The 1,068,764-nt window shown below is 33.0% G+C and overlaps 2 protein-coding genes across 6 annotated transcripts; both read left to right on the top strand.

Moving 5' to 3' along the window:
• The first annotated feature begins 19,379 nt into the window (after nt 1-19,379).
• LOC118202678 (exosome complex component RRP42-like) lies at nt 19,380-71,760 on the top strand. Of its 2 annotated transcripts, none has more exons than XM_035374854.2 (8): nt 19,380-19,534; nt 33,385-33,486; nt 33,767-33,861; nt 48,520-48,685; nt 56,834-56,904; nt 56,996-57,116; nt 62,949-63,104; nt 71,603-71,760. In XM_035374854.2, the coding sequence occupies exons 1-8, from the start codon at nt 19,382-19,384 to the stop codon at nt 71,696-71,698; spliced, it is 960 nt and encodes a 319-aa protein (XP_035230745.2). In that variant the 5' UTR covers nt 19,380-19,381; the 3' UTR covers nt 71,699-71,760. The 2 variants fall into 2 exon arrangements, with proteins under 2 accessions (XP_035230745.2, XP_085683863.1); XM_085827737.1 differs by having other exon boundaries at nt 71,593-71,760.
• A 77,895-nt stretch (nt 71,761-149,655) lies between these two features.
• Nucleotides 149,656-1,022,722, top strand: LOC118197446 (uncharacterized). 4 transcript variants are annotated; one of them, XM_085827733.1, is made up of 6 exons: nt 149,656-149,814; nt 639,965-640,324; nt 716,843-717,157; nt 770,883-770,969; nt 902,805-902,895; nt 1,022,602-1,022,722. In XM_085827733.1, the coding sequence occupies exons 1-5, from the start codon at nt 149,763-149,765 to the stop codon at nt 902,885-902,887; spliced, it is 897 nt and encodes a 298-aa protein (XP_085683859.1). In that variant the 5' UTR covers nt 149,656-149,762; the 3' UTR covers nt 902,888-902,895; nt 1,022,602-1,022,722. The 4 variants fall into 4 exon arrangements, with proteins under 4 accessions (XP_085683859.1, XP_085683858.1, XP_085683862.1 ...); XM_085827732.1 differs by lacking the exon at nt 1,022,602-1,022,722 and adding an exon at nt 917,366-928,533 and having other exon boundaries at nt 149,657-149,814; XM_085827736.1 differs by lacking the exon at nt 770,883-770,969 and having other exon boundaries at nt 149,657-149,814; nt 1,022,602-1,022,717.
• Nucleotides 1,022,723-1,068,764: the final 46,042 nt, after the last annotated feature.

Here is a 1,068,764-nt window from a genome sequence, read left to right as displayed (position 1 = left end):
TATTTAAAGAAATTAAATAATGAAGAATCTGCATGAGTGTATGCGTGTTTTTCACATTGTACATTCACAAAACAATAGTACTGAGAATCATTAAATTTTAAAGTCCTTCACTCGAATCTGGACACCTGGAAGCCCGAATTTGGAATTTGTTTTATTGTCTATTTCATATTTTGTAATATGAAACAAACGAATTTTTGATTATCAAACTCAACGTTATCAAAGTGAGCAATGGCAACACTGTACAGGAAAAAATAAGGCATTTTTACCTCCAGTGCGCAAGACCGTCTGTCAGAAATTCTAAAGATATGCTGTTTTTAAATATTTTTGGCCAAAAGGGACATTAGCTCAAATGCTATCAAAACCTGTATGTGTGTGTAAATGGGGAAAAATGCCCCTTTGGGTGTAATATAAAATCTGAAAACTCTCAGATTATTTTTAGATAATTGTAAATTTCGTCTTCTTTATCTAGAATGATCATCTAAAGAGATATCAACGAACCGACAGCCCACAACAATTGGTGTCAGGAGTGGAATTCTTTGAATAACCAGGAAGGTGGAAGATCAGCTGAAAGCCATAATGAAAATGATTGCTGCCAGCTGAGAAAGAGGAGCAGCTACGGTTGCTGTAATGAAGAACTGCTTTGAAATAAATGCCGCTTAAATGACGAAAGAGGCAGCAGAAATAAAAGAGAGTATTGCTGTCGAAGGGAGAATTATTAGTGCTGTGAACGAGGGATAGTATACAGGAGAGAGAAAACGAAAAATTGGAAAGAAAAGGTTAATCAAGAAATTTCTGCAGCGACCGAAAAACTCAGCAAATAAATTTTAAAATTAGAACAGCACAATAAACCAGGAAATAGGCAGCTGTTCCGCTGTGAGCTATCAGCTCTTATTATCTATCCTATAGGAAAGTAGATTACATATAAATTACAACAGTATGTCAAATAAAAAATTGGGTTTTACTCATGGTAATTATATATCACAGTACAAAGTCCGTAATCCGGACTCGTTGGGACTTCGGCGATTCCGGATTAGGGGTTTTTCCGGATTATAGATCATCAATTTAAATCTGGTAAGATGGCATGCAGAAATTATACAATTAAAAGTATTAAATAAAGAGGAATTATGATCTAAAGGGTATCAAATTTACAAAAAAAGGAGCTTAATATTTATTTGTTTACTTTATTAAACATTTCTTTCAATGTAAGTTGTTTAAGTTGCTTCGTTTTTTGTGCTAATACTTTCTCTTTAATTCTACAAACAGAAATAATTTCTTGTTCAGTTACAAAGTTCCACTGTTCAAGACCTGTAATTGCTGTGTCGAGAATACCGACCAATTTGTCAATCGAAATTTTTTCTTTTTCAATAACCTCTCTGTCACTTTCTTCACTATCGGAAGTGGTATTTACTGGATCTAGAACCATACTACAGATTTCGGCGTTCGTTAATTGATTGATGATTGAGGCATTGTCGTTGCAATGAAAAACTTCTGTTATATCATCTCTATTTATTACCGCTTCTCCACATTTCTTTACAAAATCCAATAACTGGAAAATTTCACCTTTAGTTTGCGATGTCCGAAAACCTTCAAATTCGCGGCTGTCATCTTCATCGTCCTCACCATGAAATATGGTAGCTGGCCATAAATTATGCCAAGCATTTTTTAACGTATCTGGAGACACGTCCTCCCACGATCTTGCGATGCTCCACACAGCAGATTTTATGCTAAAAAATTTCAAAAAAGTCTTAAATAATCTTGCCATTGTTCAAGAAATTTAACATAGATTTTAAAAATGCTACTTTACATTTCCATTTCAGCGCGTGCACTATTCCCATATCCATAAGCTGCATGATTAGACGTACAATTTGGAGGGAAGAATAATACTGATACATTATCTTTCACTAAAACTTTAACTGAAATGGGCCGAATAGTTGTCAACAATGAGAACTATTTTTGAGTCATCAGGGTAAACCAACCGAATTCAAATGTCGCCGAGCCTCGGGTATAAAATGATTTTCAAACCAATCATTCATCAATGCTATGCTCTTTTATTTGCGCGATATATAATGGGGAAAAATCGTTACTCCTTTAAATGCTCGAGGTCGTACATGTTTTCCGATTACGAAAAGTTTACTCTTGTGGATTCCTGCAGCATTTGCGCATGCTAAATTTGTTAGTCTCGTTTTGGAATCTTTGACACAAGTTGGAGCCTTTTCTGTAGAGGTTGCCAAGGTATTTCGCGGTACATATAGTCAGAAAAGACCAGTTTCATCAGCGTTGTAAATTTGTTCTGGAGATAATTGTTTACTAGTAATGAGTTCAATGAATGCATCTGTAAATTGTTCAGTATGAGCTGAAGCTTTTTCACCTGAAATTTTTAATTGTCTTATACCATGGCGATTTTTAAATTTGGTTAGCCAACCTGTCGAATATGTGCACTCGGTGTTTAAGTTCATTTCTTTATGAAATATTTTGGCTTGAGCCATTAGCATTGGACCCTCGGTGTATGGTACGCCCTCGCTGCGACGCTGTCTGACCCATTCAATCATAACATTGTCGTGATCGTCACTTTTAGCATAACGAACCCTTTTTCTGTTATTCATTGCAAGTGGGATGAATCCACAAAAAATTCAAAAAGTTCCTTTTTCTTTTTGCTTATGTCATATACAGTTGACTTTCCAATGTCATACACCTCAGATAATTTTGAGACGGATATGCCTTTATCCATTTTTTGGAGCCTTTATGAAATTTACTTTTACCGTGAAGAAAACAACCTTCATCAAGATGCCAGGAAGATCTAAATGACTAATGATGAGTTCCTGACTTGCATGAATTTGGTGACATTATTGTGAAATCATCAGGCAGGACAGTTTCTCACCTTTATGCTATAAAGTAAAGCATTAGATCTATCGGTTATGAATTTTCAATGAGCTAACAATAACTCAATTAAGACAATGAGTTTAATATGTTTAGTCATTAAATCTTTTGGTAATCTTGTGTTATCGGGATCAAATTAAAAAATGTATGTGTGTATACATATGTGTACATACTTATATACATGCATACATGAACACATACATCCATACACACATGCATACATTCCTGAATTCTATCCTCATTGTGGAAATTATTTTGATTAATTGATAGATGGCGCTAGAGTTGCGTGTTAACGCGACGCGACGTGCCTTCTGAATTTCGATAGACTCTCCACCGGCAGCTCGATAGATAGATGTCTGATGGTTCGCACACTATTTGATTACGAACACTTCGGTTCCTATTTGATTTCAGTTTTCGATTATGAAAGCATATAGATTTATTTGTCAACTGAACCACCATGTTTTGATTAATGATCTGTAAAAATTGTACATTTTTAAAGTGATTGATGTCGATTTATAGATCTTAAAATAATTTGAAACAGCTGGTGCATTAGGCCGTCCAGAATTGGATTTAGCACGTTGCAAGTGTGCGAAGTCAGCAAAAGGTAAGACTAAATTTTCTAATTTGTACAGTAACAATGGCAGAAGAGTCTGCTGTTAAATTAAAATCGAAACGCAAAGTTATCAGAACCACTGTGTCCAAGATTCTAAAAAAATCGAATCGGAGTTGAATAAAGAAGAAATTGATACAAATACATTAGAAGAAAGTTTAGACCAATTAATCACGAAATCGAAAACTCTGAGTGAATTAGATGCACAGATAGAGCGTGACTTGAAATCAGAGGCGGAGGAGTTTGAAACAGAAATTCTATCTTGTATCGAATACGAAGAGAAAATTCAGTTATGGCAATTCAGAGCAAATAAAAAATTGAAAGAATTAAATAAAGTAACAAATTCGGATAATAAAACTCTCTTAACGAAACCAATTCTAAAATCGAAAGCAATAAATGTACGTGTCTGCCAAAGTTAACCATCGCTAAATTCTATGGAGATTATACCCAGTGGACAAGTTTTTGGAACTCTTTCAAGGTAGCAATCCACGATAATGAATCTTTAACAAAGATCGAAAAATTTAATTATTTTATATCGTACTTATGCAGCAACGCTGAAAACGCGATAGAAGGTTTTTGCATTTCGGAACCAAATTACGATGAAGTTGTCGAAATACTTAAAAACAGGTTTGGCATAAAAGATATAATTATAAACTCACACATGCAAAAGCTCCTGAATCTTACCCCAGTAACCAAATCCAGTGACACTGTCAAACTTCGCAAACTTTGTGACACTATAGAAACTCAAATACGCAGCGTGAAATCATTAGAAGTCACACCGGATAAATACAGTTATATGTTGATTCCAGCCATAATGAAAACTCTGCCGTCTGATATAACTTTAGAATTCAATCGTAAAACGGATTCGTCATCTTTTTTTAATGTTGACGAATTATTGCAGTTTGTTCGTTTAGAATTGGAAAGTCGCGAGAGAAGCCATCTTTTGCTCTCCACTCATAAATCAGTAATCACTTCCTGTGTTTATAAAGAGATGGGAGGGAAGGGGAGTATCGTCCATTCCACTCAGCAGCTGCTGGCGCCGGTTAAAGAAAACGAAACTACTAATTGCTGTCTCTTTTGTAATACATCCAAACATATTACTGAAGACTGTGAATCACTGACAGTTGATGAGAAGAGAAATTTATTACGTAAACATGCCAAATGTTACCTTTGTTTGAAATCAAACCACCGCAGAAATCAGTGTCGAAGCGATCTCGTCTGCTCCAAGTGCAAAGGTCGACATAACCGTTCAATATGCTTTCGCGCTGAGAAAGAACGAAATGAAAAAAATAAAAGTATAGAAGATTCGCATGTTCTTTCAGCATTCTCACGCAGCAAAATTAAAACTATTTCGCTTCAGACGTGTTGCGTAACACTTCGAAAAACTACGCAGTCGGTTTTAATTAGAGCTGTACTGGATTCAGGTAGTATGCGTTCTTTCCTAAGAAAAGAAATCGCGGATAAATTGAAGCTCCCTGTTATTCGAACAGAGACTCTTTCGGTATTTACGTTTGCAAATAAAACACCCATTAGAAAAACATTTGACGTTGTTAAGATAAAATTACAGAACAAGGAAACACCGAATTTGAAAATCGAAATTGAAGCTCTCGTGCCTGAACCAATTTCAAGTTCTGATTTACCACCTCCTAATCTTGATAGACACATTTTAGGCAAACAGTTAGAAGGTTTACAACTCGCAGATTCTTGGGACTGCAAAGAAAAAATTAATCTTTTGATAGGAGCTGATCATTATTATGATGTAGTAACTGGGAAACTTAAGCGTTTACTTTTATCTACAAATCGTCCAAAACTTGGAGTACTGAAAAATAAAAAATATATTGATGCAGCACTCGAAACGCTTACTAGCACTATCAAAACTGCTATTCACAACGCCTCTCATAGGATATTAAAAAATAATATCGAGCAACGGCTTCCTTTAGAGATGTAATTAAGTAAAGGATCAGAAAACTGAAGAAATGGCATATTACAGAGCCCAGAGTTGAAAAGAGAAGTTAATAGGCTGAAACGACAAATGAAAAAGCACATAACTGGATTCAACTGAGCCTTGGGAAAATAACTTACTCAACCTTGTTATTAACGACTTCTTCTTTTGGGCCTACATTAATAAGATGAAAATGAATTATATTTGCAATTGTCCTACTTTTAGGGAAAACGAAGTAGCGCTCTCTAATGATACCAAAGCTAAGATCTTTGCAGACACTAAGACAGTTTACACCAAATGCCAACCCTAGAGATATTAACTTCATCACGTTCTTTGTTATAGGGTTAGGGACTGGTTAAATGTCTCCCCCTCATACGCACACTGAGAGAAGATTAGCATACTTGAAAACTCCAATTAAAGATTCAAGGTGCCGTTAAAAATTAAAAATCAGGAAGGCCCCTGGCCACAACGATATCCCAAACACTGCATTCAGAAACCTTCGACATTATTATCAGTATATTCACCAGTATAATAAATGCTTGTCTCTCAAATTCTTACTTCCCGGACTCGTGAAAATGTGCTAAAATGATACTACTGTCCAAACCAGGCAAGGACACAGCAAAGCCGGATTTTCATTATCATTTTGGCTCATTTGCCCATTTAGGAAAATTTATGAGAGTATACTTTTCAGGCTACAGCCTTACTTACCAGTTATGCCTAAGGAACAATTTGTTTTAGGCAGTCACTGTCTACAACTAAAAAATTTTTGCACTTGATCGAGTTTGCTAGAGCAGCCGTTCATAATAGAGAAAATATCGCCTTGCTCATGTTAGACACGGCAAAAGCATTCGATCGCGTCTGGCATGAGGGTTTATTTATAATTTGGTCTAAATGAATCTAGAGAGAGAAATAATTACTTTACTTATATCTTTTATCACTAATAGAAAAATTTTGACTCCAGGGAAATGACCGATCATGGGAAGTCTTCTACCGTAGGGATCCATCCTTTGCACTATTTTATACCTTTTTTACGTAACTGATTTTTCTCAGGGATAGTCTAAGCAAACATTATTTCCTCGGGTGTTAGGCGGATGATACGGCCCCAAGATCAACTAATGTCAATAAAAATGTTTCTGTATCAACTATCCGACATAAAGAACTAGTACGATTAGAAAAGTACCTGGAGAATACTTAGCTATCAATGAATAAAATCTTCAACTATTAATTATTAGAAGGAAAATAGTCACTGTTAAGACTACTCGAAACTTACTTTTCAGTGAAGTTGTACCTGAGTTCAAGAAAGCTCATTATTTGGGTATTACCTTTAACACAAATTTCAAACGGAATGATCACATAAATAATGTTAAAAATAAATGCGGAATGTTATTAATAGTTTTATTCACTTAACTGAGAAATACTCAAAGATAGACCCCAAGAAAAAACATTTTGTTTACTCGTCAATTCGCAAGGCGAATTTTAGTTTATGCCTCGTCTGCATGGACAACTGCTGCCAAAAATTATCTTAAGTTCAAAGAAATAAAATTCGTTACCTCCACATGATTACGACCTCTCATGCCATAAATCAAACGCTTCACGAAGATATTAAACTGGACACTATTGAAATATATTTGAACAAAATAAAAATAAAAATATGATGAAGCTCTTTGTTGCGAGCACTTAAGCTCTTTCAGTTTTTTCCAACAATAAAATTCTAGAACCGGACTGTTCTAGACTCAGACCGTTTTGAAACGCACTTGAAAATAGACGATAATTTCTCTAGTTAAACTACATTTTATTATATTTACCTGCAAGTTTTTGCATATAATAATTTTGTGTAGTTTTTGTATAGTACTTTGTAACTAGTACTTGCAAATGGCATTCGTAATTAATTTTTCTTTCACTTTATTCAAAATGACTTTTTAATGTAATTTTGTTTGTTTTGCAGTTTGGTGTATTGTATTTATTATATTATTCTATTTTGTCACCGTACTGTGCATTGCATTTGCGATTTAGTGTCTGTGCATGGCGGACTTCACCAATTTTAATGCTTTGATTTTCTTCTTCCACGTGCTCTAATCAAATCTAGTCTGATTTGTGATATCTTAATCGTTCTTCGATCCATCCGGCTCTCTTTCTTTGCCTTCTTTTCCTTTCTGTTCCGATTTCCCTTCGGATACCAACGGCCATGAGAATTTTATGTCCTACGCCTTAAATGGCCGTATTTGTTATATAGTTTTACACCCGGTGTTCGCGGCATAGCTTTTTTCGACTCAACTCGACTTAGCTGTTGGTTCTCGCTGGTCATTTCATCCAAAATTTCGAAGTTCTCCTTCCTAAATCAGCTTGAAGAGGAATTTTTTTTAATTCTTTGCAGAACAAATGCATTTAAACATAAAATACAGTTTAAATATACATAATGAACCAAAGTAAGATGAAGAAATATATATATATATACAGTATTTACAACATATACAGTTTCATTTGATTCTCTAAAAGTCCATTCTCATTTCAGCAGCATGAACCAGTCTAAGAAATAAAAGTTTCATCTTCCAACAGATATGCAGCGAAAAGTCTTAGTAATTTCTTATTTTCTAGTACATCGTATTTGAAGATATAAGAATAGTTAATCATGGGACAATTGATAGCTCTCTGGAACAAATTAAGTGCTTTGAGAGTCTCCTGCATTGTGGGAAATTTGAGGTCTGAATAGAATATTTCCGTACGGACCACATTTGTGATAATTCTCAGAAATCTATTTGTAATGTTTGAAGAATTTTCAGATTACCCAAGATAATCTCAGCCTGTGCTGGCAGACGTAGATGACAATTGACTTGATAACCGAGACGTAAATGTGCCTTTTTCATTTGAGGCTTAGGTTTAAGTATTTGCCAAGCAAAGGATAAGACTTTATTATTGAATTCGCCCTGTGCGAATATACATGATGTGTTCAGTCCTGGTGAGATTTTGAGTCTTGGCTTGTGTATCGCATGCAGCAATCTTGGCTTTATACTGTGTAATTGCCAGCTTTGGTTTCTCAGGCTTGCCCTCTGTCGCGGTGTCGTCAGCATGCGAGAAATGAATTTACGTCATAAACGAATTTACGTCGTATCCTGGCTTCGGGAAATCATTACGTAAAAAAGATGCAAAATTGGTCCAACGATCGAAACTTGTGGAATTCCTGCTCTGATTGGCCCAGGAGATGAAAGTTTCTTTCCTTGACCACGAAAACTCGTTGATTTAGAAGAGAGTGGATTAATTTCACGACTTCTTTATCGTAGATCAGCTGAATTAGTTTTTACACAAGACCATAGTGCCACACGGGTAGAATGCTTTTGAAACGTTTAGGGAAAATGTGCAACATCTCCTTTACTGTGAATTGGAGTTCCTTCAAATTCCCCAATCCTAAGGAACTGTTTAACTGTACACAAATTTTGGTGCAATGCATTCCTTTTGGAAGTAATTCGAAGTAATTTAGCCTCCTTGCATTTATTATTTTCTCATATATTTTGCTGAGATCTGCACACGCTTAAGCGAGTCACCCTGTTTCTCCGCCATCAGCCAATCAATATTCTCGTCATACGAACGAGGGATGAGAGAGAACACAAAGAGCCAACAATCGAGACCGGTGGAGAGTGGAAGTTTGGATTTGTCTGTCTTAATTTCTGTTATTTTCTTCCTTTTCTACTTCCTTGTATGATGAAGTACTGTAATCGCGAAAATATTCAGGTATCATGTAAACCAAAATATTCATTTTGATCGCTATCAAATGCAATTTAACGATGTTTATGCGAGACATCTGTATGTAAGGACAGAATAAAGGACTTTCTTTTCTAAAACGGGTTGTAAAACGTATTTAAAATGGATTCAGAAAATATTTTTTCGTGCGTACGTACGTATGTATGTATGTGTCTCGCATAACTCGAAACGAGTAGAATCAGAAAGTTGAAATTTTGTATATAAGACTGCTATAACATGTAGTTAAGCATTTACTTTTTGGTTTCAATCAGCCGCACCAAAAGTATATAAATATATATATATATATATATATATATATATATGTGTGTGTGTGTGTGTGTGTGTGTGTGTGTGTGTGTGTATACACACCCACTCTCTTATTCGGTTCAGTGAGCTCAGCTCTTTTTACTTCCTTGTACGAGAAAAGGATGCATTGTAATCGCGAAAATTTTCGAGTATCATATTTTAACCAAACTATTTTTTTTACCGCTATCGAATGCAATTTAACAATGTTTTTCTGTGACATCCGTACGTAAGAACAGAATAAAGGACTTTTTTTTCCCAAAAGGGGCTGCAAAAAAGGATTTAAAAAGGATTCCGAAGAGATTTTTCGTGACGTCTGTATGTACGTACGTTAGTATGTATCTATGTATCTCGCTTTTCTCAATGAGTAACCTCAGAACTTTGAAATTTTGTATATAGGACTGCTATAGCTATACTTTCGCACCTCCCTTTTTGGTTCCAATTTTCCGCATAAAAATTATATAAATATATATATGTCATATAAACAAAGACTAGCAGGAAATTTGAGGGCGTAGAAGTGTTGATCCATAATGAATATAGGAAACTGGAGGCGAAGGCAGATTAAATCTTCATGTTTTATTTCAGCAGACATGTTGCGACTACAATCAAGTTGGTACATTAATTGTGCCTATACCGAAAAGTTTACATTTTTGCTAAGAAAGAAGGAACAGCCAGATAGCAGTGCAGCTAAGCCAAAACGTAGAAGCATGTGCGTTATGTTCAGGGTGAAATCTTAATTCAGACTGAGTTTTGGTTCTCGATGTATTTTGATTGGATAGTTAATACTGCTGTAAAATTACTATTGGCTGTTTGAGTTTTATTTCCATTTACATCATCAGAATTACGTAAGCACTATATGGCATAGTTTAGTCTCGAAATGACGCGGTACAAATGGAAGTTACTATTTTTAGAATAGAAGAGAAAAATTAATTTTACGCTATTAATTTAATCTTTTACATATTCTTTATTTTTCTTATAGTATATAGTCTCGAAATGACACAGTGCAAATAGAGGTTACTATTTTTAGAACAGAAGAGAAAAGTATTCTTTATTTTTCTTACATGCCCCCTCCCTATTTCAAGGAGAAAAAGGCATAGCTACAGAGAAGCCTTTTTAAAGAAAGAGAATTAAAGCTCTAGGAAATGAAGAAAAACGTACATCATAAAATTTTGATCAGCAGTAATTAAATAAATAATTCTAAAGTATAATTCATAAATATGAATTTTTTAATAAATTTACATTTTAGAGTCCTATTGAATTTTTCAACATTTCAGTACAAAATTCTTTGTTTGAGAGTTCACATAATCATAGTTCTTCAGGGAAGGTTCTTGTTATTACAGAATATAACAATTGAACCTTTTAGATAATCATTACTTATAATTAAATGTAACACACATAAACATTTATGATACTAATTTCCATATTGATAAATTGTATTTTAACTCCATAAATATAATAGGAGTAACATTTTGAGAAATTAGGCATTCACCGTTATTATCTTTCGTTTGCCATTTCTGATTTTACCAAACTGAAGGCCTGCAGTATTTCTAAACAAACATATTCTATCTATTAGGTAAGTTACATATAAAGGCCTCCGGTGCTTGTTCATGAGTTAACTGGCCTTTGAGAACTGCTCTAATACATTCCATAGTAAAAAATATATTAATAATAATATTAACAAAATTACATTCAATCATAAAATGGGAGCCTTCAACATTATGTTACATGAAGAGGGTAAAAGGAACAACTGTACAGAGGTAATAACAGGCCTCTGTTTCGGAACCAGTACTTCCACAACATACTCTAAACGTAACATACAGTCACTCATAAACTTTTAACATGCAATTTACCATAATTTCATATTACTTATCTGTACTGATTTCACGTATTTTTTATATCCACTTCATTTTTAGAATAATTATAAAATTCGTATTTACAATTTTCAACATAAATTCCAAAATATAATTATTTATCTTAACAGCCCTCCCTAAAAATAATTAAAAATCTTCTTTACTTACTTTAATAAATTATTCGAATTCAAATTTCTGATATCATTAAATTATTATTTTTTCATATCACAGTGTTACATTTTTATTAAGAAATTATTGTCCATTTTATTAAGAAAAAATATCATTTCCCAATGTAGATTCAGTTACGCAAAAGCAGAGGTAAAACAATTGTGATTAAAAAAAAAAAAAAAAAAAAAAAAAAAAAAAAAACCCTTAGACGTAATGACCTTGAAAGTACTGGAATGATTTGAAATGTTGGCACTCTTAAAACATTCGTCATTCTACAATAAACAAACGCCGAATTAATTTTGGAAGGCTGGCACTAAATTTTAAAGCACTAACAGCAAATCTATGATTCGATTTTTTTTTCACATTTTCATATTTCTGTTGAATTACGTTGCACTTATTAAATCACCGCATATGCTGAATTAAATTTCAAAGAATGAATTTTGACTTACATTTAAAACTTGTTAGACACTTGTTTTAGCACGAATCGGTGTAGTTGACTTGCTGATTCCAGGTTGCGCACAATTGACGAAGCCGTAGATAGCTTGAAGATTAGAAAATGAAGGCATAATTAACTAATTCACTTTCACAATTGTAACCACAATTTCGATGGTAATACTTCTGTGAAGCATAGGTATACTTTGATGATTTAAAACACTTTTTTTTTTCTGAATACATAACAGATGGCCGTGCACTTCGTTTTCACTGACGTTAGCACTTTTGGACTTGCAGATAAGCAGACATATTTATTGAACTTTATTATTTATTATATTTTATAATAAAGTTCAATAAATATTTACCGAAATCCACTTTGGGAATAATGTTCCATTCCGCACGCGAGGCATCCTACCAGATTGAATTGTGATAAAAACATAGTCAAAAGTAAAGTCTAGCAGGAATTTTGATGGCTTAGAAGTGTTGATTCATAATAAATATAGGAAACTGGAGGCGAAGGTAGATTAAATCTTCATTTTTTATTTCAGCAAACATGTTGCGGCCACAATCAAGTTGGCACATTAATTGTGCCTATACCGAAAAGTTTACATTTTTGCTAAGATAGAAGGAGCAAATAGAGAGCTTTGCAGCTAAGCCAAAGCGTAGAAAGCAAGTGCGTTATGTTCAGGGTGAAACATTAACTCTAGACTGACTGAGTTTTGATTCTCAATGTATTTTGATTGGATAGTTAATATGGTTGTAAAATTACTATTGGCTATTTGAGTTTTAGTTCCATTTATATCATCAGAATTACGTAAGAATCATATGACATAGGTTAGTCTCGAAATGACGCAGTGCAAATAGAGGTTACTATTTTTAGAACAGAAGAGAAATATTAATTTTACGCTGCTAATTTAATCTTTTACATATTCTTTACTTTTCTTACATATATATATATATACTCTTTCTGTTATTGGAATCTGTGAGCTCAGTTTTTTTTATTCTTATATATTAGTAATTTGTGCAATTTTTTGCTTTAAAAATGGTTGAATTATGTTCTTCTTATCTTACGGTTAAGGATTTTATGCCTTTAGTTAATCTGCATGCAACAGTTGCAGAATTATCAACAATTTAAAAGCTGTTGAAGTGCTGTTAAGCCTAAATTTTTACCATAGCAGCCATATTTGTTTACATTTGAAGCTTAGCAGAATAGTAAATTGCACCTTCACTGCCTTTTTGCCGAGTGCGAACAAAAGTAATCTTTCAGTTTTGTGCACCGAAAAATCTGCTTTCTTGCCCGCTGCCCGATGGCTTGTTTTTGTGTAGAAACTCTAATTTTAATTGTAAAAATTTTTTTTGAATATTTTTAACTGTATTTGGTGCTTTATCTTTTTCTGTATTTTTCGATTTTTAATAAAGATATTTTGAGATTTTATGCATTTTTGCCTTGCTGCGAAGTGAGAACTGAATTAATTGAATGAGAAATACCTCTAGTGAAATTCGAGGAAATAACTTGAAATGAAATGAAGCAAAAATTACTTATACTTTGATATTCTGTACAAGGAAGTCATGTGGTGTCCACATCAGATTTTTTAATCAACTGTGGTAAATGTTCCAGAGTTGAGCATTATTTCAAAGACAGCAAAAACACAGTACAGAATGTTTTATGCGTCTGCTGCTATCTCCTGTCATAAATGGCCCACCAGCGGCCGAGCAGTAAGACGCTGAACACTGGTAGTTCGGTCCGCGGTTCGAATCCCGCTAACGGGGTGGCTGCATGGGCGTTTTCGTGGTTTTCCCCATGTGTAACGTGTATACGAGTCAGTTTTCCTCAGAAAGTCCTCCACGAAGTCATCCCTTCCTTCAGGCAGATAGCCCTCGTGTTCTTTGCCATAATTAAATAATCCAATCTAATCCAATCCTGCCATAAATGCCATTCAGCATTAGCTACATTTAAAGCAGCACTTGGAATCTGTCATTTTGTACCGCTGATCTAATTTCTCTTATCTCTTTGCTCATGCCATTTGCAATTACTGTTAGGTAATATAACACACATAATATCATGGTTATGTCACTCTATTTTAAGTAATACAAACGTTAATGCGAAGTAAAATATTCCACAAAAATACCTTCATTTTATTACTGATTTACAATTTAAGTAATAAAGTTTAAGTTGTTTGGTTTATGTGATTACGGAAAAGTCTTTTTGGCTATCTGCCTAAGGGATGGATGTCTTCGTGGTGGACTTTCTAAGGGAAACTGGCTCGTATACTCGTTGCACATGGTGGAAACCAATTTAAGTAATAAATAGAGGGTATGTTTTGTTGACGACTTAAGAGATTTGCAGTTTGGATAGCGCATGGGGTCAAAATGTGACCTTTATTTATTACTTCTTTTAATATCTCTGTAAAAATTATATTTATTACATTATCCCTAAATTTATGTGATTAGCTTATTAATTAAACTTATTTACGAAAGATATTATTTCAGAACGGAAAAACAAAAAAGGTATGAAAGATATTATGATCGAAAAGATGAATTAATTCATAAAATTCAAGACCTGAATGTATCTGAAACTGTTAATGAGAAATTAACACATTCACTTCATCTAATTAAATTCATTTCATAAACCTGGCATATTATTAATATATTGCATATCGTCTGAAGCGGGAATGGCTTCCATAATCGAATTGGTGAATTCCAACAATTTTGTATTGATCACGATATTGACATTGGCATAACTCAGGCTCATGCGAAAACATGCCATCGTCTCAAAGTTCCGAACTATGTTTCATACAAATGTGACCGTACCACCCATAGAGGAGACGGTGTTATGATTTATGTGAAAAGACAATACCCGTCGTGTCTCATAAATTCATGCACGGATTTTAATTGTGAAACTGTAACTGTTCAAATTACTTTACCGGTATATGGTGACATAAATTTCTGTGCAGACCACGAAATCGACTCTCTGAAACTTTCCTAGACTCTATATTGCCTGAAGACTTCCCTACGATTGATGCTGGGGACTTTAATTCTAAGCATACAGCTTGGAATTGTAGAAGAGGCAATGCCAATGGAAAAATTTTACATGAGTGTCACAAATCACCCTGTAGTATTGCACTCCCCAAGTGAATACACATATTGACCGGACCGGCTAGAAAAATCAGACATTCTAGATATTGTTCTAGTGACTGCAATGGTTCCAATGGCATTAGATGTAATTCACGAACTCAACTCTGACCATCTACCTGTAATTGCTACCTTAGAAATTCCTAAACTCTCGACTAATACGACCAGAACTTACGCAGACTGGAGGCTTTTTGAAAATTTGTTGAAAGACTGGACTTTACCTCAAAAAAGCCTGAGTACTGTTATTGATATCGAAAATGAAATTTCTTCATTAACCAGTAAAATTAAAACCGCCATTGTAGAGGCAAGTGATATAATTAATGATAGAGAGAAACTTTATAAATTACACCTCTAATATTCGTTCGCTAATGCAGCAGCGAAATAGGTTAAGAAAACTTTATCACGTGACTTGGTCTCCACCAATCAAGAGGGAAATTAATAAGATCAGTAAAGAAATACAGAAACTTATTAAACAACATAAGGAGGAATTATGGCAAGAAAAATGCTGAATTTGGATGCCAAAAATGGTACATTTTGGAATTTCATCAAAAATTTAAAAACTACGTACACCAGTAGCCGACCACTGCACTTCAATAATAAGGTTGCGTCTTCTGACCATGAAAAGGCAACCATGTTAGCTTCTCACCTAGAAGAACAATTTTCGCCAAATTGCTGGCCCGTCGATGCTGATTTTGAATTGCAGACGCTCTCCAAAGTGAAGAACTGGCTTAATTCACATACAGCTAATAATTTAATGAAGCTTGCAACTCCATCCGAAGTTCAGTCCCTCATTAAGAAATTGAAGACCAAAAAGCCTCGGGGCTTGACGGCATCACAAACACTGCCATGAAAAACCTGCCTATCAACGTTATATGCAAGATTACTTTTATCTTTAACGCTTGCATGACTCACTCTTACTTTCCACAACAATAGGAGACGGCCAAAATTATTATGATCCCCAAACCAGGGAAAGATCATATGCAAACAGATGGTTTCCGACCGATCAGCCTCCTGTCTGGACTATCTAAATTTTACGAAAGAATTTTACTTGCCCGTATGAAATTGCTGCTCCAAAAGCTACCACCGGAGGAATTTGGATTCCGTGAACATTTATCGACCACTAAACAATTAGTAAGAATTACCTACTTTGTGGGGCAAGCACTTCACAATAATTTGAATACAGCTGTCCTCATGCTAGACGTGGCGAAAGCTTTCGACCGCGTTTGGCATGAGGGGCTAATTTGCAAATTGATCGATATTGATTTTGAAAGAGAACTCATTCTTGTGCTACTTTCTTTCATATCAAATAGGAATTTTAAAGTCTCCGTTGGAAACTCCCTCTCTACTAAAAGAATCATGCTGAGTGGTATTCCTCAGGGATCGGTTTTAGGTCCGATACTCTACTTGTTCTACGTCGCAGATTTCCGGAAAATCCACTGCAATAATAATGCAATACTTGCATGCTATGCTGACGACACTGCTGTCGCGGTGAAGCCAGCGAATCTTAATCATACAATTAAAAAACTACAGGAAAACGTCCCTTACGTTGGAAACTGGTGCAAACGCTGGAAAGTCCGGATTAATGCACAAAAATCCCAACTCCTCATTGTCAGAAAAAGAAAGAGGAATGCCCCCATAAAAAGGAACTGTTACTGTTTAACGAACCAGTGCCAATTGTCAATAAAGCGAAATATCTTGCCATAACTATCAATAATCGAGTTACCTGGATTACACATATTGAGAATGTTCGTAACCATGCACTAAGAGTCATGAAATGTCTCTACCCAATTATAGGAAAATTTTCAAAATTGGATCTGTATAAGAAAAGACTAATTTATCTTAGTACCATCAGACCAATTATGACATATGCGGCGCCAGCCTGGGCTACTGCCACTGAAAAAGATATAGAGAAACTCCAGAAAGTGCAGAACAAGTTCCTTAGGATTAGCACAAATGCCCACTATTATGTCAGAAACGAAGTATTGCATAGGGACATGAAAATTGAACCAATAAATCAATTTATTCGCAAATTTAATGCAAGTTTCTTCAATGGTGCGGTAAATTGTGAACATCTTATGAACTTTAACTTGTTTCATTACGAGATACTTGCTGAAGATAGGTTTCTCAGGCCTTATGCTGCTTACCTGATTAAGGAAAATCAAGACTTTCCCTCTTAATTAGTGTCTATTAAATAATGATCACGATAGTATCTACTTTCAGCGACACCAAACTCAAGCAGCAAGCGTCTGAGCCTCAGCTTGGGTGGGTGACCACCCATGTAACTTACGAGCTCTTCTTCCCGTGCCTTATGTCTTGTGTTTATCTCCTGACGAACGTGGACTAATACACATATGTAAATAATTTAGAAGACTGATTTATGAAAATAATTTTACTATTTCTACTTTCATATATGTTTTGTACTGTATTTAATTGCAATTTTAGCGAGGTATTTCTCACAAGACTCGCAACCAATGATAAGTCAGCTTGCAGCCCACGTGACAACTGGTCACGCCCCTTCGCCATTAGCTCCTGCCCTTCTGGACTCACACTTTGAAGCACGGAGTATAAAGTCATTATACTCCGTGCTTTGAACTTATTCTCAAAAACGGGGTGGCTGCATGCTATCTCGACTTCGAAAAGGCCTTTGATAGAGTGTGGCATGCAGGTCTTCTGCATAAATTGAATAATTTTATGCTTCCAAACAGTTTCGTAAAACTCATTAGTTCCTATCTGAAAAACAGGACTTTTCAAGTTCGCTGCGGTGACGCCTTATCTGTCAGAAAAAGAATTCATAGCGGGGTCCAGCAAGGATCCGTTCTTTCCCCCCGGCTCTATAATGTTTATATCAATGATTTCCCGCACCCATTCAACACGAAAATACTCAAATATGCTGACGACACTGTAGTACTGACTGAATCCAGAAGTCCCCAGCTCGCTCTAAGTAATTTACAAATGCATCTCAATATGATCAATCACTGGTGCAAGACTTGGAAAATTAAGCTCAACGCCTCTGAATGTTGTATTGTGCTCTATCGGAGATACAAAACAAGGTTAAGAGTTAATACTGATATCTACTTAGATAGAACTCTAATCCCTGTAGCTAATTCCTATAAATATTTAGGTGTTTATATAGATAAGTCTCTCAACTTCAAAGATCATATTTCTTATATCTTAAACAAAGCAAATGCAGCCCTACATGGCAATTTATCCTATTATCGGCAAAAAATCGAAGCTCAGTCTAAAAATAAAGAAAATGCTTTACATATCTCTAATTCGACCGATCATGCTATATGCAGTGCCGGCATGGCCAATCGCCAATAAAACTGAGCGCAAAAAATTGGATATACTTCAAAATAAAATTCTACGTAGCATTGTGAATGCACCTTGGTACGTGAGTAACTCTATAATTCATAACGACTTGGATATTCCATCTGTGCATAACTTTATACTCATGACAGCTCACAACTTCTTCGAGAAGTTGAAGCATAGTCAGTATAACGCAATTAAACAAATGTTGGATTATGATCTAACCATTGAATATACTGTCAAACGACCAAGGACAATTCATCACAAATCGTTATGGTGGTAACTTGTAAATTTTAATTTTAAAATTTATTTGAACTCTAATTGGACTGTATCCTATTATTTGTGTTGCATCTTATACTTAAGTTAATCAAGAAATTTTTTTATTCAAGATTTTTATGTTACTATTTCATTTTTTTTTTAAATTATTTTGTATGAATTTTTACTTTATCGTATGATTCTACGAACTTTTGAACTTTTTACGGCCTATCTAACTACTGCATGCTTCTGAAGGACTTTGAACTCTTATGCCATTCACAGCTTCAAACTGTCTTCGCGCCATTTTCATGATGTCTCACTATTGCTTATCCTGCACTCTTACTAGCTATATTGAGCTCATTACCTGCATTTGCCATACAACTCACTGAACCTGCCTACATGCTTCAATTTAATGCCATTGCTTACCACTGCACAATTTTTATGATGAACGCCTACTTTCGTAAATATTAAGATATGCCTGCTCACGCAGCTGAATTTTCTTCGCCCACGGGTGTTGGTACTTCCCTAGTACCATTTATTTGAAAATATCTTTGCCTAGTGCACTTTAATGCGATCTACTGGCGAAAGCTCTTTAGTAGTTAATGACCAGAAAAAAGTAAGTCATAAGTCATAACTTATTCTCTTTTCAGCGCCCAAAAAGCAAACATCTGATGACAGCCGGAACACATCAAGCAGAATGCTTGATAATCTGGATAATCTCGTCATAAGTGTAACTTGGATTTGTAAACGTCAAAAGATGCGCAAACTGATATGCGCGTAAGACGGAAGGATCACATCATGATCCCAAAAGTTCTCTCCGTAGACGCTTGTGTGCGTCAAAGGAGTTTGTCCATGTGCTGTATCGAAATGGCAAATGTCACTCTACAAGAAGCGGAAAAAGTTTTTATTATTCATGGTGTTCAGGTAAATTCCACTGGAATTATTTTGTGCAGAATATTTTATATTACTTCTTTATACTGCAGTTTTTGGGATTTAAATTTAATCTTCAGTTTCGAAGGCCACTTACGGCTTGCAGAAAAGGTTTGGAAATTTTTGTCAACGTATTTACAAAAATCTCCTAGAATCCATATTGTTCTGTTACGAAACAAAACATGGAACAGCTTTGTAAATGGTCCTTTTGGCGGGTTTTCATCCGCAGAGAACCCGTTGGCGCCGTTGCATTTTTACTCGCCAAGCTCGCGGTTCATCCACGATGAGCCGTAAACGTGATTTTTAGTGCATGTAAGTTCAAGTTAGCAGACAAAACAATATATTAAGCATATGGTAGTAAAAATTCACAGATAATAAGCATGCAGATGTAAAACTAACCGGTTAAACGTGATATACGAAAATAAACCTGTCTTTTTTATAATATATTTCACAATACAAATAACCTTCAACAGTAATCAAATTTTCTTTAGTAGCATTGTTAATAAAACTAGAACTTTATACATTTTATTATTTTTCAAGAGTTATTTGAACTGTATTCCTTACACCAACAGTGGTTTGCTAATTTTGATGACCATGGGGATGCATCAAATTACTCTGTCGTCTTAGATAATCAATAATATTTTTTATTTCCATTTAATCAGTTATTTATGTCACACCTGCCATCCTCGAAAAGGTTATTATTAAAAAAGCATTAACAATATAGTTTCTTGTTAAAATTTAGCCATAAAAATTGGAGCCGAGAACCGGCATCTATCGACGAAAACTTCTTTAATTGTACGAAAATATTTCTATCTATTCGTTGTTAAAAAATTCAGAAAAAATAACTTGGAAAACAGAAAAAATACTAATAAATAAGAGAAGAAGAATATAAATCTCCAAATGCGAACAACGACAGTGATAATTCAACAAAATGAACTCAAGAGGAATGGTTGCAACTTCAAACAAGCGAATAGGATGAATCCGATAGTTTACCATGTTTGAACTATTATCGCCAAAGTTGGCGATGCGTACATTTACCGGGTTCTCTGCGGAAGTGCTTCCCTTTTGGCAACAAACTTCGGTCGCCAAAGTAGACCCGGCTTTGAAAATCGTAAAAAAGTGGCGGATTGTCAACAAAACCCAATATAGACTAAATAACAATCTTAAAAAATAAGCTCTTGATTAGAATAAACAGTCTTTCTCTAATTTCCATTTAATATTTACATTATATTAGTATTTAGCTAATATTTTTAATTTACAAAAGGTTAATTTTTATGTTATGAATAATGAAATTTACAAAAGGTTAACAAATTCATTTCAAACTAGTATATGTTAGTTTAGTTTCTTAGATTCTGTCATTAAAAGAAAATTAAAAAAAAAAAATCAAAGTGAACGAAATCAAATTAAATTATAACAAGTAAATTTTGTACCACTATTAGAAATACTTTTTATGATTAAATTTTGTAAATGGTAAAAATATTAAGAAGTGTGTATTTTTTAATCACTCAATTTATAACAAGTAATTTATGATTATAATTTAAAAGCTAAAATTAAATTACCATAATGAGTAAATTTTGTACCAATGGTAATTGTACACAACAACAATCATCATAACTGATGATTTGGAGTGATAAGCCACTGAACAGTGGTAGTTCAGGCTCCTATATGGAGTTTTTGTGGTTTTCCTTACATGCAATGTGAATCTGAGCCGGTTTCTCTTAAAATGTCCTTCTGCTGGCCAGCATATATATTTATTTTCTATTCATAAATACTCTTCTTATTTCTAAATCTTACTTAGGTGTTGCATCTATAGATCGAAAAATATGATCAATATGTATGCAAAATCCTGTTCAGTTTCGGAAAATATTAAATTAAATAATTTGTATATGATGCAAACATTTAAATAAAATAAATAATATGTATATGATGCAAACAAAAATGCATTACAGTATTTCTTGTAGTGAATAATTAATCAGGAAACAAAGTATAATGCAACATTCTTTTATTTTGTAATCATAGTTTTTTTATGTTTGGGATCATTACTGTCATTTTCCCCATTCGTTTTCCTACCAAAATCCAAATGAAGTTTTTAGTTTGTAAAACAAACCATGTTTTGCCTTTTGAGGCTACGTTACTAGGTTGCTAGATAAGATTTGTAGTCTTCAGTCTTGCATTATAATTGCTGATAGTTGAATTCCATGCCGGTTAAGTTTTGAACCAACTTTGCATTAAATTGTAGCCTTTGGCTACAAGTTTATTTGAATTTAAATTCTACATTTGAACTTAATTGTTATCATAAGTTATCTTGCCACAAGTGGTTGACTGAGTTGTAAGCACAAAGTGTGCCTTCTGTTCAGTACATTTAAATTTTATAATAGAATAAGAGTATATTTTAATAAAAATATATCTAAACTTTATAATAATTACATTTAAAGACATTGAAATTGGTATCTAAGTGCTTGCCATATAGTCAAATTTTTATATATAAATTGTACTCTTATTTTTATTATAGAATTATTTTATTACAAAAAATTCAGATTTCTGTTAGATTAAATGTTTAAGTAATGTAGAAAATTTGCATAAAAAGTCAACTGTTATATCAACATAACTATTAATAAAAGTAATAATACTCAGTGAAGGTTATTCATAAACAGCTACAGAGGCTGTTCGCACACTTTTTAGACGATTTTGGTAAGCGGTAATAAAAAATCGTTTGCTGCAAAAGAAGTAATTGGAATTGTACTAGGTTTTTAAAAGTCAAAATTATCGTCTGTGGCTTGAAAGTTTTGTTTTTATTCAAAGTGGCGAATTTAACAAAGCAGTGGTTCGAAGGCTACATTTATGCTCTTTCTGAAGAGAATTATGCATACTTCGTTATCCAAAAACGATGTGAGAGTCATGGTTTTGTGATATCTAAAGCGTCGATAGGTAATATCATCAGCAAGAAAGGAAAAAAACGTCAAATTAGAAGCCTCAAGTGGGACAAAAATTCCAAACAAGTATCCAAGGAAAAAACGGACATCTTCGACTATTGCAAAGGTATGTTGTTTAATGTTAAAAGGAAATCCCTCTAGTCAAAGGACAGTTGCAAAATCATTAAAATGCTCGGTGTCCACTGTAAACAAAATGATAAACGTTGATTTGAATCTTAAGAAAGCGAAAAAACGCAATTTGCATCATCTTCTTCCAAAGCATATCGCTGAACGCAGGACATGCTGCAGAATCCTATATGAGAAACATTTATCCAAAGAAAAATGAAAAACAATTATCACAATAGATGAAGCATGGGTGTATTTAAATGATTGTAACAAAAAAAAAAAAAAAAAAAAAAAAAAAGAGCCATTTATTATCATAAAAGGGGAAAAAAATTAAATACGTGGTTCAAAGAATCGAAAGAAAGTTGTGGGTAGAGTAGACTTTAAAGTACCGCTTGTATTATGGTGACGTTGTTGTTTGATTTATCGCCAAGTTGTTGTTTCATTTATGGTAGCCTGAGTAGTTGAATGTTATGGAAACCCTATTGTGATGTAATCAGGTGTATGATTCTGGGAAATTTTGAATCATGGGATGTTTTGTAAGCGTTTTTGTGGTGTGTGTTGGTATTATTCTTTAGACAGTAGAATGACCGAATGTTGTAAGATTAATTTGAAGTTTCTGTACGATTTGGAGCGAAAGGGGAAAAGAGCTTTAATTGACTGGTGTGTAAATGAAGGTTTACTTAGTAGCCATGATAAGTGTCCTGTATTTAGGAAGCATATGCATCTAGTCGAACGTAAAAACCGTTTAGATGGATTTGAATGGGTTTGTAGGAAGAAAGATTCATATGTGGTCACTATGTGAAGCGTTCAATCAGAAAGTGTACCTGCTTTAAAAAAAGTCATTTGAGTATGATTGATATTTTGATTTTTACGTGGCTCTGGGTGTACGAAGCGAACTCGAAAATCATGGTAAGTGAATATTTGCTTTTGGTAGTGCTTAAATGTATAACGTTTTTCCTTTTTTATGTTATTTTATTGTTTGGTTTAAAATGTATTTTATTGAGATTATGTATTTTTTGTTTGCCTATATTGTAGAATTTGGTGCTCCTTTGACTTTTTAAGTGAAAATATATCGATGTGTACATGGTCAAAGTAAAGGGAGTGTGCAAAGCAAGTTTGTGCAATTCTGGGATATTTTTTAAGTGAAAATATGTCGACGTGTACATGGATAAAGTCAAAGGAGTGCGCTATTTCATTTTTGTGCAATTCGGGGATTTTTTTTAAGTGAAAATAAGTCAATGTGTACATGGATACCGAGTTTGTGCAATTGTTTGTCTTGTTATTTTGGCTTTGTGTAGCAGCGATATTTGGTGCAAAAATCGCCGCTACACAAGCCAAAATAACAAGTCAAAGAATTGCACAAAATCGGTATCCATGTACCACCAAGTTTTGCCAAGGGGTACCCTAAACTATACTTTTACGCAAGTTTTTCTGAGGGATTCAGGATTGTTGCTGTGTTTTTCTTATAATGGCAAGTTAAAAATAAAGAGAGTGCACAGAAATGTCAAGATTAACTCCAAATACTATCAGGAACATATTTTATCGCCAATTTTTCTGAATGAAATACCATCGCTTTACCCACAGTGCCATCAATCTGCGAGACTCCATCAGGACAAAGCTAGCAGTCACACATAAAATTCCACTGTAAATTTCCTAAAGGAAATGAAACAAAAAACTGGTATCAAGGCCATACCCTTCATTGATATCCGTACTAAATCTCCCGATGTGTCACGTATGGAGTTTTGTGCTTTCGGACTTTTAAAAACTGCATTATCCAAACGTTGTCCCAAAACCCAAACAGGACTCTGGAAAGCTGTTCGGGAGAAATGGGATAGAATACCTCTTCTGCCACTTCAAAAGGCATTATTATCCTGGACATTGCGGTGTCGAAAGATACTTCAGAATAAGGGATGTCAAATCGAACATTTAAAACGCAATAATTTTATGTAGTTTAGTTTTGTGAATACAATATACATTGTCTAAAAAATGTGTGAACAGTCTCTGTATTAGATTGCGAGATTTATAAAATTTGAGAACTGTAAATTATAAGCAATATATTCTATAATCTAAGCAACATTATATTTTTTATAGTCAGACATATTATAAAAATGTTATAAAAGCAATAATGAAACATAATTTTGGTCTATGAATTCATGGAGTTACACATCCCTATAGTTCCAATTTAAAAAATGAGGCAAAAAAGTATTTTTAGACCATGGTAATTTTGATCATTGCCCATTTTAAGAAACATCTAAGAAGTCTAAATTGCATGTCTAAATTTCCTTAGCAAAGGAAACACCAAGAGTTTACCTCATGCTACTAAAAATTTGTTTTTTTTCTTTGGGGGGAAATGAAGTTTATAATATACCGGGTGGCCATAATTAAATTGACAGTGCTCACAGTTTCCTGTAGCCCAATCTATTTGTGAGAATGACACCACATATTGTAGGAAGATTAAACAAGACGGGAGATGAAGGATTCCGCGAAAAAACAAATTAACTCCAAAACTCACCGCTAGAGGAATATTTGGCGCTGTGTAATAGAAAATAGTGTTAACAAATGCAAATCAATACAGAAATTACCTTTTATTTTGCATTCAAATGAGGTTCAATGTGGCTGCCGTTGTTGTGGACCACATATTGCATTCTGTGCACAGTATGCACAACAGCAGAAATTAGAATCTCCAGTACAGTCCGTGATATGTTATCCTTCAACGTAGCCAGGTCCTGGACCACTCCTTGATAGACCTTAGACTTAAGGTAACCCCATAGCCAGAAGTTGCATGGGGTAAGATCAGGCAACCAAGGTGGCCATGCAGTTGGAAAGTAGCGGCTAATGACTCTTTCTGTTGTGAATTTCTGTCGTAGCATCTGTTGCACCCATACAGTAATGTGTGGAGGGGCTCCATCTTGCATGAAAATGATTTCTCCCGGGCATTGTCTTTGCTGAAGTGCCAGAATGACAAAGCTGTGATGATATTTCTTTCCGGTAACAGAACAGGTTTCCTGTCCTGTCGCGGTAATGTTCTCTTAGAAGAATGGACCTACGATAAATTCCGCTGGGAACTCGCACGAAACAGTTACCTTTGGTGAATGTAAGGGAATTGCTGTGACTGCGTGTGGGGGTTTGTCATCCCAAATTCAGCAGTTCTGGGTATTCACAGTTCCATTCAGGTAAAAGTGGGCCTCGTCTCTCCGTAAGATTTTCCACGACCAAGCATCATCCACCTCCATTCTGGCAAGAAAGTTGAGAGCTAAAGTCAATCGCTTATCATGGTCTGGGTACAGTAACTCCTGTACACGTCTGATCTTGTACTGATAGAAGTTGATAATCTTTCATAAGATTTTCCATACCGTACTGTAAGGCATATCCATATTCCGTGCTACACCACGAGTGCTAGAGGTGGCAGCAATATTGTCTGGTCCTCTGTCAACAATCGTCGTGGCAACTGCTTTGATTGTATCCTGTGATACAGGTTTTTGTGCTCTGCCTGACTGAACCTTCAGAGAACCTGTTTTCTCAAACGTCACAACCATTGCTTTTAGCCCATTAACTGACACAGGACCGCTACCTATATGCATTTTTTTGTGCGTTCTAAAAGGACAAAGAGGGGCTGACGCGTTGCACTGGTTGAGGTGAAAGAATTTGACCAGTAATGCACGCTAGACTAAAGAAGGAGACATTGCACATAAAAACTTTCAATCCAATTGATTCGAAACGTAACACATTGCCTTTTAAAACCCAAGCAGCTGGCACCGTGCGAATGGATGTAACGTGAAATTTGAATAAAGAACTTCTTCTGCTCAGCGTACGTGATATTACAGATCACGAGACTTTATTGGTGTTTATGTAGATTTTACACTTTTGTAAAAGTGTTGCCATATTGCACTTGAACTAAATCAGAAAATGTACATAATAAAAGGTATTTTATTCCGTAATAATTTGCATTTGTTAACACTCTATTTTTTATTACACAGCGCCAAATATTCCCCTAGAGGTGACTTTTGGAACTAATTTGTTTTTTCGCGGAATCTTTCGTCCCCCATCTTGTTTAATCTTCCTACAAAATGTGGCGTCATTCTCGCAAATAGATCGCGCTACAGAACACTGGGAGCACTGTCAGTTTAATTATGGCCACTCGGTACATAGTTGACATATGAAAAAATGTCAAGACTCGTGTGATGTAATATTAAAAGCATCAGTTTTAACTATCAAATTTGGGCTTTTTTAAAAATATTTTAAATGTTGTGCTTTCCTAACATGAAAGTAACTTTTTAAGAAAAACATGCAGTTTATCCTCCTGCCATCAAAGCTCTGATACTTACCAAATTCGTTAAAGTTACGTGAACAGAAATGGCGGCATGTTTTTTTTCAGCTCAGTATTTAGGGTTACCATAAATAACAAGGTTATCATAATTTTTCATTTATCGCACCAAAGTGTTGCCAACAAAATTTCTCGCCCAGAAGGACTAATACTAAAGCTGTGCCCAAAACATTTCTTGCTATCTCATGCAATAACTTATTTTGTAATTTTGTTCATGAATGGGTAAATTTAGGAGAAAATGTACGTTTCCATTGACCGGGTTCTTTGTGGAAGCGCTTCCAAATGTGAAGTCATCATGCTGAACTTTAATCTCAACTACAGTACATAGTTCATGGGAAATATCAGAAATGATGCATTTCATGCTACCATAGAAGACTTTACCTGTTACGCATAGCATCAGTATAAAGTAAAATTTTAGAAGTAATGTATTTTTAGCAGGTTTAACACATTCCTTCCATGGCAAGAGAAAATGAAAAGTATATTTATGGGCACTCCTTGGCGATTTTTAGCGAAGCATGGATAGAGTTTGTGCAATTCTTTGACTTGTTATTTTGGCTACACAAAGACAAAATAACAAGTCAAAGAATTGCACAAACTTGGTATCCATGTACACATCAACCTATTTTCACTTAAAGAAACGTCAGAGAATTGCATAAACTAGGCATTGCGCACTCCCTTGACTTTGTTCATGTACACGTCGATTTGTATTCACTTAAAATGTCAAAGGAGCAGCCAACAAAAAATATATAATCTCAATAAACTGCATTTTAAATTAAACAATGAAATAACATAAAAAAAGGAAATTCATCTTAGCACTACACAAAGGAAATATCCACTTACCTTATTTACAAATTTCCTTGTCTTCATTCAGACAAAATTCCTTAACAGCATCCAAAAACTTGCTAAAATTGTCTGAACTATAATCTTTATACTGGCATCACCACATAAATTTGCAAATATAAGAGTAGAAAATGTAGTGCAAGTATCCTTTGACATTTGACCATACGCATTTCCTTCCTACAAGCACGACACTTATAACGACAACTTAGTAAGCCTTCATTTATACACCAGTCAATAAGTGCTTTTTACCCCTTTTGTTCGAAATTGTACAGAAACTTCAAATTAATCTTGCAGCATTCAACCATTTCACCGTGTAAACCACAAAATAACAACGTACAAAAATTCGTCCCATCATTCAAATTCACTGCAATCACACAACCAGTTCCGTCATAATAGGGTTTCCATAGCATTCAACTACTCGGGTTACTATAAATGGAACAACTTTGCGGTAATCCAAGGGGCACCATTTGATCTACTCTAACCTTATTTTAATGCCAAACTTCTTATGCTATTTTATACTTGCAATTATGTAGTTTTAATATATTGCCTTAATTTCTGGGACAGAGTTCAAGGTCCACAAATATGTATATGTTCACAAAAAGTATTCTAGCTGTGTATATGCGTCTTTGCCAGTCACAAGGTTAAGGAAAAAATTGTGACTATAAATTCATATGAATTGTTAATCAGACCTGCCAACTGTCCTGATTTTCAACTGTATTCCCATCAACCCAATTTATGACTGTTTCTCTCAGTTTTTTATTATTTCTAATGAGTTTAATGTATTTTGGCTTAATATTTTATTATCTGCAACAAAAATGTAATTTCTGGTATCTAAAATTGCATGTCACCTCTTTCCAGCAGACCTATAAAAGAAAGGCATTTTATGATAATTGTATGGTTCATAGTTGCTTCCCTGTTCATAAATGATAATTCTGTTTGAAAACAGTACCACAGAAAACTCGGTAATTGTAAACAGTAAAGTGCAGAATCGCCCACTTATTGCTTTTTAAATGAGTAAAAACAATTGCATTTTTGTCAATTTTCTTTTACTTTTTAAGTGAAAATATTTCGATATATACACAGATAAAGTCAAGGGAGTGCATAGTGCCATTTTTGTGCAATTCTGGGAATTTTTTTAAGTGAAAATAGGTTGTTGTGTACATAAATACCAAATATGTGCAATTCTTAAAAACATGCTGTGGGTGATTCTGCACTTTCCCCACTGTAAACATTGTCAAAATCACATAGCATTTTAAATTCCTTCATAAGAATAGAATCAAGTAGAAATCGATTTTGTGCACCATCCTTTAAGAAAAATCACCATGCCTTCTGAGTGATTTAATTATGTTTATATAGACATTGGTAGTCCTGTGCTTCCATCTGAAGGTTACCAATACCTGCTGTCCTGCATCAACAAATTTTGCTAGCCTGCTCAAAGCTTTACCTATACAAAACATCTCTGCTGAATCTGTGGTTTGACAATTCATCTCCCTTTGGATTACACGATTTGGTGTCCCATTAGTTACAACAACTGATCTGGCAATTTCAGTCATACCTTTCCTTTTCTCTGACATCTGTGCTGGGAATACATTGAATCTGCACTTCGCTGTATCATACACCTGCAAATGGACCAGTGGAACATTTGCACTATGACCTAAAAGCAGCCCTCAAGTGTAATAATAAACACTTGAAGGACTTGACACTTAACTCTTGTGCTTCTTGTAGTGTGTTTTTCCTTCAAACAAGACTTCCAAGGAACATTCACTGAAACATTTTTATGGCATGATGTTTCGACTATCATCTGAGTTCTTTTAATCATCCCCTGCTCTAGTTGAACATTGTCCTTCTTCCAGATGTAATTGACAAGTGATGAAAACACTTTCTCTGACTTCTACAACATGCCTCAACATGTCCTCCTTGTTTGCTTCCTGCACTGAGCACTTGCACTCATCTTTTTCTGCCTAAGGATGTGGTGAAAACCTCCTCTCACTTCTGCATATAGTATAGTAGTCCCTTCGAAGTGTGCACACAGCAACAAACATTTCACAGTTCTTGTGCATAGCCAAAAAAATCATTCTAGGAGTCAATCAGCTGACACCTGCATTCTTCAATGCTTCCAATCCTCCGATCCCCACAATCAATGATTCTGTTGCTATGTTTGACCTTCTGCTTCTTCCCAGTTCTCCACCACTCATCATGTGTGTAGATATTAGTACCATATCTTTCATACTTGGGGGGGGGGATACTGGGGAGAACTCTTAAGAGCCGTTCAGACGGGGGGGGGATCTGAGCTGACAGAGACAACTGACTTAACCAACCCATCTCCAAAACCAGTTTTCCCCCAATAGAGTGACGAGTTGAAAAATCTGAACTGCACACATAGCGGAGCTAGTCATCACATGGAACTGATTCTCTTAGCTCAGATAAACCCCAGCCTGAACGGCCCTTTAACCCTTTCGCCATCCTCTCCTGTCCGCAGAAGTTTCTCCCCAGAAGCTCTCTGTTTTTCGAAACGTGTAATGTTGTTTTCTCTGTACATCATAAAATTCCATACATAACTTTCGTAGTGGATGAATCTAAATGAATACTAAGTAAAATTATAAGGAAATAAAGCATAATGGAAAAGTAATAATATCTCTTCTTATTTGTAACAGCAGGATAATTTGATAACTTCTGATCCAGGCGATCCACTCCTCCCGTTTTGTTGTTGTAATCTTTTACAATGTTTGGTTCTTTTACAGTTCTTTTCTGTGTTTCAACATCAATCATCGAGTTATTATGGACTGTATTCATCAAACGTATATCCTTCTTGTCTTTCCAAGTCACAACCTCATTTTTTCTCTTTTTCTGCAGAGTAGACATTGAAGCCATCTCTCACTGTCTTGCATCTTATGTAAAATGGCGCGGATATTAATAAAATGCGAGGGAAATTCAATTAAAATGCGGCGCAATCTTAAATCAACAGGTATCAGTTCACTAAAAGTTTGAATAGGAGTTCCATTTGCTGCATAAAGTTGTAACTTGGTAAGGCACTTTTGTTCGTGAAAATGTGGTGGAATGACAGAAACACCAGCCCCAGTGTCTACAAGAAACTTTAAACCCAAATTCTAATCCATGACGAAAAGGCGTGCAAAATTCCGGCTGCTGTCTTTCATGACTTCGAGCGACGGCCCTTCTCGTTTCCTTGGCCGTTATAACGACACGGTGGGCGGCATTTGTTTGCCTTGTTTCCAAATTTGTGGTGATAAAAACAAATACCCGGAGGAGGGCTTTCATAACGTTTCCTCAGAGGGCTACAACGTGTATTTCGACCACGTGATGGGGAGCAGATGTGCTAAAAAGGTTCAGCTTGGAGCTACTAACTGAGCGACCTGCTTGGACAAATCATTAATTTGAGCCTGTAACACCACTACTTAGACCAGGAGCATGCACTGCGTGTATTTGCTCTAGAATGGCCAGCTCTTGAATTTTATCAGCGATTTTTGGGTATCTTTTTAAGTGGCTCACTGCTGGCTGCTAAAATGGCTTGCATGTTAGATGGGCATCTATTCATCCATAATGTTTTAAGAATGTTATCTGTTAGGTTACCGGCGGCTAAGTCTGACATTTTAGATAGCAATTGAAAAGGCCTCATATCACCTAAATGTAAATCTTGCAACAGCTGCTTGATTTTAACTGTCTCGGATTCTTCATAAACAGAAATTAATTATTTTTTTTTAAAGATTTGTATTTGTCCGTCGCCGGTGGATTCTGAATTATTTCACAAGCTAATTGAAGTACCTCTAGCATGGCGATCACTGTATAAAATTGAGTTTCGTCGGCAGTAATGTGACTCAATTTAAACTGCATTTGAATGAACCATAACGATGGGTCTCGGCGACAAAAAGGTGGTGTCTTAATTGCCACTCGTGCCAATTGTGAAGCAGCATCATTGTCAACCATTTTAGATCAATCAAGTACGCAGAACGCAGAAAAATAAGCACTATGTGTATAGTGACACAGTTTCTTGGTACTTTAAATCAGAGAACTTGGCGGCTCATAGTCAGCAGACGATACATGTATTCGCTAAAATTATGACAGAAATATGTTGACTCACCAGAATGCAGCACAACACTTGAAATCGTAGGTGAAATGTCTTACTTGCATCACTGGATAACTTATTGTTGCTTAGAATTTTGACATACAAACTGCATATTCATGCAACATTGCATGTTGCTATTTGTAATAAATCTGGGTCACCAGTTATGGTAGTACAATTTTTTAGACATATAATTAAACATTGCTTTTTAATAAAATAATTTCATTTGTATAATAAGCCGTTTTGAACAATAATATATAAAGCATACTGGACAAGCAATTATGATAACAAGAACAGAAAGTTTTTAATAGAATAAACATTACAGTCAAAAGTCGTTAATCCGGACTCGTCGGGACCGATTTTTCCGGATTATAGATCATCAGTTTAAATCTGGTAAGATGGCATGCAGAAATTATAAAATTAAAAATATGAAACCGTAATTTATGAAATAAAGAACAGGTATCAAATTTACAAAAAAAAGAAGCTTAATATTTATTTGTTTACTTTATTAAACATTTCTTTCAGTGTAAGTTGTTTAAGTTGCTTTGTTTTTTATGTGATAATAAATTTTCTTTAATTCTATAAACAGACATAATTTCTTGGTCAGTTACAAAGTTCCACTGTTCTAGTTCTATAATTGCTGTGTCGAGAATACCGACTAATTTGTCAATCGAAATTTTTTCGTTTTCAATAACCTCTGTCACTTTCTTCGCTATCGGAAGCGAATTATAATGACGAGGAATTTGATTTAAATCATATCAAAGACGGAGTACATCAAGATGAAATACTACATTTAGTAAGGAATTATAAGCCAAATAAAATAAAAACATCTGCCCTGAAGATAAGGATAGTGCTGACAGATCAACTTCCAATACATTGCGCGCGGCGTTAAAGATAAACAAAGTTTAGATAAACAAACGTTAAGGTTTAGATAAACAAACGTTAAGGTTTAGATAAACAAAGGATATGCCTTTATCCATTTTTTGCAGCAATTCCCCCTTTTTGTTTAATGGACTTCAAAACATACTTTCGCTTTGTAGATCCTTTACATATTAGTAAATATATATCAGAAATTCTATTTGACATAATTAAAAGTTCAAGCTTACTTTTATAAAATTGCTCTAACAATCTGCAAAAAATAATAAGCCAAATCCAATTCGAAGATTAAGGAACAACGCAATCTGCAACATTAACTGAATTAGATAATTTTCGCTTGTAGCTTATACCGTCCGTTATACATTAAACGCGCATTCGTAAACGTATTTTGCGCACGCGCACACACGTATTCGCAGCCATAAAGGTCAACGCGACGCATGCGCAGAAAGTTTGTAGCTTTGAGGTCCGGATTATAGATCATTCCGGATTATGGGTGTCCGAATTAACGACTTTTGACTGTATTTTGTTTTTCGTTGCTATGAGTTACCAGACTGGCAGCGTTGAATTGTAGTAGGGAGGTTGCTAAAATGTATTTTACTAAAATTTATTACTTCACTTAAATAAAATAATCAGAAAATGTTTATTCATGTAACTAAATGAAAGAAAATATATTTTCCCCCTTTTACAGGAGAATTTTAGAGGTGATGGAAGAAGTTGCTTTGATTATCGCATGGTTGAGTTAGAAACCGGTGTTATTGCAAACTGCAATGGATCTGCTCTTGTTAAACTTGTAAGTGTCAAGTTATATTACAATTAATATACCTGATTGTATATAAATTGTAATATTTTAATATTACAATTTTTAAATAATCTAAGTCAACTTGCTGAATGAGATTTTGAGCATGTATCCTTAACTGTTAAATATTGCTTTATGATTCTATTTTATTATTAGCTGTAATGTATTTTGTATTCATTGGATAATTGTTTTGGCATTGCAGTAAAAATCAAACCATGACTTCTATAATTCTTTTTTCCTTTTTGGTATTATATGTGTTTATTTATATATTCAGGCTGAAACAAAACTTCTAGCTGGTGTGAAAGCAGAATTAACTACACCTCCACCAAATGTCCCAAACCGAGGTTGGATTGAAGTGTCAATTGAAAGGTGCAATTTCTATATTATTTTTGTGTAGAAATTATTTTAGTAGTGATACATTTTATTTTTAGTGATAATTATTTGATATGTAAATTAGGAAATTGAATATTCTGTCTCTGATACAGCTTTATGCTGTGTAAGGATTGTAATTGATTTTCTAGGTATGCTGTGTCTTAAGTACGTTACTTAACAAAGGCTGGCTATAGTGTAAAACTAAAAGTCATGTGGGTCAGAATACTAAGCCATGGATACTTTTAGGGTACCCTTACCTGTTCCTGTGAATCTATGTAGTTACTCAGCAACATATTTGGAAATGTAATGATAAATTTTAGCCATGCTCTGGCAAATGCCATCATTGATGCCTAAATAAGGGATGATATAAATAAATGATTATACTTCATCATTTAAAACAATTTGTGATTTGAAAAACAATTGCATGAATTCTATTCGTACATCATTGAATAAAACTAAAAAAAATTTGACAATGAACTTTATGCTTCGTTACTTACTAGACAAAAGTGTCCAGCATGATATTAAGTACTGTTACTTTTAATACTACTGTTTGGGTCTCGTCCCAAATAACACACACTAAATAAATTCGCTGGTTCGATTCTTTATTAATTCTCATAATTAATTACAATTAACTCATAGCTGTGACCAGCCCTCTTACGCCGTCGATGGCGATTCTCAAACTCATTTGATCATCACATTACAGATGCGCATGCGCGAACATGCCGCCCCGCGTTGCAAAGCTTAGCATTCAACTATTGTAATTAAGATACAGCAGAAAAAATTAAACAAGTATATCATAAACAATTTTGAATAAGTACTATTACATAAAAATCATTATTATAATTAGACATTTACCATATACATAAGTGTACAACTCAAAGCAATACAATATAACATTTCAGTTACATAATGACATTTTATGTGAAACAGATTCAATACTGTACAATAACTATAAAGACAATACTCATTTTTGTATTGGTAAGACACATAATTTGGTAATTGGTCGTTTGAAAGTTCCAGTTTGAGTTTTTACATTACACACGTGAACTTTTCCATCTTTACCATAAAATACTTCTATTATACGACCAACCGCCCAATTACAACAAGGCAAATTATCTTTAATTAAGACCATGTCTCCAACTTGTATATTGTTTTTAGAACTTTGCCATTTAGATCGATTTTGCAAATGACTTAAATAATTGCACTTCCATTTTTTCCAGATAATTTGTACTAATCTTGTGATCTGTTGCCACAATTTTAACCTGTTAATGTTAACTTCCGTGATATCTGGCTCAGGGATCGAATTAATTGCTCTACCAATTAAAAAATGCCCAGGTGTTAGAACCTCTAAATCATCAATGTCCGAAGACAAGGGTGTCAATGGTCGGGAATTTAAAATTCCTTCAATCTGAATCATAATTGTTAAAAATTGTTCAAATGTCAATTTTGCATTACCTACAACACGTTTGAAATGGTACTTAAAAGATTTAACTCCAGCCTCCCAAAGGCCTCCAAAATTAGGTGCTCTGGGAGGGAGAAATTTCCATTCGATGTTCTCAGAACTCAAATAACCAGCTAAAAGCTCATCTTGTTCGTTCACTAGTTTGTTTAACCTCTTTAATTCTGCATTTGCACCTACAAAATTTGTAGCGTTATCACTAAATAGTGTTAAACTTTTACCTCTTCGTGCAAAGAAACGTTTCAAGGTAGCTATTAATGCTTCAGATGTTAGGTCTGTTACCAGCTCTAAATGAATGGCTTTAGTAACCATACAAATGAATATACACACATAAACTTTTTGATATGTACCTTTTCTCTGGTTTTTGTACTTAATTAAGAATAGGCCACAGAGGTCAACTCCAGTACAATTGAATGTAAGATTAGCTGTGATTCTTTCCTTGGGTAAATCACCCATGATTTGCTGAGCTACAATGGGATTAGCTTTAAAACATATTATGCAATTTTTTACAATTTTTCTACAAACATTTCTACCACTTACAATCCAAAATTTTTGTCTTATATGATATAACAAAGATTGAGGACCCACATGCAAATATTTTAAATGATAGTAATTAACTATTAACTCTGTTAATTTATGTTTAGAAGGCAGAATAATAGGAAATTTTTTCTCATAAGTTAAATTGCTATTTTTTAATCTACCTCCAACTCTCAACAGTCCATTACTGTCAATGAAAGGGTTAAGACTTTTTATAGAACTATTTCTTGGAACAATACCTGATTTTTTAAGATCATTTATCTCATTTATAAAATACTCACCCTGTACTAATTTTATTAAAGTTTCTTCAGCTACTCTTCTTCCACTTGTAAATTACCTACCTGCTTTTGTTCTTGCTTACAATTCTTGTAAAACCTAAAACAAAAACTTATAATACAAATTAATTTTAAATACTTATTACTGCAATTCAATAAATCATTAACAAAATTATTCACATTCAGATTTAAACATGTAGATAGTTCAGAATCAGCAAAGTTTTTAAGTTCATTACTGTCCTTTTCAGTAATTGCTGCAGGTATAACTCTTATAGGGTACTCATCCTTCATTAAGAAGTCAGGCCCGTTCCACCACAGTTGACTTAGTTGCAGTTTTTTGGCAGACATACCTCTAGATATGAGATCTGATGGGTTTTCTTCAGAAGCGATATGATGCCACTGTGCTATTTCAGTCAGATCCTGTATCTTTGAAATCCGGTTTGCAACAAATGTCTTGAGCAGGTGTGGCTCTTTGTTGATCCATGACAGCACAATCATAGAATCATTCCAAAGGTGGATAGCAGTAAGCTCCAATTTTAACGATGATTTCACTCGATGCATTAGTTTAGCTAATAGCACTGCTGCGCAAAGCTCAAGTCTTGGGATTGTAGTCTTCTTTAGGGGTGAGACACGTGATTTACTGCATACCAACCTCACTGATGTATGGTTTGTTGCTGATGTTGCTTTACAGTAGATAACTGCTCCATAGGCGGCCTCTGAGGCATCACAGAAACCATGTAATTCAATCTTGATTCTATCCGGTAATAAAATACATCTATGGACTTCAATGTTGTTAATTAGCTGCAAGGTAACGGAGAATTCTTTCCATTCTTTAGCCTCCTTTTCTGGCAAAACATCATTCCAGCTCAATTTTAACAGCCATAATTTCTGCATAAATATTTTTGCTACAATTATAACTGGGGAAACTATACCAATGGGTCAAAGATGCGAGATATGACGGATAACACTTGCTGTTTCGTAACCTTTACGTTGTCTTCGATTTTAATGTTGAAGCTCAAACAATCTCCTTTTGACTTCCATAAAATAACTAATGCTTTAGATTCTTCTGATTTACCAAAGGGATATGTTTTGTCGTTTGTTTAACACAGTTCAGTAGCATTACTACACCACTTATGGAGTAACATACCTCCACTCTTCAAAATGCCTATTAACTGATTTTGAAGTTCTAACGCAGAACTTAGCGAATCAGCTCCAGATAGAATATCGTCCATGTACATGTCTTCTCTCAGTACAGGTGCTGCTAAAGGAAATTTATCTCCTTCGTCCTTTGACAGCTGTACAAGTGTTCTCATTGCTAAAAATGGTGCACTCACAGTTCCATAGGTAACGGTAGTTAGCTCAAAGTTTTTAACTGGCTTATCAATGCCTTCTTTCCATAAAATCCTTTGCAACTTCCACTGATCTGGATGGATAGAAATAGCTCGATACATCTTTTGCATATCAGCAGTGAAAGCAAAAATATATTTCCTGAATCTCAGCATAATTGAGAATAAATCATCTTGTATCACACCTCCATTATACTGTATAGAATTTAGAGAGTTTCCTTTGGTTGTCAAAGAAGAAGCGTTAAATACTACCCTCAAGGGAGTCGACTTACTTTTCTCTTCTCCCCTATATACTCCAATATGAGGAATGTAATATGAACCTCGTTCCTCCTCGCTTTCACTCACCTCGACCATATGTCCTAACTGTTGATATTCTTTTAAAAAATCTGAATATAATTTTAAATATTCGGGATTCTTTACTAAGCGTTTCCATAAGGAATTTAATTTACTCGTTGCAATTTGTTTAGAACTTCCTAAAGTGTCCGGATCCTCCTTTAATGGCATTTTAACAACGTACCTACCGGTTTTATCTCGTGTATAATTTTCTACGAAATGCTTCTCACAAATTAGAAATTCTTTGTTTTTGTGTTTATCAGTTTCAATATTTTCTAATTCCCAAAATTTTCTAAGAGCTTTATCTAAGTTATCTTCTTCCTTTATCAACCCATAATGAACCCTGTTTTCAGTCTCTGTTGGAATACTTCCAGACACGATAAAACCAAAAACTGTATCTTGAAAAATAAGATCAGGATTATTCATTCGAATTTGACTCGGTTTCAAAAGTTCATAAAAAACTCCCGCTCCCAACAACATATCTACCCTTTCTGGAACATTAAATCCTTCATCTGCTAATTTTAAATTAGGAAGATCTTGCACTGAAATTTTAATTTTGCGCGAAGGTGTTAAATCAGCAGTTATTTTTGGAATTACTAAAAGTCCAAATTCTTTATAAAAGTTCCTTCTTTATTGCATATCGAAGCATTAATTTTATACTTTATTGTTAAAGTAGCATCATTTATTCCCGAAACGGAAATGTTTGTTTTTTCTTTCTCTAACTGCAAATGCTCAATAAAATTCGGTGTCAAAAAGTTCGACATACTGCCCGGTCCAGCAGACACTTCACTCTGTGTTTTTTCCCCTCGTTATCAATTAGAAAACATACGACTGTTGAAAGCAGAACTGTACTCTGTTTATTCGAATAATTGCTAATAAATGCCTTTTGAACGAACTCCTGCGTATTAACATTCAAGGTCGATGAGTCATCTCGTTTGGGAACGTTGCAGTCAGATACATTTGTTTTGTTTTTATTTTGTTCCGATTCCTTTACGATGTTATTTGCTTTCGGAAAGTGAATAGTTTTGTGGTGCCGTTTTTGACAAAAACAAGAATATTTCGATGGGCAATTTGATACTGCATGCATGTGTAGACAGTTAAAACATAATTTATTAGATTTCACAACCTGTACTCTTTCTTGTACCGGTAATTTTAAATACGATGGGCATTTTGCCAATCCGTGATTCTCGTGGCATAAAATACAGTTCTCTGTTTTAACATCTGATAAAAACACTTTAGCTACACTTTTTGAACTATTATACTTACGATTAACATGAGAATTCTCAGTAAGAGGTTTTCCTCGTGACGTAAAATATAAATCTATTTCTTTACCTAACTTACTAGGTGAAAACCATGAATCACCTTGCCTCACAGCAATGTGAGAAGCTGTTCCTGTATCTAAAGATTGGTATAACCTATCTGAAACTATTAATTGTTTGAGGGTCTCGAAGTCAGTTACCTTCTTTAATTTTAAATAATAATCCCATGCAGTTACTAAGCGTGAAGCAAACTGCACTTGAGTTTCATGTGGTTGTTTAACAGTTTTTCTAAAGTTTTCTAAACACGAATATGGGGTTGGCTGAAACTCCTTCAGAACTACTTCTTTTACTTTTTCATAATTCGCGATATCCTTATCATGTAAATAGGTTATTATATTCGAAGCTTTGTCTCCTAACTGATTTAACAGAATTTCTGCTTTATAGTCCTCCGAAACATTTTTTGTAATAAACGCTCGTTCTAATGACGAAAAGAAAAATCCCCAACTCTCAGGCCGTATAGGAATTTTTACAGTTAAGGTTCTGATACTTTTTATTAATTGATCTAGTGACTCTGATTTTGTTTCGGTTTCGCTTACAAAATCAAGTTTAGTTTCTGCTTTAAGCTTAGCCAACTCATTCTTTGATCTCTCAAGTTTTAATTTTTCTAACTCGACAAGTTTTTGCTCTTCCCGTTTTCTATTTTCGATAATAGAGTTTGCTATCTCTTTTACTAAATCTTGTTTAGTTTTAAAAATTTCACTATTCTCAATAATATCAGTCAAATCTGCTATAGTCATTTTTTCGTCAACATTTAGATTTATTTCTAAGGCAATAAGCCTTAAATCTTCCTTTTTAGCACCCTTAAATAACATTGTTATTTATAACAGAACAAGCACAGAAAGTACAGAATTAACAAGAGAGGAATCACTTACCGCTGCAGTGATTCACTTTTGATGAACATCCGTATCCAAAATCAGCAATATTCGTTGAAAAGAACAAGCTTGGAATACTGGCAAACACAAACACTCCTGTGTTCTCAAAAACGAAACACTACTTATTCATGCACAAACTCACACTCCGGTCGACTACGACCAGATATGTTTGGGTCTCGTCCCAAATAACACACACTAAATAAATTCGCTGGTTCGATTCTTTATTAATTCTCATAATTAATTACAATTAACTCATAGCTGTGACCAGCCCTCTTACACCGTCGATGGCGATTCTCAAACTCATTTGATCATCACATTACAGATGCGCATGCGTGGATTACATTACAGATGCGCAGGCACGAACAACTACTTACTTATTACTACGTACTTATATATAATCAGATAATACGTACTTGTATATTATCTGATTGACCGTGAAACTGTTCCCAAGAAGCATGATTTAGTGCCAGTTTTAGATAAGCATGATGTAACAATATGCCCATTACATCTGCACGTTTATTTGATGTAACCCAGTGGATTCTTTACAAGCCACCTTTTGTTTTATGTGCAAGGATGTAAATTAATTGTTATTTTTCTCCTTTTCATACCTGTCAACTTTTACGAATTTTTCGTAATTTTTATGAAAATGCATTTGTTTTTACGATTTTACGATTTTTTTTCCTTTTTCAAGTGTTTTTAGTGATTTTTGTCGAAATTTTTGAATTTTTCGTCAATTGCATCGTGTTTTACCGCCAACTACCCACTACTTCGAATCCAGTAACCTGCGGTTTCTCCCAACTTGCCGCTTAACCAGCCAATCCAATGCGCTGAACTTGTTTCTCCCACTCTTTTCTTTGTGGGCGCCAGATTATTTTTTTCATGTTCATTTCAGCAGCAAGGGAATTACTCAGCGAGCGTGGATTGTCGCATTCTGTTTTTTTTTTTTTTTTTCCCACGTGCTACGAATTTTCTTAATATGTCGTTGTTACGAAATGAGTTAAAAAAAAACGTATTCTCAATATTTTCGGCCTGCCTACAAAGCCGAATTTCCAACAATTAAAGAATCCTTCAAAGGAAATAACTATGCATTTTGCAACGTGTGTGTGTGTGACTTCATAATAAGTCACGGTGAAAGAAGCGACATTGTGAAGCATGTTAAGTCTAAAAAGCATGAAGTTAATGCTTCGGCTTCGACAACATCAAAGAAAGTGAATGAATTTTTTTCAAATTCGGCTACGAATTCGGATGCCGATGTCATTTTGGGAGAGTGTTTGTTTACTGCATTCCTCATCGAACACAACGTGCCGCTAAGCGCTGCCGATCACGCCGGTCAACTTTTCTGACGGATGTTTCCCGACTCCATGATTGCTCAGAAATATGCTTGTGCTCGCGCGAAAACATCTTCTATTGTGAACGAAATTGCTTGTGATGCACAAAGTAAAACGATAGCTGCACTCCAGAATTCAGTATTTTCGGTGTCAATCAATGGCAACAACGACAGCGATTGGAAGCTTTACCCCATCGTTGTCACATATTTCTGTGATGTTTCTAATGAAATGAAAACTCATCTTTTGCATCTTCCATTGTTAAATAGAGATGCTAAGGGGGAAAATATTGCCTCCTTGGTAATTAATGAGTTGAAACAACTTAACATCAAACTGCATTTCATTTGGTGCAGATAATGCTCATGTCATGGTGGGTGACAAAAAGGGTGTAGCCTCTTTCCTCAAAAAAGAACAAAATGAATTCATTGTTATTGGATGCCCATGCCACTTAATTAATTTGGCAGCAGAAAAAGCTGCAGCTGCTTTGCCATTAAATATTGACCAGCTTCTGATTGATGTGTTTTTCTATCTGGAAAAAAGTGTAAAAAGGAAAGAAAACCTAAAGAATTTCCAAGAACTGTGCTCTGGTGAAACTAGAAAAATTCTGAAATATGTATGCACGAGATGGTTATCCTTAGGCAGAGTGCTAGGAAGGTTTATTGAACAGTGGGATGCATTGCTAAAATATTTCCACGAAGAGACCAAAAAGAAACCACAGATCCCATCAAATTTGTCGGCATATAAGATTCTGAAAACCAACTTTGCTTCTAATCAAAATGCTTTAAAAGGGAAAAGCCAACACACAGAATCAAACCCTTTAAAAAGAAAATACTTAGAAGACTCCTCAAAGGTCAACTTTATTAAAGAAATTGAAGGTAAGAAGAAACAGTCTTCTATTAGCCAGGAGGAACGGATTTTCTATCTTCTTTCTTCAGATTTAACAAAGCATATTGTAGTTTTGTGTTAAGTACCATTAAGATTTTTGAAAGTGTAAATACCCTTCTACAATCAGCTTCGCCAAAATCTCCCCTGCTTATCCAAATTCTTAATGATCTTTTGAAAGAACTTTATACTAAGTTTGTAAAACCGTTCGTTGTGAAAAACAGTGTGTTGATTCGTGTTGCCTATAATAGTTTGGCAAATCAAAAGGATGACAATGATCTTATAATTGGAAATCAAACCAGGGAACTTGTAAATTCTTTGAAAGATCATGAGAAAAAAAGAATTTTTTTCAATGTTTTAGAAAGTACTTTTCCTCAGCCTGTGATTATATTGTAAGGAAGTTTCCTTTGAAAAATGAAGTTCTTTTAAATGCTGAAGTGGCAAATTTGAAACAAATTGAAAATTCATCTTTGAAAAGATTCGTTTTTTTATTGATAAATTTCCATTTTTGTTAACAATTAAAGAAAATGAATGCCATAATGATGTTTTAGATGAACTACAGAACCAATTTTCTGCTGCACAGTTTGAAGACTTTGCCAGTTCTGGAGAAGATAGACTTGATGTCCTCGTTGGTACCATAAAAAGAATAAAAAGAGCTGATGGAACACCAAAATATGATAGACTAGCAAGAGTTTTATGTGCTATTCTCGTAATTCCACGCAGTAATGCTGAGTGCGAGAGAGTCTTCAGTGTTGTGAAGAAAAACAAAACTATGTTTCGTTCATCAATTTCACCAAAAACTCTAGAAAACATTTTAATTGCTAAATGTTATGAGGAAACTAATTGTTATGACAGGAAACTTTCCACAGAATTTTTGGCTAAAGCCAAAAAATGCACTCTAAGATGTACCTTTTTTCTATTTGTATAAATTGTTATTTTTTTAACATCAAAGCATGATATTAATTCTTCGTCTTCTTCTGAATTTTGGAGAAATCTTCTGAATTTGGGGGAGAAATCTTCTGAATTTTTATCTTTAGAGGTTGGCAGGTATGCCTTTCATTAAAAAAAAAAAAAAAAAAAAAAAAAAAAAAAAATCACATTTCCAACCTGCTGTCTACAGAGCAGCAAGTAGTGGATTATTTTTGTGGAATCGTACCATCAAACAATTGTGTATTAATGGACCCAATATGATCAGCTGAATATGACTGATAAAACAATAATAGACTGGAACAGTTAGCTGCAAGAAGTTTGTATTAGAATTTCAGTTAAAATTAGAGGGCTTAACGAAGTAATAAAACAGGGTTTATAGCGGTTCTTATGAGTGCTTATAAGTTCTTATATTTGAAAATAAAATATAAAGGCCCTTTTAGGTGCTTACTTTTTCTCTAAAGCACTTAGTTTTTTGCTTTTAGTGCTTTTTTTGTAAAACGAACATGCATATCCCCCCCATACCAAAGTTGAAACTTAAACAACTTCTTCCTAAAGTTTACACCTGTCCAAGCAGCTTGTTAACGACTACTTTGACAATGTAAACGCTCACTTCGATCGAGTAGAAATGTAGGGAAGATGAGTTAGTGCTTCCGCTTCTACTTTGAACCTGTTGAAAAATCTGTCCAAGCAGCATTCCCAGAGACATCGTGACTGAGTTCTATTATGTTGAAAATGCCGAGATAGCAGCGATAGTTTAATGCATACACATCTTATGAAGTGTTATGGAACACTTCACTGCTTCATTAATAAGTTGCGCATACTTCTATAATTATGTGAGCTTATATTCATTTTTCTACAAGCATCCCTACATGAGGATGCAATAAATGTATCATATTATAAACTATAAAAATAAAAATGTAATTGTGAAAATCTGTATGTAGATCTTGGGGATGTTTATATTTGTTGCTTTGTATAAAAACATTCTGAGGTATAATTTGTTACAATTCAGCTTGGATGTGAAACACTGAGTACAAGTACTTAAGGTGTATTAAGGTTTATACAAATTATGCTAGATGGATTCTAATTTTTTTAAACTACTCCTTTCAGCATTTTAAAAGTAAAGTATAATCACTATATTTAATCATTATAAATATTTGTTGATATCACTTTATATATTATTTGTGTGTTGTCCGGAAACACTATTTCAGTAGGATCCAAAAGTAACAATTTGTAATAAATATATTCCTGTTGGAACTATGTCATAATATATATATTCTTTTATGTGTGATAATATATGTAATGCTCCCAAGTTTTTTGTTACTTCTTATTTATTTAAGATTTTCTGAATAATTAGGTATATATTATACAGTTTATTTCTGTCATGTTAATGGTAGCTTTGAATAAATATTCCATATGTTAATTTTGCATTCTGTTCTAGAAATAATACAGTTCCAGTCAGAACTCTGCATAATTAATTACATGCACAGAGAGCTACTGATTCTGTGGATTTTGGATGAATAAATATATTCTTTTTATTAATAAGTAATAAAACACATTATTACTTTTAGATTATTTTGTAAATGATTAATTAGGTGTAAATAAACAGTTATATATAGTAGATAGTAGAAAAACTTTAACTTGAATTTCAATAAACTGCAGTTGACTAAATAACTTCCCTCAATAAACTGAGTTTCTTTTAAATCGATTAACTTCCCTCAGTAAACTGAATTTCTTTGAAATTGATTAATGAATATATTTTGAAGGTGAATAAATTTCAATTATGTTTATAGAATATATTTTAAGTCCTTGTATCTGAAATACAATAAAGTTTCTGTAACTTAGGACATCCTTGTCCTGAAATTCATTTAATAGTTGATTCAATACTCCTAATTCATCGCAGCGAGTAGCCCAGTCAGGTACCCATTTCCTTTCCTTCTCTTTTTACTTCCTTGTACAAAGTAAAAAGGAAGTATTGTAATCACGAAAAGTTTCAGGTAGCGTATTTCAACGAAAATATCCCATTTTGACCACTTTCAAATGCAATTTAACGATGTATTTCCATGATATCTATATGAAAGGACAGAATAAAACACGATTTTCCTCCAAAAAAATTATAAAACTGCTTTAAAATGAATTCTGAAGAGAATTTTTCATGGTGTCTGTACGAACGTATCTCGCATAACTCAAAACGAGTAGCCTCAGAACGTTGAAATTTTATATATAGGACTGCTATAACATGTACATGTGCACCTCGTATTTTGGTTGCAATCGGCCGCACCAAACGTATATAAATATATTTATATATATATCCACTCTGTTACCCAGCTTAGTGATCTCAGTTTGTTTACTCTTATATGTTTGTAAATTGTACATTTTTTTGCTTTAAAAATGATTGAATTATGTTGTTTTTATCTTCCGGTTAAAGTTTTTATGCCTTTCGTAATTCTGGAAGTAATATTTGTACAATTATCAACAATTTAAAAGCTATTTTAGTGTGGTTAAGTTTTAAATAACATGGCGGACATATTTGTTTACATTTGAAACAACAGAATTGTAGATTTGTTGCCAATCTAGAGAGACTTAAGCTTCGCGACACAAAAATAACGCCTTCTTTTATTATTGCGAATTAAATCATGCTTAATCCTTTCTGGAATTTTTTCGAGGAAATAAGTGTTTAAGATTTACTTCGTAACTTTTAATACAGATATTTTGAGTTAATGTATTTTTGCCTTGTCGCGAAGTGAAAACTGAATTAATTGAATGAGAAATACTCAGTCGTCTGTGAAAAACTGTTTCTTTTTCGTTTTGTTTGCTTAATTTCTTTTATACATTGTTCTAGCTTTGTTATAGTATTTGAATAGAACATGTGGCAACGATTAGATAATTCTTTAAATGATATAAATTTTGTGCATTCTGAGTTATAATATGAACGAAATATAAGTAAACCTAGTGCCAGAGTGTCGCTATGGTAAACAAAGTGAATTTTAAAGAATGTATTTATTCTATTGTGATTTATGCGCTGTCGTCGAAGTAGGTTTAATTCAATCTAATAAGTTTAAATGAAATGCAAGAAAAAATGCGTATAATTTAATATTCCGTACAAGGAAGTCATGTAGTGTACACATCAGATTTTTTTTTTCAAGAACAGAAATGAATTCGTTTGAAACTGGTTCGCAGACTTCAAGCACTGCAGCTGCCATGTCGGTATTCATTTTGTAAACAAACGGAGGCAAGTTGTCAGTCTGTGCTGATTCGTGTAAACAATCTTTCAGAGTACATATCCGTTCACTCGGTTCGAGGTGCCCAGACATGAGCTGCTTGAACAGGTGTAAACTGGCCTTTATCTGGAACGTCAGATGGTGAATCATGCTCCCGGAAATAGCTTTTCGCCCCTTTCTCTGCATTAAGGTAACCTTTGGTTCACATGAGTGCAAACAGGTGCATGTTGTTCTGTTGGTCAAATAATTGCGAAAGCATTGGGAAATTCTGGTACGTTTCTTATTCTTTGCCTTCCACCCAAGACTACACACGTTTGAATTTCTATCAAGATTTTAATAATTTGCATTCTTGTTCCACATGGTCAGTTCATATTCTCATTTCTTATGATCGTTATGCTTATATTCTGAGCATATGTTTGAATATGTATAATAATATATTTGCAGTAACTGCTGAAGTATAGATAAACTTCAAAAATGGGTTTGTTTTAACACAAATTAGCTTTCTAAGGAATAATATTCGGAATGGCTTAAATAAAGCAAAAATAATGGAATAGTCAAAATTTTTTTTTTTTTTTTTTTTTTTTTTTTTTTTTTTATGCCAATGCATTATATACAGTATGGAAGTTGGGGGTCCTCCCTTTTCTCCGCAAAATCTCAAATATTGAAACTGTTACAGTTTGCAGCAAAACAAGCAATGGAGTTTTTTCTTATGACTTTCCAATCTGGATTGAATAGGACTAAAAGTTCTGCGGTCTACCAACCCAAGCGAAGAATGATTCCATTCTGTAAATTTAACACAGTCTGTTCAAAATTAGATTGAAAAACACCCCAGATTAGTAAGTCTCTTTCTTTTCCTTTATTTAGTTATTTATTCTCCGAGTACCGGCAGCTGTTGATTCCGATTATGTAATATCACGTGCAAAAGAATTAAGCTACATGTATTGCGCAATAATTTTTGCGATATTTTGCAGCGATAATCAATTTTGATGTTCAGTCTGAGATTTGTTTATGAGCACTTAAAAATTTTCAGTTCTGTTGGGCTATTTTTATATGATGTACATATTGAAATGTCAAAAGCATTATTTAGCCAAAAAATCTAAAGAATGGCTACAATCTATCCCCTCCTCTTTTTCCAGTTACGCCTGACTATTCGGAATTTTTCAGATAGTCGGCAATTTCCAAGTATGCCAGTTAGTTAAGCTTTTACTGTTAAAGGATGACTGCATGAAGCAGTGTCTTCCAATTTCAGAAATGTTCCTCTTTTTGCTTATTTTTACTTAAATTACTTTGCTTGCAATATCTGTTAAGGGAAAACTGTTATACAATGAAAATTTAGAAATTGTTCAAATTATTTAAATATGAGTGGAAAAATAAATTGTATTTATTTTTAGATGTCAAGCAAATATAGTAAATACGGCTTATTATTATTTATTTTCTCTATTTTGATCTGAAATTTCATCATTATATCTTGTAATATAGTTTATTTCTGCGTAATTTTTTCTTTCTCTCATTGTAAACTAGTCCTGTAAATTGAACTGTTATTTAAAATGTAATTGTTTTCCATGGTTGAATAATGCTCATTCTCTGTGGAGAACTGTTATATGTATATAATGTTTGGGAAATTGACCAGATTTTGAAACACAAAACAGTAGAAGAATGCAGTCATGGCAGGTTTTCAAATATTCATTTAATTGCAGTTAAACATTTTGCAGCCACAAACAGTTTATTGCATTAATTGTGCTTGTTGCAGAATGCAATATTTATATTTTTGATACTGTTGGGACAGGAAGAAAGCAATGTCGCAACATCTTAGTGGCAAAGAGAAGCAGAAGTGCTTAGTTATTCAGTAGAAGCTTAGTTTAAGAGGAAGTTTTCAGTTTGAATTAGCTACATCATCATCGTTATGTAAAAGTCGTGTAATATGGGTTAATCTAGAAATGACACAGTCCAGAAAAGTTTATTATAATCAATTGAGATTTTTAAAGCAGAAAGAGGAAATACCAAATTAAAATAAAGAATTAAAGGGCTATTGCTAGTTTGTTATGATTTTGATTTACCTATTTTTTTATCATGTAGATATAAAGTAAGAAATTTAAAACTAATATTTCACAAAGACCAGAATTTGAAATTAATTTGTTTTATATATATTTTTCTTTCAGTACACCTCATGCCCATTTAGATTTTGAAGGTCGAGGTGGTGATGATTTTGCAGCAGATGTAAGCCAAATTTTGATGCAGAGCTGCAATAATGAAAAATTAATTGATATGAAATCTCTTTGTGTAATTCCTGGGCAGCAAGTTTGGGTGTTGTATGTTGATATTCTGGTATGTAATAAATTAGTATTATGTTAAGAGTTTATTATACTGTATTTTCTCAGGTATTTTCCCTTTTGTTTACTAATTTTATTGTCTGAAAATCGAGAGAGGAAAATTATGTGAGTATTTAATTTCCAAAGGGCATAATAAAAGGGTTGCAGTAAGAGCATAATAAATGTAAATTAGTCGTGAATAAACTACTGCTATTATCTTAATATTATTTCTTTAAATGAAACCTGCATTCTAATTAGAATGCATAGTAATATTAACATTACAATATCTTATTAGATATCTAATAAGATTAGTTTCAACTTTCCTGTAATTTAAATCTTGCACGATCCTTGTGTTATCTACTGCTACTGTCCAAGCCTCAAATTATTAATTCTGTCCAAATTAATATCCACATTATCTCCTACAGCTTGCAAATTGTCACTGTCTTCATCATTAAGTACACCATTAAGTTTGTGTTCCCACATGTAATTATCTTCAGAGCCATTGAGAGCCTTTGATATCCATGTTTTCTTGAAGCTTTTCATTATGATTGTTTTATTGATCAGAGCTTTTTATTAATCGGAGCCCATGCACCCAAAATATGAGCAAATCAATTCAGTCACTGGATTTTTCTGGTTCTAGAAAAATTGTGTGATCCTGCTTATATTGATTCATCATAAAACTTTTGAAGTCTATGGATGGTTTATTCACTGATACGCTCAGTGGTTGCAGAAGCGATTCAAGTTTTCTTGGAATACTGAGAGAAACAGTCTTTTAAAACAGTCTTTTAGTTCTGTATTTGCTTTTTTACATCTTCTGTTAGATGGCAATAGAATCTGTTCAAGACTGTTTTTTGTAGCAATTTTTTATGAGGGTTCTATGTTAAATTGAGTTTCTCTTTCATTACTCAGATTTTCTCATATACCCTAAATGTGATATTGCTAGGAAGTTTTTATTTAAACACTGTGAAAGATGCCAATTTTTATCATCAATAGTCATTGCTAACATTATTGTGCAGCGAACCATTTTCTGCTCTTGTAACTTTTACTAACACAGATGATGTCTCCTTTTGATCAACCGTAGTGTTCTTAGGCATGCCAAAAGGTAGTGGAGTTTGATACGCGTTTCCTCTATCTGAAACCGTAATCATAATCTTTTCTTTGGTATATTAATTTTAAATATTCTTAAAGAAATAAATAGAACTCTGAAATTGAATATTTAATTACACTCATGTATAATGAAATTGGTGCATTTTCATAAAGAATGAAAATTGTGTACAAGGAAAGAAGCAATAGATTGATTTAAAACTCTATGAACATGATGATGGAAATGAATGGCTATTACATGTGATTGAAAAAGCAGAGCAGCATAACAATTATAGAGGTGTCTGTGATATGCAGTCCTGCCATCTTGAGTAGTGTTTGCAGCTATTTACTGCTGCAATGCATGATGTTATTTGGTTTGTCAGAGTAAACAAATGCCTGATATTGGTCTGGAGTAAATGGACCACATGGATAGAGTTGCTCAAATCTAGATTTTGTGGCAAAATGGTAGTTGGCACTGTAGTTGCTCTGTTGAAAGTTACAGTCCTAGGGAGGCTGTAAAGCATGTAAAACAGTCATAGGCAAGCTGAGCTGTTAGGAAAAGAATTATTAGATTGGAAAATTTCACCTGCAATCCTGGCCAAGAATGTAAGCGCATAGGGCTGTAGGTTCTCATTCATTTAATGTTGTGTATGTTTTCTGTGTAACATTACAACTAGGGGAGATTGACTACCTTAGTATATGGATCTCCAGACCTTTATGCTTATAATAGTGAAACACATTACATGTATGCTAAGTTCAAATTGAATCATTGACCATCGATGTTGATTGGAAAGTATGATATCAGGAAAAAGAGTTAATGCTACAAAGGAGATTTTAAAATTATACTAATAAGAATATGATAAAAAATGCTTTATTAAAAACAGCTGTATGTAATTAATCAAATAAGAATGAATGCATTTGAAAATATGTGCTTAAAATAAAAATATTTACAAATCAATCGTATTGTGAATCTTTAATTTTGTACTAACATGGCAATTAAATTAATTTGCATTAGCTTAAAAATGGATTAATTTGTTTTAGCATAAAAATGGAAAATCATTTGCTTTTTTTATTTTAATTAAGCGTTGAAAGACAAATGCTGTTATAGTAATTATAAAAAGTAATTTTTCAGAGTTGTTTGTTTTTGTGTACATCTTTTTAGCCCTATACAGGGTTCGTACGGTCCTTAAGAGTCCTTAAATTTTTTGGAATCGATTTTTGGTCCTTAAAAGTCCTTAATTTTGGCCAAAATCAGCAGAAGGTCCTTAATTTTAATCATCTGAAATTTCTGTCTGTTTTTACGACTGCCATTTTGAGTGTGAATTAGCATTTGAGGAATATTTTTGGCGATTCACTGACATATATGGTTATCTTTTGAATGAGTTCTTGTTTTATAATTTGTTTCTATTTCTGATATAAATAATGGGATACTCGAGTTTCCAAGCAAGAAGTGAAACATAAGCATTTCGAAATTCATTTTTTCTAATAAAGAGCTCTTAAACAACTTTTTGCTTTTGGGGATGTGAATTCTTTTATTAAACAGTTCTAAATTTTGCAACTTGTCAACATTTTGGGGATTTTAAGATCAGTTTCTATAGAAAATTTTTAATTCCGAGATCTAAGAACTTTTCAACGATTGTTTTCAAAACATCATAGCATTGATAAATTTCATTAAAATAATGGTAATATTTTGAAATTATATTTAAAAAATAACATTAAAATAAAAAATTTTTATTTTTCACTGTCATATTATAAAGTTTCATTTTGGCAACTTCTTATACAATATTTTGAATCTGAAAAATAAACAAGGTATAATGCTATAAAGCATAATCTATGAAACAGCTCTTAGGAAAAGCAAAATTAGCTACGTAATTAAAAAGTCTTTTTAATTTTTTTCATAGTAAGCGGTTTCCATGTAATTGTCTCAGAATATTCAAAATTCTCAGAATATGCATCAGTTTTCTCTGTAAAATCTATTTTACCCTTTTTCCCTTTTTTTTTTTCCAAAATATTTCTGCCTTTTTGCTGTTACAGAAGAATTAGTAGGGATAATTTTTCTTTAGTATTTAGACACTGCAGCTTGGAAAGTTTAGAAGGATTTGAAGGTAAGATTTATAGACTCACGATTCTTGAAAATTCGAGAAATATGTGACAAAATGAAAAATGTCTCCATGGTATCAATACATAATGGATGTATTTTACAGAAAGTTTGTGATGAATTTCTTACTTTTTGGAGAACGCCAGAAGAACAATGAAAACATAATATTTGAATGTTTTACTCCTGATACTAGAGTCATTTTCTTAACGTAAGAAAATAAAGGGAAGATAAAGAGCCACTTTCTTTATCTTCCCTTTATTTTCTCTACTTTTCACTAGACATAAGCATGGAAAATATCAAAAATGCTTCTAATCTTATCACTTGGGCAGGCATTATAGAGATTTTTTTATTAATAGAGAAATTGAAAACTTGCAATTTAAAATATTCATCTAATATGTCTTAATGCATCATACACAGAGCTGGCACTAAACGTTTTCCCACTTAATGCGGTCTCTATGGATCCTAAATTCTGCTGCCTAGTGCCTTTCTAAATTCTGCTTCCAATGCCTGCTCTAAATTCTAAAAGTTTTGCTATTTCTAGATTTTTTTGTTCGGTATGGCACTAAATTCTAAAAATTCTGCCACACCAGCTCTGTAATTGGCCTTTACCATATATATTTCATATTTCCCCTGAATGTTCATATTACTAAAGAAATAAGATTAGCTACTTTTTCTATACATTCTAAATGCATTTAGTGTTTTTTAGAATAATAGAAATCCGTAATTAAATCCAAAAATTCTAAAATGGAAAGAAAACATGTTGAAGAAAGAATAAAGAAAAATTATTCTTCAAAGCTATGTGCAGTTATTATTATGTAAATTACCCAATTGTTTATGATTTTAGCCTTTACTATAATTTTCCATTTCTATTTCCTCATATGATAGAGTTACTGAGCCAGATTAAATTTTAATTAAATTTTATTATCTTTTACCACTAGTCTGCATTTTTAGTTTGAATTTGATTGTTCTTGTTTAATTACGTCACCGTGAGCTGTAATTGATTTTGTTAGCATCAGAAAATAGCTTTATTTTCCAATTTCTTTTTAAATAACATGCTTATTTAAACCTTAACAGGCTTATTTAAACCTTTGTCTGATATGTAGTTAATTTCAGACATAGCAGATCAAGTAAATCCTCATAGGTGTACTGTGGGAAGGTTGACAAGTTAGGAGATAAAGCACGCAGGAACTAGCAAGAGTATTGGTTTGCATATTGAGACAAATTTCCAATTGTTAGAAAAGATGCTTAAAGAGAAGGAAATCGATATAAACTAGCCAATATGTTTGGGAAGGCTAAATTGAAATCACGGATAAATATTTTGTTGAGTGTTCTTGTTACAAAACATAAATGTTTTGTACCTTTTAATGTGTAAATATCCTAATATTGTTTAAGAATCAATGTCATAAATTACATGTATTTTAAACTGTGAAATTTTATTAGATTTTGATTTTAATAGGGCTTTTTAACAAACATTGTTAAAAAATAAAATTTAATAGTGGCCATGTAAATCCATAATGACTAAGGTTACCTAATTTAATTATTTATAGCTAACTGCTTAACCCTTAAAAATTATCTCTACATATTAAAGTGAATTATTGCCTTTCATTAATAATCACACTGTGGTCACAAGATAAAACACAAAAATGTAAAAATTCAAGTAAAACTTGTTCTTTGCACCTAGTGAGACTTAAAATGATACAAAACAACTTATCACTTCTGGTGCTTTGGAACCTTAAAGTACACTAACTGAGTTACAACCCCTGGGACTCTGCACAAAGCTATGACACTAACTGCATTAAACAGATCCTAAGTAACTTTCAACGCTTGTCAACCATGCCTACATCAGGCCTTTCAGGTTTGTTCTAATCAGCAGGTCTCTCTCTAGACAAGCAGCAGCAGTGACAGCATTCAGTCTTTTGTTATGAATCATGCTGATTATGATTGTACTTCTCATTTTAACCTATGCCATTTGACGTAAAATCTGCCTGCTATTTACTAAACCTTTAGGCTGACTAAGTATGTGACAAAATGAGACATAAAAAAAATCAACATAAAGCTAACTATTAGTAAAAAGTAAGTGTCACTTATCTTCTTTCAAATATGTCCAATTATTATAATTGTAAAATATTTAATGCTACTTGATAAATTGCATAAAGTTTATTTTATTCTCAAGCTTATTAATAATTATAGTAATTAATTCATGTTTAGTAATAGTGCATATTACTTAGGGATCTATTTTATTTTTAAGATGGTATTACAAAAATGAAATTCAGGCATAGAATAATATTTTTAATTGAATTTATTCAGATCCCATTTGCTCAAAGGTCCTTAATTTTCTTCATTAATGGTCCTTAAAAGTACTTAAAAGTCCTTAAAAGTACTTAATTTCTGTGTGCAGAAATGTGTATGAACCCTGTGTATAGTTTCATGTTTTTGTATCATGTTTTTCTAAATAAATGTTAATATGTTGATTTTAATGAGGTTGTCCAAGTCCTTGCTGTTGAAGAAATAATTTCTAGATCTGCCTTAGCTAATTAATATATTATTTGTCTTATCAGTTTCTAATTTTAGGTTTTCTTCAGATGACTACTTCATCATCTTAATTTTTTTTAATGAAAACCCATATTTCCAAACTCAATTCTCTTTTACATAAATTTTCATTGATTGTAATGCATCCTTTAACATTAATCTAAGGTTAAAGTTTTTAACTAAAGTAATGATCTCTTCATGATTTTGATCTTTTTCAACATCACTGATCGGTATTAAATCGATTTTGTTAAATCCTGCCTTCTATTAGATTTTAATGGTTTCTGGTATCCAACATCTTCATCAGAAATACTCATAAATTTCTCTCCTTATGATGTGGGATCATATAAAACTTTTAAAAAAAGTATGAAATGTGTATTTTAGACAACATGCCACACCAATGCAATTTGTGCTATAAAGATTTGATACTATGCTATTTAGTTTTATCATCAACAAGTATCAGATGTGCCCAAATAATAAATTGGAAAAGTGTGTGCCTAGTGTTTCATTGTTGTGTTCTATATGTTGAAATTTGTACCAAATAAAGAGCATTGGCAGACAGCATTAATTTTTTTATTTTCATTTGAAGAAAACTGCTGCTGAATCATACCGATTACTTTGAGAAGCTTATAGTGAACATGCTCCAATGCAAGACACGTGTGAACGATGGTTTTGGTGTTTCAAAAGTTGTGAGTTCGATGTTGTAAGCAAGGAATGTGGAAATCTGAAGATGTGAACTTGCATTGTTGGATAAAGAATGATTCACAAACACAAATTCAACTTGCCAAACAATTGGGTCCAGTTGATGGGGGTACCATATTAGTTGAATGACAGGTAAATGGAAAAGTGCAAAAATACATTTGACATTTTGCTTGCTTGGTATGAAAGACAGTCGTTTTTGCACCGTATAGTTACAAGGGATGAAAAGTGGATTTATTTTGAGAATACCAAGCACAGAAAATCATTGGTACACCCAGGCACACCATCCACATCAACTGCAAGGCCGAATCGCTTTGGGTGAAAGATGATACCCTGTGTTTGGTAAGACCACAGGGGCACGGTCTACGACAAGCTCTTAAAACCTGGGGAAATGGTTAATACAGTAAGACCCCGCTTAACGCGGGGGATACGTTCCATCAAAGTAGAGCGTAATGCGAAACAGCGCTAAACGAGGCTATCTTTACATGTAAATATTGGGGTTAGGGGAAGATGGCTAGGAAATTGGTTAGGTATTAAATTTAAAAAGTATGTTTTTTTAATAAAAATAAAACCAAACATTTATTTCTTAAAGCCCAAATTAATACCACATTATTATTTCTTGAAAAAAAAAAAAAAAAAAGAATATTCTTAAAAAAAAACAAATACAATTCTCAGTCAGTCATATTTAGTTAGCCTTCTGCGTTTTCAGTGTTCTGCCTTTTTGTGACAAAAGCATCTAATGTGGTTTGCCTTTTTCTTTTGCGTTGTTCTCTTAAAAGTTCTTCATAAACGGATAGAGCATCTCTAACACCACGCCTTACTTTTGAGCTCCTGTCAAAATTCAGATCATTTTCAATGAATTGATCCATTATTTCAGTTATGGTAGACAAACTCCTTTTTACAAATGCCATCGAAAGTTCTTTTTGCTCTTCTTCTGAATCACTGCTGTCAACATTTTTGTTTTCTTCTTGTTCAGTTAATTCCTTGAGCTCATCATTAGAAAGACTAGCCGCTGCTTCTTGAATTATTTCTTCGACATCTTCCACATTTACCCCTTCAAAATATGTCTGTACAATACCGCACCAAACAAGAAATACAAGTACACTCTTTCGGATATGTATTTGAAACCTATCGCTGCATAATATTTCGTGGAATCCCCGTATGCTGCGAGCGATTTCGTGGAATACCCGGGTTGAAATAAAAGAGCGCTAAACCGAAACAGCACTAAACGAAACAGCGTTAAGCGGGGTCTTACTGTACTGAACATTACCAACAACCATTGACTGATTTGAACCGTTTACTGCTTGAAGAAAGATCAGAATACCGAAAGAAGCAAAACAAAGTTATTTTTCTTAATGGCAGTGCTCCATCACATACAGCAAAACTGGTTCGCAGCATGTTGGAAGCACTCAGCTGGGAAGTTCTATTCCATGTGGCTTACTTACCAGACTTGGCTCCTTCCGATTATCACTTGTTTACATCGATGGGTCATGCACTTGCTGAGCAGGACTTTAATTGGTATGAAGATGTGAAAAAATAATGAATGGTTCACAGCGAAAGGGAAAAATTTTTGCTGATGTGGTATTCGCAAATTGCCTGAAAGATAGAAAAAATATATAGCAGGTGATGGAGCATGCTTTGAATAAAGCAATTTCTATCATTCTTCCAAATTTAACATGTTTTTTGTAGGCAAAAAAAATCTGCATTTCATACTTGTACACCTGGTAAAAGATGTAAAGAATTTTTATTGTTTTTTAGGTTTTAGGATACAGTGGAAATCTTATTGATGCAGCATCTATAGCTACCAAAGCTGCTTTGTATGATACTAAGTAAATATTTTTTGGTTCAATTTTCCTTTAATGTTTCATGAAATAATGCTATTTATTTATGAAATCAAATATTGATTATTTGAAATTTCAGAATCCAAACTGTAAATGTTAAACATGGTGAGAATGAACCTGAAATAGAAGTATCTGATGATCCATATGATGTGTTTTCTTTAGATGTATCAAATTTGCCTTTGCTCATCACTTTATTTAGGGTAATTATTTTTTATATAGTTATTTTGTTTGACTTGTTTGTAAGTTTTTATAGTACTTTTGTGAAGTAAAATTTTGTGGAAAAAAATCTATTTTTCTTTTGTTTTACTGTTTTTTCTTTGATGTCTGAAATTGTGCTTATTTTTTACTTATGTTTTGCTAATTTATAATTAGATATGTGTTTTATGCATATTTTCTTGATAAACATTTGAGTCGCCTTATGAATTTATCCATTGTGTTAGAACAAGAATCAGTTTTTCCGTTCTTGTGTGTGAATTTTTTTATTGTCTTGTTCATTGCTGTTGTTTGTCAGTGTTGAACAGTTGCATCACTAATTAACTGCTTTCCTTACATATTTTTTGAAAAAAATTGTGAAAAATCATCATTTTTTAAAATTTTATTATTAAATGCAAAGAAATGAAACAAAACAAAATATGTAGGATTTAAGTTGAATTTTTATTTTATTACAGGTGTAAAAGCATTTAGATTTAACATTAGTTTACTATCCCTAGTTATCTCGGGCAAATGGAAAAAAGTTAAATATTAGCCTTTGTATGATAGTTTTTGAAACAAGGGACAACACAAAGTGATACCTGACATTCTGTACACTGATATCTGGTCTCTATTCTTACTGGCTTACCTCTGTAATCTCTTTTACGGGAGCACAGAGTACACTGTCTCGTTGGATTTGATTTTTTTTCAATAGCAGGAATAACATCTGGAAAATGCCTTGAGGTTAACTTGAGTGGTGAAGGACTAATGCTGGATCTTCCTGATGTCACAGAAAACTCGTCACAATGATTTTCTGAAATTAGGTTTTTTAGTCAGTTCTATTCGAAATTGTTTTGGTGATTGTGAACCTCTTGCTTTACAGTACAAGATGTAGGAATTCCACAAGGCCAAATCCAATAAATGGAAGAAAATCTTCTTATAATATTTTTCCCTCTTTTTCTGGATGTAGAATAAACACCTAAATGCTGGTTGACTTTATCTACACCACCCATTTTGTCATTGTAGTCAACTACACATGTAGGCCTGGACTTCGTCTCTCCCCATTTATTTTTCACATCCTGCATTTCAATTGTATGTATTGTGGAAATTAGACTAACATCCTTTATCCTTTTTATCTTTCCATTTCATTACAGTTAATTTCCCTCTGTGATATCCAATAATTTCTCCTTTTTTCAATTTTTTTGTCTTAATATCTTGAGGTAAATCTTTTCTATTCAATCAGAGTGTTCTGCACACATCAGTCTTCCTTTTGACTAACGTTTCAGCCAGACCTGGTGGGTTATAAAAATTGTCCATGGTAAGACAATATCCTTTGTCCAGTAGTGGTTTTGTAAGAGTCATCACAATTCGGGCTGACATAGGAAGCTCATTGAATGAATTATCGAAATTAATTCCCTTCCCACTGTATATAATGGCATTCCACACGTACCTACTCTTAGAGTCGCATAGTAAGAAACTCTTTATTACAAATCGCGCTGTTTTCAAAGGGATGTACTGCACCCACCCAAGTCTTCCTTTATAAAGAAGTAAACTTTCATATATTGTTATATCTCATTCGGGTATAATCGTACTCTGAAACTTCTCAAGTAAATGTTGAAGAATCAGTCGTATCTTATTTAGTTTGGGACAAGGATGTGTACTTGCATCATATGCATCATTGTTGCTGAAGTGCAAGTTTTGCTTTATCTGACAAAATCGTCTGTGTGACATTGATTTTGAAAAAAATGGCATATTCAACAACTGATTTTTACTCCAATAATTTTACAGATCTGGTTTTTTTATAACACCTTGGACAACAGAAAAAACTCTGATTTCATTTTGAGAAGTAAAACACCGTGGTTTTGAATGTGATCTACAAGCACATTCTTCTGCATATCAATTTGTTTCGGTTGTAATAATGCCGATCAATTCATTATCAAAATATTTATCGAAAAATTCAAAACATTATGGATATCAATATTGAAATTCATACCTGCATTGGTAGTAAAAGCAAAACGAGCAGGTTCAGGTGGCAACTTCGTTTTTTGAATTGTACACTATTGAAGAGCTGTCGGCAAATTGTCTGAATCACTTGAATTGTCATTTTCAATAAGGCTACATACAAAAGGATCACTTCCACTATTTTCAATGTCCACCTCTTCATAATCACTATCTCAAAAATCATTTTTATTTTTGCTATCTTGCATCATCGCCATTATTTTACCTTTTTTCAACGCAACTATCCTTTTTTGTACATTACTAACCCACAAGCCGACATATACTATACGATAGGGTAACATGTGACCAATCCCGTCAAAAGAACCTCAAAACCAATGAAACTTGGCAAACTGCCAGTTAAAGCTGAATATTTCCTTTTATTTCCTCTAGGCCGAGTAAAACCGTGATAAAACAAATCACACTGACAAATTCTGCTTCACCCGAGTTTTCTCAGGATAATAATGAGCTGCAATATAATATATATATACGAACTGGAGATAATTCAGGATAATCAGGCAAGCGGTTAATATTTTAGTAATTTTAAGACCAACCATGTCATGAAAATTTTTATTTAATGATTTGTGAACTTTGTGATGATTTCTTGAACAGATATAGTTTTATCATACCATTGAAATAATAATAATATATTAAAATTACATTAGTTTTGAAAACATAGCATGAATATAAAACTTTTCTATTTTCCACTTTCATGTTCAGAAATTTCTGAATTGAGTTCCTTTAAGCAGAAGTTACCTTAAATTTCTTTTCTGTATTTCTCTTTTTCATGTGTTTCAAAATATTCAGATTTATGTCATTCTCATGAAGTTAGCAGATATGGTAAAGGCTCTTTATAAGCTGATAAGGGAATGGTAATACTTTCAATTATTAAAGCAATCACCAAGCAATGATTTTGCACACAGTAGTAGAGTTGCAGGGCTATCATCCACTATGCAACTTACCACTGTTGCCTGTGCTTGATTGGTGCTATGCTCAAATAATTTGGAATTTAAAATGCAAAGCCATCTTCAATAACTTCCACTTTTGCTTAAGCTACATTGATGAATGAATGACATACCATGCCACCAACATGGCAGATGAAGAATTCAGTCCAGTGTGTGTCAAAGCTTAAAAATGGGGGTGATGGTCTGCTGAGTCATCACACTGGTAGCTGATTTTAGAATTTTAGTATCTTTTCATAGTGGGAAGTAGAAAGCACATAGATGAAATGGGCAGTCTTCCTTGATACATTGCTTTCAAATCTTTGCTCAATGGATTGGATTAAAGGGATGGCTCTGTAACTTCATTAATGCTGCCAGTTAATAAAGTCAGTGTTATGTTGGGCATTGACATTAATTGCTTGAATCTACGTACTAGTAGAGTTGGCTCCTTTAACCAAGATCTCGCAGAAAGAATTCTGTGCATACCTTGCAGCATTCTTTATATTATATATATTTTTCTACATCAACCTTGCAGAAAGAATTCTCTCAAATGCACTGCTGTTTGTCTGTGAGCACAACTACCAGCAAATTTTCTGGATGTTCAGTGTAACCATTTCATTGAGTCAAACTATTCATGATGATATTCAGATTATCAGTGAGGTACCAAGAGAACTAAGTTGTGCATACATCAATGAAAGTATCCTTAATAGTTGGATTGCATTTAATGCAAAACCACATTGGAGCGCATATACTCTTATGCTGAAAAAAGCCATCTTCTTCAAGGTGGCAGATGGATCAATGCTGCTTATGTAAACTCAAAGAAATATGTTGGCCGTAGTGAGCCATCTTGCGTTAAAAAGTTTCCCAGAACTTTGCATTACCAGATTCATTGGTGAATCTACACATTCGTTAACTTCTTCCTTGCATTCTGCTACTAGTACCCTTACCTCTGAAAATTGCATAGCCTTTTACTTGTCACTATCAAGCCAATTAATTTTGGACAATGTAGAACTGGGACTGAAGCCCTATCACAAGTTTTTTAGGTTCCATTGTACACCTACTTTTGTTTTTTACTGTCCAGAATAATCCTTCTGTAACTGAACCAAATGTAACATTGTAAGACATCTTTTCGCATGGACATTACATTACAATTAAGGTCTTTGGCCTACCAGTAAAGGGGCAGTTTGCTGTCTATCTATTTGAACATATATTTCACTGATTTAATTGATTGATACTTGTGCAGGAGGGCAGCCAATGAACTGAGCTATCGAGGGTCATGATAGAGGGCTGAGACCATGTAATTAAATTACTATTCGTATTAAGGGTTACTTAAGGTAACAAGAGTATCTCTTACTAATGGTATCAAGAGTTAACATTAATTGAATCTTTTTAGCTAAAGCTTCAAATGAATCATACCACTGATACTTCCTTGCATCTCATCCTAATTTTAAAATTGAAGTACACCACAAAATTGTGGAAATTGTTGAAAACTAATCTATGAAGATAACTAAACTGTGTTTTTTGTTTCCATTGCTCATGGATATGAGACAGTTTCCCTTAAAATGTCCTCTATGGAGGTGTGTCTCCCCATAGGCAGATAACCCTTGAGTTACTTCACCTGAATTAACCAACTAACCAATACCCTGAAGAGGATTTGGGGAGATTGCGTCAGTTGCTGTGTCTGATTGTTGTATGCAGATTTTAATGGCTGCAATAGAGGAGAATATTGTGCTAGAAATATAACATTTTCTAATTGTTGTGCTTGTGAATGAATGTAAATCTTCCAGTTTGCAAGCTGTCTATTATGAATATTTTACAGTAAATATATTTACAAAAATTTAGTAAAAAGAAGAGAAAACTTGAAAAAATAAACGTGTTTTTACGGGAAATTGTTTAATGTTGAGCCAAAGGTGTGTGTGTGGGGGGATAAGCTTGAATATGCCAATATAATGTTGAAAATGCATGGCATGTCTTAGGAAAAAGTCAGTAACTTTTTAACAGAAAATGTAGCTGAATCTAAATGTAACATTAACTCCTCTTCTCACATGGACAGTATATTGTAATAACATCTCTTGGCCTGCCAGTAATGGAGTACATCACTTTGTCTCTACTCAAAGTCATATTTCAGGGATTCTGTTGATATGTGTTGTGCATGAAGGTAGACAATAGCTGATGTCATTACCCCACGCAGCAAGAAACTGGATTACGCAGTCTCTATGCATGCTATTGCAGTTTATCAGTGCATTGCCAGCTCAGTCCCTACAAACCAGCATCAATTTAATAATAAAATTTAAGTTGTATATATTTTATGGTGGTAAAATCAACATATTATGATTATTTTTTTTACAGAGATAGTAATTTCTTTGAGTATATGCAGAAGTATTTTTAAAGTTTTGTTAGTTTCTGAGGAAAATAGTATATTGAAATATTTTATTATAATATGGAAATTTAAAGTAAAAGTGGCAAATTTCAAGGCTTTTGCAGGAAATTAAGATAAAATAAAAATTAAAAAAAAAAGGGGGGGAAGAGTGATATAAGTCAATATACAACTTTTGAGAGGTAGTTACCAATTATTACAATTATACTATTTTTATTTTTTGCTCCACCTTAGTTTGCAGTATTTGTATGATTCTATACCATGATGCAATATCAAATTATATTATTAACAAAAGCCACTTTATACTAGCATGTCTATATATTTCTTTCTTTTTTTCAGTCAAGTTTTTTTTCCTGTACTGTCAAAAATTTTTATACCTTGTTTTTTACTTTAGTTTCTATGTCTATAAATTGTCAAAAAACTGTGCTACCTGTTGTGGTACTTGAATTTCAGTTTTACTGAATGTATTCTAATTAAAGATTTAACTTGTGTTGCACTTTAAATTTTAATCTAATAATTAACATTTCAAGGTTGGCAGTGAATTCATTGTTGATGCTACTAGTGAAGAAGAAGCTTGTAGCAAATGCAAACTTGTTCTTGCAGTTTCTTTAACTGATACAGTACTATTGAAACAAATAAGTGGTCCTGGTTGTTTGCATCTTGAGAGTATTAAAGATAGCACTGAGGTAAGTTCTTTGTTCTGTTTGTGAGACTAACTTCTTCTTTATATCATATCCTCCAAAAAGTATTGAAATACACACACACACACATAAAAAAAAAAAAAAAAAAAATTAAAAAAAAAAATAAATAAATAAAATATTGCGTAAGAATATTCTGGGGTTGCAAAAACTGTTTTCTGCTTTAAATGTGAACTTTATGTTCACAAAAGGAAATTATTGTTTATTTTCCTACTGTTTTGATGTATAAAGTATGAAAAAATTCTTTTTTAAATTATCTTCCACTTGTGGGACCAGTTAAAAAAACTGAGATATTCAGTTGAGGGGAAAGAACTTATGATAGTGATACTGTACACTAGTCTATTGTGACAGTAATAAATAATTTATTACTTTATAGCACCTCTTGAGGTCTTAATTCAATAAAATTTTCAGTATGTATATATTTATTCACTTCCTTTTTAATTCTTTCAGCTCTGTGGATCTATGTATGAATTTATGCACACCCATTCCATATACAGTCAAAAGTCGTTAATTCGGACACCCATAATCCGGACCTCAAAGCTAAAATCTTTCTGCGCATGTGCCGCATTGATGCATGCGCATAGACGTTTTATTCGTGCGCCCAAGACATTTACGACTGCGCATATGCGTCTGCGCAAGTGCAGAATACGTTTTCGCATGCGCGTTACGGATGGTATAAGCTAAAATTATCTAATTATTTATTTCAGTTAATGTTGATGATTGCGTTGTTCCTTAATCTTCGAATTGGATCCGGCTTATTATTTTTTGCAGACTGTAAGATCAATTTTCTAAAAGTAAGCTTGAACTTTTGATTATGCCAAATAGAATTTCCGATGCTGGAGCTCCCAAAGGATCTAGAAAACGAAAGTATGTTTCGATGTCCATCAAACAAAAAACGACAAAAAACGAATTGCTACAAAAAATGGATAAAGGCATATTCTTTGTTTATCTAACGGTTCCGAAATCTGTTTATCAATTTCACGCTGCTCTGCGCGGGGGGGGAGGGGGAGATGTCGCGGCGCCCAATGAACTGGAAGTTGATTTGTCAACACTATCCTTATCTTCAGAGCAGATGTTTTTATTTTATTCGGCTTATAATTCCTTACTAAATGTAGTATTTAATTTCGATGTACTCCGTCTTTGATATGATTTAAATTAAATTCCTCATCATTATAAATACAACGAATACAAATCAAATAGTTTTCTGGTTGCAATTTTCTAATTTCGGCTATGCGTAAGGTATGCTTTACGCATCCGCGCGTTGAAAGAAATGTTTAATAAAGTAAACAAATAATTAGGCTTCTTTTTTGGTAAATTTTGATACCCTTTAGATCATAATTGCTCATTATTTTATAAATTACGGTTTCATATTTTTAATTTTATAATTTCTGCGTGCCATCTTACCAGATTTAAACTGATGATCTATAATCCGGAAAAATCGATAATCCGGAATCACCGAAGTCCTGACAAGTCCGGATTAAAGACTTTTGACTGTATTAATGAATTTTTGTATGCATTAAATATGAAAAATGTTTGCATGCCTATCTGTAAAATTCCAGGTATATGTAGTTGGAAGATCCCTCTGCTATTCTGTGTTTGACTATGGCATTTCCATCAAAGAGGATGACATCTACATTATTATTGTTGAGATTTTGAGCCTTCTTTGCTAGTTTATCTGCATTCTCATTACCTGTGATGTTGACATACACTGGCAACCATTGAAAAATGCAAATTTTTTTCCTAATTTTTGAAGCTGATTTAGGGCTTTTTAGTCACAGAAGAGTCCTATTGCTTGCTCAGAAAGGGAAAGGGTCAACTGTCATGCAGGTCAAGTGTAATGCATGTCAAGTCCCTCCACTATTACCAGAGGCTCACAAGTGAAGTCAAAGACTGTGGCTCCAGTGCCAATTTTGTGTTAATAAGTAGTATTGCCAGGATAAGTCAGAAATACTCCATATTCTCCATTAGTGGTTGTTTCATCAGATGAACCATCTGTATAAGAGTGTGCCAGGATTGCTATGCTACTTGGAAAACCAGAAAAAGGTCAGGCAATTTAAAAATTGACCAAAAAAGTCAGGGAATTTCATACCAGGATCCCCCAAAAAGGGGAAGTTCTGCTCCAGCATTGGAAGTAGTCACTTGGGGAATTATGTATCGCATGAGCATCATTTGGCCAGCTGGTGTAGAGTCAATTTTCGCAGCTGCAATCAAATTGTCTTTTAGAAAGGCAAAGCAAGTTTCCAGCAACTTTCATTTCCAGTAACCTCGAGAATTGAGAGACTTGCATGTGCAGTGCATGTTGAACTAAAGGAAATACTGTTCCATTCTTGTAATGAAATCAGTTTAATCCTAGTATGTGGTTCACAGGGAATTTGGCAACATTATGATGAGCAGTAAATATGTCATTTTGGTATTAGCAACAATTTTCAGAATTGTGCCGAGGCTGTAGCGTGTACTAGGATTTTACTTCGAAATCTTTAAAGCATTTTTTGTTCTTTTTAATAAATGCATCATTTGTCATTTTGCAGTAAAATAAAAAATAGTAATCAGTCATCTAATCTAACTATTTAATATAATTATATTTGCCAAAATATCATTGATTATTGTAATTCAATTTTTAAGTAATTAACTTTATTTTAATGTTATTCATACCATTTAATGTGGCTTCTTCTGTCTAAATTTATTTAGTATTAGTTAATAATACTTTCAAATTTCAGGCAGTTTTCTCTGGCATAATCCTGAAACTAATTATAGCAATATGACAACATACTATCATGAAATTTAATGCACATATTTTTTGCTTATGTATGCTGCTAAATAAACATAAAATACCTGAATTTGTTTTAAACACCATTAAATATATTTCGGTCATTTTGTAATCCAGATTGAGCAGATTCTAATCTCAATCTTCAGTGGAGAAAACAACTCCTGTTATAGCTATAATAGTAATGCTTTGGAAATTATATATTATGTGCATATGTTATATATAAGTCATATGTAATTGCCAAATTTTTGTGTTTTCATGTGGTACCATAATTAATTTACCTCTCAGTACAGCCCGCGTGCATTATGTAGATAGACTGGAATTCTCTTAAAACATACCTGGAAAAGTCAGGGAGTTTCATTCTGTTGTTTCAATGGCAACCCTGGTGTGCAAAGTTCTCTTTTGAATACTGTTCAATGGTCATGATCCCTTTCTCTTATGTTTTGCTCTTGATAGATGGAAACTTTATTGTTATCAGGCTGAGAACTGCTCAAATATTTTTGTCAAATTGCATAGGAGATGATCTTTACAGTTAGGTGTTTAATACACTGAAATGTTACTAGCTGGTACTAGTTGAATTAAAATCGCTACCTAGTAACCAATCTGTAATCACTACCTGTTTTCTTAAAATTTCCAATGCACAAGAGCTTTTGTAAACTTTTTCTTAAGTGATAAAATGTAAAGAAAATACAGAGTAGAAACATGTAGATAAAATTCAATAGTAGAATTAGAATTTAGACATTTAAAAAGAAAAGTTTAAAATACTGTGAAGAGAGTCTCATGCTGTCTCAAGACTTCAACCAACATTTGAACAAAAAAATCTGTTAGAACAGGAGATGAGGTGGTCACCATCTATGAAGCTAGAATTGCAGAGGGGACACTCATGACTGTATAATTATATAAATCCTCACCAATGTTTACGTTCATATTATTTAATGGGTAACATGTTCTTATCCTCTTCATGGTTTCATTTGGTGTTCCTTGTAACTATTCCTGGACATGCTTTTTTGGGACAGAGGATCAAATCATCAAATTGTTAGCATGTATGTGTATAAATTCATCCTCATCTCCTAACATATATATATTATTGATCATTGATACAGACATTAAAAAGACAATGGCTGATCACTGCATCCTGAAAAGGCTGGATTGCAAACCACTAAAGTTGTTTGCAATAAGATTGGCCAGTAAAGCTGCTGATTCCATTTTAGCATATTTTTTTATACTCCCAGAGTGAAAAATTTGTTGAGCTGAAGTGTCTTTCAAATGCAGTCATATGATCTTTGATATCAACAAAAACTGCAGCTGCATATCAATCAGCCTTACCTTAAAATAGTCTTTATTTTCTGGCTAATAACTGCAGTATGCTGCTCAGTTGATCGATGTTGTCTAAAGCATGCTTGAGAAGGATGCGGTGAGCTATGAAATTTGAGAGCCCATTTATGTCTGTTCACCATCATTTTTTTGGATTATTTTTTGAGAATTCTGGCTTATGGGATAGGTTTGGAACACTTAAGGCATCCTGATGGATGGTGATTCATATTTCAAATTTTTAAATTTGTAAAACAAGGTTTGTACATTCTTAAAAGTCCTTAGGTTTTTTGCAATCAATTTTTGGTTCTTAAAAGTCCTTAATTTTGGCCAAACACTGCAGAAAGCCCTTAATTTTAATCTTGAATTTCTGTCTGTTTATATCAGGGTTGCCACGCTACCTGGAAAACCGGAAAAAGTCAGGGAATTCGGAAATTGACCAAAAAATTGAGGGAAAAGTCAGGGAATTTTAAGTGTTTTAGTCAAAATCTGGAAAAGTCAGGGAATTTCATACAACGAACCCGCCAAAAAAGGCGAGTTTTGCGCCGACGTCGGAAGAGATCACTTTTTTGGCGAATTGTGTATCACGTGAGTGTCATTCGGGCAGCTGGCATAGAGCCAATTTTCGCATCTCCAATGTGATTGTCTTTTAGAAAGGCAAATCAAGTTTCCCGCAACTTTTGGTTTCCTCGAGAATCGCATGTGCAGTGCATGAACTAAAGAAAGTACCTGTTCTCGTATAAAACAAAATGGGTTTAATCCTAGTATACGGTACCATGAAGGTTAGAATAAAAAAATATGTATTGTAAAGAAAGAAAACCTCTCTGCAACAGACGTTGCTCCGTTCCATCATAGAGGGAAACAGCTGTGCGTGCGCGATATATATGTCGCCAAAGCTCGAAACCGGTGTCGAAGTTCGAGTTATCAAGAATTCATAAAATTAATATCGTTTAAAATTTCTTTAAACTCTAATCTAAAGGAAAAGAAAATATCTTTTGGCACAAGTAAATTAATTCATGGATTAGTTATTTGGGGGGGGGGGAACTACGAAAATCCGTTTTTAAAATTATTGCGAAAAATCCAAGAAAAAAACGTTCTTTGATAAAATGTTTCTTCTTGGATTTTTCGCTATAAATTAAAAATGGATTTTCGTAGCTTTCTTTTTTGTCAAAGAACGTTTCTTCTTAACATGTATTTCTCAATTTCCTGTACACATCGCGGAGAGGGAAATTCTGGCCGCCAGGTTCCGTCGCCAAATCCCTTAGCAAATTTTCCCTCCGCTTTCTAGCCGCGTAATAGCATTTACATGTATGGAACCTTTTCTTCTTTGCATAGATGTTCTTTGGTTAAAATAATCTCCATGTATGGTACAGTGAGATTTGGCGACATGATGATGAGCAGTAAACGAGTCATTTTGTTCTTGGCGGCAATTTTCAAAATCGTGCGAAGGCCGTACCGTGTGCTAGGATTTTACCGCAAAATCTTTTTTTTTTTTCTTTTCTTTTTAATAAATACTTTGCATTTTGCAGTAAAATAAAAAAATAGTAATCAGTCATCTAGGCTAACCATGTAATATAACTATATTCGCTAAAATATCGTTGATTATTCTAATTCAATTTTTAAGCAATTATCTTTATTTTTATGTTATTCATATCATTTAATGTTGCTTCTTCCCTCTAAATTTATTTATCATTAGTAAATAATATTTCCAAATTTCAAGAAATTTTCTCTGGCATAATCCTGAAATTAATTCTAGCAGTATGATGACATCACGAAATTTAATGCACGTATTTTTTCCTTATGTATGCTGCGAAATAAATATAAAATGCCTCAATTTAGTAAAAAAATATCATTAAATAGATTTCTTTCTTTCATTTAGCTGCAGAATGTCTGCAAAAAAAGCCTTATTTTATTCCAGATTGGGAAGATTCTAATCTCAATCTTCAGTGGAGAAAACAACTCCTATTATAATCAGAGTCGTAGCTAGGGTTTTCAGCGCCCAGGGACAACTGAAGATTTTGCGCCCCCTACTGCTTGTCAAGGATGGAAAACATTTAATTCTAAAATGTCGTAACATCAGTTTGGCGCCCCTTGGATTCTGCGCCCGGGGACAGATGCCCCCCTCTAGCTAAGCCCCTGATTATAATTATATTTGTGTTTTCAAGTGTTAAGGTGCCTTTCAAGAAGACACATCACACAAATTAAATTTACCTAAAATCTAACCTAACTTTTAGCATTGCGTTGTGATTTATAAGAACCAGATTAGCCTCATGTTGAACTGGTAATGATCATGAGTAATAATTAAATAAAACGTACAATAGTTATCCAATGTATATATCTTACATTTTATTAAGTTTCTTAAGTGGAAAAGTAAACAAAATTATCAAAAAAAGTGTACCAAGAATAATTAAGAATAAATGTCCTCTGAGATTTATTGAATAATTAAGTGAATTTCCTACACAGTACAAGTAATACCATAATTAATTTACCTCTTAGCATAGCCAACGTACATTACGCGGATAGACTGGAATTTTCTCGTAACATACCTGGAAAATGACCTGGAAAAGTCAGGGAATTTCATTCTCCTGTTTGAGTGGCAACCCTGTGATAGTTCCTTAATTTTATTCATTAAAAGTACTTAATTTTCATGTGCAAAAATGTAAAATATTGTCTTAAAGTATATACAGTACAAAGTCCATAATCCGGACTCGTCTGGACTTTGGCGATTTCAGATTAGAGGTTGTTCGGGATTATAGATCATCAATTTAAATCTGGTAAGATGACATGCAGAAATTATACAATTAAAAATATAAAACTATAACTTATGAAATAAAGAGCAATTATGATCTAAAGGGTATCAAAATTTACAAAAAAAAAAAAAAAAAAAAAAAAAAAAAGCTTAATATTTATTTGTTTACTTTATTAATCATTTCTTTCAATGTAAGTTGTTTAAGTTGCTTCTTTTTTTGTGCTAATACTTTCTCTTTAATTCTATAAACAGACATAATTCCTTGTTTATTTACAAAGTTACACTGTTCAAGTCTTGTAATTGCTGTGTCGAGAATACCGACTGACTTGTCAATTGAAATTTTTTCGTTTTCAATAACCTCTCTGTCACTTTCTTCACTATTGGAAGTGCGCATGGGTAAACGCTTTATGCACATGTGTAGCAGATGCGCACATTAAAAGCGCATGCGTAAGTTTATGGCTTTGAGGTCCGGATAATGGACATCCAGATTACGGACTTTGTACTGTATTCCTGTATAGTAGCTTGGTATTAAATCAAAATACATTTTCATTAATAAATCATTCCATCTCAGCTGAAGTCAATAATCTATATAAATTAATTTCTATAAATTAATTCTCTGAAAACACAAAAATTGCATAAAATATCAAAGCACGTAGCTTTAATTACTAGAAATAGCTTATGTCCTGTGTAAACCAATTAATGTTATTCATTGAATTCCATAACAAGGGCACAAGGGAAAAATAATTAAAATTTAAATAAATCAATCACCAATTCTCAAAATACGAGTTCAAAATTAAAAAATTATGCCTAACTTAAGAGGCTAACTATCAAATAAACCTTAAAACTTAATCATATTTATTAAATCAAGACCACAATAATCACAATTTAGTCTAATATATTCCATTGCTCATATTCAATGAATGCATGAATTCCAAAGAAATTAACTTAATAAATCACAGTAACTCATATGCAAGACTTATCATTTTAAAAACATTTTTAAATGTTTCAGTTAAATATAATGTTAGGTAACTTTTATGGAAATTTTATCAGTAATTTTCAAGGCTTTCCATTCATACTTTAATTCGTTATCAAATTACTTAAAGAATTCCAGTTTCTGAATTCTTTAAAAAAAAAATAAATAAAAAAATAAGTAAATGCACTTTGAAGCACGTGTAATCAGGTTAACCTTTGGTATCAGGATTCTGCTGAACATTCAGAATACCATTTCACTTACTAGTCTTCAAATTCATTGACAAAAGAGTTTTATCAGTGTGTAATAAACCTACAATCAGATAGCTGGCAGGAAGTCATGCACAATGGTGGCAGTTATAAGAAATCATAGCTATACTATTTCATGTAGTCTTCTCCTTTCTTTCTTGACTAAAATCAGGTAGAAACTTAGCACCCACCTGATTGCTAAGTTTTAACAACTATTTTTTCATCATTTGTTTTCATATTTCTCTATAATTTGATGTCATAAGCAATTGTCATATTTTGTTGACGTCAACTATGTGTTATTTAATCCCTGTCCCATCCTGTATGTTAAATAAATTATATGGAACTGTTTTTACAATAAGTAAGTTTGTCATGTAAATTAAATTATTGTTTATTAATTCTTTTAGGAGTTGTATTTAAAAGTTGATTTACATAAGTTTTTTCCAGGCTGGTCAAGAATTAGGTTTGGCTCTTCAGAAGAAATTATTGGAAGTATTACAATTAGAAAAAAATGTTGCTCAAAAAACAAAATGTTTGATGTGATAAAAGCTTTGTTCAATGAATATGTAAATATTATATATAATAAAAATTTTTTATAATATGTATTTTGGGATGTTTTTTAAGGAGAATGAGGTTTTTTACAATATATATATATATATATTTGTTTTTCATTGTAAATGAGGGTTTTTTTTTTTTACAATATTGTGTTTTTGTTCGTTGGGTAAAACATAATTGTATCTATATATGCAGTTAATATTTTTCATAATAATCTTTTATGTTCTACATTAAATGACTTTAACTGTAATGCAAGTAGATTTAATATATTCTTAGTAGTTAGGGACTTTTAGTACTACTTGTTGTATTTGAATGATTGCTGAAATGAACAGTCATTTAGTGAGCATTGACTGCATGTATAATACATAGAAAATATATCTAGATATAACAAATTGTTCATGATTGAGATTGCACCTCATTAAATTTGAAATTATATTTGGAAAATAACAGGCATACAGATGCACCTTTTGCTGACACAAAATTTTTGTCCTTGCATTGTTATTAATATCTCAGTAAATTGCATAAAGGAACAATATTTGATACATGAAGTATAACAAGGAAATTAAAAAAAAAAAAAAAGTGCTCAATGAATTGTTAGTTACGAAAGAAATCTGATATGAAGTCTGCATTAGTTTCAAAGGTTTCATTCTTGAATTTTCATTGTTTATTAAGGTGTGAAAAAATTGCATCATCTTAAGATTTTTATGTGATTTAATGCAAACATGCATTTATCTGTATTCTAATTTGATGATCATGTGTTTCTCAAAATCATGTTTCATTCTATCTGCAACATTGCATCATTCTTCTGCTGATAAAACCGTTTTGCATTGTGAACCATGATTATTCAGAAGTATTGTTAGGTGATAGTGCAATGCCCTTTCTTGTGCTACTACCTCCTTGTAATAAAATGTTACATTATTATTGAATTTTTGACAGCATTTAGTGAAACTGTGCCTGCAAAGAGGAAGACCAGCAATAATGCTTGAAAATAATGTATTCTTTCACAGGATCGAATTTTGTTTATATGGCGTTTAGAAACAAAAATTTAACGTCATTGGATCTCTAAACTGCATGAAACACAAGAGTGTGGAGTGAATTTGAGGAGTAATATTGTGTTCAAGTGTTTAATATAAAAATGGTTCATAGACTACTGCTTCTGGGAGAAGCTAAGGGAAATGTTTCACTAAAAAATGGAATGTAGTTATTTCCTCCCACATGTCAGAATGGTCAATAGCTGGTTCAATTTAAACATAATGAAGAATTTAGTGATGATTATGCCATGTCTGAAGTGCATTGAGTGTTCAAAATTATCTTTTTTTTTTTTTTTTTTATAATTTTCAGAAACTAATCAACTTATCAGTTGGATTATCTACTCCTAGATATGTACTGATGGTACTAATTGTCATTTAATCAAGAACCATTTTGGTCTTCTGTTACTATGAATTGTCCAAGTTGATTCTGCTCAGTGGCATAGAACAAGCAAAAACATAAGGGAATATGTTTTGTTTCTTATGCTACAGGACAATAACATCTGAGTGTTGAGGTCGCGCGGTAACAGTCCATTTTTAAACTTTATAAAAAGTCTTTAGAATGAGTTGGGTTGGGAGTAGTGGCATGTCATTAAATGGACAAGAGGGATTTCTAGTCTCCTAACATTTTAGGCAGTAACACTTTCAAGTAATTTTTTGTATTACTTTTCAAAAGCATTAAAAGGAAACATAATCTCTTTTGAGACTATACTCCTTGTAAGTGTGATTGGATTTTTGCATGATTGGGAAGAGCTGAAGAACCCTATGCAAGGAAGGACTAGCGGGTTTTAATCTGTTCCCATAGCTACCTTGGACATGCTGTTAATTATTGATAGGTTGCAAGAAAATTAAATTTTCTCTGCATTCTTTTAATCAAAAGGAATTTTTAATCTACTACTAGTATATGAAAATGGTCTTGCAAAATTTAGAATAAAATATCTTGATGCAGTAATTCTAGGTTTAACCACTTGCGCTAAAAGGACGTGCCACGCATGTCAAGATGCTTTTGTCTCAAACTGTGAGTGACGTGAACACCACGTCGATAGGCATTTATCGCAAAAATGAAGATAATGTGGTGCACATGTTGCCTAACAACGAGATTGTTTATTTCTCGAGTTACAGCTCTGGATTGCAAACATGGAGCGGCATAAATGAGACACTTTACCGCTTGTTATATTGTAGCGCACAGCACCGCAACCGTGAAGTTTAGTCGTAGCGCAAGTGGTTAAAAAGGTAGTCCCCATACTAATTATCATTATGGAACATTCTTAAGCAGACTGTGAGGGTGCTAAAAGACTTAGCTGTTAATATTATGATCCTATGGTCATCACTTGTCTATTTTGTTTTTTGAGATATTTTCAAAAGAAGCAAAACATAACCATAAAAGTTAGATATTTCCCATGTGTTTTTTTCTGAAAAATGAAATGTTCCTGTCATTCCAGAGGGAATATTACACAGTTTCAAATGATTAATGAATGCTAACTGAGAAGTCATTGGTTTTCTTTCTTTTTTTTGGGGGGGGGGGAGAAGGAGGGCTTTGTGTTCTTTTTGAGATGGGTAATTTTTAAAATTATTTATTTATTTTTATTGCATCTATCAAATTAAAAATGATTTGTTACAGTACAGTCTTTCTAATTGTATCCAAACATGTTATTGCCCCAAGTGTGATTGTCTGTATGTTATATCAGTAGTCTTATTTGAAATATAGTAAATCCTGTCATGGTGCCCACATCTCTAAGATAAGATAACCACTTCAAGAAATGATCAATATTTCTGGGGCTGGAACTTTGATCTAAAACCAATATTCCTTAACCAATAAGATTTGTAAACAAATTTATTAAATTTATGAACTGAAACTTCAGTTTGAGGGGAGGCTGCAACCCCTTCATATCATTATATTGTATGTAAGTGTGTGCATACGTGTATCTATATATATCAGAGAATTTCATCTTAGAAGTAATTTTTGAAATTATTCTTAGCATCAAAAGGCAAGAAAGAACATACCCTTTTCAACTCCAAAAATTTCGAAGATTTGTTATTGCTTGTATATCTAAAAATGTTCAAAACTTTTTTTCTTAAATTTATCATGTCATCATTCTTCAATGTATTCATACAAAATCCATTACAAACAATCCCATCATTCATATAGATTGTGACTAAAGCCCGAAGTGGGGCCAATTTACAAATTGGCTGGCCATTTCATGTGCTAGCTGAGAGATGTAGCCAGAGTCCAGTTATTAGAAATGACTAGCATTTCTTTTACTTTTGTGAGCCATTTCGTGAAGCGGGTGAAGTTTGGTGGCCAAAAATGCAAGATGGTGCGGTAGATAACTCATCTGTCACTTCTGATTTGGCAATGGTGTTCACATTGTAACAAAAATTGTGCTAAACGATATTCCATTTGGCTGCTACTTTTAAGAACAGCTCATCCTTGTGTGACTTCTTTGTCTTATCTGGCATATCTGTTTCAGTTTGAGCACTTGTATTCTTATTTGTATAGTATATTTAAATTATGCTAACTGCGCTTAAATGTTTCTCAATGATAATATATGAATTAATTTTAAATAAGCCATTTCTTTGGAATTTAAGTATAGAATGTATTTATTTTGTTGAGATGATTGATGAGTTGTAATATTAGAGATATTTTGATTTAAAAAAATTTTGAGGTCAGTTAGATTTTGTTACTATTATAAATATGATTTGACAAAAATTAAATAATCTGCATGTATTATATATTATAAAATAAATAAAAGGTATTTATATTAATTTTTTACAAAAGAAAAAAGTAATTAGTCATATGTAACTGCATGAACAGACAAAGGGCAGTCAAAACGTTTCCAGAATTTAGTTGTAACTTTATCATCGCAAATAATTAATTTATTTTCTTACTACCACTGCTGTACACTTCTTACTGCTATATTTATTTATATCGGGATTCATAACAGGAAGTATAGCTGAAGGTAGGAGTGTGTGGTGATCAGTTGGCACAATGTCGAAGTCTGAGCAAAGTGTGAACATGAAGTTCATGTGCAGATTGGGGAAATCTGTTTCAGAGTTTTAGTCTTTCAGATAGTTAACAGTGATGATTCTTCAAAGAAAATAGCCATTTACAAATGGTTTTCAAGATTTTGGGATGGACAGGAAATGCTGGAAAACAAGAGTGTAGTGGGAGACCTTTAACTTCTAGAAACAAAGGAATGGTAGTGCAAGTGAAACAGTTAATCAGATCAGATTGAAGAATGACAATCGATGAACAAGGAGAGGGGGTCTCGGGCCCTGTAATAAATTTACAGTACCCCCAAAAAAATCTGTTTCCTAGAGCCAAAATTTTGAAGATGATTTTTATCAGATCTTGATTAATAACTAAAATATCTGATATGGACATCACAACTTCCTTGTACGGCCTTTTAAATTAAACACATTTTTTTGCTGCGCTTCATCTAAACTTATTTCCTGAAAGGATTCTAATTTAATTAACCGATCTCTGAAGGCAAGAATAAAATAACATCAAAAATTTGCAAATTTTGAACTAAATATCCCAATCAGTTTTTGTTGCACGTAGGGTTTATACAAAAACCAGTTTTCGAAGTCAGTATTTCTAAAAAACCCGTTTTAAACGGTTTTTGAATTTTTGTCAAAAAAAGTAGAACGAGGAAAAATATTTTATTTAATTTATATAAAATAACAAAAAACGAAATCAATATCAAAATATTAAAAAAAAATTAAGGATTACAATTACATTTTACACAAAGTAATGAAAACTCAAACAAAAATTTCAAATAATATATGTATTATTTTCACTAATTTTAATTTCCCCCAAGAAAATAGGATTTTAAAAAACAATATCTTCCGAACGGTGGAGTCTTATTCTTATTTTAGACGCAATATTGCCTGAAATTGAAAATACTCTTTTACTTATTCATTTTTATCTAAAAATGAAATTAAAGTTACTAAATAAATATTTTTGAAATTTATTTTAAGTATTGATATTAATCTAATTTAAAGAAATCTAATCTGCACATTTTTAGGAATTTTGAAAAAACACGCATCTTTTTAACCTAATTCCGAAACTTGATAAAGATATAATTTATGTGGAAACTTTGGGAAAGAAAATATGGATTACTTTAACACCGTGTGTTTTATTTAAAATCCCATTAGACAGAAGCCAGAACTTTTTATTTTACATTAATTTTTGTGAAAAGAAATTTATATAATAAAATTAAAGTTTTAAAATGTAAAATAGAAAGTATAGACATAGAAATTAGAAACATACTTAATGCTTACATTATTTTTACCAAATATAACAAATATACAGTGGGTAAAAAAAGTATTTGCACACATACATTTTTGTTCACAATTTATAAGAAAATGCATTAAGAAATGCAAAAATTGGCATTTAAAAAATAGAATAAGCTTATTCATTTAAATTAATTACAAAAAATACAATAATATTAATAAAAACATTTTTTGCAAGAATATTAAAATAGCTTATGTCAAAAAAGTATTTGCACACTCAACTCAACTTTAGCAAATTTGCATTTTTATGCTATTATTTGACAGTCATCCCGCAGTAAATAACATACGTAAGACGATTATAAAAGGAGGTGTTGTCGAAACGTTTTCAGTTGATTGTCGATTTCAAATTGTAGTGGCACCTAAGAAATCTGAACTGCCGATTTTGTTGCGAGAAAAAAAGTTTTCTTTACGTGAAAATGGCCTAAGTTATCGAGAAATAGGTAAAAAAGTAAATGTTTGCTTCTCTACTGTTCGGTATGTTATAAAATGTCATAAAGAAAGAGGATCTACATCAAATAACTTGCGCTCTGGACGGCCAAAGAAACTTTCACTGCGAATGAAGCGAAAAATCATAAGAGAAGCATCGAAAAATCCATTTTTTAGTGCAATTACTTTAGCCAATGATGTCGCTTCAACATCTGGAGTTCAAATCTGTGCCCAAAGTGTTCGAAATGTCCTGCACGATGCACACATTTATGAGAGATCTCCAAGGAAAAAAACCTCTCATAACTGAACGAAATAGACTGAAGAGACTTGAATTCGCTAAGGAATATATCAATAAACCAATTGATTTCTGGAAAAATGTCATATTCTCCGACGAGAGTAAGTTCAATATCTTTAAATTAGATGGCAGGAAATTAGTTTGGAGAATACCTTGTACTGCTTTTCATACCAAAAATGTGTTACCTACAGTTAAACATGGAGGAGGTTCTGTTTTGAATTGAGGGTGCATGGCTAGCAAAGGAGTTGGTAATTTGTGTTTCATTGATGGGAATATGACAGCTCGAACCTATATTGATGTGTTGCGAGATAACTTGCCACAAAGTGCAATAAAATTGGGTATCAGTAATTCATACTATTTTCAGCAAGACAATAATGATCCCAAGCACACTGCCGGTATATCAAGTATGTGGTGTGTTTCATTGATGGGAATATGACAGCTCGAACCTATATTGATGTGTTGCGAGATAACTTGCCACAAAGTGCAATAAAATTGGGTATCAGTAATTCGTACTATTTTCAGCAAGACAACACGTATATAGTTGCTTTATAATGTACCCAGAAAACTTGCCACTCCACCACAATCATCAGACTTAAATCCTTTGGACAATTTGTGGAATTCTTTGGATTTAAAAATAAGAAAAAGGAAGATTTCAAGCAAATCTGCCCTTAAACAAGCCCTTATTGAAGAGTGGTCGAATACTGACCCTACTGTTACAGAAAATTTAATTAAATCAATGCCAGCAGAATTACAAGCAGTAATATATGCTAAAGGAATGCATACTAAATATTAGTTATTTGAAATTTGCTTATATATTTTATTTCTTTGTATTCATGCAGGTGTGCAAATACTTTTTTGATAAGAGATATTTTAATTTTGTTACAAAAAAGCATTGTTATTTATATTATTGTAATTTTTCTGTTTGTTTTGGATGATTAAACTTATTCTGATTTTGCAATACCCATTTTTTTTTATTTCTTAATGCTTCTTTTTATGAATTGCAAACATAAATGTAGGTGTGCAAATACTTTTTTTACCCACAGTATATTGTTCCCAGTTTTCACTTTACAATATTAATCGTGACTGTCGTGAATTGAATCTGTCGTGACTCGTGACGAATTGCACATATGTATTAATATAAAATAAATCGGTTTGGAACGTCTTTTCCATATGCACGTGCACAAGCACTGGTCAACATTGAAAAAAATGTGCTTGCTGCCAGTTACTTGCATAGAATAAATAGTAAATCAAATATGTTTAAAATTAATTTTTACATAATAATATCAATTCTTTAAACTGGGTTTGAAAAACCGTCAAACTCTAGTTGCATGGAAGTCAAGCTTCTTATAATTTATTTTCTCATGATTATAAAACTTTTCTAAATATAAGAATCGGGAGACCGGAGGAAAATTTGAATTTAGTTATATGTCGAAAATTATTATTCTTTTTTTTTTCTTTCAATTTGACATTGCCAAAATATTTTTCGTCATTTAAAACAATTCTGAATGGAAAGCTATGGCTACGACCAACGACTGCGAAAATAAAGGTCGGGTAAGGACTTATAAGCCGGGTAAAGGGGTGGATATATATAAAGAGAGAGTTACTAACAATCGCAATAAAAAAGTGAAGTGCACAACTAGATATTATAGCAGTCACATATACAAAATTTCAATGTTCTACAGCTAATCGTCTTTGAGTTATATGAGATACGTATCTCTTATCTGTCTATATACACTCTTAGACAAAAAATCAAACGATGCACCAAGAAGGAGTTATCCGAATGGGACGAAAATCGGTAGAAGTTATGTACATGTTCAGAAAAACAAATGATTACAGTTTGAGAAAACTTAAATGATTTATTAAAGTTATAGAGCTTTACAAAGTGAAAACGTCAGTAACGCGTTTGTCCACCTCTGGCCCTTATGCAAGCAGTTATTCGGCTTGGCATCCATTGATAGAGGTTGTGGATGTCCTCCTGAGGGAATATTGTGCCAAATTCTGTCAAACTGGCCCGTTAGATCGTCAACATCCCGAGCTGGTTGGAAAGCTCTGCCCATAATGCTCCAAACTTGCTCAAAAGGAGAGAGATCCGACGACCTTGCTGGCCAAGGCAATGTTTGGCAAGCAGTAGAAACATGTGCAGTGTGGGAGCGGGCATTATCTTGCTGAAATGTAAGCCCAGGCTGGCGTGGCTTGAAGGGCAACACAGCGGGTCTTAGGACTTCGTCGGCGTACCGCTGTGCTGTACCGTTGCGACGGATGACAACCAAAGGGGTCCTACTATGAAATGAAATGGCACCTCAGATCAACACTCCTGGTTTTCAGCCTGTCTGCCGGAAGACAGATTGGTATCACACCGCTGTCCGGGGCGTCTCCAGATCGCCTTCGCTGGTCATCGGGGCTCAGTTCAAAGCGAGACTCATCACTGAAGACTATTCTACTCCAGTCAGTGACATTCCAGAGCGAATAAGCCCGACACCACTGCAAACAGGCTTGACGTTGTACAGAGGCCAGTGGTAGTCGACGCAAGGGGCAGCGTGACCTTAGCCCGCTTTCTGTGAGCCGTCTATGAATAGTCATTGTGGTCACTGAAGCACTAGTTGCACGTACAATCGATGGTAATGATGCATCTGGTGCTGTGAGTGCCGCTCAGACGATTGCTCGGTCTTCACGTTCTGTCGTTTCTCTAGGCCTACCGCTTCCTTCTTGACGGCCATGGTTCACCCATTCCTGCCAACATCGTCTAATAGTGGCATCGCTCCTGCTCAAATGTCGAGCTATTCGCCAGTAAGACCAACCGGCTTCTTTGACCCAACTACACGACCTCTCTGAAATTCTGACATCTGCGCATATCATTCGCGCACCTGTATGCGAGGCATAGTTTCTGTCTACCAGAGTACACAGAATGAAATTCGTGAAGAATTTATGACCTGGAATCGTAATTTCTCCTCTTAAATATCCTACCAGTTGCGCAGATCAGATGCGCTGTAGCGACAACCGTTCATTCATTGGCAGCCAAAATGTAAAATTTTGCATTTTCCGTCGAAACCTGTATGCATATCAATTTGTGTCAATTTGCTTTTTATCTTCTCGGTGCGTAGTTTTTTTTTTCCCGTTTGAGAGTATATATGTAAGGTAAAAATATGTTAATCAAAATTATAATTTAAACTTACGGTAAACTCTAATTCTCGCTCTCTGTTTTAAAAATCGTAATAACTTCTTTGGATTGCGTTATTTCTAGATCATTCCATTTTGCATGGCCTGCGCAGTGCTGATGACGTAATAAATGGGAACTGAAACTTTTAACTCAAACCAAAACTTTTTTCTTCGTGTCCTTCCATACTGCATAACTACGGACTTCAGCTTTGCTCTCTACCCTGCTAGGACGTAATTTCGCTTTCTATCGCAATAATATCAAAGATGTAAATGTTCTGTGAATAGGAACGACTAGAGTGTCAAGTGATTGTGGCCACAAAAGTCAGTTGCAAATAAAAATGGAATTAAAACTGCATTGACTGCCAAGTTTCTTAGATATTACGAACTCAACATGTTAGCATACTACGCAATCGGAATTCCTCTTCAATAAACCATCTACAAGCTTCATCATCAGTATTTTTCTGCGTTTCTACGTTTCGGTGCTACTACATCAGTACTTCTAAATTTTTCTTTATTGCATATATACACTCTTTTGCAAAAAAATCGAAGCACCATGAAAGATGTGGTTGTTTTTGATGAAACTGAATATGTGTATAGCCATACACAGATAATAAAATGATTAAAAAGTCAAGGTCATAGTACCAAAGTCACAGCTCACAATTACGCATTAAGTGTTCAAATTAGTAGTTGATCGAAACGCCCCTGGTGGCAATGCATGCTTGAATTCGTCGAGGCAAGGAATGCTAGAGGTTTCTAATGTAATCCTGCGACATATTCTGCCAGGCATTCATCAGTTGTCGCTCCAGATCTGCGATATTTTGTGGTGCTCGAATCTGGCGGCTTACTATGTCTCAGACTTGCTCGATTGCTGAAAAGGTCTACTGGCCAAGGAAGAGTATCAACTACACGAAGACGGTCCAGAGATATGCGGACGATATATGGCCTGGCATTATCTTGTTGGAAAATGGCCCCAGGATGACGTGCCATGAAGGGTAATGCAACCGGCCGCAGGATGGTATCAACATATCGTTGAGCTGTTAAAGATGTACGGAGGATTACTAAAGATGAACTCCTGTCATAAGAAATAGCGCCCCACACCATCACACGGGGGGTTGTTGGCTGTATGCCTTTGTAAAACAAAGGCTGATTGGAACCGTTGGCCCCGTCCTCTCCAGACACGAACACGGTGGGCATCTGCTTCAAGAGTGAAGCGGGATTCATTGCTGAACACTATGTAATGCCAGTCTGGTGGCAGTCATAATGATAAGCTGCGACACCTCTCCAGACGACTCCGCCGATGTTGTTGGATCAAAGGCAAACGTCTTAAAAGGCCTCTGTGAGCGTAACCCCGCCTTAGACAAATGCCGTGAGATAGTGGACGGTAACACGGGAGGTATAGACGTATCTGTAGTGCGTTGAATAGTCAACAATTATACCGTTGGGTCGGTTCGGGCCTGGCGAACAATCATTCTATCTTGCCTTGCATTTGTGATCTTTGCCCTTCCAGAGCCTTCATTTCGTCGGTAGTTTCCTTGTAGCAACCATTACTGCCAACATCTTTGCACAACAGTGTCTGCAGGTGGCAGCCTATTGCTCGGTATGACCACCTAGCTTCACGCACCCCTACAATGTGACCATGTTCGAAGTCGTTTAATTGTCTGTAAGATCTCCGATATCGCCGTAATGGCATCTTTAGTTGCTTTTTTATGGAATTACAATGGCAGAAACAAAAAAGCTAAAATTTCCTCTTCTGTTACTGGTTTTATACTTTGCGAATTGCGCACTAGAAATGCTCTCTATGATCGCAATTCCTGTTCATTTGCCTTGAAACTTTGTTCATTTGCGTGTTCGATCAAGATGTTTTTGCATATCCAATTTCGTCACAATCGCAAAAGTCCTTCTTGGTGGTTCGATTTTTATTGGGAAAAAGTGTATGTAACTAGCGGAAGTACATGATGCCAATTACGTTATATTGAGAGTAATGTATCTAACAACACAGAGAACGATACCGCTGTAATCCTTCTCTAATAACGATGCAAAAATTACGATACATAGTCATACATTTCTCAGTCCGATGCGATGTGGAACCCACATAAAAAATTTCGATAGAAAAAAATAAACTAATTCTCTCTCATATCAGAAGCAATGGCACGCAGTTTTTAATAATTTTCGTCTTTCTAATCAAATGGTCGTAAAAGCTCAATTTTCTCCCAGTATTTCACGAATATTCAATTTTAGTTGATTAAATGGGCAAAAAATTTATCATAATTGATCAGAAATTAATAACGCGAGCAAACACACAAACATACATTCTTCTTTGCGTATGTAGATTTTGTAAAGCTTACAAATTTTTGATGAACAAACTGTACGATTTGAAAGCGAGTAATAAGAACACTTTTCGAAATTAAGCATTTTTATCTCCAACGCGCGGGACTGTTTCCACTGGGAAAAATGAGTGCGAAAATTAGCGCTTTCAGAGTTTTTAATTCATATTTCGGCTGATTAAAATCGTACGAAGATGGAAATAGTCGAAATGGCTTCCCACAAATTTTTGGAATCGGGAATAATATTGTTGCGTGCGTACGGGTTCGTTATGAAATGAATGCACAAGTCCGATGAAAAATGAACAAAAAAAATTTATTATTATCACAACAAAAATGCTTAAATTTTCTCAAATTATCATGCAGTATTACAATATCTCACAGTAGTTATCTTTTAACTACTCAAATGTCCAATAGAACGTAATTCAAAACAGCTAAAGAACGCTAATCCGCGAATTCGCTACAATCAACAAGAGCAGTTTCTAAACAACAACAAAGTAAGCAACTACTACAAATGTTTTCCTCCTTTTATAAGATTTTAAAATCACGCGCTAGAATTTTCCAGTACTTTCTCGAAATCAAAAAGAGATATTTATTTATTTAATGCACGCGCTCTTGTATTTTCAATTTTCCGGCTTAGCTTTCTTTTAATATTCGTCACGCGCTGCACTGCGCGAGAAATAAAACCATTTAATTTATAATTGAAGTAACATTAGGTTTTTAAATACCAAATTCGTAACACTGCCCCCTTCTCAAGGACTGCACGTCCCGGGCAGTACAATCCCTGTACAGGAAGCTAAACTTACAACTGTGGCATAAATGCATTAATAAGCATTACAATACAATAATAAACAACATGAACAATAAATGCAATAACTAACTTAAACAAATCAAATACTATCAAATACTAAATACAAAACAAATCAAATACACATTTAAAAACAAAAAAAGGACCATGGTCTGATACTATTTACAATTATTTACATTATGTACTATGGCCATAGTAATGAGCTAACCTGTCGTAATGAACGACTTTAGGTTTAGAGTTCGAAGACTTACGAATCCGAACCACGACGTCATTCAGCCTGTTCAGGACTGTGTACGGCCCATCCCAAGGTGACTGTAATTTAGGACTCAGTCCTTTTCGTTGAATCGGGTTCCACAACCACACCTTGTCTCCTTTGTTGGATCTATGTCTAGTAGCTCTTGTGTCGCATCTGGTCTTCATTTTCTCCGTCGCCAAGTTAACTCGCTTTCGTGCAGAACGGTGCATCCCCTCAAACCGGGCCTGGGCGTCTTGGATGTATTCCTCAGGCGATGAAGGCGCATCCGTATGGCGATCAAACACGTGGTCACAAGGTAGACGAAGGTCTCGACCGGAGAGCTTCTGAGATGGAGAATAGATGGTAGTCTTGCGTTTCTTTTCGACCCTGGAATGATTTCGGCGGCTTCCCAAGCTGGGTCTTTCGGACAAGGCGTCGGCATTTCCAAGTGAGGATCTCTTCTGAGGATGGATAGTCATGTCACCAGATGCTGAAAGCAGTTTGTTGTTTTTGAAGTCTAAGGAAAAATTGTATTTCCTTAAAAAGTCCAATCCGAGTATGCATGGATCTGTGATATCCGCCACATAAGCCGTGTGATGGTAGGCGGCATTTCCAAACGTGATGTTTACGTTAACTTCCCAGTTATGTCGATCTTATCACCAGACGCAGTCTGAAGGGTACACACAGGATGGCGTCCAAATAAGTTTATCTTTAAACTGTTCAGCTAAATCTTTCCTAATGATGGTAACATTAGCTCCTGTGTCAATGATCATATCGCAAGGAACTCCATCAATATTCCCATTAATGGACATTCCGTTACTGTTGCCACTCACTGTATAAATTTTAAGCGCTTTAAAACAAGGTTTTTCATTATCTGACAACCTCCGTTCCTCGATATGGTCACTAATTTGTTTACTGCGTCGTTGCTGGGAAATGGTCTTATTTTCCGTACCTCGGGATGTTCTGCAATTTCTTCGTATGTGGCCTTCAACTCCGCAGTTCCAGCATTTTAGAATTAGTTTCTTTTCACTTATGTTCCGTCTCAAGCCACTGACTTGTCTGGTAAAATCATCTGCTTTATATTCCGTACCCTGGGGTGTTCTGCAATTCCGTCTTAGGTGACCTTCACTACCACATCTCCAACACCTTAGAGCCACTTTCTTCTCCCTCCTACTCCGTATCAAAGCGTCGACTTGTCTGGCTAAATCATCTAAACGAGCCATCAGTTGATCCACTGGCTCATGGACTCGCACAGCTCTAACTGGGTAGCGATCTCTACTAGTTGCTTGCTGGGCTGTCTCGAACTTCATGGCGTACAACAGAGCGCTTTTCATGTCCTTTACATCTGCAATTCGAAGAGCTTTCTGTATTTCAGGATCTCGGATGCCGTCGATGAAATATTGCAGTGACAGGATTTCTCTTGTTTCTGTCGGGCACTCCGAAAAGGCGAGGTGGGACAGCCTTTCAACATCCGTGGCGAGCTCCTGAAGTGTTTCGGTAGGCTTCTGTTGACGAGATTTTAATTGGAGCCTGCTGTAGTCTTTTAAACACTTCTCCCCAAAGTGCAACTCCAAGGCGCCGGACAGAGCTTCGAAATCTAACCTTTTGTTTTCGGGAAGAGTCTGAAGGATATCCGCTGCGTTGGCTCTTAGAGAAGCGGCGAGATGACAGGCCTTAGCTTGGGAATCCCATCCATTCGCATCCGCCACGATAGAAAATTGTGTCTTATACACCTGCCAGGTGGTCTTTCCATCATATGTGGATAGCTTCAGAGGTGAACGAGCAGGCATTGGTAAGAATTTAAAATCATCACTCCTGCTCCCTGCCGACGATACGAATTTCTTTAAAGTATCCATTTCTTTGGCAACTGCAGAAACTCTCTCATCAATTTGTTGTTCGATTTGGTGTTGGACGGCACAAACTCTTCCTTCAATTCGTTCCTCCACAGCAGAAACTCTCCCTTCTATATGTTTTTTTACAGAAGAAACTCTTTCTTCTATTTCTTCTTTCACCGAAGAAACTGTTTCTTCAATATGATCTTTTACGGAAGAAACTTTTTCTTCAATATGTCCAACTTTGTAAACAACAAAGTTTAATTGTAATTCAGAATACTTACACAGCTAATTTTCTTCTTCCATTAAGTTAAAAATGATTTATCAAACAACATTCCATATGGAAGAAATAGATTTTTTTTCTCCTGACATTAAGACTTTCATTTATTTTCATAACTTTGAAAAAAATTAGTTAACTGAATTAAGTAAACTCTCTTAGTTAATTTAATTAGAGTATGAAATTAAGTAATTTGAAAAATTTTAATCATCATCTAAAAATTATCCAGAGTTATACAAATAAAAATATGGTCTAATAACAAATGACTTTGCAAAATCATTCATTTGCTCATTGGCATTTATTTCAAATGCCTTAAAGATAAACTTATCATTTACAAAACTTCATGTACTGTATTTATGAGCATTGTGTTTGGCAGCAACTGTAGATCACTTCCAAAGTATCATATCATGGAAGGAACATTTGTTAGGGAACCAAAATTACAATGCTAAAATTTAAATGTAAGTAAAGCATAAAAGTAGTTTTGTATTTAAAGAATCTGAATTGGGTATTTGATTGATTCCTATCTTCATTCACATTCATTCGTAACTTGCATTTGAAAAGTTTACATAATTTTTAGGAAAGAATTTAAGTGCTTTAAGCTACCTCACTTTTAATCACAGAGATCCTTGCTTTCTAAAATTTTGTGATGAAACATTTTAGATAATTTGTAGTAAACCTGAAAATGGTTTTTTTCGTTATTAAATTATTCACTAGATAGCGCTATTCAACGAGAAAACCATGATGAATAAATCGATACTGTTCGCATAACATAATTGTACTTTGCCACCCCTTTTATTTTAAATAGAAACTCTTCAGCAGTCTATTTTCTTTTTCTGTTCTTGGCTTGAAAATGCTAAGGAATTAGGACCTTTCTTTCTGTCTTCCATAGAAGGTACCACTTAAATATCTATAACCTCCTTGATAATTAATTAATTAGCGATTTTCTGAATAAAGTAATCGCAAAATCTGATTAGAAAGCAAAAGTTCTGCACAGGGCTTAGCGGCCGGTAAACGGAAAAGTACCAAAATGTTTTACGATTTCAGCAGATTAGATAATAAACCGACTTCCATAATTCAGCTTTAGAAAAAGTTCCACTTCTACATGGAAATGTACTATATGTTAAAGATACATAACAACAAAGATCAGCCCGTAACTGCAATTTGAAGTACTATACTTTCGAGCGTGTGCTTATTTAAAAAAAAAAAAAAAAAAAAAAAAAGGAAACAAAGTTACTGGTGCCATCTATTGGCGAAATTGTGAAGGAAAACAACTATCATATAATTTCCAGATAAGCTGAAGACGGAATAGATTTGGAATTATCAATGAAAACTGAAAGATTTTTATGATTGTGACACGTGTGGCGAATTAGATTTTTTAGAACATGTACCAGATCTTTTAATGTACTTTGATTTTATTTGGTTTTACAGTTTGATTCTTTCATATTTCATCCATTTATTTACTAGTCCTTTATAATAATGGAAATATTTTAAAATTCGTTTATACGTCTTATTTGCATTTGTCGTAAATTGAAAATACTCACCTATTTGTCGTTTATACCTTTAAAGGTTGTCAGCGACAAAAATTACAACCAATTAGCTAGTATGAACTGTATCTGTCACTTAAAATACGGCCACTGATACGGCCGAATTTTCGGCGGTCATTCCGAATCATAGAAATTTGCTTCTTTCAGTTACTTATTTTTAAACAGTATTTTTAATTAAAAGCTCAAAAGCATATTAAACAATGTTTTAACGAAATGGTATGTTAGCTTGCATCAAATTAAATTAGAATTATTTTTATTTGTTGATGATGATGTTGTTATAATCTCAGTTGTCTGATGTAATCAGAATAAGCCCACGAGTACAAGATTGCATCTGTCATTCGGCAGAGCACTGAGCACCACAAAGGTGACAGTCCAACTTAATGCTCAATTTCTCCCGAGTTTTGAAGAAGAACACTTCGGGAAGCATGTAAACATTCTGTACCGCACCACACGCATAGGGAAAAATCCATCCCCGTGATTGGATACGGCTTCCGATGACATCATTTTCTCTACGCTTAGGAACGCCTTGACTTTGCTTGGGCTCGAAATTACACCTCAATACCGTTTATTTACATTTTGATAGCAGTACCAAAAAATTATTATCATTAATGACGTGCATTGAATTTTTATTGCGGATTACTCTTATTACGGCACTGTAGTATGATGACTTTAATATAAAAAATATATTGCTTTTTCGTTTTCATAGAGAAGAAAATCAGTATCGCTAATTCCGTCAATGTGTATTAATATTATGTGAAGAGGTTTTTAATAAATGCATTCTTAATTAAAAAGCCTTCATATTAAAGGTTTTGTGATTATTAATTTATTGATTCATGTTTTTTCAATTTACGAGGCGTATTCGGAAACTAAATACCGTTTTGAAAAAAAAAAAAAAAAAAAAAAAAAAAAAAAAAAAAAATGTAAAACAATTTTTTCGAATCCAATTTTATTTTTACATGAAAATACATGTCTTAAACTATTTTTCAACATAGTTTCCGCCAATGATCAAACACTTGTCATAGCGGGTGACCAGTTTTTGTATACCATCGTCAAAGGAACTTCCCGTCAGTTTCGATAACCACGACTCCACAGCATTTTTCGTGTCATCGTCAGATCCAAAGCGCTTGCCACCAAGCTCGCGCTTCATGTGCAGGAACAAGTGATAGTCGGACGGCGTCAAGTCCGGGCTGTACGGCAAGTGATCGAACTGCTCCCAATTAAACTGTCGAATTAACGGTTGAGTGACACCAGCAGTATGGGGCCGAGCATTGTCATGGAGCAACACAATTCCTTTACTGAGCATTCCTCTTCGTTTGTTTTGAATGGCACGCCTTAGTTTTGTTCAAGTCTCACAATATCGTGCCGCATTAATGGTTTCACCTCTGGGAAGAAATTCAGTAAGCAAAACGCCTTTCCTATCCCAGAAGACAGTGCACATGGTTTTTTGTGATGACATTGTCACTTTGAACTTTTGTTGTTTCGGAGAATTAGTGTGTCTCCACTCCATCGATTGTTGTTTCGATTCTGATGTGAAATGACACACCCAAGTTTCATCACCTGTCACAATTTGGTTTAAAAAGTTTTCTCCCTCATCACTGTACCACGTGAGAAATGTCAGGGCGTTACCAAGTCGCTTTGTTTTGTGAAGATCAGTGAGCATTTTTGGAACCCATCGGGAACACAGTTTGCGATAATTCAAGCGGTCAGACACAATTTCGAACAAAACAGTACGTGAAATTTGTGGAAATGCCTCTGAAAGAGTTGTCATTGTGAAGCGTCTGTTCTCATGTATTGCTTCATCAACTTTCCTTACCAAATCATCGGTGACAACAGAAGTCCGAGCCTCGGCGTGGACATTTGTTCGACCTGCATTAAACATTCTTACCCACGTTTTCACCATTCCATCACTTATCGCGTATTCACCGTAAACTTCTGTCACTTGACGATAAATTTCGGCCAGTTTAACATTCCTCGCGTTCAAAAATTTAATCACGGCACGAATCTCACTGTCAGCGGGAGAACTAATTGTCTTAAACATTTTGAATGTGCACAGCAAACTGAAAACACAACATAAAGCAACCAAAATGGCGACAATTGAAAGTCAGTGAACAAGAAAGACTAGTGCGCATGCGCGGGACGCCTACTACAGCGCTGCGACGGCGCTAGAATGAAACGGTACTTAGTTTCCGAATACGCAACGTAGATTCTTTGCAGATGCAATCTCCGAAACAAGAGACAGGTCAGTTTTCAAAAACAGGAAAAACGTTAGAAGCTAACATAATACACAGTAAATTCACGATATTGGTAGTCAGTCTGAAAAAGTAAAATTTATTTTCGAATTTAGACTATTTGGAACACAGAAATAGAGATAACTATGCATAGAATATTTCCTATAAATCTGTGCTTTATGAATACTGCCCATTTTTTTAATGTATAATATATTTGTACTTTGCATAAAAATAGTGTTTATCAGAAAAGAAAGTTTTTTATATATGTGTATTCAGCGAATATACTGAATGCGTTTTTTACTTCCTTGTACGAAGTAAAAAGGAAGTATTGTAATCGCGAAAAGTTTCAGGCGAAATTTTAACGAAAATATTCATTTTGATCGCTATCGAATGCAATTTAACGATGTTTTTGCGTTATATCTGTACCTAAGGACAGAATAAAAGACTCGTTTCCTCCAAAAAAATTATAAAACTGCTTTAGAATTAATTCTGAAGAGAATTTTTCGTGGCGTCTGTACGAACGTATGTACGTACGTGCGTACGTACGTACGTACGTATCTCGCATAACTCAAAAACGAGTAGCCTCAGAACGTTGAAATTTTGTATATAGGACTGCTATAACATGTAGATGTGCACCTCGTATTTTGGTTGCAATCAGCCGCACCAAACGTATATAAATATATTTATATAGGAAATGAGAAATTGTAGAGAGCTCGCCATAAAGTTACCAGGAGCTGTGGCTCCAAAAAAAGTTCAACACATTTTTTAAAAAAACAATGTCATTGAAAGGTGAAAAATTATTAAAAAAAACAATGTCATTGAAGGGTGAAAAATTAGGCTTCACGCGAAATAGAATGTAAAATATATTAAACATAGTAAAATACTAATCGTTGGAAACTAGTAATGGCAAAAAATACAGTAAAATACCTATTGATGTGAGAAGTGAAAAGTAAAAACATATAAAAAACCAATGGATGGAACAAGTGGAAACAAATATAAATGTAAATATAAATATAAATATAAAGCGGAAAATGGTAAATTAGCTTAATTCGAAGTCCAATCTGGCTTTTCAAGGGAAATTTCTAATTAAACGTCGAACCAAGCTAACTCCATTACGCGTTTTGCCGAAACAGACAATTGAAACTTTTGCGTTACAAAATTTTTTATTTAATTAGATGAATTGTTTTAAAAAAATTTTTAGTCTCAATTCTCTGTTCCAATTTTCCGACGCGTCCGCACAAAATGACACATTAAGGTGTTAGAAGATGTAAATGCAATTACGATGTACAGCAATGATTAAAATAAATAGCGGTCTGCTATTAGTCAAAATATACAATAACTTACGGGCTGGACCTGCAAGCCTAAAGAATTAAACCTTTATAAATTTTAGAAATCTAAAAATAAAATTTAATAGAAAACAAACACAGTGGGTCTTGCTAAGACCAAGAAAACATTTTTTTTTTTGTAAAACAAACATAAAAAACAGACCTGTGGCTATGCTGTCTTCTTGATCATGAAACAAAGCCAAAAGGGGTTGTAATTCCCCTCTCCCGCTCGTCGTGTGACGTAAGTAGGGGAGAACAATGTCACTGGGCATCAGCCAATGTGATTAGACTGTCCGTTGGTTGAAACTCGTCCCTAGTATTCAAGGGGGGTCGGAAGACTCGGAAAGACGTGGAAAGATTTCAAAATGGCGTCAGTCAAGTTGTTTGAAGAACAAAACTTTTTCTAAAAGTGAAAATGGCTAATTCAGCTAAAATTACTTAACATGGCCATAAAAGTAAGAGTAAAATGGAAAAAACAGTCATTTGTTAATAAAAGTCGTAATTCTTCAAGCTAGAGGGCGATCAAGCTACAATGAAAACGAAAAGGCCCGATTTGTTAAAAAAAGTAGTAAAATTGGCCATCAAAGTAATTTAAAACTATTTAAACAATAGTATTAAAAGTATTGTGCCAAGATTTTTGGAGGAAAGAAAATGTAGTGACAAGAATTATCTGTACATTTTTACATTAGATTCTCAGAATCAGCTATCCACTTTACCGTCCCTTTGGGCTTTGAGTATAAAATATCACTATCTAACTCAAAAAATCTAAAAATTGGTAAGACTAATGCCAGCTTTTTTAAGGTATTTTTTATTATTTTTTGAGGAATTAGGTTATTTTTCAAAATAGTTACGAAGTAGAGTATTTCTTCTTGAATGTTTGTATTGCAGATTCTTTTTATTCTGAGTAGCTGTGAACAAATTGTGTTAAGGATGACTCTTTTGGAAATATTTGAATTCCAGTTGGTTAATTTTAGTGTTGAAAAATTAAATTATCTTCTTTTGTCGTAAACTTTTATAAAATTGTAATCAATAATATGTAAATCAAGGTAGACTACATTATGTTGCACTGTATTCGTATTATTTAGTTTTAAGCATGTAGTGTAGATATTAGCAACTTCTATTTTGTTGTAGTTGTTAAATGCAATTACATCATCAATATATCGATAGATGTCTTGGTAAAATTTATGTTCTTCTTTACTGAGTGAACGGACAAAGTTCAATTATTTTGTAAAAAGGAAAAATTCACAGAGAGAACTTGAAAAATTACCTCCCATTGGAATTCCATGTATTTGTTTAAAGATGCTATTGTTAAATTGAATAAAATTATTGAAAAGCACGCTTAAGAGAAAAAGTTGCCATTTTTCGTTGCTTATTATTGTAGAAATTTGCGGAAATAAATCTGGAAGAGCAAGTAAGCTTGTAAATATTTCTTCAAGTGGTAAAGTAGTATAGAGGTTTTTAAAGTCGTAGCATAGGATATGGTCTATTTTAAGCGAATTTACAGTTTTCAGAACTAGTTCGTTACTTGAAATCATCCAGTTGCAGTGCTGATCCTTAAAATCATAGTTATTAATTAGGTCACGTATTAGGCGAAGTTTTTGTGCAAAAAGATAATCTATTTCTTTAAGATAACTTCTGGTACTATTAGCTATAAACCTGAATTTAATCGGAGACTTATGAAATTTTGGAAGTGCATAGAGATTGGCAAACCTGTTATTATATTTCCGGGGATGTATTTTAAGTCTTTTATGTAGTGCGTTAAATTTATTAAGAAGAATCTTAGTGCTGGTAGTAATGTTTTGGTAAGTGCAGGTGTTATTTAACTCATTATGCAGAAGGTTGAAGTAAAACTTTTTTCAAATAACACTAAAATTATTGCAGGCTTTGTCAATCTTCGTGATGATAAAATTATCTTGCAGTTTTTGAATAAGATTTTCTAGTTGCTTTTTACTGTGCAAAGAGTTGAAATTGGGTGACTTGAAAAGCAAAAGTTGAAATTCTTTAATTAGTGCAGCTTTCCATTCAAGAAAAGTTGTAGTAGGTAAAGTGGATTTATTACTAGCTAATATGATAAATTTATCAAGATCATTATTGAATTGTTTGAGGCAAAAGTGCTTATTAATACTGAAAGTAGGACGAAATTTGGTGCCAAGTTGCATAAGGACTCGCAATTCTAAGTCTTCAATGATATTGAGATCTCCAGTAATAACATGTTGGTGGAAAGGATCGACATATTTATTGTAAACAGGCAGTAGGCAATTACCTATGCTATTTTCTTGTATAACGTGGTGGTTGATAACTAGTTGACCTAAGGTCTTTTCAAATTTAAAACATTGCTTAATTTGAAGTTGTTGGTCAGGAAGCAAGTGTTGATATTTTTTAAAAATGCTTGGTATTTTAAGCTGATCGTAAGAAAGGTGCTTGAACTGTATAGTACAAAAAAGTTTTTTGTGAAAAAAATTACTATTCTGTAGTTTAAAATTGCAAAAGTCAATAATCAGATCTTTGACTATTTGGAAACATTGAGAAAGTTGATCTATCATTTTAATCAGATTTCATAAGGTACTATTCTCAAAGATATGAAGAATTTTAATGGCATTTTTAGCGAATTCTTAATGTTCAAGGTAGGAATTAAGATTTTTAATAATTAATTTCAGATCTTGTGTTGAAAAAAAATTTTTGTTTTTGGAATCACCTCCTCTCGATCTCGATGGTAGTAATATTGCTAAAAAATATGACTTGTCCATATATAGAGACTTCTGACTGTCTATGTATTACTTAGATAGGCATTTAGTCCGTAAGGATACAGTGACTTTTTTTGAAGTATGTAAATTGATTCCTTAAACAGTCTAAGTTTGGTGTTTGGTACAATATCAAGCACATTAATTTCTATGTTATCAAAATTATGTAAATGATAATGCTCAAGAATTGCAGTATGCTGTGACTATCTTTAATATATTTATATATACATATCCACTCTGTTACCGGCTCAGTGATCTCAATTTCTTTACTTTTGTATGATTGTAAATTATACATTTTTTGCTTTAAAAATGATTGAATTATGTTGTTTTTATCTTCCGGTTAAGGTTTTTATGCCTTTAGTAAATCTGTATGCAATATTTTTAGAATTATCAACTATTTTAAAGTTGTTTAAGTGCCGCTAAGCCTTTTTTTATGTTGGCCATTGATTGTTTACGTTTGAAGCAGCAGACTAGTGGATTTGTTGCCAATCTAGAGAAACTTAGCTTCGCAACAACAAAGATAACGCCTTCATTTATTATTGCCAATTAAATCATGCTTAATCCTTTCTGGAATATTTTCGAGGAAATAAGTGTTTAAGATTTACTTCGTAAATTTTAATATAGATATTTTGAGTTTTTATGTATTTTTGCCTTCTCGCGAAGTGAGAACTGAATTAATTGAATGCGAAATACTCAATCGTTTGTGAAAAACTGTTTCTTTTTTGTTTTATTTGCTTAATTTCTTTTATACATCATTCTAGCTTTATTATAGTATTTGAATAGAACATGTGGCAACGATTAGATAATTCTATTGTTTAAATGATATAAATTTTGTGCATTATGAGTTATAATATGAACGAAATATAATACTGTTAAGTGAATCTAGCGCCAGAGTGTCGCTATGGTAAACAAATACTAGAGTGAATTTTAAAGAACGCATTTATTCTATTGTGGTTTATGCGCTGTCGGCGAAGTAGATTCAATTCAATCCAATAAGTTTAAATGAAATGCAAGAAAAAATGCGTATAATTTAATATTCCGTACAAGGAAGTCATGTGGTGTACACATCAGATTTTTTCTTTTATTTAAGGCAACGGAATATTAGAAGTGTGAAAGACGTGAACATTAACATGGAAATAACATATACAGCTGCAAAGGAAATATGTTTTGAAAAGAGAAAATAACAGAATGGGACAAAATTTTAATCATAATATACTTACTAGCACACATGCCTTTATATTTGAGTCGAGATCGTCATATAATCTAATGTGCTTTGCACTAAATTTATGAACTCAGTCTTCATATAATCTAAGCATTTGAGATTGCTTCTGATATTAACAGCATCTTTGAAGGAATTTATAATTTTATTATTCCATAAACAAGATGTCATAATATATCGGCCTGTGCATGCCAATTTTTACGTCTGGCATTATTATTCAAAGAGTACAAATGATAATGTTCATGATTCCGTATCACTCATGCGCGTCATTCAACGAAACTAAAACTGTAAGAATTCCGCCTAAACGTCATTACACCAAGAGAAAATGATGTCATCGGAAAGTATGTCCAATCACAAGTACGGATTTTCCTTATGTGCGTGGTGCGGTACGGAATGCTTATATGCCTTCGAGAAGCAGATCTCTGAGGGTCTCCCATCCCTCTTTTCATACGATCAGCCTCTCGGGAGGACATTTGTGTCACTGCATATTTTGAGCTCCCCCATGCTGCACAGATACTATACATTTACCAACATCCATGCCTTCTCCGGAATTCGAGCCCGGGCACTTCGGTAAGGCAATCAGTGTCGCTAACCTCTTTGCCATTTGGGCGGCTCCTTTTTATTTAGATTTGTTTAAGAATAATAACTTACACTGATTATTACCCTTGCAATACAAAACATAATAATCGATCAGAAAAAATTTAGATACAGTATTCAGATATGTTACAACCACGGAAAATCATTGAAATATGCTTTCAGAACAGCGTAACAATATATTACTATTTCTTGAATTAGGATTGCAATGGGATAATGCTTAAAAACTTTTTATTGCCCTGATCAGATTTAGCGTAAAAGGAAATTCGTTGTGACGTATATGTGTTTTGAGGGGGGGGGAGCCGAGTAATTTTATTAGGCAATAACATAAAAATGAAATAATAATAAGTACATGGATTTGGCATTAAAAAAACTTTATAACGTTTCGCGATCCATTCTTTTAGGGGCATTGTTGTAGGAAAGTTTTCGATTTGAATTCATTGTGACGTACATGCGTTTTGAGGGACGCCAGGGAAAGATGGATTATTTTATAAGGAAATAATCTGTCTCTCTCTCTCTCTATATATATATATAGTTAAACACATTAGCTTACGACGCAATCAGATTACTTCCTCTTCAATATAGGATAACTACGCATCGACACTGCCCCGGGTTTTTTCCTTTGCTCTTATTATTACAATTAAGCCGGTAAGGATAGTTTCCTGCAGCCTGAAACCTCAGTGGAAAATTTAATTCAGCTCTTCAAATCATCGTTTTGTGATAAATCCAAGATAATGTGAAAGAAGTAAATCATCAAATTTGTTTTTTCAGTGTTTAAAAAATAACAGATCATTCTTCTGCTGTGGTGTTTTGAGAGTGCTTCAAAAAATAATCACGCGTAGTGTTTACAGATTGAAAGTAATCTCTCGTAAATTGAGGAGTTCGAATGCCTAGTGAAAAGGAAATCATCAGTGAATTACCGTTTAGGAATTCAGCATTACAGCGGGTTCAAGGTCGATCTGAGTTAGTGTTTGCAAGTATGTGCGACAGAAAATTATTTGCACTTCCGCTTTTTCAACAGCTCAAAAATTATTACATTCGTGTGAATCTAGCTCAGGAACTAAATTATTTAATGTGCAGCGGATTCTATAGTTTTCATTTCAACTTTGGTTAAAATTTCTGCTATTTGTTTTGAGAAAATCTGAAATTCTTGTTCATTAATGTTTCTAATTTTTCATAATTATGTGTGAGCAAATTAAGTAACGAATTTTAAGCTATTTAAATTACTCATAGGAAAGGATATTAAGATAAGTTTTTATGTTTTTGAAATTTTGTTGAGAATTTTGAATACGAATTTTATAATTATTCTAAAAATGAAGTAGGTGTAAAAAATAAGTGAAATTAGTACAGATAAGTAATATGAAATTATGGTAAATGCATGTTAAATTTTATGGGTGATTGTATGCTAAGTATAGTGTATGTCGAGGGAGTATTGGTTCCTTCAACAGAGGCCTGTTATTACCTCTGTACAGTTGTTCCTTTTACCCTCTTCGTGCAAGATAATGTTGGAGGCTCTCATTTTATGAGTGTTTGTAATTTTTTTATATTATTATTATATTTTTTTATTATGGAATGTATTAGTGCAGTTCTCAAAGGCCAGTTACCTTAATGCAAGGAACGGAGGCCTTTTCAAGTAACTGCCTAGGCAGCCTGGGCCACCAGTGCAGAGAACACACTGGTTAGCTCAAGAGGACAGCCCTATTGATGGATATGTTTGTTTAGAAGTATTGCGAGGCTTCCAGTTTGGTAAAATCAGGAATTGTAAATGGAGAGATGATAAAGGTGAAACCATAAATTCTGAAAATCTTAATCCTATTATTTATGATGTTAAATTATAATTTATCAGTATGAAAATTAATATCATAAATATTTATAAGTAATCATTAAGTAAAAGTTTATTTTGTGATATTCTGTAATAACAAGAACCTTCCCTGAAGAATTATGATTATGTGAATTCTCAAACAAAAAGACTTTTGCACTGAAATGCTGAAAAATTCAATAGGACTCTAAAAGTTAAAAATTTATTAAAAAAAATTGATCTTTATAAATTATACTTTACAGAACAAAAATTTGATGACTTATATGTTTTGTTTTTTTTTCTTTACATTTGCTAGTGCTTTAACTCTTTCTCTTTAAAAAGGCTTCACTGTCGCTACGCCTTTTTCTTTTTGAAGGGGGGGGATATGTAAGATAAGAAATATGAAAGCAAACTTCTAAACTTAATTCACTATAACTTCCATTATTTTCTATTTCATTTGAGAACTTCCTCTATCTGTCCTAAAAATAGCGCTTAAGTCTAAACTGCGTCATTCAAATTAATCATGCGATCTTACTTAACCCATAATGCAGATCCCTCTCGACCAATCACCAAATTGCAAACCAAAACTTTTCTCTTCGCGTGCTTCCATCTTTCATAACTACGCACTTCAGCTTTTGCTCGCTACTGTGCTAAGATGTGATATCGCTGGCTTGTTTTCTATCCCAACAGTATCAAAAATGTAAATCTTCTGTGGAAAGGCACGACTAGAGTGCCAAGTGATTGTGGCCACAAATATCAATTGGAAATAAAAATGGAATTAAAACTGCTTCGACTGCTAAGTTCTCTAGATATTACCAAGTTAGCATTACTAGCATACTACGCAATCAAAATCTTCTTCAATATGGGTCTCATCACGCATCTACAGTGTTCCGTCTTTTCCTTTGCTTTTATCATTACATATATATATAGTTAAAATTTAAATTTCATTCCTTGCAGCAATGGCGCAAAGAATTAATTAAATTTGTATTTATTCAATGTATTTATTCAATTTATTCTTTTGAAATATATATATCTGCCTGTGCGTGTGTCTTTCTTTCGTGCTGCGCGTAAGCTAATAAAACCAAGGGTTAGGAAATTTGGTACATAGGGTGCATCTACACAAGAGCCAATACACTTCGAAGTGATTTTTTCAAAAATTTAAATCAGATTTTTTAAAATTTAATATTTTTGATAAAATTGCATCAAATCGATAATTCTCTCTCATTATATTAGTAACAATGGTACGCAGTCATTGTTGCTGATATCAGCACTGTTTCCACTCGGATAAATGAGGGCGATAATTTTATGCAGTTTTTAAACTAAATGTTTCTCTCGGATATTGGACGTTTGTTGAGAGATAGAAAACGGGGATTTGGTTAATTTATTTATTAGGTTGATTAATATTTATATTATGAAATATTGCTTATTTAATTTTATTTTTTTACATGTAATAAATTTTTATTGAAATTTATGCCTTTTTTTTTTTTTTTTTTCTAATTAACCATGTTGGTACTTTTCCGTTTTGACGGCGCAGGCGATAAAGTCGCCAATAATAGTACAACCGATTCCGAACGGAATATCCTCGCTGGTAACCTTTTACGTCTTATTTTCAAAACAAGTCGCAGCCATTTCTTATCAGATTGATTGTTTTTTTTCAATACTGGCATACAATTTTATGCCTTAAGGCCATTCGCGGGCAGTAATTAAGTCAATTAGGATGCAATCACACCACTCATCCGACGGCGAAAATATAGAAAAGGCAAAGTCAAGGGTTAAATTCATCAATTCTAATGAGAATGCACTAGCGAAGTAAAGCACTGTGGTTTTACATAATTTCTGAGTAAGCTATTCGTACGAATGGAAATAATTCTTGCATTTAAACTTGTACTCCAAATTAAGATTTAACTTGCAATTAATGTAGATAATTACTGAGAGAATTAGATTTTTGTAGCGTAGTTTACGTGTGATGAGATCACTTGGGGTCACGTGATATGAACCGGCAAATCAAGATGTTTTACCATGAAAGCATAGTAAATTCTTAAATTGTCTTTTTAAAAATTTATTGTCTTTATTTATTGGCTTTTTTACAAAATTTTAACCGACATAAAAAAAAAAAATAAAATTTCTTGGAACTGACATTTGTCTACAAGGTTTATGTGTATACTGTGTGTTGTCGCCAATAAAGTCTGCTTGGCGAGATTTGCTCAGGCGAAACGGATAAGTACCAAGTTGTTCTGCAGGTAAAATTCTGTGCAGTTTCTAAATTTAATGCTTGGTGTTCCCTTTAGGCATTTTCCCGGTACATCTAAAAAGCCAAACGAAGGCTGACTGCGTAGCGGCTGGTATGAAAATGGAATAATAATAAGTACGTGGATTTGGCATTAAAAAAAGCGTTATAACCATTCTTTAAGAGGCACTATTGCAGATAATTTTTGGCTTTGCTAAATTAGAAACTGTACTGCAAATAATCCTTTGTGAATTTATTATTGAAGCATTTGTGATAATCTCATCTTCACCTTTTTTTTTTTAGAATTATTGTTCCGTAAAATCTTTGATAAGAATATTAAATATCTTGTAAAGTTTTTCTCCCTCCTTACATTGTGCCTTCGTGGAGTAAATGGAAAGCACGTTCAGGCAGCAACTGGAAGCCTCCTTGAAATTTTTAATGGCTATAGAAGTGGCTTCCCAGGTCGGAAAACTGGTGGACGATAATTCATCAGTATCAGGATTTAGCAATTAGGTCTCCTCTCTAGTCGTCCTTTAAATGGAAAAGAATGTAAGGTTTTTCTCTTTCCTTATTGCATGCCTTTGCAGTGAAATGGAAAACACGTCCAGCTAGAAATCGGAGAGTCTGGAGTTCGAGTTCCGAGGAAAGTGTCGTTGATATTTCCTGTTTCATGCTTCGAAATACCTAATGACTCTGAAACCCTAACATTTTGAAATCTCAAAAGTTAAATTTCATTTTATAAGCATAAACGGATTTATTGAATCCTTTTGTACTTCTCTTTATCATATTTTTAGTTAGGCAACTGAAAGCTCCTTATTATTGAGAAAACAAATCATTAGTAGAAAAGACGAACAGAAAGGAAATTAGATTATTCTAAATGGTTACACCTGCGAAATTTTCATTCACGTTTCGTTCATTGCCCATAGATGGCAGCACTAGCTTTTGCGTAGAGCGAATTTGTTACTTTATTAATTACTAGGTGTACCCGCCCGGCGTTGCCCGTGCATTTAGAAAATGCAGATAAGTGAATAGCGCAGGAATAGTAGTGTAGGACATGTAGACTGTCTCTCTCTCTTCCCCCCCCCACAAGCTACAAAAAAGAAATGAATTGTAATTAATCGATTTAATGTATCGTCAAAACAGCAAACTAACGCTAGAATAAAGAAATCAATTGTTACAATCGAACGTTATTTGAAAACAAATAATAATATTAGTGAGTCAAAAAAACCGTGATTAATTAATTATAAATAATTTTTTTAAAATTTTTCTAATTCAAAAATCGAAAATCGGGCTTCGAGGTCTGGTGGCCAGCCCCTTTGTGCTTCCGTATAAAAAAATCCAGGTCCCTGCGTGCGATAGATTTGGCTGGAGAGCTCGGTCAGACAGACAGACAGACACATTACACTTGCTTTTATTATTATAGAAGTAACGTCTATAACTCTGAGAGAAGTACAGATATTAAGTTAAAATTTAACATATGTGGGCTATAATACTTCAAACTAGAAAATTTTTATTCTTTAACTACATATCTATATTTATAGATGTTTTTAATAATTCCAGTAATGTTCTAAACGTACTGTTAAATAGTTACGTAATTAGAATTATATTTTTTGGAATATTTGATATCTTTTACCCATTAAAAATGCAACAAGCAATTCAAATATGCACGCATATGTATATGTATATATATATATATATATGTATAATATATATATATATATATACGTATGTACGTATACGTATGTAAATATATATATATATATATAATCTGACAGGGGTAGGACTTTTACGATCGCCAAAACAGCTTTTTCAAAATTTAATGTTATTTATGATTTAGAGATTATCATTAAGGTGATCTATGTGGAACAGCGAAATAATTTATAGGATACTAGATAAATATAGAATTTGGTTAGGGAGGCCTGACTGCGATAACGAAGGGCCCAGGTTCGAGTCCCGGAGAAGGCATGGGTGTAAAATTGTCTGTCTCTTCATAGCAGGTAACGGTGGCCGCTTATTAGGTTCCTCCACAATAAAATTTCTGGCTATTTTATTTGTGGCTTCTGGCACCTCTTAGTTGTGGCCAATGCCATTATAGGCAAGTGCCCGCCATTGGGGAAAAAAGCAGTTTGATTATTATGCAGTACTTTAAATACCAAAGCAATCGAATGTTGAGAATGTCATCTAAAACCGTTCATTAAGACTTTCAAAGGTAAATATCAATTCAGGTCCGCTTTATGTAGACATAAAGCTCAATTATTGAAATCATCTCTAAAAGCTGAACAAAGCAGTCTTTTTACCTTCAAAAATGAAGAACGAATCACGCAGATGCTTCTTTCAAAGTAGGTTGCAATCTTGTGTAATATAAAAAAGCATATTCTGCCGGAGCCCTTGGGAAGATAGTTATGCTGGCAATCTCAGAGTCTTTATTTCACGAACTAAAAAACTAAAGTGAAATAATCACATCTATAAAAGATGTGTCTTTGTCATGAAATACGGTAGCACGACAAGGGAACGATATGGCGAATGAGATTTGCGTACAAATAAGATATGACTTGGAGATATGTGTGCATTTTTTCCTACGGTTTGATTAATCCACTGATGTTACTGACTTATTGTTGTTTTCGATGTTCACAAGAATGGTGTTTTTTGACTTCTTCGTAAAAGAAGTATTGTTGACCATGATGACTTTGGCAAAACATATACGACGCAGTTGAAAACTATATTACTGAAGAACGTACCAATCAAAAAAATTATAGCAGTCACAACCGATGGTGCGCCAACTGTTATCGGGATAATACTGGGTTTACTGGGCTCTGCAAGCAGGATGATACATTTTTCATATTTAATTCATACTACTGCGTTATTCATAATAAAATAAAAAAAAATAATTCATAAAACGCTGAACATCGAATACGTAATAACTGTCACTATAAATTTTATCAGAGGACGACCAATGACGACTTTTTAATGCTTTGCTTGATGAGCTAGACAGCGAGAATGCTGATATAATTTACCACACAGAAGTAAGGTGATTGAGTTGAGTAAAGTTTTAACAAGATTTTTTTGCTGGAATGCTGTCCGAGATAACTTTTTCTTGTACCTAAAGATAGTTATGACCAAAAATTTGATGACATGGAGTGGCTTGTTGATCCGGCATTTTTAAGTGATAGCACTGCAGAACTCTACGACCTAAATACAACGTTACAAGTAAAAAGGAAAATGATTACCGGAAATGTTAAGCTCAATATCTGCTAGTTCCTGTTCTACAGATCTATTTTAAATTTACAGAACAGTAACTTCTTGGAGAAAGACTGTCAAAATTTTTTGTCATTTACTGTCATTCTAGGAATTTTTTCTGGAGAATGATACTTCTAAGCATGTTTGGAATCTTCTGTTATTCAGCTCAGAATTTAAAAGAAGCTTCCAAGATATGTTTTCTATGGAATCCATTTAACTGTTGACATAAAACTTTCTTGGAACTAGAAATATAACAAAAGGAAGGCTGAATTAGAGATTATTGCTGTTCTTGTATAACAGTCAAAAGCACTGAAAATTAAACTAATGGACCCTATTTTTAAGTACAAAAATATATTTAGGTGTGCACTAACATTAAAACATTTTTTGGGTCAACATACCTCGGTGAGCAGATTTCTTCACAAATTAAAGTAATAAAAAGAGAACACAAAAATATGTTGAGTCCAGAGCATAGTAATCAAATATCTTATTAATAGCGAATTAATAAATGAAATATTTGGCAATTTAGCAGTTAAATTTTCTTGTATTTGTAAATGTTTATTAGAATGTGTCTTCCTTTATTTTCTAATTTGGAGTAACATTATTTTGAGGCTTGTATTTTATTAGTTGATTTTCTTCAGTTTTCGTTGGTTCGTATTAATTTCCTTATTATTTGGAAACACAAAATCATCCAGTAAAATGATATATTTTTGTTATTTTCCAAACATAAAACATGGGTGCTCGGAAAGCAAGGCAAAAATTTTAAGTAGCCTTTGAGGAAAAACCGGTTGGACACTACTGGCTCAGTTTGTTAATAATTTTACTTTATGCTAAATAGCAACAGACTTGGATGGAAAATGAAACAATGCATATACACTGGACAACATATTTAAAGCGAATCAACGTCACTAATCTTTTGGGCTAATAATGAAAGAAAACAATATTTTGGCAACTGAGAGCTGAGTACTAAATTAGTTCCTCCTCTTTCTCACTAGATGTCGGTACGTGTTTTTCGGGAACATCAATTGAACTGATTACTAACTGAACATTATGCGCTTTTGCTTCTTTTAGGTACCAGTTTGATATAAGTTGTATAAGTAGGTGCGATAAAAGAACTATTTAGTTAGTAAAATATATTTCCGATGTACCTAATTTTAATTTACGTTTTATTACGGGTTGCTCTGAGAAATCTAAAACTTGAAGGGTTAAAAAGTTCAAATGTGGGACACTTTTGAGGACATTTCACCGTCATGGTGATCGTCTGACTACTTTTCTATAAATCGTTAAAAATGTATCTCAGATCGTTCTGAATGAGATGTCAAATGGCACTCGTTTATCTACTTATGAAGACCTTACAAGAAATCCCAGGAAGAATATAAATATAAAAGAAAGAAGAATAAAATATAAAAGGAAGAATATAAATATAAAAGAAAGAAGAATAAAATATAAAAGGAAGAATATAAATCTTTAAATGCAAAAAGTCTCAAAACTGTAGTATATAAATGTTTTTAGCTTTCTGCCTATATAGTCTTCTAAGCTTACTTTTGACACACACACACACACACACACACACACAAAAAAAAAAAAAAAAAAAAAAAAAGGGTACATTTGTTTGTTTTTTCATTTGAATATGAAATTTTATAGTTTAATCTAATGCAATATCATCAACACCTGGAAGACTAATAATTTAGTATTTAAAAGTTAAAATTAGCATCTTATAGCGTTTATTCCCTTCCTACTAAGAATCGACAGATGTCCACTGCGGGGGGGGGACAGGACAGCTCTCTATACCTCCCGTTCTACTGGGCCGATTCACGAAATTCAACTTTTCATGCCTCAAAAGCGCGACTTAGGATATGTGTTAGATTTATATATAGCATTGTTCTACAGGTATTTTGTTTTAGTTTACTTTTATTATACAGGTATTATACAGGTTTACTTTTATTATACAGGTATTTTGACAAAAAGCGGACTTTTTCTGAAATGACATGCTAACTTTTTCCCATATTTCGTTTTTTTTTTTTTTTTTTTTTTTTTTCCCCCGCACTGTATCTATATTCAAGTGCAATACTAATTTCTGCTACTATTTCACAGGTATTCCCTAATAACTCAGCACCATAATCATTTATTAATGCCGCACATTACGAGTATTATTAAAAGGATTCTATCCTCGATAACTCTGCTAAAAAATTCTCCGTATGGATGGATCTCAGACATCTTAAAGCATTTAAAAACGATCGCGAAAAGTCATTTCGGTACTATTCCGTTTTGAGGACCGTAAAAAATAGTCAAACTGTTGTTGATGCCATTGCTGCCAAAAATAATTGCGGCAACCCTAACGCAAGAAAGGAAGTATAATAGTAAATTAACTAAGATTAATTTTGTTTTAATTCAGATAAAGGGTTTAATTTCATATAATACTTTTTCATATAATACGCTCAAGAAAACTTAATTCAAAACAGAGAAATCTAATCCGGTTTCACCGCGAATTCGCTGCTATCATTAACTGCAATAAGTAAACAACACTGAATTGAGATGTTTTCTTCCAGCTTTTTATAAGCTTTTTAAATGCACAAGAAACTTCTCGCATTTTTTCGATATTAAAAGAGTACAATTACGAGACATCTATTATTAAAATGTTAGATACGCATACTCTTGAATTTAAATTTTTTTCCGGCTTAGCAATTTTAATTAATGCTATTTAAAAACAACTAAATCAATACAAAAACCTAACAATATTATGAATAGGCTTTTTTTTAAAATTCAGAATTGATCATATTTCTTATTTTGCGTTTTTTCCCCCCAAAGGATATCTTATGCCTTATTAAATATTTCCTTTTCGGTTAGCCCATTTTCTTCATGCTGTGCTGTGTAATATATGTCGTTTTTTTTTGTTTGTTTTTGAATTCGAAAACTAAATTTAAAATTGTGTAACATTTATTTTGCATTCTACGAATTATGAAATTATGAGATTATTATGGAAACGTCTTTCTTCCAGTTGAAAAGCAATGCAAGTTATGCCCAATTTTAGCATTTGCCTTTTAAACTTCCATTCCAGAATATTATTTCATATGGTAAAACCTCTCACCTCAGCAATAACATTATTCATTATATTCCATATTATATTATTCAGTATACTCTGAATAATATTATGCGGAACTGTATATTAAATCTTGATGTCGCCTTTCTAGCGTAAAATATCAGCAGCAGCTGCATAGAGAAATTTACGCTGTAGGAGGATTCTATATAGGAGCGATCGCAGTGATGACATTTCGACAACGATCGCAGCGAAATCTGTTACCCTATTCTAGCCCTATTCACAAGGAAATGCGGTGGTCTACAGCATGCGCGCAAATCATCATACGTAGAACGATTTTCAGTGACACAACAATTGATTTGAAACGCAAGGATTATGATATAAGAAAAAGAAAGTTTAATCTTGTCATAAACAACTGACACTTGTTGTTTGATGAAAGTTGCATTCACTTCGTTGCCTTTTATTATTTTTTTCTTTTTACTTCCTTGTACGAAGTAAAAAGGAAGTATTGTACCCTCGAAAATTTTCAGGCATCATATTTCAACTCAAATATCTATTTTCACCGTTATCGAATGCAATTTAACGATGTTTTTGCGTGACATCTGTACGTAAGGACAGGATAAAGGACTCTTTCCCCACAAAAATATTGTAAAACTAATTTAAAATGAATTCTAAAGAGAATTTTTCATGGCGTCTGTGCGTACGTACGTACGTATGTATCTCCCATAACTCAAAAACGAATTAAATCATGCTTAATCCATTGTGGAATTTATTCGAGGAAATAAGTGTTTTAGATTTATTTCATAATTTTCAATACAGACATCTTGAGTTTTAATGTATTTTTGCCTTCTCGGGAAGTGAGAACTGAATTAATTGAATGAGAAATACTCAGTCGTCTGTGAAAAACTATTTCTTTTTTTTTTTTTTTTTTGTTGTTCTTTGCTTAATTTCTTTTATACATCGTTTTAGATTTATTATAGAATTTGAACAGAACATAAGGTAACGATTAGATAATTCTTATGATATAAATTTTGTGCACTCTGAGTTAAAAAATGAACGAAATATAACGCTATTAAGTGAACCTAGGGCCAGAATATCGCTACGGTAAGCAAATATAGTGAATTTTAAAAGAGTGCATTTGTTCTATTGTGGTTTATGCGCTATCGACGAAATAGATTTAATCCAATCCAATAAGTTTAAATGAAAAGCAAGAAAAAATAATGGGTATAATTTAATTTTCCGTACAAGGAAATCATGTGGTGCACACATCAGATTTTTTTAAATCATAGCACGACGAGTGCTATTAATCTCGATTCTATCTTTTTTTCCTAATCACTTTTCAAATAAAAGGATGCTGCCATCAAATGCTATCGCCATGTATTAATTTTAGAGAAATAATACAGCGAATACAAAAAACAAGTGTATGTCAATCATTTAACATTCTATTGGGAATTCTGAAGATGTGCTGTTTTAAAGCATTTTGTGAGTTTGCTATTGAATTTTATGTGGCGCAAAGGTAAAGAAAGTGATGTTTAACAAATGAAGTTAAAAAACAAACAAAAATTTAATTATAAAAAGTCAAAAATGCTCTGGAAGTCATCTTACTAAGAAAACCGAACATTGACATAATAGCTGACAAAAGACCAAAAACATTAAGAGCAATACTTAACACTCTTTAAGAAATTCTGAACAGACGTTAGGTTTAAAATTATATGATTTTGCTGTTAAATTTAATGTGAAAAAATTTGCGAAAAAAATGCTTAGCAATAAAGAAAAACAAAAGTTGTGTTAACAGGAGTGTTCCCAAGATTAGACTGGTAAACTGCGAGCTCAGTGAAAGCATAAAAACCTTAACAAACCCTCCTGCGCGACGTTAAAAACCTGAATACTTTCAGATTTTTTTTCGAGTCAGCATACGCAAGGAACAAATTTTCTCACACACAGTAGAAGTTTTGAGTTCACAGGGAGAGTTGCAAGATTCAGAAGCTTATATAAAGCTTAACGGTAACAAAATTTGATGTTGAAAACCAACCAAGAAGAGAATTCAAATGAAATGAACCTAAATTCGAATTGATAATAACACCAATCAACAATTTTTAAATTTCCATTTATGAGGTGAACAAAAATACGTCATTTTAACTAAAGCGAGAGATCTGAACACGAATAGGTTTTCTATCAGCATAGCCAGGTGATATTCATTATATTGAACATAATATTATGTATTATATTCTTACGTGCGTACGGGTGTTCGTAATCGACTGAATGCACACAGAACCAATGATAAGTTGACGAAATTTATTTAAAAAAATCTGAAAGCTTTCAGATTTTATATTACCCTCAAAGGGGCGTTTATTTAAATTTACATACGCATATACGTTTCGGGAACATTTAGGCTAATGTTCCTTTGGGCTAAAAATGTTTAAAAAGAACCTATCTTTAGAATTTCTGATAGACAGTCTTGCCGCTCTGGAGATAAAAGTGTTTTAGCTCGTAACAGTGTCATCATTGCTTCCTTTGAAATCGTTGAGTTTGTTAATAAACAATTCGCTAAAGTTTTAGAAAACTTGAAATACACAATAAAATATTTAAAAACATCATACCCTTAGAATTTCCTATAAACAGTCTCGTTTGCTAGAGCTAAAAAATTTTATTTTCCGAACAGTGTTGCAATTGTTCGCTTTGAAATCGTTGAGTTTGTTAATTAAAAAGTCGTTAAAGAGTTACAAAATGTGAAAAACATAATAAAACAAATTCGAAATTAAAAAGTCAGGCATTCAGGTGCCTGCGTTCGGGTGGAGGATTACGTTATTAAAAATATGATAGCTCTAGGTACTGTCGTTTTTTTCATAATGCGAGAAAGGTACTTACATTCATGCAGACTCTCCATTATTTTATTTCTTTAAATATAATACAGAGCGATAGTATTTGGTGGCAACAATTTAAAAAGTGATTCGCCGTTTATAACGGAACGCCACAAAGTGCCGTTTTGAGACTAATAGCCCTTCTGGGCTACCGCTCCTTTGGGCTAATATAAACACTTTACTGTTCTGGAACTTTTCGCACAAAAGTACAGCTCTTCTCAGTATGACGAAGCACAATCAGTAGTTACCACTTTAAAGTATTCAGCATTTAACACAAGGCAATGAATGCGAAAAGCCCCGCATGTCAAAGGTTGCACAGTGGTCTCTCAATACTCTGAACTCTAAATAGTGAGAGATAAACCGAAACTGACGCTCTCTCCGGTCTGATGTAGTTTTCCCTTTCTGCCGAAAAATTTCTGGTAACCTTCCATTTTTAAAAATTGCTGGAAGGAATAAACAGTTACAGTTACATAGAGTCTCATACGGTTACAATTACACACGGATCGGACCAGTTACAGTAACATAGGGATCGGGCTAGTTATGTCCCAATCACATTATGTTTCGGCTACGCGGGACTTGACGTCGAAAGGGACAATTCTCAGAACCCGCACAATTCCGGGAAACACACGTAGATAGGTTACCATTCTCATTTACTACAAAGACTTGAACGCCAAAAAGTAATCGATTATCGCTCAGATTGGGATCACGTGATCCTTCAGAAGCAGAACTTTCGTCTGATTGGTTGTCTCTACCCGGGACCCGAGACATTTTCGGTGAGGTTTGAAAAAATCTCGCGTAGCTGGAACATCGTATCCGTAGCTAGGCGGGACCTCGCTTCAGGTGGGGCTTTTGTTTCTAGGAATCCTCCCGTTTAAACCAGTGCTACCCGAATCTCGTTTCTCAGAAAAGTCCCGTCTAGCAGAGATTGTAGCCATGCGTGATAACCTCTTTACAGTTACACAGGGATCGGACCATTTATAATGGGATAAGATCAAAATGTCACCAAATAATCGCCGAGCTGGGCGACTTTAGCAATAAAAATTTGTAGCTAAAAAGTTCTCGTGTGCTTAATTTTAATCTGTTAAAAATTATCACAATAACATCCCGAAGAAATTCGCTTAAAACTACTGTCTGATTTGCAGAGGAGTAACTAGGGTTTTCAGCGCACGTGGACGACTGAAGATTTTGCGCCCCTTTCTGTGTTCCACGAATGGAAAACACTTCATCCTAAAATTTCGTACCTTTAATTTGGCGCCCCCTGGATGCTGCGCTCGGGGACAGATATCCCCCTTACCCCACCCATGGAGGTAGGAAAGGGAGGAGGGGCCATTCCGCGCTAGAAGTGAAGCACTGCTTTGAAGCTTGGGTCACCAGACTGGGTGTTCTTTGTTTACATTCAGAAGCTCGCTTGACAAGATTCTGATAGTATTTCGACACACGACAGTTCCATAGAAATCGAAAAAGGGACACTCTCGCATGAAAGAAACATTCATAGTGTGATGGATAATAGCAATTTGTATAGTTTACTGACATTTACGCAAAAATCACATCTTGGTTATTTTTCGATAACTAACAACAGCGATTTTGATTATGAATTTGTTTTATAAAATTCTAAGCTGTTGCACTACAAAAATATGGATTTTAAGAAAATTGCTAAAAGAGATCAGCCAAAATTTATTTTCTAGAAGATTTGAAAAGTTTGAAACTTGATGGCTAAATGTAAATATAAAATTATGTATGTTAAAATATTTGTAATTAGGCACATAGGTCAGATTAAGTTTTTATTAAATAGAGTAACGCATACAAGGGCTATCTGCCTAAAGAGAGAGATGCCATCGTGGAGGAATTTTGAAGAAAAACTGACCTTTGAGTGGGTATTAAAAATAATACTTATAATTTTCATTCATATTATATTCATATATATTTTTTATGTAAAACTTTCGGGTGTATGCTAAATTAGTGTAAATTACTTTACACGAAAAATATAGTGAATGCACAGAAATTAAAGATTTGCACATGCCGGAAATGATAAATAGGAAATATGTATGGGTATTTATGCATGTGCTTGCAAAAAGCATGTATCTACCTTTGACAAAATACTTAAATATTCATTAAATTATTTATAAATGTATTTGAAATGAAGAATTTATTCACTTATAAACAACTGTGAAAGTACTGTAAAGAAATCTAATGATTAAATGTATCTAATTTATAATGATTATAAATGTTATCTAAATATATAATAACCTTAATATTGAATTGTAAACATAAATTGAAATCCTGTTTACAAATACGTTATAAAACTATTTAAGCAAGAATTGTTAGTATTGGAAAGCAGTCTGTTAAAAGGTATTGTAAAGCAAATGCTATGAGATGCGCACTTAAGAACGTAATAAATAGTTTTGGAATATGTATTGTTGAAATGAAGGGTAAAAAAAAAAATCTGATAAGTATAATTAAAAGAATTATTCCCTTTACATTTTATAATAACTCAGTTACAAGTTTTAAATAATACTTAAAAAAAAAAAAAAAAAAAAAAAAAAAAAAAAAAAATCTTATTTTATTCCCTTTCAGAAATGGTCAGAGAAAGTCAAATACTATTTAATGCCTATTTAATTATTAGGAATTAGCGAAATACTTATTTAAAGTATTTCACTAATTCCTAATAATTCTCTAATTTAAAATGAACCGAATAGAGCATTAATTATAAATTGACTTACATTTTTCGATTTAAAAGATGCCTCAGAAGCCAAAAAATCATGTCATATTTAAGAAAGTATTTTAGGAAGAAGCTCTATAAATAGAAAAGAAATAATGCGTAATTTTAATATTAATAATGCAATAAACTTTGATCTTAATTTTTGTACCTTAACCGAATAAAATCGAATTACCTTAATTTTTTTTTCTAATGTAATTAACGAAAACTTGTGAAAATACATTCAAATTAAACCATTCTGAGAAAACTGTCCTGTGAAAAGTATAGCATTTCATTCCGTTCAGAATGAAATGTTGTTTAAAAATATGTTGTTTTCACATACTTAGGACTCTGAAGTGTTGTAGAAAAAGAAAATATATACATTTATATGTATATTTGCGACGTAATTACAAAATATTTACACCCGAACGCGTCAAATCCCATAGAACTCAATGGAAAATGACCCAATGTTTTGGTCACCACGTAGGGATCGCCGGTGCTTCAGAGCAGGGTACGGAGAAACTTGTTTAGGGCGACTCCTTCTTACTTCCTACCTCCATGACCCCACCCTAGCTACGCCACCATGGAGGTAGGAAAGGGAGGAGGGGCCATTCCGCGCTAGAAGTGAAGCACTGCTTTGAAGCTTGGGTCACCAGACGGGGTGTTTTTTGTTTACATTCAGAAGCTCGCTTGACAAAATTCTGATAGTATTTCGACACATGACAGTTCCATAGAAATCGAAAAAGGGACACTCTCGCATGAAAGAAACATTCATAGTGTGATGGATAATAGCAATTTGTATAGTTTACTGACATTTACGCAAAAATCACATCTTGGTTATTTTTCGATAACTAACAACAGCGATTTTGATTATGAATTTGTTTTATAAATTCTAAGCTGTTGCACTACAAAAATATAGATTTTAAGAAAATTGCTAAAAGAGATCTTCCAAAATTTATTTTCTAGAAGATTTGAAAAGTTTGAAACTTGATGGCTAAATGTAAATATAAAATTATGTATGTTAAAATATTTGTAATTAGGCTCATAGGTCAGATTAAGTTTTTATTAAATAGAGTAACGCATGCAAGGACTATCTGCCTAAAGAGAGAGATGCCATCGTGGAGGAATTTTGAAGAAAAACTGACCTTTGATTGGGTATTAAAAATAATACTTATAATTTTCATTCAAATTATATTCATATATATTTTTTATGTAAAACTTTCGGGTGTATGCTAAATTAGTGTAAATTACTTTACACGAAAAATATAGTGAATGCACAGAAATTAAAGATTTGCACATGCCGGAAATGATAAATAGGAAATATGTATGGGTATTTATGCATGTGCTTGCAAAAAGCATGTATCTGCCTTTGACAAAATACTTAAATATTCATTAAATTATTTATAAATGTATTTGAAATGAAGAATTAATTCACTTATAAACAAGTGTGAAAGTACTGTGAAGAAATCTAATGATTAAATGTATCTAATTTATAATGATTATAAATGTTATCTAAATATATAATAACCTTAATATTGAATTGTAAACATAAATTGAAATCCTGTTTACAAATACGTTATAAAACTATTTAAGCAAGAATTGTTCGTATTGGAAAGCAGTCTGTTAAAAGGTATTGTAAAGCAAATGCTATGAGATGCGCAATTAAGAACGTAATAAAGAGTTTTGGAATATGTATTGTTCAAATGAAGGGTAAAAAAAAAATCTGATAAGTATAATTAAAAGAATTATTCCCTTTACATTTTATAATAACTCAGTTACAAGTTTTAAATAATACTTAAAAAAAAAAAAAAAAAAAAAAAAAAAAAACTTATTTTATTCCCTTTCAGAAATGGTCAGAGAAAGTCAAATACTATTTAATGCCTATTTAATTATTAGGAATTAGCGAAATACTTTTTAAAAGTATTTCGCTAATTCCTAATAATTCTCTAATTTAAAATGAACCGAACTGAGCATTAATTATAAATTGACTTACATTTTTCAATTTAAAAGAAGCCAAAAAATCATGTCATATTTAAGAAAGTATTTTAGGAAGAAGCTCTATAAATAGAAAAGAAATAATGCATAATTTTAATATTAATAATGCAATAAACTTTGATCTTAATTTTTGTACCTTAACCGAATAAAATCGAATTACCTTAATTTTTTTTTCTAATATAATTAACGAAAACTTGTGAAAATATTTCATTCAAATTAAACCATTCTGAGAAAACTGTCCTGTGAAAAGTATAGCACTTAATTCCGTTCAGAATGAAATGTTGTTTAAAAATATGTTGTTTTCACATACTTAGGACTCTGAAGTGTTGTAGAAAAAGAAAATGTATACATTTATATGTATATTTGCGACGTAATTACAAAATATTTACACCCGAACGCGTCAAATCCCATAGAACTCAATGGTAAATGACCCAATGTTTTGGTCACCACGTAGGGATCGCCGGTGCTTCAGAGCAGGGTACGGAGAAACTTGTTTAGGGCGACTCCTTCTTACTTCCTACCTCCATGTACGCCACTGCTGATATGATGGGTACGAATGAGATGAAAAATTTCTACGTGTATGACGCTCTGACAATGAAATTAGGATTACTTTGTCTCACAGACAAATACTGCAGCAATTTAAGAATAAATTTTATGCATGGGAACTGTAATCTGTATGAAAAATATTCTCTTGATAATTTTGTTGTTGTTTAGAATCTGAAAATATTATTTAGAAATAAACTATTTTCAGATGGTGATTTTAAACAGTGGTAAATATTGTATTATTAAAATTTACAGGACAAAATTGTGGAGGTAAGTTGCACATGTTTTCTCAGGTGCACACATTATTGAATATACCAAAAAAAGTCGGATTTGTCATAAATTACTTTGTCATTAATTCAAATTTAATCTTACGATATTTCGCAAGTTGCACATTTTCCCTCCCCTAGATGGCACCACTACTCAACTTTCCAGACCTTGAGCTTTTTGTGTTTTTCGACCACTTTTCGGTCGTTTTAACTTTCCTAAATAATACGCTTCCGTAGAGACAAAATTTGCAGTGAATAGGATAACAGTTTTATGGTTCAGTAACTGATATAGTATGACGACTCTTGTAATTTATATCGTGCTTTTACCGACTGCTATATAATGTTCCATTGCTATCTGAGAAAATTCGAAATCTGAATAGATAATTTATATTGTTTTGGAGACAGAGACTTATATGTCACAACAGTGCTGATTTAAATTTAATGTTTAATGTTTCTAAAATCCTTAGTAGGATATCCATGCTTATAATACAGTTATATGTGCGATATTAGATGCATAATAGTACTTAGAAGATCGAAAGGCAAATATTAACATTATAACTTATTTACATTTTTTAATAAAAGTCTCCTGTTTTTGAGCCACTGAAAAATGAATTTGATATCCACACACTCAACTTTATGACAACACATGAATAACGAAACGAAATTGAGGGAAGATTTGCAAAGTATTTTTTTGTAATAATTCTGAATTTAAAAAAAAATTTCAAAATTTTTGTTTACTGTAATATAAGGAATTAAAACTGCACAAAGTTTAATTTTCTTCAGAAGTATTTTACTTATTTATTCTTTGATTCCATCATCGCTTTTAGATGACATCCTGACTATGAATAAACAAGGCTGTAAGAACACACGATAATAACGTAGTATGCGAATTTACTGCTTTCAGTTAGCTGTTTGTTTTGTAGATGGAGGCACTAAAATTGGTTGTTGTTTTTTATTGCATTTTCTATAGCTTGTATTTTTTAAAATTGATTGTCAGTTCTAATAACTAGTGGTACACAGCCTGTCAAGCAAAATGGATTTCTTTTGTAAACTTGGGACCTATACATTGTTTCAGTCTTTTGCATCGAGGCCTAAAGAGAATTTAGAGTTTTCTTGGGGAAAGAAATTTTAAGTGAAAATCTTTTGTCAAAGAATTAAATGAACGCATTATAAGTGTCATATATAAGCACTGAAAATCAAAGCTTGCTTCTCTTGCTTAAACCTTGTAAATCGGACATTTGTTTCTAGACGAAGGGAGAAATATTGTTGCCGATCCGTAATAGATTGAATGCACACAGAACCGATGATAGCTTCATAAAATTTATTTTTATGAAAGGAACACATTACAGTTCTAGAACTTTCCAAAAAAGCACTTGTACATATTTTCTCAATATAACAGAGCACAATCACCACTTTAAACTGAACGCAGTGCAATGCGCATGTAAATGAAATGAATTTACATGCGCATTGCACTGCGTTCAGGCAAGAAATTTCAATACTTTTCATTTATAGAAATTACTGGAAAGGATATAGGGGGGAATATATATTATATAAGGATTAGGATATAGGATATAGGAAAGGATATAGGATTACTGGAAAGGGCCGTCTACGGTTACAGTTACATATAGGGATCAATTACAGTTACTCAATTAGACTATCAATTACAGTTATTCAATTACAGTATCAATTACAGTTATTCAGTTACAGTATCAAATGCAGTTACACAAGCTCCGGACCAAAAATGTCGCCAAATGGTCACTAAGGTGACTTTTGGCGATTTCTCACAAAATTAGGTAAAAACATTAGTTGCTGAAACTATCTCCAACTGGCGATTTCTCGCCAATTTAGAGAGGTAGCCATTTCAATGTTAAACAGCCTTTCGCCTGTAAACTTATTTTTTTGTCAGAGCATTTCATTTCTCAAAGCCTTTCATGTTACAATATACAAAAAACACTATAATTTGACTAGAATTATTAACCATACGTACAAAATTCGTAACACTACCATAACTGCGCAACTACCATAATTTCGTCTTAGTTGAAAATTTTACTGAATATACTATTGGGTGATTAATGTATCAAAAAGTTACGTTAACAATTGGTTTGTTTCATTATGGGTACATCAGTCAGTTTCTCCTTTTAAACATAACTGGAAAATAAAAAGTAAATAATAGTACTCTTTGTATGCCCAGAAGTCTAATACCCAGAAGCACTTTTTCTATCCCTAGCACTATTTTGAAGTTTCTGCTAGTTTTGCTTTCTATTAGTTTCTAGTTCTACTGTAAATACTCAAGTAACTGCGCACATCATCGCAGATATTTAGAACTTATATCTATTCTAATACCTGGGATTGCTAATGTGTTAACAATGATTATATTTATGTCAAACTGGAAGTAAACTGGCGTGAAAAATTTAGGGAACAACTTCAAAAAGATGCTTTATGTTAATTCTCTTAAGTAAAATCTGATGAAAGGTAGTTAGCTGGCTAATAGTTCAAGGTCAATGTTTTCGCGTTGTCAAGTGGAATTCTCCTTCGTTACCAAACAATACACATTTCTGCTCCCATCTTTTCAGCACGTATGGAAAAGAGCGCAAATGATGACACAAATTCTAATTCCAAGAATTTTTAAAGTACTTAGATAAAAGATTCGTTTGTGGAAGGGGGAATATATCGTCGCTAAGGCATGCATCTGACGGATCGTGAGCAATGATGTGCGACTGGCAGTTAAGAAGCAAAATAGACGCTGGCATAGGTCTATAAAAATCTAAAAATAACAAAAGCATCATGAGATATGCTTTGAAGGTATTGGTGATATATGTAACCAGTTCAAGATCGAAAACTGCCCCAGCAGACTCTCAGGTACATTATTTGGCAACGATACAGAGTCCTAATTGTGTAATGTTAAAGTAAGTTCTTCCGATTCTATTAGACAGACATGCTTATTAGACAACAAAAGCCTGAAGGTTATAAACAAATTTTTTTTTTAAATTTAAGTTTAAGTTGAACAGAAAGCATAACTTGTGTGTGCACTTAAAATTCCATCACTTGCAGATAGTAAAACAACATAAAGTTAATTTTACGGTTTAAAAGTATCGTATTCGAAGCCTCTTCAGATTTGGCCTAACCAAGTTGAATCGCGAGTTTTAACTTCGGCTGGCAAAATGACTAATGCCGACATATTTATAGGCAGAGCTGAGTGCGAGAAAATATAGCTGCAAGCACCGTTACCAAAAGTTCTTTCTCAAAACTTCAAAAAACCTTCGCTTTAAATACTCTTCAAACTCATTTGTATCCTGGTGAGGGTTAATGGAAAGGTGCATATAATATAGGTCGACATCATAAAAATTATTTAATTAACGTAAAATACCTTTCAACGACTGCTAAAAAAACTACTGACGACTGACAAGATCCAGAATGCAAGGAAGTTCCTTGCAACTACAGAAACTCGACTATTCAGATATACAGTGAGTCACAAGCTGCGTAAATGAAGGCTGTATATAAAGAAACTCATAATTTATGTCCAATCAACTCGAGCTGGGAAATGTGTCTGATCTCAGTTGTGCATCGATAATCGTGACTGGAATGCGTCAAACTGGAGTCGAGTTATTTTTACTGACCAGTCTCGTTTTTGTCTGGAGAATGATTCCAAATGTGTTACAATCGGAAGGGAACAAAACGCGCAAAATAATAAGCCTGAAATGTCTGCGAAAGACTTTCCTATTAGCTGAATTATGGTATGGGGTGCATCATTCTGAACGACCACGCTCACCTATACGTTTTTACTAGTGCAATTATGAATCCTGAGATATACAGAGAGAAGGGTCTTGATCAGAACGTCATGCCGTTTACGGGTGCAATCATAAATAACTTTCTCAAAATTAATAATAATGCTCGTCTCCATTGCGCTGTAGTAGTGACCTATTATCTTGAGGGCAAAGGAATTCAGCGGATGCAATACCTTCATAGCTTCGAGAATTAAATTTGAGAAAAACGTGCACTGCGAAAAAAAAAAAAAAAAAAAAAAAAAAAATCTGAAATGTTTCAGATTTTAAATTACGTCCAAAGGGGCGTTTTTTAACATTTTGTGTGTTACCTTTCTTTATTAAATATCATGTTCCTCGCACTTAAACCATAAGATCCAGTGCAACAGCAATATCGCAAAATAGTTTTAAAACGAGCATATCTTTAGAATTTCCGATACAGAGACTCGCGCGCTGGAGATAAAAATGTTTTTTCTGCACAACGTTGCCATTGCTCGCTTTGAAATCCTTGAGTTTGTTAATCAAAAATTCGTAAAAGTTTTAAAAAATAGGAAATCGATCATAAAACAAATTTCAAATTTCAAATTTGGTCTTCCACATGCTCATATTCGTTGGAGGATTACGTTATTCAAAATTCGATGACTCTATGCACCGTTGTTTTATCACAAAACGAGAAATATACATACATTTATGCAGGTTTTTCATTATTTAATTTCTTCAAATATAATGCAGGACTCTAACATTTTGTGGCAACAGTTTGAAAAGTGAACCGACATTTATGAGTCCGACGCAAAATGCCAAAACGAAACTAATAGTCCTTCGGGATTCAGATCCCTTTGGACTAAAAAAAAAAAAAGGACAGTTCTAGATCTCTCGTTCTACTGGGCTGATTGACAAAATTCAAATTGCGTTTTTCATGTCTCGAAAGGGCGACTTAGAATATGTATTAGATGTATATATAGCATTGTTCTAACATAGGTATTTTGACACAAAGTCGGACCTTTTTCTGAAATAACATATCATTTTTTTTCATATTTCGATTCTAAGACTCAAATTATGTCCAGATATTAAATTTTGTAAAATTTGGTGCGAAATTTACGGAGAAATTCAAAAATTTATCTTGGCTCAATTTTTCAGTTTGCGCCAAGAATAATTCACTTGGCGAATCTCTTAACATGTGGCAACCAATTTCCTTTTCCCTTCCATAATGCTGCAGCGGAAAAAAAGACACATCGTTTCTACCTTTTTACATTGTGCATGAGCAAAAAAAAACCGTCACTGCGTTTGTACTTCAAAATAATCAAGAAAGATCACGGAGATAAATGAAAAATAACTAAAATCCACACAAAATATAAAAAATCTGAAAGGTTTCATATTTTAAATTACGTCCATAGGGGCGTTTTTTTAACGTTTTGTGTGTTACCTTTATTTATTAAATATCATGTTCTTTGCACTTAAACCATAAAATTCAGTTCAGTAGCAATGTTGCAAAATAATTTTAAAATGAGCATATCTTTAGAATTTCCGATACACAATTCCGCGCCCACTGGAGATAATCCCCCCCCCGTAGAGTGTTGCCATTGCTCGGGTTTAAATCGCTGAGTTTGTTAATAAAAAATTTGTTAAAGTTTTACAAAATATGAAATCGATAATAAAACAAATTCCAAATTTCAAATTGTCTTCCACATGCCCATATTCGTAGGAGGATTACGTCATTCAAAATTCGATGGCTCTATGTACCGTTGTTTTATCAGAATGATAGAAATAGACATATATTTATGCAGATTTTTCATTATTTAATATTTTCAATAATAATGCAAGACTCTAACATTTGGTGGCAATAGTTTTAAAAGTGAAACGGACATTTATAGAGATTCAACGCAAAGTCGCAAAACGAAAACAATAGTCCTTGAGGGACAAAGCCCCTTTGGACTAATAATTTTAGCAAAGAGTCTAAACCCCATTTCATGTTTTATCGCTTTCAACAAATATACCAAATTTCAAAACGCGCCAATATACTACTATAAATTCACATATATCTTCGGAAATTTTGAATAAAAACTGTAATTTTTAGCAGGTTTGCTTAGAAATACGTGTACATTAAGATGATGGTAAAACGTTTATAGATTATAATTCAAAAATGTTTTTGAAAAATTCATAAAAGTGATTTAAAAATACAAATTTAAAAAATAAATCATAAAAAAATGGGTGAATTTTGTTTGGAATGAGCCTAAATTGCGAAATGTGAAAGGAAGAATCAAATAAGTTTAATAAAAAAAGAGGGATTAATAAATATATATCAGGTTCAATTAACATGGAGGAGCTAAAATTTTGAGATCTAATTTTTTAAAAACTACTCGTGCGATTTTTACAACACGTGGTAGTTTGGCGTAATTTGAGTCGTAGAATCGAAATATGGAAAAAACAATGGTATTTTATTTCAGAAAAAATCGGATTTTGTGTCAAAATGCCTGTATTAGAACAATGCTATATATAAATCTAATACATATCCTAAGTCGCGCTTTGAGACATGAAAAACGCAAGTTGAATTTCGTCAATCGGCCTAGTAGAACAGGAGATATAGAACTGCCCACCCCTCTTTTTTTTTTTTTTTTTTGTTTTGTTTTTTTCGCAGTGTACATGGACGTTTCACGTGCATCTCTTCAGTCCTCAGCTTTCTCCAGGAGCTTCAAGGCGTTAATACACATTGTTATTCATCATCGTAAATACACGTTGTTTCAGCAGAAGCTCCTGAAGAGTATAAACACATAAAACGCGGAAAATTGCTACAAACTTTGCTTCTAGGTCAGAGGGAACTTCACACATTATTATTATTATTATTATTATTATTATTATTATTTTGTATGTATCTCTAAAACATTTTAACACTAATGTTTCCCTACCCCACTTTATATCACATTTCCTTCGTTCTTATTTAAATGTATTTATTTAGTTATTTGTTATTATTATTATTATTATTATTATTATTTTGCAAAACTAGGCAATTCTGAATTTTAAAAATATGTAGGACATAAAAAACTAAAGATCTTTTTTCAGTTTTATGTTCTTAGCATCTTAGCAGCAAAATCATGAGTTATATGAGTTTTCTTAGTTGTTACTTTAATTTTTTGCACCCTGTGTAATTTTTCACAGTTCTAGTCTCTCGATATTGTAGCTAGAAATTGCAGCTAGGTCAAGCCAGTCAAAGGATGGATGTTTATTAGATTGAACTCCATTAAAATCTTGCATTTCCAAGTCACCGATTAGTAGTTTTTGCATTGAATACCTGGTTCCGCAAGAAGTGTACCGGATTTGAAATTTCTTCTAATTTTTTGTCAACTTTCGTGGCATTATTGCCTTTATATTTTCTCTTCCATAAATATTCTTTATAAAGAATTTTGAGGTCTTTGAGATAGTGTGAAAGACGTATGTTTGCCATCGCCAAAAGAGCAGGTTTTTTTTATCCTGTTTTGATCAGAGCACATATTAAATAGTTTCGCTAGTTGGAAACAGAGTTCTGGAAATAGTCTGAGCACATTTTCAGAAGACCACTTTCCTGTTACTAATCTTGGATCATCGAAAAACAGGAAATTATTTTCCAGAAGTACGGTGTTTTTAATAGGCCATTTTATTGATAATTTCAAAACTAAATAGAAGGATAGCTGTGAAGAAAGATAAAAATTCCTTTATTTTAGTTAGATGTCATGCTTGTCCTAAAAGCAGCAATATCTTTTCGGAGCTTGAAAAAAATTTGCTTTGGATAAGCATTCTACATTTACTTTCCAATTACATAAAATTCATGTGCCTTTATGATTTACTAGAAACTTAATAGACTATTCAGGAAGTTAGATCTATTTTTATTAATCTTTGGCTTACTGTCTAATGTAATTAAAATGGAAAAATTAAAATTTAAGGATGGTTATAATAATTCCATCATTTTAATAACGACTAAAATGAAGACTAACTTAAAAGAAGTGATCAGTAAAATTTATTCAAAAATCAATCATTAAAGAGAAGTTCATTAAAGGCTATTAATTTCGTTTTGGCATTTTGGGTTGAAAACTTTAAATGTCCATTTCAATTTTCAAATTGTTGCCACCAAATATTTTCGCCCTGTTTTATATTTATAGAAATTAAATAATGAAGAATTTGCATAAACGTATGTATGTCTCTCGCATTGTGATAAAACAACGGTACCTAGAGCCATCCAATTTTGAATAACGTACGTCTCCACCCGAATATGGGGGTTACAGCCGAAAACATCGCGGACGAAAACGTCGCGGAGAAAACAACGCAAGGCAAAAACGTCTTGCTACAAAACATCGAGGGAGAAAACATCGCAAAGAGAAAACATCGCAGTTCTAAAACATCGTGGTACAAAACATCGTCGTCGAAAATAAAACTTTCAAAAACTTCGTAGTTTAAAAACATCGTCGTCGAAAACATCGTGGTAAAAAATAAAGTGTCTACAAATCATCGCATGACGATAACATCGCAGACATGCTTTTTTCAGGTTTTATTAATTGTAGATGGATATTCCCATAATAATTTGTGAGCGAAAGATGTGAAGAAGGATAATTTTTACTGTCACATTTTTTTTATAAACAAATAAAGTTTTGCTGAGAAAATAAGAAAACTTAAGCATAAAAAATTAATGCAACTTATAGCACTTAATAGAATTTTAAAGCGACATAGTTAACTAAAAAAGGCCATTAATAAATAATTTTTTATAAAGTTTTTACTGGTAATTTTTTATGAAAAGTATAATCTATAAGTTGCATTTAATTTTCTATGCTTAAGTTTCCTTCTTACTTTTTTAAGCAAAAATTTATTAATTAATAAAAAAATGTAAAAGTAAAAATTATCCTTCTTCACATCTTGCACTCACAAATCATTATGGGAATATTCATTTACAATTATTAAAACCTGAAAAAAGCATGTCTGCGACGTTATCGTCATGCGATGATTTGTAGACACTTTATTTTTACCACGATATTTTCGACGCGATGTTTTTAAATTGCGAAGTTTTTGAACCGCTTTATTTTCGACGACGATGTTTTGTACCACGATGTTTTAGAACTGCGATGTTTTCTCTTTGCGATGTTTTCTCCCACGATGTTTTGTAGCACGACGTTTTCGCCTTGCGTTGTTTTCTCCGCGACGTTTTCGTCCGCGATGTTTTTGCCGCGATGTTATCGGCGGACACCGAGTATGGGTATCTGGAAGCCAAAATTTCGAATTTATTTTATTATCTGTATCGTATTTTGTAAAGCATTTATGAGTTTTTGATTAAGAAACAACAGCAACACTGTACGAAAAAAAAAATATCTCCACCGCGCGAGACTGTGTATTGGAAATTCTAAAGATATGAGCTTTTTAAATTATTTTGCGATATTGCTGTTGAATTGAATTTTATTATTTAAGTGCGAAGAACATGATATTTAATAAATAAAGGTAACACACAAAACGTTAAAAAATGCCCCTTTAGACGTAATATAAAATCTGAAAGTCTTCAGATCTTTTTTTATTTGGTTTTCTGTAGTTAATATTTTTTTATTCTTGAATTTAGATAAAAAAAATTAGTAAACGAGTCATAAATTTCCTTCTTTTTCATTTAATCAATTCTTTGATGAAGAAAAGCCCAAATAACCACAGATTTATTTAAAAAAACTAAGCAGCGAACTTGCAACAATCTTCAGAAAAGTGAACATGTGGTAAATTTATTCTGAGGTTTACTCCTGTCCTAGAATGCATAAACATCCTTAACTGAGTTAAACTTGCTCAGCGAAGAAAATATAACTCAGTAAACAATGTAATGCGAAAGTAGGAAAGGAAATTAAACGCAAACTATATTATCGCTTAATATCTCGAAGCAGGGAGTTAAAAGATTTTTGACTTAAAGAAGAAATTACTTAGGCGTAACTTTCGTGTTTTCCAGTCCTTTACTTCTTTGGCTGGCTTCAAAAGAAGTTCTATAACGTATTTAAAACTGAGAACTACAAGAAAAACACGTATTTTACTCATTTATTTAAAACATTTTTCGCTATTGAAATTGTTTCGTTTTAAATATTTATCTTTTCAAATCTATTTCTTTTTAAACTGCAAGCATGTATTTATTCTTCGAAACTTACGCTTCTTCTAATTAGATTTATAATAATTCTGTAGATTCTAAGTGTGTCCATGTTTTACCTGATATGTCATGCATCTCTTTCTGTTTGTTTACAATTACAGCATTTGGCATGTTTGAAATTTTGCTAAGAAATAATTAAAATTTTTTTCGAATTCAAATATGAATCATAAAATGGTAGCTAATCTTTCGAATCTCGAATCCGTCGAATTCTGCCTGTAAATCCAATGATTAATTACAAGAGGTAAAATATCTAAAAATTTTTAATTAAAGCTAACTTTTAAATCTTTGTTTATCGAAATAAAAATTAAAGAACGCAGTTCTTTTAAAAAAGCTAATATTTATTAACACGATACAAAATTTAGTAAATGCAGCTCATAATTAAAACTTTTGAATTTTGAAGTTCATTTACTCGGTATAATTTGACCAAAATATTTGGGTAAAGTCATAAATTTTTATATTCCTCCAGAACGTGTGAGTCAAAGCAGGGTTACAGGTGTACGCACAAGTAAGCGGGACACCATAATTATACTGTTAGTAGTACAAATATAGTCCCACCGCTCTAACTGTGCAGCTTCATGCGAAATTTTGATGGAAAAAATCCGGGGGAAAGTCTGACGATCTTCTACCCCTCTATCCCTACCATTAAATCACTCGAAAGACTTTCGCCTCGCCAGCATTTTGTGTGCCTCCATGCCGCACAGATACTGTACATTTACAGACATTCATGCCTTCTTTGGAATTCGAACCCGAGAGCATTGTTACGATTGTCAGTGCCGCTAGCCATTATACCGTTTAGGTGTTTCAGAACAAGGTTCGGGGCAAGTATAAGCTAGGCAAGCATTTCTGTAGTACCACAGGTAACTGAAGTATTAATTTGGAAGTCAACCGGCAAGAATCATTGTTATATCTGTAAATTTTCATAGGATTAGTTCGATGGTTTTACCGAACCATTTTCCTCAGCTGCCATAAGTGCAATCTTCCTCAGCTGCCATAACTGCAGCTGCAATAAGTGTTGCCATAAATGACATTGGACGTTGGCAGCTGAGGATGATGGTTCGGTAAAATCATCGACACTAGTTCTGTAAAAAGTAGCAAATATAACGCTGAATTTTGTTGTTTGACTCCTAAATTAATACTTGCTCAGCATGTTATTTTACCTTAAGCATTGCTGAACCTAATTAAGTGTTAGGCCTCCGCCATCATTTTGACAGAAAACTTTCCGGGAGGAGCGAGGAGAGTCTCCCACCCCTCTTCCCCTATCATCGACCTCCGGAGAGAACTTTCGGTTCTCTGTGTATTTTGAGTACCCTCTTGCCGCACAAACACTATATGCCCTTTCCGGGTTTCGAACGCTGGTCCATTGGTACGGCAGTCAGCATCAATAACCACAGTCCTATCTGGTCGGCTTAAAGCAACGGTAGAGGAACCAGGTCTATTTCAAAAGTTAATATAAATAAACCTTAACATAAAACTCTAAAGTTTCTCTAGAGATAGCCCACCATAGGCCGAGCAGATAAGAAAGCTAAACATTGGCAGTTCGACTCAGGATCAGATCCTAGCGAATAGGCTATCTGCCTGGGTACTTTCGTGGATTTATGCATGTGTGATATGTATACGAACAAATTTCCATTAGAAAGTCCTCCACGAAGGTTGTAGAGCCATTAGGATTTTTGAAAGCAAGAGAGATGAAAAATGAGCAACGCCTTCGCCGGGAATCGAACCGCGGACCTCTGGAATACGCGCCCAGCGTGCAGACCACCACACCACGAAGGCATGCCAAGAAGGTGGGAGAAATACCGTATATACTCCCCTTTTTAAATAGCGACTGGGGGTTTAGAGAACCCAATCGCCAAATCTTGGGTGTGGAGATTCATCATCCACCACCCTTTTGTTCAGGCACCACTGAAGAGACATTAGGTATTTTTTTTGGAAGCAGAAGAGATGAAAAATGAGCAACGCCTTCGCCTGGAATCGAACCACGGACCTTTGGAATACGCGCCCAGCTTGCAGACACTCACACCACGAAGGCACGCTGAGAAGGCGGAAGAAATACCCTATAATTGTAGTGTAAGGGGAAAAAATCTAGAAATTAAATGAATTTTTCAACCATTCTTGTCTGCAGGGGGGGGGAACTCTTGCCTTTAACGATGTCTAGAAAAGGGACGTCCCCTAAAGCGGATTTTCTATTGCACTGTGCCATAAATCAAAGTTATTATGAAAAAAAATAATATAATATTTCTATATACATATATACTATCATAAATACCGTAAATTAAATTAACTCCCTTGTTTTCTTCTACCACTGGTTTGTGAAAATTTTACACTGACTTTTGATTAAGTTAGATCTTGATACGCCACTGTGGTAATAGGATGATTAAGTGCTAAACTGCGTTTCGAAACTTTTTAATTACCGAAGGTTTTCCGTCATTCATGAAAAATACGTCTAGAGGGAAATTATGATGGATTCTCCTCATCAGCCGAGCTTTCTTGTTTAGAGGAATTTTTTCCTGGAATTTTGCGGTACGCTAAGGCGATAATATTCAGAGTAGGGAATTCAGGAAATTTTAATTTGTTGCGAAAAAATACTTAAGGGTAAAAGGAAAATTACAACGCTGCTAAGAAATTTAAGGAAAATTAATATATGCAGCATTTTAAACGCAGAACCAGCGTTTTAGTTATTTAAAGCAGACGTAATTTGAAACCAGATTTATCATCTGCGAATATTATTTCTGAGCAGATAGATTTAATAGTATGCTCCCTTTCTAATGCTTCATACAGATTATGTGCTTCTTTTAGATATCTTCTGAAATGTAAAGGGGTTAATATTATAATAAGTTAATTTTTTCTCTAATTTTTATGTATTCGCAGTATCTTATGCAGACAGTGACTTTCCTCTTGTTTTGAAGATCAAGTATGCAAAATTTCATCAAAATTGAAATAAAACTGTAGATTTGCATGAATTACACACAGAAAAATGAACAAGCGGACACTCTTTTTTATATTTACAGAGGATTTTAATGAATCTAATTAGTGTAGTTCCACAGGTCTAGCTAGTAATTAATACCAACTTAAATGAATATGCTTTTGCTGCTTTTAAATTACTTAGTTTGTTAATTAATGATAGAATAAATTTGAAAGAAAAATTAAATACCTGAACGATAAAACATTGCCGCGCGAAAGATATAAACATTTTAACTCGGGCAGTGGCAATACATTTCCTTTAAACTTCTGAGTTTATAAATTAAATTCGAAAGACAAATATAAGGGACAGCATACTTCTTTTATATTGCCGAGTTTTCTGCTTAAATTTGAAATATAAATAGTTTACGCTTCGCAGAATAGGCCCCCAGAAACCTTTAAAAATGATAGATGCCATACACCGTTATCGCGTTATATTATATATATAGATCTTAGTTTTCTGCGTATAGAAATTTAACATGTTTAAGTGCTTTCTGTAATATTTGTAGTTCTAAGTGCTAAAATTTTAACTGATCATATCTTGTATAATTTTTACCTTTTGAGAGTGCATTATTTTTATTTGTCTGCCTGTCTTTGCTAAAGGAAACATTTTTATTCCAGGCTCTCATTACTATGGAACACGCATACAAATTAAAATTTTGTATATATTCATAAATTGGTATGACGTGATCAAAATTATCACAGTCTGGAAGTCTACTTGTTTTCCACTTCTTAAGTTGAGGGCATGGGTCTGGATCTTATTGTTTATGGTCTGGATCTTATGGTCTGGATCTTATTGTAAGATGTTGGGATAGCTCGATAGTTGGGAATCTACGATATAGAACAACGCTAATAACGCATAAGATGAAATTCTTTTTACTGATGATTCCTTCTTAAGAAGAATTACTTTATTTTTCACAAGTCTTTTTATCACTTTGTTCTTTTTTTTTCAGGATTAATTTTAAAGCTTTTACCCAGAACATGTTTTTTGAAATTTTTTTAACGTTTTATGCAACATAAACAAAACTTAAATTCTTTATATCTGAGCAATGAAAACTTTTTAATCTAACATATGGTCCCTTCTCATTATTATGTAAAAAATATCAAATTTTCCAATCATTACTATATTTCTTAACATATTTAATAGCTTAGTTATCATTGTCAATAATACCATTTCTACTTTCATGATTTATATGTTCTCTTACTTTTTTCATATTCAGTTATGAAAATGGGATCTAATTTCAATATAATGTTTATATGGAACTGTAGAGACATTAGGCATTTTGGAAGCCGGAGAGATGAAAAATTAACAACGATTTCGTAGGGAATCGAACCACGGAGCTCTTGAATACCGGCCCAGCGTGCAGAACCACTACACCACGAAGGCACGCTAGGAAAGAGGGAGAAATATCTTATAGAATTATAAAATTCCCTTGCTCATGTAAGGCTAGCAACTGGAAGATCATTAATTTATATCTCAGCGAGATTACAGTCAGTTCTTGACGAAGAATTCACACAGTTTCATTTTAAAATTTAATTTTTTGATTTTAATTTAGAAGCAGTGACGCTGGAACTAATAATATAGTGGACGATAATTCATTACCACTTGGATTTAGCCTCTCCCAAGTCACTCACTCTTTATGCAGTGAAGAATGTAAGGGAATTATTGCACTCCCATGTACGAACTCTTTGTTCCAAATTAGTAGCACGTGCAAATAGTAGATGTAAAATTCATGGTTCAAATTTCAGCCAGGTATACCTGCTTTTTCCAAGCTGCGGTACGCATTACAAAGTTACCCTTTATTAACTAAGGTTGCAAAAGTTTTACATTTTGATTGCACATTTGGTTAAAAATTGAAAAATGAGAAATCTTCCTGACAACTTAATTCTTTGTAGGGATGTTAGAAACCGCATATTTATATTCACAAGAATTTTTGCATACAATAGGATTTTTTTATAATATTTTTTACATGGAACTTATCTATTGCTTAAAAGAAGTGAAGAGAATAGAAATGCACTTATATTTCATGCTGTTTATTTTAAAAAGGCGTAAGTGCATTCTACTTACTTTGAGTTTATGTTTTTTATATTCAGTAGTTTCTTATTTCACACGTTCTGAAAATTTAGAGAAGCAGCAATGTGACGCAAATGAAATATTGTTGTCTTGATGGTTTTCTTTGGTTAAACAATCCAGGATATTTAATATTTTCCATGATTTTTCTTACATGCAATGTAAAATTAAATACATATTTTTCTTAAATAGATGTATATTATTACTATTTTCATATTATTAGTGAAAATACAAATTTCTTTAAGAAAGATGTCTACAAAACTCTTTTACTGGTGACGTTCAATATGCATATGATTTGCTACAATTAAATAGCATTCAGATTTAAGAAGTAAAGATAATTCAGCTTTATAATAATAAACTTTTTAAGTCTTAATTACTAAATAATTAAAAGATTTATTTTATCCCAGCTTCTCTAACTTAAAACGAGTATTTTGGACAATATTAATTTTTTTTAGTTCATTGGCACCAACTACTACGACTGTATGTCTGTTGAACAGTGTTCATGCAAATCATTACGATAATGTCCTCTAACTTAAAGTATAGTAAAACCTCGGTTCACGAATTAATTCATCCCTGAAGCTCGTTCATGAACTAAATGGCCCTAAACCGAAATAATGTTTCTAATAGGAATTAATGTAAAATTGATTACTTTGTTCCTGGTCCACAGGTCCTTGCTTATTTAAACTTATGGTTATTTAAACTTTGTGCACAAATTCGTAACCCAAAAACAACTGAAACCATTAAATGAAAAAAAAAAAAAAAACATAAACACTACATTAAGCAAATAAAATAGAGAAATCTTCACTTAATTTTACTGCACTTATACAAGAAAGTGTGGAAGGCATTAGTGAAACATGGTGAAGAAGATGTCACTGTTCCGTTGTTAAATTCCTTTCCATAAAAATATCAGGTGTCTGTCTTTAGGGAGTGTCTTTTATATTTTCTTTGTCTCTAAGCAACACTCTGCTTGAGACCTGAGTTTAACTCAAAGTTTTCCCAGTGGGATTTGTTGCTGGTTCCGTTTTAAAATAATTCTGAAGTAAGATATGGCATTGTCATAAAAAATGCTTGTGCTGTAGCTTGATACTGATTTATCAGTGTGAAATCTTTACGTAGAAGTTTTGCATTTCATCCTATTTTGCACAGTTTCCCGGATCTGAAAACTGGCTCTATTTTTTTATTTCTCTTCTGAAGATTTCATGCAAAATTGCCTTTTCTTGCTGCTTTTGAATTTGTTGCAATTCTTTCACATTGAGCTCATTTTTATGATCCTTTAGTAAATTCTCGTCTTCACTCCTACATAGTTTTGTTTAGAGACACAATATCATCATCAACAACAAAAAAGTCCTAACTATCAATTGTGCCTCCAACCCAATCTAGCCATGATTTCTTTCAGGTAGCATTCATGTTTCACACGTCATTTGTCGCTAGGCATTTTTAATGAGAATTAAGCAATGGGGAAAGTTAAAATGATTTTCCCAGAAAAGCCAGTGTTAATTAGGCTGCGCAGGTTAACTTAAAATATTTTGAAAATTCTATGTTGCCGATTTGAGCGTTTGTAACTCGAAACAATGTTCGTCATTCGAGGTGTTTCTACTTTCAAATAATTTGTTCGTTAACCGAATTTTCGTGATCCGAGGTTCCACCATAGTGTAAGAAACACATTTAGCTAGTTGTTTTAGTAATAAGTTGTTCTAGTTAGTTGTTTTAGTTAGTTGTTTAGTTAGTTGTGTTAGCTAGTTGTTTTAGTTGTAATTTAGCCTCAAAATTTTCTTTTAAGCATTGCATTAGGATCCGGTATGGTATATGAAATTATTTTTTAATATTTCATTGCTTTGAAATATGCATAGATGTAATAATATAATTCGAAAGTCGTTTAATAACTGAATTTCACCAAAAATGCTTTATCAGAAAAACAAATGAATTTTATCAAAAATTTAAATAGGTAAAATACTGATCTTAAATTTCATCAGAATAAAATTTTTCTCAAACTTGGTATTCTCCGGAGGCATTTTACATAGTATACGCACAATACAGCTGAAAACTTTCAATCTATATAATCCATCTTATTTATTATTTTCATATTCGTGTCGCTTATTTATGACAGCATTTAACTGTTTGAAAAATTAACCAGTAATGATAATTGCCAAACACGGGAAGAAGTGCGAAATATAAAGTCAATTGGATGGAATAAATCATAATCCCATTAAAAATACTTAAAAAAAATCATCGCTTCCGGAAATTTTTTTCGTGAATAATTTTGCGAAAACTAAGGCAGCAAATTAAAAGTAAGCATTTTATATTCATAAAAAAATAAGTTCTTGCCTTTATAAGATTGCATAATTTCGCTGTTATAAAAACTTCCACTATAAGAAAAGAATGATAATTTTCTTTTTTAAATATGTCTTATAATTTGTTTGTCAAGAAGCAAAGGAAAAGGTACAAAAGTAATAACGAAACAAAACTCTGCAAAAGTAATTATCAAAGTAAATGTTACTAATTTAGAAAGAAACTCTTCCCAGCTGTATCAGAAATCAGTCAGCTAAGTACACAATTGAGTAAAAGTGATTGCTGATTAAGTAAATATTACAGATACGGTAATGAAGCTCCCCTTAGTTCGAACTATTTAAATTTTTAGCCCAAAGGGCAATTTCCTCAGAACGGCTATTAATTTCGTTTTGTCATTTTGCGCTGGGTTACTATTAACGACATTTCCCTTTTCAAATTGTTGCCACCAAATATTAGAGCCTGCATTGTATTTAAAGGAATTAAATAATGAAGAATCTGCATGAATGTATGTGTATTTCTAGCTTTGTGAAAAAACAAGGGTACCTAGAGACATAAAATTTTGAATAACGTAGTCCTCCACTCGAATATGGGCATCTGGAAGCCCAAATTTGGAATTTGGAATTTTTTTTATTACCTATTTCATATTTTGTAAAACTTTAACCAATTTTGGATTAACAAACTCAATGATTTCAAAGTGAGCAATGGCAACACTGTAAGGGGGAAATATATTTCCAGCGCTCGGAACTGTGCATCTCTCGATACACATCGGATTTCTAAAGATATGTTTTTATTTAATTATTTCACGATATTGCCGTTAAATTGAATTTTGTGGTTTAAATGCAAAGAACAGGATATTTAATAAATAAAGGTAGCACGCAAAACGTTAAAAAAACGCCCCTTTGGGCGTGATATAAAATTTGAAACCTTTCTGACTCTGTTCCTTTTCTTTAGCAAAACTTTTATTGAATGCAACAACATATATGCATATTTAAACCACCGAAATTCTCTTTTATTTATTCTATGAGTTCATGTTTAATCATTTTGCTACCAACTAAATGCGATTTTAATGTTCCAAATTCGGCCAAAAAGAAAACTCCACTCTCTCGTAAAATGTTGTTTTTTAAAGAACGATTTGTTGTTGGAATTTGTTTCCAAAAATATATTCATATGATATAATAAATGCCTAAACTGATTTTCCTGAAAGCAAAACATATTTAGTGTTAACAGAAAGATAAAAACCGCATGATTTTATGTCGTTACAATAGCTACGCTGTGCATGGCTTTAGAGTCATTAATTATTAATTACAATAAAATGCTGTGAATGTCCAAAATTCTCGATTAAATGTTATAATTTAAAATTTCTTACCCTTTTTTGAGGTGTGAATACTGTTTTTGATGATAGATTCCTGGCTTTAATTCTGGGGTCAATTCATAACACTAACTGCCAATGAAACTTCAAATATACTAATGAAACCAATGCATTTAATATTTCACATCAAGGTACGTAAATCTTGTGTTTTAAAAAGCGAATTATGAAATTCATACTATCACGTTCAATGTTCCGCCTTACTTGCTTTGGGAACATTCAAGAACCTGACTCGGAACAGGGAGCTTACTAAAGCTATGTTCAATAACTGTGGGAAGTAGACAAGATACACAGGAAGGGTATACGAAACCCTTTATTTTTCACTCTTTACAATGATTTCCGTACTTCGGAATTCAGAGACCAACCACTTGTGGTCTGAACGTAAGAATATAAAAATATTAACTAAACTCTAACTTAACTTTGAAATAATCAACAAGGGCCTACGTGGAAGATTGGCCGTATATTAACAGGAAGCCGTATGTAATACAGAGAACTGTTAATACTACAATACGTTTAAAATTATTAAGAGGATTAAACCTCTGGCCTGGAAGGCAACCAGCAACCGAGTAAAACTGCTAAGGCAAGCGGCCTGCTTCTATTAACTCCTTCCTCTCTCTTGCTTGGCAAAAAGCCACAACTAAAGTACTTGGCGTTCGCCAGACAAATTTACATAAATAAGTTAAAGCTTTTAATTCTGGCCGGAAGTAGAAAATAAGAAGTGATAGTAAAGATTTAAAATAAAATAAACGTTAGTAAAACTTAAGATCCTTACATACTTCCCGCCAGAGTTAATTAGTTTGAAACTGAGGTCTAAACGACCTTGTTGAAAACTTTTAGCTCTAGAATCTAACGCGAGGCCAATCTTCTACAAACATTTCTCACTAGAAACTAGAAATTAAAAAAAAAATGTTTTTACATTATCATCTCAATGGACAATTACTTTTCATCTGTACTGCATCTAAACAGGAGCTTTTAGTTGAAATCTGGTTCCTTCCGGAGATCTGGAAGGAAAACTAGTTTAATGAAATGTTACACAATTAAATGGCAAGTCACATGAATATTTATATTTCTCTTAACATTCTTATTTCATTCATGATTTTATTTTAATTATCTCTCCCCGTGCTCTCTGACATGTGTTGTAAAAGAAAACACCAAACACGAATGTTTTTATGTACAAGTGTTCAACACTGCCGCCTACAATCAAAACACTAACGTGTTAAAATTCAACATAACAAGACCTCGTAACACACCTTAACTTCATCTCTAAACCCTGAGGTACTATTCTGAAAGTGGCTAACTCTGAAGTGTAGCGTCAGAGAGCCTAACTACATTCATTCAACCTTTAACACATATTCACAATAATTTGGCCTTTTTACAGTCACACGAATAAGTTTAAATTTTTGGCATTACTTTCACTTTTATCATATCACAGTATTTCTTAACATTTAAAATAACAGTTCACATTGTATATAAGGATATATTAACATGCCGTTAATTTTACGCAATTTAAAACATACATTAGTAGTACATTGTTAACTTCTATTCTTTTCTAAGCAAGTGCCAATTCTTCTACATTGAAATACTACATTTCAAAAGTCTTTCAGACTAAAACCTCTTTCTTGCCAGAATCTTTTAAATAAAATTTTATACAATAACTTTTACAATATTCAAGTATTTACACATTCCTATTATACATCAACTTTAGTTTTACTCGCGAGTAATTGAAAAACATAATACCAAAATAGGTAACAACTCATTTCTCGCCTTTTTGGCGATAAAGGTAGACCTCACATGAGGTAAAACGTCTTGAAATCTGCCACTTGCAGTAAGAATGAAAGATTAACTTAAGTTTGCAAAGTAACATAAAATTTTACTTATCTTTGTGATATTCGGACATTCTTTTCTCTGCCCAGTCCTGGAAGGTAGCGCAGATTCGTGTTTGATTTATCCTCCTTCTTGTGCGGGCTCGCACTTCAGTTCCTTCCTCTAGGAGCTTTCTTTTCCCTCCAGTTCAGTCACCCTTGAATACCTTCTTTTTCGCCTCTGCCTGTGGTCTTGGCCGTTTGATGGCCGCTGGTCTTGGGAACCGGGACACTTTTCTCTCGTTCCTGCTTGGATCTCGTTGCTGGCCGTTCAAATTTTTCTTGTATCTTTTCCTCCGCCGCTGGTGGTCCTTCCGCAATTCGGCGACATTTGCTGCGTAGAGTCCTGTCCGATGAGTAGATCTTCCGTTTGGGAGCCGGGTTATAGTTGCCGTTATTTCTCCTGGCTTTCTTTGCATTCGTCGTACTTTTCCCTTCTTCATTCTGGGGGTGGTCGTGAGCTCTCTTTTCTGGTCGGTGGAACGGCTTCTTTTTCTTGTTACCTTTAATTTTCCAACGGGGAAACTTTCTTTTCAATTGCTCCTGCCTCCTAATGGCTTGTCCTTGTGCTTGTCGTTGTTCCACCTCTGGAGCTTGTGCCTGCCGTGCCGGATCCTGCAAAAGATCTTTAAATATTTGCATTTTATTACGGTCATAGTATGGTTTTATTTGTCAATGTTTGCGGAGCATGTTTCACCATTCCGGGCTTTTAACACCACTACAGCGTGAGTTATTTTTTCTATGACATATGGTACTTCAAATCGTGGAAAAAATTTGGCGGTTTTATCTTCTGGTGCTGAAGAAAGTGAATGCTTAATTTTTAGTACTTCATCCCCTACTTTATAAGTTACTCCCCGTCGTTTCAAGTCATAATACAATTTTTGTTTTCTTTGTGCTACTTCAGTGTTCTTTTTTGCTTCTTTAATTAATTTTTCTATATCACCCATTTTAAATTCTGGGGCTCTTTGTTGAACATAAAATAATTTATCTAACGGCGTTATAATCTTTCTGCCTAAAAATAACTCAGCAGGAGTTTTGCCCGTTGTATCATGTTTTGCGGTCCTAAGGGCGAAAGCAAATTCATTGACATAGTTATCCCAGCTTTTATGAAAATTTTTAACATAACTACGGATAATTTTCACTATATTTTTATTGACCCGTTCCGCTATATTTGATTGCGGCCGATACGGGACCATTTTTAAATGACGTATGCCCAGTTTTTGGCACATGTCTTCAAATATATTACTTACAAATTGAGGACCATTATCCGATATAACTTTTAGGGGCGCCCCGTATTTCAAAATATATTTATTTAAAATAGAATCAGTAACTAATTTCGCGGAGGCTCGTTTTAAGGGAACGATTTCGGTCCACTTACTAAAATGATCAACCATAACAAGGAGATAGCGACTTTTATTTAACTGACTTTTTGGGAAAGGGCCCAATAAATCGATGCCAATTATTTCATTTGGAAATTCGGATTTAATACTATTTAGAAACCCGGGCGGACGGAAATTAATATAATTAACTGCTTGACATGTTGGGCAGGACTGGACATACGCCCTTGTTAACTTTTGCAGTTCAGGAAAATAGACTGCCTCACGTACGCGTTGGATAGTTTTTCGAATACCAGCATAAGAAGCTAAAGGGCTGTCATGTAACCCCTGCAGGATATTTAATCTAAGACTAGCTGGGATAACAGGTTGAAATTCGTTGTTGGATTTTGTAGATTTTGTATAAAATAATAGACCATCTATTAGTTCGTAGTGGGCCGCCCTATTTCGTATCGCCACAATATCTTGGTGGCTAAAATTTTCAGGATCCTTTAAATACTCATAAATGATTCCAAACACAGGATCCTTACCCAGTTCGGTTATTACAGTTTCTCGGGAATTTATTGTACATGCTGTGAGCATTGCCACCTTTACTGTATTACCTTCTTCATCTATTTTTATTCTGGATAGGGCATCTGCTACGATATTTTCCTTTCCGGGGGTATGCTTGATTAACAGATTATATTCTTGTAGCTTGAGTGCCCATCTTATTAACCTTGGGGGTAAGTTTTTCCCTGAGTACAATCTAGTTACTGCCGCATGATCAGAATACACTGTTATTGGCGCTCTTCCAAAATAGACTCGGAACTTTTGCACTGCTAACAGAACTGCAAGTGCGTCTCTCTCAGTCGCGGAATAATTTCTTTGTGTTTGATTTAAAGTTCGACTAAAAAATGCCACGGGCTGCTGATTTTGCGAAAGTACCGCTCCTACCGCATAATCCGAAGCATCCGCTGAAATTTCTAAATTCTCATCCTTTTCAGGAAATTTCAACACAGGGGCTTGCGTTAATGCTTGCTTTAATTTTTCGAAAGCACTATTGGCTTCGGCCGTCCACGAGAATCTTGCCTTTTTTTTTTTTAATTTTAACAATGGTTCAGCAATAGCTGCAAAATCTTTTATAAAGGACCTATAATATGAACAAAGTCCTAGAAAAGAAGAGAGCTTCCTCGCCGTATTTGGCGGCGGATACTTTTGTACAGCGATTATTTTTGATTCGTCTGTCTCGATTCCTTTCTGAGATATTTTGTAACCTAAGTATTATAATTCAGGGGCTGCAAATTTGCACTTTTCGACATTAACTTTTAGACCGGCCTCATTTAATAATGAAAACACCTGTCTTAAACCCTGTACATGTTGGTCCAGATTATCACTAGTAATAATAATATCGTCTAAATAGATAAATGTGGACTTTCCAAGAACAGGCCTTAGCACAATGTCCATACATTGCTAAAATGTTGCCGGTGCCCCTGAAAGGCCAAACGGCATACGCAGAAATGCATAAGTGCCAGACTTGGTTATAAAAGCAGTCTTAGGCACGTCCACCGGTCTAAACCCTATTTGAAAATAACCAGTCGTTAAGTCTAAAGTCGTCATATATTTGGTAGACGTTATGTTCCTTAGAATTTCTTCAATAATAGGTAACGGATATACCGGATATTTAGTTATGGAGTTTAATTTACGATAGTCAATCGCGAAACGCCACCTTTTTGGGTGTGTTAATGGATAGTCATTGTTTTTCTTACATAAAACCACCGGGCTAGCATAACTACTTGAGATGGGCGTTATGATCTTTTTACGTAGCATATCGCTAATGTGCCATTCTATAATTTTTTCTTTATTCTTATCATACCGGTATGCTTTGTCTCCGGCATTGAATCTCCGGTGTCAATACTATGGTTAGTAACTTGAGTAAATCCTGGAATATCACTAAATAACGAAGCAAATTCACTTACCACTTGTCGGATTCTTTGTTGCTCTTGCTTAGGCAGGTGTTCAAGATTTAACATTGGCGGTTCCGTTTTTTCTTCTCGAACTGGTTTCATCGTCAGCTTAAGGGACGCTTCATTAAAATCCAGCGTTGCTTCTGCCTCTGAAAGAAAATCTATCCCTAGGATAATATGTGCTTGCAGATTCTTTAATATAAAAAACATAATTTTTACTTGTTCGTCCTTGATACTGCACTTACATCTTTCTCCCTGCGCAGCTAACACTGTCGTATTATCCGAATTATGTATGCGATATTTACGAAAATACTTCCTAAAAAAATCTTCTGCCACACAGGAACACTGCGCGCCTGTATCCAGGAGTGCGATGGCTGGGATGTTATTCACCAACACTTCAATCTTTGGAAGAGTCAAATTTTTCACCATCACTGTATTTAACTTGAAGGGAGAGGGGTTTTCTTGGCCTTCGGATTTCCGCACCCTCCCGTCAGCAGAAATCCGTTTTAGTTTAAATCTTTTTTTCTTTCCATGCTTTCCTTCTTTTTCCACTAGCCTTGAGACTTTTTTCCTGGATTGCTATTGAACTGTCGACGTTCGCCGGCTGTTTTTGGATGCTCGGGTTTCCTTGCCCACTGATTCGCTTTGCTTCCGTAGCCGTGTGCTTGACTTTGCTGTGGTCTTGGCTCACCAAATTGGTTTCGTTGTTGATATAGGCGTCTTCTTTCAATGTCCGCCGTTCTTCTACTTTCAAACTGGATTGCTAGCTCAAATAACTTTTCCAGTGTAGTCGGATTCCTTAATTCAATAAAGTCTTGTACTTGGGGAAGTAACCTCGGCAAAATCACTTGAATTATCTCAGGATCCGGATGGTTTCCATACAAGAGTTTGAAGACGTGAATTTTTCTTAAAATTAAGGTGAAAAGATTTTCGATTCTTTGCTGATATATGCTGAAAAATTCCGTTTCTAATTTCGCACGATCCCTTACGACAGGGAAGGCTTTTACTAGGGCAGTCTTGAAATTTTCGTAAGTATAGGTGGGACTTCCTGCTTGACCCAAGAGACTTCTGCCTATGCATTTGAACCAATTAAGCGCTTGGCCCCTCAAAGCGCTCGTAGCTAAGGAAATTTTCTGGAACTCGTGCACGGGATAGAGCATGAAGTGGTCATCTAGTTTTTCCAAAAAACTGGTAACCGGTGAGTTTCCATTAAATGTTGCTTCTGGTTTCATCGCTGCGCGCATGGTCTGGACGATGTAACCAAATCCTTCCAGGGCGGCAGCTGGCATTTCTGGATTCTGAGTCGCTTCTGCAGGCAGCACAGGTTCTTCTTGAAACTCGGCCATGGTTATTCTTCTTCGTCGGGCGCCACTATCAAGTTCAATGTTCCGCCTTACTTGCTTTGGGAACATTCAAGAACCTGACTCGGAACAGGGAGCTTACTAAAGCTATGTTCAATAACTGTGGGAAGTAGACAAGATACACAGGAAGGGTATACGAAACCCTTTATTTTTCACTCTTTACAATGATTTCCGTACTTCGGAATTCAGAGACCAACCACTTGTGGTCTGAACGTAAGAATATAAAAATATTAACTAAACTCTAACTTAACTTTGAAATAATCAACAAGGGCCTACGTGGAAGATTGGCCGTATATTAACAGGAAGCCGTATGTAATACAGAGAACTGTTAACACTACAATACGTTTAAAATTATTAAGAGGATTAAACCTCTGGCCTGGAAGGCAATCAGCAACCGAGTAAAACTGCTAAGGCAAGCGGCCTGCTTCTACTAACTCCTTCCTCTCTCTTGCTTGGCAAAAAGCCACAACTAAAGTACTTGGCGTTCGCCAGACAAATTTGCATAAATAAGTTAAAGCTTTTAATTCTGGCCGGAAGTAGAAAATAAGAAGTGATAGTAAAGATTTAAAATAAAATAAATGTTAGTAAAACTTAAGATCCTTACAATACGTTTCACAACATTGTTGGTCTGAAAATTAAAAATTACATTATCTTTTTAATGCAATTATCGAGGAAACATCCTCAATCGGTAAATTACCTTTTCTTCAAGCTTTCCATATGCATTAAAATTACATTAGTTAATGATTTAAAATCTTACCGGTTCTTCCAATCAGTCTGTAAACAGATCTGTTCTGATCTGATTCCTAGTTTTCATCCTACATCGTATGACTTTCTTTAGTTCTTTTCATTAGTTTCCCTTTAAATACAGAAGACGTTGTTATAGAAACTTTGTAAGTTCTCGAAAATTCATTGATCTCTCATTCTTATTTGTGATCTTTGTCTCTCCTTTAGTTGAAGTTGAATAAAGAGATGGTGTTTAGTATCTAAAAGAGCTTCTTATAAAATAAAATCGATGCTAAAGAACATTATTTGTTCATTTTTTCTGGCTATTAAATACTTTTTTAGAAGCATAAAAGCGGCCATGATTTCTTTCAGAAATGAAAGATGTTGATATTTTGATGAATTCATATATATATATATATATATATCTCAGACAAAATAGATAAAATTTTACATACATAGTTCCTGGATCTTTTTCGAAGTGTTCCTATTTCTGTTCCGATTTTATGGCAGAAAGCACAACACATTGCCTTGCTCTTAGTTGTAAAGAACTCCAGTGAAAGTTCTGCTAGGTTACAATCTGAGGTATTTTTCCGCATATCTTCGTGGTGTAACTGGAAGAACACTCGACGAGTATTCGAAAGGTCCTGAGTTCGTGTTCCGGCGAGGGCATTGCACATTGTTTACGTTTCCTGACATCGAAAAATCTTAATGGTTCTACAAGTGACGCCCCAACTGAAAGGTGGTGCACAATAATTCGTCAACACCAGGATTTGGCGATTGGGTTCCCTAATCCCCACTCGCCCTTTAAAAGGGTGGGTGTATACATATAAGCGCATGCCTTTGTGGTGTAATTGGAAGCCTGTTCGACACGTATTCGAGAGGTCCAGAGTTCGAGTCCCGGCGAGGTCATTGCACATTTTTCATATATCCTGCTTCAAAAAAAAACCTAATGACTCTACAACTGAGGGATATTAAAAGATTACTAGAATAGATGGAAAAGCTATTTAAGTATAGAAAAGTTGTAGAATGATTAGGTTATATCGACATCAGGAAACTGAAGAAATCCACGCTGCCCTCGCCAGGAATTCCAGAGCTCTAAAACGCACGTCAAGTGTGCTTCGGAAAGGAAGCCTTAAGTGAATAAGGGAATGTTACAAATGTTACAGAAACTGTAAACATTTGCCGTCAGAAACGACGGGGGGAAAGCCGTCAGAAACGAAATCTTGTTATCAAGTGAGTCATAACTTTAGAATGGAAAAGACAGATTTATTTTGACAGCTTCTACCAGGTTTAACGCTGTTTTTCACGGGGAAAAATAAAAGTTCGTACGGCTAATTTTGCTAGCCAACTATTCTGATGACACTACTAAAGTAAAATCTTAACTAACTAAATTAGAACACTCCTACCTCGACCAATTAACACTGCGGGGAAGTTACAATTTTGGCACCTTTCGCCACAAATTTGCTGAAACAAGTTTGCCAGTTGTACGGTAGTCCTACGTTGTATGTTAAGGCTAAAGAAATGCCGGACTAAGCAATATCTCTACTTCGAAGGTATGCTGACCTTTTCAAGCAGGGACTCAAGTGGTCTTCCATTTAAACAAACATATAAGTACATTGAAAGAAATATTACTTTGTAATCATAATGTAGAGTCATCGCTCTACGTTATAATTACACAGATGTACATAAATATTTAATACAGAATCTTGGTTTCCAAATGTAAAAACGTCATCTTTCTACAATAGTTTTAGCCTCGTTTTCTAGGATGTACTTCATAATCTTTAGTATCCTAGCAATGCATCTTGTATATTACATCTTCTAGCATCGCAGATCTAGAACAGACCTGACTTTGAAACTGCGATAGCAAATCTTGCAAGGTATTCCTTTCTGATTGTTGAAAGAAACAGGCAGTCATAAATGTAGTGCTTGGAATCTGTGACGTCTACATTCGCCCACATTCATATTTGACATTTAAGAAACCGTTTCATATAACTTGGGAATTTTTCACTATTTTTTGGTGAGTGCACTAGAAGAAGAAACTTTGTTTACTTACTTGCCATTCCTCGCTCATAATTTTATTTTTCACCACCAGTTTTGAAATCAGAAATTATCCTTCCATAGCCGCCGAGTAGTTTGTCGACATTATCCTTGTTTTATGCAGCTTTGGTTGTTTTATCTGCCGCCTTGTTGTCATAATTCCAATGTGTCCCCTTATTCAATTCAATGTAATTAGAGGGATCGTAATCTTCGTGATCATCAGTTCCTTTAGGGCTACTATTAGGAACAAGGTATCCTTTCTTCTGAGCTCTCTGAGGACGCTTGGACTATCCGAGAAAATGTTAATGATGCTATTCTTAACTTTGATATAATTGCTGAATGCAGCTCTGAGTAGTACAGCTTATACTTAGAATTACGAACATATATCATTAAGGTTTAGTCTTTAAAATTAAATTACAGCCGCACCTACTTAGTCCGTGTTTTTGGAGCCTTTCGGATAAATCTCAATACTTTTGTACCACTCTAAGCTTTCCACTGCGTCTGGATGCCTTCGCATCCTACTGGTCTCCTCTTCTACCTCATAGTGGGAGATCCTATAGCAGTTCGCCATTTTCATTTTAATGGACAAGTTGGTCTACTTTGAGATTCAATGGAAGAGCTCCTATCAACACTTACAAAGCTGTGGTCAGGGTACTGCTGAACGCTTTGGTGATACATAGCAGAACAGTTCATTCTATGTGAAGAAGTTTATTAGCAAGTCTAACTGTGCCACTACAATGCTAACAGATTGGACATCATTAAACGCAAAAGTTTAACTCGACCTTCAAGCGACGCTCAAAAAGAATCAGCGCTGGCATCAGGAAGCAATTTCACATATCCACAACAAGCGCAGATGTGGACCTTTTCATTGGAAAGACGATATATGACTGTTACGCTGCAGGTCTTAATTCTATTCCCTGTGTCATTTAACGTCCTCAAGGATAATGAGATAGCACTGGAGTCGTGCTTTCCACCTTGCTTACAATTATTACGTGATAGCTGCAGCAAGAAGTGCTAATGCAGGGCCATACATAATGGAAATATGCGGATTCTGAGTGACTTATACACACTTGTTTCCAGAACTGGATTTCTGAAACTAGCGGCGACACATTTTATCATTTATTGCATCCTCTCCATACACTTAACAAATGACACGGGCAATCTGCGGTTGCTTTTATCAGACTCGTATGGTAAACCATGTTCCAGGTCTATGACTTTCTATTTTAAATTCTATTTTATTTTTATTAAACGTTGCGTTTAATAGCTTCAAATAGAAATAGAATAGAAAATTAGAATAGAAATTAAAATAGAATAGAAAGTCATAGACTTGAGTTATTTTGACAAATTCAGTGTCTTTATATGCCATTGTCGCACATTTTGGTGGTAAAATATTGCATTTATTCAGTGTCATCTGTGATATAAGTCATGTGATTACCATTTGCATCTACAAATGAACAGAAGTTTTTTTAACCACCAATAACAGGAACAAATAAAATATTTTAATTTGAATTGCAGCATTTCTTTAATTAAAAAAAATTCACTGCATGGTTGAAATCTCGCCAGCAACCATACCTTCTATCTTGTAAATAAGCAATTAGTAATTCGCACTGGTATTTAAACAGGTCAGAATTCTACGTGGCAAGGGAAGAAATAGGCTAAGAAATAAATTGATAACTGACAGTTGCAGATATAAGTTTTTGAAACTTATCGTGAACAGTACTTTGAAGTCAGCGGATTAACATAACCTAGAATAAAGAATGAAATATGTAGAGGTACACATTGGCAGTTTTCTCCTAAGTCCTCGCTTGTAAGAGTTCATTCTGTGTCATCCACCTATTAGCATGATAGCCAAGGAAAATTATTGGGAATCTGATCGTGGATCATATAATGTTTTCTTTCGCTGCAAGATGGGAAACAAATGTTCTCATCGGAGATTACGAACTCCGATAATCAATAACCGTGCTCGCAGCTTGTGCGCAAATGAAAATTTATCTAAAAGTAATCAAATAGCTTTTCCAAACAATTTACATGCTTGAATTTCCAGAAACATCAGAATAATTTCCTTCGCTGCTATCTCTCAATCTGCATAGAATTAAATTGCCTCTCGTCTTACGAAAACTTTCTCCAACAACTTTTCGTGCCAGAGAACTACTGTTTGCATTTTTCAAAAGTACACCTGCACTTGGAAGTGAAGCGAGGTTGTAATTTTATAGAAAATATGAAAGGAAATGGAGTGATGGGAAATGGAAGTATAGTGAAACTAATATTTTGAAATTAATAAGTATGGGAATTTTCAAATAAAATTTCCTAAACGCATTGCATAATAGAAGGAAAAGAATTTGCTCCACTATCAAACAATGGGATTGAATGCATGCGAAAACAAGACATGTAACAACGAAATAGCGATACAACTGACAGAGGTTTCTCATTTCATATTAGCGACAAAGTCAATGTATAACGTAAATACGAGGCAATGTCTCTTATAAAATCTTGAACAAAGGCATCTTGAGTGCAATACCGAATAAGGAAAGAAACTGATTTCCCCTTTATGACATATGTGTCAGTTCCGGTTAGAGTAAAGAGAAGGGTACCCCTTGTATTATCGCGAAGTTGTTGTTTCATTTATCGCCAAGTGGTGGTTTATTTATGGTAGCCTGAGTAGTTGAATGTTATGGAAACCCTATTATGACGTAATCGGTTGCAAGATTGCGGTAAATTCGTAAGGGCTTGCGGGGTGTATGGTTTTGGTTAGAAAGTATATTTCTTGTTTTGTGGTTTAGACGGTAAAATGGCTGAATGTAGTAAGATTAATTTGAAGTTTCTGTACGGTTTGGAAAGAAAGGGGGAAAGAGCATTACTTCACTGGTGTGTAAATGAAGATTTACTTAGTAGCCATTATAAGGTGTCCTGTTTGTAGGAAGGATATGCGTACGGTGAAATGTCACTACAGAAGATATTTTTGACTCTTATTTTGTGAATTTATGTGGCGACGCCAGTATACAGATACTAGTTCAGATAATTTTAGGAAGTCTTTGGATGCTGTTAAGAAATTTTGTTTGACTGAAGACGTGTTAATGCGTTAATAAGGTAAGTGGATATTACCTTTACGTAGTGCAAAGATGAATTTCCTTTTTTTATGTTATTTCCCTGTTTGATTTAAAATGTAGTTTACTGAGATTATATATTTTTTTGTTGGCTACTCCTTTGACTTTTAAAGTGAATATAGTTCGATGTGTACATGGACAAAGTCAAGGCAGTGCGCAATGCCTCATTTGTGCAATTCTCTGATGTATTTTAAAGTGAAAATAGGTCGATGTGTGCATGGATAGGGTACTTTTCCGTTCAAGGGGGTACTTTTCTGTTTTGCCGGCGCACGCGATAAAGTTGCCAATAATCGTACGACTGATTCCAAACGGAATATCCCCGCTGGTAACCTTTTACGTCTCATTTTTAAAACAAATCGCAGCCATTTCTTATCAGATTGATTGTTTCTTTCAATACTGGCATACAATTAGATAGAAATTTTAACAAGTTCTTTCTTGCCATGAATTGGAATCGAACGACACAACACCTGAAATCGAAGAGATGATACTTCATCATGCAATAGATACTCTGTGTGTCATTTTGGTGGTAAAATGCGAGCAATCGCTACTTGAATCTGTCCTTCTAAAACCACTGTCTGGAGTTGAATCTGTCCTTCTAAAACCACTGTCTGGAGTTGAATCTGTCCTTCTAAAACCACTGTCCTGAAATTGAGCCACCTGCTGTTAGCAACGCGTACAGCTACTGTAGCTTGATGATTGCTCACAGAGGTTTGCGTTTGCTCAATGGTATCTGCAGAAGAGTATGGCGGCTCATTTTTCCGGCTTATTCACAGACGAGGCATAGTTTATCAGGAAAAGAAGCTACAATGACCATAGCTTGGATGTGTAGGTGGTATAAATGGTACTAGTACCTTCAATTCTTTTCCCGAGTGGAACCAAAAGTAAACTTTCAGTTTTGGGCACCAAAACATATGCCTTGTTGCCTGCTGGCTGAATTGCTTGTTTCTGCGTAGAAACTCTACTCTTAATTGTAAAAAATTGTTGTTTAATTGTTTTAATTGTATTTGGTGTTTTATTTTTCTGCATTTCTATATTTTTCTATACGTTTGGTGTTTTATTTTTTTTTTCTATATTTTGAAATTTTTAAAGATGTTTTGAGGCTTTATACATTTTTACGTTACTGCGAAGTGAGAACTGAATTAATTGAATGAGAAATCTATCTCTAATGAAATTCGAGGAAACAAGTTTAAACGAAATGCAGCAAAAATTGCTTATAATTTAATATTCTGTACAAGGAAGTCATGTGGTGTACGAGTCAGATTTTTTTAAATTTAAAATCCCCAAACAGGTACAGGTAGAAGCTAGGCCAGCACCTCCGTAGTACCACAGGTAATTGAGGTATTGCTGAACCTAGCTAACTGTTAAACTTTCCACCCCAATTTTGAGGAAGAACACCCCGGGAGATGGTCCCAGGTTCTCCCACCACTCTTCTTTTACCATCAACCACTTGAGGGGACTTTCTGAGATAACTGAGTTCTGGTATTAATAGTGTACACAAATCATATTGAGAAAAGACTGTCCTTGAAAAGTTCAACAACTGATGCTTCCAAAAGCATAAATGTAAGAATAAATGTCTTTTCTAAGGCGGAAGGTGTAATAAGCAAGTCTTTGGAGCTCCCGTCCATCAGCATTGCGTAGATAAATGAAACTGTTGGAACATTAAAATGAAATAAAAATAATAAATAAAAAAATAAAATAAATAATTAAAAATAAAAAATAAAAATATATAAATAAAATAAAATACAAAAAGACAAATATGGTTTAGTAACATATGGAGATGAATAAGCATTGGATATGACAAATATCCAGTCCGAGTCTTTGGATATGTATAAGAACCTCTCTGATTTTGGCCCTAAGGTGTCTGTTCTTTATTGCATATTTCTTAAATGGTATTAGATTGTTGTTAGGCTTGATCAGATGTTTTCCGTCTGTTAGATTACAGTCAAAAATGTAATGATCAGGGTCATCCCTTTCGCCACATATGCAGAGATCCGTGGCAACATGCCTCTGTCATGGAAGTAGGTGGGGAAAGGACCGTGCCCTGTGATATACTGATTCAGAACATGGTCATAGTGTAGTGCCTCTTTCTCAGTTTTTGAGAAAAAATTGTGGACTCTTCTGCCTTGCAATGCAGAATCCCACTCTTCTTGCCACTTTGAGTCGACAATTGCATTCAGTGTAAATTTTAAATGGGACTTGGGCCACTGGAAATGAATTATCTCACTGTTGATGTTAGTCGTTGCATCCTTTGCAAGGAGGTCAGCTGCCTCGTTGCCGTCGTTTCCGTTGTGGGCTTTCACCCAATTGAGGATAAACTGGATTTCTGGGTGGGCACTTATTGTATTTTGAATATCCTGAACCAGTTGGTTCTTATTGTTTCTGTCCTTCAGGGCATATAATGCAGATTGACTGTCTGAATAGATAGCTATTGCCCTGAAATTATTTGATATAGCTTTCTGCAGATTGAATTGCTGACAGCTCAGCTTGATAAGCGGTATTTTCTGGAGATAATTTTCCTTGCAATATTGTTGGAATAGAGGAAGAAGAATAGATTATTGATGATGCGCCCACTTCTCCATGAATTTTAGAGCCGTCTGTAAATGCTGTTGGACATTCTTTACTAATGATTGCTGAAGTGTCCGTATTGATAATTAAATTACAATACTTTGCAGGATGGTAGGTCAATGGTATGGCTGGAGACTCATACTTTGAGGCAGAAAAGGTGATGCCGTTCAGGTAAGCATCTTCTTTCAACTGGAGTACTCTGGCTTTTATTGAATCCTTCTTCGCAATTAAATGAAGGGGAGGAATCCCAGTAAGAACGCATAGAGGGGAATTAGCTGTCGTTCTATAGACTTTGCAAATGCTCAGGAGAAAAGGTCTCTGAATGGCGAAGTTTCCTTTTCTTCCTTTCTGTCTTCGCAAAGATTGCAGCCCCTGGAAGTACGGCCAACGGTTTAGAAAATAAAAGGCGCATAAGGATTTCTGTGGGCACGGCGTATATTAAGACCTCTCAAAATTTGCGAATGAAAGTTATTAGGGACTGACATGTTTTTGTATGATTAACTTCATAAAATTTAGAGCGTATTTACTCACAACAGCGAAGAATCATTTTTATTGCAGGTAAAAATGGAGTGTGTGTGTATGTGTGTATTTTTAATTATGGCAAAGCACACTAGGGCTATCTGCCTAAGGGGAGGGATGCCTTCGTGGAGGACTTTCTAAGGGAAACTGGCTCGTATACACGTTACACATGGGAAAAACCACGAAAACACCCATGCAGCCAGCCCGTTCGCGGGATTCGAACCTCGGACCGAACTACCAGTGTTCAGCGACTTTACCGCTCGGCCGCTGGTGGGCGGTAAAAATGGAGCCTGATAAAGATTACTTATGCAAACGCAGGCTCTTTTGTTTTCAATAAAAAACTGCTGAGGAAACAAAATGAATTATCTGTTAAAACTTATAGCGCGAAGTTTGTATGCACAGATGTAGAGGAGAAATACTTATAAAATCTATTTTTGAGAGAAGAGAAACTGATATTAGTGGCATATTCAATGCAAGAAAACGGAAGGAATTTAAGAATAATGAATTGCAAGAACTCTTGAGGAAGATTCGGCTGAAAGAAAGGAGAATATGAAAAATGAAAATATGTATTTTTTATTGTATAAAAAAAAAAGCAAGAACAAAATGAAAAGTTTTCCGCTCCTCGGAATCACTTCATGTTGTGTGTTTGCTACAAAAACTTCTATTCGTTTGTTACAACAAGTTTTATCTTTTATTTCTTATTCAACTTTCTGAACCAGAGCTTCAAAAAGTTTTTTTTTTTTTTTTTTTTTTTTTTTTCGGTCAGGAATCACTTAGAGTTGATGATGGTACTGGAATAGAGCTTTCGGACAAGGAAACGATCCTCGTGTCCTACCTGTACGGGCAGGGGCTTGCGTCCACTCTCTCTAGGCGCCCCTGCAACGGAATGGGCTCTTCCCGAGCGAGAGGAAGAGGGGTGCGTCGCAGCAGCGCCGCATTTCGCTTCCGAGTTGCCGCAGTCGGATAGCGGCGCTCGCACCATCAGGGATATATCGTGCGTTCGGATGTGGTGAGGAGCGCCCGAACCCCAACCCTCGGAGGGCACACAATGCCTCCACAGATTCTGCTCGCCGCCGCTCTGCTCATCGCCGCAGCCAAAGGTCAGTTTTTCCACGCATCCTTTTTCTCTTATTGTCGACGGTCTTACCGCTCCCCAACTTTTGTGACTTTCCCCGTTTACGGAACGTTGCCTTTTTCCGGAGCATCTCCCGACGCTTTGCCAGCGAGTCGCGCTCTCTTATTCGGCCGCTTCCGGTTCGACAAGTCGACAGTAAACAAACCGTCGTCGCGAGCGGACAGTATCGGACCGTGGCATTTTCGAATTTTACTTTTAAACTTTTTACCCACCTTTCCTCCCCCCAATTTTTTTCCTTTCTTCTCGTTGCTTTTAGACAGTTTAATTAAGTTTTCATCTGGGAACCAATACAATGCGGAAATATTTGATTATTTTAATTTCGGGAAACTTTTTAAGCTAAAATAAATTATAATAATGTTTCCGAGAGTTTTTGTTCTGATAAATTTAATTTTCTTCGTCATTGTTTTGTTCCCATCGAAAGTTATTTTTTCTGCAAAGTTGATTAAATTTTCAACTGTTCTTGACAATAAAGTTGAAGTTTTATTGTTATGAAAACTTAAGATTAAAAAAGCAAGTACAGGCCTCAATATGTAAATAAACGTTAAGTTGCTATGAAACGTATAGCGCGAAATTATTAAATTATTTTTTAAGCTTCTATACCTTTTTTTATTGCCATGGTAACTTTTGCCTGATGCTTTTACCAGAGCTTCATGCTTTACCGGAGCTATAGATGTTATGTTCGTTTGATTTTGAGCCGTGAAAACAAAGAAACATTTGCCTTTTGAAACTTTGTAAACTATTTATAAGGAAACAAAAACCTGTATATAAGATTCAAAATACAAGTAATTTCATTTATTAAGGCAATGGAGAATAAAGTACGTAAATTTTGAAATTTCTGATGCTTTTACTATTTGCACGCTATGTATTAGTAACTACGCCCACTTGTGCTCTGTGAGTTACATTGGATTTCCATATGGGAAAATGTTTATTACTATGCTATAAAAGCATTAATTATTTTTAGCCCAAGAGGGCTATTAGTTTCGAAACACGATTTTGCGTTGATTTACTTCAAATGTCGTCCGCTATAAATGCATTGTTTCCCTTTTCATTCGAGTCCGCCTGCCATTCATTAAAATGTAAGAGCTTTCAGATTTAATCTGTTTGTTATTGATTAACAAATTAGTCTAGGGGGGGTCCAATCGGTTTTGGCTTAAGAGCTATTTTTAGATTTCTACTGTGCCTAGGGAGCGTGGTGTTTTACGTTTGGAAAATAAAAATTTCAGGTACATATATGTTTTTACTGGATTATTTTGTGTTCCTAAACTAATATGCATGTAAGGAAAATTAATAAGAACATATAAATAAATTGAGTAAAATCTACTAACTAAACGCAAATCGAATTTGATGCCATTCAGAAAAATATAAGATTTTTCAGATATAATCTGTCTGCTATTGAGTAAAAAAGTAAACTATTTAGAAGCAATAAATGCGGTTTTTAAGAGATTTTTCTTTTTTTAAAAAAACTTTTTAGTCTGAACGAAGTAATTAAAAATGCATTTAATTCAAGCTATATGAAATTAAAAACGTTCAATATTTTAACAAAATTACGTTAATATAGTTTTTCACTTTTCAAACATACGGAAGCTATATTGTGTATTCATGGTAGTTTAAATGTATATTCATCCAGTATGCTGTAAAACGTTTCGCTGTTCCAGCTGGGCCATCTCTATTGCTGATAAACCATATTTAAAGTATAAATGAAGCCTTTTGAGCGACCGTTAAAATCTGAACTTCTCAGAGTAAATTTAAAAAATTAATTATTTCTTAAATTTTAAACCATGTTTATTTATTAAGAAAAAGAAAAAAAAAAAGGAAAAAAAAAAAAAAAGGTGAATTTTGGAAATTTTTATGTTTCTACTTCTACTACTTGCTCAACTTCTTTCGTATACGCCTGTTACGACTCACATTTGTGTTCTTCAGGTTTCATTACATTTCAAGAGCAGAAACATTGAAAAGTTTCATAAGAGAAAGCATGCAAGTATTTATTATTTAATTTTGTTCAGTTTTCTTAAAAAGAGTTTTTGAAATTTTTCAGCAATTTTTATTCTTTAGTTTCTGTATATCTTATCGTATCTACTGCTGCTGTTTTCCACGCTTAACATTTTGTATAACTCCAAATATAAAAGGAAATTTTTTTAAATTTGAGAATAAAAGTCTAGAAAACAGATAAGATAACCAATTTTTAAAAGCAGTACGCCGCGTGGTTAATGTGTGTTATGTATCGTGAATACTAAATATGTTTCAGAATTTTAATTTTGTTAAAAAATTAAAAAAAGTTTTGTTAAAATCTGACAACCGTCGGCATAATCATACTTAAGGCAACCATGCTCATAACAAGTCCCTCCTCAAGCAATGTTGCCACTTTTGCATGCGTCCTTTTTGCTCTGTTTTAAGTTGCAACAACTTTTACAGAAAAATCGTGCTATTTTTTTTCCCTTTATATAAAAATATGCGTGCTTGCGGAATTTGCCAACAATAAAGGAGACTGAAATAATATTTCTGCAGGGGTATAGTATTTTACCTCAAAATCGCTAAAGGGAATAATAAGACGCGTTTGCTAGATAGCCAAGTGCGCATTGCTCAGGTTGTCTGCGATGCCGAGTTTATGCAATTCTCTCCCCCCCCCCCCGTTGTTTTGAGCGAAAACAGATGGATGTGAGAAACAACAACGTAAAATAACGCGAAAAAATTACAGAAGCATTTTAAGAAAAAAAAAATAATGCATCGTATTACTTATTAATGTTTATTTGAGCCCGCTTACAATGTCTTATGTCTGCCCGCTTACAATAAATATCGATAATTTGGCAATCTTCTAAAAACAAAGTCGCCAAAATCGGAAACTTGCTCCCTAGAAGCAACTTTTACCTTTTCAACTGTAAAAAGTCGCCAGTTTGCCCCAAGGTGGTTGCGTTAATACGTAACTTTTTCAAAATCAAAAAGTCGGTTGCGAAATGAAAAGTGCTTTAATGCAATTATTGACAATTTAATTTCTTTCCATGTATTTTTTAATAGTATTGCTCATTTCTATATTAAACAACAATTGATTTGTTTTATTTACACCCGTCTAACAATAACAAAAAAAAAAAAAAAATCAAAAGTACAAATGCTTGTTTCTTTGAAATTTACCGTGTAGTTCCAATACTTAAATTTAGAAGTAAAGTTTCTAAATTAAATGAACTGATTTCTTTGTAAAGTTAATAAATAGATTTCGTTAACAAAAGGTGTTACAAAATTATTTTCATCCATCGTATTTTGAAAATTTTAAAAGATATCAAAGTTTATTTGAAAGAAACCGGACAAATATAAATCAGTTTCAGAAGTGTTATTTTCTGAATCTTTTAGTATTCAGAGTATGATTCTACTAATTTTACATATGTATGAATATATGTAATAATTAAGATGTTCAAGACGTAATTTCGGTGCATGAAAGCTGGTAGCGGCAATCATAGCCTGTTAAATATTTCTTTATTTTCGTTGGCAAACATTGTTTATGCAGATACACATACCTAAACTGGCGCAAGACAAGCAACCGCACTTTATCAAATTTTACACATTTATGACGTTTTTGGAATAAGTAAGACAAGTGGCGATGGCAATAAAATACGCATATTATACTTCAGAGGTTTGGTTAAGGCTGATTCAGCTTTGTTTCAACTTTACTTCAGTTGGTTAATTCATGTTCATGTTCACAAACTCTAATATTGTAGTTGACTCAAGTGTTATGTAAGTACTGCGTCATTAACGTTACATAAGAATTATAGGGCACTGACTAATTTTGAAATGATGACGTGTATCAATATTTTTCGACAGTTGTTATATGTGTATTTTGTATATTCACAAAATTTCAAAGTGTTAAAATTGTTTAAAATTTAGGAAGCTCCTATATTTAACTAAAAATGAATTCTTTTCAAAGTATTTGTTGTAAGCCCAAAGGAACATTATCCCAGAAGGGCTATTAGTCTCGAAACGGCATTTTGCGTCAGTTCACTATAAGCTGCCTACAACTTTTAAATTGTTTGCATAAAATATTATCTCCTTGTATTATATTTAAAGAAATTAAATAATGAAGAATCTGCATGAATGTATGTATGTTTCTCCCATTGTAAAAAACGACGGTACCTAGAGCCATCAAATTTTGAATAATCTGGCACCCGAACATGGGCACCTGGAAGCCCGAATTTTTAATTTCGAATTTGTTTTGTTGTCTGTTTAATATTTTGTAAAGCTTTAAAGTATTATTGATTAACAGACTCAAAGATTTCAAAGCGAGCAGTGGCAACACTGTACGAGAGAAAGCCTTTTTATTTCCAATGTGCGAGTATGTTTTTTGGGAAATTGTAAAAATATGCTGTTTTGAAACATTTTTAGCCCAAAGGGATCAGCTTTATATCACATTAGCCCAAATGCTTTCGAAATATGTATGTCTGTAAATGAAAAAAAAAGGTCCTTTGGGCGTAATATAAAATCTGAAATCTTTCATTTTTTATAAATATGATTATAATAAAATATTCAATAACATTCCTACTACTACTAATAATAATAATAATAAAAAATGATTATATTTTAGAGAATTTTGATACCAAAATACGTGAGAAAGATGACTATTAAAAATAAACGGACGATTTTTTATTTAAAAAGAAAAATCAAAATTTTTGTTCTTCATTTAAAATGCTATCCATTTAGAAACTGAATGAAATCAATTATCTATTTTTTTTTTTTACTTTCATTTGAAACATACAAAAATTATTTAATGCTGCCTGTTCTTCAGAACACAATTAACTTCCAATATGCTGTGCGCAATTTAAAGGGGGGCCTGTCAAAAAAAATGAATCCTTTTGTTTTAATCATGAATCTCCAAAATGAAAACTCTTTCAAAGAGCAAAAAGCTCTATCTACGTTTTTCGGATGAATTTGAATTCAATGATACTGCTTAAATTTTATCTAATAAACATTACTCTTTATTGCCATTTATCACTTAGATTCTTCATTTACAATTGATGTTTATTCTTCCGCTGTTTACATGCATTCTTTTGCTTACAATAATACTGATTCAATTAAGGGAATTTCCTGCCCAGATTAAACTGCTTAAAAATATATTAAACAGTTAATGGTATTACTATATTAATTATAATATACAAAATTACAAGAATTTCTCAAATGTTCCCTTTTCGCGTCATTTTTTCTCTGTACAGAAATTTTTTCTCTATTATTAAATATTTTTTCTCTGTTTTATTTTTGTATGTATTTTATATTTTATATTTTTCTTCAGTATTTAATGGCTCTGCCAGATTTTAAGAATTAGAAAATGTGTACCAATCATTGCCAGTAAGATCGATTAAGCATTAGGCAAACTAAAAGAGCGTTTTAGTTTCACTTTAAACAATGTTATTTATTTCGTAAAAGGAAATTCTGTGCTCATTGTCTGTCTGTCAGGACTTTTTCTTCAAAAATAATTTGAAGAATGTTTTCAGCTGTTGAAGTGGATTTAATTTACATTTTCTTAAAATCTATTAGTAGTAGTTAATGTTTCAACCATTTTTGCTTATTTCGTTTCATGAATTCTTTCTCTTTCTCGAAAGATGGCGCTAAGCGTCGTTTTCATCGTTTTTATGAATATAACAGTAAACCTGCACAAAATAGAATTTTGATTCTGAAAGAGGTGGATCCATGCTGTTATCGGTAAAAATTACTGATGCGCTTTTTCCACTAAATAACGGCATAAATTTGAATTTTCTTAGATTTGAAAATCAGAATTGGAATGCTTTTTTGTTTCAACAGCTAATTCAGTAAATATTTAATATTAAGTAGCGAAGATATGACTTTAAATTAAAGACAAAATTGCAATAGTTTTCTTTTTAATACTGTTGCTTAAGATAATTTTCTCAGATACATTGATATAGCAGTATTTAATATATGTTTTCATAAAAATTAAAGTATGTGTTCTTCATTATGAGGAAATACAATTTTTATTTGTAAATGTTCCGGCAACACCGTTCTTTAGTTGATTCTTTTATTTTAGTTTTTTTATTTTTAGGATGTTTCGCAAGTATGAAGCACCTGCGTATAAAAGTTTTAAGTTTTGTATTACAGAAAAGAACTTTTAACAAAATATTTTTGTAGTTTTCATATGTGTTTGAAAAATCGTCAGAAATAGAGATGCATATTCTTCCCACGTTTTCATTTCAATATATTTTTTATCTTAGAATTTCCAGGCTTGTATTTAGGAACATGAATATATTTGGTGCATATTGAGTTTGTGAATGGAATTCTAAGCATATTCAGTTCACGAACATATTTGGTATTCAAATCTAATCCCCTCATTTTACGAAAGCTTTATTGTGCGGAAAAGCGCTTTCATTTTATTAATTGATTAGTTGCTTTTAAATCAAAACATTCGGTTTAAATCTAGTCTTCTTTGTGATTAAATTTTGAAGAATTCACTTCACAAGTTAGAGATAGTATCAAATTCGCGGGGAGATCATTAGTTACAGTTACAGATAAATAAGAATGAATGAAATATTTCCAGGGGAAAATCGGCGTTTCTCTTTATTTCACGAATAAAGATTCGTATTGTAAGTGATAAACTGCTATAGAAATTTTAGAAAAGAAAGTTATTTCTTTAAAATAAAATGTAATCTTTATCCATTGTTACATAAAAAGCAAATACAAAGACATGTTCGCACTTATTTTTAAAGCATATTTTTTTCAGTAGAGTAGTTTAAAAAATAAAATTGTTTTATGTCTAGTTACATTTAAATATGAATAATTATTTGACGCTGAAGTTTAAAAAATGTCTTCGCCTCTTAATCCTCAATTAACATAGTTCGCTAAGTGATAAATTTTAACTTTTCTTTAGCTGGAAATACAATTCTTCTGAGTTCAGACGGCGTAATTAGGGATAATGCGTTTGCAAAGGAAAACTGTTTTGTCCGGAATAAAGAATGAATAAAGGGGAAAATTGCGGTCTGAAAATTTCAGATTATAATCTAACATTTCAGAGGAGTGTACCTTTAAAAATTTAAAAATTTGCAAGACATCAGACAAATGGAAAATAATTACATACCTGTTATGCAACATATGGTGTTAAAAACTGAAACATATGGTGTTGAAAAGTAATTGCAACAAAGCTACAAATATTCATGAAAACTGTCAGTTGGTTATGTCCTATTAGATGCATTACTCAAAATATTAAATAACGATTTAAGTCTTTTCAAAATAGGTTTATTGCTTTTAAATGGCTCAGTGTTTTCATCAATAGCATTGATTAAATTTGAAAGATAAATTAAAGATTTCAAGTTTTGTCTTTCAAGTTTTGTCAAATTGTAGAACAGAACAGGAAGAAGCATACAAGACACCAATATTTACCATACGATGAGACAGCTATATCCCCCCCAGTACTACTAGTACAGTTAAAATAGTAACAATATATATGCACATACTATTACATAATTATCTAACTTCAAAACAAGCTTACTTAAAACTATAATTTAGGCTAGGTAGTATGGAATTGCAATATTTTACAATATATGTATAATTTATGCAGTTTTCATTAAGAAAATCCTTTTTCTTGAAATAAAAAGCATAATATTTTAGTTTTATGTTAATTTTTTTTAACTTTCTAAAAATCCATTGGACATACATTTACTCTGCAAGTATTGTTATACTTGCTGTGAGAATAATTGCCAGAAATCACTAGATCCATCAGTCATTTAGCCATCTGAACACTGGAAACTCCCGTTAGGTTTAGGATGCACCACAGCGGGTGACCGATATTACACTCTCAAGGAGTTAGAAAAGAAGATAAGAGAGCTAAGCCAATCCTTAAGTAGCAACCGAACCCAAACCCTTGCTTTCTAATTAGCATTCAGCTTTCGCTAACCATCCAGGGGGCCTTGATGCCTTCCATTCAAGTTAATTAAAAACTCTTTCAAGAAAATGGTGTATAAAAGCTCATAAAAACCTCACTTGTTAACCAGTTTACTAGCAATTACTATGCATAATACATTTATAGTAGTTCACAATATATGTTTAATAGATGCAGTTAAATTGAATTTTTAAAAAAATAGGAAATTTTAGTACCTTGTGTTAAAATTCATAAAAAGTACTTCGGTTAACTAGTTGCATTATACACAGTACAATTGCAGATGTTAACGGCACCTAATTAACACAAGGTCATACTTAATGAGTATACTTAATTTTAATTGAATATTATACAGTTAGTTTAACACCAAACTTTAAGACTTAGGTGTAAATAGGTGCTAAAAGGAATGCCATTTCTATTACTCGGAAATAAATCACATTTGGGAAGATGACGCTCATCTTTCATGATGCAAATTTCAAGTCGAGAGGTGAGTCTGCTCCACACGTGTTCCACAGCGTCTTTGTACGAAAATCTGTCTTCAGTGTGTCTGATAAATGGGTTTTGTCGACATAAATTTTCTCCTTTAAATAACTCCACAGAAAGAAGTTATGTATGGTTAAGTCGATATCCAAGATGTCAAGACATAACCCTGAATCTGGATATAAAATAGCCAGAAAATTATCAACCTATGTTATTCATGGAATGCTACTCTCATTCTCACCACATTCTCTGGTGATCTCTTCCATATGTTCAACACCTGGTGATGTTTTTAGAGTTACAGATATTGTGGTTCGAAATTATTTCGCTAAATTTAAGATGATTAGGCATGCTGAAACTTCTCTATGCTGTCTTATGATGAAATGCCTGCTGAATAATCTCTGAATCACCGTTTCTAACATAGCCATCCTACGTGAATGCGCAATGTTTGGCAGACAGCGAATTCATAATATTAATTCTGTAATATTAATTAAAAAATGACTATACTCCCCTGGGTCACTTTTTACCTTCGTGCTAAAAATAAGCAACAAATGCTAAAGGAAAAAGTACGAATTTAAAAAGAGGATTTAAAATATATAATTTACATATGAGGTAGAGGTTGCATAGCTGAAAAACGGAATCCTGCAGTGCCACCACAACGCCTTAAAAAGAGACATGCCGGATCTATGCTTCAATTCGCAAGCAGCAATAATTCTGCATATTCCGAGACAGCCAAAGGGGAAAACATGAGCCGAAGACACCATTTGCACGACGAAATGCATTTGAGAGCTGTCGGGATGTTGCAAGCTGGTGCAAGACAGTCTGTTGTTGCGACAGATCTGAATGGGCATCTTGAGGTCTTCAACTGGTTGTAGAATGGTTACCAATGGATCAAACCCCTGTATAAGACGTGGGTCTAGACGCCGGATGATTATTACAACGACAGAGAATCGCTTAACGTTGTTATGTGCAAGACACTGTAGGTCAATAACAGCACGATAGTTGGCATCGCATTACTCTGCTGCTGCAGTACGACCCATATCCCTCCAAACTGTGTTGCGTGGAATACATAAAGGTGGACTGTACGTCCAAAGACCTGTGGTTTGCATTCCGTTGTTTCCATCGCATGTCAAAGCGCGGTTTAATTAGGCTGCGAACATCGCAGTTGGACACTAGGGCAATAGGCCTCGTACTCTTTACGGATGAGTCTCAGTTTAACATCCAGAACTAGGGCAGTAATATGGTGATAGCCAAGGACATGCTATCGAGCGCCATATATCGTCGAAAGAGATCATTACAGAGGAGAAGGAGGATTACTTGTATTTGTTTGGATAGCAATGAACCGCCGCATCGACCTCTACGTGATTTCTGATGGTTTCGTCAGAGCCGTCCGATATCGCTTTCAAATTCTACACACTCTTACGTGTCGTTTTATTGCTACGATGAGTGCCGACGCGATATTTGTGGACGATACCTCTCGCTCACATGCAGCTCGAATAGTGCGGAGTTATCTGGATAGTGAAAGCATCTCACATTTGCCGTGGACTGCTAAATCACCGGACTTGAATCCCATGTGTAGGACATATTGGGAAAATGGAGAGTAGATCAGAGTGTGCCCCCAGGCACCCTTCACAAGCTCTGACATGCATTATTACAGGACTGAGCTACTACTACCACAACAAGCGATGAACGACATTATTGTCAGCTTGCCTAGCCGTTGTCAAGAATGCGTTTCTGCTAGAGGGTATCATACCCGTTATTAGCTTGATATTTCTATTGCACATTCTTCCGATCCATTTGGTCTTTCGCGATTTAATGATCGTAGTATATATATTTTTACATGTCTTTGCTTTATTATTTGTTATGTAGTCTAATAATACCACATCAAGCTCTTGGATCAATTTCACATATATTCATTGAATAGTTTTTGTTCCATTCCATGTTTTGCCTTTGCTGCTTATTTTTTGAGCGGGAGAATGTTTTCATCCAAATGAAATAATCTTCTTTAAAGCAGAAAAGGAAACTTACGTCTTTTGAAATGTAAAAAGTTCAGAATGAAGGAAGAGAGAAGTGAGTAGAATAGGAAGGTATAGAAATAATAATTAGGAAAAGTCAGAGTCATACAAACAGGTTTTTAACACTGAAGGAAATCTGAAATTTAAGACACCTAAATATATGTTACATATAACCATTCATCTCATATTCTCTTATACTAAATTCCAACTTTTTTTCTTTCCCTTCACTCGCTTCACTCTTGGTACGATTGAATAAGAAGCTTCAGAGATCTACAGATTAAATTATCGATTACTAAGATAAGAGAACAATTGGCAGATCTAACAACTTCGCTCCTAACACATACACTTTATTTACAGACTTTCTTCGTAATCTTCATCGCTGAACTCGTTATGACCTAATTTTAAGGAATTATGGTAATCGACGCTGTGCTATATCATTAACAGTTTTAGCAAGGGAGTGATTTAAAAACAATGCAAGTAATGTGTTGCAGGCCAATTATTGACTGTAAGGATTAGACCACTGAACGCTGGTAATTCGACATGGCCTCGAATCGAGGCAAACAGACCGGCTCCATAGATATTTCCGTGGTTTTCTGCATATAATATAACGCGAATAGGAACTAGTTTCTCTTAAAATATCTTTTATGTCAGAATAATGATAATTAAAAGATTTTAATTAAGCCAGGCTTTAAAATCTGCATCTAATGAAAAACGAATTGAAGAACATACAGTTTTTGAAGATACACATGTAATGTATTAGAATATATAAATGAAATTTAGTAAATGAATTATATATTTAAAAGTCTTGAATTTTAAGGATTATATTTCTCGATATAATTTAAAATATATTTGAATAATTGGTAATTTCTTTCAGTTTAAAGAACTATTTTATGTCAGAGTGTGTGTATAGGAGAGGTAATTATTTCAAGAATTAACACATACAAACACTATACATATATATTTACTATATATATATATATATATTCCAGAAAGTAATCTGGGGTAGTAAGAGATGCTATGCAGTGATACTGGTAATTCAGTTGCCTTAAAATTGCAGCATTTACATTCATTTTCCTTTTGCTTCCATTTTTTAACAACAGAACCAACATTTTCCAGCAAGTTTTGAGTTAAAATGTTTAAATAGGTTTCGAAAGATACGAATATTGAAGAAAAGCTCGAAACTAGAATATTCGAATCTTGAATCTTTTTCAGAATTCGAGTATTCGAGTGTCCCATTCTAGCATAAATAAAGAAATTTAAAACTTCACATATCGTATTACTCGGCTACATAGCTTATTCAGGTTTTTTTAATTGAGAATCAATTCTGTTCCTTCTGAATGCTGGACATTTGTTGATGAGACATTCGAAGGAGATAGCCGTACCCATCAGTTGCGTAGTTGTCTCAGAAATAATAACATTAACCAGCGTACTGCATAAAAGATGGGCTTTGTGCAAATATCTGCACAAGTCCTTCTCAATCGAGTCCACAAGTCCTTCTCTCGATCCTTATGTTCCTCAAGAAATTGCTAAGGATTCCGCAAGAAATAATAAAAAACGAGAGTTAATAAACAGCGACAAATAGATGCTAATAAATAGTGAGGGACAGGCTAATTAATGTGTAGAGTTTCTACCAGAAATAACAGTAACGAATCAGAGCTGATAAATAACGAGGAATAGGAGGTAATAAATCGCGATGAACAGTCTGATGTTTATTTAGGGGTTTCATAAGTGATAGAAACGAATAGAAAGTAATAAGTAGCGAAGTAATATAAGCTAATAAATAGAGATAAAAGGGAATTTTTATGTAAGAGTTCCACAAGAAATAGTAACGAAATGAAGTTAATAAATAACAATGAATAGAAACTAATAAATAAGGTTAAATAGGCTAATGGTTTACATAGGGGTTTCGCAAACGATAGTAACAAATAGAAATGAATAAATATTGATGAATAGAGGACAATAAGTATGCTAATAAGATATCTACAAGAAATCGTAACGAATTTAAGCTAATATATGGTAATGAATAAAAGCTAATAAACAGAGATGAATTGACTAATTTTTATCTAGGTGTTCCTTGAGACATGACGGTTATTTCAAGGGATCCGCACGGGCCAAATGGTTAAAAAACTGTTGATCTGTATTTTGCTCAGATCATAACCTAATCATAAGCAGGCAGAAGTTGCTTTCTCTGACCTCCAAATCAACCAGACTGCGTAAGCGATAATCAGTGCCCAATGTTGACTGAGAATGAAGAACAGTAACTGACAGGATGAAAAGCATTCGAGTACATTTGTTCCCCAAGTCATCAATAGATGGCAGTCATGCGGCTTTGAGTTTCCATTAAATTACGTAACGCTAATTTAATATTTTTTACACCAATATATGCATAAATGTTTTTATCAAAACTCACATACTAGCACTGAAGCTAAAATATTGTAATAAAATGCATAAAACGCATGTTGGACTCAGTAAAAGCTATCGGTATTTAATAGAAGATGCCTCTCTTTCTTCGACGTTCGCTGATGAATAAACTACTGCTCCATTTCTCGCTCAAGGCTTTTCATTAAGATTCCGAAAGCACGGAAACGTCTTTGGTATGTCTATCATTCTCTTGCAAATGCTCGTAGATCTTGAGGAATGCAAGATAGAAGGCTTTCTTGGATCTTCCACTACGCTTTTGGCCAATCTTATCATCCGTTTGTTTCAATAAAATGTTGAGATCCTCTTTTTCTTTAATATATATATACTTGTATGACCTAAGCATTCGATGTTCCAAAGAGGGTCGTCTGGCATTTATGTTACAGACAAAAAAAATATACCTGCAGCTAAAATTCTGCCACAAAAAATGGATCCGGAAAGAAATTACACATTTCCTTGTAGTCTTATTCAATCGAGTGTTTAAGTTTTTTCTTCCAATGTTATAGATGAGCTATGAGTATATTTTGTTATAAGAAGACGGGATTTATTGGGGATAGGTAGAATAAAAGAAGTAATTTCTATAAACAATTTTATTGTCTTATATACTAGATGCATCTTCAACTAAAAATTATATGTTTAAATGCAATTTAATATGAAATAAAAGTGTAGTCATAGAAGCTGTATGTATTTCTATGTTTATGCCATACTATGAGACTGGCTAAGTTATAAGATTTGGTTTCAACTACCGTCTTAACTCCATTGCTACCCTTATAACATCATCTGGAGAGGGGGCTCACCTTATTGTTATAAACAAGCATTTAAATCAGTTGAAGACTTAAAGTTTGATTGAAATTCTGACAAGCTATTACAAAATGCGTGCTGTAATTTGTCAATTGAATGGAACTGCAAAAGCGACCCCGATAGAAGGCGCATGAGAGAATGCTTAGCACGTGTAATGGCGATTTTGATCTTCTAGCATGCGTCTGTTTGCATATAATGAAAATAAAATATAGTAATAATAAATCAAAATATAAGAAATATTAGTGCTAACAACTACAACAGCAAGATTTATCATAGGTAATTAACTATTTACAGTGTACGTATCTTTACTGTTTATGTAAAGTCCTTAAAATTCGTGTAGACTTAATAACCGTACGTGGACTAATTGATGTTTCTCTCATTTATCGTACAACTTCGACACCAGTGTTAACAAAATTTAGCCTTCCCTAAATCTTATTGAGAGCCTTTAGGTAATAATCGTTTCTCCTCTTTTCCTAAGGTTACGTCTCGAGATGATATCTAGGCCTATGGTTTTAAACTTCCATTATTTTACGTAACAACTATGTACCAGATTTTTCTCGGAATCCAAATCCCAGCACTTCGACCAGTTGATCACCACGTCCGAATTTCTGGCAGAAGTATAATTAACGCTGAAGGTTAAAATTCTAAAAGAAAACATTTTTTAAATAAATTCATTTCCTAGGTCTTTTCTAATTCGAAGAATTAAGTCGAAATTCTACCTACTAGAATTTACTACTAGAATTCGACTTAATTGCCCAATTTAAACTCCACTTACCACAACGGTTCTGACTTCAAACAGCCCATGTTCAAATGAATCAAGGTTAAATTCTACTTACTAGATATCATCTCACTCATTTCCCTATCTGTGCAAGCAAAGGAAACGTAAATTCCATTCATCGCAAGCGTTCTCACTTTACCTGCTGAAATAAACGAAGCTAAATTCTCCTTGTGACACAGACTGCTCTTTAAGCTCAATCATTTACAGTTATATTCATCCGAAGCATAGCATTTCAAATTCTTATGGATCGATTTATCTAGAACCTTCCAAATTAAAGTCAAAAAACTTAAATTCTGCTTGCCACACGTCAAGGAGTTTTCCTATCTTGCAGCAGGAAGCAAATGAAACGTAAGAGCAATTACTGCAAGAGGTTTCGCTAATTCCTCCCCAGTTTAGGTAAAATTTCTATGGTCACAGAATTGTCTCTTCAGATTAAGTCAGGCCTCACCAATAGCCCAATGCTTAAAACCGCTAAATACTGGAACCTAGACCTGAGTTCAATCCCAGGCGAACGAGCTGATGCATGGTTGGTTTTCGTAATTTTTCACAACTTAAACGCGAATACTAATCATTTCCTCTTAGAATGACCTCCACGAAGGCATCTCTCCCGTTAGGAAGCTAGTCCTCGAGGGCTTTACCATATTCTAGCAACATCTTTAAATTTAGTCAAGCATAGCGCAAGTTGGGCGTGCAGATGATGGTTACATAGAAACTAAAATAGCAATATAGTAATAGCGTGTTTCAGTTCATTCGTTTTTGTTGAACTACTAATTATTTAAATACTTCTGAACTGAGAAGAAGAAAATGTCAATAAAAATAAAATATAAAATATTTTAAGTAATTAGAAAATAATAAAAATCTTACAAATTTGTTGAATGAATGTGGTAGTCAGTTGGCAATATTTCATGCTATGATAAAAATATTGGCAGTTTGGCCAATTATAACTTTAAGTACTTAGATCTCTAATTATTTGTTTGCATCAAATCTAAAATAATAGCTTTGAATCTCACAAGAAATAACACCTTTGCCACTGTTAAGGCGTGAGACTGGCACGCGCAGATTAGGAATCCACGCGAGACTCGTTAGAGAGACAAAGGCGTGCTCTTAAAGTCCAGCTACATCCCCTCATGTAGATGACCGTATAAGTCGCTCCACATGATTTCTCTCTGGGGATTTCTCCCCCCTATCGACTGGGATTTGTTGGGGAAGTGAGAGGTTACTTCAAGTGCTATTCCTCTGAGAGATCTCATTGAAGATACCTGATGCTGAGTGCTGTATTAATTTAAGTACAGAAGACACGGCGGGAAATGGCATGCAGAACATACTCTGTCTAGGGGAGATCTTCCCTAGGTTGAATAGGTTCACAACTCATTTACATGAATAAATAACCATAAGATTACATTATACTACAAGTATTTCTAAAATGTTTTATGGGAGATTGAAGATTGATCTTACTATGGGTATCAGGAGAGTTTTGAAAATTTTATTACGCCTTAAATGAGTCCCATTTGTGACATTAAGTTATTTTTGAATATTTAGCATCGTCAACAATGCAAATGAAGTTAGGCAACTTTGCAATCAACTAGCACAGTTTGAAGAAAATTTACGAGTTTTGTACTGAATATTCTAAAAAATAGAAAATGTGTTTTAAGAAATATGTTTATGGCAATACATTTTTCAGAGTTTGTTGAACATCTACCTTTACATGATGTTTGAAAGCGAAATATTGCATCGTATTTACTTTTTTTTGTAATGTGAAATAGTAGATCTTATCTACAAACTTTCTTCAGTTTTCTGATTTCTTCAATTTGCTTATTATCCGATTGTTTGCTAAGCCGAGCATATTAACTAATATATAACTCCGTAGTGAAGCAAGTCGCATTTTCTTTATTTCCTTATATTTTAAACGAAATTACCTTCACAATGGAGAAAACAAGTTTATATGAATTTGATCATGCTCATAAAGTGAATTTTAAAACATCAACTGAAAGACTCAAAGTAATAATAAGTTTGGTTATTAACTAAGGAATTGCTGGGGTGTTTTCTGAAGGTCAGGGGTAGTTTTATCACTTAGCTCTTTAATTTTCATTGGAGCAGTTCTCTTTCTTATCCCGCTTTTGTTGAAAGAAGTTTTGTTAGCTCTATGTTTTCATAGTTTTGCTTATAGATGTTTATTAATTCTATTTTATAGTTTATATTTTCTTAATTGTAGATATAATATTAGTTTATTTTTTCTGAGATTTAATTAATTTCTAAATAGATCGTAGAGGGCTGACCATTTCTGAAGCGTTGAAAATGCTAAACGAATTGCCTTCAGATAGTGAATCTGATATGGAGAGCAGAGAGAGACTTTTACTTTTTTGGGGTGTAAAGTAGCAGGCTTTCCTTAAGTAATGCTGAATCTGCTACGGTAATCAGAATCTAGTATTTTTTAACGTGCGAAAAATCTTTTACTCTATTACGCTCTTCCCAGCATTGCTCGCTTCAGCGCTCTTTTTGAAGCTCCATTCATTTTGAGCCCGCCTCAGGCACGGACACAAAATTAAAACGGTAAGTGCTACCTTTACAATATTTTACCTGTGTACCACTAGGCCTGATTAGACTGCCTCCCTTCTTTTTGCTTGCTGAAATTCCAACTTTAAAAGGTAGCGTGCCGGAAAAGGATAAGCACGGGATAAGAATATAAGCAATGATAACATTGCTACTTGCGGTGCTTTCGTAAACGAATCCAGCTTTTGTGACGCATCTTTCGTGATCGCATCTTTCGTGAAGGCACTTGCGTGCTTTCGTGAACTGGTTAACGCATCCACCTAGGACTGAAAGATCCGTGGTTCGAATCCCACAGAAGCCATGTTTGATTTTTTATTATTCGAAAAATTTTATAGTCTCGACAATTTGATTTTGTCTACTCCCGCTTATGTCAGCTCTGACGACCGAATATTGCATTATTATAAGCCTTAAGTTATGATGAGCTCCATTTGATACGTCCCGCTAGTGACCGAGTGGTTAAGACCGTTGAATACTGGGAGTTTGGACCGATTCGATCCCAGGTTAAATGGGCTGGTTTTATGTTTGGTTCCTATACGTAGTACGAAAAGTCAGTTTCTTTGAAAAGTCCTCGAGGAAGATATTCCTTCCATTAGGCAGATAACCCTCGTGTGCTTTGCCACATTCAAGCAAACTAATCGTTCGATGATTTATATTTATATCTTAATTTTTCAAAATCAATCGTATTTACGTTTGGTAATTGCTGCTTATTACATAAACGCCACTTTATTTTCCCTGGCGGCATGATATCTCCTCGGGTGGAGCCGTAGAACACAGCTGCCAAGATATATAATATTAATACATTTCATGAAAAAAATGTTCTCTCGCATGACAACCTATTATTTTAATGGCATCAAGTTTCCGTTTGGTAACCGAATGAAATTCTTCTGCTTGTTACAGAAGTTTCGTAAACAAGAACTAATAATCATATCTCCCAGTGCAACGTTTTTTATATTTCCTGCAGTAAGTTTAGATAAAGCGCGTCCATTTCCGGCGTATATGCTGTATTTATGTCATATTGTTAAAAAGTAATATTGTGCAATATTTGTTACATGATAAAGAGGAGGAAATGTAATACAAAAATCAGAGAAATAATTATTTCTGTAACATTTTTGATTAGTACTGTGACATAATTAAATTTTATTTATAGAAATAAATGCGTCTTAGCACTACAGTATCGGCAGTGATAGTAAATAAAAACCATTCATCAAAATGTTGCAAGCAATTTCTGGGTTAGTAATAATATTTTACCTATAAATAATATAAATTCCATACCTACGAGAAGAAGAATGTGTCGCACAGTTTCGACCAGAATTGTATAGTTGTTTCATCAAAATAGAATTAAATTTCAGTAAGATTATTTATTATGGCAAAATGTTTGAGAGCTAACTCGCTGATTAGACGATGCTTTGGTGTAAAATTTCATTTCCAAGAAAATTGGCTCGTACTGATTTCGCCATTAGGATTAATCACAAAACTATGTGTTTTTTGTTTGTTTCTAAACTAAAATCATAAAACTAAAATGCGATACTAATATTATTTATTTGTTATAGCTATACGTTTGTTCTAGAGTAGCATTTTAAATGTTTAATGTCACTAGCACTGCTGTATTTTTTCCATGTAAAGGACTGATGTGCATAAAAAGTGATTTTTTCACTTAATTCTTCTGTAATATATCCTACTGTTTCAAACCAGTTTTTCTAATTGTTATTACATGAAGAACAATTCCTATAGCTGGTACCAGATTACTTCGAGAATAGAATAGAATGGAATTAATTTTAATGAATTTCATTCGCTGCTGTTACTACAATATCCTGAAATGTATTTTTAATAAAAACAAATTAATATTTTAATTGGATTACCATTAACTGATTGGGTTAAAATTGTTGACTTATGGTGATTTCTTTCACGTTGGAATACTCGCTAGATGACAAAGCTATATGGGTGTGTGTATTATTTTATTAATATGTTACACAGGCATACAAATCAATTCTTGGCACAAAGTACCGCTCAGACGGTATAGCGGTTAGGGGAGCCTGACTGCGATACAGAAGGGCCTGGGTTCCAATCCCAGAGAAGGCATGCTTGTAATGGTCTGTCCCTTCATAGGAGGCAATGGTGGCCCACCTATTAGGTGCCTCCATAATAAAGAGACCACTACATTTGGCCTTAATATAGATTAATGGACTCTGTTACAAAATTGTAACTGTTCACAATCTGCCACTTAAGGAAAAAAAGTTCTCTACATCCGACACTACCATTCATGTTAGACGAATCTTACTTGCTTTATAATTAGTTAAATTATCCTGAATGCAATTTTTGAGCTATCACATTAGTATTGTGCGGCCCAAATGGGAAAGCATTTAGTGACTTTGACTGCCATATCGAAGGGCCCGGGTTTGAATCCATGATGGAGGATAGATGCTGGAGCAGGCATGGATCTAATTTGTCCGTTCCTTCAAAGGAAGCAATGGTAGTCCACCTATTGACGACCACTTTTGGTCTTAGTAGTGACCAACTCCTATAAAGGGCTAGAATCCGCCATTGGGGGGTCGAAAACATTCGTATTGTAACAGGAGCAAATAAAAATATCACCGCAAGAATTATTATTCAAGCATGGTAAAATTAGCAGGAAGTCCTTAACATCGAAAATTTAGTGATTTTTTAGTATTCTTTTCTTAGAGTAGAAGAAAATAGGAAAAGCTGCCATACAGAATAAAACTGCATCAGAGAAACAGAGAAAAAGATGTTCACAACTAAATTTTAAATCCGAAGATGTAGAGAAAATTTGCAAGAGTACTTAACGAAATTTATAATTAAGCAGACGAAAGCAAAATAATTAAGTATTTGTTCATATTCTCATCGACAGGCAAAATTAAATTGCTGTGAATTCAAGTTTCATTCTTAGACAAAGAAAAAAAAAGTTTGGTTTTACATTAGTTCGCCATATTCTTAGATACGTAACTACCACGTTAACAGTATTTTTTGTCTTAATACAAGCTTCATTTTTTTTAAATACCTTTTTGTTACTCTAATAACATTAGGCTGTAAGTCTTCTGATTTGTTTGCTTTATGAATTATTTCTTCTCAGATCGTACGTTTTTTGTATCACATGTTTGCTTTTAGAAAATAATCGACACCATTTTTTGCAGTATTTGGGTAATATATTCGCAAGAGCGATGATCAAAAATAAGATTGTTAGGCTCACAGATCAACAGATGGAGAATAAACAATAAACAATTGAAGACTAACATGCTGAAAATCGGATTAAATAACTTACATCTTGAGATTGCTTCACTTTACTTCTTTTCGCAAGGAAAAATAATTCACTGTCTTGCAAAATTCTGCATCAATGGATACCTTCTACATATTATTTTACGTGACAATAAAGGGGGTAATCGGAAAGGGCAAGGTCTAAATTGTATAGGGGATGTCTTAGAACCTCCTATCTTGAAGGATTATAGTATACGGACCATTTTGATTCTTGTAACAGAGTATAGAGTCACGTTATACTTAAGCAAGGTTGTAAGGATCTTAAGTTTTACTAACGTTTATTTTATTTTAAATCTTTACTATCACTTCTTATTTTCTACTTCCGGCCAGAATTATAAGCGTGAAGGAGTTTATGCAAGTTGTCTGGCGAACGCCAAGTATTTAAGTGTGGCCTTTTTGCCAAGCAGAAGAGAGGAAGCCGTGAGTTCGAAGCAGGCCGCTTACCTTAGAAGTTACGCAGTTGCTACTTTGCCTTCCAGGCCAGAGGTTTTAATCCTCTTGATAAATTAAACGTATTGTAGTGTTCACAGTCTCTGTGCTACATACGCTTTCTGTTATTATAAGGCCAATCTTATTCTAAAGTTAAATTAGAGTTTAGTTTTATTTTGATATCTTTTAAGTTAGACCCCGAGTGGAGGGTCATTGTATTCCGAAGTACGGAAGTCATTGTATATAAAGAAAAAAATAAAGGGTTTTGTATACCCTTCGTCTGTATCCTGTCTACTTACTACAATTAGTGAACATAGCTTTAGTAAGCTCTCTGTTCTAGTCAGGTCATTGTATGTTTCCGAAGAAGGTTAGAAGAAACATTGAACCTGATAGTGGCGCCCGACGAAGAATAACCATGGCCGAGTTTCAAGAAGAACCTGTGCTGCCTGCAGAAACAGCTCAGAATCCAGAAATGCCAGCTGCCGCCCTGGAAGGATTTGGGTATATTGTCCAGACCATGCGCGCTTCGATGAAACCAGAAGCAACGTTTAATGGAAACTCACAGGTAACCAGTTTTTTGGAAAAATTGGATGACCACTTCATGCTCTACCCCGTGCACGAGTTTCAAAAAGTTACCTTAGCTACCAGCGCTTTGAGGGGCCAAGCGCTTAACTGGTTCAAATGTATCGGCAGAAGTCTCTTGGGTCAAGCAGGAAGTCCCACCTATACCTACGAAAATTTCAAGACTGCCCTACTAAAAGCCTTCCCTGTTGTAAGGGATCGTGCGAAATTAGAAACAGAACTTTTCAGTATATATCAACAAAGAATGGAAAACATGTCGAGTTTTATTTTAAGAAAAATTCACGTTTTCAAGCTCTTGTATGGAAACCGTCCGGATCCTGAAATAATTCAAGTGATTTTGCCGAGGTTACTACCCCAAGTGCAAGACTTTATTGAATTGAGAAATCCGACTACACTGGAAAAATTATTTGAGCTAGCAATCCAGTTTGAAAGTAGAAGAACGGCGGACGTCGAAAGAAGACGCCAATATCAACAGCGAAACCAATTTGGTACGCCAAGACTACAGCAAACTCAAGCACATGGCTACGGAGAAAAAGCGAATCAGTGGGCAAGGAAACCCGAGCATTCAAAAACAGCCGGCGAACGTCGACAGTTCAATAGCAACCCAGGAAAAAAGTCTCAAGGCCAGTGGAGAAAGAAGGAAAGCACCGAAAGGAAAAATAATTTAAACTAAAACGGATTTCTGCTGACGAGAGGGTGCGGAAATCCGAAGGCCACGAAAACCCCTCTTCCTACAAGTTAAATACAGTAATGGTGAAAAATTTAACTCTTCCGAAGATTGAAGTCTTGGTAAATAATATCCCGGCCACCGCACTCCTGGATACCGGCGCGCAGTGTTCCTGTGTGGCAGAAGTCTTTTTTAGAAAGTATTTTCGCAAATACCGCATATATAATGCGGATAATACAACAGTATTAGCGGCGCAAGGAGAACAATGTAAGTGCGTAGGTAAAGTACCTTTGTACATCCGTATCAAGGACGAACAAGTAAAGGTGATGTTTTTTATAGTCAAGAATTTGCAAGCACACTTAATACTAGGAATAGACTTTCTTTCAGACGCACAAGCTACACTGGATTTTAATGAAGCGTCTCTTAAGCTGACGATGAAACCAGTGCGTGTAGAAAAGGTTGAACCGCCAAGGTTAAATCTCGACCACCTGCCTAATGACGAGGAAGATAGAATCCGACAAGTGGTAAGTGAATTTGCTTCCTTATTTAGTGATATTCCAGGATTTACCCAGGTTACTAACCATAGTATTGACACCGGAGATGCATTGCCGGTTCGTCAAAAACCATACCGGTATGATAAGAATAAGGAAAAAATTATAGAATGGCATATTACCGATATGCTACGTAAAAAGATCGTAACGCCTATCTCAAGTAGTTATGCTAGTCCGGTGGTTTTATGTAAGAAAAATAATGATTATCCTTTGGAGCATCCAAAAAGGTGGAGATTCGCTATTGATTACCGTAAATTAAATTCCATAACGAAATATCCGGTATATCCGTTACCGATTATAGAAGAAATTTTAAGGAACATAAAATCAACCAAATTTATGACAACTTTAGACTTAACGAATGGTTATTTTCAAATAGGGATCAGGCCTGAGGACGTGCCTAAGACTGCTTTTATAACCAAGTCTGGCACTTATGCATTTTTGCGAATGCCGTTTGGCCTTTCAGGCGCCCCAGCAACATTTCAGCGATGCATGGACATTGTGTTAAGACCTGTTCTCGGAAAGTCCACATTTATCTATTTAGACGATATCATTATTACTAGTGATAATCTAGACCAACATGTACAGGATTTAAGACAGGTGTTTTCTTTATTAAATGAGGCCGGTCTAAAAGTTAATGTCGAAAAATGCAAATTTGCAGCCCCTGAATTAAAATATTTAGGTTACAAAATATCGCAAAAAGGGATCGAGACAGATGAATCAAAAATAATCGCTGTACAAAAGTATCCGACTCCAAACACGGCAAAGAAGCTCTCTTCTTTTCTAGGACTTTGTTCATATTATAGGTCCTTTATAAAAGATTTTGCGGCTATCGCTGAGCCATTGTTAAAATTAAAAAGGAAAAAGGCAAGATTCTCGTGGACGGCTGAAGCCAATAGTGCTTTCGAAAAATTAAAACAAGCATTAACGCAAGCCCCTGTGTTGAAATTTCCTGAAAAGGATGAAAATTTAGAAATTTCAGCGGATGCTTCGGATTATGCGGTAGGAGCGGTACTTTCGCAAAATCAGCAGCCAGTAGCATTTTTTAGCCGAACTTTAAATCAAACACAAAGAAACTATTCCGCGACCGAGAGAGAGGCACTTGCAGTTCTGTTAGCAGTGCAAAAGTTCCGAGTCTATTTTGGAAAGGCGCCGATAACAGTATATTCTGATCATGCGGCGGTAACTAGATTGTACTCTGGAAAAAATTTATCCCCAAGGTTAATAAGATGGGCACTCAAGCTGCAAGAATATAATCTGGTAATCAAGCATACCCCCGGAAAGGAAAATATCGTAGCAGATGCCCTGTCACGAATTAAATTAGACGAACAGGGTAATACCGTAAAAGTTGCAATGCTGACAGCGTGTACAATAAATTCCCGAGAAACTGTAATAACCGAACTGGGTAAGGAACCTGAGTTTGGAAGTATTTATGAGTATTTGAAGGATCCTGAAAATTTTAGCCACCAAGATATTGTGGCGATAAGAAATAGGGCTGCCCATTACGAACTAATAGATGGTCTATTATTTTATACAAAAACTACGAATTCCAACAACGAATTTCGACCTGTTATCCCAGCTAGTCTTAGATTAAATATCCTGCAAGAGCTCCATGACAGCCCTTTAGCTTCTCATGCTGGTATTCGAAAAACTACTCAACGCGTACGCGAGGCAGTCTACTTTCCTGAACTGCAAAAGTTAACAAGGGCGTATGTCCAGTCCTGCCCAACATGTCAAGCAGTTAATTATATTAATTTCCGCCCGGCCGGGTTTCTAAATAGTATTAAATCCGAATTTCCAAATGAAATAATCGGCATCGATTTATTGGGCCCTTTCCCAAAAAGTCAGTTAAACAAAAGTCGCTATCTCCTTGTTATAGTTGATCATTTTAGTAAATGGACCGAAATTGTTCCCTTAAAACGAGCCTCCGCGAAATTAGTTACCGATTCTATTTTAAATAAATATATTTTAAAATACGGGGCGCCCCTAAAAGTTATATCGGATAATGGTCCTCAATTTGTAAGTAATATATTTGAAGACATGTGCCAAAAACTGGGCATACGTCATTTAAAAATGGTCCCGTATCGGCCGCAATCAAATATAGCGGAACGGGTCAATAGAAATATAGTGAAAATTATCCGTAGTTATGTTAAAAATTTTCATAAAAGCTGGGATAACTATGTCAATGAATTTGCTTTCGCCCTTAGGACCGCAAAACATGATACAACGGGCAAAACTCCTGCTGAGTTATTTCTAGGCAGAAAGGTTATAACACCGTTAGATAAACTATTTTATGTGCAACAAAGAGCCCCAGAATTTAAAATGGGTGATATAGAAAAACTAATAAAAGAAGCAAAAAAGAATACGGAAGTAGCACAAAGAAAACAAAAATTGTATTATGACTTGAAACGACGGGGAGTAACTTATAAAGTAGGGGATGAAGTACTAAAAATTAAGCATTCACTTTCTTCAGCACCAGAAGATAAAACTGCCAAATTTTTTCCACGCTTTGAAGGACCATATGTTATAGAAAAAATAACTCACGCTGTTGTAGTGTTAAAGGCAAGAAATGGTGACACCTGTTCCGCAAACATTGACCAGATAAAACCATTCTATGACCGTAATAAAATGCAAATCTTTTCAGATCTTTTGCAGGATCCGGTACGGCAGACACCGCAGGTACAAGTTCCAGAGGTGGGAAAACGACAAGTACAAGGGCAAGCCAATGAGAGACAGAAGCAAGTGAAAAGAAAATTGCCCCGCGGAAAAATTGAAGGTACAAAGAAAAAGAAGCCGTTCCACCGTCCAAAAAACAGAGTTCACGAACACCACCAGAATGAAGAAGGGAGAAGGACGACGTATGTGGAAAAGACCGGGAGAAAGGACGGCAACTATAACCCGGCTGTGAAACGGAAGATTGACTCATCCGACAGAACTCTCCGCAGCAAAAGTCGCCGAACTGCGGAAGGGCCATCAGCGGCGGAGAAAAAAGTACAAGAAAAATTTGAACGGCCAACAACGAGGTCCAAGCAGGATCACGACAGAAGTTTCCCGGTTCCACCAAGACCAGCTGCCTTCAAACGGCCAAGACCACAAGCAGAGGACAGAAGGAAGATGTTCAAGGGTGGCCGTAGTGGTGAAAAACGGAAGCTTCCAGAGGAAAGCACTGAAGGGCGAGCCCGTACAAGAAGGAGGATCAACCAAGCTACGGTCTGCAGCACCTTTAAAGACTGGGCCCAGAAAAGGATGTCTGAATATTACAAAGATAAGTAAAATTTTATGTTACTTTGCAAACTTAAGTTAATCTTTCATTCTTACTGCAAGTGGCAGATTTCAAGAAGTTTTACCTCATGCGAGGTCTACCTTTATCGCCAAAAGGGCGAGAAATGAGTTGTGACCGATTTTCTTATTATGTTTTTCAATTACTCGCGCGTAAAACTAAAGTTGATGTATAATAGCGTTGTATAAAGACTTAAATATTGTAAAAAGTTATTGTATAAATTTTATTTAAAACATTCTAACAAGAAAGAAGTTTTAGTCTGAAAGACTTTTTGAAATGTAGTATTATTTCAATGTAGAAAGAATTGGCACTTGCTTTGAAAAGAATAGAAGTTAACAATGTACTACTAATGTATGTTTTCAAATGTGTAAAATTAACGGCATCTTGATATGTTCTTGTATACATGTGAACTGTTATTTTGAATGTTTAGAAATAACGTGATATGGTAAAAGTGAAAGTAATGTTAAAAAATTTGTTATTCGTGTGACTGTAAAGATTAAATCATGGTGAATATGTGTTAAAGGTTGAATGATGTAGTTAGGCTCTCTGACGCTACACTTTAGAGTTAGCCACTTTCAGAATAGTACCTCAGGGTCTAGAGTTGAAATTAGGGTGTGTTAAGAGGTCTCGTATGTTGAATTTTAACACGTTAGTGTTTTGATTGTAGGAGGAAGTGTTGAACACATAGACAGAAACACATTCGTGTTTGGTGTTTTTACAACACATGTCAGAGAGCACGGGGAGAGATAATTAAAATAGTCATGAATGAAATAAGAATGTTAAGAAAAGTATATTCTATATGTTATTTGCAATGTCATTCTGTAACATTTCATTAAACTAGTTTTCCTTCCAGATCTCTGGAAGGAACCAGAATTGAATAAAGCTCCTGTTTTGATGCAGTACAGATGAAAAAGAAAAAAGATTGTTGTATATTCCGGGAGCTGCTATTGTAACAAATTTCTTTCTTTTAAAATTTTCTAGTTTCTAGCTAAGTTATGACTGTAAAAGGTTGGCCTCGCGTTAGTTTCTAGAGCTAAAAGTTTTCAACAAGGTCGTTTTAGACCTCAGTTTCAAACTAATTAACTCTGGCGGGAAGTATGTAAGGATCATAAGTTTTACTAACGTTTATTTTATTTTAAATCTTTACTATCACTTCTTATTTTCTACTTCCGGCCAGAATTATAAGCGTGAAGGAGTTTATGCAAGTTGTCTGGCGAACGCCAAGTATTTAAGTGTGGCCTTTTTGCCAAGCAGAAGAGAGGAAGCCGTGAGTTCGAAGCAGGCCGCTTACCTTAGAAGTTACGCAGTTGCTACTTTGCCTTCCAGGCCAGAGGTTTTAATCCTCTTGATAAATTAAACGTATTGTAGTGTTCACAGTCTCTGTGCTACATACGCTTTCTGTTATTATAAGGCCAATCTTATTCTAAAGTTAAATTAGAGTTTAGTTTTATTTTGATATCTTTTAAGTTAGACCCCGAGTGGAGGGTCATTGTATTCCGAAGTACGGAAGTCATTGTATATAAAGAAAAAAATAAAGGGTTTTGTATACCCTTCGTCTGTATCCTGTCTACTTACTACAATTAGTGAACATAGCTTTAGTAAGCTCTCTGTTCTAGTCAGGTCATTGTATGTTTCCGAAGACGGTTAGAAGAAACATTGAACCTGATAAGGTTACCATGTAATTTTTACTCACAAAACTTTAGATGAGGTGTAGGTGCAATTCGCACGCTCCTTGAACATTTATTTCGCAACTGAAACTCGAAGTGAGAATCGTGTTCGAATTACGCCTCTTCAGATCTCAAGATGCAACTGTAATAACCTTTGGAATTACGTATGTATAGATTTCTAAACTAAAACTTCATTTATGATTTACTGTAATTTATATATTATGCATATTCAGATTTCATCGCTGAAGATGTTTCATCAAAGAGGAATTCTCTTAGTATGATAATAGAATAAGTTGTTCTGCACTCAACGGCTACCGACTTTGTTCTAATTGGTATTTTGTTTTGCGTTTTGGGCAATTACACTCCGTGGTTTCTTTCTGAGTTAATCAGTGAAGTTAGTTATCCGTGGAAACCAGAAAATCTAATTACTAATATTGTATTTACTTAAATTAAAATTTTTGCTTTTGTTGTTTATTTTCGTTGCCATTTAATTCTTCCATTACAATTTTTTTCGAAAGTATCACTTATGTTTGGTAATAAATATCTGTAATGTATTTGGGAGCGTCAGTCAGTTTCTTGGTTCACACAATAGAAAAGAAAGATTTTATTCAGATGTCCACTTTAAATGAATCATGTAGATATTTCATAGATTCGCAATTATGAGTGTTCTAAAATAATATATCTTAGTAGATATAAGTTTAAATATATTTGTGCAAACTTAAAAATGAATTTGGAAACCAAAGACGCTTCAAATTTTTGCTAAAAATTAATTTTATACAGAATAATAAAACTACAACTTTAAAGAACATTGTAAAATTTACTTGCATTTTTAAAAATTAAGTAACTATTTTAAGATATATTTTCCATCAACAACTGCATTTTCATAATCATCCGTTCACTCGAGAAAGCGTGAAACCATGCTGATCAATTACTCAGCAAAACCTGCATAGAAGAAAGGCGAACATTAATTATTTGAGAGTTTTGAGTTTTCGTCTTGGTTTAGTTTTTTATGATTTCTTATTCATTTTAGATTACAATAATAATTTTAGTAGTTGTATTATAAAATGATTGGCAAATTGTCTTACTGCACTAATAGCGCCAAGCAATGTAATGCCGAAAGCCCAGTGTTTATTTATATACCATCAGAATTAAAGTTTGACTGATCAATATATTATTTCTGCAATAGTGGAGCAGGAGGCTAATATAGTTGACCGTACTAAGCAGAAATGACAAACTGATTTCTCGAGTGGGATTTGAATCGAGACAGTTCATGAATGATTCACTTCTAAAAACAATAGACGCTGTTTAATATGGATTGACTGACACTTATATCTATAATTTATTAGTAATCAAAAGGTATAAACATTAACGTTTCACATTTCAAGTTCATAGATGAGACGGTTCTTAACTAAAAAATGAATAGCAGCTTTTTTTCCTATTTAAGATTTTATGATGATTTTAATAGTTGCTTTTTAGTTATAGTAGTATACTGATATTATTTCATGAGGCAAATACATGGCAACACACAGTACCTGATCAAGACGAGCTACGACTGATGACGAAAAATTAATGGTCATATAAAATAAGTGGAATGATGAATTAACTCTTACGAGTCGCCATGTTATGTACTTATAACTCTTTTATAGTAGCTTTAGGAAGTTCCTTAATATATGCAGCGGCCGAGCGGGTAAACTCTTTGAAGACCGGTAGTTATGACCTGGGTTCGATACCAGGCCAGCGGACTGGTTGCATTGGCGTTTTCGTATATTTCAAACATGTGTAACGAGTATACGAGCCAGTTTCCCTTAGAAAGTCATCCACGAAGTCATCCCTCAATCTAGGTAGTGTGCTTTGGCATAATTCAATACATAATTCAATTTGGCATAATTCAATTCACCCTTGCGTGATTTGGCATAATTCAATAAACGAAACCAAATCATTCTTAATAAATGCTGCGGGAAGGAAAACTACTTATTTAAAACTTTCAACACATTTTGTGATAGTGGAATTTTTATGAACAATAAAGATGAACAAATAGATGATTCTCTCTCGTTATCGACTTAATGTTGCTAAGTTAAGACGAACATTTTTATAATAAACTGATGATTTATAAAAAGGGTAATTCTGAAGAATTCTGAAGTCATCATTTATGACAAATAAAAATTCTGTATTTATACGTTAAGGCTTTGTAAATATTTAAGAACAAGCAAAATACACTACATCAAAGAAAATTCACAGCCTCATAATAGATTTCATCGCACTATATCTTTTGGGGCTGGTGGAGAAAAAGTATTGCCAATATTGTCATTTATTTTAAAAAATGCTTAAAATTAAACAGATGAATTGAAATAGATATAACAGTCTTGTCTTGGTAATATTATATTATCATGTCTTTTTACGCAAATGAATTTAAGAAATTTCAAAAATCCTTTTTTCCCCAATATTTGCTAATATCTGAATTTTGTTTTTCTGCTTAATAATTTTAATACATATTGTTCTAATTCATATGGATTTCATGTTATGTATAATTAATTTTACATAAATCCTTCAGTGTCTAATTTATAAGTTTTATTTTAAAGTCTTGTATTTTGTCAGGTCGTTTCATGTCGTAGTTTTTATTATGTAAATTTCGGAATGTAACAGTACTACCGTATAAATAGGTAATGAATTTGAAGATCTATTAGAGCTACGTGAAACCTTGATTATTATCTAAATATTATCTGAAACTTCACACCATTTTCTCACCTGGACTTCTTACCTAAAGGAGAGTGCATATATATATAATCCGATAATTGCGAACTGAAGGCCAAATTAACAGGGGTATAACGTATAGCCTCCATTTTGTATGTACGTGTTAAAAATAATGTTGTAAATCAGTTAAAAAAGACATTGAAAATTCAATCAATATGTAAAGGAATTACAAGTTTACTTTGATTATCTCAGTAAAAGTATTGTAAATATGAATTCAGATAATATTTAAATGTGTATATAACTGTCTTGATTTTATGAAACTATCACATGTAATTTGTACAAGGCAATGTCTGTAATTAACATGTCTATGCTTTACGGAAGAAATAATCCCTTTTGCCAGGATGACTATTAACATTGTAAGACTTTTACAACGAAGTCAGGTCAGTGGTTATCTCAGGCAGCTTTCAGCTTATGTCGTATACATAACAATCACTAGTCTAATGAAGAAGCTAATTTTTGAAATTACAGATCGTTTGCCTTAACACTGCCTGCGAAATTCTTTGAATTGCAAGAAATTTCCTGACTTGGATGTATTATGTTGGCCTGTACACTTTTTTAAGTTTTCGGTGAGGCTCTTAGCGAGAGAGACTTAAGTCTGGGCATGACAGAGACTCTAAGCTCCAATTCCTTTTGTCATGAGGGAGAATTGTTGTTTAGCTAAAGCGACGAAGCATGCGAGTGCTATTTTATTAAAAATAGAGAAAATTACATGGAAAAATTTCTAAAAGACATTGACTTGCATTTACCTTTTAGTTTAAAACTACGAAATCACTCACACAGTTAAAAATTTTATTATTATTTATAAATCAGCTCGTTAATTAAACTTTAATTGGATAAACTTATCTATAATAAGCGTTTTTATCCATTTGATTATTTGTAAGCTTCCTGTGAAAGAAAATAAATTATGAATAACATTTCGAATCTCTTAAAATCCTGAATACTAACTCTGGACCCTTTGCACCAAAGCAGTAATCAGCTCTTGGCTATCTGAATAATCCTTGTTAGTCTGAGAACTGTGAAAGAACTAAAGGCTTACATTATAATTCTCCAATTAGCCATTTTTCAAGGAGAATCTTTGCTTCAATGACGAACTTCATAGAAATATTGTTCGTTCATAAAAATAGCTGCAACAATAAATTCGCAAAAATTATTAAAATCTTTTTGTGAGATCCATTTTAAAATATTACAAAATTAATCATTGGAAGATAATTTATTTGAATGGAATGAGTGTCGTAATAATAAATAAAACTTATCTGCTTCAATGGGGAATATACAAGGGAAGAAATTAAATATATATTTCAAAGAAAATTTTGAAAATTAATAATTTTTATAAAGTACTGCTGAGCAGTCATTTCATTAATATTCCCAGTTTCAGTTTGAACTTTCACAGGAAACTTGTCTAAATTCGATATTTCTTAGCAAATGCAACTTTCCCGAGCTTCAAATTGCGAGAATTTTGAGACAGATTTAAGCAACAGTGTATCATCTGTTGCTTCTTCTCTTCCATTTAACTGTTTCATTACACAGAGTTGACACGAAAGTAGAATATTTTAATTAAAGGTGACTTTTAATAGAGTGGATAAGACTTCAAAAACTGGACTTCTATTAACGTATGTTAATAATTGCCAAAGGCAACGTTTCTTAAGTAACGCATTTTTAAAGACAGGAGAAAAATTCTAACTGAGGAAAGTGTGCCGTATTTTTAGAACTACAACTTTGCGAACTTTTAATGAAAGTTTTCATTCAAGGATAATCTAATTAACTTTATAGTTAGATACTTGAGTAGCAATAATTATACTTTAAATTAACTTAATCTTGCCCATTTAAGGAAAATAAGATATTTTTACCTTACCTAAATAAATCTTAGATTGTTTCTTCTTATTTCCAACTGTAAGAACGTTATTAATTTCTCGAATTTCACAAATATTCCAGTTATTTTGTGTAGAGAAGAAAGGCATTTAATTGATGTAATTAAGGTTGGAATTAAATTCGCATTACGTTTTCAAATAAGAATCTTCATTTGCTAGAACTCCAAATATTCGGACGAACTAGGATCATGGCATATGTGAATAGACTAGTTGCTGTTTTTTTATTGCCGTTTCTTATTTCGTTTTTAGATGCCTGTTGCATATTTATTGCAATACAAGATAGGGAATTTTATTTTTATATCATATTTTCTTCTAACAAACATTATACATTTAATAAAATATTATATTTCCCAGAAGCAAAATATAAAACACTGTTTTTTCATCAAAAGTAACCAATAGATAGAACTGCAAATATCTGGACGAACTGGGATTATGGCCTATGTGAACAACCGAATTGCTGTTTTTTATTCCGTCTTCTAATTTCGTTTTGTTGTTGCGACTTATCTCATTTTTCTGATCGTGACATCAGAACAGCCCACAAAATTCATCGTGGCAGCGAGTGTAAGATAGCGCCTGTCATTGGCAATAAATAGCCTTGAGCACCTTACAGGTGACACTACGACTTTGCTCAGTTCCGCCATCTATTTTGATGGAGAGCATACCGGGGGGGGGGACAGGTGCAAGGGAATCACACCTCTCTTCTCCTACCATCAACCTCTCGTGAGTACTTTCTGCTCGTCACATATTTAGAGTGCTTCCACGCCCCACAGATGCTATATATTTACAAATACCTATGCCTTCTCGGGGATTCGAACCCAGGCCCTTCGGTACGACAGTCAGCGGGTGGCTCATTTCGTTTTTTAGATGCCTATTGCACATTTATTGTAATCCGAGTTAGGGAAAATTTTTTTATATCATATTTTCTTTTAAGAGACATTATGCATTTAATAAAATATTATATTTTCGAGAAACAAAATATGAAACACTACTTTTTATCAAAATTAAACAATGAAATTATTTCTTATTTCCCTAAGCGTGCAGCCAACTTCTACATCAACTAAAATGGAACACTAAATTAAATATTTAGTAATAAAGGCCGGAAAAATTAATAAACCCATTTTTATTTTTACTGTAGTTTTAAACACTTAATGATATGTTTACTTTTATTCTACTAAAACTGAAAAAAAGAATTTCTTTATTAGTGTAGAGCAAAGTGACCTATTTTTGTTCAACTAATATTAAATTTAATCTTATATTTTAATTGATAGCAAATAATAAACAAATATTAAAGATATAATGCATATTATTAAATTTTTGTAAACCAGCTTGTAATAAATTTGGAAGTTTAAAAATTAGAGAGTTAATAAAGCTGACTGTTTCTTTTCTGAAACGGTAAAAGGAAATGCCGATTATCCTGAACAAACGATCACACTACTGGTGATTCAAATACCTGGAGTCTGGATAACAGTAGTGTTTTATTATATACATTTAACCTATTTGTATCATTGTTTTGGATTGAAATCATAACCTTTTCCATTATTCTGCAATCCGAAATACCAATTATCCGGAATAAGCGATCCTGATGATTGATATCCTGGATATCGTAATCCTGATTAATCAAAATTTTACTGCATACCCTCACGAACTTCCGTTTTGCTTTCGGTTATAACATGACTAAAGCTTAATTTAGAATTTTATTTCGCTTTCTATTACTCTTAATGAAGTTATTTGGAATACCGGAAAATTACGTCTTTCAATAATGCAATTCAGATTTGAATTAAATACGTGGCATTTTTCCAATGAGAATCTTTAATTGCGAAATTTTGAGTCCATACCATTTCTTGAATGATTTATAAAAAAACTTTTGAAAAGCTTTTTCAGTTATTTTGGGCGATCAACGGAGTGAATGCATAAGGCCTGCTATTTTTTCCCCGAGGAAAAAACAGGACAGATAAAAGCACTAAACACCCTTGATTGTGCGGGGGAGAGTGGCGTACCTCCCGAAGACGCGTGTTCTTGGGCGATAAAGCGACTCTCCTTAATGGGTGCCATGACGGATGGGTGCAGATTAAGGGGAGGGGCGGCTGACCCCTCGTTTTCCGGGCATAAGCGAGGACGATACTCCATCATCCCAGCAGACCGCAGTTAGATTCGGGGATTACCCGGGCGCTAAAAACGGCCTGGAATGAGCATTATTCCCCAAAAGACCCAATCCGCAACCGCGAAGCTGTTTCAAGAAAATGGAGATGCGAAAAGTGCCGGCTATTAAAGGAGTTTGGAAAGGACTTATGCTTGAATCTCCAATAAAACGGTGGATTGGAGAGTGAAAAACGGCCGAAAATATTTGCCCTGTAGTAAAATCGATTGGCCTGCAGATTTTACCCCTTCTTTTCCTTGAGCGTTAAAATTGAATATGAAGTTTTTATTGATTTGGTTTCTGAAGATTTTCATTTCTGTAAGCTTTAAATTCACCTGCTGTAGTTTTATATGGAACTGTTCGCCAAACTTAGGTTGTCATAGGCAGGTCAACTTTAAAGTGTATATGATGTCTGTACTTGTATGTAGTTTCCTACATACAAGTAGTACATTTCATTTTTAGCTAAGAAAGTACTCTTTCCTCCAAAGAATAAATTAGAATGCCCACTAGTTCAGCTATAGGTCTAACAGTTATTTTAAAAGCCGGTATCCCAAAACAGGCATCACTACATTTCATAAAACATGATTCCTCCAGGTAAAGACATGAATATTAGAATAGGAATGAATATACCAGATTTGTCAGAATGTCATTAATGGACACTTAGCCCTTTAATTGACCGGAACTCAGTTCTTTCTAGTGACAACAAATTACTCATTTACAAGACCCTTTTGAGTCCCATCCTCTTATATGCCTATCCTGTTTGGGGATATGCTAGTCTAACAAATGTAAAGAAACTCCAAATACTTCAGAATATCTTATTCAGACAAGCGGTGAATTGTCGATGGTTCGTAAGAAACTCGGCAATTCACCAAGAGCTTGAAGTACCAACTTTATGTGTTTATTTTGCTAATCTCGCAGATAAATATTTTAAAAATATACCAAATGTTAACAATAGCACGATACCAGTGCTAAATTATGTCTATAATTCTGACAGTAATAGAAAACGGCCGCTTGCGGTCCTCAGATTATCTGGATAATTAACTGTTATTCTTAATACCCATTCACTCAGTTTTGACTTCCTAATTATACCTATGCACAATCTCCCGCTGTATTGCTTTTCTTGATGTTTGTATATATTTATTTGTACATAATTTGTACATAATGTATATATTTTCCTATTCTATGCATTTATGTTTACTGTCATTTTATGTCATCTACTGCTATTTTGTTGATGCAACACATGAAAAACTCTCAAATCCTGTGAGCTAAGGCATTTCTTTTTATGCCCGACACGTCAATTCCTTATCATGCGCATTTATCTTCGCCTCAAGGCCTGTACCGTAGGTGTGTTTCTGTCGGACTCGTATTTATGTGCTCACCCATACTGTGTACTGTTCTGAACTTTCATTTTCTTCGAAGTGTCTCATAAACTGTTCGAACACTCAAAGAATCGAAAAATCGAGCAACCATTATGCCGGTCTACACGCGGGCACCCGTAACAGCGAACCTTATCGAGTTTGCCTGAGCCGACATAAAATGAACGTATGTTTCTCTCATATTTAAGTAATTTATGACTTGTCACGTTGATTCAGTCACGTCGATGCAGTCAGGTAACGAAACTAAAGCACTTATATCAACAAGCCCTCCTACATTCCACTTCAATACTCATGAGTGATAATCTTCTTTCTTCATTTTCGAAAGCTGCAGGGCGGGCAGATCACTTGGTTGCCATTGAAATATTTAAAGCAACGATAGATAACAATGCTAAAAGCTCTTTCATTTGTTATTTTCAAAACAGTGTTAAAAACAACTTTACCAGACTATCTTCAAGGCATAGGTGTGTTCTGAATGGCAATCGGGCATGACTATATTGCTGCCCACTTGAAAGAGGATTGGAATTTTCTGCAATTTTGGTTTCATGGATAATGCCCATCTTCTTCTTTGTCCGGCTGCAAACGTTCTGCATTCAAAAGCTATTGGAAGGTGAGAGATCATATGAAACTTTCTTTATGGTATTTTAACCTGCCACCGTTAATAGACTAAATTCTGGTCCTACTGCAAATATTTTCCCCATGTACTTTATTGCCTAAAGATAAGTTTCCATAGACTTCTTGTGCACTGGACAAAAATAGTAAAAATTTATATCGTCAAGCAGTTCCCATATATTTGGAGCCAATTATTGATGTTGGATCTGGGGTAAAAAAGTATGATTGTACTAATCAGAAAGACATGGATGAAATTCAAGCCGAATTTTTAACTCCAAACTTTTAGATGTTGGGATTTATTGAATCCATTGACGCTGCGTACAGATAGGAGGCACATTGCTATAAATAGAGGGATACATGGAAGGTTCACCTGCTCAGGGATTCAAGATTTAAACAATAATAAGCTTCTATATTTCACCCTTTAGGCAGGTTACAACATGTTGCTCATTTAGGTAGCTAAGTGAATAAAGGCAAGCTGATCATCCGAGCAGGATGGTGCCATCTTAACCCATTGCCCACCATTAATACGCAGTAACCGGTGAAGTCGTGTGTTTACAACTGATATGTAGCAGTAATATATCACTATTTTTCCTGGATAAGGTAAAGAACAATTCGTTTTGTACATTTGCGAGTTTTTACTACCTAAGTAGGGAAAAAAGAAAATTCGCATGTGCAGAAGTAACGTTGAGAATCAATGCCACATTGCACTGTTGAACTACGTATAGAATATATTATACAATGGCATTAAAATAATTCGAACTTCCATGTTTCCCAAATGGGGATCTGTAAAAAAGGTACTTAATTGTAAACAATAACTAATTTTTGTGGTAAAAATATTTCAGCCATGCCTTAAATACCTTATTGTTCTTGTGACTTATCTCACTTATCTGACAGTAACATCAGCACCTAATCAATGAATTAATGAATACTTAAATACTTAATACTTTACTTTATTGTAAAACTTAACAAATCGTAAAATGTATAAGAGAGCGTTTATTATATGACTGATATATTTGACATTATTACTTCAAGAAAGAATAAGCAGAGTATTGTTATAAAAAATCAGAAATTGAGTCCTTAAAGAAAATAATTTCATAAAATTTGAAATAAAAGAACAATTAAACAATAAGAAATTCTGTTAGAATTGTAATTTTTGCTTTAATAATTTCAAACTTAATTTAAAGTCAAGTTTTCCTTAGAGCACTTATCTTCACATCAAAACGGAGCTTTTGTAATACGTAAAGTGCATTTTAAGTGTACTGGTCTTTTAATTTTAAACATCTGGTTAGCTATTACCTCATTCGCTATGAATTTTGTATCAAACAACAGGTTGGTGAAGAATATTAACTAAGCTGGTTCTCATTTCAGCGCGACAAATTCTGGAGAGTTTCTCTAATATGCCTAAAAGTATTCAATAAAGTTCTTTTAAATAATATTTTATGGGTTAATTATTTCTAGTATCCAAAGTATAGTACTTTAGTTTAAAATCTTTATTAATTTTCATACTTTTAAAAATCTGTATGATTAGAAAATATGAATTGTATAAAGTATTTACCTGGGTTTACCTTAGGTAAGTATTTGCCTGAGCATAGGAAAACGGTTATTTTACCGAAATAGTGACATTTTTCTAGTTTTTAACATGCTTTTTAAATTTGTGATGCTATTTAAAATTATGTTAATATTTTTTAAAGGGAACATTTTATGATACCTTTAATTTGTCAAAGTGGATTTCTGTAATTAATAGGCTAATTAATAATTCTAATTCTCTAATTAATTATAATCTAAGTAGTAAACTGTTTCTTAAATACTTACTTTTAAACTAGTTTTCGAATCTTTTACATTCTAGAATAGGACTCGCGAAATAAATTTCTCGAGAAAAATACAACGATGACGGTTGGGTTAGGTTAGGTTATTTAATTACGGCAAAGCCTCAAGGGCTATCTGCCTAAGGGAAGGGATGCATTCTTGGAGGACTTACTAAGGGAAACTTGCTCGTATACACGTTACACATGTAGAAAACCACGAAAACACCCATGCAGCCAACCCGTTGGCGGGATTCGAACCTCGGACCGAACTACCAGTGTTCAGCAACTTTACCGTTCGGCCGCTGGTGTGCCCCGATGACAGTTGGGTACCATTGTTCTTATTTCTTATAATAACAGTGTTCTTCTTTTCGAGGTAAGTTTTGCGATACAAAGTTTTTAAAATATGTTTTGTTAAAATAACTAACCTAAGAGATACATTTCTTACATTTAGAAAACTTTTATCACAGTTGAAATGGACTGATGAGATATCATCGTGGAAGTCTTTACAAGGGAAACTTGCTCGTATTCACGTTACACATGGGTAAAACCATGAAAATCAACTACCAAGCCGGATCCTTCGCTTGGGTTCGAACCTGGATCGAACTACCAGCGTTCAGGGGTCTTAACCATTCGGTTTGGTTTGGTTAATTACTGCAAAGCCTTGAAGCCTATCTGCCTAAGAGAAGAAATGCATTCAAGGAGGACGTTCTAAGGGAAAATGACTCGTATACACGTTACACACGGAAAAAACCACGTAAACTAAGGGACGCTTATGCAGCCAGCCCGTTCGCGGGATTTGAATCACGGACCGAACTACCAGTGTTCAGCGACTTTACCACTAAGCTGCTGGTGGGCCCTTAACCGCTCGGCAACTCGCGTGGAGTGGCACGTGAGTTATTTATTCTTAAAAAGAATCCCCTGTTAATAATAAGAAAAATTTTATTCCTGCGTAAGTTTTATTTCTGTGGGAAAGGAAATTTTGAAACTACGTCATCGAATCTTTTTAATCTTTTAATAGTTTACTAAATTCGAAAGCATTTTAGAGTTTAAGCGAGTCACGTGTATTCTAAACTTTCTCAGAATGGGTAAACTATTTTTTTAAATAATACCTGCATGTGGATCCAATAACAAACTGTTGCTGTTATAAAATATTCTAAAATTTTACTTTTAATAATTCAATTTTGATTACACATCCTCTATGAAGTTTGCTTCACTTAACCAATAGTATAAGATTGCTTGAAATATGTACCTAATCAACTGTTGAATGGGTCATTAATTATAGCAAAGCACAAGATAGTATTTTCGTAAATGCAGGGATGCTTTAGTACAAGATTTTGTAAACAGAATATGTACATATAGGAAAAATCTTACGTTACCATGGGAAAAACTCGTGGTCTTCCTCAAAACTTCATGTATCCAGTTTCTTCAACCTTAGAGTCTGTTCAGCCAACTCTGGAATTCAATAAAAAATGCTTTGTAACTTGAGTCACATGACGACTAATAAGTAGCCAAGTTAAAGTTGTTCAAAACCAATATTTTCATCAGGATTTTGATTTCAGACGGAAAGAATTAATTGCATGAAAATGTTTCCTATCTCCTTTTCATACATCAGATGAATATGAACCGATTTCAGTATAAAATTAGGGACTTTAAATAACCAGGAAGTAAGTAGCCATGCACACTTTTTCGTCTTTGAAACCTATGCATTAGTTAGGATGAAAGCTTACTGAGAACCTACTACGTATAATTTACACAAGATTTTAAATTACTCAGATATATTGTGATACCAATACATATTGATGACCATTAGGATATCGGGGCTAGAAAACCTTAAAAATCAATCTTGGCCTAGTCGTATTCGAACTACGAATCTTTTAATAGCTCGCCAGGCATGCTTATCCCTTACAATACGAGACCACGTATGAAGGTATGATAACTCCTTACATTGTTCCTCCACTGAAAGGGCGATTGGGGAGAGGAAAGAGATCCAGTCCCCAAGTAGTGACAATTATAGCACACTATACATTTTAATTTAGTCGCCGCTTTAGATAATGTCAGGATTTTTTGATGCCCTGGCCAGGATTTGAACCTTAGTTTTTCTATTTGCTAGCTGGGTGTGCTAACCACTTATATCATGAAAGCGTCCAGGAAATGCGAAACTTCCCCATGTTATGTTTAAATAGTTTTCTGTTATTTATAATACTGTAAAATATTGACACTGCGCCGCATGAAAAGGGCTGCTTGGTGTGGTAAGCTTTGTTTGCTTGACTATGTACGGTAAAGCACAAGAAATTTATTTGCCTAAGAAGGGACTACTTTAGTGGAGTACTTTCTAAAGGAAACTATTTTTTTTTAGTTTAACTGTAATTTACAATATTTTTACATTACTTTTATTAAGAGAACTGAGAGTATTGCTTACTTCAGAAGTTAGATATTAGTCATATACTTTTTCACATCTTCGATGAAAATAATTTTATATAATCTTCTCATTCTAGTCAATAAAAATATAATAAACCTTAAGAATACTTAAATGTATAGCTATATAACTGGTCGTATGTAAATTAATTTGTTTTTAACTTTAAGATAATAAATAGTGTTAAGTAGTAGATTTGGTATTCAATGCGTTAAGCATATAATTTCACTTCGCTTGCAATGTTATTTTTTATAACATATGTATTTCCTTCAATAAATATGTCTGAGAGTGGGTTTTAATAAAACACAAAATGTTTGCACATTTTGAAAAATTCGTTAGTGAATTTGTGTGCACGTGTTTTTCAATACCCTTGCATAATAACGATAAAATGTAATTTTTTGGGTTTTTCATATTATTATGTTAATAATACTTCATTTTAAGTGTTAACCATAAACAATTTCCCTCTAATATCATTGTCACTGCATAAAGGCGCTCACTATACATTTGCACGATGGCGCCGATTACTATCATTTGTCTAACGTGTTGACTTAAAAAAAAAACGCAGTAGTATAATATCATAATGTTATACATATCCATGCATATCAGCGTCGCCTACGTGGATTTAATATCATATATTTGAATACCTGGAAACTGATGAAAATCAGAAATCAGATACCCTAAAGCTCATAAATGTGTCGCACTTCTGGCGTAAAGCAGAAGCACGTGTGGGGTTCATATGTACACAGTAGTGCGTATCAAGATGAAAAACCACAGACCGGAAGGGTGGCCAGTGGACCGATGAGCCCTTTTCCTGTCTTCTCATTTTTCCGGTGCTCTATGGTGCGTAGTCCCTTCGTTAATTTAGTAAATAACGCCCTCCCTACAAAGCTCCCTTTCGATCTGCCGTAAATAGAAGCAGCTTCCTTCTTTCTATGCAAGGGTATTGAAAAACATGTGCACACAAATTCACTAACGAACCATCGACAATAAATCCGTCTCGCTTCCGAAACATGCCCCTGGTAATAAGTAGATGAACTTTCGGCGCGTTTCGTTTACGTGTATTTATATCATAAAAATGTTCAACCTCAGCTACAGGTCCGAAAAATTAATTTTCGTACTGTTACGAATTTCGTTATGGCGGGTAGGGTTAGTGATATTTTAGGAAAGCTAATTCAGGACACTTTATGAAAAATTAATTTCAATGATAAGAAAGCCTTAAAGTTTTTAAATTAATGCGGCTAATGAAAAGTTGACAAGATGAGATTAAAGTCAATTGAAAAAAAAAAAAAAAAAAAAAAAAAAAAAAAAAAAAAAAGGATTTTATTCAACAAAATTATCCCGAATACTAAAACATACAGTGCGTTTTTCAAAAGACTATTGTGTAGATATAAATAAGGAGAATTATTTATAAACTATAAATAAATTACTCACTAAGATCTCAAAACTTAGTGGGTAGCTTACCTTTATCCGAAAATTTCTTGGCTTTATCTTAAAATACTTGATTTATCTTAAAGTACTTGATTTATCCTAAAATAATTGACTTCATCCTAAAATATACCTATGGTTCCGATAAAAATATTGACGAATTTAATGCTTAGCTTTCATATATTATCTTCAAATTTCAGCTCATTTAAAAATCCCTGACATTTTTTTTATCTAGGGCAAAGCCCCGCACATAATTAGAATCCGACACCTGTCCAGGACAATACCAGCCGCCTGTTAATCCTGTTTCTAGGGCTTCAAATTACTCGTATTATTAATATAAATTTAGCTTAGAGTGTTTCCATACTAAAATTACATAATTATTTTAAGCCAGTATTTGAGTATATGAAAATATTCAAAAGCTTTACCATTGCTTTCCTAATTTAATATTTTTTTCTACCTTGAGTGATAAAAATATGTCTATGTATTCGATTAGAAACAGAGTATGAATATTACATACAAATGTGAAATGAAACAAATAATATTCTAATTCTTTAAGTAAGAAATCATATGTTACGATACTCTATTTTCTACCTATGTCACCTTGATCGCTATAAAGACTAGCGAAGCTGGTTGCCATACTATTGGACCCGGGATCGAATCCTGATGAGGGCGTAAAGTACGTAATTCTCTATCGCCCTTTCTTGCGAGTGCAATATCAGTCATTCTAACTGGTACCCACTTCTCAACGCTGTCGGTAATAAGACCGCTAAATGACCGACGAATTCGATCATACCTGTTAAATGTTTAATTTATAAATGTCCCTGCAGAGTTTTGAATTATTTATGAAATTATTATGTTTGCTTTTTGCTGAGATTAGGAGCACCCGCCACTTAGTCTCTCTATTTTCCTTTTCATGATACATTATATTATACTACCTTGGAATTATCGGTATGACGGATTGGATAACTGACAATTCTGTGAGTTGTTGTTATTCATTCATCAGGAGATCTTTAATCACGTGAATTGTCAAATTCACACTTCTAAAAAGTCGACAGCTTAATTTGTGCTCAGCATTATAACAGTAACCTGGAACAGATCAGAAACTGAATAATTATAATCTTTATTTTATACCTTGAAAATGAATCCTGAGAAAATTTCGTCCAAAAGCAAAATAAAAATTAATTTTTTTTGATGAGTAAAGTAACATGGTTTCTTAAAACAGAAAGAAAATATATTGTTGAAAATTCAGCTTTTTGATAATGACCCAAACTTTGACAAAATCTGGAAAGAAAATTCAGTGCCCATTAATTTTGCAATATATATGAGTAAAAGTTTAGTATTCATTCTTACTGAGTCTCTTTAATTAATGTCTACGTAAAATTCAAGGTTATAACTTATTAAAAAGGTAGTTTAATAATTACTTATTAAATTACCTTTAATAAGTTTAAAAGTTATAAGTTATAACCTTTAAATTTATTAAAGGTTATAATTTATTTAATTCAAGGTTATAACTTAAGTTCGCTTCAAGACTCTAATTAGAGTCCTAAAGCGAACTATGGAAGTTTATTTGCGGTAAACGTAATTCTTTAGCACCTGGATTTGGCCAACTGAGTCTCGAGCTTCTCACCAGTAACTTAAGTGAAGAAGTTTGTAAGAAATTATCACGTTTCTCCGTGCGTACTTGGTAGCACGGAGAAGCTTGTTGGTAGTGTAAACGCTCCGTGCGTGCTTGGTAATGTAAATGGTAGCACGTCCAGCTAACAGCTGGGAGACCGCCGAGCATACGGCTGGTTTTCATATCTCTTGCTTCGAAAAGTTTGAAAACATACATAAATGAACAGTATTTCTTCAATTATGAGATTTTATGTTTCAAAGCGCTTTGTTTGGAACGATGCTTTTCCCACATTTTTTTTTTTTTTCGTTTGGTTTAGTAAATTAAGAGAAAATCAAACGTAAATTACTTACTCATTACATTTTTTTCCTCATTGCATCCTTTTTCAAAAAATCATCTCGTTGCATCCCCCCCTTTTTTTTTAAAGCCCAAATGCACAGGGGCCCCAAATTAACTCCTGTATAATCAACTCCTGTATTGAAATCAATGAAATGTATAATCAACTTTTTTACATTATCCTTTTTTCGTTTTGAACGAAACGTTACTACACATATTACTATCAAAATAATTCGGTAGATGGTTTGGGTTCTATTTAATCACCTTGTGGTCCATTATCCTTTGTTCTTTTTAAAAGAAGCACTACAATATTGCAATCACTATCAGAATAATTTGGCAGATTGGGTATTTTTGGCAAAGTTCCCCTTTTCTTGAAGAGGGTAATTTCTTCGTTCCCTCCTTTTCTATTAGGGACCATACGAGAAGAGCAAAATTCTCCCCAAACAGTCGATTAGAATTTGAACTACGCCAGGACTTAATTATCTGGCGTGCTCTCTTCAAACTGGATGCCGTGCTGTAGGGCGGATACTTTGGAATTTCCATTGATTATGCAAGAGAAGGAATGGCCTGTGCGACCCACAGGGCAGATGCTAACAGGAAAAGCAATAATGATTGCCCTGTCCGGTCAAGTGATCCGAAATGTATCGCTATGAGATGGATCGATGCACAGTAGCGACACAGCTGCTCCGAGTGGTAACTAAACACCTTTCCCCATTATCTTAGATCAGCAGCTGCAATGTTCGTTCTAGGAGCAACTCGTCTTATGCTTGATTTACCACCTTCATTTGGGCTGATTTTAAGCGGAACAGGCAATTTTCACGACCAGGTTCAGGAAGCTCGAGTTAAGTCGAAGAATTACATGGTGGCACGATGAAACTGGAGTTTTATTTAATATTTGAACTGCTAATTTAGAATGGCTCACCAAATATGTTAATTTGGGTGGTTCAATATTTTTATCTTGTTTTGGCGCTGAGCTCTTTTGCTCTGTTTGCTTTGTTGTCTGAAATCGGAGGAGCCTGGAAGTACTGTTACAACCTTTTAAGCTGACTTATGCGGCTTCATCCATTCTGTCGACATTGCATAGGATCAACGGGGCACATTATCGAAAAAGCACAAAGTCGATATCGCAATTCGACAGAAATTACTTACGACTGACAATGAAAAAAAAAAGAAATTTATTTTGATCACGTTATAATGAAGATGATGAATGCGCATTTGTTGTTTTCATAAAGTTGTCGGACGGTACAGAGTCGACATCGGCATTTGATTCACACTAGTTACCAGCATAAGAACCAACGCAATGCGAATGAAATTTTGTTAATGTTATTATAATGAGGCGGAGGATTAATGCATATTTGCTACCTTCACGAAGCTGTCACAGACATGCACTCGTCAAACATGGATTCGACATTGGAATAAGATCGACATCGGCATTAGACAGACACTGGTAACCGGTATACGTTTCGACACTATGAAAATGAAATTTTGGTAATGTTGGTATAATGAGGATTAATGCATACAGTATTTGTCAGTTCGACAGAATTGTCACAGGCGCAAGATCGACACCTTATTGATTTGATATAACCATATCAGGTTCTGTGTTCCTCCTTACTTGCTTTGGGAACATTAAATGTCCTGACTCGGAACAGGGAGCTTACTAAAGCTATGTTCAATAAATTTGGGAAGTAGACAATACACACAGGAAGGGTATACGAGACCCTTTATTTTTCTCTCTTTACAATGATTTCCGGACTTCGGAATACAGAGACCAACCACTTGTGGTCTGAACGTAAGAATATAAAAATATTAACTAAACTCTAACTAAACTTAACTTTGAATTAATCAAACAAGTGCCTACTCCAAGATTGGCCATATACTAGCAAAAAGCCGTATGTAGTACAGAGAACTGCTAACACTACGATACGTTTAAAATTATCAAGAGGATTAAACCTCTGGCCTTGAAGGCAACCAGCAACCGAGTAAAACTACTATGGCAAGCGGCCTGCTTCTAATAGCTCCTTCTTCTCTCTTGCTTGGCAAAAAGCCACAACTTAAGTACTTGGCGTTCGCAAGACAAATTTGGATAAATAAGTTAAAGCTTTTAATTCTGGCCGGAAGTAGAAAATAAGAAGTGATAGTAAAAATTTAAAATAAAATAAAAGTTAGTAAAACTTAAGATCCTTACAACCATACTGTAAACACGGTGCAGGTATTCGATTATACATTAGTAACCGGCATACGACTGACATGATGAAAATGAAGTTTTCTTAATGATGGTCGAAATGAGGTAGATTATTAATGAATATTTGCTGTCACTGGCATACTATTGACATTTCATTAGTTTTCTTCTGACGTAAGATAGACTTGGTATAAGATCGACATGGCATTCATTTTGCATTGTATAACGTACAGCTGATCCTATAAGGTAATTCTCTCGCCTTCTTAGTGTGCCTTCGTGGTGTAATGGCCAGCACACTCAGCGGGTGTCGAGGTTCGAATCCCGAAGAGGGCACTGCATATTTTTTCATGTCTCCTGCTTAAAAAAAATGACTCTACAGTGGCGGCTAAACTAAAGAAGGTAGTGGATGATGATTCTCCACCACCATGATTTGACGATTGTGTCTCCTAGTCTCCAGTCGCTATTTAAAAAGGGGGAGTATATAAGGTATTTCTTCCGCTTTCTTAGCATGCCTTCGTGGGGTAAAGGCCAGCACACTCGGGGTGTATCGAGAGGTCCAAGGTTCGAGTTCCAGAGACGGCATTCTCATTTTGCATGTCTCCTGCTTCAAAATAACCTAATGCCTCTACAATCGTGTGACACATTCCTGATTCATCTTTTATGTTTAGTTTCCCTTGTAGTGAAATGTATGATATATATTTAGCTTTTTAATTACAGTCTGTAATAAAAGAACTCCTGAATAACCTACCTTTGTTTAAGAAAAAGTTCAGTTTACTCAGTTGGGAAACGATAAAGAAATACTATCACAAATGATCAGCGTAAAACAAAACAATCTGCAGAAAATACAACAACGAAAAGAAAAATGTATGGAACAATAGCAGTGGCAAGAAATGACTTCATATTTTTTGGAGTTATTTTCGTCCACAACAGTAATTGACTCATATGTACATAATTAAAAACATATAAACTTTGTTAATTTTTTTAAATTCCGAAATCCGGTTAATCTCCCATCCACGGTTAATCAGGAGTTGATTAGTTTTTACATTTATCAGCTTTTTACATATACTGTCTCATCAGAAGCATCTTATTAAAAAAGTGTAACAATTACTGTTCAAATCTTATTGTTTTTGTATTATAACTGGAAAGTGAAGGAACAGACTTCATTTTCCTTATTTTACATTATTTTACATTATTTTATAATAATTTGGCTTATTATTACTACTTATCCAATTTCTTAGTTTCTTAGTCGCTCAGTAGCATATTTTTAGTTACTTTCAAGATACAGAACATGTACAATTAAATTTCGTGACATTTTATTATGCAATATGATGTGAAGCTAAGCAAAAATTTGTCTGTGCCCCCAGTCGTCAAGCTGAAGAGCATTCAAAAGAAGTACAGCGTAGCAAAAGTTAGGTATTCTTCATCTCTATGATACCGGAAAATTTTCTTTCAGAACTAGACAATAGATCACGATAATGCTTCGAGTACCAGTTCGAAAGGCTGTAACTTGCTTATTATAAAAAGTGATGCCGCAGGGTTATATTCGTATACAGTCGGATGATGCGATAATGGTCGTGTCTCGAAAGAAAAACAACCTATTAATTGCGCAAGAATCGTGGCTTTTTAAATTTTTGACTGAAATACATATACATAAAAGAGTTTAAAAAAAGAGGCTTTATCATGCCTGAAAAAATTTCTGTACGTTCTTCAGCAAACTGCAGTCAAAAATTTGTCTTGTAAATTTTATAAGCTCTAGAATTCCAAATGAATGTGGAAAATTCATATTTATTTTATAAAATTGTAGATGAATTCTCTAAAGAATTTGTTTTAATCCGTTGCTCGCATTAAACTATATGATAAATGATTTTTTTTAGTTCATTGATTACTTTAATGAAATAGTTGACTTGAAGATGAACGCTTGAAATCAGTAACGGATATGGGGAAAAAAATCTATATTTATTTAAAACTGAATATAATAAAATAAATTTGTTTGGAATAGCTAATTTGAAACTTAACCGCTGAAAGGAGCAATGGACAAGGAAAATACGTATTTATTTTAAGTCTTGTTTGAAATAGTTGACTTGGCCCTAAACCGCTGAAAGAAGCAATGGATAAGGAAAATTTGTATTTAAGTCTTGTTTGAAATAATTTACTTGAAACTTAGTCGCTGAAAGGTGCAAATGACATGGAAAATCTGTATTTATTATAAATTGTGTTTGATTAAATAGTTGATTTGAAATTTAATCGCTGAAAGGAGCAACAGACATGGAAAAATTCTGCATTTTTATGTTTTAAATAGCTGCATTGAAACTGAACTGCTGAAGGAAGCAACCGTGCAACATAATGCAAAATACAGTATGCACTGAGCCATGCAACGTTCTTTTGATCCGTGAATTAAATTCTGAATTCTGCAATAACATATTAGTAAACAAAGCATAAATGCAGCGTTTAATAATTACACAGATGCAAGAGGAAAGTGACTTTTTTCAATTTAATTGTATCTAGATTAAGAAGTTCAGTGTAATCGTAAGCACAAAAGATCAAACTGAAGTTTGTTGGAGCTTAAGGTAAACATTATCAAAGCATATTTGTTACTGTGGTGAGCGCAATAGAACTGTAATATTTGAAGTGGAATTTGTAGTGCCCTTTTTAAAAAAAGAGAGGCGAATCTCAGAGTAAGATTTTCCATGAGTTTGACAGGAGTCAGCAACGAGATTGCTCTGCAGGAAAATTTCAGAAGCTTCTAACAAATACAAAATGAGCTTCATAGCAGTGCCAGCAATAAATGTGGTCACTAAACACTGAAATATTTGCTTTTGTGTAACAATATAAACCCAATGAAGGCATATTCACTTCTTTATGTTTAACAAAAACGTTTAAGTTCACTTATCCTGAATTTTAAAGATCTGCGAGTTTGCCTTATATACGCGAGACCGCATTCACTGGTAATTTTATAAATATATGATGGATGGATTATTCAATTACGGCAAAGCACGCGAGGGCTATCTGCCTAAAGGGAGGAATGCCTTCGTGGAGGACTTTCTAAGGGAAACCTGCTCGTATACACGTTACACATGGGAAAACCACGAAAACGCCCATGCAGCCAGCCCGTTCGCGGGATTCGAACCTCGGACCGAATTACCAGCGTTCAGCGTCTTTACCGCTCGGCCGCTGGTGGGCCTTAAATGTATGATGAATGACGATACGACATCGGTGTTAAGACAGTAATCTATGGATAATAATTTCTGGAAATAGAACTGAATTTATAATATCATTTAATTATTAGCCCAAATGGGAACTTTGCCTAGAAGGGCTATTAATTTCGTTTTGGCATTTGATTCATTATAAACGGAGAATCTCTTTTTAAATTGCTGCCACCAAATATTAAAGCCCTGTATTAACCTGTATTATATTTAAAGAAATTAAATAATGAAGAATCTGCATAAATATATGTATGTTTCTGGCATTATGATGAAACAACGGTACCTAAAGCCATAAAAGTTTGAATAACGTACGTCTCCACCCGAATATGGGCATCTGGAAGCCCAAATTTGGAATTTGTTTTATTATCTGTTTCATATTTTGTAAAGCATTTATGAGTTTTTGATTAAGAAACTCAACAATTTCGAAGCGAGCAATGGCAACATTGTACGGGAAAAAAAACATTTTTATCTCCAGCTCGCCAGACTGTGCATCGTACATTCTAAAGATATGCTGTTTTAAATATTTTATGATACTGCGGTTGAATTGAATTTTATGATTTAAGTGCGAAGAAGGTGATATTTAATAAATAAAGGCAACACGCAAAACGTTAAAAAGACACCCCTTTGGGCATAATATAAAATTTGAAGCTTTCAGACATTTTTTTGTCCTTTTATTTACTAATAATTTCATTGAATTGCAACTTGAAACTCTTTTTAAAAAAGAACTGAAAATAACGCATCTTCTTTACTTTCTTTCGATAAAGACAAGAAATACTTAAAACAAGAAAGTGATAAAGAATAATGAGACATAAGTCAAAGAAAAGAAAAGAAAAATAATCTTCTAGACATCAAATTGTGTAAAGAGGAAAAATTGTTGGTGCAGACCTTAAATTTAGAGCCAGACAAAAGTTAGGCGCGAGGCAAGAGTAAAGTTTAGAGCGAGGCAAACAATTTTCTCCTTTGTACATTTTTGTTTGTGCTTTATCTTTGTGCATTTGATTTAAAAACCTTTCTTTATGAATGATTTGACACATTAATAATAATAATAATAATAATAATATGAACGTATGTTCGAAAATTCAACAATTCAAAAGTTGGTTATATTGTATTAAAAAAATACAAATAATAATTTATCTATATTGTATTCTTGAATACAATATAACATTAAAAGAAAACAATATAACTAAATTATTGCTATGAATTTCAAAGTGGTAATTTCAAAAATTAATCTGTGAGCTATTAACAATCATATTAATTAATGCTTTCTAACTCAAAATTTAAAAGGTACAACAGATATTTATAAAGCGATGTTATGCAATTAGAGATATAGTTATGCATAGTTAAATTATTGTGTGAAGTTGCTAGCAGCAACCAAAGCAAAATTTATGACTTCTATGTATACCTGAAGAGAAAGTGCATGAAACATTTCAATTTGAATGAAGTCAGTTCATTCTTTCCAAGCAATTCATAAAAAAATTCTTTGTTGCCAAACCAGGAAACAGAAACTTCAGACACGTCAGGTTAATATGTATAGATATGACGCCATGTTTTAAACTTAATACTCGTATAATATAACAACTTTTTCTCAGTATCAGTAAAAGAATTAACTTTACAATAACATAGCGTGTCAATAATCTTAATCTGAAACAAAAAAAGTTGCCAATAGCACCTATTTATTTAAAATACTGACATTAACGAAAATGTTTCGACATACAATGATGTCACATGAAATCGCGTGTTTTTTTCAACTTCAGGACGTAATAAAACATTAATCTTTGGTAATGCTACTTTTATTTCATATTTTGTAACACTTACAAAGTTTTTATTATTAACAACCTCTACGATTTGAGAGCGAGCAGTGGCAACACTTTTTGAAAGAAAGCAGATTTTTATCTCCAGCGTGCGAAACTGCTGCCACTCGAAAAAAATGAAGGCAAAAATTAGCATTTCGAGAGTTTTAAATTAATATCTCGGCTGACTAAAGTCGCACGAAGATTAGAATGATTGAAATGGCTTTCCACGAATTTTTTAACCCGAGGTATCTCTCTCAAAACTCAACTCACCATCGTTCCGGAGGAGGTAATCGCAAACAAACAAAACAGACAAATGCGCACAGATTTTTAATAGTATTGATGTTTCCATTCCCTGTGGTCGGAATTTTAAACTATGTGGTATTTGAACTCAATCCGTTATTTCAAGAATAAATGATTGACTTGTTAGTTTTGCTTATATCTTCAACTTATTAATGCAATAGTATAGTTTTGCCGAGTCACTTAAAATACTGAAGTCCAATTTATTTTTCATATCCATTCCAAAAGTTAAGGACCTCTTGTCTTGACAAAAATCAGTCAGAAGTTGATGAATTAGCGTTAATAGCTTTTGTTTCGTGGAAGTTCGCGCAGCATTTAATGGATTCTCCAGACTTTCATTGGTGTCTGAAAGACATATGGAATATGAACTTCTGGATGATTTATAGATATAAATACGGAATTCTGAATGATTGATGCAAGAATATACATAGCACTCCAATTCAAACAGCCTGTTAATCAGAGGTATCTGAAAAATACACATGGATTTACATGATTACAGCAGTGTTTTAATAAGTAGTCAAACTACCTAATATCAAATGGATTTATTAATGTTCTCTTCTATTCATTTATTAACTGGAAATAAATAATAAATATTCATGAAAGAGAAAAGAAAAATATTAAAAAAATATCTTGATCTCGCCCCCTTTAATGTTGGCATTAAAATGTTGTAATTATTAAAAAAATATTTTACTGGAAAAAGAGATTTTTGTTCCGTTGATACCTCTCATTAACATTAATATATGGTTTAAATTTTTTTTTTTTTTAGTTGTAGCAGTTGTAGAGACACTAGAAATTTTTTTCAGAACCAGAAACATGAAATATCGGCTCTATCCACCGGTATTCGAATTACAGATCTTCTCAGCTGATAGCTGGCTGAGCTACCACTTACACCACAACAGCAAGCACGGGGGAATACCGTAATTCCTCATATAGTGACATTATAAAACTATTAGTCTTTACTAATGCTATAATCTCATTGAGCAAAATAAATTAGCTGATCATAACTATTACCACATTAAATTCTTTATAATTTTTACCTTGATTAATTCAGTATCTTATCTGGTTAGACTAAACGCTGTGTGGAAATACAATGTTACACAAGCAACAAAAATAGCTTAAGTGTTTATTAAAATCCAGACATTATAGAAAATAATAAAATTAAATGCTAGCTGAAAGCTTCTATGCTATTCGTAGTGACTGGGTATATTTATAACGTCAAAAATACTAGAGCAACAGACACGTAAATAAATAGCCGCCATCGAACCTCGAACTGAATTACTAGTGTTCAGCTACTTTTACCGATCGGCCGCTGGTGGGAAATTAGTAAGAACTGTGAAATCGTTTATTTCGTTCGCAAGATATTTATTTATTTATTTATTGCAGTTCAAGACGAGAACAATTCAAACTTTACTATTTATTTATTTATTGCAGTTCAAGATGAGAACAATTCAAACTTACTATCAGATGAGAGTGAAATTATTACATTTTTCCAAAATACGGATGTTTTACCCTCCAATCAAATTTGTGAAAGCGAGCAGGAAATGAAGTTGTATGTTTACAGTCAAAGCCTAATGATGAAACCAATGTGAAAGATTGCCAAAAAAAGTAAGACCTTCGCATACGGAAGTGTTTAGCTGCTTCAGGAATGACATTATTTATAGTGGCAAGATTTATGTAATGTTAGTTAAATTAGGTTATTTGAATAAGCCCACAACAGCTACCTACCTAAGGAAGCGGTGCTTTCGTCGAGGACTTTCTAAAGAAAACTGTCTGGTACCCACATTACAATTGGAATAAACCACAAAAATACAAATACAGTCAGTCTACTTGCGGAATTCGAAACTGTACAGAACTATCGGTGTTCAGTGGCCTTAACCACTCGATCATTGGTAGGCTATAATACTGGTAATAAGAAATGTATGGCCATCTGAAGAATAAATTACACTTTTTTTTTAATACGCATTTGTATTTTTGAAAATAAGTCCTTTTTTGGCATTTGTATTAATATTCCATTATTTGAAAGCTCTTCCTTTTACATTTCCATTAAAATCCCCTCATTTAAAAGCGGATTTGTTTTTCACATTTTAATTAAAATTACAATATTTAGAAGCGGTTTTTACATTTGCATTAAAATTCCATCATTTAAAAGAGCATTTTCTTCTTCTTCTTCTTTTTTTTTTTCCAACACTTCCGTTAAAATTCCATGGTTAAAAATTGGGTGTCTTTTATATGGTACCTAAAAGAAATTTTCCCATGGCGCTTTGATCTTTTGCAAAACTAATAATTATCCAAAGGACAACAGAAATAGTTGAACTTAAAAGCTTTGCAAAATCTACCTACAAGTTTTTCACAGTTTATTTCTTAACTAGAATGTAATAAACGTCAAGCCATTCAACGCGCATGGTGATATATTTTTTTTATTATCTTAAGCTGAGGAATGAAACTAACTTAATTTTTGCTGTTAAAATGTTTTATTCGTAGAGTTTTGTTAAGGCCTTTGTGGTTACAGAATCGAAGCAATCATATTTCAAATGAAAACAAAATTAAAGAAAAAAAAATATTTTATTAGGGGTTACTCGTCAGATAATTTTTTTCTGCTTCGCATCAAAGGCAGTGTCCATCCTCGTGTTCTGAATGGTGGAAGCTGCAAGAAAAAGAAGAGGCGATGAAAGCGACTCTTTTTATGGGCCGGGGGGGGGTTCCCTTCCGGGAGGTCATTATGAGGAGATAAGAAAGTCGCCGCGATTTCTAACTTATGAAAGGAATAAAACTGCGCTGTATACAACCAGGCTGAAATAGTTAATTACGAGAAGACATCTCGTCTCGGTATTGAACTTCCTTCTTGAGATCTTCGAGGGGTTATTTCCAAATTACATTTAATGCTTTTTGTTTTGAATACAATTTGACTCTAAGTTGGTGCATTTATACGGAAAGATGCTAATGTACAAAGCAACGACAACTTTGGTTGCTAGGATTGAAGATCTAGGAAAATTTCATTTGTTGATCTAAACAGTAGGTTAAAAAATAAGTAAATATACTAGTAGTACTAATAATATTAACTTTACTAATAGTTAATTACTTACTTTAATAACATCAATTGTACTAATACTTCTAGCATGATTACCCAGGCTTAAATTCAGCCAGAACCCACTAAATTCGGCATCATTAGCTCTTGTTTGTAGAGCCATTAGGTTATTTTAGGCGGGAGATATGAAAAATGAGCAATGCCCTTGGCGGGTGTAGTGTAGTGTAGTGAGTAGCGTATTTAATTATGGCAAAGCACGCTAGGGCTATTTGCCTAAGGGGAGGGATGCCTTCGTGGAGGACTTTCTAAGGGAAAAGGGTTTGTATACACGTTACACATGGGGAAAACCACGAAAACACCCCATGCAACCAGCCCTTTCGCGAGATTCGAACCTCGGACCGAACTCCCAGTGTTCAGCGACTTTACTGCTCGGCCGCTGTGGGCCGCCCTAGCCGGGACTTGAATCTGTACCTCTCAAATACGCGCGCAGTGTGTTAACCGTTACACCACGAAGGCATGCTAGAAGGAGGGAGAAAATACCTTATATAAGGAGGGCTATATATATATAAATCTAAGGGATATAAATATAAGTAGGGAGAAAATACCTTATATATTGACATGGCCTGTTATTACCATAAGACCAACTTTTTTGGTTAGGTGGGTTGGCTGCGCCCCCTTCTGGTACTTTATATACTCCCCCTTTTAAAGGGCAACTAGACATTAGGGGATCCAATCACCAAATTCTGGTGGTGACGAATTATTGTCCACGACTGGATTATTTTGGAGCAGAAGTACATGAAAAATGAGCAATATCCTGCCTGGAATTCGAACCTGGACCTCTGAAATACGCGCCGAGTGTGTTAATCGTTACACCACGAAGGCATACTAGAAGGAGGGAGAAAATAACTTATAAGTTTTTAAAAAGAATATGAATCCAGTAAGAGCCTCATATAAGATGAGCTTCGCTACGTTGTAAGTGATTTGCAGTTTTACCCCCCCCCAAAAAAAAAACTTATCATTATCATTAATTTAACTTCATTTACTAATACGTTTCTTTACTCCTTTACATTGATTATTTAGATTATAGCAAAGCATTCAAGGCCTATCTACCTAAGGAGAAAAATGCTTTCCTGTAATAGTTTCTAAACAAATATGCCTCATATATATGTATCTTCGGTCGAACTTATCAATGCTTAGCGATTTTTTGGCTCGGTTGATGGTGGGAGAAGTGTGAAAAGGACCGATCGGGGACACTTTTATTTTAAAGGCTAAGTTTTTAATTCTCTCAGAATTTCACAAAAATATATAAATTTTCAACTGACATTTGAAAATTTTATAAATTTTAAAATTTCTTCATAATAAAATTTATATATTCTCATGTGAAATTTTAAATTTTGAGGCTATAGCCGTTTCTAAAGCCTAACACATTGCTCCGGCATTTGTAATTTTAAAAATAATGTATTAAATATTAATAACATTAAATGATACTAAAAATTATTGTTTTTTGAACCGTTATCATCTATGCTACAGTTGTTGTTTTAGTGTTGTCTTTTAGAAACACTGATACCGCGAGTATTGATACCATGGTTTCTGTTGTCAACGACCTCAAAATTTTTCAACATTAAGAAAATTTAGCGTTAGCTACATGCACTGGATTAGACTGTCATTCTGCTTTTCTAAGAGCTAAACGCTAAATTGTTATATTTTACTGAAAAATACTAAACTGCATCTCAGTGTTACTGCATAAATAAAGATCAGAAGCAAATATGCGTCATGAATTATAAACTCTCTTGTTTTCTAGTAACTAAAGGACCTTTAATATATATGTTTCAGATTGTTTTGGAAACTTCTTGAATACCAAAAATCTTTAATAATTTGATAAAGAAGAAAAAGCTACGTTACTAACTGTTTCAAAGTGTTCCTGACTATAGACAGGTAAAGACGAAAAATAAAAGCAATTTCTTTTAAACAGCATTTATGACAGCATGTATGGGACTTGCGGAAAAGAACATTTTAGGTTCGAAAGCAATCTTTATCAATGGCATTCAAAAGAAGAATGAGAGGTTCTACATGAATTATCTTTCCATTTCACGAAAGCAATCTTGTTGGAAAACAAGAATACTGTAACGATTTTAAAGTGTTCATGACTATAGACAGGTAAAGAAGAAAAATAAAAGCACTTTTTTTTTAAACAGCATTTATAACAGCATGTATGGACTTGGCGGAAAAGAACATTTTAGGTTTGAAAACAATCTTTATCAATGGCATTAAAAAGAGGAATGAGAGGTTCTACATGAATTATCTTTCCATTTCACTAAAGCAGTCATGTTGGAAAACAAGAATACTTGATTCAATGAGAGTTTAGTAGTAGGGACTGATAAATCTCAATATAAGAAACATAAAATCCTTGAAGGCAATTTTAAGGTGAAACATGGTTTGTATTAGAAACATGTTTTAATGGAATTTTTAATTTTTCAAAGACATACGAGCAGCTAATTAGATCAATTAATACATTAGAAGAATCAAAATGTATTACTCTTATTTTACTTATAGTAGCTGAAAATGTCCCCCGGAAGGTATAGTGGTTAGGGGAGCCTACTGCGGTACTGAAGGACCCGAAGAAAACATAGATGTTTGCAAATGTGTAGAGTCCGTGCGGCCGGAGACGACGTGGATGTTTGTAAATGTATAGCATCTGTGCGGCATAGGGGTATTCTATGCGGCGCTCTCGTGTGGCTCGGGGAAGGGGAGAGGGTTGGGAGACTCCCGGACCACTCCCCGGGGTGCTCTTTCTCAAAGTTGGGGTGGAAAATGGAAGTCCAACTTATTTTCAGAGTAGGCTTTGGCAACCATGCTTCCATGTAATATGGAAACGGCAACAACAACAGTAGCTGAAAAATTGAACAAAATTTATACATATTGATCCAAGTTATTTTTCATGCTTTAAAACTGTTTATTATTCTGCCCTTAAAAGGGCTTCCATAAGACGCGCATTTTGAAAAGTTAAATTAATATCTTATAAAACATTTAAATTAATATCTTATAAGTTAATATCTTATAAATTAATATCTTATAAAATATTAATATCTTATAAAACATTTCTTATAAGGCTTACTATCTATTGGTCAAACCAATAACGCAATGAACATTTATTTCATGGAACGTGTAGTTTCCGACAAAAGAGCATACAGTAATCTATTTCTTGTCAATTCTTATCTTCAATAAATATTTACTTGTTCGTCTAAAATTATTGAAAAACATTTTTCAATTAGTGATTTAGATTTCTTTGACGCTTGTCACATTTATCAGAATCTTTCAATATTAGTAAATAATTTAATTTTCACTATGCTGCCATTTTTACACGGACTTTGTTTCCTTAATTTCACCTCTGCATCTTCTTTTTTTTTTTTCCTATACGAAAAAGGTGGTATATCATTTCTATCATCATTCTTTTTAAAATTTTTCATCTTGTCTTTTTTTTTTTCTTTTTGGGAAGGAGAGATATTTAATACTTTCAAAAACTGATTAGCTTTTTCATGTTGACGTTAACGCCGAATTAAATAATTTCGAAGATAATATTTTAAAATTGTAATTAGCTGTCACGCCTACGCTATTTTTTTTTATCTGCTTTGTTTATTGTTTAAGAGATCTGGATGGTTTATTGTCTTACTTGCAAATTAAACAAGCTACAACTCTTGCCGATGTTATTTGCAAGAATGGACGACTGCCATAAATAAATTTTTATTTAACGCTGTGTAATGTGAATAATAATAAAGCGGTTTATCGTTTTTAAGTTATAAATAGTCAGTCTTTTGGAGCGATGCAGATAAATTTTCCAATCAACTTTTGTAGCAGCGTCGTTTTATGTTACTTTGTTCTTAGTTATGGAACTGTTGCTGAAGGTGTCAGCAAAGGAAAAAAGCACAGGAAGCAGATCCAAATTATATTGTTTATTATCATTAAAAGATTATTATTATTTTTTAATAGCCGGATGCTTTATTTAATAGCCATTAGCTTTGCGTCACTACAAGTGGCCGGAAGCGACGGCTATTTCATTATGGAAGAACCTAATAAGTGGCCACCGTTACCTCTTCTGCAAGGACGGACAATTACAACCATGCCTTCTCCGGGATTCGAACCCGGATCCTTCGGTACCGCAGTAGGCTTCCCTTAGTGCTGTACCGTCTTGAGCTGCCTTTAAAAGATTGTTGCATTAATAAGATTTTAAATTTCATTTTTCTATAATTAACGTTAAAATTAAAATGCCAACGATAAATGTTCATATATTAATTTATAAGCTGATTTATTTTAGAGTAACTTTTTAGACTTAGTTAAACATGATAACAAAACTAACATGATGATATATAAAATCCAATGGATTACATAAGGCCACGATACAGATATTTCAATAGCGGACACATCATTAAATATGACAGCTATCCATTCATATATGGCAGGAAATGGAAATGAGGAAATAATTTATTATAACAAAGGATTCATTGAATTTCTGGTTGGGGATAGATGCTTCAGACGAATATTTAAAAAAAGTTCGTTTCTACGTACACTGCGAAGAAAACAAAAATTTCTATACCTCCCGTTCTACGGGACCGATCGGCGAACTTCAACTTGCGTTTTTCATGTCTCGAAAGCGTGACTTACGATATGTGTTAGATTTATATACAGCAGTGTCCTAATATAAGTATATAAGTATATAAGTATTTTGCTCAAAATTGGACTTGTTTTTGAAATGACATGCCAATTTTTTTCCACATTTCGATTCTACGACTCAAATAACGCCAAACTGCCAAGTTTTATAAAAATCGCACGAGTAATTTTTAAAAAATTAGCTCTCAAAATTTTAGCTCCTCAATGTTAATTGAATTTGATATATATTTATAAATATAGCTCTTTTTAAACTTATTTGACTTTCTTTCACATTTCGAAATTTAGGTTCATTCCAAATAAAATTAGCCCGTTTTTTACGAATTTTTTTTTAAATTTGTAATTTTAAATAATTTTTATAAGCTTTCTGAAAACAATTTAAATAATTTTTATAAGCTTTCCTATCCCAGAAGACAGTGCACATGATTTTTTGTGATGACATTGTCACTTTGAACTTTTGTTTTTTTGGAGAATGAGTGTGTATCCACTCCATCGATTGTTGTTTCGATTCTGGTGTGAAATGGCACACCCAAGTTTCATCACCTGTCACAATTTGGTTTAAAAAGTTTTCTCCCTCATCACTGTACCGCGTGAGAAATGTCAGGGCACTACCAAGTCACTTTGTTTTGTAAACATCAGTGAGCATTTTTGGAACCCATCGGGAACACAGTTTGCGATAATTCAAGCGGTCAGACACAATTTCGAACAAAACAGTACGTGAAATTTGTGGAAATGCCTCTGAAAGAGTTGTCATTGTGAAGCGTCTGTTCTCATGAATTGCTTCATCAACTTTCCTTACCAAATCATCGGTGACAACAGAAGTCCGAGCCTCGGCGTGGACATTTGTTCGACCTGCATTAAACATTCTTACCCACGTTTTCACCATTCCATCACTTACCGCGTATTCACCGTAAACTTCTGTCACTTGACGATAAATTTCCGCCGGTTTAACATTCCTCGCGTTCAAAAATTTAATCACGGCACGAATCTCACAGTCAGCGGGAGAACTAATTGTCTTAAACATTTTGAATGTGCACAGCAAACTGAAAACACAACACAGAGCAACCAAAATGGCGACAACTGAAAGTCAGTGAACAAGAAAGACTAGTGCGCATGCGCGGGACGCCTACCACAGCGCTGCGACGGCGCTAGAATGAAACGGCACTTAGTTTCCGAATACGCTACGTATCTGTGTTAAAACATTGTTATATATAAATCTAATATATATCCTAAGTCGCGCTTTCGAGGCATAGAAACGCAATTTAAATTTCTTCAATCGACCCAGTAGAACGGGCGATATAGAACTAATCCCCTCTTTTTTTCCGCAGTGTACATTATGCAAGACTAAGGTATAGCCACCCCTTTATTTTACGGAAAATCGAATTTGTGACAAAATTATTTTTAAGATATAGGGAATATTAATAATTTTATCCATCTATTTGCTGGACCACTTTATTTTGTTATAGCAATTAATTTCTCAGGTCTTGATGCTGTAAAAGGAGTCAACAAAGTGTAGACATTCTACGAAAAGGAATATTTTGATATATGTATATATGCACAGCAAAAATTTAACAAACATCGCTGTGAAATATAAAGATATAAGGATGCATGATATTTTCACGTGAGTGTTCTCGTGATTTAATTGATTAACACGTGCATCTGACAACCGAAAGATCTATAGTTTGGATCTCGGAGAAGGCGCAATTGATTTTTCATGTTTCCATGTCCGAAAAATTAATGGTCTGTGCAGTAGCTCCGGAGTTAAAAAGTGATGGAAGATAACTCGTCACTATTTGGATTTTGAGGAGTGGATTTCTTTCCTTTCCCTAATCGCCGCTTAAATGTGTATGTATGGAGGAGAAGGGGTAATGTAAGGAATTATCGCATTATCCCGTGAGTGTTGTCGTAGCGTAAGTGGCCAGCATGTACAACTGACAACTAGAAGATCCATCATTCGAATTTTGGAAAGCATATGATTTTTTTTTGTGCTTGCCTTACCTTCCTCAGAGAAACTGACAGCGTTGTAAGTAACTAATGGCCCGCCAGAGTGCCGAGCGGTAAAGTATCTGAACACTGATATTTTCGACTTGTTTTCGACTCCAGGCGAACGGGTTGCCTTCATGGGCGTTTTCGTGGATTTCCTCATGTGTAAATGTACATATGAGCCAATGAGTCAGTTCCCCTTAGAAAGTCTTCCACGAAGGCATCCCTCCCTTAGACAGATACCCTCGCGTGCTTTGCCATAATTAAATAAACCAAACAAAAACCATAACTAATATTAAAACGGAATTTCATTAGCACACAAAGATAAAACTCAGCTAATTTGCTATTATTTGTAGGCTTACAAAATTAGTAATCAGTAAAACTACTGCTTTTGGGATTTAAGATTAACTCAAGTATTTCTGACAAGACACAATCAGGATTTCCCGTATCAAGACAAAGATGCAACTCGATGTTCGTCTGTTAATTTTGTGCCCCCCCCTACGTCCAAGTAAATACAACAGTCGAATAAGATCGAAGCATTATCTTTTGTCGATATATCAACTGGGTCATTGTTAAACCATATTAATAATTAATTACAAACTAATTAACTATTTAGCATATGAATATATTTAAAAATAAGGTAAGAAAGCAATCTTGGTTTAGCGCAGATTTTGAAAAAAAAAACTGTACTAATTTCGCGGGCAATCAGACGTAGATCCCTGATATTCGGCAGAAAAATTTTTCTTTCAGAAATTTTTGCCTAATTTTGAATTCGTATTTCGGCGAAAGAACTGTATCCGTGGATATTCCTCCCGTGTAACATGAATACGAACCATTTCCATCTGAAATGTTCCACACAAAGGTGGCCTTCGACTGATAGGCCTAGAATAAACCATGGCGAAAGGCTATTTCTGAAAAAGAGCCTTTTTGCCTTAATATAACAAATCCAATTCAAACACCTAACACTTAACAGAAAATAAAATTATTTACCAGTCATCTATAAGACAGTAGTGAACATCCGGGAGACGCACAGTTGTTTATTATTAGGATTAATAGATAACTTGGTGTTGCCAATTCGCGCTTTCGAACATTGCTTACACCCACTACTTGAATTCAACATAATTTGCAACTTTGATGGAAAAGTACAAAGTGCCGGAAAGAAATAACATAGATAACTAATTAAGTAAACTTTACAGTCTGATTCATGAAAATTTCAGTAATGCCGTTTTATGTCATCGTTCTACTCGAATGATTGCGCTGTCAAGGTTTTAGCAAAGTGAAGGTGAAAAAAATTGTACGGAGTTCGGCAGTAGACTAGAATCCTTATTGTTTCACGACCTTGGGTACGATGCACTATCGTTTACAACGATACATTGTTGTATCAGGATGAGAACCTCTTTTACAGAAGTTACCAGAAAGTTTCGCTTTAAATTGCACTTCGCGTAAATGCTTCAGCGTCGATTTAAATTTTTCCTCAGGCTTCACCCTCCTCCCTCCCCACTAAAATGTGTATAGACGTACTTGTATCCACTTTGAGCTTATGCTATTATTTTATATACTACACGTTTCAATAGCACAATGTTCATATGCAGCATGTATTTTTCGAAACCTATGGCCTGATCTTAGATTTTGTATCTGTTTACGGTTTACGTTATATGTGACCTTAATTTTACTATGAGAAAATGTTTTGATAGTGCTACAGCAATTTTCAGTTCTTCTTTATTATTACTGCCTCCATTATTTAAACGCTTTTAAGATTATCGCCAAGTTTCAATTACGAATTTACATAGCAAACATGTTTATTTCGCGCATATTTTGTGCCTGCTTTATTTCAGTAATTGATTTTAATGCATCATCAGAAGTATCAGATTTCTTACCTTCTTATACTGCGACAGAATACTCAGATAAGAAATTCGTATGTGCGTTCTCTTCACATGCCGCAGTCTTTACGCTGATACGAAGCGTAAGACGACATGTTCTGACATTGCTGGCGCAATAGCGTGCTTAATAACGCCTCCACTTGACATTACAATAGGCATAACTTCGCGACCATGCCAAGACATTTTCAGCGATCTGCATTGTGTCTGTCAGTGAAAGTCTCTCGGTTTCAGGGGGGGGGCTGACGGACCAATGATCCTCTTGCGTTGTTGATATCGTTTAAACTGTAACGAATCAAAGGATGTATGATAATACAACAGAAAAATTGAAAGAGAGTGACTGACTCCGCCTGCAAACTGTTTCAGACAAAACAAGAATGCAAAACGTTCTAAGACTCTCAACTAGAACGAAACTTCATGCTAGCAAGATCCTCACATTATGAGGCCAATAAATTTACTTACAAATAATTTGCGCCTATGCATTTAATATTAGTTGTCAATTGCCGTTGTTGTATTTTTAATAGAGCTGCTAGATTTATAATACATGCATTTTTAGTTCTGCGTGCAGTAAGTAATAGCACAAAACGCAAATCATTCAGCTACCAATTACTCTATGGAGTCTTTCCATCAGCGCACCGTCATCACCTGACCACCACACAACTTTACAATTTAAAATCGATTATTACTCTTGCTGACTGGTACAAAACGGCAACTCTATTCAGAACTCTTCTCGGGATGGGCGAATTATAACTGACCATATTTGATTGGTGATCATTTAGCGACATTCTTTACATTCGTTGGAGCAATTTAAATAATTACTGGTGAAACATCGTGGCAAAAATGGGTCAGAAAGTCGTGGCAAAAATGGGTCGGAATGAAAAACACAAGGGAAAAACCTTGTAAGAAACATCGTGGGGAAAGAAAGAAAGAAAGCAAAGAGAAAACATCGCAGCTGAAAAATATCGAGGTAGAAAATAAGACGGTGCAGAAACTTTGCAGTTTAAAACATCATCGTACAAAATGGTTGTGGTAAAAAATGAAGCAATTAAAAAAATCATCGCATTATGACAACTTTTGCAAGCATGCATTTTCTGAATATAAAAATGTTAAGTAAATAATCTCTGTCTGAACTGGGAGCACAAGAAGAGAAAAGCAGTGTTATTAGCTTTTTATTTCATGTTTTGTACTACTTAATAAATTTTTACTGAAAAAGTAAAAGTGAAACTTAAGCATTAAAAATTTGAACGTTGGTAAAAATAAATAATAAACAGAAGTATAACTATTTGCAGAATTTTAAACTTACGTATCCTCTTTCTAAATGGTTTTTATATCATACTTTTTCAAATCTACTAATATGTGTTTATTAAAGAGCGTAATTAAATGATGACTTTTCATAGTGATCAGCATAAGTTTATGATCCTTTTAAAGTGCTACGCATAGCATTAACATTTTATTAAATTCCAGATTTTGAATGCTTAAGTTTGCTTCTTGCTTTTTTCGGAAGAAATTTATTAGTAAAATATAAATATAAAACACACTGGTAAAATAATACTTACTTCTTATTTTCAGAAATCATTATGTGAAAATTCATTAAAATTCATTAAAAACTTTTATAATCAGGAAAACGCATATCTACGATGTTATCATCATGCGATAATTTGCAAGTGCTTAAATTTTTTATTACAGTGTTTCATACCACAATGTTTCAAAACTGCGAAATTTTTGCACCGCTTTATTTTCTACCAGGATGCATTAGAGCTGCAGTGTTAATCTTTATTTTCTTTTCTCCCACGATGTTTTGTATGACGACGTTTTCCCTTTGCGTTATTTTCTCAGCGGTGTTTTGCCGCGATGAATTCCTGGACATCGATTAAATAACAGCGACCTAAGAATTACTATTTAGTTTCACAACTTTATTTATTTAAATTTTTGTTAAGTAACGTATATGATTTTCGTTTCTAATTTAGAAATTCTTGTAATCAATAATCATTTCGAAATTTTTTCAAGTTGAAAATATACCAGCTTAGAACCATTTCGAGGTTAAGTTTAAATCTTCTGGTTGTTTATGAAACACATTTTTACACCTTTTCAAAATTTGCATAAAAAACTTCACTTTTCGCTTACAGTCTTTTATTGCAAGAGGAACAGTAATGTAAAAAATTCGCTTTCGATATCTCAATCGGTTGAACATACAACAACACTACTAAATCGAAAGGCCTCCAAGTTCGGATCCTGGACAAGCTGTACAAAATTCAAGAAATCCTATATTCTTGTTCGATATCAACAGTAAGAGAAATGAGGAATATATTAATTATGATTACTAAATAAGTATCGGAATTTACCTTTATAAATCCCATTTCTAGCATGGAATTTACAATAGAAGAAGTTTTCCTTTTAGTAATATACAAAGTTAGATTTTTCATTTTAATGTTTACATACTGAGGTTCGTTTTAAATGATTTACGAATATTGCTCAGGAACCTCAGTGGAATCTACCGAAGCGAGAATAAAGCAAATTAATTTTGGTAATATGTGACTAGCCCCCGGTTTTAAGACTGGTCTTAAGGCATGTGGAAAAAGTAATCATTATTAGGTGGTTTCTGTCCACTGGTTCGGGAATAACGATCACGAGTTCCAGAGATCTTCACCTTGGTGTGGAAGACATTCTATCAGTACTCTGAGGTTGCACGGATTGAACTTTTTCAGGAACTCTGCCGTAAATTTTAGTTTATTAGATGTTGTTACGTTTTAGACTTTAGTAATGTAAGAACAGGCTATGAAATTTTGAGTTAAGGATCAGTGGAGCGAAATAATGTATTCTAAAACTAATTAAAAACAGGCTGCCGAACATGGTAGCGAGCAAGATATTTTTCGTTTACGACTTTTATTAGCAGAAGCATTCATAATTTTATTACATTTTACATGTCTTCAAAGTCTGTCGAGATCTCAAACTTTCCACGGATTATACTTGAGGCTGTTTTCGTATTCGTAGAGTTGATAGATTCTAAGGATTTACACTCGTAATTCTCGAAGCAGGAAATATATAGAATTTAAAATGCCTTTTGGTGTTGAAACCTGTTTGATTTCCAGCATAAGCTGTTTTTGAAGACACGCAGATATACTAATAATATACTGATAAATCTCAACTGTCTTTTACTAATGATTTATCTTTTCATTTTGTTTCAAGCTAATGAAAAGAATCCAAAACAATTTCCACTTTAAGGGAAAAATGTCGAGAAGCGAAGTTATTTTTCTGCATTTATTTTCTGCATTGGCTGAACAAAGGTGTCACTTTAATTATGAAAGGACATATAATTTTAGAGCAATTTTATAGAATATTTCGATTACCTTCGGAAAAGCATCCGGTAGATGCAATGTGCCAGTCTGAGGGGTTAAGCTTATTGAAATATTTCAAAATCTTTATAGCAGTCAGATCAAATTGTAAACCTCGATCTTTCGACACAGAGACGGGCAGAAAGATAAAAGAATTAGTGAGATGAAAAAGAAAAGCATATAAACCATTATCTTCTCTTTACTATATCCTAATTTCTTGTATCTCTCACTATCTAATCCCCGATGACTTAACGCAACGTCATCGCTGACACCAGCTGCCAGCCCTAGAGTGTGCTTGGCATTCTTCTAACTCTGGAAGAAAAAACTGCCTTACATATATTATTTTGTGTTACTTGAACCGTGTATTTAACATATGTTTTTGTGTTTATTATTTTAAGTTTCATGTATTATTTAATATGAGTTTATTTTGGAAGCTAAGCAATATTTAATTTTTTTTTCATATAAATCAATGGCAGTTACTTTCTGCTATTTAAGCGTGCGTAAGATTTTATAGCAAATCCCTATTTTGGTAAATCGGAGGAATCTATGAAACAGACCATTTCCAATTTTTCCAAGATCAAGTTTTATTCATTTTTCACTCTTGAAATGCAAATACGTATCTTTTAATGAAAGCAAGCTATTCATGTATACTTTTTGTAAAAATAATGAACCATGAAATCATTATTTTGGAAACATACTATGGTAATCGGAGATTAATTTTTTGACATTTATTGGTGGCTTATGTCAGTTAAGATTTGCACTATGCAAGTTAGGTTGTTTGATAGTTGTCTATGGCAAGCGTATGAGGGCTATTTGCCTAAAGGGAAGGATGCCTTCGTTGAGGATATTCTGCGGGAAATTTATTCATATTCACTTTTCGCATGCAGAAAACCACGAAAGCCAACTATTTAGCAAATATTAGCTCTTGGATTCGAACCCGGGGCGAGAGACAGCGAAGTCGAGCTTAAATAACACAAGGGAACCAGACAACAACATACCACCAAAGAGCAGTCAAAACAATGCCTACATCAGTTCTCCCCGATTCCAACGATGGGGGGCGATACCCCGAGGACAGCCTTTTAATATTTAATATATAGCGATCTAACAGCAAAGAAGTAGACATGACAATATCAGTATGGTCTCTGCCGAGTCTGAACATACCGTCGAATTGTCGAAAGTTTTAGTCCTGTGAAGACAACTTATGTTCCCCAGTACCGAGTCAGCATAGGTACAGATATTAGCAGGATGCAAGAGGATACCTTCTTCGATCCCCCGGGGGCTATACCAAAGAAAATTAAGCAAAAGTGGCTTCTTGATCAAACACGGATGGATCTTCATCATATTGCAATAAATTAAAGGAACTCGAAAACGTTTAAAAACACTAAAAAGTTTTGCGTTGTGTTCCAAGGGAATCTCACTGTTTTAGTGGCTTGCCATTCATTTTGAGCCAAAGTCTCCAGATGAAAATTTATGGAGCTAAAAGATTGCACTTTTTTATAGGATGACAAGTTACTGTTGCGAATACAATTCAAACTTTAAAATGCAGCGTAACGTTTAGCAATGCAGCGTTTAAAATGCAGCGTAACGTTTGTTTTCATAGAATATTGGTTCAAGGTACATTATGGATAATTATGGATAATTAATGGCACTTTATAGTTGACCGCGAACAATCTATATGTGCTATTTAGAATAGAGATTTCATGGCCATTTTCCAACTTGGTATGCCTTGTAACCATCGCAACGACAGCAGTTGGATGAGTTTCCTAATCTTTTTTTTCCACTTGACTTCCGTTTAGCAATTTGAGTATCGTGAAAAAGCTCACAAATGAAGACTGGACTTGCATTATAATCTCAAATGAAGTACAGAAAATAAGTTTTGTGCGGTAATGTGCGACACACGTTAGAAAAGAAGGTGGGAAAGTGTTGTAGGCTGGACTGCAAACTAAACTATCTTACAGATAACTCACATTAAAGTGTAAGCATCATACATTCTTAAAACATCTTAATTTAATTAATCATTTAAAACCGCTGAACTGTGACAGTAAAATGGAAATGAGAAATAGCGAAATTAAAAGTTTTAACTGTTAACGAAATAATAAAAAATATTCTGTCAATTATTATTGCTTAGTTCAGTCAAAATATTTCCTACTATTAAAACTGCATGTTATATTTGTGATTTACATATTACACTTTAATGAATGCATGAGAAAGAAATCAGAAGAAATTTTCAAGCAATTCGCAGCGATCACAAAGCAAAAACAAGAAAATCTCCCCCTCTATTATTTGTATAATATATTTTTATTCCTTTTTATGACTGTTAAACATAACAGTGATCCCCAACGTCTAGTTTCAGCTCGGATGAAATGACTAAGAACACACTTAGGCCCATTTCCTCAAGTTTGTCTCTCGATAAATGCGGTTTAATCTCCTTCAGGGTGATCCAACCACAAGGAGATACTGAGCGAAATGGAAACTAAAATTCATTTCCAAACACTTTTGGGACTGGACCACGCATCTCTGAACTGCGCCTGGGCCGGCGATAAGGGCAGCTATTTCCCATGGTTTGCGTTATAAATAAATCTGTGGACCGAAAGGAAAATGATTCATTTGGCAGGCGCCGCAGAGCAGAGTTTGGAGAAGTTCTGGCGCGCTTATCGATATGCGAAAACTAGAAGGCCTTTTGAATGAGGAAGAAGACTGGAGGGCGCTGCGGATCTAATAGAGGCGAATGAATGTCCAGACATCGCTGTAAAAGGATGTTTTTCAAATGCAGATAGTTCCCTGGCTTATTCTTCAAATTCTACGCTTTTGTTATACATTTATTAAAGTCGACGACGAAAGTAAATTTGAGATGCTGACAAGGAACTCTTTTCCCTTTCGAGAGAAACGTTTTGTTAATTTTATCTTCCTTTAATTTTAATTTACGGATTTTGCATAACTTGTCAATGAATATTCCAAAAATGTACATTAGGCAATATGGCAGAAACTGGCTCTAGAGAAACTATTCAAACGTTTATAACTATTCATGCATTAGAAGATTAGCATGGAATATTGACATGCATTGTTTTGACTTCTTTTTCCAGAGAGATATCCTTTTTTGAACGATAAATTTTAAAAGGCCATGTCAGCATTATTTTAAGTGCAATAGTTTAGTTCGTCAAAAACTGTCTAGCCAGTGCAAAATTCATACCAAGAATCGTTTAGCATATTACGTCATTGTTATACTTTAGTTTCATTTGTGCGCATAGCTTCTCTGTATTGAAAGGTTCTTAATAAATTTGCATAAAAGGACCATTCCTAATATGCTTTCAGTTGAAAAATCTGTTGTCATTAGAGACTTAAACTGTATTGTTCTTCTTCAGGAATGGACATGGTGGTTCTTCTTCATGACTTGCTGTTGGTTGCAAAGTAGATTTGTTATTATAAATTTTTTAATTTGCAAAATATTTTGCCAATATAACGCTATAGCGTTTCGTATTCTCAGCAAGTATAAGTTAACGAGATGCTAGAAGACTGTGTGAGGAATTATCTTTAAGTCTTAAGAAGACAAAGTACAGAGAAGGGTGTAAAGGACCCTTCATTAACTCACTATCTTTCCAAAGATGGCACCGACTTGTGCTTACAAAAGCCAACACTTCTGCTTAATTCAAAAGGTAACAAGTAACTTAAAACAGAATAGAATTAAATAAGCCTAATGGCCTTTCACAGGTAGCTTAACGCACAGGCAGACAGGCAGGCTCTGACTCATAAAATTCAGCGTAAACAAGCTTAATGGCTAGAAGCAATCAAGGCCACCAAAATATAATCGCTAGTAAATCAAAGTGGCCTTCAGGCGAAAGAACATGCTCTCGTCTATTTTTGAACTCACCTTCCAAAAACCTTTCCTTAACGATTAACTTCTTTCTACTTCATTAGAATACGCGTTCGCTAACTCATTATCATTCAGCCAAGAAAACATGGATTGGAAAATGAGAATAATAGGAAAGGTCTTTTCAGAAATAAAATTAACTGTTAGATAAATTGCGTGAATTCTTAAATTATGATGTTTCGTATTTGTGAGTGGAAGAGTTACATTTCATAAAAAAATGTCGGCTAATGTTGAATTTTTTTTTATTACGTTAACTTAATCATTATACAACTGATTTATTTGCCTTTTTCTATTTTTAATCTTTAGGTGCTAACATAAAATATTTAAAGGATATGGCTAATTTGTTGTATATTTTTAAAAATTAATTGTTATTCACTTTTTGTGTTTTATAATTGACACTGTACAGTTATTCATTTTGTCAAAGCAAGAAACATGAAAGTGTGCTCGCTAGGGTTCGAACTCCAGACATCCTGATACTAGCTGGTCTTCCAATTATACCACAAAGACTCGCTGTAAGGAGGAAAAAATACATTCCATTCTCCCTCACTTAAAGAGAGACTGGGAAAAAGGAGTCTCACTCACCAAATTGTGGTGGTAACAAACTATTTTCTAGCTCATTTTAACTTAGGCGCTAATTGTAGAATCATTTAAATTTGTTTCGGAGAGAGAAACTTGAAAAATGTGCAATGTTCTTGCCAAGATTTTGAACTCTGGACCTCCCGATGCTAGCCGGACGTGCTTCAAATTATACCACAAAGGCAAAAAATGAGTAGGAAAAAAATACTTTACAAGTTCTAGTAAATCAGCGCTTAAGATAAACAGAATAATAGGAAGGTTACGATAACAGAAAAATAATATTAATAATGAAATTCAAATGTTTAGTTTTATCTGGTATGGATTCATACCTGAGACATTTAATAAATGATTCGTGATTTGTCAATAGTTTTAATTTTGGTTTTAATAATTTTCTCTTACATTTAACCTTTTAACCAGCGCAGTTCATTTTCAATACTTCTCTTACAGCTAGTAAAAAAGTACTTTTACTAAGCGTTAAAATATTTCCTGCAACAATATGAAAAAAAAGAAGAGCACAGAAAACCTTGATAGGGTAATTACCTTCTCTTCCTTTTTATAAAGCAGCTACTGGCGGAGGTCAGTTTGAAAAGAACAAATGATGCACAATATCATGTTTTAGGGAAATCTCCCGCTCTTTTTTATATTCCATTTAAATGCAGTTTTTTAAACAAGCTTTTTTCCTCCCCTTTTAAAAAAGGTTGAGACGGCTGGGTTTTGCGTTTTCAGCAGCCATTCCTCTTAGAAATGCAGATTCTAGTCTGTAAAAATAAAAATGATACAAACTATTCTTTCCTCGCTCCAGTGACTGTTACCTAGCAACGGAATATATTTCTTCACACTGCAGAGAAATAACAAATATGAATGCCACGTTCCACAAAAGACGCACAGCCTTCTGTGACTGAAATGAATTTATTTGCCTCGTTGGCGAAGCTCTGTTGCATCAAACGTGGACATTGTATCGTTATTCTCGTGCTGTTAAAAAGAAGCTGTTAAAAAAACGATTTCTTAAAAATTCACAAGAAGACATATAGCGAAAAGTATTACCCTCTTTAATTGAAGTAGATGTACACAGGATTATTCATAACTCCATGAAATATTTTTTTAAATTCGTAACAAATATAACACGCAAATTGTAACCAAATTTTACCACAGATGAAATAAAAATAAAATTACTTTTTTCTGAACTCTCAATATGTCTGTCTTCGCTAGTAAGATGGACATCTTACTGGAAAGATTTATTTAGGCATAGATAAATCTAAACAGACGATAGTATTGGTGATTTATTTTTGTCGCCAAATTTGGCGACCATTTGGCGACATTTTGGTTTGGTTCCTGTACCACCGTAATATGTATTGAAATTGAATAAATGTAATCGACTTTTAGCTGTAACTGTAATTCCAACCTCGTGTTGCTTTCCAGTAACTCCGAGAAGCAGAAAGTACTAGAAATATCTCGCAGTCGGTTGAAAACTGTTTAAGGCCGAAGAGGGAGTACCTGCTTCCAGTTGCTTAGTTATTATTGTTGTGAGTTTTTAGTTCCGTGGGAACTGAAATATAGAGCTAGCTTTCTCTTTAGATGCGCTTTGGATTGTGTTGTGCTTAACGTTTTTAGTAGTTTCAAGTGCAGCTACTGATTATACTGCATGATACTGTGAATACTTGTATGAATATGTCTGTGGAAAATTCCAGAGTTTTGAAACATTTCTTTTGATGAAAATAAATTTTATTAAAGTATTATCGGACTGTGCATTCAATTTATTACGAACTCGTACGCACGCAACAATACCCTGCAATTCCATCAATTTCCTTTCGCTTCCGTTTATGTCTAAATAATAACCTTTAATAATAAACTTTTCTTTATCTTGATTTATTTCCTATATAGCAACTCAAAACTTTGTTGGGTTGTGTTCCGTTTAGCTCTTTTAAAAACAGAGAATTATATCTTTATCTGTACAATCATCTATGATTTGTGAAACGCAAACACTCAGATAAATAAATCTCTATTTAATGTTGAACTGGAATACGAATAGGGAAATCAGCTGTATCTTATTTTCTTTTAACTTCTGTTCATTCTAAAACTAGTTGTTTTATAAATTTTCAGACCATTCTTATCATATGGTCTGTGTCATTTTCCTACCAGCCACCAAACAAATAAAGATAGGTTTGCTTCAGAAAACTTATATTCCATTTATCTCATCATAACTCATTCGTAATTTACTTACCTTCAATTAAAATAGATAAGAGTAATCGTGTGAGGATATGAAATAAATAAAAAAGTTTTCTTTCTTGAGCTTATGTCTTACGTTACGATTGGGTCTTACTTTAGCTTATGACGTAAGCTAGCAGTTAATATACAGAAACAGTATGTGAAATTTGATTCTCATTTTCCTGCACTCTGTGTTTAAAATTTTTACGTTCATCTTCTTTTCTAAACGTTTAAAAACATGAACCACAGAAACGAAATTTCTAAAGATTTTGATATCCTTTGAAAGTCCTCCACAAAGGACAGTGCTTCGTTTCAAGGCAGATGTAAATAAGCAAAGCAAGTACCCCTACATATTTTTCCATAATCAATTAGCTAATAGTAGCAGATTCGCCAACTGAAACAAAATTGCTTGTTTTTGTGTAGTTTTGTCTAAAAATTCAGTAATCTTTAGTTTGGACACGTTTGCAACGCATTATCTTAGAATAAAATGTATCACTAAGGTTCAATGCATTTTAAAAACGCTTAGTGGAGAAACTTTTGCTTCGTGTTTATAGGATTCATATAGCTTCATTTGTAGTTCGAGCAGTGTTAGGCTATTTGAATATGGCAAATGCTATGTGCCTGGTGGGAGGAATTTGAGTATACCAAAACTTACGAATGCTATCTGCCTAAAGGGAGGGTTGTTTCCGTGTAGGGCGTTGTGAAGTAATTCAGATAAGTCTGATAAGTTTCATTAATCATTTTATAAAAAAATCATCAGTATTTCAAAAAGTATTATTTTTGGCCTGCATGTTTTCTCAAAAGCCTGAATAAAATGCATCTAAGTAAATCCATTTGACATATTTTCAAGCTAAGCTGAATCGCGAAGAATAAACTTTGCCGACATGGATCCACGTCTGTGCGTGACTGAAATGCCATTGAAAATTTGCGAAACCTCCGTTACCTGCGAAGAAATAAAATAGTTTTTATTCCTCTCAGTGAATAAAATCATTGACCGGGTGCTTCTAAAAACTCTAACTACTGCGAAGAAGTTATTTGGCGATAGTTGTTGGAAAGAACTTTTACTAATGGTCGATCCTGCGCCGTGGGCCATTAATAACAGATGTTCCTGCAGTCGAAAGATTCATAATGGATCCGCTCCATCTTCCACACCTGGGCGCTGATGAATGAATCCTAGAGAAGAAGATTCAAAAGCAAGCACCGAGGGGACCCAAATTAGATCCTCTGTAGAGAATGAAGTTGTAATTTCCTTTTTTTCTGTGGCCTTTTCTATGGCATATATCAATCTCTTTCTGAGTGTCTGGAGTCAACTACCTCTTATTTCGAAGTCACTTGGAAACTTATGAAATTCAAAGGCTATTAAGAAGAGAATACGCACGCAAAACTGCAAACATCAAGTACAATAGAATTTCAACTACCAGGATTTGCAGCCTGTTTAAATTTCCGATAAAACTGGCTGATTCTTCTGATTTCTGTTTCCTGTAGGAGAAATATGCATTTGCCGTGTAGCAAAAAAAAGCTTTTGTTTTTCCTGTATATCGAGTTTTATTTTATTTTTATTATACAATAAAAAATTGAAATATCTCATTTTCGCAGAACAAAACAGAAAGGAAAAAAATGGCTGAATGTAAACGTTAAAATTATTTTTATTTACTTGAACACAATTCGTTTCAAATAAGCTAAAACAATGACACTAATATTTATTTATACAGAGGTTTAAAACTAAATGCATAATGTTTTTTTTTTTTTTTTTTTTGTTTTTTTTTTGTTTATTAAAGTTAAAAACAGAAATTATTTGTCTTAAGCGAAAGAGTAAGAAAATCGTCAGGTAAAATCAAACAAAGATATTATTTTACATTTGCACAAAGTACCGCAAGAATAAAATTAGTAGTACAATACATATTATTATTTTTTTTCAATTACTTCTTACAAACAATCTGTAAGACGTAAATAAGTTTGTAAAGTTGCAATAAATTCATCATTTTAATGAAATAAATAAATTCATGTAAATTAAAAATAAGCTTATCGATTTCGAACGAAAAACTAGTATTCCATACAGTGGAATTGAACATAATTAAAAATTTACTATAATTTTAAATTTATTAATATTTTTCATCTTATAAGAAAAGAAAGCGTGATTATAGTTGAACAATTTATGGCTGGTGTGTAGTTGAAATTGATTTATTTGCATAACAGATTTTTTTAAACCACTATAAATATCTACGCCAACTTTCAAATCGTAAATTACAGTCTAGTGCTTCCTATCTACTTTTTATTTTTAATTTGCGATACCGTATTTCTTGCGTATTTTCCCTCATTTTTAGCATTAAAGGGTCATTAACCGAAAAGGGCTATTAATCTCGAAGCGACATTTTGCATCGGTTCATTATAAATGTCCGTTTCACTTTTCAGATTGTTGCCACCAAATATTATCGCCCTGTATTATATATAAAGAAATTAAATAATGAAGAATCTGCATGAATGTATGCATGTTTCTCGCATTGTACCCAGAGCCATCAAATTTTGAATAACGTAATACTCCACTCGAATATGGACACCTGAGAAACATGAAGTAGACAATAAAACAAATTCTAAATTCGGGCTTCCGGATGGATGTCCATGTTCGAGTGGAGAATTACGCTGCTCAAAATTTGATGACTCCAGGTACCGCTGTTTTCCAAAAATGCGAGAAACATACATACATTCATGAAAATTCTCCATTATTTAATTTTTTTAAATGTAATACAGGGCTATAATATTTGGTGGCAACAATTTGAATAGTGAAACAGACATTTATAGTGATTCGGCGCAAAATGCTATTTCGAGAGTAATATCCCTTTTAGGCTAACGCCCATTCGGGCTAATTACTTTCACAATTTTTAGAAACATAGTATAAAATATATTTATATATTAAATTAATTTTTTTCGGAAACATAGTATAAAATATATTTATGTTTATAAAAATTATAATCTACCTAGCTTGATATGGTTCGTAATTGGAAGAGCAATTAGTCTTGACAAAATTAAATTGCTTTGAAGCAAAAGTGCTTTAAATTTTCCTCCTGCTTATTTTCATTGTTTCATCTGAACTCAGCAAGTGACAGAACAGATTTAATTTTTACGTGCGAGTAAACGTTTAGTTGTTTGACATTTATTTATTAATTGATATCTAGGAATATAAAGAGCTCTAGCTAATAAAGAAGAGTCAAGTGGTAAAAGAAAATTTTTTTAGCAAATTCTTGCCCCCCCCCCCCGGTGACTGCAGGTACAAGTAGTAGAACGAAGAAAATATGTTTTCCATTGAAAATCAAAGAACGAACTTGCCCTATGTATTTATGTATTTTACTCAAATAAATGTGTGAAGAGTGGAAAATTAAAGTACATAAATAAAATAGAAGTCTATGCTGGCTTTAAAATTAGGAAACATCTGACATTAGAGGATGTGTTTAACCCTTGAAACATTTTTAAAAAGCAATGTAGTGAATATTTTTCTTAAATTTTTCGATTAGGTTTCCTCATATCCCCCCTCTAAAGTATATGAAGGAGAAAAAAAAAAAAAAAAAAACAGCCGTACGCTTTACGCTTTGTATCTAATAAAATGGCGTCTTATTTCCTTTCGGCTGAATTTTGCCAAATAATCTGGAGCGGCAGTTCTTAGGAATTTATTTTCTTTTCGTGAAATTGACTTGGGCCATCAGTTGATAGTTTATTTTGATTTTGATCTTTAGTGATCTTTCAAAGGTGTAAGCATATGACTAAAAATATACTTTGAGTAAACTTTCTAAAGACAGTTTATTATACACCGGCGATTTAACGTTAATGCTTCCAGTTTTTCTGTCTTAATAGTCGATATTTTAACTTCTTTTTAAGGAAAGAAATTCTAAAAGAGGAGATTTACTGCTACATTTAAAAATTTATCTAAACTGTACTAAATTTTAATTTTAACTTGAAAGTTTCTCATCTTTAAAGGATTGAGATTAAATTGATGAAAGATTTTTTTATGAGAGTTCATGGTTTTCGAATTGCAGAGAAAAAGACATCATCAGGAAATCGAAAAGAAATTGATTTGGTTTCGTAGAATATGGCAAAGCACACTAGGGCTATCTGCCTAAGGGAAAGGATGCCTTCGTGGAGAGCTTTCTAAGGGAAACTGACTCGTATACCCGTTACACACTGGGAAAGCCACGAAAAGGCTCATGCAGCCAGCCCGTTCGCCTCGAGTCGAACAGGGCGGAACAACCAGTGTTCAGCCTTTTTACCGCACGGCCGCTTGTGGGAGTGGAAATCGAAAAGATTTTGGTTAGACTGTAGAAAACATTAGAATTTTTTGGAGGCTGGAAACGTGAAAAATTCAGCGGTGGCCTCGCTGGAACTCGATCTCCTGCCATTGCTAGCGGGGGAGGGCACTTCTTTTTTACTACACTAAAATGCGCACTACTTTCATACTTTCGTCGGTGTACTAGCTTACAACAGGCGATATTACACGCAATAAGGAAGGAGAAAATACTTTACACTCTTTCCCAATTAAAGGGCGACTGGTGAGGAAGAGACTCGATCCTCAAATTTTAGTTGTGATGATATTATCCTCTACAATTTCGTCCGGGTGCCACTATAGAGTCATTTAGAATTTTTCTCAAGTATGAAAACGAGAGAAATTAGCAATGCCATCGTTAGGACTCGAAGTTCGGCTTGCCCGATGTTAGCCGGACGTGTTTTCAAATTACACCACGAAAGTATGCGGCAAAGAGTGAGAAAATAACTTACAAGATTTCGTAAATTGCAATATTCAAGCATTTGGAAAATATGATTAGAATTTCTGCGCCGCTCTAAGAATTTTTGAAATTACTCTTGATCGCTTTTTTCAACATGCTAATAACGAACTGAAATTATATGTTGCTTTCTAGACACTGTCAATTTTGCACTGCTTGATTTTATCCGGTCGTATTCAAGTTAGGGTAGGATATGTCACTTGAACATGTCAAAGCAGTAGAGAGCTATTTGGCTAAGGGAAGGGATAACTTCATGGAGGACTTTCTAAGAGAAACTGGCTTGTATTCACGTCACAGACGGAGAAATCCACGAAAATCAATCATGCAGCCAGCTCATTCACATAGGTGCGAACCCAGGCAAAAGGAACCATTTTTTTAGCGGTTTTAACCATTTAACCAACCGCTAAACAGCACATCTTTTACCTAGGTCCCTTTTAGTCACAGCGAGCCCGGACAATATTCAGTGATACTTTTTAACATACTTTCAATACCCCGAACTGACTAGTTTAGCACGTAAAAACGAAAAAATCCACTGTAGGATAAAAGAATATTCGAAGAGCTGAGATTCATATATTAATCCAATGTTGGACACTAAAATTGCTACACTGTGAAGGAAGGAATTTATTAGAATCACGTTCATTTTATATATAGATTATAACAGAAGGATGAATTCTGTAAAATTTCAAGAAAGCATGGAGAAATCAGGAACCCGAGCATCCACCTCTGGTAACAATAACTATAACCGAACATGCGTAACGAATGACATTCCTTATTATAAATACTGGCGTTGAGTGGATATGCAGGCAAAGAACGCAAGCTTCCAATGTTATGCATGAGAATTTAGGCAGTAACGTAACTAAGCGGCGCAAGGATGACATCTTTTCCCGCGCGCAATAACCAGGGGTCACCAAATTGATGTAACGAAATTTTAGAATGAAATGCTTTCCATTCTTGCCAAACAGGAGCGGGGGGAGGGAGATCAATTGTTCCCGAGGGCTGAAATCCTAGCTACGAGTCAGCGTTTACGGAAGCTGGAGCAGTAGTCTACTGACAAATCGTGGCGTTGCTGTTTGTGTCGCAGTGGTAGTGTAGATAATTGTGCTTGTGTAACACAATACAATTCATAAATCAGGGTACGTTGGTGCTGTGTAGCCCATCCAATTTCCTGAAACAAAGAACATGATGTGTTTACACTATCTTTAGCGATGCGGGCAAGATGTCTGTCATCTCAGGCATTAGTGAGAGAGGAATCTTTGAGATCCTTCACGTCGCTGTGCTGCTCTTCTGGTCCCACTGACTGTCAATTCTCATAGTGATCTTTCGACTAACGAGAACATCAGTTATGCAACACGATAACTTCTGATTATCGTTAGGCAACACGATAATCAGAAGTTCCGATAAGATACTATTCTTCCGCGGCCAAATTCTGAAACTTGTTGGTACAAGTTTCTTCTTACACGATTCATAAAAAGACCTCCAATCTAAAAAGCGCTAAATAAAAGCTATTTCAGAGTGAAAAACTGGCATTTCAAGTTTTCTTTCATATCATTTCGAGATGATTTTACTCTTGCTGTTAATATGTGCATGCCGGGAAATACTAATCATTTGCGCATCCGTATTCTGCGTTTCATGCAAATTTCAAGTTTGCGGTTCTTTCGTTGTATAAGCAGCAGCTCTAATAGCCAACAGTATAGGTGGATCACTCAGATGCAGTTCAGGAATATGGGGATTGACAATTATTTGAGCCAGAGAAGTTTACTTTGCCATCCAAGGGAGAACTTAGCCAGCTTCCTGAGTTATAGTGTATATAGGCTAGTGCATCGTCTTTCTTCTTTTAAAAGAAAGTGTAGAAAGGCCCCAGTTTGCTAAAATTAGCAGTAAATTAGAAAGAGGAAACTAATAGGGGCAGCACCTTTGATATTGTAGAAGTTTCGATACTTCAGAAAGCAGACTGTTTTAGGTAAAAATTCGTTTCATATCTGATGTAGAGTTTACTGTACAAGGAATTTCAGGCGTATGGCAACATAGCTTAAAAGATTGTAATTTTTAGACATAAGAACTCTTGATGTTATATAAGTAGGCTATTAACTTTGGAATACCAGTTTACGACTTAGTAACCAGAAGACTGTCGGAAGACTTTTCGTTCCATCTGATTTCTAATTAGTAGTATCGCATCTTAGGTAAAAGTTAAAATTAGGATATTTCTTAACAAATGGATCTGCCGGTTACGCAAGCTTAATAATAAACAAAAACGAAAGTCCTTTAATTTGCTGTTAGATAAACAGATTTTAACGTTAGTTTAAATTAAATCAGATGTATAATATAAAAATTAGTACAGCATGGTTTGGCAGTACAGTACGTTTTGGCTTTACTTGAGTAAGCGTTCATAAAGAAATCGTAGCAAGAAAACCATTTAGCGTCACAAGATAATTTGCAGTAGCAGAAAAGCTAACGTACTGTAACGGCCAGCTTGTTCTAAACACACTCTGATAAAAATATCTGTAACTAGAAGCCTTTTATACGTTGAACTCATCTGTATCCTGGAAGAAATTGATGATATTAGAAGGTAAGGAGAAGACAAATTAAAAAAGTAACTGGTTAATTGCAATAACTTACATAAAACAATATGATTTTAATAGTTTCTAAATTTAATTCCTGGATTATCTAATAATATCGTTTTAAAGAGATTTGCCTGAAAAGTTTAATGTCTGCACTTACTCACTCCTTCATAGCTACTAATTTTGTTTTCGAGACAACGTTTTCTCTTTATTTATTCTTTTTATCTGAATATATTTCGTAGTGCTTGCTCTGTTAATAACCACTGGTCATCTCGTATTTGAATGACAGGAGGTGTAGAAAAGACTTCGACAATGTTTGTCTCTATTTGAAAAATTGCGTACACGATTTAGGAAATAAAAAAGAGACTACTATTTTACAGCACAAGCGAAATCTCATTTTATTTAAAAGAAAGTTCTTAAGAAACGGCTTAGAACACGACATTTACGCATGCGAAGCTCATAGCCGACGACAACCCAAGAATGTGGAACGTGACCGAGGCACGAAATCTTCTCAAGTAAATTCCCATTTTCAGAGTAGGAACTTGTGTATCCGGAGCGATATATGAGGCAACTTGTTTCGAGCCAGGGAGTTTGTTTGTCGACTCGGATAAAAGACGATAAATATTTCGACCGTTGTACATTAGCGTAACGAGAAAAGGGAAGCGTTCCCCGACTTAAATGTCGGAGTGAGTCCATTGCCTGTAGAAAAAGGAAAAGAATGACTTTGATTTGTGAAAAAGCCAGAGTCTCCTCGAGAAAGTCTCAATCGTCATTGTTATCGATCCACGAGAGCGAGCTGTTGTTCCGGGCCATAAAAAGAGCTCCACCGTGACTCGAATGCTGCCCTCCCCGAGCTTCAATTGCTGTAAAAACGGACAATGGCCAGAGGACCCTTATGGAGTGAGTGAAATAGTGGGGTGTTGCGCTCTGACCCACTTGCGAAAAGTACATCATCCGCCAATAAATCCTCAACCAGCAGCGTAGTCGCCAGCTTCCAGAGTTAGTACATCTGTAAGTAAATAGATGTCAGAAGCAGAACATTCCAACCATGAAGACATGGACAAAGATGAAGGCAATTACTTGTGTTGATACACCACTTTAAGGGCACCATGCCAATATGTGGTTTTCTTTCTAAAGCACCATCAATAAAGTATCTGCGCAGCCATCAACAGAAACTCATCTCAGGAAGTACAATGGAGGCATCAGATTAATGACTGGGAAATCTAAATTGCATTGTAATTGCTAAAGATGAAATAAACGTTATTGGTCGGACCAATAACGTATATTTATTCATTAGTAAAACATATTGTATGTGCTATATATTTATTCATTAGTAAAACATATTGTATGTGCTATATATTTATTCATTAGTAAAACATATTGTATGTGCCAGTAAGAATTGGTAAAATCATGTATAAAATCTAAAGTTTCAGTTATCATTTGGGAAAGAGAATATCAAAGAAATTTTATTAAATAAGTACTAAACGTTGAAAAATGTATTTGTTTCTTATGATGAACAAGACAGAAGCTTTCGTGTTTTAAAAATTTAATCATGAAAAAAACACTCGTAACAAGTTGACGTCAGCAATAATTGAAAGTGTACTAAATACTTTGGCTTTTATTCACTAGTTTCAGGAAATGGCTTTTAATTAACGTGTAATGAATTGCTAGAATCTGATGTTATTTTTAAACTACATAAAGGAAAGGAAATTTTCATTGATGGAAGATGGTATTCATTTATATCGTTTTTGAACTCATTCAAAAATTATGTTAGTAACTTTCATGCATCATAATTTAAATAAACAGTACCATTAAATAATTAATTTTGAAAAGCATAGTACAAAATTTCTTTTCTTGAGAGTTCCTTGTTTTCGAGTTAAACGTGTTTGAGTTACATTCAAAGCACATATTGAATGTAAAGCTCTTTCGTATTCATTGTAAGCAGCATGAAACATTAAATTTAATTACATATTTATGTAGAGTTGGAAAAAAAACTAACTGTCATAACAGACCCTTTTATGCGCACTGAAGTGAAGTTGACCAGGAGACTCAACAGATCAACATTAATCATCTTCCGTGGGAAGCACCTAATGCAAAAATCATTACGACATAGCCTTCGCGACAGTGTAATGAGTGATTTCCAATCTCTGCGAAGCATCCATCTTTCAATGTCCGATACTTTGTTGGCAGGTTGCCTAGGTACCACCCATTCGTATATGACCAATCACCTGACATCACGAAACGTCTTATGCGTGTCCAACTTGAAATTCATTTTATGTGTCTATTTTTATATTTTTTTAAAACTTCTCTTGTTTAAACAAGAGTGGAACTAAATTTGAACGGTCAAGCAAGTTACTGAGTATAATTTAGTTGAACCTTTTAAAGTTTTCATGGTCCAATCAATAAATTCGATGTGTATTAGTGGACAAAAAGTTAACAGTCAGTGCAGATAAGATTTTTCTTATCCTGGTAAATTGAGTCTGTGGAATGGGATATTTAAAATCTGTCAGTTCTTCTCCTCGAGAGGTTGCCGGTAAGGAAAAAGGGATGCAAGACTCATAGACTGCACTAATCAGTCTGTTTGAAAAGAATCATGGGAGCGTTTCCTTTATGAGATGAAACGTGTCAAATAATTTTTTATAGTGTAGGGTTTATATTTATTTTAACTAACATTTATTTTAAGTTTAAACTATCTTTCCTGTCAAGCCTTACTTTCCCCTGGAACTGCCAATGCCAGAGTATGTAAATTTTTAGTAGAACGCGCAAGGATTCAAATTATCAGCGGAAGTATTCTGAGTTAAATAAAAAGGAAACGAGTTCGAAGGGTGCTTTTCTTACTTCATGAGCGCGGAGGTAGTTAGCCAGAAATTGAAGAACCACGCGTTTCGGCCTGTGTGCTTGCCTCGGCAAATTGTTAATCTTTCAACGTAATATTCAGAGTTTGCTGAATTAGCAGCGGTATTGTAAAACGCGGTGAGGTTAGTTACTTTTAGAGAGCCTCGTAGTTAGAGTCTTGTTATTAGTTTCTTTTCAGGTTCTTATTTTCATTTTACCGCCGAGTTGGCGTAGTTTGTGAGCGTCAAGAGCACGCACTTGTAAGTTATTACGTTGAATAAAAAGGGACTTAAACCCTTAGCAAGACTCTGTCATTTATCCAGTGTCAACAGTCACCTCTTGGTTGCGTGCAAGTTGGAGGCGCGCAACACTACAATAGAAAGATACATATGTCAGCTTTGCTTATTGACCAACAGGCAACCTGTTAAATTAAGCATATTTTCTGTTCTCCTTTAACGGTGTTCTCGTTTCCGAAGTAAGTATGGTTAATGAAAAGGTATTTAAAATATGCTATTATCGCCGTTTGACTAACTCTAATAAAATTATGATTTACATAAAAATTTTTCTCCCAAAAATCTACCCCTCGAGAAGAACCACCTTTTCAGCTCCCCTTAAGCTATGTTAATACATGAAAACTTTCAGCACATCTAGCTGCGATTGGAAGATCCGTAGTTCAAACTTTATTGAAAGCTTGGCCGATTTTTCATGTTACATGCTCTTGAAAACCTTATAGTTTCTGTATTTTATTTATAAAATTTAAAAATGAGTTGGGTAAAATCATCTTTTGAGCACAGATATCCAATGATAAGTTTATTTTCTAATTTCAGATATGCTTATCCGAACAGCTCTTTCCTTGGCTATATGGTTCAGCGTGAGGACAAGCAATAACTAGAGTAGTTACATGAAACTGGCAATTGAAAAAATTCGGTACATTTTTTATTGGTTGTTGTTAGTTTTGCTAAAATTTACGAAATGTTTTCTGCATTAATACGGAAAGGTTCTTATTAAATAAAGACCGTGCAATTTTCATCTGCATGGTCTTGTAACCCTTTTGCTCAAGTATTGTAAATCTTTTCGTTCAGTTTTGTAGCTTCTAGTTAGGCATATTTCTTGGTACATCCGAAGTTCGAATTAAAAATGGAATCTGTTGTTCGAATTAAAACTTTTTTTTAAAGTTGGGATTTGCAATATAAATATTTAAAATGATTGGAAAATTTTCGTTAATACTTCCAGTTTTAGCTGTAATAAATTTGTCTAAGGACCTTAAGAAACAATTTATCGGAGATCCGCAAAACATCACTCCCATTTAATCCCTAGAACAGCAATCTCTTTTAAAAAGCATCACTTGTAAGAATTCTGGTACATTTGGATCGAGAATTAATTGGCTATCGTCAAGTAACAGGCAATCAATCAAGCTAAGTCAAGCGGAGAGCAACGAGTTGCTTCTTGGCACTGTAAAAAGTAGATTTAATTCTAGAGTATGGGATGAGCGATCGTGTTCTGTGACATCACATGCTTCCCCGGGAATCGTCCTCATTTCATCACTTTTGTGAAAAGTTTTTCGAAACGTTATAAGTTGCCACTAATTAAAATTAAAGTTCGTAAGTAAGATGGAATCAAATACTGAACTAAGTAATTTTATAAATTAAATCAGTTCGTTAAAAAGCGCGCAAGTGCACACACAAATTCAGCTACTTTCATTCTCTAGAATTAGCAGACGGTTATGATAATTCGAAAAAGAAAAGAATTCAAAAGACGTTTCTATTCATATATATATAATTAAATAATAAAAATATATTCATAAATTTCAACAATTTACATGAGAATTATATTTATATTTAGGATTTTTTATACCTATTTAATTTCAATCCAATTTAGGGCTTATAATACTAAATTTTCATTGATTAAAACAAAATGGCATAGAAGTAGGTGTTCGTGAATTGCTGCACTTATAATACTGTTTTCATTTATTGATGATCTTCTGATTGCAGTAACTCCGCCTTGAGGCGTTTTGACAGATTTAGAAAAGTAGATAAGAGTAGTATGCTTTGCTCAGTACTATATGATGGCTTTTAGTAAAACACAGTGTACCGATTGTAAAGAAAGGTAAGGAAGATATTATTTGGTATTAAACATTACAGAGTAAGCATTTCTTCTGTACTAGGATTAATGTTTTAGCTTTTGCAAACTGGTGTTGCAAGCATTTGAACGTCTTATAAACGTGCCATTGGCAGGCTAAATTACTTCTTAACTAGGTTATTCCATAATTGGTAATGAATAATAGAAGTTTTAAATCAGAATAGCTTAATAATTGTTATAAACTTCAGCCCTTGCTTAGCTGAATTTATCCATAATGGGTGATTTGGTCGCAACCCATAGCTCGCTTTTCTTCAAGTAGTAAATTTTTCAAGAAGTAAAATTTCCAAGAAAAAGAATTTAAGAAAGAGCTAAGTCATTTGCTTTCAAAGTCTATAAAGATTTAAATAAGATATTCATCAATCTTATATTCTTTATGTATAATCATATAACTGACACTAGCTAGTTCATTTCATTTATAATATTGCCGTTAGTGATAGTTTTAGTATTGTATATTGTTTTGCTTTGTTTTATGTGATTATGGCAAAGCACTCGAGGGCTATCTGCCAAAGGGGAAAGATGCCTTCGCGGAGGACTTTCTAAGGGAAACTGTCTCGTAAATGCGTTACACATAGGGAAAACAACGAAAACACCCAGGCAGCCAGTCCGTCGCTGTATTCAAACCTCGGGAGAACTACCAGCGTTTAGCGACTTTGCTGCTCGGCCGGTGGTGGGTAGTATTGTACATAGAACTTGAAGTTTTAAATTCAAATTAGATTTTTTTGGTATATGTATAGGACGCTTGGAAAAGCATAGTAATTTTCGCTACATGCCTCAGCTTAGGAAACGTTAGATCAAGTTCAGATTACTGTGCTGCTTGATACTATTTAAGTAGCTGTTTCCTTTTTGTTTTTACCGAATAATCAAGAAATCGGTCAGATGTGGTCAAAGATGTAAAAAGGAGTCACAAGTGAAGTAGAACAATGTTATGGTGAAAAGATTTTGAGACTTTTTCCAAATTTTGTACTATTTTTGGTAACCATCGCCATTAGATTTAATTTTAGAGATTACAAGTTTATTGATTGATTTTGTTTTAATATAATTTTTGCTCCGGTTTCAAAATTTATGGATTTTAAATATTTAAGTCAAATGGTGGAAATAATTCTTTTCTCATTCAAGAAAAAGATCTTCCATCAAATTAATAATAATACATGACTTTGTTAGAAATTTTTTTACAATTAGAAGTTTTCTTTGGATGCCTAATTGTTCATTTTCCTAATATGTGAGGTTTTTCACCATAAAAGAATGATGAGTTAAAATAGCACACCGAATATTGGAGGAGTTAAAAGCAACAAGAAACACGTAACTGGTTTCGAAGGTTTAAATAGAGAACCTTCTTCTGCTGCTGCAAAAATGCAAATGACGAAAGAGAAGCTAGTGATAAGGTAATGCTATAAGAATGAGAGAAAGGAAGTAAGGTTACAGGACATTCTATTAATAAAAAGTGGATGACAGCTGTGCAATAATTCCTTAGAAGCTGAGGATAAAAATGGATTGGAATTGGGATCGTTAACTAGAACTGAAAGGTTTTTATGAATGTCAAACGGCTCTAGAAATCAAATTTGCCAACGGAAGATTTTTTTAAAAACGGAAAGTGTGATTTTCGATTTTCTGACTAACAGTGTTAAGCAACAGAGGATTTATGTATTTCATTTTTCCTAAATTTTTAATTTGTTCCTTACAGCGAAATTTTAAGCTCTCTAGGCGTAAATTTTAAATTTTTTTCCATTAATAAAAGAACGTTAATGGTCATGAAAATGATGTTCATGAGCATAAAAGACACTCAGTTTTAAGTCTCAAAAGTATAAAGCCTTATATGATGGAGTAAATATTGCATTTTAATGGAAACAATTGTGTTGTGTACGAATACCTAATTTTTAATCACCTAATTAAAATATCTTAAAAATACTCCTGAAAGTTTCTGAAATCTTTTGAGCAATATTTAGTTCATTTTCAAGAAGATAAAATTAAGAATATGGATGAATATGAATATATTTCTTTGATAAGTTCATTCATAGCGTTCTGATTGTACTAACATTTCGCAAGGCGTATAAAGATATATATTGCATTTTGTTGCATACATCTACGAACGCTTTTTACGAGCCTGTGGACTACGTTTTAAAATACTTTGCTGTACGAAAAGAATTCTTTTATATATTTACTTTGACAAAAAATAGCAAAATCAGACTTTCTCCAATCCCTAGTGACAAAGTTTTACCACCACTGAGTAAATATTCGTGGTTTTTAGTTTCCTCTTAGAGTTAAATGCAAGAAGTTGGGACTTTTCTAAGCCTTTATAGCCTGCAGGCAAGTTGAAAAGTGGCTCAGCCCTAATTAGATTTACTTAAATTCTAATTACAGTATCTTTTAAGCCCTTAATTTTCGTTTCTGCCATTATTAAACTAATTAGCTACATTTTGTTCAACTTCAACAAGTTTTATTTAAGTGGGGTAATCCGGAAACATACGTCATTCCATAAAACACTTATCTTTTCTCTTTTAGTAGTATGGAGCTGAATTTAGTTTTCATACAGAGGTACCTGAAAGAACTGCTTTTTTAAATCCTCACGGGCGTAGCTTTTCTTCAAATGGGGACTAGTTATTAATTCTGAGTTATTTTAATTATTTAACAAATATTCTGTCATACTTAATTATTTATTCTTTTAATTACAAAAATTTCCTATTGCAATTTTTTAAGCTTCTTCATTCATAAAAACTTAAAGGAAAAATTGCTGCTTCCAAATAATTTGCCCAACCTAATAAACCTCAGATAAGAAAGTAAGGATAATGTGGATTGTCAAGAGGGAAAATACGTCATCCATAGTGATTACAAATGTCTACTTTTGGAAAGGAACCGCGACAGGGCGCAAATGTCGGGGCTGAGGTCTATATTCGTGCCCAGGGGTAGGTGGATCGAAAGCTATCTGATGGCGCGTGAGTTATTGGAGGACCACACCCAGATTCTGGTAGCGGCTCAGATAAGGAATGATGAAATACGCAGCTTTCATGGAGAACAGTCACGACAAGGGCTTCGAAGAGGAGAACGTCTACCCTGTGGCCATTGGCCAAAAATATGATTCCGAGCATCGTTATTGGTCATCTCAGAATGGACGATTATCACCCAGGCAGCGAATATCGTTTAACACCTTTAAAAATATTCATATGAACTCATTCGATGTGAAGCTTTTTCTTTTCATGTGGACATCTTTGGGTGATATGTCATGGCTGCAAGATACCTAAAAGGTAAAAGTGGAAAAGAAGTTGATACAATGTAAATCTCAGTGACTTTTTTTTATCTCTCTTAAAATATTGGGCAGATCTTGACTTTAGGTTTGTTTTAAATTATATAAGCATTATTTACAGTGACCTATATGAACTGGGTTTAGAAAGAAGCAAAAATTAAATTTTATTAGTCCAAAGGGATTTGAATCCCGAAGGACTATTAGTTTCGTTTTGGCATTTTGCGTCGGACTCATAAATGTCGGTTCACTTTTCAAACTGTTGCCACAAAATGTTAGAGTCCTGCATTATATTTGAAGAAATTAAATAATGAAAAATCTGCATAAATGTATGTATATTTCTCGTATTGTGATAAAACAACGGTACATAGAGTCATCGAATTTTAAATAACGTAATCCTCCAACGAATATGAGCATGTGGAAGACCAAATTTGAAATTTGTTTTATGATCGATTTCCTATTTTTTAAAACTTTGACGAATTTTTGATTAACAAACTCAAGGATTTCAAAGCGAGCAGTGGCAACGTTGTGCAGAAAAAACATTTTTATCTCCAGCGCGTGAGTCTCTATATCGGAAATTCTAAAGATATGCTCGTTTTAAAACTATTTTGCGATATTGCTGTTGCACTGGATCTTATGGTTTAAGTGCGAGGAACATGATATTTAATAAAGAAAGGTAACACACAAAATGTTAAAAAACGCCCCTTTGGACGTAATTTAAAATCTGAAACATTTCAGATTTTGTTTTTTTAATTTTTTTACATTACTACGGATTTCTTAAGGCTGTCTTCGACTGCTTATATATCTTCGTAGGAAGAAATGATCGCAAAATCAGCAGCCCTGGTTCTCAGAATAATTTTTAAAATTTAAGCCATTTCTAATAGCAAGGCATGAAGTGCGATTTTGTTTCCTTTTTGTTTATTCAAAATATATTTCAGCGCCTTAGCATTTGATAAAATATTTAGAGATTCTCCACTTACATATAGAGATTGGGGGAGGGGGGAATTACTTCAAATTCGTTAATGAGCGCATTTAAAATAATTATATTCTGTTGCGTTCTTTGATAAAGTTTCATGGAAAATTTGCAGAAATTAATAGCTGTTGTCGAATGTAATGAAAGCCTTAAAGCCGTACTATTAGAACTATTCACAAACAGAATCATTATACAGATACAAACTTTCTATAGAACATGAAATAATTCTACTGTAGTGTTATAATAAATAAAATATCTACAATATAAAATGCCTTTTAATTATTATTGGGGTCATAATTAAGATACAGAAAAGTACAAATGTACATAATAAATTTAAAATTTACTCTTCCTCATTAAATTTGTCTGATTAATTCATTTTTGGGAATGTTTGAAAATACTTGTGACTCAGACCAACAGAAAATTGGAATAAAAATAAAATGTGATATCACTAACTTGAAAATATCGCAATGGGGTATAAAAAATAGAAAATATCAAAACGTCAGTGTGTAACATGACAAAAGTAAATCATTTCATGCTATTCATGATATGTGAAATGTATTAACTTCTATTATTAAAAAACTTATTACTTCCAAATGAGAGCAATGGCTAAGATCGCTGAATAGGGATAGTTTGTCCCGGGTCAAAACGCAGGCGAACGGGTTGGCTGCATGGAAACCTTTCGTGGTTTTCCTTATGCGTAAAGTGAATGTTAACCCGTTTCTCTTAGAAAGCTCCAAGCTCCACGAAGGTATCTCATGCCTCAGACAGATTTCTCGTGTTCTTTGTCATATTCAAAAAACCTAAACTAACCAAACTAGAGTATGCTTAAATAAGAAAAGGTAATGAAACGTTTTGTGTTTTAATTTTATGACGTGTACGAAAGTTTCTTAAAAGTATAGAAACAGCAGAAACATATAAAAAGGTAGATTTCGTAATTTTTACAAAACTGATTTCTGTAAATTTAAAAATCCCCAATTATTTGAACATTTTTAAACTGAAAGTGTAGGTCTGCAACTAGCAGCTGCCAAAATTAAACCCTGGTAAGGACGTTTATTGACACGGCATATAAGCGTGTGTGAGTGATAAACATTTTGATGTGGATGCATCATGTACTGGTGCACTTTGGAAGATGGACTTGCAGTCATAAGAGATTGAGAACTTTTTTTTCGTCATAACGCTGCTATATTGGCTTAATCTGGTACATCATTCCTGAATAAGTAAATTTGCATTTTTCACACTTTTCCAATAGATTTGAAATAAGAAAGCTAAGCGAGGGAACTCGTATTATCAGAATGAGGATTTACAGGCCCGAAAAGCTGAAAAGATCAAATCAGACCTCATATGAGGTTCAGATTACTAATAAAATTCTGATTTTACTTTGTTCCTAGTTCGAAAATTTTAATACAATTATAAGCAGAAATAATACAGTAATTAAGTTACGTACATATACGCAACGTGAGTGTTATGGAAATATGACAGGGATAAATTTTGAAATGACTACTTCAAAGAGCTTTGCAGAGATTTTAAGTAAGCTACTATGTATTTTTAAGATAAAAAGGGGAAATAACCAAATTAAAAAGAGACTTCACAGCTGTTCTAAATAAAATTTGGATTTTATCTTATTTTATCTTTATATGGTATGGCAGGGCTATTTATATGGTATGGCAGGGCTATTTATAATACATATATACACCTATGAATACAGAATATGTATATACATATGCTCTGGTACAGATATGTACCAGATCTGTATATATATATATATAAATATACACATATATTATATATATATATATATATATATATATAAATATAAATATATAAATATAAATATATAAATATAAATATATAAATATAAATATATACACACACACCTTTGAAGCTTATAGCCGATGTAAAATGAAAGTTTACATCGGCTATAAGCTTCTTATTAATTAAAATGTAAAGTACATTCAACATACGCCATTGCATAGTTACATTATTGCCAATTCAATACAATATTTCTAATAAGAAATTAAAGGTTATTTTACTTTTATAAAAATCTATTTATATATAAGTCGTTGCTAGCTGCCGTGCTACTGGGCCCGAGTTCGAAACTTGGAAAAGGCTTGAATATTTGTTTATTTCCTTGCTGCGTGGATACATTTAAAATACTGGCGAGCCGGAAGTCCTTTCGAAAAGCTTAGTAGTAGGGTAAGGGGGATGGAAGACCCTCAGATCTATCCCCGGTGGTCTCTCTCAAAATAGGTCCGAGCTCTATAGTGAATGCGGACCTATACAACCATAAGAGGAATTTTTTTGACCCATTTACTTCTTCTTTTTCTGTATTAGAATATCTTGTAAATAGATTTCATGTCCGTTAATACTGGTAGGCTATACAAAACATAGAAAATGTCAAACATGATTTCTTCTTAAATTAGTCTCTCAAGCAGAACAATTTATTATTATTTTTTCAAGGTAGGAATGTGAATTTTAGACAGCTAATGTTTTTAACATGGCCTCTAGGTATGTTAAGAACATGGCTTAATTAGGAAAACTGCAGAAGATTTTCTAAAACAGAAACCATCCTATATCTGAATGAGATTTTAATTCCATTCTAGTTGTTTCATGTCGGAAATGGGTCCACCCATTCCGTTAAATTGTCTTAGGCAGGCAATCCTTTCCTGCAAACCAAACAATAAGTTTTCGACCCCTCTTCGCCTTGGGCAGCAAGGGTTTCGGTTGTAGATGGCACTTGTCCAAGATAGAACACGAACCTTCTAATTGAAGCGAGTAGCGCCAAGTATGATGGGGTGAAGAAACGGTTGGCAGCCCAGGCCGTTTCTGAGATAACAGTGCTGGAATGATCATTTGCGGCTCGAAACTACTAACTTCAGTCGTAGACAAGTGACAGACTGTCATTTAGGTTTGACGTGGATATATTCTCTCCTTCCCGAAGCTGACTATTGAAATGCAACCATTTTCTTATTTCTGTATCAGCTGAAATATATTCATATCAGTCACTTGGATTTTGAAATTTAGCAGGTCATTTACATGTTAAGCATGGAAAAGAAATGAATTTTTTTTTAACAGTGCCTCATAAAATTGTTAATTTTTCAAAAATGAATCTCATTTAAGTAACCAGTTACTTCCTTCAATCATCAGCTGTGGTAAAAATGATATTTGTGATATATTTCTAATTAAATTGGTGTCTTGATCAAGCGATATATTTCTATTTAAATTACTGGTTTTATGCACCTCTAAAATCCTGCAGAATGTCCACAGAGGATCTCTGACAAATCCTCTTGAAGAATCTCCAATTTTCTAAACTTCTGATGTGAACTTACCTTCTAATCCACTGACGTAGATAACTAAGTCAAGATGCATACCTACGTTTGTGTCTTTTCCTTTACTGTAAACGTACTGAGATGAATTATAAGAAAAATACTCATCTCTTCAAAGGAATGTTTTTAAAATTAAATTAAAATCTGAGAAAATAGAAATAAAGAAACTAGTAAAAATAATAAACAAAATATATTAAAAATTATGTAAGTTAAAAGTAATTCTGCATTCAGAGCTTTAATAGTATTTTATAATGGACTTGAAGTTAAGGGGAATATCTTTATAATTTCTTAAGGTTATATCATATTGTTATAATTCGGTTAAAGGATTTTCAATGCACTGTTGTTAACCTCAAGTCGTTAAAAAAAATGTTTGTTTGTTTAGTTGTTCAGTCATTGTTCAATCAGGCATGGGATAGCTGATATTCTTCGCAACTTAGATTTGGTCGACTGGGTCTCGTGCCTTTCCCCAATTGTCTCTTAAGCGGAGAAGAATGCACAGAAGTTTTATGTGTCTGTTGAATGTTTTTGTAATAAAACGGTTAGCACTTCCATTCAGCAAGTATGAGTTCTAATATGGGCAGTTAATGTTTTCACGGTTTTACTCTTCGGAAAGCTTAATAATGCCTTCAAGATAAATATATGTAATTTTGTAAGATTTACTGAATTTTTTAGAATAATGTAAGTGCAAATTTTTTATTCTTATCGATATATATTTATGTTCTTTATACATATTTTAATATATGAGAATATACAGTATATATCATAAAACGTAAATAGCATACATGGTTTATTTTAATTCCACTGTTATACTGCTGCCAGAGTTTTTTTTCACTGTTATACTGTACCTTTTTTTGAAAGCATTACTCTAGTTTACGATGGACATTTTCATGTATGAAACATAAGAAAATCTAATGTTAGATTGTAATACTCTAATTATAGCTTTCATAGGTATGCTAATGGTAAATGACGTATGCTTAGCATACTAATAAATCATCATAAGATACAGTCCCATGACACTTAACTTATTTTAAACCAAAGTGAGAGGAAATAGCTTTTCGCACTTATTTAGTTGGAAACAAGGGTCTAGGTAATCATATTTGGTCGTGAGACTTAGTCCCCAAAGCAGAAAAGGGAGCCCAAAAATAATTAGGATGTTTCTATCTGCAGTGAATGCAAAAATAAGAGTTTAGTAGCTCGGCTTCAACAACAATGGAGAGACAACAAAAGAGCAACCGACAATAAAGGTTCAGTTAGCGCCTGGCGAAATGAATCAACATTTTTGAAACAATGCGTTTTATTTACACTCTTTTGTTTTGGCCCAATTAATCCGGTTATCATTGGGGAAGGCGACAAAAATGAGTTTTCGCCAAATCTGCGATGTTCCGCAGTATTCGTCCGCCGGGAAAATAGCTCCCACACAAAAGCGATGAGTACGCGAAAAGCTTTATTATTGAGTAGGGAAAGAGTTCCGGCTGTCTGCTAACGCATTTATATACATGCTGGATGTGATTTAACATTTTCGAAGAAATTTGCGAATTCCTCGTAACGCATTTTGGAAATTTATGCTTGTAATCATGAATATTTCGTAAAAATATCTCTTTCGCCTTTTGTTCTGTCAGTGGAGAAGATGTAACAGATCTGAGTAGGCTTTAATAACATTTGCTTTTGTTCCAATGAAAAAGAAAAAAAAATCTTTTGGGCAATGGAAAATTGCTTTGCAGCAGGAGGGTGTTTTTGGAATGGAAATGATTTTCTTCTCAGTGATTTTGTTCGAACATAGATGACGTTGTTGCAGATTACAATGACGTGGTTGTAGATTGCATTCATTCTGTTTTCTCATAATATCTATAATTCTGGAATCGCAGGAGATTTGAAATATTTGATGCAGGCACAGAATTGTTTATTGACAAATGTATGAAAATAAGAACTTACATTCAAATATTGATCTATTACTTAGAAAGCTTTTTGTATATGTCTTTCGCTTCAATAATCAAACGACATGTTTAAGGGGATTTGGTACCATTTGAACGATTTTTTTAAGAATTTTTAATCTACTTTTTTATGAATAATATTAAGCGGTTTTATAAGGCAAAATGATTTTAAGCTGAAAAACATTTTTTTGCTAGTAATTATTTTAAATTTGAATTTTTTGAAAACAATTTAACAATTAAAAATTATTTCTTCTCCCACAATTTTCAATGTTTTTTCCCAAATTTTTTATTGTATTTATTAGAGTGTTTTTAATAATTTTAAGGATCGGTTTTGCAATTTATGAATTAGTTTTTGAGAAAAAAATTAAAAGCACATTTTTTATATAAAAACGTAAAAAAATATTATCTCAATCACATTTTTACTTTCAATAATTTTTCTTTTCACTATTTTTCAAAACCCATCCTTGTTTCTATTAAATATATAATTTTAAATAAGCAGTAAAAATATTAAATAATTTAGTACATATCTATACAAGTTTTAGGAGTAAAAGGATACATTGAAAAATTGCAGTTTAAAGAACGCAATTTAGAGAATGTAAACTGTCTGAATGGTCATTAAATCATTTCAAATTTCTTAAAAATTTTATTACTGAATTTCAATATATATATATATGTATAATAAAACCTAGTATTACTTGATTATTATAAACATAAAATACTTTTGTTTAAAACCTTATCTGGCTTTAAATATTGCAAAAAAATCACAAAATACAAGTAGAATTTTTCTTTACCTATTTTCGTTTTTTAAAACCCGTTCAAAACAATTTTAATGCATGAATTAATTATAATCTATTTTCTAAAACCCTTATAATGAATATTAATAATATTAATTTGTCATTTTATTCATTTTTTCAAAAAGCAAAATTTGAAATTTTAACAAACATAAACCACTCAGCAGCCTATGTAATTTCTTCTCTTATTTTAGGCATTTGTTCTCTTATATAAATTTGCATTTTAAATTAATTTAGGTATATTTTAATTAATTAAAGGTTTAATGTTTGTTCCAGCACTATTTGAATAATGCTACAGACAGGAAATTGATCACTTTCATTACACCATCCCTTTCTGTTCGTGTCTTATGATAAATAATTTCAATTTTTGAATAAGCATAGCAAAGTTGTTTGATAATACACATAAAAACATTTGCTGAGCTCAATATACGTTTATAAACTTGCCAGTTTTAAGATGAAAAATTTTTTTTTAAACTTCACTTTGTATTTAAATAAATAAGTTTATACAAATAAACAGAGTTTGTTGACAGTTGGAGTCATATTTATTTACACTCTTTTTCATTTATACTGATTTTTAGTAGGTTATTGAAAAAATTAAGATGTAAAAAAACAGTGAGGGGGTGTGGCATTAAAGGACTGTAAAAATATTTAAAAGCTTTTTTATACCATTTATTCTCGTCAGATCGTTTCAAAATTTCACTCCAGTGTAGTAAGGGTATTAAGGTAGTTTTCCAGCATAAAATTGAAAAATAAATAATTTCATAGATTTTTGGGGTGACTTAGTCCCCTTAAAAGTACATTTAACTATTTAACACGATAATAGTTAACTATATTTTCGGAAGCTTGAAGGACCTGCAGTCCTGAAATGAAAATGAGAAGGAGCTTGTTTAAATGTTATTGAAATTATTTAATTAAAGATGTCAGAAATTCGAATTAAATGAATACAAATTTACAATTTTTTTTTCAAAATGCTGTACACTCTTCTCATTGATACCACATATTCTGATATAAAAATAACACTTAACAACTGACCAGAAGTATATGTGTTACTCATGCAATACCTAATAATAGCATGAGATTTCAAAAAATGATTTTCGATGTATATAATATTTAACAACTCTCACATGATTTATTATAAATAATATTTTTTATTATTCTTTTGAGATAAAAATGATATCTATAAATTTTATCAGCATGATAGCTCATTAATATTATTTGTTCAAGATACATCATAGTGTTCTAAATTAATGCATTCTATTTCTATATGTTTCAGTTCTTTAATATGGAAAACGAATTAATATATATTCTGTAAATTTATCCCTCTGAAAAGAATTATAAAAATATTTAAAAAGATGAACAGAAATTGAAACTTTATAAGGTGTTTTCGCCCTCTTTCCAGCATTCCTTCGTGGTGTAACAGTAGCACACTCAGAATGTATTCGAAAGGTCCAGGTTCGGGTCCCGGCGAGGGCATTCCACATTTTTCACATCTCCAGCATCAAAAATCCTACAGTGGCGCCCGAGCTAAAAGTTCGTGGGCAATAATTCGTCACCACAAAAGATTTGGCTATTGTTCCTCTAATCCCTAGTCGCCCTTTAAAAGGGAGATATATAAGGTATTTTCTACCCATGCCAACATGCTTTAGTGGTGTAACGGTAGCACACTCGGCGCGTATTCGAGAGGTCCGAGTTTCTGCGAGGACATTCCACATGATTCATCTCTCCTGCTTCAAAAGAAACCTAATGGCTCAACAACTGTAGGTTAATTATTTAAGATGAAGTAGATAAATCATTAATATATTGTTCTAAATATTTGTGTTGTTAGGCTTGGCTATAACTGCAATTACAAAATTACATAATAGAGCAGAAAATGAAATAATTATAATCTTACAGCTCCAAAAACTTCCATTTTCCTGACTTCTCTTGTGAATGCTCTGGTGAATCGATTGCGTATTGAAAAGAATTTCAAGGAGAAATCGTAATCTGACAGTTATAGACTGCAAAATCCCAGATATGATTCTCGGTCGTGAGATTTATAGTGGATGAGGCTAAACTAAGGAAAGTTTCGAAATATTAGCTTAGAATTATTAGCTTATATTGATATTATATCTAAACGGGACTACATTTTGATGTAAATTTACTGACAGAACTGACGAAAACTTGAAAACATTTAAGTATACCACAGTGACAGAATTATATTTTTTAGGCAAGAAATTATTAATACGTAGACAAAAAATAAATTTTTCAGAATCGAGAAGCGTGAAACTAACTTTAGCTCTCACAGATTCGAAATCACGGATCCTCTAATTGGGTGTACTACCACTTACACCCTGACAGCATCCGTAGGAGAATGCGATAATTCTTTATAAACTCTCCGTGGCAATGTATTAAAACTGACAGAAGTATTGTTATCTCATATTTAAAGTCTTATTGCTAGTTGAAAAATTATTGAACGAGTATATTGCTTGTTATTAATTTTTTAATATTTAAGCTGCAAAAAGAATATTCCATTGCTTTTATTAACAGACTGCTTTTATTAAACATTTCTTTCAAGATCATCTTTTTGAAATAAAAGAAAGCGATATTTTGCCTAGCCTAAGCATTACCGATTCTCTCTTTAATATATATAAGTATTAAAAGCCATGAATTATTTAAAGCTACTAAAGGCGTATCCCTGCTTTCATTATTGCTACTCTTAAAGGCTACGCCTTCGTTGGCAATTGAATACATTGCGCTCAATGAAAATATCAAAATTAGGATATTTTATGGTAACATTGTTAGGCATTATATATGCACATACCTATCTACATTTTACCATCAGCGGAATTCTTTGATCCAACGAACTGTTACACTTTATGAAGCAATTTTACACTTTATGAAGCAATTTTGTAAAAGCACAAATGTTTTTGCAGAAAGGTAGAAAATGTGTCAAAATGTTATTCAAATGACAGCAGTAATAGTATAACAGCAATAAAAAAAAAAGGAATTCCCTGCTTTTCAACGTCTTTCTGTATCTAAGTGAGAAATATTTTATTACCATAATAAGTAGACATTTCATACGCTTTTATGGTTTATGAACAGCCATTGTGGAACGGAAATCACTTTTCATATTTTTGAATGTTTAAAGCGCTATGAGTAGATACTGGACTAGTCAGCTGTCACATGGATTTAGATAAGTTCGATGACTTCTTAGATACTCTATTTCCTTTTATTCTTTGTTCCTGATTTTCATTTGCCGTTAATATATATATCTTTCACAGTTTGTGACAGAATGTGAGAGCGTGTTGAAGGGAATTGTTGCGTGCTGCAATGGTTTGGCCATTCTGAATATTCAGTAGAACTGTCGCATCATCTAAGATATATTCTGTGAACTGAATTGATATACGCAGCGTGTTTACAAAAAATCCTTACCCAGGTCTAATTTTCGCAACTGGTTGACCATGAATGTAAACTTCCAACTTGTAAAAACATTTTAAATGATGCAGATAGTCAAATTTTGATATTTTTAAATTAGAAAACATTGTAAAATTAAGAAGATCAACATTCTACACGATTTTTTTGGTTTGTATATTTATATTTGGAAATACGTAATAAACGTTATAAAGAAATGCAATAAAAAAGTTACTCACGTACGACAAAATTGACCGAAACATTAAATTTTAAGGTTTGACGTCATAGTCAGGGATGTATCCAAATTGAAAAACGAAGTATTTGCTCTTAACTAAAACTAACACATCAATTTAGAAAAATGTTCATAATTTTAAGAGATTAAGTGACGAGTATTTCTATGCGTATTAATGGGAAAACTGTTGATAATGATTTTTTTTTTCAAAATGGATATTTTATTCACAGAATCGTACAGAATCTATATTACAGAAAATGCTTGTAGTATTTACTGTTGCCATATAGCCGTAGAGTCATTAGGCTATTTCGAAGTAGAATATGAAAAACGGGCAATGCCCTCGTCGGCACTCGAACCACGGACCTCTCGAATACGCGCCGAGTCTGGTGACCACTACACCACGAAGGCATGCTAAGAAGGCGGGAGAAATACCTAATATACTTCCCCCTTTAAAAGACAACTGGGGATTAGGGGATCCAGTCGCCAAATCCTGGTGGTGGAGAATCATCATCCACCACCTTTTTTAGTTCGGGCGCCACTGTAGCGTCATCAGGTTATTTCGAAGCAGGAGAGATGAAAAATGAGCAATGTTCTCGCCGGCACTCGAGCTACAGACCTCTAGAATACGCGCCGAGTGTGCTGACCACTACACAACGAAGGTATGCTAAGAAGGCGGGAGAAATACTTTATATAGCCAACACATAACATAATTTGCATAAACTTAAAAATATTTCTAGTTGATCAATTTTTTGTATGATTATTAGCTTAGGATTCTAAAGCAGTATAAGTGCATGAGAATATCAATAACACATTTTTTTAAAGTCTGAAACCTTACTTCATAAATTATATTGAAATACTGAAACGTATTTAATACTGAGCATAATTACTAAAACTTAACTACTTACTTGTTAATTATTGAAACTTATTTGTGTAATTTATATTGAAATATTAAAACTGCATAAATCATGTTGAAATATTAAAATTATATTGAAACTTATTGGTGTAAATGCATTCTGTGTATTGATATTGTATTTTATGGTTCAAAGTACTTAATCGTTTCTACAAGGGTAATCTTTACAAAAGATGCGTATACAGGATTAGTTCAATAATCCTAATTCAAAGTAGTAATCAAGATTAAGAGACAAACAAGTTAAACTGTTCTCACCACTGAAGTCATTTATTTACAGAAATGGGAGGAACAAAGACACAAAGAGTTGCTTTTGAGTAGACTAGAAGTCGGTGACGTCAGGGAAAGAGTTGCTTTTGAGTAGACTAGTCAATGACGTCATATAAGCGCAAAACCTGTAGTATCCCTGCAGCAAACTATGGCAGCAATCAACTTTTTCACCTGTCTGTCAGTTTTTAATGGCCGGCACTTGTCGACTGATCAAACATTCGTTCAATAACTGCGGAACTCATCGAACATTTAAAATTTAATTTTAATGGTGGACACTAGCGATTTTAGGCTTTTGCCACTACTAACGCCAGAAGCGGTAGTTATTTTATTATGGATTTACTTCATGGGCGGCCGTCGTTGTCTCCTATGAAGAGATGGACAATTTACATCCATACCTCCTCCGGGGTTCGGACCCGGGCTTTTTGTTACGGCCTTCCAAGTCGTTAACCACTTTTCTGTCTAGGCGGCAACTCATCGAATATTTTGTTATCTTGGCTGAGAGAGAGTTTTGCAATACACTATGTATTATAGCAGACCGATTCTGTATATATTCGTGAGGAATAAAACACGCTTTTATTCATTACCCTAGATAATAACCAAGTATCATCAATTTGGGTTGTATTTTTAGTCACCCGCATTTTTTATTATTTGCATCTGTAAATGCGCCTTGAGAAAGCAAATTGTATCCTCCGCGTTACATTGTTAGTCGCGAATATATTCAATGGCATAAAAAGTCTGGAAAGTGCCCCAAACACTAAATTGAAATTCACTAATGTCCTTTGAAGACATTAGCGCTTACCCGGATGGTTTTACAAAGGTACCGACAAGAAAAGGGAATAAGTCGTCTAAGCGAAGAAACTTTAAGACTAGTACCGGCTTTCAATTCTTGTTTGAAACCGTGCCACGCGGCTTCGGAGAACAAAACTCATTCTTTCTTTCTTCGGGGGTAGCCCGGGGGAGCTTCCTTGCGATTAAAAACAGCAGCTACTCATAAATATTCAGGTCTCTGTGCGGCCACCAGAAAAAGCGAGGCCCGAAAAAATAATCCGGCCTCTGAAAATGGATGAAGCCGAGGCATCACGATCTTCCTCCCCTCCCCACCTCTCCCCCTGAGGCATCGAGAGCAGCAAATATGGATTCCCGTCGGTGATAGATCGAGTTTCGTGGCACGAAAATATGGGGGGCTTGAAAAAGAAAATGGAACAAAAAAGTAAGGGAACGTCGAGTAGTTTATCTTCGAACTTTGTTTTCTTATTTCTCATCCTAATCGGAATGATTTTTTTGTTTCTTGCTTTTTCGAAACATGAAATTCGGAAATGAACTTCGCGCCGCGAGAAAAGAATGGCCGGGATCTTTAATTTATGAATTATGAATTCGAATTTTTTTTTTCATTTTTACTCTTCAGTGCATGCCCTATCGTTTATTTACTTCAAAATTTTAAATTTATATCTATTAAAAAAAACAAGATGAATTTGTGGGGGAGGGAAGGGAGATATGGGGTGGTGAGGAGAGACGGAAGATAGCGTGTTTTCAATTTGGAATGTTGTGTTTCTGAATTCGGTTCAACACGATAAGAAGTTACCTGTCACCATTTTTCATGCGCAATGGGTCTCTCGAAAATTTCTTTCGCGTAAAGTTTTGGCTTTTATTTAAAACAAGTTTGTACACTTTAATCGAATGTTAAGCTAGTTTATAAAATAATAGCGTGTTTTTTCTCTTAGGCGCTTAAAATTTGAAATATGAAGGGACTATATGCGTATGGATCGCTTCTAGTCTGATAGCGCGATTACTAAACAGTAAGAGTTTTATGTGTGCTATCTGTGTTAAGTTTATATTTAAGATACAGATGTGCGAGAGTAATTTTACGAAACTATTGAATGAAATTTTATGACACTATTTTTATAATATTTTCTAGGATATTTATAAAATCAAATCGATAAATCAGGAAAATTATAGACTTCAACATGTAAGGATTTATCTCAGTTCTTCTTACATGCTCTCTCTCTATATAACAAGTGAATGATCCGTGATGAACTTTGGTGATGACACAGTTATTTTTAACTTTTCCTGCTCAAAATAACATAAGAGAGTTTACAATGGTGCTCGAATTAAAATGTGGTGGACGAAAACTGGGCATCATCTGCATTTCTTCGACTGGATCCTGTGCTTTTTTCCACTTGTTTTTAAGAAGTATTGGATTATTTTAATTACGGCAAAGCACACGAGGGCTATCTGCCTAAAGGGACTGATGCCTTCGTGGAGAACTTTCTAAGGGAAACTGGCTAGTATGCACGTTACACATGGGAAAAACCACGAAAACGCCCATGCAGCCAGCCCGTTCGAGGGATTCGAACCTCGGACCGAACTACCAGTGTTCAGCGTCTTTACCGCTCAGCCGCTGGTGGGCTCTTGCTTTTAAGTGGGACAATGTAAGGAAATAGCACATTGCTCCTTTTAAGCTCTTGTAGTGGAGTTAAGTGTTGGGAGATCCGTGTTTTAAATCCCGACTAGAACAGAATTATTTTTCATGTTTATTGCTTCAAATAAACGTATGGTCTCTGTCGGTATTCTTGAGAAAAGGTGAAACCATTAATTTTAGCTTAGCTTAATATGGCCATTTTATAAGGGCATTTGCTTGCACATATGTGCTATCGTGTATCACTAAATAATGCACATATGTGATGCGCGATTAGTGAAAACATAATATAAACGTTCTTTTGATTACTATCAGCAAAAGATACTAAATAACCGAAATATATACATCAGTTGGAAACAAGGATTAGACCTTTTACCAAACGTAAGAAAGATAGTAATAGGGCAAACCACAAGTATCTATACAAAAAAAAAAAAAAAAAAAAAAAAAAGAACTGCTATGGGAAACATATGAGGAGATTTTAGAAGAACTGAAGTACCCAATTTAAATAATACTATTGCATTCGTTCGATAAATTCCGAGCTGGTACTTCGAGTATGGCACACATATTCTGAGAAATTAGAGCTTATGTTTATCTACAATTCTTTGTTTAATTATATATTATCACTTTAAATGCACCTATAATATTTAAAATCATACCATTATATACTCTCATAATTATAATATTTGACATGTATCAGACAATAAACGTCAGACAAACAGTATGTGTACGATATACTGTTTGGAATGAGTAAGATTTTATGATTATTAATTCATTATCTTATTATTTTTAATCTTTATTGTCACTTATACTTTTGTCAGCTCTTATCAGGAGGCAAATTAATTAAAGTACATTAGAATTATTAAAGTTAAGAGACAGATTTCTGCATGACCGCTGACTTTTTAATATTTACGCTGAAGTCCTAGATTACCTGGATGGGCTTTAGTATTTTGATAGCCGTGTTTGTTTGAGTTATCAGAGGACCTGAACGAAAGCAAGACTTTGCCTTAAACGTTTATTTATTAACGTTATTATTATTATTTATTATTTTTGGTCAGTATAACAGCTTAATACAACCAACTGGCAACATTAAGATATGTGGTTCTAATATATGATATGTGGTGAGGATTCGAATCACAGATTTACCAGTTGTTTTTTGAACACCTGATTTGTCATTTGACATTTATGTGAGAAAAACCTAATAGTCTTAATAGTAACACCGCAGTTACCAAACTAAAACCAATTAGGTGGACGATAACTTATAATCAACTTGTTTCAGTCAGCTGAATCTAATGCTTCCTTTTAAGTGGGGGAGCATGTAAGGACTTATCGCGTGTGCCCTTGATCTTATGGTTTACAGGCAGTACACCCAGCTGGGAAAGATCCATTGCTCGAATACCGGATAAAGTACGGTTGGTTCATCATGTTTCTCAACTACTTCGGAAAACGTAGTAGTCTCTATAAATTCGTTAAACCAATTGGTTTCAAGTTTACTTTACTTATGTTATTTACTTATGTTTTGTTTAATTTGAATAATATTTTTATTAAATAAGATTTGTTATGATAGAATTTAAGAGATATTTCATTTCCCAGTTAAAGTCACAGGCCTTACGCATATATTTCTCACTTTTAAATGCGTGAGGCCTGTAGAGTCATAATATATGATTTGAAAGAAATACATTCTTGAATCAATACATTTTCTTAGCCCGTATTAATTAAGTTACGAGTGTTACTGCTAAATGAAATGATGGATTAAAAGTAAAATTTACTAGATATTGAAAATCGACAAAAGAACTCTTCTGACGACTACTTAATAACTGGTAAATTCCAAACCTTAATTTAGCTTTGATAACAATAATACTAAAAGGGGCTTTAATGAATAGTAACATGAGGCTCATTCTGGAAATAAATAAGCATATACATAGTGCTGTTTATTCATAAATGTAGCACAGCAGATTAGAATGTATATCCAAACTGTTGATGCCTATATACCGACTTGGAATTTAATATCAGACCTCTTTAATTTTAATTCTTTTTTCTTTTATTAGAAGAGCTATTTAAAAGACTGAAGAAAATAGGATTTATACAATTTTTTCCCCTAAAATGCTTATATATTCCAGGTCAGATCATCAAATGCTAAGTAATATTTCAGGTACGTCTAAGAGCTATTTTATGTACTTAAGCTGTTAAGAACCCTTTGGCTTTTGTTGTGATGACGATAAAATTTCTAGATGCGAAAAAGCTATCAATACTTTTTAAAGTTTACAGAGGGAAAAAAAATTTACTAAGATTTGCGATGATTTGCTCACGAACTACTGCCGTTGTTCCTATCGTCAGCTGAGTAGGTGAAAAAAAAAAATGTTTTTCTGCTCTGTTTACTGGAAAGAAGGATTAAGTGATCATATTTTCTTTTCATTTTAAGTACTTTATCCTCTAATTTTCGAGACAGGTTAAATTTATTACGTTGATTCTTTAAGAATGGAATTTGATTTTTGTATTATAAATCGCTGCTCAATTTTATTTTGTTTTGAATGCTATAAAATATTTCTCATATTTAAAAGCTATTTAAATACAGGATTTATTGTTTTTCAGTTTCAAAACAAAAAACGTTAAGAATGAGAGAAACGTAATAGCAAGAAGTAAAAGGATTCACCATTCTTTGATAGTATAAAGGTATGACGTAACTTGTGCAATGAGCTACATAAAAACCGAAGCTCATATTGAGTTCCTTAAGTCAAGAACACAGTATGATAGTTAGCGTAGTATGGAAATGCTTAAAAGTATGAAAAAGCACGAGATTAAAACCTTTTGTCGTTTTAGAATTTAGGAGAGTATAATGAAGAATACTAATTTGAGATGGTCTTTGGTCTCTTAGGCATATAGCCCTAAGAGGAGGGATGCCTTCGTGGAGGACTTTATAAGGGAACTCGCTCGTATACACGTTATTACATGGGGAAACCACGAAAGCGTCCATGCAGTATATCCGTTCGTGGGATTCAACCCTCGGACCGAACTACCAGCGTTCAGCGATTTTACCGCTCAGCCGCAGGTGGGCACTGCTTTTGGAATACTTTTAAAATGAGTATAACATTTTTGTCTGTGAAAGTATATTAATTAGAAGGTCGTATAAAAGTTAGATTTCTTTATTTTTACAAATTTGTTATTTTAAAATTTAAAAGTACTACAACAAGAGTATATCCGTTATTTAAAATGTTTTTGTAATTAAAAATATATGTCTACGATCAACGGTTGTGAAAATAACCGCAGCGTAAAGACTTTGAATGACACAATGAAGAGAATTTATTGCTGACAATGCAATACTAATATACTCTGAGTCCACAAAGTCTTTACTTAGCTTTACTTTCGAAAACGATGGTTATAGATATATAATTACAGTTACAAAATATTATAAAAATGATGCAAATAATCACAAGCTGATACTTTGTTTTAGTTACGTATGCATGCCACTAACTCGCTCTTCAATTTTTATAGCTTTTAAACACGATACACAAATTTAATATGAAATACCTCGGTTAATTTTTGCCACAAGGTAATCATACTTATTTAATTTTATAATGGGTAGAAAATTTTATTAAATATAAACAATAAGAACCGGAAATACGTATAAAACGTTAGGTATCGTAATTTCTACAAAACTGATGTCTTAAAGTTAAAAAACGCCGCAATATGAATATTTGTGTAATTTAAAACACGTTTGTTACTGAATGTGTATATCCACGAATGACGGTTGCAAAAATAAAGCCTTGTAAGGCTCTTTCGTGAACATGGTATATAGTACAGTGAATATCCATCTATTTTCGCTATTCTGTTATTATCCGTATGAAGATATACATTTACCTGACGCTTTGCACCGCATCAGGTAAATATTAACCTTTATCGGATCTACTTCAGCTAGGCACTGATATTAAGGTTTGCTTACTACCTGGAATTGAACAGTGATCCTTTAATCTTCAAAAGTTTTCTATAACAGAAAGGCTAACAAAACCCTCAATATTTTCCTCTTAATTGCTGCTCAATGGTTCAAAATGTTTTATATAGTAAACTACATATTTAAATAAGTTATTATCGTAATATATTTTTGCTAATTTGGTAAACCTAACTGCAAAATATAAATCTCCATGCCTAATTATAAGCATTTTAATAATGAGATAAGAAGAAAAATACTTTGAAACGAACAGATGGTTCCATATTTAATAAAGTAGATTAAAAACAATTTTTCATAACCTAGGTTATGTACTTAATATCTTATACTCAGTTCTAATTTTAATTATTTTTGATTCTTAAAATTCTGTAGGATCAAATGATAAATAGCTTCAGAAACGAAACTGGAATTGCGCCAATTTAATTTTCAAAGTTCTTACGAGAATAAATTAATGAAGTAAGAAATCCTAACAATTAAAGTCACGTGTTTAATTAGTGGGTTAAGGTTTAATCAATTGTTAGTAATAAGGATTAACGAGAGGGATCGATGTTGAAGCGTACTGACGTTTGAGGTAGAATTAATAATCACAATCACCACAAAGATTATGAAATTATTTTTATCTCAGAAATTCATTATAGTCAAGCAAATTCACTTTTTCAGTTTAAAAAGAATACCTTCTTTTAAATCCACTTCCTGGCATAAATCTTTTTACTTTTGTACACTTAATCATCTTGCTTTTTTTTAAGTTATTATTTTAGGTATTGAAATAAGATTTTATTTCTTGAATGAAAACGAAAAAACGTTTTCTCCGAAACAATGATTAACATATTATTTTGAAAAAGAGTGAAAATATTATGATGTGATTCCTTTAAATTGGAGTTTCTGAAAAATTGACACTAAGCATGTATTTCCAGTTAACGATATTTTTTTGTTACTGAGCCATCCTATAAAAATTGTTTTAATTTTTAAAAATTAAGATTTATAAACAACAATTTTTCTAATGTAAAATTTACTCTTCTTTACGCTCAGTACAGTTTTATTCAAAACAGAAACAGTAATGATTTAAACCAGCAGCTTATGTTTTTGTAGTTACAGTTTAAATTTGTTTCGAAAATATTAAAATTTTGTCAGAAATAAAAGTTGCTTAAGAAATTTAGACGTTTTTATGCGATACATGCCTAGAGGACTCTAACAGTATAAGATACTGATGATAATTACTAGTTCTTAATAGCATTGCATTCTACGGGTTCGTGAATTTGGAGTAATTGATAATACTTGATGAAGAATCAAAAGACGATTTATTCGCCGATATTAACATAGGACAGTTCCAAAGACACCGAAAAACTACGACAAACACGCTAAAACAATCAGCAACACAGCCACACGATACACGCGTGTATAAGGTGAAGACATCTTAACGGTAAAGTACTAAAGTACAGTTCTCGACTCAATCAATCGCTCTCAAGCTAATCTCTGAACTCAAGACACTCTACTCTCTGAACTCAAGATACTGCTACTACTCGTACAGGAAGGGCATACATAGCTTTAACCTACCTTCGAGAACTACCCCTCTGGCACGTAGAACATCTCGGCGAAGAGCCAGAAATATGTTGGTTTGGTCTGCCTCGTCTCCTATACTCTATAACCTGGTTCGTAAAACGTCGATGAGCGTAATATATTTTTGTGCTTTTCATACTCTTCATTAAATCGGAATGATTTCTCAGCAACAAAGAATCTGGATGATTCCCTTCAAGCTTCATTCAATCAGGATGATTCGTGATACAGCATAGAATCAGGATGATACTCTTCAAACTTCACTGAATCAGGATGATACTCTTCAAACTTCACTGAATCAGGATGATTCATTCAAAACTTCATAGAATCAAGATGATTCCCTCCATATTTCATTGAATCGGGATGATTCATAAATAGTATAGAATTGGGATAATTCATTTCAAAGTTCATTGAATCGGGATGATTCATCCAACAACACAGAATCAGGATGATTCTCTTCATACTTCATTTAATCGGGATGATTCACTCGAAACTTCCTGAATCGGGATGATTCTCTTTATACGTTCATTGAATCGGGATGATTCATCACACAACATATAATCAGGATGATTCTCTTCATACTTCATTGAATCGGGGTGATTCACTCTAAACTTCTTGAATCGGGATGATTCACTTTAAACCTCATTGAATAGGGATGATTTATTTCAAACTTAAATGAATCGGGATGATTTATCTCACAGCACAGAATCAGGATGATTCTTTTCATACTTTCATTGAATCGGGATGATTCATCACACAGCATAGAATCAGGATGTTTCTCTTCATACTTCATGGAATCGGGATGATTCACTCAAAACTCCATAGAATCAGGATGATTCTCTTCATACTTCATTGGATCGGGATGATTCATTCTAAACTTCCTGAATCGGGATGATTCTAGAAAAGTTCACTACGTGGGGTTGGATCTCCTCCTGGTTCGAAGCAGTTCTCTTGAATTTTTGCAATAAGCGATTTAGTTGAATACGCCGTTTTGGAAAATTATTTGAGACGGGTAGACCTTTTTCCTGGCTAAGACTTGCAGATCCTTTTTCCTGGCTAGTCTCAAAAACGCCATAATATCGTACTTTCGATGTCCGTTGAAAAGTTCAATATTTGTGTAAAGAAAAATTATTATGTTGAGAAATTTTATGAGTTTCTTAATTACCCCTAACAATTATATAATACTTGCCGATGGACAATAGAATACATAAATTTAGTAAACATAAAAATCCCAACTATACAATTTAATTTTGATAAATCTTCTATTAGTAATGCCTGGGATGTCTACAAAATTCTAAATGCTCTACGAAATGAATTTTAGACTGAAGTTCTCTTTGAAAAACACAATTAGATATATATAAGTTATTCTCAAATATTACAAAATAATAATTTAAAAATTTGATAAACACACAATTGGAAAATGCAGCAAGTTTTAGAATGCTTTTTCAGAATAATGGCAACTGAAATATTAATTCTAAAGAAGTATTCTTATTGCATAAAAACAAAACATTAGTGGCACAGTTTAAATAATATGCTAGATGCAGTCATAAAATATTAAAAGAATTATGCACACCTGAAACATTTATCAATCAGAATAAAAATAATATTTTGCCACGTAAACACTTTTCGTTCAGAACCGAAACGAAATTTAACTTGTGTTGACTTTCAGTGAAATCAAAATTAATCTCAAGTTAGAACATAGAATTAAAACACAGGAAATTCAAATAAAAACCCGTTATTTTAAACAATGTAAGACAATATAAATTCTTAAAGTGCAACATAGCTAAAAGGAAACACCTAGAGCTTATATATACTTTATATATGATTCTGTTTCGTTTTCAGAGAGACATTTTATTCCATATTATTAAAGTATTAACGACGTTGTAGTTAGAATTTTATATTATTTCAAGTGAAACTGTTATCTCTTTATTAAGGTAAATGCTTATTAAGTGAAAATCTCTTTCCTATTAAGTTAAATGCTTATATGTTATCTTCGGGTGAAGATGAAACCATGCAATGTCAAAATAACTTTTGGGTGAAGATAAAACTGCTACTTTATGCAATTTCCAAAATAATCTTAGGATGAGGACTTCGCTAGTGGGAGTAGTACCTAAAACTTTGGGAAAGAATATGAGTCGATGTCCTGGAGCCGTAAATTAAACATTGTTTTTTTCTGAACTGGATAAATCATTAGAGCCGCACTTAGCCACACAACTATAACCATAACTTTAAAAAAAAAAAAAAAAAAAAAACTCACTTGGCCTTTTTAAATAGTTTTAGTTAAGATAAAACATTCTAATTAAGGGCGTTATAATTATACATTTAAGTTACAAAGTAAATCTTGGGGAACAACATCTCGGGGAAACAGCATGCTTAGTTCATGACTCCCGTACATTGACTGAAGGCTATTATGCTTTTTTTTGGCTGGTGTTTGTTCCAGCGGCCGGTAGGTGGCGCTCATTGAGCCATAAGGTTACAATACACGATTTATTGAAGAAACTGTGAAACTGAATATAACTTCAGTGTCTGATATGTGACCAATGTAGCAATTATGGAAACTAGCAAAGTAAGAATCTTTGTCAATTTCCAACATTGCAGAATTTGAATAGTGTATATATGTTTTGAAGAATATAAAGAACATGTTTTTAGGATCTCAGTATTCATTTTCAATGACCTTGTATAAAATTCAAAAGATTTTCAGTCTATTTCAATATGACTATGGGACACTCATCACTACTGAAGTTTTGCTGTAAGTTTTACTTAAAGTCATGACAAATGGTTAAACTAACTAAAGTTGACTATTTTATGGGATACTTGATGCTTACAAAAGAATCATTTATTACTTTTCAAAGAACATTTCGATGTTCTCGCTAATCTAAGGCAACATAGGTACAATGAATCGATCTTTTGCACAGTATTTTGTTTCCTGCCGATGATAACCTGTCATTCTACGTGCAAAAACTTCACGAATATCGTTCTTTCTTTTCTATGAAAAGGAAGCTTTATTGTTACAATGAAGGACGTTTGGTCTGTTCTCGAACTAAAGAATAATAGTCGTGCCCCCTCGTCCAATGGTGGACGATCGATTTTGCTTCTTTTCAGTCCTGTAGACACAAAAGGCAATCCGCACCTGATGTTACGGTAGGAGGCATTCTTCTGGCTAAAATGATTTCTTTTCGGAAACTCTTTTGAAAGATAAACGCCTTGTACTTATCGTAATTTGCTTATTGGATCAGCAGCGTTGAGTAAGAGTAAAAAATTGAGTAAGTTCCAAGAGGAAAATCCTTACACGAGTAGTGAAATCGACCCAACCTTCGACCGTTGGATAATTTTTTTAATGGTTTTTGTTATTTTTTCATCCCAATTTCTGTTGCTTTCTTAAGGATTTCATTGAACATGGTATCGAATTTTGCAGCTTTGTGTTCTCTAAAAAGGTATTCGTATATTAAAGAACGATTAATTTATATTCATTTTGGAAGTGATCGATTGATTTTATCCCTCTTTTCCGAAGAATTAATTAAGGTTCTTCTGTTATCTGTAAAGTTTTCCCCCAAAGTGCTTGCAATTTTAACCTCAGTAGATTTTATATTTCTCAGATGACCATACTGAAATTTGAATCATTTAGTACATGGTTTTGCTCGTTTACATTTTATAATTTATAAATTTCATTATAAAACTATATATTAATCTGCTCTATTTTCTTAGTAAATTCAACTAAACAAAGCACGGTAGCTAAAGGAAAAAATAAAACGGGAGTAAAAACAACTAAGAAGTTGGGCCAGTTTATAATGCTCTTTGATTTAAATCCGAATAATTTCTTCGGTAACTTGTAGATGAATAAAAAACAATGCGTATGTGAAAAAAATGGTTCGCAACGGAAAGTAAGCAACAAACCAAACGAAGACCATGTGAATCTTTCTCACCTATTCTTCATTCGTGTAAAAACTAACTATAAGGTGAATACTCATAATGCCAGTCAAGCCTTAAACGTGTAAGATTCATTTGAATTAATATGTTATTTTTTACGTTAAAATCCTACTGCATTTAACTTTCTCGTCTACAGCACAAGAACATGAAGTGAGTTTTAACTAAAAACGAGAGTGTGTATTTAGGAGAGAGAGAGCTGGTGACATCACTCGCCGCGTTGAAACTTCTCTGTCTTCTACGCTGTTGACGACTGCTATCGAGTGTGCTTCTAGCTGAAAACTTTATTAGTTGTCGTAGAATAGCGAAGCCAGGTTGTTAGGTTTTACGTTTTTAATTTGAATTTTTGTCGTCCTTTCAGCCACAGGAAGCGGAAGTTAATTTTGCTAATTGTTTTAATTTTGTAACTACGAATTGACGTTCAACTAAATTCTTCAGTTATTTTATATTTTTGCTACATTTACTTAGTTTTCTGGCGTTGTGAAAAAAAAAAGACAAGATTTCATCCGGCAATCTAGAAAGTTAGACTGGATTTTAGTTTTATATAAACTAATTCTAAACTTACTCTTCACGCTGTAACGTCTTGTTATTTTTTACCTTCATTTTCAACATTATCTGCTCTGTTTTACGTACAGTTTATGTGTGGCCAAGCGATTTAAATTAACTTTAATTTTACAGATCATAGCTTATGTCTGGATAAATGTTGTAAATTGAGTTTAATTTTTTCTGTTTGGACAAGCATTGTAAAAAGTTTTTATTTCTGCTGATCATACTTATCTGCAAAAATATTATAAATTAGCTTTAGTATTTTGATTTAGCATTTTGATTTTTTCACAAGTACTGTAAATTATCTTTGATTTACTGATCAAAGTTTATGCTTGAAAAAGCATTGCAAATGAAAGTTAATTTCCTGACCCCAGTTGGTATTTGGACAAGCATTGATAAAAATATTTTTTTTTTTTGTTTTTTGTTTCTTGTTATCACAATTTATATCTGGTGAGTGTTATAAATAGTTATAAGATAACATTAAATTTGCTGATTAATGTATAAATTTATACAAGCATTGTAAATGAACTATAAGTTTGCTGATTAAAGTTTTATATTTGAATAAATATTATAATTTAGATTTAATTTTGTTGACTAAAGTTGATGCACAGACAAGCACTGAAAATTAGAAGCTGAATTTTGCTGATCCAGGAGGTATATGAAAATCTTAAGAGAGCTGAATTTTGCTGATCACAGTTATTTTATGCATAAGCGTTGTGAATTAGCTTCAATTTTGCTGATCAGTTAATCTTTCCAATTATGCTCCCATTTCATTTACACACTTCAGAAAAATAGGAGGATATTTAAATTAGTATATTTAAATAAAAATGAGGAAGAAGAATAATGAGTGCGGTTTGACTTGAGTGCGGTTTGACTATCTATACAACTTTAGAGATCAGTTACTGATTTTGATCTCTGATTGACACGTAATTGTTTGGAAAAAATAATAATTAATGTGGAAGAAATTACGATTAGTCTGATGCATTTTAAACTGGAAGTATTTAAAATGAGAGTCAGTTATAAATTGACACTTCAGGTATTAACCTAAAGCTGTAGACCTGCTAATTTTATATAAAACACACATATCTATGTCATAATTTTTAACATTACTTATGTGCAATTTTATTAATTCGTACCGCTACTACTATTTATAATAAATGGCTAGAACGTTATGTGGTACTTTTCTCAACCCTTTCCACATGCCTTCTTGGTGTAACTGGAAGCACACTTATGGAAGTAGTGTATTCGAGAGGTTCGAAGTTCGAATCACGGCGAGGACACTGCACATTTTTACGTTCCCAGCATTGAAAAGAAAACCTGATGACTGTACAAGTAGTGTCCTCGAGCTGAAAGGTGGTGGACGATAATTATTCACCATCAGGAATTGGCGATTCTGTCTCCTCATCCCCAGTTGCCCTTTAAAAGGGGGGTATAGTAAAGTAGTTTCTCCCTCCTTTCCGAAGGCTTGAATATTCCAAATTATATAATGCATTTATTTTACAAGAAGACAAGCATAGGTTATATTTATTTATTTTTATTTTTTGTTAGAGTTTTGAGACATAGGCTAACACTAAACAAGATCGGCCTTGTCCATAAGTTTCCTGCTAAAATGTACAACATACTTCAAGCTGTCTTCCTAAAAGTCCTTGAAGTTTCAAGTTAAAAGTACATATAATTTTCAGTCTCTATTTATGACCTTATACAAGATCACATTTTATACCACTTATTTAAGATAGCTCGAACTATAAATCGAGTACAAATAATGTATTCCCTAAATGCCTCGAAAATATGCCAATACATATTAAGAAAAGAGGACAGTTACCTTAGAAGAGCTGACGCGTCTTAAGCACCTCTTGGAACCGATCATAATTGAAATTGTTCTTGCTCCTTGTTAACCATGACTAACATAACAATATTTCTGCCTTTTGTCTCAGAGTAGCCAATTAGGTTCAAAATATTAAATGAATTCTCATAGGTTAAGTACAATTATATGAAGACTTTTATTGCTTACTTTTGAGAGAGTACTACTTTCTAGCACTTATACAATTATTATGCATTTCTCCTCATGAATGCATTTGATAAAAGGAGTAGTAATTTTAACATTTCATCTTTCAATTCAACTTTAGACTCAAGAATTCGTTACATATACAAGATAATTAAACAAAATATGGGAAAACATGTAAAGGCAGCAGAAGAGATCGAAATAAAACATTTTGTAATGGAATGTGTACCCTCAAAAGGTGCGTTGTGTGGTACAGGGCGCTATTAAGGGGGAAACGAAAGCGTTTTACTGGCGTGAAATGTTGTTGGCCGTGCGGATTTTGTGTGGTATTGCATCGTTATCCTAAAGTGTGACTTGCCAATATGCATTTTATTTGCACGGCTTCAGTAGAAACGGAGGAGCTATTACAAGGAGGTATGAAAATCTTTCATTATGCAATTTATTCGAAGCTGCTTCAGTTTAGGCGCAACCGCATAGATGAAACGCATGTCAGTGAGCTTTGCGTTCATGTAGCGATGCATACTGCTCGAAATCCGCACGGAGAATGATGATTTACGGCTGCTGAATGCTTTTGTCGTGGCTAAACAACGCCCTGTACCACTTCAACACGCCATTTCACATAAACATTCCATTATAAAATCTGCTTGTTTCGGTCTCCTATATATGTCCTTATATTTTTGTCAGAAATTTTCCGAGCACCCTATATATATAGAATTAATTTCCAAAACATGAATTATGAAAAAATGAAATCCGTGTGAAGCAGATAGCATGCGCGTTGAGTCCGGTTCGCCAGAGAGCTCATCTCTTGTTATGAATAATATTAAATTAGTTTCCCGCATATTGAAACAGAAGCTCCTGTATGTATTTAGGATTCGTATTGTTTCCAGTAGAGAGCTAATGTGTTGTCAATCATATTAAATAAACTCTGCTATCGTAAATAGAATTACTAGCTTATTTATTTTATTGAAACAAAAACTGTGCTTTCGTATTTAAGATCAATATTTTCTATAACAGAATTACTAATTAAAATAAGCGTAATTACGAATCATCCCGAATGTAGACTATATTTTAAAATTCGCATTTTTTTTAAATAATGGGCATTACATTTCCAAGAAAAATATTACACTCACGATTTACATTTACGTAGCAGAAATTATCACTGTATCGGGCGAATCGACACCTTTTCTGACAAATGAATATCTTCCTCTCTAAAATTAAGTATCTCAAGAGAAATGCAGCTAAAGAATTACGATGCATTATAAAAGCAGAGACCGTATTCATATATAATGCATGTATGTATCCTAAATTAATAATTCGTGCGCCTTATTCTTAGCCAGTTTATCTCTTTCTTCAGCATATTATCTAAATATACTCTCGAACCTAATATTCAGGATGTGTAAGGTAACTGTGCATTTCTAAGTATTCCGAAAGGAAAATTCAAGGAATATCATTTTAAATGTTGTATGGGAATTAATTTATGATTTACCTTTCTCCTAAGGGACTGAATATTTTCTGAGAAAGCTATAAAGTATTAAACTCTTCTCTAGTATGCGAACTAAATTAGATGTGTAGAGAGATTTGGGAGTAAATCTTTTGCACATTATCTGGGATACAAAATTACTAGTATATTGAGATACCAATATTTAATAAATTTAATATCCTTCAGCATTAGGGAGAAATTAAGCTCTTAGAGTAACTATAGACTACTTAACAGGAGACTTTTATATAGGCTACTTAATCTGCAATAGATTAGATAATTATTGATCCCATATATTCCCATTAAACGCCTTCTACCACATAATTATGTTGTTATATGGTGGCAATTACTTTACACTTTTGGTCAAAATTAAGGTACGCATATAAAGCAAAAATAAGTAAACATTAAACGAGTGCTACGTTTGGTATAAATGAATTTAAAATACAAGTATAATCAATAAAAGTAATTCAAATTTTTTAAATGTCAAAGGGGTACTGTTGATGAGTTGACAGAGAAACCCGCTTTTAGCATATTGAGAAGTTTTAGATTCAAATTCCAGTTATAAGGAATTACAGAATTTACCCATGCGTGATTTCATCGTGTAAATGGTTAGCATGTCATGCTAGCAGTTGCCAAATTCATGGCTCGAATTCGTGCAGTTAAATATTCGAGTCGCCCTGTGCGAAATGTCTGTTGGTCTGTAAAGTGACGCCAGAATTAAACAGCGTGGCTGACGATAATTTGTCACCGCTTGGATTAGGTCGACTGGGTCTCGTGCTTTACCCCAATCGTCCCTTGAGTGAAAGAGAATATAATAGTTATCGAATTTTCCTGTGAATTTTGTGGTAGAAGTACCTAGTACATCCAGCTAAAAAATCACAAGATTCATGGTTCTGATCAACAAGATGGCACAGCTAGTTTTGTACATTTCCCTGCTCTGAAAGCTTAATAGACACTACACATTTATGTTTAATATTTCATAATTTTATTACAAAAAACCCTGATTTCAGTAAAGCTGCTAAATTTCTAAACTGTCAAAAAATTTCACTAAAGCTGGCAACTGATTTATATTTTAAATTTTTTCTTAAAAGTATCTAATATGAAAAAAAAAAAAAAAAAAAAAAAAAAAAAAAAAATCATAAATACTTTTTCTACAAACATTATATTGATTTTGAGAAATTTAATGAAATGTTCATAGTTGCATAAGCACGTTATACAAAGTACTAACCAATTTTATTTTGTATTGATTATTAAAGGCATTAGACAGATTTAATAAGGAAAGGATTTTTTTATTTATAACGTTATATTTCATATTAAATATGCGCTCTACTACAACCTATTACGTCATCCGTACTAGAAATGTAAATTAAAAATGAATTTTAAGTATTAAGGGAAAAGGAAAGTTAGTGGGAAAAGAGTTTGTAGAATCATTAAGTTTGTTGAAGCAGGAAATATGAAAAATCTGCAATTACCTGGCCAGGATTCGAATTCCGGAATGAATACTAGCCGGACATGCCTCCATTTACATCACAAAAATAGGTAGCAAGGAGGTTGAGAATACCTTATAATCTCTCCTATTTAGCCTTACCTTAACCGGCCCTACGTTTCTGAGGTCATCTGGGGGGGCGGGGTCCCTGCTGCCAAATCCTGTCGAGCTACATCTTAGTTCGAGTGCCAGTTGTAGAATCAGTAAAATGGTTTTGAAGCCAGGAAACGCGAGAAATGTACAATGCTCTAGCCAGAATCGAATTCGAAGAACACGCCTTCTGATTCTATCCGGACTTGCTTCCAAGTCCAAAGATCTTTCAAGTTGCCCAACTCAGCAAGACAAGCTGTTATTTTTGTGATTTACTTGCATGTGCAACTCTGCTGTTTTTGGTGAATTTTTTTGCTAGTGTCTGCGTATAGATCTCGCGCTTAATTAGAAACAATGATGTTAAATACTTAATTTGCTGTTTGTTTTATTAATTTTCTAAGCCGTTAGCAGGGAGATATGATATATGCCTTTGTTGAGTCCTAGTGATAATTATAATCTAGAAACGCAAATAAACTTCCATTTTAATAATGCTGTATCTAAACAGTGTTCTCGGATTCTAAGGCTAGACGATAATTCGTCTGCTATCTAAAAAGACTAAATGTATGCAAGTTATGTGTCACCTAGGTTTAGTTTGGTATTTTGTTTATGGCAAAGCACTAGAAGGCTATCTGCTTAAGCGAAGAAAAAAAGCTTCTCATAATTTCTATCTGAAGAATGATTTGAGCTCGAAATTTCATCGTTCTACGCCTTTGGTAGGGATCGGTATATGTCTCAGTCAAGTCAAACAGAAGATATGTGTAATTCCGAAAGGCTTCTAATTTATTTGGAGCTTCTTTTAAAAGCTGGTCTCTAGGGAGGATATAAGGTCAGAACTTCATCCTTGTTATAGGACATGCTGTTTTCTGCCTTCTGAATTATCCAGATTATTATGCAGGCAAAGCGCTGAACTCTAAGACATAATCTATAGATGTAAACATTTTGTAATCCTGAAGGGAATGTTTTTGTACACTTTCACCTCTGTCACATGCAAAACGTCAGTCAAGTGGTCTGAGTTGTGAGATGGGATATGAATGCGGTCTTCTTACAACTTTCCCATATGTATACAATGAGATGGTTGACATTTTTGAACACAAATAGTCTGTGCATTAATTAAAGATGCAGAGAGAAGGAAGTTTTTACAGATTTAACCCGTTCGTCGCGGGTGGATCATGTCATAACAAAAGGTTAAATGCTATTGCGTTACTAGATATGCGACTGAGACTAGCAAGAGCTCTGAAAACGGTACTTGAAATCACATGGAAATACTGGGAAGGCATTAATAAAATACGTATATATAGCAATGTCTGCAAAAGTAGGATGTCACAAATCATAATTAAGAACTAAAATATTGGAAAAATATTTATGATGTAACAAATTTCGAAGAAATGGCCAAACGTTAAGAAAAAAGTCGGTCTTTAAAGAACATCTTTATTCTACATTCGTAAATTTATATATAACTTTTGTTATAAATTGCTTTGGTTTGTTTTTCAAATAAACAACTGACTCTCTCCCAAAGAAGCAAAGCATTTCCCTTTAGCTATATGTCTTACTTATCGGCGCGGCGCTAGGTTTCCCTTACACACGTCTTGGATGAAGTCGGACCTCTATTAGATATCATGTGGTTAGAATTCTATGCTGTTCGTGGTCGCCGAGCCATAAAGGAATCCGAGTGAACACTCCAGCATCTTTAATAAAACCTTTCGCCCACTCATTCAATATCCGGGATGTAGAAGAGACAAAGAAGGACTCGGAAGAAGAGGCCGGGCCAAAGAGAGAGAATGCAAATCGATTGTTTTCCTCTCAATCCCGCCAAATGCGGAAGAAGGAATGTTAGAATTAAGGAAAAGAAGGAAGAAAAGATCATTAGGGCATAAGAGCTTTCCAAGTCCGGATATTTCGGATACATAAGAAAGGTGAAAGGATTTTGGAGAACATGAAAAAGATCAGTGAGATGAACTCGGCTCAGTTTTGTAGTTTTCCTAGACTCTGGCATAAAAGATGGGACGAATTTTAGTTCCAGAGTTTCACGCACAAGGGAATTCATTTCCTTCTTAAAATTCTGAATTCATTAATGCTACTTATTTGGCACTGTCTGAAATCATAAGTAGTTTAAAGAGAGACAAATATATACTTTTCTTTTCAAAAGAATTTATAATCTATTTCTTGAAAGTATCAAAAGGCCACTTTTAATTTACCGTTATGTGACAAACAGTTTGATTCTGATAACTGTGTCGCTCATTATGATCAATGTGCAAGAAAGAAGATTACGCAAGACAGTATTTTCATATAAAAATCATGCCAAAGATTCACTTTTATTATTTTTATTACAAGTATTGTCTATTTAATAAAAAGATCCGATACAACCTTCCTCTCATCATAACCTGTTTGCAATCGACGTTCTTTGGGTGTATTTACAAGCAAACGTAAGATGGAAAACTTCACAAAAATACTTCAAGGTCTTCTGCTTAAAGTTGACAACTTCTGCTTCACTACTGTAGCAAAACAGCGAAATGAAACATTATACAGTAACATATCAGTATACAGATCCAGGCATAATGCAGATTTATTGCGACGCTATGGCCGAGTCGCAATGTTTCATTTTCGTTCTGGTACATTTTTGACCTGCATGCAGCTTTGCAATAATGTAGAATTGTGGCGTCTGTGTAAACATGACATTGCCATCGCAATAACTTTACTATGACTTCAGGAAGTAACAACTCTGTTCCAGCCAAAAACACATCGTGTAAGGTCACGTAAATGGACGTCATGTGAATCTGTGTCACGTTATATGATGTGGATATGTAACTGTAATGGCTTCAACGAGACATATTTGCAATGGCACAACTACAACGTCGTGCCGTTAAAGAAAGTTATAGAGATGTTCGTTTCAAAAGTTAGTCACGACTAAAGTAGTGAAAACAACAACATAAATAAATGTAAGTTGGTTTAATTTCTTAAGCCATAAAAAGCTACATTAACATGCTTGCATACATTAGACAGAAACGATACCAACAGCGCCTTTTCCACAAGTGGTTGTCAATATCTGACTCATAGTATGTTTCGATTATGATCATATGTAAGCTGATTTAAGCCATGATGCCCATGGCTGCGAATTCATCATATAGCCTACCAAAGAAAAAATTTTAGATTACATCATACATATTTTCGAAAAAACTTTAGACATCATACATATTTTTTAGACGTGCTGCTAAACGTTTCTAGCTAAAATATTAATTTGCACAAAGCGTTTCGTATGCACTGAAGAAATTTATCCAACCACATGTTTTCTTTAAATTTCACAAACAATAAAGAAAAGAAGTGTCACATTTAAAATGACGGTTATTAATAAAAGTTTTTAAAATTGTTTGAAACACGAGAGAGTGTAATAAAAGCTTTCATGCTCTAAAAGCTGTTTTTGTGGGACATTGACGCATATATTACACGGTAAATAAAAGCCAAAAGAGCTACGCATTCATAATACACAAAGTGATAAAGTAACTGATACGCACCCGGAGAGTTTCATCGATTTTGCGTTGCCGCTGTTTCGAAAGCGTCAAGAAAAGTGGCCCCGTAAAACACGGTGCACTAATCCATTCAAGAAAAACAGAATCTCTTGCCACGTTATTCGAAATCACGGAGAAAATCCTCCACGTCGACAGGCGGGGTTTCTTTCTTGAAGTGACAGGACTGTTTTAAGAGGGAACACTTTTGTCCCATCGATCCGATCCGGCTGCCTCGACGGGGCTCACGCCTCAAGGCCCCGGCTACGCATCTGCATAATGGACTTCATGTTCCTGAAATCTGCATTCCTCTCTAGGCTCATAAGCAGAAGTTTGGCATAAATAGGGCTGTCGGATCAAGAAGGGAGAGTGCGTGGCGTGGCCCTCCTTGAACAATCTGGTAACTCCCGTTATAAGTAGCAGAATCGGAGCTTGAGTTCGTCAGACCATAACACTTAGGTTTCATAAAAGACAAAGACCATGAATCAACGAAAAGGTGAGAAAACTGGTGTAAGATTAGGTACTATCTGTTGGGATAATACTGAGTTATAACATTCAATACGTTCTTACAATTAAATATTTTAAATAATTTCATTGTTTGCTCAAAAGAATCTTTTGGTTTATTTACCGTTATACAATTATCTTAAAAATTAGGATGCGTTTATATATTAATTTGATTGCAAGATGAAACCTTCCCCCTTTCCAAGCAAACATCACCAAAAACGGAGTGCGTTTTAAAGTAATGGCATGCTAGAACCGCAAGATCTTTCCAATTACTATTTGTTCGGAAAATAGGTTTTTCAATAATGACTGTTTTAATAAATATATTTTTGTTATTAGTAAATCAAAGACTATTTTATTTCATAATTTTATATTTGCTAGAATAAAAACTTTTTATTTTATGTACTGAAATTTGGGTATAATTCATATAATTGATGGTTACGTTTAAACAGAAGAAATGAGGTATTTTATTGGCTGCAGAAAAAGATGAATAATGAAATTAATTTTAAGAAAGCTAATGCAAATATTCTGCATTATCAGATAAAATGAGTTTATGCTATTTTTATGTTCCATTACACAAAAATACTCACCATAGAGTATCTATTATACTATATTGATATGTAGTCTATTCTGATACAGTATTCTGATATACAGTCTATTCTGATGTATCTGTTTGTACTGATGTAGAGTATACATTATACTGATATTATATAGTACATAGCACATATTAATATATAGTATGTAATGCCACAGAAGAGTAGAGATATTCAGTGTATAATAATTCTCTCTATAGTATATACTACATCACAGAAATATTCAGTATGAAATAAACTATATAATAAATACATACACTCATCATTATAATGATAAATAGATATATATAATAACAAACATGGATGAATTTTTTACTTTCAATAATATTTAAGCAACTTCTAAAAGTTATCCAACGGCGAATTTTGAAAACTGCATATATTAACATGAGATGCATGAATATGTTTTAGATTGCTTAATAAAGCTCTCAAGAGTTTCAAATTATATATTTTAGTATAGAAGGAAGAAAATATATAGACGACGTACATAATTTACGGCTTAAAAGCATTTGTTATGAATTACAAGGACCTATTTATGAGAGTTTGGGTAGAAATTGTTAAGAATCTAAGTCACAGAAAAACTTATATAGCATTATTTATTTTCACGGCAAAGCCTTCTAAAGCTGTGTTTATAGGTAGGGTAGGACTTCGGAGAGCATCGCAATAAAACTATCTCGTATTTGTGTTATGCACGGGGAAAAATACAAAAAACTCAAGGAAGCAGTCCGTTTAGTGGTACACAACCGAACCCAAGATGTATTGTCAAAGTTCCTAGGTCTTATCTGGTAGACTCCAGTGAAAATCATGAGACAAAGAATACGTATGTATTCAACCTTCTTCTCCATCATCTTATAAACTGTTCCTTCCAGAAAATACGTATTTGAATTCACTAAATGGCATGTAAAAAAGGGTCTTCTTATAGATGCCAACCAACTGAATGATTGATGGAAAAGCGAAATGTTTTAGGTTGAAATCTACCTTGAAGCCACGGTGTCTACATTATAAAAGACAACTTGAAGACTATTTCTTGAAAATGCATACCGAGTCAAGAACATTCTAAGCGCTCGAATATTGTTTAAACGTAATAGTAAATTTGTGATATATGTATTTTTCTTATTAATTCTATACTTATTTTAAATATTAAATATTCGTATAAATAACGGGAAATATTAAAAATATTCAGACCTTTAATCTGCATTTTTTATTTATGTAAATGGCGCAATTAATTCAAAATATAAAAAAACTTGGAGGAGAAGTATTAGCTTGTTTATAGGTCTAGGAAGGGAAAAAACTACTCTTCATGGATTAATTTCTTAATCAAATTTATAAAGCATTGTTAGCCATTCGCTCCTTTAATTAGTGATTTAATTATCCTCTTTAATTAAGGAAAATACTTCATTTTACTGGATGACTTACTTTCTAGCTTTTTATCAAAACCAAAGGAAACAAAAACAATACATTTTCTGTTTTTCTCTTTATAATGGAAGATTAAGCAGTGGAAATCCTGCTTCTTACCGCATACGAAATGTTTCTATTTTTAATCGAAAGTTTTATCTTTAAATTATTTCCTATGCAATCGTTAATATATTATGTGCTACGATCTGATTTTTTTTTAACTTATTAGTTTTAATTTAATCTATTTTTGTATGCTTGCTTTTCTCAAAAATATTTGTATTTTTTTTATAAAGCAGAACCTTTTAGCTAGATTATTTCTTAATATTAGGACTCAAAGTTTCCTACTTTTGACGTTAAAATGTTTGAAATAACAAACGTAATTTCTCTAAAATTTCAAACATCTGTTATCCGATGTTTAGCTAAGGAAGAAACTAGTGTATAATTTTCAAATCTCACGAAACATCTTCATAAAACACTCCATGTTTCCTGCACAAAATTGCACATTTAGTTCATAACGTGTATATATTAAAGTTCAATAGCAATCGCTAATGATGTTTCGACCTGATAATTCTTTCTCGGGGATACAATAATTCTAATGATTCTCTTTGATATGATAATTCTTTCTCAGGCATCTGATAATTTTTCTCAGGGATCTAGTGTAATTATATATATATATATATTTATTTATTTATTTTGGCTAGATTATTAGCGTTTACTCTATCAGATGCAATGCAATAATAGAGAAAACTGAAATTTTAGCTGAACTTCAAAGTAACTTAACAAAATCATTTCTTAAGAATAGAATATAATAGTTGACATTGACGAAAATAACCTCTGCAAATTATCAGTGAGCAACTATAAACTTATGTTGCGAAATGTGATTATAAAACAAAAAAATTCTATTAAAATTTAAAATTTATGTGTAGAAAAACAATTAAAAAATAAGTACCCTTAAAGAAATCAAAAAGGAGGACAAAATTTGCCTTAACACTTTGTGCAGTGAAGCGGCAGACTTTCTCAATAAACCAGAAAGAGGCCGCTAAACGTTGAGTGCACCAAGATTGCTTACTTTATAGACTACTCAATATGGAAGACTTCAAGGAACTATCATAGTTTGGTCACGTGTTTTCGTTGAGAAAACGTTATTGTGAAAGAGGTTTCTTTCTCTGAATGCATATCCTCAAACAGGGTTTACACGATCGGTTTTAAACATAAAATGACTTTCTAAAATGCATCATTAAGCAGATAGTAGAACGTATGCACCTCATTTGCAATAATTCACAAAATATCTGCACAGATTTGTATTAATACAAAATAAGTATAAGTATTTACTCTGTTTTTTAACACCATTAATTCTCATTTTTGTCAGAGAAAGGATTCTAAGAATTTCCAAACATATTTAAGTCACTTTAAGTTACGATGAAACAAAATTACGCAAAATGATAAAAATTGTATTAATACCTTTTTTTAAATAAAATTGAAAAGTTATGAAACAAGAGTAAGAAAAATGTCAAAATTAAAAATGTTTCGTTTAAAACGTTTAAACATACTGAAGCCGCCCAACTGATATAGTGTTTAGCGTCGCTGACGGCCGTGCCGAAGGGCCCGGATTCAAATCCCGTAAAAGGCATGGATGTTTGTAAATGCTATAGTGTCAGTGCGGCATAGTGGAACTCTAAATATGCGGCGAGCCCAAAGTCCTCTGTGTCTCGAAGTCCCAAAGTCCTTCCTGTGGTTTTGTGGAAGGAAAGAAGGGTGGGAGACTCTCGGACCCGTTCCTCCGGGGTGCTCTCCATTACGGGCGAAACTGAGCAAAATCGCACTATCACCTGTAAGGTGGTCAAGGCTGTTGTCGACGACAGGCTTGAGTTGACAACGACAGGCAGCTATCTTGAGTGCTTCTTGCCACGAGGAATTTCGAGGGCTTGGACTGATGTTGCTATCATACAAGTGTGGATAAGTATCAATGACAAACATACTGAAAGAGTTGGACGTTCAAATTCTGCGAAATGTCTAAACGTTTATTCATAGATTAGTGCTTTCAGTATTTGCATCATTTGATGCAGATGAACGATACGCGATGTCATGCAAAATCCGCTGGATTACGGATTATGTTTGTGATAATTACTGTACATTTCCATTGTAAGTGTTGGAGATGAAGGATCTTATTTTTCGTACATAATGCCTTAAGTAATGGAGATGGAGGATTTTTCTTTTTCCTAAACGATGAGTGATGGAGATCAAGGATCTTTTTCTTCTTTTTCATACATAATGCTTTAAGTTTTGGAGCTCAAGGATATTCTTTTTCATACATAATGTCATAAATGTTCGAGATCAAGGATCTTCTTTTTCTTCTTTTTCATACACAATGCCTTAAGTCTTGGAGCTCAAGGATATTCGTTTTCATACATACATAAGGTTTCGAGATCAAGTATCTTCTTTTCCATACACAGTGCCTTAAGTGCTGGAGATCAAGGACGTTTGTTTTCATACACAATGTCATAAGTGCTGGAAATCTAGGATTTTCTTCCAATACACAGTATCATAAGTACTGGAGGTCAAATGTTTTCCTTTGCTTATACAATGCCATACTGGGATATATATCAAGGATCCAGGATCAATATAATTTTCCTCACAATTAAGCAATTTAGGTACTTAGGCTTAAGAAATAATATTCGACCAATTATGTTCAATCAAATACACAGACAATAAAAGATGTTTTTACAGTGGAAATAAGGATGAATAATCATTTTCAAAAGTTATGTTTCTTTAACACTTAATTGACCTTACCACCAGAGTCAGAAAATATGTATTCATGAAAACGTTAACAGAAAGAGAGGTAAACTTTAAATAAACGCATTTAAAAATTTAACGCATCAAAATGTGTAACAAACAGAAACTTTAATTTATAAACTTTAAAAGTTAAATAACCTTAAGGGTAAAGACTAACAGTACAAAAAAAAAAAAAAAAAAAAAAAAAAAAAAAAGGACTAAAATTTAAGTTTCTAAATAAAGTTAAACAACTTCACTTTAAGGATGAAAAGAAAAATAAATTTTTAAACTTCCAAACTTAAAGTTAACCAAAAGTTTACAGCTTACAAAAAACTTACAACTATTACTTTAACCAAAACTAAAAAACAAATTAATAAACTTCAATTAGTGACTAAAAAAACTTACAACCATTACTTTAACCCAAACTAAAATAAAACATTAATAAACTTCAGTTACTGAAAAAACTGAATTAAGAACCAAATAACTTAACTTGAAATTAAGAAACAATTAATACACAACAATTTAATAATCCGAAAGTTAGAACGTTGTGACTTTTGTAAATCACAGTCTGTTGTCATCTTAGCAACGAAATCTTAGGAATTCATGGAGCTCCGAATGCGATAATCACTTACAGCATGAGTAGGGAACATGAAAAATCGAGATCGACATCGTTGAAGTTCGATACCTGTGTCTTTTAGTTTGCTAGCCGGGCGAGCTAATCACTTAAAGTACGTGATCACATACGGGGAAAGGTGCACTATCTTATAAACTTATATAAATTCTTAGATAAAAAGTTAATAAATGGGCAAAAGAATAGCTTATTTTTTCTTGAGATAGACAGTAGATGTTAAATTCTTACAGTTAAATTTTCGCCAGCGAAAATTTAAAATTTTAAAGGCTGAAAGTTAGATTAAAATCTTTGAGAAAAAAGCAGTCCTTGACACATGCATTTTTCTGGAAATCAGTGATTAATACCTTTTTTTAGCAAATTGTTCAATGTTTGCCTTCCCCTTGCCTTTTTCTTTTTCGACACAGATTGCTATTTTTGGAAATTTATTAATTATACATCCTTATACAACATCCTAGTATGATGTTATGCATAATTATTTCTGGAATATTTTAATTTCTTCGTTAAATAACAAAAATTGTAGGCAAACTCGACGGTTTGCCGCTTCTAAGAATAAACCGTTACAGCTCCAACACTTTGTAAATATTTTCTTTCCAAATTAATTTATTCCAGGTGTAATTTCCTCTTAGACGAGGAGGAAAAATGAGACAAAGGCGACTGAGTACCTTAATACTTTCGTCTTTTCAGGCATTGACCATCGTATTATGATTTTATTCAATCAAGGCAGGAATTCATGTAAAATACCGCCGAAGATAAAAATTTCTGCATAAACTTTGAAAGAAGAGACTTTTTCTCGCTCCTCTTACATCACTTGTTTCGAGAATAATCACCTTATTTCTTTTTGAGAATAAATTTCGTATTTCTTTCAGTGATAAATCCGATGAAACGATGTTTTTTTACTTTTATTTCAGTTCGTCGGAGAAGTATATGCGCATATTTTGCCACGGATGCATGTCTAAGCCGCTTAAAACTGCTATTCACTTCTTATTTTATTTTTGTTGATTTTTATTGCACGAAAAACGTTCCCCAAGGCATTAAGCAAAGTATTTTTAAGTTTTAGTTCAAAGTTACTTAACTTTACAGGCAACAAAAGTGGTTTCTAGGAAAACAAGCAATCAAAACGGGTGAGCAACTATAATCGCTAAATAAGTGTTTGCACTTTGCATTTGTGCGCAGTCTGTTGAGATGGGTAAGCTGGAGCTTTTAACCGCGAATATTTGTATAATATTTAACAATTTAAAATTCGAAAGGGCATTAGTTCTTTTCAAAATCATTAAATTAAAGTTATGTTTGGTTTCCTAGAAAATATTATCATTGGGAATCAAACGAAATCTCTTCTAACACTAGAATACTATGATTTTAATTTACGAAGTCTAGGTTCTAGGTCTGTTTTACTCCTCTTTGGCAAGTCGGAGCAGGACATATTTTTCGCTGCTTGGTAACTCTAATATTTAACTTTCCTAGGCAAGTATGTTTAAATAACGGTACTTTATTTAGAGTTACTTCCTAAAGGTCTAGCATTAACATCAACTTACACAAGCATATATTTAAATTTCAGCAAAGTTTATTAGTCTACTTCTGAACGGCTTCAACTGAAATGAGTAAGAATTAACAATTTAAGTAAGAATTAAAATTAAGTAAGATTAAGAAATATTAAATATGAATTAACAAACATTAGATATCTATTACTGCCATCCAACCGAATAGTGGTAGCGACGCTGGCTGGCGTCGGGCTCGCATCCCGGAGATGGCATGGATGCTTGTAAATGTATAGGTTTGTACGGCATGCATGATGACACTATAATTATATGGCTGGCCGAAAGTTCTCTCCAAAAGTTCACTGGGTTAGGTGCTTTTCAGCCTGTTGTATCCCGTCGATGGAATTAAAAATAAATACATGAATTAATATAAATAAAGAGCTTAGTACTGTGCCCTCCAGGGATTAGCCACGAAACGAGGAACATTGAAATAAGGACCAGAACATGGAAAGAAGGTGCCTAGTGGGGACTGCTGAGGCTAAACGGAATCGTACATGTTAGGTATACAGTTATATTAAGGATGTGCTATAATAATCAGGTACAGATGTAAAGATGATCAAATACATTACAAATTGTGGAATACATTTAATGAGTTCTGGATTAATCATAATATTAAATATAACTAAAACAGCAAAAACAAAGCAGAAACAAAAAAAAAAAAAAAAAAAAAAAAAAAAAAGAAGAAATTAAGTAAATTAATATATGTACAGAGCGGGCTGCTGACGGCACAGTGTCCAAGGAAAGAAGTCACTCAGCAATGCTTTTAGCAATGGTAGTGCAATGCGGCTAAGCGCATATTTATTCTTAACTGTGTTCTTGAACCATGCCGGCATATTGATCGCAGTTGGTCCTTTTTAGATGTGCATTCCCTGTGTGCGAGCAGTCAAACAGACAGTGATCTGGGTCACCAGTACTGCCACAAATACATTGGTCATTGTTTCTTAGGCGGAATCTGTGAAGATAGGAGATATATAGGCCATGGCCTGTCAGATACCGTGTAAGGTGCGAAGAGCTGCTATTTAAATTATGGTTAACTTTTGGTTGGAAATCATACAGTCTTCTGCCCTGTGGTGCTTGTCTCCCAGTAGTTTTGCCACTGCTTCATTAGTTCATTAGTAGTTTTCAGAAGACCCTCGGACTAGTCTTCCCAGGGTGCTATCCATCAAATTTATGGGCCGAAAGTCGTATTGTCACCTGTATGGCGCTAAAAGCTCTTGCCAACGACAGACACAATCTTGCACTCCTTGGCCACTATGAGATTCCTGGGCTTGATCTGATGTTACTGTCAGTGAGACAAATCACAGCAACAACAACAGGTATCTATTACTTATCGATACTAAATTAAAATATTTTATCACTTTAACACGTTCGCCGCAGATCACGCGCTGGCACGTGATGTAACAGTATTATTTACAGGTACCCCTGGAATGGGATACTGTGACGATGTCACATTGAATTAATTATTTACTACGTTATGGCAATATTTAGATATTTGCATCAGATTCCATATCAACCATTGGTTATGCTGGTATAGGTTTGCCGCATTAGCTGTTAAAGATATGCCCCGATTTTTACGGAGAACATCCCGAAGTCCCTCTTCCTTTCAAACAACCTTTGGTTCACCGTGCATTTTAAATGCCCCTATTCCTCACAGATACTATACGCTTACAAGTATCCATGCCCTCTCCAAGATTCAAATCTGAGCCCAACGATACAGCACACAGGAACACTAACCTGAGCCCATATTAGGATAGCTTTATTATCTAGTAGCCATTCACTCGCAAGTGAGTGGTGAGGTGTATCTTCCGACGTTAGTCAGCTTTTGATGAAGTTTGGATACATACCCTCGCAGGTTAAAAGATCTATCTTTGAAATTTTTATTTACCAAAATGAAATCCTCTAAAATATAACGCCTAGACTTTTATCCTAAGATCTTCACAGACGAGAAAGATTTACTGATCTCGGACGATAACGGGAATCGATGTGGCTTCAAACCAATGCCAGTTTTTTTTTTGGCAGATTAGAGCTAGCTCTTACGAAGAGAAAGGCAAATCATTTCTCTGCAAAACCTGAATAATAGTTAACCTTCGCTAATTTTAAATTCTCTTATACCTTCTTTAATTTCCATGAGATTCTGGTGTGAATGGTTATGGATGATGTGAACTAAGCGGAAGACATATTGTTTAAATTAAGTTTAACTGATAGTAACATTTAAAGTGTTTGTAACAAATTTTCAAATTTAAGCAATTAACTTTAGTTATACACAATGAGGTAGATAATTAAAGTTTGCGAGTGCATTTAACTAAGCAATATTGGAAAAAAATTCTGTAACTGTTTAAAGAATAGTAAACTTATGATTTCTTCCTGGTTAAGAAGTACATAAGAAATGTTTACAGTTATGGCGTAATTATTTGCAATTACAGCAGTTTCCACTTTTTGCTAATCTTTGACCATGTTTCTCCGAATTGTTTGTTTTCTACAGATTCGAAAATTCTCGAATTAATAACTATCAATTTATTTCTTGAAATTCGAGATTCTGTTTCGAAAAATATTAGAAAAACCTGAAATTGTTCAAATAGTTTTAAGTTTAAAAGAATCTAGTTCAATGAAGAAAAACAAAATAAAGCACAGTAAAACATGCAAAAGAATAAATAAATTAGGTTAGAAAACCAGTCTTTTGTTATCTTACATTTTAATTAAAAAAAGATCACTCTTTATCGTACAGTTGATGACAGTTTTCTTTAAATAATTTTTCAAAGAGTACAGTAAGCCTATCCATTTATCTGTTATACGGATTCGATGTTTAAGCACATAGAGAAGTTCCTCTTAGTTTGCAGTGATGTCAGATTTATGGCGAATAGAAAATTTTCTAGCATTATCGAATTGCAAAAGCCATAAATAACATAGTTATGATACAAAAGTTTCTTTAAATTTTCTTACTGCCTAAATCAGGAACAATTCCTGATAATCGTGATAAACTCTTGTTGTAGAACAAATGCTGTATCATCGATATATATGTAACTTTTATGTGGATATACGATTGGAATTTTCATCTACCCGTCAGTAACTATATGTCAATTCATTTCATGAATCTTCATCGCAATTTATGTTTTCAAAATATTAAGCGTTGTTAAAAACTGCTGTATTTTATTGACTCTGAATCCTGCCAAAAAGCCTCACTGCACGGATTACTTTCGAAGGTATCAATATGATTTAGGTTGAAGAGACATTAGGTACTTTTTGGAAGCAGGAGAAGGGAAAAATGAGCAACGCCTTCGCCTGGAATAGAACCGCGGACATCTGGAATACTCGCCCTGCATGCTGACCACTACACTACGAAGGCATGCTAAGAAGGCGGGAGAAATGTCTTATATATTCCCCCTCTTAAAGGGCGACTGGGGGTTTTAGGAGACCCAATTGCCAAATCCTTAGTGTGGAGAATCATCAGCCACCACCCTTTTAGTTCAGGCGCCAGTGTAGAGACATTAGATATTTTTTGGAAGCAGGAGAAGTGAAAAATGAGCCGGGAATTGAACCACGGACCACTGGAATACGCGCCCAACATGCTGCCCACTATACTACGAAGACATGCTAAGAAGGCGAGGGAAATACCTTATAAGGTTTCCTTAGAAATTCTTCTATAGTGGTAACCTATAGTGTAATCTGCGTGTGTTCTTTATGGGTTCAGTGTGATTGCACCTACTGTATTTAAGCATGTAAGGGTTTGAAAATTAAAAACAGTTTTTAGAGTTATTAGGTTCATTTTGGAGCAAGTAATCGAAAAAAAAAAAGAACAATACCCTCCCCGAAATTTTAATTTCGGACCTTCTGATGTTACGTGATGCTTTCATTTACACTACGAAGGCATGCAGTAGAAAGAGAAAAAATACCTTATATTCTTCCCTACTTAAAGTTCGACTGTGTAGAAAGGAGCCTATCGTAAATTTTGGTTGTGATGAATTATTGTACACCACATTATAGCTTAGGCGCCACTGATAGAGTCATTAAGTTTATTTTGAAACAGGAAACATATAAAAGATCAATCCCTTAGCGAGGATTTGAGCTTCAGACCTTTGCTAGCCGAACGTGCTTCCAGTTACACCAAAAAGCCGCACGGAAAGAAGGAAGGATATATCTTACATTTTTATCCTTATTCGGTTTTGTCGCTTTGGAGGATTTCAACTTCCAGCTTCTGGCTGTCAGTGACATGCTCAGCCTACTCACTCTATTGGATATTACATTTACCAATAGGGATATTTATTCCCCATAGTTGTGGTTGCGTATTGTTTCTGAATAAATGTTTCTTGAGATGCTCTCATTTAGAAAAAAGTGATCTGTGTTATGGGTTCTGGAGGTGAAATGAACCAGTTTCCTTCTTACGATCAGTTACATGCAACAGTTGAGTGCTAAGAAGTCAATAAACCCTTTGTGATTATTAAATCGTAATAGTATTCTATTTTATTGGAAATATTTCTTCAGGTTATCTCAAGCCAGTGAAACTCTTTTGAACGTATCTTTCTGAGCTTGTTAAAACGTATTGAGCGAATGTTAGAGACTTTAAAAGGTAAAGTCTCTAACATTCGCTCAATACGTAATAAGTCTTTTATTTGAAGTATAGGAAAGAAGTACATGTTGCAAGCGAAATTCTCAAAATTTTCCGGTCGTTATTTTCTGATATCCAATAATTTAATTCTTCTGTCTAGACATATCTCAAAGACATCTTGAAATTAATTTTCCTATATCTTACTATTATACTTCGCATCTGATATTACAGACATTTTATTTCTTTTATTCCTTTGATGCTCCATCTTCCTCATTCAGTTTGCTCCAGACTTTTAAGTCTACAAGAAAATACATTTATTTTATTATTAGTTTTATATTCTCAGTTATGCTATTTAGTTGCAAAAGAAGTGAACTTCCAACCAAAGGCAAGTTGTTTATTATCATTTATTTAAAAACAAAGATAAAAATTGCAGAGGTAGTAGCTGTGGATGATAACACTGAAGGTGAGCAATTATAAGCATTTATTTATGGATATTACATTGTAGAGACATTAGGTATTTTTTGGAAGCAGGAGACGTAAAAAATGAAAAACGCCTTCGCCGGGAATCGAACCACAGACCTCTGGAAAACGCGCCTAGCGTGCAGACCACACTCCGAAGGCATGCTAAGAGGGCGGGAGAAATGCCTTATATACTCCCCCTTTTAAAGGGCGACTGGGATTTTATGGAACACAGTCGCCAAATCCTGGGTGTGGAGAATCATTATCCACCACTCTTTTAATTCGGGCGCCACTGTAGAGACATTAGGTATCTTTTGAAGCAGAAGATGTGAAAAATAAGCAACGTCTTCGCCGTGAATCGAACCCCGGACCTCTGGAATACGCGCCCAGCGTGCAGACCACCACACTACGAAGGTATGCTAAGAAGGCGGTAGAAATACGTTATAATATATTTTCAAATTTGCTTGATTTAAAGAAGAATTTAATGTCGAAATAAAATACTTAATGCTTGAGAATAAATTTACGTTTAACCCTTTCCGACACGCTACCTTTTTAAAGTCGGAGTTTTGATTAAAAAAAAGGTAGGCAGTCTAATTAGGCCTAGAGGAGTACACAAGTAAAATTTTGTGAAGATAGCACTTTTCGTTTTAATTCTGTGGGTGTGCCCAAAGTGGCACACTGATTGAATAGAGCTTTGAAAAGAGTGCTGAAACGAGCATTGTTGTCAATGTACTGACCGATGAGATGCGGAGAAACAAAGAATACAGAATCTCAGTTGTGCTAGATTATCGGTGAGCCTGGTCTGGACACGCCTAGGTTTCGCCGTTTGATTTTAGGCAAGATTTCAAGGGAAAAATTTAAAACTAATATAGAATAAAGAGATTAGCATACAGCCAAAAATAACATAGAAATTTCTTTTCAAACAATTCCTTTTATATCCTAAAAAATCTGGAAGATTTCTTTGAAAAATGAGGGTCTTAAAAAACTAAACATGGCTAAAATATATGGACTGGTTTGTGTTGAGCTGCCATCTACTATAAATAAATAAGGTTCAGAGTAACCTATAGTAACCTATAAATCCTTTTTCATTCAATTTTTCTGTGCGTACAGAAGGAAATTTTTAGGTGTGTCCTGACCGGACACACTGTGCCATAAAGGGTTAAAAATTCAATATTTTAGTTGGAATTATTTATTGCATTCTTCTTTTGTGTGATGTTGGGGTGTGAGAAGTAATACGTTCATGTAGGTTTTAGAAGATTTATGGTTCATTCTATTGTAATCATTGTTGAATTTTTGTTTTTGTTGCTTTGAATAATCTAATGGACAAGTTAAGAATAAATTATTTGCTTGAAATATTAATGTATTATAGTATGAAAGTTGAATATTCTAGCCTATTAATTTAAATTGGCAGTAAAAATAACTTTTATAAAATAATAACCATAATAACAACAAGAACAATAATAAAAATCAAAACAAAGGAACATTGAAAAACGCTGAAAGCTTTTAGGGTTAACTCCCCTTTGGGCTAAAAATATTTAAAAACAGCATATCTTTAGAATTCCTGATAAACAGTCTCGCGCGCTGAAAATAAAAATATTTTATTCCGTACAGTGTATTACCACTGCTTGCTTTGAAATTGTTGAGTTTATTAATCAAAAATTCGTTATGGTTCATTCTATTGTAATCATTGTTGAATTTTCGTTTTTGTTGTTTTAAAGTTTAAAATTTGTGAATTTTATTGTTGCTTTACTTGCTTTAATTGCATTGTTGAATTTTAGTTTGTTGCTTTAAAGTTTTCGTTTTTGTTGGTTTAAAGTTTGTTTGCGTTTAAAGTTTAAAAAATATTAAATAGATAATAAAACAAATTTTAAATTAAAGACTCGGGCTTCTATGGGCCCATATTTTGTTCAAGGACCATGTTAGTGAACATTTGATGGCTCTAGGTTGTTGTTGCAAGGTGTTAAATCTCCGCCTTCCCGGGCCGAAATAAGTTCAGCCGTCAGGCCATATCAGAGGCCAACCCGTCATGATGGCTGTAGGCATCGTTGTTTTTTCACAATGTGAGAAACATCCACGCATTCATGAAAATTATTCATTATTTAATTGCTTTAAATATAATACAGGGCGATAATATTTGGGGGCAACAATTTGAAAGGTGATACAGTTTTTTATAATAATCTGCATGAATAATTCGAGGAAAAGTATTATAATAATAATTCGATGCAAAATGCCGTTTCGAGACTAATAGCCCTTCTGGGCTAATGCCCTTTTGGACTACTACTAATAATAATAGAGTTGCGTTCTGCGAGAATTCGTGGATTTGGAGTGACTGTGAAGACAGCACTTCATAAAGAATGAAAACATAATTTAAATATAATATATATATATATATATATTAACCATTTGTTATTAATATAACGTTCATAGTATTTAAAATGAGAATGCAATATTTTGCGTAAGGAACACACACGCATGCAGAATGCAATAGAAGATTTATAAAATTTAAGATTATTTAAATTTGTTCTCTGTAACACCAATGTGTTAACGTTGATCTAATATCTGCATGTATTTGCTTAAGGTATGTAGCTAATTAAATTAATTATTCTTTCGTTTTGGCATATGCAGATGATTTCTGTTAAGAATAGGAATTCAACATTTAATTGCTATGTATGCGATTAAGATTCGTAGTTATACCTCTTTGATTTGTACAGAACTGAACTGTGTCAAATATTAAGGATCTAGTTTTGGAAAGAGTTTATAATTATAAATGATTAATAATATATGAGTCAGATTTATTATACTCTTAAATACTGGACAATTCCTTACAAAAGGTTCTGTTAACATAATTAAAACATTCTTGTAGATCTTCCGGTAATGATGTAAATGTAAACAAATGCAGTCATATAATTTCAAGGACGGCAAGCTTAAAATTATTTTTACATGAATTTCAAAGAAAATATCCCAGATGTCCCAAATAAGATGCAGTGAAAATATGAAATTGTCAAAATAAATGCGTGAAAAGATATTTTGAAAACAATATTACGATCTCGCGTGTATATATATATATATATATATATATATATCATATATGATATATATTAGATAATTAATAAAAACTGAAATAATAATATATTAATAAGAACTAAAATCAAGATCTAATAAATTACATTTTTAAAATTTCAGTGCAGTTAAAAACTCTTGTTATTAATCAAGGTAAAACAACGCAAACATATCTGAATACAACTTATTTAACAAAACCACTATAAATAGTATTAACAAATAACATACCTAAGGTAAACATAACAAAGTAGTAACATAAAAACATAACAACGTAATATATCTTACATAAATTAGGTAAAAAATATTAGATAAGAGAATTTGCTTTCGTTGCTGTTAATGTTTTATAAAAAAAATTGCGTGTGTTGAAAAGAAATTGCTTTTTTTCACCGAAATTACTGAAAAATAATGAAAAACGCATATGAAATAATTATTCAGTATTAGAGAGAGACTCATTATTAATCAATTATGACAATTTGAAATTAATGAATAAAGATTGCAACTACAAACTGAAAGGATGAAAAGCTTTATTTTTCTCAATGGCTTCTTTTGTTTCATTTCAGAACTTAGTTTTAAAATAAATCCCTTAAAAACTTGCATCAGAGTACAACTATGATAAATAAGCGAATAAACTATAACGATGCTTATTTTTCTACAAAATACTGAATCCATGCTAATTCCTTTTCTTTAAAAGGAAAAAGCTATGCTAAAACTGTAAGAAACCTTAGTAAGTAATGAAGAATTTTTCTTTCATTTTAGTGAGCCACCGATTATCCTTATAACCAGTTCCTGAATAAAGGCTTAAATAAAATTTTGAGTTTTTTTTACAAGTATCTTAAAATAGGAAAGCGAAGGGAAGAGAATTTAAATTAAATTTTAGAGTAAAGAAATGCTAGTTTCTTCGAAGTTAGCTAGAGAACTTCACTTTTGGTTTCTCTGCAGATATACTCATTTAACAGGAAAACCACATTGTAAGGAAATTCGAATAAGATTTAGTTGCAATGCATTTTTTTTATTGCAATTCTTTTAACAACAGTTTAATAAATTTTATAATTGTAGTAAATTGAAAAACACTTTCTCTCAAAATGAAATTTTAGTGACAAGCCTTTTGCGCAAGATAGATTAAGAGCTTTACAGTATTATTAGAATTTATATTTCAGGCGATCAAAATTAGCCTTTTCGAATGAAAATAGAATTTCTGGTAATACTGTACGCATTATAGTACTAATATTATGCTCTTCTCTTTTAGAAATAAAAATAAATAATTTTCAGCCGAATTTGGTTATTTCAAGAACAGAAATTATTCACTTAATTCCTTTATTCAGCACTAAATTTACACGGATTTATTCTCCCTCTTCTATCGAAAACCAATATTTTGATCATTAGCGATGTTGTAAAGTTAACAATATTATTTCCTAAACTTTATGCATTAATAGTGATAACTTCACCTTTTGTGTACATCTAAAATAATTTAAATTTACAAATTTATATCTGATAATTTATACGATGAAAGAAAACCATGTACGGAAGAGAAATTCATATTTGAAAGATTTAGATATTTCAGGTACCTCTGAAATTAAATATTTAGTTTAAAACTATATTTCAATGACAATGGTATTCGTAACTTAATAAATTAGGAAATCAAAGACAACTACACTTGATATTTAATTTCTGAGACATAAATGGAGGAAAAATAAATATATTTTTATTGATATATTCCCAAATCCGTTGAATGCTTTGGCTAGAAAGTCAAAGAATATAACGCTTTTAAAATTTTCTGCAGCAAAATAAAGTTTAGAAACGTAAGAATTTATATACAGATAAAAATTTAGATATAGCTATTGCATTAGTCCGTTTAAATGGAGTAATGTACGTAGTTTGCTCTTATCTGCTTGCTGCCCATCTAATGAATAACATGTTTAATATTTTGCCCGTTTAATAGAAGTATATCTCTCTTCTCTCTCCTTTAAATGAACAGGATATCTATGTAAAGTTCTCTTCCTCTATAAGAGTACGATAGCGCATTACATATTAGATAATAATCTTTTATTGTTATTCCATAGTGTAAAAATTTAGTGATAAGAAACTGCATTTTTTATTAAATTCGTATAAATTAATAATAACATTTTAATAAGTTGTGAGTTTCCTTTACGCTAATTAAACAATTATTTTATGTTTGGGATCTTTACTTATCCTTCCGTTTTCCCACCAGAATGCAAATTAGTTATTAGATACTTAAGGCGAGGTTTTTAGATGTGTTTTGCCTCTTGAGACTACGTTCCTAAGCTGATATATCAAATAAGATTTGTAGACTTCGGGATTGCATTATAATTGTCAACAGCTGAATATCCATACCGGTTAAACTTTGAGATAACTTTGCGTTAACTGATATGTGTAGCCTTTGGCTACTAGCTTATTTAAATTAAATTTTTCCTTTGACTTATTGTTATCTCTGCACAAGTGGTTGACTGAATTGTCAGCACCAAACTTTCTGCTCCTATTTAATTTTAAATAAAGGGTATTTAACAGCATTCTCAAGTTTCAGTTGTTTCTAGCGACGATTCACTGCCAATCTATCTAAAGTTTGGTTACACTTTATGATACCAAAGAAAATTACTAAATTTTATGAAGTCCTATAAGAATTATTACAATGTTATGACATTTTAGAACACTTTTATTGAATCCGGTTACTGAATTGATTTTGATAAAGGAAAAGTATTGACTTAAACCTAAATTCGACATTAATTATTTTTGTTTTAATTAATATGAAAATTTGAAGTTTGAAAAACATGTATGAAACCTTTGCCTGAAATCATCGGACTTGCTGTCATCTCGGTTACAAATACCACAAATACATAACTAGCTTAAAATCCGTTACAGTTTCCAACAAATATATTTAGACACATTATATAAATATAACAAAGTGAAATCTTTTATTTAGTGCTCGTTTTGATATGTGCAGAAACCATGCAAAAGCATTTTGAAATTCTATTTCCAGAATTATGTGCTTTTATATATTAGACATAACAGATTTCCTTTAGAAACATAATATGCAAGTAGCATAGTGTATTTGTTTAATTCACGAAAATGAGAAATGGAATTTCCGTTTCAAAAATAAATAAAACACATTTTCCATCCTTATTGCTTTTTCAGGTATCTGCCTCATATTAAAAGCTACATATCAAGCAGCCATTTAAAGAACGATCCTCAAGCAGCAAAATTTATTTTTTGGAAGTAAAGCAATTTTAAAAATAGGAAGGAGATTGTGGTGCGTATTTTGAGAAGCATACTTGAAAAACCATTAAAGTACCAAATTCGCGCATATATAGGAAACGGAGATTTAGCTTGTGTAGTCATTCATATATATAGCTACATATAATGATTACTTTTAGCTCTCTTTTTCGTTGTTTCAGCACTTTTTCGTTGTTTGTTCGTTTTAACTCTTTTCGTTGTTCGGGTAGGGAAAAAATTCACTTTACAAGCATTGGAAAAACAAATGCAGGAAATTTCATTAATAAGAATCATTGGTTAATATGGACAACATTTTACTCGAGACATCAAGAAGCAGATAAATGCAAAATACGCGAGTTTTATGTCTTATTTTGAGTAGAATTTCGTTTGAATGAGACAGCCGTAAGACCAAACATAAGTCTCACGTTAGGTGTCTGCTAACTACAGAACATAAAGAAGTAATTATACTGAAACTAGACTCCATAATGGGAAAAACTAAAAAATCCTAACTTTCGATGTTTCTAGCAGATTTGCGTAAACACTTTATACATTTATGGGACGAAAACAGGAGAAAATCGAATAGTGACAAGCATCAAAGAATTGTCTCAAATGAAATTAGAAAATGATGCTTTTCTTGTTGAATGTTAATTGATTGCTGAGTCATAGAATCAAAAGACTGGACGATTATGAAAAGTTTAAAGTTATCAGCAACAATTTTGAATGAGAGCATGAGGAGGATGATTGCAATAAATGATCACTACAAATAGTTTGTCACGTAGGGTAAATGAATAAAAGAATTGGTGAGAAAAGCATTTTTACCTGAATAACGTCTGTTCTAATCATTGGCATTCAGACAAAATGCACTGCCGTGTACTAAACATCGATCTTCCGACAATAAAACGTGATGACAAATTGATATTTATGTGCATAGTTATCATATAAATTAAATGCTTTATCATCCAGGATTTCTCTTAACTGTTGATATTTAAAGCAGATAAGCATATGGTATGTTTTGAGCAACGTATATATGTAATGATTTGGAAAGTGTTGAAGTAATGATGTTACAGTAAAGAAAAAGAAACGGACGTGACCAAATATAGCATTTCCTCTTTTTATTTTGGTTTACACACATGTTTAAGCCAAAAATAATAGCTAGAGAGCAGCCAGCAGCATGTTAACAGAAACGAAGTGGGAAAGAAATGCTGTGAATTCAAGGCGAAATCTCAGTTCAGTGTGATCCAGTTATAATTTGCAATTTTGGTTAATGGCTGTTAACAGATTCAATATTGGGTGTTTGAATTTCAGTTTGTAAACCCATCTGTGTCAGCAGCGTTATTTAAAATTAGATGCCAGGAATTATTTTAAAATCACGTATTTTAAAAGAGGCTTATAAGCAGATAATAGTTTTAGGATGGAGAGGGGAAATATCCAAATACAAATAGAAATTTAAGGCACTATTGTAAATTAAAGTTAAAATTTTTATTTACATATAGTTTTGCACGTGTACTTGAAAAGATTGGTTTAGTTTGGTTTGGTTTACATAATATGGCAAAGCACACTAGGGATATCTGCCTAAGGGGAGGGATGCTTTCGTGGAGGGCTTTCTAAGGGAAAGTGGCTCGTATACACATTACACATGGGGAAAACCACGAAAACGCCCAAGCAGCCAGCCCGTTCGCGCGATTCGAACCTCTGTACTTGAAAAGAAATAATGCATATATTGGCACTGAATCGTAAAAGAGTTCAGACATTTCGTTTAATAACTAAATTTATATTTTTATAGACATTTTGTACAGATTAAGACAGCAGTAATAAAATATGTTAGAATTTTCGTTATAAGAAAGATGCAAAAGGAGATATACCTTCAACAGAAATCGAGCCACCGATTTTACAGCTGATTGCTGAATATAATTTCGTGATATAAGCTACCGCTTATATCACGAAACCACGTACGAGGGAATGCAACAATTAATTATATTCTTCTACATTTAAAAGACAACTGTGGAGAGCTCGAGAGTAAATATAGGCGATAGCTAATAATCGCCCATCACATTTGTGTTTGGCACTACTTTAGGTATATTTTTGAATTCTTTAGGAAAGAAAAGAGTGAAATGTTCTCGCAGAAATTCGAACCACTGATCTCTCAATGCTAGGCGGACGTACTACCAGTTACTCAGCGAAAGTCCGCAGCATTAAGCAATGCGACAAATCCTCCCAAACTGAAAACAAAACTTTCAGTTTCCCAAAGCATTAAATGGGTATTTTACATTATCTTTGCATTAATATATTAAATAAAGGATTATGAAGAAGCTACTTGATTTGGATAAATTGTTACAACTCTGATGTATTCAAGTTTTAGTATCGTATATACTTTCATATTGTTAATATTAAAACAGAAACTCTTACCTATTTACTATAAATAAATTAGCATTCTTTGAGGTCTTTGAGGATTTTCCTTTACTTGGAAACTGCAAGTATTGTATTAATGTTTAATACATTAGAATGTTATATTTTATTACTGCTGTCTTAAATTAAAATCAAGGCACTATATCCTTTTTTTTATTTGAAAATTTCTTACTTTAATATAATAATTACGTATTCAAGAATTAAAAAATTGAGACGTAAGAAGCAAGTTGTCGGGTATTAAAATACAACTATTTCCGTCTACATATCATATTCCATCTATATAATCATTCAAGTTATATCACGAATGAAATTTTACGAATCTTATCCAAAGCTCTTAGCGAAAGCAACAGTTACAGAAAATATTCCCCTAGTGCTCAGAAAAGATGAATTAATTATAGGAAATAAGACAGAAAACAAACATACTTAAGTTCAAATCAGATAGAACAGAAACAGATAGAAGTTTGAGTTACTGTTTCATTTCTTTCTTTTATTTTTGAATTAAATAACTATCTCTAGAATATTTCAGATTAATATAGAATAAAAGGAAACTTAGCACACTTAAAATATTGTGTAGGTAACAGAGATTAGCTGATTTATTGCTGCTTCTACCGTTTAAACTGTAGTTTAGAAAAGCATTAGGCGCAATGCTTAGATGCTACTGCGTGGATTTACACTTGTGCGTGCTGAAAGCTAATTGAAAGCTTGCCGTATCTTCCTTGTCAGTGAGTTTTCACTTAACCTGCTGCAGGTTAGCTTTTGGGGTATAGTTTAAGACAGACTAATTGCCTTTCTCGTCCGAGTTGGAGATTTGGAACAGAGTTAACATGGAAATGTTTACTGTTGTACTGAACTTGCGAATAACTTGGTGTAAGCTTATATGCCTGCAGATGGCAGAAAATGCAAGTTATAGTTTATACAACTGATAAGAAATGAATTATGATTTTACGTCTTCTGAAGTAGAAATAGTTTCCTGAATAATGAAAGAACTCTTACTAATATAACGTGTTATTATAGAGGACTGAATTCTAGATTTAATATTTTAATTTAACATACAATTATAGTCCACTGTTGATGATGTATCTCTATCTACAGGAATTTTATTGGTGTTTTATCTATTTAAATGCAATTTTGTTATAAATATACATAATGAAAATTAAGAACTAAAACTTATTTCATCATAACATGGGTTGGAAATTTAAATTTAAGACAAAGAGTGCTAACTTGCAAATTAGTATATCCAGACTTAAGCCTAATTATCCTTGCTATGCAACGTTGAAAGGAAGTTTCGCCTTCTCTCGAACTCTGGTGGTGTCGGGGCTTAGAACATCCACCTATCAAGTCAGAAGTCGAATTCTGGTGCGGCCATAGTTGATTTTTCATGTTTTCCTGATAAAAAATATCAAGCATATATGTTGTAAGCAGTCTGTGTAGAGGAACTTGTATTGCCATAACATATTTAAAACAGTAAACATTTATTGAGGGTAACGAGAAATTGAATAATAATTTTTGAAAGAAAAGAAAAGGTTTGGACTAGGGTTTATTATCTAACTCTAGTCTTAAGATTGCTAGATTGATAAAATGATTATAAAACCACTTGAGATGAATGCTTTTTATCCCTTACAAAATATAATTAATATTAAATAATTGCTGTTAAGTCACTTAAAATATCCCACGAAATACTAAGCGAAATAATTTCAACTTAAAAATGACTTCAACTGTATGGAAAAAATTCAGATTTCTCTTACCATGTTTAACTAAAAATTCGCTTTGATAAATACTCAACTATTACGTTCGCAATTATTAACGTGATTAGTCTTCAATGCGAGGCAAACAAAATGAATACTAAACGCTGTCTCTTAACACGGTGCTGTCACAACAAAACTAAATGACTTCTATATTACCCTTAATCACGTTGTGATTTCATTTACGTTAACGGAATTTGTTTGTTATCTGGAAGGAATGATTAGATTCATAGGTTAGCGTGGGAAAGAAAGACTGAGTAGTTTAAATTTAACAAGCTAATGAAAATTTAAAATAAACATTTAACATAAAGAGACAAATATAATTTGAGTTCATGTAATAAAATTAATTAGAAATATGAAAAAGTTTGTACTTATTCTTCATCCTTCATCTTAATAAATTGATTTTAACGCATTCACAGATTTTTACAGTTAACAGTGTTCTGGTGTATTTAATAAAGGTTAATCAACCAGAACACCGCAGGAGATAGACAGGAGCTCTTTACTTTGGCTTATGTAGTAATCACTCAATTAAGATAACTTTATTTTCTAAGCCTTCTTCGATTTAGATGTCCATTTACATAATTCTAGAGACATGAAGTGAAATTATCAGAAAACACTATGGCTCCCGAGTAATAATGGTATGGTAATTCGTCACTACCTGTATTTGATAGCTGGTTCCTCACATTCTTAGTTCTCCCTTAAATAAGGGAGTATGTAAAGAATTTCTCCTTACTCGTCTCATGCCTTCGAGTTGTAATTGATAGCTCTTTCGGCTGACAGTCTGGAAATCTAACGTTCGAATCTTGGCAAGAGTACTTCTGATTTTCCAGATTCCTCTTCCGATAAATGCTTAATCACTACAAAATGTTAAACAAAAAAATGGATAAAGAACGAAACTGAAAGCAAAAATTATTAGCGAAATCATAAAATCCTTGAGGGCGTAATTAATTTCTTTGGAAGACGAAGTTACCCGCTTGGTTCAAAAGCGATCGTAAAATTCTAAAAATCATTTTTTGAATGCAGGAATATTTCTTTGCCTTACAATCTACAAAGTTAACAGCTCAGACAAAGCCATTTCTATATTCTGGTTTAAAAGTTCTAAAATTGTAGGTAATTTTAAGATTTTAAATGCAAAGAAACTTTAATTAGCTGCACAATTTGGCCACATTTGAAAAAAAAAAGCTTCAAGATGTAAAAGAATATTTACGTCATTAAAATAGCGTTAGATACTGAAATATCTATCTGAATGTTTGGAATTTCAAGCACATAAATTCGTTAATTCAAGAAATTATTACAAGTGCCCCGCCGTTTGCTCTAATGCCTTCAGAAGAGATTTAAAAAAATGTTTAAAAAAGTAAGCGGCTTACTTTAATACCCTAATTGACTAATTATTTAATATTCTTCAAAGATAAGTCAATGTTTTTAGCATGTAATGCTCAAAGGTATGTTAGTCTAAATGAAACTGTTGTAGCAAATTTTTATTTCTATAATTATACCTTTGAACAAATGCTAAAGTAAACAGAGTCCTTTTATGTGTTAAATGAGCAGAAATGTGATTTTTTTATTTCCAGCTTGTAATTATAATAATTTTTAGCAAATAAGTTCTTTGATTTAGAGTTTGTAGATAGTAATTATTTAAATGAGGCTCAAACTGGGCATGCTGTGCATAACGAAATGACTTTGGCTCCTTTTTTCATCGAAATAGCTAGTCATGACATTGTTAAAACGAAAAAAAAATATTCCTGGCTGTGTAAATTAAGTTCGCTATCAAAGTTTCTTAAAACATAGAGCCGAAGTTCTTTTTCCAAATGAAAATGTACGAAACGGACGAAGATTTAAGGATAAAAAGAGCAACAGGATAGTAAGTTAAATGGCAAAGGAATGAAAAAATTTTATTATCTGCGCAAAATTCTGCTCAATAATTCTAGTCGATGAGAGTACTTACTCAAATCAAAAAGGCAGGTCGAATGTCTCTCACGAATGTGTTTAATAATAGCCCTTAATTTTACTAATAACATTTGCTCATTGTGGATGTTATGTACTTAAATATCCATAATTTTACCAAAATAATTTCTATTTTATATTAAAGCAAGCGAATTGGTGAAGTTTTTTATGAACAAGTTTGTATTCGAAAAGCCTTTCACGGTGGTGTTATAGCAGTAAGGAAAGTAGAAAAGTACTTCAGCAAGAAACAAAGTATCATTAAAAATGGCCTTTTTCTTTATTTTACTGTCAAATTCATTTTAGGCAAAAGTGGCAACTTCGAAAATGTGTTAAGTTGACATTTTATGCTTTCGTATGTTTTAATGTCACAATTTCAATAGCTGAGAAAACTTAATTAAACCAAAACGCTACGTTCTGAATGTGTTCCTGTCAAATAGGAAGCGTTATATATACACTCAAGTGCAGAGCAATAGGTATACCCAATTTATAACGTGTAACTAACCATACCCTCGAATTACTGTAACCGCTTGACATGGCATGAGGTGCTGGTATTGCCGGGAAAAGCTATTAGGAATGTTGCCTTAAACTGCTGTTTCTAATGAAGTTCTATTTGCTGAATCTCTCTGGAAAGCCTTTAGTGAGTTCTGTATAATGCTTCATAAGTCCTCAGAAGGGATTAAATCTGGAAAAGCTGTTGTGAAGGTTAAACATATCACTCAACCAGATTTGTGTTACCTATGCACGATGATGGTTTACCTTAATCTCCTTTTACAAACTACCATCACTAGGAAATAAAGCTTCTTTAAAAAGGTAATATGATTTTTAATAAGATATGTTCGTCGTTCTTGTCAAAGTAGATTTTATGTACCCTAATGCGCTATAGTAGACACACCATATACCATACCCGAGGTAGCTAAACGTACATAATCATCCTTAACACAAAATGCAAAAAGTGACCTTATGTAGTAGGTTACGCATACCAATACGTCCATCTATTCGAAACTGAAGAAACCATGATTCATCTGGCTAGGTCTAATGGCATTAGCCATAAACTATCCAGGTTATTGTTCTTAATTATGTCAACAATAGACTGACATTTTATGAAAATTTCAATTACTTTTCCTATTTGAAGAGTCAGGTTTCTTGTGTTAATTTTATTACACATCAATAATGAATAATACTAGTGAATGCCTATTGTTTTCATGTACCTGAGTTTTGCACTTGATATATTTCTTCGCCATAGCAAATTGCTTGCGATCAACTGCATGGTATGGGTAACTGTCATAGTGCACTGAAGCACGATTTTGAGGATTCATAGCTATTATGATATCCATTCATTATTGATGTGCAGCCTGTTTGAATGTCAGGTAAAATGTTAAGGCTAAATTTAACTCGGTGTTTTGGTGCATCATTTTATAATGCAGCATATGTATGTTTTATGCTGACCATTTGAAGCATTAATGTATTAAATAGTCATTGTTAAAGAAATGTAATTTAATAAGAATCTAGCAACAATCAAATGTTAAAAACACGACTATTGAGAGAATATCATTGTTTTCAATGTAATTAAAGCTACCGTGTTCAAATAAAATGCTCTATCAAAAGAAACGCCGTTACATAATCTAACAGAACAAAATCGATTTGAAAGAAGAAAAATAATGCTTGATGCGTTTTGTTTGATTGTGAGTGATTGAAATAAGCTATTATTTGCGAAACAGTGCTTCGGATTTCCATTATTTTTGGACTGAGTTTCAAAAATGGAATTTCATACATTGCTTTGTTTAATACTACAAGGAACTGCTATTGATTTTGTGACCGTAAACAAAGCCTTTTTTGAATGCATTCACTAAAAAATCTGAAAGAATAAGATCACAAGATTTTTCTAATGGGCGTTGTTAAAAAGGTAAAATTTTATTGACGGTTAAAGAACGCAGATTTGAATTGCTTGGTCCCACTTACTGTTGTTTGAAAATAAAAATATTGTTTAGCCTTTTAATATTTACCAACGTCTAAAAAACTCACCGTGTAATTGATACATATCGAAAAATTAAATCCTGTGCCAAATGTAATGAATGTACTAACCTATCTTTCAAGTTACTGTCGTAAAATATCCGTATATCTGTTTAAAATGTTTGATGTCTGATGTGTTGTACTATATTACATGTTACTGTCTGAAGTATTTTATATTTCACGAGACATAAAGGTAGATGATTTACCTTTCAAACAAAGGCGTCAAGAAGTTACTATATATTACTGTCAGTTTATTCTTTAGGATTTTTGAAACAATATTTTCATCTGTATAGTTTAAGTCGTTATGATGTTAACTAATTCACTGTTAATGAAGGCAAATACGGTAGGTTTTATTCACAAAGCTTAACTACATATTAAATAAGCGAAGGCGTTCCATGTGCTACTCTGGATCCCTGTATTAGAAGTCCTATACTCTGTTCCCAAGCATTTACCGTTGCCCAGGTAGGCAGAACGTCTTCACTCATTAAAATAAGGAAGAATAAGGAGAAGCAGTGTAGAAACCCCATTCCTCCGCATTATACATCCAAAGTGATCTGAACTAGAGTGGATTCGATTATTTGAACTAGGGCAAAGATTGAAAGGGCTATCTGGTTAAGGGATAAGATGGTTTCGTGAAGGTCGGTCTAATAGAAACTGATTCATATTCAAGTCACACATAGGAAAAACGACAAATATTTCAGGCAGCCAGATCTGCACCCGGGATGTGAACCCGGAATTAGTTACGAGGGTTCCAACAGTCTTAACACTAGTCTACTCATAGGCTCAGATCTTAACTAGGAAATGATTTCGTATGTGATTTTCCCTCGCAGCCGAGGTCTCTTGAGTACAGATTTCAAGTGCAGTCATAAATGATTTCAGAAGGGATTATTAGGATGCGGCATATAAAATATGAATATGCTTTAATTGAATCTTTCATAATATCAGGGACATTTTCTGCGACATTTGGTAGGTAGGTTTTTGGATTGTTGAATTTAAAGCACTGTTTCGAAAGCATAAATCTCCCGCCTCCCTAAATTCAGTGTTTTTTGAGATTCTATTATCCATTTTAAAAATGCCTATACATATAAGTCAAAAGGGGCTTTGTCCCTGAATGACTATTGTTTGCGTTTTGCGATTTTGCGTCGGAACTCTATAAACGGCGTATCACTTTTCAAATCGTTGCCACCAAATGCTATTGCCCTGTATTATACTTGAAGAAATTAAATAATGAAGAATCTGCATGAATGTATGTATGTGTTTCGCATTGGGGTAAAACAACGGTACCTAGAGCCATCCAATGTTGAATGACGTAATCCTACTGCGAATATGGGTATCTGAAATCCTAAATTTGAAATTTGTTTTATTGTCGATTTCCCATTTTGTAAATCTTTATCGAATTTTTGATTAACAAACTCAACGATTTAAAAGCGAGCAATGGCAACCCTCTACGGGGAAGTTTATCTCCAGCGCGAGAAACTGTATATTGGAAATTCTAGATATTTCGAGCACCATGACAAAGATGTCTTTTCTTTGTGTATGATTATTTGAATATGTGAACGCTTTATTAAGCCAGTTTTTGTAGGAATTGATAAAAAAAATTTCAGAACCATGTAAAATGGAAATTAAAAAGCTAAAAATGGTAAAAGTGTAAATTAAGTTAATTATCATTTAAATAAATACGATATAAATATAGTAATAAATGATGCTCAATAAATATACTTTACACTTATTTTCCTTTTTATATACGAAAGATAGGTAAAAATTTTTTATCTAGGTTTCTTTTCTTGATTGGCTATTGTGGTGGCGTAATAATTTTCGTCTATGGGTCTTAGCTTTTGGAATCGCAAGTAAAAACTTTAGCTGCTATATTAAAACCATGCTCCAGCTAAATTTGTCTAACTTTCTGTAGTAAAGGAAATGGTTGAAAGTCAAACGTGGAGCCCTATCAAAATAAAAAAAATAGTTGTGAATCCAGAAGACGGGAGACATATAATTACTTTCTGCATTAATAATGCACTATGCATCGGTATATCAAAGGACGGCATTTGAAAAATCTGTATTTCTTGATAACATTTTATAACATTAGATTTAGACTATTCTTGCCATTTAATATATCCCTGGATTTAAAATTCCGAACTCTATTTTCTGTACACATTATAGCTTTTACATTAAAATAAAGTCTAATGATAACGTTGATGTTATGTGCTAGTAATACCTAGGTTAAAACAATACATATATTTTTAATTTTTAAAATTTACTAAAATGAGAAACATTTTAATAAATTTTTATACTTTACAGGAGACTCTTACTATCCTCCTTGCGCCCTGTCGGGGTGTAATTGGTAGCACATCCAGCTAGCATTTGGGAAATCCGTTGTTTGAATCTTTGGAACCTATTAGTTCTTTTATGTATTCAGAAAAACCTACTATTTTTGCAACATTTATGTTTATTTTAGTTCAAGAAATAAATACAGGGAAAAAATACTAGAATTTTTAAAACTGAGATATTTTTTTAAACTCGTTAAAATTTTATTTGGCAATAACGACTTGATTTTATCAGACGGCAATAATATGTTCAATTTTTATTAAAGCATAAAGTCGAAATATTTATATGATACTGTTGCTGTAGAATAATACCGATAAAAGAAAATCAAAATTTAACAAAATAAACAAATTAGTTACATAGAATCCTCAAATAGATAAACATTTTAGAAGAGAGCAAATTTCCGTAACGAAAAGAGATGTTAGTTATTCTCCTAAATCTCGGCAGCGCTAGGCGCGTGATACGTCATTTCCGTAATGTCTCTAGGGCATGAACTTAAAAGGATTACTAGTTGCAAGGAGCTAGCTGAGACTTGTCCCTTATAATATGGATATATGATATGGAGCCAAGTAACTATATGCCTTCTCGATATTCAGTGTTTCAGCATAGGTGTATACGTAGAATTCAGAGTCCCTACAATTTATATTTTAAGCACATAACATAGATATGAATGAATAAATACCTCATTGCTATGAACGAAAAACCGATTTTAATTTTCTTAAATTTATATGGTATGCAGGAAAACGTAAATATTTCTTAACATTAAACAAGTGACATTTTTGAATGAGTCGTATGTTAAGATTTCATTTATTAAACTGTACTTTATTACAAATCAAAGTTTTTAAGTAGTAATTCATTTAAAAAATTAAGTTATAACATTAATTATTTATATTGTCTCTATAATAATATCCTCAACTAATGTCGATTTTAATTTCCCACTTAAGATAAGATTAGTGTTAAGTTTTATGAGAAACTTTGAAAAGCTAAAAGCAAAGAATTTTTTTTTATTACTAGAGATAAAAACAGTGCCTTTTTAAAAGATAAATGTAACTTGCAAGTAGGAAAGAAATGTGCTCCAAATTCCTATATTTCTCCTAAAATTTGCTTCAAGAATAATAATAGAAAGAATCTTCTTAATGCAGAATAATTGGGAATATTAAATAAAAATAAATGGCTCAGAAGTTCTTTCTAGAATTCATAAAAAGGAAATAAGTATTCTTTCTGTCAGAAATAATTATTGATACATAATACACATAATACGTTCATCTGAAAATAACTTAAATGCTTCTAATTTAACTAATTTATAAATAATTGCATTGGAAATTAATATCAATGAAATGCTTTCTACTCAATATCAATTTTGATGGAAGTATAATTGTCTTCCATTAAAAACTCCTTTGAAAGAAATGCAGTAATGATTGCAGCAATTACATAAATAAAAGAAAAAAACTACAGGAATATCGATTTAAAAAAAATAACATTAGAAAATTGCTAATTCAGAAGACAAACAACAAAAATCAGCGTTACATTTTCAGAATTTTCGCAGGACTATAATGCCTATTTGGGTATCTTCCGAATCCTGCAACTGTCCAGAAGAAGAATATTGCAAACAGGGGCAGATGGTGGAAAACAGGGTTATTGGGGATTCCTACAATAGCAGTGCTTATTATACAATATAACGATACTTACATCAAAAAGTGCTGTTACTATGTTGAATCACCACATAGTAATAAATAGTAGTAATACATCGTATTACATTATACATTAAATAATGCACTATTATAATAGTCGACGCAGGGACGATAAATTAATACGTACAATAATTAAACTTCCAGAACTCTACAGACATTGCAGAGCGGTATCAATGCGCATTGTATAACCTATACCTATATATATTATAAATTAATATTACATGCATACATACAATACATTAATACACAGATAACATAAAAGCTGCATTCGATATATTAATACACTATACATTAATAGTGCACTCGATATATTAAAAGATGCACATGATATGGGAATAAAGAGACAGAATTATTTTGTCCTGTCTTTTCAGTCCGAAAACGTATGACACAAACCAATGTGAAGTCTATTAAAGTGGCCCTACGTCTTACAGGAAAATAATGGATTTATTATCTTTTAGCTCTTGTGCTATTAATTCGAGTAATGTTCTGGGTAGATTGAGTTTTGAGCCTTATTTGATATTTTAACGAAGATGAATTGCCCACTGATGTTATGATGTATGATGCCACAATATACATTTCCGTTTAAAATGCCCAGTTGAAGTTTCTTGATTTTGCAAGACTACTATAATTCTCATATTTTGATTAGCAAAGCGTGGTAACTTATTTGATCACTAAAGCAAACATATTAAAAGCTTGGATCTTAATTTAAAGCATGCTATATGATAGCTACAAATTCATTTCATCATGATTTATCTTGTGAAGCAATTGTATTTCGCATGCAGAAAGTTGCTTCTTCCAACAAAATCTGAATACATATAAAATAATGTTAGGTTAAAACTTGACGAGAGCTTTTCGTCATATACCGGACACTGAAGACAACATACTTCTACAAATAAATGTTTGATGAAATAGTTGTAATGCATTGACATATGCGTATCTCATACGTGTGGAATATTATAGTTATAGCATAATATCGCTGTGTCTAAATTTACATATGGAGAATTACCTAAGGATAAAATGCATAACGTATTCACTGTAGTCTCAAACTCTCTGCATTTCGATTTTCTCCAGCTTTTCATTAATCATATTTAGTTCCACCAACGATTCCAATAATTCTGTTTGTATATTTCTACATTTTTTACTACTTTTTTAATTAAGAAATTACTGATAGATTTAGAAGCTTGAACTCTTAAAATTAGGATGCTGTAAAGTACTTGAAACGAAAAATAAATTATGCGTTGGTTATTATTGTATCTTTAGATCGTGTTTTTTATAGTTCTGGCATTTGGCTTTAATTTGTGCTATTACATGATCTATTACATACTTTATTATGTAATAGCTCATGTTTTAAACTATCCAAACATAAATTTACATGTAAATCATTCTTTTGGTTTCGTTTAGTTATCAATTTCTAACGGTTTTTTAGTTATTAGTACGAGTAATTCAGAATAATCATGTCCTTTCACTAAACGTTTATGTAATTGACAATAAGAAATTAAAGAGATATGTATAATACTATATCAGTATGCCTTAATCTCAATGCATCATTTATAAGTATACTGATTCAGAGTTTAAAAATATTAATGCTTCATTTTAATCATATCGAAGTGTTCTTAGGTAGTTCTTGCGTTAATTAATCTGGTATTTATCATTTTATATATATTTAAATAAAGGTTTAAGTGCACATATTTTGTGCACGTATATTAGTACATATTCTACTCATATATTAGCACATATATTAGAACATACTGTTTGGCTATCATGTTGCATGAGTACTGTAGCGAATTTAACTGTTTTGTTACGGGAATTACACAAAAACAGGTGTAAGATTCTGAAATCATAATATAGTTTTAACTTATATATTAGGTTTGCTTTCCAAAGGCTTTCATTAAAGATTGATGTATATATTAATTGCTTTGCAATCTATAGGCATAACACCAAGCTTTAAAACTGTGTAAAATGCATCTTAAAGCATGGTGTTTGTTTTAAAGGAAGACTGTGCGCATTCCATGAGAATCTGAAGCAAATCTTGCGTCTTAAAGAAAGAGATTATTTAAGCCCCCAACTCCCTATAATAAATTATTTCAAACAGATAGATCATCATATACATTTAATGCTTTTTACAATTTTTACAATTGCTTCGCTAACCAGAAATGTATAGTTTTACACTTCTGGTTAGAAATGTTGCCATTGAGAAATCAAGCCCTTGCATTGCTTAATCTGTTGCTAAACTAAAAATATATTTTATCGAATTCAAAGTTATTGTATTTTCATCTCAAATGTAAGAGTCGAATACATAGGCGAAGGACTTTAGGCGAACTTTCGCAGAATGTTATACCGAGAATCTTTAAAAGATGAAATACAGCCATTCATTTAAGTTCATATTGAATTCAACCAATTTCTCTCCCAGAATGCATTGTTAAATTTGTCTGAATTTAATGGACTTAATTCATGACGCTCACGCGTCAATATTTTCCATTGTGAGCTCGGCAAGTGCAAGTGAGAGTACAGATTAATTTCGCTATGCTGTGCTGTCAGATAAGGGCCCGTGTTACTGAAAGTGCTAGGGATTTCTCATATATTCAGAAAGAGAAAGCAACAAATTCTGCTAATGCAAAATGTATACATCGATGCAAAATGAGTTTCAAAAAAGGAATGTGAATGTTTCATGACGGATATTTTTTTAAATGCAGAATGAAAGCAATACCTTTAACGATTCGTAAAATTAAATATTGCGTATGGCTAATTTATATATAATTCCTATAATTAACATGTATTTTCCACATATAATTTACACGTATAATTAATGACTTTGCTGTGGTATGTAGTTTATGATACAATTAATAAAAAGAAATCTGGCAAAAGAATTATAGCGCAAAGTAATTTAAACAAGGATTTAAATCCATAGCAATATTTGCATGTGTTTTATGAAATATAAGACTCGAGTTTACGATTTAGACCTGGGCTTAGTATTTAAACTGGGCAAGATGTCTAAGTTATGATAGAGAGGCGTATATTTTTGTAAGGAAACAAAAGGTAGTTTAAACGAATTTTTTTGATAATGAAGGAATTTTTTTAACGTTATTTATTTTATATAGATAGATAGATTATTGCTTTCGACGATAATGTATGGAATTTCTTTCCCATTTCTTCAGGTTTTAAGCCTCGATTTACTTTATTTACGTTATCTTATCATTTCAGGCTATATTCAATAAGTTATCAAGATTGGTTATTGTTAAATGAAAAAAAAATTGAACAAAATTGTTGGATGTGTTAGTGATTAAAAATGAAATGGTAGGTATAAAATAGTAATATAAGAACACAATTAAGAAATACATCATGATTTTAAGATTTAATTTCTGTATTCGTGTAACATTTCCTCAAAGAGGTTGGTTTGGTTTGTGTAATTAGGGCCCGAAGGCTATCTGAATAAGGGGAGGGATGCCTTCGTGGAGGACGTTCTGAGGGAAACTGACTCGTATACACGTTACACATGAGAAAAACTACGAAAACGCCCATGCAGCCAGCACGTTTCGCGGGATTCGAACGTCGGACCGAACGACCAGTGTTCAGCGACTTTACCGCTCGGCCGCTGGTGAGCCGTTTTCCTCAAAGAGGAACTGTCTTGCAATGACACGTGTGCGTGGCCAAAAATAAATATTCTTCTTTCAACTTAAGTAAAATAAAGTGAAAAATCATCGCCAGTACAATTTTGGATAGCTTCTAGTTAATACTAGCATTCACTCGTCCTTTCTGTCACCTCTATAGATATCTTAAGTTTTCGCTCAAAATATGGCATTTTCAAATTATCTTTTGAAAGGTTTCAAATAAGTATGCTTATAAGGAGAATTATCAATATGCAGTGAAGCAATAGATCATGTGTAATATGCTATAATGTTTTTACATTGTCAGATAAAATAGCATGAGATAAATATAAACAATAATTGACAGCAACGTATTGGTATCGAGCACTGGGAGTTATGTCCTACACTCTCTAATCGGTCTGTCAGTGGCTAGTGGAAGTGTTCACTGAAATCTGACAGTTTTTCCCAATTTTGAATCTCTGCAAACAAACGCTTGAATGGAACTTTAATATTTTTATTCATAAATATAGTGTCTACCATCGGTAAAACCACTGAATACTAATAGTTCTTTTCAGGTTCGAATGGTGCCGAACGGGCTACATAAGAACTTTCGCGGTTTCCACCATGTGCAATGCGAATGTGAGTCGCGTTCACATGAATGTGAGTTATGTTAAAAACTTCCTTCATGCGTACTCTTCTGTTGAAGAGCAGATAGCTCTCATTTGCTTCGTTATGATAAACAAATCTCCTACGTGATACAAACGTGAGGTCTTTTCCTTTAGAAAGCCTTTCTCGAAATTACCAATCATTAGACATATTTTCCCGGGTCAAACCAAATTACTAAACAGGAGTATATACATATACAAAAGCATGAAGGAGGCCTGAAGGTCCTTTCTTGCTTTATTTAGAATGGAGATTATTTTATATTTTATTTTGTAATGTAATTTGTAAAAAAAATTCCATATTTTTGGAAAAACAAATAATGTTTATAAGAAGCTCTTCAAATACCCTTTAAGATTACACCATACACCAGTTTCAATAAATATTTTATCTTTGAATTTCTGTGCATATTTTTAAAAATATTTTTAAAATATTGCTCCAAGATAAGTTATGGAATGCGTTTCGGATATAAATGTAGAAACAAGCATTTTTTAGAATGAATTACAGTGAGATGCAAGATAAGGAGGAGTCTATGTAATGATACACATGAAACATTTCCCGGAACCTAACACTAGGAACTATATTTCATAAGAAACCTTTTTTGTTAAAAAAAGATCATATATACAAAGAAAGCGAGGTGTTCAAAGATATCAATATCTTTAAATAAGTGTTCAGTACTGAACCCTGTTTGACACGTTAAGACATACTATTTGCACAAAAATACTAGTCTAAAAAATTGCACTCAGAAAACGGTTTCCGAACAAAAGGTACGAACAGATTGAAAATCTCACGAATATATTTCTTTTGTGCTTTAAAATGTTAGCGAAAAATTTCGTGTTCTTTTTTCTTTTTTTTTTTTTACAGTAGAAAACAAAAAACAGAATTTTATGTCTAGACGTGCTTGTAAAGAGATTTCCTTGAAAAATGCAGTTTCAAGGTTGATAAATGTCAGATCTTGTATAGAATGTTGTTGATAAAAGTGACTAGGTTATATTTTAATATGTAAAAGCGTTACTGTCAACAAATACTGAGCATAAAAGAATGATTTCTTTAATGTTGCATAAAAGAATTGAAAGAGTATTCAATATTAGATAATTTAATTCGGTGGAAACAAGATAGTCTTTAAAATTATGTATGTAAAACATTTATGTTAATGAATTTTCAAACATTTAATTTGCACATTATTTGAAAAATAATAAAAATAATTAAGAAAGATTTGTTTTATTTTATAAGAATTTACGCACTGTCTAGGGCTTGCCCACGTCTAGGTAATGGAAGAACCATGGATTGAAGGCACAGTTTCTTTGTGGTGGACGATAATTCACCACTCATGGAATTGGTCGATTGAGTCTTGTGCCTTTCTCTAATTGCCATTTTTCTTGATCTCCGCTAAGGGAAATTTAAGGAATTATTGTATTCCTTATTCCTTGGTTCAAGTGAGTCCCGCCGGATGTGGCCATAATGGATTTAATTGGCGAAAACGTTTGAATAACTCTGTTTTAAGTTAAGAAATCTGTTATGTAATGTTATGAAATGTTACACGCAGCTCGTGGAGAAGAAACTATCGATATATAAGCTATAGTTCTAAACCTGGAGCCGTTCTCATGTCCTAGGCAGGCAAAACTTCGACTGATGATGATAAGTGCTCTGGTCCACCAAGCCAGAAACGGTTGGTTTCATTTATTTGATTATGGCGAAGCCCTCAAGGGCCATCTACCGAAGAGTAGGGATGCTTTCGTGGAGGACTTTATCAGGAAAACTGGCTTAAATACACTTTACACATGAGGAAACCACGAAAACGACTATGTAACTAGCCCGTTCGCCGGGATTCGAAACCTAGACCGACTTTAATGTTCGGCCGCTGGTTGGCCTCAAGCCAGAAATGATCACATCATGTAACGCATCACATTATCTGTGAGAGCGGGCATGGTAAAAGTGATGAAATAAACTCATGAGGCTTTTCTTGGAATGTCATCAGGCTGGACGCTGAAAGGAATTCAAGCAGAGTGTCAGACAAATCTAAACACGCTATGGGAAATGCTTTCTAGGAATGCTTCAACAGTAGGCTGCATTGGCGGAGGATTATCAAACCTCAAAAGAAGACTACATTGAAGGGGATTGAAACCACAAATATATAAGATAAGCTGCAGGCTCGGCATGTTTGGATTAGATTTCGCACAGAGAGAGACTTTGAGGTTCAGAAAAAATTACTAACTCTAAGAAAGCCTTAAATTAGAAACTAAGATGTGGATTTATGGTCTAGGAAATAATCGTCAAAGAGAATATTTAACAAAAAGCTTTTGTTCAAATTGATAATTCTAATATAGAAAATTCCTTCTGAAAACGAGAAAGCATTCTCTATAATGTTTTCTTTCTAGCAGAAAAATAAAATGTCGCAAATAATCAAAAGTAATTCAGTAACAGAAAAATTATGAAGAATTTGACATAAAATCGAAGATATCATTTTTCACCTGAGTCATAAAGTAAATTCCTCCTTAATTAAGAAATGATTAAGAAAAAAGAACTAAAAATGTTTATCTTTCTCGAGAGACTGATATTTATGAATAAAAACCAACATGTACAACTTGTGGGATTAATAACTTCTTCAACATATGCATATGGGTAAATTAAGTTTGACAAGTTAGAGGATATGTTTCGCATACTTTAATTTATTTCAATTAAAACAAGGGAAATTACTTTCAGATTATACTTACTTTCATTAAACGTGTTATTTAGTTCACATTCTTGAATTTGAGGTGATATGTCATTAATTTAATTAAAACCCGGTGTTTAATGGAACATGCTTTGAGATAAAATAGCATGTACTAATTTTGGTGATAATGTGAAATTGAAAATCACATACCTGTTTAATCTCTAATTCATACGTTATACTATGCGAGACCTCTTCGTTTCATTATTCATCACTTCGCAGTTTTCTGTTCCACTAGGAGCATTTATTAACTTTTTATGGACGTGCCTAAACGTTACTGTCAATCGCAATATATTTTCTGAGTCAGAAAAAATAGATACTTTTTATTAGTCGTAAAGACCCGGATACATAATTTAAATACTTCGCTTTCAAGCGCTGACGTTAAGTATCTACTTCTCATTTCCGCACCTAAATTCGCGGGTAGTTTCCCAGCGATTATCGAATGAGTTTTATATTTTTATCTAGTGCTTTTTGACCGCATTTTAGTCCAGTAAAAGATAATGTTCAAAAGAAAAACTGTTCTTTGAAGTGGTAAAATATTATTTTATATGTATAAAAAGGGGAAGAAATGTTATATTGAGCCTGAGACTTAAAGAAGAAGAAGAATATTAAATTTTAAATAAAAAAAGAAGAAGAAGAATATTAAATTTTTTACATGTACATTATAGAGAAACGAAAACGGAAATAGTACTATGGCCTCCCCCCCACAAATTTAGATTTACAATTTTTCTTAACTAGGTTAAGCCATGCCATAACTTGTAGAGACCATTGTAAAACCATTTAGAGACTTGAATTTCGAAACCGGAGACATGAAAAATATGCAGTGCCTGGATTCGTACTCTAAACGTTCCGATCCGATCCTAGTCGGATGTGTTTTCCAGTGACACCACGAAGGCACGCAGAATAGATGCGGCTCTATCTAAAGACCTTTTTTGAACCAATATATATATATATATATGGGCTTCATAAAGTTGAAGCAACTGTATTGTATTGACGCATGGCAAATTCAAGGTAGCGCAACAAACCGCAAGTGAAAACAATATTTCAGCAGAGCATTTTGCGGTTTGGAAACCTAACATTTTGTGAAAGTTCCTGTACAGAGGTTTTTCATAAAGAAAATGTATTCTGTCATAAGGAAAATGTATTCCTAAGCAAAAGCAAAGAAATGTTGATGCACATAAGAGAGAAAGCAGCAGAAAACTTTGAATGCATAATAGCATTGGGAATGTCATAAGCTGCCTACTGAAAGATGAAATCAGAAACTTAGCATATAAAGTCACTTTTTAAAGTATGATATCCGATTACCTTTCAGAAATAGAGTACTCATACCTGCTTTAAGAAAAAATGCATTCGTATAAGAGCGAAATAAGTGACTGTGGAATATAAATGGAAAACGAAAGATACACTGAAGAATGGTCTGAGTTATCTTTCAAAAGAGTAACTTAAAAATCTATGAGATAAAAATAAGGTATAGGTAAAGATTTATAACACCCGCATCTGACATTTTAAGAAGAAAACCGGTACCAGTTCTCGTCTTGTGAAAGCTGTGTGTTGGAATAGTATATGACAAATGACAAGAGAACGTAGGCACTATTTTTGCGCCAGAAGTGAACGGGAATATCTCACCGTCTGACCAAACCTTGCAGTACTATTAAGGACCTACACTGAGGTGCGAAATTTGTGGTGTAGTATAAGAAACATATTCAGTAGTACTTTATTATGTAAATACTTGTATTTGTATCCTTGCAAAGACAAATAGGCACTTCAAAGGTGTATGTCACGATTTCTTCGGAAAGAACAAATGCACAATAATAGTTTTGATTTGAAGTGATTTTACAGCTTTTGATATGTCCGTTACAATGCATACGTATGCGATAATAAGACTCCGAAAAATATCTTAAATACAAAAGAGTCCTTCAGAGAAATGAATACACACTTTAACAGATGGTATCTGCATATTTGTTTCGAAGATAAACTGAACTATCTTTGCAGCATGTAGTATGGTGTTTATAAATAATCTTACAACTGTAATGTGTGATGTACGATGAGAGTGAATGAAAATGATCTTGAGAGAACTTGAAGGACGTCATATAGCCGAGGAAATAGGTTACACTAGAAGTCCTTCGTTAAGAAATTACTGCGGCATATGCATATGCAGCAGTCTTCGTGAATATACTGACTTGACACTGAGGTACTTAAGCAACCGTTTGCCGCTGTGCTATGTGTCTGACCGCTAATGGCCACCATTTTGACACTAACAAGTAATTATACAGATATACATATGAAGAAAATTAAAATTTTGTATTAAACCTAATCTATGATATGTATGGTTCTACTAACCTATAATTTTGTTACGTACTAAGGTACAACAAATAATTTTATTTCGTTAACGTATACATTCATTTTTTGACGGACCTTGTATTTTTGAGAGCTTGTCATAAGTCAAGGCATATGTGATGTATGTTTATGACGCACTGAAAAACCGGTAGTTTTCTTACGTTCTGGAAGCATGAATGCGGGTTTTTTACGATGTACCTGAGGTGTGACTCCGAAATATTGATTCTGTGAGTTAGGGTTTTTACGTTAAGTGCACGCATGAAAAAGTGAGTTCTGGGCTACTCACGTTACCACACACTTTTAGTTCTATTTGAAAAAGATCTCATGCCGTATAGACGAGGTAGTGGTTAATGACGATGACCCATGTTTGAATCCCTGAAAAGGTATGGATGTTTGTAACTGCATAGTCTGTGCGACATGGGGATACTCAAAATATAGACAAACCAAAAGTCCTTTCGAGTGGTTTGGCGTAGGGAAAGAGGGTTGGGAGGCCTTCGAACCCGTTCCCTGGATTCCTCACCTTCAATATAGGGCCGGAATTTGGCAACATCATACTGTCACCTATATTGTGTTCAAGGCTCATGCCAGTGACAAACGCAGTCTTGCACTCGCTGCCAAGATAAATTTCGTGAGCTTGTTCCGATTAAATCAGACATGGGAGATTAATCAAAACAGATCTTCTACGTAAGACTAGCAGGAAAGAGTTCAATTCCTGTCACCAAGGGCGTAAATGAGATTCGTAATTTTTCTTGAGAAATCCATTTAATTAAAGTGGAAGATGAGTTTTCCTTCTTATATTTTTGCCAATAATTTTGACAGAGGTACAGTAGCTGGCAGAGGTTTGCTCATATATTTGGATTCTTGCAGTTACATGCACATTTTGAGAAGTATATGACGAGTTTCATGTAACAGAACCGTACTTAGTTAGAGTCACTGAGTTGTTTCCATTGGCTGGATTTTATAAGGTTATTACTTGTTCTCCTATGTAGATTTTTTACTAGTAATTATGCTAGTAGAAATAAAGAAATCTACATCAACGGCTCTGGTGGAGTAGTGAACTGTGTTGGATTATTTCGATTATGATAAAATACGTGAGAATTATCTACATGAGAAAAGGATGACTTCATGGAAGATTTTTTAGTGGCTCACGTCATAGGTAAGGGAAGAGCACGAATATCCCCAAGCAACCCAGTCCAATCACCGGGGTTTCATTCCGAATTGAATTACCATCTGTTTAGCGATTCTACGGCTCGGCCGCTGATGTGCCTCAGTTTCGGAAGTATGCCCGTTTACAGGCAGAGGAATTTCTTTTATGCAAATACTTTTCAATGCGAGTATGAGATACATTTTGGAGCATGCTTTTAATTATTTTCAACGAACGTTTTCGCGCCATTGTGGTAGTTATTTAGAAGTACATCAATTATATATAAACAGATAAGTTTTAGATTATATTATTTTCAAAACCCCATTACTTAACTAATGTAGATATGCATTCAGTACATCGAAGGCATTAAAAAACAAAGTATTCGTTTCATAATAATAATGATTGAAGTTCACTTAAAAAAGGCCTCTAATTTCTTAAGATCTTGCAACCTATACGGGCACTGAATACGAAAATACATAACCAAAATTAGATATATTCTCACATAAAAGGATTGCAATAGCCTTAGAAATTCCGGTATTTCCTTTCTATCCATTTTTGTACATTTACGACCTTCGTTTCTTTATTTGTTTGCCGCCGTCGCTGGGTGGTTGAGCGACGTTTTGCAAGGTTGGGCCTTCGTATCGCTCAGGAAGTACGTGGTTCGGCGATATGAATATAAGCGACCCGCCCACCTTGTTATTCAGGTGGCGTGACTGCTGATTGAAAGCGAGAAATATAAATACAGCTTCCGGACTTGTTATTTTTAATAGCCTGACCCGTTTCGTTATGTTTCACTCATACGCTTCGAAATATTAAAATAGAAGGAAAAAAGGCGGTGTCGTGGCAAAATTGAGTGAACTCGAGGGACTTATTTTTGTCATTTATGATGGCCTTAAATTGAGAGTGGTAAACACGATGTTTATCTTCGACTTTTTTTTGTACGTTATTTTTTAAGTCATATATTATTATTTTACAGACTTTGTTATTTACTCGCGAATAATTTGTGGTGAAACAAATAGAGTTATCTCTAGTTACTGAAAATTAAACTGCAGAATATTTGGAAAAAAGTATAAACGAAACTTGAAAATGTATAATTTTTATGTAATTTAATTTTATGTAATTGTCTATTTGAATACATAAATAAATAAATAACTAAATAAAAATAAAAATTATAGCTATAAAATTGTAACGATTACAACTTAAGGAATTATTGCATTCCCTTTCTATGTTCTATTATGTAAGAAGTAGGTATTTACAGCTAAAATTTTAAAGATATGTGATTCGAATTCTGGTACAGTTAGTTATTCACAATGCTTGCTTCGAAACTTAATCCTTTTTACAGTGGCGCCCGAACTAAAACGTGGTCTACGATAAATCATCAGCACCTTGATTTCGTGCCTTTTGCCAGTCGAACTTAAAGAGGAACTTTAAAAATGTAAGGATTTATGCGTGAAGTGATTGGCCCGTCCAGTTAACAATTAAAAAGTAAATGTTCCGAAAACCCAACAGATGACAATTGATTTCTTACATATTCTGACTCAAAAACACCTTATAGATTCATGCTTTAGGTTTCATTAATGCTGTTACATTGGGGGAAAAACTGGTTGAATTGGTAGAACGAATAAAGATCCCTAAAAATCAAGTTTCTTAAACATATATAAAATTATAACATTAGTTGTAATATTTATAATAGTGTTAAGTTGATCTTCTTATTAAATTATTCGATAACAAACATTATTAAATCCTTTTTAGACAATTTATAGACATAGTTTTGACAATTGTCGATGTTTTCTGATATCGTTTCAAATTAAAATATTTTAGAAGATGTACTTCGAATTTTATAAATTTCATGTAGTCATTCTAGTAAAGCTTGATAGTTGAAATATTGATAATAATGTAAGTTTATCTTATTATTAAATTGTGATATAATTACTAATAAATCAATTTTAGATATTGAATAAACAGCATATTAATGTCTAATATTGTTTGCTAATATATCTCTTTCGTGGATAGTAAAATGGTAAATGAAAAGCTTTTAAATGATGTTTTTCAAATGGTATAAAGTCCATGTAATCATTCGAGAAAAGCTTAACTTTTTTAATACCTTAAACGCGTTCGTAATTGTATGTGTTACATGCATTTATTAATGAAATTTGCATGTTGCATTCATGAAAGTTCTCAGAGAGAGAGCATTAAAAATTAATTTTTCATAACTTTTCTACTGTAAAGTCTTGCTGTGTTGTGTTATTTCGTTGCTGCATGCTTTCGATAAAAATGGAGATTAAATTACGTAAATATTATCAGTTTGATGATTGTCTTAATTATTTTACCTTATTAGGTTACCGTTAACTAAACACTTTTATCACACCTGTTTTGAAACTCAACTTTCAAATACCTGACAATACAAATAGTTATTATTACAAAAGTTTTCAACTAAGTAACTATATGTGTCGAGTTTTTGTACCGATTTCACATTTTCTGTTGAATACTCACACTATTAATTATGAAGATTACAAAAAGTTATGTTAGGAAGTTAAAGTCGATTTGCAAGCCAGTGTACTGTAAAAGCGGATTGGGTTTAGATTTATTAATAATTGCATTTTCCTTTGATTAATTAACAAGGTAATTGCATAGTTTTGATCTCAGAGGTTTGTTTAAAAATCTGGGAAATTCATTCTGCAATATAATTTGTAATACATCAACAAGGACCATAAAATGTAATTTAAAATCCTTGAGTGATCTTTGAATTCTTATAGCAAAATTGAATTTGCTATTTTAATATGAGATTTAGTATGAAATTGAATAGTTAGGTTTAATTTATAAATAACAGTACTAAATTCAGTTTCCATTCGGGAAATCCGAAAAATAATGTATTGGCTGCATTTTAAGAAGGCTTCAGTGCTTCAATCAAGAAGGGGGGGAATGGCATATCTCAATATCTTATCAGTTAGATCTTAAAATCAAAGAAGATAAGAAACCTGCAACATTTTATTCTTTTTGGACTCCAAAAAAGAAACATTTGGACTCTTTATTCTCTAAAATAAATATTTGCTAGTAAATATGCTGCTAATACAACATAAATAGCATTCTTTGAAAAGATTTTATATGCGTGGCTCCGTAAATATGATTTACTGTCTAACAATGGCCAGCTTTAAATATTATTTCATCGCTTTTAAAGAGAAAAAATGCTAAAAATATTCTCGTGATTCATAAATTTATAAAATAAAAATATTTGAATGAACAATATTCATAGTTTAGCGCTTTTATGACAAAACTATAAGGAAAACAGTTCAAACAAATGCAGATTTAGCAGTGTGTTATAGAATTCCATAAATTTTCAGAACATTATATTCCATATATATTCTTTAAACTGCTTGTGTCTTAAGTATATAAATTCTTAATGTACTTACATACCAGTTCAAGATGTTATTTTAAAGCATTGAAAATGGGAAATTCACAAAAAAAAAAAAAAAAAAAAAAAAAAAAAAAAAAAAAATGCTCCTACAAGTTTTGTATTAGGCTCTCAACTCAAGCATTAAAACACTCCTAACAAAAGTTAAGCCAGTTCAAGTAAATTTAAAAGCTGGACGCATCTAGTGTCGAGACAACTAGAAGTCATTCTCGGAACCTCTGTTTTAAATTTAATGCCTGTGTTCGTATATACAGCAATTAATTAGCATCTTGGTGGGAGACAGCGAAAGTAGAACAGACTAGCACAGGCAGAACAGTGAGATGACTGGTTAATAAATATTAAAATCAACAATTTTACTGAACCTTCGTATGTGTAATTTACGCCATTTAGCTTCTACAGGTATTTAAGTGTAATAATACTGTAGAAACAATTGCTTTTTTGTAGCAAGAAATGTGAGAAATCGCGGAAATTCCAACCACGGATCTTCGAAGTTGCTGGAAGTGCTGGTCATTTACACCGTGAGAAGGGAAATGTTTAATAATCTGCTTTCTGCCTCATAACAGAATCGCTGATCAGAATTACAAAACAGTTGTCTGCAAACCAGTCAACTTGATGAAGTTTAAGTAATTTCATGTTATTTAAGACGCCATTGATTTTGAGAATGAGATTACGTCTGATCCTGTGATATCTTTATATAACTTTTTTAACTTGTCATTTAACAGAGTTAAGTTATTCTTAAACATTTTCTATTAAAAAAGCATTTTCTCTAAACAGACGCATAATCTAACATGTCTCAATGGTCGAGAGGATATGACTACTAAAAACGAATATTCTTACTTTTGCCCAAATCTGGGCAAACGTGTTAACTACAAGGAGTTTCCGTGCTTTTTTGATATGTAACGTAAATAAGAACCTACTTCAGTAATAAAGTTTCTGGTAAAAACATCCTTCTTCGTACTCAGATTGCTTTCGAATATCTTGCTTAAATTAATTAAGCTTAAATTAATTAATCAATATTATCTAATTTAGCCTATTTATTTATATTGTGCTATTTCTTGCGTCATGTGCAAAGTTACAGAAAAATATTAGATAATAACATTCATAATCTGTACAAATTTGTATTATATAGAACCAAATTTCAAAAGACATAGTCTTAAATTCTTCAAGTAGTTTATTTGAAGTTGAGAGCAGAGTTCAAAATTTTAATATCTAATTCTTTTAATTTAAATGATATAAATTTCATTAGTTTAAATATTAAAGTAATAGTGGTTTTTCTTGCATATTTTTAAGAAACGCATTTCAAACTGGTAGCCCATTGTGCTACTAGTTTCATGTATTTAACGCACTTTCAATGCAGAGTTTTAATATTAAAATTTCAGAATTATCGCATTGAACCGAATTTATACCCGGCAATATGAAAAATAAAGTCTCTGGAGATTTAAATATTTAGAAAAATAGTTAAAACTTTACACATAAAATTGATACTAGGGGTATCGAAGATGATTTATTACTAAACCAGATTTGCAAGAGTTAAAAGATATATGTTATATAACTCGAACTATCAATAAAATATGAAAAATCATTGAGTTTCTTATAGATATAACAAGCATTTCCAAAAATTTCGAACTTTTGTTACAGCAAAATTCTTTTATTTTCCAAAAAACTACTTTTCGTGATACACTGGGGGAAAAAAGTCCTTTATAATTACAAAAACATTCTCCTTTTTCTTACTACTCTGTTTCCAATTTAATTTAATTTTTTCCCTTTTAACGTTTTATGGACTACGGATAACACGCGATCGGAATCACCCAATCTGACATGTTTGCAACGATACAGCAGGCATCCAATGTTAAATAAAATATAAAGCACGTGAATCATATTCGTACCTGTGTGTGCATGGCAAGTTGATGATCGTCGTTGCTAGGGAGAAGATATGTTATTGGGTATCAGCGCGCTTTGATCGATTCTTGCACGTTTGCTTTGTGGCTTGGAAAAGATTTGCTTATGGCTGCAGTGATTAATATTCATTATACCTCGAAATGTAGACAGTTGTATGGGTTAAATTAAATCTCAGCGAGGGAAAGTGCTGAAGTATAGTTCTTGGTATATTTTGTTACTTGCCGTGAATTCATTAAGCAGAATATTATTTGATGTCGTTAAATTGTTACACACTTCTTTGTGTCTGTGCTACTAATAGTTTTACGTAACTCAAATTGAGTAAGGTAAATAAAAACTTATCCTTGACAATTTTTAATTTTGATCATTAAAAGATACTATTGCTACCTTCGTGTAATAATGTTTTGAGTAAAATAATTATCGAAACATCTAATAAAAAGATTAGAAATAACAAGTAAATCAATATTTTTCCTTTTATGTTTTTTTACTATAATAACTACCCTGAATATATGAATGGAAAACAAGCAGAACACAATTTTCATCATTATAAACAGAAACAAACTTATTGTTACTTCAATTATCAAGAGGTTTGTGAAACACGTTATGAAAAGTCGCATGGTTGACAGTGGCTCATCAGGCTTCTGCTTGGCATTTTGTTTCTAGAGAAGAAGAACTGTTCATGCTAATCCTTTTTGAGACAAATAAAACTGTCAAAAATATTTTTAACTAATTATTTTCGCTTAAAAATTGTCGTGACAATTATTATTTCTCTCTGTTTATATGCAAGATATTACAGGAACGATGGTCGCAGCTTTAACTGGTGATAGGGCGTGACAAAAGTAATTAATTTCGTAACACAATTCATAGTCAAAAGCCAAGTGTTTAACATGAGGGGTAACTTCCAATGAATATGCCAATCACACCACCGTTGTTATGATGCATATATTATAGATGGTGATCATTTATTGAAACAATCCTTGAAAAAACAAATCAAACATTATTTTATGCAAATACCAGCGCAAAATCTCAGTCCAAATTGTGATCATCTTTCTGGCTGCACCCTCTACGTGCATGTTGTATATATATATATATAATCAATCTTTACTGTTATTATTATTACTAAATTCTATGCATAAGCAAAGTAAATTTAAAATCATATTCACCATTGGAATATTGAACTGAGACGAAAAGAGGTTTCTGTGAATTTAAAATATTGTAAGAAATAATTAGTAAAAGAGACTCAAAACCCCAGTGTGTGAAAATGAAATTCGTGAAATAAATTACCACAATAGAAAAGTACAAATGTTTCGAAAAATAAAAGGAAATGGATTTTATATTCCCTAGCACGTCATCGTTAAGGGAGTAGCATACCGACAGAAGTAAAAGTGAAAGCCTATTTCCGAACTGACAATGAATTTAAAACATGACATGAATTTAAATTAAATCAATGAACAATGTAAATTAAATCAAATCAATATGTGCGTACTTCAGTGCAACCCCTACAGGCTGGAATGGATAAGACATTTTGCCTAAATTTAGAAACAATTAAATAGTAATTTGCTTTATATTGCTTGTATATATGTGCACAAAATAAAATAATAAATTATAAATCGCATACAAAAACTGAAAAACTGAAACACAGTGGTAAACTGCAAGAAACAGGGATGCAAAATACGCCAAAACCAAAAAGGGTTTAGTTTATGGCAAAGCACTCGAGGGCTATTTGCCTAAAGGGAGGGATGCGTTCGTGAAGCACCTTTCTAAGGGAATATTGCTCGTATACACCTTTTACTTGGGAAAAACCACGAAAGCGCCTATATATCCAGCTCATTCGCTGTATTCGAACCACAGACCGAACTACCTGTGTTCAGCAACTTTACTACTCGGCTGCTGGTGAGCAAACCAAATCGCTGGAGCGTCATCAGGAAGTTGGTGAAACAGAAGAAGTAAATAAATAAAGTCACCTATTTTCTGAACTGAAATTCAATATTAGAAAATGATCCTAGAAAAAAAAAAAAAAAAAAAAAAAAAAAAAAAAAAAACTTAGATAAACAATAAAAGTAATCTGCGTCTTTAAAATCAGTGCAACCCCTACAGGCCGAAGTAAGCAATACAAAATTTATGGTATAAGAAAAAAAGACAAATTCAAAATTATTGCAAAATTACAGACAAATTAAAAACAGTTGAGTAGATCAATTCCAAAAATAATAATTCAGCACCTGAAAAAATAAAAACCATACGCCAGTTTTTAAAATCAAAATTGGAAAAACTAAACTAAATGCAAATTTTGCAGGCCGGGTTTAAATTTTAACTCACCGAGTCCGAAAACATGCTAAACAGAAATAACTAAGCATATGCAAAACTGAAATTTGAAAAATGAAAATTTTGATCTTAAAAATATAATATAAAAATAAGAAACAGAGGAGTAAGTTCTTAAAACTCTAAAAAAAGTAGTAAGTTCATGATTCTTTCGTTGCAACCCCCTTTTTCTTGAGCTTTTCCGCGATGCCTTTGTTTTATAATTTTTGCATGTGGTTTGGTCCGAATTGAATATAGGTTAGGGACAAACTGAATGATAAATTTGAAGAGCATTTTTTTTACTCATTTTAATTTGCATTATTACCAGCACTTGTTGCTGCCATCAGCGAATAACGGGTTAAGTTTTCGAACAGTTTTTCGCTTTGTATTTATTCCTTTATATAATATATATGGAAAAAAGAAGAAGAAAAATGAATCCGAAAATTAAAGAAACAGCATAAAGAAAAATTAAGAAACCATTGTAAAAATAGATATATACAGAGAGAGAGAGAGAAAAAAATATATTAGGCAAATTATATGTGTAATCACCATACTAAGAAAATATATCAAAACTCAAGCTCTTAAAATAAAAGAATTAAGAATGAAAATAAATACTGCCTGAAAAATAATAGCTGGAAAATTAAAAACTAACAACTCAATATTTGCTATCCGAATTTCAAACTGGATACTACTTGGATTTAGCCACGCCCTCTTTAATGGGTTGTATGGCCAAACAATAGCTTTTGATAATGTATAATATTCGGTTTCGTGTAAAATTGGATTATTAGCTTCACGCTTGTTTACAAAGAGTAAATAACCATTAATGCAATAATAACTAAGTAAATCTCCAAGTATTGAGTATTTTGGTTTGCTATATTAATGGCGAACAAACCCTGATCTATGAATAATAAGTGACACTCATGTAGAATTAATTAAATGATTAATAGAAAGTGATTCAGTTGAATGCGATATTCTAGGAATATGTTGCCAATAAATCATTTTCTTCCTTTTAACTCAGTGAAAGATAGAAAAGAATTTTAGTTCGATTTTAGAAGTTCGAAGTTGACGAATTTAGTACTATTTTTTGGGGGTCCTGATGTTTAAGGTTTCAGTACAATATTTGAGGTCCGCCATTAATGATGTTAGTGCTGAATTAGAGTAAAATTCTGAGGCCAAAATTTTATGGCTTTCGTTTTTTAAATCAGAGTTTCAGAATTTTAGTCGGACGTTGATAATTTGAGTGTAGGTTTCCTGGTTTGATGTCAAAGGTTCTAACAATGCATTGGGTGAATTCATTGCCCTCCATTTCTTGTATATGGACATTGAATTACTTTTTCTTTCAACCATCAGTCTCTTTCAGGAGTTCTAGCATTCAAAGAATATATTTTACTAGCGGGCTTCGGACAAAACAGAATTTATAATTTCTATATAGACCTGAAAAGAAAATTCATAAAAATATTTCAGTATGAATAAAATCAGTTAATTCTTTCCAAGAAACAGCCAGGACGTAAATACGTTTTTGTTGCCAAACCAGAAAAAAAACTTTTGACACCTCAGTTTAATACGTATAACGTCATGATTTAAATTTAATGTAATACAAGAAATTCCTTTTTAATATCAATAAAAGAATTAACTTGAAAATAACATATCAGATCAGTTATCCTAACCTGAAACAAAAAAGTTGTCAACAGCAGCTATTTAGTTAAAATGCTAACATTAACGAATGATTTTCGACATACAGTGACGTCACATGCAATCACGTGCTTTCTACAACGTCAGAATATGACATTATATAATTAATATGTTTAATGCTTGGCAATGCTATTTTTGTTTCAAATTTTGTAAAATATACAAATTTTTTTATTAACAAATTCTACGATTTCAAAGCGAGCAGTGGCAACACTTTTCGAAATAAAGCTTTTTATCTCCAGCGGTCGAGACCATTGCCACTCGTAAAAATAAGTGCAAAAAGTCGCGTTTTCAGAGTTTTTTTAATTAATATCTTTGCTGCTTAATGTTGTTCAAAGATGAAAATGGTCGAAATGGCTTCCCATGAATTTTTGGAATCCTAAATAATATATTTTAATGTTTGGCAATGTCATTTTTATTTCCTATTTTGCAAAACTTAGGTATTTTTTATTAACAAAATCTACTATTTGAAGGCAAGCAATGGCAACACGTTTCGAAATAAAGTAGATTTTTATCTCTAGTTATCTTAATTATAATCAGTTAGATGATACAAAAATATACTTTTTTACAAGTATGTTGATATGGAGACTAATAAAATTCCATATCATGCTATTCATTTATCAAAACGAATGTATATATATATACATTCGTTTTGATAAATGAATAGCATGATATTTTATTCGTTTTGTCCAAATCTAAGATAATAAATGGCTTCTGTTGTTGGAAGAATTATTTATGACATGCAGGAAAATTCTTTCCCATATTTCGTTTTATGAATTTAATAAGAAATATTCTATAAATTTAGACAGTTCGAAAATTAAAGAAAAACGAAAGCCAGAAGGATATGCGTAAAATTTTGTGGTTTCATCGGTGCAGGGTTTTGAGTTACTTGTATATACACAGCAACATATATATGTCGTACTTTTAAATATATTTTGTCTTTCCAGAAATTTCTCTTTTTTATAATTCTCTCATGCAATGCTTTTTTATTATATTGTTTTGGGACAAAACTTTCGAATTGTTTTATGCGTAAGTATTATATCTTATAGAAAAACTTTTACTCGACAAATAATGTTTAGCGGACAGAAAAATAAGAAATTGTATTTTCAACATTTTTTATGAAATCTGCACTGTATATTAGGAAAACAAATTGTAGAAACTCTTAGATAGTTTCATACGTCTGCATCTGCTGTAATGTATGCTTCTTAGTAAATATTCGATCTTCTTGTTACTTTGTTATTGCCTTTCTATTTTTATTCGTTTTGTCCAAATTCCGTAACATTCATATATCATAATATACTCTTTGCTTCTTTGAGGAGTCTTTTTATTAAATCTAAGATAAGACAATCTTAGCTTTTGAGCCATTTTCTTAAAGTGCTTTTTTAGTGCTGGATTCAAGTCGGCGAAGCAATTTCAGACCATTGCTGCCATCTGCATTATGTCTGGATTACAGATGGTTTAGAAGAGAGAAGGAGTATGGTTTTTATTCTTTCTATTATCTAATTTTTAGACGCATCGCCCGTTACAGTACAAGGGAGTTTAAGTATTTACGTTACGTTATCGTAAAAGGAATTTGAACAGCAACCTTTAGAACATTGAAGGAAAATGGTAAACTTTATTTCTGTTAAAGAAAACAAATTTATACCCGATATGCACTAAAATCTGTATATAGTGTAAGTATTAAGTGTTAGCTACTAAAAATTTAAGCAAAAATGCTAACACGATATCAAATCCCATATTGTTAATAATCTAGTCTTATAGCTTTAAAGAAGTGTTTAGTTAATTATTTTAAATAGATTATCATATCGTGTCGCTTGCAGAACGATTGTGAATTTATTTTGGAAAAGAAAGAAAAGGTTGCATATAAGATGATTTCAAATGTATGGTAGTTTGATATATTGAAGGTTTTTTAAAAGATAATTGAATAATGTAAACTCCATTTTTCCAGTAAAATTAAGTATATGTTTTTAGAACATTTTAGAACATTTGTTTTAGAAAATTAAGTATATATTTAAAGAATTAGAGGGGAATTATGCTAATAATTTGTCTAAGTTAAGCTGCGCATTTAAGATAGATTTTTTATTTAAAAGGGATTTAAAAATGCCCTTCTATATTTATATGCATACTCTAACGTTTTAGCCCCCGTTAGTCCAGAATGGGATATTAGTCTTACAACGGCATTTTGCGTTGCATCACAATAAGTGGCGCATCACTTTTCAAATCGTTGACATTAATCGCCTAATAATACTAATATATTTTATCGCCCTACATTATATTTAGAGAAATTAAATAATGAAGAACCTTCATGAAAATATGTATGTTTCTCGCACTGTGAAAAACCAATGGTACCTAGAGCTATCAAAGTTTGAATAACGTAGTCCTCCGCCCAAACATGGGCACCTGGAAGCCCGAATTTTGAATCTCGAATTTGTTTTATTATCTATTTCAAATTTTATAAAACGTTTGAATTTTATATGACGTAAGCGCCATGAAAGTGGTATTTAATAAATTAAATAAACACGCAAGACTTCAAAAAGACAAAAAAAGTTTTGTAAATCTATCCTAGTAAGAAAACTAAATGCTCATTTAGGTGGAAGCGTAAGGAAGTGAAATCGGCAACACAGCTAAAAACAAGTATTATTGTATTTTATAATTTAAAGCACGTATATAACTGTTTCTGCCACAATTATGCTTCACGTACGTTATTAGATAAAATATTTGCATTTTAGAGATGAAAATTCTTTCCCCTGAACTGGCATAAGATATTTCGCCTTCGAAATACACTATTGTCATTGTGCGAAGTATAGTATCTGTGTTTGTGAAGATACGCGGAGGGAATTACCTTCGAATTACGTATTTTATTTGATGCATTTAGTATTTTAGCAGTCATATCTATTTGGGAAATATGTTGCAATCATTATAGATAAGAAATCAGTAACAAAATATATGATATGTTAGTATCACTTAGAGGTCAAGAATATTTATCTTACGAGATGCATAGATAAAAGATCTGACAATTTATGAAATGAATTTTTGATCCGTATAATTTAAGAAAAAGGAGCGCTTTTAAATAACATTGTGATATGTTTTGACAGAAAAATCTTTCTTTTCGTTTTGGCTTTTAATGGGTAGTATAATGCTCATATTCTAATTCATGTTATTCACTAACGGAGAATTCTGCTGAACTGTGTTTTGATTTTGTTCTCTAGGAAGCAATGTTTGCAAGCTGAAATTTCTAATTTTTCTTTTTCTTGAAGATTTAAAATTTCCTTTGGGGGAATTAAATAGGACTGCAAGTACTTAGAATATTATGTAAATTTTTAAAGATTTATTTGTTTATTTATTTATTTTAATCAAATCGAAGTACTTTTTGTTAGAACTAAAATTAGGTGAATTAAAATCTCATATCTTCGTCATATGTTTTACCCTCTTAGGATGATGTTGATTTGTGTAAAATTACTCGCAATAAATATTAGTCAAAATGATTAAAAATATTTGAGTTTAGGATTTTGCGAACATTTTATTCATTTGGAAACGATATGTTTTATTAGAAAGTTAAACAAGGTGTGTATAATGGTTTTTTAAATTTAAATAATCCATAATTTAATTTTATAGCTACTTGAAATATTCCCTTTCAGTTCTTAACATTTTTCAAAGCAAAATATAATATAAGCAAGATTTCGTTGTTTCTCATCTGTCAAGTCAAAAGGATTTCTTTCCACAAATGTTTATTCAAATCCACACATAGTTTGGGTGGAACTGGTAGGCCATTAATCATCCTCCGCTTATGTTAAACGGAAGAAAATATTTTTAGTCTTTCTTGAAAGCGAGCTTTAGTTTGAAGTGTCTTGTCGGAAGCTTCTACTCCTCACGAAAGCGAAACACGAACTTTTTTTGCTCTCCTTGAAGATTTCATCTCGTAATTTATAATTTGCATTTCATCGAAATGCTACAAATATTTGTGGCCAACACTTCCCACATTTCGGAATGATTTATTTCATCAATATCCGGCAGTGTCTGTTATTACAAAAGTTCATTTTGAATGCTCGGATGAAGATTGAACTGGTATTATTCGAATACGAAGTTGTTGTCCAATAACTGGAAATATACATCACGGAAAATATCCAACTTCGAAAGTAGTAACTTTAATATCTGAGAAGTTTAATATGTGGTCATTGTAATAAGTCGATAGTATATTTTCTGCTTGACACTCATGAGGGAAAGAAGGCGTTTATTTTTGGCTTAAGATAGTTAGTTGCTTTGAAAGAAAATATCGTAATTAAAAGCTTTAGAGGAAATTTGTTCGTTCCAACATTTCAAAGCTTAGGAGACTTTTATGAACGCACAATATTTTTAAACCGATTTGATTTCCTTACTTTATTTACTATATTTCAATGAAATTATGGAAAAAATTTAAACTCCTTAAATAAACTTTAAAAAAATTAAAAGGAGACTCCAAAGAGGCAGGATACCCATTTTTCCAAATCCAATCAACCGGTGATGAATAAATGTCACCTCTTCTTACTTCAAACCCCATTGTAGAGACATTAGGTTATAAATTCTGTGTCTCTTTTGGACATAAACTATAGACTTTAAAAGGACTATTGAAGAATTATCTTCTAGCCTTGTGAAACTAAACATAAATCAGAAGAAGGGTGTCTAAGACTTTTTTATTCGAACACAACTTAACCAATGACCCAACTTGGGTTTAAATAAGCCAAGCACTTCTGACTTAACAGACATACGTAATAAATAACATCTTCAAGGTAAGGTAGATTAGCCTAACGACTCATAGAATACATAACGCGCAACGCTCTGGTTTGTAGTAAACCGGCGAGTCCAAGCCGAATGGCTGGAAACACTCAGCGTCGCGAACTCAAGTCGCTAATAACCACAGCACAACGTAGCCTGGAATAGGCAGACATGCTCTAAAAATAACTTCCTAAACTCTTGCTTAAATACCACTTCTTTCTACCTTGTTCTGAATATAAACGTTTGCTATCTCATTTACATTCTGGCATGAAAAGCGTGTGTGAATAGGAAAGTAGTCAGATTTAAAATGAACTATTAGCTAAAAATAAATCTCACAAGGTTTATGAGACAGGAAACGTTTAAATTCGGTGATGTTCTCTACGATATTTCAACCACATATCTCCCCCTTGCTAGCTGGTCGTCTTACAACTCACAGTGCAAAAAGCAGGTAAGGGTATATGATAACTCCTTATAATCGTACATAAAATGTTTAAGGTAACTTACTCCTAGAATCGTTTTCAGGATTTGAAAAAACTGCTTAAAACACTCAGTTTAGAAAAGGAGTTCTGAAATTTTTAGGAATATTCTTTTTGTTACGCATTTTGTGTGTAAACGTATATGCAGATAGTAACATATATTTCCTGTTTTATTAATTATAAGTCTGTTCTTCCGCAGGAGGAATTATTAAACTGTATTATAACGATCATCATGAGTTCATTCGAATAACTCTTTCTGTTACTATAACCGTTTCTATTACTATAATACCGGTGTGGTTGATATAAAACTATGGATTATCTGTACACGCAACAGGTAATTCACTTTAATGTTTTTCCTTTCGTAGGGGAATAGTTTTCTTATGAAAAAAGATAGAACTTTTACGTACATCATGATGGAGCTTTTAGCATGTCTTCGAGAAAACTGGATTTTTCTATTACATAATAATCTAATAGTTATGCGAAATAATATAAGCATACTTATTATTCATTTTAATCATGTTAAAAAATATGCACACAACATTTATTCATTAATGCTTACTTCAGAATTTTCAGACTGTCTTCAATTAACACATCGTTTCCCCACAAAAAATGTCTATGTATGCGTTAAAGAAACAAAGTTAATCTTCAGTAAGAAGGAATTCTTCATTCGCTTTACATCTGAAACATACTTGTTAGGAAATACATAAATTTTAGTTTAACATAATTTCCTTTAACTTCTAAAATTATGCGCAAATGCACTTTGCTTGTTACTTCTCTTGTATTTCGTCTTTTTATTTCTAATCAGATTGGTTTAGTTTCACTTAAAGGAAATTTTTGAATTATATGTCAGTAGACAGTACGCTCGCAAGAATTATAACAAAACAAACGGGTGAAGGAAAAAAAAACGATAAAAGTTCGATAGTAACAAGAATCAATAGAACTTGTGTGAAGTTGCAGGGCTGTTATTTCGAAGATTAAATTGAGCATTATTCGTCAGCTGCTGGAAGCGAAAACATAAGCTCACACGATAACAGCAGACAAACCTTAACAGAAAGTTCCAGGTAAGGGAAAGAAAATAAATTCATTGGCACCAGCTATTAGCCACTATACTTCAAAAGCCACTGACGAGAAGTAGGCTTTATTTCATTCTCTTATTTTCCATGCAGCCCGAGTTTGCTTCTGCAAGTCAGTTTTTGATCAAGAACCAAACCACTTAAGAGCTGTTACAATTTACAGATGTTTTTCCCTTTGTATTTTTGGCTAGGAGGTTAAAATTATCTCAACACAATAGAAACATTCTCTAGATTTGAGTGATTATACATCATTAGACATTCCTTTCTTTCCATCGGTTGGTTATAAAAGTGTGTGTACGAGTATTACAGAAGTTTAACGTTCTGGAATTTTGCGATCGATTTCCCTTTTCCTCTCTACCATAAAGTTCGTAGGTCGATACTTAAAGACCAAATCCGGATATGAACTCTTAGGATATCTGCAGTATTTATTAACAATGTGGCGTAATACACGCAAGTTAACTTGGGCAGCCTTTAAATTTCGTAATAAGGAGCATGACACATAAACTCCTAAATCGCCATTGCAAAACACTGCTGGTCCAAAAATTATATTTTCCGCTTGCCAAAATTATTCGGAAAACAAATTTCCGTTCGCGAATTAGAATCCTTGAAGGCGTTTCTCATTCATAAAAATCTTTCAGCTCTTGATACTGAGATCAGTATCGTTTTAACCTTTAAACGATGGTCCTACAAATTTCTGCAAAACTGCTATATTTGTTTTGGGGTCAGTAAGCAAAAAAATTTCAGAATAAGAACATTTGGAAAAAAAATTCTGTATGATTATGAAACTTTATTATACTTCTATAATACTATATTTTTGTAAGCATTTTAAATACATTTTGTTCATCTACAAAAGAGGCACATTTATTAAATTTCTTTTAGAATCTTCATAGATTTCGTATTAAAATTTTCTTTAGATTAAAATTTATTATTATGAAACTTAATTTTTAAATCGTCTTGCAGCATAAAAGTCGGAATTCATTCAAAACATTTTATGTTTATGGCTTATTAAAACGGCATTTGTCTTCGGAATTGCATTTATTATGGAAAATTGGTTGCATTTATTATAGAAGTATAATAAAGTCTCATGAGACTCAACCTATTTCTGAAAGCACTGTATCGCATGTTGAAGGGTAAACAAAATTAGATACGAAAACTTATTTTTCTTTTTTGCCCACAATGATTACTTTTAAAACTATGTTTCGACATATAGCTCTTGACAATTTTTAATACGTCCAGTTTATATTTTTGCCAACTGAAATTTTAGCATATTTGATTTTTGCTTTCAGTTGCATTTCCCGCATTGAAACTCATGAAACGTTTTGTATTTTTATTCTTTTTACCAAATCCATAATTTTTTTCTGTTGTGTAGGCATTTTTCTGTATAATATATTTATAGGCTTTTATTTAGTTTATTTGTTGATGATAAAAAGTGGAATTTTGCAATCGCTTTTTAACTGACTTTCTAATAAGCAATCCAGTTCAAATTTCGTACACTAACTGTTGGTTGATCGCAATGCAATGTGATTTTCAAAATTGAATTTACATTTTTTATTTAATATTTAATTTATTTTTCGATCATATCTTCGTGTAACGACAAGCTAAACATATCAGAATTTTACTGTTTGCACTGCACGTAGTTCACTGAAAATATGTTTTCAATGAAACTTGTATGAAACCATAACGTGTTTTGTGAAGTTTTGGTAAATGTTTAAAAATCGCTCAATTTTTCAGACTATTTGAAGTCTGATTTTAAAATTCGAGATCTAAAAATGTGTCGGATATAAAGTTCGGTATGAATGATAAAAGAGAAATTAATTGAGCGATTTTATATATTTGAAAATAAACGTGTGTCAATTTGAAACAAAAGGGAAAAAAAAGCGTTTCTTGTGGAAAAATTGCTTTTAAATTTTCCATTTTGCTGCACTTAATGATGAATTGGCGATATTCGGTTTTTATAAGTTTTTTCATTGATATATGTAACTGAGACTAAAGAACAGGAAATAAAATACAATTTAAAAAAAGGTTTTTATTTAATAACTTTTTTATGTACTGATAAAAAAATTGAAAAAAAAAAAATTAGCCCAAAGAAGCTATTAGTTTCAAAACGGCATTTTGCATTGGTTCACTATATACGGCGTATGACTTTTTAAATTGTTGCTACCAAATATTATCGCCCTGTATTGTATTTAAAAAAATTAAATAATGGAGAATCTGCTCGAAAGTATGTATGTTTCTTCCATTGTGAAAAACGACGCTACCTAGAGTTATCAAATTTTGAATAACATTATCTTTCATCCAAACATAAGCCCCTGGAGACCCGAAATTTGAGTTTCGAATTTGTTTTATTGTCTGTTTCATATTTGAAATCTTTAACGAATTTTATGTTTAAAAACTCAACGATTTCAAAGCGAGCAGTGGAAACACTGTACGGAACAAAACATTTATATCTCCAGCATGAGACTATCTATTGAAAATTCTAAAGATATGCTGTTTTTAAATGTTTTGTGATACTGCTGTTGAATTGAATTTTATGTTGTTGAAGTGCGAAGAACATGATGTTTAATAAATAAAGATATTGGAGGTAATATTAAAATCTAGCTTTCAGATTTTATTTATCATACTTTTTAATGGAAATAATATATTGAATAAAGATATTTACTAGACTTCATCTAGAATTGTATATCGCGAATAATAAAAACATGTTGCATTAATGATTAAATTAAAAACAATAATAGCTTATACATTTGACAATGAAGTTAAATGAATCGAGAATTTTAAAAGAATGGCTTTTACATTTGACAATGCAATTAAGTTAAAAGTTTCATTCTTTAGGTACTCTGCACTTGTGTTATTCGTTATAAAATTGGGGGGAGTCCGGTAAATAGCATTATTTAATCTGTTATTTTCATTAAAATACACTCATGTCCATAAATTAAGGATAATGCAAAATCAGGCAATGGAAGAGTTAGAAGCAAAACAAATTTGACTTATTTGTAAAGCTTATTTATTAAACAAAAAGTAAAGAGCAAGAAAAAGATGCTATATGTTTGATATTATTAAAAAAATTCGCGATTTTTTCTCCCTGGAGCAATACAAAAACACCTATTTACAAAAAACCAATATTACATGGTTGGTATGATTGTTAATACATTGTATGTCTCCCAGACGATGCAATACAGTCCGTAAAACGCCTAGGCATGCTGAATATCAAATTATCGATCTGATCTTGGGTGATATTACACCACTTAAAAAGCAATGCTCTACGAAGTTCCGGTAGACATGTAGGAGAAGGTTGACGGGCTGCAACTCGTCGGCCAAGCATGTCCCACACATGCTCTACTGGATTCAAGTTCGGTAAGAATGCTGGCCAGTCCATACGGGTGATATCCTCCGATTGAAGGCATTCGCTTACGATGTTTGCACGGTGAGGACGGGCGTTGTCATCCATAAACACAAATTGTGCGCCCGTGGCGCCCCGAAACAAACGTACATGTTGTTCCAGAATGACGTCCCGATAGATTTGGCTTGTCATGGTTCAAATTTGAACATGCAGGTCAGTTCTGGAACCCAGAATAATTCCACCCCAAACGAGCACTCCTGCACCACCGTAACGGTGTCGTTCAATGATGTTTTCTTGGTAGTAACGGGTACCTAGAGTATATGAAAGTCTCCATAAGAAAGTCCGATGAGAATCAGACTGCAAGCTAAACCTGGATTCGTCGGAAAACATCACACAAGCCCACTGTTGTGGTGTCCACAATGCATGCTCTCTGCTCCAGGCTAACCACAGACGACAGTGATTGCAGTAAGTGGAACGCATCTGACAGGTTTACGAGCATATAGACCAATCTGCCCTAAGCGTCTGTACACGGTCTGCCTTGAAATTGTCGTACCAGTGGCTGAAGAGAGCTGACGAGACAGGTCTGAGGCTGTGCTCCGCCTGTTTCTTTTGGCAGTAACTGCCAAATACCGGTCCTCATTCGGCGTTGTAACTCTGGGGCGACCTGTGCTGTAACGTCTACTCACATTACCATCATCTTGGAATCGTTGCCAAAGCCTGGAGATGACACTCTGGGCAATTCCAAGTTCGTCTGATACTTCCAGTTGGGCACGTCCACATTCCAGACGGCCGATAATTCTACCACGTAAAAAATCATCCAAATGCGTTCTGTGTATCATAACTATTCGGTTAATGCAGTGAAATGCTTATAAAGCGCCTGCGAACAATTTTACTTCTTTGCCTGTATTCCTTATATATCACTCTCTTACACTCTCGTCATTGTGACGTACCATCGGTGTCATCTGGTTACTTCCTGAAATTTGCATATGATTCTTGAAGATGTGTGTAGTGATTTTACAGGTGATATATTTATTTTAGAGTTCGAATTCCGCGTGACTCCAAATTATCCTTAATTTATGGACATGAGTGTATATGATAAATAATTTTTCTCATTTTATTGAATTAATTATCATATCCATTTTAAACAAAAGTTTATTGTATAAAAACTCTTTTGTTAATTTTATTTTATTAGTTATTTGCTTATGCCCAGGAAGCAACATATACATAGACATATACAAACTGCTGACATGCATTTTTGCTTTTTATGTTTTGTAGAAAGTTACCTTTCTGTTTCTTGGCGATTTACTGACATAACGATAATTGCACTTTCGCTTCAAAATTTATAAATTAGGGTTTTGTTAGAAGAACATAAAGAATACATCAAAATATCATTTTTCTGTCTTGCTGATTAAAAGCATGGATGATTGTTAGGGTCCGTGCAGTATAGGAGCACTTAAATTACCAGCGAGTGAAGAGTTCTCTCGAGTGATGTGGTGGCAGGGAAAGAGGGGTTGGAAACTCTCCGATCTGTCTCTCGGGAAAATCTCCATCCCAAATGGGACAGAATTATACAGTTAGTGCGGTGAGATTATACCCGTATGCCCAATGATAAAATTCTGGTGTCCAATCCATTTCTACAAGTATCTGTCTGGCCGTGGGTACAGCGACCCTGGCTGAAAATATTTTTAAATACTTAAATCTGCTTAGCATATGTGCTTATTAGGAACACTCGTGTTTTAGAACTAAAGTATGATCACACAGAACGTTAAAATGACATTTTACACAATTCCGTCTCCTTTCTTGAGGCTGGCTGTATTATCAGGTTCAATGTTCCGTCTTACTTTCTTTGGGAACATGCAAGGACCTGACTCGGAACAGAGAGCTTACTAAAGCTATGTTCAATAACTGTGGGAAGTAGACATGATACACAAGAAGGGTATACAAAACCCTTTATTTTTCTCTCTTTACAACAATTTCCGTACTTCGGAATACAAAGACCCACTACTTGTGGTCTAAACGTAAGAATATAAAAATATAACTAAACTCTTAACTTTGAAATAATAAACGTGGAAGATTGGCCTTATATTAACAGGAAGCCGTATGTAGTACAGAGAACTGTTAACACTACAATACGTTTAAAAAATTATCAAGAGGATTAAACCTCTGGCCTGGAAGGCAACCAGCAACTGAGTAAAACTTCTAACGTAAGCGGCCTGCTTCGACTAACTCCTTCATCTCTCTCGCTTGGCAAAAAGCCACAACTTAAGTACTTGGCGTTCGCCAGACAAATTTTGCATAAATAAGTTAACGCTTTTAATTCTGGCCCGGAAGTAGAAAATAAGAAGTGATAGTAAAGATTTAAAATAAAATAAACGTTAGTAAAACTTAAGATCCTTACATACTTCCCGCCAGAGTTAATTAGTTTGAAATTGAGGTCTAAAACGACCTTGTTGAAAACTTTTAGCTCTAGAATCTAACGCGAGGCCAATCTTCTACAAACATTTCTCACTAGAAACTAGAAATTAAAAAAAAAAATGTTTTTACATTATCATCTCAATGGACAATTACTTTTCATCTGTACTGCATCTAAACAGGAGCTTTTAGTTGAAATCTGGTTCCTTCCGGAGATCTGGAAGGAAAACTAGTTTAATGAAATGTTACACAATTAAATGGCAAGTCACATGAATATTTATATTTCTCTTAACATTCTTATTTCATTCATGATTTTATTTTAATTATCTCTCCCCGTGCTCTCTGACATGTGTTGTAAAAGAAAACACCAAACACGAATGTTTTTATGTACAAGTGTTCAACACTGCCGCCTACAATCAAAACACTAACGTGTTAAAATTCAACATAACAAGACCTCGTAACACACCTTAACTTCATCTCTAAACCCTGAGGTACTATTCTGAAAGTGGCTAACTCTGAAGTGTAGCGTCAGAGAGCCTAACTACATTCATTCAACCTTTAACACATATTCACCATGATTTGGTCTTTTTACAGTCACACGAATAAAAAAATTTTTTAACATTACTTTCACTTTTACCATATCACGGTATTTCTTAACATTTAAAATAACAGTTCATATTGTATATAAGAACATATTAACATGCCGTTAATTTTACGCATTTGAAAACATACATTAGTAGTACATTGTTAACTTCTATTCTTTTCAAAGCAAGTGCCAATTCTTCTACATTGAAATACTACATTTCAAAAAGTCTTTCAGACTAAAACTTCTTTCTTGCCAGAATGTTTTAAATAAAATTTATACAATAACTTTTACAATATTTAAGTCTTTACATATTCCTATTATACATCAACTTTAGTTTTACGTGCGAGTAATTGAAAAACATAATACCAAAATCGGTAACAACTCATTTCTCGCCCTTTTGGCGATAAAGGTAGACCTCGCATGAGGAAAAACTTCTTGAAATCTGCCACTTGCAGTAAGAATGAAAGATTAACTTAAGTTTGCAAAGTAACATAAAATTTTACTTATCTTTGTGATATTCGGACATTCTTTTCTGAGCCCAGTCCTGGAAGGTAGCGTAGATTCTCGTTTGATTTATCCTCCTTCGTGTGCGGGCTCGCCCTTCAGTGCCTTCCTCTGGAAGCTTTCTTTTTTCTCCAGTTCGGTCACCCTTGAATACCTTCTTTTTCGCCTCTGCCTGTGGTCTTGGCCGTTTGATGGCAGCTGGTCTTGGCGGAACCGGGAAATTTCTTTCGCGTTCCTGCTTGGACCTCGTTGCTGGCCGTTCAAATTTTTCTTGTAACTTTTCCTCCGCCGCTGGTGGCCCTTCCGCAGTTCGGCGACATTTGCTGCGGAGAGTCCTGTCGGATGAGTATATCTTCCGTTTTAGAGCCGGGTTATAGTTGCGGTCATTTCTCCTGGCTCTCTTTGCATACGTCATCCTTCTCCCTTCTTCATTCTGGGGGTGTTCGTGAGCTCTCTTTTCTGGACGGTGGAACGGCTTCTTTTTCTTGTTACCTTTAATTTTCCCGCGGGGAAACTTTCTTTTCACTTGCTCCTGCCTCTTAATGGCTTGCCCTTGTACTTGTCGTTGTTCCACGTCTGAAGCTTGTGCCTGCCGTGTCTGCTATGCCGGATCCTGCAAAAGATCTGTAATTATTTGCATTTTATTACGATCATAGTAGGGTTTGATTTGATCAATGTTTGCGGAGCAGGTTTCACCATTCCTGGCTTTTAACACTACTACAGCGTGAGTTATTTTTTCTATGACATATGGTCCTTCAAATCGTGGAAAAAATTTGGCAGTTTTACCTTCTGGTGCTGAAGAAAGTGAATGCTTAATTTTTAACACTTCATCCCCTACTTTATAAGTTACTCCCCGTCGTTTCAAGTCATAATACAGCTTTTGTTTTCTCTGTGCTACTTCAGTATTCTTTTTTGCTTCTTTAATTAGTTTGTCTATATCACCCATTTTAAATTCTGGGGCTCTTTGTTGCACATAAAATAATTTATCTAACGGCGTTATAATCTTTCTGCCTAAAAATAACTCAGCAGGAGTTTTGCCCGTTGTATCATGTTTTGCGGTCCTAAGGGCGAAAGCAAATTCACTGACATAGTTATCCCAGCTTTTATGAAAATTGTTAACATAACTACGGATAATTTTCACTATATTTCTATTGACCCGTTCCGCTATATTTGATTGCGGCCGATACGGGACCATTTTTAAATGACGTATGCCCAGTTTTTGGCACATGTCTTCAAATACATTACTTACAAATTGAGGACCATTATCCGATATAACTTTTAGGGGCGCCCCGTATTTTAAAATATATTTATTTAAAATAGAATCAGTAACTAATTTCGCGGAGGCTCGTTTTAAGGGAACAATTTCGGTCCACTTACTAAAATGATCAACCATAACAAGGAGATAGCGACTTTTATTTAACTGACTTTTTGGGAAAGGGCCCAATAAATCGATGCCAATTATTTCATTTGGAAATTCGGATTTAATACTATTTAGAAACCCGGGCGGACGGAAATTAATATAATTAACTGCTTGACATGTTGGGCAGGACTGGACATACGCCCTTGTTAACTTTTGCAGTTCAGGAAAATAGACTGCCTCACGTACGCGTTGGATAGTTTTTCGAATACCAGGATAAGAAGCTAAAGGGCTGTCATGTAACCCCTGCAGGATATTTAATCTAAGACTAGCTGGGATAACAGGTCGAAATTCGTTGTTGGAATTCGTAGTTTTTGTATAAAATAATAGACCATCTATTAGTTCGTAATGGGCCGCCTTATTTCTTATCGCCACAATATCTTGGTGGCTAAAATTTTCAGGATCCTTTAAATACTCATAAATGTTTCAAACTCAGGATCCTTACCCAGTTCGGTTATTTCAGTTTCTCGGGAATTTATTGTACATGCTGTGAGCATTGCCAACTTTACAGTATTACCTTCTTCATCTCTTTTTATTCTGGATAGGGCATCTGCTACGATATTTTCCTTTCCGGGGGTGGGGTATGCTTGATTACCAGATTATATTCTTGTAGCTTGAGTGCCCACCTTATTAACCTTGGGGATAAGTTTTTCCCTGAGTACAATCTAGTTACCGCCGCATGATCAGAGTACACTGTTATTGGCGCCTTTCCAAAACAGACACGGAACTTTTGCACTGCTAACAGAACTGCAAGTGCCTCTCTCTCGGTCGCGGAATAGTTTCTTTGTGTTTGATTTAAAGTTCGGCTAAAAAATGCCACGGGCTGCGGATTTTGCGAAAGTACCGCTCCTACCGCATAATCCGAAGCATCCGCTGAAATTTCTAAATTCTCATCCTTTTCAGGAAATTTCAACACAGGGGCTTGCGTTAATGCTTGTTTTAATTTTTCGAACGCAGTATTGGCTTCGGCCGTCCACGAGAATCTTGCCTTTTTCCTTTTTAATTTTAACAATGGTTCAGCAATAGCTACAAAATCTTTTATAAAGGACCTATAATATGAACAAAGTCCTAGAAAAGAAGAGAGTTTCTTCGCCGTGTTTGGAGTCGGATACTTTTGTACAGCGATTATTTTTGATTCGTCTGTTTCGATTCCTTTCTGAGATATTTTGTAACCTAAATATTTTAATTCAGGGGCTGCAAATTTGCACTTTTCGACATTAACTTTTAGACCGGCCTCATTTAATAAAGAAAACACCTGTCTTAAATCCTGTACATGTTGGTCGAGATTATCACTAGTAATAATGATATCGTCTAAATAGATAAATGTGGACTTTCCAAGAACAGGCCTTAACACAATGTCCATGCATCGCTGAAATGTTGCCGGGCCCCTGAAAGGCCAAACGGCATACGCAAAAATGCATAAGTGCCAGACTTGGTTATAAAAGCAGTCTTAGGCACGTCCTCAGGCCTAACCCCTATTTGAAAATAACCAGTCGTTAAGTCTAAAGTCGTCATATATTTGGTGGATGTTATGTTCCTTAGAATTTCTTCAATAATAGGTAACGGATATACCGGATATTTAGTTATGGAGTTTAATTTACGGTAGTAAATTGCGAATCTCCACCTTTTTGGATGTGTCAAAGGATAGTCATTATTTTTCTTACATAAAACCACCGGGCTAGCATAACTACTTGAGATGGGCGTTATGATCATTTTACGTAGCATATCGGTGATATGCCATTCTATAATTTTTTCCTTATTCTTATCATACCGGTATGCTTTGTGGCGAACTGGCATTGAACATTGAATCTCCGGTGTCAATACTATGGTTAGTAACCTGAGTAAATCCTGGAATATCACTAAATAACGAAGCAAATTCACTTACCACTTGTCGGATTCTTCGTTGCTCTTCATTAGGCAGGTGGTCAAGGTTTAACATCGGCGGTTCAGCCTTTTCTCCACGAACTGGTTTCATCGTCAGCTTAAGGGACGCTTCATTAAATCCAGCGTTGCTTGTGCCTCTGAAAGAAAGTCTATTTCTAAGATAATATGTGCTTGCAGATTCTTTACTATGAAAAACATAACCTTTACTTGTTCGTCCTTGATACGGACATACAGCGGTAATTTACCTATACACTTACATCTTCTCCTTGCGCAGCTAACACTGTCGTATTATCCGAATTATATATAGGGTATTTACGAAAATACTTCCTAAAAAAATCTTCTGCCACACAGGAACACTGCGCGTCTGTATCCAGGAGTGCGGTGGCTGGGATATTATTCACCAACACTTCAATCTTCGGAAGAGTCAAATTTTTCACCATAACTGTATTTAACTTGAAGTAAGAGGGGTTTTCGTGGCCTTCGGATTTCCGCACCCTCCCGTCAGCAGAAATCCGTTTTAGTTTAAATTATTTTTCATTTCCGTGCTTTCCTTCTTTTTACACTGGCCTTGAGACTTTTTTCCTGGATTGCTATTGAACTGTCGACGTTCGCCGGCTGTTTTTGAATGCTCGGGTTTTCTTGCCCACTGATTCGCTTTGCTTCCGTAGCCGTGTGCTTGAGTTTGCTGTAGTCTTGGCGCACTAAATTGGTTTCGCTGTTGATATTGGCGTCTTCTTTCAATGTACGCCGTTCTTCTATTTTCAAACTGGATTGCTAGCTCAAATAACTTTTCCAGTGTAGTCGGATTTCTTAATTCAATAAAGTCTTGCACTTGCAGAAGACAGCACAATCACTTGGGGCAGTAACCTCGGGAAAATCTCTTGAATTATCTCAGGATCCGGACGGTTTCCATACAAGAGTTTGAAGACGTGAATTTTTCTTAAAATAAAGCTTGAGAGATTTTCGATTCTTTGCTGATATATACTGAAAAGTTCCGTTTCTAATTTCACACGATCCCTTCGGGAATCTTCCCAACAGGGAAGGCTTTTACTAGGGCAGTCTTGAAATTTTCGTAAGTATAGGTGGGACTTCCTGCTTGACCCAAGAGACTTCTGTCTATACATTTGAACCAATTAAGCGCTTGGCCTCTCAAAACGCTGGTAGCTAAGGTAACTTTTTGAAACTCGTGAACGGGGTAGAGCATGAAGTGGTCATCCAATTTTTCCAAAAAAACTGGTTACCGGTGAGTTTCCATTAAATGTTGCTTCTGGTTTCATCGAAGCGCGCATGGTCTGGACGATGTAACGAAATCCTTCTAGGGCGGCAGCTGGCATTTCTGGATTCTGAGCCGCTTCTGCAGGCAGCACAGGTTCTTCTTGAAACTCGGCCATGGTTATTCTTCTTCGTTGGGCGCCACTATCAGGTTCAATGTTCCGTCTTACTTTCTTCGGGAACATGCAAGCACCTGACTCGGAACAGAGAGCTTACTAAAGCTATGTTCAATAACTGTGGGAAGTAGACAGGATACACAAGAAGGGTATACAAAACCCTTTATTTTTCTCTCTTTACAACAATTTCCGTACTTCGGAATACAAAGACCCACTACTTGTGGTCTAAACGTAAGAATATAAAAATATAACTAAACTCTTAACTTTGAAATAATAAACGTGGAAGATTGGCCTTATATTAACAGGAAGCCGTATGTAGTACAGAGAACTGTTAACACTACAATACGTTTAAAAAATTATCAAGAGGATTAAACCTCTGGCCTGGAAGGCAACCAGGAACTGAGAAAAACTTCTAAGGTAAGCTGCCTGCTTCGACTAACTCCTTCCTCTCTCTCGCTTGGCAAAAAGCCACAACTTAAATACTTGGCGTTCGCCAGACAAATTTTGCATAAATAAGTTAACGCTTTTAATTCTGGCCGGAAGTAGAAAATAAGAAGTGATAGTAAAGATTTAAAATAAAATAAACTTTAGTAAAACTTAAGATCCTTACAGTATGACCCAACAGTTTTGTGATGTCTAATTCCTTGAAGGCAGTTACAAAAAAATAAAGTGAATGTACAAATCCACCCTCGTTGATAAATAAGCCAATTTTAACCCTACGTACGTATTTAAGCTTTCAGTTTGCTGAACATTCATACATTAGCTTTAGATTAATTACAATTCATACATTAGCTTTAGATTATTAAATTCATACATTTTAGTTTCGAAGAAAGAAATATGAAAAATTAACAGCGCCCTATCCAGTTCCGAACCAGAGATGTTTCAATTTGCTGACTAGATGTACTAGCAACTTACATCCCAGAGTACCCCAAGAGTTTCTTACATCCTCATTCAGTTTAAGGGCTACTGGAAAGAGGTACGAGACTCAGACGAAAATATCCTGATTATGACACGTTATCACGTACCACAAGTTTATTTAGGATATTATTTAGAGACCATTAAATGTTTTTCGAAGCAAAAATCATGAAAACAGATTGTGCTGTCTTCAGAATTTGAGCTAAACATTTCAGTTGTTAATCGGATGGAACATGGAACGCTACCCACTTATATCATGATAGTTCACATGGAAGAAGTAAACAATTTCTTAGATCCAGCAATTGTCTGATTGTAAAACTCTGTAATGTTTTCCGAGGTAATTAATATTTAAGATCAGTATTTTTGTAAAACGTTTGTCCTAGTATTCGGTATTTATTTATTCTTCATTGTTTCCTTATTATCTGGAATTTAATTTCATTCTTAAATTTACTTCCAACATCCTACTCATGCGGATGCTTGGCTAGTTGCTAGCTTTCTTATTTTCGTTTTTAATTTATTTTAAACAATCAGTAAGAAAATCTAGTGATTCAAGAGACAAGAATAACATAAAAGAAGGATTCCACTTGTCATTAATTATACCATTAACACTTCATTTATCCTCATTTAGAGCTATTAATCTTTTAAGCCGATGTCCGAGTTATAATTTGTGGTTCCCTGGAAAAAATTGAACACATTGTTTCTTCTCTTTATTTTCTTTCAAAAGAAACAGGAAGACATTCATTTTAACAATAATAACGTTTTGATAAAAGGAGAGAATTTCCTGTAACAAGAGTAATTTATAAAAACTTAAGTCATGCGGTGATGATTTATTTATAATTACTGAATTTGCAACAAAAGACTAAAGAAGTGTTTAAGAGCGAGCTGATTGCTCAGTAGTATGCTCAATAGTATTCTCAACTTGCAGATTGCTCAGTATTTCACTACTGCGTTGTGACTAATGTTGTCAAAAAGCGCGATAATGTTATGTAAAAAACCTATTTTTACAATTTAAAATTACTTTAAAACTTGGTTATCGCTATAAATTTCGAATCTGGATTAAATGTTCCCAAAAGAACTGTAGTATTTCTATATGAATTCCCATAATAATAGGTAAAAGACCAAGATGCTAGAAAACCAATTTTTATTTGCGACTTCGTGCTTTTATTAAAACGCATAACGATAAACAGAAAAGTAAAGCTTAATTTTGGATAGGGATTTAAAAGAAAAAAGCATTTGGTTTTCGACAGATGATCTGAGATGTTTCTATTTCTTGAAGGAGCTTTAGTTTTGCGTTATGTAAAAGGCGTAATTAGTGATTATGCAAGTGATGCCCACCTCAAAGAGCAATATGGCTACATTATGTGCCGAAACACAACTCTTTTAAGAATTCGTTTCAACTCGTCTTATGAAATAAATAAAGCAGTTTTAATATATATCGCAATATAAAGTTTAATATTAAGACGCAATACAAATTTTTGAGAAATTTCAGATTTACTGAAATTTTGTTCGCACAGAGTTTACTCAATCTGAAAGGACTTTGTAGGGGACTCTCTGCGCTAATCTAGGTCTTATCCATTTTACACATGTAAACTGCCTTTCTGACTTCGGTGTGAAACTACCAGTAATCTAGAATTTCATCCTCTTGGCAAATATACATAGAATTCTTTCTAAACTGTTGAGTGCATTAGGTATTATGTCTTTATAATAATAGTTTACTTTTTGGTACTACAGTTTATATTGTAAAATTCAAAGTGAAGTACAGCCACTTAAATTCCCAATTCTAACATGGGATACTGTATATTTGTTGTAGGTGCTCCATACGTTCAACGTTCACCCCTGTATTGTCCTAGATCAAACCCCATAATACACGTTTGGTGATTTTATTAAGTTGGAGATGAGGTGCAGAATGACCTATATGAAGTCAAATGCATGTCGGGTTTTTGTAGAATCGTAAAAAAGTATTATATTATTCTATAAGGTATTTTCTCTCTCCATTTCGCGTGCCTTCGTGGTGTAATTGGAAGCATACTCGACGCGTCCAAAGTTTGAGTGCCGGGAGAGGCATTGCACATTTTTCACGTCTATTGCTTCAAAAAACTAATAACTCTACTGTTATAAACAGATTTTTATGAAAAATACTATGGTGCGTGACTCGAGCGAATAATTATATGCCTAAATTATTTCCTGCCATTCAAGTACAATAAGACCGCTCGCTGCATTTTAATTTAAGTTCTAATTTAAATCATGTACTCATAAATACACCTGAATATAGAACATTAAAAGGTGGTGATGATGAGCCAAATCTCCATAAAAAGAGACTTCTTGTCTATTTTGTATACGATGACGTAGTTGAAAGAAAGAAATGATCACAACATAGTTGACAAAAATAAATCATAAAAGTGATTCTACCCCTGATATGGATAGCAATCAGCTCAGAAAAGCAACCTGACGTGCAGAGATCAATCAAGTGAAACTCCCTTTTCGCTACCAGTGTTTACCAATCCAACGCTAATTACAAATTTCATTAAGTACCAAGATGCTGATAAAATATATATACATGCTGAATGAAATCGGAAGAAACGTTAAACAGATTCAATCTCTTTCCCTGCGATTGGAGTGCTCGAATATTTATGACTATTTCCAGCACGCGAATTGCTTTTGAATATTCTACTAGAAATCTCTTTTATAGTTAGTTGCTTTTTGATACCAGTTGCTTTCTTCACGAGATTCTTTCACGAATGATGTGTTGTTTCTGTAGAAGGTGCACTTCTGAATGTATAAATAATCAGAACAACGGCTGTGTTTTTGTCATAGTTTTAGAATGTCAATTTTTCATTAATTTGTTCTCTTTATTTAAGAACGTATTTAGAATTCTAAGTAATAACTCGAGACAAAGGACATCGTTTATAATTTATGTTGAATTGAAAATGCAAGGTAGAAAATATATGTGCTTAAATTTGTTGTTCAACATATTGGAACTCCGCGTGAATTTTTTGGATTTAATTAATTGAATAAATTTATTGCAATTATTTTAATAAATGAAGTGAAAAAATTATTCATTTAATTATTGTTTCAATTAATTACGTGATTCTGAAGGTGATATAAGAGTGATTTTTGCTCAGAATTTATTTTCGATGAAGCTTTTAACATTTTGCAATCTAAAATTCATTTGTAAGTTTAAATACGAAATATTAGACATTTTGATCTCAAAAGGTTTAACGAACAAAGTTTACTAAAATGATCAACCATAACAAGGAGATAGCGACTTTTATTTAACTGACTTTTTGGGAAAGGGCCCAATAAATCGATGCCAATTATTTCATTTGGAAATTCGGATTTAATACTATTTAGAAACCCGGCTGGGCGGAAATTAATATAATTAACGGCTTGACATGTTGGGCAGGACTGGACATACGCCCTTGTTAACTTTTGCAGTTCAGGAAAGTAGACTGCCTCGCGTACGCGTTGGATAGTTTTTCGAATACCAGCATGAGAAGCTAAAGGGCTGTCATGGAGCTCCTGCAGGATATTTAATCTAAGACTAGCTGGGATAACAGGTCGAAATTCGTTGTTGGAATTCGTAGTTTTTGTATAAAATAATAGACCATCTATTAGTTCGTAATGGGCCGCCTTATTTCTTATCGCCACAATATCTTGGTGGCTAAAATTTTCAGGATGCTTTAAATACTCATAAATGTTTCAAACTCAGGATCCTTACCCAGTTCGGTTATTACAGTTTCTCGGGAATTTATTGTACATGCTGTGAGCATTGCCAACTTTACAGTATTACCTTCTTCATCTCTTTTTATTCTAGATAGGGCATCTGCTACGATATTTTCCTTTCCGGGGGTGGGGTATGCTTGATTACCAGATTATATTCTTGTAGCTTGAGTGCCCACCTTATTAACCTTGGGGATAAGTTTTTCCCTGAGTACAATCTAGTTACCGCCGCATGATCAGAGTACACTGTTATTGGCGCCTTTCCAAAACAGACACGGAACTTTTGCACTGCTAACAGAACTGCAAGTGCCTCTCTCTCGGTCGCGGAATAGTTTCTTTGTGTTTGATTTAAAGTTCGGCTAAAAAATGCCACGGGCTGCTGATTTTGCGAAAGTACCGCTCCTACCGCATAATCCGAAGCATCCGCTGAAATTTCTAAATTCTCATCCTTTTCAGGAAATTTCAACACAGGGGCTTGCGTTAATGCTTGTTTTAATTTTTCGAACGCAGTATTGGCTTCGGCCGTCCACGAGAATCTTGCCTTTTTCCTTTTTAATTTTAACAATGGTTCAGCAATAGCTACAAAATCTTTTATAAAGGACCTATAATATGAACAAAGTCCTAGAAAAGAAGAGAGTTTCTTCGCCGTGTTTGGAGTCGGATACTTTTGTACAGCGATTATTTTTGATTCGTCTGTTTCGATTTCTTTCTGAGATATTTTGTAACCTAAATATTTTAATTCAGGGGCTGCAAATTTGCACTTTTCGACATTAACTTTTAGACCGGCCTCATTTAATAAAGAAAACACCTGTCTTAAATCCTGTACATGTTGGTCGAGATTATCACTAGTAATAATGATATCGTCTAAATAGATAAATGTGGACTTTCCAAGAACAGGCCTTAACACAATGTCCATGCATCGCTGAAATGTTGCCGGGCCCCTGAAAGGCCAAACGGCATACGCAAAAATGCATAAGTGCCAGACTTGGTTATAAAAGCAGTCTTAGGCACGTCCTCAGGCCTAACCCCTATTTGAAAATAACCAGTCGTTAAGTCTAAAGTCGTCATATATTTGGTGGATGTTATGTTCCTTAGAATTTCTTCAATAATAGGTAACGGATATACCGGATATTTAGTTATGGAGTTTAATTTACGGTAGTAAATTGCGAATCTCCACCTTTTTGGATGTGTCAAAGGATAGTCATTATTTTTCTTACATAAAACCACCGGGCTAGCATAACTACTTGAGATGGGCGTTATGATCATTTTACGTAGCATATCGGTGATATGCCATTCTATAATTTTTTCCTTATTCTTATCATACCGGTATGCTTTGTGGCGAACTGGCATTGAACATTGAATCTCCGGTGTCAATACTATGGTTAGTAACCTGAGTAAATCCTGGAATATCACTAAATAACGAAGCAAATTCACTTACCACTTGTCGGATTCTTCGTTGCTCTTCATTAGGCAGGTGGTCAAGGTTTAACATCGGCGGTTCAGCCTTTTCTCCACGAACTGGTTTCATCGTCAGCTTAAGGGACGCTTCATTAAATTCAGCGTTGCTTGTGCCTCTGAAAGAAAGTCTATTTCTAAGATAATATGTGCTTGCAGATTCTTTACTATGAAAAACATAACCTTTACTTGTTCGTCCTTGATACGGACATACAGCGGTAATTTACCTATACACTTACATCTTCTCCTTGCGCAGCTAACACTGTCGTATTATCCGAATTATATATAGGGTATTTACGAAAATACTTCCTAAAAAAATCTTCTGCCACACAGGAACACTGCGCGTCTGTATCCAGGAGTGCGGTGGCTGGGATATTATTCACCAACACTTCAATCTTCGGAAGAGTCAAATTTTTCACCATAACTGTATTTAACTTGAAGTAAGAGGGGTTTTCGTGGCCTTCGGATTTCCGCAACCTCCCGTCAGCAGAAATCCGTTTTAGTTTAAATTATTTTTCATTTCCGTGCTTTCCTTCTTTTTACACTGGCCTTGAGACTTTTTTCCTGGATTGCTATTGAACTGTCGACGTTCGCCGGCTGTTTTTGAATGCTCGGGTTTTCTTGCCCACTGATTCGCTTTGCTTCCGTAGCCGTGTGCTTGAGTTTGCTGTAGTCTTGGCGCACTAAATTGGTTTCGCTGTTGATATTGGCGTCTTCTTTCAATGTACGCCGTTCTTCTATTTTCAAACTGGATTGCTAGCTCAAATAACTTTTCCAGTGTAGTCGGATTTCTTAATTCAATAAAGTCTTGCACTTGCAGAAGACAGCACAATCACTTGGGGCAGTAACCTCGGGAAAATCTCTTGAATTATCTCAGGATCCGGACGGTTTCCATACAAGAGTTTGAAGACGTGAATTTTTCTTAAAATAAAGCTTGAGAGATTTTCGATTCTTTGCTGATATATACTGAAAAGTTCCGTTTCTAATTTCACACGATCCCTTCGGGAATCTTCCCAACAGGGAAGGCTTTTACTAGGGCAGTCTTGAAATTTTCGTAAGTATAGGTGGGACTTCCTGCTTGACCCAAGAGACTTCTGCCTATACATTTGAACCAATTAAGCGCTTGGCCTCTCAAAGCGCTGGTAGCTAAGGTAACTTTTTGAAACTCGTGAACGGGGTAGAGCATGAAGTGGTCATCCAATTTTTCCAAAAAAACTGGTTACCGGTGAGTTTCCATTAAATGTTGCTTCTGGTTTCATCGAAGCGCGCATGGTCTGGACGATGTAACGAAATCCTTCTAGGGCGGCAGCTGGCATTTCTGGATTCTGAGCCGCTTCTGCAGGCAGCACAGGTTCTTCTTGAAACTCGGCCATGGTTATTCTTCTTCGTTGGGCGCCACTATCAGGTTCAATGTTCCGTCTTACTTTCTTCGGGAACATGCAAGCACCTGACTCGGAACAGAGAGCTTACTAAAGCTATGTTCAATAACTGTGGGAAGTAGACAGGATACACAAGAAGGGTATACAAAACCCTTTATTTTTCTCTCTTTACAACAATTTCCGTACTTCGGAATACAAAGACCCACTACTTGTGGTCTAAACGTAAGAATATAAAAATATAACTAAACTCTTAACTTTGAAATAATAAACGTGGAAGATTGGCCTTATATTAACAGGAAGCCGTATGTAGTACAGAGAAATGTTAACACTACAATACGTTTAAAAAATTATCAAGAGGATTAAACCTCTGGCCTGGAAGGCAACCAGCAACTGAGAAAAACTTCTAAGGTAAGCTGCCTGCTTCGACTAACTCCTTCCTCTCTCTCGCTTGGCAAAAAGCCACAACTTAAGTACTTGGCGTTCGCCAGACAAATTTTGCATAAATAAGTTAACGCTTTTAATTCTGGCCGGAAGTAGAAAATAAGAAGTGATAGTAAAGATTTAAAATAAAATAAACTTTAGTAAAACTTAAGATCCTTACAGTATAACACAACAGTTTTGTGATGTCTAATTCCTTGAAGGCAGTTACAAAAAAATAAAGTGAATGTACAAATCCACCCTCGTTGATAAATAAGCCAATTTTAACCCTACGTACGTATTTAAGCTTTCAGTTTGCTGAACATCCATACATTAGCTTCTTTCGAAGAAAGAAATATGAAAAATTAACAGCGCCCTATCCAGTTCCGAACCAGAGATGTTTCAATTTGCTGACTAGATGTACTAGCAACTTACATCCCAGAGTACCCCAAGAGTTTCTTACATCCTCATTCAGTTTAAGGGCTACTGGAAAGAGGTACGAGACTCAGACGAAAATATCCTGATTATGACACGTTATCACGTACCACAAGTTTATTTAGGATATTATTTAGAGACCATTAAATGTTTTTCGAAGCAAAAATCATGAAAACAGATTGTGCTGTCTTCAGAATTTGAGCTAAACATTTCAGTTGTTAATCGGATGGAACATGGAACGCTACCCACTTATATCATGATAGTTCACATGGAAGAAGTAAACAATTTCTTAGATCCAGCAATTGTCTGATTGTAAAACTCTGTAATGTTTTCCGAGGTAATTAATATTTAAGATCAGTATTTTTGTAAAACGTTTGTCCTAGTATTCGGTATTTATTTATTCTTCATTGTTTCCTTATTATCTGGAATTTAATTTCATTCTTAAATTTACTTCCAACATCCTACTCATGCGGATGCTTGGCTAGTTGCTAGCTTTCTTATTTTCGTTTTTAATTTATTTTAAACAATCAGTAAGAAAATCTAGTGATTCAAGAGACAAGAATAACATAAAAGAAGGATTCCACTTGTCATTAATTATACCATTAACACTTCATTTATCCTCATTTAGAGCTATTAATCTTTTAAGCCGATGTCCGAGTTATAATTTGTGGTTCCCTGGAAAAAATTGAACACATTGTTTCTTCTCTTTATTTTCTTTCAAAAGAAACAGGAAGACATTCATTTTAACAATAATAACGTTTTGATAAAAGGAGAGAATTTCCTGTAACAAGAGTAATTTATAAAAACTTAAGTCATGCGGTGATGATTTATTTATAATTACTGAATTTGCAACAAAAGACTAAAGAAGTGTTTAAGAGCGAGCTGATTGCTCAGTAGTATGCTCAATAGTATTCTCAACTTGCAGATTGCTCAGTATTTCACTACTGCGTTGTGACTAATGTTGTCAAAAAGCGCGATAATGTTATGTAAAAAACCTATTTTTACAATTTAAAATTACTTTAAAACTTGGTTATCGCTATAAATTTCGAATCTGGATTAAATGTTCCCAAAAGAACTGTAGTATTTCTATATGAATTCCCATAATAATAGGTAAAAGACCAAGATGCTAGAAAACCAATTTTTATTTGCGACTTCGTGCTTTTATTAAAACGCATAACGATAAACAGAAAAGTAAAGCTTAATTTTGGATAGGGATTTAAAAGAAAAAAGCATTTGGTTTTCGACAGATGATCTGAGATGTTTCTATTTCTTGAAGGAGCTTTAGTTTTGCGTTATGTAAAAGGCGTAATTAGTGATTATGCAAGTGATGCCCACCTCAAAGAGCAATATGGCTACATTATGTGCCGAAACACAACTCTTTTAAGAATTCGTTTCAACTCGTCTTATGAAATAAATAAAGCAGTTTTAATATATATCGCAATATAAAGTTTAATATTAAGACGCAATACAAATTTTTGAGAAATTTCAGATTTACTGAAATTTTGTTCGCACAGAGTTTACTCAATCTGAAAGGACTTTGTAGGGGACTCTCTGCGCTAATCTAGGTCTTATCCATTTTACACATGTAAACTGCCTTTCTGACTTCGGTGTGAAACTACCAGTAATCTAGAATTTCATCCTCTTGGCAAATATACATAGAATTCTTTCTAAACTGTTGAGTGCATTAGGTATTATGTCTTTATAATAATAGTTTACTTTTTGGTACTACAGTTTATATTGTAAAATTCAAAGTGAAGTACAGCCACTTAAATTCCCAATTCTAACATGGGATACTGTATATTTGTTGTAGGTGCTCCATACGTTCAACGTTCACCCCTGTATTGTCCTAGATCAAACCCCATAATACACGTTTGGTGATTTTATTAAGTTGGAGATGAGGTGCAGAATGACCTATATGAAGTCAAATGCATGTCGGGTTTTTGTAGAATCGTAAAAAAGTATTATATTATTCTATAAGGTATTTTCTCTCTCCATTTCGCGTGCCTTCGTGGTGTAATTGGAAGCATACTCGACGCGTCCAAAGTTTGAGTGCCGGGAGAGGCATTGCACATTTTTCACGTCTATTGCTTCAAAAAACTAATAACTCTACTGTTATAAACAGATTTTTATGAAAAATACTATGGTGCGTGACTCGAGCGAATAATTATATGCCTAAATTATTTCCTGCCATTCAAGTACAATAAGACCGCTCGCTGCATTTTAATTTAAGTTCTAATTTAAATCATGTACTCATAAATACACCTGAATATAGAACATTAAAAGGTGGTGATGATGAGCCAAATCTCCATAAAAAGAGACTTCTTGTCTATTTTGTATACGATGACGTAGTTGAAAGAAAGAAATGATCACAACATAGTTGACAAAAATAAATCATAAACGTGATTCTACCCCTGATATGGATAGCAATCAGCTCAGAAAAGCAACCTGACGTGCAGAGATCAATCAAGTGAAACTCCCTTTTTGCTACCAGCGTTTACCAATCCAACGCTAATTACAAATTTCATTAAGTACCAAGATGCTGATAAAATATATATACATGCTGAATGAAATCGGAAGAAACGTTAAACAGATTCAATATCTTTCCCTGCGATTGGAGTGCTCGAATATTTATGACTATTTCCAGCACGCGAATTGCTTTTGAATATTCTACTAGAAATCTCTTTTATAGTTAGTTGCTTTTTGATACCAGTTGCTTTCTTCACGAGATTCTTTCACGAATGATGTGTTGTTTCTGTAGAAGGTGCACTTCTGAATGTATAAATAATCAGAACAACGGCTGTGTTTTTGTCATAGTTTTTTATGTCATAGTTTAGAATGTCAATTTTTCATTAATTTGTTCTCTTTATTTAAGAACGTATTTAGAATTGTAAGTAATAACTCGAGACAAAGGACATCGTTTATAATTTATGTTGAATTGAAAATGCAAGGTAGGAAATATATGTGCTTAAATTTGTTGTTCAACGTATTGGAACTCCGCGTGAATTTTTTGGATTTAATTAATTGAATAAATTTATTGCAATTATTTTAATGAATGAAGTGAAAAAATTATTCATTTAATTATTGTTTCAATTAATTACGTGATTCTGAAGGTGATATAAGAGTGATTTTTGCTCAGAATTTATTTTCGATGAAGCTTTTAACATTTTGCAATCTAAAATTCATTTGGAAGTTTAAATACGAAATATTAGACATTTTGATCTCAAAAGGTTTAACGCTAACGCAAATTGCATTTTTTCTAAAATATTTTCAAATACCATTTCTGTAATGTAATACCAGACTATCTAGACTTCCAAGGATTCTTCATCTACTGGCAGAAAATGATTATCTGGCGGAAATATATTCTTTCCTCATGTAAGGTTTTATTTATTCGACAGTTCACTCACTCGACTGTGGTTGTAAAATCGGTTATGTGGGCCGGAATTTCAGAGATGAGACTAATACTATATTTGTTTCGCCCAATTCCTGATAAAGAGGTAATCAGTAAATATCCGGCGATTGAAAAATGATATAATAATACTTCTCTTCACCAGTGGACGAGGGAATATATCTTAAACAATGGTTCAGTTTTGAATCCAGACTTAACTATGTATTGCTGGACAGAATGTGGTTGCCTTCGTAATGCAACTTGTAGAGTTTCAGTGCGTATTTGGCGTACTCGCAGAGCTTCTGATTAAAAACGGATAATTTTCTCTTTGAAAAGGTTTTTGATAAATAAACATTTTAGCCTGACAATTCACCTCAAAATAATTTATCCCAACCAACGTTTGCTTAGGAAGTGTTTCAGATCGCTTAAACAACTTCCTTCTCTTAATTGTATGCATAAGTTTTCTTGCTTTATAGGTGAAGTTTATTGATTTGAAATCTTTCATAATACGAAAGAGCGATTATAATTACTTCATATGAAAAATATTAGGAATTTAAATCATATTAAACAAGCTATGACACCTTAAAATATGAAAGAATCACACAATAAAAATATGCATAAAACAAAAATAATACATGCAATGCTGTTTTATTTTACGAAACAGGAATGACAAAGAATATAGGATTGTCATAAAAAGACTTCCCGGTATAAATTTAAGCTATGAAAAACTTCCTCGATTGGTCTTTTACAATGATCTTTGCAAATGTCTTACGCCGGCACTTCTCATCGTATGTATAACGTTCAAAGACTGTTTATGGTTTTTCAGTGCACTGATCAATTTGTGCAGGAAAAAATGTTGCTCTGATTGGAAATCTTGAAGATTTTTCATTGTAAGCATAACCGTGAGAGCTGTATTGTTGGAAATCATTGCAAATTCGATATTTCAAATAACAATGTCTGAAAATTTATTTGGATTGGTCTGGTGGACAAGTAGAGGTAGAAGTAGAGGTAGGTAACCCAGCACCTTCGTAATACCGCAGGTAATTGAGGTATTGATGAACCTAGCTAACTGTTAAACTTCCGCCCTAATTTTGAGGATATGACGCTACTTAATACAAGTGGGTGAAACGAAGACTCAGTTACATTTAGTTCTCCGCTGGATTAGTTGCTTTGAAATAGATTATAGCCGTATTAGTTTAAATAGTTTTAATATATGTATGACCAGTGATGTCACACGCTGAGTGATTTCCAATCGGCAACAGCAAACTTTGCAACAAACCATCAGATTGAAGCAACAATTCTGTGGGAAATATAAAAAGCGGAAAAAATGCGTTAGAATATATAGCAAACGGCGTCACAGTATTTAAAAATATCGTTTTAATTCAAAACAATGTGTAAATTCATTGTATGAAGTCTCGAATATTTAAATAGTGTTTAAACATCTATTAAATAAATACTAAATCTTAAAAATAAGTTAAATGCATACAACCGTTAATTTTCTACGGCAAATCGAATCCTATTTAAATATAAAAGTAAATGTAAACTTTGCTTTCTCATTTAAAGTACGTTTCGTGTTTTAAATGCTGATTTGATGTATGTAACCAAGTGAACTGATTCTCGAAAATTAATTTTCAAAATACAGGTAAGTTGTTAATAGTATTTTTTCAGTTAATTATACCTTATTCTTTTTTCCTGTGCTTTGTTTAATTAATATCGGATTAACCGTCATTTTGGGTTTGCCTTGAACATCATCCTTGATATTACTACTCCTGTTAATCCGAAGTCTACGGCAGCTTTTACTTTTCTTCCAGCCATAATAATAGCCGGCCAAAAAATGGTTTCCATGCTTAAGCAAAGAAAGTTTAAACATGTTTATACGTATGTATATGCATAAACACTTTAGTAAAACTTCTCCGAGGCAACTCTACACGATTCTAGATGATGTTTGATCTTCTGCAGAGGAAGCAAGATGATGATCAGTTTATTTATCTCAGAAATACTGAACCACTCTTGGAGGTCGTTGTCTAAGGGATATGCCAGCATGAGAAGATTCACCCTGTATACATAGATACACAGGGTGGCCAACAAAAAGGAAGTTCGCTTCCAAAAGTGAAGCCGAGCTCATTGGAGAAGCTAGCTAGGCTTTGGTTTCTGTCTGCTGGCCGATGACTGTCCATCTGTCCGGCCGCTTTGTGTCTCTACATAAAGTAATATTGCAACTTCATGTTACAATCTTCTTTACATCTTCTTCGTACATTACAAGAAAACGATGGTACCCATCTGATCATATAATGTATTCCTCCGGAAGAGGGCTATTCCGTGCACCACAATGTATTTATAACATCCATGCTATATTTTTAAAGATTAAATTAAGTAATATTTTCCTAAAATAAAAAAAACTGAAATTTATTTGACGAGCAAAATAAGCACCCCTTATATTATCGTTCTAAAGCGATCACCTAAATTCGCAGAATAGTAAAACCAGCCCTGACCGGAGATGAAATTATTGAAAGTACTTCGATTCTTATGTTCTTCCGAAACCATTACATTTAACAAGAGAGTTCCGATTCCTGAAGGAAAGTATATTTTCCTCGCATCGTATATCTCAACAGAATTTTTAAAAGTTCTTTAATGACCAATGAAGTGCTGAATTTTCTCACTTTATTTTTATAATACAAAACAATGAAAGAAGGAAGCGGCATGTTGTGGGATTCTTTTTTGGCAAAACTGGAACTAAACAATAAACATCGGTTATTCTTTCTTCATTTTCGGAAATGACTAAAATCAACAGCAGGGCATAATGCATGTTTTCTCTTCTTTTTGGTTGAGTGCAATAAACAATGAATGCCGTATATTTCTTGAGCTTTTTTGTTCTTGTACTATTTCAGGAAAGCTTCAAATGAAAAATGACGGTCGTTCATTTTTCGCTTCTTCCATTTCGTTATGCGTAAAATGAACAATAATGCATCGTATGTTTCTTGGCAGTGCACGAATGATATTGCATATTTCACGATTCCTCTTTTATCACTTATAAATCACAAAAAAGCTACTACTATTAACGATTGATGTACTGTCTTATATCATGTGAAAAAGTTTAAAAATAGTAATGCTCTTATGCAATGTGTTATTGCAAGATTTGCATTTAACTTTCTTCTTTTGTCTCTTTTCAGGTATGTGTGTTTGAATCTTCTTTATATATTTACATGAAGCAAGCGTATTTTTTAATAATATTGTGAGAAAATGTTATTTCGAATTCTCTTGAATGGTGGTAAGTTTCTCCAAAGAGTAGTAATAAAATATTAGTAATATGCTTGTCTTAAGATTATTTCTTAAAAATATGTTTTTAAATACCCTCGAAAAAAGGGTATAGTTTTCCTACGAAAGAAAATTCTCAGTGTCTCTTCATTATAAGGACTTATTGTGGCAAAACAGAAAATATTGCTATCTGGGGAAGGTTTTTGTAAGCTGCGTATGCAATGCACCCTCTCTCTTAAATAATTAAATTTTCTATTTATTAAAATTGTCCTCTAACAATGGACTTTGTCATTTTGAATATCTTATTTTAAATATAAGGTTTTACGTTTCATATTTTATTTTCTCTGTGTGTGAGTTGAACGTAATCCGTAAATTAGAAAGCTACCATGATCGTTAGTCTCAAATACGTTTACGTTATTAAACTCAAATCTCCATACCAAGAGAACATCGTACCATTTCTTTTTAATGTTATGATACTCGACCTTTTAGAACTTTCCAAAATTTTAAGGCTAAGCACTTAAAATAGCGGTAGATAGTAATCTGAAGTTTTAAGACTGCAGTTATATTCAAGAATTCATGTGAAAGCATTTATAGGCTTTGAATAAGCATTACTGTATAGTAGCTCATTGTTTTGAATCACGTTGCAATTTGTCATTGCGCTTAGCTTGTCAAAGTATAACCAAGCATATTTTTTTGAAACTATTCTTTGAACAGTTATGTAGGAGGTGCATGAATTCATGAAACGCTCGCAATGTTATTTAACGGAGGGTTAAGATTGATTTAGATTCATCAGAAAAAAAAGGAGGAGGCATATTTTTCAATCTTTGTAAAACGAAAAACATAATTATGATCTTATGAAGTTTCGTATAAGAACGTATATTCCACGTCATATGGATGTTCTAGCATAGAAATAAAAGCTATCTCTTAGTTCTATTTATCTTTTCCATTCATCTGCTTTATGCTGCTGCTTTCGCTTTACAAAGTGATTTTAACTTAGATTCCTGTTTTAAATTTTGTTGTCGTCGTTATACCGATGCAAAATGTTATTTAATTCAAGTGTCTTGTTAAAACACTTTTATTTATCTTGAGAATGAAAAACGCGCAAATAAAACAGCAATTTTACAAAATAAGAAACATGATTCATGGGATACGATCTTTATTAATATTTGAAACCATGCAATTTTGTAATATATTATCACTTAGTGTGCATATAAATTTAAAGATTTGAATATGCAAGTAATATAAAGTATTATATGTATTGCTTTTGTAAATATTTGCATAAAAATCTGCGTAAACTCTACGCAAATTATTTTTTTACCCAAATAGTAATTTCACATTCATCTTCAAACATATATAGGCGGTTATTTACATTTTCTAGCACATACTCAAATCTTGATGAATGTTTCCTTTGGAAAATACATTTCATATATGTTATTGAACAAAAATATTTTACCTAGTATTCTTGAGCTTTCTTAAAAAATGTGTGTGTGTTCTGAATGCTGAACGACTGCATGGGATTTTATCATAAGTTTCAGGGGCTTATTTACTGCATGTTTACGGGCTTCAAGATATGTCTGAGAATCATTCATTTTATGGTTATGAGCTTCGGGAAACATTTCGCAATATTCATTTCATGTTCCTGCGACTCAGAAAATATTGAATGATACTTTACAGAATATTCAATAACTTTGTATGCAATTGCGGACTGCATTTTGAATGTGTTTTTAAGGGAAAACATTCTTTATATTATATCTGAAAAATGCGATGCCTTGATAAATAATTATGCAAAAGATACACAAAGGCAATTTGCTATTTAAAATATCAGATGACTGATATAAGATATTAATGTTAGATTTTGTTTGCATTTTAGAATCAATGAAAACGTCGAATCTTAAGAATGGTTCAAGATTTGCGAGCTTCATCCCCCCCCCCCGGTCTCTCTTTTTTTAAGCCCCAAAAGGCGTTAGTCTCCAAACGGGATTTTGGGGCGTATTATTTTAAATGTCTGAATCTTTTTTTAAATGGCTGCCACGAAATATTATCTCCCTGTACTATTTTTTAAGAAATTATATAATGAAGAATTTGCATAAATGTATGTATGTTTCCCGCATTGTGAAAAGAAGACGGTATCTCGGAACATCAAATTTTAAATAACGTAGTCCTCCACGCGAACATATGCACCTGCAAGCCCAAATTTTGTATTTCACACGTTATAAAACTTTAATAAATTTTTAAAAACTCAAATGTTTGGAAGCGGGCAATGACGACACTGTAAGGATTAAAACATTGTTATTTCCAGCGTGCGAGACTGACACTCCAGACGAAAGATCTCCGACCCAGGTCCATATTCTAGAGGACCCATCCAGAGTTTAGATATCCATCGTCCGTGGGAACCCCATTCTCGCGGGCGCAACAGCCCCCCCCCGCAGTCCCGCCCTGCTTTTAAAAAGCATAGGGCAGAACAATACGTTGCTATGTTAAAAACTCTGTCACCTTGCCTCTGGGCACCACTCCATCGGCAAAAATTACATTGTTGTGGGTGCTCTGTCCACTCTGTCAGTTCTGGCCATGAGAACTGAATGGGGTCAAACCCCCGGGAACTCAGTCGACGATCTCCGATCCAGCTCCACCACAGCCGAAGGAACAGACACGACAGTACCAGTACGGTCCCTGCCAAGCCTGAACCAACCTGAGTACAATACTCGGGTCCTGGGAAGCCAAATTATATACCACCCTGGTTGCGACTGCTTAGGTGCAGATCCTAACCAGTACTTCCCAGACGTTCGCCTGAGTCAACCCCCGGGGGGGAGGGTGCGAGACTGTATATTGAAAATTCTAAAATTATGTTATAAGTAATTTCTGCCGCCTTCTTAGTGCCTTCGTAGTATAGTGGTCACCCAGCTGGGCGCATATTTCAGAGATCCGTGGTTCGAGTCCCTGTGAAGGCGTTGCTCATTTTTCACATCTCCTACTTCCAAATAACCTAATGGCTCTACAGTATTGGTTTTAAATATTTTGTGATTCTGATATTCAACTGAATTTTATGTGGCATAAGTGCGAAGAACATTATAAATATTATTACATTATTAATAAATGTAACACACAGAACTCTAATAATAACCTCCCTCCCCCCAAAAAAATTCTGAAAGTTTTTAGATTTTATATTACGCGCAATGGGGCATTTCTTTCATTTACACACACGCATGTTTCAAGAGCGTTTGGGCTAATGTCCATTTAGACTTTCTTTCTTTTCACCATCGACGGAACAGCTGGCCCACTGGGTTAGGTGCTTTTCAGCCTGTTGGAACCATGTCCATTTAGACTAAAATTGTTTAAAAACAGCATGTCTTTTGAATATCCGATTGACAGTCTCACGCTCTGGAGATAATTTTTTTCCTGTGCAGTGTTGCCACTGCTTGCCTTCAAATACTTGAATTTATTAATCAAAAGATCGCTAAAATTTCACAGAATATTAAATAGGTAATAAAACTATTTCTCAATTCCAATTTGTGGCTTCCAGGTGCCTATATTCGGGTGGAGGACTACGTTAATTAAAATTTGATGGTTCTAGGTACCTTTTTTTGCACAATGCGAGAAACATAGTTACATTCACGCATGTTCTTCATTATTTAATTTCTTTAATTATAATACAGAGCGATAATATTTGGTGGCAACAATTTGAAAAGTGATACACCGTTTATAATGATTCAACGCAAAATGTCGTTTCGAGACTAATAGCCCTTCTGAGCTAACGCCCTTTGGGATAAAAACTTTTGCAAGTCCTTTTACTTAGAAAACTGAGCATTGATATGATAAATAGAGAAAAGACTGGAAAAAAAAATTGTATTCCAGCTATAGTTAACAATTCATTGGAAATCTAAATACATGCTGCTTTTAAAATGTTTGTAGTATTGCTGTTGAATTATATATAGCGTAAGTACCAAGAAATGATGCTTAATAACAAAGATGAAAAGACAAAAATAAGTATGCTAGCAGGAGTGAATACAACAGCAGTTTGGTAGACTGTGAGCTCAACGAGAGTGCAGAAAAATCTTAACAAACCCTTTTGGGTGACCGTTAAAATCTGACCCCTTTCATTTTTTTTGGGGGGGGGGGTGAGTATTTGAATCTTTAGGGTCCTCAATTAAAACCCGTTAAGCGTTTCAATTCAAAACCTTTGAAAGTTTAATTTTTACCGACGTCCAGGTGAATAATTTATTCTAAAAGGAATGCGATTCTTTATATATCAGTTGGCCTTGATCAATAATATTATTTCTTTGCAGTCATGAATGCCACATTATTATTAAATTATTAACGTTCTATGTTTAGTATTTAATTACGTTAATTTTGAAACATTCCTCCTTTGTCTCTGTTTGCTTGAATTGAATAACACTGTCAAAAATGTAAAATATTTAAACTGAAACTCAAAAACATTTCCACAAATTGTACTGAGAAAATAATTTTTAAGATCAAAGAGGTTGAAATACGTTTTCATTGTGTTATAAAATTGTATTTGTTAAACTGTTTTTCATTATATGCAGATTTCAAATTTTGATCTCGATATCCTTTTAGTATTAAATTATTCTTTTTTTCATTATCCTGTGCGAAGGATTTGAGACATTCGATATCCGAATGATGCGAAAACTATTTCGGAAACGAAATGAAATTTTCTTCTTCAGTTTATTAAATATAGCATTTTTTAACTAGCTAACACGAATGATTTTCATTTAAAGTTTATTAGGTAGGTTATTTCTGAATATATAGCTTAGCTTTTGAATGTTATGTATAATGTTGTCTTTTATAAAAAATTCTTAAAAATCTAAATTAACTTAAATTTAATGCTTGACTCTACCAGAAAATTATATAGAATTGCACAAGTAAATTTTGGCTTCGTATTCAAGAACATTTATATGCCAGATATCTTTGCAAAACAAAATCTTATCTAGCGAAAAAATTTTAAAAACTCCATAAATTCCGCATTTGTTAAGTCGGAAGAAGCTCACTTTCGCTTGGGAAAAGTTTCGACAACCACCTCCTCAGTTTGAGTCATAGTTGCTGAAACCTAAGCACGTTCTTGAAAGCAAAATATCCTTACCAAAAACGGCGATTCTCATGCGAAAGCATTTGGTACAGCTGCAGCCTCCATTTGTCAAACGGAGTTCTAAAAGTGTCTGGAATACTTAATTGAGGCCCGTCGTAAGCCATTTGTAAAGTGTCGTAGAAGACCGAGACGAGAAGAACCTCTTGTAGATAGCGAGACATGTTGCATATGCTGTCCACGTCTACAGATTCACAGACTTGAGTAAAGGAGACCATGGAATTCGAAGACCTACAATGTCGGCAGTTATTCGCATCAATTTATTTCAAGTCCATTGAACAAACTTCGGTTCTTATTATTTGCATAATAAATGCGATTTTGCCACTAGAAGGCTAGTAGTGAACATAAATTTCTAGTGGAGAAATCGCAATCGATGTAGGTTTCGAACTTTCTCTAAAATTTCATTTTAGAAACTGGATGTTAGAAGGATCGAATGATTTTGTTGGTGACTAAAAAAAACGTGGTTGAAACTTTTAAGTCAAATAAAAGAAAGCCCTAAAATGACAAGGGCTTTCCAAAGATTTGATTCGAAATTGATGTCAAATTAGCGAACTGAAACTTCCATTTTATTAATAATAAAAACGTGAAAGATTTGTAGTTGTGATCTCCTGTTTTAGAAGTTGTTAAATTTTGACAAATGGCATTAAAGTTCAACCGATTTTTGAAGACATATTTACTGAATGTTTTTTTGATAACACTGTTAACAACTAAGTTACTGTTTCACCGCATATTCACCTTCAAAAACAGAACAAAAGTCGTGTTTTAATTTCATAGATTATGCCCTACTCTTAAATTCTTCGATTTTGTAAGCAAAATGGTCTTAGACGTTGTGCAAATTATATTGACTGAAAGATTGAGCATCCGAAATGAGTATCATTTTCCCAATATGACTGTTTTTTAAAATACAGCATGAGCAGTAAAAATTTAGTTTAGTTTATTTGGTTATGGTAAAGGACACTTGGGCTATCTGCCTAAGGGGAGGACGTTTTTAGGGAAATTGGCTGTTTTTGATATTACACATGCAGAAAGCTACGGAAATGTCTATGCAGCCAGAGCGTTTGCCTGGAATCGAACCCAGGTCGATTACCAGGGCTCAACGACTTTAGAGGGCATAGAACAGAAAAGACCTAGTAACATATATATATATATATATATATATATATATATATATATATATATATATATATATTGTATACAGTATATTGGATTTTTCTATTAATATAGTATATTACAAATTATTTTAAATCACATTGAAAATTAATATCTTAATACCTTTTTTTTAATTCAGAAAGAGCAGTTAATGTTATATGTAATGTTTAGATACATAACACTTCACAGGTTTCGCATGTGTACCGGGAATGCGAATCGTTCCTTTGAGAATTTTCTCCACGAAGGCGCGCACACTATTACCAGACATGCACGCTATGTGTTTTTTCGTAAGGAATAATCTCATATAAACTGCTGTATATGCTATTAGAAATTTGTTGAAATTTAAAACTTTGGTTAAAGTGTGATTAAAGGGAGCTGTAAAAATTTCGTCGTGTGTCGCTTGAAATCTAATTAACATTATACGTAATATTTACGATATGTACATTACTTGCTTTTTTAATTTCGCTTATAAAATAATTTTAATTATTGGCCCAACAGCGAAGTAACGGTAAGACTGTCGAGTAGGGCCAATTTGATGTAGATTCACTTCCGCTGGACGGGCTGATTACACGGGAGTTTTCGCGGTTTTCCTTGTGTAATTTAGCCAGTTTTCTAAAAAATTTCCTTCACGAATGTATGCAGATAATACTAATTTGCTTTGCAGCAACCAGTAATATAATTCATATTAATTATTATTAAGTGTTCTTATTTCTTTCCGTATGCCTTTGTGGTGTAATTTAGAGCTTACTCGACGCGTATTCGAAAGGTCTAAGGTTCGAGTCCCGGTGAGGGCATTGCACATTTCTCACATCTCCAATTGCTTAATAACATAATGGCTCTGCATACGAAATCTGACATATACGCTTAATATCTTACACTCTGATATATACGATTAATACCTTAGACTCTGATATATACGCTTAATATCTTAGACTGATATATACGCTTAATACCTTAGACTCTATACGCTTAATATCTTAGACTATACTCAATACCTATACCTTAGACTCTGATATATACGCTTATAAGGTATTCCTCCCATTTCCCTAGCGTGCCATCGTGGTGTAACGGTAGTACGCTGGGCCGGTATTCCAGAGATCCGTGGTTCGATTCCCTGTGAAGGCAGATGCATATTTTCACCTTTTCTGATTCCAATAAACCTAATGACTCTACAAGTGGCGCCCGAACTAAAAGGGTTGTGATGATTCTCCGCACCCAGGATTTGGCGACTAGGTCCCCTAAAATCCTAGTTGCCCTTTAAAAAGGGAAGTATATAAGGTATATCTCCCACTTCCCTAGCGTGCCTTCGTGGTGTAACGGTAGCACGCTGAGCCGGTATTCCAGAGGTCCGTGATTCGATTCCCGGCGAAGGCGGTTGCATAATTTTCATCTTTTCTGCTTCCAATTAACCTAATGACTCTACACGCTTAATACTTTATATTATACTTAATATAAAGTATTAAGCGTATATACTTAATATAAAGTATTAAGTATTAATACTATATCTTAATACCTATATCTTATATTCTGATATATACGCTTAATACCTTTTAGAAATTTATTGAAGCCTGGGATTTCAACAAAGGCGTGATAAACAAAAGTTGTGAAAACATCATAGTATTTTCCTTAGAGAAGCAAAAATTGCCATTTAGTGAACTTTCGTACTGTTTAACTCAAATATAAGTGCTTAAATTTAACAGAAAATTTACATATCAAGGCTTTAAAGTTCTGGATTTATCACTGCCCTGTTAAACTTTAAAAATGTATATATCTTCTAGGAGGAAAGAATAAAGTTCTAAAAGAGACTTTCGCTCGTTATCCCAACGGTGCGAACAAGCGATGATCGATACGCAAGGTGAGAGCCAAAGAATTCTCACAAGAAAATAGGGGCGGGACAGGATTTTTATTTATTTTCTTCCCCACATATACCGCCGTCTTTGACCCAATTAAAGGGTCTGGACGTGATGCGATTTCCAAAATCGGCTGGAGAGATCTCTTCTTTCTGATGCCCTGGGCTATGTTTTTGGTAATGTTCCGCCGAGAAAGAAAAGTCGGCGGAAAGGGGGGGAGGGTCGCGTGAAGAAACAGCAGAGCCGCAGAAATTTCATTTGAAGCTCGGAAAAGAGATATTTCGCTAGGGTTTTGTAATTTTTGTTTCGTTTTTTCTTTTTCTAATGATCGGAAAATCCATGCTGTGCAGTATAGGTTTGTCTTGCTAGCGTCGAAAGGGGTGATATTTCTCTCCTATTTTTCGTACGTGGGCTGCGTATTGCTTTTCAATAAATAGAACTGTCTAATTTCGTTACTGACATTTTTTCTAGTTATAAATATGTAGGCGTTTATTTTAAAATAAATTCATTAGAAATTTCTTTTGTATTTATGAGATTTATTTTGAAATTTTACTTTAAAGTTTTGTGCGCTAATTTGTTTTTTTTTGGGGGGGGGGAATAGTTGTTCTACGGATGTAAGTTGCAGGATTAAAGATTAAAGCAAATTTTTTGAATTATTTAATTTTTAAAAATTAAAAAAATAAAAAATAGCGGATATTAATTTCTACCGAATTTCCTGAAACGTCTGACAAAATCTGCTTGAAATGATTCAGTGTCTGTTAACATAAACTTTAATTCAAAGAAAAGCATTTGACTTTATAAAATTAAATTTAATTGATTCTTAAAACTACATCTTGTTTAATCTTGTTATGCTTCAGATGACCTTTTAGGCTTGGATTTAAACAGAAAGCACCACTTATGCTAACAAGCAAAACTCCGCTACTTGTGCGTATTTAAAATGAAATAACTTCAAATTTACAAATTAAAAGTATCACAGCGGGAGACTGTATACTTTACTGTATACTTTACACCAACGACCAGACTTCTGGCCTAAGCAATATACAAACAGAATTGATGCCTGATCGATGTATTTATTGAAAAATAAGTTCACATAATCACTAGTAGTCGTGTTACAACTTTGCCCTTAGAGTGCTATGTGGCACAACGAGAGACTAGAGTAATGATGCCTAAACTGTAATGGTCCATTTTAACGTCGGCTAGCAAAACGGCTAAACCCGAATCATTGAAAGCTACAGATGGGCGGAAAAAAATAAACTGAAATCACCGCAGCCAAATTGTTAGGTGTCCGCCGATAACATCGCGGCAAAAACATCGCGGACAAAAACTTCGCGGAGAAAACAACGCAAGGCGAAAACGTCGTGCTACAAAACATCGTGGGAGAAAATATCGCAAAGAGAAAACATCGCAGTTCTAAAACATCGTGGCACAAAACATCGTCGTCGAAAATAAAGCGGTTCAAAAACTTCGCAGTTTAAAAACATCGTCGTCGAAAATATCGTGGTAAAAAATAAAGTATCTACAAATCATCGCATGACGATAACATCGCAGACATCGACGGCGATGTTTTTAAACTGCGAAGTTTTTGAACCGCTTTACTTTCGACGACGATGATTTGTATCACGATGTTTTAGAACTGCGATGTCTTCTCTTTGCGATGTTTTCTCCCACGATGTTTTGTAGCACGACGTTTTCGCCTTGCGTTGTCTTCTCCGCGACGTTTTCGTCCGCGATGTTTTCGGCTGTAACCAATTGTTATATATTTAAAACATTCAAAATCCTCGCTTTGATTGCTCTTCAATTTAATATACATATTGGTGAGGGCTAGCGCTACGCAGACGTTATAGTAAAGGTTTAAGTCATAAAAATTATTAATTAATATAAACTACCTTATAAGTTTAGGGTTATAAGCTTATAAGAGCAAATTGTAACATGTTAGATTTAGTATTTCGTACAAATCTGACTTTATTTTAATTTTAAAAATAGAAAAACGAGAATCTGCCTCATTTAAAATGTCTTTCTAATTGGAAGTATATGTCTACGACCAACGGTTGGGATAAAGTCGGGTTCTTGTCTTTGTATTATATTAAAAATTTTGAGGTCATTAAGTTAGGTTAATTGATTAAGACAAAGCAATCCTAGAGCTATCTTCCTAGGGAAAGGGATGCCTTCGTGGAGGACTTTTTAAGGGGAACTGGCTGGTATCTACGTTACACATGGAGAAAATCACTAAAATAACAATGCAGCCAGCCCGTTCGCCGGGATTCGATCCCAGATCGAACTACCAGTGTTCAGCGACGTTACCGCTCAGCCGCTCATGGGCCTAAAATTTTAAGAATACAAACAAAAATTAAAGCATAACTAAAAGTTTATTAACTTTATATCTCATAGGCGGAATTAAAAATAGCGATGCTTATCCACCGCTGCTTGCTAAATCTTAAGAATATAAATGTTTAAATATGTATAACACCACAAAAAAATTTAACGACTTAACAACTCAGCTCCAACTGTTCGCTAATTGTATGCACAAATGCTTTCTGGCGAGGCTGATGAAAGATGAGAAGTTTAAGTAGAATGTTAAGATAGAATCTATCCTAAAATACATTTTCTAAGTAAGGGAATAGTAATGGACTTGGGGTAAAAACATAAATAATATAAATAAATTATAAAAATATTAGCCATTGTTTTATAGAGATTGATTAACGATTGATCTTAATTTATAATTTAGAAGATAGCATAAATTATATAATTCTCGTTTTTTGTTGAAATACTTTTAGTACGCGAAGTCAAAGTATACCCTATATGCTCAATAAATAACCTTAGTGTTATTATAAACACAATTATACTTGCAAATTAGCAGCCTGAAATTAGTATTACTTAAAATTATAATTGTTTCTAGACTAAAGGGTCGTTAGCCCAAAAAGGCTATTAGTCTCGAAACGGTATTTTGCATCGGATCGCTATAAACGGCTGTTTCATTTTGGAAATTGTTGTCACTAAATATTATCGCCCTGTATGTTTAAAGCAATAAAATAACGAAGACTATGTATGAATGTATGTATGTTTCACTCACTGTGAAAATCAACGATACGTAGACCTATATAATTTTGAATAGCGTAATCCTCCACCCGAACATGGCACCTGAAAGACCGGATCTTGAATTTCGAATTTGTTTTATTATCTGTTTAAAATTTTTTAAATTTTAAAACGAATTTTTGGTTAAGAAACTCAACGATTTCAAAGCGAGCAGTGGCAACACACTGCAGGATACAATAAAGGATACAATAATTTTTTCTCGTGTGGGATATCGTCCATCCGAAATTCTAAAGATATGCTATTTTTAAATATTTTTGGCACAAAGGAGTGTTACACCAAATGCTGTCGAAACGTATATGTATTTTTTGAAAAAAAAAAAAAAAAAAAAAACGCCCCTTTGGACGTAATGTAAAATCTGAAATCTTTCCGATTTTTTTAACAACTGCTCCAACTTAATTTTTTGTTAAAGTTATTTCTTCTTTCTGATGCTAACCGGATTTGTTTGATAACAGCATGTTATCCTTAACACACAGTGTTACTTTAATATACCATAATTAGTTTTTTTCAGATAATTCCATTCTGAAACGTTTACTTTCTGTATAACCAAAACATATTTCCTTGGTTTCAGTTATTGACAATTTTTATTTCTCTGTTATGGTGTATAATACTTAATCAGATAAAAAAGCTGCATATATTTAGCTATATTGCAGATAGAAAGTTATTTAAATAATCCGATTACGAAGTGATTATTCTAATTTAAAATTTAGAAAAGAACATGAATTTTATCTAAAAGTCCGCAATAATTAATATTTTTTACACTTTCCTTCTGCCAAAAAAATATCTAAAAATATAAAGATTCATTGAAAAGAAACTCGTCAATATAAGATGTAAGATTAAGCTAAATACATCCTTCGATTATTATGAAATTTTATAAAAATTTATTTATTTCGGGAGAAAACTTACATAGTTTATACGGTTTCAACAAAGAAAAGTCTTTCTTGCAAAAAACTAAAAGAGTTTTTACTTCCTTGTAGGAAGTAAAAAGGAAGTATTGTAATCGGAAAAAGTTTCAGGCAGAATATTTCAACGAAAATATCCATTTTGACCGCTATCGAATGCAATTTAACGATGTTTTTGCGTGATATATGTACGTAAGGACAGAATAAAAGACTCTTTTCCTCCAAAAAAATTATAAAACTGCTTTAAAATGAATTCTGAAGAGAATTTTTCGTGGCGTCTGTACGAACGTATGTACGTACGTACGTATCTCGCATAACTCAAAAACGAGTAGCCTCAGAACGTTGAAATTTTGTATATAGGACTGCTGTAACATGTAGATGTGCACCTCGTATTTTGGTTGCAATCGGCCGCACCAAACGTATATAAATATATTTATATATATATCCACTCTGTTACCCGGCTCAGTGATATCAGTTTCTTTATTCTTATATGTTTGTAAATTGTACATTTTCTGTTTTAAAAAGGATTGAATTATGTTGTTTTTATCTTCCGGTCAAGGTTTTTATGCCTTTAGTAAATCTGTATGCAGTAGTCTTAGAATTTTCAACAATTTTAAAGTTGTTTAAGTGCCGCTAAGCCTTTTTTTTATGGCGGCCATTCATTGTTTACATTTGAAACAGCAGACTAGTGGATTTGGTGCCAATCTAGAGAAACTTAGCTTCGCAACAACAAAGATAACGCCTTCATTTATTATTGCCAATTAAATCACGCTTAGTCCTTTCTGGAATTTTTTCGAGGGAATAAGTGTTTAAGATTTACTTCGTAATTTTTAATATAGATATTTTGAGTTTTTATGTATTTTTGCCTTCTCGCGAAGTGAGAACTGAATTAATTGAATGTGAAATACTGAATTGTCTGTGAAAAACTGTTTCTTTTTTGTTTCATTTGCTTAATTTCTTTTATACATCATTCTAGCTTTATTATAGTATTTGAATAGAACATGTGGCAACGATTAGATAATTCTATTCTTTAAATGATATAAATTTTGTGCATTATGAGTTATAACATGAACGAAATATAATACTGTTAAGTGAATCTAGCGCCAAAGTGTCGCTATGGTAAACAAATACTAGAGTGAATTTTAAAAAATGCATTTATTCTACTGTGGTTTATGCGCTGTCGGCGAAGTAGATTTAATTCAAACCAATAGGTTTAAATGAAATGTAAGAAAAAATGCGTATAATTTAATATTCCGTACGAGGAAGTCATGTGGTGTACATATCAGATTCTTTTCTTTTAAAATCTTTTAAGTTTATATGACTAAATATTCGCATTATTAAAATAATCTATTCCAGTTTTTTATTCACATGTTTTACATCGCAAAATTTCAAGTTTATTTTAGCTTTTGGGTGTTAAGCTAGAATATGAAAAACGAAGTTACAAATTTTATTTTATTTGTTTTTCAAACAAAACCTCTTATTTCAGTATTAAGATTTAATATACAAACTCTTCACAAAAACATTTTAATAGAAAATAACCTAAATACCTAAATAACATTTAAGAAAATAAAAGGAGTATCTATTTTTTCGAAATTTTATATAAGCAGACACGCATATTTTCTCATTAAAACAGACAACATTTAGATATTTTATATTTAAATTAAGAGTTTACCTAGAAAGATAAACACTATAACTGGAATATTATTCCTTTAGAAACTGTCAAGTAAATTTAAATATTTACTTAAACACATATTTTCAAGTGAATAACATGCAATAGCGTTTAAACATTATTCGGAGAAATATTTACTTAGTGCGCTTGCGAATATGATTTGATTTAGAATCAGCTTGCAATTGATTCCTCTGATTAAAGTGATTTATTAGAGTTTCTGGAATATCCGAGAAGAATTTAAATGAAATATAAACTTTAGAATTTGTTACAGCTTCGGTTAGTCAGTTGAAGTTTAGTGTAAGATCTTTATTAGTAGCTTTTACTCATGCTTTGGAATATCCTTCTTGTTTGTGAATAGAATATGGAACTGTTCCGTTTCCGAGTGGGTCAAAGACTTCACCATTTAGTTTACAATTTTAGTTTTTATATGTTAGCCACGTTTTGCGGTTTTTTTCACATCTGCATGTGCATTACAGCCAAGTTAAACTACCGTCCATAATGCTATTATGTAATTATTCGCCTCAGAAAGGCTAAAGTTAGCTAATGGTCAGTCAAAGCCAGTCCTTATACAAGGTGGTCCAAGATAAATCGAACCCAAGGCAAACGAAGAACACCTGAACTTTAAGGTTCAGACGGTGACGTAAATGTCACAGAAGCATACTCACAAGGAATAAAATGCGGGAGTTCTGTTCACACCTGCGACACAGGGGCTAAGAATCCATTTAGAGAAGCTAAGTTTCCGCGTGCGTGGATGTGTCTACAGCTTTCTCGCTCTGTTTTCAGGTTTCTCGAGTTTGCTCTGATTGGTCGACGCTCATCTCAAGTCGGCATAAAGTTAAAAACTTCGAACTTTATGCAAAGAACCCTAAACCAGATTTTGTGTCGTAGCACAGACTGATTGCCCGGTAACGCAGCTCGGCTTAAGCCACTTATGCCCTTTATACCGTCGTCTGAACGCAGCTTAAGGCACTGTTATCCCTCTAAAGGTTATGAGCGTAAAATTTCTTATCGAAGGAGGGCTTTCTCATATGTTACACATGAAAATTTTAAGTAAATTAAAGGCAGATTTATCTATGTACTTTCATCTCTATAGGTACTGTTTGCTGCAGATGTTGACAGTTATGGCTCACATTAAATGAGACTTATTTCAGCTCGACAAGCTGGTTGTTGGTGATGGCGTTGTGTATATTCTGTTCCATTGTCTCAAGGGTTTACGAATTGTTCTGGTAAACATTGCCTTTCATGTTGCCCCACAAATGTGGATGTTAGCCACAAATGTGTGCCACTGGATGGATTAGGTGTCCGAAGAGGCAATAGATTTTTTGAGACGGTCCTATCAGAAATAAAAAGTGAGTGCTCTGTTTCCAAGGAGGTGTGAGCTGCATGTGCTTCCATACCGTCCTGTTGTCGAATACACTAATGCTTCTCGGTTTCTCCTCTACCATTTCTGGTTCCCTTTATCTTCGGCCATGTTGTAAAGTTAAAAATCCAGCCAATTAAATTCAACTTGTTGATGCCTGGCATTCTAAAACATAGGCATACTGACATTTAACTTAACGTACACATACTGACATTTAACTTAACTTAGACATACTGCATAACTGCTTGTATTTATGTATTTAGCTTCAAAATTAATATTAGATGCGATATTAATAACCTAAGCGGGTTAATGAGAAATAGGCCATCATTTAGCTCATTATGGTGAACTCACAAATATTCACAAAATATAAATATTCACAAAATCGATATATTTATTACATCCGATTATCAGATCTAATACCAGTCGTCGAACGGCTAAAACCTTGGAATTCTAGTAGATATTGTTTAATAGAAATTAAAAGCGATATCTGTCCGAGGTAAGAAGTGTCTACATTCTGAACGTTCTAAGAGAAACTGACTGAGATTACCATTACACATGGAGGGAAATGTAAAAAGAAAAACCGATCATCCAATCCTTTTCAGTATTCGAACCCGAGCGCATGCTATTCACTGTATTACAAACTTGTAAATGAATCCTGGGTTCAGTATTTAGTAGTCGAATGGATTAATTGTTTGACTATTATTCGTAATCTTTCTCATACATAGGAAAGGTATAAGATGGATTGCCTTAGGGGGAAAAATCCTCGATAAAAGTATTCTTGTCACTATACTGGTAATCTTGTAACACCTTTGCTAATATTAGATATTGAAATTGCAAAGAATAATATGATTTCTTTCAACGAGTTAATTTTAGTTTAACCCAATCTGTAGAACGAAGTTTAAACATATGATATTTAACACGAGAATAATTTAAACGCAAACAGAGTTTGCTTAGAATCTGTTTTTTAAAAGACCATTTTCAATCATTTGAAAGCATGCTTCAAATTGACAAAGTAAATTTGTATTATGCACTTAAAGTAAAACTTATGTTTTAGTGTTCTTCCAACCACGCGTAATAGTTTCCCTCAGGCTATATTCTTCATATTCTTCATTTTAAAGATATAAAGTACTTATTGAATATTTGTTATGTTTTTCAAATCTATTTTTCACGATGAAGGAAATTACAAAAAACATCATTTACAGAATTTAATAAATGATCGTGGAAATCTTGATAAGGATGGAAAACTTTCCGTTATTCTTTAATGAGGAAGTCTCCTAATTGAAGATTATTACTTTTTAATTATGATTTTAATTACGTTCAAGCTTTTATTAAGTCTGAAAAGAAAAAAAATGCATTTAAAATCCATCACCATATTAATGATTTGCAAATATTTTAAAATTAAGTATAAATGAGCCACTCCTCGGGAAGCAAATTAACAACTTAATCTAAAAATAGGAAGCAAAATCTGATGTAACCACTACATAATTTCGGCTCCCTATATACTTTATTTAACTGAACATCAAATGAATGGTATTATCTAATACAGGCAAGGAGAAGGGGAAAAATAGCAATTTTAAGAGAAAATTAAATTCTTTAATAATTTAACATTAAAATGAAAAAAAATCTGAAATCTTTCAGATTTTATATTACATCCAAAGGGCCATTATTTCATTTACATATACGTACATGTTTCGAGAGCATTTGGGATAACACCCATTTTGGCTAAAAATATTTTAAAGCAACATAGCTTTAGAATTTTTGATAAAAAGTCTCGCGCGCTGAAGATAAAATTTTGTTTTCTGTACAGTGTGTTGCCATTGTTCGCTTTAAAATCATTGAGTTTCTTAATAAACACTTCGTTAATGTTTAAAAAATATGAAATAGATGATAAAACAAATTCGAAATTTCTAGATTTGGTCTTCCAGGAGCCCATATTCGGGTGAAGGGCTACGTTATTCAGAATTTGATAGCTCTAGGTATCATTGTTTTTTGACAGTGCGAGAAACATAAAAGGGTTGTTGGATGATGATTTTCCGCACCCAGATTTGGCGATAGGGTTCCCTAAAAACCACAGTCGCCTTTTAAAAGGAGGAGTATATAAGGTATATCTCCCACCTTCTTGGCAAGCCTTCGTGGTGTATCGGTTTACACACTGGGCCGGTATTGCAGAGGTCCGCGGTTCGATTCCCGGCGAAGGCGTTGTTCATTTTTTATTTCTCCTGCTTCCAAAAAAATACCTAATGTCTCTACAAGTTTTAGGGGCGTAAATTGGCAAGTATCATTTCACAAGCGAAGTGGTGTTGGTTTTTAAGAAAAGCCTACCTAAGTAATGCCTTTTTGGAGGATTGTTTTGAGGAAAGCTGGCTCATATTCGCATTACACATGAAGCAAACCAAGAAAACCAAAATCCAACCCGTTTGGTTGGGATTCGGCAACTGGTGTGTGGTAGTAGAATACAAGATCTTTAATTTATTTTGCACGTGAATTGATAAATAAGCAGTATTAAGAGTGCTTGTTTCACGTCACGCACGGTCTGTAATTCATTTTGGTATTATAACGGATTAACAAAATTAAGTGATTTGTTTCAAAGTACTTAAAGAGCTTCATAATACTTAAAAGCTTTAGTTTTTTACTACCTTGTACGAAATAAAGGAAGTATTGTAATCTTGAAATATTTTGGGTATCATATCTCAAATACAATATCCAGTTTGACCGTTCTCGAATCAATTTGAACCATGTTTTTGCATGACATCTATACGTACGGACAAAAGACAGGATTGTTGTTCCTAAAAAGGTTTGTAAAATGGATTTAAAATGAATACGTTGGAAATTTGTATCTTGGACTGCTATAATATATAGTTTTTAACACTTCCCTTTTTGGTTGCAATCGGCCGCACCAAAAGTATATATAGTATATGAAATAATACTGCGAAAACTGACAGATGTTCGTTGGGATGTACTTAGCGTGGTAGGTGGATGTATAAACCAAAACCTTCCATCAGACGTGGTCGCCTGATTTGGAAACATTATTTTCGTGATAGTCCAAGCCTAAATAGGCATAAACAAATCCACATACATCATTTACGAATGGAACATTCAAACCACAGTTTTGAACAGCTGACATCTGCTTAGAAGCTTACATCTTCTTAAACAATGAACTAAAATGGGAAATAAACTCTGTGTGGCTATCGGCAAGGCGAAGCAGAGGAAAGAAAAAGCGGAAGCAGAAGATAGGGAGACCAAGAATTATGTTTTACGGAGTACCTATGGTGAAAAAAAACCATTTACCTCCATCAGAATATACCAGATAGAAAGCAGAAATAGGAAAATTGCATAAAAGTACTTAAAAAGGAGAAAGCTAAAGGGAACCACGTGACTCTAGATAGATTAGTTATAAACCACGCAAATCATAAGTTTTGATTTTTTAAGAGAGGGAAATTGCGCAGCAATACCATTGTATACCAGATTGCATTCCAGATTACATGATAGAGTAAATTTTGTGTTAAGCTTTCATCGATAAGTGCACAATAGAGATTAGATAACGAATCTTTCTCAGAATTGCACGGAGTTTTGTTAGATAAATTATTGCTTTGTTATTTTTAGAATGAAAAGGGGCGTTGAAGGGCTATTTTTAAGTCATAATTTGGAAAATAGATATTTTATATCTTACATATATATATATACTCACACTGTTACCCGGCTCGGTGAGCTGAGTTTTTTATACTTATATGTTAGTACACAGTGCACGTTTTGCTTTAAAATTATTGTATTATGTTGCTCTTATATTCCGTTTAAGGATTTAATGACTTTAGTTAATCTGCACGCAATTGTAGAATTATCAACAGTTTTAAAGTCGTTTAAATGATACTAAGCCTAACGAAGTTGCCATTTGCTTACAATTGAAACTTTTAGTAGAATAGTATATTAAATCACTTTCTGCACTAACTTTTGTGGCTTTTTGCCGAGTGGAATGTGCACCAAAAAATCTGTCTTCATGTCCGTTGGTCGAATTGCTCGTTTTTTCATAGAAAATCTAATTTTAATTGGGGAAAAAAAAAAAAAAAAAAAAAAAAAACTTCTTTTCACCGTATTTGTTGTTTGATGCTTTTATATATTTCACAGTTTTTAATGAAGGTGTTTTTAGTTTTATGTATTTTTACCTTACCATGAAGTGAGAACTGAATTGATTGAATGAGAAATCTATCTCTAATGGAATTCGAGGAAATACGCTTAAATAATATGCAGCAAAAATGTATATAATATAATAAGGCCTTACAAGGAAGTCATGTGGTGTCTACATGAATTTTTTTAGTAATTCATTTAATCAATGAGTTGGAAAGCAAATTTGATTTATAACATATCCAACTATACATTATAAACATTTGCAACGTTAATATGATTCATAATATATGTTTAGAATATTATACATTACGTATTTCGGTATAAAATCGTTTCTCTTTTTATAAAAATGCTCTGTTCTTTATCTTTTCTTCCTCTCTTCTCTAGAAAGTTAGAAATCTTTTCAACTGAAGGAATTTAGAGAACAGAGTAATTAGTTAATATATTTCTCAAAGTTTCTCTGCTGAAACTTCTTTTTAATGTTCTATACCATTTTATGATGCGAAACTAGAAAACTTTGACTTCTGATGATGGTTGTTGGAATGTGCATTTGCTGCTATTGAAGACTAAAATTTCTATAATATTTCACAATTGCTTTACGCTGTCATAAGCTAGAAGCCACGGTCTGTTCTTCTGTTCATTCCCCTGGGGCTAGGGAATATCTGGCTGAAATGGCATGCAAATATTGAACGATTTAAGCTAGCATAAATCCTCCTCTGTTAGTTCTTATCCTCAAGACTTTGTAAAAAAAGGACGAAATGCGGACTCCTTATATTCTGCCTAAGAGCGTTCATATAAGCGTAAGAAAAAAGAGACTTACAACGTAAGGACACACATCTTTCCTTATCGAAGAACACTTATGCTTGAAGATAAATTTCTTCTGATCATCATTTTTTGTTACTTTTTACAGAACTTCTTCTGACATAAAAATATTTCTTTCTTTGATTTATCGACTCTGCTGAAGACTTTTATTTAACTTGGCAGAGAAGTAAGTTGTCTTACAGCGAAGAAAAAAAATGTTCTACGGCTAGTGTTGCTAAACTAGAGCTGTAAATAGTAGGATCCCTGCTGTACGTCGTTTACTAAACGGGTTACTGATGTGATTAGATTTCGTCGTAATTAGATTCATTTATTTTTTATATTTTTTATAGTTACATTCATAGAATGTATAAATTGAGCTTTAATGCATTGCTGAATTTGAGTTATTATTTGCTGAATTACGAAACATGAATAATTTGAAAAGCCTGTCTTCATCGTTTAATACATTTATTTGCTACTGCTACTGCACATATATATATACGGCTTATGCTTAAAATGATTTACCATCCATAAGATAAAATGTAATCATCAATCGATGTAAGTAATATTTCTGCGTTTAAATTTTAATCTAAGAAATCTTAAAACTTAGATTCCAGAAAGTAATAAGCAATTAGAATGTAATTAACTTTATTAATATTTTATCCGTTAGTTGTTTTAAACTATGGCTATATGTAAAAGTAAAAAAGTAGCATAATTGAAAATTAATCAGGTACGAACTCTTTTTAGCAAAATACAAATCCCTAGGGTGCATTTTTTGCCATTTTGAAACCTTCGCATGTCTGAGTATATTTCATCATAATTTGTCGTTACTTACTCGCTCCTAATTTATCGCAAGTGCGACTAAAATTATCAAATGAGTTTTTCGTTGTTTTCAGAATACGCTGACAGGTTGCTAAGCCTTCAGGGGCTGTTTCTATGTAAACACATCTCCAAAGAATAAAACACTCTCAACGTGGAATGTAGGAAACAATCACTCCGGAATGTATTTTGCGCGGTGTTCGAGTACAATGATAGCAATCGGTAGATGAACTGGTGTCTTGAACAGTGTATTTTATTTAGTAATAGGCAAATAGCCCTTGAGTACTTTGACATGACCAAATAAACCAAACTACCTTACCAATATACCATTTTGAGCCATCATATGAGTTTAGGAGGAAGACTTGGTAGCATTACACCCCTGTTTTAAAATTCTTCTGTTGCTGCCTGTCTTGAGCCTGGCGCTGCGAGTTTGGTATGTTTACTTTGGACTGATATTACATTAGAAGTTCAGGAGGTAGCAGAGCCAGATTGTTAAGCTTTAAATTTAAACTTTAATTTCAAACTGTAGATAACTAAAATCATTATTTTCAGTCCAGTTTGCAAGAAGCAGAGATTAATTTCATTATTTTACATTCTCCAGCTTAAAGCATAATTGTGTAAATCTTTTAGTTGTTTATGTACTATGTAACGCTGCAAAAACAGTCTTAACTGCGTGACTAGGTACTTTTAACTACTTATATACTGTATTTATAACTTAGTATTTTTGGACTGAAAGGTAAAAACCGGATGATGAGTCATCTGGCTGGTCTAAGATTATTTTCACTTATGTGATATTAAACAAAATACGGTTTAACAACTACTTATGGAATTTTGGAAGGACTTTTAGTTGCTTTATTTGAATGCATGTACTTAAGAACCCTTTCGTTAATACGAGTAGGAGAAACAAATTTGCTATGTTAAAAGAGATAGTTGTTTAATAATGATTAACGTAAAGCAGACATTTTATCCTTTTGTCTTTTCTTTCTTTCTTTTTTAATAGGGAATTACATTTTGAGCGATTTTTGCTTCATATTAGATCTTACAACATTTGATGAGTTGATATAACAGCATTTGATTTTTAAAGCATAATATATTTTCTGTATAGGATTTCTGAAAAAGTTTGTAAATTAAATTGCATAAAATGTCTTAATTTCCTTATTGTAAATATATATATATTGTTGCTGCTTTGACGTTTAGGTTTTATAGATGATTCAGTTGCCAGATGCTGCATTTATAGAATTCGAAGTGGAACTCTTAGCATCTCAGATTTTATGTATCATTTTATCTGTTCGGATCAGTTATTACTTTGTATTTTGTTCCTACTGTTTCCGAATTTTTTCCTTATTTCTTGCAATATTAAAATTAGCTTTGTAATTTTGTGTTCATTTTTATAATTGTTTTCTACTGTGCATGTCTTATGCAAGTTTATACCTTAAAGCTTTCTAAAATTTGGGGAAAAAACGCAACTTTAGATTGCCATTAGTGTTATGGAAGAAAATTCTATTCATATTAAAAAAATCTGATCTGAATTTTGACTATCTCCAACTGGTGAAATCAAGCAAAATTCGTATTTGGCAATAATTATCAGGATAATAATTCGTTGTGAATGGCAGTTAACTTTTGTTTTCAGTAGCTATAAGACTAAAGACTCGCCAAATAGAAACGACAGCTAATCGATTCGCCAATTAAAAGATTTCCCAAATCGAAATTACTTCTACTTGGCGAATCTTTTACGCGACTAAACTGTAATTGCCATGGTCAAATGAAGATTAACTTGGTTTTTTATAAAAGAGGCTCATGACATATTCTTTCAAAATTCATGTAGCATTTCTATAATTTTTATATCTTCTAAATCGGAATTTTGCGTAACTTAAAAGTAACAGATTTATTCTCTTCTTTATATTAAATCATCTTCATTGATATGCTTTTGTTCCACACATGGTGAGCTAAAATTTCTTTGTCTTTCGGCATGACGCTTAAGAAGGAATTTTGAATGATAATATGCATCAGATTAAAGGTGTTACATACATTCAGTGTGTTTAAGCTTTGTAGCATATGTTAGAAAATAATGCACCAGAAATGAGAATATAATATAGATAAATATGTATAATTAGTAATTGATGTTTTATAAAAGATGGTCACATCGGATTGCAAAGAATATAGAATTCTAAATATTTTAATAAATGTTATATAATTTATGGAAACGTTCAGGAATATTTCAAAAAATTAATGTAGAAATATATTATGTGAGGTACAAAATCAGTTAAAATTCTTTCGTCACGGAAATCTCCCGCTCTTTTTTCATATACATAATGAGGCATCAGGGTAACCTCAGACGAAGTGTTGACGAAAATAACATATTTGTGCAACAGCATTTGGACCGTAATAGTGTATATTTGAAACTAAAATATGTTATATTTCCATGCTGTTAAATTTATCATTAATATAATCTTGTTTAATACACGGGAGGTAAAAAATTATGTTTATCTCTTTATAAAAGCATATTGAGAAATAGTTAACTGTACTAATTATATTGTTACACATGCAGTGTTAATTTCTAAATGAAAAACAATGTTTCTTTTCGTAAAATCTTTTCTGAAACTCATATTGGTTTTATTTGCCTTGATTTATAGTTTATTATTTTAGACTGGACACTCTGAGGCTATTTCAGCCCCCTAATAATATCTCACAACCATGGTAACAACTATTGAGGGAAAAATAGTGAATTCTTTAATTTGCTCCTTAATTCCCTTTGTTTGATAATGACGACACGTTACGATTGCAAATGAGGCGAGGGTCATTACAGTCTTGTAGTAACAGATGATAGTGTTTGGATATATATTACTTTATCATCTAACATTTGCCGAACCGAGAACAAGTTTTTTTTCATAATTTCTGATCTGAAACTCATGTCACTCCGCATATGAATGAAATATATGAATTCGAATACATACTTGAAATGTATCAACGAAACGCTTAAAGAACAACGAGCAGTAAATAATATATTGTCTGTTTTGTTCGATAACTTTTAATGAGGTAAGTAACTCAACATTAAGGATTATTGAGCAATTTAATTCAGCAGCATTTCGGTATATAGCAGTAAAAGAATACCACATTTTAATTATTTACAAAGTAAATATTAAACTAGATTAACCTGGCTCTAAACGTAATTACAAGTGAAAATTAAATTTGGTAACATTTCTCTTAACGTAATTGCAGGTGAATACTAAATGTATTAACAAGCAGCACAGCAATACAACAGGTATTATCAGAGCTAGAACGCTCCTAATACAAACTGGAAATTCTCTCTAGTTTAACTTAGATTTTCGATTCTTATTTAAATTCGCATTTTTGGAAGAGGTGACGAAAGGTAAATGTCCAGGAAAGCTCTAGATAAAAAAGTAAATTGTTATACACAATTGAATATGAGAAAAAAGTTGCATAAAATACACATTACAAACGATTTTATTAAAATCTGCGTAATTTAGTTTTTTTACACATATATGTGCGATAAATTGTAATTAGTCGATAAAATCTAATTTGTTTTAAGATTTGATAAAAGCTATTATCTGTGATTGAATACTTAACGGGCTGCCGCCAAAGCAATATTTATAAGTTCTATGTATTGAAAAACTTAAAATAAAATAAACTATTAATTTAATTTACTGTATACAAAGTTGCTACCAAAGTAGAATTTATGAGTTCTATGTACACCTGAAAAGAAAGTGCATAAAAACATTTCATTATGAATGAAATCAGTTCATTCTTTCCATGCAACAACCAATTCGTAAATAATTTTTTGTTGCCAAACCAGGAAACAAAATTTTTGGACACTTCAGGTATGCGTATGCCGCCATGATTTAAACTTAATGTAATATAACAACTTTTTATCAATATCAATAAAAGAATTAACTTCGAAATATCATACTGTGTCAATTATCTTAATCTGAAACAGAAAAGTTGTCAGCAGCAGCTATTTATTTAAAAGGCTGAAATTAACGAATAATTTTCGACATACAATAACGTCACATACAATCGCGTGCTTTCCTCAACGTCAGAGCATAACTTTACATAATAATATATTTAATATTTAGCAATGCTATTTTAATTTCATATTTTGTAAAACTTTCGAATATTTTATTAACAAACTTTACGATTTGAAAGCGAGCGGTGGCAACACTTTTCGAATTTTCTGCAGACTTTTATCTCACTCGCTCAAAATTGTTACCACTCGGAAAAATTAGTGCGAAAATTGGCGTTTTCAGAGTTTTTAATTAATATCTCTGCTAATTAGAATTGTACGAAGATTAGAATGGTCGAAATGGCTTCCCATGAAATTTTGAAATCCGGCCGGGGGGGTAAACAAACAGATAGACCCGCACACATTTTAATAGTAATAATTTCTTTATTTTGCACTTAGAAACTAGCTTTATTTTTAGGCATCCTCAAGGTGATATAATGTTTTTAAAAGAAATCTGTCAGTATAATACAGTACTGTATGCAGTCTTCATCTTTTGAAACTGAATTACTACAGTCCTTTTTTAGTTCAATCAATATAGAAAATTTGTCATGGAGATTTTATGTTAAATTTGCTAAATCAGTGAGGGAGGTCAGAATTTAAGGAAGTTGTTATCCATTATATTCTTTACAGCAAATCTGCCACCACAACGTTGGAGTCTTAGTGTAATGGCTACTAAACTGTGGCTGTTAGATTAAAATTTCCTTATACTCTTCTTAAAGTTCTTTCCTAGAGATCGTTGCAAAGATAGGTTGGCAAATTATGCTCGCTAAAGGTACCTTTCCCAGTTCGGAATCTCAAGTAAGAAAAGCATTGGATTTCAGAATCCCAACCAAAATTTCTCCCTTGAGTCTACTCGAAGCAAAGAGGAGGGGCGGTACAGGATAGGGGGATGGAAGATCTTTCGGGCATCGACTCTCCACGCTTTTTTTATTTTTTTTTTCCTTCCTCTAGAAGTGATCACGTTACCTGCAGCAGTGTAGAGAGTCGTGGAGGTTGGTGATTGGAAAGCGTAAAATATTAGTTTGAAATCTCTTGCGAAATTCTATTTATTGTCGGAAAATGATCGAAAGTGGTGGGAAAATGCCAATTTTTGTGTATGGTAAAAGTGTTTTTGTGTATACTGAAAATGCTGTGCGGAATGAAAACGTAAATTTTGTTACAAAGAAAAGCTTTCTGCAAGGGAAAATTAAAGACATACTGAAAACTATTTTATATTTCCACAAAATGTTTTATCTATTCAATTGAAAAAAAGAAGCTTAAACTAAATAAAACATTGCTTTTCTGTATTAAGATTTTGTAGCTATTTAGATTTCCATCACTGCCTTCGAAAGATCCTTCGTAAGTAGAAATTAAGCTGCAAGAAAAAGCGATTACAACTAATTTATTATTAAAGGACAGATTTAAGTATTCCTATGCCCATAACATAACCTAAAATATAGAGTAAAATGTCTAAAATGACAACAAACTGATTTAAAACTAGAAATAATGGAATAGATGCACATCTTTATATAACGAAGAAATAGGGTTAGGTTATTTGGAAATACGGGGGCGTGGAAAAGACTATTTGCCTAATGGGAGGTATAGTTTCGTGGAGGATGTTATATGGTAAAATGGTTCGTATTCACGTGACACGTGGGGAAAACACGAAAATTACATATGCAGCTCGGTTTAAAAGTCTGTGATTTTGAAAAAGAGCCAGCTTTTTTTTTTATCGGCTCTAAAGTGTTCATATAAATTCGGTACTTACAGTGCAGTTTCATTTTTTCGAATGGGAAGATATCAAATATAGGATTACTTATTTTAGGAATGATAATCCAGAACTAAACGATTTTGTTGCAGAGGATGGGGAGGGGCACATGACTTTCGGAATGGAGCAAAAAATGTGCTTAATCATTCATTCTTGTATAGTATTTGTATCGACGCAACATTGCATTCCATAATCTGCTGTGTCTTCTCCAAAAAATGATTAAATAGAAATTTTATTCATGCAGCCATTTGTTTTTAGCCCCCTGTAAAATGTTCTGGGGATACTCATATTGAGGACATCAGAAAACCCCAAGCCCGTGAGTTATAAAAATGCCAGACAGATATTGGTATCGTGGAAATCATATAGCATGTACAATAATGTTAAAAAAAATGGATTTTTATCGTTCAAACATCGAAGTAAATTGCATAATGTTTACGGCGTACGTACTGCGTAGAGCACGTGAACCTATTCCCACTTTTCTCTACGAATATCAAAATAAGCACAGATAGCTTAAGGGATTTTTAAAACAAAATCCTGAGTAGTTTTCTTTTTATAATCTCTTAAAAGGCACTTGCGCTATAAAGAGCCTTTCACACTGAGGTTTATCTAACGGAGTCAGCTCCATGCGTCCACTAGCTCCGCTATACGAGCAGCTCAGATTTTCAACTCGCTTCGCTATGAGAAAAGCTGGTTCTGGAGCTGCGTCGGCTATGCCAGATGTCTCCGTTAGCTCAGATAAAGCCCAGTGTGAATGACTCCGAAGACCTTAAATAGCTTAGATTTAAGCCCTTTTTACCACACATAACCACTAAAAATTTCTAGACTTATTTGTCATTTCTAAATTTAAAATCGAACTCCTAACCGGAAAGCAACGTTTTCGGGTTGTTAGTCATTATGAAATTCTCCTGTGTTTGCTCTCATGACTATCAATTGGATGAACAGTAGCTCTGAATCTCCTGAAAACGCAGCTGAATTTTTTAGCTTTAAAAAGCCTATATCTCTCTGTAGAGGCTCGGGAAGCTAAAACTGCGGGTGATGATAATTTGTGAACTCCTGGATTTGGTTACTGTGCCTCACGGTTCTTTCCAGTCGTCCTTTTCGCTGAAAAAGTCTGGCAGTTTCGCGTACATACTATCGTAGTGCATGTGGTAAGCAAGTCCAGCTGGTAGTTGAGAGGTCTGTTATTCGAATCCCGATCAAAGTGCAATTTGATTTTCTTTTTTTATGTTCTTTATGTTTAGAAAAGTATAATAATCTCTACACATCTTCTTTCTAAGCAGAAAAGTACTCGTTTTTTTTCCATCAGAGAAAGAAGATACTAATGTAGTATTTTCTTTAAGGGTAAGTGACATAAAGCGAAACTTACTTAAATTGGAAGATATTTGTAACATATTTTTAAGCGCGTCTGAGCGACAACTGGTTGAGCACTTTGTTAATGATGTAAAGAAATCTTTCTGTACCCGTGTTGTTAAAAGATTTATGAATGATAATTCGTTAAAAATTTCATAGTCATCAAAATGTTAAGATCTTTAATGTCGACAAGTTAAAAAGTTTTCAATGCAATTTAAGAATTCTGTCATCGAGCGTAAGTGGTTAATCAATCTCTTTCTAACTTTAAAGAGTTATAAACATTAATGATCTATCGAATGTCAGCTAAGGTTTTCAACATGCTAAGAAGTTTGCGAAGGTGAATTTATTACCATCATGTATTGAATACGGTTATTTCTCTTTCACATTTGATGTCATACCTTTCACCAAATATTTTTATAAGCTTTAAAATAACAGATTTTACAAGTTGCGATGCGTTTTGCATGTTACGCAATATCGCTTTTATCTCACCACCTTTGAAATCCGTAGAGTTTTATTCAAAATATCTGCCAAAATAAGGCTGCTTTTTTGCCCAATTTTAAATAACATCATTAATTACTCTAATTAATGTTAAGAATTATGTTTAAAGGAGAGTATCTTTTGTAAAGACCACAAAATAATTATTTTTAAGATTTGTTTTTCATTAGAAATGATCGTACAACTCCGAAATTTTACTAGATACTTTTTACATTTTAATATTTGAATTTAATAATAGTTTTAGCTTTCAGAAAGAGGTCTGGTAAAGGTGAAGTGTGACTATAATTGTAAGACCTAAGTACATCCGAATTAGATAAACAAAGCACTTTTATAATGAAAAAGTTTAGAATTTTTCACCTAATTAAAATTGTTTAAATGAATTCTTGTAAAAAGATTAGAATTCAAGAAACAATTTACACTTTTATTAGTTTTTTCAAGATTTATTATAAATAGTAATGAAATATATTTTCATTTTTAGCTTATAGAAAAGAACTGAATTATAAATTGAACAAACTAAAAATCCTTGCTCTGTTATTTTCCCTGATTTTCCCAGGAACGTAGGGGATAAAATCGCTCGACACTAGCTGGGATAGCTGCACCAGAGGTTTCGTGGCTTATCCCATATATAATATTATGAATATCACTAAGTTTCACTTAAAATCTCTCGCCTGAGGAAATTCTTACCCCAAGGAAAATAGTCCTCTTATACTTTAACTAGAACGTCCGGCGGTCATACGAAATGACCGCTGTTCTAGATATTATAAATTGTACTCAAAATGATTTGTGCAAAGGTGCCTGCTAGTTTAAACTGATACCCAGGGCAGGCGGCGAGGACCCCCTTTGCTTACTGCCGCACGGGGTTTCCCCCATCTATTTGCTTAATTGCTTAAAGTAGAGTACAGTGAAGGAAACTACTGGCGGTACATTTCTGAAGGGCCCACAGCTAGCTCAATGATCCGATAATTAGATCCGGAGATACATTTTTTTCCCTCTATTTATTGGACTTAGCAGAATTCAGTGCAGTGTAGTGCTTACATAGTGCAAGAGTGTGTGTCAAAGTTAGAAATAAGTAGAAGAATTCAGTGCAGTGCAGTGTTTATATAGTGCAAGTGTGTGTGTCAAAGATAGAAATAAATAGCAGAATTCAGTGCAGTGTTTACATAGTGCAAGTGTGTGTGTCAAAGTTAGAAATAAATAGCAGAATTCAGTGCAGTGCAGTGTTTACATAGTGCAAGTGTGTGTGTTTACATAGTGCAAGTGTGTGTGTCAAAGTTAGAAATAAATAGCAGAATTCAGTGCAGTGCAGTGTTTATATAGTGCAAGTGTGTGTGTCAAAGTTAGAAATACATTTACCGTGGATAACAATTATTAGATTTCAACTAATTAATATCAGATGAAGAACAGAGAAGTCTGTCTGCCAAGATACCCAGAGAGGCACAATCGTGCAATAGCGCTAAAAGTGTGTTAAAGTGTGTCAAGTGTTATAAGTTCACCAAGTGTGACGCAAGCGTCATCTCGAAGTGCTAAGTGCTAGTCTTTTAGTGTTCAGCGCATAATTGCTCAGTGCTGTGTTCCACTCTGACATGACACGTCCGACAACTTTATCAGATAAAGCAGGAACTACCTCACAAGATAACTTGGATACGGAGGCCTTATTGACGTCTGAGCTTACACGCGAAGAGCGAATTGCAGCTCTAGCAAGGGACATCAGTCTAATTGCCGACACTTATCGAGGAGGCAAACACGTTCTTTCCCAAGTCTTAAGGAACAGGCTCAAGGATTCACTGGAAGTGCTAAAAGGGTTGGCACTCGAAGGGCCAGATTTCAGTCCAAAACCGCCAACACACGAGGCAGGCACAAACACATCTACCCTCGTCTGTTGCGGCTTAGCGCACTTCCAACCTAACGCAGGACCAAGTGATTCAGCAGCACCAAGCCCTTTCACTGACGTAGAAACAGCTGTAATTCCCCAGGTTCCCATCCCAAGATCTTTTGTGGAGGCAGCAAAGCTGATTCAGAAGCCCAGCCAGTCTAGAAAACCCAGAACCCATACTCTGCTGATCTATCCGGCCCAAGACGCCAAAGGAACAGGCAAAGATCTAAAAGCCACCTTGAATGAAAAATTCCCCCTTGCTACCTTAGGAGTTAGAGTTAATGCAATAAGGAAAATCCAAAAAGGAGGACTGGCAGTAGATTGCCCCACAAAAGAAGACCTCTCTAAACTAGCCAATACATTGGGCAGTGAAGAAGGTCAAAAACTTGTACAGACGAAACTCCCGGAAAAAAGGCATCCTAGGGTTGCAATTCACGCTGTACCGCCAGAAGTACAGAGGGAGGAGGTCGAAAGGACTCTAGCTTCAGAATTTGCTCTTACAAAGTCCACAGCAAAGGTTCTGTACAGACTAAAAGAAGGACGAAATGGAACAAAGTGGATTATCCAATGCGAACCTGCGGCATACGACAAGCTTACGCAACTCAAAAAGATCAGCTTCGGATGGAGAGTCTACAGAATCTCAGAATATTTTAATACGCGACGGTGCTATAGATGTCAGGCATTCGGACACCTACAAAGTGAATGTAAATTCCAGCAACATTGCGCCTTCTGCTCAGGAAGTCACAGCGTTAAGGAATGCAGAGCCAGCAGACCAACCTGCATCAACTGTGCCGATTTTAATTTCAGAACACGTGGTAAAATCAATACCGCGCATGCAGCATACACAGCCTCATGCCCGACATACGCACGATATATTGAACGGCAACAACGCAGCACAGCGTACTAACAGCCAACTAATAGCAACAAGTAATAATCAACCGATACCCACAGAATCAAATAACCCTACGACAGCACAGATAATCCGCTGCACACAAATAAACCTGCAAAGAGCAGAAGTTGCTACAGCACAGGCGATACAACATGCAACGGAGCATTCTGTAGACTTCCTGATGATCCAGGAGCCGTACTGCCAGGAAGGACGCATTGCAGGTTTCCCTATAGCATGGCAGGTCTTCCAGTCAAAAGCAAGGAACCAAGATCAAGCACCAAGAGCGGGTCTAATATGTTGTAACCCAGCCTGGAATCCGCTGCTAATTAAACAGGACAGAGACTTTGTTGCCGTTTTAATTGTGCTCAAAAATGCACAACTGATTCTTATATCTGCGTACTCCTCCCCAACAGATTCCATCGACAATTTCGTAGCAAACGCAACGTACGTCCGATCTAAATGCCATTCAACGCCACAAGTCTATGGGGGTGATCTTAATGCGCATCATGTAAACTGGGGATACCAAGATATCACTCCCAAGGGACAAGCGCTAGAGGACTACTTAACAGCAAACGACCTACATTTGGTCAATACCAGCGGCGCACCCCCTACCTTTGATAATACGTACCGCAAAGGTTGGCCAGATGTCACCCTGGCAACAGGAACGGCTCTATCGCAAGTACAGAACTGGAAAGTTAGCGACGAACTAAGCTGCTCGGATCACCGTTACATAACCTTCACAATCAACTGTGACACCAACATCTGTATTTTAAAGCGCTTTAAGTTACCCAAAGCCAAAATCCGTCCTCTGACAGCAGCCTTCTCTACTTTATTAACAGCAGAACAGGAGACACTAGAAGCCTACAACGGCAAAGACGAGATGGAAGAATTTACAGAACATCTTCTGGATAATATTAAGACCATCTGCTCAAATTTGCTTCCAACGCGAGCTGCCAAGAAACGGCACAGCATTTCACGGTGGAGTAAAGAACTCAGGCAACAGCGTCAGAAATGTCGTGCTCTAAGGCGCAGAATAAGAACAGCAACCGACGAGGACACAAAAATGCACTACCTTTCAATTTTCCGTAAGGAAAGGGCATCATACAAAAAGAACATCCTCGCAGCAAAGATAACAAGTTGGAGAACTTTTTGCACGCAGAATAACAATCCATACAGCGTCCTCCATAAATTGTCGACTAATAAAATCTACCAGCCATCACAGATCTTCGCCCACCCCTCTCTTACAACAGACATCGCAGGAGCCACAGCTGCCACCTACTTAGACGCACTGTTCCCGAATGACGATCCAACACAGGACACAACAGAGCAAAGGGAGATACGTGCAGACTCAACACCTCCAGCAACTCCAGCCGACGAGCCCTTCAGTGACTCAGAAATCAGACAGATCTACCGCCATCTTCCTCTCAAAAAGGCACCGGGACCCGATGGCATCGATTATAACATCCTTAGAATAGCCTACAAGGCAAGACCATCCTTCTTTACTAAATTCTTCAATCAGCTCTTGCACCATCGAGTTTTCCCTCGCGTCTTTAAAGAGGGACAAGTTGTCCTCTTCTTAAAAAAGAATAAAGATGCAGAAAATCCGCGCTCCTTCAGGCCAATATGCCTTCTATCCTCCCTAGGAAAGATATATGAGAAGTTAATAGTCAATAGACTCAGATTTCACCTTCATCGCAGCCGCTATCTCAGTAATAGACAATTCGGCTTTAGAGTTGGACAATCCACCACTCATGCTCTGCACGCTATCTTGGAGGAAATACAAAGGAATAGATCAGGCAACCTGCACACCGCCTTCATCTCGCTGGACTTCCAGAGTGCCTTTGATACACTCTGGTGGCCAGCAATCAAGCAGGCACTCAGGAAAGCGCAATGCCCCATCAATCTCTACAGCGTCCTCTGCCACTACCTGCAGGACAGAAGTCTACTAATAACTCATAACAACGGAGTTACTACTAAACACCAAGAAAGGGGCTGTCCGCAAGGCTCGTGTGCGGGACCGATTCTTTGGACGATTACTTTCAACGCCATCCTGGAGGCCACATGGCCAAGACATACGTCCATCGTCGCCTACGCTGACGATGCCGCACTGTTAGTACAAGGAAGAACCCGCGACGAGCTTGAGAAGAATGGCACCGAGTCTTGTGCACTCTTTGCAGAACTCTGCGGCAAAGTTAAACTTCAACTATCTGCTGAAAAGTCCTATGCCCTGATCATACCGAAGCAAAGAGCCAACCTGAGACGCAAACCATGCATCAAATTAATGCAGAGGAACATTAAAATCAATAACACCTTAAAGTACCTTGGCCTTCTGTGGGACAACAAATTAACATGGATTCCCCACCTCCAAAGTATTAAACAGCGAACTTCCGAAATAGCAAGAAAAGCCCGCCTATTTCAGGGGCGAAACTGGGGTCAAAATCCCCACATACAGAAAATTCTTTATCTCACAGTCTCAGAGAAAATAGCCCTTTACGCTTCAGCAATATGGGCCAGTCCGATGAGTGGTAGAAAAGTCAAACAGCTGGGAATTATACAACGACCTTACGCCTTACTCTTGTGTAAGGCCTACAGAACAACGGCCACTAGTGCAGCAGTGGTATTATCTGGTCTAATGCCACTGCACATACGCGCAGAAACTGAAGCTGCTTACGCTACTGTTATCCATTTAAAGAAGGAAGCTACCTTCTGCGGAAACACTTATAGTCCAGTTCAGTATGAGCATCCAAAGAATACCCCGGAGACGCACCCTGCGCACAAGGGAAGAAATATAAGGATTCACGTCAGCAGAAGTGGCGAGCAAATTACAATACAGGATCCACGGTACCCAATGCAGTACTATACAGATGGATCCAAGCTCGACGAGGGTACAGGTAGTGCCTTCGTCCTGTACCACGGAGGATGCAAGGAAATCGAGTGGAAGGGGCATCTTCAACCAATAAACAGTACATTCCAGGCTGAAGTCATAACCATTACCACTGCGATTCAGCATGCAATTGACAGCGGGATCACCGATGCAATGCTGTTTACAGATAGCATGTCAACGCTATTCGCCCTAGTCAACCATAACCACACCTCCCCATTGGTAGCGGACCTCCAGAATATTCTACAATCACATCCTCAACTAACTGTAAATTTAATATGGACTAAGGCACACGTTAACAACGAGGGTAATGAGACAGCTGACCAACTGGCAAAGGAGGCAGCACGCAACATAGCTGCACAGATGGTAACTATTCCAGCGCCACCCTCGTATCTCAAGAGAACTCTTAAGGAAAAAGGTCTGCAGAAGTGGCAAGCTGAATGGGAGACCTGTGATACGGGTCGCAGAACCAATTTATTTCTGCCTAGAGTGAAAACGGAGCGCCAATACTCCATACCTCCCATCACTAATTACATCTCGGGGCACGGGCCTTTTCCCACCTATTTTGAGCGATTTGGTATCTCTCATACAGGCTTGTGCGTCTGTGGGTCGCTCGGAACTCCAGACCATTACATCTTTGAATGCCCGCTCACGGAGGATAATCACCTCCACTTGCCAGCAGACAACCAAATAGCCTTCAAACGATTCATCGTTAATAACAAAGGCACAGTGAATACCATCTGCAGAATAATCAGCCAAATAACCGCCCTGGGGCAAGACCTATGCCAACCCCACTAATTCAGGGTCTTAAGTGAATGTAAGTACTCCTCTGCATCTAAGGAAATACAGTATCTTCCTTCTGCTAAGCGCATGTATCTTCTTTATTAATAGTATTTATGTGTCATGTCATGTATGTGTTATGTTAATATTTTTTTTTCTTTTTCTTTCTTTCTTTTTTTTTTTTTCTTAAATGTGTAACCAGTATGTTATGTAACGTATACCTTGCAAACCTAAATCTGTAATACAATATAAATAGCCAATGTATCTCTCATCTGCCCCTGTATGGCAATGTAATAAATCTTTTAAGATCTCAATAAACCTCCGGTAGATAGGGGAGGGCGCGGGACATATGCCTGTTTACCTCTGTTAAACACCAGGCGTCCCCGTCCTCCGTCACCTGTCACCTGTGTAGATCTTTCCATCATTTTTAAGCTCGCCTTGCAGAGGACCATCCAATATTTTTAATTTTACGTCCGTTCTTTCACGAACTCTTGAACAGGTAACATAAACTTGACCGTGTCCAAATGCAGGCTCAGGTAAAAAAATGCCAACACGCTTAAGCGTTTGGCTCTGAGACTTATTGATGGTCATAGCAAAGGCAAGTTTTACAGGAAATTGTCTACGTCTCAATTGAAACGTCAACCCTGTGCCGTGGCAACTTCAGCCCATTGGCTAGTACAGTTACGCAAGCAATCAATAAACTATCGGCGACAAACAGACACTTAAGCCGCATATATATATGGGGTGAAGTAACATCATCTTCTCCGAAACGATTGGCTCCTAGGCTTAGCGAAGCACACCGTTGGATTCCGCAGGTCCGTGGCACGTCATTTTGACCATTCGTGTCTTCTTGGGACTTTAATTAGCCGAGGTATTAATTAAAAATTAATTTTGTCCTACGTTTTTCCTACATTCTCCACTTTCTTTCTTGGGTTTTCCCTATTAGAGGGATTTGGCTACGTGCCAAATTCTTTTTTCTTTAATATCTACGGAACGGCGCCGAATTGGAATTCGAGGCACGTATCCTCGGATTCCAAAAAATTCTCCGAATCCATCGATACCGTTTTCATCTTCGTACGACTTTAATCAGCCGAGATATTAATTAAAAACTGTGAAACGTAAATTTTCGCGCTCATTTTTCCGAGTGGCAACAATAAACTATCGGCGACACACACTTTAGCCGCTTATATATATAAAGAAGATGCATTAACGTGTTAGGTTTCATGATATTATTGTCAAAAATTCCGATATATAGCTTTAAAACAAACGCGGAATTAATTTGGATTGGACTGAAAAGCAAAATAAGATTACCTGTCTAAAAGGAGGAAGATGCCTTAAGGAAAGACTTGTTCAGCTCTTAACGTAACAAATGTGGAAAACCACAGAAGCAGCTGAGATGCCAGGGATGATACTCAGTTGAAGTGTTTACTAACGGGAACAATTTAGCATTATTAAAAAGTCTCTTTATCTGCAGAAATTCATTGCAGCTAGCCAACGACTGAGCGGTAAAATTCATGAAGTGTGGTAGCCCAACCTGGATTTTTCAGTTCCCGGCGAACAGCCGGCTGCATTGGGAACTTCCGCAGTTTCTTACATGCGTGTCGGGAATACTCAACAGTTTCCTTTAACATTTTTCCACGAAAGCATTCTTTCTCCAGATCAAACAGCCTTCGTATGATTTGTCAAATTCAAGTAACTTGATAAAATCCATTGCATACTTGAAATTAGAACAAAATCTTCAAAAGCAGTACTTTTCTGATTATATGTCAGTTAAATGTTAAAATTCAATACTTAGTCATTTTACCAGTAATGTTTGAAATGAAGTGAAGCTTAACTAATTAAAATCTAAAGCAGTCTCTTATAGCATAAGTATTCTAACTTTATCCAGTATATAATTATCATTTATTATATTATAAGTTTACATTTTAGCTCAGGGCGATGTAGCACAGAAGAGCCATTAGTCTCAAAACGGCATTTTGTGGCGTTTCTTTTTAAATTTGTTATTTCATCCATGATTTCTGTATAGTTTCATTACACGAATTAAAAGGTGAGGATTGCTAAAAATGTAAATTATGAGATTTACATAAGAAAAAAATTGTCGCCGACATTTTCAGTTTTCAATATGCATAGAAAATAATCGCACTTTAGAATGAAGCAGCTCTTAATTATGGAATCGCTTTAAAAATTTAAAAACTGTAGCATTGACATTGCTTTCGTAGGTCATTAGTGATAGATTTTTTTTTCCAGCAAAGACAGTAGCTATGCTATAGCTATTTTTACTAGATCCAATACCTTCTTTAATTTGAATAATTCATTATAATTTAGATACTGACCAACTTTGAGTTTAATTGGTTGAATAACTTGGAATTAAGTAAGAGAGTAGTCCCAAACCAGCTTTACGTTTCCTGTTTTTTCTATTGTAGAGCAACTAATTTAGGATCTCTTTTTCAAGATACGTAACCCTTGGCAATCTCCGAACAGCTAGCAATTGTTTCGCCCAAAGAATTTGTATTGGATTGACACGGAGTTAGTGGAATAAAAAACTGTGTCTTTGTTGTAGTAATAGATATATTGATTTCTGATATATCACCTTTTAATTAATTTACTTTTTTTCTAACCTCTATTTACATTTATTTCCATTATATAACTAATTGTTATAATTTGCATAAATGAAATATATGTCTTATATCGCATTTCTTATTTCGGTAAAATTTAGATTTTAAACATAGGCTGTGGTTACGCCTCGAATCTGATACCTCTCAGTCTGCGTGACACCTATCTTTCTCCATACATATAATAATTTTTTAACTAATACTATAATCACATGTTTTATTGTAATTTTTTTAAAGATTTTAATTTTTAATTATCATTCTTGATCTTAATTTTTAATGAACGATAGCGGCTTTCATGCATAGGATTTTGTATTTAGCCTCCATAGCTTTTTAGTACATTTTCAATATGTTCCATTTAAGTTCTGATATTTAACTTCATATTCTTTGTCTCCAGATATATGATATCTTTTATTTTTTCCATGATAAAAATCAGCGTTGATCATAAGCGTAACTAACTTCACAAAGGTAACTTTATGCTAAATGAGCGCAAATAACTTTATAAAGGTATTTCATCACTACATCTCGATAATGTTTTGCAACAAGTGTTAGTCATATGTACGATAAATAGCTTCTTAATACCCTACAAAACATCGACTATAAAAGTTTAATCTATATTACTTTATAAGGTATTTCTTCGGCATTCTTAGCATGCCTTTGTGGTGTGGTGGTTTGCACGCTGGGCGCGTATTCCAGAGGTCCGTAGTTCGATTCCCGGCGAAGGCGTTGCTAATTTTTCATCTTTCCTGCTTCCAAAAAACCTAATGTCTCTACAACTTATGTTCACTATTATCTGCATACGAAATAAAATTGAACGGTAATGATAAAAGTTTACAGTAACGTTCAGTTAGCAATCCTAACTATACATTTATTATTTTTTAAAATTTTATTTATTTATATATTTGTCTATATATCGATATTTAAACTTTATATTATTTTTTTATTCATGTCACTATTTACTTTATTTATGTCGATATTTACTCTAGATCATATGTCAGCGTCGATTTTTACTGCACATCATATGCAATAAATAAGGAAAGCTAGAAAGAAATACAGAGCGCATATTTAAATGAAAGAAAAAAGAAATGGTTCAGTTTTAATTGCATTAACACTAAATATTTATTATTATCAAGTTGACAAGAGCTGGTATTATTTATACATATATTTGATTCTTCAAATACTTCAGTTTATTTAGACTATTCAGGATATTTTGTTCAGGATAAGGCAAAGAACATATAGCTTTGAACGAAGCAAGTGGACTGTGTCCACTTACTTCGTTACTAACTTAAAACTAGCAAAAAACTAGCAAGTGATCTACCTGACTATCAAGTGACCTTTCATCCTGCCTACTTTCTAAATATATATAAAAGCAGCACAAAAAAAGGTAAAATTTGAAATAACAATATTTATACTTAGCCGATGGTTATACAAACTTAAATTGTAACACGAACAAAATTCTTGATGCCTCATGACGGCGTAGTTTCCTCATTTTAAGGTAATGAATGATACAAACAGGTGCTTTTTGAGACATGAATCATTTTATTTTCGTAGTTAACTGATGATCTAAGCATATGGTTACACATATAGTATTTAGTAAGTATAAATATTTTATTTTTATATATAGTACCCATAAAGTAAAAGTCCAACGCTTCGTAAATTAAATACAAAACGCGAAGACGAAAGAGTACCAATATACTGATTTAGATTGCTTTGTAGGATCAGTTGTAGACTCATTAGGTTATTTTAAGCAGGAAACATGAAAATATTAGTAGTGCCCTCTCCGGGACTCGAACCTGGACCTCTCGAATACGCGTCGAGTGTGTTGCCATTACACCACGAAGACATGCAGAAAGCAAGGAGAAAATACCTTATATGCTCTCCTTTTGAAAGGGCGACTGGTGATTAGGGAACTCAATCGCCAAATCCTGGTGGTGAAGAATTATCATTCACTACCTTTTAATTCTGGCGCTACTGTAGAGACATTAGGAGTTTTGATGCAGAAGACATGAAGAATGAGCAATACTCTCACCGGGACTCGTACGTGGACCTCTAGAATACTCGCCGAGTGTGCCACTGCTACACTACGAAGGCATGCATGAAGGAGGAAGGAAATACCTTGTACAGTTATCAGGATGTTTCGAATAGTTTTCGATCAGAAAATTCCAAATTAAATGTGCTGATTTTTCTAGCAAATGATTATCAGTATAAATTATTAAGTTTCAGCTGGCCCGATGAAACTATCAATTAAAAATATCTTCGCGAGTTTTAAACATGAGTGTATGGGACTTTATGTATGAGCTTTCGAAAGCACAATTAATATTTACTGATGGGAATTTTGCTGAAGAGAGCTTATATAAGAATTGCCATATTTAAAAAATTATTCTAATTTCAGTGTTGAAAAAAATTGTTTGCTTAAAGCTTCTTTTCCAGAGTCCTATAATCTCCGTTTTTACGCAACCTATATAATTTTAAGAAAATATAAATTTTAATACTATAATTCTTGTTCTACTTCTAACACAGAATGTATGAATGCTTCAAGGACATACCTCTACTGAACAACTATGTGAATTATTTAGAATTCACGCTGATTTTTATAGATAACTATAGAATAGTTAGTGTTTCAAGAAATATTGTAAAATAATCCAAGTTTCTGTAAATATTTTTCTGCTACTAAGCAAACTGGGCATGAAATAAAAGCTTTTATTGTGTCATGAGAAAATGCTTTCGGTCCACACGAAAACCATTTAAATGACTATAAAAATCTACGAAACACGATACTGTTCGTGGCCTTTGAAAAAAGTATAAAAACAACAAAGATTAACTGGATAGATTACGACTGCTACATCATCAATTTCCTTTTTCCCAATAATGGAACGACTACAGATTTAATCAACGCTTTTTCACGACGTGAAATCATTTTTCTGATGTAAAAAATTTAACACTTCTCCAAATCATTAAATATATGTGTGTAGGTATATATATATATATATATTTGTTAAACTGGGTTTGAGGCAATGCGCTGTCAGTTATCTGCATAATTTTGAATCATTTATACTCGTGTAATTTAAATGCACACAGAAAACTTGACTACAACAAAGTGCTTAATCGTATTGAAACGATATTCTAAGCCCTTTGTGCCCTAAATCATTACTTTTGATAAATATTGGATGCGTGGTGTACGGGAGGATTGCATGATGTACCAATATAGGTAAACTCTAGATCCTTTGGAAAGCTTCAATTGCTCATCTTCTCAACGTTTCTATGTAAACTCTTATAAAGCTTTCAAATTTTTTCCGTAGTATGGGAAGGCTTTGTGGCGTAGTGGCTAGAGCGTTGCGTAGCAGTACCACAGGTCCGCGGTTCGATGCCCAAGATGGACAAGGTTGGCTCAGCCTTCAACCCTTGAGTGGACTGATAAAATGAGTACCAACTTCGCTTGGGAACTAAACACCGGGATTCCCTGTGACCAAACTGACCGCTTGTACGGTACTTTGCAGTCCGAGGCTTACGATCAGCAAAGCAAATATCGAGGCACTGTCAGGGCTGTTGCGTTTTAGTTTAGTTTAGTTAGTAAAAGGCATTACCAGTTGACTCGTGTTACATTCGCTGGTGTCTTCCATACTTTTACCTGTACCTGTATTTATACCTGAAAATGATTACCGAGTAACTTACTTAAACCTTTTATCACACACAACTATTTTATTTTAGTCTTACGTATTCTGTTTAACTTGTTTTTTGTGGATCCTCAAAATTCGATTTAGATTTTGGTTTTACATAGTTTTGAGGATTTTTCTTATGTATCTTTGTTCCTGTTTAAACAGAATTTTGACATTAATTACATTAGATAAATTAAAAATGATCTTTTAAATGAAGGTGTTTAGAAGTTTATAAAATAATTCATTGAAATTTGAGTGTTTCAAAAATTGCTCAGTTTTTTATTGAACGCGCAGTTAATAATAATGATAGATTTTATATAAAGAGAAACATTTAACGCTTCATTGTAAACGATGGTAAGATCGGATTTCCAAATCAAACGAAAATTTCAGTGAACTGAATACAGTTTACACCACTGGATAGATCGCAAGACGCTTGAAGAACAGGTGACGTCATACGTGCTTCACTTATAATGGTTACTTTAGTTTAGTTTTCATCCTCAGGGTTAAAGATTTTCTCTTTTTATTATTTTAACGCATTACAAAATATAAAAGATATAAAAGCTTTTTAAGATACAGGTTTGCCTAGAACTAATACAGAATGAATGCCTAGAATACAGATTCCTAGAACTATGAATAGACATCATTATGTAAATAACACTCTGTAGCTACTTCATGTTTCCTCATGTAAAAACGCTGCTATAGCATAGCTACAACTGTACCCCTTTCTAGTCCCTTATTAAAGTAATACGATTGATAAATTCGCAATTTAGACGCCTTCGATCGAGAACATATAATGAAATAGTATGTGTTGGACACATACGTTTTCAAAATTAATTCGAGTATTTAGATTTTCACCATCCACACTAACAACAGCATCGCTATCCTGCACAGGTAGCAGAAAAGGAAAGAGCTCTCAGGTAAACTGCAAGGGATAGATAGCATAGAAAACTCCTCCGTATAGTATTATGTAGCCAGCGACACCAAACCTTAGCCCAGGTGCCCACCCAAAAACTGAACCAGGGCTCCAGTCGACCAACTAGTAGATAGCATGGTAGATAGCATGGAAAGGGAGGAGGGGCCATTCCGCGCTAGAAGTGAAGCACTGCTTTGAAGCTTGGGTCACCAGACGGGGTGTTCTTTGTTTACATTCAGAAGCTCGCTTGACAAGATTCTGATAGTATTTCGACACACGACAGTTCCATAGAAATCGAAAAAGGGACACTCTCGCATGAAAGAAACATTCATAGTGTAATGGATAATAGCAATTTGTATAGTTTACTGACATTTACGCAAAAATCACACCTTGGTTATTTTTCGATAACTAACAACAGCGATTTTGATTATGAATTTGTTTTATAAAATTCTAAGCTGTTGCACTACAAAAATATAGATTTTAAGAAAATTGCTAAAAGAGATCTGCCAAAATTTATTTTCTAGAAGATTTGAAAAGTTTCAAACTTGATGGCTAAATGTAAATATAAAATTATATATGTTAAAATATTTGTAATTAGGCACATAGGTCAGATTAAGTTTTTATTAAATAGAATAATGCATGCAAGGGCTATCTGCCTAAAGAGAGAGATGCTATCGTGGAGGAATTTTGAAGAAAAACTTACCTTTGAGTGGGTATTAAAAATAATACTTATAATTTTCATTCAAATTATATTCATATATATTTTTTATGTAAAACTTTCAGGTGTATGCTAAATTAGTGTAAATTACTTTACACGAAAAATATAGTGAATGCACAGAAATTAAAGATTTGCACATGCCGGAAATGATAAATAGGAAATATGTATGGGTATTTATGCATGTGCTTGCAAAAAGCATGTATCTGCCTTTGACAAAATACTTAAATATTCATTAAATTATTTATAAATGTATTTGAAATGAAGAATTTATTCACTTATAAACAACTGTGAAAGTACTGTGAAGAAATCTAATGATTAAATGTATCTAATTTATAATGATTATAAATGTTATCTAAATATATAATAACCTTAATATTGAATTGTAAACATAAATTGAAATCCTGTTGACAAATACGTTATAAAACTATTTAAGCAAGAATTGTTCGTATTGGAAAGCAATCTGTCAAAAGGTATTGTAAAGCAAATGCTATGAGATGCGCACTTAAGAACGTAATAAAGAGTTTTGGAATATGTATTGTTGAAATGAAGGGTAAAAAAAATCTGATAAGTATAATTAAAAGAATTATTCCCTTTACATTTTATAATAACTCAGTTACAAGTTTTAAATAATACTTAAAAAAAAAACTTATTTTATTCCCTTTCAGAAATGTTCAGTGAAAGTCAAATACTATTTAATATCTATTTAATTATTAGGAATTAGCGAAATACTTATTTAAAGTATTTCGCTAATTCCTAATAATTCTCTAATTTAAAATGAACCGAATAGAGCATTAATTATAAATTGACTTACATTTTTCGATTTAAAAGAAGCCAAAAAATCATGTCATATTTAAGAAAGTATTTTAGGAAGAAGCTCTATAAATAGAAAAGAAATAATGCATAATTTTAATATTAATAATACAATAAACTTTGATCTTAATTTTTGTACCTTAACCGAATAAAATCGAATTACCTTAATTTTTTTTTCAAATGTAATTAACGAAAACTTGTGAAAATATTTCATTCAAATTAAACCATTCTGAGAAAACTGTCCTGTGAAAAGTATAGCATTTAATTCCGTTCAGAATAAAATGTTGTTTAAAAATATATTGTTTTCACATACTTAGGACTCTGAAGTGTTGTAGAAAAAGAAAATATATACATTTATATGTATATTTGCGACGTAATTACAAAATATTTACACCCGAACGCGTCAAATCCCATAGAACTCAATGGTAAATGACCCAATGTTTTGGTCACCACCTAGGGATCGCCGGTGCTTCAGAGCAGGGTACGGAGAAACTTGTTTAGGGCGACTCCATCTTACTTCCTACCTCCATGGTAGATAGATTGTGCGGCGTTCGCTTCATCTTTGAAGCCTCAAAAGCGTAGTAAAAAGAGAAAACTATTTCTCTTTTCACTACTATTTTTTGACCACTTTTCTCAGCGTCTTGTATGGGCCACAGAACTCCGTGACTGGAACATCGAAGATTCGAAACAAGTAGTGCGGAGTCGCCCATTCCGACTGATCATGATTGATAGCAAAATAAACATATGGCTTCATGAGACTATGCTTTCAGTGTGACAGATTAGAACTGTACTTTCCTCTTGGTAATGTTTGAGATATTTGGTGTATGCACGAAGCACCCTTACGGCATTTAAATACACACATCATCTGGACAATATCTTAAAAATCCCTGTCTTACGGATAAAAGTGGAATATACCCACCTGGCTTATGAAGCATTCCACTGAATTCGTCTTGCTGAAATGGCCAATCGAAAACATAGCTCACTTCAACACCTTGATACTCGGGAGGAAAGGTGGGCGAGCACGTTATTCACTTCCAGCAACCTTAAATAATTGTTGGAAAGTTATCGAAGATGTTTGGCAAGCCGTACTGCTGGAACAGTTTCGTAGACTTATTCAATCCTTAATTCCTCGCGTGGAACAGTTATCAAGGTCAGAGGAACAGCAATTCATTACTAATTAGGTATCCCTGATTCAGAGGACCTTTATTGTAATTTTATATAATTATAATAATTTTTATTATTTTTTTAACTTTAAATAAAACTAACTACGCATTTGATTAAAACAGGTCACTTAAAATGTTCTTTATATGTTTTATTTTTTCATCACTCTAGGTAAATATAAAGGCATGTATACAGATTTAATTCGTGTATTTAGTTTATCAGAATTATTATACATAAAAAAGGAATAGATAAATAAATAATTCACCATGTCCAAAAATAAAAATCATGCAGTCTTCATAATGTAACCATTTTAGTGCGCTCATGTCGTATGTTATAAAAGGACAACAATTTAAGCAGTTTTTACCGTTTTATTTTTTTAAAAGACTTTATTTCATTACGTCCAATTTAGGGCTATTGTTTTCCCTCATATTTCAAAGTTAACTTTATTTTGTCTCAAAATATTATTGTAGCGAAAACTTCAGTAAATTATTTTCTTTCTTGCGAGCGTTAATAAAATTTTATAGCGTTTTTCATTTTATTCCGAAATAAAAGCAGTCTTTTTTTTTTGCCTGCAAGGGAAAGAATGCCTTTTCAATTAGCTAGCAAGACTAAAATTTACGGTTCCTTAAAACGTCAAGAGGATGTATTAATGCGAAATAAAATTAATTTCTGGTTCATACTCGAGTGAAAATGAGGTGTATTATATTGTTAGCTCTCTTATAACGAAAATGAATAATCAGTGATGGGTGGAACTAGAAGTAGTTGAATCGATGAGCAGAATTTTATGCGTGACCATGCAACAGTATTAGTTTAATTAAAGTTTCAATCGATTGTGCAAGGGAATGAGCTTTTATGGAAAATAACTAAATTATTAAATGTAATGTAAAATAAAAACCCCAGAATGTAACTTTAATTTGATATTAAAGAGGAAAATATTGCACATAAATAATGTGAATATTTATCGTCTTTACCAGATGCTTTCGTGATGCATGTGGAAAGCATGTCTGGCTAGTATCCGAAATTCGAGTCCAGCAAGGGCAATGCACATTTTTCATGTTTCCTGCCTCGAAACCTAATGCTTGTAAATAATGCAATGTAAATAAATAGGTTCCTAGATTTCAAAACTACTGCTTCATAGTACAATCTACAATGTTAGCAAAAAATTTCTCCGCTTTTATAAATGATAGTTTTGCAGTAAAGTACTCGAGACGAGCGTGAATCATGAATAACTCACAGAATTTCAAACTATTAATTCGAGCATTTTTTAAAGCTCCATTTTATACATACTCTGGAGCGTTGTGGGGGTATTTTTGATCATTACTGTGTAGAGTAATTAGGATTTTTGAAGTAGGAAACACGAAAAATGAGCAATGACCTCGCCGGGACTCGAACCTGGACCTCTCGAATATGCGCTGAGTGTGCTACTGTTACACCACGAAGGCGTACGGGAAGGAGGGAGATCCTTTAAAGGTTGTTTAGGGAACCCAATCGCCAAACCGTGGTGTTGATGAATTATTGTCTACCACATTTTCGGTGTCCGCCGATAACATCGCGGACGAAAACGTCGCGGAGAAAACAACGTGAGGCGAAAACGTCGTTCTACAAAACATCGTAGGAGAAAACATCACAAAGAGAAAACCTCGCATTTCTAAAACATCGCGGTACAAAATATCGTCGTCGAAAATAAAGCGGTTCAAAAACTTCGCAGTTTAAAAACATCGTCGTCGAAAATATCGTGGTAAAAAATAAAGTGTCTACAAATCATCGCATGACGATAACATCGCAGACATGCTTTTTTCAGGTTTTAATAATTGTAAATGGATATTCCCATAACGATTTGTGAGCGCAAGATGTAAAGAAGGATAATTTTTACTTTCACAGTTTTTTATTAACTAATAAATTTTTGCTGAAAACGTAAGAAGGAAACTTAAGCATAGAAAATTAAATGCAACTTATAGATTATACTTTTCATGAAAAATTAGCAGTAAAAACTTTATAAAAGAATGATTTATTAATGGTCTTTGTTAGTTAACTATGTCGTTTTAAAATTCTATTAAGTGCTATAAGTTGCATTAATTTCCTATGCTTAAGTTTCCTTTTTATTTTCTCAGCAAAAATTTATTGATTAATAAAAAATATGAAAGTAAAAATTATCCTTCTTTCCATCTTGCGCTCACAAATCATTACGGAAATATCCGTTTATAGTTATTAAAGCCTGGAAAAAGCATGTTTGCGATGTTATCGTCATGCGATGATTTGTAGATACTTTGTTTTTTACCACGATATTTTCGACAACGATGTTTTTAAACTGAGAAGTTTTTGAACCGCTTTATTTTCGATGACGATGTTTTGTACCACGATGTTTTAGAACGGCGATGTTTTCTCTTTGCGATGTTTTCTCTCACGATGTTTTGTAGCACGATGTTTTCGCCTTGCGTTGTTTTCTCCGCGACGTTTTCGTCCGCGATGTTTTTGCCGCGATGTTTTCAGCTGTAACCACATTTTCAGTTCGGGCTCAACTGTAGAGTCATTAGGTTATTTTAAAACAGGATACATGAAAAATGTGCAATCTCCTCGCCGGGACTCGAATCTGGACCTCTCGAATACGCGCCGAGTGTGCTACATTTACACCACGAAGACATTTACACCCAAAATCATCCACAATGGATGATTTTGGGTTATCGTTAAGTTTCAAAGATTTTTTTCATATTGTGTTGTTCAAGATGTTTTGGGCAGAACATCGGTTATTTAAACTGACAATTATACTTATGACATCGCGTATCCGAAGTTTGATTTATTTGATTACGGCAAAGCACACGCGAGCTATCTGCCTGAGATGAGGAATGCCTTCGTGATGAACTTTCTAATGGTAACGTTACACATGGGATAAACCACGAAAATACCCATTCAGCCAGCCTGTTCGCCGGGATTCGAACCCTGGACTGAAGTACCAGAGTTCAGCGACTTTACCACTTGGCCATTGATGGGACAGAAGTGATATGTATGATGATGAATGTTTTTTAATATAAAGAACATCGTGCATTAAATTAATAATTATATGTAGGATAAAATATTTTTTCTGTAAAACACTGAACATCAGAGAGGATTCTTATGCGTTTTTTCAGCAAAACATCGGACATCAGGACTCATAAATTATACATATCATAAAAATATTTTTTTCTTCGGCAGGATATCGAACATCCGAACTGACTATTATGCATATGAAGATATTTTAATTGAACTTATAATTATTTAAGCAACATATTTTAATTTTTGCACTAGACAGTACCACCTATTATTAAATAACATTATAACATTCCCCCTAGTTTTAATCCATAACACCTTTTTTATTCTCTGTACCAAATGACCACATCCATTTTATTTCAGGCTAAGTTCAAAATCTACTACGCCTATAGGTTTCTATTACACCTTACGAAACTTGTGTTATAGGATTAATTACTGTAATCCTCTCTTACTCCCTTACGTAATTGAAGTGCCTCGGGACATCACAGTGCCGTAGAAAGACCTCCATCTATGCAAAATACACTTTATTTCTAGTCTTAGGAAATAAGTTTAAATCCTCAGCACTTTTTACGTGTCTTCTACACTTAAATGATAAAAAAAAAAGTCTTTACTTCTCAACTCTGTGGTACTTTTATATATATTGATGGAAAAGAAAAAAAGGACGAGGTGAGGACGTCGTTGGAAAAAGGGATTTTCTCTAATTCGGGTGATGGAGTGTCCGCAGAATCTTGCAAAGCCCTTATCTGGGATTTTGGCTCTACGGCCGACACGGATTCGAGGGATGGTTTTTATTGATTCCCACTTTGCTACATCGGGGAGCTGCTGTAGGAGGGGAAGGGCTTAGTTGAAAGAGGGAAAGGATGTTACTCAACCGAGATAGACTTCATTCATTGCAGTCCAGTCATTTATTTTGGAATGTGAGTGGTAACTTATATGAATTAAGATCTCTTGGCAAAAGAAATAATTCTTGCTTCGTTAGAGGAACTTTTTTTTCGCTTTCTTTGATAAATCTCTTTGTACAGCTTCGTTAGAAAAGTTCAGTAAGGAAAACTTTCGTTCTTTTCAGTCTAGAGCTTAAATTCTGCCGGAGGCCGGCTTTCGTAATGCTCAGTCTTTGACTAAAATCTCAATTCTAATCCGAGCTCTAAGTAACATAAACACCGTAATCTATTTGTCATTAATATAATATAATTCATTTTTGTATTTTATTTAATTATATTAATTTTTGTATTTATTATTTAATTATTTTTTATATTTTATTATTATTAAAAGATTTGTTTATTTATTTATTTAATTTTTTTTTTACCTTTGCAGGATATTCTAATTTTAGAAACTGAGAACTGCTTTAATCATAGATATATAAAATTTTTTCTCAAATACCGAATTCTAAATTATTTTCCAATCTTACGGATAAAGAATTTTTTTATGTAAGAATAGCAATAAGAGGAAGGAAAATCTTTATTTATTATTAAAAAAAATTATAAAAATAATTTGAAATCTGTATTTAATGAAAAACTACTTTAAGAATAGGGTTTTTAAAAACGAACTTTTGCGTCAGCGATACTTGCAGCCATCAAATTTTGAATAACATAGTCCTCCACGCAAACCTAGAAGCACGAATCTTGAATGTAAATTTAGTTTATTATCTGTTTCATATTTTTAAAACAATAACGAATTTTTGATTAAGAAACTCAAGGATTTCATAGCGAGCAGTGGCAATGCAGTGCACGGAATAAAATATTTTTATCTCCATCGCATGAGACTGTCAACCGAAAATTCTAAAGATATGCTGCTTTTAAATATTTTTGTCTAAAGGGGCGTTAGCCCAAGTGCTCTTGAAACGTGTATGTATGCATGTGTAAATAAAAAACACCCCTTTAGGCTTAATATCGAAGTCAAAAATCAAAAAGCTTTCATACTTTTAAAATTTAGTTTTATTGTGTATGTCTTTAGACATTTGTGATGAACACCATTATTGTAAAATTTAATAATTATGGTACAAAATGTTAGAATATTGTTTAGAGGTAGATATTTGAATTATTTTCTTCACTCCTGCCTCAATAACTGTTGAATGAAGAGAATATTAAGATCTCATTCTGCTGCGGCATGAGGTGTAAAATTGGTTAAAAGATAAATGTTGACTTATCCATGTATAGTACAAAAGAAAAACTCTCTCTCTATATATATATATTCTACAATATAAATATATATATTTTTTGTATATATAAATAAATATACGTATAAAAAAAAATAATCGTAATATCTTCACCTGTGAAACACGTATGTATTCATAATATTAATGCTGTAGTATAAATTTAGATACATATTTGGTTGCAAGAGACTTAGATAACACAAGTCACATAATGAGTTCGTCGTAGAAGAGCAGGACATTGAAGAAAGTAAAATCTTGAAACATCTCAAAAGTTACCAATAAAATTTTGAAGTCATGCTTGCAGAATGCTATATAGGATTTGGTAGAAATGAAAAACGTCCAAATATTTTTTTAAACAAAATATACTACTTGGTATCTCGTTCGCAGGTATGAAGATAAGGTATTACATGAAGAATCACGAGCACATGCTGAAGAGAACAGTAGCGCAGAATCGGCGTGGAATAAAAGTTATCAGTACCTTACAGTTACAATACCTTAACGCTTCTGTAACATGTTAAAAGGTTTTAAACTGTACACAAAATAACTAGAGTAATACATATAATTTATATATAATATATATCTAAGTACATACTATATATATATATATATATATAGAGAGAGAGAGAGAGAGAGAGATTATATATACGAGTATATAAGTATATTATACATACTACATATATAATCGAAAGATTTCCCTTTCATATAAATATCAACACTTAAAGAGTGAGCACGAAATTCAAAATGCAGTGTCGAGAAACAGAACATAAATGATACAAAAGAGAGGAAGGAAACCCCAAGACATAGAAATGAAAGAAACAGTACCTTCAGAACAAAGCAAGCAAAAGTGCATTAAGTTTCAGTAATAAAATGGGGGTTTAAAATGACCATAGACTTCTTCTGTTGGGAAAATCTGAAGTTAATTAAGATTTTTTAATTTTAAGTTTCTTCCCAGGTGGAAATAGAACATTCTGAGCTGAACAATATTGAGCTATTCGTGAATTGTATTGTTCCTGATATACCTAGGTGAGTTTGTGATCTGCCTCAGAACTCAGCTTTATGCAGTTTACTTTCTTCTGTTAGATTTGCAGGAGTAAACACAGACTGGACAGGCAGACAGACTAGGACAATAAGGGACACTAAAAGGTTCATAAATGAGTAATTTATTATCGATAGATAAAATGAGAAAATAGGGGGTAGAGATTTATGCACTCAAAACTTCTGGAAAGTTGTGTGGAGACCATTGTGAAGATCATCGCATAATAAGAGCTTTTCTTGGCCTATGGCAAGGTTGTACCATAAAATTGCACGTTCATATCGATCTTCGTTTTACGCGGGAATAAGATAACTATGGCCTACATTAACTTGTATTTTCGATTTTCTGAGCCAAGGCTTTAAAGAGAGAGAGAGAGAGAGAGAGAGAGAGAAGGAATTTAAAAACCGGTCTATTTATAGTCTTTTTAGCCAACGTCCGTTGCATATTGAGTTGATAAGTTGATATATAATTCGGAGTGAAAATATGAGGGCTTGCTTTCACAACTATAAGTATATTTATTTGGGTAAGTGCTTGAATGAAATGGAGGCAAATGTTTTTTTTTTTTTCGTTTTAGGAATTGAAATTTTGAAATGGGAATAAGCTTCTTAGAGAATTTCTAATTTTATCGAAAAATTTCACTCTATTTTGCTTGGAAGAAATATATTACATATGAAACTCCCGCAGATAACATGAATTAAATTAGAGGTTTATTATAAATGAATCATCAAATTTTATAATGTCGCAAAGTGTTTCAAAAGAAAAAAATGAGCGCTACATGAAATATTGTAAATATCCATTAGATTTTGATCATAAAACCGTGGATGTTTCACGTGCACTTTTCTAGTTATATCCAAGCGTTACTTTCACATTCTGTTCACATAAATAACTTACATGCAATAGCTATCCATTCACGATCATAATAGCAGTTTTAAAGCGGTCTTGGAGATTTTCTAATGTTGCTGGCAGTAAGGATGCTTGAATATACACTTTAAAGTGCCCCAAAGAAAAACATATCTGGGAATTAATTAGGAAGGTCGTGGTGGCTATGTGAACAAAGCTAATTCATCTTTTAAACATCAATCAGTCCAATGAAATGAAGTACATAATTTAAGTAGTAACTTTCCTATGGGGCAGTGGGTAGAGATGGGGATCCATTTCATTGGCACAGTGAAGTATATCGTATTATTTTAGAAATATTTGGCCATTCGAGACTTTTGTCTTTCTCAAGCATGCTATGTTCTTGAGCTTTCAATACTATGGCAGAATGCTTTACTGGAATAATGGAGCTGTATCCGTCTAATTTCGAAACGTGCACAGCGCGAAGCACATTAACCATGATAAAGCCTTTACATATTCTAAGACATAAAATGCTATTTGCTTAAATTCGCCATTCTGAAAATAGAACTCATATTTGTTATATGATGAGTTAGGAAAGTTTGCATGTATCATTTTAGAAATGTAAGAATTGATGTTTTATCCATGAATATTAAGAATACATGCGATCTATAACCTGGAATCATAGGAATTCATAAATCGATGAACCCTTTGTTCTGATCTTATATCTGATAACTTTTGATTATCTCGCAAAATTTAAACCTAATTTCATAAAATAACGAATTTTATTAAATTAGGATTAGCCATTTTAAATTAGGCATAAATATTCTTAATATAATGATCTTCATATTTTAATACTAGCGCTTGATTGATAAGACATGAAAGAATATCCCGTAAAACTCTGAAGTCCTATCTGTAAAAAAACGTCTTTGTCTACGAGACTAAAATTTCATTTCGCGTTGGCATTCTAACTCGACTTTCAATGAGATTAAAAGTCCTATGAATTCCTGAAGGAAACAAGCTTGCTGACAGCATGCTAAAAAAGACTTTTTATCCCATGATTGATGAGAAAGCCCGAAATTACTTATACGTGATCAAAAATGAACTTGAAAAAGCATGAATAAATAAATGAAAGGTAAGCTGATGGAACTAGAGATGGGAAAATATGATTAGGTTTTTGTACTTGGGTTAAGTATTTTAAAGGTTTATTTTGTGATCCCCAATCAGTTGTACGGAAAATAAGTTCCTGTTAATACTCACTAACCTCTCGTTTATTGTATAAATATTAAAAATAATTTTACAATTAATTATCTGATATAATTCACGAGAACTTTAAATGTCTTTCGCATTTATTTTTCTTTTCATTTTTGATTTTTTCTTTTAACAAAAGTTTTTGTAAACGACGAAAACGGAACATCTGCTAAAAAGGTGTGTTAAGAACGATTCTCGAGTAGAATGCCCAGTCTGTAAACGCTCCAGAGTATTAATCGACACCTGTACGGACATGGAGCATTCTGCTCTTGTAACCATGATATGGACAAAGAAAGTGATGCAAAACTTCTCTTTTGTGTCGGACGGAGTGGACATTTCCTTGGCATACAACAATCACCAGGAATGATGTACATAAATTTCTTCTTCTGGGGGCATATTGAAAGCATGATTTGCGGGAAGTCCCATAGATTTGGATAAAGATCTAGTGGCCGGGTTATCAGTTGCTGCTGGAAATGAGCGTAAAGAGCTTCAGATCTTTTCTAATGTCTGCTAATGTATCTTTGACAGTCTCACGTTCAAGCACTTACTGGAAAATACTGAAGCGATAATTTTTATTTCGTTACTTAAATGTTTTGTATTCCTTCCTGGCATGCTAAAAATTTAATGAGCCATTTCCACACATGCACTGCATTACAAAATCTGCTTATTTTGGCTTCCTCTGTCTCCTTTTACGTTTTTGCCAGATAACTCTTATGGACAGTGATATGGATATGCATGGATATATGGACAATAATACTGAAGTAGAATGAAAAGGTATTATTTCTAGTTTTACGCAAGTGATTAGTTATTAATACGATTTTTATGCGAACGTTTTTCTCCAATTTATGCGACAAAGTTATTTTAAGTCCATCGCTGTTATTATAATAGATGAAAATATAGCTAATGAAATGCAGGAACATAACATACCAGTTATTCGCGGACGAAAGAAAAATTTCAGATAAAATTTAGGAAATCGCTCTTTTTGAGCGAAAGTAGTTTCACGGAATAATATATTCTTTTAATGAAATGTAGCAAATTTTGTATCAAATTTTAAGATAATATAAAAATAACTTTTTCGCAGCAATCAATAAAAACGATGTTCAACAAATTATGAAACACAGATTACCTCCTTACTGGAAGAAAAACATAATCGCACCTAGATTCTCCTATTTATATGAGATCAAAAACTAGATATCTTAACATGTAGCGTCATTGGTTAATTTCAGCCGAGAAACATGAAAATTTAGCTATGATTTCTCCCAATATTTGAGCTACAGATCATTTAGTGCTAGTTAGACACAAGGATGCAGGAGAAATGCAATAAATTCTATACTACTGGCTATAGCTTACGCAAATGATACCGTATTTATTGTTAAAAGTAACACTATAGAGCGATTGGCAAATTCCAGAAATATTATTATTAATTTATTCGATACGTTCTGTGCAAAATATAAATTATTCATTTCAGAAAATAAATTTCCTTCTCTAATAATCAGTAAACTCGGGGTAAAAAATGAAGTGGTAACCTATATTCAATCTCAGTGAAAATAGAATTAAATGAAATAAAGAATTAGAATATTAATTTTTAGTATGAACTTATAAGGTATTTCTCACACCTTATTAGCATGCCTTCGTGGTATAGTAGTCAGCACACTCAGCGCGTATTTGAAAGGTTCGTGGTTCGAGTTCCGAAGAGGGCATTGCTCATTTTTCCTCTCTCCTGCTTTAACAAAATGCCTAATGTCTCTACAAACTGAAAGGCTCAGTTGGTGTTCACATGTACTGTGTAAATACGTAAATACTTTAGTACTTAAATTGTGTACTAAACTACTGTAACTAATGAAACGAATAGTATTTATAGGCTAGGAATTCTGAAACACAAGTTAATAAATTTCTTCTAGATATAATCCGGTAACGGATGGAGAATTGAATACAATAAAGTAATACAATATTCTTTGTACATTTAAAACGTTTTATGTATTCGTCACACTTTTAAAATTTAGTATTCTAAGTTAATTTTTTTAACAAAGAAAACTAAATTTTAATATACTGTTTATTGCAAGTGAAAGCTACTTCCATTTACAAGTACTCTATTCAGTTTGTATTTACAGAATGATGCTTATCTGCGAAATTAATAGTGAATAAGTAAAGGTTATTACTGCTTTTACTTCGTTCAAGATATAAAGTGTGCTGCGAAAGTAAAGCATTAGTTTATATTTAAATCTAAAGGTAGAATTGCCGATAAAATGATAAGTTAGCCATAGAGTAATTTCCCTTGGGGTCGGAAATGGTAGCTTAAATGTTCCGAAAGTACACTCACGCAAATATCGGAGAGATAACAACGGCATATGGAATGCTGAATTCATTTCCATTTTAATCAGTTTATTATAATATAAGCTATCAATCAGAATCCATTAAGCGATCTTTTCAATTCATCTTTTCTTTGCATGTTCTACTATGACATTTCTTTCCCATTATAGCAAAAAATTTAGATGGTTAATTAATAAGATAATTTTGTTTCGGTTGTCCTATCATATATTTTGCCTATGCGCAGAATCCGGTATTTGATTCTCAGAATTTCATCACTTTTATATTCCTAAATCATGCATTAGTTTACTGTTCATAAATGAGATGTATTGTATTACTTATATTCAGGTGTTAAAAAAGTTGTTACAAACTTTAATTTGACCACACAGGCAGTTGTTGATGGCAATTATTTATCGAATTCATTTCTGCATTCGGCTGTATTCCCATAAAACATGGATGACGGTGATTACAATATGCTTGCTAAATTTGGGTGCTCAAAACGTTTCGGTATGAAACTTTGTACACGATTCCCTATATTATGAGATATCAAATAGTAACGTAACAGAATATGCAGGACGTTATTTTCGATATGTAAATAAAACCCAAAATGACAATAATTTGACACCTCATATTTCCAGAATAGTCCGATTGATAACAAATATGTGGCCACTGGACATAGCTTTGCGTACCTCATGAGGTTGTTGATCATAGATTGTGGCACTAAATCTCCTTCTGATAAAATAGGGAATTTTAAGCATTGATGTTGCACGAAATCGCTTCCTAGAGTATATATAAACATGGTATGTAAGATTTCAGCTGAGCGACTTCACCAACCTCACTGTACAGCAAATATCTTATTCCTCCGGAAAAACGGCTATTAAATTCTGCATGGCCTTGCCGTATTGTTAAAAAATAAGGCTTGCATTAGGTTCAGGAATCTGATCAGTATAAAGATGCGCGGTCACATTGCCAGCATCCACGATATAATCCACATGGTGAGTCCATACCACATGATGGCTTACTACACAAAAATTCCATTTCCACTAAAGTGGTCAATTTCCCATAAGTTGGAATTATTTTAGAGGACTCCAGGTTCTCTCCAATTTGAAGAGACTTACCGAGAATCACTCCGTGTAGTGGATCTAGACTATCACTGAAGAAGACTAGTCCCGCTCTTGCTGTATAAAAGGATGGCATATTTGATTTTGCAAGACTGGCTTTATTCTGTGATTTGTTGAGTATGCTACATACCATGAAAACCAGGAGTAAGCGGCGTGCTCTGCGAGGTGCATTTTTACAGTTTGCCTGGAAAATGGTGTTTCTCAATCATTTCTCTATGTTCTCATGTATTTAACGCATGTATCAGTCCTTAGTAAAGGACATGGAAGTTGGAAGGCTTCTTTGTGATGCCACTCTTAGTTTGAAATAGGGCTTCTAAACATCTAATGAGCTTCTCTGGAGACTGATCAAGTCCAGGGTTCTAGGGGTGATCAAGTCTAGAGATGATAAATCAGGGTTCCCAAACTTCTTGTATAGACCCCTTTTAAAAAGAATGATTTTCTTCATTGACTCCTTACATTTTTCTCTATAACAGCGGTTCTCAACATTTTCGCCAACGCGTACCATCTAAACAAAAATTGAAAACCTTTAGTACCACGACTATATTTTACAGTGATTATTTTTCAATTTCTGAATAGAGATATTTTTTAAAAAATTCTGAAAGCTTTCTGATTTTATATTACGCCCAAAGGGGCGTTTTTTAACGTTTTGTGTATCACCTTTTTTTATTAAATATCACGTTCTTTGCATTTAAACCATAAAATTCAATTCAACAGCAATATCACAAATTATAATGTATTTGTTTTTAAAATAAATTAAAAACACCATATCTTTAGAATTTCCGATACACAGCCTCGCACGGTGGAGATAAAAATGCTTTTTTCCGTACGGTGTTGTCATTGCTCGCTTTGAAATCGTTGAGTTTGTTAATCAAAAATTCGTTAAAGGTTAGCAAAATTTGAAATAGATAGTAAAACAAATTCGAAATTTAAAATTCGGGCTTTCAAGTGGCCATGTTCGGTTGGAGGATTACGTTATTCAAAATGTGATGGCTCTAGGCGTCGTTGGTTTTTCACAATGTGAGAAATATTCATGCATAGTCTTGATTGCTTAGTTTCTCTAAATAAAATAAATGGCGATATTATTTGGTGGCAACAGTTTCAAAAGAGAATCGACGCAAAATGCCAGTTTGAAACTAATAGCTCTTCTGGGATAACGCCTTTTGGGCTAAATATTTTTTAATTTAATGGTTAAAAATACTTTGCTTCTTTGCGTACAACCTATTTTTCGTTTGCGTACGACCACTGGTACGTGTACCACTGGTTGAGAACCCCTGCTCTATAATATATATAGCATAAAATCTAGTCATAATACACATAACTTAAATAACTAACAGCTAACAATTAAACTAAAAATATGAAGAAAAAGTTTGAAAAAAAATTGGTTCAACGTTTTTCAATTTTTCAAAAATAGAACCTCAGATTCTTATTGCTCAAAATTTCGATTTTAATTAATAAAATGGTGAACGTGATGTACTGGTGGAATTTTTAAAAACATTCGGCACAAATTTACTAATTAAATAATTACATATATAGCAATAAACCATTCAATATGCATTTTATTAATAAGTTTTTAAAAGAAATAGAATTTTGATTATGCCATCATATTCGGTATGCCCGTTCGTATTCGGTTATCCCCTCCAATCGACCCTTTAGGCGTCATTGACCTCCCTTAAAATTTAATCGCCCCCCTCCCCACAGAAAGATAGTACCGACCTCATTGGGACCCCTGATATAAACATTTACGAAGACTCTTTTTAACTGAAATAAGTAAGTATTGTGATTCTTCATGTAAAAATTACACTTCTATAAATAGATTTCACAGATTTTAAACAAGACACTTTTACGTTATTTACAAAAATGTATCCTTCAAAAAATATGAAGGCATTTTAACAACCAATAAACGCTTACATGACATTTATCTTATTAAATTCTTTTGTAAGATGCTATTTTTAGGTATTTTGAGTTATTGTAAATGTGTTCCTAACTTTAATAGATGAACCATTGTTTGAATACCTTTGATTTTTTTTTATGGAATGCCAATTGAAGGGTCCTAGTTACTCTTACACTTGAATAACAATTTATTCAATTAAACTAGGAAAAATGTTAGAATTTTCATTCTCGTGATATTAGATTTTGATCATTTATAAAGATTTATAAAGACATATCCTCCATTAGTCAAAAATTCCATTTCCGATACAAAGTCTCGCGCGCTGAAGATAAAAATGTTTCTTCTGTACAAGTTGCCATTGCTCGCTTTGAAATTCTTTGAAATTTTACAGAATATGAAATCAGTTATAAAACAAATTCCAAAAATTTTAACTTTGGGCTTCAAGATGCCGCTATTCGCAGGAGGATTACGTTATTCAAAACTTGTTGGCTCTAGGTACCGTTTTTTATCACAATGCCAGAAACATACATACATTTATGCAGATTTTTCATTATTTAATTTCTTTAAATATAATACAGAACGATAATCTTTGGTGGCAACAATTTGAAAAGTGAAACAACGCTTGTAGTGAATTAATGCAACATGCCAAAACGAAATCAATAGTCCTTCTGGGCAAATTGCCCCTTTGGACTAATAATATGTTAATTTTAAATAAAGAAAACCTTACAATAGTGAAAACGTGATAAAAAAACTTGATAAAACTCAAAAGTTTTTTAAGAGTTTCGGAATCTTAACAAAATGCTGACAGTTGAAACATATCTATTTACATAAGTAATTCTTCTTTAAATAAATAAATGAATAATAAAGAAAGCTTTTCCATAATACTCAACAGACGATAGTTTTATGTTCGAAATATTAGTATATGAAGACTTCAAGTTAAATTATCACGTATCCACATTTTCAATCTAAAGATGTTTTCTTCAGCTACAACCTATTACCGATTTTAATAAATCACACGACAGGAAAGCTATTATTAGGAAAATAAATAACTCCGATTGATTTATACGTCTTTAAAGAGCCGTCAAGGGATGTAGTGGTTAAATAAAACCGCAAATTAAACTTCACTTCTTCGGATAACTTCAAGGAAATAGATAGCGGAAGGAGCCAGTATAAAGTCAATATCTTTTCTCTTCAAAGAACGAAAAAAAAAAAAGCTATTCCTCGTCTTTTAAGTGAAGCTATAATTTTACGTTTTTCACCATAATATATTATATTAGCATTGTGGTGAGACATTTATGTCGTGTAAAAATTAAAGTCACGCTAAAAGAGTTTATTTTATGGATTTTTTTCCCCAAATTTGTTGGAATCTTACGTATGTAGTAAAAGTTAAAATGTTTTCTATTCTGTTGGGTATACAAGCTTTCGTTTCAAATGTAACTCTGTCGAAACGTTTGCTATTTGTATTGCTTTACCAGTATGAATAATTCAAAAAGCCAGCTGCTTCCTATGCCTTTTTAAATGTTTCAAATGAAGGTGGACAAGTTTTATTAAAAAAGGTTAGATAAGTTTTCTTTGTGCCTTTTTATATATTTGAATATTGTATTCTTAAACTCAAAGTTTTAAATATTCTGTGCTGTTATACCATTTTTAACTATTTTTCGTATTTTCAAGTATTAGTAAATCAGAATTGAAATCATAAATATCCACCTATATAAAATAAACACAAGCAAAACTGATTACTTGACAGGAAACCGTAATATTGACAGGGTTTATCTCAAAATTGTTAATACCAAAAACTAGTTTTAAATTTATTGTTGTACTATAATTGAATCATACAGGTTCTTCAATATAATCCTAGGGAATGATATTCTACATGGCTTCGCCTTGCCGCTAAAGTTCAGTTTTAGTGTATCCTCCACTAGTTGTACGAGCGAGTCGCCGACCGATGAAATACTATACATGCTCAACGGTCGACATATCCGGGCAATAAATAGGCCATGGAAGAAGGGAAACCTTTTGTGCTTTAAAGAAGGCTTATGCAGTCTGAGAAACACGTGCACGGGCATTATTCTACTGAAATACAGTGCCCGAAATGCGTCGAAGAATGGGTAGGACCTCTGGTTCCACAACATCTCATATGCTTCATCTCGATCATTGTTGATGTTCCTCGCAATCTGCATTAGATAGAATTGACAATTATACCCAATAGCTCCCTACACCATGATGCCAGACGCTTGTGCGATATTACGCTGGGGCAGAAGTTCCCCTCTGAAACGTCGGAAGCTTAGTTTTCTATCAATGTACTATAGGAACAGGCCTTAGCAAAATTATCTGAGAAAACAACTTGTTGCCACAGGGCACGCCACGGACTATGTTGCCGTTCCCATTGAAGTAGGTGGAGTCGGTCATTCAGCAGCATGGAAATCCTGCCTACAGAAATCCTTGCACACAGTTCATGCTGCAGCTGACGGTGACGAATCGTGGAGCTAGAACAGCTGTAGCCCTACTAAACGTTGTGGTAACCCACGAGAGCCATTACAGTCATGCGAATGAGGTTGTCTTTCGTCCCATGCTGTTGTACTACTGCATATCCCACTCCCACAATTTCGCCTTGTTTGGTTCTTCTCTGTCCATTTTTTCCAAACATTGTTGTGGGATTATGCTGCGTGCAGGCTGCGATTGCTCATATGAAAATCCACCCTCTCGCATATCGAGGATTCGTACGAACTTCGTTAGTTGTTGGTATGGCACCCTCCGCTGTTCTGGGGCATATTAACCACTAATGAAACGTTCACCTTCTGAGGTGAACTTTAGAGGATGCAACTTTAGAGTCTTTTATATGCACAGAACAAACGGCCGGTTCTCATTCCACGTATGCGCAATCTTTGTAATTCTCATCATTTGCACGTCTTACATCACTTTATATTTCCTGTAAGTTTAGATTAATTTTCATAATTCCTTCATTGTGGAGCAATATTTCTATCTGATATACAGCTGAATATATTCCCAGTGTCTTACAGTAGAATCCGAAAGAAATCAACAAAGAGGACTCCTTGAACTGGTTTACTGAATAGGATATATTTGCGAAGTGGAACAAAACTAATGCAGTTAGCTTGGTTAAATGCTTTAACTGCTGTAATACTTAAGTATGCTTGAGAAATCAAAGGAGGCTTTTTCACTGCAGATGTGGGAAACTTGCCTATTTAGTCAAGTGGCACGTGAAGATTGCGTACGTTACTCCACTGTGTTTTACTGTGTGTATTTTACTGTGTTTTTAATATAAATATTTTGGTATGTATGCTTATACTATGATAACTCTGTATCAAAATTAACGTTAAAGGTTATCTAGAAAGTGCATTTCAGAGACTGCTATGTTATTTTCTTTTAAGTCAGAAATGAGTGCTTTTAAAATTTATAACTTAATGTTCGTATGATATTTTAGGTAAAATTTATGACAGGGCCATCTGATAAAGAATCTTAAAATGTTATCATAACGTACGATGACATTTTTAAGATTACTCGAATGTTTGAAAAGTATAAAATATATAAAATTCGGATTTACATAAATATTCGTCTGAAAGGTGCTTGGGAATATTCTCAAATACTGAGTTATGGAGGGCAAAAGGGAATGACACATCCTTATTGAGATCAAGGAATGAAAGTGGAAATATATTGGTCACATGGCTAAAAATCCCCCAGGGAATAATGTTAAACAAGCTTTAAAATGTAAATGAAGTCCAACAGGGAGCAGGTCCTTCTAAGCAGGTTTAGAAAAGATTAGTTTGAAATAAAATAAAATAATGGGGCAAAGAACTGCGAGGATATTAATGTATGACCTTTCAAGCTTCGTACTTTAGAATTATTAATTGACCTTTATGTTCTTACACTGAAAATCAAAAGTAATAATAATGTTGATGATAGTCGATATAAACAAAACTGTTATACGAAATAATATGGAGTATGAGTTTTAGATAATGAGATGAGAGTCTTTGTGCAAAGCACGAAATTAAAGAATAAGAAAGAAATATAAGAATGCAAGAATAAGAAAAACAAGAGATAATGCAATAATGTATCAGTCAGATTACTTCGAAGTTACTTTGCGAAGGCATGAAGTAAGTAGCTAGAAAACCTTACACTCTCCTCCACTTAAAGAGCGACTTGGGAAGAAGGGACCCAGCCCCCCAAATCCTGGTGATGAATAATAATCGCCCACCACATTTTAGTTCAGTTGCTATTTGTAGACAGTGCTTTTAGAAATTTTTGAGATAAATTAGCAAAAGAAGAATCCGAAAGTCGCAAAAAGTAGTACGTAGCTTAGAGATCATGTGGTTCTGCGACGTCATAGCTACGTAACCTCACCAATTTCTGACGTTATCACAAAGTCCTCCAAGAGCTTCGTAGGGTGTTGAATGTAATTCAATTCTTGGTAGTTATATTACGTATATCAGTTTTAAGAAATTCATTTTTTATTCTTTCCTTTAATTGTCAATGCTTCGTAAATTTAAGGCTTATTTATTATATACTTTTCCCTCTTCTGAGTTTATTTTTACTTTTCTCACTGGCGTTCTTCTGTCGTCCTCTGTACTCCACCCGGGTCCAGTCCTAGGTGATGAGACGGTTAAATGACTGAAAGTTTGGCTGTTCTGGACTAGTGTACTAAGTTACGACTGTCTGACCATGTGGAACAACAACAAGAGTAATAAATTTTCCAACTCTTCTTTACGCCTTTCCCGTAAAGGAACCTGTTGGAAAATCTAGTCTGTATAATTAAGACTTCTAAAAAAATAGATCTTTACAGCAATAACGAATGCACCTTGATTTATTAAGAAAAGTATAATAATGAGGATTTAAAAAATCTAAACCATCAGAGAACTAATTTGATACTGCTCAGAATTTTTACTGCAATATTAAGCATCATAATTACTACTGAACCACTATCAGAAGAGTTTGCATATCGAGTTAATTTTCTTCTTTTTTAACAAGCAGCATCATTTTAGGGCTTGTCATCTTTCTCACACAGAGAAATATAAATGCCTTTTGACAGATATACTATTGCTAATAATTGCATCTGCCTCTAATTTTAACGGAGTAGCAAGGCCTGCTTCCCAGCAATTTGAATTGCATTATATTCTTAAAACTTTCATTAAACTTAATCCTTTTAATTTAACAGTTATCTTACTAATTATATTTCCTTACATAAATTAAAACAGAGATGGTCTTAGATGGACAGTTTTGTTTTATGAGGGAAAATAGTGAAACGAACTTCGGGAAATCTAAAACGAGATAAAATTTTCTGTTGCTTTTCTTCTTATCTATACGAAAGGCAAGAACAATGAAAATAACAAATTGGATTTTAGCAATTTATTGTTGTACTATAATTGAATCATACAGGTTCTTCAATATAATCCTAGGGAATGATATTCTACATGGCTTCGCCTTGCCGCTAAAGTTCAGTTTTAGTGTATCCTCCACTAGTTGTACGAGCGAGTCGCCGACCGATGAAATACTATACATGCTCAACGGTCGACATATCCGGGCAATAAATAGGCCATGGAAGAAGGGAAACCTTTTGTGCTTTAAAGAAGGCTTATGCAGTCTGAGAAACACGTGCACGGGCATTATTCTACTGAAATACAGTGCCCGAAATGCGTCGAAGAATGGGTAGGACCTCTGGTTCCACAACATCTCATATGCTTCATCTCGATCATTGTTGACGTTCCTCGCAATCTGCATTAGATAGAATTGACAATTATACCCAATAGCTCCCTACACCATGATGCCAGACGCTTGTGCGATATTACGCTGGGGCAGAAGTTCCCCTCTGAAACGTCGGAAGCTTAGTTTTCCATCAATGTACTATAGGAACAGGCCTTAGCAAAATTATCTGAGAAAACAACTTGTTGCCACAGGGCACGCCACGGACTATGTTGCCGTTCCCATTGAAGTAGGTGGAGTCGGTCATTCAGCAGCATGGAAATCCTGCCTACAGAAATCCTTGCACACAGTTCATGCTGCAGCTGACGGTGACGAATCGTGGAGCTAGAACAGCTGTAGCCCTACTAAACGTTGTGGTAACCCACGAGAGCCATTACAGTCATGCGAATGAGGTTGTCTTTCGTCCCATGCTGTTGTACTACTGCATATCCCACTCCCACAATTTCGCCTTGTTTGGTTCTTCTCTGTCCATTTTTTCCAAACATTGTTGTGGGATTATGCTGCGTGCAGGCTGCGATTGCTCATATGAAAATCCACCCTCTCGCATATCGAGGATTCGTACGAACTTCGTTAGTTGTTGGTATGGCACCCTCCGCTGTTCTGGGGCATATTAACCACTAATGAAACGTTCACCTTCTGAGGTGAACTTTAGAGGATGCAACTTTAGAGTCTTTTATATGCACAGAACAAACGGCCGGTTCTCATTCCACGTATGCGCAATCTTTGTAATTCTCATCATTTGCACTTCTTACATCACTTTATATTTCCTGTAAGTTTAGATTAATTTTCATAATTCCTTCATTGTGGAGCAATATTTCTATCTGATATACAGCTGAATATATTCCCAGTGTCTTACAGTAGAATCCGAAAGAAATCAACAAAGAGGACTCCTTGAACTGGTTTACTGAATAGGATATATTTGCGAAGTGGAACAAAACTAATGCAGTTAGCTTGGTTAAATGCTTTAACTGCTGCAATACTTAAGTATGCTTGAGAAATCAAAGGAGGCTTCTTCACTGCAGATGTGGGAAACTTGCCTATTTAGTCAAGTGGCACGTGAAGATTGCGTACGTCACTCCACTGTGTTTTACTGTGTGTATTTTACTGTGTTTTTAATATAAATATTTTGGTATGTATGCTTATACTATGATAACTCTGTATTAAAATTAACGTTAAAGGTTATCTAGAAAGTGCATTTCAGAGACTGCTATGTTATTTTCTTTTAAGTCAGAAATGAGTGCTTTTAAAATTTATAACTTAATGTTCGTATGATATTTTAGGTAAAATTTATGACAGGGCCATCTGATAAAGAATCTTAAAATGTTATCATAACGTACGATGACATTTTTAAGATTACTCGAATGTTTGAAAAGTATAAAATATATAAAATTCGGATTTACATAAATATTCGTCTGAAAGGTGCTTGGGAATATTCTCAAATACTGAGTTATGGAGGGCAAAAGGGAATGACACATCCTTATTGAGATCAAGGAATGAAAGTGGAAATATATTGGTCACATGGCTAAAAATCCTCCAGGGAATAATGTTAAACAAGCTTTAAAATGTAAATGAAGTCCAACAGGGAGCAGGTCCTTCTAAGCAGGTTTAGAAAAGATTAGTTTGAAATAAAATAAAATAATGGGGCAAAGAACTGCGAGGATATTAATGTATGACCTTTCAAGCTTCGTACTTTAGAATTATTAATTGACCTTTATGTTCTTACACTGAAAATCAAAAGTAATAATAATGTTGATGATAGTCGATATAAACAAAACTGTTATACGAAATAATATGGAGTATGAGTTTTAGATAATGAGATGAGAGTCTTTGTGCAAAGCACGAAATTAAAGAATAAGAAAGAAATATAAGAATGCAAGAATAAGAAAAACAAGAGATAATGCAATAATGTATCAGTCAGATTACTTCGAAGTTACTTTGCGAAGGCATGAAGTAAGTAGCTAGAAAACCTTACACTCTCCTCCACTTAAAGAGCGACTTGGGAAGAAGGGACCCAGCCCCCCAAATCCTGGTGATGAATAATAATCGCCCACCACATTTTAGTTCAGTTGCTATTTGTAGACAGTGCTTTTAGAAATTTTTGAGATAAATTAGCAAAAGAAGAATCCGAAAGTCGCAAAAAGTAGTACGTAGCTTAGAGATCATGTGGTTCTGCGACGTCATAGCTACGTAACCTCACCAATTTCTGACGTTATCACAAAGTCCTCCAAGAGCTTCGTAGGGTGTTGAATGTAATTCAATTCTTGGTAGTTATATTACGTATATCAGTTTTAAGAAATTCATTTTTTATTCTTTCCTTTAATTGTCAATGCTTCGTAAATTTAAGGCTTATTTATTATATACTTTTCCCTCTTCTGAGTTTATTTTTACTTTTCTCACTGGCGTTCTTCTGTCGTCCTCTGTACTCCACCCGGGTCCAGTCCTAGGTGATGAGACGGTTAAATGACTGAAAGTTTGGCTGTTCTGGACTAGTGTACTAAGTTACGACTGTCTGACCATGTGGAACAACAACAAGAGTAATAAATTTTCCAACTCTTCTTTACGCCTTTCCCGTAAAGGAACCTGTTGGAAAATCTAGTCTGTATAATTAAGACTTCTAAAAAAATAGATCTTTACAGCAATAACGAATGCACCTTGATTTATTAAGAAAAGTATAATAATGAGGATTTAAAAAATCTAAACCATCAGAGAACTAATTTGATACTGCTCAGAATTTTTACTGCAATATTAAGCATCATAATTACTACTGAACCACTATCAGAAGAGTTTGCATATCGAGTTAATTTTCTTCTTTTTTAACCAGCAGCATCATTTTAGGGCTTGTCATCTTTCTCACACAGAGAAATATAAATGCCTTTTGACAGATATACTATTGCTAATAATTGCATCTGCCTCTAATTTTAACGGAGTAGCAAGGCCTGCTTCCCAGCAATTTGAATTGCATTATATTCTTAAAACTTTCATTAAACTTAATCCTTTTAATTTAACAGTTATCTTACTAATTATATTTCCTTACATAAATTAAAACAGAGATGGTCTTAGATGGACAGTTTTGTTTTATGAGGGAAAATAGTGAAACGAACTTCGGGAAATCTAAAACGAGATAAAATTTTCTGTTGCTTTTCTTCTTATCTATACGAAAGGCAAGAACAATGAAAATAACAAATTGGATTTTAGCAATTTATTGTTGTACTATAATTGAATCATACAGGTTCTTCAATATAATCCTAGGGAATGATATTCTACATGGCTTCGCCTTGCCGCTAAAGTTCAGTTTTAGTGTATCCTCCACTAGTTGTACGAGCGAGTCGCCGACCGATGAAATACTATACATGCTCAACGGTCGACATATCCGGGCAATAAATAGGCCATGGAAGAAGGGAAACCTTTTGTGCTTTAAAGAAGGCTTATGCAGTCTGAGAAACACGTGCACGGGCATTATTCTACTGAAATACAGTGCCCGAAATGCGTCGAAGAATGGGTAGGACCTCTGGTTCCACAACATCTCATATGCTTCATCTCGATCATTGTTGACGTTCCTCGCAATCTGCATTAGATAGAATTGACAATTATACCCAATAGCTCCCTACACCATGATGCCAGACGCTTGTGCGATATTACGCTGGGGCAGAAGTTCCCCTCTGAAACGTCGGAAGCTTAGTTTTCCATCAATGTACTATAGGAACAGGCCTTAGCAAAATTATCTGAGAAAACAACTTGTTGCCACAGGGCACGCCACGGACTATGTTGCCGTTCCCATTGAAGTAGGTGGAGTCGGTCATTCAGCAGCATGGAAATCCTGCCTACAGAAATCCTTGCACACAGTTCATGCTGCAGCTGACGGTGACGAATCGTGGAGCTAGAACAGCTGTAGCCCTACTAAACGTTGTGGTAACCCACGAGAGCCATTACAGTCATGCGAATGAGGTTGTCTTTCGTCCCATGCTGTTGTACTACTGCATATCCCACTCCCACAATTTCGCCTTGTTTGGTTCTTCTCTGTCCATTTTTTCCAAACATTGTTGTGGGATTATGCTGCGTGCAGGCTGCGATTGCTCATATGAAAATCCACCCTCTCGCATATCGAGGATTCGTACGAACTTCGTTAGTTGTTGGTATGGCACCCTCCGCTGTTCTGGGGCATATTAACCACTAATGAAACGTTCACCTTCTGAGGTGAACTTTAGAGGATGCAACTTTAGAGTCTTTTATATGCACAGAACAAACGGCCGGTTCTCATTCCACGTATGCGCAATCTTTGTAATTCTCATCATTTGCACTTCTTACATCACTTTATATTTCCTGTAAGTTTAGATTAATTTTCATAATTCCTTCATTGTGGAGCAATATTTCTATCTGATATACAGCTGAATATATTCCCAGTGTCTTACAGTAGAATCCGAAAGAAATCAACAAAGAGGACTCCTTGAACTGGTTTACTGAATAGGATATATTTGCGAAGTGGAACAAAACTAATGCAGTTAGCTTGGTTAAATGCTTTAACTGCTGCAATACTTAAGTATGCTTGAGAAATCAAAGGAGGCTTCTTCACTGCAGATGTGGGAAACTTGCCTATTTAGTCAAGTGGCACGTGAAGATTGCGTACGTCACTCCACTGTGTTTTACTGTGTGTATTTTACTGTGTTTTTAATATAAATATTTTGGTATGTATGCTTATACTATGATAACTCTGTATTAAAATTAACGTTAAAGGTTATCTAGAAAGTGCATTTCAGAGACTGCTATGTTATTTTCTTTTAAGTCAGAAATGAGTGCTTTTAAAATTTATAACTTAATGTTCGTATGATATTTTAGGTAAAATTTATGACAGGGCCATCTGATAAAGAATCTTAAAATGTTATCATAACGTACGATGACATTTTTAAGATTACTCGAATGTTTGAAAAGTATAAAATATATAAAATTCGGATTTACATAAATATTCGTCTGAAAGGTGCTTGGGAATATTCTCAAATACTGAGTTATGGAGGGCAAAAGGGAATGACACATCCTTATTGAGATCAAGGAATGAAAGTGGAAATATATTGGTCACATGGCTAAAAATCCTCCAGGGAATAATGTTAAACAAGCTTTAAAATGTAAATGAAGTCCAACAGGGAGCAGGTCCTTCTAAGCAGGTTTAGAAAAGATTAGTTTGAAATAAAATAAAATAATGGGGCAAAGAACTGCGAGGATATTAATGTATGACCTTTCAAGCTTCGTACTTTAGAATTATTAATTGACCTTTATGTTCTTACACTGAAAATCAAAAGTAATAATAATGTTGATGATAGTCGATATAAACAAAACTGTTATACGAAATAATATGGAGTATGAGTTTTAGATAATGAGATGAGAGTCTTTGTGCAAAGCACGAAATTAAAGAATAAGAAAGAAATATAAGAATGCAAGAATAAGAAAAACAAGAGATAATGCAATAATGTATCAGTCAGATTACTTCGAAGTTACTTTGCGAAGGCATGAAGTAAGTAGCTAGAAAACCTTACACTCTCCTCCACTTAAAGAGCGACTTGGGAAGAAGGGACCCAGCCCCCCAAATCCTGGTGATGAATAATAATCGCCCACCACATTTTAGTTCAGTTGCTATTTGTAGACAGTGCTTTTAGAAATTTTTGAGATAAATTAGCAAAAGAAGAATCCGAAAGTCGCAAAAAGTAGTACGTAGCTTAGAGATCATGTGGTTCTGCGACGTCATAGCTACGTAACCTCACCAATTTCTGACGTTATCACAAAGTCCTCCAAGAGCTTCGTAGGGTGTTGAATGTAATTCAATTCTTGGTAGTTATATTACGTATATCAGTTTTAAGAAATTCATTTTTTATTCTTTCCTTTAATTGTCAATGCTTCGTAAATTTAAGGCTTATTTATTATATACTTTTCCCTCTTCTGAGTTTATTTTTACTTTTCTCACTGGCGTTCTTCTGTCGTCCTCTGTACTCCACCCGGGTCCAGTCCTAGGTGATGAGACGGTTAAATGACTGAAAGTTTGGCTGTTCTGGACTAGTGTACTAAGTTACGACTGTCTGACCATGTGGAACAACAACAAGAGTAATAAATTTTCCAACTCTTCTTTACGCCTTTCCCGTAAAGGAACCTGTTGGAAAATCTAGTCTGTATAATTAAGACTTCTAAAAAAATAGATCTTTACAGCAATAACGAATGCACCTTGATTTATTAAGAAAAGTATAATAATGAGGATTTAAAAAATCTAAACCATCAGAGAACTAATTTGATACTGCTCAGAATTTTTACTGCAATATTAAGCATCATAATTACTACTGAACCACTATCAGAAGAGTTTGCATATCGAGTTAATTTTCTTCTTTTTTAACCAGCAGCATCATTTTAGGGCTTGTCATCTTTCTCACACAGAGAAATATAAATGCCTTTTGACAGATATACTATTGCTAATAATTGCATCTGCCTCTAATTTTAACGGAGTAGCAAGGCCTGCTTCCCAGCAATTTGAATTGCATTATATTCTTAAAACTTTCATTAAACTTAATCCTTTTAATTTAACAGTTATCTTACTAATTATATTTCCTTACATAAATTAAAACAGAGATGGTCTTAGATGGACAGTTTTGTTTTATGAGGGAAAATAGTGAAACGAACTTCGGGAAATCTAAAACGAGATAAAATTTTCTGTTGCTTTTCTTCTTATCTATACGAAAGGCAAGAACAATGAAAATAACAAATTGGATTTTAGCAATTTATTGTTGTACTATAATTGAATCATACAGGTTCTTCAATATAATCCTAGGGAATGATATTCTACATGGCTTCGCCTTGCCGCTAAAGTTCAGTTTTAGTGTATCCTCCACTAGTTGTACGAGCGAGTCGCCGACCGATGAAATACTATACATGCTCAACGGTCGACATATCCGGGCAATAAATAGGCCATGGAAGAAGGGAAACCTTTTGTGCTTTAAAGAAGGCTTATGCAGTCTGAGAAACACGTGCACGGGCATTATTCTACTGAAATACAGTGCCCGAAATGCGTCGAAGAATGGGTAGGACCTCTGGTTCCACAACATCTCATATGCTTCATCTCGATCATTGTTGACGTTCCTCGCAATCTGCATTAGATAGAATTGACAATTATACCCAATAGCTCCCTACACCATGATGCCAGACGCTTGTGCGATATTACGCTGGGGCAGAAGTTCCCCTCTGAAACGTCGGAAGCTTAGTTTTCCATCAATGTACTATAGGAACAGGCCTTAGCAAAATTATCTGAGAAAACAACTTGTTGCCACAGGGCACGCCACGGACTATGTTGCCGTTCCCATTGAAGTAGGTGGAGTCGGTCATTCAGCAGCATGGAAATCCTGCCTACAGAAATCCTTGCACACAGTTCATGCTGCAGCTGACGGTGACGAATCGTGGAGCTAGAACAGCTGTAGCCCTACTAAACGTTGTGGTAACCCACGAGAGCCATTACAGTCATGCGAATGAGGTTGTCTTTCGTCCCATGCTGTTGTACTACTGCATATCCCACTCCCACAATTTCGCCTTGTTTGGTTCTTCTCTGTCCATTTTTTCCAAACATTGTTGTGGGATTATGCTGCGTGCAGGCTGCGATTGCTCATATGAAAATCCACCCTCTCGCATATCGAGGATTCGTACGAACTTCGTTAGTTGTTGGTATGGCACCCTCCGCTGTTCTGGGGCATATTAACCACTAATGAAACGTTCACCTTCTGAGGTGAACTTTAGAGGATGCAACTTTAGAGTCTTTTATATGCACAGAACAAACGGCCGGTTCTCATTCCACGTATGCGCAATCTTTGTAATTCTCATCATTTGCACTTCTTACATCACTTTATATTTCCTGTAAGTTTAGATTAATTTTCATAATTCCTTCATTGTGGAGCAATATTTCTATCTGATATACAGCTGAATATATTCCCAGTGTCTTACAGTAGAATCCGAAAGAAATCAACAAAGAGGACTCCTTGAACTGGTTTACTGAATAGGATATATTTGCGAAGTGGAACAAAACTAATGCAGTTAGCTTGGTTAAATGCTTTAACTGCTGCAATACTTAAGTATGCTTGAGAAATCAAAGGAGGCTTCTTCACTGCAGATGTGGGAAACTTGCCTATTTAGTCAAGTGGCACGTGAAGATTGCGTACGTCACTCCACTGTGTTTTACTGTGTGTATTTTACTGTGTTTTTAATATAAATATTTTGGTATGTATGCTTATAATATGATAACTCTGTATTAAAATTAACGTTAAAGGTTATCTAGAAAGTGCATTTCAGAGACTGCTATGTTATTTTCTTTTAAGTCAGAAATGAGTGCTTTTAAAATTTATAACTTAATGTTCGTATGATATTTTAGGTAAAATTTATGACAGGGCCATCTGATAAAGAATCTTAAAATGTTATCATAACGTACGATGACATTTTTAAGATTACTCGAATGTTTGAAAAGTATAAAATATATAAAATTCGGATTTACATAAATATTCGTCTGAAAGGTGCTTGGGAATATTCTCAAATACTGAGTTATGGAGGGCAAAAGGGAATGACACATCCTTATTGAGATCAAGGAATGAAAGTGGAAATATATTGGTCACATGGCTAAAAATCCTCCAGGGAATAATGTTAAACAAGCTTTAAAATGTAAATGAAGTCCAACAGGGAGCAGGTCCTTCTAAGCAGGTTTAGAAAAGATTAGTTTGAAATAAAATAAAATAATGGGGCAAAGAACTGCGAGGATATTAATGTATGACCTTTCAAGCTTCGTACTTTAGAATTATTAATTGACCTTTATGTTCTTACACTGAAAATCAAAAGTAATAATAATGTTGATGATAGTCGATATAAACAAAACTGTTATACGAAATAATATGGAGTATGAGTTTTAGATAATGAGATGAGAGTCTTTGTGCAAAGCACGAAATTAAAGAATAAGAAAGAAATATAAGAATGCAAGAATAAGAAAAACAAGAGATAATGCAATAATGTATCAGTCAGATTACTTCGAAGTTACTTTGCGAAGGCATGAAGTAAGTAGCTAGAAAACCTTACACTCTCCTCCACTTAAAGAGCGACTTGGGAAGAAGGGACCCAGCCCCCCAAATCCTGGTGATGAATAATAATCGCCCACCACATTTTAGTTCAGTTGCTATTTGTAGACAGTGCTTTTAGAAATTTTTGAGATAAATTAGCAAAAGAAGAATCCGAAAGTCGCAAAAAGTAGTACGTAGCTTAGAGATCATGTGGTTCTGCGACGTCATAGCTACGTAACCTCACCAATTTCTGACGTTATCACAAAGTCCTCCAAGAGCTTCGTAGGGTGTTGAATGTAATTCAATTCTTGGTAGTTATATTACGTATATCAGTTTTAAGAAATTCATTTTTTATTCTTTCCTTTAATTGTCAATGCTTCGTAAATTTAAGGCTTATTTATTATATACTTTTCCCTCTTCTGAGTTTATTTTTACTTTTCTCACTGGCGTTCTTCTGTCGTCCTCTGTACTCCACCCGGGTCCAGTCCTAGGTGATGAGACGGTTAAATGACTGAAAGTTTGGCTGTTCTGGACTAGTGTACTAAGTTACGACTGTCTGACCATGTGGAACAACAACAAGAGTAATAAATTTTCCAACTCTTCTTTACGCCTTTCCCGTAAAGGAACCTGTTGGAAAATCTAGTCTGTATAATTAAGACTTCTAAAAAAATAGATCTTTACAGCAATAACGAATGCACCTTGATTTATTAAGAAAAGTATAATAATGAGGATTTAAAAAATCTAAACCATCAGAGAACTAATTTGATACTGCTCAGAATTTTTACTGCAATATTAAGCATCATAATTACTACTGAACCACTATCAGAAGAGTTTGCATATCGAGTTAATTTTCTTCTTTTTTAACAAGCAGCATCATTTTAGGGCTTGTCATCTTTCTCACACAGAGAAATATAAATGCCTTTTGACAGATATACTATTGCTAATAATTGCATCTGCCTCTAATTTTAACGGAGTAGCAAGGCCTGCTTCTCAGCAATTTGAATTGCATTATATTCTTAAAACTTTCATTAAACTTAATCCTTTTAATTTAACAGTTATCTTACTAATTATATTTCCTTACATAAATTAAAACAGAGATGGTCTTAGATGGACAGTTTTGTTTTATGAGGGAAAATAGTGAAACGAACTTCGGGAAATCTAAAACGAGATAAAATTTTCTGTTGCTTTTCTTCTTATCTATACGAAAGGCAAGAACAATGAAAATAACAAATTGGATTTTAGCAAGAATAAAACACATTCTTGCTTTGACTTTTATAAAAACCGGTTGAGAAAATAAAACGGGAACTGTAAAGGTAAAGATAACAAAGTAGCTGGAATGTTTCTTCTTCTTTTGTTACTTTTTTGGGCCAACTCTCTCCCCCATTTTCGAATTTTTACAAAAATATGGATGGTAAAAGAAGATTTGAGAATAATCTGAGTTTTGTAGGCATCTATTCTATTTCAGGAAGCAATAAAGTATTGCAGATGCTCCGAAATCCTTGTATGATTCTTGATGTTTAAAGGTCCTTATATCGGGTTACACGTAAAGTAGGAGTAAAAATAGCAGTTATGAACTTTCTTGTGATGGCTGTAAAGAGCCAGTATCTTCTTATCTCGCTAAAATATCGTCAAATGTTTTTGAGGATTCAAATTTCCAGAAATTTCTAGTTTACATCTTCATTCCCTCAGTAGATAACCCAAGTATGTAAACCGAATCAGTGTATTGATAAAAGTTGATTCGACTAGACATCTTCGTATGTTTAAGGATTAATTATTATACACTTTTTAGCTCAAAGAAGCTTTAGCCCAGAAGGCCTATTAGTTTCAAAACGGCATTTTGCGTCGGTTCACTATAAACGACGTATCACTTTTTAAATTGTTAACATAAAATATTATCGCCCTATATTATATTTAAAGAAATTAAAAAATGAAGGATCTGCATGAATCTACGTATATTTCTCACATTGTGAAAAACGAGGCTACCTAGAGCCATCAATTATTATTTGATTATTAATGTTCTTTGTTTAATTTTAGGACAGCAACATTTAGAACCAAACTGTGTTTAACTTAAGGTTTTGGCGAAAATAACATTATTTTTGAATATATAATAAATATAAAATAATGAAATAAGTAATTTAAGTTTAATTTCACTGTTTCGTTTTGCAGAAATGAAACTATTTTAATTGTATATTCTTTGTTGCAATCAGTATGATAAATGTAGATTCTTTTACTTGTATTTCAATAATACATATTAAACTTGCTGAAAACAGGACATTCTACAATCCAGATTTTTCAAATATCCAAAGGGCCTGCTCTTCTAAGTAGTTTGGGTGTTTTGGGCCTCAGTGCAGTATAAAAAATTAAAAAGTGATGGTAACACCTGCGTAATTCTAGAGGGCGCTGAGAGCGCCATTGAGTGCGTTCTGAGACTCGATGGAAGGTGTGACGCAGTGATGATCTGAGATACTGAGATTGAGATATTATTATACTCCATTAAATCAATTTATATTTTATTGATTGGTGATTATTGATTTTTGATTTACTCATATGAGATGTGATATTATGTTTTACTGAACCACCACATATTCGAGAAACTTGGATTACCACTGAATCTTCATACCACTGATATGCAAGTGTAAGGTCAGAAGCAGTAAGGTAAGATTTTAAAAGAATCGTTGTTTGTCACTTTCCGCCCAAGCGCAGAAGGTTTACGGAAAACATTCCAATACACTGAATTTTTATTAACTTACGTTGATTTAAATACCACTGCTTTCTGCAATTGGTCTCAGTCTGTCTCTCTTTTGTCCGTATATTATCAGGATCTGTCATCATGAAATTTTGGAAAAGGCTGTACGCATTAGATTGTTGATTGGATGAAAAACTAAGCTATAGATCTCCTTCTGATGTGGAACTGGTTGAAACAGCAACCAGAATCATCGTTATCCTTTCCTTTTAGTCAAAAGGGTGTACCAATTAAAAGAATTCACGAAGCGAGAAATCGACGCTTTCCAAACGATTTGTCCACCCAGTGGGTGCTTCGAATGCAACAGCAAGAGAAGGGGGTACACAAAACAACAACAGCAAAAGAAGCTCACAATCGATTCACGTTTTCATTCTTCGCAATCGATGTGCCGAGAACGAGGGAGGATCGGTGGCAGAGCAATGTGCCGGAAAAACGGAATCACTTCGGGAACTCATCATCAGCGAGAGGTTTGTTGATAAACATTCGTCCGTCCTTTCGTTTTCGGAACATCCTGAACTCGTTTATTCCCCTCCCCCCTTGCCTCATTTGTAACATCTCGCTCCACCATATCAGCAGCCAAGGATGAGAAATGTGTTCTCTTCTTCCCGTCACCCTTTATGCCAGAGAATACTACTAATAAAAAAAGTCTCGTGCAATATTCTGTATAATGGAACCACAGGATGGAAGATATTAATATCCCAATCGTTAAAGGGTTACTTGAAGAGGGAGGAAAAAAATGGATTTGTAAAAATAATCCTATGAATTGTAATGCTATGCCTTATCGGTGCATCCGGTAGTTCCACATCCTGTCAAATGAGAAATTGCAGCTGAAGGATTATTTTTTCTGTTCGTTCAGTTATGTTATATACGTTTTAAGTCGGCCATGATTTCAAATATTGTTAAAAGCTAAACGAATCTTTGAAGAACACCTGAATACTTAAATTTTATAAAGAAACCTTCATGCAGGAGCGAGTGTCACTGTTGAACACCAGTATCATTTTTGAGTTGCTGAAACGGAACGTTTTATTTTTACACTTTAAATGCACATAAATTATGTCAGTATACCCTGACAACGTAGTTGAACAGAATATTTTGAATGTTAGCCTTGTTCTTATAAATGTTATTAGCACAGGAGGACTAATTATTTTGTTTTGACATTTTGCATCGAAAACTTTAAAAGTCTAAATAACTTTTTAAATTGTTGCCACCAATTATTATCACGTTGTATTATATTTAAAGAAATTAAATAATGAAGAATCTGCATAAATGTATCTATGTTTCTCGCATAGTGATAAAACAACGGTACCTAGAGCCATCAAATTTTAAATAGCGTACGTCTTACCTGAATATGGTCATCTGGAAGAGCAAATTTGGAATGTTTTATTATCTATTTCGTATTTTCTAAAATTTCAACGAATTTTTGATTAACAAGCTCAATGATTTCTAAGCAAGAAACGGCAACGCTGTAAGGTAAAAAAAAAAATATCTCCAGCGTACGAGACTGCTTATTAGAAATTCTAAAGATATGCTGTTTTTAAATATTTTGTGATATATAGAATTGAATTTTATGGTTAAAAAGCGAATAACGTGATATTTAATAAATGAAGATAACACAAAAAACGTTAGAAAAAACGCCCCTTTGGGCGAAATAAAAATCTGAAAGGTTTTAGAATTCCCCACTTTTTTCCTTTTCGTTATTTTTCTCTATGAATGTAAAACGCGCGATGTGTACAACGTGCATTCAGAATTTAGATATGTTTTACTTAGAGAAAGCGGCTTAACATTTTGTATGTAAATGGGGAAATAGGATAGGATATTATAAGCGCTGATGCTTAAATTACGTCTTTTGCTTCATTACTGTACGGAAATAATTTAAATATGTAAATATAATTATTATTACAAATGTTGCATTTTAACTAATTTTGAAATTGTATTTTAATTGTAAGTATTAGGATTTTTTGTTTGCAGTATCAGATATAATATTTAAATAACATATGCAAGAATTCAAATGCTTCAATAAAATGCAGATATTACAGCAATACATTTTGCATTCATTTTTTGGTTTAACTGCTAAGGCCTTCAGAGACGTTCAGGCTGCAAAAATATCGGCGCAAGGGCTAACATTTGCTCGACGTTGGGAGCGAAGGGGTTTAAGGACATAAAATGTTTCGTAATCTTTGATAATAAATATATACCAGTGGAATAATGTATCATGTCTTATTACATGTTTGAACTTCTTCATGTTGCTGGCTTGAATTTCATTATGTTTTAAAGTTATATATTCCTCTGCATCTCACAGAATCTGATATATTCCTCTGCATCTCACATGGCATTTCATAATACGTTTCACAGTTTTTGATAGATTGAAAGATTCATAATTGTCTGTCTGCTGTAAAACGTTCTCTTATGGTATTTACAGTCTGCTGGGTATGAAAAGTATGATACAAGGAAAGGCAAATATTCTGCTGGATATAAAAAAAATAGGATACAAGGAAAGACAAGCTGCATAGAAGTCACAATTGTTGATTACGTAACTAATGTAAGAAATTAAGAGGACAGCAGGCCACGCAGCAGAATTTCATGACGTGAAACCTTACGTAATGAATTTTGGATGTTTACTGTTTTATTGTTTTGTGTAAATCGCTAATAGGATGTGCTGTTCTTATTCTTACTCTTTTAGTCACCAATAAATTATTATGTTTCTTTAATTGAACTGCTTCAATAAAATGAACAAAATGAAACATCAGGAATCAGTATTTGGCGAGAATTATAAAAACTGTCTACGTATTTTTACGTGTAGTGGTCGAAATTCCTCATGCATTTAAAACCTTTTCTACAAAAAATGTATCAACATTTGGTATTGTGCTTGTATAACATATCTTTCGAATTTTACATCATCATACTGAATTTTCATTTATTTTATAAATAAACACAGCTTTTGTTTATAATACGTATTTTGATGCAATCAAAGTAGCTTCTGATATTGTGGTCGTTACGATTGTCAGTGCTCATCTCGATATTTTATTGAACTGAATTATATATAAAATCATACATATTTCTTTCTCGAACTCATTTATTGCTTTTAAATGACAAAATTAAAATTGTACAAATTACAAATCTCAATTACGTATGATAATAATTATAAAAACAATTTAATTTTCTTAGTGATTAAATAACTATTAAACTTTCGATAGCAAAACTAGACAATAAAAAATAAAGATATATCTATGAATGATCCTATCCAAGTCTGAAATAGCTTTTACCACGCAAAACGAGTTGACGACTGCTGCTTTAGAAATAACGCCAATAATTCAAAATATTGAGGCCCAGTGGCGCAGTAGCTAGCGCGTCGCGCAGCAGTATAACAGGACCGGGGTTCGATACCCGGGGTGAACAAGGTTGACTGAGCCTTTCATCCCTGGAGTGGGTCGATAAAATGAGTACAAAGTTCGCTTGGGCACTAAACACCGGGGGTCCTGCGGAAAGCTAACCACTTATCCAGGCTAAGATACACATGCACCCCGGAATCCACGGTCTAGAAAGCAGATACCACGGCACTGCCGGCCATGGCTCTCTAAGGGCTGTTTGTGCCGCCAAGTTTAGTTTAGTGTAGTTTTAATCAAACTATTAAGGAATAAAGCCTATTTAGTCATCTGCGATGACATATGGTAAACGTTGCATAAAATTAAACAGCTGACTTTGAAATTGCATGTATACACTGTGAAAAATAAGCAAAATAAATTGAACTATGCAGCCCCTTTACTTAAATGATTTCGCCGAGGAAAATAAAAGGGATACTGGGATAAGTAACTAATAGACTTAATTAAAACATCAATCACAATGCATTGTCAGGATGAGAAATCCATCTTTTTAAGGAAAGGAGAATTTGGCAGTGACTGCTGTCGTATTGCCCTTTAGTTGCTTTAACGCAAAAGTAGATAAATTAAAAGCTTTACGTATAGAAGTTTCCATCTTTTCCAAGTTTACGTAACTTCACTTTGCTTTTACGAAACAGAAAAAATGGTAATCTTACCAGTTATCCTTAGACAGTTAGATCTCGTGTCAAGTGCCATATTCAAACAAACAAATGTTATCCAGCGCAGATAACAAATCCAAATTTCGATGTTAGAAGGGAGATGTACGGGGAGACAATTTTGAGCCCCATGCCGAATTTACGAAGTGATTAGTTGACCGGCTGTGCGCTCAGTAAATGCAGCAATAAGGCTGACGCCGTACGAGATAACCGCCCTGGACTGGAAAACTGGTTAACCTCGTCAACGGAGCGTACGAGTTTTTTGTTAAAGTATGTAAAGTAATACAGTAATGCAGTAAGGTAGGAAAACATATACGAGCTATACACATAGGAAAAAAATACTTGATATAATCTTCTCTTGCTTGTGCTTTACAAATGCAAACAGAAATTGTCATAATTTTTGCTTGGTATTAAATACATACTAATTCACTCACATAATATGACTAATTATTAATAATAACGACTAATCATTAACTTGCTTTCTCTTTTAGTAATATATTTTATAATTTGTCGAATTGCAAGCGTAGAATATTTTATAGCGTTGAATAAATCTTTCGCTGGAAATTTTGTTGCAAATCCTGGTAGGTGCTTGTCTGTAATGTTTGAAAGTAATGGACATGGTCAAGTATAATACTTCACATCTGCTACATGTGCTGGTGTTTCGCACCAGCATTTGTATTCAAAAACCGGTGAAAGTACATAAAATGGATACTTTCCATGATTTGTTGCTGATTGTATTAACATATTTTAAAATTCTTTTTAGTAATATTTGTGGTAAGTATTTCTTAGTTAATCTTCCCGTATCCACCTCATTTCATAAGGGAGCTAGATATAAAAATTGTAAACGTAATTATCTAGCCCATGAAAACGATATTAAAGTATTGCAAAACGAACTTTTTTGTCTTAATATAGTACAGTCTTCCTTCACCTCTCGTTACGGAATCTCCGACACCATAATCCACAGCTTTTGACAGCACTCAGGATTTCTCGCTTTCTAGTTCTGTAAAGTGCAATGACACAATATTTTATTTCTATTTGTATGAGCTGCCTATTTAGTACATCATTCTTGAATTTCAAATTGTTTAAGTTTTATATGATATGATGTCGGGTAGGATATGGTTGGAGACGTCAGAATGTCTTCTCATTTAAATCACTAACTATTCTACTCTTCGTTTACAGATGATACACAAATGATACAGACAAAATTACAGATGAAAGACTATTTAATCTTTTGAGGGATAATGGTACCTGCTTATGCTGCAAAATATATTTAACATTACATCACTATTAAGCTACACGTGCAGAATATACTACATTACAACTGCTAGTGCATCCTTGTGTAGGAATTCCTACGGAATCGTTTCCCCTCATTAGAATTCAAAACACTCTGTACATCATTAAAATTAAGAGTTATTAGGTTATTTCGAAGCAGGAGACATGGAAAATGAGAAGTGCCCTCTTCAGGACTCGAACCTGGACCTCTCGAATACGCGGCGAGTGTGCTATCACTACACTACGAAAACACGCTGGAAGGAGGGAGAAAATGTATTATATATTTCCCCTTTAAAGGGCGATTGGGGACTAGGAGACCTAGTCGCCAAATCCTGGTGGTGAGAATTATTGTCCATCACCTTTTAGTTCGGATGCCATTGTAGAATCATTAGATTTTTTTAGAAGAAGAAGACATGAAAAATGTGCAGTGGCTTCGCCGGGACTCGAACCTAGACCTCTCGAATAGGTGCCGAGTTTGCTACCGTAACAGAATGAAAACATGCTCTAAGGAGGGAAGAAAATACTCTAACATATGAGGGATGATGACCTCCTTGTTTCACCTGATGTACTCTAACATATGAATGCAAAAACATTTCTAAATATCAAGAGCTTTGGTTAAACTCATGTATAAAACTAGAGACAATAAATACAATACTCCTTTGGGAACTCAAAACACAGTTTATATCATAATAATAATAATGTCTTTTCATACTAGTGAATACATGCTATTATAATATTACAGTGTTAAGATTTCAGTACATATTAGTTATGTGTTAAAATAAATTTGCGCCACAACAATGCGATTATTAACTTAAATAATGACATTTACTTTTCTGTTATTGTGGTTACTTTTATGTTTTTTTGTTATGTAGAAATTCCTACGGAATCTTTTATATGGTCTTAATCTTAAACGGTGGAACTTAAAGCAATTTAACTTTTAAATGCAAATATTTTCTAAATTTCCCAAATTAACTGATACAGGGAATTAGAGACGATAAATACCTTAAAATAACATAGATTCGTTTGGAAACCACAAAAATACAGGTAAACAAGAGTAAGGACTTCAAAGATATCAGTGGATAAAGATTGCAGTAAGATATAGTAAGATATTCAAAGATAACAGTAAGATAAACAGTGGACGGATTAAATGTGTTGAATAAAATAGGGTACTCAGGAAGTAATGATTATCTAATTAAAATGCACTATATAAATAAGGATTAAAAACTTCCTATGCACTGCAGCAAAGATGTATACCATAAGTTTATTTTAGCACATGTGAGATAAAAAGAAGTATATAATAAGCACCTATTGTAATTTTCATGAGAAAAGCAAAATCTTCGGAATACTACTGACATTTTAAGACTCCATTTTACTGCCTTTTACAAAAACCTTCATCATGTTATAAGCCCTGTTCACAGTTTAAGATACTGTGAACGTGTCTGGAGTCCGTTTATCAAGTTCTTTTCAAGAATCGGTGTCTCAGTCTACGGAAAGGATCAATCGGAAGTGGGTTATAAGAAATACGAAGAAGGCAGTCGAAGGAAACATTCCTATGTTCATCCGTATGCCGAGCCCTAAAAAAATTCCAAACAATCGATTGCGAACATCTGCTCGAGCGAGTCCAGAGAAATAAATGAATTGCAGAGACTTCTTCCCCATCTTTATAAGACACTCCAGACGTACAAAAATCTGCCGCCTCAATATTCTACGCACCTGCAGCTGTTCATCCAATTTTTATTTTCAGCGGAAAACGTACTTGGTATACATGGCCGGCATTTTATGATGCATTAAATTCGAGTAAAAGATGCAGCTGTCCGTTATTTAAAGGAAATAAAAAGACAGAGATTTTTGTAAATAGAATGAAATTTTTTTTTGTAGAGTTTCTAATAACTTTTTCTTCAACAAGCATAATGTGATGATGATGAGCTGTTCATTTAACTTTCAGTGGGATTTGCACTTGGAATACCCGACCGGAATTTTTGAGGCATTTAATTCTAAGTAAAAAGTGCAGTCGTCTTGTATTTAATGGGAATAAAAATGTAAATATAGATTCTTGTAAATGGATTTAATTTTTTGATAGAGTGCTTAACCATATTTTCCTCCTCAACGGTAATTACAATGAGTTAATGTTAGGTTATATTTATAGTTATATTTATACCACTTGATACGTTATTTTATTTATCTGCAAAAGTTTCTCCAACGTTTGTAATTTCAGTGCAAAAGCATTAAAATTTAATTTACAATGATTGAAATTCAAATAAAATCACTAGGTGTATTGATAGTATCGAACTATTTCATTTTTGTAATCGAGAGTCTTATATTTCAGTAAGAGAAATATAAAAACAAAATTCTGTTGTCCACCATATTAACCCAAATTTTGTGTATATATTCTTTTATCGTTATTGGGTCTGCATGGTCGCAAGGTAAGCAATTATGTGTTTTCTCCTGTATATCGCATCACAAAGCTACATGATGGTATCCTCCTCCTTCTCGAAACAGCTTTAGTATAGTCCACCCATAATTTTAACTAAACAAATTTAACCAAGAATGGCGATAAATTACATGATGTGACAACACACACCGGTTTACGAGAATGTGGTAACCCATACTATTAGGAACACGTAACATAAACAACCGTGAATTTCTGATTTCTAAAGAGGATGGAATTACGTTTACAGCTAACATAGTGGTCAATTACATTTATTCAATTTCAATACCGAGATATCCATTTACTCAAAGTTAAATGCACGTGCTTTGTATTGTTACTTTTCCGGCATAAATTTCTCTTAAAATTTGTCTCGAGCTGCATTGAAGGGGGAAATACAACATTTTTAATTAGAATTAGAAAATTAATTATCTAAACACAAAATTCGTAACACTATTTTCGGTGTTTGTTTAACGCTCAGATATTGTGGAGAATACTGTTTTGGAGATAAGATTTTTGCATTTAGTTATGGATTGCTCTAAACTTGCTGTTATTGATATTGTAATTAAGTATCAGGAGATTTTTAAAGGAAAATTTAAGGTGGGAGTTTTCAAACAAGCGTAAAAGTTTGGAAAAGACAGGCATTCCAAACAAATTCCAAATTTATGTATGAATTAACAAGAGAGTATGAACTTTTTAGAGGGTTTTTGATGGATTGTGGATTATCGAAGGATAAAGTTTGTTGTGAAAAATGTAAAATAAATTGCAAAGGTATCTTACATTTGGGAAAGCCAAGCATAGGTGAGATTTTCCGGCATTGTTTTTAAAATTACATCCTTTTAACCTTAATCATTTTCATTAATCATTCGTTAATACTTTTGCTTTTAAAATAATGTATAATAGTCGTAAATTTATTTATTTTATCCACGATTTCTGGTGAAAACAAATGCCCTCCATTTTTGAAACAGAGTTTCGTCGAAAATCTCGATGATAACCATTTTTTAAAACAACGTATTTCACACGCTTTGGCGCCAAACAAAAATCGGCCAAATTTTGAAGGTGGGCTATATTCCTCTTTTTCAATCGTACACCGATCCATTGTAAGTCGTTAATGATGGTTCATGAAACATAAAACTTGCAGTTTAGACGCCAATTTAACCCAAAGTGCGACGTCTGCATCTTAGTGAAAATAAGATTATTGAAGACACAGGATATAATTAAGCCTGGAGCTAAGGTTCCTCCGAGGGTATGACTGAGATGGGAAAATAAGAACTGAGATTATGATCTGTAAGCCAATAGTTATTTGAATATTTTGAGAAAATTCCGTACAACTACCAACTAAATACATGGAATATAAAAGTCATCAGGTGATGCCGAATGGATAAGAACATGTAAAGAAAATACATGAATGAAAAGACTGCAAAAATAAAATAATAGTGAATATGAAAACTACCGATTTCACATGCGTCTGTAAACTCTATCCAGCGCCTAACTGCTCAAAGTTCAACCATGCTTTTTATGATGAAAAGTATTATATTTTTTGGGTTTTCAATCAAATTTCAAAGTATGTTTCGTTAGCTCTGAAGCATCCTGTGTATCGAAAACTCTTTCACAAGTTTGACTCCACTAAAGAGTACGTATATAGTTTTTAAAACGTATATAAGAACTTCCATTCTTCCCACAAATGCATTTCTGTTGTAGCGGTAAACACATCGAGCCATCAACTGGAAGATTAGTATTTGTCGTTTTCCTGCAGCGAAAAATCCTGCTGTTCTGTACATCGGCATCCGAAATAAAATGTGTACAGTAACTCGGCAGTACTGAATTCGGCTGACTGGATTTCTTGTCTCTTCCTGTGTACCTTTTAAGTGTGTATATATGATGGAGAAGGAAGCATTACGTTTACAGTACGTGATTTTGTGATGAGTTCGTTGGTTAGCACATCCGGTTAGTAAACAGAGTACAACTAATTTCTGTAAGTTTTTCATTCGTGGTGCCAAATAGTTGCGATATCATTCATTTGATTTTGATTAAATTATATTTCTTTAAACCCATTTCTTTTTAATGATTTGGACTAATTAGTTGAAAGCAGTACTTGTAATTGAGGTATTAAGTTGCTTAGAAATTTACGAAGAGAATTTTAAATATAAAATTATTAAATAAATAAATAAAAAGTTCATATTTTATATTACGCCCAAAGGAGTGTTTTATAACGTTTTGTGTGTTACTTTAATTTATTATATGTCATGCTCTTCGCATGTAAACTACAAAATTCAATTCAACAGCAATATCAGAAAACATTTAAAAAGAGCACATCTTTAGAATTTCTGATACGCAGTCTCGCTCGCTGGAGATATTTTTTTAGCATTAGTGTTGCCATTGCTCGCTTTGAAATCGTTGAGTTTGTTAATCAAAATTCGTTAAAGTGTTACAAAATATGAAATAGATAGTAAAGCAAATTCTAAACTTGGGCTTCCAGATGCCTATTTTCGAGTAGAGGATTACGTTATTCAAAATTTGATGGCTTTAGGAACCGTTGTTGTTGTGCAATTCGAGAAACGTACACACTTTCATGCAGATTCTTCATTATTAAATTTGTTTAAATATAATGCAGGACTACAGTTTGAGAAGTGAAACGCCATTTTATAGTGTACGATGCAAAATGTCGAAACGAAATTCATAGCCCTTCTGAGCAAATTGCCCCTTTGGGCTACTCGAAATAAGTAAATAAATAAAAATAAGTAAATAAATAAATAATGAAATTCGTTAATTTAATGACCACAATTTTTAGTATTTTCTTTGTTTTTCGATTTTATTTTGCAGTAACGCATGTAGGATAATCTTAGCATCCACTTACAACAAAACCAAATTTACTCTACTTGTATATTATATTACCAAATCGTTTCCCCACAGACCTTAGGAAAAAAAGGGTACTTTTTTGGTCAACAAATATTAAGAAGTAGTATAGAATTCAGCTTGTAAGTTTGTTTCGGTATCATTTTCTAAGATATTAAATAAATATACTCACATTCTTTTTTTGTCGATGTTACAGCTAGGCATTTTACATGGAACTGTAAAGTTTTGAAAAATACATTCACTGTGAGCTGATTTACTAACTTCCGACTTTTGAAAGTGCTGGCCGTTAAACTCAGTAATTGTTTTTTACAGTATTATCAATTTATGACTTAGAAAGATATTTCATCCAAATTTAAAATATACAGGATTTTGAAAATATTTCATCCAAATATAATACTTTTATCCACTTTATAAGCAAAAATAGGAATTTAAAATAATGAACCAGAATTTACTAACGTGAAAATATAGCATAAGCTTAACAAACTAAATCAAATTAGACAACTGCTGCTTCGTTACTGCTTCTAACACAAAGTTAACTTGACTGTTTGAAATAACATAAGAAGTTCTTTAAAACCTCAGCCAGAAAGTTTCCATAAAGTAAAATGGTAAATTTTTTACTTCATAAAAGTTCATTTCTTGCTGATGAACATAGTAAATGCTCCTCAGATCATATCGGTTTGTGGATGAAGCAACAGTTATAAGGTATTTCTCCCGCCTTCTAAGCATGCCTTCGTGGTGTGCTGCTCTGCACGCTGAGGTCGTATTCCAGAGGTACGTGGTTCGATTCCCAGTGAAGGCGTTGCTCATTTTTTACCTTGCCTGGTTCCAAAAAAATATCTAATGTCTCTACAGTGGCGAATTATAAGCAAAATGTAAAAAAAAAAAAAAAAAAAAAAGGTACAAAATGAAACTGCAATTTTCTCATTTCTCTTGTTCTTCAAGTTTTGCATAAGATATATCTTTCCAAATTTGAAACGTTTTCTGTTCTAATGATTTTAGATTAAGAAATTGCATCTAAACCTGTCCATCTTGTCTCGGATAAATACGTGGGCAAGGATTATATAAAAATAATTTTCTTTCGATTTCATTGCATTTTAAAAAGCTTCAAAGAGTGTTTTCTTCCCTTGGATTCAGCTTATATTTTCATATTTCCCTTCTTGCAGTTCTGATTCTCTAATGAACTAAGCGGTTTTCTTATTTAAAACATCTCAAGCGTATTACATTGCTCATCTACGTCTGAAGATAAAGAAGGAAAACGAATTTCGATCAATTTTGACAATGCTTTTTCAAAATTGAATATTTTTATTTGCCGCTTAGTATGATTTAATAGATTCCAAATAAAAGACTTGAACAAAGCTTTTAAGTAATGCAAGCGTTCATTCAAAATTGAAATCGAAATTGAAATTTAATTGTGTGTGATTCGAGAGACCAATTTTCCTCTCAGAACGCGGTATATTTCTCTTTGTAGCAAATCGGATTCCCCTTCTGCGTGTAATAATGTTTCGTTTAAGAATTATTTAAAAATCCCCCAAAGGTTCTTTTCGAATGCAATGGATGTTATTCTTTGGTGGAACAACTGCTGGGATCATAAAAAGGTAATCGCGCATTTCGAGTTCATTTCGATGTTTTCGAATAAATGGAAGAGATCACGCCATCGAAGTAGCTATTAATAGAAAATTATTTAAACGTTCTTTTCGAAGCAGAGATAGGGGATCATGCGGGATTCGAGTTCACGTGAGGAATTTCGCCGCCATCATTCCTGATTTTAATCGTATTTGCGAAGAAAAATAGATTTCTCCATCTTGAGAATACCATAAAATTTTGAAATACTTTCCATTTAAAATTCCAAACCGTAAAACTGATCAGAACAGAGTGCTCTTCGAAATATTATAAGCAACGAATAAGAACTTCTGTATCTTTGAGAAGTTTTTTCCTTCAAATGTGCAGTTCTTCACAAATTGAAATTTATTTCGCTTTTCTTCGAGTAACGTAACAAATGGAAGTACTCGAAAAAGGAAGATTTTTAAAGAGAAATGTTTTTGAAAATAAAATTTATGGAAAGTATGCTCGGCATAATTTAAATATCGTTTTGTAAATTATATAACGGATCCTTGTTGTACCTGTGCTAACTGGCCTTTTCATTAAGTGCTAATCATTAACTGCTGAATGCTATTGGCGCATAATTAAAAACAGCTGGAAGACCATTTATGCATAGACATCCTACCCAGGCATTGAAGCAATGTTTTACATTGTTACGAATTTTGTATAGAGATAGATAATTTCAGTGAAATTGTTGTATTTTTCAGTATAATTTAACATGACAAGCTTAAGAAGAGAAACGATGCTCTGTCGAAAAAATAAGAATACAGTGGGAAGTCCATTTAACATTGAGTAAATGGCTATCTCTCCAATTTGGCAAGATATCACCGAGCTAGCAACAGTTCTATTCGACTAATTTTTGTCGCCAGATTTGGCGAGAAATCGATAAAAGTCGCCAAGCTTAGAGACTATTTGGCGACATTTTGTTCTGATTCCTGCATAAATATAATATTGCAATGTAATGACTAATGTAATAATGTAAGTATTGAAATGAGAATTGTAACTATAATGGAACCTAACCTTTATGCAACTGTAACAGTATCCGACCATCATTATGCCTTCCAGTAATTTACAGAAGTACTAGAAATTTCTTCGGCGCGGGGGGAATCTATATAGATCAGAGAGAGAGAGAGTATCAATTTGTGAGGAGTAGATAGTTGTTACTTTAGAGTGGTTTTTTTCAGTATACTGAGCTATCTCCATGTTAGGTTCGTAGACTTGTGTTTAACCTACATAGTAGTTTGAAGTGTAGGAAAATTCGGGAACTGTGAAGTGCTCAATTTGGAAAAATAAATTTTATCAAGCTATCATTGGTTCTATGTGCATTCAGTCTATTACGAGCCCGTAGGTACGCAACAATATCATTTCCAAAATTATGTTAAAGCGTATAAATAAACTATTTCATACGGTCTATTTCAACAGAAATTTGTCGTCATCTGTAATTAGAAGTTCAGAAGGCGATTTTAGTTCCGAATTATTTGAGTTGTTTGCCAATGCGAGAAACTCACTTCCCTTGCAGCTTCACCTTACAGACTTCGGTAATCAGAGGACTCCAAAGGTTTAAGTCTCGGGCATGAAGGCAACTACTGCTTTCTGCGATTAAATTCGTAGTACAGAATGTTTAACTTTCTAGTGCGAAGAGCGTTATTCAAACCAGAACCTAGATTTCTATCGGAATATTTGCTCATTAGTTAAATTCATTTGTAGCGGTTGAAAAGTAAAATCGCCAAATACTAAAATTTTTAAATATGCAGAGGTATTGAAATGAAAAAAATTCTGAAAGCTTTCAGATTTCACATTAATCCCAAAGGGGAGTTTGTAGCGTTTTATGCGCTACTTTTATTAATTAAATATTATGTTCTTCGAACTTAAACCATAAAATTAAATTCAACAGCAATATCACAAAATAATTTAAAAAGCTGAAATATTTAGAATTTCCAATACACAGTCTCGCGTACTGGAGATAATTTTTTTTTCATACAGTGTTGCCATTACTCACTTTGAAATTGTTGAGTTTGTTAATAAAAAATTCGTTAAAGTTTCACAAAATATGAAAAAGATGACAAAACAAATTCCACATTTGGGCTTCCAGATGTCCATATTCGAGTGAAGGATTACGTTGTTCAAAATGTGATGTCTCTAGGTACAGTTATCTTTTAACAGTCCAAAACACATAATACATTCATGCAGATTCTTCACTATTTAATTTCTTTAAATATAATGCAGGGCTTTAATATTTGATGGCAACAATTTGAAAAGTGAAACGCCGTTTATACTGAACCAAACCAAAATGCCAAAACGAAATCTGTAACCCTTTTTGGGCTAAAAAAAGGATCTGTTTAACTTACTATTTAATTGCAGGTCGAGGAATTTTGGGAACGAATCAAGACGTATTCAGTATGGAGACATGAATATAATTACACAAATACATATTCTTTAACATGTCAGAAATACATATGTATAAAGAAATAAAGGAAATTTTTGATGTATTTGCTACAAAAACGTATTTCATTTCTTTGTGTACAAGGTATTATGTAAATCGTTTTTACCGTGAATGACGAAATAAGACAGACACGTACAATAGGTGGGCCAACGTCGAAGTGCGAAAAAAGATACTTCATAACGTGTCTGAGCACATCTGAAAGCGGCGTAAGAAGAGGCATCATGGATATCATTAGTAACATTCTAGCAGGAGAACGGGTGACTATAAAATAAGTGTGACTATAAAAATCCTATGAGATGGAGCACCTAACGAATTCGAAATTCTCTTTGAAGCTTGAAAAATATCCTAAAGAAAGTTATGACGTACTGAAGAATTTTACAAAGTCGAAACTTTATTTTTGAAATGCAATTATGTATAGTTTAAAATATTTTCAGGGTGAACAGGATTCCACTGAAGTTGCTCTTCGAAGTGACAGTCCCACGATATCTCGTAGTGACGGAAACACTGAAAACGAAAAGACGATTTTATTCCAAATGTGCAGCAATGAATGCAAGCAGGTGTCAAAATGTCCCAGCAAATTTGTTGCCAAGAAATTTCCCGTATGTCCAGATTACGAAAAGATGGGCTGTTGTTTCTTTCTCATTGAAACGAGCCCTTAACGAGAACGATATTTAGATATTTCAGATATTTAAAGCACCATGCGATACAGAAAGAAGACCGATTTTAGGAGCTGTGCAGCCGATACCAAAATTTTGCAAAAAACGGACATTACTTTGAAGAAAAGTAAAACATTTTCCCCCTATACATATAAAAAAATAAGATTGTATACTGAAATAAGTATTGAACAAATGTTCTTTACACAAAAGACTCTTGTGATGATCACACCTTATCACGGCTCAAATCCAAGATTCACGAAGAATTAATGTCATCGTAAAATTGTCCGAAGGTGGCTGTCAGGTTCGCTAACCGAACTCCAGTTTCTCATTCTATAGAAAGGATCCAAATTTTCTGCACAAATTTCAGGTTTGTTCAGGAACATCTTCCGCTTTAATCCGCTTTGCACATAAAGAGTTTAGAAGAAGGCTTCAGGATTTTATCTGTTGTCCTATCAGGATGAAATCCGAGGTCGAGGGTGGAATCCTCGAGGTTGCATCATAAATTATAAATTTACTTACGTTAGTGATCGGATTTGGCTTCTTAGGAGTAAAATGAGCTTTCAGCGAGTTTAGATATTCTGACATCAAACCACAAGAAGCTCAATTTAAAAAACTTATTGCTATCCGATCGACTATCAGTTTAAATGTTTAAAACTAGTGCTTTTTAGTTCCTTGTAACGAAGTAAAAAGGAAGTATTGTAACGGCGAAAAATTCCGGGTACCATATTTCAAAGACAATAACCATTTTGACCGCTATCGAATGCAATTTAACGATGCTTTTGCGTGACATCTGCATGTAAGAACAGAATAAAGAACTCTTTTCCCCCAAAAAAAGTTTTAAAACTAATTTAAAATGGATTCAGAAGAGATTTGTTCATAGTGTCTGTACGTACGTATCTCGCATAACTCAATCACGAGTAGCCTCAGAACGTTGAAACTCTGTATATAAGAATGCTATAACATGATGATGTGCACCTCCCTTTTTGATTGCAATCAGCCGCACCAAAAGTATATATATATATATACACCCAATCTGTTACTCGGCTCAGTGAGCTTAGTTCATTTTATACTTATATGTTGGTAAATTGCGCATTTTTTACATTACAAATGATTGGACTATGTTATTCTTATTTTCCCGTTAAGGTTTTTTTGCCTTTAGTTAATTTCCACGCAATAGTTGTAGAATTTTCAACAATTTAAAAGTTGTTTAAGTGCGGGTAAGCCTAATTATTTTTATTGTAGCAGCCATATTTGTTTACATGTGAAATTTAGCAGAATAGTGGATTTTTTGCCGATCTAGAGAAATTAAGCTTCATAACAACAAAGTACGTCTTCGTTTATTACTAGGAATTAAATTACGCTCTGAGATTATTATTTAAATTATTAAATTATTTCATGTATTGATTCAGCATAGTGCATACAAAAAAAAAAAAAAAAAAAAAAAAAAAAAAAAAAAAAAAAATGAAGTCAGTTTCTACGCCTTCAGTGTCTTTTTGCCGAGTGAGACTTTTAATTGTACAATTTTTTTAAATTGTTTTAACTTTTTTTGGTGCGTTATGTTTTTCTATATTTTTCAATTTTGAATATAAGTAATTTGAGTTTTTATGTATTTTTGCCTTGCCGAGAAGTGAGAACTGAATTAATTGAATGAGAAATATATCTCTAATGAAATTCGAGGAAATAAGTTCAAATGAAAGGCGGGAAAAAATGCGTATAATTTAATATTCCATACAAGGAAGTCATGTGGTGTACACATCCGATTTTTTATTACACTAAAAGCGAAAAGGAGATAAGTTTTTATCTCCAATTAATTGCCCGTCAAAGAAAAAGAAAGAAAATCTAGGTTTAATGTTTCTCATACGTTTTACTTTTCCTCCATTTTAGCTCGATTATTAGTCTTTAAAACCAATTCTCGAAATGCTACGGCAACCTGAACATTTCAAGATATTTACTTAGTCATGATTTGGCTGATCATTGCAAAACATGTCAAACGCAATGTTTTCAGGTTTGGTGTAAACCGTTGAAAATCTAACTGGTACTGGAAGAAAATATTTCTAGAAAAATTTGCCTGTTGCATTGCGCGTTAGCCAATTTGTAGATACTTTCCACCTATTGCGAAAATGGGATGCGACAGGTAAAATTTTTTCTAGACGTCTGTTCTCCCAGAAATAATTTGAACAGCAGTTTTTTATTCGCAACCTGTTTAGGTGATGTAGAAAATCGCAATCAACACTATTCCGCATAGGTGAATCAAGGAAAGGAGAAAATATCAACCAATGGGTTTTTCGAAATGTTAAATTTGGCTAGGCATTGCAGGAATTTAATATTTGGTCTGATAGCCAATTAAAATGCACAAATAATGTTCTTCAGCAGCACCAGATTTTCCTTCTCAAGGACATGTGCTTCTTTGTGACATTTATGATTTAATATTACAAACGTTAGCTTTATGATGATTTCTTTTTTAATACCTTCTTTCGTCACGTATTTCACCAGAGATCTACGCAAATTGTACGATACGGAGGGTAGTTGGTGTATATCTTAGCGAAGTCGATATATTTGTTTTGTTACACATTTTAGTTGTATCACTATTTAATATTCCATAAATTTGCCTGTAAGTAGTAGAATTCTGAGTCAGATTTTGAGTTTTTCTTGCGTTCCATAGTATGCATTATGAGCTAACTTCAAATTTCAAGCGTAAGGATGCGAAACAAACAATTTTAGTTACTAGAAATGTTTAAATTTTATATTGTTAATTCTAAGTATTTGTTATTACTTGTAGTACTAAGCTTCGAGGAAACTAGGAAATGCTTTGAGAAATTTTATCGCAACTGCAACCTTGTTTCACTGCTTATTTTGATTTAAATAGTTTATGAAGCAATTTGAATAGATAAAACAGTTTAATTAACTTGTTTAAATTTAATATTTACGCAAATCTTATTCTAGTTACTTTTCATATCCTCATAAAGGCTTACAGAGTCGCAATTTTGGTTCGAATCAAACATTGACTAGTGATGTTATTTCTTCTAATGTACTACAATTCAAGGTACGAACCTGTAACAGTGGTAGCAGTATTTTCCCGAATCTAAATTTGACTCTTAAAATGTCTGTAATCTCTCGAATCATTCACATAAAAAATATTAAAAAGAAAATACAAATTCTTTACCTAATATTGAAAGTTTTTAAATAAAAACACAGAACATTTTGAAACTTGCATTTAAAGGAAAAGGTTAGGAATACAGTTTTTTTTTAATATACGTTATATCATTAAGAAATTCACATAAAAAATATTAAAAAGAAAATACAAATTCTTTACCTAATATTGAAAGTTTTTAAATAAAAACACAAAACATTTTGAAACTTGCATTTAAAGAAAAAGGTTAGGAATACAGTTTTTTTTAAATATACGTTATATCATTAAGAAAATACAACTCAAATTTAGCAAATGAAGTCTATAATTTGTAACATTTGTGTTTTACGTTTTATTGACGGCAAACTATATGTTAATTTCTTTCTTATGCACCTTGTCTTGTACCGTTATTTGTTCAGAGTAGAGGTTTATGAAAATTTTACAGGAAGCACCGCAGATTAAAACTAGGACGTAAGTTTAATCGGAAGGTCTTTTCGAAGTACTGACCGTCTTGCAGAAGGCAGCTGCGTGCAGAGCAGAAATTTGAGAGCTACTTAAAGATTTAGTGGAGTTCAGTAAGCTAAAGGGATATTATTTATATCTGGCATTCATCTTATGTTTATCTTGTGTTTTAGTTAAGTATTAACAGATGTAATAACTAGAGAATCATTTAGTGTGGTTTGGTATATTTCATTAAGGCAAAGCACGGAAGGGCTGTCTGGCTAAAAGGAGGCATGTCTTTTTGGTGGAATCTCTAAAGGAATCTGACTCATTACCGAATTATATCTGAGGATTTGAATCTTTCGCAGATATTTGAACTCGGTTAAAACTAACAGCGTTCAGAGTCTCCTACCGCTCGGCCGCTGGTGAATCCCACAATCATTAGGCATAGTTTCTTAAAATCAGCCGTTAGGTTTGAGAACGACGGTAAACCTTAAATATTCAAAATTGAAATCTTGAAACTTGTAGCTCATGTGCTGGATATAGTTTGAAAAATAGATTTCAGTAATAGTTCAAATATTATTGTAGAAAAACATATTAATTGTGGTTTTATTTCGAACGTTAACTAAGGGGAAGTACATTCTAAATTTTTCTTCCCCCCAAAAAATGTAAATTCGAAAATTGTTTAATATAAAAGTTCCTAAAAGCACATTTGCAATGTGGTACTAAAGCGATACACGGCCGATCTTTGTAATAGACGTAGTAGCATGTAAAACTGCAGCACTCTCTTTCTTTATTAAATTAACGCTTTTGTTGACATTTCAGTAAAGCTAATTTTTTAAAAATATTTTGAATTAAAACGTCAGTGCGAGAGAATCGAATGAAAACAATGTGCTAAAATTTCAGCTTTCAAATCTCTTACCTTTTTAAAACCTGAGACAATTTAGGATTCAGATGCTCCATTCTCTAACATTTAATTACAAGAACAACTTTACCTAAATCATTAAATTTTCTGTTTATATATACTTTTGCTATAAGGACTAATCTTTGCTTAACTATTCCTAATTATCACTTAAGTCGGATGACCTTTTCTCAATTAATTTAGGATAAGCAAAGGTTTATTGAACTTTCATTTAACATTTCATTGCGTTCATTCGGTTCATTAACTTCTTCATCCACAAGTAAAATGTATCTCCATGTGCTTCTATTTAATTTGCAGTTCGGTAAATAAATTTTCATAGATTTAAGTGTTAATAGCTTGAACAAGCACAGCAAAAGGTAAGCCATTTTTTATTTAAATTATTGGTTTCAAACGTATTACATTAGTTGTATAACTTTTCAATAAGGAACATTTTGAGATAAGAATAAAATACATTATTGCATATTTTGGAGATACTTTGGGCACCATAATGTAAAAGAAACGTTTTGTAATACTGCGCGTAGTAAAATGTTATTCTTGGCGCATTAATATCAAAATTAGGTGCTGAGTCTACAGCTATCAGCAATGATATATTTGGGTAAGATATGTTTTCCAATTTTAGATTTATTTCTAAATTATCTAACTCCAAAGATTTCTTTAAAATAAACTATGTTTTCAGAAAAGATACAAATTTAGTAAATGAATTACATAATTGAAATTCTTGAAATCTGCGGTTTATTTTTTCAACATAATTTTAAAAACAATTAAATATGCACGTGTAGAGGGGGAGATAATTTTAAAACATAGCGTAGATATAGCGTAAACGTGAAATTCTAAATTCGTCGCGACTACACATGTACATATTCTATTATATGTACGACAGAAATATCAAATATTTAGTTAAATATATGAACTTTAGAAGCGGTTTGAAATTTCAATCTCTTAATGTCTAAAATAAAAGGGTCTCAGGAACAGAATTTTGCCTCAAACAAATTAATTCTTAAATGTCATTTGATGGCGTTTTTGTTTATAATTTTGAAATGCTCATAAATTTTATCCTAGTAGTCTACAAACACATTTCAGCATCTTTTTCTTTGTATAAAAACATTTAAATTAAAAATTTAATGCGCACACTTTGATAAAAATAATTTTTTAAAAATATGTACATAACACAAAATTTAACGTTCTACAATATTTTTTCTTTTCATATCAGAATCACTATTCTCCTCATCCTTCTATTCTTTAGGTTGTCATTTGTTTATTTTGCCACTGGTTGATTAATTATTTAAAGCCTGTAAAGTTATTAGATTATTTCGAAGCAGGAGAGATGAAAAATGAATAATGCCCTCACCAGGACTCGAACCTCTCGAATACGCGCCGAGTATGCTGACCATTACACCACGAAGGTATGCTAATAAATACCTTAAATACTTCCCCTTTTAAAGGGCGACTGGGGATTATGAGACCCAATCCTGAAACCTTGGTGGTGAAGAATAATCAACCACCACCTTTTGTACTTCGAACGCGACTACAGAGTCGTTAGGTTATTTCGAAGCAGCAGACATGAAAAATGAGCAATGCCCTCTCCGGGACTCGAACTTCTGACCTCTCGAATACGCCCCTAGTTTGCTTACCATTTCACCATGAAGGCATGCTAAGAAGGAGGGAGAAATACCTTATAAGTCTTTTTTTCTTTCCTCGTATTTTCCTCTTCATAAAATGTTTTTGTAATATAACCATCGTAAAGGAATAAAAATTTTCATGTAGTTACTTTCAAATGATCTCCGTTCTTAATCAAAAATATATTCTCGTACTACATTATTTATAGAAAAATAACTGAAAAATGCAAATAGATAGGAATCATAATGGACAAGAATTACTTTCGGCTCTGTTATCAAGATATCAATTAAATGTATAAGGTAATCAAATATATCATGCAGGAGGTGGCAACTAGTCGCGCAATCACCTCGGAATAAGAATACAATAAATTCTTTTTTGCTACGAATCGGGGGTGTCAAGCCCGGAACACAGACTTATATAAAACTAACTCTTTCAAAGTGCCCTCATCGCTGAACTGGCCCACAGGTCACTCGTCTCGCCTTGGGTTCACGGAGTTTACGAGGGAATGGGGTAGATGAAAAAGACTGTTCCTTGTTCGTGGCCGTCACGCTATCTTCTCGGGGGCAGAAGCCACTTCTGTCCGAGATAGCATAAGCTGCCCTTTATGGAACTAGAAATGGGGCTCTGTTCTTATACCTCCGGCGCCAGGAGGCCTAGGTACAGATCCTAGCCAGCAAACTAGTCGACCCTCCCAGGTGTAGCTCTCAAGTTATATTAAATAAGGCGACGCATGATAATTTTTGGGGTCTGAGCAATATTTGGGCGTTACTTTGATTATTTAATTGATTATCGCAAAATACAGAAGGACTGTCTGCTCCTATTTGGACCCTAAATCATATACCGGAAATCCGGCTGCCAGTACGGATGTGTGTGTGTGATTATGGCAAAGCCTCGAGGACTATCTGCCTAAGGAGAGGGATGCTTTCGTGGAGGACTTTCTAAGGGAAACTGGTTCGTATACATGTTACACATGGGAAAACCACGAAAACGCCCATGCAACCAGCCCGTTCGCGGGATTCGAACCTCGGACCGACCTACCAGTGTTCAGCGACTTTACCGTTCGGCCGCTGGTAGGCCTCAGAACGGATGTTTTTGTGGCTTTTTGTCATGTGAAGTGCGTTTGCGGGATGAGATGATGTTCAGCTTGTCATGAATTTTGCTCACAGATGTAATTGTTTTAACTTTATGGCCTTGAAAAGGGTCATGAACTGTTATATTAGACAGTTAATATGGATTCGAAACAGACGTACTTCAGTCTCTACAAGCACTAATTCACTGTATTAATATTTTAATTCCAATAACGTTTATACTCTGTTAATTAATTTTTTAACTAATGCCGACTGCTGTGATAACGTTAAATCGATTTTTTCGTGTTTAATAAAAAGTTAGCAAAGATACCATATGTAAAATATAAGTACAGGTATTAATGTTTTAACGTAGATTCTATAAATTATCAAATATTACCTGATGGTTAGATATATTTCTAGACTTTGATAATTCATCTCTGGATTATGATTATTGGTATAAAATCTTTAATAATGATTTGCAGTTAGTTATCCAGTCTCAGTAAAGAAATTCCATGTAATACAACTTCGAAACCTTTTACTTTAGTCGTTGAAACACTATATTTAAAGCAGTTTATTATTAATTAAAAATATTCAATATCATATCTTAAAGCAGAATTAATTTTTCGATATTTTATTTCTTCCAAGAGAGCAAATCTCTTTCATATCCAAAAATATGCTTCTATTGTAGCTACTATGAACAGTGCAGCTGAAAGATTTTAGTATCAAATGATGAAGACACGCGTTATGAAAACTAATAGGGGAGTAACGGTCTTGATGTGCCTATGGTAAAGAAACAGACTATAATTAAAGGGAATAATTAAAATTTACGTATTTATTTATGTATGCTAATCATATTCGCTTTATGTATTCAGTTCAAGGTCAATAATCTTGACATCGACTTACAGAGTTCCTTAGCATTATTAGCAGCATATTTGAATCATTTTTAATACTCCTTTTCCCCGTTTATAATGTGAGATGCACCTTTTTGGCTTCAGAGAAATTATTTTAACAAACAGCTGAAATAAGATATATATTAAGAGCATGCTGTATAAATTTAAAGCTTGAGTACCACATTAATAGCCTAAATTAGTCTCGGGAAAAATCTTTTACCTTTTACCAAAATAAAAATAAAAATACACAATATAAATAATACTTTATTAGCAATTTATGTTAAGAGTGCCTGAAATATTCTTCCATGCTTCGCTGCTTTATTTCGAAACCCTTGGTTTAGCATTTATTAGTTGAGATGCAGTTTACTGTAATTCATAACAAAAGAAAAATTCTGACTTCGAATTTTATTTTTCAGATTATGACGAGAGATCGCTTGTTATTGTAACAAAGGAAGCACTTGAAACAAAATTATATTATTATACTTTTTGATGAAGCTTCGTGGCAACAAAAGCGTCAGAATTAATTATTTGTTTCCCAAACATTAATGACTACTTCCCTGCAGTGATTGTAATGTTTTTCGCAGAGGGAATATATGTATTCTTTTTAAAAGGCACAATGCTGTTATTTCGTTTTCAGTTAATGCATTAAATTCTTCGCAGTGGGTTAATCAAGAAAAATTTCTCTCATAAAGTATTCGTGCTCTGAATTCTGAGAATGTTAGAAGATTATTCTTTCTTTTTATGATTTTCAACACTATTCATTCTAACGATCAGAAAGAGAATTCAATTCCTTTCGAAAAGTTTACGTAAAAGTAGTCTTTATTTTGAAAGCTTTTAAATTTTTATGCATTTCAGACTTAGATTTCGTTCAAACTCTGCAGTGAGTGAAGTCCTTACTTAATTTAACAGAAATTTTAGGGATTTCTATAAATTGCAGTTATCTATTATATTTTTAGAAAGAATTGCACAGAACCAAGCTTGAATTCATCAATATTTTATTACTTTCAAGAGACAAAATTAAACGATTCTTATAAAAAGTATTTCGATAAATATGTAATTAATAAGGCTTATTTCTTAAAGTTGCATATTTTGAGAAGGAAATAGAATTTAAAGCTATTTGCTATCTGGCATGCTTAGGAAAAGAATTTGGTATATTCTTGCTATTACTATAACTAAGAACACACAGAAAGATTTTTGGTTTCATCTTCTGACATCCATAAGTGTTTATACATCAATTTAAACAGCAAAATACAAACTTTTTACCGTAAAGTGTCTTTAAAATGTTTTCTTTCCTTAATATTTTATTGTAACTGACATGAAAAGAACTGAAAAAAAAAATGAATTTTATTGTATGCGTTCTAGCTATTTTTTAAAAAAATACACTTAAAATTTAACGAATCCTGGTACATTTGTTTGAATATCTGTTATTAAAGGTCTGTTTCGATATTATTCACCAGTTTTTTTGTTGTTCGCTGTTGCGTGATTATTTTCTCTGTTCAACTATAAATTCATCGTTTCCATAATGTGCTAGGCTTCGCCACCAGGATTTGGCAATTGAGTCCCATAAACTCCAACTGCCGTTTGAAAGGGGGAGTATCTAAGATATTTTCTCTTCCCTTTCTTCATGCCTTAAATTTTAAGTGCAATTGGAAACATATTTGAGAAGTCCGGCATTCGAGTCCCGGCGAAGGCATTGAACATTTTTCACATCTCCTACTTCAAAATAACTTAAAGCCTCTAAGCGGCAAGGCCGTATATATACGGACTAGAATATTTGTTGTGATATCTGTAAGAACGTATGTATACGTGCATATTAAAATATGTCAAAGAAATTAAGGCAATATATCAAAAGTAAACAAATCCAGGTATGAAATACCAGAAGAGTTTTTCATTAAAATGGAAAAAATAATTTGTTCTCATAGTAGTTTTGGGAAATTTATGCTTTCTTAACGAAACCCTAGCAGCTCAGAGGGTTAATGACTTTACATATTAAAGAAGAAATTTAGGTAAAAGGCAGCGACGTCATATTAGTTTAAGGACAGCAGCTTGTTTTCTATATTGCATTTTTATCTTGTAATATCCATATGTTGTTTTATCTTGTGTATCTTGTAGATGCCTATTTTCAATATTGTATTCTTATCGTGATCTTTTCTATACTGTGTTTTTCTCTCTTTCAAGACATCTCTTTTGAGATGCACAAGTCTTCTGTGGTTTGAACTACTCAAAAATCCCGATTTCAACGAAGAAAGGTTCTGAAATTGGTTATTTTATATAGTACTACAATATAAGTTAAAAATGATGGCAAGAGAATCTATCATTTGTGAATTATTTCGATGAAAAGCCGAAGAGAATATTTAAATAAAACATATGAATAACATGTATTACATAATGTGAAATACTTCCTAAAAGCATAGATGATAGAGCATCGCTGCATTTGCACAACTTCATTAAATATGACTTTTCATCGAGTTTATTCCCTTCACTTCGGAAGGATTTAACAGATCATAAATAGAGACCACAATTCATGCAAATGTTCTTGTGTCTGGAAACATGTAATCCTTTAATAAATTAGGGAATTACAGAACATATGCAGCACATTTCCAAAATGTATGGTAGAACAGGGACTAGCATTGACTATATGAACGTAAATATAAATATTGTTCGCTGTTAGAGACTGGTAACAACTAGCTTTGGAGACTTTAACAATGTCATTTGTTTATGAAGGTTTAAAATGCGACTCTAATTTAATTAATTAAATCTACACACAGATACAATGCAATTCGATGCACGTAAATTCAGTTACTAATTGCAATTTTATTTAGTCTTTGTTAATTTTGCTTCAAAAGTCTCGCTTTGATAAAATATTAATGATTTTAAATAATAATGAATATTCAGTATACAATAATTTCGCAAAGAGTTGTTTCGGTTGATTAGAATCAAGTGAGAGAAATTTGAACTTCACATGATGTCGTATCAGACGTAAATGGGCACTAGTTTCAAAATCATCGAAATTAAATTAAAAGAATGTTAATTATTGTAACTTAATTTAATTGAATCTAATTATTGACATTTTATCTATTCAAAATATACGTAAATGTGACACTTTGGCAATAATAAGGCATTGAAGTACTTGAATCGTTGTTGTTGTAACATACCTTAGGTGTCTGACTGTGTTATAAAACCAAGTCCACGAATTCCTTGTAACCAAGAGTGCAAGGTTTGAACCTGCGTTGTCTTAGCTTCGCGCACCCCACAGGCGTATTTGCTAGGCTATATCCCAGTTCTGAAGAAGAACTCAATAAGGGTTAGTTCTGAGAGACTTTCATTTCTCTTTGCCGTCCATCATCCTCTCGGGAAGACTTTCTGCTCGACGGAAGTTTCAGTCCCAACATGTCGCAAAAGCAGTATACATTTATAAGCACATATGCCTTTCCGGAACTCGATCCTGACACCAATGTTATGAAAGATGGCTCTCGTATTATCATGCCTTGAATAGTTGATTTGTATTACGATTTATAAGGTTTATTTATTTATTTTTGCTAAGAAAATTTGAATTTTAGGTTTAAATGCCCTATCTCCCCCAGCATATGGCCTATTTCCGTGGAAACGTTAGACTATGCAAATTAATTAAATGGTGTACAGTCACAAATAATTAAAGTAATTCATTTATTAGCCCATGGTAAATGAGCGTATTGTGATTATTTGCATGGTTTTTGTTGTTTCATAGCAGTACATAGTTATCTCTGTCTTACCAGTAATGGCTTCACTATTACTTAAGTTATTTATTTCAAACAATTACACGATGGTAATCTGCATTAGTATGAATGCCTTCAAGAAGGACTTTATAAAGCTCGTATTCACGTTACGCATAAAGAAACGGTAAAATTAGGGATTAAAAATTATTTTTAACGATATGTATAGAAATAAAATATATTTTGGTCTAACGCAGAAATTCATCTAAATATAATTACAATTATGGTCACTTGATATAATTACTTACTTTTCTCTAACAATTTTTAAATAAATGTATATAACGAAATTAGCGCAAGAGGCAAGCCTGTTCTTCAATATTCACAAGCATACATTTCTAATGGCAATAAAGAGATAAGAGATATGATATGCTACATATTATCTGGGAAAGGACGTGAGAATGTTTGACCATGGCAAAATACTAAAGGACTATCTGTCAAAGGGGAGGAATGTCTTTTTGGAGGACCTTCTAAGAGAAACTGGCTCGTATACATGAAACCGGGAAGACGCTCATGGTCCCAGCCCATTTGCCGAGATTCGAACATCGGATCGAACTACGAGCGTTCAGCGACTATACCGCTCAGCGATAGGTGAGCCGGCAAAGGCGTGAGGAAAGAAAAATATTTGTTGGTGCAAATAAATATTATGATGCGTGCATTATTGGATAAAATATTTTTCTTTTATTTTCGCCTTTATATACGTGTGTCAGATTCGTTACGTAAAAATCATATTACAGATAATATAGACGAACTTCAGAAAGATTTTACTTTTAGCATAAGCAACTTAACGTTTCAGGCAAGAATGGAAAAGTAACAATGTTTCGCTAGGTTTGAAAATTTATCAATATCAATAAAAGAATCAACTTGGCAGTAGCATATCGTGTCTATTATCCTAACTTGAAACAAAAAGCATTGCCAACAACAGCTATCTATTTACAATGCTGACATTAACGAAACACTTTCGACATACAATGGCATCACATGCAATCGCGTGCTTTCTTCAACGTCAGAATATGACATTATATAATAATAACATAATGGATGTTTGAGAATGGTGTTTTTATTTCATATTTTGTAAATTTTACAAACTTTATAATTAACACTCTACGATTTGAAAGCGAGCAGTGGGAACAGTTTTCGAAATAAAGCATTTTTATCTCCAGTGATTTCCGAGACTGTTGCCACTCGGCAACGTGACTGAGAAAATTAGTGTTTTAAGTATTTTTAATTAATATTTCTACTGACTAAAGTCTCACGAAGATGAGAATGATCAAAATGGCTTTCCACGAATTTTTGGTATCCGGGTGTACCTCTTTCGAGACTCGCATTCCCGCCCCGATCATGCCACAAACAAACAGACAGACGCGCACATTTTAATAGTATAGAAATTTCAGCGGGAAACATTTGAAAAAAATCTTTGGTACGTGCAAAAGCACGTACAGACAGAAACACAAAAGCTTCAAATTACTGAAATAATTTATATATATTAATATATTTCAAATGAAAATAAATCCATAGCAAAACGTTGAAATCAGTGTTTCTTAGTTTAATATTTTATGCTTCTAATGTCTCAAAGAATGTATATGTTTTCTCTCAGTACTATTTTTGTTACGAACTAGAACCTGAAAGACGTAGTAAAAAGTGTTTGAGCGTTAAATTAACAGTTAATGAATTACCTGTTAATTAATGAGATTGTTCTTTAGTCTACGTATGCTTTCCTTCGCATCTTTGCATAAGAAATACTTATTTCCCTGGAGAGAGTTATTTGATTCTTAATTAGGGAATCTTAAACAATAATTTTTTAAAGGTTTTATGCAATGAATATGCCTTGGTCAATTAGCCATTATTTTCTCCGTTGGTTGGCATAGTCGTCCATTTTCTTACAGCTGAGAGACTTTATTTTGGAAATAGAGCCAAGTTTCAACCATAATTAAGCATTAAAAGAAAATCACTAATTTATGGTGATAATTTTCTTTCCTTTTCATAAACCTGAATTGAATGATTATGCACATATCTACATAAAATCTGAAAATGTTTACAAGTGACTATTACTTTTTATAGCTCTGAAACACAATTTGTTTTAAAAGTTAATTTATGTTTTCCTTTCTTACGTAATGTTTACGTACATGATTTTCCTTTTGACTTTGAATTTATGTCTTTATTTATTAATTATATCAAAGTAATCAATTATGAAAATAGAGACTTTTGAATGCTGCAGAAGTTGTGAATATATCACCAGACAAATAAAGCATGGATAGTACAAACATGCAAATATTTCATTTTAAATTGCGTATTATTAGACTCGCTTATGGAAATTTCAATAAGCGTTAATGAAATAAAAGTAATAATTAACTAACAGAATCAGCTAGGAAAGATATTTTATTTTTCCTCAATTTCATAACAAAACACAATTTGCATTACTCTTATCATTCATTATTTTATTAATATTTTGTTTAAACTATGGTGCGTTTAGTTTCCTGCATGATTTTTTCCCCTAGTGCTTTTATTTTCGATTATGTTTGTTTGCATCGTGATATTTTCAACATAAACCAGCCAATACATAATTGAGTTATATTGCTTAATTCATTTAATAAAGCATAATCTGCACCATAATCTACAAACTTCCTAAAAGTTCCTGAAAAAATTCATCTGGTATCTACTAGTTCCTGAAAAAAACTTATCTGACAGTTTTTTCGGTATTTAAGATTGGGACAAAATACCGATAAAGTATTTATTGATCAGTCAAAGGTTCTATGTTTTCTTCGTAACCATTAATCTAATACAGGACCTAATAAAACGATACATAAATAAAAGCTGAAATTACAAATTACAAAATAAAGAAGAAATAGGCAGAAGATCATTAAAACAATGATTTCAAATAACTGAATACAGATTCGAAATAATACGAAATACAAAACAAATGTACGCCTATCCATATTAATATAAATATACAAATCCGTATTTATTATAATTAAAAAACTCGATAATCATTAATATTTATAGTACGATATTTGCAGATTTCTTATGTTTCAGATTAAATTAGGCTTATCAAATTAGTTGTGAATAGCTAATATTAATGTGTAAGTTTCAGTGTCTGTTTAAACTAACGTAATAAATTAACTCTTTGTTAAAATGAATAAATATTAAAATCAAGACAAAAGAACAAATGAGTGAAAACAAATGCAACAAACATGCTAAAATTGCAACGGAAATTGCCGAAGACGGTCCTTATAATTCCTTACTCGCCTTTGGCAACTGCAAAAATGCATTCTTCAAAAATATACAGTACTGTTCTGTGATAGGTGATTATTTAAATGTTTAATTATTCTCACATTAATTAAAGCAAAAATGAGGTTTTTCCTTCAAAACAGCCTTATATTGCCATATATTCGATTACAAGCAAGGTATTGGTTTAATGTTTAATTTACATCAATTTCCTTTATCTAGTTCCATATAAATGTTGCTTTATAATTCTGTTAAAACTTTATCTTGCCATAACATTCATTCTGTAACAAGACAAAACTTTATGGATTTGAAAAATCCGATATTCGTATGTATTATTGATAATCTCATAGATAAGTATCGGGACTGGTAGATTACATTTAAGAAAGCCTCTACTTAATTGTTCACCTTTATGAAAAGCTCTCAATGACTGATACACGGTGAAAAATCAATAAATTGATTCTAATACCGAAAATTGCTATTAAATGAGAAGTGTATTTCTTCGATTACAGAAAATTCTTAAAAGATTTAAAATATATTTTGTGAACCCTAACTAGTTATTGATATATTGAGTATCTGAAGCTCTCGTTTCAAAGCAGCCAGTTTAGTGGAATGCATCGAGGAAATCCACAAGACTGTCATTAAACAAGCGAGTATATTAGTTACTAATTACATCCAGTCTGTCCAGCGAAATTGCAGAATCGATTGAGAGAGTATTCGAGTTAAGCTGCCAGACTTTGTTTGCCTACGAGGCGAGACAGTTGATTAGCAATCTTTTCACGTTTAATGTATCTTCCGTGGTCAATTTAGGAGGAAATTCAACTCAAAGAAGGTACCCAAATTCCTTTCTGTTTTATTAAATGTGCATCAACAGGAAAGTAAGAGCTGATTTTATTTTGTTCCGGAATGGAGCTACGTAAGTTTATACAAGAAACTATAGTAGCAGAATGAATATGCGTAGTTTTAATGAAAAAAGTTATTTAATTCAAACTGAAAAATAGTCAGAAGTAGCATTGCACTTACTCCACATAATATTAATTGAATAGCAAAAAAATGTTTAAAAGCAGCATATTTTTAAAATTTCCGATAGTCTCCGATAGCTGGAGATAACGATGTTTTAATCCGTTCAGTGTTGTCACTGCTTGCGTTCAAATCTTTGAGTTCTTTAAACATTCATTAAAGTTTTACAAGATATGAAACATAAAATTAAAAACTCAAAATATGGGCTAATAAACATGTTTTTTCCGTGCCATGTTGTCATTGCTCGCTTTGAAATCGTTGAGTTTTTTTAATTAAAAATTCGTTAAGGAGTTAAAAAATATGAATAAAAAATTCGTTAAAGAGTTAAAAAATATGAAATCGATAATAAAACGAATTCCAATTCCAAATGTGGGCTTCTTAATGCCCATGCTCGGGTGGAGGGTTACGTTATTCAAAATTTGATGGTCCTAGGTTGATGGCCCGTCGTTTTTTCACAATGCGAGAAACATGCATACCTTCATGCAGATTCTTTATTATTTAATATCCTTAAATGCAGTACAGTGCGATAATATTTCGTGGCAGCAATTTGAAAATTGGCAGCAATTGAAACATTTAAAGCGATACGCCACCAAATTCCGTTACGAGACTAATAGCCAATTCGGGTTTACGCTCTTTTGGGTTAAAAATATATAGACCTGAATGTAACTAAATATAAAAAAAAACTAATATTTTGTGTACGAATAATTAACCCTTATTTATCGGAAGCCCTCAAAGGCAATGCCAGAAATTCACAGTAGCTTTGATTATAAAATTTACATTTCTTTCTTCGCATAAAGCAACTTTAAAATGGAAAAAGCAAAAATTAACATTTTCCATTTTTGAGTTTTGTGTTATATGTTCTACATTGTATATATAATTTAATTTCTTCTTATTGAAATTTCACTGATAGTTTTGCAGTATTACATTTTTAGATCTACGATATACAGAATGAAAAAAATATTAAGAGGAAAACGACAAAAATTTGAACTGTTCTTTTTACACTCGTAGTAAAATGTCTCATGCAGGTATTCTGTTTTTGATGAGAAATAAACTACAAGTTTATAATCATTTTAAGTGTAATGGGAATTTCCACGTTACCCAAAAAAAAAAAAAAAAAAAAAAAAAAAAGCCCTTTTGAAAAAATGTTATAATTTTAGTCTGTTTAGGATAGAATATCATCACAGTTACTCTTTCGTACCTTACAATTTCTGTTTAAAATTAATGTTTCCGAATTCTTCGAGTCTACAACAATATGAAATGACATTTTCTCTTATTATTTACTTGACTCTGGTATTCACAGGATATCCTGTATTTTGAAACATGTTTCCTTCTTGTTCAAAATCAACAGCAGGAAATATAATTTCAAATTTCCGGTCGTGAAACACGCTTTCTTTCATTCCCGAGGTTGAATTCTGCGTTATAGTTTTTGAAGTAATCTATTTTAGGAAATGAACACGCAATTTAATAATTCATATCCAGTTTTCAAGTCTTATTTATTACATGACAGTGCCGTTGATTGGCTCTATATGTACAAATTTATTTCCATAAATTTAATTGTTTGATCCAAGTTTTAATTGAATTAATAAGGAAAAATCACCTGTTTCAATGTTTTGTGATTTTTTTTTATAAATTTACCAATTTTTATAATAAATAACTTCAGCTTATCATGTTTTATTCCTTTTACAGAATGTTTCTGTTTACAATCGTGCCCTTATTATTGTAGGTTTATATAACGAAATTTAAAGCATTACCTAATCAATTATTTTATTTCCTATATGTATAAAATTTGATTATCCCTGTATTCTATCTGTTACATTCCGTCCAGACGGAATAGTGGTTAGTGACTTTGACTGCTGCCCCGAAGGGCCCGGGCTCGGATCCCGGAGAAGGCAAGGACATTTGTAAATAGATAAACGGCATGGGAGAGCTTTTTATATATGGCGAGCTGAAAGTCCTGTCTTAGGTTGGGTAGGGGAGACGAGTGGGAGACCCTTTGCCTGGGGGGCTTTCCTTCAAAATTTGGGCAGAATTTGGCAAAGTCGAACTGTCATCTATATATGGTGTTTAATACTCATGCCAACGACAGACACTGTCTTTGCACTCCTTCCCACGATAAAACTCTTTGGCTTGTTCTATAATTACGTCAGACAAGTTACCCTCGGATCCCCGAACAAGTTACCCTAGACCACCTCTCAGGTTGCTGTTTCTCAAAACTAGATGATAGTAGAGACTCTGGAAATAATTCTTCCATAAAATATGGACTAGGCAATAAATAAAAATCTGTTTTACTTACTCACTTTATCTGATGAAAATTTTATCATTCACACATTTTAATTTTTGATCCTGTATTTTTATGCAATTCGCCTGCCACATAGCTAAAGCACTAGTACCTTTCAGCTGCCAGAAAATTTAATCATTCTAACCTAAAAGTATTTTTCACTATCCAGTGCAAGTAAACTGCTTAGAATGTAGAATAAATAATTTTTGGATAGACACTTATTTACGATGTTGTAATTTTATAATATATTCACACTCAATTGCTATCTTCGTAACGCACGAGTTTGAATAAAAGATATTAAAATTTTTTTTCTTCAATGGCCAATTTATATCTGCTTTCGAAATTTCTAATGTTTAATTATTAATTTTCAGAAATATGTTAAAGAATTTTATAACATTTCATCAAAACAAATTGTCATTTTCAGTTAACTATATATTACTTATTCATTTTTTACTGTAAAAGCTTAAAAATGTATTAAATAATTATGTACATTATAGCTCTCTATTTTCTTATTTACAGGTAAAATTCTTGAAGTTTTCTTTTGTTATTTTGGATTTTTGGTAAGCTGGAATAGATTATAATGTCTCTTTTCAAAGCTCATATACTGTGAGATCTTATATTTATTTTTTCTTAAATTATTTTTTAACATAAGTCTTCAATGTTCGAATTTAGTAGTAGTAGATAAAAGCAGAATATATATAATCAAATGAAATACTGTTAATAGTCATCTATCTAATATTTGCAAAATATCAGGATTTTCTAATTTTGAAAGAAACTCAAAACCAGAAACATTTATGGAATCTTAGGGGTTAGTCTCATGAGTCAAACATTTTAGTAAATGACACCTCTCTCTGACTTATGAGAAACATATAAAGGAATAAATTGACAAAAAAATAGTAAGCAGATTATCCTAGCAAATTTCAAAACACTTCCATTTTCGACAGAAAAGCCATGATGTTATAAATTTTAGAAGGTTAGGCAAAATTTCCATATTTCAACCTAAACGTCCGTGGATTTTGAAATTCATTTTTATTAAATGTGTTTTCTTTGGTCTTCAACTTTCACTCATTATTTCCTATCCAGTTTTAAAAAACTCTAAAACGCGATGCATTTAATACAGAAAATGTTATACGTGTACATAGAAAGAAATGATGGAAAATATTATATCAAAACTCTTAACGCATAATTTTATTGAAATATGTGCTTAAAACGTATTAACAAACATGTTAATACCTATCTCTTTTACGTGCACTTTTTACTGTGAAATTTAATAAACAATCGCGTAACAATATAAATTTAAAATTATGCAAAAAGTTTTATTGGCATAGGTTTCAAATAACAAACAACCTATTGATTTTGAAGACGCTCATACTTAGGCTCCTCTTCTTAAGAAACAAAACATTTTGAAGAAGTGGGAGAAGCATCAACCATTTTGGATAGATAGCAGTGTGCGGAGGAAAGCGAAAACTAATGCAGAGTCATCAGTCGTTCGTTTCAACTTTGCATTTAAAGAAGAGGAACCACTGTCTGATTGCTCTAAAAATCGATAGAGATTTGTTTTAAATGTTCTCAAACTTTAGGTTGCTTTCATTCCTAATTTTAAATGTTAAACTGATATGCTTCTCTTCCTATTTGATTTGAACTATATGTACGTACATAAAAGTGTGCGCTGAAAGTGCAATTTCTTAAATATATACGTGTTCTGATGCTGATATATAGCGTGATAGGCTTAAAAGGTGGACAATTTTATAAAACATGCTATGCAATCAGCAGTTTGATGACAAGTATTTAATGATTTAATGTCCTGGAAGAATGCTGATCAATCCTCTTCATTTTTCCTTTGAAGTGGATGCAACCTATAATATTGATTAAACGTTGTAATGCTTTTGTGTGTTGAAAAGGAAAAGGGAGTTCAGAGAATTATAGGACATATATTATGTCTCCTATGTTTTATATTCTCCTTTGTCCGTTGTAGGCATTACTGAAGATGAACTACTGAAAATCGCTTATGTGCATCTTGTTAGTACTTTTATAAACAAATCTGCATATAGCGATATTTTTACAAAGCAATGGAATTAATGCTATTCTAATCTTAATTCAAACGTAGTTTCATTAGATTTAAAAGTTACTTTTCAAATACAAATGTCTTCTTTGAATTAGGTTTGAAACTTAATGCTTCATTAGCAAAAACATTATTGAATTTAAATTAAATCAGCATTCGATTTCAACTTAACGGAACTATGTAAAACCATATAATTGATGGAAATTTATCTTTTTCGCGTATTACTCTCTTATAACTGTAGGGTCCACCAGCAGCCGAGCGGTAAAGTCGCTGAACACTGGTAGTTCGGTCCGAGGTTCGAATCCCGCGAACGGGCTGGCTGCATGGCCGTTTTCGTGGTTTTCCCCATGTGTAACGTGTATACGAGCCAGTTTCCCTTATAAAGTCCTCCACGAAGGCATCCCTCCCCTTAGGCAGATAGCCCTCGAGGCTTTGGCATAATCACACACACACACTCTTATAACTGTAATTATTAAATAAACGTTGTTAAATAAACTTTGGCAAAGAAAAAGATAGATGTTAATAATGAAGTAATGACAAATAGCAGAATTCCAAACATATGTATGCTGTTTAGGAAATAATTAAAGAGAAAGTCGCTTAATTAAGAACCTGGTTTAGTTACGTATCATAACTAATTTATATTATTTGTACTATATTCTATATGAAATTAGTAGGTTTTCGTGTTGTAGGTAATATTAATAGCTCTTGTTCTACTTTTAATGGCATTCATTTCCCATTCCCTCTTCCCCGTAAAAAAAAAAAAAAAAAAAAAAAAAAAAACCTGAAATGTGTCAGATTTTAAATTACGTTCAAAGGGGCGTTTTTTAACGTTTTGTATGTTATCTTTATTTATTAAATATCATATTCTTTGCACTTAAACCACAAAATTCAGTTCAATAGCAATGTCGAAAAATAATTTTAAAATGAGCCTATCTTTAGAATTTCCGATACCCAGTTCCGCGCGTTGGAGATAAAAAGGTATTTTCCCCTGTAGAGTGTTGCTATTACTCGCTTTGAAATACTTGAGTTTGTTAATAAAAGATATCGTTAAAGTTTTACAGAATATGAAATCGATAATAAAACAAATTCCAAATTTCAAATTTGGTTTTCCACATGCCCATATTCGTAGGAGGATTATGTCATTCAAAATTCGATGGATCTGTGTACCGTTGTTTTATCACAATGCGAGAAATATACATACATTTATGCAGATTTTTCATTATTTAATTTCTTCCAATATAATGCAGGACTGTAATATTTGGTGGCAACAGTTTGAAAAGTGAAACGGACATTTATAGTGTGTAGGGTTTATATTTATTTTAACTAACATTTATTTTAAGTTTAAACTATCTTTCCTGTCAAGCCTTACTTTCCCCTGGAACTGCCAATGCCAGAGTATGTAAATTTTAGTTGAACGCGCAAGGATTCAAATTATCAGCGGAAGTATTCTGAGTTAAATAGAAAGGAAACGAGTTCGAGGTGTGCTGTTCGTACTTCACGAGCGCGGAGGTAGTTAGCCAGAAATTGAAGAACTCCGCGTTTCGACCTGTGTTCTTGCCTTGAAGAATTGTTAATCGTTCAACGTGATCTTCAAGTTGCTGAATTAGCAGCGGTATTGTAAAACGCGGTGAGGTTAGTTACTTTTAGAGAGCCACCCTTAGCAAGACTCTGTCATTTATCCGATTTCAACAGTAACCTCTTGGTTGCGTGCAAGTTGGAGGCGCGCAACTCTACAAGTGATTAAACGCAAAATCGCAAAACGAAAACAATAGTCCTTGAGGAACAAAGCCCCTTTAGACTTAAAAGAAAACCTAAATTTTTTTTGGACAATTATGTTATAAACAGTTCTATTTCTGAGCTATGTATGTATTAATTCTCTCATCAGAGCAGCAGTATAATATCCTGCAGCATCTTTTTTTTTCTGTTGAAGAATATACTTTGATAACGAATATCCGCATGTTTTTATAGTTTTATAAGTGATTACCAAGGTACGTTTCATTTAATTTCATTCAGGATTCAAGAAAACATAACATTTATGTTATAGATTCAAAGAATTTTACTTTCTTCAGCGAATTAGAAGAATGTAATATCATTAACATTTAATATAATTTCGGCTTCTGAAACAAACCCTATTAGACACATTTGACGAAAAAATGTATGTAAAATGTATGTAAATGTATGTTTGGTCTCTTGGAGTCTGTTCGAGAAGCTCATGAAGAGAAGGTTATTTAGGTTTTTCTTGTTTTACAGTTTCGGATAACCGAACATGGCTTCAATTCTTCACATTCGGCTGGATTACTTGACCCGTGAGTCATTCGCTTAATCTCTCCGTGGCAGATTCAATCAAACCTTATTCATTTTTTATGCGATATATCTTCGCTTCGTCTCCTTTTGGAGCACATGGGCAGCAGCAATCATTTGTTGTTAGAGGTCAAGGATTATCGGATGTCATTCGTGGTATTTCTGTGGTTTCCATAATGCTGCAACAAAATATTTTTAGGATATGTTTCAGAGGAAATCCATTTTGAAGGAGAGAGGTTAATGCAATGCATATCAAATGCGGAGATTTTGCTATTTTGAGAATTAATCTGTGACTACAGAAAGAAACTCTTTAAAGATTTCGGGAGCATAAGTCATAAAATTTGTTATGAGTGTATTTCCCAAAATCCTCTTCGCTGCGAATTATAGTTGTTGAATTATTCTTCAAGACATGAAGTCGTAAAATTTGTTACCGCCTATAGTGATAAATACTTCCACTGCCTATGCGGAATACCTGCAACTCATAAAAGAAAATATTTTGCTCGAGGCATATGCAGAACAATTGATTGTTGCTGAATAAGTTTACTCGTTTAGAAAGCGTTTTGATTTTTTTAAATGAAACAGTGAGCAAATAGTAAATGATAACAGATAAATATTTCATTAAACGTCTTTTAAAATATTATTCAAAATTAAATGTGAAATAGATAAGTCTAGCATTTCTCATTGTTCTCGCCATTTAAGTTTACAGCTCGTATATTTCTGTTGTTAGAGCGAACATTGTTATTTTAAGAATTGTGAAAATAAGGCACATTTTTGTTTCGCGAATTTGCTTGTTGAATTGCTATTGTTACACTCGAAAATATTTTATTTGTTGCTTTAATAATTTAAAATATTTTCTATCGCATTTAGTCAGAAAACATAATAGAAAAGACTTATCTCAGATTTTTCTCATGAGTCAGTAATACAATCAACTTTCGTTTATATGTAACTATTCTAAATTTAAATAGAATATAATTTCTTGGAATTTTATTGTTGAAAGTTATTTTTAAGATACTTTATAAATTACAGAAAAATACTGAGTATAGAAAATCTAGAAGTTAAGAAGTAAAATTGCACATATTTTTAAAAAATTGCTTCATTGAAAAATTTTCGGGGAAAGTGCAGAAGCGCCCACTGCTAGGCGCGTTTTTAAGAATTGAACATATTCGGTATCCATGTACACATCGACCTATATTCACTTAGAAACATCCCAGAATTGCACAAAAATGGCATTATCCCTTGACTTTATCCAAGTAAACATTGATCTGTTTTCACTTAAAAAGTCAAAGAAATTGACAAAAATCCAATTCTTCTTACTCTTGTAAAAAGCGCCAAACAAACGCCAATCAAATAAGTGGGCGATTTTGCACTTTAGCCCGATTTTCTGCCAACGTCACTAACAGCTCATCTTCAAATGTTAATTGAGATTTCAGAATTCGTGAGGTGGTCTCAAGAAACTTCATTTGGATAATCAATGGATCTGTAAAACGTTATATGAAAAATTGCTCATTTTTAAATGGAGTGGATAGGACATAGTCTTTACAAGGCATATCTCAAAAACAGAAAATAATGATATCTGTGTAGTCTTAATAATACTGTTGCAATACACAGTATTGCAAATAAAAGAAATTCTTATATCTACCTAAAAAGTGTAAGCGTGTAGGATATTAAGGTAATTTTAGAACTATCACTTTTTAATCACTTCTAAGTATCATATAAACTTCAGGGTTTCAGATGAAGATGTTAAATATAAGTTTTGAAATGTAGATCTTAAATATAGGTTCAGTTTTGATTAAGAAATTTATTTAAAACTTAATTTTATTACGACATTTCCTTAAGAAACATTATGTAAGACATTTTTCTACCATAGTTTTTAATAGTGGTTCTCAAAGTATGGGTCGCGAACCATCAATGGGTTGAGGAATAATTTTTAGGAGTTCCGAGTTTTGAGGAATTTTCTTTATATTGTGCAGTTGCATAAATTTAACTGCAATTATGAATTCTTTTATAATAACCAATTTATTGATATTAATCTCATATACTTATTTATTATTATTTATTATATCATGAAATACCTTTTTTTCTCTATAAATATTTTTATCTGAACACAGTTTAACGTATGTGGGTTTCTATAAGGTGCAATTATATATATGTAGGTAGGAAGGTTAAGAATGCTTGAGAAACATTAGCTTGTAAGGAATTACATTTTGTTTTGAATAACCATAGATAATGTCGAAGGCTATGGGGAACGGCACATTCTTTGTATAAAGCAGAAGTTTGAAAACCTTTGTATAATAAAGAGCGTGACATAAGACATTAGCTAATAGTAAGTAACGAAATAATATAGTGCATAGTAGACTGTCTTTAACATCTAGCATGTACAAATGTAAAGGAAAGTTCAACGAGTTAAACAGCCGAGGGCAGAACAATAAAACATAGTGTGCTATTCAATATATGTGTTATGCTTAGAGTTTTGGTTTTTATCACGGCATGAATTCTTTGGAACTTTTTAGAGATTTCGAAAATGCAATGCCGATTTTTTACGAATTTCAGATATGTTCTCCCATTTTTTATTTCAGTTTCCATTTTGAATGTTAGAATAATTAAATTTTCATTATTAATAGATATTAATTTTGCCACCATAAAAATTAAACCAAAAAAAAAAAAAAAGTACTCACCATAGTAATCGTATTCTAAACTCCAAAAAAGAATTTTGAACCTTAACATAACCCTTCAAAATCGTATGTAGAATGTCATTTGTCTCATTTGTAGAACGCACTTGGAATCTTTCGCTATATCCACACTTTGCTGAAACACTAAGCTAGTGACGTTTTGCCTTATGTCAGTGAGTTGCAGTTTTAAATAAGACGGGAAAAATAGCTCATAGAAATGAGTCTCTGGCGTGTAACACGGATTGACACCAAAGAAATTTTTCAGTTGAATAAAATTTATTTTACTATACATCCTACTAATCTATTATACTATGAGCAGCAATATACTGGATGTATAGTAGTAGAGTCTATTGCTGCTTACCAGAAAGGAACATTGATTATATAGCTAGAAATTTAACTAATTTATAAATGCGAATCTGAGTTTAAATAATCTAAAATATACCGTTTTTTAGTTTCATATTAATTTTATATTTAATTGTTCAGCTGCCCAGGTGTTATAGTGGTTAGGGGTGCCTACTGAGGTACCGAAGGGCACGGGTTCAAAACCCGCAGACAGATGTTTGTAAATATATAGTGTTTTTGGGGCATGGGGTACACCAAATGAGCCGAAAGTCCTCTGGTGTGGTTTGGTAGTAGGAGAGAAGGATGGGAGATCTTTGGTTCATCTTCTTGGGAAACTTCCCTTCAGAATTGTGATGGAAGTAAAAGTTAAACCTCCTTAAGGCTGTGGCAACATTCTTTCATGATGTTCATGAACAAGACAACAACAGCTTAGTTGTTTAGGGTTTACTTATTTTTAACCTTGAAAATTAATGTGTAACGTTCACTTCGAACTTACGCAAAAATCCACTTTTAGTCTATTAAACTGTTCGACTAATCTGTCCTTCTGTTATTTAATAAAATTACTACTATGAATAGGGCACATTTCATGTCATGAATAAAAGGAAAGTTGTAACAGCTTGGCAGAAAGCTTTACTGACAAAGTATTGCAAAAATAAAGATATATTAAATCCAAATTACACATACGCGTTTGTCTTCATAATCAGGTTTGGTGGTAAAAAATTCATTGCTTTTCATATTTCAAATACGTTCCATTATTTTTCAGACACATTACAGTGCATTCATACAAAATACTACATTAACCCATATTTCATATTTACAATACATTACATTTCGCATTTCAAATGTATTTTGCCATGTTAACAGGTCCACTGGTTTTTTTAGTTTTTTGCGCTTTTTATGTTCTATTTCGTAGCTTATTAGGTCCTGATTTTTGTTTTTAATCCAAAGGGTCTTTCTCCCTGAAAGGATAATTGTTTTCGTTTTGCGATTTTGCGTTGGTTCAATATAAATGTACGTTTCACTTTTCAAACTGTTGCCACCAAATGTTAGACTCCTGCATTATATTTGAAGAAATTAAATAATGAAAAATCTGCGTAAATGTATGTATATTTCTCGCACTGTGATAAAACAACGTTACATAGAGCCATCGAATTTTGAATGACGTAATCCTACGGAGAATATGGGCATGTGGAAGTCCGAATTTGAAATTTGGAATTTGTTTTATTATCGATTTCATTTTTTGTAAAACTTTAAAGAATTTTTGATTAACAAACTCAAGGATTTTAAAGCGAGCTATGGCAACGTTGTACAGGAAAAGCATTTTTATCTGCAGTGCGCGAGACTGTATGGGAAATTCTAAAGATATGCTCAATTTAAAACTATTTTGAGATATTTGAATTTTTTTTTTTTTTTTTGAAGATTTTGAGATATCTTGAACTGAATTGCGAAGAACGTGATATTTAATAAATAAAGGTAACAGACAAAATGTTAAAAAATGCCCATTTTGAGGTAATTTAAATCTGAAAACTTTAAAATTTTTATTTTTTAAATTTTTATTTATTTTTTAATTTTCTTTTTGTGGTTGGATAAATCCTAGATACTAATTCTACGATCATGCAAAGCCTGTCCATATTAATTTAACAATTGATTGCTATCAATAAAGTTTTTAACATATTGTATAGATTTCACGTAAAATAATTTAAAAAGCAGTATTTTACTAGAGCTCCACACACCTCTATTTGTGACTTTATGCTGAAAACGATAAAAGCTATGGAGAAACGTGTCCTGTGAAGGAACTAATAACAAATAATTAGCATGCATCGAATTGAAAATCAGAAAATTAACAACTGGAATCCTTGAAGATATAACATTAAATGCACATTCACTTAGAATGCTTTATTTCTAGAATTTGGAGTTGAAAAGAAAGGGTGTGGATATTAAAAAGAGTTGAAAAATGTTTTCGTCACACAGACGATGGATGGAAAGTAAATTGTATTTGGAAAGCGATGGATGAAAAGTAAATCATATTTGGCATTTTGACAAGCTATCAGCATTACAGAACATCTGCGAAGGGTTTTGTAGCATTTTATGATACTTTCCATGATGGAAAAAGGATTCGTCTCTCTGTAGCAAGCTTTCACTTGGATAAATATATAGTGCTTACGTTTTGACGTATAAATTCACAAAAGTGTTTTCCCGTTTTGATTTTTTGTGGTTATTATTTCATCTCTGATATTAAAAGCTGAGCTGCTTATAAATAATAATGAGCGTAAGACCTCCAAACAAATACAGACAACTTAGCTATTATTTACGATATTTATTTATTTATTATAATACCAGAATGGTCCTTTTTATCCCTTTTTTTAACTACGTTGCAATGTGTTAACAGTTAACATATGTACGAAAAATGAATTCATTAGTTAGAAACAAAATTAGTAGTTCTATTCAACAATTGAAAAAATGATCAACAAGAATATGAGTATTTCTGTGAAAGTGTTTAAATTTTCGAATATTTAACAACTGAAGAAATATATAAACATATTTTAACTCGCTTATGAAAGGAGATAATGTAAGGCAAAAATAGAAAAAGCCTCAAAAAAATTAAATTATTAAAAATTGAAAAATATAGAACAATATAAAACACCAAATCCAGTTGAAACAATTAAAAAAACATTTTACGATTAAAATTACAGTTTCTTCACAAAACCAAGCAATTCGACCAGAGGGCAAGAAGGCAGATTTTTCGTTGCACAAAACTTGAAATTTACTTTTGGTCCCACTCGGCAAAAAAACAGTGAAGATGCAGAATCTGACTGAATTCATTATTCTGCTAAGTTTCAAATGTCAACAAATATGGCTGCTATGGTTAAAAAAAATTAGGCTTAGCCGCACTTAAAGAACTTTCAAATTATTCATAATTCTACAACTATTGCATGCATGTCCGGCTAGATATTGGAAGGTCCAGAACGTAATAAGAAAGATAAGAATAAGTAAGATAAGAACAATATAATTCAATCATTTTTAATGCAAAAAATGCACAATTTACCAACGTATAAAAATAAAGAAACAGCTTACGCGGCAGAGTAACAGAGTGGGTATATGTATGTATATATATATTTATTTATTTACTGCCGATTGCCACCAAAAAGGGAGGTGCACAATTGCATTCTATAGCAGTCCTATATACAAAATTTTAACGTTTTGAGGCTACTCGTTTTTGATTTATACGAGATACATACATACCTACGTATGTAAAGACACCACAAAAAATCTTTTCTGATTTCATTTTAATTCAGTTTTATAAAAGTTTTGGGAAAAAAGAGTCTTATATTCTGTCCTTACGTACAGATGTTGTATACTTGCATTCGATAGCGGGCAGAATGGATATTTTCGTTGAAATATGATACCCCCAAATTTTCGCGATTACAATTCTTCCTTTACTTTGTACAAAGAGGTAAAAAGCAACTAACTAATGAATTTTAAGATTCTAGATGAAAAGGTTTTTTTAAACATTAGGAAAAATATTTATTAAAATTTGAGAAAAATATTTATAAAACATTGATTGAGAGATTTATGTTCATTACGGTAAAGCAATATTTAGGATTATTAGGTACGTAAGGTCTTTTCTTTACCGCATGTTTTCGTGATGTAATTGGAGGCACATCCGGCTAGATATTGGAAGGTCCAGAACTTAAATCCCAGCCATGATGCTCATTTTTCTTATGTTTTCTGTCCGGAAAAACATTTACTAGCACTACTGTAGTGTATTTTATTTTTAAATTTTCCCAAAATAATTATTTATAATTTGAAATATGTTTTCCATAGAAGTACGTGTCAGATACAACACGTGGCACAATACATGAAAATATAGAATCAGTCACATTTATGCACACAATGAAAAAGAGTTCTAGATTTCTTCACTAAAATCCAGATATATGCGTAAATAGTACTTCTTAATATCTGGTTCTCCGCAACTTATCTTCATCAATGATCTTGCTGTCTTGTTCTTTTTTCTTTCGAGTAATGAAATTTTGCAAATATCTTTAACCTCCGCTTTCACACCCTATGAATGCCTTACACCTATACAATTATAACGTCTCGTATTCTTAGGTATCATAAACTAACAAGACGTTAACAAACTGTGTAGGGAATTATTCCTAAGTACCACAAATTCCAGCGAAGGGTATAAAGAACCCTTTATTAATTAAATTATAATTTACAGATGGCACGGTGCTTACAAAAGCCAAAACTGAAAGATAAAAGAGTATCTTAAAATTAAATTGAATTAAGTAAGACTAACGAGCTTTCACAAGTTACTTAACGCGCACGCAGGTTGCGACTCGTAAAAGTCGGAGTAAACAAGCTTGATGGCAAGAAGTGTTCAGCTTCTGCACGAAACTCCACACTCAGATTGGTTTGAATACCGCAGTTTAAAGAAAAAGAGCTACATAATTGGCTTGATGATTACTAAATACTGAACATATTAGTTCGTTAATAATCACTGTAGACTATATTCTGTGAGAGAGCGAGGGAGGGAATGGCTACATATGATGTGTAGCGTCTTCAGACCTTGCAAAAGCGTTTTGGGTCAAACTCTTTCCCCAAGTACCAAAATTTAATTTCATAGCATTAAGTTTATATTGTAAAATGAAGGGCAAGTTCAGAGGAAACATATTCGTGAATGGTGGTAAAGAAATCGAGTATGGCCTTGTTATGCCTTGTTTAGAGCTTATCACATTGCTTTTAAATATATTTCTGCCAATAACAAGTCACATCAGAGATTGTCGAACTCGCTTTTCCTTTCAACCAATATCAAATTTATATTTTCAGAATATTTCGCTTTTTTTTAATCAGCATCTTCTATAATACAGTTTTATTTTTGGCCTTTCCTAACTATTTCTTTACATATCTCTGATTAAGCCGACACGTACTCCAGTTATTTTACTGCTAACAGACCACATGTTGGGAACTGCTGGTCAAGACAGTGTCCCTAATGTAGTACTATAAAAGTTATGCGTATAGCAAACATTCCGTAATTAGAAATTAGAGAGATCAAATTAGCCGAAAAGATTAAGGAAATTTTCTTATAAATCATTTGGTACCCCCCAAAAAAAAGAATATTGCAAGAGATATATTAACTAATGCAAAAAATTCAGTGACATGTACATTTCTACTGGACAGAAACAGCCATTTGACTGCAAGATGTCATAATGAGTTTTCGCCGTATCATGAATTTCATTAACATGCATTTTACATCCTTCAGTATCAACTGAAAGCAAAGAGGTTCATTTCCTGGTAAAGTGATAAATCTAAATGATTCTTTGGCAGAATTACTCAGTGAAACATCAAACAAAATGTACAAATACATTAGAAAAATAACAAATAAAAACAGCTTATACAAATAAATTAAGAATGTGTGAAAAACATTATTTTGAAGCAGCAACATTATTTTGAAAGGCAATCATTTTAGGAAACCTATCATAGGATATAAAGGTAAAAAGGAAGAGACTGCATTTCATTATTTGGAAAGAATTATCATAACACAGCTATTTAAATAAAGCTACATTTTGCATGATGCTTAGATGTAAACATATTACAAAAAATACCTCTTTCTGCCAACAGTGCTCCAAAGCATTTACGCCTAATTGCTATAATAAATATTAATTTTCTTCTTAAAGAAAAGTTAGCAATTTTTTTAAAGCTTAGTAATCTTATTATTTCACTTTCTCTGGAATTTGCTTATATAAATATCACAAGCTGCCAGCAGCCCCCAAGAATGGACGATAAAAGCTAAATAATTCAAATGCGAGATTCATTAAAAAAATTGTTGTTTGACACTGCCTTTCGCAGCCTGTGTTTAAGGACTGGGAATTCCTTTTATTAAAATCTTTCCTCTCATTATCTATTTTGGAAGGAAAAAGAACATAGGAACAAAAAGTTCCGTATCGCACTTTTCGTGTAAATAGAGCGTTGAATGGCTCTTCCCGTTGCGCAGCGACACTCAGAGGGAACACCCGACTCGTGCTTAATAATCCGTAACGGCATTCCGGCTCTAGAATCACAATGGTTGCATTCTCTCTCGCTCAGCCCCAAAACAAACATTCGCTGGAAAAGTCTTCCAAAGGAGAGAAGGGACATTCCTTTTTACGAGCGAACTTCGTCGCAGGGCCAATTATCCAGCGCCACTCTTTTGTGTTCGTTCGCAGAGGCCCTATTTCATTTTTCAATTTCTAGTTGTTCTTCACTTTGAAGAAGAATCGTTTGTGGAACTGCAATTCATGGATCGGGAGTTCGAAAGAATCCAGTGGCAACAACTCTTCTTTCAATTGCCTGATGGGATGTTCCCGAGTTTTAGTTCATGTTTGTGATTAATTTCACTGCAGACTGTTTGTGTTTATTCGTGCTATTTTCCGAGTTTTCTTGCTGTCACCAGTTACGTGAATCTTTTGAAATATTACTAAAAATAGGTGAAAGTTTGCATTTACCCCTGATACGTAATATTTTAAAGAACTATCTACGAAATGAGTAGACTTTAAAACTATGACACGTTTTAATAATAGGTTTCACTATTTAAAATCCTTTGGAAAATGTTAATTTTAATATGACAAATTTTGCTCTCTAGCTGTTTTAAATACTCTGATGACAATTTGCTTTCAAGCGACCGAGAACCAAGTGAAATGCATTTCATACTTTTTACAAGTAGCAAAATAACTGAAATTGTTAAGAAAAATTTTCGATAGATAATGTTCTAATAAACTTTAAAGAAAAAAAATTTTTTTTTTCAAAATATGGCAGCATTAATAGGAAATGCCACCAAAGATCATGACTTTTCAGTAAAGCATTGCCATAATTTCCTCTATGGTAATTGATTTTGAGAGGAAAAAGGATTCCATATATTTAAAAATATTCTGATATGTTGCTTACTTTACGATAGTTATGTTGGTGTTGTGATTTTATTTTATTTTATTTATTGTATTTTCCGGCACAAAACCTTACGAGGTTATCTGTGCTATGCAAAGGATAAAAACAGCAATTTCAAACTAGTTAAAAGAAGTTTCATGTGGTCAATTACTATATTTTAAGCGAGGTAAAAACAGATTACAATTTATAATAAAAGTCAATACCCTTTAAAAACTGGAACTGCTTGTGAGATGATTTCTTCCCTATTACGTATTTTAAATGTAATTTTGAACAATTAAAATGTTTTTGCCGAACATAATTAAAACTATTATAATTACTTATTTTAATAAAATATACTGGACTATCAGATCCGCATTACAGTTTGCTCAACGAAGATTCCCTATTCTCAACCGAGTTTAGATAACTTGTTCCCTTCTGTTTGTCGTAGACGGCCAGCATTCAGTTTGAGTTTTAACTGCTAGTGTTGTGACTTGTCTCCCTTGTCTGACAGTAACAGCAGAACAAGTCTACGAAACTTTTAATGGCAAAGAGTGCAAGACTGCACCTGCTGGGTTACAGCCGAAAACATCGCGGCAAAAATATCGCGGACGAAAACGTCGCGGAGAAAACAATGCAAGGCGAAAACGTCCTGCTACAAAACATCGTGGGAGAAAACATCGCAGTTCTAAAACATCGTGGTACAAAACATCGCAAAGAGAAAACATCGCAGTTCTAAAACATCGTGGTACAAAACATCGTCGTCGAAAATAAAGCGGTTCAAAAACTTCGCAGTTTAAAAACATCGCCGTCGAAAATATCGTGGTAAAAAATAAAGTATCTACAAATCATCGCCTGACGATAACATCGCAGACATGCTTTTTTCAGGCTTTAATAACTGTAAATGGATATTCCCATAATGATTTGTGAGCGCAAGTGATGTAAGGAAGGATAATTTTTACTTTCACATTTTTTTATTAACTAATAAATTTTTGCTGAAAAAAATAAGAAGGAAACTTAAGCATAGAAAATTAAATGCAACTTAATAGATTATACTTTTTATGAAAAATTACCAGTAAAAACTTTATAAAAAATGATTTATTAATGGTCTTTGTTAGTTAACTATGTCGGTTTAAAATTCTATTAAGTGCTATAAGTAGGATTAATTTTCTATGCTTAAGTTTCCTTCTTATTTTCTCAGCAAAAATTTAATATTTAATAAAAATATGAAAGTAAAAATTATCCTTCTTTACATGTTGCGCTCACAAATCATTATGGGAATATCCATTTACAGTTATTAAAGCCTGAAAAAAGCGTGTCTGCGATGTTATCGTCATGCGATGATTTGTAGATACTTTATTTTTTACCACGATATTTCCGACGGCGATGTTTTTAAACTGCGAAGTTTTTGAACCGCTTTATTTTCGACGACGATGTTTTGTACCACGATGTTTTAGAACTGCGATGTTTTCTCTTTGCGATGTTTTCTCCCACGATGTTTTGTAGCAGGACGTTTTCGCCTTGTGTTGTTTTCTCCTCGACGTTTTCGTCCGCGATGTTTTTGCCGCGATGTTATCGGCGGACACCGCCTGCTGTTAGCAAGAACCTTGAGCACCGTACAGGTGACACTACGACTTTGCTCAGTTCAGCCCCAATTGTGATGCAAAGCACCCCGGGGAGGATTGGTTCGAAGGTCTGCCACCCGTCTTCCCCTGCCAGCAACCTCTCGAAAGGACTTTCGGATCCCCGCATATTTAGACTTCCCCCATGTCGCACAAACACTATACGTTTACAAACATCCGTGCCTTCTCCGGGATTCGAACCCGAGCTCTTCGGTATAGCAGTCAGGTCGCTAACTACTATCCCGGTTAGGCGGTTGCGGTAGTTAGTTTACGATTATTTTTTTTAAAAGTGTGGATTAGTGTGGGTTATTATTGCTATCATTACATGTTTTGTATAATAAATGCTAACTCATAGGATAATTACGGCAAAAATCATCCCGCTTTGAATAATAAAATAATTCATCTGATTTAAAATGCATTTTTGTCAATTTCTATTAATCACGAATACCGGAAAATGTATTTTTAAACTTCAGTAATTTTCCGGTTAACCAATGTCATACGGGACAGCGAAAATGTTCATAATTAACTAAAATCACGATTAATCCACACGCAGTTAAATGCCAAGTTCGAAAAAGGGGTTAACAGAAAAATAATGTTAAGAGAAAAATAGAATAATAAACAGAAAAAAAAAAAAAAAAAAAAAAAAAAAAAAAACGACAAAAACACATTGTAAATACCGAAAGAATAAACGTCAATAGAAATTTACAAAACTTAGGAGCATTAAAGATCATATATATAAGTAAACACGAACAACGTCATTGCGTGATGTATGATAGTAATTTTGGAGTTGTTCTGAAATAAACAAATTAGACTTAAAGCCTGTTAATCCAGAACCAAGTTACTTTGCCACTGTTAGCATTTGTGGTACCTGTGTTTTGATAAGTGATTGAAATTTGTCAGAATTTAGTGAAGTAACAAAAAATGATGTATCTCTAATTAGTACATACGTTTATCTTCTTATAGTCTCGAAGTATTATATTATTGCATTTTATTTAACTATTAGTATTCTTGTAACTATCTACTACTAATCAACACATCTTTCTCTTCAGCAACATAGTCTTAAATGCTACAGAATAACCTCCTCCTCTCATAAAAGCAGAGTTCAGCACATGCCTCTTCAATGAACGTGACCGGATTGAAAAGAAGAGTTTCAAAGACCAAAAATAAACCCTTCTTTTGTATGAGTCATTGAATGCCCACTTATTATGCCGTGAAACTCTTTATGTATTAATATAAGGAATATGCATTTATTCCCTCAGTTTGGTGAAGGTAATAAAATAACATTTTGCATAATGTCTTTAAAATGCAGTTTTATGTTATTTTATTGCTGTGATTAAACATATTAAAAAATAGATGATAATTCCATATTTGAATCATACAACAGAATTTTGGAGAAAGGGATATCCAAATAAAATTTCGAAATGTATTTTACGCATTTCATCGTTTTTTCTCCAATTTATATCCTGTAAATTTCTATGTTCCTCTCTGATTCGCATGTTGGCAAATTTCATCATAATCTTTCATATTTATCGTTCAAACTTATTAAATATGTCGTTGCAAACAGTAAGACCTTTATAATGAATATATATATATGGTAAGCATATTTTTTCTGAAATCAACGAAAAAAAACTTTTTGGATATGCAAATGAGGATATTTTCTTTGAATTTCGTATCCAAGAGGTTGCTCGATACGACGAAAACAAGTTAGGTTTTTAGTAGTAGTAAGAATAGGTTAGACGTACTAGTTAGGTTTTTTTTTTATTTTTGAAGCAGAAGACGTCAAAAATGTGCAGTGTCCTCGCCCGGAATTGAATCTGGACCTTTCGAATACGCGCCGACTGTGCCATCCGTTAATCCACGAAGGCACACTGGAAGGAGGGAAAAAATACATTATACTCCCCCTTTTAAAGGGTGACTGGGAATTAGAGGATCAATTCGCCAAATCCTGGTGGTGAAGAATCATCATCCACCACCTTTTAGTTTGGGCGCTACTGTAGTGTCATTAGATTTTTTTTTCTGAAGCAGAAGACATGAAAAATGAGTAATGCTCTCACCGCGGCTCGAACCTGCACCTCTTGAATACATGCCGAGTGTTCTAACTGTTACAACACGAAGACATACTGGAAGGAGGAAGAAAAGACCTAATAAACTGAGTGATTTAAAAACAATAAACACAGTTCTTAAGTATGTTTTCTTACTTTTTAATCTGATTGATTTAAATAAATATATGTTAAAAATCATGAAATGTCTAATTAGAAGTATTGAATGTTGTTATAAGATTACACTAGCTGGATTCATTGAAATAATTATATACTTTTCTCTTTTATGATAACTCATTTAATCAGCAGGCCGTGGGAGCGGCAAATTAAATAAATATATATATATATATATAACGAATATAAAATTATGTATGACAACCTCTAACACTTTATCGGAAATTCTAAAAATAAGCTGTTTTGAAATATTTTGTGATTTTGCTGTCTAATTAAATTTTACGTGGTGTAATTGCAAAGAACGTGATATTTAATACATAACATTAATAGATAAAAAGTCAATAACAAAAGGACAAAAAATTTCCTTGTTTGCTATCTTATTAAGAAAACTGAATGGTAAAATGATAAGCAGAGAAAAGGACTGAAAAAAATATAAAAATGTACATCAACATTTAACACTTCATCGGGAAGTCTAATGCTGCTATGCAGCTTTTAAAAATTTTGTGATTTTGTTCTCGAACTATAAGCGGGCGTAAATACGAAGAAAATAATGCTTAATAATAAAGCTAAAAAGACAAAAAAATACTAATAGGAATGAGTGAAAAAACATACTGGTAAACTGCAAGGTCAACGACAGCGTAAAAAACCTAACAAACTCTTCTGAGCAACCGTTAATATCTAAAATCTTTCAGATTAACTAAAAGAAATGCTTCTTATGCTTATACTGGGAATTCTTTTTCAATTTTAAAAATAGTAATTTACCTTAGCAAAACATAATTATTAAGTACGCTCGTGAGTTATAAAGATGCAACAGAGATATAAATTTAGAAAAGAGATAGAATTTTTCTGAAAAATTGAAGAAAATAAATGAATAAGGACAGAAGAATTTTACTTTTTAATGCGTATTTATTTTACAATAACTGAAAAAGAATATTTATAATTTCGCCTTTCATTATTTAATTTTTTAAAGTTACCGATATTTTCAAAAACTCAGTTTTATGTATCTTCCGAAAATGTAAAAATATTCAGTTCTTCCTTATTGTTTACAGCTGTCTTTCTGATCCTTTAAGCACCAAACCTTCCGCCCATAGCTGGTTTATAAATTTTACAGCCGTCCAGACTGTATAGTGGTTACTGAAACATACTGCTGTACCAAACTGCCCAGGTTTGAATCCCGTTGATGGCATGGATGTTGTGTCTTTTTGGCATGGGGGAACTCTAAATATACGGCAAGCCGAAAGTTCTCTCGAGAGGTCGATGGTAGAGGGGTGGGAAACCCTCGGAACCGTGGTTTCCTCTCGGGTGCTCTCGATCAAAATTAGGGGCGAATCTGAGCGAAGTCGTGCTGTTACCTGTATGGTGCGCAAGGCTTTTGCCAACAACAGGCGGAATCTTGTTCTCCTTGCCACGATGAATTACGTGGGCTTGTTTTGATGTTACTGTCAGACAAGTGAGATAAGTCACACCACAACATACACATAAATTTTACTCTTCAAATCTTAGTTTTTTTACTCATTGGTATTACTTTGATTAAAAATTTTCACACTTCTATAACTATATATTTCACACTTCTATCTTTTCTATATATAATCTATATTTCACACTTCTATAAGTACTTCTTCTATAGGAAAGTTAAGAATGTGAAAGGAATGACATTTGCTTTGAGCACATTCTCTTTGAAAAAGGCCAGAATAAAAGTTCGAAATTCTTGGTTTTAGTGGCCATGAAACGCAGCTAATTCTTTGTTGAGATGAGTATCGAAACACATTTGGTGAAAGAAATTTAATGCTTATGGTATCATAACTCAATTAATGTCATTTTTTGTTAAAAGTTTCATGAAGCTTTCATGAAGTTTCATGAAGATATATTAAATTTTTAAAGTAATGTGAGCAACATATTTTATTAATTAGTGTGTTTTCGTTTACATTGATCTACTTGAAATTTGTATTACCTACTTGTGTGTCTACCTTGTGAGTCTAAATGAAAATTCTAAACGAGCATTTACTTTCAGGATGAAAGTTTACTTTTCTTAATTCACGGAATACAAATAAACTTTTAGTCATAAAATTTGACTAAAAAATTGCAATATTTCGCTGCATCGCATTTATCGTATTTACACTACAAAACAAAACTTCAAACTATGAATAATTCTAATTTTACGAAACATAATTCGTTTCATATGAAACCGCTTTTGGCGATTCGAAAAGACTTTCATTCCAGCTTAAATATTTTAAATAAGCTCTTTTAAGGAAAAAATCATAGCTATAATACTGCACCTCAGATATATCGTACTTATAAATTTTAAACTGATTATGTCTTTCAAAAGCAAGTGTGAAATGAATTGTGCATTAGAAAACTTTACAAATAACGTTCGTTAAGCTAATTGAAATTTTACTCAAACTTTGAGCTTAATATAAACTGAATACTTCTTAATTTTTTAGCAAAAAAAAATCCTCTGCTTATTTTACTGTGTTGAAATTTAAAAGTGTTGATCGTTGCATTCAAATATGAACAAGTTATCCTTCTAAATAATAATTACCCCAAATCCTTTGATCTTAACATAGAAGATGATATTCTATACCGGTAAACATTGAAAATTCATGACGTATCGTGGCATTCTTTTTAAACCGTAAACCGTATCCGTAAATATATTTAATGCATTTGAAAATATACATAATTAACTCAGGTTTCGTGGTTAAAAATCTCCTGGAATGTTAAAAACTGTTTCTTTACTCCACATTTCCTTTCAGGAGAATTATAATTAATTTAAGTTGGATAAAATTTTTAAGAAATATTCAAAGAAGGCTTAAGCTTTTCTGAAAGAAAACAAAATGCGGTTGTTTACTTTTATATCAAGCTTCATATTCTCTAGTGTTGACAAATTCTCTTTCATCGACATGATTTATAATTAAATAAGTCGAAGAGCGATTTGTTTTCTGGTAGAAGCATTATGGCTTTTCTTAATCAAATTACTTTATGTATGAAGAATTGTGGTGATTTTAATTCCAATGTTCTGAGGATTAAAAAGTGTTAAATGTTTCTGACAAAGAACTTTGGGGCATTCTTTTAAGGCGCATAAAAGTTTCGGGAAAAATGGCAACATTTGGAGCTCTAAGAATTGCATCGCCAAAAGCAATATTCGTTGCTACATTCTTTTATCATCAATTGGGCTGAACATTGATTTTTGAATTTCAGAAGAAGCGAATGAAATAATGCGTATAGTAGACCCATGCAACTGCGCACGGAAGAACTAAACTATATACGCGGTTTTATGGTTTTCTGATTATTTTACAGTATAACAGCATTTGAAGATTATTTAAGGAATTTAGTAATTATTAATTACTTTAATATTCCATTCAATTCTATTTATTTATTTCTGTACATATATTTATATTTATATTTTGCCATCAACTGTAATGTATGGTACTGTATTGTAATGTCATTGTCATCAGCAACGGTATCTCCTGACATGCTCTGTACCACAAGTTCTGTATGCCCTAATGATAACTTTTCAATTAACACCGATGCGTGGCGTAAGTACGCCCTGTGGAGGTGTTCTTCTCAAGACGGTTAGTGTGAAGGAGCGACACCAGTTCTGCCAATGGCGATGTGTTGGTGCTTCCCACATTTAGTCCTGTCCTGTAATGTAAATAGCATATACAGTATTTCAAGATTATTTAAGGAAATATTTATAACTTGAATAACAGTGTCGTTTAAGGTGAAAATAGTTACCTCTTGGAATAAAAAATAAACTACGAAACTGTTCGAAAATCGTTCCGTAGTATGACTTCTTAGAAGGATCTTGTTAAGGGAGAACAGCGGACTCTAATGGTGAGAATGTGGCAAATAAGGTGGTTATAACATAAAAAGGTATCCATTTTTGATAAAAGAACTTCCCTATTTAAAATCTCTCAGTTAAAATGCGACATCGAGCCAAATGATTGAAGAATACTTTAGCTCCATTTGCTCTGCAAAAATAATTGCTCTATTCTGTATACTATCATTTTATGAATTTCTTCTACAAAAAGTAACTAACGGCCTTCTGTCAGCTAAACGGAACTTTCCGGAATTTCATTTTTGAGCATTTAATGTTACAAATTGATTAATTAATTTTCCAAAGCAACCCATGGTTATCTGCGAGATTCAGATTAATATTTTTCTTGAAAACGTTAATTTCAGTCTAAAGTTTCTAACTCCTTTTAAAAGATAAAAATATCAGATACTTTACTAACAGTTTTATTACTGTTACTGAAACGTGATATCAAAAACTACGCTAGATTTTCTCGCTTCTGAAACATTCAGTATAATAAAAGACTTGTATTCTTCCAATGCTTTATCAAAACATATGGTTAATTTTTCTGTAAACTTACTTTTTTCAGTGTTGCTTTGTGTCTTTTAACAATACCTTAGTTTTTATGTCCGCCCTCTAAGTTTTCATTATTCTGCTGAGAGTTTTTACATTATAACAAACGCATGCATATTTCAAAAGTTGCCCCAAACTTATCGCTTTTTTCCGAAGTTTTCAAAACTAAAAACCTCTTAGCTAATAGCTTGGGGAAAGAGAGTGTAAGTATTTGCTATAAACATTGTAACAATAGCGAAAGAGGTAGTCATACTAGGAGTAATCAGTGGGTAGCGTTCTTTTGGTAAAATTCCATCTTCAACTGGGCCCGGAAATAATTGAAGAACATAACGGACATGTGTGGTTATATATCTTATCGAACGTCTTTTCGCGGAGCGCTATTAAGCCATAGATTTTCTTTTGGCGACATTTCGTGAGACGCCGTCGATAAAGGTGACTAAGGATGGTGAAAAGAAAGGAATTGTTATTATTTTTCGAACAAAGGACGATGCCAAAATTTTCCTGTTATAGGAGCTTTGAGTGGAAAAGGAGTGTCAGTAAACTCCAGTATTTATAAATCTCTTGCATTATAAACATTTTCCATGCTTTTGTCGCTATTTACAGCAACATCTGGATGAAGTTTCAACCAATTTATCTTTCTTTTCTAAACATATTTCTTTCTTACATAAAAGGAGTAGATATATTTTCATGGGTTTGTTCATGATGATGGTATAAGGCTCTGAAGCTGTAAATTACCATCAACTCGATATGCGCTAAATCGTTTCGCTAGACGTCCAAGACTGAAGAGTATTTCATTCTTTTTACACATTTATAAATTCCTTAATTACGAATTTTAAAAAGCATTATATGAGTACCATGATGAATGGAAGTTGAAAATTCAGCCTCATAGACTTCGGTTCTAAGTATTTTCCTTTCAGCAAGAAAATAAAATTATGGAGCAATTTATCTTCATTCTTTTGCGTCAAAAGGATGATTTGTCAAAGCTGATGTAAAACTTCCAAAATATTTTCACTAATTGGATGCTCATGAAGATTCTTATATAAATCTTATACATAACCAAACACTTGAAAAGATATTCTCGCTTTCTTTCTTGAGTACCCAATTAGTTTAGTAGGGAATAATTTCCTTACAATAACTGCAAAAAGGAGTATGAGCCAATAAATTGTCGTCAAAAATTCTATAACGTCTATAACATGCATGTTTATTTGCTTTTTTATAAATTAGTCTTCTTTGTCAGCATGGTTTCTTTTATTTTTAATTTTATGGTGAATATTTCTAATAGTTAATTTGTAAATCTGTATGATTTTGTCCATCTTTTAATAGTTTGATCTTATAACAGTTTTATTATCATTAAATGATTAAGCGTCAGTTTAATATTATCATCTTCGCTCTTGCGGGTTCCGAAAAATGTAAAAGGAACATTATTTGTCCACTGGTAATAAATATTTTGGCAGTATAAAGACAACAGCGCAAATTAGAGTAGGGTACTTTAGAATAGGCAATTCAAGGCCATTTTCCTTCTTCATAATAGTGATAACTAACTGTTGCAGAAGATGGTCGAGTTTTCTGATCTTCTAAAATCTCCTAAACCTTTCTATGCTTTTAAACGACGAGGCATGAACGACACATGTTACGATCGTAAATGAGAGGATCATTTGCCATTTGTAGAGACATTAGGATTTTTTTGAAAGCAGGCAAGATGAAAAATTAGCAACCGCCTTCGTCGGGAATCGAACCACGGACCTCTGGAATACCGGCCCAGTGTGCTGAACCACTACACCACGAAGACACGCTAGGAACGTGGGAGAAATACCTTATACATTATAACTTTGAAGTGATTATTTTATAGTAACCTGTTCTGACGTAGCTCACAGTTGTGAGCTGAAATCTTTAAATATTTGGCGGTATACCACATATCACATAATTTTAACATTGTTTTTAAGAATTTAAGGTCGAAGAAAATTTCGAATATTTTCTTCCACTTTTATTCACTTTTTATTATTGAGATCAATCTCATTTTGAAGTAAAAATAAATATTTTATGTTTTTATATCGGAACAGACCAATCTATCTAAGTAAAATAAAGTCACGCACTGAAATTTATATGAAATGTCCCTATCCACGCCACCAAAAAACACCTTCCTTAAAACTACATACAAAAAAAAATCAAGTGTTAATTGTAACTCCTACTTATTAAAAATACGTAAAAACAGCCACAATTAAAATATTTCGAAACCAATAGTTAAATAATAATACCAACCAAGATCCTATTAAAGGTAAAAGATTACAAGAAGGTTCAGGCAAACTTATTGGAATCTCATATAGTTTTAGAAATTTAGAAATATTAAGATTATAATATCTCTCCCTTATTTGTGGTGTTTTACGGGGAATTTAACGAAAGTCACAGGACGCAAGACAAACTACAGCCTTGACGTAAGACAGACTGCTGCAGGCAAAACCAAGAGAGGTAGGCTGAAAACTCCCTTCTACGACACTGCAGTGTTACACTGCGGCTCTAAGCAGAAGCAATTGCAGAGTTCCTTATGGACCCTTAGAATTAGTGCTACATGAAAATGTCTCCCTCGTAGGGGGTCTTGGATGGTGAACTACCTTTTGTTGTAAGAATTTAGATGTATAGGGTGACACATATCGTATGTACCAATTACAGTTGCAAATCCTGCCAGAAAGCACATGCGCATGAGTGGTATGCCTACTTCCGTGGAAAGTGCGAAGTTAGGCATGTAGTATACTATGGACCATTGGCCAGTACAGTTGCAAAACAGCTGGGGAATAAAATTTGATTCCTATAGGGCGGGCAAGCATAAGTATGCCTGTACTCCGACTGTTATTAAACGTGTACTATTAAACTCTACATGTTGAAATGCATCAGAGAAACGTTTCCGCATCGCCTTGCTCATCGCCATCCAAGCAGATAGAGGGCATTTAGAGGACATTATTTTCAAGGCTCAATGATGTCTCTTTTTTCCGGTATGTTCAGAGTTAACATAGCTTATCTGTAAGCTGCTGATTGTTTTCTATAATATATTTACAAAATTATATTAATTTTACGCAATTATATTATGACCGTTAAAACTGGTCCTTTATTTTACAAGTAGTGGTATGTTTAAAAATAATCATTTCGTTAATAATGGATGCCTAACAAATTGAATGAAGATTTTACAGTTTGAAAACAAATTTTGCCTCGAATTGTGTTGGAGATTTGCGTTTCTCCCTTGCTGAAGTGCTGAAGCAGTACTGCGCAGTACTGAAGATGTATAAAGTTCAACGCTGTAGTTCCGCGGTAGAAGCTAAGAAGGTGTCTCCCTTTCTGCTTCTGTGTGTGTGAGAAGACTGTGTATCACCTCGACGTCCTGGTTATCGATGTGGCCAGTAGCCGTAATTCTGTTTAGCGGGGTATGGCGATCTAATATATAGAATCCTGACGTGAAAAGGATTTATGGAAGATTACAATGGAAATAGGAATCTAGCTGAATGTTCCAGACAGCATTTATGTGAGGTATCGTATGGAATCGTTGTAGTCAAGTACCAGATGACATCCAGTCAAGTTTAGCACCCGATATCCAACTCTTCGCTTTATATTATGTTTATTCCTCACATTGACATATCTTGTTCATCATTATTATGTCATTGGTTGTTCAAGGGTTTTGTTAAGTTCAAGGAAAACACTCATCAAAGTTCATGTTAACTTAAGCACGTATGCTCTTTTGGTAAGGAACTATGTTTTACACTACGTTAAAACTCTCATTGTCGCCAAACTAAAATCAACAGAATGAATGATTCTTCGAAAGTATCTTTCATTTGATATATGATAATAATTATTCAATAATTTCAAGTAAGATAAATCCAGTTTTTATTCTAAATAATAAAAACGTCTTACATTACTGAGTATCGATTATATCTTTATCAAGAAAAATAATTCTTTGCGCGGAAGGCTATGTAACATATCTTTCAGATATTATATATGCTTTAAAAAGCATTAACATTCGAACGCTAAGTTTGAAGCAATTCTTTATGAGTGAGTGGTGATGACCCTCTTTCATTTTCTTCCGAAAGAGATAGTTCGCTTAATGCTGACTGCCAAAAATATGCGCAAAAATGAAAAAGGCTCCTTTCCTGCCATCCAACAATCCGGAATCGAAGCCTCTAAAAGCCGGAATATTCATTTCTCGAAACAAAAAAGAATACATATTTCCTTCGGAAGAACAAAAAAAAATTCGCTCGAGTAAAGCTCCCATATTTAAAATGCTGGAATTCATTAGAAAAGAAGAAGAATTTTAATATTTTATTCTTCCGCCGTTTTTCACCTTTTATTTTGTTTTTAAAAATATGAGAGTTAATATTCGATGGTTGAGTGTCTTTGGGAAGAAAGTGCACACGTAACAAAAATCCTTGGACCTTGATTATTAGGAAAGAGTTTTTATTTTGGGGGTTATCAAGTCAGTGCACATCCTGTGGAGATTAATTTCAGCAGAAATTTCTAAGCCCAGACAGTTTTCTGGCTCTATGATTTAGCTTTGAAAATATTTTACGTCGTTAAAAGTTACTGAACATTTTGCAGAAAATTCTTTGATATTAGATACGATGAATTAATACAATTTTTTTAGTTTTTGCAAAGTTGTTTGATTTATTACCATCAATATCTTTAGCTTAAAATATCAATGCCTAATTAATATATTATAACCTAAAGCGAAGGTTACATTTGGATCTTTAACAAATTGATAAATGATACCTTTTAACATACTTAAAACATCATACAATGTGAATGAATTAAATCTATTTTAACCTCAGTCATAGAACCTATGAATAAGTGGAGAGTTATATTTATTATAAATAAATTGTTAATAAATTTTTTTATGATTTTAACTTCTAATAAAATCAATTTTATCTTATTAGAAGTACCTGACAAATTGTGTTTTTCTTAAGTATTCTTAGGTATTTAGTATTGTTTTTTGTCATGTAAGAAATTCAATAATATTTTACCAATACTTAGTAATCGGAATAACTTTTTCAATTTACTTAAAAAATTTTTAATTTAATTAAAAATGTCAAATTTCAATCTATTTGAGAACTCATTTTATTTGGCCTTATAGAAAAAGACTATTATTTTATATTATGAGTGACATAAAAGTTTATACAATATATCACTGTTATGAGCGTTACAAACAAAACAGATTTTTGATAAACTGTAAAAAGTGATTACGAAATTACTTGTTTGTATCTATTAGCCTTTGCATCAAAAACAAAATATCATGCTGGAGATGCTAAAGTAACAAAAATCAGCGTAAGTTGTATAAGTGTGCAGAACTAGCTTCGAAAGTTCCAATAATACCTCCCACTTTACCTGCAGAAGTGAAAATGAAGAAGGAGGGGACTATGTTCACGCCAATGACAATAGATCAGAAAATTTGAGAAAGTTCCAATTAAGGAAGGAACAAAGCGATTGGAGCTATAAATTGAAAACAAGTGAAAATTACTATTAATTGATTTCCTTAAATTTTGTCAAGACGGATTAAAGTTGGGGGTCATTAACTAGAAGTGGAAACATTTTATGAATGTAAAACGTATCTAGGATATCCATTTCATGAAAAGATTTTTTTAATACCTTTGGCTGCAGAAAATGGAAAGTCAAGGCAATGACCAGCAATGTTAGGCAGTTGATATTTTATATGTTTTTTTAATGTATATCTCACACTCCGTAGTTTGAAGTTTAAACTTTGACTAATGTATATTAAATCACACTGTAAACAGCCAGGGAATCATATTCGAAATGGAGTCTTTAATACGGAACTCCGAAATTTACTGATAAAAGAAAAAACAATTCACGAAAAATAAACTTCTTTAAAATTTGTATAATTTTATATCTAACCGATGAAAATAAAAATAAAAATGACTACAGAACTGTTATAACTCGTCAAAACAAAATGCTTTTTAATATATTGACTTTAAATGTTCTAACCTTTTTGATGAATAAAACTAGGTGAAGATACTTTGACAGTTGCAACTGCGAAATATCGAAGATGCTAAGATATTTTTTAGTCATACAAAGATACCAGGCCAATCTGTGTATTCCTATTTTTACTGCTTGAACTGAGGTTTAGAGCTTTTAAATTTTAAATGTCGCCAATCTACGGAATAAATGTTGAATATGCAAATCTACCTTGGTCAATATTTGGCATTTATTTCATTCAACATCAATATATAGTCTTTTTCATTTACGTGCTCCGTCCTTAGGCACTAACGAAAGGGAGGTATACCTTCGTGGAAAACTTTCTAAGGAAACCCTGCTCGTATACACGTTACACATGGAGAAAAACACGGAAACGCCTATGCAGCTAGCCCGTTTGGGAGAATCGACCCTCGTACCGAACTACCAATTTTCAGTGTCTTTACCGCTCAGTCGCTGGTGGGCTTATACTATATTGTTAAATTCTGATATTCTTTTGTTTACGTCATTTTACGTTGAGGAACGAAGTGCAGAAAAAAAGCGTCACATTTTCTGAAATTGGAACACTGTTAAAGGTATGTTCAATTTTTTTCAGAGGTAATGATTTAGTTTTATGAATCGGTAAAAGTGAATTTTAAAAAGAAAAGATAAATATTTGTATGACGTTTCATATTTCTTAAATAAACATATTTTTAAAAATTTTTTATTGTTAACTCTTTTCTGCGCTTTTAGGCTGCAATCTGATGTTTTCTGAATAATAAGTTTCTTTAAAAGTGACCGCTACCACCAACGCAACTTTCAATAATCATTTGAATTTCAGATTATCAAAGTAGTCTCTGAATACACTAGTTAAAACATTTCGCTAAGCTTTAAGGGTTATACGGAGTGAACCAATAAAAAATATATAGTTTTACTTTTATATATAGTGTATCATAAATAAATGAGATAATGTGTGTGCTAATTTAAATTTAACAAAAAAGCAAAGTGAATACTTAATAAAAAAAAGAAATAACAAATAAGTAAATCAATCAAGAATTCCTGGTGGAAAAATTCAGGGCAATAGCATAAAAGAGAATATTAAGACTTATTTTTTATTTGAGTTTCTGCTACACATACAGAAAGAGAAATGTGAGAAATGTAAGCATATATCTAGATATTTGAAGATATTTGTTTTACTTACATTCACTCTTTTCTCACGGCTTAGTTCACGAATGCTTCTCTCTTGCATTATGTATAAGAATCGCATAACAGTGTCACATCTTTGATCAGAAGACAAGATCTAAAAATAAACATAGATTTCCACCGTGACAGCAGATGGATAGTTGACCTACTATTATGTATGCGGTTACGTGTTCAACCAATAGAGAAAAAGCAGGTATTAACAACTTAAGTTGCTTCAAATATTACGTGCAGGTATTTTCTATATCAATTCAAAATATTCAAAATACATTCGTTGTAATGCATTGATATTATAAATCCTTAATATTTGGAAACGTATTATATTCCAAGCTTATAATTTAGGCTTCTGCTCAACCTCATTCTTTTAATTCATATCTTCCACCTGGTATCCTTGCAGAAGTTAATTACATAATGCATCATGACGATCATAATTACACTATAGCATAAACTGAGAGTGAATTTGTATCCAATAATATTAAGATTGGATAATAAATCATGGTAAAAATAATACACTCTCTTATTTAAACGCAGAGGAATCTCTCATCAGCAGCTTATAAATCTAGCATAATTCTCGTCTGTCTACTTTGATTCCAAACGGAATCACGTAACACTTTATTCTCTTAATGTTTTAAGATCGTCATTTAAAATTTACATAAAAGCTCATGCCATTCCAATTTAAGTGTCCTTTTTGGTAATTAAGCTGAAATTAAGAACGTTTATAATCACGAATGCATCTTAAGAAAAAATTCTTCACAAGTTTTGCCTTCACTATTCCTGGTTACAGCCGAAAACATCGCGGCAAAAACATCGCAGACGAAAATGTCGCGGAGAAAACAACGCAACGCGAAAACGTCGTGCTACAAAACATCGTGGGAGAAAACATCGCAAAGAGAAAACATCGTGGTACAAAACATCGTCGTCGAAAATAAAGCGGTTCAAAAACATCACAGTTTAAAAACATCGTCGTCGAAAATATCGTGGTAAAAAATAAAGTATCTACAAATCATCGCATGACGATAACATCGCAGACATGCTTTTTTCAGGCATGCTTTAATAAGTGTAAATGGATATTCCCATAATGATTTGTGAGCGCAAGATGGAAAGAAGGATAATTTTTACTTTCATATTTTTTATTAATTAACACATTTTTGCTGAGAAAATAAAAAGGAAACTTAAGCATAAAAAATTAATGCAACTTATAGCACTTAATAGAATTTTAAACCGACATAGTTAACTAACAAAGGCCATTAATAAATCATTTTTATAAAGTTTTTACTGGTAATATTTCATGAAAAGTATAATCTATAAGTTACATTTAATTTTCTATGCTTAAGTTTCCTTCTTACGTTTTCAGCAAAAATTTATTAGTTAATAAAATATGTGAAAGTAAAATTTATCCTTCTTTACACCTTGCGCTCACAAATCATTATGGGGATATCCATTTACACTTATTAAAGCATGCCTGAAAAAAGCATGTCTGCGAAGTTATCGTCATGCGATGATTTGTAGATACTTTATTTTTTACCGCGATATTTTCGACGACGATGTTTTTAAACTGCGATGTTTTTGAACCGCTTTATTTTCTACGACGATGTTTTGTACCACGATGTTTTATAACTGTGATGTTTTCTCTTTGCGATGTTTTCTCCCACGATGTTTTGTAGCACGACGTTTTCGCCTTGCGTTGTTTTCTCCGCGACGTTTTCGTCCACGATGTTTTTGCCGCGATGTTATCGGCGGACACCCTATTCCTATAGTCCTCGTCACCAATGATAAACATTTGTGTATGTACCTATCTGACTTTCTATCTGTTCATTACGAATATGTAAAGCATATTGCAATTGTTAATGGATTTTTTAAATAAAATATTATATATGTTACAGGCAAAGTATGCAATGATGGCATTCTATAGAATGGTAGGCATTGTATATAATGCCGGACGTTTTTTAGACAAAGTATTATACTTTCCCTAAGCATTGTATATAATACCTAGGTATATCTATTCTTTAGGCAAAGTATGAAAGAAAGGTTATGATAGGGTTTATATTTAAAAGACGTTCATTCCTCAAAAACACAAATGATATTTTGAAAAATTTATGAAAGAGTGCAATTAAAAAAACTGTTATTCGAAATATGTAAAAAAATAGTGAGACGATCTTGATACAATATAATAAGTTTGTATTTTCTATCTGGCTGAGACTGGAAATCTTTAATTTCTACCTGACAATGCAAATTAAGTTGAAAAACAATCATAAATTTTACATTAATGCGCTTTTTAATACCTTCTTTCCCGGTAGGCTCATAAATGTGGTTGTGCAGTTCAATATCATTACGTGTAACGTTTCTGTAATTGGCTGGAAGTTCTTTCAACAATCTGTCACGTCGTTCGTATGCAGTACTCAAATGAGTTTTCATAAAATACGGAAAATAACTCGGCGTCCGTGACGTAAATACTGTATAATACGGACGCTTTCTTTTTAACAGGGTAAATGACTGTATTTTTGTTTTTCGAAACCATCACATCCTAGCAATTCAGCAGCCCCCCCAGTAATCCCGTCTTTCCTTTTTAGTAGTCATTTTGGCTTTTTATTACGTCATTTACTAACTTCTGGTAAGTTGTTTCGGTTCTTTGAAACGAATCGGAAATGTGTTTCCTACTTTGCCGGTTTGTCATTTATAGAATGCCTAGGAAATGTGTGAAATATGAATCGTTTCATACTCTACCGGTTAGTTTTAGGCATTACATACAATGCTTAGGCATTCTGTGGGATGCCGAATTTCAAACTTTGTCAGTAACATATACACTTAATATAGCATGCAAAGTAATAATACTAATAATTAATAATAATAATAATTAATATTAGTAATAGTTAATAGTAATAATAATAATAAAAGCACTTACATAACAATATAAAATTTAAAAAATATAAATAGTCTTTCAACAATATGTCCCATTTTTTACGGTTATAACTGTGTTATTAATTAGGTGTTTGAAACCAGAGTACACTCAAACACAGCGCAAAATGTAGGGGTTTCTACATATGCATATGGCATCACTGGGACTTGCAAACAGCAGTTAACTTATTAGTTCCCGCCTGTATGGAAAATATCATGCACTGTGAAAAATTATATATTTATCATGAAGAATATTTGGTTTACGAATTGTCTTACTGTAGAATAAAGGGAATAAGAAAACGTCAAAATTAATCATTGACCATTTATCTCCGGCATCACCGCAGCAATAACTGTAATTATAACAATGATGTACTGATGCATGTGTGACGTGCTACAGGAATCAACATTGATGTGCTCAGGCATGTGTAATGAAACGCAGGCTAAACCAAAAGCTTTTCTGTCCACTAGAAAAATGCATTTGATGGGATAGTTAATCATTCACCCGTTATTAACTTCTAGTTTAAATATATTTCTTTCACTGTTTATTGATTAGGTCAGAAGACTGGCATATTTAAAAAAAATTTTTTTTGCTAGAGAATCTTGAAAAACGATGTATGGCAAATAATCAGAGTTAAGATCTCTGGCAAATATCATTATCATAATAATTGCACATGTTGGGTAATCAGCAAACACATGCTCAAGCGTAAGCAATAAAACACAAGGTTAAAAGTAAACGTTCACTATTTAGTTTATAATCTAGATGACTTTTATATTTAAAAAAATTATATTTCTTTGCAACATCTTTAATAAAAAATGACATGCTCGTACATTTACATATATAATAAAATCAATACTAATTATCTTTTCAAAATAAACGAGTCTAGGCTCATTGTGGTGCAGAAGGAAATAAAGAATGCAAACTTTCTAGAAAAGAAATGAAAGAATATCCTCTAGAGGCAAGGAAATTTAAAAACTTTACTTTCTGATAAAACAAATCACAAGGTAGGAACTTTTAAATGTCAAACATTTATGCATAAAAACTAGCTTGGTATCTCCCGGCTGCGGCACATACTATCCTAAATAGTACTTCTTGGTGCTGCAGTTGTATCATCATTTCATCTTTACATTAGACTCAGCAGTTCTCCAGTGTGTTGTTCTCTTTTTTTGAATTTGGACAATTCTTGTACACAAGACATTTAAACACATTATGCGTAATTAATAATTTTCATTATGTAACTCAATATTGGGACACAAGAAGCCTAACGACTTATGTGCCAAACGTATGCACATTTGTGTTTGAAGGCAGGTAAATGTTCTGGTAACGTTTGAAGACCAATCTATAAATAACATGCAGGGATAGACTAGCAACTTTATAAGATCTGATATATTTCGTACAAGAGGAAGAATTAATGACTCGTACACAAATACGTTCCCTTTTGAATTTTGTAAATAATACCTATTGCTGCAAAATTTAAAGGTTGATTTAGCTTCGAATCATTTTCCAGGTTTCCCTTCCCTTTGATATATTCACTTGGTTATATGACTTTTTCCTGGCTTTAGTCCAACTGGAAATATTACCACAAGTACCGAAATTTTGTCTTACAATTCCTACTCTCAAATTTATTTTGAATCCCAAGAGCCGAAATTTTGAAGTTTTTCTCATCAGGCGTAAATGTTTTCGAAGATAGACTTCTGTAAAGTTTTTTAGTGGAGATCTTAGACATCATGCTGCGAATGACCATTTCGAGATGTCATCAGAAATGATTTCAATCTTGATTTGTTCTGTAATATTTATTTTACGAATTTCCGCTCCGTATGAAAAAAAGTCATGAATGGATGTTTTTAAAGTGTTTAGCAGCACAATCTTAAAAGAGAAGGATGGTTTAAATTTATATTTTTGTGCAGTTTGAAGATAAAAGTACGTATGTTTTCCAAATATATATAGAATGCAATAAGAAAAACATTTTGAAGAAGCAGAGGTGAATATGAATTTGTCTACGAAATAATAAAATTGGAAAATTTGCGTCTATATTTTTTAATCTCTACAAACATTCAGAATTCAATCATTTTAACTTTAAATAAAAATTAGTTTATTTATTTGTTACCGATAAAGTGTGCTGGGAGAAACTAGTGTTCTAGAAAAATAAAAATTATTTTTAGTTAGATTTTATCATCATATAAATTCGATTATACTTCAGATATCAGTATAAAATATTTTCTCTCTTCTTTCTTTATGCCTTCGTGGTATAACGGTAGCACACTCGGCGTGTGTTCGAGAGGTCCAGGTTCGAGTCCCGGCAAGGCATTGCTCATTAAGCACGTCTTCAGCATTGAAATGACTTAATGAATCTACAGTGGCGCCCGAACAAAAAGGTCCTGATGATGATTCTTCACTACCAGGATTTGGCGATTGGGTCCCCTAATCCCCAGTCGCCCTTTAAAAGGGGTGTATGCAAGGTATATTCTCGCTCCTTTCAGCATGGCTTAGTGGCGTAATAATTAGCACGCTCAGCGCGTGTTCTAGAAGTCCTGGGTTCGCGTTCTGGTGAGGGCATTGTGGATTTCTTAGATTTCCTTGTTTCGAAAAATTCTAAAATGACTCTACAATGGCGCCCGAACTAAAACATTTGGTGAATGATTTTTCTTCACCACCAGGATTTTCGATTGGACCCCCTAATCCTTAGTCGCCCTTTAAAAGGGAAGAGTGTATAAGATAGTTTCTCTCTCTTATCTGCATGCCTTCGTGGTGAAACTGTAGCACACTCTTTGCGTATTCGAGAGGTTCAGGTTTGAGTCTCGGCGAGGAAATTACTCATTTTTCACGTCTCTTCCTTCAAAATAACTTTATGACTCTACAGCAGTTATTAAAATGACGGATTTATTACTTTTGAAGAGTAGTTTTCTCTTTCTGAATTGTTATTCAGGATTTAATAGCACGAAGAATTTATTACTGTGAATCTCTGTTCACACTATCGGAGATTTTCAAATACAATCAGAAGTGAGTTATTAGTATTAGTGCTTGACTTTTATATAAATGTCTGATAACAAACTGCAGGACAGTATCCAGGAATGAAGCTCGAATTAATAATACAATACATTTAACTTTAAAAATCTGTATGAAGTCATATGTTATAACATATATCAAGAGTAAAATAACATGTATGCAAATTTACAGCAGTAACATAGTGATGATGTTCCGAAAATATCAACTTTGTATGCGCCAGAAATCAGAAATGTTTCACATAACAGTTAAGTTTAGTTTTATATAACAATTACATAAAATTTTACATAACAATTACATAAAGTTTTACATAACAATTACATAGTTGTTTACATAAAGTTTTACATAACAGTTACATAGTTGGTTTTGGGTGCGAATGTTTGGTAAATAATTTTTAGTTGCTAAACTGAATAAATATGCTGTATATATTTTCTTGTTGCTGTTTTACAGACTGTATAATATCAAACTGGAGCACATGATACAATTTTCTGTGCTTGAATGAACTGACTTCGGAGTTAAAATTTAAGCGGCAATCTGACATTTACTGAAAGTTTAATTTATTGCAGATGCACCATACTAGAATAGATGTCACATTGTTAAGAAACACTGTAACTGTAAAACATCATGTCCCTTTTCCCAGCACCTTCAAACTAAACTTGGTATTTCCAAACTATAAACATAATTTAATCTATCACATCAGCTTTGCAAATTCCCTAATAGTTCTTTTGCTGTTTCAGTATCTCATAGTTTGTTCCCATACATCGTAAAATAATTCCTAGACCAAATTGTACATGGATTTAAGAATCCCAGTGGATCAAAGAAACATCCTGTAAGTTTAATAAGATAAGAATAAAGATCATATAAGAAACATTCTATAAGACTTCTCTTTTAGTTGGTATGGTATCAACCTATCTTTTACTTAATATTCAATTTCTATCAAAAATGAATCATTTGACCTATTCCTGAATACCCTAGAACTTTAGAATAATTCAAATCTTGTGCATAATTTTCTTCGTTCCATAGCATTCTATAAGACTTCTCTTTTAGTTGGTATGGTATCAACCTATCTTTTACTTAATATTCAATTTCTATCAAAAATGAATCATTTGACCTATTCCTGAATACCCTAGAACTTTAGAATAATTCAAATCTTGTGCATAATTTTCTTCGTTCCATAGCTTTTGCAACTTCTCTTCGTATGTTTTTCCACTTTCACATGTTAGACCTATCTTCTTTCAGTATGCGTTTAATAATTTTTTATTACTTGAGTGCTACAGATTCGTCATCTGTTCCAGGGATTAAGTCACCAACATGCAGGTGACAGATGAATGCAGGGCTCGGACACCCTGACGACTTTATATGACAAATCGGGTGTCGTCCGGTACCCACACCTATCTAGAACAACACAACCCTCGCGGCTGAATCGGGAATTTATTAATGGAGAATATGTGGTTTTGATGTGGCCAAACAAGGGTGTACGCATATAGGCTTCAGCATACAATTAATAAAATTTCACACATAGGTGCATTGGATACATATGTGTATTGGCCTAAGAGTCGCAAACATACATATTTTCAATTAGTTTGAAAAATACACTCGAGTACTCTGAGTGGTATTTCTCAGCAGATCCACTAAGACTTGTTCTAAATCACAGGCGATACATATGAGGCGTCTTGAATCGCAACAAATAGAAGCCAATAAGTTACAAAATAACCTAATGAGATACTCATCTATAAACTATTTTGATTTCTCATCATAATATTCTAAATTATTTATACACTTCTCCCATAGTTTTATCAGTGTTGTAATACCAGCTGCATAAAATGCTTTGGGTTGTTCTCCAGCCTCATGAAATCTTAAACTTGAACACCTTCATTATGTGCGTTTGGACCCAATATATCTTTCGTGGCACAAACAGATACTGCTACTATTAGTGTTTCAAAAACGTAGTGTTACTGCTGTTGGTACCGATATAAAGTGTAATGCTTTTATCCAATCAATTACACTCTGTGCTGCTGAGTCTGTCTCATTCTAAACGGCACATCCACTTCAATTTTCACCGCAAACTTTAGAGCAGTCTTGAGAAAATTTCTTGACCCACTTGTGCACAGTATACACAATAAGCACATCTTTCTATAAACACAAAACATTCCTTTATAAACATCTTTCGCCTAATTGTTTTGCTTTCCTCCCCCGCCCTGAAAAAAGGATAACAGAACGCTACCCTTGTCTTGTAAAGCCACCAAGTTCTATCGACATTTTCAAAGTGAACTATGCATGTGCAACTGGTATTTAGCAACTATCGAATTGAATCTCATGAATTAGTACGACCCTGCTATCTACTGATACACATGGAAAGTATTAGCTGTTATGTTATTTTCAAATATATCATTCCAGTTTGCAATTTGACTTAATGACCATCCCTTGTACCTGACATTAAAAATAATCTCGGACGAACAGTACTTTTATGTTTCAGAAATAGAAGAACTCTTTACATTATGTGGCACATAATCCTTCCCAAATTCATTCCTGCTTTGTATCAGAAATATATATTTATTCTTTATCTGAGATTACATCTATTGATTTATGTATAGAGTAAAACATGTAAGTAAAAGAAAGAATACATAAAGAGGAAGAGGAGTGATGTTATTCCGGAGATAAACAAATCGGATACGGCATCTAATCTAACACAGTCAGAAGTTAAAAAACAACACAAGCACTTCCAGAGCTCCCTCTCTGCGCTATTCTAAAAGACACACGCAAGAAACGACGGAAGGAGAAAGTGAATCCTTTTGATTCCGGACCTTTCATCTGTCCATTTCGCGAATAATCTGCTCAACATCCCCTTTCTCTCCCCCTTTGACACTTCAATCGGAGTGAAGAAACGCGCGATTTGAAATATCGGACACATCGATCGGCCGGAAAATCGACTCTCCTCTCTCCCGGATCGTCAGGACATCTGTCCGCTGGCCCATTTCCTTGTCGGGAGAGGTATCCGGGATAAGAGAGAGAGAGAGAGAGCGAGAGGATGCACCGATAAGAGGGGAAAGCTATTTCCGGAAGGCAAAACGGCCCCGCTCCAGGCTCTCGAAGGGAAACCCAAATTTCCCAATCACCTCCAACGCAGATGTCTTTCCGCTCCACCCCTAGCAGCCCCCCTTCGTCCGTTTATCTATCCTGTAGAGGTGGACGCTTCGTTCTGCTCAAGAGTATGCTTACAAAGTATGTTACAGAAATTTTCCATGTAATATTACAATGATAGCATTGAAATTCAGATATTCAAAGCAGACAGTACCATTCTACTCTCTTTCTACCAGTATAAAACGTTTCATGAAAACATCCTTTGGCTAGTTTTCTTCAGTGATGTAAATATGAGTTGAAGTCATCCAGAACGCTTACTTACGAATCCGTTTCGTTAACTCTTTTGACTTTTTGAACGCATCCGTTTACAACTAAGAAGGCACAGTGACATATATATATATATACACACTCAACTGGTATAAATTGCATTGATTACAAATGGTAACGCGCTGCTGTTAGATAGAGAGAAATAACAGAGCAAATATCCTGGCAAAGAAAGGATTGCCTGTTTTTTAAAAGCTCATCAATAACTTTAAATCTTCTGAGCGTTTGATAATTGTATAATTTAGAAATGTTCATAGTACCAATTTGTGAGTGAAAGCTAGAGGAAATGCTTGTAAATGTCTTCTGATCAGGGGGTATACTAACCACAAAATCTCCTCTGCTACAGTTTTGACATAAACCAATGTTTTACCTAGACCTGATTACCTTCGCTCGTGCCGCCCGGATAGTATAGTAGTTAGCGTCGTTGACTTCCGTGCCAAAGGACTCGGGTTTGAGTGCCGGAGAAGACGTGGATGTTTGTTAAAGGTATAGCGTCGGTGTGGCATAGCAGCACTCTAAATATGCGGCGAGACTAAAGTCATCTTGTGTGGTCTGGTGGAAGGGAAGAAGGGAGGGAGACTCTGAGATCGGCCCTCCCGGGTGCTTTCCATCAAAATTGGGGGCGGAACTGATCCAAATCGCACTGGCATCTGTTAGTAGCTCAAGGCTGTTACCAACGACCGGCATAACTACCCTCCTTGCCACGAGGAATATCGTGGGCTTGGGCTGGAGCATACGCAACAACAACCTTTGCTCGTTTGTTTTTACATTAGACTCGGAAATTCTGTAGTTTGTGTTGTTTGTGACTCTGAACAATTCGTAGACGAGAAAGATAAACACGTGCTCTGCATTTAATGGTTTTAGTTCTACAACCCAGATATTTTGGAAGGTAATATGGCTAATCGTTTCAGTGTCATAATAAATTGTATTAAACATTCTTAATGAGTAATAGTCAAATGTTTGAAAAAATACTAAACTTTGAACAAAGGAAATTTACAGCTTTTAAATTTGAATTTTAGAGCCTAAAGTACGGAAAATTGTAAGATGAATAACATTTAAAAAAGCATTACAGATTCCATCTCATTTTGTTACGAATTTTGTAATTACAATTTCAAATGCAAAAGGAAACTGCATTACGTTTCTAAATATATGAATAAAGAAGTTAAAAAAGCTTAGGTTTTTTTTTATATGAGCGTTAGCCCAGAAGGACTATAAATTTCGTTTTGGCATCTTGCGTTGATTCACTATAAACAGCGAATCACTTTTTAAATTGCTGCCACCAAATATTAGAGCCATATATTATATTTAAAGGAATTAAATTATGAAGAAGCTGCATAAATGTATGTATGTTTTTTGCATTGGGATAAAACAACGGTACCTTCGAATAACGTGCTTCTCCACCCGAATATGGGAATCTGGAAGCCCAAATTTATATTTTGTAAAGCATTTATGAGTTTTTGATTAAGAAACTCAACGATGCCAAAGCGAACATTGGCAAAAATGCACGAAAAATACATTTTTATCTCCATCGGTTTGTATCATAAATTTTAAAGATATGTTCTTTTAAATATTTTGTGATATTGCTGTTGAATTGAATTTTATTGGTTAAGTGCGAAGAACATGATATTTTGATATTTAATAAGGTAACACACAAAACATTAAATGAATGCCCCTTTGGGGCGTAATATAAAATCTAAAAGTTTTCAGAATTTTTTATTGAAATTATAATTTTCTCTGCTTTGTTTTCTAACATTTTACAGCTAATTAATATTGGAGTTGTAGTAGTAATTACGCTACAAAAACACTGGTTAAACAATTATTAAAATTTAAAGTCAATAGCCATGCTGAACGTCAGTCCACTAGACTTCGAGGTTTAGAACAGAACAGTAGTTTTCCTTTAAAAGTAATTTATTTTAACAAAGAAATCAGTCTTATCTATTATTTTTACTGCATTCTGTTAGCCCGAGCGTGTAAAAATTGGACAAATTCGTGGAGGCTGACAGAAGTGGCTAATTAAAGTTATTAATTGAGGCCGTTAACACGTCCATTAATGAATTTCATTCGAGTCTTTTGAAAATCACTTAAAAAGTTCAGCATAGTCTTTTGTTCTCCCTGTAGCCACTCATCTTTTAATTTTCTTAGAAATATTAAATCAATAAAATTTTAATTACGAAAGCCTTAAGAATTTATAAAATGGGATCTAGTATAAAGGAATGTCATAAAAAGGCTGACTTAAGGCGTTAGAATATATTGGCAAGTGTACGTATTCATTCATAATGATTCTTCTTTCGAGTAATAATGCGTTGTAGAAGGTTTTATCTTAATTAAGGTCTACATGTAAAAATAGCCATAGATATTTTAAACATGAGAACAGTATTGGGCACTAGGGGTAAAAGTTGAATGAAATAAAATAGAAAAAAATTATCCTAAAAAATGTGATTATGTTTTGGAATATTATTGTAAAACAAGAACGAATACAGGCATTCAGTGAGTGTTAAAAGAATGATAAGCTATCTATATTCCTTCATAAATTATGTGAAAGAATATTTTAATGCTTCATGCTTCACATTTTTTATACCTTACTCCATTACGTTATAAAGCTGAAAGAAAGAGTATTCTTAATAAAACATTTCAGAAGTTTTAAAATTTTTGTTTCTAATAGTACATGTGAAATAAAAATTAAAGTAACTTTAAAAAATTTAAAAATCTGAAAGCTTTGAGATTTTATATTACGCCCAAAACGGCTTTTTTTAACGTTTTGAGTGTTACTTTATTTATCAAATATTATGTTCTTCGCACTTAAACCATAAAATTCAATTTAACCGCAATATTACAAATTATTTTAAAGAGCATATCTTTCGAATTTCCGATACACAGTCTCGCCCGTTGGAGATAAACATGTTTTTTCCGTGCAGTGTTGCCATTGCTTGTTTTAAAATCGTTGATATTTTTAATTCAAAATTCATTAAAGAGTTAAAAAATATGAATAAAAATTCGTTAAAGAGTTAAAAAATATGAATAAAAAATTCATTAAAGAGTTAAAAAATATGAAATCGTTAATAAAACGAATTCCAATTCCAAATGTGGGCATCCAGATGCCCATATTCGGGTGGAGACGTATGTTATTCAAAATTTGATGGCTCTAGGTACCGTTGTTTTATCAGAATGCGAGAAACATACATACATTTATGCAAGTTCATCATTATTTAATTTCTTTAAATATAATACAGGGCTCTAATGTTTGGTGGCAACAATTTAATTTGATTCGCCGTTTATAATGAATCAACGCAAAATGCCAAAACGAAATTAATAGCCCTTCTGGGCAAATTATCTCATTATACTCTGATTTTTAGTATGATCTCTTTACGATTTTTTTCACATTCATGATTTGATGTTACATTTTTTCTTCAAATTACACTCTTTTACAATACAATGCCTTCATATTTTGGCCCTGTACAATGTATGTACTACCACCTTTGTCATTTAGAAGTAAAAAATTTGCATTAAATTCATATTTTACATGCAGTATATCCCTAAAATAGTTACTTCAAACATATTTACGTATTTTAATTTTTTTATGTCAAATAGACTACTGAGTGTCTCTACATAGCAATAGATTTCACATAATCAATATTTTTTTTTATTTCAAACATTCTAATTATCAATAACAATTTCCACACAATGTCAATACACATACAACATTCGCATTATTTCTTGCTTGTTAATGTTATTAATTTTTATTACTTTATATTAGACTTTTCTTATGAATTATCATTGACAGCTATTCAAATAAAGTTGTAAAAATTTCATGTCTATCCCGTTACTTGTAACAACTAAGTGTCCTCAATATATTAATAAATTTGTAAGAATTCTTTTTTTCTTTTGAAATTTCATGACCTTAGTCGGGCGAGTTCAGCCTGCAGCTAACCAAACGTACCGTTCAGCCTGCAGCTAACCAAACGTAAGTGGCCACCGTACGTTCTTACTGGACAATAAATTTTAAAATGGCTGGAATTAAATCCATAACCTTTAACGATTACAATTATGTGTGATAATGTTTTATTTTTCTACACTCAGTTAACAGGAAAAATAAGCTCGATAAAATGAAATGCTTTTAATTTGTCCGATTAGAGCTTGAACGAACCATTTACAAGTTAAAATTATCCTTATAATCTTTTCTATATTGATTATTTCCTCTGTAAGTATCATAATTTCCTCGATTAGTGTTGCGAGCATAATTATGTCCTCTATATGCTCTCTGGGGATGCTTGTTTAAAAAAATACCAATAATTTGTTTTTAAGTGAATTTTTATTGCATATATGAGAGGATATCCTCCCAAATCTATCTCTGTTATAAGAACGTAGAAGCATTATGATTGATTCTTGTGTCAGAGGTACTTATCGGAGTGTTTTGAGAACGTTGATTTACTTTATCCTTTAGTTCTTGAACAATTTTGACTTGTTCAATTCTTCCTTTAAGGGGTGCATTAATTTCTAAATCAGAGTTTAATACTGTTTAAGTATATTTTTTGACCATTTAATGCATTTTCTATATTTCCTACCAATTCTGCATTCATTCTATCATACAATCAGTTATTTGAATCACATGTGCAGCTATTTTTGTATTTAGGCACACACATTATTTAGGTTCCCAATCTGACTTAATATTCATGTCATTTTGTTTGTTGCAATGGCACAAAATGTTCTAAAGAGTCGTGTGTTAAATGTTAGTGAAATGCTTAGAAATCTAAATGTTAGTGAATTGTTTAGAAATATATATATTTTAATTATTTTTCTGCGCTGCTGCCTCAATAAACCTGAATGAAGAGAATACGAAGATTTGATTTTGATAGTTTTCATTGATACCAACAATACTTAAATACAATAGAATATTTAGATTTTGATTCTCGTGTCCCGTAATAACCTAAACCTGCATAAAAGATAAATGTTGACTGACCCATGTATAGTACCAAAAATGAACACATATCTTCGTCTGTAAAACACGTGTTTATTCAGAGCATTAATGTAGTATAAATTTAGATATCTAATTTATCATTAAAATTTTAGATATTTTCAGTCACATAATGACATTCGCAAATGTGTCGTAGAATAGAACGTCGAAGGAAATAAAATTTTGAAACATCGCAAAAATGACTAGTTAAATTTGGACGTGATGCTTCTAGAAAACTGTACGACTTTGTAAGAAGAAAACGGTCCAGCTACGTTTTAACAAAATGCGCTGCTTGGTCGATCTCGTAACTATGTCGTAAAGAATTTACCACCTGATTGAATTTTGAATTTACAAATTCTTCTTCATTCTAGCAGTATGTGCGACGAGAAAAAGCTTGATGATGAATATAAAACATGTTATAGATATGAAAATAGTAATTATATGAAAAAGCAGGAATGCTTACTGATTGATGGAAATTGTGGCACCCAATTGGCGTGGAAAAAAAAGAAAGAGAGGAAACTTCAAAGCCGGTTTGTTTGTAGTTCGTTTAGCCAACATCCGTTGCCACAGGTGAAATGGATTCGAAGTGAAAATTTTGTAGTAGAAACTTGGCTTGCCTTCACAAGTTAATAGAAGCAGTTAAAATAGTAGCAGAATATTTGCAAGAATGGGATCACTTTTTTCAGATACCTGCAACGTAATAACGTGAAGTGGCAAGCAAAAGTGAATTCGAAAAACTGGGATTCTTAAAGGCCAAAAATTCCAATACTGAAAAGTTACGCTGTTGATTTCATCTCTATATATGAGAGAAACAGGGAAGTTGAAGCAGATAGGAATTTGAAGGATAATATAGTAGTGGATAGTTTCTTTGTGTTTCTCAGTGGCCGTGGCAGTTGTGGAATCAAAGCCAGATTAAAAATATCGGAACCCAAAGCAGATCTTTCTTTCAAAATGTCTCCAATGGTTAACTTGTTTGCTTTTATGAGATAAAATAGGATTATAGATAATTTCAGAATGTTATGGCAAGTTCTAAAGCTTCTAAACATCTAAAATTTCTCTAACATTTCAGGTCTTTGTAGATTTGAAATATGATCTGCAAAGAATGCTGGCTTTGAAGTTAATCCGAGCCTAACTGCTTATCATGTACTAATGAGAAAAATAAGATCTTTTCAAATATCATATTTTCGTGTGATTTTTCATTATTTTATATTATTTATGAACGGTAAGATTTCTTTTTAATTAGAACACACATATACCTCTTAGAAAGAGAGTTGCGTATTTCTGCCATTCTTACTGACTGTTAAATAAAAATATCACAGGGGGGATTTCTCCATAAAATTTTATACCTGAAATACCTTATTTATTTTCTGTGTTGTCCACTGAACTGCAATTCCCATATAGAATTTTCATTTCCTCAAATACTCTTTACAGATTATACCTCAGAACTCTTTTACAATTTTTAATGATTTTATCTTAAGTATTAGCCCTGGAATATCATACATCCAATTATATAGTATTTCTCCAGCCTTCGTAGTGTAGTGGTCTGCATGCTGGGTGCGTATTCTAGGGGTCCGTGGTTCGATTCCGTTGCTTATTTTTCACATCTCCTACTTCCAATTAACCTAATGTCTCTACACACAGAACAAAAACGTATTTTATATGTTAATTGCAAAAAGGATTTTGATATTATCCTAGCTTATAAATACAAAAATACAAACTGAAGCTGAGTGCTGAGTTTTATCCTGATTATTGTACTAAGGAGAAGTGAGTGCAACGTTAGGGCCAAGAGGAAAATAAGGCTTCGTATTTAAATTAATATAAATAAAGTATCGATTCCAAGGTTAGTCGTATTTCATTCTAAAACCGAATCAGTTATTTCCTATGCACTAAATGTTTGGAAGAACAATCCTCATGTTTCCATCTCCAAGATTTCATTGAATCAATACCAATAAATCATGGTCCAATATTGACTCGAACTAAAATTTTAATAGAATGGTTTTCACCCACATGGAGAAACATGGTTTTTGCCCAAATAAAAGCTTGGAACAACCATCGATCTATACCTTAGTTCTCGATCGTAACGATCATGCCGTAGAATGGGGAAGGGGCATATGTGGGGGCTGAAATCCAGAATTTTGTCCTTAATAGTATTAAGGCAAGAAGGGAGTAGGACTTCGCTACACAAATTAGGCCTTCCCCGGCGTATTCAAAAGGATTCCAGGAAATTGCGTTATTCCCTTGCGCAGCCCGGAGACTTCGAGTGTTCTTCTCCTACCCTTCTTCTCAACCCCTACTACCCTGCGTTGAAGCAGATACAAATTCCAAAAGCACGACTCGACCTGATTTGATAAGGCCATCCTTTTTCTTTACTTATCTGGCTGCTTTCAATCTGCTTGGCTTTAGAATCTGGTTCTGAATTCGGCAGGTATCGTTCGCTTTTTATCGGTTGGGGAGACCTTGCAGGAAATTCGAAGTTTTTAACTATCCATCTCCAGCACGAGAACATCATTCATCCCTAATGAGAATCTTACGTAAGGATACAAGAACGTAAGTCATGGAAACGGAAAAGAATATTTTATTAGATATGGAATTTCTTTTCCAATTCCACATGTCTCGTACCGATGTATGAAATCAGATAGCCAATCATCTCCGGTCTGCAACGTTATCCGTGAGTTCTGATTCTGTATTTCTGAGCATTTATGTAAAATGTTATTTCAGAAAGTACTGTTATACATGTTACTCAATTCGTCCCCTCAGAGCTATAATTGAGAGAAATATTAGCCCATTTATTACAACTGTTTTTGAAAATACGTTTATTAGCAATCAAAAATTATGTTTGAAATGCGATATCTGTTTTTAATAGTTTATTTCTAATATCAATAAATATAATCTAATATCAATATTTAAAAGAGCATTGAAATTATGTTATATGTGAGAAACAATTTCGAAAACGTTAGAGTAGTATTATAACAACTAGAAAAGTAAACCAATGCTATTTACAATATTCTAAATAGGATTTATACTGCTTTAAAAATAGTAGCTTAGTTGATGGTATCCTGTAGTCTTTTAGTTTTCTTTTACTTGGTTAAAAACCCCTTGTTAAGTGCATTCTTATTACTATATTAATTCTCACATCCTGTATATTTTCCAATGCTACGGTCTCGCAAATATCTTTTTAATAACTGCATGAGATGAGCAGAAAGAAAGTGACTTTATTAAAATAAATAATAATTCATGCAACAAGTAAATTCAATAGGTAAATGGTTATAAGTAACTCATGGCGAAAAACAAAAAACAAGTCAAATGGACTTAACAAGCGGAAAATATCGTAGATCACATTAACAACTTACAGATGAATGTCTAGAAAGTTTACCTAACAGGAATTCAATATAGTCACACCATACTTAACTACTGAACTAACTGTCCCTCGGTTTTGACTCAAATAGTATTCCTAGGGTTGCCCAAGGACTTCTAAAAGAATCGAGAAAAGTCACATCTGGGGCCTCGAAAATATGTTTTTTCAGAAATTGTGTTTTTTTTCAGAATTTTGTTTTTAAGAAATTTCAGAGCTCTCATCAAATTGGAAAGAAATTGTTAAATGTCACCAATGTGGCTACAAAAAGTATCGCCAGACTTACTCAGAGGTTTTTCAATTCTTAACTCTGTTCCTAATTCAGTTATCTATACAATTTAAATTTTGATCGATTTAGAATTGCAAGTTTTGTATCATAATACACGAAATAAACACTCGCAATTACAACAAGTAACTTAAATTATTAATAAAAGCATAAAATTTTTAATTTTATAAGTAACTGAGAACAATACATAACAGCATAAAAATAATTGTTGTGTTATGTATTAACTGCAAACTAAATTACAAGCATTTAGATTTAAATAAAATTGGCTAGTTAACCGAAAACACAGACATTGTTATTTATTATTAACATGAACAAAGTAATACTTTGTGTACTTTTCTTAGCGACAACAAGCCTAAGGTTGTAAACGTCGCGAGTAATTCCAACAAAAAATGACTTCTTTATTCGGGTAACTACTATCTCAGTTAATCAGACAGAAAGTTTCGGATAAACTGTATTTTACGATAAAATTTGAAAAATTTTCAGGGTAAAATGTATAAGGGCGAGTCAAATGAAAGTGAGCCAATGCGAATATATGACAAACAGAGTACTTTATTTAAAGGTAGTCAACATGAACATTGAGACATTTATCCCATTGACAAATGAGCCGCGTGATCCCCGTCTTATAAAACTCCTTGGGCTGTCGATTCAAAACGTCTGTAACCGACTCCTTCACGGCGTCGTCCGACACGAATCTGATACCCTTGAGATGTTTTTTCAGTTTCCCGAAAATGTGAAAAGTCGCATGGCGACAAATCTGGGCTGTATGGAGGATGTTGCAGCGTGTCCCACTTGAACTTTGCCAGTTGTGTCTTAACCACATCAGCGACGTGGGGACGAGCATTGTCATGTAGCAAGATCACACCATTCGTCAATCTTCCAGGTCGTTTGTTCTTGATTGCGACACGCAGCCGATCCAGCGTTGCACAATATCGCGAACAATTGATAGTCTCTCCACGTTTAGCAAATTCAATCAGTAATGGCCCCTGACGATCGAAAAAAAAAGTCAATAGCACCTTTCCCGAGGAAATGACAGCCTTTGCTTTCTTCGGGGGTGGTGAATTCAAATGTTTCCACTGTAAGGTTTGCCGGCGTGTTTCAGGTTCGTAGTGGTGGCACCATGATTCGTCTCCGGTCACAATTGCAGAAAAGATGTCGTCACCCTCATTGTGATACCGGATGAGATGAGTCAAAGCAGTGCCGAACCTCTCCGTCTTCTAGCGGTCGTTCAAAATCTTGGGCATCCATTGAGCACACAAAAGCCGATAACCGAGATGATCATGAATTATGGTGTGAACTGAACCGTGACTGATGTTCACACGCTCTGCCAGTTCATCGATGCTTATCCTCCGTTCTTGTCTAATCAGCTCATCAACCTGTGCAATTGTCAATTGATTGCAAATTGGCATGTGCCGCAGATGATGGACCGAACCATTCTTGCTGAGGAGGGGTTGGCTCACTTTCATTTGACTCGCCCTTATATATTTGCCAAGTTCATTGTCAGTAAGAAATCCATACTACTATATTGTTTCTATTTTAGACGGAATGCTAAGTCTTGGTCTGAATATACAGATTCATTCGGCTCCAAAATCTTCTTCATATTCCCTCTAAATAACAGAAGTCAGCAGTCAGCTTCAGACACTTCCATTTCTCAAGTGAGAGTCCAGTGATTCCTTCTTTGACCATTCAGTCGTTCAATTCATTCAGTCAGAGAACTGAATGGAACCGTGTTCTAACTTGCACAATACCGGTCTTACCTTTCAAATGATTTCTGAATCACCTATATCTATTAATGCAGCGGTTGCAACATATTGTTACGAACTACCCAGACCCTATAAGGTAGCTTCCTCGCAAAGCGGCTTTACGGTTGCAAGAAAATCGCAAAAGAAGGCAATGTTACTATATTTGGCGCTAAATCGTCCATTTGGCGACAAAATTGGCGATATACCCTGTATATATCTCCGTATATACTATACGAAGAGAGAACATTCTAGAATGAATTCCTACCGATTTACCCCAGAATGTTCTCGAAGGCAGGCCAAAAGCTATATAAACCCTACCTATACGCGGAGTAGCAGTGCATCGTGCTTTTATCGTGAGTGTATCGTTGAGTTTTATCATGAGTGTGTTGAGCTTCGAGAGCGATCGACCGAGTCGGGAGGTGTACTTTCGTGTTTTGCCGTGAAGCTGTCTTCACCGTTATAGCCTGATAGCCTGAAGGCTGTGTTGCTGATTGTTTCAGCGTGTTTGTCGTAGTTTTCGACGACTGTAAAACGTGATTTTGGAACTGTCCTGCGTAATAATGACTAAAAAAATTGTGTTTTGATTCTTCATCAAGTGTTACCATCACTCACTCATCCACGAACTCGGAGAACGCAACAATAAAAATATACTTCTGCAAATATTACACAGCTTCTGCAAGATTAAATTAAATTAAAATTACTGCAGCTTCTGCAAGATGCATTTCAACCAAAATTTATGCCTCTGGAAGCTCAGGCACGGTTTCTGCAATTTTATTTGCACTGAGATAATCTTCAAAATATGCGCATTTTGCACCGACTCAAGCCCCTTATTCAAGTGATTTTTTTTCCATCGATTGTTCCAGGTCAGGATATGAAACATTTAATTTTTTCTTTGTGATGTCGGAAAGGATTTTTTCTGTGCACATAAAATATTCAAGCTCGGTAGCTATAATTTTACAATCCTACAGCAGCATACAGCTTCTTTCCGCGATCAACAGCACCGATATGCTTTACATTTAGCTAAATATTTTGTTACGAGCAAAAGCATTTTATTGCGAACACTCCCCCCTCAAATGGGAAATCAGACTAAACGAAATGGCAGTTAGTGAAAACATTTAATGAAAAGAACATCTCGTATCATATGGACCTATTACAGAGCAAATATACAAACGAGCACTGCGTTAGCAGAAGAGGCTGAAAAAGTTATAGAAAACTATATGTTCGAAAACACTACAAATAATGTAGTTTTACTGCAGCAGTTTCATGTGATCAGCTTAAAGTAATTTAATTAAATTATTTCTTGCCTGAATTCTTGAGTTAAAGAGTAAACAATTTCATTCATATCGTATTTGAAAAGAATTTACAATTTATTAGGCGATAAAAGATAAGGATTAATATAAAAACTGAGCGATTCCTAAGTGGCATTAGAAACGTCTTAATTACGATAAAGCTACAAATGATCATAAAATTATCATTTGAGTATATCATGAATTAAATATATTTTAATTCATATAAAATATATAATGTTATAAAGATATAAAGATAAACATTTAAATAATAAGAAGTGCATTTTTAATTTTTGAAACTTAAGATCATAAGATAAGTCTGTGACTAGAAACATGTGCTAACATGTGGATGATAAATGCATGTGGGTATGATGCAATGTAAAAGCCTAATTTAACGTAAGTGACCAAAATATTTAGGAAGATTCCGCGAAAGATGTTTCTGATGTTATAATTTCTGGAGGACAATTTTTGACTTTCTTATACTCGAAATTAGGAGATATTAATTTTGTTATAAAAGGAAAAGTATTCTAATCTTTTTAATATTATGAAAACCAATGTTTTATTTCCTTGCAGCAGAAATTTTTCATTTCTCAATTTCTTATAAAGATAGTAGACAAAATTAGTATATGTAGAAAAACTTATCATTATATTTTTGATGCATATTTAATTTATAATATATCAAACTAATAGTTTTTAGTTTTTATTATTAATATACACACTTCTGACGCCCTACAGAATTCTTTAACACATATGTCACAAAGATGTATTTGATTTAATTTATAAAGGAAATGACAAGGTCATAGTGGGACCACTTAAATATTCTTTTTAAAAGAGATCATCTAAAATTAACATCATCTAAATTAATTAACTTTTAAAATTAATTTGTTGGTTTCGGCTGAAGAGAGCATCTTCCCATCAAAACCGAAGGCCCAGTTTTAAGTTCTTACGAGAACATAACTATTTACAGCCCTTCAATTACCAGTGGGGGAAAAACGAATTCAACGTCCCTTTTACACTCAATTTCATTAAAGTAAATTATTATTTCTATGAGAGCATTCTGATTTTCAGAAATGCTGATTTCAAGCAGTTTGTTTACATTTCATAGATTTTCTTCATTTGCTCACTTTAGAACAAACATACAGACGTGAAGCAACTTGATTGCTAGTATTTTCTTCGTTCCGAGTAACTTAAAGAATCCAAATACTAATGCTCATAGATATTTGATTTAAATTACCAGCTTGAGTACATAAAGATTTTAAAAGTTGTGAAGAACTGAAAATAAAAATTAAGTTTTAAGAGTGTTTGCAATCAAGCCCGTAATTTCATAATTTATATCTTATTTGCAATTTTGAGTGGACAGAAAAAATACTGAAAATACACTTCTGAGCAAAGAAGCTTATTTAACTACATCTTTCGTTCAGACGAGAGAAGTGCAATTAAATTGTGGCCATTAATGGTCTTTTATGTTTAATGTCATAAAATTCCTGATCAGTGTTTACTTTTTGGAATAGTGAGGGGTAGAGGAAAAAAAAGTCCATTGTCCGCGTTTTCATTAAGCGGAAAGTGAAGACCTGTTCTAATAAAGCCCAAACACACATTCCCATCTCCCTCCGCACTTTTTTAAATCTTATAAGTAATTCGAGAGCACTACTCTAGACTGAAAGATACATGCTCTCGTAATTACTTTCTGCAACGAAAATCGCTGAAAATGAATAAAATTCCATAGAAAATCCTTTACAAACCTTTCCTGCCTCTTTTACTTCTTCCCGAATGTTTACAGAGGCAAAATGGCAATTCACCCCCTGCACTCATTCGTCTCTAATCGCTCTAGTTCAGGTCCTCGAAATGGGTTTCAAAATTTTTTTCCGTGTAAAAAAAAAAGTAAAGAAAAAATATTTTTTTTTGAACGTGGAGTACGGTAACCAAACAAGACACAACAAAAGCGAGCTTGATTACCACCAAAAAACCCCACCATCAATAAGTTTGAATCGTTTATAGCCGTCTTGTCTCCCACACATCCCAATACTGCTGTATAAAATGTGCTTTAAGCCTCTCATTTTTGAAGGAAAAAAAGACTAGAATATTTGAAGGGATGAAAAAATGACTCGTTATTCAATGAAGGACGTACTCAGGTTTAATAAGGAAAAAAAAGTGAATATAAAAACGAGGAAAAAGTGCTTGACTTGAAAGCGAAAAGGAAAATAGAAGCAAGTATGGAAAGGGCTGACCGTAAGTGGTAAGAATGATATTTAAAATACGCTTTAAATTTCATACTACCTTCGTATTCTTTATCATACGTATAGGTATGGACCAGGATTCCATTTTTTTTCAAGTGCAATCAAGTGCAAATTCAACAATTTTTCAGTGACTTTTCTTGACAAAAATCAGAATGAAGGGCTGAAATTAATATCCGCTATTTCTACTTGTACATTATGTAGAAATCCGAAGTATAAAGACCACTTAAGTTTCATCTCTTTTGTTTATGCCAATTTCTGTATATTCCTAACATCTTGATCTCAGATGCAAATACAATAAATAAAACCTCCAATAACGGACACTTCCTGCAAGCAGCAATTCTTGAAATCCCAGACCTTTGTAAGAAGCCAATGCATTCCTATCGCTTTCTTACCAATGACTTTCAAATTCATTTCCTATCACTTTCTTCTAACAAAGATCCAAAATTATTCACTGGGGCACATGAGGGTAAACAGGTTCAATATGCGACTTCGGATCCTCGATTTAGGAACTAAAATTTTGATATGCTGAGAAATGCTTACCTACAGGTTAAACAGGTAAAAGGTTAAACATTTCGATCATTAGGTCTCTACCGTAGAGCCAGAAAAAGATAAACAAGAAAACATTTGCATACTCATTAATTCAAAATTTTAGATTTATATTGTCTTGTAGAAAGGTGAAACAGGAAAGAGAAGTTGGCAAAAAATTTAATTATGTCTTATGTATGTCTAACGGAACAGCATTGGCATAAAATGTATAGTGTAAAAGTTTCCTAACTTTTCATTTGGTAACAATTTACGTAATGGTCCTTCAATATACTAAACGCCATACTACGATTAGCCAGAAACAGTGTTTGACCTAGTAATATTCACTTTAACATTCTTATACTATATAAATATTGTAGAGTAAATGAGTTAACGAGAAAAATGGGAAAAAATATCAAGCGGAATCGATTGCGTTGCCCGATATCGATAGACCAATAATTTAACAAGGCAGTTCGACTGTTGGTAATCGATATGTCAAATTCTATCTTCTCTTTCATAGTTAAAATCATTTCCTAATCATTCCGTTCAGCCAAAGGGAAAAAAAAAAAAAAAAAAAAAAAAAGAGGGGGGCATAAATGTCGATATCGTTCCATTTAAATTTCATGATAATTTTCCTCACAATGCGATTATTAATATATATCAATTGAAGAATAATTGAATTTACAGATTCGGTGTTTGCATTATGGAGAAAACTCATCTGTTTTTCATTGAATAAATTTTGACATGTACGTATAGGTTTTTTTTTATAAGCTGAATCTGAATACGAGGTGTTAAATGCGATTTAAAGATTAATAAAAAAGGAATTCCTTGGAACCTGCTGTATTTCCTCAATTTTTTGGATAAAAACAAAAACCCATATCATGCGACAGTTAAAAGGCAGAGTTAAATTTAATACAAAATCTAGCAGTTACAGGAATTCAAATAAATAAAAAATCCAGCCGCTCCGTATAGTGTTAGTGCGCCTTACTGAAGCACCCTTGGTTGGAACCCCACAGAAAGCATGGATGTTTGTAAGTGTATAGTGTCTGTGCAGCATGAGAAACTCTAAATATGCGGCGAGCCGAAAGTACTCTGGAGAGGTTGTTGGTAACGGAAGAGGGGGGGTGGGAAACCCTCGGACCCGTCCTGTCCGTGGTACTCTCAAAATTGGGGGCGGAAGTGAGCAAAGTCATACTGTCGCCTGTATGGTGTCCAATGCTCTTGTCAACGACAGGCGCAAACTTGACCCCTTGCCATGCTGAAGTTCGTAGGCTTGCTTTGATATCGGAGACCTGATCTGATGTTATTGCCGATTTGGGGGGATAAGCTACAAACTAAAGCAAAAAAATTCAGAATGCCCGTTTGCAGATTTTCTGAATTCTTATTTTACTCACAAGCGTTCAAAGCCTATCAAACATTAAAATTAACTAACAAGCATTCAACTAGTTTGAACACTGAAAAAAAAAAACTAACCGGAAGTTCATTGAAAATCATCGTTCAATTGCAATTGCATATAACTTTCTTCGCGATTGCATATGCGAGCATATTCTTCTAGAAAGTTATATGCGAAGAAAGATATCGCGTGGCTCGAAACATATACTATTGGATGCTTCGGGATTTCCTGCCTAAGTATTTTAAGATCCTTGAAAAGGACAAAACGCATTCGCCGGGAAAAGTGATGAAAATGCTGCGAAGGATATTTGGCCATTTCTCCTTAACTGCACTGTGCGACCATTCAAATGTATCACAGATTATGTTCCGGAACCTCCAACCGCCCGAATTGGACTATACATAATCTATTTTGACCACTAAAAACAACAATGGTGCCTATCAGTAGCAGTCTTTAAAATCGCTGAATATTACTGATAGTTTGACCCAAGTTCAAATCCCGGCGAACGAGCTGGCCGCATGGGAATTTTTAGTCCGAAGGGATTTGAATCCCGAAGGACTATTAGTTTCGTTTTGGCATTTTGCGTCGGACTCATAAATGTCGGTTCACTTTTCAAACTGTTGCCACAAAATGTTAGAGTCCTGCATTATATTTGAAGAAATTAAATAATGAAAAATCTGCATAAATGTATGTATATTTCTCGCATTGTGATAAAACAACGGTACATAGAGTCATCGAATTTTGAATAACGTAATCCTCCAACGAATATGAGCATGTGGAAGACCAAATTTGAAATTTGAAATTTGTTTTATGATCGATTTCCTATTTTTTAAAACTTTGACGAATTTTTGATTAACAAACTCAAGGATTTCAAAGCGAGCAATGGCAACGTTGTGCAGAAAAAACATTTTTATCTCCAGCGCGTGAGTCTCTGTATCGGAAATTCTAAAGATATGCTCGTTTTAAAACTATTTTGCGATATTGCTGTTGCACTGGATCTTATGGTTTAAGTGCGAGGAACATGATATTTAATAAAGAAAGGTAACACACAAAATGTTAAAAAACGCCCCTTTGGACGTAATTTAAAATCTGAAACATTTCAGATTTTTTTTTAATGTTTTTTCCTTTTTTCATGTATATTGTAAATAATTAAGTTATATTAAAAAGGTCCTCCATTGAATGCTTCTATGTTCTTTAGAGTGATAGAACTCACGTGCTTTGCCATTATCGAGTCCGACAGTAATCACCTTTCCAGTATAGAATGGGATTTCTACCTTTTAGCTTGGACTGTTTATGTTCTATTAGGAGCATTTAGATACCGATTTTTAAAAGGGAAAAGCAGAAAAACAAATCAGCTGATTCTTCCACCTCTATATTAAACAGTAAATTTTACATCTCCAAACTTCACTTAAATTCTTTGAGGTGCATTTAAGGCGTTTTACACAAGCCCCAGCACCACACGGTTCCAGAGACACACTTAATGACAAAACACAGACGTTATCTTTGCGCTATCATTCTTATGCCCTAGGAGCGACAAACGTATTTATTCTAAAACTTTTCCAAAGATTCTTGATTTCTGTCATGCTTCCTGAAGTTTGCTTGAAAAACTTATTTTTTAATAGTTATCAGCAATTAAACATAATAACTGTTCTAGAAGACTCGCTTTTAGCTAATCTGAAAAGAAGACACCGTCTTCTCTTTTGTTTCAGTGACAGATATTTTCTCAGAACAGAAAATTCTACAAAATAAAAATACGCAATAAAAATTTCAAGTGGTAAGATAGGTTGGCTACAATTCATGTCTATCATCCTTTCTGTCTTGTAGAGTTTAGAGACAGTCTATAATTGTGGGAAGACAGGATGCTTTTTTTTAGCTGTGCGATTGTGAAGCAATTTTAAGTGATTTCGTAGAACGAATTTACTAAGTGTACTATTTCAAAGAAATTTTTCTCGGCAATAGCATTATATGCAGGTTGTCTATTAACAATGTTAATCGACCTTGTTGAGTTCTATATTATAGCTTTAGTTGTAAAGTATCAGGTGTTGAGCAAGATAAGTTTATCATCTTCTTCACACTTGATATCCAATTTTTGTTGCCTTTCTGGCTAAAGCGGATGAACGTGTGTGTGCGAGTTGAATTTATTCAAAGAGATAACTCGCCGACAACAAATAAATACGTGAAGTATCTATACGTGAAGTACTGTCAAATAAGTGTACTTGTAAGCATAATTCTATAACAGTTTTATTTTTACTGAGCTGAACTCTGAAAGAGGTATGAAGCATGATTAAATGCAAAAGGTACTTTTCAGGCATATTAAATCACGCATAAGAAAGCTACTAATTCAACATTTCGGAAGACAAATCGCTGAAATTTTTAAGTAAAATATTTGAATGATCTCAATCCCTCTGCCGGATTTTACTGTAATAACTTCTAAAGTTAAACATAACTTCTAAAGTTAAACCTAACGAATATATATATATATATCAAGAGTATTAAAATACATACAGGAAAGCTTTAGAAAATAACCCTCTGAAACAGTATCCTTATATTCTAGAAATCTTTAAAATGGTTTATATCGCACTTTATGTTCAAGGGGAATAAAAGTTTATTCTTAGTTTTTATTGTAATAGGGGCTATAAAAGACATTTAAGATGCTTTTCAAGAAAGAAAAGTCTATCATCTTTAGCGTAGATAGCTGTTATCATAAAGTTTTATCTTTTTTTTCATTTCTGGTGATATTGAAATCCAATACTGTCTACTGAGGGGAAAAATTTCTACTAAGCATATGTCTACGACAGCTTTCATTATAAATGATGGCTTCTATTATAACTGTATTAAGAATTTCAATTTGGCTATCATTTAAAAAAAATCGACTTTTCTCTTACGCTGCATTTAAACTTCCCTTCGTTCACATTTCATTTTGTTTAATTTTAAAAGAAAGTTCACTGGATTATAATAATGCATACATGAAATTAATATTATTCTCAGGTTATGCTCGCTTGAAATGATGTTAGGAACTGTATGATTTATCTCTAACTGCAAAATGATGTATTTTTATCAATGTCCGTTATATGGGGGTTATATTGAAAGATTCGGTATAATTAACATTTTCCTTGTCCATTTTCCCTTCAGTCAAGATACTCAGAAATCTGGAATATGTTTTTATACGTGAGAAAAACTATGATCTTCCTATGTATTGTATGTTATACTTTGAAATAGGCGTGCATTTATATATGATTTGGCTTTAATGTACATTTTATGTCCTCAAGGTTTTGAAATATATATGTACACGATAAGAATAATATTCTTGATTCTTATAACGTTTCTGTTATTATCAAGGTATAGTTCAGGTACATTTTCATCGCCTTCCAACCGGGATAGTGGTTAGCGAAGTTGACAGCCGTACCGAAGGGCCTGGCTTGTAATTCCGAAGAAGGTATGGACGTTTCTAAATATATAGTGTCTGTGCTTCATGGGGGCACTCTAAATATGCGACGAGTCGAAAGTTATTAGAAACTTTAGACTCTCGAGAAATTAGTGGTAGATGAAGGTGGTGGGAGACCCTCGGACCTGTCCTCTCGGGGTGCTCGCCATCAAAACTGGGGTGCGAAACTGAGCAAAGTTGTTCTGCCACCTGTATGGTACTCAAGGTTCTTGCCAACGACAGGCGAAATCTTGCTTTCCTTGCCATGATGAATATCGGGGGCTTGTGCTGATATTACTGTCAGAAAAGTGAGATGAGTCACAATAAAAACGTATTCTCATCACTGATTACTTTCTTTACATATGTGATTATCTCACCAGAGCAGAATATTTCTAACAGGTCATTTTGAGTCATGAAAATTGAATTACATTAGCTTGTAGATTCATTAGGTTATTTTAAAGTAGAAGATGTGAAACATGTGCAATGTCCTCGACGGGACTCGAACCTGTACCTATTGAATATGCGTCGAGTATGCTTCCAATTACACGATAAAGGCATGCGGAAAGGAAGGTCGAAATTCCTCTTTTAAAGGAAGACGGGGGATTAGAGGACCTGGTCACCAAATCCTTGAATTCACGAAATATTGTCCACCACCTTTTAGTTTTTGTGCCATTTTTAGAGACATCAGTTTTTTTTTTTTTTTTTTTTTTTTTTTTTTTCTGCAGGAGACATGAAAAACGAGAAGTGCTCTTACCGGGACTCAAGCCTGGGCCTCTTGAATACGCGCCGAGTGTGCTACCGTAACACCACGAAGGCATGCTGGAAGGAGGGAGAAAGTAGCTTATATACTTCCCCCTTTTAAGAGCGGATTAGGTAACCCAATCGCAAAATTCTGGTGGTCACGAAATATTGCCTATCACCTTTTATTTTGGGCGCCATTTGTAGAAACATTAGGTTTTTTGGCGCAGGAAATGCGAAGAATGAGCTACTGCTGCACACCGAAGGCATGCTGGAAGAAGGGAGAAACTATCTTACAAGCTTATACTGTTAAGATAAACAGTTTAACGAAGAAAATAAACGCTCATGGGACATAAAATTGTAATTACAATCAATCTAAGCTAACGAGGATAAAATCATTTCAAACAACATTTTGCAGACCATCCCTGAGAACTATTTTTCACATTTGCAAATCGTGTAGGCATTACATAAGAATTTTCAGAATAGTCACGTAAATGTAGTTGAAAATGCCAATAAACTTTCTGCATTATTATATAGCCTTTAATAAGTCTATAGAAATCATTTATAACTTATATTTTCCATAAATCTTCCTTTAATTTTAATATCCGAAATATCCTTTTCCTTTAATACATTGGAAAAAATATGACGAATTAAATATTGTTAACTCCAAGAATCCAAAGAATCTTGCTAAAGATTATAGATTCGAAATCTCTGCATATTTTCACCATTCTGTTTAAGTCATAAACAGAAACTATTAATCGTTAATCGTCTAAAGGTTTATTCACTAAAGAAAAGGAAATAATTTTTGCAAATTCAGTGTACTCAAATCACATTTCGGAGCTCGTGGCTGCCCTAAATGCTTCATTCTTGGTTTCTGGAGAGAATTTAGTATTTATCTATGTTAACTCTGAGAATAATGCTCATCCCCTCTACGCACGTTTTGATTTAAAAAAAAAAATTAAAAATTGAATTTTGGAAGTGCCACTCAAGTAGTTTGCAAACTTATATTGAAAAATTATCCCCAACACTCAAGAGGTTTTATTACGTATTTCATTTACTAAATTTCATTTTTACTATCTTATAAAATATGTTTTTAAACGGCATTCATAATTTGCTTAGGTCAAATGTAGAATTGAAAGTTTACTTTATTTAAAGACTTTTTTATTAACCAAAGGTTTTCTACTTTCTCCTACTTATCTTCATTTGAAGGCTTTGAAAGATTCGAACTCTTTTAGAATTCAGTTTTGGGATGAACTTCTTTAGGATTCGAGCCTTCTCTACAAATGAAACTATGTATAATACACAGTTATAGCTCATATTCATTAAAACTATTTTTTATGCTCCCTAATGATAGAATTTTTTATATGGATGTGTATCTCTAGTCCGAAAAAGTAGGTTGTAAGATATCTTATATGCACATTATATATATATATCAGTTATAGCCCATATTACACAGTTATAGCTCATATTCATCAAAGTTATCTTTTATGCTCTGTAGCGATATCATTTTTGATACTGGCGTATATCTCAAGTCTGAAAAAAATCATGTTATAAGATATCTTACATACACTGTAGATTCGTTCTCTGTTTCTTCACATAAATGAAATCCTACAATGAAACTGTCGAATTCTCGCACAGGCGTGAATAAATACCAGTACAGAAGAAGGTGAAAGTAACCCTTTACTAAATTCAAACAGTTATAGAAAGGAACGATCTTGGACAATAGGACCGTCAAACTTGCGGTGAAACTAAAATCGTAGACTATAAATCAAGTCAAAAATATAAAACAAGTAGTGCTGGATAGCACGTTGACTCACAAAAAAACCTAGCAGGCGTGATGATAATCCTAATATGGCTAAGAGACTTACTAGCGTAACAGCGAAACAACAACGAAACGTGCGCAGGCGAGCAAAAGCACGCTCTGAATAAACTCAGAGATTCACCTCTTTAAATACGCACTTCACTTAACTTTAAATTTACATCCTGGAGAGTAAATGTGAGGGGAAGTTGAGAAGTTCAGTAAAGGTATCAAACTTAAAATAAATTTGTTATTCAAAATAAGGGAAAATCCTACAATACATTATATATATTTTCTACCTTCTTATCCACTGCTTTCGTGGTGCAGTTGGAAGCGTGTCCGTCTAACAGTTTGGAGGACTTATCGAATATAATCATAATTTTATTACCCAAATGTTTGAGTCATAGCGAGGACAGAGTTGATTCTGCACGTTTTTACGTTCCAACAAATTCCTTATGACGCAAGAGTAAGTCCGAACTAAAATATGTTGCTCGATAATTCGTCACCACCAATTGAGAATTAAACACTCGCCACACTAGTCGCCTTTTAAGTGTGGGGGGATATAAGATATTTACTGTCACTTTACAGCGTGCCATTGTTGAATAATTGAAAGCACCTCCGGCTTGCAATAGGAGGTCCAAAGCTCGATTCCTGGAAAGAACCCTGCTCGCTTTTCATTTTCCTGTTACGAAGTAAACCTAATGACTCTACAGCATTACGAAAGCTTTCTTCATAAACTGAAAGCAATATATAAATTACTAGCTCGCAGATATTAATTTTCTCAAATTATAATAAAGAATGACCTTTGCTCATAGGAAATCCATTCCTAACTGGGCAAAACTGAGCATTCCCGTCAGTTGCAAATGGCGTTTTCAAACCCACTTTAGTAGAAGGATCTACAAGTTGCTTCGTTTTCACATACCCACTCTACGTCCAAAAAATGGCTAGGTCCATCAAAAATAAATTGAAACATATCGCTAAAGTTACTAACATCGAGTTCCAGACATTGATGTGTCAATACTTTTTACTTTTGTCCCGCAGAAACTTTTATGAGTCTTGTACCTCGAGGACTTGTAATCGAGATAGCCTTCGAAATGATGAATGACTGCTGGAGAGTTATTCTCCGCTCGCTTCGAGGAAAACCACACCCCTTACCTAGATACAACTGACAACAACATCAATTATCATCCAAAGATTACATCACTCCACAAACACTGTACTTTACGCGAACATTTTCAACATTTTCAACCGCAGAGTTCTAATAGACCTACTTTTCTGGTTTTTAGTGAAAAGAATGATTTTACGGGATTTTTTTTAGAAGAAAAACGATCTTTCCTTTTTTAGCTCCTTACATGCCAGGCTATTCTAAAAAAAGAGACAGCGAAGTGAATAAGTAATTTATGCTAATCTTATTCGTTTTCGTAGACACTGCCAGATCCCCAGACATTTTAGAAAAAAAAAGGAGACTTAAGAGGATCAAAGTCTTGGAGTTGATATGAAAAATACTCTAAAGGAAGAACCGCGATTCGATTTGAAACATAATGCTCAGAACGCGCATGAGAGTAAAGCTTTTATTATTTGATCTAAAGCAAAAATTTTCCTAAAATATACCGAAGGAAATTTTAGAGCGTGAATGTATTCAGTATTTAAAATATCGCCTAACGCAAAATAGATATTATAAAAGAAGACGATATCATATCGATATGTCAAAATTACTGGATATGAGTATTCTGAAGTTAATTCAGATAACTTATTTGAAGGTAAGTATTTATTTTGACTAATAATAGTTTACATTGTGTTTTCCATGTTATTCTTACTAGTTTTTATTTCAAGATTTATTTCTAGATTTGCATTAAATATACGAAATGCTTCAATTTTATTGTCAAATATTTCAATAAACCATTTAAAAATGCCAAAAATTATTAGCTACAGTTTCAAAGATTTTGCACCACAATCTTTTTGTTCAAGACCTTTCCTGGTCTCTACCGAAAGGCTTTGATAAATAAAATTTCCTTGTCCTGACCTTGAAAAATTCAAGGTCATTTTATTTCCTGGCCAACCTGAAATATTACATCATCTATGAGAGATGAATCTTTATTTTAGTTATTAAAAATAAATTATACATTATATATCTAATTTAAAATATCGATAGTGAAAATTACGGCATATGAAAAGATTAAATGTTCTAATAATCCTTAAATGATGTTTTGTATTGCTTCAGAAAATCTATACATCGCCAGGAGAATTGAAAATATTCACTAGTTCAGTCATTCTGCAAATCGATAATTAAAGCAAGAACAAAAAAATAGACATTAAAAAAGGGAGAATAAATACATATTAAAAACAAGTATAAACATATTGTATAAATTATTTTACAACCCTTCAACAGCCCAAAAGCTCAAATAAATTTTTAGACTTTAACTCCAAAAACCGTCCAGCCTGCCGCAGAATGTTCGCGTTTTCCAAAAATGACATAAAAATGGTATATTTTTTATCATAACTGAAAAAATGTTCATGCTGTTTTACTTTTTTTTTTTTTTTCCTAATAAACATCCTTAATATTTTCTACACAATTTAAGATGTACGTACACATAATTTTAATGAATGATGGTAAAACTTTTTCGGTCGGTTTGGCCCGTTGAATATGTTGCAGTATATGTGCCTACTGTAGATATAAATTATGAAATATTAAGGTAAAGAAAGATCTCAAAGAGTTTTATAAACGTTTTAAACCAAACAATACAGGGAAGTCTAAGGCGCGTTTAAAATGCTTGCTTCACTGTAACTGCTATATTAATTTAAACATCATTAATACGCCGGTTATGAATTAAATTCACATTATTATATAAACCATGTTTTAGGAGTTGCTCGATGTACTAAAAGATATTTAAAATTAATTAGTATGTAATGACTTGCTTATCAAAATAATAATCACATTTACGGAATTTTATGAAATTTCCAGATTCGAGTATTATTTTAATAAGCAATTTTAGTCTAAGAAGTTAAAATTATTGGATAAAAAAATTTCTGTTTTAGCTTCCGTTTATTTGAAGGAAACTTTAAAACATCTTAGTCTGATATGTCACTGTTAAATGTTAATATTTCTTCTGGCTGATATTTTGTGTTCTATTGAATTTGTTTGAAATCATTATTATCTATTCTGTCTCATTTTTATATGAGTATATATATCTCATTTTTATGCTCTGTTATATAGTTAACTAACTTTTATCTAATAAGCATTTTAAACTTAGGATAATTTCATACAATGAAATTTGTGTTTATATCATGCGCATTGATAGCGTAAATTCCGAAGGATTTAACAGCCTTACTATGTAAATTTAATTCTACAATTTTATGCGGACTATAAATTTATTACAAAAAAACTTAAGTAATAATTTTTCACCTTCAAGTAAAACTAAGATACTGTAATAGAGCTAATGATTATAAGCTTTAATATTAACTTTGAGTTTTTTACCTTACTGCCTAATTATGATAATGTCTTAATATACAGTATTTTTGCTTTTCCTATTTTAGTTGACTTTGTGGTGGATATCCATATAAAAATATATTCCTTAAGTATTAATATAAATTTGTCAAATGTTGTGCTGCTAATGCTGACTTGTCTGACAGCCCGAGCCCGCGAAATTCCTCGTAAATAGCGCAAGTTTACTCCTATTCTTGCAATAGCTTTGAGCACCTTGCAGGTGACAGTGCGATTTAGCTCAGTTTCGCCTTCAATTTTGATAGAGGGTGGACGGATCCGAGGGTTTCCCACCCCTCTTTTACTACTATCAACCTCTCTAGAGCACTTTCGTCTCTCCGCATATTTAGAGTGCCTCCATGCCGCACCGACGCTTTACATCTACAAACATCCATACCTTCTCTGAGATTCGAAATTGAGCCCTTCGGCACGGCAGTCAGCAACGCTAACCACTATACAGTTTAAACAGATTTGTCAAATGTATTTATCATTACGGCAATAAAATTAGTACATATAAATACACTTAATCAAGAAAGAATAAAGAAATACACTTAATTAATACCGTATCAGAATGCTAAGATGAAAGTTAAAAAATATTTCGAAGGCCGCTAAAAAGCAGTTTTCTAACAAATATTAAAATATTTTCTTTTCCCTTGTTTCTCTAGAAATCTGAAATAAAAAAATAATCAATTTCAAAGTATAGTCATGCTTTCTAGAACACGGAAATGTTACAACGCTCTGATATGTTTCGGAAAACGGGAAACTTTCCCTTATAACACGGCCTTCTAAACATGCTGCGTCATTTTAAGTTGTTTTTTGACCAGAAAATTTCTCTTACTTGTTACTTGGGACAGAACTGCAAATACCTCAGTCTTAACAGTATGTTGGAAAAAAATTGAATTGAGAGAAAGAAAATAAAAATCTAAGCAAAATAAGAAGCAGTAGTTGTGAGTTAATCACTAGTTAAAAGCAAAGTAAATTGAGCTCTATTTTCAAAATTAAGACCTTTCATTGAAATAAATCAAATTTCACAGAGAACTTTAAAATTCTTAGCTCTACAACGAAATTTATGAAATTAAGTAATAACAAACAACTGCTTTTAGTTTTAGTCCAAAGCGACAATTTGCTTACAAGGACTATTACTTTCGTTTTGGTATTTTGTGTTGATTCACTATAAACGGCATTTTAAATTGTTGCCACCAAACATTAGAGCCCTGTATCATATTTAAATAAATTAAATAATGATGAACTTGCATAATTGTATGTATGTTTCTCCAATTGTGATAAATCAACGGTACCTGAATTGGAATTTGTTTTTTTATCGATTTCATATTTTGCAACACTTTAACGAATCTTTGATTAACAAACTCAATGATTTCAAAGCGAGCAATTGCAACAGTGTACAGAAGAAAAAATTACCTCCAGCGCACGGGACAGTGATCGGAAATTCTAAAGATATGCTCATTTTAAAATTATTTTGCGACATTGCTGTTGAATTGAATTTCATGATTTAAGTGATATTTAATAAATAAAGGTAACACACGAAATGTTAAAAAATTCCCCCTTTGGGCGTAATTTAAAATCAGATAGCTTTCAGATTTCTTTTTTCTTTATCTTTTTCTTTATTTATTTATAGAAAAACTAGAGCATTTAATTCAAAATTCTGCTAAACAAAGTTCAGAAGAATTATCGTATGCTTCCTAAATGAAAATGTTCTACTTTAATGCAAGTTAGTACATGAGGATGAAGTAAATATTATGCAAAAGTAATATCTAATACTTTTGCGCAATTGTTATTTGACATCGATATGCAATGATGTTTTTTGTAGTTGCAGGTTAAATGAATATTGAGAGAATATTTAAGTTGCGTTTTATTGACTTGATACTTATTTACAATGTACCTTGATGCCAGTAGATATAATAATGTCTCTTCTAATAATTACACTCTGCTAATTAGTATTCAGAAGTGCAGGTATTCAGATTTGTTAGCTGTATTATTGTAATGATAAAAAAAAAGGAAATAGAAATCAATAATGAACTTGAAAGCTGTTTATTATGTCCAAAATTGTGCCCAAAATTTCAAATTAATAGCTTTCATTATCAATCAAACATTGATTTTCAGTTAATGCGAGATAGTTGGTAACACATGAATGCTCTACCCAGTTCTGTGTCTCTGAATTACTGGTTGAAAAGAGACTGAGAGTAATTCCTTTCGAAAGCCATGGAAATGATTACCTCCTTCCAAAATGTCTGCTGATACCTCTATGGCATTCAACCTTTGCACATAATCGTGGAAGATTGTTAACATCGTTGGCGTGTCTCTATTTGGTCGAAGCTTCGGGTCGAAGTCCTCTCATGGGAATCAGCCGTGGTGGGTATAATAGCTCTTTCGCAACTCGCTCGATGTTTCCCGTTACATGCGGTATAGATTTTTATGGAGTGTTTGACTACAACCGTGTCGTATCTCCACCCTGGGAGCTTCTTCCTACGCCCATAAAAGTCGTTTGAAGGCGAAGGAGGGGTGAAACGGGCTATAATATCGCACGTCGAATATCGCTTGTTCCGCAACGCTGCAGCGGAGAGTCGGACATTCACCAGAACATAAAGACGGGTTTGCTGGTAATTGACTATTCGTAGTCTGTACTGGTGGAAGATCCTAATTAGTAAATGAAAATTGCAATAATTTGAAAATGCGTAAATTTACAAGTGGCATTTAGTTTTAATTTCTGGTCGTTTGGAAGAATTACGACAAGAATTTTTATGAAACATTTGATAAAGCAAGTGCAATATTTAAAGTTGAATTAGTCAAGAACTTTGCATCGAGGTAGAAAGGAAGAATTTTGGAAAATACAATACATCTAGCCGATTATAAAGAGACCCAGGTATATATATTGCGAATGCATAAAATATGTAATTAAGTGTTATTGGTTTCTACCTAATAAATTACTCGCTTTTCTATCTGCAAGAATTTGTGAATAAATAAATGGTGGGAGGGGGATTGTGACCCTCCTGGAGTTTACTAAATTACCTACAAAGATGGTTAACGTTTTAAAGACTGTGCTACCTAAATTCTTATTTTTAAAACACATTCTCTGTTAAAAAGTGAACGATTATAAGGGGAAAAATTAAAGTATTTTATTTAATATTAAAACAAGAGAAAATTCTGAAGAGAAAAATTCAATGCAATCTTTTCCACTTGTTAGGAATATTTTGCAAGTACTGAAATACCTTAATGAAGGAGGTTAATGTTTTAGCATTGAAATAAGAATACTAAAAAGTAGTATCTATTGAGTTCTTTAAATCTTTAATAAAGGAGAGTAATGGAAGAACAACTGGCATAAGTCTTGGTGCTTGCGCATTGTCTGACCCTCACTCATGGATGCAATATCGATTAACCGTTGTGATACAAGAATTATGTTAAGAGACAGTAAAGTGACTGATTATTTGATCGTAATCCTCGGCGGATGCCTAGTAACTGTATGTTGGGAAGTTGTTGAAAATAAGACACTAAATAGAAAAATTCTTATTAATCGCAGAGCATCTGTAATTTGCAATATTTGTACATGCAGATAAATTTTATTATTACTTTTAGATTGTTAAACAAATCAACACAATAATATAACAGAAGTTATTAAACGAATGTTACCTATTGTATATTTAATAATAACAATTTTTACATTCCATATGTGCCGCCTAACCGGTATATTGGTTAGCATCGCTGATCGCCGTGCCGAAGGGCCCAGGTTCGAATCTCGGAGAAGGCATGGATGTTTGTAAATGTATAGTGTCCGTGTGGCATGGGGGCACTTTAAATATGCGACGAGCCGAAAGTTCTACCTAGAAGTTAATGGTAGGGAAAGAAGAGGGTTGGGGTGGGACCCATTCCCCAAGGACACATGGACTCCGTCCCGACGGAGTGCTTTCCATCAAAATTAGGGGCGGAACTGATCTAAATCGTACTGTTACTTGTAAGATGCTCAAGGCTGTTGCCAACGGCAGGCGTAATCTTACGCTCCTTGCCACGAGGAATTTCGTGGGCTTGGGCTGACTATACGTGAGGCAAGTGAGCATAAGTCAACAACAATATTCCATATGTAAAACATATAAATAAAAGCTATGATCCTCCATGAAATGGGGATCAGCCCTTTAGGAAATATAATGGAACATTGTCTTTCATGGTGCGTTTAACCTTTTCCTGGGAGTTGGAGCAAATATGTCCCGCACGTTCGCTAATTTAATTTGCGAATCCCTTTCATGCTATTTGTTAAGCAACTTAAAACGGTTTGCTTTTCAACTGTGTAATATTTCCACAAAAGCTTTTTGAAGATTTAAGACTTGCTCTTTCCGTTTATATACACACATCTAGATGAAAAACGATACCAAAAAAATATAATAAACCATTTAAAAATATCGATCTTAATTTTATAACTTTCAAATTATTAATAAAAGTTTCACCACATGCATTTGTGTAAGGTTATAATATTATATATAGTGTAAAATTATGATACAGGTTCTTATAATAGCAACTGCATGATAAGACAGCGTTAGTGTCTTCCTTGTTAACATTGGACTTTAGAAACAATTATTTTAATTAGAAGTTCTGTCAAGCTAATTTCGGCTTTTAGGATTTTTTGAAGCATGATCAATTGTTATTGACCATTACTAATTTCCTGATTTGATTTTTGAGTACTGAACGTATCAGAGCCAATTATATGACCTAAAGTTGCAAGAAGAAAAATATCAGTTGTTGGTCAAGAATCTATATATATTCAAAATAAAGTAATTAAAAGTAAATTAAAAAGCCTATGACTTGCGCTAAAGCTGCAAAGTAATAAACTAATAATTAAAAATAATTTATAATAAGAGAAGTTTCCATATACCATCTCCAAGGAACACAAATTCAATTTAAAACCATGGATGAAAACCTTTTTTGTTAAACCATGAATGAAAAAATGATGAATGAAAAAAAATAAATTTAGTCATAATTTAAATTAGTATTTTGAATAGTAATTTCAAGTCCTTGTTTAAAAATCTGCTAAGAAAAATCTTAAATCGCAAAAATACCAAAACCAAAAGTAAAAAAAAATTTTTTTTCATTCATGGTTATAAATTGAATTTGTGTTCCTTGGAGATGGTATATGAAATGTTTTCTTATAAATTATTTTGAATTTTATATATGTATAAGTGCGTGCATGTCTGTGTGTTAAGTAATAATTTAGATGCCGATGACGTAAAATACAAAGCTGTGACAATACTTTACCACGTTGTACAAATCTTATTTTTTGAAAAAAAAAAATGCTTTTATTTCGGACAAACATCTTTAATGCTGATATACATAAGCTAAAGTTAAATGTGTTGCTTCAAATAGTAATTCTTAAATATTTATTTCGAATACAGTTCAAAATTAATTTCAGTACATTCTGAAGATATCTTAAAAAATAATTCTCAAATTAAAAAACATCGAGCACTTGTATTGGAACCGCGAAGAATTAATTTTAATTTAGCTTCTGTTAATACAAATGCATACTTTGGGAAGTACAATGGACAATGCCTAAAGAACATTAAAATTACTTTTACGACGGGGAATAAATTATGTGCGAATAAAAATGTGAATAGCCAATATGTGTATTAAATTTATATGCATCTTGAATTTACTGCGTAACTCACTGAATGAGGCCATTAAAAGGAGCAGCGTTATTGCCTGTAATGATGATACCCTTCATTTCCAAATGCCCCCTCTACTGTAGCCACAATGCAATAAATTTGGTACTTAATAATGTTAAGCGACTGGTGCGTAGACAACAGTGATTCTGCCTGTGCATAAAATGAAAAATCAGTGATATAGCTATAAAATACACAACTTAGAAATTATTAAAGTTTCTGCCTATATTGAAATACTACAACTTTAGAAGTTAATAATAGATTATTGTGATATATGTATCATAATTATGTCATTAAAATATTTATAATCCCGCAATACTACTGTTTTACGGCCTATTTAATGATATCGTAAATCATTGAAACATCATTGTAAATATTCAAAACTTATAATTTCTTGGAGCTTCATCTTAGATATCCTTGGTTAATATAACGAAATGTAACTTGAATCATAATGGTTTTCATTGTAGTCAAACTCGACGACTGCAGTTGTTAGGTATATAGAGTGTTTATCGTAATGCATTTCGACACACGTATGTACAAATTTACTCTTAAAATCTTTTAGCCGGTTAAGCAGCATATATCCGTACATATATGATATTTTCCTAACGTCTTTAAGTAAGTATCTTGCATCTTGATTTGTTTCTAATCAATCAAGAGAAGATTTCCAAAGAAAAAGAATTCAAGTCACGTGGATTTGTTTCTCATACCATTTTCGGAAATTTTGAGGTTTCAGGGACAAAACCTTGAGCAGGACTAGAGTTAAATATTGAGCAGGACGAGAGTTAAACTTTGAGAAGGACGAGAGTTAATCATCAGGTAGCAGGAAATTATAAAGTCATTAGGTATTTCGAAGTTGGAAACACAAAACAGCACCTACATACTCGCTAGAATTTGAACTCCAGACCCTGCGATTGCTATCTCAACGTGCGTTTCAACTACAACACGAAAGGTCGTAATAAGTAGGTGGAGACTTCAAAAATGCATCAACCATATAATGCTAATCGCAAATGAAATTCATTTACAGTATACTTCAAGTGATCCTGATTCATAGAGTCAAAGTCCAAAGGGGTAATTTGCCTAGAAGGACTATTAATTCCGTTTTGGCATTTTGCGTTGGTTCACTATACGTGTCCCTATTAGGGGCGTTATTTTTTTTTCAAATTGTTGCCGCTAAATATTAGAGCCCTGTATTATATTTAAAGAAATTAAATAATGAAGAATCTGCCTAAATGTATGTATGTTTTAGCATTGTGGTAAAACAACGGTACCTACAGCCATCAAATTTTGAATAACGTAATCCTCCTGAAAATAGGGCATTGAGAAGTACAAATTTGGAATCTGGAGTTTTCTTTATTACCTGTTTCATATTTTGTAAAACGTTAACGAATTTGTGATTAAAAAACTCAACGATTTCAAAGCGAGCAGTGGCAACAATGTACGAAAAAAAAAGAACATTTTTATCTCCAGCGAACGAGCAATAACTTAGTTAATAACTCAAGCAATAACTCATGCAGCAATAGCTTAGTTAATATGCAAAACTGAAATGAAAATTCAAGAATAAAAGCAAATTATTCTAATTCTGCGCTAATTGCTGCATATGATACAATATGCAAACTGTAAGAAGAATTTTAAGGACAATTTTTATTTTTCATAGTCAAATACTAAAACAATAGCTTATTCTTTGCTATACAGACTTTTGTTGCTTTTCAAATTACTCTGTTGGCCTAAACTAAACATTTCAGGTATTTTTAAGCTTTATATTCCTGATACTGAATCTACCAGTGGCCAAGCGGTAAAATTGCTGAACACTGCTAGTTCCGACCTGGGTTCGAATGCAGGCGAACGAGCTGGCTGCACGGCCGTTTTCGTGGTTTTTCCCTATGTGGTAAAGTATATACGACCCAGTTTCCCTAAGAAAGACTTCCGCGAAGGCATCTCTTCCCTTAGGCTGGTTGCCCTAAGGTGCTTCGTCATAATAAACTAAACCAAACACATATTGCTGATATTACTTCTAATAGCATTACTAAAACTACTTTTGGCTTAGCAAACTGCCATTGTTTTCTCAGGTGCCATCATGTTTACTTCGTCTGTTTTTATATTTTGCATAATTTTTTTATAATTTTAAAGTGAAGAGTCTTTGACATATTTCAAATGGAATTCAAAAAAATATCGTAGGTTTTAAGTTCAAAGTAGCACATTTTTTGATTTTCCATATTTGTATCATTTCCTGTTTTTTTATTCTATTTGGAATTTATATACGTATTGAGTTTGCACTTATATTTGGATAATTCTATTGCCTCGTAGATTTGTTTATGGAATTAATTTTATTTTTTTATTACTTTACCTTCAAATGTATGCTTTATAGTACTTTTAAATTTTTTAATTAATAAAATTTTATTTTAAAATGTAATTTTAATTAATAAAAATAGTTTTTAAAATTTTAAATTAAATGTTAAAACTCGTTGAGAAATAATTAAAAAAACATGGCTCATCACATGAAGTTGTTGTCTGCTTCTTGACGAAGAGTATTACACTATTTCTCCTGTTTTACTTCCTTGTACGAAGTAAAAAGGGAGTATTGTAATTGCGAAATGTTTCAGACAGCATATTTCAACGAAAATATCCATTTTGACCGCTATCGAATGCAATTTAACGATGTTTTTGCGTGATATCTGTACGTAAGGACAGAATAAAATACTCTTTTCCTTCAAAAAAATTACAAAACTGCTTTAAAATGAATTCTGAAGAGAATTTTTCGTGGCGTCTGTAGGAACGTATGTACATACATGCGTGCGTACGTACGTATCTCGCATAACTCAAAAACGAGTAGCCTCAGAACGTTGATCTTTTGTATATAGGACTGCTATAACATGTAGATGTGCACCTCGTATTTTGGTTGCAATCGGCCACACCAAACATATATAAATATATTTATATATATATCCATTTTGTTACCCGGCTCAGTGATCTCAGTTCCTTTTCTGTTATATGTTGGTAAATTGTACATTTTTTGCTTTAAAAATGATTGAATTATGTTGTTTTTATCCTCCGGTTAAGGATTTTCTGCCTTTAGTAAGTCTGTGTGTAATATTTTTAGAATTATCAGCAATTTTAAAGTTGTTTAATTGCCTCTAAGCCTTTTTTAATGGCGGCCATTGATGTTTACATCTGAAACAGGAGACTAGTGGATTTGTTGCCAATCTAGAGAAACTTAGTTTCGCAACAACAAAGATAACGCCTTCATTTATTATTTAAATCATGCTTAATCCTTTCTGGAATTTTTTCGAGGAAGTAAGCGTTTAAGGTTTACTTCGTAATTTTTAATATAGATATTTTGAGTTTTTATGTATGTTTGCCTTCTCGCGAAGTGAGAACTGAATTAATTAAATGAGAAATACTCAATCGTCTGTGAAAAACTGTTTCTTTTTTGTTTTGTTAGCTTAATTTCTTTTATACATCATTCTAGCTTTATTACAGTATTTGAATAGAACATGTGGCAACGATTAGATAATTCTATTCTTTAAATGATGTAAATTTTGTGCATTATGAGTTATAATATGAACGAAATATATAAGTTAACTGTTATATAATTATTGGATTATATAACAGTTAGTTTCTGTTATAAAATTATTATATAAATTAACTGTTATATAATTATTAATACTGTTAAGTGAATCTAGCGCCAGAGTGTCGCTATGGTAAACAAATACTAGAGTGAATTTTAAAGAATGCATTTATTCTATTGTGGTTTATGCGCTGTCGGCGAAGTAGATTTAATTCAATCCAATAAGTTTAAATGAAATACAAGAAAAAATGCGTATAATTTAATATTCCAATTTAATATTCCAATACAAGGAAGTCATGAGGTGTACACATCAGATTTTTTTTAAACGAAATCTGCCTTTTTAAACGCCCTTTCCTTCTGTCCTTTCCCTGAAGAATAAAAATTGTTCTAATAATTTACTTACTTTTGATTAGTATGTAAGTATAGTGTCGAGTACTGTAATTTTCAGTATCAGTGTCAAATCACTGTCTCAGTGTAATTTTAACAAATACTTAGAATGACACTTAAAGTTCAACAACCTTTAGTCAACTTGTAAAGATTATGTTAATTTTATTAACAGTTAAATTTTCAGTTAAACTTCTTTCCTGTCAAATTCCTAACTTCAACTTTCTACTTCCGGCCAGAACGTAGTTTTAGAATCACGTCTGAATGCATAATGAGTAGGAGCGGTATTTAACCGTGAAGTTTTACTTGCTGAGTTAGAGAGAATCAGAGTTTCTGATTAGCGCGCGTCCGCCTTTTTGGCTACTCTCTCTGAAAGCCGTTATTACGCTCGGCCGTACTCAGGCCCTTGATAGCTTCGCAGTCAATTAGCATTAAGGGGCCAACTCGGTTAGAATCTTAATAACTTCGGCTATATCTCTTTAGTTTAGATCAGTTTCAGTTTACTTCTTAGCCTCTTAATTTCAAGCCCAAGTGTCGGCTTTTATTGCACACTCCAAGACGGAGTTTTTTTAAATCTTATTGGAATAATAAATGGTTAGTTACCCTTCCATCTTGTTGTTTCTTGTTACACGAACTTAAGTTATTATTCGCTAACTAGTTCTTAAGATTCGTCACTTTCTACAGTAACTGAGAATTACACTAGTGAGAATCTTACAATTTAAATATCAATATACCTTTATTGTATTTTTATTTATGTGTTATCTTTATTTATTAAATACCACGTTTTATGTACTCAAACCATAAAATTCAGGTTAACGGAAATATCGTAAAATAATTTTAAAATGAGCACCCCAAGACGGAATTCTGTTAAATCTTACCTGAATAATAAAGGTTTATTTACCCTTCTATCTTGTCGTTTCTTGTTGCACGAACTCAAGCGATTATTCGCTTACTAGTTCTTAAGATTCTTTACGTCCAACTGTAACGTAACATCTACAAAGTGAGGAACTCTATAAACTTATTAAGAATTACTTTTCTATTAGTTCAGCAGACGTTTCATTAAGGAAATTTCAATAAAATAGCTGAGAAAATGAAATCTGCAAACAGTACAGTCTTTTCGTGCGAATGTAAAAGTATAAAATCGATATGAACTTATTTAACAAAATTAGGCAATTTCTTGAAGGTATAAAAAAATATGTGTTTCAACCTCAATCTTACCTTTTATTTAAATCGCTGTGCAAATATTTTAACTGCAACATGTTGGAGTGAATGGTTTTAATAATTAATCCATGTATTAATTTAAAAAACTAAAAATTTATTTTTAAAGCTCATAATCAATATTGTTGCGTTCTTAATAGATTGAAGGCACAAGTCCGATAATAAGTTCATAAAATTTATTCTTATCAACAAAAATATGTCAGAACTCTTGAATTCTCTTCACAGATATTCGTACAAGTGTTCACAATATCACGCAGTATAACCAGTAGTCATAATTCAAACTACTAAAAACGTTAAAGAGTATTTAAAGAGAAAGCTAACTCCTATTTATCTCAGTTCCCGCTCGCAACAACAATAATAACTAAGCAACTGAACTAAGATACTCTTTCGATGACTTTTTATAGTTTTCAACCGGCTGAGCGAGATATTTCTAGCAATTTCTGCTTCTCGAAATTACTGGAAAGCAATACGAGGATGGAATTACGGTTACAGTTAACATAGCAATCAATTACATTTATTTAATTTAGATACAAATTAAAGAGATACCCATTTATTAAATGCTAAATGCACGTACTCTTGTATTTTTTCTTTCCCGGCATAGCTTTCTCTTAAAATTTGTCTCAGGCTGCATTGCACGAGGAAATACAACAATTTTAATTATCATTACACTAAAATTATCTATCTAAATACAAAATTCATGACAATATTTACATTTACTATTCTTTAATAACGTAATCACCTGAGTGTTAATCGTTTCTATTCTAATTATGTCAGATAAATTATCGGAGAAATTTGCTTTGTTGAGAAGATCAATTCAATTTTATTTAAGCAGTATTTATTCTTAAATATAAAAGTTAAATTTTTAGTAGGTAACGAAATTATGGGAGAGTGAACATCTTTATTTCTCTTGGAAATGCTTCCTAATGATTATAACCATTTACCTTACGAATAAAATTATATAAATACACTAAATTAAAAATAATAATAATGCTTAAACATACAGTTAAAATTTTTAAAATACATAAAATTCAAAATATTTAATGTTTCAAATTTTACAATTTATAACGTCTGATGTATTTTGGAGTCATCCAAAGTGTCCAGACTTTTAGTAGACATTAAGGAAATTATCGCTAATTCTAAAATAACAACTGAAACTTGAGAAAAGCGTAAAATGCCCTTTTATTTAAAACTAAAAATACGAGAAGGAAAACCTGGTGCTTACAAATTAGCCTACCATTTGGGGCAAGATAACTTAAAGTAAGTTAAAGTGCAAAATTTGAATTGAAATAAGGTAGTAGCCCAAAGCTAAAGAAATCAATTAACGCGAATTTGCTCAATTAATGGGAAAAAACAAAAGCCAAAGAAATCAATTAACGCGAATTTGGCAGTGGAGCCATATACTCTTAACCAACGTGTATATACAGCTATCGACAATTATAATCCAATCCCAAAGATTCCAAATATTTTCTGATTTAGCAAACTAGTAAAGTGGTCTCGAGAGGCAAAGTGCGCTTTATCTTACAATCTAAAATTTTAAATTTACGTGAACTAATTTTCATCCTGGCGGGAAAACGGAAGGAAAAAGTGACAGTAAAAATCCAATATGTAAAACAACTGGTTAATCAACATAAAGGAGAATTACAAGTTTATTAACTTAAATTTTCTGATAAAAATAAAGTATAATGTTTAAAAATATACACTCAGCGGTTTTAAATCATCGATTTAAAGAACAGAAAATTTGGTATTAATTGGTTTTAGAATTCAAACTAAGTACTGAACAGTTAAATACTTTATTCAATAATTGTTATGGAATTATACTGCTATTTCAGTCTATATAGGAATTAAAGCGAAACTATTTAATAACTTTCTATAAGTTTATTAAGTCGAAAATATTCGAAACTATAAAATTTATTAAAATTATTTTATGTCACAAATCTTGTAAATAATTTTTAAGTCTTGCGCAGAAGCAAAATTTAATTTGAAATGCAAAATTTTCCAGTGCCTTAGAGTAATTTCCTCTAAGATCTATTTAACGTTTCTCCAAAAAGGAATTTTGCCTTTTGATAAGCAATTAGATTAGCGTAGTTTGTTTTAAGTTAGTTTCCTTGAGACAACTTTCTTTTCATTGAAGTCCCTCTCTAAATATTGTTTCATTGCATTTAGCACCCACACACACTGCTCTGAAACATAACCCATTCAATCTGACAAAACCGATATCAAAACACATTTATTTCGTACTCTTGTGTTATTTTATCGCAGATATTGGAAAAGTACTACAGCCCAGCTATTTTATGTGCTTTTAACCGTAATTTGTGGTCTGTTTTTCGTCTGTTCTTTAGAAAGAGGTGAAGCTGCAATGCATAATATTGTTATTCGGCGAAGCACACAAATGGAACCCATCTGGAATCTTTTCAAATGAATAAATAAAAAAAACTGAAGAAAATATCAATTTGCGACGACTTAATACATCATCGTGGAAACTGGCTATAAAACCTGTAATCTCATTTATTCAGTAGCTTGATAAATGACATACTGGGCTACTTTAAATGTGTAGTTTCAAGAAAGAAATATTATAAATTGCTATAGAGCAGTAAATGGGTACAGAACTACATACAGTGGGTTAAAATAGAGCTTTACATTTCTGTCTCTAACGCAGATGAGTATTTCTGAAACTTGAAAGCTTTCTAGCATTGCATTTGTAATTTGTAGTAGCTAAATACTTAGATTGGTATTTTTTAAAACTTAATTTAGACTTTATTCCTTCTTAATACTACCTTCTTTGAAAGAAAAAAGGAACGTGAGTGAAGTTTTTCGAATTAGCAAATGCAATCGTGCTACAAAAATTAAGCAACAAACTCTAAAAGAAAAGGTACGAGAGTAAAAACGGGAATTAAAAATGCAATTTACGTTATGAAGTAGATAATGCGTCGCAAAATTAGCATTAAACGCAATTCTGCAGTATAAATGGGCAACCAAAATTACCGTTAAACGCAATCCTGCAGTCACACTACAACGCTTTAAAAAGAGACATGTAGGATCCATGCGTCAGTTGCAAGCAGAGATAGTTTCATGTAATACGCGATAGTCAAAGCAGAAAGCATGAGCCGAAGACACCAGTTGCACGACGGAATGCGATGAGGGCTTTCGGGATGTTACAGGCTGGTGCAAGACAATCGCATTTGCGAGAGAACAGAATGTGTGTCGTACTGTCCTCAATAAGACGTAGAATGGTTACCAAAAGGATCCAAACCCCCATCGAAGACGTGGGTCTGAACATCGGAGGATTACTTCAACGGCAAACGACCTCTTCTTGTTGCTATGTTCAAGAAACCGCAGATTACTAACAGCACGACAGAGCTGGGGTCGCATCTCTCTGCTGCTGCAGAATGGTCCATATCCTACCAAACTGTGTCGAGTCGACTGTATGAAGATGGACTATATGCCCAACAGCGTGTGATTTGTGTACCTTTGTCCCTATTCAATGTCCCAGCGCGGTTGAATGGGGCGCTGAACATCGCAGTTGGACATCAGAGCAGTGGAGTCACGTACTCTTTACGGATGAGTCTCGATTGAACATCCAGAACGATTCCCGAAATGCAATGATAATTCCGAAATGCAAATAGGCCAGAGCTAGGGACACGCTATCGGGCCCCAAATATCGTCGAAAGAGATTATTGCATGCAAGATTATCTTCAATAAGAACATAGTAGAGCACAACTTAAACGTAACTAAGTACTACTTTATTTTACTAATATGAAATAAAATGAATGAAAAAATAAATTAAGTAAAAGTTAATAGTTCAGCTCGCAGGTAACCTCAGAAAAAATAACTGAGTCCAAGCAGGATCCGGTTCCTGTAGTGATGCTCACACACTATTAGTTCTCAATAAATACATTCAAAAGGGACATCTGCCCTCATATGAATAACTCGATATAATCATTTCAGCTTGGAAACCGTCTATTTCCACTAACTCTTGGAGGATCTGCCTCTGCGCGTTGAACACGTTTTGTTCTCAGCACTTCCGGTGGTCGTCTGCCGCTCTGCAAGCTTCGCTAAGCTGTGATGCCTTGCTGGGTAGAAGTAGAAGTAGAGGGAGTCGAAGAATCTGCTCCCACATGCATAGGAAGCTTACTTGCATGGGTAGGGATAGCAACGAACGGCTGCACCGATATATACGTAATTCCTAGAAAGTAAAGCGTTTCTTCTTGCTTACCATGTGCTTTCACGGTGTAACTGGAAAGCACGCCCGACTAACAATCGGAAGGTCCTGAGCTCGAATCTCAGCAATCGCATAGCTTATTTTTTCATGTTCCTAGCTTCAAGAAACCTATTTGTTTGGAAGTAAAGTTGGTGAATAGTAATTTGGCATAATCAGGATTGGTTATTCGGTCTCAGCCACTCGGTGGCCCTTTAAGTCGCATAGAAAGTAAGGTATTTTTTCCTGCTTAGCGCATGCTTTCGTTGTGTAACTGGAAAGCACGTTCTGCTAACAACAGGAACGTCCTGAGTTCGAATCGCGGCAATCGCGTAGCTCTTTTTCATGTTCCTAGCTTTAAAAAAACCTATTTAAATGTAATAAAATTTAGTAAATAAGTAATAAGAAATCCGTATTTTAACTAAATGCAGAATTATTTTAACATATTACCAGTACTATTAAGCAGAGTAATCTGGAGAATAAATTTGAATTCGTAAAAGTTCATTTGATTGCGTAACGTATTAAATCAGGAATTCGAGGGCAAAGAGGTACAGATCTCTCTTCATCAGCCGAAACGCTGATTTCTTTGTTCCTGATGAAGAGGTACCTGTACCTGGTTTCCTTTGAAATCGCGTACAAATGATACAGGGTTGTTGCTTTGCCTAATTTTATTAAATCAATATTAAAAGCAAAAGGAACACAAGTTAAATATCAGAAAAATATGCATCATCAGCAATGAAGAAAATCATCAGAACTAAATTACAAATGATATTAAAGAAGAGTACTTAAAAGAGAATTTGAATAATGAAACTGTGTTTATAGTCGCATAAAAAATTCAGTCATACTATTTTGTTTTTATCGCAAAATATTTGAACATAATTGATTACGGCATGCATATTTCTTTCCCTTTTCTCTGTTATGCGAAGACAATTTTGCTTTACGCTGACGGTTTGCGATCGTAATTCTTAATATTCGACAAAATATGAAATAAGCCTTTTTTGATGTGGCACAGTTAATAAACATCTCTGTTAAACTACGCATTGTTAATCGCGATTTGATAGTAGTTTTCGAAATCAGAATTTTTTACCTCTACTCAAGTTTTTAAGAAAAATATTTTGTCCCTGAAGTGTACCATTATGGGAATATGATTTGTTTCACGTCTACTTAAGCCATTAATAAGGTATTAACTTGCATATCCATAAAATCAAATTATAACATTATGTTATATACATAAAATATAAGAAACAAAAATACAAAAATATTTATACGTATTCTTAAAAATTAATAAATTTATAATTACACAAAACTTCATGAAGAACACGAGCAAATATAACAAATATACCTTTAAATCTTTTAAACAAGTAAAACAAAGGCACAAAAATATGTCATAGTGGAACGACCATTTCGAAATGACGCTTGCTTTCCATGACACACAATTTGAAATAAAAGCATTGGATAAATAAGCGTTAAATAAATTTGCATAATTGCTGTGAAACGATACATTTCTTACAGAACTGGAATATTCGAGTACTTAAGAAAGCAAACAAATGCGTCTCGAAATAAGGACGAAGAATATCTAATGTTTAATAACACGCAAAGAGAAGATGTTTCCATAAAATATATAACCAAACATGTCCATTATGTTCTTCAATTATTTGCAGAGTTTAGACAGAACTTTCATCAGGCAGCGGTACTTTCTGATTACTTCCAGGATTACTACCTATCTCGCTATTGTTGCAAAATTTATAGCAGATACTTAAATTTCTTTCGCTCAAGCTATTAGCTAAGAGCTTTTTACAGAGTTAGCGATTCTTACGAAACATTACGCGAGCTAAAGTTTCATTTAACGCATAAAACGCGTAGGCGCTTCTTATAAAGATGCCGGCTGTCTGATAAAGATATACTGCTAACTGCGGGAATATGGTAAAATATAAATAAAACTGTTTAGTATAGAAAATACCTCACGGGTAAATGCGTAAATGTATTGCTGTAAAAAGTAAAGAAATATTTAGAAACATTTTTAGAACTTTGTCGCTTATAAAGAATTAATTTTATTTATGGACCAAACACTTAATCTAACTGAGCATAAAACGTGCGGGCAGAGTGAGAGTCTGTAGACAAGCTTTTTAGCAAAATAAAAATTAAAATACGTGATAAACAACGAATTTTTTACATGTTTCGTCTCATGAAATATGTATGATATGATATGAGAATGTAAAATATTTGTTTTCAAAATTCTCCCGTCCACGAAAACAACAAATTTAACTATCACGTATACCAATTTTATTGTAGACAAATAGAATAGATTTTATAATTGTTTATTGGAATAAAAATCCTGTCAATCCTTTCGAGGTGACCATCTCCATAAGACGACCATCTTTAAAAATGGCCAGTACTTCTGAGACCATAAATTAACATTTGTATAAAATTTTTATAGACGACAGAGTCGAAAAGGACAGAAAACAATCATCTGAAATGGGAATGATTAGGGATGATTCTTTATATATCGTTTGAAAATATACTTTCAAAAAAGTACATTGTTCATATTTTTGTTTTTATCAAAAAAATATAAATTTACAAATATATCTAGGAATTGTCAGGATTTGCTTCTCCCATTTTTGATCCCACCAGTAGCTGAGCGGTAAAGTCGCTGATCACTGGTAGTTCCGTCCGAGGTTCGAATCCCGTGAACGGGATGGCTGCATGGGTGCTTTCGGGGTTTTCTCCATATTTAATGTGTACATGCGCCAGTTTCGTTTAGAAAGACCTCCTCGAAGACATTCCTTCCCTTAGGCAGATAGCCTTCGAGGCTTTGTCATAATCACAAATACCATCACCTCCCATTTTTGGTCATTTTTATCTACTTCTTTCCATTTCTCCCAAACAAGTTTGACCTAGTAACAAAATCCTACTGCTACATTATGATACTGTCATACCCAATTCCATGCATAGTGTTCTCGACACTTCCGGCGCCCTTCCTTTGATTAGATGATCACTTTTAAGATCTAAGTTGCATTTTACGACTTCAGATGAACCTTTCCCGCTCGCATGAAAACGAGATCTGAGGTTTGATTTGAACTGAAATCTCAAATGTAAGGGCGCTAGACTTTTTCACCGCCTTCTTAGTTTGCAAATGTAACTCCATTAGAAATACATTGGGCCATGAAGAAGCAATATTCGGTCAGGAAATGATTATGTCTAAATTTGTAGAGCGGTTCTCTACCTTTCTAGGCTCTCCAGCGGCCGAGTTGTGTAAAGCCGTTGAACACTGGTAGTTTTGTCTGAGTTTAAATTCCGGTGAACAGGGTAGGTGCATGGGCTATTTCAAGGTTTTCCTATTATATATCTTTTTTATTTATCGAAGCCTATCGTTTGGTCACTAAGCCATTAGACAAAGGGCTCTTCAATATCTCGCTACATGACCAGAAAAGGCAGATAATTCAGGACACTCGTCCAAATGTAAAGCAGTCATATCGTGCTCAGTCTCCGCTTGTGTATCTTGGATACAACAATTTTCCTTAAAATTCATCCGTAAAAGTAAACTCCCTTTATACAGATAGCTCTTCGATGATTTTCTATATTCAAAAAAGCTAAACCGAATCAAACCAAATGTTTAGTTTTCTTATACATCTGCTCTTGTCTGAGGATCTCTTACCATCTGAGATGAATTTTCTACTTAAGATCAGCACTTGCTATTCATGTATAGACAAACTATTAAATTTCAGCAGCGCTTGAAACGCGGATACTGACGTCCGACAAAAGTAGCAATCTGGGGAGCCAGAGATACCACTGACATTGTACTTGGCTTCAATAAGTCCCTCTAAAATAAAGTGCAATATGAAAGCAACATTCCGTTACATGATAATTTTCTCAAATTAATAACTTTCGATCAGCAATCGCCAGGAATACGGTCAAAGTTCAGTATTTAGTTACATCAAATACGTTGGCTAAAACATCCTATACAAAGACGTCCCTCCCTTAAGGAAGGTAGCCCTCAAAATACTTTGCCATAATCAAATAAACTAAACAAAGCCAACGCCTAAGCAGATAAGGTAACTGAACATTGGTAATACTGTTCAAATCCGAAGACTGGCCTGGCAACTTTGCTGCTTTCGCTGTCCAGTCGGTATAGTGGTTAGTTAGTGAATCTGACTGCCATAGCTATAGTCCTGGGTTCAAATCCCTGAAAAGATACAGGTACAGGTAAAAGTATGGGTGACACCAGCGATGTACCATGGAGGAGGTAACGGTGGCCACCTGTTAGGTGCTTCCACAATGAAATGGCCACCACTTCCGGCTCTTGTAGTGGCGGAAGGCTAATGGCTATTAAATAAAGCGCCCGCCGGCCATCAAAAAAAACTTTGTTGCTCTCGTGCTTTTCTTCATGTTCATCCTAGATACGAAGTAGTTTCTCTTGAAAAGCCCTCTGTGATTGCATCACTTTCCTTATGCAGACAGCCCTCATATGTTTAGCTCTATTTTATTAAGCAAACCTATCCTAAATATCAATAGTATATACGATAAACACATTTTTTCAAAAACCCACTGCACTTAAGAGATTTTGTGGTGTACAAAATGTTTATGTTTAAGAAGTTATCAGTGCTACGAAAACAATATACAAAAATCGTCGCTGAATTTCAGACATTGTGTAGTAAAGCATCTTGAACCAATAAAAAAGCGCGTAAAATCTGTTTTCTGGCATTTGCTGAAAAAGCAACTCGCACAATTCTCTGAGAGCGAAGAAAAAAAAGATACAAATAGAAAAAAAGATTTAAAAATACAATTGGAAAAAGGAGAAAGAGCCACTTGTCTTTGCAGGAAAGATTATTTGATGTTTCTTTCCAATTCTGTGCTTGAAAATTGCTCGTAAAGTAAAATGTGTCTAAACAAATCGACTCGCCTTGTCACCAGAGGTCAGAACGTTCTTGTTGATTTAAGAACTAAAGTTTTTTTTCCCTCTTTTTTGAGTTTTTTTTTATTAGTTATAAGTTTTTTTAAAGTTAGGATTCGACTTGCATAAACTAAAAATCGTATTTTCATTTCTTTAATTTAAAGATCCCAGTTTAACTTGAAATAATTTTTGAGTAGAAACCAATTCTATCAGTCTGAAAGACAGTTTAAAAGAAACCATTATTGCTGAAATCTGCCATGTCCTTTTATGTTTTAACACAGCAGTGCGTACATGCGCTAAGTGCTATGCTTTGCTATAATTGTCTATAAACATCAGTGCACCAGTGGACGATTGGATAAGACTGCTGAATTCAGATAGTTCTACTCGTGTTTAAATCGCGATAAACGAGATGATTGTGAGAGCACTTTTGAGATTTTCACCATGAGATTTTTCCATACAATTTTCTTTAAAAAGCCTGCAGATAGGCATTTTATTTCCTTGGGAAGATAATAGCTTGTGGTGTCATTATATGTTTTTGAAGCAGGATGCGTGAAAAATGTGTGCCCTCGCTGGGATTCTAACTCTGGACCTCCCGATACTAGTTACACCACATGAGGCATGCTGGAATGAGGGAGAAAATATCTTTCATACTCCCCTTTTTAAGGAGCGACTGGTGATTGGAGAATCCAGTAGCCTGATCCTGGTTGATGACGAATTATTGTCCACCACATTTTCAGTTCGGGCGCAATTTGTAGAGTCAGTAAGTTATTTTGAACGCGGAGATGTGAAAAATGTGAACTACACTCACCCGGACACGAACTGGACTTCTCGAATAGGCGTCGAGTGTGTTACCGTTACATCACGAATACTGGAAGGGGAGAGAAAATACCTTATAAGCTCTAGCAAGTTATGTCATACCCAATAAATCCAAATACTTAAACGTAAGCTACGTTACCTTTAGTTATTTTTTTCTGATAAATTCACGGATTCTGTGAAACAGCAAAAATGCAACTTATAAATAGCCGTAAGTCATATCTAAGAAGTTACAAAATATAAACAATTATTGTATTGCTGACAGAAAAGAGTTGGGAAATCCTTTACCAAAACTGACTGTCGGAAGTCAGAATCCCTAATAGAATTTGGATTGTAAATAAAAGTTGCTAGAAAGGGTATTGACTTGGATTACTTAGTTTAGGCAAAGAAGAAATACCTACCTGCTATAATAAGCATCATAGCACTTTTGATGAACACATTGTCGTACTCCTCTACCCTTTATGCTCTCCTCTCGAGAGGATTTCCCATTCGACAGCTGTTAAGTGTCCCATTATTTTCTAAAGACACCGCAATTACAAATGTTCGTGCTCTGCCCAGAATCAAAAACTGCCCAGAATCAGAAATTTGTTGAAAGATTCGGTTTTGTCTGGACGAGGTTACGTTTCTTTTATCGCTTGCAGAATTTTAAGGTAAAATAAACGAGGGAGATAAAACGTATTGAATTCTAAGATACTAGTCGGAACAGATACAGAGAAAAGAAGTGCTGAATGGAAGGCTAGACGTGAGTACAGAATATGATAAATTCTTGAGTTGAAGAGATTGCTGATATTCTTATTTTGGCAATCAGAAAACTTCTAGGCTACTGAAAATGACTGAAAATTAAGGAGGACAACTCCACTAATATTAATAAAGGAATTAGAATTTTTATCTATGGCAATTCGTAAAATAGTGATGAGAGATTCGTGCTTCGAAAGTGCTGACCACAAAGACATGCTAGGAAGGCGGAAGAAATACCTTATAAACTAAAATGCTCTTCATATTAACTTTCTGATGCTAAAATTCTGATTCTCACTTTCTTCCCGGCATGGAGTTTTCATAATATTAATTCAACGCGAATTATGAGATCATCCAATAAAATATTATCTTTAAAACGTAATATTTTGTTATGAAGTATTTATCTTATTTTTTGCATGTAAAAGGTTTCTACTTTAATTGCAGTGATTAATATGTGCATTATTAATGCAACCAAAATATAATTTAATTATTAATTACGCATTAATTTATTTCTTTCAGAACTGACAAAGCAACACAAAATTATTCAAAAAATTTACATTTACACAAAGAGCTAAACAAAAGAAAACAAAAAAAAAAAAGAAACATGCAAGAATTGTTTCTTTAAATCCTATAATAGCAACACTGTCTTAACATCAAGAACAAAAATGAAATAAAAAAAAATCACAAATATTAACTCGACTCTCATGAGAAGATATCAATTTAAACTACTTATGCGAAAGTCCCGTTCCCTCGACTCCGCTTATTCAATTAGAAAAGAAGCGTAAAAAAACAATAGATCGCCTAAAAAATTTCCATCAACCCAAACCTTTATCTCTCGTAATATCTCGCGAGATTTAAATTTAGCCACGCAATGAAGTATCTGCCAGGTTAGGTGCTCTTCTACTAATAAAACTTTCGCTTTCCGAAACCGAAATTCGATAGATTAAAGATTCGAATTCAGCAGATAGGGGATTAGATTTTTGTTCTGCACATACTCCAGATAAAAATGATTTACGACTTAGAAATATAAAAAGGCTTTCGATGTTCAGTTTTATGTCTCCACACATTATTAGCTGACAATGAAAGGAATTTATATCATTGGAAACGAGATTTCTATTCCCCAGTGGTTTTTCTTGTTGAATAATGTTTATTCATAGGAATATTTCTGTCAATCGCAAATTCATTTTACTTTCGCGTTCGTCTCTTATTGTAATGAATGAGTTCTGATTTTAATCCGAAGGATTTTATTTGTAGTAAACAGACAAGCACAGAAAGATGAAATTCTAGGAATAGCTGAAAATTCGAAAGAATACCGAAAGGTAATGAATTTGCTTTTATACAGTTCAGTTATTTATCTTTCTCGCTACTGTTTAAAGCTAACGGCTAAGTTCAGACCTGTAGCTCTGACAAGTAAATATAAATCTGAATAAAAGGCAGGGATATTTTGAGGTTCTAACAGGGATAATATTCGGTTTAAAATAAAATGTTTACCGTAATGCTTATGTAAAAACAAATAATTATAAAATTTGTAATATTTTGTGACTGAGAAATTTTTAAAATTTTTATTGGAAAAAAAGGAAACTTGGTGTTATTGATAAAGACTTTAGATAAAGATAAAGCATTAAAAATGCAAAATTATTGACGAAAAGAATACATTGAGTTATTGTACTACACAGTGAGTTTTATTACTATAAGCAGTTACATTACTAAAATGTTGTTACCAACTCTAAGTTCTGTTGATTTTACAGGAATAAAACTTGTTGTTGTGACTTATTCCACCTAATCGACAGTAACATCAGATCAGGTGTCTGAAATCAGAGCAAACCTACCAATTCATCGTTTTAAGGGTTCAATATTGCCCTGTCGTTGACAAGAACCTTGGACACCACACAGGTGACAGTACGACTTTTCCCTGTTCCGCTCTCAATTTTGCGGGAGAGCTACACGGGGAGATGGGTCCGAGGGTCTCCCTACCCTCTTCTCCTGCCACCAACCTCTCGAGAGGACTTTCGGCTCGTTGCATATTTAGAGTGCGTCCATGCCGCACTGATACTGTACATTTACAAACACCCATGCCTTCTTCGGGATTCGAACATAGCCCTTTGGTACGGCAGTTAGCCTCGCTAACTCTCGGTTGGGCGGCAAATAAAACTTAAATATATGGAAGAAAAAACAATACTTTAATATACTTTAACTCTCCAAGGGTTATCGACGTAACATTCCATATCAAAGGATGGTTTTTCCCATTCATTACACTTGAAACGTTTTCCTAGATCCTTATCTATTCGATTTCGTGTTGGATATACGTATATTACAAGGGTCGGAGTTAAGGTACAAAGTGAAAAGGTCATTTAAGATTTATAATCAAAAAGATACCGTTTGTTCATTAATTTTGGGGAACTTTGGAATTTCTGGGCCAAACATGTAACGCTGAGAGGATTAAATCTTTTATATGACATTAAACGAAGTCAGGAGATTATAAAGCGGATGAACTGCTGACTTGAATGCCGACTATCTCAATGTGATATATTTAAATCAACGTTTGTGGGGAATCGATTAATTAATAGTTTTTATTGGTTTTGTTTAAAATAATGTTGAGTATCGTTTCTAAAACGTGTGAACATATTAAAAAAATACGAGGAATATAAAGAATGTCCCAAAAGCAACGCAATATTTAAACTTACAAAATGTTCCTTTATCTATGCATGGAAAGCGTAAACACTCATTAAAATATGATTAATTATGGAAAATAATATCCATATTCATCCTATAAATATCACATAACTTTCGGCAACCGTAATATATCTGATTTCTGCTTTAAGTCCAGTAATGGATGGTATGCCTCTGCTGTAAACCTTGGATGTAAGAAATCCTCAGAGATAAAATTCGCACGGTGTCAGATCGCATGACATTGGTGGCGAATTCTGATCACATTTGCGGGAAAACAGCCTCCCATCAAATTTCTGCTGTAATAACTCAATGATTTCGAGCCATCCTGCTGGAAGAATATCTCATTAATGTCAAAATCAAAATCCATGACTTGCAAGTGAGACCACCAAAATTCTGTTATCATCTCGCAATGAAGTACACTACTGAATGTTACTGTAATTTGTGATGTGTTCTGACAATGGTTCTGCGCTTTTGCATCGTGTATTTCTACATCACGCTTAACTGACTGTTCACCGCAATGTGATTACTACAACAGAGAATATTTCAAAAGCGATGGGAAAAAATGGCGCTAAATTTAAATCATGCGTTGTGTAACACTCTATATTTCCCGTCGTCGGATTTGAACAATGCTGGAGAAAAAGTCATCGAAGTCAATTCATTGAATTTAGAAAATGTTGCCAATAAACAGTAAACTGCGTTAGAGATTTAGAACAAACTTTCTTTAGAATATTATTTTCCAATTTATAAGTTGTTACAAAGAATGAGAATTTACGATATTAGTTTGGTTGTTAAGAATGGATATACGATGAAAGTTTGAAAGTAGAATTAAAGATTTATAAGGTATTAACTCCCTCGTTTCTGCATGCCTGCGTGGTGTAACGGTAGCACACTCGGCGCGTATTCGAGAGGTTCAGGTTCGAGTCCGAGCGAGTGCATTGCACATTTTTCATATCTCCTTCTTCAAAGTAGCTTACTGGACTCTACAAATGGCGCTCGAACTAAAACGGTGGTGGATAATAATTCGTCAGCTCCAGGATTTGGCGACTCAATCCTCGAATCCCCAGTCGCTCTTTAAAAGGGGGGGAGTATATAAGGTATTTTATCCCTCCTTCCAGCATGCCTTCATGGTGTAACGGTAGCACAACCGACGAGTATCGGGAGGTGCGGAATTTGAATCCCTGCGTGGGTACTGCCTGTTGTTCACGTCTGCCGCATGAAAAATATCCTAATGACTCTCAGTTAGATATGGCCTTCCCCTTGAGTATCTGCGTAGCAAATTTTGTGTTCCCAAAGGACTTTTTTCTATGAACAATGTGCAAAAATCCCCATCGTATCATGGACTGTGAAAGATTTGATTCATTGCGGGTATGCTTAACATCTAACTTGTATTATTAATTACTCTAACCTGCTGTTCGCTTCCTTTAAATTAATTGATGCTTGGCTATAATCAAAGACATCACAAAAATCCTACTAAATTACTTTTTATTACTATTGTTAATTTTCTATGTTTATAAGTTTAGAATTATTATTACCTTCTCTTCACAGATTTCTGGATAAGAAATAATAGATTTTTAACTTTTATAAGCCTGAAGATTTTTGGATATACCAAATCAGCATTCATTACCTTTGCTTCTGTTTGTTGCCTTATTGTTTATTTTCTCTGTTAATATCTGTTAGAACTATCATTCCTTTTTCTTCATAGGTTTCTGGATAAGAAATAACAGATTTTATCTTTCATAGACTGAAGGATTTTGAATATACCAAATCTGCAATCATTACCTTTGTAATCATTGCAGATTTACCCACGTCTTAGTAATTAAAACGTCTTTACCCCGTTTTACCACTTCTTAGTAATTAAAAAAATATACTAAATAAAAACAAAATTTATATATATTCAAAGTCAAATATTGCTATTTAAAAAGCTTAATATACGTCTCTATCTCGAACTACTTGGAAAACATTACTAAAATTTAGTATTCATCTATCCAAAGAGACGTGCGCATTTGATAGTATGTACTGCAGTCATTTAACATTATGTCAGTTACTGTTAGATGTTAAATGCGCAATTTATATCATACATTAACAATGTAATACCTAATTTAATATCTAATAATGTTTTGAGAGGAATTGCTTAGCTTAACAGAAATATTTCAAACAGTGCTTTAGCTTAGCATAATAGTAATATTTTTTTACATTTAGGTGTGTATTAGAAATAAATTATTCATTCTATTTCTTAAGATGCTTAGTTCTAAAAGATATTTATTTTTATTTTCCGTGTTAATTATTTTTTATTTTTGTGTCATTTTTATTCTATCTTTCTTAAAGATAATTTTTTAAAGCAAGTTAATATTCCTATTAACTACAGAATAATTTTGCCCATCTTATCCAAAACCTTATCCAATTGCCATCCATTGAAATCGTTCTCTACCAATAATAAGATGCGATGCTGTATTCCTTCATCAAATTATATAAAGTGTACATATAGGAACTTAAAACAAACGTGAAAGTATATGTCACTGCTCATCATGGGTTAAAGCATTTCGTTATACTTTTTATATTGCTAAATATTTCTAAGTGATTTATTTTTACATTTATTACTATCAATTACATTGCAGGTATCTTGCATTCCCTTGCAGGGCTCTGCAGTGAGTCTTCTTTCACTATTTTTAAAAGCTGCAATGTTGATAGACTACTTTGTCATTATAAAAACTTTACCAGAGTAAGCAAAGACTAGATAGGTCCATTAATACGCCATATTATTTGTGGTCTTCAAAATCGGATTAAAAATAAAAGTCTGGAGCAAGTCTGAGTCTCGATTACTTAGCAAAATTCTCTTAAGACACCGCAGTAGCTGTATTCCGACTGATGGTTGTTGAAAATAAATATTATGATATTGCTTTAAATTAATCGTTTGTAGAATGGCAGTAAAAATATTCTTTACTTGGAATATCATGGCAGTTGAGTAAAGATGTAGGCGATTGCGCCACAACGGTCACCCACCTCAAATAAGTTAGAATTTTCAAATGCTCAGAGTGGTTTCTCTGCAATCCGAATTCTGCGGAAATGAATAAGATCTGAGCTGAAGATTTTCTTATTGAAACTTTATCGGGATTCGCAAGATTCCATAAAGGACTGTTCATAGTGTTTTAACTTCTCACTTTATTTACCCTACATATGATTGTACTTCTGTATTTTACCGAATAAAACAAATTTGTAAAGGTTCCCAGAGCACTGTATTGAAAAATAAAAATAACATTGCTATATCGTCGCTCAGAGAGCATCATTTTGAGATATCTATTTTAAGCTACAGCAGGGCTTCTTAAACGTTTTTAACGGAACTTTTAAATGGATTAATGTTCAAATATTTAAAGGGGGGAAAATAGACTAAAAATACATGCTGCTGTGTTTTATTATTTAAGGTATAACAAAGTACAGGCAAAAGAAAAACTTGGCTATAACTGATTGAAGAAACATTTTCTTATTGAAACACACGTAAATCATAAGAAGAAATTTAATATTTTTTTAGCAAAAACATTCCGTGTCTTTCTTCACGTTATAATTCTAGACGCTTCTAAGAACGCCATACATTGTATAATGAAAATAAGCATTCATTTGGTTGCTATTTCATAAACTGAAGTGAATGGAATACTAATAGCATGAATGAAATATTCTTTGCTCCTTATTCAACAGCGTCATTGTTTAAGCATCCACTTTAGCATTCTCAAAAGCTATATTTTCATAATCGCATGTATTCATTTAATGTAGCAGAAACTAAATGTTCTTTTCGTGCACTATTTATTAATGCGAATATTTCCTGCAGATAATGTCCGGATTTCTTCCTTGTGCATTTTTCTGTTCTGTTACAAAAGCCTTTATGTATAAGATTAATCACTATAAAAAACACACATGTTTATGATGACTATCGTATCTGCTGTACGATTAATCACTCGTCCTATTATTGCAAGAAGCATACGTAACGTTGCTTTCTCGCAATCTGTAGATGCCAAGACTTTGACATTTGGCGCCTGAAAAAATGCAGCAAGTCTCTGATCCTTCATAAATCAGACTCGGTTTCTATTGCGGCAAACGGAAAAAAAAACATTTCTTCTTGTCAGCCTAATCAAACCAATCGTGGTTACACATAGATTTACCTCGTCATGAAAGGAAACGAGATTTATGGCAAGCTAGCTTGAAGATATTTCTTAGTGGTACTTTTTCAGTAAACAGTAGCATTGAACACCTCAGGAGTTTTGTATTTTTGATATAATCAAAATGGTACTTATAATCGGTAAGAAAAAGTAGAATAGGTAAAGTTGTTTCTTGAGAAAATATTGGATAGATATTTAACAAATATTAAAATCATATGTAACTGAAAATGAGATCACATGAATAATAGTAAATTAATATCAACTGTGTTTTCGTGAACTGGGTGTTTCCACCATCTTCCCTCTCACCATTACATTTCATATTCTGCAACCAAACAAGAATTTGGAAAACTGAAACATACTGATACCTTCCTAAGACAGCCACCACAGTTCCAGGCGTTTCTGCTCCTTTGTCAAGGTAGCTGCTTTACAAAACATGATTAATGTTAATGTTCAGTACTTAACCACATTAAAGGAAATCTCTTCAAAGTCTTTGTTGCTTTCAAGTCGCAGATTTCATGCCATGACACAACACAAATTATTGCCATCTGAAGCAAATATTTGTTACAAGCATCGTGTGCAAATGTTCCAGGGAAACTAAATTCATTGAATAATTAAATATGTTTTCAATCTGGTACATGACCTTCAAATCGAAAAAAAACAACGCTTCATCATTAAATTTTGTTTCAGTCTGCTTAATCTTCATAGAAGCATTATTATCATTGATGCATTAAATCTACATCAGTGATTATGCACGATTAGAATAAATATTTCACGTAGCACAGCTCTTTCAAAAGCTGGAAACACATTAGAAAGACTAAAAATCAGGATATTCAAAATCTAAAACCACTGATGACAATAAGCTATTGGTGCTATTGGTGATAATAAAGTATTGGTGACAAGCTTATTTTAGTGCCATTTAAAGCAAATCCTAAATATCCATCAAACCTTAAAATATATACCTTGCTGTTATTCTGCAGAATCTCATGGACAGAAACTGCAATGTAGACGTGATATCGCACAATTTATCAATTATTTCTACTTGGTATAGACTGTCTATTCTCCATATAATTTGTGCGTTTAATCAGGTATTAGCGTTATTTTAGATATGCTAGCTTAGTAGGCTGCATTCAAATATGATTAAAGCAGGGTGTCAAAGAAGATTCCAAGTCCTTACTGATGTAAATTAATGACGATTACGTTTTAGTTTTATGCAGTTTTAGATTATAACACGTTTCATTTGATTACTCACCTTTCAGAAAACGGAGGAAACCTGTCTCCGAAAGGAGCGAATATTCAACAACTGAAGAGGTATACAAAAATGAGCCTTCATTCATCAGCTGTATGCTTTCTTAGATCAGGCTGTTATCACACCGGTTGGTACATCGTTTTCCCACAGATACGTGGAGCTTGATTTAATTCTTGAGTTGTAAATCGGGAAAACGGACGGCGTCGGACGAGATCACCAGCTAATGGCTCATTCGTCATCTTTCGCTCCAAAGTCATAAATCATGCAGGCTCGGAAATTTGAATCATCATTTCCATGCTAGGAATGGTATTAATCTTGTCGCCAACGCATTTGGCGACCGAATTTGGATAGCTTTTTAGAGCCAAATGTTTGAATATTGGAGCGAAAATACATTACGTCTTTCATTTTCTTTCAAAAGAATATCATAAAATCTACCATAGGGTAATTAATACATATATAATAGTAATAAGATTTCAGTACCGATTTAAGAACTCTGTTTGGATTAATAAAATGAGAACAAAATAAACTTAATGTAAAGTTTTGATGCAATCGTTTCAGTAATTATAAAAGTAATCTTGACGTGGAAATAGTTTATCAAATTTTGCGTAATAAATGAGTTTTTTCCTGCCCTTAACCAATGAAAATATTTTTAATCTTAGTGATGAATAATTGTCTTCACATTAAATATTTAGATAAATGTCTTTAATTTTAAAAATGTTAGCATAACGTGAGTTAAATATGTTTCATAGTATGTAACATAAATGAATTTGACGGAGTGTTATTTATATTTTTAAGGAATCATTAAAAAGGTTCAATTCGATAGCACTGTGATCTCGTATATAATGCGAATCTTGCATTGAATAAATATTGATGAGCCCCGAATAAATATTGTGATCAAACCGAGGAACAGTTGAATATTCATTGCCTTTATATTTAACTGTAACTGAATCTGGCGGCAAGCATATTAAATGGTACTGCAACCAAATCAGTTTAAAACAAAGTCTATTTGTATAACCATAATTACTTTTAGGGAGCTTGAAAATAAAGTTGTCAGTGGCTATCTGGTTCTGTAAGTTTTGTTTTAACTTCATTCAGTTAAAGCAAAACGTTTCAGTAATCTTTGTAAAGTGCCTTTTATTGTCCAACCTTTACGCTGTTAGGGTTATGAAGTTAGATACTCTTAATTGAAATAATCTGAAAGTATATTACAGATCCCTCATTGTGACATGTACTGATCAGGCAAGTCATTATGACCGCATTCCTAATACCGTGATGCTCTGTGGCACCCAGTACAGTTACAACCCGTTGTTTTATGGTTGTAGCTGGTTTGCGTGCTGCAGGTGCTTGGTAAGTATCCGGATTTGTACGTAAAAGTTATGTAATCCCCTAGATTACCAAAAAGCGGTTATTCAACTCTAAGCGGGCCCAGGCGTTCTCAACAAGGTTAATATCCGGCGAATTGAAAATAAAATGAAATTTATCAGCATATTTTTAAACTTATTGAAATGCAGTTTCGGATTTGGGGCAAGAAGCGATGTTTTGCTAAAAACGTCAAATTCTGAGGGAGGAAGACTGAAACAATTATAGAATGTGAGAGGTCAGCAATGATGCTAACATTATCCGGAGCTTAAATTATGCGTTTTGCAACAGCTATTGGTCCCAGGGACATCTCTTCGAATGTTCCTTAAATGCCCGAATCCCTGGCTTGTTTATGTCCAGAGGTACATGTGTTGATCAACTACTCGTGGGGAAGACAATGAGCCAGGTATGGATATTGATGAGATATAAAAGAAATCGTGATTTTTCCGACTAGATAATTCTTCTGCATTACTGCATGTTACATTTACGATTGTCACGGGTCAACTACAGTCGTGAACGTTGATGATGCTGGGTTAAAATATTCATATAAAAATGGAGTCACATATCTAGCATAATCCGATGAACTGTATACTCAGATACATTTGCATTTAGATTTGTATGATATTCAGCTGTCAGTTGAGATACCGGTAATCACCTGTTTGCTTTCATTTGAATGGGACAATCTCCAATATTCTCATTCGTTGAATTAGATCTGATGTCCAACGTCTCAGCGTTGAGCCGATTTCCGCGTATTTCTTCTTTTTGTCTTAGATACTAACAACGATTGCTCACAAACAATCGAAGAACAGTGCCATTTTGAAAATGTTTATTCCTGCTTTTGGGTCATTACAGTCTGCTGTTGTCCACAGATCGCTTATAATATTAACCTTTTCTATCACATACACACATATAGTCAATAAAATTATAACGCAGTGTTTCCAAAAGCAATTAAATAACTTCCTACTCTTATCACGTGCCGACTGAGTCATTCTAGAGACCACATTCTCATTGGGTAGTAACGGCCATAGTGTTTTGGCTGATTAGTTTATTGTTTTCTCTTCGGTTGTTCCTGACATTTTCTGAAAGATGGTAATTCCAATCGGACGATGACGTAAATAGGTCGGTATCTGGTGCTTTTACAGACCAGACAACAAATTTCTAACAGAAGAGCATTTTCAGTCAAGTTCATTAGTGGGATATTTATTTAGTAAGTTCGTCAATGTAACACTTACTATAACATTTATTTGTTTGTTTGAATATGGGAAACCACACAAGGGTTTTCTGCTTAAAGGAAAGGAAACATTCATTGAAGATGTTCCAAGAAAACCTTACATCGTATTTACGTCACACATGTGAAGAACTACGAAGTCGCTCATGTAGCAAACCGTTCGTCGAAACTTGTACCCGGATGGAACTAACAACGTCTTATCTACTCGGTGACAATTGGGTCAAGTGGCAGTTTTTTCAGATTTTGGAGTTTCAGACTTTTCAGTTTTTTGGAGACTTTTCTATTAGTCCTATCATATTTAATGATATGCTTTTAATGCCTCTTTAGGGACCTTTATTGCTTTTTATCGCACGGTTTGAAATTATATGAATTTTTCTAGGTTTTCTTTTCAGATCTTTTCTGGCATATTGATTGCGTACTTACAAAATGCATATTAAAGAAATGTTGGTTGCCATTTTTATTTGAATATTAATATTTTTTCCAATTCTATTTGAGTAAAATGTCATGAAAAGCACAAGCATAATTTTAATGTTAAAATTAAAATATGCATTAATTAATTTATAACTCATAATTAACTACATTCATATAATTAACATCATTCATTATAATATCTATATTACTCGTATAATGTTCTCTATAAAAACATCTTATTTTGAAACTATTTAAAATTTATTGCATTAAACCTGAAAACAGGTAACGTTAACGCTGTAAACTTCTATATTTTTTTATAAATCATTGTTATCCTTTTTTTTTCAATTTGGGAATCAGAACTCCATTTTTTTTATCCCAAACTGCCTTGATCATTAAATTCTTTTTATCCATTATTTTTAAATCTTTCCTTCTTGAAACTAATGCATTTCTTTTGGATATATCTTTCACTACATTGTAAATTCTGTGAAACAATTCAAAAAATGGTACGATTGTCGTAAATTGAAGTGGATAACACGAATTCGTTCTCATCTGAAGACAGCTCCCACACATCTCATTCTAAAGCTCGTTTCTCTCTGTACTGCCGCTAATACACCGTTACGATACTGAACTATAATCTTCCTCTACAATTCCAATCCCTCGGGAATAAAAAGAAATCCGAATTTTAAGGAAAGAAAGACAGAGGAAATGCTTATTCGTAAGAAGCTGCCCACACTTTGAAAGAAAAGTTGTAGAAAGTTTTATCTCCTTTGTTTTTTTTTTTTATTTGACATATAAAAAGAAATATAAGAAAAGAGGAAAAAAACGAATAAAAGGAATGCATTTATTTTTTCTAATTAAATGGGAATAATTTAGACTAAACTAGCAATGTTATTATTAGTAATATTGATAGTTAGGACATATAAATTTAAAAGTACGACTAATTTTTCAGTTTTTCAAGTTTTAAACTCTTCATTGTAAAACGTCTGGAGTTGTTATTACTTAAATATTTCTATAGCATTCTAATAACTGTGGTATTCTCTATGCTCATTCTATGTGGTTCTAAAATATGATTCCTTTATTCTTGTCAATGTATACTGTCTTTCAAATGAATTACCGTTCATGTCAATTGATTTTATGCAGTTGCGCCATCATATGATTTTTATTCTTTGGTAACAGGAAGCTTAGTAATTATTTATTTAGTTAAAATGATTAATTATTTGTTTTATTTAAATTATTATCAATGTAATTTTTTTATTATTCATTTTAGCTGTTTGCTGAGGATCCCTTACACATAGTAAGGAATTTAAATAAAGAAATTGTTTAGAAAAAGAATATTGCAAAGCTGATAAAATACAGTACATTTAGCAATTCATTCGCTTCTAATACATTTAGGAAAGTCGATTATCACTTGATTTTTAGCGCTGTATTTTGCTTTGCCTTGTCCAAAACTACCTGTACATTAAAATGCAACACCATTTTCATTTTAACAGCGTGCATACAACAAAGCGAACACAAATTAATAAAATGGATCAAAACAAAAGCGTAATTTTAAAAATATCTCTTTCTTTTCATATTGCTTGTTAATGTTCCCAAAGAGCAGTTTTTCACAAATATTCTACCAATCCAGAAGTCGTTTGATAATACAGACATTAACCGGATTGGTTTTATGAATTTCTTTATTTCAAAATTAGGTTTTAACTATAGATAAAATCAATAAACTTTCAGGCGAACATTTTTCAATCTGCGATCCAAAATAATATACCAGTTTCTAAGAAAATAAGCAAACGTAATCCGAAAATACACTCATAATCTCAATATGAAGGTATAAAAATAAAATTACTGCATATGCTATTAAAGAATACTCAGATCTTCGCAGCTATTTTATATTTACATGACATTCGTTTGCTTTGAAAAATTATAACAGCATAAAAAATTAAGTTTCTTATATTAGCTCGTCTGCGAAGACATTAGAATGTAAAGGTTGGCAGCAATAAATTTTAGTCGAAGTGATCTATTCATAATGAACAAATACTTTTCCATAAGAATAAAACTAGTGAAATATACTGATTTTTCTAAGGACAGCTTGCTTTCAATTTCATACGAAGCTTCCCAACTCATAATAGAAACATCGTATTGTACAGATATTAATAATCTTCAGTAAAATATCTTTCATATTTTAAGAAGAAAGCAAAGTATTTATTTAGGAGGAAAGAAATGTATACTTTAGGAACAAAACAACGAAACATTGATTTGAAGACAACTTAATATTGACCAGGAATAGAATGGTGAAACGTATGAAAATTTTTTTGTTAACAAAAGTCAGTCTTGTTTTTAATTTTACTTTTTACTTTTATCCTTCTTCTTAGTGTTAGGGAGAACGCAACGTATATTTTAGTTACAATAGCTACGAAGCATAGATTTAAAGAAAACATGACGTTGATCAGAAATAGAATGATAGAAATTATAGGAGAAAATTTATTATAATGTAATCAGTCTTATTTTTAATTTTTCTTTCCTTTCTGTATCTTCTTCTTTTTATTACAAACGGATGAAAATGCATATTGGAAATACATGTGTTTGTGCTTTGTTAAGGTATTATACGAAATGCTTAATTTAAAATGTGGTCGAAGTGACATTTTCAAAAGTCGGGGGAAGGAAAACAAAGACCTTTCCACTGTCCAAACTCAAAGGGAAGACAATTATACATTTTTGCTTTTTGTTTTTCTTGCAATCGTAGCTAAAGCCATTTTAATCATACCAAGAGTATTATAGTTTAGCAAAATACTGATTGAAAACGCATACTGAAATCTGGTAAGATTATCTTGGACAACATAATGTTGCTATAAAAGACAATGAATCGTTTTAAATTTGAAAGGACTGCATTTTATGCATTCGGTATTTTACATAGTATACTGTTTTGTATGGCAAGTGTTGTATAATTTGACATATTGCAGACTTTTTCTGAATTACGCAAAATATTAGAACTTAGGTATTATTTTATGCATTATTAATAGTGATTGTAATCAAAAAGCTTTTTAGTAACTTACTGAATTAAATGATATTGTTTTTTCATAATATTTAACTATACTGAGGAAGAGTAATTAAAAAATATGAATTAAGATAGATTTAATATATTAATTTGTTGGAAAAATTAAGTTAGTTATGCAAGATGTTTTCTGTTTTAAATGAGTTAAATTTGTGCACCTCGTATTTTCATATCTCATAAAAAAATGATATAATAATCTAATTCTTAGTCCACATTTTTTATGATAAATAAATGAGTTGGCTGTCACGTAGTATTGAAGAATTACGTCAGAAGAAAAAATGAATTTCTTTATTTAGTTTTTGGAAGCGCAGAGCATATTTTATATGTATAATGAGTTAGAACAATTTAAAGAAAGAAAACACTGGAAAAAATTTCTTCATTTATCTCACTTTAATCTGCTGACATGTAAGTGTGGCACTATGATTTATTTGCTTTTATTTACATAATTCTGCATTTCGAAAGACGAGTACTGTACCCTTAAAATGCTGGATAGCTTATACAAACAGAACATCACCATAGAATAAACCAGAATATTCTTGATACACCTTTCATCCGGAATGCTACGTCGTAAATCAAAGATACCTAATATCATGATTTGTTCTACCTTTGAATTTATTGTTGTCCTTTTCTAACATCCCCCGAAGCGTCCTCTATTGAAACTTTTAATCACTCAAGTTTTTTATTCCTCAAACTAACCCATATTTGTTTTACCGCTACAACAGACAGTTAGTTGTGTCTCGTGGGAGAGACGAATAATCAAACCGTTAGTTATCCTGTTGGTCGAAATATCGTTTTATTTCACTATTTTGTAGTTTCCTTTACATGCTGTATTTTGTAACAGATGTGATAGAGCAAATAATGCTTAAAGAATAATTTTCTGTTTGTATGTAATGGATCAATTCATAAATTCGCTGCCTTTTGTTATGGGATACACCTTGTCCATGAAAGGCAAATAACGCATAACAGTTAAGTGGCCACATTCCATGAGTTGGGCCTATCTTCCAAAATTGTTGGTGCAAAAGATCTTGTTCAGAATCTGACGGTATTCGTGAATGTGAAGCATTAGATGAGCCTAATCGCTTTCTCCACAAGTAAAATAAACATTTCTTTGTCGTATTTTCGGCAATTGCATACGGCGAGCTTACAGCACAAATTGTTCTCTCTGCTTTTACTGCATTTGATTCTCTATTAAACTCGAAGAGCACAATGTGCCAGAAACATCTAACATTGCCCAGTCGTTTCGTCTCCAAAATATATAAAATATGCTCACAATTGGAATTCGTTGTGATTTCATGAACAAAATGCTCCATATCAAATAAAAACAATTAAAGAATGTGCAAAGAAGTTTTAACAATGTAATATCGCCAACTCATATCAAAACACTGCGAAAATTTGCTCTCACCTAATAGTATTTGTCATATGTTTGTTTAATCCTCATTATTGTGGACTCTATATAGTGTCGAGCCTATGAACGTAAGTTGTACGTGTGATTCTACAATAGTTAGCTGCAATTGGTTACTCGAAACAAACGTTATCCGAAATGTCTCTACACACCCTTTATTCAGAAAAACATGTTTCGCCTGCAGTTACTGCTACCAGATTAATATGTTATTTAACATATTACTTGAATAAAAGTAATATCTTGGCTATCAAGTAGATCAAACAATATTAAACCACACTGGAATGCATACTTTGGAAAACGTTGAAAAATAACATAAAATGACCCTGAAGCGAATGAAAATTCATTTCTTGATTATTCTTGATTTTTGAGAAGATAGTGTGTACAAGAGTGTCTACTCTATATTTACATAGATGTATCTCTATATTTACATAGATAGAAGAAGATAGTGTGTCTACTCTATATTTACATAGAATTGTTTCTTATCCTTACATAACACGAAGGATTTCATTTCCACCGCCCAACCGAGATACTACTTAGCGACGCTGATGGGCGAACCGCAGGGTGCGGGTTCGAATCTCGGAGAAAGCGTGGGTGTTTGCCGACGCACAATGTCTATGCGGCGTGAGGGGGCAAGCGGAAAATCCTCTAGAGAAGTTGGTTGTAGAGGGATAGGGGTGGGAGACTCTTGGATCCGTCCCACCGGGGAGATTTCCATCAAAAGTGGGGGCGAAAATTGTACTTTCAATTGTATGGTGCCATAGGTTCTTACTAACAACAGGCGTTATTGACCCCTTGCCACGATGAATTTCGTCGGCTTACTCTAATGTCAGACACCTGATCTGATGTTACTGTCGATCGAGTGGGATAAGTCATAACAAAAACAGATTTAATTTCCTTTCTATATATTCAGCAAATTCAGTCCCGTAAAGAGTGTAAATGTTTTCTTTACGTCAGTTACAATTGATCTTCGTTTAACAAGAAGATAAAAATGTGCAGGAAATGTTTAATGTTCTCCTCTTATTTCGTTTCCAAAAGCTAGACATTTTAATGTAAATAAATAATCCGTTTTATGCTCAACACAAGTCATGGACACACAAACAAGGCGTCATTAATGATTATCAAGAGTCAAAAAAATATTACAAATATCTTTTCAAATTAGAAGCGTTTAACCGAAAGTAATTATTCGAAAAATTATATAACATATGCATAAACTAAATAATTTTACGTATGAAATTCATTGAAATAACTTGGCGGTTTCTTGATGTGAGAAAAGTCGCCAAGAAGCCATGTGCCTGAACTTGTGAATACAGAGACAAGATTAATGAGCGGTTTCTGAAACTGCTACGCTGATGGATGAGCTGCAGTCGATTAAAATTCATCTTGTCCGACTGGAAAGCCGTTTTCAAGTTTAGTTAGTTTATTGTTGGCAAGTGAACATCAATTGATTTATTAAGCATATTTTTACAAGCTCAGGTCGTAGGAAGCTGAATGATGACGTTCTGTGATTTCCGTTTCTTGCTAATAAAATATTCATAAAAGGCAACAGTTACACTGTAAATCAAACTGCGTTACTCTGTTTGAAATAAAATACTTTTATTGCAAACATAAAATAGTTGTTTTCATAAATAGTAAAAGCTGGTATTAAGGGCTACATTAATACGCATTAAATAAAGGAAGATATAAAACAATATATAGTCTGTCTAAAATATCCTAAACATGTTATAACTGAATGTATTTGTTTTTAAACTCCACATATTATTTCATAATTAGATTTCGAAATTAGATTGATCTGCCCTTGGTAACAGTTCAAAATTGCTTTAGTGCCAGGTAAGTTCAGTGCATTGTTATCAAAGTGACGAAATAGATAAGACCATTGAACATTCAGATTGTTCTCCTTGCTTGTGTTTAATTGTATTTGATACTTTTGCGGTTTTATCCACCGAGTGTAAACAGAAACAGAATACAAGTGACGCAAAAGTGTCTGTAGATAAGCCTATTCAATATATTGTTACGTATAATAATTATTACTTCCTTAGGATTACTTAATTAGGATAGGCATAACATGAAATTTTTTACTCTATAATTGTTACGCGTAACTCACTTAGTCATTATATTGTTACGCATAACTCACTTAGTCATTATATTGTTACGCATAATAAACTCAGTATATTGTTATAGTAAACTCAGTATATTGTTACTACTCAATATATTGTTGTGTATAAGGTCTTACTTCCTTAGAAAGATGTAGAGACATTAGGTATTTGGGAAGCAGGCAAGATGAAAAATTAGCAAAGCTTTCGCCGAGAATCGAACCGCGGACCTCTCAATTACGCACTGAGAGTGCAGACCACTACACCACGAAAGCTCACTAAAAAGGCGGGAGAAATACCTTATATACACTTCTTTTTAAAGGGCGAATGGGGTTTTTTAGGGGACCCATCGCCAAATCCTGGGTGAGGAAAATCATCATCCAACATTGTTTTTGTTCGGGAGCCACTGTAGGACTGGTTGATCGTCGAATTTGTTTAGGGAACATCTAATGTCCTGAATGGGAACAGTGAGTTTACTGGAAGCTATGTTATGTGGAATTGTAGATGACTTAAGATTCAAAGGGTTTAACTATCCTTTATTCTTCACGATATTACAGGCGCTCCCGCACTTCGGGATACAAAGACCAACCACTTATGCTCTGAACGTAAAAATATAAGAACTACTAACTAACTAATTTTAAATAAGAGCTAAACTTTGAATACTTTACACAGATGACTAACACTAAGACTGGCCTTTCAGATTATTACGTATGTAGTACGCAAACTGTGGAAAACTACAATACGTCTTAGATATCAAGAGGACTAAACCTCTGGCCTTAAAGGCTGACAGCAACTGATTGAAAGCTCTCATGAAATACAGTGGCAAGGAGGCTCACTTTCTCTTCACCGAACTCTGTTCTTGGCAAAAAGCCACAACTTAGTACTTAAGCGTTAGCAAGTATAATTTGCATAAAAAAATTAACGCGTTTACCCTGGCCGGAAGTGGAAAATAAGAGAGAACAGTAAAGTTTTAAAACAGAATAAACGTTAGTCAAACTTAAGATCCATACAGGGTTACTTAATTAGGTTAGTTCATAAAAGTGTTCACTCAGTATATTGTTACGCGCAATAAACATTTCCGTATATTGTTACGTATAATGATTATTACTTTCTTTATGATTACTTAATTAGAGTAGTTATAACATAAAACTGTTTACTCAGTATAATGTTACGCGTAACTCACTCACTCAGTATATTGTTACGCATAATAAACTCAGCATATTATGATGATTTGGTATATTGTTACTTATAGTAAATTCAGTATATTGTTACGACTCAGTATATTGTTACGTATAATAAATATTACTTCCTTAGGGTTACTTAATTAGGGTAGTTATAACATAAAAATATTTACTTGAATGGGTAATAATGAATATCCTTTTATCTTTCATAGTAGAACTTGCTTATGTCTATAGCCAGTAACACCTTTCTCTCAGGGGTTTATCGAAACTACCATGAAGTGGATCACGTGGTTCGGTAGTCTTTCCAAAGAGAATACGATGTTTTTCAGCAGTTTGTTAATTTTAATGCTAGTTCATTAAAATTATAACTATCTATTGGGTTTGTTAAATCGCTAAGAAGCGATTTTCCAGCTAAGTAGCTGGTACATTATGTTCAAAACATTTAGTGTTAATTTTAAACGTAATTTACAAATGTAAAATTATTTGGTATCGTTTAGCAGACAGAGGCATCTATTGGGATTTTGTTGAACAAAAGTACTTGGTCCTAAATAATTGAATGCTTAAAAATAAGAAGTTAGAAAATGGCAAAAACAAATTCTTTGAAAAATATATTTAACATAATATTAGGTAGTATTATGTCAAAAAAGGAAGTTGAGAAATAAACGTATTCAGAAATAAGTTGTCTTACATTTTTCAAACAATAGTACTTATTTTCACTTCAAATCATTTTTAAACATCAGAACTGTTTTTCGTATAGTTTTCTGTCTGCCATAAATTTCTGTTTACATATCTTCCAAAGCTAAGTGAGAATAATAGTAATGTCACAAAATACAGTTTTCTTTGTTTTGGAGACATTAATGCTTGTTTTTGTTTGACACTGGCTTCCTTTGAAATATTGTCCCACGTCATGCTAAGCAATTTCACTTTTATTGCTCATTTTAAACTAGGTATAAAAGGAAAAATTCTTAAACTTCCCTTATGTATCTAAACAGAAGTTCGTCACCTTCTGGGAAAATACGAAGACTTTTTAATTATCCAGGCTTTTATAAATGCAACTAAATAGACGGTGTTCAAGTAAGTGGATTATGTATTTAATACTTGTATATTTTCCCATTATTTCCATGCAACGCATGTCGCCTTTCATTAAATTACGCTCTAAGTTGTCAAAAAGTTTTCAGTTTCGAGAGAGGAATTTTAGTCGCGTTAGAATCACAATTAGAGAGTCAGTGGTGAAAGGTTTACCTGACAGGAGGTGTTACGACATGAGAATTATGATCGGGAAAGTTTTGGGCTTGGCTCACACCCGGTTAGTTTCCGAAGTTATTTCCGTTCTGGATGCGACTGCTTTCTTCTAAAAATTCAAAGTGAACACACAGGAGAAGAATATTTTTAGTGTTTATTTAGAATCGTCTTATGTTTGTTTCTCTTTTACATTCTTCCTTCCAGTTGTTCAAATACCTGGAATTACACATACGCAATTTTAAAGTTAGTAAATCAAAGAACATGTGAAAGGCAAAGAACATTGATCGTTCTCATTCGATGTTCTGATCTAACCTCAGCGTCTCTCAAGAGCTCAATTTTACTACTCACTAATCGTCACACTGGACGGAATAATAGTTAGCAAAGGCTGATTGCTAGCTCAAAGCCAAATATATGTGTTCGACTTCTGCATAAGGCACGGCTGTATATGTTTTTCTTTTCCCCCTCCTTGTGAGTGGAATATCGATTTGGATGAATGTAATACGTGTAGCATACCTTGGGTAATATTCCCGTTGAATGTAATACGTGTAGCATACCTTGGGTAATATTCCAGTTGAATGGATGGTTCAGCGGCAGATGGGTCAGCTATTACTACTGAATGATTCCGAGAAAGTATATAGAGGTAGAGTAGTATATAGTATATAAAGTAGTATACAGTATATACAATGTATTTAAAGATACTGCAACTAAAACGTATTTGTAATTAGAATTCATAAAATTACGATTAAATTTTATTTACAATTAATTCAATTATAATATAATTGTAATCATATTTATAAATCATGAAGTAACGAAATAATTGTAAATATAGTTTATTCTGAAGTAATCTATTTACAGTTTTGTTATTCCTAATTTCAGTTTGATTCCAATTACAACTACGATAAAATTATAACCATAATTTTAATTGTGAAATTTAATTACAGCTACAATGCAGTTATAATTACTTACATAATCTAATTACAGTCACAATGTTAAATATAATTAGATTTATTTTTGCTGTATAACGATAATCAAAATGCAATTCTAACTGTAGCTGCAACTTCATTTTGCCCAGTTGTAGTATCTAGCCAATAAAGGGAAAAGCTTATAAATTCTCAAACTGCATAGCAGCCTCCTCATCTAAGCCCTTATGATTTATTTTGAAGCAAGGGTCTTTTGTTAAATAATGTACTCAATGAAGTTTTAAGAGCAACAATAATTTATGCAAAATTACTCAAAGCATAATTTATATATTAATTGATACACACTATCTCCAAATATAAGACATTCAAATAGTTAAGTGCTTGACATTTAATTAAATTTCAAATTAATAAGCTCTCTTTCTATGTAAAGTCATAGGCTTAAAACGTTAGTTTGTGAAGGTAACGCTTTTGTTTTCGAGATGTATCTACCATTTTAAGATTGAAGAATGTGGATATTAATGTGGCATTGATTATGCAATTTCGTGATGATAAGGATTTGCTTTTCCTGCTTAAATAATACAGGGAAACTAGTTTACTTTGCAGAAAAAATAAGAAATTAGTTACTTGATTTTTATGACCATATTACGACAAACTAGAAAAATTCGCAATAATAATCAATACAGTTAATGCTTTTAATTTTCTTTTAGTTTATGCATAAGGAGAAAAACTATCAGTGGCATTTAGATCACTCGATCTAATTATGAAAAACGATTCAGTTTCACTCTCGGGTTGTATCATTTACATCAATATATTATATCTTTACAGTTTCGAGTTTCTTCTGTTTCTTTCGAGTTTCGCAGGAACTATCTGATTCCGACTGTTTTCCGTGATTCTAACTTGTAAGAACAACCTTTCTGAGAATAACAAAGAAGTTCTGCATTCAGATTTCAGTCGGAGTACTTAATATAGCTTTCAAATTTGGCTCTAAGAAGAACACTTATTTAACATAAATTACGCCCTATGCTTTGATTACACTAAAATAAATAATTTAGTAATCTTTTAGCTGAAGTGAGTTAAGATTTAGAAGATAGAAGCATCATTAGTGCAATGTTTTGCTGCATCAAATTACTAAACAAGTTGAAAATAGAGAGTATTCACCGATTGTCTGAACAAACCGTTCAATTTTCATTATAATTTTTATGACAAAGCCCAGAAGAGCACCTGCTTAGGAAAAGAATGATATTTCGAAGGATTTTCTCATAAAATGTACTCTTTGTCTTGTTACACGTAGAGAATACCGATGATCTACCATGTAACCTATTTGCAAGGAATCAAACTAGCATCCAGCTATGCCTCAATGACATATTTTAAAGAGTCTTTTTGTTTTGCTTTAAAAAAAGTCTTAGAGGTCGGAAAACCAAAGGTCAGTAGTCTTATCGGTCATCCTGGTTATCGAACTATTAATGCCGAGCGATCTTATCCAATCCGACGATGAATGCCTATACACTCGCCTAACGAATGCCTATCCCGGCAAATGAAGTAGTAGGCGTTTGAATTAGCGGAAATAGCTGGCATATAAACTATCCGAATGCAATTGACTTTCATTCATATTAATTTTCGATGTAGTAACGTGTAAAAGAATACTTGAAAAATAATTAAAAAAAGTTTCACACTTAGCATAGATAATTAAAAGTATAATAATTAAATACTGTTTAATAAATAATTTAACATTTTAGTTAACATGTACGTTAAAGGAATGAATTCAAATAACAAAATTCTGCTTTATTTGAATGCTTAAGTGCTGTGCCCCAGCTACTATACAAATTATAAGGAAGCAAAATATATATATGTATATATATATTGTAAGAAAACATGGTAATGTAAAATTTAAAATAGGGAAAACTGCAAAGGTACATTGGCGCAGATCGTTCAATTAAATATTAATGATTTCGAAGGCTATCAGACACAAGTTCCTCTTCAGAAGTGAAACAAATTCTAAACGACCACTGTGGCAGATTTGTTCTTGCTTCTAAGGAAAAAGGACCTGTATCTGATCTCTCTTTCTAAATCGTTAGAGTTTCAAAATCTCCGCAAAATAACGCTGCTATTTTTCTTGCATAGTTAAAAAATGGTTGTTGTTTCTTGGGCTACAATACGTAAATTGCAAATATATAAGTTAAATGCACTGAACCATCATAAAATCCATACGATGCATTTTACTGCATTATCAGTGTTACGGTGGATTGTATCTTTACCGATAATATTCTGAAGTATAACTGTTTCCTTGTGCATTTTTTGTGACATAAATTTTGGTGGCCCAAGCAGATGGCCAATAGAAGATATATGGTATACGAATCGTAGACAGGCTAATTTTTCGTGTTTTCTGCTCCAAAAAATCTAATGGTTTTTAGAGGCTTCCAAACTAAACTTGTGGTGGACGATAGTTCGTCACCATTCAGATTTAGTCGAACTTAGTTTCACTCCGATCATCATTTAATTAGGGAAAATGTAAAGGATTATCTCATTCCTTCATGCTTACATTTATGGTGCAAAGGCTTATGATGCCATTCAGGTAACTTAAGAATACGTGGTTCAAATCTTTCATGCTTCAAAAAAAAAAAAAAAAACATTCATGTACCATCATTGAATTCATTTACAGTTATATAATGATACCTGTTTAACTGTACATTAACTTCAAATACATTAATTACACTTTTGAAACAAAATGGTAATGGATATGAATTGCAGATACACTAAATTACATCTTAGAAGTAAAATGGCAGTCGATTTAATCCAAACCTTGCAGGAGTTTGGTTATAAAATATTATTTTTTAACACTACCTCATGTGAATTTAAAAGATAATCATGCAGTAACAATTTAAGGGACAAAACGCGCAGTCATTCATAAAGATGACAAGCAGAATTATTTCAATAACTGATTTTCTTTTAGAGACATCAGCTTTAGAAATTTTCAATAACATTTTGTCAATTTTTACTTAATCAAATAAACGTAGCTGCATGGATTTTGGTTAAAATATTTGGGATAAGACGAGTAACTATCAGACAGCACTTAGCGATGTTGAGTGATGTAAATTAACATAATTAACGTAACTTGTGGCATAAGAAAGTTTCCAGATTTTTCACTGTCCGCCTTCTAGGTGTACTGGTAACATGATCAATTAGCAGTCGGATCTTGACGATAGCATTCATGTTTCTTGCCTTGAAAATCATAACAGACTCTACAGCGGTAAAGATGATGCTATGATATAATCATAGTTAAGTGATATTTCGAAATATGATTCACTTATTTTCTAAAATTTTAAACAGAAATGCTAAACTGTATGACTTCAGAATACGCTAAAGCGTAGAATTATACAGAATACCGTCCCTTTCTCTGCTTGTTGAGAGCTAAAATTCTGTGCAGTGATAATAAGGTTTAAATTTAAAAAGGTAACATTCAGAGAATGCTATTTCCCATTCTATATAGCGTGTTCACATATATGCTTAAGCAGAATGATAACTAGAATAACTTTTATATATGTATCACAGGCACATGGAAATATTCCATTTTCCATTCTGAAGAAAGTGTTCAGATATATGCAAAAGCATAATGATCAATCTAATGCCATTTAAAATAGTGTCTACAAAATATTCTGGGTTTATATTTTAGCAGTTTGCCCACGTTGAATATCTTCAGATCAAATGCTAATGTTTTGCAAGTGCATACCTGAATGAATCCTAAAGAGGTATCCCTTAGGGATGATTAGTATCATCCATCTTCCAGTTCCAAACATAACAACACCAAGGAGAAGTCGTAGCTATCTACTGCAAGAAAAGCTCTATTGTCTAACATCTTGTGTTTACTTAGGCTTGAGCAATGGTTGTCCACTGGGTTTTCCTGTGAGGGATACTCTGTGTCCTCTCTTAATGCTTATTTTTTGTGCGATCTTCTTGTCATTCTTCTAGGTTTCCTCTTTCATCTCCCACTTGAGAGTTCTCTCAAAATATTTCTTTCTTCATACACAGATATTATGTATCAGAAATATTCCTGTATTAATAGAGACAAGAAACTGCACTAACATAACTATTGCATATTAGTTAGAAACATTAAGTGAAAGAAAAGACATAACATTTAGAAATCCATTAGCTTTCACATATTTACATAAAATTTTTAAGAAAGAACTGATAAAAACTAGCGTAAATATTTATTGCATAAAAATGCAGTAGGTAGTTTTATTGTACGAATTGCATCGGGAATATTTAAAAGACTTTATGAGCATGCTCATGCTTCTTGTCTACTTTAAGAAAGACATATATCCTGCGTGATAAAAAAATAATTTTAGTTTGATAAATATATGCTCTTTATGTCAGTCGTAAGATAAATATTTCAAAATTTTAGTCGCATCCTCTTTTTATTCTATATCACATTTATTCATTATGTTATGATGTTGCGTGGCCCCAACTTGTCAGCAACAGTAGTCGTGACTGCTATGAACTGTAAAGTACACAAACTCGTAAGAAGGGTTTAAATCCCTTTTTATTCCACTTTAGAAATCACAGTTGCGTTCACTTGACGCTCACAAACTACGCCGACTCGGTGGTTTTAACAAAATAGAAAAGTACAACTAAAAATAAATGACAGGATGAATAAATAACGAAATCACTATCTACGAGGCTCTATAATCGTAACTAACTTAACCGCGTTATAAGATACAGCTGAGATTCAGCAAACTTACTGATTAAGAAGTTGAAAGATTCAACGAACTACGGAAATAGGCCGAAACGCGCGGTTCTTAAAATTTCTACCTAGCAAACTTCACGCTCGCGATTCTAGAAGTACACTTACAATCTCGTTTCCGTTCTATTTAAACTCAATTTACTTCTGCTAAAATTTGAATACTCTGCGCGTTCTACTACGATTTACATATTCTGACATTGGCAATTCTAGGGAAAAGTAAAGGCTTGACAGGAAAGATAGCTAAAATAAATGTTAGTTAAAATAAATATAAACCCTACAATGTTTCCAAATTACTGCTGTAATAATATTATTTTTCATATTCTCTGAATTAGTTTATGTTAAGAATATCTAGCTAAAAACGATTTGGTTCATTTCCTTATTGGACTGATGCTCTTAAATGTCTAAAAGATTTCGCGAAAGATTGAACATGTATAAATAACTCATATCTGCTGAAGAATCTCTATTATTATTGTTATTATTATATTTTTCGGGATATATAACAGAAATAGGACATTTTTAGCATCTCCTACAAATGCTCGGTTACGTTGAAAATAAGAAGGTTATACTGATGTGGTAAATTAGATGTAGTGCTGAATAAATCATATGAAAATTGTATAAATCATACAAAACATGTATTTTCAATTTAAAAGATGACAATATGATCCGTGTAAATCATATTACCATCTTTAACAGGATCGGCTACAAATATGAATGGAGATTATCCACTAATAGTAACTAACCCCGTTTAACACATGCGGAATGATGGATGAGATCCTTAAGATGGGAGGGGAAAATATTCTCCAGAAAAGAAAATTGTATCTACTGGCTTTTTGACTTTTAATTCTGCAACCATGTGGTATTTAATATTTTTTTGCGTCGTATCCGAAGATGGTCATCACTCTGATAGTGAAGGAAATAGATTTCATCATCTCAATGATTTTCTCCTTTTAGTCAATGATTTTTTGTTGGTACTTATCTTACATGTAGTATTGTTAGCAAAGCTTGGGGCTCTTCATGAGTATCCTAGCTGGTCTATTTCTGTGATATCTCAGGTGGTACAAATATCAGCTTATATTGCAAGTTGAAATAGAAATAATTCTATCATCATAGTGGTGTGAATAAGTTATAGGAGTATATCAGTTTATTATGTGTCGCATTCACTTTACTTCAACCAACCATGACGTGTGGCCAAGCAAATGGAATTACCAAGAGGTTTCACTCTGGTCAGCAGGGAGCAGCTCGTATACATAATAATAGAATGGACCTTTCTGTTACTTCTCTGATGCTGTAGTGCGGGAATAGTGAGGAGGGGCGGTTGTTTATGGAATAATGATATTTTTCCTGAGCTGTCTACTAACTATTTGTCCACGGTAGCTTAAATTAGCATGTTTTTCTTTTACTGCAAATATTTGTTATTATTAGAGAAGAGTTATGCACAATACACATCATCCGTACAGAATGCTGATACTATGGGTTACAGCTTTGGGATTCTGAATAAAGAGAGAGGAGTTTTAAGGTAAAAATTATTCATTACTTGTCAAAGTATTTGGGATTGACACGCTTCATTTATAAAAGAATAATATTTGATTTAATATTACTACCACTCTGACTTCGATAAAAATATGAAAGTAAAACATATTTAGTTAATATCCTGTTATGTTAGATAATAATGTAATCAAATTTAAATGAAGTTTTAATAAAAGACGAAAATGTAATAAAATTTAATTAATATCGTAACTGTTGGAGTGTTTATTTTGTAAAAAAATAAATTTCGTAAATTCAGCCATTCATATTTCGTTTAAATAGATTAATACCCTTTTCATTTAAAAATGGAGCTACATTTCGAAAGAATGTAACTGCAAAATATTGGCAGAGATCTCTGCCAAATATAATAACAAGTGTCAACAAGAGGATCCTAATTGAAAGAATACAGGCAAATGGTTACGTATAATGGAGCACAAACAGTAACTGACAATAAATGATGTGAATAATATGTTGCAAAGTGCACAGCCAAAATCTCTCGGGCTGCCGCCCAACAGATAAGAGTGGTTGATGACACTGACTGCCGTACCCATCGGCACGGGTTAGAATCTCGGAAAAGGCATGGATATTCGTAAGCGTATGGTGTCCGTGCTGGGTAGGGGAATTCAAAATACACGGGGAGAAGAAAGTCCTCTTGAGAGATTGTTGGTAGGGAAAGAGAGGTGGGAGAACTTGGATCGTCTTCCGAGGTTGTCTTCCTAAAATCTGGCTAGGAAGCTTAACAATTAGCTAAGTTCAGCAGTACCTCAGTCATCTATGGTACTACGAAGACCTAGCTTCTACCTGTGCCTGTATATGGTGATAAAGGATTTAATAGTAGATCACTTTTAATGAGAGTTCAAGTCACCATAATGAGTATTCCATAAGTCAAAAATATTCTAAGTTGAGTGGCATTACCTATTTGCAATGATTTCCCAGGGTAATTTTCCTGGAAGATAGTATATAATTTTACAGATAACAGAATGTGAGTCCTTTTTATAATTAACAACGCTCCACTTTTTTCTGGCGCTAATTTATTCCCCTTAGAGAATGTGTGGAATATAAGTAATATGTAATACATTTTGACAGCTCTCGTACAAATCTTGATGAATCTTGGTTGGGGTTTAGGTAGCATGGGTGGCTATTTAACAAGACATTTATTAAAATTTTGTTTTATTCAATTCATGGTATGTAGAAAAAGCAATATTGACTGGTTTTGGGCAACAGAACATTAGCAATGTCGATATAGATAATAAGGATTCCTTCGAATTGATAATCATTTCCTACATACTTACATATCTTGCAAAAATATAAGTCGTGAAAGTAGGTATTTAAGGTTTCTTTATTTACATGTTTCACAGAAACCTAATATCACAAGTTTTAGAGAAATATTTAAGATCATATACAGAATTATTTCTGCTCTTTTTCTCGACGATATAGATTGCTTTGCTATGAATTAAAACGATCACTTTGGAAATTGTTCCTAGATAGTTTAAAATAATATTTGCAAATCAGACGCATATAACGAATTACCTTATTTGATGTCTTGAGATATGTTTTGATAAGCATCCATTGCATTTCGAAATGATTACGAGAAAGTAGTCAGGAAAAATTTAAAAATTTAACTTCATTTATATACCTGTCATTAAAATATGAGGCTATGCATAACCTACTTGATAAATGGAGATTAGATTATAAACACGCTACTGAAATCTGATGAATGATGATTACCTGGTTCATAACCTAGGTAAAACTCCCGATTATCACTTCAGCGGAATGCTTAGATCATCATTCATCAGATCAAATAAGCTTAAACTCGCATTTCTCGTGCTGGAATGCATAGGGAGAATTATTGCATTTAAACCAAATTGCTAATACTTGTAACCTGCCTTGACCTTGTAATATATATATATATATATATATATATGCATCCATAATTTTTTAATACTTTTAATTATGCTTATATCACGTCGAAATCCGCACGCACGCTTGATACATTTACTTCTAGAGAAAGATGCATTGAAAGAGACTAATACCTCAACATTTAATAATGAGATGTTGAATTTACATTTCAAACTAAGTCGATTCTTTAGATTTGAGCTTAGTATAATTCTTCGGAAAAGCACATCACTAATTCATCACTACATTATTCGATTTATAATATTAAATGAGCAAAATTGCTGTGGCGATTTGATTGTTAGAAATATATACATGTCAGAAGAGAACGTCGATTAGTCGAGAATCTTTAAGGCAATTTTAATGTTAGAAATTTAGTCTCATGTCACCAGATTTTGTTGCGAGTGTCGCAACATCTCTTCTCACAATATACAATATTGTTCATAAGTAAACTAATTAATTGTCTTGTACATCTAATAATTAAATAATTTAATCCAATCAACGGAATAAACAGATATTTATGAATCATAAACTGTAATGTTTATGAAAGTTTTGTATTATATTATGGCACAATTAATATATACTGCGTAACAAGGAGGTTACGTTCGTCATTCAAATAGATATTTACGAGTTATAAATTACAAGGCCTATGGAGTATCTATGATATTGTGTAGTACAATAATTATATGCTAGAAAAGTATTTATAAATATTGTAAAAGGTATCTGCAGTATAATGTTACGATCTTATAAAATGAAAGCCGTCTTAAGAATACGTGATATCTCTGATGTTCGATACGTCACAGATATCATTAATACATTTGCTACCAGATTGATGATATTTAACTCACATCGCAATTAAACATCATTCACATGGTAGTGTGTTAATTATGTTCTCAGAAATATTACATTCAGAACTAGTTGTCGTAGAGAAATGATCACTTACAAAATTAAATACAGTAAGTTTCATCGTACTTAATTTTGTAATTTTTTATTCCAGCATTTCTCAAACTGTGGTCTGCGGCCTCAAGTGTTCCTCAAATTCTGTTCTTGTGGTCTTCGTAAATTTGCAAAAATGTCCTATTATTTGTAGACTAAATTAACAAGATTTTATATAATTTCTGGTTGCGTTTATGATTAAGCGCATTGGTGTATCTTTCAAATTTATTTTCAAAAACTAAATGAACTAAATATCTGTCATTCTCTGACTGTTCTCAGAACCTATGAGAAATTGAAACGGTTCAGCAAGAAACTTGGTTTGTGGGTTAGCTGTGTAAAACAGAGAAATGTTTCACCATTTTCAACATTGAGAAACTCTGCCTTAGGCTATTTAAAACACAATCATACATACAGTTATATTTATTTTTATTCATTATATTTATTTTAGTGGTCTTCATGTAATTGCTTAAAACTGAAATGAAAACTCTTTGCTAATTGATAAAAAATATGCTTAATTGAAAATTTATGAGTTAAAATGAGTCTTCAGTTTTTCCTTAAATTATTGTAGTGTTTTGACTTGAAATTAATCTTATAAACATATCTATTATTGATCAGGAAAATATTAATTTAGGCGTCAAACAACAAAAATCAGAGCTATATTTGCAAATTTTCACAGGACCAGCCCTCTGTGTCACTAGTCCTGTGAAAGTTTGCAAATATAACGTTGATTTTTGTTGTTTGACTTCTAGATTAATATTTGTTCGACGTGTTATTTTACCTTAATTACAGGAATATATATATAATTGAAGAAAGGAGAACAAACTAAAAAAGACCTCTGCGGTCAAGAATTTTGCGTATTGAGCTGCAAAATTGGAAAACAAAGTAAAAAGGATATTCTTCATGCTATTGCTTGAAAGCAAATGTGATACTGTGGTTCCCATGTTTCCCGTACTTTTATATAGTGTTAAAAAAATTATACACGGGAACCACAGTATTACATTTGCTTTCAAGCAATAGCATGGAGAAATTCCTTTTTACCTTATGTACAATTATACATAATCTAAATATATAGGAGGAGGGTTTATATATATATATATATATATATATATATAAATTTAAAAACTTACACAGCTTCAACTGCAGCAAAATTTATTTTAGAGTAGTTATTTTATAGTAAAATACCTTTACGTTACAGATGAGCAGAAACTGATAACATATGAAAGCTGCTATTGTTTTCAATAAGATAGTAAATCTTCCCTTAGGAAATAAAAATCTCTCAAAATACGCCTTGTTTACCATTGTGGAGGTTAAAATAGAAAAGAAACTATTAGAAACTAAACTAGATATATTTTACTTTGTCGGCAAGTGAATTCGTGTTACCAATCGAAGAAAATATTAGTTAGGATAAAATATGCAAGGAAACGTGAAATATGCTGATTTTAGCAGTGTTCTCTAACAAGAGCTCGAGATGGCAATCTGACTCTTTTATAAAGAGATAGGCTGGGGGTTGTTAATTTTAGATTTCTTCATAACACTTCAGTTTTGTACCGCCGAGAAGTAAATGTACACAAAATTGGTGAGAGGAGGAACTTTATTGATTGGGACTAAAATTTTCGCAGCACAAATCATTTGCATATTTCTGCATTCAAAGATGCATTCGTGAAATTCAGAACTTTCACATGTTGCAGATTATATGGATTAATACTTGTTATTAACAATAATAATTTTCAAGTATTCTTTGATATGTTCGCAGGAAAGGGAAAAAAATACGGAAATGAAAGGAAACCATTTAAAATTACATTTAGTCTTAAGCATCAATCCGAAGCTCGAATCTGAAATTCGATCCGAAGAATCGAACTTCAGATTATTTTTCTGTTTTCTGAAGAATACTGCAATACATCGTAGGATGACACATTATCCATGGCCCAATTATGTGTATATTTTTATGCATTTAATATGCCTGTTTTGCCAATAGTTATTAATCGCTTCGAAAAGGTTTTTGTTGTACTCAAGCATTTCCTGCCCTCGTAAAATGAAATTTATTGTCACTTAAGATAAGTATTTGTTCAACCTTCGTACGCAAGCTTTCCAGTGAAATAAATGCACAGCTCATTTTGAAATTTTTATTTATTTATTTGCAGGGTGTTAATATACAATGAAATAATATCCTAGCAATTTTTTTCTTACCTTTGAAACTTGAAAAGATCTTTTTAAATATAAGGTTTCATTTTATACACAAATGTTTACCCATATATACATGTATACGTACATACTATATATATAGAAAATTGCATTTATGTAAGATATAATAAATTATGATAACTATGTTAATAAATATTTGACAGCCTCAAAATTGCCTATTCTAAATTTTATGTTCTCCTCCTAAGTTCATCTTTTCTCCCAAATTCGAGATCTTTCCAAATTATATAACACTGCTTGCAAAGAGAACGAAAACCTAAAATTAACCAATCGCATCTTAGCTGTACATATGCACCTGCCTAGTGTAAATACTGCTTCGCGAGCAATTACGTCATTCTCTTTTTGAACTTCTCCTGGCGTGCGAAACCTGTGCGCTGCTATGCTTACTCGTCTAAGATGACGTCTTACCTTTTAACCTGTGTACATAAAAATTATTGCAGTTAACTATGTAAAATGTCAAAAAATATCTTGTCTACAAAAAGTAGTTTGATGTACATCATCATAGAATAAAATTACGTTTCCGAAACGGTCATGTATGGAGGATTTTTGGTTTATGCATCCATCTTTCTAACTACGCAGTTAGGCCTATCTAACGCAAATCTCTTGCAACTTTCTTTTTTCAAATCGAAATATATATATGTAAGAAATTATCTTCCTGTCTTGGTCGTATAACTGGTAACACATCTAGCTAGCTATTAGAAGGTATGCAGTTCGAATGCCAGCGAAAGCAATGAACGTAAGGAATTTTTTGCTTCCTCATTACCTTATAAAGCGATTATTTATCGAGTAAGAAATACAGAAAATCAGCTACGTTATTTCCGCGATTCAAGTTCCAGATCTTCAAACTGTGAGCCGAGTTTATTACCAATTATGCTGCTAAGCCATGCAGCGAGGAAGGAGATTATTTCCTATATGTTTAATTTTCTAATTCATTTCATGAACTTCAAGGCCTATTCATAAATGCTTAACTAAGAATTGTCTCAATTGCCAAAACAAAATCTGCATACAAGGTCACACTGCAATTTCTCTTTCATCTTATGTTTTTTTTTTATTTCTGAATTTATTAAAAAAATTGATGTTTTGAAACTTTTATAGCAAACTTCTGAATGTATCGGATTCTAATATGAAATTTTCAGATTATAATTCTTTTGGAAGTATTTCCTCAGATCAGATCACCAGATTTTGGTTACAATTTGACTTCTTTATTTCTTATAGAATAATTCGGATATTCTTTCACAATTTTTTTCTGACTTGAAGACTATTTTACATAGCGACTTGAAACTAAACTTGTCTAAAACTTGTCTTTAAAATTCAGGTAAAAAGGTACTGCGACGCTAAAAATTAAAAACATACATGTGTTGCTGAGGGTCTAAGCAATATTTTACGGTTTCAGAAATTTGACAGATCATAAAAATTTTAATTTATAATAAATATAGAAGAAGCCTAGTATTTAGGGGAGCCTAATGCAGTACCGAAGGGCCCGGGTTCGAAAGGCCATTGTAACTGTCCGTCCCTTCATAAGAAGCAATGGTGGCCACCTATTAGGTGCCTCCACAATAAAATGGTCATCACTTCTGGCATTAGGAGTGGCCAGTGCTGAATAAGCAAGTACCCCTCATTGTATAAAAAAAGACACTGAAATGGGCTAAAAATATGCTTTGTGATACGAAATTAAAGCACAAGTGCATAAGGATTTGGATCAAATAAGAGAACGTTTCCTTCAGATAAAGTGTTTCTTTTTATTTGAAAGCTCGATTCAATCAACGAAAATTACTTTCAGCTCAAACTGTATTATACATTTAAAATATTTTTACACTGATAAAGGAAATTGGAATTTCATTGAAAGGGGAAAAAAAAGGAAAATATAGTTCTTTTCCTAACAAAACTTTAAAGAAATCTGTTCTAAGTAGAAAGAAGAGATGATGAACATTTTATCATTTTCTCGGTTAAAGAAACGCGGATATTTGATGACTAATAACTAAAGAAATACTTGAAACTTCTTTATTATTTCATGTTTTACAGAAATGAAAAAATCTCATTTGCGTCATTGTGTTGGCAGAAAATTGGCTCAATTTTGAAACAAACTTCTCTCAATTAAAACTATGATTTAAAGTTTAACCGTTGCTAAAAGTGTTTTTCTTTTTCTTCCAAAAAGAAGTAAATTTAGAAATTTCTTGTTTGCACAACTGGAATGTTTTAATGTAAATTTTGCACTTTTTATTTTTGAAACAATCACACCAACATATACGGAAGTAGGTTAATACGTAACAAAAATGAAGATGCGTTTCTAATGAAGGTACTAAATTACACTTGTGAAATAAAATTAAGAGAATTTTTATACTTCATCTACGATCTCCAGAACTACTGTACAGGTTTTAATAAAATTCGGTGTAAACATACGCTGATATAATACAAAGAAAATAAACATTCAATGGTTATAACGCACGCGCATGTTCGTGTGTAATACTAATAGGAGTCTGAAGGTCTGAAACAGCGGTTGCAGAAGACACACAAGAAATGGGTTAATAGGGGGTATTGTCCCCTCTTACAGCCATACAGGCCTCGCAGCGTGATGTCATACTGTAAATAAGGCAGTTTATCAGTACCTGAGGCAACTGGTCCCACTCATTCAGCAACGCTGTTTTCAGTTCCTGGATGGTTCTCGGAGGGAGGGGTTGCGAGTTGTGATTGCTCTCCCCAGAGCGTCCCAGACATGCTCTATAGGGTTGAGGTCTGGAGATCTGGCTGGCCAATCCATCCGGCGGATATCCTCACTCTTGAGAAATTCGTCGACCAGAAGAGCTCTAAGTGGCCTCGTGGTATCGTCCTGTAAGATGAACTCAAGGCCCACTGCACCCCGAAAAAGGCGAACATAGGGCTGCAAGACCTCATCCCTATATCATAGCCCAGTTGCAGAGCCTCTGTCAAAGACGTGGAGAGGTGTCCGGCCATCCAACATGATGCCTGCCCAGACCATTACACCGCCACCGCCATAATTGTTGATTTCGCGGACATTGTAGGGCAGGCAGCGGGCCCCTATCTCTCTCCATATGAAAGGACAGCAAGAATCGGTGTTTAGGCTAAAACGGGTCTCGTTGGTGAACAGAACGGTCGCCCATTGCTCCGTACTCCAATCTCTATTCTGCCTATACCATGCTAATCGGACCCTCTTGTCCGTAGACGTGAGCGGAACGCAAACAGCCGGAGTTCTGATAAACAAGTCTCTCTCATTCAGTCTTTTGGAAACAGTCACTCTTGTTACACGGGCTCCTGTGGCTGCATACAGGTCCCTAGAGAGCTGAGAAATAGAGAGAGAGAACCTGAGAGAGCTAAAATGGACAAATAGTGATCTTCTCTGGCCGTCGGGGCTCTTGGACGACCTCGCCTGGGCTTTATCTCGATGGATCCAGTATCCTGGAACTGTTTCCATAGGCTACACACGACGCTGGGCGTTGAACCTCACAATTCGCCACCTCATTCCATTATCTTAACGTTGGTGGTCACTCATTTTTATAGTTCCGATGTAAATTTAACCGATTGTTGCAAGATAACACCAAGAAATTCGCCTAGGTTTGCTAGCAAACGCAATTCGTCTTACCCTCCACTCGGTTATAAAGCCGGTTTTTCTGCTGGCTTCGCCTACACACACGTGTACGCTTACGTATTTGCCGTACAAGATATGCATTTTTATCTAGAAGCAGTGGTTTTTCCTTCAGTTCAGTTCTTTTAATGCAATTCGATAAAATATGCGAATTCCCTTAGTTTATTGCACCAGTGTAGTTACGTTGCCATTTATTGTAATCGTTTTCATAATTTTTGTCAACTCTAAAAACCATCTGTCCTAAAATTAAAAATATCTGAAACGGAAAAATTTAGTTAAAGATTTTCAAATTTAATGTGTTATAAATAAAATTAAATATATATTTGTTCTTCAGAAATTATACCGGATGTGTTAAACAATAATATATTCCGGATATTACAAAATTAGCTCTAAGAAACACTTTTATAAATTTAAAATCGGAAGTATGATATTTTCTAAACAGTGACACATCTTCAGTATTATATTTCATTTTCGAAAATGGTTAACCTATAAACTGAAATAAGAAAGTTACGGAAGGAAAGCTTCCGCGTAACCCTTAATCACAACAATCGGAATTTCCACTAAATTAATATTTTCAGTTAGAAAATATACTTTTGTCATCAGCTCACTGCAAGAGTAAAAGTGGGTTTTTTTTAAAGATAGGAAATATGCATTTCAGATAAGCGATCTTCTGGGAACTCGTCACAGGCATTGTATCGTCATAAACGCAACTTATTTGTTCTTACAAAAATATGCTCAAGTATGATGTTCTGCACGTATTGCACACTAAAAAGTGCTACATTCACAGCAATTTGCAGTCGAAGAGCAATATGACAGTAACACGAACATGCTTGCAGCTGTGATCCTAAAGAAAAGCAGGTGGTTCGTTATTTGTTTTCACATTCTATTCTATATGAGGGCTGAATTGAGGAAAGAAGATTCTCAAATGAGAAAACATTTATCAGCCATCATATTTATTAGTAATGTTCCGGTATCAGGGCCATTGATACTGGAAAGGTTACGTAGTGGCCAGCACATTACTTAGTAGTCAGCACACTCGGCGCGTATTCGAGAGGTCCGAGGTTCGAGTCCCGGCGAGGGCACTGCACATTTTTCACTTCATCGTCTTCGAAATAATATATTAGCTCTACAAGTTTCAAGAATAGCTTCTGTAGAAAGCAAAGATGTTAATGAAGATGACTTCCGCCATTTTTGTATCACATTCCTCTTCTTTCGTAACAGATATTTTAATCCACATTTCAATTGTATACTAATTTATTGAAATTATTAAAGAAAACACTGTTTATCTGAATTGAATGAATATAATCAGAGAAAAGCTGATTTGGGCTTAAAAAATTCATGAGCTGTTATTATATAAGACCTTTGCATAAATCTAGTATGAAAATAAGCATACAATAATACACACGTGTTTTGATATTTGTGTAACTAAATATTTACTACATTAACCAAACTATGGAATTTGGTATTAATGAATGTTTTATTTGTTATAATGGTATTTACTGATTGGTAACGAGTTCTGCAATTTGGTTTAAGCAGTTTATAAAAGAGAAGGTATTAAGAGATACATCGTATGGAAATTTCAAGTTGTAATGCACGTAACATTCAACAAACTTCAATTTCCTTTCACATAACTCTATTTTATGGCTCATGTGCGTGTTAACAGAACCATTACACTGTCTCTTTTCAAAATTTATTCTACCATTTCGCTGCCAGAGCAATCAGGTTTGCTCATCCTTTGTTGTGTGAATCAGGAGACTAACCGATGAAGACCTAGTAATAATTTATTTGATGAATTTCTGTTTTCCAAAATATGTTAGAATTATAAATTCGAAACGGAAAATTTATTTTATAATCCTTTTCTATCATGCCATAGTCGCTTATTTTCTCTTGAGAATTTTGAAATTTGCGTAGCATGCTGCATAATATATAAACTAACGAAATGCTGATACTGCCATTGTAAACACTGGAAATTTGATACTATGTTCCTCACATATGCATTTGAATCATACGAAGTTAAAAATCGGAATATATACATTATATATGAAATATATTTTATTTAAGCTGTTTTCATTTAAACATGAGTATTACAGTTCATTAAATATTGATTATGTGAAAAAACTGTTTGCGATATTTAAAGCTATAGACCTAATTTAAAAAATCTATGAAATAAGTTTTGAAGTACCTTTTTAAAGGTCAAAGAAAATTTACGTTTAGAGTCAAAAAGCATTATTAATCTCGAAATACGATTTTGCGTGGATTCATTTTAAATGAGGCCCACAGCAAATGTTTTCTAATATCGTATGACATGTTTCGCTAATCCACCTGGGTCATCTCTATTAGTAAACTATACTGGTAGACCTTAAGCCAACCAGCGGCCAAGCAGTAAAACCATCGAACACTGGTAGTTCGGTCCGGGTTTCAGATCTCGAAGAACGCGCTGGCTGCACGGACGTTTTTGTGGTTTTTCCCATGTGTAAACGTGCATACGAACCAGTGTGCTTGGAAATTCTACAACGAGGCTTGGCTCCCTTTCTCAGTGACAGAGCATGTAATAAAGGAAGAAAAGTAAATAAACTTTGAAAGGGCTATTTTGGGTATTTATGTATATTATTTATTGTATTATTTATTTATTAACATTTAATTTTATTATGTAATTATCAAAATTCTAAAATTTTATTGTATTTTATGTATAACAACACAGTTGATATATTATTCCATCAGTTCAGCATAAAAGCTGAATGTCTTAAAGGTGGTGCAACTGCTCATCTGATGGTAAATAAATAAATAAATATCTTGCTTGGCCAGAACAGTGTTTGAGTTCTAACTGCGAATATTTCAAAATATTCTGAAGGATTAAGAGTAAAATATTCCTATATATGGCGTTTCTTTTTTTTGGGGAGGGAGGGGAATGTTATTTATTCGAAGTATACATAAAATGTGCTTAAAAATTAAATGTTACAGAATTTTTCTTTCTATGAATGTTAAAGAAAAGTGGATTTAAAACTACAAATTTCGTTTCAAGTGTCTAAGTTTAATAATAATAAAACTGTGTATAAAAAACATACATTATCACAAAACCCACATTTAAATTTTAAATAATATGTCAAAAGCTATTAGCACCTAAGAAATAAATATCAGAATTGCGAATTTACAATATCACAACTTTTTAATGCTGTTAAAATGAAATACTAACACGCGATTTGAGAATTAAAAGTAATGAATACATGAATATTTTTTAATGAAATAGGTGTTAATGAATTTGCGTTACAGCAAGTGAATATGCTAAGCAAATGCCGTACATATTTTAAGGTTTAGTCAAATTTCTGAATATATTTTATTCGTATTTCCTTTGTTTTTGCTATTTTCACTACATTTTACGTTTAAAATGTTTTTCAGTAAATTGCTTTTTCGTGAGAAAATTACTCATCAATATTCGTTGCTGAACACTGTTTTTTTATATTTTGCAAAATATTAACAAATATATATTTGTTTTATTCTCAAAACTAATTCTGCGAGCCAATTAAATTTTTAGTCTCTATTTTAGCCCTATAGAGTGATAAAACCTTAAATATCCTTTGCGCTAATATTCCTGAATTTCAGCATTCTTTCGAACTTTATTACGTTAAGACATCAGGTACTTAAAAAATGTCAAAATGTACCAGAAATTAGTACACATTTTAAAGCTCAATATCGTGATAACTGACTAATCTATGATTATGAAATTTTATGTACTTATTTAAATAGCCTTTATATTGTATCGCCTTTATTGTTTTGTTTTAAAATATTTTTATCGAAATAAAAATAAAATCCTTTCGTCATCATCAGCATAAAATGAAATTGTAATATGCACTACGCGTAGCATTGTGGATAAGTAAGTCATTACTTTTAGCTAATGTTTTCCCAAAATAGGAAAATAATGTATAATTAAAATGACCTAATTTAAGAACAATCAATTATTATTTTCTTAAAAAATAACCTTCTGTATTTTTCAGACCGCCAAATCTATTATTTTTTTAATATAAAATTTCATCTCTTTTCTAAACTTTTAAGCAAGAAGCATAATAATTTACCATTAATTGCTCATTTCAAGTTTATACAGACGTAAGAAACTTCAAGAAATATTCACCAATGGTTTCAGAAAAATCAAGCAGGAAAATTATAGTTTATAAAAACCTAAAATTTATTATTACTTCGAAATCCTGTAATTGTATAGTATTTTCTTATACCAGTACAAAATGTAAAAGAATCTATATTCGTAAGTTTGCAAGAACGCATAACTTTATATTTGAACTTTATTGCTTATATATTCATCAAAATTTTAATTGAAGTGAAAAAAATTGATGAGAAGATATTTTCGTGTGATTTCCAATTTATAATACTTTCTTATGTTAGAATAGCAGTAATTAATCATTTTATGTAAGTCTAGTATTTGCACAAATGATCATAAATTTATGAAATTTTAATTAGCTAGTTCAGGGAAATCATGAAGAAAAGATGAAATATCACATTTTAATGATATCGGAATTGAAAAATGAAATTACCTTGATATTTTTAGGCGTGTTATTCTTTTCAAAAATTAATAAACACATAGATTTAGATATATTAATAAGTTAGCTCTTTTAGCTTGTGTAACTATGCAGGCTGCTCCGAAAATATCTGCAAAAAATGTAAAGGCAAATAGTGTACACCAAAACAAGCCGATTTTGTAACGGAGTGCGTGTGCTAAAATCGTGTGCGTTGAGATGTTACATGGCGATGCTGAGCATAATATAAAAGCGTTAAGTCAGCTGGTGTAAACTGTCATTGCTCGTGCTGATTTTAGTCGATATGCATATGAACTCGAAGCTCGCTGACATGCATTTTATCTACGAGGCTGCGATTTAAATGCAGCATTTCCTTTCAACGGTTGGCTGATCGGCAGGTTTACTCTGAAAAAATTATAGTGCTCAAAGCAAGCGTGACGCCTGAATAATGATGCATGGAAGAATGGAATAGGACTTCAGTTTTGTTTTATTGGTTTCCGAACTACGAGGTAATAATTAAGAAGAGCAATTGGGGGCGTTCGTATTACGATGCTAGAGTTGAAAGTTTTAGAACCTTACAAGAAGAACTACTGCGAAGGCATTTGCCAAATATATGATTTCCATGTACATCATTTGAGCAGCAGTTATTTCTGTCAGCAGCCCTACAAACGAAATGCTTGATGGCAAGCTCTGCTTTACCTGATCTGTTAAGGATGTATGCCATTCGAACCCCGAACAGGGAATGAATTCACGCTAATAGAATGCTTTTATCTCTCATTAAATAGCGCCTTGGCCCATGTCTAAGTGCGATTTAGGAACATACATTCCTTTGCAATATCTGTTTATTTTTGCTTCTTCTATCTGAATTTCACATATCTGCCAAATATTTTCCGAACACTCTGTGTATACAATTTAATTTAATACAATTTAATATAAATTATATTAGTTATTATTATATAATATATTTAATAATATAAATATAATTATATATAATAATTAATATTAATATTAAATAATATTATATATTTAATACATATTATACAATTTAATATAAATTAAATTTTATACAGAATATTAAATTGTATATATAAATTGTATACTGCATATTTATATTACATTGTATACTGGTGTGGTGTGGTGGTGGTGTATTTAATTACGGCAAAGCACACTAGGGCTATCTGCCAAAGGGGAGGGATACCTTTCGTGGAGGACTTTCTAAGGGAAACCGGCTCGTATACACGTTACACATGGGGAAAACCACGAAAACACCCATGCAGCCAGCCCGTTCGCGGGATTCGAACCTCGGACCGAACTACCAGTGTTCAGCGACTTGCCCACCAGGCATTACATTGTATACAGAATGTATTTTATATAAAGCTGTGGGAATTTATTGAAATGCTGATTTCAACAAACCAACTTAACTTTAAATGTTAAAAGCTTAGAATTATATTTACATTGTAACTTTATTTCTAGAACGGACTTTCACATGGAGTTTGTTTCAAAATGCTTATAAAAATCACATTTTTATGGGAAAGCATATAAATATTCGACTTCTTATGCTTTCTTTAAAGTTATATATTCCCTTAATGTCAATTAATTCAATTTTCGTAATTATCAATTATAGAACATCATAATTTGTTACATTATGTAGACGAACGATGTAACATACATGGATTTTGACCAGTGTGTTACATCATTGTTTACGCTGTATATAAATTCAATATGCTCTATGAATTTGTCAATTTATTTTTGTTTATATCATTAATAATTTATATTTGAACTTGTGTTGTGATTTCTGCTAATTATGTGACGCATTCTAGCGTTGCTAAATATTCATAGTGAATTTTCAAATCATTATAAGTAAAAATTTTACTTAATTAATTCAGATTTTACATTCAAAACATTTATATTATAGATAGAACTAAAATCAAATAAATGCTTCGATATTTTATTTTACGAATTTTCTTTTATTATTTTGCGTACAGTCTGTACATAAAATAAGACCTGTACATAAAATAGCCTGTAATAATAAAACAACAATTTTCTCTGTAATAATAAAATAATAATAATCCCTATAACAATAAAATAGCCTGTAATGGTGACTGATATTTCAACATTCCTTGTCATTACAATTTATAATCACTACAAATAAAAAGGAAAAAGTTTGGGAAATCTTTCATAATGTTTTTATTCAAGCATTAAACAAGATGTTAGTGAATGAGACAAGCTCAGTAACCATAAATATGCAATGAAACGTGAAGACATATCATGTAGAAGAACAAACATCGTCATTTTATGACGTTCCATTGGTTTTCAGAAAAGAAATATAATGGAGTTAGGAAGAAACTTTAGAACAAGTATGACTTATACGGGCATAAACTGATGGAAGTAAAAATGTAAAAATAATACTGAAGATTTATCTGTAAAATGTAAGACTTTATATCTTCAGTCTGCTCCTTACACAAAACATGAAATACTTTTGAGGCTTGCAAGCCACACTTTTGCTATTTGCAGGTTTTTGCTTTTGTTGCCAGATTACTGCTGTTAGATACAGGTTCTGAGAGACATTTCTTGTTTACCTCACTTAATAATATGAAAATATTTCTTACGGATATATGGGTATGTTGAAGTCTGAAGTAGATTTATGGATGCCCTTTTAAGTTATGATAAGTGGTTTCCTTTACTATATTTATATTTCTTCATACACTTTGCGTATTTTAATTTTCCATTTCTAGTAAATAATATTTTCTTCTAACTAAGCTCTGAAGTAGTGCTCGAAACGATACTATGAACCAAGAAATTTTAGAACTCTCAATTATTACCAAGGTTGTACTATGATTTTTAACGTCAGTATGTCACTGGATATGTTATTTTATTGCTTGTTTTAAAACACAGATTTAATGTTTATAATGTTTATCTATTTAGTTCATTTTTATGCTGCAATCATGATGAGTAAAAATTTCAAAGTACTGATGATGTGAAAAAAATCAGAAAATTCTCAAAGTTTAGAAAATGACGAATATTTATAATGATTGAATTATTACTACTCTAATTAGAATGAGATTTGGTAATAGTAATATATTAGGATTTCTTTTGTAAACTAGAAAGAACACACACGAAAAATTCTTACATCCAAAAACATCAGTCAAAATGAGAATCACTAATACCAGAAATGTAATGCCATCAATAAAGTAGTTGCAAATCATGAAAAATATACCTTCCTCCCTTATGCATTTTGCTGCGATTTACGGAGACTTTTGCTAATACAATGAATAATAATGGGTTAGATTCACATGTCTGAGATATAAATGGACGAACATAACGGGCAATAAATCAAAATAAAGAATTTTTTCAGAAATCAAATCTAGTTAAAAGTCTTATGAAGTTTTTCTAAACTTTGTATCTAGTAAGAAGTTTAAGTAGAGAATTGTCAATAAATAAATAGGTAATTTGTTGGCGTTAAAAGAAGCTATTAGTTTCAATGTGTATTTATAAATTTACAATTTACCTTTTCGCTTTTTCAGGTAGTTTTTTTTTCATATTAGTCACAGGGCCGGGAGCGATAATTATTTTAATATTTTAACTAATATATTTGTGACTTTGACAACGTATAGCCAAAACACTGGAGACTTCTTGTTTCAGTATGCTATAGAATTAACTACTTGGAAACACATTATAATTTGGTTTTTCAGGGTCAGAACTACCTTATTGAAGTGCAAGAGAGAGAGCACATAAGTGAAGTATTTTAAAGATAAATCACTGTAAAAAATAGTACCATTCCACCTTTTATATGACATAATTTATTGGCACACAAATAAATTTCGGTTTTCGCAATTTAAGTATTTGCCACGCACATAAATACGCACACACACATAAAAAAACTTTTCATAAGAGTCGTTCTTGTTTGTTTACAGTCATATCACCTACCTGCTGGGGGAATTCGAGTTAAAAGCTTTTGATACTCTTCAGTAAAATGTGCGGTAATTGTTTAAGAAATTTTCACACGAACAAGCAAGCCCTTATTTCTGTTTCCCAATAACATACAAACTAAAAACGTCTGCAACCCGAAATCGTAAACCATTGTTTTCTTAATAATGTGTTCTAAAACTAGACAATTACGTAAAACTTACCAGCATTCCAGAAGATGATTTATTTTGTTTTTATTTGCGACAGATTTTTTTTTTGGCCTTGTTTCACAGAATTTGAAACTAAGCAAGGACAAGAAGGGCGACGTCAGCGCGCACTTATGCTTAAATCATTTCAGCTTTCAGCGTCGCTTCGGTACTCTTCGACAAATATGGCTTATATTCGTTACCGAAGGTTTGCCATGTATTCCGAAACCTTTTCCGCTTCCCTCCGTTCTGCTCCGGAGCGCAGCGACTGTATGGAACGGAGTTATGAGTCGTGGTTGTCCCAACAGTTTTCAATTTCCGTTCCTCTTCTAGTCCCGGCGAGAAAGTTTTGCGAGAATGTGAGGATGCGCACCATTTCTCTTCGTCCGTCACTTAGCCTTCCTCCTCCCCCTTGCCCCAGAAAGGAAGCTTCACCGATAGTGGGAATAGAGCGTAGGGAATAATACACGTAGGAATGGATCTGGACAGGAATGTATTGCGAGGACGTCGAATGATTGCTTTGTCGAACGAGAAGGGTCATGCCCCGAGGAAGGTAAAATGTTTCGATCGCGACTCGGCCGATGATTGGTCGGGTTATGGTCATCTCCGAGAAGGAGATGTAAATCTAGCTGGGTTCTAGAATTTATAGGATGGAGTATTAAAAATTATATACTTTGAAACTGAAATATGAGAAGTAAATGTTTAAAAGAAAAATAAAGAAGCTATTGTAAACTAACATAACATTTACAATGAATTTAAATGCATAACATGGAGTTTACGTATAACGTTTTTCAATCTTAGATTTCCATTCTTTATGCATACTTTTCTTCATGTACTTCTTTATTGATTAGCATACATTTCGTATGAATGTTCCCTTATGGTGAAAATGTCTCATGTTTAAGGACTATCCGGTTGAAAAGTAACCTTTCCATGCTTAGTTTAAAATATCTTTAAATTTTGACAGATTTTTTAATCATACATATTATCGTAAATACAATGAGACATTTTTCAAAATTGCTTGCAGGTGTAATATTTCACATGCAAATACCCTGTTCTACAAGATTTGAGCGCAGATAGAACTCCCAGTGTTTAGCTGTCTTACCATTCGGCCACCAGCTGACTGAAAATGGTCATAAATTAAAATGTAATGATGATAAAACAAAGCGCTTTTCCTTGTAATGTCCTTTATGATGTTTGATGTGACTGTGCGAAAATCTAAAGCTCCATTATTTTAGATATTAGATATTTTGAGCCAATGTACAGATATATACTTGATAAAAGGTATATTTAACTAGTATTTATAAAAGCGGCAATAAGAAAAATTTACGAAAATAATTATGTGCTAGGTGAACAAAATGCCTTTCCGTGATCATAAGAATTTTCCCCGAAATAATCGCAGCAGATGGAAGTGTATAATGAAACTCGTAACACTGGTCACCTTTCAAGAAGTGGCATATCTACTATGAGTATATGATCTGTTGGGAATAGGGCAGATCTCATATCAAGAACAACGTCTTTGTCACACCAGGTGTTGATAATGATAGTTTGAAGGCCACAAAATATATATTCTGTCGAGTGTTGCAGAGTAAATATTGAATAACATGTAGCGAGCTACAAAAGGACAAAGCTACCAACCAACAAAGGAAGCATACGTTGAAATTTTTGAATATAATACTGCTCTAAAAAACGTAATTACTGCGGTTATTTTCAAAAACCATGCATATCTAATTATAATGGTTTTCGCACAATAAAGATTTGTAATCATGGAAAGACCTTTTATTCACCCTCTATTACGGCTGCATAAATTATCATTCAATGTACAAATATTGATAAGCCTGAGAATAATGTCAAAATTGAGGAGCAATGTGTTCTGTGGGAAGTAAAAGCCCTAATAATAGCTTCAAATGCATCATGGCACGGAATATGAATGAATACTTATTAAATGTTAATCAGTGTTGTATATATTTGATATAGCTTAAAACATAACAGCTAAAAAGTGTAATTTAATGTTCTAATAACGATACTTCATATGTTTTCGTTTTAATATAGTGAAGCGTCATTTCATTTCAAAATTTTCTTAGAGGGCAAAATATAAGTTGAAGTAGTATGCATAGTTCTATAATTGCTTTCTTTGTCTTAGATTCTTCAGTATCTTAGACAAACATTCAAAACTATCATACAAATGAAATTCAGCAGCGTTCTATATTGCAATGTCACTTTCTAGCATGGATTTCGTGGAAGTTTTCTCCACTTCGTGTCCGTAAAAGATCTGTAAATCATGGTGCATCATTCAGAATAATGACGTGTCTGTAAACTTCACACGATTCATATATCACGCAAGTGTCTTCGTTCATCGGATCACGGCACTCGCTGACTGCAGGTAGAAGCTGTTGTTATCAGGAACGAATGAAAAGTTTCTTTCTAGAAGCAGCAATGAATAATGATTACATCTGGCTCTTGGTATGTGGTTTCTAGTCCACGGGCTTGGCAATCTCCTAAATGCGTACATTCCTGGGGTCTATATTTTAAATATTACGGACAATCTCTTCATGGCTATGTTGCTGACCATTATCTACCCATCCATGCAATATTTTGTTGAAGTTTCTGTTTACGAGAAAGATGATAATGGATAAATACATTGCTAAAAAGAATTTTTCCCAGTGCTTTAAGAACGCATGTTGTTATATTCTTTGTCATGAGAAAACATAAATAAAGGTTATGAATTTACTTTTCGTGGCACCATAGCATTCTGAACTACTTTGTTCGTTGCCTTTGTGTGGACGTTTGGTGCCAATAGGTATTGCAACTATAATGAATTCTCGTCAAACACCTTGTTTTGAAAATGTTTGTGTTCGGATATATTGAACCATTCCCTAAATAAAGAGGGATATTTTTTATTTCTTTTTAAAAACAAAGATAAACAAACTTCTTTTTAATCTGAAGTACGCTCTCCTTCTTGCTCTGCTAGTTTCTCAACAGTTACAATGGAGTGTTCATCCACCAGGGTTTATAGGACGTCCTACTCGAACTCTACGGATCTTCGAGGAAGAGGCTTGTCTTCTGCGCTTCGGAATTTCTGGAACCATCGCTGAAATTAACTAACGCTCATTGCCAGATCCCCATGTACTGAATTAATATTTTTATTAATAATTATATAACTGAATCCTTATAGTGAAATATGTCGAACAAGTTTTGTCACTTCCATTTTGAAAAAATAATTGTTCAAATTCAACTACATTCTTCAAAACTTGTACTAAAAACGAGAACAAGATAAAATGATTATCTCTTTGTATAGCGTGTTTGTGTAAGCAGTTTATCATGTTCCCTCAAACGTTTAGTTTAATTGAAAATAAACCGCTTTATTTATGGAATTGGCATCTAAATATTAATAAAGGGCTGCAGTGTTTAGAAATTTGGCCCGTCTAAATATTTTTTGAATTCGGAAAGATAGGAAGATTAACTATTTTTTAAATTGGTGTAAGATATACGATTCCTATGTAAAAAACGTGTCAAATAAAAGACTTCAGGCTACAGCTATTCAACCAAATAATACAAAAATTAAAATTTGTGCATGTGTCTTATGCAGAGAAATTTTGAAATTGGTTATTCCTTATGCTGCGAAATATAATTTGACCGTACGAAAGGTTTTAGTGCATTCGCTAAATGTCTTTTGCCCCTTATGCTACTTTGCTTTTGGTCTACATGATGTATCAATTGTTCTCATTGCACACGTCATTGGGTATTTAATTTTCTTCGCTAACTGCTAAGCTGTTTTCAGTATGATAACACTCGAAGTGCCATAAGATCATTCAAATCATAATTGTATTGTTTAAGTGAGTAATTTAAGCAACTGAACACTTCTTAATAAGCTATATTTTATTTTTAAACACACATGTAATTGATAAAATTTAAAAAATAATTTATAATCTATTCATATAAATTAATATTAACTTCATATAATGGATTTATTACTAGGAAACATTTGAACATTGTGTAAGAGAGTATCTCACGCATCTTTGAGTACTTTTGCGGTGTAAATGGTTACCAAGTTTTAGCTAGCATTTGGAAGATTAATAATATGAATCTCTCTGAGATCACATTTGATATTTCACGATTTTTTCTCAAGAGGATATAATAATCTTTAAAATTGTTATTAAACTAGCGTACTTCGTAATCATATTTAATAGTAGGGCGCCATTTTTTTAACACGTGATGCAGCTGGTGAGAGAAATTCTTGAAGCAAATACCTAATTTCAAACGCAAAGTAACGCAAGACAAAGAAACAAAATGGGGAAATACAGAAACTAAAAACATAGTACATCTTTAGAACAAAAATATGAAAAACGTAGAAACAAAATAAGAGCCAATGTAATGCAAAATTTGTAATGAAATTTACATAGAATGCAGTGCTTGATAATGACGTAAACTTCAAAATTCTGTCATAGTAAGAATTAAAATACTCTATCATAGTAAGAAGTATGTTGGTAACAAGTGATGTAAATTGTATTGTGACATGTTACAGCAAAGCTGCACAGAAGTATTCTAATGCAAGTGTAATAAGCAATCCTGATAGTACGTATTGTAATTTTTACCGTAAAATGTAATAAGGGTAAGCAAAATGCTTTCAAAAGCCAATGTAAAAGAATGTAACTGTAGTTATCAAGCGCTTCATTATCATGCAAAACAATCAAAGATTGTAATAATGTCAAAAGTTCCGACACATACCAATATGCCTGACGAGTGGCAAGTACCAAGTGTTTGCTTTGATCTGGAGAGTTATTGCATGGGAAATATACGTATTCAAATTCCATGAGCACTCGCAAATCTACCTACACTTGTGTCCATTGTGGGGGAGATAAGTCCTTTAACTAATCTTCCTCGGAGCCTGGCAATTATCCAGTTTCCAGAATGCTGCCTTTCCACAGGGCATAAGTTCCACAGGGCATTATTATTCAGTTTATAACTGCTTACCAACAGAAAGACTAGAAAGTAACCATCTCATTTCTTGATAACTTAAATCTTCATTTCATATTTAGGAATTCATCAAACTGATTCAATTTAAAATTCCTTCACTTCATAATACATGTGATATTCAGGTTTGCAATGAACTACAAAAATTTGGGGTATCATTTTTATTCACAAAATACAATTAAAAAACCACGTGTAAAATACCTACGCAGGGATTTTTTTTTCCTTAAATCAATATCGTAGTACGCAAAATCAGCTCCAAAATGTATCTGAATCATATTACTTGAAATTTGTCGTTTTGGAATTTCGAAACTAAGATTGATTGGATTGGATTCGGTTATTTAATTATGGCAAAGCACACGAGGGCTATCTGCCTAAAGAGAGGGATGCCTTCGTGGAGGACTTTCTAAGGGAAACTGACTCGTATACACGTTACACATGGGGAAAACCACGAAAACGCCCATGCATCCAGGCCGTTCGCGGGATTCGAACCTCGGACTGAACTACCGGTGTTCAGCGTCTTTACCGCTCGGCCGCTGTTGGGCCCTCGAAACTAAGATTGAAAAATTTTATTTATTTTTTAAGCATCATTTTTATAAGAATCCACGAAATTTTAATTAATGATATCTGTAGTAATTTTGATAGCATCAGCAAGTTTGATTCGACTGATAAGGTTATGGAAAACAATTTTTCTTTGAATATTTTCTCGGCAGAAGAGTATAAAATTTTATTTTCATACATTTTTATGACAAACACTACGTTAATAATTGTTTGAGCTTGGAAATCCAAAAAAATATATTTGATTCTGTATTTAAATTATTTATAAATTAATACTATTTACAACATGAAAAAATAGTAAACATTTAAATACTTAAAAATAAATTAAGATTGTTACATCAATTTTTGAGTTTTTTTACTTAATCTGATAAATCTTATTCGCTTAATATAAGGAAAGTTATGAAACTGAGCATTTTTAACACAGTATAAATTTTATTATTATTATCTTTACTGTAATATTATCAATATTACAGTAAAGATAATAATAATATTAATATACTACCAATATTATTACAATAATTAATAAAATAAAAATTTACGGAAACAGTTTATGCATTTCGGAGATTAAAATAACTTAAATATTTTACTCATTTTTCGAACTGAATTCATAAATAGAAGATCAACCTTTAAAAGACTTAGACAGTTTTGATTCTAAACATGTTATCTATTTTATATGAGACAAGGCTCTCTGCAATGTCTTTAAGATAAAATATGCTAGTATCACTTTTCAGCTTCTTATATTTTTTTAAGATTTGGTAAGTTGCAAAAAGCTGCATTTTGGGAATTGTTTCCCTTTTCGCTTTCACAAATCTTTGTTCTGTTATTTAGAATTTCTAAAAAAAGCCATGGAACAATATAAAATATGCGCATTTTTAAAGGAATAAAAATTCAAATTCTATTTCCAGCTTTTACATAAACGTAAAAAAAAAATATTTTTCAGAATTCATATCTAGTGTTTTTCGGACTAGTTTCTTTTAACTCATGAACGATTTAAAGTTTCAAAGTAAGTAATTTAAGAAATATTTTGATATCTATGCAGGTATTTAAATAATTCATAGATATCTCGAATCTGAAAACTATATTTAGAATTTACAGTTCATTAAAGAGAAAATTCTGCAAAGATTATTTTCGAAATCATTTAATCAGGCACAACTAGATATGGTATCTAAATCAATTCCATATTGCGAATCGAAACTGAATATTGTCATTGTATGAGACATGAAGGCCTTAATTTATACTTCACATGGGTAGGCGAAGTTCCAGTATTGCCATTCGATGTGGCATAAGATATTTAATTTGTCTTTGAAATTATAAATGCTTAATAAACTCCTCACTATACTTCATGAACATTAAAATTTATAAACTATTGAAAGGTTCTTACGCTGTGTAGATATATAATATTAAAGTTTTTAATAAATTATAATAATATTTATTATAAATTATGAAATTCATTATCTATCTATCTATATATTATTAATCACAGAAAGTAGTTCCATGCCTCAATATACTAAAAACAGAGGTAGGTTACCAATAACAGTACTTATATTGATTATAATTAATTGATTGTAGTATAAAGTAATTGCACTGGGGTAGAAAACGTAAAATATAAACTTTTCAAATCAATCAAAATGTTTAGAAATTTCTACAGCCGATGAAAATGATACCTTTTATAATCGAATGCTTAGAAAGATATAATTCTTTAAAAAATTTCTATAGATTAAAAAGGAAGATAAATTTTGTGTGAAAGAATTAATAAATAAATAAATAACCTATTATTTTGTAATTTCCATGCCTTTTCTTCGGAAGTGTTGGAATATTTTAATTATTTCAGAACAGCAATTGGAAAAGCACTGAAAATAATTATAATCCACACGCGTAAGTTTCATTACAGTCTTACGTAAATACAGAACAAAAGCTAAGTATTCTTCAGTAAACAGTAACTGATTTAAAAAGAAAACACCAGGGAAATTTATGCTTGTGCAAGTGGAAGTAGAGTTTTAATCCGTGGTGTGAATTCAAAAGTCTGGAATTCCGAACGTTAGTTGGAAAAACGAACTGCTGATGGCTCGTTCGACAGTTTGCTTTAAAAGCTAGCTAATCAGTTGTTAAAAAGTTCTGGATTAAAACTGTTTTAATTTAAATCCTAATTAAAGAAATACTGAGTTGTAGTAGGAATTCTTTGGTTTTGCTCTACTTGATACGTTTACAAATTTAATGAGACTTACACCAATGCTTTTGTTTTCCTGCTCGCTGTAACTAGGCCCTGTATTTTATCGTATAATTCTTCGATCCAGAAATTCTCAGTATTTAGCATTAATCTAATAAGGTATCATTAAATTTAATGTGCGAGGAACTTCTTCCAGACCTGTCATTTTAAATGTCTCAGATAAAATCGAGTAGAAGTGACTTTATTGTTAGCAGTTCGCGGAATTTCGAGTTCTGGTAATAAAAATTGTTGCGACTTGAGGGAAATATTTAATTAAAATTTCTGCCTTTAGTATAGCAAATGAAAATTTACGTGTTGAATTAATAAGGCTTTTTATATGTAACTAAATCCATGTGTAACGTGTATACAAGTCAGTCTACCTTAGAAAGAAAGTTTTCCGCGAAATCATCCCTCCCCTTAGGTAGATAGCACTCGAGCGCTTTGCCGTCATCAAATAAACCAAATCAAACAAATCTATGCGCCTAAGCGAATAAAACTGAACAGCACTGTATTTCAACCCGCTTAAATCATAGCAAAAAGATTAACTGTATGGACATTTTCATGGTTTTCTTATGTCTAAACCTGAGTATCAGCCAGCTTCTGTCTATCAGAAGGCAGTTAACCCAAAACCAAGCTTTTCTTTATTAAATAAGCAAATTATTCTTAATGTTGTGTTAATTTGAGACCAAATATCATAGTAAATTTTGTTTTCTGCCATATGACTTTATACGAATTTCAGTAGCTTCTCTAATAATAATATTTTGGTTCTGTACCTTTAATTTCTGATAGACTAGCTCTTAAATTAATAGGCCAATCGTAGCTATCTAACTTTAAGGTATTTTATACCTTGGAGTTGTTTTATGATTTGAAATTTGCATACTGAGTTCAGATAATAACTTAAAGGTGTTTTATGGTTTGAAATTGTTTTATGAATTTAAATTTACATACTGAGTTCAGATTATAAACTTATCTTTCTATTTTTGATCTTTTATCTATTAATTCCTTTTTAACTATTTTAAGATTTAATTATAAATTTTTCAGTCAGACTGTAATCTGAAGTCTAATTAGTATATTCTGTAAATAGCAGTTTTACCTTAATGACTTTTAATACAGCAGCTCTAAGTGAACAACTCTTTCTATACTCTATAATTTTATATTATAGTTACAGTTTTAAATATCACTGAGTTTAAAATTTTGGAAAAATAGGTAAGTCGGAAAAGGTTACTTCCTAACTGATAAATAAATACGAAACATTTCTATAAGGTTATAAGAATGCCTTCAGATTTCCATGAAAATCATTCATAATTATATTCTAGAAACAGCAAAATGAAAATCTGTGCAAGTAACTAGTTGATAGCAGAAATAAACTAGTTATGTAACTAGTTTAATTACAGAAAACGTGCATAGTTGTTTTAGTAGCCTACAATTCGCATATGGCTTCATATTTTTGATGAAGAATGAGGAAATGACTAACCAATTACAGAAAAGTAGAGACTTTAATTATTGCACAGTAACTCAAAAATAATAGTTGTAGCGTCATTTCATTACCTGGTTGTTCAGATACCAGGAGTTCATTTCTAAGCATTTCTTCGTTCTTAAAGAACTAAGCAGTATTCAGAAAATTAAAGTGTTTCTTCATTTATTAATTAAAGTAGCGACTTAAGAATCTCTTTCACTTAGTGAGAATTTTCCATCCATTTATTGTTTATTATGCTTTATGATTTTGGGAACATCTAAATAATTTATTTCATTTTCTGAGACTATATGGCTAATTATTTTAATATAATTATTTTAATATATTTACATAGGTTATAAGATTCAAATATTATTATTATATAGTTCTAAGTACATTATATGTTCACTAGTTTATACTGACATATATTTGATAAATAGGTAACAGATTAATAAAACACGGAACTTTTACGTAACTTGTTATTACAAAGTACTCTGTAGTCTGATGATAAGTAAAATCAATAGTTTTTTTTATCAAAAATGTTTACTTTAACAAAACAAAAGATAGTCCCAGGAATGTTTTATTTAAAATGACTGTAATGTATTTCGGTCCTGAAAGTTGAAATACGACAACAATTCTTCAATGCATAAATTTTAATACATTAAAGATTACAAAAAACTACTCAATTTCGAAGCAAAATTTAGCTTTTTATGTCCTACAAAGTTTTTTTTTTGCGAGGGGGGACACTACTTACATGATGTTTTGCAACTAGCAGAAAATTCTTGGTTAGTAGACCCAACAGAAACAAGCACTATCCTAGAACACATGATCGCATGTTAAGCGGTTAAGCTCTGAAGGGTGTTTTTCGAATTCCCAAACACAATTAAAAAAAGGTTGCCCAAACACGTTGGACTTTGTGCTCTTTTCGCAAGATAAAGACAGGCGATGACTTTCTCCTTCTCTTCATTAGTAGAATAAAGCTATTAAGATCCGCGCCTTCTCTTCATTAGTAGAATAAAGCTATTAAGATCCGTCTAAGTTATTAACAACAGTCATGAACTATTTAGAAACGAGCATTGCGAGGAGAACCACGTACTCAATAAATTGAAATAAAATCATTGAATAAAATAACATAATTAAGTTTGGAGCTGTAGGTCCTTCTAAGAGAACCACAGAGAATGGAGTAAAGAAATAACTCACGCTTTCTCGAGGATTCAACAACAGACTTTCCTACCATCGTGCCAACAGGACGGTGTTATAAGATTCAATCTTTTGTTATGCTGTACGTTTTTAAATGATGGGAAGATCAGATGTCTAAATCAAGTACAAATTTAAATGAGTTGAATATAAATTTGCAACACTGGACATATCAGAATATCCTGGAGAGGATACACACACACACACACATATATATACATAATTTAATTGCTATGACTTATAAAATCTGTATTTGAAAATTTCTGAACACTTTTTTATTTCCTTCTAAAGAAAGGGTTGAAATTGCGAAAAGTTACGGGTATGATATTTCAAGCAAAATTTCCATTTCGACGGTTCTCGAATCAATTTGAACGAATTTTTTGCTCGAAATCTGTACGTACCGACAGAATAAAGGACTGGTTTTTTTTTTTTTTTTTTTGTTTCAAAACGGATTGTAAAATAGGTTTAAGATATATTCAGAAGGTATTTTTTTTGTTTCAAAACGGATTGTAAAATAGGTTTAAGATATATTCAGAAGGTATTTTTTCGTGACTTCCGTCTGTACGTTCGTACGTACATATGTATTTATCACGCATAACTCGAAATTCTGTATATGAGACTCCTATAACATGCAGTTGTGCATCACCCATTTTTGTTACAATTGGAAGCACTAAATATGTATATAAATACATACATATATATATGTATATATATATATATATGTATATAAATACATATATATATATATATATATATATATATATATATATACTCACTGACTTACCCGGCTTAGTGAGGTCTATGTTTATATTCTTATATGTTGGGAAAGTGTGCATTATTTGCTTTAAAAGTGATTTAATTATGTTGTTCTTACGTTCCGGTTAAAGTTTTTATGCCTGTAATTAATCTGCATGCCATAGTTGTAGAATTTAAAAGTTTAAGTAGCGTTAGGCATAACGTGGCAACCATTTCCTTACATTTAAAAGTCTTAGTAGAACAGCGTAGTAAGCTGGTTAATGCATCAACTTCAGTGTCTTTTTGCTGAGGGAGACGAAAATTTAACTTTCAGTTTTGTGCACCGAATATTGCTGCCTTCCTTTTCGTTGGCCCACTGCTCGTTTTTGCATGCAGACTCTAAATTTAATTGTAAAAATTGTTTCCCTTTAACTGTATTTGATGTTTCAGATTTTACTGCACAATTAAAGCTCAAAATCTTCATGATGGCATAGCTGCTCACCCATTGGTCTCTCCTGTCTCCTGTATTTTACAGTTTTTAATGATGATGCTTTGAGTTTTTATGTATGTTTGCCTTGCTGCGAATTGAGAACTGAATTGATTGCATGAGAAATATATCTCTAATGAAATTCGAGGTAATAAGTTAAAATGAAGTGTAGCACAAAATGTATATCATTTAATAGGAGGCTGTACAAGGAAGTCATGTGGTGTTCGCAACATATTTTTTATATAGATATATGCAAATATGTATATGACTTGATGCATACTGAATCAGCTACGCTGATTAAAAAAGCTAATTTTGTTATTTGGCTTTGCTTTTGTATTTTTATTATTTTCCCGCATTACATATACTACATATTTATATAAGCTTTTTCGTTATGCAGTTTTATATAAATATACCTAAACATTAGACATCATAATAATGTTATGTGTGACTAAAATAAAATCGTAGTGCTAATAATGATAGCAGATTTAAATTTAAAAAATCTGATGTGAGCACCACATGACTTCCTTGTATGGCCTATTAAGTTATACTTATTTTTTGCTGCATTTTAAACTTATTTAATTGAATTTCTCTGATTTCGCGGCAAGGTAAAAATACATAAAAATTTAAACATCTTCATTTAAAATTGTAAACTTCAGAAAAACGTAAACACCGAATAATGTTGAAACAGCTAAGAAAACGACTTTTACAATTAAAATTAGTTTCTACTCAAAAAGAGGCAATTCGGTCAGCTAGGAAGGCAGATTATTCAGTGGAGAAAACTGAAAGTTTATTTTCGTCCCACTGGGCAAAATGACATTGAAGGTACAGAAACCGAATTAATTCACTATTCTGCTGAGTTACATATGGCGATTTGTTAGGCTTAATTAACCACTTATACTTTTAAATTGTGGATAATTCTATAGCTATTACATGGAAATTAACAAAATGCATAAAATCTTAACCTAAACATAAAATCCACGCAATTCAATGACTTTTAAGGCAAAAAATGCACAGATTACCAACATATGAAGAATAAAAAACTAAGCTCACCGAGCCAGGTAACAGAATGAGAATGCGATTGAGGCAGCCTTTACTTCGTTCAAGGAAGTAAAAATGGAGAAAGTATTTATTGTGTTGAATTAAATCATTCTTAGTATAACATTATTACTAATTGAAATAATATTATTACTGTTGTTTCTGTAAATGATAGTACAATTATATACAGGAGTATCACAATTTTATCTTAAACGCATTTGATAAATAAGTATAATAGCTATTAATTTCTTAAAAGTACTGTTAGTAAATTTATTTAAATGTATGGAATTAAAAATGTTTTGTATACCTTTTTATGTATACTCTGTACATACATAACAGCGGTACACTTAAGAGATTTATTGATTTTAGCTCTTCGTGTTTAACTGCAAGTTGTTTTATTCTTTATGAGCTACAGAGTATGCAATCATTCCAATTTATATCAGCCTTTGCACCTAAACCCGGTATGTTTCACATAATGCAGCCAAATTCTACGAGTTCCGTTCTCTTCACGAAGGTGTTATGTGGAAGCCGTGACGTTATTTGATGGTAGGTAGACACGCAATACCAGAGAAAGACTTACAGAAGTCGATAAAAATAACACTTATTTGATTTTACTTTGTTTCAAAATGACACTTTGCTTGTAATCGCTTAATTCGGAGGGTATTAAGCCTCTAAAAGAGACAGCCAGTGCATTCTTGAATAGGATTTGATGTTCTAGATTATTTTTGGAAAATTTTATTTTCAGTTAGAGCATGTCAGATTAGGAAGTATGCCAAACTTTAGTAGAGTGTTCTTTCGTAAAAACGCGGATGATTAACAGTGAAATAATTAAATATACAAAATACTTTTATGTATTTCTTTACAAGAGGACGGAAAGGTCTGAAGCATTTTACCAAATTGTATTGTTTGCTTCTGTTTATCAAATATCCTTGATATTAAAAGTTTATTTCTTCTCAGCTTCCATCGCATACATCATACACTTCAGTTTTCCTCCGTAAATCCACCTATCTTCTATATTTGCTAGAGTGAAGTATTACCATGGGCAGCTTATATTGATACGAAGTTAAAACAAAACATTTATTTGAAATTTTAAATGAGAAAATATGATGTTAGAATGCCATGAAACGTAGTTGAATGGAATGTGCAGAATGTTAAAACTGGTTGTTATGAGCACTAATTGCTACTCGTTATAGCATTACACTGTAATGAATTTCAAGGGGCCGGAAATTTGTTTCGCTATATCCGATCCGATGGAAGAAGAGAGTACTTATGTATTAAAGCAACCCTTTTGGTAGAAGTCACCAAATTTTCAGGGCGTGTCAAAATCTGGCAAGCATGCGCGTAACCCTTCTTCCGGCAACCTTGCTCATAATAGTTTTTCAGTGAAGCAAGACCGCCATTTTGATATGCGTTATTTTTTGTTGTATTCCAAGTTTTAACGAATTTATAAACAAATCGTAATCCTTTTTGCCATAAACTTAGTTTTAAAATATGAGTTTGTGGAATTTGCTGGCAATGGAAGAAACTGTGGTAAAATTATACAGAAATAGAAATTTTTGCAAAAATTTGCTAAAGCTCACAACCAAGAAGTCGTTTCTAGATAACTCCTGCTGCCGAGGTTTGCCCGAAGTCGAGTCTTTGCAAATATCTGTTTATTTTTTAAGCGAACATAGATCGCTGTGTAATTCGGAAGAAAAATAGTGCAAAAAATTAGAGAAATATTTGAAGAAGAATGTAAGCATTACTTTTTTAATGTATCCGGTAATCTTTATGTAATATATAAAACTTTATTTTAGATCTCTAAAGTATGTTTTCTTTTCATATGTTGATAATATTTACTGACAATAAATATGGATAGTTTGGGAATCTTTCTAATAAAAGACACGAAAACCACCATCTTGTCCCCCGATAAGTAACTTCTGTCTTTTCATCTTTAAAAAATTCACCAAATTGAGCCAAGGTGGCTGCGTTAATACGTAAGTACCATAAAAAGATTATGTTGCAAAGACGTGTAAAAATTAAATGATGAATAAAAAAGGAAAGAAAACAGATTAACTTTGTGACGTCTGCCAACAGAAGTGAATAATAAATCGAATAAAATAATATTGCGTGTACGATCCGTTGTTAAAAATAGTGGACTGTAAATTGACATGATATTACTTCAGTATAGAACCCAAAAAACCTCAGAGTCATAACGTTGACCGAAACTTCTTTATTGACTTTCAAACAGTAAGTTAGTTGAGGAACGGCGAAGACCACACAAACTCCGACTTCAGGGGCGGCTTACCAACACAAACTCAGAAGAACCTCTGCTTAGTTGAAACTCCAGTAATTCACAGCAACCTCAAAGCTCTAAACGCGAGCTTTAAAAATCTAACAAATTTGCGTCTGCGCCGCTCCTCGGTACAAAGAAAGAAATACAATTTGCATAACATCGAACATACACCCAGCCTTGAAGTCCCAAGGGTGTTCAAACAATAAATTTAAACTGTTGAACTTCATAAATCTGAAAAATAAAAATTAAAGTCTCTAAATCAGGAATTAAATGGTAAAGCACATAGCTTTGCTATAGGTCGTTTTATTTCACCATTAGACGTGCGTAAACTCACCACTCGAACTTTCTCATCAAGACCAGGATACACTTTAGTAATTCTACCTAATTTCCAACGTAGCGGAGGTAGATTTTCGTTCTTAATAAGAACCATATCACCAATTTTCAGATCTTGTTGTAACTTGCACCACTTGGGTCTCTGCTGCATTCTAGATAAATACTCACTGCTCCATCGATTCCAGAAATGTTGAAATAACCTTTGCACGTTCCTCCAACGGTCACTGCAGCTCATGGTTTCTTGAATTTGGTTAGATTCTGGAATAGCGCTTAAAGCCGCTCCGGTTAAAAAGTGTCCTGGTGTTATCGCCTCCAATTCGCTACAATCACTTGAAGCTGGTACCAAAGGCCTAGAATTAAGACAGGATTCAATTTGGGTTATTAATGTCAAAAATTCCTCGTATGTTAAAATAAGTGTTCCTAAACATCTTTTTAAGTGATGTTTCATAGACTTGATACCCGCTTCCCAAAGCCCTCCAAAATGAGGGGTAGAGGGAGGATTAAATAACCATTTAATATTTTCTGAAGAAATATAACCCTGTAGCTGTTCATCACGTTGAACAATAGAAAAGGCTTTCCTTAATTCTTTATTAGCTCCTATAAAATTCGTTGCACAACCACTGAATTTCACACGGTTTGCCTCTATGAGCTATAAACCGCTTAAGTGTCGCGAGGAATGATTTTGTTGAAAGATCTCCAACTAATTCTAAGTGTATTGCTAAGTGTAAACAAATAAATAGACATACGTAACACTTAAAGATTTTGACTCCTCTACCAGGACGATATTTAACGTTAAATGGTCCTGCTAAATCAATCCCTACACGAGAAAAAGCTCTACTTTGAGTAACTCTTGAAGCGGGTAAATCTGCCATTAGCTGAGTTGCAGTTTGCGCTCTAACTCTACGGCAGATAACACATTGGTTTATACACTTTCTTATAATATCTCTAGCATTCACAATCCAAAATCTATGTCGTATGACAGAAGAGAGTAGCTGCGTACCTGCGTGAAGATACGTGTCATGATAATGCTTAATAATTAAACGCGCAACATTGTGATTCTTAGGTAAAATCATAGGATGTTTCTGATTATTTGAAACTGTAGAGTTTCTGAGCCTTCCGCCTACACGCATTACTCCCGCGGAATCCAAGAAAGGACTTAAAGACAGTAATTTACTTGATGTCTTCAAGGGTTTACCAGAGTCTAAACAGAATAATTCTTCTGGAAACTCGGCTCTTTGCACAATCCTAACAATCATAGAAGTAACTTCACAGAATTCTTCAGTAGATAAATAACCCTTTATACGATCTGTAGGTAACTTACTACAATTATTTCTGAATCTTAAACACCACGCTAACACTCGACATAACTTTAACCATGATGAAAATCTTGAAAACACACTAGGCTCTTCAAATTTGGAAACATTTGAACTGAAACTCTTTTTCAATTCTTTCAACATAACTTCACCCTCTAATTCTACACTTGAATTTTGCTGTACATGAATTAGGGATTCGTTTAACCACTGCAGTCCCTTCATCCATAACTCACATTGTAAGAATTCTGATGGAATAAAATCTCTGGTCCCACAGTCTGCAGGATTTTCTTTCCCACCAACATAATTCCATTGAATACCTGGAACAGCTTCCTGGATTTTTGCAACTCGATTTGCCACAAAAGGTAGCCAACGGCGAGGTTCGGACGAAACCCATACCAATGTAACCCGCGAGTCGGTCCATGCGTAAATATTGTTAATAGGCAGTTCTATGCATAATAATACTGCATGTAAGAGGTTGGTTAAAAGTAACGCAGCACACAACTCTAGTCTCGGAAGAGACAGGGATTTTAAGGGCACTACTCTGGTTTTCGATGTCAGAAGGCTGACTTTGACTGACGAATCAAGGTTGATTGTTCGGAGATAGATGACTGCACAATAAGCCTTTTCTGAAGCGTCGCAGAAAGCATGGATTTCTATAACTACAGCCTTCGGACTCAAGACATACCTCAGAAATTGTAAGCTTGAAAGTAAGGGCAATTCTAGATAGAAACGCTTCCATTTTCTACTTATTCTTTTATCAACGAGTTCATCCCAACCCAGCTGTAAGTTCCACAACTCTTGTAATAATATTTTTGCGTATATTATTGTTGGCGCTAACCATCCCATTGGATCAAAGATTTTGGCTACTTCTGATAAAATAGTCCTCTTAGTAAACTCTTTATCACTTATGCATACCGAAAAATGAAACGTATCACTAGAGTTGTTCCAATTAATTCCCAATACGTTTACTTTCTTGTCACTGGTTATTTCAAGAGAAATACTGGATTCTCGTAAGCACTCGGGAATATTCTCTAAAATAGCTGAACTGTTTGAAATCCACTTCCTTAAGCGAAATCCACCCCTTTTCATCATTTAATTCAACTGCTGAACTAGAACATTCGCTTCCTCTTCACTTTGTGCCCCTAAAAGCAAATCATCAACATAAAAATCACGAAAGGCAATTTTTGATGCTAAAGGAAATCTCACTTGTTCATCTAATGCAAGTTGTTTCATTACTCTAGTAGACAAATATGGCGCACAGGCAGTCCCATATGTAACTGTCACTAATCTAAATGTACTCAAGGGCTTACTAGGACTATCCCTCCAAAGCATTCGTTGCCAATTTGTATCTTCTGGGTGGACACGAATGACAAATATGGCGCACAGGCAGTCCCATATGTAACTGTCACTAATCTAAATGTACTCAAGGGCTCACTAGGACTATCCCTCCAAAGCATTCGTTGCCAATTTATATCTTCTGGGTGGACACGAATTTGTCTGAACATCTTCTCTACATCGGCACATACTGCAATTGAGTTCTAAACCGTAGAAGAATTGGAAACAGCTCTTGCTGAACTCTTGGCCCAACCATCAAAATATCATTCAATGAAAGACCCGATGTCGTTTTAGCTGAAGCATCGAAAACAACTCTCAGTTTAGTCGTAGTACTTGATTCCTTTAATACGGCATGATGAGGCATGTAATACATAGAGTCAATAAGAATCTTTCCCTCAGGCACTCCCTCCATATGTCTCAGCTCAAGGAAATCCCTCATGAAATCCTTGTACTGTTCATATATCTGAGGCCTTTTTAGAAGTGAATTTTCTAAAGATTGGAATCTACGCATAGCTAATTGTCTGGAATCTCCAAGCTGAGAAGACGGAGAGTGAAACGGTAATTTCACAGTATATACCCCACTTTCCACTCTCGTATATGTAGATTTGAAATAATCTTCACATGCTCTCTCCGATTTAGTAAGCATGTCAAACGTAGGTACAGCATCCAATTTCCAAAAGTCTGACAGCATCTGATCAGTTTCCACTTGTATATTATTAACATAGATAGTAGGATTAATTTCTGTTGAATTATTCACACTACCTGAAATAATGCATCCTAGTTCAGAATGAGAAGCTACCGGTTTACCTTCTTCGCATTTAATTATTTTTCCCTTTAAAAGAGGCAAGGCAATATCTACGCCTAAAATTATATCAACAGGCCCACTTTTGTAAAATGTTGGATCTGCTAACATTAAATCATTATATTCCTCAACGTACTTCTTATCCAATGTAAAATGCGGCAAAGTTCCAATAATTCTATTGATGATAAATACTGGTGTTTTAAATGACACTTTCGCCGGAAAATGCGGAACGAAGTTTATTTCCGTAATTCCATTAGTTTTCGTATCCAAAGACCCTAAACATGAAATAAAAACTTTGGCATTTCTTCTTGCTAACCCTAGCCTTTGTACACAATCTTCTGAAATCAGGCTTGCTTGACTGCCAGGGTCAAGGAGGGCTCTACACAACTGGTATTCACCCGATGAATCTAACACTTTAATAATAGCCGTACATAATAAAACTTCACTCTGAAAATTAAAGTCTGAAACACAAGATTTAATTACTGGACTAGAACTTGCGATATTCTCCCCTGACCCAGCCGATTAAGCGCGAGGTTCTGGCACAGGGAAAAATGGCTTAGCCGTCACTGATAATTCATCCGAACTGTTCGTAACTCCTTTAAGTGCCTTTGGTTCATTTTGAACTCTTTCGAAATGCAGTAGTGTGTGATAATTTTTAAAGCACTTTTTACATTTATGTGTACTTCTACACTCGAAAGCTTTATGATTTGAAACCAAACAATTAAAACAAACATTATTTCTCTTGAAAAATTTAACGCGTTCCTGAACATTCAGATTTAAAAACTTATTACATTTAAAAACTGAATGACCGGCTTTACAATACGTACACTGCGTGGGAATCTCTGAAGCCAATGAAGTTAATTTGTCTTTTGTAACTTGTTTTTTAACACCTTGCGTTTTACCTGCTTGCAAGGTTCTGGCATGAGATTTCAAGAACTCTCGCAGATTATTAAGTGTTGGTATTTCCTCACTCTTTAATGTTCTTTCCCACCACCCTCTCGTCGAAGAATCCAATTTAAACTGTACTATTAACATTAAAATAGTATCCGCGAATTGCTCCACTTCGAATCCTAGATTTTGAAACGAACATACACACTCTCTTACATTGTCTACCAACGCTAATATCTGACTAGGAATTTCAGCTTGTAAATTTGATAAATACAAGATTTTCTTTAATAACGATGAAAGTAATTCTCTCTTATGTGAAAATCTTTGACACAATAAATGCCACGCTATTTCGAAATTCCTGTCACAAATAGTTAAAGCTTGAACAAACCGCAAAGCATCTCCTTTTAAAGAACCCTTTAAATATTGTAGCTTTTGTGCACCTGATAAACGGTCATTATCCACTATCGCCGTTTTAAATAAATCAAAAAATGATAACCATTCTTCAGTACTGCCACTAAATACAGGAAGAGTTAGCTTAGGTAAGCGTATACTCGCTATTTCACAAGATTTAGTTTCCACACTAATGTCTTTAACATTCTTAACTCTGGTTAGCATTAAAATTAACTCATCAACAGTGCCTTGTATGACCTGTTGTTCTTCTATAAATACATCAATATCTTTTTCTTCACACACTGCAAATATGTTACTAAAAATATCCGAAAGTTCGGTCATTAAATTATTTAATCTAGATTTAAAAGGTTCTAACTGATCAACATCAGCAGAATCGTAAGTCACTGTAATTTTCTCTTTCAGTTTACTTAACTTAGCTTTAGCTACACGCTTTTTAGTCTTAAGCGTTGTAAATTCCATTATCTAATAAGAAAGATAAAAAAACACACTGACTTACCAAATTTACTGTGACTCCGTAGCTGACGTACCAAAAAACATGTACGATTCGTTGTTAAAAATAGTGGACTGTAAATTGACTTGATATTACTTCAGTGTAGAACCCAAGAAACCTCAGAGTCATAACGTTGACCGAAACTTCTTTATTGACTTTCAAACAGTAAGTTAGTTGAGGAACGGCGAAGACTACACAAACTCCGACTTCAGTGGCGGCTTACCAACACAAACTCAGAAGAACCTCTGCTTAGTTGAAACTCCAGTAATTCACAGCAACCTCAAAGCTCTAAACGCGAGCTTTAAAAACCTAACAAATTTGCGTCTGCGCCGCTCCTCGGTACAAAGAAAGAAATACAATTTGCATAACATCGAACATTGCGATTTAATAAATAGTTGCTTTATACGAGCTCGTATCATATTTTATAATCGAATCATCTGTCTTAGCATAGTCTCAGATGTCTCAGATTGGTTTTGAAACGCAGGTCATGGCAGTAACAAGCTTTTGTGAACTGTCAGTAAACAACCTCTGATGGCAGCACTCGGGTTTTTACCTCAAGATTGCGATGAAAAATGTAGGCAAAACCTCCCTATGTGTTTAAATGGGCACATGAGCAATTTTAGGTTAGAGCAATAGAATAATTCATCTAGCTCCATCATTAGCTTTCCTGATGAATAACGTAAAAATTCCTGTGCAACTGAAGAGGCCCAACTACTTTACTTCTCAATAACAAGACAAACGAACTGTCTCCCATGGTTGGATTTCACATATATATATATATATATATATTATATTACGTTCGAAATAAGTGCAAGTTTCGCCCCAAAACTCCCTCCAGACTAGTCAAGGTAGAACACACGCACTGGCTCAGATTTAAGAAGCTTGTTTCATTTTAACTATCAGGGCATTCCCCCCAGCTCCAAAGAAGACATTGATCATCACATTAGAGCAGCCACTAATCTCCTCCAACAGACATATGAGACTACTACGATATGTCAGACCTCAAGACAAAGACTAATGAACCCATCATGATGGACCATCGAGATAAGTTGCGCGAGGAAGAAAGTTAGAGCGCTACGACGAAGAGCACAGCGTACAATAGGGGACGTAAGAACTTACGACCTCTCAAAATACAAATACGAGGCCACAAAGTACAAATTACTCATCTAGAAAGCAATGCGGAAGCATTGGGACAACTTCTGGGAGCAGGTCACATTTAATACCCTTTCGGACTTACTTCGACCTTGTCAAAGGAAGTACAACAGGTCCCTCAAGCTAAATGCAATTCAGAAACCAGACGGGACGTTTACCACAGCAACAGAAGAAACTATCTTTGAAATAGTCAAGCATGCGACGACCCTAATGCAGACGCCCTGGTCCACCACGAGATTAGACGAAATGCCGAAACACTGCCTGATGACCTCCCTTTCACAGTTACTGAGGTGAGAATTACAATGGCCGCAGCAAAGAAAAAGAAGGCCCTCGGCCTAGACGACCTAACCATCGAAACGGTAGATGAGTTAAGACTAGCCAATGGAGACACCTTCGTAGGATTACTTAACGCCTGCCTCGAGCATGGCTACTTTCCAGACGACTTGGAAAAATGCTGAGCTAGTACTATTCGAAAAAGATGGCAAAGATAAGAGCATAGCTAACTCATACCGCCTCATCTGCCTCCTCTCGGCATAGGGAAACGTTTTGGGTAAACTAATAACCTAGAGGTTAACCTATCACCTGGAGAGTAAAGAGCTTCTAAGCAATGACCAATACGGTTTTAGGCAAGGTCGCGGCACAATTGACGCCTTTGACAGCATACAAATTATCATCCTCCAGAACAGACAAAGCCAACTTCATACATGCGTCATCTCTCTGGACGTCACCTCAGTCTTTAAACACCTTTGGTTACCAGGCCTGAAAAACCGTCTCAAAGAGTTGAATTGTCCAAAGAACCTCTTCAAACTGATAACCAATTACTTAAACAATAGGAAAATAACATACAAAAGAGACGGAGTTCACGTCGAAAGGTACTATCAGAAAGGAGCTCCAGGGTCCAACATTGGACCAGTCCTCTGGAACATAATCACAGATACAGCCGCTCAATTAGACATGGGGTAAAATATTAATGGAAGCACTCCTACTCCGATGCAAGTGATAAAAAAACTTTCTTTGGGTTTAATTATAATTCGAAGTCCGACTAAAACCGCAAATTTACTGGTTAAACAGAATTCTAAGAAGCGCTTTTGTTAACCTGATGTTTCATGAAAGTTCAGTAGACAAACAAGGTTAGGCTCTTGCTAACGCTGGCGTCACATACAGAAGTAAACGAAATGAAGACACAAAAGGAAGCAGGGAAAAGGTTGATTTAAGCAGTCTTTAAGAAGTCAATGACGCCATACAAGAACAAACCTTGTAGAATAGTAAACTCTGTTTCAGCAACTTCTGCTAAAGTTTGTTAAGACTTCAACAGCTAACTGCCATATATCCTGATGCGCACTGCATGTACATATAAAGTCTACATACTTTTTAGGGAGGGAAAAGTAGACGATAGAACAGTTGAACTAAATACTGATTAATTAAACTTAAAGTACTTCTAAGATTACTTAAGTCGAATTTAATTGTAAATTCGTAGGTAACATTACATGATATAACTTTTAATTAGACTAAGACAGAATAATTAACATGTAATTTTTTTTCAAGAGCATCTTAAATGCGTAATAGGAAAAATCATGTCTTGAATTGATAAAATTTGAGCAATAGCATTGTAAAATATCAATATTACTACAAAATTTCATGAAAATGGTAAATTTTCAAAGTATTTTAAAGAAGAGATACAATCTTTATTACTAAGAAAATGTTAATCACATTCATCAAACAGATAATTAAATTAACTAATTTGAAAAGACTAATTAACATTGCAATCCATATGGGTTTACAAGAAAACATTAATCTATTAAATGTATCGGGGCATTTTCTTAGTTTCTTAATAGAGAATACGTGAGAGAATTCCAGATTTAAAAATTTAATGAACCATTTTGAATGTTTTCAATGATAGAAATAATTTAGTTTTTTCCCTTTCTTATCTTTTATATAATTAGACGTACGATGAAATATTTAATTAATTCGTAATATAGCAAATAAAATATTCTTATAGCATAATTACTTAAATTTGGCGATATGTAGAAATTATATATATAAATTCTTATATGCAATTCTTAAATAATCAAATTTTAAATGGAAATGGCAGAATAGTTGTTTCTTACAAACGTTTAGTGAAAATTCAAGTAATAAATGTTTAACATTTGAATTTTGAAGTATATATCAAACATAAAAGTTAGTTATTTAAAGTACTTTTAATATGCTTATATTTAACAATGTGTGTAATATGCTTTTATTTTGATAGTAAGCACTTATAACAAAACCTAACATAAAAGCCTTAAACATTTTAAAAGCCTTTATTGTTAATGTATACATAATTTAGTTTAGTTAGTTTGCAGTACAGCAGTTGTAAGTCATTGCTTTCTTTTTAAAAAATAAAATATATCTTTCATGCAGAATTACTATATTAATTTATTTTGAAAACTATATTAAGCCTAAGACACAATAACACGCCGAACAAATACTAATTCAGAAGTCAAACAACAAACATCAGCGTTATATTTTAAAATTTTTACAGGACTAGTTTCGATGGTTTTACTGAACCACCATCTTCAGCTGCAAAAGCACAAAATCTTCAGCTGCATTTTGCGCTTTCGCAGCTGAAGATGGTGGTTCGGTAAAACCATCGAAACTAGTCCTGTAAAAATTTTAAAATATAAGGTTGATGTTTGTTGTTTGACTTCTGAATTATATTAAACCTATTAATTACTTTGTATTTTTATGCGTTCAGAACATAATTATACATGCTTCGGTACATGTACTGAAATAAAACATATTTTATATTTTAGCCTTATATATTCAAAATTTTCTTCATTTTTATGTGATCTTACAGAATAAAGAATTTTACTACAGATAAAATTTAAAATTTCTGTGATTTTCGTGTAGAAAGTATCTAATATACAAATTATATTTTAATATTATTTTGTATTTATCAGCATTGTGGTAACGGTATGTTAGGATGCATTTTGGTTTCCTATATCTTCAGGTGTTCTATAGCCACTTCAGATTTTCTTTTCTGCAAAAACTAGGAAAAAGTTCAAAAAGGCTAGATAATTCTTTTGAAAATATTTTCTTTAGATTTCTGCTATTTGCAGGAGAAAGGGAGGTACTTTCCATTTCGAGTTATTTTTATTTTTCTCAAAGAAAATCTCTTCCTACTTCTTATTTTTCTTGAAGTTGCTCAGACTTTTCACTCAAATGTTGAGAAATCGAAAAGGATGATGTAAATATTTGGCTTAGGTAAACCAAAGCACAAAAGTCGTGAAATGAAGTGCAACAATATTTTAGTTGTGTACTATATAAAGAATGTAAAGAAAATCTATATAAACCCGTTCAACATTTTATGTTTCGTAATTAAAATAATTAGATCTATTTTAAAAATAAATATGTCTGAAATTCACAGTTTTAGTTGACTTAAATTTTGATTTGCATTTGAATAAAAATAAAATACATCGTATGAGATTGCGATATTAGGTACCACATCAACTCTCATACGAATATTTCTTGTACTGGACACTGAATCGTAAAATATGTGCTTCGCGACTGGGACTTTGGCTGCTGATTTCGGGCTATTGAATTATACCCTCCGTAAACTGAAAGGAAATGTCATTAACAATATATGCAATCATTTCTATTAATAGGATATGTCATTAATAATATATTCAATCATTTCTTTTAATATTAAAACAATCTTTGTTGTAATTTTTAGTGCTTTTAGGGTCCCTAGAACTTGAACAAATGAAGTTCATAGAAGTAAAGATTTTTAACTGTACTGAACAACACAAAAATATTTTTTTGCATGCATTCTGGAGTTTATCTACTGATTATAATGTACTGTAGTCGAGGTCAGTAAAGAAACAGAGTTAGGTTCTTTCAAGTGCTGTTATCATTACTCGTACAAATAGGAGAAACAAAGATACAACGAGAATAACCAAAAATTACTTTTGGCGAGACTAAGAAAGAGTCAGTGACGTTATACAAGAGCAAACCTCGCAGTCTAATAATCTTGGTTTTTGCTAATATTATTATCCTGGCATGTAGCACACATAGAAACTGGGGATAAATGTTCTTAGTGATAGCAAAATTCAGTCTGCATTTTGATTGATATACCTCTATAGAATGGAAACTGAATTTTCTTGTAGTCTTCGTTTAGCATCAAACTTTGTTGTTATGATTTATTTCACTTGTCTGACAGTAACATCAGAACAAGTCCACAAAATTTGTCGTCGCAAGGAGAGCAAGACTGCACAGGTCATTGGCTAAAGATAGGTAACAATACAACTTCGCTCAGCTCCGCCCCAATTTTGATGGAGAGCACTCGGTTCCAATGGTCTTCCAATCCTCTTCCCCTACCAGCAACTTCTCGAGAGGACTTTCCGCCCGCTGTGTATTTAAAAGTGCCCACTATACAAACATCCATGCCTTCTCCGGGATTTAAGCCCGGATCCTTCGGTACCACAGTAGGCTTCCCTAACCACTATACCGTCTTGGCGGCAGCATCATATTTTCGAGAGGACTTTTGTATTTCTACATTTTAAGTTCATACCGTTCATAAAAGTAGTATGCAATCACAAATATCCAACATTTTTTAGTTTGCGGACCAAGAACAATTGCTTAACAGCTGGATTTCCTAACTGCCGTACTATTAGGGCGATTTAAATGTTATGATATTTCCATAATCTGAAGTTTAATATCACTTTTACTGCAGTAAGTCGCATTAAAAATTTAGTTCAAATATAAAAATTTATAAAGCGTTTATGCATATTTTTACGCAGCACTTACGAAATTGAAATAAATATACTTACGCATTGAGTTAGTTACACAGGGAAGATAAATTCATCTATTGCACTATCAAAATTTATACTCTATAGTAATGTAACAGAGTAAAGAACAAATATTTTTTTATTAAACTTAAAGGAAATGTTTTATACGGTCAATAATAATCCGTTATAAGACATCTATAAATAAAAATAAAAAACTTCTAAACTCCGAATAACTATCTTATCTTTTTTCCACTGCTATCAATAATTCAAAAAAAAAAAAAAAAAGCGTCCTGGATTTGAGAGCTTACTAAATAAAGAAGATATTTTATGAGCCTCTAAATATTGAGGAAAGTTTATGAACTGCAGCTAACATTAGTCACCTAGACTATATATGTAGGAACCTAGAGATAGAATACTCGGAGATTTGAAAAATATTTTTAAAATATAAATTATACTCGTACTTGAGAATTTACAGTGTTAGACAGGGAAAGCAAAATCATCAAGCTATAAATTTAAGAGAGGAATTATATGGCTATAGTATATGGAAATTACAAGGAAGCGAAAACCAAATAATAAGCCAGACTATAACTATTAATTTAAAAATTTAAGGGGACTCATACACCTTAAACCCCTCATGATCTTCGAATATGTGATTATTGCAAGAACTGGGATATTTTATTTATTTTAAAAGCAATTACTTCCAACTTTTTACAGCTGACTTCATGATATAGCTGCTTTGGAAACTAGTAACTAGAAAGTTTGTGTTGCCACAAATATTTTTGTAATTTAATCCTCTTTGTGACAAAATATTTCGCCATATTTCCACCTTGCGCGCAGGATATTTAAAAAATGGCTAATGGTACATACTTGAAATTGGATGGAATTCTTTATATGGGCACTATTTTCTAACTGAACCAACATTCTGATGAATATTTTACTATTGAAAAATTTTATGGACGAAAACATTACAAATTTTTTTAATAAAATACATTTTATGAACTCAACTCAAAATAAAATAAAAATTTAACATGAAATTTTTAGAATTTTAGGTTCACAGTAGTTTCCAGACGTTATAAAAGCTATATATTAAATATGGAATTAAATTATGAAACAGAATGTTTTAAACTGTGCGCGCAAGTTGGAAACATGACGAAAAATTTTGTCACAAAGCGGATTAAATTATAAAAATATTTGTGGCAACACAAGCTTTCTGATTACTATTTTAGAAAGCAGCTATATTATGTAGTCAGCTGTAAAACGTTGGTAGTAATTGCTTTTAAAATAAATATGTTATCCCAATTCTTGCAACAGTCACCTATTCTAACATCTTATGGGTTTTAAGGTGTATGAGTCCCCTTAATTGATAGATTTTATTTTGAGTTAAATTGCTATCCTAAAACTGTGCAAAATTTACTATTTGGTTTTTGTGTAGTAATAATAAAACAGCTTATATATAAGTTATTCTAAAATTGCACATAACAGGCTTTCGAACTATGAAACTTCAAATTTGTGCGTGGAGATGTAAGGATCAATTATAAAACCCCATGCTGCTTGGGAAAAATCTCATCTCCATCTGGCACCAAACAGATGGCTTTTCAAGTTAACAGCATAAACTGCAACTGAAGTATCAAGTGATAAATTACTTGTAACAGTACAGTAGTGTCAACAATTGAAATAATTTGCCACTAGTATTCATTCTGGAATTTGCATAATTTTTGAAAACTTGAATGTGCTGGATTTTTGTTTCATCCTGTATTTTATCTGGTGTCCGCCGATAACATCGCGGCAAAAACATCGCAGACGAAAACGTCGCGGAGAAAACAACGCAAGGCGAAAACGTCGTGCTACAAAACATCGTAAGAGAAAACATCGCAAAGAGAAAACATCGCAGTTCTAAAACATCGTGGTACAAAACATCGTCGTAGAAAATAAAGCGGTTCAAAAACATCGCAGTTTAAAAACATCGTCGTCGAAAATATCGTGGTAAAAAATAAAGTATCTACAAATCATCGCATGACGATAACATCGCAGACATGCTTCTTTCAGGCTTTAATAACTGTAAATGGATATTCCCATATTGATTTGTGATCGCAAGATGGAAAGAAGGATAATTTTTACTTTCATACTTTTTATTAACTAATAAATTTTTGCTGAATAAGTAAGAAGGAAACTTAAGCATAGAAAATTAAATGCAACTTATAGATTATACCTTTCATGAAAAATTACCATTAAAACTTTATAAAAAATGATTTATTAATGGCCTTTGTTAGTTAACAATGTCGGTTTAAAATTCTATTAAGTGCTATAAGTTGCATTAATTTTCTATGCTTAAGTTTCCTCTTTAGTTTCTCAGCAAAAATTTATTAATTAATAAAAAATATGGAAGTAAAAATTATCCTTCTTTCCATCTTGCGCTCACAAATCATTATGGGAATATCCATTTACAGTTATTAAAGCATGTCTGTAAAAAGCATGTCTGCGATGTTATCGTCATGCGATGATTTGTAGATACTTTATTTTTTACCACGATATTTTCGACGACGATGTTTTTAAACTGCGAAGTTTTTGAACCGCTTTATTTTGGACGACGATGTTTTGTACCACGATGTTTTAGAACTGCGATGTTTTCTCTTTGCGGTGTTTTCTCCAGCGATGTTTTGTAGCACGACGTTTTCGCCTTGCGTTGTTTTCTCTTTGCGGTGTTTTCTCCAGCGATGTTTTGTAGCACGACGTTTTCGCCTTGCGTTGTTTTCTCCGCGAAGTTTTTGTCTGCGATGTTTTTGCCGCGATGTTTTCGGCTGTAACCATTTTATCTGCATACGAAACAGCAATTAATTAGTAATCATGAGAGAAATGTCTATACAACACTTGCCTATAATTTTCAAACTTAAATAAATAAACGTTTACGCTTTTACCTTACGTATATTTGTGAATCACGGAACTTTAATCTAGTTGAGAATTTATATAACTGAGCCTAAATTTTCAGCAGAATAAATCAGCAACAATTATTATTTGCGATCTTTTTCATTATATTTTAGTTAATAATTAATTTGTTTAACTTAAGAGCGAAGAAAAGGAAAAGCGCGGCGAAATGGCGAATTAAAATTTTAACTGGTTAGGAAATTGATGAAAACTTTGCATAATTTTTTCATTTCTTACACAAAGATAATGAAACAAAAATATCTCATATTATTAACTATTCTACGTAAAGCATAAAAAGTTCTCAGTGGGTTTAGAGATGCCTCAAACATAAATGGGACCTGAGTATGTAAACAGAGTACATGAGTTATGTCCACATAGATTCTGACTCTTCTATAAAACTGCCTCTATGGTTGTGTTTGTTTTACTTGATTATGGCAAAGCACTCGAGGGCTACCTTCTTAAGAGGAGGACTACTATTGCGGAGGGTTGTTCTAAGGGAAACTGCCTCGTACACACGTTACACAGGAGGAAACACACGAAAACCAGCCCGGTCTTCGTCATTCGAACACCGGACCGAACTAGGAGTGTTCAGCGACTTTATCGCTTCCTGTTAGCGAATCTGCTTCCGCTCTAGAAGGTATAGTGTTTAAGGAGATTGACTAATTTCCCTGTCTGCAGATTTTGCATAAGGCATATATTATAATTACATTTGAAAATGTTGGCTCATTCGCCTCACTTTGGCACTTTAAGTCTGTCAAGCCAAACGTTCTTTCGAAAAGCTGGTGGTATAATAACAGAAAAAAAAACACAATTGATTGCTTCGTTTAAAACTGTGATGACACTTTGGTAGATGATATTTGCATGCTTTGCCTAAATAAAAAATTTCAATAAAAATTTAGGTATAACATTTATAGTGAAAACAAACTATTATAACTATTTTTTGGGGGTATTTAACTACAAATTAGTTAACTCCATTATATGCTTGCATTCTGTATTTAGCATACAAATAAAGCGTATGGCATTCTGGAACGAAAATGTTTCTTAATTTAGATAATTTAATTTATTTTAAAATTTTAACGGTGCTTTTCAATAACATCTTATTTATAATGTATTTGTACCGATTATGAGAGATTTCACATAAATATAATAATATAATGACATACCGCTTTTTGCTTTACAATTTACGAGTCTGCACAAGAATCTCTCATCATATTTTGCCAATTATAATATAACCTGTAAAGAAATTAAACGATGATGTGACATTTTCTTTGACACAAATCCTCTCTCTTCATTCCCGCAAGTGAACACTAATGTAAGATTAATTGATTTTTAAACTGCTTAGTCCGCAATAAGATTATTCTTTTATTTAAATGATCCAAAAGAGTAACAGGAGCTTTTAATTATCGACGTTGCTGCTTCTCGTATTTCATCGCCCCGCCAAAAGGAGAGACGACAATGCCAGGAATGCGAGTCGGTGGTTGAAGTGGAAAGCGCCATTTAGAAGTGTGGTTGCTTTTCATGCCTCGACGACTTTCTTTGCTCCGAGATTTCGGATCATAAACCAGAAGCCAATATTCTCGGCAGTTCTATTTCTTTTTCGACAGATGCTGGGAAACATTGTGATGCGGTTTAACGTCGTCTCAAAAATCGAAACTTGAAGTTCAAGGCTTTGCAGTGGGAAGCAATTTTACGGTGTGAATTTAGAATGGTTATTTGTTCGTAAGCCTTTTTGGAGTATATATGGATATATTTCTTTTCAGATTTTGGAGGAAGTATTTGTTTGAGTGCATAAAGAAAACATTTTTTAAATAAATACTAAAGTCTTTCTATATCGATGAAAAATGCATAAGGATGTTTAAGAGATACTTTTTTGCTTTAACCAACGGATTTTTACAGAGTCTAACAAATACAGTTATTTTTATATAGTTTTTTTGACCACATCTGCATATTGACAATATACAGAATAATTCAAATAAAAGTATATTCAGATAAAATTTCGATGAAATACTGCTTTAATTGATATGTAATAGGCTACTTGGACGCAAATGTAACACAATGCATTGTGGCAAGTTTACTGTAAGAAACAGAATGATAACAACGCTATCGTATATGTCAGATTAGCATGCTTTTTGTCTCGGTTTGAGTTAATTTTTATTTGAGACAGAATATTTTCATAAAGTTCAATTGTTCTTTAATGTTTTAATCGTCGTATGGTTAGTTATTAAACAAGTTCCATCTGAAATCGGGGTTCCAGGTCTCAGTGAGCAGGTTATAAGAGGCTGTATATTAAGATTTCTCTGCTGTAGACTAGCATTAAACTAGCAGTCAACAGAAGCCCATAAATTAGAGTTTATTTTATAATCTTTGTTTTGATTTAAGTGCTTAGTAACCGATAAGATTACTGTAAACGAGTAATTTGTACTCGTTTTGATGCTCGGGATTAAAACAGCTCATTACATAGGTTTACTTCATTTTTTTTACTTCCTTGTACGAAGTAAAGGAAATATTGTGATCACGAAAAATCTCGGGTATCATATTTCATCAGGAATGTACATTTTGAGCATTCTTGGACCATATAGACAATTGTTTTGCGTGACGTCTGAAGGTGCAGACAGAAAAGGAATCCTTTTTGCCAAAACGGGTTGAAAAATGGATTTCAAATGGATTCAAAGTGTATTTTTTCCTTAACGTCCGTTTGTATGTACGTACGTACATATGTATGTATCTCGCTAACTCCAAAATGATTAACCACAGAACGTTGAAATTTCGTATATGGGATTTCAATAACATCTACCTGTGCATTTCTCTTTTTATTGATATTGGCTGTACAAAAGGTACATATATTAACCCTCTTACCCGGCTTAAACGTCCTTCTCTGACATTTACTTTCGCAATTGTTAGTCATATTTATATACTTGAAAATACAGAAGTGTTTTTAATGACAAAAATATTCATGTTTTGGCAATCTCAAAGGGAAAAAAATTGGCAAATAACGAAATCTAACATTCAGTCCGATCTTCCCGTTCCTATGCTTATATTTGGAAAAGTTTTATACTCTCTAAAAAATAATATTATGAGAAGTTTGACTCCCGTACGACAGAAATTGACTAGAGTATTTAGTTTCAAAGTTTGCAACTTTTGATGTCATTTTGAACTTGCTTTGAGGGATCGGTTACTTAAGTTAGAATAATTCGAGAAAATAAATTTGAATGAAATGCAACAAAAAATGGGTATAATTTAATAGAGAGTGCAAGGAAATTATGCGGTGTCAACATCAGGTTTTTCATTGTGCCTGAATGATTAAATTCCATCTGAAATGGTTATACGAGACTGAACATTGAGATTTACTCACTATATTAAGCCTTCCCCACTGTATGACAAACATAAATATAGTAACGAACGAAGGCCAGTGATATTAAAGTTATTTAATTTTGTGACGCCGTGCTTACCTATAATTGCCGTAAAATCGCATTGTTAGCGTTAGTTTTTGTTTGTCGAAAATTATCGACAGGGAAATACATTGGGTGTTACTGCTGCAGATTATTTTTCTTTCTAAAAGTGAGATTAGATTACGTTTACGAGATTTATCGTAAGACTAAATCATGCCCCTCGTCGGCATGCGTTTTAGGCACTTTATACGTGACATTAAAGATTTTGTCCAGTTCTGTCCCAGCATTGAAAGAGAACCTCCCGGTTGAAAGCTAAAAGGGTCTCCCATTCCTCTTCCCTTAATACCAAACCACTCGAGAGGACGTTCAGCTCGCTGTATATTTTTAGTGTTACCATGCCATAAAGACACTGTGCACTTTTACAACATCCAAGCTAATGTATACTTGTTAACACCTTTAGACGCTTTCTTGTGTCTATAATATTACGAGTACGAGGAAGTTTAATAAATAAAGTCGATTCAGTTTTTCTCCGTCTCGACATAGCAAAGCTATGGAGAAAAATCGAGTCGAAGATGTGTAAGGCGTCGACAAACTTTACAGGCGTAAAGACAGGCTTTGAAATTTATCTATGAGTGCGATCCAAAACCGCCAGCGTACAGCCAACCAGTTCTGAGATCCACCGGAGCGCTATAATAAATGATTCAAAACCCGAATTCTTTACATAAAAATTTTAATTATTAATTCTTTAACTTGATAAATATCTTAAATTTGCCAGCTTTAATTTTGTGAAAAAATGTTGTTGAAAATCTTGTTCCAAAACAGTTAGAAATGCTAATCCCAATAAAAATTTCATCGAATTCTTTTGAGAGCTTGAAAACTTCTTCGGAAGTATTAAGTTATCGTAATTAACATTTCTTGTTAATAACAACTCGCTATAATTTTACATATGTCTTAATTTAATTAAACTCCCTACGCACCGCTGTCTAAGAGGTAAGAATTGCTTCCTTCGCTGTTTCCCTAAAACCAAGCAGTATCTGAGTCAGTATATGGGAGGGTGACCACTGCAAAGGCCTAGTGCTTCGCTACTCTCCGCGATATTGGTTACTTCTTTTAATGATGAATTAATTTAATTATATTAATAATTATATTAATAATTTAATTATATTAATAATTAAATTAACGACAAAGACGAAAATTTTCTCTGTAAAATTTAAAAAAAAATCGTATGCAAAACATACTGCAAAATAAAAATTTCGAGTATAAGTAACAGGAGAAACTAATTCTCAAATAGCAGATTTATGGTTCGTACTTCACTAGCATTTCACGCAGAATGAATTTGGGTAGCACCCTGCGTATTTGCTCCACTACATACTGGCTTCGTTTCGAAAGTCGCCTAAGGCGAGCGAGGCTGGCAGCATTGCTTTTAAGGAGAGTTAGTGACGTCATACAAGACTAAGAGTTAGGGACCTTCATGCATACTGCGCCTAAGGTGTAATTAGAAAGAATACGTATGAAGATGAGTACCATCATGGTATATAACTTATGCAAAGGCACACATAGAATGTCTACCAGAATCAACTTTCATCTTTATCCTATCAGGCTATGAATTGCATAGTTTTTGCTTTGAAAAAAAATAATGTTTTTGTAAAGTCCTTTTTTTTTTTTTTTTTAATTAACTCTACCTCTAGCTCTTCGTGTTCCACAAAATATACCACGAAGCTTACACAAGTAATTTGTAGCACTAACAAAATAAATAAACAAATGTACAATAGCACTGCAAATGGCAAAAAATTAAACAATAATAATAATATCCAAAAGAAAAAAATAAAATAAAAGTGAACTTAATAATCTAAATTGAAAATAAAATTTTGAAAAGCAAACACTGTCTCTTTAGTCCGAAAAAGTTCAGAAGAGATTGGTGGTCAAGATACATGCAGGTACTTCAGAACATCCTAAAGTATTTTTCTCAGCTGGACGCGATATAACATTCCTTTTTTAAACACCTCATGCTCTTTTAGCTATTAAATAAGATGAGCATATCTCAAAAGAAATAATCTGAAGCAGATTTAAGCGGTCGCACTACTCTCATTCGCGATGCGTGCTGCATTACAAGAAGCTAACAAAGCATTAAAAAAATCTTTTAAAATAGTAAATATATCTAAGACAAGAAGTTTTCAAGTTCATGTGAGTTTGCCTTTCATTTCAGAAATCTATCACTGGAAGTAATGTCTCCCCAAAATATTCTCATAGGATTAAAACATTGAATGAAAACATATTATTTAATGATAAAATGTAATTGATGCAATACAAATTGTTTTACTGTGGCTATTTTAGCTATTACTTAAGAAAGTAAAGAAATTGTCGTTCTTCGGCGTTCCGTCGTAAGTTACCAGAAGCTATGATTATAAGGTGTAATGAAAGCACCTAAAGGTATGTGCGCAACTTCGTTTGTTTTCTCACTCGACTCTATTATTCGGCAATCGACAACATCACTGTTCGTCCGGTATCCATTATTCACTTGCCCTCCAGGCGTGCGCCGCCTGAATTGGCTCTTCGACGCGCGGCGCACACACATCCTATGAGAAGGTTTCCTTCCTATTCATTTTTAACATCCACCATGAATAATAGAAGCGTCGCTCGAACCGGTTTCGTCAATTATTCACAGTCCGGCAAAAATCGCTCTCGGAAAGGACCTCGATCGGTTCTTGATAGCTCAATTTGAGAACGCCACCTTTTTCCCAAAAATATATCTTTGCAGTTCTTTGGAATCATTAGCTGAGTATTCCCGGTAGGTGGCTCTTTTAGACAATTGTTCCAGGGCTTATGACTGGCGACGTTTAATTTTAAGTGTTTTGGGTCGTAATCGAATTCAAAGAATCAGTAATTTTTCTAATCGGATACAGAATTCTCTACAGAATAAATAACGACAAGCAAATATGAATAAATGAAGAATAAACAAAAGTACTTAAATTAAAAGATTTAGTTGTGATTTTTGGAGATTATATAAAATTTTGTTTTCATTGATCAGGTTATTGTTCTATACTGACTTTGATCAGTTTATCAATGATTAAGAATATAAATTTTTAACTGGGAGAATGTGTGTCAATAATTCTCACAAGAATAAAAATTCAAAACTTTCGATAGTAACATTTATATCTTTAAATAATGCCTTGTGTAAAAGTCAGTTGATTCCTAAAAGTCGAATAATTAATTAAAACTATTTGAAGATAGGAGATTTTATTAATTTATTGACCGAGGACCTTAAATTCGACCAGTAACTGGATTGTAGGTAGTAACAACCCAAGGAAGAATAGTGCAAAATGTGTGAATCGTTTATGGGAAATATAAAGTATACACCAGGTATGTCAACTAATATCTCATTTGAGCTAAACCTTCATCAGTGTACAATATTGCGGGCCGGAAGAAAAAAGAAAGCTATTTTCATACTTAATATTTAAGATGAATTAAAAAAAAGTAAATATATAAAATGTTACTTGACACTGTAGGTTTTAGAAAAAGAAATGAAATGTGAAAAATCCTGGTAGCAGATGGTGGTTAACTGAGGTTTCTTTCCCGGCACCTTTTTCCTGCAACCACCTTTCTGATGTTTGGAGACATGGTTCTCGCACTAGCGATTTTGAGAACACAAATCATACTATTGTCTGTTAACATGGATCTCAACCGGGATTTATTCTTTTTCCTATATAAATAAAGTTGCTCAAACGGTTACGTGCTACCGACCATGGATATGACGATGACAACGTGTGGCATTCTGGGAACAGCAAAGGCAAGTTTTTATAAAATAGAGAATGCCCACTTGAATGAATTTTTTAGATCTGAGCCTCATTGAATTCCTATTAATTCCATCTGCAAATGAACTGAGAATTTCTCATTGTCGGTTAAAAAAATTTCTTTGCCAAGAGACAATTTCAAGTGTAACACCTAATGTTGCATCAGGTTCTTCTATTTACAATAAAATTAATGTAAAATTCCTTACCTGCTGCGTCTTCAGTGTTCACGACGCCAGGCTTCTAATAATCACGTTTTCAGTAAGAGTTTCTATTACTGCTAACAAGCCATCTTGTCTTTTAATTATTTATTGAAATAAAAAGCTAATATACACTATTTACAAGGTAGGTGATAATTATTTTAAGACAGTACATTTTTAACTCTGAGTCTTTACGCTCCTCAAAGCGGTTCCAATCTCGACCGCTTCTCGGAACTTAATTACAGCAAAAGTAAAGGAAGAGATGCCCGCCACCTAGTGGCAAGAATGTGACATCCTCCCACCTTTTGATTTTACCTCGATAAGATGGGAAAATCAAAACAAAATTTATCAATAATCAAACAAAAATTCAAGTACAACTTTCACAAATATGAAAAGTAACTAATGCTCTAAAATTAATACTTACAAAGAAGGATTACACATCTAAACATTTTCTGCATTACATTCATACCATATCCAGATAACATGTTCCAATTGACAACTGTTAGGACAATTAAATTTCTAAAATACTGAAAAGAAACAAAAATTAGTATAGCAATTTAAAAATATGTAAGAGGTTTTACAGTTTTACGTCCATATCTAGTTTGATAGTTCATATCACTGTAACATTTATCCGCAGAGTTTTTTATGTTCATGGTGAAGTCACTAAACAAGTTAGGTCTATCAAATTCGAGAGGATAAATACGTTTCACAGGTCTTAGGAGTTCACCCGTTGCAGTTTTCACTTTGACAACACGTACTTCGTTGTCTTTCCCAGGATATAGTTCTACAACACGACCTATTGGCCAATCTATTCTCTTCTTGTTGTCGCTGCCGACAAACACCAAGTCATTTTTGTTGATAGTCCGAGTAGATCGTTTAGATGGTTTTTGCACTAGGATAGCTAAATATTCATCACAAAATCTTTTGCGGAAATGTTCTCTTAAGTTCTGCAAGAACTTGTATCTTTTTGTCAGATTAATGGTATCCAGGTAGTCTAAGTCAGGCACTCCGACGTCGTGCACATCTTGTAGAAACATTGAAGGAGTTAGTGCCGTAAGATCATTTGGATCTTCTGAAAGGTACGTAAGGGGTCTTGAGTTGATTACTGATTCGATATCACAAAGTATAGTCAACATTTCCTCGTAAGAGACACAGGACTTTCCGAGAACATTTCTCAACATCTTCTTGACTGTTTGTACCAACCTCTCCCACCAACCGCCCCACCATGAAGCAGTTGGGGGATTAAACTTCCACTGTATTCTCATACTAGTTGAATGACATTCTATTTCTTTCCAATCTATCGATCTTAACAGATTTTCAGTTCCAACGAAATTAGTGCCATTGTCGCTGTAAATAATACTTGGACGACCTCTTCTGGCAATAAATCTCCTTAATCCCAAGATGAACGCATTTGTTGATAAACTTTCTATCAGTTCAAGATGTATCGCGCGATAGACCGCGCAAGTAAAGAGCAAGATCCATGCCTTTTTTTCCTTTTCGTAAATAAAGAGGACCGGCTACATCGACTCCGGTCACTTCAAACACCAGAGCATCTCTAACTCGATCTTCAGGAAGAGGTGCTGGAACAGTCTCTATATTCTTTGCGCTATATCTTCTACAGCGAACACACTTCATAAGAACTTTACGTACTGTTTTTCTTCCTCTCAGGACCCAGAATTTCTGTCGAATATTGGCTAGTACGAATTGCACACCAGCGTGGGATAGTCGCAAATGGTAATCTAAAATTAATCTATGAACTAAGTCATGATTTGAGGGCAATACAATTGGACAGAGAAAATTTTCTTCTTCCTCTCTTCTAGTAATCTTGGTCTTTAACCGAATAAGGCCATCTGAGTCAAGAAAGGTACAAAGGTTGCTAACTTTAAGTTCTTTGCCAAATGCTTCTATTTGTATTATCTTGCATATTTTCTTTTCTACAGTTTCTATTTCAGGGACCGTGAGTTCTCCTGATTGTTTAGAATCTGGTCTTCTGCAGTTGTTGATAAATCTGCATATCCAAGCAGTTATTCTTAACATTTTATGGTAAGATGAATATTTCTCAAAAAAATGTTCTACCCTTTGCGTATTTAGTGCAGAAATGACTGATTTCCTTTTTTCTGAATTTACTATTTCCATGTCCGGTATTTCCCTTTGTCTAGGCCATTCTTCCTGATTTTTCTTCAGCCAGTCGGGGCCCTCCCACCATCTAACTGCTAAAAGTTGTTTGGCGGTGCAACTTCTTGATGGGAGGTCAGCTGGATTTTTCGTTCCAGCAATATGTTTCCACGTTTTTGGATCCGTCAGTTTCCTAATCTCCCTGACTCTGTTTTCCACAAAGACAGCCCAGACAATCTCTTCCCTTTGAATCCATGTCAAAACTGTTGTAGAATCCGTCCAAAAATGCGTTTCCACATTTTGCCATTGCAAACCATTTAAAACAGAAGAGCATAGTATGGCACTAACGTGGCAGCTATCAATTCCAGACGAGGGATCGTAATAGATTTCACGGGAGCTACCCTAGACTTCGATGCCAACAGATTAACTTCAACTCCAGAATTCGTCACAGTTCTCAAGAAAACTGCAGCAGCATACGCATTACTACTGGCATCACAGAATGTGTGAATGCTGCAGAACTTCCTATTGTCCTTGCTGGAATGTATCCAACGTAGGAGGGATATTTCTTTTAAGAGAAAAAGGCTTTTATGCCAATTCACAAAACTTTGTTTTGTACTCTCGTCGACTTCAGTATCCCAAGAAATTCCTGTTTTCCATAGGTTCTGCAACAATACTTTAGGATACAAGAGAACAGGACTCACAATACCAATAGGATCAAATATTTTGTGTGTTACAGCGAGAATTGTTCTCTTCGTTATTATACCCATTTCAAAATCTTCTAGCCAATTCAGATTCAAAGTTAAATTATCTTTCTGAGAGTTCCATAACACACCCAATACGGGTGAAATAGTTTCATGTTTCAAGTTATCTCCGTTATGTAACCAACCTCGAAGATTAAACTTTCCTTCATACATTATTTCTCGAGATTTTTAGATGAACTGGATCATCTCGGATATTTTGTCAAAACTGGCAACAACGTTATCTACGTAGAAGCTACGCAAGAGTTTAGCTATTATGTCCGTATCATATGAAGAATTTTTCACGTACTTTGGAATTCTATAACAGCTGCCAAAAGGAAAGGACTACTCTTAACCCCAAATACTACTCTAGTATAATGAAATATTTTCGTTTTCCTTTCTTCCACATCATTCCACCAGAAAAACCGAAGCCAGTCTCTATCTTGAGGCCTTACACTGATCTGTAAGAAAGCCTTTTCAATGTCTGCTATAGCAGCAAACTTGCCTTCCAGAAATCTCAACAAAAGAGATGGAATTAGTTCTATCAAATTTGGTCCACACTCCAAACACTGATTTAGAGAAGGAGACGATTGTTTCCTCGCAGACGCATCAAACACCGGTCGAATTGGTGTTCAGCTATTTTCGATCACCGGTCTATGTGGCAAATAATGTCCATAGTCAACCGCAATATTTTCTTTAACTTCTTCGATCACTCCTAAGTTACACCAGTCATTAAAAACTGCATTGTATGAAGAAAATAAATTTTGAGATAAAAGTTTCTGGGTGGCAGATTGTATACGTTTCAACGCTAAATCCTTGTGGGTGGAGTGTGGTACATGATTCTCCGCCCACGGAAGTGCGACTTCATAACGCCCTTCTTCGTTTAGAGATACAGAATTTTCGAATTGCAATTTTGCTTGCAAATCCCTTTCCTCTCTAGCCTTTTTTGTAAATGGATCTGTTATTCCGATAACATCAAGCCTCCACAGTTCTGACAACGTGGCATCAGAAATATGTAAAGATAACGAAAGCGTGGAAAAGGAATTTTCTATTTCATAATTGTCAGTGTTCGCTTTCCCCATGACTGTCCACCCAAGTCTTGTACTTACAGCAACTAATCTTCCCCAAGGAAGAACTTCGATTTTACCTGTAAATAAATTTGCAGCAACATCTGCCCCTAACAACAAATGAATCTCTTGGGGGTTCTCCTGGAATAATCTGCAATTTCCATTTTCAAAAACATCACTGACGTAAATTCCTCTTCTTCTAAGTTCCCCAATCCAGTGTATATTTTTGATTTTAGGGACCGAAGAACATATTTTTCTTTCATCCAATACATTGATTTCGCAATTATACCGTTTATCTACGCTACCCAATTTTATTCTATAACGTTTATGTTTTTCCGAAACTTCTATGCCACCGAAAAGTCCGTGGGTTACACTTTGTTCACCTAAGCTTCTTAATTGTAACCTTTCTGCTGCATACCTGCTTATGTATGAGTTTTGACTTCCGGTGTCAATTATCGCTCGAACAAATTGGTTATTCCCTCTTCCATATATGCGAACAATTAAAGTTTGCAAATATACTTTTGAACATCCTGCTTGATTTGAAAGTACTTTATTTTCTATCTGTTCGTCTTTTTTAATTTCCGAAACCTCGACAGAAGGATTTTGTTTATTACACATAATAGTTGCATGTTGTTTTTTACAAATAGAACAAGTTATTTTTGTTCTGCAGTTTTGAGCCAAATGGTGTAATTTTAGGCATTTATAGCAAGCACATTTTCTTTTTAAAATGTCCCTTTTTTCTTGTAATGATAAGCCGGAAACGAAACTACAGTCATAAGTCTTGTGAAATTGATTACAGAAGACGCAGTTCATATTTTCCTCTCTGCATTCGGATTTTGTAAACAAATCTGTAGCGGTCGGAATCTTTGGTTTATTATGTCTATTTGAGAGACCATATGCGCTTTTTGCAGGGGGGGAAGAAGACTGTCGCCGATCGGATACTTTTTGCTGTTGCGAAACCGTTGACCTTGTGCGTTCACGGGATGAAAGTTCTGGGTGTAAAAATGACATTAAATCTTTTATGTTATAATCGGTGCCAACATTTTGTGTTCTATGAAATTCAAACGTTAATTCTGAAGGCAATAACTTCAAAATCATCGGACACAGCAAAGCGCTGTAAGATTCCGATACAACATCTAACGCTTCGAGACATCTAATCTGCGTTTGTACTTTATCATACAAGTTACGAAATGTTTTTATGTCATTTGCATTTTTTAATGATTCAATATTCAGCAAATTATTCATGTGCGCATTAATAAGAATGTCTCTCCTTCCAAAACGGTCGTGTAAGATTTGAATTGCTGAATCATAATGCTTTGGCGATAACGGAAGTCCTTGAACGCAGCTAGCAGCTGTTCCTCCTAAATATGCTTTCAGGTAATTAAATTTGTCTACTTTGTTCAATGATTCGTTATTATGTATTGAGGACTCAAAACTATTCCAAAAAGTAAGCCATTGACTACTGTTCCCATAAAATACGGGAATCGAAAGTTTTGGTAATTTAACATTAGGTGTATCTTTTATATTTTGCTGTGTGTTCGGTGCATTTAAGTCATGATTAAGTTCCTTAATCCGTTTCTTAAGCCTAAATTTCCATAACGTTATCTTCTCACGATATTGTTCTGTAATTTCGAATTCATCTACACTCAGAATTGGTTCAACTTCTACATCGGCATTAGCTAGTGTTTCGGCTTTAGCATTAAGCTGTTCTAACAATTCTTCGAGCTCATTAATACTACCTTCAGATTTATTTAATTCACTTTCGATTTTCTTAAATAGTTTTGTAACGGCAGTTCTTAAGATACTTCTTTTCTTTTTTAATTTATCTACTTCAGCCATTATCTTTCTTAGATTCAAACACTTACACAAAAAATATACGTCTCATGAAAAACAAATATTTAACTCTTACTTAGAAAACAAAATTATTCTTTTGCTGAATACTTCAAGAACAAGTATTAAAATCTTCAATTTTAATATTCAGCTTTTGAATTCACTTTATTAGAACTTTTCAAAAAACCTGGCGTCCCTGCTCGGGCGCTATAAAAATGTTGCATCAGGTTCTTCTATTTACAATAAAATTAATGTAAAATTCCTTACCTGCTCCATCTTCAGTGTTCACGACGCCAGGCTTCTAATAATCACGTTTTCAGTAAGAGTTTCTATTACTGCTAACAAGCCATCTTGTCTTTTAATTATTTATTGAAATAAAAAGCTAATATACACTATTTACAAGGTAGGTGATAATTATTTTAAGACAGTACATTTTTAACTCTGAGTCTTTACGCTCCTCAAAGCGGTTCCAATCTCGACCGCTTCTCGGAACTTAATTACAGCAAAAGTAAAGGAAGTGATGCCCGCCACCTAGTGGCAAGAATGTGACACCTAAGATTGTATATACACAATATTGGGTGGAATTAAAATTTTAATTGCTTTATTACATTATGTATATTTCTAAATTTCTCGGTACTCGAAGTAAAACAGTGGGGAGTAGAAAAGTTAGTCAAGGGCCTCATGTGGCTGAGAGGCCGCTGGCTTGTCTTGCCTGATCTACACCATCTAGTTTACTTCTTTGATTGCGCAATACTGGAATGTATATGACAATGACTTCACATGTTTTCCACGTGTATTTTATCATTTTATATACATTTAAAAGTTTTTTTGCACAGCCTGTCCCTACATATTTCCCAATACAGATATTTCAGCTAGACGACGTTTTCTGCCCTTATCCTAGACGATGTCTACGCATGATTTACTAAAAGCGTTTGAACAAGGAATGGATGGCAAGTAAATGTCCACCATCTGTCAATTGACTTTAATTTGACGAGAACGGTCAGAGAATGTGTTTCTGGAATGAAGCCACGTAATGCTAACAATATGCGTGAAAAGATTAAAGCTGCCATAGAAATTGTACCATTAGGCATGTACACCCTGATCTGCAGGCTACATGTACAATAACAGTAAACACGGGAAGAACATGTTTAGACATTGCCATATAAATTTATTCAATACTGTTCAATTTAGAAAGTAAACATGTGTTAACTTTTTTTTCTCGTAACCTATGTTGAAAATTTGAAATCTGTCTGACTTCAGAGTGAATGACTTCGGTTCCTGAAAATGACTTGTGTTTTACGTTTGATTACTTGCTAGTGAGTTATGTCGATGTCTGGAGAAGCTGCATATTTCGGGTTACACTTTTCATTTTTGACATCGCAATTTACATGTTCCTTCCCAAACAGAATCCTATTTCTTTTATTTCAGAATTGTTGATATCAATTTTATTTGTATATGGAGGCCCATATGTGCTCTGGTAGAGTGTTTACTGTTGTAGACAGTTAGTGAAGGTGGGGAGATATCAGCTAATCACTAATGAGATCCAAATATTCTCTGCATTTTATATCTCTAACTAAACCTAGGGCTAATAAAATGCTACTTAGCTAAATGTAAATAATGTTTTTAAAACTTTTTAAAGGTAACTATGACATTTTGTGCGATTTCATGGTTTCTTAGTATCTAGATTTTTCTTTCTGTAACTTGAGCCTTTATATTTCGAAGAAAATGCGGATGTAGGATTACTCTATTAAAATATATCGAATTACGTAATAGCTTTTATTTCATCCCATTTATATAAATAGTCTTGTTAGAGCCAATTTTATTTCAGTTTTTATTTAAAATTCATAGCAGTAAGCAATCAAAAATAAATTCGCTTTAAAATTCTGATTAATCTTGAGAAATTTTAATTTTATATGAGAGATTTGAACCTGGTTAACGTTTCTAATTTCTGCTTGAATAGATAAAGTTGTTAATTAGGAACCAATTTACCGAACTAAAAACTTGAAACTCCTTAGCGGTAAAGATTTCTTTCGAAAGAAAGCTTATCTCAAACCGGAAACTCCTTAGCGGTAAAGATTTCTTTCGAAAGAAAGCTTATCTCAAACCGGAAAACCTTAAAAATATGAAACCTAACTATTCGAAACATTAATAAGTTAACTACAAATTGCTCTTTTTAATGCTTGAAACTTTAATTAAGCGAAAATGTTTTGAGTTATAACATGACTACCTGCTTTCATTCGACAGATCAAAGCCGACAGCTATGAAAAAAGTAAACCTGAATTACGTCTGAGAGTTCGTTTCTATGGAGACTGATTTACGTATAAAATGATTATATGTATTCACGTTCAGTGTTTCTTATTCGTTTTAAATAATACCGTAAAAAATTTGTAATGTTAAGAATTTCTTTGGACTCTCTCCAGGAATCGAACCCAGGTTTTAATTTAAACTGACTAATATTCTGACCGTTAATTCTTTGTGTGTTTTATCTGAGGAATTTTGGAAACATATGGCTCTTAGTTCAACACTATGAGCTGGTAAGGAATTACCGTCTGATATTTGTATTTCGGAAGCTGCTTTTGGTTTATGTCTTTTGCAGTATTTTCTTTGATAATCGAGTGCTGGGCTTATATCTATCAAATGTATATATTGACAGTTACGTTGAAATACCACGTGCGAGGAATATTTTTTTAATTCCTTGCAACATAAACTTTTTCCTAGTGCTTAGCTTTCTTTACCAAATTAGCATAATTGTACAAGATTTAATTTCTGTATAGTTTCGTAAGTTTTTCTAGGATTCATGCTCAAAGATTATAAATCTTAAAGGTGTCTCTTTCACTGAAGTGTTTAAGTTACTTGTTTGTGTTTATAGCTACCTTTAGAATTTACTCAATTAGCAGCTAGGCGATTTGTGCTTCGTTGGTATTGCTGTTTTTTCATACCATGTATTCTGAAAAACATAATGCATCCTTCACTGGCGTCATAACAAAATGTGGTGAATAGTAATTCACCACCATCTGAATTCAATTGACTGGATTTCCTACGATTCTCCAGTAGTGTTTCAAATGACGGAGAGTTTAAATAAGTATTGCACACCCAATATAATCTTTGGTAGGGGTAAAGGATAGCATTTGGAAGGTCCATAGTTCAAATCCTGACTTAGGCATTGTTGATTTTTTACGTTTTCTTCTTCGAAATACCTAAATGAAGATACAAGGGTAACAGGGTCGAACTATGTGATTTTCTATAATTTCTTCGTATTTAATTAGTTGCACGCATGTTTAAGTATAAACATTCTTTTTTATTTCTAGTATATACAGCTTTTAAATATGTTGTTGCAAATTTTAAAGGAATCAATAATGGGCTACGAGAATCGGTATATCATTAACGCTATTCTCATTTCTTATTATTATGCCGATTTTCGATGCTCATTAAAAATTCCTTTAAAATTTGTTCATCGTCATGTTCTTATTCTTATAAGTTGTTACATATTTTTTTTCTTACATGTTACCTACATTATTTTATGTGGGATACTTTTCGAATGTTTATGAAAATGTTTCGTTTTCTATGATATTTTCCACATTTCTAAATGATTATAGGATATTCATAATTATTTTGTCTGATATTGCTGGCTTCGTTTCGGCCTCATATTTGGCCTGATTATGAATTTTCTAAAACTGGTTTCTGGTTGCAGAAAATAAGATGCTCGAATGTTTAATTTGCGTACGTTTGCATAATATTGTTATGTAATTTAGATTATTTCTCAGAATTTTTATTTTAAATAATTTTCTCTATCACTTTAGGCGTGGAGATAACGCGGCTATCAATGCCTCGGTGGGTTCAGAATGGTACTGAAGATTCAATAGTCCTGGACTGTGAATATGACTATACTGAGGAGGACTATCGCCTCGTGGTGAAGTGGTTCCTGAATGACGACCCTCAACCTATTTACCAGTGGATCCCTGAACTGAACCTGAGGTCCGCATCTTCCCGGCTTCAGGGTAGACTAAACATGGACTATACTGTGTCGCCGTCCAGCAAAAACACCCGGTACAGGGCTCTCAACATCTTGAGGCCGACGACCGAACTTAGCGGCAGGTACTCCTGCCATGTCGTCTCAATGAAGAATCAAGACGCGGAGGAACAAGTCATGGTCGTCTATGGTAAGAAATACTATATTTCTGTTTTTGCCATTTATAAAAATACGCACATACAGACACATACACTAGTACCTGGTACTTAATGCACATACACACATTGGACATAGCCCTAAATATAAACGTTTGCGGACTGTTTCAGACAAGAAATATCATAGTTGTGGATAGACTGCATTGATCACTTTGTAAGGTACTTTTCTTCTTATTGCCTGCCTTTGGGGAGTAATTAGAAGCATGTCCGACTTGCAATCAGGAAGTCAGGTATTCGAATCCCATTGTGTTCTTTGCTCATTTTTCAAGTTTCCTGCTCCAATAGATAAATAATTGCTCTAAAAGTGTCTCCAGTGGGGAGTGGGAAGAATGTAAGTCATTTTTCTTAATCCGGAGGTTTAGACCTGGTGAGGGCTTTGCACACTTTTCATGTATTTTTATGTCACATTTTTCATAAATGCCTAATTACTTTAAAATCTAGCCAAAAGAGATTGACTTGGGGTGGCAGTAGAGGAGAAGAAAAAGTGTAAATGTTTCCATGCATTTGTGCATTTAAATGAAAGCATAACATTATGAACTGCAGTGTATATGCCAGCTCGGGAGAACATTGGAACTCTACAGGAAAAAATAATAGGTGAGAAAAATAAATATGTACAATACAAACCTTGTAAATTTAAGTAAAATACAATAATATCAGTGAATAAATGCACAACAATTTACATCACTATATACATGGCAGAAAAAGTTTGCTAAATGAGGAAGTTTTACTTCCGAAGGATTGGTTGCGGAGGCACATGATTGGTATCACGAACATTATTCTCTGAATGCTAGCCAACGCATCTGCTCTAGCAATTTCAAAAATTTTGACAGTTTAGTTTAATTTAAACAATATAATGTTGAAGGTGCATGAATGTCTAGCAAATGGCATGTTCAGATGACTTCAGACGTCTTCAACTCCAACTGTTAGAAACATTATGATTCAAAAGAATATATTTTTACTTAAAGTTGTAAATTAACTATTAAGCAAGTAGTGCAAGTAACGTTATTACGTGAAGTTACTTGCCATTTAATACGTTATTACAGTGCGTATTTTAGTTTAAAAATGAGTACATTGGTTGATTGAAATAGAAGCTAGTACGTTTCTGCCTATATAGCTTTTCTTCAGCTATTATTTAAAAAATTCTAGGGTTCTAAGGCATAAAATCCTTTTTGGTCATTCCAGCTAAATAAAAGTTACCGTGTTTTCAGGAACTTCATTGCATCAGCGTAAACATGTTGCGCACTGCGTGTGGCTTTACATACCATTCAAAGATTTGAAAAACTTTTCTTAAGGAAGTATAAAGAAAGCGAACTCAATCAAGATGTCTAATAAAAATGATTGAATTTTATTTAGCATTCCTCATAAAAGTTTTAACCTGTTGATAGAAGTGCTGAGAAATGTTTGGAACTTGAATCGTATCTTGAAGCACATATGCATGTTGACTGTCTAGGAAAAATGCCTTATTACAAGAAGGAATGCGAGAAAACATGCTTTAATGACAGAAATTTTTGCAAAGATTTGATTTTAAAGTTATGGTTATACTGAAGCAACATGTCAGAAGAACTGAATCATTGGCAAATAAAAAATATTAAATGTTTATGACTAAATAATTATGCCTGATTTCGTTAATACTGAGATAAAAAATGCAATTCGGAAGAAAAAAAAAAAAAAAAAAAAAAATGTGACACTGAATTTGTGTGCCATCGGCGATTCAGCAGTTTTCAGTTATTTTGGTTTCATGCTTCAGCCACTGCTGTCGAACCTCTGGATACGTCTGAGCGATTAATTACACGGAAAGACAGTCAATTTTAGAATATTAGACTTTAGTTAGATGTGACCATAGATTTCGGCCCCATCTGGACAAGCCAAAGAAACACACTTTAATTCTATGTTATTTTTTACTTTCTAGGGCAATGTTTCTCAATCGATTTTGTTTCATTACATTCTTTCTGAGATTATTTATGCTCTGTGATTTATTCAGAATTAATTAGTACTTTTCTATTCTTGCAAAAACCATACGCCCTTTAAATGTGATCTGTTCGAATTTATTGAAATAAGATTTTTAGGTATTTATTGCAATTGTATTGCACCACGGTATTATTTTAAATTCATGACGCAATACAGAATGTAATTTGAGGAAATAGTTTCAAGACACTGGATTTATATCGAGAAGACTTGGGCAAGGTCAACCAAAATACACAGATATGAGTGAGAATCGTTATTTGGCACTCTTAGAGCGGTGACACAGGACCTGCTACAGCTTCACAGCTTCCACATGAGCTGTATGCTACCATTGGAACCCTAGTTTCAAGGTCTTCAGTTGCAGCTTTTAAAAATTTGTATAAATATTTACTATTAAACATCCTAGATTAGACTCTTTCGAGGCAAACATTTCTGAAAATGGTCTATATTTATAACATAAATTTATAGTAATCTTTTACGCTATAAAACTGTTACCTCCACAAAAAATTAAAATTTTCTGGAAGTCATAGAGAGTAATCACTGTTCTATAATATATTTTATTTCATATGTTAGATTAATTTTAAAATGAAATATTTTAGAACTGATATAAACAGTCTAAGCAAAACAGCGTTAAAACTTTAGAAATTAAGACATGAATTTATCTTCATAATTGCAATAACTATCTCGTTGTATCTATAAATAATATAATATATGTATCAAAGACATTCTTTACGCTTTTTTCTTTATTAAGCATTTAAAAAAGTTTAATATTAACTGCGAAATACATCATTTTTTATTTATCAATTTAGAATATGCATTAATAAATTTTCTCTCTGCCAAGCTAACAAATTCTGCTTAGGTAGGGAAGATATTATATATAATATGAACAAGATAGGTAATAATGATAAATATAATTTCAAAAATCAATACTGAAAGTATTGTAATAAAATCTGTGCATTCGAATTATTTGTATTCTTTGTAAAGGACAATGTAAAAAAAAATCTTTGACATGATGGAAAAAAGACCGTATTATTATCATTGGTCCTTAAAAAGTTCTCTTTGAAATCACGGAGCAAAGATTTTATTGTATTATTGACAGTTAGGTGAATTCCGAAAAAAAGTAGAAAAAGTAGTAATAAAAGGAAAAATATTGCAAAAGCTTATCATGTGAACAAACGTAACTATGATGTCCCCAAAATTAAGTGATTTCTGGCGACATCTGCAACTTTTCGGTTCTTTTCCAGATATCTGGCAGCTCTTCAGTAGTATCGGTAGTATCGAAAGAATTGGCTCAATGAAACGTTAATTCTCTATCCTGATTTCTTTCAATTGTGGTTTTAAATCTTCCTAAAATCTCCTTTGTGTATAAAACTAACGATAAAATTTTAGAATGAAAAATTTTTCGAAAAGTTGGAAAACGACAAAAATTAAACTCACTTATAACATGGAAGGGTAAACATTCTATTCCTTAAAATTGGAAGCAAGCATTCTTGGCACACGTTCAAAAAGAAGTCTTGCTGGATGAACTCTAAAAAAGCTCTCTCTCTTTTTTGATGAATCATGCGTTCACTCGCTCAATAAAATGAACCAGTTCTTTGAATCAGTTCGGAATGGAATATTATATCTCTATATAGAATGGCGAAAACTGGACGTTAAGTTTGATACGATTAAATATTTAGCTCGTTTTCTAGACATTCTACGCAATGCTAAAAGATAAATCGGAAAAATTTAGAATACATCAACTAAGGATGTTTCTAATGTCACGTGGGAAAGCACAGTAATTTCCACGCTAGTCTCAGATGGAGAATTTACTATTTGCTTTATAGTCTTGTTTGAAAATGACGAAATTAACTATTTTTAATTTATTATTCAAAGAATACGCCCGTACTGTTCTGTATGACAATAAAAGTACGAGGTAAATTGTTCGAGAAGCAATCACGGTATCTTGACATGCAGGGACGATTCTACGCAGCGACGTCTTTTCATTTCTTTCGTTTTTAATGAACGTCTTTTCATGACTAACATTTATTATTTTGCCTAAATATCATTTATCATTCTACAGAATGCATGACTTTTCAATAAAAGCCTTTTCACCACTCTCTTTTAATACCTTGCCCAAACTGCATCTGTCAATCGATACAATGCCCACGTGTTACATAAAATGCCTAAAGAATGTATATAATATTAAAATAATTTGGATATTTCATACTTTTCTCTAAAATGCCAAGCACTTTCTGTATTGCCTAGACATTGTATACAATAACTGCTTTTCATGCATTGCTTGTGACATATATATGTAAGTAGATGGGGAGGTCTAATTAAAATTGTCTGGAAATCTTATAGAGTAATCACTATAATATATTTTATTTCAAATGTTAGAATAACTTTAAAGTGAAATTATTATAAATGATTAATTTTTAGAACTGATATATACTATCTAAGCAAAAAAAGTTTAAACTTTAGAAGTTAAGACACGAATGTCTGTTCATAATTGGAATAATTATCTCATTGCATCTATAAAACTCAAAGACATCATTCTTTACGCTTTTTACATTATTAAAAATTCTGAAAAAGATTAAATGTTAACTGTAAAAGACATTTATTTATTTATTTATTTAGCGTATGATGAAAGTAATGATTCAACTAAAATTTTTCTTATTCTTAAGGCATTGTCTGTTTATATGAGTATAGCAACTAATTGAATGTTATTTAGAAATTCATTTGTAAATTAACAGATTTCAAGTACATGTAATATTTTAAATTTATGGAATTTAGACTTGTATTTTCTAAGAAGCTATTTAAAAATCCGTATGAAAGCATTTGTTTTACTGTGAAATAATAACTTTGAAGGAGAATTTCTTTTCGAGAGATATTGAAATTTGAGTTTCTTACTCCGAGCTAAAACAGAGTCTTAAAAATTACTTTCAAAAGAATGTTTGCTTTCAATTACCTTTCATGTTTGCTTTGTGTGAAATCACATTATAGAGATTCCAAATCTGCAGGTGACCTCATGTTTGTAAACGAGTTACTATTATTGCCCAAGAAGACATTTATTACTTTTTGGACCTAATTGAGATATTATTAGTTTATTGGATATTTTAGAATATATATATATATATACACACACACACTGGGCGTCAAAATGAAAGGATAATGAAAACAAAATATGCTCACTAAGTTAATTTTGAAACCATTGCCCAATGCTATAATTATTTATGTTAATTAAATACAATTGAGCACAAAATTGCACTTCTGCGCATACATTAGCGCCGGAAATAGGCAACTTCGGTGGCTGACAATGTGACACGCAATGGACTCATACTAAGTATTCAGTATATGGCTCAAAGACATCACGTAAGTGAAAGTCTAAAGTTTTCGAATTATCGGAAGAATAGAGAAAGGTCAAACACAAATAGAGGTCGCCCAAAATTTGAATATCTTGGTGTCATATCGAGGGTTTGGAGGCGCTTTTTAATCAGTGAATTTGGTGACAGACAGTCTGGTCAAGCGCGACCAAGAGCAACAACTGCATCAGAAAACAGTTTTCTGTAGTTGATGTTGGTTTGAAGAAACCACGAAGCGATTACAAGAGATTTGGTTATAAGGCCTTCAGATTGCCACAAGGACCCGAATTAGCTATTCTGCTGCTGTATGAAAGTTTAACGAAGATGGACTGCATGAGAGAAAACTAATGGTTTGCGTCCTACGCATTCCAGCTTCTAGAGGGGCCCATTTAAACTAGTATTGTCGTCGTGGTGAATGGAGCCAAGACGACTGGGCCCGAGTATTGTTTATTGAGGAGTCCAGATATAGCCTAAATAGAGATTCTAGATGTGTTTTGATCTGGGCAGAGGAAGGAACGCGCAACTTACCATCTCTTGTTCGTGAAAAACCCGTTTCTGCGACTGCGCTTTAATGGTTTGAGGAGAAATTAGTAAAAATGGCTGCACCGAGCTGTAGATCTTTCAAGGAGGTTCTGTAACTGCTTGAAGATATGCGGACGAAGGATTGGAAACCCAAGTTAGACAGTTTAGGGGGCTGTTGGCCGAGAGCTTTTGCTAATGGATGACAATGCTTGGTTTCATCGAGCATGTATAATGTCAGAACACTTGGAAACAGAAGATATCACTCGAATGGTTTGGCCACCTTACTCAACCGATCTAAAACCGATTGAGCATTTATGGAATGCCTTAGAGAGTTGAATTTCCGTAAAGTCTATGAAATCAAGATGTGAGGTATACATGTCTCTCCGAGATGATCATGCACCATAATAAAGGAAAAAAAATCAACAATAGGTGATTTAATTTTTCCATCTTTTTTCAGTTTCCATAAATTTGGTTTTAATTTCAATATTTTGCAAATAATCAACTACCACAAATTGTAATTTATGTTAACAAATGCTTTCGTACAAATTTCGATTAATAGTTTTTAAGTATCGGTCATTTTATTTCTGTCACTACTATTTAATTTTGATGACCAGTGTATATACTTGCTTTGAATTTAAATAGTTTAAAGAAGATATTTAGTATCAAAAGAAGCATACACGTTTAAAAAATTTATTAAAACTTTCAAAAGGAAGATAGTAATAGTGTAACTTTGAATTTTAAGTCAAATAATACGAACACCTCAGCTTTTCAGAAGATTTATGTGAAAGACAATTTTAGGCAAAGCTGTGGACATATATTGATTCAAAGTGTGTCTCGTTATTTGCCGCTCATCTCAGGACAAAAGCTCGGAGATTTTCTTGTTCCTTAATCTTACGTTCTGCAATGTTAGTTGATTCGTAAGCTTAAATGCAATCGCTTTAAATACTTGCCTTCCTCAGTTCTTCTATTTATTCTGAAATTTCAAAGATTAAAGGTACATACTTTTAGCCTAAAAATGTTCAGACTTTTGTTATTTATCTTTCTTGTGTAATGTGCCATAACATTGTGTTACGTTTTGGGACAAGTCTTAACATGTGTTTGCTCCCGCTAGTGGACAGCCTTATTCACATGTATTTGATCACAGAGAGTGAGAGAATAAATTACATTGAAATTTTACAGTATGCATATGGCGGAAGAATACTTAGTCGTGCACAAGTATTTAAACTGTGGAGGCGCCCTACCAGTTGCCGAGTGCGGAATACCAATAGTTCTCGGATTCAACCCGGCCTGCCTGCATGTATGATTTTCGTGGTTTTCGCTTTGTCTAATGTGAATATTAGTTAGTTCCCATTAGAAAGTTTTCATGACAGCATGCCTCTCCTTAGAGAGATAGGAACCCACCAGCGGCTAAGCGGTACAGTCGTTGAACGCTAGTTGTTTGGTCCGGGGTTTGAATCTCAGCAAACATGTCAAATGCATGTGCATTTTCGTGATTTTTCCCATGTGTACTGTGTATACGAGCCAGTTTTCCGTAGAAAGCCCTTTACGAACCGATCTCTCCGTTAGGCAGTTAACGGTGGAGTGTTTGCCATAACCGACTGAACCAAACAAAAGCAAAGCAACTCTAACAAGAGAGTCGTGGCGTGTTTGCTACATTTAGATAACCAAATAAAGAACAAGGAAATAACAGCAATGGAGGAACTTCAAAAACAGCACTTTCTATTGGTAACAAAGAATATTCTGGTTACCCATTCATCGGATGCAAATATTGCTAACCGTGCGTAGCGAAATAGCAGTTTTTGTTATTCAAATATCCCGAAATCACGTTTACATAAAGCTGTAAATGAGAATGGACTGAATTAAACTTAGCTAATAGCGGTTTTGCTTCAGGAGTACTCCCAGCTTCATATTGTGCTGTGTATATCGACATTGTATTATCGGTATATATATTAATTGCGTTGCATGATGTTTTACTGCGTTTACTCTGTATTGTTCTATTGATATGATTTTTCAGCTACCATACATCGCTTTGTAAATAAACTGATATACTCTCCACAATATCCTCCTTTCAAATTTCTTTGCTTTCCCTTTCCGCCGCTCTATTTCTCTCTATGTATATATTATATTTTACGTATACATAAGTAAAATACAAAATTTGTAAGACACTTAATTTTCAATTAAAGGCCAGCCTCCTGGAAAGTATCTTAATTTTTTCTGTAATGTCCACAATGGGAAAATCCTTGCCAAATCACCTTGCAGGATTAAAGCAAAGCTCTCTAAGATACTTCGGCTACGATAAGCGCACTCTCTCTTGTAGCTTACTCATATATGAGCCAAGCCACATTTCTCGCTTGGCTATATTTACCCATTGTATAAAAAGTGCAACTGTGTAGTTTAAAACTTTGAAGTGTAGATCGTCCCCAGTGCTGAGCCATGCTACAAAAGATACCTGAATATAATAATCAACAAGTAACAAATATATGTTTGAATCATCCATTGATTTTGGATTCTTCACAAACTACACAAGAGGCCGCCTGTTTGTCCAATTCCAGTTATATACAACGCAGCAATTTTAGCTACGATTATTAGTGATAGTTCTAATAAATATTTCTCGTCGTCACACACGCACACACATCTATCATACATACATATATATATATATATATATAATTTTTATTTATTGCCCCGTTTTCTTACTCCTACGTCTGTTCTAGCAAAATAATTCACTCAGAACCAGTATTGGTCTTTCATGACAGATGAAAATACATACACTATCGTCTTCGAATATAGCAGAAGTAAGTTACAGATTTTATTTAGTAAACAGTTCATAACACTAACAAGACATGTCCTTCATCTCAGTTTACGACACCCGGTCTAATGGTTCACTGTTCAGTAGGTATGTCTTCTGTGTGTTTATGTTAAAAGATATGCGAAGGACGAAATCATGCAGATCAAAAGTATAAAATGGTTCTGATAATAGGAGATGCTATTCAGTCTGTTGATGACTGCTTCATTATCAGTATTTAAAAAAGCTTTATATTGCTGACATAGCATTGGCGGTATAGTCTGAAATCAATAGAATAAATACGGGACTTACGAGCACCAAGGAATGCTTTAGCATTCCATGTTCAGAAAAGACAACTTAGCAGAAAATTTTCTTTTCAGATGAGGAAGTGAAAAAGTCCATGCTCACTATATGAAAATTATGTTACTAAATTGTATGTTACGCACTTTTTAATCATTCATAGCATGTAAAATGCATAGTAAAAATGTAGCTCAACTTGATTACTTTCAAAAAGATAAAAATGTGCATGGGCCTGTAATCATCTGGTTATTCATGAAACGTTTCAGTTTAAAAATTTTCAGTCAGCTTACGTATTATAAAATAAAACTGATATGGGATTTTTGTGAAACGTACACGATTTTTTTTCAAAACTCTACATTAAAAAAATAATGTAATATCCTCTCTGTGCTCCGAAGTAAAAGCTAAGTATCTTGTACGGACTCTGTGCGTTTCCAAAGCTAAACTGAGGGTTGGTGCAGATACTGACTGAAGCAAGACCAGTAACTGTGCATCCATTAGAACTTAGTATCTTTGCTAATTGCTAGGCTTCCGCCAGGGATGGAATTCTGAGAGAAAACGCCTCGGTGGACGGTCTGAGTGTCTCTAATCCCTCTCCCCCTCTATTAACGTATCGAGAGAATTTTAGCCAGCCGTGTATCGTAAGCTTCCTCTTGTCGCACAGACCTGTACGCTTTAAAATATTTATACCAGATCCGAAATTCAAACCCGTGCCCTTCGGTACAGCAGTAAGCGTCACTAACGATTACCTGTCTAGGCGGATATGGGTTTGCACAGAGAGTCGCACAGACTTAATCTTCCAGGTAAATAACCACTTACTCAAAAAGGCAATGACCAGTTTAGACGGTTATATAATTAACAATACAAAGTCCCGCCTTTTTCTGAGATTCAACAGAACATAGATATTCAGAGTAAAATTCAAGCTATTAAATTATTGGCTCAGGTCTCCTAATCACGCGAGAAGAAAAAGGCTTGCAAATATTAAAGCTGATCCAGGTAAATCAAACAGTTGTACGAAGCTTTTTAACTGCAAGAATGCTCTTACACCCATTAACTAATTTACGGGGGAACCAACGAAAGTAGAAGTGACAGTAAAGATAAAAAAATAAAACAATCAGTTAAAAGAGAGAGTTAAAAGTTACAGAGTTAGTTACAGACAGAGTTAGAATATATGATTTAAAAGATCCTCCAAGCTTACCAGTGAATTCCAATGCAAAATTATAATTTTATGTTGTATTAGTATTATTTTTTTTAATTAAAAATTTAAACTAGGGCATTTTTTAATAGTACAAGAAAATGGAAAACTACGAAAGATGCTTTTATGGCTATGCGTACTAAGGAAAACTGTAATAAGCATTTAAAATAAGGCAAACATATTTATTCAAAGCTTGGAACTCATTCATAATTTAAGAAGTCAAATATTGTAAATTAGGTTCATATCAATCATGTTTCACTCGTCATAGCTTTCACGAGAAGGTTTATAAGCTGTTAATCTTCAATCTCTAAAGACAGTTTTCTTTAGTAATCCATTTAGATGGTTCAAATATGTCAAAAAGATAGATATCTCGCTTAAGAAAACAATAATAAAAAAACTTTTGGTTGGCTTTCTAACTTTCGTGGTCTTTGTTGCTTTTTAGATAATCCCAGAGTAAATCCAGTTTTGCTTGCCAACATATGCGTTGCGAATGTAAAAAATGCACATATAATGCTTGGACTGTCGTCTTTTGAGTGATTGCTCTTTTCGCAACTGGACATATATTGGTGCGTAATAGTCTCTCAGGATTGCTAGAATATTTGTTGTGACAACATGACAAACACAAATCTTATAAAAACGAAAAAATCGAGTGTCGAAATATATTTGTTTCCCGCTATGTATTATTTGTTTCTGGCTCAAACTAAAGGAACATAAAAATAAGTATAACAGACAAAATGAAAGAAAATATATTTTTGGCTACTAAATTAAGTATACTCAGAAATACTGTACTTTGATAAATCTGTTACAGCAAAAATAATTTTTTGACCTTTGGCACTAATTATTAATTGTTGTAAATAATGGAATCAAAAGTATTTTTCTGTCTAGCAAATGTATTTTGTATTATGAAGAGGAGACTTAATAGCATGTTGAGTAGTATAAAGAGTATGAGTAGTACCAAGATGATCCTCGAGGCTAATTATATTTGTTTAATGAGTGACGTGATAAAAAATTTGAAAATTTTGCATTAACATAATTCTACTCATTCATATCTATTAATAATTGTTATTTCAGAAGGTTAGGTTAGGGTTTTGGGATATGGAAAACACATGAGGGCTATCTGCTTAAGAGTAGCTATGCCTTCGTGGAGGGAGGACATTTTGAAGAAATGTGACTCATATTTACGTTACATATCGTTACATATGGGGAAAATTACGAAAACTAATCATGCAACCAGCCTGTTCGTCTGGGGTGGAACTCGAGTCCAACTTCCAGTATTCAACGGTCTTATTTGGAATGAATGTAATATTAATAACTGGTGTTATTATTCCAAATACGGCTTTTTGAAAATGAATTTGTATTATACTATGTGGTGCTACGTTTAACACTCATTAGTATTTGCAATTATTGACAAAACTGAATACATCTTGGAGTTTTCTATCTCAGTAGGTAATTTATAGTTAAAAAACTATACCTTTGTGTCCGATAAAGTTTGAGAAAACATGAATAAAGAAGTATGTCGCCACATTTGGCATAAGGAAATTAAATTAATTTTAACATTATTAATGAATTAAATAAAATAAGATAATAAGCTACTCACTAATTAATAAAGGTATGTTTTCCAAAGCATTAATAGTTTATCCATCAATTCATGAACCCAACTGTTGGAAATTTACATTTTCTATTTGTCTCGGTGCTGAAAACTGACGTCATGAAGCTTTACTAGATGAGTGACAAGACTGTGTAAAATCCTATGAAATCTTTAGTGTGCTTTCGATTGACTGAAGTTGCAGATTTTCCCTTTATAAAATTAACAAAAACGTCAACCTTATTTTGGTGTAGATTTTGAATAACACTCTATCGATTTCGAGAGCGATCATACCCACGTTCCTTTTCTTAAGCAACCTTTTTTGGTTTTAAGAAGAGGGACTTGTACCTGATAGCCCTTGAAATATATAAAGATTTATTTAAAATCTACCCCAAATTATGTTTGCTATTTCTCCTAATTTTAAATTTTACATTTACCTGTTTCCCTTTAAATTTGATTCCTTTCTGTGTATTTTCCTTTTTCTGACAGTAGTCATTTGAGGCTGAATAATAAAAAAATAAAATGCTTTCGGTTTTACTGCAAGCGGGCAAGATCAAAAATATTGTTAGTCTTGCAAAAGCTGATAACCTATGAACAATAAATATATTCATTGTAAATCGTGTATACCCTGTAGAGACATTAGGATTTTTTGGAAGCAGGCAAGATGAAAAATTAGCAACGCCTTCGCCACTTCTGGAACATCGGCCCAGTGTGCAGAACCACTACACCACGAAGGCACGCTGGGAAAGCGGGAGAAATACCTTATAACCCAGTATTAATATTTTTATTGTGCTCATATCTGTTATTAATGTTTAATTTTATCTTAAGAATAAATCTTTTTCGTAATGTTTTAAATAACTATTATTTTATTTGCGTCATTCACTGCAAGAAACTTTGATAATAGAGTTAGATAATAGAGATGATAATAGAGATAATAGAGTTAGGTAATTCATTAGATAATCTCTATTTATATGACTGCGTTTAAGAAAGCAGTATTACTGAGAAAATGCACAAACTTGAATGAAACACTTTTAAAACATCCAAATAAAATTTCATTGAAATATTTCGATATTGAGACATCCGATCTAAACATTATTCTACTCGATATGAAGTAGATAATTAAATAAACTTTAATAAGGACTGTTGATGATGGATATGGTAAGAAAGGCAAAACAAATTTTAATCTGTTTAAGAAAAGTCTGCATTTTGCAGTTGCGATTATAGTTACTCAACTAATTAACTATACTCTCGAATATACTAACTTTTTGTCTCTTTCCTGCTTAAAAATCTAATACTTTTTTTATTAATTTTATTGAAATAATAATTTTTTTTATGTTTTACCATGGATTTCTTTCCACAGAATCGATTTATATAAATAAAAATATGCGCGTATATTAACAAACGATCTTCGAAATGGCACTGGAATTTTTCACACATAAAGACTTGAAAACATAATTCCAATATTACAGTAATTTAGCATTGCCGTTCTTCTCAAAAATACTTTGATATCAGATGAAATAGAAAATGAAAGAAACTCTCATAATGCAAAAATTTCTGGAGGCAAAAATAATGTATAAAAATATAAATAATAGGAGCAAAAATAATGTAACCAGTTTAATATAATATAAAACAGTACACAAGTATAAGAATGAAAAAATCTGAAAGCTTTCATATTTTACATTACGCACAAAGGGGCGTTTTTTTAACGTTTTGTGTTGAACCTTTTTTTTATTAAATATCATGTTCTTCGCACTTAAAACATAAAATTCAATTTAGCAGCAAATATCTGAATTTTAAAGTGAGCATATCTTTGGAATTTCTGATACACAGTCTCACGAGCTGGAGATAAAAATGTTTTTTTTTTTCTTACAGTGTTGTCATTGCTCGCTTTGAAATTTTTGAGTTTGTTAATCAAAAATTCGTTAAAGTGCCACAAAATATAAAATCCATAATAAAACAAATTTCAAATTCCAAGTTCGGGCTTCCAGATGCCCATATTCGGGTCTAGAGGTACGTTATTCAAAATTTGATGGTTCTAGGTACCGTTGTTTGAATCACAACGCGAGAAAAATACATACATTTATGCAGATTCTTCATTATTTAATTTCTTTAAATATAACAATGGGCTCTAATATTTGGTGCAACTATTTGAAAAGTGACCCGGCATTTATAGTGAACCAACTCAAAATGCCAAAACGAAATTGATAGCTCTTCTGTGCTAACGCCCTTTGGCCTAATAAGAACTGCTGTCGTAAATGTAAAATGAAAAAAGACACGCAATCCCGAGGATAAAATCTACTGCATTAAAATACAAAAGAAATAAAAAACCGAAAGAAAAATTCCTTCTACTTGAATGTTTTCTCAAAGTCTCCTTTTTAGTTACACAGAAAGGCCTGAATACTTTAAATACAAAATCTGAAATAATTTTAACTGACTGAATTTAGAAACTCTCATTTGGAAAACTTTCCCATATCGAGGAAAAAATAAGAAAATACGTTGAAGACGGAAAAAAGAAGCAAATGAAATAGTAATTGATTTAACCTTTAACTACTGTGACTTTAAATTGTCACATAACTACTGTGAGCGGTCTCTCAGACCGCTTTTGCTGAAAACAAAATACGATACTATTTTATTTTTCTTATTTGAATAAATGTTATTTAATTTGATATATTTAACGTTTTCATGAAGCTATAAAGCAATTTTTATACTTAGATCAGTTCATTAAAATAAAATATATACTATGATAATAATTCCTTCGCTTACGTATCTGGATGGAAGATGTAAATTTTAAAATTCAACTTTTTCATTTTACATTAAAATTTGCGATAAGAATGATTTAATAAGAATATAGAAAATAAATTTTTATTTTAAAAATTATAATTCGAGCTGCATTTTATACATGCTATTCTACTACATTGTAGACACACTGGTTCTTTGCATGCTTTACATTTGTAAGCTGTTTTGCTTTTTGTTTGCTCGGTGGACAAATATAGCACGTTCTTTTTTTTTTATATAATTTATCGTCTTCGATCGCAATGTTTCCTTCATCATCATTTATTCCGAAAACTCTTCTTATTGTAAGTTTGAGTTCTTTAGGTAAAACCATGAAGTTATCCCCCGTTTAACGTGAGACTACACCAACTGAATTGCTAATGAAATCTTTTCGTTTCATTTTCGAAGCCAATGGGATAAGATTTAAATAATACGAATGCATTTAATGCACAGTTTCTGAAGAATATTGCCATAGGCCAACGTCGGGTTCTACGAGCAGTTGTATAGATTGAACGAAGAATAATATTGTGACTACGAGTTCGAACACCCTTGTTGGGCTCTTGAATAGACCATTTGAACTCATTTTTTCCAATAAAAAATCTCTTGTAGAAGGAGAACATGGATTTTCATTTTCTTCGGCAGATATTTCTGAATTTGTGTCGTGGTCGCTTTCAATAATTGCATCGTAGGAACTTTCATCAGAGAACTCTAAATTAGACCAATTTCGAACTATTTATTAAATTTGGTCTTGGGTAAGATATATAGAACGTTTCCTGCACGCATTTGAAGCAATTTCAAGGATATTTATAAAAAAGTAAAATATGTAACAACAACGAAAAGTGAACTTTATCGGGCCGAAATTTGAATCGTATCTGATCTTATCGCTCCCACAGACCGCTGAGGGGGAAAATTAAAAAAAAAAAAAAAATAAAACAAGAAATAGAGCTAGCCGAATGCAACTTGGTATGTGACCTTGGACAACTGTTTTAGGAAGGTACTAAGAATGGCAATACCCATTAATTATTCTAAGAGGTGGAAGCATTTAATGGAAAATGTCGCGCGGTCTGAGAGACCGCTCACAGCAGTTTAAAGGTTAAGCATATATGAAGCGATACAGTCATTATAGACAATACTAAGCAATGCGCAATGGGAAAAAATAATACTGGAACTGAAGGAAAAGTAAAAAACAACATAAAAACACAAAAATGAAAATTTTGGACGATAATGCAATGTTTCTTTCTCTATGTTACAGCTTTAGTGAAAAATAATTTTTGAACTACTAATGATTCAATTTAAATAAGAATTTATATTATTTGAATGTCTTAATTAATTAAAATATATAGAACTGAATATAAATGAAGGGGAAAATAAGTAAAAAATTATATGTAAGAAAATGTACTATTTAAACAAATAAAATTTTACACAGAATATTTATTTTTCAGTAGCCTATTTTTAATAATACATTACAGTATTAGTGACTTACAATCTCCTGATATTGAGAAATTTATCTAACATAAATTTTGTAACGATGTGGGATAGCCAGTATATAGTTCATTACAAATAGCTTGTAAGGTTCATTATAACTTTATAACTCGTTATTTTATGTTAATTCCGTTTCCTTGCCCTGTCAGAATGCACATTTCTACCAAGCGCGATATTCAGATTAGGTAGAAAGAACGAAGTATTTAAATGAAGTTTTTGGACGGTGAAATCAGAGCTTGTTCTGCCTGTTTGAAGACCACGTTGCTAACTTTGATTCTTTAGTGATTATAATTCTGAGGCGTTGAGTTATTTTTGCCATTAGGCTTACCATACCGACTTCGGCCAGAACCACCTTGTTAATTAAACTGTGAAAACGTTAGTCTAGACTTCATTAACTTACGTTTATCCATTATCTGTGATTTAAAGCAAAAAAAGTTTGGTTTCGGTAATCACAAGTGGATGCCACCTGTAATCTTTATTTGGATTAAAAAGTAGGTCCTTTACACCGTTTCCCTGTTCTTTGGTACTTACTAGACTTCTCTTTCAAAGTTTCGGTGAAGTCTACGCTCCGTAAGAAGACCAAACTCTACAATCTACAGTGATAAAAATGTTTGAGATGCTTTTTGCATGAACCAATTTTACTTTTCCACATGACAATCACCAACATTGAACTCTCATTTCGTAGGTCCCAAAGTTTGCTGCATTCAAATCTTTAAGTTAGTATCGCAGCTGCACAAGGAATTATTGTTCAATATATCAGCATTATCGCCGAAACATTTGTGTCTCCATAGTAAGCTTCGAGAGAACGAAGCAAATAAAAATTCCTTGAGACCAGTTTGAGACTCAATTGTACGGAGGCTTTAGATGAAGTTTCCCCGTCAATCTCGCAAAATACTTCTGGTTTAACTTGCCATTTGAAGCCTAGTCTTTTTGTGGTGGAATAACAGGCTGTGATTTAATAAGCTCGAACATATCTAGCGAGTTCAAGTAATGTTTCTCGAAACGACAACATTAAGAATGTCATAATATGAGGAAGCAATCATGTTCATCTCTAACCTTTGAAAGTGACCTAGCAATACAAAAAAACTCGTCACATCTCATTACTTCTTTCATACTCATTCTTGTACCATAGTAGGTATTTTCGCACTGCTTTGATTTGCCCTGCCTGACTGGTGGCGTTGTTTGTTATAGCTATTTCTTCTTGTCATCCCACAGAAGTTAGCCTATTTATTGACTTTCCTTTGCAGCTTCCAAAAATTCCAATAGTCAGCTTGCAGAATTTCAGGATGTAAGCATGGCTTTCACAATGAAGAGACTCATAGAAATCTCACTGGAATATATAAGGCATAAAAGTAGCTATTCTAAGTTTACTTTTATGCCTTATTTTCTAGGGATTTGGCACAGTTTCTCAACAAAACTTTGAGCACTATAGAAATGAAATTGTTCACTCGTCCCTAAAATAATATTTTTATCCTTTGAATATTTTCCCCAAAGGCTTCAACAGAGATACCTCTATAAATCTGCCGCTACAATTTTACAATATTCAAATTTCGGGTGAAGCTACTGAAAAAGGGACGATTCAAATTATCTAATATTTGGGTCAAATTATCTAAGATTTGGGATTATGTCTTAAAAATGAAGAGTGAGTAATCTAAGGTTTGTGAAAAAACAATACTGTTTTTAGATGCACTTAAAATTATTTAAAATGATATTTTATCTGAAAAGTGTATTTTTATCATTAAAAACTACGAATTCTACAAATTTTTAATTCAGTTTTTTCCTTACAGAACTCTACGCAGGAAAATTTGTATCAATTGTAGCATGACCGAGATTGAGGATGAAATGTTACGGAACATTCATATTTTTTACAGAGTTTATATTTTAGTTACATAAGTAGACAAAAGAACCATTTGTGGTCTGATTAATGATTAAATAGGTTACTTTGAATAACTTGCTTTTACTTACAAATTTGTGGTCAGACACATTTGTGGTCTGACTTATAATTAGTGTCAGCACAATTGTGATTAGATATTTCCTAAATCAATGCCTGAAAAAAATTATGTTTGATTATATAAAAATCATCTTAAGTTCCTTGCATTAACTACATACCAGTTAACAGATTTATATCACAAGGATTTCTGTTTCCTAATCCACTTAAAATTATATTTATCACGCATCTTCCATACTGTAATTGGAAGTTAAGGTTACATTTTGATCCATAGGTTATAAAAACGCGTTAGCTTTTTTGGAATGAAAGTATTTAGCTTTTACCGAGTTTTTCTTTAAAGTGTTGAAGAATGGGAAGCTCAGTAATCTACGAGTGTTAGAATATTTCTTTACTTTGACATTTCTTTCGTTTATATTTTACAAGCTTACTTTAATTATATCGAGTTTTTTTCCGTCTTTTAAGACTGTTGTATAGAGTGCACACAAACATATTACTTCTTTAGAATTTACGGATTTTGAGATTTTCCTATTACAATATTTTTTTTATTTCAGAATGTTTCTTTTTTTCTGTACTGTCGGAAAGCGGCTGATCGAGTTATATTCTTATTTTCTAAAAATGAACCACCTATTTCTTAGCAAAAATTTAGAAATTTTCGTTATTCATTCATTAAAAGAGGTTATGATACAAAGGATGCGAGGTTAATAAAGGAGATAAATCTCATTAGGTTATAAGGTATTTTCTCCATTCTTTCAGCATGCCTTCATGGTATACTTGGAAGCGTACTTTACGCGTATTCGAGAAGTCCAGGATTTGAGTCCCGCCGAGGTCAGTGAACGTTTTTCACATGTCCTGCTTCAAAATAATCCAATGATTCTACAAATGGCGCCCGAACTAAAAAGGTTTGTAGAAGATAATTCGGCACCACCAGGAGTTGGCGATAAAAGTCCCCCAATGCCTAGTTGCCCTTTAAAATGGAGAGTATATAAGGTATTTTCTCCCTCATTTCTGCATGCCTTCGTGGTATAATTGGAAGCATACTTGACACGCATTCGAGAGGTCCAGGGCTGGAGTAACGGTGAGGGCATATTCACGTCTTATGCTTCAAAATGACCTAATGACTCTACAAGGTTATTGAAAAACTATTGATTAAAGTATATATTTCTAAAAGCAGTTAATACGGAGCGCATTATCACACAGTAAATTGCGCGAAATAGAGTTAATGGCTTTTAAAAATTGCTTTTTACGTGTTAATCAGATTTAAAGGCGAAATAACCTATTTTACTGGAAAAATATATTAATTTAAATTTAGAAGTTCGCAGAGATTTTATAAATAATAATAAACATTATTATTTACAAAACCCGCGGACAGAGTGGTAAACAGTAGAATAACCTGCATTAAATAATGAATAATAAAAATTAATAAACATTAATAAACATTACACCGACAGAAAGGCAACAGTAGAATTTACTGTAATAAGCTGAAATAAGAAAGTTAAATTGCAATCCGTGAGAAATGGGGAAAATGAGTGGTCCCAAATCGATGTCCCGCGGGCCACATGAGGCCTCCGAACCAACTTTATGCGATCCTCAGATACATTTTAGTCACTCGTTTGTTGTAAATACGTGTTCACGTATTATAGTTTTGAAAGTTTCAGTGTGGTGGCAACACTAACGGTGTAATGGTCATTATTGTGAGTTGATGTGTATGGTGTGGTAAAAGTTAATTTGTAAAAGTTAATAATGTTTTTTCAAAAATTTGAATAAAACTTAGTTTAGACTTTTTTAGAATTTTTACTATTTTATTTGATATCAATTTTAATGCATTTTTGACTTATAAAATAAAAATAAAATTGACTGCATTTAAGGGCTAGTGATTAATTAAACATGTTTAATTAATGATTAAATAGGTTACTTTGAATAACTTGCTTTTACTTACAAATTTTCAGACTAACATTTAAAATAAATGTCAATCTGAAAATTTATTTAGCCGTCAATATATTTGATTAACAAAGTATAACCAACTAAAATATGTTACAGATACTAAACTTTCAGATAAATAATAAGTATAAATTTTAATTGTTTCTTTTATTTGCATATTATATATTATCATTGTTTATGAAAATTTTAATAAAAAGTGATTATTTATGAAATTAAAAACAATAATTGTTTATAAAATGTTTAATAAAAAGCGAAATGAAATAATATTTAAAGTATTTATTATTTATTAATAAAATTTTTCATATTGGGAAAACAAAAAAATTCTCTCCCCTGATCGTGCATTCGGCCCGCATGTAATTTGAGTTTTAGGCCGCTGGCGTAAATAATTAAAATATTTTGAAAATTTCCATAGACCTAGTGCTGAATTTTTCATAATTTAAAAATAGTAGGGCGTTTCTGTCTCTATAAAATTATTCAACAAACCAGGATTAGATTAGCAGACATTTTAAAGAAATATTCATCGATTTCGAGGGCGAAACCATAGTTCGAAACCCGCCGAGGAGCAATTATTTTCCACTTTTTCTACCTCAGAAAATCATTTGAATCCCGACGTCAGCGCAGCTATTTTTATATGTTATTTATTTAAGCGAGTTTTTGTATAACTCGCTTTCTCAAATTTTCCAAAAAATTGTTAAAATCGCAAATATGATTATGAAAGTTGTAAGGTTAAAATTTGATATTAAATGAATGCATTCTATTTGCATTAAAATCTCGGGGAAAATTTTGTTATTTAATAACAGGAATAAGAATAAATTTATTATAATTTTCATATTCTTTAATTTTTTATGTTTTGTGTCTTTGAATGCTGTTCATAATAAATAGGAATTGTTTTCAATGTTGATATTATTATCACCACATCCTCTTTTATTTCTGGAATTATTCTCTTGGCTGAAGCTTTTAGAAGGTGACAATGAATTGTGCATCAGCGCCGATAATGTCTGCCATGGTAAGCAGCTTATCTCTGTGAAACATTCGACGCCATGGAGATTATTGTTTTAAGAAAATGCAATAGTTTGTGTCAAGAAAAGAAATTAAAACTTCTGTGTAAAGAAATCATTAATTAGCGAGAGTTAATATTTTATCATTACTGAATTTGCGCTTTCGTGAGAAAGCACTCCAAGTGAAAAAATAGAAGGAAATAGAACACAATGACTATTAATTTCATAGATAGTTATTATTTTATTCTTTTTTTTACTATTTTTTAATTTTTTCCCGGAAGCTGCGATAAGTTTATATTAGAAGGAAGTTGGGATCAGAATTTATATTAAAAGAGTTTGTATGGAAAAGTTTATTTAGGTATACCTTTCTTTGCAAAGCTATTATTTCTGTTTTTTAAAATGAGTAATGCAACAAAGTTAATATTTCGGCTTTTTATGCCTAAGAATTAGCTTCGTTGAAAGTTATAGTTTCTTGAAAAAAATTTCGTTGGAATTTATAGTTTTCAAGAAGAATACAAATACAAATACAGTATCTTCCAGCATGTCTTCTTGGTGTAATGATTAGCACACTCAGCGCATATTCAACAGGTCCAGGTTAGAGAGTTCAGGTGCAGTTCGAGTCATTGCTCATTTTTAAAACTCCATCAAAGTAACGTAATGTCTCTACAGTACTTCTATAATGTCTTCTGTAAGGGACAACCACTGGACCAGACATTTTATTTCTTAAAAGAGGTGTCCCATCTTCAGATGGTATATACTAAAATAATGTAATTTAATTAGAAATTCAGGTTGTATCAAGCTTTAAATAAATGATACGTAAATAAGTAATATGGTTTCAAGTATTTATTTAAAATTGAAGTTAATAAAAAATGAAGGTTTAATGAAAGTCTTAGGTAAAAAAGTTCAGTTATTGGAAAAATGTCTGTAATTAACAATACAGTTTTGTACTTACATAAATTTATTAAAAGTCGCTGATGATCTTCTTTCTCTGTCACCACGAGTTATCATGAATATTTGGAATTGGAAGGTGTATTTTAATACATGTGTACATTTTTTTTGTGTCATGTGCTTCGTCTGGATCTTCTCTCTCTTACGTATTGCTATTAAGCTACTTTTGTTAAGCTTACATCATCAGCTACAGTTGAAATAAAATATTTTATGTCTTCATTGGTGTCTTCGGTACATACGTTTTCATCGATTTCTAAATATTCTGTCATTTGAACATTGTTCCTTTAACAAGTTCAAACAATTCATTTTTATTGAGGGCACCTCGAAACTGGAATTTCAAAATCTCCTTTCTTTAAACAGTGCTGAGCACAGTTATGCGATACAGATTTGGAAGCCTTTGTTGTCCACTGAATGCCGTTCAATACATTGACCCATTTTGTAATCTGATCTCTGCTTTTGCAAGCAGCTTTTCAAAGAACATGCCACAAAAAAAAAGCTCTTTGTATTGAAACTTGAAGCCTCTAATTATATCTTGGTCCAAAGGCTGTAATACTAATGTTGAATTAGGTGGGAAAAACAGTAATTTCGGTGATTTCAGTTTTACATTTAGTTGGTGGACCATACGAATTGTTGACAAATAGAAGAACCTACCGATTTTTTCTGACATCGTTTCATCAAGAGCAATCAACCTTTCTGACATTATGCTTTGCGTCATCCATGACCAATGGACTAATAAATCTTTTGGAGTTCTACGTTTGAAGTATCTTGGTTTTTTTGTCTTTTCCAAGTAAAAATGGTTGCTCAATCTCTCTTTCCATATTACAACAAAGCAGCGCAGTGAGAATATCCTTGTAGCTTATATTACCACATAACTTTTACCCTTTGAAGTATAGAATCTTATAGGCGAAATTATATTTGTCTCCATTATAGATGTTTATAGCCTCATATCCTTCACAAATTTCAGTTATTGTTTTAGGCAGTCTTTTACATATTGCATTTCTACTGATTTTTCTTCTCCCCAAAAAGTCATGAAAGTAATGTAATTTGCTAATCTTTTTTTCTATTCTAACATTTGATGATTTGAAGTTCTGTAGTTCGAGAACCTTTCGAAATGTCTTTTGGCTTTTCATGGAGTAATCCTCCACTTACAGAAATAGTGTTTGCTGTTAGGGAACAAAAACAATTAAACATTATTTTATCATTTTTTTCTTATTTTCGCAGTCTTGGTATGTTCATTTGAATTAATAATTCATAATGTTTTTATTTCTTCTCTATCCTTTAGCACGGTTTACTTGGCTTTTTGCTTTCCAATTTCTTCCCTAAATCTCTTAAGCTAAGATTTTGAATTTCTGCTCCATGAATTACATCAACTTTTTGTTTTAATGTTAATCTTTTTTTTCTTTGAAGGCATTTAACCTATGTAAAAATAACGCACAAGTGCAAAATTGCACTTATTTTGCTTCCCTGTTCAATCAAGGACTAAGAATAATAGATGTTTTTATTTTATCCATATTGTGTAATCCTTGTGCCTTGGCAGATGGTTCAGTCATCCCACCACCTTTCCTTTCCCATTGGTCCCTGTCTTGGATTGCCTTACAACGTAATAATACAGTTATCTTTTCTCCTATATAGAACTGTAGCAATATTAACTGGATTTTGAATTCTGTGAATGTTGTGGTGTTGTGTGTAAATCCCTATTTACTAAATACTTTTAAATATCAAATCAAAGTTACATGTACCCAATATTTACTGGCCTGAAAAAAGATATGCCGTACATTGCGTTGTAACCCTAAAATAGAGAATAATAAAATTACTTCACTTACTCACAAACACATCTGCATGAGACTTGCGGAGACACATTAATTTTTTCAATCTCTCTTTACTCAATTATTTAAACATTATCTGTATTAACTATATCAGTTTGATAACATAGCACACAAAAAACACAAGAACGCAAGAACGGCGACGTTTAGTGAAGATCGAAAGCAAAATTTATATCTTATTTCATCGCTCACTTTTCGTACTGGAAATATTTTCACGTTATCTGCAAACATTGCAGATGTTGCTTTATATGGGCTTAGATTATTCTTTTTTTTTTCACACATTCTTCTGGTCAACTCAAGGTAAGGACCACGAGGAAACGAGCCGATGACAATAGCAGTAATTTCTTGATGCGAAACGCACATTAACAAGTTATTTCAAGACGGGTTAAATTTTAGCATAATTATTTCATAGCTGCATTAATTTTCAACATAATCTTTCAGGATAATTTGTGCAATTCTCATGCTGCTGCTCTTCTTCTTCTCCATTAAAAAAATACATCAGTCCATGGGTGCGAGATACGCAAGTACTGCAGCCGCGCATACTCGTCTGAGACGTAGTTAGCAAAGAGAGAAAAAAAACCTGTGTGGTGGGTATTTATAGGCACGTGTAGTTCTGGGATTCCGATTAATGTTACGATAGTGTCCATGATGATGAACTGCGTGGTGTGAGAAATTTCCATTCTCACAAATGTGAAATAGCTTTTTTATTGCTCCACAGTTTGCTTTTTCCTAATGCATTGTTCCCTTTTTCTTTACTGAAAAGCAGTTTCCAAAACAGACAGGTACTTCCTCTGTCGTATTTTTGAAAATTTTTCCCAGTGTCTCTAAAATGGACTGTCCCTTAAAAAGAGGTAAATATATTCAAAGGGACAAGAACCAACAGTATGTTCCTTATATAGAGATGTCTCTTATTGGAGATACTACAGTATTAAGTTTAGGAAATTATGAAATCCTTGTATACTAATCCCATATTCTAGTATGATTTGCAATGTTGCTTATAATATTGTAATAAATAGCTTCCTTTACAACTATCTGAATCATTGTTTATAAATCATTTATTAATTAGAGAAATAATCAACTGCTTTAATATAACAGAGAATAACTATTATTTCACAGTCTTATTATTTAGCTTTTTAATGGGAACTGGAATGAGAATTAGAGGACATATATTTTTCTTTCTAAAGACAATATTTTGGCTTTCTTTACTGAGTTATGCCGAAAGTAGCATTTCACATTTCGCCATTTACTTTACGGAAGAATTTACTTTGTTGAATGCAGTAGCTTTCCTCTAGAATTGAAACACACATTTTATAAATTATTCGTAATACCATTCCTAGTACCATTTTCAATTTTGCCTATTTACTTTCTGTACAGAAAAATATTTTTTTCAATGAAAAATGTACATGCTATAATCATTCATATAAACATCATTATTAAAAATTTTCTGATAAATGTTTCTAAATACAGTTTCTGCAGTACGAGGATTTCTGAAAGGTTAATATGACTAATGCAATATGTTACAATTATCAAGTCATGTGTTTTTAAATTTGTAAGAGATTAAATTTTACGATCAGTTTCAGAAATGAGCTAATGTTAGCTAACGACAGGAAAATATTGTTTTTGAAATTAATAGAAATAATGTACCCGATTACGTTAAGACCCAGAAGTTAGGTGTTAATGAAACGGGCACTAATCTAAACAAAATTCCACAAAGAAATACCATAAATAATGAAATTAAATCAAAGAATAGTAATTTATGTTGAAGTTAGTGATTAGTTTTGAAATGTGTGTGTGTGTGATTATGGCAAAGCCTCGAGGGCTATCTGCCTAAGAGGAGGGATGCCTTCGTGGAGGACTTTCAAAGGGAAACTGGCTCGTATACACGTTACACATGGGGAAAACCACGAAAACGCCATGCAGCCAGCCCGTTCGCGAGATTTGAACCTCGGACCGAACTACCAGTGTTCAGCGACTTTACCGCTCGGCCGCTGGTGGGCCCTAGTTTTGAAATGAAACAAATATCGCACATTCACTATTTAAAAACACTTTTATGCTATTTTCAAGGATGTTTATTTACCAAACTCTTAAATCCAGCTTAAAATTTCTGATCATGATCAAGCTGAAGTAATTTGATTTTATCACCATTTTTCAGCAATGATGATTATGTTTTTTTCTTTCACACTGCTATCAATGCAAAAATTGTCTTAAAAACCAGATAATTTATAGTGTTCTGTAAATTTATGCGCTGAAATAATTTGAAATCTAGTATGAAGACAAATTTTAAACTTTAATTGCTCTTAAAATTCTTTTTTCTTGATAATCTGCTTAAAATTTCTGAATATACACATAAATAATAAGTAGAACATTCATCACTGATCGATTTATGCAAAGTTATTTCTGCTTTTAACGTACTTCTTTGCACTTTTTGCTTAATTTTTACTTTTTCTCCACATAAAAATGCAATGTTGATCATTTTTTTATCTGACTGTTTCATTCAGCATATTTATTGACTCTCGTATATCGTCTGTAGACACTTCCAAAACACACTTAGCTGTCTTTTAACAATTCGTTCTCCAGTAAAGGACATAACTTATTACTCTTCGTAATAACGGCTTTTGATGATCTTTTATTTTATTCAAGAGAAAATATTTCCATGTTTAATTTCTACTATCTGGGTATCGTTATTTTTAATTACAGATCTGTATTGTACTTTTCCAGGTAGAAAGATTTTCTTTGAAAATATAAAGCAAAATCAACCGTCTCTGAGAGAATTATTTTCAGAAACAATTTAAAGTTCTGGACCCATAGATTATTTTTAACTGTTTAAAAATCTTAAAGTTTCACATGCAAAACATACGAAAACTTAGAAGGATTGGATTAAATATAAAAGTATCTATTTTGCTTTCGTTTATTAAATTTCCTTTAATCTTTTATTACCTCGAGACAAAACTAATGCATGTTGACAAAACATTGACTTATAGGGCAAAGAATTAGTTTTGTCTTAGTTGTACCTCTCCGGGTTTGAGGATATATTACATTTTGTGATCACCATAAACCATTTAAGAATTTTGTCTTTGTATTATTTTGAATATTTTTGCCCTCTTTTGGTTCGCTAACGAATGCCTTCTTTGTTACAATTTAATAAGAAAGTAAATCTAATTAAGATATACATTTTTCCATTTATTTACCACTCAAGATCTTTACATAGAGGAATCTGCGAACATACGCGACTGGTAAGGTTTATTTCAAAACCGAGATCTTGGTGAAAGATTTTTATTTTGGATTTGTGATTTTTTTTCAAAATTATCATTAATGTGGAGCTGGAGAATTTTGTTTATAGGTTCTGAATGAAAGTTTTGAATGCTGGTCTGATTATAGGTTTTCCTCAGATGAGGTTTTCTAACAACCATATTCTTCCCAATATTTCTTTTTGATTTTCTCTTACAGGATATCTTTGGAAAGGCACCTAAAATGTACACGATTTTGGTTCGGTGGCATTATTACTTTAAATGTTAAATATTGTATTGTAATGGGAACCTTACAAGAGAAAATTTGACTTTTCTTTAAATATTAGTATATAGTCACTTTCTGGCCCTCGAAGAACGCCATTGGGTAATTATGAATTTAATAACTGCTTAAATACTATCAGTGAATAACACCGAAATTGCAGCACTAAAGATGATTTTCATGTATAATACTGTAGTAAAATATTATCGTCGTTGAGGAGCATCATAATATTACTATGCAAGACATTAGTTTATTATATTTAGATACTATTAAAGTTAATATTACTTCGATATTTTATAGATTTCCATTGCGCCCGTTCTGATTTTCCTTTCCTCATAGAATTTTAAAAGTAAGCATTCTGTAATACGATAAAAGATAACAGAAAATATTTGCTTTCTTTTTAGTAAATTGTGAAAGCTTGAACATGAGTATTATTAGTCTTTTGTATATCGTTTCTGAATTTCTATGACCAATTATTTTGGTATTCCCTCTTCGTCTAAGATGAAGAGTTCTAAGATCAGTATCGTTTCTTGTTATATCGATCGACAATAAATACGACGCAAATTATTTGCTAAAAAAATTACCGATATTTATACACGCACCCAATTCGTGACATGGAAATGAAATGTAAGCTATATATTCTGTCTGATTCAAATATGATATGTTTGCTTGCATAAATAAATCCATTTCGAGACAATGTCCATCGGTTTCAGTCATATTGCCCAATTGCTTTTCCATTTGCGTATCAAGATGCAATAACTTATAGAGTCACAGTGATGTAATACAACTATGAAATATCATATAAAGGGAAATGAGACTAAACCTCGTGTTTATGCCGTCGATCAAACTCTGTTGAATGGGGCCGCAGAGTTTGTTGTTAATTTATGCGTAAACGCTTAGAGGGTGCATTGAATCTACATATCCGATTAGATACGTTCTGTTGGTACGTCAATGCAGTGTTTTCAGTCTTAAAATATAAAGGAAAGCTGAAATTTATTTTCACACTCAAAGAATAAGGAATGTTAGGCTTTCTTCGGTTTAAATTTTAAGAAATATGTTTTTAGCCCATAAAAATTGATAGTTAGCTTCTAATAGTTTTGCAGTTAAGCAAAGAGTTGCTTTAGTTTAAAAGGCATTTCTCTCGCTTTCCTAGCGTGCCTTCGTGGTGTAGTGGTTTGCACACTGGGCCGATATTTCAGAGGTCCGTGGTTCGTTTCCTCGTGAAGACGGCTGCTAATTTTTCATCTCTCTGGCTTTTCCAATTAACCTAATACCTTTATAAGTTCTATAATTCTTTACGATATATGAATTATAATATTTTTTTCTAATAACGTTTAGAAATAAATATCTAGTTTTCGTATAATTTCGAGCATTTAATTGTATTAAAACTGTTTAATATATTTACTTATTTCCTTACATGAAAAAGCAGAACTTAAAAAACAAATGGATGAAACGCATTCTTGTATCTAAAGCTTGCAGCTAACTTTGTTCTTTTAAATACATAATGAGCGATATTCACCCGGAACATCCACGTTTCAAGTAATTTGGAACTTTTTTTGAGATGGTCATCTGAGAAAGGTATTATTAAATAGAGATACTGGTCACAAGATAGTGCAAATATCACAAAATACCGCAAAACACTGGTCAGTTTCAAAGGCAGTCGCGTACAAGATACAACAGAAAGATACATTGCGTATGGTTGTTTCCAACAACATTTCAATATATTAAGTGTTTAGAACATTTTCTATAAAATTCGTATGCACAAACCAGGTTTAGGGGAACGTAATACACTACTCTTCTTGTTTTAATCTCTGCAATATCTAACAAGTATTATTAATGCGTTTTATATAGAGCAAGTATTTCAAATTTTGGGAATTGTTTCTACCTTATGTTTTATATGTGAAACATATTAGTTAGCAACAACACTGTTTATAATTTTTAGAAACCTACGAAAATTATTTTTTGGAGTTTCATTATACCGGTAGTACATTAAAAGTAGCGTAGGGACGTTACCCACTTTTTTTCGTATTTTGTTTTCAGTTGTTATATGATCAATAAATAATACACAAAATTAAAATACAACTTAAGGAAAGACTTTGAAAAATGGCAAATAAAACAAAAACATGAAGCTGTAGAATCATGTGGTTATTTTCAAGGAGAAGACGTGAAAAATGTGCATTACTCTGAACTCTGGACCTCTCGAATAAACGTTCGAGTATGCTTCCATTTACACCACAAAGACATGCTAAAAGAAGCTATAAAACACCTTATATATTCCCCCTTTTTCAAGGGCGGCTGTTGATTACGGGAACCAGTCAACAAATTAGTGTCCACCCAGTTTGGGGTGACAAATTATCTTCCACCACTTTTTAGTTTGGGCGCCAATGTAGTGTCATTAAGTTATTTTGAAGCAGGATCTATGAAAAATGAGCAGAAACATTGGAGCTCTCGAACACACGTCGGTTATGCTTCCAATTACACCACAAAGGCATGCGAAAAGGAGAGTGAAAATACCTAATAAAGCAAAGTGATATCAATTAGCTGCAAAATATTTGGAGCTATATTACGGCATTTAAGTACACAATTGTTGATACATTTAGTGACAAACAACAGTGATTAATAAAATTATATCATTACATCTTACGTTCAACTAAAAGCTGGATGTATTAAAAAGCTATAGCCGCGGAGTTCATAAAGATCGTAATAGAGCAGAGTGAAAGAGCTTCATTAAAACTGTACAATATTTGTTAAACAAAAACAGAATATCCGTACACTTCTGACCATAAGTATGTTGCTGAAGGCAATGAACAAACGTATTCTTGTATATGATCTTAATTTTATGATGTACTAATATTAAATAGCTTTAAGAATGCTAAGGAATTATCAGTTGCTACCTCAAATACGGAGATTAGATGAAGCACATAAATCTTCGTTCCACAGCTGGCATAACGACGCATTTCCTCATCCAACAGAAACAAATATGTTTCTGTCTCCACCGTAAAGCAGACGCGACTTTCAAAATCGAGACCTTCCGAAAGATTTTGTTTTAGACGGCTGATTTTTTTCCCGTAAGTTTGTCACTAATGTGGTAGCTGGAGAAGTCTATATAAAGGATACTTAATTTATTAATTAATATTTTTAATGTTGAACTGATTACGTGTTTTTCTCAGATGAGGTTTTCTAACTACCGTATTCTTCGCAATTAGAGAATGTATTTGGAAAGGCACCTAATACGTTGAGTCACTTCTGGATTTGTATTTTATTCAGATTTTTAGTTTTCTTTTATAAAGAAGCATGGTTAAAATTTTTCCAACAAATTATGGGGCGGTAACTGTAAGCTTTCATTCAATTTTATCTGATCTTTTGCTTCAAATCTGAATTGAAAATACAGCGATCCTACTACATCCACCCTGACAAATACGTTACAATAAAATAAGTGTTTAGAATTAGTTCCAACATTTCCATTAATGTGGAGCGCAGTATGTAGATACAAAGAGTGATATTTTGAAGGAAATATACTATAAATCACGTAGTTGTCTGATTAGGAGAGCCTACAATTTAAAACTCATATTAAGGTAAATAATTACACATAATTTAAATACATATTTCTGAAGCATATTCATTTATCGTTATCTCAAGTTAAGTAATTTATAGTATATAGTTATACTTTTTGCTGAACCAGTTTAATATATAAAATTCGTACATGTGAAGCTTTTCAGAGCGAAGTCTTTATACGTTCCAAAAACACCTCAAAACATCGAGTTATCTTATATGATTGGCCATCCCGCTATGAGGTATTTTTCCCCTCCATCCAGCAAGCCTTCGTGGTGTAACGGTAGCACACTCGGCGCGTATTCGAGAGGTCCAGATTTGAGTCCCGGCGAGAGCACTGCACATGTTCCACATCTCTTGCTTCAAAGAAACTTAATGACTCTACAAATTATTCGAGTTAATATGGATATATGTTTTATACCCATTAAAAATACTAATAGATTCTAACCGTATAAGCTGAAAGAAATCTATTATAAAGATTTAATTAAAATTTAATTAAAGCAATTTATATGCCGAATAAGAGGAATGAAAATGTGTTAACTTGTTTTAAAATACCCTTATGTCAAAACGTCTTAATCGAAATGGCCACGCGTAAAAGATCCATTCCCTTTCGAAACTGTTAGTTCTCCGAAAAGTTGCGCCACAAGTATTTTCTAGGAAAGAATCATCCTTTTCAGAAAGTAAAATAAAAGAAAACAGTGCAAAAGGAGATGGAGTAGAGATTTCCATGTCTCAGGATTCTGAAGAAAGTTATCGTTCACTGTAGAGCGCAGGTGCGGCTTCGTGAAATCGCTGCCACCTGTGCCATCTGTGCTTAAAGCGAAGTTCTTTAGTTCTTTGGAGAATGTCTGTGCCCTTCTTTTATTCTGCAGTTTACATACTGTAGTTATATGGAAATAAGGCATACAGAATTCTATGTGAAGGGTCTGTTTCTTAGACACTTTTGCAATTACAATGAAAGCTATGGAGATTAGTATTTAATTACAGTTATTGCTCAGACAATTTTTTATCTTTTGCTACCAAGCAATAATGAAGTTTAATATTTTCTAATGCAAATAAAATGTATTTTGTTTTACTAATTAAAATCCCCTTTATAATATCTGATGCTTTTTATTTTGATTCAAAATGGGGTACTATTATTCGTAGAGCCTTTAGATTTTTTTTATGCGAGTGACGGGGAAAATTAGCTATTACCTTGCCATTATTTGAACTTCGTATACTCCAATTGCCATCTGAACATGGTAAGAGTTACACCCCAAAAGCATGCAGTGGGGAAGCAAAGATTCCTTATATGTTTATTTCAAAACTTTTTATCCTGATATTGTATTCATGTTTTTTTAAATAAATACCATTTTCAGGATTTCAGGTTTACTAACTTATAACCACATATACAAATTAAATATTTATTTTTCGAGGTGTTTACTGGTAAAACTTTACTTTTGTTACGTCTGTTTTTTTAGAAAACCTGGTACAGATCTCAGACATAATGACTAATTTAGCTGAGTGACGGCTAGTTCTCAATGACAAATTTAGTCTTTGCTATTGATTGTTGAATCTAGGAAAGAAAATTTAGCTCAACTATTGAATTAGCAGTTATTTTCAAAGAACTCTAAGACTGAAATAATTTCGGAATAACTTTGATAGTGCTTTCTTCAACTTTCAAATATGATTTAAGTTTACATTGTTCACATTAAATTATATGAGATCCATAAAATCACAGTTGTGTGAAACAAGAATCATATATGCATGAATTATATACAAATACGAAACGGTTTACTAAATTATAAAAACCGAAAATTTAGTACACAGGTTTATGTAGACTGCTGGCCATTAAAATTACTACACCATGTAGGAAAGCAAATAGCAAAATCTTATTTATTGTACAATTATACAGTACAATTTGAATCTAACATGATTATATTTGAAAGTAGTTTGGGGTACGCAGTATGAAGAACTCAGTACACAGAGCTACCACCTTTGGCAGCAGCAACGGCTGTAATCCAGTTGGAGTTTGAATCGAACTGAGCTCGGATAACCAATACGACTACTTCATTCCATGCTTCTTCAAATCAATGCCAGAGTGCATGAATCATAGTGGCTTGCGAGTGATGTCGTGCCGTAACCCATGGCCAGATGTTAGAAATGGGTGAGACATTTTTAGAATATGCTGACCAGGATAACAATCGAACACCCTTCTTATTGAGATCATGAGGTTAGCACACGGTGGTCCAATATGCTGTCATGAATTATCTTGTTGAAAATTGATTGCAGACATGGGATTTAACTCGTGAGGAATGTAACACTGACTGTCCACATAACTTTGTAGGTCAACAAGAGGTAAGCGAGATGTAAACCCAGTGACACCAAATACCAAAAGGACAGGTGCTGGACTCGTATGACCATGACGAATGCAAGGTGGCATCGTTCGGTTTCCCCAATGCCTCCATGCACGATGTTGTACAAAGAATCGGGATTCGTCTGGAAAGACAACTTGGCTCTATTCCTGTGTCCAGTGTTGTCATTCGTCTGACGCTGCAGGTGCGCCTGTCTGCTGCGTCGTGAAGCAAAGCAGTAAGATTGGTCACTGTGTTATTGGTCTATGGTACTTCATATGTTGTTGCACTGGAGTAAGTGACGTGGCTGTACAATTCTGCAAGCCCGAGACGACAACATGTTTTCTCTCACGAGTTTTATTGGCCCGGGGCCGTTGAGTTCCAGCATGACGTTTAAATTCTTCTGGACTTATCAATTCCATATTTGCCTAACAAGGAATCCCTACAACATGAGCAATAGTGTCGCAGAGCGATAAACTGTTAATTTTAAGGGCCAGCAGTTCAGAAAACTCGTTCGAATACTGTACGTGATTATTTTCTCATTCATGTTTTTGTTGAAAATCACAAAGAGAGAGCAGCTTTATCATAATTTTTAAGATATAGTCTGTTTATGAAGCAATATCTAGTGACATGTTCTATGATATGTATGAATAAATTAATCATAAAACATGAAAACGAGATATATAACTATTTTTCTTTACAATTTTGAGCTATAAATACTGGTCATTTTTATTATTCAACCCAATAGCAGTTTTATAGTTCAAAAGATAGAGATAGAATGACAGAATATCTAAAAGAACTTTTACAGTTTCATAATTGATTGTCTTATAACGTCATAAAAGTTGCAACAAAAAAATCTTCCATAAGTAGTGTAATGTTTTTTGTATTTGTTTGAAAGATATTATATAGTGCCTTGGGATGAAATTTATTATCAGGCAAAGCTTCAGAGATTTAGTTTATTAACAGAAAATCATCCGAAGACTGTTATACTTGAAAGCTTGTTTTCCTTACCTTTTTCTTTATCATAATAACAATGCTTTGTGTTGGATTAAGTTCTAACTTATATTCTCTAGCCATTTATTAACAAAGAACAAAACATAATTTGCGACATGGAGTTATAAGACATTTTCTCCCTACGTTCAGAGATGCTCTCACGCTGGTTTAAAAACTCAAGAAGCTTTACATATCAAGAAATTTCAGATAACGCAAGGTATTTATGAACTCAAGAAGCTTTAGGTAACGTAAAGTATATCTTCTGCGATTTGTGAAATTCTAAGCAAATAGAAGACTTTTTGCCCTTTATGATCTATTAAACGCGTCTTATACATCTAAGACAATTATGAAAGTTAAATGATTTTTTTTTCTTTCAAACTTTTACGATCAGCAATAAGTCATCTTTTGCTTCTTCGAGTGACTATATGAAGATACTCAAAGACAATATATCTGCGATCTGATGATATCAATTTGCAGGCATTTAGAACTTACACTTATATCACTTTTAAGAAACTTAAGGCGAGTCTCCACTGGAGGAATACTGAGCCGTGAGAAACACGCGTGAACTTGATGGCTGGACGAAAGGTGAAAATAAGGCACTCTAACCTTTTAAGATAAAACCATGCATTTATAGCATAAAACAAATAAACAGCCTAGGTGATAATGTTATGTAAAATTTCAGGAGTAAAATATCCCCGAGCGCAAGAAACTTATTCGATTAAAAGACCGTCGAGGAGACCCCTCAATTTTGTGTACGTTTCTTGGGCTCGAATTTCGGCTTTTGTAAGCGAGCCTTTATATAATATTCAGGAATGTGTCATTTTTCAAAATTCTGGGAAAGGCCATTGCTCCAAACAGCAATTAAATGCATCTTTCATCAGTGAGGATCTTTACCCAATACGTTTTCACTTCATAAAAATTGCATTTTAAAAACTTCTATTTGTACGAGAAATCTACAAAAAGAATGCTAGCTATTCTCAGAAAAGAACGTATGTAGTATAATAGAAAGGGTTGTTAAAATTTTGGTACATTTGCACACTGCATAATTTTTCTGAGAGTGCAGATGAGAATAATTTAGTACTGAAGAAAAGTAACCTTAACAACTAATGTGCACTCTGCAAAGAAGATATTAGTATTTTCCATGTTTATCTTAGTTATCTGAATATCTACAATTTTAAAAGAAAAAATATATTGTGAATAGTTTTAATCGATCTGTGAAAGTGAACTTTAAACAGTCATATCAAAGTCTGAAATAACAGACAGATAATGACTTCTACACACTGTTTTCAAAAAACAAAAATTATTTATAAAATGCAACCTACGTTTAACTCAAATTTGGTGAACACCGTGGATTTTGAGAGAATAAAGGCTCGGTATTTCTGCTTTAGAGGAAACGAGAAATAATTTCCTTCTAAGAAAGCAATGTTATTTATGTAAATATTCGAAAACCATTAAGCTTTCGATTTGAAATCGATGGAAAGTTAATTTCAATAATTTTTTTAATGTTTTAAAACTAATTACCCAAAGTTTTTATAATTTGCATCTACTATTTCAAATGCAAAAATTATTTACAATCCTTTTGATATTATTGAAAAATCGATCAAATTTAGCTCAGTAATCAGTCTTTAATATGCTGTTTTCATGTTTATTATTTTACAAAATAAATGTGAGAGATACATAGAAATAATTAATATAAAATAATGCAAATATTTTGTCATAATTCCGGATTTCTGATTAAATATAACATATTTTAATATGAGTTTATGCACTCACTTTCTTAATTAGTTAGCCTATAATGTAATTAAAATAATATGCTCCCTTCATATTTTGTAATTAATTTTCAAAAAGATTGTTTTTACTCCGAAGGTTAATTTCCTTTCAAGATGGGCAAAAAACTTTATTATTTTTTTCAGTTTATCCTGTACATAAAAACTCTATTTATGGAAGATAATTATACACGAACAAACTTGCGTATGTTACACTTTTATCACAAATTATTACTCCAAAGCTTTGACACTTTCTGGATAAATTACCTTACTTTTAAATATGGCGCTTAAGGTAGAAAATGTTGTTTAGGATTTATGCTTTTAGCGTAAAACAGGAATTGAGTCTCGTTTACGGATATTAGTAGTTAAAAATTTCGTGATCTTTTTTAAAATCCATAAGAGAATTAAAACGTTGTTATTTCTTTCGTGCAATGAATAACTTTACGTTTAAACAAGCATTATCCTTGTCATGTTTTTATATGTCAATTTTCAGATATAATAGCAAAAATATATAATATTACAGATCAATTACAAATGCAGGAAAGTATTAATATGATGTATAACAAGCCACCTATAAAAGTCTCAAAATACCCATTATTTATTTATTAAATAGTTTGGATGGAAGATAATAAAGAACTATTATATGAAGCATTTTGTCATAATACTTCTCAAACATTTATGCAAACTTTCGCAGCTTCGTTATTAAGAAAATTAAAAGAAGTTGAAGGAATTATGCAACGAAGAAGGTTTGCAAGAAAAAATCAAGTTTGAAACATTTTATTTAAAATTCCCTTACTAACTTACAACGTTATGTAAGCATGCAACACACACCCATCAAATATATTCGTGTTTAACCCGCCGAATAACGATTAAACGAGGAGGTAAAGCAACAAAAATCAAGGTAATATTCATAAAGTTGGAAGATGAGTTTCCAAGGTTTAAATATAGAAGTAACATTCAGCAGCAGATGTGCAAAATGCATTTTGTAAAGTGTTATAAGAAGGTATGAGAAGGTTTAACTCCCTCAATAACCATATAATAAATAAATACTCTATTGCATTATGAGTTTGATTTTTTTTTCGAATGGAGAATATAAAATTCTGTAGTCTGATATTATTAATAATATGTATAGCAATAAAATATTAACTATATTAAAATGCAGTATACGAGTTTTTCGCATCATTTAAAGATTATTTTCCTACGTATATCTGCAGAGTGTAGTCAAAGTGTATATTTCAATGTACAGTGAAGAGCCAAAACATTATCACCACCCACTGAATAACGCGTTACGCAAGCCTGCAAAACAGCAGTATCTCGTCTTAGCTTGGATGGCAAAAGTTCTTGATAGATGTCTGTACACAGGCTGTACCGAATGTCTAAGCAGCGGTCACCGCAAAGTCGAGATACTCCGACATGATAGTGTTTGAGCTCTGAGCTGCCGCTCCATGACATTCCATATGTGTTCTATCGGGTTAAGATCCGGCCAAACATGGGGCCAGGACATTAACTGGAATTCATCCGTATGCTTCTCGAACCAATCCAATACAAATCAAGCCTTGTGACATGGGAACGTTTTACTGCTGGAATATTCCTTTTTCAGTTTATAAGATATACTCCATGTAAGGGTGGAACTGATTCGAAATTGTTTTCAGATAATCCGCAGCTTTCATGGTCTAATCTATCACAACTGAAGAGTCCCAAAGCCGTCCATGAGAACGTCCTATTGTATTGGGCGGGGAAGCAACTGTTTGTCTCAAATACAGTGCACTCTGACACGACCAGCGACGTGTTGAATGAGAAATTGAGATTCATTTTACCAGACAACTGTCTTCCACTCATCCCTGGTGAAGTCTCGATGTTCTGTGGCACACTATAGTTGTAATTGACAATGACGCTTGGTCAACAGAGGCACACGAGTAGGACATCTACTATGCAGTTTCCATATCCGATAGTGTCCGCTGCACTGTGTGTTTCGAGAAACACTTGCACTTGGACATGCATTGTATTGGGCTCTCAGCTGAGCTACTGCCTGGCGCCGATTTTGCTGTACCAAGGTGGGTAGTTTCCGATACGTTCTCTTGGATGACGCGTGGACGTCAAAAACTTTAATGTATACTGCTGGTTTTACCGTCATTTATCCACTTTGCATAAACCCTAACAACGACAGATCGTGAACAACCTACCAGTCGTGAGGTTTCAAAGATACTCGTTTCGAGTCTTCGGGCCATTACGATCTGCCCTGTATCAAATTCTCTTAGATCAACAGCTTTTCCCATCACTAGGAAAGGTAAGTGCAAGAACGATTCCTTACCTTCTTCAGCTGCAATTAAATATCATTCCTACTTAATCCCGTGCTCTCTCGTCATCCAGAGGAGCTCATTGAAAAATATAAAAGATGGTCATAATATTTTGGCTCATCAGCGTAGATTGATCATTAAAAACACTTTTATTACCCTCCTGATAGCAAACTGCTTCACGTTTATCCCGTAAAACAGCTGCAATTGTTATTGTATAGAATCTGAGAGTCCTTGGTAAATTCAGGAAGACGTTTCTATCAAATCTGCAAACAGGAGTGACAAAATTCTCATTCATTACGAGGAAGTGGTATGTGAGCTTTGAGCTGACTTCCCATGAGATCACAACTGTGCTCAAAAGATTTCATACGAAACGAACTAGTATTCCAAAATGTGAACAAGAATCCATCAGTATGTTTTCTTAAAACATTGTAGTCTCGGCTTATCTGAGGTTTCTATGTTTGATACAATCTCAATTGCTAGTCATAATTTTAAATCTCAACTTACCAAACATTTAAGCTTTCGATTGCTGAGGTTATTCATTTCCTATGCAATTCACAACAAAGTTTTAAGTTTTTTAGCATTAATGCTACATATGAGCAAATTTAATGCAATTGCAACATAGATAACATTCAGGAAATTAGCGCATTATTCCGTGAATGCCGTCGTAATGTAAATGATTAGCAACTTCAACTAGTGAATTAAAAGATCTGTGGTTCTAATTTTGGTAAAGGAACAATTAGGTTTTCACAATTTTCAGCTCTGTAGAGTCTATCGCTCTGTGACTCCCAAGCTAAAATGTGCTGGATGAGCCTAGATTTAGTCACAGCCAAGATTTAGTCTACTGGGTTTTGTGCGTTTCTCCTGTTGTCGTTTAACTGTGAGGAAAATTCATTGAATTATCAAATTTCCACCATGCGTTCGCTTGTGATATATGTTGTAAACACATGTAGCTGATAAATCTGAAGATCTGGGATTTGAATTCCTGCGAGGGCACAGTTGAGATTTTATAGCTCCTGGATCCAAAATGTCTAATATCTTTTACAAAAAAAAAAAAAAAAAAAAATGCACTAAAAAAGGCAAGCTATATCGCTTTTAAGATTTTTACGGGTATCCTGTGATTTTATTCTTCAATGGATACTTCTATTATTTACTAACAAGATGTTTTAGATGTTTTGATTTATGAACTATTGAGTCTATAATTTTTCGGAGTATTAGTTTTGCTATAAATTACAGTGCCAAAATTTAACAATATTTTCACCATAATATCTAATTTTATTCAAATTCTAAGAACTTTTCTGAAGTATTAGCTCACATTATTCTTCATTTTCAAGCCTCGATGCAAATTATATATTATTTGCGTCAAAAAATGACTTATTATCTTTGAAACTGTATTCGCTAAATACTCGCATCATCTATTAAAGACAAGTTTTCCTTTTCTAAATTAATTAGTGGTGGCTTGATTCATATCATTAAGAAGTCATTTAAACGAAACTTGTGTAATGATGATTTGTTTCTATACTTAATTAAATTCAGGTTTCTGAAAGCAATTTTACGTGTCATTGTTGTAATTTGAAAAATTTATTGATATCTATCCTGCCTGAAATTGCGAGGAATCGAAATAGGATTTGTTTCGATTGTATTCTGTAAACAAAATCCTATTGTCATTACATCATGTCTCTTATTTTTCAACGAATGCATGAGTGAGTGTATCTCTTGGCTAGATCTGTCATTACGAAATAATTTCTCTAATCATACATGAAAACTCTGAAGGAAATTTTAGAACAGGATCTAGACCAAAGTCAATGTTACGTTAAGAAAAAAAAATATTTTAAAGTAAGATATATGCATGAAAATTAAATTTAACTAACAGCTGTAAAATTTATTAAAAAAAATAAACCCATTAAAAGTACTTTTAAATTTTATAATACTATGGTTTAAAGCGATAATGAAAACTTGCAAAATGTGAATATAGAAATAATAATAGAGAAAAGTAAGTTTAAATTGAAGTTATATCCACAGTCTTCCTAACTAATGGTAGCGAAGTTATTTCTAAAATTTTTAATAATTCATAGTAACTACATATTCCACAGTTATAATTAGGTCACCAAATTTCGTAACTTCGTAATTATGTTCCTCGTCACATTACTAGACTCCTGATAAGTAATCATTAAGAACTGCTATAAAGTTTGCCTGATGTATGATGCATAAAATTAAGAAAATGTCCAGTAGTAACGTGAAACAATATAACTAAATTATTGTTTATCTGCCAAAGGAGAATTGTCTTTTCAAGGGAAAATAATTTTCCTTTGGCAGATGCACAATAATTTGCGTATTATCGCTTTTCCTCACAGTCGGTCCTTCAACACAAACTAATAAATTAAATTTGCTATATACAAAACAAAAACAAAAACACAAACAAAAAAAACTAAAATAATTTCAATTTTAAATATGTATTCATTGATGACTGATTTCCCCAACGCGATAATGGGACGTATTTAAAATTAAACAAAATAATGTATAAAATATCTATTATAGATATATATGACTGGTTGAACTTCTTGTACCGCGATTAGAGGCTTAACAGGGCTTAGTCGAGCTATTTAATTAAAGAAACATTGAGATCTAAAACAAGGCCTAAATCAGGCGGTACGATTTACCAGCTACACCAACAAAAGCACATTATTACATACTTTGCAAAATATAACACATATTACTTGCATGCATAAAAATATGTTATTTACATATACAAAGAAATAAAGTAACAGAATATCATAAAAATTCTAGTTTTCCTTGAAACCAACAGGGAAATTTTAAAAACAATCAATATATAAATTCATTTCATTTACAGATACATATTTTATGAAATTTGACAATTTCAATTTAGTCACTGTACTTTTACATAGATCCTATAGAGTATTAAATTTAGCAATATCTGTAATAAATCTTAGAACAATATTTTTCATAGTAGAGCATCTAAACAACAGATGCTCAATATCGACATTACTCATGCCACATGGACAGGCAGAATTTTTAATCGAAAACCTATTATAATAAAATGGAAAGTGTCCTTGATCACTTACAATTAAGATTAAATTATAAGTAAATCTTCTTTTAGAATCTGGGTCGTTCCACTTTGCTTGCTATAGAGTCAAACGTCTTCTTTTCAACAAGGATTTCAAGCTGTCAAAGGAAGTCTTTACCTCAAAATCAATAATTTGATTTTCAGTGGCAGCTTTTGCCAATCTATCTGCTAACTCGTTACCAATGGTACCAATATGACACTTCGTCCAAAAGAATTTAATATCTCTGAAAGCGCTAAGGAAAAAAAGCATGTCTTTTATCTGTTTAATTAGATCGTTACTTGAACAAACACCCGTAATTGAAACAATTGCACTTTCGCAGTCACTATAGATTTCTACAGGATCTATTGCAGAATTAGAAATAAGCCAATACAAGGCCTCTCGCAGGGCCACTAACTCTGCCTGATAGAAAGAGGCATTGTCAGAAAGTCTATATTCCCTTTTCAAGCTTAGTTTCTCATCTGAAAACATGCAAAAGGCTGCCCCCAGATGACCATTTAATTCAGATCCATCTGTAAAACTCGTGTAGCCTGTCATATTGGGGATACCTTTATGCCAATTCAACCGTTTCAACAAAGCTGGATGAATGTCTAAAACTTTTTCAAAATCAAAATCTTTAGATGAGAAGATCTCACTGAAACCATTCGACAGTTTTATTACCAGCTTTTAATTTAAAAATATCACATTCTTTTTCCGCTAAAATAACGATTGGAGGACATCCAGCCAAAATCTGAAGAGCTACTGTGGAAACAGTTCTAAAACACTTAGTAATCATCAATAAAGCGATTCTTTGAATTTGCAAAATTTTGTTACGCATTCGGACCGTTCTAGTCCGCCATGTGCCACACGCATACAAGATCTTTCTCTCAATGGCTTTTTTATATAAACTCTTAAGAACTTTACCTCGGAGATTCATTTTACTAAGTCTATTAAGAATATGGGTGCATTCGATCTTTATTTGATCTAGGTGAGGTATAAAAGTGAGATTTTCATCGATCGTAATGCCCAAATATTTGATATTCTTTGAAACTCTATCAGGTTGTCCATACAGTTTGCATCTAGGATGTATTGATCTAGTATTAGTTTTGGCAATACCCAAAAGAAAGCCCTTCTTTGGATCAAATTTAAGTTTAACATGAAAAGACCACTTCTCCAATTTTTGAGTGGCGAAACGTAAAGCTTTATCAATAGTATGGCGACCATTTCCCGCGGCCAATAAAACAAAATCGTCAGCATAAGCTTATATACTAACATTTTGTTGGATATTTCATATTTTTTAATTCCTTTAATAAAACTGGCCACCAACATTGTTGAAAGCGCTCTTTAGATCTAAGGATAAAATTGCAGTATGTTTACTATTCCTATTCCTTCTATTTCGAAGGATGTCAGAAATTAGAGTATCTATAGCCTGGGTAGTACTTTTACCCGGCATAAAACCAAAATGTTTCTTATTTAAAAGATTATTTGATAATAAATAATATTGTAACCGTTGTGTCATGAGTTTATCCAGCACCTTGCCCCAGGAAGGCAGTAAGCAAACGGAGCGAATATATATATATATAAATTCCTAAAAACTTAAAGCATCTAAATGAATTAGTAAATTGGATGAAAAGCAAAGCACCTCCTCTATAATATAATAATTGCAACCGTGCGTAAGACGTTTAACATAATATCAAAACTAATCCAATTAAAAAGAGAATTCATAGTAGAAAATTCTCGAAAAATAAATTGCGAAAGGGAAAATATACAAAATTATACAAATAAAAATTAATCTCCTTTTATTGAAACTCCAATTCAGAACTAATGAGGGGATAATGAATTAAAGCTTCATAAAAGTCGATTAATATGTTTCGTTCTCTCGAATTTGAGAGGAAAAACCGTAAAAAGATTTCTTTAAATATTTAATAAAGACTTTAAAATTCATATAAAACCGAAAACTCGAATCCCATATGTACCAAAATCTTCCTATAATACTTGCGCAATAGCTGCAAAGTAAGATAATAATAATTTATTTACTACAGAAATACTCATTATATTATCTCTTAATATAAATTTAGTAGACTGTATCAAAATGAGGGAACTCAGAAGTAGGAATTTTAATTCCAAAAATTGTTTTTTAAAAGGAACTTGAATGTAAGTCATGAAAAAGAGGTTTTAAAGGAACTTGAATTTAAATCACGTGTAACAAAAATTCAAACGTTGAAAATGAAATTTAATAAACCAAGTAATTATCGTCACTAATCGGAAATTAGTTGACATTTCAAGGGGAACAAACCAACTCCCATTCAATGAACAATAATTAAGAAATGCGAAGGTGTTTCGTCATTTACTCAAGTAAGAATGATGTTGTCAAACTGGCAAATTAAGTTAGGCCAAAATTGCAGTTCCGTTAAGTGATTGGATTTTTAAAAAACTTGAGACTATAAAGCCAAATCAGAGTACCAAAGGACTCATTCTGAATGAATCATTTTCGCTAATACAATAGATTCTTTAGAAATTTTGAGCGAGTAGCCAAATTATGTAGTAAAATTTACAAGATACATGAAAGTTCCCTATATAAAGGTTAGTAAATCTGTTGTCTTTTGGATTTAAAGAGATATTGAGTTTTATATGAAAAGTTTTAATTTTGTTAATTAGAGATGTTTCTATATTGTTTGCTAATTGATAAGGAGTTGCGTTGAAAATTTCTTTATTAATAATTGCTGCGTAGAATTGTTTTTATATAATGCTAAAAAACTGGTTACAGCCGAAAACTGAATGCTGGTCGTAGACGGCCAGCATTCAGTTTGAGTTTTAACTGCTAGTGTTGTGACTTGTCTCCCTTGTCTGACAGTAACAGCAGAACAAGTCTACGAAACTTTTAACGGCAAAGAGTGCAAGACTGCACCTGCTGGGTTACAGCCGAAAACATCGCGGCAAAAACATCGCAGACGAAAATGTCGCGGAGAAAACAACGCAAGGTGAGAACGTCGTGCTACAAAACATCGTGGGAGAAAACATCGCAAAGAGAAAACATCGCAGTTCTAAAACATCGTGGTACAAAACATCGTCGTCGAAAATAAAGCGGTTCAAAAACATCGCAGTTTAAAAACATCGTCGTTGAAAATATCGTGGTAAAAAATAAAGTATCTACAAATCATCGCATGACGATAACATCGCAGACATGCTTTTTTCAGGCATGCTTTAATAAGTGTAAATGGATATTCCCATAATGATTTGTGATCGCTAGATGGAAAGAAGGATAATTTTTACTTTCATATTTTTTATTAATTAATACATTTTTGCTGAGAAAATAAAAAGGAAACTTAAGCATAAAAAATTAATGCAACTTATAGCACTTAATAGAATTTTAAACAGACATAGTTAACTAACAAAGGCCATTAATAAAACATTTTTATAAAGTTTTTACTGGTAATATTTCAAGAAAAGTATAATCTATAAGTTACATTTAATTTTCTATGCTTAAGTTTCCTTCTTATGTTTTCAGCAAAAATTTATTAGTTAATAAAATATGTGAAAGTAAAATTTATCCTTCTTTACACCTTGCGCTCACAAATCATTATGGGAATATCCATTTACAATTATTAAAACCTGAAAAAAGCATGTCTGCGATGTTATCGCCATGCGATGATTTGTAGATACTTTATTTTTTACCACGATATTTTCGACGACGATGTTTTTAAACTGCGATGTTTTTGAACCGCTTTATTTTCTACGACGATGTTTTGTACCACGATGTTTTAGAACTGCGATGTTTTCTCTTTGCGATGTTTTCTCCCACGATGTTTTGTAGCACGACGTTTTCACCTTGCGTTGTTTTCTCCGCGACGTTTTCGTCCACGATGTTTTTGCCGCGATGTTATCGGCGGACACCAAAAAACTTCCTACTTCTGGGTTCACGCATTTTGATATGTTCTACTAAATTTATATTAGTAGATAAAATAATCAATATTTCTTTAGTATATATATATATATATATATATATATATGAGTATATATATATACATAAAAGTACCTTTACAGTTTTTAAAATCTTTTTAGGAAATATTTTTACTACAGATTTTGTTTTAACATTATATTAGTCTTAGTCTCCTGATATTCTTTTTTGAAATCTGTAAATGAGAAACTTTATTAAAATGTATTATAATTTGATAATATAAATGATAAAAGATCTTAATGAAATTTGATATTTGAATTTTGAGGTAAATAATTTAATTTAATAATTAGTAAATAGTTTAATATTTGAATAATTAAATAAAATAATATATTATTTTTGATCACTAAATAATAAATTGAATTTCATATTGCTGTACTTTAAATCTTCCAACGATGAAATTTTAGATATTTTTTCCGACAACTGCCCAAAAGCGCGTTGTAATTTTATATTTATAAAATAAGGGATGCTTTGAGTTTAATATTCAATTAATCTGCGTTTCTTCTGTTAACGAAATCTTCAAATAACTTAATTAACCATTACATTATGCTTACGAAATTTTCTTAACCGAAATTTACATTTGCTTGATTTTTGTTACTAATGGTTGTTAATTACGTTATTTGCTTTTAGTTTCATGTTATGTACTTTCAAGGTATTGAATAATTAAAAATTAGATTGTCCTTTGTTAAACATATATAGATGTTTACTTTCATAAAGAAATTTTATTTCGCTTTATTTAGTGAATATGATTTAACGTTTTATATCAAAATTTACATTACATAATCATATATAGTAGACATTGAATTTGACTAATGAATTAAGTTTCAAGATAATCTTCGATTCCATGAGTTCCGTGGCATAAATATTAATTTCTCTGTAGTCCAGTCAAACTTGCAGTGTGATTTCTGTCGTTTAATTTATGCAAATTACATCAGAAACTTAATACTTCACATTACGCAAATGCGTTGCGTATTTAAGGAGGATTTAATCGATTTGAAATCAAACTTTCTTTATAAATTTTAAACGTAAAAGCTGTAACTCATTCGACATCTAATTTGTTATGCTTTTATTCTTATAAAGAATAGGAATCTTAACTTTTTGTTACTTAAACAGTACATATGATTAGTTAAGAAAGAAAACCATGTTTCAGAAAAATCTCATTCAAATTCTGGGTTACGCTGTTTAAAAAATGACATGAAATACAATAAATGTCTAGTTGAATGACAGCATATGTTTCAAGCATTTGTATAAGCAATTGAATTGATTTCGAAAAGCAATTACAAAGTAATAATGAAAATTTAAGTTACCGAGCTTCTTTAGAAGATGTATGATCATGCATACTCTCCGATCTAATAAAACGTGGGGACCATACGACACACCCTATTAAAACGCCCATTTATGACATGAATTTATTCATTTATATGTGCACTTGTTAAACTTCATTTTCTCTGTGTAATTAAAAATCGTGTTACTCAGAACTTCTGTTCGTGTAACACGCCCTACTTTTCGTAGTATCGAAACAATACTGTAAAAATATCAGCTGCATTATTTTATTTATTATTTTTTATTGCGGAGAAAGAGCATTTAAAAGAAAAAAATCGCATATTTATTCCCTGTAATGTCATTTTCGTAAAATAACAAATACTTACAAAATAGCTTCAAATTTAATAGGAATAAAACTGCATAACCTGAAACCAAATTCAGCAGCAATATTTTTAATTTTTCAAGGAATTAATTTTACAACAATATATGACAATATTTTTATGTTGGATAAAAAATTATGATACATTAAGAAGAAAAATAAAAAAGGCGTATTCGATAAAAATAAGTGAAAAGGCAAGTTGATTCAAAATTATTAACAATTCAAATAAGTAAAAGGAGCTCTTCATGATTTGAAATTATGATTTTCAACAAATTAATTCAAAATCATAATTTGAAAATCTTACAACCAATGATTTAGTTTTACTTACTATTTATTATATTTGTCATTACATAGAAATGTTAAAATTGCTAAATTATCTGTATTCACATTTATTCATTTTCATACTTGAATACATGTTCTATAAATCTGTGAAATTTTTAAACATAATTAAAATACTTGTATATTATATCAGTAAGATTTTCTTATGAATGGAGATATATATGACAGCAGTTTTGTGTTTAAATTTAATACTGGCAGAGTATTAAATATGCATTTTTAAACACAGTTCTATATAACAGATAATAAATACATAACGTACACTATGTAATAAAAGAATTATGCAACACATTTTCGTACCAATAACTGGAAGGAAATTTGAATTATCTTTTTTAAAATCATCTATCTGCGTTTGCAGAATTTATTCCAAAGAGGTATGAAAAAGGAAACCAAGTTTCAGATTTTCAAGTTTTTAGTTATCTACATATTTAATATAAATATATTAATGAATAGATGGAAGAAAAGCACGCCTATTTGAGCTTTAAATTTAGGTAAAATATAACTTAGGTTGACGTTAGTTATTTTTATTCCATAAAGAACAGAGATCTGTGTCAGATTCTCTTGATATGCGTTGAGCCTTTCGATAAAATTAACGTCAGTCTAGGGCTAACTTTTATATGAATATAAGAAACATGCATTAATGAACTTCCAAATATGAAAGAAGTTAAAAAATTCAATATTAATTTTGCATGCAAATGTCTGTCAAATATAAATGAAAGCTGTATATTGTAGTGAAGGCCGTACATTGATTAGCATTTTATCTGATATAATCGTTTGCATAACCTTCAAGTTTTCACGAATTTTTACCTATAAAATTAAACAAAAATGCTTTTAAAGATAACATGTTTTTAAAAGGTTTTACATTTTTAAAAACGTTTTAAAAGGTTTCAATTTGTTAAATAATACCTTTGAGAATTTGAGAAAGTATTAAGGATTTTCTAAAAGGCTCATGCAAATCTTTGGCTATTGTAAAATATCGAATTCTTTGAATCTTTAAAAAGTATAGACTATGTTTTGAGTAGTATACATTTAGGAAAAATATAAATATGGTATGTATTACGAGTACACAAGTGAAAAATTATTTTAAGCTTAAATTTACTACATGATACTTCTTTGAAGAAACTAATTAAGTTGCCACTTTTAAAATTAAAAGTTTTTAGAACATAGTCTAAAAAATACTCTGTTTATTTAAAAAATTGATTTAATGAAGCTGTATAACAACAACTAAGAATAAAAAGTACTTAAGCTGTGTTAATAAATAAAAAATATGTTTTTTTATTTAGTATTTTATTAGAATCTTGCTATTAAATAACTAAAATAATTTCATTTCCTCGGCTTTATTATTTAACGAGCTGGCAGCGCCTTGGAAACCCATTAGTGTGCTCGTGTATATTTATAAAATATCTTTTCATTACTCTCTAGCGAAAAATAATTGCTATCTCTTAAAGTATTAATCCTTCATTACGAAATTGAATAACAGCAAAAATAAATTAATGGTATTATTTTTATATGAAACCCATTTATCTTTATCAAGCTACGTAAAACATATATTTAGGTAAAAAGATGTTATTGTAAAATTTTGATAGTTTTCTTTTAAAATCTAAGAAGCGCAATCTGGTGGGTCCTTAGTTTCATCGATAATATATATAATATTAAGCATAACAACGTGACACAGACTATAAATTAAAATGTATGATAGTTTGTTCCTTCGATGTTTTAATTACAGATCTAACTCAAAATAATACATTTACTGAGTTAAAATTAATATACAGTGCAAAAATACAGAAATATCATCTAAGTAGCGTAAATAACGATGATATTTTAAGCCTTACTTTATTTCTGGGTGGAAGAAGTATAATGGTATTTGGAGAACAATATTTATGAGGCTAAGAATAAAATTAATTGTTTACCAGTGATATTACTTATTAAGAACACAAACATGTGTTATAAAATAAGACAAGTCATCAATATTATATTTTTATTTCCAACAATTTTCTTCAAAAAGTTTTTCTTTATGTGTCTAAATTTATAAGTAATTTTCCCTCCTAATTATTTACATGAAAATTTATGGGCATATTTTATGCTTCTTTTAAATCTTAAGCAATATTTAATTTGTTGCTAAACTTTACTAAGCTAATTTTTTAAATTTCTAATAAACAAATTTTGTGAATAAATTTAGAAGTGACATTTCACATATTTATATTAGTTTTTCAGTTTTGTATTTGTATAATTAAAAACTAATTTGTGGAAGTTTTTTGTTTTATTATCAAATGCATATTGTTCCGGTTGGCAGCAATGATTTAATTTAAACATCTGATGATTTGTATCCTTAGATATATGCACAAAATCTTTTAGATCGATTCCCTAATGCAATAAAATTAACACCAATTCTTCTAACGTAACTTTCAAAAATGCAGTTGTATCTAGTTTACTTTTCTTTGAAGCTAATTACTATATGAAAAAATGCATACATTTGCTTACATAATAGATGATTTTCTTGAATAAAAAAATTCTCAAGTCTTAAGTTCAGCCAATTAAAATTTCGTATTGTCTTATTCTATTTCAGAATACATTAATGTTGCGTATCATAAATGTGGTTTATTAGGATCTGTAAAATATTTGGGGGTTAACTTTTACGAAGACTAAATAAGTAATTTTAGTTGGAAAATGAACTCCAAAGGTGTGATTAGAACTCCTCCGATTATCCAGATATCCGACATCTGGAAATGTGTATAAGAGAGTAGAGCAGACGTAGAAGTAGAGTAGAAGAAGAAAAGTAGGGAGTAAAAACTATGAGTTTAGTCTTAAGGTCTACTTATATAAAATATTAATTTCTTGTTTCTTATGGTGAGATGATTTCATTTTTACTTCCTTGTATGAAGTAAAGGAAGAATCGTAATCGCGAAATATTTCGGCAGATTTCAACGAAAATGTTAATTTTGACCGTTCCCGAGTCCATTTTGATGAATGTTTTGCATGACATCTGTACGTACGGACTGAATAAAGGGCACATTTTCAGAACGGACTACAAAATACATTTAAATGGAATTTTTTCTTGGCGCCTGTACATATGCACGTACGTACGTACGTATGCATCGCGCACAACTCAAAAACGATTAGCCGTAAAAAATTAAAATTTTTTATACGGGAGGGCTATAAGATCTAGTTATGCATCTTCTTTTTGGATTGCAGTCGGCTGTACTATACGTACATAATAGCACCTCCTTACCCAGGCTTTATTTTCACAATCCTTGGTGTAAATCATATACTTACAATTGCAGAACAGTTTTAAATGACGAAAATATTCATATTTTGGCAATGTGAAATTTAAAAAGAAGATTAATTTTTAACAAATAAGGAAATTTAACTTTTAATGCTGTCTTCCAGTTGATAAACGTACATTTGGAAAAGTTTTGTACTCGTTATGAAAAAAATAAAAATACAAGAAGTTTGACTCCCGAACGACATAATATGACCAAGGTATTTTTTTTTTAATTTGCAATTTTTGATATAATTTTAATTTGCCTTCGGGAATCGGTTAATTAAGTTATAATAATTAAAAGAAATAAGTCTAAAGTAATTGAAGCATATAATATGTGTAATTTTATAAGTCGTCCACATCTATATGGTCATGCTATGATGTCCACATCTGATACTTTATTTAAAAGTGTCAAATAAAACGTGTATGTTTTGTTCCATAGAACTATTTTGTTTTACAACTGTGTAATGTTTATTAAAAAAATTCAATTAATAGAAAAAATTGAGTACCCTTACTCATTACAGAAAAAGTTTTTTTTTGTCTGTAGGTGTGGCAAATATATCCAAATGAGTTACAGTGTTTCTGAATCATGATATTTAGAATTGAACTCAACACATTTTAAAATTTTAATATCTTATTTCGCTTATTTCCTTCCTCTTAAACTTCTCGTAATAAGATTTACTTTTGGCGTAGTGTGTCTAATTTGAGTCTTAGTTATTTTTATTTGGAATAGCTAATCTTTAAACTGATATCGATTCCACAAAAGTTTAAGGAAGTTTCCAATTCGATGAATTTTAGCACCCTCTTTTTAGAGACATCCTTGTTTTCTCTTCTGTGAAAATCTTACGTGTTTGACTTTATTTCATACTATTCTGCCGTTCTGATCATTGTTATTATCTGTAAATCTAACAGTTAATTCCAGTTAAAATTTTTTATACACAGAATGTTCGATAAATTAGTTAAGACGGAATTTAGAATATTATTAAACTGAAATATATAAGCTAATAAAAGAATAAAGAATCAGTGTCATATAAATAAATTCGCAGTACCTTTTTTCTGTTTCTTCTAAGCATGTATCTCTCTCTCTCTCTCTCTCTCTTTTTTTTTTTTTTTTTTTTTTTTGTGAATTTTTACTCTCGCATCTGGAGAAGCAGTCTCTGTGTAACCTCCTATTTACACATCACATTGATTCCTGCTGCTTACTGTCTGTTACCTTAACATTTAATTCTCCCACATTTTTTATATGTCTGGCATATGTATATCGTTTTCCACGTCACAAGATTTCGCCACTTCACTTCTTCCTTTTTTCAGAGCCCTGGGTAAGTTTATTTATTTTAAAACGATATTGCTAACTAGAAACTGTTAAAGTATGTAGGGGGAATTTTTCTTTCTTTTTTTTTTCAACTATTTTTAATATTTGTTAACTTCCAGTTAAATATTTCTCAAGCAATTTTCAATTAATTTACAAAACTTGTGTACTGTAAAAAAACCTTTATCTGAGCTAATTATGTCTGGAGAATTTCAGGTATCTGCTCTTTCGGCTAATCCATAATATCTCCGTGTTGAGGTCAACATGTTAGAAATTATTCTTATATGCACACAACATTTCCAAAAATACATCATCATCACAAATAATATTTTTGAATTAAATACTTTAAAAAAATTATCATAATAAACATTTTTCGGTAAAAATCTCATAAAAATAACATTTAATTGCAATTTAAAAACGCCTAAACATTTTACAGCAAAAATCAGATAACCAGCATTTTTCTCGCCTTGAATGACGAGGAATCATTCCTCGAAGAGGTGAGGAAAAGAAATCATTCCTCAAAAGCAAAAATGAGTCCAAAGATTACCATATCTAAGGAAAGATAATACAGGGTGTAATTTATGTGGGAAATAGTCGGAAAATAGCCAGCGAGCAGTGACATCATCTGCCGCCAGCACAGCGCAGCTCGCAGTGCCGTGGAGATAAGGAGGCGAGTACCAAGATCTGGTAGGGACCGCACGCGTTCCATCGAGGTTTTGGTTCCGGGTCCAAGTGGGAGGATTTTTGTCTATAGCTGGCTGGATGAGGACAGACGCATCCTCTCGAGGCATGAGCTTATGTGCCTGTAGAACTGTGAGATACTGATGGTGTGCAAGAATTAATCATCATTACATGAACTATGAAAGGACTGATACTAGTTGTGGGGTTACAAATCTTTACGTCAATTTCATCTATCACCAGCTATATGCTCATTTCACATTTTATCATCTTTAACACATTTCATCATCTTTTCATATTTTATTATCTTTATCTCATTTCACATCTGAGTAAATTCATAAATAAATTAGTTTAATTTATTTTTTATCTCGTGCTCCATGTGCTCTTCAATTGGGTAACTCTACATTTATGATAAATTAATTTCAACGTTAAAAACGAATATGGCTTGTCGACCTCCACAGCCTAGTTTCTCGGTTGATAAAGAGAGAAACTAATATGACAAAAAAGATACGGTAAATGCTAATGAGCTCCTGTAACAAATTATTGAAATGTGCATTGCCTTTTCCTGTACGTACCATGAAATGGCTGATGCAAAGACGTAGATAATGCAAAGAAATCTTAAGAAAATTACCAAGCAAGATACCAAATTCCTGTCTTATTAAAAAACGTGCATTCCAGAAGAAACGTTATAATATTTTTGGAGATTCCCCTTCTTTCGATACATTTTTATTTTCATATTTTAGAGCCGCTCCTTTAAATTTCGACACACATAACGTTTTCAATCGAAGACACAGCTCCTGACGTAATTACACGTCTAGGATTCTCCGTATCAATTCCGGACGTCTGGTAAGTCCAGTCCTCACAAAATGGCAAAAATTCGGATCTAATGCGGGACTTAATGCAATTTATTGAAATGTTTGATGCTTCGATTTGACAGTTTATTCACGTTTCAGAAATATTTTAGTCCTGCTTGATTGACAAAATCCATGGATAAGTATAGCACTAAAGCTCATTGCGGAGACAGAAATTTTGCCTATCTGTAAAATCTATATTTCACTACTTGCAAATTTGTTTGCATAATAAAATATGCCAAATATCATTGCTCCAGAGATGAAAGAAAGAAACGTTGATGCAGATAAATCTTAAATGTCTAGTTTTGAGAGTTACTGATCCAGTCTCATTTGATTCCGCTGTTTCTGTTAAATAAGATTTTGATTAGAAAGATTTATCAGTAACTTAAAATGTAATTATTATTCTTATTTTTCCGGCAAAGCATCGTCTCTCTAGATTTTCATATTACATTATATAGAGAAATAAAACAATTTTACGTATAATTTTACTAAACTTATCTATCTATGTACAATATCCATAACAATATTAAAAATTATGCGCTCGTTTGCAGATTTCTTCGTATCTCTTCCATCTATGCCTCGTTTCTCCATTATTAATGTATGTTTCTTCTACCAGTTCCTCTGTAACTATTTCTGTATTAATTTATCTGTATTTTATGCATTATGTGTGTGTGTGTGTGTGATTATGGCAAAGCCTCGAGGGCTATCTGCCTAAAGGGAGGGATGCCTTTCGTGGAGGACTTCCTAAGGGAAACTGGCTCGTATACACGTTACACATGAGGAAAACCACGAAAACGCCCATGCAGCCAGCCCGTTCGCGGGATTCGAACCTCGGACCGAACTACCAGTATTCAGCGACTTTACCACTCAGCCGCTGGTGGGCCCATTTTATGCATTATAAACTGCCCCTAAAATAAATGTAATGGTGATGATAAAATTCTGTATCAATACACAGAATGGTGGGCCCATTTTATGCATTATAAACTGCCCCTAAAATAAATGTAATGGTGATGATAAAATTCTGTATCAATACACAGAATGTTATCAGCCAGTTTCTCTTTTATGTAAAAGACAAATACTTGATTTCATTAGATGGCGGCAAAGACTGTTGATTTGATTAAAATAAATAAATATCCGCATGAATTTTTGCAGGGTTTCTTTTCTATAACGCTGTCTTTGGACAACTCGAAAGTTGTACACTTCGTGTTTAATTTATATGTAACACAAATGTAGGATAAGGTAGTAGTCATTATAAAGTAATTCGATTTTGATTTTTGATATAGGTATATTACAACATAAGAGTAAATATTTTTTACTATTTTAAAAGTTCAATTTAAGTTTCAGTTTAAAATTTTGAAGCATTTTTCAATTTCAATAATATTAATTTAAGGTAAAATAGATACTAATATTTCTTCAGACTGAAACTAAAAGATTAGACTACAAATTTTAAAAGTTTTTGAAAGAAGTTAGAAAACGTAAATGATACCAAATATAAAATCCATCAAAATGTCATATAAAAATTTACATGTTCGTTTTTCCATTTATTTTTCCATAATCATAAGATGTAAAAAAGAAAAGCTTTTTTATGAATGATCCAAAAATACCAGAAATATCTGTAAGATGTCAGTCAATTTTCTGAATAAAAGAAGACAGAAAATCGATATGTCAGTAGCTTAATAGTTTCATTCTTCTTTATTGTCCGAAAGGTCAATATGTCAGTGGCTTAAGATTTCTATTTTTTTGCCACTTTGTTATCCGAAAGGTCTGAATAGTTTCTAAAAGAAACCTTAGGGCAGATATTAATTATTTTTTCGATCTTTCAAGTTAAAGTTGTGAATTTTATGCATATCACCTCAAACCAGAAAATGTAGAAATACTAACATAATATTATTATATGACACTGAGGTCATAAAATGCCTTATTTAATTTAGTGTCTTATAGACCCATGCCATTTTCTCGCACGAAATGTTGGTAATTTCACGATTCCACTCGAGTGCCTTTAATCAGAAACGCCATTATCTAGTAACTGTAACGCTTGAGATTAGAGTTCTAACTAACCGTTGAGAGCCGCTTTGGTACTTAAACACCATCATGTGAATTAACGTTAATTATTATATTCAGAATATTAAGATAATATGATATAAATGTTTCACACTAGAATGTACTTATTCTAGTACAAAATATTTCAGATAACTTTATGAGAATGTCACTATTAGAAACCTTCTAAGTGAATTATATAATACTTTTACTATGGGAAATAATTAACAGCTCTTTAACGTAATGATTAAAGCTGTGTTTAGAGGATGAGTTGTTAGTATTATTTAACTAAATCCTATAACGTAATTAATATTGTCATAATACATTTTCACTAGTAGGTATGTATAATGCAAAACGACAAGAACTATATTCAGAAACGAAAGGAAATGCGTATTACCAAATTTTAATGTTTCGGGTTGAATTTACATTGGAAGAAAAGGAATCGTACAAAGTAAGAGAGTCATTTTTTAATTGTAATCAAGAAAATACCATTTATTCATGACATTTTTAGGAACTTTCAAATTTCATGGTCAAGCCTTCGGAGAGTTAAAAGAGTTGCAAATAATCATAAATTAAGCAATAATATCATGATATTTAGTTTTCTTTGGTTGAAGACCGGGATTTCTTTGAAGTTTTTCCGTTCTAAAAATTATCATTATTTATTTAATAATATTACTCTCAGTCCAATACCTTCGCAACGCTTTCAGAATTTTTATAGCATAACATTTTCATGTTCTCTTACTAGTATATCCCTCGACAGACGCTGATATTTTCAATTTTCCTTCGCTCTATCTGTCCTTTTTGTTACAAAATGTTTATCGCCCCTTGCAACTGTGTAAAGTATTTATTCCTGAGGAAGAGGGACTTGCATCGGATCACCCTCAAAATCAATAGAATCTACACTAATCTACACTAGTTTAAATCTACACTAGTTTAGTTAAAATCTACACTAGTTTATGATTGCTTTTTTGCCTAGCTTTTATTTTTTTCTTTACCAAAATGAAATTTTGATGTAAAATGCATTTTTCTTAGGAAGAAATAATCACGTAATGGATGTATTATCACATACCATATTTTAATTCTGGAGTCAGTATCAAGCTGCTAGGAGTTTCCATGAGCGGTGGCTTGAAAAATCAGTCTTGCCCTCAATAAAAATCGATTCTGATCTTTCAGTTGCGGTCTGGACATACCGCCCACTGCATTAAAAAAGAATCAATCAGTTTTGTATATTCATTCCTGTCACTTAACACCACTGTAAGGCAATCGCTAAAATCTCCGGCTGAAAGCCTTTCTGGGCTCAATCCGATCCCGTGGAAACGGATCTTCTCAATTGCCTTAGGATAAGACAAGGAAATATTCGGAGTCTTATTGTCTGCTTCAAAAAAACCGTTTCTTTACCTTTATTTTCTCCAGAACTGAGGCTTCCTGTATGCAGATCTGTATGAGCAGAGTAATCGAACCCAGAAAAGACGACATTACAAAAGCAATGAGCGAGAATGCTTCTAATTATTTACACATTAGCACTGCATACACAGATAACTACACTGGCTAAATTTCTTTTTGATTTTCTATGAATTTGGTTTCTGGTTGTTACTGTGCGCATTCTATATATCAAAATGTACTAACTGATTCAAATTCATCGAAATGTTTCTTTAAACTGTAATAGCATTCCATTTTACTTTTTTTGTGCACTTACAAAGCATTCGTATCTGAATTTAGAGTGGATTGGAATTTTTAATTATACTAAAGCGCACTTTGTACGCTTAATAAAGTCCTTGACTTCAGATTGATTACGATATTACGCAAACAAAAATTTGAGTTTCGAAATTTTAGATGTCTTTTACTAATATGTTTCTAAGGAAAATCTATAAAAAAAAAAAAAAAAAAAAAAAAAAAAAACCTCAAAGAAAAAAAGCTGTAAAAATGCAAAATAAAACTATAAAAAATGCATGGTTCAATATTTCAACATAAACAAACATAAAAAAGTTTAATCAATCGTTTCCAACTAACACATGTAACACTGAAAGACACTTATGCAAAGAAATGCTGAAAATGCATTTGATCTGAAACATTGATCAATATTTATAGATTTCAAGTCACTTTTACAGCAACAGATATAGAATAAATTATCTAGTGGTAAACAACAATGGCCGCATTGAAGTTTGTAATTCCAATGTTATCATTAAAGAAGATTTATGTGCTTTTATTTTAAAAAAAAATAGCTAATGATCACAGCGAACGCTGAGTTAATGTATTGGATTTCTTGTGATAAAGATGCTTTAAAATTCTTTATATCGATTATTTTGAACAACCTTTCACCCAAACGAGGAAAAAATCTTTTTTTTTTCCTTATTTGAAATTAAAACAGTTATCTATTCTGAATATTAAGAAATAACTTTAACAGTTACAGTTTAAAACGAAGACAGATGCAGACCGATTGCAGACAGATGGAGCTTTAGATTAAACATAATTTTATTTCTGGGCAAAGCTAATTCTTAAGATGCATGATCTGTTTCACATCATTATGGCCCCGATATGCACCCCCACATTTGCGATTATTTTACACATCTTCAGACAATGAACGTTATAGTGAAGCGAGCCGCGCGCGCGTCGGCGAGATTGAAGCAGGCGGAAAAGTGACTACACATTTAAAAGAATAGTCAAAGATAAAGTGAAAATTAAAATTTCAGTTTCTAGCTGAAAATTTTAATATGACTGGTTGAGCAATATCTGCACTGCAGTGTTACGTAAAATAGTGTAATGCCGATTAGTTTTGAACTGACGGAGTTTATATTGATATATTATAAAGAGTTGCTATTTTTAGAATGGAAACGGGAATGACCCAAATTAAAATGAAAACCAAAGGGACTATTGCAAAAGTAAAGTTAGTGGTTTGCTTTCATATTTTGTATCTTACCTCATATTACATGAAATAATTTTGAATTTGGGGAGGTTTTTTCAACTGTGGCCAGTTAAGCCATCCATTTATTACTGACATTGCATTTTAATAAACCCGCAGAGAACTTGACGCAGCAAGCGCTCAGTTTCTTGAACGGTTACAATAGTTTTGCGAATATTTGAAGAAAGAAAAAGCACCAGTGGTCAGCACGCGTGCAAATCAGAGAAGTGAGATTAAAAACATAACTCCAAATGAAGACTTTTTAGAGTTTTCTTCGTTTAGATTGATTATATTTTTGAGTTTAGTTCGTAAACTTATTAAACATGCTGTTGGTTAAAGGGTTATATAGGTTATTATAAGCACCTGCATCATTAGTGTTACATAAGAACCACACAAGAACCATAAGTGTTACCTAAGAACCATTAGTGTTACATAAGAAGGATTTTTTTTCGTAATGACTCAGGCATTCATTATACGTAGCTGCTATTTTTAGGAGAGGAAGGAGTGATAACAGTATTAAAATACGAGAGATAAAGGACTTTGCAAATAAAAGTTAGCATTTTATAATATTTATTTTGTTATATTATATATATATATATATCTAATACATATAAAGCTAAAATAAATACTAAATACAATACTATAATACTAGATAGCATACAATAATACTAAATAAAATATAATAATAGTAAATACAATAATGTTAATGGTCCACCAGCGGCCGAGCAGTAAAGTCGCTGAACACTGGTAGTTCGGTCCGAGGTTCGAATCCCGCGAACGGGCTGGCTGCATGGGCCTTTTCGTGGTTTTCCCCATATGTAACGTGTATACGAGGCAGTTCCCTTAGAAAGTCCTTCACGAAGGCATCCCTCCTCCCTCCCCTTAGGCAGATAACCCTAATGTGCTTTGCCATAATCAAATACACCGCACCACCAATAATATTAATACATTCCCTACAATAAATACTAACTGAAAATTTAGTAAACATTCTCTCATAGGACCTCTCATTCAACTAACTCAAGTATTTCGCATAAGAATGTTTGATTTTTTTTCGCAGCTATTTATAGTGAGAAACCAGATATGCCCTCTTTCTGAAGGTTCATGGATTTCCAACCATGAATCTTAAAAGAAACTGCTAATTGGACATGCTGTTGTTTACTCCGCAAGAGTACGAACAGAGGATTGGAATAAAGACACAAACTAAAGGAATAATACTCTTGATTTCTATTTTATTTGTTTGCTATTACATAACGTCCAGTTCTATTAGTTCGTGGTATTGCATTAATATGCCATCTGCAAGACTATACAATGCTATATAGAATACGTCTATAGAATACTATACATGCCATATAATATCATGTAATAGTATGTTTATGTAGTCTATATAAACCTAATCTTATATGCTATACATATATATATATATATATATATATATATATGCTAAATATGTCTGTATAATATATTAACTTCAAAACTATATAATGACTTTTAGGTTATGTCTATATAATGCTACATATGCTACATATAGCTAATTTATTTAGTCGAAATAAACATAATGTTATACGCTATATATGTCTATGCAATGCTACATATGCTTTATATATCTATATAATGCGATATAATATTGTGTTATATAGTCTAAATAATGTTATACAGACTATATCTATCCACATATTTAGACCTGAATCAAGGCAAAGGAAATCTTAAGAACAATTTCACAAATACAAAAAATTTAAACATTCATGTTTAGAATGTTTAAACAACATTCATGTCTAGAATGTTAATGGCAATTAGTTAGTAATTAGAGCATATTTATACTATATTGTATTTTATTGTATAAAACGAAATCCTTACCGTGTGAGTGGACTGTCCTGTTAGGTAAAATACTCTTAATTATGTCACTTTCGTAAAGTAATTCAGTTTAATATATGAAACTCATCTTGAGTTTCATATATTATTTTATAAATTTATATATTATTTTATTTTATAAATTTATATTATTTTATAATATAAACTTATAAAATAAATTTTTATATTTTATTTTATAAATTTATATTTCCACGAATCATTTAAGCAGGAAATGGAATCATCATTTAGAAGTTAGTCTTAAATCTTTTCTAAAGAGGTGAAATTTTTTTTGATATTGATTTATGCAACTGTCTAAAAATCCTTCTATTTGCGTAATCCTCCTAACCAAAATCTCTCTCTGTCCATTGTTACCACTTACCATGAATTTTTAACCAAGAGTTTTGAAGGCAACTTTCAAATCCTGCTCCAGAATTCGTTATTCAGAGAGATTAGAAGAGACACGATATTAAAATAATATCCGCTGTGCAGCTTCCCAGACATTTTGAAAAAAAAAATGCGTTTTTTTTAGGGAACTAGGGCAGTTTTTGAAAAAGAAAATACAACCCCCCCCCCAAAAAAAGAACCTTTTTCTAAATGTGTGCAAGCCGAGAGATAAGAATAAATATTTCGCGTCCGCAGCAGGATAGATTTATATATTTCTTACGGAACACTGTGGCTTTACGTTAAGCCCCGAATGAAAAGCAGCCAGCACTTTGTTTTGTGGCCCGGGGCCCAGAAAGAAACTTCCTTCTTTCGCCAATAATCTCCATTTTCTGAATTCCTCGTTTTGAAAAGAGTAACTACGACGGCGAGAGAAAGTGAGGCATTTTTTCCCTTCTACACTCCCTCCTCAAACCACGCCACATGCCGTTGAAAAGCAAAAATGCATTTCCTTTTACTTTAACCAAAAGAGGTTTTGCTCTTTTCATTATTCATTATTTTATTTATATATATGTTTGTGCGCGTGTATTTTATATATTTAGGAAATACAAAGTTTTTGAAGGTAAGGCAGAAATGATGTAAAGTTAACTGTAATGCATATATCTAAGTAGAATACTTCTTAACAGAATTTCTTACTGCTTAAAAATAGGCTTAAAAATCTTAAGTCTGAATAGAAGCTGGAATTAAATTTAAGGCATGGAAGTTACTTAAATTAACCCCCAAAAGTTTTCTTCCGGTTATGAGATTTTTTTTCGCTTGGTATATATTTAGTAATTTTTTGGTATATATATATATATATGTATATATAATTTAAAATAGTTTCCTTTCTTATTTTCCTTAATGATGAAAATAGCATTTTGATAACTCGAAATTTATGAAAACAGATATTAATTCCAGTACTTAGACAAATTTATCTCACATATACTGTTGAAATACATGTCTCCATGTGCAGATTCAAAAACTCCTGGCGCTCAGAGGGTTACATTTTAGGTAGTAATCATTTTCGTGGAATTAAGTATATGTGCTGTAAAAACAGGTATGCAGTTTTTCTCGAGATTTAATTAGTTCTTCAAAGCTCTATGTTTATTTCAGCAGCTTTATAAAATAGCAATTAAATATAAAATACAAGTTATAATTCCATACATTTGTTATATAGAAAAAATATGTTGTGTTTTAATACCTTATTCCTTTATAGCTTAAACTTAACTGATAACTTTGCTGACTGACTGTGGTGCCGGATAAATTAACAAAAAAATATCAAATATCAAATAATTCACATTCAAAATCTAATTCATAATATTCATATATCATATCAACATTCTTATAAACATTCGTATATCATATCTATCAATCAATCGTATAGTGGTAGTACAATCTAACTTTTAGGTTTGCTTTGTGAGTAACCTATGCAAAGGAAATATCAATAACTCCAATTCAATTAATTACTCCATGTTTCTTAAAAGCCTCCCGGATCAAACAAATGAAGGGACATGACAGACCACAGTAAAATATACACAACATTTAATACACAAATACAATTAAATTTTAAACACACATTTATTAAACTCTTGACTATTTTATATAATTAAATAATGGATAAAATGATCAGTAATACATATTTTTCTAAGCAAAATAACACATAATACTACACCCAATTTACAGCTTACATTAATTAAGATTAACATTATCAAATACTACTGTATCATAAGTGTAACACTAGTATTTTCTCCCATTTCATCTTCTAACTTTAAGTATTTATCATGGTAATTCACTTTAAGAACATTGACAATTTCCACATCGATTAATTAATTTAAGTAATTGCTCAAATTTCAACAAACATTAAAATGACGACTCTTGCTTGAGTATTAAGACAATTATCGAAGTAAAACAAATAAAAAATCAAATCACTCACGGGGTGAAGTCCAAACCGCAACACTCACTTTACTCGGAAATACCTTCGTATACTGATTTAATAAGGTGATTTGACAGCTCCACAGATAGTCCAGCGTCCAAAGTTTACTCGAGCACCACATTATTCCTGCTGTCCTTTATTCACAAAATCATCGTTAATGGAGGGAGACAGTTCTTGCGAATTTTAAAGATGACTTGAAGACACTGAAGCTGTCCTTACAATAAATAAATACCAGAGCATGGAATGATGAAAAAAAAATCGACGCAGCTGGCACAGGCAGAATAAACAGCAAAGCACACCTTAGAAGGGTCCTACACGAGTCTCTTTCATTCTGGAAGCCCCGAAACTCACCATAAGCGTAGAGCACCCTTGGAACAAAATCTAATCAGGAAGTCAAAGCCAGTAAAAAAACAGGAATACCGCATCAGGATGTCAGGATCACGAAGAGAATCTGCCGTACAATTCTTGGGATAAGAGAAATCGAAATTCTTCTGCTGAGCTCTATGCCTTACGCCAACGCAAATTCTCGCCCGCTAAAATCCGAGAGAAAAATCATACCCGCTGCCGGCTGTTCACGCGGCTCGCGAGAAGCAAGACCCGAAGGGTCAAGCCCCCCACTTTTCTCCTCTTACATTTCTTGAAAATCAGAATCAGAATGATCTCTAGCCTGGTGCAAGCACCCAGGAAATCTCGGTTTCTCCGCCTCTGTGAGTTCATAGGCTTTCAAAAAAAAAATCATAAAATTAAATCTTACCAATCCCGGAATTTTATGTTATCTAAATTGAGAAAATGACACACCCATGACGAATCAAACACCAGAAAATCTGACAATGCATTCCGAAAAACATCTGCACACATAACGTGAGAAAAAGTAGATCCCCCAACTAACAAGCGGAAAATAAGCTCCACGAGAATCCAATTACCCACGGTTAGTTTAACCACCCACTGTCTTGAAGTAAGAAAACTGCAACCTTAACAAAGCGACAGGAAAGCGATTTCCGTTTCACACGCCAAGAGTTAAAAGGGCGACACACGACACCCAACTGCATCCACTGTTAGTAAAAGGCTATAACCAATAAACCAGATGTGTTTCCTTGCAAGCGTCTCTCGCCTTTGTTACAATTCCTACTCAAGAATAACAAGTTAAATAAAATCTTAAGAGCTTAAGAATACTTTTTTCCAGATTAAAATACACATGAATACAAATAAAAATATTAGAATAATAATGACTTGAAACACATATTAATAATTGAAATTCGCGACATAACAAAGGCATGATACAAATCAATTATCATATCAAATGAAAGATTACATGATATCGAAATATCCATCAAAATATTGAAATCACTTTATGACTGACTGTATTTATAACTGTATTAGTAAGTTTTTTTTTAAAAAAATTTCTAATTTATTTCTGACAAATTTCTATTTTAAATTATGAATTATTAATGTCTATTTAAGTTTCTATTTTAATTCTGAATGATGCTTAAGTACCAGCATTTACTCGAGTAATTTGCAACTCAAACATATTTTCTTTAGTTTCGAAACTTAAAACAAATAAAATTTCAGTAATCAAAATAGTGGTTTCTAACATTTTATTATAAATTAAAAAAAATCTTTGTTTACTTCAAAAACTGCATAACAGAAAGAAAATAGTAATTTATTATAGGAACCAAATTAAAGAATTAAAATTAGGCAGAGCTTTCATATAAAATTTTAGACGTATTATTAAGAAGCCAGTTTAGAATCTAACGTCTGGAAGAATTAATTCTTAGAATGCTGTTCCTTTACTTCAGCTAATTCTCTTCATCCGTAGTTCTCAGGATCACCAAACACGTTTTTATTGTTTATTCTCTTGTGAAACCTTTTAATGAAAGTGAATAGATTGCTCACTTAAATTGCTTTCGTATCATGTAACATTTTGTAAGGACCTCTTGGTAAATTGCTTTGTTAAGAGAATGTTAGATGGGGGGCGTGTGTTTTGTTATTGGCATCTCTTATGCAATACAATAGATTAGTTTCAAATATGTTTGGGAACCGATCTCTTGCTGTGCTCTTTATGTGAGAGGCACTTTTATCGGCAGAATGAAAGTAATGATATTGTCATTTAAGCGACAAGAGGGACAATAGTGCTTAAGCTTTCTCAGCGGAAGCAGGAGAAAATCAGAATATAATATTCTTGTGGGCAGAAGGCGAACATTGCACGAATTTATGACTTTCGCTAAGAAGTCTGTACTTTTCTGAAGTGCAAAGGAACTAGCTGTTTATACCCTACTTGTTTTCCTACCACGAGTAATACCTTGCTAAAAATAGCGCTAAAACTTTATGAATGATAGTGATTATGTGATAATGAAAGTCTTTAAATGGGTTTAATTTACATAATTTTTTTAAATGGTATGTTACAGAAATACTAATAAATATATATGATAAGGTGTATTATCATGAGATAATATACCTTCTCATGTACTGATTCATGGAATTACATAGCTATTTAAAGTATCTAGGATGGCGAACGAAATGCGTTTGTTGTACATTCATTTATTATTGAAATATTACAAAATGAATGTATAGTTAACTACCTGAGCATGAAAAGTGAATTTAGAGCAGAATGTTTCAATGCATCGATCCTTTTGTTTCACTATCTTCTCCAAGCGTAGTTTTCTATTTATTAAACGTTCACACATACTCCGAAACTGCACGACATATAGGTGCACGATTACAGCCTTGAGGTGCATTTGCAGGCTTCCTTGAAAAACCTTAGCTATTGAAAATTCCAATTCATGTGATTTCGTTACATTGATATTACATTGCATGAGGTGTCGTTACATGTATGTCCATGGGATTTCGTTACATTAACATCCACGCTATACAGAAGCTACAGTCTTCTCCTTTCATAACTTTAATGAGACTGATGTGATGTGTGAATGACATTAAACATCTCATAAAGGGAGTCAATAACACTATTTGCAGTATGTGACTATTTCTGTCTTGCATGGACCACTGATTGCATAAAGGGAGAACTGTTGCCATTTTCAGAAGTGCGGCTATTTCATTGAAACCGTCAGTTCTCTAATGTAGACCCAGTGACTCCCAATGTTATCCCATATCTTGCAAACTGCTGTTTTGCGTACACAAAATGAATATATAGAAAAAATATAAAAAATAAAATAAAATTACTTCCATGTGCAAGTAAAAGTTTAACTATTATTATTATATTCAGAAATATAAAGTTTCTAGTATATTTTAGCACATTTCGATATATATACCATCAGTTGCTTGACAGACATCAAGATGATAGTCAGTTTTATTCCATGCATTTTCGAACTATCTCCGGAGTTACGGTTTCAGTTGTACTTATTATTCGACATTTTAGTGGCTTATATCGGCAATGGTTCTCTATGTAAGCAATATTTTCAACGTTTCCTAGACGGAATAATCTAGAGTTGTAAAATCTAGATTTCATGGAAGACACTGGACGGGGCTACCCTGTCCATTCCTTGAGTAGGAGAATATTTAGTTTAGCCTGCATGCTCCGTTAGCCATTTAGCAAACAAACCTCTCTAAAAATGACATTTTTTAACTCAAATTTAACGCAAGAATTATTTCAGTAAATTTAAGATTTCATTATGCGATAAGGTTGTGAAATCTGGGCATTCTTTTCCAGTGGCCTTGCATTATAAATATATGATATATTTTGAAGCTTGCTTATTTAAAATTTAATGTATTAATATTTTGAGTTTCTATAAAATTATCATAGGTTTTAAAACAAAGACCATATCTTAGGTTTTAAACTGTGCAAATACATTGTCATTTCTCCCGGAAACGAATAAATTAGATTCGTTTTCCATGCATCATAATGTAAATATGAAAAATATCTTCCTTCGCTGAAAATTTTTGCTTTTTATCTCGTAAAGTAGGTTTCATTTTAGTTTTGTTGTTTAATTTGCTATTTTGCTCTCGCGCGCATCTCTCGCCGTAAGTACGGTATATTTCGTTTTCACGGCAATTTTCGTATTTCAGATTTACCTATAATTCCTCCATCTTATCACAATATCACCGCAGAATTTGTTTTATTTTTACTATTCATGTAGGTATATATACATATAGAGTAATAAGCATATGTGTTTTTAAAATGGTAGGAAGCAATATAATAAGTTTAAAGCAGCCATTTAAATGAGAAGTAGAAGCAGAATTTGCTTTTGGACCAGCAAAATGAATCGGTAATTTACTGATCTAAAAATGGATTGCATTTATTATTTATACAGCAGTTTTATTTTTATTATCCTCCCTTTTGGCATTTAAAGCTTTACTATTGTTCCTAATCTTTTACTAAAAGAACTGGAGATTTGCAGACTGTGATTAAACACTAAGGTGGTCATCTATTATTTACAAGCTACAGTGCATAAGATTAAGTAGATTTTGCCCTTAATTTTTAATTGACTGATAGCACCAATCTATTCTCACAATTTCTTTTTTAGTCCAAAGGGGCTATTTACCCAGAAGGAGTCTTAATTTCGTTTTGCCATTTTGAGTCGAATCACGATAAGCGTTGTTTCACTTTTCAAGTTGTTGCAACCAAATAGTATCACCCTGTATGATATTTAAAGAAATTAAATAATGAAGAATCAGCATGAATGCATGTATGTTTTTCACATTGTCAAAAAACAACGGTACCTAGAGACATCAAAATTTGAATAACGTAATCTTTCATCGAATATGGGCATGCAGAAGCCTTAATTTGAAATTGAAATTTGTTTTATTATCAATTTCATATGTACTCGAATCTCAAATTTACCAGTTGTCTGTTTTATATGAATTTTAAAGATCAACTAACTTAAAACTTAATGAAATCGTTTTACGGTTTTTGATCTCAAATGAACCAGGAGAACGAAACATATTTTCGTAAACATATTAATCGAATTTTATGAAACTTTAATTCATTTTCCCATGATGAGTTCTGGATTGGAGTTTCAATGAAAGGAGATTAATTTTTATTAGTATAACTTTGTATATTTTACCTTTAGCATTTTTATTTTTCGAGTTTGTTCTAATATGAAGTCTTTCTTTAATTGGATTTGATTCGATATTGTGTTATACCTCTCATACATGGTTGCAATTATTATATTATAGAGGAATTGCCTTTCTTTTACTTCAATTTACTAATTAATTTAGATGCTTTAAGTTTATTCTACTTCAATCCTGCAGCTATAGCGCAGGACGGTTAAACTTTTTTTTTAAATTCTAATTTTCAGTCTAATTTTATATTTATTTTTATGAGTATATATATTTAATTCAGAAAAAGAGTATACGAGACATTTTATAACATCATTAATTATGCAAAATAAAATTACGTTTGTCCAAGGAAATTAAACATATTAAATATTAAATATCAGTATTAAAACCATTGTTCCTAATAATAATTTTGATTGTATTAAAATTGGTATATCACTTGCAATCAGCTAATTAATTTTAAAGGATAACATGATTTTATTTGAGCAACCTCTGTAAATAGAATATTGGAAATAATATTATTTACTTGTGCTTATTACGACAGCATTACGTTTTTTTCTTACCTTTGACATTTACAAACAAGGAATAACATTATTGTATGAGAAGCCTTCGAGAAATAAATATTGGTAAAAAACATAAAAACAGTATTATCTCTTAAATAGCTTCTTTAAAAATTCAATTCCCCAAAACAGTCCCATTAAAATGCTTAGCACAAAACTAAAAACTCAGAACAATCTCTAAATTAATAAATTTCCACCCATTTACACTTCATCAAAATTTCATAAAACACTATTAAATTCAGCTGTAAATTTAATGGAATTTATAAGCACAATAAAAGCGATAGTTAATGAATTTCAGTGAATTTTTTAAAAGTCTGCGTTTTTGTCTTTTCTAACAGAAAACAAAATATAAAAATTATTGATTATGATATTGAAATAAATAAAATAATGAACTTTCACCACAGCTATTCTAGTATACGGTTAAAAATATTAGCTACTACTATTTGTTTTAATTTGTTTGTCATCGTTTTAATGGAAGTCCAGTACATATGAGTCCAGTACATAAAATACCTGTACAAATAAGTTAATTCCTAAACCCCTATGGTCTTTCCATAAGTAAGTTATGATATTTTGAGAATAAATGTTATCAGCATGTAATAAATAAGGTAAGTCAGCATTCAATAAATCAGTACAAATAAATGGATATCCTATTCCTCTATAATAGGCTATTTTTGTTTCTACTGAATAGCTAACTTGGTTGCGACTCCGACGTACTTTAGTCTGATGATGGAATTAAATGACATGCACCACATTATTTTATGATATCAGTAATTTTTATAATGCCGTTCATCTCATGGAGTTAACAATTAAATACTATAAAATTTGTAGAGACATCAGATATTTTTTGAGACCAGGAGAATTGAAAAATTAGCAAACGGCTTTGCCGGGAATCGAACCACGGACATCTGGAATACCGGCCCAGCGTGCAGAATGAAAGCTGGAGAAGTATCTTATATACCCTCCTTTTTAAGGGGCGACTGGGGTTTTTAGGGAACCCAGTTGCCAAATCCTGGGTGTGGAGAATGCTTATCCAACATCCTTTTAGTTCCGGCACCACTGTAGAGACATTATGATTTTCTTTTTAGAAGTAAGAGAGATTGAAAAAATAGCAAACGTCTTCGCCGGGAATCGAACTGCGACCTCTTGAATACCGGTTCAGGGTGCAGAACCACTACGCTATGAAAACGGGGGAAATACCTTATAAATTATTAAGCATTTTATCAAAAAGTGAATTTTCTCTTTCACATCGTGATACTTACTTTCTGTAATTCTCACATGTTTAAAAAAATTTAATATGAATACCACTAAAAACCATGCCTGAAAACATACGCATCTGTTTGAAGGACTAAACACACTAAAAACAATTTATAATGATTATACAATATCAAGAGATGGTATTTCTGAAATATTTATCCCTATACATTTTGGAACCAATTCGTTTTCATGTATATAAATATATCATATGCTATAATTATATTAATAAAATATTACAAAGTATGTAATAGTGTTATATTATGTCCACATGTACAGTTTGTATCTTTAGTTAACAAAAGAAATACGGCTGTAAGTTTTCCAAGCTTCTCGTGTAGTACCTCTTAAGGGTTGGAGATCTTAATTTGTTTATTTTGTTCTATATATTTTAGATGTAATACAAATTTTGATCTTTGTCAATTGAGTGGAAGCAACGAAATTTCAAAATTCACATATATATCATCTGAATTTGAATTTGAAATTTCTGCCCAGTGGAAGAAATTGTTAAACATTCGATTTATTTTGTCAGTAAAGTATTCAGTGGTCTTACGCATTTCTTTTCTAGACATTATTTTCTCACATATTTATTTCATTATAATTAATATAAACTATCTTCCAACTGGGACTTTACTTTTGTTCCATTTGGAAAATTTGGTTTCTCAAGATCCATTTTAGGACTCCAACATCGCAAATTCTTGTGCATTCTAACTTATTTTGAGAAAAAGTTGAGAATTAGTTGTTATGATCTTAATCTTACATTCATGCTACATTTTAAGTATGCTGCCTTTAACAAAATATTGCAAAATTGGATTACCTATGTATCTTGAAAGGGTGTCTTTCGTAATAAATGTTTTTTTGATGAATGCTGATATTACTAATATTAAAAGTGCTGATTTATTTAAGCTTACGAACGGACGTGAGAAAAAAAGTGGACGATGGCGAGCAGTGGCCGAGCAGTTACGATTTCCAAACACTGATAGTTTAATTCTGATAGGGTACTTTAGGAATGTGGCGCAGGTTTGACATGGCTCTGCCAGCATTTTATTGACATAGCAATTTAAAAATTTGTTTCTGTCCTTCGTAGATGTGGTTTTAATACTAGTGAAGATATTATGCGGGTACTTTAGAAAATGTAATAAAACTCTTCCCAATTGATTATTCACCGTCTTATTTATAAACCTTATGAATCTCGATTGTAAGCCAGTGGCGATTCTAAGTTCTGTGACACTATAGGGAAATATACGATATGTAGGGTTCTATATGTAGGGTTCCGTGACACTATACATTGATTCTAAGGATGTGACACTATATGAAAGAAATTTAATCATCTTATTAATTATTATATAAAAGTAATTTTTCATCGTATCAAATCCTGGGACAGTACCTCCTGTCGGCCTTATACTAATGCCAATGCTACGCCGTCATAATCCTATACAGTTCCAGTCTTGTACAGTGTCAATCGTATGAACGAAAAGTGAATCCTGGCGGATGGCCTCGCAAAGTAAGCAATTTCATCGTTTTCTCGGCATGTAATATAAATACGAGAGAGTTTTTTTTTCTCTGAATGTCCTTCGCAAATGCATCTTTATCCTTAAGCACGCAGTCCTTGCAATATTGGCGCCTTCCAGTGAAGAAAATAGTATTAGCTTTAAAGATTTCAGTCCTTTTATTATTAATGGGTACAAATAATTGAAGAGACTTTCTTAATTCGCAAATGCATGTTGATCCTGAAAATTTCTTGTTCTCATCTTTAAAAAAAGTTTTAGATTTCTTGCCAATAGTGATTCGGAGTTTAACTAAATATACATTTAACAGTGCAGAAGTTAGCATATTGAATAATTTAATTTTAAGTGTGCCCTTAGGGAGAACAGCAAGAATTGAGGCATTTCTCCCGCCTTCTTGGGATGCCTTCGTGGTATGGTTGTCTGTACGCTGGGCGCGTATTCCAGAGGTCCGAGGTTCGATTCCCGGGGAATATTTTTCATCTCTCCAGCTTCCGAAATAAACCTAATGACTCTACAGAGTTATAAACAGTAATAATGTGTTATTAATAACAATACTTCAAAATTTTATACTCTTCTAATTTCAGTACTGGTAATTAAAATAAACGGATGTTCAATCAATAGCCACTATTTCTTTTTTTTGCCAACTCCTTCACAGTATTGAAACAATCTGTAATTCAAAAGAAAGGGAGAAAATTTTATTGTTTTTATGCAACTTATGCTACATTAAAAATGACTGCTTATAATAAATTATCGCATCCTGCCGTGAGTGCTCTCGAGAGATAAGTAGTGGCACGTGCAACTAAAACATTAGATCATGCGTGATTCGAAGGCATAGTTGAAATTTTACAGTTTCTGCTCCAGAAAGTTCAATGATCTTTACTTACCTTTTAGTTAAATAGCCTTTTAAAGGCTATTTAACTAAAAGGCCTTTTAGTTAGCCTTTAGCTGGGCGATTTTTATTCCTAACACAAAAACTCATTCTGCGATAAAATGAAAATACAGTGAAATAATTTTGAATAAAATGTTACAAGCATGGTGTCTTTTATCAGATAGTCGTAAATATGTACAATAATCGTTTGGTTCTGATACCCTAGTAATTGATTCAATGCGAGAATTATTTAACAAATTAAAAATATCCTAGAACTAATATGCCTTAATCTAATTATGTAATTCTAAGTAATTCATTATGTTAGCCATTTCCTTTAGTTTGATTGGTTTAGAGCTTTCGAGGATAAATTACTTTACTATCTTATCAGATGTGCTTAAAGATACATATTATGGTTTGATGAAGGTATTTTATTTTTTATTCGCTCTACGATTCTATGTTGCTATAGTAAGTATTATTATTTTGTATTGTATTATTCACATCTGTATTGTACAAACAATTTAATAAAAAAACTGAGAAGCATGAAAGAGGACCAGAAAACATGAAAATCTATCTGTGCATTCTTCCGTTATTTGGGAAGCAATTTAAATATTCCTGGTACTGGATATTCGAGTAGCTACCTGAAAGTGTCATTTACTCCAGGATATCACGCACGGAGAAATGTAGTAATTCTGTGCAATATTGCTACGGGAGTCTAGTAGTTCTTCTCAGGGCACCCGACTAAATAAATTGTCTTGGAGATATATGGCACATGCCTTCATTTATATTGCCTCTATCCGGGATACATCCGTTTCCACAAAGAAGATGACATAAAAGTACATTCGCTCACATTCACTCAGTCCAGGTCATAGGATCAAGCTGAATATTTCCAACTTAATTTTTTATATAAATGAATTGAAATGGATTTGCCGCTTCAGTAATTAAAGCGATTAAAACATCTGTCCATGCACCTGAATAGAAATCGTTTTGCCTTAGAAAGTTCACCATGAAGACATCCCTTAAGCAGATAGCTCTTGTGTGCTATGCTATATTTAAATAACCTAAACCAGTCCCCGCGATGGTAGTCATCTATTTATATAGTTTATGTAATGAATGTCTATTTGTGTAATCTTCAGTGCACCGACGTTTGATGGCCTAAACGCACTCACAATACATTCTGTGATGAAAAAGGCAATGTCTGCTGCTATATGTGAGCACAGAGAGAGAACGAGAGCCGAGTGGCCTACATCTAATCGCGCAGCTCATGTAGCTCGTCTTTGTTTTAGTTCCTGGCGTCCTGAATGAGTTAGCCCTTTTGGGCTTTCAAAACCTTTCTCATTTGTAAATAAAATCAAACGACTTTCTTTTATCTTGGAACATACTATTCAAATTAATGAAGCATTCGTGTCGATGAGAAGCCTTTATTCGAGTTTGGCATAATTACTTGACTATGCAATCAGTTAGAAATAAAGGTATGCAAAGGAGCTGGAGAACAAAATCGAATAACTAACGTAGTCTTGACTGCTCAATAAGTTATCTCCAAACATAGTCTCATATATGATGCATCAGTTAATGAGATAACGACAGCGAGTTTTACTTTTACGAATGCTTATAGCTAAAAATCATACTCTATGAGTTAATAGTAAAATAATATGAATTCGGTTCCTAATGTTAATATATATATATTTGTATCGTAAGTAATTCTAAGAATTATTTTACAGCATAAAATTATTTCAGCTCAAACAGTATACCTATTTAAAAATGAAAACCATGAAAGTGCAGTTAATAATTACATTTCAAATTCAATTAACATGCAGATTTTTGGATTAAGCATTTTTTATCGTTGACTAGAAGGATAATACTTATATGAGTGACTTCATATGAAAAATCAGAGTTCACATGCTAACAGCAGTAGATCAGTCACTCACGTTCATAATAGTAGTGTATGAATCACGAAAGCAGACAGCAGCCGGTGTGCGATTTTTTTGATGGGGTGGGGTGGAATTTAATGGTCCCTGACGTCTGTAATCCTCAGTCAGAGAGCAAGCTCTAACAGCTCTGGATGACGAAATTGACATGTTAACATCCATGCTTCAGTGATTCGAGGTCACTAAGTACAGAGATCAGTGAATTATTCAGCTGTGTGGAAGTAATTCGGATGCCACGTGTTATATATGAATTAATGAAATTCAGGCTAGAAACAGAATAATATATTTCTGTGTGTCAAAAATGAGATGATTAATTGGAATATGTCTTTTATTTAAACTAATTCAAAACAGGCTTTTGTCAACGATGTTTATTTTTTTAAATTATAACCAGATTTTTAACTATTATCTGTATAAAATAAATATTAGGTATAATTAGCGATAAAGTCACATACGATTTAACAGTTTAATATTATTTTTTGGGAGACCATAGAGATTCCACATGAGAGACTAATTTACCAGAAGTTCTGGTTTGAAAAACTCCTTTCTGTTAATACTTCTAGTACTATAAAAATTTGAATGCTTATATCATTGAATGCATATATATTGTGATATCTGTTAATGCATGTAAACTTGCAATTTATTCTTCTTCCAGTTTCTAACCGCGAATCAAATCGTTATAAACTATGCTTAGCAGCAATGACTCTTTAAGCAACGTTGTATATTTGACTATTAACGGTTTTGTCACCTGAATTACTTTTCTAAACATATGTCGAGGTTCACTGAAGGCCCTAAAAGTTCCAAGATGAGCATGCTTAATATTGGTAGCACATTCCGGGTTCGTTTTGGCCCCGATTGTGCTGGCTACTTGAGGTTTAGGGACTACTTCTTATGTAATGTGAAGACGAGAGAGTTTCCCTTAGATGTGATGTGATGTGTTGTATTTAATTATGGCAAAGCACACGAGGGCTATCTGCCTAAGGGGAGGGATGTCTTCGTGGAGGACTTTGTAAGGGAAACTGGCTCGTATACACGTTACACATGGGGAAAACCACGAAAACGCCCATGCAGCCAGCCCGTTCGCGGGATTCGAACCTCAGACCGAACTACCAGTATTCAGCGCTCGGTGGGCAGTTTCCCTTAGAAACCCTCTACTAAGATATCCCCACAACGGATAGTAAGCTTTGCCATAATCATTCAACAAACGATCATCTAGTAAAGGAAAAATTTATAATTTTCACATTAGGAATTTTTGAAATAACTGCATTTTATAAACGTGAAATTAAAATCACTAGATATCACGCTTCGTGCTTTATTCCTCATTTTATACTCCTTGCAGTGCCATACTATAGAATTTAGTATATAAATAGTAATTATAAATTATAATTTAAATTTTTAAATTGGTAATAATTAGTAATTAGTCCCTTAATGTTAGTCTAGATATTTTGCCCTCTCGATTTTAAAAATAATAATAATCTTTTCTAGACTGCGTCATTTCTAGATCAGTTCTATCATATGACTTTTACGTAACGATAATGTTCGTAACCTAATAAGAATGAACACACTTAATTCAAACGATGAACTTAACTTAATTCAAAATTTCGAGAAAAGAAACTTTCTCTTAATACACTGCCATATTGGATAACTGCGCACATTGCTCTAACCTCAGTTCTCGCTAAGACGCATTTTACTGCTTTTCTTTCTGTCGCAACAAAATAAAAAATGTAAATGTAACTGGAATATCTACCAATAATGTGCAAAGTATTTGTAGCCAAAATGTTTAATGTCAGTGAACGAAATGTGATTGAAATCTGCTACGACTACGTGTTATTGCATCTATACGACTTTAAATTATATATATACAAGTGTGAGTGTGTGTATAATGCAAACACGTGTGTATATAATGCTAAAAATAAACGAAGCAAAAACAGTTTAAATCACAGAAGTAAAATGCTTCACGATGATGTTAAAAATTTGAAATAATCAAAACAAGTTTGACCTGATACTTTCTAGACACAAGACTAGGCGTTAAATAATAGAAAAAGAATTGCATTATTTATTTTACTGTTAGTAAGAAGGTAAAAGAATTTTTCTAAACCTAACTTTTAGCCCTACACCCTTAATTATTTAGATAGTTTGTTTTGCAAATAAACGGAAACATAGCAACATAGCAAACGTTCAGTTTGACCCTGAAAAAAAAAAAAAAAAAAAAAAAAAAAAAAAACTTTAAAGCGATTAGAGCAGGAATCAGATTAGGCATTCCTTGTATGCACAACGCTGTTTTCGGAATTTGAGCATCAGGCTTTCCAATTTTGAACCGTCATGCTTCCAACTGCACAACGAAGGCACTCTATGAAAATGGAAAAAATTCCTTATTTTCTTCCCTTACCTTCTTTATCTTCTCTTCTCTTCTTATCTCTTAAATGTCTACTGGAGAGGAAAGAGATCCATTTGCTAAATCTAGATTGTAACGAATTATTATCCACCACATTTTACTTGCACCCCACAGTAGAATGGTTAGGCAATTTTGGAGACAAGAGTCAAGAAGAATCAATAATGCTTTTGCTGGTTTGAACTCTGGACGTTCCGATGCTAGCTGGAAGTGCTTACAATTGTAGCACAAAGGTGTGCGTTGTGAGAGGAGAAACGTCTTTATAAACTAAGTAGAAATTATTGAACTTAAAGTTAAGCAAATGTGTAAGTTGAAGCATTTTATTTATGGCAACAGACATATGAGCATAGATACGAATTTTGAATATTCAAAATGTAAGGTATGCCTTTTGAATTGCAAAATCCCTGAGCCGTCCTGATTAGGGCTTTTAGAATTCAAAATATATAACATCTTAGTGGCTAACGTTCCACTGCATGCAGCTGTATTTCTAATGACTTTTAATGATGCATGTATTAAGATATCATTTGGATTCTATATATTTTTAACATAGTCTGATTGGAAAGTACCGAAACTATCAGCTAATATAAGTAGTAATCGAATGTTAAAAATAACTGATAAAATCATTTGAAACATTATGCTCATTGAATTCTATGATGTCAACATTCTTTTACAGAATTCCACAACACTCATTCTTTTTCTTTTTTCTTTCCAGCTCCCCCGCGTAGCTTCGATTTCAACTTCACCAAGATGTCTTCCGAGGCTGTGAACTTCACGTGCGAGGCGGACGGCGTCTTCCCCATGCCCAAGATCACCCTCCTCCAGGTGGACATCATGGAAAGAGTGCCCACTCTCGTCTCTAATGTGAAAACGGTGATTAACTCCCACAGGTCGACGGGCGCCTATTATGTTCAAGTCTCCAGGGAGATCAGAGAAAGGGAGCTAACGGAGGAACCAACGCTCTTCCAGTGCATTCTCTCGATCCCGGGCACGGATTATGAGAACGAAAAGAGTATAATTTATTACCCAGGTAGGCAAACATTTTGAAAATTGTGCTCTCCCTTCTCATCTCTGACGGTGATTCCAACATTTCAAAAGGAATTCATAGAGATATCTTCTTAATGCCTTAAAATGCTTTGCATTATCTGTTATCTTCTTTGCATTATTTAAATTATTGTCTTTAAACTATCGATCTGTCCTAGAAATTACCTTCTTTGCATTTCGCTATTAAGCGCTTGAAACGTATTGATATAGATTTATAATACTCAACATTCTTTTTTCTCTTCTCTCCTATTTCTTATATCATTTTCTATAGAATGATTGGGAGGTACGAAAAGAGAAAATTTCCTTGTTTTTAGAAAGTTTCCTTGGCGTTTGCTTAAACAATGTCAGGAATACCCCAAGAAAAAGTATTGTCCATAAAGACGGATTACCTGATTATTTATTTGCAATTTTTTAAGCCTCTTACTAATTACTAATACTTTTGTGCAGAATAAAGCCAGCACTAAGTAGTAAAATATTTCCTCTTTCTGACTCTAATCTAAATCTCACTCTAGCTCAAAAAGCAAAAATGAACAACTAAGCATTTGCTGCTACAGATTTATTGCATCTTATATTTAACTGTCTCCTCGTTATATTTCCAGAAGTCTTCTCCATTTTTCTTCATTTTATCCTTCAGAGTTCCCTATTTCTCTATAACTCATTCGTTTTGGTATTTTGTCGCAATTATTCATTACTTATATGCGTTTAAATGTTTCTGATAAATGAGATAATATGTAACACCATGTAATTGGGTATATTCAGAATCAGTAAGTGTATAGTTTCAAGAAAGGACTAAAATTAATACCAGAACTACAGCAATTGTATTACACAAGACAGCTTAAATTTTAATTTTTTTTATAAAATTAAAGATTATTTAAATGTAACATACATTTACTTAAAACTTCTGCTATTGTGGACTCCATATGTAGTTAGAGTGATAATTAATAGTTTAATTTATCTGTACGATGAATAATAATCATAATTTGCTAATCATCATAAATTTATTTGTTTTTGTAAACCTGAAATCAATTAAACCTCAATATTCTATCTGCGAATCGTTAGGCAAGGGTTACCTTTTCTTCAAAACTAACAGATTTTTCTGAGGGAGGTGTTGATGGTAAGATGCTGAGCCATCTGCAGTTAATCAAGTCCATCTGGGAAGGAGGTTTTATTGAAGTAACTTTGGGGAAATTCTGAAAGGAGACGACCCCTCATGTTTAAATGCTTGAAAACTGTATAAATTTCAGCGTTAGTTAAAGATGATATTTTCCAATTTTTTAAACTTTTTTGTCAATAACCGCTTAAACGGTCGACCGAATAAAATACTTATATAATTTCTTTAATGAACCCAGATCGGGCAATTCTTCCCACCCAGCTATTAATTAACGAAGACATGTATTAATTGCATTTAAATCGCTTAATGTGTTAATCATCAGAAGACATATTAAATTTGAAAGAAAAATTAAATATCTTACGCATTGCCGAAGGGCAACACGCTGGTGCGTCGAAGATCAAATATTTTATTTTGGACAGTGGCACCATATTTCATCAACATCGTTCAATATATCCATTAAATTTAAGAAACATATATATTATTCTTTGCGGAGTAGAAACACATTTCTTTAAATAACTGAGAATTTTTTATTAAATTTGAAATAAAAGTAATTTACGCCTAGCTGAATGGTAAAAATAAATAACTACATTTGGCTGAAATATAAATAACTTACGCTTAGTTTAACATTACCTTTAAATCTCCAAATTTGTAAATATAAATTGCAATAATTTTGCGCAAAATATGAAAAAGATAAAAGAAAACTCAAAATTCAAAATTCGGGCTTCAAGGTAAGCATGTTTGTGTGGAAGGCTATGTGAGTTCAAAATTCGGTAGCTTTAGGTGCCGCCGTTTTCAATAACATGAGGAGCATACATATATGTTCTTCAATATTTAATAATAGAGATTTCTTAGACAGGTTGAAGTATTGAATCATTAATTTGGAATACAAATAAAAATGGCAGGCATCGATGTCTTATTCAGTTTCTAGCAGTTTGCTTCAAATTCATGTCACAAAATTCAACTTAGGATAAGAATCGAGGAAAATAGGTCGGCTCAGAAATCGCGTTCCGGTTCTCTTTTAGATGGAAACGGATTCAGCAGAGAAGGAACGGAATTTAAAATGACTTGAGTCAGCTGCGCAGCTCTGATGGAAGAGTGCTGGAAGTAAGTTATTAAGGGGATTCGATTGGTCGCAATTGCTCCATTATCTTATCTCGTCGCACATAACCGGAGTAATCGTGCTCTCTTATCCGTCTCCATGACGACGAACACCAACACTGACCTTTGGTCACGTACGCGGGCGTGCGTCAAATTTGTACTGACCAGTTCTTCTTTCTGTTTTCAAATGCTTGTTGCCTCTTTTACACAAATCTTTCTCACCGCCAAGCTTCCTCTATTTAAATTCAAGAGATTATAATCTTTCGATTAACTTTCCTTTGTGCTTCTTTGCTGTAAAACTAACAGTGTCATGTAATCTACTGGAGCCGTGAATATTTAAGGAATAATTATATGATTATAATTTCCTTTTGTTAACAACCTTTAACAAAAGGCAATCTAAGTGCATTTTTATCATTAATATTGATAGATAAAGGGCAATTTAATTTTGCGTTTTACATACAATTGACGGAGGAATTTACAAAACCATAAATTTATCTTGTACAGAGATATATGAGGTAAACAAATACATAGTTTTGACATAATCGATTACCTATTGGATCATTCAGTTCAAATTGAAAGGACAGCCGATGGAAATTCTTAATGATGTCGCGTAAATAAATATTGATTTTTCCTTTAATAATCTTTGACATAGTTGTCGTCTTAAAAGTTTAAGACAGTGCAAATATTTATGGAATTTAAGTGTGTTTTTAAATGATACCGCACATAAAAATTAAACGACCGTTTTATCGCTTTTCTGCATAACTATAAATCACAAGCTCCAGTTGAGAATTTCGAAAAATATTGCCTTCCACAAAATTCTTGTCCTCAAAAAAAAAAAAAAAAAAAAATCTGTTTTAGTTTTTAAGAAAGTGCATAATTTTATATTCTGCAGTTTATTAAAATTTCATTTAAGTAGCTAATGAATGTAAGTCGGCCGCACTCCACTTAATAAACATTTAAAATCTATAGAGAAGATTTCCGTTTAATAAATTAGTCCTTGTATCAGTTTCGTAAAATATTTATCTGATAAAACATCCAAATATGAGCATCTAAAGATTATTTTTTAGATTACCTACGAAGGAAAATAATTTTCGCTTGAATGCAATCTTTAAGGGGATTTGGCAAAGAAGCAAAAATCAGTGTTCCCTGTAATTATTTATGTTGTCGCTTTCTTTATTATATACTCATACTATTTCTTTTATTAGTATCGCTGTTAATTCTTGTATTATTTTACTATATAAAAAGTCTGAAATTTAACCAAAACAGATATCTGAAAGATACTTGAAAACTTTATTAACGGAATCTTACTAAACAGCCTCAGATTTTTTTTTTATTTTATGTATTTTTTGTTTCCGATCTTAAATGCTATTCATAAAATTCGCTTAAGCGATATTTAACCAGAGCTGCATTGAAAAACCTATTAATTCGCCAAGAGAGCTTGAGTTTTGCTGTTTCTTTACACACTGGTCTTCAAACAATCAAAGAAAAAATTATTCTTTTAATAAAATCGTAATATTTACTGGCATATTCGGTTTAGAAAAATAACATAATATTTGGCCCACCTAATGGTTTACTTTATATGCAACCTAAATATATTCTAGTTTTCTTTCAAATGTTCCTTGGAAAGAGAGTCTTCCACTTTCCTTATTGTTGTCTAAACTAATCTAACACAATCTTACTTCTTACTGGAGTGACTGTAGTAGAACGTAGAAAGTATTGGCTTTTCGGTAGATATAATAATTTTATTTCAAACTTTAAGTAGTATTTTTAATATTGAACTATTAACAGGGAATCATAATTAAATACAGTGAGCACTTTCTGAGATGACCACCTACGTTTCCAGATGATTACGGTCTTTTGTCGAAATGGATTTCTTAAACAGGTGATATTCAGTACTAGTGCCTGTTCACGTTCTCAGAAATATTGGTCACTTTCAGAGATGGTCTTCTCAGAGAGAAAATATTTACAAGAAGGACATGTAAAGGGCATAAATAATTTGCTTGTACTAAAGAAAAACTATATTTTTCCATCTCAAGCAGTTTTGACTATCCGTAGTTTGGAAATATTAACCGCTCTGGTCAACGTGCGGAATTTTCATTACATAGATGTCTAATATAGTATTAATTTGATGAAACTTCTCTAAAAATTCTCTAAAAAATTGATACATATCGATGCTATGCTTGTTTGAGAATTTTGAAGTGAACCCAACTTGTCAGTATACTATTCATATTTCATTTTCACGAAAGACAAATATTACGTTATAAACATTATGCTATCGGTATATTTCTTATAAATTTTTCGTTCTTTTCCAATTCGTATTACTTCATTCATTAGTGGCTGAAGGGGAGAATATTTTTCAACATCATTGTAACTTCTTCTATATTGTTAAGCCTATCATAGTTGTTTTTTACAATGAATGCTGTTTTTGGTCCTATTGCATTACAATAACTAGGACACAGAATAAACAGAGGCTGGGAATAAATTACATGCAATATACGGAGACAGTTTTGTATGCGTTTTCTGAATGAAGATGCGTTTTTAGTTAATACAAGGAAATTAGTAGCCAGACTGAGAACGCGGTATGTGAGTTTACTCTGCACCAGAAAGGGCCAAAACCTCCTGCCAATAAAAGCTGCACTGAAATTCAGGAAATTTCGAGAGCCGCAAATAAATTTTCCAAAAGCGACTAGTCCATATTTGCATCTTAAAAATAGTGAAACAGGTTTCAAATGGAAAGGAACGTCTGATAAATTTGAAAAAAAAAATAAATGAAATAAATTAATTACTTTCCTTTTAGACAAAGAGTAGTTTTAATTTACCATATTTCATACATATATTTGATTTACATAAGAGCCTCACCACTTGACGCATTTTTTAAAGTTCGTTTCATTTATTAAGTTTTAAAATAATTTATTACTTAACTTTATTTTACTTTCATTTAAAAATGTATCTATAACAAATAAAAAATAAAAAATCGAGCGATTTCATTAGCGTGAAAACATTTTGTTTTATTTGAATCAGTGTTGAACTACTACGTACTTCTTACGCGTGATCGTATAAATCCAAAAGATTATGAAGTCTAAATGGATAAAAAAATGCGATAACAAAATAATAATACTACAGAATGCATAACGGTTCAAAAAACGGAGGCCATAATCCATTTAAAAGCAGCGCATTCGGATCCAGCAGCGCATTTCCGATGGCTCGTGTGATAAGAAACCGCTGACGGGCGATTCGCGTCTCCGTCGTAAGCCTGTTATAGTTTTATTCCGTAAGCCTAGCCCGACGATTAAGATAAGGGACTGCCAGGGAAGCCCACATTTTCGAAAATTTAATAACGTTCCTGTACGGTTTCGGAGACATTTGAATGCGTTTGGCCAACAACGAAGTGATTCGTCAGCTGATAAGACACGGCGCATGAAGCTTCTGACACGTTTATATTCATCCACTCCGCTCTGCTCCAGTCAACTGTCGAGAGCTTTTTGCTGCCCAAATAATGTAGAAAACGAAAGCTGTCGACTCGTCACCATAAGCATGTCCTCAGGGCTTTGTTGCTTTGCTGCTGTAAGAAAAGATGTGACGTGTAGTTGTCTGAAGGAAGAATGCGAGGCATATTATTTTTATGTTTGTTTTCGCTCTAAGCTGTTTTGTGGGGATAGTTTTTTGGAAATAACAGGACATTTCCAAAGCTAGAAGTCTAAATTATATTTAGATTGGACTCTGTTATTTAAGCTCTTTTATTAAGGTATTTTAGAGTACTTAATAAAGTGTAATCTTTTGCTAACATTAAATAATGGCGATTCTATATTTAATAATTATGACAATTTTAATTATTATAAATAATTCTAAAGTTATAAATTAAATTTAAATATTTAACTAATTTTAGTTAAGCATTAAAACTCATAAAATTTCGCTTTAAATTTCTTAATGTTCCTTTTGATTGATTTTAATTCATCAAATACTCATTTCCCCTACTTTTTACGTAATTTTTTACTCGTAATTTCTCCATCAATACTCATCTGTTAAAATGAAATAATATGTATGGCTTTATAAATTATATATTATTATTTTAATGAAAAAAAACAGAAAAAATGAAAGTAAAAGGAAATATTAAATTAGGAAATATGAAAACTACAGTAGAAAAATATAATATATTGCGCATTTTAAAATTTATTCTAGGAAACTGTCTCCATACTCAAACATCTTATCAATTTGTGAAGAATTTGAACATTTGTAAAGATATGATTTCATAATTATGTTCTGTCATCTTAGTGATCATTGAGATTGCGTCATGTGTTAATAGCTGTCTATCATAGATTTTACAAAATTTGTTACCATCTATATGAGTATTGTATAATGAAAAACTACCAATTGTTATAACACGGTTTTAAAATGAACAGACACATGAACAATATTTCAAAGATCTAACTGATATTTTATATTATAGAAAAGAGGAAAGATTTAACTCGTGTTTTATATTAGAAAGAAGACAAGCAGTATCTAATTCAGGTTCTATATTACAGAAAATTTGAGTCTGATTCGTTTTCATGTCAGAATGTAAAGACCTACGTTAGAAGAACAATAAGGATGTAACTCCAGTTTATGTTTAAGAGAAACAGAGAAACGATCTTCTACACAAAATAACAAATAGAAGTTGTTCTGATTGACAAGACTGTCAATATGCATAGATCAGCAATGTAAACTGACTATATTTTAAAAATTTAATTAGTGTTCTAATAGAATTTATAGTGGTTAAGACAAGTTTTGGCGTAGACGCTTTAAAATTATGCAAAATTGTTTTGTGTATCATAGTTAGGAAATAATTATAGCAAAATTTTTAACAATATAAAATCAGAGAAAAAATTTATTTACTTTAATAACGGAATCATTTATATCAGTTTAGATGTTAAGGGAATCGTAACAGGATTTTAGAATATTGTTAACTAAATATAAATAATTTAAAAATCTGAGCAAGATTACAAACTGAGGCGCAATAACTTATATTCAGATATTATACAAATTCGTTAAAATAAATTTATAAAGGGGAATAATGTAAAAGCCAGAACATCGTTTTAATTTTGCGGTTGTGCTTTGAGGGTAGAAACTACAAAGACACTTTAGAGTTTGTGAGAGGAAGAAAGGAAAGATTACACCCTAGTGGGGAAAACGTAATCAACATACCATTGTGTCCTATGAGAATAAAGCATGTAAGGGCTAACCGCTCTGAAGCTAAAAAAAACTTAGGATAAATTTTATATAGCTGAGTTAGTTACATACATCATCAACATAAGTTTTTGGTTAAGAAGGGGCTTGCCATATACTTTTCACCTTTTGCATAAAGCATGTTGTATGAAATATACATATTAAATGTTTTTAAAAAAGTTGATTTTGGAATGCTAAAATATTTATTTGATAAAAACATAATTGCTTCATATTTATTAGCTATCTCGAAATCGTTTGCCATAATCAATATTAGAACAATTGAATACGTTTCAGGAGTAAATTAACTAACAAAAATGAGACGAAATATGCAAAATACTTTTATCAGGGATAAAATGTTTTTTGGTAACAAATAATGAGCAGCTGGATTATTATCTTGAAGAAAGCTTTGTGAGTTACACTGTAAAAAAAATTTTCTTGCGAAAAAAATTGCTCAAGTTGTCTGCTCTCTCCTGTCTTTCGAATTACTTTTTTACGTTATATTACTTTGATAAAGTATACATTATCTAATCCAATTGGATTCCATGAAAAGCATCCTTTCCCACGATAATGGCGCATTACCAAACAGTAATAGCGTTCATGCAGAATACAACAACACTTTTAGTGACGCAGTTGTGTAAATTTATAACCCGCGTAAACGAAGAACATCCAGGACCTAAGTCCGGCTAATCGAATTCGGGTCGCGTAATTCCGGTGGATGATGGCGAAAGAATAAACCTCCATGCAAATCCTTAATGGTGGGAAGACATTTTTTCCCACCGTGTGCTAGCTTAATGGATTTAGAGCAGCTCTCTTTCGGGAAGGATTAGGCAAATGCTGTTGGTTACGAAATAGCTGAGAGGCAATTGTTGTTAATTGGTCCATCGCGGATTATTCCAGCAGTTAAGGTATCTTCAGAGCTTTTGTGGTCTGCCTGCTAGGACTAAAGAGGGACAAAAAACAATTTCATATGTAGGCCATTTTGATGAGAAAGAGGTATACCAAAGAAAAGACGAGTTCAAAAAATATTCAGCGTCTTCTTAATTTCATAGGCGATTTTGCTGTCGAAATGAAGAATAAATGAAGCATACATGCAGGATTTTATAAAAAGCAATTCGATATGATGCAAGCTTCAGTGTATCTTTCAAGTAGATAAATGGTGCACATTTCTTATTTCATTTTACGCCTTATATTATTTTTGTGTTTGCGATGTTACGGTATTCGGTATCCACTTTTTCCTAATTTGGCTTTGATCAGGGCATATTTTGCACTTTTGTGCATTTTTGCGGAGGGACATTTTGCATTACTTTTCTTTGAGTTGACAGAACTGAGTACATTTTAAATGCTATGTCAGAGGTATTCCCCGTGCATATTATTTTTACTTATCAAGAGTGGATGCTACTGTGTTTTCGTAAAAGCGCTGAAGTTCCCAATAAAAATTTATGCTAAGATTGTTCTTGAATTTGCCTTTTATTAATGCTAAATTTGGCTGTCATTTCTTGTATCTATATATAAATATTTATATGAAGATTAGTACAATTCAAATCTAAATGAGTGTAGGAATTCCAGTTAAGTCTTTTTATATTATCAAAAAAGAAAAGGAAACCGAAGCAGCGCACAGCTATCCTGACTGTGACCCACAGTAAGTGCTATAATGCCACAGATGCTGTGCTCCTGACCTATAAACAAGATTGTTTTGTGTCCAAAGAAGGTGCCACAGCGAGAGGTTCATAATTACATGATCGTGACGTTGAATATGTAATTATAGAAATGTGGGAAATGACCATGCAGCTGTAACTTGTACCACTGAGTTTTAGTGGTGATTGCATAATGTTTTTCTGTAATACTTTCCCTATAGAAAGCGCTGTGACAAGGCCTCATAAAAGATGTCATTTTACAGTAGATGGGAATTATATATTTTTTATAATTTCTAAAAATTAATCATAAAATGTAGGCTATATTTCACCCTCCCTTTCCAATATAAATTATTCAGTGATTAATGGATTAATTCTAGTTTCTGATAGTATTAGTCAAAAAAAAAAAAAAAAAAAAAAAAAAAAAAAAAAAAAAACTGTGCAAGAATTAACTTAGAATAGGCGAAATTGTACATGTATTAGACACTTGAAAGTAGTTGCGTTGTTAGTTAAAAAGTCGGTTGCTTTTAAAGTGTTTATGTATTACGATTTTATGAAAATTTTTATTAACATAAAACATAGCAACAGTTTACTAAATATTTATTTTTCAATAAATACATATCAGAAATTTCGTATTATCAGTTCTGCCAAAGACATGTTTAGCATACAAATAAACAAATGAACAGCTTTCTCGTTATTTGTCAAAATAAATTTATAGCTCTTACGCAGTAAACATTCTCATCGGATATTAGACACTAATCTGTGTATACAGATAACTCTCAAAAGTAAAAAAAAAACTAAAATTTCAGTTAAATTATTTCTGCGTTTTATGGAATCATCAAAATACCATTATTATGATACTGAATATTATATTATTTTCCACGGAATCATATTAAAGAATAGAACATGAAATATGCGAATATTACGTAGGTTAAAAGTAGAAACTCTACGGGCTTTTTTTAAAACAGAGTTTTATACATCGAATTCCTTTTTGACAATGTTTTATGAATGAATCAAAAATGAAACCGATTCCTTTGTGCCGTTCCGTTTGACTGAGGGAGGCAGCACTTCCTCATTTGAACAAAATTTCTTATCGCGCGGTTTTCTTTTACATGTTGAGAATTCCCAGCATTCAGATAATGCGAAGTTCACACAACATGAAGGCCATTCTAGAATTACTTCATAGCACTAGAAAACATATGACAAGGGAATTGTCTAAGCCCGAAACGATATTTCCTTAAACAAATCCATCTCGCTCAAATGATATTTCAGGGCGTTTACATAAAAGTCGCACTTCGTTGTCTTCCCATGGGTTTGCAATGCCGACACCCATTAAGGCAGGAATGGTTTTCCAGGGTATGATTTGTCAATGACTCGTATGGTACCGATTTTGTGACATCATCTCTGAACTACTGGAGAACAATAAGGCATTTATTTGATCATCGTTTGAAATCTGTACGTTTCAAGCGTTTTCTTATCGCTTTTTCGAAGTTTAACGCAAAATTTAATCTCCACTTTTTCGCATTTTCAAAGAAAAGTCTTCTTCATTTGACATGATAAAATGCTATGGGAAGCCACGGTTGCCTAAATGAAGACTTAGACGTCTGTAATAACTTTTGCTGTCTAAAACGTGTTGCTGTAACTGACATCATTAAAGAGAAATAAATTCACAGACTTAAATTACCTTGATTCACAGTTTTAATGAAATCTTCCACTGATTATTTCAGTTTTACAAGAGAAAATGAGGAATTTGTATAGCTACTAAACAGTTTCAAATAAAACAAAATATATATCAGTTCATCTTCCTTTATTCCTAAGAACAAATGTGTTTCTCAAAATAATACAATGAGCTCTTTTTATCAGCCAGAATATTAAATCAACCACCTTGCAAAATGTGCAGTATTTATGACAGCAGTCATCGACGTTTGTAGTTAACATCATCCATTTAACGTGATCTCCACCACAGAAAAAATAATCGTTACAAAACGGAGATGGCCATAATGAAAAGAGTTCAGTCTAGTTTCTGTTCATTTATGAATCAACTTCTACCAGTTGAGGAATTCCTAATGTAACTGCCGTAAACTGGAGTTCCTTTTCTCCATCTGATGCCAGGAAACAAAAATTTTGTACAAATTATAGTTGTAATTTCTCCTCTATCAATTAATCGAAATTCATGAATTGTCGTCCTGAACACTTTGGGGCGTATCTGAAGTTAAGCTTAGATTTCACAGAACTGCATTTGCTGATTTTTGTCGTACAATTATAATAGATTTTCATCATTCACGGCACCCACGTGTATTTCTCAAAGAAATCATTTTTTTTTAAATTTATGGATCGATGTCCATCACATTTTGTAAGTCGATGGTGTTGATCAGCGAGGACTGCAGCTCATTTATCTTCATATATTTATCGGGAGTGATTTCAAGTGAAGCGTCGTTAATTTCCGTTTACTTGCCATTAACGGGATAGGAAAAGTGTCCACAAACATGTAGCCATTCTGTTTAAGACATCCAGAAATGGAAACGGCAGTGTTCCATTTGCAAATAATTTGCCGCCACGTAATCGAAGGCAGCGTCATATATCTATCGACGTCAAATATGGAGGGGTAAAGTCTTGCGGGAAAAAGGAAACGGAAATTTATTTGATCGCCGTTTTTCACCTAGACACTAATGTTTCCCCAAACCGAGACGCACTTTAATCGAATTCCTGTATTTGCTCTGTAATCGAACGTGGCTTCACTTGCCGATGCTTACGCGACTGAACCCATTTTTGATTTGCTGTTTTCTTCTTTTTTTCTCTTCAGAATCATACATCAAGGGGGAGAAATGGCACTTTTCTCGGAATCACCATTACGCTATTTTTGTTGTGTAATAAACGGGTATGATCTTTTTTAATAGCTTCCTGTTCTGAGTTTTCCTTTCTTTCTTTTTTCTGCGATTACGAGTTCCTTTCTTTAAACTGCTTGCGCGGTTGCTTTGTGAAGAAAACGTAAAATGAATTCCAAGAAGATAAACTAACCATTCAACGCAGTATATATAACATTCTTTTTTAAAAATACATTTGATAGGGCCTCTAATAATTCCATAGTATTTTATATAGTTGGAATCTCCAAACTCCTTATCAGTAGGAACTGCATGATAGAATTTAGGTATCTTCAAGAGCAGTATCTAGGCTTTCTAAGATTATCTTCCATTGCTTAATTTTAAAAGTAGCAAATGAGATTTCCATAAAAAACAATTAATGTAATTTAATAGTCTTTGATTAATGCGAGTACAATAAATAAATAATTCTTGCTAATGTTTCTCTGTATTCAGGTAAATATGTTACTGAATCAAGAAAATTTGAATACTTTTGAATTATTTACTGAGCATTCCTTTCCCAAATAGATAATCAAGCATTTCATTCTGGTTTTCAAGTTTCCTCCCTTCCAGATTACGATTGCAGACTGATTTTAATAGGAATAAACTAAAATGTAAAGAAAGCTACTGTAGACGTTTCAATAATATAAATGAAATATTTTGTTCGCGTGAAGAATAATCTGTAATCTAAGAAACAAAACTCACTATTTTTGGAAAATACATGGTGCCACATATTATAACCGTCAGTTTCAGCTGGCAGTATTACCAGAATGTATGTGGGCATGTGTTACATACGTACTTTCATTTAAAGATCATTAGGCTGTCTGCAACTATGATGCCACTTGCTTACAGAAGTAGGACAAAGGAAGACACAAACGGAGTAGGTGCTTTTGATCAGAGTAGGAATCAGTGACGTCACACAAAACCAACCTTGCATTTCATGGAGAGTTACGCATCAGGCTACTAGTATTCTTTGGACTGTCAGCCAGCGTTGGATTGCAGCTGTGGAAGCTTTCAGGAAATAGGCGCTGTGATAGATCCTTAGTAGATATTTCGGCCGAACAATACAGATGGCCAGAGCTGTAGACAAGGTACTTGGCAAATATAAGATTTAGTCCAACAAGAAGGAACCGAAGGGCATTTCTAAATCGCCAATTTACAGCTTTGGGCATTTGACTTAGCCATCCCGTTTGACTTACAGAAGGCCAGAGCTGTAGACAAAATACTTGGTAAATGTAAGATTTAATCCAACAAGCCGAAACCAAAAGGCATATCTAAATCTTCTGATTTTAAGCTTTAGGCATTTGACTTAACCATCCTGTTTCTACTTTTGACAACTCCGGGCTCTTTCCTATGGTATTACCTGAAAGAAGAAGTATTTTCCACATTATTTGTGATCATCAGTCGTCCCCTTAGCGATTTAATTGCCTAATTCCTTAAATAAGAACTGGATCATTAATTAATTTTTGTCTTTTCCAATGAAAAATGTTTGTTATTATTGTTGTTACCAGGTTTTAAAATATTATATTTCTGACTGTATTTTAAAAAGGAAACTACTTTTTATTACTATGCAAAATGCATTTAAAAGACCAAAACGTGGCAGCTTGGACCATGCTTGTTATATAGGAAACGTTTTTAGACTTAAAAATGCATATTTATTTGATATATTCTAAACATTGAAATAATTTGAGTTGGTTTTTCATATCCTGAGTATATTAGATTTTTGAAACTTTTAAAAATGTTTGCTGGAAAATTAATATATAGTTATAAATTTAAATCAATGCACACAAATTTTATACGTAACAATATAAGTAAAAATGAAATTTTAATAAATTCTAGCGAAAAGATATAGATTATATATAGAAATATCTAAAGAAATATATAGATTAGATATAGAAAATATAGACTGTATATAGAAACATATATAGGTTATATATAGAAAATATAGATTATATGTAGAAAAATATAGTTCTCATGGTTTTCCTCACGTGTAACTTAGCCAATTTTCCTTTGAAAGTCATCCGCGAAATCAATCGTTTTTAAGCAGATAACCCTCCTGTGCTTTGCTACAATTATCTAACCTGATCTAAAGAATATATTCGTATGCCGTAAGGCATGTTTAATTTCTCATTTACAATTTCTTAAGTAAGTTAAATAAGCAAATACGAGTAAGTACAATTATTTGCATAATAATAAAGGCTTTTACAATAACAATAAAGTATGATTTGTAAAAAAAAAATTCAAGGAATTTTTACAGAGAATGAAAAAAAAAAAAAAAAAAAAAAACAGTAAAGGAATTTCATATTACTACTTGCTGTTTGTAAGAATTTCCTTCAAAAAGGAAGTAGCTGTTTTGTCTGCAAACTACTTGCTGCACTTCTGAGTTCTTTTGTCCCTCATAGCTAAGTGGACAAAATTCCAGACTACCCAGATTTCTTTGTTTCACGTGGAATTTTTTTAGAAACATTCTCTTCTAATTGCATAACTTTTTTACATGCCCTGGTGGATTCGTTACTAGTTGTTTCATTAGCGAAGTTTTGGCGGGATCTGATTTTTTAATTTAGGACAAGAGAGTTAAAAATGTGTTTTTAAGTACTTTTCTTCAACTGCTGTTTGGTATTATTCGAGCGAAAGTTTTTTGCTTGCCATTCATTGTCGGCGTCTCTTTTTATGTCTCACATTAAAACGATAGTTGCCGCGAAAGTTAATTTAATGATGTTTCTATTTCGTTTTTATGTCGAAATCCAAAGTTTTTATGCTACCTTCCTCTAATTTCAGTACATCTCTCTTTGTATATTTTTACTTTTTCTTTGTTCAGTAAATTTAATAGCTTATGACAAAACTGTCATTTTTAAGGAATTCGTAGCTTTTATTAAACACATTTAATACTAAAAATGGCTAAGCATATTTATTTTTTAATTAAGAGCAATTATAAGAAACTACTTGTTTAAGTCTTTATCAGAAAATTGCTAATTTTGTAACTTATTTTTTGCCTTAAGAAGCATCTTTAGTACAGTCTTTTTGTAGCTTTTGGATCGTTCATTACCGCGCGTTACGCTATTATAAATTTATCATGCAACTTGCATAAAAATATTGTCATTTAGGAATGAAAATACTTCTTCCATGTGATCAGGCAACAAATCAATTACCATAATAAGCCCACCAGCACCTAAGCTAGAACAGCACTGAGCGCAGGTAGTTCGACCTGGGTTCAATTCCACGTGAAAGGGTTGGTTCCATAGTAGTTTACTTTTGTTTCCCTTTGTATAACGGTCTTTCTAAAAAGTCTTCAGCGAAGGCACATTTGCGCTTAGCTAGATAAGATCTCAAGCTTTTCCAATACCATCCTTCTGAATATTATTACATAACGTAACAAACTGCGTTATTTCAAATAACTTATAAAAGCCTTTCTTAGTAATTAAAATCTTTATCTTGGTTTTAATGTGCAAAATTTACATAACGCAATTTTTAATTGATAATATTTAAGAATCTTTGCAACATTGCTATAGTTAATGAAATATGTTTGTAATGCTGTTTAGTATTTAAAGGGCAGATTCATTTGATTTTTATTTATTTAGTTACTAGCGGAAGTAACCGATGCCAATTAAGTTAGATTGACAGTAATGTATCTAACAACAGAGTTCTGTAATCCTTCTGTAATAGCGATGCAAAAAATAGATTCATAGTTATACATTTTTCAATCTGATGCGACATGGAATCCGTATAATAAATGTCGATAGAAAAATAAACTAATATTTTTCTCTCATTATCAGCGACAATGGGACGCAGTGTTTAATGATTTTCGTCTTTCTAATCAAATGGTCGAGAAAGAATAAAATGGTCCATCCAATATTCCATTCAATTTTAGTCAATACGAATAATAAAAACGTGGACGCCTAAATTATGAACTTGAATAATCAAACTGCATTATTAAAAGCCATTAACTTTATAAAGTTTTCAAGTAAGTTTTGCATTTTTATTATTTATAGTATAAAATCGTAGATGAATTTTACAAAAATAACGTTTTAATCTTTTGTTCTCATTAAGCTTTATGAAAAATATTTACTCTCCCTCTTGCCTATTAATAATTTTAGGAGATTTAAAAAATGCTTATTTTGTAAAAACTTTATTAATTTTTAAATTCTATTTCTAGCTAATATTTTAGCATTTTTTTTGCGTCCGACGTGCTAAGTTAATACTAAATGTCCATCTGGGCTTTATAATATTAATTATTTTAACTGCGTGGTGTTTTACTAAGTCATGTAGTTATATATTCGTTCATTTACAATGTTCTTCATTTAATACTGTAAATGAACCTTTCTGTGAGCAAGATACAGAAGTCTGCCTTTAAAAACCAATTTATACTCTTTAATTTTTTATCTTTGATAGCATTTATTAAGCATTTAGAACTTTGGTATAATTACTGAAATACATATAATTAATTCCATACATTGTGCAGTTATGCTGTAAGCTTTACATTTTTATCTTAGGGTTAGCAAAACATTCACATAATAAAGAACTTTACCAATAACATGCAAATATAATTTACTCTCTTCGTTTTATTCGAGCATACTTTTGCGGAAACTGTGAACTTTGGAGTGTCGTAATTAACTCTAGCATGCTATGTCCTTTTAATTGGAATGCGATTCAGTAAGGAGGGAAGGTCGTTTCGGTTCGGACCGGCTCGTATCGGCAGCCTGGCCGAGATGTCCGATAAATGCCGAGAAGCGTACTCAAGCGAAGTCAACTTTTCCGTCGTGTTCAGATGGGTAGAAAAGCCGCGCAACAGCCAGGGTGCCCCGCTTTTGGCGCCGATCCAACAGTTCAAACAGTTGCGCCCCGGGAGCAGTTGGTACTATCGATCTGAAGCGTAAGGTAAACGGTCTTTGCTTTCTTTCCGGAATCGGAAAATGATATGAAAATGATATACGGTGGTCCGTTTTCCAGAATAATAATCATTCGCCAACCCAGCGACGCGAGCTAGACGTGCTCATTCAAGTAATTCTTGACTCTCCAGAAAAGCGAGAGAGAAAAGTTTAAGTCATAGCGCGCAACCAAGTTCTGTATTCGTCAAAGTAAGAAATATCTTTCTAACGGTTCTGAAGCTGAGTTCTGGACTTATAAAGTAAGAAGAGTCTTAAGATTCCAATTCGGGACTGCGCGTGCTTTGGAAATTTTATCAGACCGCGATATGTGTAACCTCTTAAGCTACATTGTTAGATTTTTGCTTAAAATGAATCGGGCAAATTTATTTCATAACAATAAATGTCATATTAAAATACAATTTGATGCATTTAGTGCAACGTTATGGAACTTATTATCCTTGTGTGCATGAGTTTCATGAGAATAAGCCCAAATAAATTTTAATCATGACTGTATAAACAAATTATCAATAAATGAATAACACAAATCATCAGTACATTTATTGTACTGCGGGAATGAAAGATTTCTCTGCCTTAAACCTAAGTAATTAATAAAAGACCAATCTATACGATTAATTTATAAATCTCAAGAGTCAATAAATAAATACCTAAAAAAGCAAATTTAAATGACGTGCTACGTGTTAGAGCGTATTGACTAATTATGGAAATAATATTTTATCAATATTCTCTACGCCATAATCTTCACAAATACACCTTAATTGCTAAATTATTCAGATAACATTTCCAGTATCCAAAGTACTGAAATCTTGGCATTCTGCTACAGAAGTAATTATAATTATAAACAAAAAAAGTATTCTGTAAGAAAAATTGCACGCATGCAGACGCACATGGATATATGCAATAAAATTAGTAACTAAGTGTTACTAATAATAATTTATACTTAAAGCATAAAAAAGCATATTTGACATTATCAATAAAATGAAATGCATTATTGAAAAAGGGGGAAAGTACCATCATGTACGAACAAAACAAACTATAGAATCATTCTTCAGTTTTAGTTTAGCACTTGAAGGGCATTATAAAAGCTGATCTTAAAAATATTTAATTTTAATTAGAAAAGAGCAAAAGTGGAAAATCTAGCAACGATCTCTTTTTAGTATTCAGTAGTATTTTAAGTACCGATTGGAGATTTTATGCTGAAAACCGAAAACCAATCGCGCAAAATTTCGTAGCAAACAGTTCCAGTTTAAACAATTGTATACACATAACACATACTTTTGCATGTATTTGAATCGGGTTCTTTTCTTCAGCTGCTGAATTAGGCCTGATTGTTTCAGAATAAGGTATTGACGTAAAACAGAGAGGGAAACAGAATCTCGGTTTCAAAGAAAGGTCCAATACAATATAGCTCTCATACATTTATTTTCAAATGTTTTGTTAAACAAAACAAATTAAGAAAAATTGCATATGAAATAATGTAAATATAATTGTATTAATGTATTAATGTGATTTAGTATGATCTCCTTATAAAAACTTAGGAAACAATAACAAATTTGTCTATACCCAGATCTTTACTGTTCTAAACATTAGTTGTACTTCAAATATATTATTTTGCATTTATACAGTTACTACATTGATATATATTTGTGACTTAAATGAGCTGAAAAAAACCGTGTGATATTTAAAATACATGCTGAAACATGTATTTTAAAGTAAACATTTTCAACGTTTGTACTTGGTTGCTATAACTATAATAAAACCTTATGAAATTTAAACTGTAATTGGTTATAATCTGTCTTTAATATGACAGGTTTTATTGAATATGATATATTATGAGATTAACTGAAACGTTAAAAGAATTTGTTTTTTGAAAGAATGAAGAGATCTGTAGCAGCTTTTAGATAAATTTCACTAATAATATTGATTATAATCTTATTACATTTACCGTCTTCAAGCAGTGAAAAATATTAAAGAACTCTCAGAACTTTACTTCTGTTGGAAAAGAAAGCAACTTAAATCATTTTGATTTACTTTTGCTCGTATTTAAGATACTTTTTTTTAAATTTATTCAATCGAAATTCAAGTCAAAATATTCTTCATCACCAGCGTTTTCGAATAAAGTGTTTCTTAACCAAATTTCTATGAATTCCTCACCATTGGTGCATTACATTAACATCTTCAATGTAATATTTTTTAAACTCTAAACTGCTTCTCGCTGAATATTTTAAGATCAACGAAACAATAGTCTTACTCTTAGCAAAGTTGATTCAGCGAAAACAGCAGATATTAAAATAAGCACTTAACCATAATAACATTATTAGTTTTGTTTGAATTACAGAAATAAAAAATCCTTTTCGGTGTAACGACTGTAAAAATTCAAGACAGAAACAGGAAAAAACTTAAACAAACTTACATGTTTTATGGTTTCTTATATACTCGAGAAATGCCGGAAGACAAAACTGTTTAGCAATTGATTTTATTATTCATAGTAAATTATTCGTGTTTACTATGTAAATATTTTCTTTGATGATAACTGGATTCCATTAAAAATATGAAATTTTAAATCAAGTAGAATTTTTTAAAATAAACATACTGAAAACTTGAAATAAATTCTTATAATCTATTTAATTTTTGCTTTTGAAATTTTAATCGTATATAACGTCGAAAATATATTAGGTTTCTTTCTGTAAAATTAGATTTTCCACCGTTAGGGCAAAAATAATTATATATATATATATATAGATAGATAAAGATATGTTTTCAGATAATCGTTGATGGATATATTTTGGTCTTTTTAATAAGATAATATTACATCATTTTTAACCTTGCAAATAAGTAAACACCTTATGATATTTTAATCATTCTTACAAGACTTTCAAGGGAAATAATTCTTTGGTAAGTTTTGTAGCTGAAAATTTAATATAGCTAGCTTTATAGCTGAAGTAATTTGTCTTAGGATCAAATTATTAAGAATATTTTCTTAGATGAAAAGTAGAAAGCAACAAAAAAGTGAGATTAGAGATACTGAGAATATATTTTGAATCAGCAAACAAATATTTTATGTAATATTACCTATTTGAACATGCTTATAATCAAACCTCGTTGCATCGTAGCCATTTAAGCTCTTAAATAAGTCACTTACTATTTAATGACTTGCTGTTTCTGAAGTACAAAGCTAAATTTTTCAATAAATATAGACCTTAAAAATACATTTGTATACCAAAATCTTAAATATAAATTATATTTTAAAGGTTATACCGTGTTGTTTAAGAAAGAGCAACACATTTTGTCCGTACATTTAATGTCTAATGCATATAACCCATGCATAAATGAAAACGATGTTCATATTCCTGTAAGTAAAAGCTGGTAAAACATATATCACATTTGATATTTATATCAAGAATAGGTTTAATCTAACAATTATAGATGTCATATATATGAATCAATATCTATTGTGTTAGTAGTACTTCCCATTTGTTAATCTGTATTTATCTCGCATTCATTCTGAAAATGCTGAACATTTATCGTTTCAGATATGAATTTCATGTTCACTTATACTGAACATTTGATCTATAAAAATATGCAATAAATCCACGAAGATTTTCAAAACCCGATTCATAAATCTCGTTTCGAATAAATAACTTTCGCCTTCTATTTAACTTTCCCAGTCAATATGCATTTCTTGTAATGGCAGACCTCACTTAAATGTTTGTAAAGCTTCCGTGTACTTTCTTATAACTTTCAGTTATAAAAAAGTTATAGCGTTTTGCCACGTATGCTTTCGTGGTGTAATAGTTTTCAGATCACTTCATCTACTGGATCCCGTGCCTGTTCTCCAGCCGTCCTTTGAGTGGGATGGAATGTAAAGAATTATCACATTCTATGTTGTGCACTCTCGTGACGTAGAGTTCGAATGTTTCGTTAGCAATCGGAAGGTGCTTGGTTCGAATCCCGGCGAGGGCACTGTCATGGTTTTGAGAAACCGATTAATCTCTACGGGGTACATTTTATTCTTATAATTACTAGTATGCTTGTGTCATTCCTCCAATTCATTCTAATCTTTTTAATTGAAATTTGAAGGAGTTACGCGTCTTTTTCTATACTTAGGTATCTAAATTTTTCTTGAAGCTTATTTAAAATTTATGCATGTTCACTTACATTGATGCTTTCATGTATCAGTTATTACCTATCTATATATTGATATGAAAAATGCTACAAAAGTTTGCTATACTAAAGATCCCTTGAATAGTTTTTAGTCTACGTTAAGAAAGGAATGATATAAGGTAGGTCTTCAGAGAACGCAAATTTTTCTCAGTTTCCTTTCAATAAAAGTATATGAAACTTAATTTTTTTACAGAGGAATAAATCAGTAAGAATACTGTGTTGCGCATAAAGTATGATCTATCCACAATCTGTGTTGCGTTTAAATTATGGATCTAATACGCACCCTTTAAAAGACTCATTTACAGTCATCCTTCGCAACTTGGAGCTTCGTAGCTTCACTCTATAGTGCTATTTTTCAAAGCAGTGAGGTCGTATCTTTAGTAACTAGAGGAGCAGTAACCTTGCGCTTATTTCCTGTGTAGTACATCTCTTCACCTCTATCGCTTCATCATCAGATAATTTGCATTACTTTCATAGGTTAGTAATTGTGTATAAGACCTATGCAGGGTCGATCCTAGCGAGGGAGGGGGCAAGTTGGTGCAAAGCGTGGGAGGCCAAATTTAAGGGCGGCTAAATGATTATCAAACATTTTATTCTACTGTAAAAACGGCAGCCTATTTTAATTTCCACGTGGGCGGTCTACAGTCTAGGATCGGCATTGGAGCTATTCGGCAGACCTGCTTCCATGTTCTTTAGCATACGCAATCACACGTAGCTCGTATGCTATGTTATAGCAATGTCGATGTTGGTAAAAGTCGTTCACAAAAATTGGGAAGTTTAAACGAACCCAGCTGTGATCGTCGATGACAGCACATGCGCATTCACTGAGCTCTATATAACTGTAATATTTCCACACTCCCCAAGGAAACAAGAAAAACAATTGCATAACTCCGAACAGAGGAAATTTCCAGAATTAAATGTAATCAAAAACTGGGTATCGACATCTAAGACGCACCCCATTTTTCAGACCTATTTTCAAAGCAAAAAGTGCTTCTTATACGCCAGTAAATACGCTAATTAAACGTACAATATGATATTTGTAACTTCTAATATGTCTTATTTTCTCGTATTTTGCCTAATATGTTGGATAATACGAGTGTAATGGTGAATAAGGATGTTACTGCATGTTAAATGCTCTAATGATACAAGAGTATTTAGGGCGCAGACAGGTTTTCTATGCTCTAACTACGTAAATATTTGATTTATGGATAGAGAATCCTAACAGCCTTTAAGATACACGGATACAAATATCTATACTCATACTCATCTATTTGTTCGTGTACATATACCTTTCGTATACGTATACCTATTTGTTCGTATACATATATGCATTTGTATCAGAGGATAATATTAATAGATTTATTTATCTACCTGTTTAAGTAACTAGCCTTAGGCATTTTGTTATATTTATCGTGGTAATATTAAATAAGTTCAAAAGGTTTACTTCTTTTTCTTCGAGAGTCATCTTTTGCTCTCTTTAAAATGAAGAGAATAATATGTTCTAAACATGATGAGCCGATTAAAAGAGGAGATGAAGTCTTCTTGAAAAGTAATTCGCGAAAGCTTCTTCTTTCTCAGCGGAACAGTTTCTTAAATGTGTTTTAAAACTGTCCCCGTGAAGAAATGGATGATGAAATCTCGAGGACAGGTTTATCGCAGTCGGAAGATTTCTTTCCTGGATTCTGGACTTCTGGATTGCATCTTTCCCACACGGATTTCGTGGCCAGGAAAAGCTGTGGGGAGGCAGGAGGAGAGATCATTAACAGGGGGAGGGCGAAAGGCGTTGAAAAGCCTCTAAACAGGCAGAGGGGGGAAAGAAGGCAATGAAGCCAAGTCCCGTTATTTTCCAGATTTCTCCAGAGATTGTTTTCCAGAGCGGGATTAAAGCTTCACGCTCAATTTTCTCTTCAACGTCCCTGCCTTCGCCCCTCTGCATGAGTGGAATCGTCTGGCGCGCGGATTAAGGCAAGTTTTCGAGCCGATTAGAATTCGAAGGGGGTAAGGGTAGGGAGTCCTTATTTTGAAGAGGTAATCGGTTGGAGGAAGGTTCTTTGGAGCGTGCTGTTACGATTGCGTTGCGAAGCGGGGAGGTGGGATTTTAATGCGAAATATTAGATCTACGGTTTGGATTATTGAGATAGTTTCTGCTGACCCTCCCTTTGTTATGCCGCCGAAAGCAGCCAAAGACGTGCTAATTTGGCTTTTCTGCTAGATTCACTAAAGTGGCGAGCAATTAATATGTTTTTATTGCATATTATTTGAGAGAACAGTAACAGTCAAGATATAAAATTTATTTTTAAAAGGAATTACCGAATTTATTTCTTTTAAAATTTGTTAGGTGCAGTGCTGTGCAGAGCTCTTAATGAAGAACAAAAAGTTTTAAAAGAAGTTTGATTATTTAAAGGTTATTTGTTACATAGCAGACATTTTATTTAATACCTCATACAAAAATAAAAATGGAAGTATACAAAACTAACTAAATAAAATAATAAAAAAGTATGAACACTTTTAGATTCTTTATTAGGCTCAACAGAGTTTTTTTTTTTTTTTTTTTTTTTTTTCATTTACACACGCACGATTCGAGAGATTTTGGGCTAATTTTCCGTTGGACTAAAAATCTTTAAAAATAGCATATCTTTAGAATTCCGATAGACTGTCTTACACGCTGGACATAAAAATGGTTTTTTCGGAATAATGTGTCTATTACTCGCTTTATTGAGTTTGATAATAAAAAATTCGTTAAATTTCTGCAAAATATGAAATAGATGATAAAACAAACTTCAAATTACAAATTCAGGTTTCCAAATGCTTATAATTGGGTGTAGAACTTTATTCAAAATTTGATGACTCTAGTACCATTCTTTTCTCATAATGCGAGAAATATACTTACATTTAGGCAGGTTCTGCATTATTTAGTTTTTTTTTTTAAATAATACAGGGCGATAATATTTGGTAGCAACAATTTGAAAGTGATACAGCCGTTTATAGTGAGTCGACACAAAATACCATTTCGAGACTAATAGCCATTGTGGGCTAACGCCCCTTTGGGCTAATAAACGAAGGAATACTACGATTACATCTCTTATCAAAAGAAACTATTATCTCTTCAAGTGTTTGTAAAAGAAGTTAGGTAAATTCCAATCTAAGGGCAAAATAGGATTTTTAAAATTTCATCAAATTCTCAAATATACATTTCAAGTTATAAAATAGTGCTATCATATATAAAATAGTGCTATCATATATAAAATAGTGATATCATATAGTGCTATCACACTCCTTCGAATATGGAACCCTCCCTGCATGCATAAAATAACAGAAAAACTAGTTGAGGTTTAAGACAAGACTATAAGGAAACGTTAATAACATATGGTTATGTAATAGTTTTCAGGCATGTCAGAAGTGTTAATGCAGGTCTAAATACTCAGCTAAGTGTCTGTTATGGATTGGCGGTAATTATGTATTTAAACATACGGTATTTACCTATGCGATTTACTTCATATTTAAACCGTATTATTATTATATATATATCGTGATAATTAAACTTCTTATTATTATTCTGCAATTTTATACCGAAAATGTAGCATCCTTTTCGAGTAAGTATAATAATTATAAAAATAAGGAACATGTACTGATTCAAGGTTTATTATAATTTGTTTTCGAGAAACGTTTTTCCTTCAAGTCATACAAATTTGTTTTAAGCCGAAGTATGAAAGGTATCTAACATCACATGGATTTGGTTGAATCAACCACCAAGGCAAAGCAGGACTAAGAAGAAAGATGCTTTCGGCAAGAAGCTCCTAAAGGAAAACTGATTCGTATCCATTCATGCATGAGAAAAAATGTGAAAACTCTCCCATGTTGTCAATCAGTTTGCAAAGATTGGAACTTAAGCTGAACAAATAGTGTTCATTGATCTTAAAAACTCTATCACTGGCACGCAACTAACATTGCAACTTAGAATACACCGAATTTTTATGCCCATTTTCCTCAAATACTCTGTCGAGTAAAGTAATTTGAACGTTTATGTTACATGATTACTTTTTTATTGCGTTACTTCTTTCAGCTACATGATTCATGATTTGTTTACTTTTTAATCTGTCCTGTACTTCTGTTTCGTCTACTTCACCAGAGTGTAAATAACTAGAGAAGTTTTAAATGTATCAGTGATGTTTATTATTCCAGCAAAAAGCGGAAGTTAGTTTGTGATTGAGTCGTTAATTTAGTTCTTAATTCCAGGCTGAAGTCAACAATAAACGTATAATTGATTTTGTTTCTGTTCTATGTAATTAATATTCTGGTGCTGATACTTAAAGCCTGTCAGATGAGATTTCATGTGGCAATCTGGAAGGTTAGACAAATACTTACATTAAGAAAGCCTGAATTTATGCTGTGATACTGAAAGACGAAAAATAAGAAGGACATAAATTAAAATTTAACTTAATTTTGAACTGTTTGATATAACACAAGCGGAACTTGAATTTTTGTAGCCATAAATCATTGTTACCTTAAACACAAAATTTAGAAAAGAAACACAAATAATGACATTTGCATTAATAGATGTATTAATTACAGTTATTTTGCTATATTTTATGTAGTTTACTGAAAATGAAAACATGCGCTATATACCTGTATGTCTCACTAGAATTTCTGATAATGAAATTACCTTCTTATCCACTTTCTGACGGATATTCTTCAGCTAAATGGGAGAATAATAGTTATATAAATTTGTTTATAAATTCCACATAATTCCCTGCTTCCACTTTATAAAAAAAGGTTTCGAGATATGGCTTTTAAATGTGAATCAAAACCATTTCTGTCTAGTCAATGGAAAGCGAAAAGGGTTGGTAGGTAAATGAAATAGAGTAGATAATGAGCAAATCGACGAAATTTATATTGGAGAGGTTTCCGAAAAATTCATATCTCATACAACCACAAACATAACAACCTAAAACAGCCGACATGACCTCATGTGTTTAGTGCTTCATTTTTGCTTTACATTTTGGTCACGTTATTATAGCTGCACTTTTTGTTATCATCTAGGTTCAGAAAATGTCATAAAAGCTTAAAAATTATTTTTTGGAAACTGAATAAAATATCCTCATTACTTTAAGTATATACAACGAGACTTGCAATATGCTTAATTTTATTCTTGCTGTAAGTTGAAAAACGTTTCTTCATTTAATAGCCGGGAAACTTTTAGTAAATTTCGTTTTTGCGTATGAATTTTAAAATCTTTTAAAAATTACATTGTTAAATAAGTTAAGTTGTAAAATAATGTATCATTCGAAAGTTGTAAATTCTGATGTCATTTACTTTATTTTAGATGTATAGTACTTTATACAGTTGCAGGATCTCTAAGTTACAATAAGGATGTACAAAAATTATTCTTTCACAGAAAGTGTTTTAAATGTTCACTCCTCGACAATAGAATACATGCGAAGTTTTGGCCAGTTTATTCAAACTCCTTAATACGATGGCAGACGTGTATGATGCCTTTCTGCAGTTCTTTGCTTTTCTTAAGATACAAACTACTGTTTTTACACAAAAGTCTTGATACAATGACCGTTTTGTCATCTTACCTTTGCTTCAGTATGTCAATATTCTGTCTTCTAATGGGAATGAGCACATCATTGAAGGTTAGATATCGAATGGCTCTCGAATGTTTTCATTACAGTAAATAAAATTGGCATGTAAACTAAAACATGTCTGGTGTCGCATGATCACTGTACAAAGGATAGTAATTAGTTAATTACATTTTCTCACTTTAAGACATTTTCAATCAGGGAAGAAAAAAACTCAAACGTTGATCATTTTCATGCATTGCTATTGAGCAATTTTTTATTATAATTTGTTCCATCAGCAGTTTTTATCTCTTGTGCTTGGAAAAGTATTCCGAACATTAGAGAAGTAGAATATTGACAAATACAGTAGCTATTTCTTCTGAGATATATGAAGAGATTATGTGAATTTACAGTGGTGGCCAAAATTGTGGACACTTTTGGAAATTTTTATATTTTTGAACTTTGTATGCTTACAGAAAACGTTACGTTTCACAAAATGCAAACTTGTACATATCATTTTAAAGAGAATTTATTACTGAATTCAATACAAAACACAAAATTCAGTTATTTGCAATACAAAAAAATTAAACGGTAATAGTTATCGATATACATTAGATAGTGTTGACTGCAGTGAGTTATCAGTACTTAGTAGGGTACACATAGTTTGTTAATAAAAAATTGTAAGTTTAAAAAAAATATGAAATAAAAATAACATTGCCAAACATTAAACATATCATTACTACATAAGATCATATTCTGAAGCTGCAAAATAGCACGCGATTGCATGTGACGTCACTGTATCTCGAAAATAGTACGCTAATGTCAGCATTTTAAATAAATAGCTGCTATTGATAATTTCTTTCGTTTCGAGTTAGTATAACTGACCCGATACATTATTGACACTTTAATTCTTTTATTAATATTGAGAAAATGTCGTTATATTACATAAAATTAAAATCATGACATCATACATATTAACCTAAAGTGTTAAAACCTTTTGTTTCCTGGTTCAGCCATAAAAAAGTTATTTATGAATAGGTTGTTGCTTGGAAAGAATGAACTAATTTCTTTCATATTGAAATGTTCCATACATTTGAAACGTTTCATACATAGCACTTACATATTTTGCTGTGGATGCAGCACGCCCATCTGGCGGGCTTGTCCGCTAATTGATTTATATTCTTACTAGCGGGCAAACTCTCCAGATGGGCGGTCTGCAGCCAAAGCAACATTTGTAAATTCTGTATACACTTGAAAAGAAAATGCATAAAAACACTTCAGTGTGAATGAAATCAGTTCTTTCTTTACAGGCGACAATCAATTCGTAAATAATATTTTCTTGCCAAACCAGGTAAGAAAGGTTTGGACATTTTAAATTAATAGTTATACGTATGACGTTTATTACTTAAATTAGTATAATATAACAACGTTTTCGCAATATCAGTTAAATACGTAATGTGGCAACAACATACCGTGTCAGTTACCTTAACCTGAAACAAAACAAAAAATGCAAAAAGTACCTATTTATTTAAAATGCTGCCATTAACGAAACATTTTCGACATGCAAAGAAATCGTATGCAATTGCTGGCTTTTCTCATCTTGAAAACATGACCTTATATTAACGTTAAATTTAGCAATGCTATTTTTATTTCATATTTTGTAAAACTTACGAATTTTTTATTAACAAACTTTACGATTTGAAAGCGAGCGGTGGCAACACTTTTCGAAATAAAGCAGATTTTTTATCTCACTCGCGCAAGACTGTTGCCACTCTGAAAAATGAGTGGGAAAATTAGAGCAATGAATTTTCTAATAGTTACTTTTCTAGGGCAGTGTCAAGGTACTTTTCTGCTTACCCTTGCTAAGCTGAATAATATCCTAAAACTATTAAAACAGGTAAACAGGTATTATTAAAAATCTGAATTTAAATTTATTATATAGGCTAATATCAAGATAATACGAATATGTATTGTTTGCAGGGGGGACTATAATTACGCAGAACTGATCTAGACTGAGAATTTGATATATTTCCCAAATAAAATTAAATAAAAACGTATTCCTTGAAAAGAATTAACAAAGGGTATTCGTTTACTTTAAGGGAATGAAACTAAACCAATTACTTAAACTAAAATACACACATAATTAAGTGTATGAGTAAAATTTAGTAACATAATACTAATTCTAAATAAATAATAAACTATATACCAACACTGCAGCGACCTTCTATTGATGCACATTACCCCAGAAACTCAGAAGCATCATTAATATGCATCGACAGAAGGTCTTCTTATCGCTAGGCGAACAATTACAAGTATTACCAAAGCAAGCCAATGAAATATCAACTACACATTCTGCTAAAAATCTATTTAATGTTTCGTTTTGATGAAGAACTGCGAAAATTCTCATGTATTTATTTGCAAATGCTTGGCTTTTGGCACTTAAGTCATTAGCAACTTGCCTCCAACTATTTACAGAATAAAAAAATCACTAAGCAAAGATTACATGCTTATATATTTTCTGTTCAAGAATTGTCGGGAGTTGCCAAGGGAAGAAACTGGAGAATTCTTGTGGGTGATGTAAATAGTTAAGCTTTAAAGCAGTCATTTGTAGTTGAAAGATAGAATGATTTTTCATGTGTAGCACTAGGAGAATTTTGAATAACATATCTCTTGACTAAGAAACGTTGTTAAGTCTTTTTCCTGTCCTGCAAGCATAAGGTTGAGTCCTGAAATTTCTTAAATTCCACGTTTATGATTCTTTTAGCAGAATGAAAAATCATTGCATTTCTGGACTTTTTAAAAACAATTGTTCCTTTCTTTTTCAAGAACTCTTTACTCTCATTTTCTTGTGCATCATTATAAGCTAGTTTCCACAATAATATTGTAAAATCGAATTCAGAAGATATTGGTACTCACAAATCGCACGATTTGTTGCTGCCTGCTAAAATATAGAATAAAGATAAAAGTATAAGGTATAGTTGGCTATAAAGTAATCAGCACAGTTTTATCAAAACAAGTATTTTCAAATTCCCAGTACTTTTTTACAAATTTCCGGAGGCAATCACGAATAAAAATAAGAAATAAAAACATTACATACCATATTATTCTCAAATATAATTTCGGGGAATGTAAGAATCTTTTTACATGTTAAGATAAATTCTGAGGAAAAAAATACTAATAAAATATTATTTTATTTTGCAGTAAAGAGATTCTTCTTCCAAGTAAGAGATTATTAATTCTCATTATTCTTCAGAGTTACCTTAAAGTTACAGTGCCATTTGCTGAAAAAATTAACTGATCTTTTTTGTCCTTTACACTTTTCTGTTTAGACACATGAGAATGCAAGCCTAAATTGTTGTGGTTTGTCTCTTTTATCTGCCAATAATACACAAATATTATAGTGGCGAAGAGGGCAAAGTTGTACCTGTCTTTGGCCAAAGCCGTTGAGCACGAATATGGACACCTCCGTCCAAATTTTAAAGAGTGCCAGGAGAACTGATCTGAGAGGAGCCCGTCCCTTTTCCCTCTGCCACCAAACTTTTCAACAGGAATTTCGATTATCCAATATTTTAAGTGTGACCATGCCATATATACACTGTAAACTTACAAATATCTAAGCCTTATCCAGGATTCAAGCCTCGGTTCAGCGGTGCAAAAGCCATCACAACCATTTTACTGATGAGAACTGTAAGGATAAATCGAAATTGCTCAGCCAGGTGTGGTTATTATAATTAGTAGTTATGTATTTATGAATAAATGGTAGTTATCTGGAATGGTTATTATAATTAGTAGTAGTTATGTATTTATAAATAAATGGGGGTTATCTGGAGTTTATTTAGTATATAAACAGTTCAACTATTCTATTCAGTATGTTAATTTAATTGTTTCGTCTCATTCTTTAATTTTACTTATAAAAATATACGTTTGTAAGAACGTAACAAATTTTAGAACAAAGTACAGCAGAAAAGGGGGGTAATTTTTCACTAAATAGGGTATATTAATAAAAATTCCAAATATCTATTTTATATAGAAAATGCAACAAGAAAAAAACTTATATCTAAAAGAGGAAACAAACACAGGTTCATTCTTCTTATCTTTACTCTTTATAATAATCAGCAAGCTGATGTGAAAAATGTAACGTGCCTCAGTGCCTAAATTCTTCCCCATCTTGGCAAAATTTAGACTTTTTATTGGCGATGTAACTCAAATACATAATCATTAGTTGGAGCAATTTTTGCCAGATACCAAAAACGGCAAGATCAGTCATTGGGAAAATTACACAGATTAAACGAATTATAGCTATAAGATCGTCTTTTTGTCGCATTTTATTTGATGAATGGACTGTCAAATGTGTCTCAGACTTGAAATTAGATAAGAGATTACTTCTCATATATCTCAGGGATCTAGTAATCTTACTTATGAAGTCTTAGCAAGCATTCCAGTCCTTAGCAAAGCAATGAAGTAAATGCCAGGGAAATAAATTTTTTTGGCTTCAGTTAAAGAAATGAATTACAAGTCAAGAAGAAAACTCATTTAATTTATCATCGGCCATAGTTCTGTAATGCTGTTTGCTTGTGGCAACTTAATTTAGAAACACTTCTACTCTTTATTTTCATCAAATATTACTGAGATATTAATATTGGAAGAATGAATGTCTTATATTTTCAGTTTATATATTTTTAATGTGATCCATTGGAATCAAAGATCGGAAATCATTTAATGAGATTATAAAGGGTATAAATAATTTCTCTCATTACCTCTGAATCATTGCGCTATATTTTAGTGGGATACCTTTTAGCATTGTACAGTACAGAATATGAAAAATAAACTGTCCTTTGTTAAAATTAGAACCAAGGCTCTTCCATTTTCTTAGATGTATATGACACGAGAACAGATTCGAGGGTGATTGGTAATTCCTTAAAATTTCTCTCACTGAAGGGTAACCGGGAATAAGTATCAGAATCAGTCGACCAATTTCAGACGATGACGAGTTATCGTCTACGAAATCTCAATTCGATCTTCAGAATAGACGCATTTCTACTTTCAAGAGAGTAAACCATTAAAACTAAACCTCCAGGAGGACTCCAACAGCGGATCTTTCAGCTGGCAAGCACATAGACTGCGAAACGATTACAAACTGAAGTTCTGGAAAGCTGTTTGAAGAAATAGACTTAGTCCACCATTTGTAGGCGATGGTGAACTATCGTCCATGAATTTTTTTTTTAAAAATCGCATGCCAGTTTAGAAACAGTAGAGCTTCCGATGCAGAAAACCGTAAAAGATATACTGTGTCTTGTTCTAGTCTTAGACTAAGGAATCTTCTATTTGATAGTTATATACTTTAACCACACATTTCACGATTCTAACTAAATTGAACTAGTTTCATCAAGCAGACGACTGCTTAGCTTACACAAATTAATATGCATTAAAGTAATTTAAAATTAAATCTGATTTTCTCTAAGTAAATATAATTTTATAGAGATTAATCTTATTTATCTCGTACTTCTTAGTGGTTGAATGATAAGAGCCGCTAAATACTGGTAATTCAAAACGAGGTTGAATCTAGGCAAATGGGCTGGATGCACTGGTAAATTTCGTCGTTTCCCATGCATAACGTGTGTATGAGACAGTTTCTTTCACAAAATTCCCCACATCTCTCAGTTAGCTACTTATAATTATGTTACATTTATTTTTATTCTGTAAACGTCAAGAAAAATGCCATATTAAAGTGAAACATTACGTCCTACATTAAGAAAACTACGTTACGTCGTGAACTGCTACAATGGTTTTACAGTTATCGGAAAACGGACACCTATTTACCTCACATTATATTATTATTTTTTAAATATTATTCTTAATATTTTACTAATCACTTTCATATTTCGTTTACTTCAAATTAAGCACTGAGTCTTGAATGCATTTTGTGATCAAAGGATATATTTATTACGTGGAAGCAGAAGAGTTATAGCTATTTTATACAACTGTTATCTGTTTTCAATCAGAATTTTGATTTCCTTTTAGTAATTTATATTACAATAGATAGATCATATAGAAAGGAATGAAGTATAAAAGATTATTTTTCGCTTTACCACTCTAAAAATTTCTCTTAATGTATAAATTTTAATGGAAAACAGGAAAATCATGAAGGAAAGAAAAGCAGCGCAGATGAGCAGATCGAGTATAGAACCTCAAATTTCCAGCGCTCGTGCGCTAACTCCTCAACTGCAGTGCCTTCGATAGTTTCACATGTTCAAATGATATATACGTTTCACGTTCTTATTTCTATAGACGGATGCTAAGCTTATGAAAATGCAATACGTCTGAAAAATTCTGTCTCGTATGTAGTTCAGGGGAAATATCTGAGTCAACGGCTTCCAATGTGAGCTTTGTGTGAGACTCAAAATTAGATCTATTTTAACAGCATTAGAATAGTCTACCACGTTTAAACGCAAAATCCCATAATCATTTTTCTAGTATTACTTAAATACTTATCGAATTTATTATAAAAACTCATGATTCATCACATGTTTTAAAGATATCTTATTAAAAGTTTGAAGCAATGAATATGAAATTCCCTCTGACCACTATTACAAAAAATTCCGGTTATTTCTCTCAAAAACTTAGCTGGCTTAGCGTTTAATAATTTTCTCAAAATTCTCATTAATTTGAATTGCGATGTCCCTAATAACATTAGAATTTACTTTGCTCGTTCCCTTTCGCTGGTTATTATATTTTATTCTCGCAATACGAAATTATTCCTTAATTCGCATCTCATATTTTTTTTAATTATCTTGATAAAATATATCAAATTAGTTTAATACTAGCTGATCAAAGCTGGAATTTCGGAAATTTCCTGGTTTAATCCCAATTAAAGAGCCTCATTAAGATAATTTCTATCATACTTTATTTCAATTCCTTCTTCTTCCTCGTTAATTGCATTACAGAAGGAGAAAATGCATTAACAGAAGTAGAAAATAGCAATTAATTATGTGCCCAAGTATCTGACTTCTGTTCCTTTTTAATTGTTGTACGCATAGAGCAGCAGTTTAGAAATTGTAGTACAGATCAGAAGTTTGTTTTCAAACGTTTAAGAGTCTTTTTTTTTTTTTTTCTTATAAGTTAACAGTTACAGTATTTACAAATTTTTGGAAAGTAAAATATCTACTATGTGTTTTGAGCTGAAATATTTAAAATTCTTCACAAGAATTATCTTTATATATTTCCGTGTTTACTCGACATTTTTTCTTTCCGTGGTGAATGCATTTTTACTCTGTTTCTTATTTTATGGGATAGTTGTACTTGATATTTTCATATTTTTAGTTCTTTTTGCCTTCATGTCCTTAGCAATCTCTGCAAAGCACGCTCGATTGAACGAATTATCAATACAACTTGAAATGTTATATTAATAAAGCGCTGTGCGCTTAAAATTTGCCCCTCAGGACAAAAAAGCATTTTAAAATCCAATAGAGCTTGAAAGCTTGAAAGCACTATTCTATTGAGTTTCAAATGTGAACAAATAGCGTTTCGTTAGGCTTAGCACCTAAGCATTTAAATTGTTTATGATTCTACAACTATATTTCGTGCAGATTAACTAGAGGCATGAAAACTTTAACCGGAACATACAAAATACAAAAATCAATCACGTTTAAAGCAAAATATGCACAATTTACCAACATATAAGAATAAAAAAACTAAACTCACCGAGCCAGGTGATAGAGTGGAAATATATATAAAGCAATGTAACAGATTATATGACATTTCCAAGTGTACTAGATTTATTCCTCTAATTGGTACGGAATGCCGTCTGATGTAAATGTATATGTATGTCTGTGCGTGTGTATGCATGTATGTATATAAGTTCATGTTATTAAATAATTGCTCTTTAATTAAATCGTCCAATTTAAATCGTTATTACTATTTTTGCCTTTTTTTATAATAATGAAACCTTTTGCACGTTTAATGTCTGTTATTATATTTTAACTTCTTTTACTTTACTTTTTCCCATTTTATAAATATTATATAATTTATTCTCATATATAAAAACAATTAAAACCTTTTCAGTGTACAGCTTGTTGTAATTTTTCATACAGTTTGTCGTTTGTTTAACATAATAAGAAAAAATTGGTGTGGAAACCACGTGACTTCCTTGCATGCCCTATTAAATTATACACATTTCTTGCTGCATTTCGATTAAATATATTTCCTCGAATTTCATTCGAGATATATTTCTCATTCAATGAATTTAGTTCTCACTTCTTGGCAAAGCAAAAAGTAAATAAAAACTCGAAACTTCTTCATTAAAAATTGTAAAGTACAAAAAAGATAATACACCAAATACAGTTAAAAACAATTTTAAAAAACAACTTTTACAATTAGAGTTTCTACTCAAAAACAAGCAATTCGTCCGGCAGGCAAGAAGGCAGATTTTTCGGTGCACAAAACTAAAAGTTTACTATTGGTCCCAGTCGGCAAAAAGACATTGAACGTGAGAAAACTGACTTAATTCACTATTCTATTGATTTTCAAATGTGAACAAATGGCGTTTCGTTAGGCTTAACTAACCACCTTAAGCTTTTAAATTGTTGATAATTCTACAACTATATTGCGTGCAGATTAACTACAGGCATGGAAACCTTAACCGGAACATACAAAACACAAAATACAATCACTTTTATAGCAAATTATGCACAATGTACCAGCATATAAGAATAAAAAAACTAAACTCACCGAGCCAGGTGATAGAGTGAAAATATATGTATTTAAATTTATATATGATTGGTGCAGCTGATTGCAATGACAAAGGGAGGTACATGTTATAGCAGTCCGATATACAAAATTCCAACCTTCTGTTGCTATTCGTTCTTGAGTTGTGCGAGATATATACATACGTACATACAGACGCCAAGAAAAAATATCTTCTGAATCTATTTTAAATTCATTTTACTATCGTTTTTGGCTAAAACAGTCATTTGTTCTGTACGTTAATACAAATGTCAAGCCAAAAATGTTTTCGAGACTGGTTGAAATATGACACCCGAAATTTTTCGTGATTACAGAAATTTTTTTATTTCGTACAAGGAAGTATAAGAATTTTATAAAAATATATTATTTAATTTCACGTTTAAGCCTTTATTTGATTAGTTTGAAACATAATATTTTATCGAGTTAGGTGTTTCAACGGAGGAAATACATACTGAAATACCTAATAGGCATATTTTCTGAAAGGAGAAACCTTTTTGAAATATTATGTTTCACAAACTTCTATTTCGGCTATAAGCTGAAAATGAAATAAATACTCTGGGAGTATTATGCAATATTCATTAAGCATCTAACTACAGTAATGGAGTCGCAAAATATTCAGTTACTAAAGAATAGATGAAGTTAGTGCGGAGATTTCAAATCTCTTGAAATACAGCATACTGAAACTCTTTTTTTGCGCTTCATTGGTTCCTACTTGTGTTGGGTAAGATTCTTTCAGAGCTCAATTCCCGTCAACAAAAAAATCCTTATCTTATCACGTTTTGTGCACTTCCCAACGCACAGTAAAATAGTTTACCGCCAAAAGAAGCAAAGTTGGAAGAAAGACTTCGCAAATAGGTGGTTCTCTGGAAGAGTCTCTTTTTGTAGGAGGCGGAAGTCCATCAAGTCGGGCTCCGCGCAACTGCTACACTCTTTTGTTGTCCAGGGAAGTGCATTCTTCGCATAGTTATCCCTCTCTGAGTTTAATGGTGGCACTCAGGTTAGGATAGAGTGGGCCGTTTCACAGGCAGAGACAAAACGCGCTGGGCTGCTTTATGAAGCGAAGTACAGTGGAGTGTTCAACGACCGATGAACTAACCCCTTTCTCCAGTTCACTGTGAAAAACGGAATGAAAAATTTCCTTTCTCTCTCACTCTGATAAAGAATTGTGCTGCTTAATATTATTCTTTTTCTAAAGAGGATGATCGCTATTATGCATTATTTTCTGTAGCCTGCCATAATGTTCAATACTTTTTTTTTCCGAAAAGAATTGTTAAGCTCCTTTTTGGGAAACTGAATTTAAATTCAACATTGACTACTCTAGAATAAAGTACTGCATAATGTAACGGTGCATATATATTCTTTGCAAATTCTATTGAATCTAGTATTTTTGGCATTATCATAAAACATTTCCGGCCCACCAGCGGCTTAGGCTTAAAGTCGCTGATCACTAGTAGCTCAATTATGCTCGATTCCAGGCGAACAGGCTACCTGCATGTTTGCACATCTCTAATGGCGTTTTTGTGGTTTTTCTCCTAGAAAGTCCTCCTTGAAATCACTCATCTCTACTAGATAGCATTTGCGTGCTTTAGCATAATCAAAATAAATAAAACCGAACTTATTCCATTCCTCTTCAAGGCCAAACGTATATCAATATGTTCTGTGAATGTGGTAAAGTAAATTTTTAACACTGCCCCGTTCTTTCATGGTTAGATAAAACTGCTTTTAAGCTGTACTGAAATTTATCATTTAAGCCGTATGGAAACATTTTGTATCTATGTTTAATGTAGCTGCAGGGGTAATTTACACAACGACAAATGGGCACTTGCCTTGTGTGTCCGCTTTCGAAAGTCTCCATATCCTTCCGTAGTACTTAAAAAAGCACATTTTGATGCACTTTTCTTCAATCCTAGGTAAACAAAAATGTCAAATGAGAATCACGAACGAGTACCTTAAACTTCGTATTTGAACTTTTCATGTCTTTCTTTAAAGATTAAAACTAACATTCACTTGCAAAGGCAACTAGATTTGCCACAGAGAACATGAAAACTGTGCAGCATCCTCACAGGAATTCTAACTCCCGACTTTCGGATTGTCAGTTTGATATGCTTCCGGTTAAATCACAAATGAGGGCGAAAATACCTTACATTCTCCCCTACTTAAAGGGCGACTAAGAAGACCTAATCGCCACATCCTCACGGCGACGCGTTGTTCACCACAATGTCATAAATCGAGCGTCACTTGTAGAACGATTTAGAATTTATTTTAACTCGAGAAAATTAGCCGAGCCGTTTCCAGGATCCGAACTCATTACCTCAGGACGACTGCTACCCAGAGGTGTTCCCAATTACATACTAAAGGCATGCGGTATGGAGAAATAAGATACCTTACGCAGTTTTCCAATTTTCAAAGCGTAAACGAGTACTCAAATCCAGTTTTTCGAGTTGTTTCTTGGTTTCAATTTGGATAAAAGGTTTTCATCACATAATATTTACAAAATTGTAAGTATTATGAGATGAAAATATATAGTAATTATAATTCATAAAAAAAAACCCTTACTATTTATCTTTTTTTGTAAACTGAATGTTTCACAGTTAAGTGCAAGATCGTACAAGAAACATCATTTTGTTGTTTCTCAGTATCTTGTATCTTAATTATAAGTTCTTTTAAATTAGTAATCATTCAATGTAGATTGATTAAATTAGTAATCTTAAGAAAATAAAACTGGAATGATAAGCATGCTTTAAGTCAATTTTTTAAAAATAATTATCTGTCATGCTTTCATAATTCGTTGGCATTTGCTTTGGCTGTGAAATTTAAATCTTATCTTTCAATGATTCCACACATTAAAAACCGTATTTTTTATATTCTATGTTATCTATATCGTACGTTACAAGTAATTCCATTAAAAGTCATCATAGTCTTAAAATTTCGAATCAAAAAACGATGTTTGCCTGTGTAATAAATTTATCATTATTGTTTACTCTTCAGATTAAATAAGGCTCTGTAAGTTGTGGAATAAGATATTAATTTGCTGCTGCACCATTTCTTACTTTTACTCAGGCTTAAAAATATTTGGTAGAAACTGATGAAATCCCTAAATAATAATTTTGAATTCTGGGGAAAATATCTACATTTAATTTCAGGAGCTATGTAGTAGGCCAAATGACTAAAATGTTACACCAAGTTATTATGACTACAATGTTATACCAAGTTATTATGACTACAATGTTATACCAAGTTATTATGACTACAGTGTTATACCATGTTATTAATGAAGTTTATTTAAATCATTTATTTGGATGAAAAAATTAAAAGACATTAAATTGTTACATTACCACAGCACACAGCGATATTTGTTTCAAAAGTTTAAGAAACAATATCTAAATAAATATAATTAATAGCATACGAATGCTTGAATACTTTTTTAATTATGACAATTTTTGTATATGTCGTGTTTTGAAACTGTTAGCCGTGTACATAAACTAATGCAAACATGAAAAGTTTGACTTCTATATGATAAAAAATTGACTGAGGCATTTAATTTCAAAATCGGCTACATTTGGCAACATTTTGAATTTGCATTGAGGGGTCTGTTAATATATAAATTAGATTAGTTCGAGGTTGATTTTGCTCCTTAAATGCCATCAATGATATACTTTCGTGATTTACTAGTGTATTTTTTATAATTCTGTTGCATTTGGTATGCCGAAAGAATTTTCACAAAAGTAATTTATAAGTTTTCTAAGGTAAAAAATGCGTAATTAATATTCTCATGAAGTTTTATTACTTTAGAATCATAACATTATCATCATAAAAATTTCTTAAAGTGCAAATATTTTTCGTTTTTAATTACTGCAAATAATATTACGAGTTGGCTACATGCCATTACTAAAGCTTGCCAGTGTTTTCTAAAAAAGATTGAATTCTATAACTATCTGTGGATAAAATCTACAATTTGAAAAAAAAAAAAAAAAAAAAAAAAACTGTTGGTCGAAACGCTTTACAAAGTTCTACGGAGAACTGCTTGTCTTTTATTCTTGTAACATCCGAAAAACGTTTTCTAAATTATGTATTATTTTTAGTTCCATAAAAATGGAATCATTTCGCTCTTCAATTTGTGTTCGTCTCCTTAATGTTATTCTAGTTTTTAAAATAAAATATCTCGGTTAGTTTTCTTTCGTATGGGAGTCATAAGTTTGATTTTTTATAATAGTTTAAAAATTTCCTAAATATAAGACTACCAATAGGGACTAAAGAAGTTAGTTTTCGTGTCTTGTATAAAATTTTAAAAAAGTTTGATTGTAAAAAATAAAGTAATAACGTGAAAAATTATTTTGTAAAAAACAAGGAGTTTGTAAAAACATTTTTAGAAACACTTTTGTAAGTTTTTAAAAAACATTTTTAGAAACATTTTTGTAAAATGTTTAGTAAAACCTTTGTAAAAAAATTTGCTTTTATTTTTAACAAAAAGTTAGTTTTCTTATTTCCTATAAATTGATTTTTTTAAATATAAAAATAAGAAAACATGGATTTTAGAAACATTTCTGTAAATTTAAAATACTATTTTTAAAATATTGTTTAGAAACAGTTTTGTAAAATATTTTGTAAAACATTTGTAAAACATTTTTTTTTATTTGTAAAAAAGGTTAGTTTTCGTATTTTGTATAAAATAATCTTTTTTAAATACAAAAATTAGAAAAAATGGATATTTGCGTCATTTAGAACACTCTTATAACTGGAAGTCTGAATGTGTACACGACCAACAATTGCTAAAATTCTACCTTACCTTGCAATTGCTACAAGTCTACGACCAACAATTGCTAAAATAAAGGCCAGGTAAGGAGTTTCGTAGACATGGTGTATGAGAAAATATAATGAGCCAATAAGTCCACAGGTTAGCATAAGTTACTTCCTATAAATATGCAAATGGCAATTATATCATTCATTGGCAATTATATCATTATGCAAGTGTGTTGATTAATATGCAGTATTTTATTAGTATGCTACTAATACGCAATTTAAGTATTAATTAGTTCATTTTCAGGTTATTATATTCTATTAATGCATAATTAAATCAATATGCAAAATTGCAACTAATTGGTGTAATTATTACGCTGGCAGAATTAAAAGAAGCTGTAATAAATACTTATGCAAAATTCAGATGTTTGAGTTTGATTTTTAATTAAATGTAATAATACACAAAGAAGCATTAATATGGGTCATCTTAAATACTGAATTTTAATCTTACGTAACGAAATAACCTATTTCTGAGTGCAACTGCAGAGTTGACTATTGTAGAGCTAGGACTTTCTTTCTGATATTAAAGTTAGGATACAAACAGTTCCATTTCTGGCTATATAAGCTTATATATATGGTCCCTTCTGTTTCTGAATTACTCATATTAAGCTTTAAACATATAGGACTATTAATTGTGTGTGAACTAAAATCATTTTATGTATGAACATATGTACATAACTACTATATAAACAACTTCTACATTTGACAAAAAAAAAAAAAAAAAAAAAAAAAAAAATGAAAATTTAAGCAAAATATTATACTTTTAAACAAACTTTTTCAAGAGTAATGTACTGAAAAATTTAATTTTTTTAATCGTTCAAGTATTACCTATTTACGCATTGGTCTTAAAAACCATATGTGCATGTTAGAACTTCTTAAAATAATTGCAGATGGACACTAAATAAAGGGCATGCGTTTATTCTTAGAGGTCATTCACACTAAGTCATTCACACACTTCTCTGAACTAATGGAATCAGTTCCATGTGTCGAAAAACTCCCCTATACCTGAAGATCAAATTTTCAACTGGCTTATATGAAGAAAAACTGGTTTTATCAACACCTTAAAGCAGTGTTGTCTGTGACTTATGTCTTATTCAGCTCAAATAAACCCTACTGTGAACAGCCGTTGAAAGGTCAATCATGTGTTTTCAGTCTTGCTTACAGTTTTTTTAATTGAAGATGATTCCAACGTTAGGCAGCATAAAATATTGTAGAAAAATATATTTCCTAATATTTGAAACTGCCTTGTGATTCAGTCAGATATGCTTATTAAACCATTATCACACCTCAGTAACCGGTAGTAAAATTGATGATATATAATATGCCTGAACACCTGTTTGGTATCTGAGGCAGTAAGTGTTAGAAGAAATAAAAGCTCGAACTAAAACCCTTTATATTTGAAACAAAAGGGTGTTACATTTTATCCTTCTTTCAAAGTGAAAGACAGTGATTGCAAATACCGCACTCGATCGTCAACTTTCCGACGCCAATTTTGGCGAAAATATTTTTACGACGGCGGTAATTATCTCTGCGCGTCCAGCTGAAGGCTGCTTTGTGCCACTACCAGAATTTATGATCCTTATTTGGAAAGGGATTCATTATGAGATAATGTTTGGCACCACTACTAGATGCCATTACGCAGACACGCCCTCTTTACTGGTTTCTTTCTTTTATTAAACAGATTTGCGCGAAAAAAATATCCATTGCCAAGAAAGCTTTGCTTTTTTGTGCACTTAGGTTTATCACTTTATTTTTAGCCATGGAATTAGACTTTCAGCTTATTGTTATAACATTTATAGAATTGAATCTGTAACACTTAGCCTCATTCAGTCCAACACATATTTCCCGTTAATGACTGAATTCCTAGATTACTGGCATGCTGTCCAAGCAACTGTGAATGTTGTCTTCTTTTACGTATGGCGTTAATAAGTAATTATGGCAAAGAGCGTGAAGGTTAATTCTCTTTTAAGATAATAAATACCTTTGTAGATAGTTACTTAAGCAGAAAGATTATAGGCAGAGGCATTGCGGCGAAAACATCCCGCAAAAATATATCGCAGAGAAAACAGCGCAAGTGGAGACATCATCGTACAGAACATCTTGGAAAAAAATGAAAGCAGGAAAAAAACAACGAAGTTCTAAAACACTCTGGCATAAAATTTGGTCGTAAAAAGTTAAAATGGTTAAAAAATTTGTAGTTTTAAAACATAATTGTACAGAATATCGTCGTAAAGAAATAAAGCACCTACAAATTATAGAATGATGATAATATCGCAGACAATTTTTGAGGCTTTAAAAGCTGTAAATGCATGTTAGCGTAATAAAGGAAGAACAAGAAGAAACCTTAAGTATAATCTTAAGTATTAAAAATCTGAAATTGATTCGAAATTTATGCTATGTTAGCATTCATTACAGGTAATTTTACAGTGTGATAATTAATAAAACTATTTTAATATAAGTAAGCTCTTAGAGTTACTACTCATCTTCATTTCCTAATATTTTTTAATATTATATTTTCTCATGAAATAAAACAATGCATTCTTATAAAAGAGAGTTATTAAATATAATACCTTTTAATATAGCTACAAAATTTAAAACTCTATGAGCTATTATTTGAATCATAAATTCCAACATCCATATTTTCCAATTTTGATTGCTTAAGTTTATTTGTTTTTTTAGTCAAAATGTGTAATTCAAAGATATGAAATATAGAAGTAAAAAAGCGATTATCATACGATGATTTGCAGGTGCTTTTTTTCACTAAGATATTTTGCCGATTTGACGATATTTTAAATTTGATATTTGACGTTGTTTTAAAAGTGCAAATGTTTTGCATAGCTTTGTTTTCTACGATGATGTTTTATACCCCGATATTTCAGAATCACAATGTTTTCTCCTTGCATCCTTTTCCCTCATGATCTTTTGTCCGACAATGATTTCCGTTACGTTTGTGCGACAATGATTTCTGTTATGTTTGTATGAGAATGATTTTCGTTCCGTTTGTACGATAGTGAGTTTCCAATGCTGACGTTTTGCAGCGATGATTTCGGTGGACATTAAGGAAAATATTTGTATTTATGTAATACATATAATATAGTAGTACGTTTCCTTATCAAAAATGAATCCGAAGGCAAAGTATCTTTGACCTCGACGGTAGCACGTTAGCTGTACTTGAAGACTTCCTTACAATTAGGACCTCGAAACTTATTAACTGTGTAGCATGGAACAAATACACTCCGAAGTCCTCCTGCAGAGATTTTTTTCTCACTTTTCCCGGGCCTCTTTCGAGTGGGACTACCCTGGATAAATCAAAGCTTTACCGTAGCGTGTTTATTTTCTATTTAATTATTTTATTCAGCCACGTAAGTGGCGATAGACTTCGTGTGCTTTAACGTTATCGATTTTATCGATTAAGAAGCAAACAAACATGTGTAGCAAACATTTAACAAATATAGCCCACCGAAAGACGAATATTAAAGAATCTATGAGCTACATTTCGAGTAAAGCGGGTAAGTTTGAAAGCGTTAGTTTCGATGGTTAACCAACTTTTGAAACTGTAGTTCTGAACAATTACTCACTTATATCGATTCTTATTGATCATTATTAGTTTATTTAATAAATATAAAATTATTTTAAATATATCTGCTGTCCCGATTTCTTATCGCAGTCTGAGAGAAATATACTTTTATCAAGATCTTGTGCAGTGTTTTGGAATTTTTATAACATTAATATCCGTAATCCATATACATATTCTAAACTAAACTACAAATGCTTACCGTTAAAGGTGAGAAACGAATTTTGAGGAAGAGTAATTTTTTTGATTTTTAAGATTTTTATTTAAATTTTAACGCTTTCTAGAACATTAGAAACATGCACCCAAACATATGAGCTGAAATATATCTAACACAGAAATTCCATCAAACATATATAAAAATTTAAAAGTCTTCTTAGTCAGCTCATATTTCTTTCAAATTACAATTTGTTATATACTCTTTCATATTTTAACTCTGGAAGAAATATCCTGCTTCTTTTCTGCAAATATCTTTGAAAAATAAGTATTTATCGCTGCAGTTTTCCATGCAAAAATCAAAATGATAAAATGTACTTAATGTACATAAATGCGAGTATGTTGTATATCTCTTAGAAAATCCTCCATGAAGGTATCCCTAGCTTTAAGCAGAAAGCATTACAATGCTTTGATATTCAAATAATCCAATAATCCAATCCAGTGCCTTTCTGTCACACATAGTTGCTGAATACAACTGACAACAACAAAAAGAAATACGGAGTCCAACTGAGTTATGTAGACAAAAATGTCCTGATTATGTGTAAAATACTTGACATTCTACAAAGGATAATGTGACACATATCTAGTGAAAAATTGCTATGTATCAAATCATAAGTAAAATCTTCGTTATGTTTAGTTTTATTTTTCCTTTAGCATTATAAGTAAATTACTATCTTTAACAGTTTAACAATGCTTACATCATAACGTCTAAACATGTCTATTTAACTACAAATGTTTGGTTTGCTTCCTAATGTCAAACATTTCGACGTTAACTCGAATGATTTGTGAATTATCGCTTTATTATGAATCACAAGGTACATTCGAATGTATCTTTACTTTTTATTACTACTTTGTGAATTACAACAACAAATAGTAAAGAACAAATATTTCTATTTATTGGTCAATTCGCTACCTAACTAAAGTTAGACCGGATTACAGTTCCAATAAACAACTATTCCAAGTTACAATGCAGTTATATCGGACGAAAAAAAATCTGAAAGCATTCAGATTCTATATTACGCCCAAACGGGAGTTTTTTTTTTTTTTTTCATTTACAGACACACACATGTCTCGAGACCACTTAGACTAACGTCACATTGGACTAAAATATTTAAAAACAGCATAATTTTATAATTTTTAATAAACAGTCTCGTGCGCTGGAGATAAAAAATATTTTATTCCCTACAGTGTTGCCACTGCTTGCTTTGAAATTGTTGTGCTTTTCAATCAAACATTCGTTAAAATTTGATGAAATATGAAATAGATAATAAAACAAATTCCAAATTCCAAATTCGGGTTTCCGGGTGCCCATGCTCGGCTGGAGGTTTATGTTATTCAAATTTTGATGAATCTGGGTACCGTTATTTTCTTCACAATGCGAGAAACATAAATACATTCATGTGGATTCTTCATTGTTTAGTTTCTTTAAATATAATATAGGGCGATAATATTTGATGGCAGCAATTTGAAGAGTGATTAGGACATTTAGAGTGATTCGATGCAAAATGCCGTTTTGCGCATAATAGCCTTTCTGGGTTAAAAAATGTACTTCTACCTTCTTTATGTATTTATTAAACTCAGGTAGAATGGTAGTGGTTAAACGTCCTTGTCTAATGAAAGGGTTATAAAAACAAATAACATTACAGAGGAAGGAAATTGCTCTCAGGGTGCCAGTTAAGGTTTACGCCGCTTACCGTAACGGTAAGCGGCGTAGGTTTACATAAACATCTGGTCTAAGCGAAAACGTGACGAATAAAGGCATAAAAAAATTAAACAAAAATTAACAGTCTGTGAAACTCAGATAAAAAAAAAAATTGAACATTTTTCTAATAAATTGTTTTTAGTGCATCCAATCAGTAAATATTTTATCTATTGCAATCTTATGAACGTTTACCCAAATTATAAAAAAAAATCATAAAAATAAAGTTTTTGTACCGTTTGCGGGATACGTGGGTGTCGTGCAATTACATTTATATCTATATTTATAATTACATTTATATCTATATTTATACATTTATATAATTACATTTATATCTATATTTATAATTTTATTACCAACTGAAATTTAAATCCGAAACACTTTAGCCCTTTTCACCAACACCCCAAAAAAAGAGTTCCACTATCTCCGTTTTTCCAGATGTCAAATAACAACTTCAAGATTCTTGCTTTATTCTGAGGTTGATATGTGCTTTACAAACAATCAGAAAGTTTCCTTCATCTGTCTTCACTTTCAAGATGAATGAGATGCATTCTAATTTTGTACCTCGGCGGAAGTAGAAGGTAAACTATCCAAAATAGAGCTTTCATTCCCGGCTTCTCGTAGAATATTCGTTTTCAGGAGGCAGCTCCAGAACTCCTCAACTCCGGATCATGTCCTCCTGTATCCGCGGGTCGCTAATTGCCTCTCATTAGAGAAGTTCTTGCGAAAACCGATTCCAGTGTAAACATCTCCTCTGGCTCGCGCATAATGAGCACTTTGACTCGGATATCCACCATTGCCACTTCCCTGTTTCTTCGATGGCGGTGGAAATATTCCTCCTTTTTGTTTCCTAAGGTAAATAGGGTCGAAGTTTCATTGTTCACGCGTCGGGCAGCAGCTGCAGTGACAAATTTTAGCAGCTGTGTAGCTAGTTAATGCGGTTACGAAATTAGCACATCATGGCGTTGACAGCATGCAAGGAATTTTGAAATTCGTGGTTGGAACTTAATTAGCATCTAGAAATAATATCAATGTTTCTGCCTAAGCAATTTTACAAAAAGGAAACACAACTATGCTCCTAAAATGATATAATAAAAAGCACTTTAACTAGAATGGTTAGTTGCATGTAAACTACCATGCATCAAAACAGAATCATGCAATTTAGTATAAATATTGTTCTGTCTTTTTAATGCTTTTTCAAGTATTCTTTAAGCTGAAGGCATGAAGTTGCTAAATTATAATGTATTTGACACAAAAAGCTAAATTCATTCAATTTTCACCTCACAGGATGTGAGCCCAGAAGGTCTATTAATTCTCGAAATACCATTTTGTGTCGAATCACTATAAACGGCTGTATAACTTTACAGATTGTTGCCATCAAATAGTATAGCCTGTATTATATTTAAAGACATTAAATAATGACGAATCTGCATGAATGTATGTATGTTTGAAAAAACAATGGCACTTAGAGCCATCGCATATTGGATAAAATAGTCCTCCACCTTAGTACGGGCATCTGGAAGGCCGAATCTTGAATTTCGATCTTTTTATTAACTATTGTTTTATTGTCCCTTCCATATTTTGTAAAACTTTAACGGATTTTTCATTAAGAAACTCAACGATTTCAAAGTGAGTAGTGGTAATATAAAACATTTTTTATCTCCACCACATATGACTTTCTATCATATATTCTAAAGATATGCTGTTTTTAAATATTTTTAGCCCAAAGAGGCGTTAGCCGAAATGCTCTCGAAACGTGTATGTATGTGTCAATGAGAAAATCGCCCCGTTGGGCGTAATAAAAAATCCGAGAGTTTTCAGATTTTTCTTAATATTATTATTTTTATTTTGTTATCGAAAAGCCTTAGATTTCGTTTTGTCGTTGATTTTTATTTTTGTTTTGTCGTTGATAAGTTCTACATAATAACCATTCTACAAATGACGTGATTAAACATTTTTTATTTGGAGGTAATTCTTTCGCATTAAAATACGCTTTTTTAACCAAATACGAAAGCAGCTAACAAGTGTTAGTTTTCGTTACTCCACAGAGCCCACCAGCGGCCGGGCGGTAAATTCGCTGAACATTGGTAGTTCAGTCCGAGGTTCGAATCCCGCGAACGGGCTGGCTGCATGGTTCGTGGTTTTCACCATGTGTAACGCGTATTCGAGCCAGTTTCCCTTAGAAAGTCCTCCACGAAGGCACCTCTCTCTTTAGGCAGATAGCCCTAGTGTACTTTGCAGTAAGTAAATAAGCCAAACCATCGTTACTTCGAAACTGGAATGTAGAGAACGATATAAATTAATTTTTCATCACATTTAATACCTGGAATTCTTAAAAGAACTTAAGTTTGGAATAAATTTGATAAATAGCTTAGATGATTTCAATAATAACTTTGTCTATTATATATAAAGTGAATTTACTGCTAAAACCAAAATGGAGTTTTTTAAAAAATTACAAAATCCATTGTTTTTAATAGTAATTTATTAACACAAATCGTGTACGTTAGTCTTTCATGTGTGTAAGCCCTCTAACTATGATAAATATTTTATAAATAATTTTAAAAATAGTTTAAGAAAGAAATTTACCTCAGGATTTTGAAATTAAAATATAACAATTTTTGTTTGTCATTTTTAATATTGTTTCAATAATTATTTCAATATTCATTCTTACGCTATTTTTCTTGTGTAGTCTTAAGAGCTTATACGATTCTGTTTCAACTTTTCGATTAATATCATAAGTTCTAATAAGTGTTCTTGAAACATTTCTTAGAAAAAAAAAAAAAAAAAAAAAAAAAACATCAAAGCAAAATTGAAGAAATAAACCAATCAAAAAATCGTTTTTTATTTTGATTAAACGTAAATACATATTCAAAAGTTAAATATTATAAACACAATGACATTACTTATGTTGTCATTACTGTTTAGAAATCTTTCAAGTATCAAATACTATAATTTCAAGATCTAGATAAAGCAATGCAGAAGTACTAAAAGTCAGAATTCCCTGCAAAATTCTAGATTAAAATAAACTTAGAATTATCAAAGGAAGATCGATTTCTGTTGATGAAAAAAGAAATGAACTTCACTATTTTTTTCTTGTCGTGTAACAACATTAATGTGTTTAGTTCTTAAAGACTTCTATTTCTATTTTCCGAAGGTTATATTTTTAGATTTTAATATTACTCGCATAATTTAAATAAGAAAAGAAAAATCTGAAAGCTTTCAGATTTTATATTAAGACCGAAGGAGCGTTTCTTTAACGTTTAGTGTTTAAAGTTTACTTATTAAATACCATGTCCTTCGCACATAAAGCATAAAATTTAACTCAACAGCTATATCACAAAATATTTAAAAGAGCATATCTTTAGGATTTCCGATAGACAGACTAGCGCGCTGGACATTAAAATGCTTTATTCTCTACAGTGTTTCCACTGCTCTCTTTAAAATATCTGAGCTTTTTATTTAAAAATTCGTTAAAGTTTTATAAAATATAAAATCAATAATAAAGCAAATTCCAAATTCTAACTTAAAGCTTCCAGATGCCCATATTCGAAGGAGGATTACGTTATTCAAAATTTGATGGTTCTAGTTACCGTTGTTTTATTATAATGCAAGAAGCATACATACATTTATGTACATTCTTCATTATTTAATTTCTTTAAATATAGCACAGGGTGTTAATATTTGGTGGCAACAATTTGAAAAGTGAAACGGACATTTAAAGTTTCAACGCAAAATGCCAAAACAAAATTAATATCAGCTCTCTTCTCGAATATCAGCTTTCGACCTAATAATATGCCTAACTTCTAATTTAAATAAGCATTTACACCATGATCACGAAGAAAAGATATGTTAAGTCCGGTAAATCCTCGGCTCGATCAAATAATTCATATTTAGTTTGCTACTGAACGATGATGCATTATTTATTAAAATATTGAGGGTGTTTACACACTTTTGGAAAGATTTCGATAAAGAATTAAAAGAAAGCAAATATTTTAGAGTTAAAATTTCTGGCAACATTTTATTATATGGAATGAGAAATTTCGCCTGGTATTTTTTAATTTATTCTTTTTTTCTAAATACCGCATGTAAACATGCTTTGAAATGAAGAATATTTTTTTTGCTTTTTCCGAGAAGAAATGTTCCTCTAATAATTCAAAAACTTTATGAAATCGCTGACATTAGCCATATTTAGGCTTTCACAACGCCTAAGGCCAGAACTGGTGGTCATTTTATTATGGAGGCACTTAATAGGCACCAACCGTTATCTCCTGTGAGGGGATAGACACTTTACATCCATGCGTAATCCGGGATTCGAACCGGGGCCTTCGGTATTGCACTCGGCTCCCCTAACCACTATAGCGTCTGGACGGGCCATAATAATAAAGAGTTACATATACAAATTTTAACAAGAGTAGATATCCTTTTAACATTTACGTTTTCTCCGAAAGTTAAAGGACAACCATATGTTTTAAATGCTTATAAGTTCGTTAAAAATTAAATCTTTTGAATACGGTTTTTGCATACGATACAGATAAGTATACTGAGTATCATAATCGCAAAAGGAAAAAGCTCAAAATTACTGCAGATTTTTATCTATTTCAGAATCTAACGTACCCTTAGACATCAATTAAAAGACCCTAAAATCGTTCTAAAAATGTGCAAAGACGGGGGTGGAAGATAATGTTAAACTAAAAGATGTAATTTTTATGTAAAAATAAAGTTTACCATGTAGCTTGTGCCAAATTGTCTAAAATCTAATGGTTTAAATAATTCATATCACAGTAAATTATTGCCAGTAGATAAACAATAATTTATAGAATAAATTCAGCAACACATAAAATTCACTGGTAGTGTTGTTTTACAAACTTCAAAATAAGTTAAAGATATTATTATAACCTTAATCTCTAAAACAAAGAAAATATCATTAAGTAAACAAAGAAAAGCTTATTAGTAAATAAGACAGTTAATGACGATTATTATTAAATATTGTAATTCCATTTAAATTCCTTTAAAATAATATATGAAGAAAAATATTGCAAACATTTAACAGAGACATTAAAATTCGAAACAGACAAAAAGATATTTTATTTCAAAATAATTCTTAGCTTTATGCAGAATAATTGATGCTTTTCAGATGACACTCTTTGCTTATTTATTGCGAGTTCAAAGATTTAAAATTGCCTTGAAAAAGGTATGACTTTCATGATGGCTGCACGAAAACTTTTATTGCGGAAAATTAACTGCACATTAGGAGAGTTTATGTGTGCTGCTGGAAGTTTCCAAATTTCAGTTCTTGATAATTGTTCGTATTCATTTCAGCATCGTTATGTGAGTGATTCATCGCTTGCCAAAGAAACATTTAAGTGGTGCCTACATTCAGGGAAGATAGGTTTAAAAATGCTTTCTGGGGCTCATGATAATTTGATATTTCTTAGATAATGCTTTTTACTTTACCTTCATCGTCGGCTTGTTGATTTGAATTTTCATAATTACTCTCTTGAATCACCAGATGAACAGCTATGTTACCTGCTCCTCTGGAGTGAGTTAACGATGTTATCTTAGAACTTTTAGCAACATGAATTCGTGAGCAGTTTTTAAATACATCCAATCTACATAACTCATAATGCAAGCAGTCGGTAATTTTTATAAGCGTTTGCGATTTCAGGATTGATACGGAAAACACTCTGCAGTCAGGATACTTAGTGCGGTACGCTAAGAAACCTGTTTATAGAAAAATTATTTCTATATTCTTATTAGACGGTAAAGCGCCATTTGCTGAAATATTTACATTACCTACAAAAAAGATGATTTTATAATTTGGGTTTATGCTGCAGTTGTTCAATTAGTTATATTTCTGCAGAAATTTCTGTGAACAAAGCAAAGCTATTCAACACTTAATGCCAAAAATAAATTATATGTAGAAGAAAAGCCCTTTCTTTAGTAAATATTTCAATTTAAGTCAGTACATGAGTTTTAAATATCATGTAAATGGGAGTCGTCTCGGATATTTATGTTTGTTAAACATCTTGGATTTATAAAATTTAAACGGTATAGCACCAAATATATAGAAATAGATATTTTAATTGTTTTTTCTGCACTACTTCCGAAATAACCCTCAATGAAAAGAATATTAAGATTTGATTTTGCTGCGCCTTAATAATCTAAAATTAGATAAAAGATAAATGCTGACTTGTATAGTACGCGTACTGTCTTCACTTGTGAAACAGATATTTATTCAGAATATTAATGTTCTATTAGAAATTCAAATGCATATGTAGTCACATGAAACCTAGATAATACCAGTCACATAATGACATTGGCGAGTTCGTCGTGAATACCAGGGCATCGAATTAAGGGAAATCTTGAAACATCTCCGATGTCACTAATTAAATTTTGACATCATGCTTGAGGAATGCTATAGGATTTGGTAAATAAGAAAAAATATCCAGCTATATTTAAAATAATATAGCTGGTCGAAACTAATATGGATGCGTGGTCGATCTCGTTCACAGATAATATAAAAAATCATTATATGAAGAAGTACGAGAACTTGCTGAAGAATATTATAGAGCCTAATCAACATGGAACGAAAAGTTACCGGACAAGTCTTGCAGTCCTCTTTAGTATTGCATGTGTCAGCCTAACACTAAAGAGGGCAGATACAGGGAGAGGAAATTTCGAAACCAGTCTATTTATAGTCTTTTTGGCTAACGTCCGTTGCCCCAATCCAAAAGGAATTTGGAATGAAATCGTGAGGCTTGCCTACACATTCTCTCCGTTCAAAGAAGGAAAAGAAGAGCCATATCATTGCATCGAAAATTTGCGTTATTAGTCTACGCTTAACAAACTCTTCTATAGGTCTTTTATACAATAGGTAGTTTCCTGAATCAATATGACGCATCGTATCTACATGGAAGCTGCTAATTTAAACAAAACATAAAATATCAAATTATTAGCTAACTTGTTTGTAGAATAATAAATTGCTACAAAGCATAACAGAATTATGATTCGAAGGTACTTGTTTGCTATGCAACCAATTCCTTGATTCTTTCAAAGAGATTTGAGAGTTTGTGGTAGCTCTCTTTGTCAGTTAAATAATTAATGCATTTAGTTCGTCGAGTCTTCAGTGTCTAATCTAACTTCTTAGCAGATGGAACTTTGTCTCTAAGTTAAGCCGTGGAACTTTCCAAGTTTCAGTAAATATTGTAGTTGGTCATAATCCCGGTTGAGATGTAGAATTCCTTGCGCTCGTAACTTCATTTGCACTAAACATTTTACAGAGAATATGATGAAGAGGTAAAAGAAAGAAAGAGTAAAGGAATAGGTTTAAATAAGAGGAGGTTTAAATATTATTAAAATATAATACGTAATGTAGCTTCTTAACTAAAATTTATTTGTCAAATTGTCTAAAACTTTACATTTTAAAGAATTTGACTAACAAGATGAAATAATTCTGAAGTAGAGTAGACTACATACCATACTGCAGCAACATAATGCCAGTAAATTAAGAATAATTTATAGAAAAAATTTAATGGCAAGTGAAATCCATATGTGTTTTGTTTTAAGAACTTAAAAGGAATTAAAACATAGCAGAATTACTGGTGTAATTGGTGTGAAGTATAAAAACCAGAAATTATGCTAAGGCAGGGAAGCACTTAAAACTTAACTTGAAATACGAATCAAATATATATATATATATTACTTAGAAATAGTATATTTCCAATTACTGGAAGTCGATTCGAATCACATCTACCGCATTTAATAAAATCTTGGTCACTGTCATTGCAGCTGGAAAAAGGTAATAGGGGTAAGCATGTCAGTGGTCATCAAGCCAGGAAATTAATTATCAGCTTCTGTTAAGAATTTTATATATTTAAGCCTCTGAGAAGGGCAAGAAAATTTTAATTACTCCCGTAAATAAGATTTTCTTAGTCTTGTGGGTTGGACAATACTTGCATTACGGAAAATGAGATAAAGAGGAAAAGCAAGAATTAAAAATTAACTATAAATTTAAAATTAAATTTCAATTAAATTAACTTTAAAATACATTTCACAATAGAATAAAGAATATTGAGCTATTAATTGGAAAGTAATTCTTTCGTAAAATATCATATTTTGTTAAATAAACCTTGAAAGGTTTCTACCATATTTTTTCATTTCTTTTACCATTTTCTTTAGAAGCACAGTCTCGTGACAAACTGGAAACTCAGTTAGGACCAACTGGAAATCCTTCAGCAGTTATGGAATATGAAATTATTTATGATAGTAAGAAATTTTTCTTTTCAATAATTTCTAAATATATAGAAAAGAATCGCATTTAAAAAAAAAATGTTCGTTAAACAGTTGGGAATATTCCTATTTTATTTTTGTTGTCCATAAAGTTTCATGCAGGTTTTCTAATTATGTGGGAGACAGAATACATCAATTTGCACGAGAATTAAAGCACATTTTATATCGTTTCTCAATTTAATGTTTTACTCCTAACATCTTTTTATTTCTTGAATTCTATTTTAGGGCTCGATTACAATTCCATATACGACATTTATTTAGAAAACTTTAATCAAAGATAATTTACATCATGTACAAATACATCATGCCGTTATTTAAAATTAACTGGTGTTTTCAGTATCACGTTCCTCTTTGAAGTTCTTCCCTCTGTATCTACTCCCGAACTAATTGATAATTTTTTGCTAATTCTCGCTAAATGTCAAGATCTCTGAATCCTTATCACGCTTGCGGAAATTTCAGTAACTATTTTATGTATAAGAAATGAATGGAAACACATAGAAATTGAATGCAGAATTTTTACGCTCTATCTGCTTCGACTTAATGCATGTGACCACATCGATAATTTTATTTGACAGTGGCAAACTATGTAAAGAGATACATTGAAAGAGAATGTTTTAAGAGAAAATGCCTAGCTTTCAACTACACATGGAGAAAGCCATGATATTTTTTCTGGATTTCAAAATCGGTCGAATTATCAGTGTTCAACAGTCTTTTCTCTAGGCCTATTAATAACCATATCCATATCCGTAACACCGTAACGCTTACATATGTTGCACCTTCTTTAATACTTCACGATGCGTAAATTTAAAGTACACTTTACGATGTCATAATGTCATTCTTGCGCAATATTTTAGTAATTTCTTTCCTTAATAGTAACTGTCTTGACCTTAGATTGGTCATAGAGGGCTTGATGACATTATTTTACACAGATAATATTTTAAACCTAGATCCTATACCACGCGATTTTTTTTGTGGGTAAGTGCTGTCTTCTGGATACTTTGCCAGCAAACTTACATGCTCCTTCCAAAAATATACCTAATGCCTCTACAAACTATTTCAAATTTACTTTGTTGAAAATTAAACCAGAGGTTCAGTAACGTCCAATCTCAGAAATTAACTTCAGGGTATTTCTTCAAGCATTTTTTGAAAGGTCACTGCTTGTTGTATATAAAACCTGTGTTCTTGCAACTAATCTAAATAGTCTGACTTAACCAGAAAAATTCCACGAACTTTATTGTGTGTGAGTGTCAAGGAGTGCAAGATTGCTTCTGTCGTTGGCAAGAGCTTTGAGCACCATACTTGTGAAATTCGACTTTACTCACTTCCCAATTTTGAAGGAGAGCACCTAAAGTGACGGGTGAGAGGGTTTCTCACCCCTCGTCTTCTACCTCCAACCTCTCGAGAAGACTTTCGGCTCGAAATATATATTGAGTGCCCTATGCCGCACAAGCATTATATATTTATAAACATACAAGCCTTCTTTGGGATTTGAACACCGTTATTAACACCTTTCCTAGCTGGGCGGTAGATATAACATCTTCAACTTAGATCTGCAATATATGTTTTGGATTGTAGTTATAAAGTCTCACTCTTTTTGGAAGCATAAAATGTAGAATCTACATAGGAGACGAAGTAGCAAATACTCTCTATGTCTTTGAAGAATAGATACTGCAGGTGACAGGTTACAGCAGGGCCGAACACTCGGACGGCTTTCAAAGACTAATCGGGTATAGTCCGGGACCCGCTCCATCTAGAGCATAACATGTTTATAACATAAAATATCTACACGACAGATGGACATTGCATGGGGACATAACATAGCTCAGCACAGATATGAGATGGCATAGCATTTCGACGTGACATAGTATAGAATATAGTCATTGCATAGCGACATAACATATTTACAACATTAAATACACAACGTAATGTAACTTGCAAGACAGGTGGACATAGTATAGCGATATAACATAGTTAAACATAGATTATACATAGCATAGAATGGCATATGGACATAGCAGAGCGACATAATATATTGAGGTTACATATTTACAGCATACAATTCGTAATATGGCATGACCTATGCGACAGGTGGACATTGCATGTTGACATATCATAGCGTAGCATAGACATAACATGACACAGCATTGCAACATGATATGACATAGCATAGCATAAGGATTACATATTTACAGTATTAAGTACACAACGTAACTTAACTACTGCAGAAGAAGATTTTAAATAACCTTTTTATTTAAAATAAATTTAACAAGATGCACGCACTCGGTGCTGACAATTCACCACCACCACTGGCGGAACTATATTTAACAGATATTAAAAATGTAACAAATCACAATAAATCTGAATGGCTAACGAGTGGCTCCTTAGTTACCTAAATCCCCAAATCGGCTGCGCACAGCTAGAAGCCCAGCCTAGAATATCAGCATAATCTGATAGGTGTTTAACATCACCTACAGAGCTAATTTCAAACACGCAGCATAAACTCGGAACTAACTCCGCTACCACTACTCACGAACTCTTGAAACGCAGCTTAAACGCGGCTTCTGAAGCAAGTTTAGATTTTGTATCACTACGTCATTGAAAATTTACATTGCGGCAGGAAACTGAAATCAGGAGGGACAGTCGAACTAAAAATAATTGGTTAGAATAAAATAAGGTCTTTACAGTAGTACTACTTAACCTTGCTAAGCTACTGACACCAATTAAAATTTTCAGTGCTTGTAAGAACTTGTGACGCAGTTAATGTACTTTATGAAAAATGCTACAAAAGAGGTTACAGAAAATATTGCTTTTAAATTTTTGAAGATCAGAAAATGAAGGTATATTGCTGATCAATTGCTGATTCAATTGCTGATCTGCAACAATACAGCATATGTAAACAAAAATGAAAGCGCCTTTTTCTAAGGTGAAAATGGGATTTAAAAAGCGTCATATTCTCCTTAAATGTCAGATTCTTTTGGAGTAAAAACGGGTCCCTTTTGACTCTTATGAAAGCAACAAATGCGTGAGAGTTCTTGTCCCCAGAGGTCTTGTTATATTTGAATCATCGACAAAAAATGATATTTTTACGACGATTTCTGGTTTCATTCTAGAAAAATGGAAACATCTGCTACTCTTTGTAATCAGAATGTTCTCCCTTATTTTGAAGTACCACTTTAAATTTACAATTGGAGCCTTTTCCCATATCAAAAGCAGAAGCCTTTAAAGATGGAATCAGAATAGTAAATGACGATAAATAAAATCTTCACAACTTCTTTACAATAAGCTTTTTTTTAGATTTTTCTTGTATTACAAACTTGCTCAAAACGTTATTAATGTTAAATACAATCTTAAAAAACTAAGCAGAGTGAAAATACTGTCGAAATTGAAAAGTATGTCCACTGTGTACTGTGCGGAAAATATGACAGGTATTAAAACAAATAGAATTCGATATAGCTTTTGGAAAGTAAGCTAGCTTAAATGTTATATATTTAGTGTGTAATTCTGAAATTATGAAACTAATTCTAATCGATGGTTTAAGTGATACCTAAAACTATAGTTAATTTTTATATTATAGTTGCTGATGCTTTTCGTATTGTTGAAAATGATATATTTTTATGACCTTTTAATGAACATTTGCATTAATTCGAATTAGTGACCGATAGTTAATTATTTTGAAAACCGCACAGAACAGAAAGTAATAATTTTCCCACTAAAGTTATCACGGTTTTGTGTGCTAATATAAACTCTATAACTTAGTTGTTTTGTCAACAGAGTTATTAATGAAATGAGTAATGATGGCAAAAAAAGGGAAAGCATTAATTACAATGTTAATTTCCTCGAACGCCGTATTTTCATTTATTTTTAAATTTATGTTTTAGATGATGTATTTTGACATAATACTGAGATATTCATTTTATTGAGTGCTGTTTTCATTTAATAAATTGCTTTTTACAAATTAAACAGCGATAACAATAAAACTGCCAGTTCCAGTATAATGAATTGAAAAGGTAAAATACCGAAGTGATAGTTTAATCGATTTGACATTTTTCTTCATTTGGGCTGTCCAGGTTCTCTTTGTCCGTTTTATTTAGGAACTTAATACATTAACGAAATTAATATCTATGTTTATTCAGGCGTTATGCTAATGTTCTCGTTTTAGTTTTTATATTTACTGCAGAGACAGATTGGAATTATATTTTCGGAATTTCAGTCAAGTTCTAAAGAATTAATTAGAGAAACTTGCATCTCCCATTAAGAAGCTTATGTTCAATATCAAAGAAAACAAGTTCTTCGAAAATCCCGAAACGCTTTTAGCTAGAAAATTGTAGATCATATTACAGTTTGCTAGTTATAATATTTGAGCGTAATGGATCAGTCTGGAACTGAAACCTTAGTCTTCGTTTGCAAAAATCTTTCAGCTTTAATGTTTTCAAACTCATTCTTAACACACATCCTCTGATTTTAGAAAATTTTACTTATAAATAAATAATTTAATACTTTATATGTAACATTTTGCTTGAATATGTTAAGAATAAAACTTTCCCAGAAAATGTAGAATAATCGAATTAGTATTTATTTTGTCTTTTAAAACTTATTACACAAAAGGGCTTCTAAATACATAAGCCATAGCGAGGCCATTTAATTTCGCAACTGAAAATTTGCGCATTAATTTGCACCTGTCTGAAAACTTAATCATTAATAGCATGTTACTAAACGGAACCTTGCTGATAAATTAAGATGGTAGCACATTCTTTATGCATTATGCATTATATGTTAATGGTAGCACATTCTTTATGCATTATATGTTAATGGTAGCACATTCTTTATGCAATATATGTTATTATAAGTTAATGTAAGATTGAAAACTAAATAAGAAACATAACGTTTATTTGCAGTACTGTAGTTCGATGATCGATTTAATAAGTATGGTTTACGTTTTTACAAGAGGAATTATCCTTTTATTTTCCTAACAACATTATTATTCCATTAAATGACATAATATGTCGTAGACTCATATGTTTACGTAACGCCAGAAATTGCGAAACATTCCATAAAATCACCAATACTTTTGGATGGTTGTGCTACTATTATTTTTGTGGCACTTCAAAATAGTTATCATTATCTAAGTTGTTCTCCCATCCTCTATAAGTCCTTTGTTCATCTATGGTAATAACTAATTTACTAATTAGCATTTTAATTGATTAGGTTGGCGAAATCTAACTCATTGAAGCCAAGCTACTGGCGAATTTCTGCTCCATTACTGATGACTTCAGAAAAATGAGTTTCAAAACCAAATGAAGCAAATGAAATATTTTCAGAATGTTTATATCTGATATGCTTCATAGCAACATGTTTCGCGCTAAAAGCATTGATCTCTGATAATGTTAGACATTGTTGTCAAATCGGGAGCTCGTCTGTTCAGTGCTCTTGTCATCTGCTATAGCGATAGGCTGGAAGAACTCAAGAATGAACTATCTGATTATAGATGTATATGATAAAGCATATAAGAAAAAACACTAAACATGTAAACTTATGTGATAAAGTGAGCATTAAAGTATAGCATACAGAAAATATACTTGTCTGTATAAAGAAAAGGCTACAATCATTTATGCATTAAAAATTGTATACTTAATTTTTGAAATTTATTTTTTATTTCGCTCAGTTAAACCTGAGTCTGTTTTGAAATTTTAAAACTGGACTGTAGTGAATCCGGATTATAAGGACAATGTAGCAGCGGCAGTGAAAACGGAGCAGCGAGAATAAATTTAAAATTGCATTTCAAAATTAGCACATCTACGGAGAAAGGAAGTCATGATATGCTGAATCAAGTTTAAGGAGAAGCGTGCCTTGCCTTTAAAGTGCGTTTATGAATAATGTAAAATAAATTTGTGATAATCAGCATTTTCTTGAAGTCGCTGCTAAATTTGGTAGGCTTGCGATTCTCGCTGTGATCACAACTTTGAAAATGTGCAGAAAGTAGCCGGAAAAAGCAACAAAGAATATTAAGACGTATAAAGATGTTTCGACACTTTTTCTTGTGAAGAATCTATCGCGTACGCCCACTCTCTGATCTTACGTCCTAAACACACCTAAACGAGCTCGAGTGGAGCTAGTCTCATGGTCTCCATGATAATGCTGGACACATTCGTCACACGTTATGAAACAATTTACAGTCTTTAGAACAGATTTAGTCTTCGGTCATCGACTGTATTAACTTGTATCTTTCTCTATTTGTCTGTTCCTGAACCTGAAAGAGTCCTAAAAGAAGAATGATTTTCTAGTAACATGACGTCCAAAGCGATGCGGAATGTGACGAGGGTCCTCCATGCTATACCGAAAGAAGATATCCGATAAAGAGATTGAGAAATTTAAATACTAATTTCTTTATGCATCTAAATAAGTAAATTTATTCTACAGATTAAACTGCTTAAATATGTTGGTACGATTTAATAAGATTTCCTGTAATTATAATACAGAATAAATTCCGCTTTGTTGTGGTTTTAACAGCACTCGGATTAGCCGTGATTTTGAGTTAATCAAGACCGTCGTTTACGGCGCTATCCGGATAAATCAAGAGCTGTCTCTATTGCCATGCAATAATACTATACAAATATTTCGATATTATTTTTGTATTACTTTCAAATATATAATATGCATATATTTTGAAATTAAAAGATGTTAGAGGCGCCACATTTGAAACTGGAATCCGCAATGTTATAGCTTCGAGGGGAAAGGAATATCTTAATAGAAATATGATTGTAATTTTTAAAGAACAATTTTGAATGCAAATGACATTTGTTCTTTATAAAATGTTGCAAAACAACCGTGAGAATCCATTCATATGAAAGCAGCAAAAACTGCAGTTTCGTGAATTTCTTATTTTCACTACGATATGTTTTTGATTGCCGTTTCTACAAAGTTGATTGTAAAATATGACCATAAACTCGACTTTTCACTGCAACTGTATTTTCTTAAATGTTTATTTCTCACTCAAGTGCATTCAAGTAAATTCCAATTCCCATTCAAGTAACTTTCTCATTTATTGTGTTAATTATCCTCTTGCGTTCATCTTAAACATGAAGAAATGTATTCCAAACACACACACACAAAAAAATTGGTTGTTATGGTAACTTAAACAAACAGTTTTGTACACCAAATCTAATTAAGTCTTCTGAAAACTAAAATTGTGACTGTTTTTTTAAATGATGTTCAATTATGACGAAAACGCTTTGCTATCTCCTCAACTAATTAAATAATCATAAACAATGCTTGTTTTCTCAGTATTATTCAGAGTTCATTTTTATTGAGCTAGTTCGGTGTTATTACGATAATTAATTTATTGCTCTAGGAAGGCATAGGAAAACGAAATTATAATTTAGTCATGTCCGGTATATTTCATTTTAAATGATGTTTTAAGCATGTGTAGTAGATCTACTCAGTTTTCGGTCTTCACAAAATTTAATTATTTTTTTTTAAATTTGTAAACTAATTATTTGAGATAATAAAATAAATATTTATACCTAAGTGTTCGGTGGTTTGAACCCTTTCTCATAAAGTAGAGAATATTTCAAAACTATGTGTTTTGGAGCACATCGTTAGCTAGAAAAATTATGGATTTCGTATTCTGTAATTTCTTATGAAATATCTGATCATCTCTATCCGAATAGTATGGACGATTATGATATTTTGTGTTAGTGAAAGTATAATTTATTTTCTCCATCCTTTCCGCATGTCCTTATGGTGTAATTGGAAGTATGCTCGAAGCATATTCGGTAGGCCCAGCGATCGAATCCCAGTGACAGCAACGCACATATTTCACGTTTCAGCATCGACATAACCTAATGGCTGTACAAGTGGCGCCCGAACTAAAAAGATGATGGACGACAATTCGTTACCACCAGGAATAGTCAACTGAGTCCCCTAATCCCCAGTCTCCATTTAAAAGGAGGAGTATATAAGATATTTTCTCCCTCATTTCCGCAGGCTTTTGTGTCGTAACTGGAAGCACATTCGAAGCGTATTCGAGAGGTCCAGGATTCGAGTCTCGGCGAGTGCACTGCGCATTTTTCACGTCTCCAGCAACAAAGAAATCTAATGACTCTACAAGAGTATTTTAAATCTGGTTATAAAACGTCCTTTATCTTGATGAGCTAGAACAGCGATTAAATACGCTCCGATGGACTGGGATTAAAATTCTGTGTAAGGCTTTTGGTATATGTACCCAGTGCAGGCATTTAAAATCCTCTGGTTCAAAAATCTTTCCACTCATCCTGACTGATTAGCTATTAGCGCAAGTCCCCTACAGATGTACCATGATTGAAATTAAGGATAAGGTACGCATATTGCGACTGTTTATGCGGTACAGGAGTTTAAAATCATCTAGTACGTAAGTAATCTTGTTTTGTCCGATAAGCTCGGCGATTGGTTGAAAACGTTCCATGCAGGTGGTCATGCTAGTACGGTTGTTTAAAATCCGCATGTACAAAAGTCCTCTTCTCAGGCTCACTCAGAATGGTGTTTAGCCGAAGTGTCACTAGGCCATAGCTGGAATTTTTTATAAGGCGTGGCCGTTGAGATTCTTTGTATAACACAAGCGTTTAAAATCCTCTAGTATTCAGATTTTCTCGCTGCGTTAGGTCAGACTGGCGTTAGAGGTATAAATCCTTGCCAGTGGATTAAACTGGGATAGGAGTTTTGGGTAAGGCACTGACGTTTATAATTTTTTACGAGAGGGAACATTTGAAATCTTATGGTGGAAATGTTCTAGAGAGATTGAGGGTACAAAAGGAGAAGTCTTCTTACTTTATCCGTCAAAACTGTGATGGAGGTTAAACAGCAGTATTCTCAAAATACGTACTCAAGGTGTACAGACAATGACAGACACAACTACCCTGATCCGAGGTCATTCATGATGTCTGTAGGTATGGTTAAATGACAGATCATGGTTACGTATAATATTTTCTAAAACTGTTAGAGTTAATATTATTTACTTTGAAAATTCTTTTATTTGGTTTATGTTACGTTATGTCATATGAATATAGCAAAGCACACGAGGTCTACCTGCCAACAGGAAGGATGCCTTCGTTGACGTCTTTATAAGGAAAATTGATCCATATTCATATTATACATGGGGAAACTCACTCAAAACGGCCATGTAGCCAGCCCGTTCCCCTGGGATCGAGCGTAGGTTGAACTCCCAGAATTAAAATGTTTTAACCCACTCATCTACTGGTGGGAGCTTTTACTTGGCAGAATACATTTTCTTTACAATCCAATTTATGGTACGTTTCTTTCTTTATCATTCAGTACCACCATAATCAGACGTATAAATATTTGTAGATGTGTTTAGAATCAGATATGTATAAATTAATGATATCAAATTCGAATTTACTCTTAAAATATTCATGAAATGTATTGAGTTCAACGTATCTTCTTGCTTATTTCAAAAAAGCTACCGCTGCAATCTATTTTTCCTTACGCCAGCACAAACTTTATTTTCCAATATTTTACTTCACCTCCCATAAGTAACTCTCCATTCTGCCATTAAAAATAGATAACAATAGCTGAAGTAGAAACAGCAAGATTTATTTTTAACATTTTGGGGCTTCCGTCCCAGATATTCCGAAACTCCATAGCTTCTTTTCGGTCTCCACTGAGACGTTTACACTGCAAGTTTTCTTGAATTTAGTCCATAAATAATCTCCTTCCTTATATCATCTTTACTTGTCTGCAGGAGGAATTCAATCCATTGTGGCTTAGTGGGACATTGTCAATCGAAATACTGTCCATTTTATTCACTCTGACAGAAAAGTATCATTTAATATGGAATAGAAAGGTATTTTTAGGTGTACCCATATCGATATTTTTATCTATGTACACCTGTCTATGTATCTATGTTTTCAGTTAAATTAAAGAAAATGGAAATATTTTGTTGTCAAACTGACTGAAGGAGTATTTACTATTTATAATGAATATTAGCATGGTGCCATTTTGCAAATGTTACGTAAATTAGAAATCATGTACGTTAAGTTAATAATATTGCAAATTCATCGAAACTCATATATACAAACAAATATTCACAGCAACAGACAATATTAAGCGTAATTTAAAACCAACAATTTATAGCTTCCAACTTCAAAATGGAAGACTTAATTTAGTTTAAAAAACAGTAAATTTATTAATTATTGAAATGGACTGTGACTATTGCCATATAAAATCTAGGATGATGCTTTGTTGTAAAATAATTACTCAAATCCGAAAACTATTTCCAACAAAATTAACCTTGAGGAATACACACAATTTTGGGTTTTCATGTATTTTTTCCGGTGCTAGTTATTCATCTGAGAATCTAATTAAGATTATTAAAGATTTCATAATGGCAGTCTTAATATTTTGGAATATACAGTTAGCATATACTTTTATTAGAATTCACAGTAATCTGACAATCTGTTTGTGATCATTACCAATATAAATTCTTACGCTTGTCAATTCATGAGCAACCGAAAAATTGAATTAATTTTTTTTAAATCATGACGACATTAAAAGTGGAAGTTACATTGTCATGTTGGTTAAAATATTTTTCTGTTTCGCATGAATGTTTCAGGAAGAAGTGATAGCATGTGTATTTATTTTTTCTCATAAAGTTTTAATGTACTTTTGGGAGAACGCTTTACACTGAATAACTGTGAAAACGAAAGAAAAAAGAACTTCGATTTTTTTTATGGTTACCACCAATTACATTACAAGTTTCTGCAGTAAGGAAGATTAAAATTCCTAATATTCTCTTCCACTTAAAGATTGGAAGGGAGGAGAAGCAGTCATCAAAACCATTTGGTGACGATTTATCGTCCACCACGTTTTTTAATCGGGACTGCTGTGGAGTTATTTAGATTTTCGAATCCAAGAAACTGGAGAATTCCTGGCTTTTCCAAGATTCGTATGCTGGCTCTTCGTAATGCTAACTAAATTCGCTATCAATTATATGCAGAAGGCATGCAGTAAGAAACATAAAAATTCCTTACAATATTCTAACATACTATCTACTATTTTGCATACCCACAGAAAATATGTGCCCGCAGAAAATATATAAAAAAGTGCATATTTTCGGACTTTTTCATACATTCATTTTTTACTTAATTTATAGTTGTTTTCATTCTAACAAGGTTTAAGCAAGAGGAAAGATGCCTACAACGTTTTGTTTGATAACAACGTTTTGTTTGAAACTGGGCATTTATTTTTTCCCTAAAGTCCATATATATCATATAGATAAACAGCAGAAAAATGCATATATATCTTGCTTTCTTGAATAATTCTTCACAGAATATGTAATCAATGTTTAATAATTATTTATTAATATAATTCACATGCATTAAGTATTCTCTGTTAGTTAACGTTTGTTACATTATTATTTATGTACATTATTAGCATTAGTTATACTTAACTTCTGGTTATAACTGCTGTTTTAATGAAAACGCATCTATTCATTATGTAGTTGTAAAAGAAATAAACAAAGCTACATGTATACTGACTTTACTTTATTTACTACACTAAATAAGTTTATTTGCAAAGTAATGTTTTCTCCCTATTACAGGGAAAATGCAATGACTAAGGATACTACGAAATCTGGGGAAGACGTATACAAAATTTAGCATCAATAAAAATAAATAACTACTCCTATAACAAATAATAATGTTTAATTTCAATAAACCGACATTTTCCACAATTTCGCTTTTAGAATAAATGTTCTAGTGAGTCAGCTAATTTATGTATTTGTTTTTCTCATACATTATTCGTAGAATCTTGAGAATAAGAATAATTATAGAGACAGATAACTTAACGCTGAATATTATTTTAATAGTTACTAATTTGTGCGTGAATTTGAATTACCTGTGTGTGTCATAAATTATTTTTTGGTCGCTTAAAAATATCTTAGCTACATTTGTATTCAAAAACATGTTAAGATAAACTTCAAAACTTTAGCTTTTGAAAACGGACTTCGCTCCTAAATGTAAATATTAGAGTTTCTTAAATTTTTCGGATGGGCTGATTTCACATTCTGTGCTTGCAAAGTTTAGGGATTAGAATTCTTTCATTGACGTACAGAGTTGTGGGAAAAAATCAATATATGAAAGTAAATGGTATAATGACCAGACAACATGTTAGAAGAAGATTATGATAATAATAATAAAGACATGTTTTATTATTCATAACGAGATAGCAATTCTTCAAAATATGATAGAAATGCTTCATCTATTAAATAATTCAATAAATGACTTGTTGGGGGAACGAATTGAAATTCTGAAAAAAAAAATCTAAATTAAGATTAATTTTTATAGTAACTGAATAATGTTTCTAGTTAGGTCTTTCATTACTAAAACTGATATGTTATAGTAATATATTTAATTTATTTATTTCAATATTCATTTCAGTTTTCACATTTTGAATCAGAAAACTCTCCAATATTCTCAATACATATTATTAAATAAAATAATGGGTTTTTTTTCATTAATATTACTAAACTGCTTTTCAATATCAATAACAACAGAAAAACTTTTTAAAAAAATGAGTTCTTTTCTCCATTCCGAAACCGAATCTTAAAATATTTTTGAATCTTTTATGCTTAACTGTATGGATATTAGGATGAGCTTAGAAAAAAATCCGTATTTATCTGGATGATAAAAGTCAAATTCTATGAATTAAGTATATAACTAAAGCCCTTAACACTGAAGTTCATTTATATTCAAAGTAGTCTGACTAAAATAATTTTAGTAACAGTCAAAATTTATTATTGTTTCGAAAATATTTTGAAATAAAAGAAAATGTAAAATCAGGAAAAATATGCTTTTCAACATATAATCTAAATAAAAGCTGAATTGTTTTCAGAAATTTAAGATCACGGAACAGGAATGCGTACGGGAATATTGGTAATTCAGATTCATAGCTTCACTAAAAATATAACAATCGTTGTTTTTATTGAGCGTAACTACTAAACACCATTATGTAGTTCTTTCTTAACAACTACTGTTCTTTTAAGAATAGCAAGGAAGAAACAATTGTACTGTAAAAATATTTGATGAAGTTTAAAATATTACACATTTAATCTGTAATTTTAAATTTATTTAAAAATTTTTCATTTGCAATAAAAAGATAGATTTTCTATTTTTTTCAGACAGAATTTAATTTGTTCGCTTGTTCTTCCAAGGTCTGTGAATTTCGAATCAGAGAAAGCTTATTGTGGATCTTAACCTGTTCTATAGAATTGGACTTTTAACATACCTAATGATAAACAGAATGCTAACTAAGCATTTTTACTTGTTTAATACATAATTTTTTATCCCTTGTATGTATTTTATACTTTGAAAGTCCTGTAATTTTACCTTGCTTTATTTAATCTTCGTTTTTGGTACATAAAAGTCAAGGAAAGTAAATAATTCTTCGCTCGTTTACTTGTAAATTTCCTCTTCTACGCCGAAGTCGAATAAGTCTTTGACAATTACCCTGTAAACCTAGTTTCCCTACACGTATATTATTAAGGCGGGAATGCAAATAATCCTTTTCATTTTGCAATATTCGTTCGCTTTGTCGGTGAATTGATTTATTTACCTCATATGTTTTCGTTGGAGGAAATGTTTATTTTTTTTATTACAGAATGAGAGTTGATTTCACCTTTGCATAAGTGTACTTAACACAGGAAGACAAATATTCGCTTTATCTAATTGTAATTTAATTGCTTTTTGTTCATCATTTCTTTCATAAGAAAGCCGAGCAAAACAAGCATATTTATTGGAGATTATTCCAAACTAATCGTCAAAGCGGCGCGATTTCGCAAACTTCCGAACTTTTCTTCTCAAAGAGTAAATAACATTTGTTAACATGCATTGCGTCATGTTGTAACAAATTTCATTTAAATGAACGTAATTTATTTAATAAAAGTAAACTGCATGTAAAACGTAACTCATATATTCAAAGCAGCACAGAGTGTAATATTATGTACAAACACATACGAATTGTATAAGCTTTATAGTAGCATTATCATCGTGTCAGAGAGAGTCGAAACAAGAGAACATAAGTGTTGTCATAAATCGCTTACAACTTTTTTTTTCTCTCAACCCTCTTTTTTTTCTGTCTCGTCATGTATAATAGCCTCGCTTGCGTAGATTTTCAAAAAAAATCATGGTTTGCTCTTCTCAGCGATTTCTTTAATACTCAGTTTTTTGTTTAGGTTTCAGCTTAAAATTTACAAGCTGACATAAACGTTTTTTTTTCCTAATGCGATCTAAAAATTGAAATTATTTCTTTAATAATGAATAATATTTACTATAATATGTAATTATGATAGAAATGATGCTTTGCTATGCTCTTTTCACTTATTTAAATACATCAGAGTTCGTCAAATGTGGTCCATTGGTAATCTCATCTCTCTAAATAATTGTCCCTAAATTGAGATAATCACTTAGATAAAAATGATTTGTGATTGGAAGATTCGTAGAGCTGATCAACAAGTAAATCTCTTTAAGTTTATAGATCTTATGCCCCTTTTATTGTTAAGATTACGAATATAGAATAAAATACAAAGTCAATAATTTTATTTATCAAATGCCTGGCCATTGACCATCAGGTCATTAGGCAAAACACAAAGTTAATAATACAATAAATCTTTGTTAACTTTTGGTTCCTAGTACAAGAAATTACAACGCAATAATTAATGATAAAGAAAATTACATGTTTAATTTACCTCACTTGTATCTTATTCATGATCTATGATGTTGTAAAGTCATTAGGGTTTTTGTTAGCAGTTAAGGTGTTGATAGCAGGAGACGTGAAAAATGTGCAGGACCTCTTGAGTGTGCTACAATTCTACCACTAAGGCATGCTGGAAATACCTAAATAAGATACTGTATTCCAATGACGCAAATAAGAAATTACTAAAAATAAGATTCAAATATTCATGAGATTTTGGCAGATTACAGATCTTATTGGCTCTTTAAAAGGGACTATACCCAGGTGTAATGGGATGCATCGATTTCTTCAGACTTGCCCCGTCTGTGAAATTTATTTTTGTTTTAAAAGAGCTCTTCTAAAGAACGTTTTTAGGAATTCGTTAAATGCTGCGATATGTATTAATCCTGCATATTGCTCAATCTTCACGCTGATTGGAGTCATATTTCATAACTCTTCATTTACCACTCTACATTGTCATTGTCTTGAGATTTCTTTGCGAAATTTCGAATTTATTTCGTCGTATGAAATGAAAAGTAGTTATAGTAATAAAATATAGAGAGTAGAGATCATAATTTCATATTAGTGAGGTTACATAGAAGAATTTATTCTATTTTCTTAGAGTTTGAATTACAAGTTTCTTATTTAACTTCATTAAATACCATGCTGTGGAAAGAACACATTCAGCTTAAATTTCAAAGTGAAATTGATTTTAATTATTGCTTCAATGACTGTGTGTTCAAATAAAATTCGATACAAATATTCTAAAGCGGTATTTTAAAATACTTTTTAATATCTATTCATTTACAGTCGCTACTGCTATATTACAACTATGGAATTCTGATCTTAAAGTACTATTTTTTTAATTATTTTAACTATTTTAGTTTTGATAAGTTTGAGGTATCTCCAATGTTTTTTTAATGAATATATTTTGTATATATTTTCTCCATATATGGCTGATATAATATTCCATATATAGTTTATATAATATTCCATGTATGGCTTATATATGTATATATGTATTTATAATTTTTTTTCTAAATTTGTTGTATATACAGGGTGATTCCGAACATATATGGCTTATAGTAATATATATTTATCATTTTTTTCTGAATTTGTTGTACATACAGGGTAATCTCAAACTAGAACTAAAACTACAATATTAGAAAACAGCACAAGATTTAAAGCAGCCACATGAAAATTCCATTAAAAATGTATGATGTGGACACCACATGATTTCCTTGTGCGGCCTATCAAATTATACACAATTTTTTGCTGTATTTAAACTTATTCACTTGAATTTTATTACAAAAATATCCCTGATTTAATTAATTCTGTTCTCACTTACCAGCAAGAAAAAAATGCAAAAAAATTTAAAACATCTTCATTAAAAATTTTATAATACAGAAAAACCTTAAACAGCAAGCACAGTAAAAAAAGATTGAAGAAAAACAATTTGTGCAATTAAAATTGGAGTTTCTATGCGAAAATAATTAATTCGTCCAAAGGGCACAAAGACAAAATTTTAGGCGCACAAAAGCTTAAAGTTAACTAGTGGTCCTACTGGGAACAAAGACACTGAAGTTAGTGCACCAACTAACTTGATTCACTGCAATACTAAGAGTTTAAAATGTATAGGTCTAGCGATACTTAAACTTTTAAATTGTTTATTATTCTGAAACTATTGCATGCAGATTAACTAAAGGCATAAAAACTTCAACCAGAATATACGAATAATATAATTCAATAACATTTAAAGCAAATAAGAGATGACCGGACCGGGTATTAGAGTAGGAATATATATTCTCGTTTGCAAAAGTTAGAGAATTTGCAAACTATATCTATTTCTGCCAAACGTTTTGTACCAAAGGTACTAACTATACCGCAAAAAAGTTATGCAAATATTCAGAGTCGAATGCATAAGCGAACCTGAGCGTGTCTGTGGAGCTGTGATTGTGGAGGTGATACAAGCGTCCGAGGCTGTTTGGCTATTTGTGTGCTTTAATCCCTTTACAATATTTGCCGTTCATCTCGCATGAGTTGGGTACGTTGTATACGGTAACAGGTAAAATGAGTAGCCACGAACATATGGATGGCAAAATGAGATGGAAAATTTTCGGTAATGTGGCGGCAGGCCTATCACAAGCCTAGGTTGCTTCAGAGCTTAATGTAACATCAAGTGTCGTTTGAAATTTGTTGAAACGGGATCAAGACACTGGATCCATATCTCGAAACCTGAACAAGATCGACCAATATCCGCAACGACGAATGAGAATCGTTATTTGGTACTTTCAGAGTAGCAACATAAGACAGCTGCGACTTCATAGCCCCCAATAGGAGCTGTATACTGCCACAGTGTCCGAAGTTTCATGTCTGCAGTTGCCCAAAGGTTTACTGAGATAGCACTGTTTGTTAGAAGTCCCACTGTTTACGTCTCGCTCATAGCAGCACACATGATTGAACGCTTAGTATGCTACAAACAACATGTGCTTTCGATCAGTCTACAGTGGAGCACCCTGCTTTTTACAGATGAGTCAAGATTCAGCCTGGACACTGGTTCTCAGCGTACTTCTATCTGGAGAGGGCCTGGAACACGATACCATCCCTTTATACACAAGGAAAAGCATCACTTCGGTGGTAGATGTATAATGGTTGGCAGTTATTATGTCGCACACACTTGCTTGTGTTTAGCAAAGGTTTTATGAGGGCTGTGATACTGTATAGAGATAAGAGCTTTGAATTCTGGTCTTCGACGTTTCAGGTCTGCACTTGATTCTAGGTTTATGTTAATAGATAATAACGCTACGGGTTCAGTTGGTGAACGATTAACCGGAAAATTAGGAAATTCGCGCATGGATTAGCCAGCCAGATCTCTCGACCTTAATCCTATAGAGTGTGTCTGGGTCGCTCTCGGGAGGACGGTTTCCTTTTGCTGTCGCCCACCTGACTGAAAACTTCTTTGAAGCAGGAGTGATATTGGCTATTACTCGGAATCATCAACTGCCTCGTGTCGAGAATGCCATCACGCTGCGTGACCTGTCAGACTGTGAGAGAGAACCATAACCCATGCGGTACTCATTTTCAGTTCGATATCACAAAATGGACACCTTCCTGCACTATGAGCTTTAGTGATAATCATGGGTACGTAAAAAGGGTTTTGAAGAATTATATATCTGTTTCTCTCTTTTCTTTATAAACATATATTTATATCTAATTTCATTAAAATGTCTCCATTAGTTTTTCAGGGATACGACATAATGTGAAAGATTTCTCAATTTTGCACATGAGTGTATCTCTCTCTCTATATATATATCTATCTATCTATCTATATATATATATATATATATGTATATATATATAAATGTATACATAAAGAAGCAAAATAGGAGCCTAAAAATTTAACACAATTTTTTTTGTACGCTTCCTGCACTATAGCTGCAGGATTGTAGTAAAATGGACTTGAAGTTAAAAGTAAAGTGGCGTCAAAGCAAGGCAATTCCTTAACTATATTTAGAGTTTCAATGTGTATAAGGGTTTAACATAATATCTAAAACAAATCAAAATTAAAATAATAATTCATAGTAGAATAGACTCTAAAAATATAAATGAAAATGAAGAAGGAAAACAATATGCAATATAATAAAAATATAGAAATATAAATTAATCTCATGTTACTGAAACTCCAATTCAGAACTCATCAGAAGAAATGAATTAGAGCTTCACAAAGTCGATTAATATGTTTCGAAAACGTGTTTCGTTCTCGTGGTTCATTTGAGATCAAATACCGAAGAAAGAATATATTAAATTTTCTTTTAGGACATTAAACTTCATATAGAACCGAGAATTCGAATCTCAAATGTGCCGGAATTTTCCCTACACGCCTTCGGAACGCTTCGAAAAACGAATAAAACATAACATTGTGCAAATGGACTACTGAATATAACCACAAAACTTCATGTGTTCAAAATGTCCTTTCCTGTTAAACGTTGTGATGTACGGAGGTGCCAAATTTTGGGTGCAGTCTGTAAAAATAATTACCAAAGAGGAGGATGATCGTCGACTTCAAAATGGCCGGCGTAAGAAACTTCTAAAAGATACTATAGACATACATACACACATATACATATCTGTATATATAAGTTTTATAAATATATACGGCTAGAGAAATGCTATCAAAACATTAAAATAGGAGGATGTAATAGATAGATGTAAGATCAAACTGTAAATAAAAATAATCGAAATTAAATATGGAATAATCACAAATTCCGTACTATATCGCCATGTGGGTATGTGTAAATATTAATAAAAATGACTTGAGTAACTTCAAAATCTACTAAAGCGCAAACATAAAACAAAAAGCACGAAGATGTTAGGTATACTTTCATAAGTTGTACAGATCAACGGCTAATTTATAATTGCTCTTGAGGGAACTATCATCTTATTACAGTACTTATAGAACAAAAGCAATATTTTTAAAAATGAAAGAATAATATTAAGATAACATAATTTATTTTATAAATGGGCAGATAGAATTATAAAATAATGGAAAGATGAAAAACAGCTGCGAAGACTGTAGCAAATAAAATAATAAGTATATTAATTAAGAGTGCTAAAATGGGAAAAATAAGATTAAATAACGTATTTCCAAATTGCTAATTCCACATAAGTAGCGCTTTAGTATGAAGAGTATCATATTAATCTAGAAACATAAAATTATCCTCAGATATGCATATAAAAATATATCTCAGAATACAGTTATACTTACTTCTTTATAAAGTAATACATTTGTTTTCTTTTATTTGTTAACCCTTTTATTTCCTTTCGTTTAGTTAAAGAGACATGTGTGGCATTACTATTTTCTATTTTATTTCAAAATTAGTTTAGAAATATTTGACTATTATTATGAATTATAATCGCCTGAACAAATCATGTAATAACCACTGAATGTAAAATGCTAATATAAATTCGCATATTAGGTTAGAAAGTACATGTCGAAGCTTTAGCTGGTACAAATCTATCATTTTTAACCTTAGACGTATTGAGAATTAAATCACTTTCTTCATGTAAAAATATGTTGTGCTCTAGCACCGCATTTGCTTCAGATACAGTAATCCAAATCTGTTGCCCAGCATGTCAGCGCTTATGACATCTCACATTAAACTTTGAACGCTATCATAAAGGCTCCAGCTATTCTTCTGTTCGCGTTCGAAGGGCAAAAAGTCAAGCCTCTATACTTTGATGGATGAATACCTCTTTCATGTCATAAATGTATGCGGGGATCAACCTCAATATGCTGATGGATGTTTGCATTGTAAATCCCGGGAAATGAGCTTTTAGGATTCGCGCGGAAATTTTCAAGCAATGAAAATATTCTTAAAAATATTTTGCGCAGAAGCTTATGCCTGGATGTTATGAATGCGAGGTTATTATCATAAAAACGCTATTTTTAAGCTGTGCTTTTTTTTTGGGGGTTTTCCTTTTTTTCTTGGATGCTTAAATTATGTTTGTCTTAGAGTAGAAAAGGTGCATATGTTGAGATAATTCTGCAGCATAAAAACTATATATCGTTTTATAATTTTTATGAAAAATTATGGAAAAACATCTTAAATTCTTTAGTGTTAAAATAAGTGCTAATTAATAAAGATTGGGCCAGAATATAGAAATATTTTTCAATTAATGCTCCAAGCTGCTCAATATTCACATATGTGGGATGTGCACATTTGAAAATGCACACTTCTCACTAACTGAGTGACATTCAGTCCAAGTGAGCAAGTATTCATTCTAATCTTCAAACAGTAATTATAATGAGCTATGTATCAACTCTGGTATCGCGGGTCCCTGTCATTTCCCTTAGAAAGTTTTCCACCAAAGTGTCACTCCTTGAGGCAGGTAGCCCTTGTGTCCTTTCCATATTTAATAAACTAACCTAACGTAACCAAATAGAAAATATGAGAAGCTTGCAATCTATTTCGATGTTGTAGTAATATTGTGCAGGTTTGCAAACAAAGAATTCCTATATTCGTGTCTTAACATAAATTCAGATTTTTAATAAGCACCTGCAAAATGCATGGCAGTTATTTTTACCACATGAGGATGACTGAAGATAATCGAAAGAATGAATGACACGAAATATTATTAAAATGAAAGATCGTACGTAAAAATTGTCATTAATTGATCCAAAGAGATAACTCATTTGTTGGTGGCGATGTTGTGATTAATCTCGCTTGTTTGATATCAAAGCAAACTTGCGAAATTCATCGAGCCAAGGAATCAAGATTGAGCCGGTCGTTAGCAAGAACCTTGGGCACCATACAAGTAATAGTACGACTTTGCTCAATTCACCTCCAGTTTTGATCAATTTAGAAAGAGCTTCCCGGGGTGACGGGTCCGTGGGTTTCTAACACCTCTTATTTGTAAAATATGTAAACTTTCGATCAACTTAAATTTAACGAATTTTTACGATCATTATTTACTCTAGAGCATTTATTATTTAGTCCGTAATAGTGGGCATTATTATTTATTAGTATTTAGTATTTAATCCGTAATAGTGGGCTTTGTGTTATTAATTCAAAGGGGCGTTAGCCCAGAAGGGTCCGTTTCTCTTTTCAGATTGCTGCCGCCAAATATTATCCCCTTATATTATAGTTCATTAAATTAAATAATGAAGAATCTGCATGAATGTGTGTATATTTCTAGAACTGTGAAAGCTTAACGGTTTCATAGGCATGAAATTTTGAATAACACAGTTCTCTACTCAAACATGGGCACCTGGAAGGCCAAACTTTGAATTTTCGAATTTGGTTTATTATCTATTTCATATTTTGTAAAACTTTAACGAATTTTTTATTAAAAAGTTAAAAGATATATGCATTTTTCCATCTCCAGCGCGCGAGACTGTTAATGGAAATTCTGGAGATACGCTGTTTTAAAATATGTTTAAACCTAATGATGTCGAACGTGTATGAGTGTGTAAATAAAATCGTTCCTTTGGCGTAATATAAAATATACCTTAAACAAAAGTGTAATATAAAATCTGAAAGCTTTCATACTTCTTATTTTATTTACCTGTCTGGATAGGTTTATCCATAATATATATATATATATATATATATATATATATATGTGTGTGTGTGTGTGTGTGTGTGTGTGATGTACCAGCTTCAGTCGTAGCTTAAATTATCAGATGATAAGTTTAAAAAACAGGATCCATTTATTATTATTCAGGAGAAATAGCAGTTAAAAAATCAGATATCCGGAGTAAATAAAAAGAATTACTAATAACTTTTTGTATGAAGTTTACTGCATCGTGACATTTAAGAAAAAGCCCCCAATATTCCTTTGCGAGTCTTTTTATAGCCTCTGGAAAGGCGGAGCTTCCAAGAAATGACGTCAGCCAATCCAGTTCGCTTTAAATATTTCCAGAACATTCTATAACTGTACGTGTAGAAAAGTCGGAAAAAACAACTTGACTACGGGGCTGTGGATTTAATTTCACGTACTTTCAAATAAGAGACCATCGCCATTAAAAAAAATGAAAAGAACATACAGTTAGAATTTTAAGTGTATTCTTGACTATGGAATTTTATTATTACACACACACACACACACACATATATATATATATATATATATAATTAAAAAGCTAGGTAGTAATTACTATATAAAAAAGACCTATATATATATATAAGTTCTCAACAGTTAGCTGCATATATATTGAATCAGTACTGAAACAAAAAAGAGAACACTTGACAAAATCTTATAAAGAATGAAAGTAAGTTACAAATGGTATTAAAGAACAATATTTATGATAGAACGTGAGCAATGTCAGTAAATTCAAATTCGAGTAAAAATGCCGGTTAAAAATTATTTCTTGGAAAGTTCGTCTGTCGGACATGATTTGCTAGCAGAGTTATTATTGAGAGGAGCTTTAATCAACCTTTTTGTATGTTCCATAAACAATTCCATTATTTGCCTGGTTAATATGCATCCCGGATAATTATTCATATTTAACTACAGGTCGGTATTTATTTATCTTTTCTTTTAGTCTCTGGAGAGAGGAGTTACAAAGTAAAAACTCCACGAATATTTACAAAAACATTTGATAAATGTTTACTAAAATTATTCAAACATGTGTTAGACTGATGTGATAGATGATTCCACAAAGGAAAACTGAGAATGTTGACAATTCATAGGAAGTAGAAATCAATAGCGTTGGTGGTAATGAATAGACAGTTAAACACCTTGTAGTTCAACGCATTAGATTAAGAGAAAAAAAGGTTGTCAAGGAAAAACATATGAACGTTTTAACATCTCCTAAGAGAATTTCTGATAAAAATTTATGAACATTTAAAGGAAGTTAAATAATATAAATGAGAATGTGTCATGCGTGTCTTCTATCGTTTTAAAACTAAAAACCTCTTCGTAAATACACTTTAACTCCGTAAATTCTTGCCAGGAAAAGTACAGCGATAATCTGAATTTACTCTCTGGTAACAAGATATTTTGATAAAATTGTAACAATCTATGTCTAAATAAAATGAGAATAAATTAACCGTTTATAAGCGTCGCTTGAAGATAGCGGAATTTTATACTAAAGAGATCATTTTAGCACTCTCTGAATGACACATGTTGGAAATATTAGCCAGTTAAGTGAATAAAATATCTAAAAATTGTGTTTTTACTTCAGTTTTAACTTCTTTATTCTGAGAAAGGCATTTTCTGCTGAATGGTGTATGATTACATCGACAGTGTCCATCAGGATTTTTCCTGCAATTATATGTGTTACATTTTTAACCAGACCTCCCAAGTTTCAGATAATAAAGAAACCAAACATCTAAGCTGACTTGCATAAAATTTGCTTTAAAAATGTTCTTTTAATTTTATTTTACTTTACGTTTCGCAGCAGGCGGAATTTTGGAATTAAAGGAAATGAAATAAATGGGTGAAAATATCTCTGTTTGGAATCTCATCAAATAAATGAAAACACGATGATTGTATAAGGTGCCAGCGCAATAACTATATAAAATGTAAAATTTACCATGTAAAGGATACTGACTCATCACCAAGGAGAAGAGAGTTGGATGCTTACAGCTGCTTATTTGAAATATGAATAATCTTAAGCATTTTGCAGAAGCGACTGGATTGGATATATTAGATTATGGCGTTGGTTTATCTGGCCTAACGGTCTATGTAGAGGACATTCTGTTGTTGTTGTGACTTATCTCATTTGTCTCACAGTGACATCAGAACAAGCCCATAAAATTCATCGTAGCAAAGAGAGCAAGACTACGCCTATCGGTGGTAAAGCCTTGAGAACTTGAGAACCATCCAGGTGATGGTCCTACTTTCTCAATTCGTCCCTCAGTTTTGAAGAAGAGCACGCCCACTTCTCTTTCCCTACTGCAACATTTTGAGAGGAACTTCGTCTCGCCGCATATTTAGAGTGAACCCATGCAGCACAAACACTATAGATTTACAAACATCCATGCCTTTTCCAGGATTCGAATCCTGGCCCTTTGGTGTCGTAGTAGGCATCCCTAACCAGCATAACATCTGGGCGGCAGAGGACATTCTATCGGAAACTAAGTCGTATTCACGTTACGCGTAGGGAAAGCCCCAAAAACTTCCACGCAGTCACGTTTTCGTTCGGGATTTGAATTAAGGACGAACTACCAAGGTTTAATGCTCTAAGTTCAGTTCTGGTGAGCTGTTTTGCAAGAAAGAGTAAATAACAATGCATCTTTACATCAAAAGAAAACTATTTCGAATAGTTAGATGCCTTATAAGGTATTTCTCCCACTTCCCTAGCTTGCCTCCGTGGTGTAACGGTAGCACGCTGGGCCGGTATTCCAGAGGCCCGTGGTTCGATTCCCGGCGAAGGCTGCTGTTAATTTTTCATCTCTATAGCTTCCCCCCAAAAAAATCCTAATGTCTCTACAAGTGGCTCTCTAACTAAAAGGGTTGTGGATGATGATTCTCCACACCCAGGATTTGGCGACTAGGTCCCCTAAAACTTTAGTCACCCTTTAAAAAGGGGAGTATATAAGGTATTTCTCCCACTTCTCTTGCGTGCCTTCGTGGTGTAACGGTAGCACCCTGGGCCAGTATTTCAGAGGTCCGTGGTTCGATTCCCGGCGAAGGCGGTTGTTAATTTTTTATCTCTCTAGTTTCCAAAAAATTCTAATGTCTTTACAGCCTCACTTGGGTTAATGTGTTATAGCATTTCCAATAACAAGAATAATAATCTCTAATAAAGAATCGTCGTCAGTTGAGAAAATTAGAACCCCGCAGGCAACATTTTGATATCCGTGCTATCTTCCCATTTCTTGAATTTGTTTTTGAATTAAGTTTATTTGTGAATTTTTAGACGTAATACACTAGTAACTACAATTTTGACGAAACAAATAATGCATTTTGATTAATAAAAATTTATTAATCAAATAAATAATTTGATTAATAAAACCCGGCACTCACTGTATACACAAAATAAATATACAAGAATAAGATATTGTGTTATCTCTTAATAGCTATACAACTAATGAAAGATTTCTGCCAATTACGGGGCTTTTAAATATGTCATGTCAACAAATGGCGCCAAACAATTGCTTTGTTATTTGTAACTACTTGGAATAAAAGATTAATAATAAGACTCGGGTATTGTATTTCGCAGAAGTGCTGAATAGAAGGAAGTCTATTAATTAAACAGAAACTTTAATTTTCATTGTAAGACTAATGAGAAATATCAAATAAGCACTTTCCGCTTAAATATCATTGAAATGTTCTGAATTTAAAAGATGTTCCTATAAATCAAACTCATTCCTAAATAAATTTTATTTTATGAAAGGATTATGTTACAGTGCTCTTCAGGACATCCAAAATTCATTGCTAATGGACTAATATATTTAGTTACATTATGAATATTTATTTGGAGTACTATAAGTCACATTTCTGTTAGATTGAGGGCAGACAGCGTGAAACATAATTATTCAACTCTTAAAATTTATGCTGTTGGCGGATAATTAAACAGAGGATAATTTAAAATGTTGCTTGCCGTTATTTTTTAAGTGCCAGATGATGTTGTATTATGTAACAGAAAGCTTTTTCTTATTTAATGAGTGACACCATTGAATGAGGCTTTGGTTAATATGTTGCTAATATATGCATTTATTTACGGATAACACTTTTATATCCCATTGTAAATTAAATTATTGGATATTAAGATATTATAGGTAAGTAAGGTATATTATAGGTAGTAACTAAAATAGCTCTATAGACCTTCAACCTTAAAATATAGCAACAGATTTAAAAATGTCTCATTTTCTGTGCAATATTCATAGCATAAATTTTATTAATTGTCATCTTGAATAGTTTTTACGAACATTAGGGAAGTTTTCAAAGCACGGAATACGGAAAAAAGTAGGTGTCCGCCGAAAACATCGCGGCAAATACATAGCAGACGAAAACATTGCCGTACAAAACATCGTGGGAAAAAGAAGGCAGGGAGAAAACATCGCATTTCTTAAACAACATGGTAAAAATATCGTCATAAAAAATAAAACTGTTCAAAAACTTCGCAATTTAAAACTATCGTCATCAAAAATATTGTGGTAAAAAAAAAAAAAAAAAAAAAAAAAAAATCATCATATGACAATAAGGTCATACATGCGCTTTGAAATATTTGTGAGCAGAATGATTTGTGAGCTCTAGAGATTTGTGATTTGCATAATGATTTGTGAGATTTAAAAGGAATGAGAAATGTTTTTACTTTTATATTTTATATTTTTGAATTAAATAATACAATTTTGCTGAAAAAATAAAGGAATTAAGCATTTAAAGAATGAAAGTGAGTGGAAAAACAATTCTTGGTATATCAGTTAGCAGGATTTTAAACTTTTAAAGTTAACTGATGAAAGCCATTAAGTAATTTACCCTTTTATAAAGTTTTGGTGGCAATTTTGCATGAAAAATATAGCCTAAAAGATTAGTAAAAGGAAGATGAATGACTGCATGTGCTTACTTCTATTAAAATAGATTAATTATTACATCATAAAATTATGCTAGCTGCTGTATGTAACGTTAATTGTCTACTGATTTTCTGTTTTGGGATGCTTAAATTTCCTTCTGAATTTTTAAGTAAAATATTTCAGTTAGCTCAAAAATATAAAAGTAAAAATATTTCTCAATCCTTTTTGCTCTCATAAATCATTATGCGAATATTCATTTATAACTTTTAAATCCTGAAAAACACATGTTTGCGATGTTATCGTCACGCCACTATTTGCAGGCGCTTTATTTTTAACCATGATATTTTCGACGACATTTTGAAATTGCGAAGTTTTTAAATTGTTTTATTTTCTACGAGGATGTTTCGTACTCCAATGTTTTCTCCTTTCTCGCTTTCCTCCCACCATGTTTTATATCTTTGCGTTGTATCCTCCGCGACGTTTCCGTCCGCGATATTTTGGCCTGTAACCAAAATATTAGCCATTGTTTCAAAATGATTCAAATCACGAATCTTTCAATTGCTACCTAGATGCGCTATTTAAGAACGCATAAATTTAATGCGTAAATGCTTTATATCTTGACTAGGAAGTAACCTAAGGAATATTCGGAATTATAGTCTAAGTTTCGTGGAAATGTTTCATAATAATAATTCGTTGAATGAAGTATAAGCGCATTTGAACTTCCTGCATCTCTTTGAAAAGCATTATCATTACATTCGTGACAAAAACTCAATGTGATAAAGTAATTTATACCTTAAAAATGGGATAAAAATGATCGTCTACAGTATTTCGTTTTTCACTTAGCATCCAAGATCTCAGAAATTTGTTTCCGCGTGCTATCTTTTTAAAATAAAACAATTAAAAAATCGATATCACAGGAAAGAAAATTGCCGCAGCGAACGTATTATTAAAGTTGAAGAACCTTAAAACGAATGCCTCCCATTTTAGTGCAGAATGCTTGAGTGCAACAAGAGAGACAACAAATTATACGTATTGTTTTAATTAAATGCCATATATTGGTTTTAATTAAATGCGCCGGAATTTAACTATTTCGCGGAGTTGCAGAACTGAAATGAAATAATGTCCAATTAATTTTTGCCTGATGGCTGTGACTCTCTGATGTGGTCACTTAGGAAAATGTGCTTTCTCCTTAATAGCACGATAAGCAAAAAATACCAGGAAAGCGGAGCTTTCTGTCCATTCATTATTTTTTAAAAGGGTGAAGATGGCGAAGACTGTCCATACCCCCCGTCAAAACATGGAATCGGAAAAAACCATTTTACCTTCATTATGGGTAGAGTGGATGAATAAGCTCATTAAGCGTCCGTAACTACCGCTCTCTCGTCGGGTAATGGGCTCGCCTACCCACCCCTTTCGGAGACAAAGCATTCCTTAATGGTTAGATCTACTCGTGAATAGGTCACTTAATGGGGCAAGTGGGCGTGTGAGTTGACATTGTGTCGAGATATTATTTCTTTGCATACCTCAGTAAAATCTAGTATGTGTTATCCGAGATTGGACTTTGGAAGAAATATTTATTTTTTAATTTGGAAAGAGTTACTAAAGTTTACGTTTATATTTATAGATGAAATACAAAGCATTCTAGTAGAACGTTTTTCTTTTTGAGTGTTCAGTAAAGAAGGTGTTTCTAATCGTTAGTTGTCAATACATCATTCATGCATTCATTTCACTAAAATCTAAAATGTTATATGGATCAATTTTTCATACATACCTATAATAATTTTAACTTTCGAAGTAGCTCTTAAGTTGGCAGGTATAGAAACTGTTTCAGTGGTAATGAGAATGATGAAATTCTAGATACTCTAGGTTGGAAGAAAGTACTCTAAATGCATCTCTTTGCAAACAAACGAAAAATGCTGCGCCATTGTCCGGGAAGAAATTATTTTAAAAATATTTGAAATAATAGAATGCTGTAACGGTTTGTTTATGAAAACTTCTTACAGAAGAACAATATTTAATATAAACAACTTAAATTATAATTAAAAAACAGGAAAAACGAATTATCTCTAAAAACAGAATTTAAAAAATTGTAAATAATAATAGTAATTAAAGTGCTGTCTAATTAAAATAATTAACTGGGTGAGAAATTGCTCCTGCGCATGAAAACTTGAATAATCCCATAATAATAATGATAACTTGAATAATAATGTGGACTCCACATGACTTCTTTGCACCGCTTATTAAAATACACATAATTTTGATGTACTTCATCTAAACTTATTTTATGGAAGTATTCTAATCCATGGTTGCAAACGCAGAGTTTGCGAAGAAACGTCCTAAATTATTTCACTCAAAATTGCTGGAAAATCACATAGGTTTAAAAGAATGACAGTTCTAAAGACTTAATTATATTTTTAATTCACAATGTTTCAGAGATATGAAAGCAGAGTGAGATATAATTTCTGATGTATAAGAAATTTATTAAAACAATATATGCTTGTCACACGTGCAAACAATATATATGATATAGTGTTTAATAAACTTGAGTTGACAGCCTCTTACGCTCTCCAGATAAGCATCTTATCTCTTGAGAAACTTCAAACTGTATCAACTTGATACTGAAACAAATCTGCTAAATAGTAAGCTTTCTCTCCCTCCTTGACTGCGTGCCTTCGTGGGGTAAATGCAAAATACGTCTCGGTAGTAGTCGAACTCCACACTTCTGGTCACAGGGAGGCTATTGCATTTTTAACATCTCCTGCTCCAAACTAAAAAGAAAATCTGATGTGTACTACACATGACTTCTTTGCACCGCTTATTATATTACATATAATTTTTGCTGTACTTCATTTAAAATTATTTTTTGGAATTATTCTAACTAACCGATCTTTCAAGTCAAGTTCAAAGTGACATCAGAATTTGCAAATTTTGAAATTAAAAACACCGCTTCCTTTTTGTTGTATGAGGGTTAAACATTTTTCATTTTATTTTCTCATGGTGAGTATACAACGTTCCCAAATATAAGTATAGGAAGCGGAAGTCCGCGTTAAAAGTTCGGATTTCATTATTTGCCTAATTTTTGTATTCAATTTTAAGCTGTCAAAATATAAATATTTTCTTGATTTAAAATTCTTCTCTAATAGGCAGTATATGTCTACCACCAATGATTGTGACGATAATGGACGGAAAAGGACTTTTCAACCGACAAGGCGGGGTATATATATGTATGTAATATTTTTGAGACGTAGTCGTGATAGCAGAGCGACAAGACGAGACGTAGATGTTGATACCAAACCAAGTTCGGCTAATTACCAGCTTTACATCCACGCATATAAAATCCTCTTCGTAGATAGTTATCCAATCATGATGAAATCTGATGCATTTCTATGATTCATTCACAAAGAAATATGATAAATTTCTTTGGTTTTTTAAAGGTAAGACGCAGGCATTTTAGACGAAGCAAAGCAGCGTGAATGTTTGCGTGGCGGAATCTGGGAGAAGAAGATGACGCAGTTTATTTGGGAGCGTATTTATACTAAGTCTGAAGTAACTGAAGATAAAAGCTATGATTGGTTAATTTGAGGTTGTTATGTGATGTTGGAATGACCTCAAATTTGGGAGAACAGATCAATTTAAGAAGAGAGCACCAAATCTAGAATATTACTTTTGAGGTCTCCAATTATTTTTACAGCAGCTATCTTATTTTGGTTTATATTACATATATACACATATATACACAAAATGTTTCAGCACAGTGGTTAAAAACTTTAAGAAGAGACAAAGTACACATAGGCGATTACGAATCACTCAGCCACGCATGATGGGAAACGCTTTCCTGGTGCACTAGTGACGACACAAAACGCAAGAAAGGAAGGACACAAACAAGGTAAGAAAACATGTTTATTATGCTTAGTACAGATTGTTGAGACGGAATAGACTGATGTACGAGGTAGATGGCGCCACGCGTACGAATCCTCAACATTGGATTGGCAGAGGTAGTCCAGTGCATTGGTCAGCAAGGTCGCCACTTTCCCTGGGGTGTCAAGACATTGGTGCCCGAAACAGTACTGAGGAACTTGTTGCACGCATCGTGACAGCTTCTGAGAAAGTATTTTCTAGAACATCAGACCTTCCATGTGCCGAAGATATTAGTCCTGAATATCTTCAGGGCCAGGGTCGTAATTTTGAACATCTTCTTTGATGACGATCGTCGTCTATTTTTCTTACTTCTTGGTTTCTTCTGCACTAAGCATAATAAACTTGTTTTCTCACTGTTCGAGTTTTCTCTCCCTTGTATTTTGTGTTGCTACTACCACGACAGGAAAGTATTTCCGACCATGGATTTTTATGTGAATTTCCATCGTCTCGGTGTGCTCTGTCTTGCTTGCAACTTTGTAACCGCTGTGCTGAAACACCCTGTATGCATGGATATATATACACACACACACATATCTATCTATCTATCTATCTATCTATATATATATATATATACACGTACCCACTCTCCTTACCTTATATATATGTACTTTTCATACTGCCGTTTGCAATAAAAAGGGGAAATGCACAGATACATGTTACAGCAAAGCGATATACAACATTTCAAAGTTCTACGGTTAATTAAGTTTGAGTTATGCGAGATATATACGTTCGTACACTCTACAGAAAAGAAGTATCACATGACTTTCTTGTACGTCCTATTAAATTATACACATTTTAGTTCATTTCGTTTAAACTTATTTCCTCGAATTTCACTAGAGATATATATCTCATTCAGTTAATTCAGTCCTTCCTTTGCGGCAAGGCAAAAATAAGTAAAATCTCAAACACCCTTGAATAAAAATTATAAAATACAGAAAATCATAAAACATGAAATACATTTAAAACAGTTAAAAAACAATTTTTTCAATTAAAATTAAAGTTTGGACTCAAAACCAAGGAACTCGGCCAGCGGGTAGAAAGGCTGATTTATCAGTGCACAAAATTGAAAGTTTACTTTTGGTTCCATTCAGAACAAAGGCATTGAAATTAGTGCACAAACTAACTTAATTCACTGTTCTACTAAAATTTCAAATGTAAAAAAATGGGTGTCTTAAAGTTAAATCATTAAATTGTTGATATTTCTACAGCTATTGCATGCAGATTAAGTAAAGGCATAAAAGCAAAAAAATGCACCATTTACCAACATGGTAAGAATAAAAATACGGAGCTCAACGAAAACATTAAAAATAAGTATCATCATATTCATATTGTCAATTTTTCCTATACGCAACAAAATTTCTTATTCTTCTTCTAAATTTTCAACCATTCCCATCCAAAAATTCGAAGCTTAATATTTACAAAAATACTATTTTTTTTTTTTTTTTTCAATCACTTTGTGAGTAAGGGAAAATAACTGTATATTTTGCAATTGTTGATACACATAAGCATTAACAATTACTTTTAGAAACTGTTTTAAAAATTTCAATTTAAAATGAAGTGTAGCTAAAAGATGGTTTAACAATAAAAACTATGAGGTTTAAATTTATGTAGTTTTTTTTTTTTTTTTTTTTCTATAGCGATTTTTTCATTTGATGATACTAAATACTCTAGCACGACTACCGTAATGCGGTGGGATGATAAATGATCGAAGTTTAAAAAACTTTCCGTAACAATGCAACGTCTACAAGAAGATGTATGTGTTTTAAGCTTCAACAGCTTTTTTTTATTCACTAAGCTTCATCGAAGATTTTCCATCAAACATCTGTGTAAACTCTCTAAAATTAGGTCAATACATTTACATCGCTTGAGTGTGATTAGTCACCTTTCCACTTCACCATTGGTGATGTTCAACCTTTCCAATCATAACTTTCTTCACTTTCCCTGTAATATTTTTTCAACACCAAAGGAAAAAAGAAGTTTTCGGAAAGTATGAGGAGAGGAAAGCGTAAGAGTAAAAGGGATTCTGTAATTTCATTTCCTTCCAACTATCCGTCATTTATCAGTTTAAAATTTTCGCTTATCGGTCGTCCAACATCCTGAAATTCAGGGACTGTGCTTTATCAGCGAATTTTCTATATCCAGGTCACGATCAATCTAGCAGCACAGTTATACATCATTTAAGGTAGCGTACCCGTTTTTTAGGTTGTATTGAGAATTAATGGTAAGAGTAATTTCTTTCTTGACTGTCTTTTACATTTTGTCTCATTGAGTGGATTATAGACTTAGAATACAAATAAAACTTATTTTAGTGATCGAAATGCATATAAAATTGCTATATACATTCATTAATTCATATGGTAATATGAGCAGCATTAAAGTGAGATAAAATAACAATGAGGTAATCGATCAGGAGGTCAATGCCTTCCTGAGGAATTGCAATCCTATTTCATGCACCTTTGTTAGCAATTTATTGACTGTTCCTGATGAGCTTAGCAACAGCTATAAGGTATTGCCTTAGGATGTTGTATGCATGTATGGTTGACGTAAGTATATTACAAGTCATAGTTTTTCCCACCTAATTTTTCAAGAGACATTTTCTCTCACTGATATTTGCATGTGTAGCAAAATATATGCATGTATTTGATCTTTGCATGTGTGGTAAAGTCGGTTACCCGGTATATAGTTTTTAAATGCTCATGTATATAATTATGGAAACTTTATGCAAGAATCATGCGAGTTTCACTTTCATGGTATGTAAACAAGGAAATTTAAATGGTCAAACATTAGTCAAAATAACCTGGAAGATTTCTGCCGCACTTGATTTCTGTAAATAAATTAAGATGATCAATAAAGTTGAAAGACTATGAGTCTTTGTTTCATTAAATACGTTAACATTATCATGTTGAAAATATGGATCCTTGTATTGAATGTTTCCCAAATGTACTTATTCATATAGTATACTAATACATGTAAACATTCTATTACTCGTCATCCTTGTGTCTAACGTATGACAAAGTATTATCATTCATATAGGTAATAATCTATTTAGGTATGTAACCTAAGACTATTTAGGTATGTAACCTAAGCAAGTGAAATCAGCGAAAGATGCAAGTCATGTAAGCCATGAGAGTGTAACTAGTGAAAAATCAATCAGGCAAACTCAACAGTTACGGTGAGTGGTCATTGATAATAGCGAGGTCTTTACTTTATCCCGCATCTAATGCTTCAATCAAAGAGGCAGCTATTGTGTTCCCAGAAGGACATTTCTTCTATGCACCGGTAACATTGTAAAATAACACTTGTTTAAGCTATTCGTTAAATACTCATCCCATCACAATAACAAATATAATAAACGATCAATAGAATGAAATCAGTTAGCTTTTGACATTGTAAGGATATTCAGATAATATTGGCTGTTCATTATGTTCTTTAAAAATGTGATTTAACGACATTTCAAGTAGGTTTTAATAAGTGCAGTTAGTGAAGTAAGATTTCTGCTGTTAATGACAACGAAAGGTGGTAAGCTTCCGTAATAAAGACCTCTCACACTATCGTAACTCGAATTTAGAACACGCGACCCTCACTGTTCGTGCTGGTTTACCTCAATCGTCAATCTACAAACGAGGACCCCCATCTTTGACACCTGAACAGAACCGTGATTTCTCACTAAAGAGGAAGTTACGCCGCTTTTACTGCTAGGAGAATTTTTTTTTTCTGTGCGTAGCTGCGGAAGTTTCCATTGATGCTAGCTAAATTATGGTAAGCACAGAAACTTACTTCATTCGGACAAACTAGAATAATGACAGTAATCAAAGGAACAGACAAGAATGATTTCAGAGTGCTTAAGATATGCTGTTAAGTCACATAAATTAAAGTTTGACTGTAGAATAGAATATACATTTGTGCTCAGTAATTCTTTGTTCACGTGACCAATGTAAGTAAATGCCGTTACACAAGTTTATTGCTGCCTTAGTTTTTAGAAGTGTACTAATTAGAACGAAGAGGTGTACTTTGCAGAATGAAATGCTTGAGCTAAGTAACATACTGGGAATTAGCTGTAACATACAGTGCAAATACACTATCATAATATATAGTACGGTAAAGCAAATTGAATTAAAACAAATAGTGTCTAAAATTAGAATTGTCACCAAGAAATGTTATTCGGTCATATATAAAATAATTCCAAAAGAACTTTTACATTAGCCTTCATATAAAATAAGCCTTCATTTTCTCTAGTTATGTCGCATGACGATAACATCGCACACATGCGTTTTCAGGTTTTGAAAGTTGTAAATGTGTGTTCGTATAAAGATCACAGAGCGCAAGAAGCAAAGAGATATTCTTTTATATTTCCTATATTTGAATGAAGTATACATTTTTGCTAAAAAAATAGAAGGAAATTTAAGCATTTAAAATTGAAAATGAGTAGAAAATTAATGCAACTTAAAAAGCTTAATACTATTTTAAATTTGTATAGTTAATTAACAAACGTCATTAGTAAATTAAGCTTTTTTATGAAGTTTAACTGATAATTGTTCAGGAAAAATACCATCTAAAAATGCTTAGAAAAAGGAAAGATAAATAACTGCATGAAGTTACCTCTATAAAAATTGCTTAGTTAATGATCAAATTATTTTCTTTCACTATTGTTAATCTGATAGTGTTTTAGTGAAAATTACATATTGTTTTGTTTCCGTTTATTCTTAAAGTGTAATTAACATTTTCATCTATAGCATGCAATCAATTGTTTGGATGTCGATGTGTTAGTTATAACGAAAGTCAGTTAAATAATACTCGTATGTCACTATGCGATTTGAAAAACGCGTGTATGCGATATTATCATCATGAGATGATTTGTAGGAACTTTAATTTTTACACGATATTTTTGATGGTGAAGTTTTTAAACTGCGAAGTATTTGAACCGCTTTATTTTCGACCACGACATTTTATACCACGATATTTTAGAACTGCGATGTTTTCTCTCTACGATGTTTTGTACCACGACGTTTTCTATTTGCATTGTTTTCTCCGCTACGTTTTCGCCCGTAATGTTTTCAGCTGTAATCATTTATGTCTACTTATGTTCGAAAGATAACTGCGATAATTTATCAGAAGATAATAGGGTATGATTTATTAGGATGAATTTATCATATAAGAAGCAGACGTTAAATATCGCGTAATATACAGTATTTGTCGAATCAAATTATTCATGTAGAACTTTAAATAAATTTGTAAAAAATCATTAGAATTTGCTGAGGCAAAAGCGAAACGTATTGCAGAAAAACTGCACAAAATAATAGCACATAGAAAGATTTCTTCAAAATGCCAAGAAATAGTATCGGAAAATATTTCCTTTCTCTTAAAATACACTTGTACAGAAGAATGTCGAGATTTGAGCCATTATTTAATTTTCAAGAACTGACAGTAACTTGTTATTTTAATACTTCGTAGATTATAGAGAATTAACGATTATGTTATTCGCAAAGTAATTGTTTTGTGATGTTTACTGGATAATGTTGTTTATTACACGAATAACGTAGCTATGAAATCGTCTGTATGACTGTATTGATAACGACGTAGTTTTAAAAAATACCACTTTCATATTAATCGATGAAACAACAAAATATTTTCTTTCAAATTATTCGAATATCTAGAAGATTATTTTTCAAAAATTTAACCCAAACTACCTGTAGGCTGTAATGCAATGGATTAAATATTTTGCTGATGACAGCTGCAAGGTCTGCATTTGAGAAAGCTAACCGTCAATGTACCAAACTATTTTAGCAACTGAAGATTAAATTATGTTTTTTATTCTTATCTTTTCCATTCAATACTTGAAATTAGTTTGATATAAAATAAAATACTTTTAAATAGTAAATAATAAAGTAATAAAATACTTTTAATTAATATATTCTTTTTTATGAATGAAACATAAATATGTGCTTATCTTGTTTAATTGAATTGTAACAGGATTTTTAAATGAAATAATACGCTCAAATAGAAAACTGTTCCATAATTATTTATATTTAAACGTTTTATTAAAATTTCCTTGTTAGTCACTTCCTCTTATAGTTTAGAGAAAGAGTTTTAGATAAATCTGTTTAGATTTAGTTAGAAATTATGCAACGTATGCAGGCTAATTTTTAAAAATTCAACTCTTTCGTATTTGAAACAATTATTTATGTTAGAAAGCAGTGAATATATGAGAAAGGTCAAGGTAATTCATAAGGGGATACCTACATTAACATGTGATTCACATTTGGAATGGCGATGCTAATTCAAATGCTACGAAATTATGAAACTGGCCACTAAGTCACCAAGCCAATGATTAGATTAAAAGTAATAATATTTAATTCTTAATATAAGAAAGGTAATATTTAATTTCTTATATAGGAAAGGTAATATTTAATTGCTTAAGCTGTGGTAAACTTACGGTAAAATACTATTTAATTGCTTAAGCTCACAATAAGTTTAATTTTCGAAAGAAATTAAATAAACAAATTAACATACTTTATATACATTGTAACAGTATTTTTTAAACTACGTTTAAAACACGTTCTGTTAACGGCATTTCATTCAGAGTTATTTACATACATTCGCATATTATTGAAACGACTATAATTAACTTTGTCATAATCACAGATTTAAAATTTAACGAACATTATTTGTTCATTTTTGGTGAGCTGTAACTAAAGCGAGAATTTATAAATAGAAGTTTGATTGCAACCACTTTTAAAACTTAGAAAACTTGCTTTGGAGTTTGAAATTATCAGAATTAAATCGACTCAAACAAAATAGCTGATTTTTCTTTCGACTAATCACCAGGGACAGCCTCGAGCGGGAAACGGGAATCAGTGCAGCTTTGCGACAGTTACAAACTTTTTCCACGCAGCTTGATACAAATTCTTTTGATCAGCATGTCGGTTCCCCGGTCACATGGCATGAGCTACATTTAATCTATGCTAGCTTTTAGACTTTCTATTGCATGTTTTGTTACACCCTTCTGGGCTGGGGAAATGCACACGACGTAAACCAAATGAAAGATAAAATATTGTTCTAGTAAAAATCAACTTGTGCATCTTACAATTAAGCATACAATTTTCTTTTAATCATTACTTTAAAAAAATCTGATGTGTACACCACATGACTTCCTTGTACGGAATATTAAATTATACGCATTTTTTCTTGCATTTCACTTAAAAGTTTTGGATTGAATTAAATCTACTTCGTCGATAGCGCATAAATCACAATAGAATAAATACACTCTTTAAAACTCACTATATTTGATTACCATAGCAATACTCTGGCGCTAGGTTCACTTAACAGCGTTATATTTCGTCCATGTTATAACACAGGACGCACAAAATTTATATCATTTGGAGAATTATCTAATCGTTGCCACATTTTCTATTCGAATACTATAATAAATCTAGAACGATCTATAAAAGAACAAGAAAGCAAAAAAAAAAAAAAAAAAAAAAAAGCAAACAAAACAAAAGGAAAAAAAAAAAAAAAAGAAACAGTTTTTCACTGACTATTCAGTATTTCTCATTCAATTAATTCAGTTCTCTCTAAGCGATAACGCAAAAATACATAAAAACTCAAAATATCTGTATTAAAAATTACGAAGTAAATCTTAAACACTTATTTTCTCGAAAAAATTCTAGAAAGGATTAAGCATGATTTAATGCGCAATAATAAATGAAGGCGTTATCTTTGTTGCTGCGAAACTTAGTCTCTTTATATTGGCCACAAATCTACTACTCTGCTGTTCAAATGTAAGCAAACATGTCCGCCATGTTATTTAAACATTAGGCTTAACCGCACTTAAACATCTTTTAAATTAAGATACAATAACACGCCGAACAAATATTAATTTCGAAGTCAAACAACAGAAATATCACTCAACTCTGTTTGAAACAAACGCATTTTGTTTTCCAAAATAAATATCAGAAGCAAACTGAGGGATTAGCCATTGGAAGCCACCTCAGTCCCATCCTGGCTAATATCTACATACATTATTGTGAATCAAAATTGTTAGAAACTTTAATCGGCTAATCTTTAGAATATGGTAACAGGTAGTTTGGCGACATTTTGGTAAGGCGATAAAGGTTACTAGATAGGACTTTAGCAATAATCTGAGAAGTACACGGTTCGAATCACGGATTATTTTGTCTCAGAGAAATGAGAGATCATAAGACATGTAATGTGACATTTCCGATCGTGATTTTACCTAATAAGCACTTAGAAACAATTTCGGTGCTAAATTGCGGAATCGCCCTCTTATTTGTTTGGCGCTTTTTACAAGAGTAAGAAGAACTGGATTTTTGTCAATTTTCTTTGACTTTTAAGTGAAAATAGGTCGATGTGTACATGGGTAAGGTCAAGAGTGTGAGCAATGCCATTTTTGTGCAGTTCTGGGTTTTTTTTTTCAAGTGAAAATAGGTCGACGTGTACATGGATTCCGTGTATATGCAATTCTTAAAAACGCGGCAAGCAGTTTGCGATTCTGCACTCCCAATTTCGCACCTAATCTTCGTCATGATTAAGCATTTTTTTTCCATAAAAGTTCTAGTATAAGCGTAATTCGGCTAACAGATTGTTAGAAAAAATGTTGAGTTTAAAAAAAAAAAAAAAAATGCCTTTACTTTGTGAAAACAAAATGGCGTCCAAAACAAAACTAGCAGGTTGTTTTAGCAGGGTTGGTCTCCAAATTTTCGCCAAAAAATCGCCAAGGTACCATAATCTAAAGATTCACTCTTTAATCTTCTCGATATGGTTCCGCTACCTAGACGATACTTTTACCCTGTTTGACGGTAATAAAGATGATTTAAATAAAGTTCTTTCAACAATAAATTCCATTGATCCTGCTATTCAGTTCACTTTTGAACCTGAGACTTGCAATTCTCTTCCCTTTCTCGACATTCTGGTCACACATAACACATCCAACTTCAGTACTACGGTTTACTGTAAACCCTCATCGGTTTGCCTTCCACCACACTTCAAATCATTGTCATCCGACTAAACAAAAGTTACCTTCATTGTATCCCTATGTTTTCCATGCTCTTCAAGTTTGCTCCTCCAAATTATCCCTTGATGAAGAACTAAATTATATAAAAACAATAGCTATTGAGGGGCTTTTCACCCAACATTATTAATAAAGCAATTAAAAAATTCTCATCTCAACACACCAAAAGACATACTCTTATTTTAGGAGATTATAAAAATTATGTTGCCATTCCCTTCTTTCCATCAAGTAGCTATAAAGTTGCACGTATTTTCCAGAAATTTAACTTTCGGGTCCCAACAATAAACTTCCGAGTTCCATACTCAAGGATCCCATTCCGGATATGAATTCCTGGGGTATTTATAGGATACCTTGCCAGTGTGGTTTAAATTACATTGGTTAAACTAAGAGAGCCTTAAAATTTCGCGTTAAGTAACATGAGGCATATGTTATGTTAGAAAAAAAGAAACACAGAAGTATTCTGTTGCCCAACATAGTTGGTCTGAAAATCACACTTTCAATTTTTCTTCAAAAAACATCTTCCACTGGTGAACTGAATTTTCTAGAGGCATTTCACATTCAAAAAAATCTTTCTGTTCTAGTTAGCGACTCTAATTCCAATTCATCTTTGCCTTCAGCCTTTAAAGAAATTATGTTTTAGTTCTGATTTCATCAACAGATGGCGCCAGTAGCTTATCTCCAGTCCATATTTTCTTATCTTAGCTTATTTAATCACTATATCTTATCTTGTTCATTTGCGCTTTTGCAGCTAAGAATGATGTTTCGGTAAAAACCATCGAAACTTTTCCTCTGAAAATATAACGCTAATTTTTGTTGTTTGATTTCTAAATTAATCTTTTAAATTGTTGATAATTTTACAAATATTGCTTGCAGATTTCCTAAAGGCATAAAAACCTTAACCGGAAGACAAGAACAACATAATTCAATCATTTTTAAAGCAAAAAATATAAACATATAAGAGTAAAGAAACTAAGATCACTGAGCCAGGTAACAGAGTGGATATATATATATATATATATATATATATACGTGTAATGCGGCCGATTGCAGACAAAATACGAGGTGCACATCTACATGTTATAGCACTCCTATATACAAAATTTCAACGTTGTGAGGCTCCTCGTTTTTGAGTTATGCGAGATACATACATACGTGCGTACGTACAGACACTACGAAACATTTCCTTCAGAATTCATTTTAAAGCAGTTTTTATAATTTTTTGGTGTAAAAGAGTCTTTTATTCTGTCCTTAGGTACAGATGTCACGCAAAAACATTGTTAAATTGCATTCGATAGCGGTAAAAATGAATATATTCGTTGAAATATGCTGCCTGAAACTTTTGGCGATTACAATACTTCCTTTTTACTTCGTACAAGGAAGTAAAAAGGAAACAAAAAGATTATTAGTATCAAGCAGGACGCATTATCTGTTTCATTCAATTGAAAGTAAACCAAGCTATTATAATGTTACTGATGTAAATTTAATACAGGATTAAAGTAAATTCCATAATACTCATATCTGAAAAAAGAAAGTGAATTTACTATGGCTAAATATTGATTCACTCGCTTAATAAATGTATTAAACTTACCATGCGAAATTAATTTTATTGATAAAATTATACATTGTGCCTTTTTATTAACATCGGAAGACGTCGTATTAAATTAAATGATATAAATGTGTATGATATAATCTTACTTATTATTATTTTTTATTACCTTATTATTATTTTTATTATAAACACTAAAGATGTCATGTACATTAATCTAATCATATTACATGAATTTTAAGTTACATTCTACACTGTTTTAATCAAATGCATTATTTAGCTTTATGAAAGCATGAACATCAAAATAAATTTAAAAAGAAAAAGAGTTCGGATAATTGGAAGTTTGAGTAATCGATGACCCGATAATTTGAGTTCCATATTGTATATAATGTACAACAATAACTAACTTGCATGGACATGCATGAGAAGTGTTTCAATGTTAGAAAATAGTAGTAATTAGTTATTTCGATAGTTCGGCTATCATAAACAGTTTACTTATGCCAGTCATTCTCCGTATTTTCATTCTTTCTAATTAAACGTCTGACAATGACTAGCACAAGCCCATGACATTCTTCGCGGCAAACAGCCAAATGCGCCTGTCGTTGGCTAGTGCCTTAAGCATCATATATGTGACAGCCCAACTAAAGTTCCGCCCCCAATTTTGAGAAAGAGCATCCGGGATTACGGGACCAAGAATCCTCCGTCCTTATTCCCTTACCACCCAACCTTCCAAAAGGACTTTTGGCTTGCCGCACAGTTAGAGTGCCTCTATGCGGCACAGGCAGTATACGTTTAGAAATATCCATGCCTTTTCCGGGATTCGAACCCGGGCCCTTCGGTACGGTAGTCAGAGTCACTAATCCCTCTCCCTGGTGGGCGGATATGTGAATACATATATATATACATGTATGTATATAATATTATATTATAATATTTTTATAATAGTTTATCCACTAAATGAGAAACACAAAATTCAGTTTTTCTTCCATTCTTCTTTTTCAATTAGAATTCAAATATCTTTTATTAACTCTTTAAAATTTACAATGCGTCAACTCGACGCCTTCGCCTCTACTTGGATGGTAACTGGAAGTCAGATAATTGAAACTAAAAGTTGAAATGTTTAACAAGTGATAAAACTAGTCTAAAGGGCTCAGCGAGATCCCGTAACTTACCTCCCCTTCTATGCTAGTGGCAGCAGATAAATGCAATTAAGCCACTTGAACCAGCAATAAGCAAACGTACCTACGCCAGAGACGGCAGCTAGAGCCTAACTCTCTCTTTCTCCTACCGAAACTCGGCTTTTAACTACTTCCTTCAAAATAGAAAATTTGCATTCGTTCACGCGCTCTACAACATTTAACTATTCTGGCACTGACAATTAGGGAAATGAAGGCTTATAGAAAAGTTTCAAATAAAACTTTAAATTATTAGTTAAACTAAATATAAATCCCTAAAATATAAAAAGAAATGATTAGGTTAGTATCAGTAGCATGTGTGATCAATCACTTCTTACAACAGTCTTTCACACTCTCGCCTAGATATTCAAGAAACTATGAGAGCCATAGATTATCTTATCGCCAAGAGACTACGAACATTCTTAAAGATTTTTAAGCGGATATAAAAACTTTTTACTTGGATTTTTAAAGTGTTCTGTAAACGGATTACGCTCTCTTGTAGGTTAATCCATACCCTGGGTTTATTCCTTTTTTCCAGTATTACCTTAGTGTATGTCTTTTTTTATTCAAGCATTGTTATTTATTAGTTGGCAGCTGAAAGAACTTGCAAGCAGGCAGGCAGTAAATTCCCTTAATCTACCCTGACAAATCTACCATTCAGTTTTTGTTAGAAAAACATACTTAGTGTGGAATCGTCGTTTGTAACCAAACGATACGATTTCCCTTCGCATTTTTTGCTCAAACATTGAGAGTATGATGTTGGCTTTAGAAGCTATTTACATATCTGTGTTTGTTATAAATTCCCGAATGACTGAGTTTTGTTTCTATCAAGGAAAAATAAAAAAATAAACAAAATTTTATATTTAAGTGGAGAGGCTGGCAAATGCACCATGAAATAATTCTCCTAAATGCCACGGTATCAGATACTTTTTATTAAAATATTGCTCCTCTGAATATCATTATGTAATACGTTTCGTAAATAATGAATCTAATTTAATTTCTATGTAACTGTACAAGATAAACTGAAAGTACCTGTACATTTTGACGCCATCCTCAATCACGCACATAATGTTTCCCATTTGTATTCAGGTTTCTGCTTTCCGGTAATGTGGAACTTAGCTAATTTTTGAACCGTTGGAGAATTGCCTAAATTACTTCTTAAAGCGTCTGATGTATTTTAAAGAATAAACATAAAACAAATCACTGTGGTCTAGGTCAAGGCTGCAGGAATGATGTGTTAGAGCTTTTCATGTAAATGATGAATATTGATCAGAATATAGAGTTTGTATAGAGTACAGCGTCTTCATACCGCCGAAAAAGATTTTTCTGGACAATCCTACATGTTTCTTGCGAATTACTTAACAGACATTATTAGAAAGCAACATAGCATAATTGTCAGCATTTATAAACTATTCCCTGTTCAAGAAATTCATATTCAGAGTACCTTTGTAGTAACTAAATATTGTTATAACCCGCGAAAGGCATTGTTGGAAACTTCTTGGCAGCAGTTATATGATTCGGGCTTGTAGTGACTCGCCGATGAATCATTGGCTGTAATAGTCATTTTCCCATCAGTTTCAACATACTGAGTTATTGCTGCTTTTTAATTTTATATATTTTCTTAATACACTTTATCTGTTTCTGCACGCAATTCGCAGAAAAATTCTGAAAACTAATAGAATTTTTAGTGATAACGCTCACAGACACTTTGCTTATACAAAGAGCAATCATAAATTCGCTGCAGCAATTCGCCATGTTTCAACGAACAGCCTGTATAGACTCATGCATAATAACACTTTTCGCCAACCTTCACAGCTAACATAACCTCATGTATATTTGCTTGAGTAACGTATCTATTATGTTGTTAACTAGAGATTTTTGCTTCGTAAGTTGGATATTTTCCTGAAGTAGTATAAGGATGTAGTCTGCGCTTTCTTCTAGTGTAGCTTTATTTCACATACTGATATAAAGTAACGGGATTGGCGACTATATTAATGTCAAAGGAGTCATGCGATATGCGTCTGGTGAACGAGGATTTTGGACGTTACATTTGGACAATAGTGGATCAATGGTGATGGTCCGGTTGTACTCTCCTGTTTAATCACTAAACCTATAATGCCTTCTTCTGGGAGCATATGAAAACACTGGGATATCACATTCAAGTTAAGACTGCTGAGGAACTAGTTACACGTTTTGCAGTAACTTCTGGAGAAGTCCAAGATACAACCAGAATCTTCCAAAATATTCGAGATTTGAATTTGAGGCTTGCATTCCAGCTAGTGGACAGTTCGACCACCTACTTTGATCTCTGTTACATTTGTGAACATACATTTATTATCCTCTCAGCGTTACGAACGGAAAATTCCGTACACAAGGATGGCTTTCGAAATCATTAGATATGAAAATTTCTGCCAGCTTTTAATGTATCCGCTTTCAGGTCGGATGTATACTGGAAGAAAAGGAATCAAAGTACAAAGTAAAAGAGTCATTTTTAAAATATAATCAAGAAGATACCATTTATTCATGACATTTTGAGGAACTTTGAAATTTCAGGGCTAAACCCCCTAATGTTTAAATATATATTCACTTTCATATCTGATTTTTCCTATGTACAATATTCAGAAAAATACCATGCCATTTTTATTCTACATTACTTTCGACTTTACACTACTATATGACTCCAAGTCATTCGATGTACCTTATTCGTCTTACAATTTTGTAACTTTGTACTGAGACAATACAAAACTTGTTCCTCCAGAATCACATTGTGTACCAAAGCAAACAAGGAATAATTGGTAAATAATATTTATTTACACGGAATAATTATCGTTCGTAATCAGGTTTCTTTAATCCTACACTTAAAAGATTCCATTAAAAAAATACACTCATGTCCATAAATTAAGGATAATGCAAAATCAGGCAAATGAAGAGTTAGAAGCAAAACAAATTTGACTTATTTGTAAAGCTTATTTATTAAACAAAAGGTAAAGAGCAAAAAAAAAAGGTGCTATATGTTTGATATTATTAAAAAAATTAGCGATTTTTCTCCCTGGAGCAAATTACAAAAAACCTATTCACAAAAAACCAATATTTCATGGTTGGTATGATTGTTAATACATTGTATGTCTCCCAGACGATGTAATACAGTCCGTACAACGCCTAGGCATGCTGAGTATCAAATTATCGATCTGATCTTGGGGAATATTACACCACTCAAAAAGCAATGCTCTCCGAAGTTCCGCTAGACATGTAGGAGGAGGTTGACGGGCTGCAATTCATCAGCCAAGCATGTCCCACACGTGCTCTACTGGATTCAAGTCCAGTGAGAATGCTGGACAGTCCATACGGGTGATATCCTCCGAGTGAATGCATTCGCTTATGATGTTTGCACGGTGAGGAAAGGGCGTTGTCATCCATAAACACAAATTGTGCGCCCATGGCGCCCTGAAACAAACGTACGTGTTGTTCCAGAATGACGTCCCAAAAGGCTTGTCATGGTTCTAATTTGAACATGCAGGTCAGTTCTGGAACCCAGAATAATTCCACCGCAAACGAGCACTCCTGCACCACCGTAACGGTGTCGTTCAATGATGTTTTCTTGGTGGTAACGGGCACCTGGTGCTCTCCATATGAAAGTCCGGCGAGAATCAGACTACAAGCTAAACCTGGACTCGTCGCAAAACATCACACAAGCCCACTGTTGCGGTGTCCACAATGCATGATATCTACTCCAGGTTAACCGCAGGCTACAGTGAGTTGCAGTAAGTGGAACGCATCTCACAGGTCTACGAGCATACAGACCAATCTGGCCTAAACATCTGTACACGGTCTGCCTTGAAATTGTCGTACCAGTGGCTGAAGGGAGCTGACGAGACAGGTCTGAGGCTGTGCTCCGCCTGTTTCTTTTGGGAGTAACTGCCAAATGCCGGTCCTCATTCGGCGTTGTAACTCTGGGGCGACCTATGTTGTAACGTCTACTCATATTACCCTCATCTTGGAATCGTTGTCAAAGCCTGGAGATGACACTCTGGGCAATTCCAAGTTCGCCTGATACTTCCAGTTCGGTACGCCCACATTTCAGATGGCCAATAATTCTTCCACTTAAAAATCATCCAAATGCGTCCTTTGTGTCATAACTATTTGGTTATTGCACTGAAATGCTTAGAAAGCGCCTGCGAACAATTTTACTTCCTTGCTTGTATTCCTTATATATCCCTCTCTTACACTCTCGTCATTGTGACGTACCATCGGTGTCATCTGGTTACTTCCTGAAATTTGCATATGATTCTTGAAGATATGTGTAGTGATTTTACAGGTGATATATTTATTTTAGAGTTGGATTTCCGCGTGACTCCTAATTATCCTTAATTTATGGACATGAGTGTATAAATATATATATATAATTGCACTTGTTCATATAAATTCCTTTTAACTGGCTTAGAAACAATAACAGATTATATTATGCCAAAAAGGAAATTTAAATGTATTCTTCAGTTGCATACCAAGTAGGTTCAAATTAAAATGTAAAAAAATACTGTTTCTAATATTTAATTTCTTTTACATTTTTATTTCAAATATTATTTCAATATTTATTCGCATTTAGTCGTTGTTAAATGGATAATTAGAAAACAACAACATATCCATAATATTTTATTTCAAATTGCACATCTTCATAACATTTTAGGAGAACAAACACGACTTCAGACTGTTGTTTATATTTCCTGGATAGCATGTTGAAAAGGAATTATTCACATTCGTCTCTTTTCTTGTTTCCGAAACAAAATTTTAAGATATTCTAAATGAGAAATTGCTGAGCCAGCTACCAAGTCTGCCAAAATTGAGTGTAGTATATCATACAACCCACCTGTTAGCGACATCCGCACAGCAGCATAATTTAGAAACCATTTGCAGCTCGAAATACAACGCCGCCTTGTCAGAAGATCCTTAATTACATTTCCTAAATTATTACGCCTATTATTTAAAAGGAAGGTAAGTTCTACTGTTTAAAATATTTCCTTTAAAAACTGTGTAACTTTACTCATATAAATTACACGTGCAACTGGTAATTTCTGTGACTGTTTCTCTTTAAACTTTCTGGAGCAACAGGTCGAGCATTAGAGTGTCCCTTTTAGCACAATGTGTGACTCCATACCTTGGCACGTTCTGAAACCTAACAATGGTATATTTAACTTAATAAATGTTAAAGAAAACGCATTATGCTATCATTACGATTTTCAAAGCTCGTAATTGCGAATTAAAATCTATCGATAAACTGACGATTTTCGAAATGACAAAAACACTTTTTTTTCTTTTCCAAGCAATTTCTTATTTACCTGTACTTAGAAACATAGCATTTGTATTCCTTTACCTTTGGTCAAATTTTATGTCTACAATCTCATATTTCTTAAAATTTTTGTACTTAATGTATGGGAGTTATGAAAACTGCCTATGGGCACGACGAGTAGGGCTATTTTCGTATTGCTATAGATAACGACCCTAGAATACTGGAAATATCTGAGGGCTATGATATGTTAAACATGGCTCTAAAAGGCTGTTACTTTAATACCGTTATTGAGTAAGGAGTTTTAATTTCTAAATGTTTACAATATCTGTTAGCATTATTTTTGTCCAATTTTTATGCTTAAAACCGAACCAACGGCTTCACCCATGGTTCAAAGTTCAGGTTCTTCTTAACACTTAACATTTGTGACTGTCTTATCTGACCCTTATTAAAGTATTAATAAATATGGTTATTCCAAAGTACTTCATTGTCTATACTGGCAAAAATACAAGATGAACAGGGGATTCAGAATAAATGAACATAAAACTTTAAAGAACTGTGGATATTCCAAAATGGATATTTGGAATTTCCATAATTGTTGAAAGTTTTATGTCCACACAAAAGTTCTTGAAATTTTAATTTCACATAAAATGGATATTTGGAATAAAGTGTTAAATGGATAACACCCCTCTATTATTACAATCGCATATCACTTGAAATTTCATTTGCAATTATATGTTTAACTTTAAAAACCGTTTGTTTGATGCAAACTGGAGATGAGTTTTCCCAATCAAAACGAAATTTTATGATTGAGCGTAATTTCGTAACTTATAGAAATATTGTTGAAGCGTTTATTAATTGTTTCCCAGATATTCGTGAATCTGACAAGATAACGATTTCTGTAACATGATTTGGAGAAAACGAAAGCGTTCGAAATGTGAAATGAAGTAGTCTCTCCTCTCTTTTAAGTTCAGATAAAATGGAAGAATAAAGGAAGTCAAATATTTCAATAACCGGGAAATAGTGTGACAAAGATGGTATCGCAATCACATTTATGGGTAGAGAAGTAATGCTCAATCACAAAACATTCCTCTGCTTCAAAGAATTCATTTCTATCTTGCACAAAACAAATAGCTTTTAAGGCTAATAGCTTAAACTCTATTTGAAATTTCAAGTTATATATTATATGTAATAGCGTAGGAATGCCATCCGTTAAAATAATTTGCTATTAATAGCCATTCATTCTCAATTTCTGGAGCATCTGAAAGTTTAGCATGCATTAAATTTCTATCACCGTGTGTATGAGGCTTTGAAATGAGGTTTACTATGATATCTCTGTTTGCATTGGTATGATGCTTGCTAAAATGTCGAAGTGTCATTATTCATTCTTAAGATTTATGAACAGCTACAGATGAATTTACTTTTCTCACCTAAAGTTTTCAATGGGCATGCCTATTTGGATAAGGGCTATTTCGATATTAGCAGTTGTCACAATGAATTACTCTGAATTCTCTTAAAGTTTAAAATTTCATTCCTAGTATTTTCTTTTCTGACTTGAATAATCTGTCTCAGTAAGTAGAATAAAACTTGTATTCTAATTCGCAAATTAGAAAAGATTGTAAAGAATTCATGTTCCTAGGCGTATTTTCAATACAAGCTGGCAAAACAATTTACTGAAGAATTTCTAAAAATAACTGGAAAGAAAAGTATGTTAAATTGAAGGAACATTTTAACCTTCAAGCACAGTTTTCATTTCGTGAAAGAATTAAGCATATTTGCAAGGACACCATGTTTTTTTCTATTGCAAAAACAAATAACATAACTTATGCCTCACGGCGTATTAAAAGTCTGAAGTTAATCCTATTTCCTAGCATTTTTACTTCTTACTGTGTTAAGGAGGAATATACTTAAAGCGAGCTGTAAATGCAATTTTCTTTGAAAACAGAACATTGTTTATTTTAGAGTTTTGATATTTGCAGATCTTCGGATGAAAGTTAAGAAAATTGTTCGGAGTAAAAAAAGGTTGCAGTTTTAAAGTGCATTTTTATTTCAGATTTTTATTTATTTAAGATTGAATTAATCATTTATATAATGCTAAAGGTACAAATTTAAGGAGTTATAGAACTTTTCATTTATGATATTGATTTCCATTACTTACGGAGTTCCGAAACATTTCAGAAATTCGGTTTCGTTTAGTTAAATGTTTAATAACATTTGCCACTTTATTTTATTTTTCTTTCATAATCTTTGTTTACTTTATCTGCGTAGAATATTAAGATGGTTTTTATGTGATGATATGATTAATTGATGAAACAAGTATACCTATTAGATCCTTTGAGCCTGAGTTGATATATTGATACTAGAAGTTTTCATTATTACATGAAGATAGGTTATAAACGTAAACAATCGAGATTGATTTTATGTGCAAGTAATATTGTGCATTTTAATCTCATTTTAAGGGAATGTTTTCAGTTATTATTTTAAAGAGAAATATCATGTAAACAACTTGAATAAGTAATTATTTTTTCTTAGCTGATTTCGCATACTGGCTAAATAAAAAGATATTGCCGCTTGAGGGAGTTTGGTTTCACCAGGCTTACTTGTTTGGCAGAGGTCAGCACAAACCCACGACATTCATCGTGACTATGAGTCAGACACGTCTGTCGTTGGCAAGAGACTTAAACGCCACAGGTGACACCCCGACGTTAGCTCAGTTCTGCCCCCAAGTTTGAAAGACAGCAGACCGGGGGTGACGAGTTGGAGAGTCTGCCACCCCTCTTCCCTTACCACAATCTCATGAAACTACTTTCGGCTCGCTGCATATTTAGAGTACCTTCATGCCGCACAGATACAATACATAAAAAAAACCATCCACGCATTCTCCGGGATTCAAACCCAAACCTTCGGTATGATAGTCAGAGTCACTAAACACTATCCCGGTTGGGCAGCACTTGAGGGAAATATATGTTGCAAGCTCCATGAGAAAGCGATCCATTGAACTCGCAATTGCATCAGAATTAAACAACTTCTTTATTGAGAAAGTGCTGAAACTTCCACTCGGCATTTAACTGCAAGACGCAATAGCGTTGCAATTTTGTTTCTACCATTTGGCTTCGGCAATATAAATTCTACATTTTAAATACAAGACTTTCGTACTATATTTCTAAATTTCTGTGGGATTGATTATTTAACTAGAATGGTTGTCACAATTACTTATCTTAAACTTATATGTGACAATAAAATTTAAATCTGCAAAAAGCATTTGACAGTAATTTCTTTCATAATATGATCTTTATCTTTTTACTCCCTTGTACGAAGTAAAAGAAATATTGCAATCGAAAAAAATTTCCGGTATCACATTTCAACAGATAAATTCATTCTGAATGTTCCCGAACACATTTGGATGATTTTGTTTTGTGTGACATCAGCACGTATGAACAGAATAATTGACTCTTTTGTTTTCGAAACAAAATGTAAAATGAATTTAAAATAAATTCAAAGGAGACCTTTCTTGTGACGTCTGTGCACACGTATGTATGTATGTATTTCCCTTAACTCAACACCGAATAGACATAGACCGTTGAAGTCCTGTATATAGAAAATGCTATAACATCTAGCTGTGCACTTTCCCTTTTACTGCGATCAGATTATATTATGTGTGTATATATATTTGTTATATTATGTATATATATACTTTTGGTTATATATATAATATACATATACACGCACCTCCTTACCTGGCTTAAAAGGCCTCTTATTTTCACAATCGTTGGTCGTAATCATGTACTCCCAGTTTCAGAAGTGTTTTAAAAGACGAAAATATTCATGTTTCGGCAATGCTGAATTAAAAAAAATGGATAAATAACGAAATAAATTTTTAAATTTACGGTTATATAGTTATCTTATAGTTAGTATCTTATAGTTGGAAATTTTTTACTTGTAATGAAAAAATAAAGTTAAAATAAGTTTGATTCCTGTATGACAAAATTTGACCGCGACATTCAGTTGCAAAATTAGCAGTTTTTGATATCACTTGCAACTTGCCTTGAGAGATCGGTAAATTAAAGTAGAATAATTCTAATAAATATGTTTAAATGAAAAAAAATGTACATATAATTTAATGGGTCATAAAATGAAGCCTTATGTTTTACAGATTAGATTTCTTAATTTAAATATTTTCACAACGTCTTTAAATATTAGTGTTAAACCCTTAGATGTGTTCAACTGCGATATGGTTTCTTCTGATTTCAGTTTTTGAAAATTGTTTTATTTAGCTAAACAGGTAATGTTGCTTTAAAATTTACAAATACTGGTGCATGATGTAAGTGTTCTTATCTAATATTCCTCTTTGATTTTAATTTATATTTATTAAGAATTTACAAGCTAGTTTGTAGTAATAAAATTTAAAATTTTTGAAACAAATAAAGCCTTAAGTTGTTTAATTTGCAAGCATCTAAAATTTGCATAATCCATTGTATAAGATATTTTCACTTAAGGAAAATAAATAAAAATCTATAGTTTTTCTTTAGTTCAATAAACATGTTCATCGAATCTCTTATTAGTTACGGAACCTTTTTCGAGTATTAAAATTAAATTAACGCCAGGTGAAAAAAAAGGTTTGTATTATAATACAAATGTATATTAAAGTACACTTTCGCTGTCTGCTTAGGGAATGAGACGCCTTCAGAGAGAACTTTCTATGGAAAATTGTGTTATATTCTCAACACACATGGAGAAAACTACAAAAACTTCCACGCAGCCAGCCCGTTCGCAGATATTTGAACTAGCAAGGAATTTATAGTTTCTAATGATTTTATACTTCGGCCACTAGTGGGCGCGAATAGAGGATTATATGATTCTATTCGCTTTTTAATAATTTTTTATTAAAATCAGAAAATTTAAGATGCTTTAACCCAGAAACAAAAAACTTCATTTGCTGAAGAAACTTTTGAAAACATTAGTGCTTGTTCCTTCATTTTACCCATCTCTCTTCTGTATCAGGTGTCTTTACCGACTTACCTATAAATCATTCCTAAAAGGAAAACCTAGGTATGAAACCTACGTTTAAACTTAAACTTAGGTATTAACATAGGTATTACATAGGTATAAACCTAGATGTAGGTACGTTTGATCCTAGGTATGAAACCTACGTTTAGAGGTACCTTAAGGTACCTTAAGATACCTTTTCTTTAAACGTATATTCAAAAAGGAAAACCTAGTTTTCCTTTTAGAATATGGCCTTTCAAAATACAGTATGCATTTTTTTATCAATTATCCCCAGGAAATTCCTAGAAAACACAATAAGCGCTTTTTATCAGCGGAGGTGCTGTTAGTCACCATCCGCACTTTTTTGCAATTTTAAATAAAAATTATATTTCAAATAAAAAGATATTGCCATCAAATGTTATTGCCGTATATTAATATTAAAGAAATAATATAATGAATTAAAAAAATGCATGGCACTACTTAACCTTTCATCGGAAGTTAGAAGATATGCTATTTTTAAAACATTTTGGGATTTTGCTGTTGAATTTATGGGCCGTAAGTGCGAAGAGAATATATTTTATCTATAAAAGGTAAAAACTCAAAATATTAATAAAGAGGAAAAACGAAGAATATATTTTTACGAAATTTATATTTTTTACGAAAACTGAACGTTAAATACTATGAACTAGAAAACTGATATGATGAATATAGAAAAATGTACAGCAACGCTTAACATTTTGTCGGGAATTCTAAACACATGCTGCTTTTAAAGATTTTATAGTTTTGTGCTGCTTTATGTGGCGTAATATTTAGTTGGAATATTTAATAATAAAACTAAGAAAAGTATGAAAAGAACTTGTGTTAGTAAGAGAGATTCAAGGGCAGACTGGTAAACTTCGAGCTCAGAGAGAGCATAAAATCACTTAACACATCCTTGCGATAAGAAGTTAAAATCTGAAGCCTTTCATACTTGCTTTCTGTTGCTGTTATTTTAATTTAATTTTTATTTATTTATTAATCCATTTTTTATGGCGTCTCTATTAGGTTCACGAATTCACCACGGCCAGGAAATCGAAAACACTTGTTATTCGTCAGACTCTTAAGTACCTTACAAGTTACACAATCGTCTTTTGTTGAGCCGCATTCTCTTTTTTCCTACCCCCTCTTCACTTACGATCAAGCTCTCAAGAAGTATTTCGCTGGACAGTATTTTATGTGCCCCTATACACTTACGAACATATCTATAATTTCAAGAAGCTAAAGCTATGGTAGCCTTTTCTTTTACTTCATGCCAACAGGGCGGATAATTATGCGGCATTCCGACCCTTATGGAAACATTTTGATCTTTTAAAATAGAGAAATGAAGATTTAAAACAGTAATAAATGTCATTATTTTGCGTAAAATTTGAGCTGTAATTGGTAATATTTCTGTAAAATGTCAGAATTCATGAAATATTCACACAGAGGTAGGTACTAAATGTTATCCTAGGGGGTTATATCAATAAAATAAATATATGCGATACTGACATGTTTATTTGATTAATGTCAAACAAAGATTGAGTTTTTATAATTATTGCTAATCAAATTCATCTTCAGGCTTAACAAACAGATGCCTTTTGAGTCCATGATAAGGATAGGCTTGCGTATACAAGGACAGCAAGTGAAGGACACAAATACGAAGATTTTGAGCGGTTTTAAAGCAGCAACATGCAATAGGAAAAGTCTCCAATTATTTCGACCTTGCAAATCAACTTTTTGAGTTTCTGTGTTTTTGTACTGCTTAATGGAACAGTTGCATTTATACGACCCCTCGATAGTGATGCGGAGAAACGGTCGTTACTATAGCGACCGCATCCGCATTTCATCTCAGATTTCTACTCAATTTTTTTAAGCCCTCCCCTTTTCGTAACTCCGATTCCAATTCCCAAGCGTTACCTACTCATCCGTCCTTGCAGGCCGTTCCAGGCCCTACGTCCTGCCATTAGCGGGCCCCTCACGCAGGCACGTGTGCATTGCGGGGGAGGTTTCCGCCCTCCCATGCGTAGAAAAGGTGGATGAAAATTCAAGATTGCCCAAACTCAATCGAATGATTGCCGCGGCTTTCTTCTTTATTTATTTATTTCGTTCCTTCTAGCATTCCAGTCTTAATTTAATAGTTTGTCTGCTTCTGCAGGAGTCAGTAATCAAAGAGCTGTGGAGGAATGTTTTTCCTTTTTTTCCCCTTTTACGACTTTAACGACTTCTTATATTTTTCAAACAGGATAAAATCTCCGTACAAATGCAGGGAAAGGAGCAGCATGAAGTTTCTTTGGACGCAGAAAATTGTCGAATTAAAGTTTCAGTACGTTATTTACTCAGCTAATGTTTACCCTGCAATGCAAAGAGAAGCTTTTGAATTGACTCATCAACACGGAAATGGGACGTCATAGCCAAAGAAAACATGCTTAGCCCTCTTCCTTCCCAGCTTGTGCCCTTATGACGAGTCCTGCTGCTTTGAGAGACCCTATATTTTTAGGGCCTTGCATTTTCTGTGTGCATTTAAGGAGATTACTCTTGGAGTTGTCTTTAAAATATGCGAAAGCAGAAAGGCATTATCTATGAAATTGTTTACTGAAAAGCTCAGATGCTTGCTTGAAATATAGCATTAGATATCTGAAAGTCTTTTCTTAATGATTTCTCTACACATTTGTAGAATATTAGAACTTAAGTTATGGAGATCGATTTAATTTTGATCAATATTTAATAAGAAATGAGAAATGCTTTCAAATACAATGAATTATTAAATAAAGTTGCATACTGGAAGTCATACAGCAGTGTGATTGAATAATGAAGGAATTAAGAGCATTTTTTAATTATATCAACTGTTAATCATATTGCATTAAGTAAATTTTATTGCATGTTAATATTCTTATTATAGGTATTGTGACAGTGATTGCAGCTCCCCTGCCGTGGTTGGAATGAATATAACTTTCTAAAAAATTAAATTGAGTGGATACCATATAATTTTTAACTAACTTCACAGTGAACTACAGATTAACTGGGTTTCAGATTAAATGGACCATGTTATAAAAACACGTTAAGTTTTATTTATAGCATAATAAAACATTTACGATTCGAAACCCCAGAGTAAAACAAATTAGTTTGAAAAAAAAAGTTTTCTTGAAATAATACCAGTGACAGCAAATAATGTTATGATATCTGGGAGTTGATTTTTTCCACATAATGGAGTGTGGATAATGTAATTGTACGTATTCCGGAATATACAAATACTATTCAATAACAAACAAATCGTTTCAATTTACTTCTATTTGAGAGTTTAAACTGAGTTGTATTGTTCAAGTTATTTTGTAAATATTGTTCTTTATTCTTATACCAAAAAATCGAGAGTTCTGTGACTATGTCTGTTTTTGTGTACCAAATTATAAGCAGTAAGTAAGTAAACGTAATTGAATTTAGAATTAATCTTGAAATTTTACTTATAACACTTATTTTATACGTAACATTTACAAACAGTAGAGTTGCTTGTGTACGGGTTCGTTACGGATTGATTACACACAGGTCCAATGATAGGTTGATAAAATTTATTTTATCAAAAGATACACTTCACAGATCTTAAACTTTCCACAAAAATAGTCACATTAATCTTTGCAATATCACAGATCGCAATTAGTAGTTACGTTTCAAACTACTATGGGCGTTAAACACAACGCATTGCAAAGCGCAGCTAAAGAGAAAGCTGCCCGGACAAATGTCAGTACTCCAAACTCACGCTGAGCTAACAACTAACAACAAAAACTACTACGAGAAGTTGCTCTCTCCGGCCTTATATAGGTTTCACTCGGCTGCCGAGATATTTCTAGTGCTTTCTGCTTCTCGAAATTACTGGAAATTACTGGTATGAGGGTTGAATTACGGTTTCAGCTAATATGGTGATCAATTACATTCATTCAACTAAATACCTATTACTGTGACGCAGGGATCGAACTCAAATGTAGCTAAATGGTCCCCAAATCTGGATACTTTTGGCGATTTCTCGCCAAATTACCAAGATTGCCCTTTACTCAATATTAAATGGACTTGTCCCGTATTCTTACTTTTCCGGCATAGCTTGTTCCTTTAAATTTTTTTCCCATTACATTACATAAAATATAACAATTCCAGGTATAATTGCACTAAAATTATCTGTCTATGTACAAATTCATAACAATATATTCATGATCATTTTCGTTATAATTTTTAGTAATTATTGAACAATAAAATAGAATTTTATTGCTTAGTGATTGCTAATTTTTTGGTTGTCTTTTGCTAATTGTCTTCAGATTGCTTTTTATGCTAATTTCGTCATACAGATTTTTTACGCGAACTTTTTTCGTACAACTTATTTAAAGTGATGTGTTAGTAATCAGTAATTTAAGTTTAATTCGGTATCTTCCTGTAACTGACTTTCACATTTTTTGTATTTTTCTCTTTACTGTAGTTTTTACTCCTTAATTCAAGAAAAAGGAATGCACTTGTAACAATATCTTTAAGCAGATTAATTATGCTAAAATAATTTATCTGTACGCCATGTGCTTTTTCAGTAATTAAAAGGCAATTTTAAAAAAAATTATAAAATTTGTGTGCTATTATTTGTTTAGTGATTAGAATGATGGATGTAATAACCTCGGTTGTATGCCACATATTCATATGCTTCAAGACAATTATTATTAGCATTAAAAAACATTTCTTGCAAAACTCAATGCTTTTACATGAAGATACCCAACAATAAGGCATAATTTACAAATTATAAAGATACTACTTATAACTAACAACTGTTTTATTCTTACAAAATGTTCTTAAAATACCAAAGCATGAAACTTTTGTTTAGACCATAGTATCAGTTCTATCCTGATATATTCATAAGGAGGAGTGTGAATAGCATACAATTTAAATACTCAAATAAATGCAACGGAATTATTTTGAGATCGAAGAGCGGTTAAGGTCTCAGACATAAAAATAGCGTAAATTTCAATAGCAATATTTTTTTTTTGTTTCTTTTGATTATAGGTAATCTGCCCAATGATCCCAATCGCCTCGTTTATCGCTAAAGAATTAAAATATTCGTCTATACATCATTTTAGACATGCAATAATTTTATTAGATTATCCACCAAGGAATTGTGTGGCATAAAGTTGGGCGTGCATTTTTTAAGCCGTATGATGGAAGACGATCTATCCTGTTAGAAAGTTTTCCTCTTTTCCTCGTTAAATCGACTTGATTACATATATTCTTGTCATAAGTTTTCATACATAACAAGCAAAGAAAATTTGAGAAAATCGGTTTTGCTTCGCTTTTGTAGCGTCTTGTTCAGTAAGATGAACTTCACGACAAAAGTATTCTTTTCAAATTAAAAGCTAAAATAATATGATAAGTTTCAATTTCATAAATGCTGACTTCTGGAAAACTTTATTTCCATTTTCATTCAGGTAAACAAAATTGAGGCATTTCAAAATACGCTATTAAGTATAAAATTTATAGTTTTGCAACTTTTGAAATAAATCAAAATGTTTATTTAAAACATTATTTATGTAACATTTTAACAGCATTGAAGATAATGGCTCAAAAAGCTGGTTTGCTTTGGCTTATTTGTTTATGGTAAAGTACGAGAGTGCTATCTGCCTACGACCCTGAAGGAATTCTAAAGTTTAGTTTAGGGTCACAGTGATTGAAATTTTGTCATCTAATTTTAATCTACTCTGTGATGAGCTATCGTGTTCAGATTTAGTGTTTAAATGCTTTTTCGCTTATAGCTTTCTAAAGAACAAACTACGCATATCAGAATTTTACTGCTTGCACAATTTCTGAAAATTGCCCTATTTGTTACACCATTTCACATTTACAATCTTAAAATTTCAACATTGAAAACATAACTTACATAAATCTTTTTAATTTTCACTGCCTATAAAACCCATTTCTCGCACTCTTTTAAAACAAGAAAAATAAAAAAAGAAATTTTTGATTGAGCGATTTTGTACATTTAAAAAAAAATATGTGTTACAGTCTGAAGCAGACAGGAGAAAAAAATTGTTTCTCACAAAAAAAAAAAAAGTCTTTTTGTGTTGAAAAAAGTCTATTAATTTAATTTGATTACCAAATGTATAAGACATTATCTTTTCAAACTTTTATTAATTTAATTGCATTTTCAAGTGTATAAACTGTTATATATTTAAATTTATCATGGACGTTCCACTATTTTACTATTCACAATATAAGATAGTAGATGAATTCTGTAGTAACTCATACATATATTTTTTTTAATTTTATAACAAAGACTGCATAATTTTAATGTGTGTGTGTGTATGTGATTATGGCAAAGCCTCGAGGGCTATCTGCCTAAGAGGAGGGATGCCTTCGTGGAGGACTTTCTTAGGGAAACTGGCTCGTATACACATTACACATAAGGAAAACCACGAAAACGCCCATGCAGCCAGCCCGTTCGCGGGATTCGAACCTCGGACCGAACTACCAGTGTTCAGCGACTTTACCGCTCGGCCGCTGGTGGGCCTACATAATTTTAATGCGCTACGCTTTTATTTTAACAAATCTGCGTTTATTGAGAAATGAGTACAAGGATTTTGTAAAAGGGAGTTAGAATTTTTTAAAGCCGGAAAGTATGAAGAATCTGCTTTCACCAGAATTTGAAATTCGGATCTTCCAAATGTTGGACAAACATGCTTCCAATCACGTAGATTCGCAGTAAGCAAGAAGGAAATTCCTTATAAACTTCAGTGATGGCAGAAACGTTTTACGAGCAGCTGAGATGGTATTCTTCAGAATCTGTTCTGTCACTGAAAGGACTACAAAGAGCTTTGAAAAACCTTGCATTGAGTTCCGTTTAAGAGTTTTGTTACTTCAGTAGAATATAGTAGAGAAATCTGATTAGGAATTTATATGATTATAATTTTAAGTACTATGGCAGGTTTTGTTAAATATTGTTCAATTTTAAACAATTCTATGTACATATAACAGGGAATTAATATTAATTCTATATTGTTATGAAGTACGTGTATTATATAATTCAGTACTTTCTATTAATCTTGTCTCACAGATCGGGACACTTCAGTTCCATTCAGCAAATAACTTGATTCTTCCTTAATTTGAGTTCCAATTAATGATCTCAACACATATGCTCGTATGTTTGGACACATCAACAATTCACTGTCGTTAGCCGATCACGTAACTTGATAACCAATTTCTATGCAGGTTGTAAATCCGAGATTTTGCATACTAATTTGTATAATTAAGAATATATTATATCAAGAGTGAAGATCGGGACTTGAGATTCATCAGGAGACGCCATGTACCTCTTCCCATTCTATCCCATTCTCTTAGATTATTTGTTGGTATTGAATGCCTAGGGTTGTTGAGAAGTGCATATGCTAATTATAACCCTTAAGGATGGCTATTTCCAGATATATGCAGCTAATACTTTGCATTGTAGGTATTAGACTGACTTTATGAAATCTGCGTTAAGCGAAACATATTAAATCCCAAATACATTATTTTGGTGTTCATTTTCGCGTCCATTCGTGCTTAATGTTCACTGGTGGTTAGAGTAAATGCTATTAATACATGTCAGTATCCATAGGCTCCTTATACAACACTACTATTTCACATGTCGTCCAGAGTAAACTTAAAATAAATTTCATCTAATAATTTTAACTATAGAAAGTTATAATAAATGTATTTATATTCACTTATTAACTTTCTCTATAATATATTAGTGACCTAGTGGTTAAGACCACTAAATACTGTTAGTGATTCTGGATTCTAACCCAGGTGAATGGTTGGCTGCAAGCTTAGTTTTCTTAGTTTTTCCATATGCGACGAGAATACTTACCAGTTGTTCTTAGAAAGTCCTCCATGAAGGAATCCAAGATCTACGTTAGCAAATTCATTCTCAAATGTGTCCGCAAAATTTGGATGCAAAGATATGAAAATTCTGTATCTAGCATATCAAATTTTAACGAACGTTTAGCTAACTGAATAATTTGCTGTACAGGGACTGTACAAAAATTAAATTTATAAGACTTCTTAGACGGTGTCGAATCTGTTTTCGTTAAATCTGTGTAATACCTTTAGATCATATTTGGAAGTACATCTTTATTGATTATGAAACGAAGCTCGGAGGCTTATTTTTTCATGCTTTATGTAACTGACTTCTCTCCTTTCATCGGTAATACTAAAACCGCAAATATAATGCAATATTAATCAAACGATTTAAAACTAATTAATTTTTGTATGTACTGTGACACTATGTAAAATATAACATGATAATGTTAATTTTTGTAAGATAAACGCTCACAGTACAGTTATCGTAATCTCATTTAAGATTAGGCTTGGATTACCATGTGACTTATTTCAAGTTATGATTTTGCGTGAATCAGTTTTATCATATACATGCAAAATTGATATTCACTCAAAATCTTGACTAAAAGTAAAATACTTAAAAGTGGCTTATTTTTCGGTTCAATTATTTGAAAATATATTTTTCATCATCATAAAGAGTGGATGTAAAAAGGAAGCAAACTATAGTGTAATCTTAATTTTCTTGCAGAGATATATAAGGTAAATAGGTTTATTTATAGTTATTTTTATTGCCATTATTAAATAAACTTGAGTTTCCTCTAGTATAAATTTCGTAAAAAACTACATTTAATATTACATCGAATGCAGCCTTTAATTTGATGATTTTAATATTGTGTCCAATATAAGCTTGTTTATAAAAATAAAAATAATGTCTTTCCTTTAATGAAAAGACGCTTTTTTTGCTCATTTTTGTATATGAGCCTTGTATAAGTTGTTTGCCAGGTTTATGAATGTTATAAAAGCTGGTTATTACCATATTTTCTAAGCCACGAAACAAAATGACTAACTTGAGAAATCTTTCCCAACCAGACGTTTCTTTCAAGTCTCATAAAATGGAAATAGGTAATTGACACCTGCTTGCCTACTAAACACGTTCGTTCTAGTAAACACGAATAAACATACCTTAATATACATGAAATTAATAATGCAAAACTTACTAAATCGTTAAACAATTTTCTGATGCATTTCCTACATATTCAGTCGTGAATCACTCTCATCTCAACTTTAGATTGTAACAAATGTGACTTTTATTAAATGATAAAAGTTTTCTTTTCTTAAATAGCCTCGTAAAGTAACGGAAAATATTTCTTATTATTGACAAAATAATGTTTGTTTGGTTTACAAATGGTTTAGATCTTTTGCGGATATTAGTTGCCGATAAAGAAATCGTATTCAGACTATTAATATTGGTAGAATACATGACTTTAGTCGATAATTTGCCCGATGAAATACGAATAATCACTCAAGCAGAACCATTATTCCTGATTTAAATCTCAATTTATCTTGGCGCTTGGAAGCTTATAAAAGCTCGGGTAAAAAACGTTTGATTTTGTTTTTCACAATAGTTCAGCTCTGAAAGAATAATCTTTTTCGCGTTCCGATAACATCCTCGTATGTTTGCTTTCGAATATGTTGTTCAAAGAAAGAAATGGTAGTCTTATGAGGCTTCCTAACGTAGAAATGAACTTTAACTTTTGGCATATGCCGATGAGTAATGAGACTTTCAGTTAACATATTATTATCATTAATATTATTATTATTAGTAGTAAGTGTTACACCCTAAGGCACTACACCGAAGGGAGGAATGCCTTCGTGGAGGACTTTCTAAGGGAAACTGCCTCATATTAACATGTTACACATGAGATAAACCACGAAAACGTCCATGCAGCCAGCAGTTTCGTGAGATTCGAACCTCTAAAGAACTACCAAGTGTTCAGGAACTTTACAGGTCGGCCCCTGGTGGTCCAAGTTATCATCTGCATGGTTAGAGTTCAATTTGACATTAATGTTTGATTGCAATATTTGATTGCAGAAGGTTCATTAGTCACATAGTGAATAGCAGGAGGCGTCCACCCACAGATATTATTAATTTATGTGTATATAATGCATATAATGTATTGCTGGTAAGTTCTGAATTCAATAACATGCTTAGATAATTTATGTATTTTTGTCCATTCTTTCAATCTTCGTCCCCATTGAAAGAAGGTATGATACAGGAATACTATTAATGGTTATGTTTGCTATCTATTCTGTTGTTAAGTGGATGATTGAAACTTTCTGCAAGCGTGCTGACTGTGTGCTTTTGATGCTTTTCATAAAGCATTGATCCTGAAGCTCTGGAGGGTTGATATATTGTTGAGCTATTATCAGAAAGAAATTCTCTTTTGAGTGTTTCCGGAAAAATCATCATAGTTACAAATTTCACACAGTGTTCGCCATGTTGCATTGTAATGTTCCGTCTATTAAAATCTCGCGACAGCATCTATTGATCCCTAATATTTTTCTTGTATTTCATTGATACTTCTTTTACAATGAGATGATCTGATTCTTTATTATTTTTAGTAATCCATGCTTTAAACTCTATAGTAAACATGTAATTTGATTACATGCGCTTTAGAAGGCACCAAATGGCAAGGACCTTTCAAAAAATTCCGAATTACTTCTATGCTCTGGGTGCGCAACTGTGGCGGATAATCCTGAGAAAATCATATTTTTATTCATGGAATAATTAAAAATCTGCATGCTTCTGCTGTGAAAACAGTCTAACGGAATTTTACTGCATTCTTTATTTTATTGCATACTTTGTTTCAATTTAATCATAAAAATAGAAACCACTTTCAAAAATATATATCCTATGTTACTTGACTAAGGTTAGTGGGTGATAATAGTAATTTCGAAATTAAATCTGTTGAATGGCTTGCTATTTGATACACATACACCTCTACACTCAGGTTCAAAGAGAGTCAAGAAACATATCCTGCACACCCAGTTACAACTACAGTTCTGGTAATGAGGTTTATTGGTCGAGCTGCTAATTAAACACTGTGGTTAATTACGTATTTTTTGTGAATAATATAAAAAGAAATCTCTAAATGTTCTCATATTAAGAGATCTGTCCAGAAAAGGAAAACGTAATATTTATGGTTCTCTTTTTAGTTGAGAATAGGTTAAAGAAATTGTTCATTTTATTCCATTTATATAGCTGTGTTTTGCATATTCTTCAGTCAAGCATGTTATAGGTTATTGCAAATGACCTCAAAAAGGCAGTATATGTCTGGAAATCATTCCATAAATCCTAACCTTTACAATTTAGTTTTTAAACTCGACAATGGAAATACTGTTTATGTGTTGTCTCGAAATGCTTGCTTTTCACTTTATCAACTCATTTCCCTAATACACGATGCTTCTATAAAGAGGGCATATTTCGTCCTTTGCTGACGGAGATTATACAAAGCATTAAATATTTAAAGTGAGTTCGTCGTTAAGAGGCGAAGCTCAATTAAAAGGAAATTTATATTCCTCTGGGCGGGCAAGCGCGTGATCGCCAAAAAAGATCGGGTCACGCATCGCGCCAGGGAGTCCTTCGATTTACGGCTCGCTCGACGAGTTTCTGATATCTGGTAATTTATTGCACGCATGGGTCTTCCGGGTATACAAGTCGTGTCTCCAAAGTTTGCATCACGGGTCACCCGCTGCCATTCGCTGGTAGACAAACTTGCTTCAAAAGTATCTGTGCAGCAACTTCTCTGTTATTATTATTTGTTTCCTTTGACTTGGGCTATTATGTCCTCCAGCCAAGTTCACGATTTATTTAAAGTTGGCAGCACGCGATGAAACCTGGGTGATAAATTCGTAGTCTTGCGTTGACAGTGTAAGTTAGGAGAATAGCTCCACCGTTAAAAAATATGCCGCTGTTTTCCAATAGCGAGTTCTAACTCAGAAAGCAACTAATTGCCATTTTCTTGGGCAGTAAAATTTAAATATTGAAGGTGTTTTAAGAATAAGCATATAACTACGTATAAGGGAAGATATAATATTAAAGCTGGAATTTTTCGAAACCGCTATAAATGTTCAGACACTCAGATTTAAAAATTAACGTAACACTGCAGGATATGTGATATCAGTTGCGATTTACGCGGTTTCAAAAGCGATTTTTTATAGTTACAGAAATATATAGATTATAAATTATAAAACGCAGATAAAACGAAAAGGGGTGGTGATATGGAGAAATACAGCAGACTAAATTCATAAGAGATTAGGTTTAATGGTTTACTATTTATGAAGAGTTCTGTTAAAGAAGCATTTTTTTAATCCTCTTAACATAAAACTTTACATAGAAACTATAATGAACTTTTGTCATTTCGTAGCCAGAAAATATAAGAGAATGGAAAAAAAATGATTCATAGAATGAATGAAATGAATGAATAAAAAACGAATTATTGTATAAATCTTCTCTGCGGCCGGATAATAATAAACAGGACCAACTAATAGTGCATACCAAGTCGAAGTTTCGAAGACGGACCTGCTGGTTGAATGTAACATGAAAATAATAAGCTTTCTAAGGCAGATAGACGTTGAACGTTTTGTTATCATAAAATAACCCGACTTCAGTGATAACGACTTATATTGAGACTGGTAGTTAAGTATGAGAGATTCTGCCTCAAATCCTCACAAAAATACATTATTAATTCAACAAGAATTTGGATAACTTTATCTGAAGAAAAATGAGACAGGGATTTGTAATAACTAGAAATTGAAAGTTTATATTCGCTAAATGCGAATGAAGCTATTTCGTAATATAGTATTATCTAAAATAAGTTTACCGATATTGCTTAATATCCAGATAATGCATTAACTCAGATTTTTAAATGTAAGAGCACCTAACCCACTATGTATATAAATAAATTAAGGAAAGTCAAATAAGCGGCATTAGATCAAGTCCTAAAATATGCAGCTAATAAATTTTGACAGTTTTTTTTGGGGGGAGAGAGAAAAACGAAAGTAGCTTATTAGGCAACATCTTTGTAATTTCAGTGAAAGGTAGTCAAGACGGCATCATTTAACATAAATAGCTGTATATTAAATCCATGTCCCGCAAATGACGAATTATCGATAAACGTAGTTCAGAACAAGAACACATCTTTGACTTACGTCCTAATGAGCTGAATGCGCAATATGAGCACATTTTACATTCCCAATTGACTGAATGAAAACATTATATTTTTAAATGAAAGTCTCCAGTTTCACCATTCCCTTTTCTTCATTCCAAATTTCTATATAGTATATAGCATGCTCTATATTAAAATCTTTATAAATTAATGAACAGCTATTAATACACTAATATTTCCCTATATCTTATACATTAGATAGAACAGTATCATTTAAGTAATGCACATTCAATAGGTGAGATAGTTATAAAAGATATTTAAGAAAGATAAAGTTAGCGTTACTGAATTATTGGACCTTTATCTAAATATACATGCCTTTTTTCATGCAGAGAAAAATTGCAATCCTTCTTTAGACTGCGTTAACAAATTAAGCATTTTTAGCATCTAAGAAAAAATGTCCACATTTCTGAAAGATCAAAGTACGAATAAAATTTTCTCGTAAATGGGTATAGCATTTCGCTGTTACATAGCACAAGTTTTACACTGTACTCTATATTTCTGACATATCAAAAAAGTATTCATTCTTTGTCTAGTTCTTATTTCTGCTTATTTAAAATTTTACATTTCCTTTTCTTTCTGTGAAAGCTATTTTTAAATGCAAAATGTCACTTGAAATACTTTTCATGTAGCTGTTTCACATTATTTTTGACCTTTCTTTTGTAAATGTTCATGTAATTTGCGAAAGTAATATCAAAATTTCTAGAGTAATTTGGCTGTTGGTAAGAATAATTAAAGCATAGTGCTCCCATAAGGATACATGAAAACAAGAGCAATGAAATTTGAATTAGAATATATGCAACATTAATATCCCATCCAATTTTTAAAGCTTTCAAATATTTCGCACTTTTCTTGTCAACATAAATATTGATATTTTTTTTTTACCTAAAAGAACTTATCAAAACTTTAGTGAACATAAATTACATTGTGAGTAACTTTTTTGTAATATTTATTTGATCAGCGAGTTACCAATTTTGTTATCGAAAGGTAAGTAAATCTTCACCAAAGGATGGGTTATATAAAGTGAGCTTACTTATCCTTATCATAAGAACAAAACCCTTTCACATTTTCTGTTGAGACAGTGGATAAGGGATTTCGAGATCAATCAGGTATGAAACAAATAACTGTAGAGAAGATGACTTGCTAACCCAGCATCCTTGGAAAATGCTTCTCGGTCCATTCTTTTTTTGTGGACAAGCACTCCCGCCGTTTACTTTAGAAAGCGACTCTCTCTGTATACTTTGGAGAAAAGGAAGATATCTCCCCTCCATTTGGAAATTGTGTTGGCTTCTTTACGGGATTGCCATCCTTGCCATGGTCGTAACTCCCCTTTGTGGTGATTCCTGGAAGAACGGGAATCGACAGATATGGGTCTTGCTGAAGAATCATGTTCCGTGTCTGCTCCGAATCCCTGATCGATGCATTTATGGTGACATACGTTGACATGTTTGTAGGAGCCAAATAGTTTGCTTTCCTGCGGAGTGATTCAGAATCTATGGTCCGTTGCCAGGAATGTAGATCATAAACAATAATGAAATCGAATGTACAATGGTATTTGTAATTAATTTCGACAATTCATGATGAGGAACTTGCATTTGGTATTAATATTTATCCACATAAGGAAAAATATATTTTAAATATTCTAACAGACAGAAAGTTTTTGAGTATTATTAAATATGTATCGCATTTACATGAGCATCAGAGCAATAGCTTAGAGATGAAATTCACATTAACATGTAACTGCTTTACAGATCTTGTTTATGAGTGCCGTAATACTACTATAGTGTAAATAAACCACTTTATATGACTTCATTAGATCATCAGATATTACGTTAAATTATTGCAAAACTATTGTTATTTCTGAAACCAATTATCTCAGATACTTGGATATGCTTATTATTGATATTAATCATTAGTCCTTAGGCATAGATGAGAAACTCTTCAGTTCGAAATTTCAAATGAAGCAAAATTCTGCTTTAAATTGACGTTGATTTTGTACAGAGGCGGTATATCTCAATGAAGCCTGGTACGAGAATCCATATAGTGTTTGCATTGCTTGCTTATTTATTTCTGCAGCAATATGCAAGCTGTGGAGTAGTAGTAACTGGCACCCAAGGCAAAATACCTTTTTGGCGAAGCCCCCCCCCACAAGAAAAAACACAGTGATATGATGAAAATCTTGTTTGGAGATCATTTGGTGCCTCTCTGCCCGGGGCATCATATACCCCCTCCTCCCCATCGCTACGCCACTGTATACAAGTATTAAACAAAGTAATTACAGAATTGCGAAAATACTTTTATGATATTTACAGATTTATATATGCCCGATATTAAAATATTCTACTATTTTATTGCAAGATTTATAAAAGTATTAGCAATAATATTATAGTCAATTTTTAGTTTATAATCTTCAAATATGAAATGCACGCCTCATAGAAAGATTTTGAATTCTTTTACATTAAGAAGTACTTACTTGTGTTTATGCATTAGTGAAAACAAAATAGAAGTTATAGCAATTTCAAATTTTACTAACCGCACGTCGCTGAAATACAAAATTTAGCGGATAATAACAGAAATATTGCACATCTCACTTTTAACGAAAATAATACCACCTCTTGTTATCGACAATTAGTTTTTACCATTTATATTATTTGACTTACATACATCTTCACTATTTACTTAAATCTTCAGCATACTTTAAAAAAAATATAAAACACATAAACCAATAATTCTAAGCCAGTAGTGCACATATCATTTCGAAGTATGTTTCACTAGTTAGGGGTACAGTATGAAAACTCAGGACTGTCTTGAATGGTGCTGTAAGTATTTAATTTTCTAATATAATGCTTAACTTTTGAGTGAAAAGCCGGACTTTATGGTTCATTTAAGTGCAAGTTAATCACTCTTCACCGACCTTCCTATTTTGAGAATTAAGTTCATTCTTACCTGATATTTCATATGTGAATCTTTAGACCATTCCGTAATTTGATTATATCAGATTTTATTATCATATATGCAGCTTATGAATGCAGAATTGACTGTATAAACTTGCAGACTTTTTTATTCTTATTGGGTTACTGTAACGTATTAAGTATAGTTTATTGATCTTATAAAGAGATGTAACTATAATCTATCGATCTTATAAAAAGATTCACTCTAGTTACATATACATTTACAAAGAGTACGCGAAGCAAAATATCTTGAGAACGTATGTTATAAGCCCAACAGCGGTCGAGCTGTAAAAACCGCTGAACACTGGTAATTCGGTCCGGGGTTCGAGTCCCAGGGAAATGCTAGCTGCATGGGCGTTTTCGTGGTTTTCCCCATACGTAACATGGATGCGACCCAATTTACCTTAAACATCATTCCAGGGGCACCATTCTATAGTGCCAAATGGTGGAGCACGTAATTAATAATTAAAAAAAACTCTTATAGGCGATTGACAGGTAGTTAGTTATCAGTACTGAATTTCATTATTACAAATTTGTCATTAGTACTTTCTTTTGACACTCACATTCCGTAGCCAAAGTAAGATAGCAAAGATAGCAGAAACTACATTTTTGGTAATAATACTAACATTATAAAAGATACTAAAATAATGAATCCTTAAAAGATGATAATAATTTCCGAGTATTTTTAAAATCATCGCAAAGAAGGCACGATATATTGACATGCATATGTTACGAACAATCCTATTGTTATCAAAAACGTATAAAGTATTGCAGAGACTTTTGGCATTTTATTTTGGAGCAGAAGACATGAAAAATATGCAGTGCCTATATCGGGACCTAAAATCCGGATTTTCAGATTGCTAGGTGGACGTGATTTACAGTTACACCACGAGGGATTGCTATAAGCAGGGATAAAAGTTATAAAATATTTAACAACTGACCCCCTTTTGCTCAATGACATACATTATTAGATTCATAAACAGCGTTTTTATCTGCAAGATAAATTAAAAATTTTGTATTGCATGGATTGGTAAAAGATTCCTGTTTTTTTCCCACAAAAAGAGAAAATAATTCTGCTCACTTTATATGTTATTAACGCAAGAAGAATATGCGAATTGAATTAATTTTATTTTGATTAAGAAATATTATATTCTCAAGTTGCAGTGGTAATAAAGTAAAAATATGCTAACAGAAGCTTAGAAGTAGACACAGAATATACTTTGTCCTTGCCAAAAAATTGTTCTTCGTAAGTGTAGACAACTACCAATCAGGATTTATCCTTCAGATGAAATAAGAGCGTAACTCAGACCAGCAACTTCTATTGCTTTTGGCCTCTGTGATGTCTTGGGAAACGCTTTGGGGCTCCCTGAAGAGACATCTTCATTTACTGAGCTTGTAGATACCATCCACTGGGTCCAGAATGCTTGGTGTTCACTTTTATCTATCATCATGAAGTATTAACCCAATGTCTGTGTTACATGTAGCTGTTTTAAGTGCAGGAAGTTACGGTAGCTTAAAGAAAGACTCAAAAGAAAGTGCATTTTCTAAAGTAAAAGTGATTAATTTTGACAAAAGCATGGTATCGCACTTAATAAAATTTCAGTATTGGTTAGGGCCTTGATATCATTTTAAGCTGTCTTAAACGAGTTCTTTCAGCTTTAGCTTCAATATTTTAAAACATTATGATAAAACAAAGATCTAGATTTTTGGTTACAGAAGAAAATATTCTTTTGTTCACCACTAGATTTTTGTATTTGTTCCAGTTAAGAAATAAATGTGGTATTTATAGAAATGTTTTAAAATTTTGTAACCTATGATTCTAAAGCGTGACGTACACATTCGACATCATGAAACAAAATAGAAAAAGGCATAATGAATTTTGCATTTGAAATTATAAAATATAATGAGTAAACATAATAGGATGAAATAAAAATAATTAGAAAAATGAGAAGTGGAATAATTCTAAAAAGAATTATACTGTATTCTGAATATTCTCGATTGCAGTTTAAAAGCTTACTATTAAAATCTCAAAAGTTTGAAAAATAATTAAAAATTTAAAAATATAAAACTGAAAACTTTTAAAGATTTGAGATCCCTTTTTTACATTAACTTACAGTTGAAGACATAAAATAAATTTTAATTTTAAGTTAAGCAGTTACGATCAGCATATAAGTTTAAGAATTATGTTCCCCAAAATTCAAGATATAAAATACAAAATCGTATATTTAAAACTAGCTGTTAAAATAGCAGTTACGTTATGCAGGAAAAAGCCTTGGTATAAAATTATTTTATCATAAATTATTAATATGTGGAAACCTGTTCTCTTATTTTATAGAGAAAATAATTATTCAAGATGTGGTTGTGTATTGTTATATCAACTTGTACACGACACATGCAATAAATATTTTCCTCAACTATACTTTCACACGAAATCTACGAAGTGAAACTAATAAAAATCTCAAAAGAGGTTTTCCGTGCTTAATAAGAATTAATGACTTAAGGATCATATGTTATACGAAAAGGCGGTAAAACATCTGAAGACAGTAAGTATTTCAGTCTGGATTCAATTCTTTGTGAACGAATTGTCTGCCTAAAAATCTTCGTGGCTTTTCCGGATTCCTTCCGTTTGGCAGATAGCCTTTGTGTGCTTTTGCCATAACTTTTCTATCTAATGTGTCCACACGAAACATAATACTGCAATCATACGACTTACATGGGGAAAGAGTTCCACAAAGTTTTAAGTAAGTTGCATTGTTAAATTAGATAAATTTAAGTAAGAAACCATATTATTTGTTATTACTATATGCATGTATACGTATATGTATATTATTTACACAATATCATTTTATATATGAAACATCATGCAGCAGTATTTGCTAGGATATAAGCTAAAACAGTGTAGTATATATGAAGGAGTGTATAAAATGCAGAAATACAGAAAAAAACACTTAAAAATACAGAATAGATTTCAAAATATACAGAAAAAACATTGCGTTCAAATAAAAGAAAGTGTCTTTTGACAATTACTCTAGCTCTACAATAGAAGAGTTAGCGATGGAGGTGGATGGCTGTAAAGAGAAATGCTGTTTTCTAGCGGGTTCTCTCTTCTTGTTTCGAAGGCTAAGGACAGTCAGAAGAGCCTAAATCGTTGTCTTGTCAATTTTGTGAGTAGCATCTCAAAGCGGTATCTAGTCCTCCAAAAATAAAATGTTTCGAACTCAAAACCATAAACTTCTTCCAAAAGCCAAGAGTAAATAGTATTATTTTCTTGAATTTAATTCCCAAGAAATATATCTTATCACTTTGTATCCTGACTCACCTTGGTTGTCTGAATATATATCAATTTTTGAACGCGACAGAGACACACACACACATATATATATGTAATAATAGCACAATTTTTGGAGGCACTGATATAAGACCACTGAGATGTAGAAGCGTAGCAATGTTGTCTAGCGTAGATACGTGATGCTTAGAGCGTCCATCCATTTTGAAGAAGAAGCAGTCGAGCCGGATTAAATTCCATATTTATTTAAATTCACATTTTATGGCCACAATTCATTTGGCACTCCAATCGGGTCTATTTCCAGAACATTCTTGATACTATAGCAAGCGAACATAGATGATAGCAGAAGCGTCTTAACAGAATGAAAGCATGAGCGAGAAAGAGAGTGTCGCAGTTCTTCAGAGGAAGACGGGAGGGAGTGAAAAAAGATTTTGATTTACAAATTATTTTTATTGGGCAAGTGATATCTGCATTAAGGGTTACGGAAGATAGCATGATTAATTTGAATGACGTAGTTTAGATTTATAGCGCTGTTTTTAAGACAGAGAGAAATGAGTCCACAATTTAAATGATAAATAAAAGAGGTTATAAACAATTTAAATTAGAAGTTTGTTTTCATGTTCTTTTATGTTATATATATGTATATATGTGTATGCGTGTGTGTGTCGCGTTGTCGCTTCGCAGGCTAGAGTAGACTACGTTGTGCGTTGCTTTTTTATAAGTAATGGCATATCCAGCTAGCACTGAAAGATTTGTGGTTCCAGTACCGGCGAAGACATAACTGATTTTTCATGTTTCCTCGTGGTGTGCGTGCAGGTATAAATCTGGCTGATGGTAATTCCCAACCGCCTGTATTCAGTTAACTAGGTCTCGTGCCTCTCCATGGTCGTATGGCGAAGTATATAAGTAATTGTCTCATTTTCTTACCTGTGTTGTCGTAGAGCAAGTTGCAGCTCAGTAGGTAAAAGCTCAGTAGGTGAATTTTCATGTTTTTTGCTCTAAAAGATAAACCGATTTCTCTGCAACGGAGGGATTAGTAGATTTTAAATTTTATCATTTTATAAATATTCAATGGAAAATATTTATTAGCAGTGATGTAATTTTTAGCTCATACTGCAACTCTAACCTGCAATTAAGAAATAATAAAGTGGTTACATGTTTGCTATTCAATTAATGGATAACTTTTTCTGTAATTTTTGAGATTTTTCATTGAAAGTTGAAGTGCCTAATATTCCTGCCTCTGAAAAAAATATATCTAACATTCCTTTTCGGTAGATATTCCCTCGAAAGAAAAAGCTATATTTTAAACTTAATAAGTAATGGCATATCCAGCTACGAGATATTTTGTTTTTAAGTGACCTTGTGCAGTGCGTGAGGGATATTAAAAATGTAGTTATGTATATTTGTAATATCTGACATCTAAAATGTCATCTTTCCAAAAATTAATCTTGCCTGTTACAAGACTCAATAAGCAAAATTCATGAAGTAATCTGAATTGCTTTGCAATTTTAAAACGTCAAGAATAACAGGGTCAGGGGTAACTCTAATAAATTTTGTAAATGATACTTCATTCCCAGACTCTCTGGTTCATTGTAAGCCACGCACCATGTTTTTGTGCAGAGTACATCAAAATTAAGACTGATCCCCGCTTGTATCTCACATAATAAATATTTAAAATATGTGTTAAAATTAATTAGACCTTTTTTTCTATTTGATGATTATTTCATTGCACATGTAAATACAGTACACTATTTAAACAAATACTGATAATGTAATTCTCTTACTTCGATGTATTTTACTATCTATTCGATTCACACTTTATACCACAGGTTTTAAAGTAATATATCGCTAAATCTCTATCTCTCGTAATACCTATAATTCTTACTTTGTTTTTAATATTTATAAAACGTCCGAATAATAGCTCCACAGGACAAGAAGCCGCATGCACGTGTTTTACTCCCATTAATTAATCCACTGTCACACTTTGCAAAATGCTTCACATTAACGTACCTTGTGACATTCTTAGAATCCATTAATCGTCTCTCTCAATAGATAAAATTAGCTACTATTTTAGATCTTTGTTGCAGTTCTAAATGCATTATCAAGGTACTCAAAGGAGACGCTAGTCACTCACTGTATTTTTAGATGATTAATGAATTATATCTTCGTTGCAGTTGAAATTTCATTTCAAACCTGCGTGTAAGGAAACCACGTTCTACTTTTAAGGAGCAGGAGCAGATTATTTTAGCTTTCGTGCATACAGAAATTTAGCAGATAGGTAAGATAGTAGAAAATCTTATCTCCTGCAAGATTCAATAGATATATTAAATATTTAAGTTTCAATTATAAATTACTTTATCTCTTTATAACGTGTGGGGAAACATGTTTTCGTATCACTCTTATATCTAACCAAGGTGTGATTACGATTACGATTTTTACATGTTCTACATTTAAGATGCATATTTCTATTAAATACAAGGAACTATTTCCTTCATTAAAATCAAAATACTAGAAAATTTCGGTAATATCTTTCTGTTGTACCAATACCATAGAAGAGGATGGCACTATTGTTTTATCTTTGAACTTTTTTTTTTTAAATAATGCAGCTGTTCTAATAAAATGAACAATGATAGTTTTTGCAAGTTGTAAAGTGAGCACTTTTAATGACGTATTGATCTTCATTCTTCGTCCATATCATCATTGAAAAAAGTGTCATCTTAAAGGCTAGGATATTTTGACTATGGCAAAACACACTAGGTCTATATTCCCTAGAGGAGAGATGGCATAGGGGAGGATTTTATAAAGGAAATTGGCTCCTATTCAAGTTATACATGAGGAAAACCGCTAAAACTACCGTGCAGCTAGCCCGTTCGTGGACATTTGAAACTCGAGCCTAACTAAAGTGTTTACCGATCTTACGCTCGTGCCCTGGAGGGCCCGAGTTGTCTAAGAATTACATCTTTTCCTGAAGATATCTTGAGCCGCTCAATCTGTGTAGTGGTTAGCGTCGCTGACTGCCGTACCAAAGCGCCCGTGTTTGAATCCCGGTGAAGGCATGGGTATTTGTAGATGTATAGTGTCTGTGTAACACGAGGCACTCTAAATATGTAGCGAGCTGAAAGTCATCTGGAGAGCCTGTGGTAGGAAAAGAGGGGTGGGAGACTGTCGGACTGTCACCTGTAGGCGCCCACGACAGGAGCAATATTGACCATTTACCCCGACGAATTTCATGAGCTTGCTCTGATGTCAGAGACCTGATATAATATTACTTTCAATTCAGCGAAATAAGTCACAAAAATAACAAAATAGTTTTTACATAACAAAATCCTAAAATTTTATGTAAAAATAACGAAATTTTGTGTTAATCTGAAAGGATATCTCTAAATATATCTGCTGATATTTATTTAAGTAGAATGCTTGTAATTCTACTTAAATAGTTTGCTCATAATTTTTAGAATGTTCATTTATGGTCTTAATATTTGCTTAATTTTAATTTAAAAAAGCATTCTTAATTAAAACTATAAGGAAGATTTATTGGAAAATGCATATTATTTCCAATATCATCAATATTTGCAGTGTTTTTTTGCAAAACTTTCAATTACTTTAACTGATACATTTGTCAGACATATATATACGTACCTCATTTATGCATTTGCAAATAAAACAATATTTCATTGTTGGCATTATCTGATGGGTGCTTGCAGCTAATCAGCAGCTATTAGATGCACGGATTTTTTGCAGTTTTCCTCATGTACAATGTAACTAAGAAACATTTTTCTAAAAGGGCATCTTAACAGGCTGTACATTAAGATACTCAGCTCCTTAGATAGGTATTTATCATATGCATTTCAGCGTTATTAAAAATAATCATCTGATTTCAAATTTTGTAGCTGTAAAAATAAACATATTATAATCATAAGTACCATCTGAATATAAATGCAAATGCCAGCATTCTAGTATATAAAATGTATAAGATGCTAGTCTGTTTCTTAAAATGTTCTTTCTGAAATAAGAGGAAAACAGCGTTTCAATAACAGAAAGCATTTTGATAGTTTTAGTCATTTATACGATAATGCTTATCTGCATTGACGTAAATCTCCAGACAGTAATCTCTGCTATTTCTTCCTTTTGAGCAATAATAACCAGTTCTAAGAATTCCTACACCTGGAAGCTTTAAAGAAATTGAAGAAACCATTTGTAAAATATAAAAACATATTGACGTATTGAGACATATTTAAAAGTAACATTAATATGACCTTTACGTTATAAGGTAAATAAAGGAATTCAAGTAGTGTATTTGTAAATAATGTTCACCTATTTTTCTTCATATTCATAAATTATTTATTGTTTTTTTTAACATTTAAAATAATACTCGTAATAATTTGGGAACTCATTTTCTGAATTACCTTGTATTATAGAAGATCACTGATGTAATATAAATGGCTAGACTATTTAGAAAGTTTCAAGCAAATATTAACATTCTTTCCATTAACAATGTTAAAAAACTTCAGAAAATTATTTTAATTTTCATTAGCTGTATTTGGAGTGACTAAACAATCAAGATATATATATATATATATATATATATATTACATACACACACATATATATGTAAAATATAAAATAATTAAACTTAATTTCAGTCCTTTGGCATAGACTTTCAGATTCATAAATTTTAGTTAAACGCATCCCCGCTGCAAAGGATATGCTTTGCTGTGTAACTCTGCTGCATGTTACACCATTTCTTTCCCTGCACTTTCTCTGCACTGCAACATCTGTAGCCCAGTCACTGCTAAGAATTAACAAAAGTGAATAAGCTGTTTCTTGCTTGATGTTGCCTGAGTATCTCACGTACTTTGCTTTGCCGCCTTCTTCATCGCCTAAAATATAAACTGAGTATGTTGTGGGAAACCGTGAAGCGTGTTTTAGTGTTGTATCAGGTTTAACCAGAAATATATTTCTGAATAATTGTTCCTGTAAAAAATAAAGTTTCAATCCTCAAACCAGATGTGATTTTTGCACCAATCCTAAGAAACATTCTTGCTGTGACTCAAGAGTAATTTGTGTTTTATCTTCCCTCTCAAAACCATATCATCACAGACATCATGACATACATGTATGTATGTGTATGTAGGTGTACCTATGCATTATATACGTCTGTATAGACATGAAAATCCCAAGAATCACATCTCTGAGCAGATAAATTTGATTGCGATACGCTAATAATTGAAATTAAAGCTTCGTGCGTATGCGATTGAACCTACACGGATAGTGATTTTAGTTCTTTCTGTGTGTTACTAAAAAGTCCACTTGAAAGTTTCAAAGAAGTGAATAGTAGTTTTTTTAAAAATCCTAATAATTGCGAATACCCTGAAAATCATGCAAATATAGTTTCTAAACTTAAAACGCAACGTAAATCTTAGCTGCGAAGAATAAAATGAGGAGAAATTATTATCATACCTGCTAACTTTCGTTAAGAAATTATATTGTCAACAAAGGTTGTTGAAGACATGCATGTTAATTAACAACTAGAAATACTGATTGTAAATAGAGATTCGGTTTGAAGTTTGACTTGGGTAAAAGTTACTTATATTTCATACCCTTTCTCAGTTTTATCATTCTTCTGAAACAGAGTATGTCTAGTATTTTAATATTCTAGTGTTTATTTGAAGCCTTCTGCTTGCAGTGTCGCAAACAAAGGCTTCACATGAATAATGTATTTTTTATAAAAGCAGTCAGTATTATCCGAAACACGGGCTCGGGTATTATATAAGGCTGAAAGCGAAACTATATGTTTTGAAAACAATTTACATGCAGCAGTTTTTCATGTTATATGAAAGAAAAAATAATAATTTACTCAGACCTTTCACTGTGGTATGTTTCGAATTCAATACACTGTTTACGCTTCCATTCTTTGTGTCTTTTACACTTGCCGAAAATTCCATAACATTCGGAGCTCAAAAGGATTTTGTTTTATTGCAAAAATATCGAATATATATGAGGAAGGAAACAGGAAAGAAAATTCTACGGATTTTCTTTCGTTTAAGCTGACGAATGAAGGCCTTTTTCTTCATGATTTCCAATTCTTTGTGGTTCTGAATGCTACGGAAAACGAATGTCAACGCCAAAACCTGCTAGGCAATACAATGGATAAAAATATTGCTGTGGAGCGTTCATAGAAATTCATCGGATTGTTAAGTCCATCAAACTAGTTTCTTTCAGAATTGCGTAACTATTTTTTTTTCTAAATAAGGGTACAGCATATGAAATATTTTAGCTTTGAGTGTTTTCTTGGAAGTAACGTAATGCTTCAGGGCAAAATATATTTTAGATCGCTACAATTAGATATTCTCTATATTAAAGAAAAATATGTCACAATGCAAATTCTTACTGACAAAGCTACAAGAATGAAAGATACATTAATTCCATGCATTCAAACTTGATAGCTTATCACATTCATGATTGATAGAAAGTAGCATTTAGCAGAGGTCACTTCTAAATGGAGTTAAAAAGGATTTAAGCTGAAAACTAGGGTTTTCCTACTAATTTTATGAAATTAAAATTATTTTTTCTCAATTTTAGACGAAACTCGTTAACTTTTATTTCATTTACAAATATATTACATGTTACTGTTACCAATTTGGCCGCCTAGACGGTATAGTGGATAGGAGAGCCTGACTGTGATACCGAAGTGCCCAGGTTCGAATCCCAGAGAAGGCATGGATGTAAAATTGTCTATCCCTTCAAGTGTCTATCCCTTTCGGTGGCCGCCTATTAGGTGCGTCCACAATAAAATGGCCGCCACGTTTGGCTTTAGTAGTGGCCAATGTCGTTATCGCCTTCGAAAGAAAATGTAACCAATTTGCTACAACAATCTTATTTTTAAATTTATGCAATTAGTAGCATTTAAATTCAAAACTTTAAATAATAAAATAAAAAGAAGTAATTTAGATGTCGAACGCTTAGAAATGCTAAGAATATACAACATTTTGATAAAGAGTATTTTCTAAAATTGCATAGAACGGTTCGAGGAATGCAATTCGAAGATTTCGTTCCCTTATTTGTTCTTCCTATGTATTCTGAGAGGAAACTCGATGAGTGCCCCAATTTATCCAAGACATTAGGCACTTACTGTCGACGATGAATATAGCTGTGGCGGTACTATTTGTTTAAGATTTTCAATGAAATATGAAATTCCATGTTTATGAATATAAAATCTAATGAATTTCAGTGAAATATAAGATCGTCATTTAAAAACGTCGATATCACCGATTAGAATCGAATACTGAAATCCTAACTTGCTAACGTACGACTTAAATTGTCGGAGCAAAAATGTGCTCATCATACAAGGACAAACAAATAATCTATTTTCCAACTTTAGCAATTTGCTACTGACACTGCGCTTGCAAACGTTTAAGCTATTCGGGATACAAAACTAAAACTAACTACCCGAGAATTAGTTATTTTCCGACATCTAGCATACCTAAATTTAATAACAAGAACAAAGCAGGCGTAGAGTATCTGCCGAACAGGCGTTAAAGTTTAAAGCAATGAATACCCATAAAGATAAGACGACTTTTCAGTTCGACAGTGATAGGCAATTTCCATTTTAAATTATGATACTTGAAAAAATATAATTAGTGTGAATTTTAATTGTTTCTACTGAACGACTGTTTCTGTCGATGTGAGTGTGTTTAAGATATTAATTAATTTATTATTTTTACACGACTTAATAATACTTAGCTGCAGTTCTTAAAAAATAAAACACTTCTGTAACAATTGAAATATGAATACATCCATATAAGTCCATTTAATAACTAATTAGTTTTGCTTAGATATCGAGAAGAACTAGACATTTATTCTCATATTGCACAAAAAGTCATTTGTTCTGTCAATGTTCCTTTCATTGCTGTTTACATGTATAATAGAGAGTTTGACTTGTAACTGAAAATGAATTCCGATGTTAATTTGAAGATAAGCATTAATTTCTCAGATAAAGAATTCAATTGTGAAGAAAACAATAAGATATAATAAGATAGCTCTTTTACTTGGAAGATTAAATTCAGATTTATTTTTGATAATAATGCCCGTAATTACCATTTTAAATTCCTTTGTGAAGCAATTTTCTGAGAAACTGCGCAAGCTATTCTTTCTGTTTAAATATCTTAACTAAAATATATTTGGAACATGCTGCAGTTTTTCAGATAACATGCATTATCTTCTGGATATCATTAGAAGATAATGCACACAGATTTTGTTTTTACATATGGACAAAAACTGTACAACTGTTACAATTAATAATAGAAATTGTCTATCATGAGCTCTCTCATCGCGACTGTCCGCAAAGCATGACATATACTCAGAACCTAAAAGGTACACGTGATATAATAATGTTTAATGTGCAATGACTAATTTTTGGGTATTTATTACGCGTTGCCTTTTCCTTTTGATTAGTTAGCGCATGATAGACAATTACTGTTACCTATGAACTTTTTTTCACTTTTGTATTTTCTAACTTCACAAATTTTCCCGTTTGCTTCATGCTCTGGTGGTTATTTTATTTTTGATTTCAGTTGTTGATTACTTTTATTATTGATCTATATTTGCGTGTTTCCAACAACATAAAAATTCTTGAAATCTGAATTAATCTTCATAATCTGTTTACTTAAAATGATTCACATAAAATCCTACGTATACACACAATCTCTATATTGAAATTGTATATAATTTAATCTAGTCTATGTACTTTTTTGTATATTTTCTGAGCAACCGTAAGCTTTTACAATCAGTTAAGCAGACGAAATTTCCCAATAAATGAGTAGTAATTAGCCCTAAATTCATCTAAAAATGGAAATTTAAAATTATAGTTAAAGTAAATGTTATTTCTAAAGTGAATGGTGGTACAGGTTGAATTGATACAATATAACTATCACGTTTAAAGAAAACATAAAAATATTTTAATGTAAATGCTGGTTTTCATTTGTGCGTCTCTAAAATTTTTGTTAGTTTATAAGGTATTTTACCCTTATAAATAATTTCTGCATGCCTTCCTGGTATAACGGTTAGTACACTCGGCGTGTATTCGAGAGGTCTAAGTTCGAGTCCCGGCGAGAGCACTGCTCATTTTTCATATGTCCTGCTTCAAAATAACCTAATTGCTCTACAATGGCACCCGAACTGAAAACGTTGGTGGATGATGATTTTTCACCACCAGGATTTGGCGAAAGGGTCCCCTAACCCCCAGTCGCTCTTTAAAAAGGGGAGTATATAAGGTATTTTCTCCTTCCTTTCTGTATACGTTCGTGGTGTAATGGTTAGCACACCCTAGTTTCATTACAGTTTATTAACACGCAGAAACACATGTTATTGTTTTAGCTGCTAAAACAAAAAAGGTACAAAACGGTGCTATATCAAATTAGGAATGTTATTAACTGACCTAATTTGGCTGGAAAGAATAGATGTTAATCTTGATTTTAAATATAGAACATCGTTACGCATCGATGTTGACTAAATGCTTTAAATACTAGACGGGTTAAAGTTTCAATTGTAGCAAGCTTTCCAGAAATTCGGTTGTTGAGCGGACGAGATGATGAATACCTGTTTTCAGAATGTAAGAAAGATAGACGTTCGATAACTGTGTAAAAGTGTTTTTTAGAATCACTACCTCACATACGCTCAGTTTAATAAAAAATGGTTTGTTAGTCTCCTTAATGAAGGTCTTTAATATTTAACACCTGCTTTTTTACGTAACTGACATTGTTGTCTCTGGCAGAAGAATTTATCCTCTTAAATTACAGTTTGATATCTTTCGACTTAAACCGAAGATTGTTCTGGGCTAAAAAAGCGAAAAAGATAATTTTATTTCTTAAATTCAATCTGTCGAAAAATCAGACAGCAATGCAAAATTATTGACAGGATTTTAGCAAACAGTCATTATGAACTGACCGTTTGATTTTGAAGATATCTTCAACGAGGCTGAAACATTTTTTTTTCTTTTCGGAGGAAAAAACAGGAAGAAATCAGCTGTGCCCTCACCGGGATTCCAACTCCAGATTTTCCGATTCCTAGTCAAATGTGCTACCAATTACTGAAGACACGCTACGGAAAAGGCAAAATTTCCTTATACGTTTTCTCTATCTTATCATATACATGCCCGTCTTAAGTTCCTTCGTATCTTAGCTGAAAGACATAGAGTTTTTTTATTGATATACAAAGTATTAATAGCTTGGCCCTTGAGTATGCATATTAGACATATGCTTTACATCGTGTCTCTTTTATTCTGGTTGTTTTTCTTTGTAATAAGAAAATCTAAGTATGTGTAACATTATTTGTTTTGTCCTGAGCACAGATATCTTCTAGATAAAGGAATGCTGCTGATATTAGTATTTTACAGCCTTTTTCTTTTTGTTTTTTATTTCAGAAAGATTTTTGCATTTTAAAACTCTGCCAGGCTAATTATTATTATTATTTTTTTTTGCTTCGCCTTTGAGAATTACCCGAGTTTGAAATATTGTGACAATTTATGCTCTTCTGTGTTAACCTTTTTTTAATTGTCTTGTTAATATTTACAGCTGCTTATATTTCACATTACAGTTTTAATATTTTTACCATTGCCTTAATTGACTAACTATCTGTACGCATGCAGATAATCTGCATCTATACATATAAATATAAAAAATAAATATTGAAATCAATAAATTCGAATAAACCGCAATTTAAATTACGCACTAGATGCTGCAATAACTTAGTGGTTATAAATTAAAACTAGAAGCAAATTCAAATGTCATATTCAAATGAAGAAGAACCAATAACAGAAGTATAATAAAGAGAAAACAACTGCTGTACAAAAATTACGTAAGAGAAATGTCTTTAACAATTAAATAATTTTGTGTTGAAATTAAAAATAAAATTAAACCAATAACAGTTTTAAAAAATGCTTACACTCCAAAGCTGAAAAAAAAAAAAAAAAAAAAAAAAAAAAAAAAAAAAAAAAGAAAAATCGATGAAAATTATGGAATTAATCACTTCAGAAAATTAAAAGAAATATGAGAAAATAAATTTTTAATTTTCTTTAAAAAAGTAAGTAAAAAAGCTGAAAATTCTCAGATTTTATATTACGCCCAAACAACTTTTTTTTTTTTAATGTTTTGTGCGTTACCTTTATTTATTAAATATCATGGTCTGCGCACATAAACCAAAAATTCAATTCAACAGCAATATCGCAAAATAATTTAAAAACAGCATCTCTTTAGAATTTCCGATACACAGTCTAGCGCGCTGGACATAATTTTTTTTTCCCGTGCAGTGTTGCTATTTATCGATTTGAAATCGTTGAGTTTGTTAACCCAAAACTCATAAATGCTTTACAAAATATGAAATAGATAAAATTCAAATTCGAAGTTAGGGATTATAGAGGCCCCATACTCGGATGGAGGTCTATGATATTCAGAATGTGATGGCTCTTGGTACCGCTGTTTTATCACAATGCGAGAAACGTATGTCTATTATGTAGATTCTTCATTATTTAATTTGTTTAAATATAATGCTGGACTCTAACATGTGGTGGCAACAGTTTGAATAGTGATACGCCGTTTATAGTGATTCGATGAAAAATACCAAAGCGAAATTTATAGCCCTTTTGGGCTAACGTCCTTTGGGCTAGAAATAAAAATTAAGAATTTTACATTTTCCCAGACATCATCTTACGAGGAGAATTGTGTCTCAAGATGTATAAAAGAAAACTTGTCTGTTTGTGGTCTAATCAGATTCAGAAATATATTTAATAATTAGGAAAATTATAGTAATAAAAAAACAAATTAAATTGCATATTAGTAGTTCTACACCGTCAGGCCGGGATCTAAAACATAGTTAGTTTAAATTTTAAAATGCAGTTAAATTAAAAAAAAATGAAAATAATGTCAGAAGTAGAGAATTCCTGTAATACGAAGAAAAATGTAAAACCTTTCAGTACTCTAAAATACCTAGTATTTATAAGTATTGAAATAATTCTTAAATAATATTGAAATACTACATATTTTAAAGCAATTACACACCCATTTTATGCGATGCTTTCTATAATACACATCTGCATACTTATGCATTCTGTAATATACACACACGTTTTATGGGAGCTAATTTAAATTTCACTTTCATAAAAATCAGTTTCAGTTTGTTTATTAAATCATAAATATATCACTGGTATTTCTTATTTATGAGTGGCATGAGTGCATATCCATATACTCATGTCACTTATAAATATGATGTTGATCAACATAGGAAAGAGAAATCAGCGCTTTCCAAACATATGCAAACATTAACACAAACTGCTTTTCTTTGGTACCAACTATCTTGATTTCATTCTCTTCGTTTGGATAAAGCGTCGCTTTCTTTCTCAAAAACCTGTCTTCTGCCTGAAGTTTCAACCAATTCTACCACGCCACTGGAAGTGTAGCTATTTACAATTCTCCGTGTGATTCGTAAGATGGCTTCGGGGCTTCCCCTTTAGAGTTTAGGTGGATCTTAAAATACCGTGATGGAGTGCTGTTACATGGGTTGATTGAAGCAGATAATCTTTTGTCTTTATACATCACATTTTCTGCCAATGACGGGTTGAAATTATTATTCTGCTTTCAGATTCTGCTGAAGTTGGATGATGTTTTCCGTGTATTACTGACTGTTTTATTCTTATACGTTTATTACCTTTTTTAATTTGAAAGAATTATTTATTTCAATCTGTTATTTAATATTTAATCAAAAGAATTAGTACTTTAGAAAAATTTTTTTTAAATTAGTACTCAAAAGAATTAGTATTATTTTCCTACAAAAAAAAAAAAAAAATTAGATATACAAACAGTATATCTAATTTTTTTTTGTAGGAAAATAAAAGAGAAAGTATTCGCTCATGCAATATTGCGCATCTTGTTAACACTTCAACATATTACATTTTTAAAATACCTAAACAGAGGGTGTATAGTCATTAGGTTATTTTGAAAGCAGGAGATGTGAAAAATGAGCAATGCTCTCTCCGAGACTCGAATCTAGAACTCTCGAATGCGCGCCTAATGTGCTAACCGTTAGACCACTAAAGCATGCTGGAAGGAAGAAGAAAATACCTTTATATACTCTCCCTTTAAAAGGCGACTGGAGATTAGGGAACCCGATCGCCAAATCCTGGTGGGGAAAAATCATCATCCACCACATTTTTAGTTCAGGAGCTACTGTAAAGTCATTAGGTTATTTTGAAAGCAGGATATGGGAAAAAATGAGCAGTACCCTCGCCGAGACTCGAACCTGGATCTCTCAAATAAGCGCCGAGTGTGCTAACCGTTACAACACGAATGAGTGCTGGAATGAGGGAGAAAATATCTTATAATGGTTCTAGTAATAACCAATCGTTTATACGCCTGCGTTTAAAAATCAGTTTTCTGGACAGTGAGAAGCAGATTTTTCAAATTTTATTTTATGCTAGTTTGATTTTTATATTTAAATCATAATTTTGGTTGTACCTTTACAGTAAGATTTTAAATATGTTTTTATTCAAAAGTTAAGTACAGCGTACGTATTCTGAAAGCACTCAGTAAATAGATGTATTATATATCTATTTACTGAGATTACAGATGATGATTTTACTTTAGTTTTGTTTTAAGGAGATGATTAATTTGTAATCATAACTAGCTTACCTAATAAATAAATCTGAATGATACTGGTTTCAGATACAAAGGCTTACTTGTGTACCACCGACATCTGGACAGCAGATTCACTGGGACAGTTAGCCCATCTGCCGGGTAGCCCAAATGGCAGAAATAACTTTAAAATTCCTTTCGTCTAAGCTTTACGCAGAATGTTTAGCCATGAATGTTCCTAAATGTCTAAGCAAATTGAAATGTTAAAAGTGTTACATGTATAATCATTGGAATTTTCCTGTATCGTTACTAAAGATTATAAACATACATTCACAAGTTTCATCAAGATCGCTGAGCATTCAGAACTATAATTTATTGAGTTTTTGAATGCTCAGAAACTTAATTATTCAGTAAAGCATTACCCAATGCAAAATATGTAGAACGTTCTGAGGTCAGCTATAATAAAGTATCTGAACTTAAACACTACAAGTTCTAAACGTTATATAAATTAAATTCATATTCAACCATGTATTCTACGCAGGCGCCTTGGAAAAATATTATAATATATTACACTTTGCAACTTAAGTCATTATATTAGAGCTACGAATGTGGTGAACTAGGTGAAACTTTAATTCATAAATTGATTACCGTCATTCAGGGCTTTTGAAGTACTCCATTAAGTATGGAGCACACTTCAGATACATTTCCCCAAAGTTTTCATCAGTCTCGTCTACCTCACTCGTTTAATCTTGATAGCTTAAGCCGATTTATTCAAAATGCAGTAACGATCTTGGAATATCTCTCGTTGTCAATATTACTCTATATAAGATGCTTTAATTATACACATGCTTTATAACTATTTTAAGCTACTAATTTGGGTGTTGAGTTAAGCCTTCAAGTAGCAACGTTCTCTGTAATCTTAATCTACATTAATTAAGGTTCAATTCAAGAGCAAGGTGGTACGTTTCGTATATTAAATATAACATCTCTGTTGCAAATTACAATGCAATAGTTGAATCTATTGATACGGTTACTGTGAATGCAATTTAAATGCGTTTCGAGTTTCTATGTTCCCTTTGCATAACACCTAAATTATGCTTAGCGTAGATGTTTAGTAATTATGTATCATTTTGAATCCGCCCCGCTTCAGTTTCAAATCAGTTGCATTTCGAATCTAAATAATGGATAAACGTGGCATGGACACGAGTAAGGTTTGACCCTGACACCGGAACTTGATTGGATTGGATTGTTGACTGAAGTTTGTAGTCACCGGTGGTTGTCCTTAATTTAGTGGCAAGTTATGGCATTGGATGTAATATTCGAGGAACGTATTAGGAGACTATTGTATGAAATGTGAAGAAATGCAAACATTTTTAAAGCGGAGAAACTGAAACATTTTCTACTGCGTTTTTGTTAAACGGAGTTCATAGCTGCAGTGTTTTTTAGTGCCACTGGTATGTTAAATATGTGTTTGTTTTGTTTATCTTCGTAGTAGTTTTATTAGTTTATTCTTTTCATATATGTTACTTTTTTTCATAATAAGGCAAAACACAGTATATGACTGTGGCACTAAGAAGAATTATAAGAGTGTAATCATGTCGAACTACTGTACAGTGGAACCTCGGATTACGAGCGCCTCACTTCACGAAAGGTTACTTGAACAAACAAGCATATCGGGTAACGAACGGTGTCTGAAGTTACGAGCACTTAAGTCACCAACATATGATTTTCAAAAGTGCTGTGACGTAAATTATGTCATATAATTAATACTCAGGAAATTCCTGAAACTTCATTTTAATATTTTCTGTTGCTTAACTCTCATTAACAAATTTGGCACCAAATGACTTACGGGACCATAAATGCTACCTGGAGGAAATTATGGCTGGATTCGATTGCAGGCAGAAACGTTGGCACTCAAGACGTTTTTTGTTAGCTATAATATTGTGTCTGTATAGGAAGTTATAATATTGTTAGCTATAATATTGTGTCTGAAATAGGAAGTTAACAATAAAAACTTGGAAAAGTTACCAGAGAATCATGCAAATGAGCTTAACGCGAAAGGACTAAATCTTCAGAAGCAGACAAAAAGGGCAATTTTGAAAAAAGAACATCTTCAGAAATAGAGGAAAAACAGTGAAAAAGAGAGTAAGATGCAAAACTTTCAAATAAAAGCAAACCAAATAAGCTGCAGCACAAGCATTTTCACTGGTACTTATCCATGTCCAGAAATGTTTTGAAATATAGGCAATAGCAAATCACACTGGGCAAATATTAATAAGTGAGTGAATATTAATCCGTGAGTCTCAAATACAGTCAATTGGCGCTTAGAAACAAAGAAACGTTAAAAGAACATGGCTCTGAGGACAATATTCTGAAGATTTTATGGAAGAGTATTTTACATTCAAACAATAACTTCCTCATCATTTTACACTTATACAGTCCGTTATCCTTGTAGAGATGCAGTAAAATTAAATTAAGTTTCCGTCTACTTTACCTCTTTAATGCTGTGTTTATCCTTTATTGTTTTATATTTAATGATTTCCACTGATTTTTCGTTAAAAGATTGTGCACAGGCAACTGTTACAAAGTTTAAATGAGCAACCGTCTGTGAATCGGAATTATCCCATTTTAGACTAATTTCAATGCGAAACATTATTTCGATTTATGAATATTTCGGTTGATAAACGGCCTTCAGGAATGAATTAGATTCGTGAACCGAAGTTTCACTGTACGTTTCTTTTCCTGATCCAAACGACAGCCGGTTCACTTGGGAAATATTTCTCTCATCCTGTTAAAGTCCTGTCAAAGAATCTAACTATGCAGCATCGTCTTAGTTAATTAATGGTGCAGGACAATTAATGATATTCTTTATTTAAGACTGGATATACAAAATATCAAAAATTAGTTGATAAGCTAGAACACAGTAAAAACTTTGAGTGACGAGTGAGACGAATGCGAGACCCATGGTCAGTGGAAGCTCTATATATGTGTGTGTATACCTATATATATATATATTTATGTAAAACATAGATGTAAAATATGAAAAATACAATGGCTTTGCTCTACGCGAACAGGCAACCTCTAATTAACTTTCCATAATTTCAGGATCTTCCCCTTAGACCAGTATTTTCGAGAACATTCGAGCATGCTACGTAACCGCTCCTATAAATGAAAAATTCGCGCCATTTTGCGTCAAACTGGTTTCTCCTCTTGTTGCTACCAGACCTTGCTGCTGCTTTTCCCATCTATTAGAACAGTTATGACGCAGAAAGTCTAAACTTATTCTTACTTGGCTTACATCCCTATTGAATATGTAATTTGGAAAATTTCATCTAAAGTAAAAATGGTCTGCAGTGAGAATTTAAATAAAGATATGGAGCATTAAAAAGTAAAATCCTTCTGTGTCATCATTTTTGCTTTTTTCCCACTTCGCCACGACCACACCCTGATCTGATATAGTTATGTCGTCAAGCTTGGTAATTTCTGTGCCTGCCTGCCAAAATATAACATACATATATATGTGTGTGTGTGTACACACACTGACACTACTAAATATATAAACTATTTGAGTAGCACATTAAATGTGTATATATGCACACACATTAACAATTCAAAATATATAATTTAAACTATTTAAATAGCACACTAAATGATGTTGCAAGGAATTATTAGTAAAGCGGACGAAATTAAGCAGGATTGTGCAATAAATTATAGGGACCGTAACAATCAAACTTTTTCATCATGGGCGAGAGAGTAATTGCATACGTAAAAATATTTCATAGCATATTATTATCAGCATACATTATAGTTCGTTCAAATATAACGGTAGACACTTGTAGAGACATTAGATATTTTTAGAAAGAGACAAGACGAATAATTAGCAACGCCTTCTCCGGGAATCGAACCGCGAACCTCTGGATATGTGCCCAGCGTGCAGACCACCACACCACGAAGGCATGCCAAGAAGGCGGGAGAAATGCCTTATACACTGATTGTCGAAAGAGCTTGCTCCTACTTAGTCATATCGGACGTCAAACTCTGTCGACCTAAGGTCTCGTATCCCCTTGTTCGAGAAGCGCACCACTTGAGAGGTTGCTCGAGGGCGGGAGAGACGATGCAAAAAAATCTGAGGACGGTAGAGAAGGCCGTAACCTCAGAAAGAAACGAGAAATGTATACATGAGTTATACGACGAATGGCTTTGTGGCATGTATCAAAATGAGAGAAGAAGACCACGAAGGACATGGTTCCTTTTTCTGTTGTTATCAGATTTAATGCGCTTGTTGCTGCTATCATGCTACAGAGATTTCAAACTACTAATCCTTCAACATAGCCCCGCTAAAATCTAGATCAACTTGCTGTCCATTCCAATATCTAGAAGAGAACGAATAGATGAATTTAAAATGCTTCACATTTAATTATTCGGTTATTGTCAGTCATAAAGTTTTTAAACTAAAATATTAAACTGAAAGGAAATAAGAGAATCCAATAATTTGTTCTTCACTATTAAAATAATGAAAATGCTTAGGGAATTCAGAATGCTTTCTCGCTTCTATAATATAGCTTAAGTAATTTAACAGAAACTTGATGAATTTCGGACTAGTTCAAAATTCTCGTTTTTAAATGCTCTTTTGTTCCATGAATTCTATCTTAACATAGCGTTACTTTGATGACAGTTTGAGCCAGGAGGTCTGTTTACAATGAAGATGTCTCGCTAACCTTCTAATCGTCATCACATTAATGCAAGTAACAGATTTGATAGCTTCTACACTCTGCTGGTACTGAATAACAAAAATAGGAATACTGTTACAGTTCATTAAAAATTTACTCTTCGACAGTTTGAAACCAAATGAAAAAGAATAGATTACCTTTTATATTAAGCTGTTAGTACGAAGTACATTAAGAAGTTAACCAACTAAATGTTTATAAAATATCTATAAATAAAAGCCAGTTTTACTTAATTACTGTAATGGTATTTTGTGTTTACTTTCATTGCGTTGCTTGTTTATTTAACAGAATCTGTGTTCTATATTTACAATGAAGCATTTCAATTTATCCTAACCGGTATCTAATATACCTCCCAGGCAAATCCGGGCTTAGAGGGCCGATGTTTCCACAATGTACACTAATTGTAATAACTAAACTGTTTGCATTAGGTTTGAAAATCATTCTCAAAGGATAGCCCTGAAAATTACCAGTGGTTATCATGTTAGATTTATAACCCATATTGATTTGACATGCGTGTCAACTTTCTGCTGAAGGTTCAAGGAAATACGGTACTCAGCAAAATGAAATAAACGTGTAAGTAGAGAAATAAGCACGTTCTTTTCCTGCTCTTGTACACTCCATTAAAATTTATCAGACCTTAAGAGGAAGATATGGTCTTCGAAAGTTTGTTTTACCTACTTAAAAGGACAAAGCCGTCTCGATCTCCGATGTCAAACTTGGGAAGGGTCTGATGGCGTTCCATTTCTGTGCTTCGAAGCGCACGACAAAAGAAGGGGAAAATTGTCTGGGTCGGAGGAAGGTGGGGATAGTCCCCAAGCGATCGAGAGATGGCCTGAAATTACGTGATCGGGGACACAAATGGTGCTTTTGGAGTGGGATCGATCCAAAATGTTTCGATTTCTTGTTTTAGAGAGAAAAGGACCACATCTGAGTTGTCTGTCTAGTAAAAGCGAAAACTGAATTTCAAGTATTGCAAACCCGTTTTTCAAGATCTCGGTACTTGACTTTTGCTATGTAGAGAATGATTTGATCTGATTTGTTTCTATAGTAGTCTTCAGTTTGTTGGTTTTATCATGATCTCAAAACACGGGACAGAGAGCAGATTTCTAATACTGTGAAGATCTAATCGTTCTTATAACTTTTGACAATGACATGGTGTTGGAAAATGGCAGCTGTCACAAAACCCAGTAACACAGTTACGTTAACTACAAGAGAGGCCATGTCTTATGAATGAATACATTAGGGAAGTCCAGTGTTTCTGTTAGGGTGTTTACCAGGTTAAACACTCAAACGTTGTAGAATATTCATTCCATAAAAGAAAGGTCCACTTGAAGATGAGAAAAAGTTTTGGCTGAGATCCAGTCCAGGGCTCTATGTGCCACTGGCTTTAACCGTTTTTTATTGCCTTTTATTTTTGCTTCTTCAGCGATTTAGTATTCTTGAAAGATAAGAAAATGTAAGATACGCATTCATTTTTAATGATTAGCCAGAATACCTTAATACTTATAATGAAATTAGTCTTGTGGATAGTCCTAATTGGTTCTGGTAAAAAAAAAACGCACAGCTGTCGTCTTTGCGTGTAGTGATGCCACTTAGACATACCCATTGCATTTACTTCTGTCAAAAATTCGTCACACAGGTCTTTTAAAGTCATTTATTAATAATGCATGCTTTATTTAGATAGTTATAAACCAATTCATTCTGTAAAAGCCTAATTTTTGAATTTGTAAGATTATTATAATTTTAAGTTGCTAGTTATTTTAGGATTTAGATCTTTACTATCATTTCTTCCTTCCGCTTCCCTACGAGAATGTACATTTAGTCAAAATGTATTTAAGGTGAGGTTGTTGGGTCAATTGACATCTTGTTTCTGCCTATCATGGCCACGTTATAAAGCTTGCTGAACTCAGATAAGATTGTAGTCTTCGGTGTTACATTATGTTTGCCGACATTGAAATTGTTACACCAGTGAGAAGCTTTGAGCCAATTTCGGCGGACAGAGCAGTGGTGTAGCTACTAAGTTTTTAATCTTGAATTTGACGTATTTTTATATCTTATATATAGGAGTTGTATAATATATTACACACGGTATACATAATACAACTCCTATGCATAAGACATAAAAGTACATAATAAGTTACATATATTGTTATGTAAATATTATGTATTTTTATGTTTTATATATAGGTGTCGTATTATATATAATGCATGTAAAACACCATATAACACATATTGCTGTGTACATTGTTGTGAATTTTTATGTTCCAGATATGTATTTCCACGTCTTGTCTGTAATGAATCATCATGTAGGATGGTAGCGTAAATCTTAGTATCGCCCTTGTGTAACATGTGAGAAATGTGAAATGCCTATATCTCCAGTATGGCACTGTACCGTGTTATTTTATTATTACAAAATAAACTTCCGATGCCGTCCTTGTGGGGCCCAAGGAGTTACCCGGATAGTCGGTGAAAACCGCCTGAATGTCCAGACCCTGCTCTCACCTGTTCGCCTATTACTTTTCATCGCGACAAACAACGGTTGATTTTGAAAGCACACTTCGTGCTTTTATGTTAATGTATGTTAATGTTTAATAAAAATGTTTGTTACAAAACACTCCTAAGACTCTGCCGTTAACTTCAGACACTGCGATAATTCGCTCTCAGTTTGCTAGGAGTTGGGAATTAGTTTATGTTATCACAATACCCGAAAGTTTACAAATTAACTAGATCCTTAGCAAAATAAGAAGGAAATGCAATGGATTTTCAATACATTTTCTTTCTGCTGTTTGGAATACATAAATAGAATACATTTTTGAATACATTCGAATATATGTTGGCATTCCAATACTACACTGCAACTCGTAGTAGTATTGGCATGACAAAACTGTATTTTAGTTAGTTTAATTAAAATTACTACATGATTGATACATACGAATTGCCAATTACAGTGCTTCCAGTATATTTAAAAACTATATTACATATTTGAATTTAAAATTATATATCCCTTTGTTTCGGACGCTTGCGATTAGGTGAGCCATGTAATTCTGCAAAAGCGAGCGAAATGCAGTTAAATTATAGAAAGTATATAATTTGTATACCTTGATTTTAGATTATGGTATGTAATATATATTGAATAGTGATTTGATTTACCAGATCTGTATTTAGATACCTTCATAAATGATATAGTAATTCTGAAATCATGCTAAAGTTAACTTTCACTTTTCTGTTTAAAACTGAATTTGGATGTTTTATATTCATTACGTTAGGATACATAAATTGCAATATTCGGAAACTGTAAGAAATGAACTTTACACTAAATTTAGACTAATTGTTAATGCAGTATAATCAGAAGGACATAGTACTCTCTAGGTGAGACAGTATTTACAATAACATAAATGAAAATTTATTATCGGTAAAATAAAGAAAAAATGTTTTGAATAAACTGACAATTATTAAAAATTTTCAAAGGATTGTCAATCTGTCGCAGTTAACAAGCTTGCCAGAGAATGTCTTATATCTTCTACAAGGAATTTCTTGAAGTGTCTAACTTCTTTTTTGTGTAACTTTATAGAGCAATCAACTGCTGTTTAAGATGACTATAAGAAGTAAACTTTAAAGGGGGTGAGTAGATTATTCTCATGGAAAACATATGTCTTTGTTCATTGGGAATTTGCTATTTAATGTGCTGCGCTTACTGCGAATTATGGTTTCCCTGCAATAAATCTACATTCGTGATGCTTGTATTACAGTTTTAACTTTTATTACATACATTTTATGAAGTGAATATTCAATTATGCAGATAATGATGCGATTTTTCATCGGTTATATTGATGTAGTCATGATTCAGGTCCTAAAATTGATGTTATCGCTGCGAATGATCACTGTATTTCATCCTAGATGAAAGTTTTGTGTATTAGTAGGAAATGAATTGAAAAAGAAATTTCGAATGAATAAAATAATTTTAGCAACATCCGATTACCTTGGTTAATGCAGAAAAGACGATAAAACGGGAAGACGCATGATCGTTTTTGTCGATGATGAAATCCTCAGAATATTAATATAACGTTCGAATGTTTGATTAATAAAGTCAAAGAAAGGTCATCTGAGAATAATACCTAAATTTAAAATTAATTATTAGAGTTTTCGACTCTCATTCATTACTCGTAATGTGCATGAATTTCAGCAAATCGCCCTGAATTAATGCAAAACCTTTATGGAGCAAAAGCCTAAAAATATTTATTTGTTCAGAAATATTTTTAGCGTAATGTGTTATAACTAGTTTATTTTCATTGCGAATTATAACAATCGTCACATACACTTTACTGGGGACAGGAAAGTAAATGGTTGTCCGACACCCCAAGGGTGTCTCGTGTCGAAAAGCAGACACACGTGTTCGTAGCTGATGTAAAGCTTTTTGATATGCTTCGAGAATCTTTCAGTGAGCATATAAGGTATTTTTCCCGTCTTCTTAGCATGCCTTCATAGTGTAGTGGTCAGCACGCTCGGCGCGTATTCGAGAGGTCCGTGGTTTGAGTCCTGGGTAGGGCATTGCTCATTTTTCATCTCTCTTGCTTGGAAATAGCACAATGTCTTTAGCAGCATAGTTGTGAAATTCGTTGGAATACATGATAATAACTTTTTACTGGTTTCTTGACATCCTACCTTGTACAGGATTATTGAAGGTTAAAATCCAGTCATCGTCTGCAATGAAGAATGTATGTCGTGAAGGTATTTCTTAAGTTCTTAGTTTGCTTTAAGGGACGTTTTCTTGTTCATAAAGTCTCTTGAAGCAGTATTTGGATTGCAAGGCTAATATTTAAAATATTGCAGCAGTTATAGCAGCCATTGTCTTAGTGCAGGGATAGGCAAACAACGGCCCGCGGTTCAACTGAATTTTAATTTGCCGGTTCGAGGCAAATTAAAGAAATATATATTTATATAGTATTATATATACATCTCCTTTTCTACTTTGTTTAAATATTACATTTTTTTTTTTTTTTATTTTTCTTTCAAAGGACTGATGACCTTTTTACTTTCTCTATTTTTATTCCACAAACCATAAATTGTCGGAAATAGCAAGCACAGACAGCTTTCAATCGTTAAAGTGTTAAAAGCGAAACTTCTTTGTTAGTTACAGCTTTAGACTGGCGCCAACAAGCGGTTTTCTCTTTCTCGAGAAGCAGACATATGGGAATCCAATATAGGTGAATTGGACCTCACATGTGGCAGACTACACATTTTAAGCTACAACTAGCAGCTTTTTCTTTTGCCGCGAGTTCTAATATCATTGATTGCGTATGGAAAGATTGCGGACATTTAGCATCATTGTAAATAGCGATGAAATTATTAAAGTATAGCGTAGCTAGTGCTTGTTTGAGTTATTCGTAAAATATTTCAACCCAAAATGGCTACTAAAAAACGTAAAGTTGATTCAGAGCGCCGTGCTTTTAATGATGAATGGACCCGGAATTTTTTTTTTATAGTTGTGAAAGATAAACAAGTGTGCCTCGTCTGCAATGACACTGTAACAGTCTTCAAAGAGTTACTGAAATATTTCTCGTCATTTCACATCTAAGCACAAGAATTCCAATAACGATGAAATGTCCGAATATGAAAGAAAACAAAATGCAGAAAGTCTTTCTAAAAACTTTCTGCAGGCCGACAAACTTTTTAAAGAAGGCAAACAGTATCCAGATTTCAAGAATTTCAGTGTCATTCAAACACAATTGGATATTTTTACCATCCCTTTCAACATAAGTTTTGAAGCAGTGAGGTCAGATTTGCAGCTTGAATTAATTGAGTTGCAATCTAACAATCATCTTAAGCAGTTATTTCTAAATATGCCAAAGTTTGAGTTTTACAAATCATTATCGAAAGTAAATTTCTCGAATTCAATATCTCACGCCCAGTAAATCATTGCTATGTTTGCTTCATCTTATATATGTGAATAAGTGTTTTCAACGATGAACCTTGGAAATAAATTATTTCAGAAGCAGACTGACAGATGAGCATTTAGTCTCGTTCCTTAGAATCAGCACATGACACTTCGAACCTCAATATAAGGAACTTTTAAAAATGAAATCACAATTTCATTCATCCCGTGAACATATTTAAATTGTAATACTTGTATATTGTTTTTAAAATTTTAGAAAAATTTATCTTGGCCCGCCAGACCTTTTTTTTTTTCGATTTTTGTCCAGCGACCGAAAAGGTTTGCCCAGCCCTATCTTAGTACGTATGTTTCTCACAGTCTTAGTAGGTATGTGTCTCACATAGTATGAAAATTTCTTTCATTTCAATTTCTTCTTCGTGTATTCTCAACTTATTCACCCAATTTTGTTTTTAACTGTATATAATGTTCCTTTGTAATTATATGAGTATTTTTAGAAGAGGACATGATCAACCATTAACCACCTTTTGGCATGCCGAAGTTAAAAATAATTAACCATACAAAGCAGATCTCAGTATTTTATTAATATTAAAAACTTTAAATTAAGTCATATGTCATCAGTTGACAAAAGTAGTGTTTACTAATAAGTACATTGTTTGTGTACAATATTTGTAATATGATTGCTTTATTCAATATTGTTTCTCACGTCCGATATCCTTTAAAGTTAGTCTGATGATTAAATGTCCTTTCTTGAACTCAATAAAAAACAGACAAAAAAAGGAATAATTGTGTAGAGATATTAAGATTTTTTTGGAGGCCGGAGAGATGAAAAATTAGCAATCGCCTTCGCCGGGAATCGAATCACGGACCTCTGAAATATCGACTCAGTGTGCTGATCACTACACCATGAAGGCGCTCTAAGAAAGTGGGAGAAATACCTTACATATTCCCCCTTTTAAAGGGCAACTGGTGTTTTTAGGGGACGCAAACGCCAAATTCTGGGTGGGGAGAAATTCTCAACTACCACCCTTTTATTTCGGGAGCCACTGTAGAGACATGACGATTTTTTTTGGAGGCCGGAGAGATGAAAAATTAGTAATCACCTTCCCCGGGAATTGAACCACGGACCTTTGAAATACCGGCTCAGTGTGCTGACCACTACACCACGAAGGGACTCTAAGAAAGCGGGAGAAATACCTTACAATTGTTTCTATTTTCACAAAGATACATAATTGAGCCTTATCTTGGCTGCATTCTATGAAATACTAAAAGATTCTGAGAATATTTATAAACTTTTCTTGCAAATTCTGAGAAGTTATGTTTTTACTTGACAGTCAACTTTTTTTCCGAAGTTTTTTACAGCTTTCATCTCGGGAGTTAGTTTCAGACTCAGAATTTCTGATGACACTTTTTTGATAGTTGTACAATCAGAATGATACACCGACAGACATTCAGAAAACCAACGTATAAAAGTAACATCTACAGGGAAAGTAAATTAAATCTCCTTTTATCTCCTCATCTGGAAATCCTAACTCATGCAGAGTAAGTGATCCTCGCTGATAATCGAATCCTGAACCGTTAATACTAGAAATAGGTCTGACATTTAAGTAGTAAATACGGCGCTTAGTCTTATTCATAGCATTTAACTCAGCGGCATTTATCGGGGCATTTGCGAGGAAACTGACCAACCCAGGGATATACTTTGGCATCTCAGCCAATCCACGGGAGGCACTGGGGGCACCCGGTTTGCGTGATTGGGAGGAGCACCTACCTATTCCCAAAACAATTAACGGCCGGGCCTCCTTCTAATTACATCGAATCGATGTGCATTAGCTGGACACCCCCGTTCTTCGAATCCCTAGCCATCTCGTGCAGGAGAATTTCTGGCTAATCTCCTCCGATCCTGTACGATGCTCCAAGAGACATGCTACTTCGAGGAAGTTGGTACTTCAGAAGTGCTCCAATTTAGAGCTCCGGCTCCTGAAGATCGACAGAGGACACCAAATGACAGCTTTGGAAGTCCAGTTATTACTAAGAATAAGTTCCAAAGGTAGTGCACAGTAGGCAAAGATTTAAAAGTTTTTGATCAATTATTCTTGATTAAAGCCTTCTTTCTCTTTAGTTGATTTACAAATTGTATTTCAGTAAATGACACAGGTATATTGCAAAACTATTATTCTGGTTTAATATATTATATTTTATAACACAACTATAAACTATTATTCTGGTTTAATGTTTTACGTCTTATAAAACAATTATAAACTATTATTCTGGTTTAACGTGCTACAATTAATTTATTTTCTATTTCGGATTCTATCCTCTCAGAAAAGGCAGATGCTAAAATTTATGTGTCCGTCCCACACTGTTTCCAACAAGAGCAAAACTGACTACTACGTTATCTGATAATTTAATTAATATGTATTGATTAATATGATCTAAAAATCACTTGATTAATACCTATTGATTATTAAGATCTAATATCATTTTATTACTATGTATTGATTAATAAGGTCTAATACGATTTGATAAATATGACCTAATATCATTTCCTTCAATACCTATTTGGCATTCCTTTTTATATAAACGGCATGAACTAAACTGACATTCTTCGGTGCATTATTTATAAACATTATAGTTATTAGCATTGTATGTACTCAGATATAGTGTTACGGGAAAGTGAAAACACTTCTGTAGATATTTGATTAATAATGCATTATATATATTGCATTTACTCAAAAAAAAGACCCCTTTCAATATTAAGATCCTCCTTACATTATGCGATAAATTTCTAGATGTAAATTTTGAGATCTTTTAGATGTAAAATTAGATAAATATTTATTTTGCTTAGAACCTTACAATAATTACCTTACAAGGTATTTCTCCCACCTTCTTAGCATGCCTTCGTGGTGTAGGGGTCAGCGCACTCGACGCGTATTCGAGAGGTCTGTGGTAAGAGTCCCGGCGAGGGCATTGCTCATTTTTCATGACTTCTGCTTCAAAAAAATCCTAATGACTTTCCTACCTTTGTGATTTATTTGGTATATAAAAAGCTAATTATTTTACATAATACAATATTTAAATTCCTTTCTCTAATTCAACAATTTCATTTATTACAATATTTATCCCATTTTGATACAAAACTGCATAAAAAGGTGTTCTTAAATGCGGTATTAACGTCCCAAGAAACATTCATTTTTAACCTGCTTTTGCGTTTTTTTGAGAAAACAGTACTTTTATATTTACTTAAATTATCCTTTGATCGAGATTTCCTATTTTTATATTATTGCGAAAAAATATTTTGCAGTGCCCTTTTTCAAAAAATGTGAAAAACATCTTTTTGCATGTCTTCTTTGTCCTTATAACTGTTTTATAATAATGAACGTAAAAATACCTGAATGCGCGTAAGATATCTCAAATATTACGTAAAACAATGTAAATGCTTGTTTAAGAATAGCTTCAGAAAGAGAGCTACCAAAATTGCTGATGAGATTGTGTTATAAATTAGGTTATTTCAAGAAATTAGCCACCCGTAATGAATTTTATAATTGCAGCTATTCTGCTTACTATACAGTATTAATAAAATATAAAATCTCGAAGATTTTCAAGCTAGAATATTTAATATTTCACAAAAATAATGTTACAAACTTTCAGATACTAAAGCAACTGAGAGCGCAGAATTTCTCTCGCGATCGCAACAGCAGGAATTATGGCTATGCGTCGGAAAGAAAAAATCTTGACTTTAAAAGGAAAAACGTGTACAAAAATGCAAACAGAGTGAGATAAATCGGCGAGCAATAGCTTCAATTGTGTTCCAGAAATGTAAAAGCCCAACGTAGTAAATAACAGCGATTTAAATAACGATCAAGAGCCAGGCTATTTCAGCTTGAACATTTTGGTAGGAATTTTTGGAATTAAATATTCATGAGCCTGTTTAAAAACCCAAATCACGTGACATCAATGTATATGCCAGAAATCCCATATAGAAGGCAAAGCATTGATACTGAAGTTTGGAAAAATTATCATTTGGTCCGAGAATCCCGATTCACATTTTTCCGATCTCGGAGTTCAAACACAGTGACTGCCTGCGTTAACATAAGCTAATGTTAAATATATTTCAGATATAAAATCTGTATGTTATTGCAGAATGTTGCACTTGAACGTAATACAATATTCAGTCTCCAAAACACTTGCAAAGTAATAAAATATTTGGAATAATGTGAGCATTTTTATTTTTCATTGAAATACAAGATATTTCTGTACATTGGAGACCTTTCTTATTCTCCATCTAAAGCAAATGCAGATTGAAAAGTAAATGTACGTGCATATAATACGTGTGTTTTAATATCGCACCAAGCTATCCAGAATTTTTCTAAAATCAACTATTTTTTTAGTAAATCAATATAAATGGTGCGTTGCTATTTTGCAAATAACGTTATTTTGTTTGTGCTTCTCTGAGATACATTTTATTTCTATTGTCAATAAAATGCCTGCCAGCAGCCGAGCGACGAATTCACTGAACAATGGTAGATCGCACCAGGGTTCTAATCCCGGCGAACAGGCTCGTTGCATGGACGTTTTTGTGGTTTTCCCAGAGTATAACGTGTATACGAGACAGTTTGCCTTAGAAAGTCCTCCACGAAGGCATCACTCTCCATAGACAGATAACCGTTTTGTGTTTTGCCGTAATCAATTATTTGATTATATCTATCTTCAATAATATTTTTCAGCTGGTTATACTATAGTATCCGGCCAGAGAAGAATATTAAAAGACATTTCTCATTTCTACAGGTCAGTTTCAAATTAGAGGTTAAACAAATGTCTAAATTATAAGCCAATGTGCAAAATATATGAAAGCGTAAACGGGAAAAAAATCTGGTGTGAGTTCGGATGAGTGGTCAGATTTACTAGCTGCATCTTGGAATGCCAAGTAAATTTGAAGAAAACATTTTACTTCGGCAAATGGGTTAAAATATGCACTAAATATTTTATGTCATATCAAGATTAACTTTTATTTAACTGACGGACATAACTATACTGTTGCCGTAGAATTTGTTCCACTTATTTTGCCGAAATCACAGTTGTCAATTGTATCTATGATTATGCTTATTTCCTAATAAAACAATTTAGCAAATTGCTCCGTAGATTATAAGGTACATTTTCTCTCCTTTCCGCATGTCTTCGTGGTGTAATTGGGAGCATACTCGACGCGTATTACAGGGGGTACAGGGTTGGAGCCCCAGCGAGGACACTGTAACTTTTTCACGTCTCCTGCTTCAGAAAAACCTAATGACTCTATAAAGTGTCTGAATAAATTAATCTTTTAATTGTTTAAGTTGTCTTTAAAGGCATTTTAAATGATCAAAAGATTAAATGAATTGTACAGAATACCATCTAAATAATTTCCTTGAGAAATGCATTAGATATCTATAGGCATGGCCAAAATTTCTCGAAATGTATAAGACGTGTTTTGATGAAGTCATAAAACACTGTGATTATTAAGAATTAAGAAAGTCCTATTTCAATATTTGCTTTTATCACAATATACATTTGAATATACTGTCTTGTTTTCGGGTTACGAGTTTTTGTAGAAATAAAGATTTTTTCTAAGATGCTTCGCAAATTTATCAGTTTAATGGATCTAATATATTAGATTTTGACTAGTGATTTCATTATCTAAATCTAATATATTAGATTCAGTAAATCTAATTCTTTACCGAATTGATTTTTAAAAATAATTAGGTAAATGTTTAGATTTTTTTTGGCTATCCTTCTCATTGAATTGAAATCATTATTATAATCTTCCTTTGTGGATTTTTATTTTTTATTTTATTCTATTTTGAAAATGAGGTCATTTTCATGAGTTTAAATATCCGAAAATCTTTTTTATAAAATTTAAATTACTGAAAGCTTTTGTTACTGAGACCTGTATCAATTAATGATAAAATTTAACTTCAGAAAGAGCACCTTAATCATGATTGAAATAATTAAACTTTCAGTAAATGTTTTATTTTTTACCCAAAACGTTAATTTTATTTCACCCATTTATAAGTACAATCCTATTTCTCTGAAACATTGAGCAGAATTATTAACTCACAAAAACAAAACAAACAGAACAACGAATTGAACAATAGCAAATAATGAACGCTTTTTAAATTAACTGCAATTTTCAATTAAAAGCTAATATTTAATTATTCTTAGATATTAACCTATTAATTATATTGCAATACATTTCTGTTCAATAAATGTAAATGGTTACAGCTATAATTTGGAAAGTAATTGTTGGATTAAGACAGTCCCGTCACTCTGAACAAGCTCCAGTTAAATCGAGAAAGTACTGGGTTATTATTATTTATGGATAAAATTGTTTTATAAATATTCATGATTTTTTTACAATATTTAAAGCATGGTGCATAAGAAGTACATTGGAATGAATGAATAGTTCTCAATAAAAAAAATCCTACGGAAATTGGAAATTTTTAAAACCTTTTAATCCGAAATAAATTAATCGTATAATTACCTATATTTTTTAAAACCGTTCTTTCTTATCAAGCGAAATTTGCAGTTTTCTTTACAGTAAAGCGAAAAATTAAATATTAACTGAATTTGAATGATCTAATAAGTTTTTCAAAATTGATTTATTACTGAATCAAAAAATTCAAATTACTTCTTTTGGGATTTTTCTTTCACCAAGGCTAATTAGAAATACTAGAATTCCTAATATAAAAAGCGATTCTAAATTTATGCCTAAATGTAATTGTTCTTGAATGTTTTCAAACGGTTTTGCATGTACGGGCGCAAATGTATTAATTAAAACATGTTTCTCTAAAATTGCTTTTCTTCTTAGCATGGATACTTCATCTAGGTATTCCGTTTATTTTATGTTCACGGAATGTAAGTAATACCAAGCTAATATTAATAATAGTAACATAACCCTTTATAATGTTTAACATAATTTTTTTTAATCCATGATAGTTAACTTTTTCGTAAAATCTGAACTCTCGATATACGGTGTATATTGTTGTTAAACATAAAATCTACAGGGACGTTTTTATGTAGATGCATACGCAGTGAAAAGAACAATGATGGGGAAGTAAAATGTTAAGAAAAAGGACCGTGATAATATTTTAAACTCGTATACAGTAGGAGTAGATAAATTCTTTTCGGAAATGAAAATCATGCATTATATGATATGACTGAGGAATTTGCTTTATTTCGGATGCCAGAGAATCCATTTCAAAAAACAACTCCCTGTTCTTGAAGGCCGTCTCTTTCTAGTAAGCGAATTGATCGCAGTCGTGTGACGTCAAACTGTTCTCTTCCGCTGGATGAGTTGGTACTCTAAGCAAAGGCAGGGTCGATACGCGTGGCACGCATAAAATTGCCTCCGAAATTAGGTTTTGTATGGGAAAATTCGCACGATGCAAAGCCTGCAATTTCGAGCCGAATTATTGTTGAATACAATCTAAATAAACACTTCGAACAACAGCTTTCAATCTTCTCTTTTCGGGACTCTGCTATGAAAAGGATTTTGAATGAGAAGCTACTCGAAACAATAAAAGAATATACTCGTTTGTTCTGACATTTGTTTCTTAATTCTTAACTTCATTTTAGATCTTAAAGCATTACTTCATTTAATTACAGAATAACTTGTTTAATTTAAAATGTTGATGGAATAATTTTCGGAATTATTGGAAGTAAATTTTATTTTGGTGTTTTATTGATGAAATTACTTACATATCTACAGTAAATGTTGAAAATAATATTAAACTACGTCTACAAAAGTACATTTTATATCTATCGATTACACAGTACTGAGTATATTTAGCGATCAGGTTGCGTATGATTATGTTACATAAATTGTATAAAATTGCACATTTCAATTACGATTTGTAAACCCTAATTCTCACTAACGAAAAATTACTGATTTTATGTGGCTGCGCTATTGATCGTAAAATACGAAATTATACTTAAGATTAGGAAATTCTTTAAGAACATTTCGTCCCGTTTGACTTTTAATTTGGTGCAACAAATGTAAATGTTAATATAAAAATATTTATTAACCCGTCACATGTCTGACTATTACGAAAGCTAAAACGTAACAGAAATAGAAAGCAAAGTTTACGGCAAGCAAAATTTTCCCGTCAAGTTAATTAAAATAGCAAAAATCTACAATACAGTAACAGTCATCGCCCAATCCGCTTTAAAACTCGAAGCATATTTGTAAACTAATTTGCATTCTGATGGAAGCTGACAAAAGTAGAAGCACAGAAGAGCTAAAATAAGTTAAATGGTTAATTAAAATTAAAACTTACAATATGACTGAATTCCAGACAGGATATGTTTTGGGGGTTTGACCTGTTAGGTGTCCGCTGATAACATCGCGGACGAAAATGTCGCGGAGAAAACAACGCAAGGCGAAAACATCGTGCTACAAAACATCGTGGGAGAAAACATCGCAGTCCTAAAACATCGTGGTACAAAACATCGTCGTCGAAAATAAAGCGGTTCAAAAACTTCGCAGTTTAAAAACATCGTCGTCGAAAATATCGTCGTAAAAAATAAAGTATCTACAAATCATCGCATGACGATAACATCGCAGACATGCTTTTTCCTTACATGCTTTAATAACTGTAAATGAACATTCCCATAAAGATTTGTGAGAGCAAAATGTAAAGAAGAATAACTTTTTCTTTCACATTTTTTATTAACTAATAAATTTTTTTCTGAAAAAGTAAGAAGGAAACTTAAGCATAGAAAATTAAATGCAACTTATAGATTATACTTTTCATGAAAAATTACCAGTAAAAACTTTATAAAAAATGATTTATTAATGGCCTTTGTTAGTTAACTATGTCGGTTTAAAATTCTATTAATTGCTATAAGTTGCATTAATTTGCTATGCTTAGTTAAGTTTCCTTCTTACTTTTTCAGAAAAAATTTATTAGTTAATAAAAAAATGTGAAAGTAAAAATTAGACTTCTTTCCATTTTGCACTCACAAATCATTACGGGAATATCCATTTACAGTTATTAATGCATGTTTGCGAAAAGCATGTATGAAAAAGCATGTCTGCGATGTTATCGTCATGCGATGATTTGTAGATACTTTATTTTTTACCACGATATTTTCGACGGCGATGTTTTTAAACTGCGAAGTTTTTGAACCGCTTTATTTTCGACGACGATGTTTTGTAGCACGATGTTTTAGAGCTGCGATGTTTTCTCTTTGCGATGTTTTCTCCCACGATGTTTTGTAGCACGACGTTTTCGTCTTGCGTTGTTTTCTCCGCGACGTTTTCATCCGCGATGTTTTTGCTGCGATGTTTTCGGCTGTAACTGACTTGTTAATGTGCCAGTAATCTCAGTTGAAAAATTATTGAAACTATTGAGATGCACCATGCCTAAAGTCATCACAATATACAATATTCTCTGAAAATCATCGTTTGATAAACACAGTTGTGGAAGAGAAATAAAATGTTACTGGAGGAGTTAGAAAAGAAGCTAAAGAAGGCTATTGCGTTAAACCAAAATCTACTGGAAACAAAAAGAGTGAGCTTATTATGCACCTGCGACATGAACAGAACAAAGTAAATCGCTTATCCAAAACATTAATAGCACAGCTGTAATGTCACAACTTCTTGTTTCACAAATAAATAAGTAAATAAACTTCGATGTACTCTCGTGTAGATTGGTGGAATGGGGGAGTTTGGAAGACCTCCGGATTCAACCTGGTGTGCTCTCCCTCAAAATTGGGGGTGGAAAATAGAAGTCCAACGTCTCTTTGGAGTAGGCTCTGGCAACCATTGTTCCATACAATGTGGACAAGACAACAACAACAACAATAAATGTTGATAAGCAGAAACAAGTTCTGTTTCCAAATGAGTCATCCTTTACTTTATTTCACACCTCAGCACGATTTATACGCGCAGAGCACCAGCAAAAGCTAACAATCCATATTATATGCTTCCTATAGTAAAGCATGTTGTTGGTTCAGTTATCCTTTCGACAGACATGCCACTATCTGCAGAAATCCAGTTAAGATTTTGAAAAAAAAAAAAAAATGAGCATTGTTGAGAGTATAACAGATTGAAGTGGATTTATCCATTCAATGGCACAGACCAAAATGGAAATGTCCCCATTTACCGAAGTCACTCAGTCGTAGTTTGAAGATCACGAAAGATGAAGTTGCACATCTTCTCACCTGCAAATTTTCCAAATTTAAATATCATTGAACCACAGTGATTTGTGCCAAAAGCAGGGTTAATCCCCTTTTTCTCTTGCAGCATTTCGCAAAGAATTGAAGTAGTTTCTGAGAGATAAATAGTGTAAGATACATATTACCACCATTTAATGCTATGCGAGCTCTCAGTTGTGGTAATAGGTGTACCTTCATTCCAAAATGATTTCAAGGAGTTTTGGATCCATGTGTGCATTTTACTCCTACAACCCCTTTAGGTACATCATTTTTCATCTGCTGGTATTCTTCCATTATTTTTGACAAATTTGTATTTGTATCATTAAAACTGTCGTGTCATATAAATTGGTGATTGTAACAGTAAGCAATTAAATAAAAGGAGTAGGAGATGTAAGTCGATTTAAACATTTTAATATGCTAAACATTTATGTGTAATTTTAATTTTATGTTAAACTGTATGAGATTGTGCAAAAATGATAATGTAATTTTGACTTAAAAATGTGATACTAATTCGATATCGGAATGTATACATTCTTATTTCTATGCAAAATTCGCATACTGCATGATACGACAGCTTTGCTTGTAAAATTATAAGGAATATTAGGGAATGAGCTTATTCATTAAGATCACAATTCAATAGCTATTATTAATCGAAATCCGAAATTATTCGTCAAATTTCAGCAGCAAATATAAATATGAGTGGTGTTTGATTTAATGATTAATGATTCTACATTAATAAAACTATATACGCTATTAACTACCATTTTGACCACAAAGTTAACAGTGAAACATGAACTCCCAGATTCTTTCCGAATTTAGATGAAAAGAAATGGACCTTTCGTCTTAACAATATGAAAGCTGGATTGATACATTCTAATAAGATCAATGAAACGTCTAGAGTATATAATAATAGAAAGCTTGTAATATAAATAATTTTCGGAATGAATAGTATTTAATTTTTAAATCAATGCAAAATCAGAATTTTTGCTATACTTTTTGTTAGTATATTCCGTTTTATCTTGCTGTATAGAAACCACATAAAATGCTAGATTTTGTACATTCAGATCCCTTTTATAGCCAATATGGATACTATTTCTGTTCACTGCTCTATATTAAGAAACTTTGTAGTTAGAAATACATGTCTAGCAACAATAATCAAGTAATGAAATGGAAAATGTATAAATTCGCCTTTTTCGAACGTTCAATATGACAAACTAGTATAAGATAACAATATACCAACAATTTAAGTATTTCACTTGTTCCTAAAATTTAGAATTCTTTCATAAAATTTAGAATATGAAATTTTTTATTTAATGCCTACAATAGAAGTCTATTAAACGTTACAAAAATATAGCTGTGGTATTTATAATTAAACACTGAAAAAGTAACAAAATTAATTTGTTGAAAAAGTTTTAATTTTCTTCATGAAGTCTTAATACCCGTTACCTCAAAAACGTGTTTCTATAAATAAGTAATATATATATAAATTCTCTACATATTACGTCATCAATTATGATAGGGTTTGCAGAATTTTCCCCTGTGATTTGTTGTTGTAAATATCTGAATTCTGTGCATAAAAGAAAATTTTATGTGACATAAAATTAAACAAAATTTCTGGAATTTACTTTAAAAAATTATTTCTCTTCTAAGCAAACATTAATACACTAAATATGCATAGCAAACGATGTTTTCACTAAGACCGAATATTTGTGAAATAATGTATGTAAACCGAATATTTATGAAGTAAATGTGAAAAAATTAAATAAAAAGCATGTTTAGAATTTTTTAAATTCTTATTTAAACAGTATGAAATATAGAATGCTAATAAAGTTTCGATTGCCTTAAATGCCATTACATATATCTGTTATAATATTTCAAACTTTTGCTACAATTATACACAGTTCTGAAGAAGTCTTTTAATGATACAGCCCTTGATGAAGAAACTAAACAGCCTTCACCATTACATTCTGTTTAATTGCAATTAATTCTGTTAAGCAATTTAGAATAATATATAATTTTAATAATGTACGAATAGAATTTATAGAATATAATAGTTTTAAACATTTTAAACATTTATCATTGTAAGGCAGAGCATGTTCATGCCCCTCGAGGCCACATTACTTGGTTTCGCCAGCTTTGATAAGCTTGTACACAGTGTTCTTACAGTTCTCTTCGGATTTCCATTAGTATTAGAATTTTAAATCTATTGTATAGTCTTTGACTACTAAGTTTAAAATTTGAATCTGACTTTTACGCAAAGTTTCATCACCAAAAGTCGTGCTTATTCTGTTAAGTACATGAAGTGAGATTTATGTTCAGATTCTGATTTAATAGAAAGGTTATTTTAACTTTCTCAAGTCAAGTTTATGCTACCGAAAAAAGAGAAACTCTGTAAATATTTTGTGATTTTGTTGTTGAATTGAATTTAATATGGCGTATGTGCGAAGAGCAAACATAATATTAAATAAGAAAGTTAACAGATAAATCCTGAATAACAAAGAGACAAAAAATTTTGTAAAGGCACCTTCTAAGAAAAGACTGGAAATGAAAATTTATACCAACACTTCACGCTGCCTAAGTAATTCTAAAATATATATTGCTTTTAAAATTTTTACAGTTTTGTTGTTGAATTCTATATGGCGTAAGTGCGAAGAAAATGATTCTTAATAATAAAGCTAAAAAGACAAAATGAAATGGTTTAGTAGCAGTAATCGCAACAGCAGACTGGTAGATTGCGAGCTCCGCGAGAGCGCAAGAAACCGCCAATTTGAAATCATTCAAATTTTTTAACAACTTTTATTTTAAATCTCACAAATGAAGCGAGTATTATCTAAAATATAGATGATAAAATATTCTGAGACTAAGATTAAAATGGAAGCAATAATGCTGGGGCAGGTGTGTTAAAACTGCTTGAAAGGCATAAACAATATAGAGATGAAATAGTGCATACAGACAGAATTTAATATCCTTTTTACTTCCTTGTACGAAGTAAAGGAAGTACTGTAATTACGAAAGTTTTTGGGTATCATATTTCAAAGAAATTATCCATTTTGACCGCTATCGAATGCAATTTAACGATGTTTGCATACATATATACATACGTACGTTGTATCTCGCATAACTCAAAAACGAGTAGCCTCAAAACGTTGTATATAGGACTGCTATAACATGCAGTTGTGCACCTCCCTCACCAGAAGTGTATAAATATATTGTTGTTGTTGTTGACTAATGCTCACTTGTCGGATGCATAATCAGCACAAGCCCACGAAATTCCTCGTGGCAAGGACCTCAAGATTACGCCTGTCGTTGTCAACAGCCTTGTGCACCATATTGGTGACAGTGTGATTTAGCTCAGTTTTGCCTCCAATTTTGATGGAAAGCACCCCGTGGAGGACGGGTCAGAGGATCATACCACCCTTTTCCCCTACCACCAGCCTTTCGAGAGAACTTTCGGCTCGCTGCATATTTAGAATGCCTCTATGCCGCACGAACACTATACATTTACAAACATCCATACCTTCTCCGGAATTTGGAACCGAGGCCTTCGGCACGGCAGTCAGCGTTACTAACCACTGTACCGGTTGGGCGACCAATATAGATATATATACACACACAACCTATCTTACTCAGCTCCGTGAGCTGAGTTTTTTAAACTTATACGTTGGTAAATTGGGCATTTTCAAAAATGATTGAATTATATTGTTCTTATCTCCCAGTTAAGGTTTTTATGCCTTTAGTTAATCTACGTGCAATAGTTGTAGAATTATCAACAATTTTAAAGTTGGCAATTTAAACTTTTTTTTTACAATAACAGCCATATTTGTTTACATTTAAAACTTAGCAGAATAGTGAATTCAGTTTCTGCACCTTCCGTGCTTTTTTGCCAAATGAAAGCAAAAGTAAACTTTCAGTTTTGTGCACCAAAAAATTTACCTCTTTGTCCTGTGTCCAAACTGTTTGTTTTTGGTAGAAACTCTAACTTTGATTGCAAAAATTGTTTCTTAATTGTTTTAACTATATTTGCGTTTGTATTTTTCTATATTATTCAGTTTTTAATAAAACTATTCTGAGGTTTTATGTACTTTACCGCAAAATGAGATCTGAATGAATTGAATCAGATATATATCTCTAATGAAATTCGAGGAAATAAGTTTAAATGAAATGCAACAAAAAATGCATAATTTAATATTCTATACAAGGAAGTCATGTGGTGTACACATCAGATTTTTTAATCTGGATAAAATGTTTAACGTTACTTTGATTTTGAAGATTGCTAATGGAAATAGTCGAAATCCTCCACAGAGAACAATCCTGAAGCAGTATTTAGAAATTCGACGGAATTTTTTTTTAACAAATTAGTAATTAAATACGTCTTGACATTTACAATTATGGAGAGATCATCAAAGAGGAAAAGAATTTAAATATTATCAGACGGCAATCTTAATGATGCAAAACTGTGATTATAATATTCAGATGAAAAAAGTGTTAAAAAGGCTATTATAATAATGAAGTATTAAAACGTATTAAAAAGGCTGTTATAGTAATAATAATGAAATATATTACATCAGCAAAAGATTCATTGTCTAGAGATTTCAGAATATATGAAATCTGGAAATATCTTTACGACGGAGAAAGATTTTTAAAAATTCTACAGACCATAAACATTAATATCGAAAATAAGAATGAAAATTTCTAATATTAAAAAGCTAAGCTTATCTAAATTTCGTAAAAATTACTGAAACTATTCCCAAGGGTACTCTTGGAATAGCATACAAATTTAGCTCTGAGAATACCATAGAGACATTAATCTTAAAAATGCCACAGAAATTAAGATAAAGTCTTAATATGAAAAAGAAAGAATGAATAGCGTATGATTTCCAATCTAAACGGTTCGGATCCTTGCCTGTGATTAATGAACTTCATAAGTTTTAAACCTTTATCTTTAAAGCCAGCTTTATCAATTTAAAAGTATTTATATTCTTCTATCACGTACCTCTCCGTCTACCTTTCTCTAGATATCTCTCCAGTTCGCTTAATATTCGAAGGCTTCTTTGTTCATGTCTGAGGAATTCCTTCCTCACCGCTAATCTAGTTATTTGGGCGCCAAATGAATCACTAAAGATAATTAAGACATTTTGGCTGGAAATCTAATTTACCATCCATAATTAGGGCGAGTTTCTACTATTTTAATTACAACCACTTTTCCCGAGTTCTTGGTGGTAAAGTTTCCATTTCTCTTTCGCGGCTCTCTGGAGATAAACTTTCATTCAACTGGCACTAACCCACCGGAATTTTGTTTCTAATAACATGTGGCCGAAAGTTCCGACTTTATATTTCGTGAAGAATCGCTTGGTCGGGTTTTGGCGTTGGATTTGTGCACTGTTCCATATCTTACCTAGAGAGGAAAAGAAAAAAAAATCTTTCTCTCATTTACGTTCAATCAGACCAATCAAGGTTTGGCAAAATGGCAAATGTAGCCTCTGGCAAATAAAGGTCAAGTTCATACTTCTTTACCTGAGCAATATAGGCATAATTCTTTCAAAAACATTTATGATAATTTCTTGGCATTTCAAGTAATTTTACTCTTTGATGGAAAAAAATATTGTATAGTCTTAAATACTGAGAATGAATCTTTTCTTAATAAACATTCTAATTCCAATAAAATATGGATTACGAATTTCATTAAATTCGTTTTTCATGAACTTAATAAAGTTCATTATAAAACAAATGCAATAAATATAAACTTCATAAAGTCACCCATTTGGCGTAGTGGTAAAAGGTCTGCCTGGCATAGCCTCGGGTTTGAGTCATGGAGAAGACATAAAAGTTTATACTCTCCTTTCCTTCTTTCTGCATGTGTAGTATCGGTATATCCTCTGCGGTGCACTGCAGCATTCTTGGAGATGAAAATGTTAAATATTAGATGTGTTTGGCCTCTCCCAACCAATGCTTAAAAAGCAAGTGTTCGGCCATTTGACCCCTCTCCTTCACCCAAAAAACTTTATAAAAGTAGAGTTGGAAGCGGTACAGTTTAATCTTTTGTTTCTACTATCCATATTCATCTTTCGATGTCTTAAATACAGTAAATGAAGTGTCCGAACATATTCGACCGAAAGATTCGATTTGAAAGGTTTTGAAAGACTTTGCAAATCCGTTTCAAGGAAAAACACAACGAAGTGAACTGATGCTATTAGATTACAGTATCCCAGTAGCGTTTGCATTTAAAATGAATGCAAATATTCTTACTTTTGTTAGGAAGGAAATCAGCTGTTACAAAATCTTTACACAACAGGAGCTTTATTTTTAAGTAAGGGTTGATTTCACAACTACGCAGATCTATCATACTCTTGTCTGAAGGGTGCGGTGCTCATAATTATGAATGTTTCTTCTTGTTTGTCACAAAACAAACTGCTTCACACAGGAATTTTGAAAGAAAGCTTGCTGATATTCATACTAAATACAGGAAAATCTGATCAACCTGTTCAGGTATCGAAATCAACCTCATAATGATATATTACCGTTTGGAAAACTCGAAATTTTATTCTTTCAAAACTGGTGAATACAAATCATCTCGTGATTTTTTAAAAAGTAGTTTATCAAAAAGGGTACTGTTTTAAGTTTTCGTCTACTTTCTTCACATACACCATAGATGCAGGATCCATGAAAAACGAATATGCACATTTAAGAAGTGAAAGAATTAGTGAAAGAAAATTCTTTGTTGTGTGTTAGAATCGAATTTAATTATACGTATCATAGTTTTATATTACTTTGTGTGTGTGGGTGTGAGTGTGTATTTAATTACGGCAAAGCACACTAGGGCTATCTGCCTAAGGGAGGGATGTCTTCGTGGAGGAGTTTCTAAGGGAAACTGGCTCGTATACACGTTACACATGGGGAACACCACAAAAACACCCATGCAGCCAGCCCGTTCGCGGGATTCGAACCTCGGACCGAACTACCAGTGTTCAGCGACTTTACCGCTCGGCCGCTGGTGGGCGTTTATATTACTTTGCTGCTTCTATAATTGGGCAGTTATTTGGAGTGCTCAAGTGCTCCAGAATGGTTTTAAAAACACTCGTCATAAGGACGAATACCTGCTTGCACGTGCTTTGTTTAATGTGTCCTCCGGGACTGATGTAGTACATGCCACTTTAATTTCTAGACTAAAACCTTGCAGTGTAACCGATCTTTTGCACTACACGACATACTTCAAGCTCACCGAAGGCCATTTTGATTCACTATCATACGTAACATATTACGTAGTTCATCATCATACATTATATATTACGCATTATTTTCATAAGAGTACCGACAGGTGTTGTGGAATTATTATACTATATATTGTAAAGATAACTCGACTTGGAAATCACTATGCAGATAAAATCTATAAAAGAGTATATAAAATTTTTTGTAGGATCCTATATATATATATATATATAGAGAGAGAGAGAGAGAGAATGTGTTGTTTGTGTCGAGATAAATGTTCTTAAGCATTTCATTTTCTTTCTCCTGTCTTCAGCTATTTTATCATCTCATTTCTTCATCCTTATTTACATCGAAACATAGTAAAGATATCTCAAAGAATAATCTTTGTAGCTGCTCTGAATAGTTCGGATTCATGAAATTCAACACAATTTAAGAGATTTTAACTTCGAAAAGAAATTTCTGCTTACAGGTTTTCATAAGAAACGGGAAATGTCAACTATTCGCACCTTTGTCCATGATACGGACTCCGATAAATTGGTCTGAGAATGGTGTAATAGCACCCAAGCACGAAATTCCCTATCACGCAGAAATAAGCCATAGACAATATTCCGTCGCATTCCTAGGTAGAAATATTTTGACCCGGCCGGTCCAGGGGGCCTCAGAATCCAATTTCTGGCGCTCCTTCGCCAGTCAGCCGGAAAACCTAGCGCTTTCTTCTTTCGGTGAGCCATGCTGTTTTTTTGTTTTAGACGGAATGAGATGTTTGTCATTCCTTCAGGCGTCAAATTAGACTTTTATTTGAAGCTTCGATTCCTCGTTTTTGTTTTCGTTGGCGACGAATGCAGTGATTAACCTCGAAGGGAAAAATCTTTTTTGTAATTGCAAGAATTGAAATCGGCTGTCTTCAACAATGATACCGAGAAATGTAAGATGTTGAATGGATTTTTATTTTTAGATTTGCAAGTTATCGGCAATCTGAGAATTATGCGTACATATGCAGCAAATATCGAAACACGAAAAGAAGCATATTTTTCAAGAGGTTTACAGGAACTGGGAGCTAGATGGATACTTAAGATGGAGAATAACGATAAAAATTTTATTCAGAAAATAACTTCCAAAATCGGAAGACCAAATATAATAAATTGGCAAATTGCATTATTAATATTAAAATAAAATTACCTTATCAGCTTCCTTCCTGTCCTTTTTACTTCTTTGTACGAAGTAAAAAGGAAGTATTATAATCGCGAAAAGTTTCAGGCATCATATTTCAACGAAAATATCCATTTTGAACGCTATCGAATGCAATTTAACGATGTTTTTGCGTGACATCTGTACGTAAGAACAGAATAAAAGACTCTTTCCCCCCAAAAAAAAAAATTATAAAACTGATTTAAAATTAATTCTAAAGAGAATTTTTCGTGGCATCTGTACGTACGTACGTATCTCGCATAACTCAAAAACGAGTAAACTCAGAACGTTGAAATTTTGCATATAGGTCTGTTATAACATGTAGATGTGCACCTCGTATTTTGGTTGCAATCGGCCGCACCAAACGTATATAAATATATGTATATATGTCATAAAAACTGAAGAGAAACTAAAGTAACTGAAGAGCAGGAGGAGGAATTTTGATTGCGTAGAGACTTGATGCTTAATGCGTCCATCCATTTTCAAGAAGTCGAACCGGATTAAATTCCTTTTTTTATTTTAATTCTCATTTTGTGGCTACAATTACTGGGCACTCTACTCGTGCCTATTAAAGAACATTTAAAATTTTGATGTTATTGCCATAGAAGCGAATGTAGCTGCACACACATAATTGGAGAAAGGCGTTTGGCCGAGAGGAAAGCACAAGCAAAAGTGACGCATGAGTTCATAGAAAAAAAGGCAGGAAGTCAAAAATTTCAGTTTTTAGTTTTGGTTTATAATTTGGTGATTGGTCAAGAGGCATCTGCATTAAGGGTTACGTAAGATCGCATGATTAATTTGACGCAGTTTAGATTTACAGTGCTATTTTTAGGACAGAGCAATGAACTTTCCAAATGAAATAAAAAATATAAGAGGTTATAGTAAATTAAATTTAAAATTTTGCTTTCATATTTTTTAGCGTATATATATTTACTGTGTTACCCGCCTCAGTGATCTCAGTTTCTTTACTCTTATATGTTTGAAAACTGTACATTTTTTGCTTTAAAAATGATTGAATTATGTTGTTCTTATCTTCCGGTTAAGGTTTTTGTGCCTTTAGTAAAGCTGCATGCAATATTTTTAGAGTTATCAACAATTTTAGTTATAGTTATCAACAAGTTGTTTAAGTGCTGCTAAGCCTAATTACTTTGCAGAAAAAAAAAAAAAAAAAAAAAAAAAAAACTTTTTTTATTATTGCGAATTAAATCATGCTTAATCCATTCTGGAATTTATTCGAGGATATATGTGTTTAAGATTTACTTCGTAATTTTTAATATATATATTTTGAGTTTTTATGTATTTTTGGTTTGTCGGGAAGTGAGAACTGAATTAATTGACTGAGAACTACTGAATTGTCTGTGAAAAACTGCTTCTTTTTTGTTTTGTTTGCTTAATTTCTTTTATACATCGTTTTAAATTTATTATAGTATTTTAATAGAACATGTGGCAACGATTAGATAATTCTTCAAATGATATAAATTTTGGTAATTCTGAGTTATAATATGACTTTTTTTCTGCGAAAGTAGGTAGACTTTGTGTGTAAATAGTTTTTACTCTTGTGAAACGTTTCAATGTACTGAACGTGTTTTTCATCATTTTATTTTCCAGTTATTGCTTATCAGAAGAATAATTTTTATGAAATTTTAAAAATGCCTTACATTACATCCTGCAAGTGACCAGAGCTCCAGTCAACTTAAATGTTTTTCATACCTACTAATAGATGGCGCCACACGAGCGCCTCATTTGTTCATAGTCTACTTATTCTACAGAAGGCGGCACAGGAGCCTCCGTCGCTAGTAATCTCTGAGTTCTATCACAGCACGTACACTAGTACTTCCATATTATTGGATACAACTTACTCGATTCTTCAAACATTCAAAAGTCAAGCATAATATATTGGTAAAGACCGTTAATGGTCGATTGCCTCTTACTAAGTGATAAGACAAAGACATAGACATAATTATAATATGAAAAATGTAACGCTTTTAAGTGAACTTAGCGTCAGTGTCGCTATGGTAAACAAAAATAGTGACTTTTAAATAGTGCATTTATTCTATTGTGCTTTTTGCGCTATCGAAGAAGTAAATTTAATTCAATCCAATAAGTTTACATGAAATCCAAGAAAAAATGCATATAATTTAATATTCCGTACAAGAAAGTCATGTGGTATACACATCAGATTTTTTACATTATATTATGAGGTTATTTATTGAGCGGTATGCTGCGTATTGTATTATTCACAAAAGGTCTTATTATAGTAAGTCTTTTTTTCATGCTTTTCTTGTAATGAAGTAAATGTCATTTATGAATCTTATACATTACTGGACATCATGCGAAAACATTTTTCACTGGAGACATATGCGCCAAATTAATAATTCCCAACGAGAAAAGATACTTTCACCAACAGCTCATTTCGAGTTGGTAAATTTTCTTAATTTCTTAGATTAGGCTTATCTCTTTCTTAGGTTAGGTATCATATATGCATATGTCTTAAGTTAAGTGTAGCATACAAAATAACAAACGGTTCGGCAATTGTCCTGTATCAGGATAGTGTGATGAATATGCAACATCGCACAGAAACTATCTGTCTAGATAGTGGGCTAACTTCATGAAGGATTTTGTGCGAGAAACGGGATGTATTCACGTTACAGATGGTGGAAATCACGACAACCAACTACACAATCAGCCGTTCACGTGAGTTCAAACCCGGGTCGAATTACCAACCTTCAGTAATTCTAACCAGTCAGCCATTGGCGGACCGTCCTCTATAATGAAAAGATATACTTTTTTTTTATTATTTTCGAAGATTTATATTTAGTATTGCAATGATTATTTAGATGGTACTGATTACAAGTTGCCTGAATAACCAAATGACCATATGCATAATAATTTTAATTTCATAATATATGAAATTAAGGTATTTTTATGTCATTTTACTCGTAAATGTAAATATTTAGCCTTTCATCTAGAAATAGGAAGGCGTTGGTTCGAAACCCGACGAACGCCAAACGTGACCATTTGTATTTTACAGCTTAAAAATATTATATTATCTATAATGATATTATATTATCTATAATAAACATGCAATGGAAGATAATGTGACATTTTCTGGATTTAATTTACTACATCAACCACGAAAGCAAGCAGATATATTCAAATATGATGCATTTTCCCAGACATGTTTTAAGGCGGGAAGAATAAATTGTTATGCAAAGGCTATCAGACTCAAGAGAATGCCGTCGGAGAGCACTTTCTAAGGGCACCTCACTCCTGTTCACGTTACTGATGGGAAAACTACGTTGATATTTCGAAGATCTGTAATTTAGATTGGACTGAGGACACAGCATGTAACATGAATGATTTCAAGTAAACGATGTTCTACGGGGAAAATGAGATTACAGTGGCAATTCCATTTAACTCTGAGGCTATCTTGCTAAATTGGCGATATATAGCCAAGCTGGCGATGGTTTTGGCGACTGAATTTTGTCACCAGGAAATCTCCAAATGTAACCAAACTTGAAGACCATTTGTGACATTTTGGACTGGTCCCTGTATAACTAAAACTGGTACAATATAGCATTCCTATGTGTAACTGTAACCATATATGTCCCTTGAATGTAACTTTAGCCAGATATGCCTTCCAGCAATTTGGAGAAACGGAAGATATTATTCTCGGCGGCCGGGGTGAACAACGGAGAAAGCATCCGATCTCAGTTTTTCATTTCAGAATAGATTTCTTAGTATTGAGGGATGTCTGTGTGAGTTTCGGTTTGTAGATACGCTTTGCAATCTGTTATTTTTAAACTTATTAGTAGTACTGATTGTGCTCAGTTTCTTTGAGAAGAGCTGTACGTTTATTTTTGTGAAAAGTTCCACTACTGTAAAATATATTCTGTATCGATTATGGTATAATGTAACAATATATAAATTAAATATGACTTCATGGAAGTTCGTGTTTTAGTAAAAACAAGAAAAGTAATGATAATAATTCGAGAAACACATTGATGAGTTTAGCTCCAAAGAGAAAACAAGCGCATATTTAAAACCTAATGAGCTTGTCCCCCGAAAGAAAAAAAAATGTGAACAATGTGAAATAAAATAAACTTTAATGCTAAATTGTAATATATATCTCAGTATAAATTCTGACTGCTGTAAAATACTAAAAAAATAGTTGAATGATAGCTAAAAATTAAATGAAAGAAACAGTGACGCAAGTTTGAATGATATCTTCATTTTCCTAGTCGGCTTAAAGGCTTAACCTAAAAGATGTCCATAACCACTAAATTAAATGAAGCTTAGTACAGAAAAGTAAAGCAAAACACAAAATATTCGCAAAATTATTTTTGTTACCACGTTCCATAAAATTTTACGCGTTAAGAAGCTTTGACTACCGCAAGGTAAAACGCCTTTTTCGCTTAGATAAGAGTGAGAAATGTCTCACTTTCTTCGCCGAGAAAACATTTCTCGCATTCGTCGAGCTTTTTAAGTAGAAGTAGGAGTTTTTTCTCTTCTTCTTCTCAAAAACGAGGACTTTTTTCCCGAATCCGGCGATGCGAGGTAATCATGCCGGATAATTGAAACATTCTCCATTCCATTAGCACCCTTCTCTGTCTTTATCTGGAAATATGGATAAAAGGACAAAAAAAGGGTCTGCATTCATTAATTAGGAGGGCGTGTTTAAATACTGCAAGATATTGTTCGGCGTCATTGGAACGGGCGATAGGACCCCATATTGAAAAAGCTAACTCGGAACGGCTAATTAAAGCCCGCCGAGCAAGCGGGGTGCCCCTTTCTCATCACTCATCCGTACAGAAAAATTTTTACTGGGGTACTTTTAAAGGATAAAATTCCGAAACCTTTCATTAAAAAAAGAGATTTTAAAGTTATAAAGATAAAATATAGATTTAAGTTTCTTGCCTCCCTTTTCCGCATCAGAATAAAGTTTGTTCAGCTTTTAGTGAAGCATTTTTAACCGTAAATATACGTTCGTATTTTTTGAAATAATGGGACTATATTTAAACTGAGATATAAGATTTGTGCCATAAAATGTTTCGCAATTAAAAATTCCTTTATGATCTCGTTATTTAGGTATTTCACATTTGTATACAACATATTGTTCTAAAATGCAATGATGATTATAGTTTATGGATACTTATCTGGAAATTAAGTTTCAATCGTTACTTTATGTTTCTTTATTTAAGAAATAAGTTAAAGAATATTTCATTTTATCAAAATATCTATAAAAGTATTTTTAATTTTTGGATCTGCCACTTATTGATAACTTAATATTTGAATATTCAGTATTTCACTTGTAAGACCATTTAGCGGATAACATGGTTTCGTCACACGGTACCTCATATTTTACTGGAACTTCGCATATCGAAAAATAGTCTTAATCATAAATGGGAAACAATAACGGAATAGTTTGTTATTTCTAAGAATTCATCGATTTGTGTGTTTCTGCACATTAGTTTTTATTTCTGGGGTGAGAAGAATATTTGCCATATTAGACGCGATTACTATTGGGGAATGCAGGAGGTTTGATGGCTTATGCCTTGGTTCAAACTACATATGAATTTGATTAAAGATAAATGGATATATTAGATTGTTTGAAAAGTCAAAGTGCCTTTTTTCTATGTTCTACAGAAGTCCTTTATTTATATAATGAACAAATAGAAGTCAATAATAGGTAAGCTGCATTTTTCCATAACGTTTTGCTGTCTTTAAATGAAGTTTGTAATTACCCATTTAGAACAGAACCTAGCTTTATCAGCGAAAAGCTGAACAAGATGCTTATATATGACCTCACCTGAATTGAATTTTATACCACAAAATACATTTTTAAGAGAGAGATACAAATGAAGGTACGAGGACACAAGATCAGGCGGGTATCATACGCGGGACAACATGTTTCATTCACACGCAATAATTTTTGTCAATGACCACACTTATGTGTGATCTGATTTCCAAGCTCCTACCAACGAGCCAATAAATCAGTTCTAATGTGTACTGTGACCAGTTGGACAGCTTCAACGCATCCATCTTCCAGAGCTCAACGTATAGGAACAGCATTCCATCCCGATACCCGAGGTAAGTTTGATCACCTGACAAAAAATATTGGAGTTTGGGAAGAAAATAGTTGCCACGAGTATCATACTCACCTGATCTTGTGCTTTCATACTTTCATTTGTTTCGCTGTTTTCCCAATTTCTTTCGTTGTATAGCATGCATTTCAGATGACGGCGTAAATCAGAATCTAGTTCAGCATTTCGCTGATAATTCTATGTTCTTTGGTGAATGAGGAATTACAATTCTCACTAAAAGATAGGAAAAAGTTATCGAACAAAATAAGCAATATACTGCCTATTGACCATTGTTTTCAACATAAATAAAGGACCTTTGAAGAACATAGAAAATAATGTATTATGATTTTTCAGACAACCCGATATAAGTGCAGAAATATGTTAATAATAATATATTTATTTTTATAAAAATATTATTAGAATTTTTTCTAATTTTTATATATCCCATTTTTATATATCATATAGTTTTTATATATCATATATATTTTTATATAGCATACTAAAAGTAGAAACGCATGTATATACGTAGAACTCTTTAGTTTTATTCATAAATCTTGGATATTATGTGCTTTATATAAAACAATTATTAAAACAAAATAAATAAACTTTCTTATGAGTATTAGTATAATTTAGTTTCGTTGTCATAAAGAGCTAGTTTTAGACTCTTCGGAGAAGAAAATTTGAAATATCTATCAAACAGTGATTGAATCTACTCTTTGTTTCTTACTTTGCTAAGATACAGACTACAGAGTTCGCGTACATTAAATAAAAATCTGATGTATTCACCATATGACTTTTTTATACGGCGTATTAAATTGTACACATTTATGCTGCATTTCATTTAAACATATTTCCTCGAATTTCATTAGAGGTACTTTTCTCATTCAATTAATTCAATTCTCACGCGGCAAGGCAAAACTACAAAACATTCTTATTAAAAATTGTAAAATTCAGAAAACCATTAAACACCAAAACCAATTAAAAACGGTTAAAAAACTTTTACAATTAAAATTAGAGTTTCTATGTAAAAACAAACGATTTGGCCAATAGACAAGAAAGCAGAGCTTTTGGTGGACAAAACTCAAAGTTTGATTTTCGTTACACTCGGCAAAAAGACATTGAAAGTGCAGAAACTGACTTAATTCACTATTTTACTGACATTCAAATGTAGACAAATGGCGGTTGATTAGGCTTAACTCGCCACTTAAATGTGTTAAATCGTTGATAGTTCTGCAGCAATTGCATGCCCATTAACTAAAGGCATAAAAACCTTAACCGGAATATTATTCAATCAATTTTAAAGCAAAAAATGCACAGTTTACCAGCGTATAAGAATACAAAATCTGAGCTCACCTAGAAAAGTAATAGAGTGGGTGGGTGGTTGTATATATATATATATATGTATATGTATATATGATGTGGCCGATTGCAACTAAAAAGAGAGGTGTACAACTACATGTTATAGCAGTCCCATACACAGAATTTCAATGTTCTAAAACTACTCGTTTTTTTAATTTTGCGAGATTCATATATACGTATGTACGTACCTACGTACAGACGTGACGAAAAAACTCCCTTTTGAATCCTATTTAAATCCATTTTACAATCCGTTTTGAGAAAAAGAATCATTTATTCTGTCCGTACGTACATATGTCACGCAAAAACATCGTTCAAATGAATTCGAGAGCGGTCAGAATGAACATTTTCGTTAAAATATGATTCCGAAAATTTTTCGCAGTTACACTACTTCCTTTACTTCGTATAAGGAAATGAAACATAACAGCTAAAATAATACTATGCGCTAAAACCTTTTTGATACTGACGTGTTAAAGCATAATAGAGCTGGTACCACAATTCACATAATACAATAAAAGACAATCATTTAGGCCCTTTTCATAAATTCAGGCGTCGAAATTTAGACTGAAAGTTTTTTAAAAAAGAATATTATTTTTCTAATGATCACTATGCAGATAATTAAATGTTATCAAGAATGAGAGATTTTTATTACATAATTTGTTAAATATATGTACAAACAAAACAAGAAGAAAACCTTAAAATTAATTAATTTTAAAATTTATTTAGAAAAGACTTAAAAAGTAAAATCCTGCGCTATTGCTGCAAAGATAAAATTTAATTTAGTAGAGAATATATGAATGAAAATTATCTCATATGAAATTTTGAAAGTAAATGTGTACTTTTATGTAAATTAATAACTGGAATTATAATATATTCTCTATTAAATTATTAATTATGCATATATTTTCCATGTATGCAATTACTTTACGAAACTTATAGAAAATGTTTTCCAAACTCAAATTTCAATTATAAAAATATGCACTGCAATGTTAAAATTAATTTTACAGTTCGTATTAGAATAATTTCAAATCTACAAGTTGCAATGCGATATGCTAACAGTTCGTATCTCGGGACATTCACATGTTAAACGGTTTATAAATCTAGGTGAAACTAAATTGCAACGTGTATAAAAATAATACCTTTCTATCTTTGATAGAAGTAATACTTTTAAAGTAATATACGCTACATAAGAGATAAGAAAAGATTAAATGAAAAGCTCACGTATATAAGAAAAATTACGACTTCAAATAATAAGCAAAGAATTAAAAGCATAATCGAGCAGAGTTTCCTTTATTTTTTACATTTTGTTTTACTTCAAAACATTCAATGAAATAAAGGCGCTTATAAAACATAAAATTATTTGAAATGAAATATTCTGGATAAATTTAAAAATGAAAAAAGATCTTAAATAATTAGTATTACAAATAATTATTTAAATGTATCTATCTCATTATTATGTCTTAATTGATGATATCAGTCTTTTCCTGCAAAAGATAAAATTTCGCTAATTACTAAAATGTATTTTTCGAAAATCTTTTGTTTCTTTTTAATTGGTTATTTAGAAATTTATATTCTATCAAAACTAGTTCTTAGAATATTTAAAAATGTTTAAATGTTTTAGGAGTTAACCAACTTCTGTAACAATTTTATGTGTTAAATTAGTGAATGGAATTTTTACTGTTAAACTAGGGAATGAAAATTAATTTTTGTTATTAAAAGAAGAAGATCGCTTAAAACATTTATGAAACTTTGCATTATTCGGTTGTTTTTACATTTTATTGCTGTTACTACGACAACTGTTTTTATTCCGCAAAGAATTTCCATTTTTATTATTTGGAAATTACTTACATCTGGATGGTGTGGAAATGATTTATTGTTATGCAAGATCACTGAATACGAGAGTAACATTTATAAAATTATTAAAAGTTATAAATTTGTCCTCTAAATTCTTAACTAAGTTAGAACTGAATTATTGAATGCAAAATGTTAGTAGGGTTTTAATGAATAAATCATATTTTCTTTGACTAATAATTTTTTTATTTTATGAACCACTCACTTGCCTGTAAAGCAAATACTTTATTTGTATATATTTGTTGATAATGTAAAATTCGCATTTAAAATGCGTCTTCACATTAAAGTAAAAAAAAAATCTGATATAAATGAGGTGAAACTGTTACCAAATAATAATAATAATAATAATAATAATAACAATAAATTCATTACTAATTTGTTGTAAGGTTTGAGTGTGGGCTGGTTCTCTTAAAATGCGCTTCACAAAGGCATCCCTTTCCCTACGCAGGTAACTCTTGTTTGCTTTATCATAATCCAAATAATATATCTCGCTATTTAATATTAACTTAATCATATTGCTAGGACATAAAAGTGCTTCGAATATCTTTAAAATGATTAAAATTATAAATGTTTTAAGACAGCTTATCAGATAAAAGTACTAATTCTTTGTTTAGAGGAATTTAATTCTCATGTTCTTTAATTAAATTGTATTATAATCACAAGAACTTTTAAGTTTTACTACGTTAAAGACTATTTATTATACTAAATAAATACATATCTAACGATGTGATTGATTAAAGAAAAGAAAAAAAGATAACTTTACAGTAATCTCTTAAATTTATACAAAGGACATTTGGCATTGTATACAAAGCTTAAGCTGAACACTCAAGAAAAAAACTGCAATATCTGTTTAATTATTAATTTTATATGTACGTATGGAATACACGTTGGGCAGATGCTGCTGCATTGGAGACTTTATCCACTAAGATATATAAATACTACAGGCTATGCAAGCAAGCAGATAGTATAGAGTCTAATCTGGTACAGAATACACATATGTAATGAAACATATTTGGAACAAAGGGTCCAAAAAGCCAAATCTCGTTTAAAATTGCATCGCTTGCAGATTTTATCTTCATTTTTAAAACGAGCAGATATTAAGAAAAACAAATTCACAATAATAGCTAGTATAGATTAATGGTTTTTGTTTCCTTAAAGTGTGTTATTATAAAATTATATTTTGACTTATTTTTGCTGTCCTTAAATGAGGTAATTTGGTCACAACACCGAGTTCAATGCTCCTTTTCTACTAACATAATTTTACGTACACATTTCTCACGGAAAAATTCTAATGGGTAGAAAAGACGTATATTGCAACTAAACATTGCTTTAAGGTAAGTAAACTTTTCCCCAAAAAATGCTACCACGTAATTTTAAATCCTTATTACTAATACAACTTGAGAAAGAATCTTTCCTAACCAAAAAAGGGGATAAAGGATATAAAGTAAACTTTTATTCTATATAGTCTCACCTTCAAATATTCTTCGAAAATGTGTCAGAATATTATTTTAGTATGTAATAATCTTTTTATTTTAATAATTTCTTTTTTATGGCTCCAAAATGCTAACATACTTATAGTTCCATTTAAATATATTCATTAATATTATTGACACTAGGTTATTGACATATAATCAAGTTTCAATAATATTAATGAATATGTTTAGTTAAGAATAGTTATTTGTCATTATTGACAGATAACTTGTTAAATATTTATATTCTAACCTACTAACATAGTTCTTTGGTTTTTCTTTTACGACTACTGTGACCAAACAAAGGCCAAGCGGCATTACCTTTGAAAACTGGTAGTTCGACACAGTGTCATATCCCAGTTGACAGATTGGATTTGAGATTTTATTGGTTTTTCCCATGAGTAATATGAATATGAGTCAATTTCTCTAAAAAATTCCTCCACAAAGTCTTAGAAGGCAGTCCCCGAATACTTTGCTATAATCTAAATTCACTTCTCTGACTTCGTAAGAAATATGTAGGTTTTGTACTTCAGATTTTTAGATCTTTTAATGAGAACACCTTCGTACTGCTCTTCTAACCGATAATTTTCTCTGCCGTCTCGTACGGATTGCTGGTTTTTGTTGAAATAATTCAAAACTCCATCTGAATTTAACAGAATCTACATAATTACACATAGGAAAGAGTTTCCTCAATGTCTTCTAAATGTTCTTCATACTTAAACCATAAAATGCAGTTCAAGAGCAATGTCGCAAAAATTGAGTATATCCTTAGAATTTTCCGATACACAGACCCACGCACTGAAGATAAAAATGTTTTTTTTCTATACAACGTTGCCATTGCTCGCTTTGAAATCCTTGAGTTTGTTAATCAAAAAATAATTAAAGTTTTACAGATTATGAAATCGATAATAAAACAAACTCCAAATTTCAAATTTGGGCTTCTAGATGCCCATATTCGCAGTAGGATTACGTCATTCAAAATTCGATGGCTCTAGGTACTGTTGTTTTATTAATTTGGAAATAGGGTCAGTTTGAATGCCTAGCAGACATCAGACCACATACTGTTGTTTTATCACAATGCGAGAAACATTCATACATTTATGCAGATTCTTCTTTACTTAATTTTTTCAAATATGATACAGGGCGATATAATTTAGTCGCAACACTTTGAAAAGTGAAACGGACATTGATTAGACGCAAAATCGCAAAACGAAAACAATAGCCCCTCAGGGACAAAGCCCCTTTGAACTGAAAAACAAGGAAGAAAATAAATGTAAAATTACGTTTTAGACGTAACACACTTTTTAAATTGAGCGCTTATATTAAAAATACTGAGTCTTTTTACCACTAAAAATATGTCGTAGCGAAAAGATTGACTGAAATAATACATGGGATGTAACTGAATAAAAAGCAGTCACTATAGATAACTAATTTCGATGACAGTTTATTAACAGTTGCGTCTCTATTGCTGCGATAAGTACTTTTCCAAAGATAAGAAATCTTTTAATTACTGGTTGTGGAACTACAGTGAAATAGCTTACTTAAATATATTGCATACTTAGAGGGAGCTTTAAATAATTCATCAATATCATAATAGGAGTATGTCTTATATCTCATATTTGATCTTATACAGAACCTTAATCTCCTAAAATACCTTCATTTTCTTTAAATTTAAAAAAAAAAAAAAAGGACATAAGAAAAAGGAATTTTAATTTTCACTTACTTACCTCTGGAGAGGGGGGGGGCAACTACACAATTTAGTTTACTAGCTATTTAATAATATTCACCTACAGAACAACAAGCGGATTCAAAACGCAATGTATATCTTCATTAGCGTAACAACTCAGCCTAAATCCTTAAATACCACACTTTATTTGCTTCGACCGCCTATTTGGCATTTTAATATCTCATTCTAGATCGTTCTGATCCTAGTTAGCCGTATAAAATCCCTCCGAAGTGATTTGTGTCTGGCACCAGCTCATGCCTATAGTGAGGAATCTGTAACTGCTTGCGATCTTATTGAGCTGTGAGTGTTCAGAGGAGCGAACGTCGATTATTTCCAAATAGAAAACTAATGCTTCCGATCTACGGCTGGCCCCTTACCACGAAGAAGGGGGGGCGAGTTGAATGAATGGCAAAGAGCCATTTCGTGTGCTTTTCGGGAAATGAATGGGGAAGCCAGGCGCAGCTGTCGCCATTGAAGAACCCCTTAGACACGCAATTAACTCTCACCGCGCTCTCAGCTCGCGCAACATGAATAATACCGCCTACAATAACCGCTCGACATTGTTCAGGCTTTTTGAAGGCCGCGTCTGTTTCAAACAGGTCTTTTCTTATCTCTTTGAAGGATACTTACGCCTGACGACTGGCAGTTGTGGCTGATCTGCTCTCGGTATTATATAAAATATTATTTATTCATTACTCTGCAACCTGAAGAATGTCTTCGTTTGGAGAATTTGCCTTCACTTCAGCAGTTAGAGCCAGTCAGCAGCTACAAAGTTCACCGACCTTCTGAATCGCGTTATTGCACTACAGCTGTTGAGCAAGCAGATATCTAAGCCCATTGATTACTAGCTGAAAATTTAAAGCCATTTTTAACTATTTTGAGTGCAATGTAGCTGCGTCTGTGAATACTTTGGAATAGTTTTAGACATCTGCTGCACATCCATAGTTAATGAGAAGCAAATTCTTGCAATTTTTGAAAATTCTGTTGCAAATATTCTTGAATGCAAGGAGGAATAGGAAAGCCCGGATATTTTCAGCTCAAAATAAAGTGAAATCATGATAAGATTCGTAATACCTTTACGTTTTAAATTACCATCAAACTGAAACTGGCTAATATATATACTCTCATGAGAATTATGATCTATACAAGTATAAATATATCGAATGTGATACATATTTGTATCGTTATTTGTTTGTAATCTAAACGAAGAACGTGGAATTTAGAAATATATAAAATATTTGATGTTTTAAGAAGATTAATTTCGTTTTTAATTATATGTTTTAATTGTTTTTGGTATAGTTTTAATATATCTCATAACAGAACTGGTGATATATAACGCATTTCAATGTAGTAATTTACTTATTGATTATTCAGTTATAAACTTAATGTATGTACTTCTTTTAAGGAAAATATATTCATGATAAAATAGTAACTCTCAAGTTGTGAAGTATATTTCTACTACTATCTAGACTTGTATGTAGCAAGAATAACAAACCAAACGTAGTTGTCTCCATAGTTCTTACCCAATATGCAACTTTGCAATACCTGAATCATTTATGACATATTGTATTAAAAATCAGAATAATTGGTATACTGCATCATTTCTAATAATTTACTAACGATTTTAGTGACTGAATTTCCTTCTCATTTGTTTCTGTTCTCCAATATTTATGACTATTGAGAACATGAATTTCAATATCAAGTCCCAAAGACTTCATTAAAACTCTTTAAATTTTTATTTATTTTTACATATGCCGAAATTGTCAACCTAAAATATAAATAAGCATGCTTGTGAACAGATCTATAATCATCTGTGAAACCATAATAACGTTATATAACTGAGGCAAGAAACTTCTTGGGAAAGAATAATCTGCGAGAATCTCGAGAAAGAATCATCACTCCACCAGCGTTATCATTTATAATCGCAGCGTCATTAGCGCCATATGCCGAAGCAAAGTCAAAACTTGGTGATTTAAATTCCTTTAAGTGAATAAATTAAAACAATTTATTCTTCCTATTATTAATATGTAGCATTTATGCTTTTAACATTCAATTTTAATCTAAGTTGGAAGTATGCCAGTATTGTTTCATCTTATTGAAGGAACAAATTTAATGGCGTTTCAGCTCCAAATTTTTTCTCATGTAAATAATAATTTAAAAAAGTTCTGGAATTTTAGTGCTTAAAAATTTTTCAGACCTAATTGTGTTTTAAAAATTTTCAGATTAGATTTTTCACATATATATCACATATAAATTTCACATATAAATTTAATATAAATAACTATAATTAAAAATAAAAGTTACAAACTAAACTAAATATAAATTCTTTCAAATTTTCTTAAATATTTTAATATTTAATAATCAATTTTACTTATTAAATATTTTGACAATCTTTAGCTCCTTGCTTACATTATATACTTTTGTACATTCTTCTATTTATATAAATTTAAAAAAAGTAGACGTAAATTTTTTATTAAGAAGTTTTGTTTTAGTAAACTAAATATAACAAATTAATCACGGAAACTAATGCAAATTAATCTATTGATGACGCGAAGTGCTTCTGATACTTTCACGAATTTTTTTTTAGTAACCATGGAAAACTGATTTCAAGGAATTTATTAAAGCTCCGCTCTTTCTTCGAAACAACCAACTGCTTTTCCACTTATCTAACGAACACTGTCCTCAAAACAAGACGGTTGATCCGCAAACAAAAAAGAAAAAAAAATCAATACCCGCGCCATCTATTGTTGGCCATGGGAATAATTCTTATCCATAAAAATTCAAAACATTCAGCGAGGAATTTTCGCTTTTACTTCTTTTGTCTAGGAGATTTCTTCGTTTTCTTCTTCCTCTAAGATGATGTTTTAGGAGCTTTGATGGAGTTTTGGAATTCCAACATAGTTTTGCGTTGGCTGACATCCCAATCTTGCAGTCAACAGCGAGGTTTATCTGATACAAAGAAATGAATTCTAAGTAGCTTGTTTCCTACTATGCCATTAAAATATATGAAAAATATGCTACTTAAGAATAAGTGAATGGGGAACATACAGAGCTTTTAAAGGTTTCGTTGCGAAAGTGGGAAATGGAAAAATGGAAGAAGAACATATTACTTAACTAAAACGTCCTTTGATGTACACTAATTAGGACAATAATCCATTCTGATCTCGAAAAAGGCAGATAATGGAATCGCCTTTTTATCTTAGGCTAAATATTTATTAGATGTGATACATAAGAAACATATTTTTCCATTCATGGTGCAGAAATATGTTGCCTTTATGAAATAATTTTTCCTACGAAAAACACGTAAAGTTTATATGCAAAGTAAAGCATAATTATCACTTACGCTTTAATTTTTGAAGGTATTATTGTTAATTACTTTAAGCTTGCGGTTCCTTTAACGTGTCGACGGGACACTTACCATCCCCCGTTGTAAAGGACAGGTTCAGAATCCTTGACCTTAGATATTTTGATTTATTAGATTTGGTTTATTTTGATCTTTTGACTTAGAGACATATAACTACGTTTTTAAGCTAAATCTCAACACTGTTCTAAAGTTGGGTATCCAAGTGATTACAAAACGGCAAACTAAAATGATAGTAAATTGTGGCCAGAGGTGAAATTCTTTGATAGATTTTTGGAATAGAAGAACGGTGTGTAATGATCATTTCTAAACTGAGAGTAAACTTGGACATCAAATCTAAGCTGAGGAAATCCTCCTGTGTCTACACAAACTAACAGAAAACACTAGCACGATGTGAGTTATGATCCAGCTTGGCAGCATGAATTACTCTACTGAACCCAAGCCACCAGCGTCAAAGATTGTCTTGACACACAATCGAGACGGGAAGGCCATTGGAAAGGAGGACTCGAAGTAGGGAAGGTTAGATGGTCTGTAAATCAAGTGAGCAACACTGTAAGCTAGTCCTAACGGGAAAAATTATATAGGCTGTGTTCCTGGAATAATGTGCAAGGCATTTTAATATTTGATCAGCGGGCCTTTTAGTCTTCCATCTAGGTGCACTTGCAGATCAGAATTATATTGATTTGGTCACGAAGCCATGATGTCTTTCTATAACATTTTCCACGAATAATTTTTCAACACGAAATTTTTCAGCATTTTAAGTATGTGTTGTTCGTGCTACTCTGAACAGCTTGTATGAACTTTGCATGCTACCTCACTCTTCAGTTCCCCAGCTCTGTTTTCCATTGAGCATATCTGTGTTTTTATTAGTTAAATATTGCAAAAGGAAAAGCAATTGTCAGCCTTATGTTTTATATACTTAAGTATTTTCAGCGTGTTAAAGCATTCCTCAGACAATTATTAATGGCATCACTGGCAGTATGGCAAACCGTGTAAGTGCTTATAATCCAGCATATGGTGGTCACATTCCAAGGAATTAGGAGAAGTACAGTCTTGACTGCTTATCCCTGTATATATTAACACCTCATTTTATAAATTTTATGAAAGATCTTGCAGACTTTTAAAATTATTTAAATATATGATTTGCTGCAATTTTTTATTCAAGAATTTACTACTACGAAAGGTATAAAATGTAGTTTTTCATTCTTTGCAGGTAGTTTATCGGCGACGCGGAGGTCGAGAGAAGAGAGTGCGGTATGGATAATAGTTCTTCTCATCGTCTGCTTATTATCTTAACACTTCAGGTGAGAATTACTTTTACATATCTGAAATCTTTGTAATGTAATTTTTATATACGCTTAACAAATTTCTTTTCTTTTAAAGAGAATATTACTTCTGCTAAAAATTTTATGTTACCAAATTAAGTCAATGCAAATTTTCTTTCGAGAATTCATGCTATGATTTATGAATAACATTACTGTGCTAAGCAGTTTTTAAAAACTCTTTTAAAAACGATTCAATGGATGTCAGTTCTTTGAAATATCGAGACACAATTATCATTTTCTTATGGCTTTCAAAATTTCCATTCATTTTCTTTATTTTTAATTATTCATAGTGCATTTTTAGTTTTATATATAAAACTCAATTAATTTTGAACGTTTTTTAATATTTTTAAAGTTTTAAATTTTTGTAATCTTGGCGCTAGATTTTTTTACATTTTCGGGATGCTAAATGGGAAATATTCATAATTTTTAATATATCATGCATTTGTTTCTTTAGAGGTTTTGAAAATATTTCCTTCACTATTATTATATAACCGTATAACAATACGCAGTTCTGTAAAAGTTAATAACAAAATAAATGAAAAACAATTAAAACTTACTCAATAGAGTTTATGCATTAAAGTATAAAATACGTGTATATATATGCAGAATATATCAGATACATTTTACATGACCTTGCATTGTTTTTCATATTAAACCTGTATTTGGTGCATTTTCTTCTAACAAGGAAAGTTATCGGAATTCCTGATGACAATCCCCAAAATTCTTTCAAGAGTGATTAAGAGCAAAATAACACGTAGAATGTTGATTTCGCAATCGGTCACAATCCCCAGAATAGGATTTATATAGAGGCGCGCACGCGCGGTATTAACAACCACAGATTGGCAAACGTAATGCATCTGAGAGTTTTGAGGCATTATTATTGTCAACGAATATTATGTTACTCGTCTTCTAGAATTTGATACGACATATGTAAGCGAGTTCTTGCCAATTTATGTTCCATTGTATTTCCTACCTCAAGGGCTGTCACCATTTGCGATGTATTGAGAGGTGTTGTCTTGCCTTTTCGGGCAATTTTTAATTCACGCTGCTTTATTGCTCTAGCAGAGTAAACATATCTCACGCAAATCTCTTAGGTATGTAAGTTGATACTCTATCGTCTTTTACGCATTTCTCCTTTTACCTCCCTCACTAATATTTGTGCCACTACAAGAGGATTACGGACCATTTGTATAATCATACAAAATACATATTATTCTAAATTTCTTGTTAGCAGGCGAATATACCTGTGCTCTCTAATGATTTTGCTGAATCAACAATCAATGCCGTACTAGACGGGCAAGCCGTCTCCCAGAAATACACCTTATTACACAACAACGTTGTAACTCATCAATAATTCTGTTTGCCAGCCCATAGCTGCAAATGTTACAGATGTATACACTGTTTTATACGCCTTGCTGTAGCACATGCGGGAGATTACGAAATTTCACATTTTGCAACAATTTTTTCAAGCATGCTTGACCATCTCTGGCAGTTCCCTGACGACTGTGTCTCCAGTTTTGTAGCTGAATATGCTAACCACTTGTACCAGGAGAAGGAGTAATTCCTTGTTCCTTGCCCTACTTAATTAAAGGGTAAGCATGAGGGAGTATGAGACCCAGTCGACTTAAGTCAGCTAGTGACGAATTATCCACCAAATGACACCAATGCAGAAATCTTTAGATATTTGGGAATACGCAACTTTGGACCATCCACTGTTGCTTTATGGCGCGCCGTTTATGTGAGTTTGTAGAGATTTGAGTATATAATGACCAAAAGAATATATATACATTGAAAAGACTCTCAATGATTTTTCGTTGGTTTCTCTACTCAGACAAAGGAACTGTGAAACGAGCAGTAAATTTATATATCTGCTGGGTTTTCCTGTTATTTTTTCATATATAGATGAGAGGCGAAGCAATTCGTCTAATAACGAATTTGAAGTAATCCTAATTTTATGATGGGAATACAAGTTTAAATGGTTAAATTGAATTTTAGAATTAGGTAAAATACAAAATTAGATTTAGCTACTTACTTTTTTACAGTTAATGGATTTTAATATTTTTATTTAATTAATTGTGAAATCTGCGCCTTTTCAAAATGCTAAAGAATTTTACCTTCAAGCAGCAAAATATTCTTTATTATATATCTGTCACATTTTGGAATTCAAGTTTGTTCATATCTGTTATGTCTATAGTTCTAGCTTTCTTTTTCATAACCAAACTACTTATAAATATTTATGTGGATTTGCTGCTCTTTAAGTGTATATTTTATGAATTTCCTATTAAAGTATGGTTAAAAAATTTAGTTCAAAATTAACTGTATCTATTGCATCAATATTTTAAAAATAAATCAAATGAAAAACGCAGCATTTTAAAATTAAAAAAATCACGATAATTTCCAGCTGTATGCAGCATTTTAGAATAACCTTTCTCAGATATAACATTTCTCACTTTAATCCTTATCAAAACAAAAGTACACACCAGATTCTATTCACTGCATACATCATTTCTTTAAAAATTCAAACCATTTTGCGATTAAAATTTTCGCAATTTTCATTTTTTTCTCATAATTTTTAATACTTTATTTAAAGATGACTTTGTGAACGTTTTTACCATCTAAACCCAATGCTCATTCTGCGCTGACATGCATATAAAGCCTTACATAACGACATTTTTAAATCAAGTTCTGGCCTCTAATGGATTTCTTAATCTTTTAAGCAACGCATTTTAATGTAAATAATTTAAGAGGATTACAGATTTGGAACGTCTAGACAGAGTTTAATTAACTGGAAGAAATGACAAAAGGATATTTGAGTAGCTTGATTCAATTATTCGTAAAAAATATTAAGGAAAAAAAATTCAAATTAACATTCATAAAATGTGACTCTCGTACATGTTTCAAAAGAATGCTCCAGAATTTATCAAACATTTTATGCATTTGCGCTTTTGTCTAACATTTTGGTAAACAGTATTTGAGCAACAGTACTGCAGGTATTTGCTTTTTGTCAGGCAAGTTACGTACAAGAATATTATAAAATTTGATTAGGAGTATCATGAAAATACAAATGCAAGTTTGTTTATCTTGAAAATGCAATTTACTCCTCTAAATCGAATGTGAATGCACTATTATGCAGTTTTCTTTCAAAGATATTGTATACCTAAACATCTCTTGAACGGACATTCATTAAAGCACATGCCTAGTCCGAGGTAAGGTAAAATGAGAAAGGTTGCTATGTATTTTAGTTGTGAAACATTTTATTAAAAATACACGAAGTAAATTTTTGCGAAGATTTTCATTGAAGAACCAGTCTTTATTAATAAGAGGTTGTAAGGACATTAGGTATTTTTCTTGGAAGTAGGCAAGATGGGCAAGTGGCCATACTTTTAAACGTAGATGATAAATCATAACCGTAAGCTGATTTGAGTTGGTGCTGCGTCGCAGCCAGATTGTAACCATATCGTGTAAACGAATTGAAACTTGGTATTTTCAGCGGCTAGATTCAGATTGCACTTTTTGTACAACAAGAAGTTATGGTTTGGTTTTTATTGTCATTTTGAATTCGTAAAACCACCAGAAGTGATAAATAAATGCAAGTTTAATTTTAAATAAAAGGCTATTGGTTGTATTAACAGTTAAATTCTTGCATGGGGCGAGAATTTGCCATAAGGTTTGCAAGTCAGTTCTGTCTGTCTACCACAAGAACAGCTCCTCAAGCAGCGAAAGTTTATAGGATAAATAATATGTTAATAGAAAATGGCAGCGAGGCTTTTTTTTAAATTTAAAAGAAGCTTTTGTTTTTGCACATTTAGATACTAAACAAGGTCATCTTTCTTTTTGAGGCTTATACTAAGAAAAATGTTCTCGTCTCCACCTTTTAAAATTCCGCTTTGTTTTTTACGCGTCCTCCCAAGGGTATAACTGAAGTGGCTTTCACCACCACTCGTGGAAAACAAATGACCTCTCAGAACAGGATTATACAAAAATTCCCTTTTCCTGAAACATTCCAAAGAGAGAAATTCATATTAAATTCTCGTAATACTGGCAGTTTGGTATTCCGTTCCATTTAAACGTAAACCCGGAAGTTGAATGCTTCTTGTGTAAGCTGTTGGTTGCAGAGCTAGAGAGGATTTCAGTCGTTGTTTCCAAATAACAGGTTGAATGACTTTTGGGAAGTTATGTAATCCTTGGCTATATGCATCACTTTAGAGTGTATGTCCTATCTTTGCTCAGATGGCATCTGCAAGCAAAACATGCTCAGGTATCAGTCCTTTACCCATTTAAATTTCGTTTAAATGAAACGCTAAATGGTTTTTAGTTAGAATTTCTCATTATAATGAAATTGTTTCATTCTTTCGAATGAAATTTTGACAGCATAATATTCTTTTCCAGTCATTTTTTTATTCTATTCTCCACCCCCTCAAGTTTCACTTAATATCTTTTTTTCAGTCAAGATGAGTAATGTTTAAGGATGTTGGTGGATGCGAAGTGTCTCAGTAAAGCAAATGATAGATTTTCATAAACATTATTTTTATCTTTTTTGTTGCCTTGAACGGTGTACTTTGTTATATTGCAGAAGCTGTTTGTTATTCTAAGCTCTAGAGAGTTATTCAAATCCAGCGTAACACTTAGTTGTTTGGTTGCTTGTGTAAACATTTTCTTCTTTTCGGTGGATGTAGTATCAGCCTACCTTCTGTGATGCACCCTGGGGAACGGATGTTCTCAGTGATGAGACAGCCAAATAATCGACAGGCAAAGGCTTAGCCTTTGCCAAAAATACATGAGTACTTGAGCTTGTCTATTCGGATAAAGAAGCTTTGTGATTTTTTTTAATATCCATGTTGTTATCAATTGCTTAGTCATTTTTTAAATGTTTCTGATGTTCAACGGACAGGAAATCTGTACAGAAATAAATAAAGCATTAAAAGCTTTAACAAATTTAGGTATGTAGTTTTTCCTTCTCTAAACAAGAGAAAAGTTAACAAAATCGTTTAAATATTTGAGTTTTACAATGTCAAGACATTTCCTAAAATAATTTAATTTGTGTAGTTTATCATATTCTGTTTGCGATAAGAATATATTTGATCTTTTGGATCTTTAAATGCAGGAAATCCTCCGAGAGGTAACACTTCGAAAAAATTAACTAGATTTTATTCTTCAAAATGTAGCTGTCTAGAGTTATTCCAGTGGATGCTCTGAGGAAAGCGACAATAAGAGCGTTCGAGTTCTAGCTCTCTGTCATAACTTGTTGAAATATGACAGAACATGTACATTCTGTAAACTGATTGAATCTGTCATAAATAAAAATAAATGAAAAATTAAAGCTCAAAGTGTCATAATAGGCAAAACTTTCCTTTGTAATGATGTGAAAAATTTAAAAAAAAAATAAATATTTAGACCATTTATTGAGGTGTTCGGAGGCACTGAAAAATAATTGCCTAATAAGCGAACTGACATATTATACACGCGACAACTAAAAGAGTTTGACCTGCACATATCCGAATTTAAAGTTTACTTCTTTAGTTGACTTTACCAATATACCAAAAACCTTCTTAATACACATTACAATTTAAATTAGTATTTACTTAATAGTAATGTCTTTTAATATGTAAAGGTATGTATCGTCTGGATTTGTACAGTCTATGCATTGAGGTATATGTTTTATACCTGCACGTGTTTCTATGCTAAGATATTTAAATAGCTACACTATTCAGTTCTCTTACTATCTGACAACATGTGCCGTTCTGCTTTGAACATCATCGCCCCTTCAGTCTAGATTCCCGCCTAATTAAGGAGCCGCGAATATCGAAATAACAGTCCTTCGGTCGGTCTTTTTGTGATTTACGGTGAGGAACATAAACGTCGTGGACAAATTTTGCTCGCTATTAATATAAAATGCCCCCAACAAGCTAATCGATGGAAAAGCGAACAGCGCCACCTGCCGTCGGCCAAGGCAATCTATCGATCCGACCGTTGAGAGGCAACATTTGTCCGCCTTGAATAAACATGGATGGCCCCCCGCTAAGTGTTTTTAGATGGACGCCTCTTCGAGTCATCCTCTTTTCTAATCATTCCCTTCAGCCTCCACTCCCTGTCCTCTGACTCGCTATCCTCTTTCAGAGGATAGGGGGGATACAAGCCTTTTATTAGTGCCAAAAAAGGGTAAAGACTTGTTTGTGGACAAAGAGGAAAATCGTGGCTTGAAATCTTAGTTGTAGGACTTTAGTTACAACATAAGCACTAGCTGATCTTTTGCTGCATTCAACGGTCACGGTATATTTCCTTTGGCTGTTTCGACTAATATAAAAATAGTAAAATTTCCAGGGTTACAAATATTTTCTGTGTTAATCACACTTTACCCTTTTACGTTCTGTCCTCTGTTACGTCTCCAAAGTTTCGGAGATGAAATTCCACGCTTTGAAATGAAGGTAGAGGAAAACCATCAAGTTGAGCATTTCTCGATTAAATAACGGGACAGGAATGTTTGCCTAATATCTAAGTGTTTTAATTGAAGAAAAAAGCATAAGACACGTACAAACATAAAACTCTTTCTATTGTAATTTATACTTGCACATGATAATAAATAAATAAATCAACCAAAATTAGCTTATTGAAGTAGTTGTGTTTAATTTAATACATCAATTATACATTTTAACTTTTTTAAAAGTTAATGATTATTTAAGTGATATTTTAGGACTGTCTAAAGAGAGAAATTAGCAGCGTGTTTTTATTTTTATTATTTATTTTAAATTAGCAAATTGTTGAATACTTGGAATTTAATTTGCACTGTGAAATATAGTCCATTTTATTCCAGCAAAATCATTCCGTTCTTCCAAGTCATAATAAAATTTACAACCTTTGCAGTTTTTAGTTTTACTATCTATCGATCATTCTGAAATATTTATACTTTTTAACTTTGGGCCTGCAAAACTCTCTAGTGACACGTTTTGAAAATACAAATATAAGATTGTTTTAATCATAGTTTTAAGCAAATTTATAACAATAATTTGAAAATCTAGATGTAATCTCATTTTCAGTAAACGATCTGTTTGTATGTTAAACTGGTTACTGTATCCTGCAAATACAAATATTTAAACTATTTCTATCGTTGTTATGCGCACATTTGTTGCAATATCTTGCGTATGCAGACAATAGACTGTCTTTATTACAGTTATATATAGACAGGTCATAATACTTTAAAAATACATATACAAGACTACTTTAGTCACAATTACATACAGTTTCTGAGGTAGATTTTACAATCCCATAAATGAAGGAAAAAATATAACATATTGGACGTAATGCAAATGATATCTTAAAGTGGATATTTTTAAATTCTGAATCTCTTTCACTTAGAGCAGTATAATTATTTTTTAGTCGCTAAGGTGTATGTCTAAAAGGCTGATTTATTTGCAAGTTTCTTTTTTTTTGTGTGTGTGTGTAAGACAGATTTTGTTGTGTACGTAACACCATCCCATATTCATGTTAATAAATTAGATTTTTATAAACCAGTAAGAAAACTAATAATAATACACATGTGAGACCAAACACTGTTATTATATCAGATTTGGCATCTATGCTTTTAAACAAAGAAACCATCCACCAAGATTTAGAAAGCACATTAATTGTCGAGAATTCTCCAAGTTTGACCTCTTTCCTTAATAGGATGACTATTTCAACTTGAGGTTCAAATAGTCACATTAACTGATTGCGATGGCAATTTTAAGATATATTATAATGCTTGCTTAGGAATCCGGAAGTGCATAATTTGTAACTGCAGACATTCATGGAGTTTGCTGAATAGTTACGGTCTATTTGGGTTTCCTCCTCCTTTCCCATTCGTCCTCTTTGCTCCAAGTAGCACCATCTCTTCTGTTCAGCAGTTTGCACTTCAAATTAATATGACTAATCACCTACTAAACCGCATAATACCAGCTGTGTGCTTTTCTAGCCTTTGCAAATTAAGCCTACCAGACATTATAGGCTTATTGGGCAATTATGCAACCAATCAGCGGGACTCTGAGTTTCGAATATTACCCGCTCTTCCCTGGAATGGAATCTAATTACGCTAGTTGTGCAACATGTGCTATGCTTCTGTGCTTGCAGCGGATCTGACCATCTGCGTTTGCACCCGTGATCATATAACTGTTTAATTAACACCATAGGTGAAAGCAAAATCGCAGAGCTAAGTAATTATGTTTATCATTCCTCAGTTTTATAAAGTGGTGTTTTTATGCGTGAGTAAGACAGCATAAGGAAACTCGTGCTTAAATTAAAATGTCTTAGGTTTGTATGTTAACACTTTTAACACCGGAAAGGATTTTTTCTCCTACTAAAAAGGCCAAAGACGTCATTTTAATGAGTTCAAGTAAAACCAAAAATTATAATATATTTAACGTATAATTTTAAAAGTGATACACTGATTATGCTAAATTTAGAATTATTGCTATCCTACAAACAGTAAATCATAATATATATTAAGACATAACATTTTTGTGAGCATGTGAATGAGATACAAAAATATAATCGTAACTCGGTACATTTAAAACATATTCATGAAATTAAACATAAATAATATGAATAAAATGAAATTTATAAATGACAGTTTTAAACGACATACATAAAATTGTACCTCCTTGCCTTTAAGTAAAAATATAATTCCTTTTATCGTTTTCTTTGATCAAAACACACACACACACAAGGTTCTGAGAAAAATATTTACACTCACGCTCCAAGAGTTAAGAGATTATCCCGGCACGAATTCAGTGCCCGAAAGTTAAAAAACAAAAATTACAAAAAGGTCTATATGACAAAACAATCTGAACAACTCAAAAAAAGAAAAAAAAATTTCAGCAGTGTACAAAAAGAATAAAACGCCTAATTTAAACTATAAAATTTTATTTAGGTTTTCCAATTAGGCTAAGCGTACTTTAAAACTATTATTTTATTCGAAAAATAGCAAAAGTTTTAAACGGCACTCTAAAAGAGTAAATCGGTTAGTAAATTTTCCAAACAATTTTAACGAAAGGAAAAATTTTCATAATTTATGAAGAAATTAATGTGAATAAAAACTCGAAGCCTTTATGAAAAAAATAAATTAACATTCAAATTGTTTGAATTTTTTGTTAACTATTTGAATTTGAGCATTCAAACTGTTTGAGATTTATTGAAAAATTGAGCATCTAAAATGTATGTCATTATTAAAAATTGCACAATCGAGATGTATACTCCAATTGTCTTCCAAAATAACTGCATGAATTCCAGAAAACAATTTAGGAACAGTTAAAAGATTGTAGATTATTAATAGAAGGAAATTATTTATACAAGGAAAGTGTAAAAATTTCAAAATCTTAATAATTGAATTATGCCGCTCAGATGGTATAGTGCTTAGGGAAGGTGACTGCGATACCAAAGAGCCCGGATTCGAATATCCGAGGAGGCATGGTTGTAAATGTACGTCAGTTCATAGGAGGCGAAGGTGGCCCACTTATTAGGTGCCTCCATAATAAAGTGAACACAACCATTTAGTAGTGGCCAAGCCGAAGTTGACTGTTACCCGCCATTTGGGAAAAAATAATTGATTTATTATACTTCAATAATTTTAATTGCAGAAAGAACAAGAATCTTATGATTGGTAATCCGATTGTAATAATGCTCTTCGTTAATAGAATTAAAAATAATACGTACACTTTTTTAAGAGCAAAAATATTGTCAATTGAATTTGCTATTAGTAGTAATATTTGCAATAAAACGGAATTTCACTGGAAAATTAAGTAAGGCATAAAGATTAGAATATTTATTATAATCAAAAAAGACTGAGATTTTTAGTCTCTGGGGAAAGGCGTTTAGCTTGTTGACAATAGAAAAAACTCTGGAATGAGTTTTATTGTAGGTAGTAGTCTGTTGAAGCTCTTCTTCAAAAAACAAATCATAAAATATTTCAAATGATGCTGACTACATTGTTAAGTAAAAGCTTTATAAGTTTAATTTGGCCATTTCTGGACCCTGACGTGATATTTGTATCTATAATTTAGTAATTTTTTATTTTGTTTAATTGTACGAATTGTTTTGTAATTTTGTATATTTTACTTTTGTTTTTTATGTTTTCGAGTGTTGAATTGGTATCGGGATAATATCTTGCTGTTTGAAAGTGGATGAAAATATTTTTGGTTAGAACTTTGCATTTTTTTCTTTATTTTATGTATATATATTGTTGCGCTTTTCTTTTCTGACACCAGTTGTTACGCTTTTCTTTTTCTTCACGTTCGTACGGGGTTCGTAGATTTGGAGTGAATAACTTGATGAAGTATTGAAACACACTTTATTTACCAATATTAATAAGATAACTCCAAAATCACTTTTTAGTTGTCGAACTGTTATAAACACGCTAACATGTTCAGCAACATGTCCTTCAAACTGTCAGACAATAACGGTGGAGACAGTTTCACTGTAAAGCACCAGAGTACAGCTTCCGGCTCTGCTTGGTCGTTCTCGGAACTCTACGTACTCTCGAGACTCTTCACGCTACAACTCGCAATGCATCGACGATACACAAGAGTATAGCTTTCGACTCAGCACAGTCTAAGACAAAACTCGACGATGCACCAATTCTCGATACACTAAAAGACTCTCTTGATGCACTCGACGATCAACTCGGCACTAGACTTCGAGACACTCGCTCAATGACTGGTTATCAGCTCGTTAGACGAGGCACACACTCGATACTGCGGAACATCATGGTTTATATAGCTTTCTGCTTGTTTCGACAACATTCTGGGCTAAATCGGTAAGAATTCGTTCCAGAAGGTTCCCATCCGTCCATGGTATGTCGCCAATTTTGTCGCCAAATGGGCGATTTTTCGTCAAATGGGACAACCCTGCCTTCCCTTGCCATTTTATGGTAGCCATAAACTCCTTTGCGGAGAAGCCATCTTACCGCGCCTATACATTTCGTAACACTGCCCCCTCCCAAGGACTGCACGTCCCGGGCAGTACAATTCTTGGTCAGAAGCATAATTCGATAGAAACAAAAGGCAGCAGAACAAATAACATAACTAAAGAAACAAACATTTACACTACATACAAACTTTACACAGAAATTAAATAAGAAAAGACATGCACAAGAATTATGGGTACCCCTAAGAATGAGAAGCACTAAGTACTATGGCCATAGTATGGGGCTATCCTGTCATAATGAACGACCTTGGATTTGGGATTAGGGGATTTACGGATCCGTATCACAACGTCGTTCAATCTGTTGAGGACTGTATAGGGACCCTCCCATTGAGAATGCAGTTTGGGAGAAACGCCCTTACGACGACTTGGATTCCACAGCCAAACCTTGTCGTTTTCTTGGAATTGATGTTCGGTGGTTCTTGCGTCGTATCTCTTCTTTATCCTGTCCGTCGAGTTGTTGATCCGCTCTCGAGCAAACCTGTGTGCTGTTTCCAACCGGGCCTGGGGGTCTTGCACGTACTCCTCAGGCGAAGAATGTATATCCGGAGGGCGGCCGATGAGCAGGCTACTTGACAGATGAAGATCGCTACCGAAGAGCATCTGTGATGGAGAACAGCCGGTGCTTTCGTGAACGGCCCTACGGTAAGCAAGCAGGAACAGGGGCAGCTTGCGATCCCAGTCTTCTTGGTTTTTGGAAACCATGAGCGAGAGGTGGTTCAGTATCGTACGGTTAAACCTCTCCACCATGCCATCAGACTACGGATGTAACGGGGTCGTCTGCGTTTTCTTGATTTCCAACATGTCGCAGGTCCCTTGAACACAGCCGAAGTGAAGTTCCTGCCTTGGTCGGAATGAATCTGGGAGTCCCAAATCTGGACACCTAGTTCTGTAACAGAACTTCAGCTGTCGTGACAGCCTCTTAATCTGGAACTGGGTAAGCTTTGGGCCACTTCGCAAAGTAATCCATGACAACGAGGATGTATTTATTGCCATCCTGCCATCCGTGTTCCGAGGAAAAGGTCCAATTATGTCGAAGGCAATTCGCTCGAAAAGCGCTCCTACATTATATCCCTGCAGCCTTCCTCGGCTATGGCTCTTCGGTCTTTTCCTGGCTGCGCAAGCATCACAAGATCGGCACCACTTCTCAACATCGTTTCTCGCCGAACTCCAGAAAAAGCGCTCTCGGACCTTGTTTAGTGTCTTCATACAGCCGAAATGCCCTCTTTTTGAGCTGCTGTGTATTTCCTTCAGAACATCAGGTATTCCGTTTCGAGGAAGAAGCAGCAGCCATCTCTTATTAGTTCCATCGTCGCTTTTATAAGTCGATATAAGGTTCCATTTCGGAAGTGGAGTGATTCAAGATAACCCAGTACCTTTTAGTTGCAGGGCTGAAGAGGGAAATGTCCTGCCACCTGGGTTTTGTACTGGATAATTCCTTCAGTTCTATTATTGGCCTAATGTCAGGATCCGCTGATTCGTCTTCTCTAACTTTTCATCACTCCAAGGATCTGGATCAGTTGATGTTGAAGATGTTACTTGCCGGATACTCGGATTCACCAACCCGTACTTAGCTTCTGAGAATAGGCCAAATTAAATTGGAAAATAAAGGAGCTATCGCAAAAATTAATTAAATTAAAGTTAGTAACTAGCTTTCATTTTTTTATTTTACACGCACGTACACACATATATATATGTAGGTTGTTCGATGAATGAGTCACTGTGTAAAGAAATTTTCTTCCTTCTCGCCGCGTGCCTTCGTGGCGTAATTGATAAAACATTCGTCTGACACTCAGGATGATCGGAGTTCGAATACAGTCGAAAGCGTAGCGCATTGTCTCACATTTTTAGACAAATTAAAAAAAATATTCTGCTTCTATAATTCAAGAAGAGGTTTTATTTGATGTACTCTCCAGTGTGGTTGGGGTAACAATTCAATAGATATACTAGATATACCAACCTGTCGATTCCTTGCCTTTCTAAATTCTTTAAAGAACATTTTGGACTGGCAGTGGAGGCATAAAAATGCATTCTGGACATCGACATCGGACACCAAAAGCTTTACCGTCTGTGTCCTCTTCACGGGGCTTAACAGATGAAAATCACACGCTGATACATCAAGACTGCACAGAGAGACAGAGAGAGTAATAAATCTCAGCAAGTTTGCCCAATTTTTATCAAGATGTCAGCTGCTCCATATGGAGTTTCATTTTCCTTCGATAAAATGATACCTAAAAGCGAAATTCCAGGTGGTCGTTCTTAATCTTCTTCTTCAAACATTCCAACGTCGCATTAGTGAGCAGCTGTCACTGGGGCTTGTTTTCGCCATTATTCGATGCAAAATAGTCTACCACAATCAATGAAAAGTGTCATTAAAACCTGTCCATTACGAGGCAGAATGCAATTTCTCGGATTTAAGTAAAGAAAATATTTCCATTACAAACTCGTGCGCTTCGTTTCGGTATTCAAAGTTGTAATCTTGCATGTTCTTCGTCATCCGCCACTTAGATTTGCATATGCTTCTTCTTCCGTCGAACTGCCGGGATGCGGCAGGAGCAAGTACTGCAGACTGCATAGTTTCAGTCCACAGAAACTGAACCATATATCATTGAGCATATAATGGAGAAACATATTACTACATTCATTCGCATTTGAGGGTGGTCTAACATCTATTAATATCGTGCTTTTAAATTTTCACTATCTTCTAACTACTCAGTAAACGTAAAGGACTGTCGAAGGACAATGTCCCAATCAAAGTAAAGTTGAATAAAAAACATTTATTAACACATCGACCTGATGACTACAGAAATTAAAAATTCTCATAAACTGAACTCCGTTAATTTACGGGTATATGAACAGCTTTCCAAGAAAAGTCCAAATTCAACTCAAATCGAGTATAGTACAACAATATTCGCATACCCTTGCTTAAACCTTAGCTCCCCTTGACTCAATCACTTTCAAAAAGTCATAAAAGCATCTTTGGCGGAAGCCGTATTTCAAACAGCTAAATTCAGAGTAGAGTAACAACCGGCCTAAGCTGCCAACCGATGTCTGATAAACTTTGAAACTTACACTTATTTATGCTTTAAGCTAATTTGCCTTCTGGTGGAAGCTGACGAACGTAAAAGTATACAAAATTCAAAATGATAAAATAAATGGCTAAATGAAACAAGGCCCTATATATCTAATTTCGAATAAAACAGACGACTAACAATGTGCATGTAACTTGCGCAAAAACTATATCAGTAAACAAAATAGGTTTTTCTTCGTTCAACAAACAACAAAAAATCCAGTCCACTTATTTGTCAAATAGCTCTTATTACGATCGAAAATTATTATTTCGAAAAATAGGAAATAGCATAATGAAATAATAAAAACATATTTATTCAATTTAATTAATAATAATGCTATACAAGCAACCATTACAAAAAATATTAGTTATTTATGATATTTTAATTTCAAGATGACTGATATTTCTGCAATGTTTTATCTCTTTTAGGTCTTTTTGCCAGAAGTGGGAAGAAGCCGTAACCGAATGGGCTACCTCTCCACGTTTCCGGGATATTAATAAACCGGCGTCTGTACAGACAGACCTTACAGACATGTCGTTGTGATAGAGGGGACAAGAGGCCTATTTCTCCTCCCCATCGGTTCGTTTTGACGGACTCGGACTCGGAATTGAGGCCGCCGTTCTAAAAACTTTTTGACCGTTAGTTGATATCTCTCTCTACGCTTTCACTGCAGACAAAAAAATATACTCTTTTTTCTACCATTTTCATTGACAATTGACACTTCATTGCTGACTCGCCCGGTGCTGCACACCATTTGCATTCTCATCTCAGGATCTCGTTTTCTTCGCAATTTTGTTATCGCTTATTGTCCATTCCCATCATCACTTTGGCCATATTTGAAAAATCAAATTTACAGCAATTTTCCCCTTAAATGTAGACCGATAATAATAACGGTTCAGTTTCGATGTCATATTAATATTTTAATGCACTCATAATTTTTGGCTTCATTGAAAAGTTTTGCAGATTTAATGTATACGTTACTAAATGTTAATATGCTTTAAGAATGAAATTAATAAGATGCCGTTTGTTTAGTATAACCTAATGTAACAATTTTAAATTCTATTTCTCGGAGAAATAATTAATTATTTCCAAGCTAAATTTACTATAATGAATTAATGTATTATTAACGGTTCAATATTATTCGTGTTTATTTTATATTCATTTTATTTTCATTTCATAATTTAAACTCCATTATCTAACACGAGTTGTTTAGATAATGGAGGCTTCAGACAATGTTTAGATTTATTTTATGAAAAGATTGTTAAATAATTAAATGTGCGTATACATTTATTTTGCCTTCCTTTTAAATATACTTATCATCTCCATATGTGTAAAGTTTTTAAAATGCTAAAATATAAAATTTATGGGAATATTTTGAAAATTGAAATAAGCTTTTAAATTTTTAATTTCCTTTAAGCAATGCCTGACGGATAACACATTTTCAGCACTACTGCAGCTTAACTTTGAATTCGATGCATTAATGAATAAACTTTATAAAGAAAAAAAAAAGGTTTATAATTTAAATCACCGACTCATGTAATATATATCTAAATATATAATTATGTTTTAAAACTTGCACTTAAAAAAAAGAATGCATAAAATTTATATATAAATACCAATATAAACGATACATATATAAAATAAAACTTAAAACTGGGAAAAAAGTTTTTAAAGAATTTCAAAGCATTTTAATTAATTTATTTTGAAAAAAAAAAAACATGAGAAACTGTTAAAGTTAGAATATAACTAGATGGTAAATAAAAATTCTTTTAAAAAATAATTTTCTAGAAAGATTAAAATTGATGCTAAAATATTTTTAAAACCCCTTTAAAACTAGAAGTATTTTAATTATTCAGATTTCAATGCCTTAGATCGACTTATCAAGCGGTAATAATTTGGAACATAAAAAAACCGAAGAATTAGGGAATTCTGAACTTACATTTCCCTTACTTGACTCTTTGAACAAAAATTAAAAAAAAATAAATACAAACTGCAACATATATTTTCGTGCTTCAGAATAATTACACCCATACTCAAAGAGACAAGGGATTACTCCAACGCAAGGTCAATATCCGAAAAATATAAATTAAATTTCAAAATTACAAAACATTAAAAAAGCTAATAATTACAGCAAAATCGATAGGAAAAAAATCGTTGAGTAAATTACGTCGATATACATAATAATAATACAATGGCTAAATTAACTATAAAACATTTTAAAACTTATTATTATTTTTTTACGTAACAGATTTCGCCCTCAAGTCAAATTACTAAAATCTCTAATTTTATTCATAAAACCGAAAGAAATTTTAAATCACATTAGAGATACATAAATGCATTAAAAAACTCTAAAAGAGAAAAACATTATAATAAATTCCGCTATAAAATATAAAACCATGTAGAACTTACTAGAATTACGGAAGGAAACAATATATGTATGCATATATGTATAACATCTGTTTCTTTAAAATGATATGCAAATTTTCAGCCTTTTTTATATTTTTAATTCTTTTCAAAATGCAATTTTCCTACTCTAATTTCATTTAATAAGAATTTTTAAGCACCTAAGAGAATACGTAATTAAGTGAATCAGCTCGAAATTGGTTCTGACTGGCAAGAAAACCCGGGTAGAAATTACATTTCTAAACACACACAGCAAAAAAGCAAAAACTAGAGAATTTATTCCAGCTCCCTTCAGAGCAGATTTTCTTGCATTATCCATCTATAGTGTCATATTTTACACATTATAATTATTCAAAAAACTTGAAGGGACATGATTGCATATTTTAAATATCCCCTCCAATTTTGATTGTTTTAGCAAGGTACCCAGTTTTGAGAATGCAAATGGATTTTGTTTGTGGGGAAGCAGGAAGCTAGCTGCCAGACTGAGGAAGTCTTCTTTTTTTTTAATTCCATTTTAAAGTGTGCCTGCGGCGTGACCCACTCGAACAGTCATTGCTCTACAGAACTGTATTTGGCAGGATTATCAAATGCAATTATCTACTCAACCAAGTTGAGGAATAGTTTCATGAGTGCTGTGTTTGTGTGATTCGAGTTCCAAGATTGAGCTCTTTGGATGACGACAAATTCTTTTAGAATCCATCCTATTCCCAGTACGCTGCATTATAATTAATTTATAAATTATTCTTTGAGTGTACAGATATCAGTTTTCAAAGTCTAAGCAATCCTATCAAGATACCTACTCACCTAACATTCTTCGCTTCTGTTGGAATACCAATATGGAGCTGAAACGGAGAAAAGGAACTGAGAACGGAAATTCGAATTTGCTCGTCTTGAAATTTTAAAATTATCTGCATGAATTTTAAAATTATGTGATGAAGATAGTATGTTACATCATTAGCAGTGCTTCCCAGCATGTTGGTGTCAATCATATCAGTACAACTTCAGTAAATGGAAGGTTGAAAAGAGTGGTCAGTTGTATTAATGATAAAGGGATTATGTCAAATAATTTTTATTAACGAAATGTGCAACAATAACACCATTTCTTGTAACTTTTCAGTTCATCATTTAAATGCTAATTCAAAATATTTTCTATCAGTCCATTGTCTTAAGAACTAGTGTTCCTTCATAATGAAATCTAACATTTTTTGTATGTAAAAATTTGAAGTTGATAGTTTTACGTAGTTCTTCCCTTTCGAAAAATATCTTGTTACGCAATACTCAAACTAATCGGAGAAGTTATTCTGAGCTGAATTTATCATAATAATTTTATAAATATTCTTCAATCTTCTGAGATCTCCCAAATCCTTGTTGGGAAGCACTGGAAAGAAAAGAAAACACAAGCAAATCTCTTAGGATTGCATTGAAAGTTAAACAATTACTGTGAAAATTTTATTGAATATTTACTAATTTTTAAATGCTCATCTATGTAAATCTTTAATATAGTGTCATGTTCACAGTGTTTCATGTATCACTAATAAATGTTACATATCCTTATTCTATTTTAAGGGCATAGCCGTTTTTGTCAGTATTCAAATTTTAATTTTAATTTTATTTGTTTTTAATAATAATCACATTCTCTTGAGATTACACATTTCAAATCTATTTCATTTTACCGTGGTTTCGTTTTATAAGGTATTAAAAAATTCCTGAAACACATTTATCTCCAATTGGGGAAGGAATATGTTTTCTAGTGTGTATTTCCAGATATATAAACTTCAGATTTTTCAGTTTTTCTCTGAGCTAAAATTTGAGTTAAATTCTTCAAATGAAAATTACTTAAAAATGTATTTAACATTCTGAACACGTAAAGGAGAGAATACACAAAGGTAAATTTCTAATACATGAAGTTTATTCCTGTCATCTGTGAAAATTAATTAAAGAAAATATAAACATATTTTCTTTAATTAATTTTCAAGACTCTAGATATCCAGAATTCTATTTATTATACTTCTAGGCCCTATAAAATTCATATGTTATTGTTTAAATTAAATTTTTTAATTATTTACTTTAATCTAAATATCATAAAAGATAATAAAGTGCATATTTCTTAAATTTTTTATTTTTCTCTGATGAGGCCTTCTGGTCATCCAGGTTTTCGATTCTATTATGAAAGCCCGCATATTTTGTTTACGAGTATCAGAGATGATTATTATATAAAATCAAACACATGCGTGAGGTACGATACATATTAATTAATATTATTTACAGTATAATTACAAGATCATAAAAACACGATTTAACACCGTCATATGTCTTCTCGTCAGACGAGAGCATTTTAGCGTCACCTAGCTCCCTAAGTATTGTTTTATAAAAACAATTCATTATTTTAAAATTCTTTTATTTTTTCAAAATTAATAATATGAACAAAGTTCTTTTTTAACTCTCCTTCATTCTCTGCTATTTTTAATAATTTCGATGGGATTTTATTCCATCAAAGTTTATAGGACATCTTCGTCTAACTTTACAAATCATCCAAGAATAGGGCGATCTTCTAGGCACGGTTTCTGGAATTCCAACTCAAAATTTATGAATTTCCAACTGAGAATTCCTGGATCCACGCTCACACTAGCTCTCACTTATTGTCTGATCCCCATATATTGCATTGCATTAATGCATTAATAATTATTTAATGTGCCTCATAAAGAAAAATATGCCAGGTGTGCTAGTTTTTCCTTTCCAATTAAGTTTGAAAATAGCTGTTAAAATTTAACTGTATTCATCAAAACATGTACTAAGACGACTTACAGAAAATCTGCATCTATAGCAATTTGATTTAGGTAGTTAATTGCCTTCCCCTCCAACAAGTGAGTTCTGTTGAAAGAAACCTGTTATTTTGAGGATGATTCCATAAAGTTATTCTTTTTCGGCCCGTCTTCTATCTGAAAATCTGATTGGGGTTACTCCGCAAATATGGCAGCAGTGTTTGTGATGTAAGAAATTATCTCTGTTACAAACATAATTTTATACGAGTAGACATTAAAGTAGCAGTTCTCTATTATCCAATTCAAAGGATTATGAGCTAATTTCTAAATACCATCGTCTACCTTAAGTTTGAGATATATTTCGTCCATTCATGCCGCTTTTAAATTACATTCAAACCATTGGCGAGAAATTTGACAAATCCTACTGCTGACATTAAATGGCATATTAAATCTTTATTAAAAGAGTATGTTAATCCAGATTATAAATATAGAGCTAATCTTTGACACATTAATAGGCTTATAAGCAATTAATAGCGTCTTTATGTTTAACACAGCATTTGAAAATATATTATTAAGCACATTTGTTTGTCCGACTTCTGAAGGTAATCTGTATCATTTTGTGGTTTGTGATCATTGATAATCACCCGATTTCTTCTATAAAAAAAAGTGTTTTTTTCCCTATCGCAGTTTATTGAAATCGACTTTACATAATTAACTAACTGAAAATTTTCATAAATGATTACCAATCTTAACTGAAGTTTCTCTTATATTTTGCTTTCCAGTTTTAGAAATTTTCAGCCTTTTCTTTTTTTTGAACTCTTCCTTACTGTCCTTATTTTTAAATTTTTTCGATATTATTTAAACATTTCTATTAATTTTTATATTTCTTTTGTATAGACTAAGTACTTAGAATATATCTTCACAACCCATGCCAAAATTTGCCAGCATGATTTTATTATCCGTTTATGCCAACAATGGTCTAAGTTCTGCAGTGGTAAAATTGGTAGTTGGTCGTTTCCCTTAGGACATGCAATAGGACTTACTATTTTATCCTACGGAAAGAAATAAAATAAAACTGTCGACATCCTGTGCTTATTGGTTAACTTAGTTCTTTTCCTCGGCTTTTCCATTTAATCTGAAGTTTACCGTTTTCGCTGGAGATTTATTCCCAGTGTTTAATTCAGTATGCATTCATTTATCTTATTGTAGCTGCTCCTAACCGGATCTCTCCCGTAATTATCACATTTTACATTATCTCTCTTTATATGTTTTCAGTGCTATACTTCCAGCATATACAGTTTTACCTATAGTTTTATTATGCGACTTTCTGCTGTGATCAGTAAACTTGGCAAATATATAAAATCTATGTCAGTTTTTTAAATGTTCGAAGTATTTTATATATTAAATTTCAGTTTGATATATTCTTTTAAAGACTGGATAGGGAAGCTTCAAACAGCAATTTTAATACTTTATTCTGATATAATATATAAATTAGTAATGAAAACCCTTCATTTTAATACGGTCTGTCGTGTGCAGGTATATATATCAGCGCTACAGTAAAGTTTGGCTTCCGCATGAAAAATATTTTTTCCGCATGAAAAATATACCAGTTTACAATGGACACTCATAAACCTTCTGAATCAAAACGCAAACACCAGCGGTCTTCATTATCAATCACACCATTCTCATTTTCAATACTGAATGCTTTTAATGAATCTTGTATGTGCTGCCACCTGAGCTCAAAAGCATAACATATCTATAAGACAAACCTGTATTTTGTAATTCCCCCCTCGCATGTTGCGATTACATTATGGCCTCTCTTGGCATGTGACTCTGTTTTGTAAAACCTACTAGCTTATAACGTTTGATTTTACGTAGAAAGGTATATCTTAGTAAATCCCTGCAATAGTGGCGATTTTCACGTCACCTAAGAATTAATTTTCTATTTGCACTGCAAGTTAACTGAAAATTTTCCAAAAATTTCATAATGACTCGCAAAATTCACTAAACCATATATCTTGTTAATGTTTTTCCACATTTGTCAATGTTCACTTTCCAGTAGAAAAAAAATGCCAGATCTTTACTATTCTACAATTAATTTATTACTATACAATTATTAATTATATAATTTAGTATTTTCACGATATTTCTGAAGATAGTGAACTCTTTTACCTAAAGAAATGTACAAATTTTGTTTGTTTTATTTTTGTAAGAACAGATACGTTACAGTTTCTTATTGTTAAGCTGCATTTCGATGAAAACAATTTTCATTTAAAAATAAGTTTGTAATATTTTAGAAACATCCAAAGATCATTCTATAGATTTAAGAAAATAATAATAAAGTATTTCAGCATTGAGATTTATTTTATAAACCTTGTCTTAGACATTTTATATTAACTTTATCGTCTGTTTCACGTTTATTAGGAATAAACGTCATAATTAAAGAGATCCATGAAGCTTGTTTCTCAGCTGATCTATACATAGCTAATGAAGAATAAGTCAACAGTGTAAACTCGTACACTAAAATTGGCAAAAATTAGCAAGTTCGAACAACTAAAATACAGTTTTAGGTTAAACTATTAATTAACTCAAGCATTATATAGTAAATTTGTTTACTAATATGAATAACAAAACTTCTGCAGGCTGTGTAAGTTTATTAATGTATATTAACTTCATACTGCTGCATGTTTTGTTTTGTTTTCTAATTGTGGAAGCGATACGCGGAAATACAACAGCTTCACATCAAAGTTTGTCACTAATATTCACTCTCATACATTCAGTTACATACTTACAAATATAATTTACTTTTCCCTACTCCAAACTTTTGAAGCAATATTCGTGCACTGTGAACATGACTCTTGCTTTAACTATGTATTACATTTGTTTTCGTTTGTAATTTGTAGTATATAAGTAGAATGGAAGACGTTTATGTATTTGTCACTATATATTACTTATATGAACCTGTGCATTGTCATTTGTTAATTAGTTCAAAGTTTATAAATCGGGTTTTAACCCTACGTCAGAAGATAAGGCTGAACTGAGGTTATATTCACATTTCTGAATTTTTCATACTGCCTTGGAAATAATTTCAGGGCAATTTACATTTAACTAACTTGCTAAATTCTAAATTAATTAGGATTCAATTTTTAATTATTTTTAGCATACTTTTGCAATATTAATTATGTATTTACGTTTTCAGGTAAACTAAACCAATAGCTGTGGGAATAAATATAATAAAAATTAATTAAAGTACCAAAATCCGAATGCTTCTCAATTAAATGGTAACAGAATTAAATTTGATCCTTATGTAACTGAAGTAAACTCAAATTAGTTTCGTTCATTAAATGTTGAAATATATTTATAGAAATTCATAATATTGAAGCATTCCTAAATTATAGTTCATCAATGATAATTTATTCCTCAGTTTGCTGAACGACTCTGATTACAGAGACCTGCAGATTATCCATACTTAAAATGTAGCTTAATACACATCATAATGAGTTTCTAATGTATATTCATTCGTAACTGGACATATAAAATAACGTACAGAGACAGAAAGGTTTTAAACATTTCATAGCATTACCTAAAATATTTTTTGCGTTAATTAAACAGATAGACTTTTTTAAGCAAAAACAATTTTATAAAGATAATAATTAATATACAATAAAAAACCTGTAATGATAAATTTAATTAATTTTAAAAGAAATTTATGAAATTGTTATTGAAAGCGATGATGAACTGATTAAACCTATAAATTAATAGATGTACTATAATGATCTAACGGAGTACACTTCGTGCAAATTTATTTGTCAAAACATCCGATTATTGATAATGGAAACGTGAATTCCTAGATGAAGTTAACAGTTTTAAACTTATCCGATTTTCTTTTCGAAAATTTAAAAATTTTGATCATAAAATGTGTAATATTTGTAATTATTAATAATTATAAATAATTATAATTATTAACAATTATAAAATTTAGATTTTAAAATTTATTCTCATAATATTTTATTGGCATATATCACTAAGAAATTAGCAAATTCACAATAAAATGACAGTTTTATTTAACTTTACGTTTTTCATCTTGGGGCTTTTCATGAAATAAACTTTTCATCTTTCATAAACTAAACTTTAATGAAATTTAAATTTTTTTTCGTAATAAGCAGTAATTTTACTTCTGTTCTTTGAAATTATTAAATTTATCATAAATTCTGGAAATATAGGACTATAATATAAACATTAAGAAATTAAAATTTGTCGGCTGTTTTATTTATCAAATAAAGAACCAATTATAAATATCATAAACTTGATAGGTACTGCGCAAAAGAAATTCTAAACTTTCATTGACATGGCAATAATTAATTTCAAAGATACTTCTTTCGTAAAAGTAATTCCAGGTATTTCTTAGACATAAGTGACATATCGGGCACATCACTTTCATAATTTTATTGAAATTCCTTTTAATTCTGAATAAAAGTCCTTTATTCAGCATAAATAAAGCACATAAATACGTGAATTGAATTATTAAATTCTATCCCAGTTTCTCACAAAATTAATTCGATGAAAAACTTTAAAATCTATTTAATAAGGTTGTGGAAGAATAGTGTTTAATTTAGCAAGTGTAACTTTTGAAAAAAATAAAATTAAGTGAAATTAAGTATAAATTTATTTGTGAAGGAATATTCGTTTTTCTAGTGACCAACAATATATTAAAAAGACTAATAAATTTTACAATATTTAACTATTCTTAGCTGGAAAATGTATTGAATGTCAAAAACATTTGTTTTGTAAAACGTTTTAAGGTTTTCTGGTTGTAAACTAGGTATAGCTCGTTTTATTTAAAAAGGATAGTTAAGCAGATCCTTTTTCTTAATTTGTAACTTCTCTTTGGAATTCATACCCTTTTACTGACATTAAATCATGTGTGTGAAACATGAAAATGTATCGATTCAAAATCAGCCAATTTTGTTGTTAATGAAGAAATAAGGCGTTGTATAAATATTGATGTTAATCACTATATAAACATTTTTAAACATGTTTCTTAGAATAACATAAACTCTGCATAATTTCAAAAATGAGCTATTTGGTTTGACTAGTGAAAAATTCATTTGGTAAATAATTATATAATTAAATCATTTTCTTTTAAGCTGCACAAAATATAAATTAAATTCACATGATAATATTTAAGCGAATTTCATATTAGGATGAAACTGACAGTTTTAATTGATTTTCGTATCAACAAAGATGCTACTATTTTATTCATTATTTAGTGGTTGATTTAGTTTTCTCAATCACCATAAAAATAAATTTGTTGGGGGTGTTTTATTCCCGGTTCAGGGCTCAAAAAGCCTGAAGAGGATTTTGATTATAGCAGGACAAAGCGGCGACGTCAGCCTGCATTGTACAAATATTTATAATCAATCAAAACGTGAATTTGATTCGAATCTTGTAAAATTGTAAAATAATGAAGAAATAAATTTTCAATAATTAAGACTGGTCATTTGTTTATTACATGTATTTGTATTTTTAAATTAGTACTATTCCTGTTTAATTACTTCACTTACAAAAAAACTTCAGCAAAGAAAGCAATACAGAATAAAACATAAGTTACATGATACGTACAAAAAATGCCACTTCATTAAGTAAAAGTAACAAAATACTATGAGAAAAAAAGCAAATGCTCATCTTTCTTTTGATCTTTTGTAATGTGTAGAAAGACAAGTAATTTTTCCATGATGAATGAGAAAACTATTTTTCAGCGGAAATTTTTTCCCCTACAGTTGCAGAGCAAAAGTTAGGAAAATTTTTCATAAGATTTTCAGATGAATCTAGAATGTCAGTGAGAATCAGTTTTAATGATACCACCTTTGATTTCTAAATTTTTCATACTACGCTAATATTTATGAAAATAATTATAATGAAAAGCTTTATATATTTAAATATAAGACGCTGCAGTATATATATTTAACTTACAAGATTTTAGATAAGTTAAACATCTCTAAATACATACGTCAAGAAAAAATAATATATTTAAAACAATTAACTGACAAGTAAATACATTTTAGAAGTTGCATAATTGTGAATTAGACTTATTAAATTTGATTATTGGATTCCGTGTTTTATTCTAGTTACAATTCAGCTTTTTATTATTATATCAGTTGATTTAAAATTTGTTTTGATAAGGAAGTTTATATTATTTTTAATTATGTTTATTTTTATGTTTTATATTATGCATGACTTATGTAACTGTATGTTTGCTTTACGCTTAATTTCACCTTTTTTCTTTGTTATAGTTTTAATAACTGATAATATTTTAAGCTTGCACAGATTTTGTTTTATTATTTCATTATTATTATTTAGTCAATGATTTATTATTTAGTTATTATATATACATATGTATGTTTCTTTTGCATTAAAATATATCATACTTATATTGTCTGTTTTGTTGAATTTATGCTAGCTGCAGTCTCTCAAAATTAGAATGAAGCATTTTCTTTTGATGTTGTTTCCTCGAACACGAAAGAGCGAATGCATTTACTCTGTAACATATTGCAACAATTCAACAGCAAGTATCTGAGGATATTTTAAGATTCAGGATACATTTTACATCATGAAACTTCATGCCAAATTTGTATTAAGAACTGCGAAGTATAAAATTGCAATACAGAATTATGCCTACAGCAACAATCTTCAAACCTAAAGCACAAACATAAATCCACACAATCACAGTCTATATCCTTTCTCACTGTAAGAAAAGTAAAATAATTAATGTGCTCGATTTAATTTTATGCAACAATTCCATAGAATAATTTATTATGTTGTAGGTAAAAATGAGTAAAAAATTAAAATGGTAGTTGTATAGCAATTTTATGTTGTATTTAAAACCTATTATAAAGTAAGAGAAATAGCAGTTTTGTCTACTATCATATTTCTGAAGCAAAGAAAACATCAATCATTAGTCATTTTTGTTGATATTTTGTATTCATTAATAGTGAACCATGCCAAAAAGATTCTTCTGCACAACAGACATTTAAAAGGAATAATTTTGGTTTTTTCTAGAACAGGTTACATCATTATTGCAATATTCTCTATTATAATCAATAAATGTTAAATGATATCTCAGCGAAAACGAATAGTTTAAGCACAAGTGTTTAAAAAATCAAAGAAGAAGTTGGCAAAAATAATATAACAGAGTAACGGACAGTTAGAAACAACCAAAAGGCCAATTAAGAGATCCCGCAGGCTTTTGGTACGATAGGGCTTTCGTATAGAAGCAGCATGATGCACTGTAAACGTGAGTGAAAATTATGAAGCGGGAGAACGTTATAAGCTCTGATTTCAATTGGACCTTTAGTGCAATGCTCTGAGTTTGCTCAAGTTTAAAGCTATCTCAGTGTGACATGTCTAAGAAATAATTCTGTACACAATAGGTAGTACAGGTAAAATTGAGCTGGAATACCAGAATTTTACCGATGGTAGTACAGATGAAGTTTCCCCATCACTAACATTGCAGCTCCATCCTAATTTTGATGGGGGGGGGCTGAAGAAGATCTACAAACATGTCCTAGGTTTCCCACCTTTCTTCCCTACCAGCAAACTTGTCGGAAAATCTTTTAACATCGGCAGTATTGTGAATGCGCCTCATCGCACACACACTATACACTTACAAACATCTATATCATCTCTAAGTTTCGAACGTAGACGCGACCATACTGTGACCAACGTCGCTCCCTGATCAGTGCTGCTGTTTACACAACATCTGTACAACGTTATTAAAGATGAAAAAATTAGGAACTTGAAACAAGATCAAAATGTTATTCATGTGGGCAAAGTATCCCCTACAGCATTGTTCTTGAGCTTGGGCGGCATTTCAGATGATAGGAAAGCTATCTGAAAATTGAGTAACAGTTGTCTACGAGAAGCACCAGCGACACAGGACTAGTATTGTACTTTATAGACAAGGAAATATTGACTGCCGATAGCGAGTGAAAACGTCAGATACTCGCTGTGTACTAATATGGACATCTGATATCGCGTTTCACTTTGGCCTTAAACTTTAGATACGAAGTGTCAGTACGATGCGTGCCACTGACGACTATCCTTTGCGGACTGCGTTTTCTGAGATGTTGAGCGGAATAAGTCTCACTAGCGATTTTGAGCACCTAAGCAACTGTATTGAACGGAAACATTACTGACTGCTATTATAGCAACGTTCTCGTTTCTTTTGTAGATCGTTTCCGGCGTGCAGGGGGCCGTGATTTTCTTTTGATAGACGCTATATAGTATCACATAGTAATTGCTGTTGAGCTGCTTAAGAGTAAGGATATTCGCCTGCACGATCCACAGACTTAAATCTAATCGAATGTAATACATCTTCTGGAGATGCTTAACAAAAACTCGCCAGCTACCAGCAATGATTTCGAAACTAAGATCTGTGCTGTAAAGGGGTGGAGCTATATGATGTCTGAACAGTTTATCAATTATTTCAGTTTAGGAATGAACAGAACGTACTTATCCTGCACAAAATCAGAGTAAACTATATTTTTTCTTATGATTGCATTTTTTACATCTACCCACTTATCTCAAGAGCGTTTCTATTTTCTTTCCAGCTCAACTTACGAGTTGCGCTTCTCTGCATCATTTGGATTCCTTTCTTGGTTACTAGTGTTCACTACTCCTATGACCTTACAGCTCCACTATAGCTCGACACATAATTAAACACTTGTGTTTAACGTTTGCGAAAATGCAATCAGACCTCGATTTGTACGAGTCGCTGTGTCCTATAAAATTACCATATTAATGTCACGCTAAACACCAGTTTCTACCAATTTATATATAAAACATGAATTCTTATTTACGTCCAAAACTAAAGGAGCTATTTGTACACAATAGTGATTTATTGTGCATATGTAATATAAAAAGTAAGGAATGATATCCAAGCACAAACGTTCTTTTAATTTAAATCACATTATTTATAGTTAAGAACAGAAATTTTATTTCAACTGATTTGCACAAAATGGTAGGCAACAAGAGAACGATTTCGAATGTCTAGTTAAGAAGAGTTTATCGCTGTTGAGGAAAGCCAAACACACAAGACTGCTTTTTAAAATTCTATTACAATATTGAATCCATTTCGAATTAGAGTTCGCGACATAAATTAATTTTACACTTTGTTTTAAACAACTGCTTAGAACCACCAGCCAGACAAGAATGAATTTAATTTTATTGTGCAAAATAATGGATTATTTTAGAATTTGTTATTAATTACTGAAACTTGAACTAATATAATATCTTTTAGTTTCTTTAAATCAATGTGAAAAATAAAGGCAATAAAGTTTTTCTGCTTTGGATTTGGTTTCAATTAAGAAACATTCCACACAATATTGTAATCCCATCACATTTAAAGCTCATTAATAGTCAGTTGTTAAAAAGTTCCTGGCAATTCCATTTTTGGTGTCAAAATGGGTTGTCTGAGCAGTTCTATGCATATGTTTGAATGTATAGCTGCATTTTCAACCAGACTCCTTTCAACCATCATCTGAAAGAACAAGCCTTCCCTGGAGTGGTGATAAATAAACATAGAAAAGGATCTGCTTATGTGATTTTCAATATGAAAATAAAACGGAAAAGAATATTTACTGAATTCCTAAGGTATTTATGAATGCACTGAGAAAACGTTTACAATTTACAGAAGAAAACTAACACTGAGGCTGAAAATTAGACAATAAAATTGCGTTATTGGTTTAAGGAAATGCAAAAGTAAAAAATACAGTATTTGTGGGTCAAAGTTAAAAATCTCTATGAAGAAAATTACACCCACAGGTCCAAGTTTATTTCAGTATTTAGAAAAATGCTTAGTAATATTTTTACCATTTCTGCTACAAAAAGTTTTTGATGTACATTTTTACCATTTCTGCTACAAAACGTTTTCTGCTACAAAAATACATGTAAACTGGTTAATTGATTACTGAAACTAACTGAGGCTTAAATGCCTGAAAGGATAAATGTCTTCGTGGAAGGTGTTCTTAGGAAATAATTTGGCCAGATTAACGTAGCACTTCAGAAAAACTGTAAAACTCATTTTAGTCAAATTCCTTTAGATTGCATTTAAAAAACCGAACAGAACACGTTCCACAACTAGCCCTTCTCGGTTTCACCTTTCCACCTTCAAACCTCTGTTGAAGAGGAATATAAAGCAAATGGTTGGTTTAGTTTTTTATTATTATTATTATTATTATTGTGGCAACCCACTCGAGAGATATTAGGGGAGAGGTGACTTCACGGAAGACTTTCTAAGCGAAACCAGCTAGTATACACGTTAAATATGAAAGAAACGACAAAAACGCCCATGCACCCAGCTCGTTCGCCGAGATTCCAGCTCCGGATGGAGCAACCAGTGTTCAACGCCTTTACCCCTCGGTCTTTAGTGTGCCCGTAAGGCAAATGTCACATGTCTAAAGAAATGGATATGATGTGATATATAAACATGTTCTGAAGTGGCAAACAAATTGTAAATAAAGAAATTTTTATGACTGATAATTTACTACTTACTCCCGAAAACATATGAAGGTCTGACATTGCATTCAGGTTTCCTAAGTCAAATTGATGACCTCAACAGAAACATAACATAGAAATTTGCAACGTTTATTTCTTTAATAATTTAGAGATTAAAAACAACCTAATATTAAGGAGTATTTCAAAATGAAGTTGAGTACAACTGTCAGAGAATTCAATGTAAAACTTATAACACAAAAGTTTTTGCAATTAGTAGCGTCTACTGCTATGGTCGAGTTTGATTAGTTACTAGAAATGAAGCAATGGAGTTTCTGGCCTTAGGTTTTTATCTTAGTCCAAGACACAATAGGGGATAAACTTTCACTTGTTTTTAGGAGGGAAAAAAGCATTATGAGGTAATATGCAATGAATCTGTGTCCTCCTAAGAACTAGGGTCCTAGACCTAAGCAGTGTATTCTTAGGCAGTAATGGGATCCCAGTTAGACAATTACGCTTTTATTACTTCTATTATTTTCAATATCCACTCATCTTTTAAATTTTAGCATCCTAAATAGACTAATATTAATATATATATATGTAAGAAAAATAAAAAAAATATGTCAAAGATAAATTATAATTTATCTTATTCTATATAGTAGAACATAATTGTAAGAAACCGTGTAATATCCTTGTATGACTTGACTCTTGGACGTTAAGCTCTGATTAGCTTTACATTTAGAGGTATTGATTAAGGAAATTAAAAAAGTTAAATAATGGATGACATAAGACATATGGGAATAAATATAATTTATAAACCATTTAACACATTAATTACCTCAGCGACAAAAACAACAATAAAAAAGCAACTTTATCCACGGAAAGGATTCTTTTAATGTTTTTCAGCGATCCGTCCTGTTTCATATTAATGCAAATAATAATGTAGAAAAACGAGGCATTGTAACACTCGTGCACATAAAACTATTCTCGAATACTGTCTATAACTAACAAATCTGAGTGGTTAATTCTTGCCAGCATAATACTTTCCCAGAAAAGTGGAAAGCTAGTCAATTATCTCATGTTGAAATATTTATAAATCCTCTTTTTTTCATTATTTCAGCTTATTGAAATTAAAATAATTAGCTCGTAAAAGCTATCAAAGCATAAGCTCTTGAGACTTGACATGCGAGCCCTGTTGTTTTTGACATATAATAGTCTTAACTGATCTCTTATAGCTTCTTTCGTGAAGAAATCAGAGTAGCCTATCCAGATGAGCTGAATATCTTGCTGACACTATCCAGATGATATCGCCATCTTCCTTATCATAAGATTAGATCCTTCGGCAAATTAATCTCCAAGACAGCACAGTGAGATGATGAAAATCCAATTAACTCACCGATGATAGACTACCAAAATAGCGTACTCCTAATACTGAAGCACTGTATGTTATCGTAGTGTTAATTTGGATAGCTTGAAATGAATGGTGATAAGCGATTTAAAGCAAATCAAGGATTTCCTTCACCGTGGCATCTAAGTGTTTCGTTAGAAAAGCTACTAGATGTTTGCTATAAGTATTTTTTAATGGAAACATAACTGAGCCAGTTGCTATTCAAGTAAAATCTAGCATAAATGCTCAAATAGCAGTATTGCTTCGCTTAAATCAATTTGAATAAAATTTGTTTTGCAAGAAGCTCTTCACCGGAATTGAAATGATTGTCCCTATAGATTACAGTTTCAACGAATTGTGATTCTGGGTAAACATACAGATATCAATTCGTAAAACAATTAGCACGTTCTATCAGTCTCTAGACAAGCATTATTAACTATTAGTTTTTAATAGCGCATTTTTCCAATAGCGCTTTTCCTTAAGATCTCTAAGTAGCTGTGAATGTTTGCTAGATAATATTTGAGTCATAAGGTGTTTTTCTTGCTTTCTTTTATCACTTCCTCCGTTCTTCATACTAACGTTCAGTTGCTTAATAAAATGGTTCTCACAATATTATTTCTTCTTATTTTTATTTACCAAACAACAACTTTATACAAATGCGTAGCGTATACATCTACATTGACTTTTCTATTTCACTTACTCTCACCTCACGACATTTCTTTGTCGATAAAACCGGCAGACTGATAAATTACATAACTCTCTGTAAATGCGAATTATATAACTCTCTGTAACTGTAAATAAGTATGTAATTATATAAGATCCAGCTAAAATTGAGCTTCCGCGTTCATGAAAGTTTAACAACGTTTCAGCAGGAACAGTCATTATCGTGGTATGACTGAAGATATTATTTCCTGTAAAGAACACCACAGTTAGACATTATTGCACCCGCAAAGAAAAGGAAGAAGAAAGCACAAATGTCCCGGCGTTGCTCAGAAATTAAACGAGATGCTATTGACGTCATGGGCCAATGTGATGATGTCATGTCTAACCACTGCATTATTCTAGAAATCATGTCGAACCTGATAACAAAATTTCACTTCATCTTTGCCCTTCAATTAATTCGATCATACAGTGGAGAAAGCTTATCTATTAGATATTTCTATTACTCACCGTATTATTTACTTCACTCTTAATCGTGGAATACTCTTAAATATTCCTGCAGATGCAGTAATGAAATAAAATATTGATAAACATTTAAGTGAGCCCTATTCCTTGATGTTTGCTCATCACAGATTGTTTTTTCAGTATTCAGAATTTCTTTCTCTTTCTTACATTTATAATTATACATCTGCCCGTGACAGTTTTACGTGAGTCCCTTTTTCAGCTTTGTTGGGTTTGAATCGAAATGTATTTTTCCGCCATTTACTGTTGGATGTATGGCTAGCATTAGTTACAAGCAAGATAAAAATAACGTCATTCTCAGAAAAAGATTATTCTGTACTCCTATTCTAGTATATTCGTCTTATTTTTCGCATTTTGTCAAAAGCTAAAAAGTGGAGTGAAAATTGTGTGGTAATATTACACGCTGAAAAAAATTATGTTTCATTCTTTTCTATATCATACGATTACTTTCATTATCAATTTTAATTTGTAACCGTAACAGCAAGAAAATATAAACTAGGGGAGATATTCGAAATCTAGTAGAAATGTCGATTATATAGGAGAAAAAAAATTATTCATTCACATTTTATCTTTTTCTCATTATCTTCTTGTTAGAAGTTACTGCAGATTCATTGCTTTGTAATCTGGTAGATTAAAAACATTAAATTTGCAGATAGGCAATTATAATTACGTACCGTTCCATTGATAATTAACTAAAACTAGAAATAGAAATGTTGAGAATAATAAGAACATTTTAATTTCGTAATCAGTTATTATATAAGATAATGCGCATCATTTAGCTCTTTAGATTTTAATTTTTTTCTCCTATAGCCAATCATTGGTTAGTTAAAGACAGTGCATTTTTAATAGTCCTCGGTTAGCCTTTGGACGCAGATATATATTTTGAATTATATAAGTGCTCCAAATTCCAAATGACATGAACGTTCATGTTATAGATTTTTTAAATAATAATAAAAAAAAAAAAACGTGAGAATTACCAAATAAAACATTTTATACGTTATTCGGGTTCATATAGTTAAAGAAAGTTAATACTAAATTTAAAAAAATCAAGCGAAAAATGTTTGATTCCCATTGACCAAACACTCTTAGGAATATTTAATTTTTAAACATTGAATTTATTTAATTTTAAAAATCTATAAGAATAGATTTTTTAGGGCTAGAAATCGCTGACCTTGATGAGTGGATTAAAAAATTGGGGTAATTCTAAATTAATCTTCTTTTCTTTGGTATCTAGATAAATTATAACTGATGCAGCTGCATTTTTAGTACTCATAAGTATCGAGAAGTCCAGGTTCGACTCCCGGTGAGAACAATGCACATTTTTCATGTCTCCTGCTTTAAAATATACTATTGTCTCTACAGTGACGCCCTAACTAAATGGTGGTGGATGATAATTCTTCACCACAGGGATTTGGCAATTGGGCCTCTAATTCCCAGTCATCCTTTGAAAGGAGAAGCATATAAGGCATTTTCTTCTTCCTTTCTGTATGTCTTCGTGGTGTAACAGTTAGCACACTCGGCACGTATTCAAGAAGTCCAGGTTAGAGTCCCGGCAAGGGCATTGCACATTTTTCATGTCTCTTGCTTCAAAATATCTTAATGACTTTATATGCTTTAGACTCAAAAACAGTCGTTAATTAGAAATATTTTTCATTTTTCTTTTATACAAGTAACATTTTAGTTTTTATTTTTTTATTTTTGCAAGTAACGTTTCAGCCAATACTCGAAGTCTGCCGCTTATTTCTAGAATATGAATCCTATAAGAGTCAATGTAAAAATCTTCTTTTTGAAGCTATGTATTGTAACGTTTTTATGCAGTACCTAACGAATAACAGATGAACATCTTAGTAAAACATAGATTTTTATTCTTAGTTCACGGAGATAGAGTATGTAAAATAAAATTCTGTTCGTTAGAACATCACACTTTATCTTACTACTACAGTTTTTTTTTTTCTTGATAAATTTTCACTCATCTAAAAAATGATAATCTTCCAGAAAAAACTTTTTCAAACATTTTGTGACGTTGCGCAGAAACGGTTACTCAAATTGTACAAAATATGACGTTGCCACTCCAGTGTCAAGGTGAAAAAATGTATATATTTGTTAAATAAGAAAACATTACAGTATATTTATTAAAGCTTTACACGACCATTTGCATTTTAATGATCGTCACTTGATCCATCATAAATATTTTCTCTAAACTTTTATTTCACTTTTTTCATTATCTAAACTTTTATTAGTGACATACAGATTTAAACATTTTTAATTTCCAATTTGTGTAAAGACTTTCGAATTCTCAAAGTACGTAATGTGAAATTTTTATATTAAATTTTGCAGAATTAATGTCATATGGGAGTCGATCGTCTACTGATTAAATTTTTATAGTAAACATATGCCTTTATTAAATTTACTGTAAAATGTTTCGCTCTCCTCACCGCGTTTCTTCGTACTCAAATTAAAAAGCACGCCGGGCTAGCAATCATAAGATTGGAACTTTAAGTCCTGGCAAAATCTGAAATAAATGCCTACATATGGCGCCCGAACAAAGAAGGTGCTCTACGTTAATTCGTCAACATCATCGTTTACCTTTAGATCCCGAGGAAGTTGAATGCTCTTTAATCACGAGGGAACGTAACGTTTTTCTCACTCTGTACCGTGTGCCTTCGTGATGTAACTGGAAAGAGCGTCCGGGTAACAATCGAAAGATTCCGAGCAAGGACGCTGTTAATTTCTCATGTCTTCTGCTCCGAAATACACTAAATTACCACTGAATTAGGGATAGCTAGTCAATAACGAGTTGGGCTTCCTCTGACCTTTATAATGGCTCCCAAACGACGAAGCAAAGCATAGATTCAATTAGCTTCTGGAAGCATTCTACGGAAATGGCTTGCCAAACATCGGATAGAGCTGTCTATAATTTAGGAAGAGTCGCTAGGGTTGTGCGATGAGGTTTCAAACCTTTCTCCAAAACGTCCGAAAGATGATCAGTAGAATTTACGTCAGGGCTTTTAAGTAGCCAATTTATGACAGAGAAGTAAGAAGAACGCTCATCCAACTAGGCATTAGCCAACCAGGACCTGCGAGACGTTCAGTTATCTTGCTGGGATACTTCATTTCCGTGTGAATGACAGGACAACATAAATGAATGGAGATGATTGCCCAGCAATTCTACTTACCGAATCATATTGAGGGAGGTCGGTGCAAGTACCAAAGATCCCAAACACTGCCAAGAAAAAACATCCTAGACCTTGATTAAGCCACCATGGCCTTGTACATTTCCGATCTGCCATACAGGGTCCACGGTTTCAAGAGTCTGTCGCCATATTCTCAGCCTCCTACCGGTAGTAATTAGTCGGAATCGAGACTCATCACTCCTTGCTTCTCATTTCAAGTCCACTAGAGTCTATTCTCCGTATTCTCTTGCCCAAGTAAGAAGTGCAGCTCGATGCCACGCATTCAGCAAAAGTACTTTCGTGCGTCTACGGCTTCCGAAGTCCATATGGTGATGCGAGCGTTGCACGATCCTTTTACTTACTGTACGATTGCCGTTCTGATACAGCTGGGTGGTAATTTGAGCTAATGTTTGGCTTCGTTAACTGTGTACAATACGGCTGAGCGGTCTCACACTACGCTTGTTCTTGGTTAATTGTCCTTTGCAATTTGCCTGATGGCTAGGTCTTTTTCCCACCATTAGTGCATTCTCAGTATACTCTTGACACTGTCGACCTTGAAAATCCTAGCCCGCTGAGGATTTGGGAAATTGAATGGCCCATGCGTCGAGTGCCTACTATCAGTCCGAGATTGAAGCTGTCTAAATCAGAAGTTTTACCCATGCTGGTAATTGAAACGCCTGATTAACAACAACCATAGTACTGGCTATATGTGCATTGACCACAACGTACTCACGTGAGCACAGATGCCGCGCAGCGCTATAAAATTTGCATAGCCTTGTCTATCCCTAATTTAGTGGAACTTCAGTGTATATCTAACGACTGTCTACAATGACCAAAATTTTCCGCGGACATTATTTCTTCTCTTTCAGTAATTTACATTTAAAAATATTCTGCAAAGCACATTCATTAATTAGAAACCACAGTATTTCAATTCAATCTGTTATTAAATATAAAGTGTAAAACAGAATTTTGGAATTATTTTAAATCATCTTACGGTCTTTTAGTTTTATGCTCTCAATTTGTGATACATTCAAAACATAATATTATAATTTTGAAATTTAGTATCAATAGCTGAAGAAGTTTTTGCAGACACCTTATTTTTGTTTGGATCTGAAAAAAAGGAAATATTCTTGACAGAAACTTCAGGCTGTGTCCTTATAAGTTTGCACACTAAGTTTCTGCAAGTGATTACTAAATTAAGACCATCGCAAAAGAAAAAAAAGCCTATTTGAATTTATTGTCAAATTCTGTTGTACAACATAGAAAGACTGAAATTGCTAGATGTAGCTGAATAAAAGAGCAGAATTAACGAGGAAATGTGTTCTTCTAGTCCTTTAGAGAGATTCAAAAGCAGATCCTCTTTGCAAACTAAATTCACCTTATCTACTAAATAATCAACAGAATTACTTTCTAAATTCCGGTTTGTAACTATTTAATAAAGCTTCGGAATCTCATAACTTTGCGACAGTTAGTTGATATCGGAATCAGTGTTAGATTATGCATATCTAATTGTGTTGCAGAGTTAGTTATACTTTTGAAAGTATTCATATAATTTACGTTTTTCGAAAAGTATCATTGATTCGAAAACTAAACTAATGAAGAGAATAGGTGTTTTTCTGAAAAGTTTATCAAACTAAAACAAATTTTACTTTAAGCTCTTCAATCTTCTTTTCCTCTCTTTCGTAAGAAACAAATATTAATGATAATCTCTAAAAACGATTACACAAATGATTTTTCAGCTGCTTTGATTCTTGAAAATTCAATCGTACGTCGACAAATCGTACGTCTTTAAAAGACAATCGTATAATCTCAAATAAGCGTAAGAAATTTTGGTATGTTGAAAGCCCACGTTAATATGAATTCGTTTTTAGAATGCAATTCCTTTGACATTACACAGCTTTCCATACCTTACATTCTTACATCTAATTTCATATTGTTTTCACTTAATTGTAGAGGTTAGAAGAATACTAAATTAGATATTATTTGCTTCACTAATATTGCAAATCCATGAATATTGCAGCGAATGATAGACCAAAACTGTTAAACTACAAAATGTATTTGAGGAAACGTATTTATATTACAACAGTTCCGTGCATTTCGCCGTGATTGGCTCTTCTGGGAATTACATACGATTATGTGGATCTGTCTTGCTTTCTCAGCCAGAAAACAAATTGACTAGATCATTAGTTATAATGAAATGCTTGACATTTAGGTTTCCATCCATAAAAACAGAGCAATCAAATGTGATTTTTCAGTTGCATGGAACATCGCTTTCCTGACAGATTTCTACATAAAACTAAAAGGATGATGGAAATTCATGTTAGGATTAAAGTTCAGAGTCGAAGAGACTAAAGCACCAGTCATAGTGGTCACGATCAACAATGCATGGAATGAATTGCTCAACAATTTTAAAACAGTGACTATTATCTAAACTATGCAAGGATTTTCTGAAAAGGGGAAAATACGTGCAATAAAATGCTGTTGTTTGTTCTGTTGTTGTCACTCTAATCTCGCTTGTCTAACATCAGAACACCCACAGTTGATATCGGAATCAGTGTTAGATTATGCTTTTGAATCTAACACTGACTCAAGCTCACGAAATCCATCGTGGCGAGGAGTATAAGATTACTCCTCTTCCATTGGCAAGAGCCTTGACCACCATACAGGTGACAGTACGAATTTGCCCAGCTCTACCCCAGTTTTGAGGGTGGCTGGATGCCAGGGTCTCTCATGCCTCTTCGCCTACAACCATTCCACAAGAAAGGACTTTCGGCTCACCATATACTTAGAATGCCCTCGTGCCATAAAGACGCTATACATTTAGAACGTGTATGCTTTTCCGGAATTCGAATCCAGGCTCTTCGGTACAGTGATCAGAGTTACAAACCATAATCCCGTATGGGTGGCGCAATAAAATGTACCTGAGACGTTGAATTTAAAATGATGTGTATCATGCAACATTTTACGATGTAAAGATTTTTATTTCACTTGCTATCTGAATAGTTTATAAACATCCGTTACAGTGTATTTTAATTATCAGGGGAATTCAGGATACTGTAAGCTTTTATTTCATGTATTTCAGAATTTCTTGAAAAGAAAATTAACTGAGAGCTATTACTTTCTTTAACCAAAATATTCCTGAACTTTCTGATCTACGATACATTCATGAATTCAAGTGCCTTTCTTTTACACGCAACTGTTTATATTAATTCTTTTCTCCTGCATAATCTGCTTTAAAATAAAATATGTTTTGAAGTATACTGTCTGAAAATACATTTACACGCCCTATGCACACCATTTTCAAATGCGTAGGATTAACAGTTAAATGTTAGTTAGCTTCAAACATAAGATTAGTAGTTAAAGGCAAAATACAAAAACTGAACAACGTATGGAAACAGCTCGAAAAAGAAATGCAAGAAAAGATAAACGATTTCTACATTAAAAAGCATTTTCTGTCTTAGATTTTTCACATATTATGTATTATAAGGAAACCTTGTAGGAAGTACAGCAGCTTTATCATCATTATTTTTAACCAGATGCAAATTAATACGCTCGTAGATATTTAAAGAGGACAAATTGTTTTTGTTTGGTTTTGTGGACAAAAATGAAGGTTTATTTAGTGTAATATGAGATTTGATATCTAAGGTTTTGAATGAGTTTTGAGGAATTATCATCCAGTCAACATAAGCATGGACTTGATTGTATGACAAAGAAAAACATATGTTATGAAAAATAGTGATTAAAAATAAGAAGGTAGCAGCTGAAGAACAATGAGAAGATAAATCTACAGGCACAAATTTCATGGTAAAGCTGCAGCTGCAAAACCACTTGTTAATGAAAAGAATGTTCTGATGAAGAGAGAGTGGTGCGGCATTCATGAAACTTGGATCCTTGATCAATGGTAATTGCTTCTACATAAAATTCATTTGCACACTATTTCTGACCTGTAGCTGACCTTACTAATGGCGAACGCAAATCCATAATTTTTATCGTAATTGCTTGGCCGTACTCTACAGTACCTATTATTTCTTTTCAAAGACATGTTGCTGCTAAATAAATTGTGTTTTAAAGATCAGAGTTTTTCTATGCTACAAAATTATTTCCTGCAAGAAGACTATTCATCAAGATTATGATGTCATTAGACATCATGTTTCTCATACTATCCAGTCATAAATTCTTGAGCCCATTTAAAAGTTTTCTCTTTTTCCACTGTGAATACAGGCCTCAGTATTATAGAGGTTCTTTGAATAGTGACGGAGAGAAGGATTCCAACACACTACCCATCTACAGAATCTTTACAGAAACTTGAGAAGGTTTTGCAGAAAGAGTAGCATATAATTCCATTGCGCAACTTCCAAGACAAGTTATTTATACATTCTGAGGAGAAAGCAGATACATTTGAATATATAAAGCAAGAAACGAAATTTAATTTTTTTTTTCTCAGAATGCTTCAATATTTTTGTCAAGTTCTTGAAATTCAGTCATATTTGACCGCACTCCTGGCTAACTTTTACTAACACAGCAGAAAGCAAAGAAAACGTATTTTTCCCCTATTTATCGTATTAAGAAAAATTTTTATTATGAAGAGACTATAATGGGAATAAATATTAATTTCTTATATATTTCTCTCCACAACGTTTCTGAAAAATACATAAATTTGAAGGTGCAAGTGGTGGAATTTCCTAATGCTTCTGGCAAGTCAAAAGCATTTACTCCTTTTTCTTTCCTTGCCAAAATGCTAGTCTTTTAAGAGCTAGTATTGATAATGAAAAACTTCTATCTCATTCTTTTTTCACGCTAAACCATCTACAAATACTGAGTATTTCTTTTACTTAAACAAAATATTTTTCCAGAACTGAGTAATTTTCTTCCTTGTGCAAATATCTTTTTTCAAATAGACAAAATCTTGACTTGAAAGGTTATTTACTTTGAGATTATTTTTGTTTACGTACTACTTGTTGCAAACATAATTCTATTCAAGAGGTTATTTATAGTAAAGAATACTATTCAAATCTCTTTTCATTTTCTACAGATCATCTGTATAAATAATTTAATGGTCAATTGTGATTTTCTATTGTGATTTTCAGTGCTGCCAATCTGTCTCGCTGCTTCATGAAGCTGTTTTTATATTGCATATTACAAGTCTGTGTAATTTCGATGAAATGTTAAAATAGTGATTGGATATATAGGGATATTTATATCTTACATAGTACTTGTAATAGACTCAAGAATGTTATAAAAGTTCCTGTACACTGCGAAAAAAAATATGAGACAGTTCTATATCTCCTGTTCTACTGGGCCGATGGACTAAATTCAACTTGCATTTTTCATGTCTCGAAAGGGCGACTTAGGATATGTATTAGATTTATATATAACATTGTTCTAATGTAGGTATTTTAACACAAAATTGGACTTTTTCTGAAATAACATACCACTTTTTTTTTCATATTTCGATTCTACAACTCAAATTACGCCAAACTACCAAGTTTTGTAAAATTCGCACGAGTAGTTTTTAAACAATTAGCTCTAATTTTTTCCCTCAGTATTAATTGAGTTTGGTATATATTTATTAATCTTTATTAAACGTATTTGATACTTCCTTTCATATTTCGAAATTCAGGTTCATTCCAAATAAAATTCACCCATTTTTTATGATTTATTTTAAAATATTTTTTATAATTTTTTTATAAACAATTTGTTTTATAATCTATAAAAATTTTACTATCGTCTTAAAATAGATGTATTTCTAAGCGTATCTTCAAAAGATTTCAGATTTTTACTAAAAATTTCCGAAGATATGAGTGAATTTCTATATTGGCGTGTTTTGAAATTTGGCATATTTGTTAAAAGCGATAAAACATCAAATGTGGTTTAGACACTTTGCTAAAATTATTTGGAAGTAGAAACGAAGTGACTTTTTTTCCGCTCATGCACAATGTGAAAAGGTAGGAACGAGGTGCCGTTTTTTTCTCTCCGGCATAATGGAAGGGAAAGGAAAATTGGTTGACACATGTTAAGAAGTTCGCCAAGTGAAGTATTCTTGGCGCAAACTGAAATAATTTCACTAACATAAATTTTTGAATTTCTCCGGCTTTCGGGACATGAAAAACGCAATTTGAGTTTTGTCTATCGGCCCAGTAAAACAGGAGATATGGAACTGCCCCCTTTTTTTTCGCAGTGTACATGGAGATACCTCAATATTTCTGCTTGATAGTGATATTTTCATATGTATGATGTTCTGTTTGCTTTGGATGAGCAGGTTAAAAAATTTGTGATCAAACCAAGTGGTTAATAAATTACCCAAATTGTTCTTTTGAGCATACATCGATGACATCACTGTTACCAAATGCGTCAAAATAGAGCAGTATTACATTTATCATTTCTTACCTGTGGATGTAATTAAATCTTAGAGTATGTATCTTGTTCAAGTTTATAAGCTGCAATGTGTAACAAAGTAAAAATATGCAAATTATTTCTTTAAATTAACAATCCTACCTCTCACATTGTGCCCCTCTATGTTACAAAGCTTTTGAAACACATTGAATACCCCTAAGTAAACGGAAGTGAATCTGAAGTTAAGACCTCTTCCTGAGTGATTTATTTACATTTCTCTGTTTCAGAAAGCCCCTAACGAGTGTCACTTCCTATGGCATGAATACTTGAAAAAAGGGTACAGAGATTTTGCAGTTCAAAGGAATTCTAAAAATAACGTTTTCAACCTGTTTCATCAGTTGGATAACTGTCTCTATGACAGTGGCACTATCGTTTAAAATATTTAATTTATTTGAAATACCGTACAAAAAGCTTTTAATAAGTTTACAATTTTAATTTTAATATTTCGTTGTGCCTTTGCTAACGACGCTATCACTCATTATATTCTTTTTACGAGTTAATGCCTAAGTTACATAAATAATCTCACCATTAGCAAAATAGTCAATTAAAAAGCAAGCCAGACTCTGATAAATCAAAAATTTACAAAATGGTAAGCATTTTTAAATACTCATGCAGTGCTTTAATATATGGTATGCATTATATTCTGCTATAGCTTAACAACTTTAACACGCAAACAAAACCAGTGATTCCAGGAGAATCTAGGACTTTTCGCCGTCGTCATTTCACCGTGGCCGTTTCGCGATCGAGATGTATCGCCATCAGAATATTTCGTCGTGGGAATATTTTGCCGTCGGGAAGTTTCGTCATCAAGGCATATTTTTATTGACATGACTGTATTATACTCGTATTAAATTTATTTTGTTTAATAATTCTGTTTAATAAAGGTTGTTTATAATATATATAGTTGTTTACAAGTATGAGATAAAAAATAAATTACACATAGTTAGAAAATTATGTCAGTATCAAAGAGAACTGGAGCTAAACCTCTGATATAAAAGAAGTTACATTATCGATTTTAAAATTATGCTGGTAAATATTTACATAATTCGTCCACATTTCTTGAAATTTAATTGGCTATTTAAGAGAAATCACTCTGCAAGCAGAAAATTGACATTTTTATAAAATCCGAATGAAAAACGGAATTGCATTGAAATCTTGTCAGCACATTATTCCCTTAAAATTAATATGTCATACGTAATATTATATTTGTATAAAATTGTACACAAAAACATTTTATGTAAAATTTTTATTAAATTAAATTAAACTAAACAGAATTATTAAACTAAATCAATTTAATATAATACGATAAGATATAATGCAGTCGTGTAAAAAAAAATATATCTTGACGGCGAAACGTCCTGACGGCGAAAGGGCCCGACGGGGAAACGACCCGACGGCGAAACGACCACGTCGAAACAGCCACGACGGAACGGTCACGGCGAATAGTCCTATTCTCTTCCATAATGAATTCGGTTAAGAACATTAGCCCCTTTTTAAAAACAGCAAGCTATTTAATCTATAGATGTCTGTAAGAATACTATGACATAAAATCTAAGGACTCTAATCAACCGTAAGTATGCAATTATTACATTTAGTGCTTCTACATTCCATATAAATTTTTAGCTTTAACATTGTTTTGAACCATTCGTTACGAATTTGAAATTTTCTTAATTGGTTTCTCTTTAATCTAATTCAACATGTAGGACGCAATATTATACTTTTCCTATAGAATGCATTATTATATTCAGCTTGTAAACGCATTATCATATTTTGTATTAGTAAACTTTTATCATAATATTTATTATACTATCATAAGTATTTTCTTATTAGCCCAAAGGGGCGTTAGCCTAGAAAGGCTACTAGTCTCGAAACGGCATTTCGCGCCGAATCACTAAAAGCGTTGTATCACATTTTAAATTGATGCCACCAAATATTATCTCTCAAATATCATATTTAAAGGAAAATAATCAAAAATCTGCATGAAAATATGTGTTTCTCGCATTGTGAAAAACAGCCGTAATCAAATTTTAAATAAAGGTGTCCTCCACCCGAATATAAGCACCTGGGAGCCTGAATTTGGAATATGGAATTTGTTCTGTTGTCTATTTCCTGTTTTGTTAAACTCAAACGATTTTTGATTATCAAACTCAACAATTTCAAAGCGAGCAATGGCAACACTATACAGAAAAATACATTCTTATCTCCAGCGTGCGAGACTGTCTATTGGAAATTCTAAAGATATGCTATTTTTAAGTTTTGTAGCCCATAAAGGACATTATACAAATGCTCTCGAATTTGTATGTGCGTGTAAATGGGGAAAATTCCTTTTTTGGGCGTAATATAAAATCTGAAAGCTTTCGGAATTTCTTACCACTTTTATTATATTTGTTTACATTTTGCTTACTCTGTTTACGAAAAAAAGGTTGCATTTTACATTCTACAGTCGTTCTGAACTGTCATTTGATTCTACAGTCATTTTCTTGCTTGCGAAAGTTGTAATAAGGAAATTTCCAATAAACAGAAATATTTATGTATAGTTTCACGAGACACGATGACTTACAGGTGTCACATACTTGGATTTCTTAAACGCTTTGAAGATTAAGATGATTAGTTCATATATCATTTTAAAACCATTCCTAGTCATTATAGTAACTTTCATTAAAATACTGTTTCTCACAAGATGTGAATAGCTTATATTAGTAAGCAATAAATAACGTTACAGTTAATAATTTCTGATAGTGGTAACTATAAAATATATAATTTATCGGGATTTGCATCTTGAGTAAAAACTACCAATATTTCAATAATATCACACCAATCTCCATATTCTGTCATGTTTCCCTTTATTCGCATCATATTATATCTTTATGCTATTCTGCATAGAGGTTTCTGAGCAAACATTCTTGAGAAGACGATAGTAATTCTAAGAATCGGAAACACCAGAACCATCAAAATATTTCCCAGATGTTATCGGTAGAAAAATAATGTGAAAAATTAAATCAGAAATTATCAGAATTATCTATTATTTCAGGAAGTTGGTAGCAGTTTGTTAAAATGTTAATGGAAATGTTAGGAACGTTTAACATCTTTGTCTCCACACGGCAATTTTAAGTTTGCATCATTCCAAAGTTATTTTAAATTAAGAAATATTGAAAATTCTCATCCGTTTAAAGAAAAGTACTCGCTTTAACGGACGCAGATGCGTAACATTTGTTTAATCTCTATTTCAGTTTCCAAGAAACTTACTGATAGAACGCGAGTGATTACCATGCAAATATTTCTTGTCGCATTTTGTTGGAAACTCTGGCAGCTCGCATTGCTATTTCTCTCAGAATTAATGCGAATAAACGGACAGAAAAGCATTAAAGAGACCAACAAATCATTCTCTTAGCAGCCACCCCCTCTCTATTTCTCGATTTTCCTTCCGATTTGTTATTGTAACCCGTAATTTGAGAAGCACGTGACAAATCGTATTTGCTTAGATGCCCGTTGCGTGGCCTGTAATCTCTCGCTTGCGTCGCGAAATGTAATAGCGGCAATTTTCTCGTTGCCAGCTTCTCGAAGGAAACTATCGAAGCAGAAGCTGGCCATTTTTTTTTAAATATTGATACTTTTAACATTTGATCACAGCCTGTGTTATTGGAAAATTCAAAGCAGTTCTTCGGTGAAAACAGCATTTTAAAACCTGCATATTTGTTTAACTTAAATTCTCGCAATGCCGTAATTTTTTTTAACCTTACGTTTCTTCAAAATATTTGGAATAAAACTGCTGATTTTACATAGATCTTGGAATTTTGTACACATAATGCAAAAGATGAAAGTTGAATCCTTACCAGTTTTGATATTCAGTTAAATTTCAATTATCCCGTATCTTGAAATTTGGAGTTCTAATTACCTGAATTCTTTAGTTTTCTTTCCAAGTTAAGTGAAATAAAGTTACAGTTAAATTATTACTTGTTCTTAAGTTCTCCTTCAATATGAAACATATAAAAAATAATCTAAAGTGCATAAATCATAATAAGACGAAATAGCATGATAGATTATCTTATAATTTTCACTAAAAACATGGTCAATAAAACATAAATGTAACAAAACTTACTTGGGGTACTGTCTGTTACTTACATAGCGAATTGTTGCTTAGACATTATATGTCTTCCTTTTTACAAAACAAATTCCGTCATATTATAGTATTATGTTAATTTTCTAGGTACAAGAAATTTTTAATTACAATAAGAAGCGTAATTGAAAACATTTGCATCGTATTAGTCTTTTGCTGTACACTGCATGTTAAAGGTTTCATTCTCTAAGAAATCGAGTCAATATCTTATTTATCTGTAATTTATATAGCACAAGAAAAAAAATTAATTTTGACAATGGAAATATAAAGTTAATGTCGTTAACAAGCTAAATAAATATAATCCGGAATTATGCTTGCGTTTTTGTTTTACCAAAGTAAAAAAAAAAAAAAAAAATCTATTATTGTTTTCAGTATACTAAAACTGAAAACAAGATTACTGCTCGCTTTTAGGCTCAAGAAAAAGAAATTAATTTAGTTGCTTTATTTTAGTAGAAATAGATATGCATCTTACGCAAGAAATGAGTTTTAGGTTTATATTAACTCTATTGTTTAATTTTGAGGGAAAACATATGTTTTGCTTTAGAAAATAAAGCGATTTACAAATATTTTGCTTCACAAAAATAATAAAAAAAACATTTTTATTAGTTTAAATTCTGTAATGTTTTTCTTAATGAAATAGAATACATTGAAATTTTAGAATTTCACGAGTTTTTTACTTTAAATGTTTACTTATATGGCCTATATTTTTAACAGTCTGATTATAAACATTTTTCTTATAAATGGATTCCTATGGAACACACGATTTGGGACATTCGAAAATTTATTACATTTCAATAACAAACATACCTTCAAATTTGAAGTTCATATTTGCTTAACCATGTAAAACATTAATAGACGTTGAATGGAACAATTTACATGTAATGTTTATTAACATTCAGTCATAATAATGTATTCGTTTCAAATGATAAAAGGTTATTATTATTTGATTCCCCTTTATTTGAACAACGTCAAGATTATCGCCAAGTTTTAATTGATAAAATTTAAAGAACTTGCATAGCAATCATTATTTCTTGCTTACAGTATGTTGCTAACGTTATTTCCGCGATTGCTTTTAATGGGATTTCAAAAATGTACTCAGGAATTTATACTTTTTAACTCTTGCAATTCTTGTTAATGAACTACACTAAAATAGAAAACTCTTTCCGTGATGGACGAACTAGAAATTATCGTAAACTAGAACTGTCGAACTTTGCCCGACATACTGCGGTACAACATGATTTTGTTTAAATAACATGGATCGCAATAGTAAAGAAATACATCCCTCTCAAAAAAAAGATTTATGTAATTCAAGAGAGACCTTAAAATGCGTTTATCTGTCTATACACTCAGCCCTTCTTAATCCATTACAATAGAATGTTTAATTTCAGATAAGATATACAAACGCTCGATTACCTCTTAGAAAGCACACAAGTGTTTCGTTTAGACGTGTGTGATTATGGCAAAGCCTCGAGGGCTATCTGCCTAAAGGGAGGGATGCCTTTCGTGGAGGACTTTCTAAGAGAAACTGGCTCGTATACACGTTACACATGGGGAAAACCACGAAAACGCCCATGCAGCCAGCCCGTTCGCGGGATTCGAACCTCGGACCGAACTACCAGTGTTCAGCGACTTTACTGCTCGGCCGCTGGTGGGCCTGTTTCGCTTAGGAATCAATGCTGTGTTATGTTTAAACTCCTTATTTTGATTTAAATTGATTCCCATTTATTTAAGAATAAGAGATGTTCAAATTTGCAAATTTTCTTCCAAAATTCGAAAATTCAGTGTTTATTCCCAAAAGTAAAAAATAATGTAAGCGAAATACACTTAAAGAAATTTTTAAATTGCGATGAATTTTAAGCATATTATGAAGAATTTTCGCTGTAGAAGTGGCCATTTAAGCGCTTTTAAAGGACATTTAAATGGCTCACATATTTGTTTCGTAAACGTTTTTCAAATATGTCAACCAACAAATTTACTTTATATTTAGTTGCAGGAACGGCAACATGTATATAATTCTTTCTCTGAATGGCAATAGCAGCTGCTTTCTACTTTGCTTACTAGCTGAAACGAAGTTCATTTTGTCTGTGGTTGTAAATCAAAAACCGGTATCATGGCATTTGATATAGTTCTACGAATAAAATTATGTGTAATAAATAAATCATCCGGAGGAAATGTGAAGATAAAATCGTGAAACTGTTTAATCGTGCTAAGTGACCGAGGGCCACAAGGCATGGTTTCCTGGGCAGAGGCTCTATCTCAGATTAACAAATATAAACAGCTTAAAGTTTAAGTAGCATATCTGTAGGTGTAAATACTAGTTCAGATAATAGTATAAGTCTAAATCAGTGAGAAACTTCTCACTGATTTAGACTTAAGTCGAATAATGCCCATCAGGAGAAAACGTGGGATCGGCGGATGAAATAAGCAGTGTTACACTGTGGTGGTGACGGCATTCAAAGCCTACATTTTAATTACTATCTACATTTTTAACTGCTAAAATTTATGAATTTCTTTATTTGAAATATTATGCAGAATCACAAAACTATGGCCTTTTTTCTTTTAATTATTAATCTTTCCATAAATATCAATTTGTATTCAAAATGATATTGTAATCAAACATTTGAAATTGTATAAAATTTAATAAATATCAGTTTTGATATATATGTTGATTTGCTTAATACTTTATTTAAAACGCTATCCAGAATTATTAAAGTAATAAGATTTTAGGCAATAACACGTGTAATTTAAGTAAAAATAGATTAACGAGAAAATATAATTCTGCAATTTTGCTTAGGTACAGAGGCTATATGAATTTGATACTATTGAAGCTGACTAAACAAGTAAAGAGCTAATAAACGAGTAAGAGATAATAAAGGAATTAATGATATATATTATAATGCATGATCTCGCTAAATTATTTTCTAATATGTGAAGTGTCAATGACAATAGATTAGCAGTATATGATATATAATGGAAATGATGCATTGTGTGTTACACTTGTCTATATAGCATAGCATGTAAAATTAATTGAATTCTGGATGAACTAATAAATAAAGTAATAATACATTATAATGCGAAAGAAACTGTAAGTTATTGTTTAGCATATGAAGTATAAAGTTGGAGTAGCAATGTATGAAGTGTAATGATAAGTGACGTTGCTTAAATAACATGTTTCGTGCATTATGCTTTTCTGCAAAATACATCATAGCATACAAAACTGATTCTATTGAAATCAATTAAAGAAAAACATAATTGAGAAATAGCTAGTAAATGATGTAGTGATACATAAGATATTTTTAAGTATGTAACGAGAATTCTTCATATTCAGTTTCACAATTTGTTTTTAATTTGGGGTGTTTAAAAATCTATTGCATTTCAGATTTATCTGATTATTTTCCTATTAAATTTACGAGATTCTGTTACTATTTATGAGAATTGTGAATGTGTTTTAGTATTAATAAACTTTTACAGGAATTAAAAATGTAATAAATTATAAGATAACTTATATAAAATAATGCTTTTTATAAAATAATGGGAAGTAACTCTTTGTGCGTTATGCTTCTTTACAGAATATAATATACAAAATTTTTATTCTTGTGGAAGCAGTAAAACTGATTCTTATAAAACCAGCTGAATAGAAATTGAATTGAGAAAGAGCTAATAAATTCAATAATGATATATTTCAATGAAAAGTACTTATAAATTTATTTTTTAAAATTATAACTAGTAGTAAAACTTTAGATACATTTTTATGCGCTTAAGATTTTTAAAATTTCTAGGTATTTAAAATGTCCCTTGCACTGCGAACGTAAAATTCAGTAAGTTATGAAAATTCTTAGAAGTTGTTTTGCACTGTATAAATAGTCTTAATGATTATATATATGTAATTTTAAACCAAAATAGTTGAGATTATACTTTTCGGGGGTTTTTTAGTTCAGTAGTTTCATCTCTTCACATTACTGAGAATAATCGGAGCCTTGCTACAATTACTGCACTCTATAACACGTGAGAAAAAGCAGGTTTAATAAATCCAAATGAAACGTTAAATTGCCGCATTATTAACGAATACCGTCTTTCATAAAATTATGGTCACTTTGCTCTCTAATAAGAGTTTAAAAGATTCCACTTTACGTAGTTAATGCCAAGCAGAAATCTTTCAAAAAGCCACGTAAGCTAAACTCTTTCACAGAAAATTTTTCGAGGGTTACAAAATTTTAATGAACAGATTTTAATTCTGCAGTTCGTCATGCAGGGCTCTGCATTAATGTTAACTTGTGGCTCTCTATCTGGGTCTTTGAAATTTTGTAATCATTTAATGGACTGCATCTTAAAATCTTTTGAGCGGCTTGACCGCGTTTATCCCTTTTGATATAGTCGTCAATTTGCCTGAAACATTTCTAAGATGACGGCGCAGTATTCTTGCCTTCTTCTATGAAGTTGATCTCCCTAGAAAGGAAATATTCAACGATGATATTTATTCATGCTTTCAAAATGCTTGTCATTTTGTGACGGGATTGTTAGGTGGTGGACAAGAGATATCTCATTGCATCGCTTTGTTATTAAAAGCTAATTTTCTTTCTCATATTCTTTAATGGAGAAAGGAATGTGAAAACAAATCGTAAAGTTTCAAAGAATCATCGCGTTCTCCCGAGCGTAATCTCATAGCACAATTCGTTTGGTAATGAAATATTTGGAGTTCACGTCCCAGCGTCAACACAGATGATTTGTCATGTTTCATACCCAGATAAGCTTAATATTGATCTCTTCAATGGCATACACACTAGCGGGTACCTGTGCCTCTTTTCATTTGCTTTTTAAATGGCTGAGAATGTAAGGAACTTGCTCATTTCTCTCAAGTGCTTTCGGAGCATAAATGTTTAAAACACAGTACAACATCCATGAGCACAGTTAATTTTTGGATGGTACAGAAAGGTGAAAATAAGCAATTCCTTTATTCGTATAAAACGCGGGATTTTCTAATACCCCTTTCGCCGCCCTGACCATCACGTTACTAAAAATACGTGGCGAAAAAATCTTCAATTATTATATTACTCTCCCATCTCCAATCGAAAAGCTACACAAGATCTTCGAACTAACTACATATGCTAAAAGTTATACATTGCAATTTACAAGAGGTATAGCTTAGTTCCTTAAGGTATATTTTTCTTTTTTCTTCAAACATCCTAATAAATAAGTACTAATTTTTCTTTCAAATATCTATCAGAATATTTTTCTACTAATTGCAGATTTAATAATTTAATGTATTCGACTTAGATGGGTAAATTATTTACCTATACCTAAAAATTCTTAGTAATATGTTAAAAATTCATCCAATGTTGATTTCTTAAGAAACATAAACATATGCAAAATAACAAATAACAAAAGCTTAGTGACAAACTGCAATAACAAAGGGCAAAATGTACCAAACCGAACATGCAACAAGAAATTTACATCTTTCTTTGCATCGTCATCAGAATTTGCTGTACTGAAACTAGTAAATAATTCAGCCTGCTTGAACTTCTTTTTATTTTGTATTTATTCATTAATCATATATATATATATGTATATATATACGCACAGAGAGAGAATCTATCGTTGAAATTAACGATCCTTATTTTTATTTTTAATTATCAGTAAGTATTTTTGTTTTTAATTATCAGTAAGTATTTTTATTTTTAATTATCAGTAAGTTTTTTTAATTATCAGTAAGTATTTTTATTTTTAATTATCGGTAAGTATTTTTATTTTTAATTATCAGTAAGTAATTTTGTTTTTGATTATCTATAAGTTTTAAATGATTTAAACTTCTTAAACTGGCCACCCAGACAGGAAATTGATTATTGACTTTGACTGCCGAATCGAAGTGCCCGGATTCGAATCCCAGAGAAGAAATGTGTATAAATTGTCTGCCCTTTATAGGAAGCAATGATGGCCCAACTATTAGTTGCCTTCATAATAAAGTGATCGTCGTTTCCCGCCTTGGCCAACGTTTATAACAGCTAGTGCCCGCCATTGAAAAAATAAACTATACTATGTTAAACTTTATCTTGTCTTCCCGAAATTCTAATTTCCGAGTTTAACTGTAGAAACTCCAAGCGTCCAGACTAAAAGTAAAATGTGTCGTAAAGTGTAATAGTACAATTAGTTACATTACAAATGAAATAAACCTAACCTAAGCCATCAGTACTTTGTGAAATAAAAAAGATATAGTTACATTTTATTATATTAAGCGAAATTATCCATCTATATTAAGCCGGCGGAAGCCGCACCCCAACATTTAAAATACTGTAAAAGCAGTTTTGTTTAGTTTTAAAGCTGTTCTTCTTCCATAATACGTGAATAATACTTGGGTTACAAAAAAATATAATTACCAAAATACGCTTATAGGGAGTTAAATGAAAATAATAACAAAATAAACATCATACCTCTAAGTTTTGTTGCATCTCTAATACACAGTGCTTATTCTTTTGTTTACACTTTGAACAAAATGCATTCATGTGTTCTTAGCACAGAAAGTTTTCACATTTTAAATATCGCATTTGCATTATTCTGTCCTTGGCTCGAGGGGAAAAAATTCATCACATCTTTTATACTTAGTTGCTTTGAATTTCATATATTCGTTTGCATTATTCTTCAAAACTTCTGTTGTTCTTTTGCATGCTGTACGTAAGTTTCTCGGTAAAGTATTAATCTCTGATCGTTGGTTAATAAATTTTGTTATTAATTGTAATGTTAAGTTCCTCAGAAACAGATATCTGCTTTTTATATAGTTGGTGGATTAGCAGTTGGAAGAAATATATTTCGAATATTTATTGCAGCAACATTCAGTGCAGAAAAGAAAATTACCATTGACCACCTTCTTATTATTCTGGCAATTGAATAACGTGCTGCCATTTCATCCACAGTATCAACTGCTCTCTTAGTCATGTTATAAAAAGACATAATTTCTGGCTTGTCTTTTTCTGCGGTAGTATCATCTACAGCATCATAGTTATGGTTATGTAACGTTGAAAGCATAAGAACAGTTTTTCCTTTTTTAGGAATATATCAAATTAATGTTTATTCTTTTTCGGAACTGAACAGTGCAGAAAATATTTTTATATTCACCTTTAGTTTCCAAATTGCAATCTTCATCACTTTCAAATATTTCTAATAAATATCACATCCGATGAATTTCTAATTCACAGTCATTCTTTTTGCGATAATGCGCGCAGAAATATTTAAAAATTTAATTTCAAATACTTTAAAATCGTTTGCGAATTATTGCTATTTACTGTTAAACTCTAGAAATAAATTTCCCAAATAAATATTCAGTCAGAAAAACACGCGGACAGGCGTGTGGTGTGTGTCATACCCCATTTGCAATAAAATACCGATAAATCTTTCTCTAAAACACACCGGCAACGGAAAAGTGGTTCTGAAAGTCAACCATTACTAGAAACTCAGTCACTGAATGTAGCACAGAATTTCAGTTTCACAAGTTAGGAATATTCCACATTTTAGTAGTGTTTGGTGTATGACGCGCTTTCCCGCGGGTTAAAGAAATATTAGCTACTACTATTTTTTGTGGTAAGCGAAACTATGTTATTTAAATATTTACAACATAAAAGTAGCTTCAAATGCTAATCAATCCGGTTCTTCCTATCCATGATTCAGTCTAATTGTTAAAAAATATAAAAATCACCAAACCAATCATGTATACAGTTGAACAAACAGAAAATTAAACGGCTTTCTGGAGTGTCATCAAATATTTTTCTATAAATTACAGAAATTTGCTTGCTATTATTGCTTGCCATTAATTATTTGCTTGCCATTAAAGTACCCTTGATTTTAATTCTGGTGTAATTCTGAGAAGTTACAGGAAAAATAACATAAAACTCCCTTGCTAATTAAAATAAATTTTGTGCATTATTTCCAAAGGTCTTTTTTTTAATAAATATTTCTTTTTACATCGTTATTTAGCAACTTATCTTATGAAGTCCAAAGTATTTTTATTTCATTTTAATTCAAGCCGAATTTATTTATAATAAATACTATCTTTGTACGTGAGATAAAGTAAAACATTTTAAATGAATAAGTTGCTTACGAACACATCGCTGAAATATGTATGAAAGATTATCTAAGAGAAAAACTATGGTATCAAATGTAATTTTATGTTCCTTTTCAAAATACACAAACACTTGCATGTAAATAGAGTCTTAGAAAAAACTACACAGTGGAAACATCTATTAAAACTATACATTAATTCAACAAAAGTTTTAATATAATTAGAGGGACTCGCTTTCTTATCAGCTTTACTGAAATTTCATTTAAAAATTGCCAGAATCTTGATTTTACAATAAAGTTCTAAAAGCGAAGATTTATTCTACCGTAAAACCGTGCTTTGAGTCCAAGAGAAAATTAAACTATGCATCACTTGGGAAATTAGTATGTTTCAGTTATTGACTTTATTCTTCGCTCCGCATTATTAATTTTGCTATATGGCTCGTTAATCAGTTAGTTATCTGGTGTAAAGCATTTTAATTTCAAAGAGATAAGGAATCAGTTTATTAAGCGTCATAGATGGCGCGATCAATACTAAACGAATAATTTAAACATTAAAACTGAAATTTATGATATAATGTATTCGCAATTCTCGTTCTTTACTGCAATTTCCAGAATTCACAGATTTTTCAGGTGCTTTACTGGGAATGTTCGTTGAAATGTAAGAAAAAAGCATTTTCCATTGAATGTACTTGTACATATCCAAATAACTGATTGCTTTTAAATACACCTTCACATTCTTCGTCCTTTAAATAGCTAAAGTTGTAATCCTTGTTAAAGTTACATACTTTGATTAAAAGAAATATATTTTTCTTTTTAAACTTAAGAAAAAATTCTTGTCACTTTGTGTAAAGAAAACTATTTAGCTTGATATACTGAAATGAAAGCAAACATATTCGCAGTTAATTCCAGTGCCATTTTTTAACTAAAATGTGATATTTAATTTAATATTAGATATCAAAGAAACTCACTAACAAGTTAAAATTTAAAAAAAAAAACTTCAACATCAGATTGACGCTTATTTTAAAAAAAAGTATTTTACGTAATAACTCTTTTCTCGTTGAAGAAAAAAGATTCGAAATTACTTCTGGCAGGAATTCCCGGTTCAGCTTTATATTTTCGAAACTGGAACAGGAAGGGAGAAAAGCCCCTTGAATAGGCGGCGGACAAGTACGTACTTATTGTTAAGACTAATTTTATAAATTATTGTTAATGTCATGTTTAATATATTTAATCTTTCACTAAGATGTGGACCTTATGTTTGTGGATTACTTATGTTGAATTCTAAACTTAGCAACTCAATATACAAAGAGAACAGTCACTCCCCCATCCCAGGAAGACAAGATAAATTAAATTTAGACATTTATTAGATTGAAATAAAAGGGTCTATCTTTGGAGAAGTAAAAAAATAATAATTAAATTTTAACACTATTATTAATTGCTCTGTATCAATGTCTACAATAGCAAGACAACTGTCACATATCCCATCAGCGCAACACACCATGCCTCGCACAACTCCATGTTCAAATCGTTTGATTTTGTGTGGAGGGCCATCAAACTGGCATGACAATTATCAAAGCTTGCTGCCATAGTCTTGGCACCGGGTTCTGATCTCTGACAATTTGTGGACGTTAGTAAACGTGTGGTGTCTTTGTGGCATATAGGCACTTAAAATATCAACTAGTCAAAAGTTATGTCCAGAAACTGCAGACAGAAAAAGTGGATAAAAAGCCCTTGGATCTATTTACGAAATCAAAATTAGCTGCATCAAAATTTGAATAGACTTCGATAAATTAATATTGTCCTGTACTGTTTCCAAGGCACAGATCAAAGTGATTAATCGTAATCGCAAGACTAAATGTTGGACAGGATTGAAACAAGCGCTTTCCTCGCGTAATTTCCTTCAATATATGTAGTTGAACTGTATCTTCAAATAGATTGACTCAATTTATTCAATTGAAAGATATTTCGCTAACTGATATTAAGCATTTGTGTCAACTTAGAAAAGTAAGTTATATACTGCTTTACAGCAAAGAATGCCTACACCCTTAATTAATTTGTTTTGATTTAATGTAATGAATAAAAATTACAATATTATCTGGATAATGCAATCAATTCCTTCTCATTATTTTGTTAACCTCTGGTGATAATTTGAAATTTTTCTAAACATTCAGAACTTTCCTTTATTATTCCCGCGGGCGTATTTTAAAAGAGTAATATTAATAATCAAATATGTGTAACAATTCATTCAAGAAAAGAATGCAATGTATCCCTTTTTCGTCACTGAGATATTTATTTATATATGTCAAGTTATCTTAAACAATTCGTCAGCCTTAGTTAAGGAAATTAGAAATTTCTTAACTTAGAGCCAATTCGGTAACGAAAAAGACAATTAATTGCATTAAATAAAATAAAATCTTTGGAATTTTGGAAAATAAGCTTTTCTGAATGTAAATAATAACTGTAAGCAGAAGTAAGCATGTAGAAACATCTAAAACGTTATAATTATGACGAGGATTCAAAATAAATCAATCGTTTCGTTAAAGCACTTTCTTCTTTTACAGAGCGATTCATTCCAGAGCCTAATATTCGACAAAAGCGAAGTCGCGTATCATGTCTGCAAAACTTCTTTTAATTTTTCTTACATGTACAAAGTTATATTTATTTAGTTATGATGCATTTTATATCTCAGCAATGAGAATTTCAAAAAAAATGTAACAGTCTATTATCGGCTTTAAAAACTGAAGTATTAGTAATAAACTGAAACGGAGGCTTATCATTAGAAAACCCGCATGAAGTAAAAAATGATTAGATTTTCTTTCAATTTATTGAATCAAATAATTGTTCAAAAAATCTGTGTTGTGCTTGTCTGACAGTAAAATTAGAACAAAACGACGAATTTTATCGTGACTTAGATGGAAGGGCCTCTCGTTTCCTCCTTCTCCCATAAAGCTTTGGGCGAATTACAAGAGACAACTCGAATTATACCATTTCCGTCACAGTTTTGGAAGAGAATCTTGCAACACTTTTCCGAGCGGCATATACCCCTTTCCTCTTCCACCATCCTCTTGAAAAACCTTTTGCCTCTTCAGTATTTGTGACCCGTAAAGCCTTGGTCCCATAAAGCCTTGGGCAGATTATAAGAGACAGCTCAAATTATACTAGCTTCATAACAGTTTTGGAAGAGAATCCTGCAGTATAGTTCCGAGGATCATATACCCTTTTCTTCTTCCTCCATCCTCTTGAAAAATCTTTTGCTTCTTCAGTATTTGTAAAAATACTCTTCTGCATTCATTACTTAAATTACGTTAAGTGCCCAGATGCTACAAAGACACCATATTGACAACCATGTCTTCTCAGGGGTCGAATTCGGTCCCAAGACTGTGATAACCGGCTCATCTATTATTTTGCCAATACAGCGGTGTCTCAACACGTAAATGATGTGAAGTAATCATCCCAAAAAGGAGCCGAAATACCCAACGTGTATATGCTCAGTGGTTCTGTTGAAGGAAATTGCCTTTATATAAATATTTTATTCTAAATTTCTATGAATTAATTTGTGAAGATATGTTAAAAGCAATAGTTAAAATAAATCTCTCAGAATACAGCATGTTTCGGATCAGATACCGTTATAAATTCCCACCGCAATAGTTTATAAAATGGAACAAATATTGGATCAGAAATAATCCATTAACTCTTAAAACAAAGGAACACTTAACAGCAGGAACCTGTTGCACACTACATCAACCACTCATTTATCTGTTACCTGCAAGATGGGGAGTGCAACGAACCAAACAAATTCAGAATTTCCCTCCGTGATTCCCTAAATTGCAGTTTATGTCCCTAGATACGCCAGTGTTCCCTACCTGATGTTTCCCTTTAAGGGAATAATCGGCGATCGGGTTCTCAGCTTAGGGAGAGACACTTTGGTTATAAGATCCTATCCTCACACGACTTATTTACACTTATGTAATTGCCTTGTGACTGCTTTTCTGCCTGAGAAGCATTAAGTGGAAAGTGCTGCTGTACCTAACGAGCTGGTTATCCATTAGTTTACATTTTGAACAGATCTTATTGATCAAACCAAAATGTTAATTGAACTGAGATTAATTTCACACAGCAGAGAGATTACCAATAAACAAGCAATTTGATGGTTCAGTATGTGATTGTAAATACAGCAATAACATAAGTTGTTTGTAGAAAATTTCTGTTAGAAATTTATAAATCGTTTGCAACGTATATCCTTTACGTTAAAAAGTGCTTTGCTGGAGGGAATTAATATGATGTTACTTCCAGTGAAATTCTTCATATTTATAAATTCATACATGATTAATGAAACCCACAAATAAATGGCAAAATAGAGTACTTTTTCCATTGTGATGGGAAGAAAACGTTAAATATCACTACTCTGAAATATCCTTCGATAAATTGATGTAAACAAACAGGTTGGAAAGAGAAATCTGAATTTTGCATATTACATTGATTTTGTGCTGATTTACATTTGAGGATCGTTTAATATATTAAAATAAATTTTTCACATTTCGTGCTAGTGGTTTGCTCTGAGAAATGATCAAATGTTCCATTCTTGATTACGTTTTCAAAACTTTGAGCTCATAACCCTTTAAAATAATAAAATTAATATGCCGAAAACATATATCAGTGAATGGTGAGAGTTATGATCATCGAGGGTGAATAAGAAAGTACAATGTGTAATAACATAATAGGATTTGATGCAAGGGCATTTTTGCTTTGAAACTGTGTGTTTTAGTCGAGAGTAAAATTCATTTCGTACTGGATGCGTTTACAATCTAAGAAAACAATTCTTCGGCATGTATGGTTTCCATATATTTTAACGTAGTCAATACAAAATAACGTATGCAAAGGCGGATGGAGTTGGTGTAACTAGCGTATGCAACTTAAAAAGATGCTAATACTTTTTCAAGTTGGACTTTCTTCGCCAAGTCGCAGATGGCCGGAGTATAAAGAAAAGCATTTTCCCGCACCCTTGTGATGTTCTGCTTCATGAAGAAAGCAACCCTTATCAAAGCTTGCCGGGATACCCATGTGAAGGTCTTGCTCTTGGCGACCAAATGGCAACTTGTATAAAAGCGCCACCACTTCCCTTACGTTAATTATCACTTAGTAAGACACAAGGGTGTCTTGACAAAGTTTTCAGACCCTTATGAAGATCGGCATCATATAGAAAGTAAATTTCAACAAAGCTGCTGGATAGTCATGTGAAGTCGAAGTCCTTGACGAAGAGTCGCCAACATACATAAAAGTGCCAGCAATTTTCTCACGTTAATTATCATTTAGTAAGACACAAGGGTACTTTGACAAAGTTTTCGAAAACCCTTATGAAAGTCAGCATCACATAGAAAGTAAATTTCATCAAAGCTGCTGGATAGCCATGGGAAGTCGAAGTCCTTGACGAACAGTCGCCAACATACATAAAGGTGCTAGCACATTCCTCGATTTGGCCATCTGTCACCAAGACAAAATGGCGCCCTGACAAAGTTACAATTGTTCCGGCACCCTTTAAGTCCGTCATCATTAAAAAAAGTAACCTCCATCATAGTTCCTGAACATCTATGTAAAAGTCTTAATTGTCATGTCGCGAATTTCAATTATTAATATGTGTTTCAAGTTATTATTATTCTAATATTTTTATTTGTATTCATGTGTATTTTAATCTAGAAAAAAGTATTCTTAAGCTCTTAGGGTTTTATTTAATTTATTATTCTTGAGTAGGAATTGTAACAAAGGCTAGAGACGGTTGCAAGGAAACACATCTGGTTTATTGGTTATAGCTTTTTTACTAACAATGTAGCCAGTATGGTCCTTTTAACTCATGGCGTGTGAAACGGAAATTGTCTTCCTGTCGCTTTGTAAAGTTTGCAGTTTTATTACTTCAAGACAGTGGGGGGTGTACTAACTTTAGGTAATTGGATTCTCGTAAAGCAAGTTTCGCTTGTTAGTTGGGGGGGTCTATTTTTTTTCTCACGTTATGTGTACAGATGTTTTTCGGATTTGCATTGTCAGATTTTCTGGTATTTGATTCGTCATGAGTGTGTCATTTTCTCAATTTAGATAACATAAAATTCCTGGATTGGTAAGATTTAATTTTATGATTTTTTTGAAAGCCTATGAACGCACAGAGGCGGAGAAACCGAGATTTCCAGGGTGCTTGCACCAGGCTAGAGATTATTCTGATTCAGATTTTAGAGCGAAAAGGAAAAGGAGAAGCAGAACGTTTTGCGGGGCGAGCGACTTGTACAAGAGGGCTGCGGTGATGGTTGTAGCGGAGTTGGATTTGAGTGAATTTTGGGCAGCCGCGATGTGAAAGAGAAGGAAAGATTGTGGGGCGCTTTGCTCTGCTGCGGGCTTCCTGAGCCAGAGGGACTGGGTACCGTTTTTCTTTGCTCTAGTGGATTCTTCTGTTCTGTGAGATGTTAAGTTTTGGGTGAGAGATGCAAGGAACATTTTCCTGCGAGATGTCTAAAGAAATGTGCGCGAGCTGCAAAGAGCATTTTTACTGAGAGCTGATTGAGATGTATAGAGAAAAATCTACCAAGAAAATTTAGCACAGATTTTCTCTCTTCACCTGAATCGCCGGTTAATCTCCAAGAGCCTTTTTCCGAAACATTCAGCATAAAATGTTGCATTGTTCCCACCTAATGGACAGTTAAAGCGATTCCTGGCAGTTTGAAGAATTATTAGACTGTAATTTCCACTCTTGATCCCTAATGATTTTTAGACGCTTCAGAAAGGGTTGTCACAGAATGAAAAATGGGCTTGGCTCATTTCCATGTGGATTGGACACTAAGGATCCTGCTAATCAGGAAAAACTGTTTTCCATCTGTGAGTGAAATTTTTAAGTATATTTTCTCTCTCTCTCTCTTAATTTTCCCGAATGCAGAACAGTTAATCGTGATTTATCTACCTGTATATCGTTATTACTTATATAAATTAAATATTGCAGTTAGTAAAATTGAGAAGTTGTTTGTAATTTCAAGTGAATGCCAGTTTTAGGAGGATTAAATTTTGTTACACCTACTTAATTTGAAAAAAAATAAATAATGTTAATCTTAATTAATGTAAGCTGTAATTTGGTGTAATATTATGTGTTATTTTGGCTTAGAAAAATATGTGGTAGGATTACTGATCAGTTATCCATTATTTAATTATATAATATATTCAAGAATTTAATAAATGTGTGTTTAAAATTTAATTGCATTTGTGTATTTATGTTGCATACATTTTACTGTGGTCTGTCATGTCCCTCCATTTGTTTGAGCCGGGAGGCTTTTAAGAAACATGGAGTAATTAATTGAATTGGGGTTGTTGATTATTTCCTTTTGCATAGGTTACTCACAACGCAAACCTAAAGTTAAATTGTGCTACCACTATGCGATTGATTGTTCGATACGTTATACGAATGTTTATAAGAATGTCGAAATGATATATGAATATTATGAAATTAGATTTAGAATTGTTTTGAATTATTTGAATTTTAGTTAGTTTCGGTCCGGCACCATCAGTTTAAGTTGAATTTTAAAATAGTTATAAAAACAAAAATTTTCAGATATAACAATGGTGCCGTGACCAGGATTAAAACACCAACATAATTTTCAGATATAACATAATCATGGCAAACAGTTGTCTACTTGCATATAGGTGAGGCGCCTTTAAAACATTTTGTGAAATCATTCGTGTAGCAGGAGATGAAAAGTTCTTACTTTTATGCAATGCAATAAAGAATCAGATCAAAAATTACGAATTTTTGATGAGCTAACATCGACGGAGTTAAGACTTTGAGTTTAATGCGGTTACCATTAGTTTATCTTTCGATTTTTTTAGTGATGTCTTGAAATCATTTTCTCCTTTTATTGCCGCACGAATTTAACATTTATGATTAATTTTTCATCTTAAGCCATTGATATCAGATAAGAGAGTCACAGACATCGATGACTCAAGAAATCCCCCAGAATCCCCACAGCTTTATCCGCCTCTGAACGTACTTAATTTTTATGGAAAAACAATTGACGTTAATTCAGCACATCTAAAATCAAGATGTAAATTTTAGGGGGAAAAGGAAGGGAGAAATTTTTTGGAGTTACTTTCCGAAATTAAGTAAATGGTAAAATTCAGAATTTGCTACCTAAGAAACCTCAATAAAATAGAGTTTTGTATTCGCTTAACATCATCTGCAGAAAACATAGAGCGTATGATGCAGTGAAAAAAAAATGTTCTAAGTTTAACAGGCTTATAAATAATTTTAAGTACATTTAATCTCTTGGTATCCCGTAACAAAATAAATTTTTAATGTCTATAATAACCACGTCATATAAATACCCAATATCATACCCAATATCCACTCCCTAATTCCTTGACTTAATTTCGAGAAATGCTGAGGACATTTTACTTTTATATTAGCATTTTAAAATTAAATCTTTTTTATGTTATAAGCTTTTATTTAGCTCACTCATTGTGTTTTTCGATACGGTCACATTTTTGTTATCGGTTTCTGTATATTTCCTGATAAATTATTCAGTTCAAATTTGGCACTCACATTAATTATATATAATAAGACAATATGGTGAAACGTTTTCTTTTTTCTTTCTTTCTTTCTTTTTTTTTTTTTTTTTTTTTTTCAAATTTGGATTAGATATTTAAAATTCAATATTTAAGAGATTTTCCGCACATATCAAAAATATTTATATTTTACTGTTACCATTGGACAGAGTGGAAAAACACTTTTTATGAAATTTGCACTAAATTTTCAACGTAATTTCTAAGTTTTGGGAGAAATTATGAAGTTTTCTTGACCTTATGTCCATTACTTCAAATTTTCAGCATCTAAAACTATATGTGTTACAAAGCTTTGAAATTCCTGCAAACAAGTATATTAAAATACATTAATTAGGCAACTTTTTTAGAATATTTCTAAAAGATAGCAGTGTTTTTGTAAGCTCTTATTTAAATTTCATGGTTGTTTGCTAGTACGGTTGAAATGTTTCAGCCGATTTTTAATGATTTCCTAACAAGCTTTGGAATTCGAATTTTGCACTCACACACACTGTAGACGGCTATACAATATGGTGAAAATAAGTTTTAGAAATTTAGTATTTTTAAAAAAAATTAATGCTTTAATGCTTCTTGGCATACATACTTTCGTTTAATAAACAAACTAAAACTTCTATAATTTTAGTGCATGCGCTAGATGTTTTCCACTATTTGATGTAACATAGATGTCAGAACTAAAACATTGACTACGTATTGTTAAAATAAGGTTTTTCATTTGAATAATTTAATTGATAATGTTCCATTGAAACTAAAAAAGATAAAACATAAAAATGTTTTATAAAATAAACGCATATTTAAAACTCGTATAATACTTAATGAACAAAAATATGAAAATTAATTTATCGTATAGTTTAATGGGCTTAAGAGGATAAATAATTCTCTTTACAGAATTCATGTACAGATTTATAACAAATATTAAAAGCGTGGGTGCTGTAAAGACATTAGGTATTTTTTTTTTTTTTTTTTTTGTAGCAGGAAAGATGAAAAATTAGCAAAGCCTTCGCCGAGAATCGACCCACGGACCTCTAAAATACGCGCCCAGCGTGCAGACCACCACACCACAAAGGCATTCCAAGAAGGCGGGAGAAATACCTTACATACTCCCTCTTTTAAAGGGTGACTGGATTTTTTTGACCAATCGCCAAATCCTGGGTGTGGGGAGTCATTATCCAACACCCTTTTAATTCGGACGCCACTGTATGGACATTATGTATTTTTTTGGAAGCAGGAAAGATGAAAAATTAGAGACGCCTTCGACGGGAATCGAACCACGGACCTCTAGAATACGCGCCCAGCGTGCAGACCACCAACCCACGAAGGCGGGAGAAATACCTTGCAGTGCTTAACTAACGAAATCCATTAATAATATAAATGTATTGTTAAAAGTATAAGTCACTTTCATTATAAACTTATCAAGCATACCCCCACACTTTTCATATTGATGATATAGTAAATCTAAGGAAGAATTTTGTAAAGAGAATTGTTTAATAATTTCCCCATTAAACTATAAATTATTTATCATCTTGTAGAGCGGTAATGATTTTTAAATAGATTTTAATATTTGATTGGCGTTTTTGAAAAAAAAAAATAACATCCATTTATAAATTTAGCCGTCGATGCAAAGGTATAATCGCTTTATTTCCTGATAATGGAATTGTCGAAAGTATATTTCGCGAGTATTGTCGAAATTTTCTATAGAACAGAAACGTACAATTTGCTATTGCTTTAAAAATTTAATAAAGATCTCCAGACATTATTCAAATAATTTTATTTTAGAGTACATTAGGTACTATAGTATTAGAATATTATTCATAATTATAGCATTTTCAGTATCTATATTTTCTTTCTCAAATTAATTATTTCGTATAATTTCTTAGGAAGAAACTAAGATATCATATAAAGAATACAATACTATTTTGTGAGGCGGATATTTGAATATAGTAAATACATTAAATTTAATTTATTTTTAAAGGATTTCAGTGCTTAAGTATGTAAAAATAAAAATTATATATAACCTCGTCCATCTACCTCATAGAAGCAGGATTTTGGCTCTTAATCGGTAGTCCTGCCAGGGTTTTCGAAAAGAACTGTAGAGCTTTTCTAAGATATTATTCAAAGAAATAATTCTTTAGTTGGTTGCAGGGAACTGTTTTCACACCAGTTGCATGGATTTAACCAAACTTGTTTCGTTGAATGCTCTAAGTAAAGGTCAAGAAGCTTCAAGTTTTCAATCATCAAATTTACGTTGCGGGTGATTTTGTGTACACAGATCTAGTTTAAGGAATTCTTTTCTTCCTTGTGACGTGGCTTCTTAGTGAAACTGGAAGCACATCCGGCTACCATTCAGGAGTCTTCAGTTCCGGCGAGGACATTATTGATTTTTAATGGCAAAATGGCTTTCAAGTATGGTCTTTTTACCACCAAATATTGTCTTATAAAGAAGTTTGGAAATGTTGCATTAGAAGATATAGCTGAGCAGAAGTAAACCCATATAGTGTTTCTAAAAGGGAATTAAGTCCAGTAAGTATGCAGAAGTATTCAATGTAAACAACGGATTACGGAATTCATTGAAACAAACAGCCGAAATGGCGCAACAAAACATCTGGAGAGTTTGAATAGCAGCTGGAAGAAAGCTAAGGTAGACTATGTTAAACATCTTTAAAATTTAATGTTTTTACCAGAGGAATAAATGCTTGAATTTTTGTATAATTTGACGTAATATAAATGGGCATGTTTATTTCATTTATCACACCGGAATGCGCTCCATACATTATGACGACACTGCATTCGATAAGTTTGCCATTGCTAGATGATTTCCGGTGGTCGCATTCTATAAAACAATGAATTTAAATTAATTATACACGAATTTCAACAACATATGGATTTAATTTCTCATAAAATTAAAAGCAATCTAAAATACCAAAGTAATTGGACGAAATATATTAAATTTATTAAAATTCTTTACAATGAAACAAAATGACTATAATTAAGGCATTAAAATTCTTAACAATATAAATAAAATAAGTCAGAAGCATTCAAACACAGGCAATAATTTTCCTCACGCCTTAAGGGCCGAAATTTCGATCAATCTCTTTAATGTGAAGGCACAGCAACTCTTAACTAAACGCCGATAGTCGCATCACATATTTGATGGTTCGTCACTTTACACGCTTCGGATACGATAAGTCTGTCTGAGCATTCGTTTGTCAGACAGGAGAGAAGGAGAACTGCTCATTAATCACAAAGAGGTGGGGGAGACCCCCTCTGTCTTCACAGAAGTATAAGGAGGAGGGAAATTCAGTGTATATATGATGTCCGGTTGATAGAGAGGTGGTCTACGTGTGCCTAAAGGGAAGATCATGAAATACTGATAATTGGTTAGGAAGTTCAAGAGAATTGATGGCCTGATTATATACGGTCACTTAAGCGAAAGCACTAATTTCAATTAAATCATCATAGGCAATGAATGATTAAGCGAACTAACGTCTTCCAGCATTTGAAATTAATTTAAATGACCTTCATGCGTGTAAATAATTAAAGATTTATTTTTATGATGAGAGATAAGAAGGAATAAATTTAGCCTCGCCGCCCCCCTCCTTAAAAGAAATAGAAAGAAAATACTCCCTCCCCCATTTTTTGGCTCTCCTTCCTTTCAGATTCGCATAAAGCTATCAAAACTACTCCAGAGTAATTTTCTAATTAAACTAGGGTATCTTTTTCTTCATTTTGGAATAAAATGTTTTTAAGAATTTAATTGATATTCTAACGGTATTAAAAGTCAAAGAATGGAAGGAAGGAAGTCTTAATTACCCCCAAAGGGGCAATTTGTGCAGAAGGGCTCTTAATTTCGATTTGACATTTTGCGTCATCCACTATAAAACAGCCTTTCACTTTTAAACTTTTTGCCACCAAATATTAGAGCCTCGCATTATAATTATAGAAATTATATAATGAAGAATCTGCGAGAATGTATGCATGTTTTTCCCATTGTGTGAAAACGACGGTACCTAGAATGACGTAGTCCTCCACTCGAATATGGGCATCTGGAAGTTCAAATTAGGAATTTGAAATTTTTTTATTATCTATTTCATATTGTGCAAAACTTTAACGAATTTTTGATTAACAAACTCAGCAATTTTAAAGCGAGCAATGGCAACACTGCACAGAAAAGAAAATATTTTTACCTCCAGCGCGCGAGACTGCGTATAGCAAATTCTAGAGATATGCTCTTTTTAAATATTTTTTAGTATTGCTGTTGAATTGAGTTTTATGGGTTAACTTTGAAGAACATTATAGTAAATTAATAAATGCAATCCACAAAAACGCCCCTTTAGGCGTTATATAAAATCTGAATTTTTCAGATTATTTTTTGTTACTTTTTTTTATTCTGATCTTACTATTTTGTCCTAATCTTACTTGCTTTGCTGAGTCACTTCACAGAGATCATTAGATATTTCGGAACAGGAAACATGAAGCAAAAAATATGCAATTAACTGAATTCGAAATATGAATCTTCCAACTGTCAGCTGGGCATGCTACCACTCACAGAGTACGAGAGCATTCACATGACAATGTTGTAATTACTTATATTCTTCCACACTTAGAGGATTATTGGGAAGAGGCCCGAAATCCGGAACTCCACTAGAGAGACATTTCATTTACTGCGCAATGAGGAACGTATCAGCTATTTCCTTGCGAAGATTCAAACCTCTGATCTACCTATATTTTGGTTGAAACCCTCTTATACCGGAAGAGCAAACACGAAAGAATCCGACACTCCTCTTTCTGGAAGACTTAAAAGAAGATTCAATGAGAGTTCATTCCTTAAACTGCCAGCTATACTTTATCTTTAGTTACATTTGCAGTTTATTTAGACAAAAACGTTAAATCTACAATATAGATGAACATGATAGGTTTTTCATTGAAGTTCTTCATTATATGTTTAATATGATGCTGATTAGTTTTCTTGTTGAAATACTGTCAGTCTAATCCCTTACTTATTGAACTGCAGCACTGCTAATCCCTTACTTATTGAACAGGAACATATAATGTTATAATCAATATCGGTTTCTTTGATTTAAAACCTAAGTGTTTGTTTAGCATTTTAGAATTTAATCTTGTTTTCTAATGCGATAACTCGGCGAATATTATGTAGCAGGGTTAGGAACTAATTTAGAAAACATCGGCCAGGAATTATAAACTTTGAGAAAATGACATGATATTACTGCAGGTAACCTTAACAATAAATTTTATCTCATTGCTTGTCATAATGATAAATTCATTTTAGGAAGAATCATCTAATACTCTGTAAAAACGGATTTTAGATGCATTTGAAAGAAGAACCATATGTAAATTTTCACAAGTATAAATAGCTGTAGAATCAACAGGAGAAAAATTGCTTTTATCCATAATTTTTTGCTTTTATCAACTTAAGACTTTTTTCATATCTGTCGCAAATATTACCATACACGTTGATATTTGTCTTAGTGGTATTTGAGGTGAAAATGCTGTGTTCAATAAATATTAGAAACAAGAGAATACTTCTTTCCAGTATCTTGCGTTTCTGTACTGGTTTCTAGTACAGAACGTAAAATGGTGTTGGTGTATTTAATTATGGCAAAGCACACTAGGGCTATCTGCCTAAGGGAAGGGATGCCTTCGTGGAGGACTTTCTAAGGGAACCTGGCTCCTATACACTTTACACATGGGGAAAACACGAAAACACCCATGCAACCAGCCCGTTCGCGGGATTGGAACCTCGGACCGAACTACCAGTGTTCAGGGAATTTACCGCTCGGCCGCTGGTGGGCGAACGTAAAATGATCTTTACCACTAAGCAATCACCGATTTTAACCCTTTCAGGGGCGGTGGTTTCGCCTTGAAACCGCATTTTCAACACTTTTTTTTTTTTTTTTTTTTAAATTTAGAAAATTTGGTTTCGTTTTCTCAAAACCGCTGCTAAAATTAAATTACTTCTTAAAGCTGATAACAGATGGCAGCATCAAACCTTTCTGAGCATCCATTTATTGATTCGAAAATAGCTTGTTCTAGACACTATTCTTTTTGGGCTATTTTAAGAACAAAAACCCAACAATTTTTAATTTTTCCACAATATATTTTATAAGCAGGCATCAATGATTAATGAAATGTCCTTAGTTCACAAAAAAAGTAATGGAACCCTTTTAATTTTGAATGTTTTCATTGCGGTTTCAGTATGAAACCACCGCCCCTCTGAGACACCGAAGAAAAGATCAGATGACGCAGTCGCGAGATTTTTTACAGTTGTCTTTATTGCTTTCGGATCACTGCTGTAAACAGTTGCACCATATCTTCGTTTGAGTGGCGAAAGATGAGGATTTATGGAACTTTCGAGAGAGGGAAAACATTTCTTATTTTTTACAGAGACACGGAGCACACTGAAGAACACTCACAGTTGCGTTTTTATTCTGCTTCTCTTAGCCGTCGCTTTTCTCATGCTTCTAGTTCATAGTAAAATATTTGTATACATCTAAATTTATTTTATTTTCACATATAATTTTCTTAGTTTTTAACATAATTTAAAAAAATATTTCATAGTTTTATGTAAGTAATTTAATGCATTTTGTTTCATATTTTTGTTTCCTGTTTTAAATTTTTTATTTATAATTAAAAATGCGTGTTTATGCAAATATTACTTACTTCATTAGTTGTTCAGTAATTTATTAGTATAATCTGCAATTTGGGTTACGTTCAGATACTTTCCAGCAAAGTAAAGATAAATAAGCAATAAGTTTAGTCTTAAATGCTCTAGACGGGCGCTGGTATCAAGGCGAAACCGGTCCCCTTTCCATAAAGGGGGACGAAAAAAAAATTTTTAAACTCATTTATGTTGTCTATAGGACCCTTGCATGTCATTATGCTTACTTTGCCATAACTTTTAAAAAATCATAACATTGCGCCCCTGAAAGGGTTTTAATGGATAAATATCTGATATGGACCCACGCAACTTCCTTGTACGGCCTATTAAATTTTATGCATTTCTCCTCTATTTGATTTAAACTTATTACCTCGAATTTCATTAGAGCTATATTTCACATTCAATTAATTTAGTTCTCACCTCGCGGAAAGGCTAAAACGTCTAAAAACTCAAAGAATCTTCATTAAAATTTGCGAAATACAGAAAAACATAAAACACCAAGTATACTTAAAAACAGTTAAAAAATAATTTTTACAATTAAAATTGGAATTTCTACACAAAAAAAGCAATTCGATTAACGAGATGGAAGGCAATTTTTCGGTGCATAAAATTGAAAGTTAACTTTTGGTTAACTAACTATGCAAAAAAGACACTGAAGTTGATTCCCCAGCTGACTTAATCCTCTATTCTTCTAAGAATTTCAAATGTAAACAAATGGCTCTTTAGGCCACTTTTAGATTGTTGATAATTCTACAGCTATTGCATGCAGCTTAATTAAAGGCATAAAAACCTGAACCGGATTAGAAGAACGCTATAATTCTAACACTTTTAAAGTAAAAAAATGCACAATTTATCAACATATAATAATCCAAAAAAATGAGTTACAGAGCCGGTTTATATATGTACGTTTGGTGCGGCCAATAACTAAACACGGATGTGCACAACTGCATGTTATAGCATTCCCATATACAAAATTTCGACGTTCTTCGGCTACACATTTTTGAATTATGCGAAATATATACGTACGTATAGACGTCACGGAAAAACTCTCTTTTGGATCAATTTTAAATTTACGTTACAAACCGTTTTGGAAAAAAGAGTCCTTTATTCTCTCCATATGTATATATGTAATGGAAAAATATCGTTCAAATGGATTCGAGAGCGGTCAAAATTGATATTTTCATTTAAATATGGTGCCCGAAATTTTTTGTGATTACAATATTTCCTTTACTTCGTACAAAGAAGTAAGGGCAGAAATAATTTTGTTGTTACGTGGGAATTTCTCGAGTTTTTGATTGTGAAGTAAGAAGGATATAGGGCTGTAGAAAGCTTATTGCCAATTTAAGAAAAAAAACATTAAGCATTTTAGACCACAGGAAAATGAAAAGGGACAATATATCTAACAGAGTCAGTAAACAATTATCGGTGAGTCAGTAGCTAACAGTAGCAGTAAGCAGACCTCGCTTTAATCGATGCAAATCTACATAATAAGCAAGGAGCTAGTGAAACGACACTGGAGAATTTTTTCACTAGAGAATTTTTGAAAGCACTAGCGGATTTTAATGGTGTTTTCCATTATAATCAGCTAATAGCTGCAATTCATAATAAATATATATCATGAAAGGACCTTATGCTTTGGGTTACAATCTTTAAATAAACCGAATATGTAAAAAGACACTAAATGTATTCATGAAATTATATTGTTTTGGGTATATCTAATCCCTCTGGCAGACATGCAGTAGCATTTGTATTTTTATACTTTCTTTAAAACACCAAACCAGTGGTGAAAAAACATATTTTTCCCTCTACAGAATTCTTATTTCAAAATTAATGAAAATCTTTAACAATGGAATAATGGCAAAATTAAATTATATAAGAATTATCGAAAGTTATTCTTCCAGGTGAATTTAAAAACTATCCAGTAATTGGCTAGGTAATTAAATATATAACAGTAGCACGCCATTAGATAAGCAGTTGCCGCATATAGTACGTTTATGTTTAAATACATATGTAACTCTGTGCAGGTACAGAATTCATATCCTGATTAGCTTCTTTATTAATTACAATAATGGTGCTAATATTCGTAACGTTTAATATTGGATTACATACGAAAGATTTTAAATTATATGAATAGTACTTGTCATTAAAATAAAATGAAACCAACTCTGGTGACCTATATTTTGACTTAAACTGGTAAACTAGAGGTAAAGCAAATTCTTCTACAACATAATGTTTAACCATAGATACCCAGTAACCTCCTAGGACATAGTTGCTACTGATTGTAAAATAAATTAAAAATTCTATGCCTCGTTCACATTCTTATCAACATTTGTTAGTAAATGTTGTTGATAAATGTTTTGGCTGCGCAACATGACGAGACGATATATATCAGCCACAAAATTTCGCAAAATCAGTTGGAAATGTCTCTTAGTAAATAAAGAAATGAACAAATATGTTGCCTTTTTGGGCAATTAAATTTCCTTTAAATAGCTTATCTTGAAAGATCTATCTCTGTTATTCCACATAAACTGAATTAGATCCTACAATGAACCTGACGAATTCTCGCACAGGCGTGAAAAAATTACCAGCACAGAGGAAAGTTGAAAATAACCCTTTATTTAAGTCAAATATTTAAAAGAAAGGCACCATCTTCGTACTTTACAATGGCACCGTGAACTCGAGGTGAAACGGAAACGTAGAATATAATTCAAGTCAAACATCTAAAATAAAGTAGTGCTGGATTAGCAAAGTTACGCCTAACAGGTTGACTCAACAAAGTCCTAACAGGCCTGACCATAACCCGAAATGGCCAAAAAGCTTACTAGCGTAACAGTGAGATAGGAACGAAACGTAAAACACGCTGTGAATAAACTCAGAAATTCACCCGTTTAAATACTCACTTCACTTCACTTTAAATTTACATTTTGGCCAGAAAATGTGAGGGAAAGTTGAGGAGTTCAGATCAAACTTAAAATAAATTTGTTATGGAAAATAAGGAAGACCTTACAATGTTAAACAACTTTAAGTAAAGTTTTTGTAACTATCTTTCGGTAACTGGTAAAGCTTCAGTTGCTTTCTTTAAACATCTAGTAAACTTTTCTTGCTAGTAACGGTTTCAGAATAACAGAATCCCACATTACTATAACAGCATAGCATTTGCTATGCCAGTGGATTAAATGTTTTGATACTTTGCACAAATAAATTTACTTCTTAATAATTAATTTTTATTTGCGTAAGCAAAATACATTTGATGAAGGAGAATTTATTTGTGTAATCTAAGCAGAACATATACTGTATATGTTTTATAATATTATTACTAATTATCTTTATTATTAAAGAGATAATTAGCATTCATTTATTGCTAGATATACAACAAGAAATTTCTTCGTGGGAATAATAATGCGTATTTTAATGAGATGTATTGCGTGAATTACAGAATTTCACTTTTTGAGATTACTAATGATTTCTTTTTAAACAGGAGGTCAAAAGTAAAATATTAAACCTCCTTAAAATTCTCCATCGTACGTTTTCTTTCTTTACCTCAGAAAACATGAAAACAAACTTAAATTTCAACTCATATGGATACAATAAGCACAGCAAAAGTATATTATTGATCTCAAGACTTAATTTCTGTACGCACCTACAAATTTTATTCCGGAAAAAACCCATAATTCATATAGAAATCAGATAAAAGTTTTGCTGAGTACGCCCTAAGCAATGCTAAGTATTCTGAAGTAGGATTCAAAAGTTTAGCTTGATGACATTTGAAAGTATGGCAAAACTTTGTACTAGTGGAAGTTTCAAATATGCCAAGATAGCTGCTTTTTCTTCTTCGTTGGTATATCTTTTCAGACCTCCACTCATTTTATTTCTTCTTGTCATTTTTGCAGTTGTTATTTTCTCTTTATTTTTATACGTATCTTAAAGTTTCTTCTATATATTCTTATATACTTGCATTCGTGGTTGCCTTTTGTATTGTAAATGGAGTCTGGATTATTCAAGAATTTCCTTCTTCTTCTGAACCATTTCACTTTTCAGAGACTTCAAAAATTAGACAAATTTATTTTCAGTTTCTTTCAGCTGAAACTATTTAAAGTTATTTAATAGTTTTTTAAGTTAACGAAGCTCTCTTTAATGTTATTGTTAAGTTATTAGACGAAATAAATATCTCTGTTATTATTCCAGTTATAATTTTTGATGAATTGCTGAATTTGGATTCTCAAAGTTTACGTAAGCAATAACACAATATAATTCAGAAATACTGAAGAGAGGTAATAAGAATTTTTAAATACTATATCGATTTACTTATATTGCTATAAGTCCAGAAAAGCAGATTTTTATATAAAACGAAATATTTCAGGTACACTAGTAATTGTTTTATCATTTTAATTAGCTTGACTAACATTAGCATAAACAAACAACTCTTATTATTCTTTATTGTGTACTCAGAAAAATATATTCTTGGGCTTTACAGAGTTTTAACCTGTTTTGCGACACCCTAGTTTTCCTCTCAGATTTAAAAATTAAGCATTCTTTTTTTTTCTCTTAATTCTTAATTTTTTCCCTAATAAGAATAATATGTTAATTTCAGAAAGATTAATTTTTTAAAACAAAAATGTAGATGATTTTATAATAATACAAAAAATATTTGAATTAAAATAATGCAAAGCAATGAGAAATAAAAGCAGATTTTTTTCTTCACTATCAGCGTAAAATAATGCTCTGCAAAGAATAAAAATATGAATGATAGTGCGTGCAATGAACAACAGTGTTCTGGAAAGAATAGAAATGTGAATATTAGTGAAAATTATGGAGAAATTTCAAAATATGAAAATTATTTTTCAATAAGTAACGAACTTACCACCATTTTGTATAAGTAATAATAGTTTACTCAGGACCGGATTAACTCAGCACTTAAAAGATTTATGTACCACATACGCCAGGTTTTTCGCATTGCTTTCTTTCTCTAAGGTTTTTATTTATTTGCGTCATAAATTTCATAATTTTTTGGTGTCCCTTTCCTAAATATCCAACGACATTTTTGTGGCACCCCTTTTTTATACTCTAAGCACGTGCTTATATTGCTAAATCTTTAATGCAGGCCCTTTCACTTAACAATTAAAGTCAGAACCCTATACAGGGTGATTCGCTACCAGACCGACAAACTTGAAGGGTGTGCAGGAAGTACAGAGACTACTCGGAATCACATAGGAATGCATAGTCGCAAATGCCGTAGTTGCGAGCTATGGTGCAAAGAAACAGAGAAAGAGAACAGAAATATCAATACAATAATCGGACAGAAAGGCATTTTATTGAACATGTGTTCGAAACAGCAACACTACAACAGGTGTTCAAAATCACGACCACAAGTCGTCAGGCAAAGCTGACAGTGGCGCTGCATGGAATTCCTTACGTTCTGGAAGATTTGTCTCGGCAGTCTTGCGGTAGATGTCGCTGGACGGAAGGGTGAGTCAACAGCTATCCTGCTGAAAGTCTTCATTTGCAATCCGTTTCTCGAGCTAGTAGGATGGACCCATATTCAACCAGTGAACTGCGTGACATGCTGGTCATGTGTGGAGCTGCGGATTGTAACGGGCACGCCGCCTTGCGGTTGTTCCAAGAATGCTTCCCAACAGGCGTACTCAATATCACACGACCTTCGCAAGCGTGAACAGATAGTTACGTGAGATTAGTTAACAAGAGCTACAATGAATCGACAGCGAGCGAAGAGGACACCTGGCAATGAGGAGGCGGTCTTACGTCTGGCAGAAGACAATCCAAGTACAAGTACTCGAGCAATAGCCCCAAAAGTGGTTTATCCTCAATCCATTTTCTGGGGGTACTCGCAGGAAACCAAATGAGCGTATACTATCTTCATCGTGTCCAATTATTAGAGCCTAAGGATTATTCATTCCGAAGGACTTTTGCTACATGGTTCCTGCAACAGAGTGCTGCAGACAGCGCATTTGCTGCGCCCGTATTGTTCACAAATGAAGTATACTTCACACGTGAAGGAGATCCAATCAGCATAATACTCATGTATGGGCTTTGGAGAACCCTCGTCGAACCCAACCACGTGGAGCTCAAGAGCGTTTCTCGGGGAATGTTTAGGCCGGCACACATTGCACTGTACCTTCTGCTTAGTCCTTTGGACAGTAGGGCATACTTGCAACAAGTCCTGCCTGAACGTCCTCACGCAGCACATGTTCCTCCGCCGTTGCGCCGCTCCATGCGGTACCAGCATGACGGAGCTCCTCCGCATTACATGAATGATGTCCGCCGACACCTCGACGTAACGTTTGGACAGAGATGGATAGGTCGCAGTGGCCTGGTTCATTGGCCTGCCAGATCACCGGATCTGTCGTGCATGGATTTCTTCTTTTGCGGTCACATGAAGAGTTTGGCGTGCGAGATGCCCGCTCCTTGAGTCAGAGACCTCGTCTCTCGAATATCTGTTGCTGCCGGGGGAGGGTACATGATATGTCAGGAATCTTCCAGAATGTAAGTAATTCCGTGCAGCGCCCCTGTCATCCCTGCCAAACGACTTCTACTAGTAATTTTGAATACTTGTTGTAGTACAACCTTTCGAAAAATACTTTCTGTCCCATTAATGTGTTGATGTTTCCGTTCTTTTTCTTTGATTCTTTGCACCATAGCTCGCAACTACGGCATTTGCGACCCTGTATTCCTATGTGATTCGGAATCGTCTCTATACTCCCTACAGACCCTGCAAGTTTGTTAGCCTGGTAGCGAATCATATTGTAGAGTTAACACTTAGATTTATCTAATTTAATTATTTGTTAATTAGTTAAATATATCAGAAGATCCATTTATTTTCAGTTAGAAACGTCTTTAGACATTTTCTCTCGAGGATTTTTTAAATAAGTAACTAAATTTAAGAGAAATTAAGAAAAGGTGAACTTTATTAGATTGATTAATGAAACGATGTTTTGCGAATTGTTAGTATACTTTAAAGGTATTCATTGTTAAGATGTTTAATTTTACGAAATTAAAATGAAACTCAATTATTCAATATTTCGAACATGTTTTCTATTGATTCCTATGATTTGGAAACCATCTAATAATATTTCATGTTCTAGTATGTAAGTAAACCAATCGAATAGTTCCTCCTATTCTGGGCTGTAAATTATCGACTCTTCATTTTGTCCTCATTTTAAATTTCTATTTTACCAAAATTTAGTTATTGATGGCAAAATTGTGTGTTTATTCAAAGTTGATCAACAAAGTATGAACTAAGTAGAAATCGCTGAAGAGATATAGAGGCTGCTGATGCGTAGTTATAAGAAGATCAAGAAATACCTTTTTATAACATTAACGTGTTATAAAAAGATCAAAAGGACTTTCTACATTGGTTTGCTTATTTTGGGACACCATGCCAGTTATTTTGTAAGTATCTTAAGTTTTACTAACGTTTATTTTATTTTAAAACTTTACTATCTTTTCTTATTTTCCACTTCCGGCCCGAATTAAATGTGCTAACTCATTTATGCAAAATGCACCTGCTAACGCCCAAGTATTTAAGTTGTGGCTTTTTGCCAAGAGTTAGAGAGAGAGAGGGAAAGTGAGTCGCCTTGCCGCTGCATTCCACGCGAGTTTTCAATCAGTTGCTGTCCGCCTTTAAGGCCAGAGGTTTAGTCCTCTTGGTATTTAAAACGTATTGTAGTTTCGGCAGTTTGCGTACTACATACGTAATCTTTTAAAAATTCAGTCTTAGTGTTAGGCATTTGTAAATTAATTCAAAGTTAGCTCTTATTTAGAATTTTAGTTAGTAGTTCTTTTTTACGTTCAGACCACAAGTGGTTGGTCTCTGTATCCCGAAGTGCAGGGGGACCTGTGATCTTCTAAGGAATAAAGGGTAAAGTAGAGAATAAAGGGTAAAATTTCAAAATCCTTGTAGAGTCATTAACATTTTTATGAAGTGTGTCCTCAATAGAGTTTAGATCTGAGTCTTCCAACAGACAGCTGAAATTTCTAAACATTAGACTAAAGAAGTACATGGGAGGAGATTATGTTTAATTTTTTTACGTTTACCTTTGCTCTGCCAAATACAAGAGTGAGCATTAAAACCAAATACCCACATAACCAGTTCAAGGTTGTTGAATAATTATTATCTTATGTTTTTTTAACTTGAGCAAGGAACATAGAATCATTAACTTTCCTGTGAACTAGACAATTTTACAGAATTCGCTGCCCTTCTCTAATCGAACTGAACTCAAATCTGACAATTGCTAGCTGAATACATTTCCCTATATCACTAAAGTGCACAGAGGAAAGGAGTACTCAGTTTCTCAGAAACATTCACAGTCGTCTATGTTCTGAAAGTGCTATATTTGCTTGTTTATAAAAAAATTAATCTTTGCTAGACGTAGTCACTTATAATCAGCCAACAAGTAGACAAGCAATTTAATAGTTTTGATTTAAATATTAAAGTTAGATAATAGCCTCTTCTTTATTCTTCTACTAATAAACACCTACTGATTGTCCTTGGGAAGTTTCGTTATGAAGGTTAGGATCCCTAAATATCTTTTGATGTTTCAGTGTTTTGTCATTTTTACAATCACATATGAATATCAAATGCAGTGGTTTTTGTTACACCTGTGTTTTAAAATTTTTTCAGTGATCAAAATTATTTGTTTTCTAGCTTTTATCACCTTAACTAACTTTAACCAGCCATTTTTCACCTATGTTTTGTCTTTTTATGCCTATATTTTGTATATATAATTGCAAAGAATATGCTTTGGTAAGAACTATTACTTATATCTGCAAAGTTAGGAATATATATATATATACATAATGTAATATACTTGTAGTGAAGAACTTAATAACTGATGGCAATAAGAGATGCGATGACTTCTTTTTTTCATTAATTTAAATGCTGATGAAACTGTGGGAAGAGAAAAAAAATCAAATAAGAATGGACATCCCACTCTATAAAACATAAAAGACCTTATCTCTCCTTCCCAAAAACCTTACTTTAAAATAAAATTTCCTTGAAAAATAAAAAAATAAGTTACCGCTTATTACTGACACTCTCATACTTCAGTCATTTTTCGGTTACTAATATTTGCTTTTTCATATTTTACTCTTTCCAAATTTCTTCCAGCTCAGGCTTCATTAAGCTAATAGGAGGAGATGGAATAAAAATGAAGAGAAAAAAATGTATCAAAAAAGGTAAAAAAGTTGCGTCGCCTGAGGTGCTTTCCGTTTTAGTGGAGAGAGGCGGCTGATGGGGAGGACAAAAACTAATACCTGTCCAATCTGGCGAGCTAATACGACGGCCGTTAACAATATCCTCCAAGGTAGAAGGGAAAAATACGCAAGTAGAGGAATAATCATAATCGTAAAAAACGGTTCTGGCGTCGTAAAGATGTCGATCAGAGTGCAACAAAGGGGCTTTCTTATCGGCGGGGCGGCCGATCGATCCGTGCCCCGTGAAAAGGAGTGCGCCCCAGGCGGTGACGCTTATCTTCTGAGGCTGCGAAAGAGGGAAACCTTGATTAAGAGGAGTCCCTTTTGTTGGATACCTCTATTCTCCAGCCGCTGGCGCATCGGAGGTAACTTTCCCTCACAGAACGAATCTATGCCCCCCAAAACATTCTCTCATCCACTCCTCCCCTTCATACATTGGGTAATGGAGGCTCATCTCGCAATGCCAGTGATGAATGCAGTACACCCTTGTTAAATCAGCACGACTCTTTAGACGGTATGGTCTTTGAATACTTATTGGACGGAGATTTTTCATTGTTCACTCCATTTGGAAAATATTAAATTATTAATAAATGAGATTAATAATAGTAGAATACTCTTCAAAGGTGTAATTCAGTCTATTATTTTGCACAAAAAATGATATATATATTCATAACCAGTAGTTGTGAGAAAAGTAATAAATTACGTTTGATGTTTTGTCAATGCTTTGAAAATCAGCAGAATTTGAATGCATAAATTAATTACAAGCCACAGAACTACATTCAGCTGGAAAAGCACTGAGAACGTGCATCCGGGAATTTATACAAGCTTATATATTTTTCAAATAAGTTATTTACTACTACAAAGTCAGAAAAAAAGGAAAATAATAAAGTTTTATATAATTTTATATTACCCCAAGACGGACCTTTTTTTTCCATTTGCAGACAAGTACACGTTTTTTTTTCCACTGCTTTTTTATTCGGCTTCCAGGTACTCAGATTCGGATGAAGGATTATATAAAATTTGATGACTCTGTAAGTACTTTTGTTTTTCCAGAATGCAAGAAAAATACATTCATGTAGATGCTTCATTATTTAGTTTCTTTAAATATAATACAGGGCGATAATATTTGGTGGCAATAATTTGAAAAGTAATTCAGACATTTAAAATGATTCGATGCAAAATGCCCTTTTGAGAATAATAGCCTTTCTCTGTGAACGATCATTTGGGCCAATAAAAAATATAAATAAATAAAAAAATGAATCATATGTTTAGGCATAAAGTTTGAGTACAAATAGTGTTAGAGAGAAAAATATACTGAGGAAAACTTTTCATGTCGGATAAGGAATTTAAATCTCGATTTGCCCGTATATTGCATTTAAAGCAATAAAAATAAAAAAATTAGTTTCAAAGTAATTTATTGTGCTTTTTCAAAATAATATTCAAATTAACGTCTAATATTTTACGTTGCTGCTTCTGAAAATATTTCGCAGAATGATTAACATTTAACATGATTTTCTTTTACTGTAATTCCTCTCTTACTGAATTAGGAATTAAAATTTTTATGAAATAATAGATAGCAAATAACAACAGTCAGCAAATAACATCTGGTATAACGAAATTTTTCCAGCCAATTAATTTTGTTTTTAAATAAAAAAATTAAGAAAAATAAAATGATGTATACGTATTAATAATGATTGAGAATGATGTATAAAATCATAATGAGACTTTAAAAACCAGATTTTTATATCACATAAATACTCAATATTCCTCAAAGATTAAGCAACAAAAATAAAACATCATTAATGAATCATCAATCATTTTTGAATGACATTTGCAGAATATATTCATAATAAGAGTATCATCATTGTGTGACAAAAGACTGAATTCTTTTGAAAATTTAATGACATATGTGGCCATTAGTATCCAGAACTCCACATAAAAGTTGAATGGTAAGATACTTTTGGTTACAAGGTATTTGTTGTTTCCTGATTGAAATGCAAGCCTTTCAATATTTTGCCCCATTTTGGCGAAATGATTAACTGTTATTTTTGTAAAAGTTTTTGCTTTGAGTCACAGAAAATAATTATTAACATATACAATTACACGGGCAGTCTAGTATTCTAAATACTATTTCGCATTGCATTTTCGTTACTTTACTTTTGTAGCATTGTGATACAAAGTTTATCCATTCTTAATGCATATTAGTACTTCCGTCTTGCAAAACGTTAGGTTTCAGGGTTCCAACTTTTCTACAAACTTACATTAGGACCTTTTTTCTCTCAGAGAAAAGCCAAAGAATGTTTTCTCTGAACAGAAAAGTAAAGTATGAAAATAGCTTTGCACTTATTTAATGCAACATTTGAAAAAAAAATAGTTTTATAAGTATGCACCTGATTAGAAAAGTTTGCAAGATATTTTGACTGCCAAGAAGAATCGCAAATCAATCACTGTATTTATGTCTATCGATGCATTTCAAAACAGTCACATAGACCGCTGTAATTAATAAACCTCGACTACGTCCATATAGTAAAACAAATTTGGTGGATAAGTTGAGAGGTAAAGACATTTGCCTAATCTCAACATCACTGAAAATCCTCGAATTGTTCTTTTGGACGAACTATCTCTTCCACGGTATATTTCATTTAACTATTCTAGGAGAATTGAAAGCTAACGTTTTAGAGGAACAGTAAATATTACTCGCTGGTTCGCTTTCTGCTTAATTGAAGGGATAGAATATCATTGCCAGATTTGTGCAATGGTCAGAGGTGGTCACATCCATTATTAAGGTGAAGGTCTTTTTGCACAGCCTGAAAAAATTTCTGAAGTTCTAAATGCAGTATGTAAACATATCTAACTATATATATATATATATATATATATATATATATATCGATATCTATATCAATATCTTTATCTATCTATCTATATCTATATATCTATCTCTATCTATCTCTATCTATCTATCTATCTATCTATATCTATATATCTTTATATATCTATATCTATCTATCTCTATCTATCTATCTATCTGTCCATCTCTCTTTCTCTCTCTCTATATATATATACGTTTATATGTCTATCTCTATATATATTTAAAGGAAAATACTTCTATTAAAATTCTCATATTTCAAATTAAATTAAGAAAGCTAATAAAGTAAAAGAATTACAATTTGAAGTCTAAATAAACTTACAAATTCGTAAATCTTAAGTAATATTGAAGCAATTTTTAAATTTTAAAGTGTTGAAGTAAAATGTTTTACAAGTATTCAATAGTAAAAGTTAAATTGGCATGGAAAAATTACTTTATCAGCAACGGCAGGTTGTAGTGTATTTGCATAAAATTGAGACGAAAATTGTTAATGATAATTAAAGCTAATAATCAAATTTAAGTAAGGATATTAAGCTGCAAGGATTTAATTAAACATAATTCAAATTAAAGGGGAATACTCCTATTAAAGTTCTTATATCTCAAATTAAATTATCAAATTAGATTATGTCACAATTATATTATTAAATTATATACTGTCACAAATTTTTGCATATCCACTACCATTGGCCGTTGATAGTAAACAATTTTTCCATGCCTATTTAAGGTTTACTGTTGAATACTTGTAAAAAATTTACTTTAACATTTTAAATTTTTTAAAAAATTCAATATTACTTATAATTTACGAATTTGTAAATATATTTAGACTTCAAATTGTAATTCCTTTCCTTTATTAGCTTTCTTAATTTTATTTTAAATACAAGAATTTTAATAGGAAAATTCCCCTTTAATTATAGTAATTACGTTTAATTAAATTATTGTAGCCTAGACGCAGGATTTTTAATATACCTTACTTACATTTGATTATTTGTTAATCTCTCTCTCTCTCTCTCTCTATATATATATATATATATCTGTATCTCTCTCTCTCTATATATATATATATATATAGTTCGAGTACATTGGGAAAAGAATCTTGATTATCCTCTTTGAGGAAAAAATTGTGGGGTAATATTAAAGTTATCAAATTTTACAGTTGACAGAAATGTGAAGCAAAGCTCTTTGTACATGAAGTTGTAAATTGTTAAATCAACAGCTTAATTTTTAAGATTTAAATAACCATAATAGCAGCAGTGAAAAACTTAATATAAGAAGCAATATAAATTGAAAAAAGAAAAAAAAAATGATAAACTCAAAATATTCTTCTAATTAATGTTTCAAACTGAACTTGCCAAGGGATAAGAATTTTAAACACCAAACCGGGTCCTTAATGAGTGTCAAATCACCTGTTTCGTTCCTCTGGACAATGTGATGATTACAGCTATACTTACATACATTTTGTTTACTATTGAGGTTAGTCATAAATATACTATGCTCAATCAAAGTATGTTATGTTAAATTTATTATCGCATGCTGAAGCTTTGGAAAGCAAGGTAATTTGTTTTCTTCGAAGTATGAGGATAAAATGATTGTAAAGATTTATTACATATCTGCCGATGACAGATTTAACTGACAGTAAAGCTATAAGCGAAAGGATCCTAGGAGCCAAAAATGCTTGAAATTAATTCTTAAATATTAATTTGGATTGGAGCTGAAGATAGAAACAATGAAAACATTAACATCTGAACTTAGCTCAATTCAACTACTCAGCTAAAATATTATGCAGTTCTTATTTAGACTTCAGTGCAAATTTTGAAGCAGCTCCTTTAGCTACAGGATAATTTCATTAGACAGACAGGAGTTTTCTTAAATTTCATTAAGTTTCTGAATAATATTTCTGAAAATTTGTAATAAACTAACTGATTTTATTTTACTTTGGATACATTAAAATTATTTCTTAATTTAGGGTTTTATAAATTTCTAGATTTCGAGGAATTACGACAGAAAAGAAATCTAAGCTCACAGGAAATGACCAGCCCACCGGTAGCCGAGCAGTAAAAGTCGCTGAACACTGGTAGTTCGGTCCGGGTTTCGAATTTTTGCGAACGGGTTGGCTGCATGGGCGTTTTCGTGTATTTCTTCCATGTGCAATATATATACGAGCCAGTTACCCTTAGTTTACACGAAAACAACCTCCCCGCAGGCAGATGCGTCTTGAATGCTTTGCCATAATCAATTATATCAAGTCAGTCTTCACAGTACGTGAATAAATATTCAAATACGTGTCTTGATATCTTACACTAATGAATAAAATCAATCTTATTTATAAGCCCATGCAGCCAGCCCGTTTCCAAAAATTCGAAACCCGGACTGAACTACCAGTGTTTAGCGACTTTTACTGCTCGGCTACCGGTGGGTCTGCCACTTCCTGTGAGCTTAGATTTCTTTTCTGTCGTAATTCCTCGAATTCTAGAAATTTATAAAACCCTAAATTAAGAAATAATTTTAACGTATCCAAAGTAAAATAAAATTTGGAAACTTTTATTTGAAAATTTAAAAGCCGTAAATATGGAGTGTAAGAAACTAGGTGAAATATTGAGATCATAGTACTCATTATTAATTAATGGTTATGACTATATATTTATTGAAATCGTGTTGTGCCGATAAATTAAGTTTAAGCATTGTTTATTAAAGTGGATTTATTGCTATTAAAGTTTATTCAGATCCCGCGTAATTTCTTCTCTTTCATTAATAATCCCCCTATTTCTAGAATATTAAGGCCCAGTTAGTAAGAATGATTAAAAATGAAAATTAATAAATTCTTGTGTTTCATCAGTTCTTACATTCATTAAGTAGACAATACTGATTTTGTGTACTCTGGCTTTGATTGCGTTAAATTTGATAAAGAAATTCTATACCAAATGGAGATTGTCGATGTTCTTATTGAAACGTGACATGTACTTGGTCTCACAAATGACTTCTGGAATGCCGAAGTTCATATAGTAATGAGATATGTACTTGCTCTCACAAATGACTTCTAGAATACTAAAGTTCTTATTGAACTGCCATATGTACTTCGTCTCACAAATGACTTCTGGAATGCCGAAGTTCTTCTTGAAATGTGATATGTACTCGGTCTCACAAATGACTTCTGAAATGCTGAAGTTCTTATTGAAATGCGATATGTACTTGGTCTCACAAATGACTTCTGGAATGCCAAAGTTCTTATTGAAATGTGATATGTACTTGATCTCACAAATGACTTCTGAAATGCTGAAGTTCTTATTGAAATGCGATATGTACTTGGTCTCACAAATAACTTCTGGAATGCCAAAGTTCTTATTGAAATGTGATATGTACTTGATCTCACAAATGACTTCTGGAATGCCGAAGTTCTTATTGAAATGTGATATGTACTTGGTCTCACAAATGACTTCTGAAATGCCGAAGTTCTTATTGAAATGTGATGTGTACTTGGTCTCACAAATGACTTCTGGAATACCGAAGATGTTATTGAAATGTGATGTGTACTCGATCTCACAAATGACTTCTGAAATGCTGAAGGTCTTATTGAAATGTGATATATACTTGATCTCACAAATGAGTTCTGGAATGCGGAGCTGCCCTTGGGCTAAGGTAGTTTGGAGATGAGCACATGAATTACACTGGTGTGCAAAAATTAAGGACGATACGGTTTTTTCAATATAACTTTGTGCAAAAGCTTTCCAAATCAACACGTTTAATACCGTAAGATCCCCAATACGTAAGGACATGAGTAATGTAAGCAACACTTACTAAAAGAGAAATCAGAGGGATAAAAAGAAGCTTTATTGAAAAAGTAGCATGGAGCGCAATGCGACTGAAGGCCGAAACATCCCTGTGATGGGTGTCCAGCAAGAAACATCCGGTCTTTAATAGGGGATATGATCTCCCCTGACTGCTAGGCAGGTTTCGCAGCGGCTGCCCATGCTGAGAATGAGGGTGTCAATGAGCTGTTGAGGCATTGCTGCTTATTCGTCTTGCAGCGCCAATCGAAGCTCCGGAATCGTTACTGGTGGTAAGGTACGAGCTGCCAAGCGTCTGCCTAGAAAATCCCACACATACTCGATGGGATTGAGATCTGGAGATCGTGCCAACCAATCCATACGTTCAATATCCTCACTCTCTAAGAGCTGTTCGGCAGCTACTGTGCGATGACACGGTGCATTGTCGTCCATGAAAAGGAACTGCGGACCCATAGCGCCTCTAAAACCACGCACATATGGAAGAATAATCTCTTACAATAACGGGTCCCGTTGACTGAACCTGCGTCGAAGATGTGAAGGTCTGTACGACTACCAAGCATGATGCCTCCCCAAACGAGAACACCGCCACCTCCATACCTGTCCCTTTCAATGATGTTCGAGGGATGATTGCGGCTTCCCCGCTCTCTCCAGATGAGTATGCGATGAGAATCGCTACTCAGACCGAATCTGCTCTCATCTGTAAAGAGTACTCGTCCCCATTCATTGTCTCTCCAATTCCGGTGTTCCCGGCACCACAGAGAACGCCTTCTCCGATGGCAGGCGTTAGAGGTACACACCGTACAGGGCGTCGTGCAAACAGACCACCACCGTACAGTTTTCTGGCCACGGTAAAACGCGATATCGGTCGTCCAGTCGCCTGTGTCGTGTGTCTAGCGATTTCTCACGCTGTCTGCCGCCTGTTTCTTCTGGCCTGTAAGGCAATATACCGGTCATCTGCGGGTGTGTTTCCTCGTGGACGACCACTACTAAACCCCCGGATAGCTGTTCCTGTAGTTTGAAATTGTCTCCAAAGTCGTGAAACAATGCTGTGAGCAATTCCGAACTCTGCAGCCACACTTGTCACACTGCGGCCTTCCTCCAACTTCCCAATGATTCGACCTCGGGTAAAAGCATCCAGATGTCGTCTAACAGATTGATTATTCGCCATTTCTTGCTGAGGCAGCAACTCGGTGTGATTTTAACTGCTATACGGCGTGCAACCTCTTTGCCAGAAATACTGATCTTACACCGACAACATGCTTTATACTACTCAGACACTCCCCCATTACGTCTACCTGCATATCTGCGCATGTGCTACCGGACATCACCTTACTTAATCTCCTGATTGGACTTTCTGTCCGCTCTGCCTCTTCGTTCAGCTGATATGCTAATTTTTTGACTTCGTCCTTAATTTTTGCACACCAGTGTAAAACAATCCTCGTATCCGAAAGAAATATTTTTGACACAATATGATTTGACCTACGCGATGATAATTAAGTGATAAATATCCGGTTACGACTTATTTCACCTTCGAATTTTATTCTGTCGAAGAGCGTAGGATTTCATTCTTATGGTCCTTTTCCACCTTGTAAATCAACAGTACGACTTTGTTAATTTCTGTCCCAGTTTTGAAAGACGATTGCTCAGAGGAGCGGTCCAAGAGTCTCTCACTTTCTCTTTCTTTATCATCAAATCACTCGAGAGGACTTTCGGCTATCCGTGGGTTTAAGTATCCGCTGTAAAACTACTATACACTTACAAACACCCAAGCCATCTCTGGAAATAGAATCCGGCCTCAGTGATAAGCATCCAGCAAACACGAACCACTAAGGTAGATATAAAAACCACACATACATAATTTGAAATGATTTATTTATTGCATATTCCTGTCATCGTCAGGATTGGAGTTTCGGATAAAATTATTGAGAATAATTGTTACTCAACAGAGAAGATTCCTGTTCTTTTATTTTCGACATAATATTTTTTTCAAATTATGTATTCTAGGAAAACTGAAAGCTCAATCATTAATTTTGACAATGAAATAGAAATTTGTAATCCATCAAATCACGTATTAATTTTCCGATTTACCATTTAGACAATATATTTAATCAAAATGACAGTTATACGAGCACGGACTATGTCACAGCTGTCTTAATAGACAATTAAACAAAATTTTATGATTCTTAAATGTTGAAAGTAGTCGAAAATGATTTAATGTATTTAAGTTCTCTGTTACGTAACCAGATAAAAGCGTCTGTTTTACGGTTATTTGCACTATCCTTAAGCTATTTAGAAGTTCTGATAGTTTTGTAGGTAGTTTCAGCGATGCTGGCTCCTCTGTCGCTATAATTATCCTAACAGATATAAAGTTAATCCATTTTTTAAAACTGTCTTGTTGTGTCTCAAATGCTATTCATTAAGGGATAATTTTTAGTTTTGCTTCGTGAAGTCCTTCATGATCCTTCTAACAATGGTAATATCTTCTAACAATGGTTGATATTTAAAATCATATAAAAACTGAAAGTTTTAAAATGGTGAAAAATGTGCAAGAAGACTGTAGAAAGCGCATTTTTCATAATCCCTGAAATCATTTGGCAATTTTTATTAATAAAGTACGAGAATATTCTATCAAATAATAATATAAGAGTATTAAAAATGTAAAACATTGTAGTCTCATTAAGTTGTTAAATTTGGTTTGAAAGGAAAGAAACCGAGTTGCTTTCAAAACAGATTTTTTATGGCGGTATCGTCAAAATGGAATACAGGAGCCGTTTGCCACAGCAGCCCAGAATAGAATTCTGGAGAGGATATGAATGATCGTAAGTGTATAAATATTGTCTCTGTGACATAGGCACCCTTAAAATATTGTCGAATTAAAAGTCCTTTTGAGAGGAAAGAGAAGAGGATTGGATACGTCTCCCGACGAGATTCTCTTACAAAAAAGGAATGAAAGTGGGCACATTAGTACTCTAATGTATTGAGCTATCAACACTTATCCTAATGATAGTCGGAACCCTTGCCTATTGGCCAGGATAAATATCACGAACTTGATATCATGCTAGTGACAGAGAAGTGACACAACACACACACAACGGAATATTTTTAGTTTTTCTCCTGAAATCAAGGGACTGTTAAACAACAAGTATGCGTTTCAAATGTGTGTATTATTTGTTTTCTCATATTTCAGCAAATCACTAGTGAATGAAAAGTACAAATCAGATCTGTAAGTCATGATGTAAAGTTATACGGTTTTTGTTTTCCTCCTTACCGCGTACCTTCGATGTATAATTGAAACTGTGCCCTGCTGATGATTTGGAGTTCGAGTTCCGATAAGAGCATAATTCAATTTTCATGTTTTTTGTTAAAACAATTAAAAAAAAACTAAAAACTCTTAATGACACCACAAACAGCGACCGAAATAAAAGGAGGTGGCAGCGACCGAACTCATCACTGCCGATATTTGGCAACTAGACCCCTCCTCACCAGTCACTAAGTGCAGGAGAATGCAATGTTTTTCTCTTTCCTTATCTTGTACACCTTCGCAGTGTAACTAGTGAGCACATCCCATTAGCAATCGGAAGGACCATTGAAGTTTGAGTCCTGGCGAGGCTACTACACATTTTTCACGGGTCCTGTATTAAGAAAAACGAAACGACTTGATGAAGTAAGCAGTGGATTGATGCTGGAAGTAATGCTGGAATCCTTTCCAGAAACATACCTAAAAAGGTCAGAACTTAAGACATTTTTAAATCTATTCCAGATTCACTGAAGTTTAAATTACTGTACTAAACTGTGAGTGATGAGTGATGCTGAGAATGATACCAAGAATAAATATCGTAGCACGTTTCATAATGGAAAAATATGTACTTGTATTTTCAAGTGAATGCCTGATCTCATAGATCTAGTCATAGATCTAGGCCAGCATACAAAGTTTTAAAGTGAAATGGGAACAAAGTTATGTAACTCCACAAATTCAATTAAAAAACGAAGAAATTAAAAAATCAAGTTACCTGACAAAACTGTCGAATTTGTAAACATCAGATTTTTTTCGGAGCAGGAAACACAGACATACAAAAAAAAAAAAAAAAAAAAAAAAACGTGTAACGTACTACACCCTACACCACAATAAAACGCACTTTGAGAATAAAATACTTTTTCTATTCTCCCATCTTAAAAGGGCGATTAGAAAGAGTCAGGATATCTATTGGGTAGTGGTGATGAACAAATTTTAATTTGGGAGATGCTGTAGAGATATTAAATGTTTGGAAACATGAGATATCAATTTCTTCAAACTGATAGCCGAAAGGGCTACTGCTTACACCGCGAAAGCGCGGTCGAAGTGAATGAGATAATTGCTTATAAATTTATCAAAAACCGAAGCTTTAGATAATATCAAATTAGACGTTACATTTCATAGTCTATTCCTTAGCTGTATATATTTAACCATTTAAATTTTACAAACATTAAAAATACCTATCTTGATATTTAAATAAACTTTTTAGTCCTTAGTTATTATTTTTCTTCTTTTAATTTAAAATTAAAATTCTATCTAATATTTTTTATTGTTAGTATTACTGTTGCGAAGGTAAAACTAAATAGTTATTCTCATATTTCAACTTATTTATCAATTAAGTTCAAATTTACTAATATTTAAAAAAAGTAAAATTAAGCTAATCATGTTCTAATTAGTATCTTAAAACACTGGATTATTTCAAACTCATGAGAAAGGTTGAATAATTTTAAATATATCGTTAGTATTTCATAAAAATTTAAAGCCTATAAAGTGGAATGTAGAAAAGAAGTGAAAGAAATGCACACTACAAGTATCGATTTCAGAGCGCTGGTGTCGTTCAAAGTAGTAATAACCTTCAAATACACATGATTACACGCCCAAGGATAGCATAAGCGTCATCAAACTAAAGAAGCATTTCCCAAAATAATTACTCCTAGACGCTATTCCTGTGAATTATGGAAGCAGTGAGTCACAAACAATTCCATGCGAATGAAAATTCACTAACTGCCGACGCGTGCTATTTGCCAGGCAACTCATCTTGGAACACAAGTCATCATTTCACTTCATTTCGGCCTCGATGGTCTCGTTTGGGACGACGATCGAAAAGTGTCCTTTAATTGATTGAAAGGGGGCTGTTCGATCGATCTCTAGCGGAAAAGAGATTTCCTACCAATGAAGCTCAGAGTTTTAATATCAATTTTTATTAATGTTCGATGTCGAGTGGGTGGAATCAAAGCTGTCGAGTACCTGCCAGCGACGCATCGAGTATTTTCATTAGATTCTGCTTTCGCATCATGGATCAGCTGCAGAGATTGAATATTTTGCAACCATTTGTATAAGAAAAAAAAAATATTTGACAAATTAATAATTCATCACATTAAAAAGTAAAAAAAAATGGATTACGAGGTTGAATAAAATTAAATGTTCAATAATCGTCAAGAGGACGTTATTGAATATAAAACTTTTTTTTCTCCAAAAACTCAATGAAAGCTTCGTCAGCCAAAGGAAGTGAAGGAATGTTAACACAAACAGGCTGAAAGAAAGGTTAATTCAATGTTAAGCCAGTTCAAGAGAACACTTCTTTGAACCATTCGTCATGTATGAAGACAAACACACTAAAATTAGATATTCTGAATGAATTTCATGTAACTGAAACAGTAGTATGTTCATTATTGCGTAAATTAGGATAATGTGGCAAGCAAAATATTCAGCGTCCATTTGTAAGGATTAACTGAACCAGGTATTTAACTAGACTTGTTTAACCTTCGTCGGATTTTCATTTCGGGCCTTATTTGAAGTGCAAACTCCAAGGAATAAATTTAACTGGAATGTTTATTAAAGCTTGTGTCTTGTAGTACAACTAAATTTTAACAAAAAAATGAAACCCTTTATTTGAGAAGTAAAACATTTACACAAAGAAGCGACTTCAGTATCTAACTAATTCGAAACCAGTTACTGTACCTTAGTTTTCAGCGCTAACACATACAAAAAGAAAATTTATTCAAACGCAGATTATTACCAGATGGGTGTCTCAGAGGTGCCACTTACTAGAAGTTCCCTTAGTTGTCTCTGTGTAAACTACTGTTGTTTAAAATCTCTTGCTATTTAAATTCAATCCAATTTCACTTTGGTGGACGAAGGAAGAATCAAACTGAATCAGTCAATTGAGAACATAGTTATAATCTCCTCAATATTTGTACTGAAAATTTAGGATTTCAGTTAAAGCTTATCTTTTTGTTTCCAAAAACCATCGAAAAATGGTAACTCTGAAAGCAAATGCTATAGTATTAAAGACTTGAATGTGTCTAACAAATACCTAGTAAATTAAAAATAATGGGATTCAAGACACGAAGACACTATGTGTAAGTTCGTGCTAGTTTTAGTTCACTAATTTAATTTCTTGGACACATAAAGTCTCAGAGAAGTGCAGCTTTGTAGAAATAGTGTTGCCGAAGACATGATAAAAATTGAATAATATGTACTAAAGTTAAATAGTTCATTAAATTTAAAACTGTGGTTTAACTGCACGAAGTCATTCAGCGTTATTTGTTACTTCTGCTGATATGTACTTAATATGATGCATTTTATGTTAATAAAATAATTAATTTCACTTCAAGCTAAAATTAATTCAATCAATACCTACTTTGAATTAGGAGGAAAATTTATTTGTAACTGTTAATTGAATGCTTGTTCCCCTGTAACCATAGATGAAGACTTAAAAATATCTAGTTAATTTCAGCCATAAAATCAGGAAACAAAAATACTGTTAATTCCTCTTCATTTAAATTTGGTTACAATATCATGGACAAATAGAGAGAGGGGAATAACGAAGATGTAAGGAAATCCGCCTTAAACCTGATAAAATATTGGCATTGGCATAACCGTCGAAAAAAGCTTCAAGCCCATGCCTTAATGATACTCTCTGTCACTGGTTTAAATGAACCATGCGGGTACTGCTATTTCTGCAAAGAGTTATTAGCTTCGGAGTCAGAAGCATTGTTATATTGCTCATATCTCAGTTTATAAGGTATTTCTCCCGCTTTCTTGGCATGCCTTCGTGGTATGGTGGTCTGCCCGCTGGGCTCATATTCCAGAGGTCCGTGCGTGGTTCGATTTCCGGCGAAGGGGTTGGTTATTTTTCAATCTCTCTTGCTTCCAAAAAATCCTGTCTCTACAGTGGCGCCTGAACTAAAAGGGTGTTGGATGATTTCCCCACACCCATCATTTGACAATTCGATCCCCTAAAAACCCCAGTAGCCCTATAAAATATACCGGTTGTTTGTCAATTTTTTAACCTCCTAAAAATGCTAATTTTTCGACACAAAAACTATAATCGTAAGTGTCTAGTGTTTCCTTTCGATTCTAAATGGCAGCGCCACGCTATGAATGTTCAATATTTTGCATTTATGAAATTAATATACCTCGTTCCAAGGTATCATGTTTGCAGATTGATAAATTCTATTGGAAGGGAAGAAAAAATTCAAAATCTGTAAATATATGACTTACACATGCTGAATCTTATATATTTACTTCATTTACGTCAGAAATGATAATTAACAGAAGATTATTTATACGATTTTAAAATCGTATATAATATATACCGGCACCCACACTGAGGGTGTCACGCCAATAGATGGCAGCACCAGTCTTATCCTTATCTACCATGTGACATGATGGAATTTTTTTATTTTATAAGAGTTTATGGGGCCACCAGCGGCCGAGAGGTAAAGACGCTGAACACTGGTACTTCGGTCCGAGGCTCGAAGCCCGCGAACGGCAGATAGCCCTCGTGTGCTTTGCCATAATTAAATAATCCAATCCAATCCATAAGAGTTTATGACGAAATAATTTTTTGTGATTAATTTATAAGTTGTTTATGATTCAATATTATGTTCATGATGGGATGGGGAGTATACTGACTCTGCGCTAGGACTGAATACAAGTACTATATTAGTTTCTTTTTATCTTTTGTTTACTCAACTCGAGTTTCATTCGTCTCTGTTTAGCTAAAATTTTTATTTCAGCACTTATCCCTTTCGCAAGAGAAAGACTCATCGATTTCCAAATTGCCGTCTGAAGTCAAAACTTTACACAATTATGGAGGTTAAATGTGGCATGTTGGCCCCCAAAAGACACCCGTTGCTTCGTGTTTTCCAAAATCCTAAAATGCAACGAAAATGAAAAGAGTGATTGACAACCACTTTGTCATTCGGGAGTCACGGCTTCTTCCCTTTGTGTGGTGTGATAATATCACACAAGGGGAAAGCATACTTTTGTTCTTTAGGGAAATTCTTTTTAATTCTTTGTTGATTTAATATGAAAGACCATGGAACGCAAGAGAAATTTGCTCTCTGGGTTAGGATACAAATAGTTTGTTTCCGAAATAAATTTTCACAGTTGGTGAAAGGAGGGAAATATTGCTAAGGCCTGTTTTAGATGCAAACTAATATTTATCCAAAAACTGAAAATGAGTGCCAAAGTAGCCAAAGAAGTTGAAAATCGGAATACAAGCTTTGAAGTGTATCAAATAATAAAATTGTTTAACGACGTTTCTTCCTGCACGAAAAGATATGTTACAACCTATATTTACAAAAAATAAAAAAGGGATCCTTACGATTCTCGATAATTTAAAGTGCCTGTGCGTGGAGGGGGGGGCGATTCTTGGCATCATATCATGAAGCATGGATTTTTTACATAGTATTTAAAACATAAAATATAACTTCAAAGATGCAACATACTTTCTCAGCTGAGTCGTAGTGTTTCATTTTTCAATTTGTTTTTATTTTTCAGCTGAATTATATCTGCTTGTAATATTATACTATTTCAGTTACAGCATGATACAATTTACGCATGCAGTGTTATATTTGCTAAATATTTTTTATAAAATAATAATATTGAATTTAAATCAAGATCAAAAGCTTTTTACCCATATTTTGCATAAATATGGTCGTCATCAAAGTACATAAAAACATAAATTTTATTTTTAAAATTTAACATTTCTACCAAAATTTTAAAAAGAAATTTTGTCTTCAGACTTACATAACTATATTCGAGCACTCATCTCTACATCAAAAGTACGCAAAATTAATTTAAAAAACAATAATTAACAAGTGGCAGCTACCTGGAAAAAAATGTCTTCTTAGACATAATAAAGTATATATCAACTCTCAAAATTCAGGATTTCGCTTTAGATTTTTTTAAGTCTCAATTTTGAGTCCTTATGGTCCATAAACCATGCAACATTTTACCACAATTTTAATTATTTTATATACCGCCCCTCAAAGGCCCGCCTTCTTGGCATGCCCTTCGGTGATGGTCTGCACGCTAAACGCGCATTTCAGATATCCGTGGTTCGATTCCCGGAGAAGACTTTGCTTTCATCACTTCTGCTTCCAAAAAGTACCTAATGTCTCTAGACTGGCACCCGAACTAAAAGGGTGATGGATGATAATTCTCCACACCTAGGATTTGGCGATTGGGTCCCCTAAAATCCCCAATCACCCTTTAAAATGGGAAGTATATAAGGTATATAAGGTACTCGGTCTTCTTGGCATGCCTTCGTGGTGTGGTGGTCTGCACGCTGGGTGCGCATTCCAGAGGTCCGTGGTTCGATTTCCGAATTCATTGATAATTTTTTATCTTTCCTACTCCCAAAAAGATACCTAATGTCTCTACAAGGTGCAAAATTATTTTTTAATGTTCGCAGGTTTCAAGTTTAGAAGTTGAGATTTGATAGCATCTGAAAAAAGTAACCTAACAAAAATTGCTTAATTGCATAGGTACGTTATATTTAAATTCACTTATCACACTGGAAAGGTGATGGAAATCATATGACCAACGTTAGATTACTTGATTGCTGCAAAGCAAATAAGGGTTGTTTTCTTAATGTTCGATTTAATAGATGATTTAAGGAATTTAATGTATTAAGCTAATAGATTAGTTTTTTTTTTTTTGGATTATAGCAAAGCATATGACTTTTTAGAGAGTATTTTAAGAAAAATTGTACTATATTTTTGTTACACATCAGAAAAACGCAAAATCTCTCATGAATAAATTATAAATAGTAGGTATCCTGTGTCGAACAACTAGAATTCAGAGATCTTTATCTCTTCGACACTAGGAATAGTAACTAATCTTTTACTGACAGTTTTTAGTAGAAAATGACTGCTATTCACTTCACGTCGATCTACCTGTCATGTAGCTAGACGCTAGTAATAGAAAATTACAGTGTTTGCCGGTTTAGTGTTTCAGATCGAGAGGAAACACATGGATGAGTATTATATAATGTGATAAGCTTATCCACAAAATTAGTGGAGAGGCTAATTTAGCAAAATTAGAAGCACGTAACAGACTTTTCTTGAGTTCCAGGCGTTATATTGAAATATGTAACAGCAAACTTTCTTAAAATCCCATTTACATTAGTAAATTTACTTTTAGAAGTTTTATTAATTGTAGTAAGTTGAATATTAAAGAATGTAATCAAAACGATTTATTCACAGAATATTAATATGAAACTAATTAGTTAGCAACATTAATTAATGTTAGTTAAATTAGAATATTTGACACTTGTTTCCAATAAAATATGCTGAATCATTCCAAAGCAATCTCATAATTGGGAAACAAAAGTTTAAGTTAAAGGAAATATCGTTTTGGAACTTAATAAGCTACATATCTGGTAATCTTCAGATGTTATGCTTAAGCAATAAATATTTATCAATTATCGCATTTCATCTGGCGTTCATTGCTCATTATTACAGCAATTAAAAAATGGATCAACTCATTCTTCAACAAGGCAATGTTCTAATTTCAAATTCCCGCTTCTTAATCGAAGCTTGCAGCGTTCTAGGTGTAAACTGCTGCTTCCTCTCAATCCGATCATTAAAAGGTGATTATAATGAACAACTATTATCTCACGGCATGTAGGCGAAGTAATCAGGAAACCAGCTCCGACAGATTTTAATAACAAAAGGTCCATTGTTTAGGATTTCAAAATACTCATTTCCAGCGAGAAAGCTGTTAATTCTGGAGCTAGCAGAAGAATGGGGCAACTAATTGCACCCTTCAACGACATCCATTGATGAGAGATTCAGAAGAAGTGAGACACTGATTTTTTTGATAACTTTAATCTTCACGAATATATATCGATTTAAAATGACTTAGGCATATTAAATGGTAATTGGAAAAAGGGGTTGAACAAAGGATTCTAGAAACAATTTCTGTTTTCAGAGCTTTGAGAAATATATCAAAAATAGCTTAGTGTTACAGATATATAAACCTCTGTAAAGATATATCTCTCAGTGATACTTTACATGTTATGAAAATGATTGCATTTTGCCTGTCGATTTTTGTACCTTTTATTCTTTGTTTATGATAAATGATTATCATGAGAATATTTAATGATTGCTTAATCTATTTTGCTAATAATGGAATTATCCGTGTGCTAGACAAATGTAACTAAACATTCTTATTTGTTAAAATTTTTCTGATAAATTTTCTGTGAAAATAAATTTCTATAAAACATGCATCTTAAATGCAGAAAATAGCTTTTCTTAATATGCAATCCACATTATTTGAGTTATTGTGTTATTATGAAAAAGCGATGCATTTGAAAATGTGTAACTGCAATTAAATTCACTTAAATTAAATTTATTTATTTAAATTTTATAAATAGCATAAACAGATATTTTTACTTGAAATGATTTTAAAAGATATCTACTAATTCTGACCTGTAGGAAAAAGGATGTATTTTTGTTTGTTGAGATAAAGTAATCATTTTGTAAATTGTGCATTAGGTTACTGTGACACCGAAGTTTCTGACAAAAGCAAAGAAAACCTTTTAAAATATACGGAGACAGTGAAATACCGATTAAACTTAAAATACATGTTCTATTCTGAAGAGATGGTGGCATTTTCTTCCTAGTCGTTTTACTTTAAAACAGGATCTTCAAGATCGTAGCTACCCTTCCTTATTTTTTATTGTAACGTGTGTTGTCCTCGCGGCTCAGGGAGAATTAGTATTTTATAATATTAGAGGATTCGATCTTTTTTCCACAGCAGTCGTTAAAATGCTGCATGATTTGGGAGGAAGAGAAGGCCTTGAAATATCTATTCAAATTCAAACTATAGCAAATATTTTACTAAAAATAGAAAAAAAGTGCTGCCAGAGAGCTCTGCAATATCATTTCATTGCTGAAGATACCACCAGTAATTACAATATCTATAAGCTTTCATTTTGAGTAAATAAAGATGTGTATATAGATTTTGAAATTGCAAACAAGATTAGGACTGGGAAACCAAGGGCCGATGTCGCACCCGATTCCAGACATGCAAAAAATTAATATTTAATTTTTAATAGCTACTGATGCATCTAACAAACAGTCGAAAATGTTTTCCAATTCTTCAGTGATATTTTTATATTTAGTATCTAACAAAGCTTCGTCTTTCAAAATTTAACACAAATAATCAAACAAAGCAGTAGATCGCTTACTCCATCGGTTACTAATTTCCTTTCATTTTTTATAACAGTACTGTTAAACAAATAAAAAGAAAATTAGTAATGACATTGTAAGCGATCTACTACTTTTAATTATTTATTTATTTATTAGAGGGATATATTAAAATGCTATTTTTAATTTCGAGCTTGCGATAAAGTAGTGGTAAAAAGTAATGATTAAACAACGACCAATTCTAGACCTGCTATATAAAAAATGACCAGTTAAAAATAATAAACCCCATACTACATCGACCTAAAATTAGTTTCATTCTATTTAAATTTTAAAATGGGATCAGCTTTCATGAAAAAAAAAAAAAAAAAAAAAAAGCTAGAATTAACTATGTTAAACATATGAATGTTTCTTGTATTAAATTGGGAGCTGAATGAGCAATTCATTGACTCATACAGCGTCCAAATAAAACACGTAATCCATTAAATTATGTAACTTCAAATGTATACGTAGGTGCAGAAAACTCAGTATTAAAAGTTGTAACGTCGTACTCTCTTTTCTATCATCAAATGTACTCGACGTTGAAGACTGTTTGGTGAGTTATCACCAAGTCCTTTAAAGTAAAGTCAGGAGCAGGGTGTAAAGAACCCCTTGTTAAATCGAATTAGACTTAACAGACGGTACCAGCTTGTGTTTGCAAAAGCCAACACGTTTGGCTTAAATCAATAGATAACATTTAATGAAGTTAAATATAGCCAAACGCCTTGGTAGATTAAATATCGCGCAAGCTGGCTCTGACATAATAGTAACGTGGCCTTCAAACAGGCTGAACATGCTCTCTGATTTCACATTCCGAAACCTTGCCTTAAATGGTAATTTCTATCTACATCATTTGACTATATGCGCGCTAGTCAATTTGCATTCTGGCAAGAATTCTTTTTTTTAATTTCCAATGGCAGATTATGAATATTACAGCAAAAAACAAGAACAAAGAGCATAAATAACAGCAATACAATGTTTAAAAAAAAGCTGTAACAGATTCCATTAATCTAACATATCTCTTGCCTCTCAGTAACGCTCGGCAAGAAAACTCTTGCGCAGAGCAGGACAGTGGGGTAGATGTGCGGCATCCATCACCTCTCCAGAGCTGCACAGAGTGCATATCGGAGAAGGAACAATTTTGAATCTAAGAAGATGATATTGTAGGCAGCCCTGTCCGGTTGGCAAGGCGGTATTCAGCCACCGCTCTAAGCCTTGGGCCATTACGCAAATTCGGGATAGCATTCTTCCAAGATTTATGATAAACACGATGGTAGAGATCTTCTTGAGCACGTACTTTGAAAGATTTTTTAATAAGATCCCTAACAGTATGGAAAGGCAAAGGACAAGAAATATTCTGCATGATTAAAGCACCCTTTTTTGCCAGGAAGTCGGCTTTCTCGTTACCTGGAACCCCATATTGGGGAGGAACCCACTTGAGGACTATAGGTTCATCAAGTGAAGCCAGGTTTTTTAGATAATGTCGACAATGCAATATGTCCTGTGATATGGGATTTTTATATGAACCAATAGCCAACAGAGCTCGGGAATCACTGAGTATAACAGCTCTTGTGAATTTTTCCAAGTGGCATAGCAGCTGGCACAGAGCTGCGCGTATCACAGAAATTTCACCGTCAAACGCAGAACCTCGGCCCATAGGGATACAGAAAGAGAAACATTTAGAGAAAACTCCGGGACCTGCATTAAGGCCATCAGGCAGAAGGTATCCATCAGTAAAGATACGAAGCCACTCTGGCGAAGCCACTCTGGCTCTGCATATAAAGTTTTCATACTTCGAAAGCGAGGCCTCTCAAAATAGAGGGATCCGTATTAATTTTTATTACTTTTTGACCCAGGTCGAGATTAATCCAGAAAGATTTCTAATTTATTGTATTTGTAGTGAAACACGTAATTCTTGTTCATTCATCAAACCAAGTGAATTTTTTAACTAAAAAACTCTATGTAGAAAGCTCATCTGAGTCTTTAGATTTCTAGTCACATCTTGATTGACTTCATTCCAGATTGAAAGACATCCAGGAATTCTAATGATCTTTTTTCCAAAGAATTAAATCTTTCTCTTGAATTACGGTTCTTAAGGGTTTATCACTAGTTAACGTAAATATGTCGTCAATCGGGGTGGTCTTCACGACTTCAGAAACAATACGTAAGCACTGATTTTGGATTTTAAGAGCAAGACTAAACGAATGATAAATTTGGAGCAGAGTTTTTCTAGTTCAACCCCATCTTGCCCCAGCAAGGCGTTTAAAGACACTAAGTCTCTTCGTAGCACGATTGGACAAGTTCTCTACATGTGGCTTCCATGTTAGTTTGCGGTCAATCGTCACATCCAGATATTTAAATTTATTGTACAAGGGGATTTTGGGTACCTTTACACGTCAGCTGAAGATCCAAAGATTGGTGCGTAAGTGAAAAAGTCAGGCAGTATGATTTATTAAATTTCACCTCCATATTATTAGTATCACACCAAACTTCCAAAGCTGTCAAGACAGCAGAGAGTTTAGTCTCTATGATTCTCAGTGCACTTTCGTTTTTAGAAACTATTCAGAAAAACCAAATCAACAGCGTACAAGAGGCACTTGATGCCAGAAATCTCCCGTATTTTATAAATCAAATCATATAGATGTCAGAAAGGGAGAATCTACTAACAGCTCCCTGTGGGGGACCTGTTTTTAAGATCTTAGATTTCGATAGTGCGTTGCCGTACCTGATTCTGAAAAAGCGCTGGCACAGGAAGCCTCTAATCCAATTAAAAGGATTTGCTCTAATGCCTAGCTCCGACAGTTTCAGTAAGAGGCAGTCCGTTATACTTTGTCGTAGGTAGACTTGAGGTCAATAAAATCTGCTGTCAGGCCCTATCTGCTATCCAGGGCATCCTTGACACATTGACTCAGGAGAACAACATGTTGGTTAGTAGATCTGGCGCTTCTAAGCCCCGCCTGCTCCTCAGCAAGAAGTCCGCAAGTTTTTAAGTAATAAGTAAGTCTTCTCACAATTATGTTCTCCATAGCCTTCCCGTAATGCTAGTAAGCGAAACTGGTTTATAGTTATGGAGACTATCCCGATCTTTGTCTTTCTTATGTATGGGAAAAATGATAGAAGTTCGCCATTCAGCTGGTACAATACCAGTGTTCCAAATTAGATTGAAAAAGATCCTAACAGTCTCAAATGCTTTAGGACCAAGATGGGAGGGAAACTCAGAATGGATTCAATCTCCACCAGGTGATTTACCAGAAGGAAGGCTTAAAGCATAGGTCAGTTCGTCTCGAGTAATGGGTGCCTCAAAAACTAAATCAGTAGAAGATTCAAGTTCCGACTGCAGGAGTGTAGTTTTTTGCTTAACTTTTGGTCGAATGTGTTTAAGTGTTTTTGTTATTAGCTCTACAGAAATGCTGTGCAAAAGCATTCACTACAGAAGAATCCGAAGAAAATTGTTTATCTTTAATTAGTTTATCTTAAGGTTTGTTTAGGTGAGCCAGCAGGATCATTCATTAGGTTGCCTATAAATTTAAACTTTCTTTTACTATCAGTTTGGTAATTTATTTTTGAAATAAATTCATTAAATGAGGATCGTCTACTGGCAATAAGAGCCTTTCTAAAGTATGCAGATTGTTTTCTCCAACACACCGCAGGGTCGGGAGGTCAACTTGCCTTTCTTCTAAGCCTGTCTCTCTTAGCTTTCAGGGAGGCCAGTTCATCTGACCAGAAGTAATCATATTTATTTTGCCTTCCTCTAGGGAAGGATGTTTTAGTAGAAGATATAATAGTGTCCTTGATAATTCTGTAAACGTTATTAGGATTGAAAGTAAAGTCAAGTTTATCATGATTAAGGTCATGTTCCATCAATTCAGTAAAGAGAGGCCAGTTCTCTTTCTTAAAATTCCAAGAGACATTTGATGGCGAAAAGGGCTTCCGATCCGCTTTGGGTATTTTAACTTCTGCAAACAACTGTCTGTGTCCTGATCCAGAATCCTTCAAGACGTTACGCTTTGTGAGATTGCAAAGTTCAGCAGTTACCATCAACAGATCTGGGGTTGTACTTTTATTAGTATAATGCAGATAAGTATGGGGATCCTTTTTATTGTATATTAATTCGAAAGTAGTCGAACTCAAGAGGTTCTGAACTCTCCTTCCAGCTTCATTTGTGTCCGAATATCCCCACATGGGAGAATTAACTTTAAAATCTCCTAAAAAAATAGAATGCTTTAAATGATTAACATATGAAAAGTCAGGATGGTTACAAGGCGGGCTGTACAAAAAATGTTCCAGTTACATACCATTATTTATTCACATGAAGGAGATAGCTCCTTTTACTAAATGTGCATACTGATAAATTTCCAACAAAATTGTTCAAAGATTATTTTCAAAATTTGGAATACGATAAATTCCAGAAGTCATTTAAGTAACACTTTTACGATTTTTTTGCGAACTTAATTAACGTAAAATGAAATTCTACCACTTAAAATTGGAAATCAATTAAGATATATAAACTGCAACATTAAGTCATAGCGTTCTGAAGCCACAGCAATTTTAGGGAAAAATTGCATAGTGCTCTGAAAACTTCAATCTGTCAGGTAGCATTTTTACTTCATAAGAAAAATTCAAATTGTAAAGCTGCTCTTTCTATTTCATAAGCTCATTCAGTTCAAGTCGTTGAAGGTCTTACAATTATTTCAGTGAAATAATATCTGAATACCGTTTTTGTGTTGTGCTTGTTGGATCGGTTTATTACCGGAGAGCAAAATATTTCTGTCTGTATATATTTGTACATATATATAAATATATGTATATGTGTATGAGAGACAGGTACTTTCAGCTAAGGCTTTATAACGAAAGCTATTTCATAATCACATAACACATAGGTGGGGATTCGGAAATTTGTCAGCCCATTCCTATTATAATATGAGGAAACTGCGAACGTTTTTGTGTACCACTTGCGCTAGGATCAAACGCCAGTCAAACGACTCTAATTACAATGCGAAACTTGGGATTGCTCCATGCAGAATAAATTTGTTTTGGATGTAAATATGGAGCCGAATATAATTCAGGTAATTTTCAAAAACTGTTTAGCTTTACCCGTTTTCTTTTTTGACCAAAGCATTAATTGAAAAATTACTTATTTAATGAGAGCACTTAATACTTTATACGCAATAAACTGAAATTCAGCGCTAAGAAATAAACAATGAATGTAATATACGAACATTAAAAAGATATGTCTTTAAAAAAATGCTATAGGCTCAAATATTTCTAAAGGAAATTTTAAATGCAAAACTTATTCCCATAGTGCACTTTAATTTCGTTTTATAACCACAAAATATTGTTAAAAACAGAAAATAACAATGCATTTGCGCTAAATTGGAAAATAAATATATATTCAATTCAGAGCAGTTCCCTGATGCATTGGAGCAGTATAATGTACAAATTCCATGCAATTTTTTAAGAGCCATTACTGATATATTATTGGCGAAAAGTTTCAACTAAATTAATTTTTAAGAATTTAAAATAATAAAAAATATTTAAAAACATGTTTATAAATAAAAATTAGCTGAAAATAATTTTAAAAATATTAACTGAGCTTTCTGTGTTAAAAACATACGTAAGTTTTATAGAATATATATTCTTGTATAGAACTAAAAGCCTAAGAAGAAAGGGAACAAACAATTAAAATAAATAAAAATAATCAATTTTCTATGTTTAACATTTTTCTCCGTTACCTATTTATTAAAATTCGATTAATTTTAATATATTTCAGTTTTTCCTTGATATTTTTAAATTCCTTTTTGAAGACAGATCTTAATTAATCTTTTTCTTTTTTTGCAAAAGAAAAAAAAAACAGTATATATTAAGTTATTGGAATTCTTTAAATATTATAACACTAAGCATAGAAATTAAAATTGCTGTCTAATTTAAAATATTTGTGAGTGGTGTTCAAAGATCTTTAGAAAAATTTGATTAGCAAACGCCGACTTTAGAAACCAGAAATTATCAAACTTTTGGAGTATTAAGATTAAATAAAGTATTATTTGTTTCTTGCCACGGTTCCTTATTTATTTTATATTTTATCTTCATTAATTTTGTTCTCATTTGAAGGTAAAAAAGTAATGACAGATACTATTTATATTGCAAAATAACCTACATCATTAGAATGTAATATGATTCCCTCTAAAAAAGCAAATAAAAGCTCATTAGTGCTATTATCGATATTTTATGCCACCCATGAAACAAAATCGATTTTTTCCCTCAATTTATTTCTGTTTTTATTCTGCCATTCATTTAAACGAATTTATTTAGTAAACGTATTATTTTCCTACACGCTGCACATCAAACAAAAAGGTTCAAACGCCCAATCATTAGTTAGAATTTTTTTTTCCAGATCCAACTTTACATATTTCCGCTATTTTATTTTTGCCAAGAATTAATAAATCGTTTCGCGGTGCATTATTTCTCGGTTGTATTGATGTAATTTTTCTTCTGTACTCGATGATTTTCTTTTTATCTTTCATGAATGCCACAATCAACTTCAATCTCCTCTTTTAAAAACATTTATCAATATTTCTGTATCTTCTATGAATGATCAGGGATATTCATCTGAAGCTGATATGGAATTGGTAAGAACTATTTTAATATATAAAAAGATAAAACAATAATAATTATACTTATGAATAATTTAAGATTGCGGACAGTTAAAATAATTTTATAATTTATATATATATATATATATATATATATTGTATGTATATAATATAAAACTATTTGGTACGCTTCTGTTATGAGGACGGAATTCAGAAATGCATATGTGTATGGATAAATGTATTCATGTGTGCATGCATATATGTTCGTACATACGAATATGGGTATGCGTATACCCATATATATACGCATACATACACACACACACACATTAATATATAGATACATTTCTGATTCTGGTCCCGATAGAAGAAGTGTATCAGCTATTTTAACTATTCGCATACAATATTTTGGATAATGCTTAGAGAGATGATGCGTTGTAGATGTAAAATGAAACATAACAGAATGATGAAACTTGCAGACGTGGCCGATTTAAGTATTTTGTTCAATTATAGCTGACATTTACGATTACAAATGATTTACCATAATAAGCTACTATTCTTTAAAAACTGCTAATATTTTTATATATAATTTTGATGATAGCATGCAGCAATAAATAAGGAGAAGCGAAGCAAAAATTTAAATGCGGCACATTAAAACTGAAACATTAGAAATATAAAAAAGAAGCTATGTTTTGCATTCACTTAGTTTCAGTTTATGTGTTTTGAGACTGGATATTACTTAAGCTCCAAAATTATGATTGGGTAACGTTTCTAACTAACATATGCATCAGCGCATTATGTAAAAATCATATGACTTGGGCATTTTGGGAATGACGCAGTTTAGATATTGTTTATAAGCAGTTATTGGTTTTAGCTAATACTTGTAAATGACACTGAATTTCAGTATTTTAAGTAGTTGACAAAGTTGAATGTCCTTTACCAGTAATTTTCATGATTGGCATTTGTAGTTCTTTGAGAGATAAATGTACAGTTATCTTCGTCATATCAGAATAAAATGAATTCCACCCATTACATTTCACTTAAAGTATAATGTATTGCCTTAGCTTTTAAACTGGCTTAATTATTAGGACACTTCCAGAGCAGTTTTCAGGACTGTCGGAAATGAGAGGTTTTTGTGAAGTCTCAAGGAATTTGAGACCTGATATGATATGTTGTTTAAAACTTTGAAGGAATTGTATTTAAAAGTCTTAGTTTAGAAGTCAAGGAAGTTAAGTCAAAATTCTATTTGTCTGTAGTGCCTACTAGATAGAATTAGCTTCATTTGCTATTAGATTGATCAAGATGTAATTGAACATGTATTCAAACCAAAGGAAGGATTGATTGGATCAATGTGTTATTAAAATTGCTTTGTTTCCTCTAATGACAATGTGACATTCATAAAATATACTTTACCACTCTTTTATTCTTTTAATCGAGATATCGCGTTTGCAGCATCTAGGAACATCAGAAACCAGTCACGCTTATCGTTTTGGAAGACCAGTTTTATTAGTTAGCATTCTGTCGAGACATTTACTTAGACCTATATTTAAACTAGTGACTGTTCCAATGGCACAAAATATGTCACTATGACCTGCGATCTGTGCAGTTGAGAAAAAGAAGGCAAAAAATAAGCAAGAAAGCTCCTTTTTGTATTTCATGTTAGAGAATAGTTAACTTGGCATGTTCAGAACTGCGATTTCTGTATGGTTTAATTGGTACATTAATGCCAAAATTTTCAATCCAGAAATTATAGGTACATTCATGCAGATTCTTTATTGTTTATTTTTTTTAATATAATACAGGGCGATAATATTTGGTGGCAACAATCTGAAAAGTGATTCGCCGTTTATAGTTTTTAACGCAGAATGTCAAAACGAAATTAATATTCCTTCAAGGCAAATTGCCTCTTTGGACTAATAAATGATTAAAAAAACTATTGAAATACGTTCCACAAGAAGATGAAAAAAGACATATATTGATAACCACAAAAATGAATATTCTTCATAAAAATACATCAGTTGCGAATCCAAATTTAATATTTAGAAAGTAGTACAATAATGATTTTCTTAGATAATTATTGATGAATTTCGCTTGATTAAGAATAAATTTTGCATTAGCAAAATGTTGACTTGTTTAAGCATTTTATGAATTCTAAGAATTCTTGCGGTGTTTATATTTGTAATTAACTCTTTTGTTAAGTAAAATGTGCGAATACCTTCTATCAGACTTAAAGAAATCTTTCCTTAAAGTTAATTAAATCATAATATATTAAAATTATACATAATCTTTTATGTCTCTGAAATAAATTAGTTATTTATTTTCTTAAAATATTTATTCCTTTTATTAAAAAGTGTAAATATAATCATAACCATTTAACGATTTTAAAGACAATATTGAGAGTTCATTCTGTATCTAAGACATAATAATAAATAAAAACGTTCTGGAGAAATTGATGATTTTAATAATAAAGAGCACACAAAAACTTTTGTCGCTTTACATAAATTTAATTAACTAAAGTAATTGCGAAACCGTTACTGTACAGCTTCATTGCAATAACTATGTTGGTTTTGTGTAAAGATAAAATTTGAAAAATGATAAAAGTAATTGTATGCTGTTTCACAAACTTTTCAAAACTGCTGTACAGCTTACTAGTGAAAACATTAAAATATTCTTAATAATACTGTTTTCCAGAAGCGTTTTCTCCTTTTAATTCATTCTAATTTATTGTTCATATCGAAATATTCCTGCAATATTCTTCTGTCTGTGAGAATGAGTTTAGGATATTTATTCCCATGATGAGTGCAGATACCTTTGCTTTAAAGTTATTCAAGTCTCTTGCCTTTTCTACATACACTTCAATCTTGGTATACGCTCACTACAAAAACTCAGATTGGAATCAGATCTTATGACCATATGGACCACGATGCGTCGTCTTCTACCGCCAATCTGCTTCCAAATTTTTGAGTCAGGACGTTTCTGATTCCCAAAGCGAAATTTGGAGAAGCCCCCATCTTGCTCTATATGCGAGGTATTTTCCGTAACATGTGCAACCAGCTAGAGAAGGTGGACCATATGAGGCATGTTGAAATAAATAACATTGACACGGTATTTTTCTGGAAGAAGAAATTCGCGTTTAGATAGTCCGTCTAAACAGCACACCACACATTTACTTCTTTTGATTTGAAATTCATTTGGATTCTTAGTTCGTTAGACTTGGCAGTTGGCAAGTTTATATTTGCGCTTAGGCAGTCTGAACCGAGGACATGGACGAGGATAATTGACTGTTGTAGGAAGATTATCGCGTCAGAGAATTCCAAACTGATATTTTGCTTCTAACAATTCAGGTAGTGTACAGTCGTCAACTCATAGAGCTTCGAGTAAATGTTTCTCTACATGTTCTAAAAAGCGGAAATTGTGGTACATACCTCTTCAAGGATGTATGCAGCATCGATTTTTTTTTTCCGAGATACTGTAATACTATATCCCTAAGTAAGTCAATCGTTTCTTTGCTACCTCTTGACAAATACTAAATAATAATTCCAAGATGATGCTCTCATGAAACATTTCACGTCACTTTTTGATGCGCTTTACTGCGGGAAACCTTCGTAAGGTCTATTTGAATTTTATAACAACAGTTATTTCTAATTTTGAAACCATTTTCTTTCAGTTCTTGTTTTCCACTTGCAACTCCCTACCAGAATGAGTTTTTAGAATCGCGTTGAATGTAAATGAGGTAGAAGTAGTACTTAAAGGAAGGTTGAGGTTACTTTAGCAGGAAAGCTTACGAGTCCTTAGTCTTTAGCTTAGGAGAGCTTAGGCGTGTGTGTCGTCAGTCTACTATTGTAGATGTCAGTTTATAATCGTTGGCTGAGTTTAAGTAAGGGCCAATTATGTTAGGTATTTTTATCTAGCTTCGGCTAAGTCAGCTTACTTTGGTATTATAATAGTTTCTTATTTTTCTTATCTTGCTTTGAAGTCCGAGTGGAGGCTTCCCTGTACGCCTTAGAAGGTGCCGTCTGTAAATAATTCTTTGATTGAATAAAAGGGTATTTTAGCCCTTCTCCAGACTTTGTCGTTATATAGTGAACCCAGTCGCTAAACAGTTCACTAGGTCCCTCTACGTACAGCATATCCAAATATTGAGGGACATTATAAGTTTTTTAAAACATGCTACTAAATTTTAGTCATACCGGAACACATAACTTCTGCTCTGTACATCATAGCAAGCATTGAGCGTTCTCTTGAACTAACACTATCTTAGAGTCATATAATCACTCGCAGTCTTTTTGAAGTTTCTGCATTGAAACGTTTTGACTAATTAAGATTTCAAAGGAAAACGAAAACTGAATTCCTTTTTGCTGTGACGCTTAATAGCATTTTAAAGTGTTCGAGGTAACAACAACTGCCTTATGACCATCTAAAAGATAAGTCTTGAATGTTTATGTATTTTTACCTCTATGCTATTTGTGATTATATTCATAATTACAGTTTATATACATCGGGGTCTTTAACTCTCATAAATAAAGGTCATGTAGAATTTCATTTACATTATGCACCATCGTTTTTACATAAAACTGAGTAATGTCAAAGTTAAATCTCGTCTAAATATTTTAAAAGTAATTTCCATTAATTTAAAATAAACTGTTTGTTTGATACAGCATATTAATTAATTTACTGTTATTTCATTGATTATTCTTGAGTTATTATTATAAAATGTTCAGTATTTATAATCTTTCGTGCTTTCATTACACAAAAAGGATATTTTCATTTGAAAGAACAAAATAAATAAATTCATTCTAAGGAAAAAGAAGCAAAATTTAACGATTTCTCATTTTGAAACAAAGCGTATGAAACAATTGATTTTCTAGTATAAAAATAAATATAGACACAGTAGTTGTCTTAAAGTTCTCTCTGAAACGTCAGTTTTCAAAAATACGCATTCAACAATTTTTCCAATAAAAAGTATTGACAAAAGTTCGCTTTACATGCATTTTTGTGATTATTTTCATAAATTTCTTAATGCATGATAAAACTAAACTAAACACATGGCAGTCTAACATTTTTACTAATCAAATGAAATTTATTTTGTGAGTCTTTTGCTTGCGTAACATATATTCCCGCTGGGGAGTAATATTGATTAAGCAGATATGCACAGCTCAACAAAGGTCTCAATGCATCCCTCGAATTCTGTTTTATACCAAGTGAACATGATTTATGATCAGTTTTTTCAAGCAAAAATAATTCAAAATAGTGAAGTTCTGGAAGTGGAAATATGTTGATTGAGAGCAAAGCTACTATAATAGAAGCTAAAAGTACTGTAATAAATGAAGCATGGGTTCAAGTAATAAGATTTATCATCCAAATTTCACCTACGTTGGATGACGTTAATAGCTTAATTACTACAAATAAAATTTCTCATATTATTAAGTTTGGAAGACTTGAAATTAGTTCCTTAAACGAGAATCGTATTTAGAGTATTAAATTTACTGAAAAGGAAGCAGCATATTTAATCAGTACGCAATCATTATAATATCTATTCTGTAAGACTAATTAAATCCAGAGTTATTATTCTTGCTGAGGTCAGCCCTATGGGAACTACCAAAGAATAATCAATTAACGATTTAATGTCCCTTATCGGGCTATCAGCCGGAAATTTTGATTGGAAATACAACATCCGGTAGGAATAGGATAAACACCACTGAGAAAAATATCTGTTAAAATCATTACATTTCCTACCATTGTTTATTAATAATATATAATTGAGATCTATTATTTGATTAAAAACTTTCTGATTATTAATACCAGTATGAGGTCAATGAACAATGTATTTAATACAATATATTTCCCTGCTAGGTACTAAAATTTTAAATTTCTCGACATTAATGAGTAAGTAATAATTGTGATAAGTAATAACAATAAGAAGACGTTCAGAAACGTTTCCTTAAAAGTTGCATGTACTAGTGTTATCATTATGATATGCGAGGCAATGACGTTGGGGCTAAATTTAGATGGTTTTGATAGCTTAGGCTAGTAAATTTTATTATGGCAAAGCAAGTGAGGTTTAGTTACCTAAGGGAAAGAATGACATTTTTTTTTTCAAATGGCGGGCACTTGCCTATAATGGCATTGGCCACTTCTGAGGCCAGAAGTGGTGGCCATTTTATTGTGGAGGCACCTAATAGGCGGCCACCGTTATCTGCTATGAAGCGACGGACAATTTTACATCCATGCCTTCTCCGGAATTCGAAACCGGGACCTTTGGTATCGCAGTCAGGCTTCCCTAACCAATATACCGCCTGGGCGCTGGAAAGAATGACTTCATGGAGGATGTTCTAAAGGAAACTGGCTAGTACTTCTGTTACAAACGAGAAAAGCTAAAAAACCACATACGGAGCCAGCCTGATCACTTGAGTTCGAATCCGGGTCAAACTGCAATAAACAGTCCCTTCCAGCCAGTATAGTGGTTAGTGACACAGACTGCCGTACCGATGGGCCGAGGCTCGAATTCTGGAGAAGGCATGAATGTTTGTAAGTGTACAATATCTATGTTAGTATCTATGCTTGTATCCTCATGTTATTTCACTATTGGTATGTTTTCTGGAATTACTTTGTTTATTAGTAGAACAACTCAGTAAGTGTTTCTTCGCTGAAAACTGTACCTTTGTCCAAAGGCTTGTTCGCCTATGTTAATACTATTTTTTTTCTTTGAAAAACGCAAGAATGCTGTCTGTAGTCTCATCCTAGCCTTTGGCTGGGGTTTGTCTGAAAGTAGTTCAAATTCGATGAGTAGTTGAAAATCCCGTGTGGTACCCTGGTCGGGAGGCTGCTCAACGGCGTTTGTGAAGGGTTTTTACATCGGGATGTGTAAATGACGAAGCATTTCTTACATCATTATTTCGTTGCATCACGGGAGATGAGTTGAGCTAGGTATATGTATGAGTGGAGAAAGGCTACAAAATGATTACGAAGTTTTGTCGGTTGCGTAACCACTTATACTTGTCCGCGCATTATCAGAGAAATGTATTTCTGAAGTATGTATGCACTTGTAAAGCAATGAAGTTTAATGTATTAAAGTATTAAATATGACTATGTTAAAGAGCAATATAGTAATTATTCCAAAGTTTCCAATAAATACTTTAGTAACCCTTTTTGCCCCACTCCCTCCCCCTCAAAATCTAGTTTTTAAGCTGAAGCACTAATATTAACTAAAAAAGTTACATATTTAGTGTAAATACAAAGTCAATTTTGTAAATTTGTTTACTTTTTGAAAATTATGAGGAATAAAAACAGTAGTTATAACTTTTAATAACTTAACCGTAGTTAAACTTTTGTAAAAACAATGCAAACAGTTAATAAATATTTCTTTTTCAATTTCTAAATACATAAAAAAAAAATAAAGAAAAATGTGAGAATTTTTGAAAATGCAAGGAAGGACTTTTAGTCGGTATCACGAAACTGAAAATGTTTCTTTCAGAAAAATACTTTTTTCAGAAAAGAAAGAAAAAAAAAAAAATCATTGCAGAAAATCGACTTAGTACAAAAAAGTACGTCTTCTATATGCTTCCTTTTCTTGTATTTATGGTGATGGATTTGGAATGTAATCTAGATAACAGCTCAGAATAATCTAGATGATGTATTTACTTTACGATACATTATCTAGATTATAACAACGGAAAATAATTTGTGAAATGTGTTTATATGAACACAGGAAACATTTTAAATTCGGGGATATTACTAAGCACTTGTATCATATGAAATGTATTTTAAAATTCGTTTAATTATATAAGAATTATTATTCCAGAAAGTCGTATAGTTGAGTAAAAGCTATGACAGAAATATTCACTGAAACATTTTAAATTTTATTATCTTGATTCATAGTTTCCCACCATGGACTTAATCGCCCGCCTGTGGACTTTGACCAGCTTTGAGTGAGAATGTTGTAGATTTGAGCAGCAGTGAGAGTGCTTTCAGAAGAAAATGGTCAATAAGAACGCATTTGAAAATATGGATGACTGATCACATTTGAAATTAAAATTCACATGGTGAGACAAATATTACAGTCACGTATCTTCACTAAAATCATGCCAAATTAATTTCCTTTTTTCGCCATTTTATGATTCCAAAATGCCGATCTTAGTCATCCTTTGGTATGCATTGGTTCAAGTTGACTATAGAGTCATTTTCTTTCAATTGAACTTGAATAATCATAATCTTTATTTTTATTAAAATTTTTTTACGTATATCAAATCATCCTTTTGCAGACAAGATGTTTCCTAATTATATTTGAATACAAGTTTCATTTTGAAGTAAGACATCATCTTAAGCAAGTAAGCGGCAGCTGCATGGATGAAAAGCGTCTTGTCAACAGCAGAGTTTATGCGAAAAAAGGGGAGAGTATGATAAAACTTCAGAGGAAGAAGAGTGGGAGTTAGAAAAGTTTCAGTTCCGAGTTTTGGTTTACAATTAATTTGATTGGACAAGAGGTATCTGTATTAAAACGTTACGTAAGATAGAAAAATCTGGAACCTGTGAGAAGAGATGAATTTAAAAGCAGATCACAAAATTTAGACTGTTAATTTTGAGGTCGCCAATTATTTTTTGAAACAGCTATCATATTTTGTTATATCTTACATATATATATACGTATACACCCACCCACCCACATATATATATGTGATATTTTGGAAGTCGAGTACATGAGTGACGAAGCTTGCCATCAGAGTCTGGGCATTGTTTGGCTAAGTGGAATACAGCAAAAATGATGACACAGAAGGATTCCAGTTTTACTATTCCATATCTTTATTTCAATTTTCACCGCAGATCATTTTTACTTTAGATGAAATTCTCCAAATTACATATTCAATAGTGATTTAACTAAGTACGATTAAATTTAGACTTTCTGCGTCATAACTATTCTAACAAAGGAAAGATGGGTTAAGCAGCAGCGTACTGTTGTAGCGCAGGAGAGAAGCAGTCTGATGCAAAATGGCGCGACTTCGTTATTTATAGAAGCGGTTACGTAATAGGCTCGAATGTTTTCGAAAATACTGGTCTAGGTGGAAGATCCTGAATTGCAAAAAGTTAATTAAAGGTTGCTTGTTCGCATAGAGCAAAGCCATCCTATTTTTTATATTTTACACATATATATATATATGAATGCGAAGTGAAATATCGCTTCGTTTGAAAACATCTTATGAAGATTCTAAATAAATTTTTTTATTTGGTCTAAACTGAACAGAACTTGTATAATCAAAATCCCGCCGGGTGTTAAAATGACATAAAATTAAATCTATAGTTTAATAAGCGATCGTAGAGACTACACAAATTTGCCCTAACCAGGCTGGCTCAGTGCCCAACTGCGGACGAGCGGTAAAATCGCTGAACTATTTTGATGGTTCTTCCCATGTATGACGTGTATACGAGCCAGTTTTCCTTATAAAATCCTCCATCAAGGCATCCCTTTCCTTTGGTAGATAGCCCTCGAGACTTTTCCATATTCACACAAACCAAACCAAACCAAGCTGGCTTAGGACTTAAGGGGACTCATACACCTTAAACCCCTCATGATTTTCGAATATGTGACTGTTGCAAGAATTGGGATATTTTATTTATTTTAAAAGCAATTACTTTCAACATTTTACAGCTGACTACATAATATAGTTGCTTTGGAAACTAGTAACCAGAAAGTTTGTGTTGCCAAAATATTTTTGTAAATTAATTCTCTTTGCGACAAAATATTTCGTCATGTTTCCACCTTGCGCGCATGATATTTTAAAAATGGCTAATGGTACATACTTGAAATTCGATGGAATTCTTTATATGAGCACTATTTTTTAACTGAACCAACAATCTGATGAATATTTTAATACCTAAAAATTTAATGGACGAAAACATTACAAATTTTGTTAATAAAATGAATTTTATAAACTCAATTCAAAATAAAATAAAAGTTTAACGTGAAATTTTTAGAATTTTAGGTTCACAGTACTTTCCAAATGTTATAAAAGCTATATATTAAATATGGAATTAAATTATGAAACAGAATGTTTTAAACTGTGCGCGCAAGTTGGAAACATGACGAAAAATGTTGTCACAAAGCGGATTAAATTATAAAAATATTTGTGGCAACACAAACTTTCTGATTGCTATTGCAGAAAGCAGCTATATTATGTAGTCAGCTGTAAAAAGTTGGTAGTAATTGCTTTTAAAATAAATAAGTTATATCAATTCTTGCAACCTTCACCTATTCGAACATCTTATGGGTTTTAAGGTGTATGAGTCCCCTTAATGGCGAGTTTTAATTTCGGCTAACAAATGGCTAATATAGGAATATGAACTGGCAGAGCTGGGGTATTGAAAATAAAGCTGGAGCATTACTTCCAAAAGCTCTATACCTAAACCATTCAAAACCTTCCTCTTAAATACTCTTTGAACACATTCGCGTCTTAAATAAAGGCTAACGAAATGGATGAAGTGGTTTGTTACTTCACCCTTTGGCGCCAATTTCTTTAGGCACTATCGGACTGGGATATCATCTCGGCAGTTGTCCTAACATTCGATTTCAGCAGTTTTCTATGTTTTTCCCTGCCTTTTTAATTTCTCGAGGACATTTGTCCATTTAAACAAAATTTACAAGAGTCCTGATTAACGTAGTGCTATTAGTAATTATCTTATCCTATGCTAGTAAACACTATCTACGATATATAGAAGTTGGTACGACTCAGCCTACGCAGTTTTTGCCAGGGTTGCCGCTGTTACATTCATTAACTGGTTTGATGAGTTGAACGTGACTGATATGTGCCATGATGTCTTTGACCTATTTCAAGTAGTAGAAGTCCGTAAAAAGTGTATTGAGCGGAATGTTCCTGGCGTTCTGAATGTGCTTGAACCTAAGGGCTGCCGTACGTGGGATGTCAATAATGTAATATAGGGTAACTGTCTCACTTTCCCTTGCCCCGCAAGCGCAGGTAGCATACTAGGGCGGAAATGTTTCATGATTGCAGTAAGCTTATAACAAGAAATACTTGGACTTGAACCTTTTGAGACTAACCTTCGGAAAGATGTCGAGCGTGAAACGATATGTTCGCGTATGTTCCAATTTTCCTGCCAGATTTGTATGAAAGTGTGTTTTCTGAGCTTTTTGTCTATGTATTTTGAGACGGGAACCTTTGTGCTGATGGTCGATAAGAATGTTGTCAAACTGCTCGTTAGTTCTATTTTTTTCTAGCTTGTTAGCTCGATTTTTTTCTGTTATCCCGGTGTCCTCCCGTTCACAAGTTAGGGTAATGAAAAGAAGAAGTTATAGTACAGATAAAAAAACTGGCTAATTAGTATAAAATAACTTATATATATTTGAAAGAGTCTGATATTTGAACGTGCAAGTAGCATTATACTGCATTATATACCATTGCTCGCGCGTGGCAGGAATGTTTTGGTTGGTTCATTACTACGAATGCTTCAATAAATCTTCAGTGGTTGCCATTCAGGTCCTTATGTTATTAACATTAATCAATAATTTGATGAAGTTGAATTACAAAGCTTACTTGAGAGCTTATAAGCTCAGTAGAATGTCATATCTGAATATAAAGTATCATATTCAGAAAATATTTCGTTTATCACTCCTGAGAGGATAGAAGGAAGATGAACAAAGTCAAAAGAGCATTGAGCAACTTGAAAAGGAGGGATGAAACATAAAACCTGAAAAACTGTACAGTAAACGGAAGAAAGTACTTTAAGTGTTTAAAAATTAATAGAATCTGCTTTACTTAATTATCTGATTTATTTAAAAGCATAAATACTTCTGGTAACTTTATAAAAATGTTATTTTATCATATTTTAATTTTTACGAGTAATGCACATTTATCCGAGTGCCATTACAATAGGTTTCATCATCTAACGATTATGGTACCTAACGTTATGAAAAATGTATCGAAAAAGCGGATAATAGGAGTGAAATATTAGATCAATTTGTAAGACCCACTTAAATGAAAGGGCAGAGCGTTCGCTGACCGCCCTCGTCATTTAGGAGAGCATCCCGCTTTTTGAGTAATATTTTAGAAAGAAGTACATGTCCCAATTTCCTTTGCTTCTTAATCTGGTTGTTATAATGTTTTACTTTCTCAAAAGGAAGCTTATATTTATGGTCTACTTTTCCTCCCTAAGGCGGAATTCCTTTTCCTATTTGTCAAAAAGCGAAATACATGTTCCTTTAAATGCTGAAGTGGTTTGGATAAAATTATGACAAAAATCTATAAAAAATGACTTCATATGATTTATATATATTAAATTAGAAATTACAAAATTACTAAATTATTAAATACATGGCTGCTGATGGAATCATCTTAAATGAATGCATGATTCCTAATAATATTTATCGTAATAAGAAAATAAAGTCTGATGGGAACACTATATGACCAAGTTATACTGCTTATTAAGTACCCTTTTGAAAACAATTATAAACTGATATTAAATATTATTAGATATTTATTGTTAAACTAACTACATATATAAACTCTTATTATATATGTAGTGGAATTTCGTTACTTGTCGAAAATTAATTTTTTTTAAATTTGCCATTGGTAAAACATGAACATTTTTGCCATTTAAAACACTTATGTAGTTGGGAACATATAACCATCACCAACAATTGCGAAACTAAAGCTGGGCAAGGGTATTATATAAATATTATATGTTTGCTTCTTCTGACTGCAATAAAAAAGAGGTCCATAACATGAACAAGATGTTATAGCAGCACAATATGCAAAATTTCAAAGTTCTGCGGCTAATTCGTTTCAAGTTATGTGAAATGCATATACAAATATATACGTACATATGAACAGACGCAACAAAAATGCGGTTTGAATCAACTTTACTGTCTGCTTTGGAAAACATGAGTCCTTTATTCTGTACGTACGCACAGTGTCACACATAAATATCGATAAAAAGGATTCGGAAACGGTAAAAATGGATATTTTCCGTTGAAATATGATTGCAATCCCAAAACTTTTCGTGACTGCAATACAACTTTTACTTCGTAAACAGAAGTGAAAATTAAGTATTTATTTATATTTTGAGGTCAGTATTCAAAGAGTTTTACAAATTAGAGTCAAGCAAATCTAATTATTGATTTTATACGACTTCTGATCTGCTTCTAAACATGATCTATTGTGTTTTTCGTGAATATTTTCCTTAACGAATTTCTTAACCTTATACAGAGTTTTTTTATTTTATTTTAGCATAATGTAATCTTAGCTTATATCTATATAAGCTAAGATTCTATATAAGCTTATATAGCTTCTTATCTTATTTTAGCATAATGCAATCTTAGCTTATATAACAGTTTTTATCTTTGTAAAGTTGCGCGCCTCCAACCTGCACGCAACAAAGTGGTGACTGCTGAAACTGGGAATTAGACAGAGTCTTGAGAAGGGTTTAAGTCCCTTTTTATTCAACTTTAGAAATTACAAATGCGTGCTCTTGACGCTCACAAACTACGCCGACCCTGCGGTAAAATAAAAATAAGAAACTAAAAGAGATACTAACAAGTCACTAACTACGAGGCTCTCTAAACGTAACTAATCTCACCGCGTTCTAAAGTACCGCTGATAATTCAGCAAACTCCGAATATCACGTTGAAAGATTAACAATTCTCCGAGGCAAGCACACAGGCCGAAACGCGTGGTTCTTCAATTTCAGGCTACCTCCGCGCTCGTGAAGTAAGAAAAGCACACTTCGAACTCGTTTCCTTTCTAAACTCACGTTTGTGAAAATTGCAACACCATGAAGGACTTACGCGAGTGAGCTGAAATTTTCAGGAAATGCAAAATAGCGCATGATATGCAAATGATTAGAATTGCAAATCCGTAGCGCATGCGTATGCTGAGCAGCGCCCTCTGAACGGCTGATGGATCCGAATAAATAGACGGCTGTAGCGAGGCGTGTATGGTTATCGGTGGTTATCTGCTAGTGGTAAACGTTAAGTCAATCTGTACTTATGCCTCGTCGACGAAAGAGAGCGAGATTTAAACAACTTACAGAGTTTGAACGAGGGAGAATCATCGGCCTTCGTGAAGCTGGATTGTCGTATCGTGCAGTAGCCTCTCGTGTGCAGCGTAACAGCAGCACAGTGATGCGCGTTTGGAAGCAGTGGACGGACGAGTGTCGGACAACTCGGAAATCCGGGAGTGGACCCCGAAATGTGACGTCAGCTCGCGATGATAGACACCTGGTCCGCATGGCGCGGACGGACCGTACAACTTCCTCTAGACAATTGGCAGCACTGTGGTCAATAGCTACAGGTGTTTCATTGTGTGCTTCATCAATTCGTAGACGTCTGCTGCAGTGTGGACTGTGCGCACGGACTCCTTTATACAGGATCCCCCTAACGCACGACCATCGCCGCCTGCGGCTACAATGGGCCAATCAGCATAGAGACTGGTGTGCTGATTGGCAGCATGTCGTGTTTTCTGACGAATCCCGCTTTAATTTGTGGTACCATGATGGCCGCATTCGTGTCAGACGCTATGCCGGTGAACGCCACCTTCCGGAGTGCATTATCGAACGCCACAGTGGACGAACACCCGGAGTTATGGTCTGGGGCGCCATAGCATATCATAGACGATCTCAATTGCTACGAATTGTGGGCAATCTGAACAGCAACCGGTATATCCGTGAAGTTCTACAGCCCGAAGCTGTTCCCTTCCTTCAAAGCTTGCCAGGCGTTGTATTTCAACAGGACAATGCCCGCCCTCATACTGCTCGGATTGTTAAATCCTTCTTTGCAGCGCAGCAGGTACAGCTTCTTCCTTGGCCTGCGTGTTCCCCGGATATGTCGCCAATTGAACATGTGTGAGATGTCATTGGTCGGCGTCTTGCTCGTGATCCTCGTCCTGTTGCGTCTGCAGACGAACTTTGGGTACGCGTACAAACGATATGGAATGCTCTTCCTCAGTCAGATATTCAAACTTTGTTTGACTCCATGCCACGTCGTGTAGCAGCACTTATTGCGGCGCGTGGTGGCCACACAAAATACTGATTCTGATCTCTTGTTATTGTTTGTTTGCTTTGAACATTTAATCATTTATTTGTACCACTACCACTCAACTGTGTATTAAATTGCATTCAATTACGACGATTCCTTCTTGGTGTTGCAATTTTCACAAACGTGAGTGTATTTAACTCAGAATACTTCCGCTGATAATTTGAATCCTTGCGCGTTCTACTAAAATTTACATACTCTGGCATTGGCAGTTCCAGGGGAAAGTAAGGCTTGACAGGAAAGATAGTTTAAACTTAAAATAAATGTTACTTAAAATAAATATAAACCCTACATTTGCCGCTGCCAGAATTTGGAAAACTTGGAAGCAGGTCCTACAAACGACCTGTTGTAAAGTTTCTACAATTCTGAACTAACTTTTAAGAGTCTCGTTTACATAAAAAAAAAATCTTATGTCACAAAAGGTAATAAAATTTCTGAGTATACTTAATTAAATCTCTCTTCTTACAGCAACTTTTCCTGGACTTCAGCAATCAGTCTTGTTCTTTTCCACCAGCATCTGGGAGGAATAAGTATCAGTATCTTTCTAAATACATTATAATTTACACTTTTATGACACTGAATAAATTTTTGTTTTTAAACGATTTATTTTCCTTAGTTACTGCTTAATTCACATTCATTCAAGTATTCAAACATTAATTTAACTTTACCCTGGCTCTCCACGATGTGTGGTGTCAAACGGGAATATTCGTGTTTTAGTCTTACAACACTTCCCCTAACCACCATGATTTGTTAGAATTCAACGACCAAATAGACACACCTTACTCGACATTCTACAACTCGATGAGCTACTTTAACATTCTTAAAAATACAAGTGTAGGTGGAGAACCCTACAAAACATATTCATTCTAACTTCGCCCTCATTCATCTTTAGACATGCAGGCTTTCGCTCTAAAGCATGATTTTATCTACAGTTTAATACTTAAATTTAAATTCATTGCTTTTGAGCATTTACTTTTAACATCTAAAATTTTATGCTTCTAGACTAAATTCTACTTTTACATAACTTTCAAGTATTTACGTATATTTACAAAATTCTAATACATATGATTTTTACAATTTACCATAAAATGAATAAGAGAAAAATAACTTTTTACTTTACTCATTCTTCGCCAAGCTGGCGGCACTGAAACTAAAATTCTTATTAATACAAGAATACGAAGTTATTTTTATCTTCGGCCAAATTTTGGCTTTAACATAACAGAATTAGTCTTTCGACCAACAGAAACTGCTTGTCCTTAGATTTTATACTGAAAGAAAATAATACTTTTGCCTTAGCTAAATAAGTAAAACAAAACTAAGTCTCAACCGAGACACATTCACTTTCGTCAAAACATAGAACTTCGTATTTACGCATAACATTTTGGAATAAAAGAAAAAAAAATATAGAAGATTTTAACTTATCTTTGAGTTTTCGATGATTGGAACTCCGTCACTCTTTTCTGGCAGAATTGTTCCCACGTTATAGGTTTCATGGACGTCAATCTTCTCCTTAATGATCTCCGAGTGTCGTCCACATTAATTTTTCGTTTTCGTCCTCTGCATGCTGGCCTCTTGGCGTAGTGGTCGTCGGGTTGCTGTCTTTTTCGTTTTTCCCTGGACGGCTGGTCTTGGCGTTCTCCGGTCTGGAGTCATTCTTGAATTTCTTCTGTTGTTGCTGGTCTTTTCGTTCCTCCTGCTGTCTTTTTATTTTCCGGAACGGCGGCCTTGTTTGCACCTGACTCTCTGGCCCTGGGAGCGTGCTCCTTGATGTATAATTTCTACTGCAATACGTTGTAGGTGGTATTTTCCTCTTTACCAAGGTTTCTTTACGCGGTGGCTTTGCATTCTTGTTTTTCTTAAATGCTGGAGTCTGAAAGTTTTCGTTTTTTCTTTTCGGTACCGTCGCCTGGGTTGTAGAAGGGCTAGGTCTCTCTTCAGTTCTCTGCTTCTTGGGTGGTGAAACGGGTGATGTTATTTCTGGACCTTCTACTTCTTTTACGCTTGAGTCCTGCAAGAAACTTTTAAGGATTTCAAAATCATTTTGATTATAGTATTTTTTCACCTGGTCTGGACTTGCTTTACAGATTTCCCCTCTCTCGTTCTTAAGGTACAATACGACTCCTTTGATTTCCTGAATTACGTAGGGGCCTTCAAATTTGAGCTAACTTTGCCGTAAAATTGTCTGGGGCACTTGATGAAGAAAATTTCCGCTTCAATACTTTATCCCCAACTTTAAAATCTGCTTCACGGCGTTTTCTATCGTAATATATTTTTTGCCTATTTCTTGCCGTATCCGAGCTTTTAAGCGCCTGGTCAATAAGTTTTTGCACATCTTTCTGTTTAAATTCTTGCTCTCTTTGTTGCACAAAGAATAATTTATCTAAAGGCGTAATTAACTTTCGGCCTAAAAATAATTCTGCTGGGGTTTTTCCCGTAGTATCGTGATTTTCCGTTCTTAAAGCATAAGCTAACTAATTTATGTAGCCATCCCAGTGCTCGTGATGTGTGCTAACGTAACTGTGAATTATTTTTACAATGTTTTTATTAACTCTTTCTGCTATATTTTCCTGTGGTCTATACGGAACCATTTTGATATGGCGTATGCCAAGTCCAGTGCATATGTTTTCAAATATTTGACTAATGAATTGTTTACCATTATCGCTAATGACTTTTATCGGTGCACCGTATTTTAAAATGTATCTGTGTAAGAATGCATCTGCGACTGTTTTGGCTGACGCGCGTTTAAGTGGAACAATTTCTGTCCATTTTGAAAAATGATCTACAATTACTAAAAGAAAACGATTTTTATTTAACTCGCTCTGGGGGAAAGGACCAAGAAGATCTATGCCTAAAATTTCATTTGGAAATGTAGCGCGAATGCTATTTAAATACAAGGCCGGGCTGTAATTAATATCATTTATTAACTGACATTGATTGCAGGACCTGACATACGCAGTTACTATTTTGTATAATTGCGGGAAATATACCGCCTCGCGTACCCTTTTTAAAGTCTTTCTGACCCCTAAATGACCCGCTGTTTTCGCGTCGTGTAATTCCTTCAAAATGCTTAATCGAAGCGAGGCTGGGATGACTGGTTTGTACTCGAGATTTTCGTTTGTTGTTTTCGTATAAAATAATAAATTATCTATTATTTCATAGTTTTCTGCTCTATTTCTTATCGCATCGATATCTGTATGTTCAAAACTTTCGGGGTCTTTCAAATATGCATAGATACTTCCAAATTCAGGATCAGCTTTCAGTTCAGCGATAATTGTATCTCTAGAATCTAAAATTTTTGAAGTCAACACAGCACATTTAAGTTCATTACCTTCATCGTCCAGTTTTATACGAGAAAGTGCGTCAGCTACATTGCTTTCCTTACCCGGTTTATATTTTATTATTAGATTATATTCTTGGAGTTTTAAAGCCCATCTTCTTAACCTGGGCGTTAGGTTTTTCCCCGAGTAAAGTCTACCAACAGCCGCATGATCCGAAAGACTGTTACTGGCGCTTTGCCGAAATAAACTCAAAATTTGTGTACAGCCATTAATACGGCTTGTTACGAATTTGGTATTTAAAATGCTAATGTTAGTTCAATTATAAATTAAATGGTTTTATTTCTCGCACAGTGCAGCGCGTGACGAATATTAAAAGAAAGCTAAGCCGGAAAATTAAAAATACAAGAGCGCGTGCGTTAAATAAATAAATATCTCTTTCTGATTTCGAGAAAGTGCTAGAAAATTCTAGCGCGTGATTTTAAAATGTTATAAAAGGAGGAAAACATCTCAGTTTGTAGTAGTTGCTTAATTTGTTGTTGTTTAGAAAACTACTGTTGTTGATTGTAGCGAATTCGCGGATTAGCGTTCTTTAGCTGTTTTGAATTACGTTCTATTGGACATTTGAGTAGTTAAAAGAAAACTACTGTGAGATATTGTAATACTGCGTGATAATTTGAGAAAATTTAAGCATTTTTGTTATGATAATAATAAATTTTTGTTCTTTTTTCATCGGACTTGTGCATTCATTTAGTAACGAATCCGTACGCACGCAACAATTTTTGGTGTCAGAAGTGGGGTTTGAATTCCAATCACAAGAGCGATGGAAGAACAGTTAAAACAATTCATGGTAGCCTTTGCTACATTTAAAGATGAAATGAAAGACTCTGTTAAAGAAGAAATTAGGTCCGTTAAAGAAGAAATGAAGTTGGGCCAGGAATCTGTTAAGGACGAAATGAAAGCCGTTCAAGCTGGTCAAGAAAAGATTGAAGCAGGTCAAGAAGAAATGAAAAGAGAGATTACCTGCATAATAGAAAATAAATTTGAAGCTATGGAAGGCAGAATTGACACAGTTGAAAATAAAGTTGGACTAATTGAAGAAAGAGTTTCTTCGGTGAAAGAAGAAATAGAAGAAAGAGTTTCTTCTGTAAAAGAACATATAGAAGGGAGAGTTTCTGCTGTGGAGGAACGAATTGAAGGAAGAGTTTGTGCCGTCCAACACCAAATCGAACAACAAATTGATGAGAGAGTTTCTGCAGTTGCCAAAGAAATGGATACTTTAAAGAAATTCGTAGCGTCGGCAGGGAGCATGAGTGATGATTTTAAATTCTTACCAATGCCTGCTCGTCCACCTCTGAAGCTATCCACATATGATGGGAAGACCTCCTGGCAGGTGTATAAGACACAATTTTCTATCGTGGCGGATGCGAATGGATGGGATTCCTAAGCTAAGGCCTGTCATCTCGCCGCTTCTCTAAGAGCCGACGCAGCGGATATCCTTCAGACTCTTCCCGAAAACAAAAGGTTAGATTTCGAAGCTCTGTCCGGCGCCTTGGAGTTGCGCTTTGGGGAGAAGTGTTTAAAAGACTACAGCAGGCTCCAATTAAAATCTCGTCAACAGAAGCCTACCGAAACACTTCAGAAGCTCGCCGCGGATGTTGAAAGGCTGTCCCATCTCGCCTTTCGGAATGCCCGACAGAAACAAGGGAAATCCTGTCCTTGCAATACTTTATCGACGGCATCCGAGATACTGAAATACAGAAAGCTCTACGAATGGCGGATGTAAAAGATTTAAAAAGTGCTCTAGTGTACGCCATGAAATTTGAGGCAGCCCAGCAAGCCACTCGTCGAGACCGCCACCCAGTCAGAGCTGCTCAAGTCCAGGAGCCAGGGGATCAAGTCACCGCTCGACTTGACGATTTAACTAGACTACTGAACGCCTTGAGACGGAATATTGGTGAGAAGAAACAGACCGTTAAGTGCTGGAACTGCGGTGCTGAAGGACACATACGACGAAACTGCAAAACACCCCAGGGTACTGATGTTAAGACCGCTTCTAACAAGCAGCAGGGAAACTAATTAGTGGTCATCTCGCGGGGCGGAGGTTGCCAGATAATGAAAAGCCCGCGTTTAAAGCGCTTCAGATTTCTGCAATGAGAGGCGGCAGTAATGGACTTTTCATAATAGGACATATTAATGGAGTTCCGTGCAATATGACTATAGATACAGGAGCCAACGTCACCATCATCCAAAAAGATTTGGCTCAGCAACTAGGAAACAAACTTATCTGGACGCCGCCCTGCGTTACCCTCCAGACTGTGTCCGGTGAGAAGATCGACATCGACGGAAAAGTAAATGTTAACATCACGTTTGGAAGTGCCGCTTACCATCACACAGCATATGTAGCAGAGATCACTGATTCTTGCATACTCGGATTGGACTTTCTAAGGAAATACAATTTTTCCTTGGATTTTTAAAAATAACGAATTGCATTCTACATCTGAGGACATAGCGTTATTTCTCGTTAATGATGAAGAAGTTAAATCTGTCCATAAAATCATAGCACAAGACTATATCACAATACCGGCAAGAACAGAAATTTTACTTCCTGGATCCATAGCCGAAAATAGAAATTTCCGCTACGGCATCATAGAATATCCCAATAACTGTAATATCCCAAAAGGAGTACTAGTAGCCTCAACACTCGTCGAACTATCCAGAACGGTTATCCCGGTGAGAGTCGCCAATGTAACTGAAAAGTCGAGAGTTATTAAGAAAGGTGAAGTGGTTGCATCATGTACTCCAGTAACCAGCGTTGAAAGAAAGAGTAACATCCCAGAATCCGTGTCCTCAGAGAGCATTACATCGGAGTTATTGCAGAATGCACAATTAAACGATAAAGAGAAAAATGCTGCCGATCGCGTCATTAAAGATCTTCAAGTTGTTTTCTCCCGCTCGTCTTCTGACGTGGGTCGAACTAGTTTGACACAACATAGAATAGATACTGGCGATCATCCCCCGATCAAGCAACATCCAAGACGTCTACCGTTTGCTAAACAGGAAGAGGTGCGAACACTGTTAAAAGATATGGAAGAAGGCGATGTCATCGAGCCTTCAGCGAGTCCATGGGCATCTCCCATCGTTCTCGTCAGAAAGAAAGACGGCTCAACAAGATTTTGCGTTGACTATCGCCGGTTGAATGAGGTTACGAAGAAAGACAGATACCCTCTTCCTAGAATTGATGACATTCTAGACACTCTTTCTGGAAGCAAGTGGTTCTCAACACTTGATTTAAAGAGTGGGTATTGGCAGGTAGAAATCCATCCTGATGATCGAGAAAAGACGGCATTTACTACGGGACAAGGACTTTGGCAGTTCAAAGTGATGCCGTTTGGACTGTGTAATGCGCCGGCAACATTCGAACGTCTTATGGAGACTGTTTTGAAAGGCCTTTCCTACGAAGAATGTCTGATATACCTGGACGATATCATCATCATCGGAAAGAGTTTTGAAGAGCATCTAGAAAATCTTAGAAAGGTGCTTCAGAAACTGAAAGAGGCCAATCTGAAGCTGACTCCCGCTAAATGCAAATTGTTTCGAAAGGAAGTGACTTACCTGGGACATGTCATCTCCGCAGAAGGTGTGCGCACGGATCCTGAAAAGGTATCAGCGGTTAAATCCTGGACGCGTCCCGAAAATGTCCATCAGCTGAGAAGCTTCCTAGGGCTTTGCACCTACTATAGGAGATTCGTGAAGAACTTTTCTTCCATCGCAAGACCGCTTCACAAGCTGACAGAGAGCAAGCAAAGATTCTTGTGGACAAAGGAATGCGAGGATGCATTTAACAACTTAAAGGAAGCTTTAACATCTGCTCCAATCCTGACGTATCCTCAGCTCGACAGACCATTTATTCTCGACACCGACGCGAGCAATGAAAGTGTCGGTGCTGTTTTGTCCCAAGAAATAGACGGCCAAGAACGTGTAGTAGCTTACTGGAGCAAGTGCCTGTCTAAACCGGAGAGGAATTACTGTGTCACAAGGAAAGAGTTGCTCGCCATAGTCAAAGCTGTAGAACATTTCCATCATTATCTATACGGGAGAAAATTCCTCCTCCGCACGGACCATGCCTCATTGGCCTGGCTTTTAAATTTCAAAAATCCTGAGGGTCAAATAGCCAAGTGGCTACAGAGACTCCAAGAATATGACATCACTATCCGTCATCGTAAGGGATCATCACACGGAAACGCCGACGACCTGTCTAGAAGACCTTGCCAAGAAAGCTGCCGATATTGTTCCAGGGTGGAAGCGAAATACGAGCTGCTGACTCCGGTCGCAAGACAAATTACAACATCAACATCGGCTGATCGAGAACCGTGGAGTGATGATGAAGTCAGGAAAGACCAGCTGGAAGACCGCGACATTAAACCCTTACTTGATTTAATAGAGTCATCAACCAGAAAACCTACCTGGCAGGACATTTCTATCTGTAGTCCTACAACCAAACAATATTGGGCACTCTGGGATTCACTTCACATTCGAAACGGCGTCTTATACCGGAAATTCGAATCGAATGATGGGAAGACGTTCCGATGGCAATTTATACTTCCAAGATCCCGCATTCCTGATGTCCTTAAAGAGCTACATAGCACCCCTACTGGAGGTCACTTTGGAATAATGAAGACCTTGCAGAGAGATCGTGAGCGCTTTTACTGGAATAATGCAAAGGATGACGTGCAAAAGTGGTGCCGATCTTGCGATGCCTGTGCAGGTCGGAAAGGACCGAGGAGAAGCAGCCGAGGCAGACTGCAACGTTACAACGTAGGTGCGCCTTTTGAACGTATCGCCTTTGACATCCTGGGACCTCTGCCACGAACTGCTGATGGCAACAAATACATACTCGTTGTCATTGATTACTTCACCAAGTGGCCTGAAGCTTATCCTATTCCTGATCAAGAGGCATTCACAGTAGCTGAGGTAATGATACAGCACTGGATTTCCAGGTTCGGAGTGCCTCTTCAGTTACATTCCGGTCAGGGAAGGAATTTTGCCTCGGCAGTAATCAAAGAACTATGCAAACTACTCGGCATTGACAAAACTCAAACGACGCCATTGCATCCCCAGTCGGACGGCATGGTAGAGAGGTTCAATCGAACCATCCTTAATAACCTCTCATTAGTGGTTTCCAGAAACCAACAGGACTGGGACAAGAAATTACCACTCTTTTTACTGGCTTACCGCAGTGCTGTCCACGAGACTACCGGCTATTCTCTATCACAGATGCTCTTCGGTCGTGACCTTCGTCTGCCTTGTGATCTATTGTTTGGCCGCCCTCCGGATGCTCCTTCATCTTCTGAGGAATATATTCAAGATCTCCAGGCCCGGTTTGAAGTGATGCACAATTTTGCACGAGAGCGAGTCAACTTGGCGACGGAGAAGATGAAGACCCGATACGACACAAGAGCTACTGAACATCAATTCCACGAAGGAGACAAGGTGTGGTTGTGGAATCCGACTCGACGGAAAGGACTTTGTCCGAAATTACAGTCACCTTGGGATGGGCCGTACACAGTCCTAAACAGGCTGAATGACGTCGTGGTTCGGATTCGTAAGTCTTCGAACTCTAAACCTAAAGTCGTTCATTACGACAGGTTAGCTCATTACTATGGCCATAGTACGTAATGTAAATAATTGTAAATAGTATCAGACCATGGTCCTTTTTGTTTATAAATGTGTATTTGATTTGATTTGTATTTAGTATTTGATTAGTATTTAGTATTTGATTTGTATTTAGTATTTGTTTTGTATTTAGTATTTGATAGCATTTGATTTGTTTAAGTTAGTTATTGCATTTATTGTTTATATTGTTTGATATTGTAATGTAATGTTTATGCCTCAGTTGCATTTATACCACAGTTGTAAGTTTAGCTTCCTGTCCAGGAATTGTACTGCCCGGGACGTGCAGTCCTTGGGAAGGGGGCAGTGTTACGAATTTGGTATTTAAAAAGCTAATGTTAGTTCAATTATAAATTAAATAGTTTTATTTCTCGCGCAGTGCAGCGCGTGACGAATATTAAAAGAAAGCTAAGCCGGAAAAATTAAAAATACAAGAGCGCGTGCGTTAAATAAATAAATATCTCTTTTTGATTTCGAAAAAGTGCTGGAAAATTCTAGCGCGTGATTTTAAAATCTTATAAAAGGAGGAAAACATCTCAGTTTGTAGTAGTTGCTTAATTTGTTGTTGTTTAGAAAACTACTGTTGTTGATTGTAGCGAATTCGCGGATTAGCGTTCTTTAGCTGTTTTGAATTACGTTCTATTGGACATTTGAGTAGTTAAAAGAAAACTACTGTGAGATATTGTAATACTGCGTGATAATTTGAGAAAATTTAAGCATTTTTGTTGTGATAATAATAAATTTTTGTTCATTTTTCATCGGACTTGTGCATTCATTTAGTAACGAATCCGTACGCACGCAACAGGCTAATGTTTCTCTCTGTGTAGCTGTATAATTCCTTTGTGTTTGATTCAACGTTTTACTAAAAAATGCCAAAGGATGGCTATTTTTCATAAGAACCGCACCCACCGCATAGTCCGACGCATCTGCTGCAAATTCCAGGTTTTCGTCCCCCTCCGGGAATTTCAAAACAGTAGCATTGATGAGCGCTTTTTTTAATCTTTCAAATGCGGTATTTGCTTCCGCTGTCCACGTAAATTTACTTTTCTTTCTTTTAATTACTAACAGGGGTTCAACAATATTAGCGAAATATTTTATGAATGACCGATAGTAAGAACATAACCCAAGGAAAGAAGAAAGTTTCTTGGCGGTGTTGGGCGGTGGGAAATTCTTGATTGCTTTTATTTTTGAATCTTGCGTTTCTATACCCTTTTGCGAAATTTTATAACCCAGATATTTAAGTTCTTTAGTTGCGAACTTGCATTTTGAGGCGTTAATTGTAAGACCGGCCTCTTTTAATAATTTAAACACTTCTTCTAGATCTTTAATATGTTGTTCCAACGTACTACTCGTTATAATTATATCATCTAGATAGATTAAAGTCGATTTTCCTAGGACAGGCTTTAGAACAATGTCCATAGCTCTCTCGAATGTTGATGGGGCCCCACACAACCCAAAGGGTATGCGTAAAAATGCATAAGTGCCCGATTTTGTTATAAACGCGGTTTTGTCATGTCAAATGTATGTCTTCGGGTCTCATAGCTATTTGATAGTAGCCAGACGTTAAGTCCAAAGTAGTCATGTATAGATAGATCATAGTAGATTTAATGTTTTTAATAATTTCCTCTATAACCGGCAAAGGGTAAACTGGGAATTTAGTAATACTATTCAGTTTTCTGTAATCGATAGCAAACCTCCAAGCCCTTTTATCCGAAGGAGGAAACTCGTTCTTTTTCCTACATAGTACGACTGGACTCGCGTACTCACTATTTATGGGCGTTATTATTTTGTTCTTTAACATTTCCTGAATATGTTCTTCGATGATTAGGTCTTTTTGTTTATCATAAAGATACGGTTTAGACCTACAAGGTTTTTCGGCAGTTAACTGTATCTCATGCGTAACTATTTAACAGCTACCAGGCCTTTCTGAAAACAAATTTGAAAAAGTACTCACCACTTGCTGGATGGCTTGACTTTCATGGTCATTCAAATGGCTACGGTCAACTTGCGGTTGTTCCACAGGTTCCACCACTCTCTGGTCCATCTCCAGCACAATAGAACTGTCCTGAAAATTCAATTTGGCTCTCGCGGCCCTTAAAAACTCCATACCTAAAATAAGAGGATTTTGCAGATGTTTTACTACAAAAATTAATACTTTGAGGCTTTCATCTTTTACCTGTATGTTTAATGATAATTTCCCGATGCAGTGACAGGTTTTTCCTTGCGCCGCTATAATTTCTGTGTTTTTTTTTTTTTTTTAAATAATCGTAACCTATAAAAATTCTTTTTGAAAAATGTCTCACTCATAAAATTACCTTCTGCTCCTGTATCGATGAGGGCTTCTACTGGTACATCGTCAACCAGGACTTGTATAATTGGTAGATGTGAGTTCTTTACAATGACCATATTTAAGTGTCGTTTTGAGGTTTTTTTTTAAAACTTCCGGTGTCTGGACCCTCGCTTTCACAGGCCCCTCTACTCGTTTAAAGCTTTCCTTTAAACTTCTGCTTTCTGGGTACGCGGACGTTTGTTTTCGAATTTCCTTTTTGGGCCTTGACTTTCGAGGATCGATGAGTTAGCTTGATAGCTCTTTCCCCCATAAGAGCGGTTTGCATTTCTGGTCTGCTCATTTGAAGATTGCCTTCGGGTGCTTTGAGAATACGATGCCCCTCTAGCTTTTTCCGCTATTCTGCGATTTTGAAACTTCACCGCCAATTCGAAGAGCTCCTGCAATGTGCTTGGGTTTCTAATTTCGAAGTAGTCTTGAATAGCAGGTAACAATCTTGGTAAGATTATTTCAATAATCTCCGCGTCGGGTTTCTTCCCATACAGCATATCCGTCAGTTTAATTTTTCGCAAAATAAAGTCCGTTAACTCTTCTACATCCCGTTGATAGAAACTATATATTTCGGCTTCTAGCCTTGCTCCATCTTTCACTATGGGGAAGGCCTTTAATAACGATTTTTTGAAATTTTCAAATGTATATGTCTGGCCTCCAAATTCCCCTAATAAAAATTTGCCTATATTCTTCCACCATAGTGCGGCCTGTCCTCTTAGTGTAGATGTGACTTTTTGACAACTTTTTGTCTTTCAGGCACAGGGTAGAGCTGGAAGTGATTGTCTAGGCTTTCTAGAAATATCGCCACCGAATTTTTTCCGTCGAAATTGACGTTTGGCTTGATTGACGCTCTCAACGCCTGGACCAGGTATCCAAATCCTTCCAATTGGCTTGCCATTTCTTGTTGTTGTCCCGCGGCTTCCATCCGATTTTCGGCCATTTCAGTTCGACAAGTGTTCGGGCGCCAATGTAAAGTTGCGCGCCTCTAACCTGCACGCAACAAAACGGTGACTGCTGAAACTGGGAAGGGTTTAAGTCCCAATTTATTCAAGTTTAGAAATTACAAATGCGTGCTCTTGACGCTCACAAACTACGCCGACCCGCCGGTAAAATAAAAATAAGAAACTAAAAGAGATACTAACAAGTCACTAACTACGAGGCTCTCTAAACGTAACTAACCTCACCGCGTTCTAAAGTACCGCTGATAATTCAGCAAACTCCGAATATCACGTTGAAAGATTAACAATTCTCCGAGGCAAGCACACAGGCCGAAACGCGTGGTTCTTCAATTTCAGACTAACTACCTCCGCGCTCGTGAAGTAAAAAAAGCACACTTCGAACTCGTTTCCTTTATATTTAACTCAGAATACTTCCGCTGATAATTTGAATACTTGCGCGTTCTACTAAAATTTACATACTGTGGCATTGGCAGTTTCAGGGAAAAGTAAGGCTTGACAGGAAAGATAGTTTAAACTTAAAATAAATGTTAGTTAAAATAAATATAAACCCTACATCTTAACAGTATTTAATCTTATTTTTAAATGAACTTTGTAAAATTTTGTCTTTTCATTGTATCATAAAATTTTATTTTTAAGGGCGTACCAGTCAGATCACGTTCTAGATTCAGACAGCATTCTATGTACAAATAATCAGAAGTAGGTTATCCAACCTCGCTTCGTTAGCTTGCTCGTCCACTGACAAGGGATTCCTAAACCGGTCCAGGCACAAATTTAAGTAATTATAATCTCCATTTCATCTAATTTTCCACTCTTGTTGCCCTTAGGAAAGACAATAGGTTTAGTTTCTTAACCGCCTAGACAAATAAATCCTTTGGATACATATATTACATATGGCAAGAGCGAGATACTTATATGAAATAATTTGGATATTAATTATTTGGGAAGTCCTTGCATGAAGGTGGTAGGAATTATCAAGGCAGATCAAACAGTTCTTTTATTTTTCGTATCTGCAGCTGTGTAATAATAAACCCCCATGTGTTTCTCGAAGTATTCCACAAGTTTTACAGCAAAGGAAAAATGATAAATCAGCAATGTAATACATCAATACATAACGTGGATAACATAGCTAATACATAAAATATAACAGTGGTACACAAAAGTTTAAAATCCAACAATAATACTAAAAGTTAAAATTTAATAATACTAAATGTTCAAGCAACAAAAGTTAAAGTCACATAAAACCGCAAAGACTTTGAACTAACAAGTCCATAGAAACAAGACCATAGAAAGGTCCTAACAAGACCATAGAAAACGGTAGTCTAGCAAATAGACAGCTGCCCTAAACTCTCTCTAAATGCACCTTTGTCACTTGCATTCAACCTACAATGTAATAAATTACGTTCCACATCTTCCACAGACTTTCCGCAAGCACAGAGTCCACTACTAACAATATTTAAATGATGTAAATAAATCCCAAAATTCCCATGACCGATATTTTTTAGATATTGAAGTAAGAAAAACATCAACAGCTATCTAATTAAAAAGAGCAGCAAACATCGAAACCGACGTGTCCACGATGAAAGTTGGGCTTAGAGTGATTTAGTTTCAAATCACATTTTCCACACTGACTGTTTAAAGTTTTGGTTCCCAAATTTGAAATTACTCGAAATTATTGTTGACGAATATACAGAAGTTAAGTTTATTTTAAAGGCAGAAAAGGGAAACAGCCACATTAAAATGGAGAATTAAGGGACAGATTAAACTTATAAATTTTAGTTTACGTGTTGTTTTTAGTTTACATATATAACCTGAATGATTTAGTAAAGTGGAAAATTAAGTTCCAAAACGAAAATTTAATTTATGCTCTGTTGAGAGCAACTTCAGAAAATAGTGTTTTCCAAAATTATATTCTGAAGAATCGTCAGAAGAAAATATTCCTGGATTTTCGTTAAATTTTAGAGTTAAAAATTAATTTTCACTCTACTTAGTCTGACTACTTAATTTTATTCATTTTTTAGTATTTAGCACTGCAGCTGCATTATAAAATTGTTTTTACTTGTTATAATAACCCACAGATACTACACAAGTTAGGGTTATATTATTATTATTTTGAAATTCGTTTCGGTATTTTGAATGAATATTTTAAATTTATTATTCAAAGTACTTTTTGACTTAAAAATGTATGCTCGGATTAATTTAATATTAAAAAATTGAATTAAAATAAGAGATTTTGTTTTATGTAACATTTCTCAGTTTTATGTATTGTTCTCAGAACTAGACTTGAATTTATGATCCATTGATTGCTTTTAGATCTGAAATATTTGCTTGCTATTTCAGATTATAGCATTTAATTGTTTACAGTCATATTTAAAAAAATTATAAAGTTATTTTATTTCTTTTAAATTAATTTTCTGCATTTTTATGCACTTTATTCGGTTTGCTCTTTAATGTTGCCACTTATTTAAAATTGGGGCAGACGCCTTTTCGATTCCAGCCTGTAGGATTTGGATTGATGAATTCAGATATTGGTTTCATGCACACTGCTTTGATTCATATTTTCCGAATTTTAAATTTCTTTAATATTTTGGAGCATTTGTCATTTCAGACACAGGCTTTAATTTTAGGCTTCTGTGTACACCAACCTCCTGACAAAGATGTGTAGGAGAGATGTAAAAATCATTTACCTTTATTTTATTCGCACTTTCTAGTGTGTGAGGTAACGTTTGTATACGTTTTCTGTTTCATAGATTTGATTTTTTAAGGGATTCCGTAGCAACTGTCATATTATTATTTGTTTCTTTTTAATGAGGCTTTAGCTTTAGTAATTTTGTTATTTTTGAACCAATTCATTATTCTAAATTTAAAATAATAGAGTTTGCTTAGATTATGCTTTTGATATGTATAAGTTCTCGCATTAAAAAGGTAATATTATCCTGAAAAATGTAAGTACTATTGCAACTGGAAAATATTTAAAGAGTAAGTAAAATATAATTAAGTAATTTAAATAAAATAATTTTAAATGAATTTTAATCAAAGTAAACTTTCTAAAAACTTATGACATACTGCAATTAATTATTCTCAATGTTTAAATCAGCCCATCAGTGGGTAATTATTTGAAACATTAAACCGAAACTTTTAAGGAATTCTTAGAACGCGCTTCGTTCTTCTTGATTATTTGAGAGCACAAAAATCTAACGTTAAAATTAAATAGTCAAATAAAATTTTTTACGAAATGTTTTTATTCCCTATTCTCAAAGAGTTAAGAATATACCCCAACTCTATTTCAGATCTCGAAAGAAACAAAACATAAAAGCACATTACTGTACTAGAATGAAAATAGAAAATAAACTAGTACCAGAGAAGATAGTTTTGTGATTGAAACCGCTTTAACTGATCCCAACGTTTCAGCTGACTTTTGTGTTTTTGTAATGGTTGTGATCTTAGATAAAATGACTATAGCTGAATATCAATAAAAATCTGAAATGTTTCAGATTTTAAATTACGTCCAAAGGGGCGTTTTTTAACATTTTGTGTGTTACCTTTCTTTATTAAATATCATGTTCCTCGCACTTAAACCATAAGATCCAGTGCAACAGCAATATCGCAAAATAGTTTTAAAACGAGCATATCTTTAGAATTTCCGATACAGAGACTTACGCGCTGGAGATAAAAATGTTTTTTCTGCACAACGTTGCCATTGCTCGCTTTGAAATCCTTGAGTTTGTTAATCAAAAATTCGTCAAAGTTTTAAAAAATAGGAAATCGATCATAAAACAAATTTCAAATTTCAAATTTGGTCTTCCACATGCTCATATTCGTAGGAGGATTACGTCATTCAAAATTCGATGACTCTATGTACCGTTGTTTTATCACAATACGAGAAATATACATACATTTATGCAGATTTTTCATTATTTAATTTCTTCAAATATAATGCAGGACTCTAACATTTTGTGGCAACAGTTTGAAAAGTGAACCGACATTTATGAGTCCGACGCAAAATGCCAAAATGAAACTAATAGTCCTTCGGGATTCAAATCCCTTTGGACTAAAAATAAAACCTCTAAATAGAAGTATCACTTGAAATTGTACAATTAATTATACAAAACAACAAAATGCTAAAAGTCTTATTTAGAAAATCGTGTTTTCCAACTTTGACAATGTTGGCAATTTTGACTAAAAGCTTGTAAGAATAAACAAATTGTCAGAAAATTCAAGTAAAACCTAAATCAAATAAAAGCGCTAGATAATATTAAAGTATCTCTCCTTTCTGCATGCCTTCGTGGTGTAAATTGCAAGCATATTCGATTCGTATCGAGAGGTCCAGGGTTGGAGCCCGGGCGAAGGCATTGCACATCTGTCACGTCTTCAGCGTCAAATTAACCTAACGACTCTACAAGTGCCACCCGAACTAAAAGGTGGTGGACGATAATTCGTCATCACCAGGATTACGCGTTTGGGTCCCCTCATCTTCAGTCGACGTTTAGAAGTGTGAGTATGTAAGGTATTTTCTCCCTCCTTTCCACATGCCTTCGTAGTGCAATTGGAAGTATATACAACGCGCATTGGAGAGGTCCAGGATTCGAGTTCTGGCAAGGGCAATGAGGGATTTTCCCGTCTCCTGCTTCAAAATAACCTAATGACTCTATAAACATATTTGCTTTGATAAAAGTCTGTGAGGATTTGACCCTAATCTTTACTTTGTATATAGATTTAATTACAGGATAAAGCGCAATTTCTAAGCTATGCCATGCATATCAAAGTAAGCAATATCTATACATTCATGAGCTTGATGCTTAAAACGAAATAATGTATATACCTATCCCTTTTAAATATGCAATCTCCTCTCAAGTAGTGAACATGGAAAGATTGAAGAAATAACAATTACAATTAAAGTTCAGATAAGATCAGGAAAATCTTATGCTAGTCGTCCAACTATGTAGTATATGTAGTAATTAGGGAAAGATTGCTATGGCACCGAAGTGCACGGATTCAAATCCCAAAGAAGGCATGGATGTTTGTAAATGTGTAGTTGCTTTTGTGGCATGGGGGCACTCTAAATACATGGCTAGCCGAATGTCCTCTCGAGAAGTTGATGGTAGGGGAAGAGGGGGAGACACTCGGACCCGTCCCCCTGACTTATTCTCTATCAAAATTGGGGGCGGAACTGAACTCACCTGCATAGTGCTCAAGTCTCCGGGACGGGTCCGTGGGTCTCCCTCCCCTCTTCCCGTACCATCAACCTTTCGAGAGTCAACGACAGGCTCAATCTTGCTCTCCTTGCCACGATGAATTTCGTTGGCTTGTTCTGATGCTACCGTCAGATAAGTGATAACACAACACAAATTGAGATAAGCTTACAGCACAACACAGATATTGAGATAATATTCTGCTGCCGAAAGAAGGAGCAACACCAAGGGACATGACGAAATGGAGACCGATCTCCATTGGTAACGCACTGATGCGTTTGTTCACGGTGATACTGACAAACCGGCTACGGGGTGCAGTGGCCCTGTGCGAAGTGCAGCGCGGCTTTATGCCGTGTCCGGGGATCCAGGAGAACTTGTTTCTCTTGGGAAGGGCACTTCGTGAAGGAAATGTGGAGACGCCACATACAGCAGTGATTCTGCTGGACTTCGCCAAAGCGTTTGACAGTGTAGGCCACGAACTCTTGTTCCGAGCTCTGCGTCGCCTTAACGTATGTGAGGGTTTCATCTCGTTGGTCAAGGATATGTATGGGAAGTCGGTTACCTGCGTGAGTGTAGGCGACCAACGTTCGCAGTACACAACACAAATATTACGCTTATAGTGTATACGACTTGTAACAGAGACTAAAGATTTGAAAAAAAAAATAAGTTTTTCTCTAAGCATTTTATATATATGCGATTAATAGCAAAGTTGCTAAAAAGTTACCTGCACATGCATAAAGTGTTGCCTTTTGTGTAAATATTTAGAACAGAATCATTTTTACTAATAAGTGATATTTTTAAATTAAAAAAAAAAGTGAACGCATTTAAACCGTACAAGGAAAACAATAAAGACAAATTTAATAGTGCTTTTTGAATGGTTTATGACATTACTTTTTTCATACCTAGTTACTTGAGAAATGTTAACTTTAAAAGCTGAATAAATGTTTAAAACTTAACTAAAATTGATTTATTGAATACTCCAGTATAGAAGTTTCAAAATATGGCTTCTTAAATAAATGAAACTTGGAAAGAATTGCATCTCCTATCTCATTTAATTTACTTTTTGCTCTTAAAAGAATCTAAATCGTGGATCGGGAATGTGGAAGACAATTTCAAATTACCGCTTATGAAAAACAAATAGTAAAATATATTTCTTCATATTTTTTGTTTTGTTTTCCCTTCCACCCCACTATCCGCCAGATCTTGCAGACACAAACCTCCAAGGGCACGTTTTCCATTGGCAATTAATGTTTCTCGCAATCAGATTACGAAACTCATGCTGGAAGGGAGGGTAAAAAAGTCTTAGAAAAAAATTGAAGTCCCTCATCTCTACTAGTGTAAAAACGGCGAAAATTAGTTTTCGTAAATACCGCTGCCCACTCCCAAATAAAAACGAAGAACGAACCGTTTATTTATGTCTCTTCCGCTATACCTCTCTGTGGACTCGGCCCAGTAATTAAGCAATTTCGCTAAATGTGCACTTTGTCCGCCTCAGAGCCGGTTCGCTGATATTTTTTCTCTCCATTTTACTTTTTGTAACATTTTTTTTAGTTGCTTATAATGCTTTTGGGATGATTCCCCTTCCAGCCTCTCGAGTAGTATAAACAATGCTTAAACTTTTACGAGGACTTCTCTATCTAAATTATGTACACTGTATTATATTCTATGAAATGAAGGAAACAGAGATTCTAGAAAATTTTTATTGTCCTGATAGGATAGTTTTAGGAACTAATTGGATTTCTGAACTTGTGCTTCTGTAATTTGTGATTTCATCGGCAATATATGAAACTCATCATAAGTAAACCATATAATAATTACACGATGTACTTTAGATCTTAGGCTTTTCTCTTTTTTTTTTTTTTTTTGAATTTCTCTTACATCTCAGAAGCAAATGGGAAAAGAAGTAAGTAACGTTTTGCACGCAATTTTACGGATATATTTAGTTCTTGCATGGTGGAATAATGTGTTTCCAAATTTCATCAAATGGCTCAAGCATGGTGATAAATTGCAGATTTCTTTGACCCCTCGAATAAAAGCAACCATTAATTTATAATTCATCGTAGATTCATCAACAATAAAAGTCGGCGGGGGGATAGATTTAAGCAAATATTTCTACTTAGCTTTGCTGCTCACAATTGCAGTTTGGTGTTTAAATTAACATCTATCGGAACGCAAGATATTGGTTCGAAGAGTAGCTAATGGTTGAATGCTTGTGATTTCGTTTCTACTTGGAAAAGAAGTTCTTAAATCTTGCCCATACAGAAGTCCTCCAGCCTGTCTGGTGACTGGAAGAGCTTGATATGAGACACTCAGATACCTTTTGTTAGAGTCTTCTAGCTGAAGTCTGAATTTCGCTTATCAACCCATAGACATGATAAGACTCTTCACATTACGCTGTAGGCGTTAAAATTAGCTGGGGATTGTTGTCCTGTTGACTTAACGGCTGACCATAAAAATATATGGCGAATTATCGCCTCTGTTACTTGTAAAAATGCACAAGATAAGACTCAAACTAACACGAAATTCTGTTAAACACGACTTGTGGAAGAATAGAACTGTATAATAACTTGCAGTAACAGCAACAATAGCTTAAGGTTGGTATGCTCACGTTAGAAACTTTTAAAGCAACAGAAATTTACTCAGATCTACAAGAGACCTTAGATCGGAATGGAAACTAGCTTTAATTCCTACCCTGCGCGCATTTTTTGCAGAGAGACGGCAGTAATCCAGAACAAATTCCACTAAATTCTTGCTTAAAATTGCATCCTAATTTTAAGGTATTATCTAACTTCAGCCAGATAATTTTAAGCTTAAACTTAACGTTAAGAAAAGCTAAAAAAGCTAACTTTAAGCTATTATCTAATTTCAGCCAGGTAATTTTAAGCTTAAAATTGATGTAAAGAAAAATTAAAAAAGCTAACATTAAGACCTTTTAAAGCAACAGAAAGTGACTCAGATCTACAACAGACCTTGGATCGAAATGGAAAGTAGTTTTATAAAGCTGAATGAACTCCATTAAACCTTTGAGAGTTTTTAATTGCTACCCTGTGCGCGGTTTTTGCAGAGAGACAGCAGTACTCCAGGACAAATTCCACTAAATCCTTACGTAAAACTGCATCCTAATTTTAAGCTATTACCTAATTTTAGCTTAAAATTATATCCTAATTTTGAGCTCTTCCGAATGTCGTAAAATTAACATAACCCTTTAATCTGAATGAGTATCCTAACGAAACAAAACATAGGAAAGAAATTAACACAAACCTACCTATGAATAAAACTTAGTTCATAAATGCAACAATACTTTAACTCGAGGCCACTTAATGTTTGTACTCGAGGCCCACTTAGAATTGCACTTAGAAAAAGGTCTCAAATGCTCACGAATTAGCTCAACAAAGTTTTTCGAGACATTAGGTAATTTTTGGAAGCAGAAGAGATGAAAAATTAGCAACGCCTTAGCCGGGAATCGAACCACGGACCTCTGAAATAGGGGCTCAGTGGGCTGACTACTACACCACGAAGGCACGCTAGGAAGGCAGGAGAAATACCTTACATACTCCTCCTTTTAAAGGGCGACTGGGGTTTTAGGGGACTCAACCGCGAAATCCTGGGTGTGGAGAGTCATCATCCACAACCCTTTTAGTTCGGGTGCCACTGTAGAGACATTAGATAATTTTTGAAAGCAGAAGAGATGAAAAATTAGCAACGCCTTCGCCGGGAATCGAACCACGGACCTCCGAAATACCGGCTCAGTATCCGGCTCTGAAATACCGGCTGACCACTACACCACGAAGGCACGCTAGGAAGGCAGGAGAAATACCTTACAAACTCGCGAATTAGATGACTTTTATTTCCTTTATCCTTATAAAAAATTATAAATAAATTTTAATCTATTTCGTTATTAACAAAATCTTGTTGCTACCTTTTATTTTTTATCACTATAAAAGCTATCGTAAATCCATATTATGTGACATAATATCGTGCAGTAAAATAAGTACTGCCCCAATTAAAATTAAATATAGTAAGTATAAATAAAAATATCGATTAATTGAATAGAAATAATTTGTTTAACGCATTAAAAACTAATCTACTCAACGAATATTTCTTAGAATTTCCCATACGGTGATACATATTTTTTTCTCTAATAAAATTATATTAAAAATTTCTTTATATGTAATTATCACTTCTTAATTACTGCTTTTTAGGTAAGGTTGCTGATATGTTGCTATCGTGTTATGAAACCGTAAATTTTATCCAAAATTGAAACTGAGATCTTAATAATTAACCAATTAATAAATGCGCTATGAAACAACTGCTTATTCGATTCTTCTAAGATTTTTCGCTTAATGTCATAAATATTATTTCATAATAGTGTTGTAAAATAGTAGCTTTATACTGAATTTGAAAACTTTAAATAGTAAACAGCAATCTTTTATTGCAGCTAATGCAATCACTCTTTGATTTTGAATAGAATCACCAAAGTGCAATTCCTTAAACATTAATTTAGATCTTAGCCTTTCCGTTTTCGATGATAAAATACACTTAAATTAATCAAAAACATATATTTCGAAACACATTTAACGAATTCTTTCAAGAAAAGATTTTGCCCACATACGTAAATGTAAAAGACGCAGTTTTCAAATCTCCATCTCAATATGAGAACTAGCTCTAAAATTAAGTTATATATGTCAATATATTTAAATTTCCTCCATTTCCTACGATTGAAAGTATGAATTAACAAAATATTACTTCATGTCAATACTGGATGAAAACATATCATGCATTTAAATAGTAATTTTAGTTGGTTAGTTTTGCCGTCAATGTGGTATTCAAAAACTCTTTTAAAAATTCATTTGCATAATCTTTAAAGTAATCGCTGAGAACTATAAACAACAGGAATCGGCGGAACACAGTTTAAAGACCACTAACATGAAACTTGATTACATTTTAATTTTTTTCAATAGCCTATACTTCGGCTAGGATTCGAACCCCATTATACTGTAGTATCATCTATTCTTACAAGTTAAAATATAGATAACAGAAAAAATAATGCATAATTTGTTCTTAAGGATGCCACTCAGTGCATTTTATTCTGATCGATTCATTTTACTGTAGTCTGATTGGGTGAACCTTTACGCAACTTGTATACTTTTAAAAAAAAGTATTTAGGGATTAGATTTCAACGAAAAGACGAAGCACAGCATCTCAATGATGTTCCGAGAGCGAATGAAAAAGACATTACTAACCAAATCAACCTTGTTTACGAAGCTAATAATCCTACAAAGAGAGTCTCACGTTATGTTAACTTAGAGTATGCTAATCTCTTTAACGTCTCATTCTGGCTTTCTAAGAATTTGACATATTTCTGGATGCAATGCGTTGTTTGCGAGAAATGCCATTTTTTATTTGTGGTGATGCAGTCTCGGATATTGTCATCGGGGTTGAAAGACAGAAGAATAAGCAGAACTGGCGAAGCGAATAAAATTCCGAAAATGAGGTGATAGCGATTTTCTTTTCCAAAATGGAACTCGGATTTGGAGTTGATTCTCGACGAAATTGTTTGTCTCCCGCTGATTTGATGACGTCCGTTGAAGGCTGGAGGGGGGAAGAACTGAAAGGCAGAGAAAAATAGGGGGGCTGGCATTCCGTGACAGAGACAAACTTGCATCGATCGACCAGTTCGAAATCTTTATTTGATGAACTCGCGAGAGGTATTCGGCAGCTGCTGTCGCAAATAACGAGACAAAAGCATTTCTAAAAACTTAATCTTTTTTACCTTTGACTCATAATGCCGAATTTTTATCCCATCTCGAAAAATCTTTTATTCTTACTGTCGCTTCCTCATGGCGTTCTCTTTGTTTTCCATCTTAATAAAGAGAAGCTGTATTTTTTTCACTGAACTGAAATAGTGAAAATAAAACCCAAACACAAATGGAAAACTATAGCAGATATTTGAAAAGCATTGCGTTGGTTTAGAAGCATTTTATCATAGTGTACTTCACAGTTTATTTTTGCTTGACACATTTTGCATTCTGCGATTTGTAGCGATTACGACGTTCAGTTTTTATTCGCGTACAGGAGAAAATAAATGAAACTGAAAGAATTTTCGGGTAAGTTTTAAATATGTACATTCCATTAGATATCTCTTTGTTGCATTTCATTTGAAAATTCAGTAGAACTCCAAACATCCGGGACAAATTGCAACTATATCTCTTTCGGATAAAGCTGTTTTTCTTTGAATGAAACTTTATTCATTGTTATCAAAATTTTGACAATTCTTTTTACATATATTAAGAATTAGTTAAACTCTATCCAGCTTTCCTTGGCTCATTGCGTAATTGAGACTAGAAATATATGCAAACTAACTTGCAAGAGACATGGTTTGAAAGTAGGATGTTAATCTTAACCGTAATCAGCTTGAACCGCTTTATTGTCGTCTTGTCTTTGCAAGTCATTTACAGTGATTATGAAGGAGTTATCGAATTTTATTGAATATATGCGTTAAGATTTTAAGACGATATTTACCCCAGAACTAGGACCCAGGTGTTCTAAGCTTGATATTTAGGCTATTGTTGTAAACAACCTGAAACGTAGTACCTATGCAAAACGCCTACTTTGTACGTTTCGTACGGGAAGACTTGTTTAGTTTACGTTATCATTTTAGGGTTTATGAAACCCACCAGGAATGATTATATCTGTCGGGAATATAATGTGCATTCACGAACAAATCATATGAGAGAGATGGCAAAGCAATCAAACTTATACTTTACAAAGAGATACCCAATCATAAAAATTCGTTTTGCTTGTGTCTCCATCTTGCAACAAACAAGCGATTTTCAAAGCCATCCGTTTAGGTTTGTGCTGAAATTTCTACGCTACAGGCGCCTTCGATTAAAAGAACTGACCTTCCATATTCATTCTGCATTTTTCACAGTTTTTGAAAATTTAATGCAAGCAAATTTAAATCACATAGTAGCTAACCAATTGCTCACCAAATGCTTACGGAATTCCAGTGAAGAGTTACTAGGTAATAAGTGTATATTATTTCAGGGAATAGCAGTTACAAAAGGAAGGGGTATATATATATATATATATATATATATATATATATATATTTGCTTCACTTAATGTATTTACTTTAAAACACACTTAAAAAATGGCAATTTCACAGTACATTTCATTCGATAAAACAAACCACAAAGTTATCTTTACCTTCTTGTATGAAGTAAAGGAAGTATTGTAATCGCGAAAAATTTTCGGTAATATTATTTCAACAGAAATATCAGTTTTAACCATTAACTACGTTCTTTTCAAAACAAGTTGTAAAATGGATTCAAAACGTCTGTATGCATAACTCAAAAATGCTTAGTTGCAGAACGTTGAAATTCTGCATATGGAACTGTTACAATATCTACTTGTGCAGTTCTTTCTTTTACTGCATCAGCAGTAGCATATATATATATATATACATGTTATGGTGAAACACCGAAATCTGGAGAATAACGACTTTCACCGGTGAATGTCAACATTCACATAGTCGCTTGGTGTACGTCCGAAATATTTTCCAAATACTCTTTTTTCTGACTTACACCGGTAAATGTCGACATTCGCCATGTACTAACAGTGAATGTTGAACATATAAGAATATTATATTTTCTTATCCGTAATTCAGGCACGAAAAATGCACTTGAGACTTAAAATAAGAACTTAAGAACATTAGAACTTAAAACCCATAGTACATTCAAAATGAGAAAGGAAAATAACAGAAGTTAAAAACTTAATAAATTATGTGATTCAAATCTTATTTATTGCAACAACTTAAACTATTATGACACTTTAAATTGCAAAAGAAGCCCTTGCTTTTAAAACTGCATTTATTTGTGATGACAGCATAAACATATACTCCTCTCTTTTCGACCTATAACAGAGCATATCTGTGATTGTCACACATACACCGGTGAGTGTCCGAATGTACAAGAACGTAATGCAATATTCGATCTTTCACCGACGTATTTAGTTAATGTTGACATTCTCCGGTGAAAGTCGATATTCTCCGATTTCGATCTTTCCCAGTAACATATGTTTATATATATATATATATATAGAGAGAGAGAGAGAGAGAGAGATACACAACCCAACTTTGAGAGGGCAACAGCGAGAAGGAGATGCCGAAAAATTATGCAAATTCCAGGGTAGAGACAGGAGTTCAGGGTGTTTCGGATTCAAAAATTAATAACTTAACAGACACAAATTTTTTAAAAGAAGTTAATCATTAGAATTCTCGATACTGTTAAATGTTGTTATACATTTTTACCAGTCTTTTCAGTTAATGATACCAATCTCCAGTTTTCTTGATAAAATCAGAACTTTTTTTACTTGCTCTGATAGCTTAACCATTACTTATTAGCTTATACTTATTAATCATTACTTTCTGCGCATATTCAATATACTATTTATTTTTGCTATATTATTTCTTTAAAAACAACACACAGCGATAATATATCGTGGCAGCATCATTTTATTTTGAAACTGATTCGACACAATAATGAAGTGGTCACAAAATTGTATAATTATATTTAATTGCTTCATAACGCGAGTTAATCTTCAAGACGAGCCTATACTCAATGCGTCTGGCATTATTACAAGAATACTTATAACACTTAAAGATGTAATGCATCGTTCACAATCTCATACGTGTTTTAAATACCAAACTTGGAAAGTTTTGGATCATCTCATAATGACGTTTTTCTCAGAAACCTGTTATAATCTTCTAATAAATTATCATCTTCGCAATTTAAGCCAAAATCTAGTATGTTGTTCGCATTAACATAAAAGTCTTTAATACTAAAATTGCTAAATTTTGGATTATATTTTATTATAGTTTTTGTTTTATTAAAAAGCTGTTATGAGCTTCAAGTACAATACCACTTCCTGTTGCCTATTAAAAACTGTTATAGGCTTCAAGTAAAGAACCACTTTCAGCTGCCCATTAAAAACTGCTATGGCTTCCTGTAAAGAACCACTTCCGTTTTTAAAGTTTAACCCAAAATTTAATCAAAACTTATATACGGAAAAAGGAAGTTTTTTGAAGCTTCATATAAGAGTTATCGCGTGCAGAAACTCGTCGCACACGTACACATAGACAGACACAAAAATATAATTTTAAAAATAGTAAATACTTGTTGCGGGGCCCTAATTCATGCTTATTCACCGAAAACTCATTATCGAATTTTTTTAAACGAAAGCATTTCCTCCTTTATCTACAAATATAGGCCACCGAAAGGTAAAACTCTAAACTGGCATTGAACCAAGCAATTTTAGCAATGCGTTACACAAAAAGAAAAGCGAGCGATGTGGAATAAATTTCTGGAAAAACTGAAATTTTGCTATAAACAATAAAAACGACTGCACGAAGTTCCAATATAAATTAACAAAAATAATGTCCAATAGAATACTAGCAAACTATTCATCCGTATGTCAATATTTCATGGTTCCTTTCACGGCAGACGTGAAAAGTAGCAATTTTGGTACAGAAAGTGATATTTCTTTAAAATACTTTAATGATGTAATGAATATGTTAAATATGTTACTTAAATCTTTTAGCAAAGCAATTGTCACGGAATGATAAATTCCAAACATTATTCAAGTAAACTACTGAAAATACTTTGAAAGCTATACAAAGAATAAAAGTAGGAAAAAAAAAAAACAGGCGTTATTACACTGAACTGGTAAAACATTTCACTGCCAGAATTATCATTTAAAAATGCAAAATGTTGTACGAATCTCCTTCCGCCAGGCACGATAAATTATTTTAGAGGATAGAGTTTCTAATTATTATGTTATTTTTAGCATAAGAAAACTTTGCAACAGGAAATCTCCATAAATGACTCGAGCGGAATTACCATAATGAAGAGCTGTTTAGTCATGCATGTTTTTCACATAGCTATTTAAATCAACTGAATTTTAACTGCAAAATAGCTCTTTCCTCGAAGTAAAGTAATTTGTTTTTGCGTATTTAAATCATAAATTTAAAGGTGTTAAAATCAAGAAGTGCCTCGATAATATTTATCCTGCTAAAATCAGAAATATCTATTTTAAACAAAATTTCCCTTCTTTCATATTTCAGTAAAATTCCTTTGAAACTTTAGAGATATGTTGTAAGTATTATTTCCATTCATAGAGTTTTTAACATACATTTTTTCATTCTGGATAAGAAATATAATTGTAATTTAATGCGTATTTCAGTGTTAATGAAATTTCAAATGAAGACTCTTAATAAATTCATTAACAAGAAACTGAAAGTAAAGAACAACAAACAGCAAATATTAATAAAAACTAATATACTATATATCTACGTTTCTAATAATACATTAATAACAGCTCTAACTCCTGTTTTATATTTCAGCATGCTTCCTTCTTCAGTCTAAAAATAGCAAAGCGAATACTTTTTAAATATATTCCTTACTTCCTGCAATTCTGAAAAGTGATTCGTCATTTAATCTCTGTTGAGCATTTATTCCTAGATTGCAACGAAATCTTAACCCACCATCCGAATATTCATCTGCTATGCATCTGAAATTTAGTTTACTTAATGTAAATGTTAGTTTGCTTGTAATGTGATCCGAAATGTAATCGGTTTTATCATGGTTTGGTATAAAAGGTTTTTGTTGTGCAATCTCGTCCTCTTTTTTATCTTGATGTAATTGCATATTTAAACTGTAGGAAAAAATTGCTTCTATTCTGTTTTGAAACTATGAACCGACGTGATTATTTCTGATGACCAAGAAAGAAAAATTATTTTTAACTGTTTAAGAGATGTGTATGTCCTTTAGACGTCGCTCGGCCATGTTTATGTTTCCCTAATTGATTGATTTAATTTCCATTCGCCAATTGCAATGTATTTTCTCTCTGTTGCCAAAATTATTACAATGGAATTAATTTATAGATATTATTAAAAATATTTTTTAAATTACAAAAGCAATAAGCACTTATATAAGCACAGATCAAATCAAAAAGTAAAGTGTGATTGTATGTAGACTGTAGGAAAAGCGGAATACAATTTAATTTAATTTATAAAACCAATAAAAATAGTAGGGTGGAATAAACCAAATAATAACTACCAGTTAATAAGCCAAAAGTTTAGAAAGGATTGTATTTGTCTTGCGTCTGTTCGTTTTCAAGAGGTTGAACAAAAACAAGAAAAAAACTGGTTTACTTTCAATGTAATGAATCCAAAATACCCTGTTTAAAAATTATGAAGTGTCTGAATATTCAATCAAACTTAAAGGAAATTCCTAATTTCACCTCTTACGACGTATGGATTTTTAAAAATATTTGTAAACATAAACAACGAAATAATAAAACAAATGAAACCCCGAAATCAGGAATTTTTTAATTGGGTAAATAAATCAAATTGAAAATGAAAATACGCTGTTTTATACAAAAAACAGGTTTTTTAATAATCAGTAATTTGCGTATTTAATTAGAAAAGATGTGAGTAAAAAATACAAATAAGGTACAGGCTAGGATCAAAATTGCATAATATTTAACTCCTTTTTGACATAATATCCTTTTAACTCCTTTGACTGGAACCTTTCGACTTGCTTGATTAAGAATTGAGTAAATTCGTATGAAAGTGCATATAAGAATCAGATACACATGATGAGCTTATGTTGAAATTATAACAGGGTACCAAACTAAAAAATACTGAAATTGTCAAAATAATTCAATAATTAAAATGTGGGGGAAAACTTTAATTGTTAAACCTGGTATATTCATAACTCTTTTATTTCTGAATTTTGAAATTCAATAAGATCATACTGATCTTCCTGGATTCAATTTGAAAATAGTCTACTTTTATCACATTTCGAGAACATTATTATCTTACTATTCACATAGGTATATTGTTATATACTTTTCTTAAAATTTCTTAAATATATGTATTTGTGAAGGCAATATAATTGTCCACTAGTCATATGTTGTTTAGTCAATTTAGTCAATTTGTAGATTTTGCCCTTACATAGCGTTTTTCTAATTTTTCCTTGCTTTTAGAAGGTAATTATTTTTCCTTGCTTTTAGAAGGTAATTATTTTTCTTAGAATTTTAATCTTTTGAAATTTTTAAGATTTTCCGTTGCTTTGTATCAAATTTTGGCAACTTTTTTAAATGCACAGTGTTTGCAATATTTTCAGATATAGACTGCTATTAATAAAATATTTCAAAACCAAAAGATGTAGTTATATTTTGGGTGATGTTTAAGTAATTTTAAGTGATGATAAGATTTTAAGAATAAGCGTGATTTTTAAGTGATGATAAGATCGGATCCATTTCATTTGCTGATATATGCATAAGAATCACTTTTCAAAGAGTCTTGTGTTTATTAAAATAAATATTGATTCCTGAAGTCATACTGCACATATTCAGTTTTATATCCATTTTGAATAAAAATGAAATAATTTACAGTTACTTTCATTATGCCTTGGAGATCAATACAAATTTATCAGATTCTCTGCTCATATCAAAAACGATATACCTGTAGTTTATTAAATTTTGAAGAAATTAAGATTAGATTCGAAGATTCAAAGAAAGTAATAATATGTTAAAGATCTTTTTAATTTGGGTCTTTCTTTCTTCGATCCTAAAAACAATAATATGCTTATAATACATATCTCTAACTACGCCATTTTTCAGTGGTTCTTATGTTATGCTAAATACGTATGTATTTACATAAGCTTCAATCAATAATAACGTTAAAAATCTATGAACTAAAGTTTTCATCAGTTAGAGAGAAAGTCAAACCCAAACTGAATTATTCTTAATCAAAAGGTTTTATTGGATACAACATATTACTTCTCAGTTGTTGCAAAGCTGAAGAAGTCTCTTACAAACTTGTTGCCTGCTGTAGTTATTTCATCCTTCAGATATTTTAAGAAAAATGTATAAGGTATCTATAATGTGAAACTATTCAAAAACGGGAGTGCTTTTTGTTCCAGTTTAGCTACGTCTGTTTCAGAAACGTTTTAGCAACAATAAAAGACATGCCAACCAGCCACTACTGACATACCAATAGTCCACGTCTTCACAGTTAACACCTAGTTCGTCATCAAAATGATTTCATTACATACAGTTCATCCACTGATGATAGAGCTCTTATTGGAAGCGTGGCAGGAAACCTCGATACCCATTTAAATCGATTGAAATCTTAATTTCCCCCCCCCCAATCATCGAAAGAAAGGAATGTTTCTAGAATTTTTCCTTCCATGCAAACATGGATATTCTTTTCTTGCTATTAGCAGCAAAAGTTCTGACTCTTTTCCTTGTGTATTTTGGTTGCCTCTATGTCATGCAGTTTTTGAGAAAAACTACCTGATGCCAAAACATGAAAAAAAAAACAGATGCAGCTTTGAAAAACTGACTATCTTTCTTTTTTGCTTAGGGGTGGTGAGAGAACCATATAAATCAACAAAATTATGCATCCCATATTTACCTTATTGACATTCTTTTAAGTCATTTTGATCTAAATTGGAGTTTATTTCTGTTCTTCCGCTTATAGCGCGGATGATTGCTTCAATTTCTTCTTTCGCTTTAGCTTTCAGTTATTATGCATATATAAAATGCAGAATAGCGAACATAAATTTTACATACTTGCTCAGATCAGCCAGAACTCAATACACGAAAGGAAAAGCTAAAAAGATTTAAAAATTCTAGAATAAAACTAGGTATTACACATTGGGTAATACTTTTGGGGAGAGGTGGGTTGCCGCAAGGTAACGTAAAAGAGTACCATGTCTCTGAATCACAAAATATGCATGTTAAATAATTCAAATAAATGTTTACCAATTCAAGAATTTAAATCATCAGTTTCTTACTCTTTAAGCGAATTGAAATTGTTAAATATTCATTAATATAATCCAATCCTTGCCTGTCTTGATTTGAATTTTGGCTTCATTGAATTATTTATTGTGCAGCTCAAAACATTGTTTCCTCTTATATTTATCTCAACGAACCCACAAAGAGATGTTAAAGATGTGTAACTCTTCGATTTTAATTTGAATATTTTTTCTTACGTGTATTTCAGTATATCATTCTTTTCGAGTTTTTACGTTGGCGCGATAAATTCAGGCTTTTTCTAGAAGATTATAGAAAAAAAGGTTGTATTCGTTACATTATGTATACATGATTTGATTTAAAGTTTGACTTTTTAAATGATCATTATATTGGGAAGAAAAATGGCCCCCTGTTACATTATTCTGTGGCACTAACCAATCTGAAAAGATATTAGAAATATGTAACGTTTTGTTTCATGCTATTTTTAGCCCAAAGGAGCAACTTGAAATTAAATGTAGGCATGATTCTCGCACTGTGAAAAAACAAGGGCACCTAGAGCCATCAAATTTTGAATAACGTACGTTTCCACACGAATAAGGGCACCTGGAAGTCCCAATATGGAATATGCTTTATTATCTATTTCATATTTTGTAAAGCATTTATGTGATTTTGATTAAGAAACTCCGCGATTTCAAAGCGAGCAATGGTGACACTGTACGAAAAAAAAAAAAAAAAAAAAAAAAAAAAACATTTTTTATCTCCAGCGGGCGAGACTGTGTATCGGAAATTCTAAAGATATGCTCTTTTAAATATTTTGTGATATTGCTGTTGAATTTAATTTTATGGTTTAAATGTGAAGAACATGATATTTCATAAATAAAGGTAACATATAAAAAGTTTTAAAAAAACGCCCCTTTGAGCATAATATAGAATCTGAAAGCTTCCAGACATTTTTGGGTCGTTAATAATTCTTTATTTACTAAGTTGAATTCTTTTGGTCTATTTTTCCGAATATTTTAATATACTCTTTTTTTTGATTCTGTGCTTTGAAGCATTAAATTCTTGCTGTTCCAAGAAGATTATCCTGAGAATATTTTATTTATTATATACATATATATATATATATGTGTGTGTGTGTGTGTGTGTGGTTTGGTTCAAAGTTTGGTTTTATTTGTTTACATCGTAGTTCAAAATATAGCTCCATGTTACATAGTCTTGTGCCACCAGTAGAACAGATATTACAAGTTATATAGCACCTCATTTTACTACTATTGATATTTTTTAATTCTTTCTTCTTCTTTTTTCGGGCGGATGGAGGGAAGGTTCTTTACAATATACTTTAATTCATTGATCTTTGAAGTAATATGTACATGCTGCTTCGAGAAGATTGCATAAAATGATTTTATTTAACATAATACATGCTTATAAGTATATTTTTAGCATATGTGTTCAGGAATAATAACCTTTTAAATACGCTTTTAACACAACTTCTAAACATTAATGAATAACTGTACAAACATGTAAATACAAGGTTAGTGTGGAATAGTAATTTTTTCTGTTATGGATAACAATATCAAAAAAACGAAATAATGCAATTGTTTAATACCCCTTATTTTCACATGTATTTTAAGAATAGAGTGATATATGTTTATTTCTGCATATTCTAAGAAATATCAACCAAATATTATGAATAGAAATATATCAAAATATTTAAACAAAAATATGTATACAAATTTGCGATCCATATGTTACTTCAAAAAATTTCATCAAAAAAATTGTTTTATTCTGGATAAAAACGTTTGCAAGATAAACAGTAAAACCTTTTAAAATCGACCAATCGCTGGGTGATAAAAGCTTATTTTGTTTATCATAGTTTAAAATACACTTACTGTAAAATACTGCTAAAGATACACGCCAAATCCTTTTTAAATGATTACCTTAAATTTTACTGTGTTATGTCCTTTAATAATATTGAAGATATGTTAAATACTTTGTACATTTCAAATACATTGCAAAAGTATGAATTTATCCAGGATGTAGTTTCTCACAAAGTGACGATAATTAAAAAGATCCGAAATGTTTTTTTTTTCTAAATATTTGTATTACTCTGATCATCATATAATAAAATAAAACTGTAATTAAACATCCGTCCTTTAATTTTCATTCTTCTGTTAAAGTACATGTAATTTTGAATTTTATTATGGAAATAGTGGTATAAAATATACATTTTAATAGATTTGATGTACTTCTAAGCACGGAAAAAAACTGAACAAATACTTAGTGTTATATTGATATATTTTTCAATATAACAATATTTTTATTTTTCAATATAACAATAATTTTGTTATATTGAAAAACTTTAAAAGATATGCTTCAGCATATCTGCTAAGAAATTTTATATTTACATTAAATGGTTACTTTAGCTAAAATATTTTGCTTACTGTAATTTAGTTTAAAGATACTGAAAAATTAACTTCTTCAATTTTCTAAAAATCAACTAAATTTACATAATTTGTCAGAAAGTTATTTTATTTGTGTCTTCAAGTTCCTTTTTATGATGAAGCCTTTAAATTAACTATGAATTACTTTTTTACTGTTTCGTTTTCTCAGATTGGCGCTTACTGTGTTTTTTATAGTAGTTAGTTCTAAGACCAGACGGAAATTAACTAAGCAGCAAACTTATTATGAATACCTCTTTTTAAATATATTCTTGCTGAACTATATAATTGAAGAATAGGTACTTTAAAATGAAGAACTGTGTTTTTATTATTTAACATGAAAAATATTTTATTAATAAAGTTATCTGTCCTTTAAATTAAGAATTTCTTCTTTTAGCATGTTTACAAAACGCTTCTTTTAGCTTTTTTTTTTAAATATTTTAATTTTAGATTTAACGAGTATGCTTTAGGAAAATTCTTAAGCACTTAAAAACACAATTAATCATGCTTTTTTTCATTTTAGGCCTGACCAATAGATATTTTACAACATATATTTCACCCGTTATCTTTTTGCAAATGGATGGGTAACAGCAAAGAAATATTAATTAAAAGAACATTAGAAATATTTCTACATTAGATATATATATTTAAGAGAAATAATATACATTAGAAATATATATATTTCTACATTTTCTACACTAGAACATATATTACAAGAGAATCAATTTAGAATGAAATTAACTTCTAAATTATCTGAACCAGTAAATTTTTACGATCTCATCTAAACTGCGTTTTGGTAACAAGTAACCGACTGTCACCGAAGTTTCAAAGGCTTCGGTTATAGCGAGTAGCAAAGAGATGCCGAAGCACATGAAAGCAATTGCCGAATAAAATAGCCCACTATTCGCTTATGGGCTGCAGAATTTTGTGTTCTCACATTTCAGTGCAGCTGTTTGAAATCCAATCGAGCAGTATTCATTCCTTCATTCGACACTGAATGAAGGCGTCAACTAATTTTATTGGGTCTTCATCAGGAGACTGTTCCCAAAGAGGTCTTTTCATGCGCCTCCAACTCTATTCACTACGGGCGTCCACGTTGCGGCTTATACGGCTTCTTGAATGGCGAACTGGACAATCGGGCATTTCAACTCGCACCTTCGAAATTTGCATTTGTATTCCGAAGTAGGTTGATTTCCAGTTACATTCGACTTGAAACTGAATTGGATTCTTGCAGTAAGTCTCAGAAAGAGCTCAAAGGAAATTCAATTGGTCTTTACAAAAGTATTCTGCATTTGTCTTAGGTGAATAAACTGGCAGAGACAAACGTAATAGCTTATTTGATCAGGTAGGAGACTTTTATATTATGTTCCGGAAAACTTAGTTTACGTTACACGGAAAAGGGAAATCTTGTTCATTTCATTGCACGTCAGTTGCTTTAAGCAATCAAAGAGTTTACTTTGATTCAAAATATCTTCAGTTAAAAAAATGATAATTTTTTTACTAGTTCAAACTAACGGAAAATTCACCAGTATAATCGATCGATTTCTACGAGTTTCTAAAAATGCATTTTTTGCGTATATTTATATTCTGTTAATGAAGCATTTTAACAATAGAAGTTTCAGAGATTAAAAAAGATAATTTTTCTCTTTTTAGTGTTTTCGCAAACATATTAAAATTTGATAGAATACCCGAGAAAAAGTTTTAAAAAATCTTAGACGTTCAACACAGGGATTTACGGTATATAGCTTCGTTCATAAAGTAATTTTATGTAATTTTCTATACATTTACATTTTTGTTCATACATGTATAATTTTTATTTTCGAAATTAAAGCATTAATTGGTCTAAGGGTTTCTTAAGAAGCTTCGTATCATTCAATTGCTCAAGTATAATGTCTCTTAAAACTGAAGTTTGCGCACAGGAAGCTGAATCTTCAAAATCAGTACACTCAAACCCAATATTTAATTATTTTTTGAAGTTTGAAACCAAGAATTAATTTTTTTCATCTAAGAAAAGAGAAAAAACATTCTGTTTCACTCTTAACAATATTTTGGACTTTAATTTTGCATTAATATATAATCGGAAAGCTGCGTGGCCATGAATGCATAATAAATGCTATCTGTTATTGTTGCATTTAATATGTCATTCTCATTTTACCAATGACTAAGATACGTTGCTTGGGATTAAGAAACTTCACGTAAGTTGTATTTAGGTAAAGTCTACTTGTGGATACCATTTTAAATTTCACGAATAGGTAAGAATGAGCGCGTGTGCAGGTTTTCAGCAATTTCCCGGTAGGATCCAAGCTACCAGCATTCAGGGCTTCAGCTTGTAAGCTTCGTAGCGTAAAATTAAATTGTTTACGAATGCCAAGAATCTCGTCCACAATGAAATATGACAGTCACCCGTTTCTTAACTGCAGGAAAAGTGAAAACTGCCGATATCCATTGTCTATACGTGAAATGTACTGTGGCATTGCAATGAGTCAGAGTAAAGGGCAAAAATGAGTGAGATCGATCAAGGAAAGTAGGGAAAACTTCCATGACGAATCCCGCTCGAGTCAACTAACTGCAATCACAGACGATTTAGTACAGGCAGCTGAGACTTAAATTCACGCAAAAGTGAGAACCATTGAAGAAATGGCATAGACCACTGACGGAGAAGTGAAAATGTCCATGAATAACTGATTTGCATCACAGGTAGTAGAATTCCGTGAGGAAGGTTGGCACAAACTCGTTATTTGTTATGATAGCCGTTTAAATTAACAAAAATATTTATATAAAAATATAAGAAGTGTGTAAATTCAGGAAATAAATGTCATTTAATAAAAATATTTACTTGGTTTTGCAATATATATTTTTATTTTTTTATTTTATTTATTTATTTATTTTTATTTTTATTGCAAAATAAACCTTACTTAAAAATTAACTATTACATTCGGAGCCATATAATTCATCTGGTAATAGAGATATTATTTATTTTTATTTTTATTGCAAAATAAACCTTACTTAAAAATTAACTATTACATTCGGAGCCATATAATTCATCTGGTAATAGAGATATTATTTATTTTTATTTTTATTGCAAAATAAACCTTACTTAAAAATTAACTATTACATTCGGAGCCATATAATTCATCTGGTAATAGAGATATTATTTATTTTTATTTTTATTGCAAAATAAACCTTACTTAAAAATTAACTATTACATTCGGAGCCATATAATTCATCTGGTAATAGAGATATTATTTATTTTTATTTTTATTGCAAAATAAACCTTACTTAAAAATTAACTATTACATTCGGAGCCATATAATTCATCTGGTAATAGAGATATTATTTATTTTTATTTTTATTGCAAAATAAACCTTACTTAAAAATTAACTATTACATTCGGAGCCATATAATTCATCTGGTAATAGAGATATTATTTATTTTTATTTTTATTGCAAAATAAACCTTACTTAAAAATTAACTATTACATTCGGAGCCATATAATTCATCTGGTAATAGAGATATTATTTATTTTTATTTTTATTGCAAAATAAACCTTACTTAAAAATTAACTATTACATTCGGAGCCATATAATTCATCTGGTAATAGAGATATTATTTATTTTTATTTTTATTGCAAAATAAACCTTACTTAAAAATTAACTATTACATTCGGAGCCATATAATTCATCTGGTAATAGAGATATTATTTATTTTTATTTTTATTGCAAAATAAACCTTACTTAAAAATTAACTATTACATTCGGAGCCATATAATTCATCTGGTAATAGAGATATTATTTATTTTTATTTTTATTGCAAAATAAACCTTACTTAAAAATTAACTATTACATTCGGAGCCATATAATTCATCTGGTAATAGAGATATTATTTATTTTTATTTTTATTGCAAAATAAACCTTACTTAAAAATTAACTATTACATTCGGAGCCATATAATTCATCTGGTAATAGAGATATTATTTATTTTTATTTTTATTGCAAAATAAACCTTACTTAAAAATTAACTATTACATTCGGAGCCATATAATTCATCTGGTAATAGAGATATTATTTATTTTTATTTTTATTGCAAAATAAACCTTACTTAAAAATTAACTATTACATTCGGAGCCATATAATTCATCTGGTAATAGAGAATGCTTTCTATTCGTCCACATAATTTTTCACTCTTTTCGCTAAGACTAGTGGTTTTTTGTCCTATATCAGATATAGCGGCAAGAGCAAAATGAAGTATTCAATTCGGGATATTAAAAATATAACACGCACCCAATGAATATCAAACACAGAAATACCTGTGTTAAAATGCTTTTCTTTACATTCAATAACATGCTGTTAGATGGTTGTTAACAGACATATTAATAACATACATGTTAAGCAGAATATGATGGTTCAACGGTTTCTTGAATTTGATTACGTGCCCCAAATTACTTTGTTTTGAATAGACTTTTACAAAAGACATTGTCTCCTTTTGGGGAAGTGGCATAAACGCTGTAATACCCTTGAGTCCGATCTCTTATTAAGCGTGAGTGTTTATACGTATATAGCGTCTTTGAGGCATGAGGACATTTAAAATTAAGTACTCTTAAGCTGAAAGTCTCTTTTAGAAGTTGCTTGAAGGGGAAGATTGTGGAAAACACTGAATCCGTTCCAAATGAGATTCTCGATAAAAGTTGTGAGATTTATCTACTATTCCTGTCAAATAAGTGAGTTATGTTATGCAAAGAGAATCAAAAACATTAAACCCTAAAAGTAAGTAACTCGAATGAGCCAACGAAAAATATTCTTGATTCTTAACCTCATGTACAAATGCTAGAAAAACTTTGTTTAGTTGAGTATGTTAGCTCAAATGAACAAGTTTAGTTAGTGTTAGTTGTTAAACCTGTTATTATTTCAAATTTATCACTTGTTATTTACATAAAAAGGAATAATTGTTAGTTGTTAAACTTGTTATTTACTTAAAATGGAGTAATTTTGGCCCTATTGTAAATTGTACCAAGACTTGTTGACAATAAAAAGAAACAAATGCTTCCGAAAAGTCATTTTCTTTTTTTCTAAATTTAAGCACAATTACTTACAATTACAATTACAATTTTATACAATTGCATTCTTTATCTGTACATACATTTCTTGTTGGTCTAAGCATATCCCATAACATAGAACGAGCTTTTCTATACTCTCCTTATAGAACTCTGCCTCCAAAGAATTTTGAGTCGTTCCCAATCAAATGACCTTCTACCTGCTGTTTGTTAAAATCTCCTATTTACGTAATTTTGGGTCTCAAATGCCTGCACTGAATCGTCACTGTTTACACTCATGACCATGGAGATTTCCCTGACCTTCCTTAAATTATACTTTATCTACTTTCACCAAATATTTGAATCAGATTGTTGGTGCGCATACAGATTATTTAAGAAGAGTGCGATTCACCATGCAGGTTTTCTCGACCTTCCATGAAAATTCATATCTATTTTCATCGAATGTCTGCATCATATCGTTAGTTATTTCACACATGATCGACCAACGTGTGATTCTCCATGAAAGTTTTTCCGACCTTCCATGAACGATCTTACATTTTCATAAAATGTATGCACTGTGTCGTTAGTACTTACAAACTTTCGACGAAAGTTCGATTCGCCATGGATGTTTTCCTGAATTTTTTTTAACAATCTAACACATTTTCACTAAATGCCTGAACCACTTCGTTAGTGCTTACAAACGGTCGACCAAAGTGCAATTAGTCATGGCAATTTTCCTTATCCTCCTTGAAGAATCTGACCCATTTTCGCACTTTACTGCCATTCTCTGCATCAGTCATTGAACAATTTATATATTTGATGATGATTCTACGCAGTTTTTATGCTTCCATGGCCGTATTTCCCAACCGGTGGAGAACTTGGCTTACTTAAACAGTTCAACCTCAAACTATAAAGTTTTACAAAGGGACATCGTGAAAAAAACTGGAGTCGTATTTTGCGTAATGAATTCAAGGAGCTATGCACGTATAAAAATTCCAAGCAGTACTTACAAATGACTTTACTTTTAGTATTGAATTATCTTAATCTCTCATAATTTTGTCTCAAAGTTTAAAAAATCTCCATTTAATTTTCTCAACATATTTATCATCTTTCTATAGTTGTTCTATAATTTTAACTTTAAAACTGAGATGCAACCTACATATTTACATAAAAAATTACATAAAATAATGATGACAAACATAGTATTTCATATTTTTATCTAGAATTTGGAAATAAAAATGTTTTTCATAATCTGATTATTAAATGCATCGAAAAAATATTAATAAAATTTATAATTTGAAATAAGAAACAGGATGCAATATCTTACCAATCAAGAATTCCTTAATGTACATTTCTGTACAATCTGCATCTATGTCTAGACACTGTCTACATATATGCACCAAATGTAAATTAGTTTAGGTGTTTAAATTGGTACTCACAGCTTTTTCAATTCTGCACAGAAATATATTAGCATTTATATTCTTAAGCATTATTAAACACAGACACATGTTTCATATTTTCACCATTCTAAATAATTACTTTAGTAATCTCTTTATAGCATATTGAATTTCTACATTGCTTCTGTATTTCCTCTTCAGAATTAAAATTATTTACATCACTTTATCATGCTTTTCTCATAATATAAGTTAAGTGTAGTATGTTATAAAATAAAAAATACTCCTCATGATTGTGTGCTCTAATAAATATAAATTGTGTACTTATTAGATTAAGTAAGTATATATTTATCAGACACTTATTAAAGTGTATACTTATTAGATATTAGAATATTTTTCTAGCCATATAAAAAATGGGTAAAACTGTTTATAAATTCAATGTTTTACACCTGAAAAAGACCAAACAAATAACATAAAACGCATATCCTTTTAAGCTACCTAATTTTTGCTCATTGTATTCCCCTAATATTATGATTAAGAATAGTAATGAAATATTAATTCCCAGGAGGAAAGGTAATTTTTATTAAGAGAAATAATAATGTGCATTCAACGCAAAGGATAAAATAAATTGCGTTTAATTGTTTTTTAAGCCATAATGATGCATTAGATGTCTGAATTAATAACAATTCCCATACCTTAATGATTCATAATGAATAACAAGCATCATTCATAACTTCAACTAGTAAGTAATCCATGATGCTGAAAGTAAAAGAAAAAAAAATAATTTTTCATGCAGGAAATTAATAAACTGCGTGAAAGTTGTTTTGGTTTTGTTTAGTAGAGAACTTCAGCCAAAGATAAATTTTTCATAAATAGCATGCTTTTCGAAATTATTCTTTAGCCTGATTATCTGTAAGAAATTGTTACATATAAATGCTTACTTTAGTTTTGGTACAGGTTTTGTCATACAGTTATTTGAACGTCATAATACCTGCATCATTATTAACATATATTCACTATTTATATACTAATATAAATAGTATGTAACTTATGCTTAACAACTAAACATTTTTGTTAGGTCTGCTTTTAAAGAGTCAGCTACTTTTAAGTAACTGAAGCAAATATAAAATTTCATGCTTCTTTCATACAAAAATTGGAATTTCCGAAGCGTTTTAAAACATACACTGTGTTTCATTTTAAAACTAAAGTTGTTGTAAAAATAATTATTAGTTTCGCCATTTAATAGTCAGGTGGTTTCATTTCCATTTGCTTTTCAGCAAATTTCTTATATTAAATTCCCTAACTAAAATCCTTCCGCATATTCTTTAATACAAATACATAGTTACGCACTATAGATAAATTAATTTATTAACTTTTCTCTCGGCATATTTGTTAATTTTAAGGAAGTGATGTTCAAGATTCCAAGTTAATTTCTTCCACTAATAATGTTATAGATAAATTAATTTATTAACTTTTCTGTCAGCATATTTCTTAATTTTAAGGAAGTGATGTTCAAGATTCCAAGTTAATTTCTTCCACTATTAATGTTTTATAAATGTTTGCTTTCCTTGTTTCAATAGATAATTTCTGTCAACTAGATGATTAGAATTTCAAGAAATGTTAAGTATTGCATCTGTATAAAAATGTAAACATAACATCTGCGTAAAGTTGGCAAATATTGTGCATGTGATTTGAAATAGAATAAAAATTTCAGATCATCACCATTCTTTCATTCAGTTAAAATTGCTGTGATTATATACGCAATTCTCTGTAAATATGCAATTATGCATACTTACAGACATTATTAACTTATAACTATATTTTTGTATTTGCTTATTAATATTACTGAAATAATACACATTTACAGGATTTGAAGGTAATTATAAATATATTGTTTGTTTTTCTTACTTAAGGGTTCGTGGATTTGGAGTGATTAACGACAACACTTGATGAAGAATGGAGACAATTTATTAGCCTAATATTACTCAGGACAGCTCCAAAAACACGTTTACAGACGGAAAAAAAAAAAAAAAAAAAAAAACTTCTAAAGCCGGCTGTACAGCAGTTGTACCGGGAAAATGACTTTCTTTAACGCCGGTTGTGGTACAACTGTCGTACCAGCCATCCCCTCCCCATTTTAGAGAATCGCCTATTTGTAGATCTCTAGGCGGTCCATTGCTGCTGCTCAGACTAGCCGCTGGCTACACATTGTTTCCCTTTTCTTATCACTTTGGCTACATTTTGGCAAAAACCGCAAGTTCCGTCTCGCGCCCATAGACTTGCAAATCAAATAGAATCATCTCTTTCTCAAACGTTAGAGCACTGTCTCAAAATTTTAGTGCTAACTTTTTTAGTACAAACTTTTGCTATGATTAAAACGTCAGCGATTTTACACGCTGTTTAATTTACATTAATTAATATTACCAGATTTTTAATCATAGCAGATAAGATTAGATTAATATTTTAGATTTAATGCCCTTCTATAAAATGGGTAAAAGCGCTTTTATCGTTTAGTTCCTTTTTATACTTATAAATAATAAGATGTTATTTTGATCCTTTTTTTGGAGTGCATAAAACTCTTAAGAACTGTTAACTGGTTCAAAGAGCTTCTATTATGTAGGCAATATTGTCTGATTTATCAGGAGATAAATAAGAGACAATTGCATGTATAATAGTTTTTGTAATTTTCATTCATTCAATGATTGATTTCAATGATTTTCATCCATAGTAATTTAAATGAAACAGATTTATCTTTAGACCCTCTTTTAGAATGACATCTGCCAAAAAAAGTATGTAAATATCAATAAAGCTCACATAACTCCTAAACTGAATCAAAACATCAGTAACTTTGCATAAAATTTCGGCCAGTTTTATTTGCTGAAATTCTTATACTCCTCAAGAGATAAAGGGAATTCAGACAAATTAATAAAAAAATTATCTTTAAAAAAGGAATGTTATTTTGTCTGTAATAAGGTGTATGTCAACTTACTATTAAATACATGAGAATTAGGATTGGATCACGGAAAGGCACTCGAACGCTATATACTTAAGAGGATGGATGCTTTTGTGTAAACCTTTTTAAGAGAAAATTGCTCGCATTTACGTTCCTGATGAAAATTTTCTCATGTAATCAACACGTTCTCCGGGTTTGATTGAATTAATTTTGTTCGCTTACTGTATTACATCAAAGCCCACAACAATTACCTGGGGAGGGAAGCCTTCGCGGATGACTTTCTAAGGGAAGCTGGCTTGTATTTACATTACACAAAACCATGAATCCAACCCTTTAGCCGGGATTCAAACCTGAGCGAGCTACAAGTGTTCAGCCATATCTACCGTTCTACTGAAGGGCCCGTAAAAAAATTGATAGAGACAAAGTATTGAAATGACCGGTTTAATTTACTAATCTATATTTCTCAATCGACAGTACATAAATCAGACATATGAGGGAGTTATATGTGAAAAAATAAATTGTATTGCATTTTTCTCCACTATTTCATATTACGATGGAATTATTGCTATTTCTCATGAATTAAATTTGCTCCGTTCATGATTTTTTATTTTTTCAAAGAGAAAATTTCTTTCTTTAAATAAAAAATACACGAGAAGATACTTTATGCAAAATTTGGCGTAAACAATTTTCTTAATTTTGCTTTAAAAATATTCCAGGGTAATTGTTTTCATTACTGGAAGAAATATGAAAAACAGATTTACGACATTGTAAGTATCAACACCCAGTACTCCCTTATTCTTTTGAAAATGTGAAAGATTAAAGTAGTCATTACCATTACTTTGTTAATGAAAATATGTTATTAAAAATGAGCATTCCAACCTGCAGACTTACATAGCTAGTTCGTATTTATTATATTTTGTAAAATTTTGTTCACTTTTTCCAATACGAAAATATGCGAATATAAATGAAATGTGAAAACAAAGTTATAAAATTCACAAATTATTGCCGAGATTGGTCAGAAATAGTAACTGAAATATAAACATTGCATATATTTTGTTCTAAATAAATAGTGTACTGGTTGCATTTCCAGTGCACTATTTATATAGAACTTCATTTAAATGACAGCAAAATAATCATCGAAAAAATCGCAAATCCTGCAACCCATCTACTATGGAACAGCGTCCGACAAACATGTAAATTTTACTGCATCAACGGAGAGGACTAATGACTTTTCTCATTAGGAAATTGTCAAAGAGGGGGCAAAAATGTTTTGATTGCGGCGGTCTGAAGGCTATATTAGGAGAATTTCGGCCAGGTTTTAGAAGGATAAACATTTGCAGGATTTAAAGATAATTATAAATATATTGTTCGTTTTTCTTACGTACGGGTTCCTGGATTTGGAATGCTTAACGACAATACTTGATGAAGAATGGAGACAATTTATTAGCCGATATTACTCGGGACAGCTCGTCATATTACTCGTTAAAAACTACGACAAACACGTTGAAACAATCAGCAACACAGGTTTCAGGCTATCAGGCTATAATGGTTAAGACAGCTTCACGACAAAGCAGCAGAGTACAGCTCCCGATTCGTTTCTGAGAACTCAACGTACTCTCGAGACTCTCCACGCTATAACTGGCAATCCACTCGACGATAGCCTCAACGATACACACTCTCGATGCACCAACTCGACAGTAAACTGACGATAAAACTCAATAGATTATGAGACACTTGATAGAGTCGCGATTTACTAAGAGACCCTGACGAGACGCATTAGACTGAGGATCAACTCGCTAGATTAGATACCGACTGACTCGCTGCTTACCAGCAGGATTTATATAGCTTTTGACTTGCGTTCGAGAACATTGTGGACCAAACCGGTAAGAATTCGTTTCAGAAGGTTCTCCACCGGTCTACGCATATTGCTTTTTGTCGCCAAATGAGCTATTTCGCGCCAAATTTAGCAACTCTGCCTTCCCTTGTCATTTTCTGGCAACCCTAAACCAGCTTTGCGGGTAAGCTATCTTACCTCGACTGGGGATTTCGCAACAATATACACGTTAAATATAATATGTCTATCTTTCAAAATCATTCAAATAATAAATTAATAGCCCTTAGATAAAATAACACTGCTCTATTATTGTGATATGACGACGATTTTCCAAATAAATTAATAACAGCCCTTTAACTCCTGTCTTCATTCTAAAGATAACATAGCAAGATTTTTTTTTAATTATTCGAAAAAGATCCATCACTAATCTGTATCGAGCACTTATCCACGAAATCTGAATCCGATATCTGAACATTAATCTTTCGTGTGATGTGAAATAGATTTCGGTATTAAAATGTAATTGCGTCGCAACTCCCTCTTTTTCTATTTTGCCTTTTGCTTCCATCACTTGTGTCGCCTTGCCGCTGTGCATGCAGAGTTTACCTTTCTAACATTCGTCCTTTAAGCAGATGTAATCTGTACAAAATTGGGGTAGTGCATAGCGCGCCGACAGTGTTAATGTGAATTATCAAGAAATAAAATTATTTGCGGAATTTAGGCCATGTCTGAAAGTTTATTGGTTTATGCATCTATCTTTCTAACTACGCAGCAAATTCTTCACGATATGATGCAAAGAACCGTCGCTAAACAGTTGCAACTTACTTCTACTAAGTCGTCATATCACAATAATAGCGCAGCGTTATTATATCTATATATTTAATATTCTCAGATCTATAATTTTTCTGTTTACACTCATGACTTCTCCAAAACTGTTGGCTAAGTACAGTTCGATTATTTTTAGTTAAGTAGTTTTAATTCTACAACATTATTATAATTTAGACAAGAAATCAGTTAAAGTTATAAAATTGTTGATCCATAATGATGCCCTCAGCACATAGTACTATATTGTGTCCATGAAAAAGAAGTTAGATTATTTTATTTAAAATAATTTAATATCTGGAATATAAAGTAAAAACGCAAATACAGTATCAAGGCTAACGAAACACGTATACAAACCTTTAATATTATAAACCAGTTAGTGATAAAGATATTGAGCTTGAATGTGGATCATGTTTTTGGCGTATTTTGGCATTTTAAAGGTATCTTGTGCTTTAAAGTTAAGTTATAATGATATAAAAAGATCACGAAAAAAAAAAAAAAAAAAGAACCTAAATAAGAAAATTTCAGATACACTAATTAAATAGAGGATATTAGTATAGTTGCAGAACAAATGCAAATAAAACTATAAAATATTTCAAAATGTATCATCAGCTGTTTTTTTAAACCTTTCTTTTTACTTTTAAGATTTTTTGTTTTAATGTTCTGTATATTTAAGATAGTGTTGCACATGTGTTACATACGATGATATTCTTTTCGAAATTTAAAATAAAAGATTTAATATGTATTAAATATTGCATATGATCGATTAATAATATCGCTTGCATATAAATCATAAACTCAGTTTCAGTGACATCAATCATATTTATTACTGAAAATCCAATTTTTGTTACAATTATTAATATTATTCTGGTCGTTTGTGGGTTTTTCAGCAGCATGTTGTGTTTA

The sequence above is a fragment of the Stegodyphus dumicola genome, chromosome 12 (assembly GCF_044657685.1).
Source record: "Stegodyphus dumicola isolate Sdum_Otavi_A_Nest chromosome 12, ASM4465768v1".
NCBI classification, from domain to species: domain Eukaryota; kingdom Metazoa; phylum Arthropoda; class Arachnida; order Araneae; family Eresidae; genus Stegodyphus; species Stegodyphus dumicola.
Note: the sequence above shows the minus strand (reverse complement) of the source record. Positions and strands in the feature narration are given on the sequence as shown.

Excerpts from the sequence above, each read along its gene's own strand:
- LOC118202678 (XM_085827737.1), top strand. The coding sequence starts at position 19,382 with ATGCGCGTAAGACGGAAGGATCACATCATGATCCCAAAAGTTCTCTCC. Across the intron at positions 56,905-56,995 it reads GCTGCTTTGTATGATACTAA|AATCCAAACTGTAAATGTTA; the intron begins GTAAATATTTTT and ends TTGAAATTTCAG. Across the intron at positions 63,105-71,592 it reads GTATTAAAGATAGCACTGAG|TTTTTTCCAGGCTGGTCAAG; the intron begins GTAAGTTCTTTG and ends GATTTACATAAG.
- LOC118197446 (XM_085827733.1), top strand. The coding sequence starts at position 149,763 with ATGCCTCCACAGATTCTGCTCGCCGCCGCTCTGCTCATCGCCGCAGCC. Across the intron at positions 640,325-716,842 it reads ACAAGTCATGGTCGTCTATG|CTCCCCCGCGTAGCTTCGAT; the intron begins GTAAGAAATACT and ends TTTTCTTTCCAG. Across the intron at positions 717,158-770,882 it reads GAGTATAATTTATTACCCAG|AAGCACAGTCTCGTGACAAA; the intron begins GTAGGCAAACAT and ends CATTTTCTTTAG.